The sequence below is a fragment of the Schistocerca gregaria genome, chromosome 1 (genome assembly GCF_023897955.1).
Source record: "Schistocerca gregaria isolate iqSchGreg1 chromosome 1, iqSchGreg1.2, whole genome shotgun sequence".
NCBI lineage: Eukaryota > Metazoa > Arthropoda > Insecta > Orthoptera > Acrididae > Schistocerca > Schistocerca gregaria.
Genome location: NC_064920.1, coordinates 437,848,467 through 439,001,899, shown reverse-complemented (window position 1 = coordinate 439,001,899; position 1,153,433 = coordinate 437,848,467). Strand labels below are relative to the sequence as shown.

The 1,153,433-nt window shown below is 42.4% G+C and overlaps 1 protein-coding gene across 2 annotated transcripts in view; it reads right to left on the bottom strand.

The window, feature by feature from the left end:
• Positions 1 to 74,029, bottom strand: part of LOC126351455 (leucine-rich repeat and immunoglobulin-like domain containing-NOGO receptor-interacting protein 4) — a 2,189,427-nt gene extending 2,115,398 nt beyond the window's left edge. The window contains exon 1 of one of the 2 annotated variants that reach the window (XM_050002606.1): positions 73,692 to 74,029. The gene's annotated coding sequence lies outside the window, so the exon portion shown is untranslated. The remainder of the gene's footprint in view (positions 1 to 73,691) is intronic. The other variant, XM_050002610.1, reaches the window with a different exon arrangement.
• Between the last annotated feature and the right edge of the window lie 1,079,404 nt (positions 74,030 to 1,153,433).

The following is a 1,153,433-nucleotide window of genomic DNA, read 5'->3' as shown; positions in this document are numbered from 1 at the left end:
CAATCTTCTGCTCTTTAAGTACATGTTCTTTTCTGTAAATATTCTAAATTTTGTTATTCGCATTTTCACAGGGGTTTGATATAACTTTCATTAACACACTTTTACATACACGATCTTTTAGAGTATATCTAATAGATAACATCAGATAGTAATTACCTGGGATGATTAGGTGAGTAGCTGCCTTAATACACCTTTTAGCTTCTGGAGGATTCGTGAGTGTGGCTATATATCTCTCTTTCATTTTATTTTTTGCTGACTTAATGAGCTTTCATTTGACACTTCGTACGATGTAGGAAGAAAACCACTGGGAAGACCAAGTAAACGCTGAATAGAGACTGTAAGAACAGATGTGAAGGAGAAAAGACACAAATGGGGAGTTGTCCTGGATCAGAAGATGGATGAAGACAGAAGATGGCGAGCGCTTACACGCCACATTCGGGAAACTAAAGTTGGAAAACGTCGTCGTCGTCGTCGTCGACGACGATGACGACGACGACGACGACGACGATGATGTAATCGCTCCAACGGTTTATTCGTGATTAATATTTATTGTCCAATATGATATTCATAATTCAAAACATTTACAACTTTCTTAATATTTGTTGTAGAATCAAGCTTAAAGTTCTAATGGGCTTTTCTCATTGCTGCGATTTGTAGGATTAATTTGGTTTCCTTGTGTCATTTTTTAAGAGGTGTAATGTTGTTTCCATGAAAATTCACTGTCCATCTTACATTTCGTTCACTGTAGTCTCTACTGTCTTTTCTTCAGCGGCGTCGCCTACACTGGCGTGTACCTGTTGAGGAAAATTCCGTGCCCACGGCTCACCGCCCACCTCTCGGTCATTGCACCGACCAGAGACAGTTGGCGCCCACCTCCTAGAGCCGACTGCTAGTAATGCTGTGTACAAGGGGTGAACAAAAAAACAAACACACAACACATTATCAAGCCTAATACGGTACAGGAAAGCAGCTGGTATTCAAAACAACTTTCAGTCGTCTCGAACTGAATAAATACAAGTCCTGTATGGGATGCACGGGAATCTTGCACCGTTCTCCGTGCTAAATAGTAGCAAGGGCAAGTAACAATTGAGTCGTGACTGGACCGGTGCCAGTAGTATCTCTAACATGAGTACGATCGATTTCTAGTACAGAGGTTTGTCTTGGGGTTCGGGCCGGCACGGGATGTAAGCTAGTGCCAATCGCAAATATAGGGGACAAGGCTTTGAGAACGGAAGGGGGCGGTGCGCGAGACGGCGATTGGCTGGCGGGCAGAAGCGAAGACAGCGTGCCTGAGGCCGGGCGGCGGTTATCACGTGGTTATACTGGAGGTGGTGGGAGTTGGCCGGCTCTGTGCATTCTCCGGCAACCTCGTGAGCTGTCGATGTGCCCCCTTCCTTGGGGGGAGACGCTGTTAAGATCTTGCGTAGTGACCGTTTGACATCTTCGCAAAATTGCCCCAGCATCAAGCCACCAAGTTAAGTACTCTAATTACTGAGAGCCCTTAGTTAACTGCGATTATTATTGCTCGTGGTGCAGTAAGACGTTGCCGGACGCATGATGTTATGTGTTCGATTTCATTTGATGCCTCTTACTAAGCGTGTGATCTAATGCCACGTAATATTAATGTATTTGCAGAATCTTAGTTCATTAGCTATTATTAGCAAGTGTTTAATTTGCTTACGACATCGGTTAATTAATGTCAATATGTTCTCTGCTGGCAATCTGAGTTTTTATTTCTAAAGATTAACGAGTTGAGCTTTGTAGGCTCACTTAAGGTGGCCAATATGTGTGACCTTAAGTTCTAGTGAGTGTCGGTTCTCGGAAGTCAGTTCATTTCCCACTCTTAGCGTTTGTTTATCAGGTACTCTTTCCCTTAAATAAAGGACTTGCAAATGAAATTAGTCGTTGTTCAGCTTAGATTTTATAGTGTTAATTTACTGGTCAATCTTGAATGTTTAAAGTTAAATGAAAAAAGTTCTTTGGCCTCCTGTTGTCGGGTGTGGTCTGTGTTTCAGGGAACTGAGGCAGCGGACAACCGAAGCGCGGGGACAGATGACGCTAGATGTTAAGTCCCATAGTGCTCAGAGCCATTTGAGAGAACCGAAGCGCAGAGCTTCCCTTCAGATTACAAATTTGGCTTATGGCGGTGGACTTCGCCTGAGCTCGTATGTTCCTGTTCGGTAGCGTTTGCTGGGTTCACATTTCGGTGGCCTTCTCGAAGTGTGGTTGCAAACGGAGCCACGTCTTGTTTCGAAGTTGAGTATTACTTCCCTCAGTCGGCTCTACAGTTCGTTGTTAAACTTCGGACTTACAAACTTGAACCATACTTCTGTTGTTACACATTTATGATTGTACAAAGTTGTAACGTTGTACGCCCTGAAAGCCCATCTTACAAGCCAATGGCCATTTGAATAATTTCGTAGTTCGCTCTGAAAGATTCTCTAGTCTAGTAATTTGCAAGATCGACCAAGTTATTTTTTAATAAATATGTTCTAAGTATTCGTATAAAAACTGAGGCTGTGTGTCCACTGTTATTTTATATGTAATGTTAAAGTATTGGAATTGAAAGGGTCTTAAGTAACGTGTCTTAACTAGAGTTGTTTTGTTAAATTTATGATGAGATTCAGCCTCAAAATCTTATGCCAATTTTTATATGAGATCGTTGCTAATGGTTTATTGGTTTATTGATGATTTTATGCAGTGAGAGAGTTTCTTAAATATTTTGCCTGAGTGATGTTTCTCAATGCTTATGGGAGATCGTTGGCTATTGATTTATTAACTTGCTTATGATTTTGTGTAATAAGTGTTTCGTAAATAATCTTGCCTGAGTGGCGTCTGTCAATTTTTATGTGAGACTCTTTTCCCTAGTTAATAAACTCATTGGAACTGAAATGTTCTCTTTATTGGGTCAGCCCTTCCACTCCCTTTAGATTTAAAGATTAAACAAAGCAGGTGTTACATAAAAACATTCCAATAATGATGCAGGTGTATAGTGATCGCGCATCCTTCTCTCCAAAATAGACTATAAAATCTCAATAATATTGACATCTGGTGACTTTATTCGCCAGGCGAGATGGGACAATCCATCCTCGTACTCACAAAACCAGTTCTGGACTGTGCGAGTTGTATAAACAGGGGCACTTTCGACCTCACAATCCCAATTTCACTGCAGATTAAATAGTGATCAGTGTCATCAAAGAATCCCCGGAATACACGTGTGTCCCTCACAGCCTTCCTGAATTCCTGATCTGTTATTATATAGTCAATGACAGATCTGGTTCCCCTGCCTTCCCAAATATACCGGTGAATGTTCTTATGTTTAAAAAAGGAGTTTGTGATTACTAAGCCCATACTGGCACCGAAATCCAAGAGTTGTTTCCCGTTTCTGTTGGCCTCCATATCCTCTCCAAATCTATGAAAAGGTATGAAAAAATCTTTTTTTTAGTTCCCCAATCATCAAAAAACCTAATTCATTGTGTACGTATACTAGCTTCAGAAATAAAACATGTCAAACCGAATGATCCTTTTGAAAACATCCCTTATATTGGAAACTGTTCTGTAAATAAATGTACAGTACATAGTTTTATCCATCTACTAACGGAGAACGTTCTATGAATCGGGACTTGCAATGTCAGAACCCTGAAAGTGGTAGGCAAACTAGAAAATCTTGAAAGGGAAATGCAAAGCCACAACCTAAATATATAGGGACCAGTAAAGTGAAATGGAAAGAAGACAAGGCTTTCTGGTCATATGAGTGTAGGGTAATATCAACAGCAGCAGAAAATGGTGTAAAGGGAATAGGATTCGTTATGAATAGGAAGTTAGGGCAGAGAGATTGTTACTGTGAACAGTTCAGTGATAGCGTTTTTCTTATCAGAATCGACAGCAAATCAACACCGACAACGATAGTTCAGGTATTCATGCCGACGCCGCAAGCTGAAGATCAAGAGATACAGAAAGTACGGGAGGATATTGAAAGGGTAATATAAATTATAATGGGAGATGAAAATGTAATAGTCATAGGGAACTCGAATACAGTTGTAGGGGAAGGAGTAAAAGAAACGATTATATGAGAACATGGGCTTGGGACAAAAAGAGCGAAAGGAGAAAGAATAACTGAGCTCTGTAATAAATATAAGCTGGTACCAGTCAATACTCTATTCAACAATGACAAGAGGAGGCGGTATCGAGGGAAAAGGCAGGGTGATACGGGAAGATTTCAGTTAGATTACATTATGTTAAACAGCGGTGCCGAAATCTGATACTGGATTTAAGGCGTACCCAGGAGAAGTTATTGACTTAGGTCACAATATAGTAGTGATGAAGAGTAAGGTGATGTTTAAGACAATAGTCAGGAAGAATCAATATGCAAAGAATTGGGATACGGAAGTGCTAAGGAATGACGAGATAAGCTTGAAGTTCTCTAAGGCTATAGATACAGCAATACAGAATAGCTCAATAGGAAGTGCAGTTGAAGGTGGATGGACATCTCTAATAAGGGCCATCACAGTAGTTGGAAAGAAAAACGTAGGTACAAAGAAGGCAATTGCGAAAAAACAGTGGGCAACAGAAGAAGTACTTCAGTTGATCGATGAAAGGACGAAGTACAGAAACGTTACAGGAAACCCAGGAATATTGAAATACAAGTCGATGAGGATTGAAATAAATAGGAAGTGCTGGCAAGCTAAGACGAAATTGCTGCGTGGAAAACGTGAAGAAATCGAAAAAGAAATGATTATCGGAAGGACAGTCTCAACATATAGGAAACTCAAAACAACATTCGGTGATACAATGTTACTTATAATCCGTCTTGATTGCAAAAGTGTTTATTCACGTGACCCGTTTCGGTTCCTCTAGTACAATATTCAGATCTGAAACGACAATGATACTAATTCACTATTTCACAAATGCAAACCTTTTTCATCCTATCCGATCAACATCAAATGTACCAGAACCTACCTGCAATTTCGGTCACAGGAGTAACCCGTCCAAACACACAGCAACCTACACATGCTGCATAACATTAAATTGGTTGGCAGAATGCAAGTAATTTATACCAGTTATAAAAATATTACCGACAGATGGCATCTGGTACATTGGTTACATTACATATTCACATACTGTATTAATTACAGATTTTAACTGTGACAGCTACAGATTTCAACTAAGTGTTTTTAGAGATAAAAGTAAATTAGAAAAATCTACTTAATATAGTATGTGCATATGTAATGTAACAAATGTACCAGACGCCACGTGCCGGTAGTAGTTTTATAATTAATATAAACGACGTTCATTCTGTCATCCAGTTTAATGTGACGCAGGATGTGAAGGTTGCTGTGTATGGGCGGGTTACTAGTGTAACCGAAATTGCAGGTACGTTCCGGTACATTTGATGATGATCGTATAGGATGAAAAAGGTTTGCATTTGTTGCATATGTGAAATAGTAAATTAGTATCATTGTCGTTTCAGATCTGAAGATAGCTCTAGAGGAACGAAACCGCTCATGTGAATAAACACTTTTGCAATCAAGACGGATTATAAGTAACATTGTATTAGCAGTGATTGTGGTACCCCATTAGACATTATGTCTGTTTTTGCAAAACATTAAAAGCAAGGGTGGTAGCATAAATAAGGCAATGGGAATTGAACTGTTAAATGAAGAGGAGAGGGCGGACTGCTGAAAGGAGCACATTGAAGGCATCTATGAGAGGAAAGATTTGTCTGGAGCAATAGAAGAAGAAACAGGCTTCGATTTAGAAGAGATAGGGGATCCAGCATTAGAATCAGAATTTAAGAGAGCAGAATTTAAGAGGACTTACAAGGGAACCTCCCCATCGCACCCCCCTCAGATTTAGTTACAAGTTGGCACAATGGATAGGACTTGAAAAACTGAACACAGATCAATCGAGAAAACAGGAAGAAGTTGTGTGGAACTGTGAAAAAATAATAAAAATATACAAACTGAGTAGTACATGTGCAAGATAGGCAACATCTAGGGGAATGTAAGCTTTGGAGCGCCGTGGTCCCGGGGTTAGAGTGAGCAGCTACGAAACGAGACGTCCCTGGAAATAAAAGTAAGGTTTATGAATCGAATTAAAATTGAAGGTGAAAGGATATCAATGATACGATTCGCTGATGACATTACTATCCTCAGTGACAGTGAGGAAGAATTACACGATCTGCTAAATGGGATGAGCAATCTAATGAGTACAGGATATGGATCGAGAGTGAATCGAAAAAAGACGAAATTAATTAGAAGCAGCAGAAATGGGAAGAGTGAATAACTTAATATCCCGGTTGATGGTCGAGAAGTAGATGAAGTTAAGGAATTCTGCTACTTATGCACTGAAATTACCAATGACGAAATTGACAAAAAAGAACATCAAAAGCAAAATGGCAATGGCAATAAGGACATACCTGATCAAGAGAAGTCTATTAGTGTCAAACATAGGCCTTAAATTGGGGAAGAAATTTTTGAGAATGTACGTTTGAAGTACAGCATTGTATGGTACTGAAACATGGGCTGTGGGAAAATCGAACAGAAAAGAATCGAAGCATCTGAAATGTGCTGCTACGGACGAATGTTGTAAATTATGTGGAGTGATAAGGTAGGGAATGAGGATGTTCTGCGTCGAATCGGAGAGGAAAGGTGTATGTGGAAAACACTGATAAGGAAAAGTGACAGGATGATAGGACATATGTTAAGGCATGAGGGAATGACTTCCATGGTACTAGATGGAGTTATAGAGGGCAAAAACAGTAGAGGAACACAGCGACTGGAATACATCTGTCAAACAATTGAGGACGTTGCTTGTAATTGCTATTCTGAGATGAAAAGGCTGGCACAGGAGAGGAATTCGTGGCCGCATCCAACCAGTTAGAAGACTGAGCAGCCCCCCCCCCCTTCCCTCCCCCCCCCGAAAAAAAATAAAATTAAATAAAAATATAAAAGAAAAGAAAATAAAAGGAAAGCGGAGTAAGCCGGCGTTACCCAAATATTTATTTATAACTGTGAGTCCAATAGCACACCACGCTTGTGCTTAGCGTTTGTAACGACATATCTTCACAAACTGAATATTGTACAACGATATAACGTTGTAGGTACATTCACCGGTGTATTGGATACTGTCAGCTAACTTTGTTGCGTAATGAGTTAAGTGCAATAAATTAATAAATTTAAATGTCATATACAATGCAGCAGGTTTTCATACATCTCACTGTTTGTTACGTAATAGCTACTGGACCATGTGTCGAACAATCACGTAATTTTCAACTTACATTCATTGATATACGTGTATACTGTTTGTGAAATGTGTCATTTGTAAACAAATAATAAATAATGACGTCATGCGGAAACGTAGGAATCGATAAACATCATTTTCATCACTTTGCAGGAGGAAATTTCAGCGAGAAAAAAGGTCGTAAAGGTTTAAAATTATGTGAAAATTTGTTTTAAGTCTGTAAGTGCTCCCACTCTGAAATACTGGATTCATAAAGTGTGGGAATTCATGGGTCGTGGGCTAAGTATCTTTTTAATACCTTTCCCTTTGATAGGTAAGTGGTTCTTACTCCCACAGGGATTCTCGCCTGCCAGTAAGGTATGTATTTATCACTTTTGGTTGAAATCGGCACAGTGGTTTAGGAGGGGACGTGGAACATACATATACACAAAGATAAGCCAAAAAATTATGATTACTGCCCACTGCGACATTTGGTGCTGCCTGTTGACGTTGCGGTAGCAAAAGTAAGTGAGCGGAGCAGACACGGACGGGGATTCACCCTAGCGAAGGTAAGGGCTGCAAATCGGGGAATCCATTGAGGTGACTCTGACAAAGGGCAGATTATTATTACACACGTCCTGTGAGGTAGTATCTTGAAAACGGCGAAGCTGGTCGAATGTTCATGAGCTACTGTCGTGTGCATCAACGGAAAGATGAAGGACACTGAAACTACCACTAGGCGCTAAACGGTTGGATGTCCACGAATCTTCACGGAACGCGGGGTTCGGATTCTTGTCTGCTCTGTAAAGTAGTATAGATAGTGATCTGTCCCGTCCTGCCGAAAGAGCACAATGCCGGGGCGCGCAAAAGTGTTTCGGAGCACGCTGTTCACCGTACACTGTTAAACGTGGAGCTCTGCAGGAGACAATTCCGATGTATTCATGCGTTGATCCACTGACATCGTCAATTACCATTTCAGTGAGCACTGGACCATTGAGATTCGACCGTGGATCAATGGAAAAATGTCGGCTCTTCGGGTGAATCGTATTTGTGGCCGTTCTCCACAAACACCGTTATGGAAGAGAACCCCGGCGGCTCGTAACGTGCAGCACACCACCGGCTCAGGGTGGTGGAATTAGTATTATGGTACGGGAGACGTTCTCCTGCGCTTGGGTGGCACCTGTGGTAGTAATCGAAGAAACGCTAAAAGCTACATCCCTTCGTGCTAGATGTCTTCCCCGACGGCAATGTCAGATTCCAGCAATCCAATTTTCCGTTTCTCGGACACACAACCGAGCTACAGTGTTATGAGGAGAATTGTAGTGAACTCATGCTGATGCCTCGGCGAGCGAATTCGCCTGATGTAAATCGTGCAGAACCCATCTGTGCCACTATCGGGCGCCATCACGGCGGTACGCACATCAGCGGCCGTTGTTTACTCGAATTACAAAATAGTTCAAATGGCTCTGAACGCTATGGGACCTAACGTCTGAGATCATCAGTCCTCTAGACTTATAACTGCTTAAACCTAAGTAACCTAAGGACATCACACACATCCATACACGAGGCAGGATTCGAACGTGCGACTGTAACAGTTCCGCGGTTTCATACTGGAGCGCCTAGAACCGCTCGGCCATCGCTTAGACAGCTATGCCACGTATCTGCTGGCCGTTGTGGCTGAGCGGTTCTAGTCGCTTCAGTCCTGAACCGCACTGATGCTGCGGTCGCAGGTTCGAATCCTGCCTCCGGCATGGATGTGTGTGATGTCCTTTGGTTAGTTAGGTTTAGGTAGTTCTAAGTCTAGGGGACTGATGACCTCAGATATTAAGTCCCATAGTGCTCTGAGCCATTTGAACCATTTGAAGGCACGTAACTAACCCGGACAAACAAGCTATTAAGCAGGTGGTCATAATTTTATGGCTCATCAGCATACATACATACATACGTTTTTGTAATAATCAAGGATTATAATTAAAACTCTTATGTATTAAATGACTCTACATCAGATGCAGGGTACATTCTGCAAGCTTTTATGCATTGTACGAGAGCCAATTGGTCTACTAATCACCTCAAACGCTGCAGCCAACTTTGCGCTGGGAGTTCATCAGTAGAGAGCTCTGTTCGGACGGTTAGCGCTGCCGTACTCGACTCGTTATTAAAACGTCAGCAGCGAAGAGCCCGAGACTGGGAAGGCAAACGAGCCGGTCTCCCTTTACACTCACTTTGATGTCATCCAACAATGGTTGTCGTCCGGAGTATGATTACAGAACTGCAAACAAGTAATTCAAACTTCATAAATCTTTTGTTTGAGTTTAAGTCTTCAAGACAAGGAATGAGGAGAGCATTGTAGGTGGGGACGGCGTCGGCTGCCGATAGCAGCGCCTTTAAGTAACGAGCTGCGAGGGGCGCATAATTGCCCCGAGAGCCGTTACCTGACTTTTAATGGGAACGCGCAAACAGCTAGCAACGTGATTCCGTCTTCTTCGACACTGCTGCTAGCTCAGTGTTTGCAGTGCAAATTAACTCTGTAATTTATAGTTTCCAGTTTCTTTGCCAGCGTATGTCGACATAATAATGTTATGGTACAAGATCCCTTTGACGTTTCACTCGTTATCGTTACTTTCATCAGAGCGAAAACAGGTAGTAGTGATCCGGAGTCAGTGCACCGTAGACAGTTTTTTCTAAATTCTTTCCACAGACTACTTGTTAGTGTAGAGACTGGTGGAGAAGAGGTACCGTTATTCTGTAAAATAATGTGTTCCGTCATTCCGCATCTGTAGGAACAAAGAGGGATATTAATTTACTATGACTCTAATAGTTAATAGACTTGTCACCGGCTAACCCGTGTGGTAAATATTCCCAATCATAGTACGGGAACAAGAAGTCGATCAGTGAAAAGGATATATTGTTGTTTTCTCCATTACTTTATTACCAATATTGTCGTCGTCTTTGTTTCATTCGTACAAGTCATTATAACTGTATTTCAGTGCAAATTATTTTAGACATTTAAACTGCAAGCCTGTTTCTACTTTTAACGCTATCCGGATTAAAATCAGCAACAAGTCTGTTTCCAGCCCTCAGTGTAGCGGCGCGGAGGGTTTCTTATGAAATTAACAATAAAGGTAAACAAAATCATGAAAATTGTTATGAATGCAGAAGTCTTCCCAGAGTTTACTTTGTGTCCCGCTCTTCTCTGATGATTTGGAATTTTTATGTCCTCTTCGTTACTTCACATTGCAGGACTAATGAATAGACGTTTGAATGGGGAGTATATCTATCCAAAAGGCAGGTGCGGAACTGCAGGAACTTCTTTGGTTTTAAATAATGACAAAAAAATGTGTATGAATTCTTATGGTACTTAACTGCTAAGGTCGTCAATCCCTAAGATTACACACTACTTAGCCTAAATTATCCTAAGGAAAAACACACACACCCATGCCCGAGACAGGACTCGAACCTCCGCTGGGCCCAGTCTCACAGTCTATGACTGCAGCGCCTTAGACCGCTTGGCTAATCCCTCGCGGAAAATAATGACATTATTTCGAATAACGGTAGACGTTGGGATAATGGTAGTTTTCGGAATTAAGAGAAAACATCTTTCAAACTGGAACCGAATGACGTGAAATAACAATCACGGATTTATGAGATGTCCTTGTCTATACATTTCCATGTGTCCAAGACGTGTTTAGCATTCGGAACGGCCGGCCGTAGTGGCCGTGCGGTTCTAGGCGCTGCAGTCTGTAGCCTAGCGACCTCTATGGTCGCAAGTTCGAATGCTGCCTCGGTCATGGATGTGTGTGGTGTCCTTAAGTTAGTTAGGTTTAAGTAGTTCTAAGTTCTAGGGGACTGATGACCTCAGAAGTTAAGTCCCGTAGTGCTCAGAGCCATTTGAACAATTTTTTTGTATTGTTGATGGCTGAGTTTCGTACACAGTACGCCATTGGCGTTGTATCCCCATCATGTTTATTACTTCCAGTACCACTTCAGTACGGCCTTGCTCAAACGACTATCTTACCTTATTCACTACGCAACTGTCATCTGCTGATAAACGCATGCAAAGATTTGCTAAGAAAACAATGGACTACGCTGCCATGCAAAACTGCAATGACATGTCATTTTGTTCCAAAGATATTAAATATCAATGCATATCTGCATTTTTCAGGACCCCTCTGCATATATAGTGGTCAGCGATTCTGACTGCCCGAGTTCGATTCCAGGCCGGATGGTAGGTCTTATCCTCTCGGGATAGGGAGTTGTGTTGTCGTCAGCATCATATCACCGCCGTCGGCGCGCAAGTCACCGAAGTGGAGCCACGTAAAAAACTAAGAAGGCTGTCGAACAACCCCAGATAGTGTCCCCCGGACAGGATTTCCATACTGTCATCTCACTTCATATAACATAAGAATCACGTGTTCTGGGTCCAGCGCCACACTGGCCTAGTTTTGGCACAGGAGGCAGCGCTGACAGGCAGGTAAGTCGGCCGTAAACAGTCTGCAGCGCGCAGGCGGCGCGCCGCGGCGCATAAGCGCGACCACTTTAATCAGCGGCCGGCGCGCGCCGGTAATCCATTTGAGCTGAGGAGGGTGTGGCGCGCCGCACCGGTGGTTACTGCACGCCGTTGCCCCTGCATAAGCCGCTACCTGGGGAGCAGCATCTACCTGCTGGCTGAGGCTTTCGGCGCTGCACGAATTGATTCGCTACTAGTCATCCAGTGGAGAGCTCCGTGTCGATTCTACCTGTCTAATGATTGTTCCGTTGAATCTGGAAGATGGCTACGTCATTCGCAAACGCTAAACAGTCTGTTTCTTGGTTGTCCCTAACTCCCTCACTGGTTTTGGCTTTCTGCTAATGACATTTTCCATTCCCTTACGACTATTTCTAGATCACAATTTGTAACACTAGAAGTCTGTGGAATACTAATTTCTTTCCTTTCAGTTTTGCTGTTACGATGTGTTTTTCCTTCTGTGAAACAAAGTTAGTAAATAATTGAACTAATACTTTTCTTACGAAACGTTGAAAAGTTGTAAAGATTTTTGCTGTAAAATTGAATGAATATTAAATGTAAAATAGTTGTATGTCGGCTAGCTGACTTGGTCAGGATTATACGTCGGTGTCATAAAGAATAATGAAGTGGTGGACGAATTATCGCTGGGCCCGCAAGCGCAGGCAGAACAGTTTAGAACGGTGCTGAGACACCTACTGTTTAGTCCAGTCGCTCACAGAGAACAGTGGACAGAGTAACGACACGACGTGTCTGTTGAGACGTGGTCGAGAGGCATTGGAGCTAATACACACTGACGGAGAAAAGCACAAAATTGTGCGATGTGGCCGTGCGGTTCTAGACTTTTCAGTCTGGAACCGCGTGACCGCTACGGCCGCAGGTTCGAATCCTCCCCCGGGCATGGATGTGTGTGATGTCCTTAGGTTAATTAGGTTTAATTAGTTCTAAGTTCTAGGCGACTGATGACTTTAGAAGTTAAGTCACATAGTGCTCAGAGCCATTTGAACCATTTTCTTTGTCCGATGTAAAGAAAGCTGGTATGCGTGTTTCTACATATCAAAGATGCCTACTAAAATTTCCCACCAGTCGTATACGAATGGTCCAAGTAGCGCCACCAAGAAGATGCAAATCAGGTTTGTTTTAAATACACATTGTAATGGTCGTGATCGTTGGCTACCTTTCAGACAGAACGTCGTGAGTTGTTGATAGTCAAGAATGCTTTTAAGGTCGCAAAGACGCCATTATCAATACCTCACTGAATTTGAATGAGATCGTGTAATAGGGCTACTAGAAGCAGCATGTTCATTATAAAATATTGCAAGTGGTTCAAATGGCTCTGAGCACTATGCGACTTAACTTCTGAGGTCATCAGTCGCCTAGAACTTAGAACTAATTAAACCTAACAAACCTAAGGACATCACACGCATCCATGCCCTACGCAGGATTCGAACCTGCGACCGTAGCGGTCCGTCAGTTCCAGACTGTAGCGTCTAGAACCACACGGCCACTCCGGCCGGCTACATATTGCAGGAATTTAGCTACCGTACATGACTGATGGCAGCGGTGGTCACGAGAATGTTCGATCGCAAGAATACCGAGCTCCGGACGGTCGCTTTACCTTATCTAGAGGGAAGGTCATCGTGTTGGGCGTGGGGTCTGGCGCACTGCAATACATCTGCAGCAGCAGTGTTAGCAGCAGTTGGCACCACGGTGAAACAACGAACTGTTACCAATCTGCTCCGAGCCAGATACCCTGTAGCGTGCATTCCACTGATCCCAACCGACCGCCATTCAAGTGAGAGCTCATTGGAGGGCGGGGTAGAGGTCTGTCATGTATTTCGATGACACCTGTTTCTGCCCCGTGCCAGTCATGACCGTGTGTCGTTTACAGCGAGACCAGTTGAGGCTTGTCTTCGTACTAGACACAATGGACCTACACCTGGAGGTATCGTCGGGGCAGCGATTTCGTATCACAGCAGAAGCACTCTCGTCGTTATCCTACACAACCTGACTGATAATTTGCATGTTCATCTGGTGATTCGACCCGTTGTGTTTCTGTTCATGAGTAGTATTCCATGGGGTGTTTTCCAAAATGATAACGCTCGCCCACATACCGCTGTTGTAACCAAAATGCTCTACAGCATATCAATATGTCGTCTTTGCCTGTTGGATCACCGTATCTGTCACCATTCGAGCACATATGGGATACCATCAAACGACAACTCATCCGCAACCAGCTTTTACGGTCCCTATTGACCGACCAAGTGAAACAGGCATGGAACTCCATCCCCCAAACTGACATCCGGCACCAGTACAACACAACGCACGCACGTTTGCACGCTTGCGTTCGACATTCTCATAGTTACAGTGGTCAGTGATGTACCAGCATTCCACATTTGCAGTAGCTTATCTCGCGCTTGCATTAAACTGTGATCTTGCATTTTTAATCACTTGAATACGTTACCTAGACCAATTTAATCCCGAAATTTCATTACCCTACATTAATCTGTTTGGTGCTGCCCGTCAGTGTATGTAATGACTCGTTAAAACGTTGATGTGGCCAGGCACAGTCTAAGGCAAATAAGTCGGCACTGTACAATCATTGGAAGAAGATGATAATTGACATTAAGAATACTGTGGCTCCAGTTTTATTTACTGCGCAGTTTCAACAAGAGTCTGTGCCAGGCACCGTCACGAACACTGATGAAACACCGATGACGATTCAACACAAAAGTAAGATCTGACCAGTTATTTCATTAGCAAGGTATTGGAAGGTGTTGGTTATCAGTTCTACCGGAATAGGTTCCGACCTATCTAGTATTAATAACCAGGGAAAATCCTAGTGAATAAGAAGAAGTTACAAAGATTTTTTCAAGGTTTAGTCAAATAAAATAACTAAGCTGTGAGTAACCTTTAGCTACGGTGAGGGAAGTAACAGTTCTTAAAGTTTCAGTTGTTAGCAAGGCAGTAATTAACCAAAGTGTTTACGCCTACTAATTTCAAAAGTAATTTAAAATGCAGTGCTTAAAAAAGTGAATTCAGTAGGAGATATTTTTTGTGCAGTTTTTGAAATATAAACTAGTTTTCATTTTACGCAGCTGCAATCAGTCAGAAGTGTTTGTCAGGTCTTGAGGAAATAATGGGAATAGTTTTGTAAAGCAGTTTTCAGTAATTGTCTGTGAATAATAAAGAAAGTTGAAGTTATTTTACATCAACAAGTTAGTGAAATGATTTCTCGCATTTCGTCATGCGTTTGCAATTGGAGCTTATCTCTGCAGATTACTTAACTGTGAATTATATGAGAGTGATCATTAACCATGGCTCTAAACGTTATGATGTTTTACAGTTTAAATGCCAGCATTTTGATAATGAAAAAGTAGAAATGCCTTTTGCGCAAATCTGACGACAGTAAGCATTATGCGGAGTGATGTCACGATTTTTGTATTTTACGTAACCATTCACTGCCAAGGATATTCTGATGTTTTCCCTTCATTACTAAATTGTGTCCATACCTTATGATTCAACTGAAAGTATTTGACCACTGTCACATGTCCATTTGAAGAGGGCCAATCGCAATATTTAACGATCTCGTACTATTTTTCTTGACAGCAAACCAGTTATTCTTACATAAATTTACCAGCAGTACAAATCAATAATTATAGGCACAGTAATTTCAGTCACGTGGTGAACTTGCGACCGTTAAGTTTCTTCATTTATTAACTAAATTAGTAATTTTTTTCGAAATTTTGTTAACTACTTTGATTCCATTTCATTATTCCCATTTTAATTTAACCAAAATTCATTTTCTTATATTCATTGCTATAATCACTGCGCGCTGGCGATTCGGTTGAAGCAGCCCTTCCATTTCGCGGATGTCGTTTGTTCTTCGAGAAGGTACGTTTCTCTGCGCAACAGATAACGTTAGATACACGGTTCATTTAAATCTTAACTAACAGGAGGTGTAAACGTTCTTTATAAGCTAAAGAGCAGCGGGGTGAGACTATCTCCCTGCCTCACTCCAGTTCTCATCTCAAAACTTCTACGAATTTTGTCTAAGTTTCACATTAAAATTGATTTTTGTTAAAATTTGCTTAGTAAGAGCTGTGTTTTTACTATGTTAACGCAATTCGTTAAGTGTTTCAAATGGTAACTTCTTATCAGCTGAGTCAAAGGCTTTCCTAAAATCTAAAAAAGTTATTACGAAATTCTTACATCTTCTTTGCACACATTCAATTACACAACTGGTTCGTTTCACCTATCCCCGTGACTCAGATGATGCAGTTGCCTGTCGACATTATTCTAACCTATTTTGTGTACTATGGGAAATCAGTAAAATCTCTTATTAATATATGTGGTATATGCATATATCTTTCTAATGCCATCGATACTATTTCCTTGAATTCAGACCATCTCTGGTCTACGCTTAAATAGGCACATCGGTAGCATTGAAAATATATCTTATAATAGCACCAAGTGAATTGTTATCTGCTTTTCTAAATAGATGTACTTTGGGTCTATTTTTGAAGGGTTTGGATGTTTTGGTATTCATTCTCGCTGAAACTGCGTTTTGGTCACTAATCTTGTGTCCTTAATGCTCCGTATTTGCTCAGGATTATTTGTCGCTAAGAAGTCAAGTACGTTTTCGCAATCATTTACACTTCGAGTGGGCTCCTGAACGAATTGTTCGGAATAATTTTCTCAGAAAGCATCCAGTACAATTTCGGTCGACGTTTTATATCTACTGCAAGCTGTAAACATGTACGTATACCAATATATCGAGGGCAAACTGCAATCACTAACAGCTAGAACTGTATATTTGAAATAAGACTCAAGTTTTCTTTGAACTTTCAGCAACTGTATCGTCCTAGTCAGGAGGTCGGTAAAACGAACCAATTATCAATTTATTCCGGTTGTCAAGTACGCTCTCTACCCGCAGTAACTCACAGGAACTATCTACTTCAATTTCACTATGAAGCAAAATATATCTGATGGCAATAAACACTCTACAACCACTTGTAATTAATTTATCCTTTCGTAACACGCTTATGTCATTCGAAAAAAATCGGCTGAACTTATTTCCGGCTTTAGCCAACTTTCTGTACCCATAACGATTTGAAATTCCGTCCTACCTGTTAGCGATTGGAGCTCTGGTTCTTTCCCAACACAGCTACGACAGTTTGCAGCTACAATTGCTGCCAGGTCTGTCTTCCTGTGTATTCTCTGCACCCTATTGGACTGACGCCCTTTCTGTAATACCCCGAAACACTATAACCGAAAAAAATTAGCTCATAATTATTTCTAATTAAATGACAAAACAGAGTAGCTGGTAAAATGATTGAAAAGCTGCTGTAAATGCTAAATCAATACAGCAGTCTCTTACTGATTTTTCTAGAGACGTTTACTGTGTGAATCTTAAACCGGCATCATGCATTAATGTATAGTTAGACGTCGTTTTATCTGCGAATTTCTCATTAATGATCTCGCTACACGTTAAAACATAGTTAAAATCTGACGTTCCATGATATTTATCACGCAAGCTGTACACTATGCAAATGTTCGAGTCATGCGAAGTCTCCTGTTGCATTTCGCAGGCTCACGAACTATTTCGTGTTTGCTGTTGCGATAGTCTAAAATATTAGTCATGTACTAAAAGTCGATGTATCTTTAATATTTGAGTTTGTACTGCGCTGTTTTCCTGTTTCGCTTACGTAAACGACACGGCAGCAGTTAGAGCAACAAAACAGGCGACCGTAGTTGCCGCTGGTGGAATATAAGCGTCAGTTCTGTAAATGCTCGGATGAAAGAACAGGGAGGAAGAGAATGAAAATGAAATAAACATGAATGAAGCAAAAGTATTCTTTTTCTGCAAGTATAAAAGAGGACGAGATGCACGGGGACGTAACGCAAAAGAAAAAAAAACTATTCCTAGACGGTAATTGAATAATTTTTCATAAGAAAAATCATGGCTAGATTCATGGTCGAAGTTAATTGGCTGACTTTCATACATAAAGAAGAAAAAATTCCGTGTTGCATGGAGTAATTACCTGTTACATTGTATAGTAGCTAAGCTTCTCTCAGCCTTTTCTATCTATTTTATTCGTTATGTATCGCCTGCTAATTTTTATCCTATTATTTATCGCTCATCTGACGACCGTTCTGCTTCTCTACACACTGATTTCTGTTGTACCGTTTCCATAAGTACGAATATTACACAACAACGCACAATACTATAACTGATAACGTTCAACAAACAAAATACAGTAATTATATGCGGGTTTTATCTTTGTCGTTTTTGATTACAGTACGTAGAGTTACTACGCACAACTTCTGAAACTTGCCTGTTAATTGTAAATGTCACACGAAGATCAAATGGTCAAAGTTCATTATGTATGACAGTTATCGAGAGTTCCTGAATGCTCAAAATCATTTATGCCAGAACGATCCTTCTCGAAATTAGAAAGAAGGTGTCTCCGGTATCTTCACCCCTCTTTGAAATCCAAAACGAATGATATGCCGCAACTGTTGGATTATTTCCACTTGCGGCTCTATTTTATAACGCTTAAACAACATTCATAAAATAATGTTGTGTATTGGGCATCTTCTGTGAACTACCAAACAGTTAAACTGGCGAAGTTTCGAGTGACGTTCTGTGATCCTCTTCACAGTGGTTCACAGCAATGGACAGAACGGCAGCCAGTTACTCGAAACGTCGCCAGTTTAACTGCTTGGTAGTTACAATGACGCTGCCCGAAACCGAAAATTTATTTATGCAAAACGACACCGGTCGTGGAAACCTATGAACTTATAACGTTCATAACATTCAAGCATGTAATATCCAGTTCGTAAGTGCAAGACAAATGTAAGGGGCGATCAAAAATCATCCTTTGAAGGCCAGGTTATTGCGTGAAATGCGTGATGCCCACTATCTGTCTGACAAGCTTCCATCTACACCTTGCAGAAATAAAGTTACAAATATCTGCCAAAATACGAGAAGAATGTGCCTTACTGCTGTAAGGAGAACTATCCTGTAAGTAAAATGACTGTTCGGATTAATGGAAAACGAGATGACATATATATATACTGGCGAAAGGAATTGGAAAGATGTAAACCGGTTTTCTATGAAACCAACATTTGCCGAGCTTTCACAACTTTTCTGCAGTTTACAAACAACGCCAGAAGAAAACAAAACTAAGTCGTTCATAAAATGACCACATTTTAAATATTTCACATAACTGCATCTTCTAAAAGAAGCTCGTTGGCCTCTGTAGCGAACGAGTGCAAGACGGAGATAACTTTAAGAATAATGCACCAGCACCGCTCAGCAGATCTACTGAAGTACGACATTTCAGTATCTCTGTTGTTCAGAAGTACTATGCGAAATTCATTCAGACACGTATGAATGTCCAAAGAAACAGGCACTTCGGGGACTACAGCCGTTATGAAATACACTCCTGGAAATGGAAAAAAGAACACAATGACACCGGTGTGTCAGACCCACCATACTTGCTCCGGACACTGCGAGAGGGCTGTACAAGCAATGATCACACGCACGGCACAGTGGACACACCAGGAACCGCGGTGTTGGTCGTCGAATGGCGCTAGCTGCGCAGCATTTGTGCACCGCCGCCGTCAGTGTCATCCAGTTTGCCGTGGCATACGGAGCTCCATCGCAGTCTTTAACACTGGTAGCATGCCGCGACAGCGTGGACGTGAACCGTATGTGCAGTTGACGGACTTTGAGCGAGGGCGTATAGTGGGCATGCGGGAGGCCGGGTGGACGTACCGCCGAATTGCTCAACACGTGGGGCGTGAGGTTTCCACAGTACATCGATGTTGTCGCCAGTGGTCGGCGGAAGGTGCACGTGCCCGTCGACCTGGGACTGGACCGCAGCGACGCACGGATGCACGCCAAGACCGTAGGATCCTACGCAGTGCCGTAGGGGACCGCCCTGCCACTTCCCAGCAAATTAGAGACACTGTTGCTCCTGGGGTATCGGCGAGGACCATTCGCAACCGTCTCCATGAAGCTGGGCTACGGTCCCGCACACCGTTAGGTCGTCTTCCGCTCACGCCCCAACATCGTGCAGCCCGCCTCCAGTGGTGTCGCGACAGGCGTGAATGGAGGGACGAATGGAGACGTGTCGTCTTCAGCGATGAGAGTCGCTTCTGCCTTGGTGCCAATGATGGTCGTATGCGTGTTTGGCGCCGTGCAGGTGAGCGCCACAATCAGGACCGCATACGACCGAGGCACACAGGGCCAACACCCGGCATCATGGTGTGGGGAGCGATCTCCTACACTGGCCGTACAGCTCTGGTGATCGTCGAGGGGACACTGAATAGTGCACGGTACATCTAAACCGTCATCGAACCCATCGTTCTACCATTCCTAGACCGGCAAGGGAACTTGCTGTTCCAACAGGACAATGCACGTCCGCATGTATCCCGTGCCACCCAACGTGCTCTAGAAGGTGTAAGTCAACTACCCTTGCCAGCAAGATCTCCGGACCTGTCCCCATTGAGCATGTTTGGGACTGGATGAAGTGTCGTCTAACGCGGTCTGCATGTCCAGCACGAACGCTGGTCCAACTGAGGCGCCAGGTGGAAATGGCATGGCAAGCCGTTCCACAGGACTACATCCAGCATCTCTACGATCGTCTCCATGCCTGCATGCCTGCATTGCTGCGAAAGATGGATATACACTGTACTAGTGCCGACATTGTGGATGCTCTGTTGCCTGTGTCTATGTGCCTGTGGTTCTGTCAGTGTGATCATGTGATGTATCTGACCCCAGGAATGTGTCAATAAAGTTTCCCCTTCCTGGGACAATGAATTCACGGTGTTCTTATTTCAATTTCCAGGAGTGTACATGCAATATATTCGCAGTTGCGAATATGGGCAACCATAAACTGTGTAACAGAATAACAGTGAAAAATTGTGCCTGATAAGGACTCGAACCCTGATTGCCCGCTTATCGCGAGAGGTCATTTTAAAATGAGGCTAGCCGAGCATAACTCACGGCCATCCCAACTTCCACATGCCGTCAACCATGTGTCAACAGTTTGCATTGATCCATTCTTTACGTACATTCCTGTACAAGGGAGACACTTTAAAGTCTCTTCGTCTCTCGGGTCGGTGGCAACGGTCTAGCTGTAACGAACGGCAAAGAGGCTTCACTTGTGAAGGTCCACACCTGATCATATAAATCGTGCAATTTGTAATTACAGGTTTCGGCCATTACCATCGTCAGATCTGTTAAAAACAGATAAACTACCTAAGTTACCTGAATCAGTTTCCGTAACAGGCCTAGTGAAGTGTAAAAGATATACTAACATGATCAATGGCCATACATACCAGCCATACATACATTGATGCAAGTGTGAACTTCGGTATCTATACATCTAGGTACAAAATAGGTTCAGGTAAAGGCCCGTGTGGGTCCTGTTTTGACACAAATATCTGAAGCTAGTAAAGACAGCTAGCCAAGGGTACATTACTAACCAGTATCGTAAGTTTAATAGCTAAAATTCAATATACGTAGTCATATGGCAAAAAGAGTGTCTGACAATAAAACATGAACTGACTTACAATATGTGGAAATAAAATCCATAATTCAAATCCTTATAATATGTGTTGTTGTTGTTGTGGTCTTCAGTGCTGAGACTGGTTTGATGCAGCTCCCCGTGCTACTCTATCCTGTGCAAAATTCTTCATCTCCCAGTACCTACTCCAGCCTACATTCTTCTGAATCTGCTTAGTGTATTCATATCTTGGTCTCCCTCTACGAATTGTGCCCTCCACGCTGCCCTCCAATACTAAATTGGTGATCCCTCGATGTCTCAGAACATGTCCTACCAACAGATCCCTTCTTTTAGTCAAGTTGTGCCACAAGTTCCTCATCTCCCCAATTCTATTCAATACCTCCTCATTTGTTATGTGATCTACCCATCTAATCTTCAGCTTTCTTCTGTAGCACCACATTTCGAAAGCTTCTATTCTCTTCTTGTCTGAACTATTTATCGTCCATGTTTCACTTCCATACATGGCTGCACTCCGAACAAATACTTGCAGAAACGACTTCCTCACATTTAAATCTATACTCGATGTTAACAAATTTCTCTTCTTCAGGAACCCTTTCCTTGCCATTGCCAGTCTACATTTTATATCCTCTCTACTTCGACCATCATCAGTTATTTTGCTCCCCAAATAGCAAAATTCCTTTAGTACTTTAAGTATCTCATTTCCTAATCTAATTCCCTCAGCATCACCCGAGATAATTCGACTACATTCCATTAATCTTGTTTTGCTTTTGTTGGTATTCATCTTATACCCTCCTTTCAAGACACTGTCCATTCCGTTCAACTGCTCTTTCAAGTCCTTTGTTGTCTCCGACAGAATTACAATGTCATCAGCGAACCTTACAGTTTTTATTTCTTCTCCATGTACCTACTGCGAACTTCTCTTTTGTTTCCTTTATTGCTTGCTCAATTTACAGATTGAATAACATCGGGGATAGGCTACAACAATGTCTCACTCCCTTCTCAACCACTGCTTCCCTTTCATGTCCCTCGACTCTTATACCTGCCATCTGCTTTCTGTACAAATTGCAAATAGCCTTTCGCTCCCTGGAGTATACCCCTGCCAGAATTTGAACGAGAGTATTCCAATCAACATTGTCAAAAGCCTCCTCTAAGTCTACAAATGCTAGAAATGTAGGTCTGCCATTCCTTAATCTTTCTTCTAAGATAAGTCGTAGGGTCAGTATTGCCTCACGTGTTCCAACATTTCTACGGAATCCAAACTGATCTTCCCCGAGGTCAGCTTCCATCAGTTTTTCCATTCGTCTGTAAAGAATTCGCGTTAGTATTTTGCAGCCGTGACTTATTAAACTGATAGTTCGGTACTTTTCACATCTGTCGACGCCTGCTGTCTTTGGGATTGGAATTACTATATTCTTCTTGAAGTCAGAGGGAATTTCTCCTGTCTCATACATCTTGCTCACCAGATGGTAAAGGGTTGTCAGGACTGGCTCTCCCAAGGCTGTCAGTAGTTCTAATGGAATGCTGTCTACTCAGGGGGCCTTGTTTCGACTCAAGTCTTTCAGTGCTCTGTCAAACTCTTGACTCAATATCATATCTCCCGTTTCATCTTCATCTACATCCTCCTCCATATCCATAATATTGTGCCTTAAGTACATCGCCCTTGTATAAACCCTCCTTCCACCTTTCTGCTCTCCCTTCTTTGCTTAGAACCGGGTTTCCATCAAATCTCTTGATATTCATGCAAGTGGTTCTCCTTTTTCCAAAGGTCTCTTTAATTTTCCTGTATGCAGCATCTATCTTACCCCTAGTGAGATAAGCCTCTACATCCTTACATTTGTCCTCTAGCCATCCCTGCTTGGCCATTTTGCACTTCCTGTCAATATCATTTTGTATTCCTTTTTGCCTGCTTCATCTACTGCACTTTTATATTTTCTCCTTTCAATAATTTATTTCAATATTTCTTCTGTTACCCAAGGGTCTCTACTAGCCCTCGTCTTTTTTACCTATTTGATCCTCTGCTGCCTTCACTATTTCACACCTCAAGGTTACCCATTCTTCTTCTACTGTATTTCTTTCCCACATTCCTGTCAATTGTTCTCTTATGCTCTCCCTGAAACTCTGTACAACCTCTGGTTCTTTCAGTGTATCCAGGTCCCTTTTCCTTAACTTCCCACCGTTTTGCAGTTTCTTCAGTTTTAATCTACAGTTCATAACCAATAGATTGTGGTCAGAGTCCACATTTGCCCCTGGAAATGTCTTACAATCTAAAATCTGGTTCCTAAATATCTGTCATACCATTATATAATCTATCTGATACCTTTCAGTATCTCCAGGTTTTTTCCATGTATACAACCTTCTTTCATGATTCTTGAACCAAGTGTTAGCTATGATTAAGTTATGCTCTGCGCAAAATTCTACGAGGGGGCTTCCCCTTTCATTTCTTAGCCCCAATCCATATTCATCTACTTTGTTTCCTTCTCTCCCTTTTCCTATTCTCGAATTCCAGTCACCCATGTCTTAAATTTTCGTCTCCCTTCACTACCTGAATAATGTCTTTATCTCGTCATACATTTCATCAATTTCTTAGTCAACTGCAGAGCTAGTTGGCATATAAACTTGTACTACTGTAGTAGACGTGGACTTCGTGTTTATCTTGGCCACAATAATGCGTTCACTCTGTTGTTTGTAGTAGCTTACCATTACTCATATATTTTTTTATTCATTATTAAGCCTACTCCTGCATTACCCCTATTTGATTTTGTATTTATAACCCTGTATTCACCTAACCAAAAGTCTTGTTCCTCCTGCCACCGAACTTCACTAATTCCCACTATATCTAACTTCAACCTATCCATTTCGCTTTTTAAATTTTCTAATCTACCTGCCCGATTAAGGGATCTGACATTCCACGCTCCGATCCATAGAAGGCCAGTTTATTTTTTCCTCATAATGACGTCCTCATGAGTAGTCCCCACCCGGAGATCCGAATGGGGGACTATTTTACCTCCGGAATATTTTACCCAAGAGGACTCCATCATCATTTAATCATACAGTAAAGCTGCATGCCCTCGGGAAAAACTACGGCTGTAGTGTCCCCTTGCTTTCAGCCGTTCGCAGTACCAGAACAGCAAGGCCATTTTGGTTATTGTTACAAGGCTAGATCAGTCAGTCATCCAGACTGTTACCCCTGCAACTACTGAAAACGCTGCTGCCCCTCTTCAGGTTCAAATGGCTCTGAGCACTATGGGACTTAACATCTATGGTCATCAGTCCCCTAGAACTTAGAACTACTTAAACCTATCTAACCTAAGGACGACACACACCACCCATCCATCACGAAACAGGGAAAATCCCTGACCCCGCCGGGAATCGAACCCGGGAACCCGGGCGCGGGAAGTGAGAACGCTACCGCACGACCACAAGATGCGGGCCCCTCATCAGGAACCACACGTTTGTCTGGCCTCTCAACAGATACCCCTCCGTTGTGGTTGCACCTACGGTACGGCTATCTGTATCGTTGAGGCACGCAAGCCTCCTCACCAACGGCAAGGTCCATGGTTCATGGGGGGGGGGGGGGGGGAGATAACATGTGTAAGGAGTAATAATAGCGATCTCCTTACCTGACAAAGTACGTAACAGATAATTACGTAAAAGTCCAAACAAAGAGCTTAAAAGTACATCGCATCAATTAATAGAAACCTTTCAGCGTAGAAAAAGAATTTAACATAATCGTAATTGTAAGATAATTAACAAGACAGTGTCTATTAATTAGAATCTCGATTGTCGATGACACGTCGGGAATGAAATCACTATAAAGCTCTTGTTTTCCTGTGGCGGCCCGCGGAGGAAGGGCCAGTCTCCTGGTCCCCCATTCGGTACGCATTTAGACAAAGAAAAATGAGGGAGAAAATGTAGAGAATAATACCGGGGTGTTGCTCAGATGCCGAAAGGATAATAATTGAACCTACTGGAAAAAATGGAAATTTTAGTGCATACCAAACGGCAACGGGGATAGCTGCTAAATAAGTTAAATGTGAATGTTTATTTTGATACATTCAGAAACCAGCTAGTTTGAGCAGCAGCTTGGCGTGCAGTTGTGTGCGCAGGCTACCACAGAATAAGAACTTCATACAGAGTAGCCACGAAGCGGCACCGCTTAGGTTTCCCTGCTGAAGTGTCATCGACTATCGAGATATTAATTAATATTCTTTGTCTTGTTCATTACTTTACATTTACGGTTATGTTTAATTGTTTTATCTTGTTGAATAGTTTGGATTTATAAGTAGTACATGTGATGTTATTTTTGAACTACTTACCCCAACATTTACACCTTCATGTGTTGTTTACTTTGCCACGGTATGAGTTAACTATTTTTACTCTTTACACATTTTATGTGAATTTTAAGTGCGGTTTTATTTCCACATATTAGACTTAAATTAAAGTTTTATTGCCAGATACTCTTTCTACTGTGAGAAATAATTTTATTTGAAGACTGCGCATACTGAATTTCAACTGTACTGGTTACTCAGGTCCCATAGTGTTGACGCCCTGTATTGGCCTTAGTTATTAGTGTAACTACAATCGAGGATGCATCGCGGCCATTACTAGCATTTATTATGTACTTAGATACACAGAAACTGATGTCGATACATCAGAATATTTCATGTCATGTAGGGCTGGTGTACATGGCTCCTAATCATCTTACTACATTTCTTATTTTTTCTTGTGTATCACTAGGACAGCTATAGAAATTGTTTCAACTCAAGTTGATAGGCCGGCCGAAGTGGCTTGTGGTTCTAGGCGTTGCAGTCTGGAACCGCGAGACCGCTACGGTCGCAGGTTCGAATCCTGCCTCGGACATGGATGTGTGTGATGTCCTTAGGTTAGTTAGGTTTAACTAGTTCTAAGTTCTAGGGGACTAATGACCTCAAACGTTGAGTCCCATAGTGCTCAGAGCTATTTGACCCTTTTTTTTTTTTTTTTTTTTTTTTGAAGTTGATACTTTTTTCAACAGGTCTGAAGACGGCAATGGCCGAAACCGGCAACTGTAAATTCTAAGATTTATATGATCTTGACGGACTTTCATAAACGAAGTGCGTTAAGATAATCACGGACTCATAAACACACCTTACATCTTCAATTGAGAGAACAGACTAATCGCTGAACACCAGAGAATGTCACTCGATGTATCATCTTACTCTTACGCAACACCACGCAAAAAATGGTTCAAATGGCTCTGAGTACTGTGGGACTCAACATCTGAGGTCATTAGTCCCCTAGAACTTAGAACTACTTAAACCTAACTAACCTAAGGACTTCACACACATCCATACCCGAGGCAGGATTCGAACCTGCGACAGTAGCAGTCACGCGGTTCCGGACTGAAGTGCCTAGAACCGCAGGGCCACCGCGGCCGCCCAACACCATGCAAGGGACCATTATCTGTGGTACGGTGTCAGCGAGAAACGATGCGTGGTAACTCTAGAACTGGTCACAGTGTCCAATCAATGCCCGTATTTCATGTGTTATCTATTAGATTCATTCGGAAACTCACGGTCTTCTCACGATGCAGTTCATATGAAAGTACCAGTGAATATTCTCCTTGTCATTCTGTTGATTATATTAGGTGTACTCTTGGTTCTAGTTCATCCACAGTCTGGACATCCTCCAGGTTGTAGAACATGCCAGAAGAACGAGTTTAAACAATAAATATTTACAATTAAGAACAAATAGTAATATGCTAATGTACCTTCCTCTGATCTCAGCTGGAATGATCATGAATGTGGAATGAGTAAAAACATTTGAACATATTTTCGTTTATGAAGTAATAAACTCTGAATACAAGAATCATTTTACACCACATCTTTACAATGACTGAGTTACTGCACTGAATTTGTTCAGAAACCACGTTGTACTAAAATTCGCCTTATTTTATATTATTAGTATCACACACACACACACACACACACACACACACACACACACACACACACACACATGCACGCACACATTATTTGTTTCTACCAAAACATTCATCACTGGATGAGATAGAGTTAGCCATCAATAAATCCTTTAGGCTCCTCCTAAACTGAACTTCAAGGTAGTTAAAGATTTTATGGTTGCTGCAAGTTATTGAAAATATGTGTTCCTGCGTAATAGAACCCTTTTTGGACTAAAGTAAGGGACTTTAAATGCTTGTGAAGATTATTTTTATTTTTGGTACTGTTTCCATGAAATGAGCTGTTCGTTTGGGAAGGAGATATATAGTTTGAGGCAAAACGATGTAACCATTAAATGTGTGTTCTCTTTCTTATTTTTGCGCAGATTAAAACATGACATTCCGGTATTCCATTGAGGATTGAGGAACGAAGGAGGACAGAAGTCTTCCAGTCCCCCAAACGCTGGACAAGAAACCTTGAAGGCCTGGACCAGACAGGGTGCACCATCCTGCCCGACAGTTGGTAGAACCTACGATAAGTTGGTTGGTTGGTTTGTTGATTTGGGGAGAGACCAAACAGCGAGGTCTCGGTCCCATCGGATTAGGAAAGGAACCATCTCGGCAGTTGCCTGAAGCGATTTAGGGAAATTATCGGAAACCTAAAACAGAATGGCAGGACGCGGATTTGAACCGCCGTTCTCTCGAATGCTAGTTCCGTGTGCTAAACACTGCGCCACCTTCTTTTTTTTTTAACTCAGTTTTTTTATTACAGAGGGCAGCTAACCCTCTTTTTTTATATATATTACAAAATGCGTACGTAACACAAATAGGTATTTTTTTAATAGCCAGCTATCCTAGCCACTTTTTTAACAAAAATGAGAAAAAAAAGATTTTGGAAGGTTTGTTTTTCTGCTTTTTTTACTTTTATTTCATTTTATTTTTATACAAATGTAGAAAAGGAAGGCCGTTCCTCTTCGGCTACATAAACAGAATAATAGGAAGTCGTCCCGTTACGATAAAGGATGCTCCATACTATAGCCCGCTGCGAATTTTTCGATGACTGTCTTCTCGTTGCTGTGTTGTTTCCGCTGTTTGTTCAAATCTCATAAAAAAAAGGAACTAGGAAGAGGTACTATGGTTATCATCTCATGTCATCGATAATCCAGCTGCGAGGCGGATTATGGAATGCGCTCCAAAGGAAATTAGAAAAATATTGCCTATATTTAGGGTTCTTGACGATCGCACAATGTCGTTCGTTGAGGTAATACCAAAAATCGGGTACTGTCTTTTCGCCATTACCGAAGAGGTAGTGAACAGCGTGGCCGCTGATCCAGGTCACAGAGTTCGTTTTTGCTCTTGGGAAATAAATCTTATCGGGGAAAAGAAGTGATCGGGTAGTTATCCTGTCAGGAGTCGTGCGTCTGAGAAAAGCCAATATCTGACGCGCCAAATACCATATGTCCTTTGCCGACCCGCATTCGAAACGATATTCATCTGTGTCAATCACTTGGCATGTGGCACACAAGGGGGAATCAGCGAGGTGGATGCGATGTAGGCGGGACTGGCACAGCTGTTTCCCATTAACATTTACGTACCATGCAGATTGCACCTCAGTATCAAGGGTGGTGGCATTCACTGCCTGCCACGCAGCGCGCCACTTTGTATTGGGGTGTTTGCTTTCAATCACATTCCGCGTCATGTTCATTTGCATGGCAGCATATATCGCCCTCGTCATCATCAAGCGTGTGGGTAGGAGTGCAGTGCGGATGTAGCTTAATTCAAGGAAGAATTGGCTAATGTAGAAGAAAGGTGCTGGGATGTCCGATATCATCACAGGGGGTGCGAGTGAGGCTTCCAGTAAGAGACTTGTGAGGCACGTCGGACTTCGTCGCCACAGTTGCAGGTGACAGATGACGAACAGGGCCTTCGCTCTGTTCTGAACATGACAAAGGCCTAAACCCCCTGTGCTCCTAGGGAGGGTTAGGGACTCGTAACGAATCTTAAATAACATGCCCGTATTAACAAAGGATCCCAAAACCGCCAACATGCGGTGAGCCAAGGTACGTGGTATGGGGAGTATCTGTGCAAAATGGGGGATACGTGAAGCCAAATAGACGTTAGCATATCGTGTCCGTTGCAGGAGGTCTAGATGTCTCAAACGGTGGTCACTTATTCCTGCTCTCATCTGATTCAATAAACGCCTGTAGTTAAGGGCTGTTGAACGTTTCATGTCAGATGTGAAATCAATGCCAAGACAGCGGATTGTGTCACTGATTCGTAGCGGTGCGACGCTCTCGCCGGGTAGGCCTCTGCCTATAGACAGAACGTGTGATTTGTGGAGATTGAGATGGCTCCCCGATGCCGCGCCGTAGGTCGCCACCCACGCCAGTGCTGCACGAACATCGTCATTATTGCGAAGAAGGAGTACCAGATCATCTGCATAGGCAGTGCAGCAGAAAATGTGTCCACCAAGGGACATCCCGGTCAGGCGTTGTCGGAGGCCGCAGAGGAGTGGTTCCAAGACGAGGGCGTACAATATCGCCGAAAGAGGGCAGCCTTGTCGCACCGATCGCTGGATCTGTATCGGCGGCGTAAGACGGCCATTATATAACACCTTGGACGTCGCGCCGCGTAGGAGACGCATCAGTACATTAACTATGACGTCCAGATACCCCATATGTCGCAGTACCTCCATCAAAAATGTGTTGTCGACTCTGTCAAAGGCCTGGCTAAAGTCGAGTGAGGCCAAAACTCCTGGCAGTTGGCGAGCTTTGGCTAGCGCGATCATCTCTCTATATCGGCACAATGCAGTGCGAATATTATGGTCACCACCTAACGATGCCTGGTCCTGCGACACAACACATCGTACTGATCGCTTTAGGCGTGCCGCCAGAAGCCGGGTGAAAATCCGGTCGATGCGGCTGGAGGAATGGCTGGTGTAGTGAGTAAATCCAGGCCGATCGCCACAAACATGTTCCCAAGAGTCCACCAATTGAAGATTATTTATAATTGTCGTAAGTTCTGCGCAGGGAGAATGATATGGTAACTGATCCTTAGGTGCTTGGCTATAGTTGAAGTCCCCTCCCATTATCAAGGCGTCCTGACGGCCCATAAAGAGGGGCGTGATTGTATGAGCGAAAAAGGTGGATCGTTCGCGACGCCGACCAGATCCTGACGGTGCATAGATGTTAATAAGTTTGACTCCTTGGATAGTAAGACCCATGCCTCTGGCGTCAGGGAGATACTCGACGTCTTCTGAGGATATACCGTCGCGGAGGAGGATCGCCACACCACTGCCATTGGCAGACGCATGTGAGACCCAAGTCTGGTAGCCATAGGGTCCCTTGAAGTCGGCGACATACACCTCTTGAAGGAGCGCAATGTCGATGTCTGCTGCGTTGAGTAGATCCTGTAGCATCGCTAGTTTATGTCGGGCACGTATGTTGTTGATGTTAATCGTCGCTAGACGGTATGTTTGGTCAGCCAGGTCGGCAACTGGGTTGTGTAGGAGGCCAGGTGTGGGCTGCAGGGGCGGCCCCACAGAGGCTGACGATACGGCCGTAGTCACTGTTGTTGGTTGGTTCTGGGTACAGCCGAGGGAGCATCTCTGCCTTCGGCATCCTCCTGGTGCTGTGGCTCATCCTCGACATCATCCGCCCAAGAATCAGATGCAGCAATTGGTAACTGTTGATTAGTGCTGTCAGTAGAGCGCTTGCGCGTATGTTCAGTAGCAGAAGTGATGTTGTCAGACCGAGGCTCAGAAATTGTATCCGCCGTAACATCGTGATGGGAAGGTTGAGTTGCGGTGGTAGAGTCCTGAGCGTCGTCCGACGCCGGATATTCGTCTGGGTGGCACATCCGAAGCAGGCAATCATCGGACGGCGTATGGCGCCGTTTCTCGCGGTTTCGAGGGGACCGTTGTTTCCGGACATGTTGTTCTATGTCAGAGTGCGGGCGACCATCATCTGATGCGGTCTCCATTGGTAGGAAGGCAGAGGTCGGGACAATTTTAGTTTCTACTTCCATCTTCTCTTTAGGCTCGTCTTGGTGGCGCAATTGATCACCGTCTTGAGGCAAGTCTGCCGAAGGCGTCGTAGTGGGGGATATGCTGTCCGCCACACGGTCATCGACCACTGACTGCAATATGGTGTTACGATCCTGGGCAGGAACAGTTGTTGCGGTTGCAGCCGATGCATACGTGATGGGGAGTGAAGTAGGCGTCGCCGGGGATGGAACTTCACCAACCGGTGTCTGAATCAGTCGACGTTGAATGCAGGCCGATCGGACATGTCCTTCCTGGCCACAGCCGGCGCAAGTACGGGGTTGTTCGTCGTACATGACAATGGCTCTGCAGCCGCCAATTACAAGATAGGAGGGCACATGCTTCGTCAGTTCAATCTTAATTTGTCTCACTCCATTTAAGACGGGGTACGTCTCAAAAGTTTGCCATTTTTCAGCCAAGTGGCTTAGCACGTTGCCGTACGGTTTGAAAGCTGTCATCACAACATCTGGCGGGACTTCGAATGGTAGCTCGAAGACCCTCAGAGTGCGAAGGCCTAATCCAGCGTGGTCGATCGTGACAGTTCCTATGTGACCATCAGAATGCTTAAATTTAAGTCCATGAGCGTGTCGGCACACAACATCAGTGCCCGCCTTTTCATTGATCATTTTTATGTAGGCGACACTTTGTGTTATAGAAAAGTGGATCCCAACGATGTCTTGAGGTGCAATATGAAGTTCTTCTCGGATGAAACGTTCAACGTCAAGTGCTCGAGGTCTTGCGTAGTCCGCTTGAAATGTGATCTTAATTGTGGACTTGCGATACGAGTGCGCCATGGCACTACCGAGACACGGACGCGTGACACTCGCCGCAACGGAAGGTAAACAGTAAACACTGGCGCTAACAGGGGGACACAGGCGCGGCGACCTTGCCCCACCGCTGTTAACAGCGGACTGCCTTCTCGGTCCTACGTGAAGTCTGTAAGGACGAGGTCCGTTGAAAGAAGACTGTAAGGGAAACAGCGGTAGAAAGAGATCGGTCCGAAATAAAGAGAATACCATCTTCTTCCAGGAAATGATGGTAGCCCGCCCAACGAAGTCCTCGGGCAGATTTTCTCTAGACTTTAACATTTTTCAAACACCAGTGGTTAGAATTTTGGAACATGATCTAGGAATGAATCCGTTCCACTTGCTAACTGTACAGCAACTCTCAAATTGGACGATGAAGCACGTGTGAGTGCTCCACAATCGTGTGAACAAGCACAGCTGTGTCACCTGGGAGACCGAGCATCCCCTGGACCTTAGAGAACCCATGTGGGATCCCCCACCCCCACACACACAAGGTGAACGTTTGACGTGAAGTGAGCAAATATGAAGGGACTGGGCCCTTATTTGCTGAAAAACGGATCGTCAGGAGAGAGAATTACCTTGCCATATTCATCACGTTAATGGAACGACACGTTCGGTAAACGTTGGACTTGTGGGAGTGGTCCTCACCCATGACCAGCACGTTCCACCGACCTGAACCCATGCGATTTTCGCTCGTGAGGCTTGGTGAAGCACCCAGTCTGTGCCAACAAACCTAGCAACTTAGACGACCTGAAGCACCGCATCACTGAGGTCATTTCTCATACCCATTCCCAAATGGCCCAGTGGGTCAGACTCTTATAAGTGCACTGAGTGGGGTGATTCAGAATTAAAAATTGGCAACCACACCCCTGCCTTGTAATTACACGTGATCAAGCACTCATTTAACGTTAACATATTTTTGCCTCACCCTGTATTTTACACTACTGGTCATTAACATTTGCTACACCAAGAACAAATACAGATGATAAACGTGTATTCCCAGGACAATATATTGTACTATAACTGAATTGTGATTACATTTTCACGCAATTTTATTGCATAGATCCTGAGAAAACAGTACCCAGAACAACCACCTCTGGCCGTAATAACGGCCTTGACAAGCCTGGGAATTGAGTCAAACAGATCTTGGATGGCGTGTACAGGTACAGCTGCCCATGCAGCTTCAACACGATACCACACTTCATAAAGAGTAGTGACTGGCGTATTGTGACGAGCCAATTGCTCGGCCACCATTGACCAGACGTTGTCAGTTGGTGAGATATCAGAAGAATGTGCTGACCAGGGCAGTAGTCGAACATTTTCTGTATCCAGAAAGGCCCGTACAGGAATTACAACATGCGGTCGTGCCATATCCTGCTGAAATTTAGGGTTTTGCAGGGATCGAATGAAGGGTAGAGTCACATCTGAAATGTATCGTCCACTGTTCAAAGTGCCGTCAATTCGAAGAAGAGGCGACCGAGACGTGTAACCAATGGCACCTTATACCATGACGCCGGGTGATACACCAGTATGGCGATGACGAATACACGCTTCCAATGTGCGTTCTTCGTGATTTCGCCAAACACGGATGCGATCATCATGATGCTGTAAACAGAAGCTGGATACATCCGAAAAAAGACGTTTTGCCATTCGTGCACCCAGTTTCGTCGTTGAGTACACCATCACAGGCGCCCCCGTCTGTGATGCAGCGTCAAGGGTAACCGCAGCCATAGTCTCCGAGCTGATCGTCCATGCTGCTGCAAACGACGTCGAACTGTTCGTGCAGATGGTTGTTGTCTTGCAAACGTCCCCATCTGTTGACTGAGGGATCGAGACGTGGCTGCACGATCCGTTACCGCCATTAGGATAAGATGCCTTTCATCTCGACTGCTAGTGATACGAGGCCGTTGCGATCCAGCACGGCGTTCCGTAATAGACTCCTGAACCTACCGATTTCATATATTGCGAGCAGCAATGTCGTGATACGATAAACTGCGATCGCGATAGGCTACAATCCGACCTTTATCAAAGTCGGCAACGTGATGGTATGCATTTCTCCTCCTTACACGAGGCATCACAACAACGTTTCACCAGGCAACGCCCGTGAACTGCTGTTCATGTATGAGAAACTTTCCTCATGACAGCACGTTGTAAGTGTCGCAACCGGCGCCAACCTTGTGTGAATGCTCTGAAAAGCTAATCATTTGCATATCACAGCATCTTCCTGTCGGTTAAATTTCGCGTCTGTAGCACGACATCTTCGTAGTGTAGCAATTTTAATGGCCAGTAGTGTAATTACAAGTGTCATTATTGAATAAATGTACTGGGAAGCAGTAGTTAACATACCAAGTTCCGGAAACATGCTTCTGTATGACGTTCACGCCACAAATGATTTTTATTACATGGTTCTGTACGCTGAAAACTTTAGCTTGGCTTGATGAGTTAACCAAAAAAATAATCCTTCATGACATTATGGAATGAAAGAAAGCATAGTATGTCAGCTTTTTCATTTTTATATCCCCTGTGTCTGACAACATTCACTTTGCAAATAGAAATTTTCAGCAATTCTGTTGTGCGCTACACCCAGTTGAACTTATTACTAGCTGTAATCTCAAGAATTCAACACAGTCCACTTCTTCTATCTGTTTTGCATCATATTTTAGACTCATACTGGGTGGAAATCTCTTACAAGTTCTCAGCTGCATCTAGCTTGTTTTTTCAAAGTTTAGCGACAAAGAATTGGTTAGGAACCATTTGTTAATGTCCATGAAATGTTTATTAACAGAACTTTCTGAGACTAACTTGATTTGCTATTTAATGCAGTGTTCGTATTATCTGTAAACAAAACAAACTGACCTCTGGTAATGTTAATGATGAAAGGTCATTGACACAAATTTAAGTATGAATATGATGGTGGAACTGAATACCGTTGAGGGAAGAAACGCTCTCAATGATGAAACATTGGTGGCTAGTTTGCATTTTGCACAGTGCTTAATGGATAAGATGGAGGTTAAGTAAGAGATAACGAGTAAAGTAAATGGTTTAAGGGGATTTCCGAGGATGTGACGACAGAGTTATATCACTTATTGAGTAAAAACAAAGATGTTTTTTCGGAAAAACCAGGGAAGGTGAGCGATTTTGAGTATTCACTCAGGGTGAATCTAAATGAACCCATTAAGGTCAGGCCATACCCAACAGCACTGGCAGACAGGGATGCATTTAGAGGAGAACTACAACGTATGTTACAGTGGAGAATCGTGGAACAGTGCTGAAGTGAATATTGTAACCCAATAGTAGTTGTCAAGAAAGACAAATCTTTGCACTTGGTTCTAGATGCTGGAGGCTGAACAAAATAATTGTAATGGAAGGTGATTTTAGGGTTCAAAAATGCAACAACTATGGATTTTACCACTGGGTCAAGGGAGGTGCCTTTAACAATGGAAACCAGAAAGTATACTGCCTGCCTATTTGAATGCAGGGCCTGTCAACACAAAGTAGTCCCTTTTGGACTTTGCGTATCTGTAACTGTATTCGTGAGAGTTCTCAGTTATGTGCTGGGAAGTGAACTCATGAGAAGACTGAAAATTTACGCACACGATATCCTGGATGCTATATCATCTTGGAGGACATCATGAACAGTGTGAAAAGCAGTGCCACTGGTTTCATACCTTATGAAGTAATGTGGAATAAAAAGGTAGCCAAGCATATATCTGAGGTTGTGAGCTTTCCAACAGGTACATCAAATTCTGAACAAGAGAGATAAGAGCTAATTACTGGACAACTGGCAAAAGGGGTCTTACTGAGAAAATACAGTTTTGATTTAAGATACAAGCCTACAAAATACAAGGTGGGTGACCTAGTATTAGTAAAGAGAAAGGAACAGTCAAAGGATTTAGATGGTGAGATCAAAAAGCTTTTTGAATTGTACCATGGCCCATTCGCTGTCGTAAGCTGCCCTCACCCAAATGCTTACAGGTTGAGTCACATAAACCATCCTGAGTCACATAAACCATTGGGACTGTACAAACAGCCACTGTAATGGGACTTAATCCTTTTTCTATATAGTAAGGATAGATGTTTTCTTAATGGTGCACATATATATTGAGGATAATTTATCGTGTGTATGTTAGCTAAGTTTTTTTTAAGGGACTCCTTGCTGTACACTATATACATATGTGTTTAGTTTTAAGAATTTTCTCGATGGCCTAGTGGTTTTCATGTTTATCTTGGTAAAAGTAGTTATAAAGGCTACCAAAAAGAAAGAAAATGGTTCTGAGCCCTATGGGACTTAACTTCTGAGGTCATTAGTCCCCTAGAACTTAAGGACATCACACACATCCATGCTCGAAGTAGGGTTTGAACCTGCGGTCGTAGCGGTCGCGCAGTTCCAGAGTTTAGCGCCTAGAACCGCTCGGCCACTCTGGCCGGCACAGGCTACCACAGTTGTAGTCACTGTACAGTATCTATATGTACATGACAGGACGTGAAGGAGAGAGGGGGACATTGAGTGGCATTTTTCAGATTGTTTATAATGTTACAAATATTGATTCAATTTTTCATTAGTGGTGATTGTGATTTGGACGCACGACAATTTACTTTGGTGTGTGGGGGTGGATATAGTTCAGCATGGGATTGACTGATGAGAATATGGAATTGAATGGTGTTCATGTAGTATGATCTTGTATTCGTTGGAGAAATGTTTAGATTTGGGGAGATATTTGTTTTGTATTTTTATGTTTGTTTATATGTTTAGAATTACTTACTTTCCGGGGAATCTAGGTTGATTTGTGGATTATGTTGTGCCATGGGTTATTTTTTATATTTGATTTTATTCAGTTTGCAGTGCTGTTATTTTCATTGGTCATTGAGCAGCTGTTAGATTATTGTTTGGTTTGTAACTAGAGACAGGGTCGTTGCTGGAACCTACCATGAAACCCATCACATAATAAATCTGAGTACTATACCGGTCACATATTTTCTTAGTTCCAGGTTGATTAGAGAAACCTTGTCTCAATGTTGCACAGCTGGAACGATCTGGGTCATTTGTGTTCCTGAATGGAAAAAATTGTTGTGAGCAAAAGAAAGTTCAGCAATAAGCATGTATTTTTTGGTTACACTACCATCTGTATGTCTGTGTCAGGTTTCGCCCTAAAATTTGGCTTCAACTGTGTCACGTCTGTATAGCAGAGGCGCTCTTGGTACCTAGACACCTTTGCTGATAGGAAATGGATCGGGGGAATTTTGTTTGTTCCTGGCAGAATTAGGTTAGCAGAATGGCAGGAGAACTTGAGAAACGGCGCCTGAGGCCCGAGCTGCAGCAGAAGACAACAAAAGGTCCAGTGCTTACTGTATGTGCTGCGTAAGAAATATAGTGTATCGAAATTAGAAAATAGGAATGAAAAAAGACAATATTTAGAGGCCTATAAGAATAATTGTTGGTCCATTTTCGATTCGTTTATCTTTTGTAATTCACAACCTCTGGCCAGTCATTTCAGCATCATGGAAATGCTGATGAATAAATGTATTTAGCGCCAGTTTAGCTAAGTTAGGGTAGGAAGTGGTTGAAATGTCTCTGAGCACTATGCGACTTAACTTCTGAAATCATCAGTCGTCTAGAACTTAAAACTAATTGAACCTAACTAACCTAAGGACATCACACACATCCATGACCGAGGCGGGATTCGAACCTGCGACCCTAGCGGTCACTCGGTTCCAGACTGTAGTGCCTAGAACCGCACGGCCGCTCCGGCCGGCCTAGGGTAGGAAATGCTGCCGCATAAGATAATATAGGGACTTGTTCATTTCGATTTTTCTGCTATCATATGTAAAGTTTATTTTGTGTATTATTTCATTTCTGAGGGCGCAGATTGGGTTTGGTGCTACCTGCGACACCATGCACTACGACTATGTAATACCAAGTGGGGGTAATTGTGAGGGTCCAAGCTGTGGCTAGAGTTTAGAGCGGCAGTTTTCCCCCGCAGATCACGTGGCTGGCAGTTGCTACAGGGCCGTGGCGAGCGGCTAGCGTTTGCGCGACCTTGGAAAAACCCGAGCGCTAAACAGCGGCGCGTATGGCCGTGTTTTCATGCTTGGAGGAATTTATATTCCAGAGAAAAATTTGTAAAAACAAAACTATGAGTGACACGGAGGTTGGCAGTCATGGACAGAAAAATATGTCAAACTGAATTATCTAGACCCACCACAAAAATATGTAATAGTTGAAAGGTTACTGTCATCTTAAAATTTGTAAAGTTGTGAAAGTTGAAAAGCTAATATTTCAGCAATGCTTTAGCCGATTCATATAAACCAAGTGTCTACGGACGCGGGTAGTAAAGTTGCATCGAACAATCATTGCCGATTTATATGAATCTGTACCATTTTTTAATGATAGATCGGAATATGAATTCGACTGAGAGAAACTGTGTTTTTGGTAATAAATAAATTTAAAGAGACGAAACTAGCAGCAGCATTCTAACGTTTAAAGAGGTAGATGAGTAATTAAGTGTGTGTTTTTATTTGTTTATTTATGTTTAGTATCAAAAATCCAAGAAAAGCAAAATCAATCCCTAAGAACATTATTTGTGAAAAAACCGTGGCAGATACAGAAAATTGGACTTTAAATTGTTATTTCCCGGAAATTTTCCGTATTTTTCAATGTATCATATGTGTTTTTGTGTTTAGATTTAAAATATTCGTAATTCTTTTTGTCAAACATTGTTTTGAGTTTGGCAGTCGTTTCGAGGGAGGATAGGGCGGCCATCTTTGAGCACAGTTGGTTCTGAGCGACGCTAAGAGCCGGACATGCCCCTCATCTGGGGGTTATACTGGGTTCGTAGCCACGTTCGAAAGTGATCCAGAGGAGCGCAATATAGTGGTTTAGGACGGCAGACAAGAGTGTATTTTGTGAACTGTGAACAGACTGCCGAGTGCCGTCATCGCGACATATGAACTTTATAGTGCAGTGTTACAGCATTAGTTGTTAAAGGCAACCCTTACGTAAAAGCACCTCAGACTCAATTTTAAGTGTTTAGTTAATATACTGAGGAAAAATAAACTAATAGTTCAAATTATAAATCAACGTGAGAGACACAATATTTTAAATTTCATCGCAATACCTGCCTGCATTTCTTTATATTTTATTTCAGCATAAAAAATGAGTTTGTGACAGGTGTGAGCTGGCACCCTATGACGAAATACGCAGCCGAACATTGCGACCAGCCACACCCCTGGGCCGCTCAATTAAGCTGAGTCTAACAAATATATAGATTTTCCTGCCGTAGCATGTGGGGGCTCGAGCCAAACTATTCAAACTCTTATGTGTAGTGCCCAGTACCGTTGTACCTGACAGCTTAGTTTATGTCTCTTTCCTAATGACATCGTTTTTTTTCCTGGCAGAGATGAGCTAAACAATTTTGCATTATTTCATGGTACTTGGTAATATTCTAATCTACTGAAAAAGATATTATGATTTACGCAGTCAGATGCCCTTCACACATCACAAAATATGCCACTAGCCTGAAATCATTTTATATGTAGACAGCCTTCTCAACACCAGAATTCTTAAAAAATATTATTTGTCTGCAGATTGTTAAGAACCCGACTGTATGTTATCTTTTCTGAAATTTTTGAGTATGGTGCAAAAATTTTATTGGACGGAAATTTCACTGTATTTCTTTATCTCCTTTCTTAAACGAAGGCATAACTTCAGTTTATTTCAACCATTCAGTAAATGTTCCTCTGATAAACGACTGGTTACGCAGATAGCTTAATATGCAACTAAATTCAGAAGCAAGCTCTGAGTTCATCTAGTTAGGAATTTTTCTATCATCATTGCACTACAGTCAACTGTCTGTGCGATCTGTCGGTGTGATTCTGCCCTGAACTTCATGCCAATGATTCGATCTCTCTCAAGAACAGAAAGATGGCGACAAGCTGCACGTGTTTTGCGATCTACAAATGAAAAGCACTAGTAGCATTAAACACTCGCAATAGCCATCATATACTCAAATCATTCTTGAGCTGCCAGGGATTCTGCGTGTGTAGCTTCACAAATCCTTAATTTCGGGAGGTTTGGGGACTATTTCCTTGTGCACTGGTCACTCAGTTCCTGTAAATTACGGTTCGGTAGTTCGTAGGCGTGGAGCTGGCTCCTGATAGCGTCCAAGACATGTTACAACGGATTCAGATCAGGCGATCTTTGTCGCCAAGACATCAAAGCGAGTTCGCTATGTTCCTCCTCAAAGTAATGTATCATGAGTCTAATCTTCTGACACGGACAATTATCCTGCTGGAATATAGCCTCATCGTCGGGGAAGACATGAAGCATTACTGGATGCTGGTGGTCCGCAATAATGTTCACATCGCCCACAAGTCCTCTAGGATATCAAGTCAATGTCCGTCATAGTAAAATACTACCCTTACTGGCCTACGTTTGGGGCGTGGCCAATGTTTCAAGCAACCGTTTGTCTGGGCGACAGGGTATATACCGTGTGATCAAAAATTCAGTATAAATTTGAAAACTTAATAAACCACGGAGTAATGTAGATAGAGGGGTAAAAATTGACACACATGCTTGGAATAACATGGGGTTTTATTAGAACAAAAAAGAACAAAGTTCACAAAATGTCCGACAGATGGCGCTGGACAGCAAAACGTCAGTGACTGCGCATGGCAATCGTGTATAAAAGGAGCTGTAATGAGAGAGAATCAGATGCGCCAGCAGTAGCAGCATGTTGACGTTACCTGAAAAGGAGCTTTTAGTGAAACTGTATTATCAGAATGGGGAATGTACTAGTTCAGCGTTACGATCCTATCGCCATAGGAAGGAGATTCGAACGGGTAAAGGTCAGTTGACAAATGCAGCTGTGGCGAGAATGATTTCGAAGTTCGAAGCCACGGATTTCTTAGACGATAGACCCTGTAGTGGCCGACCGAGCACAAGGCGTAATGTTGCTGAGACAGTTCAGAAAATGAGACTGTAGCGGGTTCGTCTATGCACGGGGAAGTCAGCGCTCGTGCAGTCGCACGACGCACCGGCATTCCATACACTACTGTTTGGTTGGGACTGAGGCGATTTAGTGAAGCGGAGGGCATTTGCGGTGTGGGCGTTTCAAAAGATGGCGGAAGATGACGATTGGTTGAGTAACGTGTTGTGGACCGACGAAGCTTATTTCATTCTCCGAGGGTCTGTCAACGCCCACAACAGCAGAATTTGAAGTACCGAAAATCCTGGAACTGTCGTTGAAACTCCACTGCACGACGAGAAAGTCACGGTATGGGTTAGATTTACCACATCTAACTTTATCGGGCCTTTTTTCTTCGAGGAAATGCGTGATTCTGGTTTTGTAACTGCTACCGTGACGGGTGAGAGGTACGCCGATATGTTACAGAATCGCATCATCCCTAGTCTGGGTGATAAACACCTGCTGGAACGTACGATGTTTATGCAGGATGGCGCTCCACCCCATATTGCTAGACGCGTGAAATATCTCTTGCGCGTCGTTTGGTGATGTTCGTGTGCTCAGCCGCCACTTTCGTCATGCTTGGCCTCCCAGGTCCCTACACCTTAGTCCGTGCGATTATTGGGTTCGGGGTTACAAGAAGTCGCAAGTGTATCGTGATCGACCGACATCTCTAGGGATGCTGAAAGACAACATCCGACGCCAATGCCTCACCATAACTCCGGACATGCTTTACAGTACTGTTCACAACATTATTCCTCGACTACAGCTACTGTTGAGGAATGATGGTGGACATAATGAGCATTTCCTGTAAAGAACATCATCTTTGCTTTGTCTTACTTTGGTTACGCTAGTTATTGATATTCTGATCAAAAGCGCCATCTGTCGGACATTTTTTGAACTTTTGTATTTTTTGGGTCTAATTAAACCCCATGTCATTCCAACAAAATTTTGAACTTTTGCATTTTTTTTTTGGTTCTAATAAAACCCCATGTCATTCCAAGCATGTGTGTCAATTTGTACCTCTCTATCGACATTATTCCGTGATTTATTCAGTTTTCAGTTATATACTGACTTTTTGATCACCTGGTACCTAGTGTAATAAGAAATTCTAGTCTTCAGATCAGGCGATCTGATTCTGTTGATGCTGTAACAACTGCAACTGATGATGACGTTAGTTCAACATAGGAACAAGTGGGGAGGTAGTCTGCTGCAGGGACCCTTTTCAGTAATGTGCACTGAACGGTGTGCTGCAAAACATTTGTGCTTGCACTATCACTGTAATCCAAAATAAAACGTCAAATCAAAATCACCTTCAGCTGTCTATATTTGAAATTTTATTTTACTTATTCAACGTGTTCCGGCATTTCGCAACGCCAACTTCAAGCTCCCTAACTGGCTTGTAGCAAGCAAACGAAAAAGGAACCAGCATTCAGTAACCCGTATCCGTTGACTTACTTTTTTTGACAATGCGATCCTTTCGCTCGTTCATCAATTGAGTTTACAATTGACGAACGAAGGGATCGTATTGTCAAAAAAAGTAAGTCAACGGATACGGGTTACAGAATAGCGGTCAGTTTCTCGAATGCACATGAGCGGATTCTTCCTAGACATCCATCACGGAGCTTGGAGCTGGCGTAGAAAAAGGCTAAAACTGGTCGCGATAAGCAAAATAAAATTTCAAATATTGACGGCTGAAGGTGTTTTTGATTTGAAATTCTATACTAAACTGCCCGACGTCCCTCTACCATCCTGTATAAAAGGGGGCCTTAATCACTGTAATCTGTCGTCAGGTCTACCACAGATCCTACTATGCCGAGCAAGCAAGTTTCCGACTTCCACGTTCTCTTATGAGGTGTGGACGTCCAACACGCATGTCACCTACTCGTGGTTTCACCGCCCTTCAACTACTTTCCATAGATATTCATGACAGTAGGAGGCGAATATCCCATTTCTAAGACACTCGTTCTCAGGCACTGACCCCTATGTCAAAGTCGCTTGTGTAGTAGATTTCTCAGCATGTGGCTTGTATAGTCGCTATGAAGACTCCCGTTCCTGTATAAATTCATCAATATGAAAAATTCACCTTGTGATTGCGGAAGGTGGAAACAATTCATTAGGATAGGTACCGTACATGAACAGAGCTGTTAAAAATTGTAGCCACACAATATAAGAAGACGACGGTTTTAGTCAACAACGGCTGGTTTTCTCGCGGCATAGCTCTGTTTCAGCCGGAAGGCGCACGATCCTCCCGGAGGTGTGAAACGGCTGTTTACACGGCACGGCGCGCAGCAGCCCGAGCGAGAGTCGAGGGAAACGCGGCGGCTGCTACCGCGGCTCCGCTGCCGGTCACGGCTAATTTAATGCCGTGCCGTAATTGCAACTCACCGAGACGAAAATCCGATATAAATCTTGGCGCTAAGCTACAAATGAATCGGAATAATGCTGCTAATTACTCGGTTACAGCCGCTCGCGCCAGATGCTGCTGCGCTCCATTGTGCTGATTCGCTCCTCCGGTAGTGAGCGCACGTCCCAGATATTAATTAGAAGAGAAACCATTATCGGCTACGCCGTTCACGTTCTCGGATCGGCAGGCGTGTGCCTCTCCGTGGGCAGTGCCTTGTTCCGCCTCCTCGGAATGCGCGGTGGCGAGGCGGTCGGAAAGATGCTGCATTATCGAGGTACCATGTTACTGGAAAATACGTGATGAGAATCACCGGCCTACACTTCAGAGCCCCTTTTACATGAGTGGGTTGCTCGTCTCGATTGACTACGCGTGGCGGGGAAGTCTACCGCCGCGCCTCTGGCGTGGTATTCCTGTGCTGTATGGAATTGGATTTATTTACACATCGGTACAAATACTGCGTGTGTTCTGGTTTCTGTGTGCTGTTCTTTTTGGTGTCCATGCTTTTAGTGCTAAGGACGATTCTCATTAAACGTCAAAGTAATGGTAGGAAATTTCACTGTTACATGAAAATGTGTTCAGATGAAACCTGAAACTTTCTGCCAGAGTAAAACTGAGTGCCGGACCGAGACTCGAAGTCGGGACATTTGCCTTTCTCGGGCAAGTGCTCTACCATCTTAGCTACCCAAGGACGACGCACGCCCCGTCCTCACAGCTTTACTTCCGCCAGTACCTAGTCTCCTAATTTCCAAACTTCACCGAAGCTCTCCTGCGATCCATTTAGAACTAGCACTTCTCGAAGAAAGGAAATTGCGGGGACATGGCTTAGCTACAGCCTGGGGGATATTTCCAGAATGAGATTTTCACTCTGTAGCAGAGTGTGCGCTATTATGAAACTTCCTGGCAGATAAAAACTGTATGCCGAACGGAGACTCGAACGCGGGACCTCCCTCGTTCTGGAATCATCCCCCAGGCTGTAGCTAAGCCATTCTTCGCAATATCCTTTCTTCCAAGAGTGCTAGTTCTGCAGGCTCGCAGGAGAGCCGCTGTGAAGTTTGGAAGGTAGGAGACGAGATCGAGATACTGGCACAAGTTAACGTATGAAGACGGGATATGAGTAGTGATTGGGTAGCTCAGACGCTAGAGCACTTACCCGCGAAAGGTGAAGGTATGGAGTTCGAGGCTCGGTGCAGCACACAGTTTTAATCTGCCAGGAAATTTCATGTCAGCGCACACTCCGCTGTAGAGTGAAGATCTCAGTCTGGAGGTAAATATTGGTTAATAGTTCTTTACAAGGTTGTTAGAAGTACATTATTAAGATGATAAGGTATCGGCATTTTTGAAAATGACTGAGTAAACCAATAGCATTACAAACTAGTTACATTAGAATTTACACTACGGTGCCAAAGAAACTACTATAGGCATGCATACAGAGATACGTAAACACGCAGAATAAGGTGCAGCGGTCGGCAACGCCTATATAAAATAACAAGCATCTGGCGCAGTTGTCAGATATGTTACTGCTGATACAATGGCAGGTTATCAGGATATATGTAAGCTTGAACTTAGTGTTAGAGTCGGCGCACGAGTGACGGAACACAACATCTCCGAGGTAGCGATGAATTGGGGATTTTCCTGTACAGTCATTTCACCAGTGTACCTTGAATAGCAAGAACCCGATATCGCTGCGGCTCGAAAAATATCCTGCAACAACGGGATCACCGTTGATCGAAAAGAATCGTTCGACATGAGAAGAGTGCAACCCACCCGCTAACTGATGCTGGGCCATCAACAAGTGTCGGAATGCGAGCCATTCGACGAAACACCATCGATATGGGTTTCGGAGCCGAGGTCCCAGTCGTGTTCCCATTATGACTGCACTACACATAGCTACACCTCGCATCAGCCCTTCAACACCGACATATTACTGTTCAAGACTGGAAATACACTCCTGGAAATTGAAATAAGAACACCGTGAATTCATTGTCCCAGGAAGGGGAAACTTTATTGACAACTTCCTGGGGTCAGATACATCACATGATCACACTGACAGAACCACAGGCACATAGACACAGGCAACAGAGCATGCACAATGTCGGCACTAGTACAGTGTATATCCACCTTTCGCAGCAATGCAGGCTGCTATTCTCCCATGGAGACGATCGTAGAGATGCTGGATGTAGTCCTGTGGAACGGCTTGCCATGCCATATCCACCTGGCGCCTCAGTTGTACCAGCGTTCGTGCTGGACGTGGAGACCGCGTGAGACGACGCTTCATCCAGTCCCAAACATGCTCAATGGGGGACAGATCCGGAGATCTTGCTGGCCAGGGTAGTTGACTTACACCTTCTAGAGCACGTTGGGTGGCACGGGATATATGAGGACGTGCATTGTCCTGTTGGAACAGCAAGTTCCCTTGCCGGTCTAGGAATGGTAGAACGATGGGTTCGATGACGGTTTGGATGTACCGTGCACTATTCAGTGTCCCCTCGACGATCACCAGAGGTGTACGGCCAGTGTAGGAGATCGCTCCCCACACCATGATGTCGGGTGTTGGCCCTGTGTGCCTCGGTCGTATGCAGTCCTGATTGTGGCGCTCACCTGCACGGCGCCAAACACGCATACGACCATCATTGGCACCAAGGCAGAAGCGACTATCATCGCTGAAGACGACACGTCTCCATTCGTCCCTCCATTCACGCCTGTCGCGACACCACTGGAGGCGGGCTGCACGATGTTGGGGTGTGAGCGGAAGTCGGCCTAACGGTGTGCTGGACCGTAGCCCAGCTTCATCGAGACGGTTGCGAATGGTTCTCGCCGATACCCCAGGAGCAACAGTGTCCCTAATTTGCTGGGAAGTGGCGGTGCGGTCCCCTACGGCACTGCGTAGGATCCTTCAGTCTTGGAGTGCATCCGTGCGTCGCTGCGGTCCGGTCCCAGGTCGACGGGCACGTGTACCTTCCGCCGACCACTGGCGACAACATCGATGTACTGTGGAGACCTCACGCCCCACGTGTTGAGCAATTCGGCAGTACGTCCACCCGGCCTCCCGCATGCCCACTATACGCCCTCGCTCAAAGTCCGTCCACTGCACATACGGTTCACGTCCACGCTGTCGCGGCATGCTACCAGTGTTAAAGCCTGCGATGGAGCTCCGTATGCCACGGCAAACTGGCTGACACTGACGGCGGCGGTGCACAAATGCTGCGCAGCTAGCGCCATTCGACGGCCAACACCGCGGTTCCTGGTGTGTCCGCTGTGTCGTGCGTGTGATCATTGCTTGTACAGCCCTCTCGCAGTGTCCGGAGCAAGTACGGTGGGTCTGACACACCGGTGTCAATGTGTTCTTTTTTCCATTTCCAGGAGTGTATGTTGCCTGGTCGGTCGAGTTCGTTTCAAATTGTATCGAGTTGGTGAACGTGAACGGGTATGGAGACAACCTTATGAACCCATGGACGCTGCGTGTTATCAGCGGAATGCTCAAGTTTGTGGAGGCTCTGTAATGTTGTGGGGCGTGTGCAGTTGGGCTGATATGGGAGTCCTTACACGTCTAGATACGACTCTGACGGGTGTCATGTACCTAAGCATCCTGTCTGATCATCTCCACCCCATCATGTCCATTGTGCATTCCAACGGACTTACGCAATTCCAGGAGAACAATGCGACCCCCCCCTCCCCCCCCCCCCCCCCCCCACCACCACCACCAACACAAATATCCAGAACTGCTTCAGCGTCGCTCCAGGAAAACGCTTCTGAGTTCAAACATTTCCACTGACCACCAAACTCCCCAGATCTCCGCCCCCCCCCCTCCCGTACTCTTTCGGATTTATGGACAGCCCTGCACGATTCACCGTGTCAGTTCCCTCCAGCACTACTTCAGACATTAGCCGAGTCCATGCCACGTCAAGTTGCGGCACTTCTGCTTGCTCGCGGGGGTCTACACGATATTAGTCTGGTGTCTCAGTTTCTTTGCCTCTTCATTGTGTTATTGATTAAAGTAGAATCTGCGAGGGATGTTCTTGACAAAGATCCTGTCGTAAATTCTCCACACTGCATTGAACTGAAAGGAAAGGGGCACACAAACAATTCAAAACAACAACGTTTATGCACATACAAACATGTCAGACGTCGATCCTCTTAAGTGGGATGTGTTCTGTCATCGTTGGTACTTGCCGCAAGTGGTAACGTGGTTACCATACGAGGTAATTTTGTCACTGGATGAGTCTACGAGATGCGGGACAGGCACATAGATCCTGTTGCGCACATTATTAGTGACAAAAAAAATGGCTCTGAGCATTATTGGACTTAACATCTTAGGTCATCAGTCCCCTAGAACTTAGAACTACTTAAACCTAAGTAACCTAAGGACATCACATAACACCCAGCCATCACGAGGCAGAGAAAATCCCTGACCCCGCCGGAAATCGAACCCGGGAACCCGGGCGTGGGAAGTGAGAACGCTACCGCACGACCACGAGATGCGGGCTATTAGTGACAAATAAAGTTGATTTATTACATGGCTATGAAAAATAAGGTGTATCGTTAATGCACATTATGTATGGGTAGAGTTGCTCTCTACGAAAAATACGTTTCAGTAGTTTTGATACAGTACGTAAATGAAGCAGTAATTAGTAGTATTAGAGACAGTGTTAGTTGCGCTGTCAGGAAAAGAAACACAAATGACTGCCCAAGAGAGAACCTGGGAGAAGACAACTTGGCTTTGTTTTCGTTTATTTGTTTGTTTTGCAAATAATTTGAACCGCAAAATGTTCCGTAATAGTCAGTTGTCTATTTTATATTATTGCAATACATAAATTGCATATTATAAGTAACAAAAATTAGTTATTTTCATGGAAATACGGTTTACATGTACCAACATGTTTCCTGCTGTTGCTGGAAAATGCGAAAGTAGTCTATGAACAACAGAAACATGTTTTATATAACTTCGACGATGTATTGAAACGATGTTTGATATATTTTTATTTTGCCATTTTTTAATTATTTTGTTTTAAGGAAATTGCGTCTTCCAGCGCTATAGACGCTATGATAAATCCATATTGTTTCCATTATACTGTAACACCCTTCTGCTTCACGATACAAATCAATAATTTTCGAATAAAACCTGAATTAAATATTTATACTTTCAATTAAGTAACAGTAAGAGGATAATTATGTTGAACAAAAATGTGCCTTTGATTACGTGGACTTTCAAATATCCCCACTCACTTTCTAGTCGGTTCACCGCTTCCTGTTTCTAGAGCATCACAAAGCGGTCAAAATGAGGTAACGCCCGACTCGTATGCAACACACGTAATGCACAGGTAACAAGGTTAAGATCGTGATTTCCAAGGCTAATAATAAGAATGGCTCTGAGCTCTATGGGACATCCGAAGTCATCAGTCTCCTGTAACTTTGAACTACTTAAACCGAACTAACCTAAGGACAACACACAATCATGCCCGAGGCAGGATTCTCTTTGGGATGGTAATGAATAATCCAGTACTATCCCGTTCATTGTGCTGTTGCCACAGAATAGCAGATCGCAGGTAATTCTAAATCGGAGCTTGCCTTCCGTTGCAGTTGGAATACTCTCGAACATCACTTGCCCGTTAAACAGCGTGGAGGAGAGCAAATGATAAATATCAATATTTCGATTAGAATCTCGGCGTCGGCGAGAATAAAGCGAGCCGGGCACATGATGCTTTAAATTACCGGAAATGTCCGATTAAAGTCCGGCAGGCGGCGCTCGCGGAGGGCGAGATTAACGCCGCTATTAGCCGGAGCATTCCGGCGCCACGCACCCGGAAGCATAGCTGCGGCGGGCATTCCGCGAAATCCAGCGCTTATGCCATATTATCTTTCCTGCGTAACATAAAAAAAAGGGAGCGCTCAAGCAAAACGGCGGCTTTTTCGCACGAGCGAACCGCGCGCTCTTAAAGGGGAGCGAACACCTGGCCGGCGCGCGCTGCATGCCGGGTATTCCCTCTGGCAACTCGTGCCGTCATCTCAGTCGCGTTCCACGCATTCCGCACACCTGTGTTTCTTAACTGGCGGGCCTGCTGCGGCGCTTCTGACTACAGCTCGCTTATTGTGTACCAATAGCAGTTGTAACAGTAAATATACCACTTTCTTCCTGGCCTTAAACGCCACATTTCGAATCTCGGTTTCTCTCCGTACTAGGAAACGTCAGGGTGCTAATTTACAGTTTGAGAACAAGGCGAACAGGTCGTATAACTTCAAAGAATTGTCATGACACAGTGTGATTAAATATGTGTATGGCGCTAGAGCTAAAGACACTGCTGTATCCAATAAAAATAACCAGGTTCTTAAGCGCCTAGATAAAAAAAAGCGTACCGACGGCATCGGTGCAGTGAATGGTCCAGTAAAATTTGTACTGTACAATACTGATGATTATTCGACGCACGGTAGCTTAGCTGTTCGTGTAGCCCCGTGCCCCCAGCACGCCAGTTTTCCAGAGCCGTGTTGAGCCCGCCGGGGTGGCCCAGCGGTTCTAGGCACAGCAGTCTGGAACCGCGCCATTGCTACGGTCGTAGGTTCGAATCCTGCCTCGGGCATGGGTGTATCTGAGGTCCTTAGGTTAGTTAGGTATAAGTAGTTTTAAGTTCTAGGGGACTGATGACCTCAGAAGTTAAGTCCCATAGTGCTCAGAGCAATTTGAACCATTTTCTGAACCGTGTCGAACACCCGCGGAGCATTAACTATCATTAGTATACTGCGAGCGGTGTCCAGAAACTAACTTCCGATAGGTCACTAAATGCAAACTAAAATTAAAATCAGATGACGTTTTGCACATATATGTTGAGAATTGTCTCTGGTATGCCCGTGTAGCATGTAAAATACTGTCTCCCGCCAAGTATGGGTGCCTGCCGAGAGATTGCGTCTTATTTCATGCAAAGTAACTTTGCTTCTTCATGGGTGTTATCGGCTGTACAGTGCAAGATCAATGAAGACGCTCCTGAAGCGTTATCGATGGGAAATATTTGATTGCCCAACCTACAGCTCCAACGTGCGTCCTCCTGATTTTGATCTCTGCTCACATGAAACGCTGATATTTTATAGACCAGCGTAGAGAAATGGCGGAAAGAACACGCGGCTGCCTTCTATGACGAGGGTATTGAAAAATTGTTACAATGCTATGACAGATGTAGTTGCAAGATGTACCTACTGTCGCAAATAGAAGATTTGCACCTCAGAAAATACCATTCACTAACAGTTATAGTACAATAGCATAAATGACGACGCGCGGGATTAGCCGAGCGGTGTCAGGCGCTGCAGTCATGGACTCTGCGGCTGGTGCCGGCGGAGGTTCGAGTCCTCCCTCGTTCATGGGTGTGTGTGTCTGTCCTTAGGATAATTTAGATTAAGTAGTGTGTAAGCATAGGGACTGATGACCTTAGCAGTTAAGTCCCATAAGATTTCACACACATCTGAACCTTTTTGGACATAAATGATACGGTTACGACGATTCGTAGATGGCACACACAATTTCCCTCCTTTAGCTCAACCGACGACTGTAGCGAGAGAAGGGCTTTCGGCAAAAAATTGAACATAGAATTAATTAGCGAAACCATGAGAACAGCGGGTCTTGCAGGAAAAGATAAACGCTTGGAAAGAGAGATTCGAAGCACAGAAGTTGTAAGTCACGTACTACTAAGAAGTTTGACGAAGTTCAGCGTGCCGCCAGATTTCGAGGCAGAGATGCAGAAAGCTGTGGAACGTTCTACGACAGATGGTATAGGAAACTTGTAGAATGTGAAGACGAAAGTTAATGACAGCTTCAGTTTTCCATACCCTTTAGTAGTGGCAAAAACGAGTGAAGAACTGACCAACTACTTTGCAGTTCGCCTCGTTTTCTTACATCAAACTAGTGTAGAGTTATAAACTCATTTCCAAACCATGTCACGGAACAAAAAGAGGCTCAAAAATACACTGGCTACATAAATAAATTGTAGTTAATAACTTGTGCAATTATTGCTCTGACATTTTATCTATAGTGGACGAGAATCCAACTCCAGAACAAATCTAAATATACGTTCATACCAGCGTCACCAAATATTTGTGGCTCAGTATATGTCAGAGTATTGTACACTGTTAGGATTTTCAGACTTTCGCCTCTAGCGAGCTCTGTAATAAATAATAAGTGTATTTTCTTATTCCCATATTAAGCGACAGCGTTCACTTTTTGTGTACTGCAGGTTTTTTCTGGAACTGCTAAAATTACTCTGGGAAAATAAGCTGCATCGTCAAAGAAATTGGTATAGTCACGTGTATTCAAATACTGAGATATGTTAACTGGCAGAATACGGCGCTGTGGTCAGCAACGCATATATAAGACAACTGTCTGGCGCAGTTACTACATCGGTTACTGCTGCTACAATGGTAGGTTATCAAGATTTAAGTGAGTATGAACGTGGTGTTATAGTCGCTGCACGAATGATGAGGGACAGTATCTCCGAGTTAACGATGAAGTGGGGAATTTCCCGTACGACAATTTCACCAGTGAACCGTGAATATCAGGAACATGACATAACTTCAAATCCCCAATATCGCTGCGGCCGGAAAAAGATCCTGCAAGAATGGTACCAAAGACGACTTAAGAGAATCATTCAACGTGACGGAAGTGCAACCCTTCCTCAAATTGTTGCAGATATCAGTGCTGGGCCATCAACAAGCGTCAGCGTGTGAAACATTGAAACAAATATCGTCCATACGGGCTTTCGGAGCCGAAGGACCACTCGTATACCCTTGATAACTGTACGACACAAATCTTTACGCGTCGCCTAGGCCTGTCAACACCGACATTGGACTGTTGTATCGAGCGGATAGACGTTTACTGGTATGGAGACAACCTCGTGAATCCATGGATCCTGCATTTCAGCAGAGGACTGTTGCAGCTGGTGAAGGCTCTTTAATGGTGAGGGGCGTGTGCAGTTGGAGTGATGTGGTACCCCTGATACGTCTAGATTCAACTCTGACAGGTGACAGGTACGTACGCATCCTGTCTGACCACCTTCATCCATTCATATCCATTGTGCATTCCGACGGACATAGGCAATTCCAGCAGGATAGTGCGCCACCCCATACGGCCAGAATTGCTACAGAATCGTTCCAGGAACCCTCTTCTTAGCTTAATCACTTCCGCTGGGCAACAGACTCCCCAGACATGAACATTATTGAGCCTATCTGGGATGCTTTGCAACGTGCTGTTCAGAAGAGACCCCCACCCCCTCGAACTCTCATGGGTTTATGAACATCCCTGCAGCATTCATGGTGCCAACTCCCTCCAGCACTACTTCAGACGTTAGTCGAGTCTATGCCACGTTACGTTGCGCACTTCTGCGTGTTCGTGGGGGCGCTACACGATATTAGTCAGGTGTACCAGCTTCTTTGCCTCTTCAGTGTAAGTTTTTTTACAAATGTTTAAACTGTTCCAAGGTCATGGTCATGTACAAAGTACAAACATTCTACTAAAATGAGAAAAAGGTGAAATGGACATAACTTTGTCAGTATTGAAGTTTATACCCTCTCTATTGCATTACCAGTCTACGATATATCAATAGTCATTAAATGAAATAAGTTTAAGTAGACTTACTACTAAAAAGTAGTTACAAGTTACATTCTGAAATAAATGCTATTGAAAACAACACAAATATCAATTTTCAAAGCAGGTAACAATGCTAAGATGTTAAAGATAATTATTTCATTTTCAGATATCGTATCTTCCACGGTAGAAAACCTCCTACCATTTCAAGGTAGTCGTACAACATGGTGCACAACCAATGAAGAATGTCTTAACCGTGAGCACATCGTATCACTATTTTTAAAAATAAAAAAAATACTCTCAATAATATTCTATAACTACATAACAAACATTATCTTCTAAATAACTTTAATGTCTTACGCAGGGCGTAAATGTGTAGTGCTACAGATATTTACAAAAACTGTACAAAACACAACCTCATATCTCACCACAAAAGAAACAGCAGAAAACGCCGGAAACTTCTTATGGCCGTCTCTAATGTGCATTCTTTGTGATTCTAAAATCGACCACCAGGAATCATCACTATCCTTACCGTACAACACTGTCTCCTATTACTTTAAATGACTTTTCAGATATTGGAAGCCTATTAAAAGAGAAACGTGCAGTACAACGCACAATTTTCGATATAACTTTCACAAATAGTAACAGGATTTCAAGTATATTTTATTTTTTAGTGTTCATTGAGTGAATGAGCATGTGGAAGTCGGAGTGTGGTACGATTACGATATAAGTGAGATGCAAAACGGTACGGTAGACACACACTTTATTGAATGAATGCATACACCGGTAAAGAGATACTGCTGTACAGCATGGACGCTACGATCCAACTGAAGTCTCTGGTCAAGTCACAGATAGTACATTCACATCTCTTCAGCGATGTATAACGTGGTGGCGTCCTCCATTAAGTATATTATTAACAACAGATAGCACGAGGCAGACTATGAACAGGGCTGACGGAATTCTGATCGCTGGGGCAACTTGCACAAACTAACATCTGCAACCTTTCTGACTACTTTTCTTTTGTGTAAAGAACGTTCCATGCAAATGTACAATGTCAGTATACCACAGGACATAACAGAGTGAACATATGAACATATGAATTGTTTCAGTGTCAGTGGTAGTGGAGCTTATTCAGAATTTATGAAAACTTACGAGAAAGCCATTCATCTATTTTCAGTCCAAATCAATATTTAACTTGGCTCTTTGATGATTCACTGACATTAACGTTTCGCTTTTAATCGAGTATTGTGTCAGACACTGTGTGTCCTTCTTTTACTAGCAGTTAAATGAAACACTGCTTTCAGTTCTCTGAAGTTTATAAGAGATTATTTTTCGAAAAAACTGAGCACCTGGAATAGATCTCTGAGGCAGCCGTACTGCATTGTTATGCTGAAGTCAGGGACGAATGCATCACTGAAAAGACCCGAATGGGGAAGGAGTACAGAGTAGCAATAACGTTGATTGTGTACCGTTTTCAAAAACCTGGAAGTCATATAACAGTGTAACTCCCCACGCTACAACACCTGGACGATCAAAAGGAGTATATTCTATAATGTTCCCCGATGTATAATGTGTTCCTTCCTCTCGCCGTATGAGGGTATGGGCAGAATCACTACTCAGATGGTTCTGCTCTCATACGACAAGTGCACGAGACAATAGAGCGATGTTGCGCAGTGGTTAGGACACTGGACTGGCATTCGCAAGGACGGCGGTTTAAACCCGCGTTCGGCCATCCTGATTTAGGTTCCCTGATTTCCCTAAAATCGCTCCAGGCAAATGCCGCGATGATTCCTTTTAAAGGGCACGGTCGATCTCCTTGCCAATCCTTACCACAATCCGAGCATGTGCTCCGTCTCTAATGACCTCGATGTCGACGGGACGCTAAACCCAATCTTCCTTTGCTTCTTCCGATAATTCTTGCCCGTGTGAATTCATCCACACCTAGCATCTGGGCAATGGTGCAATGAAGAAAACTACCAGAGTGCACCGTAACTGCTCGTTGTTGGACACACATGTTCTGTTCCTGTTCCTTCAACTACCTCGTGTTGCGGCCCCAGCTCCATCTGGTCAAGTTACGCTAAACACACATCCGCCTTCCTGTGGACGACTGGGAGACCTCTGGCAACATGGTCCCGCACTTTCATTGATTTCCTCTGAGTTGTCAATATGTTTTCTTACTTTGTCTCCTCCTTAACTTTTGCAGAGCAGTCTATTTTTGGGGAACCTATTAGTGGGTTGGAACTGGAACATTGAAACATTTACTCGTGTTTGATAGCTTTGTCCATGGCTGTTGCGAAACCCCCTGTGTGCGGAAAGCTATCAAAGTTAACAATTTTTACATGCGCAGTTTTAACAGATAATGCGATTTCTAAGCTCTAACTATAATAAGTAACATGTAGATTTACACAAAACATTATTTTAATGTGTGGAAAGTGTTTAACAGAAGCACTCTTTCAGTACACACAATAATTTATTCAATAAAACGTAGCAAAGAATAAAAATATTACTAAAAATCGGTATGAACTCAATACGTATAATTTTAACTACTGGATTTCGGATGGTTTGCATACTTAATTCCCCTAACAAGTTAACCAAGCCCTTCTGACACAAAATATGAAACAGCAATTTGCTCTGAAAAATCTGTAAGTCAAACGAACATAATGACTCGATACCTTTGAACTTTCTCATTATGAGGATATTGAAGGGTGACCTGTTTTAAAGCCAAGATCGCACAAAATATTTTCTGTTCAAGGCAACCGGTATCAACAGTCTTAGCTGTTATCTTCAGGCCTTAAACAATTTTTGTAGTAAAACATGGTCATTTTACGCTAACATCCTACACTAGATGTCAAGAGAATAAAACTCAGCAAATTATAAATGTACATCGTCTCTAAAATATTTAAAAACACACAGTCCAAAAGGCCATGTCCATATGAATGTTGCTCACAGATACTTGCTTCGTGATACAATAGCCCATATGTTTGCAATATGCTGGACAGATACTAAACAGTGCAAATCCACTGTACTTCCTACGCCATCTAAAGTGGCAGCGCATTGTTTGGTATGTGTTGACATACGTAAACAGAGGGGCCATAGTCTACGTATTCGTATCATGTAACAGACAACTGTGAGCAATATATATCTGAACATGACCATTTCCACAAGATGCTGTACGTTTTTAAGTATTGTAGAGACGACAAACGTTTACAATGTATTATTCACTTGTCATCTACTGCATTAGATCAATGTGAAATGAGCATGTTTTACTAGAAAAAATGTTTAAGGTCTTATGATAACAGCAAAGATGATTAAAACCGGTAGTCTTACATAAAAAATATTGTGTGTGATCTTGGCTTTTGAAAGGTTTTAGCCACTCGATACCTGCTTGCTAATCACGAGGCTCATTAACTCATTACCGCAACAGTGAACCTGAGACAAGTTGTCGTAGAGTAATCTGGAAGCGCGAACCAGGAACTGATTATCACTTCACTGCTGCAATTTATGCTCGCCGTAATTACTATGGGACAGCCGTGCTGGACACCTCTGACGGGAAGATGGGTCTGCTGTAGAGGAGCCTTGGCGCGATGATGCAGCTGCAGATGCTCTCTGCAGACCTCGACTTCAGCATTTTAATCGCTCGCTCAAAACTTCGTCAACCGCAGGCTCTCACTACTGTCTCCTACTGTTTCATGTCTTTCTACGCCTAGCAATATTTTATCGCCAAGCTGTACATGTCAGCCAAAAGCCAGAAGCTCATACATGGCGGCCCAGAAGCTTGGATCCACTATTGCGCACAAAATTCCGCTACGAATCAGATCATGCAGGAAATCACTTTCCCACTTCTAAACAATTGGTCGTGTGCAAGTAGGACTCAAGCACTGAGGGTTCCACACGAACTTAATTATGTATATAGGCACCGAAAATGCAGGATGCATGGCACCTGCTACCGATACATAATTTTTTTAAATTGTATGTAAATATTTGTAATTTAAATGCTTTCTTTTAATAAGTAAGGACATTGCTTCACTGTATGTGTATATTTAGGTGGAGGTCTGTTGATATTTCATTGTATTTATCTGTGTTTTACTGTGAAACTTATAAGCTCTGGGAAAAATCCAAAGGAATTTTTATTTGCATCGACTAGCAACGATAATAGCAGTGCTTGTGCGTTGTAAAATCTTTGGGTAGGAAGTTGCGCAGAGCGCCCGGAGAGAGCGAGAGACGAGTTCCAGCGCTTGTAGCGTGCGGAAGTGTGGGGTTACCGCTCTCGCAGTAGAGAGTACCATTCCGGCGGCATGTACTCGCGCCGGCCAGATGACTAGTAGCTGGAAGAAGGACAGTGGACGGGGGGAAGAGGCTGAATTAATTGTGATTGCCCGTTCCTGTAATTAGCAGTGACCTGACAAGGCGCTACCTTCTTCAACAACAGCAGCTGTTCCAGCAACACAGATTCGTCATCGGCTCCGAGTTTCGTCGCACGCACAGCACTGAACTAAGACTGTTCATTCGTAGAAAGTATTAACGGCTAACCCAGCAGCACAACTCAATGTGATTTCATTAATGAACTTTATTTAAATAATAATCAGTTGAACTCAGGGCGATTGTGTCCTCATTGCCCCCTGACATTGTTACTAAGCAAGATCCTTGTTCATTTTTTCCCTAATATGCTAACTGAGTGTCAAAAGAAACAAATTGAATAGTTACAGTCAGTTTATTAATGAATAATTTCTCTTTTAAGAGTTTTATCCTCAGCCTACTTTCAATTAACTGTTGTACAACAGAGGGTTCAGTATATGACTAATGTAAAGCAATTTCATTTTTCAAGTTTGAGAATTAATCACTGGAAAAAATCCAAATCTAAAGAAATGCACAAATTAAGAGCGCGAAAGTTTTATTCATTTTACATATAGCTTGGAGCACATGCGTGTTTGGTTTGGTACGTATCCTAGTCTTTAATTCTGTTCAAGACAGTAAAAAAGGCTCAGTTGTTCAGACAGTAACATGAAATCCAATTTGCAAAATAAGTAATGGCAAAGTGAAAGTGCTTGCTTTTTTTTCAGATTTCTTTGATGATTTTATGCTGAGGTCACTGAAAGTTATTGATCACGTAACGAAGTTTAGTACTAACATACAGTTTAATCGCATATTTACAAATCATCACTCGATTGCCTTTTTCAAAATGTTATGCCAAACATAACGTAAGAGTGACTCATCAGTATTCTCTGTCATTACCTACTCACTTAAAATTAGTGTAAAAAAAAGCGTGGCAACCTTATTTGCCACGTCTGTGTTTAATAATACATGTTTATCTTTCCCATCATCTTTTACAGGATTTTGGATGTAAATTGCCTTAGTGGGCTGGAGACCGTTAATTACTTCCTTTTCGTTCATGAGTGTTACTTCTGGATTCATGATCAGTGGTACTCCTTACTGTCCAGTGTTGTTTGTGGATGAATGCACAAAATAACTTTGATTTTTCAAATTATAGTCCTGTTGTGTTTAATTACAAATTAGTTTTAGTAGACATTCCATCAGAATGGTCGGTTGTACGCTTTCCTACTACTTATCGGTATCACTTCTTCGGGAAAGATAGCCTTATACAATTAGAAAAAAATCTGTTAGGCGTGCACGCGATCCACGGTCATATTTTATATCGCAAGCAGGACAGGCTGATTAGTAAGAGGGAGGTTACAAGCTCACCCAATATGGAAATCGAGAGTCTCGGCCGTTATTGACTGTTATCGACACTGATACATGTAAGATACCGGTCCCAGGTGTTCCAAGATTTTCTAGAATATTTTAATTTCAATAACATAAATGCGACAAATTCATGCATGAGGCTGGTGACCATCATTGTAATATTCAGTAGTTCTCCGTTCAAGCTGACTGGGTCTCAATGATGACAATCAAACATCGGTCAAGGAATGACTGTATCGCTCACTTGAGTCGTTTAGGAAATTATCCAAACTGCTAATGTTTGTTTCACATACAATTTGGAACGCCGTATCTACGTGCATCGCTCCTGGATGTCTGATGGTCGATAAATACCGAAACACTTCATATCAGCAATAAAGTCATTCCTTACCGGATGTTTGACTTTTACCATTGCGACCAAGTCAACTTGAATGGAGGACTGCTGACTGCTTTAATTTCAAGTTTGATGCTAGATAACAAACGACAAATGAAATATTTATTTCGTGTCAGATAATTACAAATTAACAATTTTTGAATTGTTTTCTTTACTTGTACTTTCAAAACTTACCTCTTGCCAAATTTCATCATTATTGATCAAAGGGGAGTACCCTATAGGTTTTGATAAGTTTGCAGGTAATAAAATACGATCGACGAGTGAGTTTGCAAGTGTTAAAATATGATTTAGAGTCTTCAATATTTTTCACCGCCAAGGGACCATAGATCTCAGTATGTGACAAGTTTCAGCTTGTTACATCTACCCATTCCTGAAAACTGCGGTTATTAACAGTCGAAAACACAGACGAATTGCACCCGTGGTCTAATGGACCGGCACGGTAGCTCAGCGTGTTTGAGTGTCAGCTACCCTCGGTAACAAAAAACTGAGTTAATGAATCAACGATGAAGTTGAACAAGCGTCTTGGGATGTCCGCCCCGAAAAAAAAAGGTTCAAATGGCTCTGAGCACTATGGAACTTAACATCTGAGGTCATCAGTCCCCTAGAACTTTCGGGGAGCAAGACATTTCAGTTGTTGACAGGAAACAGCAGCAGTGATGGTTACACGTCGGAGAAGCAATCTGTAATGGACCACACCCGTCGCTATTCCACGAGATGAATAATATTATCTTTTATGGACCCGCCCAGTTCTTTTAGCGGGGAGTTGCTGCTTTGTACTGAAGTACTCCGTTTTCCCCTTTTGTTATCATAAAGACGCGATTTATTGTCACCAGAAACGATACAGAATGCAATGGTGGGTGTTGTTCGTGAGCCAGCTGATGAGCAAACAGAGTGCACTTATGGCCATCCGCCGAAAAAAAAAAGTTTCAAATGGCTGTCAGCACTAAGGGAATAAACATCTGAGGCCATCAGTCCCCTAGAACGTAGAACTACTTAAACCTAACTAACCTAAGGACACCACACACATCCATGCCAGATGCAGGATTCGAACCTGCGACCGTAGCAGTCCTGGACTGAAGCGTCTAAAACCGCTCGGCCACACCGGCCGGCCCACCCGTCGATTTTTGTGATTTCGCTTTAGAGCATGCGGTACCCAAACACATGGTTTTTGAACCGTCCCTATTGCATGCACTGAATGTTCAGAGTTCATCATATCTGCCAGTTCTCTAGAATAACTGACGTGGGTAACTGTGGATTAATGCATTTAAACGATCTACATCAAAACCCCTAGAGAGTCACTAATGTGAAAACGATCCTCTTTAAAAGAGGAAAACCATTTTCTTGCCGTGCTCTGTACTGTAACATTATCTCCACACACGGCTCACAGGTTTCCGGCTGTTTCCGCTGCTGTCATCCCTCCACTGAACTCGAAGAGAAGAATGCGTCTTGAATGCTCCGATTTCTCCATTTGACATTCCATTTTCTAGCGTCTTTATCTCCAATCATTGTCACAAAATTTCAATATTTAAACGGAAATAGCAACACTGATCTACAAATTGAAAACAACAATCGAATATAAACCCGTTACAGGCTGAATACCACACGCACAACAAAAACGCTACGAAATTATGCACCAACCTAATAGTTCTGCTATTATTACAGATGTAACGTTCCACTCGTTACGATTATTTTCGGTAGATCTGTATCTGAATTGACAAGATGCTACACAAAATACCGCCATGATAATGGCAATGCAGCGGGTATTACACTCAGATGCGACAACGCCTCAATATCGGTCTGCGCGGCTGCAACATGTGTTTAATGGTGAAGAGTGCGAATGCTGTCAGCTGAACGCTCGTGTGGCCGGGCAGATTTCTGGCGGCGCGCATTTCGGGCGCAGCGCAGCGCTGCGCGCGGCGCGCCTGAGTGATGGGCGGTCCGCGCCGGCCTCCCAATTAATATAATGCGGTGCCGAGGCCGAACCACGCCATGCGGCCGCGACGACGCCCTGCGCCGCCTGTGCTGTGGCTGCCTCATTTGTCGCGCCTAACTGACGGCATTTCTGGGAACTCGGTCGGTTGCCTCACCGCTCGTTACTCATAAATCGGTAATGAGGTCTCCATTGATTAAAGGAGGCTACGAGGGAGGGAAAAAAAAGTGACAACATACGGCTTTCAGTATAGCTCAGGTTGAAGATTTACGTATAAAGCTGATATATTCAGAAACATCATTATGTCTATTTTCCGCCTCTGTAGCCCATTCGTTAGAAGGTTTGACTATGGCAGTCCCAGGTTCGATTCCTGGTAGTGCCATAAATATTTCCTTCGTGGGAGGGCTGGTAGAGAGAGCACTCAGCCTTATGAGGCCAACTGAAGAGCTGCTCGACCGATTAGCAGCATTTCTAAGGTCAAGAAATCAAGCAACGACCGGGAGAGTGGTGTGCTGGCCACCAAACCCCTCCATGTCGCATCAAATGACGTCATCAACAGAAGATGAGAGGCGGTCGGGCGAATCTGCTTGGTCCGTCTAGACTAGAACACGGGACTCCACCTGTCAGCCGAAACGAAACTTTATGTGGAATCCGTTACGACGAGTGAAAATGTGTGCTACACTGGCATTCAAACCCGAGATTTCGTGCTTACTAGGCAGTCGCGTCAGTCTTTGCGCCGCCCAGACACAATGTTCATCAGAAATGCGTCGACTATCTCGGTACACTCCCCGGCCGACTCATTCTCCCATTTATCACCAACTACCCTCAGTCATTTACCATATGTCCACGTTCATTAATTTTTGATACGTACAGGAGGCCGAAAGTAAATGAGCATCCACACCGAATATTGTGGAACAGTTGCCATAATTAAGGAGATATCCGAAAGAACATACACCAGTCATTCATATAACTGATTCGCTTCGGTGTGCAAGAAATCCACAAACTTTAGTGCAGATGCACATTTATGTTCAACCTCCTGCAGAAATCTAAAATTAGGCAACATACAAGCCATGGACAGGGACTGTAGATACGTGATGTTATAATGTGGAAGGGGGCGTCAGCCAAGGAATTCTGAGACAGTCCGCAAACACTTTGTCCTGTGACGTAGTGCTTAACGCGACTGCTTAGTAAGTAGGAGATCCCAGGATCGAGTCCCGATCGGGCACACATTGTCACTTCTCACCCCTGATTCCACATAAAGACTCCATGTAGGTAATATCATTAATTCCCTCTGCTTTCTCCCACCTCCACTTCCAAGTACATAGTATATATCACACGCAGAATCCATGCACTCATATAACTTATTATGTATGCGACAGATTGGTTGTGAATCGTGTACACAATTTGCACAAGAGAGTGCAAAAACTATATTTTAGCTTACGCATAGAAACTGCAAGTGGTTCTTGACGCCAGCTGCAAGCTGCCAGTTTGTGTTTGTCAATAGGGGTCTCCGCGGTGCAGCTAACTCACTTTCTCGGTCTTTCAGCTAGTTGCAGTTTCAATGAAAATACTACGAGACGAACCGGCTATTTGGATGCAGTCTAATAACATTTATGATGTCATGCCACGCTTTCCGTTACTTCCAAAATCACATTTCGCGTTTCGACATTCGGTCATTGTCTAAGGCTGTGTTGAGTCAATCATGTCAAATTGTTCGTTAGATAAGTTGTATCTCGCCAACATTCTGAATTACGAGACAAGTGAAAACTGAGTGACATATCAATGCCTTTGAAAATGACGTGATCTCGAAACGCGTATGGTGACTTTGAAAATAATGATAAGTTTGATTAAGACATCACAAAAGTTATTAAAATGTATTTGTCATCTCGCTTTCCCACAACTGCAAGAACATGCAGAAAATTTCATTTTTCATCGTGATCCAGCACCACAACACTTGCTCATGCAACTGAGAGCACTTCTAGGCGCTACAGTCTGGAACCGCGCGACCGCTACGGTTGCATGTTCGAATCTTGCCTCGGGCATGGGTGTGTGTGATGTCCTTAGGTTAGTTAGGTTTAAGTAGTTCTAGGTTCTAGGGGACTGATGACCTCAGAAGTTAAGTCCCATAGTGCTCAGAGCCATTTGAACCATTTTTGAACGGTCACTGTTCTCGAGAGAAAGGGAAGAACCGCATGCAGTTATGAGTTTGCGAGCCCTTATACAAAGATGCCAATTACAGACAGACCAACAAAAGGGAGGAGATTGCAGTTAGACCTCGAAGCGACGTCGAGATCATCAGAGATCCAGAATAATCGGGGGCTGGTCAAATTAGGCAGTAACCTTACCAAAGCAACCTCTGTGATGGCCTCCAAGTATACACTAATCGCGGAGTCTACTTCTGGTACTGTACGACTGTCTTCTTCCCTTGCCCGCTGCCCCCTTCCCTGCCCCCCCCCCCCCCCCCTCAATTTGTGTTATACTCAGAAACGGTACGTGGGAAGAACACAGTCGATACATCTCCGCGTGATCTCCAATGTTTCTATATTTCTCGCTGTGGCCATTTCACTGACGATTTTGCGGGGAAGTAAGAAAGTTCCTATTATTCTTGGAACACGTGCTCGCCGAATTTCAACAGTAACACTATCTGTGATGAACAACGGTCTCTTGTAGAGTCTGTCAGTGTAGTTTGTTTGTTGAGCCTCTCCTGAACAGTCTCATGCCAAATAAACGATTCGTATTATTTTCTGTATCTGGTGTATTAAACCATCGTGTGAGGATCCAAGAATGAGTCGCTATTTTGTAAGTCACTACTTTCGTAGATAAATTACATTTCTTGAAGGTTCTCCGAGTGAATTTAAGCTTTTTCTACAGTTTATTTTGTGAGATAATTCCAGTTTATGATGCCCCGGATTATTACTTCTGTCGCCATACAGTAATCGAGCAATAGTCAATCTCTTCACCTACAAGTTACACAAGGGTTTACTGTTGTAGACGTTGCAGTCACAAGTGTGTGACCATCGCCTATGTTGCACCTCAACGCGGAATGACCACTCACACATGGCAGCTGGCAGCTCTAGCAGTGGAGGCTATACAAAGCCGGTCGCCGGGGATGCGTAAAAACAGTACAGTCGTTATTGAAATGCGGAAACGGAGTGATTTATCTGACGTCTCAGAGGACATGGTCAGTAATTTACGACTCAAGGGTGGAGCATTTCCGAAATGGCTAAGTTTGTAAACTAATCGCGTCCCACGTACATGGCAAAATGGTGCTATTCAGAAGTGGCGCCGCGGCACCTGTGGTGTACCGTGGGCTATAGATGACAGGGGTGAGCGACGGCGGCGGAGATGAATAAGGGCGATCACACGTGCAAATTTTGAGCAACTAACTGGGCAGATGAATCAAGGGGCTACCGACAGTGGCTCCCAAACGGTCGTCCAGCGAACGTTGCTGCGTACGGGCGTCCTCAGAGGCGCCTGCTGCAATCCCCAATGCTGATTGCTGTTTATCGGCGACGAAGGGTGTAATTTATGCGCTAATATCGCAATTAGACGATCACTGAGTGACGACTGGTAGACTCTTCAGATGAAACACGTTGTAAGGTCCATATTTGTGAAACGTCTGAAAGGAAAGATCCTGCAACAATAGTCGGAAGGGTCCAGGCCCGAGGAGGGAGCGTGTTGGTCTGTCGAATGTTGTCGAAGCATTCCCCTTGAAATCTCTTCATTATGAAAGGAGCAGTAGTTCAACACAAGTAGGTATCTGTTCTGGAAGACCATACCCACCTCAACAACAAAAAAATGTGTTTAAAGGTATGTGAAATCTTATGGGACATAACTGCTAAGGTCACCAGTCCCTAAGCTTACACACTACTTAACTTAAATTATCCTAAGGACAAACAGACTTAACCATGCCCGAGGGAGGACTCATACCACCGCCGGGAGCAGTCCATGACTGCAGCGCCCCAGACCGCTCGGCTAATCCTGCGCGGCTCCACCTCTACAAACAGTCTAAATTTTCTCGACACGGTGGCATCTACCTGCAGAATAATACAACGTGTTACACAGCTCACAGTATGTGCGTGGTTCCAAGAGCACCGGGATGAGTTTAAAGTGCTCCCTGGATGTAAGCCCTATAGAGAACCTGTGGGACCACAGTGATTCTCTTCCTGGAGGTCTCGCAGTGGTCCGCGGCGTAAAAGTTGGTTACTCATGCTTTTCACAGGTTGTCACATTCATTTGGCTGGACCGTGTATGCTTTCAGTGTCGACTGCCAGTGCCTACATCGACCGCCGTTCCTTTGCAACTGTTATTCCATTCGTCTCGTCGCCTTGACACCGTCCTGTAGACAACAAAGTTGTCCACTAACAGCCTCACGGAGCGTCCAAAGTTATCCATCAGATCACAAACACAAATTGTAAAGGCAACGGCTCTGTAGCACTCTTTTTCGTACTCCCGAAATTACGTTTACGTCTGTCGGTTTTGTTCCGTTAAGAACGACACGTTGCGTTCTATTTGCAAGGAATCAAATGACAAATCCGTTCCGAAATTCGGTGCTCCCTTTTATCGTTCAGTAAACGATTATGTCGAACAGTACAATGCCAGAAGTCAATATTGACTGTGGTGCTTCACACCTTCTGCATGTAGAGGAGAGCCCGAAGACGAGTTTGCGAAACAATGGTCCTGCACAGCACACGGTCATAGCTTATTGTCTCTGCTGTGGCAGTACTGTGAAGCGGGGGATTTGAAAGTGATCTGATACTCAAAGATCTTTTACGTACAACCGGTAAGTTTATCAAAACTTTCTCCACGAAGTTCCTCTACAATTCCTAGAGAAACTGTGAAAAATCCAGTATAGTTACTATCTGATTAGAGTAAGTCACTTGCGTAGTGTAAAAGGAACGATGATACTCCCAGTGGAGCAACGGGTGTTCGTTGTGGAAAGTTACGTGACGGCAAACTCATGGGAACGGTGTGTCAGGAAAAACATACTCTTCACGCATGACAGAGTTGTTAGCGGAGTCAGTCTGGTCGCGGCCCTAGCTCTCCACCCAGGTCACCTGATCTGTCAGTGTGCGAATACTTTGTGTGGGGAGTCCTCAGGTCTAAGGTGTATCGCATTAACTCTCAAAAGTTTGAAGAACTGCAGCAGAACATTTCGGATGAGATTGCAGCAATTCCAACAGTCTAGCGTCGATCCACCTTCAGAAAATCGCTGACCAGGGCCCAAAAATGCCAAGAGATGAATGGTGGCCACTTCCAAGTTATGCTATAGTCGGGTTAGTGCTGAATTTTTTCTCTGCTGTGTTCCTTTGTACCCTGTAACTCTGTTCTCCGGACTACTTGTATTTGCCCCACGCGGTACATCTGCAAAGGTCTTCTGCACAAGCCACGGTACAGTGCATGGAGGAGAGGAGTTCGTACCATTGTTATCAATTTTCTGTCCTAATACAGAGTGAGGATATAACGACTGTCCACCTCTTATGCCTGCATACTAGTCCTAATCTCTCTTGTCTTACTCTCAAGATCCCTATGACAAATCTACGCTGGTGGAGATGTTTGCCCACTTCCTTGAAGACCTCTGTTATCCTGTTCGGAGGTGTTACGGTTCTTTCAGCGTCGCTCTCAATTAGTTCGATGTTTGTCGCCAAGTCTGGTTGATAACGGCATTGAGCATTAGAACATTAAAACTGATCATACCGACATCTTGTATACGGTTTCCTTTACTGAGGCACTCAGTTTCCCAGAGCTCTTCCAACAAAAATAAGTTTCCCGTTCGCCTTTCCTAACACTGATTTTAGCTGATCATCCAATTTCATATCTCTTCACAGAATTATCTCTGAGCACTTATATGATGTTACTTACTAAGGATTTTCGTAACTAATGTGATAATAAGGCACTATGGAGTTCTGTTTGTTACAAGCATAATCTTACATCTATCAACATTTATGGAGAGATTCCGTTCATTACAGCAAGTAGAACATATACAAGTCTTTCTCCATTTTCTTGTAATCATGCGACGACGATGCTTTGCTGTACACGATAGCATTGTTAGAAAACAGACCTTTAGTACTATTGAATCTTTCTGAAAAACTGTTTGCGTAAATGAAGCAGATCAGAAGTCTTGGTATCTTCCTTGAGGCACATCCAATACTCGTTATATTTCTATGGAACTTTCACCGTTTATTGGGTTCTATTAGTCAAATATTTATGGAGCCACATATATATTTGTGAAAGAATCCGCAAGGTTGCATACTTCAGTACAAAAACAAGAGTTATGCAAATTGGTCACAAATGTATATTGATGTAGGTATCAACGGTAAATTCAAATTTTTTAACTTAGGCGGTCTATGGATGAATGTGTGCTGCCGCAGCACAATTTCACCGAACAGCTGGCAACAATAGTAAGCAAAGGACATATCGATAACAGGTCATTAAATATTTGGGAATTTCATTTCATTTACTCAGGTGGATTGTAGCTACACCTCGCAGACAGGCCCTTGAACTATATAATAGATGTAATCATGTGAGAGAGGACGTGTAGTCTGGCTCAAAGAAGCCGGTTAGAATAATCGGCGAATCGCTTGACAAAAACATGGTTCAAATGGCTCTGAGCACTACGGGACTCAACATCTATGGTCATCAGTCCCCTAGAACTTAGAACTACTTAAACCTAACTAACCTAAGGACATCACACACATCCATGCCCGAGGCAGGATTCGAACCTGCGACCGTAGCAGTCGCGCGGTTCCGGACTGAGCGCCTGAAGCGCTAGACCACCGCGGCCGGCAATCGCTTGACATTTGAAGAGGAAGGTTGCATGTATTCAATGATGTTGGCAGGAAGGGTGAACCCTGTCAGAACACAGGATCAAGAAGAAAATGGTTTACCTAGAAAGATGACAGTACACGAGGACCGAGAAATAGTCAGAGCTAAGACTCATCGTTATCATTGAGCCAACGTGCAACTGCTGCTTCAGTGAGCTTAAGGACCATTAAGAAGCCGCTCTAAGAACGGGGACTGAGCTCATGGTGAACCTTGCACCGACCATCAATAAAGTCTGTACACCAACAAGCCCGTTTTCAGTGGTTGCGGACACATTTGGACTGGAATCTCATTTACTGTAGCAGATTTGTCTTCAGTGATGATTCTCGCTTCGAACTGAGTCCTGACGGCCAACGATGTGGTATCTGGAGACGGCCCAGGAAGCGGTGGGATACCAACCTGACTGTCGCACGCCGTACGGCCTGACAGCCAGGACTAACAGCCTGGGGTGCCATTTCGTTCCACAGCAGGACCCCTTTGGTTGTCATCGGTAGCATCCATACAGCACAGCGGTAAGTCGACGATATTGTAAGCCTCATTTTTGTTGCCCTTCAAGGGCTTACATTTCAGCAATATATTGCCCGGCCGCACACAGCGAGAGTATCTACTGGTCTTTGTGCTTGAGTGAGCATGCTTTGGCCAGCAATATCGTCGGATCTCTCACAAAACGATCGGAGCTTTATGTGCAGTGTCCTCAAGCCAACTCGGGATTTTGACGTTCCAACGCTTCAATTGATCGGAATCTGGCACGATACCTATCATCAGGACATCCAACACCTCTATCAGTCATTGCCAAACCAAGCCGAATAACTGCTTTCAAAAGGGTCAGAAGTGGGCCAATACGTTATTGAAATTATAGTCATTGTTTCTAATCATTTGCTTCTCTGTACATGTATAACTTTTACTAATTTCCATCCCATTCAGAAAATTCGTTCGTTGTGCTTTTTGTCTCGGTTTGTGGCTGTACATATGGCATCTATCTCTACGCTTGCGTCTGCTGTCTGCACAAACGGATGTACAAGGTCTGAAATTCTATAATCAAGGTCGCGTAGCCCCTACTTCAGGATTATCAATGAAGATCATTGTACAACAGTACAATACCAGTTCATACTCAATAGAAAAGTGTGCTCCCAGTCTCAAGAATCGGACAAAAACTGCACTTTTAACTCCTGTCATGTACGTTCGTATATTTAAGGATATTCGGCAGACTTCTGTGCACACGAAGTCTTATTTATTTTCGTAAAATGCAATTAGTATTTTGGTACGTAACGTCCGTCCGCTGTGGCCGAGCGGTTCTAGGCTTTTCAGTCCTGAACCGCGGTGCTGCTACGGTCGCAGGTTCGAATCCTGCCTCGGGCATGGATGTGTGTGATGTCCTTAGGCTAGTTAGGTTTAAGTAGTTCTAAGTCTAGGGGACTGATGACCTCAGAAGTTAAGTCCCAAAGTGCTTAGAGCCATTTCATACGCAATGCTATCTTGCTCAGCAGAAAACTGTAGTAAATGAAAAGAATATTATAGAGAAAAAGGAAGAATTGGATATTTTTAACGTTCTCACTACGTAGATATCACGAGAGGTGGAATACACCTGATATAGAGCTGAAAGAAGGTGTACTATTAAAGGAGCAATCCCTATACTTGCGTTACTCGTGTTAGCAAAACCATGGCAAAACGCAGATGTTGATAGACGGATGGCTTTCGATCTCGTCACCTGTTACTGGGGGACCACTGCGAAACACTCACAAGGAAAAGATTAGCTTTCAAATTTCTCAAAGTCATGGGACAATGGCCCGAGGGAAGGCTCGAATCTCCAACGGGGGAAGCCGCACGGACCGTACAAGACGCCTCAGACCGCGTGCCGTTGTCGAAGAAACTGTTCCAACAATTGCGCCTGAAGTGATACAGAAAAATCAAGACAAATTTGCATTACAGCTGCAAGAGAGAGATTCGTACACCCTTATCCTCTCCACCACTCCCACCTGCTACCTAACGCCTTGCCATTATTCTCGTTTACGTGCAGTACGTCAACCACGAAGTCGGAAGCCATTGCGCCCCTTCGCTCCAATCTAGTGATAATACGAGGGCTATCCACAAAGTACATTCCGTTTTGGTATTAAAAATTAATAAACTATTGGAATTTTTTATTATATACAGATGAAAGTCACACTTAAATACTACTGTTCTACATAGTTGCATTTAAATTAAGGCACGTATCGTAGCGATAGACGAGCCTTGAAATTCCTTCGTCATAAAATTCGGCAACATGCGCCTTCAACCACGTGGTTACCTCTTTTGGGATCAAAAAGGTGTGATTTTTGTGGATTTCCTGGAAACAGGCACTGCAATAAACTCTCAAAGGTATTGCAAACTTTGCACAACCTCAGAAGAGCAATACAAAACAAGCGCAGGGGAAAGTTGGGCTCAAAGATCTTGCTGATTCACGACAACGCCCGGGCCCACACGGAAAATGCCACTTGTGAAGTTCTCGAATCTTTTAAGTGGGAGTTGTTTCCTCATCCGAAGTACAGTCCCGACCTGGCACCGAGCGACTTCCACTTATTTCCAGCAATGAAGAAGTGGTTGGCTATGCAGCGTTTTGATGACGACGCACAGCTTCAAGAAGAGGTAACTACGTGGTTGAAGGCGCAGGCGGCCGAATTTTACGACGCAGGAATTTCCCAGCTCGTCCATCGCTACGATAAGTGCCTTAATTTAAATGGCAACTATGTAGGAAAGTAGTATTTAAGTGTGGCTTTCATCTGTATATAATAAAAAAATTTCCAATACTTTTTTTTTATTTTCAATTCCAAAACGTAATGTACTTTGTGGATAGCCCTCGTATGTCCATGTTATTTTACCCACAAACACAGTTTACGTTTCTTGTCTGTCCATTTGCTTCTGTTCATAGAGAGTTAATAGAGTAGTAATGGAATTTTAGTGACCTTCAAAACAACAGTATCTAAATAGTATCACAGTTAAAATAACGTTTGTGTTGGTACATATACAGACATTTTGCATATCTACATTAATAAGTGCCGGTTGGTACAGAATGTTATTCTAAACACCCGTTACAAGCTTTCTTAAAATCGTCGATTCATGAATGATCTTATAGGTGGCAAAAAGAGTTGTTTGAATATGTTAATACACATGCACGAATCGGTCTGAAATTATCAAACATGAAATAGCGTTTGCCGTCAGCTGTCAAAGCAAAAAGGTCATGCCGCTTATAGTGGAATATTGCTCTCGTTTGGCTTATCCAGACATGAAATTGCGAGGGTAATTTTCGGACGTTAATGCGTACTATTGGCGTTCCAAAAAATCGGTAACATTAGAAGCCATTAATAGTGATGGGAAGTATTCTGACACGCATACTGCTATACATATGAATTAAGAAAAGCTCTGTTATGTGTCTCTGTACGACACACGTAAGATGTCAACAGTAGGAACATCCTAGTAGGGATACAGCGAGCTGTGGACGCAAACGTTACAAAGATTAAGATGTGAGCACTAGGAACATTCGACTACGGATACATCGCGCTGTGGACGCGAACGTTAGAAAGATCGTAGACATTTTCTGCGCAGTGCCACCGATGCCAACGATTCATGTATAGGGAGCGTTTTACACATTTACATATATGTTCCGCAAGACACTACTCAGAGAATGGTGGACCATAAGTGGTACCAATATTATAGTTTTTCCTTCGTACTTGTAGTTTCACAGGTAATGTATTTAATGACCATCAAATATAAAATGGTATCCAGTTAATCACAAACAACTGATCAGAGGCATATTAAGTGCGAAATGCGGAAATGCCGTGCCTCATGCATGGTGCACTGTCGTCAAAGCATAAGCGTTAGACAGTGCACGTCAAAAAAGTTTATCTACGTCACCTTTTCCTGGAGCAAGTTTTGGTACTGTAACGGACTGTTGTAGCTATTCAAACGGATTAAGAGCTGCGAGAAAATTCTAGCAGAACGACAACGCTAAATAAAGTAAGAAAGCGAGATATGTCTTCGTTAGTAAGTGTAGGGCGCAGAAGATTATGCAAAAGGCTCTTTTGCTGACGCAAGAGGGTATTAAATAGTACTAACAGTGCTGCGCCATAAAACCGTTTTGATTCATGGATAGGCGAGAAGAAACACTACTTGTCTGAAGGGGTTTTACGACAGCGCCACTGTTTTGATTGTGTCTCCTCCGCAGCACGTGTGCTCGCTGAGAGGGCGCTAATTTATCGCCTCCGCGTGCTGCTGTTTACAAAACAGTCGGAAGCTCTGCACGGCATTTTTGGGGGATCGATGCTAACGGAATTCGAGGTCATCATCGTTAGTACGAAAAAAGATGAAAATTCTTATTGAAAAGTCTTATCCAAAGCACTCGTACGTAAGACTATCATCGAATAAAAGTTATTAATTTCTAATGTATCTCCATAACACCCGATGAAAACTAGATATCTTCGTTATCAGGTCCTATGTAAATTAGTAACATGGTCCATATAGCTACTAGTAATTGTCGATCACACTCCTTGCTCTACATTTCGGTTAGGCTTTTGGGATTCTCTTAAGCATAAATCGTCTCTGACAGTCGATCTTCACGAAAATGACCTTGTAGTCCTTCTATGTAAATGCGCTTGACAATGCATGCTTGCTGCTGAATGTTCGCTTTTGACTGTGCCTAATGTCATAGTAACTTTGAGCATCAGTTAACGGGATAAATAGTCCTGAAACATGTTGAGGTACATATATCACCCACATTCGGCAAGTGGTGCGTAACACTCTCAGTGCTGAATTATGTTATGGTTTTACAATGACCTCACAACAGATTCCTACATGTACACATTTCGTAAATATATGTACATAAAATTAGGTTTAATAAAGGACCCTGAAGCTGCCGCAACATCAGCTGACTAACCAATGCACAACGTCAATCTGAAACGACAACAATGTCGCTTCCGGCTGTAATTGCTGTTTACTTCCCAGTTTTGGCCAATTCTGGCAACTACGATACTTTCAAGAGATGGTTGACGTGCATGAGGACAAGCCACTAAGCTGGCCAAGCACCAGAAAACCCCAGGCGAAACATAAAACTCAGAGGCAGTCATGTGTACCACTACTACGAAGTAAATTTACAAGAAATACCGGAGAGGACACTGCTACTACATTTAAACTGCTTTTATACCATCTGTTCGTATAACTACTTGTTTAAGTTTCATTTTTGTACATAGATTGATGGTGGTCGGACTGGTTGGTTGTTTTGACCTCTGGCACGCCAACTTCTGCTTGAGAATCTCATAAGAGCCACACCAGGTCAAAGCATTAAGTAAATAGTAATTACGTACGTTGACAAAAGTTGTCATTTCATTATTTTAGTCTGACTGCGGAACCTGCCGAGTTAAACTAGAATATCCCATCTGAGCCACTGTGCTACCCGTAGAGTTCTCCTCAGGTACTTTTTAAAGTAGCCTAACGTTCGGTAAGAACTTGACGTATTATAGTGTCTCGACAGTGTCACTCAAGTAGCGTCGCGCACTTCTCAAAATGATGGCACGTGTTCATTACTTCAGAAAATGTAGAATCTTACCGAATAGCCTAAGCCGACCAACGCTCTGAAGAATGTACTCTGACGGCTCCGGAAGGCAATAAACGAGCTTAGAGGATTTCTCTCGTGTTCAGCGAGACGGTTGGGAAGGTTGCCGTCGGTAACAAGATGAGAAGAGAGTACTGCTCAAGAAGAATTACTGGTCGATTTCGATTTAGCAGCTGATGTGGTTGACACGCGATTTCTGAGTCTCTACAATAAAGCTCGATTCTTCGCTAATAAGACCGCGTGCGTCTGACAAGCTTCGGAGTGCAACCGCGTGTAAATGCTTGCAGCTTTACTCACAGTTATTGTCTCTGCGCTGCAGCCTCCGCGGGCGCAGGGCAGCCGCTCGTTTCAGTGCCGCAGTCCTCGACCTGGTAGTGTGCGAACTATTTACAGGTCTCTTTCGTAGGGCACTCTGAACGCTCTAGTATTTATTTACAGTGGGCAGTAAGGAAATCGCGTTGGTTGTCAGTGAGTGTGGAGCGTACTTCGGCACGCAGCCGGTTCACACTGCAGCTCGCGCAGCCGTCAGCTGTGGTTCCGCTGCCGTTGCTGCAGCCACTCACTCGGAGCAACCTTCCGGCCCGGCGACTGGCGCGCTACTGGTCCGCGTCGTCGCCGTCACCGGGGGTAATACTGGCGGCCGCCGCGCCGCGTGCCACGCTGGAGGGCGGCGGCGGGAGGGGTGGAGGTGGGGGGAGGAGGGGACAGGCGTCGCGACGCCAGCGCCGTCGTGGCCGCTCGACGACGACGCCGCTGATTATCCTCTTGCTCCAGCGCTGCCTCCGTCACTCCGTCACGCGCCATCCAAAGTGTAGTTGTTCTGTTGTGAACGTTTACAAGCAAGGGTGAAATCACTGTCTGCAACTTGCTGTCCTGCCCATCCGCCTTGCCGGTCTGCCCTTGCAGTCGCTAATAAGCGTCTGAGGACAAAACTTCCGAGCGCAGTCATTCGATGCAGTCCTATACAGGCCAAATGAATCGACCCTCAGCGACGGATGGTCATAAAGTTAAAATTATAACAAAGATTAAAATAAATTTATGTAATTAGTTTTTTTGTTTCTTTGCAGGTACACATATGCAGTTCTGGTATGTATTCAAATCCACTTGCCACCTTTCCGGAGCATGCCGCTAGAGCAACGAAAACCGCCAAGCGGGAGTAGCCGAGCGGTCTTAGGCGCAGTCGTCCCGCGGGCTTGGGTGTGCGTGTTTGTCCTTAGGATAATTCAGGTTAAGTAGTGTGTAAGCTTAGGGACTGATGACCTTAGCAGTTAAGTCCCATAAGATTTCACACACATATGAACGTTTGAACGAAAACAAAATGGCAATGCCCATTCTTAAAGTGGAGGTGGCATCTACCATTTTCCTTTGGCTTTTCCATCTACGTGTACGAATGTGGTGCTAGAATTTCAGTGTGAAATACATGGGCACTTCAATGTGGCAGTCTTAGGATTTAGAAGAAGCCACTAGAGGTCAGACATTATGGGATAACCGTCACATGTTGCTTTTCTTTTTTGTTACAGCTTTGCAGTAATTCTTTTTTGTTATTTACTGGATTACTATTATTATTATTATTATTATTATTATTATTATTTAGTGTCTCGCTGTTCTCATATATCCTACTTCCCATTACTTTCGTCCCTCTTCGATTTCCTCTCAACCGATATTAGGTACTCATTAGACAGATCATTCCATTTAGAAGGTCTTGTAATTCTTCTTTCCTTTCAGTGGGGTCACCAATATCATTGGCTAATCTTATCATTAATAGCCTTTCACCCTGGATTTTAATTCCACTCACGAACCTTTCTTTTATTTCCATCATTGCTTCTTATTGAATTGATGGGCAATGGTGAAAGGCTGTATCCCAGCCTTACACTCTTTTTAATCCGAGCGCTTCGTGCTTTGTCTTCCAGTCTTACTGTTCCACCTTGGTTCTTGTACATGCCGTATATGGCCCATCTTTCCCTAAAGCTTACCCGAATTTTTTTCACAATTTCTAATATTTTTCGCCATTTGAAGTTATCAAATGTTTTATCCAGATTGATAAAACCTATGAAAATGTCTTAATTTTTCTTTACTATTGCTTCCGTTGTCAACCACAACGTCAGAACTGCCTCACCTGTGCCTTCACCTTTCGTAAGGTCAAAGTGATTGTCATCTAACATATTCACTATTTTCTTTTACATTCTCCAGGGTTAATCAGTGGATGGATGAGCTGTTAAGCTGATTGTGCTATATATCTCACACTTTTCGCCTCCCGCTATCTTCGAAATTGTGTGGATCACGTCTTTCCGAAAGTCTCATATCGCCAGTTTCATACAATCTCTAAACCATCGTTTTGTTGTCACTTCCCCCAATGACTATAGAAATTCCGGTGACATGTTATCTATCCCTTCTGGCTTATTTGTTCGTAAGTCTTCCAGAGTGCTTTTAAATTCTAATTTTAGTACTGAATCCGCTATATCTCCTTTTCAACTCGTGTTTCTTCTTCTACCACGTCATTGGACAACTTGTAAGATTTGGAGGGCAGAAGAACAACTATGTAATTTGTAAATAATTTTGGTTTAATGTTGTAATCTTATGACAGAAATACACAGATTTACACAGTTTAAAATGTGACAATGCTACAATAGATGTCGAACGAACACATCTCATGCTCAGAAAATGAAATAATTCTAAACACAACAATGGTAAAGTTTAACAAGAAGTTTCTCTACAAAACTATTCTTATGACTACGTCATGATGTTGCCAAGTACTACGATAAATGGCAGCCTGGGTGGCCGAGCGGTTCTAGGCGCTTCAGTCTGGAGCAGCGCGACCGCTACGGTCGCAGGTTCGAATCCTGCCTCGGGCATGGATGTGTGTGACGTCCTTGGTTAGTTAGGTTTAAGTAGTTCTAAGTTTTAGGGGACTGATGACCTCAGATATTAAGTCCCACAGTGCTCAGAGCCATTTGAACCATTTTTCAACTACCATAAATAATCCGATTCCGGTTCAAAGTTTGGTGCTATTGACGATGACAATGAAGTCTACGGAGGATAGTTAGTTTTGTTAAAAGTTGAGCAAAAGATCATCCAAGGTCGCTCGAGTTTACAGTGAACGTAAGCTTGTGAACGAACAGTTTTACGCCTCTGCTCGCAGTGTTTACCTTAGCTATGATGAGCTGTCGTGTGCATGGCTGTTCTGCTGATTTTGCTGATTTTTCCAGCAGAAACTCTCCCTATGTTTCTCATTATGTGAGAAAACATGTTCTCATCCCTAGTCTTGGGATATGGTGATATGCACATGCATGGCTGGAGCAGCATGCATGTTAAGATGCCCTCTCAGTCCTCGCAAGGACAATTAACTGGCTCGTTCGTTTCTCTCCAGTTGGAGCTCAACAATATCTAGCTGAATGTCAGCCACAGTGAACGCAGTGTTCACCAAATTTTCTCCTCTGCATTGTACAGAGCGTTATGCACCCTGTTCTGCACTTGATGCTAGTTCAGAGAAGAGTCCTCACAAATTTCGACTTTGTCTTTCCCATAGCCGAACTGTTTCCCCACCTGTGTTCTTTAATTCTCCACATCATGTCTTTTCTCGACCAATCGGAGCGTTCCTCTTATTTTGTGGAAACACTCTCTGCCAATGACAAGGGCCCTACTATTGAACTACGTCAAAATTTCGGCACTTTTCTCCTTCCCAGTTCGTTTCCGCCAATCGGACGTTTTGTGCCCGCTCCAGACACCTAAAAGCTACATGCATACATCACATGTGTACCATTCGCTGTTCACGTGATCAACTGCATCACTAGTTTTGTTTGTATCCATTTGGAATTCCGATACACAGTTATTAAAGCTGCTTTCTGTCCTACTTCTGGTGGCCCATTACTTGCTCTCCAGTATGCGTCACCTGTCCGGACACTGACTCCCCCTAAGAGCTTTTTGTGGTGCCTCCCTTGGTGTGACTTCTGCTTCTGCCTGCTCCCATTTCCACACACAATTGTTTCCTCTCGCTTTTTATTTCACCTTCTGCTCATTGTCATGCATTATATAGGAGCAGTGTGTTAATACCATGGATTGAGTGTCAACACTTTATCCTTGCATACCTACAGGCAAATCTGCTCATTACCACTGAAGTAAGTTAGGTGTCGTATTCACCTTCCCATTATGATGTACGAAACTCTTATGTAAGACACGAAATTGACCTTCATTTATTCTGCCACCTTACAAAGTCATTCCTTTTATAGCCTCCAATGTACTCTTTCCACATATCCGCTCTCTCCTCTGCATGTAACAGTGGAATTCACATTGTACTCTTAATGTTATTACTCTGCTTTTACTTTCACCGATGGTTTTTCGACTTTTCTCTATGTTGAGTCAGTCCTTCCGACAGTCTAAATGGTTAAAATGGCTCTAAGCACTGTGGGACTTAACATCTGAGGTCATCAGTCCCCTAGACTTAGAACTACTTAAACCTAACTAACCTAAGGACATCCACACACATCCATGCCAGATGAAGGATTCGAACCTGCGATCGTAGCAGCAGCGCGGTTCCGGGCTGAAGCGCCTAGAACCGCTCGGTCACAGCGGCCGGCTCCGACAATCTATTCGTTTTCGATTTCTCCACATTTTTCCTACAGTAAACTCGCCCTTCTTGTACTCCTATTTATTTCGTTCCTAAGTGGCTTGTATTGCCTTATTCCAGAATCTGCCTGAACCTTTTTGTACGTCCACTTTCGCTAAACAGCTTAATTATTTCTTGTGTTACCCTTAGTTTCTTCGCAGATACCTTCCTTGTACCTTACGTTTCTCTTTCCAATTACAGAAGTCCTTTCCTCTTCAACACAACTGCCTATTGAGTTACACATTATTGCAGTGCCTGTTGCCTTGGAGAACTTCAAGGTTGTGTATTCATTCCTTAGTACTTCCATAAAAATGGGTTCAAATGGCTCTGAGGACTATGGGACTTAACTTCTGTGGTTATCAGTCCCCTAGAACTTAGAACTACTTAAACCTAACTAACCTAAGGACATCACACACATCCATCCCCGAGGTAGCGGTCGCGCGGTTCCAGACTGTAGCGCCTAAAACCGCTCAGCCATCCCAGCCGGCCGTACTTCCATACCCCACATTTTTGATCATTAATTCTTCCTGTTTTATAAACTTCATCCTGTTCTTCATCATTGCTAAATTATGATACGGGTCTCTAACTGCTCCTGCCTTACAATCCAACATCTTATTTCGGAACCTCTGTATGAAAATGATGTAATCTCAATGGAAACTTCCCGTATGTCCTGGTTTTTCCAAGTGTAGCCCCTCCTCTTGTGATTCTTGAACGGAGTATTCTCTACTACCAACTGAAATTCATTGCAAAACTCAATTAGTGTTTTTCCTCAGTCTCGTTCCTACTACCAAGTGCACATTCTCGCTTACAAATTTCTTCTACTCCCTCCATTACCACAATGCTCCAATCTCCCCCACGACTATTACCTTTTTCGTCTGTCTTTACGTACTGAGTTACATGTTTAGTGTCCTCATTTACTTTCCCTATTTCGTCATCCTCAGCGTACGACGCCGGCACGTATACCTGTACTAGCATGTGTACCTGAATTATCGTTGTTGTTGTCGGTTTGCTGTCGATTGTCACTCTCTGGCCTATCTTCCTGGTGACATCGAATCGTACTTACGCTATACCATTTTCGCTACTGTTGATATTACCCTCTACTGGTGTGACCAGAAAGCCTTACCTTCTTTCTGTTTTAATTCGGTGACGCCCACTATATATAGATTGAGCTGTAGCACTTCGCTTTTCGGAGTTTCTAGTTTCTCTGCCACGCTCAGACTTCGGACATTCCACGATACGTAAAACTCTACTATTCCGTTCATTATTCAGTTTTTTTCTCATAGTGAACTCCCCCTTGGAAGTCCCCTCCCAGAGATAGGAATGAGGGATTTGTTCGGAATATTTTGCTAATGAAGAGATTACCATGACACAAGCCACATGTCCTGTGGGTATACTTTATGTGTTTTGATGCAATGGTTTCCATTACCTTCTGCATTTTCATGCCGTTGATCATCGTTCATTCTCATGGGCAGTTTACCACACCTAGAGCAAGACTACCTTGCAACTCCGTTAACTGTTCCATTTTTCTCAACCCTTGGCAGAATGATGGTGACTTATTAGTTCTGAAGTTTTCGGTCACTATTGCTGATGACTTGTATTCGAAATTTAAGCAGTGCCGGGATTCTGACCTGGCTGAAGATATTTTGATTTCTGTCATGGTTACGGAATGATTAATTGCGGGCAGTTCTTGGTTCTAATTCGCTCGCCAAAGGTACTGCTGCCACCGGTCACCACAGCTTTCCTGTGTGTGTGTGTGTGGGGGGGGGGGGGGGGGGGGGTCGGGGTTGGGGGGGGGGGAGGGGGAGCTTGAAGGTAGAATTTTCCTTTCCGTTCACAGCTTAAAGAAAACCGTGCTTACTGGCACTTCGCTCGCATGACAAATTTTCTTTATTCCGTCCACAATTCCGGACTGTCCAGTCCAAAGTAACATCCCTAACCAACACACATGATGCCATCGGTGCTGGTTGTTCGAAACCTCTGCTAACTTCAGAAATTGTAGTGATGTTTTCTGCAAGATTTGAATGTAAAGTTTCTGTTGTTTTTCCTTATTTTTACATAGAAAAGGGAACATATTCGTTTGTCAGATTAACAACAGCTGCCAGATTCCCTTCCAAATGGACCTTGGAATTGTGAGGGTTCTGGACTGAGCTTTTAATTTGAAGATAAATGCGCTTCCCAGTCGTCTCGTGTACCGATGGGCACCTTCTCGCTGAAGAATGTTGGTTTTGGTCAGGCAGTAGCATAATCCAGCTTCTAGTGTCAGATATTGGTGACTTAATGACTCGTATATTGTTAAGCGTTAGGCTGTTGGAAGACACCAGCGGCACTCCGAGATAGGAAATCTTCTACACAATGCAAAGAGTGTCCAGAAGTTTTTGCGTTAAGGTTGCCAGAAGATAATACACTCCTGGAAATGGAAAAAAGAACACATTGACACCGGTGAGTCAGACCCACCATACTTGCTCCGGACACTGCGAGAGGGCTGTACAAGCAATGATCACACGCACGGCACAGCGGACACACCAGGAACCGCGGTGTTGGCCGTCGAATGGCGCTAGCTGCGCAGCATTTGTGCACCGCCGACGTCAGTGTCAGCCAAGCGGGAGGCCGGGTGGACGTACCGCCGAATTGCTCAACACGTGGGGCGTGAGGTCTCCACAGTACATCGATGTTGTCGCCAGTGGTCGGCGGAAGGTGTACGTGCCCGTCGACCTGGGACCGGACCGCAGCGACGAACGGATGCACGCTAAGACCGTAGGATCCTACGCAGTGCCGTAGGGGACCGCACCGCCACTTCCCAGCAAATTAGGGACACTGTTGCTCCTGGGGTATCGGCAAGAACCATTCGCAACCGTCTCCATGAAGCTGGGCTACGCTACCGCACACCGTTAGGCCGTCTTCCGCTCACGCCCCAACATCGTGCAGCCCGCCTCCAGTGGTGTCGCGACAGGCGTGAATGGAAGGACGAATGGAGACGTGTCGTCTTCAGCGATGAGAGTCGCTTCTGCCTTGGTGCCAATGATGATCGTATGCGTGTTTGGCGCCGTGCAGGTGAGCGCCACAATCAGGACTTCATACGACCGAGGCACACAGGGCCAACACCCGGCATCATGGTGTGGGGAGCGATCTCCTACACTGGCCGTACACCTCTGGTGATCGTCGAGGGGACACTGAATAGTGCACAGTATATCCAAACCGTCATCGAACCCATCGTTCTACCATTCCTAGACCAGCAAGGGAACTTGCTGTTCCAACAGCAACAATGCACGTCCGCATGTATCCCGTGCCACCCAACGTGCTCTAGAAGGTGTAAGTCAACTACCCTGGCCAGCAACATCTCCGGATCTGTCCCCCATTGAGCATGTTTGGGACTGGATGAAGCGTCGTCTCACGCGGTCTGCACGTCCTGCACGAACGCTGGTCCAATTGAGGCACCAGGTGGAAATGGGATGGCAAGCCGTTCCACAGGACTACATCCAGCATCTCTACGATCGTCTCCATGGGAGAATAGCAGCCTGCATTGCTGCGAAAGGTGGATATACACTGTACTAGTGCCGACATTGTGCATGCTCTGTTGCCTGTGTCGATGTGCCTGTGGTTCTGTCAGTGTGATCATGTGATGTATCTGACCCCAGGAATGTGACAATAAAGTTTCCCCTTCCTGGGACAATGAATTCACGGTGTTCTTACACTCCTGGAAATGGAAAAAAGAACACATTGACACCGGTGTGTCAGACCCAACATACTTGCTCCGGACACTGCGATAGGGCTGTACAAGCAATGATCACACGCACGGCACAGCGGACACACCAGGAACCGCGGTGTTGGCCGTCGAATGGCGCTAGCTGCGCAGCATTTGTACACCGCCGCCGTCAGTGTCAGCCAGTTTGCCGTGCCATACGAAGCTCCATCGCAGTCTTTAACACTGGTAGCATGCCGCGACAGCGTGGACGTGAACCGTATGTGCAGTTGACGGACTTTGAGCGAGGGCGTATAGTGAGCATGCGGGAGGCCGGGTGGACGTACCGCCGAATTGCTCAACACGTGGGGCGTGAGGTCTCCACAGTACATCGATGTTGTCGCCAGTGGTCGGCGGACGGTGCACGTGCCCGTCGACCTGGGACCGGACCGCAGCGACGCACGGATGCACGCCAAGACCGTAGGATCCTACGCAGTGCCGTAGGGGACCGCACCGCCAATTCCCAGCAAGTTAGGGACACTGTTGCTCCTGGGGTATCGGCGAGAACCATTCGCAACCGTCTCCATGAAGCTGGGCTACGGTCCCGCACACCGTTAGGCCGTCTTCCGCTCACGCCCCAACATCGTGCAGCCCGCCTCCAGTGGTGTCGCGACAGGCGTGAATGGAGGGACGAATGGAGACGTGTCGTCTTCAGCGATGAGAGTCGCTTCTGCCTTGGTGCCAATGATGGTCGTATGCGTGTTTGGCGCCTGCAGGTGAGCGCCACAATCAGGACGCCATACGACCGAGGCACACAGGGCCAACACCCGGCATCATGGTGTGGGGAGCGATCTCCTACACTGGCCGTACACCTCTGGTGATCGTCGAGGGGACACTGAATAGTGCACGGTACATCCAAACCGTCATCGAACCCATCGTTCTACCATTCCTAGACCGGCAAGGGAACTTGCTGTTCCAACAGGACAATGCACGTCCGCATGTATCCCGTGCCACCCAACGTGCTCTAGAAGGTGTAAGTCAACTACCCTGGCCAGCAACATCTCCGGATCTGTCCCCCATTGAGCATGTTTGGGACTGGATGAAGCGTCGTCTCACGCGGTCTGCACGTCCAGCACGAACGCTGGTCCAACTGAGGCGCCAGGTGGAAATGGCATGGCAAGCCGTTCCACAGGACTACATCCAGCATCTCTACGATCGTCTCCATGGGAGAATAGCAGCCTGCATTGCTGCGAAAGGTGGATATACACTGTACTAGTGCCGACATTGTGCATGCTCTGTTGCCTGTGTCTATGTGCCTGTGGTTCTGTCAGTGTGATCATGTGATGTATCTGACCCCAAGAATGTGTCAATAAAGTTTCCCCTTCCTGGGACAATGAATTCACGGTGTTCTTATTTCAATTTCCAGGAGTGTATTTCAATTTCCAGGAGTGTAGTAACGGCAAAAGCCTGCGGTCCTGCAAACCCTCCTGGCAATCATATCAATTTTTTTTTTCGATGCAATTCATAATGTTTGAACACAGTATATGTTGCAGAACCCTACTGCAAATCGACGTTAGTGATATGGGAATGTAATTCCGCGAGTTTCTTCTACTCCCCTTTTAGGATATTGGTGTGACTTGAGCAATTTTCCAGTCTTTAGGTACGGATCTTTCTATGAGCTAGAGGCTGTAGCAGGCCGGAGTGCCCGAGCGGTTCTAGGCGCTTCAGTCTGGACCCGCGCGACCGCTGCGATGGAAGGTTCGAATCCTGACTCGGGCATGGACGTGTGTGATGTCCTCAGGTAAGTTAGGTTTATGTAGTTCTAAGTTCTAGGGGACTGATGACATCAGAAGTTAATTCCCATAGTGCTCAGAGCCATTTGAACCATTTTGAGAGGTTGTATATAATTGCTAAATATGAATCTATAGTGGTAGTATACAATCTGGACCGGAGGACTTGCCTTTATTAAGTGATTTTTAACTGATTTTTTACACCGGGGATATCTGATTCTACCTTTTTAATTTTTTCAGTTGTTCTTGACTGGAAATCAGGAATATTTACTTCGTCTTCTTTGGTGAAGGAGTTTCGGAAAATCGTGTTTAATATCTCTACTTTAATGGCACTGTCATCAGTGATTTCACTTGCGTCACCGAAGAGGGACAATCGACAGAGTAATATGCAGGACATTAACACCTCAACCGATATGGAGAGCAGAATAAAAAATTTGGAGGCATTGCTTTTCACCACTCCCACATATATGAACTGCTTTATAAAATCTGCTTCCACCCTTCCTGATACATTAGTGTTTTCGGCCTCCGAGATCAATGTTGCTCCTGCATATTTTCCATCGTAGTTACCTGCTTCTTCTTTTCCTTTCTTTTCGAATCCACGAAACATGTTTCTTGATGCATCTGCCATTCATTTCTTGCTTACATGTGGCGTCTGTCTCCACCTTAACTATATTCGTCGTAATTATGTCTTTTATTCCTTTTAAATTATCCATTTATTTTTCAGTCTTTCATAAAAAGGTCCACCTCATACATCAATTTTTCGCTGTGTTTTTGAAAGCTCTCTTCGCATTCAAAGACTCAGTCCTTCTGCTCTACGTTGCAGTTCTCAATCTAGTTTGAAAGGAGTCTAATGGGGCACACTTGTATGTGGCTCCCGAATATGATATGAATATTAATGTAAACTAAACTGAAACTATGATATTATAAACGATGTGTGTCTCTGATAGGCTTTATAAAGCGGATCGCGGACTGTGGACGACCATAGATACGAAGATACTGTTTCTGGTCTGGTGTTGGAGTCAGGGAGCGGTGGGCGCACAGTTGTAGGTAGCTGTCTGTGAGAGAAAGAGAATGGAACAGGCAGTTTTTGTGGTATTCTGTGTGACGCTACAAACAGTTAGATTAATGTAGGTATGTCAGTTTTGTTGAACATGGAAACAGAAGTCTTCATGTAAGTAAGATAAAGATGTTAAATAATTATGATTTCAGTTTTCTCAGACCGTTAGTGTGTTTGATTTGGCTGATAATTTTTAATTGTTGAGTAACCCCAGAATATACGTAAACTGATTTGATAAAAAGGCTTGTTAGATATTTCACTTTTATAATGTTTCTAAGATTTGTTAACAGTGCTCTAAATTATTTGTATTTGTGCCCATTTAGTGAGGTTAGATAAGACATGCTGTATAAATCTTATTGTTTGTGGATCAATCAGTAAATATATATATATATATATATATATATATATATATATATATATATATATATATATATGACCAGTGTAACTTGTCAAATGTTTCTGAAAGGCAAACTTATTATGCAATATAATTTGTAATAAAAGCTCTATGTTAGTAATTATGTGTATCGCCTCCCTGTCCAGGTTATATGTTTTTCAAAGAAGCTATACTGTTTCAAATGTTCTCGCTTATCAGCGAAAAGATTTTGATGTGCATTTCAAGTATTTTGGCCAGCACTGCACACTGTTGAGCCTGTAATTAGCGGCTGTTTTTTTTTTTTTTTTTTTGAGGGACCAGTATATATCAAGTTACTGTGTTTCAGCTTTAATTTATTTGTTATGTGCTTCGGGACCAAATTTATCAGTACTGAACAGGGCCAAAGGATTCAGTTCCTAAGAGACTGTATGTATTTTGCAGTGGCTGTACTTCCTTATTGGTATTGGGAGTTAGATTGTCCAAACTGTTCGTATAAACGTTTTGCTAACAAAAACACAGACTAACCACACCATTTGCACTTAAAGCACGCTACTCTATAATTCGAGTTCAATACCCATTGCACAGTTCAGACATTCATTCAACTTAATCAGAAACAAATATTTTTAAAGAACGGCACAAAAATTCATTCGATGTCATCGTATAGCTATTTATTTTAAAGGAACGCTACAAGTTTAATTGTAAACTCTGAGTATATAAATTTGGTGGAAACCGGTGATGACACCTCCACTGTAGTAGAGGAAACGATTCTGCTGGCCTGTGGATTGTGAGCAGTGATGACTGGAATAGAGCGGCGACCGCAAGTAAAACGTTCTTGATTGGAATGTAATCATTTGCAGCCGATTTACCTTCACGTGACAGGCCGTGGCCGATATTTAAAACTTTCCCCCCGTTTTTCTTCTCCGACTGGGGAAAGCATTCTCGGAGGTGAAACGGCTTCGCCTCAGAGGTTGTGTCCCGCATCTGTAAACTAAATACTAGGATACAGTTTTACATGTATACTATGGGCTGTCAGCCTGTAAGTTTAAAGTGAAGATTACTGATTGAATTACATTTTTGTTCATGTTGGGTATACAGATGACGTCGTTGGTGGAGGAGAGGCCGACGTAACGTAGTGAGCTGCTGTGTGCGTAGGATGCCTCGTCGAATGTAGTCAGCGGCACGTCTGGCGCCAATAGTGACCGCTCACCGATGAGCAAGAACCCTGTCCAGGCTGCTGATGTAGATGTAGATGATAAGGTAGCAGGGAAGCTACCAGTCCAGATCCGAACACAGATCCCGTCAGGGAGGTGGACACTCTCAGGAGGTAAATACGCAGTAGGTGACTCGATGGTATGGAGGCGCCAGGTAGCCTGTATACAATCTTCTGTTCAAGTAGATGCCTACAACTTCCAGAGCCTTAGTCCAGATCAGTAAGTGACTGCACCATCGGGTGCTGCCAACAGTCTTCGATTTGGAGTTCGAGGATGGCATTTGGAATATAGCTGGAGAGTGTCTGGCAACATCTGAGAAAACTGAGAATGTCAGATTTGAGAAAGGGAGGGGGGCTACTTCTGAGGGTCTGTTGGTCTTTATTTCTCCTACAGCAATACCACTACCTCGGAAGACGCTAGAGGTTGTAGTAGCCGGGTGTTGCTGTTGGCTGGCAAAGCATTGTTTTGCTCATCTTGGTCAGTCAGCTCCTGGAAGAGCCTAGCCAGAGCTGTAATATTGTATAACTTCACTCTTTAGTGGCGACGACCTGCTCTTTCGCTTTGTCAGATTCTGAATGAGCATTCTTGAGCTCTGAATGCGTCTTTTTTTCTTCATCGGGCGTTGCCTCCTCTCTCTCTATGACGTCATTTTGGTTCATCGCCTCCAGACGCTTCAGTGCCCCAGATTAAGGCGTTGCACAACATTCTTCGTTCGCTGGTCGTTACCAGGGAGGGCATCTTAACTTTCCCCAGCTATGCCAACAAACTTATTCTGCTGCATAACAACTTACATCTTTTAGGGCATATAAGAGAGGTAGTTTTAAAAGGTATTTCATATGCAATAAGGACTCGTAGGCAAATTTTGCTGTTCATTTTACTTTTTTCTCTCTTCATGCAAAATTTCATTACAAGTACTATGACGTTATTGTCAGTATCCACTATCATCGTTTTAATTTATTAGTTGCACATTTTCTTTAGCCTTAGTATGTTTATCATTATAACTGTATAATCTCGATTCATTTTTTTACTAATATACTCTGTATACTCTGTAATATTCCCCTGTGTCGTGAACGGGAGAGAAAATAAATTTAAAAAAAAAATCATTATGCAAGTTGGATGATGTATAAGCAACTGAGCAACTACTTCTTTACGAATGAGATCTTGTAGCAGAAGGAAAGTTAAGAAATAGTACTATAAAGCCAGTCAGTGTTCCTTAAATACTTTTTAAACTTTGAAGAGAGTATTATTTTACCGAGCGAAGTCGCGCAGTGGTTAGCACACTGGACTCGCATTCGTGAGGACGACGATTCAAACCCGTGTTCGGGCGTCCTGATGTAGTTTTCCCTGATTTCACCAAATCCCTTCAGGCAAATGAAAACATGTTTCTTTTAAAAGGACTCTGCCGACGCCTTTTCCTAATCCGATGTGACCCGATGACCGCGGTGTTTCGTCCCCTCCTGCAAATCAATCAACCAACCAATAATATATTTTACTCGAACCTGCTCCACCTTTTCTCGGGTCACTTTGCTTATGTTTCATTCCATTCGAGTGCACGAATCTATGGTTACTATGCTCGACTATCCTTTCTCAGAGAATTCTATGACTTCTCTGGCCGACGAAGGGGATTTAAGCGGTTCCGCCGGCGAGAGGAAGAGACTTCCCAACTGCTGTATCTACGGACAGTTTTCATCGTAGCTGTTGGTTGGCCACAATACAGGGAGTCAGCTTGGCCGGTAATTGTGTATAAAGATGCGTGGCACACTTCGATCCACACTGGAGTTGATTTTTGAGCCACGACCTGTCTGTCAGTAAGGAATGCAGCATAGACTTATTAATGTTGGTTAGCGTCACTAACGGAGGTGGACTGGTTGTCGCCGAGGAAATATTACATATTGAGCAATTTTAGGACCTTATACTAGCTGTATTTTTGAATTTGGTTGACGAGGCTGATTTGTAATGTTCGGCGCCTCAGACATTTGTAGTTGCCCTCACCAGAATAATAGTGATGCCCCTTCAATACGAGTGGACTGGTAGCTCAAGCAAAAGGCGGTAATGCAATTACGGTACCCTCGAAGTACTACACTATGTGATCAAAAGTATCTGGACACCTGGCTGAAAATGACTTAAGTGTTTGTGGCGCCCTCCATCGGTAATGCTGGAGTTCAACATGGTCTTGTCCTACCCTTAGCCTTGATGACAGCTTCCAATATCGCAGGCATACTTTCAATCAAGTGCTGGAATGTTTCTTGGGGAATGGCAGCCCATTCTTCATGAAGTGCTGCACTCAGGAGAGGTATGGTGTCGGTCATTGACGCCTGGCACGAAGTCGGCGTTCCTAAACATCCCAAAAGTGTTCTATAGGATTCAGGTCAGTCAGGACTCTGTGCAGGCCAGTCCATTACAGGGCTGTTATTGACGTGTGACCACTCCGCCACAGGCCGTGCATTGTGAACATGTGCTCGATCGCCATTCCCGAATTTCTCTTCAACAGTGGGAAGAAAGAAGGTACATAAAATATCAATGTAGGCCTGTGCTGTGATAGTGGCACGCAAAACAACAAGGGATACAAGCCCCTCCATGAAAACAAGACCACACTATAACACCAACGCCTACGAATTTTACTGTTGGCACTACACGCGCTGTCAAATGACGTTCACGGCATTCACCATACCCACACCCTGCCATCGGATCGCCACACTGCGTACCCTGATACATCATTCCACACAACATTTTTCCACTGTTCAGTCGTCCAATGTTCACGCTCCTTACACAAAGCGAGGCGTCGTTTGGCAGTAAACAGCATAAGGTGTGGTTTATGAGCAGTCGCTCTACCATGAAATCAAAATTTTCCCACCTCTCGCCTAACCATCATAGTACTTGCAGTGGATCCTGATGCACTTTGGAATTCCTGTTTAATGGTCTGCATAGCCGTCTGCCTGTTACACATTACCACCCTCTTCAACTGTCGGTGGTATCTGCCAGTCAACAGACGAGGTCGTCATTTACGCATTTGTGCTGTTCGTGTCCCTTCACGTTTCCTCTTCATTATCACATCTATTGGTTATGAACTGTAGATTAAAACTGAAAAAACTGCAAAAAAGTGGGAATTTAAGGAGATGGGACCTGGATAAACTGACTAAACAGGTGGTTGTACAGAGTTTCAGGGAGAGCGTAAGGGAACAACTGACAGGAATTGGGAAAGAAATACAGTAGAAGAAGAATGGGTAGCTTTGAGGGATGAAGTAGTGAAGGCAGCAGAGGATCAAGTAGGTAAAAAGACGAAGGATAATAGAAGTCCTTGGGTAACAGAACAAATATTGAATTTAATTAATGAAAGGAGAAAATATAAAAAGGAAGTAAATGAAGCAGGCAAAAAGGAACACAAACGCCTCAATAATGAGATCGACAGGAAGTGCAAAATCGCTAAGCAGGGATGACTAGAAGACAAATGTAACGATGTAAGGGCTTATCATACTAAGGGGAAGATACATACTGCTTACAGGAAAATTAAAGAGGCCTTTGGAGAAAAGAGAACCACTTGCATGAATACCAAGAGTTCAGATGGAAACCAAGTTCTAAGCAAAGAAGGGAAAGCAGAAAGGTGGAAGGAGTAAAAAAAATGGTTCAAATAGCTCTGAGCACTATTGGACTCAATATCTTAGGTCATAAGTCCCCTAGAACTTAGAACTACTTAAACCTAACTAACCTAAGGGCATCACACACACCCATGCCCGAGGCAGGATTCGAACCTGCGACCGTAGCAGCCCCCGCAGTTTCGGACTGCAGCGCCAGAACCGCACGGCCACCGCGGCCGGCGTGGAAGGAGTATATAGAGGATCTATACAGTGGTGACGTTCTTGAGGAGAATATTATGGAAATATTAAGAGGAGGTAGATGAAGATGAAATGGGAGATATGATACTATGTGAAGAGTTTGACAGAGCACTGAAAGGCCTAAGTCGAAAGAAGGCCCCCGGAGTAGACAACATTCCATTAGAACTACTGACAGCCTTGGGAGAGCCAGTGCTGACAAAACTCTACCATCTGGTGAGCAAGATGTATGAGACAGGCGAAATTCCCTCAGACTTCAAGAAGAATATAATAATTCCAATCCCAAAGAAAGCGGTGTTGACAGATGTGAAAATTACCGAACTATCAGTTTAATAAGTCACAGCTGCAAAATATTAACACGACTTCTTTACCGACAAATGAGAAAACTGGTAGAAGCCGACCTCGGGGAAGATCAGTTTGGATTCCGTAGAAATGTTGGAACACGTCAGGCAATACTGATCCCACGACTCATCTTAGAAGAAAGATTAAGGAAAGGCAGACCTACGTTTCTAGCATTTGTAGACTTAGAGAAAGCTTTTGACAATGTTGACTGGAACACTCTCTTTCAAATTCTGAAGGTGGCAGGGGTAAAATACAGGGAGCGAAAGGCTATTTACAATTTGTATAGAAACCAGATGACAGTTATAAAAGTCGAGGGGCATGAAAGGGAAGCTGTGGTTGGGAAACAAGTGAGACACGGTTATAGCCTCTCCCCGATGTTATTCAATCTGTATGTTGAGTAAGTATTAAAGGAAACAAGAGAAAAATTCGGAGTAAGTATTAAAATCCATGGAGAAGAAATAAAAACTTTGAGGTTCGCCGATGACATTGTAATTCTGTCAGAGACAGCAAAGGACTTTCAAGAGCAGTTGAATGTAATGGACAGTGTCTTGAAAGGAGGATATAAGTTGAACATCAACAAAAGCAAAACGAGGATAATGGAATGTAGTCGAATTAAGTCGGGTGATGCTGGGGGAATTAGATTACAAAATGAGACACTTAAAGTAGTAAAGGAGATTTGCTATTTGAGGAGCAAAATAACTGATGATGGTCGAAGTAGAGAGGATATAAAATGTAGACTTGCAATGCCCAGGAAAGCGTTTCTGAAGAAGAGAAATTTGTTAACATCGAGCATAGATTTCAGTGTCAGGAAGTCGTTTCTGAAAGTATTTGTCTGGAGTGTAGCCATGAATGGAAATGAAACATGGACGATAAATAGTTTGGACAAGAAGAGAACAGAAGCTTTCGAAATGTGGTGCTACACATGAATGCTGAAGATTAGATGGGTAGATCACGTAACTAATGAGGAGGTATTGAATAGAATCCGGGAGAAGAGGAGTTTGTGGCACAACTTGACAAGAAGAAGGGACCGGTTGGTAGGACATGTTCTGAGGCATCAAGGGACCACAAATTTAGCATTGGAGGGCAGCGTGGAGGATAAAAATCATAGTGGGAGACCAAGAGATGAATACACTAAGCAGATTCAGAAGGATGTAGGTTGCAGTAAGTACTGGGAGATGAAGAAGCATGCACAGGATAAAGTGGCATGGAGAGCTGCTTCAAACCAGTCTCAAGACTGAAGACCACAACAACAACATCACATCGGGAACAGTGGACTTAGGGATGTTTAGGAGTGTGGAAACCTCGCGTGCAGACTTACGACACAAGCGACACCCAACCACCTGACCACGTTCGACGTCCGTGAGTTCTTTGGAGCGCTCCATTCTGCTCTCTCACGTTGTCTAATGACTACTGAAATCACTGAAATGGAGTACCTGGCAGTAGGTGGCAGCACAATGCACCTACTATGAAAAACGTATGTTTTTTCTGGTTTCCGGATACTTCTGATCAGTCTATTTTGTTCTGGTTCGAGTTAATAAATTACGTGTAGTACCTGGATATATGTCCTTCCCCTTTTTTTCAATCTTTATAGAGTTTAACAGTAAATATGTGAAGCCTGGATTTAATTGCGTGTTCCATCTGTTGTAGAATTGCAAAGCGTATATCATTCAGTTCACTGGAACTTGGTGTTTCGCAAGATTTGTTGTTTTGTTTAATTCCTTTTGTTCACAATATGTTCACAACATAATATCCTAACCCTTTATGTTGGCTTGCGCGCAGTCTGAGTTATCTTTCATTTCAGTGTAATTGCGTTGCATGTGCAGTTCTTTTAAAAAAGTGTTTTCCCTTGCACAATTGGAATTGAATAAGAGTCCCTTACACTTAACTAAGATCCTTCAGCTGATCAGTCCTTGTGTTTTTCTTTTAATTTGCTTGCGTGTTTCTTGTTGTTATAGATCCACTTCGACTAAAAATATTTTAAGTCTATTATTCTCTGTATGCAGTACGTAGCCTTCTGCACAGTCTTGGCAAATTAGTAATTCTAATATAAATTGCACTACGTTATGGTTCCATTGATCTCCTTCTGCGAATTTTGCTATCCTGTTTGAATTTTGTTCAGTAATTTTTATTAAAATTTTATTTTGATTAAAATTATTTTAACTGTGTGTTAAACTATCAATAAAATCTTTGTTTTTTTCATGTGATCTGATCACGTACGTAGTCATCCATTTTGTCCTAAAACATTGCTGTAATAGAGTAGAGCTTTCAAATGCACTTCACCCAGTCTCGATGGTGCCACAAAAGCTTCATTTGTAACGAGCCTTTGACCACGGATCATACATACACTGCCACTTTTCACCACTTTGTTTTCTTAAATAAATTCCCAGTTAAATCTGCTTCAGCATGTGAAAAATGCAGTCGCAGTTTCCGGTCTGATACACCACACCTTTTTTACAGGATCGTGAACAAGACACTCATACGCCACCTCCTAATACAGAGCCACCTCAGAAATCTACTAAATACCTCGAAAGCTTAGGATTGGCATCAAACATTGATCAACCCCAACGCTAAACTACTCTAACGGCTAATTACTACAAAGCCAATCAATGTCAACAGTATTGTTCCATATTACATAACGGTACAAAATTTTCACCCTTTGACTGCATCCAATACCCAAAACTAATTGCATTGCATCATACCACTCTGATACTTTCCATTGCATTATGTCCTATAATCCATGAATGTAGCGGTACCTCTGTATCCCCTGTTCCTACTATCATCCGGTATCTTGGCAGCTTACCATAGATCTCCTTTATGGATATGGCTTCTGCCTAGAGCAAAACCTACAGTAGTTTCCCATCTTTAGAAGAATTTTAATTCTCTTTAGCTGTCTTCTGTCTTCTCATCCCCACTCATTTCTTTTTCAGGAGTTTCTTTGAGAAGCGTTCCGCCAACTACCCCACCTTTATGAAGAAACAAGCCGTCTCTGTTGCTGCTTAAAATGTTTTATTATTGCCCAATGATGTATTTCACCGTGATTTAGGCATTTTCGGGTTGATCTACGAAAGAAGCACTAAATTTCATAATAGTGGCGCGACTCCATTTAGTGAGATTGTGTTAGCAAGAAAATATTAAACATCTTCCTGATATTCGGTAGCGAGCTGTATATTGTATACAGCGTGTAATATATCCTAGCAGGTAAATTCCGCTTATCAAAGCTTTGTTTTAAGCACGGTATCCCATGAACCAATCGGTACCAAATATCAATAAGTTGCTTAATGTTTTTTGGGAATCCAGTCTCCCTAAATGGAGTCACGCCGCTGTTATGAAAATTTGTATTTTTTCCTTTGGCCAATCATAAGATTCCTAAGAAAGGTGATACGCATAGCTGGGATATAATAAAAAAAAAGTATCACTGTAACTACGACTGTTTATTTCTTCATATCATACGTCGTGTTTGCTCTACCAACCCCGCTATGAACTGGAAAAAGTTTTGTGAGAAAATAAAACACCTACAGCCGTCCTCATGTTTCTTTTGGTTTGTTGCAACCAGTTTCGGCGTTTCAGTGCACTACCAACACTGGCTATAATGCTGACACCTATGTTTTATGCGTAGCCAGTTATGCTGGCTACTGATGCTGTATATATATATATATATATATATATATATATATATATATATATATATATATATATATATATATATGCATCGTGTCAACTCCTTCCGCATGAACCACAGCCTGAATATGGTACATTGAAATGCCGAAAGTGGTTGCAACAAAATAAATAAAATCGTAAAGACCGTTCTAGGCGTTTTATTTTCTCACAATAATAAACGGTCGTAGTCCCAAAGACTTCCATCCAAAATATGCACATGGAAAATGATTTACTCTACCTTTTCTCCCTTCCCAGTCATTTCACCCCCCACCCTCACCCCCCCCCCCCCCTCCCAAATAAATCCAACAAGCGCTCAACTATACCACAGCTCATCTGAAAGATCCCACACCCTACTCACGATTACTCCGTGGTATTACAATTAGCAAATTGTCCACTTTTTAATCTGTAGCTTTCTTAAGTAACGCTGATTTGATTGCATATACGTAGGACACCGTGTCATTCCATGTAGTGGATGGTCATTAAAATATCTTCAGGTTACTGTAACTGTGTTTTCTAGCTAATAATATTTGGCAGTGAAGGGTTGCTCTGAGTCACGTTTGAGCTCTACACAGACACAAAGATGTGGAGAAAATGAAGGTGGTATATTACTTTTGTCCGTATGTGGATATGTCCTAGTGCTTTACCTGAGCGAAATATCTGATACGAAACAGTGGAATGTTGTACACGAGACAAATCAACCGTGATAAGACTCTCACTTCGTTCAGACGTAAATATTATTTAAGGGCCAGAAGATGCCCAACAATGAAGTTTGTGCCGCGTTAGAATATTTTCATTCTTATCGTACACTATTAGAAGGTTGAGTCAAAACATCATCTATCTCTTAAATATGCTCCAAACAAACTAAGCGAATAAGAAAGAATCTTGCTATGGAACAGTCAACTTCTCTTGGTTTCAAAGCTGCGGCATCACGCCTCCACATTGTGGACCAAGTCACTGTTAAGTACTTGATATGAATTCGTGGCAAATATCTCGATATGGAAGCAATATACTGACAAATATAGATTGATAATAAGGAGACAGACAAGGGTGGGTAATGTGAAAAACAAGAAAAAAATTGTATTGCGGGTTTGCAAAAGAAAAAAAAATTAAAAAAATATGGTTCAAATGGCTCTGAGCACTATGCGACTTTACTTCTGAGGTCATCAGTCGCCTAGAACTTAGAACTAATTAAACCTAACTAACCTAAAGACATCACACACATCTATGCCCGAGGCAGGATTCGAACCTGCGACCGCAGCGGTCGCTCGGCTGCAGACTGTAGCGCCCGGAACCGCACGGCCACTCCGGCTGGCGAAAAAGAACAGATACGCTAACATTCTTCTCACAGATACTTAGTGGCATGGTCCTCTAGTATCTTGAATAAGTAATAGGAAACAAATTTTGATTTAAAAGATCATGCCAAGGATGTTATAAAATGGTTCAATTTGCTCTGAGCACTATGGGACTTAACATCTGAGGTCATCAGTCCCCTAGAACCTAGAACTACTTAAACGTAACTAAAATAAGGACATCACACACATCCTTGCCCGAGGCAGGATTCGAACCTGCGACCGTAGAGGTCGCGCGGTTCCAGACTGAAGCACTTAGAACCGCTCGGTCACAACGGCCGGCTAAGAATGTTACAAATAAATATACGTATATACACTGAAGCGCTTAATTCTTAAGCTATTGTAGTCTCTCATAATCGAACCGAAGGAAGTTTACAACACTTGCTGTGCTGACACAGAAGTATTTTCATTATCACTGGTAACATTACTTATTGGATCATCCTGCCCGAGGCAGGATTCGAACCTGCGACCGTAGAGGTCGCGCGGTTCCAGACTGAAGCACTTAGAACCGCTCGGTCACAACGGCCGGCTAAGAATGTTACAAATAAATATACGTATATACACTGAAGCGCTTAATTCTTAAGCTATTGTAGTCTCTCATAATCGAACCGAAGGAAGTTTACAACACTTGCTGTGCTGACACAGAAGTATTTTCATTATCACTGGTAACATTACTTATTGGATCATCTGCGTTGTGTTCTACGCTCAACTGCAGTAAGCGTTCCAATGACATTTATTCTTAACATGGAATAAGACATAATAGAATCACTGTTATAGAGACACTCGAAGTTGTTTTTGCCGGTATTTAAAAAGCCGTTAGTATACTGTCGTCCTTCTGGTTAAATAAATTTAACCGTGTGAACAAATTTAAAGAGTGCAGGGATGGTTACGGCTAGCGTACGAAAGATGAGATGGTTGCGACTTATAGACGTGCAGGTAGATGGCGGAGCTGGCCAATGATTAACTGGCAAATGTTGTACAGTAAACAACCAATCATCTTGCAAAAAGGCTGTGGGAAAATGATCATTTGTTCGAAATGTTGGTGAATGATGTGTGACAGTTAGCAGGCTGGTCCCATAGACGAGGCTGCATGACAATGACGATGAACGAGCGATGAGGTGATGGGTAAAGACAGTGGCTGGTGAATGAACAATGAAGCTGCGGCCAATGACAACAGCTGATGGGCGGTGACAATACAAATCCTTGAAGGGGAAAAAGCAATCAAGGGGAGCAAAGTGGCAATTATAGCCAAGATAATTGCTATCGCCCATCTCGACAATGGTTGTGATAATGCATACGTACGTAGCTACTGCAGACACACCGCTGATCACTGAGAGAAATAGTAACAGAAATAGCAGAAGATCTTAAAAACAGTGTGAAATACGTATCTAGATAAAGTAGACTTAACGAGAACAATACGTGACATACACAAGATCTTTCGTATCCTGGCACACACACACACACACACACACACACTATATATATATATATATATATATATATATATATATATATATATATATATATATATATATATATATAAACTTAAGTATTTTAACACGTACTGATATTTTAAAATGAATTTTCATTTCTTAAAACGTTGACCTTAATGCAGTTGCAGCCGTCACTCCAGCCCAATCTTAGGAAGGTAAAATAAGAATAAATAAGCGACAAATCTTATTTGCCTAATAAAGTATAATCAAAATTTGAAATTTATGTTCCTCGAATACTCCTTGTTCATCGTTGGTTTACGCAAGGATCATTCATTTAATTTCCGCGTCCGGTCAGCATTTCCCAAAAATAGCACGTACAATAGTTTTGTCATTTCCTTCGTAAACATCTTGTATTGTGCACGGGTAGTCCAGTAGGTGGCTTGGATCGTCTTCAGCCCCGCAGTCGTAAGAGATGTCTGCGCACGCTGGAAAAAAGATTCTCAATTTCTTCAGGTTGGTTTTGCATCGGGAGACGCTCACTCTTAGGCTGTTGAGGACGTCCATATAGGGTATTGTAGGTTTGCGCCAGGAGTTAGTTCTTGTTTCGGTGAGAAGTCTACGGGCAGTGAGCTCTTCCATGTTGCAAGACGAATTGCCTCTGGTGCTCCCTCCAGTGGCGCAGTCCCAGCACGGAAACTCTTGCGGGATTTAAGGCGGAGGATTTCGGCGGTCATTCCCCGGCTTTGTTCTCTCGTTGTCTACAGCAATGGCCCTCCGGGTGTTGGGTTGGGCTATTCCAACAATCTGGTACAGTTTCTGTACGGGAGTTTGCTTGAAGCATCATGAGATGATCCTTGCAGTATCGTTGACGGCAATATCGACTTGCTTAGCACGAGCTGAAGCGTTCCACACAGGAGCAGTATACTCAGCGGCTCATACACAAAGCGCAAGTGCAGAAGTCCTTCGTAAATATCCCATTGCGAGCAATCACTCTCTGTTTCACGTTTGCCTGCACGTTAGGGCCCTGTCCAGTGTGACACCTAGGTAGACTGGCGTCGGACAATATTTCAATTGCTGTCCTCGCCAAGTGATGTCCAGCTTCGTAAGTGGAAGTTGCTCACTTCAGTTTTACTGGGATGGGGCTTCAGGTGGTTGGCATAATAGTACTTGGAGAGTTCTTCCATTGCTAGAGACAGTTTTCTCTCCACTTTTATAAAGGTTGGCCCCTGAACAGCTACTGGTGTGTCATCGGCACAGATGAAGAGCCTAGTACTTGTATTACTACCATTGGTACTCAATACTATATTTCGTATTAATGTCACAAAATAAAAAATGTAGGTAAACTAATTCACAGCAAAAATTAAAGTGCATCACGGCAAAGGTCAAAATGTAAAGAACTTTAAAATATAGAATCAGAAGATAGTGGCGGAAAAGAATCTTAAAATGGCTGTTTCAACAAGTTCCTTTTTTTTAAACAGTGTTCTGACTGATTTTATGTTGCCCACCACGAATTCTTCTTCTCTGCCAACCCCTTCATGTCAGAGTAGCACTTGGTCCCAGCGCCCTCAGTTGTTTGTAGGACATATTCTGATCTCTGTCTTCCCCTACAGCTTTTACCCTCTACTGCTCCCTCAAGTACCATGGAAATAATTTCTTGTTGTCTTAAGATATCTTACATCCCGTTCCTTCTTCTTGTCACTATTTTCCACACTGTTCTCTACAGTTTACCTCATTTTCAAGATCCGTCTATTGCACAACATGTCAAACGGTTTGATTTTCTGTTTTTCCACCTTTCTCCGTGTCCATGATTAACTGTTTACAATGCTGCGGTTCAAAAGAACATTCTCAGAATCTCCTTTTCCGAAGTAATGACAATATTTGACATCAGTTGACATCCTTTTCCAAGAAATGTCCTCTTTGTCTGTGACAGACTGCTCCTTTCTGTCAGGCCGAATGGGGCCACTGTACTTAAATTGCATCAGCAAGGTTTATAATCATCATCTGTCGTAGTTGTTTCTGGTAAGATAAAATATGTCAAGAATGTGTTTTTCTGTTTGGGTGCTATAATAGTGAGTAGAACTAAGGTGTTGCTTTGATTAATGTGTTTCTAAGTTTCCAAGATTTTCATCCTTCCTTATAGTGTTCATTTAGCGCAGTTTAGTTCAATTTTTTTCCTATTCACCTCTGGAGTACTGTCCTGAGTTATTTTTTACTATGATTGTAATGGGTGTGACCGAATAAATTCGACTGCGGAATGAAGAACGTACGGTAATCACACCCAGTAAATCGACGGGTATTTGATGAATCGCCTTTCAAAAAAAATTGGTTAACCATTCAAAAATTAAAGCAATTTATATTTTCCAGTACACATTTTGCACTCTCCCTACAGTAAAACACACATGTGGCCGTTCAAATTTTCCTTTCGTAAATAATCAAATTTCTTTGCAAGTGTGAGGTATTTGGATCCTACACATTTCAGTACCTGAGTACAGGCTGCACAAGTGAGATGATAAAATGCTCTTTCTTAGAGAAAGTACAGTTGTCCAATATCGTAACGACGAATAGAAGTTTAGCATTTGCCCTATCACTCAGGCTTTCTCATCGTTCCACGTCGTTATTCTGTGATGTATTGGTAGTCGACTTCAGTTTACAATAACTATTAGCGTGTAGCAGCTACTATAGTATTTCCTACTATGTTGAGGACATCACAGCCCAGAGTATTTTAAATATAAAAAAAGAGTGGTTCAGATGGCTTTGAGCACTATGGGACATAACATCTGAGGTCATCAGTCCCCTAGAACTTGGAAACACTTAAACATAACCTAACCAAAGGACATCACACACATCAATGCCCGAGGCAGGATTCGATTCTAAGACCGTAGCGGTCGCGCGGTTCCAGATCGAAGTTCCTAGAACCGCTCGGCCGCATCGGCCGGTCCGCTAGTCGTCTTGGAGTCATTTGTGCCATGGTGCAACAAGCGCCTGAATCCAAGAGCCATGGAGCAAACAATGCACCAACCAATAATGAACAATTGAAGAGTGGTAGTTGTTTTTCTGGTTTTTCTCTCAGGCCCTACATTATGCATGTACGGACGTTCGAATGTACTCAGGAGAGTAGTATTACGGTAGCAATCGTTAGCTGCGTTGTGAAAAGTACTAATGAAAATGTTGGGCAAAATACACCCCTGTTTATGAAAAGTGTGGCTGTTTATTTAGGAGCGCAGTAGAGAGAACGTGCGAAAGCGTTCCAGGGATTTTCACCGCTCAAAAATGGTTCAAATGGCTCTGAGTACTATGGGACTTAACATCTGTGCTCATCAGTCCCATACAACTTAGAACTACTTAAACCTAACTAACCTAAAGACATCACATACATCCCTGCCCGAGGCAGGATTCGAACCTGCGACCGTAGCAGTCGCGCGGTTCCGGACTGCGCGCCTAGAACCCCTTTTTTTGTCTATTTTTTTTCTTGTTCGTTATTGATCGTTGTGTTTGGTCGTTGCGGACGTCGCAAGACATCCTGTTCAAGTTCGGTGGTCGATCCTTCCACTCAGTTTTTTTTTTTTTTTATTACAGAGGCCAAGCGGCTCTCTGACCGAACACGCTGAGCCACCGTGCCGGCTGGACCTCCGCGGCCGGCGATTTTCACCGCATTTGCATCGACAGGGAGGTGGCACGGAAGAAACCAGACCGCCAAAAAGAAAAAAAAAACAATAATGAGAAGAGAGGACAAAGGTAATACTACTTTCATCTGGCGGTTTATTGGGGTCGGCAAAATATTACCCTGTAATATCGGCCAGGGACGCAACTTCCCGCTAGTGCTGGTATAAGACCTACCACAAATCTTTCAAAATAAACAACAGCAGGAAAAGAAGGAAAAATACACCTCAGTGGCACCATGCATCGATATCACCCCAGGGGCGTCTTACAGTTGCTAACGGAACTGTACGTTCCGTTAGATGCCGATAGCAGTAGCACGGGATCTGGGAGACGCAATGCTCACTCCTGCTGGGCCGCACTTCCAGCTGCTCGGTAACACATGCATCCTCTGCCGCTGCGATACAGGACAGGTGGCGGCAACCCTCTTGCACTTCTGTTCTATTCACTATGACACCACTGAATTATTATTAAATTGAAATATTATTATTAAACCCCTTCACAAAAGGAAGCGAAATAAATATTCCTGAATTCCAATCAAGAACAACTACCAAGATGAGAAACATAGAAGTAGATATGCTGGGTGTAGCAAAGCAGCTTAGAACTCTTAATGAAGGGCAGGCTTCCGGTCCAGATTGTATACCAGTCAGGTTCCTTCCAGAGTATGCTGTGTGATGGCTCCATATTTAGCAATTAAATACAACCGCTCGCTCACATAAAGTTCCGTACCTAAAGACTGGAAAATTACTCAAGTCACACCAACACCCAAAAAGGGAAATAGGAGTGATCCGCTGAAAAACAGGTCCATATCACTAACTTCGATTTGCAGTAGGGTTTTGGAACATATACTGTATTCGAACATTATGAAGTACCTCGAGGAAAACGAATTATTGACACATAGTCTTCACGGATTCAGAAAATATCGTTCTTGTGAAACACAACTAGATCCTTATACTCATGAAGTAATGAGTGCTATCGAAAGGGGATGTCAGATTGATTCCATGTTCTTAGATTTCCAGAAGGCTTCCCACACCGTTCCTACACAAGCGTCTGCTAACCAAACTATACCTACGGAATGTCGACTGAGTTGTGCGACAGGATTCGTGAGTTCCTGTCAGAAAGGTCACAGTTCGTAGTAATAGACGGATATTCATAGAGTAAAACAGAAGTAATACCCGGCGTTCCCCAAGGAAGTGTTATAGGCTTTCTACTGTTCCTGATCTATATTAACGACATAAGAGATAATCGGAGTAGCTCTCTTCTATTATTTGCAGATGTTGTTGTCATTTACCGTCTTGTAAAGTCTTCAGATGACCAAAATGAATTGCAAAATGATTGAGATAATATATCTGTGTAATGCGAAAAGCGGCAATTGACCCTGAATAAAGAAAAGTGTGAAGCTATTCACATGAGTACTAAAAGAAATTAGGTGGTAAGTCACACAAATCTGAAGGCTATAAATTCAACTAAATACTTAGGGATTACAATTACAAGTAACACGAATTGGAACGAACACATAGATAATACTGTGGGCAGTGCAAATCAAGACTTTGATTCATTGGCAGATCACTTAGAAAGTGCAACAGATCTACTAAAGAGACTGCTCACACCACACTTGTACGCCATATTATGAAGTTTTGCTGTACGGTGTGGGATCCGCATCAGATATGACTGACGGATGACATCGAAAAAGTTCAAAGAAAGGCGGCATGTTTTGTATTATCGCGAAATAGCGTTTATAGTGCCACAGATATTATACGTGAATTAGAGTGGCAATTATTAAAACAAAGGCGTCTTTCGTTGCGGCGGGACCTTCTCATGAATTTTCAATCACCTGTTTTCTTCTCCGATTGCGAAAACATTCTGTTGCACCTACCTACATAGGGAGCAATGATTATCACGATAAAATAAGAGAAATTAGGGCACGCACATAAAAATTTAAGTGCTCGTTTTTCCCAAGCGCCGTTAGAGACTGGAATCTTAGAGAGACAGCTTGAAGGAGGCGTAGATGTAGAGAGATTGTTCTTAGTACAGCAACGCTCAATTCGGTTGACATTATGAAAACAGTACTGTTTGTTGCATTTTTCGTAGTGAGTTTCCCTTCTTTTGGAGAAACGAAACTTAAGTACGTCTCTTTAGTGTGTTAACTTCCTCGCTAATCATTTATTCTCCTGTCCAGTTTTCATACGACAGTTGCTGCACCACTGTGTAGTCCATCGCTCCTTACTATGCGTGTAGTCCAGAAAGCAAGTTCCGATTGGTCGCGAAATGGAAACCACAGTGAAAACCAGAAACGTTTTATTTGAATCAGTTAGGCATACCTTCCACCTACTTCTCTACATAGTCGCCACTCCAACTTCGAGTGTTGTCGTAGTGTTCTATCAACTTTCCAATATCCTCCAATATCCTCGTCATAGAAAGCAGCCGCCTGTGCTTTCGGTTAGTTATCTGCACTTGTCTGCAGCTCGTTGTCAGTGAAAAAAAAATTTCTTCATATCCAGCGGTTCTTGTGAGCAGAAATGAGACTCAGGGGGAGCCAATTATGGATTTTATTGTAGGTGATCAAACACTTCTCATCAGAAACGCTGCAGGAGCATCTGCGTTGCCCCTGCAGTGTGCAGCCGAGAATAGGCATGAAGAAGGAACTGCTAGACAGTTGTGTTATGAGGGCTGCATGACGGAGGCGAAATCTCTAACCGGGTTTTCATACATGGCGGCAGACGCTATTCGCTATGCATCTTTACGTGCTCACTGTTCACTCAAAACTGAAATGACTGACGCAACACGATTGACGGACATACTAGAGACACTACGCAACACATCTGCGCAAAGCTTTACCCAGTGTTTTCCATTTCGCGTGTGATCGGAACTTACTTTCAGGACAACTCTCGTGTGAGTAGTAGGGAAAAGTCGGAATATGGACAGTTTTTTGTGTGGGTTGCATACATTCAGGAGGAAGCATATATTCAGGAGCTAACCAATCGTTATGCTAACTAATTTATGACCCACTGGGAGCTCATTTATGACCTCCTGGGGACAATCTGACCATTTGAGAAACTCTACATCCTTTCCCCCTCCTCCTCCCCCACACCTCTGGGAAACCTCCAACTCTCTTCCCATCCCCCCTCACCTACACAAGCACACTTGTTGTATGAAAACAATGGACTAATCAACTAAATAGATCGATCAATTCCCTCATATCCCTCCTGGAGAATCTCCCAGCTCCCTCCAACTCTCCTTCACTTCCTTCCCCCTCCCAGGCTAGGAACATACTGTCAATCAATCGTTCAACCTGTGCAGAGCTCTTGGTGTGTAAGATGCAAGTATTACGATAACTGTACACGTCCTAAATACATAACTACACTGCTGTAGATTGAAGGTGTCCCCTTGTTGGAAAATTGTGGCATGTGTGCTCAACTGATTAGGGAATATTGCCTCAATTATGTGACTGAATTCGTGATTTCCTGTCAGAGAGGTCACAGTTCATAACTGATGGGAAGTCATCGAGTAAAACAGGAGTGATTTCTGGCGTTCCCCAAGATAATCTTATAGCCCCTCTGCTGTTCTTGATTTATGAGAGAATCTGAGGAGCTGTCTTAGGTTGTTTGCGTTTGATGCTGACTAGTAAAGTCATCAGAAGATCTGCAGTGTGAAAAATTGGCAAATGACCCTAAATAATTAAAAGTGTGAGGTCATCCCCATGAATGCTAAAAGAATCCGTTAAACTTCTGCTACATGATAAATTAATCAAATCTAAAGGCCATAAATTCATCTAAATACCTAGGAACTACGATCATGAAGAACTTAAATTGGAAAGAATACATAGAGAATGTTGTGGAGAAGGCAAACCTATGACTGCGTTTTAATGGCAGAACACTTGGAAAATGTAATAGATCTACTAAAGAGACTGCCTACACTCCGCTTCTCCGTCCTCTTCTGGAGTATTGCTGAGCAGTCTTGGATCCTTACCAAATACTATTAATGGAGTGTATCGAGAAAGTTGAAAGACGAGCACCACTTTTTGTATTATCCAGAAGTAGGCGACAGATTGTCACTGACAAGATACAAGACCTGGGTGGACATAATTAAAACAAAGGCGTTTTTCGTTGTGGCAGAATATTCTCATGAAATTGCAGTCACCAACTTTCTTCTCCGAATGAAGAATTATTTTCTTGACGCTGACCTACATAGGACGAAATGTTTATCACAATAAACTAAGGGAAATATGAGCTCTCATGGAGTGAAATAGACGCTCGTTTTTACTGCACGCTGTTCAAGAGTGGTATACTTGCGAATTATTCTGAAGATGGTACAATGAATCCTCTATCACGCAGCTAAGTGTGATTTGAAGAGTATCCATGTACATGTAGATGAAGACATTCACATGCGTGGATCAACTGAGCTAGTGCAAAATGCCACTGCCAGAGGAACCCCCATCCCCCTCCCCCACACCACAACCATTGCTCCTTCCCTCTCCATCTCTCTGTAAAAAAATTGAGGGGAAAGGTCAGTGATCTGGTGGACTGCTGGAAGGATCCCACGACAGGAAATTCCACTACGTTGCAAAGGGTATAATAATATATTGTTTATTTATAAAATTCTATCTGCAGTGCTTTCATTTCTTTATTTGATGGGAAAAGCTGTTTTGGCCTTGTAACATATATTAAAAACAAGTAATCAAATACATAAATAAGACGTTTTCTTTTTCGATTGTGCAAAGAACACCATCATAAAATCGATGTCAACATAATTCTCCATACGTAATTACATCTTTAAAAAGCTTCCCATCGCGTCTTCACACCGATGGCAGGGGAGACGCGCTGGGGGCCGCGCCGGCTGGGACATTGTGGCTTCATGCTCCCGTGCACTGGCCACTTTGCCGGGACAGCACCGCGCACTACCATCAGAATCTGAGGTATGACTGGAGGTCCGCATGTGTGTTAAACCCTCTTAAGTGGCTACTTGCTGTAGAACAGAGCATCAGGTACCAACGTCTCATTGATACTACACACACTTCGTGTTTTGCTCCTGAACACACACCTTACATTGAGCGAATTGTAGTCCATGAAGACGAATGCTTCGCCAGTATGCTGCCGATATGGTTGAGCTATCGGTCGGATGATGAGATTCACGTATCGTACAGCCGTCACGGCGCCTTCCATGACCACCAGCGACGTACGTCGGCCCCACACAATTACCCTCAAAACAGAAGTGAATCTCCACCTTGTTGCACTCGCTGGACAGTGTGTGTAAGGCCTTCAGCATGACCGGGTTGCCTCCAAACACGTCTCGGATGATTGTTTAGTTGCAGGCATATGCGACACTCATCGGTGAAGAGAATGTGATGCCAATCCTGAGCGGTCCATTCGGCATGTAGTTGGGCCCATCTGTACACTGCTACATGGTGTCATGGCTACAAAGATGAACCTCTCCATGGACGTCGGGAGTGAAGTAGCGCATCATGCAGACTATTGCGCACAGTTTAAGTCGTAACACGACGTCCTGTGGCCGCACGAAAAGTATTGTTTAACATGGTGGCGTTGCTGACAGGATTCCTCCGAGCCATAATTATAGGTAGCGGTCATCCACTGCCGTAATAGCCATTGGGCGGCCTGAGCGAGGCATGTCATCGACACTTCCTGTCTCTCTGTATCTTCTCCATGTCCAAAAAATATCGCTTTAGTTCACTCTGAGACGCCTGAACACTTTCCTTTTTGATGGAGGGCGACACATATCAACGGTTCAGGAGGCTCAGCAGCGGCTAATGCCTTAAGCCGGAATTGTCCATTCATTCTGATCACTGTCTACCTCCATTATGCACCTGAAATCCACGCAGAGTCGTCCTATGAAACCAGCAACATTTCTATCTGAATAATTATAATTAGATATTAAAATTTTAAGGGGTAATCTGGAGATATTCGACAAGAGCGATGTATCAGAAATACCCCCTCCTGATGACTTCGCCCTGGAATTATCAGTTTTCCCTGAAAATCTATGTCCTTCTCATGACTTGACATAATTTTCCACATAGAATCTTTCATCTTCCTTACTGCTGTCAGTGCACTGAAATCGCAGTTTTCCATGTCAAATCTGTATTTCCCTTACGACTGTAGACGTTTTATCTGCACATGCCGGAACATTGAGCACAAACACATTTCCGAATATGGTTTACATAATCGTCTGAAAAAAAAAAATCCAGTAGCACACACACACACACACACACACACACACACACACACACACACACACACACACACACACTGGTTATGTGTCTCGATTCTCCTCTGTTATAGGAAATTATTTAATAGTCTTCCAACCAATCAGATTAGAGAATAGACTGCATGCATTTTCAAACAGCATTTCCCGCCTAGACTCTCAAATAAATGTTATAAAGCACAAGCATCGGGCAGTATGCCATAACCAGTAGGGCTCCTATGGATGGTGTATTGTAATCCACATCGCAGTCAATAGTGCGACAAAGGATATGTGAGGATCTGCTTAGGGGAACCGATGAGATGACGTTCTGTTTATGCTTTTTGTTACAGATCTATTGCCCGCCCAATTTTTAAACTATAGCGGGCCGAGTTGAGCCTATGCATTGATATCTTGTGCAGCAGTTTATGAGGTGAATCTGTCACCCCTTGTGGTCGGATATACTGCTGAATACGTTGAAATCACAATTACCTACATCAAATCTATCCTCCCCTTATGACTAGGCATATGTAATTTGTTACTGGAATGGTAGTGTGATCACTTTCCATACACATCAGGTGATAAGTCGTAACAGCAACCAGAGTAACTTTACACTCCAACGCATACACATTTCCGATTATCAAATGGTTCAAATGGCTCTGAGCACTATGGGACTTAACATCTATGGTCATCAGTCCCCTAGAACTTAGAACTACGTAAATCTAACTAACCTAAGGACATCACACAACACCCAGCCATCACGAGGTAGAGAAAATCCCTGACCCCGCCGGGAATCGAACCCGGGAACCCGGGCGTGGGAAGCGAGAACGCTACCGCACGACCACTAGCTGCGGACTTCTGATTATCATCTATAGTTCTATAGCGGCAGAAAAGTTATTGTATGTTCACACTTGCACATCTGGGTCTCATTTGCACAGTTCAGTTACAAAACCCTGCCGACACATCATCGTTATTACATATTTGTCGAGGAATAGATGGCATAACAACAATTAAAAAGCTTTCGCATCTTCTATTTATGCCAGCTAATTCTCTCGAAATTCCATGACGTCCTCGAAGCACTGTTCCGTTAGTTAGAGGGCTGTCTAGTCCTCCACTGACGAGGTAAAGAGCCATCGCAATGAGAAAAGTAACACGCTAACTTACAGGAAGAAATTCGTGTTCCTAAAATTACTGCATTAGAAACACAACAGTGTAATGGCGCCAGAGAGTTCACTGACAACTCTCTCTCTCTCTCTCTCTCTCTCTCTCTCTCTCTCTGTCTCGCTCCTGGTTACTTTTATGACTTTCAACGGAGTAAAACTACGAACTATAAAAATTTCGCTACCGTTATGTGGTACCAATTATTACTCCATCTCTCTCTTCCAATATATCCAAAACAAATACTGTATGCATACTGACAACGAGCAATATCCACTGATTCTATTTAATATACACATACTGATCCGCTGGAGCTGGTGGCCAGTGATCGATGTCGTTCGCACTGACTTGTTAAAGTTTTGCCACCCATAGTGTAGGAGGGCCGTACCCCACAGACTTTCAATCACAAGAGAGGATTCCTGTGTTGTTCTTTCGTAAGCAGTATGATACATTATTTGCATAGTCGCTGCCACTGTAGAGTCTTGTACCATGGTAAGCAAGGAGAGGATGTTGTTTGGCGGCCTGTATTCGCTTTCTACAACGCCACTGCTCACATTTATTAACAGAGTTATTTATTCATAAGAATAAGAAGCTAATTATCTTTAAGAAAGTTTCTGTGGTACAAGCTATTCCGTAATAGTTCACGTTAGCCTGACTGCCGGTGATGTGCAAGTCCTGCTATAAACACTAGACTGTAGTAGCTGGTGACGTGAATTGACAGACCCTAACTAGAATAGTGACTGATGTAGTAACTGAGTTGACAGGGACTGTGACTAACTGCCTGGGACTGGCCTGACGGTGGCTCACTGGGACCTCCGGTCCGTGGAGGCGATCTAAATACTAGCGGTCGAGAAGGCGTTGGCGGTGCGTTGCTCGCCAGTGTTTCTCCTCTCTCCTGATAGGCCCACTTGATTCAACGACTATTATCGATCTTCTTGCGACCCCTTTGCCAATTGGTGTGCTGCTGACAGCTTACACCAGGACATTCCTCCTCCACGAAATTCCACGCCATTGTCATGAAGGGAGGCTGCGAACTACAGTGGGTAGGGAGGCAGGATACTGGACTCAGAGATGAGCTGTGAGCTGTGACTGTGGAGGACGGAGTTCTCCCGACCGCATCACGCCATCTGGCTTGCAAGGGAACAGGAACATCACCCAGATAACTGATCTGTTGCCAGGGCGAACGTCCAGGCCTGATGGTGGGTCGTAGGGCAATGACGGCGTGGGCGTCGGAGACGGCGACGGCGACGGCAACGGCAACGGCGGGTCCAGATCCATTGGATCGGTAAGAGGACGGTGGGCGGGGGGGGGGGGGGGGGGGGGGAGTTGAGTGCGCATCGTCTATCCGCTCCTCCTGGAGTGCCCTGGTGGCACCAGCAGGCAGCTGCAATAGCGGTGCGGTCCCTTGAGGCTATGTATCTTGGGGAAGCAAAGTCACACAATCACGGGGCAAACGACATGCACGAATTTGGTTCTGACGGCGGCGCTGCAAACCATCGAGATCTGCAATTAAATACACAGAAGAGCCATTGCGTTCCGGGATCACGCCTCTTTCCCACCGCCCACTTTTGCCATAAATCCTGAAAAGAACAATGATACTTGCGGAGCATTGGCGACGTCGGATGCTGGGACGTACAGCAGAGTCCGATGGCGGTGGCCATGCAAAAGTTCAGCCTGTAATGTTCCACCCAGCGGGTGGGAGCGATAGAAGGCGAGAAAGAGCTGCAGGGCTTGTTCCTATGTGTGGTTGGTGCGAAGCTTGGTCATTTGTTCTTTAAATGTGTGTTCAAATTGTACTGCTTCTCTGCTGGATTGCAAGTGAAACGGAGCATTTGTTAGATGACGAATGCCGTTGCGTTCACAAAACTGTTCAGTCATGTGGAGTGAATCGTGGTTTGTTGTCCGACACAAGTACTTCTGGCAAACCTTCGATGCAAAACGTTGAGGACAAACGTTGAATGGTGCTACAGGATGTGGTAGAAGCTATTTGCACCGCAAATGGGAACTTGTAAAGGAGTCTACTTTTATGAGCAAACTTATCTTCCAAAATGGTCCTGCAAAGTCGATGTGCACTCGTTGCCATGGCGATTGAGTTTTAGGCTAAGCTGCGAATGTCTGTGTCGGAGTGGATTGGTTCTCCGCGCATGCACAACATTGTGACGTCATAGGTTGTACTTGGACGTCCATCTACACCTACATCTACATTTATACTCCGCAAGCCCCGCAACGGTGTGCGGCGGAGTACAGCACAGTGCCGGCAAACTTTTAGTGCAAACAATTCTCCATTGTTCTTGGTGGATCAATCGCAACACATCCTTCTACAACATTTTGTGAATAAGCACAAGTGATTTTCCACTGTAATTTTGAAATAGAATCACACCCTGTGGAACCGAAAGGTAATGCCGATGTGCAAAATATCGGTGCACAACTGAGTTCTGTATACTGTTCAATGAACGAGGCCAAGAGGCGCGAATGTAATGCAACAAAATGCAACAAAATCCTGAGATGTGGGTCTGCTTCCGTGCCCTGTGCAATTTTTTTGTACTGCAAGGGAAAAGATTACAGTAATTCAGAGTCCTGTGCATCGATTTGGCGAACAAGTACAGCAGATGCATCCAGATTAGATTCTGGGCGCATCGGAACCTGAGATGGGGTATTTGCATTGCCATGCTTTGTCTTAGGCCTGTCCACAATTTCATACTGATACTGCGAAAGCAACAAATCCCAGCATTGCTTTATTTGAGCAGTGCGTGTAGGAACTGGCGTTGACGGATGAAACAACGACTGCAAATGCTGTGATCTGCCACTAAATAGAACGTGTGATCATAGAAATAATGATGGAATTTTTTTACACCATTCACAATAGGGAGAGCCTCTGTTTCGCTTTGAGAATTGTTACCTTGCGTTTTAACTAACAACTTTGAGGCTGAAGCAATAGGTCTGTCTAGTTTACCAATTCTGTGCAAAAGCACAGCATCGATTCCATAACAAGAATCTTCGACTTTCAAAACTACTGGCTTCGCAGGGTCAAAATGCACGAAACATCTGTCACTAAGCAAATGCGTTTTTGAGTTTCTGAAATGTGCCTTGACAGTCTTTAGTCCCCACGAAAGGCATATTTTTGCGATGCAAGCGATGCAATGGAGCTGCGATCTGAGAAGCATTCGATATGAATCGAAGGTAGTATGTCATCTTGCCTAGTACTGACTGCGATTCAGACACGTTGCGAGGAACAGGAAGGTCACGGGTTACAAACAAATGAGATTGCAGGGACTGCACAGCCCTCTACTTTAGTTCGGTTAGAAAAAAAGTCAGATTTTTTTAGACGACATTTGAGTCTTGTTTCTGACAAAATTCGAAAAAGAGTTCGCAAATTGGCAATATGTTTCCCTGGAGTACGACCTGAGACGACAATACCGTCTAGGTAGTTTGAACAAAACTGCACTTTTGCAATCCGAGTAACGTTGAAAAATGGTGGGTGCGGAAGCACTGCCGAAGGGCATACGCAAATACCTGAACAGTCCTAAGTGTGTATTTACAACGAACACTTTTTGTGGTTATTCATCCAATGTAATTTGTAAGTAGGCACCACGAAAATCTATCCTAGAAAAGTAGCCTCCAGCACTAAGCCTGTACGTGAGTTCCTCAGGGCGAGTTAACGGATAAGTGTCAACTACTGTCTGTGGCTTGACTGTAGACTTGAAGTCAACACAAATGCGAACAACAACTTAGCAACATAACGAAAGGACTTGCTCATTAACTAACTTCAATGGGAGCAATGAAACCAGTACCTTCCAATTATTTCCATTCACTGCTTACGTTCTCTCTCAAAGCTGTTGGAACTGGGTGGGCTCAGAAAAACTTAGGCTGTGCATTGTCTTTCAGTTTAACATGCGGTACATTGTTACTAGCTTTTCCCATTCCTTATGAAAACAGTTCAGGAAATTCTTTAAGCAAGCTAGCAACACTCTGTTTTCGTGCACTGACATATACTGAAAATACACTGTCCTACATGCTAAGGCTAAACAAATCAAAGTCATCTAAAAAGAATATGTTTTCACTGTCTCTTGATTTCAACACAGTAAAATTCCCTGTCATAGTGTGAGATTTGTAAGAGGCGGGCAAACTACAATGTCCAAGCACTAGAATTTCCTGTCCGTTGAAGGCAGTGAGATGTTTGCTAGATTTAGAAACGCATGGTGAGCCTAACTGTTCGTACGTGGCATGATTAAGCAGAGTTACTGAGGCACCTGTATCTAACTGAAAGTTCACACGATGTACAGGAATGCGTAATGAGGCCAATTGTTTGTTAGAACGCCTTTGCACAGCACTAGGGCCAGAATGAAGCACAATCTTAATCTTACTTTGTCAGAACGTGTTGAAGGTGTGGAAAACACAGCTTTCACAGCATGAGCACGAGCCTTTTTCTTTCTTCTAAGAGCACGCAATATTGGCTTTTTTGTGCCATTGTAAACAGACCTGTTTGACGTGGCCTTTTCTTTCCACGTGTCTGACATGGTACCTTCCATGATGGACAATCCTGTCTTTTGTGGCCAGTAAAACGTCTAGGGCAAGCCTTCACTAAATTGACAGGTCTGTTTACCTGTCTACGTGACTGTCCGCGCGGCTGTGTACGCGCTCATTGTTGTGGCTGACTGGGGCGATCATGAGTAAGGGGCGACTCGACCTGCAGGTCGGGGCCTGGTCAAACGTACCGGCTGCTATCGCACCCAAACCATATTACTCAATATTTGCAATACTTCAAGAAGTGATAGATCACAGTACTTTAGGATCTATTCCGATATTCTACTATCGGTGACACTGAATGTTATTGCATCCCTGATCATTAAATCACTGTAAAAGTTGCCATAACTACACTTAAATTTACACTTCCTAGTCATACCGTTTTATTACGTGTACTACTGATGGTACGTCTGTTCTCGGTTTTTCTGCAAGCTAAAAACACTGATATCTGGCTGCAGCTACTCGGACTTGCTGGTCATAATGTTGAGTTAACACAGCGATTACTTGGTCATAACTGAGTTAGTCAAGAGATGCAGTCTGGAATTGTTTTTGTATTAACCTGAACACAAGGGACTGCTGAATCAAAAGAAAGTATTACAGGTTTACAGCAACATCAACACGATGAACTTGACAATGTACTTGGAACTGTGTCAATTTGAGACATCCCTCTTCGGTGTTGTTTAAGAGTTGGAATGGTGAGATGCTGATTGGCGGCACTCGTTGTGCTGAGTTGTTCCTATTCTGTGTAGCAGCTTGTGTAGGCAGTAGTTGCTACAGCATCGTCAGTAGGGCAGCAGTTCGTTGGGTCAAACTGAAAAGCTTGTGTTAGATCCACCACATGGGCCCTCTGGGGCTGAGGCGCTGGCACAGGGGGTGGAGTGGGCGGACTAGCCATGGTTTCCAAGAAATACATCATATCAAAAAGCAACCAAAGCGCCTGAAAAGAGAAATTTGACTAGTTCTGCGGCTTCTCTCTTGGAATACATACAAGAACACAACAACAAATTAGCAAAATGATCACTCCTGCAAGCTAAAACACAAGTGAAGCTAGCAAAATCGTCGGCAAAGATGATTAATTTTGATCTGCACTGAATTTTCCTCGTCGTTGCTTTTGTATAATCGTTGACACTGCAGAGTTTTGTCTCATGGGAAGCAAGGAGAGGATGTTGTTTGGTGGCTGGCACCCTCTATTTACAACACTGCTGCACACATGCATTAACAGGGTTTTTTATTCACAATAACAAGAACCTATTTATCTTCATGCAAGTTGTCGTGGTACAAACTCTTCGTTAATAGTCCATGTTAGCCCCACTGCTAGTGAAGTACAAGCCGTGCTATAAACACTAGACTACTGTCGCTGGTGATGTGAACTGATTCATTTGGCAACTAGAATAGTGACTTTGGTAGTAACTGAGCTGACTCCAGTTGCAACTGACTGTCTGCGACGGGCCTGACTGTGACTCACTGTGCCCTCCAGTCTATGGCAGGAATCTAAACACTCGCGGTCGAGAGGGCATTGATAGCGCATTGGTTGTAAGTCTGTCTTTGGTCTCTCTCTTGATATATGCGCTTGATTCAGCGCCTATTATCGATTTTCTTGCAACTTCTTTGGTGACCGGTGTATCGGCAACAGATTACACCAGCACACATTGTTTTTCTGCTGTAGAACTTCCAGTCATGACTACAGCTTTGTATGCCACCATACATTTTGTTTTTCTGCTGTAACTTTCATGTCTGTGTCAAGTGCTAAACCGGCAATAACACTTTTCGCTACATCGGCTATCACTGAAATCTGGACATCTCATGGCGTAAGTCAAGCTACTCCACAACACACAGAGTGGTTGAAAAAAGGAACAGAGGCAATGTTTCTTATCGCCAAATATGTGGAAGACATCCAAACATAAGGAAACTGGAAGAGTTTGCATCATTGTGGAACAAATCCCAACAGCTACCTGAAGGTGACGACATCTACATTTAAATTCATGTTTTGTTGTGATTGGGTAGCAGATATTTCGGCATTCTGCTTTTGAAGAGACGAAGATTTCTCTTATTGGTGGGGCAATTAGAAACCAGGTATTTGAACTCTTTTTCAGTGTTCTTGGTGGCAATTATCATGGCTGCCAAATCTTTGGACATTGCATCTTTCATTTTTATGGCTTACGGTGCATAACCATATCTGGAATAAGAGATTATTCTCCAGGACTTAAACCCATAGAGCACATATAGTATGCACCATCAGTTGACAATTGCACTGCTGGAATAATGGAATGATTTTCATAAACAAAGATCAGCATGTAGGTAACCTCATTCAACCAAATTTTTGTCATATTTATCTCAGTTTTCGTATTTTACATCAACTTTCTTAATATTACCAGGTTTCGCCTAATTTAAACTCACTTTAATCAATTACTCTAGTTAGAAACCACCACTCTCAATTGTTTTTCACATCAACAAAATGTCTTATTGTGTCAATCTTGTGATGCTATGAGTTACTGACATTTCAGCATTATTCTCAATTTCTGTATCATTGCTAAACCACCACCTGCCCTCAATTGACAGCAATATACTAATGGACATACCACGCACTCTGTTACATCACATGACACAAATACTGTTTCTTAGTGTTGGAAATTGTCATAGGTGCTAGAACTATGTCCGTGACGGAAACAGTCATGGGTGCTAAAACTATGTCCCTTAGCCAAAATACGTTATAAATTTGGTAAGACTTTATTATGGTTTACCAACTCCCCCTAAGTGGATGAGAGTCACAAACTATTCCCACATCCGTAGAACAAAGCAGGAAATTCAGGGATCTAGCACTCTACCCTCTATTTCGAAATGAACTACTCCTTCATTGTACCTACTGGCTAAGGATCCCAGGCAAAATTCTAGATGGCCGCTCTCCATGCATCTCATAACTCTTCCTCTGTCTTTAACCAACCCTTCCTGCAATATTTCTCCAATTTAGGGATCATCCGTGTTAAACAATCTATTCCAGTCGTTTTATCGCTGTCCATGAAACAGAATATTTCCCTGATTCTTTCCTGGTGCTGCATTGTCTCACTTTTCTCCTGTAATCCTCTTACCGTCACATCCTTGTTCCCATGTACAAGAATTTTCGTGCACCAAGCAGACATGCAAGTACTCCCTCATTTTCCCTCAATTTCCCCTCATTTTGGCGTACTTTCTCTCAATTTATACGTATTTCCCGTCAATTTTCCTAATTTTACCGATTTTATGTTACTTGTACTCATCTGATCATGACATTACTTCTCACCACATATTCTAAAATTACTTGTCAATATAGTACAGTCGTCTACATGTAGCTTTACTGCGTTACTTTTCTGTGTGCCTACATCTGTTTCACTTCGAGGAGGGGGGGGGGGGGCACTGCACGTAGAGAAACTGCTTCCACTAACCTGATTAGCCTGATATTGAATAGGTTTGTGTTTGGGAGGAAAATATGGAGTGAGTCTGGTGTAAAAGGTTCATGATGTTTGCTTCCTGTCGAACATGGTAGCCACTTGTGAATGTTTGAAGCACGTGCAGACCTCCGACCCTTCCTCGGCTGGCAGAGGTGACATGTGGTGTAGTCAGAGCGAAGTGGCCAGCACATGGGCGTGTGAAGATGCAATGTCCCAGCTGGTGCAGCCAATGGCATGACTGACCTGCAAACGGCGTGAACACTCCATCGTATTTTTTTAAAAAAAGTATAATTATGTGCCATGAGTAACGTTGCCATCGATTTTATGACAGTATTCATCCCATGATCGGAAAAGAAAACGAGCTATTTATGAATTTAACTACCTTTTTTAATGTGTTTTAAAAGACCAGCATCTTGCTAAACAGTAGAGAATTATGGATTTTTCCTGCCAAATAAAAGGATCCAATTGCTGCAAATTGGATTCGTATAAATAAACAAAATACTATAATTGCGTAGGCTTCCACGGCCAGAGTAAATCGACATAAAAGTTTTGTGGGATGGTACCAGCGTCATAATGTTAAAACTACTGCTGCTGGAAAAAAACCAAAGTTTCGCCCACGATTGCAGCGGTCTTCTTCTGGGTCTAATGGTGAGTTAGACCCAGAAGAAGGCCACTGTAAACGTGGCCGAAACGTTGGTTTCTTTCCCGCAGCAGTAGTTTTAACATTATGACGCGGTACCATAGCCAGAAAACTTTTATGTCGACAAACAATATACTCTCTGCAATGTAGTTGAGTTTCATGTCATTGGATCCTTCCAGTCTACCAACCCCTTGAACTTTTTTCTAGGATAGGTGGGGAAGGTGGAGGAGAGGAGTGGGGGATGAAACATCCCCTGGTGGGGGGATTGTGCACTAGCTGAGTCAGTCCCTGCGTGTTAAGGTGAATACACATGTGAAAATTTTCCAACAAGAAAATATCTCCTATCTGCAGCAGTGAAATTACACAATTAGGACAGTATTAGCTGGATGAGGTGATACTTGCACCTTCCACACCAACAGCTCTGCATAGACTGAGCAATTGAAGTGGTGGGGAGGTGAATTGAGGATTTCCCAGGGGAGGTGGACAGGGATGGGAAGGAGGAAGATGAGAAGTGTTTCTCAAAAGGATGGCTTATACTCAGAGGAGGTCATAAATCAATTACCATAGCAATAGGACCCCTCAATATAGCAAACCTAACAAATTTTCCTCATTCCCACTTTACCCTACTTCTACGTTGTGTATAAATTTCTACATCTACATTCACATCTACGTGATTACTGTTCTATTCACAATTAAGTGTCTGGCAGAGGGTTCAATGAACCACCTTCAACCTGTCTCTCTACTGTTTCACTCTCGAATAGCGTACGGGAAAAACGAGCACTTAAATTTTTCTGTTCGAGCCCTGATTCCTCTTATTTCATTGTGATTATCATTTCTCCCTGTGTAGGTAAATGCGAAGAGAATGTTTTCGCAATCGGAGGAGAAAACTGGTGATTGAAATTTCGTGAGAAGATCCCGTCGCAACGAAAAACGTCGTTGTTTTAATAAATGGCACTCCAATTCACGAATCATATCTGTGGCACTATCTCCCATATTTAGCTATAGTGCAAAATGAGCTGTTCTTCTTTGTAGCAACGAAATGTGATTGCAGTTTTCAGGAACTACAGCTAGCGTCAGGGAGCTCACGTATTCCCTCCGATTTGTTCTTAACGCCGCTCAAATCGCGACTTCCGTACATCGCTTGTGCTGGATGAATGTTCCCTATGTTTGTTCGCAACGGTGCCGTTCTGATTTCGTGAAGCACAATGATGGTGTGCTTATTGACCAAGGCCTTGATCATTTTGATACTGCCAAATCTGCGTTCGTTTACGGCAACGGGGAAGTTTTGTCGCATAAATTTGGTGGTGTTGATGGTGTTGAATGGCAGATGCCTTTGCTTTGAATTTGTTGAACAAAGCTGGGTGTAATTATTTGTAAATTGAGGTTCTCATCATTTCTGGTGTCTCACAAAGTTTCACCATTATCTTTTTGGTAGAAAATTTTACCTAATGTCTGACGATAAACCTCTACAGCCTCTGTTAGCCCTCCTCAGTCAGTCCCAAATCGAATAGCGCAGAAGCTGCAACGGTTGACTCTTGTTTTGCCCCCTTCTAAGTATACTAACGCAGATGCTCTTTCTCATCTCCCTGTCGGCCTTGATTCAACATTCTAGGAGAGCTCTGCGTCGTAAGACTACACTACTGCACAAGACACAGATGCTTTACAAAGCTTTCAGCTTAGTCACCGGAATATTGCCCAGGCCACAGCTACGGATCCTGATTTGCAGATTCTGTTGTACTAGATCCGTACTGGTTGGCCGCGTTCAGGCAGACAGATTCATAGCTTGGAGGTTCGGCCATATTCTGACCGTCGACATGTCCTTGCAGTTCACCAAGGTGTCATACTGCTTCGCGCCGATTGTGACCAATCGCATGTAGTGGTTCTCCGAACTCTCTAGTCAGACGTGACGCCAGTCAGCTCCGCCTCAGCTGATCTTTGTATGGCCCAAACCTCAAGACCAATGATAACATTTGCACTTGGATTTCACAGGTTCTTATTGGAACACACTTTGGCGCGTCGACGTTGATGCTTTCAGGAAATTTCCCTTCCTCGATCCTACGACTCTACTACGACTCGTTTCACAATCTTTTGCCTCTTCAGTTTGTTGCAGCCGTGTTTGAACAGTTGTGTAACACCTCCGGCAAAATGAAATTTAAGCAACAGATGGACAAACTTCGTGCAGCCACACACAGGCTCCATTACTAGTATTGTCTTCCTTCCCTTCCCAGACATGCGACAGACCATAGGCAGCGGAGTTGTTACATGAACGGTGCCACCACATCCTGCTTCAGACATGGCAGCCGGCGCTTACACCATCCAGGCAGGCAAAGTATAAAACTAATGATTCGGTCTGTTAGACACTGTATGGCAGACGAAGGCGCTGGAAGGGAGGCACCATTGTGCGATAGTTTGAACGTTCTATGCTTCTTCTGCAGGGACAGAGAAAACTGCTAAGACGCCACCAGAATCGGATTGATCCTAGCGAATTGCATGATCCATCCGCATATTTTATGCTCTCAGGTTCGTACCTGGCGGAACGAAGCAGCTCCCACCGCATTGGTTCGCGCGGAGCCCGCGCCGTCGCCGAAGTTCAGTAGTGGGTGGAAGTCGTCGTTCTTTCACGGTCGTCGCTGCCTCGGCAGCCACTGTCGTCTGCAGATGGGCACCTCTTTTCCGCGGCTATCCCACATGCCACCTTGGGTCCCTCTGCAGTCGTTGAGATACCTCTGTCTTCGTTTGTTGCTCTACCGTAAACGTGAGTGCGCTCCCACTGCGCGGTTTTTCGGCTGGTGTTCTCAGGCAGGCTCAGAGCCCATGCGGGGCGCAGACGAGAGCTCGGCACGGGTCTAATGTTCGGCTCCCGTCTCCTCATTTCCACTTGCATCCAGCCCTTCCACCTTGGCCCGGCCCCTCCTCGCCGCTCCTCCTTAACCCTCCCCCACTGTCGTTCACTCCTCTGCATACGTGACGATGGTGATAGTTTTGGGGAGTCGGATGTGGTATAAGATACCGATACGACCCATGGGCATTTCACAGTTATTAACGGGATTGCAAGTTTCTGTTAGAGGCCCAATAGCGGTCGTGCAGGATCAGGCAGAACCAATGGTGCATGCCCAATGAGCCACAATTCCATCAGCGCTGAACCACCGCCGCGATATTGATGTTCGAGCCTCTTTAGTACGACACCTTCGTTCATGAATAGTACAGCAAATAACCTAGTCGATACTGTGATTGTTAGACTGTTCCTTTATGCACTACTTGTAATGAGTCCTCGTACATGTGGAGAAATACAAGCTAAGCTTCCTCATTAATTATTTGTCATCGTTTTCAGCTTTCCTACAAAGACATTTGCTGCACCACTCTGTATCCCAACTGTAATATTGTGTACGAAGTCGTACAGAAGAGTGTATACAAAATTACTTTTTTCAATTTGATAAATTTTGTGTTGGTCGATCAGGAAGAGACATAGCATCGAGGCTGGCTGAATACGAACGTACTTGGAGATTCCGAGACAACGATGCCGTCAGCGGGTGCAGTTGTTAGAGATTGGTTTGGAGAATATTCTGCACAGTTCTAGAGAAAGACATAGGCACACAGATCGTCTGACATAAAGCACATCGGACAATTATGGGACCTAATGGAAAGATCATTTAGCACGCAACACCCCGTAGCGGCAACATTTTCGCAATTATAGGTGGCTATAGAGGCATGGTCCAGTATTTCTGCAGGGGATTTCAGGGAATTTTTCATCCCCTGTTACGTCCAGTTGCTGCACTACGTCGGGACATTAGGTACAATACTCGTAGGTTTCCGATGACTTTTGTCACCTCAGTGTTTAAGGGAAGAAACGTATTATTGAGCTTCTCAAGCAATTATGTTCAGCTACTTTTGCTCTTCGTATAATTGCTACCTTTGGAAAGAAACAAATCTGTCTCTTAAGACGTTTTTGTTGTGGTCTTCAGTCCTGAGACTGGTTTGATGCAGCTCTCCATGCCACTTTATCCTGTGCATGCTTCTTCATCTCCCAGTACTTACTGCAACCTACATCCTTCTGAATCTGCTTAGTGTATTCATCTCTTGGTCTCCCACTATGATTTTTATCCTCCACGCTGCCCTCCAATGCTAATTTGTGATCCCTTCATGCCTCAGAACATGTCCTACCAACCGGTCCCTTCTTCTTGTCAAGTTGTGCCACAAACTCCTCTTCCCCCCAATTCTATTCAATACCTCCTCATTAGTTATGTGATCTACCCATCTAATCTTCGGCATTCATGTGTAGCACCACATTTCGAAAGCTTCTATTCTCTTCTTGTCCTAACTATTAATCGTCCATGTTTCACTTCCATACATGGCTACACTCCATACAAATACTGTCAGAAACAACCTCCTGACACTTAAATCTATGCTCGATGTTAACAAGTTTCTCTTCTTCAGAAACGCTTTCCTGGCCATTGCAAGTCTACATTTTATATCCTCTCTACTTCGACCATCATCAGTTATTTTGCTCCTCAAATAGCAAATCTCCTTTACTACTTTAAGTGTCTCATTTTCTAATCTAATTTCCCCAGCATCACCCGACTTAATTCGACTACATTCCATTATCCTCGTTTTGCTTTTGTTGATGTTCAACTTATATCCTCCTTTCAAGACACTGCCCATTACATTCAACTGCTCCTGCAAGTCCTTTGCTGTCTCTGACAGAATTACAATGTCATCGGCGAACCTCAAAGTTTTTATTTCTTCTCCATGGATTTTAATACCTACTCCAAACTTTTCTTTTGTTTCCTTTACTGCTTGCTCAATATACAGATTGAATTAGATCGGGGAGAGGCTACAACCCTGTCTCACTCCTTTCCCAACCACTGCTTCCGTTTCATGTCCCTCGACTCTTATAGATGCCATCTGGTTTGTGTACAAATTGTAAATAGCCTTTCGCTCCCTGTATTTTACCCCTGCCACCTTTAGAATTTGAAAGAGAGTATTGCAGTCAACATTGTCAAAAGGTTTCTCTATGTCTACAAATGCTAGAAACGTAGTCTTGCCTTTCCTTAATCTTTCTTCTAAGATACGTCGTAAGGTCAGTATTGCCTCACGTGTTCCAGTATTTCTACGGAATCAAACTGATCTTCCCCAAGGTCGGCTCCTACTAGTTTTTCCATTCGTCTGTATAGAATTCGTGTTAGTATTTTGCAGCTGTGACTTATTAAACTGATTGTTCGATAATTTGCACATGTGTCAACACCTGCTTTCTTTGGGATTGGAATTATTATATTCTTCTTGAAGTCTGAGGGTATATCGCCTGTTTCATACATCTTGCTCACCAGATAGTAGAGTTCTGTCAGGACTGGCTTTCCCAAGGCCGTCAGTAGCTCCAATGGAATGTTGTCTACTCCGGGGGCCTTGTTTCGACTCAGGTCTTTCAGTGCTCTGTCAAACTCTTCACGCAGTATCATCTTCATCTACATCCTCTTACATTTCCACAATATTGTCCTCAAGTACATTGCCCTTGAATAGACCCTCTATATACTCCTTCCACCTTTCTGCTTTCCCTTCTTTGCTTAGAAATGGGTTTCCATCTGATCTCTTGATGTTCATATAAGTGGTCCTCTTATCTCCAAAGGTCTTTTGAATTGTCCTGTAGGCCGTATCTACCTTACCCCTAGTGAGATAAGCCTCTACATCCTTACATTTGTCCTGTAGCCATCCCTGCTTACCCATTTTGCACTTCCTGTCGATCTCATTTTTGAGACGTTTGTATTCCTTTTTGCCAGCTTCATTTACTGCATTTTTATATTTTCTCCTTTCACCTATTAAATTCAATATTCTTCTGTTACCCAAGGATTTCTACTAGCCCTCGTCTTTTTACCTACTTAATCCTCTGCTGCCTTCACTACTTCATCCCTCAAAGCTACCCACTCTTCTTCTACGGTATTTCTTTTCCTCATTCCTGTCAATTGTTCCCTTACGCTCTCCCTGAAACTCTGTACAACATCTGGTTTAATCAGTTTATCCAGGTCCCATTTCCTTAATTTCCCACATTTTTGCAGTTTCTTCAGTTTTAATCTACAGATCATAACCAATAGATTGTGTTCAGAGCCCACATCTGCCCCTGGAAATGTCTTACAATTTAAAACCTGGTTCCTAAATCTCTGTCTTACCATTATATAATCTATCTGATACCTTTTAGTATCTCCAGTGTTCTTCCATGTATACAACCTTCTTTCATGATTCTTAAACCAAGTGTTAGCTATGATTGAGTTGTGCTCTGTGCAAAATTCTACCAGGCGGCTTCCTCTTTCATTTCTTAGTCCCAATCCATATTCACCTACTATGTTTCCTTCTCTCCCTTTTCCTACACTCGAATTCCAGTCACCCATGACTATTAAATTTTATTCTCCCTCCACTATCTGAATAAATTATTTTATTTCATCATACATTTCTTCAATTTCTTCGTCTGCAGAGCTAGTTGGCATATAAACTTGTACTATTGTAGTAGGTGTTTGCTTCGTATCTATTTTGGCCAAAATAATAGGTTCACTATGCTGTTTGTAGTGGCTTACCTGCATTCCTATATTCCTATTCATTGTTAAACTTACTTCTGCATTACCCCTAATGGATTTTGTGTTGATAACCCTGTAGTCACCTGACCAGAAATCTTGTTCCTCCTGCCACCGAACTTCATCTTACCATATTTTGCGTATTTTCGATCAATAAAGATTTATTGAATAATTTTCATGGTAACTCACCGCTTAGAAATGAAATATTGATTGCACAAAAGCGAGTAATTAAGAATGTGGTATTCACCGCCGGTCATCATGTATTTACATTTTCGAGGAGTTTTAATTGCGCGGTCTTGACATACACAGGGTGGTCCATTGATAGTCACCGGGCCAAGTATCTCATGAAATAAGCATCAAACGAAAAAACTACAAGGAACGAAACTCGTCTAGCTTGAATAAGGAAACCAGATGGCGCTATGGGTGGCCCGCTAGATGGCGCTGACATAGGTCAAACTGATATCAACAGCGTTATTTTAAATAGGAACCCCCATTTGTTTATTACATATTCGTGTAGTACGTAAAGAAATATGAATGTTTTAGTTGGACCACTTTTTTCGCATTGTGACAGATTGCGCTGTAATAGTCACAAACGTGTAAGTACGTGCTATCACGTAACATTCCGCCAGTGTGTACGGTATTTGCTTAGCGATACATTACCCGTGTTAAAATGGACCGTTTACCAATTGCGGAAAAGGTCGATATCGTGTTGATGTATGGCTATTGTGATAAAAATGCCCAACGGACGTGTGCTATGTATGCTGCTCGGTATCCTGGAGTGCATCATCCAAGTGTCGGATCCGTTCACCAGATAGTTACGTTAATTCTACATCTACAGCTACGTCTACATTTATACTTCGCAAGCCAAGCAACGGTGTGTGGCGGAGGGCACTTTACGTGCCACTGTCATTACCTCCATTTTCTATTTTCAGTCGCGTATGGTTCGCGGGAAGAACGACTGTCTGAAAGCCTCCGTGCGCGCTCGAATCTCTCTAATTTTGCATTCGTGATCTCGGGAGGTATAAGTAGGAGGGAGCAATATATTCGATACCTCATCCAGAAACGCATCCTCTCGAAACCTGGCGAGCAAGCTACACCGCGATGCAGAGCGCCTCTCTTGCAGAGTCTGCCACTTGAGTTTGCTAAACATCTCCGTAACGCTATCACGGTTATCAAACAACCCTGCGACGAAACGCTCCGCTCTTCTTTGGATCCTCTCTATCTCCTCCGTCAACCCGATGTGATACGGATCCAACACTGATGAGCAATACTCAAGTGTTTTGTAAGACACCTCCTTTGTTGTTGGACTACATTTTCTAAGGAACTTCCCAGTGAATCTCAACCTGGAACCCGCCATAGCAACAATTAATTTTCAATGATCATTCCAGTTCAAATCGCGTACTCCCAGATATTTTACAGAAGTAACTGCTACCAGTGTTCGTTCCGCTATCATATAATCATACAATAAAGGTTCCTTCTTTCTATGTATTCGCAATACAGTACATTTGTCTATGTTAAGGGTTAGTTGCCACTCCCTGCACCAAGTGCCTATCCCTTGCAGATCTTCTTGCATTTCGCTACAATTTTCTAATGCTACAACTTCTCTGTATACTACAGCATCATCCGCGAAAAGCCGCATGGAACTTCTGACACTATTTACTAGGTCATTTATATATATTGTGAAATGCAATGGTCCCATAAGACTCCCCTGTGGCACGCCAGATGTTACTTTAACGTCTGTAGACGTCTCTCCATTGATAACAGCTTGTTGTGTTCTGTTTGCTAAAAACTCTTCAATCCAGCCACACAGCTGGTCTGATATTCCGTAGGCTCTTACTTTGTTTATCAGGCGACAGTGCGGAACTGTATCGAACGCATTCCGGAAGTCAAGGAAAACAGCATCTACCTGGGAGCCTGTATCTAATATTTTCTGGGTCTCATGAACAAATAAAGCGAGTTGGGTCTCACACGATCGCTGTTTCCGGAATCCATGTTGATTACTACAAAGTAGATTCTGGGTTTCCAAAACCGACATGATACGCGAGGAAAAAACATGTTCTAAAATTCTACAACAGAGCGACGTCAGAGATATAGGTCTATAGTTTTGCGTATCTGCTCGACGACCCTTCTTGAAGACTGGGACTAACTGTGCTCTTTTCCAATAATTTGGAACCTTCCGTTCCTCTAGAGACTTGCGGTACACGGCTGTTAGAAGGGGGGAAAGTTCTTTCGCGTACTCTGTGTAGAATCGAATTGGTATCCCATCAGGTCCAGTGGACTTTCCTCTCTTGAGTGATTCCAGTTGCCTTTCTATTCCCTGGACACTTATTTCGATGTCAGCCATTTTTTCGTTTGTGCGAGGATTTAGAGAAGGAACTGCAGTGCGGTCTTCCTCTGTGAAACAGCTTTGGAAAAAGGTGTTTAGTGTTTCAGATTTACGCGTGTCATCCTCTGTTTCAATGCCATCATCATCCCGGAGTGTCTGGATATGCTGTTTCGAGCCACTTACTGATTTAACGTAAGACCAGAACTTCCTAGGATTTTCTGTCAAGTCGGTACATAGAATTTTACTTTCGAATTCACTGAACGCTTCACGCATAGCCCTCCTTACGCTAACTTTGACATCGTTTAGTTTCTGTTTGTCTGAGGGGATCTGGCTGCGTTTAAACTTGGAGTGAAACTCTCTTTGCTTTCGCAGTAGTTTCCTAACTTTGTTGTTGAACCACGGTGGGTTTTTCCCGTCCCTCACAGTTTTACTCGGCACGTACCTGTCTAAAACGCATTTAACGATTCCCTTAAACTTTTTCCATAAACACTCAACATTGTCAGTGTCGGAACAGACATTTTCGTTTTGATCTGTTAGGTAGTCTGAAATCTTCCTTCTATTACTCTTGCTAAACAGATAAACCTTCCTCCCTTTTTTTATATTTCTATTAATTTCCATTTTCAGGGATGCTCCAACGGCCTTTTGATCACTGATTCTCTGTTCTGCACTTACAGAATCGAAAAGTTCGGCTCTGTTATCAGTAGGTCCAAGATGTTATCTCCACAAGTCGGCTCTCTGTTTAATGTCGAGGTAATTGTCGGATAGTGCACTCAGTATAATGTCACTCGATGCTCTGTTCCTACCACCCGTCGTAAACATCTGAGTGCCCCAGTCTATATCTGTTAAATTGAAACCTCCACCTAAGACTATAACATGCTGAGAAAATTTATGTGAAATGTATTCCAAACTTTCTCTCAGTTGTTCAGCCACTAATGCTGCTGAGTCGGGAGGTCGGTAAAAGGAGCCAATTGTTAACCTAGCTCGGTTGTTGAGTATAACCTCCACCCATAATAATTCACAGGAACTATCCACTTCTACTTCACTACAGGATAAACTACTACTAACAGCGACAAACACTCCACCACCGGTTGCATGCCATCTATCCTTTCTAAACACCGTCCGTGCCTTTATAAAAATTTCAGAAGAATTGATCTCTGGCTTCAGCCAGATTTCCGTACCTATAACGATTTCAGCTTCGGTGCTTTCTATCAGCGCTTGAAGTTCCGGTACTTTACCAATGCAGCGTCGACAGTTTACAATTGCAATACCGATTGCTGCTTGGCCCCCGCATGTCCTGACTTTTCCCCGCACCATTTGAGGCTTCTGCCCTTTCTGTACTTGCCCGAGGCCAACTAACCTAAAAAACCGCCGAGTACACGCCACACAACCCCTGCTACCCGTGTAGCCACTTGCTGCGTGTAGTGGACTCCTGACCTATCCAGCGGAACCCGAAACCCCACAACCCTATGGCGCAAGTCGAGGAATCTGCAGCCCACACGGTCGCAGAACCATCTGAACCTCTGATTCAGACCCTCCACTCGGCTCTGTGCCAAAGGTCCGCAGTCAGTCCTGTCGACAATGCTGCAATGGTGAGCTCTGCTTTCATCCCGCTAGCAAGACTGGCAGTCTTCACCAAATCAGATAGCCGCCAGAAGCCAGAGAGGATTACCTCCGATCCATAGTGACACACATCATTGGTGCCGACATGAGCGACCACCTGCAGATGGGTGCACCCTGTACCCTTCACGGCATCCGGAAGGACTCTTTCCACATCTGGAATGACTCCCCCCAGTATGCACACGGAGTGCACTTTGGTTCCCCTCTCTTGCTGCCATGTCCCTAAGGGGCCCCATTACGTGCCTGGCGTTGGAGCTCCCAACTACCAGTAAGCCCACCCTCTGCGACCGCCCGGATCTTGCAGACTGAGGGGCAACCTATGGAACAGGACAAGCAGCCATGTCTGGCCGAAGACCAGTATCAGCCTGAGACAGAACCTTCCGTTCAGCCCTCCGGAATGTCTTTCGCCCCCTGCCACACCTCGAAACGACCTCCCACTCTACCACAGGTGAGGGGTCAGCCTCGATGCGGGCAGTATCCCGGGCAGCGACAGTCGTAGTGCGATCGGGTGATGCGTGGGACGAGCTGGCCGTCCCCGACAAACCCCCATGCGGAACCCCACTGTGATGCCCATTGGCAACAGCCTCAAGCTGTGTGGCCGAAGCCAATATTGCCTGAAGCTGGGAGCGAAGCGATGCCAACTCAGCCTGCATCCGAACACAGCAGTTGCAGTCCCTATCCATGCTAAAAACTGTTGTGCAAAGAACGTCTGAACAAATCGACACAAAATTTAAACGGTTATTAAAATACAATACAAAAAATAAAATACAATACAAAATTAAGGAAATAGGAAGTGTTCAGCCACATGTGATAGGTCAACCACGACCTGCGACAAATGATGATGCCCAAGGTGTTTCAGCTTGTGTCGCGGGTATTCCGCACATCAGTAGCAGACAAAATGCGCGAGAATCTGGAATCTAAAAAACGTCTGTGTTGGGAATGCTACATCAACATCTATTACTCCCGTACCATATTTCTATGCACCAAGAATTGCATGGCGACGACCTTGAACGTCGTGTACAGTTCTGCCACTGGGCATACGAGAAATTACGGGACGATGACAGATTTTTTTGTGCGCCAACTATTTAGCGGCGATTCGCCATTCCCCAACAGCGGTAAAGCAAGCCGTCATAATATGTACTATTGGGCTACGGAAAATCCACGATGCCTGCGACACATGTATAGTGCGTCATTGTGGGAGGAAGGATAATTGGCCCCCATTTTATCGATGGCAATCTAAATGGTGCAGTGTATGCTGATTTACTACGTAATGCTCTACCGATCTCACTACAAGATGTACTTCCAACATGATGGATATCCGGCACATAGCTCTCATGCGGTTGAAGCGGTATTGAATAGCATATTTCATGGCAGATGGATTGGTCGTCGAAGCACCATATCATGCCCCGCACGTTCACCGGATCTGATGTTCCCGGATTTCATTCCATGGGGAAAGTTGAAGGATATTTGATATCGTGAACCACCGACAACGCCTGACAACATGCATCAGCGCATTGTCAATGCATGTGCGAACATTACGGAAGGCGAACTACTCACTGTTTCGAAAGGAATGTCGTTACACGTATTGCCAAATGCATTGAGATTGACAGACATAATTTTGGACATTTATTGCATTAATGTGGTATTTATAGGTCATCACGCTGTAACAGCATGCGTTCTCAGAAATGATAAGTTAACGAAGGTACATGTATCACATTGGAACAACCGAAATAAAATGTTCAAACGCAGCTACGTTCTGTATTCTAATTTTAAAAACCTACCTGTTACCAACTGTTCGTCTAAAATTGTGAGCCACATGTTTGCGACTATTACAGCGCCGTCTAACACAAAGCGAAAAAAGTGGTCCAACTAGAACATTCATATTTCTTTACGTACTACACGAATATGTTATAAAAAGGTGGTCCCTATTAAAAAAAAACGCTGTTGATATCCGTTCCACCTATGGCAGCGCCATCTATCGGGCCAACCGTAGCGCCCTCTGATTTGCCCCTTCAAGCTAGACAAGGTTCCTTCTTTGTAGTTTTTTCGTTTGACGCTTGTTTCGTGAGATATTTGACCCGGTCACGATCAATGAACCACCCTGTATATTCGTCGATGAAATTCGTCATAAGTAATCCGTCACAGTGTGAGAAGAACACTGATGTCCATTACTACAACGCTACAGGAAGAAGTTACTTTTATTATCCGCTATTGAAGCTATCAGTCGCTGAGACAGTAGATCAATGTGCAGGAACAGAATTGTTGATTATTTTTGAATAACATAATTGTCATAGTAGATCGTTTCTCCTGGACAGCTCTTTGTATTGCAAAGACGAATTTCTATTTAAAATTGGGTATGCTGGAGAGAAAAGCAATAATCAACTATACATAACTTGTAAACTGACTCGTTCCACCGCACCTCGATGAAAAATTTCTAATGATCTACGGAACATGTGAGTAACTGAAGACTACAATACAATCTTCACTGAAACCGCACCTTCTGCGAAAAATCAGAGATGTAACCAAAACATTTCGCAAAGTCACTCCCAAAAGCTGCCATTTCCTGTAGCAATGTTTGAACGTTACACCGAGCTACAAGTTCGATCTAAATCTGATGGTATAGAGTAGCGTCGAAAACGAGCGTGAAATTCGCCCTGGAGCGCGTTCGGGGGCCAGGGACACAGACTTAAGGCGCTCTCGCCCTCACACATTGATACCCGTCGTCGTTGGCTATGTTTTGTTTTTAGTGGAAGGGAATGAGACGCCAGGCGGAAGACGCGCGCCCGCTCCGTAACGGCGTCATTACGCTGAATTTAGGGCGACGGCAACGGGCCGAGAAGCTCCCCATTCTCTGCCGAGATGAAGCCGTGCGCTGACGACGTGCCGGCGCTCGGCTCACGCTGCGTTCACGTACTAAAAAACACTAGCTTTATTGTAACACCTTTTGCGGGGTGGATGGCAACAGATAAACAGTTTCCTTCCTCCCTAAACCTCTCTGATCTGACATTTTGTCGAAAGCGAGGGGATGTCCACTGTCAACTTCATCATCACCATCATCATCTACAGTTTCCAGCTCCTGGCTGGGCCTGCTGTCCTTCCAGCATTGTGTCTCAGTCGTCTCCATTTTCACACATTCCTTCACTCCAACATTCCATCAGTCACCCGGTCTTCCTGAACGTCTCTTCTCTCATTTTGTCATTTCACGAGCCTGTCTCGTTGTCAGATAGACTTCCTTTAACTTGTCCATACCACCATAATACCTTGTCCATACCACCATAATATCTTTTCTTGTGCTTTCTTGCTTGGGCTGCTATTTCTCTCATGGTCTTAGTCTTTTATCCATTCCAGTTAGTCCTATATTGCTTATTTTGAAATTCCATGTCACAAGCCTCTATCTTGCTCTTCTTCCAATATATTCGCGAGTACTGGAGATAACGTGCTCGGTATAAGACTTGACTGCTTTTTGGTAGCACATTCTTCTCCAAGCAGGCATCTTGCACTCTTCAGGAATCCATGTGCTTCACTTGCTCTTTCACTAATCTCCTTATAATGCCCCTCACTGCATTCATTCATGCATTCCAGTTTCTTTGGTGCTTGTCTTCCAATACCTACATCCGTTGCTATTATCACCTTATTCCTCGTTGTCACCATCTCTCTCTATCCACACTGTCCCACCATACACTTAGCTTTTCTTGTACTCTTTCTTTTCCATTATTCCGTACTAGTAAATGATCTGCAAACATCAATGGCTCTGAGCACTATGGGACTCAACTGCTGTGGTTATCAGTCCCCTAGAACTTAGAACTACTTAAACCTAACTAACCTAAGGACATCACACACATCCATGCCCGAGGCAGGATTCGAACCTGCGACCGTAGCAGTCGCACGGTTCCGGACTGAGCGCCTAGAAAAACATCAATGGTTTTACATTTTCGTTTCATATTTGTGCCACCACCTCTGGCAGTTTCTCGTCCCCAATGGTGACGAAAAGGAGAAGGGTCAGTACATTCCCTTTCTTCCGCCCATTTTTAAATTCTAAACAGTATTCACTTCTCCCACTGCCACTACAAAGCTACAAATGTTGGAAAGTTCATATGAAACTTCTATAATTTTTTATCAAAAGTATTATGTATGCGAAGGGAAATACGCCGCGGCTATTAGTTAAGTCACTTTTCGTAACTGGTCCACGGTATCTGGAAAACTGGTACAAAATGTGTATGAAGAGCTGCGGTTTTCTGTTACGTTGATGTCTTGGTGAACATACATGTTATTTAGTCAGCTGAAGCAAAATGATGGACCTCTTCTGTCTTTCATTTATTGTCATACACACACACTGCAGTGACAAAAGTCATGCAATACCTTGTAGTATCCTGTCGGACGCCCTTTTACCAGACTTTGTCCACCAACTCAAAGTGGCATGTACTCAACAAGTCGTTGGAAGTCCCCTTCAGACAGAGATACTGAGCCATACTGCCTCTACAGCCGTCCGTAATTACGTAAGCGTTACAGGTACAAGATTTTGTGTACGAACTGACCTCTCGATTATGTGCCTTATATGTTCGGCGGATTCATGTTGGTCGATCTGTGTGGCCAAATCATTTTCTCGAATAACCTAGAATGTTCTTCAAACCAGTCGTTAACAACTGTGGCTCAGTAACATGGCGCATTTCATCATTGTAATTCCATCGTTGAAAGACTGTAAATGGTTTCCAAGTAGCATAACATAACCATTCCGAGTCAGTGATATGCTTTGTTGGATCAGAGGACTCAATCCCTTCCATGTAAACACAGCCCACCGTAATTGACTCACAACCAGCTTGCAAAATGTCATGTTGACAACTTGGGTCCATGGCTTCGTGGGGTATGCGCCACAATCGAACACTGTCACCAGTTCTTAAACTGAAATAGGGTCTCATTCGACAGGACGACGGTTTTCCAGTCGTCCAGGATCCAACTGACATGGCCATGAGCATAGGAGAGGCGTTGCAAACGGTGTCGTTCTGTTACCAAAGGCAATCGCGACGGTCGTTTGTTTCCATAGCCCATTGACGCCAAATTTCCCAGCACTGCGGTAACGAATACGTTCGTCGTACGTTCCAAATTTATATCTGAGGTTATGTGACGCAGTACTACTTGTCTGTTGGCACTGGCAACTCTACGCATGATCCGCTGCACTCGGTCATTGAGGCCGCCGGACCCCGCGTTGTCCTTGGTGAGAGGTAATACCTTCAATCCCTTATTCTCGGCTTACTCTTGTGGATCTCGGAACATTGGATTCCCCATTCCAAAAGGGAATGTCCCATGCATCCAGCTCCAGCTACTATTACGAATTAAAAGTCTGTTAATCGCATGGAACACCGTTTCACATGAAACACCGGAGCATATATAACCTCGTAGATGATGGTGAGACATGTAATTTAATATAAGGCACATAGGGTCACAAATTTCAGGAAATACCCCAAAGTGGATGGTAGATGTTGAACATGTGGCATCATTTCCAAAATACGGAGAGTATTTCCTGGCGCAAAGGAATGATTCAGTGATCCAATGCTTTCAGTTAAGCAAACTGTGCAAATTTCGCACACCTTTTGTGTCACTTGCTTGTAAGAGTTGCAAAATCACTATCCTTGCTGTAAGCTACCAAAAGCAATTCTAATTTTGTGTTTCTTTCCTTTTTGCACTCTTATTTTGTTTATTGACAATATGTTATAAAGAAAATGTAGCTTATTCACTGGTAATGACGCGATTCGATAGCTTATGCTCATTTGCTTGTAACGCAATGCGCAAGGTTTACCTTGTACAGTGCCTTGCAATAAACCAGTGGAGACCGCGACATCGCTAAATTAATTAATACATTAATACCGCACTGAAAACACATAATTGTCTCACGCAATCTCTGCAATGTCTGCTTGGCATATGAGTGAAGTATTAATTCTCATGCGCTGCAGTTGCGCACGTAGTGGCAGCAGTGCTAATACTTGGATTGAGATGATCAGCGCAACAGACCTATAGGACACCCGCTGAGCGAGCGGCATCGTACGTATTCAACATTTGTCATCCACTCTGGGGTCCTTCCGGACATTTGCGACGTATGTTAAGATGTATTAGCACTTGCATCTTTGATGCTATAATACAGATCTCTTCTACTGCAAGGTTTCTTCTTTCCATTTTTTAGGAAGAGGAAGTATTGACAAACATAAGCAAAAACGTCAAGTAAACATTAGGTCTCAAAGCATACTTTATGAGATATGAGCACTTGTTTATGTTCCCTAGTGTAAAACACAGCTCTTGTGCTGGACAAGTGCTCGTAAAATGTATGTATTTTAAAGCTCAAGATTAAGAGACACTCCTTATTGTTTTTTTTTTTTCCAAATTGCATCCTCCAGAAATTTCAGAGGCAGTGAACTTGCAACAGAAGAGATGTTTCATAGTATGAAAAATGAACAAATTCTTGTACCTCTTAACGTATGCTCTGTGAAACCCTCACTGATTAGATGTTTTCCTCTTCTTTTAGTGTAAGGAGCCTACCCATAAGGTTTGTCGGTGTTTTCTTGTCTTTTATTGAGGGAGGGGGGGGGGGCAGACGTTGTATATATACATCTAAAACATGCATAGCAAGTACTGCGGGAATGGAAAGTTCTGTTGATGTGCGGTTTTTATAGAATAGATTGGTAGTCCAGGGCTCGTAGTGTTAGCCAATAGACAGATTGTGGTTGAATTCCTCGTGCTTACATACGCTTTTTAAATATAACAATTCCTATTGACATTAACAAACTACACTATGTGATCAAAAGTATGCGCACACCTGACTTAAAAGTTAGTGGCGCCCTCCATCGATAATTCCGTAATTCAATATGTAGGTGGCCCACCCCTTAGCCTTCACGACAGCTTCCACTTTCGGAGACATACGTTCAATCAGGTGCTGGAAGGTTTCTTCGGAAACGGAGTGCTGCACTGAGCTATCGATGTGGGTCGGTGAGGCCTTATTTCCACCTGCAGGCCGTATTCTGTAGCGCTCTACATGTAAATGTGTACTTGTGGTGAGGGGTTACAGTTTGTGCATGTTCTTAAATATAGCGCGTAAGTAGCGTGAAGCAGGTGAATGCGTGGTCTCAATAAAATTACAATTTTGTTGATTACACAGATGTAAAGTTTTAAATCATCATAACTGTTTAACGAAATTTAAGCCCAAGTTCTGATCTCTGCGAGCTTCCAAACTAATACAGAATTAATGCTGTCGTGACTCTACATCTGGCACGAATTATTGTATTCAATTAATTGCCGATTTGCTGATGGCTAATAAGGTGAGATCAGACCCCCTATGCCGTCAGTGCTAAATTCTTTCAACTTTAACCCATTATTTTTAAAACTATGGAAGACGTAACAACCAAATTTTTACCAATTGATTATCTGAATGTATTTAGTTCACTAATTTAGAATGGGAAAAGTATACATAGTGGAAATTGTGATACAATTTGTTATAAATATGCCTGTTCTTTGAACAAATTATTGTGCTTTATACAACACACAATCAATTATATAACTCTGATAAAAGTGATTGTAGGCACATATAATCACTTCCTCTATACAAACAATTCCCATAAGTTTCTTGTTTATATGTTTATAGGTTCATGAGAAAATGGGTCTTTTTCATGAAAATTTACATTTTTGAGAAAATTTAAGTATGAAATCTATAAAAGCATACCTCTTATTACAAAAACTGGCTAAAAGCAGCCTGCTCCGTAATCTGATCCTTCTTCTTCACCTAAATTCTTCATTCTTCTCTAATTTCTGGCCTCCTTGGTCATTTGATGAGCAGAGATTTCAGCTTTACGCACTCTTAATCAGTCCATAGGTTCCAATGAAGTTGCCATATGCTGCCCTACATTTATTCCCAGCTGATCCAGGAGCTTTACTTTCCCATAGTTCCCATCATTGAAAGAAATAACTGCATCACACACACACCTAATCTTGAAGTTTTTATGTCTACAAATACATTTATTGGAATTTGTGGCCATACAATATTGTTAAATGCCCCTTTAACATTCCGTGTCTTACCATGGAGGCATTTCTTTAGCAAGTCCGAATGTGCTGTCTCTGAACTTAGGCCTCGATTATTGCTTCAGGTACTGAATGTTTATGATTAAATGCATCTAATTTCCTCGCTGCCTCTGCTTTTCTAAACTTGCACAAAGTATCTGGCGCAAGCGGGCACAAGCTACGCACTGGGTTAGTGTCTGTGGATAGCCTGTGACAGTATGTTGCCCACACTGCTCTATTCATGCTTTCCAAATCATGTGTTTTCTCTTATGGCTTTTCCACAGTATTCCTGAAATTCATCAGTAACTTTATCAGTAAGTCTTCCATAATATTTTATACTTTTACCATCTGACAATTTGGTGTCACCAATTTTTTTTTTCAGGTGCCGAAGGCGGGCTCCCATCCTTTTCATTACATGGCCTACACATTCAAGTTCTGTAATAGGTTCATCATAGGATTTGCTTTTCAAAATAGTGTTGAAAGATTTACACTCTGCATCTTCCAGATATTTCATGTATCAAACACCTCACTCTGATTGTGATCGACGAATAATAGCCATAGCTGCTGCAGCCTCCATACTACCTCTTGATCCCTCATAGTTCTTTGTACACAAAGGCCTATGGACACTTTTTCTCCTCATTATCACCAACTAAGGAGCAACCCTGCCAATATTTGGTAAGAAGTTCAAAGCCTAGAGAACCTTACCAGTATCAACACTTGTTGCAGCAGCAAAGCCATTTTTGGAAGTGTGGCCTCTTTTTTTGTCATGACCAACCAAATGCTACAATGGTATCTGTTCCACCACCATCCTCATTGACTGCTTCCACAGCTGCAGTTTTCATGAGTTCTGTTGCAACAGAGTCAATGCATTTGCCAATAGTTTCTGTGTACTTCTCATGTTGTGTGGGAGGGTTTGGTAGATTCAGGAGAGCTCAAAGTAGACTACCACTCCTACTACCTTACCCAATACGCCTAAGCCCATATACTAACCTCACATTGGCTTCATATGCTCCATTGTTTGAGCATTTGGTAGAAATTGGAAATGATTTTTTAACACCACAATTTTTGCATATAATTTTAAGTTTACACACTATTCCATTCCTAGCAGTCACATCTTCTGAAAGCACTATATCTCCACCACATAACTTGTATATTAAAGTCTCTTTCAACTCTGCTGTTAAAATATTTAAATCGGTAATTATATTCACACCACTGCATTCATGGGCAGCTAATGCATCTCTTTCACACTAACTTTGCAATTTACTTTTCGATGCACTGGGAGGAGTGCCAATAGTCTTCTCGCCTTTACAACTATTATTTTGTGTCAGTTCACAATTATGCACTATTGGTGAAGTTCTGTAGTACCTATTTCCTTTGTTTTGGCGTCTATTGCAGATACCTTTTGGTTTTGTAGTTTTAAGAAGAGCACCAACACACATTAGTTTCACTATAAACACAGCCAACTACCAAACATGTAAACAATTCCTTTGTTTTCCAAAACATACAACTGTATGCGCAAAGGGTATTAAATAATCACTGCAGGCAATCCATGGTAACAATCCCAAAGAAAAAAGAAGAAAAACCACAGCCTTCTAGTACATGTAGTTAGGGAGGTCTGAATACAAATCTGAGAGGACGAAAAATCAATGTAGACATCATGATGTGTCAAGTAAAAGTTAAAAAAAAACTTTAAAAATACAGTTAAATGGATTTTTTTCAAAAAATATGCGCCAAAATGTCCAGGAAAGTCCAAATATTTATATAGCAGAAAAAAAAGCGAAATTAATTTTGTTTTTTAAATTTGGGGTCTGATCTCACCTTAAAATAAAATGTGGGTTACTTAAATTGTTGTGGATATGTACGTGACGTGCACCTTAAACATATTTGAATGATTTTGGGAGAAGTAATGTTGTCACATGAATCTTTAGCATTCGGCGATGTAATTACATACATGATCCACGGCAAATTATAAGACTTGTCACTGCTCTCCCTTGATTTTCGTTAAGATTTGTGTTCCTGTTTACCACATGTAATTTTAGTGAAATAAAATAGATCCATAAACAGTAGTCAGTAAATGGTTTTTTTATTTATTTATTTTTATTTTTTTTTTTTTTTTCTACAGCTATGGTGCAATGGTAGCAGATTGCGATTTTACAGCCATTATCAACATGAACTGTCGCCTCCTCTTTACAGACGATGACGATAATTCGGGAACATTTTGACCTAACTGATATAATTCGTCTGTGACAGCAGAATGTATGTTTTCCATTGTTTTATTCTGATAGTCTGTCAGTTCCATAGACGTTTAGTGCTCCACCGATTAAGGTTAAATATTCATCTTTTCCTGTTCCATCTTTCTTGGTAAACAGCAGACTAAACATTAAAAACTATAATTTGTCTTAATATATAATTACATTGTTTCCTGTAGACTTTTACTGCATTACATCGTGCTTAATTAATTTTCTTATTAGATTTGTAGACCTGTAATTTGTCGCCCCTTCTGAGTTTTGCCCTTGCATTGCTTGTTGTTACTTTATGATATCTTACTGTAAGAGTTGTTCTCATCATATACTCTTTCTCCTTAGCGGAGTTTTAAAGTGACGCATTTTCAGTAAATCTCGCAAGTTATACTGTCCTCTTACAACCTCCGTGATGGGTATTGACCAAATTAAATATACACCCATATAAGTGTCACCAAGAATCCATCTATGTTTAATTATCTTTTGCTTAATTTCACTATTACTTGACTTTGGAACATCTCATTCGACAAGGCAGGAAATTTATTTTAAGGTCGAGATGTTTAAAGACACAGTTCTAGCCCAATGCAAAATCTTTTAGGAGAAAATCGGTCATGGTTTGTTTGAAGAAACGGTACTGGCATTTACCGATAAAAAATGTTTAGGTTGCTGATGAATTGCATTGAATTGTGTTCGGTGTTGAATCGCGGTTCTGTACTACCAAGATGACCATCGTCGGAGAGTATGGTGGCGACTTGGGGAACCATCCCGTTCCTCCGATATTTTGGACGCGCTCGGCGGAGTCACTCCTGGTTTCTCGCTGTGGTAATCCATCGAATATGACTTCAGGTTACAGTCAGGAGTGACTGAGAAAGAGATCTGGTTCCACAACGATCAGTCACGGATATTGGCATATTCATCTATTATCTCTCATGCGACAATGTCATGGTGCCATTTTTCAACCGAAGAACGCACGTCAACACATGGCACGTGCCCTTGTGATCTGCGGGCACTATGTTGAGGTACTCCCGTGGCCAGTGAGATCCAGAGATCTGATAGAACATGTTTAGCACCAACTCCATCCCAGGACCAATATCCAGGATTTCAAAGACCACTTATGGCAGTTATGTATCAACTTGTGCAGCTGAGGATATCATGTATTTATGACACCCTTGCAACCGAATAAATCCATGCTTCCACGCCAGAGGGGATGCGACGTCTCATTGATAAGTGGGGCCATATTGCAGACTTCTTTGTAAATTTGACTCAGTCAGACAAGTTTCAATTCGTTTTCTCGTCCCAGTTCAGTGCTTCACTTCTTTTATCAGACAGTGTACACTATCCTCCCATGTTTGAAACACCAAGCGATTATGGACAAAGGAAACGAAATACATTATAAAATTGCATTTTATTGTTTTCTAGCTTAGATAGTAATATTAAAATTTAGATTTCTTAGAATAGCCATTCCCTTGCCTGCTCTTGACATACGAGGGGTCAGTTTTTCCAGGATTTCAGTTGGAATTGCTGCAGGACCTCCCACAAGTGTGTTCCACTTGTGATTCCCCGTTTGCGGATCCTCAAGTCCAAACCGTCCCATAGTATAACGATTGAATTACAATCAGGGGAGTGGATAGGTCATTCTGTGTTTTTAAAATCTTGCTGGAACTCTAGACGCATGACATGCTGCAAGCGGTGTGAATGTTTTGGGTCGTTTTCTTGCTGTAAGATAAACTCTTTCCCAATCAAACGCAAACCAGATTTCTTGGCTTGTTTCTGGAGAATGGCAGGACAATTCTTTTTGTTCGTTTTTCCGTCTACTTTCAGAAAAATCTCCGACTTTATTCCCTCCAAAAGAAACCATTGCCATCATGGAATCCACTCCAAGCTTCAAAGTTGCAAGTATGCACTGAGGATTCAAGCGCTCATCTGGTAAACGGCGTACGAACTGATGGCAGCGGCTTCCAAATATTTCATCAGAGAGTGAGACTGTTTTTCGCGGACCATTGAACCCTTTTCTTCTAGTTAACAGGGTGCAACAATGGTTTCGTTGGTGCTACATGACGCTCGAGTCCCTTGCCTGGTGCCGTCCCAGTGTTGACTCACCCACTGGTGCGTCAGTAATGGTCAGTCCAGCAGTCAGTTCATGGACAGTTTTGAATCCAATGCGTTTACTCTTGACGCGTTTCCTGTCGTTCTATTTTCCTGGGTGGTCATGAGTGAGGACGAGCGTCATATGAGCTTGTATCTCGATGCTTGTGTTTTGTATTGACGACTCCAATGATGGAAATCTCCAGTTTAATTTATATTTGTCGAACACTATTGCCTTCGTTGTGCACAGTGATTACCCTTACCTGTGAATCGTAAGGAATCTGACACATTTGGGCAAGTTTCAGTAGCTTTCACTGCGTGTAGTACCTTCTTTCGTGGCGTGTTCATACAAACGCAACTACAGCTGAACAGAACTGTGAACAACGTATCTGAACACAACCCTGGCGCGTACTTGTGCCACCTGCCGTGTTTAGTAGAACTGCTTGGACAGATACATTCAGTTTATACAAAACTGAGATATACCAGTATGTATGTACATGTACAATAATTGTGTGTACATTACTGCGTCATTATTAACCGTTAACTGAACATCCTATTCTGTATTTTAACCAATTATTCACATAGATCACGCCCATTTTGCTCCGTTGTAATACGTAGCGTGGTGTTTCCAAAGCTATGGAGGGTAGAGTTCACAACATAAAAAAAGAAAAAAAGGAGTGAATCGAGCGACAGTGGGAACATTTAATGCGGCATATTTCAAAGAGCTTATAATGCAACGAGTCGCTCCAGGGGATACAGCGAAGCTCGTGAAGCATTATAGAGGAAGCGAGAGAGAATACTGGATGTGTTTCTCTAAAGAGAGACGGAGAGAGAGAGAGAGATGGGCGGAGGGGGGTGAGGGGGGGGGGGGTAAGACGTGTGCCACGGGACTCAGGCCTAGAAGGCGCAGGCGCAGACAGCGCTGTGCCTCCCAGTAGGAGGCGCTAATGACGCAGACAGATAGGCGCGTCGTCGCCCCCTTTGAGAGAGCCGCCGCCGCCGTGACCCTTCATTAATCTCCGCTTCTGGCGCCGCTAATACGTTTAAGAAGTGCCCGCCGCGGGGCAAGGTCGCGCGACGAGACGCGGCGTCGCTGTGGAGCTGCCAGAGGCCATGAAAGCCGGCCGGCCTGCCTTTGCCGTGTGGCTGACTGGAACGGATGACTGCAGCAAAATAAAGTGCTGGAGACACGGCCACTCCGGAAGGACGTCTTAATAGCCATCCGCCTCCCCGGCGGACTCGTCGCCGCTGCCGGCGTATTTTTGGGAGTCCTTTGAAGATGATTTATTTTGTGTGAGACGCCTCTGCAGAGAGCGCTGTGCGAAGACACTCCCGGCCATTTCAGGCATGTTTAGCGAACACTTCTTTCAAGCGACGAGCGTCATGGTCCAGTGGCTAGGGTCTTGAGCAACATAGATCTCCAGTTTTGGTCTCAGTCGTGGCCTCAAAAATGCATCTAGCATCATCACACTGGGTTTCAATTTAGCTGTGTTATTTTTAATGACTGCATTGTGGGTATTTTGGACAGTTCTGTAATCAGTTCACTCCTCCTAGAGCATAAGCTCGCTATATGATGACGATGTATACTAGCCAGTAAAATGTACCTGGATACCTGCTAGTGGACATTAATACGAAACATGCCCACTCTTCACCTGTACGATGGCTAGAAATATGTTCTGAATTGTTTCAATGACGTGTCTGAATTTCTGTGGAGGAATGGCAGCCCATTCTTCATCCGGATCCAAGAAAAGAGCAGAGAATATAGTGCTGCTGGACGCTGTAATCTGGAGCTAATTAGACGTTCTAACTCATGCCAAGCGGTAACTTTAATCGAGCAATGGAGATTCCAACGTGAAAGAGCGGATAGGTGGAAAGTACAGCGATGGCCTCTGTGAGGCGGAGGACATGTCTGATGACGTAAAGGAAGAAGGAACAGGAGACGACAAAGAAGAGATAGGGGATTCTGTACAAGAATCAGAATTTAAAAGAGCTTTGGAAGACTGGAGATCAAATGAGGCAGAAGGGATAGGTAACAGTTCATCAGAATTCCTAACATCACTGGGAAAAGTGACAACAGAAAGACTGTTCACGTTGGTGTATACAATGTATGAGACTGGCGACACACCATGAGGCTTTCGGAAAAACATGACCCGTACCTTTCCGAAGATAGCAAGAGCTGACAAGTGCGAGAGTTGTTGCACAATCTGCATAGCAGCTCGTGCATCTATGTTGCTGATAAGAATAACATATAGGAGAATGAAAAATAAAATAGAGGATCTGTTAGATGACGATTAGTTTAGCTTTAGGAACGGTAAAGGCACCAGGGAGGCAGTTCTGACTTTGAGGTTGATAATGGAAGCAAGACCAAAGAAACATCAAGACACGTTCATAGGATTTGTCAGCCTGAAAAAATCGCTCGACTTTGTAAAACGGTGTAAGATTCTGGGAAAAACAGGGGTATGTAATAGGGAAAGACACCCGTACACGTACATGAACCGAAAGGGGACAATAAGAATGGAAGACCAAAAACGAAACTGGATTAAAAAAGAGTATAAGATAGAAATTGAGTCTGGGCCTTATTTTTCAGCCTGTACATCGAAGAAGAAATGACGGATATAACAGAAAGCTTCGAGAGTGGGATTAAGATTCAGGATGAAATTATATCAATGATAACAGTCGCTGATGGTATTGTTATCGTCAGAAAAAGTTAAGAAGAATTTCGGTTTCTTTTGAATGGAACGAACAGTCTAATGAGCACAGAATATTTACTGAAGAGTAAATCAAAGAAAGGTGACATTAATGAGACACGGGAACATATTATCAGAAACGGGGATCACGAAGTAGTCGAAGTTAATGAATTCTGCTAGCTAGGGAGCAAGGAGGAGACAAAAAGAAGACTAGCATTTCTATAAAGGTCATCCCAGTCCAAGAGAAGCCGTATGTTAGTATCAAATATAGGCCTATATTTGAGGAAGGAATTTCTGAGAATGTACGATTGGAGCACGCCTTTCTGTGGTAGTGAAGGATAGACTGTGGAGAAATAGAAACAGAATCCTAGTGTTTGAAATGTGGTGCTACAGAAGAACTATGACTATTAGGTGCACAGATGATGTAAGGAACGAGGAAGTTCCCCGCGGAAATGGCGAGGAAATGAATGTGCAGAGAGCACTCAGGAGAAGAAGGGACAGTATGATAGGACTAATATTAAGACATCAGGTGTTAACTTCTGCGATACTAGAGAGGACTGTATAGGTTAAAATCTGTAGAGGTAAAGAGAGTTTGGGACACATCAAACTAATAATGAAGAACATAGGTGGAATATCCTACTCTGACGTTCGACGACTGTCACAGAAGAGCAATTCATGCCAGATCACTTAAGAAATGACCTCGTTCCAAAGGTATGCCATTGAGTTCAGATCAGGTATCTGCACAGGCCAGTCCATGTTATTCTTCATACAAAAACACTGCGCCACATATACTCCTGTACGGCAGGGTGGACTGCCATGCTGACACAGTCATATTCTCTGAGAGCTCATTCGGGGCTTGTTATCTGTGACCGAGGCGCAAGTATTGCAGCGATGGCTTGTGTGGGCTCTCGGTCTGTTGTCAGCCTACCAACAAGTAAGGTTACACATTGTCTGCTGGAGTACCTTGGGCGACAGCGGACTTGTTTGCCGGTGTTGTGCCCGCAACTGTAAGCCCTGAGCCGTGCCCACCGAGTGCCGACTGTTACATTGGCTGCCACTTCTCGGTGGCATATGCGCAGCATGGCTCCCTTATGGATGTTGTGACATACCCGTATTGAATGCAGGCTGTCTGCCTATCAGTACTTTGGTAACGTGTAGCAAATACGATGCACGAATGGACGGACTCTGCGGACCCACAGGCAGTCGGCGTGAGTTGTTGGCTTAGCGTCTTCCTCACTGCTTTGAGTGGCGTACATCTTGTGGTTACCCACACGCTACACCTGTCACGTCCCTATTGGTGTGCATACTAAACTGATGGCATCAGATTAGCATGGTGCTCAGACGTGGCTACAAATCGGTCATGTCTGTGAGTGGCATTGTTCTGTTGCCCGCTGTGGTCCACATGGCATTGTGGTTTTTTCTGGTGGATTTTGATTTTATGTTTGTGTAGTTTACTGAGTTGTGCTGAAACCCCTAAGCTATTGTTCTTGTTAAACTATATATTTCAGTGAGTCGGGCTTTCGCACAAGTGGATGGCCCGTTTTCTTGTTTGCTCCTGTTGGTTGAAGTTAGTGTTTAACTTAGGCAGTCATGCTACATTGAGAGGTTAAAATATGAATTTTCCCACCATTCCAGAAGCCATTAACTAGTTTATGGTCTTGCGTTTTTTCTGTCGCTGTAGTTTTCAGGGTGGATTGGATTCTTTATTACTTCATTCTCCTCCCTAATCAGTATTTCATTATGCTTTCGTTTGTATATTTCTGCTTCCTTTTCTGACAGGAAACATAAGTGCATTGTGTTTATTTTCTCACTGTATATTACACGCGGCAATCAGCAACTTCCCCTAAACATTTTTGTATGTAAGACAATAATTTAAGTACTGTGGCTCATTATTTTTATGAAATATAGGTACTAAAGTATTTGCAACGACTTTCTAATACCTGCTGCAATCCATATGTCTAAGTGGTACGCTGATATTGATGTAGATACTTCCTGAAATTCCTTCGCTTTAAATAATGGGAATTTGGGAAGTCCTTTATTTGCACTGGTTTCTATATTTACTTCATTCCTATTTCGTTTTCCAATTCTGTTGAAAATTATTGTGTTTGGAGTTTTTGTAGGTCTGCAGTTTATGGATTTTTTTCCATACTCGGTTTTACTGCTGTTACTTCGAAGTAATGCGCAGAGATCTAAGATTTTTTATAGCTATATCACGTCTTTCCCTGTTCATATATTTTCTGACCATATGGTCGATTACTGATGTATCATTTAGTAACCCTTGTTAAAATATTAATCAACAGGGACATACCAAAATCGTAGATTACGATAATATTTGTGTACATGGCTCTGGTTTCATTTATGGTATTCGTATTTGCACCGCCACATAAAATTATGTTGAATTTCGTAGTCGAAATTTATCTAGGAATTCTGTTAATTTGTAGAAAAATTGTCCACACCACCATGGGATGTTCAATGAATAATTTCTTGTTGATTGCAAGCCCTCTCAGTTAAACTGATGATGCTTCAACGTGTTTGTCATCACTTACTGTACTAGGCTCAGTTGTGTTGTTCTTCTGATATAAATACGTGATCCTCCAACATTTTAATTAGTTCTACGGAAAGAGTCTCTTCTTTCATGCAACGATAATTTTTCTGTGGAGTGCTGAAAAGTAATACGTCCGAATGTTTTAACTGAAAGCCCTCAAAGCTTTTTAAATAAAGCAGACGTTGTTATCTACACCTTTAGTCTTCATGTCTACTTATTTGCAGCCCTTTGTCGCTAGAGGGCTCTGAATTGTAGCCTGTAACATGGCGATGTACAACGTAACTATATCAGTGCGTCAGAAGCAGCTTATAATAATCGAGTTAGGAATTGGAAGACTCGGTCCACACATCACTTGGAGCACACTCTCCTTCAACATAGCACGCCATACGCCAAAAGAGCGCTGCGACTTCTGCAACCGTCGGACGTCTTGGGTTCACCGTCATCGATCAACTTACATACAGTCTCGACTTGGCCTGATCCTGTTTTCGTCCGTTTCCAGAACTTAGAAAACGGCTTCGAGGACTTCACTTTGGTAGTGCTGAAGAGGTGGGAACAGGTCATTTTGTGACTCAATCGACAAAGTCAGACAGTCTAAAGTGACGGCATCAATTAACTGGTCTCCCGCGGCAGAAATGTGTTCGTCCACAGGGTGACTATATTTAGACATGAGTAATAAAAATACGTACTATTAATACCGTGTGCTTCATTTAAAAAGCTTTAAGAGTTTTCATGTTAAATATTTGGTGTCTTACTTGCCAGCATGCACTCTTTTACCTTGGATTTCTGTGTCTTTACACGAGCACTCATTGATACAAACTACTGTGCAGTTCAAAGATTAGAGCACTTTTCTGAATTTTATACTTTACTACCTGCATGTTTGTTGGAGGGTTTTTGTGAATGTAAGGTGATTTTCCGTCCAGTGCGTGCCCCACTGCTGATTTAAGCCAGTTGTTCTCCAACAGCGATGTATTGCCGCTGTGTCAAACACTGTCCTAGCCGACAGTTTTTGCTTCCATATAGGCTTAAGCTACTTGACTTCTGTATACTGTGAGTAAAGGAAAGAATTACAACAATGAATGAGAAGCTGTGGCTTCCCAAGGATAATCATAACAACCGCGTGAAAAGAAAATGTAACGAGTGTATGAACTGGTACTGCGAGAATTCAGAAGAAGAAAACGGTGAGGCATTCGTTCCAAATGGCCGATTTGTGGATGAACAATAGCAGTTTTGTTCACATGACGAAGTAGAGATGCAGATTAAAAAACTAATTCATAACTGCAGGAAACGGGTCCACAAGAAAATAACAGTGCCGTTTTTTCCAGATTTTTGAAGAAGACTTTCCAGATTTGAAAGATAAAAGTTCATATTTCGTCATAAATAGGCCAAATTATGAGGATTCTCAAAAATTCATTGTGTAAAGCAAATAGAGAATCTATTAGGTCGACACAGAACTCTTGTATTACTACAGATAATGAGCTAAGCGAAAACACTTTTAATTAAATGAAGATAATAGTTCCTTTGAAGAGTGGCAATGGGTCTGTTCCTGACGAAAGAGTCCTGCCATTTGGTTGTGAATAAGCAGAGAAAATACTGTCTGAAAATGGAACTGTTCTTATGGACGGGACATTTAACAGTTGTTCGAAAAACTTGAAACAACTGTATACCATACGCATTGACATCGGAAGCACAGAGAAGAGACGTATGTATTTACTGTTTCATTTGTTCTGCTCCCAGACAAAAGAGAAAATACGCATGTCAGACCTGTAATGGACTGAGCAACAGCTACAATTAAAGCTATGGAAACCGTTTTCCCGGAACATCCCTTTCTGGTTGCAAATTTCACATCAACGAATGTCAGATACAAGATTAAAGGAGGGATACCGGGATAGAGGAGCACTCCGATTGTTTTCCCGCATGTTTGTTGCAGTGGCACATCTTCTACCAAATAGCTTTGATGAAGCGAGGATGGCAATAGTAGAGCAAATGCCCAGCAGAGAAGAGGCCATGAAAGTTGCAGATAAAATGGTCAACCAATACATGTAAAATTATAATCCTATTTGAAGTGAGGGATGTCTTTAACCAGCGGTACATCACCACGAATGCTGTCCAAGGTCGGCATAGTAAATTAAATCAGAAACATCCGAACGTTTATTTTCTAATGAATAAGCGAGAGGAGGAAGCAGTATATGCTGTATTAGAGATTAAAAAAAATATGTTCTGTTGGCGTGCCTCTTCAAAAAAAGTATATAGAGCTTACCAGAACACTAAAAGACATTATATGAATATCTAAAGACTCGGACGATTTAAGATGATGTTTAAAATCTCCGCTTTTCTTACAAAAACTTGAGTGAGAAAATGAAATTAACAAGACAAGAAGTATAATCATTTTCTCAGTAACGTTAGGAGAGGAAAAACTCTAAGCAAAAGAAAAGATGAAAACAAAAACCGTATTGGCTGCATATTCCTTGACTTGCGCCATAGGGTGGTGGGGTTTCGGGTTCCGCTGAATAGGTCAGGAGTTCACTACACTCAGCTGGCGGCTACACGGGTAGCGGAGGCTGTGTGGCGTGGACTGGGCGGTTTTTTAGGTTAGAAGGCCTCGGGAAAGTGCGGGATGGGCTGCAATGTCAAAGGGTGCTTGGCAATTACAGGACGTGCTCGGATCAAGGAACAGTCGGAATTATAGTTGTAAATTGTTGTAGTTGTGCTGGAAAAGTCCCTAATAGAAAGCACAGAAGCTGATATCGTTATAGGTACAGAAAGCTGGCTAAAGCCTGAAATAAGATCTGCAGAAATTTTTACGAAGTCTCAGACGGTGTTCAGGAAAGATAGATTAGGCAGAATTGGTGGTGGAATGTTTGTGTCTGTCAGTAGTGGTTTATCTTGTAGTGAAGTCGAAGTAGATACTCCGTGCGAATTGGTATGGGTGGAGGTTATATTTAACAGCCGAATTAAGTTAATAACTGGCTCCTGCTACCAACCCCCAGACTCCGATGATACAGTTGCGGAACAGTTCAGAGAAAGTTTGAGTCTCGTAACAAATAAATACCCCACTCATACGGTTATAGTTGGTGGGGACTTCAACCTACCCTCGGTATGTTGGCAAAAATACTTGTTCAAAACCGGTGGTAGGCAGAAAACGTCTTCCGAGATTATCCTATATGCTTTCTCCGAAAATTATTTCGAGCAGTTAGTCCACGAACCCACGCGAATTGTAAATGGTTGCGAAAACACACTTGACCTCTTAGCCACAAACAATCCAGAGCTGATAGAGAGCATCATGACTGATACAGGGATTAGTGATCACAAGGTCATTGTAGCTAGGCTCAATACCATTTCTTCCAAATCCATCAGAAACAAACGCAAAATAATTTTATTTAAAAAAGCGGATAAAGTGCCACTAGAAGCCTTCCTAAAAGACAATTTCCATTCCTTCCGAACTGACTATGCGAATGTAGACGAGATGTGGCTCAAATTCAAAGATATAGTAGCAACAGCAATTGAGATATTCATACCTCATATATTGGTAAGAGATGGAACGGATCCCCCGTGGTACATAAAAAAGGTCCGAACGCTGTTGCAGAGGCAACGGAAAAAGCATGCGAAGTTCAGAAGAACGCGAAATCCCGAAGATGGGCTAAAATTTACAGACGCGCGAAATTTGGCAAGTACTTCGATGCGAGATGCCTTTAATAGGTTCCACAACGAAACATTGTCTCGAAATTTGGTAGAATATCCGAAGAAATTCTGGTCGTATGTAAAGTACACAAGCGGCAAGACGCAGTCAATACCGTCACTGCGCAGTGCCGATGGTACTGTTATCGACGACTGTGCCGCTAAAGCGGAGTTATTGAACGCAGTTTTCCGAAATTCCTTCACCAGGGAAGACGATTGGAATATTCCAGAATTTGAAACACGAACATCTGCTAGCATGAGTTTCTTAGAAGTAGATACCTTAGGGGTTGCGAAGCAACTCAAATCGCTTGATACGGGTAAGTCTTCAGGTCCAGATTGTATACCGATTAGGTTCCTTTCAGATTACGTTGATACTATAGCTCCCTACTTAGCACTCATATACAACCGCTCACTCACCGATAGATCTGTACCTACAGATTGGAAAATTGCGCAGGTCGCACCAGTGTTCAAGAAGGGTAGTAGGAGTAATCCATTTAACTACAGACCTATATCATTGACGTCGGTTTGCAGTAGGGTTTAGGAGCATATACTGTATTCAAACATTATGAATCACCTCTAAGGGAATCAGCATGGCTTCAGAAAACATCGCTCTTGTGCAACGCAGCTAGCTCTTTATTCGCACGAAGTAATGGCCGCTATCGACAGGGGATCTCAAGTTGATTCCGTATTTCTAGATTTCCGGAAAGCTTTTGACACCGTTCCTCACAAGCGACTTTAATCAAGCTGCGGAGCTATGGGGTATCGTCTCAGTTGTGCGACTGGATTCGTGATTTCCTGTCAGGAAGGTCGCAGTTCGTAGTAATAGACGGCAAATCATCGAGTAAAACTGAAGTGATATCAGGTGTTCCCCAGGGAAGCGTTCTGGGACCTCTACTGTTCCTGATCTATATAAATGACCTGGGTGACAATCTGAGCAGTTCTCTTAGACTGTTCGCAGATGATGCTGTAATTTACCGTCTAGTAAGACCAGTATCAGTTGCTAAGCGATTTAGAAAAGATTGCTGTATGGTGTGTCAGGTGGCAGTTGACGCTAAATAACGAAAAGTGTGAGATGATCCACATGAGTTCCAAACGAAATCCGTTGGAATTCGATTACTCGATAAATAATACAATTCTCAAGGCTGTCAATTCAACTAAGTACCTGGGTGTTAAAATTACGAACAACTTCAGTTGGAAGGACCACATAGATAATATTGTCGGGAAGGCGAGCCAAAGGTTGCGTTTCATTGGCAGGACACTTAGAAGATGCAACAAGTCCACTAAAGAGACAGCTTACACTACACTCGTTCGTCCTCTGTTAGAATATTGCTGCGCGGTGTGGGATCCTTACCAGGTGGGATTGACGGAGGACATCGAAAGGGTGCAAAAAAGGGCAGCTCGTTTTGTATTATCACGTTATAGGGGAGAGAGTGTGGCAGATATGATACACGAGTTGGGATGGAAGTCATTACAGCATAGACGTTTTTCGTTGCAGCGAGACCTTTTTACGAAATTTCTGTTACCAACTTTCTCTTCCGAATGCGAAAATATTTTGTTGAGCCCAACCTACATAGGTAGGAATGATCATCAAAATAAAATAAGAGAAATCAGAGCTCGAACAGAAAGGTTTAGGTGTTCGTTTTTCCCGCTCGCTGTTCGGGATTGGAATAGTAGAGAGATAGTATGATTGTGGTTCCATGAAACCTCTGCCCAGCACTTAAATGTGAATTGCAGAGTAGTCATGTAGATATAGAAAAAAGACAGTTAACAATGACGTGCATAGCTAGCATTAAGTCTATATAAAAAGTGAATGGACATTTTTCTTACAAAACGCTCAGGGTAGCCTCCTCTGGAAATTGTGGGCTTACACACTAGCAGCAGTACTTTCATTTTCGTATTATTTTGCACATTCCTAGAGATACACATCGGTTGAAGTGCGCTGCACCTAGTTCTGCCTCACATGCTTCTGCACTTAACTCTGGCAATGGCTGATACCTATTCTTAGTGTTTATAATAACAGTACCAGACCATATCTCTTTACTCGGCCTTCCCACCAACTGACAGTTTCCATCTACCTTCCTCCACTCTGTGTCCCTGATCCTGCACTCATCAAAAATTCCAAAGCTCATTGGTCCATACAGACCTCAGCCACTTGCCTAAATAAACAATAGTGAAATTTCAAAAAATCCCACACAGCGAAGAAATCTTCCAATTCAGTAATATAATACCTAGACCCATACTTAGTGAGACCTGCCACACACTAGCATTAGTATGATGTTTCCCAACACCGTCGACTTCAGACTCTTGAAAGAGCTTTTCCCAGATCAGTCTAGAACTGTCTGTACAAAGACAAAAATCTCTATTCAAATCAAGATGTGAGAGGGGAGGAGGTTCCAGAAAATACTGTTTCACAATCTCAAATTCAGTTTGTACATAGGCATCCCCATCCCAAGAAGTGATCTTACCCGTAAAGCACATACTCATGGCGTACTCAAAATGTGCAAGTCCAAGAAACTGTTATAAAAATTTGTTAATGCCAGAAATGTCTAATTTGTTGCGTTGTTTTAGCAATAGTAACATTAGGAACAGCTTCAGTCTTTTCTGGATCAGGTTAAATCCCTGGTGCATTCACAGTACGTCCAAAAATTTAACTTAACTTCTAAGAAATTCCATCACAATGCTTTAATACATTTCACAACCTGTTTAAGACCTCATTACGCTCCTTACAACTCTCCCCAGCAATTAACAAATTTTTGGTGATGAGTTCCATAGCGATCAATTTCATTTACAAATAAACAGGCATTATACAATTAAAACATCCAAGTAATGCCGCCAAAATAGCATTGAACCCAAAGGGCAAATTGCAAAATTAATAAGAAGAGCCATAACACAAAATGCCGTATATTTTGAACAAGAGGGAAGCAGCTAAATTAGCAAGCGGCTTACTCGTCGTTGGAAGACAGAACACTAACGTCACCAAATTTCTGTGGAGTTCATCCAAAATAGATTACACTTCACTTACTGTATTTAATTGTTTGGAATCCAACACCAACGTAATAATATCACTTCCCTTCAGCACAACTAACAGAAGATTATTTTAGCAGCTCACAGAAGACTCAGTGACACCTCTGCCTCAGATCTGTTCTTGTAAACTAATGGTATGGGTTAGGGCTCAACAAAAAGTTTCTTAACGTTGAACTGACAATAAACAGCTCTGACCATCCTGACTTCTCTGTAAACATTAATGAATGACGTCACAGAACGTTAAACAAATCTTTTATTCCTACTTCAATTGCCTCCTCAAGAAAGTTAACTTGACTCCAAATTTCTTGTTAAGTACAGTTATGTCTTTGGCAATCTAGTATTATAATTGTATGAATGCAATCCTCAATCAAAACACACTTTAACTCAAAAGATAATGCGGAACTGCTGAGAAACTTAAGACAATGGCTCGAAATCTTCCCTCAGCTCAGTCAACGGACATGAACTTCAACATAGCATTGTCACTCTCATACTTATTTCAGTACTTGACGTACAAACACAAAATTTGTAAAAAATGTATATGCTTGACAAAGAAATACGTAGGATTTCACTCCAAGATCTATTCTGAAACATGTTCCTTCACCTTAGTACACATAAAGACCTAAAGCATTTCAGAAATGCTGAGCTACTCGGCAAAGATGCCTTGCTTCCTATAACCAAAACACAAGACAAAATAACGCTATACACATAAATTTGTAGAATCGGACTCACGAAAGAATTAACGTTTTCCTACCTCATTTAATAAGATCTTCCTTACATCTTCAAAGTCCCATATGCACAACATATAATTCCTATTGTTTGTCCTATTTGCAGTATGCGGACTGTATGTCCAGGACAATTGTCACTCTCATATCTGTAAGTTCTCTGCAAACACGTTACTCCATGGATGAGCTGCTCAAATCTGAATGCTATATAAAGCTGAAGACCCACTGAAATCCTTGTAGAGATGGCCAGTAGCCTTCCATTGCGACTGTGTGGGTGCAGATTCATAACTGAAGAGTCTTGAGGATAATATAACAAGCCCATGAGCCAACACTGCATATTACAAGTCCCCAAGCCACCACTTGTGCACTCACAATTTCCTTCCTTCTTTTTTACAATATCGTTACAACCAACAATGCTTTTAACCAGTCCCTTGCTGAATTATCAACACATGTGGAAGCACTAACACAGACATATAATCTCTCAGATTTCCTACATGTTATATGACCAACAGACAAATGTGTGCAGTAAAAAGAATCCCTACTATTTACCTACCTTGGAGTGCTGGTGTCTATAGAATTACAATTTTACAGCTTAAGAATACAATTAGAATTGTAAAGAAACCATAATTATAGTAAAGAACATGATAATACAAACAACATTTGCAGCAATAAAGGCCTTACAAAAAGAATAGAAATAAGCGTATACTTGAGTATTGCACGAATTATGACATAAGTAAATAAAAGTAAAATGATAATATCAGTAGAAACATTAACTTTGATGAACTGAATAAATTATGTCTCAATATCTTCCTAAAGTAAAGAACATGGTACAAAAACAGAGATTGTGTTTGAGTATAACAATATTGCTCATCGTAGTGAATGCAACCTAGTATTAGAAGGATAAAACTTCTACCCAATTTATCTTATCAGGTAAATATAAAAATATAGGAAGTACACAGGGGCACAATGGTACACATAAACATATGAGAATACACAAAAGGAAAGGACAGGATCCGTTTTCAAGTGTAAATGTGTCAAAGTGTAATTGTAACATTTGATACTGCAGTACTTGTGGTGTGCATTTTATACCTTTGTTTCATTTTCCTCTTTTGTGTAATATCCTTCATGCTCATACCTCCTTTACTTTTAACCAAAACTACTTAATTTCCAACCAAAACTTCACTGAATTCTAGCAGACCTCTCTAACTTCAAAATTTGTTTCCACAAAAAATTCTGTCTAAGAATTATGTCTGTGTTTATACTTTCAATGAGTGCTTATACTTCCATATTATTCAAACCTCATCGATACCTTCCAAGAAAATGCTGCCTACACCTGTTGTCACTATACCTTCCTTATATCTGTTCGTTTCCTCTTTCACAATTATTATTTGTCATTATGAAAAGTCTTTGGCCATACCTTTTAGTTATAGCTTCTCAATGCATTCCTTCCCAACTCACCGACTTATTTTCTTATACATCACACCAACTCTTAAGATAACTTAAATCTACTGAGTTCAGTTACATAAACTAGAGAATGAGGCAATGCATCAGCAGAAAACCCTAACACAAACAACAAAGCAAGCAGCAGCATATCCAAACTATCAAAACAAATGTAACATTGCAGCTAATACAAGGCAAAAGGTGGCGAACAAGAAAAATAAATGAGTTATAAAACTCGCAGAGCACAGTAACACAAAGTAAAATTCAGTAGCACACTGCCTGACAAATAGCAGCGAATGCAATAACTTATACCTAAACATGACAAAGCACAAGCAGAAAAAATATTACAGAAAATACAGAAATGCAGATGAGGGGAAATGTATGTGTAAGCTTATAATAGCATGCATGCATCTGTGATCATCAAAAATACGCAAAGTGTCAGCATTAGGAACAAGATCTATACTATCTCCGATGTGAAATGCAATGGTTTGAATTCGCATATTAACATTGTAGTGGTGCACTGCAGCAACTTATTCTACCATAAAGAATTAGCAAGTACTTGAAAAGAAAATTATGTATGCAGTTCCTGCAGTCCCTTCAAGAATGTGGATCATGAAATAATTATTTAATGGATCTACTGACAGACAGTGTTCACATTAGCATATGTTTTAAATTTTATTTTATAAAAGCAATGCTGCAGCGCAGCTAAAAACCAGATATCAAATAAAATAAGCAAACACGTACAAAGCAAAGCATAAAAACATCATTCAATACCCATTTGGCGTTTCAAAAGTTAGTAATGTCAACTCTCATAAAGAGACACTTGTCATAATAAGGTGTGTAGGGGTATGAATATTGTTGTTGTTGTCGTTGTTGTTGTTGTTGTTGTTGTTGTACTTGTCCTCAGTCCTGAGACTGGTTTGATGCAGCTCTCCATGCTACTCTATCCTGTGCAAGCTTCTTCATCTCCCTGTACCTACTGCAACCTACATCCTTCTGAATCTGCTTAGTGTAGTCATCTCTCTGTCTCCCTCTACGATTATACCCTCCACGCTGCCCTCCAATGCTAAATTTGTGATCCCTTGATGCCTCAAAACATGTCCTACCAACCGATCCCTTCTTCTAGTCAAGTTGTGCCACAAACTTCTCTTCTCCCCAAACCTATTCAATACCTCCTCATTAGTTACGTGATCTATCCACCTTATCTTCAGTATTCTTCTGTAGCACCACATTTCGAAAGCTTCTATTCTCTTATTGTCCAAACTAGTTATCGTCCATGTTTCACTTCCATACATGGCTACACTCCAAACAAATACTTTCAGAAACGACTTCCTGATACATAAATCTATAGTCGATGTTAACAAATTTCTCTTCTTCAGAAACGCTTTCCTTGCCATTGCCAGTCTACATTTAATATCCTCTCTACTTCGACCATCATCAGTTATTTTACTTCCTAAATAGCAAAACTCCTTTACTACTGTAAGTGTCTCATTTCCTAATCTAATTCCCTCAGCAGCACCCGATTTAATTTGACTACATTCCAATATCCTCGTTTTGCTTTTGTTGATGTTCATCTTATATCTTCCTTTCAAGACACTGTCCATTCCGTTCAACTGCTCTTCCAAGTCCTTTGCCGTCTCTGACAGAATTACAATGTCATCGGCGAACCTCAAAGTTTTTACTTCTTCTCCATGAATTTTAATACCTACTCCAAATTTTTCTTTTGTTTCCTTTACTGCTTGCTCAATATACAGATTGAATAACATTGGGGAAAGGCTACAACCTTGTATCACTCCTTTCCCAACCACTGCTTCCCTTTCATGCCCCTCGACTCTTATGACTGCCATCTGGTTTCTGTACAAATTGTAAATAGCCTTCCGCTCCCTGTATTTCACCCCTGCCAGCTTTAGAATTTGAAAAAGGGTATTCAAGTCAACATTGTCAAAAGCATTCCCTAAGTCGACAAATGCTAGAAACGTAGGTTTGCCTTTTCTTAATCTTTCTTGTAAGATAAGTCGTAAGGTCAGTATTGCCTCACGTGTTCCAACATTTCTACGGAATCCAAACTGATCCTCCCCGAGGTCCGAATCTACCAGTTTTTCCATTCGTCTGTAAAGAATTCGCGTTAATATTTTGCAGCTGTGACCTATTAAACTGATAGTTCGGTAATTTTCACATCTGTCAGCCCCTGATTTCTTTGGCATTGGAATTATTATATTCTTCTTGAAGTCTGAGGGTATTTCGCATGTCTCATACATCTTGCTCACCAGCTGGTAGAGTTTTGTCATGAGTGGCTCTCCCAAGGCCGTAAGTAATTGTAATGGAATGTTGTCTACTCCGGGGGCCTTGTTTCGACTCAGGTCTTTCAGTGCTCTGTCAAACTCTTCACGCAGTATCGTATCTCCCATTTCGTCTTCATCTCCATCCTCTTTCATTTCCATAATATTGTCCTCAAGTACATCGCTCTTGTATAAACCTTCTATATACTAGTTCCACCTTTCTGCCTTCCCTTCTTTGCTTAGATCTGGGTTTCCATCTGAGCTCTTGATATTCATACACGTGGTTCTCTTCTCTCAAAAGGTCTCTTTAATTTTCCTGTAGGCAGTATCTATCTTACCCATTGTGAGATAAGCTTCTACATCCTTACATTTGTCCTCTAGCCATCCCTGCTTAGCCATTTTGCACTTCCTGTCGATCTCATTTTTGAGACGTTTGTATTCCTTTTTGCCAGCTTCATTTACTGCATTTTTATATTTTCTTCTTTCATCAATTAAATTCAGTATTTCTTCTGTTACCCAAGGATTTCTACTAGCCCTCGTCTTTTTACCTACTTGATCCTTAGCTGCCTTCACTACTTCACCCCTCAGATCTACCTATTCTTCTTCTACTGTACTACTGTATTTCTTTCCCCCATTCCTGTCAATTGTTCCCTTATACTCTCCTTGAAACTCTGTACAACCTCTGGTTCTTTCAGTTTATCCAGGTCCCACCTCCTTAAATTCCGACCTTTTTACAGTTACTTCAGTTTTAATCTACAGTTCATAACCAGAGTCCACATTTGCCCCTGGAAATGTCTTACAATCTAAAATCTGGTTCCTAAATATCTGTCTTATCATTATATAATCTATCTGATACCTTTTAGTATCTCCAGGTTTCTTTCATGTATACAACCTTCTTTCATGATTCTTGAACCAAGCGTTAGCTATGATTAAGTTATGGTCTGCGCAAAATTATACGAGGGGGCTTCCCCTTTCATTTCTTAGCCCCAATCCATATTCACCTACTTTGTTTCCTTCTCTCCCTTTTCCTATTCTCGAATTCCAGTCACCCATGTCTTAAATTTTCGTCTCCCTTCACTACCTGAATAATGTCTTTTATCTCGTCATACATTTCATCAATTTCTTAGTCAACTGCAGAGCTAGTTGGCATATAAACTTTTACTACTGTAGTAGACGTGGACTTCGTGTTTATCTTGGCCACAATAATGCGTTCACTCTGTTGTTTGTAGTAGCTTACCAGTACTCATATTTTTTTATTCATTATTAAACCTACTCCTGCATTACCCCTATTTGATTTTGTATTTATAACCCTGTATTCACCTGACTAAAAGGCTTGTTCCTCCTGCCACCGAACTTCACTAATTCCCACTATATCTAACTTTAACCTATCCATTTCCCTTTTTAAATTTTCTAACCTACCTGCCCGATTAAGGGATCTGACATTCCACGCTCCGATCCGTAGAACGCCAGGTTTCTTTCTCCTGATAACGACATCCTCTTGAGTAGTCCCCACCCGGAGATCCGAATGGGGGACTATTTTACCTCCGGAATATTTTACCCAAGAGGACACCATCATCATTTAATCATACAGTAAAGCTGCATGTCCTCGGGAAAAATTACGGCTGTAGTTTCCCCTTGCTTTCAGCTGTTCGCAGTACCAAGTCCGTTTTGGTTAACGTTGCAAGGCCGGATCAGTCAATTATCCAGACTGTTGCCCCTGCAACTACTGAAAAGGATGCTGCCCCTCTTCAGGAACCACAGGTTTGTCTGGCCTCTCAACACATACCCCTCCGTTGTGGTTGCACCTACGGTACGGCCATCTGTATCGCTAAGGCACGCAAGCCTCCCCACCAACGGCAAGGTCCATGGTTCATGGGGGAGGGGGGGGGGTATGAATATATCTCTTCAATTAGTAAGCGTGTCAGTAGGTATCACAAAGTTCAAACTCCAAAGTGCAATATAGGTTTACAAGTAGTGGTATATGCCGTGTTTGTGGTGTTCTGCAAAAAATGTCAATATCGAGGTCAATAGCCTCCCTTTCTAGCAATGCGAACACTTGTGGGACTGTGACGAGCTTCAAAGCGGCTGAAGCAGCACAAGTAAAGTTGAAAGTCAACACAACAATGGGTATATTTCAAGGCGCCTAGTGTGCAGCCCAGCACAGCAGAGCATTACGTCAAGGTCACGTGTACTCTTTGCCAAAATATTTATAACATCTGTTTCAGCTACAAAGGCAATTTTATACAAATAAAAAATTTAACAGGTTGAAAAATTACAGGAGAAGTGTATAAAAACGAAATCTCATCAATGATGTTGTCCAAAAATTCTTGAATTCACATTCACGTATATATTCATTTTTCATAACTAACTGTTAAAGGACAATTCTTAGTTTCCAACATTCTTTTCTACGAACCAGAGTCCCTAATCCCTACTCATTATTCATTTCCTTGTTACAAATATACATATTTCTCGATACTTCTTCAATATTTCATCGTGATAAACATGTAGCATAATTATATTCCTCATATAACACCACCTTATTGATGATAACCGTATGTCATCTCAACATCATAAACACATCGTCGTCGTAATAATATCATCATAACACATCAATCAAAACTCAAAATCCTCGTAGCTTCCTTCAATAATCTTAAAACCTCTAAGGACAATGTTCTCTGACGGTTTCAGTAGTGTCATCTACCTCAAATTTACTTAAAAAATCATGATCCCATACAATATACATAACTTAAATCTCTCCCAGTACCACAATGGTTTCGAAAATATATGTGAACCGTTCACAAAATGCAAACAAAGTACAATTTCGTAAATGAAAAGTAATCCAACAGTACAACTATGTAGAGATGTGCCAGTGACATAGTAAAAATGTTCATATATCTCTGTTAATTGGACAGAGAGCTGCATAATATTGTGTTAGAGAAATATGGTACCGATGTGTAAAACTGTATTAGCAAAATCCATATTAGCTGGGGGTTCTTGCGCTTGCCACACGAATGGCACACAAAGTAGACGTATACCCTTGAGAGATAATGTAATTATACCTCAGATCTTACAGGTTAAAAATGCGGAATGAAATCTATCACCGAAAAACTTCTCTCATTTCAGTTCAAAAATATTTCTAATAATGTTTCAATTAAAAAGAATAATCACTCAAATGCATGTCCTGTAGCGCTAAACTGTAGTTGTTGCTGTAAAAAAATTTCTATCAGCGCTTAGCGGTAAAAATGTGTCGTAGTTATCGTCGTTCATAAGCAAAGTTCTCCAAAAATCAGTGTACTTACCTTGCCATATACAAAAGTAAGCGCTATGCGTATAAATGACGTAGTTATTACGTTCACTGCCGTGACCTTGAAAGTACTGTACTGTAACGTATAGTTGTGTTAAGAAAATAACTGCCTCATTGTAGCCATGCCAGAAAAGTCAATACCAAAACGTGCTTTACTTTCCATACGAACGTAGAAAAACTGTGCAGACATAAAACAGGTACAGAGTAAAAGCAATAATGAAAAGTGTGTCACTCAATAGTAACGTCGTAATATAATCGTGTAGCTGTCAGACAAACCAAATACTTTGTCATCTGTGACCTCTCAGTACTTTAAGTAAAAAAATATTTTTTTCGCTGACGTTACAGTAAAATCTCAATTTCAGTATATGATCCAAGAATGTGAGCATTACAGTCGTGACGTTATCGTACAACTGACAAGCTAAAATGTACTCACAATAACACTGTATCGTCTGCCCCCTATAAAAGTGTACTCGTTGAATTACTGTCTTATGTTCCATAGGGTCTTCACTGGATAGCTAGCAACAAAACACCGCTGTATGTTAACAGTTTCTAAATGTGTCAAAGCGTAATAGTAACTTGAGGCGAAAAATTTTATAGCAGAGACTGAGTCAGAAAACAAATTTGTAAGGTGTCAGGCAAATCCAACACCTTCCATGAAAATCTTGACATGATAAGCAAATCCAGTAGTATGTTACATAGCTCCGAAATCGTGACATTAAATTAACCAAAGTAATACGAGTAACGAGTGAGCAAATGGAATACCACAGACTAACACAAGAATGCCTAAATGCATGTCATACCTCCCCACAGTGAGGCATACGCATTTCCGAGGGGAGAAACGAGAACAGAAGCCGAGAACAGAACCGTGTTAAGCTAGAAGGCCCTACGATAAGGGACTGACTGGACACCCACGTCGCCAGCTAACCACTAGGGCCTCACAACCCGCACGTTTTAGCGTGAGACTTTTTCGCGTCTCTGTTACGTCAAGGATCACCCCCCATCCCACCCCCCCTCCAGAAAAACAGTATAGATCTTACGATAACACAAAAAGGGCCACTACCACCTGCAAGTTTTAGCGTGAGACTTTTTCGCGTGTCTGTTACATTAGGACCACCCCCCAGCCCATGTTAAAAGATATAGCCCTCCAGAAGAACAGTATAGATCTTACGATAACGCTATAAGGACCACACTAGCTGCTGGTTTTAGCGTGAGACTTTTTAGCGTCTGTGTTACGTTGCAAACTTTAAAAACATTGCCCCACCACGAAAAGTATAACGTTTCTCATTGGATAGACAGAATTTTTGTAGGCGGAGCTTAAGGTTAACATTGAGACCCTGATTGGTCAGATGGAAACACAGCCAGATAGTTTTTTTTAAACCAACTTCGGTAAATTGTAGTAAGGAGAAGTTAGGAGAGTTCCGAGACGGCGAGCTGAATGGCTGGTGCGCCGGCTGCTGTCGCCCTGACGCTGCCTAAACACCGACAAGGTAATGAACGCACGCGATGCCGCATTTTTGAGCGCATAAAGCTTCACTCAGAACTGCAGAAGTCTCATCTGTAACACTCCTTTTTTGCGTAATACTAGTGTCGATCGTTAATTAAAACTCATGGTGTTCACATTTGCCACTTGAAGTAAAAATCTGAAACGCGATGATTTTTTTGTTATATAGTATAGAAGGCACATCAGCCACTGTAATTTACGACAAGTTAGATAAGTTATTAAAGATAATTGAGGGTCACTGTAGAACATTTTGATAGCTTTTCTCTTTTGTGAAACTTAATTTAAACCTAGATTATAGATGTGATATGGCATAGGTCATCCTTCGATCCATTGTAGAACTTGGAAACCCATTCAGGGAATATTCGTTCACATTTTTGTTGAACGCAGTTGGTTTTTACCATCCTGTATTAAAACACTTCCTTTTATCAGTAGTGTAAATTATAAACAATGTTTTGTGAGTAGAATAAAATTTCCAATGGTAAACTTAACTGGTCTTTCGACGTTATTTTACCAGCTAACTAAAAATAGAAAGCCTTGAACCCCTTCCACTAAATTTAGTTAGTATTAAGATTCTTTTACAGGGAGTGCAGTGGAGCTGACGCTGAGATCATTAAGTATTTGGTTATATCACCGCTAGTCTCACTGAACTCTTCTGAATTCTACATGTCATGTGTGATCTGGCGTCTCCTTACCAGCAACAGGTCCCAGGTTCAAACTAGTCAATTCCCTAAAAAAACACGCTCAGAGCGTCGTTGCGCGAAAGTGGTAGGGAGACACGATATAGAACGAACAGGCACCACCGTGAATGTTTAGAAATTATTTCTCAATAAACGGTTCTACTTTTATTAGTACGCATAGTTTCAACTTCAACGCAATTCTCATGCGCCATGTGCCGGATCCTTTTACATCAGAAAGCATTTGTGACTCAAATGACAATGAATGGGCTTTAATACGAAATTTTTGACCAATGTGTTGTTTCTTTGCGTTTGTCTTCGTGTACAGTGGTCTGCAGTTCTTTTATTGCTGCGTCATGGTTCAGTAATGTGTCTTCATGTCGCGAAAAAGTATGCTGAAAATGCTCACAAATGTGTGTTTTTACGTCTTCAGTAATGTTTTGATATTTCGATTCGATGTGTATCTCAGCGGTTAAATCTTCACCTGTTTGTTGAAGTGTTTCCTTAATTTCGTCAATTGTGTCTGATCGAATTTTTTAATTAATTGAAATAACAATACATTAGCGACTGACGCATGTTCCTTAGTATTTTTCGTCAGTGCGTTTACACCGGTAGTTTTAATATTTTTAAAAGCAGAGAGTGTGTCTTGACGTAACTGAGAAAAGTGTATTGATGCAAAACCTGAATCTACGGTATTTGCGAGACTTTGTCCCGTTATTTCACATTCCTGAGGCGAACTGTTACCGACCGATCTATCGTCAACAGTTCCCTGTTTAAATTTCTACCCTTTTTTTTTTACCGTCTGGTCCATGTCCCTATGCACTGTTACCAAATTATTGACATGAACATTTGACAATTCGTTACAAGCTACGCTCGTCGTCACTGTTATTCCTCAATTTGCTTTACAGCCTAGTGTTATGCTTTTCACACGCCATGATTATCAAGCTGTTTAATACAATATCACACAAAATACAATACGAAAAGCAAAAATAGGAACAAACGCTAACACAGCAATGAAAATAATAAATATCTAATTAGTTTCAAAAGCGACTGCAAAATACTTGGTGCAAATCCACATGCATGCCACAGCTACTTTGCTCATGACAGTGCAGTACAAAAACATGAAACTACAAATGCAAAGGACATTCCATACAGACAATTACGCGCTAGCAGTAAAGAATAACAATTCTCTGATCATGCACTAATTATTCAAACTACAAGGAAATCAGAAGATTACAGCTAAATAAAAAGCTTCTAACTACTATAGACTCTAACTACTAGGAGGCATATGTTTAGCAAAAATAAAGATTTTGTTGACGAGCAAACAATGTATTTAGAAAATTTTACCTTATTCATGTGACATCCAGTTACAGAAATTATATAGTTGTCAATAACTCCACTGGCCAAATATTAACAATCATACATCCATCTTCATACATTTCCTTGCATATTTTCTTGTCACTTTACAATGCATATCCTATCAACACACTGTGTCCACCAAGAATACCATGTCCAAACAGTTCCCTATCCACTCGCTAACGTCTACTCCGTCCAGCGACAGAATCTCTTGCCGAGGGCGCAGAGCGCTGTCAGAGATAATAACACACTCTATAGCGCTGCCAACATACAAACAGGTTACTTACACTGTGTCTACTAACACCACGACATGTCAAGGCCACTCGACGGCGCATACGGAGACATTAAATACCGGACACACAAGTCCGCAGCTACCAGGGCGACATCGTGGCACCGCGCAATTGCACGGCGCCAACAAATGGGCTTCCTCCCAAAGACGTTCGATGATTCTGAAATCCACCCGGCAAGGGTTGCCAGCGACGCGGTCGAGCGTCATTATTTACAGACAACAGAACACATCGACCTACTGTGCATGGAAGGTGTTACAATCTTTGAGGTAACGAGGTACCTAAAACGTGAAACGTACCGATGGGCTGACATGCTTCTTGCTAAGAAAAGAAGAATGAGAAATAGAATTAGAGAGTAATGATTATGGGAAGCGTAGACGTCACAAACAAGAACAACACAAAATTAATTATGACTCTTGTACCAACAACAACACAGTTCACGAAACTTGCACAGGTATCCAATTATACACTCTAAATACAGAGATAGGAAAAAGCACCATGACATTACAAGACACGGTACACTGAAACACAACAGGGTATACAACAGCGAAAAGTGCAAAACCTCCATCCAACCAGTGACGTTCATCTCAGGGGTTACAAACAAATAACACAGCAAACCACATCAAAATATATGATGATGATCAGCATGGAAGGAAAAAAAAGTGATGACTTGAGGATTCCAAAAGAACACAAACAAACAGACAAGCCCACCAATTTCAACCACATAAGCTCGAAAGTAAAGAAGAATAAGACACAAAACAAGAAATACAGACACCCACAACACTTACAGCCAGAGCGGAAAGCGAGAACGATCAATCCACGTAAAGAGCACAAAAGTTGGAAAACAGACGACATTTTAAAGCTGAAATAAAATGTACGCCATTCGAGGCTAGAAAACAGAGACACCTTCCAAACAGCAACTTGTGAATAGAACCTCAGAAGGTGGCACAATCTGCTATCCGACGACCGAGCAGACAGACAGAGTTTTGCTGAAATCAGTTAATATACCCACAGTCATTAAAGACCTGACTGCACTGCTCCATAAAGCCTCCATTAGAAGGAACAAAAAGCTCGTTCTAGAAAATGTATACTAGAAAATGTATACAAAGACATTGCTAGGGCCCTCGGACGATTATACTTCGATTACAATGAAGAGGGATCTAAATGCTTTATATACACCCCACATTTATGAAACTCTTGCAACTGAGTACAAACAACCAGGCATTAGTTAGTATGAAGATACCTACAATAGTGGATGAGGCGCACGCCGATATGGTCTGCTTGTAAAACACTCTACATCACGAATGGAAATTTAGTAGGTTTTAAGTGCAAACAAATCATTGTAACAGGTACACCCAATGCGAAGGCAGCGATTGTTGTCGCAAATCGTAACTTTACAGTCACACAGGTAGCTCATTATGTACCGAACACCTCGCAGCAATGGAAATAGTGCACGAAGACAAGACGTGGATTATTGCGTCGTTATACGCGCAGTACTCGCACGACATAGTATCATATCTCAGTTACATCAGAGACGTTGTCTAAAATACCAAAAACAGAAGCTTACTGATAGCTGCAGACGTAAATGCTAGGCCGACTATGGGCACTCTGGCATAATGGACGACCGGAGTGACAAGTCCAGAAGTGGTAAAGGAACACAACCTCTACGTCGTCAACAGTTCGACTCAGCCAACTACTTACATAGCGCCATCGGGAGCCAGCAGCAGGATTGATATAGATACTGCAAAAGCAAATGCACTGCCATTTATAGCGGGGTGGGAGGTCATGGATGGCGCTACTCACAGCGACCACAACTCTTATCATCATGAACGTAGACGCACAGATATAAACACCTACGCAGGACAGACATCAGCGATTGTTATTTCATAAGGTGGACTGGGCAAAACTAAGACAGATGACTGAGGCCGTCATGCTACAAGCAGTTGAGGGTCAGTGGATTATAAAGCATGTATTTTGACTTACTACTTACGACCGATGGCACAGGATGAAAGCTGAACATACCACGGATTAAAAAGACTAACAAAGCTCGGGAAAGAAGCAAGAAACAAACGGAAATGATATCAAAGAGCAACAACGGCAAGGGGCAGAAATATCAGATTCATACAGTTTAGGGTAACAGAATAATGCTACAAACAAGAGTTACAAAAAACACGAGACGAACATTAGAACATACACGTGCAGAAACATTCCAAACAGACGTTTGGCGGAGGGGAGGTGGGCCTTCAATACACAAACTGAGCGTCTGACGAGGCCAGAAGTCTTAGCAAGGCTGAGACGAGATGACGGTACCATAACAGACAGATGGAGAGGTTTTGCGGCATTCCTGCTAAACAAACTCCGATGACGAGCAATAATGGGATGAACAGATTAATACTGGTCAGCGAACCTTAATGAACTCTTGCTATGAAAATGGTGCGGTCATTATTCCCTTTACATATGAGGAGGTCACTCTTGCGATTGCCAAACTAAAGAACAAAGAAACCCTCGGACCAGATGGTATCCATTCCCATATACTAAAAACTGTCGTTCCATACCTGACGGATCCACTCACCTGTGGAAGGGACGAGTACTTGCGGTCTGGAAAACAGCTAATATCACCATAATTTGAAAAATCACAGGATAAGCATCCCTCAGAAACGGAAACATATGGGTCTAAATGCTTAATTAACACCTTGGCCAACGTCCAGAAACGACTTCTGTGCGCTCCTAGGCCTCAGTCCACACCATTTCGGTTTCAGGGCGGCAAAACCTATAGATGGCGTAGTAAATAAGTTACCAATAACGTACTAACCACTATTAATAAAATAGAAAGTAAATACGCAGTTGATATTCTTATAGAGCGAGTTGTCATATGAAGACGATGGATAGTAGAAATCCTTGGGTAACAGAATAAATATTGAATTTAATTGATGAAACGAGAAAATATAAAAATGAAGTAAATGAGGAAGGAAAAAAGGAATACAAACACCTCAAAAATGAGATCGACAGGAAGTGCAACATGGCTAAGCAGGGATGGCTAGAGGACAAATGCAAGGATCTAGAGACTTATCTCACTAGGGATAAGATAGATACTGCCTACAGGAAAATTAAAGAGACCTTTGGAGAAAAAAGGGCCACTTGTGTGAATATCAAGAGCTCAGATGGAAACCCAGTTCTAAGCAAAGAAGGGAAAGCAGAAAGGTGGAAGGAGTATATAGAGGGCCTATACAAGGGCGATGTACATGAGGACAATATTATGGAAATGGAAGAGGATGTAGAGGAAGATGAAATGGGAGACACGATACTGCATGAAGTTTGACAGAGCCCTGAAAGACCTTAGTCGAAACAAGGCCCCAGGAGTAGACAACATTCCATTGGAACTACTGACGGCCTTGGGAGAGCCAGTCCTGACAAAGCTTTACCATCTGGTGAGCAAGATGTATGAGACAGGCGAAATACCCTCAGACTTCAAGAAGAATATAATAATTCCAATCCCAAAGAAAGCATTTGTTGACAGATGTGAAAATTACCGAACTATCAGTTTAATAAATCACAGATGCAAAATACTAACACGAATTCTTTACAGATGAATGAAAAAACTGGTAGAAGCCGACCTCGGTGAAGATCAGTTTCGATTCCGTAGAAATATTGGAACACGTGAGGCAATACTGACCTTACGACTTATCTTAGAATAAAGATTAAGGATTGGAAAATGTACGTTTCTAGCATTTGTAGACATAGATTAAGCTTTTGACAATGTTGACTCGAAAACTCTCTTTCAAAGTCTAAAGGGGGCAGGGGTAAAATATAGGGAGCGAAAGGCTATTTACAATTTGTACAGAAACCAGGTGGCAGTTATATGAGTCGAGGGGCATGGAAGGGAAGCAATGGTTGGGAACTGAGTGAGACAGGGTTGTAGCCTCTCCCCATTGTTATTCGATCTGTATGTTGAGCAAGCAGTAAAGGAAACAAAGAAAAATTCGGAGTAGGTATTAAAATTCATGGAGAAGAAATAAAAACTTTGAGGTTCGCCGATGACATTGTAATTCTGTCAGAGGCAGCAAAGGACGTGGAAAAGCAATTAAACGGAATGCACAGTGTCTTGAAAGGAAGGTATAAGATGAACATCAGCAGAAGCAAAACGAGGATAATGGAATGTAGTCGAATCCAGTCGGGTGATGCTGAGGGAATTAGATTAGGAAATGAGACACTTAAAGTAGTTTTGCTATTTGGGGAGCAAAGGAGCAAAATAGCTGATGACGGTGGAATAGAGGGGATATAAAATGTAGACCGGCGATGCCAAGGAAAGCGTTTCTGAAGAAGAGAAATTTGTTAACGTCGAGTATTGATATAAGTGTCAGGAAGTCGTTTCTGAAAGTATTTGCATGGAGTGTAACCATGTGAGGAAGTGAAACATGGACGATAAATAGTTTGGACAAGATGAGAATAGAAGCTTTACAAATGTGGTGCTTCGGAAGAATGCTGAAGATTAGATGGGTAGATCACATAAGTAATGAGGAGGCATTGAATAGAATTGGGGAGAAGAGGAGTTTGTGGCACAACTTGACAAGAAGAAGGGACCGGTTGGTAGGACATGTTCTGAGGCATTAAGGGATCACAAATTTATCATTGGAGGGCAGCATGGATGGCACATATCGTAGACGGAAACCAAGTGATGAGTATACTAAGCAGATTCAGAAGGATGTAGGTTGCAGTAAGTACTGGGAGATGAAGAAGCTTGCACAGGATAGGGTAGGATGGAGAGCTGTATCAAACCAGTCTGAGGTCTCAAGACCACAACAGCAACAACATTCTTATAGACTTTTCAGGCACATTTGATAATATCTGGTGGCCAGTAAAGTCGGCAAGACTCAGAGAGATGCGGGTACCAAATGCTAAATAAGTGCTTAGACTTAATTACTGGCGGTTTCAGACTTTAAACTGTACTTCTAAGCTTTTATGTAGACAAAATGTTACAACGTCTGCTGCTGGCAGATAAAATATTTCCTTTTACCTGATGTATTACATAATGTTTCATCACAATATTCCTCTGTCTATATTTTAAATGTTAAGTAGCCTGTTTGTGTTTGCGGCTACAAGGTGTCGGTCAGTTGGTAACGTTGACACCTCAATCTAATGCTATCTGTAGCTCGACATATGTGAGCACCCCGTAGTGGCTTGCCTTCCATATTTCATTTTTAAAAATTTTGTGACTAAAGCTTTATTGCTTGATATCAATTTTATACGTGACATGCCAGCTGGAGTGTTTAATTCTGATGAAGGCACTCGTAGTAGCCATATTTTTTGCGAGCGAGGTCTGTTATTGGTTTAATTTTATTTTTTAAATCAAATCATTCAGAGCGTGTTTTCGAACGGGATAACTCTCTTCCACATTACGGTGTCGTAACCCAAAATTCTCTGCAGGATGTTGACATGTCGGCTTGGCCTGCTCGATCACCAGGTCTGTCTCCAGTCGAGCACATGTGGAACATCGTCGGACAACAACGCAAGCGTCATCCAGACACAGCATTAACCGGCCCTGTATTTACCGACCAAATCTAGTACACACGAAACACTACCCGAAAAACTGAGATCCGGCACCTGTACAACGCAATGCATGCACGTTTACATGCTTGCATTCAACATTCTGGCGGTTACACTGGTTATTAATGTACCAGCATTTCACATTTGCAATGGCTTCTCGAGTTCCTACATTAACATGTGATCTTGCAATGTTCATCCCTTATTTATGTTACATAGACAAATGAATTCCCGAAATTTCGTTACTCTTTGCTAATCTCACTACCGGTCATTGAAATTGCTACACCAAGAAGAAATGCAGATGATAAACGGGTAATCATTGGACAAATATATTATACTAGAACTGACATGTGGTTACATTTTCACGCAATTTGGGTGCATACATCCTGAGAAATCAGTACCAAGAACAACCACCTCTGGCCGTAATATCAGCCTTAATACGCCTGGGCATTGAGTCAAACAGAACTTGGATGGCGTGTACAGGTACAGCTGCTCATGCAGCTTCAACACGATACCACAGTTCACCAAGAGTAGTGACTGGCATATTGGGCTGAGCCAGTTGCTCGGCCACCATTGACCAGACGTTTTCAGCTGGTGAGAGATCTGGAGAATGTGCTGGCCAAGGCAGTAGTCGAACATTTTCTGTATCCAGAAAGGCCCGTACAGGACTGAAACATGCGGTCGTGCATTATTCTGCTGAAATGTAGGATTTCGCAGGGATCGAATGAAGGGTAGAGCCATGGGTCGTAACACATCTCAAATGTAACGTCCACTGTTCAAAGTGCCGTCAATGCGAACAAGAGGTGACCGAGACGTGTAACCAATGGCACGCCATACCATCACGCCACGTGATAAGCCAGTATGAGGATGACAAATACACGCTTCCAATGTGCGTTCATCGCGATGTCGCCAAACACGGATGCGACCATCATGATGCTGTAAACAGAACTTCGATTAATCCGAAAAAATGACGTTTGCCATTCGTGCACGCAGGTTCGTCGTGGAGTACACCATCGCAGGCGCTCCTGTCTGTGATGCAGCGTGAAAGGTAACCGCAGCCATGGTCTCCGAGCTGATAGTCCACGCTGCTGCAAACGTCGTCGAACTGTTCGTGCAGATGGTTCTTGTCTTGCAAACGTCACCCTCTATTGACTTAGGGATCGAGACGTTGCTGCACGATCCGTTACAGCCACGCGGGTAGGATGCCTGTCATCTCGACTACTAGTGATACGAGGCCGTTGGGATCCAGCACGGCGTTTCGTATTACCCTTCGGAACATATTCTGCGAACAGTCATTGGATCTCGACAAAGGCGAGCAGCAATGTCGCGATACGATAAACGGCAATCGCGATAGGCTACAATCCGACCTTTATCAATGTCGGAATCATCATGGTACGCACTTCTCCTCCTTACACGAGGCATCACAACAACGTTCCACCAGGCAACGACGGTTAACTGCTGTTTGTGTATGAGAAATCTGTTGAAACTTTCCTCATGTGAGCACGTCGTAGGTGTCGACACCGGCGCCAACGTATTGTGAATGCTCTGAAAAGCTAATCATTTGCATATCACAGCATCTTATTCCTGTCGGTTAAATTTCGTGTCTGTAGCACTTCATCTTCGTGGTGTAGCAATTTTAATGGCCAATAGTGTATGTTTTGGCATTGCGATTTTTTTTTTACAAGGAGTATTTAAGAGATCTGGGAGGCAACCACACGTTTCAAGCTGTGTTGTACAAGGGATCTTACTGTACTGGTTGTCTCTAAATCGTGTATTTATAAGATGGAATAAGAGAGGCGTGCGTTGCCGTTCAGAAGAAGATTCAAATACCTGTACTTCTAAGATTCGAGGCATGTAAAGAAATAAAGGCTCCAACTGGCTCTAAAGGAAAGCTAACGTGGAACCGAACAATTCGACGGTGCAGTAAGTGCAGCAGCAGACGCAGCGGCGGCTGTGCTCCGCGGGTTTGCCTGTGGCGCTCGCCGCGCCCCCAGGGTTTGCCCCGGTCTGGCTGGCCGCTAATGCCGGAGCGCTCCCCAGCGTCGTTAGGGGGCGGGGCGGATGGGCAGGGTTCGGTCGTTACGGCTGGCTCCTCATTCGCTCCCAGCCGGCGGGGGCCATCTCCTTTCACCGCGAATTTGCGAGCCCACCTAACAGTCCTCTCTGCCGGGATTTGCCATTTCCCAATCGCTGCAGCTTTCTTCTTATCTACACTGATTAGATGCTGGCGCCAAGACGAGCTACGCGGCGCCGGACCCCCTCGGGTGGAGTGCACTCGGTCGGAGCGTTCCCTGCGGGGGGTTTTAACAGCGACGGCCGCATGGGGAAAAACATTATTGCTCTGCAGGAATTTGCGACGGCGACCGGTTTCACGTATTCTGCCGCCATCGTTGTTGCTGCTGCGTCGTGTTCGTGTTGTTGAAAATCAACGGCGCGGGCGAGCAAATGGAACATATTTTCGGTTCAGATTTTGCCCAGCGCTAGGAAAAGCAAATAATGTTTCCAGACGAGACCGAAATGATACCTCGCCACTAAAGTCACTGATACCTCCTTAAGACAGACAGCAACGGAAGTGTGGGTCCCCAAGGAAAAGATGGCAATGAGGTAAGATTAACTGCAAAGTTGTTTTGATGAGTTGGAAGAGGATGTCAAACATTGTGGCAATGAAAGGTGCTATTGAAGTGCGGTTTTGAAAGGATGGATTGGTAGTCAGGGATTAGTATTATTTGGACAATACTTACGAAGTGTATTTCTTGTGCAAACATACACTTTTTTAAATGGAACAATGATTATTGACATAAACAGACTAAAAGTATGGTATAATAGAATTTTAGTGATGTTTGTTGCAGGATTATACTGCAAGCTATTTACGAGAAACTTATTTTCAAGAGTTCCCACCCCTACACCTTTAAAGTACCTGGTGTTCAAATGGTTCAAATGACTTTGAGCACTATGCCACTTAACTTCTGAGGTCATCAGTCGCCTAGAACGTAGAACTAATTATACCTAACTAACCTAAGGACATCACACACATCCATGTCCGAGGCAGGATTCGAACCTGCAACCGTAGCGGTCGCTCGGCTCCATACTGTAACGCCCAGAACCGAACGGCCACCCCGGCCGACAATACCTGTAGTATCACAAACTAAGGAAAGGTACTAGTGGGTATACTAGTTATGTGGACTCTGTCCAGTAACGAGAAAACTGAGCATCACAGATTGTGTTCAAAATCACTACTGGCAGCGGCAGTACACGTTTCCTGTTTGATATGGAGCGGCTGCTGCACACTTGCTAGCATTTCAGTAGAGTTGTCCAAGCAGGCTGCTATAGGCGTCAAATCCGGAGAATGGTCCGGGTGAAGTACAGGTCCTCTGCGTCCCATCAGACGATTTGGAAAAAATTCGTGAAGACATGCCGTAGTGTTTCGGGCACTTTGGGCTGGACATTCACCACGTTCGTTCCACAGGTTCTTCCTAGTCCGCAGAAGTATGTCTTCTAGCATCCGTGGAAGACTATCAGTTAGAAGCCTCCGGTGCCTGTGGGCGTTCAGTGTTCCATCTATGAAAAACAGGACTATCAGCTGGTGGCTCACTATCATACACAACATGTATACACTCCACGGACACTGAAGTTCCACCTGACGAAGCGGACAGGGATTGTCAACACCAGCAGCGCATGTTTTGGTGGTTCACCTACCCATAAAGTGGCTGCATCACTAAACAACGTACGTGACACACCTGGAGTATCCTGTTTTCATCCCCTTGTACAGAAGTTATCATGGTTCTAATAACCTTTCCCGTGCCGCTCTTGACGTTGAAGGACGTGATAGCGATGGAACCTACGTTGACGGTCAATGCATAACATTCATGTCACTTCCTGAGTTATTACGCTGGAGCTAACGTATCAGCTGCAACAACTGAACATTAATTTCCACCTCATGTGTCGTCGCATGTATCCTTCTGTGACATTATCTAGGTGCTGCACTACCACTTTCCAGTAATTAGATGAAGAGGCTGATAAATAATTGCAGAAACGGTTGATGGCTATTGTGATATCTTGTTAGATAGACCGCCCAACAATGAACTGTGTTCTTCCTACACTCTTCATACATCATGGTCATGTCTTCTTTTCCTGCATCGGTAAACCCCATTGTCCTCTCAAGACCTTTTCCTTGGACTGTCACACACTAGCTGACAAGCAAATCGAAATACTCTCAAGAGATGCGCAAGCACACTAAAACGAAACATAACAACATCGTACCTAACAACTACGCATGTTGAACGGTGCAAACAATTGTCAGCGTGAAAACTTTCCAAAATATGGTTTATCGTAAACGACGCGGACTAGAATCCTGCAACCAAAACGACTGATGTTATAATTTGCCTAATTTTTAGTTTGTCAGTGTCAATAGGCACTTTTATATTTAAAAAAAAGTTTGTGTTTGCTCAGAGAAACACTTCCTAGTATCGGAAGTTCCATGCGGCTCTTCGCGGATGATGCTCTAGTATACAGAGAAGTTGCAGCATTAGAAAATTGTAGCGAAATGCAGAAAGATCTGCAGCGGATAGGCACTTGGTGCTGGGAGTGGCAACTGACCCTTAACATAGACAAATGTAATGTATTGCGAATACATAGAAAGAAGGATCTGTAAAATATCTGGGAGTATGCGTGCTGAACGATTTGAAGTGGAATGATCATTGAAAATTAATTGTTGGTGAGGCGGGTACCAGGTTGAGATTCATTGGGAGAGTCCTTAGAAAATGTAGTCCATCAACAAAGGAGGTGGCTTACAAAACACTCGTTCGACCTATACTTGAGTATTGCTCATCAGTGTGGGATCCGTACCAGATCGGGTTGACGGAGGAGATACAGAAGATCCAAAGAAGAGCGGCGCGTTTCGACACAGGGTTATTTGGTAACCGTGATAGCGTTACGCAGATGTTTAAAAAACTCAAGTGGCAGACTCTGCAAGAGAGGTGCTCTGCATCGCGGTGTAACTTGCTCGCCAGGTTTCGAGAGGGTGCGTTTCCGGATGAGGTATCGAATATAGTGCTTCCCCCTACTTATACCTCCTGAGGAGATCACGAATGTAAAATTTGAGAGACTAGAGCGCGCACGGAGGCTTTCAGACAGTCGTTCTTCCCGCGAACCATACGCGACTGGAACAGGAAAGGGAGGTAATGACAGTGGCACGTAAAGTGCCCTCCGCCACACACCGTTGGGTGGCTTGCGGAGTATAAATGTAGATGTAGATGTAGATTATTGGCATCTGCTCATTGGCTAGTGTTGAATCCTGCCTAGTCGACAAATATGGGGAGTCCAGGAAACCTGCCACCTCGGTTTGCTAGACAACATTCAAACAAATAGTATTAATGAGTTTTGTTACAATAAGATAATTATAATACTTAACTTTCTGTTACACGTCTTGCAAAAAAAGTGCAGCATAACAAATAATCAAGTTTATTCAGTATAACAGTTCCCAAACAGAGCAATCAAGTGATTAGAGTGGCTAGTCTTGAAGCTGCTGTAGAATTGGGCCGCGACCAGTCGGGTGCGATGCTTATGTCCTGTTCACCTAGGGGCCGCTGTTGTCGCGTTGTCGTCCTGGAGAGGGGTCAGTCAGCTTGCGATTGGCTGAAGTCGTCTCAGAGCCCTCCCTGCTCTATCGTTCCCGTCTGGCCTGCCTACGCTTGACTTTAAGCCGTAACAGCTAACAATAGTAGCCCCTGGCTACCAATCGATTCTGTGAAAGTAGCACATTAATAACTATTATTATTTCAGCGATATTTGCAGTGCAGATCTTGGGTGACCCACCGTGCATATGTAGGACGCAAAAATACTCTGGCAGTCATTGACGAAAGCATAACCTACACATAATTATACAAAGTAATCCAAATAACCTCCATTTAAAAGTACCCTTCTTTGTAGCAAGCTTTGCTACAGTTTAGTGAGCAAAAACCCTTTGTGCTTAATATCTGAAAAACTTATTCGTCTTCTGACAGCTTAAAGTTGGTCAGAGTTTAACAAAACATTGAAGAATAAAAGGTGATAACAGGAATCATTCTCGGTTTTGATACGTTATGAGAACATGTTCCAGTATATATTATTATTGGAAAAGTAAGTAACGGGAAATGAAAATCGAAAGTAAACAAACGCGAAATAACTAAGAAAAAGAAGTGCAGCGGATGTTGGTAGATGGCGCAGGGTGCTCATATTATCATGTAAGAATATCGTGGCTGCGGTGCTACTTATGCTATTCAAGGTAGCGGACTTTCCCCAGGGATCGGAGCGCTGCCAAGCGTCACAGAAATCTGTAGAGGACGGTGGTAGCGCTGACCTCTGCGAACCTTCGACGACGCAAGATGACACTTCACACTAGGAAGTCAGATAAGTTCGTCAATGATTTCGAAATTAAATATTTGGTTGAAATAACATTGTTCGCCACCTCCTTGCTAATTTATGGACCCCAGCACCAGACACCCCTGTTTCGCCGCCACCCCTTACCCCTGTCCTCAGACCTTTCATCACCACACTCCTGTCTCCCTACGTACCAACCTTTCTTTTCATCCACAATCAACCAAGCCAGGGCAGGTCCGATTCCAGTATAGCGAAAGCGTACAGAGCTCGATTTTTAATGGTCAGTTTCTTTCCTAACATCTTCTGTATTCGTCAAGCGCTTTTAAAGTGGTTCTAAGTGCGGTATCTGTCCACAGTTTATCACAGTTTAAGTAATTTTAAGTTCGTGGTAAGTATATCTCCTTGTCATGTGCTTACCATAGCGTTTCTAGCATTTGTAGACTCAGAGAAAGCTTTTGACAATATTGACTGGAAAACTCTCTTCCAAATTCTAAAGGTGGCAGGGGTAAAATACAGGGAGCGAAAGGCTATTTACAATTTGTACAGAAACCAGACGGCAGTTATAAGAGTCGAGGGACACAAAAAGGAAGCAGTGGTTGGGAAGGGGGTGAGACAGGGTTTTAGCCTCTTCCCGATGTTATTCAATCTGTACATTGAGCAAGAAGTGAAGGAAACAAAAGAAAAAATTGGAGTAGGTCTTAAAATCCTTGGAGAAGAAATAAAATCTTTTAGGTTCGCCGATGACATTGTAATTCTGTCAGAGACAGCAAAAGACTTGGAAGAGCAGTTGAACGGAATGGATAGTGTCTTGAAAGGAGAATATAAGATGATCATCAACAAAAGAAAAACGATGATAATGGAATGTAGTCGAATTAAATCGGGTGATGCTGAGGGAATTAGATTAGGAAATGAGACACTTAAAGTAGTAAAGGAGTTTTGCTATTTGGGGAGCAAAATAACTGATGATGGTCGATGTAGAGAGGATATAAAATGTAGACTGGCAATGGGAAGGAAAGCGTTTCTGAAAAAGAGAAATTTGATAACATCGAGTATAGATTTAAGTGTCAGGAAGTCATTTCTGAAAGTATTTGTATGGAGTGTAGCCATGTATGGAAGTGAAACATGGACGATAAATAGTTTGGACAAGAAGAGAAATGAACCTTTCGAAATGTGGTGCTACAGAAGAATGCTGAAGATTAGATGGCTAGATCACATAACTAATGAGGAAGTATTGAATAGAATTGGGGAGAAGAGGAGTTTGTGGCACAACTTGACAAGAAGAAGGGACCGGTTGGTAAGGTCATGTTCTGAGGCATTAAGGGATCACAAATTTATCATTGGAGGGCAGCATGGATGGCACATATCGTAGACGGAAACCAAGAGATGAATACACTAAGCAGACTCAGAAGGATGTAGGTTGCAGTAATTACTGGGAGATGAAGAAGCTTGCACAGAATAGAGTAGCATGGAGAGCTGTATCAAACCAGTCTCAGGACTGAAGTCCACAAAAACAACAATGTTTTTAGCTTCTAAGCTAGAGGATAACGTCTACTGGTTGAAGAGCGGGTTGATTGTAAAGCTATCAAACCATTCGCTACCCACAGAAGGCGAGTGGGGAGGGGAGGATGAAAGCACGAAAAAAGGAAAAAAGAAAAACTTAGCTCGTTAAGATCACGATCAGGAACCTATCTCTAGAACCCAAAAGCGTGAAATTTCTCCAGAATGATTAGGTATCATCTATTTTTGGCAATAAGGATCAGCATCGTGATCGTGTTCTTGTGAGCACAGTGGTTTCAACCAAAACATTTATTAAGAAATCTTTAAAGAACCTAGATGTGAAACTACGAATTGTTATTAACCTGTTCCATTTAACATAGGATTTTTCTCGGTGCAGAACTGCACCATGATATTAAACAACTGACAGTAAAACCTGTTTTTCCACCACGGTTCATTGGTATTTCTCTAGGAAGGCAGTTTTATACATTTACAGGCAGTTATCTAATATGATGTGGCTCTGAAACTCGAAAACTTTTACATTAATTTACTTATGCAGTGGAAGACTACGTCTCGAGCGTTTCAGTCAGTTTTCAAGTAAATGCGACATATGATCATCACAAAAATGGGACGTGCAAGGTGATCTATGCGGTGTGACAAATGTGGATTAAAGAACGCCAGAAATCGGCTAGCTGGAGTATGGAAAATAATGAATACATCACCAGGACCACAAACATGAGTTGACAGCGCTGGAAATTGCCACTGATGATGCTTACCAAATACAAGAAGCGAAACGCATGTGGGAACTAAACAAACAGCCTTAGTTGACAGACGGAACATACCTCCACGAATTTAAGGCAACTAAGGGAAAGACGAAAACAGGAAAAATAACAGTTTAGAGCCCTTTATTAATTACTATACGCCACTTTCCCATTCAGATTACATTGCTATTGAAATTTATCTACAGGTAGTAAATGGAAATAAAAATTCGAGCTTCTATCATGTGTTAATAGATTACCACACGTTATTTAATCTCATGCACAACCTCCAACTACTGGCAGATTTTTGTCTTTATTAAAAATACGCCAAAAAAGGCTATTTTGTTTCTTAGAAGGGAATGATAGTTGGTTCGCAGCTGTGAAATTAACAGAAGTTTCTGAATAAAATCTGAAATTTACAGAAGCAGTTGTCATTCTTTGGGTGAAACCGTGTCCTCCTATGTTAAAAACATTTTTCAGTGATTTCACTCCAACTAACGTAAAACACATACAAAATAATATGTTTGTTGACTCAGCAATGCAGTTTGATGTACTGGAAAGTGAAGCGTAAATATAATGAGAGAACGAGAGGAAAGGGACTGATAGCCAAAGGGTACATACAAAGAGGGGAGGGACTAAAATTAGTGACATCTTAGTTTTCAGAAATTTCGATGTAATACAGCTGTTTATTATTGAACGCAGATGCCGTTTTTCGAACGCAGCGCAGTAGTAAAGCAAGTATGGAATTCTGAATCTGCATGGAGTGTCAATGTTGTATGGAAGCTGTACGACTCATAACGCACACGTAGACTTCAGTTCTATATTGAAGGAGTAAGGCTAGAAAAGGTCACGTGCAGTACAAAGGTGTGTTTTTGCCGATATAAGGTCTGGGAAGTTTCGCACTCTAGAAATTTCTAGATTTTTCAAGAACATTGGACAGTATTCAAGAACATTCCAGAAAATTAGAGATTATTCTATAACTTTCCATAACATTCCGGGATGTTCCACTATGATCCGGGATGTTCTCGAACGTTCAGGAATAATATGGAACGTTTGGGAAGATTACAGAATGTTCGGCAACATCCCATAATGTCCCAGATCATTGAGGAACATTCCAGAACACTCACGAATGTTGTGGAACGTTCTTGAATATTGTAAATATTGTGTGCCTTCTTGCTATATTCTGGAATTCGCCACTGTTTGGACTACTAGAGGTATATAAATCGAGACGTCAGTTTCTTATAAATGACGAAGGGAGGAAAGTAGTGCAGTGAGTGAAAGAACAAACTGTGCGAGTAGTCAGAGTGAGTCACAAAAATCGAAATTAACGTGTTAATCGTAGTCACAAAAATGGATAACATCTGTCAACTTTGCAATGAGTGGAAAAATTCAATTACCACCACTGGAAGCACCTCTGCAGGAATTTTTACATTACTTGACCTGGGAAACTTCTGAATAAAAACATTTTCTTCAAAATATATAAGCGTACAACATCTCCATACAAATGACTTATTTCGGTGTCCCTTCGATCAAAACTTACAGAAATGAAATCGATTATGTTTTTTTTCGATTTAAGGACAAATTTATCACAACTTGGGGTCATTACGACCACTACCCAACGACCACTACCGAGCGGTCTAACGCGCTGCTTCCCAAGCCGGAAGGCTGCCGGTCCCCGGGACGAATCCGCCCGGCAGATTAGTGTCCAGGTCCGATGTTCCGGCCAGTCTGTGGATGGTTTTTAAGGCGGTTTTCCATCTGCCTCGGCAAATGAGGGCTGCTTCACCTTATTCCGCCTCAGTTACACTATGTCGGTGATTGCTGTCTCCACGTACGCGTACACCATAATTTCTCTACCACACAAACATCTGGGGTTGCACTTGTCTCGTCGAGAAGTTTACGGGAGTGGGAGGGGGGGGGGGGGGGAGGAGGGGGAAGGGTCCACTGGGGACCGAACCGCACAATAAACCTGGATTCGGCGTGTGGCAGCGGTGGGGTGAGTGGACTGCTGTGGCCTAGTGTGGGGTTGTGAACCACTGACGGCTAAGGCGGGGTCGTTTCTAGGTTCCCGGTTCAATACACAATACATCTCCCTGTCCTCTTGCTCTTTCTACAGTAGGTCTTGATCTGCCATTGTATCTCCCCATCAAATGGTGTTCGTTTCGTTCAATTCCGAGTCAGGTGATCCTTTCTTCTTTCTGATCGCAAATTCCTTCATGATCTTCAGCTTTTGTTTGTTACTGTTAATTTCGTTTCATGGATACTTTTACTTTAGTTCCGTTACGTCTTCTGATCTTCAATAACTTCTTCTTCAAGTTTGATATCTCGTTTTGGCAATTTTTCACACTGAATATTCTCATTTTCTGGCTTCATTGTTTCTATAAGACACAAGTTTTCAGAAAGCTATTTTTCTCTTCATTTTGAATCACCTGATCGAATGAAATCTTCGTTCTCCCATACGTCGATATCTTCAGTATTGCTGTCGGGTTCCAACATGAAAGCCCTTCTTAATTTCTTTGGCAGTTGTAGATCATTGCTAGTCTCTTAGTTCACGCACTTCTGAACTTGTTCGATTGTAACGAGTTCCTCTTGCTTACCTTCATTAGAAGTCAGATTATTTTCCATGAATTTTCGTTCATCTTCAACCGAACTGTCTTCTTCAGCTTCTGTTTGCCTTTCATGTGCGTTATAACCTTGGTGGACTTCTGTCAGTCGAATAAATTCGTTTTCTTATAAGTTAGGCTTGTGAATGACAAACGGTTTTCACAGTTTCGTTGTCATGGAATGATTCTACGGTGACGTGTACATTTTTATCTTCAATTTCGTGTCCACTAATGACCTCTTCATTTACTCTAACGACAGTTGCATGCGTTCTTTGCGCGATGCTTGTGAATTCACGTGCATTGGGAGCTCGCGAACTCTGCGCTGCTCGATTAAATAAAACTTTCTCCTCCCCTTCGTTGCTATTTCTAGTCACGTTTCCTGTCGTAGTAATGCTATCTTCCTTTTGGTTTACTACAAGTTGTCAACTGCCTCTGAACTCGTTATAGAGAATGAATCACCACCTATTCGCTCACTTACTGTGTCAGCTAATTGGGGTCCTAGTTCAGTGACCGCTTCTGTGATCTCACTCTGTGTGCACTGACTGCTATAGAAATTATCCTCTCAATGACTGTTTGCCACAACTGGTCCTCAGCGCACAAAATGCGCCTCTTCCTAGTCGACTGTGATTTACGCTCTGTATCATGTGTTGGTCTGCCGCCCTGAGTCTCATTCGTACAGTATGACGGTATAATAAAGTTTCTCTGTCTGTGGTGGGAATTATTCCTGCGTTTTGGAACACTGTATCGTGTTCCCACGCCCATATAACCCCTATTTTTGTGGTTATTAGTTCTCCAACTCTCCTCTGGAATTATTTCGTGGCCTATTACCACTTCCACGATTGTTAGAGGAAAATCTTCCACTACTTCTTCTTCTATGTACGGTATTAACCTGATATTGGTTATCATTCTGCTCGCAGTTGTTGTTATTTCGACTGACCTTACTGTTGTCATTCTAACGGAAATTGTGATTTTCTTACCAGCGGTCCTCGTCAATTATTTTTTCTAAAATCGAAGAAAGAGTTTGGTTGTTACAATGCACATTCCTACCCATATTCCTTGGAATCTTCTGGTAATTTCTTCTAGAGTTCCCATACAATTTCGGAATCATTCCTACAGTTCCTTAAGTGAGCCAGGTTCCTATACAATGAGTCACAAAATTCGTTCATAGTCATTCGGCTTTTGCCTCCGAACATTCTAACCATTATAAATTCACACGAACGACTGTTTTGTATTTGCTGGACCCAACATTCGTCCAATAACTTTTGTGTAAATTCATAATAGAATAATAGACCTGTAAGGTTTTCAGCAAATAACCTTTTGCAGTTCTTAATAAAGTCCACAGGGGATAATGCACTATATTTTAGGTAAGGGTCGAGTTTTTCTTCGCCCTCAAGTACCTTGTTATATGCGGTTCTGTCTACAACATACTATTACCTTGATCTTCTTTCTCATGTGTACTGGAAGTAACTACAGCACTGTTCTTCACAGTGTTATATTTCCTTCTGTCGAATTTTCTTAGTCTCTTGAACAATTATTCTCATTTGAGACATCCGTTCTTTTTACGTTTACGTTAAACATTACCCTCTTTATCTGGGAAGCCTTTTCCTCAACCTTCGATTCGAGCACAGTTTCGACCTGTTTCTCTATTTTAGCTTTCAACAGCATTAATGTCAATAATTACTACCTGAATTGTACTAACAGTTTCATTCAAACATTTTACATATTTCTTCATATTAATGAGTTCCTCAGTTAGGAAACCTACTTTGTTGTTCACTTTTGTAACTTGTAGGTATTTTCCCATTTGTTCACTTAGTTCTTTTGGTAACTCTAGTCTGTTTCTGACAAATTTTAATTTGTTTTTAGAGTTCTCGTTAAAACTTTCAGTGTTTTTAGACCGTGTTTGCATTTATTCACTCAGAATTTTAGTATTTTCACTTTGTGCTAATAGCTGTGTACTCATGCTGTGTAGCAATGCAAACAAATCTGTGGATATTTATCTATTTTGCTCAGAGCTACTTTCTACTCTTTTTTCCTCATCCTGTGAATTCACTTCTTTCCTCTTAATATGAAATGGTCTTAACAGCATGCCAACAGTTTTCCTACGCCGTACTATGCATGGTAATGTTTTGTGCTTTTGGAGTTCCCGAATTTTTGTCGACCACCCGGAATACAGGAACATTTGAAAGGCCGCGTCATACTTGAGGTATTTATTTATATATTGCCAAATTATAGACCTGTTATCCGATGTTCCAAACAGGTCGTACATCTTACAATTTTCCTTTTTCATCTTTTTGCAGTTTTCTTTTCTTTTGTTTCATCTACTACATTTACAAAGGATGATACTTTTCACAATAACAATAATATAAGGTTGAAATATAAATAAAATTTTGTTCTTTTTTAAGAATAATATAAAAAGAAGATAGGATAGAGCAGAGATTTGTTAGTACCATCACCGAATCTGATTGACGGTGAATACCTCGGAGTGGTTTCTTCGAGCCGTTGACCGCCAGTCAAACACACACACACAAATGGTTATTAGCAGAGAAATAATGTTGCTTATCCTATTTATTACTAATCCTATGTATTAACTACTTTAGGTGCCCATCCATGTACAGCATTTGGTGTTGTCTTGGCTAAAACGCCAGCACTTTTACTTATTCACTGTCACATCTCAGCTTCCTCTTCCTGTTACTCCTCATTGTCACTATTTTCGCTGTCACTGTGGATACAGCTGACCACCCTCTGGAAATTGTTGTTACGCTGCACATAGGCATGTCTGTAATGCCGTGTCCGCATGTACTCTTCATGTGTTGTTTCTGAAATACTGTTTGTCAGTGCGTTTTAATTATGCCCATTGTTCTTCGTCTCTTATTGCTGTGTATATATCTATGTCTGTATCTGTGTAGTCTAAGTGTACTTGAGGTATATGGCACGCCGTATATTTTCGTTTTATGAGCCTTCGCTACTCTCGTGATACCATGTCGACCCACTAAGTTACGCAATAAAAGGGGCCACACAAGTGGATGAATTTTATTCTTGTCGAAAAACTGATGCAGCGGTTCTCTTTTACGAAACACTATTATGGGCGCTGAATAATATCTCCTGCCTCATGCACTTCCCCTCCATGCCGAGCCTCTTCTATATATCTGCCACGGAAGTACTCCTCCCGTCCCAAACCCACGTGTACACACACGTACACACACACACACACACACACACACACACAGAGGCAAATTACCATGGATGCACACAGAGGCAAATACAAAGGCGCTCGTCTGTCACAGCAGGTAGGGCGCGCCTCAGAGGCGGGCGCGGGTGGCGATAGCCGCTAATATCGGCGACAAACTGCCGCGGCAGTGAGCCCGCCACGCCGCCCGGCCAGTGGGCTGTACTCAATTACGGCGGCGACAACGAGCGCGTGCGGACCCGGTCCGCTACCGGCAAGGCCGCGTGATTGGATTGGCCGCCGCTTTGTGGGCTCAGCCAGGCCGAAAATTATTAACTCATTGAATTACCTGACCGGCAGCGGCGTTATTTGCGGTACTGGGAATTCCCGGTCCTCAGTGCAGCACTGCTCTGCCATTAACAGCCTCCCTCGCTATGCGTTCTCCCCCAGCCGGCCGCCAATTCGACATTTCACATACCTGTAGACTACGTGCCGATGGCCGTTGCCTGCCACACTGCAGGCCAGCATAGCTGCCCCTGATGCTACTGTCTGCAGTTCTGACGTCTCTGTCAGTCAGGCAGACCCTCCTCCAAAGACGTGGTCGCTTAGTCCTACTGTCACGTATAGTTTCCCGGCCGTCCGTGTGTGCTAGCGCTGTTCGCTATTGTGATCACCTGTGCCACTTTCCAGCTACTACAAAGTGAAGATGGTGGGCTGATCGTTGAATGATACTTGACAAAAGAATGCAAAATGCTGGGCTGAATAATTCAGGGAATGTCAGAATGAGAGAAAATTTTAATGACGTAGGTACAATTTGCAAAGGGAATCCCACAGGTTTCAATTCTGGGTGCACTCCTACTTGGCCTGTATCCGGTTACAAAGAGAAGAGGCTTCTGTTCCGACCGAAGATAATGAGCTGATCGTTGAATCATACTTGATAAGCAGAATTCAAAAGCCTATATTGAATAATTCAGACAATGTCACAAATGTAGCAAATATTAATGATTGGGGTTAAATCACAAAGGGATATTCAGAAGGTTCTATTTTGGGTCCACTACTATTCATTGTACGTGTGAATGACCTTGCTCGCTTCGGTCAGTGTACTGTTACAAAGCGAAGGGGTTTCTGTTCAGACCGAACGTGATGGGATGATCGTTCAATCATACTTGATAAACAGAATGCAAAAGGTTGCACCGAATAACTCAAACAATGTCGAAAAAGCAGAAAATTTTAGTGACTGGAGTAAAATCACAAAGGTGGTCCCAAAGGGCTCTTATTTGGGTCCCCTCATATTCGTTCTATATGACATCCCGCTTAACACGCAAAACGTAAAACTCGTGCCTTTTGCAGACAGTACTAGTGTTATAACAAATCCTGTTAGAGCGGAAGCCACAGAAGAGTTAATAAATGATATTTCACAAGTAATTGTTAAGTGGCTCTCTGAAAATGTACTCTCCTCAAATTTTGAAAGAAAAGGAGAAACATGATACATTAATAACTGTACAAAAAATAGTCATACCAACAACTGAAGTAGCACATGAGCAGGAGTCAGTAATTTGGGTGGAATCCTGGAAATTTTAGGACGTACGTATTGATGAAAATTTGAACTGGAAGAAGCACATTGCGGAGCTTCAGCTAGGTGTGCTCATCGTGTGATTGCTAATATTCGAAACAATCTGTTAACATTTTTGCACATTTCCACTCAATAATGTCGTACGAAATAATTTTTTGGGTAACTCATCGCTTAGGAAGAAAGCACTGATTGCACAAAGGCGAGCAGTGAGAATAATGTGTTTACCAACTGCTCCCTCACAATACAGATACTTGCGAATGAAATTCGTCATGAATAATCCATCAATGTTCGAGAACAGTATAATACGTACCTACAACACCAGAGGATAAAACGAACTTTATTGCTTATTGTTTAAGCTTTCAGTGGCTCAAAGAGGAGTTCAAAATGCAGTTATAAAATATTTTGGTCATTTATCTAATGACATAAAATGTCTGATTGATAGCGAAGAACGTTTCAAATCTAAGATCATTTGATCATTTCTCTTCCATTGATGAACTTCTCCTTAAAGACTGGTAGCCACTAAAAATGAAAGTGTAGTTGCATGAGTAGGAATAAAACAGTAATGAGTTCATTAATGTTAATACCGATAACCTATGCATATCCCGTAAACTGACTCGCTACACATCATTTCGATAAAACTACCTTTCAGATGATCTATGAAACGTGTAACTAGCTAATTCCGCTATTGGAGCCGACTATGTTGATTTCAAGGGCAAATATGTTTTTCATTATTGCCGGTGTTTCCCGGCATCCTTTGCGAGAAATTGCGTATTACAGGAGCCCTTTTGGGCGGAATAAGGAAATGATCAACGAAGAGCATACATTGTGCAACTGTTTGTTTGCAACTTCCAAATGTTACATGATTTCGTGCAACTTCTGGGAGTTCACTAAACGAAGGTCGACCGTCAGCCCTTATGCGGTTTGGAAGTGGTATCCCCCTTTAGGGTGACCCTTCGTAATCAAAGGAATTATTTCTTGCAGCGTGAGAAACTGAGACGTCCCAACAGTACGTTGCTGTACGTGGGCGTGGATTTCGTGCTGAACGTTCCGCTGTTTGAGGCGAGTGTTACCTTTAAGTGAGCGTGTATGTGCTATGTCGGCAGAGTCCTCGCATCAGATTACGGAGCCAACAGCTCTCTGAGCAGCAGTGTTTTATTGAATGAGACGGCATTGGTCAATTTCACTAGAAGACAACAAATTATATTTGGATACGTGGAAAGTGGAGTATGACATTTTTATGCGACATTAAGCTATATTTCTGTTGTGTCTTTTTAGTTATCTATAGGAGGTGTTAGTAAAATGACGGTTGTTGTCTCGGTTTCCTATTGCTGCAGATACTGTGTTGTCTTCCGAAAGCGCTATCCGCTGGATTTATCAGGTTTCAAGTTTGTTATTAATCATCTTTCCTTCGTGGGGAATCACCGCCACGTAGAGTTTATTGAAAGAAATTTCCACTATTTGACAGTTGACTGTTCATTTATTTTACACAATCATAATTTCTGCCTTATAGCCATTTTCAAGTGCTTTTTGAAATGTTGAAATGTATCTGACCTGTATGTGATAAGTCATCGTCGAAAAAGCATATTTCTGATATTATTGAACAGTTGTGATATTACAGGATATGAGTAGGTATCGAAGATGCATAACATGGTCGACATTATTACAGTTGAAAACCAGGAACACCCAGTATGGCGTATTTGACAGCCAACATATTCCAGTAACCCTCATTTGTCACTTCTGTTAGGCGAGCCAGCTGCGTTGACAGTGGAAGATTAAATTTCACGCTAACCATACTGTATCCGATGAGCATATTTTTCAGACTAATGTAGCTTTTCTGGTGTGACTTTCCTTCTCTTTCACAGGTGTGTGCAATCAGGTGGCCATGGCGGAGAGGTTATGAATGGGGCGGGAGGCTTGTCTGACGACGGAGACTGTCCGGACGCCCTCCTCGGCGATTACCTCAATCCTGGGTCTTCTTAGAAGCTGGCGCTGTTGAGGCGGTGTATACCACGATTTGTGAAAAGTGGTGGGCAGGCGTCGACGATGTCGCAGCAAGCCTGGGAGCCGTTGCCGCACATTTCGTGGTCGACCCCGAATCGAGTGCCGATTGCTCCCCCAGCGCCGCCGAGGTCGCCGAGCAAGATACCGACACTGCCACACTCTCCGACCTGCCAATGGCGACTACACCGCCTTCGACCCCATTGCATCACTCCAACCATACGTCAAGGGAACCGACACACAGCCATCGATACCACCAGATACACAAACTACAACATACAGGGCAAGTGTCTCCAATGATGACGAAATGTAAAATCTTCTGGTTTTTTGGCAAAGCTGTAATTCTTCTGCACAATCGAAGTGCCAACTTCTCTGCTCAGATCTTCTTCAGGATCTTGTGGTGACTGAAAGTAGTGACAACAACCACGACAGCCTGCATACTTCCACATGTCGGGACAGTTGCCATGAGAGTACAAAATGAGGGTTCAAAAATGCGGAGTTGGGGCGTCATTAGATAAAAAATTAGCTTTTCAAAGTGCAAAGTTTGACGCATCATTGAAAATCTAAAGTAAGATATGGATTTCGGATCTGGATACCATGATCGATGAGCAATCAGGAGCCCTGAAAAACTCATTCATTAAAACCCTTCAGGCGAATGTCATGAATTTATCTCCCCTCTATATGCTCAGACCCTTAACCATCATAAACAGATAGAGGTTCTGGACAAGGTGCTTATAGAAAATGAGGAGACATGAGAAAATTTCGAATAAAAGTTAAGTTCGATAGACAAGAAATTTCAGGGAATTAACAGGCATGTGAGCATCATAGGTCATCAAACAGATGGACAAAAAAGTACACTTGATTTGCTGAACGAAATAGTGGGAGAGACGAGTAGGCATACTCATTCTAAATGCAATAAACTGCTTTCCGTTATAGGGTTGTTAAAGAGGGGAAAAAAAAGCAATTTAAACCTGGGATTGTTCAAAGGATCGCGGCACACTATGAAGAACTAGATTTAAGGATAGAAATTAAGATCAGTGGTAAGTTGCACTGCAAAAAGACCAGGATTCTATTTCTCGTGTGGGAACATCTTTGTTGACAAATTCTTGGATAGTACCCCCCTTCCCCAACAGTCGCTTTGGGCAGCAACATCACAGGGGCAAGTAGAGCGCTGGAAGTAGGGGCAGCTCAGGTTGTGTCTTTGATATATTCTGGCAAGTGTGCAGCTCAGCTACGGCCCACACCTTCGGCAGCGCAGTTTTGTACTATATCCATCTGTAATCGCTCCACGCATGGGGAAAGCAAATTATGGAGAATCGTTCACCACATCAGACAGGGCAAGAATGGTTCCTGCAGGAATTTGTCAGAGGGTAGGAGTTAAATCCAGTACTATGAACTATTTGAAACATTGACAGAGTCCCGCCCAATTTTCACCTCTAAACTGGGTATTGGTACGAATCTCTATCACTGACCATTAATTTATGCAAGCCTTTGTGTCCAGACTTCGCCCAACTGAGAGGGAAATTTTTGATCCATTATTGGAACTGGGGATGTCAGGAAACCGTTAGGCATTTTTTGATGACGGGCTTGTTGTATCGTTCTAGTTCCGTAAATTCTTTCCGTGCAAGGTGTCGACATTAGTGCGAGATACAGTTTTTGAGTAGTGAAAGCCAGAAGCCCATCTCCTCAGAAGAGGTGTAAGTACTACACCAGCGACGGCCACTACCATTTTTAGATCACTCCAAAAAAACTAACCGAAAGAAACCACGGTGTAACACTTAGGCCCCACGCCGTCCCACATTTTATTACATTAGGTCTTTCTCAAGAGACCATTCCCTGTTTGTCTGTGTGAACCAACGTCCTGAAATATGCACGTGGAGGTTTGCAGCTCTCCTCAGAATACAGTGTTTCTATTGGCTAACGATGGAGACAAAGAGAGAGCTGATGCAATTTAAATATAAAAAATCAACTGAAACAAGTTATTTACACTACCCTATCAAATTAATTGTTTAACAATTGTCAGGAGTCAAACTGCCAGGTGTCCGGATTCTCTTGATCACATAGCGTATTTTTATAAAAGTGTACTATTGCAAACACATGTGTAAAAAATTATTTTGTTGCCTGTATTGTTCCTATCTACACTTGACTATGATGTGAAATGCAGAATAAAACCGGTATTCAGTAATAAAAATTTCATTCAAACTGTGGTTGTTTATTTGTTGAAACAAAATGGTCACGGTCCTAAGACACATCACTACCTATGAAACACTAATACTTGCCATAGAAAGACTGGACGATCAGAAAGCCTACCCCCCCCCCCCCCCCCCTGCACATGCAACTTCAACCAATAGGCAACACTGTTGAACACAAAACCCATAGCCCTTTGCCGCACCCACTAATTCACACTACCAGACATGAACACTCACCAGGGTCAACAACTGCAATAAGTGAGATTGCTTCATGTTTCTTTTAATGAATAATTTTGGGATGCATTTTTTGATGACGGGTTTGTTGTATCGTTCTAGTTCCGTAAATTCTTTCCGTGCAAGGTGTCGACATTAGTGCGAGATACAGTTTTTGAGTAGTGAAAGCCAGAAGCCCATCTCCTCAGAAGAGGTGTAGGTACTACACCAGCGACGGCCACTACCATTTTTAGATCACTCCAAAAAAACTAACCGAAAGAAACCACGGTGTAACACTTAGGCCCCACGCCGTCCCACATTTTATTACATTAGGTCATACAGTGAAGAAAGGCTTACGCTGTTGTGCATCAGAAAGCAGCTAAAAAGGGTAGGGGTCCACATCCCCTAAGATCATGGTGTGTCACAAAAGAAGTGTGAGCAGGGGCCATGTCGCCCTGGAGCTGCCAGAGAATGTAGTGATTCAGACTGCAAAGCTTGGCCGCAAACATACGACTCAAATTAGGCTGTTGACATTATACACACTGACAGATTCCTAACCATGACTCCAGTAACTCCAAAATTAAGAGTTTAATTAAAATTTTTATATAATATTATCAGTCACTGGTCAACTAAACCGACCAATCAAAAGCGCGCCCTGGGCAGACAGGCGGTAAATACTGAAGCGTTCTTCAGGCACTTTAGAACAAACTTTCAAGCAGTATACTGAGAAGCAGTCTTCGCCTAGCATTGTGGCCGACACCTTGCGCTTACCACAAGTGAATGCTGCATGTTCTTCAACTCAAGCGAAAGCATCACTTGGAATCGGAAAATGTTTATGTGCGATTTCGCGAGTGTGCAATTTAGCGTGGTGATTAAAGTCATCTTGAGATATACTCCGTGAACTTAGGTTCAAGTATTATCGTCACGCTGGCTATGAAGAATGTTATTTTCTGCTTATTTTGTTAAAAACAGGGTGGCGCCCATTTACTTCGAAACTTTCGTTGAAGCAGAGTTGAGACTTTCACACTTACCGTTCGATCATTTATAGTTTATTGCATGCGTATCAGAATATTAAAGTCTTGGAGAAGAAGGTCACTTGGGACATGGAGACAACTTTACAAGATACGAGGTAAGACAACGCTTAATGGTGAATTAGAGAACTTGCAGGTGTGCTTGACTTTCTCTTTACGATACGGTCAACGTAGCCCTCCAGCTGCAACAACAGATGAGGAAGAATTAGCTCTGTTAGCATGTTTGACGCAGTAATGTATTATGATAGGAAGAATCCTTGTATCTCATCATAATTAATTAATTAGTTAGGCAGTGTGCTACAAATTTGAAAGGATCCACTACGCAAGGCTTCCGTTGTATCGGGAAAATGTTTATAAACAGCGCTGACTTTTGAAAAGATATGTGGCATCGGCCCCAAGAGGTGCCGTGTACAGCAGTGAAATGAGCGAAATACGGCAGTCGGGGTGACCGAAACACTTGTAACAATCGCATGAAATAACTACAGTGTCCTGTGTCATACACGCTCTCCACATTCAGTTATTTATTCCCTCCTCTTTGTTGCCACAGATAACAGATAATATGAGACAATTCCAATTTTTACCGGAAATGCGAGGAGCATATTTGTACTATGCCACTTCTAAGCACAACAATGATGTTATTAACTGTTCATCCGCCTGGTGTCTTCCTAAAACGTCCTTATCCCAGCACAGGCGCTGCACCTCTTCTCGAATCTACTGGTCAGGCTAAGACTCTCACTGCTATTAAAAGAAAGTGAGGTGTTAGCTGGGATGTCAATAGCCTTCCCTGTGTTCATAACACACTAATCAGGTGAAGAAGTAAACTGCAAATAAGATATTTTACATACATGCGCCCACAAAGTCACACAGTAATACAGTTTAGGTTCGTAACACTTATAATCCTGGTACACTTGCATTGTGGAACTTTCATTCACCGGTTAAGTTACACATCCTGTACGCTTCTCTCCTCTGTATTACGGTATAGCTCCTCCTATCAGATTATAGTTGTAATCACAAACACAGCAATATAATCCACGGCTCCACGGGCTATACCTGGCCGAACTTATGTGGACAAGATCGGTAGTTACGTCCATCAGAGCATAAGCTAGACTACTCCCTTTGCCAGAAGAAGATCTTGAAACCAAACTAGTGGTGGCTTCAAGAAAGAGTAGGGAAAAGGGTGGATGCTTTAAGGAAGGTGACACATAAAAGAACTGACATGAAACCTACAGTTGAGGTGGGAGATTTAGTGCTAGTGAAAAACCACCACAAATCAGACATGACACGAAAGAAAATTTCAAACTTCTAACTACTGTATGGTCTTTGCTACAGAGTAAAAAGATACTGAACTATCAACCCTACACATGGCGAACATTAATAAAACAGACAAACTTCTGGGACGGACTTCTGACTGCATCTAGGAATGTCCCATTGCCACGTTAGACGTTGCTGACGAATGCAAGTTCCTATGACCATGTGCCGTGTAGTCCTTGTGTGTTTCAGGGTGTGTGACTGACGCAGTGTATTGTTAGTAGCAGATTGGTCCTTTATTCGTGTCGGAATCAAGCCGAGATGGTGTTTTTGTACAGCCAAGCAGATGGAAACTGTTGAAAGGCAGCAGGTCTATAGCAGAACAAGCATCCTCACAGACACCAAGCACGTGACGAAACATTTGAAGCCCTTTTCCGGCGTTTGTGTGATCATGGGGTACGTATTTTGGCTGGCCTCTTTCCTGGAGCTCGCACTATCGTTTGTCTCAGTATCCTGTAGAAACCGGTGCCTCAAATCCGGCGTTCACACAGTTCGCCGCCTCCGTGCACGTTCATTTGTCTGAAAAGACGCATGGTCACACAAACACCCAAAAAGGGCTTGAAATGTTCTGTGGTGAGTTTGGTGTCTGTGACGTGCTTGTTTTGGTATATCCACTCTACCTTTCGACCGATTCCATCTGTTTGGCTGTACACAGACCCCATGTAGGCTTATTCCCGACATGAATACCAGGCCATTCTGCTGCCAACAGCACGCTTCGCCCATCACACAGCTTGCAAAACACAAGGACCACACGGCATATGGTAAGAGAACTTTCATTCTACAGCGCCATCTACCATGGTAACGATGCATTTCCCTTCATATGTTCATAGCACTTTTTCCCTCCATTTCCACCAGGAATCTGTCCCTGCGGTTTTTCGATTTCATTAATATTCACGCTGCATAGTCAGCGACCCAGATGGTGAGGCACAAAAGAGCATACAAATGATTAGTAAATATGAAGCCATTTGTCAGCTATTAACTTCATCTTCTTAAAGTTACACCCTACTGTCTTTTTCAAGTATTGTCGTCATTGTGTTTTTGCATTCCCAGCAGACTTCCTAATCTTCTTAGATTTTTAAGATATAAAATGGAATTACTTTGTGACCCTTATGTATGTGCCTGCATAGAGTATGTTTCTTGTTGTGATTTATGTGGATCCACGAAGGTGAGTAAAAGAACTGACCAGTAATGGAACTTAGTAGATGTGAATGCAGGGGACAAGGAATTGAGGCATCTGTCTAGGATAGCTTCTGAAATAGTAAGGAGGGGGATTACCTTATGAAGGGTAGGGAAGCAGAAGTATGAGGACATGTGCTGCAGAGCTAACAGGGTTGGTCTGTTAGCTAATAGGATTGGCCTGTTTTGTATGAGCCAGGAGCACCTCGAGAAGTGCCTTACATGTGTGTCTGGTATGACTAGCACACAGACAACAGTTAGTGGGACAGGGGGTATCGTCCCACATTGCGAGTTGCCTACATTAGGGGCAAGAATTCGTTCAGGGGCAACCCTATTGTTCTCCTTTAATTGACAAGTCCTTAAGCTACTGTTCTGCTAAGAGGATTATGACCCCGTGGGGATAATCTGTCCTTTTGATTGATAGGTACTTAACTGAATGTTAATTTAAGTGGTTTTCCAAGAAATCCTACCTATCTTCCTTCATCTCCTCCTCCCAAATCCCTCACGGAACTCCCCTCACTGGTGCAAGCACACTTTTGGTATCAATTTGATTAACGAATTAAAGAAATTGATCAACTAATTAACCCCTACCTGTTTGGGGAAACTACTAGTATTCCTCCTTCCCTCCCACATCTGGAAACTGGCGGGAAAAACACTCAGTTGATTGACCTATCGGAAGGAAATCGATTACGTGTGTGGAATATTGTTTAAGCAATTTTGAGCCTGTCCACAATATTCTTTATTTAAGCAACTTAAGGGATACAAGGTAGTGTATGGAATACAGTTTATCTATTTAGTTCAAGAATATGTCAGGAAATAGATTGAAGTGTATGGAACATTGTTTAAACAATTTGGACACTCTGAGGAATATTGTATATTTAAACAATTAATTTGATTATAGATGGTGTTTATTTATTTAGTTAAAGAATTTGTCAGGAAACTGACTTCAATGTACGGGCCACTGTTTATTTAAGCAGTTTACAGGAAACAAGGTGGTGTATGGAATAGAGTTTATTTAAATAATTTCTCAGAAGATCGACTGTGGTATGGAATACTTAAACAATTGCAACGATTTTTTATTCTGATAGCTTATGGAATCGATGAATAGGCTTACTTTATATTTGTTGCTTGGGTCAGGGATGTTAAGGCTCTTATTTTTTTTATTTTCTTCACATTAAGAAGCACACGGGCACCTAAGTATAGACAGGAAAATCAGAACAATTACATAACTAAAATGTCATGACATATTTCGAAACCCACCGCCACTTCCTGCAGATCGACAAATTACAAGAATTTCAATGGCAAACTATTTGTACAGATCGAGAAACATACAGCCATGATGGTTAAAATCGCTCAGTGTCCTAATAACAGATCACGTCACTAAATACTACCCACCACAGACTGCATTTCACATGTCCACCTCCTATGGTGTCGTGTCCCCAAATGAATCATCAGACTGTGGCGTTCTTTTGATCGGGAAATTCAAGACTCGCTCCCTGTTGCTGTCTTTCTCAAGAGACCATTCCCTGTTTGTCTGTGTGAACCAACGTCCTGAAATATGCACGTGGAGGTTTGCAGCTCTCCTCAGAATACAGTGTTTCTATTGGCTAACGATGGAGACAAAGAGAGAGCTGATGCAATTTAAATATAAAAAATCAACTGAAACAAGTTATTTACACTACCCTATCAAATTAATTGTTTAACAATTGTCAGGAGTCAAACTGCCAGGTGTCCGGATTTTCTTGATCACATAGCGTATTTTTATAAAAGTGTACTATTGCAAACACATGTGTAAAAAATTATTTTGTTGCCTGTATTGTTCCTATCTACACTTGACTATGATGTGAAATGCAGAATAAAACCGGTATTCAGTAATAAAAATTTCATTCAAACTGTGGTTGTTTATTTGTTGAAACAAAATGGTCACGGTCCTAAGACACATCACTACCTATGAAACACTAATACTTGCCATAGAAAGACTGGACGATCAGAAAGCCTACCCCCCCCCCCCCCCCCTGCACATGCAACTTCAACCAATAGGCAACACTGTTGAACACAAAACCCATAGCCCTTTGCCGCACCCACTAATTCACACTACCAGACATGAACACTCACCAGGGTCAACAACTGCAATAAGTGAGATTGCTTCATGTTTCTTTTAATGAATAATTTTGGGATGCCTGGTAATGTGGACAAGAGAGGAGAGGTGAGCAACAGGAATACAGTTCTACAGTTCACCTCAGGTAACAGTAGGAAGCAGAAGGGTCGTCAATCAGAGGGAAAATTCTGAACGTCCTCATCGTAATGTGAAGTGGTGGAACAAAGAGAAACAAAGAAAAATAAATAAATAAAAATGTTAATCAGTGGAGGTCGTGATGCCTTACTATGTCTCGGCAGCAACGAAAGAAAATAATTAGGGTCCATATCGTAATAAGGTATGCCCGGGGTGTAGGGGTAGCTTCTTTGATTCATAATCAAAACGTCCTCGGTCCTGGGATCTAAGCTCGCCACCGCTTAAATTATGATTAATAATTAATCGGCGGACGACTATCGGCATAAAAAGTCACCCTCATTCTGCTAAAGGCCTTGTGAAAGAGGGTGGCGGAGAAGACAGAGATTCAGGGCACCTTCTTGCCCTTGGGGTGGGAAACTGCCCCTAAAGGCGGAAGAATCAAGAATGGTCAACAGCATAAGGATGCAGAAGGCAATGGAAACCACTGCATCAAAGACACATAACGTGTATCCACAGGGCGTGTGACATGTAATAAAAAGTGTCATGATGATCTCACCACTGGCAAAAGGTTACCGAATAGTCCCCCTTTCGGACCTATGGGAGGAGACTACCAAGGGAGAGGTGACCAAGAGAAAAAGATTGAAATTCAACGAAAGGATAACGTTCTACGAGTCGGCGTGGAATATCAGAAGCGTTAATGTGGTAGGGAAACTAGGAAATGTAGAACGCGAAATGCAAATGCTCAGTCTAGATTTAGTAGGGGTCAGTGAAGTGAAATGGAAAGAAGACAAGGGTTGCTGGTCAGATGAGTGTAGGGTAATATCAACAGCGGCAGAAAATGGTGTAAAGGCAGTAGAATACGTTATGAATAGAAAGACAATAAAATCACGTAAAATTTCTTTTGCCCTACAACATAAAAGTTACAGGTCCTAAATTAGGTTTAAGAACGTGGATGGTAGCTAAAGAGTGTACTAGCTCCCTGGCGACGAAATATAAAATATAACACTTACAACTGTGCGTAAATAATCATCTCATGAAATGAGGAGTCAAAAGCATAAAATCACACCAAAGATTTAATGGGTCAGGTGCATTATCACGATAACAATACGTAACAATGCCGCAGGTCGCAAATTTGTATCTAAAACAAGAACGACAAAATGGTGCAAATGGCTCTAAGCACTATGAAACTTAACATCTGAGGTCATCAGTCCTCTAGATCTCAGAACGACTTTAACCTAACTAACCTAAGGACTTCACACACTTCCGTGCCCGAGGCAGGATTCAAACCTGCGCCGTAGCGGTCGCACGGTTCCAGACTGAAGTGCCTAGAACCGCTGGGCCACACTGGCCGGCCAAGAACGACGCTAAGTCCTATTCATGATCAGCTATAGCCATAAAAGAGAAACAAGATAATAATGGTAATGAATTAGAACTCTATCTCTCCCTCTCTCTCTCCCTCCCTCCCTCTCTCTCTCTCTCTCTCTCTCTCTCTATATATATATATATATATATATATATATATATATATATATATATATATATATATATATATGTATAATAGGAGCAAGCAAACACTGTGCATGACGTAAGAGCTAAGACACAGACATTATTTGACTTGCCACACGGTATGGAGACAATATCCCTTAAACACAAAATAGAGCCTGTTTACATCTGTCATGTATGCAACAGCATTAAGTTTGTGCGGTCGAATTTACCGGACAGACGGATAAGTCACTTATTATTAGAGTCAGCGAACACTTGCTAGCAAAAGAAAGGGCAAATTGAAAAAAATTCCACCTTCGCTGAACATATAAAACTTTCAGGCTATCAGTCCATCAGTCTGGATAATGTGATAATCGTACAAGATAAATGGCGAAAATAAAATTTTCTTGAGGAACTCGAAGTTACGAAACATATTACCTTTACGAGGCTTTTAAACGAACAGTTACCGTCGAAAAATCAGGCGTTTTTTGATGCCCTGATGCAAATCTTCAAATGAGTTTATGCATTTATATTAGTTCAGACACTGGGCGTTCTTCCGATTATTTACACACAGTCTTCCATAGTTAGAAACCGTTTCGTCAGCGCTTGGCGAGCTTCCTAGTACTATGACTCCATAGGCCTTGGTTTTTGTCCAGTCACACAAGTGCTAGCATGTAATTTTGTGCTTATATGACAGATGCAAACAGACCCTATTTTGTGTTTAAGGGGCGTCGTCTCCATGTGGCAAATCAAATAATGGCTGTGTCTTAGCGCTTTCGGCATAAGGAGAGTTTTCTTCCTCCTGTTATATAAAGCGACATTTTATATATTTTAACAGTGTTGTTTTCCTTCTCATACGATTTTTCAATGCGGTTGACAGAGCCTGTATATTTATGAAAGTCACATTTGATCTTACCATAATAGAGCACTCTCTTATTACCATAAATAGTTATTGTGCGTTACCACATTACTGTTAATCATCACAAGGTAGGTATTTCCCTGTTTAAAATTTATGGCCGTTGCTAATAATCTTGTACACGACCTAATGTCGTTCTTGTTTTAAGAATAAATTGCTACCAGCGACACAGATCCATATTTAAGCGTGGTAATGCACTTGATCCAATATTTCTTGGGTGTAATTTTAAGCGTTTGACTCCTCATTTCATGAGATGGTTATTTACCCAGAGTTCGGAAAGTGTTAAATTTCATATTTCACATTATGGGAGCTAGTACGCTCATTAGCTACAACGCCCTCTCCCCGAAATACAGTTTAGGACCTGTAACTTTTGTGTTGTAGAGTTTTGTGGTCTTGGAGTTTTTGTATATGGCCATTATGTTTGTACCGGGGTTTATAGTTTCCCTAGATTGTCTGAAGACGCCTTTATATGTATGCGAAATGCACCGCAAATGAGAAACTAATGATTCCATCTTTATTCCAAACATGACTTAATTCTCTCTATAAGATTACAGCTGTTGCATTACCAGTGCCACAAAGTTTGGGAATGGAGTGAAATAACTGCTACCGTAAACTACTACGAAACGCATGGCAGAGTTCACGTCCCACTTTTAATATTTCACATGTTTGGATTTATTCTCTTTCCTGTCGCAGGAGGAATGACTGTTAAGATATCTCAAAGAGACGTTTCTTGAGCAGTGTAATTAACCTTATCTTGTGTCCTACGCGAGCGATACGTGCATGCTGAGGCATAGTCCTCGATCTTTCATATAGGGGAAGGTTGCTACTGATGTGCCGGCTTCTCTGACGGGCCAGTTCATTTCTTTGTGGGTAGTGGCAGTTGACATAGATTCTCCATCATTGTTGTGAATTCACAAAGACTGAAAGCAACACTGAAGGAACGTAGGAGTTGCATTGTGTTCTTATAACTGACTAGTACTGATGACTGAAATATCGTACGATTATGGTTATGGTGACTAACTTTCTGCAACCCTCATTGGAAAGTACGAGCAATTCAGATCATTTTGTCATATTCACAATATAAATTTACGTGCTGTGGACAGAGCCTAGGTATTGTTTAGCGATCCGGAGCGAGTTGCCTTCAATGAGCCATCTCGAATTTTGTCTGTTTTTTTGGCCTAAGTAGACAACTATGACTAAGTAATGATTCTCATTACATGTTTTCTAATAATCTGTGTTTTGATAACCAGAGAAATGTGCCTTTTTTACCTTCGAAGGCGACATTTCTTTTTTTACTCGCCTTGGTTTCAAATATATGTTATACGATTTCAGACGCAAAAAGTCCTTCTAAAAGAAAAAATAAAAATATACTGACGCTTATTTAAATGTGTGTAGTATATAGAGCCTGTAACACTGTAGTCCAATCATGGAAACTGCCTAACCCAGTAGCCTTGATTGGGTCAATGACACACGTCTTTAATTTTCAGATATTTCTTTAACAACGAGTATTTATGCGTCACCATAGTGAAATTCTGCATGTAAGGTACAAGTTACACTGCAAATAAAATACTTATTAGAGTATTTCAGGATTTTATTAGATATTTTCTTTAGGTGGCCCATTGACAGCAACCTTCTCCTCATACTATTCTTGAAACTTGGTGAATAGGCTTCCGCCAGGTAATTGACGTCTGTCTTCAAAAATCTGCTAATTCGGATCTTTTAGAATTTTAGTGACGACTCCGTGTTTGTCATACAAGACTGTCACCATATCCCTTATTACATCTGTTTGGTATGGATCTCACACTCTGAAGCAATATTCTAGGGTTAGACGCACTATTGTTTTCTAAGCAGCCTCCTTTGTAGAGAGACTGAATTTTCCCAGTATCCTACCAATAAACGTAAGTCTACCTGCTGTTAAGCCTGTGATATATTCCATTTCAAATCAGCATGAGTTACTACACCCAATGCTCTGTATTGCGATGAATGGTTGCAATCGTGACATTGACGATGTACCCATAGTGTGCTACGTTCCTGCTTTTGTGTACTAAACAGTCTTACATATCCTGAACTCTTAAGGGAAGTTAATCATTGTTGGCTCTACGAAATCATATCAAGCTGTGTCTTAATATTTGTGCAGCTTCGGTATCGGTAAGTCCTTTGTATTCAAAAACTGAGAGCTTGCAGCTAGTAATATCTGTCAGTTCATTATTATACAACACGGACAGCCAAGGTATCAATACACTTCTCTACAGCATGGCTGAAATTACTTGATTCACTGATACACGACTCACCATGTAATACAAATTTAATCCTTCCTACCAAGAAATGCTCAGTCTAATCATAAGCTTCGGTTGTTTCTCCATATGATCGTACTTCCGTTAAAAACATTACACTGAGGTGACAAAAGTCATGGGATACCTCCTAATATCGTGTAGGATCTCCTTTTGGGCGACACAGAGCAGTATCTCGACGCAACATGAACTTAATAAATCGTTGAAGTTCCCCAGCAGAAATAATGAACCATGATACCTCTACATATTTCCATAATTCAGGGAATGTTGGCGGTGTAGGATTTTGTGCACCAACTGATCTCTCGATTATGTGCCATAATTTTCGATAAGACTCGTGTCTGAGGATCTGGGTGGCAAAATTATTCACTCGAATTATCCAATACTTCAAGCCAACTGGGAAAATTTGTAACTCCTCTTTGTTTGAGAACATAAATGGCTGCTAATGGTCTACAAGAAGCCGAACATAATCATTTTCAGTTAATGACCGATTCAGTTGGACCAGAAGGCCCAATCAATTCCATGCAATCATAGCTGATACCCTTATGGAGTGACACCGAGCGTGCACAATGCTTTGTTGACAACATGGGTCCTTGTCTTCGTGGGGCCTGCACCACACATGAATCCTACCATTAGCTCTGACTAATTGTAACCGGGACTCATCTGACTAGGCCACTGTTTTCCAGTCGTCTAGGGTCCAATCGGTGTGACCGAGAGTCCAGGAGAGGCTCTGGAGATAATGTCGTGCTAATTGCAAAGGCATTCCCGTCTATCGTCTGCTGCCATAACTCACGAACGGAAAATTTCATCGCACTATCCTAAAAGATACACTCGACGTACGTCACACATTGATTTCTGCGTTTATTTCGCGCAGCGTTGCTTCTCTGTTAGCGCTGACAACTCTAAGCAAACGCCGCTGCTCTCGGTCGTTAAGTGGAGACCGTCGGCCACTGGTTTGTTCGTGGTGAGAAACAATGCCTGAAATTTGGTATTCTTAGCACACTTGTGACACTGTAGATTTCAGAAAACTGAATTCCCTAGCGATTTCTAAAATGTAGAATTGCATGCCCAACTGCTATTCCGTGTTCAAAGTCTGTTAATTCCCGCCATCACGACGGAAACCTTTTCACATGCATTTCCTGAGTACAAATGATTGCTCCGTCAAGGTACTGCGCTTTTGTACCTCGTGTATGCGATACTACCGCCATCTGTATATGTGCACATAGCTATCCAGTAGCTTCTGTCATCTGAGTGTAATTATTTCCCTGTTAATTTTCTCTGGTGTATCAATAGGCATGCTGTAAATATTCCTAGGCGGCGACCTGTTCCCAGCTTTATCTCACACTGGATGAGCGTATCAAACTTTCGTTACTTCATTTTCGTTCTGTGTTTACCGTGCTTTACTAGTAATTTTACGGATGCAATTCAAGTTTGTTTAGGACATAGTTGCTAGTATTGTTGGTGGGTGATCATGCTGCGTTTTGATAGCAGTATAACTTCTGTCAATGTTCAGATTTATCTGTTCGTGCCTTGGCTTGGCTCGCAGGATTTCCTATAACTGTGGAACAGCAATCTTGCCATTGTCCGCGGAGCGTCGGGTGAAGCAAATCTCGCTTTTCTTAATATGTGCCTTCTCGAGGAAATGGCGCTGTGGCTAGCAGTAGATTACCCGATGGCCGCGTTTGGTCAATGGGAAACGGAGCTGAAGCGCTCTTTCCGTGCAGTAACAACTGGTACCTCATAGTGGTCTGTTTGAAACTCGGCCTCGTTGAAGGCATCAACGGGCGGTTTTTGCCGTCCACTGGGATACATCCTGCTATGTTTGCTTTTGTCGTGATGTCTTATAAGCCCGAATTACTGTCCCAAGAGCTCTTCAAAAATCTTGCCGGTGCACCTTCCGTGGAAATTAGGCTAGTTGGCTTCCCAAAATTGTAGAATTCCCCACTGTGGTGAACTGGCCTTGAGAATCTTCATCCGGTTCCTGCTCGTTATTGAAACTACGGCTTTCATTGGTTGATGCACATTAAATTACATAGTGGGAGACAGGGAACCAATTTTCGTGACTGGGTTTGACGTTTCACTTTGACCGTTTTAGTGATTGGTCTTCATTCCGGAGATATACTTTCAGTTTTTCAAAACTTAGAGATTATTCAACCGCGTCGGTTTCGATAAGATGATGCTTCTGTCTTCATGCAGTCAAAGCGCCAATCCATTAGCAACTCTCACGCCTTAGCAGTCGGCGCCACCATCTTTGGCTTCGATTACTGCGGCTCCGGTAAGAGAGACTACCGTAAGGAAGACTGCGATGCGGATTTTCAACATCTGTTGATGCGGCAGAGTGGAGAAACAGAGACTTAAGCTTGATTTACCGCTCAGTTAGTGCATCTGAGGCACTGCTTGAGTTATATGAAGCTATACAAGCTTTTTCTACAGGCAGCTTTTCTTTTCTTTGGGATTTGCTGTCGCTAGCCCCTCACGAGGCACGTAACTGATGCTGTTACCATCTGTAGGACTGGCGACTATTCTAATGATTCTTCAATTCTTTACTTCGAACGTCCATTCCGGTTTCGTACTCTGTTGATGACATGCCAATTTGATTCTTACTCTACCACGACTGGAATTATTATTTGTGTGTATGTAGGTTGTTTCCAGACCTCCAGTTGAATCGGCTTGCCGAGTGTAATGCTGGTGGCGATCCTCTGTAACTAATTAATCAAAATAGATCTCGTTAAAGAAAGCCACGTCTTAACAGCTCCTATGTTTCCGTTCTACACGTATAGTATACTGATTTAATTAGGTTTTTCATCAAAAAAGTGTTACCAAACCTAGCTCATATGTTTAGTAGTTACTAGAATACTGTCTCTGCTCACAGATACATCTACATCCGGTGATACAGAGTATAAGCAACGATAAATTTCTGCTGTTTTGTGTTCCAGACACGAAATAGTTCCTTCGCGATCTACGAGAACGCTTCAGAAGCCTGTCGTTAAATTACCGTTCCAGAATTCTTCAGTTAAAACTTCCGGGCTGAGAGGCCGTGGTCGATGTATAAAATTTCCACCCGACGTTTCGTCTCCATCTGCGGGAGACATCGTATGAGGTCGTCCGGCTACTGCCACTGGGACTGCAGGTACTCTCGCATTTATAGAGCGCATATAGGGCACCACCATTCGTCACGTGATGCCGACGGTATGCCTATCTTTGGAAGGCGTCATCATTCTCGATTAAGAGTAATCGATTGTCCTTCTGCTGGCGCAACGTCGACATCCATATTTTGTCCAACTTTAAAACTTCCTCTTTTCTATTGAAATTATTGTGGTGTTTGTGAATTTCTATTGCTTCTCTATACATGCACCCATGATAATGGGATGTTCGTGCTATAAGGCATGTCTCATTAAATTTAATTTCATGATTCCCATCTCGAAAAACATGCTCAGCTATGGCTGATTTTTCGATGTGTCTTATGTGACAGTTTCTTTTATGTTCGGCTAAACGGGTGTTTACACTTCTTTTCGTTGTTCCAATATATACTTGTCCACAACTGCATGAAATTTTGTATACCCCACGTGTTGTTAGGGGATGTCGGGCGTCTTTTGCATTTCTTAAATATTCCGTAATCTTCTTGGTGGGCCTGAAGATTGTTTCGATTCCATACTTGCGTAACCTTATTAATAAACGGTAGGAAAACTTTTCCAGTAGGTGACCGTTGTTGCTCTGAACTTCTGGCTTCTTTTCTTCTTTGATGGTGGGTTCGATCAATTTCCTTGCCGATATATCCGTTTTTGATTAAGGCTGACCGTAGGTGATTCAGTTCATCTTGTAAGTAAGCCGGTTCGCAGATTTTGTTGGGTCTGTCCACCAAGGTTTTAATGACACCTCTTTTTTGCCTAGGATGATGGTTAGGTTCCTTGTGGAGGTATAGATCCGTGTGAGTGTTCTTTCTATATACCTTGTGGCCCAGCGTTCTATCCACCCTTTTAATTACCGACACATCCAGGAAATTGAGTCTACCGTTGCTGTCTTTCTCCATCGTGAACTGTATCTTCGGGTTAATGCTTTTCAGGTATATCAAGAAGACATGGTGAAGAAGAGCTGGATAGTCCACACTACAAATGTGTCATCAACATAGCGGTACCATTTAGCAGGCTTTTTACTGGCAGTCTGCAGCGCTCGCTGTTCGAGGATCTCCATAAATAAATTAGCAACAGCTGGACTGAGAAGGCTTCCCATCGCCACCCCGTCGATCTGTTCGTAAAATTCGTTGTTATACTGGAAATAAGTTGTCGTCAGGCAGTGTTTTCATAAAGCCAGTATGTCAGTCGTAAAAATATCTGCTATATATGAAATAGCTTCGTTTACAGGCACCATGGTAAACAATGACACAACATCGAAGCTGACAAGAGTATCACTTGAACTGACGTTAATCTCCCTCAGTTCTTCAATAAAATGCGCCGAGTTTTTATTGTAACTGTCCGTTCTGCCGATGTGTGGTTGCAGCAAGCAGGCGAGATACCTGGCCACCTCTTGTGTTGGAGATCCTATGGCACTTACAATCGGTCTCAACGGGACCTGTGGTTTATGTACCTTTGGGAGTCCATATAGTCTGGGTGGATAAGCTTCCGTATTGCAGAGTTGTTTTTTATCATCCGAAGAAAGAGAAGATTGTTTCACCAGTTGATTGGTATTTCTCAAAATTTTGGTTGTAGGGTCCTTCTACATCTTTTTGTACGTATGGGGATCCAAAAGGTAACTAATCTTCTTGTGATAATCTTCGGTGTTCAGCAAAACCGTAGCATTTGCTTTATCAGCTGCAAGTACAATAATGCTCTTATCCGCATTGATCTCCCTCAGTGCCCTGCTTTCCAATTGAGGCAAATTGCAGGTCGGCGGTTTCGCTTGGCGTAATATTCTGTCTGTTTCAGTCCTGATTTCATCCGCGGAAGGCGATGGTAACAAACGGATTCTTGCCTCCACATTCGCTATAATGTCCTCCGTAGGAACCTTTAGTGGCATGACTGCAAAGTCAGGAAACGTCATGTGGAAATCTTATACATCAACCACGACCTCTCAGCCCGGAAGTTTTAACTGAAGACAACACCGGCCGTGAAAGCCTACATTGTATGATTATACGTTCCAGAATTGTTTTTAATGGGATACCGTTCTTGATATCACAGTACTTTATTTGCTTCAAAAATTAATTAATTTGTTATGTATTTACTGGAATGGGATATACTGTCTGCTTAGAACACATCTGGTCTATTTATGCTAATATATGAAAACACTTATAATGGTTTCAAAAATGCTGAGCTACTTATTCTGCATCCTCATTACGACTGAATATCAAAAATAAACGACCATAGGAAAACGTTGTTACTTCGATCTTTCATTCAGTATCCTTATGTATTTGTTTCACCACAGGTTGCTAAATGAAAGTGAAAATAATCCTAAAATCCGATTTTAGGTACGATGAAGGGAAGGCAAAGGTCTGAAACCATCATTACTGAAAAAGTGTATCGAAGCACAACGTGCCGTGCTGAGAATGAATGCAAGTTACAAATCTTTTCCCTTGCCAAATTTCCATGTTCTTTTTACGTAATTAAAAGTTTGCAGAGATTCATTAATATTAACCTTCGGAAATCTTTGAATAAATCGCTAGAAAATTTCAACGCCGCATTTTTGAATATTCATGCAATATTTCCAGAATGTAAACTCGAGAAACGTACGTTTCTACACATTCCCTGGTACTCAGGATTGGTATTCAAAGAAGCGTTATCTTATTTTTCTTAATGGATCCCGGGCCTCTGAAGCTGCGCAATTAGAGCAGATTTTCTTTGTGTGCGAGACCAGATATGTAAATGCGACGTCGCAGCCAGTTAGGCTAATGCCCCGGTCGGGGGCGCGACTGTGTTTGTGCAGCGAAACTTGGCGCGGATCTCTTAATAAAGACTGCGCCTCTCCTCGGCGGGAACGGGGTGCTCTCCACTCGCCGACTTGCTAACGAATTCACTCGCGATTAAAAGAAATACAAGAAGCAGGCGGCAAAAGGAGCGCGGCGTCTTTCATGTGGCGGTCCTTTGAGGCTCGGGGCGCGACGCTCCGTCACGCCGCTGTCTCCAGAGCCGGCCTCCGGCTGCGCCAAAGCGTGGCAGCGCGGCCCGCCAGCCGGCGCGGAAGCTCACTTAAATAAAAACCTGCATCTGAAGCCAGCTGCCCGGCAGCAGGATCCCAGCACTCACTTCCGAGCTCGGGTAACGGCACACGCAGTAATTAAGAAATTGCAAAGCTAGTACAGCTAACCCGATGCTAGCCGTATGACATCATTACGTGTCTTATATACTCAGGTTACAAAAGTCATGGGATACCTCCTAATATCGTGTCGGACCTCCTTTTGCCCAGTATAGTGCATTAGCTTGACTTGACTTGGACTCAACAAGTCGGCAGTCTCCTGTAGAAATACTTCGCCATGTTGGTACTTTAACTATGCATAACTGTTCAAATGCTGTCGCTGAAGAATTTATCCCACGAACTCACTTCTTGATTAAATTCCACGAATTACGGTTTTCTCCTTCATCCAGAATATACCGGAATGACTGAGGCTCACATACGTTGACGAGGGGACACTCTACACACCTGCACCGCTTTGGCCTCAACCAAAGTGATATGTGTGAATCTGGGCAACATGGATCCCCCGGAAACATAACGCTAAAATGTGCCACACTCTCACACGTAAGGCTGTCGTCAGATATCGAAGACATAGGGCAAGCCTTAAGAGACCCAGATAACTGGAGCATGCTTAACTGCATCAGTGTTGAAATGTCAAGAGCCGTACACAAGACTTACGAGCAGCAACGAACATATCCAGGATCAGTACCCGAAACACACTCTACACCACAGCATGATGCTTGGGATAACAGATATTCAAACACTGTTACGGAACAGATGAACATATAGACACGGATGATAACGTTAACTCTCCACTGTCACCAAATACATATACGACATCAACAATACTAAAACTAATACAAACATGGAATTTAAAAATAAATTCGTAGTAGCAACAAAATAACGAATTTTTCTGTTTTTAGAAATAAAACAAGTAAGTATTTAGTTACTAAAGTTAAAACATTCTGTGTTGCTAGGCTGCGTCATATATCCTTCTAAAATAATCGACGTTTCGATCCCTCTGCTGGGATCTCCTTCAGGATGTTTCGGAGTGCACTATTGCTAGAACACTGTCAGAGCCCAGTGATATGTTCCCTTGTAAAGGAGACTTCCCGCGTTTGCACTAGAGAAGTGGGAGTATTGGTTAAAATTCTTGTGGGTTTCATTGGTGGGTCATCGTTATAAGCTAATATTCTCGCGCTGATGCCGAAGAAGAGGCGTTATTGGCTAGACTCATTTGAAGATTATTGGTGGCCAATTGTCATTGGATAGATAGGTACTATTCCACACTTACGCTGGAGAGGAGTTATTGGTCGAATTCCTCCTACTGCTAGTGGTTGGCCATCATTGGCTAGATGCAAAACATACATTTTGCAGAATTATAGTTCATTTCAATACCCATACCTCCGTATCGAATCATTTGCGGACCTATGTTCATACAACATTTTTTGTTTAGAATTGCTTATACTATTACTGTTTACTATTAATAATTTTGTTTATTTAAGTAATTAGCGCCGTAACTGGTCCAAGACGCACTTCACGTAATCGCCAGTTTACGATTTTAATTTTTTTTTAATTTTAATAACAAAATATACTAATAGAATGATGGGTTGGCAATGGGTAGCAGCCTAGCTGGGAAGTTAATAGACATTTGCATAAACAACTTAGAGCACATATTTTTCAAAACTAACAGTCAGATCAACAGCAAATTCATCTACTATAAAAGGTATGTAGATGACACAACTATTCTTCTTGATGGCACCAATGAAGAAACTGACACATTAGGGAACAATTTGAGCAGCATGCACAATAACATCAAATTCACTGTTCAGCATGAATCTAACAGCAGCATCAATTTGTTAGATTTAAAAATTTCTGGCAAAAACCAGGAATATCACTTTGAAATTTACAGAAAGCAAACAGCCACAGGTCAACAGCTCATCTTGCCATCCAAACCAACATAAGATGACATATTTCAGGTCCATGCGGAATCGTCTGCAAAAAATCCACTTGAACCAGTTGATCAACATAAAGAAAAAATTATCATTAAAGCCATAGCTCTAAACAATGGATATAGCCCTGACACGATTGATAAATTTTCCCAAAAAGTCCAAGAAACAGCAGACTACAAATACCTACACCAGACACCTATGCAGTCAACACAAAAGACAGTAGAAAGCAGCAGAAAATAAGTCTCACTTCCTTTTCTGAAATAAGTATTCTTTTCAAAAACACAAACATAGATATAAGCTTCCGCACAAACCACAAACTTCAGCAGCTAGCCATCCATAACATAAACAATAAGAAGCCCCCATAGAAAAGATCAGGTAATGATAAACTCAGATTTCAAAATTGCACCTCCTTCTATATTGGACAGACTGGGAGAAACTTCGAGATTAGATTCAAAGAACATTTAGATGCCATACGTTTCAACAATTCTTCAAAATCTTTATTTGCAATGCACACAGCTCTCAGTAAACATGGAGTAAAATGCATTGAAGACCACATGCAAATATTGCATCAAACTGAGAAAGGTAGCCTCATGAATCTGCTGGAAGAGATAGAAATATAGACCCATGAAAGCAAATTACCACACCATATCCCCAACGAAAAGACAGAGCTAGCTAGTGCAACCTTTCTACAAAATTTCACTCGCCCGTTTTCCTGTTTAAAACATAAATAAACACAACTCATTTTGACAACAACATGCAATCAATAATCCATGCAAAATATTAGCACATAATATAGCAGCTTGCTCAGTCACACATCACTGCATCTTTAAGACTGATTAGAAAGGGAACAATACCATACAGATAACATTCACACAAACTGCTTACTACATCTTCCAAATTTATTCGTAATTAATGCTCACTGAATACTGTATTCTCACAATATAACGTTTATTCTTTGTAATCTAAATGCTTGTAATGTTACCTTTACTCATTGTAAAAAAATTCCATGGCCAAATCAAAGCATTATATATGTATACTGTAACACATGAAATTCTTTGGCACTGTTTTACACCAAAATATAACTGCTTCCTCAGTCACACATTACTGAAACTGTAAAATTGATTCAAAATTTCAGTCCACCACACTATGTTACTACAATTTCTACTGCCATATTATTCATTTCGTCTCACCTCTATGTTGTTCCCTGTATATAGCACAATATTTACATAATACCATGTAAGTATCATTCACACAAACTGGTTGCTACATCTGTCAACTTCATCTGTAATATTATACGATTATAATATCAGGTTTATCTCTGTGCTTTAATTGTTCATGATGTTACGTTTATTCTTTATATACATTCATACTGTGAAATCAAAGTAATCCATATATTGTAAAATATCTGAGAGAGAACATCTCTGGCACTGTTGTATTTGTGAAACCGCCATCTTTGTGTCAACTTCACATGTGGCAATTACTTTTTGGTGTGTGTGTGTGTGTGTGTGTGTGTGTGTGTGTGTGTGTGTGTGTGTGTGTGTGTGTGTGTATGTGTGTGTGTGTGTGAGTGTGTGTGTGTGCGTGTGTGTGTGTACGTATGTGTGTGGTGCTTTGCACAATATGGTGGTACGCAAATCATATAAGTGCAGCATATACTTTGCTATATTACAAAAATACAATCCTTCAAATTTGCAACAAAATTTCGTGGAATTTTCGATATAAGTACAACAACCACTTAACCTCTCATATTTGTTTACTCTGTATTACATCGTTTGGAGGTTAGTTATGATCACATAGTACGATTCTGTTTTCTACCGTTGGGCACCAACACACCAAGAATATTTCGCTACAGTGGGAGAATAAAAATCGTAAACTGACGATTATGTAAACTGCATCTTCTGAATTTTGTGCACAGCTGTCTAATAATGAACTTGTCAGTTCGAAACCGATTACGGCGCTATTTATTTAAATAAATAGCATTATTAATAGTGCACTTTGCTGTCTTCTTCTTTGTAAGAATCAACTTACATTAACTGTTTACGTTGGTCTGCCTTCTATACACTCTGTGACCTAGAGTGTCACCAGATCTTCTGTATACACACCTAAGAACGTCAGACTGACCTCGCTCTCAGACTCCCAGGTCAATTTGATTTTGAGGTGAATCCTTCTAAGCGTAAAATCGTAATAGTGTTCAAATGGATCAAATGGCTCTGAGAACTATGGGACTTAACATATGAGGTCATCAGTTCCCTAGAACTTAGAACTACTTAAACCTAACTAACCTAACGACATCACATACATCCATGCCTAAGGCAGGATTCGAACCTACGACCGTAGCGGTCTCGCGGTTTCAGACTGAAGCCCTGGAACCTATCCAATGACGATCGGCCACCAATGGTATTCACAAGAGTTTAGTCAATAACGCCCCTTCTTCTGCATCAGCGCGGGAGCGTTAGCCTATGACGAAGGTCCACCATTCTTAACCACAAGAATTTTAACCAATAGACCCACTTCAACACAAACTCAGGAACAGTCACTTTTCTAAGAGAACGCAACTCTGGTCTCTGACAGTGTTCTAGCAGTAGTGGACACCGAAACGTTCAGAAGATGATCCCAGCAGAGGGGTCGAAACGTCGATTAATTTAGGTGGAGATATGACGCAGCCTGACAACCCAGAAGACTGTAACTTAATGACAACAGCCACGAAAACATGCAGACTTAGGTAATTATTTACTTCTTTGGGTCATTATTTTCAAATCTGTAAATGTGTAATTTGTGAACAGCGTAAGATGCGAACTGTAAAAAAATGTGAGTTTTATAAAAGTGTGCCTAAAATAGATATGCAGTATAATTAGGCATAAATACACGAACAAAAGCGTTCAACATAGATAAGAAGAGCTCTTCGGGGACACAAGATTCACCGTCACCTCCCGTCGCTCCTCTACCGCATACGGCGCGGTTAACTAGAGGAAGCTATTATAGTAACAAATATTACTGTTATATCTTATAACATATTACGTAGAGTTAATATCACAACATACAAGAATATAGAAGTAGATACAGTACAACAGAATATGCTAATCCAGGAGAGACAAACTCTAAGTGTTTTCCGAAGCCCTCCTTTTTCTTCTTAAGAGTATAGGAAACTCTGTTTTTCTCCAATTGTACTTAATGCATCTTGTGTTTTTATTAACTATGCAATTACATAAAAAGACAAACGTTCTAAAATTATGAAAATTGTCTAGTTTGTAGTAGCAGATGATTCACTATAGTTACCAAGGTGGTGGGTCTCACTGTTATTTTGTCCGCAGCTCGTTGTGTACTGGCTAGCTGGATCACGGGGTCGCGGTATCAATTCCCGGCAGCGTTAGGAATTTACTCTGTCCGTGGACAGGGTGTTTGTGTTGTCCTCATCATTTCATCTTCATCATTCGTGAAAGTGGCTTAATTGGACTATTGAAAGATTGAGACTTTCTACAAGCGCTGATGACTGCGCAGTAGAGAGACCCACAAATCAAACAAGGTCGTCAACCTGTGATTTTAGTAAATAAAGAAATAAACGTTCAATAAGGTTCACGTCGGGTGATCCGGGTGGCCAAATCATTCGCTCGAGTTATCCAGAATGTTCTTCAGACCAATGGCGAACAATTGTGGCACGGTGACATATCTATGCCTGTTTGGGACCGTGAAGTTCTTGAATAGTTGCAAATGGTCTTCAAGTAGCTGAACAGAACTCTCTCCAGGTAATGATCGGTTCAGCTGTACCAGAGGACCCAGTTCAACCCACGAAATATAGCACACACCACTATGTAGCCGCCACCAGCACGCACAGAACCTTGGTGACAACCTGGGTCCTTGGCTTCGTGGGATATGCGACACACTCGAATCCTACCATCAGCTCTTAACAACTTAAACCGGGTCTCATCTTTCGAGGCCACGGTTTTCCAGTCGTCTGTGGTCCACTCGCATTCGTCAGATGCGCAGGAGAGGCGCAGCAGGCAACGTCGTGCTTGTAGGAAAGGCTCTCGCATCGGTCGTCTGCTGCCATAGCCCTCTAACCTCAGATTCCGCGGTACTGTCGTAACGGATGCGTTCGTCGTCCTTCCCACACTTTTCAGCGGTATTTCACTCATTCCTGCTTTTCTGTTAGCACTGACAAATCTACGCAAACAGCGTTGATCTCAATCGTTAAGTGGAGGCCGTCGAGCACTGGGTTGTCCGGGGTGAGAGGTAATGCCTGAAATGTGGTATTCTCGGCACACTCTTGACGCTGTGGACCTCGGAATGTTGAATTACCTAACGATTTCCGAAATGGACTGTCCCATTTGTCTAGTTTGAGTTACCATAACTCGTTCAAAGTCTGTTAATTTTGGTCTCGCAGCCATAATGACGAAGGAACCATCTGAGCGCAAATGTCACCTCCACCTATGCAGTGGTCTTCTATACTTTGTGTAGTCGATACCACCGCCATGTTATAAGTGCAATTCGGTATTCCATGACACTTGTGTGCTCAGTGTATAAATGACCGATTTCCCTCAGATTTTTTCACAATACACTGAAAAACTTTCGTATGGACATAGGTTACACTTTTTAAAAATATACATGGTATATAGTTCATACATACTATACAAATGGGAAAGATTATTAGCAGAAATTTAAAAAGTTCCTGGGCGATTTACTGCAAATTTTCTGACGATACTGTAATGTATATACAGACAGATAAATGATACGTATTTTAATATATACGGAATAAAGCTATACGCGAACTACATAAAGAAGGAACATTGCTAGTAAAAATCTCCTTCAGTTGTTTACAAGATACTCTAATACACGTTCTGTCAGAGATAGGCAGCACATTTTTAGTATCTAGACGTACAGATGGACACAGGCGATGTAATATATGCGATATATGCGTGTACTGTATAACGGGTAAACGTTAACAATATCCTCAAAACTTTCTTGAACGACCCATTTCAAATTTTTATCTATACATAGTCTACTTATTTTTCAATATACATTATAAATAAACATACGATGAGAGTCTCTCTCATACCCTGTATGTCTATGATCCTAACCGATTTACCCACTTAATTTAAGCGATTTCAACTCCCAATCAGGGTTTCGTTGGCTGAAACAATTAAGGAGGTTCGACGTCAGTGGTAGGGCGAAGAGGAAATGCTCAGGGAGGTTAGGTGGAAGAATATAGAGGGGTGGAAGCTGGAAATGGGCAGAGAGAGTAGGGAGGAGGAGCTAGAAATAGGTAGAACAGCTGATAGACAGAACGGGGAGGGAGAGGAGATCAAGAACGATAAGAGAGAGAAAGCTAAACGAGGACAATGGAATGTATTCGAATGAAGTCGGGTGATGCTGAGGGAAATAGATTAGGAAATGAGACACTTAACGTAGTAAAGGAGTTTTGCTATTTGGGGAGCAAAATAACTGATGATGGTCGAAGTAGAGAGGATATAAAATGTAGACTGGCAATGGCAAGGAAAGCGTTTCTGAAGAAGAGAAATTTGTTAACATCGAGCATAGATTTATGTGTCAGGAAGTCGTTTCTGAAAGTATTTGTATGGAGTGTAGCCATGTATGGAAGTGAAACATGGACGATAAATAGTTTGGACAAGAAGAGAATAGAAGCTTTCGAAATGTGGTGCTACAGAAGAATGTTGATGATTAGATGGGTAGATCACATGATTAACGAGGAAGTATTGAATAGGATTGGCGAGAAGAGAAGTTTGTGACAGAACTTCACTAGGAGAAGGGGTCGGTTGGTAGGACATGTTTTGAGGCATCAAGGGATCACAAATTTAGTATTGGAGGGCAGCATGGAGGGTAAAAATCGTAGTGAGAGACCAAGAGATGAATACATTAAGCAGATTAGAAGGATGTAGGTTGCTGTAAGCACTGCGAGATGAAGAAGCTTGCATAGGATAGAGGAGCATGGAGAGCTGCATCAAACCAGTCTCAGGACTGAAGATCACAACAACAACAGGAGAGAGAAGGAGATGGACAAGGGATCTGAAGGAGGGAATTAGGACCTACATCTAGTTTCCATATAACGTTGAAGCACTGCCCGACAAGCTAGTTACTAAAATTCACTTTGTGCTTATGGGACGAAATCGGTGGATGTGAAGGTAAATTTGGAATTATAGCTAGGGACTGTTATGGATCCTAGCATTTCACAATACACTACCTATTCAAAAGTGCTCAGACGTCTATTAGTGAACATTAATATGTGAAGTGCCCAGCATTCCATTCGAAGGCGGTTTGAGTACTGCTAGGGAAACTGTCAATGACATGTCTGTATATCGGTGAGGAGCCCATTCCTCTACAAGAGCTAAAAGCAGAGTAGATCTCTTATGCAGATACGGCCACCCTATCTAAACTCCCAGCAAGTGGCGCACTCATATCGTATTAGCACGATCATCTCCAGAGGTCTGTGGTAAGTCAAACAGTGTCGTGAAACAATAAACAGTCATGAATCCCTTGTTTCCTTTCAGAACGCAGATGAGTTTGAGGAACGTTTCAGTTACAGAATACGTTTCACAGTGAATTATAAATATTGGAAAAACAGCTTTTTAGTCCCAGGAGGGAGGAAATTTTTTGATTGAGCTTGGATTTGCTTAACACGTCCACGGGGTCTTTGTGAATCAAGCCCTGTCAGCGTTTCATGTTATAAAATAAAAAACACCTACAGCTGTCCTTACTATGTTATTTATTATATGGCTACTAGTTTCGGTTCTTCAGTACACCATCTTCAGGCCTTAATTGACGCTGACGGGGTTAAATCTAATCGTATACACTAATCATCTATGAAATAGTTTTTGCGGGCAGCCCGCTGTGGCTGAGCGGTTCTACGCGCTTCAGTCTGGAAGTGCGTAACCGCTACGGTCGTAGGTTCGAATCCTGCCTCGGGCATGGATGTGTGTGATGTCCTTAGGTTAGTTAGGTTTAAGTAGTTCTTAGTTCTAGGGGACTGATGACCTCAAATGTTTAATCCCATAGTGCTCAGAGCCATTTGAACCATTTGTTTTCGCGGAGTACCTGCAACAACGATGTGTGCCCAACCATTAACTACCAACAGAAAGGAAAAACATTCTAAACAGAACGTCCAAAGATATGAGCCAGCGAATACTCCGACTCATACCTTCGAACATTCTCTCTTGAATGTTACTCCAATCGGTTGGTAGTTGATGGTGTAATGAAGTACTGAAACTGATAGCCTTATAATAAATGACATCGGAAAGACGGCTGCGGATGTTCCATTTCATTACATAAGTGAATGGCAGAAGTACCTCACACCTCCAATGAGAAGGATCGACGTACAAAAAATAATTTAAAAAACCTATAATCCAGGCTGTTCTACAAGTATGGCCCCCATGCCGGATCTAATTATGGACCTCGTGCCATATTTGGGTAAAGTATTTTCGACGCATAATTTAGGCAGTGTGACCCTGCTTCTGAAGTCTATAACCGTTTCATATCGCATCAGGAAATTCCATCTATACCTTTCACAGCACCAAGCACTTCCACCTGCCGAAGTTCAGCTATCCTTCACGGGCTTGCCTTATAAAGATATTACAGTAGAGTCACATCAGAAGAAGCAACACAAGCAGGAGTCAGCAACAAGAAAAATACAGGTCGTGAAAACCGAAGAAAGGAAAGGAAACTTTCTTCCCCTGAATCCTCTGAAAATTTTGACGATCAAGAAGATTTAGATTGAATTTTTGGTAACGAGTTGTTCATGATTTTACACTGTTGCGTCCAATTCTCACGGCAAGTATTGGTCAGTTCCACATTCATAGCCAGCAGTGCCAGTTCAATTAGGAGCTCCATTCCGATGAATCGTGGCACACTGCCTGAACGCGGTATTGCCCATGGTAATATTCAGCGAAAAAGGATTCAACGACTATCTGGCGCTTTGCGGAAGACCAAGCAGCGTGACCCACTAGAGGAGCGGCCGGCTTGAGCAACGCGGTGTGACGCAAGGCGACGGCAGATTCGGCACGGCCACGTCTTCAGCTTGTGAGACGGTAAGATACCTCTCAGTAGCAGACCGTAGCGAAGTAAATATGAATGACCACATGAAAGCTATTGTGGAAAACACAAAGTACTTATTTTGGAATCAGTTCTAAGGAATTTTTTTTATTGACTGAGTATTTATTACAATTTCCAAGTTTGCAATTTCTACTTATGTCATTTTCAAGTGTTCAAAAGCTGTGGAAGACACAGCAGTCGTCAACATCAATAAAATACAACCTGGAATAGTGACCAAAAAATGTAGAGTAAATTTCTTTAATTTCAATTCTATGACCACAAACATGTGGGTCCTCAGACTATCGGTTTCGATCAGCAATGATTTATAAAAGTTATTTTGTTAAAAACAGAAATACATTAATAAAATAATTGGAAAGGCTATGAGCCTCTATGTCCCATGCAGCATATGTCATTTGAGTCAAAGAGGCTGACATGCCTTTCATTTCTTTTCGCAAAGTTGAGATGTCCTGTGTCATACAGCCGAGGTGCTAAAGCTTCTACGATTCGCCGATTCCCCTGCACATCCACCGAGTGGGAGAAGACGCCCTCATCAACCGACTTGTATTCTGTGTGACCCGCTGCATCGGATCTGTGCTCAGCTTTTGGTACTTCCTCGAGTCTACAAGTTGACTTATCTTCTGCTCATTTGGGACAGACAGAGAAATCATCCGTTGGAGAGCATGCGCTGTGTGAAACCACCACATAACAAAATTCGCCGGCTTAGAGGTTCTCGCTGTGGAGAACAGCGCCACATCCAGTTGTTCGGGGAATCCATAAAAATTCCGAAACATGTCAATAGTTTCAAAAGGAAACAAAAAAGCCTTGAAATAAACACTTCCTAGGTTCCCGTGCAGCAGAGAGCAACTGTTGCAGGCACCAAAGGGAGAACGACGACGGTAATGGCCACGGAAAAACTCTCAAACATTGGCGGACGGGTAACTTACATAATGGATTTTCAGAAAACCGTTCATGCGACATCAGCTGTACAATTATATGGTTATTCTCTACCGGTTTCTATTATTTCTCATGAGACAAATAGTGTAGATGATTGTAATAATCGAAATATACAACTGAACAACTGACGACACAAATATGCATTTTGCACATTATCAAACAGCTACAGAAAATCACCTACGAAATGCTCTGTTATATAATACATTGCTGTTGCAGGCTCGACTAGTATTTGCCAACAGTAATGGAGTGTCAACGGCTGACAATGTCATTCACATTTTCAGATGAAACGACAGGATGATCGCCAAACACAAGTATCTCGAAGATCCCGAGTCTGAAGGCAACAGGCAAAACGTCAACAACTGACCGTGAGAGTATGAACAGTTTTCTAAGTACCAATATTATGTACTTCCTGTAAATTAATAGTTTAGCGTAGGTGGATTATACGCTGAAGGAAGGTCACAACACCAAGAAAGAGTTGTGCGACGTTGATAGAGTGTTTCTACATCTGAAAGATGGTATCGGTGCAAACGTCGTGTCAGTCGCATAAGAGTGGCGCAAATGACTCCGATGTGAGGACGCAGATCAGGTTTGCTTTAAATACACGCTGTAATGCTCATGAGCGTTACTTACCTTTGAGATTGGATGTCGTGTGCTGATGTCAGACAAGAATATCCTTAAGATGACGTAGATATCGTAATCAACACCTCACTGAATTTGAATGGGTTCAGTCGTATCAAGCAAGAGTTCATTGGAGAATAGAGTGGAGGTCGTTTCTTCTGCTGAAAGCTGGTTGTGCCTCGGTGCCAGTGATGGCAGTGTGTTCGTTAGAAAGAGGCCCGTTTAGGGTCCGCAACCAACCTGTCTGCGTACTAGACATACGTTACGATTTCGTATGAAAGCAGGAGCAGTCTCTTGGTTATCCCATATACGTTCGTTGCCAATTTGTACGTAAGTTTGGTGATTCGACCTCTTGTACTTTCATGAACAGCATTCCAGGTGGTGTCTTCAACAGGATAACGTATGCCCACATACCGCTGTTGTAACCCAACATGCACAACAGAGTGTAGGCTTGTTGCCTTGGCCAACACGATATCTGGATGTGTCACCAGTCGAGCACATATGGGATATCATCGGACGACAACTAAGGCTACATCCACAATTAGCATTAAACATCCCTGTACTCACCGACGAAATGCAACTGTTGGTTAATTTACCAGCATTTCACAATGCCATGACTTATCTCGCATCTACATTAACCTGTGATCTTGCAGTGTTTTTCATTTAACTATATTAATAGTCAAATTTATTATATCTACATTGATTACTTTTTTGGTGTTGTGATTTTTTCCGGCAAGTTATATTGACTAACCTAACTAGAATACTAGCTTATGTAAGAGTAAGGAAACTAGAAATAAGGGAATAGTAAGGGTTTTCTAGAATTACGTTGCAACTAACCCGAACGCTTTACCACCTTACGGACATTTAGACGAGTTGTTCTTTCACGTGACATCTCTATGTGTATTTCTTATACCGCCAATGCACCAGGTACGATTAAGACAGTGTAGTAGAGGAATAAAGAGCAGGGCGGTGCTATTTAAATAATGTCTGCATTACGGACAACGTTACATTTTTTTGGTACTGATTGTCTAACCACAAAAATGATAACTTGGTACAGTAGCCGTCACTTTCGCAGTTGAAACACCCCATTATTTTAGCTGTATCCAGCTTTCGCAGCATAACGCGCAGGCATCTGCAGACGCGTTGTTGCCCTTTCCAGCGGCAGCTTCGCTATCGTTTAAGCGTTAGACAAGAGAGCCGGCGAGATAATCAGTGTAGGCTCGATAAGGACGGCGGACAGAGCCTAAATGATGCTCCGTCCAGCGATGTAGCCAGAGAATTACAACAAGTATGACAATGTGATTTAGAAGGGGCGGTGGTAATGCTGGGATTATTTGAACAAGGGTGGTAGACGGACGGGTAGTGGCGGGGGTGGGGGGAGACGGGGAGGAGAGCTGTGGTGTCGGGGGAAGCACCAGCACAGTGGAGTGCAGAGCAGCCGATAAAGTTGGCGACCGGCACGGCGCGCTAATCCCGGGAATAAATCCGGCCAGCGCTGATTTCACTCGCACCTACCGACTCAGGCCGCACAGCACGGCCTATTCGCCCAGCTGCACCCTTTCCGGTGGATTCTGTGCAGTTTTGTACCTTCCGGCTGGTCTTGCACACACGATTCCCAACAACAGTAACTGAAATATTATTTACTGACTTAATTTATTGACGCATTTACACTGAGGTGACCAAAGTCGCGGAATACCGACATGCACATATACAAATGGCGCTAGTATTCAGTACCTAAGGTATAAACGGAAAGTGTTCTGGCGGAACTTGCATTTTGAACGCGGAATGGTTGGTGGACATAGACACATGGCACCTTCCGTTTCGGGGATCGTTAGGGAATTTAGTATTCCGAAGTCCATAGTCTCAGGAACGTGCAGAGGATACCACATTTCAGACATTATCTCCCACCATGGACAACGCAGTGGTTGTTGGCCTTAAGTTAACGACCGAGAGCAACGGCGTTTATGTAGTCAGTGCTAACAGACAAGCAACACTGCGTGAAATATCCGCAGAGATCAATGGGGAACATACGACGAACGTATCCGTTGCGACAGTTTGGCGTAATTGGCGGCAATGGGCTATAGCAGCAGCCCACCTTTGTGAGTGCCTTTGCTAACAGCACGATATTGCCTGTGGCGCCTCTCCTGGGCTCGTGACCTTGTCGGTTGGACTTTAGACGACTGCATAACCGTGGCCTAGTCAGTCGAGTTCCGATTTGAGTTGGCGGGAACTGATGGTAGGGTTATAGTGTGGCGCAGACTCCACTAAGCCACGGGCCCTAGTTGTCAACAAGGCACTGTGCTAGCAGGTGGTGGCCTTGTAATGACGTGAGGTGTGTTTACAATGAATAGTGTCCTCTGGCGGAAATGTTTATGTTCGGCTACTTGGAAACCATTTTCAGCCATTCATGGACTTTATGTTTCCAAACACCAACGGAATTCTCATCGATGATAATGTGCCATGACACCGGGTCAAATTTGTTTGTGATTAGTTTGAAGAAAATTCTGGACTATACGAGCGATTTGGACGTCCAGGTTACCCAATATGAATTACATCGAATATTTATGGATCATAATCGAGAGGTCAGTTCGTTCACAAAATCTACAGTGGCAACACTTCCGCAATTAAGAACGGCTATAAAAATAGCATGGCTCATTATTTCTGTAGTGGATTTCGAACGACATGTTGAGTTAATGCCACTGCGTTGAGCGAAAGGAGATCCCACACTATATTAAGAGGTATCCCATCACTTTAGTCAAGTCAATGTGGTTCACTTGCAGATATGAGGGCCTTCACGTGTTCTTTAACGGCTCACCAGATTTTGTTAATGAATCAACATTAGAATGTGCATACTACATGAGGGGCAGCTACTGATGATAACAATAGTGATAATAATAGTCATAATCATAATATTGACTCAATACTGCTGGCAAGGGAAAGAAATAGAATTAAGATAAACTTCCTGGTTTTCGCTCATGTATTTGCAATACGTTCAGAAAACTCGAAAGAGACAGTCAAATACACCTTCTGGTAAAAACAGGAGATAGATATGGTCTCAAAGTTTCAGCAGAAAAACTAAATTCTTGGCATATATGAGAAATGCACTGAAAGACATAGAAACATATATATTTAATATAGAGAACGTTGGTTAAGGAGAGTTAGAAAGTGAAAATATTTTGTTTCACATTTTCGGATTTTTATCTCATTGTAAAATTTACAATTTTTCCGATTGAGGTTATATATATATATATATATATATATATATATATATATATATATCACTTAGAAACTCACATGGAAAGTATTTTATTTTATTTTTAAATATAATCCACACCAGTTGGAAATGTTGACATTGAGTGTATTACTTCAAGATCTAATAAAATCGGTAACTTTTTATATAGAAGGCTGTGGATTGCTGTGTTATAAAGGCTGTCAGTGTTGGTCGTGTCCAGAAGAGGATGGGCACCAGGTGAGAAAGCTGAAACAGTTTGAGAGACAAGAAACTTTCTGATCGTAAAACCCTAAGAGGCAGGCTGCCAGAAAAAAATAATTGATGGACTACAGCAGTATTATGGGATGGGCATTAGAAATAATACTGAGGATTTGTTGAAAATGAAGCAGACAGTACGGGCTACCTTCTTCCACAGACTGTCAGCTGATGGAAAACCAGTACACCACCTTTGCCCTCCAGGACCTGATTCATGGTGCAATTACCGCAATGAACAGTACTCAAACAGTTCATACAGCCATAGACATTCCATCCCAGCAAAAGTCATGGATACCATAAAATCTATTTATAGAGACCTGGCAAATCCTGAATTACTGAAGGAGTGTCTGTATGATCAGACTCAAAATCCCAATGAGTCGTTCAATAATCTTATTTGGACAGGCTTACCAAAAAATGTTTTTATTGGAATGAAGACACTAAAGTGAAGGGGGGAGGGGGGGGGCTAGTGATGCTGTTATTGCTTTCAATGATGGCAACATTGGTAATTAATCCAGGAGCAATCAGCATCAGAGACAAGGATTGCACTGCTAAAGCAGAGTATGCAGCACAGTTGGCCACTAAGGAGTGCAGAATAAAGATGATAAACATGAAAAACGTCAAGAGGATGATATACAGTATTGTGCAGGGTGCTTCTGAGTGACTAAAAATATAAAAAAAAATAAGATTATATTAAGTGAGTTACAGTCTTTTGAAACTGTAGAAGCCATTTCTGAAAATTTACATTTTCTGTTGCATTTTTTCCAAAATCTCTGAAACCACTTCAAGTAGATTATTCAAATTTCAGGGAGTAATAGCATACACATTCTGAGTCTACTGGGCTAAAAGAAGAACATAATGTTATGTATAATTAAAATTATTTAGGACAACGTACAAAAAAGTACACCAAATTTTAACCGTGTGATTAAAAAATTATAGTTACGAAAGCAGTAGCTGAAATGCTATTATTGTATTTCAGTAGACTCAGAACATACAGTTTAATTTCCTGTAAAATTTTCATTTCAATGGCTACAGTGTTTCCTGAAATACAGGGAAGCCAAGAGACCAAATTTAGCATTATCTTCCAAGTATGCTAGAATCTCAAATTACAAAAGAGAATTTACATGAAATTTGGGAGGTAATAGATGAAAACCTACGTCAGATTTGGAAGGTAAGAGATGTAATATTGGCATAAGTGACGACATGCGGTGATTCATTCTTAGTTAGCTCAGACTAACAGTGCACTGCAATATTGCAAATTACCATCGTCCTGGCCAAAAATATATTTTTTATGTGACAAACGTGGTCATTTCACAATGAAGTTCTGTTTCAAGCGAGCCAATAATAAAGCAAATATCCGTTGGTTGTTAGATGAAACGATGTTGAGAAAACTGTATCGTCTTTTCTCAGAAATGTCATCGCTACATTTCATCGAACATTTTGAAACTACTTTCATATTTTAAAGCGAACTTTATAACGTCACTTATAATCACTATGAACGGTCATGCTCAAATTATAGGAAATGTTGTACTTGTTTTATGAGAGTAATCAATGTGTGTGTATGCCGCCTGGCCAGTCTGATATTTATTTCTATTTTTTTTTCATTTTAATATGTTCCTGCATTGATCAAGTACAATTCATTGTATGCTACTTAGCAAATGGGGTCGTCGCTTGACCGGAAGTTGTCTGTTCCTGTAGTTACTGATCTGATGGCAACCTGCCCGCTATGCGCCAGCTGTGTACGTAGCCAGTAGAGTGTTGTAGTGAAATCATCTGCTGCCTGCTGTTCGCCGCCCGAAGTCTTGGTGCCAGGCTGGACGCTCTGTCTGGCCTTGGGTTCCAGCTAGAAGAGACGTCATTCCACTTCTATACCTTTTTTTTTTTTGGTTCCGAAATAAAAATTAACTTCAGATCACGGCTAGCCAAGAGTGGCTAACGGCTTTTACAAACCTATATAGGTACGTCCGTCTTTATTCCGTACATTGAGCATACGTATACTCACCTGTAAATACCTTCACTTGCCCGCACTCCCGCCATCCTACTCAGGTCACCGTTGTACCTGCACGAATACCCTTGAATTGCCGAAAATTAGTGGACACCACATTAAAATCAGATAAAACAGGGTCCACCTTCTTTGAAGAATCCATAAATGCCGCTTGTTTTAGGTACTGTTCTACTTCAAAGGGATAATATTTCATTTTCAGCATTACGAATTTACGCCACAAATGCTGCGGTCTGCGTCTAAACATTTCCTCATTGTTTGGGTCAAAAATTAGTAATCTCATCCTCCCCCTGCGCCTCCCCTTTTCCCCTTCCGCTCCACCCGTCTCTTAAAACGCAGAGAGTGTCTTCCCATGTTCAGTTTTTTTGTTAAGAATGTAGTAGACACTTTCGTCTGAGGTACCTACCGTGTCGTCGCAATAATTTAGATGTATCCCATTACTTAATCATGAACTTATTCAACCGTTTCCTGTGTGATGACCTCAACTGTGGGCCCAAAGCGTGCTTCGTCTATGTGTAACATCGTTCAGTTGCTTAAAGACGCATACAGAGAGTACCAAACACCACCACATACGGAGAGGGAATTAGTCGACTTTTAGGTCTCGAATCATATTTTCAGAGTCACTTGTAGAACAGACCCCTGATAAAGAAAAGCAATTTGCCGCAAGCGCGGTCAGTGATTTTGTTGAGGTTTGTCGTGTACAAAGGAGAGTACTTAACGTTTTAGTTCACAGTTATGGTCAGTTTCGGTTGAATTAAGCCATCATAAAATCCAGAACTAAAATACAGGGTTGTTTTTATCACAGACGTCATCTAGGATGTAGGCGCCGTTGGTAGTAATAACGCCGGACTTTACATTTATGCTAAAGATGGCCTAATTTAGCCCAAACCGAACACAACTATTTGAAACTTTCCGCTTTACATATTTACAAGTTTACTCTCGCAGATACAAGTGGTTCAAATGGCTCTGAGCACTATGGGACTTAACATCTGAGGTCATCAGCCCCCTAGACATATAACAAACCTATCTAACCTAAGGACATCACACAAACATCCATGACCAAGGCAGGGTTCGAACCTGCGACCGCAGCAGTCGCGCGGTCCCGGACTGAAGCGCCTAGAAGCTCTCGGCCACCGCGGCCTGATCCATGTCTGACATATCGTCACGACTGTCACCAATAAGTATAGTGACATCTAAAAATGTAATTTGATAATAATATCAGACTTAACACAATAAATTTACATGTCTCGTCTTCTCATTCCCACTCACGTTGCTAGTGGAGGTAACTATACAAATAATGAGTCTGGTACAAAAATATTGAAATTCCCTCAGAGGTTCCTATGTGATGCTTCTCCGTCACCACATTTTCGCTCGCACTCCTATGACTTCTCACCCTCAGAGACACCTTCATAGACTTGAGCTCATAAAAGTTTCATAGTAATGAGATGAAAGGTATAGGAACACACAGGAGATAAACGAAAAATATATTCATTTTCATATATTTGACTAGCCTTTTCCCCACAGCCTCACGTGCATATATGTCGACATGTACGAGAGTTGGAACTTTAATAGCGACAACTATTTATTTATAGCTCGTACATAATAGATACGTGTTTCAAAGTTTTACTAACCTTGAAAGTAGTCACCAGCATTGTATATAACGCGTTTCCAGCGATGTGGAAGTCTTACGATACTCTTAGCAGGGCCAGTTATGGTGACAGTTCGAGCGGCGCCGTCTATTGCCTGACGAATTTGTAGCAGTTCTGAAATGAATCCCGTGAAGTGTTTCCGTCGGTTCAGAAATCGAGATGAACCTACAAGGGCTTAAGTCAGAGGAGTGCAGTAGGTGGTATAGCACTTAGCAGCCTCATCAGTCAAACAAGTCAGTATCAGCTTGCACTGTACATGCTTGAGCATTGTCCTGCAAAATGATGATCAGGTCCTGCAGAAAGTATCATCACTTCTGTCTCTAAGCTGGTCGCAGGTTGTATTCCAAATATGAACAGCACAAAACAGAAATGATGACGCTTTCTGTAGAACCTGACCAGTATTTTTCAGGACCATGCTCAAGCAAGTGCAGTGCAAACTGTTACTGTTTTGTTTGACTGATGGGGCTGCTAAGTGCTATACCACTTACTGCACACTCATGATTTAGGCCATGGTAAGTTCAACACAATTTCTATACTGAAGGAAACACTTCACGGCATTCGCTTCAGAACTGCTACAAATTCGTGGGGCAACACGACGTGCCGCTCGAACTGTCAACACAACTAGCACTGCTAAGAATATCGTAAGACTTCCGAATCTCTGGCAACACGTTGTACACAATGCTGATGACTACTTTGAAGATCAGTAAGACTTTCAAACACTTATCTATTTTGTACGAAATGGAAACAAATAGTTGCCACTATTTTAGTTCGAACCCATGTATTTTGAACACCCCAATTTCTCCTTCTCTCTTTGTTCATTTGTTTCCCCCTCTTTCAGCACCTCAGCCATCCACCTCCTCTCTCTGTGTCCCTTTCCTCCACCCTCTCTCTCTCTCTCTGTCTCTCTCTCTCTCTCTCTCTGTCTTCCCCCTTCCCTCTAACCATTTACTTCTCCCCTCTCTCTATCTCATTTCCCTTCCTTCCTGCCTCATGGATCTTCTCTTCCTCTTAAATCTCTGTCCATTTCCTCCTTCCTCTCACTCTGTCCATATTCTACTCTATCAATCTCAACCTGTCTCTGGTCATGATCATCAGACCCTGCAATGCAGCTCAGTAAAGCAGACCCATACTGCTTTCACAACATGCCTTTCATGCAGGATAGTCTACATATCAGGAGCCCAAAATCATTTATTTGCCCCTGATGTACAGGCTGACATGTGAGGCAGTTTGCAAAAGCTGGCCACTACTACTGCAACAAAATCCACATGTCATTCAGGGCAGTCTACATGTCAAACCCACTAAACTCTTCATTACACCTGACATGTAGATTGCCCTGAATAGGAGGGTTATTTGACAGGCCAATACTGTTCCCACACAACACACCTCTCATGCAGGGCAGTCTATTAGAGGTTGGAAAAAGCCCATTTTTGCCCACATCTCTACTTCTATTGGAGCTAGGAGGTTATAAAGAGTGCTGGCACTTGTGAAGCCTGCTGTTTCTGTCCCAAATGTAGTTGAAATCGACCCAGAGATTTTGAAGGACATCCCACACATACACACACATATGCTTTACCTACACAACAGATTACACTGTAGGTCCTGATGCAGTTGGTCGGATGACAAGAAATTTAGATATGGTTAAGATTCTGTGTACGACCTCCGAAAGCGCTATGTGGAGTAGAGCAGTAATGTGCTGTCAGGTATTGTCTCCCTTAATACCGTTGCTTCTTGTCCTCTTAAAAAGAAGGAATTTGCTGCCGTGGCTGTCGACAGTTCTGTCCATCAAATGTTTGATGTCGCAAATAACATTCACACACACACACACACACACACACACTCACACACACACACACACACACACACACACAGAAAGAGAGAGACAAATGACCTGCCCCTTCCCACTGCTGGCTCCCTACGGTTTCATCACGTGTAACCGACGGAGACAAATGAGCGCGTTTTGTCCATTAGCGCCCCGTGCCGCATATTACGGGTACTCACACGGATGACCGAGATATCTGAATCAATTTATTAGCGGCTAAACAGAGGTTGCAGCTGTGACGGCCCCAGCGCGGCTGGACGCTCGACGTCACAGACCCCACGCCGCTCCACACCGCCTGTTTCAACCCCGGCCGCTAGGGGAGCTTTCGTCGCCTAATGGATGTGTCAATATTTGTTGCGTGTGGTCACCTAAATAATCTGCACCGGCTTTCCATTGATTTCTCTATTAATTTATCGATTAACAACGACATTTTAATGGCACGTCCTCTGTAAGGGGTTATACCTGTTCGAAGAGGACCATAGATTTACAATAATTCCATACGATTTGTATTATTAAGTCAATTACGAAATTCCTCTGTCAGTTACTGATGTCTTATAACCATATCCGTACCGAAGTGAACTTGTGGCATTGGGCACTGTCAAAGTCGCCCTCACCTCCTGACCTTTCCATTCCCCCCAAAACCCCTCCCCTCCAGAAAATACAATTTTTCAGCAATTAGTTCCTACATATTCTTAGGAAACTTTGTAATTTGCAAGGTGTGTTTTATAAAAATAAAGCATTATTAAAAATATTACTTAAATGAGCTATAGAAGCGAGAAGTATTTCTTGCAACAAGTTACGTATCGTAAATAAATTACGTTGTATGAACTTTATAAAAAAGTTAAACAATATCTGTAACTTACTGTTTATGGCAGTTAGTGTATTTTAGTATGACGTAAAATAAAGAACCGAATTTATTTGATAGTGATCAATTATTAATATGCATCAATTATATTGTAATAAAATACAAAATGATATAGTTGACTGTTCAGAAGATATTTCTTTACAAGAATGAATTTTTAATACAATTTTAACTTCCATTTCCTTGCTTCGAGCAAAGTAAACTCATTGATTGTGGCACTGATGGTAAATTTAGCAGCAGTGTCGTATTTCGTCGACTAGGTAACTGAATGTGAGTATCTACTAGAACTATACTCTACTTTAATTGAAGTAGTGAACTTCGTGAAATTTATTCGAGAAGATGATGCATTCACTGGAATTGTCATAAATATCCAGGAAGCTATTTCGGTGTTTGGATAATCAGCTCGTAACGGGAAGCTTTCTGTGCTTCATTAGATCTCTCTAACTGAATTACACAACCGATGTTTCTTTATCTAGCTCAGCTGTATCGATATTTATCACCGAAATTGCACGTATAGTTTGCAAAATTAGAGATTGAGCTCTCATTTAAGGTATCCAGACAGTGAATTAAAGTCAGATGAAATCTTGAGTTGCATATTAGATCTGCTCCCGTTTTACTTACTATTTTATAAAATACTTCAACAGTGTCGCTCCAGTCATCAGTTGGCAGACATCGTAAAAATTCGAAAAGCCCTCCCTCAAGAGTGTATTTGCTTCACCTCCCGTTCGCTAACATTTGACATTCTACGACAGCTAGGGAGGTAGCAGTAAATAATCCATTACTGAAAGTGAGCTAACTGCGTAGGCGACAGCGGTATCAACCAAGCGCACTGTTGACAAACAACCCACGTGATGCTTATTCGGATTTGACTTAAATCCTAAACAGGGATCAAAATACCTTGCCCCTAAGGTGCTATACCTTTAATTGCTATTATCAGTTCACTGAACGTATGCAATGGGTACATGGATGGAACGAAGAGTTGGGTTTAACGTCTCGTCTACTACAATGTCATTAGAGACAGAGCAAAATGTCGGATAGGAGAAGGAAAACAGCCATATCATTTCACAAGAATCAGTCCAGTATTTGCCTTAAGTGATTTGGAGAAATCACAGGCAGTCTAAGTCATAAACAGAGTTAAACGTCTTGCCAGTGTACCACCTCGCTTCTTTTCAATAACTGAAAACCAGTGAAATGAATGTGCTATCAAACACACGAGTTTTTTTTAAGTTTATCTGTTTGCAAACGTAGGAAAATGCTCATGAAAGAAGTATTTCCAAACTCAGTACGTCGCAAGTTTCTCTGCTATTTCTGACAAAGGTTTCACCGCCAACACAGAAATGTATTACATCACTGTACCTTAATTTCGCAAGCTTTTAAATACCATTATCAGCCACATCGATCCACGAAGTATTACTTTCTATAATATTTAAGTGGACTCAACATGTAACAGCATTTCTTAAACAATGAAATGAATGCGGTTTTCGTACTTCCGGTTGCCAAAACCCTATTTATAGTACCTTGAGCTATAAATGGAATAGTAAGTGTATCCACATTACATAAAGTTCACCTTTCACGTTGTTCAAATGTAATTTTTCCTGGTTGTATGCGTTTTTGTTCTTTAATAGAGCCCGTGCAAGTTTTGTACATTTATATTTTCAGTTGTGTGGATGATAAGCCCAGAGAGACTAATATCTGTGTAAAATTAGAGAAACGGACAGCTGAAGAAAACTGGAAGGGAGGAAACAAAAGAGCATTGGTGCCAGATTTTTCTGGACGTCATATATATCAATATGAGGATTCTAACGATTCCAGGATTAAAAGTTAATGAAACTGTGTATAAAGGTGAGATAAAGGACGTTTAATTCCATGTGATTTAAAGCTTTTGGAATTCTGAAAGCGTTTTTTGAACAAAGGAGAGCTGTTGTGTTAGCAATAAATTAAGGAAAAATGTTACTTTTTGGTGATTTAGGGTAAGGACTGGTTAATTACTGATACAGTGTGAGGACATATATTATTTAAGTTCTTTATGGATCATTTCTGTGTAATAAATGATGCGCCCTTACAATTGTATTTCGGGCTTTGCGACCAAATACGACTAAAAGTACACCTCTGGTCTTAGGTTTGGTTCCGCCTCCAGCGCCGATCTGGGAAGCTGCTGTTCTGTAAGCTTCTGAGACCTGTTGCCCATCGGTCCTTCCGCCGATTTTATGACTGCTGAACTAAGAGGTGGCTAGGTATCGGTATGGTCACTTGTTCGGTTCCGTGTGATTCTTTTTTTTTTTTTTTTTTTTGCAGCTACAATTTGTTATTTTAGATTTATTGAGTGGTTTTACTTTCGCCTTTAGTGATTATGTTTTACTGAAAGATCACCAGGACTCATCTGAGTGGAAAGTGAGTTCATAACAGACCTTTTTCATTTGTTATAAATATGTTTTGTATTGTTGTTATTGTTAATGACTACAAGATCAAAAAACATTTCCGGTCAATATTCTCAAAAAATATCTTTTAAATTTTGAAAGGTCGAGTCTGCTTACGCATATTACGTAAGTGTTCGCTGAAATTACTAGTAACTTCGCGTACTTATTTCCGCATATGGTTTACTTATTTACTACCGAAACTTTTAAGTAACAATGGAAAGGAATTTTGTGAAGCCTGATAGTGCAAACCTCCTAAAATTTCATGCATTTACGGCTTATGCCCGCATCATTCGGCAACGAATTCAGCCTGCGTCTCTCTCGATTAGCATTAGCAGGACCGATATACAAAGTGCATGTGAGTTACAGTAGCCTAGCGATCCCTGGCATCTCTATCAGAGTTTTTACTTCACGAAGCAATGTGCGATTTATTGTATAACTGATTTTTTCAAAATTCATGTTTATTTAGGGAATAATTTGCAAATAATTCCATAGATTATTGATGGTAATCGAAGCAGTGGATACTTCAAAAAATAAAATGAATGTATATTTGTATAAAAGAAAAGCGGTTAAGGTAACAATTGCACTGCTGAAGGTCGTAGGTTCAGAAACCACTGGGTAAAAATGTTTTTTTCCTCTTCGTCCTTGTAACACATTCTGAGACTTCGTTAATCGTGAAAGTTAAATATTTTTCCGAAATATTCATTGTCATTTACAAGTAAAAGCACTTTTTCTCAGTAATGCCTATCTTCAGTTTCGTACTTCCGTATGTTAAGGAATGAAATTCCTGTCGGCGAAACAAGTGACAGTGACATTTATATTCTTTATTGTCACAAACAAGTCACCATTTTACTCAAATAGTTACCGATTTCCGAGTGTGTGGTCAGACAGGAATCTAAGAGCACAACTTCAATTACTGTGAATAAAGTAGCAGCAGTCATCTTTTTTTGTCGCAAGTATGTAACTGCGATCGTATTCTTAACAACAGTAGACAGAGATGAAAGATCCACGCCGTAATATTTTTCCACTATACCACCATACATGACACATTTTGATTCATCAGATTCATGTTATACACTACGACGAACTTCAGTAGTTGCACGCGTCACACTCACTCGAAAGGGTGTTTTTCAAATTGAGAGCCAAATAATTGATGTATTGTATAGGGAAGTAGACTATATCATTATTTGAGTCTTTAGGAGCCCGTTACAACCACATTCTGTGCATCTTCTTATTCTGTGACACGCGCTTAAACAATTTTACTGGCTCATGGATGTATGTTCAGTCTTTGCAACCAATTGAAGGCTGTCTGATTATTGGCATAAGCGTTTAGCTTCTTTTATTTGTACAGCATATTCAGTGGGAGTGGGCCTCTGCGGCTCTTTGCTTGTCACCGGCTTTGGTTCAAATGGCTCTGAGCACTATGGGACTTAACATCTGAGGTCATCAGTCCCCTAGAACTTAGAACTACTTAAACCTATCTAACCTAAGGACATCAGACACATCGATGCTCGAGGCAGGATTCGAACCTGCGACCGTAGCCGTCGCGCGGTTCCAGACTGAAGCGCCTAGAACCGCTCGGCCACCGCGGCCGGCTCACCGACTTTGGTCACTGTTCAAGAACCGCCTACGTTCAAGACTGCCGATGCTGTATCGGTTCGTAGTCGTTGTGAAAAACGCATCCAAAATGAGCGAGCGGTGGCTCTTAAAGAGACGAAACATAAATAATCCAGAGATGGGAGTGGGAGCCACCCACGCTCTCACTCATCACTGAGCTCTGCAATGGATCTTGACACTCACTGATGACGTTACGCACTTGGTCAGCAACTTGAATTTCCTATATTGTTGTAATATGCTCGCTCATATGTTCCCTTCTTTGAATGTTAAAGGGGTGGAATCGAATCTGCAACTTCGTTGGGTCGTTTTATCTATGATTTACGTGTGGATGTCATATTTCCACAAGACGTTCAGTTATTCGTTTTTCTCTTCCTGGTTTTTGTACTGTATTTAATGTGACTCCCGAATGTTCTATGAGGTCTGCCTTTCCTTTTAGGGAGACAGTCCCATTGAAGAGACTGAAGTTCTTGATAAACATAGAGGACTAGGATGTACTTTCTATTCACCTAAACTTGATTCTCTTTTAAGCACCGCCCGGTACCGGATGAACTTTCGACCGTCCTTTTGATAGGCATCCTATAGATCAGTCTCCAAATTTTAAATCATGTCGGGTATTGAAAAATTTAGTTCTTTCCTTGAAACCACAGAATGTTTGGTTCTGTAAATAGCGAAATCTTCTCAGATTTGCTATTTTGTTTCTGCTTCTAGCAGTAACCTTGAGAGATTTTATATATGTGATAGGATGTATACTAGGAATTTGGCTTTCGATGTCATCCACTGACTGCAGTGACTTTGTAAGTAGGCTGTTTAGGTTTTTTTACCAGTAACGCCACGTAGCGCTCTGAAAATCACTGGCTGTGCTGTGTGCAGTCTGTGGCTGGTTTGCATTGTTGTCTGCCATTGTAGTGTTGGGCAGCGGCAGTTGGCTGTTAGCGGAGCGTAGCGTTGTGCAGTTGGAGGTGAGCCACCAGCAGTGGTGGACGTGGGGAGAGAGATGGCGGAGTTTTTAAATTTGTAAGACTGGATGTCATGAACTGATATATAAATTATGACTATTAAGGTAAATACATTGTTTGTTCTCTAATAAAATTTTTCATTTGCTAACTATACCTATCAGTAGTTACTGCCTTCCGTAGTTTGGATCTTTTATTTAGCTGGCAGTTGTGGTGCTCGCTGTATTGCAGTAGTTCTAGTAACCAAGATTTTTGTGAGGTAAGTGATATGTGAAAGGTATACGTTAATGTTAGTCAGGGTCATTCTTTTGTAGGGATTACTGAAAGTCAGATTGCGTTGTGCTAAAAGAATATTATGTGTCAGTTTCAGCAGTCTTGTATAATTTTTCTAAGGGGATGTTTCATATGTCAACCCTTAGCCGTGGATACCTCACTGGAATCTTCTGATATTTTTCTTGTAGTTTGTGTAATTAGTGTAGCTATCGTTTATTGCTAGCGCGTAATTGTAGAGAGAATCTCCTTTGTAGTTGCAGTCTTTCATTGTCGTACAGTAAAACAGTTGTGGCATGCATGTAGTTTTGCACGAAGTATTTCGCAGCTGCGCTTGCAATTAACTAGATATTACTTTCAGTGCTATGTTAATGTGTTCTCTTATTTTTGCTCTTCAAATTGTGCTTTTCTGTGTTATCGTTTGAAATATTGTGACAATAATGGCGTGTGAAAAACGTAACACTAGGCTCCATAGTAAACTGAGAAATAATAGTGACGATGAGCGTATCTTATCAGCACCACTGTGTAGTGAATTAACAGACATTCGAAGTAGTAATTTGGTAATTGTGCATAGGGAAATGGAGCGGGCGGCAAATAATGGTGTAGACAATAAAACAATTAGTGAACAGGGAAGCATTATCGATCGATCGGTCGGCAACAGCTCGCCTCAGAATTCCAAAATGACAGGGCACAATCTTGCAAATACTGTAGAATTAGGTTTTGGGTCCTCACCGTTTTCTCAAATGAGTCAAGACACATTTTCTGCCTGTCAAAATGTGAATGTTGCCGGTGAAAATGCACTGCCAAAAAGCATAGAGAAACAGATTCCAGACAGTAATACATTATTATTGCAATTAATGCAACAAATGGAACAGAATCAGAAACAAATGGGACAAAATCTTCAAAAGATAGACACAATGGAACAAAATCAGAGACAAACACAGCAAAAGTTAGACGCAGTGGAACAAAAGCTTCAAAAGTTAGACTCAGTGGAACATATGCTTGAACAAACACGTGAAGATTTAACTACTGAGTTGCATAAAATCGAATCGAAATGTCAAAAAGGCCATAATGACGTAAAAACTCAAATTTGTGAGCATTTTCAACCTATTTTTTCGCGGCATGAAAATGCATTACAGAATCTTGGGACAAAATCTTCAAAAGTTAGACACAATGGAACAAAATCAGAGACAAACACAGCAAAAGTTAGACGCAATGGAAAAAAAGCTTCAAGAGTTAGACTCAGTGGAACATACGCTTGAACAAACATGTGAAGATTTAACTACTGAGTTGCATAAAATCGAATCGAAATGTCAAAAAGTCTTGTAATGATGTAAAAACACAAATTTGTGAACATTTTCAACCTATTTTCTCGAGGCATGAAAATGCATTACAGAATCACGAAGCTACCATAAAAGAACTGTAAACTATTGTTAATGAAAATCATGGGACCTTGCAAACTTAAATTGACTCAGTTGCGTCTACCGATTCGGTTACGCAACTTGCAAAAACTCAATAAAACTTAAAAGACACAGTAGATACTCTGTAAATTGGTTCAGAAAGACACATGGAGGAAATAGTTCATTATCAGAGAAAGTAGTTGAACTTTCGGATCAGCTAAATAATAACACAAAATAATAACACAGGGCACTTCGGAAATTATGAAAGAAATTGGCAAGGTACAGCGAATTTTGTGATGGAACCGCCAAAACGACGTAACAGTGACCGACATGCGACTCGCCGACATGATGATTTTGTCTATAAGCTGTTCATTACTACACGTAAATTCAAACCATTTAAGAATTCGGGCAACGACATTCATCCACAAGCGTGGCTTCATCAATTCTCTCATTGTTTTCCTCCCAACTGATCATTAGAACACAGATTAGAATTTATGTGTGGCTACTTAGAGAATGAACCACCTGTAAGAATGCGATCGGTCATTCACGATTGCCACAGTGAAGGAGAATTTTATCATGCCTTCCTCTCAGCATATTGGTCTCAAGCTACACAAGACCGAGTAAAACATAGCGTCATTATGATGAAACATTTCGAACAATCTGAATTTTCCAGTCTTGTGAAATATTTTGATGTTACATAAGAATCAGTATCTTTCAAACCCATACAGCCCATCAGAACTCATCAGCATTTGCTTAAACAAATTGCCTGAACATTTACGACATATTATTTTGGTAGGACGTTGCAAAGAGGACATTGAAGCTTTTCAGGGACTGTTGCAAGAATTGGAAATTGACACTGACAATCGCGGAAATCGAAACCAGGAACACAACAATTACAGGTCACATCCGTCATAATTCCGCGATGAAAGAAATTATAACTGGACACGACAAGGCTATTCTCACAATACAAGTCGTGACCAAAACAGACACCACCCGTATGACAACCGTTGGCAGAGTAGTATTAATTACAGGGAAAGATCAACTCTCCGCGGTAGTGACTATCACAGAGACAATCAGAGAAACAGACAATATGGGAACCAAAATAATTATTATCAAGGGAGACAGAATAACTTTAGACTCAATGGTCCAGCGCGCAGTTACAATTCAGCGAGAAATTCTCCACCACGTGACTGACAAGAAAGAAACTATGGAAACTTCCGACAAAACGACAGACCTGAATTCCATCAGAACTGGCGAGCTTCAAACAGGTCAGGGCCCTCTCGATAAGGTGAATTTATAGAAGTTAGGTCTCCTAATCCCGATAACGGCGCGCGCCAACAAAGAGATGGACAATGACTCGCACTGCAGACAGCCACGTGCGCCGGCTGGAGGAGCGAAAAATAACAGACGTTAACCTTGAGAAAAATTTTAGTGTTCCTTATCGACCTATACCACATGATAATTGCTTTGAAGTTGAAACTCTGCGTACTAGGAAGAATAAAGGTTTACACCACATTTGACATGTAAAACCGTTTATTGAAAGATAATCTGCTTTTTAACTTTGTCTTTGCCATATAACTTTTCACTTTACATTACTAGTATGCTTTGTCAGACTTAAGAAATTGTTAACATGCAACAATGTTTGAAGTTAAATCCCAGTCAAGAACCAAGAGAACTTATTTAAACATAAATTACGAATGCATTGTTATTGTGAACAGACGACACAGTGTCATTGTGTGTGTTTACATTCTTGCTTGTTAGTGGCACGATTACGTAACGACCATAAGGCTCACATACTTAGAACATTTACCAGTACTGCTAATGAGATTTTAATGCAACATTTTGGTTTACTTGAAAATACATTCTGGATTTAAAGTACTTTCTGTGAGATACCAGTTGACGCAGTGGTTATTATACACTCCTGGAAATGGAATAAAGAACACATTGACACCCGTGTGTCAGACCCACCATACTTGCTCCGGACACTGCGAGAGGGCTGTACAAGCAATGATCACACACACGGCACAGCGGACACACCAGGAAAAGCGGTGTTGGCCGTCGAATGGCGCAAGCTGCCCAGCATTTGTGCACCGCCGCCGTCAGTGTCAGCCAGTTTGCGTGGCATACGGAGCTCCATCGCAGTCTTTAACACTGGTAGCATGCCGCGACAGCGTGGACGTGAACCGTATGTGCAGTTGACGGACTTTGAGCGAGGGCGTATAGTGGGCATGCGGGAGGCCGGGTGGACGTACCGCCGAATTGCTCAACACGTGGGGCATGAGGTCTCCACAGTACATCGATGTTGTCGCCAGTGGTCGGCGGAAGGTGCACGTGCCCGTCGACCTGGGACCAGACCGCAGCGAAGCATGGATGCACGCCAAGACCGTAGGATCCTACGCAGTGCCGTAGGGGACCGCACCGCCACTTCCCAGCAAATTAGGGACACTGTTGCTCCTGGGGTATCGGCGAGGACCATTCGCAACCGTCTCCATGAAGCTGGGCTACGGTCCCGCTAACCGTTAGGCCGTCTTCCACTCACGCCCCAACATCGTGCAGCCCGCCTCCAGTGGTGTCGCGACAGGCGTGAATGGAGGGACGAATGGAGACGTGTCGTCTTCAGCGATGAGAGTCGTTTCTGCGTTGGTGCCAATGATGGTCGTATGCGTGTTTGGCGCCGTGCAGGTGAGCGCCACAATCAGGACTGCATACGACCGAGGCACACAGGGCCAACACCCGGAATCGTGGTGTGGGGAGCGATCTCCTACACTGGCCGTAAACCTCTGGTGATCGTCGAGGGGACACTGAATAGTGTACGGTACATCCAAACCGTCATCGAACCCATCGTTCTACCATTCCTAGACCGGCAAGGGAACTTGCTGTTCCAACAGGACAATGCACGTCCGCATGTATCCCGTGCCATCCAACGTGCTCTAGAAGGTGTCAGTCAACTACCCTGGCCAGCAAGATCTCCGGATCTGTCTCCCATTGAGCATGTTTGGGACTGGATGAAGCGTCGTCTCACGCGGTCTGCAAATCCAGCACGAACGCTGGTCCAACTGAGGCGCCAGGTGGAAATGGCATGGCAAGCCGTTCCACAGGACTACATCCAGCATCTCTACGATCGTCTCCATGGGAGAACAGCAGCCTGCATTGCTGCGAAAGGTGGATATACACTGTGCTAGTGGCGACATTGTGCATGCTCTGTTGCCTGTGTCTATGTACCTGTGGTTCTGTCAGTGTGATCATGTGATGCATCTAACCCCAGGAATGTGTCAATAAAGTTTCCCCTTCCTGGGACAATGAATTCACGGTGTTCTTATTTCAATTTCCAGGAGTGTATGTGACAGCTACACGATTATATCACGACGCTACTAATGAGTGACAATTTACAATGTTGCTTTTGCGGTGTATCTGTTTTATATCTGCACAGTCTTTCTGAATTCTTCTGGAAAGTAAAACATGTTTTGATAGTAACTTTTGAGGTATAGCTACAATGAGACAGCCTTTTCTGTAGCACAACAATACGTTACAGTACAGTACTTACTTCATCATGGCAATAAGCGTAGTAACTACGATATCTATACGCAAAGCATTTCACTTTTGTTTATCATGAGGTAAGTACATTGACTTCTGCAGAACTTAGCTTACAGAAGACGATAACTACGACACTTCCACAGAGATTATCTTACAACAAGAGGCACAGTTTAGCGCTACAGTACACGTATTTGAGTGATTAGTTTTGTACTTAAAACATTTATTTTTTAAAGATATTTGAAGTACAATGATACAAAGGTTTTCCGTGATACATTTCATTCCATTGCTGTAATCTGTAACACCTGAGGGTATAATTACATCAATCCTCAGAGGGGTACACGCTTACTTTGTGTACCATGTGTGTGGCAAGCGCAAGGAGCCCTAGCTAAAATGGTATTTGCTTATACAACTTTACACATCGGTACCGTATTTCTCTAACACATAAATTACACAGCTACCTGATCATTTAACTGAGAGAAACAAACATTTATTACATTACATCAGTGACAGATGTTTACGTAATTACACGGTTGGATAACTTCGCACTTATGAAATGGTATTTTGTCTGAACTTTGTGAAATGTTCATATTTTTTCAGAACTATTGTGATACTATGAGAGCTTTGAATGATGTATTTGGTATGAGATCATTATTTTTAAAGTACGTTTGAGGTAGATGACACTTTTGACATGAGCAGAGAATTTTTTTTAGGTTTTGAAATTATTGCAGAAAGCTATGACGTTTATGAGATTTGACTGAGGTGTTATGATGTTATTATTACGACGACGATGTGAATTATGCTGCTGAGGTAAGTTTAAGCTGATGCTACATGAGTTATTTGGTTATGCTACGTATCTGTTATGATGAAATATTGAAGAAGTGTCGACGAATAAGGTAAGGAATAATGAGTAGTGGTTAGGGACTCTGGTTTGTGAAAAAGGATGTTGGAAACCGAGAATCGTACTTTAAGAGTTATGAAATGTATGTAAATGCGTGACTGTATCACAATGCTGGCAAAAAAAAATTTTGACACTGCTATATTTATAGGATTCTGTTTCAACACATTTGTAACGCAAATTGTCGACCTGTGAAATTTTTATACGAGACTGCCACTGTAGCGGAAACTGGTGTCGTAAATATTTCGGTAAGAAAGTTAAGTGACCACCTGCACGTAATGCGTCGTGGGCACCCAGCTAAGCGACAGCCACCTGTAAACAAGCCATTAGTGTGTGCCTTTCATAGGCACAAGAAGAAAAAAAGAGGCCATTATTCTCGCTATTGACATTCCTTTGTTGAAAGCATCGCAAAAACGACACGCTCATTACTTGGAAAGATACTTACTTACATCTGCACACCTGATAATAACAAGCGTCTTTCTACGAGATTTGAGAGAATTTGTACTAACTTATGATATGTCACATGACTATTGAATAATATTTTTAAGCTTTGCCTTTCATAGTTGCTTATTTCATTTGATATCTGGTTCCCAGCTGTGTTGCAGCATTGGTTTTATAAAATAAAATTAAATGCATTTGCTAATGTGAACTCTTCCTGTCAACAGATCTATTAGATAATCATTTTATGATCCACGTTCTTAGAAAAAGGAGCACTCGGAAAGGAAAGAACAATAAGAAGGGATTACTAACAGTTACTGCATACTTAGTTTTCTTTTCAACTACTTGGTAATATCTTTTGTAGAATTAGCTTTTGTGGTGCACCACTTTAATGACATAGTTATTAATATGTGAGTAGAAATTTCCCTTTTCTGCATTGTTGTCTTTACTGTAATATTTTTTCTGCTTGAGCTCTGTCACGTTTAGATATAAATTATTGCATTTGCTTCTGCTGTTTGCCAGGCATAGTGTTACTGAATTTCACTTTGTATTACTCTGTTAAGCCAGTTTTACTACTGATTTATTTTTCTTGTTGCTGTTCATTGCTTCATATTAGTTGTAATGTTGCATATGCTTTGCTAAGTCCTATATTGCTGCCTTTTTTGCCAATTTGCATTTTTTTGTCATTTCTGTTTGTGTTAATTGTTTTGTGCTGCTGCATTGCGTCGTCCCTTAGTTTAGCATCTGAGCTCAGTAGGTTTAAGTTAGTTTAAGAGGGGGTAGACTATATAAGAAACTAAATATTATGAATTGGAAGAAAAGCATTGAGAAGCTATAAGAAAATGGTTTGGCCAAAAAAGTTGTGTACAGTGGAGAAAAACTATTTTTGAAAGAGGATGTGAACAGAATACAGAAATCAGTCTTGGATAGAATTTTTTTTGGCTGGAGCAAATGTTGAAATAAGAGGGACGATCTATGGAATGATGTTTTGGGTTGGACTGCAGTACCAAATTTTACCCTGAAAACAAACGTTGTCCTTTTGTTTTGTGTTATCCCACTATGTGTTTGTGTACCCTTGTGTATTTGTTTTCTTCCTGTCTCTGTGTACTGTTTCATAGAATTTTTTCTCTTCTAATACTAAGCTACATTCACTATGATGAGGAATACTGTTATCCTCAAATATAATTTGCATTAATAACATGTTATTTACTTTGTAAAGATGTTTACACATTATTTATTCTGTTTTGTTCTAATGCTCATGTGTGAAGTTGATGTTTCAAAAGTTATCCTGATCATTTTGTATGTACTTATGTCAAATTTCCTGTAACACTGATGTATATGTTGTTTCGATTCTTTTGTAAAGCCTGTATTATTGCAAATGTTATCTGTTCTATTATGTTCTTTAATGATATATTTTGTACCTTTGTTATTATATTCTTATGTTATAAAATTCTAATTGACACCAGTTCATGAAATTAAGTAACTTGTAAATTACATTTCATTGCACACTTTTCTGTTGGTCACAGTATATGGACAATATGTGAGAAGTAGGGACTGATAGTGTTTGCACATGTGTTAATAATTCAGCAAGGGACTGGATAACAGCATTGCTGGCTCTAAGGACATTTCAAACAAATTCTTTTTGAGTGGACAAGTGGTGGTTCATGGACTTGCTATATTGTCCACAAGACTCTTCGATGGTGATTGTGCACCTGCACAGTCACAACAGTTGGCTGCTAGCCATCTCTACAAGGACTACAGTGGGTCTACACCCTTGATGACTCACCAATTCCATTATTTCTACAAGGACTGCAATGGGTCTGCACCTCTGGTGGCCCACCAATACCATAATCTCTACTAGGACTACAGTGGGTCTGCTCTGTGATGACCAATCTATCAATATTCTTCAAAACTTCGACTGACTCTGCTGTGGGTTTGCTCTGTTGTGGCCCATTACCTGTCAGCATGTCAAGAGTCAACACTGTCTTTCCGTTGGAAGGACAACACTATCTCTTCAAGACTGCATGGAAATCCACTACTTCTGTGTGCATTTTCTTTTACTGCTCAGACATTGAGCAAAAACACTGCTAGTCTACTGTGATGAACGATCAGGGCTGTCTTTATGGACTGTGAAAAAATTTTAGCTTTTGACCAACATTGTATCGATAAGTGTGTGAATTTGATTTCTTTGTTATTTTAATTGTAATTATGAAAAATTTTATCAAATCATTATTGGCTAGTGCCCAAAACAATTTATAAAATTTTTTGTGGGGAGCCTGGGGGCTATGTAAGTAGGCTGTTTAGGTTTTTTTACTGGTAACGCCACGTAGCGCTCTGAAAATCACTGGCTGTCCTGTGTGCAGTCTGTGGCTGGTTTGTATTGTTGACTGCCATTGTAGTGTTGGGCAGCGGCAGTTGGCTGTTAGCGGCGTTAGCGTTGCGCAGTTGGAGGTGAGCCGCCAGCAGTGGTGGACGTGGGGAGAGAGATGGCGGAGTTTTTAAATTTGTAAGACTGTATGTCATGAACTGATATATATATATATATATATATATATATATATATATATATATATATATATATATATATATATTATGACTATTAGGGTAAATACATTGTTTGTTCTCTAATAAAATCTTTCATTTGAAAACTGTACCTATCAGTAGTTAGTGCCTTCCATAGTTTGAATCTTTTATTTAGCTGGCAGTAGTGGTGCTCGCTGTATTGCAGTAGTTCTAGTAACCAAGATTTGTGTGGGGTAAGTGATTTGTGAAAGGCATAGGTTAATGTTAGTCAGGGCCATTCTTTTGTAGGGATTACTGAAAGTCAGATTGCGTTGCGCTAAAAGAATATTGTGTGTCAGTTTAAGCACAGTCTTGTATAATTGTTCAAAGGGGACGTTTCAACTTTTACTTTGATTTACACACGACATTCTATGAAACTTAGAAGGAGAAACAGCATTGGTCATATTTTTTTGTTTTATTATCCGCAAAATCGATTTTCGGTCACTTAGTGACCATCCTCAGTGCTGGAAGTTAAAAATTCTACATAACGATCAAAGAGTATAAAACAGAAAATCACAACTATTTCGACCCCCTTCGACGCTGAATGTGGAGCACTGTTAGGATCCTTCTCTCGATGAAGTGATACGGGAAGTGTGGGATCGCAGTCTTCATTCAACTGCGCGATGAACCTTCATTTTGGAATGATGGGTCCATCTGGCAAAGCTGAGGCTCAAACAAACGCTGATACGATTCTACGTTGATGGAAGGCGGACATTTCGGAGGATACTAGAAGTGTACTACTCTCTCTGATATGATCTTTATGAATATGTGCATGAGGTTCGGCTACGGATTGCAGACGTCAGGCATGGATAGGCGCAATTGTTTCGGTTCAAGCACCGACAATGGAAAGGTTTCAGGATGTTATTCAAACACGTTTCGTGGTCGTGGATGAATCACGTTCGATAAGAGACTCGCTGTCGACGTGTATGTATCACGTCTCTCAAGACAGCACAAAAGAACGTATTGCATGCTCTACATCAGTTCTATGTTGGGTTCAAAATTGCTCTGAGCACTATGGGACTTAACTTCTGAGGTCATCAGTCCCCTGGAACTTAGAACTACTTAAACCTAACTAACCTAAGTTCATTGGTGGTTGGATCCATCGGTTGGTCGGTCGCGCACTGAGACACAAGATGACTTGTCCGACTTGAGCGTCAACGCATGTGAGGTCGCCACGTGAATCCAGTGGGCCGCGGCGTATTGCGAGGTGTAGTGGCTTCGCGGCCGACATGAGAGCAACAGGAGTCAACCCACGACATCGGTCTCGCCTGTGCAAGCTGCGACGCCGTGAGACGGGAGATGGGCGCACCTTCCTGCGTCCGTTGAAGCGGCTGGCAGCGGACGGATCGGGAGAGAGTTTAGGGGGTACTGCGCCAGGTCTTCGCCAGAAATCGCAGAATATTAGAAGTTAAGTGACTGGTCATGTGCTGTTTCATTTACTTGTTAAATTCTACTGGTTTTCTTGGTGAGGTCACCAGCCGCCTTGTTTTGGGGTCGCCCCACCATTCTTCCCCGTTTGCCCACCTGCGGGAAGGTGGTTCTTCATGAATTGGGTGCTCTGTTTTTCCCTTTTGGAGTAGGGGCAGCTGAGAGCAACCTGCGGTTCGGGTTGTTCTGTAATCTCCCTATCAATCTGTCGTACGCTAATAGCTGCCTCTGTCATGTTTGTCGGATTCGGTGTGTTAACGAGTTTATTGCTTGAAGTGTAATGGCCCAATTATTGAAATATGTTTTTATCTTGCCCATCATCTTGAGAGGCGGTATAAGTGAACTGTAAAGCATGTTTGGCCTTGTATAATTTTATGAAGATTGCATTTCATGGGCTTTTATTTAGATGGTCGTTTTAGTATATAAAGTTGCCACCCTTCCATCGTAAGACTTTTCTTAGAAGCTAAAATAAAGTTGCACCTTCGGTGGCAAGTTAATCTTTTCATTTCAGTGTTTTGTACCATTCCCATCCCTCCTATGGGGTGTGCAGTTTGTGTGTTTGTGTGAATTGTTAAAAACTTCTACTTCAAGGTAATCTGGTGTGTTGCAGATTTGCACCTGTGTAGTCTTTCAGAGGTTGTTGTGAGCGGTAGCGACTGCGGCCCTGTCAAAATGGAGCGGTAAGGTTCTCAGCCCAAAAGCTCATACACTCAGAAATTTATTTATTTCTGCCTCTGAATAAATTTTAACTTGATATATAGAGGGTGCTTTCTGCTTATAATTTTAAATCTGTTTCTAAAAAAAAAAGGCTTTTAGGAATAAAATTCCCATTTGTTAAAAGCAATTTAATTTTAATTTTATGAGTTACTCCCTGGCAACTACTTCCACGCTCACATAGTGTGATTAAATGTGTTAATGTTCTTGATGAATCGCTAGTAAATAAAGTAAATTCTTAAGAAGAGATTTTGAAAGGAAATTCACGGTTCAGATGTGTCATTCGTTTAGGTATACGAAGGAAAAGAAATCAAAATACTTAGGCACGTTGTATCAAAGGAAGTTGTGCGGCCAGACCGAGAAAAGGTGAGATCTATAAGGGAATTATATATCCCTAAAAGTATTAGAGACGTGAGAAGCTTCCTCGGATTATGTTTTTATTACCGACGTTTTATCAAAGACTTGTGTATCAAAGCCAGGCCACTCCAACAGTTGTTGAAAGCCGATTCCAAATTTATTTGTAGTGGTGCTCAACAAGATTGTTTTGATGTGCTGTGAAAAGCTCTGACGACTGACCCTGTACTTGGCCTGGATGAAGAGAGAGCACCTACACAACTACACACATATGGTATGGGGTCGGTGCAATTCTGGTGCAAATTTCGGAAGGAAAAGAGAAGCTTATAACCTATGCCTCTAGGACACTTACAAAAACCTAGAGAAACTACTCAACGGCAGGAAGAGAATGTCTTGCAGTGAATTGGGCCATGTGTAGATTTCGACAGTGTCACTATGGAAGGCCATTCACAGTTGTTACAGACTATCATTCTGTCCTTAAGTTAGTTAGGTTTAATTAGTTCTAAGTTCTAGGGGACTGCTGACCACAGATGTTAAGTCCCATAGTGCTCAGAGCCATTTGAACAATTTTTTTTTGCAGCGAGTTGTAAGGATTAAAAACAAATACCATGAGGCAGAGCTGCAAAGGAAAGGGGGAGAGGGGTGGGAGGCATCGTAGCCACGCCTCGCGATTCGACAGCTACCCACATTGTCTCCATTAAGCCCGAAGCTGACTGTTTCCATTCCTTCCTGTCGTTACAAACATTTTCTCTATCACTCAATATTGTAAAGAAAAGGGGGACAAGGGAGTAGCGTGTGATTAGCAACAAAACGTCGTTGGTCCTGGGTTAGATCGCCACCACCGCTTACATTTTGAATGAAAATCGTCAGCAATGGCGGCCGAAAAATTCCAGCATAAGAAGTCACCCTCATTGCCTGGAGGGCAGAGGACCAGACAGACACAAGGCACTCTCTTGACCTTGGGGTGACAAACTGACCTAAAGCAGGAGGAATCAGCAACGATCGACGGCATCAGGATGCAGAAGGCAATGGAAAGCACTGTATTAAAGACGCATCACGTGCATCCACAGGTCACGTGGCCGGTAGCTGAAAATTTGTCGGCCTTCCCGTCGGCAAAAGATTTCGGGCTAGTCCGCCATTCGGGTCTCTTGAGGGGACTCCCAGGTGTGAAGTGGCCCCGAGATAAAGAACGAAAGAATAACGTTCTATGACTCGGGACGAATTTCATATGCCTTAACGTGGCAGGAAATCTAGAAAATCTGATAAGTGAAATGCTAAGGCTCATTATAGATGTATTGGGTGGGGGGGTTTGTCACTGAAGTGAAATTGTAAGAAGACAAAGAATTATTTCTAAATAAGCAGCAACCAGTCGCAAGATCATGTTTTCTTTATTTAATTTTGCATATCGATTTCGACTGATTAACAGCCATCATCGGTGCTTTCAACGTGTATGTTCCCTGAGTAACAACGCTGTCTTAAACGTCAAACATGGAGTGATCGTCACTCTATGTTTGACGTCTGTTTAAGACAGCGTTATTACTCAGGAAACATACACGTTGAAAGCACCGATGATGGCTGTTCAAATAGTTCAAATGGCTCTGAGCACTATGGGACTTAACATCTGAGGTCATCAGTCCCCTAGAACTTAGAACTACTTAAACCTAACTAACCTAAGGACATCACGAACATCCATGCCCAAGGCAGGATTCGAACCTGCGATCGTAGCAGTCGCGTGGCTCTGGACTTAAGCACCTAGAACCGCTCGGCCACCGCGGCAGGCGATGGCTGTTAATCAGTCGAAATCGATATGCAAAATTAAATAAAGAAAACATGATCTTGGGAATGGGTGCTGCTTATTTAGTAATTTTATGGTCTGTGGTCGCTGCACAACTTGGGAACCATATGGAGCCCCCATTCGGAAGACTAAGAGTTCTTGTCAGATGGGTATAGGATTGCATCAACAGCAGCAGAAAAAGTTGTAACGAGAGTGGGATTCTTTATGTGTAGGAAAGTAAGACAGAATAACTTCCTGTGAAAACCTATTACTGTGAACAGTTCATTGGTAGTGTTGTTATCCTCAGAATCGACAGCAATCCAACACCGACAACGATAGTTCAGATGTACATGCCGACGTCGCAAGATGAAGATGAAGAGATAGAGAAAGCATTTGAGGATACTGAAAGGGAAATACAGTACGTAAAGGAAGATGAAACTCTAATAGTCATGGAGGATTGGAATGCGGTTTTAGGAGAAGGAGCAGAAGAAAGGGTCACGTGGAAAATGGGATTGGTACTAGGAATGAGAGAGTAGACATAATAATTGAATTCTGCAATAGCTTTCAGCTAATAATACTGCATACGCTGTTCAAGAATCGCAAGAGGAAGTGGTATACTTGGAGAAGGCAGCGTGATACTCGATGATTTCAGTTACATTACATCATGGTCAGACACAGATTCCGAAATCAAATACTTCATTCTACAGCGTTTCCAGGAGCAGATATTTTCAGATGCTGTAGAGTAGGCTGAAAATTAAGAGAATAGTCAGGAAGAATCAATGCACAAAGTAGTGGGATACAAAAGTACTCAGGAGTGAGGAGCTATACTTGAAGTTCTCTGAGGATATAGATACTGCGATAGGGACTGGCTCAGTAAGCAGTTGAGTTGAAGAGGAATGGACGTCACTATAAAGGGCAATCACAGAAGTTGGAAAGAAAAACATAGATACAAAGACGATAGCTACGAAGAAACAATGGATGACAGAAGAAATACTTCAGCTGATCGATGAAAAAAGGAGGTCCAAAGATATCCAAGAAAATACAGGAATACAGAAATACAAGTCACTTAGGAATGATATGAACAGTAATTGCAGTGAAGCTAAGGCGAAATGACTGCATCAAAAATGTGAAGGAACTGAAAAAGAAATGATTTAGAATGACTGACTCAGCATATAGTAAAGACAAAAGAATCCTGTTGCAATTAAAAGTAAGGGTTGTAGGAATTCCACTGCCAAATAGAGAGGAGAGAGCATGTGGAGGCGTGTATCAGGCGGAAGGCTTTCTGATGGCGTCGTAGAAGAGGAAACAGGAGTCGACGTAGAAGAGGTAGAGAATTCAGTGTTAAAATCAGAATTTAAGAAGGAATACTTACCATCGGATAAGGCTGAAGGGATGGATAACATTTGGGTGAAGTGGCAACAAAACGACTATTCACATTCATGTATAGAATGTATATAAGTCTGCCGATATGCCATCTAACGTTCGAAGAAACATCGTCCAAACAATACCGAAAACTGCAAGAGCCGACAAGTGAGAGAATTTTCCCACGATCAACTCAACAGCTTTTGCATCCATGCAGCTGACTAGAGTAATATACAGTAGAACGGAAAAGAAAATTGAGGATACGTTGTTACATGACGATCAGTTTGTCTGTAGTAAAGGTAAAACACCAGCGGCCATTCTGATATTGTGGCTGATAATGGAAGCAAGACCAAAGAAAAATCAAAATAAAGTCACGCACATGGGAAAGCCTTCGACAATGTCAAACGGTGCAAGAAGTTCGAAATTCTAAGAGAAATGGGAGCAAGCTATAGGGAAAGAGAGGTATTACAAATGTATGTTCAAAAGTTAAGAGAGAAAATTTTGAGTGGAAGATTAAGAACGTGTGCTCGGGTGAACAAGGGTGTAAGGCAGGGATGAAGTCAACCGCCTTTGATAATCAGTCTGAATGACAAATAAAAGAAAGGTCGAAGAGTGAAATTAAAATTCAAGGTGAATGGATATCAGTGACAAGATTCGCTGGTTGTATTGCTACACTCAATGACAGTGCTGAATGCTTTTTCCAGTCAGACAGATGTTATGAACGTGTCCTGATTTTTCTTCAGTCTTGCTTCCATTGTCGACCGCAACGTGAGAACAAACTCTCTGGACCAGCATGTTTCGTAAAGCCAAACTGGTCGTCATATAATACGTACTCACTTTTTTCCTATTCTTCTGTATATTATTTTGGTCAACAGCTTGGATGCATAAACTGACTGTGCGGTATTTCTAGATTTTTGTCTGTCCTTTCAATCTGTTTGGATAACATTTTTCCGAAAGTCTGATTGGTTTTTTGGCAGTCTCATACATTCTACAAACCAACTTAGTCGTTGTTGCAGATTCACCCAATTATTTTAGAAATTCCGCTGGAAAGTTATCTGACCCTTCTGCCCTATTTTATCTTAAGTATTCCAAAGCCCTTTTAAATTCTGATTCTAATAGTGTATCCCCTGTCTGTTCCCTATCAGCGACTGTTCCTTCTTCTGTAACATTATTAGACAAATATTCCCTCTCATAGAGACCTTCAATGTACTCTTTCCACGTGTCCGCTATTTACTCTGCATTTAAAAGTGGAATTCACGTTACCTCCCTTGCTTTTAATTTTACCAGCGTTTAATTTGAATATTCTATATGCTGAGTCAGTCCTTGTAACAATGATTTCTTTTTCGATTGTTTAACATTTTCCTTGCAGCCATTTCACCTTATCTTCCATGCACTTCCTACTTACTTTGTTCCTAAGTCAACTGCGTTTTTGGATTCCTGAATATCCCTGGACGTTTTTGTACTTTCTTTTTTAGAAGATAACTTGTAGTATTTCTTCTATTCCTCACGGATTCCTGGCAGTTATCTCCTATGTACATAAGGTTTTCTTTTTAACTTACGTAATTACTCATTCTAGAGATATCCATTCCTCTTCAATTGAGCTACTTACTCACCTATACATTGACGCACAGTCCGTAGCCTTAGATAACTTCAAGTGTGTCTATTCCTTCCATAGTACTTCCATTCCCATTTCTTTGTTAATGAGTCTTCCTCACTAGCCTGATGTCAGCGTGCTCTCCGTCATTATTGAATTATGGTCGAAGTCTACATCCGCTCATGCGTGCCTCTTATGGTCCCTGACTGACCTTGATGTAATCTAATTGAAATATCTGCGTATCTACTGCTTTTTCCTAGCAGACCTTATCCTCTTGTGATTCGTAAACAGAGTATTTACTATTAGTAGCTGAAATTTATCTGAGAACTCACCAAGTCTTTCTACTCTCTCGTTCTACCAAGCTCATATTCTCCCATAATCTTTTCTTCTACCCCTTCTCCTACAACCGCATTCCAAGCCTCCATTACTATCAGATCTTCAACTCCCTTCACGAAAGGAATTACTTGTTCAGTAGCTTCATATACTTTCTCTATGTCTTCTTCATCTGCTTGCGACATCGTCATGCGAAAGTGAACTATTGTTGTTGCTGATGGATTCATGTCAATTCTGCTGAGAACAAGCCTATCACTGAACTGTTCGCAGCAACTCATTCCCTGCCTTAACTTACTGTTCATAACGAATGCAACTCCTGTTATACCACTTTCTGCTGCTATTGATATACTCATCCAACCATCTATATCTACACTGTTCCTTAGCATTTCACTTTCAGGTTGTCTAGCTTTCCTACCATTCAAACTCGTCATTCCTCACACCGATTCGTAAAACCTTACGATTTCATTGATTATTCGATCTTTTCTCATGGTCAGCTCCCCTTGGCATTCCCCTCCCTTTGACGACGCTTTTTCATTTACAGGCCAAATGTCCTATAGATACACATTATGTGTCTGTAATGTAGTAGTTTCCATTCCCTTTCTGCATCCTCATGCCGCTGATAATGTCAAATCTTACCCCTTTCAGTGTTAGTTTCTCACTTCAAGGGCAAGTAGGTGCCCTGAACCTCTGTCCGATTCTCCTCTCTCTTTGACAAGGCTGCTGGAAGAATGAGGGTGGCTTTTTATACCGTAAATCTTCAGCTGCCTTTGCTGATGATTCCTAATCAAATTTAAGCAGTGGCGACTTTTTAACCTGGGACTGAGGACGTTTTTTGATTAATAGTCATAGAAGGTATCCTTAAACCACTGGTAGTCAATGAATATTTTGTCCAACAGGTGCTCCAATACCCCACCCCCTCCACAAAGCCGTGTACTAGGGTTGGACCTAGCTCTCATGCACTCCTCACTTTGGCAGACTAAGTTCCTAACATTGCCATTTAATGTGGGCCAGGTACGATGTTCTTTCATTTTCTAGATCTTCATGTATACCCATAGGTGCTTCCCCTTCTCGCCCCCCCCCACACACACAGAGGGTGGGGTTGGGGGGAGAGGGAGAGGGAGAGGAGAGAGAGAGAGAGAGAGAGAGAGAGAGAGAGAGAGAGAGAGAATGAAGTACCTAAATACATGGGAAACCACTTCCATTGATAGTCATATTTTGTTCTTCCTGTCGAAGCAGGTTCGACAGCAGAGCATCATTCTATTTAGTAAGCATCCTGGAACTTCTTTACCATCTCTGAGATGTTGTTTCTTGCGGTATAAAAGAAGCCCTCTCTCTCTTCTCAAACGGTCCTGGAATCTCCCTGAGGAGTGCTTCCACACTAATCAACTCCGTTATATTTTGACGGGAGTCGTTCACCTTGTCCTCACGCTGGAACATGTGACTGAGGGCATCAACCAACCTGTTATCCGTCCCTGTTATACATCGTCAGATCCTAAAAGCCTACCTCCGTATTATCCTCATCTTATGGGGTCTCCCCAACATGCAAGTAAGTGCTTGGTTATCAGTTTCTAAATGGAAAGACTTGTGTGCTAGGTAAAACTTAAATCGTTCCAAGCCTAACAGCTCAGACAGCGCCTCTAACTCAGAGTGTTTATTCTCTGTGGCTGACTAGGATCTGGATGCCTATCTGACGGGCTTGTTCCCCAACATTTTCTTGGAGGAGCTTGGCAGCAGTACGCGAATCAGATTCGTCCGTCTGCAGGAAAACTTCACCATCAGTATCAGTTACAGCTGGAATGGGTGCACTAGGCAAGTCCACCTTCAAAGCATCAGATGACGCCTGCTCATTGTCATCTCATTGTAATCTTTCATCCTTCTTCTGTTGGTGGTCTAAGTGGATAGCCATCTGCGCAAAATTACGGATGAATTTTAAAAAGATAGTCAGTCTCCTGATGAACCTGACAATGTCATTTATGTTCTTCGGCATCAGGAGCGGGTGAAAGGCCTTGGTGTGTTTGTGAGATACTCAAAACCTGTCGGCGGACACTATGTGACCTAAAAAAGAAATCTCTGAACGAGCCTTATTTACCTTAGATGATGGTTTTAGCATTAGCCTCACCTCATGCAGGTGATGTGGAACTTGCCCTACATGACGTAAATGTTCGTTAAAAGTGTAGCTACAAACCACCACATTGTCCATACACGCATTTGAATTTGAGATCTAACGGTTGAGCCATGACATCTCCACCTGTAGGCGACCAAAATGTGACTCGGCTGTACTCGAATAGATTGCAGTTAGTGCAAAACACAGTAAGACGTTTAGATCGCTCCACTATAGGCACATGGTGGTAGGCCTGGTGAAGGCCGCGTATAGCACAGCACTCGGCTCTGTAAAATCATGTGAAGCCATTATGCGAATCAGGTAATGGTCCTGACTCAGAAATGACCTTTTCATTGGCAGAGTAGTCAATAACGGGATGGTATCATTCGCTCTAAGTTTGGGTAAAAGAAGACTGACGACTCGTTGTGGGACACTGAATGTCTGGTTGCGCCACCAGCCAAACGTTGGTCGATAATTTTGTGCAATTCCTTCGTCTTTGGAGGCGAAAAGTGATAAGGAGACTGGCGAACCGGAACCAGAACCTGCTGTTGATTTTTTTCCTGAATCTTATCACACACCCCAAGTCTGTCTGTTAGTACCTCCGGATACATTACCAAATCCTGGAGCAGAAACAGCGCCTGCTCTCTGTCCAAATGAGAAGCAGCGAAGGACGACTCTTTGCCTTAACAGAACTGTTTTTTGTGTTCACTCACAAGACACCTCTTGCCTGGCCAAAATTTAAACAAATTCATTGTATCTATATAATTTGTCCAGACCATTCAAAGAAACCACTCCAGAGAACAGATCTTTGCACAATTCCTTTAGTGAAGTAAACTCTAAAGGCCAGGACAGTTCCTGAATCCTAAAATAAAGCCAATATTTCCCTACAACAGACAGTGGCTTCCCATTAAAATTTTGGTAACACACGTGTGACCGTTACACCCCTTTGCGCCACTCTGGCTCAGCTCTTACCTCTCCCTCCAAATGTTTAGGGTAATCCTCACTTGGTTGCCCCGAAAACAAACGTTCTCGTTGTTTGACTTAGGATCAGACCGCTTGCTACTTAACAGCAGTCCTGTCCACCCGTACACTGGAACTAAACAATAGAAGTTCGTGCCTCTCGTCACTGAAACGAACGTTTTCAACGCTCGAAACCTATTTTCCTCACTTGATGTACGCCTGATGCTTGCTAGAGAACAGAGTATAGGACCAGTCGTCTGGACGTATCATCTACACAATCCCTAATATACAAAGGAAAAACAAGTGCGAGAAATTCGCGCAGTCAGCTTAATGGCTTGTACATCAAAGGTGCTGACAAGAGTAATGTGCAGAAGAATGGAGCAGAAAATAGTAAATCTTATCTCTCTGACTTTATGAAAGATAACGTCATCAGAGAGGCAGGTCTGACATTGCGACTCATAATGAGAGACATATTCACAGTATTTTATCGACCTAGAAAAAGCATCCGCCTTTGTGTTATGGTGCAAGATGTTCGAAACTCTGAGAAAAATAGAAATAATCCGTAGCGAAAGTCGGATGATATATAATATGGATAAGAATCAAGAGGCAACAATAAGATTGGAATCCCATGAAAAGGGAAGTGGTGCTGTGCTGTTCAGTCTCCGTGCTAACATCCCAAAGATGTTCGGGCTCGCATGCGGCTCCTGTCGTCGAAATGTCTTGGCTGAAACTCGTCTAGGGGTTGAGCCGGACATGTCGCATTACATGCCCTAAATTAGACACTTGTGACCCTTTGGTTAAATTGTCTGGCTGATGGAAAGTCAGCGATATACAAAGTTAACATAGCATGTAATAACAGTAATAAATAATATCGGAACAAAATAAATGATGAAGGCCACACAGTTGCGATTTAGTTAGACTAATGTTTATTCAGAAAGCAAACTAATAGCGAAAGTGGTCGTATTTAGAGTTACTGTTACACTCAAGCGCATATCCATTTGACACAGTTCCATCATTCACAATCTCATTGCGAAATACAAGTTATCTACGCGAATAGTTGGAGTTCACACCAGGCGTGTGGCTGCTCACCTCTCAGAGACTAAGTTTCCTAAGTCGTTTCACTTCCTAGCTGTCTAAAGACCGACTGTCCACTTTCGCCTCTCAATCCTAACTGTACCCTTTGGTGTCTCCAGCCGAACTATCCGCTTTCCCGTCTGCACCACCACTCCCTCTGCCCGTTCCCGGCTCGCCGAATATCCTCGCTCAACTGACTAGGTCAGTTCCCTTTCCTGAAGCCGCCCGTCTGATTGGCTAGAGCTCATTCTACATTATTTTACATTTTAACGTATTTAAATAATCGAAGCTTGACCACTTTCACGTTTTAAATAAAGTAACAATAATGTCCATTACATAAGAAACATTATATTCTTTTACATAAAACCAATACAATTTCCTTCTTGACTTTGAAGGCCATGGCTAGTAGCTTTGCACCAATGTGCTTTCTGATAAATAAATACCGAACAAAAGTAACTATTATGCACTAAAATTTACAACAAATATTCTATTACCTAATGATTCAATAAGGTGTCATGCTGTCATCGTTCAATGTGTTTTGTGTCGATGAAATGATGATCTGATGCTTAACTGTAAATACTGATAATTTAGATTTGCTATATCTTTGAAACAAATAAAGTTACAGAGTTTATATTTACGAAATTTTTTATTTTAATGATGTGCTTTTATACGAAATGTCGATCGTTAAGATCGACCAAAGCGTTCAGATTTTAGCATTGAGGTCTTTGTTATAAACCTTGTTCATTTCACTTTAACAATAAATCCTAAACTATTATAGATATGATCAATATTCAAGTTTTATTGGGATCACCGTGAACCTTTATAGAGGATGGCAGATTAAAATTACTGTAGCTTGATTCCTTGCATTACTACAGAATTTAATAGTATTCATAAATGTTTCCCTTTATGGCCAATCTTAGGTCCGCCATATTTAATACGACATATTTAACACTGCTTTGTTTCCATGGCAGCACACGGCTTCTACTGGGTTTCCGCATGATGTAGATTCTCGTCTGTTTCACTCGCACACTACAGCGCTTAGGCCTCAATAGACAATAGACGCCCGTGAGTTCCCCCTTCTCGTGGTGAATTTGCGCCCTCTCTGGCACGAGGTCTTGGACGACAGGGCTCGTTTCACTATACCTGCAGGCTGACTATTTCGTCCATATATTTAAATGACAGCGCAATGCTCGTTAACTCACAAGTCTGTGCAGCAATGACGGAAATAAAAGATATGTTGAAGCGTGGTATCAAAATTATGGTTGAAAGAATATCACAAATAAGTTTTCTGACGATATTCCTATCCTCAGTGAAAGGGAGGAATATGTGCAGGACGTAACGAACGAATAGGTGAATGAGTGCACCCGGTGATTTAAACCGAAGAAAGACGAAAATAATGGGTAGTAGCAGAAAGGAGATTAGCGAAAAACTTAACAACAAATTAGGTGACAACGAAGTAGAGTAGCTGAAGAAAATATGCTGCTTAGGAAGCAAAATAACACATGACGGAGGAAGCAAGGTCGACACTTAAAAACTTGACTAACACAGACGAATGCAGCAGGGAGTGAAGCGTTGGCCTTCGTTTGAGGGAGAAATTTCTGAGAAAGTATGTTTGAGCACATCATTGTGAGATAGCGAATAGCTGACTGTGAGAAAACTTGACAAGAGGAGAATCAAATCGTTTGAGATGTATCTTGAAAATTGATATGGTAACGCATGAGGAAATTCCAAAGAGTTGGCGAAGTGTGAAACATACGGAAAACACTGTCAAGAGAGATGATGATAGGACCTCTATTAAGACATTACAGAGTGAGTTCCATGGTACTAGACGGAGCTGTAGAGGGTGCTACCTGGAATACATTGAAGAAATAATTGAGAATGTAAGGTGCATGTGCTACTCTTAGGCGAAGAGTTTGGCACAAGAGAGAAATTCGTGGCGGATAGCGAAGTACTGATCACTAGAAGAAACGGTATTCGTATTCGGGAGGAAGTTCAAATCCTCACCCAGCCATCAAGATTTAGGTTTTTCATGACTTCCGTGAACTGCTTCAGCTAGATGGAGTTATGTCTCTTTTGAAAGTGCTCGGGCAATTTCTTTCTCCAGTCCAGGCTTTTATTGCGTTGACGGCACGTTTAAACCTAAACATATATTTTTCCCTTTATATTCTTTGCTTTTGGATATAATACATTTTTCACTCTTCTTTTCAGGATTCAAACTGAATCTCTATACATTTCGTGTTGCAATCAAAATCATTTTTAATGGTTAGTCTAGCTTTCTACCAGCTTTCAGTTCTCCCAGTATCTCTTCAAGATCTCTTTTATTAAAACAATGAAGGGCCCTGCATGCTCTCAATTCGCTCTCAGACTTCAACGCTTGAATGTTATAAGCAGTGAATCTGAACTTAGCTCGTGACTGTCTTTCCTAGCGTGCGAATTTATTAGAGGTCTGTTGTGTTTTATTTACACCGTCTCGGCGTTTTTTTAGTCATTTGGCAGTGGTCTGTAGTCAATGTGATACACAATTGGGTTTTACCAGTTTTTCCAAGGTAAAGACAAAAGCGAGCACAAGGTCTGTGGTGTGGAAGGGGAACCAAAGGGTAACACAACAGCAACACTATTCACAGTTTAAAAATTGTTCACAGAAAATTTATTTCACAATAAGGAAGCCTAATTTGATATACCAGCCCTAATAAACGTCGTGTATTTATGATAATTAAAATCTGAAGCAGAACTTTTTTTCAGCTTGGGCAGTCTGAGATGTGTTTAAAATAATGATCTCGTGAAAAAAGTAGGAGAGTAAATGCCTATTCAAAATATAATTATTTTTGGATAGCTCAACATGAATTTCCTAAGGGACCGTAGTTTATCATGTATTTACCAGTAGAATATGGCGCGGAGAAAATATTTCGCCGCATGCAACTTCCGTCTGATTTCAACGAAAGAATTCGTGACTGTGAACTCTTTATTTGGCGGAAACATAAAGAAAATTAAATAACTTCATGACGGAGTGAGACATAGATTTTATACTAAATAAATAGTCCATACAGCAGTTCCATTTAACTCTGAATTTATTTCAATTAATACATGAACTTAATCTACAATGAAGGATTTAACATGGATGCCGTTTTGACTGGCACTTCTCTTCACGTAATGAAAATAATTCCTTTGACGTTTTCACATACACGTCGCACAATAAATCTACTGCTATGCAGTATTGCACTTGTAGTATTGCAGTTTTACTTTACACTAAAATAATATTATTTTTAACAATAATAATACGGCGACAATACATGCCAAAACTCTACCAACTGGTAAGTAAGATGTACGAGATAGGCGAAATACCCTCAGACTTTAAGAAGAATATAATAATTACAATCCCAAAGAAAGCAGGTGTTGACAGATGTGAAATTTACCGAACTATCAGTTTAATAAGTCACGGCTGCAAAATACTAACGCGAATTCTTTACAGACGAATGGAAAAATTTGTAGAAGCCGACCTTGGGGAAGATAAGTTTGGATTCCGTAGAAATATTGGAACACGTGAGGCAATACTGACCTTACGACTTATCTTAGAAGCTAGATTAAGGAAAGGCAAACCTACGTTTCTACCATTTGTAGACTTAGAGAAAGCTTTCGACAATGTTGACTGGAATACTCTCTTTCAAATTCTGAAGGTGGCAGGGGTAAAATATAGGGAGCGAAAGGCTATTTACAATTTGTATTGAAACTAAATGGCAGTTATAAGAGTTAAAGGGCATGAAAGGGAAGCAGTGGTTAGGAGGGGAGTGAGACAGGGTTGTAGCCTCTCCCCGATGTTATTCAATCTGTATATTGAGCAAGCAGTGAAGGAAGCAAAAGAAAAATTCGGAGTAGCTATTAAAATCCATGGAGAAGAAACAAAAACTTTGAGGTTCGCCGATGACATTGTAATTCTGTCAGAGACAGCAAAAGACTTGGAAGAGCAGTTGAACGGAATGGAGAGAGCCTTGAAGTGAGGATATAAAATGAACATCAACAAAAGCAAAACGAGAATAATGGAATGTAGTAGTATTAAGTAGGGTGATGTTGAGGATATTAGATTAGGAAATGGGACACTTAAAGTAATACAGAAGATTTGCTATTTAGGGAGCAAAATAACTGATGATGGTCGAAGTAGAGAGGATATAAAATTTAGATTGGCAATGGGAAGGAAAGTGTTTCTGAAGGGGAGAAATTTGTTAACATCGAGTATTGATTTAAGTGTTAGGAAGTCGTTTCTGAAAGTATTTGTATGGAGTGTAGATACGTATGGAAGTGAAACATGGACGATAAATAGTTCAGACAAGAAGAGAATAGAAGCTTTCAAAATGTGGTGCTACAGAAGAATGCTGAAGATGGTGGATCTCATAACTAATGAGGTGTTGAATAGATTGGGGAGAAGAGCAGTTTGTGGTACAACTTGTCTAAAAGAAGGGATCGGTTGGTAGGAGATGTTCTGAGGCATCAAGGGATCACCAATTTAGTATTGGAGGGCAGCATGGAGGGTAGAAATTGTAGAGGGAGACCAAGAGATGAATACACCAAGCAGATTCAGAAGGATGTAGGTTGCAGTAGGTACTGGGAGATGAAGAAGCCTGCCCAGGATAGAGTAGCATGGAGAGCTGCATCAAACTAGTCTCAGGACTGAAGACTGCAACAACACATGCGCGTCCGATACAAGTTACAAATGACACGAGAAGAAAAAAACGAGTAACTGAGTAACTGTTAATTGAGAATATCTCGTACATCAAAAGAATGTGTAAAAGTGTTCTTCTTCTGTCCTTTTTTCGCGCCGCGGTTTTGAAAGTCAGTAACTCACTGCATCTCTGACGGTGCTTCGACAATAAGCAAGTTACATCGCAGGTCGTTCACCTTTTAAATTCTCACAACATTATTTGCTAACTGTAGCTTTTGCCGAGCGACTGCTCGATTAGTGAATGATTTAAAATGATAAGGCAATCACATAATGTTACAAGGTGCAATAGTTCACCGCACGAGAACCTTATTTTGCTTAAAGGGGCATATGAGCGGAATGAAACCTAAACGTAGCAAGTTACTGCCAGACTGCTCTAATAAGGTTCAGTATATGGAACTACAGGAAGCACGGCATGGCAAGGGAGCCTTTACAGTTATAAATCTTAACAGTCTCGCCCATATAAGTCAGCTGACCAAGCTATATCACGAAGTCGCATTCAAGCATATGCTTGACGCTACTACACTTGTGACATCTCTAACCAGCGTACACAGTTCCAGGTAATAAGCCCAATTCGGGAGAAACATTCACAACCAGCTTGAAAAACATCCTGCCACTTCACAAACATTCGTTTGTGAGGTAATGGGCGAGTTGTGGCGCCCTGGAAATATTCTAAGTTCGGAGTCAGCGTGGCCTCTCGGCGGACCGCTGCCCAGCAGAAACCATGTGGAGCATGTAGGGCAGCCCCCGCACATGGTCCAGACGCGTGACTGGGAATTCCACGGTCACGCTGTGTCGATGAAGGAGACATGCAGGGAGTGCCAAGGATGGCGGACTTTGTGAAACCTTAATGGCAGACATTTCACAGTTCGTATAAACAATTAATAGCAGCCAGATGAATGATGATACCTCAAAAACATGTACATTACCATTATTTGCACAACGTTTCTGATAGTGAAATCAGATTTTCAATATCTTTATTAATTTAAAGTTTAGTTTCTGACTGTAAATTATACAAGTAACATCCAGCAACGAACTTCCAAAATCTATACGGTTCATCAGATTTCGTCGATCGGCGTGTCCTTAGAAAGCTATTAGTGTAAACCTAAATTGGTATTAATTACAGGCATGTAACGATAACGGTACATGAGTTATTGGAGGCCATAGTGGCCGATTACTATCGATCGCGTCAGGCCATAAGTACTCCACAATTACACGGAAAAACGGTACCAGCATGCTTATAAATATAGTTATTCATCTATGTCTTTGTTTATATCCGATATATACTATTCATGAAGAAATTGGTTAAATATTTACCGCGTTTTACAAAACACAAACATTACGCTATTGGCCTACCTTCTGTTCTATACCTTTGATATATATTTATTTAATTGGTTCATGTATTTAATAATGTGTGTTAGAGGGTGTTTATGGTCCAGCCATAGGAATATTTATTTAATTTCAAGCTATTTAAATTTAAATCCAGTATATCGAACTTGTTTTATGTTTGTGGTTGTGCATTGGCTGGAAGACATGGCGGCGCTCTAGCCAATCACAGCGCTCGTGAATGGGGAGATTTGATGGAAATGGGATAACATTACGGGAGAGAACACGGGTGTCTGGGGAGTATGGCGCGAGGAATACACAGTTGGCGGAAAGACTTGGACAGTGGAGAGTTTGCACGTGTTCTCGGAGGATAGAAATATTTCGGAGTGCCGACCTGTGCTCTTGTGTGTTTTCCGTGGCTTCTGCAGTGAAGACGTAGTATGCGTTCAGAAGTGAATAACTCGTGAGTTATGTTGTTGTTCATAACTAATGTATCGTTTACCTGTTATTCAAATTATATCTTATTTAATTGCTGGACCATCGACACCTTAAGTGTTTTGCAGACATATACCGTATTCTCAAAAATACTTCTACTATCTACGCACCATTTAAAGTCGTTAAGATAGTACCTGGAGATTTCTTTCACGCGACTGTCGTCCGCGCGGGTCCCTTTGTTCGCGGCGCAACCGCGGTCTCTGGCGGCTAGTTTCCCTATTCGACCTCTCGTTGTTTTCGCAAGGATCTATTTGCCTAATGAAAGCGACCCATTGCACTGAGCGCATTGGCTCACATACTAATTTTCTGTACTCTTCTCCACGGTGCATCATTTGCGTCTTTTCATAAATACCCGCATACATCCAGTCAATTATATTAACAATAAAAAATATTTCATTTTCGAAACACTGTCAACGTTTCCTATTACCATGCATGTTTGATGTTTGGCTCAAACATGCCTACAATCTTCCTCTGCAATCGTTCAAGAGCGCAGTGCCCTATGAAGTGACCAATAGGTTCGGCTACGCCTCAAACAGCGAGGTGCTGACTCATGAGAAATTGCTCTAAGCACTATGGCACTTAACATCTGAGGTCATCAGTCCCCTAGAACTACTTAAACCTAACTAACCTAAGGATATCACCTAACACTCAGTCATCACGAGGCAGAGAAAATCCCTGACCCCGCCAGAATCGAACCCGGGAACCCGGGCGCGAGAAGTGAGAACGCTACCTCACGACCACGAGCTGCGGACTTTGACCCATGAGAAAAAACAGACCGCATCTCAGAAGCTCCTGTGAGATGTAAGGTGGGTCAGTGATATCAAACTGTCCCAAAAATCATCAAAATTCTCTCCAACGACATCCTGTGCGTACCACATGACGGGAAGGACGGCACACTCACTCTTACCCACATTTCATCCCTTCTTTTGACGCCCCTGCGATGGAGTACAGCACCGCGACACCCAGCTTTGAAATAAAGCTGTTTTATTATTAGCTGAGTAAAACTCTTCAGACACAGTGTTGCTCGGAATCGACACGGAAAGCCTTTAGGAAGTGGTATGAAGGGCGTCAGTGAAACCACCCCTTTCTTGGGTTGCAGATCCCCACACACTTCGCGGTCGAAAACGACAGTTCGCACAGCAAAAGCACGATATTTCTTGACAATTTGCGACACTGCCGACACACTCAACCGTTTCAACATTAACCACGTCGTTGGAATGTAACCCCACTGAACGAGGTCTGACGCTTTCGAGTGTAGTGTGAACTAAAGTTTTTCCCCATTTGCATTAGGATGGAACCCCTAGTGACCGTTCAAAACCATGCGACGAAATTTGAACGTTATCCGAGTCCGGGAAGGGTATTTATTCGTTTTCATTCCACGTGTTTCGCGCCCTTCTGTGACGGGGTCATGGAGAGGTGTAATATTGACATGTGCTTGATATTTTAAATATTTTGTGGCTGTGAACTTATCGCCCGTGTATGAAATCATATAAAATGTAATAGGCAGCCGATTGCACACAATTTTGTTTTAAAAGTCATTAATCAGGTTTCGATAGTTGTATGAGTGTCTTCATTGGAATGATAAAAGTTACATAAAATCACATAACAACTTAAAAATTTCAGCAACAATGCTCTGGTCAAATGACGGTTTTGTCTTGCAAGAGTCAAGAATAAAAAGATTCACGGAACAAAAACTTGTCATTTGATGAGATCACTATTGCTGAAATTTTAAAGCTGTTATGTGATTTCATGTAACTTTTACCATTCTAATGAAGATAGTCTTAGAACTATCGAAATCTGGTTAATCTATTGTTAAAAAATTGTGTGCAATCTGGTGGCTGACTATTACATTTTGTATAATTGAAACGTACGTGAATAAAACGGCAAAGGGTCCGTTCAGTTTGATAACACCCTTGGTGCCATTCACAGACCTTCTTTGAGCATGTTGAAAATGTACCTGTCAGAGAGGTCGTTTGTGAAAAGAGTAGTCAACTGTTATCAATGAATAACGTAAAAAGTATTTTATCCAATGGACATCCATTCAGCTGGGTGATGCTCGTGGCTGCTCTAGCACCTGAGGGCAGGCAACCCCTTAGGCTGGTGCCGCTTTGGATCACATTCAAATTTAATAATGATTCCACCTTGTATTCCTCAGCTAAAGTTAGTCGCACTACACTAAAAACGAGTCAAATAACGTTCAGGGATCGGTGGAGAGAGGGGGGGAGGGGGAGGGGTTCTGCAATGTCGAACGTCATCTACAAACTCTGTTTCAACCGCGAAGTATGTGGAAATCAACGCTCCTAGGGACTGAGCGTAAACTGGAACAGAAGAGAATCGAAGACTTGAGATGTGGTTTACAGACGAATGTTAAGCTGGACTGATAAGGCAAGAAACTGGGAAGTGCTGCGCAGAATCTGAGAGGAAAAGAATAAGTGGAAAACACTGGCAAGGAGAAGGAACAGGATGATAGGAAATACATTAAGACATCAAGAATGACTTCCATGGTACCAAAATGAGCTATAGAACGCAAAAAAATGTAGAGGAAGACAAATAGTGAAATACATCCAACAGATAATTGAGGACGTAGGTAGCAATTGCTACTTTGAGATGAAGAGGTTGACACAGGAGAGGAATTCCCGGAGGGCCATACCAAGCCAACCAGAAGAGTAATGACCGAAAAAAGAGGGGTGGGGGGGGGAGCATGGTTTTGTCGAAGCCTTTTATAGCTCCTCCTGAGGTCTTTTCTTGTCGATTCTCGACGGTGGAGTGGCTGAAACATCCTCCTCAGCCACTCATCAAAAAATCTCTTGATTTGAACTCTGGGTTTTCGGTTCTGACCTCCACTGCATAGGCGTCAAATGAAGAGTGGAAATACGAGTAAGGATATGACAAAATTTCCACTGCGTCACGCGTCCAAGGTTGCGTTGGTCAGAACTGTGGTGAAACTCGGAGACAATGTGGCATTAGTAACCACCCTTACACCTCAAATGAACTTCTAAGCTCTGGCCATTTCCTCACCTTGCTGTTTGAAGTGTCGCCGAATCCGGAGTTGACATCGTAGGGCCCCAAGCCTTTGCACAGTTACAGAAGAAGTAATATTTTTGACGCCCACGCATCGCAATTGGAAAAAGTCACGAAGTTTCGAAAAAGTGCTTCTTCTTTTGCCCAGCGTTTATCTTTTCCTTATATTTGTTTAGCATTTTCCTTTCCCTGCTCAATAACTGGTTGGCTGGCAACTTTGTGTGCATATTAGTGGTCTATGACGTTTTATAATATTTCTCTTGAATCAACTAATTCAACTATTTAAATATTTTGACCTGTTAAATTTTTAGCAGTTCATCCAGTTTTATTACTCGTTGAAGGAGGAAACTTTTACAGTCTCACCTTAATGCAACAGTTCTCTTAAAAACTGACTCTATGGTGTTAATTACAACATCTGTGCCATCCATAAAGACCATGTAGTCAAAATAAACCATTCTGTATTAATTAAAAGCATCTTCATGGCCCTGTATCTCTCCTCTACTTGTAACTACTTTTAGGTTTATTGGTTTTTACTAGTTTTACACTGGAGAAACTTTGGGTGGAAAACCATTGAATTTGTATCCATGTGGTAGATTAAGTTTGCATTTATAGCCTGAGATAGGCGACGAGCAAAGAGCACTATGGGACTTAACTTCTGAGTTCATTAGTCCCCTAGAACTTAGTACTACTGAAACCTAACTAACCTAAGGACATCACGCACATCCAAGCCCGAGGCAGGATAAGAACCTGCGACGGTAGCGGTCCCGCTGTTCCAGACTGTAGCGTCTAGAACCGCTCGGGTACACCGGCCGGCAAAACTGGAAGTCACAGTCCAAGTTAGAAAGAGAAAGCGAACGCACCTCATGGTCTTCAGGCACAATAATAGCTGTGTTTAATTTGGGATGTCTGTGCAGTCAAATGGAGACCTCTGGGCCGTACCACAATGCACGCTTACGTATCTGCACGATCTGAAGAATTGAAATATGACGACCAGTCATAGCGACCTGAAGGAAACTTCCTTGAGCGTTGGACGCAGGGGTGTGAAATATTCAGCAGGTTTCTCTTTCAAGAGTCTTCCAGCAAATTTGAAAAAAAAATGAGTGATAGAGCCAAAGACTTAAAATTTAAGTGGAAAGGTTTCCCAGTGACACTCTCCTCTTCTGAAGAGACGTTCATCGATGTAGAAGAGAACAGTTCTCCGCAGTGCATTACTTGTTACTTTACCCTCCCACAATGTTTAATCGTGTTTCATCAGTTCTTCATTTTCACTGTTGCAAATGTTCTCGCCGGCCGCGGTGGCCGAGCGGTTCTGAAAGACTACATCAATTTTGATGCCACATAGGGGATTGTAGATGAACTGATAATGGTTCCAACGTCATCCGCCAACAGATAGCTTAGTGGCATAGCTACCAGAACGCCATCTGTGACTAACAGGGAATGCTCATAGCCAGAAGGGTCAGTGTGGTGGTTTCGTGTGAAGTATGCAGGCAACCTTGGCGCGAAGACGCACTCGTCCTTCCTAGAGCCAACTTACATTGAAAGGAGTCAAAATGAGGCTTTCTGAGTGGCAGGATGGTCCTTTCGGAGAACTGCCACGAAAGTTGGGCGTGCTGCATCAGTTGTGCAACGATGCTGGTATCAGTGGTCACGTGAACATTCTCACACCCGTCGACGAGGTTCTGGACGTCCACGCAGCACACACGCTCGCCACGATCGCCGTACTGTAAGTTCAGCAGTGGCAGATCGTGCAGCTCCTACAGCACATATAAGAGGGCTTGTGGGCCCAGACGAGTCAACACACACTGTTGCCAACCAGTAACTAGCAGTGCGTCTACGAACATGGAGCCCTCGCCGTGCGGGATTAGCTGAGCGGTCTAAAGGCGCTGGAGTCATGGACTGTGCGGCTGGTCCCGGCGGAGGTTCGAGTCCTCCCTCGGGCATGGGTGTGTGTGTTGGTCCTTACGATAATTTCTGTTACGTAGTGTGTAAGCTCAGGACCGATGACCTTAGCAGTTACGTCCCATAAGATTTCACACACATGGACACCTCTGCCCGTCTCCAAGTCACTCCACTGGATCGACCTGTCGGATCGATTGGTGCTTTCAGAGGGTCCCTTGGAAGATGGAATAGCTCGCCGTGGTCTTCAGTGATGAAAGCAAATTCTGCCTCCACGCAAGAGATTGTCATTTGCGCGCATGATGTGGACGTTGTGAGCGATGTCACGTACAGTGCATTTGTCCGATACACACTGGCCCCATCCTAGGGCTCATGGTGAAAGGTGCGATAAGCTGCAATCTCGCTCATTTCGGTGTAGGGTACAATAACCAGGGCTCACTGTGTGCAGAATTTTGTTAGACCCATTCTTTGGCGTTCTTCCACAGGGAAGGTGATGTGTTGTTACAACAGATTACTGCTCACCCATACACTAAACATTAAACTAAGAGTGCTCTGCGAAACGTGCAGCAACTTCCCTGGCCAGCAAGATCAACTTACTTGTTGAAACATCCCCTTAGAAACTTTTTATAAATGACAGTGCTGGAAAAACTCTTACGTTATTTGAGTTTCAAACAGCTGAGCAAAACTGAACATACTCAGACCTTTCTCTCTTTGCTTAGTCTGATCAACACTAAACTGACACAAAATATTTTTAGCGCAATGCAATCTGACTTTCAATAATCCCTACAAAAGAATGACCCTGACTAACAATAACCTATACCTTTCATGAATCACTTACCTCACAATAATCTTAGTTACTCGAACTACTGCAATACAGCAAGCGCCAATACTGCAGCTAAATAAAAGATTCTCACAACTGAAGGCACTAACTACTGAAAGGCATAGTTAGCAAATGAAAGATTTTGATAGAGAAGAAACAATGTATTTACCTCAATAATATTATATATAATTGTGCTTTTACGGCCTCATTGGCCCACTTCAGTCAATTTCTTTCAGGTCTTCCTAAGATTTCTCATTGTTTTTTCCTTCTTGGCTTTCCAGTATTTTTTCATTCTATCCGATCTTTGTTTTCGTTCCTCTTCTGAAAATACCCTTTTAGTTGTTTCTCTTTTATCAATTTTTGGCAAGAATATAATATTTCTATTTTTTAATTTATTTACTTGTTTTGATTTTGTTTTCAAGTCGTCCAGCGTTATGTCTAGTTCTTTCATGTCTTCTTTTATTTCCTTTATCCAGACAGGTTGTGGTTTTTGTTTCCAGAGTTTCTCCAAAATTTTGCGTATTAATCTGTCTTCAGGTGTTCTCAATAGATGGTCAAAAAATGATATTCTCTTCTTTCTCATGGTATCTGTTACTGGTTCTATCTCCTGATATACTACTGCATTTGGGACAATACGCCATTCTCCTGCTTTTTGGTAGTTTTTATTGATGCAAGTCCTTATTATTCTTCTTTCTATTTTTAGAAATTAGTCTGTGTCGCTTTTGATTTAGCTTAAACAGGGTTTCTCTTCCATAGGTTATTTCTGGTTGGACAACAGTCTTGTAATGTTTTAATTTTGTATTTATTGACAAAAATTTTTTGTTGTATGTGATTCTGGATACTGTTTGGGCTCTTGATAATTTATTAGTTCTCTCTGTTAAGTTATAGGTTATATTTTCCCCAAGGTACTTAAATTGTTTTACAATTTCTATGTCAGTCCCACACATCTGTACACTATTTATTACAAGGGTGTCTGTTGCCATTATTTTTGTTTTTTCAAATGAAATTGTTAATCCTACTTTTCCTGCAATATTTTGGAGAGTTGCTCCCTAGCCTCTTCAATGTTGTTGGCTAGTAGTGCCAGATCATCTGCAAATCCCAAACAATTTACGCTAATTTTGTCTTTATTGTGCCCAATTTTTATATTTTTATTTTCTTTATACCATTCTCTCATTAAATATTCCAGAGTACAGTTGAACAGAAGGGGTGATAATACATCACCTTGTCTTAATCCTGTTTTAATTGTGAAGGGTTCAGACATTTCACTTCTGAAATTCACCTTTGATTTAGTATTTGTTAAAGTTAAGCTTATCATCTTCACTAGTTTAGGATGGAATCCAAGATTTCGTAGTATTTTCAACACTGAAGGTTTGTGAATACTATCATATGCATTTTTAAAGTCCACAAAAGTTATAATCATTTGTTTCTGTCTTCTTTTGTACATATCCATTACCAATTTTAGTGTTGTGGTTTGTTCCGGACAGCTGCGCCATGGTCGAAATCCTCCTTGGTAATCCCCAAATTCTTTTTCCAGATCACCTTTGCATCGATTATAAATTATTCTAGAAAATATTTGATATGTACAATCCAAGAGAGAGATTCCTCTATAGTTGTCCAGATTAGTTCTATCTCCTTTCTTGTGTAGAGGGTGTATTACTGCTGTTGTCCAATGTTCCGGCAATGTTTCATCATTCCACAATTTAATTAAACTTTGGTGAAGTGATTCTTTACTTGATTCTGATGCATTTTTCCACAGCTCTGCAAATGTTTGTTCTTCGCCACTAGCTTTATAATTTTTCAATTCTTTAATGGCTTGATTTACTTCATTAATGTTTGGTGGACCAATGTATTCTGTTGAAGTTTTAATGGGCGTTTCTGTGTTTATATGAAACCGTTCTTTGGGTTCTTCACCATTCAGTAGTTGATCGAATGCATCTGCTAGAATTTGGGCATTATCTTTATTGTTGTGTGCTATTTTTCCGGTTGTATCTTTTAGCATGAGTGTTGGTGGTTCTTATTTTTGAAGTTGTTTACTAAATATTTTATAATAATCCCTTGAATTTGTCTTTTTATGATCTATTACTATTTGTTGAATAATGCTCTTTTGATATTGTCTTTTAGTACTTCTGATTGTTTTTTGAGTTAGTTTTCTTTGTTTAGTCAATTCTTCATGTGATTTCTCTGTTTTCTGGCTTTGATGATTTAACCATGCTTGGTGTCTATTTTCAAATGCTTTATCGCATTCCTCATTCCCCCATTGACCATTTTACTTGGGTTTGGTGGGGTAATTTTTTGAGCTATTTCTCTTAGCTTCGGTACTATCTCTTCTAATTTATCAGTTTGCTCAGTTTTTTGAGTTAGTTCTTTATATTGATCATTGTTTATTAGTTTATGAGGGTCATATATTTTTCTCATTTTAAATTTGGATTTTGGTTTCTTTGCAGGTGTGAATTTACATTTGATTTTCACCATGTAATTGTCTGACCCCATGTCTATTCCTCTAAGTACTTTAACATTTTGGATTCCTTTATGGTAATTTTTGTCCATACAGACGTGATCTAATTTCCATTCCCCCTTTTTCCAATCTGGGTGTTTCCACGTCTTTAGTTTATTGGGTTTTCTCATAAAATAGGTAAATTTTGATATCATGTTATGGTTTCTACAGAATTCTACTAATCTTATACAATTTTTATTGGTTCGTTTTCGAACCGGCCATTTTCCTATTATGTCTCTGTGCTCTTTTCATTGCCCAGTTGTTTATTGAAATCACCTATTAAAATTTTACTATGATTTTTGTTTATATTTGTCACTGTTTGATCTAGTAGGTCCCAGAATTCATTCGTCTCTTCTCTGGTTTTCCTCCTATTGTTTTTATCATTCGTAGGAGCATGCGCGTTAATTATTGTATAGATTTTATTTGATGCTTTTACTGTCACCGTCGAGAGGCTAGGAGATTGGGCCTGGAAATCTGTTATCGAATCAATTATTTTTAAGTTGACTATGAATCCCGTACCAAATTGTGGACAATTTTTCATCACTCTTTCTCCCGAGATGCCTTTGTATATTCTATAACCTTGAGATTCCATGGGCACCTGGTCCGAATTCCTCATCTCTTGTAGTCCTACTATTAGGATCTCTTGTTTGTCTAGTTCATTAGTTAGAATTTTCAATTTTCCTACTTGTGCCAGGGAGTTAATGTTAAATGTTGCTAAATAATTTATTTGTTTCATTTTTTATTTCTGTTTCGGTCTTTGGTCTGTATTGGGTATTTCTAGATGCTCCGACTCATCCAACTTATCTTTTAAGTGACTGCCTATCGTATCCGAGTGCAGTATTCCTTGGGTAGTGCCAAGCGGTGGAGATTTTCTTAAAAGATTTCCGTCCATATTTGACTATCGAAGGCATTGAGCCTTGGATGGAGTAAGCTCCGAATTACAACTATGGTTGTGAACCAAAGAGGTTGAGTATTTGGTCCGCGAGAGCTATTTTATTTCACTCCGCCGGCAAGCCGGTGAGGACACCCCTATCCGCCACCTGGGGACGCGCCACGTCGGAGTATCACCTCTCCGCCTGCTACGACACCGTAGTAGGTTCGTGGATATATATATATATATATATATATATATATATATATATATATATATATATATATATATCAGTTCATGATATACAGTATTACAAATTTACTCTTTCTGATGGACACACGTCCAGAGCGTCCGCTCTCAAAATTCTGCCATCTCTCTCCTCACATCCACCACTGCTGGCGGCTCACCTCCAACTCCGCAGCGCTACGCGCTGTTCACATCCAACTACCCAGCACTACACTAGCGAATACTGCAACAATGCCAACAAGCCACAGATTGCATACAGCACAGCCAGTGATTTTCATACAGAGCGCTACGTGACGTTACCAATATAAAAACCTAAACAGCCTACCTACATTGTCTGCAATCGTGCACGTGTGGGACATGATGGGACGAGAAGTGACTCGTCAAGCTACCACTCTTTCAGAGTTGTGTGAACAGGGCGAGCAGGCATGGCACAACGCACCCCTGGACGATACTGCCATCTGTACGATCGACTGGATACCGTGAAGGCTACTCCACGTGCTAATATGGGCGTTTCATCAATGTCGGTACCTGCTACCTCAGAACTACTTGTGCTATTGATCTGCAAATGTAATCGTCTCACTCACTCCATCTCCGCTGTTGCAATACTATATCTTGAGTGAACTGTAAGTCTCTAAAAGGGCATATTAATTTCTTTGTGGCAGTGCACCATGCGTGTTTGCTGATTCAGATTTAATGTTTCGGTAGGAGCAACAAGTATACTGAAGCTTCAGCAGGGGACAAGAGGTGCTTTTCCGCGGATTCTCGCGAAACCTAAAGCTCGACGTCCACGGGGGAAAAAAAGGAGAGGGGTTGAGATGCAGAGCGAGAGAGAATGAGAGAACAGCACGAGGAGAGGGTACTTGAGACGAGACGGCTCGTAACGAAGCCGTTATTTTAATTCCAGGTCGGGCTGTACGGGGCGTCGCGGCTGCTTCATTACGACGCGGCCGCGCTGGAAGATCCCAATTACTGGGGCAGACAAGTCAATTACCTGCCAGTTGTGGATTTTACAGGTGCCCCGCGCCTGCCGCTCCCGTCGCTTCCGAAATTGACTTTCTCTCCCCCCCCCCTTCCCCCTCCCCACTTCTTCCTGCTGCTTTCCTCTCCACAGCTCGGCTCTCCGGCGCGCACATTGGAGGTAAGGAGTGCGTTTGCTCTCCGCGAGCAAACAGCCTGCCCCTCCGCGGGAAATACTTCGCCACCGCCGTTGCCGCCAACGCCAAATTGCGCCCGCAAAGTCTACAGCGGGCTGCCTGATAAACTTTCCGCAAATTCCTTTCCTTCCTCAAATAAAGACGGTGAGTCTGTTAAGACAAACACCGCCGAATCCGAATACCTCAAATCCGAGGGTGCTACTGCCTTGGACAGCATGATGGAAGTTTGCGGTGTATTGTCTGCGTAGCACAGTGCTAAGTGCGATGGCATTTATCACTAGAGTGGACGTATAGCTTTATGGTTTAACAGAAGGAAGGAATTTATCTTGAAACGACACACAGCTGGAAGGTTTCGAAACGGAAACTCGATGAAATATGCTGCCCCTTGTCATACTTCTGAAATCGCCGAAACTCCTTCCCGCGTAATACACTGAGGGGATGCAATCCGTGGGATATGATATGCACATATACAGATGGCGGTAGTACCGCGTACACAAGGTATCAAAGTGCAATGCACTGGCGGAGCTGTCACTTGTATTCAAGTGATTCATGTGAAAAGGTTTCCGAGTGATTATGGGCGCACAAGAGGCACTTTGAATGCGGAATGGTAGTTGGAGTGAGACACATGGGACATTACCTATCGGAATTCGTTGAGGATTACAATATGCCCAGATCTACAGCCTCAAGGGCGTGCGGAGAGTATCGAATTTGAGACGTCATCTCTCACTAATGTCACCACAGTGGCCGACGGCCTTCACTTAACGACCGAGAGCACGGCTGTTGCGCACAGTTGTCAGTGCTAACAGACAAGCAACACTGCGTGAAATACAGCAGAAGTTAATACGGGACGTACGACTAACGTATCCTTTCGGACAGTGCAGCGAAATATGGCGTTAATGGCGTATCGCAGCAGCAATTCGACGGAAGTGCCTTTGCTAACAGCACGAGAACACCTCCAGTGCCTCTCCTGTGCTCTGACCTTATCGAATAACCCTGAACAAGTGGAAAGCTGCGACCTGGTTAGATAAGTCACGATTTCAGTTCGTAAGAGCTGACAGTAGGGTTCGAGAATCTGCGTGAAAATCACTGGCTGTGCTATGTGCAGTCTGTGGCTGGTTTGCATTGTTGGAATTTGCTACTGTACTGTTGGGAAGTTGGATGTGAACAGCGCATAACATTGCGCAGGGGAGGTGAGCCGCCAGCAGTGGTGGATGTGGGGAGACAGATGGCGGACTTTTGAGAGTGAATGATCTGGACACGAGTCCATCAGAGAGAGTACATTTGTGAGGCTGAATGTCATGAACTGATATATAGATTATGCCTTTTGAACATTATTCAGATAAATGAATTATTTGTTCTCTATCAAAATCTTTCATTTGCTGACTATGCCTATCAGTAGTTAGTGCCTTCAGTAGTTAGAATCTTTTATTTAGCTGGCAGTAGTGGCGCTTGCTGTATTGCAGTAGTTCGAGTAACGAAGATATTTGTGAGCTAAGTGATTCATGAAAGGTATAGATTATTGTTAGTCAGAGCCATTCTTTTGTAGGGATTTTGGAAAGTCAGATGGCGTTGCGCTAAAAATATTGTGTGTCAGTTTAGTGTTGATCAGAATAAGTAAAGAGTGAAATGTCTGAGTACGTTCAGTTCTGCTCAGCTATTTGAAAATCAAATAACGTAAGGGGTTTACCAGCACAGTAATTCAATTATTTTTCTAAGGGGACGTTTCACTGTGTGTACGTCAAACGGACGTGGTCCTCTGGTCAACCTGAATAGATCATTGAGTGCAAGGGATTATCTCCGGCTACTTGGTTAGCATTAGCATCCACTAATGGATTTCAGTTTTTAAGGACGACAATACGCTGTGTTACCGGTCCACAGTTGTTTAAGACTGGTTTGAAGAACATTATGGACAATTCGAACGAATGATTTGGCAGTCCCGATCGCCCGACGAGAATCCCATCGAATACTCCAGAGTTCGTGCACAAAATGCTGCACTGGCCACAATTTCGCAATTATGGGCTCAATGATTCCGCAGGGGCTTCTGACTTGTTGAGTCCACGGCACGTCGAGCTGCTGGCCGCCGGGCGAGAGGTAGTCCGACACCATATTCGGTGGCTGATGATTTCTGTCATAGCAGTGTATTTCTATAGGTACATTCTGTGACATATGCATACACTGTCTGCGAAATGGTTCAAGTGGCTCTGAGCACTTTGGGACTTAACATCTGCGGTCACAGTCCCCTAGAACTTAGAAGTGCTTAAACCTAACTAACCTAAGGACATCGCACACATCCATGCCCGAGGTAGGACTCGAACCTGCGACCGTAGTGGTCGCGCGGTTCCAGAATGTAGCGCCTAGAACCGCTCGGCCACTCAGGCCGGCTGTCTGCGAAATGGGTTGTGAACAGAGTTAGAGGCAAAGAAGCAATAAATTTAATCGTCATGGATGATGCGCTAGTAGTTCATGCATCTCGTTGTTTACGAAGTACACTGCTGACCATTAAAATTGCTACACCACGAAGCTGAAGTGCTACAGACGCGAAATTTAACCGACAGGAAGAAAATGCTGTGATATGCAAATGATTAGCTATTCAGAGCATTCACACAAGGTTGGCGCCGGTGTCGACACCTACAACGTGCTGATATGAGGGAAGTTTCCAACCGATTTATCGTACACAAACAACAGTTGCCCGGCGTTGCCTGGTCAAACGCTGTAGTGATGCCTCGGGAAAGGAGAAGAAATGCGTACCATCACGTTTACGACTTTGATAAAGAACTGATTGTAGCCTATCGCGATTGCGGTTTATCGTATCGCGACATTTCTGTTCGCGTTGGTCTAGATCCATTGACTGTTAGCAGAATATGGAATCGGCGGGTTCAGGAGCGTAATAAGGAACGCCGTGCTGGATCCCAACGGCCTTGTATCACTAGTAGTCGAGATGACAGGCAGGGCTGTAACGGATCGTGCAGTCACGTCTCGATCCCTTAGTCAACAGATGGGGAGATTTGCAAGACAACAACCATCTGTACGAACAGTTCGACGACGTTTGCAACAGCATGGACTATCAGCTCGGAGACCATGGCTGCGGTTACCCTTGACGCTGCATCACACACAGGAGCGCCTGCAATGGTGTACTCAACGACGAACCTAGGTGCACGAATTACCAAACGTAATTTATTCGGATGAATCTAGGTCCTGTTTACAACATCATGATGCTCGCATCCGTGTTTGACGACATCGCGATGAACGCACATTGGAAGATTGTATTTGTCATCGCCATACTGGCGTATCACCCGGCGTGATGGAATGGGGTGCCATTGGTTATTCGTCTCTGTCACCTCTTGTTCGCATTGTCGGCACTTTGAACAGTCGACGTTACATTTTAGATGTGTTACGACCCGTGGCTCTACCCTTCATTCAATCCCTGTGAAATCCTACATTTCAGCAGGATAATGCACGACCGCATGTTGCCGTTCCTGTCCGGGCCTTTCTGGATACAGAAAATGTTCGACTACTGCCCTGGCCAGTACATTTTCCAGATCTCTCACCAGCTGAAAACGTCTGGTCATTGGTGGTCGAGCAACTGGCTCGCCGCAATACGCCAGTCACTACTCAACTGTGGTATCGTGTTGAAGCTGCATGGGCAGCTGTACCTGTACACGCCATCCAAGCTCTGTGTGACTCTATGCCCAGACGTATCAAGGCCGTTATTATGGCCAGAGGTGGTTGTTCTGGGTACTGATTTCTCAGAATCTATACACTCAAATTGTGTGAAAATGTAATCACATGTCAGTTCTTGTATAATAGATTTGTCCAAAGTATACCCGTTTATCAACTGCATTTCTTGTTGGTGTAGAAACTATAATGGCCAGTAGTGTAATATCTCTTAACTATTATAGTAAAGTGGTTCTTACTCCTATAGCTACTGTTCCCTCACAGTAAGGGATAATTGTACCAGGTTTTGTTGAAATCAGTTCACAGGTTTAGGAGAAAATATTTTGGGAAATTTGTGGTATGTTCCTTGGGGACCAAACTGCTGAGGTCATTGGTCACTAGGCTTACACACGACTCAATCTAGCTTAAACTAAATAACGCTGAGGGTAACACACATACCCACGCGTGAGGGAGGACTTGAACAATCGACGGCGGGATCCCCGCAAACCGTGGAGGGATGCCCTAGACCGCGTGGCTACCCCGAGAGGCCGGTTTAGGAGCAGATGTGGAATATATACACAGACACATACATACTTGCCTTTTTATACGCAAGGATATTACAATGGCATGAAGCATCATACGTGGAACAATGGAGGTTCTTAAATAAAATAATTTATATATTTGGTCTTCTTAATTGTCTTGTTGTGTTACTTATAGTTCATCCTGTGTACTATGGGAGCCCCATACTCAAGGATTTGGCAAGTATATTTTATTTAACTTTGCTGTCTGATACCCTTCCCGTCGTCCCGGTCTTTACCTGATAGAGAGGGAAATCGTTTGTGACACCTTTCTGTGAAATGTGTGAACTTTGTCCTGTATGTGATCGTATCTGAAATGTTTGTGTATCGTATTTTCGGAAGAAGAAACTGGGGACCAGCCAAGCATTTGCCTAATCGAGCGTGGGAAACCATCAGAAAACCACGTCGAGGTTGATCCGTGCACCAATCTCGGATGTTAATCAGCAGCGCGTATTCGATCCTGGCCTAACTCGCGTTCGTCTTTAGCAAGCTAGCGAGCTGCGCGTTACGCTGTACGAACAGCTACTCGATGTGTGTGTTTGTAAGAAATAATAATGTGTTAGTACACTGAAAATGCAGACCAACACGAGAAATCGAACCGCTTTGAGGGCCAAAACATTATTGTCAGAACGTATACACGTGCATCGTCACTGAAGAACGTTCGCCTCCATCCAGATCAACCACAGCCGATCTAGTAGCATCATTTAGAAACAGTTCTTCTCTGTCTCCAAAGAAAAGTGACGTGTAGCGCTTCACTATCTCTCAAGAAAGGCTATAGAAACTGACCAGTCAGAGGCTTCAGTTTCAACACTATGTTATCTCTCTATCCTTACTTTCCTAATTATTAAAATTTTAACTATTCAATTGAGGTAGTCTCGATAGTTTCCGTGCTAAACTAGTGAGGACTGCCGTTGCATCTTTCGTCTGTCGCATCTTCCGTCCGTCGCCTTTGTCATATATAGTGAGTCGATGATGTTACAGACTTTGAAAGATGATGGACAAGGGTAAGTGTATCAATTTGAGGTGAGGAACCCTCAGTATCTTAACAAAATTTTCCCTGTCTAAGGCTAGCATGACTGTACGTAACTTGATGTTAGAGAGATCTGAAAATCCTCTATACGATACAGTAATAATGTATTCCATTTACCTGCATAAGTTTCATTAGCTGCTTGATTTACAACCGTCATTCAAAACGGCGCCACCAGAGTCACTGAAGGCGTCATTGGCATCGTCGCACAAAGTTCTTTCATGTCTGCTGATACGCCTGGTGTCGCTTGAACAGTTTTGCAGGTAGCGACATTTCGCCAGCAGATCTTACTCAGTCTCCACAGGTGTCTCGTACCCAAGACTTTTCACACTGTCCCAAAAGAGTAAATAAGCACTGTGAAGTCAGAAGAAACAGGACCTTCTCTCCCTCTTCACTTCTCAGGGAATGTCTCGTTCAACTGTTCACGAAACTCAGTCGAAAGTGACGTGAGGTTCCATCGTGTTGGAACCACATCCGTTGACGAATAACTAGTGGGCATTGTTCCGAGAACCTGTGTATTGGGTTATCTTAGAAGCGACGGTAACGGTACATGTAGTTCATTGTCAGTGATATCAGATCGATTTTCGCTTGTAACTTTCGACTGGCTTGATTCCGCGTCAGGTTCCCATGCCTCAAATTGGTAGATTTAAACTTCTTCATCATCCCTGAAAGTTTATAACATCATTACGGTATCATCTTGTATTATTAACCGGGATACTGCTATTCGCCACAGCGTTTTCCTCAAACACGGGTTGCTAATAAGGTCAATGGGATCTTTTGCGTGCCATCCAGCTCGATATTGCCTAAATAATAAGCAGAACTAAGCACGGAAACTTCCTGTTGACTGAGATATACACATGATTGCTATTTAATAGTTCCCAGTGTATGTCATCTTCATCATCAGTTATTTGCTATATTAGCAGGTCCTTTGCCTCTACATTTTCTGCGATCCAAAGCTTCCTTCTTAAGGCTGCTGTATGTTGTACCGTCCATCATTTCATCCAGCATCTGGAATCTCTTCCTTCCTCGCTTCCTTTTCCCTTCTGCATAACCTTCTAAAACTGTTTTTATCAGTCCGTCATTCTTTCTTAATACACTCCTGGAAATGGAAAAAAGAACACATTGACACCGGTGTGTCAGACCCACCATACTTGCTCCGGACACTGCGAGAGGGCTGTACAAGCAATGATCACACGCACGGCACAGCGAACACACCAGGAACCGCGGTGTTGCCCGTCGAATGGCGCTAGCTGCGCAGCATTTGTGCACCGCCGCCGTCAGTGTCAGCCAGTTTGCCGTGGCTTACGGAGCTCCATCGCAGTCTTTAACACTGGTAGCATGCCGCGACAGCGTGGACGTGAACCGTATGTGCAGTTGAAGGACTTTGAGCGAGGGCGTGTAGTGGGTATGCGGCAGGCCGGGTGGACGTACCGCCGAATTGCTCAACACGTGGGGCGTGAGGTCTCCACAGTACATCGATGTTGTCGCAGTGGTCGGCGGAAGGTGCACGTGCCCGTCGACCTGGGACCGGACCGCAGCGACGCACGGATGCACGCCAAGACCGTAGGATCCTACGCAGTGCCGTAGGGGACCGCACCGCCACTTCCTAGCAAATTAGGGACACTGTTGCTCCTGGGGTATCGGCGAGGACCATTCACAACCGTCTCCATGAAGCTCGGCTACGGTCCCGCACACCGTTAGGCCGTCTTCCGCTCACGCCCCAACATCGTGCAGCCCGCCTCCAGTGGTGTCGCGACAGGCGTGAATGGAGGGACGAATGGAGATGTGTCGTCTTCAGCGATGAGAGTCGCTTCTGCCTTGGTGCCAATGATGGTCGTATGCGTGTTTGGCGCCGTGCAGGTGAGCGCCACAATCAGGACTGCATACGACCGAGGCACACAGGGCCAACACCCGGCATCATGGTGTGGGGAGCGATCTCCTACACTGGCCGTACACCTCTGGTGATCGTCGAGGGGACACTGAATAGTGCACGGTACATCCAAACCGTCATCGAACCCATCGTTCTACCATTCCTAGACCGGCAAGGGAACTTGCTGTTCCAACAGGACAATGCACGTCCGCATGTATCCCGTGCCACCCAATGTGCTCCAGAAGGTGTAAGTCAACTACCCTGGCCAGCAAGATCTCCGGATCTGTCCCCCATTGAGCATGTTTGGGACTGGATGAAGCGTCGTCTCACGCGGTGTGCACGTCCAGCACGAACGCTGGTCCAACTGAGGCGCCAGGTGGAAATGGCATGGCAAGCCGTTCCACAGGACTACATCCAGCATCTCTACGATCGTCTCCATGGGAGAATAGCAGCCTGCATTGCTGCGAAAGGTGGATATACACTGTACTAGTGCCGACATTGTGCATGCTCTGTTGCCTGTGTCTATGTGCCTGTGGTTCTGTCAGTGTGATCATGTGATGTATCTGACCCCAGGAATGTGTCAATAAAGTTTCTCCTTCCTGGGACAATGAATTCACGGTGTTCTTATTTCAATTTCCAGGAGTGTATATGCCCAATCCAAATTCTTTTTCTTCTCTTTATTACATCTAGTAACTGCCTTTTCTCTCCCACTCTTCTCAGTATCTTTTCATTTTTTAGTCTGTCCATCCAACTTATTCCTTCCATCCTCCGCCATGTCCAGATGTCAAAAGCCTCCAGCCTTTCTCTGTCTTTTTTCCTCATAGTCAATGTTTCAGTGACATATGGAAGAACACTCCATACAAGACATTTTATGAGTCTCTCTCTGAGTTCTCTGTCCAGACCGCTTCAGTAAATTCTCCTTTTCTTATAAAACGCCTCTTTTGCCATTGCTATCCTTGTTTTAATTTCTGTGGTGCACTTCCAGTCGGTGTCTATCCTGCTTCCAAGATACTTAAAATTTTGCACCTGTTTTAGTATTTCTCCATTCAGCATAACTTTTATTTCCTTATTTCCTCCTAGTGCCAATACTTTTGTTTTATTTGTGTTAATTTTCATTCCACATTTTTTTCCTTTAGTTGCAATGGTGTCCAACAAATCCTGTAATTCTTTTTCCCCTGTGGCTAGAAGGACCATGTCATCAGCAAACCTGAAACGCCCTACTCTTCTTCCTCCAGTTTCTGCTCCTTTGTCATCTAATGAGCATTGGTCAATCACATTTTCCAAGTAGAAGTTGAAAAGGGTTGGTGATAGACAGCATCCTTGTCTCACTCCTTTTCCTAGGCTGACCCAGTTTGTACTTTCTCCTCTCGGTTTAACTGAAACTTTTTGATTAAGATAGAAGGAGTTTATAAGTCTTCTGGTTTTCCAGTCCACTCTCTTTTCTCTCATTATAGTCGCCAGCTTATCCAAAACCACATTGTCAAATGCATTTTCTAGATCTATGAAGCACACATATAGGACTCTTCCTTTTTTAAATAAACCTTTCTCCCAAGATTCGTAGGAGCCCTATTGCATCTCTGGTGCCCGTATTCCGTCTAAAGCCAAACTGCTCCTCGCCAGTATTCTCCTCTATTACTTTTTCAAGTCTTTTATTAATTATTCTTAACATCACTTCAGCTACATGTGAAATGAGGCTGATTGTCCTGTGCTCGCTGTATTTCTTGGTTCCTAGTTTTTTCAGTAATGGAAATATTACTGTTGTCAGAATGTCCTCAGACCATTCACCACTGTCATATATTTTATTACATAACCTCAATATTTCTCTTATTCCATCTTGGTTCAAGCGTTTTAGTATTTCTCCTGGTGTTGTATCTGTACCTACCGCTTCAACATTTTTCATTGCAGCTATGGTAGACTTTACTTCTTCCATTTTGATGGCTGTTCCTTTCCCGTCATCACTTACACTGTTGTGTGATTCAAGTTCCAGAGTTTCTGGTTTGCTATTTGTGTCATATAGCTCTTTTAGATATTCTTCCCATCTCTGGAGGACATCATCACGAATTTAGTACACTACCTCTTCGTATTTACTCAAAATGTCCATAGTAGCACTTCCTGCTCTATTTTGTTACCATGTCATTGTCTTTACTCTGTTGTATAGTAAGTCGCATCTTCCTGTCCAGTTCTTAAATTTCATCACATTCCTCTTTTAGCCATTTTTTCCCTAGGCTGCTCTGTTTCTCTTCGCAGTTCATTATTTAGCCTTCAGTATATCTTCCTTGCATCTTCAGTGTTCTTGTTTTTCAATTTTATTCTCTCCTCCATCTTGGAAATCATTTCTTGTGTGACCCATGGTTTTTTTAACCTTTTCCCTTTTACATATTCTATATTTTGTTGTCCTTCTTTAATGATTCCTTCTTTCAACATATTCCAGTACTCGTTGGCATTATCAGGTGGTTCTTTGTCTCGTAATGTGTTTAGAAACTCCCGAGACAGCATTTCTGTAATTTGTTCTTTTTTGGATCTTATCTCTCTAAATCCCATTTCTTCACCATGGTCGCCTTCTTCAGATTTTACATTCATATTTCCATTCCTGCCATAAGTAAGTTGTGGTCACTATTAATATCTGAATCTGGTAATGTGCGTACCTTCCTGATTCAATTCCTGTATCTTTCTTCTACCAGTATAAAATCGATTTGGTTTCTGTATTTATCCTCTGGTGATTTCCAAGTGTAGAGCCTCCTCTTGTGGATCTTGAAACCATGTGTTTGCCGCTATCATCTGTGTTTCCCTGCAGAAGTCAATTGACCATTCACCTCTGTCTTTTCTCTTTCCAAGACCATGACTGCCTACTATGTTTCCCTCTTTACCTTCTCCCACAATGTCGTTCCAGTCTTCCTTCACTATTCTGCAGCATTTTTTATTTTCGTCCATTATTCTCTCTATTACATTGTACGTTTCCTCTACGAGTTGGTCATCATTTTCTGAAGTTGACATATACATCTGGACAATCAGTAAATCTTTTTGTGCTCCTTTCAGCCTTACACCAATAACCTAGTCATTTGCATAGTCTAAATATTCCGCACATTTAGCCATTTCCTTTGTCACAATCATTGCTACTCCATTCATTCCTTTGACTTCTCCTCCTGAGCAGTACAACACATATCCATCTGACTGCAACTCTCCAAGTCAATTCCATCTTACCTCAGCAACTCCTACGAGGTCCATATGATTCTTTTCCATCTCTCGTTGAAGGTTTTCTGGTTTTCCTGCTTGTAGCAGAGTTCTAACATTCCAGGTACCAATTCTGTTCTTTTTTTTTTTTTTTTTTTTTTTTTGCCTCCTCAGGGAGTATCACCTAGTGATACGAGGCTGGCGACCACGGGACCCCGAGCTGAATTATATTAGAGCCAAGGAGAGAGCACTGTAGCCTTCTTTTACTCTGAATTTTTTCATCGTGTACGATTTTTAACACATTCGGTCAGAGACAAGAAAGATAAAGCATGTACCAGTAGCGAATAAATCTAAATACAGTATTAATATTAAATTCATCAAATTGTATGTTCATAGGAATTTAAAACAGAAAATAAAACATATTATAATGACGATTTCAAAAAGAAAAATATGTATAGTTTTCAACTAGCTGGGAATTGAGCTGTAAGATTATCAGTTATCCAAACTATGAATGAGCCTACAGCGAAACCAGCGCACTGGTATCTAAAAACAAACCGTAGATCCTGTAATATAAAATAATGAAGAGTTCCATGGGAGGTCTGCTTATTGTTTGTGGGACGGCCCTTCCTAGACTCACTGATATACAGGGTGATTTCTCGACGGCATGGGAACGTTGCGTGATTAAGTATAGATGATTTTCAGACGAAAAGTCCTGTTCGACTTCTTTTAACCTAGTGGTTCAGTCATTAGCTGACGTCACAGTATTTAGTTTGCAGGTACGACTCGAGCAGGCCGGAGCAGCTGTGCTGGTGATTCCCGGTTCGTGTTGACAATATGCGGTGGACAGGTACAAAAATGACCTCACACGCTACACCATCATTGCTTCACAGGATGAAGCTGACATTTTTAATCAGTAGGTACAATTAACCGTTGACTCTAAGGAAACGCATGCCACTTTCACTCGACGACGCTCGCCTCGGTAGATATGTCAGCCGAGCCTCCAGGTAGCAAGTGTTTTCGCAGTGCCGACCCTATTTAACTTGTCTCAACACTGAAAAGTTTCCTGAATTTTGTATGCTTTGTTCAGATGAAGCATCTCCGTGAAATCGTTATAGTGTCAACATTTTACGAATGAATGAGTTTTATGTTCTTCCAACTTATCATTTGTAAGCCACAGAAAAGTAGCCATTGCTCTGTTAATCAACACCGGAATTTAATTTTTAGAATTATCTCTGCCTGATTAAGTACTCCGTACACTTCAAGAAGTCTTCTTGTATAATGCTAATGGAATGGACTGAGGTTGATTTAGCTACGAAAGTGGCTGCTCCTGAAAGGTGAAGAAGTGTTAATTTATTGTATACGAAATATTGCCTGCACCTCGCCTGTCTGATTCTCCTTTGATTCTCTGTGAAACAGAATATATTTCCTACGTCGCAGCCAATTTCAAGATTTGCCGGAGCAGGAAGACTTGACGATCAGAGTCGGCTCCTGCACTGTCAGCTGCAAATACAACGCCAGTCGTGATATACATAAGGCAATCACTGTAGAATGCGTCTATTAACGTACAAGCTAATGTCGTAGAGTCAGTATTCGTACTTAAAATCTCTTGCCTGGTCGGGAAGCTTCTTGAAGGTTGCAATACGTCCCGATACTGTAATAGTGCTTGGAAATGGGCGTCTCGCCCAAAACTTATCGCGATTGACGGAATGTTAAAGGAGCATTAGGCAGATAATGTGGAATCATTACTACAGCTGTGACGCCGCAAAACGCAAGCTTTCAGATAATTCATTGTTAGGCGTGAGACGTCAGGTGTCACATGCCATTACTCGGCAGGTAACTTAATGTTACATTCACTATAAGTGCATTTAATACATTGGCAAAGTAGCAACTGAGCGGATACCTTTGGGAAACATAGAAGCTTCAGTTTGAACCCAACATAATGTGTAGTAGACGAAATTCATAAACAGCTGAAATTATGTCTGTACTTTACGTCCTCGTCACGGATCATTTGGCCTTGATACTCAAAAATATCCGCTGGATGTAACTAAAAGCAGTCTCTTTACGTGATGAGTAAAGGATAACAAACACTTTGTTCAGGCATAAACGGATCATCAAATACACATGGTCAGTCAGTGTTTCTATCACGGTTAGTGACTACATATGGTCCGTTCTTCACACTTTGTGAGTTGGCCTTCTCGGGGTAATTAATTCTAATCTTCAAGACTCTGCCAGTTTAGTTTCTCCAGCATCTCCGTGAAATTCTCCCATGGATTAAACAAACCTGTGACCATTTCAGTTGTCCTTCCCTCTATACGTTCAATTTTCCATACTAGTCCTATTCGATACGTGTCCCACATACTTGAGCAATATCTTGGGATTGGTTGCTCGACTGATTATTAAGCAATCTCCTTTGTAGACCGACAGCATATTAAGCCTATGCTCTTTCAATTTCATATCCCAACAAAGTGTTATACCCAGGTATTAGCATGATTTGGCCAATTCAAACTGTGTCTCATTGAATACATAAACGCGAAAACTACATTTTTCGTTTAGTGAAGCGCATAGTTTTACACGTCTGAATTTAAAATCCTGGCAAGATCTAACTAAATATTTATGCAGATTCTTTCAGACAGTACTTTGTTACAGATAACTGCATCTTCAGCAAAAAGTCGGAGGTAACGATTACACGCTTCGTGGAAGTAACACTGAAATTGAAAGGGCGTCGGTAGAAGGACGAGTTACAGCTTCTTCCCCTATTTTTGTAAGTAATATTAACAATCACTCCATACTCCACGGCGTAGAAATCAGTAATAGATTCACAATGGCTACTTACTGCTGCGGCTTGCAATACTTTTACGTAGCTATGGATAGCTACGAGTGTAAACGTTCCGCAGTCGACTTTCACCACAGATCAGAGAGGGGCCAAGATAAGGTATGCCATATCTACGCAACAGCAAATGAGCATACTTAATCTCTGCAGATCACCCCTAGTTAGTCTCAAAAGCCTTCTTAAAAGATAGAGACAATTTCTACACAGAAACAAAATAATGCTGGAACCACAGCTAAAGCACGTTAATTTCAATAAGGGTAGGGGAGATTGGGGGCTTTGCCCCAGAATCCTGGCTAATGTGATCCCTTGGTGGAAAAATGCAGATAATATTAAACAATTTCTTCTACTCTTAAAGAGAATCACAAATCAGTGTAGTAATTAATTTTAATACTAATATAGACTACATATGTCTGCAAAAAGTTATCAAATGAAATGAAACATTAACACAAACAAATTTGAAAATGAATTTTTGAAATTAATTTTAACATTTTTACACAAGTTTCTTAGGGGAATGCAGTACACGTTGCATGAGTTTACTTCCTACATTTGATTAAACAAAAATTATAGGTTAAATCGTTGATATCGTCGTCAAGTCGAGCAAACACTTCATGAGACTATTCACGACAAAATGAAAGACATACACATCCTTCAGCGATTGTAGACCATTTATCCCTACAGATCATGCATTCAGCGCTACGTCCTTCATTTTAATCATCCCTGCCTGTATTCTCCCGGACAGAAGTTTTTCTCCTCTCACTCTTGGTCGCCCTTTACTAACTTGAAGCAGAAAGTTTCCTCCAATCTTAGTTCTCCTGCTCTGGTCATGCTTCTACGTTCGATTTTCCTTTTGTTATATTTCCTCTTCTTTTCCTACTTTCTAATTCTTCCCTTCAGTCAGTTGTTGCTTATGTGGGCCGCTTTTTAGGATGGCAACTGAGCACCTTTTTCTCTTCTACGAACGAACTTGAACGGATTTGAGCGAAGGGCTGAAATCTTTGGAAATAACCACAAAAGAACTAGGCTGTGGTCACATTGCAACTGAAATATGTAGTGTATTATTAGGGGATGTGATTGAGCTGGTTAAATTTGCAGAGGGTTCTGAGCTGCAAAGTGTGGCCCTTTTTTCAGGAATAGGAGGTCTTTGACTAGATAAGAAGACAGCAAAATATGCTTCTGCGAAAACATCTTGGTTAAAAGGACAAATGCCACATTTTAAAAATTCCATTAATGGGTATAGGACTGCCACCCTCAAATATTCTTCTCCAGAGAGTCAGCTTACGTGTTTGGGTCATTGCTCGTCCACGATTGTTGCTGAGAAACTTGTTTATAGCAGACCATAAAATGAGTTGAGTGGAAACATGAATGACACATCAAATTGCTCCAGATTCTTGATGTGTGTCGTGTGACCACCCAATATGACAGGAAAAGGATCCTTGTCTGATAGCTTAGTATGGGTTTGGAAGTGGTCAAACCATAAAGAAAAAGCTTCCAATTGTATCCAACTTGAAGAGTTACAAGAAAATAATAATCCTAGTGTAACACCATGAGCCAACTCGGCTTTTATCCGAATTCGAGGGACAATAATAATGTAGGGGATAAATTGCCTCCCAGTTGACATATAAATGGCTGTTACGGACAGAACTCCACGTTCTGCAGATGTAATGGTCCCTACTTGCTTCTCTACTGGCAAGGAAAGGACCTTGATCGATATTGTCTGGACAATAGCTGCACCAATCTCATCGATGTGGCGGAAACAGTTTTCATTCATGAGGGAGGGCTTTTAATAAGGAGAAAAATTTAGCTACATTAGGCTTGTTAAAGTCCTGAGCCTGAGGTGATCGCGCTCTCAGCTCTGCGTGACGACTTTTGAATCTGTTGAACCAACCCTCTCAAGCAAGACCTGGTTCTTTGTTGCAAGGAGGTTTAATTTTGTTTTCCTCAGCCAGCTGAAAAGCAAGGCTTCTGACATCTGCAACTGTAAAGCCGAAGAATATTGTTCCATTTTCAAAATGCAGTCTTTCAGTTCCTTCTGCTGTTCAAGGGTGAAAACAGATTGTTTCAAGCCAAAGACATTTTTATTTTCGGTTGCGTGTTGATTGGAGTTGCTGACTTGTCTTTTCATTGTTATACTGGGAGTCTAAATACTTATTTTAGTTGCTTTCTTGCAGCCTATTTCGCCACCTTTCACTGCTTTAATTGTCTACTGCATTTTTGTTGGGCTCTAGGATTGTTGTGTATTCTTGCAAGATAGATTACTAAGTTATTTGCAAGAGAAAACTGGAGTCATACGTCTGAGGCAAAACGGTCCCCCTGAAGAAAACCAAGACCATCTAGCCCCAGACTCTCTCGGGCTAGAAAAACGTTGCTACAAGATGTCCAAATTTCTTTTAAATCTTGACTGATGGAGGTCACTTAAGTTAGAGATGCGACTAACCAAATTAGTAACTGTAAATAACAGTTCTCGCAAGTGAATCGCTTTTAATAATGAAATGAAACAGTCCTTACCTTACTTCAGTTCTTCACAAAATCGATTTTTTCCATTAGCTTCAAAACAACACAACAGATTACCTTACCACAGATTCAGCTGACGCTTGGAACATAAGTAGGACATAGCAATAACTTTCATCGAGAGACATCACTACCGACTGGTGAGGTGTTACAAGGATATCACAGTACCCTGGTGTATCACTATCATAGGACCCACCTATACCTAGTTATTATATCATAAAAGCTAGAACACATGTTTAAATCGAAATGTGGATAACATCAACCACGAATGAAATAGTAGCACTAATTAAAGCAGCAGCCGGAATACTTGATACAAGAGAGTCAAGTTTTTTTCAAATGGGGTATCTGTACTGTGTTGATGAAATATGTAAACCCACAGAACATAAGAAACCTGCCTACTTAAATACGTTAAATACCCTGGATGATAAGATATGAGACCAGATTACAAAACAGCAACAACACTAGTGAAAAGTTCAGGATGTATAGTTGGCAGAATATGTGATAGATAACGAAAGGCTTCCCCCTTACCCCCCCCCCCCCCCCCCCCCGAACCCATATCACCATAAACCATGGATGTTGTCGTTGTTGGGGGGAGCTTGTGTGGCTCAGTGATACAGATAGCCATAGCGTAGGTACAAGCACAATTAATGGGTGTCTTTTGAGAGGCCAGACAAATGTGTGGTTCCTGAAGATGGGCAGCAGCCTGCAGTAGTTTGTGGGGCATTAAACATAAAAAATAAGGACACTCTAGTAATAAGCACAATGTCTGTAACTACTTGGCGTCAATGCTACAAAATAATCTGGACAGATATGCAAGGTACACAGGTGGTTCTGGGTAATGCAGATAGAAATGTATACCAATAACGTTGGAGAAACTATAGGTTGCAATAATGCATAGCAAGAACACGAACACTCCAGGATGTGATCAAATCAATGTCAAACTGACATTTAGTTACAGTGACCAGCAGATAACAGTCAAACACAAATTTCTCACAGATGTCATACACAAGCAGTTTATCAAACAGAAGACTAGCAGTTGCCCATTCAGTGGAAGCAAAAAAAAAAAAAAAAAAAAAAAAAAAATGCTGTCTTGATTTCTTCAAGGCTTCAGGCTCAATTCGTGAACGCTTGTGTCAGACCCATATCGAATTCTGACAGTAAAGTAACAAACACTGTTGCAAACATATGATAACAGATGTTCAGAAGAAATGAATAAAATTAAAAATTTCAAGCCACATAGTGCGGTGAAGCCCAATGCAGTGAAAAATTTTGACTTTAGGATAGTAGAATGTGGACTCTGTTTATGGTGACAATGACTTCGGTTAACAACCACTACAGAATTATAGTAAAAAAATGCATTGTCCAAAGAAAACTCTAAGACATTGGAAAGACATTTCTTATGTGTGTTCCGTTTCATAATTCTCTTGAAGCCTTTTCATAAATCATCCCTGTACTATTCCCAACGGAAATTGAATTGCCTCTCACAGCCACAAAGCGCTATTCCATGTATGGCTACTATGCCGGAGCCACACACACTCTTACGTCCTCTTTCACTTTCAGCTAAAACATGTCTGTTCACCTTAGTCTCCACGTAACGTATATTCCAAAGAGTGTCATTAGACAGTATTATGGCCCTTGTCTGGACACTATATACAATGAAAACACCGTCACCGTGAAATCAAGAGAAGAGGTATACAACATATTAAATTTGTTAGTTGTGGGCCACCTAAAAGTTGGTGGGATTCTAGGACAGTTGAAGGATCTTGAAACCTATATCAGTTCTGAGTATAAATGATTTTTAGGTGCTATTTAGGATACGCACAGTTGACATATAATTCATACTGGGAAAATGTATCTAATATCTAGATATAAGTTACACAAAATGACGCTAACACTGCCGGGGAGGGGGGGGGGGGGGGGGGGGAGTGGGAGGGAGAAAGGCAAAGTGATATAGAAGATTGTATGAAGAAAATGCAACACGTCTCCTGGTCTTGATAGTTTGTAAAATCAAAGTTAACGAGACAAAGCAGAGACAAAAAATGATAATCAAATATGCAACACAAGTTGTGTGACAGAACAAGTAAGTTGTGAGCCACTCACAATACGGATTGTGCTACCGCAGTTGTGACACTTACATTGTACCAAAACTATCTAGATTGCCAAACAGCACCAGATGGAGGGTGGGAGACGAATAGACAAAAACTTCATTTACGCTCCTGCGCTACCCAGCTTTTAAAAAACTCCACATGGAGGGCATGCCTCAGTTCTCTTTCCACGTTTCACTTTAGATGTTCAGACCGCAGTTTAACAAACAGCAGGTTTATGGTGGCATGCAGGAGTGCCTCACCAATTCGAAGGCATTCTCGTCCCAAGCACGGTGTGCTCGACTCATTTGATTGGATACATCAACATTTTGCAGTGCAAGTAACGGACTTACTCACGCTGCCTGGGCTGTGGCACAGCACCCCGTCTTTCGTTATCTGGACTGAATGGACTAAAATGTCCTGTTCAGTTATTATCTATTAGCCAGCGGTGTCAGCAAGTACAGGCACCGACTCTAGCCAACAAAAGCATGGAGTGGGTCATGACCCCCACTTTCACGATATCCTCAACTCAGTGTGGATGCTCGTTCTTCCAAATGAGGCTCACTGACCACCTTCTGCCGACGAGCAGGAGCTAGAGACCAAACAGTGGGCGCATCATCCCAGGGAGTGAGACGCAAATGTTTCCTCCCAAGTTAACATGTGCAGCACTCTCAATAAAATTAACGTGAAATATCGTCAGGAGGATGAAACAATATTGTGTACCAATATGTGACATTCATGTCACAGTTTAATGGTTTGTAATAGAGAAATAAGAAAAAAAAACTTTAAATTTGTCGAAAGGAACAGAATTCAGATCAACAAGTGATGTGTAGTCTGATTAAAAAAACTCTGTGTTTTTACGACTGCAATGAGGAGAGCAGTGTTGACAGCTTGCAGTTACCCATGCGTTGTAAAGCTTTTGCATGCACCTACAAAACAGGCAACTCAGTGAAAAAGTGACGTTTGAAGAAGAACTACGATTGGCTGGCGGATGGCGCCTACCTCTCGACTCACTGAAGTGTCAGTCACACAGCAACTGTAATCGAACTAAAGTGTCGTGTGTTAACATATTGTGGCACAGTGTCACATATTGTGTACGAGAGATGGTGCTGCATTGAAACACTGAAGAGTAATGAAGAAAGGGAGAGGCATTTAATTGTGTCGTTTAAAACTGTTTTCTTTTACAAGTAATTGGTTTTATCTCAAGTTTCCAGAAAGGGCTACGCTTTTGAATTTAAGAATAAACTTTGGCTATGAAAGCTGGGCCGAGGCAGCACTCCCTACGAGAGCAATAGAATTTTTATGGAGTGTGACTTTTCCTCCGGGGAGAAATTTTTAGGTACAATTTTCTGAATGCAGACAAGCAACTGCGCTCGCGGGAAAGAGTGTCGCCGGCTCCTTTTTATCTCCGCACCGTGCTTTATTTACAGCAGACTGAGCTCCATCCGCAGAAACTAAAGAGAAGAAAAGAGCCCCCTCGTGATGTCGCCTGAAACCGTGTCGCGTCTTGCCCGTGAAATGCACCGCGTCTCGCTCCCTGCTCCTCCTCCTCCTTGGCAAACCGAGCGCGCAATTAAATAACAAATCAACGGCGCGCACAACAGCCGGGGACTAAAACGCGCCGCTTCTTGAGCAATAAAACAGAATATGTATTTTTAGTTAAGGCCGAGAGGGGGGAGAGGAGGGGGGCAGGCCCATTTAAATTCAAATTACGCAACTGCGTCCAGAGTATGCATTATTCAGATGTTTAGGGACGGCGGGCGCGAAGGCATGTCCGCGGCTATGACCGCGCTTAATATGAGATTCTTGCGCCGCCTCCCATCCGCATTCTATTGTTATTTGTTTCCCGCGTCGCGTCAGGCGTCACGCCGCAGCTCGCCGGCTGGCGGACCCTGGGGCGGGAGTAGCCGCGCCGGCCGACACTTCGCCGCAGGGCGGCACAGCTGGGGCGTCTCACAGGGTGCGACAAAGGGCGCGGACGCGTCACGCCGTCCACGAGAGCTTGCGCGTATCGGACTCTCTCCCAACCGAGGGCCGCCACCAGACGACCACAAATAAGATGTCTCTCCGCCTCTATGCTCTGTTTTTCCAGCTCGGCTTTTTTTGTTATTTCCTGCCTCTTTCGGCCCTGGATCTAAACATCTGGTTGTAACGTCGGTACATGGGAGCAGCACAGCACTGAAATGCTGGAATGCATAAACCTCTTTCCCGTACTTACTTACACGCTATTGTACAGCGGCCGTTCAATGAGTAATGCAACAAGGTTCTTTCGTTGCTGATTTCGGTTGGAAACATGCGAAATTTGCTGTGTGACATCGTCGAATAATCCTATTCCGACAGGTGGCAGAGATATACAGGGTGTCCGAAAACTCTTTCCTTGATTACATAAATTGATAACTCAGGCTAGAAGTAAGATACAAATATGAAACTGGTGTCTAATTGTTTACAAACTGTCAAAGATTTTTTCACACATCAGTAAACTTCCACATGAGCGGCCTTGGTAGTACGTAGCACATCTAGGCGATGTTCAAAATCCGTCCACACATTAGCCGACATCACTAGAGGGATCGATTCAACGACTGTGGTTTACCGTTGCCGCAAGGTTTCAAGATCTGGTTCACGTGTTCGGTAGACCTCATCCTTGACATAATCTCATAAAAAGAAGTCTAATGGGGCTATGTCAAGAGAGCGTGGAGGCCAAACCGTTGGCACATCACGACCAACCCATCGCCCAGGAAAGGTCATATCGAGATAGGCACGGACGTCCAAACCCAAATGAGGCGGTGCACCTTCTTGCTGAAACAAGACATCAGGGTGATACTGAAGCAGCTGAGGAATAGTATACAGTTGCAAATGTCCAGATACACTGCATGTGATGGTAGCCTCAGCGAAGAAGAATGGCCCGATAATTGGATCGTGCAATAGCGTGCACCAAACATTCATCTTTGGACTGCCTCTGGTGCACTCCATGACTCCGACAGGGGGTTGTGAACTCCAAATGCGCACATTATGGCGATTCACTACTCCACTGACAAAAAAGGTCGCTTCGTCGGAAAAGGCAATTCGTCTGAGATAACCATCATCGTCCTCAATAAGTGATAGCATTTCGACTGCAAAGTCATATCGACGTGTACTGTCATTGGGCAACAAAGCCTGAACGATTTGCACTTTATATGCATGAAACAATAAACGTTTGTGTAAAATGTCATGGATACAGCTTTTTGGCATCTGTAATTCACGTGAGACCCTGCGCACCGATTTCTTCGGACTTCGCAGTAAAGACTGCCTTACAGCTTGACCCTGTCTGCTGAGGTTCTTGGTCGACCAGACCTCGGAAGGTCTGCAACCGATCCTGTGTTCCTGAACTTCTAATACCAGGCTTTAATGCTCTTGACATCAGGTGGATTCCTTCCAAATGTTGCCTGAAGTGTCTCTGCACTGTGGTTGGTGATCGTCTCTCATGGTACCACAGGATACGCTGTACCTTCTCCTGATTGGTTAGCATGACTTCTTGGGCACTGCACCTCATCCACTACTTACGTACTGCGAACCTAAAACAGAAAAAAACGTTGATAGTTGTAAACAATTCGACACAACTTTCATATTTGTATATTAGTTCTAGCCTAAGTTACTAATTTAAGTAATCAGGGAAAGTCTTTTCGGGTACCCTGTACATAGCCTTCAAAATGGCCTCTGTAGCGCTAATGTGCTCCAACCTGAGAGCTGTCATTTTCTTTTCGCGGGAAACTAGAGCGTCTTAGGTATTCATAGGTGCTTATAGGATGCCTACGGAGACTTGACGGTGATCAAAAGCTCGGTGAGTAGTTGGGTGCAGCGTCAGTCATCTTCGCAACAAGTGCTCCAGAACCTGTCCCATGTCCAGCGTGCCTGCTAGACGCACACAGCTATGACTCCTACGGTGACAGAACATGCGGATAATTCGAGGTGATTGACGTATGAGAGTCAAACATCTTACTTCTCTGCTGGACTTCTCTGTTGGCAGTGCTGTGTATTCCTTGCCATCTAACAGAAGACCACAAAAGGCGACGAAGGACCATCTCTACGGGGACACTTGCGCGTTGGAGACTGATCGTGACTGTACTTTCTCGATCACAGTCACAGGTGAGGAAATACAGATTCATCACTTCGAAACGTAACTAAAATGGAAATCCATAGAATAGCCTTACAGCACTTCTTCTCTCAACAAAAAGTTAAAAGCCGCACCCTCATTCGGTAAACTCATTCTGACGGTCTTCTGGGACTCAGAAGGGGTTATTCTGTTTGATGTCCTCCGTCATGGAGCAATAATCAGCTGTGAAGTGTATTGCGCCATCCTCAGGCAACTGAAGAAACGATATCACGGTGTTCACAGCCACAAAAACGTAACGGAAGGCCTCACACAAGACTGCGCAGTCGAGAGGAGCCTACCTAACTCATCACTGTTCTTCCATCATCCCTACATTCCTACTTCATTGCTCTGTTCTTACTACATCCCGGATCTGTCTGGCCCAAGGAATGATGAACTTCGCAGAAAGCAGTACTTGGATGATGGCGAGGCTATTCCTGCTGTAACACGTTGGCTCCCACATCGACCAGTAGAATGGTAGCATGCGGACATACACGCTCTCCCAGTAAGGTGGCGTATGGCCGTCACACTGAACGGTTACATTGAAAACTGTGGTTTTGTAGCCGAAACAGTGGGGAATCGTAAGTATATTGGAATCCTGAGTAAAGCGACCCTCCTTTACAAAAAGAAAAAAAAGTTATTTCTTACTGAACACCCCTCGTACATACGAGATACTGTGAAACAGATACCAACATCTTCATGGAGGAAAGTGTGGTCCATTCCGTTCAAATCGCAACTCCAAAGCCGTTCTTCCACTCTTCCTTCAAGTGGCTCTTGCGAAAACTGAGACTTCGTCTGCTGAAATGGTCTCAAACGATTAGTCCACTATCTCAGCTCACAGTCGCGCAAGCTGCCTAGTACAGTGGTATCATTTTCTACTGCTGGCTTAATTCGTCTTGTCCTCACTGTGGACGTCGTTTAACAACCATTATCCAAATTAAAGATAGCAGAATACTGTATAGCTCAAATAAGAGCTGACTGGACACAAATAAACAGGTATATTTTGTTTCATACACACTTAAGATTGTTACAGACGATCCGTTACATGACGATATGTTTGCCTTTAGGGATCGCGAAGGCACCAGAGAATCTGTTCTGACGCTGCACTTGATATTTAAAGCAAAACCTGCGAAAAGTCAACACGTGTTTGTAGGGTTTGTCGTATCACAGAAAGCATTAAACTAAAATTGAGCAAGATATTAAAATTGTCAGGAGATTACGTGCAGCTATAGGGAAAGATGAATTATGAGCCACGTAACTGTGTCTGAGCCGTGCTATGGCTCGCGTTGTTACTAGTCCCAGACTGCACGGAATCGGTTTTGATGTCCGCAGTCACTTGCTATGTTGTACCTAAAATCCGACTGGGATCTCAGAACGCATTATGACTGTGCATTTCACAACAAATAATGGGCCACTGACGCTGCTATCTGTATATGCACCAACACTTACCTCAGCTGCAGATGCCAAGGATCAGTTTTATAGACAACTCACCGATGTGGTAGAATGAATGCACTCCGGGGACCGTCTATTCATCGCTGGTGAATTCAACTCTCGTATTGGTAGTTATTTTGCCACTTGCCAAACACGGAGTGGGTAAGATGAATAAAAAAGGACTATGGTTGCTTGAATTCTGTGCAAAGTATCAGTTGCGTGCCACCAATACATACTTTAAAGGCAAACTGAACCACAAGATTTCCTGGATACACCCCCGCTCAAAACATTGGCACCTTATTAGATCTTATTCTAACTAACAGGAAAAATCTGCGTTGCTTTCTTCATACACGTTCTTTCTTTCGTGAGACTGTGACACGAATTATGCACTAATAGCGACAAAACTGCGTTTCGTGAGTAAAATGTTTCACTCTGCCAGAACACCTTGAAAAAGCTAAATTAATCTTTGCCAAACAAGACACACTGTTGCAGTAGAAGAACTTAGTGACGACATACGAAAAGAGGTGGATCCCTGGGACCCCGACGTTCGTATTTCTGACGACTGTCAGAAAATAAAATCGGTTCCTACCGTTACGGCTGAAAAATTGTTCCGTAATCTGGAGGAAAAATCCCAGGATTGGTTCATAGAGAGCTTAGATGTTCGGAAACCTCTCCTTGAGGCCGGCACTCCACTGTCAGCTGGCATAAAAATCCCTGCAATTCTACACGCAGGGAGCTAAGCAAATCAAAGGCAGCTGTTCAATTCACTGTCCGCAACTGCATCAATTCCTATTGGGAGCAACTTTGCACTTGCAGACAGGAGTGTCACAATGCTGGCGACATTGATGGTGTGTACCCGGGCATCAAACTGGCCATTGGACCCATTACAAAGAGCGTACAACTCAAGTAAATCGATGGAAAAGTCATCAGAGATCGAAATCGTCAATTGTATCGTTGGGTAGAACATTAGTTCAGCCTCTACTCACATCCCATCAACATTAGTCCAAACGCAATGGATGAAATTCCTCGTGTGATACCGTACTATGACTTGGATGACACGCCTACTATGGAGGAGCTTCGAAGAGCAATTGCACAGCTTAAATGTGGGAAATTCGGTGGCAAAGACATCTCTATAGAAATTGTAAAACTCAAGCCAGTTTTACTGTTGCTTTTCAACCTCTTACTGAAATGTTGGGCTGAGGGTACTGTGCTGGTAGACATGCGCGATGCCAATATTGTTACTTTATACAAAGATAAAGATGACCGCAGTGATTGCAGCTGTCACCGTGGAATCTCACTTGTGATTATACCAGGAAAAACATTTGCCTGTCTGGTGTTAGGCGTACTTCGGAAGCTTGCCGAGCGCATGTACCCTGAGGAACAATGTGGATCTCGTCCCGAATGATATACAGTTGATATGATCTTCACACCCCACAAAATTCAGGAAAAGTGCCTCGAGCAGAAAGCCTCCCTGTTCAATGTCTTTATCGACCTAAACAAGGCTTCCGACACAGTCAGCAGAATAGGTTTGTATGCAGTACTATTGAAGACAGGACGTTCTCAAAAGCTCTTAAAGATGATCATGACTTTTCACCAAGATATGGAAGGTGATGTGGTCTTCAACGGAATCACATCTGGTCCTTTCGCTGTGAAAAGAGGGGTTCGTCAAGGCTGTGTATTGGCTCCCATTCTGTTCAGTTTTCTTTTTTTCCAGCACTTCTCAAAGTCGCTTTTGGCGAGACTAAGCTGGGCATTCATCTGTATACCGGAGCTGGTGGGAAGCTCTACAACATTTCTCTACTTAGATCCAAGCGCTTCCGAGAAGACTTTCTTCTAAATAGCCGTTTATTTGCTGACGATGCTGCATTTGTAGCGCATACTCAAGACTATCCGTGAGTGCTTGTGCATAAATTCTCTACTGGATGCAAGCTCCTCTCCATAGACGGTTGTCATGTCACAAGGACACACAGATCGGCCTGTCATCAAACAGGACGACTTAATGTTGAAGGTAGTCGATAAGATCTGATACCCTGTTTCAAGATTTCTCTGAGACGTGGACGGCTCGTGTTCGTGCAGTTAATGCTTGACATTTTGTCTTGACGGCAGTCCCGTCTGGTTACTTATTCGATTTACTGGCGTCACTAAGTTGCTGGCTTGCCTGCCCATGAGTGACAGCAGCAGCGCTTATCGATAAGAGCACTATCGTACTATCTTTGGAGCGACCTATAGTAATTCCGGGTCGTGGTGTGTCGGAAGTCACTGGGGACGAAGCAGCAGGTAGGTCCGGACAGCCATGACTCGCCCGACCGTTGCCGCACACGTGATTTCAGTGGAGACGGCCTTGGTTGGTCGTTGGTCGTTCGGTCGCCGACCGCTTTCGGGTTCTGTGTGTGTGTCGACTTGTGATTCCTCCTAGTTGTTCCAAAATGTATGGTTTTAGTATTGTTCGCGTTGTTTGTGGAAGTGTTTCGCGGAACCGTGTGTAGTTTCTGTGGTTTTGACTGAGCACTTGTTTTAATGCTGTCTGCGTGCTGGCTAGTCAGTCGTTTGGGACGGAGCAGCAAACCTGGACGCTGAAGTTGAGTGATCAGTTTACCTGTTATGAAACCTCTACTATTGTAACATCTCTTCGTTCATTTGCGGCTTGTTGCTCCCTGGGCCGTTCGGGATAGCAGCAACTTTTGATGTGTTGGAGTCTGCGAAATCTTGCAGCCGTCTTCCTATATTATGATAAGTTATTAAATTGACTGCTACTTACCAGTGATATGCACCAGCGGTATTTTCTGCCGTGTGGCCGTTAACGCCCCAGTTACCTGCCCTGGTCGTTACCGTAGTTTTCCGTCAGTGTGCCTTTCCTCGTCGTGCTGATGCTGTCCGGCACGGAGTGTAGTTCGACAGCCTTTTAAGTTGTTTGGTTCATATTTGTTTAGAGTGGTTATTTTTCCTTGGCTGTTTTTAGACGCCAATTTCTGAAGACGCAGTGCTGTTCATATCCTCGTCCTCGGCTGATATTTTCCATCGTTGTGCCATTGGTCGTACTGAAGGGAATTGGTTAAATTGTTGGTCGGTCCTTGGGCTATCCTTAGTTGCCCTCCGATTATTTAACTTCAACTCTTGGCTGCCTGTCTCCCCTCACCTTACGTATGAGCTACCTTCTCAGGCCGACCCTTGGAACACTTCTGAGCACCCCTTGTTGTATTTGTTTTGGATTGTGGTTTTCATTTTAGTTTGAAGTATTGTGCGATGCCATCAGCAGTGTATTACTACAGTTCCTTTTAAATTACACATAAAGGCCTTCAGCAGCGTTAAATTTAAATTGTGAAGATATATTTTATTTAAAAATGTCCTTAAAATTTGTTCTATCTGAAATTGTTTGTAATCCAGGACCTAAGCCGTTAGTTATTCGGTGTGTTATGTGTGGCATTCAAACGAGGATTTACGTGAACCCCTTTCAATAAGGCCTTCAGCCTTGTGTATTCTTTAAACTAAAATTTTTATAAGAAGGAAGAGGTTTATTTAAAATTGTTTATCTGACTTGTTGTCTAAGCCCTCAGCCGTTGTTTGAAATTTGTTTGCAGCTTTCAGCCGTACAATAAGATAATATTTCTTTAATTAGGCTTTCGGCCGTTCTGTTGTAAGTTTTAAAAGAAATTTCTTCGATAGAAAAATTGTTTATTAATGTGTTTTAATTATAGTTGCCCTTCAGACGTGAGGTGTTGGCCTTCAGCTGCTAGTTGTTTTCAGTTGCAAGTTTTTTTTAAATTTTTACCTTCTTTCTTTAACTGAATTTAATTCCTAATCCTGGCCTTCAGCCGTTCTTGATTTGGTATGTTTTTGGCCTTCAGCCCAGAAAGCATCTCAAGTTTTCTTTAACTAGGCCTTCAACTGCATTATTTAATTGTGATCTTTTAAAGCAATGTGTAAATAAGTGGTTCTTAGAAAAATAAAGTTATGTGTTAGTTTGTGCAACTCACAGTAATTGAGGCCGAGCGGTTCTAGGCGCTACAGTGTAGAACCGCGTGACCGCTGCGGTCGCATGTTCGAATCCTGCCTGGGGTTGGATGTGTGTGATGTCCTTAAGTTAGATAGGTTTAAGCAGTTCTAAGTTCTAGGGGACTGATGACCTCAGCAGTTAAGTCCCATAGTGCCCAGAGCCATCACACTCCTTGGACGACGAGATAAATGCACCAATAAAAAAGACTGCAAGCACTTTCAGAAAGTTCCGCACACGAGCATGGGACACCAGACATCTTACACTATCGACAAAAAGACTTGTGCATCATCATATGTGCTAAGTACTCTCTTGTATGGAGCTGAGACTTGGAAGTCGTATAACAAACAGGAATGCCTTTCATCCGCTGTACCTAAGGATCATCTTGGAAATATTACGGAGGATCATGTGACAAATGATATGGTACTGAAAATAACAAAACAACAGAGTATCACTGCCACCCACAAGCAACGTCACCTGCGGTGGTTAGGACATCTGCATCATATGGACCACTCCCGCCTGCCCCGGCGCACATTAGTGACATAGCAGGACCGAAGAGACCTCGTGCAAGATCTTCACTACGCCTAATATTGACAGTGATAGGTGGCAGCAACTCGTTGACGATCGCATCTAATCGAGGAAACTGACTGCAGATGGAAGCAAGATGCACGACCAAGTAAGGCTTAACAACTTAGATGCAAAACGATCGCGCAGACGTGAGATTATGACCAACCCTCCTGCTGGAGTGACTTATATTCGCTCTCGCATAGGAATGTTGAGCCACCAGCGCAAATGTATCCAGGATGACACTGGAATCTTTCTTCAGAAAGCACCAGGCCATTACAAACATGACAACGTCGCAAGCAGTGGGTAGAGAGATAGAGAGAAAACGTATATGAGAATACTGAAGGGGTTATACGGTACGTAAAGGGTGATGAAAATATAATAGTCATGGGGGACTGGAACGCAGTTGCAGGGGAAGGAGTAGAAGGAGATGTTACAGGAGAGTACGGGCTCGGGACAAGGAATGAGAGAGGAGAAAGTCTAATTGAACTCTGCACTAAATTTCAGTTACTGATAGCCAATGCTGTGTTCAAGAATAACTAGAGGAGGAGGTATACTTGGAAAAGGCGGGGTGATGCGGGAAGATTTCAGTTAGATTACATCATGGAGTACATCACGGTCAGACAGAGATTCCGAAATCAGAGTCGGCCGTTGTGGCCAAGTGGTTCCATTCGCTTTAGTCTGGTGCCGCGCGACCGCTACGACCACAGGTTCGAATCCTGCCTCGGGCTTGGATGTGTGTGATGTCCTTAGGTTAGTTAGGTTTAAGTAGTTCTAAGTTTTAGGGGACTGCTGACGTCAGATGTTAAGTCCCATAGTGCTCAGAGCCATTTGAACCGAAATCCTATACTGTATTGTAAGGCATGCTCAGGAGCAGATATAGACACATATAACAATTTAGTAGTGATGAAGAGGAGACTGAAGTTTAAGAGATTAGTCAGAAAGAATCAACACGCAATGAAGTGGGATACGGAAGTACTAAGGAACGACGAGATGCGCTTGAAGTTCTCTAAGGCTATAGATACAGCAATAAGCAATAGCTGAATAGGGAGTATTGTTTAATACGAAAGGACATCTCTAAAAAGGGCCATCACAGAAGATGGAAAGAAAAACTTAGGTACAAAGAAGGTAACTGCCAAGAAACCATGGGAACAGGAGCTATTCTTAGGTTGATCGAGGAAATGAGGAAGCACAAAAATGTTTTGCGAAACTCAGGAATACAGAAATACAAGTCGCTGAGGAATGAAATACTTAGGAAGTGCAGGGCAGCTAAGACGCAATGTCTGCATGAAAAATGTGAGGAAACCGAAAAATAAATAATGATTGTCGGAAGGATTGACTCAGCATACAGGAAAGTCAAAACAACCTTTGATGTCACTAAAGGCAAGAGTAGTAACATTAAGAGTGCAACGGGAACTCCATTGTTAAATTCACAAGAGAGAGCGGATAGGTGGAAAGAGTACGCCGAAGGGCTCTATAAGGGGGAAGATTTGTCTGATGCAATAGAAGAAGAAACAGGAGTCGATTTAGAAGAGATGAGCGATGCGGTATTAGAATCAGAATTTAATACAGCTTTGGTGGAAGACATAAGATCAAGTAAGGTAGAAGGAATAGATAACATTCCATCGGAATTTCTAAAATCCTTGGGGGAAGTGAAAGAAAAACGACTGTTCATGTTGGTGTGTAGAATATATGAGTCTGGTGACATACCATCTGACTTTCGGAAAAATGTCATCCACACATTTCCGAAGATTTCACGAGCTGACAAACGGGAGAATTATGGCACAATCAGATTAACACCTCATGCATCCGAGTTGCTGACAAGATTAGTACACAGGATAATGGAAAACAAATTTGAGGATGTGTCAGATGACAATCAGATGGGCTTTAGAGAAGATAAAGATATCAGAGGGGCATATTCTGATGTTACGGTTGATAATAGAAGCAAGACTAAACAAAACCCAATACACGTTCATAGGATTTGTCGACCTGGAAAACGCGTACTGAATGTAAAATGGTGCAAGATGTTCGAAATTCTGAGAAAAATTGAGACAAGTTATAGGGAGAGACGGTAATATACAATATGTACAAGAGCCAAGAGGGAATAATAATAGTGGACGTCCGAGAACTAAGTGTTCGGATTGAAAAGGGTGTAAGACAGGGATGTAGTCTTTATCCCCTACTGCTCAATCTGTGCATCGAAGAAGTAATGACGGAAATAAAAGGTTCAGGAGTCGAATTAAAATTCAGGATGAAAGGATTTAGACGATACGATTCGCTGATGACATTGCTAGCCTGATGAAAGTAAAGAAGAATTACGTATTCTGCTGAATGGAATGAACAGTCTAGTGAGTCCAGAATATGGCCTGAGAGTAAATCGAAGAAAGACGGAAGTAATGAGAAGCAGGAGAAATGAGAACAGCGAGAAACTGAACATCAGGATTGACGGTCACGAAGCATTCCTAGCGAAGAAAGGTCTACTAGTATTAAACAGAGACCTTCTTTTGGGGAAAAAAATTCTGAGAATGTACGTCTGGAGTACAGCACTGTTTGGTAGTGAAGCATGGACTGTGGGAAAGCCTCAGGAGAAGGGAATCTAAGCATATGAGATGTGGTGCTACAGACGAATGTTGAAAATTCGGTGGACCGGCAAGGGAAGGAACGAGGAGGTTCTGCGCAGAATCGTAGAGGAAATGAACATGTGGTAAACACTGATAAGGAGAAAAGACGGGGTGATTGGACATCTGTCAAGACATGAGAGAATGACTTCCATGGTACTAGTGGGAGTTGTAGAGGGAAAAATCTGTAGAGGAAGAGAGACTCGAATACATCCACAAGTAACTGAGGACGTAGGTTGTGAGTGCTACTCTGAGATGAAGAGGTTGGCACAGGACAGGAATTCATGGCAGGCCGCATCAAACCAGTCAAAAGACTGATCATCCAAAAAAGATGTTGATCATAAATAGTCATTACAATTGTTCCACACACTCAAACCTTCTTGGAAAATTCTACAGAATTCTAGCTTCTGAGAAGTCTTGATTTATTCGTTATGGCTGATTTTCTATTTAAATTGTCTTCCTAAATCTTCTCTGTTCTATTCGTCTCTTGGTCTTCGCTTCTTATTCCGTCTCTTCCATATTTTGATTGTTTGTATTCCAGAACCTGATACGGTAATTGCATTTATATAACTTACAATGAGGCCATGAGGAGTCTCCAGCATTTCTTCAGTGTTCTCAAATCACTTTTCTAGATTATCCATTCGTTCTGCTTCCACTCCGTTGGTTTTAATTCAAATGTGGCTCGAAGTAAACTTATTCTGCCCGAAATTGCTAGTAGCAGTCTCCTTCGAACGTTATTCTAAACAAAAAGGACAATTCCAAGTTCCCACGTTTATGGTCGTTAGGTAATATATAGAGGGTTATTCTAAACGATGGACCCATTTTTGAAAGCTCTTATGTATTCAAGTACAAATCCAAAATGAACAAGCTGTGTGCCAATGAAAAGAGGAGGTTTCAAAGATTTTGGCAGGCGACGGCAGGCGGGTGGTGATTGATCAGAAGATGCCGGTAGAGATCGTTTGTCAATAGGGCCCTCATTCCGTTTCACTGTCAGTTTTGAGCAAAATGACGACTGTGGAGCACAGGGACTTCACGAAATGTGAGACGTTAGTTGCAGTGCAACAGGCATTTCGTACCAAATTCGGTATCCAACGACCAACTAGGAAGAGCACTAGTCGTCAAAGTAAAGCAATTACAGCCCTCGGTCGCAAAAATTAACTCTTATGGCCTGGTTTCGACACTTCTATGAGTGCCTTAATCAGGAATTACATTCATATTGGCCTATAACATAAATACAACATTAAGGGATAGCTTTTTATATAAACATGTTAGTACTGACTGACACTACAAGAAAGAAACGGTATTTACATGTCACGTATGAAATAAATAAGAAGCGATAAAGCTTTAGTCACAAAATTTTTAAGAAAGTATATATGGAAGGCGAGCCACTATGGGCTACTCATACATGTCAAGCCACAGGTAGCAACAGACTGAGGGGCCCACGTAAGGAACTGCCGCCACGTGAACGTAATATCAAGAGTGCCTTCTAGCAGCTGCAAACATAAGTAGGCTACTTAACATTTAAAATACAGACAGATGAATGTTAAGAAGAACATTATTTAGTACATTAACTAACAGGCAATGTTTTATTTATCAGCAGCAGGACACACATTTTTTGTTTACGTAAAAGCTTAGAAGTACAGTTTTAAGACTGAAAACTGATTAACAGTACTTACATGTCACGTAGAACATACACTCCTGGAAACTGAAATAGAACACCGTGAATTCATTGTCCCAGGAAGGGGAAACTTTATTGACACATTCCTGGGGTCAGATACATCACATGATCACACTGACAGAACCACAGGTACATAGACACAGGCAACAGAGCATGCACAATGTCGGCACTAGTACAGTGTATATCCACCTTTCGCAGCAATGCAGGCTGCTATTCTCCCATGGAGACGATCGTAGAGATGCTGGATGTAGTCCTGTGGAACGGCTTGCCATGCCATTTCCACCTGGCGCCTCAGTTGGACCAGCGTTCGTGCTGGACGTGCAGACCGCGTGAGACGACGCTTCATCCACTCCCAAACATGCTCAATGGGGACAGATCCGGAGATCTTGCTGGCCAGGGTAGTTGACTTACACCTTCTAGAGCACGTTGGGTGGCACGGGATACATGCGGACGTGCATTGTCCTGTTGGAACAGCAAGTTCCCTTGCCGGTCTAGGAATGGTAGAACGTTGGGTTCGATGACGATTTGGATGTACTGTGCACTATTCAGTGTCCCCTCGACGATCACCAGAGGTGTACGGCCAGTGTAGCAGATCGCTCCCCACACCATGATGCCGGGTGTTGGCCCTGTGTGCCTCGGTCGTATGCAGTCCTGATTGTGGCGCTCACCTGCACGGCGCCAAACACGCATACGACCATCATTGGCACCAAGGCAGAAGCGACTCTCATCGCTGAAGACGACAAGTCTCCATTCGTCCCTCCATTCACGCCTGTCGCGACACCACTGGAGGCGGGCTGCACGATATTGGGGCGTGAGCGGAAGACGGCCTAACGGTGTGCGGGACCGTAGCCCAGCTTCATGGAGACGGTTGCGAATGGTCCTCGCCGATACCCCAGGAGCAACAGTGTCCTTAATTTGCTGGGAAGTGGCGGTGCGGTCCCCTACGGCACTGCGTAGGATCCTACGGTCTTGGCTGTCGCGGCATTCTACCAGTGTTAAAGACTGCGGTGGAGCTCCGTATGCCACGGCAAACTGGCTGACACTGACGGCGGCGGTGCACAAATGCTGCGCAGCTAGCGCCACTCGACGGCCAACACCGCGGTCCCTGGTGTGTCCGCTGTGCCGTGCGTGTGATCATTGCTTGTACAGCCCCCTCGCAGTGTCCGGAGCACGTATGGTGGGTCTGACACACCGGTGCCAATGTGTTCTATTTTCCATTTCCAGGAGTGTAAATATCAAGCGATACAGCGTTGTACCAAAACTTTTTTAAAGTAGAATATGTGGAAAGCAAGCCACTACGAGCTGCTCGCTTATGTCGAGCTACAGGTAGGGTCAGACTTAGTTACTCGCTTTAACAACTGCGGAAAGGCAAACAATGCACCACGAGTGCCATTTAGTAGGCGAAAGTACAAAGTGGCTACTTAACATTCAAATAAAGTCGGACGAATACTATGATGAAGATTATTCAGTACATGACGTAAAAGGCAATATTTTGTTTGACAGCTACAGACAAGATAATATTTTGTCTACATCAGAGCTTAAAATTGTAGTTTAAAGGACTGAAACACCATTATATAAAATTCAAAAAGGGCTGAATAACAGAACCTGTAGTAAAACAATGTAATATGTAATGTAGCCAATATAAACCATTAGATAAACGAAAATTATGAGTCGACTTAGAAAAAACATTTCTGCAACCGCACGAGGAAACCCGAAATGAAATATTAAATAACGGCTTGATAACTTTGAAGAAGTTTTTATTACATAATTGTAGCTGTTCATTGAGAATAAGGCTATCATTTCGAGAAAGATGTTTAAAAATTTCTTATTCTTAAAGAATGTCTGATCTACGCCCTTTCTTCTCGATGTGCAAACTGTTGATATCGTGAACAGCTTTCGAGGCGTGACCATTAATCAAGAGGTGATCGGCAGAAGACGAAATTTGGTTGGTAGTGCCATTTTTCCTTAAAAGGTGTTCTTTATATCCTGTTGTAAAGGCACGTCCAGTTTGTCATATACAGGGCGGTCCATTGATCGAGACCGGGCCAAATATCTCACGAAATAAGCGTCAAACGAAAGAACTACATAGAACGAAACTTGTCTAACTTGAAGGGGGATACCAGATGGCGCTATGGTTGACCCGCTAGATGGCGCTCCCATAGGTAAAACGAATATCGACTGCGTTTTAATTATATATTCGTGTAGTACGTAAAGAAATATGAATGTTTCAGTTGGACCACTTTTTTCGCTTTGTGCTAGATGGCGCTGTAATAGATACAAACATATGGCTCACAGTTTTAGATGAACAGTTGGTGAGAAGTAGGTTTTTTTAAATTAAAGTACAGAACGTAGGTACGTTTGAACATTTTATTACGGTTGTTCCAATGTGATACATGTACCTTTGTGAACTTATCATTTCTGATAACGCATGCTGTTACAGCATGATTCCCTGTAAATACCACATCAATGCAATAAATGTTCTAAATGACGTCCGTCAGCCTCAGTGCATTTGGCAAGACATTCTACTCAACAGCGAGTACTTCGGCTTCCGTAATGTTCGCACATGTATTGACAATGCGCTGATGCATGTTGTCAGGCGTTGTCAGTGGATCACGATAGCAAATATCCTTCAACTTTCCCCACAGAAAGAAATCCAGGGACGTCAGTACGTAGGAAACCATCATACACTGCACCATTTAGATTGCCATTGATAAAATGGGGGCCAATTATCCTTCCTCCCATAATGCCGCGCCATACATGAACGCGTCAAGGTCGCTGATGTTCCACTAGTCGCAGCCATGGTGGATTTTCAGTTGCCCAATAGTGCATATTATGCCGATTTACGTTACTACTGTTGGTGAATGACGCTTCGTCGCTAAATAAAACACCTGCAAAAATTCTGTCATCGTCGCGTAATTTCTCTTGTGTCCAGTGGCAGAACTGTACACGACGTTCAAAGTCGTCACCATGCAATTCCTGGTGCATAGAAATATAGTACCGGTGCCATCGCTGTTCACGTAGCATTCTCAACACCATCGTTTTTAAGGATTCCCGATTCTCGCGCAATTTGTCTGCTGCTGATGTGCGCATTAGCCGCGACAGCAGCTACAACACCTACTTGGGCATCATCATTTGTTGCAGCTCGTGGTTGACGTTTCACATGTGGCTAAACACTTCCTGTTTCCTTAAATAAGGTAACTATCCGGCGAACGGTCCGCACACTTGGATGGTGTCGTTCAGGACTCCGTGCAGCACACATAGCATACGCCCGTTGGGCATTTCGATCACAATAGCCATACATCAACACGATAACGACCGTTTCTGCAATTGGTAAGCGGTCCGCTTTAACACGGGTAATGTATCACGAAGCAAATACCGTCCGCACTGGCAGAATGTTATTTGATACCACGTACTTATACGTTTGTGCCTATTACAGCGCCATCTATCAAAAGTGGTGCAACTAAAACATTCATATTTCTTTACGTACTACACGAATATGTAATAAAAAATGGGGGTTCCTATTTTAAAAAACGCAGTTGATATCCGTTTGACCTACGGCAGTGCCATCAAGCGGGCCAACCATAGCGCCATCTGGTTTCCCCCTTCAAGCTAGACGAGTTTCGTTCTTTGTAGTTTTTTCGTTTTATGCTTATTTCGTGAGATACTTGGCCTGGTCACCATCAATGGACCACCCTGTATAGTCAGAAGAGCAGGTGTCGCAGAAAATATTGTAGAGGCCAGAGTTCCCAAAGGAGAACGTGTCGATTTTAAATTATCTATAAAGCTTTTCTTTCAAATTATTATTGGTAGAAAAAACAATGTTACAATTGTATTTATTTCGAAGAAGGCGTTGAATCTGATAGGAGATGGGCCCCGAAAGGGAACAGAAAAATACTTTTTCTGTTAGATTCAATGATAGAGGTGCCGAGCGCAGTAACTTATTCAACAGATTTCTTTTTAAGGATGGCATCCACTATGCCAGGTTCATATTCGTTATTAACTGCTATTGTTTTGATTAAATTGATTACTTCATTGCATTTTTCTTTTTAGAGTGGAATAGAAGTAGCTCTATGAGTATCAGAGTGACAGAAAGCGTTTTCATCAGGTTGTGGGTGCATGGAAGACGCAGGTCGATCTGATCAATATATGTTTCTTTAGGAAAACACTGAAAGAGATTTTGTTTTCTTCTACTGTAAGGGTCAAGTCAAAGTTTAATTGGTGGGCCTCGTTTTCGAGTTCGATGGCGAAAGATATTTTCTCATGAATTTCATTAAAGAGATTCATAATACGGTCAATGGCATCAGCAGGTACTTTGGTGATTACTATAATGTCGGCAGCAGAACTGAAATAGGAGAGAAATAGTTGAAAAACTTCTCTTCTAGAGAATTAAAGAAAATATCAGCAAGAATATCGGTTAACGGGTTGACATATCGAGAAAGGTTTTGATTATGTGGATGAGGATTCTTTACTTAATGTGACTTTTACCACACTATATATACTGACACAGAAACGAAGAAACTGGAAACACATTTGTACAAGAGCTCGACACTACACCTGCCAAATACATGATCTTAACTACTTTTCATACAGAAAATACAATTTCCTTCATAACCGTATTGTCCAACTCTTCCCAGGAAGTCTTCTCTCGAAACTTCAACAGTCAACCTCTGTTTGATGTACAATGCCTCTCTCGCAACGTTTGCTATAGGAGTGTGTTGAGCATCTCTATAACTCTGTCGTACCGCTTAACGATCCTGAGACAGATACCCCCACTTTTCATTGCATCATCTGTACCTCTTCCGTCAGTCCTACCTAATATGGATTTCATATTGAAGAGCAAAACTTAAGAATCGGTAGAAGAAGCGCCTTGTAAGTTACTTCTCTCGTGGATGAGGTACATGTCCTTAAGATTCTTCGACGAATCTCAGTGTGTCGTTCAGAATGCGGTAGGCATTATGGGCTACTTTGAGATACCTTGTTCCATAAATTGCCAGCAGGTGACAGATGTCCTCACCAGATTCATAGTGCAAACAACGCAACGCCTAATACTCAAACACTTCATATAGCCAAAACATTGCAAGCCAACAGCAGTCATTGATGACATAAAGCCTGGTAGACCTGAATTGTTGAAATATCTACAGGACAGACTCATAATCCAAATGAATCTTCGTGCAATCTCATGTGGATTAGCATAAGAAAATGGTTTTTGTTGGTAAAAACACAGTGAAATGTGGGTCTGTGATTCAGTTATTACTTTTAATTGTGGCAGCAGTAGTAGTGTGAAAGTGTCAGAGAATTTTGGAATTGTTCCAGGGGTAAACTGCACCAGAGAACATCAACGGATGGACCAGGTTCACATCGATAAAGCAAAATATATTGCAGAAAAGGCCACTAAGGAGTCCAGGAGGAACAACAGAATGAGATACATGGAAAACGACCAACAGGATGATCAAGGTATAGTGCAGGGTGCATCTGAATGAGTAAAAAGTAAAACATATATTAAGTAAGTTTTTGTCATTTCTAACTTTAGAAGCTCTTCCTGAAAACTTACATTTTTATTTGCATTATTCCCTTAAATCTCATGAACCACTTGGAGCTGAATACTCAAATTTACAGACAGTTGCATTATATTTTTACTGAGTCTACTGAAATGAAATGTAAACTTAATGTTAAGTACGTGCGGCGTTCAACATGTAATGCAACACACTTTATCCCCGGTCAATTTCGATTGAAAAAATACGGAATTTGTTATGGGACATCACGGAATATTTACGCTTCAGCTCGTAAAGTGACATGAAGTTCCTTTAGGTGGCCGCGATGTATGTAGCCTTCAAAATGATGTCTGTAACAGAGGTGCGTTCCAAGCACAGGGCTATTAACGAGTTCCTTTCGGTGGAAGACCAGAGTAGTACAGATACTCACAGACGCTTGCAGAATTTATACGGGGACCTGGCAGTGAAAAAACGCACGGTGAGTCGTTGGGAGAAGTGTCTGCCATCATCGCAACAAGGTCACGTAAACCTTTCCGTTTCCACGCGTGCCGCCCGGGCGCACACATGTGTTTGAAATTAATTATTACTTTCTAGATCGCAATGTGACCTGTTTCGATTATCACTCTTATGAGGTGATGATCGAAACTAGTGAGCTTTCCGCAAAAGCACTTGCGATCTAGACGGTTAAAATTAATTACAATGATTACAATGTGATCGCTGATTTCTCCAGTAATGTTTGAAAAATATCGGGTTTTGCAGCGAAAAGAGTGGGAAATAATATGGCGTATTCAAATGCTGAATAAAACCAACTTTTCAGGAAAAAGTGTGTTCCATTACTTACTTTCAAGCATATAGTTCAAAAACTGTATTACCGAACCTACTGGCTGAAAGAAAATGATTTCATTCAGTAGAACCAGAAAATAACTTGCGTTATTTCCAAAAGTTCCATGTCCTTTGTTACAATGAATTCTGAAGTACAGAGATCAGTGAAACTTCCTGCCAGATTAAAACTGTGTGCCGGACCGATACTCGAACTCGGGACCTTATTTAAAGTTGATGCTTAAAATATATTAACTAGAAAACTGATAAGAGCTATTTAGTACAAGTATCTAAGATGCTGAAACATAATAAAATTATTTGTTAAACTTCACAACTGAAATGAAAACTATTTTCGCAAGTTGTTGAATATTAGCAGTTTTGGTTTCCATTGTTAAGTATTAGCATTATTAATTTGTTCTACTACAAGCTACAGAATAATTGGTCAATTTATTAAGAGTTATAATCTGAAGAAAGTACTCACAATATGATGATCTGGTTGTAGATCGATAGCAAACTCCCTCCTTACATTCCTGAATACGTTGTAGTTACTGTAATGTTAAAACACCACTCACATCACTGTCAGAATCTGATTTGACATTGTCTTCCTGAGCACTACTCGAACTATCGCTGCTCCCTCCCAGATGTATAATCAAATTTTCGATGCATTCTTCCACAACCCCTTCGGTTTTGGCCGCCTGTCTGATGGCACTTGCAGTGCTGTTTACAATTTTAGTCCACGTCTCGCTTGTCACTTTATTGATAGCTGCTGGAAGGAGAGTTTCCACTTCAGAGATCGTGAATTTTTTATTGTTTGCAGCAATGTAATTTTTTATCTGCGCCCACAATTGCATTGAAGTGACAGTCGTATGGAGGAATCCGAACGATTTCATGCCCGTGCCTTTCAGCAATCTCGTCAATTACATATGTTGGAAATTGGGGTTTCTTTTGTGCCACAATTTCGAGCAGTTCCGCCTTCCTTAAATGTTCTCTGAAATCTGCTTTTCGCCGTTTCAACCACTGAATGATATCGTCTTTTTTTTTGCCAAGATTGGTGCCTTATCGTGAACAACGGAATGATAAGGCGCATTGTCCATAACAATCACTGATGGACTTGTCATATTCGTCATAAGCGATGTCTCGAACCATTCTTGAAATATTACACTGTTCATTTCTTCATGGTAATCTCCCGTCTTTTTTGACCGAAACATTTTCAAGCAGTTTGGCACAAAACCTTTCGGTGTTCCTGCATGTAAGACAATAATACGCCCTCCTTTGCCAACAGGCACTGCCATTGTCCCCTCGAGCGTTCCATCATTCCAGCCTCTTCGTAAAGAATGGCTGGCATTGACCCACGTTTCATCTAACCACACTATACTTTCGAATTCCACACCCATGATCCTGCGCAGAAATCTGCACCGCCATGCAACTACATCTACCATTTCCATTAATATTTTGCGTCCGTTAAACAGTGAATAGCTGAAGCCTATGTCTTTCAACACTGTACGCAAAGAAAATTTGCTCCCTTTAAAAAGATCGTCTTTCTGAAGCGACACCAGTAATTTAGATAGAGATGTTCCCTTCACTTATAATAGCTGTATATATGACGACGAATAGCGTCTTTCTGAAAATCGTCCAAAGCTGTCACCTCCTTATTTCTCGGTCGCTTCTTTCCTGGTGTGTGCAGCTTTGTTGTGCCACTCTCGTCACAATCTACACTATACTGTTCTTTCCCTATCTTTACAACAGTGTTCTTACTTATTTTCAGTGCTTCTGCAGTTCTCTTCACAACCTGAACAACAGGAATTAAGGGTCCACCTTTGTCCTTTTCTTTCTCAAAGTAGTCCCTCACAGAGCACAGGAATTCCCGGGCCTGGGTGTGTTGCACACTTTTCTTCCTCCGTTTCACTTCTTGTGTTGGGGTGGTACTACCCGTCGCACTAGACATTGTTTACAACGAAACATAAACAAAGAAACACCAAAAACAACAAAAACGAAATAAACTGCGAATTCAACTTCAGACAAGCAACGAACGACCGCACCGCCTGCACGCGAGACACTGGGAAGTTTCATAAGCGCGCGCGAGCGGGTTTCAGAGCGGCAACGTGGCCGTCATTGGCTGCCTGCCTGCGGTCGCTAGGCAACGGAAAGACGCTACCGAGCTGTCAATACCAAAGACTCGTCACCCAGACTATAGGAAGGGAGGTATTGGCAGAAGTAAAACCTTGAGGACGGGTCGTGGGTCGTGCTTGGGTAGCTCAGTTGGTAGAGAGCGCGTGCCAGCGAAAGGCAAAGGTCCCGAGTTCGAGTCTCGGTGCGGCACTCAGTTTTAATCTGATAGGAAGTTTCATATCAGCGCACACTCCGCTGCAGAGTGAAAAATCTCATTGTGAAAATACAGAGATCCCTCTCGATACAGGCCATTCAAATTCCCATTAAACTTTATAGGACTGCCGCCCTCGGAACTGGACAAAAGCTTAAGTTACTTTTGAATACACTCCCGGAAATGGAAAAAAGAACACATTGGCACCGGTGTGTCAGACCCACCATACTTGCTCCGGACACTGCGAGAGGACTGTACAAGCAATGATCACACGCACGGCACAGCGGACACACCAGGAACCGCGGTGTTGGCCGTCGAATGGCGCTAATGCGCAGCATTTGTGCACCGCCGCCGTCAGTGTCAGCCAGTTTGCCGTGGCATACGGAGCTCCATCGCAGTCTTTAACACTGGTAGCATGCCGCGACAGCGTGGACGTGAACCGTATGTGCATCTGACGGACTATGAGCGAGGGCGTATAGTGGGCATGCGGGAGGCCGGGTGGACGTACCGCCGAATTGCTCAACACGTGGGGCGTGAGGTCTCCACAGTACATCGATGTTGTCGCCAGTGGTCGGCGGAAGGTGCACGTGCCCGTCGACCTGGGACCGGACCGCAGCGACGCACGGATGCACGCCAAGACCGTAGGATCCTAAGCAGTGCCGTAGGGGACCGCACCGCCACTTCCCAGCAAATTAAGGACACTGTTGCTCCTGGGGTATCGGCGAGGACCATTCGCAACCGTCTCCATGAAGCTGGGCTACCGTCCCGCACACCGTTAGGCCGTCTTCCGCTCACGCCCCAACATCGTGCAGCCCGCCTCCAGTGGTGTCGCGACAGGCGTGAATGGAGGGACGAATGGAGACGTGTCGTCTTCAGCGATGAGAGTCGCTTCTGCCTTGGTGCCAATGATGGTCGTATGCGTGTTTGGCGCCGTGCAGGTGAGCGCCACAATCAGGACTACATACGACCGAGGCACACAGGGCCAACACCTGGCATCATGGTGTGGGGAGTGATCTCCTACACTGGCCGTACACCTCAGGTGATCGTCGAGGGGACACTGAATAGTGCACGGTACATCCAAACCGTCATCGAAATCATCGTTCTACTAATCCTAGACCGGCAAGGGAACTTGCTGTTCCAACAGGACAATGCACGTCTGCATGTATCGCGTGCAACCCAACGTGCTCTAGAAGGTGTAAGTCAACTACCCTGGCCAGCAAGATCTCCGGATCTGTCCCCATTTAGCATGTTTGGGAGTGGATGAAGCGTCGTCTCACGCGGTCTGCACGTCCAGCACGAACGCTGGTCCAACTGAGGCGCCAGGTGGAAATGGCATGGCAAGCCGTTCCACAGGACTACATCCAGCATCTCTACGATCGTCTCTATGGGAGAATAGCAGCCTGCATTGCTGCGAAAGGTGGATATACACTGTACTAGTGCCGACATTGTGCATGCTCTGTTGCCTGTGTCTATGTACCTGTGGTTCTGTCAGTGTGATCATGTGATGTATCTGACCCCAGGAATGTGTCAATAAAGTTTCTCCTTCCTGGGACAATGAATTCACGGTGTTCTTATTTCAATTTCCAGGAGTGTACAATCGAGCTTTTTCCTTATAATTATTTATTTGTATAAAGGGAGCACAAGTTTTGCTCCCTAGTGATAAATTAACTATGTTTGTTTCATCAAAAGAGTGCATGCGAAAGTGTTTATGGTGATTCGTTCGTCGGATGGGGGTACATTGAGCTCGGCGACGCGTTGTTGTAAACAGGAGGCAGGACACCAGGACGGCAGCGAAAGGAGCTCTTCTCGGAAGGCGATGGCTGCAGGGCGGCGGCGGGGCTGGCTGACTTTGCGGTTTGAAGACGGCTAGGCTGAGCTCAGAGCGGCAACTTGCCGGCGTCGCTGGTGGGTCGCATTGTCGGACTGACAGCAACAAAGTGGCTGGCCGGGCTCGCTTTCAGCGCTGCTCAGCCCCAACAGCGCTACGAAAGAGGGGCCCGTGAGCCGCCACCGAGACAGCAGCAGCGGCAGCATCAATCTCGCGGGGCGATGCGCCGGCAGCAGGTATCGCCATGCAGGCCCCCTCGTGTTCCTGCGTCCTGGTATCCCGTCATCAAGACGCCAAACTTCAATAGTCCCAGAGTTCTCTCCGTGACAGAAATTGCAAAGGAGTTCTCATAACACTATTTAGACAACTGTATGCGGCTGTGTGGCGCATATTCAAGGTGTCAAGTGCGTTTATAGTTCTTACGTATATCAATCCTCAAATTTTTCATTCAACTTCTGGATAATAAGGTGGCATGAAAACTAACAGCCCGTAGAATGGCAAGGAATTCCAGAAAGCCGCCCGGGGTAGCTGTGCGGTCTGAGGCGTCTTCTAACGGTCTGCGCGGCTCCCCCCGTCAGAGGTTCGAGTCCTCCCTCGGGCATGGGTGTGTGTGTCGTCCTTAGCGTAAGTCAGTTTAAGTCAGACTAAGTAGTGTGTAAGCTTAGGGACCGATGACCTTAGTAGTTTGGTTCCATAAGACCTTACCACAAAAATTTCAAATGATGCCCAGCTGTCCCGAGGTGGTTCCCCTGAAGCGGGTATTACATGACGATCAGCCGCTAACGGTACTGGTCTACCACGACAGCCAGCTAGCGGTACAACGGGCGGACATGTTATCCGCGCGCCCGAATAGAGAGCAGTTCTAAACTACAGTCAGTCCGCGCATGCGCACTACGTAGCGATAATTCGCGGATGCGCAAAACGAGGTACTGCAGTGTTTTCTGCTCACTATTTGCTTATTGTTCGGTGGCTAGTAGCTAATTTCAAATTTTCGTGTTTTTTTTATTAAGTAGGTTTTCATAAATGCAGAAGAAACAATTTTTGCCAGTAGACTTAGGTGATTGTGAAAACATTCTTTCTTCTGATTCCTTTGTATAATAGGAAGGAAAAGGAGCAAAGAGGCGTTAAGCGTCTTCATTCAGGCCTACAGCGAGGAAAGGTGTACGTATGACACTCTGTATCATAATATGGTAAGTTGGCAATCGTTTCTTTTTGAATAACAAGCATTTAACGTTACACGGGGACTTTCGATTTGTATCGTAATGTCTTAGCTCACCAAAGTTCAAGTTTGATCAGATTGCGTCTCTTGCTTTATTTCAGCATGCCAGAAAAGAAAAACTGGCTGTGATGGTGAGAAAGTGTGCAGTTTCGCCTAGTGCGACAAAAGAGGACTGCAAAACTCCGATTGGCACATTGCACACTGCATTCCATTTTCCAAACTTGGAAAAATATCACAACTGCACCTTTAAGTATTGGTCCATTAAAGTGTTGCAAATTGCAGTGTATAAACCCATAACAACTTCTGAAATGGTGGACTGTGCTATTCGGTGTCCAAAAGACACCCCCACAAGATGCCCCAGTTTGGCAGGAAACCTAATGTTCCATCAGCCTGCAACAATACAGGGCATGTACTGCTATTTTATCAATGATCTACACTGGTATGAGCGTAAAACATGTAAACAGATTAATCAATTCTTACTTTCTAGAAGGTGAGATAACCTCCCTCATGAATGTGTCACAATTGCTAATTCCATCACATACAACAACTTCATGAAACAGGCCATGTCCATCCTCACGAAGTTTCGAAATTATTTCGTATCTTCGGGCATCAGTTTTTTTCACAAACAATACAATCCCCTGACTTTGTTCCTTCTCTTTAGCCCGGGTAGGGCTGAAAAAAGTTCGACTATTCCGTTTCGTCGTCGTTCTGCCCTAATCCGAAGATTTACTATCAATGCCAGGGAAATAGCTCCTAAAACAGTGTGTCCTCCAAGCCCAAAATATAAAATTAGATATACATGTACCTGTGTAACAAAGTGCAGTTATATAAAACTAACTGTTAAGTATGTAATTCAGGACAGTAGTAACCTACAAATAGAATAACAATTACTTAATAAATAATGATAAACACAAACAAATTTCTTTTTAAACAGGAATCTTGAGATCACATAAATAATTCGATCGAATAACGATGCAATACGTCACACGGCCCCCTTTGTGTTTCGCACGGTAGAACTGTCTACTGCGCTAGGTATATCCCGCGTGGATGGTGTAATAGGTCTACGTGAACCAGCCTGTAGTTACAGATCTGCCCGCTTGCGGCGCTGGCCCATAGGTGTACGGTTTAGGCGCTTCATGTAATAGGGGCGTAAGATAGCCGGAGTTACGCACCTCTAGGCATCGCCAGTATTTGAATGGTGGATGGGTGGCCATCCCGAATGGCCTCTCACTGATGATACTTTATGCTTTACTTTCTGGGCAGACAGGGGGAGGGGTTGATGGCAGAGATGCTGGCGCAAAGTCCCTAATCACCAGTCTTTGCGCCAACATTTAAATTACAAACCTCTCCGCACTGTTTCATCAAAAGAGTGCATGCGAAAGTGTTGATGGTGATTCGTTCGTCGGATGGGGGTACATTGAGCTCGGTGACGCCTTGGCTCTCTTCGAGAGTAATACGCTGTGTGCCGGCACCGGGTTTCACCCTCTCTCTTCTCTCATCATCTCCAGCACCACCACGAAGCTGCATTACTCACGTAGTTATTACAGCCAGATACACTTAACATTTACATTTGCGCACAGTTTCTCAAAAGAAAGATGCCTTCAGTCTCTGAAGACAGGAAAAGTTTCCATTAATATGAAAAAAGCACTCCTAGCTTGCATTTTGTGCGATGTGGATCTCATTCGCACGAGGTAGCCCAATAATGTCCTACACGGGTGAAACGTGTTGTTACAGAACTAATGAAGGACATTGTACAACTTAAGAGGGTTTTTAAACATTAATCACAATATAAGGTTGCTTAAGAATGGCATCACAATATATTGAAATAAATTTTAAAAATTAGTCCGCTGACCTAGACTTCAGGGTTTCCCAGCCATTCATGCTATACAGCTTAGCTTTTAATTGTAGAAGGTTACAAAGTACGTGTCCATGAAAATATTTTTTGCTTCAGAAAGTCGGAGTGTCAGCGCGATGTATTGGAAAAGCTTGTCTCTCTTTACATATTCTGGCGAAATTCCAGGGTACCACAGTCAGTGGCTTATACAGATATCTAAGGTGGGTGCTCTCACAATTATCACATTTTAATAACGGCCCATACGATTGTTTACGTAGCTGGCAACACGGCGTCAGCTACCCGCCGTTGCCCTACGCAATGCAGACTGCCTAATCCTCTCGTTGCTGCCTGTCAACCAGCGCTAAGGGGAGAAACCTTATCTCGATTGACAAGATTCGACACTCGCATCTCTATTTCCTCCATTATTATGCTATTCCTGAAATTGTTAGCAGAGTAGATGGCAGAGGGCTGTTCGAAACCGAATGTGATTTTCCGGAAAGCTATGACCGGCCAGTGAAGTTCTACTTTCGTGGCTGAGTCTTAAGTTGCGGATCTGTTTAGTAAGTCGTACTACTTTTCGTCCGATGTCAGATTTTCCAGATTCCCTAGGTATGTTATAGATCCCAGATGTAGGAAGTCTGAGGTTATATTTACGTCTGACGCAGAAGGGACAGCCGGCCGCGGTGGTCTCGCGGTTCTAGGCGCTCAGTCCGGAACCGCGCGATGCTACGGTCGAAGGTTCGAATCCTCCCTCGGGCATGGGTGTGTGTGATGTCCTTAGGTTAGTCAGGTTTAAGTAGTTCTAAGTTCTAGGGGACTGGGGACCACAGATGTTAAGTCCCATAGTGCTCAGAGCCATTTGAACCAGGCACTTTTGAGCAGAAGGGACAATCGGGACCGATCGAGTGCCGGATCGTCGTCTGCCAGGGTGCAATATGACAGATCAGTAATGAGATGAAATAAAGCAACAGTTTTCTTCAAAGTGAAATTTCCGAAGTCATTAGGGGAAGTGGCAACCAAACGAATATTCATGGTCGTATGTAGAATCTATGGGAGTGGCGAAATAACCATCAAACGTCCGGAAAAAATGCCATCCTCACAATTACGAAGATAGCAAGGGCAGATAAGTACGAAAATATCCCACACTCAGCTTAACAGCCTCTGCAGGGACCTTATATCCTGCTGGTTCTGTTACGTGCGGATGGCGCAGACTCGTGCAGCAGAGGCGCGATGCTGTGCAGCTGCGCACTGCGGCGAGAAATTTATGCACAGACACGGTGGGTGACGTTGATAACAGCACGGCGACTACCAACTTCTGAAGTAATGGTCCGTCTCCTAATGAAAAGTAACACTGCTGTCTCATACCGCATGTAGTTCAGGTCTTGAGTGTGGATGCACACCAGGCTCGAACTCTTACGGGAATCGGCGAAATGTCGCGAGTAACGAGAATAACGGGCCAGCGGAACTACATTATTAGTGTCTCGATAGGCTGAGAATTTAGTTCTGGCGGGAGGAGTGCTAGCGCCGTTCACAGAGTTGCCATGACCACTGTGTCCGTATGGCGCAGTGGTAGTTAATCTGTCCAGTAAACAAGGGACCCATGTTCGAGTGCCGGTCCGACATAAATTTTTAACCTGCCCCGTTGATTTAAATTAGTGCCTACTCGCAGCCGATGTCCGTAATTCCTCTGCGACACTACTGTCTTTTATAAAACCATTTGCTTTATTGATTTAAATTGACATCGGCGAACCTGACCACATAACAAGTTAGAAATCTTATAGGAGCAAAAGTGTCTCGATATTATTCCCTTTTAGCGTAATTACAATGTCATATGATGATGATGATGATGATGGTCAGTGGAGCGCTCAACATCGAGGTCATCAGCACCCGTACAAGTTTCTATTTCCAATCTCTACACTTCCACAATGATATTGAGATGATGAGGACAACACAAACACTCAGTCTGTGGCCGGAGGAAATCACCGACCCGGCCGGAAATCGAATCCGGCACTCCGTGATTCAGAGGTTAAACGCTAGTTACTAGACCATGAGCTGCGGACGTTATTACAATGTGTAGACTGTTTCGGACAACATGTGCTTTCCCCGTCCACGACAAATTTCAATGCTGCACCGAAATTTATACGGTAGTCACTTTGAGACTGGAACACAAAACATTCTTGTCGCGAGACTAGTTAGCGTTTCCGCTTCCGCCTCTCGAGCGGATCATCGTTGTCATCACACTCCATTCGGATTAAATACAAGTCGACCCTATCGCTAGACTCTGTAGCCCAGAGTGCAGTCACTCCAAAAAGAGCGACCTCCGATTTCAGCCTGTTGAGGGCGGCTGACTTTCTGTCAATGGCGCTAAATCTAAAGAAATACTTTTATATGCACTAAAAAAGGGAGTAATATATTACAGCCACGCTGTAATTTTGTTGTAGCTCAAGAAATAACTAGGATGACAGAGTAGTAGCGACTCCAGGGTCTGGAATGTCTGCAAACGATCAGAAGAGCGGTGTGCTGAACGATTGCCCCTCCATACCGCATTCGCATGACGGCGCAAGGCAGATGTTGATATGGCGGCCGGCAGACATCCATTAGGCGTTCACTGCATGGTCTAAGAGCACACTCAGCAGAAACTAATATTTCCTAACATATTTAACGCACAGTATTTAACGTCTTACCTTTATCAAAAAGTAATTATTTCCAATAATTGGAAGGGTGCCAAATGAATGTTATTATTCTGTCCATCGTCCGAATTTGACTTTCAAGGCGAAAAAAGCACTCTTTCCGCACTCGTGTTGTATCTACAGTTTATAGATAATACGTCACTTGTTCTGTACCGCCAAAGTACCAATAACACTGAAACTGACATTTTTCAGCTAAGTACGGGTTTCATTTGCTAGATACGCAGCGTGTATTATACAAGAAAATTGTGTCTACATTAATTTACAAGTATGTCTGCATCTTCGGGGACTGTATTACAATGTATAATGACATTTCAATTTGTGCATCCATAACAAAACAAATGACTAACAGTTGGAAATTTCTCGCCTTCCAACATTTCCACTGCACGTTTGAATGGCTCTAAAAATGTCACTAGTTCTCCTCCAGTAGCATTGCCACGATTTTATCGTACTGCCGGTCGACAGGCTGTAGCATTCTAAGCTATCTGTTTCACGTAGTTTCCGTTTCTTGCTTCAAGCTTGTCTGTATGGAATTCATGTCACCAGTTTGCTTCATGAAACGGACAGCATCTTAGGCAATATAATCGTGGAATAAACTATTCAAACACGTTTATCAAATGACCCTCATTTGTTTCAGAATTGTATTCAGAACGTGTGCATGCATGTATAACGCTGAAAAGATTGCAATGACTTACATAAACGCTGCCGCAAAAACATTGCAACACCAAGAAGGCGTTGTGCAACATAAAATCAAGTTGGTGTCAGCAATCTGCATCTGAAAGACTACATCTCACCTGTCGTGTAAGAGTGACGCTAGTAGCGCCACTATGAGGATGCAAATCAAGTTTGCTTTAAGTACACTCTGTGACGGTTGTGAGCGTTAGTTACCTTTGACGTTGGACGTGAGGAGTAGAAGTTAGTCAAGAATGCCTTTAAGATAAGGAAGACGCTGTTATCAACACCTCAGGGAGTTCGAACGAGGTCGTCCAATAGAGCTATGAGAAGCCGGATGTTCCCTCTGCCACACTGCAGAAAGACTTGGCAGAAACGTAGCCACTACACATGGCTGGTAGCGGCGACCACTAGAATGTACGGTCTCAACAAGACCGGACTCCGGAAGGCTACATGATACTGGCGAGAAGGAAGACCATCGTGTTCGGTGCATGGCTCTGTCGCATTGTACTGCGTCTGCAGCAGTAATATGAGCGGAAGTTGGCACCACCGTCACGTAACTAACTGTTACAGACCCGTTGCTTCATGACAGCTCCGAGCCAGAAGACCTTTAGCGTGCATCCGCTGACTCCAAACTATCGCTATTTGCGGCTTCAGGGGCCTATGTCGGAGGTTTGTTGCGTTTCCTGATGTAAGCTGATCCTGCCACTGGTGCCAGTGATGGCCGTGTGTTGGTTAATAGGAGAGCAGTTGAGGGCCTGCACCCAACCTGTCTACGTTAAAGACCCGCTGGACCTACATCTGGAGTTAGGGCTGGGGTGTATTTTGTACGACAACAGAAGCATTCTCGTGGCTATCGCACATACCCTGACTGCAGAATTGTACGTTATTCTGGTGATGTGACCTTTTGTACCGCCACTCGCAAACAATATTCCAGATGGTGTTTTCCAACAGGATAACGCTCACCCACAGATAGCTATTGTTATCCATTGTGTTATTCAGAGTGTCGACATGTTGCCTTGGCCTCCTCGATCACCAAACCGGTCTCCAATAGAGCACATACGGGGGCTTAATCGGACGACAACGCTAGCGTCATAAACAAACAGCATTAACCGTCCGCGTATTAACCCACAGGGTGCTATAGGCATGGAAAACCACCCAGAAAATGACATCCGGTACCCATACAACACAATGCATGCACGTTTGTATGCTTCTGTTGAACATTCTGGTGGTCACACCGATTTCTTAAGTACCAGCGTTTCACATTTGGAATGGCCTATCTCACGCTTATGTTAACCTGCGATCTTACAGTGTTACGTCGACCAATATGTTACTGAAATTTCTTTATTCTACATTAATTATACTGTGGTAATCGATTCTTCTTCCTCAGTGCATTGGCGCCTAAGTCAGTCATAAATGCTCGGGTTGTACTCCTACAAGATAAATATTTCCTCGATGTATTTCTTAATAATTTCCCCTTACTTTTATCTTCTCAGAAAAGTGATTGGGTTGGGTTGGGTTGTTTGTGGGAGGAGACCAAACAGCGAGGTCGTCGGTCTCATCTCAGAAAAGTGAGATGTCGCCAGTATCACATTTACCAGAGTCTAATCTTGATAAACAAAGTACACAGTAATAGAGGTAACAAAGAAATGGTTCTGAGCACTATGGGACTTAACTGCAGTGGTCATCAGTCCCCTAGAACTTAGAACTACTTAAACCTAACTAACCTAAGGACAGCACAAACATCCATGCCCGAGGCAGGATTCGAACCTGCGACCGTAGCAGTCGCACGGTTCCGGACTGCGCGCCTAGAACCGCGAGACCACCGCGGCCGGCTAGAGGTAAAACATTTCTCATATGTAACGGTCGTATATCAGCTGTACAGTCATATGTGTACACGGCTATGGCCTGATTAGTGCTGAGCATCCTACTCGCCCATATTTGGTGGGCTTGTCTTTCAGTGTTCCGTGAACCTGTCGCACTATGAGAGGATGAGTGTTGTTCCTATGGGAGAAAACTGATGAGGTCTCCGGTCCCTAGGCTTCCACACTACTTAATGTAACTTAAACTAACTAAGGAGAACACACACATCCGTGCACGAGGGAGGGCTCGAACCTCCCATGGGGGACCCGCACGAAGCGTGGCAATGTGTAGCAGACCGCGGGCTACCCCGCGCCGCGTCGCACTATGAGACAAAATGTTGGAGACGCCTACATCGCCGACTTATGAATCGACGTTCACTAGTTCCTGTCTTACAACCTATACCCATTATTAACGTTAACGTGCGAAGATCTGTGGCACACATTTCTACACACCTTTTTACGACGGCTACCCGGAAAGAAATGTTCGACAGGTCGAGAAACACAAATGACTGTGAAGATCTGATGAAGATTTGGACAGATGTATTGGGCAGTGTCTCTATTACGCCTGCCGATTGTGTCACGTCACTCTTTTCAGCTCTGAGCACAAAGTGAGTACGTAAAGATTCCTGCAACAACGGTATCTCCTGCCGAGATACTATTCATTATTCCGTAATTGCGAGTGTCAAGGACTCCTGTCTACGAGGATGAAATGTCTTCTTGATACTGGCAACGTGTGCTTGATTTGCGCTGCTTCAGAATTAAGACACATAATCACAAAAATCTATCCACATTAATTATATTCTGAATTTTTAATAGTGTGACAAACACTCTTATAATATGTATAGGTATTGTAACAGACTGAAACAAATTAAAAGATGCAGAAAGAAATGTTTGCTGAGCAGGGCTGATTGTGAAAGGCAAAAGATCACTTATCAGTCTACAAAGTATTAATGGCGTGTTGATTCTGAATAACTTCCATTTGTTAAGGTTTATTGTACTGAACTGCATAATTTCGAAGACTGCTTTATTTAGATCGTGCAGTTCTTGTTTTCTTTTTATTACATTTTTGGTTTTATTCTTTTTCTTTGTTTAGAGGAAAAGAAGAGTGATTCTAACAGCCAGGTGGTCCCACTCAGTGAACACTGATGGTTATTTTAAAGCGCACCAAACTGCTGCTGAGAAATTCGCTTGTCAGCATACTACTCCCTGTAATTCAGTTTAAACAATTCTGTAGTTCAAAACATTGTGGTTTTATTTGTCTACAGATCTGGATATAAACTGTACTCTTTGTTTTATGAGAAAGAATTTGATGAGCTGAACATTAAAGTTCTAAGCATTCAGTCTTGTTGCAGGACTGAATATCAGTATTGGATTAGGATTGGTCGTCCTTTTCATTATTTATCTCTTAGATTAAAACATTTTATGTACTCATTCTATGAGCAAACACCGTGGCAAATAGAGCTTTGACTATTGGGACTACCTTGAATGAAAAAACTGTGAAAATAAGGGGAACTTCTGCAATCCTAGTTTTTATTTCGTTTCAGTCTGCTACAGTATCTATATATTCTATACATCTACATCTACATGACTACTCTGCAATTCACATTTAAGTGCTTGGCAGAGGGTTCGTAGAACCACAATCATACTATCTCTCTACCATTCCGCTCACTAACAGTGCGCGGGAAAAATGAACACCTAAACCATTCTGTTCGAGCTCTGATTTCTCGTATTTTATTTTGATGATCATTCCTGCCTATGTACGTTGGGCTCAACAAAGAATTTTCGCATTCGGAAGAGAAAGTTGGTGACTGAAATTTGGTAAAAAGATCTCGCCGCGACGAAAAACGTCTTTGCTCTAATGACTTCCATCCCAATTCGCGTATCATATCTACCACACTTTCTCCCCTATTACGTGATAATACAAAGCGAGCTGCCATTTTTTGCACCCTTTCGATGTCCTCCGTCAATCCCACCTGGTAAGGATCCCACACCGCGCAGCAATATTCTAACAGAGGACGAACGAGTGTAGTGTAAGCTGTCTCTTTAGTGGACTTGTTGCATCTTCTAAGTGTCCTGCCAATGAAACGCAACCTTTGGCTCGCCTTCCCGACAATATTATCTATGTGGTCCTTCCAACTGAAGTTGTTCGTAATTTTAACACCCAGGTACTTAGTTGAATTGACGGCCTTGAGAATTGTACTATTTATCGAGTAATCGAATTTCAACGGATTTCTTTTGGAACTCATGTGGATCATCTCACACTTTTCGTTATTTAGCGTCAACTGCCACCTGACACACCATACAGCAATCTTTTCTAAATCCCTTTGCAACTGATACTGGTCTTCGGATGACCTTACTAGACGGTAAATTACAGCATCATCTGCGAACAGGGTAAGAGAACTGCTCAGATTGTCACCCAGGTCATTTATATAGATCAGGAACAGTAGAGGTCCCAGGACGCTTCCCTGGGGAACATCTGATATCACTTCAGTTTTACTCGATGATTTGCCGTCTATTACTACGAACTGCGACCTTCCTGACAGGAAATCACGAATCCAGTCGCACAACTGAGACGATACCCCATAGCTCCGCAGCTTGATTAGAAGTCGCTTGTGAGGAACGGTGTCAAAAGCTTTCCGGAAATCTAGAAATACGGAATCAACTTGAGATCCCCTGTCGATAGCGGCCATTACTTCATGCGAATAAAGAGCTAGCTGCGTTGCACAAGAGCGATGTTTTCTGAAACCATGCTGATTACGTATCAATAGATCGTTTCCTTCGAGGTGATTCATAATGTTTGAATACAGTATATGCTCCAAAACTCTACTGCAAACCGACGTCAACGATATAGGTCTGAAGTTAGATGGATTACTCTTACTACCCTTCTTAAACACTGGTACGACCTGCGCAATTTTCCAATCTGTAGCTACAGATCTATCGGTGAGCGAGCGGTTGTATATGAGTGCTAAGTAGGGAGCTATTGTAGCAGCGTAATCTGAAAGGAACCCCATCGGTATACAATCTGGACCTGAAGACTTGCCCATATCAAGCGATTTGAGTTGCTTCGCAACCCCTAAGTTATCTACTTCTAAGAAACTCATGCTAGCAGCTGTTCGTGTTTCAAATTCTGGAATATTCCATTCGTCTTCCTTGGTGAAGGAATTTCGGAAAACTGAGTTCAATAACTCCGCTTTAGCGGCACAGTCGTCGGTAACAGTACCATCGGCACTGCGCAGCGAAGGTATTGACTGCGTCTTGCCGCTTGTGTACTTTACATACCACCAGAATTTCTTCGGATTTTCTACAAATTTCGAGACAATGTTTCGTTGTGGAACCTGTTAATGGCATCTCGCATTGAAGTCCGTGCCAAATTTCGCGCTCTGTAAATTTTAGCCAATCTTCGGGATTTCACGTTCGTCTGAACTTCGCATGCTTTTTCCGTTGCCTCTGCAACAGCGTTCGGACCTGTTTTGTGTACCACGGGGGATCAGTTCCATCTCTTACCAATTTATGAGGTATGCTGTTGCTACTGTATCTTTGAATTTGAGCCACATCTTATCTACATTTGTATAGTCAGTTCGTAAGGAATGGAGATTGTCTCTTGGGAATTTTATCCGCTTTTTTAAATAAAATTATTTTGCGTTTGTTTCTGGTGGATTTGGAAGAAACGGTATTGAGCCTAGCTACAACGACCTTGTGATCACTAATCCCTGTATCAGTCATGATGCTCTCTATCAGCTCTGGATTGTTTGTGGCTAAGAGGTCAAGTATGTTTTCGCAACCATTTACAATTCGCGTGTGTTCGTGGACTAACTGCTCGTCATAATTTTCGGAGAAAGCATTTAGGACAAACTCGGAAAATGTTTTCTGCCTACCATCGGTTATGAACAAGTATTTTTGCCAACATATCGAGGGAAGGTTGAAGTCCCCACCAACTATAACCGTATGAGTGGGGTATTTATTTGTTACGAGACTCAAATTTTCTCTGAACTGTTCCGCAACTATATACAATTATTAACTTAGTTCGGCTGTTAAGTATAACCTCCACCCATACCAATTCGCATGGAGTATCTACTTCTACTTCACTACAAGATAAACCACTACTGACAGACACAAACACTCCACTACCAATTCTGCCTAATCTATCTTTCCTGAACGCCGTCTGAGACTTCGTAAAAATTTCTGCAGAACTTATTTCAGGCTTTAGCCAGCTTTCTGTACCTATAACGATTTCAGCTTCTGTGCTTTCTATTAGCGTTTGAAGCTCAGGGACTTTCCCAGCACAACTACAACAATTTACAAGTACAATTCCGACTGTTCCTTGATCCAAGCACGTCCTGTATTTGCCATGCACCCTTTGAGATTGCAGCCCACCCCGTACTTTCCCGAGGCCTTCTAACCTAAAAAACCGCCCAGTCCACGCCACACAGCCTCCGCTACCCGTGTAGAAGCCAGCTGAGTGTAGTAAACTCCTGATCTATTCAGCGGAACCCGAAACCCCACCACCCTATGGCGCAAGTCAAGGAATGCGCACCCAACACGGTCGCAAAACCGTCTGAGCCTCTGATTCAGACCCTCCACCCGGCTCTGCACCAAAGGTCCGTAGTCGGTTCTGTCAACGATGCTGCAGATGGTGAGCTCTGCCTTCATCTCGTAAGCAAGACCAGCAGCCTTCTCCAAATCAGATAGCCGCTGGAATCCAGAGAGAATTTCCTCAGATCCAAAGCGACACACGTCATTAGTGCCGACATGTGCACCACCTGCAGCTGGCTGCACCCTGTGCTCTTCATGGCATCCGGAAGGACCCTTTTCACATCAGGAATGACTCCTCCCAGAATGCACACCGAGTGTACACAGGATTTCTTCCCCCCCTTAGCCGCCGTATCCCTAAGGGGCCCCATTACGCGCCTAACATTGGAGCTCCCAACTACCAATAAGCCCACCCTCTGCGATTGCCCGGTCCTTGAAGGCTGAGAATGATCCTCTGAAACAGGGCAGGCAGCTGCATCTGGTTCAGCCAGAGACAGTGCCTGAAACTTGTTTGTCAGACGCACCGGGGAGGCTATAAAAGTGTTTGTCGCCCTAGCAACTACTTCAGAATGTATTTACAGTGGTGGATTGTTGCAATTATATGTCTTAATTTCATCATCGTAAAGAGGAGTCCCCGACACTCGCAGTTATTGTCACAATGAAGTGACTCATGGTATCGTATAACACAAAATGCGAGGGGTCATTCTATCCCCGTATGTCTTTTTTTTCCTGGATCATCAGTCTTCTGACTGGTTCGAATTCCTCTCCTGTGCGAACTTCTTCATCTCAAAGTAGCACTTGCAACCTACGTCCTCAGTTATTTGCTGGATGTATTCCAATCTCGGTCTCCTCAAGAGTTTTTGCGCTCTGCAGCTCCCTATAGTACCATGGAAGTCATTCCCTCATGTCTTAACAGATTTCCTATCATCCTCTCCTTCTCCTTACCACTGTTTTCCACTCTCCGATTCTACACAGAACCTCTTCCTTCCTTACCTTATTAGTCCAAAAAATCGTTCAAATGGCTCTGAGCACTACGGGACTTAACTTCTGAGGTCATCATCCCCTAAGAACTACTTAAACCTGACTAACGTGAGGACATCACACCCATCCATGCCCGAGTCACGATTCGAACCTGTGACCGTAGCGGTCGCGCAGTTCCAGACTGTAGCTCCTAGAACCGCTCGGCCAACTCAGCCGGCCCTTATTCATCCACCGAGTTTTCAACATTCGCCGGCCGCAGTGGCCGAGCGGTTATCGGCGCTTCAGTCTGGAACCGCTTGACCGCTACTGTCGAAGGCTCGAATCCTACCTTGGGCTTGGATGTGTGTTATGTCCTTAGGTTAGGTTTAATCAGTTCTAAGTTCTAGGGGACTGATGACCTCAGACGTTAAGTCCCATAGTGCTCAGAGACATTTGAACCATTTCAGCATTCGTCTGTGGAACCACATCTCAAATGGTTCGATTGTCTTCTGTTCCGGTTTTCCCACAGTCCATGTTTCACTACCATACAATGCTGTACTGCAGAAGTACATTCACAGAAACTTCTTCCTCAAATTAAGGACTATGTTTGATACTAGTAGACTTGTCTTGGCCAGGAATGCCTTTTTGCCATTGCTAGTCTGCCTTTGATGTCCACTTTACTCCATCATTGGTTGTTTTACTGCCTAAGTAGTAGAATTCATTAACTTCAACTACATCGTGACCACAGATCCTGTGTTAAGTTTCTCGCTGATCTCATTTCTGCGACTCTCGTCACTAGAGTCTTTCTTCGATTTACTCTTAGTCCATATCTTGTACTAATGAGACTGTTCATTCTATTTAGCATATCACGTAATTCTTCCTCACTTTCACTCAGGATATTGTCCTCAGCGAATCGTAGCATTTATACCATTTCACCTTGAATTTTAATTCCACTCCAAAACCTTTCATTTATTTACATCATTGCTTCTTCGATGTACGGATTGAACAGTAGGATAGGAAACTACAGTAGGATAGAGGAACTACATCCCTGTCTTACACCCTTTTTAATCGGAGCTCTTGGTCGTCCACTATTATTATTCCCTCTGGGTTCTTGTACAAATTGCATGTTACCCGTCTATATAGATTACCCATATTCTTTTTAGAATTTCGAACATCCGGCACTACTTTACATTTAGAACGCTTTTTCCAGGTCGGCAAATCCTATGTGAGCCGAGGCGCCATTGAGTTTGTAGACATGTCTGGCGCCACTGGCTGAGGTATAGTATCGACTGTCCCTCTTGCGGCCCCATTGCCAGTGACTATGAGGAAGAGCTGGTGTCTTTGGGTTGCGTCTTTAGTTGGTCCTTGCTTGCCGATGTATATATGGGGTTCGCTGGCCCGAGAGGAAGGCACTAATTTTGGGGATTGTCGGTGGTCACGAGGTCTGAGCTGCCGAAGCCACGAGCTGTGCAAGACGGGCCTGCGCAAAACGATGATACCGGAGTACTTCACCGGGGTTTGTGTCGACTACAAGCAGCAGGCCGACATCCCATCGATTGGTTGGCAACATTCGTGTCGGATGACTGCTTAGGGCATGGCTGCCCTCCTCTACGTGGCTTTCATCGGCACCAAGAACCGCTGTGACGCACCGAGGATCAGTGGAACTGATGGCTGATGAAGGGGAGTAATATTCTATAACCCTCGTGGTGATTTATTTCATTGTCTGTCTGCCTTACTTATTATTTTCTGTTTTTTACCCGATCATTAATGTTGTAGTTATTCAGCTCTTGGTCGTAAATACAGCCGGAACAATTGTACTAAGCTACAAGTTCCGTTAAACAAAAGAGGGACCTTGTGGTTAGATTTAACTGTTAACCAATTCAATTCTTTGATTGTAATTGCATTTCTCAGTAATCAGTTATAATCTGTTCAACCTATAGTATTAAACTGTGCGTTGCTGAGCGGTTCATTATTGGTGTATTTTAGCTGGATCGTGTGGTTCCCCCGAGTGAGTTCTAATAAGTGTTCACAAGTAATGTTTCAAGACATTCTTTCAAGGCGGTCTTCATGACTGAAGATTCATTTAAACGTGAAAATATTAACATCCAACTGTTACCAGGACTTTAGTCAATTATCAGAAGGGACGGGTTGGGATCCAGTCGCTCCTTCGTTGCCGATTGAAACTGATAGGTTAGTTGCTTTGAAGTAACCCTTATAATTGTCATATTGCTTGCTAATCTGTACTGCCTACTGAGCTATTATTTATTACTGTATCTATAGCCTTAGAGAACTTAAAGCGTATATCGTCTGTCAAATCGACCTCAAAGGCATGACAGACTTCCTGTCAGCCACACCGCTGATGGAGGTTCTGCTTCCCACGCTGCGCATCGGTGATAGCCCTTTAACACATGGCTTCCTCCTCCGGGCGAAGGATTGGCTGAAGTGGCTCTGAGCACTATGGAACTTTAACATCTGAGGTCATCTGTCCCCTAGACTTAGAAATACTTAAACCTAACTAACCTAAGGACAGCACATGTGGTGGTTGGCAGGAGAGCCAACCGTATGGTTAAAGGAGGCCGAAATGCACGCGTCTCAGCTCACGCAGGCTGGCGTGAGGTCTGGAACATGACAAGGGAATTAGAATTCAGAAAAACAGACATAGCTGGTGGAATACTTAATTTTAATCCATTAATGATTAACGTCGGTCTTGACTGTACATGATTCAATATATCAATAGTACGGATACTGGCGCCTTGCTAGGTCGTAGCAATTAACGTAGCTGAAGCCTATGCCAACTATCGTCTCGGCAAATGAGAGCGTAGAAGTCAGTGAACCATCGCTAGCAAAGTCGGCTGTACAACTGGGGCGAGTGCTAGGAAGTCTCTCTAGACCTGCCGTTTGGCGGCGCTCGGTCTGCAATCATTGATAGTGGCAACACGCGGGTCCGACGTATACTAACGGACCGCGGCCGATTTAAAGGCTACCACCTAGCAAGTGTGGTGTCTGGCGGTGACACCATATTCCTCCCCCGCAAATCGGCGTACGGTTGTGGCATAAGGCTTCCGCCCACCATGGGGAGGACCGCATGTTGACGTATGCGACGAGGTGGGGAGCCTAACAACAGGTGAGGCTGTGCCACCCGCACCCTGCCATTCGGACCGCGGGGAGCTAGGAAACGCCTGAAAACCTGCTCCAGGGTGCACGCCAACATGCGGTGTATGCGCCTGTAGAGAGACAGGAGGGGCCGAAGGGTCGACCTCCATCGGGCCGGGGCACACCCGACGGGCGAAGACGACATATGGTCCGGAGCGGGCAAGAGTTCCATGTCGGAGGACAACTGGTCCCGGGATGCGATCGGCGGCGCGTGACCCAGGAAGGCGTCCGGCGGTTGCAGCGACGCGTCCACTGAGGGTGTCGCCAGCGGTAGAACAGGCGGCGGCGGCGGCGGTGGCGGCGGCGCGTCGCCATGGGGCAAAATGGAAAGCAGCGTCGGTAACACCTGGGGCTGAGGCGAGCCAGTAGTTGGGTCCCCGGGGCGCTGACCGGACAGCACCGTCGCTGAAAGCAGACGGCGAGCGGCAGATCCCGTGCGACGACACAGGCGCAACTGAAACTTCCTGGCAGATTAAAACTGTGTGCCCGACCGAGGCTCGAACTCGGGACCTTTGCCTTTCGCGGGCAAGGCAAAGGTCCCGAGTTCGAGTCTCGGTCGGGCACACAGTTTTAATCTGCCAGGAAGTTTCATATCAGCGCACACTCCGCTGCAGAGTGAAAATCTTATTCTGGAGACAGGCGCAACTGATTGAGATGCCGACGCACCTCACCAGAGGCCCCCAAAACCAAATACATAGCGCGACCGAGGCAGCGAAGAATGCGCCCTTCGAGTCAACGCTGTGAACCTCGATATTGGCGATAGTAGACTACGTCGCCGGGAGCAAAAGCAGGTATCTGCTGCTGCACAGGAACCTGATGCGGCGGATTTAGCAAAGACATCAAGGTTCGATGACGACGACCGTGGAGCAACTCAGCCGGCGAGCCCCATCTGGGGGCTGAGAGCGATACAATAAGAGCAATAACGCGTCCTCCCGAGAATGCGACTCTTAACTTCAACATCTGTGACTTGAAAGTCCTGACCAATCGCTCAGCGGCACCGTTTGACTGTGGCGAAAACGGCGCGGAAGTCAGATGTTGAATACCATTGGCCTTGCAGAATGACTGAAATTCTGCGGACATGAATTGTGGGCCATTGTCGGAAACAATAGTCTGTGGAAGACCTTCAATGCAAAAGATAGCGGATAATGCTTGGATGGTGGCAGATGGCGTCGTGGAAGACATCCGGACAACAAAAGGAAAATTTCTGAATGAATCTACCACAACCAACTATCGAGCATTCCAGAATGGACCAGCAAAATCGATGTGTAAGCGTTGCCGAGGGGAAGTGGCTTTTGGCCATGCAAAGAATTTCCGCGGTGGTGCTGATTGTTGTTCGGCACACACCATGCAAAAAGAGCACGTATTCGTAATCGCGGCACCGATTCCGAACCAAGTACAGTGCTGACGAGCAAGTTGTTTCGTTCTCACTATACCCCAATGTCCTTGGTGTAGAAGCTGTAAGACAGAGGACTGTAACGAACGTGGTACCACGAACCTGGACTGATCATTATCAGAACGCAACAGCAAAACACCACGTCGTACAAAAAGTCTCTCCTTGTGAGCCAAAAAACGGTGAACTAACGGGTCCCCGATCAGTGACTTTGACAAGGGCCATTGCGTAGCAACAAAACGCAGAACGGGAGCAAGGACAGGGTCGGCAGCTGTGGCTGTAGCTACACGACGAAAATCAATCGGAAACGATTCGACCACATTATCGGTTTCCGCATCAATGAACATGCAAGCAAGTTCGGAGGAATCGAATTCCCTATGCTTAGCAACAGGCAAGCGGGACAACGCATCGGCGTTTCCGTCCTTAGCAGTGGACCGATACAAGACATCGTAGCAGTACTGTGAGAGGTAAATAGACCAGCGAATGAATTTCTGCGCTGTACGTGGAGGTACAGGCTCCGTCGGATGAAAAAGCGATGTCAAAGGTTTGTGGTCTGTGATTATTGTAAAGTGACGACCATACAAGAAATAATGAAACTTTTGAACACCAAATACGAGAGCCAATGCTTCTTTCTCGATCTCTGAATAATTTCTTGGAGCAGACGAGATCAATTTGGATGCAAAGGCAATAGGGCGATCATGCGATCCATCTTTGTGCGCAAGCACAGCACCGATCCCGAAATCCGATGCATCCACCATCAACAAGAGGGGCTTCTGGGGATCGAATGGCGTAAGGCAAGTATTGGAAAGCAACGCCGATTTCAACTGGCGAAAGGCGCGTTCGCATTCCGTAGTCCAGACGAACGGAACACCTTTGCGGCATAGGCGATGAAGCAGAGCTGAAATGGAAGAGGCCTGTGGCACATAGCGATGGTAGTAATTTATTTTTCCCAGCACACTCTGTAGCTGCTTCAAATTCTGCGGCGACGGCAAGTCTTGTATGGCACGAAGGTGCGTGGGACTGGGATGTATGCCTTGGGCATTGATTACATGTCCCAGGTATGGCAAGTCACGAGCAAAAAACACACATTTGCCCTTTCACAAGCGGAGACCATTTTGTCGCAAGACCTGAAATAATGTTCTGAGATTGGCCAAATGTTCTTCCTCCGTCTTTCCAGAGATCACAATATCGTCCAGATAATTTGCTGCAGTAGGGACTGACGCACAAACAGTTTGTAGATATTGTTGAAACAATGCAGTGGCCTATGCACACCCGAATGGCAGTCGTTTGAATCGATACAAACCAAGATGCGTGTTTACCACCAAAACGCGCTGGGATTCTTCGTCCACCGGTATTTGCAAGTACGCATCTGCTAGGTACAACTTCGAAAAATATTTACCCGGGCACAGTTTGTCAAAAAGATCTTCCGGGTGGGGTAAAGGAAAAGTGGCAATCACTAGTTGTGGATTCACTGTTGCCTTGAAGTCCACACAAAGTCTCAATTTTCCGGAAGGTTTTGGCAAAATTACTAAGGATGATGCCCAGAGAGAAGCCTGCACACGTTCAATTACACCTTGTGATTCCAAATCGTTTATTGTTTTTGCGACCTCATCACGCAGTGCGTGGGGAACACTGCGCGCTCTGAAACATTTCGGTTGCGCGTTTACTTTCAGTTCCAAATGTGCTTTATAGTCCTTAGCGCAACCGAGGCCCGGTGCAAAAATGTCTGCAAATTCTTCACATAGACGAGAAACACTGTCTAAAGGCACCGTCTGGTTCACTAATAGGACCTGATTTACAATAGACAAGTTAAGCAAATGAAATAAATCGAAACCAAACAAGTTCACTGCAGAAGAAGAACGAAGGACGTAAAATGACACCAGTTTTGTTTGTCCTTTGTATGTTGCAAGAAGGCTGCACTGTCCTAACACAGGGATATCGGTACCGGAATAATTAGTTAACATTTGCGGCACGCAACGGAGGTGTGCCCAGCAGTTTGTAAGTGTCTTGATTGATCAGTGAAACTGCAGCTCCGGTATCGAGCTGGAATGGTATCACTTTGCCGTTAATGTCCAAGTCTACAAACAGTTTATTGTCCTGCTGACGACAAGAGCGACTGTCTCGTGCAAAGTGAACTGACCCTGGCACATAATCACTTGCGACTTGACGGTAGTTCCGGCGATGTCGACGCACACTATTTTTGGGCTGAACACAGTCACTGTTAGAGAGAGTGGCACTGGGCGGAGTTGAATGAACTACATGAATTTCCATGGGCGAAGTTTCGCGAGCCTGAGTATCCTTGGTTCGGTTCCGATTCCGGCGCGAAGCAAAAGGCCGGGAACGGTTTTGAGCTTCCGATCTGAGTTTTTTCTGGCAATCACTCTGAACATGTCCTTTTTTATTACAATAAAAGCAAATAGCTTGGGGTGACGGGCAATTCTCACGCGAATGTTTAGTAGCACACCGCGGGCATGATTTAATCACTGCATTTGCTTGCCGGCGCGGGAGACGTGGCTGAGAGCCTGACGGCAGCGGCGCGGCCGGGAGCGAGGGCTGTTTACTACTCCGTGCAGCTCGCCCGGCGGGCCGGTGAACCTAACACACTGCTGGCGAAGTTTCAAATGATTCCCGTGCAAAGTCAAGTGTGTCCTGCCGATCCAATATGTCCATAACTTGTTGAATGGAGGGATTTACCAGTTTCAAAATCTGTTCCCTTACACGAACATCAGAAACGTTCTGTGCAATTGCATCACGTACCATAGTATCTGAATAAGGGAGTCCACATTGACACTCAAAAGCATAATCCCTAGTAAGGTCTTGCAAGGTTGCAACCCACTCCCGATCAGTCTGACCTGCCGTACGTTTTGTACGAAAGAAGGTATACCGTTTGGCAACTACACTGACTGATTCTTTGAAGTATGCATCTAATGCAGACGAAATTTCTTCGTAGGACAGAGTTGCTACGTCGCGTCGGGGAAATAATTTGACTATCATACGGTACGTGGTCACTCCGACGGATGAAAGCAGAAAAGGCTGCCGCTCGTTACCTTGAATTCTCTAGGCGGCGAGATGGATTCCAAATTGGCGTGGCCACTCCGTCCAGCTTTCCAGGGCAGCATCAAAAGATCGAAAAGTTGGTGCAACAGCGTGTTGTGGCTGCGTTAGCGGGGAAGCGGCTGCTGCCGCATCGATTTGCATCGAATGTGGACCCTGGACGAGCTGTCCAAGGGCACCCAGTAAGGCCTGGTTCTGCTGATTCTGCAAGCGATAAAATTCGGACAGTACATCTGGAGATTGTGGCGAAGCCATTACACAAGTAAATCAGGGCAATATAGATAAGAATACTTTGAAGCTCGTCGCCAATGTTGTGGTTGGCAGGAGAGCCAACCGTATGGTAAAAGGAGGCCGAAATGCACGCGTCTCAGCTCACGCAGGCTGGCGTGAGGTCTGGAACATGACAAGGGAATTAGAATTCAGAAAAACAGACGTAGTTGGTGGAATACTTAACTTTAATCCATTAATGGAGAACGTCGCTCTTTATGGTACATGATTCACAATATCAATAGTACGGATACTAGCGCCTTGCTAGGTCGTAGCAATTAACGTAGCTGAAGGCTATGCTAACTATCGTTTCGGCAAATGAGAGCGTAGAAGTCCGTGAACCATCGCTAGCAAAGTCGGCTGTACAACTGGGGCGAGTGCTAGGAAGTCTCTCTAGACCTGCCGTGTGGCGGCGCTCGGTCTGCAATCATTGATAGTGGCTACACGCTGGTCCCACGTATACTAACGGACCGCGGCCGATTTAAAGGCTACCACGTAGCAAGTGTGGTGTCTGGCGGTGACACCACAGCACACACATCCATGCCCGAGGCAGGATTCGAACCTACACCGCACCAGCAGCGCGGTTCCGGACTGAAGGGCCTAGAACCGCTCGGCCACAACGGCCAGCGCCGACGGATTCACCACTCTGTGAAGTTTGGTTTGTGCCACTTCTTGTTCAGCATATATTGGCAATTAGAGCAGCCCTTAGTGTCATTGGAGAGCTGCCAGCCACACTCACCAATACTGATTCCAGTGTTACGTGAGCAATTAAATCTTGTGCACTGTCAGGCCTCATCCATAAATTGGTGGGGTGGGGAGCACACTTTAATACATTATAAACTGCTCTTCAGGTGGGGACCGCCTTCGTCCCCACACATGAGTTTGCAAGCTGACATTTGTCAGGGCGCTGACGACCATGATGTCGAGCGCTCCTCACCTCATAGCATCATCATCATCATCGTCATCATCATGATCAGGAACCATTGACTATGAAGTCAATGAACGACAGAACAGCGTAGAGAAATGGCAGAAAGCATTGGTGAGGGCCCTGAATAACGAGGCTTTTTGAAAGTTGGTACGACTCTAGACAGATGTGTAAGTGGCAATTGTATAGAGAAGTATCTGGGAGCTGTCACAATATGCTGCAAATAAAGTGTTTTTGAGTTATGTCGTTGCTTGCATTTCGCGACAGATCTGACCTTACTTTCCGAATAGCCTTCGTAGCAATATAAGCGGCATTACCAATCTATTAAAAATCTTTGACAAATAGTGCTGTAATACTTGTCTATTCAAATCTCTACCTTCTTGACAGCTATTTGACGTTGGTTATTTATTCTCAAGTGAATTCAGAATTATGTCTAGAGATATTGGCGGTTGGGATGTCTTTTATGGTTAGTCATAGCTCGGAGATCTAGGGGGCTGTGTGTTCCAGCTGTTGGCAGCGCAAGAACCGCGTGTTCTGAAACCGTCTGTAATGTTCCATGTACACAGAAGAAAAATAAACTGCAGATGGAAACCCGTGTCCGAACCATCATCCACCGAGGCATCAGAGCATCACATCCATAGGAGACGAGACCTTTCTACGCTGCAGCTATCTCCAAATTCTCAAGTGTTGATCGTGGCAATCAGTCGCGATCACTGAGTCACAAACAACGTTGCCAGACATTCCGTCGTGGTTCATCACCGTTAAAAGTAACTTTTGCTGCCGAACGGGTGGCCTAGTGGTACTTCGACTCTCTGTAGTTCTTATCCTCGATTTTTTCCTCAACAGAGCTTCAACGACCTCTTCTGGGACAACTTAATTAGATGCGTTGTCGTATTACTGAATAGTAGGTCTGCATTAAAATGGTATACAGATGATCTTATTTCTTATTTCTGAATCAAGTTACCCTAAATCACTAGCAGTTCTTCTTATTACCATGACCGGTTTAGACAGTTCTATGCCGTAATCATTGTAAGTGAAAGTTGCAAAAACAAACATCACAAGTGAAGGTGGCTTAAAGACATAAGATTTCATATACCAACTGTGTACCGTAGTTCAGTGTTAGAACGTACATTGTAGCAGTATTATTAGTTGTATATGCTAGTTATGATACTGAAAGTCATAAATAAAATAACGCACAATTAAAACGTGCAACAAGTCGTGATGCTGTCCCAGTACACACTAGTCACTCGACAAAAAAATGGCTAGTTCACTAGCATATTATTTTCACAGATAAGGAAGTACACAGTTGTTTACATAGTGGTATCGGAGAATCGATAAATGCGCCACACTGCCATTATATCTCCTCTCCCATCCCACTATAGTTATTTCGATGACATTTTACATAATATTTTAACTTGCAACTTTAAAATATCATTCTGTTTTGAAAATATACACTGCAATTTTCTTAATAAAAAAGTAAAATTTACAACGAAATATACATTGTGTCCATTACCTGTAAACTTATAGTAGACTGTAATCATCAAATTTGGCTACGTGCCAGAAAAATATAGACCACGGCTGTGGATTATACAAAATCACTCCAAGAAACACTATCAGGTTCACATAATTGTATTCTTTGCACCATGTAAAATGACTTAAATTAATTTTTAAGAGCCAGTTATGCGGTGCTCATGGTGTAAGTACAGTGCGTTCATTAAAGACTTAGCTGTTAACCTGTCAGCATAATCTCATGGCGGATTATTGGAAAATATTGTGGAGTTAGTGGTACAGTCCCCGAGATTTTCCTGGGAGCATATGCACTGGCTTAAGAAAGAAATTTGATGTGTATTATGGCATGAAAACCTTACTAAGCTGATGTGAACATGGCAGCAAATGGCGACATCTTTCGTATAGCAACTACTTAACACATGAATGAAGATGGTATATGTGAATGGTGAGATGCTCCATTTATGCTTATTACAGAAGTTGATATTTAGTTCAAGAAGACCTAACAGCAAATATATCATAGCAGACAGACGAGTAACAGTAAATAATCAAATTTGTTTAGTTACTTACATTCATAACATGTAGCGCCTGAGGACTACGTTAAAGCATGTCCATTCAAGAGCAACTTGACAGTCAAAAGAAATAGTGACTAAGTCACTAAATCTTACCTGTTGAAGTACTCTATTTTTTACTTATAGTAGGCACAAAGTACTTCCAGAAATCGGATATGATAAAGTACCAGATGCGAGTAACTGTTATATTTGGTGTATCGAATAGGGTGTACCAAAAAGATCATAACAATTATGTTATTTGAGATGTGTGCTGGAAAGAGAAAACTCTCGAATTTTACAAGGTTCCCGCTAGGCAGCAGCATTATGTGCCCACTAGTTCTAGTAAAATGGTATTGGGACAATAAAAAGCGGTTTGTGTTCTACGTTATGCGCAGTGCGGGTGAGAAACAACTGTTCAACGTGACTTCCGTACTAGGTATAGTGTGAATCCTCCTACAGCACAGAACATTAGACATTGTCATGAACAATTCCGAGAAACATGTCGTTTGTGTTAAGGCAAATCGTGGGACAGTTCCCGAGTGTCTGACACAGACGTCGAACGCGTGCGCAATAGTTTCACAGAGTCCACAGAAAACTGTTCGCCGTCCAGCTCGATAGCTCAACATACCCCCAATGCCTGTCTGGCGTGAGTTGGGTCGACTTTTACACACGAGACAATACATAATTCAGCTACTGCAAGCTCTTCGTGAAGGTGGCAAACAACAGCGTATGGAGTTCAGTAATTTCGTTCTTGCTTAGATGGAGGATGACAGTTTTCTTGCACGCGTAGTGTTTAGTGACGAGGCAACATTTCATTTAAATGAGAAGGAGAACCGTCATAACGTGAGAGTATGGAGTGCAGAACAACGATTTGAAGTTGTACAACATGAGAGCGACGCTCCAAAATTTAATGCGTTTGGTGCCGTTTCACTGTAAAAGGTGTATGGTCTATTTTTCTTTGCCGAGAACTCTGTTACAGGAAGCTCTTATCTTGACATGTTTGAAAGCTCCTTTTCCCACACTTAGAGACTGATTTGAACGACTTCAGGATGCGGCACCGCCACACTGGCATCGGGAAGTGGGGTAATTTTTATATCAAAAGATTACTGAACGATGGATCGGTCGCTTTGGACAAAATGATTCAGCCTTACGTTAGTGGTCTCCAAAGTCACCGGACTTGACTGTATGTGATTATTTCTTGTAAGTGTTTAAAATAGACTCTGTTTATGTTCCTCCATTACCAACAACGATGATTGAACTGATACATCACATACCAGCAGCTGTGGAAGTTGTAACTCAAGACTTACTCGCTGCATTGTGGGAACAATTTGAATATCATGTTGACATACACTGTTCATCTCAAGGGAAGCGGACTGAACACCTATGAAAAGTAAGAAAAGGAAACTTTTCGAGTTTCCCGTCAATCGAAAAACAAAATTAATGGCATATGTTTAATAGTTTCAGAAATGTAGCCATGCCAAATGATTATTTTAATACAGCCTGTATAGTTTCATAATATCCGAATGAAAATGCTGTATATAAATGATGTGGTGCTCGATGTCTGTGTTTACTTAAGTACTCCAGCTTTAGTTCAAGTACACCCAACTATATTTACAGTGTGCCAGTAAAGAATTAAAAGATCAAATGAACCTGGTACAGTATCAATGACAATGTCATACATAAGAACGTCTTAAGCCATTCTTCAGAATTCTATATGTAAGTGATGTGGTGCTCGATGTTTAGTCTGTTACATAACGTGAGCTTCAGTCAATGTAGACTCAGCAGCACATACATCACAGTAGACTTGGGTTTAGTTCAAGCGCACCAGACAGTAAATATTACATGGTAAGAAAGACATGCTACGGTACACTTTTTTTTCACTTCATGACGTTTATAATATTAAGAATGAAATTTATAGGTTAAGTACAACTGATGTGGTGCCTGGGGTCTACCTGAAAACGCGGTTATTCAAGAACAAAACGACATTTAACATAAATCAGTACATGAGTCACTAGGTCGATATACTTATTCCATTTTCACATCATATTTGCTTTCATTCCATGTGAACAAATAAATAGTTTAAATCTCCAGGCTATGAGTCAGTGTTCGAGGTTTATACTTTTGGAGTACTCGAACCTTAATAAAATCAGCTATCAGCAGATACATCAAAAACTAAAGGGTGGCAGAGTGATAATTAAAATATAGTAGAATGGTGCGTAACACAAGAAAAAATGTTATATATCAATGATGCAGAGGATGGCATCTACATCTGACAAAGGAAACTACCCATCGCACTTCTCTTTGATTTAGTGATAAGATGGTCCTGTAGATAGCCCTTCAAAAACTGAACGTGGATTAGGCATGAAATCCGGAAGAAAGTTTACAAAACTGTGAAAACACAGGAATTTAAAAAACAGTGAATGGGCCAAGCTTAACAAATCCAACCCTATAGAAAGGTATGTGGTTCGGGTGTTGGATTCCCAAGTTGCCGAGACAAGTTCAAATGTCCCTCGTGACATTTATTTTTATTTTATTTTTTCACAACATTATGAACTGCCAGTCTACTCACTGAAACGTTTGTTCTCTTTCTGTAGTCTTGGCAGTTGTTATATTGCACATTGGTTGTAGAATATAAATCATGTAGTAAGAATACGTTACCACCGCCAGTAATGTGAAAGCAGGGAAGACACCACATAGAAGTCTCACACAAATGAAACCAACGAATAAACGAGTGTGAACTATGTTAAACAAAGGAATTCAAGAATCTAAACTACCAAAACAGAACGCAACTTGAAAAACATTAAAACACATATTTTGACAAAACACAGTGAAACTGTGTGATGGTGAAAATGTTGCATACATTTTTTGCAGCTTGTGTGACAAATTGATAGTTTTCATTATTTTCTTAGCAGTGATCACATACATGCAAACATTCATATGAAACCCTAAATCTGGCTAGGAGGTTTATCTTGCTCACCATGTATACAAGATAGGTACGTTGATAAGAGATTCCAATCATATGATACATGTACGAGGATTCGGTGGACTTGTCACTGAGCCGTGAATTTACTTTCAAAACTTTTCTTAAGAATTTACTTTATTTACTAGCGATTCATCAAGAACATTAACACATTTAATCACATTATGTGAGCGTGGAAGTAGTTGCCAGAGAGTAACTGATGAAATCGAAATGAAATTGCTTTTAACAAATGTGAATTTTATTCATATAAGCACTTAAAAACAGATTTAAAAATATAAGCAGAAATCGCCCTCTAAATATCAAGTTACAATTTATTCAGAGGCAGAAAGAAACAAATTGTTGAGTGTATGAGCTTTCGGGCAGAGAACCTTAACACTCCCTTTTCACACAGCCATTAGTCACGACCGCTCACAACAACTTACATAGGTGCAAATCTGCAACACGCCAGATTACCTTAAAGTAAAAGTTTTAACAATTCACACAAGCACACAAACTATTCATCCCCTGTAGGAGGGATGGAAATGGTACAAAACACTAAAATTAAAAGATTAACTTGCCACCGAAGGTGTAACTTGATTTTAACTTCTAAGAAAAATCTTAAGGTGAAAGGGTGGCAACTTTATATATTAAAACGACCATCTAAATAAAAGCCCATGAAATGCAATCTTACATAAAATTTTACAAGGCTGGCCACACATGCTCTACAGTACACATATACCACCTCTCAAGATGATGGGCAAGATGAAAACATATTTCAGGAATTCCGCTGTTACACTTCAAGCAATAAATTCGTTAACACACCGAATCTGACAAACATGACAGAGGCAGCTATTAACGTATGGCAGTTTGATAGGGAAATTGTGCGGTTATGGGCGCAACAGTTTTGAACCGCGCGCCCGCTACGGTCGCAGGTTCAAATCCTGCTTCAGGTACAGATGTGTGTGATGTCCTTAGGTTAGTTATGTCTAAGTAGTTCTAAGTTCTAGGGGACTGATGACCGCAGCAGTTAAGTCCCATAGTGCTCAGAGCTATTTGAACCATTTGATAGGGAGATTACCAAACAACCCGAAATGCAGGTTTCTCTAACCCACCCCAACTCCACAAGGAAAAACGGACCACCCAATTCATGAATAACCGCTTTCCCGCGTGTGGGCAAAGGGAGAAGAATGGTGGGAAGACCCCAAAACAAAGCGGTTGGTGATCTCACCAAGCAAAAAGAAATAGAATTTAACAAGTAAATGAAACAGCATATCACCAATCACTTAACATCTGATAAACTGCGATTTCTGGCGAAGAGCTGGCGCAGCACCCCCAAAACGGTCTCCTGAACCGTCCGCTGCCAACCGCTTCAACGGACACAGGAAAGCGCGCCGATCCCTCATCTCACGGCGTTGCAGCTGGCATCGGCCAGACCGATGTCGTGGGTTGACTCCTGTTGCTCTCGTGTCGGCCGCGAAGCCAATACCCCTCGCTATACGGCGCGGCCCACTGGATGCACGTGGCGACCTCACATTCACCGACGCTCAAGACGGAAAAGTCATCTTGTGTCTCAGTGCGCGATCGACCAACCGATCGATCCAACCGCCAATGACCGTTGCCTGAAAAACTCTAGCAATCTGGCGGCCTAACACACAGGCTCAAATGCAGGAACTAAGCCCCAGACCGAGCGGCCACTCGTTGAGTTCTCTCACTGCGCCACAAATTCGGACGAGAGACAGACTAGCAAGCTGGGGACGAGAGACTGACCCCAGACTGACTCCAGACTCACCCAGACCGACTGGCGAGCTCATAGCACCCCATATATGCACGTGAACAGGCAAACCTTTCCCCTTTCCCACCAGAGGGAGACACCAAAGTTACAACTGCCACAGCGGCGCCACCGCCAAAAACCGAAGGCGACTGCTTCACAGTATGCGCAGTGGCGCGCTCTTGAAAACAGCAATTCTTTCCACGGCTCAGACACCTTGTCGTCAAACGTAGGAGGTTTCCGTTCAAAAGTCACTTCCTTTTGGCTGCTAATAGTGCAGTTGAGCAGAATCAGCTGTCATTATACGTCCCTACCTTACACCTCGTTGTTGCAAACAGGTATTACACCACGACACAGACACAAATTTGAATACAATGAACATTGATAAAATAATGGCTTGAGGGAGATTTTAACTCGACTCACCCACTTGGCAGTCCCACACCCTAACTACTTATCCGTAATGCTGTTGCTGTTTTTGGTTATTCTGTATTGCACTTCTTGTCTTTGGACCGTTCATTTTTTCATTCTGTTTTTTTTTTCTCAGCTTAATACAACTTCTTACGGTTTTCGTACTTGATCTGTGTTCAGTTTTTGATGTGCTGTCCACTAGGTACTCTTACCACTAAATCTGAGCGGGGTGGGGTGATGGAGAGTTTTCCTTGTGAGTACATCTACCCACATCAAGAAGTCAGTTACTACAGTGGTAAACCACAATGCTTATACACTGTCAAATAAGATGTAGTAAAATAAGGTATGACCTTAATGTGACTGAAGTATTGGTCAAGGTCTTTTTAAATGTTCTTGTCCTCTCCTGAAAGTACTGGTAAGGTCAGACAGAAGTGGCCCAGTTGCATTTTTACTGGAAGACTGCTACAATACCTTCGTGCATGGAACATATTCACACATAAAACAACTGACATATTTCTTTGCTTTTCCTTTTTTGCATCTTAGAGTTTGTAGTTTATATATCTTGTAAAACCTGAGAGTTATGTCTGTTGCGTTATTGTGGTTTTTTAATATACACATAGGTATGACCTGTAGTGGGACCTGAGATGGTAATAAATATTGAAATGTTGTTTACCTAAATACATTGCTAAAACATATGAAAAATGAAATGGATACATGTGCAGTGGATGTGGTGCTCTAGGTCTACTTAAAAACATGTACAATTTGAATGTGGCGGTCTTTACACTAAGATATAGTTTATATGTCAGATCTCATCTCTTCGAGATGCTGATAACACACATTGTAACATAGATGAAAGTATACATATATGTAACAATGCTATAGAGCCCAAAATACGATGATGTTCTTGTCTTGCATAACAGTGTGTGTAGTTTAAAATATTTATTGAAGACGACGAAAAAATTGTTTTATTGGAATTCAGCTAGTGAATGAGCAAATATCTTTGTTTTTTGTGGTCTGCATATATCTCTAAATTTTCAAGAATATTGAAATTCTTTCCTTTCGACACACTATGTAATATTTTCACTTTATATCAAACATTTGTAATGTTATGTTTCTTATCTGTTAGATGATCACCAAAATCTGTTTTCTTATATGCTGCTTTGTGTTCTTTAAATCCAGTATAAAATTATCTACCTGACTGTCCTATGTAAAACCCCTTACATTCATAGCAATTCAGCCAATATACACCTGTCTAAATATATTTATTGTCCCTTTGCATATGTATCCGTTTCATTTTGAATATTTATTAGAGATTATTTCAGTAAACGACATTTTGGTACTTACTGCCATCTCATGTATGCTAGCAGGATATACCTATAACTATTTTAAAAAACCGAAACAATACAACAGATATAGATCTCAAGTTTCGCAAGATATGTAAACTACAAGCTCAAAGAGGAAAAGAGACGAAAAAAAATCAGGTATTTTTTAGTGTGAATGTATTCGATGTATGAAGGTATTTTAGTTGTCTTCTAGTAAACCTGCACTTGTGTGCCACTTCCAGTGGATCTTACGAGTATGCTCGAGAGGGGACAAGACATGAAGTAGAAGTGGCGTTAATGTCATACTTTATTTTCCTATGTCTTATTTGACAGTGAGATGACTGTATAAACATTGTAGTGGGTTATCACTATAGTAACTATAACTTTTTGATGTGGGTGGATGTACTCAAATGTAGACATAAACCACTGAATCGTTTATATATAAGATATTTCCATGTTGCATGCTACATTTTAATTATAACTGTTCACCCTTTCGTGTTTGATGTCTCTATTAGTAGTTGTTTTTATTAAGTCTCTAGTACTCCAATAAGTACAAATGTCGAATACCGACTTATAACTTAGACTTTTAAAATACTGATTTGTTTTCACGTGGAATGAAAACTTGTACTATATGCAAACGTAATATGTATTCTTGCATACAGATCTAGTGACTCATGTAGTGACTTATGTTGACTTGTATTGCTGATGAATACACATACTATTAGGTAGAGCTAAATCACAACATCAGTTGCACACAAGATGTCAACATCATTCTGAATATTAGGAATGTTATCAATTTTACACAGAGTACGCGAAAGAACTTGCCCCCCTTCTTGCAGCGGTGTACCGTAGGTCTCTAGAAGAGAGTAGCGTTCCAAAGGATTGGAAAAGGGCACAGGTCATCCCCGTTTTCAAGAACGGACGTCGAACAGATGTGCACAACTATAGACTTATATCTCTAACGTCGATCAGGTGTAGAATTTTGGAACACGTATTATATTCGAGTATAATGACTTTTCTGGAGACTAGGAATCTACTCTGTAGGAATCAGCATCGGTTTCGAAAAAGACGGTCGTGTGAAACCCCGCTCGCGCTGTTCGTCCACGAGACTCAGAGGGCCATAGACACGAGTTCACAGGTAGATGCCGTGTTTCTTGACTTCAAGGCGTTCGATACGGTTCCCCACAGTGGTTTAATGAACAAAGTAAGAGCACATGGACTATCAGACCAATTGTGTGATTGGATTGAGGAGTTCCTAGATAACAGAACGCAGCATGTCATTCTCAATGGAGATAAGTCTTCCGAAGTAAGAGTGATTTCAGGTGTACCGCAGGGGAGTGTCGTAGGACCGTTGCTATTTACAATATACATAAATGACCTGGTGGATGACATCGGAAGTTCACTGAGGCTTTTGCAGATGATGCTGTGGTGTATCGGGAGGTTGTAACAATGGAAAATTGTACTGAAATACAGGAGTATCTGCAGCGAATTGACGCATGATGCTGGGAATGGCAATTGAATCACAATGTAGACAAGTGTAATGTGCTGCGAATACATAGAAAGATAGATCCCTTATCATTTAGCTACAAAATAGCATGTCAGCTACTGGAAGCAGTAAATTCCATAAATTATCTGGGAGTACGCATTAGGAGTGATTTGAAATGGAATGATCATATAATGTTAATCGTCGGTAAAGCAGATGCCAGACTGAGATTCATTGGAAAAATCCTAAAGAAATGCAATCCGAAAACAAAGGAAGTAGGTTACAGTACGCTTGTTCGCCCACTGCTTGAATACTGCTTAGCAGTGTGGGATCCGTACCAGATAGGGTTGATAGAAGAGATAGAGAAGATCCAACCGAGAGCAGCGCGCTTCGTTACAGGATCATTTAGCAATTGCGAAAGCGTTACGGAGATGATAGATAAACTCCAGTGGAAGACTCTGCAGGAGAGACGCTCAGTAGCTCGGTACGGGCTTTTGTTAAAGTTTCGAGAACATATCTTCACCGAAGAGTCAAGCAGTATATTGCTCCCTCCTACGTATATCTCTGGAAGAGACCATGAGGATAAAATCAGAGGGATTAGAGCCCACACAGAAGCATACCGACAATCCTTCTTTCCACGAACAATACGAGACTGGAATAGAAGGGTGAACCGATAGAGGTACTCAGGGTACCCTCCGCCACACACCGTCAGGTGGCTTGCGGAGTATGGATGTAGATGTAGAAGTAAAACCAAATCAAAAAATTAAGAGTATACTGAAACATGACTCTCTACCATGGTGTGTTTACTGAGGGGTCTACTTGAACGAAATCCAAATTCTGTAATAAGCATAACATTAAGTTTACCATGATGTATGTGCTGTTCAATTTACTTTAACCAAATCTCGAGTTCTGTAACAGCATAAACATCGATTACTGCATCATAAACATATGCAGTTCTTATGCATGGATTAAGATGTTATTATGCATGAGATATTGTCATTGAGTCTACTCCAGGTTCATATGATGTTGTAGTTCTTCACTGTGACACGTATCCATATTGCGATGCGAATTATAGTTGGGTCTGCTTGAACTAAATATTGAGTAATTTAATAAATGTTAACGCCGAACACTACATCGTTTATATACAACATCCTCATTCAGGTGTTAGAAAATTATATAATGGATATCAGCATTTGGTACCTTATCGTATCTGATTTTCGGAAGACCTTGCGTCTGCTTAACACTTTGCCTGCCAGTCCTGAATCACCCACAGTTACATACAAGGCAGTAGCCATTTTCAGGTGCCTATCATTGTTAGAGACGTGGCCTGATAAGTTAGTGTTATCATTATCATACCTGCTAGACCACATGTATGGGAATTATACATAACCTTTACTAACAAATTACGATTCCTTTCAGCACATCAGACGAATGACATTTATTTTTTTCAAAGAACGGAGTATAACGATAAATATGAGATAACTAGGCATTTCGGTTTACAGATTCACAGCAGATGTAACAAAACATTTGAATTAATAAATATGTTGAACGCTTTACGTGAGTGAATTTTGAAAAAACAGTCCAAGCCACGAACGTTTCATTTGGACAACCCTTACAGTTTTTGATGACTTGTTTTCATTCCTTCACACCTTCAGTGAATCCTAATTTCAGATAGTGTCAGCGATAACATGATGTGCACCTATTTCTCTTGCTGCCGGTTTCTTGAAAGCCGGGGTTCATTGTTCGGGCTTTCAGTGTTTATCAACGCAAATGCAGTTTTCTCTCAAAATTCAGTTCCGTGCACATTTTTGTCAATTACTTGCTTTTAGATAGCATGAGCATTGACAGTTGCTGTTTTTGTGAGGAGCTCGAATGCATGAGGTACCCCTTCACTTCATTTTGTGGAGGTATAAGATGAGTTTGATCTGAAAGGTCTATGAAGAATTTTGTATAATTATATTCGAACGTACTGTGGATGCTTTTGTGATTACTTCTTATCCTGATGTGGTTGCTACGATTTCTGTTAAGGTTCTAATGGTCAGAAACAAGACATCCCATTGCCTTTCCATTTTCCTATACTAACATTTCCTATACTAACATTTGCGTTACTATGCGTTCATTACATTTCACATTTTTTGACATGTTCTTTTACTGTGATCTTTGGATTTTACTTTCTTTTATTCTTAAATGTAGCAACGAGGTAGGTTGAATATTCGTTCAACTTATGGGCTGTATAAAAACTGTCGACGTATGAAGTGCATCTGGCATTCAGCAAAGGACCCACCAAGTCCAGAACTAAACTAGGGGATATGTCTAGAGGATATGTTACGATCTGCAGGACTAATATTCTTTCCAGCATACACTTGCACAAGCCAGGTATAGCCTCCATGAACCCACACACTGAATTGCTCGAGACAATATTTATGACGTTTCCTCGGAATATACTAGCTAAACTTCGGCCTTCCTCGGCACCGTAGATTCAACAATGGACACTTTCTCACTAGGACAATATACTTCATTAAATTTATCGTTTACTAGATCAAATGACCGGCCGCTGTGGCTGAGCGGTTCTAGGTGCTTCTGTCCGGAACCGCGCTGCTGCTACGGTCGCAGGTACGAACCCTGCCTCTGGCATGGATGTGTGTGATGTCCTTACGTTAGGTAGGTTTAAGTAGTTCTAGTTTCTAGGGGACTGATGACCGCAGATGTTAAGTCCAATAGTGCTTAGAGGCATCTGAACAATTTGAACAGATCAACTAAAGGTAAAATTCTGTACTGTAGCATAATCGAAATGGTAGCAAATCAGTTGCTTGGTAAAGCTTTACTTACTTCATTTTTGTACAGTATATGCTTTGACAAACCAGTCCACAGAACGAAACGAAAAAGAAACGCTACATTTCTTCGTAATTTTTTTCTACGCATTTTAGTAGTCTGCTGTGTTCTGTACGTTTTCCGTTGACAGTATTGTCATAATTCGTTGCTCGGTATAACCTCTCGTCTCAGTGACAATTATTTCCAAAACTTTGTCCTAAAAAAATTCGTTAAAAATCCAGGTCATCGAATCTTCTAGTCATTTATGTCTTCACATGATCAGCATTTCCCTAATTAAAGGTTTTGATAAGAATCATTCATCTTTCATAGTTACATCATGCCAAATAACTCGGAAAAGCACAGCTGCTGTTTCCCTAACAGTTGTTCTTCTTTTCCTCAGTTCGTGTGCATTAGAATCGTCGGAATCACTATCGGAACTCTCAAGAGGTCATTCAGGAACATCGCCGTCAGATCTGTCGTCAAACAAACTGGTCTCACTCTAAGTTAATTCGCTTGCCACGTCCAACCAAACCGAAAACGACTTGATGACGGACATTGTCACAAACTCACAAGAAAATAAGCTCAAATCTTCGAGGAAACACGAGTCCAAACACAAATAACCTCTAGCAACGTTGCCGCTACAGGTATTGCGAGTGTAACCAGAGGTCGTAGACAGTCGGCAGCTCGAGGTCTAGTGGCTGGCGTTGCTACCTCTGCATCACGGGTTTAAGGGTTGGATTCCCATCATGGTCGCTGATTTCCACCGCCCGGCGACTTTGTGTTGTCCTCATCATCTCCTCATTATTCGGGAAGTGATGAGATTGGAACTGCAAAGATTGGGACCTTCTACGGGCGCTAATGACCACGACGTTGAGCGCCACACAAACCATCATCATCAGGTCGTAGATGCAAGGAAACCATTGACTGCAAGGCAAACTACAGGAGTCGACTATCACACTATACGTCAACTAAATTGGGAACTAAACTTGCACCGTCTCTCCAGGAGACCAGGTCAACTCTCGAATGGTTCAAAAGGCTCTAAGCAATATGGGACTTAACATCTGAGGTCATCAGTCCCCTAGAACTTGTAACTACTTAATCCTAACTAACCTAAGGACGTCACAAACATCCATGCCCAAGGTAGGATTCGAACCTGCGACCGTAGCAGCAGCGCGGTTCCTAACTGAAGCGCCTAGAATCTCTCGCCACAGCGGCCAGCCCAGATCAACTTTAAATCTATTTTAAATCACTTTAACTGTCAATAAGATTTATACTCTCGTCATGGAATGTATGTATCAGTCTGATACACTTGACCTGCCGGGTAAGACACTTTGCGTATCGATTTGCTACAAGCGGCAGGCAAAGTGTTAAACTAAAATGTAGACTACTTCAACAGGTATAAATGTCGAGGAACGACTCGTATTATAACGTGGAATGATTTGCAGGGAATGGAAACATGTGCTATTAGCAAATTGAATATGTATGCTCTTATGTAGATTTAGTGATTCATGCACTAGTTTATTTTGACTGTCAAGTTATTCTTGAATAGACACCCTTTCACGTAGACCTCAAGCACTACATAATATGGATGTAATTAATTCAAAAAGACTTATTTAGATACTGTGGCTTGTCTGTCTCTAATGATGTATTTACTGGTGGGTGTAGTTGGACAAAATCTCAAGTTCAGTATTAGCATAAACGTCGAGCACGGCATCAGTTACATATAGGTTTACCATTTAGAATTAAGATGTTGTTATGAGTGAGACATTGTTATTGGTTCTACCATTTTCATGTGATCTATAATTCTTCAGGATCACATTTCTGCTTATGATGATGCATGTATTATTGTATGTATCTGAACAAAATCTAGAACACTACAATCAGCATTAACATCAAGGGCTACATCATTACTTATAGAATTTCATTCGTTTATTAAGTAGTTATTATACAAAAGATGTCGGCAATTGGTATCATGTAAACATCTGATTTTCGGAAGTACGTTGTGACTAATTAAACTAAAAACTATAAGGTATAAACCGTGAGCAAGTTAGCATACGTAATGTTTGAATTCCATAAAACACGTCAACCTTTTTTTTGCAAGTCAGTGAATATGCTCTCAGGTAAATCTCAAGAACTTTATCACGAGATCCACAATATTTTTCAATAATCTACTATGTGGCTACGCTAACAGGTTGACCTGTACGTCCTTAATCACCACGTCACTGGTGTATAAAAAATTTTGCATTTCATTTCACATGGTGTGAAGAATACAATTATGTGAACCTGATAGTATTTTTTTGGATGGCCTACATTTTTCTTGCATGTAGCTACTTTGATGACATTTTCTGTCAGGACGTTTAATATGACTCCATGTCGATGAATGATCTGATATGTGTTTACTGTAAACTCATTTTTAGAAGATGGCAGGTTGGTATGCGTTTACATGTAATGGACACAATGTTCATTTATTTATAAATTTTAGTTTCTTGTCAAGAAAATGACACTTTATGTTTTCAAAACACAATGCTGTTTTAAAGCTCCAAGTTAAAAAGTTATGGAAATTGTCTTATAAGTAATGTTAACGAGATTGGAGGGAAGAAACAATTTCAGTGTGGCACAGTTATCGAAATTTATCGATTCTTGGACACTACTATTTAAACAGCTGTGTACTTCTTTATCTGTGAAAATATTATAGTAGCTAAGTCGCCATTCTTGTATCAGGTGATTAGTGTATGTTGGGACATCAACACCACATGGTGTATCTTTTAAATGAGTGTCATTTAATTTGTGACGTTCTGATGTTCCCCAGCACATTTTACTTGACCCAAGGTCACTTATGATGTCTGTTTTTTTTGTTTAACTTTCAGATGCAATGATTACAACGTAGATCTGTCGAAACCGGTCATAGCAATAAAAATATTGTCTAACTTGATTCTTCAAGTATTAGATAACTTTCAGATCGTCCACAAACTGATTATGCATAACTTTATTTTATGTATAACTTTATTTTCATATTATGACAGAGCACGTACCAACAAAGAAGGGAAAACAAAATGTAAACCTTAAAAGCCGACCACGGCGGCAGAGCGTTCTAGGCGCTTCAGTCCGGAACAGCGCGACTGCTACGGTCGCTGGTTCGAATCCTGCCTCTGGTATGATTGTGTGTGATGTCCTTAGGTTTACGTAGTTCTAAGTCTAGGTGACGGATGACCTGAGATGTTAAGTCCCATAGTGCTCAGAGCCATTTGAACCATTTTAAACGTTAAAACCAGAACTATTGCCATATGTGTATATAGTTGTGAATGTTGGAGGACATTATATGGATCACTGGTGACGCTCTTCTTTTGACAGTAATATATTTGAGTTGCCGGTCATTTATGAGAGCGTCGAAACGGTTCGGATGGTGGGGGGAGGGGGAGAGGCGGGGAGTGGGAGGGAGTCACAGCACCTCACTGCGAGAATGCGGAGCGTTTTCAATGAACGAGGAAACTCGAGATGAAGGTAAGCCGTGACTCCGTTAGTGCTTATTTCTCCGGAACACTGGGCACAAATTTTACAGATTCTTGTATGGGCGTAAATTCGCTGATCATAATTTCAAAGTATTAGCTAGCACCCCCTCCCTCCTCCCCTCCTCTCCAATCGCCAGCCAGCACACAGAATTCAGGTGTCTGGTTTTCTTAATTCACTTCAACAGTCAATAACTGTATGGGAGGTTCATATCGTTACAGCATGACTCCAGAAACCCACTCACTTTTCAACAGAACTGCAAAAATAGATACTTTTTCCATTCCGTTCCGAATGTGGTGTAGAAGTAAGAAATCGAAATCTCTTCTGGGAGAAGCGGAAATCAATTCCCAGTACGGATGTTGAGAGCTGAGTTTACAGTAGTTTCCGAAAATCACTTGAAAGGATGGCCGGAATTGTGCACTCGAAAAATACACGTCCGATTCACTTCACAGTCCTAATATAATGGGAGCTTGCGCTCAGTCTTTAATGACCTCATTGTCAACGGGACGTTTAACTTCAATCTTATTCCCTCCGACCCAGTTTCCTAAGTACTGAGCGCTCCTTTCTCACTTATGATCTCGGTTGCCCTCACTTCGTTCTACGCATGGCAGCGGTATTTCCTGGTTCAGTAGGAAGGTGAAAAGAAACACCGTTAAGATATATAGGACTCTGTACAAATCATCTTGTTTTGAAAACAAGATTACACGGGAAACGACAAGGAAGATACACCGAGGTGACAAAGTTCATGGTGTAGCGATGTCCACATATAGAGTTGGTAGTATCGCGTACTCAAGACATCAAAGAAAATTGCATTGGCGGGGCTGTCATTTGTACTCTGATGAATCACTTGAAAAGGTGTCCGACGTGATTGTCGTTGGACAGACTTTGAACGCGGAGTTGTAGTTGGAGCTAGACGCATGGGACATTCTATTTCGGAAATCGTTATGAACTTCAATATATCTAGATCCACAGTGTCTAGAGTGTGCCGAGAATACCACATTTCAGCTACAGCCTCTCACCATGGGCAACGAAGTGGCCAACGGGCATCCCTTAACGACCTAGAGCAGCAGCGTTTGCAAAGAGCTGTCAGGGCTAATAGTCAAGCAGTACTGCGTGAAATAACAGCAGAAATCGATGTCCTACGTACGAATAATGTACCTGTTACGACAGTGCGGCGAAACTAGGCGTTAATGGGCTATGGCAGCAGATGACCGAAGCGATGTTTTTCCTGACAGCACAACACGACCTGCAGCGCCTCTCCTGGTCTCGTGACCATATCGGTTGCACCCTAGACGACGGAAAACCGAGGCTTGGTCAGATGAGTCCCGATTTTAGTTGGTAAGAGCTGCTGGTAGCGTTCAAGTGTGACGCAGATACCTTGGAGCCATAGACTGTATTTGTCAACAAGACACTGTGCAGTCTGATAGTGGTTCCATAATGGTGAATCCCGCGTTTACATAGAATGCACTGAGTCCTCTTGGCCGACTGAATCGATCCTTGACTGCAAATGATTATGTTCGGCTACATGGAGGTATTCATTGACTTCATGTTCGCAATTAACGATGATACTATTATGGATGACAATGTGCTACGTTACCGAGTCGCAATTGTTCGTGACTGGTTTGAAGAACATTCTGCACACTTCGAGAGAGTGGTATAGCCACACAGATCGCCTGACATGAACCCCATCCAATATTTACGAGACATAATCGACTGGTCAGCTAATGCACAAAATCCACCACCGTCAACACTTTCCAATTTTGAAGGGCTATAGAGGCATCATGGTTCTATATTTCTGGAGGGCCTCGCGGTTAGGGACCCATGTCACTGACTACGGGGCGCTTCCCGCCGGAGGTTCGAGTCCTCCCTTGGGAATGGGTGTGTGTGTTGTTCTTAGCATAGATTAGGTTAACTAGTGTATACGTCTAGGGATCGATGACCTCTGCAGTTTGGTCCCTTACGACCTCACACACACATATGAACATACATCAGGAGGGGAATCAGTGCCAGCTAGAACTGCTGCTCTAAGCGGATCGAAAGGAGCTCCGACATTGTATTAGGAGGTACTCCAGGAGTTTTCTCACCTCAGTGTATAGTACATATACCGCTGTAGATGACTGGTGCTTTCTCCAATAATAATCATAAAATATGTCAAGAGTTGAAACGTGGAGGACAATATAACACGGGTCAATACCTGGACCATGGAAAGACCTTAAAAGAAAACTAAACGCATTAATTATTGAAATGTCGTGCTATACATTTTAAAAATAGAAATTAATGGGACAACTAAGAGATAAAATATACAAGTATAAGAAACAATAGTCCATGACGGTCTTTCCTCACGAAGAGCTAGGGTAGTTCTCTAATTGTTACACAATTCGCGACTACCTGATCTGACGCTTGAAGAAAGTGAAAGCGATATACATTGTGGGGATGAAAAATTGGAACACAAATAACAGATTTCAGAAAGTGACGAATGTAATAATTATCAGAATATAAAAAGACAAGGTAACCGAACATCTAACGGTTAGCTAGACATAAATCTGTCCATTTTTCGCATGTGCAGGAGAAGCTTCTCATTGTTTCTGTCCATAACTTAACACGAATATCTATGTGGTGTGGCTGTCTTGTTATTTAAAAGCATCAGAAGTAAAATCATTGTATGCGTGTGGTTGTCAATGAATAACAAACGGAGTGTATCACGTCATTACAACAAAATATGTAGCATCATACACGTGGACACCAACACTGACGTTGAAGATGAAATATAAACAGAACTATCATAAAATGGTAAAAAAATTATGAAGGCGTCAGAAGTATCAATTTCAACCATTTGAATGTTCCATTTTCTCTGATTTTGTCGTTCACGTTTGGCCTTTGTTTTATCGGATATCGTGGGTTGTTCACAGACAGACAGCGTACACCAGCAGAGAGGATATACCACGAAAGGTACTGAAATAAACTGAAAAGCACTTCCCCATATTTCATTTAGTTAAAACAAGGAGTTTTATGTAAAACAGAGAAAAAGTGGAAGACGCTGAGTAAAATAGCGGCAAAGTAAATTTCGTTAGTTTTTTCAAATCGTAATCTGTATTGAACCATTGGTGATTGACATTCAAAATGAGAAGATGCGCTCTAAAAAATTCGTTGTAAGATTATCCATCTTATGTTTTAGTGTGCAGCTCCCTAAACAACAGCCGAAAATGTGTAGAACATACATGTCTTCAGCACCACCACCCCAAGCAAACTTCTTCAGTTGGGGAAACAAAAGGCGAGATCTAATCTAAAACGTGAACTAGGGTTCCGAAGATGAACCTGTCTGTTCGAAACCGGTAATGGAGCTGTTTAAATGAATAAATAGAATTTTAAAAAGTGACTGGTTACTATAATTTTATGTGCAAGAAACTACTTACAGTTTTCTCTACCTCCTTAATTGCCGAAATTGTCATATGGGACATCAATTTAATCATCCACTACTTCTAAAATCGCAGATAACTGAAGCATATGTTCTTAATCGAAGATTCAGTATAATAGGGACATGAAGAGGACAAGACAGGCATGTTATTGAAAATTCTGTAATACACAGAAAATATATTGTTTACGAACACAATCTGGAACTCTCTCACTTTAAAATCACCAACAAAATGACTAAATAAAATATGGTGGCCAATATTACGAAGAGGAATCGCAGGCGGAGCTAATTAACGAGAGACAGCCTCCCTACCTAATCTGTACTTTGGCCGTTTGTGAGGGTGTCCATATTGTTTGTGATCGCTTGACTTACCACCATGATTCTTATGATTTTGACTTTCCTGTAGAAATCCTTTATTGGATAATCAATAAAACTCGTCATTCCTGATGAATCAAAGCTTCATTAGCCTTCTGACGTCAATGATTTTTGTTTTTTTCTCAAAAGTTTTTTCTGGGCTATGTGACATTCTAAATAGATGGACTCGTCTCGAGGAAATAGTTGCCTGTGAGAGGTTTAGGTTATCAGTCAGTCCGTGAGTTCCTTCCAGATGGTATGTTTGGTAGCCCCCTTAGGCATATGGGTTTGAGCAATAGGGAGGCACACGGTTTCAATAAGTTACGTAGCGTATATGTTACATACTACAAGAGAATACATTTTCAAATATTTGACTTTTATTTATGAATTGTGCCCTGTAATATAGCGATTTTTTTAATACAGTGCTAGAAACGGGTTCCTTTCCCCATCTTTACACGAGATGAGCGACTGCATTGCTTTCGTTGATGTTATTATTGAGAGCTCTTAAACCCGAAAAGCCCCTCAAAGAACTCTACATTCACACTCACATATGCAGTCACACACACAATCATATAACCGCACGTGCACGTGCACACACACACACACGCACACACACACACACACACACACACACACAAACACACACACACACACACACACACATCGTTCTTGTCCTCTCATCAATACCTGCAATTAGTGCTGTATGTTTTGCAAATAAAATCCAGTTATGTCCTCAAGTAGTTCCTTACACGTTGTTATCAATTTATTCCGGAAATGACTACCGCCACCCCATCTGTTACAGTTCTAGTTCCACGCTTGTTGGAAAGGCGACGAGCGGTTGCCACGTGTCGAATGGCCGGCAGGGCTGCGGGGAAGGCGGCCCTTTACCCCGGGATCTCCACTCGCAGCGACAAAGGAATCCCATCTATTCCCTCTCCTCCCTTGGGGCTACCACTTCCCACAGACTGTACCTTAAATGCTGCACGGATTCGCAGTTCGTTCCGTTCTCTTTTACAACACATCGGCTTGTGAAATAATTCTCTGGGCGCTTCCAAGATGTGTCCATGTTTTCCTTCATCTTGCGCGTCTTCTGTGTCATTCTTATTTAGTTTAAAACAAATACAGCCAGCAACAAGATTCTACGTCTGGATAATTGTTGAGAGCCAGTACATGCTACACAGTTCTATGTCGTCTCTCTCAGTAAATAGGGGTCCAGAATCACACACTTGAGTAGTTTTTATACCGCACTATCTATAACGATGCAGCCATGCCACCTAACCCCTCCCTCCGAGGAACTCTTACCCAATATAAATTACGTCATATATACTTTTAACCAACTTTATGTCCAGGAGCATAGTTGATATTTGATGTTCCCTTGTGTATTCTTCTTATTACCAATTCTTTCCTGCTTTTAGCACCAAATTATTCCCTCCTTCCTCTGTATCTTACTCTGTCATCTGCTTTTGTGGTTACTTGTAGTATTTTTTTTTTCGCTCAACACCAAGGTTATCAGTGCCCGAGCTACAGGCACTTTTATCTACTTTATGTGAAAGATATAGTCCCGTGATGGACGACACATTCCGGTGACTACAGACCAATTTCCTCCTTCTCTCCAAACCAAAAGCAGTAATTTACATAAATATTTTCCTTTGAGCACCGAGAATTTTGATACTCGCTCACTGCAATCCTGCACTAACTTCAAGTGCTGATTTAGAGCATAAATAATTTTCACAATCATCACGTCATCATTACTCTTTTAGCGTACTGGATGATGAAACAAAAACACGATGGTGTAACCTCGTCGCATAATCTCTCTGTTGCTTCTTTGTAGTTCAACGTGCTATGTAACTCGGTTATATAGACACTAGACACGTTCTTAGCATTCATGATCTAGGTATTCCATGGGTACCGTAGATCAGAAGAGACCGAAGACGGATGGGTCTTTACGATCATCCCTTTCCATCTTTGTCCGTATAGTGAAGTTCAGAAGATTACAGGAGGAATTATACTAATACTCGTAGTATAAAAACGAATATAAATCCAAATTTGACGCATTTAAACTTTCTTTGACACCTAGTAACGTCTACATTTTAGCAGTTCTGGGACTAAGTTACTTTTTGTGTCAGGCATGTCGTTTATGTGACAGGGTAAGGCTTAAAAATATATGTTCTTTAATGGGCGTTTTATTTCAATACGAAATATCCAATCATTTACAAAGCTGGCCACTGAATCTGACATGTCAAAAAGAACAGACACCCCGCACTCATAAAACTACCGTCGGTTTATGAAAACCCATTCAATCACGGGGACCGAGCGAGGTGGCGCAGTGGTTAGGACACTGGACTCGCATTCGGGAGGACGACGGTTCAATCCCGTCTACGGCCATCCTGATTTAGGTTTTCCGTGATTTCCCTAAATCGCTTCAGGCAAATGCCGGGATGGTTCCTTTGACAGCGCACGGCCGATTTCCTTCCCCATCCTTCCCTTACCCGAGCTTGTACTCCGTCTCTAATGACCTCGTTGTCGACGGGACGTTCAACACTAATCTCCTCCTCCTCTCTCTCTCAATCACGGAATGAGCATAAAGTCTCATAAAAAACATGTGATGTAGTACACAACACATGTACCAAACCGAGTTTAATCCCCAGGGATTGAAGTGCCGGAAGTGAGCAGACCAGAAGCATAAGCGTTTCAGACAGTACGACTGCAGTTATTGAATATCAATATAGACTGTTCACAATGCGGCTGAGTGTGTGCTGGTATGAGACTTCCTGGTATATTAAAACTTTGTACCAGACCAGCAATGTCGCAGGAGACCTTCTTCTTTCAACCACCCAAGTACGATCTACACCGGCCTTCACATACCAACTACAAACTGCTGCATTCATAGAAAACCGTACACAGCTGACGTTAGAATGTTCACATCGTCTTAACTGAGTGTAACGTCTCAGATCTGCGACATCTCTGCAACACACATCATCTTTGGCTAGTCGTAAACCACAGTAAGGAAGGAAGGCTGCCAGGATGGCTGTCTTCAGTGACTTACGAAGCTTTCATCGCCATTGGCGAATGAAAGCCTTCCTTGCTGCTAACATTTTTTCAGCCTGAGACGCTGAACCTTAAACAGTGGATCTAATCTTCACGAAACAACGTTTCGAAGCAGGTGGCGTTCGGGTCGCGCCTTGTTGGCTTGGGGGGCGAACTGTCTCGGGCAGTCCAGTTCTCCAGTTCTGACCGTTCCAGTAGACAGTCATGTTGTCTGTTATAGCAGTATTTGTTTCATGCAATTTTATTTACTACAGGTCCGACCGTCGCTAGGTACACACATGTTGTCTGTAATAGTAGTATTTGATTCATGTAATTTTATTCTCCAGTTCTGACCGTTCCAGTAGACAGACATGTTGGCTGTGGCAGGATGTATTTCATGTTATTTTAGCCAGATATAATGACTGTGGAAAGATATGTTCAATACGTTGTGATCAAGAACAGTTTCTCGTGTCTACATCAATAAAAACTGGAGTGGCATCCCAAATGATTTATAGTTTATTCGTAGCAGCAGTTCCTTGCGAAGTGAATTTCAGCCTCAAGAAAAAGAATCCACGACCTGCGTGCTGTTTTCTGCTCTGAGGACATCATCATGAAGACAGCAGGTTAGTGAAGTGTACAAGAACTTACGTATTTCACACAAGGCAATGGAAACAACTAGGCACCTCACGTGTACTGCATGCACAGTACAAATGTGCTCAGTGATACGTAATCTGCAGTAAAGCAGAGTAGGTAAAGAAGGATGAAAATATTAACACTATCTCACTTTTATTCCTTGGCATTCCATGGCATCCCTGGTGGGGATATTTTCGATGTTTAAGTGCTTTGGAGATATGAGGCTTGATTATTACAGAGGACTGTGAACTGTGAAAATTTCTTGGAAAAATTCATAACCCCTAAAGTGACTGTTCAGCTACTACATGACAATAGAAGTGTATAGGAACTGTTTCAAATTATTTTTCAACTGTGTTTGAACTCTTTTGAACTTTATTTGAACTTTGATTTTAGATGCCACAGACAAGTTTTTTTTTATTCACGAGAACATAACGTCCGTGTATAGTAGATGCTGAAAGTGTTTAAGTGCAAGTGACAGAAAATCAAATACGTGTGCGCGGTCCATGGGATTACGTTTAATTTTCATGGAGATTTCGAGGTGCTACGAGGCGACGCAACGCAGCGTGGGGAGGCAGAGCCAGCGGCCGCAGTTCTCCGCGTCAGGTGCGAGGATCGGCAGCCAGCAGCGGGCTAGATCCGTAGAAGCCGCCGAACAGGGTGTTCCAGCAGTCCGGAGAGCAGTACACTTCAGCTTCAGCAGCCAGAGTAGAGAAGGAGATTCTCGACGGCGGCACGCAGAATAGCATCGAAGAGTAAGTGTTATTCTGCCAAAACTAGCTAATACTTGTAACGGACAGTAGAATAATATTGTAACATAAAAGTCTAAAATTGATCTCTTTAAACATATTTGGCAAAAATTTGTAAATTAGATTAAGTGTAAAAAGTCTGACAAAATTGAAAAAAGATATCTTCTTAGAAGTAGGGAAAGGGATCAAGTAGATATTGTTCAATGATCCTTCAGATCAGCCACAGAACTTGCAAATAGATAACATTGTTGATTATCTATAAGATAATTTGCAATATTTAGATAATGAAACTGAAAATGTTTCGGAAAATGGTGATTCTGTGTGAAATTATCGGACTGAAAATGTAGACACTGTCGCTCCTGACCACAACGACGTAGTAGATTTGGATGATGACGCCAGACACACTGAATCTGACGTCAATATTGCAAATGAGCCAGCAGTGTAGTCACACAGATGAAGTCATGGCACTGCTTCAGCTGAAACGTTGCCAACAGTAGAAAATGGGGAGATAGAAATCAGCAAGGAGCAAAATACGTTATCTATGTTAATATTACTTTTAAAAGAAACTAAAAAAATAGATAAAATAGATAAAGGGCAAAATGACACTAAAGAAGAGATAAAAGCCAAGTTAAGAGAAACAAAAGGTGATGTCAGGAAAGCATATGCAGTAATGACTCTAATCAATAGCAGTTTTAAGGCTTTAGAACAAAAGGTATCAAAACTTGAAGCTAAAACTGAGGCTTGTTCCAGTAAAATATCGAGAAACAAAAGAATGGGGTAAGAAATTAGAATTATGTAAGCTTGAGATAAATCAGAAGTTTGATTGTAAAATTAAAAAGCTGAATGATGATATGGGGGCTCAGGATTGTGCAATATCAACAATAAGTAGTAATGTTAGCCAAGTAATAAACGAGCAAAGCCCGGCTGCTAAAGAATGTAATGACAAACATGAACAGCAGTTAAGTGATTTAGAAAACATCCAAGATGAGCAGCAGGTACTTAGTCGTAAGATTTCACAAATAAGTGCTCTTAGTAAGGGTACCACAGATGCGATTCAAGATAAATTGAAGGAATTTGAGCAAGCAATTAAGCAGTTTCTTGACAAAAGTAAGGACAGAGTGTGTGTAAATGCTAGTGATGTAACAAATCCCACTATGGTTTACCATCCTCTCTCTAGTAGCGGTAACATACATCCAGTTGATTTTATTAAACAGTTCGAATGTGCACTTCCTGAAAATCTAACAGAACAACAAAAAATAAAAGCTGTGGCAAGTGAATTTCAGGGAGACGTAATATCATGGAGAAGGCGGGTCAGTAACACATGTACCACATACAAGGAATTTGTACAAACATTTTTAAATCAATACTGGTCTACTAGCACACAAAATAGCGTCAGGAGTGAAATTTTGAGGGAAGGAGTTTCGCTAGTAGTGGTTGTAACAGTTACAAAAAGTTTGTCAACACTGTTGGGAAATGAATCAACACGTAACTGAACCTTTAAGAGAACCAGACCTCATAGAAATAATCATACTTAAGTTTCATGTGTCTGTACAAGAGAAGTTAATAAATGAAAACGAAAGCGATGTCAATAGCCTACTGCACCTCCTCGAGCAGTTATATGCGTTGTCAGGCAACAAGCAAGTGCAGGAAGGCTGGAGAAGGGACAGGTGGCGAGCAGACCGTCGTAATGACCGTGAGTCAAGCCGAAGCAGAGGCACAAACAGAAGCTGTGAGTGTCGCGACAGAGAGGAAAATAGGCCGCCTCGTTACAGTCGCAGTCCTTCAAGAAGCGGGAGAGGTGCTTTTCAGCGAGGTAAGAATAGAGGAGGATATTAAGGTAGAAATAGAGAGTATCATAACAACTAAGAACCCTCAGGGGGCGTTCTTCGCATTTCTAGGTAGATGACAACTACCAGATCCCCGAGTTAACTGTCAGCATTACTTCATTTTCTTTCATGCTGTTCGTTCTTCCTCTTCTTTCATTCTGAGCTATATTCTGTCTTCTTTACATTCACCTCTATCGTCGGCTATGACAATTTTTTACCCGATTTGTGACAACAAACATCTGCATTTCATGGGTGAAAAACAGGAATTGACGGAAATATGTGTACAGCAAGTTTTATAACATCAAAGTGTAGCATCACAGATACGCAAGCTAGAGAACACAGTATTACGTTGCCTTAAGAAACATCCATATAAGCTTTTAATGACATTAAATTTATCACAAAGTATGCAGTTGAACGATTTAGTTCTGAATTTTTAGAACTAGTAAGTAGTACACATCATGCATTATTATGAAAAATCTGGAAAAAGTAGCAAATAAGTGAAATATGGGCTCTTATTACAGACCTAAGCTAGCAGTTGCTGAAGAAGAGGACGGCGCTAAACCAGGTACGTGAACATGACGATAGAATGAGATTTGGTGACAGAAAACGATATCAGGAGATTATTAGTGCAAAAGTTTTATTAAGTTTTGTGGAAATAAATATATTAAGTTCTTTAATATGAATTGCCAGCGACGCAATTTCCGCTGAGGAAAGGGAGTATGTATTTATAGGCAAGGGATGGTCCTGCCAAAGAGGTTTATGTTGTGGAGAAATATTATTAGGCGACAGGTAAATTGGCCAGTTGTAAATGAAGAAGTGAGGAGATGAGAATTATTGGGTGACGTGTAAGTCTGCCCACTATTTATGATGTATGAGGAAGTGCAGGTATAAGGCGACATGTCAGCACGTTATTGAGGAGGTATTTATTGGCGAAGTGCTTCCGCCAACTGGTTGTGAAGTACGAGAGAACAGACGTATTGTTATTGACGTGAGCAAGACACAACACCAGCACGACCATCTCAAGGGACACACACACAATACAATTACGATTTAAAGATAAGGCCACGTTATATAAGATATGGAGAATAGCTCACTGGTTTATAATAAGAAGTATGAAAACTACAATGCTAGCAGTGAATAGTTCAGACAGCCCCTGCATGAAGTCACATAGTAATTACATACGACTTTTGACACAAGAATGATTACAGAAGTGTACACATATGAACACATTAATACAGTTCCACTGTTTATAGAAATAGTAACAGCGCTTACACGAGAAGAGAAATGTATGGTAACTTTTACTGTTGACTGACGCAAAGTTTCTGACAGTCACAATTTTCATTAAGAGATTTATTCTGAAGTGTTCTCTGAATATCTGTGAATCGCAACGGTGTGTGCCTATTAATGATTAAGAAAACTGCTTATGTAATATCTAAAATGATAGTGTATTGAAAAATGTAGAAATAATGTATGAGAATGAATTGGAGGTGCAGTCATATAAGTCTGCATAATGAAACAGTTACACGGCGCAGAGCTGTCTGTCAGAGTTAAAGCATTCGGCAACAGCTGGCATCTGTATGAATGAGTGATGGCGCTTGTACTGGACATCACATATTGTAAATGACATCGACCCATCATACGCTGTGGGCAACGCCTTAGCCATATGATAGCAGTCACTGTTTATAAACAGTGGCACTGCATTCAAACAGAATGAAGTTTACGTTTTAGGTCTATTCATGTACATATTCATTGTATTGTATAATCAAAAGTATATTTCACGGATTAGTTAACTTTTATTAGAAATCTAATACAAGGCATTTTGTATTGTTATATGAAATGTACCCGGCCTGTATGTTGGAGTTGGAGACTGAGAATGGACAGTCACTTTTCAGACCTAGCACCAGTTCAGATGAACTATGCAATGCAAGACCACTTAATAGACAACGGAAGCCCCTGTTGGTGTTGTGAGTCACATGCGTTTGTTCCTGTAATAGTGAAAGTGTATGTAAAAGAGTGATTTTCATTTATTTTCGAAAGTATGAATAGTGATTTTGAAAAAGACGGCAATGAGCTGAGAAGGTGTCTCTATTTTAATACAATTTATGTAATGATGCAATTTCTTTTGCGTTTCAATGGACAGCAATGACCCGATAATAATGTGAACATTTGTGTACTGTTAATGTTTTTTAGGTAACTTCATAATCTTTTTTGGTAAATTTAAAAGACAGCTATAAGCTTATTTTTTCTTGTCTTTCAGATAACTATGTTATTTACTTAGAAGATTCGTTTATTATCCAAATGTTTTGTGTAATCACATGATGATATACTATTTGTAAAATGTTTACTTATACTTCATGTTATTGTGTTAGGAGCTGAAGATGTAACTTTATGTTGACAATGTTTTTGGTGTAGGGTGTTACTGTTTTGGAATTTATGGCAGGCATCACATCATTTCCTTCTTCTCAGATTTTGGAATTTTAATAATGATTTTAGGGCATATTGGTTAAAGCAAGCTTCTTGAATACAGGTTGATTTTTTAAAGTAGGGACAGTGGAGAGCTTGGCTCTTGAGAGATTACCTATTGGTTCACAGTTTTATCATAATTTGGTTCTATTTTTTGATATATTTCCAAAATAGAGTGTTGTCTTCGAGAACACCCCAATTTTTGGAAATCTCTGAAGGAAGGGGATGTGTAATATTTCTGGCTTATTCAGCCATCATATTAGGCTCCAGGAAGCCACTCCCAGGGCAGTGCAGATGCAAGAAGCATAGAGATGACGCAATGTGGGATGAGATACCGGTGACAGATGTTACATTCGGTACCATTCCCGTGAGAAAGACCGCTTGCATGATGCTGCTGCTCTGTGATTGGCTGCTGTCTTCGACGTTAGGGCGCCAAAACGTTAAATTTTAGTTGTTATTATTAATTAAACCTGTCACCCAAACTACTTCATTTTTTAAAATAAACATCTCTCAACAGCCAGCTATCAATCAGTCATTTCAAAATTATTGAAATGAAAGTATTACTAAAATAAAATACTGACGATTTTACAGCCGATGTACTTCGGTGGCTATCGGGTCACGCCTTGTTGGCTTGGGCATTCCTACTCTTCAGTTCTGACCGTTCCAGTAGACAGACATGTTGTCTGTTATAGCAGTATTTGTTTCATGCAATTTTATTTGCTACACTTACGACCGCCTTTAGGTACACACATGTTGTCTGTAATAGTAGTAATTGATTTATGTAATTTTATTCTCCAGTTCTGACCGTTCCAGTAGACAGACATGTTGTCTGTGGCAGGATGTATTTCATGTTATTTCAGCCATATATAATGACTGTGGAAAGATATGTTCAATACGTTGTGATCAAGAATAGTTTCTCGTGTCTATATCAATAAAAACGCGAGTGGCGTCCCAAATGAGTTATAAATTATTCGTAGCAGCAGTTCCTTGCGAAGTTAATTTCAGCCTCAAGGAAAAGAATGCACGACCTGCGAGCTGTTTTCTGTGCTGGAGACGTCATCATCATGAAGAGAGCAGGTTAGCCAAGTGTACAAGAACTTATGTATTCCACACAGGGCAGTGGGAACAACTATGCACCTCACGTTTTCTGCATGCACAGTACACATGTGCTCAATGACACGTCATCTGCAGTGGAGGTAAAGAAGGATGAAAGTATTAACACTATCTTACTTTTATTCCTTTTTCTTGCCGTAGAACGTACCGGAGGAAATATGACAAGAGAAGTGTCGCCTAGCCGAGAGTTCTTTTTCCCTGGATGCACCGTAAGAAAGTTTATGATAACCGACGACGGTGGAGTTTTCATCACTGGGCCATTTGTCATCTCATAATATTCGTTATGGTACAGCGCGGGAATTTTATTCAAAATTATGTGGCACGAATAGAGTGAGTATTTTATTCAAAAACACGCGAGAAAAAAAAAAGCTTTGCATCACCCGGTTCAGATACCTGTACAGAAAATTGGAATGAAGAACAATATAAACATCATTTCTGCCTTTGTATTGCTCATAAAAACCATATTCCATGTTGTAACCACCATACAGCGAGACCTTCAGAGGTGGTGGTCCAGATTGCTGTACACACCGGTACCTGTAATGGCCAGTAGAACGTCTTCTTGCATTGATGCATGCCTGTTTCGTCGTGGAGTACTATCCACAAGCTCTGTTGGTCCAGATTGTCCCACCCCTCAACAGCGTTTCGGCATAGACTCCGCAGAGTGGTTGGTGGGTCACATCGTCCATAAACAGCCCTTTTCAATCTGTCCCAGGCATGTTCGATAGGGTCCATACCTGAAGAACGTGCGGGACACTCTAGTCGTGAGATGTCGTTAGCCTGAACGAGGTCATCTACATGCTGTGCACGATGGGGGCGCGAACTGTTGTCCAAGAAGACGAATATCTCACCAGAATGCTGCCAATATGGTGACACTATCGGTCGGAGGAGTTCATTCACGTATCGTACAGCCGTTCCGTTACGGCGCCTTCCATGGCCACCAGCTGCGTACGTTAGCCCCACATTATGCCACCCCAAAACAGCAGCAACCTCAACCTTGACTGGATTGCCTTCAAACACGTCTCCGAAGACTCCATATGGGACACTCATCGGTGAAGAGAACGTGATGTCAATCCTGAGCGGTCCATTCGGCATGATGTTGGGCCCCATCTTTACCGCGCTCTATGTTGTCGTGGTTGCAAAGATAGACCTCGCCGTGGACGTCGGAAGTGGATTTTATAATTTATGGTAAAGTTCTGCGGAACCAAATGGCAGAGGTCATCTGTCCCTAGGCCTACACACTAATTAAACTAACTTAAACTAACGCTAAGCACAACACACATACCCATGCCTGAGGGAGGACTCGGACCACCGAAGGGGGCAGCAGCGCGAACCGTGACAAGGCGCCAATACCTCACTGCTACACAGCGCAGCTCGGGAGTGAAGTTGCGCATCATGCAGCCTATTGTGCACAGTTTGAGTCGTAACACGACGCCCTGTGGCTGCACGAAAAGCATTATTCCACATGGTGGCATTGCTGTCAGTGTTCCTCCGATTCATAATCCGCAGGTGGCGGTCATCCACTGCAGTAGTAGCCCTTGGGCGGCCTGAGCGAGGCATGTTATCGACAGTTCCTGTCTCTCTCTTCCTTCTACATGTCTGTACAACGTCGCTTTGGTTCACTCCGATACGCCTGGACATTTACCTTGTTGAGAGTCCTTCCTGCCTCAAAGTAACAACGCGGACGCGATCGAACCGCTGTATTGAGCTTCTATACGTGGTTGAACTAGAGACGGCACGATACGTGTACCTCCTTTCTGGTGGAATAACTAGAACTGATTGGCTGTCGGACCCCTCCGAATAATAGTATAAGAGGCCCTGCTCGTGTATGGTTGTTTTCATCTTTGGGCGAATTTAGTGACAGCTCTGAACAGTCAAAGGGACTGTGCCTGTGATACAATGTCCACAGTTAACATCTACCTTCAGGATTTCTGGGAACAGGGATGAGGAAAAAGTTGTTTTGATGTGTGTACTAGCGTTGACCAGATATCTATTTATAAATATGCGTCTACGCCCGTACCTTGCAGAGTCTGGCCTTATGCTTAAATTTTATTACGCCATATCTTCTGCACTATGTGGATACAATCAGCTGCGAATGTGGATACTATCTGCGAAATTTATTGCGAATAGATTTAGCAGCAAAGAAGTAATTTAATTGTCATACATGAGGGGGCAGCGCTCCGGCCAACTCATTGTCTATGACGTCATATTTGCTGAACTATGTTCTGCACACTGATATAATTTTGCTCTTACATTCAATTTTTATGTGCATAATATCTGTGAAATGTGTCCCAAATACATTTAGCAGTAATAATGTAATAAATTATGTCATGCCTTATGCATTACTTTTACTTCATGAACAGCGGAAAAGATGTAAGCGACAAACAATTTTCCTTTCACCATTTTATAGGGGTTGCGAGCGAGAAAAAATTTATTGAAGTTTGAAATTATGTGTAAGGTGCTCTCATTCTATTACAAAGGATGGATAAATTTCTGTGAATTCATTCTTGTTTTTCAACCTCACCCCTTTGATAGGCAGGTGGTCCTTATTCCCCCAGCGTTTGTTACCTCCCAGTAAGGTATATGTATACCAAGTATGGTCGAAATCGGTCCACTGGCTTAGGAGGAGATGTGGAACACACACACACACACACACACACACCACAGCTGTCTACTCTGAACTTGTTTCCATTTCTTTAGATACCAGAGTAAATAGAAAATAACGCCAGATCTCCTTCTGAGGTCATAAGTTTCAACAGTTTTATTCTTAAAATCCTTCACTATTTCCATTGACAAGAAACAGAGATCTCGTCATTGTTCTTATGAAAAGAGCCTAAGTAAGTTCACCTACCGTATCTTTGGCGAGGTACCTTTAGAAGGTGAAGAATAAGAATAATCCCTTTTGCTTTCTAAAAATTTCTGGCAAGTGAAATGCACTTTAAATATTTCAGTGCAGAGCTGGAAACGAGAGCAGAAAATCAGTTACACTCATTTTCAACGGTCCAAACATTTATGAAAAGTTTGTTTTCATATTTGCTTTCGATCAGAATTCAATAAATGTGGTTTTGACGTTGCAAAATGCGTTCCCATAATCAATTCCTCGTGTAAAAATATCGTGTTCTACCTATGTACTAGTATTCGACGAATGTGCAATGTTAATAAACCTCTCAAACAAACCATCTAGTGGCAGAGATTCATTTCAATTTATTAAACTGAGGGATCTGTGCACACAACCCTATACGTTTGGAAAGAAATGACGAAAACGTAATGCAAAAATCTAGTAGACTCTGTACTTAAGTCATTCTGCAACCTGTGCCAAAATCACAAAAACAAAATTTCTCCTTTTCTCACTTTGTTTTCCCCATAATGGGAGGAGAAATAACAAATCAGTGTCGAGTTGCAAACGGAAGCTGTTTAATTTGAGCCATATAAATGAAGGTTTCCATTTTCTAAGTACAGTGATTCGATGTATTGAAGTTAAAATGAAAATCGGATTCGTACTCCACGTTAAAATCAACTGCTCTCCTTCGCGAAAGGCTCCGAGAAAGCTCGAAACAAGGAATCTTTTTGACAGTTTCCTAATGAATGCGGAGCGCATTTTGAATTCCAAATGGCGTATCCGCGTCAGATGGCGGGAGAAAGAATAACTCACAGAGACAAGCGAGACCCGACCACGGACCGAACAAACGTGACCGGTGAACCAATGCGGCGAGAGTTGTGAAAAAAATTAAAAGTTGAGTCCAAGGCTTGAGTTAATGTTCAGCTCGTGTGGCAGCGCCCGTCCCAATCGAATACGGAGCTTCACAGAATACAATATTCCGCAGAGAAATGTGGAAGTATCGTAACAGTATATCTGTCTTAAAAGTTCATTAAATTGTTTACATATCCACTAAAAGTAGGATAATTACCTCGTTTCCTCAACTCATTAACTACCGTTGCAGTTAAAAATTATTTTGTTTCAAACAAAATATCTTTTTTGCTTTCCTTTCCTTGCTTATCTGCTTAAGTAAAATAATAATAGAAAGAAACTTAAGGGAGTGAACAAATACATCGTTTATTAAGGAACATGTATGTCACTTTTCCATGTTGTAGATTCATGTTTTTGGAAAGTCAACGCTTGAAGCTGTGTCATAATTTAGTTATTGATGTTGATAAACAAATTCGAAAATCAGGGTAAAACTCAGTATTAGGGTGTAATCAGATTTTTATCTACAGAGGGTAAAAATCTGTGATTCGTAATTCACGCTCTCCTAGATAGGAATGTTTCTGAGAAAAACAATTTTGCCGCTTTGCTCAATCTCTGAGCTCTAACATTTCGAGCAACTGGCTTATCACCTTCCGTAATATTCGTTTACGCACCCTACTCAAGAGAGACGAAGCTAGAAAAGTGCTTTTTTATAAACATTTCGTTTCATCTCATGAAGCTGAACAATTTTGAAATTTCAACTGCCAATTTTGTGATTACGTACTTTACAGTTATTTACCGTCGTCATTTCTCTCTTTCCTAATTTTGTTTTCTTTACTTTCTGCCCAGCATTTTTTTATTTAACGATAACTGTATTAAATCATTGTAGCTGCGATATACCATCTGTATTAAGCTGTAGTACACAGATTTTATTCAGAACAAAGTTCAGAATAATGTGGCAGTTAACGTCTCAAAAGACCAGATTATTACGAGTTAATGTATTTGTCTTTGTATCCTCCACACAATATCGATGTGTTATTAACATTTAAGGTAGCTACATGTGAGTAGATGAAACGAATGTTAGGGCTGCCTGTCTAAAAGATTGGTCAGAGCAAATGTATTTCTGAACAGCCATGAAGGTGTGATTGGTTGATTACTCTTAAAACAATGTGATCACATATTCATATGACATGTAAACTGATAAGAAGAGCGAAGGAAAGAAAATGTGCTTTGTCCACAATTTAAAACTGTTAAATTGTTCAGGAGAGTAACTTAAAAGTTTCAAACCGAATTTCAATTATACTAATGGACAAAATTAAAGAATACAAAACTCACTTCGAATGACTTGTTATTTGCATTAAATTCAATGTAAATTGATTCCTTAACAATTTAAATTGTGGTTTTATCTGCATAATATTTAAAGTTGTCATGTGTTACAATTCAAAAACGTGCTACTTGTTATATATTCCCAGTAAAAGTGAATATTTTATGTTGTAAGCAAAGTTGTATTTTTTGTTAAACATTATGTGTCAGATACTACGTTTGAAACAATAACGGTACATCTTGGTAAGCAGGTGCTCTTTGCTATTTTAACTTCATGTGATAAAGTGGTAAAAAGAATAAAAAGCAGGATCAATGTAAATTGATTCCTTAAAAATTTCAATTGTGGTTTTATCATCATAATATTTAAAGTTGTCATGTGTTACAATTCAAAAACGTGCTACTTGTGTATATATTGCTAATAAAAGTGAATATTTTATATTGTAAGCAAAGTTGTATTTTTTGTTAAACATTATGTGTCAGATACTACATTTGAAACAATAAACGTACTTCTTGGTAAGCAGATGCTCTTTGTTATTTTGACTTCATGTGATAAAGTGGTAAAATGAATAAAATGCAGTATCAATGTAAATTGATTCCTTAAAAATTTAAATTGTGGTTTTATCGGCATAATATGTAAAGTTGTCATGTGTTACAATTCAAAAACGTGCTACTTGTATATATATTCATAGTAAAAGTGAATATTTTAAATTGTAAGCAAAGTTGTATTTTTTGTTAAACATTATGTGTCAGATACTACATTTGAAACAATAAACGTACTTCTTGGTAAGCAGGTGCTCTTTGTTATTTTAACTTCATGTGATAAAGTGGTAAAAAGAATAAAATGCAGTATCAATGTAAATTGATTCCTTAAAAATTTAAATTGTGGTTTTATCGGCATAATATGTAAAGTTGTCATGTGTTACAATTCAAAAACGTGCTACTTGTATATATATTCATAGTAAGAGTGAATATTTTATATTGTAAGCAAAGTTGTATTTTTTGTTAAACATTATGTGTCAGATACTACATTTGAAACAATAAAGGTACTTCTTGGTAAGCAGGTGCTCTTTGCTATTTTAACTTCATGTGATGAAGTGGTAAGAGGCATAAAATGCAGTATAACTGTACCCTAATGACCACTTCTCAGCCTAGTACAAAACGTTTGTATAAATCACATTAGTTTATTGGCTAAAATACTTCTTCAAAATCAGAAAGTACTAATACTTTTACTTTTGATGTTGCCAGAGGGCCCATAAATGCAAATTATTATTATCACTATTACTTCTACTACCATTACTATCATTATTGTTATTATTATTATCAGCATCACACAAAAAATCTAAAAACTGTTTACTATTGATGTTTTACCTCTGTAAGCTGGGGATGGATATTCTCCAAGGCACAAGTCGCTATAAGACTCCTCCCACCGATAAAATACAAGTTCCATTACAGGTTACTCCATGTTGAATGAGGTAGGGATGTTTTTGTGAAGACTGCCACTCTGATGGGTCAGGTTGGGAATGAGATTTCCTCAAATATTTACTTTATGGAAATGACCCTACTTTCTTATCGTAGCTTGACTGAACATTACTATATCAAGAAGCTTAGATTCACATTCTTCTTTTGGCCTAAGCACTAATCACAAAAGCTTCAAGATGTTTTACTTTCCTGTGCAGTAATTGTGTCTCAAAGCGAATTAAAAAGGAAAAAAAAAACTTCATTGACGTCTTTTCTTCCAATACTTTCTAATTTCTGGTAATTGGTGATCTTATTAATTTTTTTCAAAACTTGTTTCTTCTTCTCATCATAAATTTCCACTTAACATTCCGTTCAGCACTTTCACCTCAACAGTGTACTTATTGTAGTTTGAGTATGTGTCTTTCTTTTGATACCCAAAAACTATACTGAATTGGTGTTGAATACCATTCTAATCGTTTCATATGGAACGTCAAAATTCGGGCATGTTTCCACCAAAAGTTCCTTTGGGAGATACCACTTCCTGTTCTCGTCTTTGCTGCAATATCTTGATCTACTCTAAATCAATGAATGTGACCATAAACCGCCATTCATACTTCTTTCTTAATTTCTGTGTCCTACTTCTGTGCTTACCCATTCCAGCCTGAAGAGACCAGCCCAGTTTCAAAAATTTCTGAACTGTCATTAATGGTCGCCTTGTCACACCATGCAATGTCATAAAGGATTTTCGTTGTACAGGAATTTCATGTACCATGTCGTCAACTTTCACACTTACTCTGTAACTGAAATTACACACTTGAAGCTCTGCTTCATCTGCGTTCTTCCTTGATCATCATTTGTGAAGTGGAAGTATTGTAGTGAGGCCTTTCAGAAACAATGGTTGTTCGTTTCAGTCTACCATATCACTAAATTTTCATGTACTGTTCTGTTTCTTCAGTCCTTGCTACTTCAAAATTCTTTTACTTAGAGTTGCGATCTTCTCATAATTCATGTGACTTATCCCTTAATTTCTTGACGACTGTACTCATAAGCCCTCATAGCTGCCTTTTTCTAACACTGTTGGAATCTAAAGGTCTCTTTGTCTTTCATCCTCAGATGCAGTACTCATGATTCAAAATAAATAATAAATTGTTAAAACTGAAAAGAATAACGTAGAACTACCGCATTACTAAACAGTGTGTCTCAAATTAAAGCAATGGTTTCTACTAGTCCCAACAATGCCCAATAAAGGAAAATGCTCTGTTTCTTGCTTCAACAGTGTTTGACATCCCACAAGGACTCTACAACTTAATATAAACAGTGGACAATGCATGTTTATTACCTGTAGCAAGAGAGACAGCGTTCTGTGCATGCGTAATCTAAAAGTGGTTATTAAGCGTAGACTATTCATATCATCACACTGGTCGATTGACAGTATTCAGCTACACAGAATTCTATATGTCATGGCATAAATAACTCATTTGTGGAAAAAAGTGGACAAAGCACGTTCTTTTCCTGTGCTCTTCTGATGCATTATGTGTGTGTGTGTGTGTGTGTGTGTGTGTATGTGTGTGTGTGTGTCTCCTCCTACATCATTGGATTGATTTCAACCAAATTTGGTTACTTAGTCTCCAGGAAGAAGTGCTGCAGCAGCAAGAACGATCTACCTCCCACAGGGGAGAGGTAGGGGAAGCACTGGGAAGGATGGATAACGTCTAGCAGCTAACTGTCCTGTACAACTGACGTATTGTGTTGATAGTATCGGATTGGATTCCAGAGCATTTATGTGAAGATGGATATGGCTGAGAAGGGATGGGTGGCTAGGAGGTCAACAGGGGAGAGGGTATGACATGGCAAAAAAGCGTGGATAATAAGATTTACAGACGAATGCGGGCGAAAGTGGACAGAATGAGGGGGACGGAAGGAGGGGGAGGAGAACGTGTACAGAGAGGGAGGACAGGTAAGAGGAGGAGATGGATAGAACCAGGGGGAAGGAGGAGTAGGTCGACAGTAGTTCGGGGAGGAAAATATACTTAACAGTATTGTTCTGGATGATTAATAATTTTCCAAGATTTGAAAATACTGACCGTTAGAAGACCGTAAGAAGTGTATCCAGAATATATCTGATAATGACTAGTAACGAATTTCAGTTTGAGCATGGACAACAAGACGTTCAGTGCACGCCCGTAAAACCCACAAGATATTGTAATAGATTACAGAGCTCGAATATTTGACCGACGGAAGTACTAAATGAAAGGACAGATGTATTACACTCGGATTGTCCAAACAACTGTGATCTAAAAGCGTTTTTCTCAGACAAGACAATTACTTACTTGTCTACAGTACTAGAACTTAATGTCCTCAATTATTAATGAGGTAAACATTGCATTAAGTTACATTTTTCCACTGGTAAATAAAAAACTACCAATACTGTCTCCTGTAATACATACCACACATGCCGAAAACAACGAGTTAAGTAGTAAAGTGTACTTCTTGTGCCCATCTGCGACTAGTACAGAGAGGGAGAGAGAGAGAGAGAGAGAGAGAGAGAGAGGGATGGAGGAGATATAGAGAAAGAGGGAGAGAGAAGAAGAGAGAGAGAAGGAGAGAGAGTTTACGCACAAGCATACATGCCATTTGTTACTGAAGAATAATTTGCAACATTTACATTTATTTATCCACTGGCTAAAAAGCAAAGCTCTAAACCGGAACAAATGTCATTAATGACCTGGCTTGAGCTGTCTCAAATGTATGGCTCTTAACAAACAATGTTTGTTCTTTTTTCTGTTACGGTTAGATAAAAATATGTAGCGCACAAAGGCTGTTTTCAATGCATAAAATATGACAAAATATTTATTTATTAAGAATGATTTTCTTACACCAAAGGATAAAGGAATCCTGTCTGTAAAAAGCCTCTACAAATATGTAATTAGAGAGAGGTATCCTGTTTGCGATCATTGTTCTCATACTCTCCTGGCTATGGATCTCAAGTCGATTCTGATTATGTGCTCAGCAAATCTTTCCATTTACGGTTCGAGTATTTTTATTTTATTTCGCTGTATTCAGTGAAATTCCTCCCATGGTTTTCATTTCCACCTTGCGCTTAACATCGTCCAAGAGAATTGTACTTTTGACTAATTGCTCTTCACTGTTTTCACATAACTGTCACATTCCTCAGTGTGCATTCTGGATTTGATTCTCTCGTTCATTGTAATACAAGCTTCTGTAGATATACATTACAATATATTCCGGTTACGTGTCATATGTAGTTAAATATGTCTACCTTTTTAACTTTTCTCGTGTTCTGTTCCCGATGTTATTCAGAGGTTTCATCTTGGAGGCAATAAAGCTATTTTCTTGAGCTTATCGAGTTGTTTATTAACACCCTTTCCCATCTCAATCCATTTGCGATATATGTTGCTAGAAAGGGCCAGTATCAGATGCCGACCTAGGTGCAAAGAACAATTGGACAAAAAATAGGATTACAAACAAACTAATTTGTCGGAGGCCAAGACTGAAAATGTTTACGGGAAACGGATAGAAGACCAGCAATAGAGCCAACAAGAGAAGAGGGCAATGACGATTTGAGAGAAGTTTCGGCACGAAAAGGGAAACAACGATTTTCTAGAGAATAAAAAAAGAAACTCAGTTGATTTCTCGTCATTACTAATGATAAGTTTACCTTCACAGTTAAAAGTTTTCTTCTAATAGATCATCCAGCGTTACTATATATCCTGAGCTGGCGTATGCCATTTCTTATTATGATATTAAATGTGTTTAAACATTTTCTTATCTTAGAGCTGAGACTCCAAAGAAACGGACAGAAAATATATTACACTTAAGTAAACATGTGGTCTGACTATAGCAATAAAGTTTTAACTAATTACATATTACTTATCTTCTTGCTGTGTTTGCATTTAAACCCAGGTACATGCAGTCAGTGCTTTATTATTACGTAAGTGGTGCAATATTTTTAGAATTGCTTCATTTGATTTACCTTCAGGGAGTGCCAGGCGTCTTACACCATGTGCTGTAGCATGTAGCGAAGAACAGCCTAAGAGTAAGTGTAAATAGTGGTACGAGAGTGCACCGCCGTGGCAGGAAAAGAAATTTACACGCAAATAGTACCAGTTGTTTTAGTAGTTCACAGGTTCAGTAACAGCTGCGACGTCTTATTTCGGGAGACTTTAATCTGGAGGTATAGGTATGCTCCAGATTGGTCGTGCTTTGGTTGAAGGACCTGTGTTAGAACCTGCTGCATTGACTGCTAGGAGAATACGTCCTTGGATAACAGTTTAAGGTGGAACACTGTGTATTGTATGCCGTGTCATGGGAAGTTTGCCGCACGTTCGGAGATAAGAACCCTGGGAACGCTGGACAAAGCAAATTTAACCCGTTGTGAGAAAAGTTTGTCACGGCGCGTATGCTTTTCCTGGAGTTGTTACGGAGCCATATTGGCTTTGGAGACTCTGAGGCTACTTTGCAAGCGCAGAACGGAGGTATGTCGCCTGCAGACATGTGTTATTTTCCCGTTAACTGTAATAGCTGTGGTTCACAGATCACATATGCACCTGGAAACTCATCTTGCAAGGCTCCTAGGTAGCAGGAGGGAACTGAGCAACCAGGATATTTACGACAAAATTAATCGGAAAGGGGAAGAGACGAGATATGTGTATGGAGGTGCAGGAGATGGGACGGCAGTGTGGAAGTCGATGTCTGGCCACAGTCGGTGCTGCAGGAATAATTGGATAGTGCGGGCTGCCGCGTGAGAAGTTAGACTCAGCGTGAAGGAAGCGGGTGGCAGTTCGGTCAGAATCAGCGGAGAGGCGCAGGGCTCAATCGCAAAAGTAAAGCACTGTATAGAACTTTCTATAGTCTCATTTCTGGGTGGGGATAAGTAGTTCTAATCGTTCATAGACTGCAGGATATGCACTGTTTAACCATCTGCTAGGGAAGGATTGGGAGCGTGCAAGAGTGTTGCCGAGGCTCCGATAACGCTACGTGTGCTATTGTAAAAGAACGTAAATACTAAGGATAGATTAAACCTTGCTTAAGAATAAATAAAATAGAAAGATTTATTGAACAATATACTGAGGCTAGACTAAACCATACTTGTCAAAATGTAAAAAAGATAGAAACGTTCATTAACAAAATATGAATAAAATCCTTTCATTTTAAATTTATTTCGCCGTGTCCGGTCAATAGTTAGTCCTTTCACCAGTATGTAGTTCTAGATCATATGTGCTGTCATTTCAATTTCAGTGTCCGCCGTAACCTGAAAGTGTGTGAGTCTAAATTTATACGCAGTTGTCTGCCTTCTGGCACGGATTTCCCTACTGTTCGACGATCGTTATGAATGGACGATGCGTCTTCGTGACTTTCACATGGCCGTATTATTTCCGTTTAAAAATTACCGTTCCCTGACTGAGTGAAATTTTTAACAGAGTCTTTGGTGGGGATTGTGGCGGGGGGGGGGGGGGGGGGGGGGGGAGGCAGGAGGCTGATTGAAAATGCAGAGTGAATGTCTTTCCATATCAGATGGGTAAAGGGGTGATACGTTTAACATCAAATGAACTTTAGTGTGCAATCTGCCTTACACACGATTAATTTTATTTGTTATTTCCTCTTCAGATCGCTCAGTACACATACGCCTACATACACTCCTGGAAATTGAAATAAGAACACCGTCAATTTATTGTCCCAGGAAGGGGAAACTTTATTGACACATTCATGGGGTCAGATACATCACATGATCACACTGACAGAACCACAGGCACATAGACACAGGCAACAGAGCATGCACAATGTCGGCACTAGTACAGTGTATATCCACCTTTCGCAGCAATGCAGGCTGCTATTCTCCCATGGAGACGATCGTAGAGATGCTGGATGTAGTCCTGTCGAACGGCTTGCCATGCCATTTCCACCTGCGCCTCAGTTGGACCAGCGTTCGTGCTAGACGTGCAGACCGCGTGAGACGACGCTTCATCCAGTCCCAAACATGCTCAATGGGGGACAGATCCCGAGATCTTGTTGGCCAGGGTAGTTGACTTACACCTTCTAGAGCACGTTGGGTGGCACGGGATACATGCGGATGTGCATTGTCCTGTTGGAACAGCAAGTTCCCTTGCCGGTCTAGGAATGGTAGAACGATGGGTTCGATGACGGTTTGGATGTACCGTACACTATTCAGTGTCCCCTCGACGATCACCAGAGGTGTACGGCCAGTGTAGGAGATCGCTCCACACACCATGATGCCGGGTGTTGGCCCTGTGTGCCTCGGTCATATGCAGTCTTGATTGTGGCGCTCACCTGCACGGCGCCAAACACGCATACGACCATCATTGGCACCAAGGCAGAAGCGACTCTCATCGCTGAAGACGACACGTCTCCATTCGTCCCTCCATTCACGCCTGTGGCGACACCACTGGAGGCGGGATGCACGATGTTGGGGCGTGAGCGGAAGACGGCCTAACGGTGTGCGGGACCGTAGCCCAGCTTCATGGAGACGGTTGCGAATGGATCTCGGCGATACCCCAGGAGCAACAGTGTCCCTAATTTGCTGGGAAGTGGCGGTGCGGTCCCCTACGGCACTGCGTAGGATCCTACGGTCTTGGCGTGCATCCGTGCGTCGCTGCAGTCCGGTCCCAGGTCGACGGGCACGTGCACCTTCCGGCGACCACTGGCGACAACATCGATGTACTGTGGAGACCTCACGCCCCACGTGTTGAGCAATTCGGCGGTACGTCCACCCGGCCTCCCGCATGCCCACTATACGCCCTCGCTCAAAGTCCGTCAACTGCACATACGGTTCACGTCCACGCCGTCGCGGCATGCTACCAGTGTTAAAGACTGCGATGGAGCTCCGTATGCCACGACAAACTGGCTGACACTGACGGCGGCGGTGCACAAATGCTGCGCAGCTAGCACCATTCGACGGCCAACACCGCGGTTCCTGGTGTGTCCGCTGTGCCGTGCGTGTGATCATTGCTTGTACAGCCGTCTCGCAGTGTCCGGAGCAAGTATGGTGGGTCTGACACACCGGTGTCAATGTGTTCTTTTTTCCATTTCCAGGAGTGTATTTTATGAAAGTAATTTTTTCCAGTAATTATTCTGCAATTGTGTAATCACACAATGAAATGTCTTTCTGTCTGAGTATTCGCCACACGTTGCAGCTGCTAATGGTGAGGTTAAGTTGCCACACTCTGCACCAAGCATGGATCCTCTGCTGGTATTCCTGCTCTACACTACAGTTTTCCATAGTTCAGACTTCTCTGTATACAACAGTATCATTCACTAACAGCGTTATGGAGCTTCCGACGTTGTCTACTAGATCTTTGATATGTACTGTGATTTTTATGGTCCTACACTCCATTGAGGTATCCCTGAAGTTATTGTTACGTCTGAAGTTGTGTATCCTTGGAAAACAGCATGCTGTATTGTGCATGCTACATCTCTTAAATCTAATCAGACAGTTTCTCTGATATTCTGCACGTCCGTATTCTGTTTGTTACACCGCAGTGTAGAACTGTATAGAGCGTCTTCCGGAAGTCAAGGTAGTCGGTAACTACGCTGGCGCCTGTATCTACTGCTTTCTTGGTGGTATAGCCGAACAGAGGCAGCTGGATTTTACACTATCATTGTTCTCGGAACCCACGATGATTCCTCTTTTTTATGTCTTAGCAGATGTCGTACCATTCTGTCTAGTTTTAGTGTCAATTTTTTCCATGTATTCCTTTCTTCTCCAATTATGCAGACAACCCCCTCATCTCTTATCTTATCAGTCCACCATATTTCCAGCATTCGCCTGTAGCGCAACATCTGAAAAGCTTCGAGACTCCTGTGTTCCGGATTCCCCACAATCCATGCTTCATTACACCATATGGGCACAGTACATTCTCAGAAATTTCTTTTTCTGTTAAAGGCCTATGTTTCATACTGGCAACCTCCTCTTGGCCAGGAATGGCGTTTTTGCCTGTGCTAGTCTGTTTTTATTTTCCTTTTTGCACAGTCTGTCATGGGTCTCTGCATCCTCACCCTCCTTAATTTCGTGGTCATAAGATCTAATGTTACGTTTCTCGCGGTCCTCAGTTCAGCTACTTATCATTACATTCGTCTTTCTTCAATTTACTCTCAATCAGTATTCTTTATTAATTAGAGCTTTCATTCCATTGCACAGAACCTGTAATTCTTCTTCACTTTCACTAAGGGTAGCAATGTCATCAGCGAATCTTATCATTTACACCCTATCATCTTGAATTTTAATCCCAGTCGAGAAGCTTCGTTTTATTTTTCGTCATTGCTTTCTCGTTTTATAGGTTTAATAGTAGTGGCGAAACGTCATCTTTTTAATCTGAGCACTTCGTTCTTGGTCTTACAGTCATATTGTCCCCCCTCCGTTCTTGTACGTATTGTATATTACCCACCTTCCCTATAGCGTATCCCTACTTTTTACAGAATTTCGAACACCTCGCACCATTTTACATTGTCGAATGGTTTTTCTAAGAAACGATTTGAACATGTCGCGATTTTTCTTCAGTCTTGCTTTCATTATTAGCCGCAACGTCAGAACTGCCTCTCTAGTGCCTTTATCCTTCCTAAAGCCAAACTGGTGGTCATCTAAGAGATCTTTAATTTTCTTTTTCATTCTTCTGTATACTCTTCTTGTCAGCAGATTGGATGCATGAGCTGTTAAGCTGACTACGGGATAGTTCTCGCACTTGTCGGCTCTCACAGTCTCGGAAATATTATGGATAAGTGTTTCTGAAAGTCTGATAGCACATAGACAGTCCCATATACACGGTGAGTCACCTAACATTACCGCTGGATATATTTCGTAAACCACATCAAATACTGACGAATCGATTTCCACAGACCGAACGCGAGGAGAGGGGCTAGTGTAATTGGTAAATACAAACCATAAAAAAATGCACGGAAGTACATTTTTTAACGCAAACCTACGTTTTTTGAAATGCAACCCCCTTAGTTTTGTTAGCATATCTGAACATATAAACAAATACGTAATCAGTGCTGTTTGTTGCATTGAAAAATGTTAATTATATCCGAAGACATTGTAACCTAAAGTTGACGCTTGAGTACCACTCCTCCACTGTTCGATCGTGCGTTTCGGAGAGCACCGAATTACGTAGGGATCCAAAGAGAACGTTGATGGACCTTAGGTACAGAAGAGACTGGAACAGCACATTACGTCCAAATGCTAACACCTTTTTATTACCAAGAGGCGTGAGCTACACGTACACACGCGGTTTCCGTTTTCAATTACGGAGTGGAATAGAGTGTGTCCCGACATCTCAGGCCAATAGATGTTCAATGTGGTGGCCATCATTTGCTGCACACAATTGCAATCTCTGGCGTAATGAATGTCGTACACGACGCAATACGTCTGGTGTAATGGCGCCGCAGGCTGCCACAATACGTTGTTTAATATACTCTGGGGTTGTAGGCACATCACGGTACACATTCTCCTTTAACGTACCAACAGAAAGAAGCCCAGAGGTGTAAGATGAGGAGAACGAACTGGCCAATTTATACGTCCTCCACATCCTATGAAAAACGCCCGTCGAACATCCTGTCAAGGGTCAGCCTAGTGTTAATTGCGGAATGTGCAGGTGCACCATCAAGCTGATACCACATACGTCGACGCGTTTCCAGTGGGACATTTACGAATAACGTTGGCAGATCATTCTGTAGAAACGCGATGTATGTTGCAGCTGTTTGGGCCCCTGCAATAAAGTGAGGACCAATGAGGTGGTCGCCAATGATTCCGCACCATACATTTACAGTCCACGGTCGCTGTCGCGAGGATTGTCCACGGACCAGTAATGCATGTTCCGTAGATTCACTGCCCCGTGGTTTGTGAAACCCGCTTCATCGGTAAACAGGTAGAACTGCAACGCATTCTGTGTTAATGCCCATTGACAGAATTGCATTCGATGATTAAAGTCGTCTCTTTGTACTTGCTGATGTAGCGACACATGAAACGGGTAAAAGCGGTGACGATGCAGTATGGGCATGACACTACTTTGACTCAGTCCACCGGCTCTCGCAATGTCCCGTGTACTCATGTGTGGGTTCATGGCAACAGCAGCTAACACACCAACTGCACCCGCTTCTCCTGTGACGGACCTGTTACGGACCCGTTTGTGTGCTACGACCATACCTGTTGCATACAGTTGGCGGTAGATGTTTTGCAATGGGCGGCACGTTGGATGTTCTCTGTCCGGGTACCGTTCTGCATACATCCTGCAGGCTTCAGCTGCATTTCGTCGACACTCGCCATAGATGAGTATCATCTCCGCCTTTTCAGAGTTCGAATACACCATGGTTACAGTTCCAACAACACTACACTACCACAGGCGTCTGGTAACACGGTGTACTACAGTTGGACTGCGTGCGGAGACGAATGCAGAATAACAATAACATCAAGCGCTACATGCGGACACTGCGACAGCTAGAGCAAACCACAACAGTGCACTACAGCCACACTTGTTAACACGGTCGTCATCGTAAACATGTCCCTGCAAATGCTGCTCGCAGACCGTGGCCCGTGTTTGTTACAACACGCAACTGAACGTCGGAGGTTTCAAGCGTCAACTTTAGGTTACAGTATCTCCGGATGTAATTAACATTTTAGAATGCAACAAACGGCACTGATTACGTATTTGTTTATATGTGCTAACAAAGCTAACGTGGTTCCATTTTTAAAAAAACGTAGGTTTGTGTTGAAAAACATACTTCCGTGCATCTTTGTATGGTTTGTATTAAACAATTACACTAGCCCCTCTTCTCACGTTCGGTCTGTGGAATCGGTTCGTCAGTATTTGATGTGGTTTACGAAATATATCCTGCAGTAACGTTAGGTGACTCACCCTGTATTTTTCTCACGAACATGCATAATCGTTTTGTTGCCAGTTCCCCAAGTGGTTTTCGCAATTCCGATGGAATGTTTATTCCTTTTACCGTACTTTAACTTAAGTCATCCAAAGCTCTTTTAAATTATGACTCTAATACTGAATCCCCTATACCTGCCCTGTCGAGTTTTGTTTCTTCTCCCACCATGTCATCAATCTATACAGGAGATTTTCCGGCTCCAGAATCACCACATAGCGAGCATAAAACAAGTACTCAAATTCTAAAATAGAAGGACGTCAGAGATGTGGGCCCGTTGTTTTGTTCGCCTGTCCAAAGAGCCTTTGTTCCCAGATGGGCTGGAGTCGTAATGAACGCGCGTTGCTGGCGCGTGCTGACTGTGTCCGACTGGGGCAGTCACGGCCGCCCTCCCTCGTGTAAGTGGCGGGCAGATAGCGGGGATCAATCATGGCGGTGACACCGTGGCGCGAGTAAAGCGCCGCTATCGCCGGGCCGCGGCCCGTCTTATCTTCCGCACGCTGGCTGCCCCACTGCCGCTGCGTCCCTTACCTGTCGCTGGCTATCAACAAAGTGGCCACGTTGGGGACCCGCTGCGCAATGATGTATTAATGACAACGTTAGCTACTCTAACATTAATTCACTGCCCAGTTTCCCTTCCCGTCACGCAAATATGCAGTACCCTGAAATAAACTGCAAAAGAAAACCACCTGCATATCTGCGAAAGCGGGTAGGCTTAGATACGAGGAGTGCGGGAGAAAATGAAAGACGACGTGGGGAAATTCACTCACATGAGTGACTTTCAAAAATGGCAAACTGTTACGGTCTCACGCCTATGAACGATTAAATGAAAAGAGGTGAGGCTCATGCATAGTGACAAAATATTTAAAAACACGTTCATAAATATCCTTCAATTTCGTTATGTCCATAATGGTCGACAGGGCGACAAATGCAGTTACAATGAGAACATCAGTAATTGACCGTGGGCCCAGAAATACCAACATGGAAAAATGTGGTATCGCTATAGAAGATGATACTAAAATTAGTTTTGAAAGAAGTCGTGAAATTGGATGCCTACAAAAGAAGTTTGTCAGAAATAAAGTTCAGAGGAGGAGCAGAATGTGGTATCCATAAACAATGTACATCGAATCTGATTCTTCACTGTGGACCTAATAGCTTTGATGGCTATAGTAAACAGAATAAAGCTTGAAACAAATTACTGTGGGACATTATTCACTTGCTCGGACTGGCTTCAGAAGGCTTATTAAATCACCTCCTCTTAATAGTTCGGAAAACCTCCAATCATCAATACATATATATCTTCTTAAAGGAACAGGAGGATTCGATCCAGTCTCTTTGACTTGAGACAATGCGCACTAGAACTCAAACTCAGAATATTGGCAGTTGTGGTTTTCGGTGTTCAAAACCTGTTAGCCAAGGAAGGCAGGATTCGGTTACGATTTTGGACGGAGCATTAATAGTTACTATTGGTTGCCGTTTACAGTTACACACGATTTATTTTAAATCAATAATTCTAGACTCAACAATAAATAAAATTACCACACGTTTTAATGAATGAATAAACAACAGTGCAAATAATATTGTTTTCAGCGAGTTACAATTTAACAAATCACCATTAAATACAGATAGAACAGATAATGCTTTAAAGGCAAGCCACTCTGATTTGGGCAGAAGACTTTACACGCCAGAAACGGCCGTAAATTGAGAACTGTTTAAAACTCGTGGCCACTTACAAATTACAGGTATTGAAATATTAAAGGCAAGTCGCCAGAAACACAGCCGAGAGCATCAGACGCCAGGAATGGCAGAAAATAAGGTTGTAAAGGCTTGCTGCGTAAATAGAAATACCAAATTAGTATTTTAAGGAAAATGACACAATCACGGCTGAGGGCCTTACGCGCCAAGAATGACGATAAATTAAGAATTGCTTAAGAACTCGCTGCAACGTACAACTTATAGGCATTGAAATATTAAAGGCCAGGCGCCACAAACACAGCAGAAGGCGTCGACTGAAAGAGCGTTACGCTGAACTACTGGCCATCAGACTTCCTTTTAGACAACACATGTCCTTCCAAGGACCAAGGGGCCACAGACGGTGCTCCAGGAATCGACCTATGAGAAGGCCCGGCAACAAAACACTTACGCGGACGATGAGATACGCAACCAAGAGTTGCATTCACTTGACAGGATGGTAACTCAGCGTTGTGGCAGTCTAACGAATGACTAATGACAATCTTGCTGAAGCTACCTGACGTCCGATAAACCAAATGATACGATGGAACAACACGTCAAAGCCGTAAATATAGTTACACGGTACTTGTGCAGCATTAAAGGCAAGAATTAACAAACAGGTGCAACGTCAAGTTGAAACTACAAATCTGTTGTCGTTAACGTCATCGGCTTCAAAGAGCTAGCACACATCTTAAGTCTTGCTGGAACTGGTTTACGACGAGGTCGTACAACCTCGTGACCAATTCCCTTCCATCCGGTAGTCAATCCGTGCCGCCAGCGGTCACGGCGTGTTCTGGTACCACGCGAACCTGGCTCCTCCTGAATCCCTAACCGAACTGGCCACTTACATGACCTGGAAAAAACAGCGACGTCGCCCCAAAGATAGGGCAACAGTTACTACATATCGACAACCTCCGCTTCTGCCACTAGCGGAAAGGCAAAGATTGTGAAACCGAGTGGCATCAGTCAGCACGAGAAGAAGACAAACAACCGCAACCATGGCAACTGAACGATACCGTCTGGCCTGCAACAGAGGGCGGAAACCTACAAACAGCATCAACGAGAGTCGCAGCACCGCTCAGTGTCGCTGGAAGGGAAATTCCAACCTCCCTTTCAGTTAATTCTCGATATCAACGGAGAGCTGGGCCAGGTATCAGTGATCGAACTCAGGTACTCTGCCATTGCCTGTACAGTGTCTCCAGCTGGTGGCTCAGTACACCAGTTTCAGGTGTTCGGACACGTTTGCCAGATATCCCCATTTCGAGGAGCTAGTGGAACGACTTGTCGAGCACAGTACACGGCCTATTTGGTTGTCCTACGTATCTCCGCCCTCGCGTCCAGAAAGGAGGCGAGGTTCGTAGTAAACGTTTGACCGTAGCAGAGCCATGAATCTTACGCTGATTGTGGAGCGACACACGTCGTTCCATAATAGGTCATGTCGCCCCTGAAGCCAGCCTAAGGATTTTGGGATAGATACATCAGTGGCATCGTGGATTACGATCGTAAAGTAATTCACACAATTCTGGACGCTGTCTCGGGGTATACATACAGCTAGTTCGCTGTACAGCAGTTTGCTTTGCTACGCATCTACTATGGCGGCTTTCTTTCAGGGACAGGTCTATCGGAGAGATGGATCAGGACAGTGGAGTGGTCACCTCAATGCCGGTGATCGACAGTTTTCCACTGGGCAGTGTCTGTATCGGCAGGAGAACAGAAAGCAAGGTATACGAAGGACGATGACCCTAGTGCACTGCTATCTGAGAATACGGAGACACAATTCTTCTACCAGAGTGAAGTTTTCGACACCTCGACCTCTGTGACGGGTCGATGCAGATCCCCATAGCACACGATATACATAAAAATATCCAGTAAGTTAAATGGTTGTGAAAGTTATGGAATAACCTCAGAAAGAGCTCCTCAATCCAGTACGAAGTTTGGTGCAAAAAAGCCCTACAAGGTATAACGTTGAATGAAGTGTGTACTTCGACAGCAACTGTCTCAGTAGCTACTCTGAGAGGCACAGAAGTGGAGTGGTAATTGTCATTCATAAAGAATGTCATTCCGTTTTTAGCCCTGTGTCCACTGAGGTAATTTTTTCAGAAATGGTTCAAATGGCTCTGAGCACTATGGGACTTAACATCTGAGGTCTTCAGTCCCCTAGAACTTATAACTACTTAAACCTAACTAACCGAAGGACATCATACACATCCATGTGCGAGGCAGGATTCGAACCTGCGACCGTAGCGGTCGCGCGAGGTAATTTTTTCGGTGGAGGCTGAATCCCTTGAGCACAGAGGCGTCAATACGTTTACACTGTTTTTCCTGAAGACAAGGACACGGGGGTCTCTCCTGTGCCAACAGTTTCACCTCCACTAAATACGTTGTGAACCCGTTCACGCTCGACTGCAGCACCGGAGCCATTTATCAGTGAGATTTTTTATCGTCCGTTTTCTGTTCCGTTTGTAGAAGGACCGACTTTAGTAATGGGGAGAAATGGAAGGACTGCAGGGTTTATTTAATCAGACCTCAAACAACTTGATGGAATCGTCATCACCTGAGTGCAACAGATGTAACGTGAAGTTGCGTAAAAGGTAGGCACCCATTCTTACGTAATCAGTGTTGTAACTGACTTTATGAAAAATACATGGACATCACCGTCTATGAGTTAACTTCTCCCTCTAATGGCGCGTTTAGATTTATACATCATCATATTAATCAAGGTGAAGGTGAACACCTATATATAGGTATAGAGTCATTTATGTTATCCATAAGACAAGTTTTACACTGTTATAAGACCAGTTTCATATTGTCATAAGTTAATGTGAAACTTGTCTGATGGATAAGTTACGTATGACATGTTCATCTTAATCTTGATTAATCTTACTTTTGCCGTGCTGGGTATCCGTGTGATCGGGGCGTCTTGTCACGGTTTCCCGTGGCCTCCCCCGTCGGAGATTCAAGTCCTCCCACGGGCATGGATGTGTGTGGTGTCCTTAGAGTAAGTTAGTTTAAGCTAGGTTAAGTAGTGCGTGACCGATGACCTCATCAGTTAGGTCCCGTTCTCATTACTTCGAATTTCCAAATAATCTGCCATTTATAAATCGACACAAGTCATTACAGGAAGTAATCTTCGCAATTACAGCACTGATACTAATTTTATCTGAGTATTTGTGTATCTTATTGTGTGCTTACTTCGATTCCAACTGTTTGACATTATGTTCCACCTTGGTCTATTTCACTTCCAATGCAGTTTGTTCGGCAGGGGCTGAAGCATTACTCATCATTCATCTTTCAGTTTCAACCAGATTGTGGTACCGCTGGTACTTTTGTAAGAACATATTTCGATTTTAGAACCTATACGTGACGTCCGTGTGGAAATACTTACTTTTTCTTCGTGAGTGCTGCAGCAAACAATGTAAAGTTTGGATGGTGAAGAGATTTGCATACCACTTTGCCTCAACGTATGGTTTGCGCTTACTCACACTCAATTCCAGGATTTTGTTTTCTTCCTTGAAGAGCATACAGTCTCTGCTCTATGCTGGATGGACTTGAGCACTTGATATAGAAGTAAGGGGTAGTACATGTAGTTCTTTCAAGGTGAGCAGCTGTAACATGTTTGCCACATGTAGCCTGACCCTAAACTGCACACTCGTGTGCCCGAAATTTCTATGACTTAAAAATTCTCATGGGGTAGGGGACGTACGGTCCGACTTCAAGTCTCATAAATCCAACTTTTATACAGCCAAAACCAGTTAATCGTAAGACAGTGTTAACAGTTCCAATTTTTCTAGTGCTCGAGTTACGCGACACCTTGCTACCCCTTACTTAGCTCACTTCTCCTTAAACTCTGTAGTGTCCATACACATGACTTCTGGAGGCTGATGGCCTGCTGTGATGTTGCTGCATCTACCAGTAAGTTTCCGTTATGTAGCCACTTAATCAATTTTATGGTTATAGACCTTTTTGTACATAGAAAGGAGATTAACTTCTCCAAGGACCCATCTTCGAATGTTGTTGTTGTGGCCTTCAGTCCAGAGTCTGTTTTGATGCAGCTCTCCATGCTACTCTATCCTGTACAAGCTTCTCCATCTCCCAGTGCCTACTGCAACCTACATCCTTCTGAATCTGTTTAGTGTATTCATCTCTTGGTTTCCCTCTACGATTTTTACCCTCCACGCTGCCCTACAATACTAAATAGGTATTCCCTTGGTGCCTCAGATTATGCCCTACCAACCGATGCCTTCTTCTAGTCAAGTTGTGCCACAAATTTCTGTTCTCTCCAGTTCTATCAATACCTCCTCATTAGTTACGTGATCAATCTATCTAATCTTCAGCATTCTTCTCTAGCACCAGATTTCGAAAGCTTTTATTCTCTTCTTGCCTAAAATATTTATCGTGCACGTTTTACTTCCATACAAATACTTTCAGAAACGACTTCCTGACACATCTATACTCGATGTGAGCAAATTTCTCTTCTTGTGAAACGCTTTCCTTGCCATTGCCAGTCTACATTTCATATCCTCTCTACTTCGACCATAATCAGTTATTTTGCTCCCCAAATAGCCAAAACACGTTTAGTACTTTAAGCGTCTCATTTCCTAATCTAATTCCCGCAGCATCACCCGATTTAATTCGAACATTCCATTAACCTCGTTTTGCATTTGTTGATGTTCACTTATATCATCCTTTCAAGACTGTCCATTCCGTTCAACTGCTCGTCCGGGTCCTTTGCTGTCTCTGTCAGAATTACAATGTCATCGGCGAACCTCAAGGTTTTAATGCCTTCTCCATGGATTTTAATTCCTACTCCAAATTTTTCTTTTGTTTCCTTTACGGCTTGCTTAATATACAGATCGAATAACATCAGGAATGGGATACGGCCCTGTATCCCTCCCTTCCCACCATGCGGGATTAGCCGAGCGGTCGAGGGCGCTGCAGTCACGGACTGTCTGCCTGTTCCCGGTGGAGGTACGAGTCCTCCCTCGGGCATGGGTGTGTGTGTTTGTCCTTAGGATAATTTAGGTTTAGTAGTGTGTAAGCTTAGGGACGATGACTTTAGCAGTTAAGTCCCATAACATTTCACACACACACACACACACACACACTTCCCAACAACTGCTTTCCTTTCATGCCCCTCGACTCTTGTAACTGCCATCTGGTTCTGACCAGATTGTAAATAGCCTTTCGCTCCCTGCATTTTAACCCTGCCACCTTCAGAATTTGAAGGATAGTGTTCCAATCAGCATTGTCAAAGCTTTCTCTAAGTCTACAAATGCTAGAAAAGTAGGTTTGCCTTTCCTTAATCTAGCTTCTAAGATAAATCGTAGGGTCAGTATTGCCTCACGTGTTCCAATATTTCTACGGGATCCAAACTGCTCTTCCCCGAGGTCGGCTTCTAGTAGTTTTTCCATTCGTCTGTAATGAATTCCCGTTAGTATTTTGCATCCGTGACTTATTAAACTGATACTTCGGTAATTTTCACATCTGTCAAAACCTGTTTCCTTTGGGATTGAAATAATTATATTTTTCTTGAAGTCTGAGGGCATTTCGCCTGTCTAATACATCTTGCTCACTAGATGGTAGAGTTTTGTTAGGCCTGGCTCTCCCAAGGCTGTCAGTAGTTGTAATGGAATGTTGTCTACTCCCGGGGCCTTGTTTCCACTTAAGTCTTTCAGCCCTCTGTCAAATTCTTCACGCAATATCATATCTCCTATTTCATCATCATCTAAATTCTCTTCCATCGCCCTTGTATAGATCCTCTATATACTCCCTCCACCTTTCTGCTTTCCCTTCTTTACATAGAATTGGGTTTACATCTGACCTCTTGATATTCATGCAAGTGGTTCTCCTTTCTCCAAAGGTCTCTTTAATTTTCCTGTAGGCAGTATATATCTTACCCTTTGCGATATGCGCCTCTACATCCTTACATTTGTCCTCTAGCCATCCATGCTTGTATTCCTTTTTGGCAGCTTCATTTACTGCATTCTTATATTTGCTCCTTTCATCAGATAAATTCAATATGTCTTCTGTTACCCAAGGATTTCTATTAGCCCTAGTCTTTTTACCTACTTGATACTCTGCTGCCTTCACTATTTCATCTCTCAAAGCTACCCATTCTTCATCTACTGTATTTCTTTCCCCCATTCTTGTCAATCGTTCCCTAATACTCTCACCGAAACTCTCGACAACCTCTGGTTCTTTCAGTTTATCCACGTCCCATCTCCTCAAATTCCCACATTTTTGAAGTTCCTTCAGTTTTAATCTACAGTTCATAGCCAATAGATTGTGGTCAGAGTCCACATGTGCCCCTGGACAACCAAATAGGACAACCAAATAGGCCGTGTACTGTGCTCGACAAGTCGTTCCACTAGCTCCTCGAAATGGGGATATCTGGCAAACGTGTCCGAACACCTGAAACTGGTGTACTGAGCCACGGGTGTCTCTAGCCTACACCTGGAGACACTGTACAGGCAATGGAAATGTCTTACAATTTAAAACCTGGTCCATGAATCTCTGTCTTACCATTATATAATCTATCTGAAATCTTCTCCAGGCTTCATCCATATATACAACCTTACTTTCATGATTCTTGAACCAACTGTTAGCTATGATTAAGTTATGCTCTGTGCAAAATTCTACCATGCGGCTTCCTTTTTCATTCCTTACTCCTATTCCATATTCACCTACTAAGTTTCCTTCTCTTTCTTTTCCTACTATCGAATTCCAGTCACCCATTACTATTAAAGTTTCGTCTCCTTTCACTATTTGCCAAACGGATCATCCGAACCGTCGAGAGCGAGGGTTCGAAAACCCTTATACAACTGAGGCGCGGCATGGTTTCCAGTGGTTACCCGTTAGCGAGTGTTTCATATTGCTAGCCACCCAGCCTACCGACATATAACACACGTTGAGAATGTTGGTACCTTTTTGTTTTAATAAAATGCCAACATACCTGTTCCCTCCACGTTACACTACCGCCACACTGTGCAGTGGAGACAGAGTACCGGCTCAGGAGACGCGGGTTCATCGCAAAGCCCGTACCCAGCAAAGGAATTCTGAGGTCCTTGGGGTGCTCGCAATTTAAAACGCACCTGGCCCTACATGTGTATTTATCGAAAATACCAAGGACGCTACCAACATTACCATACTAGAATGTTATTCAGTACTATGGCAGTACATTATAGAACAGATGAATTGAAAACGTTCATCCAAAGACTGCCAAGTTTTGATAACTCCAGTAGTAAAAGACACCCTATGTTGCAAGCTAAACTCGTTTTCTTAATGAAAATATATCACGGTTGTTATACCGTGGCCACAGAGGCGCTTTGTCACGATTCGCGCGGCTTTCCCCGACGGACGTTCGAGTCATTCCTCGGGCATGGGTGTGTGTGTTGTCCTTAAAATTAGTTTAAGGTAGTTTAAGTAGTGTGTAAGCGTAGGGACCGATGACCTCAGCAGTTTGGTCCCATTGGAAGTTACTAGAATTTTGCAGCTTTCCATGGCCATAGAATGGGAGGATCTATTGTTGATAACTATTTCTTAATCACTTTTACATGTTACGATTTACCAGCGATGACTGAAATGGGAACATGAACAATAGATATTATCCGCTATTCGAAGACGATAATTTTGCTCTAGACACCGAATGAAGTCTGTAAAATAGTTCTGACCCAGCTCATATGGTAAGAAATGAACCAAAATGAAAAAAAATCGTTCCTTACTTTCATGAATCTGGGGAATTTTACAGATACAGGTACCAAAATGTTTAAGCGCTGGAGTTATAATCTAAAGGATTCTGGCTCCTATACCATACGGTCGCTTGACTTTACATGGTTTCCTCTGATGCATTCAAGTGTAAGGGGACATGTCTCCATCATCAAGCCCACGTCCACATTTGCTCCCAAATCCTTGAACGGAGTGATTTGGATGTCGACTTGAAGATAGGTTATCACTTGCCATTCCACTGGCATGTTTTGATTTCTCCGCAGCGGAAAAATGTGTTCAACTGAACAAACAATTGAGGGAAATGTGAGTTTCCGTCTTTGTTAAAATTTCAATTAATAATTTATGTCTACACTGCATAAATTTGTTCCACATTACATTTTCCGGCTATGGCGAGTGTTATTAATGCCGGAAGGAGATTACAAATACGAGTTTCCGAAGTTGTCGCTTTTTTAAAATTATTAAATTATGTCTACGCTATACACATTCATTCTAAATTAAATGTTCCTGCTATTGTCACGCTGAACACTGTGAAACAGAAATAAATCCGAATAGATGATATGAGAAGTACCAGATGGAATACCCGATAACAGATAATGAAGTCAAGCATAACAAATCTAGTAAAGTCCAAAAACAAAGTTTAGAGTCGCAAGTAGTCCGAATGTCACACACGACAGATCTTTTTGAACACAAGAATTAAAGCCGTCTAGTGGCCCCAGGTTACGGAATGAAAGATGATTTAAACTCTGTAAACCAGATGAAGTATAGTGCAAACAAGTTACTTGATTCAACCTATTGTTTCATATTACTTTAATATCTGGGTCCCTTCATTTCGCTTAATATGAAACAGCTTCAGAAGTAAGAGATGTTTTCTTTGTGAGTTTGTAGGTTATTAACATGAACAGTTTCAAATTACCCGAGTTGTGTCTCTTGATGTAATGGTGACATTTATTGAAAAGTAGTTCTGTACCAATTGCAAATCTGTGAACATACGTACATCTACATCTACATGTTTACGCTGCAATTCACAGTTAAGTGCCTGGCCGAGGGTTCACAGAATCGCTTTCAAGTTACTTTTCTCCAGTTCCACTCTGTAACAGCGAGCGGGAAATCCTAACTCGCAAATTTTTCTGTCCGAGCCCCGATTTCTCTTATCTTATTATGACATTATATTATATTACAACATTATAATGACTTAACAGGTAGAATGGGAAAAATATTTCAGCGCAGCTTGGAACGCCAAACACAGACTTACGCACTACTTAGTTACACTTCTAGCTACGTGTTTAGCCATGCTTAGTGTCTGTTTGGAGGACGTCGCTACACTTCCTTAACTGCCGTATTGGTGTGACTTGTGCAATTTTCCAATCTTTAAATACGGATCTTCCGACAAGCTGTCGGTTGTATATAATTGGTAAGTAAGGAGCTATTGTATCATCATAATCTGAAATGAACCTGTTTGGTATACAGTTAGGACCAGAGGCCTTGCTAAGTGACTTAAACTGCTTCGCTACATCGAGGATCTGCCCTCGTAATTTACTCATCTTGGCAGTTGTTCTTGATTCGAATTCTGGGATTTTTACTTTGCCTTCTTGAGTGAAGGAATTTCGGAAAAATGTGTTTAGTACCTCTGCTTTAGTTCCACTGTCATCCGGATCATCGCCGTTGTCATCGCGCAGTGAGGGTATTGATTTAGTTTTTCCGATGATGTACTTTACATATGACCACAATAACTTTGGTTTTTCTGCAAGGTTTCTAGACAGAGTTTCGTTGTGGGAAGAATCCAGCATTGAAGTTCGCGCTAAGATTCGGGCTTTCGTAAAACTTTTAAATTTGGCATGCTTTTTTCGTTGCTTCTGGAGCAGTGTTCTGATCTCTTTCGTGTACCGTTGGGGATAACTACCATCACCTATCAGTTTGTTTCATTTATACCTTTCAATTGCTGTGATACTACTACTCTGAATTTATACCACATTGGGCCTACACTTACATAGTCAGATTTGAAAGAGTGGAACCATTCTTTTGGGAAGGCGTCAGGCGGATATTTATCTGCTTTTTTAAACAGATATATTTTGCGTTTATTTTTGCTGGGTATTAACGTTATGACAGTTACGCTCGCTGCAACAACTTTGTGGTCACTGATGCCTGCATCTGCCGTCATACTCGCTGTTTGCTTAGGACAGTTTGTTGCGAAGAGGTCAGGTATGTTTTTGCTACCATTTATAAATCAACTAGCAGTTGATGATTTTAGTGCTGGCACCTACGTTTTCAGCTTATCTGCGTATCCAGTTATGCTGGGCACTGATGCGACGTATATAGGGATCGTATGAACCCGTTCCGCATCAGCTACAGCCTGAAGATGGCGCATTGAAACCCCGAAGCTCGTTGTAACAAAATAAATAAAACAATAAGCACAGCAATAGGTGCTTCTTTTTATTTTATCAAAATAGTCTAAACGTGATTCAAGGAGCCCTCTGCCAGACACATAAGTGTAATTTATTGAACAAAAAAACTTTTCTGATTAGACCCCAAATTACATTACAAAATTTAAATAGTAATAAAAGAGTTGAATATCCACTGACGAACACCATAATTAGCGCCATTCATGAGGTTACATGCATTCATATTATGGAGTAATACGTTGTTAAAAGCACCATCGAAAGCAAGCCAGATTGTAAACCTCAATCACACAAGATGAGGTAATAAGGAAGGAAAATGGCCAACTGCATAAGTAAAAGTGCTAGCAAATGCCCATTATGTACAACTGTACTCCAGTTATTACAGTGAGAAATATATACGCAAAGGTAACAAGACCAGCTGCTCCATAGCCTGGCTTACAAAGGTTTGGTCCATCGCTGCGTATAAAATACGCGTCATTAAAAATGTGCACAAATTAAAGAGTGAAAGTAAAGCCCAACCAGTATGGCAAAACACGTGAAAACGAGTCTTGCCAGGGGAAAGGTGTCGGTCTGTGGAATGTCGATGGGCCTTATTCTTTTCCACGCGTTTCTTTGAACAGCATGTGTGTGTGTGTGTGTGTGTTTGTTTGCGTGTGTATGTCGTAGAACTCGGAAATGTCAGTAACACCCAAGCTGTTTTTGTAGGCATCTGCGGAGCATTGCATATCTCATGAAGTTCCACAGAGTCAATGTTATTCCTGCGGTTGGCGCTGTAAGTGGGTCGCGACACGAGTATTCACTCAGAACTTGGTGCCGCTGGCGGGACAGCGGATCTGCGTAAACAGAGCGACTGTCTGGCGCTACAAAAGCGCACGTTTAGCCGCTATTCCCACGGCTTACTTGCCGAGAGTACACTGGAGTGACGGTGCGGAAGTGAAATAACATTTGCCCTACTTCATTCTAGATGCACTCGTCAGTGTAACACGTAGAAAGTGGAATCTGCCCGTATGGAAAGAAAGAGGCCGCAACGGAGAGAACTTGACTTATTTGAAACAATCTAGCACTGTATCTTCTAACCACCATCATGACCATAACGATATCGGACGAATACTTCTCACAAATTTCCCTCTGGATTAAAAGTTTCATCTTTACTATCCTTCTCAGTTCCACATGTTACCTAGTGTCATTCACCTCGCGCTACCCGCCCGCATAGCCGTGCGTGTTAAAACACCGCTTTCGGTACAGGGAGGTCCGTCGCCCGCAGATCGAATCCGCCCCGCGGCAGCCAGGCCGATTAATAATGAGGGTCGGTGTATCGGCCAGCCTCGATATCGTTTGTAGGTAGTCTCACACATATCACTACTTTAGTACGAACCTGTTATTCAAGCCCCGCCTTAACTACACGATTATGAAATATTCAGAACATTTTTGGCCCTTTTCACCACAACACTGCATGCAATCAAAGGGGTATTCCATGCAGTGTAACAGCTGTGGCCACAACTTAAAATAATTATGCGAAATCCGTGCGTAAGCAATCCGACCATGCACCGATGCGGGTTGAAGGCGCAAGAGATGAAGAAGACACATGCTCATTACTCTATATTAGAAAAGTTTCCGTTTCAGAAACAATGGAAACTGCATTTACTTTCCAAAAGCACGAGGCCATTTCTAACTAATCTTGTGTTCTTGTTGTTTCTTGCCCATCCAGTGGCTGTCTTCGGCACCCCAAAATGTAAAACCTCATCACCCGTTTCAAAAACTTCGTTGTTAATAAGTACGGATTATCTTTCCCGTACGGATTTTATATCTTGTTTTAGTTTCATTGCCGGCCGTGGTGGCCGAGCTGTTCTAGGTGCTGCAGTCAGGAACCGCGCGACTGCTACGGTCGCAGGTTCGAATCCTGCCTCAGGCATGGATGTGTGTGACGTCCTTAGGTTAATTAGGTTTAAGTAGTTCTAAGTTCTAGGGGACTGAAGACCTCTGAAGTCAAGTCCCATAGTCGTCAGAGCGATTTGAACCATTATTGAACAGCATCCACTCTCACAGGCACAAGTTCAGTCAGGTGCTGGAAAGTTTCCTGGGGAATGGCAGGCCATCCTTCACGGAGTGTTCTATATTATTCAGGTCAGGACTCAGTGCAGCTCAGTCTATTACAGAGATGTTATTGTCGTATAACCACTTCGCAACAGGCCGTGAGTTATGAACAGGTGCTCGATCGTGTTGGAGGATGCAGTCGCCATTTCTGAATTGCCTTTAACCAGTGGGATGGATGAAGGTGCTTAAAACATCAATGTAGGACTGTGCTGTAATAGTGCCACGCAAAACATCAAGTGGTGCAAGCGCCCTCTATGAAAAACGAGACCACACCGAAACACCACGGCCTCGAAATTTCACTATTGGCACTACACACGCTGGCAGATGACGTTCACCGGGCACTCGCCATACCCACACCCTGCCATCGCATGGCCGCATTGTGTACGGTGATTCGTCACTTCACACAACGTTTTTCCACTATTCAATCGTCCAATGTTTACGCTCCTTACACCAAGCGAGGCGTCGTTTGGCATTTACCGGCGTGTTGTGTGGCTTACGAGTAGGCGCGACTATGAAATATAAGTTTTCTCACCTCCTACCTAACTGTCGTAGTACTTGCAGTGGATCCTGATGCAGTTTGGAATTCCTGTGTGATGCTCTGAATAGATGTCTGCCTATTACACATTACGACTATTTTTAATTGTCGGTGGTCTCTGTCAGTCAAGAGACGAGGTCAGCCTGCACGCTTTTGCACTATAGTTGTCCCTTCACGTTTCCACTTCTTTGTCACATCAGAAACAGTGGAGCTAGGGATCTTTATGAATGTGGAAATCTCGCGTACAGACGTATGAACAATTGTCACCGTCTCATCTGACCACGTTCGAAGTCCATGAGTTCCGCGGAGCGCCCCAGTCTGCTATCTCGCGATGTCTAATGACTACTTGCAGTAGGTGGCAGCACTATGCGCCTAATAAGAAAAACGTTTGTTTTTTAGGGTGTTCAAATGGCTCTGAGCACTATGCGACTTAACTTCTGAGGTCATCAGTCGCCTAGAACATAGAACTAATTAAACCTAACAAACCTAAGGACATCACAGACATACATGCTTGAGGCAGTATTCGAACCTGCGACCGTAGCAGTCGCTCGGCTCCAGACTGTAGCGCCTAGAACAGCATGGCCAGTCCGGCCGGCTTCTTAGCGTGTCCAGGTACCTTTGATCACATAGTGCATCTATATGGTGCATCGCTCCAGAAAGATTGGGAAACATGGTAACTCCTTAATCCTTCAACAGAGATAGGGGAAAATTTCAAAACTGCCACACTAATCGAATTTTATAGCAACTCGGGGACAGCCCACCTGTGACGGTAACTGAACGTAGTAGTCAGTTACCACAAGGTTGTTAGGTAGAAATATATTTCTGTTTAGCAAATGTTATATGAAACCTGCTGTGTGCCCCGTCACACACGGTACACAGCTATAACCACACAAGGTGCCACCAACCAGGCATTTTTAGGAGTTGTGCACATAGATCTGAAAAGTAGCCATACAGGTGATGCACGTAACAGGAACCGTGTTATGACAAAAGACATTGACTACTTGATACTAGGGGGCGTAGCCGACGATTCTTCCGCCCATCACGGATCATAACGGCTGCTAATGTCCACTCGACCAGTTGCTGGCCAGTTGCTGATCAGTTCCAGTTGCGACCAGTTGTCACAAAAGTCACAAATAATCAGTTGCTGCCGCCACAGCCCAGCAGCTATCGACGAGTGACTATCGGACAGTTAACGCCGGGTATCAAAGTGTTTGTTCTAACTGAGCTTGAACTACAAACTGTCCATGGGAGCCCAGGCTAAACTACTAGATTAATTACCCATCACTTACGTTAAATTAGTGTTGTTATCTGACAAATCTAGCTGCAAGCGTGATAGCACCCCACTTAGGCACAGCAGCTGCATTTCTGCAGTAGGGGGCTTACTTCTGCTACCTTTTATGTTGCCCGCCGAAACAATTTCGAAAGCACTATAAAAATACTATTAGTAGCTGTCTGTTGAGTCAATAGCAGATATTAAGCTATGGGAGGGAGAATTTGGAGAATCTCTGATAAACTCAGTTGTATGGTAGTTCATACGCTGCATGGGGCTACATACGCTGTTGCCATGAAAAAATGTTCAACAACAACATCAGAAATTTTTTCAACAACATTACAAAGTTTTATAAAACTATAGAGAGCTGCATGGCAGAAACAAATGAAGCAGAACCGTTGCTTCCAAAGACCGAAAGAAATCAAAACAACTTTGAGGACAAATATCGGAAATGTGTTCAGTGAATGCAGAATTAGAAAGAATTGTCCCATTAACTTTCAGTCATCGGATCAGGTCTGCCCAAATGTCCGTTAATCAACCAGTCATCGTAATGGAAGGCAATAAAATCTAGGCTGAGGTATTAAAGTTAGGAACCGCTTCACGGAAGATATCCACAACACAATTTTAGGACATGTGTGCTAAAATGGCATACCGAGAGGTAAGGGAAAATGACTCAAATCGCTCGATAGAGGAAGCTCCAGAAAGCCTGATGGTGGTCTCGTTGAACCTTACTGAGTACGCAAGGGAACGACCTCCAGAATTGGATTACTGTAAGTCGCTGAAGCAACAGATTGTACCATATAACTGGAAAAGGCGCTGGTCTTTCAAATTTGTAAAAATGATTAGATAACCGACGTGGTGAATTATATTTTTGTCGCACTGACGTCCGTCTCCCCTACAATCATGGAACCTAAATTGTGGTCAAATGAAATGACTTTTCTGGAGACAAACAATTCCTTTTAGCTTCCACGATCGCTGGTAATATGGAAACCAGTGTACTCCGCTTGTTTACGAGATGTTGAAGATAGCAAGCTCCGATGGATAACGAGTTCCATGACCCTCAGGTGTAGAGACAGGGGTGTGCGACCTCTGCGATAGCAAGTGAACCTGGTTACGATAGGATACGACATATGGCAATCACCTTCCAGATCGTGGGTGCAATGGACTGGTGCCAGGACTTGAACAAAGGATCTTCTGTCAGAATTCTGGCGGTGTATAAGCAACTATCTCGATTATACTCTGTTTTAATTCGTCCTTTTATCTGCCAAAAAATTACATCCGACGTCATCAAGTTTCTTGCATAGCAATCACTAAAATACTGATACTTTGCGACTAGTCCGTCTTATATATTGTGTGTTTCTCGTATTAATATCGTTTTAATATGCCAAATGCCGCCAAAACTTTTATACTGAGCTATGTAAGCTGCTGTTCAGCGTCTACAGTCACTAGGTTCTTCACCTGCTACGTGTGCGATAGTACCCAGCGACCATGACTGTGAAATGGATCGTACTTTTTTGCCTTCGTAGCAGCCTTCGGCAAAAGCAAAGTATTTAACGTGTAGCTTAATGTAATATTTTCAATGTTATTACGTTGGCAGATACCGATAATAGTATCACTATTGGTCTAATTTGAACAGGGTATGTTGTAATTGGATTATTGTTAGAAAAAATAAGCTGTCGACTACTGATCTCGAAGTTATTGGAGGATGTAGGGACCTGATCGTATATTTCACCCAGCATCATAAACATGCAACCAAAAATCCAGCAGCGTCTAGCTTTGTTGTCGTTTTGATACCATGGTTACATCAGCCAGTCTAACAGGCTCTCTGAAATACAATATGAAAATGAAAGCAACAAAAGTAAATTTGCCAGGTTGCGTTTATTTTACCAAAACAATATAAATAGATAATCAAAATATCCACGGGTGTACTGCCGGTCTACAGTGTCCAACGGGCACAATATTTCGGCGATCATACATGTCGCCATTATCAGGTGAACTGACGGACTGAGCTCCTGTTAATATGCCGGCACGGAGATCCGTACACTATGGCTGCTCAGAGAGAAATGAGTTCGGTCGGGGCGGCGGCCGATTTAAAAACCCTCCTCCTGCGGCACGCTCCCTCTGCTGTCCGCGTCCCGCGCCACGGTCGCGCGGTGGAACAGATTGCGACGACGCCTGAGATGACGTCAGAGTGATGGCTCTGTCCGCCGTGGTCGTCACAACTATACGTTTGCTCGATTTACTCTTCATTAACCTAGTCGCTGGTTCCCAAGTCTTGGTAAGATTATAGCCACAGTCACCGTTTATGATGTCGTCATTGGTGCGAATTTCGATGGCCTCTCTTTCTTTGATTATCAAATAGCCGGGAGAAACTCAAGAATCACAGTATAAATAGATGATTTGCACACACATTCCGACAAATGGTTCATGTGCTCAGTATGGGGAGTGATCAGCTCTGGCAGCAGTACAGGCCTGAGAACGAAGTGACATTCTGTGAATGGTGTCATCAGCCTCATGTTGAGGCAGTAACGCCAATTTTTCTTGAAAAGGTACTCCTACCCTTGGAGGGTAATTGGTGGATGCTGATGTGATGAAATCCGTCTCCGTAGTGCATCCCAGACGTGCTCTATGGGTTTCAAATTTGGAGACCGAGCAGGCCACGACGTACGTGCAATATCCTCCGTTTCCAAGAAAACATCAACCTCCTGTGCTCTGTGAGGTCGAGCATTATCGTCCATCAATACGACGTCTGGGCCCACAGCATCTCGCAACAACCGAAGATGAGGTGCCAAGATCTCGTCACGATACCTTACCGATTCACCCACACAATTCCATGAACAGGAATTCATGTGGTAAACATAGTCCCTGCTCACACCATTAGGAATCCTTCTCGATCTCGATTTGGTCCCGAAATCATATTCCACGTTCCCTCCAGATGCGAATCCATCGAGAATCACTCTCCAGGTCAAATCGGAACTGATCTGTGACAACAACAGTTGTTCATTGTTCTTCCGTGCAGGTGGAGTGTTGATGACTCCACTCTAGACGTTCCCTTCTGTGAAGACGCGTCAGAGATACACAAACAGCATATCTCCGACAGTAAATACAGCTTTACCGAAGCCTTCTGCATACCGTTTGCCTCAGTCAATGCGGCGAGCTCACATGCCTGCCCTTACAGCCAAAAAACGGTCTTCTGTTGCCGCACGGAGTGGCCGCACGGTTTTAGTCATTTCACGGACTGCACGGCCTCTTCCACCGAAGGTTCGAGTCCTCCATCGGGCATGGGTGTGTGTGTTCTTAGCATAAGTTAGTTTAAGGTAGTTTCAGTAGTGTGTAAGTCTAGGGAACGATGACCTAAGCAGTTTGGTCCCTTAGGAATTTACATACATTTGAACGTTGGGTCCTCTCTTCTGAAGTCACATGTGGTCGGCCCTGCCCTGGACCTCAGGATACAGTTTCGGTCTCTATAAACTGTCGCCACATCCTAGAAAGAACAAAACGATGCACATTAAGCCGTCGGGTCAAATAAGTTTGCGTGGGGCTACCGAGAAAATAATACATCGTTCCATGGGTTCCCTGACGTCATCGTTCGCGTGGTTGTCCGATGACCGGAATGTCACCTTTAGTGCAGGACATCTGGTTGACATTTTGTATGATTAAATCGTGGATTAGACGCAGGGCTGGTAAATTACCGGTTTGTGGCTCTAATTTTGGACACCAGTGTAAATGTTATAACTATGTTTTACAGTGGCCAAGCTCTGGAAATAGTGTACAGTATTAGCTCTGAAAATAAATTTCAGCATTGATTTGTACTAAATATTTCAAGACAGAGGCAATAGTGCGTTCCTGATAATTCACTTAGGCAGCCATTTTTAAAACTTCAGTTTAAATATTACTGAAAGTTATGCTTCAGAAACTGAATTTGCATTCAAAAACAACTTAATGGACGTACTTAAAACTTCCGTTCTATTTGTAAAGATAAGATAAAAATTTTCTACATTAAATCCCAACAAATTAAAAAAAATTTGTTAATGTAACAAGAGATTTCGCCCAAAATATTTAATGTGAATATATTAAGTTACAGCAATTGTAGCTTTCTGTGTACCTTGCTGTAGACATACTTATATAAAATGTTCAAAGAGATTATACGAACCCGCTGTAGTTGTAGTAATAGCGTTATATAGTTGGTATGAGCGTAGCAATGACGTGGAGCGCACACTACAGTACGCGAAAAGATAAGAGGTGAAAACGTTGCTACTATGGCGTCGTTTCTCTGTATGTCCATAGTTCACACACAACTGTGCAGTAAGTGCAGTAAGAGCGGTTTGAAATCGCAAATATACTATATGGAAGCATTCGGTATGTATCTGAGCGGAGATAAAAGATTTTTTTTTCCGCTGGTGAAGTGAAATTTACTGCTTAAAGTTGTGTAAGGAGTAACTAAGCAGTATCGTAGTTTTGTATGAACGGAAGACTACACAATGAAAGGACTAGGAAACGGTGCAGGCGTTTTAACTCAGCCAATAGTCATTACAAGCAGCAAATAGACATAAGAATGCTTCAAAAGGAATATAAACGGTAAAGCTGGTACCTGAAGAGGAATAATAGAACAATTGTAGCTTTCACTTCCAGCAGCCCTATGTTTAATCTTCATCATTACGTGAGCATTGTTAAAAAGTGTAGCCAAACATCACGTCAGCAACCGAGGCGAGAACTTAAAGTTTTAGTTATCTATAGAGGTGGATTTAGTTTTGATAATAATAATTCTTTGGAAAATATAAAGTAAAAGGCTACATCTTTTTACATCTTTTGTGATTCAGAATCACTGTACAGCTGTCTTGGCTCAATTAACGTCATTATGTCCTTAAATATTTTAGGTGTGGCTTCTGAACTTAGGACACAGAAAATACAGCCATTTGTGTTGACTAGAGTGCATCAGTTGACAAAGATGCTCTTTGAGTTGTATAGGTTCGTTACAGAGATATTTAATGAGAAGAACTACACTAGCTTCTAAACTCATATTTGGTTGGTATTACTGAATTGGAGGCAAATATTAGTTTCTAGATTTGCAGATAAAAGCTTCATGAAATTTGAGCGTAACAGTCATAACTACAAATGAATAATTTTGTTACGGAATTAAAAGATTAAATTATATGAGTTTAGTTCATAACTTTAGTAACAAGCTAAAATTAACAAAAGTATTGAAACTTCCTGGCAGATTAAAACTGTGTGCCGGACCGAGACTTGAACTCGGGACTTTTGCTTTTCCCAAGCTAAAATTAACAAAAGTATTGAAACTTCCTCGCAGATTAAAACTGTGTGCCGGACCGAGACTCGAACTCGGGACTTTTGCTTTTCGCGGGCTAGTGTTGTACCATTTGAGCTACTCAACCACAAATCACTACCCGTCCTCACAGTTTTAATTCCGTCAGTACCTCGTCTCCTACCTTCCAAACTTCACCGAAGCTCTCCTGCAGACCTAGCAGAACTAGCACTCGTAAAAGAAAGGATATTGCGAAGACATGGCTTAGCCACAGCCTGGGGGACGTTTCCAGAATGACATTTTCACTCTGTAGAGGAGTGTGCACCGATATGAAATTTCTTGGCACATTAAAACTGTGTGCTGGACCAAGACTCGAACTCGAAACCTTTGCCTGTCGTGGGCAAGTGCTCTACTTACACATGAGGTACAGGTACGTTTGTCGGGAGGCGAGTAAGTTTGTTGAAGAGCAGCTTCAGGTATTAGCTACAAAATGCGAATTTTTCTTTTTCCAGATGGTTTGTTTCCTCCGACAAGACTATTGCCTGTTATTATGCCCAGTAATACTTCAGTACTACTTGTGCTTTGTCATCCATATAAAAATGAAGTACGGGAGGACATTAAATGATCCATTCGTTTAGGAGCACTGTATTTTGCAATATGACTGATGCACGAATAGACATGTAAATTCACCAAGTTCGGATTTTTCACCTTAAAGATGTACTGTGAGTGCCACAGATCAGACAGCATTCGTTCAAGTGGTAATTGAGTTCACTTCGTATCTTGTCATCCTACCAGTCCTCATCGCAGCAGCACTGATGCATTCTGTGAGCAAACAATGTCAGTGGCAGTGTAAGTGAGTACGAAAGGTCCTTAATATGTCCCTAAAGGTAAAGGTCACAATACTGGCCAAGGGAACACAGGCGCATCGTGTTTATCACTACACTCAATTCAACGCCGACCAGGTAGCTCCAACGACTGGGGTACCCCTTCTTGTTGGAGGATGAATTTTCCGGAATCAGCAGTCGTTTATGGAAAGAACCACAATTGCCACATCTCAAGGTAAAATGTATGCGTGACAGTCTCCTTACAGAACAAAAACGGCCCATACAGCTTCTTCTGCAACACAGCACAGAAAACATTAATTTTTCAGGAATCTCGTTTATATTCCACAATTTGGAGAGATTTTCAGTGTCCCATACTCTGACACTGTGGCAGTTAACGTATCAAGGTAAATGAAAGCTTGCTGTGTCGTTGAATATCAACTTGGATGAGAAATGTTCACACTCATGTTTTTCTAGCCTTGTGAGGCAACAGTGAAAGCACAGGTCATAGGCTTTCGTTTACAATTGTTGGACGAGCTGCAGACGGCACGGTTTACAAAGTGTCAACCGCTGCAAATTTTCCACACACACTGCTGCGGTAATCCAAATCCATGGCGTTCGTGGATCATCGATATTCTGGACTGACAAGGTAGGGATGGCAGTTATCACTGAAACGTCCGATATCCGTTTATATCGTTTTTTCGCACCATTTTAACGTGATTGTTAAAACCAATTAAAATAAGCAGTTCCTGAAATAACCGATTTTCGGTTTCTTATTCCAATTATTTTCTGTAGTAAGGGTAACAATTGCACAAAGATCGAAAAAATGTGGCTCACTCGGTTTCAGTCTATATAGAATCAAAATACTGAATTAAAGTAGCAAATAAGAAAAACTTAATCCGTCCATAGTTCGATGCTCTTACCGAAAAGTGGTAAGTGGTCGAATACTGCAAAAAATCACCAGTATTCTCTTATTGATTCAAGTTTTTTTTAACTCTGCAGAAAATTTGTGTCGTGATCGGATATCATATCACTGTTTAGGCATTACGAATGGTGAGGGCTAAACGATAAAAACTGGGTTGCCATGGTAATATCAGAGTAAGGACAGCCTCTGAGTGACTAGTCAACGATCTCGTTTTCAGGTTGCCATAGTAGTTAGCCGGTCTCGTTACAGTTGACACACTTACCTGCTGTAATGAACACAGCCTCCTCGGAACTTTCACATGTTAGTCAATGTGTTCGGTTGCGAGCAAATTTTGGCCAGACATAGATTCATTTTACAACTTAAAACATATATTTTTCCCCTGTAGATACGTCTGAACATATATGATTGCCAAAAAAATTTCTGTTAACATGTTTTTATTATTTGTATCCATTCCTTTCATGATATCGATTTTGTACCATGAAAATTATCTGTCACAACTGCCAGTTTAAATTATCTTAAAACATATTTACAGTGAATATAATGTTATCCTTTAGTCTCGACGCAAAAACATTTCTGTCATCCCTTACAATTCTTCTGATTTTACAAAATACGTTAAGAAGAAGCTATTATTTTTCACGCTGTCAGATTTTACAAACCTTGTTATTAATTATTAGGGCCACAAATACATAGCGAAATGATTAATTTTGGAAGATAATACATAAATTAAATCTTAGAGATTATCTCAATTTTGGCAGTCATGAAAATACCAGTTTGGACAACATCTGTTGTAGAATGTACCAGAAGCTGGACCGTAATATATAAGGTATTTTTGGTGACGAGGGCGTCAAAGTAGCTTCAGACAGCGTTAGATGATGTTAAAATAGTTTCAGAGTGGGTTTAGCAACTATTGAATTTGGTACATGTTCTCTGATCGTTTATGTTCTTTGTACGCCTCAATGAATTATCTATGGAAAAATGGCAAATATGCGATGGGTTTTTGTGTTTCAAGAACATGCAACGAAAACAAGAAAACCATTAAAAGCAGTACACATCCCAGCAACCCACGAATTAAACGACCGTGGACAAAATCTTTTCAATAGGTGATACAGGAACAATGGAAGTAGCCCTCTTCGTTGAGACCAACTTTGCAAGGTAAGTACTGTTCATTAGCAAATATAATGTGTTTGTTCTTACTATATACAATGCCGGAAAAAAAATTAGCGCGATGTGGCCAAATGACGACCTATGCTACCTAGATGTGCTAACGACGAAGTCGACCGCCAACAGACAGCGTAGTAGCATAGCTACGAGAGGCCCAACCGTGTCTACCCTTTAACAGGGGATTCTCACAGCCAGAAGGCTCAGTGTGATGTAAAAGTGTGAAGCAAGCAGGTAGTCATGCCACGGAGAAACACTCGTGCTCCCTACACCCAACTGAACGAGTTTGAAAGGAGCCTTATTGTGGCCTTCCGAATGCAGGAATGATCCTTTCGAAGAACTGCCACACGAGCTGGACGTGCTGCGTCAGTTCTGCAATGATGCTCGTATCAGTAGCATTTGAATGCGGCTCACGTTGGTCCTGTTTGTAGGTTTCCGCGCTCTGTTGGAGACCAGACGGTATCATTTAGTTGAGATGGTTGCGGTTATTCTCGTGTTGACTAGCGCCACTCTATTTCGCAAGCGTTGCCTGTCCGCTAGTGGCAGCAGCGGCGGTTATCGATATGTAGTAACTGTTCCCTATCTTTGGGGCGGCGTCGTTGTTTGTCCGAGTCGTGTGAGTGTGACTCGTCGTAAACCGGATCTAGCAAGCTGTAACATGAGAGCATTTCAATCCAAGTAGTAATTCCTTTCTCGTTCCGGGCGCTCTAAAAAAGAAAAGAAAATGGCTCTGAGCACTATGGGACTCAACTACTGTGGTCATCAGTCCCCTAGAACTTAGAACTACTTAAACCTAACTAACCTAAGGACATCACACACATCCATGCCCGAGGCAGGATTCGAACCTGCGACCGTAGCAGTCGCACGGTTCCGGACTGCGCGCCTAGAACCGCCAGACCACCGCGGCCGGCCGTGGCGCTCTAAACATGCTAATATGGGTGTTTCACTATAGGTGCCCCAGAATCGCTCGTACTATTGATACGTAAATGCCATTATTTCATATACTCCAATGTACTGGAAATATCCCAAACAGTGTACTAAATTTTTACCGACAGTATATGGTAACGTTGAACTATGAGACTGAGCTTCGTAAAAAATTTACATTAAGTAAAAGGTATTTGCATTACACTGCCCAGTTGTAGATAGTGAAGATATGAGATTACTTCTACATCTACATTTATACTCCGCAAGCCACCCAATGATGTGTGGCGGAGGGCACTTTACGTGCCACTGTCATTACCTCCATTTCCTGTTCCAGTCCCGTATGGTTCGCGGGAAGAACGACTGCCGGAAAGCCTCCGTGCTTGCTCGAATCTCTCCCATTTTACATGCGTTATCTCCTCGGAAGGTATAAGTAGGGGGAAGCAATATATTCGACACCTCATCCAGAAACGCACCCTCTCGAAACCTGGGCAGCAAGCTATCCCGCGATGGAGAGCGCCCCTCTTGCAGAGTCTGCCACCTGAGTTTGCTACGCATCTCCGTAACGCTATTACCAAATAACCCTGTGACGAGACGCGCCGCTTTTCTTTGGATCTTCTATATCTCCTCTATCAACCCGACCTGGTACGGATCCCACACTGATGACCAATACTCCAGTATAGGTCGAACGAATGTTTTGTAAGCCACCTCCTTTGTTGATGGACTACATTTTCTAAGGACTCTCCCAAAGAATCTCAACCTGTGCATCCGCCTTAACAACAATTAATTTTATATGATCATTCCACTACAAATCATTCCGCACGCATACTCTCAGATAATTTACAGAATTAACTGCTACAAGTGTTTGTTCCGCTATCACATAATCATACAATAAATGATCCGTCTTTCTATGTATTCGCAATACATTACATTTGCCTATGTTAAGGGTCAGTTGCCACTCCCTACACCAAGTGCCTATACCCTGCAGGTCTGCCTGCATTTCGCTGCAATTTCTAATGCTGCAAATTCTCTGTATACTAGAGCATCATCCGTGAAAAGCCGCATGGAACTTCTGACACTTCTTTGAACGAGAATGAGCGTTTGTGAATAGGGATGAGACTTCTAAACTGGTAGCGAAGAAAGAAATAACAAAAAAGAAAGGAAAGTGGGATTTCGTTATAAGAGGGGATAATTTTCATTGTCGGGCGATGATGATTGGAAAAATATATCGACTGAAGACGTCAAGTTTGTAAAATATACGTCTGCTCCACGTGAGCTGAGACAACATCGATCGGCAGCCAACGTCACCACCAAGCTCACCCACCATTCCAGCGGAAAATCTCCGGAACACACAGCAGAAGGGCAGTGCGGTGCATACGCGGTGCGGGAGGCGAGTCGTGGGACTATCGCGAGGCCGGATCCGACCAGAAAGAGGACCGAGTGGTCTCACTGCACAGCTGGGGACGTGCGCTGTTTGCCGGCAGCAAACACGTCATCAGCGATATGTATGTATTGTGCGGGAGCCGGTGTCCGCCCAATCGTTCGTGCCCAAGTACAGTGTACACGAGGGCAAGCGGGCGGCAAACGTCGCAGAAACAGCCGCCGCTGCGCTGCACGTGGCCACGCCTCGTCTAGCACACGTGGCGCAGCCGACATGTAAATAATTCCCGCCGCCCGCCCATATAATACGATCCGGGGCTCTGCAGCAACGGCGCACTTTCCAGTGCTTTAGCGCTCAAAGTCCGTAGGTAAACGGAAACACCAGAGTGTCGATCAGGTAGTCCGATATATATTGCTACTGCCGCGAGCGCTCATTTGTTGTCCTGAGTTTGCGCAGTGACACTGGAAGGGTGATTCTGTAAAAGCAAACAAGAAACACCGATTGCCCCTCTGAGAAATTAGGTTTGGCTACGTAGAATCCGCGATCGCAGCTAAAATACAGAGAGGATATAATCACCACTGGTAAATTTTCCTAACTATAGTCATGTCCGTGGATTCTTATGAATCAAACAGTCTTCCTTTTTAAGTTTTTTTAACCACCCATCAAATTCACTATTTCATTTATCATCTAGCCAACAAAGTCGGCTTTGCCCAGGTATTCATTTTGCCAATTTTAAATTAGAAACGGAAAAAGAGAACTGTGTTTGTAATGGAATATCCTGGATAGTTTCTGTATGCTGGGTCCAGATGCTTTGCGTGTCTATAGCAGCTCCTCTTCATAATTCTGTAGACGGCGATTGTTTTCCCATGCAGCCATTTGTGCTTCGCAGTTGAAAGCAATCAAAAGCTCTGAGAGATGTCAATGATTTCCTAAGTTGACTGTGGAATTGTCTTCGTACTAAATTATATGTATTTTATAACTTCATGCATTATGTGGCATTTTTTTCACCCATGTTAGTGTCTGACGTCATATCTCTTGAACTATATATCGTGTAATGATATATTTGTGTAGGTACATTCAGCAGCATAATTATGTGGCTGCTGTCTCCAAAATATGCTACGAATAGAGTTAGTAACACAGAAGTAATAAATTCTAAGTCATAGGTGATGAGGCAGTTTTTTACGCACCTCATTGCTTACAACGTCAAATCTCCTGAGCTACGATCGGTAGGTGGTACTTAGCCAGACGGCGATTGTTGTCAGACAGTAGGGTGTATGTGGACCTGTGGCCAATGTTGGTTGAAATCAGTCCAGTGGTTTAGGAGGAAGTGCGGAAAACACACACACACAAATATACATATACAGAGTGTTTCACTAAATGTGTTTGCCTCTGTAGGTTACGAAGTAATAGGCGACGGAAATATTTATTGCGATAGGTCACCATAAGAAACGTTACACTGCGGAGCTATTAACATAGTTTACTGTGTTATTATCCAAAGAGTTACAGCAAAAAGATACATGTATTTAAATGGAACAATAGTTGTTTCTATCACGCACTAGAAGCAGTAACACCAGCTATGTATATATCAATTTAAATAACATTCCTATCACTTTTAGTTTGGGAGCTACAACCCTTCAAAGTTTCTGGGGCAGAGACCAGACGCTGTACATAATACATGGCTGTGTGGTGGGTGATGGGTGTTCTGGCGGTACGAAGTTGATTTAAAGGAGATGTTCAAATGTGTGTCCATGTTCCTGAATGCACAATGGAATGTGCCTTCTAAAGGATATGCGGACGAGATGTAACATAAGTGGTGTCACTTAGCAACATGTCTCCTTGATGCGCCGTTTTAGATCATCTGCGGATGTGGGCTCAGTGACATAAACACGATGCTTTAGATATCCCCACAAGAAGAAATCTAATGATGTTAAATCGGGTGACCTTGCGGGCCATGAATGAGGACCATGGTACCCCAACCTACTTGCTGTAAATCTGTTTTTTAGCTCTTCCACAACAGCACGGGCAAAATGGGATTGGTAACCATCGTGCTGCATCCACATTTGACTCTTGTGTGTAGACACACATGTTCAAGGAGACCACCTAAACTATCCACTATAAACGAGCGATATAACTCACCTGTCAGTGTACCTGGGAAGTAGTGTGGACCGATGATTTCATCCCAAAGGATTGCACACCATACATTAATAGACCACCTACGTTGACATTCGACAAGTCTTACCCACCGAGGATTGCCTGGGGCCCAGTAGTGCACGTTATGGCCATTAATTGCACCATAATTTGTGAACGTGTACTCTTCAGAGAACATAACACCTTTTAAAGACTCCAGCGTGAAATTAGTCATGGCTTATTTACAGAATGTAACTCTCACACGGAAATCGTTCCCCTGCAGCTCCTGGGTCAGTGACAGGCGGTAAGGGTGAAACCTATGGCCGTGTACTATACGCCACACAGATGAGAGACTGACACCAGCGACTGCAGAATCTGCTCGTAAGCTGACATGAGGATCGTGGTGTACTGCAGCTAAAACAAACATCACCGTCTCCTTACTTCTTGCAGTTCATCGTCTGTTATTGCGTCGCTTTACCAAGCTGTCTGTTTCCAGAAGTCGGTGTTCGGCACGTAAGAACGGAATTGGTGCCGGAGCTCTTCGCCTAGGATATCTCACGGCGTACGGCATGGCTTCTTCAGTGGCAGAGTGTCGGCACTCACCGAGCATCAGTAACATGTCAACGTACTCGTTGCCCGTGTATGCCATCTTTATCCGATGTCGGTAGCTGTGGTATATTCAGCCCCGTTGGCTCGTGTGCCTCGAACTGTCGGGTAAACTGCCGTGCGCATCGTGTGTGGTATCAGCCCGTGATAATTTGAAGGGTTGTAGCTCCTAATATAAAAGTGATAGGAATGTAATTTAAATTGATGTATACACAGCTGGCGTTACTGCTTCCAGTGCGTGATAGAAACAACTATTGTTCCATTTAACTGTTTGGATAATAACATAATAAAATATGTTCATAGCTACGCAGACAGTATAATATTTCTTATGGTGACCCACCGCAAAAATATTTCAGTCTCCTATTACTTCGTAACTTTCAGAGGCAAGCACGTTTACTGAAACACCCTGTATATATCTTGCATACCTCTTCGTATCTACTCAACGGCTCGGTTACACGGGACCGAATACTTGCGCGCGTAGCAAAACTAATAAACAAAGCCAAATATCCTCACACAGAAAACTATATTCCAGCACTGTATATAAATTGGTGTAACCTTATCACACATGATGTGTGTACTAAAGATAGTTCAACAACATAGCTCTCCATCATCTGAGGTGATCACATGAGGACAGCAAGCGGCTTTGAAAGCAGATCTCCATCTTACTCTCTGAACCCGACTAAACGTAGTAAAGAAATGTATCGGCCAAATCTCTTCTAACAAGTAACCCTCGTGGCATGAAAGCCGCCAACGAATGCCACTGGCTAAGAGCAAAGCGACTTGCCAAAAACTTACTGGTGAGTCATTAAATTAGTAAACAGCTTGAGAAAAAGCCTGTATCGATGTTACTGGAACTGGTTAGTCCTAGTAAAGCAGGAAAACAAATATTATTACTTAAAAAAGGTAAAATTCAACAAAATAAAAGAGCCGACTAACACTGCACCGGTTGTATACGTGATGTTATTCCAGAGGAGTCCAAACAAGAGAACATACAACATAGATGGTAACTCCACTGTTAAGAGCAGAGAGGGCAGATGAAAAAGTACACTGATGGCTTTTACAAGCAGGAGGAAATGTCTCAGGACATGATAGAAGAAGAAATAGGAGCAGATACGGAAGACTCTCGAATGGAGCTTTCGAAGACTTGTGAGCCGTGGCGAACTGGTACCAGTGTTATTTGGTTGTTGCATCATCGAGATCGGTTGTGGTTGAGCTAAGCTATCTTTACATTTCGCCTGTCTTATCTTCCGGGTTGGCGGGCGAAGGGATGGGATTGACAGCCCTCGACGGTTAACCTTCGAGATCTCGTAACATTCACTGGGAGACGAGTGTCAACGGCTGCCGAACGAGCGTGATGACCGTTACATGCTGTGGTGTGAAATTGGTCGGGCGTTTTGGCGATTTGGGCAGCTTGGAGATACAAGTTCTATCACTTCGCTGGAAACAAAATTTGAAGTGAAGCGGTGAAGCTGTGGAACCCGCTGCTTCGTATTCCGTACGTGATATGAAGTAATTGGTCGTAATTGTGTTCTGTTGACCGACTCACTCAGAGGCATTTAAATTTTATTATCATCGTGAGACTTTCATAGTCGGACTTTAAGGTGGTGTGGAAGAGTTTAGTTGGCGTAGTCAAATGGTGGCCGTTATTTGAAACTTTTTTCACAAGTTTTACTAGTGCTCTGCGTTTCTTGTAATCAAATGATTTTACGTCAGTGTTTTCAAAGCCTGCACTCTATTAATACAGTTGTCCATGTGTAAAATGCTTAAGGCCAAAGTTGCGAATTTGTCAATAGTGTAACGTGTTCCTTTACATGCTTACCCATATATAGAGTCAAAGATTATGGCGAGTGTTTCTATGTATCAGAGTTATTGGAATGCCTTTGTGATTCCCGCAAAGCCTTTGATTGTGCCAGCGCCTTGGCGGGGAGTGAAATGCAATCAGAGGTCTAGGCCTGACAGTGTTTAAGAACCTGGCCACTACCGGGAGTTGCTCACATACCGCCTTACAAAATTTAGTATTTAGCTTCCTTCCGCCAAGGTGGGTTAAGCTGGTGGATATATAAATATATATTGTATGTAAGCTGTTCTTATATGAACCTGTTTCCTTAAATATTAGCGACTGGCAACTGGATAAACTTTACATTGCATAGTATATTCCGTGTTCCTTGCGCAGCTCTTTCTATTAGTTTTTTTTATCAACACGTCTGAGCACTTGCACATTCATTTTTAAAGATCAGTGTTTCTGCTGAATTTTTTTATGTAAGTAGTTCTACCATGTTATGTAAATGGATCTTAGCTTGGCACTAGTGCTGAAGTATAATTAAGTTCACTTTTTAGTGATAACTGTTTTCATTATATGTGTTTTGAGTGATATCCTATATTGGAGTTTGATTTTCTGAAGTTTGTCAGTAATTCTGTTTTCTTAATAAGGGGAAATAAAGCGAGGGGTATTAGTGCCCGGCAACGTTAGGTTTGTAATTGACCTTTTAACAAGTGCCTCTTTCACGGATTGAAATAGTGGGTTTATAGGGGTATTTTTGTGAAGAAAAGTGTGGCCATCTTACTGTAATAACTGTTTTTAAGGAGGTTGATGAAGTTGTTATGTGAATTAACTGACAATTGCTATGCGTAAGATTTCTATAAATTCGTGGCACATTGTTTTATAACTTTCACTTAAGGGACTGTTTATTTGAGTACTGAGTACGTAGGGTTTCTAGTTGTATTTACAAAGCTTTCTCTAGTCTCAACCCACAATTTATAATTGTCAAATTCCTTAAAAGGCGTAATTTCAATAAACTGTCTTAATTATAAATTGTGACTACCAACCATGATTCCATCCCGCTTCCTCTTTTATCGTATCTAAGACAAGGTGGGTAAGTGTGGTATGAAGAGGGATCCACGTACCATCTTGGTATCAAATGACACAGAAGTCACAGATTATAACCCCACGGCATTTATAAAACCAAGATCCAAGCTACTGTTCGGGTTGGTGTGTGTGTGTATGAGACTAGAGACATGCCATGAGAATTTCCAAAAATATCATCCGCAGAATCACGAAGGTGGTAAGGGCTGACAAATGCTTAACGCCTCATGGATCCAAGTCGCTAACGAGAGTAATACACAGGGAACCGAAAGGATGGGGCCCCTCCACGCCCACACCAACGTGGTGCCCAAACCTAAAGTTCTACTATGACCTCCGTATAACATGTTAGTTTTTGAATCAGGAGCCACAGGATGCGGGCTGTGATGTTATCCATGCGTCTGGGTAAGATTACTCATTGACATGGTGCATCAGGAGATAGAAAGCGGACGAAAGCGATCGAAGGGCAGCGGTTGTAAGGGCAGAGGAAAAAAAGTGCCAAGGCAAGCGCCAAGGGAAATAAACCTCTGCGACAGTAGGACGGGTAGTAAGGGCAGTAGCGGCTTGCTGGCTGCGACAGTGCATGCAAGGTGTGGTTATGTTAGTGTGAGGTATCATGCATCGTTACCTTTGTCGTTGGGGAAGCTCATTATGTGGCTTGCCGCAGTTGCAGCGTCCCTGTAACAGTTCAAGGTCGTCGTACATTAGTGGGAGATCGGTCATAGATCGGCTCACAGTGTAGGGTGTGTGTGTGACTGGTTTGCGTGCTGTGCACAGTACGGTTTCCCTGCGGTTGCATGTTTTTCGACGGGCCGAGCATCTGGGGTTACCAGTAGTAGCTGTGTTGCAGGGGCTCGCCAGTACTGTCCTGCTAGTGTGCTATGGACTATAGATGTTTAGTTCCTTGTCAATAGTGTCTTTGGTCTATTATGTTTCCATCTATGGTTGTGGTCGTAGTTACCCAGAGAAAGGATAAACAGGTTGTGCGAGTGTCTCGTGTTATTGTACAGTCGTGTGGAAAGTTTTTGGAATATCTTCAAGATGGTATCTAGCCGATAATCCCGGTGAAAGTCCGCGGTGCGTGTGTAGCGCGGAGCGTTGCTTATGATTCTGAGTACTGTGTTCTGTATGAGCTGCAGACGGCGCAGGTGTGTGGGCGCAGCATATCCCAGACAGGGACTGCAGGAAATGACGTAGGGAATGACGCCAGAAACCGAGGATATGTTGGATGGCTATCAGTTTGGCTTTAGGAAACGTAAAAGCACCAGAGAGGCAATGCAGACGTTGGAAGGGGTAATGGAAGCAAGACTTAAGAAACCACTACACGTTCGTAGGGTACGTTGATTCAGAAAAACAGTTCCACAATGTAAAATAGTGGAAGATGTTCAGAACTGTGATAAAAAAGGGGCAAGCAGTAGTGAAAGGCGGATGTATATAATACGAAGAAGAACCAATAGAAAACATACTGGAAGGCCAAGAAAGAGGCGATCGGATTGAAAGGGGTGGATGAGCCTCTGGCTACTACTGTTCAGTTTATACATAAAAAAAACCATGACAATCTTAAAAGACCAACACTGAGATTAAAATTCAGGGTTGAAAGATATCAAAGGTAAAATTCACTGATGTGATTGCTACCCTCAGTGAGAGTGAAGAAGAATCTCAGAATTAATGAACAACCTAATGAATACAATTAGCGGAAAGGAAGCGGAAATTAATGAAGAGTACCCTAAATAAGACTAGTGTCATATTTAACATCAAGATTGGTGGCCACACAATAAACGAAGTTACATAATAACAAATGATGAACGAGCTAAGGAGGAGGTAAAAATAGGCTATCACAGCCAAAGAGGGCATACAATGATAAATGAACACTACTGATATCAACCTTATCCCTGATTTGACAACACAATCTACGAATTTATAGCTTTACACAATAGTGAGTTTTAGGCTGTGGGAAACCAGAGAGGAAGAGAAACGAAGCATTGGAGAAGTAGTGCTACAGAAGAATGTTGAAAATAAACATTAATACTATAAGGAAAGAAAACGTTCTCTCGGCAGAATATGCAAGGAAATGAGCTTATGGAGAAAATAATGAGAGTGGACAGGATGATAGGATATGTGTTAAGACACCAGGGAAAATGTTAGAAGATATTAGATGGAACTTGAGAGGTGGCACAACACTCTCTCACTTTAACAACATTGTCAGTCAGATTAATATTCATATTTTAGGACATGATCTGTGTTCCCCAGTAGCACATTTCATATATGTGGGTAATGACTTTTTTAACGTGGGGAAATTGTAGGCATAATGTTCTTACAGCTGCGATGTGTAACCTATAGAGAACTTGTACACGAGCGGTCATAGTGGAGACAGAATAGGGAGACAGATGAATCGAGGGCCATAAATGGTGAGAGTAGCGACTTGGCCATGTGAGTGATTCTGAAAGGCAGCGCTCAGTGGATCGGACCTAAAGAGGCACTTTGGGTCTGGTACTCCCCTCTTTCCACTTACAGTCGGAACAAGAGGACGCCAGCTCTCAAAACTTTTTATCTGGGCCATGCGACAGTCTGTTCCGAAGGCAGTCAGATGGCGGAAAGTGGGTGGTGAAAGTCATTTAAGAGTACTGTAATTTGAGGTTTTTGCAAACGGTGGAAAGGCAATAAAATTCCGAGCATTTTCATCTAGGGATCCTGGACTATACGGACTGAGAGGCTGCTGCACTTTAGTGGAGATAAGACTGTGACTCTCCTGATGCCAGGAAGTCGCCAGGCTATTTTAACGATCAGCAAAACCATATATTTCACGAGAAATATTGTCTGTGGACGTTAACAGCCTTCTTTCGGAAATTGGAAATAGACGCCCCCGAATGATTGTATCTCTCCATAAATTTAGGACTATGGTCCCATCCAGGTAGACATTTTTGCCGAAAAATGGCCATGCTTACCATCAAACTGACGCCTCCCTAGTCTAAAATCTTCTTTTTTCAGACAAGAGAGATTTTGAGTTGCTCACTGTCTCCTGTGGATATGTAAAGTGGAGGCTTGCTCCCTCACCATGGGAACCCCAATGCTGTGTCTGGATTGGGAACCAGGACAACGAAACAGTCATTCAATGAGTAGAGGGTAGTTCAGTTGGTATGTACAATGTGTGTGTGCGGGGTGGGAGGGGGGGGGGGAAAGTTTGTTTTTGCTAATTCGGCTCCCGTACCGAGGCTTGGTGGAAACTGGTAATTTTTTGGTTTCTTCGTCTTCTGGTATTCCCCTGGGGAAGAACTTCAGGTCTTTCCCCAGTGGGTGAGACTTGTGGTCTGTGACTTGTGTTTATCTAACAGCCAATAGAATTTTCAATTGCGTAGACAGCGAAACTGCATATCATCTCCGACATATCGTGTGTCACGTCGGTGAACTTACGCGGCCACAGTCGGCCGTCTGACGTTTCACAATTCCAGGACGCATCTTTGTGCCTGTGAGTCAAATTGGTTTGGCCAGACCACTCTGAAATCTGCCAGCATTTTAGGGCTCTGTCAGGAAAGTTTCCCACGCTCTAATAATTATAGCGCCAGTCCCTGTTTTTTGCAAATTTTCGTGATCGCGTCAGAACATTAGAGCTGCCACAGAACGCCACTCCTCGCACATAGCGCGCCATTTTTTGCTGCCGCCTGAGTCAAGGTGAAAGGGTAAAGTACTGCTGCATGGGATTGTTAAAGACATTCACAGCTCGCTGTTCTCTGGTGTACTTGATCGTAGTTTATTCCATTTGAATAGAATTGAACCTCACAGTGAATTAATGTAGAAAAAGTCAGACAGCATGGTGAAAGGGATTATTTCAGGGGAGAATTTGTACAGCTTCCATCCCAATGAAGGACCATCCAGTTTTTGATTTATGCTATTAATTTTTGTAGGATTTATCGGCTCGTTGTAAATATAAAAGGATAAATAAAAACTTGTCATTATTTTTGTAAACTTAAATACGCCACCGTTCTCATTCATACACCTTCAATTATTCGCCATTTTTATTTTTCTGTGGTGATGCATCGGTACACTAGAAATTCAAAGCTCACTCTCATTACATTAGTTAATTTGATTATTAATTTGAGTTTTGAAAGTGACCGCAGACATAGGCAACGCAACAAAAGTGCCAGGAGTAGATTCACTAATTTCGTACATTTAAAATTAAGGGTGTAGCTGACGATTTGAAAATTATTGACAAGATAATACATATCTTTATGTGAAGATGGTAACATATAGCATCACTCGAACATACATTTATGATTAAAGCACGCAACAGTCTGCACTGTAAGAAGCATATTACAGAGCTTCTCAAACAATTGAAACAATTAAGTGCCCCTACTTTTGCTCATCGTATAATTTCTAGTCTTTTAAACAGCCAAATGAACCTCCTGACATACCTTGCATATTTCCAATCAATAATGTCGCATGGAGTAAACAAAGTACAGATTGCAGTATCAGACTACTTGTATTCACAAATAAAATTATAAATAATCCGTCATGATTTGAAAAGAAGATGTTAGTACGTATAACACTGGGGTAGAAAATTATTTTTATTACGTATTATTATAGCTGTCAGTGGGTCACAAAAGAAATAAATATTAAAAACATCAATATACAGCAACAAAGCTTTTTGATCATTTTCCCAATAACAGAAAAAACTGACAGATAGTAGAGCAACTTGAAATCTAACCTAATATCACTTTTCTGTACAATTCCGTTCCATGGACGAATTTGTATGAAGGGAGAACAGTAATAAAACCAGCAAACTGCTGGGACGGATTCCTGACTGGAAATGGAGGACAAAAGATCTTATGAACATGCATCCGGAAATGCGGAAATGCATCGTTGACAAGATAGATTGCGCGGACGAACGAAAGTTACTCCGAGCAAGTGCCGTGTGTTCCTTACTTATTGCAGGTTCTTTGACTGACGCAGAGTACTTTGAGTGGCGGAATGGTCCGGTCTTCATGTCGGAAACAAATCGAGAAGGTGTTTGTGTACTGCCAAGCAGATGGAAACAGTCGCGAGGCACCGCGACTATACTAAAACAAGTACCCTCAGAAACATCAACCACATCACTCAACATTTCACCCCTTTTTGGACGTTTGTGTGATCATCGAACATTTCAGACAGGCGAATATGCAGAAGGCGACGGACCGTGCGTAGGCCAGATTTGGAGGACCGGGTTCTACAGCTCCAAGCAAGTGGTCCGCGAACAAGGTGTAAGCCAAAGTATGATTATGTATATCCTCCATGACAAACGCTACTATCCCTATCACCTGCAACGAGTGCAAGGATTATAACTAGTGAATTTCCCTCTCTTGAAAGGATTCGTCGATGTTTTTTACACAAGACCTGTACAATTGTGTGATTTCGGTGATCATTCCAACATACAGACTAAGCAGAATTAACCAGAACTGGCATCATCAATCAGCATAATCGTCATCTGTGGGCTCCAGACAATACTTGGCGAATAGTTGACACATCTCATCAGCATCGATTTAGCATCACTGTATCGGTAGGGATTCTTGACACTCACATATTGGACGAGTTGTTATTCCACTGCGGCTCAACAGAGGAACGTACCTGAACTTTCCGTAGAATACTCTGCCTAGGAGACTTGAGAATCTGCCTTTGGCAATACGATGTGTTATGTGGTTTTTGAATACCTTCCGCATAATAGTTCGATGACACCTCAACAAAATCTTCCCCGTACGTGATAGGACGCTGAGGCCTTGAAGCATAGCAGGCTGTATACCAGGAATTAACTCCCATTCCCCGGAATTTTATCTCTGAGGGCTTCTGAAAAGCGTTGTGTTTGCTGACAAGTTTCAGACGTGCAGACCCTTGACCCTACAGCAGCTGTTCACGACGCCTGTGACGCTGTTCGGAGAGAGACTGAGACATGCGAAAGTGTGCGGCATTTCATTATGTACTTGTGAACGCGTGCATTGCATCACCTGGAAGTCACTTTGAACATCTGTTGTGACGTGGATGTCATCACAGCTCTGTACTGTGTTCCGGGACGATTTGTTGTCGTAGCACGCAGACTGTCCATTTCCGGACACATGTTCATAGGACCTTCTTACCTTCATTTCCAGTGTGGAAACCGTACTTGTAGTTGGTCTATTTTATTGGTATTCACCCTGCATATTAAAAAAAAAACTAGTTCTTAAATGTAGTTGCTTGAGACGGACTAAAATATATTTTCATCTTTGTTGACACCAATCACGTATACATGACATTAAACTGATTGGTACCATATCACTTACACGAAGTAATCACTCAAAAAATGTATAGAACATGTAACTAATACTAATGGATTAAGAGTAAACCAAAGAAAGATAAATGGGGAGCACTAGAAATGAGATTAACGATAAACATATCGTCAAAATTGGGTACCATGAAGTAGACGACAGAATTTTGCATCTGCCACGTTGGAAGCAAAATAACATAACGTACGAAGCAAAGAGGGCAGACTATTACTGGTAAATAGGGCATTCCTAGCCAAATGAACTCACCTAGTATCAAACATAGACTTTAATTTGAGGAAGAAAATATGTTCCATAGTCGCTCCGGATTACAGCGTATGTGTGGACGCGAATCATGTAGTGTGAGGTCTGATGTGAATCTGAAATTTTTGGCACGTTGTTAATCCTGCTACTCAGGCACCTGTGCAAGCACTGCTCACTAATGGTAGTTTGACGAGAGGGTGCAGCTGGGAGCACGTTCTACTGCAGCCATTCTGAGTTTAGCTGGGGCGGCGTGGCACGATGCAAGTCAGTCTGCTGCGCCGAGTCATACCGATAACATCGGTTACATTTAAGTGACTGTAAATAAACTGCTAAAGACACAAAGACTATAGTATAAAACAAAGGGAGCTGTAGACAGAGAGCTGCTGAATGATACGTTTTTGGAAGTCGTAAGAGCAATGGGTGAAGCCTCGAATAACCATCGTAGTAGAATATTGTCAAATGATCTTTCACGAAAAAAAGAAGCCAAAGAAATTTCGGAAATGTGTTAGGCTCTTAGTAGCACCAAAGTTAATAGAGAAACTAGAGTTGAGGGTAGCAAAGCGGAAGTAGAAATTCTTAATTCTGTTTCCAAATGCTGCTATGCAAAGAAAAATTCAGGGCTATTGTCCCAACATAACTCTTAGAAAGGAGAGTGGTATAACTATTAGTGTGAGTGGCGTTGAGAGACATCTGAAATTATTAAAACTGAACAAAAGTCCAGGGTCCAACTGAATCCTTATCGGACTCTATCCCCAATTTGCATCTGAGTTAGCCCGTCTATTAGTTATAATCTACCGTAGATCTGCTGAACAAAATACTGTGCCCAGTAATTGGAAGAAAGCACAATTCATAACTGTCTACAAGAAGGGTAGCAGAAGAGATCCAGAAAACTACTGTCCAATAACCTTGACATCGATTCATTGTAGAATCTTTGAACATACTCTGAGCTGAAATTGAATAAGGTGTCCCGAACAGAGCGACATCGGGCGTCCATGCCAAACAACATGGATTTCGAAAGCAGAGATCGTATGGAACCCAACTCGTATTAACTCACGTGACATACAGAAAGCCGCGAATGGAAGTAGTGAGAGCGACGCAGTATTTCTCGATTTACGAGACGCATTTGACTCACTACCACATCTACACTTATTATCACTTCACTATAATATTAGTGAGTTACAGTTGGAACCTGTAAACTCATACAAATACTTGGTTGTAACACTTAGTAGATACATGAAGCGGAACGGTTACTTAGGCTAAGTCGTGGGTAAAGCAGGTAACCGATTTCTGTTTGTTGGTTGAATGTTAAGGAAATCAAATCAGTCTGCAAAGGAGATTACTAAGAAATCACACGTGTGACAATCCTAGAATATTGCTCAGTTGTGTGGGACCCTGGACTAGCAGGAGACATTGTATGTATATAGATAAGAGTAGAAACAAGGCCCCGGGAGTAGACAACAATGCATTAGACCAACTGACAGCCTTGGGAGAACCAGTCCTGACGAAACTCTACCATCTGGTGAGTAAGATGTATGAAACAGGCGAAATACCCTCAGACTTCAAGAAGAATATAATAATTCCAATCCCAAAGAAAGCAGGTGTTGACAAAAGTGAAAATTACCGAACTATCAGTTTAATAAGTCACGGCTGCACAATATTAACGCGGATTATTTACAGACGAATGGAAAAATTAGTAGAAGCCGACCGCGGGGAAGATCAATTTGGATTCCGTAGAAATGTTGGAACACATGAGGCAATACTGATCCTACGACCTATCTTAGAAGCTAGTTTAAGAAAAGGCAAACCTACGTTTCTAGCATTTGCAGACTTAAAGAAAGCTTTTGACAATGTTGACTGGAATACGCTCTTTCAAATTCTGAAGGTGGCAGGGGTAAAATACAGGGAGCGAAAGGCTATTTACAATTTGTACAGAAACCAGATGGCAGTTATAAGTGTCGAGGGGTATGAAAGGGAAGCAGTGGATGGGAAGGGAGTGAGACAGGGTTGTAGTCTCTCCACGATGTAATTCAATCTGTATATTGAGCAAGCAGTGAAGGAATCAAAAGAAAAATTCGGAGTAGGTATTAAAATCCATGGAGAAGAAATAAAAACATTGAGGTTCGCCGATGACATTGTAATTCTGTCAGAAGCAGCAAAGGACTTAGAAGAGCAGTTGAATGGAATGGATAGTGTCTTGAAAGGAGAGTATAAGATAAACATCAACAAAAGAAAAACGAGGATAATGGAATGTAGTCGAATTAAATCGGGTGATGCTGTGGGAATTAGATAAGAGAATGAGACACTTAAAGCAGTAAAGGAATTTTGATATTTAGGTAGCAAAATAACTGATGATGGTCGAGGTAGAGGGGATATGAAATGCAGACTGGCAATGGCAAGGAAAGCGTTTCTGAAGAAGAGAAATTTGTTGACATCGAGTATAGATTTAAGGGTCAGGAAGTCATTTCTGAAAGTATTTGTATGGAGTATAGCCCTGTATGGAAGTGAAACATGGACGATAAATAGTTTGGACAAGAAGAGAATAGAAGCTTTTGAAATGTGGTGCTACAGAAGAATGCTGAAGATTAGATGGGTAGATCACATAACTAATGAGTAAGTATTGAATATGATTGGGGAGAAGAGAATGGCACAACTTGACCAGCAGAAGGGATCGGTTGGTAGGACATGTTCTGAGGCATCAAGGGATCACCAATTTAGTATTGGAAGGCAGCGTAGAGGGTAACAATCGTAGAGGGAGACCAAGAGATGAGTACATTAAGCAGATTCAGAAGGATGTAGGTTGCTGTAGGTACTGGGAGATGAAGAAGCTTGCACAGGATAGAGTAGCATGGAGAGCTGCATCAAAACATTCTCAGGACTGAAGACCACACACACACACACAGATAAGAGTAGTATACAGAGTAGCGTACCACCAATGTAACTAGTTCGATTGACTGAGATGTTGAAACAATTGAACTGGCAGACTCTTGAAGATAGACGGAAACAGTCCCGACGAAGTCTGGTTCAAATGGCTCTCAGGACTATGGAAATTAACTTCTGAAGTCATCAGTCCCCTAGAACTAAGAACTACTTAAACCTAACTAACCTAAGGACGCCACGCATATCCATGCCCGAGGCATGCCTATAGTCCCTAGAACCACTCGGCCGCCTCGGACGGCGAAGAAGTCTACTAACAAAGTTTGAGAAAAAAAATCACTAAGAGCTAAAAATTGGTTTCATAACATGTCTTGAGGTGTTGAATTAAGTGGATAAATTCAATTTGCTAAACTTTTTTGGGGATTTTTTGAGTTTTGAAAAAATTATTTTTTCAAACCAATACCTGTAGTTGTTGATTATCAAGCACCGTATTCACAAAAAAATGTTTCAGGCAAAAGTGTTTAAAACTGACAGAGGAGAATCATTTTCTCGTTTCAGCCATTTTGATTTTTTAGTAACAAATTGAAGTATTGTGATCTTTTAAATGCTATATACAAATTAAAAGTAGATAAATTATAAATATTTTGTTTTTATGATAAGCGACAAGAATGTAATGTAAAATGGAATTACTACGACATTAAATAATGTTTGGCCCAGTACGAAGGAAAAATAAAATACGACTCAGTATGTTTGGAAAGTCTATTCTTTATTTTCAGGTTACATATCACATCATATGCGCATCGTATATGTGTGAATAATACGCAATTCACCAAAACAATCCGGCATCTTTGGTTATACCCTCACTTACGGATATAGTTTCTTCTCTTTGATGTATGGCCAAATCAATTTTTCGCCGAACGTCTCTGTATTTTTTCGAATATTTCACTTCCGCTTACTGTAATGCTACTTTTCCTGTTTTTGCTGAAGCTTTTGCTGTTCGATAAGAATATTTGACTCATAATTTAGTAATTATTTCGGAAATAATTATGTGAGAGACAACATTACATTCACAAACACTGACAGAAGCCGCTACTCTCATTGCGAGAATATAAGTCTCTTTGGGACACCTATTCCATATAATACTATGTTAATTCTGATTGATATTTGGAGTCATAAACCAAGCACATCGTGACAGTACTGAATCGCCAGTTAAGGGAGGATAAAGAGACAGTATTTTATCTAAATAATGCTGTTTTATCAAGATTCAATTTCTTTTACCATTCATACTGGGCTAACCATTATAAAATGTCATATTAATGCTATTTTACTCTAAATTTTTGTCATGCTTTATAAAAATAAAATATGTATAATATATCTACACAATATCAGTTTCTAGAAAAAATCAAAATGGCCGAAACGAAAAAATGGTACTCGTCGGTTAACTTTAAACATATATGACTCAAACATTTTTTTGTGAATACGTACAGTGATAACTAATAACTCCACGTATGGTTTGGGAAAAATTATGATTATTTTTCAAAACTAAAAAATCCAAAAGTACGAAAAACTTTTTTTTCAGCAGATTGGATTTACCCACTTATTCAGCACGCCAAGATATACTATGAAACAGATTTTCAGCCACCCGGGATTGTTTATACGATCGAGTTGAAATTTCACAGGCACCTCCCTTTGAACGAGCCGGCCAGTGTGGCCGAGCGCTTCTAGGTGCATCAGTCTGGATCCGCGCGACCACTATGGTCGCAGGTTCGAATCCTGCCTCGGGCATGGATGTGTGTGATGTCCTTAGGTTAGTTAGGTTTAAGTAGTTCTATGTTCTAGGGGACTGATGATCTCAGAAGTTAAGTCCCATAGTGCTCAGAGCCATTCGAACCATTGCAACCTTTGAACGATTATTTTCCCCCTTCTCCATTTGTGGATGGTTTATTAATAACTGTCAAGCACTTCACCGCGGCTCGCCGGGTGCAGAAGTACAGATTTAGATGTGGGGACCAGCGCCGACACTTTTGTGGAAGCATCGGACGTGCCTGGGCTGCATTGTCTGTACCAAGAACGGACGCGACGACTGAGGTTGTCCGTGTTGGCGGCTGGGCTTGGACATGTTGGAATAAGAGATGACTGAATGCACTGACGATGTTGTCTGTAGAAGTTAGCTGATATTGGGACGACGGCCAGCAGGACGGAATGGTGCAGCGAGTACGTCTTTCGCCTTCTCCAGAAGTTACAGTGGCCAACAATGGGTGAGTCGTCGGCTGTAGTACAAGGTGCCCTCCGGACTTGTCGTGGGTGTGGCGTGGCAGATCTAGGTTATTGTCATGGACTGCGTCTGAAACGAACAGCACGGGATGATGGCCAGCAGCCAAGACAGACTTCAGCTGGTACGTGGTGCACTGAGGACCTGTCCAGCCTGTGCAATCAGTAGTCAGGCCGCCACAGACATCGCTTACCTGGATGATGGACATGTTTTTACCCGGTCGCCAGAGAAGACGGCAACCGCAAACACATACAGAGCAGAGTGGTACTGTTATTGTTGTAATACATAGAGCATTACCAGTATGCTACAAGGCCGACAGTGTTCGGCAGGTAGCCAGTATCTGATGCAGGTGTTTTGAATACGTAGAGTTGCAATACATACCTCGTGGCTGGGCAGTGAGAGTGTGCTTTCTGTCTTTTTACCTTATCTCCGCCATGAGGGCGTGCAATACCATTTTATAGGAGAGGGAGCTCTGTATCCTGTTTGTAATTATGCTGCAGATGTGTTCAACAATTGTACTAAGTCTTCTGTATTTCATGTTGTTGTGGTTTTGCGTAGACTAGATAGCTTTGGTAGTCTTGTTGTATGGATCAGTAGTAACTTGCTGCTGGAAGTCCTTGGTAGTAAAAATGGAAGGTGCAACCTTATTCGTTGACACCACTGTATTCATACAGTGGAGAGGCAAAATAGAACACCTGTACTTACTTGGGAATGGTTTATTAATAAGGGGTAGGTCCTCCATTTGTCCTTAATACAGCTGCGATTCTCCTTAAAATACTGGTATATGATGATGGCATAGTCTCTAGTGGAATGTTATGCCTCTCTTCAATCAGAACCTCTTCTAACTCCTGTATTGACGAGGTTGGCGGAAATCTGCTCCGGAGTCTTCTCTCCAATACCGCTCACAAATTTTCTATAATATTCAAGTCCAGGGACTGTGCTGCCAGAGAAGACGTTGCAGTTCAGTTGAATGCTCCTCATTCCACGAGTGTACTTTCATGGCTGTGTGAATTGGTGCATAATCGTCCTGAAATATGGCATTATTGTTGGGGAGCAACATTCAAATCATGGGGTCCACCAATCACCTAAAATGTTCACATAATCGTTACCTATAACACGACGTTTGAGAGTAATGATGGCACCAGCAGAATACCATGATGTGGCCGCCCACACCATCACGCTTCCACCTCCATGCTTAACCGCTGGAAACAAGCAGTCGGGATTGTAGGCGTCTTTTCGCGCTCTCCATACGTAAACCCAGCCCGATGTCGGAAAAGGCGAAAACGTTGACTCGTCGGACCGTATAACTTGTTTCCATAGATCAGCCTCTTAGGATTTAGACTCCTGACACCATGTTTTACTCTTCTTTGCATTGTTTGTCATTACTAATAGTGTCGGTATAGTAGCTCGTCCATGAATACTCGCTGTACGGGAGTTCTTGGCGGGCAGTGCCCATAGATACGTGTTCTCGAAGATCACTAATGAGCTCTGCAGACACTTTACCCTATGTAGTTCTGTGTTGTTTTGACGCAATTCGTTTTAGCGTACGACGATCTCTGTCATTTAGTTTCGATTTGCGCCCACTATTACGTTTACTTGATGATGTATTTCCGTGTTTTGTGTAGGCTGTCATGACTGTTGAAATAGTTGCTCTTGAAACATTCAATAAGTTGCCTGTCTTGGTTACTGATGCTCCAGGTAGTCGGGCCCCACAATCTGCCCTCTTTGGAACTCTGTTAGGTCTTTGCACGTCGACCTCGGCCTCTGAATGCCAATAGGAAGTATATACTACTCACAAACATCATGCACTCTTGCCTAGTCCGTATTGAACATGCACAGTCCAGTGCAACTCGTGCCTTACCTTCGTTGTTGACCGTCAAACACAACCATCCCTTTACTACCATTGTTCACATTATTTTGCCTATCCCCTGTATGATTGGCGAATTCCAGTGTTCTGTTGATGGAGAGTGTGAGTTCTGCTTTCTGTTCTATGTTACTAGTTGTATTCTTGTATTCCCCTGGCGTGTCACTGGGCCTAAAATAGATTTCATTTATCTTAGGAATTATTTTTTTAAATTTATTGTTGTGTAATCCAATTTCCATATACTCATTAGCTATGAGGAAATTTTGTTGATTCATTATTATTTGTCTATTAGTTGTCTAAGTCTCTGTCGGCCATGGTGGCCGAGCTGTTCTAGGCGCCTCAGTCCGGAACCGCGTGACTGCTACGGTCGCAGGTTCGAATCCTGCCTCAGGCATGGATGTGTGTGATGTCCATTGGCTAGTTAAGTTTAAGTAGTTCTAAGTTCTAGGGGACTGATGACCTCAGATGTTAGTTAAGTCCCGTAGTGCTCAGAGCCATCTGAACCATCGATCTTTCTACTGATGCCATTGTATTTGTGTGATAATACTTATGTAGTTAGTAACTGCCACCATAAAAAAATCCTTTGACTGCACAGTCCCCAGCCCAAACCCCAGTCCATCCGAATCCTGCGCTACGGAGGAAACTGGGAGAGAAGGAAACAAAAGCAGTTGTGATGCAGAAAATGAGGTGGAATGACAAGAATCACTTGGGAAACACTGACAAGGAAACGGAACAGGAGGATAGAAGATATGACATCAGACAACTTGTATGACAGACATAAGACAATTTATACTCTACTTGAGGGAACTGTAGAGGCACCAGGCCAGTCAGAAGTCTGGTAACAACAAGAGAAAAAGAAAACATCTGAGCCCCTACTTTCTTTCAGATGCTAAAGAAATCTGTCTGCGCTCTATACTGACATGGGTATTACAGTCATTGTTGCCATGTCCACCTTACCTGCTCGCTGCCGCTACTGCGGTGACCGGTTCCTGGGAGCGCCTGCAACGGGACTCTGCCGCGCCCTGCAGCGCACCTGTGGCTGAGTGACAAACGCCGGCGCCGCCTTTGTTTAGGCGGCCGTCGCATTTGTTAGGCGCTCGCTAATTGCCGCCTCCATATTAGCCGCGGCCGGTGCCCGAGTTACGGCGCCGTAAATCTCTGGTTATTTGATCCCCGCCTGGCACAGCGAGCCCGGCCTCCGGCGCTATTGAAACGCAGGCCCGCTCCGACCCACCGCCGCCGCCAGGCTTTCTCGTAACGAGCCCGGCAGTTAAGAGCTGGCCAGATGTATTTGTTTCCTCATTAGAGCAGTCCCTGTTTCCCTTGTCCTTTCCCATTCGTAGCCGGTTGCTTGCCTGCAGCAGCTATCTCCCTCTGCGCCAATAAACGTTTTTCGCCTCTGTTAAATCCAGGTGCCTGTGCTAATATTTTGCAGCTTCCACTCTATATCGTAGCACATATACTCCGCAAAATATTTGATTAGGTGAACATCCGCCGCTGAAGAACGTACGACACGTATTTATAGAATAAAAATATCCTCCAGCTGCCAGTAATTTTCTTACTTTACCGGATGATCAAAAAGTCAGTATAAATTTGAAAACTGAATAAATCACGGAATAATGAAGATACAGAGTTACAAATTGACACATATGTTAGGAATGACATGGGGTTTTATTACAACCAAAAAAATACATACGTTCAAAAAATGTCCGACAGCTGGCGCTTCATTTGGTCAGTATATCAATAATTAGCATAACAAAGTAAGACAAAGCAAAGATGATGTCCTTTACAGGAAATGCTCAATATGTCCACCATCATTCCTCAACAATAGCTATAGTCGAGCAATAATGTTGTGAACAGCACTGTAAAGCATGTCCGGAGTTACGGTGAGGCATTGGCGTCGGATGTTGTCTTTCAGCATCCCTAGAGATATCGGTCGATCACGATACGCTTGCTACTTCAGGTAACCCCAAAGCAAATAATCGCACGAACTGAGGTCTGGGGACCTGGGAGGCCAAGCATGACGAAAGTGGCAGCTACGCACACGATCATCACCAAACGACGCGCGCAAGAGATCTTTCACGCGTCTAGCCATATGTGGTGTTTTTTTTTTTTTTGTTCTAATAGAACCCCATGCCATTCCAAGCATGTGTGTCAATTTTTACCTATATATCTACATTATTCCGTGGTTTATTAAGTTTTCAAATTTAAACTGCTTTTTGATCATCCGGTATTTCACAAATGGTTCTGAAGCTTGAAGTTTGGTCTTTAGCTGGCACCAAGTAATTATGAGAACCAAATGTGTGGCGGTAGAGCCAATCGCTCATGGAGGATCACACTCAAGTCAGACAAACGCTTGCGTTTCTCTGACGGGGATGTAACTGCGACAGTAATTGGTATACACTGATTTTAAACTGGTAAGACTCCATAGCCAGCTGGTAATACAGATCCAAGAATTCCATGAATGCCTATTACAGTGGCTGGCGGTGGTGAAAGAGAATGATTTTCATTTTGTGGGAAAAAGGGGAAAAAAGGAATACCGCGACGATAGAAGAATCCCGGAAAACAACATTTACTAGGCAGGTACGATATTGCAGTGCTTGTGTTATTTTGATAACGATACAAAGTTCCTTTGGACATGCATACATGTGTCTGCCGCTGCCGTTCAAGCGTCTTTCAAGTACTACGTCTGACGTGTACGGGAATATACTCAATGGATGTACGAGTACAGATCGTAGACGCACAGCTGCGATATATGAAAGTTTAGGTGTGGCTGTAAGTCGCGCAAAGCTACCCAAATCATCACACTACTGCTCGCAATAAGCGGAGAATCTGTGTGCGAGTCCCGCTGTGGCAGAAATTTTCGTTGTCATTCCATTCTGCAGCTGATAGGTGCCCTTATTCGCAGTTGTGATGCGTATTCACGCAGTCCAATTCACTCGGAAACCGGCATTATAGTGCACCGACACTTCCAATATTGTCGAACATCGTTTGTCATTACCGAGTAACTTAATCACAGCTGGGAAAGTGTTAAAATATGCTTTAACATTAACAAATCACATTTACATTTTAACAGTATTTCCTGTTCATTCAGTTTCGTAATTATATTCCACCAGTAAATACGGATTGCTTTACTTCGGTGAAACAATACTCTGGAATCGATCTATTAGCATGTGTACTGTACAGTACGTACCTCGAGCATACTCATACGTTTCACACAATTATCAGAAAGTGCTTGCTTGTTATGGATGACAGTGGTAGTTGGAAACAGTGCCTGTGGGTCAAGCGACCTGAGTATACAGCGCTACCAGCCATTTGCGTCATCCGCACATATTCCACTCGAGTCTGCGGCTTTGACTAATTTTTAGTGGGCTAAATATATGTATTAACCATAAATTATTTGGGTGCATATTTAATTCTCGTACGTAAGGTTGAAATCTATATTTGCGGTATTTCTTCAAATGAGAAAGTATCAGATTCCACAGCTGTAATTTTGTATGTTCAATATGGAGCATGAATAATTATTTAACAGATTTGAGATTGATTTTGTTTTCAAACTCTCTGCGCTAATAGTCATCTTCTGTGGGCCTGTTCAGATTACTTACCGCTGTGCCAACAATTTTTATTATCTGTCATATTAATAACTTCTTCGTTTCTTGAGAACCAACTGTTTCGTTAAATTTCTAAAAGCGTACTTGAAACAAGCCTGCCTCATGGTAGGGGTGATTTCCACTAATACTCCTCTTCAACTGATTTATATTATTGTCGTTATTATTATTATTATGATTATTATTATTATTATCGCTATTTTTCAACTTAAATCGTTCTATTTCGTCGATCACATAGGAACATTTCTTTTTTACTATAATTGTGCACTGAATAGTGGATCATGGAGGAATTTTATAAGGGGGCTATGCTCCAGACTGAACGCTGAAAGGCATAATCAATCTTAAATGATGATGATGATGATATAATTGTGTTCATCGATACTGTTATTCTTTTGATTATCAATAATAATCTTAGGACTGTAGCCTGATAGAAAATATTGTACGAAGTTTATGCTGACTTCCTGTTCGAAGAGACTTCTGGCCTCCTATCACGCAATATTAGTGAGTAAATCAATGTAAATATAATCTTAAGTTATAGCATTCACATAAAGTGCTCTGCGCTACTAGAAGTGTATTTTGCCAGCCCTGTATAAAAATGTTCTATTCTTTCATTGTTTACCAAAAACAGAGTTTCTAACACTATTGTGTTAGACTTCTTTCGACCGTCACGCATGGATTCTTTCCGATTCTTTCACCAACACTTGGCTAAAATTCATCCTTAACCGTCTCACTGACAAGTGAATCAACAAATGGTAAGTGTAAACCGAAGTAAAAGAACACTATAACTTCTCAGACTAGGAGTTTGATTTTTCGGAATGACTGCTAAATAGTTCTAAAACTAAATTTAATCCATTTCTCAAACCAACCTGCATATTAAGACAACGATATCTTACACAATTTCGCTGAAAATTATTATTAATTCATTGCTGATAATATTTTAGGAAGTTCCCTCGCTTACACTTTACTTTGGTACTTACTTAATCAGACCCATTTTAGAGGCTATCAGTTAGTCATGCCCTGAAACCAGACTGAATAAATACCAGAGAAATGCGGACACAGAACTATAAGACCAGCGGAGTTTGCTGCACTTTTGCGCATACCAACCGAGACGGCATCGCCGGTTCCGAAAACCGTCTGACGATCTGAGGGTCATGCTTCCACTAATGCACAGGTGGAGTTTGTAGGTGTTCCAGAACCCGCCGAAAAATTTCAGGGCTTGAGTTAGCTGTCGCTGACTTAGCGCTCTACGAGTTTTGTGACGTCAGTTCCTGCTTCAGGTTCAGGAACAATTTCATCACGTGAAACACAAAAAAATGTTCTGCGGTATCTTGGCGACGTGCCACCTAAAGCAGAACCAATAGGAAGCAAGAGCGTTTCCTACGTCACAAGCAGAAAACATGACGTCCACAGAAAGCAATATCGCAAATACACTACTGGCGATTAAAATCGCTACATCACCAAGATGCCGTGCTACAGACGCGAAATTTAACAGGAAGACAATGCTGTGATATGCAAATGATTAGCTTTTCAGAGCATTCACAAGGTTGGCGCCAGTGGCGACACCTACAAAGTGCTAACATGATGAAAGTTTCCAACCGATTTCTCATACACAAACATCAGCTGACGGCGTTGCCTGGTGAAACGTTGTTGCGATGCCTCGTGTAAGGAGGAGAAATGCGTACCATCACGTTTCCAACTTTGATAAAGGTCAGATTGTAGTCTATGGCGATTGCGGTTTATCGTATCGCGCCACTGCTGCTCGCTTTGGTCCAGATCCAATGACTGTTACCAGAATATGGAATCGGTGGGTTCAGGAGGGTAATACGGGACGCCTTGCTGGATCCCAACGGCCTCGTATCACTACCAGTTGAGATGACAGGCATCTTATCCATATAGCTGTAACGGAACGTGCAGCTACGACGCGATCCATGAGTCAACAGATGGGAAAGTTAGCAAGACAACAACCATCTGCACGAACAGTTCGACTACGTTTGCAGCAGCATGGACTATCAGCTCGGAGACCATGGCTGTGGTTACCCTTGACGCTGCATGACAGACAGGAGCGCCTGCGATGGAATACTCAACGGCGAACTTGCTTGCACGAATGGCAAAACGCCATTTTTTCGAATGAATCCAGGTTCTGTTTAGAGCATCATGATGATCGCACCTGTGCTTGGCGACATCGCAGTGAACGCACATTGGAAGCGTGTATTCGTCATAGCCATACTGGCGTATCACCCGGCGTGGTGGTATGGGGTGCCATTAGTTACACGTCTCGGTCACATCTTGTTCGCATTGACGGCACTTTGAACAGTGGACGTTACATTTTAGATGTGTTACGACCCGTCGCTCTACCCTTCATTCGATTCCTGCGAAACCCTACATTTCAGCAGGATAATGCACAACCGCATGTTGCAGGTCCCGTACGGGTCTTTCTGGATACAGAAAATGTTCGATTGCTGCCCTGGCCAGCACACTCTCCAGATCTCTCACCAGTTTAACGCGTCTGGTCAATGGTGGCCGAGCAATTGGCTCATCACAATACACCAGTCACTACTCTTGGTGAATTGTGGTATCTTGTTAAGGCTGCATGGGCAGCTGTACCTGTATACGCACTCCAAGCTCTGTTTCTGGCGTATCAACACCGTTATTCCGGTCAGAGGTTGTTGTTCTGCCTACTGATTTCTTAGGATCTATTCACCCAAATTGCATGAAAATGTAAAATCGCATGTCAGTTCTAGTATAATATATTTGTCCAATGAATACCCGTTTATCATCGGCATTTCTTCTTGGTGTTGCAATTTTAATGGCCAGTAGTGTAGTATTTGTCATGCATGGAGAACGATTAGTTATAAGTGCGATTTGTTCTCATGGAACGACGCGAACATCATGTTGGTGATTAAACAGTGTTCTTATAGCTCGCGTGTTACGAGGGTAAACGGTTTTAAGGCAACGGAAGATTGAAGATTCATGAAAAAGTGTATTTCCTATTACGATTTGTTATAATTAAATGTAAATTAATAAGATTTGGGCGATTAAAAAGGTAAGGAAGACTGCAAGTGAAAACAGAAAGACGTTTGTCACGAAGCTACAGCCTAGTACAATGGGCTGAGTTCCAGTACTGCTGTGGCAAAGTTTTCTTTTTTTCCACCTTCGCGTATTCCAAAAACTGGGGGGGGGGGGGATTTTTAATGAAATTTACAGTAGTAATTTCTATAATATCTGATTTTTCATACATCTTTTAGGAGTTTGTTTCTTTGGTGAACTTTTATAAGCCAAATTCCTTAACAGCTAGATATGTACAGTCGTGCTCAAAAGAATCCCAACGACCTGAATTGCAATTCACCTGATTCGCATGCAACCGGCATAACGCAGCTGTATAACAGGTCCTCTAATCGCTCCTTGGTACAGTCGTTTGACTATTTAAAATGGATCCAACAAGTCACCACTAGAAAACACTGCTCTGTATCGCAATAACTCAAGGTGTAAAGTAATACCAGGATACTACAAATAGCAGGGAACACCTTATCACAGATAAGACTGCCCTTAAGACTCGTAAGCTCACATTTATTGCAGTAAATGACATACCTGAAACTTTACCACTCCATTATTACGTCAGATAGGTAATACACGTAGTAAGTTCGTCGTATTCATGATTTACTCTTGGAAGTAACATAACGTACTTATTAATTACAACAAAATGACACTAAAAATTTAGGTTATTCACGAGCAGCTAGTTGAGAATATGTATGAACTTCAAATGACACGACGAACCGTCTCGTTCTGCATATAGATTCAAACCCAGGTCATGCACACTAAGCAAAGATTTCGTGACTGACGGAAACTAACAGTCATTCCTGATTAGGCATACATAGAGTGATATACCTCAATTTTAGACAGTATCCGTTAACGTATATCAACCTTAAATTACACAACACAGACATTTTTAACGGACGCGAATTCCTACCCACCATTTACTGTCCCTGTTAACAAACTACGAGACATGTTAAATATTGCTTCTTCACAAGTAGCTTACTCGAAATTCCGTGAGGTAAAGCTTTGTGTTGGACAGGGATTCGAACCCATAACCTAATTGGATTGATATCGAAGCACAATCAACTGTAAAATATCGGATTTTCTCGGCAGAAGCTAGATGTTTTAACTGAAATGACGAGACGAAACATTAATTTTTTCCTTCCCAGGACTCCAACCCGGCACCTATCGCTGTAATATTCTAGAGAAAACGAACGTTAAATATGGGTTTTGTTGCAGCAGCAGCGACATGTGAGCATGTTTGAACTAGAAATAATATGACGAAGAGTTCAGTGCTGACTGGGAATCGAGCCCCACTCATATCGTTGTTGACTACACACAATGAGACGTCAGCTACCGTATTTTCTCTAGCACCAGCGCGGAATAACATCTTGAATTTACAGTGATCTCGCAAATGTGTCTGTGCCCCACTGGGAGTCAAAAGCGTCAAATATCGTTAGTGTTGACAACGAAGGAAAATACATTAAACATGAAAATTATTATCCATCAGCAGATAGGTGTTCTCATGCTAGAGCTTGACAATACATAATGAAATCTTTTGTGCCGGACCAGGATTCGAACCCATTCAGGCGCAATATGTGGAGATGTTGAAGAATCTGCAGTTTTGAACAAACAAAAATTTGCAGCCGAGCTGTATTGTCACGAAGGGATCAGATTCCGCTTTAAGGGTGGTCTGAATTGCATTCCCAGTTCAGAACCAATTTTATCGACATACAGAAGCTCAAATAAAAGACGGAATAACTGTCCTGTGACCATACATAACGTTTGTTTCGCCACTAGAAATAAATAACTAGTATAAGAAAGGTTACTGGTGATAGTTTCTACCTGTTGCCACTCCAGGCTTTATTGTGCTTCAAACTAACGTCTGCTTGATAGAGAAGGAATATCATCTTCTTCATTTGGTGTAGCCAGAAGAGAAAGGAATCTGTCTCTTCCTTTATATGATCATTGACAGGAGTTGGAATCGAACCCTGACCGTGGGTATATGAACCTATTATCAGTCCAACAGACCACCAAATCCTGTTCTCTGTGGCTCATTTTTCTATCGTAACGCCGTTGCGCCACACTGGATGCGAATTCTTACACACAGGCTCCCTGTAGCAATTTGCAGCATGTTCAGTAAATTCATTTACTTGGTTGACCGAATCACCATGAAATAACTGCCTCGGCTACCCAGTGCATCACCAAAATAAAGTCACGTAACTGCCACCTTCACAGAACAGCCAACAGTGTATGATGAAGAAATTTAAATTGAAGTGTTCCTTTCCACTTGAACTACTGTGCTGCACATTCAGTTTGTTGAAAGCGTCGTGCAGTCCAAAATAAATGTTGCAACTGTCTCTCAGAAGTCTAGATCCGGCCATATTCATTATCTCACAGTGCAGTGGAATGCAGAAGTTCTTGAGGAATTGTTGAGTTCATGGTAAGTGTCGTGCACTGTACATAAGATGTCGCGAGTTCGAGTGCATTCACTTCTACGTTTTTTAAAACGCAATTCAGCTGTCTGCTAAAGTTATCAATCTAATGGAACTTTGAACATAATTTCCTTCACTTCTCAACCCAAAATATGGCTTACGAGCCGTACGGACAGTCTTATCTGTGATAAGGTGTTCCCTGCTATTTGTAGTATCCTGGTATTACTTTACACCTTGAGTTATTGCGATACAGAGCAGTGTTTTCTAGTGGTGACTTGTTGGATCCATTTTAAATAGTCAAACGACTGTACCAAGGAGCGATTAGAGGACCTGCTATGCAGCGGCGTTATGCCGGTTGCATTCTAAATAGGCGAAGTGCAATTCAGGTCGCTCGGATAGTTCTGAGCACGACTGTACCTTTCGTCTTATTACAAGTCCACGGATATTGAAGTTTTATTTATGTATATCACAGACAGAAAAACATGACTACCATATTGGCACGGGGGGGGGGGGATTTGTACTTTTTAACAGAGATAACTTAGAAAGTTACGCGCGTCGATTTTCGAGAACAAAACTATCCTGCCAATAATACCCTGCAATGGTAGACGATCATTTCCAGTTACAAACAACTTCCGGAATCGCCGATTTTTATGAAAACCGACCATTTGCGATGACTTAAAAACGATAGTGTTGTTTACTGCTACTGAGAATGTCTCCAGGTACATACTTAGCAAAGATTGAGCTCTCCGGCTTTGTCAGGCCATTTTCCGCTGCTTACCGGATAAGCGGTAGTGAGCAGAGCACTCAATGATCTCACATGCTTGATGCGACCAATCTGTCCTGTGCCAACCCCTTCATCTCAGAGTAGGAATTACATCCTACGTAATCAATTACGAGGGTTGTTCGGAAAGTAAGCAACGATCGGATGCGAAATGGAAACCACAGTGAAAATCAAAGCTGTTTTCTTTGCACATTTATCTACATCTTCCAGGTACTTCTGTACATAGTCGCCGCTACGACTTAGACATATGTCGGTGCGATATACCACATTTCCAACTCCATCGTCAAAGAAGGCAGCCGCCTGTGCTTTCCAATAATTCTCTACGCTAGTCTATAGCGCGCAGCCTGCGTCCAAGTGTTGTCTTCGTACCCAGCGTTTCATGTGAACAGAGATGATAGGACGAGCTAATTAGAGCTGTGTTGTGGGTGATAGAACAATTCCCATCGAGCGTCTTCACTGCCTTTATAACGTGCGTCTGAGAATTACCATTAGGAAGGAAATGCGTGGCAGTCGTGTTGGGTGGGTTGCATTCATTAAGGCGAAGCCTCTAAGCGGGCCCCCTACACAGCGGGACACATCGTTGTCCTAGGCACCTTTACTCTCTCACAGTGCGCTCACAACAGAAAATAGCTTCTTGATGCGATCGGCGGGCCTACTAAAGACACTGTCCAAAATATCTGTGGAAAGCCTCGTCGTATTTTCACAGTGGTTTCCATTTTACGACCGATCGTTCCTCACTTTCCGAATAGCTCTCGTATTTGCTGGGTATATCCTAACCTCTGTCTTATCCTACAGTTTTTAACTTCTAAAGCTCCCTCGAGTAACATAGAAACATGAAAGTTACTCCCTGTGTCTTATCACAACATCAAGGCCTATGTTTGACACCAATAGACTTATGTAGGCCAGGAATTCCCTCTTTGCCTGTGCTAGTCTGTTCTTTATGTCTTCCTTGCTTCGCCGTCATGGGTTATTTTCCTTTCAAGTAGCAAATTACTTCACTTTAGCTACTTTGTGACCACGAACTTTGATGCTAAGTGTCTCGTTACTCCCATTTGTTCTAATTCTCATTACCATTGTCTTTCCCCTTTTATTCTCTCCATACCATGTACTCATTATACTGTTCATTTGGTTTAGCAGGTCCTCTAATTATTCTTCATATTCGGCAACGTCATCAGTGAGCTTGTCACTGCTATTCTTACAAAATGAGTTTTAATAGCACTCTTCTTTAACTCTACTTTTATTTCCATCACTGCTTCTTCGATGTGTAGATAGACAAGAGGGGCCAACGACTGTCTGTGCCTTACAACTTTCATATCTGATCACTTCTTTCTTGGACTTCCAATCTTACTGTACCTATTGTACTTCACCTGGCTTTCTTTACAACATAATCCTAATTTAGACAGAAGTTCGAACATCTTGGACCATTTTAAATTCTCGAACGCTTTTTCGAGGCCGACAAATTCTACCAGTGGGCCTTGCTTCCAATATGAAGCGCAACGTCAGAAATGTGTCTCTGGTGCCTTTACCTTTCCTAAACCCAACTGATCGTCACCTAATACATATACAATTTCATTTCTGACTCTCCTGTATATTATTATTGTCAGAAACTTAGATGAGTGACCTGTTAACATAACCGTCCGGTAGTTTTAGCACTTGTCAGCTCTTGCTATCTTCAGAATTGTTTGGATGTCGGATGGAACGTTGCCAAACTTACAGATTTTAATCACCAGTTTGAATAGTTAAATGCTTGCCACTTCCCCCAATCACCCCCAATAATTTTAGGAACTCCAACGGAATATTATTTAACTTCTGGACATTACTTGATCTCAAGTGTTCCATTGACCTTTTTAAATTATGATACTAGATCCCTTGCTTCTTCCACATAGACTCCAATTTCTTCTCCTACAAGCTCTCTCCCCTCATAGAGGCCTTCAGTCAGCTCTTTCCACCTATCCATTCTATGTTGTTGTTGTTGTCTTCAGTACTGAGACTGGTTTGATGCAACTCTCCATGCTACTCTATCCTGTGCAAGCTGCTTCATCTCCCAGTACCTAATGCAACCTACATCCTTCTGAATCTCCTTAGTGTACTCAGCTCTTGGTCTCCCTCTACGATGTTTACCCTCCACGCTGCCCTCCAATGCTAAATTTGTGATCCCTTGATGCCTCAAAACATGTCCTACCAACCGATCCCTTCTTCTAGTCAAGTTGTGCCACAAACTTCTCTTCTCCCCAATCCTATTCAATATCTCCTCATTAGTTACGTGATCTATCCACCTTATCTTCAGTATTCTTCTGTAGCACCACATTTCGAAATCTTCTATTCTCTTCTTGTCCAAACTAGTTATCGTCCATGTTTCACTTCCATACATGGCTACACTCCAAACAAATACTTTCAGAAACGACTTCCTGATACATAAATCTATATTCGATGTTAACAAGTTTCTCTACTTCAGAAACACTTTCCTTGCCATTGCCAATCTACATTTTATATCCTCTCTACTTCGACCATCATCAGTTATTTCACTTCCTAAATAGCAAAACTCCTTTACTACTTTAAGTGTCTCATTTCCTAATCTAATTCCCTCAGCATCACCCGATTTAATTTGACTACATTCCATTATCCTCGTTTTGCTTTTGTTGACGTCATCTTATATCCTCCTTTCAAGACACTGTCCATTCCGTTCAACTGCTCTTCCAAGTCCTTTGCCATCTCTGACAGAATTACAATGTCATCGGCGAACCTCAAAGTTTTTACATCGTCTCCATGAATTTTAATACCTACTCCAAATTTTTCTTTTGTTTCCTTTACTGCTTGCTCAATATACAGATTGAATAACATCGGGGAGAGGCTACAACCCTGTCTCACTCCTTTCCCAACCACTGCTTCCCTTTCATGCCCCTCGACTCTTATGACTGCCATCTGGTATCTGTACAAATTGTAAATAGCCTTTCGCTCCCTGTATTTTCCCCCTGCCACCTTTAGAATTTGAAAAAGAGTATTCCAGTCAACATTGTCAAAAGCTTTCTCTAAGTCTACAAATGCTAGAAACGTAGGTTTGCCTTTTCTTAATCTTTCTTCTAAGATAAGTCGTAAGGTCAGTATTCCCTCACGTGTTCCAACATTTCGACGGAATCCAAACTGATCGTCCCCGAGGTCCGCATCTACCAGTTTTTCCATTCGTCTCTAAAGAATTCGCGTTAGTATTTTGCAGCTGTGACTTATTAAACTGATAGTTGGGTAATTTTCACATCTGTCAGCACCTGCTTTCTTTGGGATTGGAATTATTATATTCTTCTTGAAGTCTGAGGGTATTTCGCCTGTCTCATACATCTTGTTCACCAGCTGGTAGAGTTTTGTCATGACTGGCTCTCCCAGGGCCGTCAGTAGTTCTAATGGAATGTTGTCTACTCCGGGGGCCTTGTTTCGACTCAGGTCTTTCAGTGCTCTGTCAAACTCTTCACGCAGTATCGTATCTCCCATTTCGTCTTCATCTACATCGTCTTCCATTTCCATAATATTGTCCTCAAGTACATAGCCCTTGTATAAACCTTCTATATACTCCTTCCACCTTTCTGCCTTACCTTCTTTGCTTAGAACTGGGTTGCCATCTGAGCTCTTGATATTCATACACGTGGTTCTCTTCTCTCCAAAGGTCTCTTTAATTTTCCTGTAGGCAGTATTTATCTTATCCCTAGTGAGATAAGCTTCTACATCCTTACATTTGTCCTCTAGCCATCCCTGTTTAGCCATTTTGCACTTCCTGTCGATCTCATTTTTGAGACGTTGGTATTCCTTTTTGCCTGCTTCATTTACTGCATTTTTATATTTTCTCCTTTCATAAATTAAATTCAATATTTCTTCTGTCATCCAAGGATTTCTAGCGGCCCTCGTCTTTTTACCTGCTTTATCCTCTGCTGCCTTCACTACTTCATCCCTCACAGCTACCCATTCTTCTTCTACTGTATTTCTTTCCCCTATTCCTGTCAATTGTTCCCTTATGCTCTCCCTGAAACTCTGTACAACCTCTGGTTTTTTTCAGTTTATCCAGGTCCCATCTCCTTAATTTCCTGTCTAATGCTTTAAATATGAATTAACATGGTATTCGTAATGTTATCACTCCTGATTCCATATCACCGCAGGCTTTTTTTACTTTTCTATGAGCTGAATGTTGATTGATGCACTCGTCTCTCATTAATAATTGAAACGTCCTCGATCCCGGTTTCGAAGCCCTCTTTTGCTTAGATTTTGATTAATAATCAGTATTCAGAAATCAGATACAGAGTTGTAAGGCGGACACACGACCAGATATAGACTTAGATCACAATGTAGTAGTGACGAGGTGTGGGCTGAACTTTAAGAGATTAGTCAGGAAGAATCAGTACGCAAAGAAGTGTGATACGGAAGTACTACGGAATGACCAAATGCACTTGAAGTTCTCTAAGACTATAGATGTGGTAAGAAGGAATAGCTCAGCAGGCAGTACAGGTGAAGAGCAATGAATATCTCAATGGACATCACAGAAGTTGGAAAGAAAAACGTAGGTACAAAGAATGTAGCTGCGAAGAAGCCATGGGTAACAGAAGAATAATTCTGTTGATCGATGAAAGAAGACACCAGAAAAACGTTCAGAGATATTAAGGAATGCAAAAATGCAAGTAGTTGAGCAATGAAATAAACAGGAAGTGTAGGTGAGCTAAGACGAAACGGTTGCATGAAAAATGTGAAGAAATCTAAAGAGAAATGATTGCCCGGATGACTGACTCAGCATACAGAAAGTGAAAACAACGTTCGGTGAAATTAGAAGCAGGGTGGTAACATTAAGAGCGCAACAGGAATCCCACTGTTAAATGCAGAAGAGAGAGCAGATAGGTGGAAGGAGTACATTAAAGGCCTCTATCAAGCGGAAGATGTGTCAGATGTGATAGAAGAAGAACCAGAAGTCGATATAGAAGAGATAGGGGATCCAGTATTAGAATCAGAATTTAAGACAACTTTGGAGGACTTAAGATCAGGTAAGGCAGAAGTGACGGATAACTTTCCACAAGCTTTACTACAATCATTGGAAGAAGTGGTAACAAAACGACTATTCGCGTTGGTGTGTGGAAGTATGAGTCTGGAGACATACCATCTGGCTTTCGGAACAATATCACCCAAACAATTCCGAGGACCGGAAGACGTGACAAGTGCGAGAATTATCGCAAAATCAGCTTAGTAGCTTATGCATCTCAGTTACTTACAAGAACAATATACAGAAGAGAGGAAGAAAAAATTGAGAAAGTTTTAGATGATGATCAGTTTGGCTTTATGAAAGGCAAAGGCACCAGAGAGACAATTCAGCCTTTGGGGTTGATAATAGAAGCAGGAATGAAGAAAAATCAAGATACGGTCTTACGATTTGTCGATCTGGAAAAAGCGTTCGACATTATTAAATTGTGCAAGATGATCGAAATTCTGAGAAAAAAAGGGATAAGTTATAGGGAGAGACGGGTAATATACAGTATGTACAAGAGTGAAGCGGGAGAGACGAGAGTGGATGCCCAAGGACGAAGTGCTCGGTTTAAAAGGGCTGCAAGACATTGATATGTTCTTTGGCCCCTACTGTTCAGTCTGTACATCGGAGAAGCAATGATGGATGTAAAACAAATATTGAGAAGAAGAATTAAAACTCAAGATGAAAGGATATCAGTGATACGATTTGATGACACTGCTATCCTGAATGAAAGAGAAGAAGAATTACATGATCTTCTAAATGGAATGAACAGTCTATTGAGTACAGAATATGGACTAAGAGCAAATCGGAGAGAGGCGAAAGTGATGGGAAGTAGCAGAAACGAGAGTAGCGAGAAACTTAACATGAGGATTGGTGGTCACGAAGTAGATGACGTCAAGGAATTCTGCTACCTAAGCAGGAAAATAACCTATGACGGAAGGAGCAAGGAGGACATAAAAGGCAGACTAGCACTGGCAACAACGGCATTTCTGGCCAAGTGAAGTCTACTACTACCAAACAAAAGCAGTAATTTGAGAAAGAAATTTCTGAGAATTACTTTTGGAGCAGAGTATTTTGTAATAGTGTAACATGGGAAAACCGGAACATAAGAGAATAAAAGCATTTGAGATGTGCTGCCTCAGATGAATATTGAAAATTAGGTAGACTAATAAGGCCAGGGATGAGGAGTCTCAGCGAAGAATTGGAGAGGAAAAGAATATGTGGAGAACACTTCAAGGAGAAGGGACAGGATGAAAGGACATCTGTTAAGACATCAGGGAATGACTTCCTTGGTACTAGCGGGAACTGTAGAGGTAGACTGAGATTGGAATGCATCCGGCAAGTAAGTGAGGACGTAGGTCGCAATTGCTACTCTGAGATGAAGAGGTTGGCACAGGAGAGGAAATAGTGGCGGTACGCATCACAGCAGTCAGAAGAGTGATGACACAAGAAAAATGTTGAATCAGTCCACCCAACGATCTTTCCTTTTTGTGTTTCTTCACGTTTTGCCTTGGCTGTCCTACACTTTCTGTATATATTCCATTTGTAAGGGATTAATGTTGCTGTATTCCTGTCTTCCCTTGACCGTTTTTAAATATATTTCTTTCGTCGATCAATTGATATATTACATCTGCTACTGCTTCTCCTAGTCACAGATACATTCAGTGTATCTATGTTTCTCTGTCCAACACTTGTGGCTACAGATTTTAGGTATAATCACTCCTCTTTAACTGAACTTGTCAATTTTGCTATACCTATCACAACATCTACATTCTTATCTATCTTCAAAATCCTCTCACAATTCCTGAGCACTTCAGTACTACGCTTTCTTCCACACGCATTTCTTCGGACGATTATCTTCAGCCTACTCTTCATCATTAGTGTTATATGAGTCTGAATCTGCCCCTAGGTACAACTTCCAATCCAGTATCTGATTTAGGAATTACTTTCGGATCATGATGTAATGCAGCTTGAGTCTTCAAGTGAGTACAGGTCAAGTACACCTCCACCTCTTGCGATTTTTGAACAGAATACTCGCTGTTACCATCCGAAATTTGTTGCACGACTGAATTAGTTTTCTCCTCTCTCTTTCCTACTTCCAGGCCCGTATCATCCCGTAACCCTTTCTTCTACTCCTTCCCCTGCAATTTTTCTGCAGTGCGCTATGACCATTAGAGTCTCCCCGTCCTGAATTACCCTTTCAGTGGCTTCATATACTATATCTTTTCATCTTCAGCTTGCGACGTTGGCATGTGTACCTTAACTATCTAATGGGAACAACGCAACAGTAGCTCTCTATCTGCTCTGCTTTCCTGTTTATAACCAATCCTACTCCTGTCATGCCGTTGTCTGCTAGTGATGATGTGGCCCTATGTATGTCTGACCAGACATCGTTACAACCCCCGCCCCTTCCCTCGTCACTTCCATTACGTCTAGATTGAGCCTTAGGATTTTACTTTACAGATTTTCTGGCTGTGCTACTACGTTCAAACTTCTGAGACTCCAAGCTCCAACTCGTATAATGTTATATCGTGTAAAGGAACTTAATAATTTTTCTTATTGATAAATAGATAGTTCTTCTATTCTCATACCAAACATTAATGTGAAAAGTATTTATCACTGACGAACAAAAGAAGCTTTACGCTCTTCTTTGATTTGTATTAGTTATTTTTCGTTGCTCTCCTGTCATGGTGATAAGACGTGTTGTGAAATTTGAAAGTGAAATGGTGTTATAAAATGAAATCAATTCTTGGTCAATATGATTTTAATTTTATATGGAGAATTTAGATGGAGGTTACGATATTCACGACGGCGCAGTTCAACAATAGAGATACGTGAATGTGTTCGTCTCTTTCCCTTCGTGGCCGCTAATGTCAGTTGCGATGTATTTGCCGCGACATTCAGAACCTACAGTTTCTTTTTATTTAATATTGAAGTCTCACAATTTTCCCTATTTATTCTTAGATGAATAAATGCAATTTAATCACAATTCTTTTTATCTAGGCCACGGAGAATGATAGAACGTATGTGTCTCTATACCGATCGTACGTTCGCATACAACTCAGGGTGTACCGACGGAACTATATTTATGACCCATATCCTTTACGGTATTAATTCTTATTTGGAAACGCTCACTCGCTAATGTACACGACCTCTTATTTTGTGCCGTTTTGAGTGGTTCTAGGCCCTACAGTATGTAACCGGGCGACCGCTACGGTCGCAGGTTCGAATCCTGCCTAGGGCGTGGATGTGTGTGGTGTCCTTACGTTAGTTAGGTTTAAGTAGTTTTAGGGTTACTGATGACCTCAGAAGTTAAGTCCCATAGTTCTCAGAGCCATTTGAACTATTTCTTATTTTGTGGAGTGAGTCGGGCGTATCCTGTAATAAAGTTACTTGCAATATCCAGTGGCTTAGTTTCCACAATTGACCTTTGCCTGTGTCGCAACGGCGCTTCACGTGAAACACTTACTACGCGACCACCGTAACAACTCTCATTTCAAAATTACGACACCGGCTGTCTAAGCTTCCAACAATGAAACATATCACCAGCAGGATTACGTTACTTCCCTTTATCAGCAAGTAGTTCCATGGATCCACCGTGCGTCGCAGCGGTTACTCAGTTGGGCCAATGAAAGCCAGATAGAAGAGGGCAGCCAGGTCATAAGCGTAAGTCCGACACGAATGTTGCCAACCAAGCGGCGGATGTCAGCCTGCTTCTAGTCGGCGCTGACCCCGATGAAGTACTCCGGTACCTTCGCTCTGCGCAGGCCTCCTTGCGCAGCTCATTGCTTCGGCAGCTCGGACGCCGCGACCACCTCTTGTCGCAACGCTGCCGCCAATAGCCGAACTTCATGCCTCCCACCCTCTCGGCTAGCGAACCCCGTATATATATCCACAAGCAAAGACCTTCTATAGACACAACCTACAGACACCAACCATTCCTCTTATGGGTAATGGGGCCGCAAGAGGGATAGTCGATGTTACCTTTGAGCCAGTGGGGCCAGACAAAACAGTCTACTAACTCAGTGGTGACATGGCTCAAATTCTTGAGCGTCAGTTATATGAGTGACATATCAACGGAAGGGTCTGAGAGCTGGAGAACCTCGGCACGAAGTCAGGAATCAGTAATATTTTGAGCAATAGCGTCTTGCAACATACCGTCATCATATGACTTACCACAAGGACAAACAAATTTGCACGTGATGGTCATAATACCTAACTCCGTAAGCCATTGCCAGTAAGACTGGGAAGCCTGGCGTTTCGTGCGAGAAACGAACTGATTACAGCTGAGTGACGGGAAACACCAACCCAACAGCGCTCGACATCACCTGAAATGTTGTAGGCCGCAATGTGTTGAAATAGCTGCCGTTTGTGTCCGCCCCATTCTTTCACTGTAGCGTCGACCTTGCGGAACGGCGAGACGAATCAGTCTCGGCTGCCGCGGTCATAAGTCTGGGTGATACACTGATGTAAGGCTTGCTGCAGAAACTGCCGGTCGTCTAACAGCAATGTCATCTACGCCATCAGTTGGGAGAATTACATCGATTGATACTTCGTTCGACACAGGTTTCACAGGTTGGGGAGCCGCCATGGCGGGAAAAGAGAAAATGAAGTAGGACGACAAAAGCAAAGGAACGGATGGATATTCCACCAACACCGTTTGCACAAAACAAGAAGAAAATAAACGCACAGTGACTTGCCCGTCGGAGGCGATGAGACACCTGACTACAAGCGAGGGATAACCAACCAAACCAAAACCGAAAATGGCACCCCAATGAAATCTGCCGAGTGCAGTTCAGACGGAATTGTACACTGACTGAGTCCCTGCCGCAAATATACAACACTGTCTCTTCAGGTCTATATTATGTCCGTAGTTACAAGAGGTGTCTCAACACCTCGCGAGACAGCCTGACTTCGCCCTGTCGTGCGTGGTGGGGTGTGTGCTTTTAACTTGTTCGGCCACGCAAGAGTACACAGATCGCCGATGAGCCTACGGTGGCGTGGCATGGCGTGATTGGCCGTTGTCGGTAGGTTACTATCTTCCATATGTTTGCCCGCTGGGGTTGCCACTGAAGCGAATCAGGGGTGTTTGCGCCTGGGCTGTTAAGCGGCGGTGGTGCCGCCGCCTATCGGCCGTGAGCTGATATTCGTCTGATTCCTGGCTGCGAAACGCTGTGCGCCACGGTGCGGTCATTGAAGACACTGCAGTCTTGTCCCTAAAATAAAGTTCCACTGTGTTTCTGCCTTTCCCAAACATCTCCTGTTATTTGCTTATTTCTAACATTCCCGTTTGTCAGACATGATTTTCAGTGCTAATTGGAATTCCAAATCTAATCAAGTTAGTTGTCTCCCAGTTTCGGCAGTCTTAAGATCTTTATACATAATTCCTTCATACAACACATGCCAGAATAATGTGTGAGCCGTGCGGGGCTCGCGGTCATGCCGTTTATTGCTCGTCATCATATCTTTACGGCTCTCTCGCCTCATTCTTATTCAGTTTGTTTGGCGTCACTAAGTTTTTGGTTTGCTTGCCCGTGAGTGGCAGCAGCAGCGCTTATCGATAAGTGTACTGTCGCAGTATCTTTGGAGCGACCGTTAGTATTTCTGGGGTAGTCGTCTGTCGGGAGTTCAGTCGGCACGTAGCACCAGTGAGGTCCGGGCATCCAGTTCTCGCCGACCTCTGGCGACAGACATTCACTGTCCGACGGAAGGAGACTGGAGCCGGAATAACCGTTGGTTGGTCGTTCGATCGATGGTCTCATCGGGCGACGTGTATTTGGACTTTTGACCGTTACTGGCCCTCGTCAGTTGGTCATCTTGCCGGACGTGGGTAGGTTCCTTTCTGTGCAGACATGTCGGATGTCCAGTGGTCCGGTGTTCCCACTGCATGGTTGGGTCCGAGCCAGTGTGCCCGTGTCACCGTCTCTCCGAGTTACGGACATCAAGTGAGTCGTCCCGGCCGGAGTGGCGCTACAGTCTGGAGCCGAGAAACCGCTACGGTCGCAGGTTCGAATCCTGCCTCAGGCATGGATGTGTGTTATGTCCTTAGGTTAGTTAGGTTTAAGTAGTTCTAAGTTGTAGGCGACTGATGACCTCAGAAGTTAAGCCGCATAGTGCTCAGAGCCATTTCAACCATCAAGGGAGTCGGGATGGAGCCCCAGTGGGCTCCGGACAGCCATGATTCGCCCGACCGTTGCCGACACACATAACTTGAGTGGGGAAGACCTTGGTTGGTCGTCGGGGCGATCGTCTCACTGGACGACGTGTATTTGGTCGCCGATCGCTTATGGAAACTACGTGTGTATCGAATTGTGGTTTCTCCTGGTTGTTCCACAGTGATTGGCTTTAGGATTGTTGCAGATCTTGGTGCAAGTGTGCAGCTTCTGTGATATCCACTGAGCAGTTATCAATGTCGTCTGCGTACTGGAGTAGGCGGTCGGTCGGTTGGGACAGAGCAGCGAGTGTGTGTTTCCTCGCCGTGTTGATGTTGTCCGGTACACCAGTTCGACAGCTTGATGTTGTTCTACCATTTTCTTTGAGTGTTTATTGTGCTTTGACTATGTTTAGACGCCAATTATTAAGGCATTGACCTGCTGCGATCATCGTCCTCTCTGATGTTTTTGGTTTACGTTCCGTTGTTGGGTGGAAAGGAATTGATTGGGTTGTTGATTGGTTCTTAATCCGTCCCTAGGTCGTGCTGCCATCCAATTATATAGTGTTATGCTTGGCTGCCTGTCTCACCTAAACTGCTGTTAGTCTCCTCCCCAGGGCGACCCTTGGAATACTTCTGAGCACCACTGTTCTATTGTTCTGTTGTTTGTAATTGTGATTTTCTTTTGTCGCAAGTACTGTTCCAGGCCTTCAACCGTGTTTTTATTATTATTATTATTATTATTATTATTATTATTATTATTTTCCTACTGTAGCAGATTCGAATCCTGCTTCGGGCGTGGATGTGTGGGATGTTCTTAGGTTAGTTAGCTTTAAGTAGTTCTAAGTTCTAGGGGACTGATGACCTTAGAACATAAGTCCCATAGTGCTCAGAGCCATTTCAAGGATTTTTTTTTAAAATTCTTATTTGCTCTGTATTTAGACCTGTATTTAAAATCTGTGGCTTTCCAATCTGTAAGGTTTCTCCGTAATTATATTGAATTCTTAAAATGGCCTTCAGACGTACTGAGTAAATGCTTGTCCTAAGGTTTGTCTTTAATTATTTTGAATAATTGTTTGGACCTTCAGTTGTAAGATATTTCAAGCTTTCTTAAGATGGTTTTCAGTTGCATTGTGTAAATGATTGTCTTAAAAGGTTACCTTTTTCTATGTTGAAATATTATTGGGCTTTCAGCAGAGGAATAGGCTGGCTCTGAGCACTATGGGACTTAACTGCTGTAGTCATCAGTCCCCTAGAACATAGAACTACCTAAACCCAACCAATCCTAGGACATCACACAAATTCATGCCCGAGGCAGGATTTGTACCTGCGACCGTAGTGGTCGCGAACAGAGGAATTAATTCAAATTTTCCTTAATATCGATTTCGGCCGAAATTTTTAAATGCTTGCCTTTTAAAGAATTTCCTTTGCTGATCTGAAATATTATTTGGGCCTTTAGCCGAGAAGATATTTTAATTTTACTTTAGTAAGGCCTGCAGCCGTTTCTCTAATTCCTTGTGTCTTAAAAGGAATTATTTAAACCTTATTATTGAGAAGATTCTTGGGCCCTCAGAGAAAACTGAGCATTGGGTTTCGAAGAATAAAGTTTTTTGTTCTTGTGTAACTAACAGTAACTGATCTTGGCCCCCTTCCACAACCTGATCCGCTCTGTCCTGCGTAACCAGATTTCAATGTGAAAGATTTTGCTAAACATGTTTCGTAGCCCCTGTTGAAAGTCATTACTATTCACTGAGTCGCGAAATGGGTCCAGCACTTTCTCCCTGGAGATTTCGTCGATCATGGGACTCGTTGTCTCCGGGTACCACTGGTAGTAAATCTAAAAGCTGGCTTCACTTCTCAGTTAATAATACATTCAGTTCTACGCTTTAGTTTATGTGTATAGTTTAACCCTAACAGAATTAACACAGGATAGAGCCTGAGTTTACTGATAGACTGAGACTGGCAGCCGTTTGGGGCAGAGCTACCTGGATGTCCCCCACCGCCTTGCCATGCGTCACGACACAAACACTACTCTCTTTACTACAAAAATTTTTGGCCAGATGTGTATTATTTCCTTTTGTTTTACGTCTGTTTATTTGGTGCCAGTAAGCGATGAGTTAGTGAAGTGAGGAGAAATGAGTGACACCTTTAAGATTTGCTGAATTTTTTAGGTAGCTCGATAAAGTAAATATTGATACCTGCCTGTTACTATGCTTTCAGTGCATGAGATCTAGATTGAAGTTAATTTCTAGCGATTGGATGAATTTGATTCAAATGGTTCAAATGGCTCTGAGGTCATCAGTCCCCTAAAACTTAAAATTACTTAAACTTAACTAAACTAAGGACATCACACACATCCATGCCCAAGAGAGGATTCGAACCTGCGACCGTTGCGGTCGCTCGGTTCTAGACTGAAACGCCTAGAACCGTTCGGCCACACCGGCCGGTGATGAATTTGAATACAACGGTAATGACACAGGGTACATGTGCAAATACACTCTAACAAAAAGCAACACGACGCACAGCGAAGAAATTATCCGAATGGGACGGAAATCAGTAGATGTGATGTATATTCGCAGATAAATAAATGATTGCAAGTTCAGAAAAAAGGATGATTTAATATACAGAAAGAGCTTCACAAATCGGGCAAGTCATAAACTCGTTCGTCCACCTCTGGTACTTTCGCAAACAGGTATTCCACTTAGCATTAATTGACAGAGTTTTTGGATGTTTTCCCGGGAGACATGACGCCAGATCCTGTCCAAATGGCGCGTTAGATCGTCCAAATCCCGAGCCGGTTGGAGAGCTCTGCCCATATTGCTTCAAACGTTCTTAACTGGTAGGAGGGTCAGCGACCTTACTGGTCTAGGTAGGGTTTGGCAAGCATGAAGACATTTAGCAGAAATAATATTTCAGATCAGCAAAGGAAATTCTTTAAAAGGCAAGCATTTAAAAATTTCGGCCGAAATCCATATTAAGGAAAATTTGAATTAATTCCTCTGTTCGCGACCGCTACGGTCGCAGGTACAAATCCTGCCTCGGGCATGGATTTGTGTGATGTCCTTGGATTGGTTGGGTTTAGGTAGTTCTAAGTTCTAGGGGACTGATGACTACAGCAGTTAAGTCCCATAGTGCTCGAGCTTTATGTTGCTGAAAGCCATGAAGGCCAACAAAATGTGGCGTAGAATATCGTCGAAGTACTACTGTCCTGTAAAGGTGGCGCGGATAACAACCAAAGAGATCCTGCTAGGAAATGAAATGGCAACCGAGACCATCATTCATGGTTGTCAGGCCGTACGACAGACGACAGTCGGGTTGGTATCGCAACGCTCTCTGGGGCGTCTCCACATACGTTTTTGCAGGCCACTGGGGCTCAGTCAGAAGTGGTACTCTTTTCTGAAGACAATTCTACTCCAATCAATGACGTTCCAGGCTGAGGTCAATGGCAGTCGGCGCTAGGGGTGGCGTGAGCTCAGAGTCCATTCTGTGACCCCTTAGCAATGGTTCTTATGGTCACTGAAGCACCAGTTGCAAGTCGGATCGATGACAATGTTGAATCGTCTCTTACGATTGCTCGGTCCTCACTTTCTGTCGTCTCTTCAGATCGACCGCTTCCTTCTTGCCGCTGTTTTCGGCCATAGTTCACACATTCCTGACAACATCATAAAACAGTGCATCCCTCCTGTTCAAATGTCTAGTGATTCATTAATTGCTCCAATCAACTTCTTTGAGCCCAAGTGCACGTCCTCTCAAATGAAGATACCTGCGTATATTGTTCACCCGCTTGTCTGCGAAGCATAGTTACTGTCCAACTGAGTACATGGATTGAAATATACAAAGACAATTTGTCCTCATGCCGACACATCCTCTCTTTTCTAACTTTCCAAGCTGTAAGATGAAATTGCGTTGCAGCCTCACAAATTCATCCATCGGGCGCCAAAGTGTATAGTTTTTTATGTTCCTTCGGTACTTGTATGAATATCAATTTGTGACCAATTTGAATAAGTCCTTCGTGGTGCGCGCTTTTTTTTATTACTAGCACCGTAAATATAAAGATCATCAGAATAGTGCAAAGGTGTTGTACAGGACGTTATTCGTGTAAATGCTATTATAGTCATCATTGATACTGTCAGTTGGTTAGTTGTTACTTCTTTCTCTGTAACAGATTTCCCGTAAAGACATAACTTTCTACCTTATTTTTTCTGTACTTTCGTAACTCAAAGAGTAAGTGGAATACACTTCTCAGTGTAAACCAATCGTTTTGCGTCCATCTATTCACACTTCTACACCTGACCTTCTTCCCAGGTGATAATAAGCATTAATTGCCTGCTCTTGCCTCAAATACCTATAAATATTAGTAATCCAATGAAGTAAATACCGATGCAATTTTGTTACGTGCACAGTTCTCAGTCACCAATACACGTATCTGCACTTATACTTCTAATACCCTATATGAATTTAAAAGTCTGCCAACTGAATTAATTCTGTACGCCAATGATGTCTCAAGACCTGAGAAGACAAAGAGGTTACAGAATATATGTAACATATTCTGTCAAAGTACCTTTAAAACAGACTACTTGCATGTGCCTAGCTCTGGCTAATGTTGGTCATTTGTAGAGGTGATGCGATTTAGTTTTGTTACCGATCAAATTTTTTTATGGCACTAATAATACAGAGACATCACAACTGCTGCTGGTTTAGTAGCCTTTATTTTACAACTATTTCCAATCTTACAGACAATCCTCATGTGCAAATATATCACCAGAATGATAGATGTTCGCATTATGATTACCAAACATGTGTGCCGACTCATTGTCAAAAGTTCATTAAAAATCATTTCTAACAATACCGCACACTAGATATATTTAATGTGCAACAGGAAATACTCATATAAATGCGACAATAGCTTTGCAATTGTCTGACATACGTAGTTGGAAAACCTTCTGTCTTAGTCTTTTGTTACAGGAAAATGTTCTGTACTCCATTTCGAGAATATATATTACTTGTATGGAATTTTAAAACAATCTTTCAAGTTAAGACGAAAACTACCTCTTCTCCTTCCTTCTGTAAGTTTTCTGCTGCGTCAAATATGAATGTAGTCATCAACTATCAAAGTATATCACGAATTTATTTTTAACCCCTGTTTCCTCTGATATGCTTCGTCGAACTTAAAAAGGTTACACTTAATGCGGATAACCGCTCCTCAGCTTACCGCACTGCCCTTCATTCTATTAAATTCCCCAGAAATACGGTGAACTCTAAAATAGGCTACGCGATGATGCCATTATTGGTGCTAAATTCTGTTTAAGGACAGACGTATGGCAAAATGCATTCTTGTTCTTAGACACACACACACACACACACACACACACACACATATATATATATATATATATATATATCGCTACAAATGTTACAGCTAAAATAGAAAAAACGTGAGACTATTATGTACAACATAGTTCTTGATATTCTGTGCAAATTTTGCACATAGCCAAATATTTTATAAGAATTTGAATTTTTAATTACCATTGTTTCTACACTGTACCTTTCTATAATGTATCTAATCAAGCAATAAAAGTGGAATTTCAAAGTTTATATCGGCATAGGAGGCGAATAAAACGTCTAGAACAGATTTTAGTTGCTTTGAAATTAAGTTTTCAGTTTTGTGTTACCCTGGACTGCTCTATTTTCCTCAAAATTTAAAGGTTAATTTTTCTCAGAGAAAATATAACGGAAAAGTGCTGTACAGAATTATTAAGTTCGTAATTCTTAAGAACTTTTCCTGAGAAAAGGTGCATTATAGTTCAAAAAAGTCAGTTTATGACATTTCGTCTTTAAAGTTATTATTTCAATTTTCGCCAATATTGTTATACATCTAGTGACTAACGCTGTCCATATCCATAATCTTTATTCTTTTCGTCACCTCCCTGGAGTAATCTCTTCCCCTGCCTCCTTTGCCTAACCAAGTTTTCCATTTTTTCTTCCGCTGTCTAAGCTTTGTCCAGCCGCGCTTCATCGATGGTTCTGAGTATCTTTGGTGTGAAGACTAGTCCCTCCAGGCACTTAATCCTACCTACATTTCCAATACTGAACACTAGATAGGTATCAGATGCAGCTATCTTAAACACAACTGAGGACACACCGAGCGAGGTGGCGCAGTGGTTAGCACACTGGACTCGCATTCGGGAGGACGACGGTTCAATCCCGCGTCCGGCCATCCTGATTTAGATTTTCCGTGATTTCCCTAGATCACACCAGACAAATACCGGGATGGTTCCTTTGAAAGGCCAGGGCTGACTCCCTTACCCATCCTTTCCTAATCCGAGCTTGTGCTCGGTCTCTAATGACCTCGTTGTCAACGGGACGTTAAACACCAATATCCTCCTCCTCGACAACTGAGGACACAAGTACTGTTTTTGGACAACGCATCCATGAAAGCTGACTATAGCTCTTATTTCTATTCTGTGTTTTCCCACGTAGACATTTTTTTAAACAGTTCAGGATTGGCTAGGTACCTGAAAGTTAGTTTTAACCTAAATCCACTGAAAAACTCGTCTTCGGACTGTACACAGCATCATCAGTTCCTTACTAATTTTCTTCTTCGATGAACTCAGTGACTCTGTCGAAAACTGTTCTTCACACTTAAGAGCAGCATCTGTAACACTGCCACTTAAATTTTCTCTACCCTTTACACTTAAAATTCGAAATTTCCTGAATTTTTTGAATATGCGACCACTGTTATGACCCATTTCGAGCAAAACAGGTTGATATATGCAAAGCTAAAATTAAAATAAGTTTGTAGCATGTACTATTAAAAAAACACGTTGTAAACAAATTAACAAGCAAAGGTAATCTTCCTCACAGCCTTCTAGACTTCTGTCGTTCGTTTAGATTGTGTGAAAGAAAGAAAAAACGTACAAAGATTTCTAGCATAGACAACGTGTTTATCACAGCATAGAAATATGGGGCGTCGCAGGCGCAGACGCCCAAACAAACTGTTTTAAAACCAATTTTCTAGCCATAATTCGATTATGAAACCGTGCGGTGTTATTCTTAAAGAACCAATCTAATAATTTACGCAATAAAAAAATTACAAATTTTTCCTCAGTGTTGCCCTACATCTGCCCTTAAATGAATTGCGTCATGCAAACACGAGAAAATACTTTTAGGTTGCACGGTATCTCTCTTTCCCGCAGTGCACACAAGGCCTGCTTTAAAGGAAATGATCTGCAGACACTAATAAGTGACTAGAAGTCAAATTAAATTAAAGAAGAAAAGCAAACAAATAAACCGAAGAATTTAATTTTATCTAGACTTGAAAGTTTTCCTGAAGACTTTATCAACGTTTCATTATTCTCCACTATTTTTACAAATTTTCTATATGAAACGAAACTATATTTTAATTTCGGCTGATATTGGCTAAGGTATGTTCCCGGAACAATAAAGCGAGGCTCCCACCCAATCCCTCCCTCAAATATCAATTTACATTTCTTGAACTAACACGTCAGACTTGAGAATATTGTTCGACTATCACATAAGTGCAGACGAACAAATATGTTCTCATTAGAATAAAAATGAAACCATAGTTTCAGATAAAGTACAAATAATTGAAATTCGCGGATGTCGGTTGACTTGTAAACGCTTTAATTCTGTAGCACACTGTAGATCTGTATTTTTAATGAAAAACTCGTTATATCCGTGTATTTTGTCCTATAGCTTGTCATTACAAACTGTTGGTGAACACATACAATTCGTGAGTAGACAGTTAATATTTTTGGTAAACAAGTTGAGTATTTTGCTTTTTACTGACTTGGAATATCAAGATTAACGTAATCTTAAGAGCATAATAGTAATACACATAAGAAAAGGATGCAATAACCAAGTAAAGGATAACGTTCTACAAGAGGAGTAGGAAATTTCAGAAGTTAATACGGAGTAGGGAAAGGAGAAAATCTGAAAAGAGAGATACAAAGGCTCAATCTCGATATAGTGGGAGTCAGAAAAGTGAAATGAAGAGAAGATAAGTATTTATGGTCAGATGAAAGCAGCAAAAAATGCTATAATGAGAATAGGCAGGGTAGAATATGAGTCAATGTGAACAGTTTGGCGTTTAATGTATTTTACTTATAATTAATTATTTAGATGATTACATTATTTGGAACTCATTTTTTGAAACACAAATATTATATTCTTTTAACTTTTAGGTCGACGATTATAGCGCGGTCTGCAATGCGTCGACAAGCCTACCAAGCTGATGGTTAGTACTCCTGCTTCATCTTTGTCGAAAGTTGATAATTGTAATAATTGTTTGCGAATACTTCAGGCTCTTATCCGCTTCACCATAAGCTTGCTAAACTGTAACCACACCACACGTATTAAATACTTCAATAAACATGCGTAATAATCTTTTGACACGATACAGGTTTTGTAACTACGTAAATGATAATATTTTTTATCAACACTTCTCACTTTATTTTATTATTTTTTATTGGATCGCTTAAATGTTTCACAAAATGATGTATCTCCAACAGCGACCCTTCAGATTAAAGTTAAAAGACAAACAATTACGTATTTTTTTCAGCTACCTTCTTTCCTATACTGTAGCAGTTGTTTTTATGTATGATGCTAGTCTAAGTGAGTTACGTTGCTTGGTAGTGACACGTCATGCGATAGTTATTTTCGTCCTTCAGTTTTGCAGTACAGTCTAAATTGTGAATTTATACCGTCCACTCTTCAAAAATGTTAATGCACTAATAAACAGTAAATTTTGTAGAAAGTGCTGAAGTATAATACAAAATATTTCACAAGGGCAGTGTTTTGGAAATACGTTGTAAAGTGTGAAGGACGGAAGAGAGCTTCATCAGCAGTGGAGCAGACCAGAAAGAGGTGAAGCGGCCATAATTACTGTACCTTACAGAAAGTTGCTACTATCAACATTGAGAGGTACTATGTTGTTCTAAGGAAATTTCCGAAAACCTTGACAAAGGTGTTATTGAGCTCTGGAAAAGTCTTCGAAGAGGCTGGCGTACCTGTGATATGACTTCCTACTCAATCCTATACATGCCCTTGCGGCATGCCATCAAGAAAAATTGACTTATGGCTTACAGCGCAGTGATCTGTAAACACAAAGCGTTTCAGAGACAATGTACGAGTATGTCGATTGTCAGTTGGAAAGTGCGTCAGTGACACTAGTATGAAATCGCAATATCCATTCCTCAGAACTAAGGTATCAAGTAACTGTTTTAGTTGACCATGAGATTCGTACGTTTGTTTTGACAATCCCTAGTCTTATCGACAGTACACCACAAAAACACGATGACACGGATTTTTATTTTTGTTCTATGCTCTCTCCATCTGCATAGGCTGTCAATATTGGCACTAAACTGCCAATCGGTAGAGATCGAAATACGATTTTATACTGATTGATATCTACTGTTGTTAAAGCATAGAACTAGAACGCGAGAGAAATTTATGTCAAATCCCCGTCTGACTGATCAGATTTATGTTTACAGTTTTTTTCCATAAATATCGTTTATGCGATTTCTGGGCTATGATCCATTTCTTCACCCTTCTCCTAAAATTTGGTCCATCATGATCTTGCTCTAGGAAAGACATTTGAGAAAAAGTCTATTGATAAATTTATTTTCCCACCTGTTATTATCCCTTTCTCATTTACTTACCTTGTTGACCGTTCTATTCTTGCCAATATTGATAAATGAAGAAAGAGTATCTCCAGATCGCGTTTGGGAATCGAAGTCTCTGTTTCACAACCAAATACCTTGGTTGCTATGCCAGAATTACCTGATGGGTAATAAGCGGTAGTCATAAAAGTTACTTTCCTCAATTTCTAGGAAGCTACGTATTTACGGATCCCACATTACAGATCTACATTTTAATGATTACTCTATAATTCACAATTAAGTGCCTAGCAGGGTTCCATCAAAACACTTTCAAGCTATTTCTGTTCGGTTCCACCTCCGAAAACCACGCGGGAAAAATGAACACTTAAATGTTTCTATGCGAGCTTTGATTTATCCTATTTCATTATGATAATCAATCCTCCCTTGGGTAGGTGGGCGCCTACTAATTATTTTCACACTCTGAGGAGAAGGCTGCTGATAGAAATTTCATAAGAAGATCCTACGCCAACGAATGTTTCCACCCAAATTCACGTATCATATACATGGTGCTCTCTCGTCTATTTCGTGACGGTACAAAAAAGAGCTGCCCTTCTTTGAACATTTTCCGTGTCTTCTGTCGATCCTATCTTAAGCGAATCCCACACCGCAAATCAATATTCCAAGGAGTGGATGTACAAACGTAGCGTAAGCAGTCCCGTTACTAGACCTGTAGCATTTTCTCAACGTTCCGACAGTAAATCGTAATCTTTTACACACAACATTATGTAAGTGATCGTTCCGACTTAAAAAATTCGTAATTGTAATCCCTAAATGCTTAGCTGAATTTTCAGCCTTTAGATTTGTGTAATTTACCGTGTAACCGAAATTTAGCGGGGTCGTTTTGGTACTCATGTGGAATAGCTCAGACGTTTCATCACTTGGTATCAATTTCCACTTTTCGCACAATACGCTGTCTTGCCGAAGTCGTTTTTGCAATTTGTTTTGATCATCTAATGACAGAATCATCTGCAAACAATCTAAGAGTGCCACTCTAATTGTCTCCTAAATCGTTTATGTAGTTCAGGAACAGCAGAGAGCCTGTGAAACTTCCTTGATGAACGCAAGAAATTACTTCTGTTTTACTCGACGACTTTCCGTCAAACGCTATGAACTGTCAACGTTCTGTCAAAAAATCACGAATCCAGTCTCGCAACTGAGACGATACCTCACACGCACGTCATTTGATTAGGGGTAAAAACTGCTCAATTATTCAGTTATCTATTGATCCCGTCAACACAGTCGTTTGCGCGTTGTGTGTAGATGGTTTTCTTAGAATCGGGTGGGGGTAGGTTGTTGAAGCAAAACATCTTCGATTCTAATAGTTAACGTTTTGTACAAGCAATGTGCCAAACACGAGAAATAACAGTATAGGACCTTTCGTTTCGTTTCATCAAGAAGTCTCTGAGTGTAAGTAAAAAGAGAAGTCATAAGGGCAGCTTGCTGCTACGTCGCAGACCCGCGCGCCTGGCTGTACCGCAACCCGCAGCGCGGCCACGGTCTGTGCCACGCGTTAAATTAATGACTGGCCGGCCAACCAGAGCCCTGGGGAGAGGGGTGGCGCTCTTAGCATGATTATACGTAATGTCTCGTCACTAGACCAGAGCAATCTTCACATCATGTCAAGGAACGAGGCCAGAATTAACTCACAGCTCCCTTCTTTTCAAGCTATGTATTTAATTAATAAGCACTAAGAAATTGAGTAGCAACTAATTACGTCTGCGTTTCTAGACTTGTTGAAATGAGTTACTTTCAGAATTAGTACTCCTCTTAACTAGATCTTGTTTTAGAATTAATCCTAATTTATTCCTCTTTGTTTAATTGAACGAAGTACGTTATGGATCAGGTGTGACAACACTGCCCCACTTGTCCTCTGACGGAAAACAATGTAAGTTAAAACTATCGTGAAGAAAGGCCAATCTTCGACCTCAAAATAAGTCATTCATCTCCTATCCCATACGTACGCACCATTCCTTTCATTCTTACACTCTTAAAATGGCAAAAGCGTTTATTTAAAAAAGTGTTAAAGAGTTCTTTGCCGCTACAACACGGAACATGTGCTTTTTATAAGTATTCAACTGATCTAACAAACGCCAGTGTTCCACTTTCCAGTTCTCTACATCTACATCCATATTCCGACAGCCACCTGACGGTGTGTGGTTGAGGGTACCTTGAGTCCCTTATCGGTTCTCCCTTCTATTCCAGTCTCGTATTGTTCGTGGGAAGAAGGATTGTCGGAATGCCTCTGGGTGGGCTCTAATGTCTCTGATTTTATCCTCATGGTCACTTCCAGAGATATACGTAGGAGGGTATGTTCTCGAAACATCAAAAAAGCCCGTACCGAGCTATTGAGCGTCTCTCCTGCAGCGTCTTCCACTGGAGTTTATCTATCATCTCCGTAACGCTTTCGCGATTACTAAATGATCCTGTAACGAAGCGCGCTGCTCACCGTTGGATCTTCTCTATCTCTTCTATCAAACCTGTCTGGTACGGATCCCACACTGCTGAGCAGTATTCAAGCAGTGGGCGAACAAGCGTACTGTAACCTACTTCCTTTGTTTTCGGATTGCATTGCCTTAGGATTCTTCCAATGAATCTCAGTCTGGCATCTGCTTTACCGACGATCAACTGTATATGATCATTCCATTTTAAATCACTCCTAGCGCGTACTCCCAGATAGTTTATGGAATTAACTGCTTCCAATTGATGACGTGCTATATTGTAGCTAAATGATATGAGATCTTTCTTTCTATGTATTCGCAGCACATTACACTTGTCTACATTGAGAATGAATTGCCATTCCCTGCACCATGCGTCAATTCGCTGTAGCTCCTCCTGTATTTCAGTACAATTTTCCATTGTTACAACCTCTCGATATACCACAACATCATCCGTAAAAAGCCTCAGTGAACTTCCGATTTAATCCACAAGGTCTTTTATGTATATTGTGAATATCAACGGTCCTACGACACTCCCCTGCGGCACACCTGAAATCACATTTACTTCGGAAGACTTCTCTCCATTGAGAATGACATGCTCCGTTCTGTTATCTAGGAACTTTTCAATCCAATCACACAATTGGTCTGATAGTCCATATGCTCTTACCTTGTTTGTTAAACGACTGTGGGGAACTGTATCGAATGCCTTGCGGAAGTCAAGAAACACGGCGTCTACTTGTGAACCCGCGTCTATGGCCCTCTGAGTCTCGTGGACGAATAGCGCGAGCTGGGTTTCACACGATCGTCTTTTTCGAAACCCATGAATTTCCTACAGAGTAGATTTCTAGTTTCCAGAATAGTCATTATACTCGAGCATAATACGTGGACCAAAATTCTACATCTGTTCGACGTTAGCGATATAGGTCTATAGTTCTGTACATCTGTTCGACGTCCCTTCTTGAAAACGGGGATGATCTGTGACCTGTTCCAATCCTTTGGAACGCTACGCTCTTCTAGAGACCTACGGTACACCATTGTAAGAAGGGGGGCAAGTTCCTTCGCGTACTACGTGTAAAATAGAACAGGTATACCATCAGGTCCAGCGGCCTTTCCTCTTTTGAGCGATTTTAGGCAGATTTCTAATATAATACTTAATCGACACAGAGTACCAAAAGATCATCAAGAAGAAATTTACGCTTTGTGATGTTAACTTTCATAATGTGTTTGGTAGGCTGTTTAGGTTTTTATGTTGGTAACGCCACGTAGCGCTCTGTGTGGACAGCACTGACCACTGACTGTGCTGTGTGCAGTCTGTGGCTGGTTGGCATTGTAGGAATATACGTCTGTGTAGTGTTGAGCAGCAGGATGTGAACAGCACGTAGCGAGGTGGGCCGCCAGTAGTTCATATATGGCTCAGAGCACTATGGGACTTAACTGCTGTGGTCATTAGTCCCCTAGAACTTAGAACTACTTAAACCTAACTAACGTAAGGACATCACACACATCCATGCCCGAGGCAGGATTCGAACCTGCGACCGTAGCAGTCGCACGGTTCCGGACTGCGCGCCTAGAACCGCGAGACCACCGCGGCCGGCGCCGCCAGTAGTGGTGAATGTGGAGAAAGAGATGCCAGAGTTTTGAGAGGTTACTACAAGCGGACGATCCGGACGTGTGTCTGCCAGAAAAAGGATGTCATGAATGGATATATATATATATATATATATATATATATATATATATATATATATATATATATATATATATATATGATGACTTTTGAACATTATTAAGTTAGTCATGGGCGACTGGAATGCAGTTGTAGGGGAAAGAGTAGAAGAAAAGGTTACAGGAGAGTATGGGCTTGGGACAAGGAATGAAAGAGGAGAAAGACTAATTTTCTGTAACATGTTTCAGCTAGTATAAGCGAATACCCTGTTCAAGAAACACAAGAAGAGGAGGTATACTTGGAAAAGGCCGAGAGATACGGGAACATTTCAATTAGATTACATCATGGTCAGACAGAGATTCCGAAATCAGATACTGGATTGTAAGGCGTACCCAGGAGCAGATATAGACTCAGATCACAATATAGTAGTGATGAAGAGTAGGCTGAAGTTCAAGACATTAGTCAGGAAGAATCAATACGCTAAGAAGTGGGATACGGAAGTTCTAAGGAATGACGAGATACGTTTGAAGTTCTCTAACGCTATAGATACAGCAATAAGGTATAGCGCAGAAGGCAACACAGTTGAAGAGGAATGGACGTCTCTGAAAAGGACCATCACAGAAGTTGGGAAGGAAAACATAGGTACAAAGAAGGTAGCTGCGAAGAAACCATGGGTAACAGAAGAAATACTTCAGTTGATTGATGAAAGGAGGAAGTACAAACATGTTCCGGGAAAATCAGGAATACAGACATACAAGTCACTAAGAAATGAAATAAATAGGAAGTGCAGGGAAGCTAAGACGAAATGGCTGCAGGACAAATGTGAAGACATCGAAAATGATATGATTGTCGGAAGGACAGACTCAGCATACAGGAAAGTCAAAACAACCTTTGGTGACATTAAGAGCAAAGGTGGTAACATTAGGAGTGCAACGGGAATTCCACTGTTAAATGGTTCAAATGGCTCTGAGCACTATGGGACTCAACTGCTGTGGTCATAAGTCCCCTAGAACTTAGAACTACTTAAACCTAACTAACCTAAGGACATCACACACATCCATGCCCGAGGCAGGATTCGAACCTGCGACCGTAGCAGTCGCACGGTTCCGGACTGCGCGCCTAGAACCGCGAGACCACCGCGGCCGGCCACTGTTAAATGCAGAGGAGAGAGCAGATAGGTAGAAAGAATACATTTAAAGCTTCTATGAGGGTGAAGATTTGTCTGATGTGATAGAAGAAGAAGAAGGAGTCGATTTAGAAGAGATAGGGGATCCAGTATTAGAATCGAAATTTAAAAGAGCTTTGGAGGACTTACGGTCAAATAAGGCAGAAGAGATAGATAACATTCCATCAGAATTTCTAAAATCATTAGGGGAAGTGGCAACAAAACGACTATTCACGTTGGTGTGTAGAATATATGAGTCTGGCGACGTACCATCTGACTTCCGGAAAAGCATCATCCACACAATTCCGAAGACGGAAAGAGCTGACAAGTGCGAGAATTATCGCACAATCAGCTTAACAGCCCATGCATCGAAGCTGCTTACAAGAATAATATACAGAAGAATGGAAAAGAAAATTGAGAATGCGCTAAGTGACGATCAGTTTGGCTTTAGGAAAAGTAAAGGTACGAGAGAGGCAATTCTGACGTTACGACTATTATTGGAAGCAAGGCTAAAGAAAAATCAAAACACGTTCTTAGGATACGTCGACCTGGAAAAAGCGTTCGACAATATAAAATGGTGCAAGCTTTTCAAGATTCTGAAAAAGTAGGGGTAAGCTATAGAGAGAGACGGGTCATATACAATAAGTACAACAACCAAGAGGGAATAATAAGAGTCGACGATCAAGAACGAAGTGCTCGTATTAAGAAGGGTGTAAGACAAGGCTGTATCCTTTCGCCCCTACTCTTCAATATGCACATCGAGGAAGGAATGATGGAAATAAAAGAAAGGTTCAGGAGTGGAATTAAAATACAAGGTGAAAGGATAACAATGATACGATTCGCTGATGACATTGCTATCCTGAGTGAAAGTGAAGAAGAATTAAATGATCTGCTGAACGGAATGAACAGTCTAATGCGTACACAGTATAGTCTGAGAGTAAATCGGAGAAAGACGAAGGTAATGAGAAGTAGTAGAAATGAGAACAGCGAGAAACTTAACATCAGGATTGATGGTCACGAAGTCAATGAAGTTAAGGAATTCTGCTACCTAGGCAGTAAAATAACCAATGACGGAAGGAGCAAGGAGAACATCAAAAGCAGACTCGCTATGGCAAAAAAGGCATGTCTGGCGAAAAGAAGTCTACTAATATGAAATACCGGCCTTAATTTGAGGAAGAAATTTCTGAGGATGTACGACTGGAGTACAGCATTGTATGTTAGTGAAACATGGACTGTGGGAATACTGGAACAGAAGAGAATCGAAGCATTTGAGATGTGGTGCTATAGACGAATGTTGAAAATTAGGTGGACTGATAAGGTAAGGAATGAGGAGGTTCTCCGCAGAATCGGAGAGGAAAGGAATATGTGGAAAACACTGATAAGGAGAAGGGACAGGATGATAGGACATGTGCTAAGACATGAGGGAATGACTTCCGTGGTACTAGAGGGAGCTGTAGAGGGCAAAAACTGTAGAGGAAGACAGAGATTGGAATACGTCAAGCAAATAAATGAGGACGTAGGTTGCAAGTGCTACTCTGAGATGAAGAGGTTAGCACAGGAAAGGAATTCGTGGCGGGCCGCATCAAACCAGTCAGTAGACTGATGACAAAAAAAAGGTAAATACATTGTTTGTTCGCTATCAAGATTTTTGCGAGGTAAGTGATTCATGAAAGGTATAGGTTATTGTTGGTCAGGGCTGTTCTTCTGTAGGAATTATTGAAAGTCAGATTTCGTTGCGCTAAAAGAAAATATTATGTGTCAATTTAGTGATGATCAGAATAAGTAAAGAGTGAACTGTCTGAGTACGTTCAGTTCTACTCAGCTGTCCTTGTATCAAATACCGTAGAAGCTTACCAACACAGACATTCATTATTTTTCTAACGGGACGTTTCAAATGTGTTCATTTGAATTTACGCAGCTGACTTCATTTCCTGCAGTGTACACCATATTTCAGGTAACTGCAAAGCTCGTTATTAGATTCTTCGTTACCAGATTTCCTAAGATGCGTGAAACCAAAAAAATTTGCGTTAACAGTTTTCGATAAAACCTAGGAAGGACGCCGGGCATAGGCAGTCAACCTGCACCTGCTCACTGCAGTACTTTACTCACCTCGGATTGTTCTACGAGGAATAGCAATGCATTACAGAACGTAATCTCAATAAAATTTATGCACCGGAACGCAACTTAGCTTTTCACGGACATTCACATCGCAAGCAAATTAATTTGCCATCGCACCTCTCCCAGCACCTAAACAACACAGGGCTTGAAAAAGGGAACCATGTCGTGACAGTTACCAAACCTGAGAGTTCTACCGGAAGTTGTTTAGCTCTAAATTTACTTTGCAACGCTGTTGTGGAAAATAAATAACCAAAAACGCCGTGACTTGTTAAAACGTTTCTACCCTACAACATTGAAAAGTACATTCAGTCTTCCGTCTTCTTTACTTATGGCACAGTGTCGCCAGAAATCGCTGAGGATATAATGACTACGGCTATTTTACGTTTTACGTGAGGTGAACAAGAACTAAAATACGTCGAGTGATGTTTTCAAGACCTGTAACTTAAGCTTAATGTTAAGTTAATCGCTTAATGCTGTAAGGTTCCTGTTAATATTCTAATGTAGGGGAGTTATGCAATCGTTGTTGAAGATCACAACACTCAAAAAGTGTAACTCGGACCCATTGAGGTTGTGTAGAATAGTACACCACCAATGAATGAGTAAAACTGCAAAGAGATGGAGTACCCGTAGGGACAGATACACCCTCTGATTGGTGATTCGAAAAACCAGATTACGGCAAGAAAGTGCCATGGAACGAAGTGGAAACATGAAAGTACAAACGTATATGTAAAATATATTGCATGCGAGTTGGAATTTCCCTCTGTAGTCATCGCTCTTCTGACAGGTTCGATGCGACCCTCCACAAATTACTCTCCTGCTATAATCTCAGAGCAGAAACTGCAAGCTACGCAACTAGGTCTCACGTATGTAAAGGATGTATTCCTGTTTCTGTCTTCCTCCATAGTTTTTACCCTCTATACCTCCCTCTAATGACATGGAAGTCAGTCCCTGACATCTTAACAGATGTCTTATCATGCTGTGCCTTCTTTTGTTAGTATCTCATATATATTCTTTCTTGGCCTTCCATTCTTGTCGTTCTCTCTTAGCTCTGTACGTACTATGTATTACCCGTCTTTCCCTACAGATTACCTCTATTTTACTCAGAATTTCGCAGACCTTGCACAATTTGACACTGTAGCAAGTTTTTCCAGGTAACCAAATCCTATTAACATGCGCTGATTTGTCTTTCGTTTCCATAATCAACCGCAGAACTGTATTTCTCGTGCATTTACATTTCATTAAGCAAAACTGATGATCATCTAAAACATCCTCAATTTTATTTTCCATTCTTCTGTATATTATTCTTTCCAGCAACTTGGATGAATCAGATGTTAAGCTCGCACTTGTGAGCTCTTACTATCTTCGGAATTGTGTAGATTATATTTCTCCGAAAATCAAATGGTACATCGCCAGACTTACATATTCTACACAATAACGTGAATATGTTTTGTTATCACTTCCCCGAATGATCTTAGAACTTCTGGTAGAATATTACCTATCCCTTCAGCCTTATTTGACCTTAAAACTCCCAAAGCACTATCAAATTCCGATTCTAATACGGTATCCTCTATCTCTTACATATCGACTAATGTTCTCCTTTTTCCCCGTTATAGAGGCCTTCAACGTGCTCTCTCTCCTTTGTGTTAGCAGTGACTTTCTATTGCAGTCTTGCTTTTAATTAAATCGAAGGCTTTTCTATATCATGAGTCAGTCCTTCTGACATTCACTTGGTTTTCGATTACTTCACATTCTCCCTGTAGTCATTTCGCCTTAGCTTCCCTGCGACCCATATTTATTATATTTGCAAGTAACTTGTATTTGTGTGATGCCGAGTTTCGCGGAACATTTTTATACTTAATTTTTATACTTCCTTCTTTCATCCATCAACTGAAGTATTTCTCCTGTTAACCAGAGTTTCTTCGCAGTTACCTTTTTTGTACCTATGTTTTTCTTTTCAATTCTGTGATTACCCTTTTTAGAGATGTCTATTCCTCTGCAACGGAACTGTCTAGTAAGCGGTGTCTATAACGATTCACAAATTCTGTGTATCTCTTCATTCCTTAGTATTTCCGTATCCCACTCCTTTGCGCGTCGATTCTTCCTGTCAGTCTCTTGACCTTTAGTCGACTCTTCATCACTACTTTATTGTGATCTATGTCTCTTCCTGGGTAAGTCTTTAAATCCAGTAACTGATTTCGGAATCTCGGCCTGATCATGAAATCTCTGCCTAATTATGATTTAATCTGACGGAAATTTTTCCGTTCTTCTGGGGCTTTTCCAAGTATAAGTACTCCTCTTATGATTCTCTCACTTGTCGGTTGGAGTGTCAATTATCAGTGATTACCTATAAGTCATTAAGTTGAGATAGGGTCTTAAAGCATGAACTTCACGTTGCACTTACTGAATTCTTGGATACCATTGTAAACTCTGAGCAATTATCTCTCTGTAGTAATGGGTTGTTAATGAATATGTTCATGATTCGCTTACGATTTAATTTTTCTCAGTGCTATTTTCGGCCTTTTTCATGCTTGGTCTGGGCAATATTGTGAATTCATGTATAAATGGTTTGCCTTATTGTAATCTCTAAGTTAAATGTACTCCTTTATGTTATGGAACCCTGTTGCAATTGTATGTGGATTGGAGTTTAAAATTTTTGGGTAACTTAATACATTCGATGTTCAATTTAGATAACTTAATTTTGACTGAACACCCCAAATAGTTTTCTTATTTCAAGCCAGGAATACATGTACACTCCTGGAAATTGAAATAAGAACACCGTGAATTCATTGTCCCACGAAGGGGAAACTTTATTGACACATTCCTGGGGTCAGATACATCACGTGATCACACTGACAGAACCACAGGCACATAGACACAGGCAACAGGGCATGCACAATGTCGGCACTAGTACAGTGTATATCCACCTTTCGCAGCAATGCAGGCTGCTATTCTCCCATGGAGACGATCGTAGAGATGCTGGATGTAGTCCTGTGGAACGGCTTGCCATGCCATTTCCACCTGGCGCCTCAGTTGGATCAGCGTTCGTGCTGGACGTGCAGACCGCGTGAGACGACGCTTCATCCAGTCCCAAACATGCTCAATGGGGGACAGATCCGGAGATCTTGCTGGCCAGGGTAGTTGACTTACACCTTCTAGAGCACGTTGGGTGGCACGCAATACATGCGGACGTGCATTGTCCTGTTGGAACAGCAAGTTCCCTTGCCGGTCTAGGAATGGTAGAACGATGGGTTCGATGACGGTTTGGATGTACCGTGCACTATTCAGTGTCCCCTCGACGATCACCAGAGGTGTACGGCCAGTGTAGGAGATCGCTCCCCACACCATGATGCCGGGTGTTGGCCCTGTGTGCCTCGGTCGTACGCAGTCCTGACTGTGGCGCTCACCTGCACGGCGCCAAACACGCATACGGCCATCATTGGCACCAAGGCAGAAGCGACTCTCATCGCTGAAGACGACAGGTCTCCATTCGTCCCTCCATTCACGCCTGTCGCGACACCACTGGAGGCGGGCTGCACGATGGTGGGGCGTGAGCGGAAGACGGCCTAACGGTGTGCGGGACCGTAGCCCAGCTTCATGGAGACGGTTGAGAATGGTCCTCGCCGATACCCCAGGAGCAACAGTGTCCCTAATTTGCTGGGAAGTGGCGGTGCGGTCCCCAACGGCACTGCGTAGGATCCTACGGTCTTGGCGTGCATCCGTGCGTCGCTGCGGTCCGGTCCCAGGTCGACGGGCACGTGCACCTTCCGACGACCACTGGCGACAACATCGATGTATTGTGGAGACCTCACGCCCCACGTGTTGAGCAATTCGGCGGTACGTCCACCCGGCCTCCCGCATGCCCACTATACGCCCTCGCTCAAAGTCCGTCAACTGCACATACGGTTCACGTCCACGCTGTCGCGGCATGCTACCAGTGTTCAAGACTGCGATGGAGCTCCGTATGCCACGGCAAACTGGCTGACACTGACGGCGGCGGTGCACAAATGCTGCGCAGCTAGCGCCATTCGACGGCCAACACCGCGGTTCCTGGTGTGTCCCCTGTGCCGTGCGTGTGATCATTGCTTGTACAGCCCTCTTGCAGTGTCCGGAGCAAGTATGGTGGGTCTGACACACCGGTGTCAATGTGTTCTTTTTTCCATTTCCAGGAGTGTATATGGTTCTTCCAAAAGACACTTTCTTTTAGTGAGTGTTTAAATTCTTAACTGATATAAGGGCCAAAGTCAATTGTAGCACTTTAAGATACGTTTGAAACATTTTGAAACTGTTTGGATTATTAATTGTTTCAAGATTAAAGCCTAGCGCCCTGTCACAGGATTTGTTAGAAAGTATTGACGATCCAATATATTGTTTATACAAGTACCAATGTATGCAAAATTTCAGACTTGCCTGTTTGGCAAAATGCAATGTTCAATAAAAGATTCAGTAGCTTATAGCTCAAGGATCCCCGCATTAACTGTGACCTGCTTCACGGCTAGCTACCGCCATCCAAGTTTGTGATTATTTAAAAGCATATTTTTCAAGGAAAACTATCGGTAGAAGGACACATTCACACACACAACGTCGCTGATGAACTCACTGCGTCATGTGGCAATTTATAATCAAATTCGTCTTGTATAATTATAATGTAGTATGCAGATCCCAATAAGCATTAACGTTAAACCTTTAACGCTGCATAAAAACTATGAACAAAATTCACTACTCCTAATGACTGCACTGCTAATTAATTTTTCATCTCCTTTCCCTCTAACATTGTTAAGGAAACCTGTTATTCCTGCAGCCCGAGGGCTTTCTCGCTGACTCACTACAGAGCAGTTCACATAGGAAAAATAGGAGTGTCATAAAGTTGTTGATGCTAAAAGCCATCTCTGGGCAGGTATAGAAAAGCACACAGCTGCCTGCAGTGTCTGCACAGTGGGAGTGTTGAAGAGGCTGTGCGGCATACCCTATAAACTTCATTGTGTGACAGTTGAAAATGAATCCTGTTTAACTACATAAGATCAAAAGGCCAAGCAAATGAACCTTGCTGTATTGCTTATTCAGATCATAGCAAGGGATTCTGTGATTGGATCGTACTAATTATTTCGGTAGAAGTGGCTAGTTTTCACATGTGCATGCAAGCAGAGGTTTGAGTTGGCCATATCTGGAAATTTGATGGGTAATCGGGGAGATTTTCTGATTTTTCCTTCCCATCATAGCTTATTGGTTGACAATGATAAAATGTGTGACAGTACGAAATCGTCAAACTTAGCATAAAATTATTATTGATCGAAACTTCCAACGTCTGCTGCCATTAGCCAGCAAGGTTCTGATGCTGGCGGAACCACAGAAGTTTCATAAAGCCAGCACACTTGCATCAGGGACATCAAATAAACTTGATTTGGGGCACTTCAGATGACACTTTTTCCAGGGATGGAGACAGAGCCGCAGAAAGAGAGACGTCTCCGACGTAAAGTATAGAGGTTCATAATTGAACATTTCTAGCCTCTGCTTCAGCCACCTTCTACACTCACACAGTTTGAGCTTGGCGAACACGCACCATTGAGGTAGCTAGTAAGACAAGTAGTAAGACATGTGAAGTTGGTAAATTTGCATCAGGGTTTCATTGCACAGATTTAGTTTTTTTCAGCCAGTTAGCTGCATCCGTCATGCAGTTTGGAGGAGGTATTGGTGTGCATTCTAGCTTCTCCTAGAGTCTTTCTTCAAATCGCTAACCTCTTTCACACTCATTGGCCGCATCCGCGACATAGTTTCATTTCATTTCCAGTCGTCTGTGATAAGGCTATAGTTTGTACTTTCAGTCCCTTGTCCGCCTATTAAGTGCTTATGAACGTGATTCAGTGGGCATATAAATTTTGGTGTATTATGACATTAAACCAAATTATTATAGTGGCTGCTAGTTTTCCTGAGTAGTTCAATGAATCCGTTCACTAACACATCTGTTCAAAAAAATGGTTCAAATGGCTCTGAGCACTATAGGACCTAACATCTGAGGTCATCAGTACCCTAGCTACTTAAATCCAACTAACCTAAGGACATCACACATACCATGCCCGAGGCAGGATTCGAACCTGCTAACGGTCTCGCAGTTCCAGACTGAAGCGCCTAGAACCACTCGGCCATAATGGTCGGCAACATATCTGTGTGAAGTGTGGTATTCCTACTTCCATGATTATTTTGGCCATCCATAGTAATTTTCATTTAGTAAGACGTTATCCATTGTATGCCACTGTTTCTTTCAAATCTATACGTTCTGATGGGAAGTCTCCCTACCATTTAGATCGCTATTGATCTTAGGGGTGTGCTAAACAACTAAACTGACACATCACGACTGCAGTCAGTGTTCCTGAAATAATTGCTTCTCGCACATTATTAAACAGCTCTCTCAGGTCTTCCTCAGTCGCTGGAAGCTCCCGTAGCCCCAGAGGGAGAAATTTAATGGAGGCAGATGAAAACGTTGTGATGCAGTCCTCTCAACAAGACTGCCTCTTTCGCTCCTCGGCTTGAAGCAGGATGGGCAGGACGTCCATCACGCTAGAGCCACATCATGTGACGAGTTCTCAAGAACACATTTTCTAATAACAATGGTAAAGCACTTATCATTATTCAATGGTAAGAAGCAGAAATGAATTTCTTCCAGGAATGATGTGACAAGGCAAAACATCCTTGAGCAGCCTGGAACACTAACGAGATTCAACTAAGAGAAGTGATAGAGATCCAACGAAAGGCGGCACATATCGTCACGTAATCGTTTAGTACGCTTGAGAGTGACGGGGTGCTCAAAAAACTCCAGTAGCAGTCGCTGGAAGAGAGGCTTGATGCATCACGGATACTTTTACTGTTGAAATTCCTTGAGCGCACGTTCCGAGAAGAATCGGGCAGCGTATTACTTCCTCCCATACACGTCTCACGAAATGATCACAACAAATCGGGGAAAACAGAGTACATACGTAAGCTTGCCGGTAGCCTTGAGTCACGAAAGGAAAAGGTAAAAGAGAGTAGTTTCAGAGACGGCAGAAATATCTTCCGCCACACACCGTAATGTGGCTTACGGAGAGTATATCTAGATATAGGTCGCTTTTATTTTTGATGCTGCTCCGTTTCTCAGGCTATTTTTTCCATATTCAGTTGAAAATAAACGTCATGTCTACTTATGTCGATGGCAGGTAAATACTATAACATGGGATAATGGATTTAGTCCGAACAACCTGTAATGCTGCGAGCGGTCTTCAGGGCTTTCTCCAGCTTTTCTGATGAAAATGGAGAGAGGATTCAGTGTTTATCTTCTAATATCAAATATTCAGTACGAGCATTTCCCACAGATGAATTCTTCTTACTTCCACATATCTTACTCAGAATTATTTTCCTCCCAACACATTTTTCAGACTCTCACCTTCTTCACACTTAAAAATATTCGTGCTTTTGTTTATGAGATTCAGTAATGATCCACAAATCTGTTTTCTACTTCTTTAACAATTTATTCAAGAATAATGTTAGTTTTATCTCTTCAATAGTAGAAAATTTGGTGGGTTGCTGTCTTTCATATGACTTCAATGCTAGCCTGATGGTTGCAACTACCTTTGACCAGTCAGCATTCCGCCACAATATTCCAAGCCTTCTGCCTGCGACTACTGCTTTCTGCCTTGTTGCAGAACTGCATGGATCATCATTAATTGCAATGACTAGTACTTTATATCATTCTGGATGAGAATATTTGATACACAATTTCTATTCTCCCCAACACACTGTCGATATATTTACTCTGGTTGGCTTCTTTAACGTTCCAACCACGGTTCCAGTAACAGTTACAAAATAAAATTACCTTACTTCTAGTTTCTATAATTACAAAGCAGTGAGCTGACTTAAGGAAATTTTTGCACATCTTCAAAATCTTATATGGTAATAGTGAGATGGCATGAAATCGATCTTCTACCTAAGGCTAGTATCATTTTCGGTGAAATTTGTTTAGTGATAAACTTATTATAAACCTCTATAAAAGTTTAAAAAACTTGTTCAGCTGTATCTACACAAACATAACCGTATTGTATGTGATGCTACATCACTGCAAGTAAAAATCCAGTCACGCAGGAGGATAGTACAAACATACTATCGTTTCACCGTCGCACAGGTTCCAATAAGGAGAACATAGAAATACACTTCCCTGGCTTTGAGATGCAGGTGAAAGAATATAAAACAATAAGCAGTCAGATCTATCGAATTTCAGTTTTACGGAAAGTATCCATCGGCAATACCGACTTACTTAGCTTATATCTACCGCGAGTCTCTCGCCTAGAGCGAAATCCAAGTAGACTGGAATAAAGTGTGGATGATTTCTGTATATAAGAAGAGTAAGAGATTGGATCTACAAAATTACATATCAGTTTACCGTAGCTCCCTACCTGTAGATGGTGACGGATCCGACAGGTGTTGTTTCTTTCCGTTCGCACAGGGAACAACGCTAGTGTTGGGAGGGCTGCGACTTTGAATTACCGATCAAGCAGAACAGCGTTGTGGAAAGCTAAGTAATTGACCTTCAATTTGTCCCATTATTTAGGTGCTATTAGGGAGCACTCTGCCCCGGTTCGGTTACGACATCCCCGTGTGATTTACGTTATAATTTTTCACCATCTATGAAAAGCGTAAAGAGCCATTTCTTAGCTACTTACCGTCGGTTTGCAGATTGCTGTGGCAGAATATCAACGGTTTACTAATGAAGATGAATTTCCTCAGGAATTGTTACGGCAGCAGGCTGAAGATACACCATGGCGAATGCGAAAGTATCAACGAATCGTATAACGAAACCAGCGATGTAATCTTACAAAATGACCATGTGGAAGACACCGCTTCACTTTCTGATGTCAGATTTTTCTGTAGATGAAGCTTTTATCATGACTGACATGGGAAACGTCTAACTACTTGGACGAGAGTCTGAAACAACACACATCAAAAAAATTTTACATCACCTCGGTTTCGAGTGTTCTGGTACAGATAACTGGAATAGAGATCAACATAAACATCAATGCTGCCCTTTCTATTGATCATGAAAACCACACATTTGATGTTGCACCACCATACAGAGAGACCTTCAGAGGTGGTGCTCCAGACTGCTGTACACACCGATACCTCTAGTATCCAGTAGCACGTCCTCTTGGATTGATACATGTCTGTATTCGTCGTGGCATCCTATCCACAAGTTCATCAAGGCACTGTTGGTCCAGATTCCTCCACTCCTAAACGGTGATTCGGCGAAGATCCCTCAGAGTGGTGGGTGGCTTATGTCGTCCATAAACAGCCCTTTTCAATCTATTCTTGGCATGTTCGATAGGATTCATATCTGGAGAACATTCTGGCCAGTCTTATCGAGCGAGTTCGTTATCCTGAAGGAATCATTCACAAGATGTGCACGAAGGGAGCGCGAATTGTCGTCCATGAAGACGAATGCCCCCCCCCCTCCCCCCAATATCCTGCCGATAAGGTTGCACTATCGGTCGTAGGATGGTATTCACGTATCACAGAGTCGTTACGGCGCTTTCCATTACGACCAGATGCGTACGCCGGCCCCACGTAATGGCACCCCAAAACAGCAGGGAACCTCTACCTTGCTCAAATCGTTGGACAGTGTGTCTAAGGCGTTCAGCCTGACGGGGTTGCCTGCAACACTTCTACGACGATTGTCTGGTTGTAGGCATATGCGACACTCATCGGTGAAGAAAATGTGGTGTCATTCCTGAGCGGTCCATTGGGGATGTTCTTAAGCTCATCTGTACCGCGCTGCATGGTCTCGTGGATGCAAAGATGGACCTCGCCATGGACGTCGGAAGTGAAGTTGCGCATCTTGCAGCCTATTGCGCACAGCTTGAGTCGTAACATGACGTCCTGCTTCTGCACGACAAGCATTATTCAACATGGTGGCGTTGCTCTCAGGGTTCCTGCGAGCCATAATCCGTAGGTAGCGGTCATGCACTGCAGTAGTACCCCTTGGGCGGCCTGAGTGAGGCATGTCATCGACAGTTTCTGTCTCTCTGTGTCTCCTCCGTGTCCGAACAACATCGCTTTGCTGCACTCCTAGACGCTTGGACATTTTCCTTGTTGAAAGCCCTTCCTGACACAAAGTAACAATGCGGACGCGATCGAACCGCGGTACAGACCGTCTAGGCATGGTTGAAATACAGACAACATGAGCCGTGTACGTCCTTTCTGGTGGAATGACTGGAACTGATCAGCTGTCAGACCCCCTCCGTCCAATAGGCGCTACTCAAGCATGGTTGTTTGCATCTTTGGGTGGGTTTAGTGACATCTCTGACCAGTCAAAGGGACTGTGCATGTGATAAAATACCCACAGTCAACGTCTATCTTCAGGAGTTCTGAGACCTGAGGTGATGGAAAACTTTTTTCGATGTGTGTATTTGGTCAGCTAAGTCAGTTGAAAATATGTTTTCTTGTATTCCACGAAAAACCTAATTACTTATCTTCCAGGAGGTGAAGATGGGACGACCGACAACTCGTTCTCCTCTTGTGTATACGTTGAAGAATTAAATAAAAGAATACTCACTTTAGTCGGTGCGCTCCAGAAGAACAAAAAATAATTTTCGCTGTCCATGTTAAATCCTAAAGAGCGTAATAAACATTCTTCATTATTTCCTCATGATAATCTTAAGATGTATTTTTTTCTGTCCGACAAAATATAACCGTAGGCCTCACACCATCCATTCATTCCACTGGCGAAATTTACCAAATCAGCCTAAAACCTGCCATAGTTTAATTCTATTATTTGAGTAAAGGGAGTGCAGATGCTTTTGATAAGAAATGCCATGCAAAACATGTCAAAATAATAACAAGTCGGTGGGCTATCCTATACTTCTGTGGTAGATGCAGGGGCAGTAAAATCCCATGTAATCTACAAGATAAATATGCCACAAGAAAAGAAAATGACCATGTGACGTGCCGAGGTTTGCAAAAAACTTTCCTTTCCGGTCGTTACATTAAACTTCAAGAACAGGAAGACAAACCTCCACATTACCAAAATACTGAGGGAAGAAGTATGCTACATCCTAAAAGCAGAAATGATCGATGACGCACCATTACTAATTCCTTTAACATCGGCAAGGCCGGGGGAATGTTCCGATTGTGGATGGAAAAGGAATGGAAGAGGGAGTCACCTATGCACCAGGTGCAAGAAAAGAGTTAGTGGGAACTCAAGAACGTGAGTTGTCCTTCATGCATATGATTAAATAAATTCGCTGTTAAAAAATGAAACGCATATTGTAATTCATTGTACAAAACGAACAGTTTGGTTTTTTCCTAATTAAACAAACTTTAGTTCTTTTTCTAAATGTAAATAATTTGTATAACGTGTATTTATGTTTGTGAACCAAATGGACGTTGCATATAAAGGAAAAACAAATTTTTTAGCAAAGTGTCATATATGACACGGTCTTCTGACATGCGTCCTGATATTCTACATTGTACCAAAATGCTGAAGATTTCCTCAGCATATTCAAAGTGTGAATATAATAACTTTCTTTGAGGGAGGAAAGGTTGCGCTTTCCACACATGACATCCTGCGAATCATGGATGAAGGGCAGATTCCATAATCCTAGATTTTCGGAAATAGTCAGATACACTGCCACCACGACGGCTGTTGACGTAAGCCGGCCGCGGTGGTCTCGCGGTTCTAGGCGCGCAGTCCGGAACCGTGCGACTGCTACGATCGCAGGTTCGAATCCAGCTGCTTTCGGCTGCGGTGGGGCGAGGACGTCCACTGCGCCCCGCCGTGCGCGACCGTGAGCGCTTGCTTGTGTTTACCTTCTCGCGGCGCGAGTTGTATTAGTTCCAAGTTCGGTGCGACTATGGCACACACATGGCGCCACGATACGATAAAAATTACCTTCCAACCAGATCACTCGCATCCTCGAGCCTATGAAATAGAACAGTTCATACGCGACGATCTAGGTTTAGATCCGGCGACTGTCGTCGGAATACATTTTTCTATAACGGCGAGCGTGGTTTATGTTAAAATGACCAGTGCAGAGGTCTGCGCGACAGTGGTGTCTAAATACTCGAACTCTCTCAGATTCAAACATTCTGACGGGCATATCGGTGCAGTGACGGTGGATCATGCAGGCATGGGCCTAAGGACTGTAAGGGTTTTTGAGCTCCCCTTCGAGGTCCCAGAGGAAGTTGTCAAGGCCGCCTTCCGACCGTACGGCAATGTTATCAACCACGTTGCAGAAAAGTGGCAAACTTTCTCGACGTATAAGGTCTACAATGGTGTGCGCCAAATTAAACTTGAGCTCAAGAAACATGTGCCGTCCTATTTGAACATCGGTGGCTGTCGTGCAATCATCATGTACGACGGTCAGCCACGTACCTGTTCCGGATGTGGGCAGGAAGGCCATGTTCGATCGAGCTGCTTACAACGTCGAATTACGCAGATACCAGTGGGAGACTCCGTTTCCCCGACGGGGACGACAATCCTGCCCCTCACGTACGCTCAGACGACGATGCGCATCATAGTTGAGGACAAAACGGGCGATTACACACACCCATCGACGCCAGAAGTACCAAGGGAGGAAGAGGAAGGACCCCCGATGCCAACGCATATGTCGCCCCCTCCACAACATCAACAGCAGCAACAGTCCCACGGACTCCAGACGCAACGTAACATCCAGAACGCGATGGACGTGGACGCGAACATTGTCCCGAACGCGGCTTTCCTAGCGGAAGGTGATACGACGCTGGATTGCCTCTCACATTCGGATACGGATGTCCACGTTCGAAAGCAACGTTCGCCTCGACGACGGAAGCGACATCGGCGGACCCCTTCAGACGATTGCCTCCTACACACGGCCGGTCAAGAAGGTGACATCTCCTCGGACGGCATGGATGCTGCGCCTGCTGAGAATCTAAGTGGTGTAGACGGTTCACTTGCCCATACCACGAGTGCCAAGTTACTTCTTGCACCACGGATTCAGCAGGTCGCGTCGATGGATGGCGCTCCGTCTACCTCTAACAAAGACGACGTACGTGCGGGAGATTTAGGTGCCGATCAGCTACACAGCATCGTGTTGCAGCCACTGTGGTCGGACGATGTTGAGGAACTTCCTAAAGAGGGCACGGGTGACAGCGGATGGGGTGGCATTGGAGATGTCACTCCTATCGTAAAAGACGCATAATTTGTAAGGGATTTGGTAGGTCCGGCATCTCTTGCGGTTAGCTTTGATTGCCATGGGGTCTACCCTAGGTGAAGAGGCTAGGCAGTACACCTTTCGCCTAGCCACAATCAATATCAACGCGATGAGGGCACCACACAAACTGACAATGCTACAACGCATGCTTGATGCGGCGGACGTCGACGTGGGCCTCTTACAGGAAGTATGTGTCGCTAGTTTCCCTGACTTCTACGAATATACCGCCCACATCTCCCACGCCTCTTCTACCGATTGTGGTGTGGCTGTTCTGCTACGGGACGGTTTGGAAGCTACGGACGTACTGTACTTACCGAGTGCAAGAGCCATGGCAGTAACTGTCAACGGTGTACGACTCATCAATGTCTATGCCCCTTCAGGATCAGGGAGACGGAGAGATCGGGCCCGCCTCTTTTCGGAAGATATCACGCGTCTATTTATGGGCCGCATAGACGATATGGTGATCGGAGGAGATTTTAACTGTACATTATCTCCGTCTGATCAGTAGCCACATCACGTCCCGTGTGCGGAAATGGAAATGCTAGTGCGTGACTTCCACCTGATTGACACGTGGCGCCATATCCATGGCCCAGCTCCTGGATACACCCACTATACAAGTCATTCATCAAGTCGGTTAGACAGGATTTACGTCACAAGCACCATTTCGACGGCGACGAGAGGAGCAGAGCTCTGGGCCACTGCATTCACCGACCACACAGCCTATATTTGCACCATTGCCCTCCCAGCTGCACGTGTGTGGCGCAGTAGGCCCCCCTGGAAACTGAACGTCGCCCATCTGGACGAGCCGGCATGTAAACGTGCTATCGAAGAGTCGTGGAACGCGTCCTTACAGCGTTGGTGGATTGAATGTGCGAAGCATGCTCTTAGACGCACCTTCATGGCTTACGGCCGAGAAGCGGCGGCATGGAGGAGGAGCATGGAAAACTTTTATTACACCGTCCTACGGGAATGTCTTGCTATGGAGCCCTCACCTGACCGGCAGATCATAGTCAATCTCGCGAAAGCGCAACTCATCTCCTTAGCACGCCATCATTTACAAGGCGCTGTTATACGGTCGCGTGCTCCAGACATGATGCAATCAGAAAGGCCATCTATGCACACGTGCTGCTAGAACGTAGGAGGCGCCGTAGGGCACTGGTAACCGACATGATAACGGACGACGGACGACACGTGGCAGAACAAGCAGATATAGCAGAAGCCTTCTATGGGCATTACGCTCAACTTTATTCAGCAGTGCTCTCTGATATGGCGACGGTAGACTCCGTTTCAGCACATGTCCACGGTACAGTTCCACCAGACATGGTACCGACTTTACTGGGAGAAGTGACATAAGAGGAAGTGCTCGACGCCATTGGTAAAGGTGCTCCCCATAAATCACCAGGAATCGATGGATTACCATTAGAGTTCTATCGAGCATTTAAACTACTGTTGGTACCGTGTTGGGTTGAAATTTGTCAGGAATTGATGTCCCCGGGTATACCGTTGCCTGCACCGTTCTTGGAAGGACTGATTGTCCCCATCCATAAGCCGAAGGGTCGGAATCATGTCCGCGATTATCGCCCCTTAACGTTATTGAACAACGACTTCAAGATCTTTTCGAGGCTGCTATCAGAACGTCTTCGAGGCACACTATTGCACGTCCTGTCCAGCGATCAGATGTCCTTAGGAGGACCCAACAACACCAGAACTGCGTTATGTCGTTACAGAGATCTCATCTCCCTTGCACGGGTGAGACGTTTGCCTGCAGCCCTGGCGTCTATCGACTTTAGCCAGGCTTTTGACCGTGTGGGCCACACTTTCCTCACTGCCGTTCTACGGCGCATGGAATATCCCGACCCCTTTATCACAGTGTTGACACGCCTTCTGCATGGGGCTACTTCTCGAGTTCTTGTTAATGGAAGACTGACGGCACCCATGCCGATCCGCCGATCAGTACGACAGGGATGTCCATTATCAACATTGTTATTTGCATTGGCCTTAGAACCCTTGTTGTGTGGTCTCCGAGACAGGCTCACTGGGATACAGTTCGGCGGCTCCATCTATCGCTGCACCGCATATGCGGATGATTTGATGATCGTCATACGATATGGCCGCGACGTTGGACTGGATTGCAACCTAAGGTACAGCTTCTGGTAGCCAAATCAACGTTGACAAATCTGTCGCCTTGAGCATCGGGATTGGGCTACCGCAGTAACACATTGCCCCCTTACACTTCAGTGATACTGTCCGCTGCTTGGGCTTAGATTTCATGAACGACATGCGACGCGCGACGACGCTCAATTATCGACGCCTTCTTCACCAAATTAGGGCCGGAATTGCAAATCAGCGCTTGCGATCCCTCAACATCCTTCAGCGGGCGTATTATGCCAATGTATACCTTGCGTCCCGCATACCGCATGTCGCCCAAACGCTACCCATTCCGAAACCCTTGGCTCGTAGCATTATGGCAGCGCTGGGATACTTCGTCACCGCTGGTATGCTACTGAAGATCAGATATGTATCTCTTACTCTCCCCAAGGAAAAAGGTGGTCTCGGCCTAGTCAACGTCCATGATAGAGCCATTGCCCTCTATGTTAGCTCACATTTATGTCTGCTGCGCCGTTGTCCTACGAGCCTCACGAGTCTGCTTCTAACGGCGCTACGACCTGTTTCACTAAGAGCGCCGGTGCCACTACAGGACATCCCAGCGCCCCTCTTTTATATAGGACGTTTCTATTTAGAACAAAGTTATTGCAGTGTAGCGCTCACGACACCACAAATGGCCACGACTCGACGTATTTATCACGACATGATGCAACGCCGCCCCCTAAATGTGGTCGAACTAAAATATCCTGACGTACGGTGGCGCGTGGTGTGGAAGACTGTACACGATGCCATGCTTGATTCCGACGTTGTTTCCCAATGGTACGTAGTCGTTAATGGGAAGCTGGTGACGCAAGAACGTCTCTACAATATCCACATGGCAGAATCTCCTAATTGTGTGGATTGTAACACTGTAGATTCTGACGAGCACTGCCTCAGCTGCGGAGAGGCGGAACCGGTTTGGCACCTAGTGCGGCAGATGCTGGCTTATGTCTTGCGTGTTAGGCCGGAGCATATACCTGCACGCACGTTATTATTTCCGGATGAGACATTTTACCCCAAGACTCGAACCAACTCCGTCACCTGGATACGTGGACATGCGGTCCATTACCTCTGTCGTGACGGACACAAGAATTTCCTTGACATCTGGCTCTATTTGCAAGAACGACATCATGCTATTTCCGGGCATACCTGATATCGACAATGCTTCGCGAACTACCTATGGAGCGCCTTTCACAGCCCCCCGTGGAGCTGGAATGTTCCAGGCAGTGGCAGATGAGGTCAGAACAAACTGCAAACGAGCATATATTGAACAATCTTTATCAGTGGGCGCAGTCAATGGGAAGCCTAACTACGACGTGGTAGCTTTCTTTTCATGTTATTTACGTTTAATATCTTCGATGGTGTCTTCATGCTGTTTTAGTTTTCCAGGCTTGATTAACTATGACTGTTCGCACATTGATACCTATATAAATAAAAAAAAAGATTAAAAAAAGTGGGCAGGAGACCTGCGTTCAGAATCCAAATAAATACACAAGAACAAACTAAGAACAAAATGAACAACAACTCAAATATAATAACGTATTATACCCTTTCCTTTCTCCTTTTATTATTTTTTTTATATTAAAAGTTCAGAGGCATATTTAGTTTTTGTATCGTTGTCAAAATCTAAAGTGGTGGCGAACGGACGTCCTAGTTAACTGTAAGATGAAAGTGGCGGCGGCACTATCTTTGTTTTTGTTTTTAGGCTAGATAGGTAAAAAAAAAGAATCCTGCCTCGGGCATGGATGTGTGTGATGTCCTTAGGTTAGTTAGGTTTAAGTAGTTCTAAGTTCTAGGAGACTAATGACCACAGCAGTTGAGTCCCATAGTGCTCAGAGCCATTTTTTTTTGTTGACGTAAGTACGTCCACACGGAATAGTTTCGCAGATATGTGAGTGATTCGAATACTTTTCACCTAACAGAAACCCAGTACGTTGCCGTGGATGGCGAGTGTCCATCAAAGACAAGGGAATCGTCAGAAGTTCCACGGGGAAACGTGACAGGTTCGATCTTGTTGTTTAGACAGGTAAACCACAGAGAGGATTGCATAATTATCAACAGGAGATTCATTTTAATCGATCGAATGTTACATGAGTCTGTTTACTTAATTACAGTACAGGCCATGGAAATTGCTACACCACGACGATGACGTGCTACAGACGCGAAATTTAATCGACAGGAGGAAGATGCTATGATATGGAAATGATCTGCTTTTCAGAGCATTCAGAGCCGGTGATGACACCTACATTATGCTGACATGAGGAATGTTTGCAACCTATTTCTCATACACAAACAGCAGATGACTGTCGTTGCCTCCTGAAACGTTGTTGTGACGCCTCTTGTAAGGAGGAGAAAGGCGTACCTTCAAGTTTCCGACTTCGATAAAGGTCGGATTGTAGCCTATCGCGATTGCGGTTTATCGTATGGCGACATTGCTATTCACGTTGGTCGAGATCCAATGACTGTTAGCAGAATATGGAATCGGTGGGTTGAGGAGGGTAATACGGAACGCCGTGCTGGATCCCAAAGGCCTCGTATCACTAGCAGTCGAGATGAGAGGCATCTTATCCACATGGCTGTAACGGATCATGCAGCCACGTCTCGATCCCTGAGTCAACAGATGGGGAAATTTGCAAGACAACAATCATCTACACGAACAATTCGACGACGTTTGCAGCAGCATGGACTATCAGCTCGGAGACCACGGCTGTGGTTACCGTTGACGCTGCATCACAGACGCGAGCGCCTGTGATGGTGTACTGAACGACGAACCAGAGTGCACTAATGACAAAACGTCATTTTTTCGGATGTATCCAGGTTCCGTTTCAGCATCATGATGGTCGCATCCCTGTTTGGCGACAACGCGATGAACGCACATTAGAAGCGTGTATTCGTCATCGCCGTACTGGCGTATCACCCGGCGTGATGGCATGGGGTGCCATTGGTTACACGTCTCGGTCACCTCTTGTTCGCATTGACGGCACTTTGAACAGTGGACGTTACATTTCAGATGCGTTACGACCCGTGGCTCTACCCTTCACTCGATCCCTGTGAAACACAACATGTCAGCAGGATAATGCACGAACGCATGTTGCACGTCTGTACTGGCCTTTCTGGATATACACTCCTGGAAATTGAAATAAGAACACCGTGAATTCATTGTCCCAGGAAGAGGAAACTTTATTGACAAATTCCTGGGGTCAGATACATCACATGATCACACTGACAGAACCACAGGCACATTGACACAGGCAACAGAGTATGCACAATGTCGGCACTAGTACAGTGTATATCCACCTTTCGCAGCAATGCACGCTGCTATTCTCCCATGGAGACGATCGTAGAGATGCTAGATGTAGTCCTTTGGAACAGCTTGTCATACCATTTCCACCTGGCGCCTCAGTTGGACCAGCGTTCGTGCTGGACATGCAGACCGCGTGAGACGACGCTTCATCCAGTTCCAAACATGCTCAATGGGGGACAGATCCGGAGATCTTGCTGGCCAGGGTAGTTGACTTACACCTTCTAGAGCACGTTGGGTGGCACGGGATACATGCGGACGTACATTGTCCTGTTGGAACAGCAAGTTCCCTTGCCGGTCTAGGAATGGTAGAACGATGGGTTCGATGACGGTTTGGATGTACCGTGCACTATTCAGTGTCCCCTCGACGATCACCAGAGGTGTACGGCCAGTGTAGGAGATCGCTCCCCACACCATGATGCCGGGTGTTGGCCCTGTGTGCCTCGGTCGTATGCAGTCCTGATTGTGGCGCTCACCTGCACGGCGCCAAACACGCATACGACCATCATTGTCACCAAGGCAGAAGCGACTCTCGTCGCTGAAGACAACACGTCTCCATTCGTCCCTCCATTCACGCCTGTCGCGACTCCACTGGAGACGGGCTGCACGATGTTGGGGCGTGAGCGGAAGACGGCCTGACGGTGTGCGGGACCGTAGCCCAGCTTCCGATACTCCAGGAGCAACAGTGTCCCTAATTTGCTGGGAAGTGGCGGTGCGGTCCCCTACGGCACTGCGTAGGATCCTACGGTCTTAGCGTGCATCCGTGCGTCGCTGCAGTCCGGTCCCAGGTCGACGGGCACGTGCACCTTCCGCCGACCACTGGCGACAACATCGATGTACTGTGGAGACCTCACGCCCCACGTGTTGAGCAATTCGGCGGTACGTCCACCCGGCCTCCCGCATGCCCACTATACGCCCTCGCTCAAATTCCGTCAACTGCTCATACGGTTCACGTCCACGCTGTCGCGGCATGCTACCAGTGTTAAAGACTGCGATGGTGCTCCGTATGCCACGGCAAACTGGCTGACACTGACGGCGGCGGTGCACAAATGCTGCGCAGCTAGCGCCATTCGACGGCCAACACCGCGGTTCCTGGTGTGTCCACTGTGCCGTGCGTGTGATCATTGCTTGTACAGCCCTCTCGCAGTGTCCGGAGCAAGTATGGTGGGTCTGACACACCGGTGTCAATGTGTTCATTTTTCCATTTTCAGGAGTGTAGATAATGTTCGACTGCTGGCCTTGCCAGCACATTCTCCAGATCACTCACAAATTGTAAACGTCTGGTCAATCGTGGCCGAGCAACTGTCTCGTCACAATACGCCAGTTCTTGATGAACTGTGGTATCGTGTTGAAGCTGCATGGGTAGCTGTACCTGTACACGATATACAAGCTCTGTTTGACTCAATGCCCAGGCGTATCAAGGCCGTTATTACGGCCAGAGGTGATTGTTCTGGGTACTGATTTCTCGGGATCTATGCACCCAAATTACTTGAAAATGTAATCACATGTCAGTTCTAGTACAATATATTTGACCAATGAACACCCGTTTGTCATCTGCATTTCTCCTTGGTGTAGCAATTTTAATGGACATTTGTGTATATGGAATTTATGAATCGTTTGTTGAAAGGAGATAAGCATTATAGTTGAACGGGTGATTTTTTTCTAAATCTGGAATTCGAAGTTTCAAATTTTTAAATAAACGTTGCTGAGGAACATTAACGTATGATTATGATGTTTGCTAATTGATTCTGTGAAAGTAAATAGTCTAGTCGGCATAAAATTATTTTTCATTAGTTCATTCGGCTTGCTACACGCAAAATACAACGCGTTATCGCTGAACGTAACTTCCGGCTGTCACGTCGCATGTGCCTGACCTCCGCGCGTGGCGTCAGGCTTCACTATGACGTATTATCGTTAACACGACAGCCGAGAGACAGGGCAGCGGACGGCGTACCGCCGCTGCTCATAGTATCGGGAGTTGGCCGCCAGCCCACCGTGAATGCTTAATTACGGCCGGCTTCTGCCCTTGGGCGAGAGACGCAAAACGGGGCCATTAACGTAAAAAATACTCAGCCGTATCGTTAGATATGCGTTGTGTGGTAGCGCTTTAATGTAATGATGATGAATAAGCTGTGTGTCGTTAGGGAGGCTATCGCACGATCTGGTGCGGCACGGGAGCGAGCAAATGCTTCCAACATTCTAACTGTCTGTCTCTTTCTCTTACTGTCCATTCCCTTTCTCGTCGTCTACCTTTCCCTCTCTCGTCGTCTTTTTATTATACTTGAAGTGGCTCTCCTAGGCTGAGATTTCTGAGTCTGATAAACCGGCAAGCGCTCATTTAAATGCGGCTAAACGCTCATTATAGTCTATCACAAAACACTTACTTTTGCCACAGTACATTTCGCCAATAATCTACCAACTTGTTTTTTCCTTTACCATCGTCTGTTTTACGTGGGACGTAGGATAAGTAACACTTTTTTTCTGTAAGCTGGTTGGTTTTATTCTAGATTCCGATAAGTCAAATTATTCCCCACTCTTTTGGCTAAAGATGACTATTTTTCTACATTATCCCCTTTCAAGGCGACGACCTTACGGCGCCATATTGTGAGGACCTGTGTGCCCGTATGGTACCACTCTTCTGGTCGACGTTGGAGCCAACGACATGGTGCAACGTCTACCGTAAAAATGGAATTGACAGGTGCGAGGTCCGGGATGTAGGGTGGATGAAGACCAGCAGTCCAATAACGTTTCCTGAGCTTCTATAGCGTGCATAGACTTCTGTAAGGATTTGCATTGCCACGGAGAAGGAGAGAGTCGTTTGCATTTTTATGGTGATGAACATGTTGAAGTGATTTCTTCAGTTTCCTGAGGGTAGCACAATAAACTTCAGAGTTGATCATTGCACCATGACGGAGCACATCAGACAGAATAATCCCTTCAAAGTCCCAGAAGACTATCGCATGACTTCACTGGCTGTGGCTTTAAACTTTTCTTTAGAGGAGAGATAGAGTGGCGTCAGCCCATGTGAGCTACATCGCGGCTCGCGTTTCTGCTGTTTTTTTTGGGGGGGGGTCTCTGCTCTCTATTGGAGGCCAGGCGGTATCGTTGTGGGTGTTTGTCTTCTTCTCGTGTTGACTGGCGTCACTCGGTTTCGCAAGCGTTGTCTGTCCGCTAGTGGCAGCAGCGGCAGTTATCGATATGTAGTAACTGTTCCCTTATCTGTAGGGTGACATCGTTGTTTTTCAGGGTCGTCTGAGTGAACCAGTTCGGTTGGCGACCCAGGAGGAGCGAGGTCCGCGCAGTGGGGAAACACGCCGGGACCGCTGGCGGCACGCATGGACTGCCGGATGGAAGGGCTGTGGTCACGAGGGTGCACGACCTCGTCGTAAACCGGATCCAGGGAGCTTAAAGATGAGTGCATTTCATTCCCAGTAGAGAAACCTCCATCATTGTGATATCTCGCGATTCTCCAGTGACCTGGGTTCTTGTTGCTGCTCATAGTTTCGCCGAGGCGAAGAGCAGCGAGTGGAGTGCTTTCTAATCTGATGGTAGTGGTTCCTTTCTAGTTCTGGGCGCTCTATACACACTATTCTGGAGACGTAGTGGAGACCGCCGGCTCCAGCTTTGGCGTATTGTTTCGTCGTTACATTTCTAGATTTTTTTATATTATTCCCGTTCCTGGCGTCTAAGGCCTTCAGCCACTATTGTGCTCACAAGCCTTAAAATTCTAAATTGCTGTTTGTATTTACGCAGTAAGCTTTTAAACTCTTATCTACTGCCATTCCTGGCGTCTGATGCCTTCTGCTGTGTTTGTGGCGACTTGCATTTAATATTTCAATTCCTGTAATTTCTAAGTTACAGCGAGTTTTAAACAGTTCTTAATTTATTGCCATTCTGACTTTAAGGCCTTCTGACCAGATCTCAGTGGCTTGCTCTTAAAACATTATTTGTTGTATCTGTATTTAATGCTAATTTGCTAAATTGTAGCTCGCTGAAAACACTATTATTTGTACAGTTGTTTATTCCATCATTAATAATGTGCGGTATTTTATTTATTGTTGAGTCTGGAATTACTAGTTTAAAATAAATTGTGGGTAACTGTAAAAGGAAATCAGAAGGCCCGTCCACAATCGTAACAGAATCCTGCCTTCCCTTAACCACCAGATCTCACCATGCATTGCCGATTTATTTCCAGTTCGAGAAAAAACTACCACGATCACACTTGGAACGTGCAAGCAATTCTTCACATTTGGTACTTCGTTGCTCAGGCGGCTTGGATCCCAGCGAGCACACAACTTGGAGTATGCCACCTGGTGGACGAGTGTGTCAGCTATACCAACAGCGACGTTAAATTGTGCAGTGTGGTGTTTAATTCTGATGCGTCGTTCACCTCGAATGAGAGTGTAGGAACGTTCAGCGTTGCAGGAGTCATAGCTGTCTGCGACCGGCTGCCGAGCGGGAGATCCTTTAGGATAGCACAAAGTTGTTACATTGATAATAGACGCCTCGCTGAACGACTTGCCGTGCTTTTGGTTGCTGCCAAGTCTTTGTAGACATTGTGCTAGCCCCTATGTTTATCTGCGATGCTCGGGTACATCTCTTTGCATGGAACGCACATCCGTTAGAGACACCATTGTGAGGGCTACATATAACACAGCCACCTACTGGACTTCATAAAATTATATATAATGAAGCGGAGACTTTCCACGATGTCCCATTACAAAATCCTCGTATTTCCAAAACGAAATTAGCCGAGAAAGAAATGTGTTGCTTTACTTATTCAATGCCTCTCGTATTTCAGCGGATACGTATTGAACGGATGTGGTATCTACTTAATAACGTATAAATGTGTTCTTCATGTATAACGTGTACCTCAGGGACTCAGGTACTAAGACTAAGGGGCAATACAACTGTAGTACTCATTTCCGAATCACGAAAACGCTTCGCAAACGCAACTGCAGAAATATTTTCACAGAGAGCCTGTCACACTGGCGCTCTCTCCGCGTACAAACGCGGGCACGTGCAGGCACGCTGGCGTACCGTGGAGCTCCGGAAGGAACGGATGAAGAGCGGAAAGAGAAACAAAAGAGTCCGGCCCGGCAGGCAGCGTGCGGACGCGGTACAGCCTGAATGGCGCTCCGCGAGGACAGGAGGGGGGGAGGGGGGAGAGGGGCTCCGCGTGCTGGCGAAATGAGCGACGGGCCGGCCCTACGGAATTAGGCCAGTGATGAGGTCACGGACGGCGGCGAGCTGGCGAGCGCCGCCGTGATTGTAATTACCTAACTAGAGTCGTGCTACAAGAGGGCGAGGGCTGTGGCGGCGAAGGGCAGGGGTGGGGGTGGGGCAGGCAGAAGCGGGTGCACGTGCGGCAGAGGCAGCACACAGCTTCCGTACGCAGTGACGGAGCCTGCCATATCTCGTCCCGTATAACAGGTCGTAATCTGTGCAGAACTGTTTCATCGTCGTTTCTATCTTTGCAGACGTCAGGCACTAGGACTCATGAGTCAGGTGCACATCAGCCTTGTGTTAAAAAATTCGAAACCTTGTTTCTCCCTAAGTCCACGGGTATCACTGTGTGATTGTTCCAGTAGTAGGTAACGCAGTAATACGACAGCGGCATTATATACAGGGTGATTCACGGGGATATACAAATATTTTAAAATGTTATTCTACAAGTAAAACTAAAGAAAAAAGTTCATATAAACATAGGTCCGCAAATGTTTACTTAAGGAGTAACGGCTAATAAAAGATTTCGCCAGAAATTTAGCAACTTCCCTAATATGAAGCCTTTGATAACTGTACGACCTTTAAGTAGAGCAATACGTCCATTTGGTCTCTTGCTGAATCTAATAAAACATGCCCCAGACGTGTTTCTACATTAGTTTTCCGGAACACCCAGAGAAACAAAGAAGTAATTTCTTAAAATTTTTAATTGATTAACTACTTGGCACTTTTTTTTTTTTAATTCCAGTCAGTTGTGCAAAGTATTCAAGAGAAGTTGTAGAAACTTTAATTTTGGAAAATGTTGCTAATAACGTTAACTGAAATTGTATGAATTTGTCAGATATGCTGCTCTATGAATACCATAGCACACGTGAATTCGTGTTAAACAGGAAAAAACCAAGCTCAGTGTAAAGGAAGTTGTATAGTGTACGTACAGTTTCACAATAAATGTTCTAAAATGTCCCCACCTAGTTCAATGCATTTAGCTGCACGTGTATGAACAGATTTTGTTGCTCGCTTCAGTTTCACATGGTTGTTCTTAATTTAGTGTATTGTATTCGTGATGCGAGCAAGTAATGCCTCTCCTTTCAAGGTTAGGAAACGACTGAAACAACTCACTAACGTTTCTACAGTCTTAATGGAAAGTAAACAGATTTACTTTTATAATAATCTTTGGTTCTCTGGATGTTCTGCAAATCTACTGCAGATACACTTCTGGGACATGTTTTGTTAGATTTACCACTAACAACAACAAAAAATGGAAAGAGTGCTTTACCTTAACATCGTACAGTTTGCGATGGCTTAATATTCGCGAAGTTGCTAAATTTCAAGCAAAATCTTTTATTAGCCGTAACTCAGTAACTAAACATTTGTGGACCTATGTTTATATGAAGATTTTTCTATAGTTTTATTTCTAGAAAACATATTAAAAATTTGCATATCTTCGTGAATCACCCTTTATAGGGCTTTCACAACTCATGCTACACTCTTTTAGACGTTATAGAGGGAAGTTTGTACATCAAGCTGTAGATAGGAACCCATGTCCCAAACCTTCATCCAACGACGCTACACAGTGTCAGTGTTACAGCCGCCGGTGCCTGTAAATGTACGTATATATAGGGTGATTTTGTGACGATGTTAGAAACTTTTTATGTTGATGGAGAAGGATAAATACATCAATTTGAGGTAACGGTCCCTGTATCGGAAACGAACGAGTCGAAAGCTATAAACGAAAACCATTCTGATGCTTCTGACAGTGGATGACATGTACTGTTACTGATGTCGTTAATACTGTAGGTCGGCAAGTTCCAGAGATGGTAGTATAGACCAAAATACGAAACATTTCTGGTAAACATGGGCTCTAAAATGCATTTGTTAAGAGCTATGACCACTTATTCAATAAAGGAGATGTGCTTTACACTAGAGAAGATGAACAAATGCTCGTAGCTCCTCTGTCACGCATTATAGACCTATGTTTACCACATATTTTTTTCTTGTTTTGGCCCACTCTACCACCTCTTAAAGTTGCCGAACCTATAACCTTAGAAACAGCAGTACCAGTATATGTATTACAATGTAAGGGGTGTCAGAACGGTTTTCGCTTGTAACTTCCGAAGTCTTCGTTTACGGTACAGGTAACCTCACCACAAATTCATAATTTATCCTTATCCCAGAAACTTTGTGACGTCATCACGGAATTATCCTGTATATATCGGGTGACGATTATTTCACTATATCAACATGAAACGGAAGTTAGTTACAAGCTACAGCGTGCACACACTTCATTCGACATGTAAACGTCACTAGAAAAAAATGTTCAAATGCGTGTGAAATCTTATGGCACTTAACTGCTAAGGTCAACAGTCCCTAAGCTTACACACTACTTAACCTAAATTATCCTAAGGACAAATACACACACCCATGCCCGAGGGAGGACTCGAACTTCCGCCGGGATCAGCCGAAACGTTACTACAGATATTCTGATTTAAATAATGAAGTGTTCTATATGCCTGACATCATTGGCGCTGATGTGGCGCAGACGAATAGCGAAATTCTGTGAGACCCGCTGAAGTGTCGAGGCACCTATGCTGCCGATGACCTCCGGATTAGCTGCTTTCCTCTCAGCAATGGTTTCTGGGTTGTTGCCGTACATCTTGATTTCAATATAGCCCCACAAAAAGGAGTCACATGTGTTCACATCACACGTACTGAATGAGACCGACCACGTAATACAATTCTCCGACACGGAAGTTCTGGCTGTAGAGAAGCACTATCACACGCGCTTGTTCAGAGAAGCTGTAGAAATACAAAATCACGCGAACAGTTTGAACAAGAAAGAAGGTAAACTGATCCTGGCTTCCCGTACTGCAGCGAACGACCGTCGCAGGTAGCAATAGGAGAACCGCACTGGAAATGACCGCGGAGAAGGCCTCGGACGTTGGCGCGCCAGGTACATATAGTCTGCGGCCGCGACCTCGGCTCCAGATCACCACCGGCAATGGAGGGTGAAGCTTTGACAATGCCAGCCACTCGTGCTGGCGAAACGTCAGAAAAATCATTAGATGAACGTCGGCTGAAGAACCCGAGACAGAAGCCAATAGGCAGTTGGTCATTCATGAAAGAAACACACTTCTTGGTATAAATCATACTACTGTTTCTCAAAATATTCAGTTCTGAAATCAATGATCTCGACTTAGATGTTGGTAATTTCAGAAGGATAAAAAGTAATTAGTTCTGCGCATCTAGAGGTACTACAACAGTGAATAACTTAGCTCACGTTGAAGAAATATATACGGCAGTCAAACGAAAACGGGAGTGAGGTGAGGTGACCGTGTCGCGTGTGTTTCCGATTTCGCAACAGAGGCCGGGAAAGATGAAGAGGTAAGTGTAGTGCGGTTTTCAACTGAGCAAAAAGTGTCAGGAGTAAAAGAGAGATTAATGCTCGAATGTCTGCTGTGTTTGATGAACACTGTCACGTGCGCTTGTGTTTCCTTGGAATAAACGATTCTGAGGTGAACGGGTGCAACTGAAAGACAACAGTCGGCCAGGACAGGTTCATCGTGTCGTTACCGCTTCTGTCACTGCTGCGGTGGATGCTTCTGCCCGAAGTGACCGATGGCATACAGTGGAAGACGTGAAGCTCACGTTGGGTATCAGCATCTGTACCGCTCACGCCACTGTGACAGAAAGTCTGAAATTCCATAAAATCTGTGCACTGTGGGTTCCCGAAGGCCCGACGAAGAAGCAGAAGTTGAACAGAATGCCGGCATCCCTACAGCACCAGAAATGGGTATCACAAAGAAAAATATCGTTTCCTCCACTATATTGTTTTCGCGGGAATCGAAACATAGTGTCATCATTTTGAACTGGAGATGAAGCGTCTTTACCAACAATGGAAGTACTTGAATTAACTCCCACCGAAAAATCCAAAGCAGTGCACGCCAGATCCGGGAAAGTTATGATAATCTTTTTATTTGACTGAAAGTGTTCGCTGCTCACTGACTGTCAAAAAAAGCCACCACAAAGAACGTACACGGATTCTTGGACACAGCAAAAACTTACGTGCGTCATCATGTTCAAACGCCCAGGAATGTTGACGGACGCTATGATTGCGATGCGGAATATTTCTCGACTACCTGTTGCCGAGGTTGTTCGACTACAGTGCAGGAATTTGGCTGGGAAGCCCTTGTACATCCTCCATACAGTCCCGATCTCTCACCATTCGAGCTTCATATTTTCGCAGCTGCCAACAAAGACATTTGTGGCCGTCGGTTTATTTCGGACAAAGACGTACACGCCTACAATCAGAGTTCCATAGGCCACAGTAAATATCTTTCCATGAAGGCATTGACATCTCCCTTTCGCAACGGGATAAATTTACTCACGATTACGGCAGTTACTTTCGAAATAGAAAGAGTTTACTTAATTTTTTCCCATTTTTCTCACCTTCATTTGACTGCCACTTGTAACTAGGTTGAGAACGCAAAAAATTTTATGTGTCCATAGTAATGAGAAGTAGAAATGAAAAAGAGACAGATTTTTTAACTATAGAAACAACTGAGCTGAGACACATTTGCACTTCCAATCTTTCCAAACCTTGGGGATAGACGAAACAGTAATTTAACAAATTTCACGTATTTTTATTCAATTATATCATAGGGAATAATAGTCGGGGATCACGTCTTTAAGAAAGAACGTTCTCTTTGTTCGAAAACTTGTTAACAGGAATAGTATGTGGTGCTTACCCTGAGGCATCTTGTAGGTATATATCTAACAATTTAGACATTATGACTACGGTTTCAGATTGCTGTAAGTAACTCACAACGGTTCTAAAGGAACCGTGATGTATTTAACTACAATACCATAAGAAAATAATGACATCCATTGTTATGAAATTCATTATTCCACATTAAGGTACCGTTTAACAAAAAATGGGTGTAGAATGCTGCCATCAAAAATTTTGATGACATACTCAATGATATGAGAAGTTTCGTCCTGACAGCTCCAATTTTGTAAAAGAATTTCTGTAAATAAGCAACGTAAAAAATCAGTGGATAGAAATTACTAAGTAACATCTGAAATAAATAAAATAGAAAATAAAGACATCTAACTGGTGAGCATGAAGCCGTGCTTACACATGACTGTGTCACGTTTATACTATTCGCCGTACAAGAATATGGCACATTAGGTCACGCCGTGTACCGTAAACCAACACACACCTGTTGTCACCATCCTTAGCAATGAAGTGGCGCATTTAGGAAGTTAGTTCACAGAGCACGAGCCATATCAGACTCAGCTTATCCAATGAGCTACTCCATTTGCGTACCACTTTCCAACAAAATGGATATTCCGAACGGTATATTCGCCGTGCCTTACAGCCGAAGCGGGTTACCCAACGTGAGGAACTGGAAGACGGCGAAGAACAAAGGGGGATGGTCATCAAGCCTTACATCTGCGGTGTCTCTCCAAAAATAGGAGATTATTGAAGAGGCATAAAGTTAAATGTGTCTTTCGTCCGCCGGCAGAACTCTCCTGGGCTCATCTAAGGATAGCCTAGGCCTAAGAAGACCCTGTGCTTACGAGATTCCTTGTAGCTGCGGCATGTCGTACATCGGACAAACTCGTCACACTGTGCAAGAGAGATGTACTGGACACCGACGTTAAACTCGTCTGAAGCAAGCAGAGAAGTCTGCAGTGGCCGATCATTGTCTCAGTACAGGCCATTCTATGAATTATCAACACGCCAAAATTCTCGCGTCGACGAGTTCGTACTGGGCCAGTGTTATTAAGGAAGCAGTGGAAATACGTAGCTCGACGAATCTTGTAAAGAGAGACACAGGCTTTTAGCTCAGTACAGCTTGGGATCCAGCAGTGGCCATATTGAAGTCGCATCGAGCAGAGAGGAGTACTACTGGTCACACGACGGATGACGATTGGACAGCAACATAAATATTCTGTTGACAACGGGAGGATAGTCACGCGCCTACGCGGACGCGCATTTTTGCTTGAGGCTTCCGACAGAGGTCGCTGGGGCGGCCGACGACAGCGCACAGCAGCAGCGGCAGCCTCCGCGCGTTCACCGTGGTTGTTCATCCTGTAGGTGGCGTTGCTTGTCCTTCCAGCTATCGGTTGATATCGTCGCTATTCGCCATCGAATTTGGCGCCTTCCAGGCACGACCACTTCCTGCCTAAGACTGACATAAACAGGGGGCTCTAGTCATGCCTTAGCAGTGTGTTCGTCGCACCTGAAGATGTCGGCCAGTTGCGCAGACGAAATATTGTGGAGTTTTCACATCCGACGACTCGTCCGAGAACCATATATACAACATGTCCGTCGGGAAAGCCTCAAGCAACACACTTATTAAAATTATGATCCGTTTCAGTCTGTCTGGGCGATGACCATCTTCAGACCATTCTCTGGAACTACAGACATCCGACAACAAGAGTTATAAACCGAAACGTGTAAAGGTAAATTTAATTAAAAGAAAATATAGTCAACGCTGCAGGCGGAGGTAGTGAATGGAGCAGTCACAGTCTGTTGACACACAGTCGTCAACTGCTGGACGGCGATGAGAGAGCATGGGATTAGTAGGAGAGGCTCTCTCCACCGGTTTCTGCATGGCGTCGGTAGCATCCAGTAAGGCGCACAAAATGTGTAAAAAGGTTACAGAATAATGTAAATTGAAGGTAATAGAATACTACGAATTAGAAAGGAAAATCAAGGTATATAACAAAAAAACATAACTGATATAAGAATCAGCTTATCATCGTGCATTAAGTAAACTTACAGGTAGTAACCCAACAGCAATCGGTTCTGAGAAAGAAGAATGCCCTCTATTGTCAGTTCCGCAACTCGCCATCGACTCCTAGAGCACACCCACAGAAAAGATAAATTAAGGAGATACCGTTTGTTGCCGCGTAAACAGCGTGAAGCATCGATGTGGATTGTCTGCGGTAGTCAGGCGATAGTATCAGAGCCGTAACATCCACCGGCCGCTACTAGGTGTTGTTATGGATTGGAAATCATGAAGGTCGAGGTATGTGTCTTTTGGACGCTGCTAGTGATCGTGGCGATTTATTTATCACCGCGAATCGCCTACAAGGCAAATGTAGCCGTAGACATGGGTACAGAGACGCGAGTGCACCGCGAATCTCCTACAAGGCAAATGTAGCCGTAGACATGGGTACAGAGACGCGAGTGTTGAGTCGAGCTATGCAGTGACGACCATTAAAAACATCGTTGGGCACAGTGAAGACATTAAAATTGAATAGTGTTACCCAGTGCTCTTGGTCACAAAATATATTGTAGGCAAATATGGAAACCTCAGCTATAGTCGTAATAGTAACACTTCTTAAAGGACCACCATGGGATGAAGGAATTAGACAGACTTGGTAAAGTACATAAAAGATGATGAAATAATATGGAAATGACATTACTGACGTATGCAAATTTAAAAAGGGAATCAATTGTTAAAACAGAGAATAAGTAGGTAATTTCTATAACAAGTCAGAGTAAAAAAAAAATTGTTCCCAAAAAATCCAACTGCTCAATCAGTAAAGATGAAGGCTTATCTTTGTGATGTGCATAATTTTTATCTCTTCTAGGATATTGAATGTGAATCCCTTCGTGGTACTACAGATAATTTTTAAATGAATGTGGGACCCTTCGGATTATTACTTTCTGTTAAATGCTGGCCAAATAATCATTTAATATGGTTGGTGCCCGGTGTATGCTCTCTAAATCGAAACGCGAGATTGCGGCGAATGTGACCTACGTATCGTTTATCAAAGGCATCATACAGAATTTTATAAACTCCAGAATTTAAATACTTACTGTTCCAGATACTAATTATGTGTCCGAGCCTAATCTGTAAGAGATTAAGAGTGGTGACACCTATGCCCATGTAGTTTACTTTATTAATTTTTCATTGAAGCTACCTAAATAATCGTAAGACTGTAGTAACTTATTAAAAAAAATCATCTTCATTGTTATTAAATAACTGACAGACCTTAGCAACCAGTTCGAAAGTTGTCATTTTATTTTGAATTTCATCTGACATAAGGGTTAAGTTTAATAATCTGTTGAGTGAAAAAATGTTTTTTTAGGTATGGTTCAAATGGTTCTGGGCACTATGGGACTTAACTTCTGAGGTCATCAGTCCCGTAGAACTTAGAACTTAGTGCTACTTAAACCTAACTAACCTAAGGACATCACACACATCCATGCCCAGGCAGGATTCGAACCTGCGACCGTAGCGGTCGCGCGGTTCAAGACTGTATTTTCTTGAACCGTTCGGCCACTCCGGCCGGCTTTTTATATTTAACAGCGTGGCAAGAAGCAGCAGGAATGACGAAATATGTGCCAGTTAGCTTTCTGTATGTCAAAAACCTACATTTGCTGTCAGAACTACAAATGGTAATACCCAAAAGCTTATTCTTCACGGTTCTTGTTCTACAGTGGCCGGCCACTGTGGACAAGTGGTTGTAGATGCTTCAGTCCAGAATCTCGCTGCTGCTATGGTCGCCGGTTCGAATCCTGCCTCAGGCTTGGATGTGTGTGATGTCCTTAGGTTAGCTAGGTTTAAGTAGTTCTAAGTCTAGGGGACTGATGACATCAGCTGTTAAGTCCCATAGTGGTTAGGGCCATTTGAACCATTTTTCTACAGTGAAGGAAAGCTTAGGTTGAAAATTAAACATATTTAAAATATCACAAAATGCATATATTTAATCTTTGGAGCCATTAACAAGTAACAGCATGTCTTGAACATACCTTGTGTAATGAAGATTATTATTTGTGATTTCGCAATCATCTTTCTAAAATAGTAGTTCAGCATGACTAACCAAAGTGTCTGCTATGTTACAACTAGGGAGTTTCCCATAGCTGAATCTTCTAATTGAGAATACATTTTGCTATCATAAGAAAAGTAATTAAAACGTAAAGTAGTCCAACGAATTTTGTCTCTTCCTGTGTAATTATAATTTTGCATTGTAATAAGGTAATTTTAATAAATAGAAATCAATAAAAACAATCTAGATCGCTTTTTCAGATTTTTTTATTTGTTGGCAATCCATTTCAGCCCTTTCCTGAGGCTTAGAACGCCATTACGGCTGCTGCTGTGAGCAGACAGAGAAAGATCCATAGAAATAACTTGTCACTGTCTGAAAACGCGATAAGAGGTTATTTTTATTGAGTTTTAACATTTTATACCGATCACTTCATGGTTTCTAAAATTTTACTTTTAGTAGTGTCAGTTGTTTCTGTAATTGATATACAGGTATATAAATTTGCAACAAAGGGCACAATCAGAAGTATCAACATTGTAAATTGTTTGTATTAGTTTATAAGCGCTAAAATTTTACTGATAATGGTCACCACATTAATAAACGCTTTTATATAATCAGTACCTTTTACTTTATACAAAAATTGTTGACCCTGGTAGCTGTTCTTCCAACGATATTCACTACAATTATTAATTCGCTGCCCAGTCAGATACCTGAAAATTATAAGGGGTTTAGAGGGATAAAGCACAAATACGTCAAGCTAAGTATAAAATCAACTTCAGTAAACAGTGTTTAGGTAAATATTTTATTCCTAAACATATTAACCTTAATATGAAGACCAATTTTCAAGTCACTTAATTTGAGGAACGAAAGATCAAACTTTTTGGATAGAGACAAAACTGGAGAAACTTTTAAGACAGAAGACATTTTTAATTACAAAATGTGCAGATCAGGTTCACTTTTAAGTAGTCATAGTAATTCCTACATTTTTCCAAATTTCATGGTTTCACACATTCGTTTTTTGTGTGAAACTAATACAGAGAAGCACCACAAGAAGCAGATTCTCTGATTAACCAGTAACATAACATTTTGCAGGGATGTACTAAAATTTTGCAGAAATTCTGTCGTAGTATAACTACTTGCAACAATGTACAATTCACTGCCCCATTAAATGAAGATCAATGCGGCATCATCTTGTAACAGTAACACTGATCACCTTAAATGGCAATCGATGCTAATGTTAAACCTCTGTCAGGAATTTTTGAGAAAGTTGATGCTGTGAGAAAATCTAATGGAATCAGGACAATCAAACTGGGATTCGTTTCCAAAACAGTCCAGCAGAGTCTAAGCAATAGAAACAGGTGGGTCAGGAACCGACCTTCTCCCAGCACAACAGCAATTTGTAATATTACATATTAATGTCGGTCGCCAACCTAATTAGGTTCTCTTGTGTCAAGCAATATAACAAAGCAGTATTAAGGCTAACCTAACCTTCCTCGACACACATACACTAAACTATTGCTTTATATCTGTTCACATTGCAACACAGTAACGTAATCTTGCTGACAAATTTACTACCAACTAGAAAGTCAGCCAATTAAAGGCCAATGAGATAGCAAATAATACCATATGCCTCTCAGTAACATGTCTCTTAAATGAACCAGATGCAGCACTTTATAGAACTAGTCACCAACACATGTGAAATCAGTTGTAATACTAGACAGGGAAGAACATGAAATGGTTCTGATTTAATTCATGGGGTCTGTAAATGATCAAACACTATAACATCATTGCTTAGTACATGATCTCTATGCCTGTGCATTAATCAACTTAAATTAGAATAGCTAATACTGTAAATATTTTTTTCTGAAACTCTTTTTGAAGCCATTTAACAGAATTTAAATCTAACTGCACTGGTTCTGAAGGAGCCTTTAACTAGCGTAGTACATGAGGGCCTTGAGCTTTCATAGTTTGAAGAATAATGCTCATTAACAGAACTACACATGTATGAGAAATGGTAGGTATTCTTATCAAAAATTATTGATTAAATAAAACACTAGAAACTATGACCCTTTAAATATTAAATATATTTTGTTAATCAATCTTTTAACCTACTCAAAATGTAGTTGGTTGTACAAATGCCCATACAACATTAAATTGAAGTTCAAAGACTTACTCATGAAATTAACACTGATAAAACTTCGTAATTCTGATCAAAGTGCCAAAGCAACTGAAGTGAGTGATGATATATTCACAGAAAAGTTAATCCTATTTCAATTAACATCTATTCTGGAGCTAAATTTCCAGTCAAGTAAACAGCCTTTAGAGGTTATGCATAGGCCTGGATGTGGTGTGAAAAATGCATTTGGTAGCTATAAAAGCAGTATATAAGTGGAATAAAAATTTAAAATAGCACTACAAAGAAGCAAATAAAAAAGTATTAGAAGTATCAATGGTAGTATTTTGTTTACAGCTAAAATATATTGACATTCAGTTTGTTTATAACAGCAGTATCATGATACTTTACATTTTATATATAAATGAAATATATTGAAACCTATGTTTGAAGGATCTAGATGGAAAAGGTTGAATGTTAGGTCATGCTTTTTTCCAAAATGTGGATAATGATCCAGTACAGACACATATGGATAATGATGAATCATGGTAATTCAAAACTGATGGGTAAATTAGGAAACATATATATTTGTCACTTTTGTTAATGAAGTTAATCACGTAATAGGATTGCAACTTTCAGACATTTATGGAGCAATAATTTATTGTTACTACAATGGTTCACACATATGTCTCAACTTGATATTGATGCTATGCCAAGATGTATGGTAGAAAAAGATCGATGGAGTCTCTCTCAGTATAGCAAAATATTATTGAGGAAAGCATTGTTTCTTCCTGAATACATGTTTTCTATAATCCTTAATGTCAAATCTTACATAATCCTTTACTACATATTAGACTTGTATAGTTTGCAATTAATTGTAATCAATGTAAATTTGTATATGTATATCACATTGTCAACAAATCACACAACTTAGCGATTTGGTCTTTGATATACTCTCTCTACATGTTGTGAATCTTGTGGAAAGAATGGTAACCATTTAAAGCTGAATTATGATTTCATACCATTACCGATCCACAGCTACTTCTGATAAAAGTATATAAAATTCCATTCACAAATAATACAGAAATGGATGAAGGCAGCTTTAAAAATGAAATGCATGATACTACAGCAGATGATTTTTCTGGTTTGCCTGCAGGAATACACTCTGCATTCAGATACATTAATGGGATGTGTTTCTAAAAGATAGTATGTTCTATAAATATAATAAAATCACAAAAAATATAGTTAGCGCTGATGCAGCTGGTTTTCTGTATTTGCTATTGATTGCAATGAGTCATTATGACTAATTTATCAGGTAATAAACATATTAAAAAGTAGATTGAAAAAGCTGAAAAATTTTAGAAATCTGTAAATTTTATATTATATATTTTTCCCCCTTTAAACAGAAATTTTCTAGCTATATCTAACGCCAAACTGAGTAATCAGGTGATAATTTTACTGTTCAGAAATACACAGAAGATGGTATTTTCGACAATATGTAAACAATGAACAAATCAATGTTGTACTAGAATATACAATAGCAGTCTAATAAGTTGTGTACATTGAAAAAAACACTTCTCTATGTTATTATGTTAATCACTTGAAATGAATTCCGAGTGATTGACATTCAACACCGTGTCATCAACAGCAAAAGATGAATAACCAACTAAATGTAATAACACAAGAAAAGTGTTTAAATTATCAAGAAATTGAAGACTCAGATTGTCTTTATTCAATCCTATCATGTAAAGACAAATATTCAAGAACATGTGACAAATGTACTCTGGAAAATATAAAATTAAGGAATCTAGTGATAAAAATCAGGATGATCACGCTCTTTTCTCAAACTAAATTTTTTTTTATTCTAACGCATTGCATTTTATTTCTCTTAGATAATTTACAGATTGGCGCAATTCATGATTGTTTAACTTCATGACTATTGTAGTCAAAATAATTTTGCTGACATACTAAATTAAATAAATTGATAGAATCACATTTATTAATAGACATTAGAAGAATAATTATAAACATGTACAATATTCTAAAATTGGACATGAGACCGAAATTTTCAAGATAAAGAAGCTAGGCCACCGAAACAAATATTTCTTTTCTCAACGAATGTATTTGAGAAATCAAGAGACAGAAGAACAATTCGAGATTATCTAGTTAAATAGGCATTAGGTGACAGAAGACTGTGCTTAAATTCTGAAAATAGTCTTTACTTCATTCAGCTTAATTTTTCCTCCAATACAAAAAAGTCAATAATTACGAAATTCGTGAAAAATTGTCTAAGAGTTAATCAAATACTGAAAGTAAATTTTAATCCTTTAACTGCTCTGGACATGTTAACGTGTAAGCACAGTCACATTCAGAGTACCAGATACAAGGACTGATGGCACGCATAAATATTTTTAAGGAACACAGGGACAGGTACAAAGGTATGTACATTAACAAGTCCATAGTAGTTACAGGATTTGACTTTTTGTGAGTGCAAAATGCAGACAAGTGAATATATTATGGAATTTATATTTCAAACAGAATTACAGAATCACCAGAAAGAGAGAGGGTTCACTAAAAAATTAAAGAATGTTAAAACAAATATTTTATCAAGAACCTCGAATTTTCATGCCCAAGGATCAGAATTATTGGCATTATGTTAAGAAATAATAGATTTGTCCGATAAAGAGGTCCAAATTGTACTGACGTGCCAGAACCAATAAAAAAGGAAGCTTTTACTAATGTGAAAAATAATGATCAAAAATATTTTCTATCACCTATAAAATTTTCTTTTTTTCCTGTTGATAAAAATGTCAACAGTCACAAACTACTGAAATGTTGATATTGATATTGATCAGAGAATTTAAAATTTTGAGTTTGCTGAAAAAGGTTTGTATTATTCCAAAAATTGAGACTAAAATTATATGTGTTAACTCCACATCAATATTATGGAAAAATTAAGGTGCTTAAGTAACAAAGCATAAAAGTAGAATCACCAGGAAAGGCTTGTACACAAGTTTCAAAAATTATCAACAGAAAATTGCCACTGCTATTTATGTGAAGTCTGAAAGTTTGCTTTTAAAGTTGTATAGTGGTGAACAAAATCCAAAAACTGATAAAAATAATGAAATTACTTCAAACGTATCCTGTATCAACAGGTTAAGATTTTACTAACGATTCATAAAAGACAATATTAAAAGAGAGAAATAAACTTAGAAAGACAATATAAATCAAATGGAATTAAAATTAAATGAAGAATCTCATACTATTAAATATCAAAAATCTGAACCAAGTGGTTTTTGTTACTATGTGAAGTGCATCAATGGGGACTGTAAAGATCCAGTCACATATTGAGGACAAAATTATCATTAAAAATTCATTGAATGTATGAAAAAGGAGACTGCATAAATTGGAAGAATTTATTCTGAAACTGAAATGAGACCATTAACACCTTAAGAATAAAGAAGATATATAAGATCTAAAATACACTCATTACATGGACATAATTATACAAAAAATGATAAAAATGTTTGTCGTTATACTCACTTCACAGGAAGATACATAAATCCATTGTGTAATAAGTGTAGTTTTCCACTGATGCAGTCTAATTTTGTGCTTACATAGTGTCTTATTTGTTCATAAAAGAATTCAGTTATAATAATGAAGAAATAGATTAAATACTAAGTAATGAGGATAGATAGTATAGTTTTGGCAAGAAGAAGGAAAATTTTAAAATGAGTTTTACCGATACATTTGGATTCACTACTTCAGGCCTTAACATCCTTTCATCAAATTTGAAAAAGTATCAGATTACCAACACTGAAAAGTTTTTTCCAGAACATCTAGTCAACATAGTAATCAAGAGAGGTTTCCATCTCTATGATTACATGAATATTAAGGGAATTTGAAGAAAGACGGCTTTCATTGAGTGAAGAATTTTAAAATAACCGGGATGAATGTGAAATAAGTAATGAAGATTATAACCACGCAAAATTTGTTTTTGAGAAAATTTAATGTTAAAAGTCAGTATTGTCTTGTGTGATCCTACATTTCTCTAGAATCTTGATTAATCTTTCCTGAGGCGGCTTCTATCAACTTTTACATTCTTCTGTAAGGAATTCGTGTTAGTATTTTGTAACTATGAGTTATTAAGCTGTTAATTCAGTAATATTCATACCTATCAGCACCTGCTTTCTTTGTAACTGGAGTTTCATTGAGGTGACAAAAATCATGGATAACAGATCACACATATGCTGATGACGGCAGTATCGCATATGCAACGTATAAAAGGGCAGTGCATGGTTAGATCTCTCATCTGTAATCAGGTGATTCATGTGAACAGCTTTACGACATGATTATGGCAACACGAAGGAGTTTAATAGACTGAACGTGGAAAGGTAGTTACAGCTAGCACATGGGACATTTCATTTTGTATCACCTTAGGAGCTTCAGTAGACAGAGATCCACACTGTGAAGGGTGTGACGAGAGCATCAAATTTCTGGCATTTCTCTTATTGTGAACAACGGTTTGGCTGACGGCTTTCACGTACATACCGAGATCAGCGTCGTCAGTGCTAACAGACAAGCAACACTGCTTGAAATGCCAGCCGAAATCAGTGTTGGACTTACGACGTACGAATCAATCAGGGAAGTCGGGCAAAACGTGGTGTTAATGGGCTATGGCAGCAGACGACTGCAGCGAGTGCCTTTGCTGACATCTCATCATTTCCTGCTGCCCCTCTTCCATGATCAGACGGGTTCGACCATACACATCGGAAAAACCGTGATCAGATGAGTCAGCTGTTAAAAGCTGATGATAAGGTTCGAATGTGGCGCAGACCCCACGAAGCTATGGAGGCAAGTTGCCAACAAGACACTGTGCAAAGCTGGTAGTGACTGAAACGATGACTGACTAGCCATTCGGCTATCAGAATCCCAATGAACATTTATGGGACATAATCGAGAGGTCAGTTAGCGCACAAAATCCTGTACTGGCAACACTTTCGCAACTATGGACTGCTATAGAGGTAGCATGACTCACAATTTCTGCTGAGGACATCCAACCATTTGTGGAATCCTTACCACTTCGAGGTGCTGCAATAGACCGGGGGAAGAAAGTCCGACACCATATTAGGAGGCTACCTCACTGTATATTCATCTTGAAGTCTGTGCGCATTTTGCCTGTCTCATACATATAGTATCAGGTGGAAGAGTTTTATCATGGCAGATTCCATATTAGTATTTCCGGGTCTTTCACCTTACATCAGTAAAATTACATGTCTAATATCATGGAAAGACTTTCGATTTAGGCTTTTGAACGCCAAGTTTACTGCATGTGTCTCAGATACTCAGTATACCACTTATATTGTGCAACATGTGCAAAGGGAATAAAATGAAAACTATCAACGTCCTAACTCTGATGTACCAACAAATTTTCTCCTTCCCCTTGTTGTAATGCAACACCAGGGAAAAACTACTAACAGTATGAAACTCCAGTTCGCCGCGGTGCCTTTAACATTAGGGTTTTTTCTTTTTTCTGTTCGCCTCTGTAGCTACTACAGGCGCTGCAGCATGCGGTTCTCTTGAAATAACAGAGGCGCAGTGCTGAACCGGGAGTGACATTTCGAGGCGGCCTTTCGCGCGATCCGCTGTGAGGGACGTCAGTGCGTTTGACACGCGGTGCAGATGGGCGAGGCGCTTCGCGTTCCGCGGTCACTCAGGCGCCTAAAGCGGTAATTAGTCGCCAGCAGACAAAGGGCGGACGCTCAGAAACGCACAGCGCCCACGCCACAACCGTGTGGCACACGCCACAACGAACCCAGCGTCCCTACCAGCCCATCTTCGTTGCAGCTCGACGCAGCAGTATCCAAAAACGTCTCTCACATCGCAGTGACTTCATCTGCGATTAGCGCCAAAGAATAAAGTGTCGCTATGATGAAAATATTTTTTGTTTGCTACAAGTTTCGTTGGATACTAAGCATAATTACACGCCGGAAGTACATGACCTGCAAAACATAAGGACGACTAGATAAAATAGAGCAAAGTATTAACTACTCGGTGGAAATCGATGAAAGCGCGAGAACGAGTAGCCAGCCCACAACCGTACACAGGGACTGTGAAACAAACTCTAAAAATGCTGAAAGGCTTCTTGTAATGACGCGTCTTAGAATTATCCCATCATCTGGTGGCCTGATAAATAAACAAAATTTATTTTTACACGAGGTAGAGCTTCTCTTCTTTATTGTCATTTCATCATTGTTAATAGAATAAAAAATTAAGCAAGATACAGGTAGTGAAGATATCTATATTGAATTTAAAACTTTTCAATGGTGGAAAGTAACGTGTGAGTTTTTGGATAACGATGGATAAATTCTTACACTGGTACTTAAAACAAGTAATAATAAAAAGTAAAATGAAAGACAATATCAGCAGGTTTAAAGCATTTAAAATATATTACTGAAACACTTATATTCGAAAGAAGTACTCACATGCCACTAAGATCCGGAAGGACTGCCATGGGATAGGGAGTCTGATGTCGACACAGTGAAGATTGGCCAGTGAGAAAGGTAGGGGTGTGGTGGCATAAAGCTGGAGGACTGGTGCATAGCAGCGATGAGATAGGAGTGGTCTTCAGCCAAGAGAATTAAAGAAAAATTATGAGAAACAGAAAACAAAATCAGTGGCTATTTCTCTATTATAAATAAAAATCAAAGACAGAGAGCTGGTAAACGAAAATACATACATTTTGAAAACACGTAGCAGGAAGGCTAAAGTCCTCTGATAGGAACACTGAAGCACTGCATTTTCACTTAATAACTGAAGGATCTGTGCAGGGTGAGACGTATAGCCCAACAAGAATGTATGTCCCATACGGTTTATGGGTCAGGGTAGAAAGATAGGAGCCAGGTAGGTACGAAAACTATGGAGATGATAGATAGGGGTTTAGGTGGATAGTGGGAAATACAGTTGACGGTAAGGACAAAGGGTAAGGAGTAGTGGAGTGTATGGATAGGGCAGAGGAAAAACAGGGAGGAGCTCTGACGTTGAGTAAGATAGGTGGGTAAGGGTTACATTTGGCATGCAGGATTAATATTGCAGTAAATCTCATTTTGGGTATAAGGAGTTTGTTGAAGATGCGTTGGAATAAGAGATGGAGTGTATGTAGCAGTAGCGAGAGAGGGATGTGTTTGTGAAGGCGAAGCAGCACGCCACGATTGGTGATGAGAGGGAAGACAATGCAGTGACTGGGATCTCTGTGCAGATTACATAGGATATGCAGAGTAGTCCGATGTGGGTAAGGAGTATATGGTAGATATTAAAAGAGTAATGTAGAGATGTTCGACGTGGGTGAGGAGCATATGGTAAATGTTACAAGAGTCTTATGGTCATTACATTAAAAAAACAAGCAAGTATAAAAAAATGTGAACTTCCATGACGTCCCATAAAGTACATATGTACGACATGACTTCGACGTACCAGTCGTCTACCGTTGATTGAAACATGAGTTTCATCAAAACGAGAACCGTATTGTCACGCAGAGCTGTCTGTGCTGTAGAAGAGGACATGGTGCCCCAAGAGGGCGCTTGAAGCCATAAGCATCCTCAACGTCAAGACTTTACTTGTCTTATGCGTAAGCTACTAGCCAAGTAAAGAACTTCCATCTGGCTAATGAGGTCTTCCATTTGTATGGTGTGCTACCATCTGGACTTGACATGTAGTAATGCCATGGGAATGTCTTGATCGCTAAAAACATTGTTTATGAGGCGTTTCGAGTCATCATTATCAGATAAATGTGACAAAATTTACACAAAAGACAAATTAGAAAAGCATAATAAATATGAGGTCACAGTAACAAGTGGAACTGAAGTATATACTAAGTACAGGTAGATACAGTATGCTTAGGAAAGCTAATACGAGTATAAATGAGCAATACAAGAAATACGAAGTGGCTCATATGCAATTGCAGAAGTTGTTATTGGGAGACTTCACATGCCACACTGAAGATAGTACACTCGAGGACAATATTATATCGACTTCGCACCAGATGGCGTCGATGTCGAAGATCGAGAAAAACCAAGACAGCTTTTATAATACACAAACCAACATAAATATACCTATCAGACTACGCCCGCCTTTTTTTAAAGATAAGCGTCATATCTTCAATGAACAAATAAAGCAGAACACATTATGGTTCATAACCTGTCACAGAACACATGCAAGGATCGTACACCACATTAGGCAGCTAGACATCGAAAGAGAAAGCAACGCATAGTCCTCCATTATAAAGGAAGACAGTAACATTTTATAATTACAATTTTCAAAATAAAGCAAGCAAGCTTTAACCTATTGAGACAACAGATGGGTCATGTCAAAAACAAACCTACCACAAAACAGCAAATTTTCCCACTGATGGACTCGGGTGGATAGGAACAAAGTGGGGAGGGAGGGGGGGGGGGGTGTAATGCACAAAGAGCAATGTATGGGTAAGATGGAGACACATGTTGAACTGCTTGAAAGTGGAGGGACAGGAAGGGGTGTGTAGGAAAACAGAGGTTGAGAAGAGTGGAGAACTGAGGAACTGGATGGAAAGGTAGCATGAAGGGATGGAGGGAAACAAAGAATATGGGGGAGGAGGAAACGTTACTCTAATGGTACATCTTTATATAACAAACATAATGGCATTAAAATTGCATTACAGCAAAAATGACTGTGGTTTTTTTCAGTGCAGTATTATCTTTCAATGTAGATCATTATGCTGAAACCTCCTGAATATGTTTACAATTAACAGTCATTCTAGCAAAATTCTGGCTGGGGAGGTGGGGGAGGGGGGAGAGGGATAGAAGGGTCGAAGAGGTGTAAAGAGGAATGAAAAATGCAATAAGCAGATGCAAGACAGTATTCAAAATACAATATACCAGTATGTAACATTTTTCAGGTAAGTGTTATTTGAAGAGGAAATATTGTCTGCATACCCCATATATAGTAGGAAGGAAATCTGCACTTCTTTTAGCTTGAATTAAAATGAATTATTAAGCTGAACAAAAACAAGTATAAGGCTTCAATATGTGGGGGGGGGGGGGGGAAGTTGAGGGATGGATAGGTGTGGGGAGTGCCAGAGGACATCAAGGGAAGGATCAGACTAGATGGAACTTGAATTAGTTGGGGGGAGCATTGATATATGCAGAAGGAAAGGAGGTGATGGAGACCCAATGGATGAGAGGGAAGGGGAGGCAGAAAATTACTCTGCTACTACAGATTCCCTTTTTGATTATTTTTGCATAAAAAAACATAATGAAATTTAAAATTATATTGACATGTAGTCACTTCTTTTTCTTGTTTCCCTTACAGTATTCTCTTTTAAAGTGCTCTGCTATGCCAAAACTTCATGAATACGCTCATAAACATAGCTGTATCAGGGCGTGTTACTGTGAGGGGCAGGAGAGGGTAGGAGGGGAGAAAACTTATTTGCGAAATATAGAAACGTGATAGTGAAATACAACAAGCAGTTATATAATATTAATTTATATACCCACTATTTAAAGAGGAACATTCTTTGCTTGATCCAAATGTAATAGAAAACAAAGTTACACCTGTTGTAGACCGGAAGGGAGTTTTTAAATGGACTACTAAGTGGGGACTGCTTGAACCTTTTTTTAAAATTCTTTAAGTATATGAAACCATCATTAGAACATACTACTACGGTCTGGCGGGGGAGGGGGGGGGAGAGAGGATGCAAGTTCCATGATAAAATCTAAAATCTGTAACCAATCATAGAATACAGGGATACTTAACATCATTGATAAATGCAATAAAGTAAGAAGCCAGTATTGAAAGTCACACAAGCAGATTTATATATATCTGAAAAACTATAGATCACAGGAGCAGTAATTTTATTGAATAAATCATAGACTAATGTCTTGTTGGGGGACGGGAGAGCAAAACGAAACAGGTAAAAAGTGGAAAGTACATACGAATCAAAAATGGTTCATCACAACTGAGGACCACGAATTACCTAAACTATTTCAATTTATTCTCGAATAATTCAGAATGATAATTTCGTCGTCAATTTGACGCAATTTGTGTCCCTCTTTCGTCATATGCTGCCCCAACACACTGGCTTTGCTATCATAGCCCTGCTCCCTGTATCGTGTATAGAAATCCCTCCCTGTATCGGGAATTTAATACTTATCACATCCTCCACACCGTATCTTATAAACCCCTCCCTTTATATCCAACATCGTGCCTCAATTTGCTGTATCTATTTACCTGTGTTTTAAAAGTTATCTCGATATTCATCTTGTTTTAAATATTAGCTGTTCCTTCACAATGCAGTCCATTATACGTGAATGTGACGTATTTACCATTTACCTCTTCAGCTTTAGGTTCCTACCTTTTTACGAATACTGCAACCTGAATATTCATTATCAATCCTGTTTCAACAGGAAGTCTCCTTTCCCTATGTAGATTACTCATTTCTGTATTCAAAAGCCAGTGAATCAATGAGCGAAAATAAGCCCATTTATAAGTACGTGGGTGGTATGAATCGTTATTTACAATAATATCAGTACTAGTTGGTTTCCTGAAGATGAAGACTACAAGGTGGGCATCTTGCTTCGCAGTTGTGAGATCTACATAATTTATAGCACATGTAATTTCCTGTTCTATTCTGAAATAACACTTGGATGTTGCACATTAAAGAAGCATTGAGATTTACTGATTTAGCATCATTCACCTGAAAAATTATCAAAATATCTTCAACATAACGAAGACCAGCTGCAATTATTGGTACCAGTGACATGTCAGAAACTAAAAATCCACATTCTAAATTATTTGTAAAAAGTATCTGCCAATGTTCCCACAAGGTTCCATCACTAGTCCCTTTTCTTTGGTATACAGGTTGCTATTGAAAATTAAGGACTTAATAGAAAGGGAGATATGCAGTAATTCAACAAGTTCAATTGCTTTTTTGTGAAGGTATAATGTTCTTTTAGTATTTAAGGAATCGATTGATTTTATAGTTTCGACTAAGGTATTTGTTAACTGTGGGACACTGGGTAATTCTGCTTGTGTATCTTTGAGATCTTAATCTAGGTAATTGGGGATTCTCCATTACGACACATTAATTGTCAAGCGTAATTGGGAATAATACGAGGCGTGTTTTTTAAGTCAGTTCCGTTTTGAAATTAAAAAAAAGACGTGCAAATATGTCACAATAATTTTATTTTTACGTGAAAGCCTGTACCTTAATCTACTTTTATACATAATTTCCGTCAATATTGAGGCACTTGTCATAACGTTGTACCAGTTTCTGAATATCCTCCTCGAAGAAGTCTGCCGCCTGAGTTGTTAACCACTGCATCACCATTGTTTTGACTTCGTCATAGTCTTGAAGACGCTGACCACCCAGGTGTTTATTCAAGTGCAGGAACAGATGGTAGTCACTGGGTGCAAGATCGGGGCTGTACGGAGGACGATCTACAGTTTCCCATCGAGAAGATGTGATGAGATCTTTGGTCTGATTCGCCACATGCGAACGAGCATTGTCTTGAAGCAAACCGATGCCCTTGCTCTACTTCCATGGACTGTTGCTTTGATTCTGGTGTGACGTAGGCCACCCATGTTTCATCGCTCGTAAGAGTTTGGCTTAAGAAGTCATCATCGTCGCTGTGGTGACGCTCAAGGAAAGTCAATGCACTGTCTAAACGTATGGTTTTGTGCACATCCGTCAACAGTTTTGGTACCCAACGATCGCACAATTTTCGGAAATAGAAGTGCTCGTCACAATGCCATACAAAAAACTACGAGAAACATTGGGAAAGTCACCCCGCAAGGAGGAAATCGTAAAGCGTCTCTCTCACCTTATTGTCCACTTCCTGCGCCAAAATTTCGTTAACTATCGAAGGACGCCCACTCCGTTGTTCAATATGCACATTTGTGCGGCCATCTTTAAATTTTCTCACCCACTTTCTTATCATCCCATCACTCAAAATGTTTTCTCCGGAAATTGCATAAGTCTCACGATGAATATCGCTCGATTTTAGGCCTTTAGCATTTAAGAAATCTTATTACATCCCGTATTTCAAGTCGGCGGGACTCACGATTATCGGAGGCATCTTAAACACTCAGTACACAACGTACACAAGGAAGAATCAGACTGTAATGGCGTCAGTGCGTAGATTAAGGTACAGGCTTTCATGTAAAAATAAAATTATTGAGATATCATAGCACGTCTTTTTTTAAAAAATATCAAAACGCTACTTACTTAAAAAACATGCCTCGTAAATGACATTGATTGACAATTTTTTTTACATTCTCTTGAAATTTGTTCGTTGGCTCACGTCCAGCCTATCTAATCCCTGCTTCATGGAAAAAACACAATGCTTTAGAAATATGATCATCATCTCAAGTAATGATCATGTATTGCCTTTACCCACTTTCGTCATTAGTGTTTTCTCATTTTGTAATCTGGCGTTTATACTTTTCAGTACCTTATCACTGTTATTTCTGTATCTAGGCTATTTAGTTTGGGGCCGGAAATCTTATCAGTTTCTACCACTATATCCGTTTGCTTAGATTTTATAAGTTTTCGTTATTGCCTATAGAACACATCGTACTGAACCATTTCGGCAGCAGTAGAAAACATAACACTAACGTTTTAAAAAACCGTTCGTGGTAGTTATTGCTCAATATGAGACTGAATCAGCGATGCTTTTTAACTATAAAGTATTTAATTCTGTAACCATCACGCACTTCACTTTTCACTATCACCATCTCAGACCTAAGCATTTTTTTCAAAGTTCTTGTAGTTATTCTTACACTTTATCCTAGCATAATTTCTTGTCACATTGTATAAAATTGACCTCCTGTTAAAACGAACTTTCATAAATAAATATATAGTTTTCCTTCTTGGTAAAAATCACCTTATCAACTGTCCGACGAGGCACAGTTTCTTCCATTTGTAAGGTATGCGACCATCCACACCTGGCGTGTAGTAATTGCATGGAAACGTCTGTCCCGCTAAGAATTTTTTTAACACGTTTACGGTCACCATCATCAGATGACCGTCGCAAAATTAACTTAAAAGACAAATTAGAAAAGCCAATACATACTAGGATAAAGTACCACCGGGTGCACGACTGGCGTGATTAGATATTGTACATATTTATACCAATGTTCGAGTAGAAGAAACACATGATATAACTCCTTAACAATTTATTGCACCATAAAAACCTTAGTATAGGGGAAGAAATTGAACTTGTGGAGTTATTGCATTGTCTCTTTCTTTTAACTCCTTCATTTTAAATGGCAATTTTTGTACCGAAATAAAACTAGCCATGGCTAATTCCGTTGTGGGCACACTGGCAGACATTTTTGTAAATAACTTGAAATGTATATTAATAGCTTATGACTCATCCCTAGTACCAAAAATTACGCTATATTTTCGTTCCTCGCCTCTATACCCTTACCCAGTGTCTGACTAATCTGCTACACAACTCTCCATGTTCCTCCCCATCTTCCAGTAATTAAACATCTGTCTCTATCTAACCCCAACACTGCCCTCGGTGATATCCCTCCCCCCCCCCCCCCTACCCCACAGCCACTCAGCCTTGTTCCTATGCATCCCCAGTAAATGCTGACATAATTGGAAAAATATTCTATTTTGTGACAGGTCTTTTTTTTTAGTTGACCCATGTGTGGTCTCATTAAGTTGGGGTATGCTTTGTTTACAAAATTGTAATTAAAAATTGTAATGTCTTCCTTTGTAATGGCTGCTTTGCGTTGCCTTCTCCCTCGGTGTTCCTAATTGCCTAATATGCTGTACATGTTTGTATGCGTGCTGTGACAGGTTTTGAGTCTTGTTTGTTGACTATATGACACTTACGTAAAAAAAAAGAACAGATGTAATGTGGTAGGAGTATTTATGGTGGTTTGTCTTAAAATATATCATTTCCAGGTAAGACAGTTCAGCTTAACACTGTAGTTGTAGCCTTACGCCAGATAGTTTTCTCATTGACTTTACCGTTTTTAATAGATGGAGCTCATCTCCAATTGACGATACACGACTGGTATGTCAAAGTCATGATGTACTTATTTATTCTGTGGTATGTATCGGATGTTCATATATTACTTCTCTTGATGGTTGCTTTGCAATAATGAGAAGTATGAAGTTCTTTTAGTATCTATCACACGCAAAAAGAAATTATGTATATTCATCAGGTCATCAAATGATGGGGTAATCGCAAATTGGCTCATGACAAGAAACAATAAAGAAGTTCACTTAAACTATTGAATATTTTTGAGCAACATTGTAGCAAATTTAAAGTATTTCATAACTATTGCGATAGTGGTTGTATGTTCAACCTAATTTACATTTAACGCACAGGAACTTCGACTTGAAATGTTCTGACGTCAGCATGACAACAGCGCCAAATGGGGCTGGCCCCACAATACGAGGTGAGCCGGTACGGTGCGCTATTTATTTATTTATTTATTATTTTTTTTTTTTTTGCTTTTGCAAACTACCTGCCTTCTCAAAACTTGCCGCGGTGTCAATATCGAGATCGAATTGGAGTCTCTGGTCGCCGCATATTTTTGGCGAGTTGGCTTCCCGAGCGCCGCGAGACGGACTGAACGAGGAAGGTGGGGTTTGCTCTGAGTTAGCTCTGGACTGTCCTTCAGGAGCGACGTCGATGTCGGAGGGCAAGGCCGCTTGGTCGGTGGGCCTGGCAGAAGCAGTCGGCTGGGGACGGAACGCTGTGAACTGGAAGATCCTAGTGTGGAGGGCCGGTGTTGCCCGATAGCGATCATCGCGTGGTCATTCAAGGGCTGAAAAGTGATTTCTTAGTTCTGCCCTTGGATTCCGAAGGATAATTACGGCAAGTTTGGTGTATGAAGTGAACACATGAATTCTAAAATGGTGCGCATTGGTGGCGCGATGTCAGACTTGTGAGCGGTGTAAGCTTTCCTTTGGTTCTGCAGTTAAAGCGCTGCTTGGAAGGAGAGCGTTGATATCGGCATTGCCATCTGTTTAGGTGCTTTAAAGTAAATGTTTTGAATCGAAGGTGGAATCAAGTGAAGGACCGAATCATTGCCTGTCTTATTAAAAATCTAAGTCGGGTCCAGCGTGTTAAACTCTGTTGTCTACAGTTATAACGAATAATTGACACTCTGGTAGTGTCCAGGAGTAAACTTGGGCTGAATTGTTAAGTGTTGGTAGTAAGGGAAAGACAGACTGTGGAGCTTTTCAGTCGGACCCTTATGAATTGTGTTAATTGCACTTCTCTTCTTACGGTATTTTACAGTTCTACTGGTCGTGGCGAAATCGTCGATAGCATTTTCATAATTAATTTAGGACGTCATTCTGTAGTTTGGTGTGGCCCTCCCAAGAGGTTAAAATCCCAAATATTTTCTTACTGTCTTGCTGCGGTAGGCTTCCAACAGTTGTTGCTTTGCCACATGTCTACCCCACCGTACTTCTGTTTGGTGCGGTGCGGTATAGTCGAAGTGTTCAGTGCTAAAGCATCTATTCCCTCGCCCGTTTTAAGATTTGCGAGCCGCATCCACCTCGACATGTAATCCCAGTATGCAATTTGTGTAAGTTAGTTACGCCCTGTTAACGTTTTGTACATCATAGAAAATATTTCCCGTGCCGCATGTGATCCTGAAGGAGAGCACGGTGCTCAACAGCTCATGACTATGACGGAATCAAAAGATATGTATTAAATATTTTTTTTAACGGATGTAATCACTAAGATTGAGAGTTGTAATGTGTGTTTTTATTTATTTTGAAAGTAAAAGGTTATGTACTTGGCTATTTATAACATCTATGCGTAATTGTCCTAATTCGCTGGGTATAGTATGCGTCACAAGTAGGGAGGCTTATGGTGTAAATTGTTTAAGAGGAACGAAAATATTTTGTGGTACGGTGCTCATCGTTGAGGCTACGGGGCTTGATTGTATGGTTGATAGTAATCAGATTGTATTGTATTTAAGTGGTTTTGATTAAAAATTTTGTGATCAGTATTTTATTGCCTTTAGAGGTCACAGGTGATATATATGAAGATTCTGGTATTGCCGTGCGGCGTTACAAACATTTATTTAACGTTGCATTATGCAATTTGTATTTTTTTCCTTGCTTAGAAAGGTATTTTGAGTTTTAAGCTTTGCAAATTGATTCTCAGAGCTGCCTGATGTAGTTCCTTCCTAACATTGGTCTTTATCTCGAAATGAACCTTAAATGATTGCCTTCTCTGTACATCATGAGTCAGACTACATATCGAAAGTGATTCATCTCCAGATCATATAAATCGCCACCGGAGCATTAATGCGCAACCATAACACAGATATCAGATTGTAGCCTTTCAGGCTAGTTCAGATGTGCTGGTTAGGAGGATCCAGGGGAAACAATTAGTACCAGGATCCAATAAGATTACTTTGACGATTACAAGTAAGACCGCTGACGGAGCCCAGAAATTCGCATATACTTTTTAACTGTTTACTTATTGCAGTCACAGTTGCGATATGACAATTAAATTTGTCGGCCATTGGGGGCCGTTTTAATATCTAGCAAAATGAAGTAAAAATGACAAAAGTACAGAATTCGCCAAAGTATCCATATATGCGCAAAAAATACCTTCTATATTGCTGTGTATTTGTTATTTTTTAGTAATTTTTGATTATTTGAAGATGGACTTTGAATTATCCTGTACTTAAGAAAATTCCATGACTAGTGAAATGAAGGCAAATATAAACTAAAACTTGCACAGCAAATAATGCGGAAATGGAAATTACTGCACATATGTAGCTTTTTCAAAATGTGTTGGTAGCCAGTTTCGCACGTGCTTCAATACTAAAACACGGGGTTCCCGGATGATAACCGATATACTTTACAGCACATTTCGGCGTGCTACGTCGCTTTATAAACTACGTTATCACCCCACATCGGACAGTATGTGAGTTTTTTTCGTTTTCATCTAGCGTAACTATGAATCTCTGTATTTTGGAAAGTGATAAGGATATGAAGAAAATTTTGAAGAGTGATCTAGATCGTGATCTTCGAAATACATCGTAAAAATTATAGCCATTTGCTGTGCATAGCCATATCTGAATCCGTAGCTGGGTTTTCCTACCTACAAGACAATTTTTTTAGGTGTTTCTCGATAACTGATAAAGATTTCAGAAAACAGGGAAACGGCTCTACTAGATAAATCCTCTCCAGAAAATACCGTTAATATTTGAGCGATTTTATGCACTTATTTATTACTAGCGTAGCTCCCGCTGATTCGCTCACGTTGAGTGTATAGTTGCAGAGATGTTTCTGTTCTTATTTAATCGAATTGTTATGCTGTTCAATAACTGCAAAGCCTTTTCACCTTTTCGTATGAATTAAGGCCACATAAGCATGACCTTCTCCGAATATACCTCTGAACAAAAAGTGATTATGGTAGCTGAAGTCCGAAGTCTTTTTAATCCACTTTTTACGTTCTTGTGGAGACATATCATTGTCAACTACCATCCCCTAAAAGTATTTCTTTATATCTAACCGAGAAGTGAAAAACAATTTTCATAAATTCTGCTTTAACATTTTGTTAATGTTACTGTATGTTTTCATCCCCTGTTGCACTTTCTTAAGGTTAAATTTCCAGATACACTGAAACAGGTGTCTTCTTATTTCTAACCGGGAAGTCAATGTAACAACAAAAATCGTTTAGTAGTTCTTTAGTAATTGTTTATTTTCCAAAAAAAACTTTCACGCAGTTTCTTACCCCCTTAGTGGCTGAATTTCTAAAAATGATGAAACACGTATTATTTTGTTTTCTGACAGCGAAACCAAATGCCATTTTTCGTAGTTCTAACTCCAAAATTCCATTAATAGCGGCATACTTTCAAAAAGCCTTCCATCCCCTATTTCAGTCCCTTAGGAGTGGAATATCTGACAATGCCTTCTTAAACGATGCCTACAGTATAAGATCGACATGCTCTCCAAATTTCAAGTTTGTATTATCAGTTGTTTGGGTTTGGCGATGATTAGTCAGTGAACAGTCTGACCGTATTTATCCCCCTTATGGGTTGAATTACCAAAAACAGTGGCACTCTAAAAGAAAAGCGAAATACAAATTTTCATAGATTTAGCTTCAAAAATTCTTGCGCAATGAAATATTTCCTTAAGAACTTTCAATCCAAAAACAGCGAAACACGTAATTTTAATATCTAACTTAGAAACAAAATTTTCTTAGATTTAGTTTTAAAAATGTTTTCATAATACAATATTTTCGTAAAAGAATTTCAACCCTTACTGGGGCTCAATTTCCAAAACCACTGAAATTCATATTTTACGATGCGATACCGAAAAATCCAATACTAACGGCCATATGGTTCAAATGGCTCTGAGCACTATGGGACTTAACATCTTAGGTCATCAGTCCCCTAGAACTTAAAACTACGTAAAACTAACTAACCTAAGGACATCACACACATCGATGGCCGAGGCAGGATTCCAACCAGCGACCGTAGCGGTCGCGCGGTTGAAGCGCCTAGAGCCGCTTGGCCACACCGGCCGGCTCCAATGGTCATAGATGCAGCTATAAAAATGCTTCTGAACAAAAGCATACATTTTTCCCGCATAGGGTTAAGTTTACATAACAACGTTGTAACACTATTTCTTTATTTCTGACCCAGAAACCAAATACCAGCTTTCATAGGTCTAGCTTCCAAATGGCCTTAATACTGACATACTTTAAACAAAACTTTATCCCCTATTTTACCCACTTAGGGGTTGATATTCCGAAAACTACCTTCTTAAACGACGCCTACAGTATTATTTTGACATCTTCTCCCAGTTCCAAGTTTCGGTCCTTGCCGGTTTGGGCTGTCGATGATGAGTCTGTGAGTCAGTCAGGACTTTATACACGGAGATTTACATCTCGCAAGATACCAGCTTTTGCATGTAGAGTAGGGTAACTTTGAATCTCGGCATCTTGAAAAGGGATAAGGTTATGTGCAATATTTTCAAGATTGTTCGAGATTTTTGCATGTTTGGAATATATCGTGTAACTTCTAGCCATTTGCTTTGCATAGCCGTCTTGAATCGTCGGCTGGGCTATCTACAGCTGATGACAATATGATAAAAAAAAACTTTTGTTTATTAGATTAGATTAGATTTTTTTTTCGTTCCATAGATCCGTGTTGAGGAGATCCTCGTGCATGTGGAACATGTCACGTTTTTATAAGTAACCGCCTATGAACTAATGGTGCATCCGTAAGTCCCTTCAAACCCATCGTACACCACATCAGATGTAAAGAGAACCCACCGATTTGCTCCGTTATCCTAAGCAGGAGTAAGTGTGTAATATTCATACTTAAGGCCTATCGGCGGACACTAAGACGACCCTTCTGTTGCGTATAAAAACGGGTCCTACCGCAAGGGCTATCCTAAGCACTTCACTCTACCTTTTTAGCACCAACAGAATTAGAGATATCCAGTTTTTATGATCGGCGTTTTGGAACATATTAAGCATGCTGTTGCATGTATATAGATGGCAGAGATAACTGACACAACAAAGAACTATTAACAACAGAGCAGCATGGAGATTTATTTTTGATTGTGCTAAGATTCTCACAAGGCTATACCGACGTGAAAGAAGAAAATGCCAAAATGAGTAAATGTTAAACCGTGAAGAGAAGTGATAGTGGGGTTATTCTGACTGAAGGCACTTTGCCGCCACTTTCTTACCGCTCCGCTCCCCGTGAGACGCGGAGGGTTTCTGAGTGCTGCCCCGATAGTGTGCGGAGTCGCTGCCAGCCTGTTGCAAAGAGTTGAGAAACGGGAGGAGGCTGCTGGACGGGCAACTTGGGTCAGGCAATCTCGCGCGTTCCCCACGGATAGTTCCCTTGAAACGGCGCCAATACTCCACTCTTCAAGAAACAAAACTCATACCCCAACAATCTGTGATATCGCTTTCCAAATGGCGAAGTATGAAGTGCAGTTGCGAACGAATTCCCCGCCGTGTGTCGTTTCAGCACTGACTCCATTCCACCCCCACGCCACCACCACCGTTCTCCCAGCACGATACTTCTCGCCCCACAGCTGAGAGAGCGCCAAGCATACCTCGTGGTGGAGGCAACTGTCAGCTTTCGGCATCTTGCACTACACAGGTAATTCGTTGTGCATAGGTCACGGAGGTAAAACGTGAAATGAGTCTTTCTGCTTAGTGTGTTATTTATCACATTGTGAGAGCCAGACAGAATGTACTTCTGCAAAAATGTTATTTAATTCTCTACTTGATTCAAGAATGTTAGTATCGCATGTCCCTTTAAATGTATTAGGCCAGTGACTTTGTCATAATAGTTGCTTAAGTTCGTAGCGTTTTTCGCTTTGCATTTTGGTATTCCGATTGCTGCTGGTTTATTTATGGGCTGTCATTTTCTATTTGTTGATCGTTGTTACTGTCTGAGTTTACATGTTGTCTTTTGTCATTTGGGATAGTGAGTGGATCTGTGGACGCTGGAAAATGACGTGAAAAGACCTATTCTTCTGTTTGAATGCAGTAGTGGGGTGACAGCAGCGGGGGCAACAAGAAACATAGCGCCTTGTATGGAGACACTGGCGTCCAACAGAGAACGGCAAGAAAATGGGTTTTCTATCTTTAAGGATATTCGTTTTGACACACGTCCAAGAAAACTTTCTGGGTTTGGTAAAGATCGTTGAAACGCATTAATTCACAATGATCCACGTGAGCGTACTCGACAACTGGTGAATGTGATGATTTGGGATCATTCAACCATTGTGCTAGATTTGCAGGCTAGGTTAAAAAATCGAGTATACTGGTACCGCATGCTCAGAGCCAAAATGCAGATCATCAGAAGGTGACAATACGTGCATCTCCGCTTGCTGGTCATTAATTGGGTCGAGAACAACACTGGCCATTCCTATTCTGTATCGTTACTGGTGAGGAAAAAGTGGTGTTTTTATGTCAACAGAAAGAAACGAAAGGGACGGTTGAGCCCAAACAAAGCAACCACTCCCTGTACAAAACCCATGACATCCACATATTATACATGTGGCAAAACAGCGACGGTGTGGTGTATTGCGCATTGCTTCCCCGAGCTGTAGCCATCACTGTTGACATTTACTGTCAACAACTGAGACGTCTTTAAGACGCAATCCAAGAACAACAATCAGGAACACTGCGTGAAGTGATGGTACTCGGCGATAACGCCCTCTAATATTCTCTAAACTGACAGAAAATAATACACAGGACTAGATGTTGGGAAGCCATTCCGCACCCCCCATGTTTACTTTATCTGGCGATCACCGATTTTAACCTTTCCCGATCTCTAACACAAGACCATCAAGGAACTTCCTTTCCGGATAAAAATGCGCTTCGAACATGGTTAGATGACTAATTAGGCTCAAAACCACGTGATTTCTGCAGTCGCGCAATCGAAAATTCATCCCAGCGTCGGCAGACTGTTGTTAATAGTGAAGGCGAATATATTATTGATGATTCAATCTATGCTTATTAAACTTATGAAAAAACGCTACGAATTTATGCGACAAGTCATCTACATCTGCATGTATACACCGGAAGCCATCGCACAGTGCGTGGCGGAGTGTATCTCGTACCACTACTGGTCATTTCCTTTCCTGTTATAGTCACAAAAAGAGCGAGGAATAAGCCACGGTCTATATACCTCCTTCGAGCCCTGATTTCTCTTATCTTCGTGGTCCTTAGGCGAAATGCACACTGGGGGCGGTAGAATCGTTCTGCCGTCAGTTTCAAACGCCGGTTCTCTAAACGTTCCCAACAGTGTTCCGCGAAATGAACGTCGTCTTCCTTACCGAGATTCCCGTTTGAATTGACGAATTACACCATAATATTTGCATGTTGGTCCAACTTACCGGTAACAAATACAGCAGCCCGCCTCCGAATTTCTTCGGTATCGTCCTTTAACCTAACGTCGTAGGGATTCCAACAGTGCTCAAGAATGGATGGCATTAGTGTTCCACACACGAACTCCTTTACAGATGAAAAATACTATGCTAAAATTCCTTCCCTAAACTGAAGCTGACCATTCGTTTTCTCTACGGCTGTCTTTACGCACTCGTTCCATTTCATGTCGATTTGCAATGTTACGCCAAGATATACAGAGTGAATCACCTAAAACTTGCATCGAAAATATTGCGGAAATAGAAAGAGCTATTGATGAACCGTTTTCATAGAATGGATTGGCAGTCACGGGTTTGTATTATTAGCCAACCAACAGTTGGTAGAATACTTAGGAAGTACATTTTTTGTGCAAAAAGACACTTTTTAAACGCAATGTTGCCTTTTGACATTAATAAACTAAAAGGAGGATAAATTATAATGTCAGAGTTGTTTTTTGCATGATTCTAGCACGAGTCATTTACGAGGTATCGTATTTTGGAAAGGTGGCCGAAACAGATCAGTCACAGATGTAACAAGGGTAATTCCTGCTCTTCTCATGGATTTGAGAAACTTGAAGCGCTGTCTTCCACAACACGAACGCCCTAGTATCACATGGTTTTCATGTCTTGAGTCTCAGTTGGATGTACTTCATAGTACGGAGCTGGCTGGTCTCTCTTCCTATAAAGATGTAAAGGCTAACAGCCATCGGCAACGTGTACACATTATGGTAGTGGAATGGCATCGAGATAGCCTGTTATAGGGAAACCAGGTCTTTTGCGGAATGCTCGGCTGTACTGCGGCATAGTGTCTTTCTTAGGACCGTTAAGAGATCTGCCACGTCTGTGACCATTCCTGACGGATATATCGCTTTACAGCAGTAACAAAATCTGTTTGCGGAAGGCAAGTGTGGTAAGGTTAGCAATCAACCACATTTTGTTTAGCCAGGAGCTCAGCCAACTCGTTACATGAGGTTCTAGAGTGTCTCTTGATCCATAATAAATGAACAGTTTTACGTTGGCTTTCACACTGGTAAATTAACTTATGTACAATGAGCACATGGTGGTTACTGTTGGAGTCTCACTGCTGGTTTTCTAGGTTTAACAGTGCACTCCTGTGACGGTAAGGAAGTCGTCGGACATTTTGCCTTGTATCAGACTCCTAGCGAAAACTTCAGGAGTGAAGATGTTGGCTTCCATCCGAAGCATAAACACAGTGTGAAATAATGGATCCCTGGAGAGGTAAGTAGACAACCCGTGCTCCATGTCGATGCAGTCAGTTTGGAGACGCGAACTGGAGAGCTGAATAACAGATTCGTTCCATGGATTGATAGATTTTGGGCCAGTAGTTCAGTGCTTGGTATCCAAAGCTAAATGCAGGAGGCAGAGAGCCTTCTGGAACGAAGACTATCACGTATACTTGTTGTCTGAAACTTTGAACTAGCAGGACTGCACTCCTTCTACGTGCTCGTTGTCCTCAGTGGAGCAGCTAAGATCATAAAGGGGAGGATGGACTGTATGCGCTGCTCTTCTAAGCATGGTTTTCTCAATCGAGAAAGTCGTACGTCAAATACTTACCTAAAAGTGCATTCAGGTGTGTAGAATTCATTGCCCGACGCCACATTCGTATGACGAGGTTGTGCAGAGATGTACAGTCGCTGTTTTCTAGCCTTGTTTCACCAGCTGACACGACGATTGACTTCATAAGTGATCTGAAGATAACTATATAAATAATGAAAACTAGTCATCATTTAATCTGTTTTTATCCGCAATCTTCACTATATTTGTCAAAAACATTTGGAACAATTCTATGAAAATTTTCATTTCGACTCTGTTCTTTATTATGCACGGTCCAGTCACGTTAAGCCCACGTCCACGTCCGACGTCAGCGTGCATAAACTATTCATGGACGGCAAGTGTCAACACTAGCAGTGGAGAGTATATGAATTGCGTTGAAGAGCAGGGGGGGGGCGGGGGGTGGAAAACTATATAGACGTTTTGCTAATGCTGAGACGGGGTGATTTATCTGGCGTCAAAAAACGGCCTGATCATTAGCTTTCGCACCAAAGTGGAAGCCTTTCCAACTTTCCGAAACTGCTACGTTTGTTAGTTGTACAGTACACGTGCGTGGCAAAATAGCGCTATCCAAAGCTGCATGGTGGAGCTGTGGTGTAACAGGGGCTGTGGATGACACAGGTGAATGACGGCTGCGGAGATGAGCACGAGCAAAATAGATGTGCAGCTGTTGAACGACTGTCCTCCAAGATGAAACAACGGGTTGCCAACAGTGTTTCTTCAACGGTCGTTCAGCGAATATTATTGCGTATGGGCCTCTGTAGGAGGTGTGTGGTTCGTGCATCCATATTGACTGCTATTCATCAGCAAGCACCCTGCAAAAATCACTTGAAGTGTCCAGGCTGGCGGCTGCCCCCGTCAGAGGTTTGAGTCCTCCCTCGGGCATCGGTGTATGTGTCGTCCTTACCGTAAGTTAGTTTAAGTTAGGTTAAGTAGTGTGTAAACTTAGGGACCGATGACAGACGTTTGGTCCCACACGACCTTACCACAAATTTCCAATTTTTTGCCCAGGCCAGAGGAGGGACCTTTATTTTCTGGGGAACGGTTTCATGGCATTACCTGTGTGATCCTGTCATTCTGGCAAGCAGAAAGGATCAACGTAAGTATGTAGCTATCCTTGGGGACCATTTCCACTCCAGTATGCAGTATGCTAGTATCCATCACCAGGACAATGCATCGCGTCACATGCACGGTGGAACTGAGCAGCGGCATCACACATTTACCTATCGGCCACCAGAGCTTACAACTTTGCGTTTTCCTTCTTTAGCTATATGAACATCAGTTTGTGAGCAGTTTGCATAACTACACAGTGTTGCGTCGTTTTTTTTTCTTACAGTGTATTTATATACCTTACGCAATCAGGACTTGTAAATAAACGATTATAAAAACACGAAAGAGGGAAGAACGTTGAAACGGTACAGTAGTTTCTGTTCCATAAGCAGTAGGTTTCGCTACTCGCTCGCACCGGGAAATACAAACGGAGGAAGTGCCACCGCCAATTTAATTCCACGACGCGACCGGCCCCGGGTGCAACAGAATCCACGTGGACGGGTGGAAAGAAATGTGTCATGCTTCGTAATACATATTTATATGTGTCGCGTATTATGCATTTCTTGTACGCGAATGTGAATCTCCGCATGAACTTTCCTAATGCTCCTCACACCTTCCCATAAAGCGTGGCCAAATCTTTGTTGGGAATTAGTGCTGTAGTATAGTAGTGCGAACCTTACTCCTGGGTAGGGGATCAGAGAGACAGCACAAGAAGGTAAAAGTCAAAGACGGTCCAGTGTCACAAGATTTGGGGCGGAGAGGTTGGTCGCGGCCAAGTGGTTCAACCATTCCCTCCACCGGGGCCCAGGAAGACCACTGGGTGCACGCGATATTCTGGGAGTGTGACGGATGACGAGTAAGTGAGCAGACGTGCCCTCGGTGCGTCTGTCTCGATGTTCACGCGTGGAAGAGATGTATTAGAATATTTGCACTAATTCTTTTATTTCCAGCTTCGGATTGAATAAGGAAATGAATGTTCTCGTTTAAATTCGTAAATTTGACCCCCTGTATTAATATATCTGGTCTAAATTTGCCAGTCATCCTCCTCACGTAGTGGATGCTCCATGTAAAATAATGGGATACTTTGGTGGCATACATTTGGCCAACGCAATTCCATCTTGCCCGTAGAAATGTGCCTGCAGATTAGTATATAATATGCCCGAGCTATAAGTTGTAAAATTTTCATATCTGTAAAGTGGAACAGTTGCTGCAATTGCTGTAAAGTCGAGTGATATTGTTTAAAATAAATAGATAATCAATTGTCATCAATCTTGAAAATACCGTAAAAATCAAAAAGGAGTCAAGTTAAAGGAATTCATTTAAAATAAAAGATATAGAATTCAGGGACCCACACATCAGTGTGTCCTCCAGCCCATTGCCTAGTATCGTACAGAATAGGGCACGCTCTCTTGGTAGCGCTCTCAAGTCCCCCTCCCCTCCCCTCCGTTGCGCAATTTTCATTCAGGGCTTGACGACATCAATTTTCATCTGGCATCCCTAGGCAAGGAGGTTTGACGGTAATCTTTCAGCGTGTTGGAAAGACGTCTTGTGGAACTTGATAGGGTACGCCGTAGAAATTCTGAATCACCAGTGCTAGTACTATGAAGATAAAAGCCATTCAATTTCTCCCCACCTGTGGGGCATTCATCACCATCTTTTCCAAAGTCGCGTGTGCTCTGCCAGCACGGTGCACGTTCAGGTGTCACGGAGGAGGCAGAGGAGCCCATCGCGCCAGTGCACGAACAAGGGGCGTGCGCGCCTGTCCCGCCCCCCTTCCCGCGGGCTGCGGCTGTCCTGGATACATATTTGTGGGCCGCGTGGAGCGGCGCGGCACTGTGATTGCAGTCGCCGGCGCGGTGTTTGCTCGGGCAACAGGCGGGCTGCCGGCGCTGTTATGCCAGCAGCCTGCTCCCAGGCGGCGGGCGTCGAACCGCGGCCTCTGCCCACACCGCCACCAGTCCCCTGCCGGAGGTTCCAGAAATAACACAGCTCGCTGCCCCACCTGGGGCCCCGCTCGGGGACTTTAGTCCCGTGGGCGCTTGCTCTGAAACCAATAACAGGAGGCGATCCCTGTCACAACGATATCTCATCAGCTAGCTCCGGGGCGTCAGGTCTGATAGGCTCCGCGATGTGATACGTCTGAAATAATAACCTATGGCTCCTCGAGGTATTGTATCAACGTGTCTGCCTTCTGAGTTTCCCTCAGAGAACGACGGACTCAAAGAAAACATGCAAACTACCATTCTCAAGGACATTATGATAAAAAAATGGCTTTGAGCACTATGGGACTTAACATCTATGGTCAGCAGTCCCCTAGAACGTAGAACTACTTAAACCTAACTAACCTAAGGACATCACACACATCCATGCCCGAGGCAGGATACGAACCTGCGACCGTAGCAGTCGCGCGGTTCCGGACTGAGCGCCTTAACCGCGAGACCACCGCGGCCGGCACTATGATCAACTGTTCTTCTTCAGACTGAAATTACATTCATATCTTTTAAATTTTTGTTGTTGTTTAGGACACTGTAATTTTATCTGCAAACAGTTTGGTTTACATTGATCCTTATCATAATCGTGTAGTTCCTGTTTCTTAGAAATGAACTACTGTTGAACCATCCAATGTCACTGTATTAAATCAGCCGATATCACACCTCTCATTTGAACCACTACGTCATTAAAATAAAGCAAATAAATTGGTCATCAAAATCCACTGTGCGTAGAGTACACACAGTAACAATGTCACGACATCAAATTCGTTGTTTGTGCCAGCGCTGGTGTTGTAAAACTACCACTGGCTACCGCAGACTAAGGAAGTGTAGACTATAGTAGTTTTCCTAGTAGCGTTGATCAGTTAAGGTCGTACCCATGTTATCAGTACGTTAGCTGTGTTGCATATCTATCAGACGTTCCCTCCTAACGATTGCTTTCTTTACGTATGAGGGCAGTGTTTTATTAGATTTCCGTAAAAGCCGGTGGTCAACTGTCTAGGAAGTGGCTAAGGATTTATAAGAAGGGCCGTCTAACCTAAGGAAAATTTTTATTTTACTAGTTATCCGGCTGGCTATTATTTAAAAATAAACAGTATCCATAGCTAAATTGAGGTTGTCAATGTATAATTCAGGTTTTATTCGAAAATGGTTGATTTTTAACGTCAAATAGAGGAACGTTATAGCAAAAATGAATAAAAAAAAACGAATTTATCATATAGCGCTAGAAAACGCATTTCCCTCTAAGAAACGTAAAATTAAGAAGAAAAAGCTTCGGAAACATATCAAACATCGCATCAGTACGTCTTTGAACTTACATAAACATGTTGCTGTTTTTCATAAACAACTTTGGCATTTATCGATGATAGCAGAAAGCTCTTGCCTTGGTCGTGATCAAGAACGTTCTTTTGAGTGCAAAATAGAACAATAATTATATTTTTCATGTTTGTGCATTTAAACTGCACTTGCATGACTGTACTTGCGTCAACAGTAACTGCTTTTGTTTCATAAAGTAGTAGAACAGTAGAAGACATGGACTGACACTGAATGACGTGTGGTTATAGTTATGTGCAGACATACGAAACAAACTAAAAAACAAAGAGAACTCGTCGTCTCCCGGCTTCTGTGTTATTGTGTTACACATTCATTTATACTTCTTTCCCTTGTAATGCTGCCAATACTACCGGTTTGTCACCTTTCAGCCTAACCTTGACCTCAGGTTACGCAACAGATCTGTTCGTGACCAGAAACTACAAACCAAAAAATAATATAGGTGCAAAGTAAATAGTGACAGAGTTCTTTTCAATCCCTTTTTGACGCTACACTCATGAAAATCATGAGATCACGACAGATTCAAACCCACACAGCTCAACTGAAGTCTAAAGTGCTTCAGAGTTGAAAATCTATACAAAGCTGGCCTGAAGAGGATAGAAGAAAAGGCGGTGGAAACGTTGATTGTACAGATGTTTCAGTATTTTACACTACATCTGAAATGATTTTAGGCATAGTTGATACAGGTTTATAAACACATTCATGGTGTTCTCAGTAGGTAACAAGTATAAAGAGTTGGTAGACTATGTGACACATGTAAGCTAAACACGCAAAGCACATTTTCTGTCTGAATATTTGTTCATTATCTCTGTTTTTTGTATTGTCTGCATTACAGCCAGTTGGATACACATATTATGGTGGATTTATCCCCTGAGGGTGAACTTTGATGTATAGGGATTTTGGTATGAGGGACTCATGGTCTCCAGTGCCTCGTTGTAGTCCTGTTCTTACGTTCAAATTCACCTCGCTCTTCTACTTTCAGTCATGCAGAAAATACAGACTTGCTAAATCGGTTGAATTTTTTTAAAAATATATTCCCTTAATAAGGAGCGATCAATAAGTTTCTGTTTGTGACCGTTGCTGCAGCATTACAAGTATCATAGCGCCACTCACATGCAGATGTACCGGCACTGACTTCTAGGCGAGAAGTCAGTGTGCATTCCTTTCTTATCGACATGCATGTAGTAAGCGCGGAAGCGTGAACTATGGCGATGCTATTACGAAATGCATCCAGAAAAGGCCAACGTGCTGTTATGCATTTTTCTGCTGCCGAAAGATAGCACCGGTAGATATTCATCGAAGAATGAGCAACTTGTATATGACAGCATGCCTGTCAGAAATACCGTTATGGACTGAGGCACCAAGTTCCGTGGTGGTCGCGATTCGACGCAAAACACCGATTCATCTGGGAGGCAAGCATAAATTACTCAAGTGGGAGAAACACGAGCACCCGCCCTATGACCATGATCTCTTCGCATGCGATTATCACGGTTTCCGGGCCCTTAAAAGTTCTGAAATATTGACGATACCTGTTGGACGGGATTGCGTAGCAGGCAGTGACGCTCTTCTACGCGCGTGCGTTGATGATGGGATGGTTGCCTCAATGTCACGGCGATTTCGTCTGATTGGCTTACCGATTCTGGACTGTACGGCCATCGAACGGGAACTTTTTCATCACTCCTCACATTTCCTCAGCATCTCCTGAATCACGAGTTTAATGTTTCTATCATCTCCTAGTCTTTAAGAGTATGCCAACAAATCTACTAAACGAAGGAATGTGAGCTCTTTGAAACTGAGTCAGCCGGAGGATATGCCACCGAGCGCTGTAGTGCAGTGATTGATGCACTGGACACGTATTCGGGAAGACGACGGTTCAAAACCGCGTCCAGCCTTCGTGATTCAGATTTTCCGTGAGTTCCCTAGACCGCTTAAGGCAAATGCAGGGATGGTTCTAAGGAACGACTCCTCGTGAGGTCACGGCCGATTTCTTTCTCAAACCTCCAGCTTTGTGCTTCGTCACTAATGACCTCGTTGTCGACGGGACGTTAAACACTAATCGGCTCCTACTCCTCCTGCTCCTCCTTAAGGAGATGTCACACTATCTGCAGAACTCAAAAAATATCACTTTGTATGTGGCATAAAAATATGAGGGCTTGCCTGAACAATGCTCCTACTAGTTTGTAAATATTGAAATTTCGACAGACCACTTTTCAAGAAGACTGGAACAACGAATTACTTTCTCCCACATACATCTCGCTTAATGCCCATGAAGAAAAAAAATTACGCATTCCCATTGTTTAAAGACATTGAATAATGAACTGAATTCGAATCGGGATTCACCAGTGAAGACAGTTGTATTCCAGTCAATAAGATTCCAGGTCCCGATGACCAGTGGAGATGCATCTGGAGACGCAACTGTTTTATGTAATCAGTTAGGTGAATACCACGAAGAAAGATAGATAATGATTATAATAATAAGAAAGTTGAGCAATTATTGCATATTCAGATAAAATTGTTATGCGCTGAAAGTTTCTCCGGTAGTTTTGTGGATTACTTCTGCTACGCTTACTGTAGATAGGTGTGACCTTTGCTTTCTTCCGACTACTGGGCACAGCTTTTTGTTCGAGGGGTCTACAATACATTACAGTTGACACAGGGACTAACTTAGCTGCAAATGAAAGCTGAAGATGGAGTAAACAATAAAAAAATACAGCTTTGGGGAAGGTTGTTCATCGTGTGACATGTGTAGACTGTCGTCGCATAACTTTAGGCGTATCGGCGTGAAGTGGGCTTGTTAAAGCAACAGTGAGGTGCCATCAAAAGCACTGCCGATGGGTGGTGTACTCGCAGGCGAGACAGCAGTTTCCAATTGCTGCGTGGCGCAGCATTCTCCGAACTGTGCACGTTTAGCGAGAGTCTGAAAGGAACCCGTAGGTCAAAGGCTGACGCTGACTGATAGAGCACGATACAGAGCCCAGTCGGCACCGAGGCACACGGACCAGTAGGGGCTCAAAGCGCCGACCGCTGTGCAGCTGTCAATTGGGACGGGTCCGGCTCCGACCGCTGTTAGCGACGCAACAATCTGCCACTGTACGCACTGTGCTGTAGGAGCTGCTCTCTGTGAAGCCGGGTGGCCCGTTCACTGGAAGCAGTGCAGGTAGTGGGCTATCCCTGTACCTTGTGAGGCTATGCGAAACACAACAGTCATCCATACCATGTAAACATAACAACAAACACAGGATTAACTCGTTCAGATGAAGAAGCAAGAGAATAAATTAGAATGTCATTCGACAAAACTTTAAGCAACTAGAGGTTGTACCAAGAGGAGGTCAAGTGGGGTTGTTGGAAGTTTGAACAGAAATCCGAAGAACTGTTACAACTCAGTAAGTAACGTCATTTGTGATACGTGCAATCCATCACTGGAATTCCTCCAGACCGGTTAAAAGTATGCAGTTGTTAAACCACTTCACAAAAAAGGTGACAAGACAGACTCAAACAATTACAAATTTCCTTTACTGAGCTCTTTTTCCAAAATATTCGAAAAAGTAATGTGCTCAACAATAGTCGAACACTAAATCAGAAACAATTTAATTACGATATCACAGATTGGATTCCAGAAAAGTTTCTGCGACTGAGAATGTCATTTATATTTTATTTTATTTACACGTCTACTTCCTTAGGACCAAATTGAGGAGCAAATCTCCAGGGTCATGATGGAACGTGTCAGTACATGAAATTACAATATAAAAGTAATAACAGATAAAAATATAATGTTCATGAACCCAAACAAGTCAAGCCATAAATTCACGTAAATGCAGTCAACAATATAACATAAGAATCATCTTAATGCTTCAAATAACTCCTCAGCAGACTAGGAGGAGTGACCCATGGGGAAACTCTTCAGTTTCGATTTGAAAGCGCGTGGATTACTGCTAAGATTTCAGAATTCTTGTGGAAGCTTATAGGAAGTAGATGTAGCAGTATGCTGCACACCTTTCTGCACAAGAGTTAATGAAGTCGGATCCAAATAGATGTGAGAATTCTGGCGAGTATTAACTGGGTGAAAGCTGCTTATTCTTGGGAATAAGTTGATATTGTTAACAAGAAAGGACCGTAAAGAATGTTTATATCGAGGGGCCAATGTCAACATACCCAGACTAGTGAACAGGGGAAGACAAGAGGTGCGTGAACTTACACCACTTAATGCCCGAATAGCCAGTTTCTGAGCAAAAAAATCCTTTTAGAATTGGAGGAGTTACATCAAAATATAATAGCATATGATAAGCGAAGTAAAATAAGCAAAGTAGACTAATTTTCGTGTCGATCATGTATTTCAAGTATTGTTCGAGTAGTAAAAGTGGCAACATTAAGTCTTAGAACAAGATCCTGAACGTTGACTTTCCAAGACGGTGTACCATCTATCTGAACACCTAGAAATTTGAACTGTTCAGTTTCGCTTATCATATGCCCTTTCTGTGATACTGAAACGTTGGGGTTTCGTTGAACTGTGTGTTAGGAACTGTAAACACTGAGTCTTACTTTGCTTTTGCGTCAGTTTATTTTCTACAAGCCATAAATTTGTGTCATGAATTGCACTGTTTGAGATCGAGCCAATTGTTACACAGAACATCCTTTAGTACCAATTCCGTGCCATCTTCAAACAGAAATAATTTAGAATTCCGCGTGATAGTAGAGGGCATATCATATATACACTCCTGGAAATGGAAAAAAGAACACATTGACACCGGTGTGTCAGACCCACCATACTTGCTCCGGACACTGCGAGAGGGCTGTACAAGCAATGATCACACGCACGGCACAGCGGACACACCAGGAACCGCGGTGTTGGCCGTCGAATAGCGCTAGCTGCGCAGAATTTGTGCACCGCCGCCGTCAGTGTCAGCCAGTTTGCCGTGGCATACGGAGCTCCATCGCAGTCTTTAACACTGGTAGCATGCCGCGACAGCGTGGACGTGAACCGTATGTGCAGTTGACGGACTTTGAGCGAGGGCGTATAGTGGGCATGCGGGAGGCCGGGTGGACGGACCGCCGAATTGATCAACACGTGGGGCGTGAGGTCTCCACAGTACATCGATGTTGTCGCCAGTGGTCGGCGGAAGGTGCACGTGCCCGTCGACCTGGGACCGGACCGCAGCGACGCACGGATGCACGCCAAGACCGTAGGATCCTACGCAGTGCCGTAGGGGACCGCACCGCCACTTCCCAGCAAATTAGGGACACTGTTGCTCCTGGGGTATCGGCGAGGACCATTCGCAACCGTCTCCATGAAGCTGGGCTACGGTCCCGCACACCGTTAGGCCGTCTTCCGCTCACGCCCCAACATCGTGCAGCCCGCCTCCAGTGGTGTCGCGACAGGCGTGAATGGAGGGACGAATGGAGACCTGTCGTCTTCAGCGATGAGAGTCGCTTCTGCCTTGGTACCAATGATGGTCGTACGCGTGTTTGGCTCCGTGCAGGTGAGCGCCACAATCAGGACTGCATACGGCCGAGGCACACAGGGCCAACACCCGGCATCATGGTGTGGGGAGCGATCTCCTACACTGGCCGTACACCTCTGGTGATGGGTGGACACTGAATAGTGCACGGTACATCCAAACCGTCATCGAACCCATCGTTCTACCATTCCTAGACCGGCAAGGGAACTTGCTGTTCCAACAGGACAATGCACGTCCGCATGTATCCCGTGCCACCCAACGTGCTCTAGAAGGTGTAAGTCAACTACCCTGGCCAGCAAGATCTCCGGATCTGTCCCCCATTGAGCATGTTTGGGACTGGATGAAGCGTCGTCTCACGCGGTCTGCACGTCCAGCACGAACGCTGGTCCAACTGAGGCGCCAGGTGGAAATGGCATGGCAGGCCGTTAAACAGGACTACATCCAGCTTCTCTATGATCGTCTCCATGGGAGAATAGCAGCCTGCATTGCTGCGAAAGGTGGATATACACTGTACTAGTGCCGACATTGTGCATGCTCTGTTGCCTGTGTGTATGTGCCTGTCAGTGTGCTCATGTGATGTATCTGACCCCAGGAATGTGTCAATAAAGTTTCCCCTTCCTGGGACAATGAATTCACGGTGTTCTTATTTCAATTTCCAGGAGTGTATATATAAATAAGGAACAGGAGTGGCCCCAACACGGATTCATGGGGCACCCTCCACTTGAATATACCCCACTCAGACCCCACATCACATTCATTCTCAAAATTGTGAATAATGATGTTTTGGTTGTCTGTTGTTAAAGTCAGAGGTGAATGAATTGTGTGCTACTCCCCGTATTCCCTAATGGTCCAACTTCTGGAGCAATATGTTGTGATCAACGCAGTCAAAAGCTCTAATAAAATCAAAAAACACGCCAAGCGTTCGAAACCTTTTGTGTAACCCACACATTGTCTCACAGAGAAAAGGGAATATAGCATTTGGTTGATAAACGACTTCTAAACCAAACTGTACATTATTCTATATAAAATGACCAATTAGCCTTACATGTACACTGCCTTTTCAATAACTTTAGCAAACACTAACGGCATAGAAATACGTCTGAGACTGTCTTCATTATCCCTTTCTCCCTTTGTATAAAGCGGCTTTACTATTGAGTACTTTAAACGTTCAGATAACTGACCATTCCTCAACGAAAATTACAAATAGAACTAAGTAAAGGGATAACATGTGCAGCACAGTTATTCTGCTAGGCACTCCATGATATCAAGATTACATTAGATTAGATTAGATTAGAATAGTTTTTCGTTACATAGACCCATGCTGAGGAGATCCTCGTGGATGTGAAACAAGTCAACTTTTTTTTTGTGATTCAATTATTGACTATATCTCCCCTTTGTATCACAGAGCGGTATTTCAGACATCAGTCTTGAAATGGCATTTTCCAAGAGTGTTACATTATTCCCTCTAAAAACTAATTTCTTATTTCATTCAACAGCAATTCTAACAAATGATTGTTAAATACTGTACATATATCTGATTTATCAGTAGCAGAAGTACTTTCTCTAGGGACTGAATTTATATTGTCGACCTTGTGCCGATGACCAGTCACTTCCATCACAACTGACCATGTGGTTTTAATTTTATCCTGTGAATTAGCTGTTCTATTTGCGCACCATATACTCATTGCCTTCCTAATAAAATTTGTAAGCACAATACAGTACTGTTTGCAATATACAGTACTGTTCGCAATGAGCTACTGTAGCTTGATTGTGACTAATTCTTACATTTTGATATAATTTCCGCTTTGTTTCACATGATATCCTTATTGCAATAATCAGCCACCCAGGCTACCTTTTACTGTTTGTACACCGTTTAGAACATTCTAATGGAAAGCAACTCTCAAGGAGCATGAGAAATGTGTTTGTCATCTATGTTATAAACGTACTGCCACTCTTGTTTCTTGACGAGCTTTTAAGAACTCTCTATTGCCATTGAATTAACTTTCTTACATAGTTTGTAATTATATATAACATTTTCTTTTAGTACAAAAGCCTTTTAGTGTTTTAGTGTTAAAATAGGTGCATCGTGGTCTAAAAGGCCATTCATCCTTTTACTAAAAGAATGACCATCTAGTAATGAAGAACAATTAAAAATAATGTCTATGGCTGTGCTACTGTTCCCCTGCACCCTAGATGGAAAAAAACACAGTCTGCATCAGATCATATGAATTTAGGATATCTACCAACAGCCTTTTGTTGCACAATGGCATACAAAATTAATGTTGACGTCACCAAATATAACTGATTCCTGGTACTTCCTATAAAGTGAATCAAGCACCCTCTCTAGCTTGAGCAGTCATACAGGCACTCATCAAATAATATAGGACCTCAATAATAATTTGTCGTTAATAGGTTTGTTTGGTGATCTTTCCAAGATGTGTAGATTGTGTTACTCTCTCAGAAAAACTCAGTGGAACTGCTAGCCTTACAGACTACTGGTTTGACCAACAAATAGAATGCAAAAGGGTTGGGCTACATAACTCCAACAATGTCGAAAAGGCAGACAACTTAAGTGACTGAAAAAAAATCATTAAGGGAGCTCCACAAAGTTCTATGAATGAGTTTGCACTCAACATTCCACAACCAAAATTGGTGCTACTTGCAGACAGTACTAGTATTATAATAAATTCCATTGACGAGAAGCAATCAGAAAGGTTGGTAAATGATATTTTCCAAAGAATTATTAAATGGTATACTGAAAATGGATGCTCCCCAAATTTTGAAAATGACACTACATTTATTTTCGTACAACAAATAGAATTACACCAAAAATTGGCGTAACACATGAGCAGGGGTCAGTAAACAAGGTAGAATGCTCCAGATTCTAGGGTATACATGCTGATAAAAACTTACTCTGGAAAAAGAATATTACTAGGCTTCTCAAACTGTTGATTGAGCTACTTTTGCTCTTCGTATAATTGCTGATCTCGGAAACAGATGTATCAGTCTGCTGATATACTTTGCTTATTTCCACCCAATAATATCCTACAGAATAATTTTATGCGGTTGCTCGTCACTTAAGAAGAAAGTATTGATTGCAGGAATGCGAACAATAAGAATAATACGTGATGTTCGCGCACGGGCATCATGTAGCCACCTCTATAGGGAGCTAGGTATTTTAACTGCGCCGTCATAATACATATATTCGCCAGCGAAATTCATCTTAAGTAATCAATCACGATTTTAGAAGACCACTGATGACCTTGCCTACAACAAAAGAGGGAAAAATTTCATTACCCATTCTCAAAGCTGTCAGTGTCTCAGAAAGGAGTTGAGTAAGCAGCAGAAATTTTTCTTTTCTGCCCAATAACTAGAAAAGCCTGACAGTTAGCGAAGCAAGTTTTAAATCTAATATAAAATGAGTTCTCCTCGACGACTCCCTCTACTCTATTGCCGTATTTATATTTAAAAACTGGCAGCGAGAGAAAAACCTGAACTGTAGTTGCATGAGGAGGTTCATCGAGCACACCCTGTAAATTCCGAATATGTGAAACGATTTTTGTTTGGCAACAGAAGTGTCCTCGTACAGTTTGCGATCATTTTTATTACAAATCGAGGAAACAGGTGATCACAAAGAGACAGGCGTTAGAGGTTTGGCAAGTTTTGTACTTCCAAGTTAGGAAGTATTTAATTTTTTTACCGGGCTGGAATTTTCAACATTCTCTCTAACCCCAGCATGTAAAAGTTTTTGATTCGCCCTTGTTCTGGTTTTCCCACAATCCATGCCTCACTACCATAATACTAGCAGACTTCTCTTGGTCAGCCACCAAATCAAAATCTACTTCTACCATCAGGCTTCGAGTTTCTTGCTTACCTGTAAGGGGCTCCACGACAGGTTGGCAAGGTGGGCACTGAACTTACAGGAATATCGGTTGCAGGTAATGTTTATCGAAGCAAAGGATAATGTGATCCCTGACTCATTATCACGACTTCCACAATACTTATCTGAACTCACAGAGTTGACTGAGCAAGCCTCCGAGTGTAAAATGTTGTTGGTAAAAGACCAATTACACAGGCAAACGTTTTTGCGTATAAGCACCAACACAGCGGCGTTGGAAAACATATACCCTATTTTGAGTGACGTAAGGATATTCATATCACGAGAGGAAACCAACCGTTTTAGGGATAAGTACAAAGCAGAGTATAATGTCTTATTTTACAGAAGGAGTGTAGGCTCTGAGGTATGGTGTGTGTGTGTGTATTCCGCAGTCGTGTATTTTATCTGGTAAACGCACCTCAACTGTGGCATATAGGCTTTAGAAAATATGTTGGATGCAAATAAGTTATGTAGAGCTGAACTACATCCTGTAGTGTTCACAGGGCCACTATAGTCAGTATATGTAGACTACCCACTGCAAGAGGCGGGGTAGAACATTTATAATCTTTATATGACTCATACTCTAAGTATGTAAAACTGTATCCTATGAGAACATCTATAGAGGTCTCTGTTGTCAAGAATATCTTGAAAGGTAGGTAAACCAAAGGGCGCTGTCTTAGTTTTTTTGTAACAATAGATGCTGTTGTCAATATATTTTAATAACATGTATTTATTATGCAGACAAATCTGGACTGCCTTCGGCTGTATATTGCTGAATATTTAATTGCATATGGTATACAATTTGGAGACGCATAAATAAAAAAGCTCGAAGGGAGTAATTTTCTTAAAAATCACATAACTTAGATGTATATCAATTAAAAATTTTTGTGTTTCTATAATGAATATTTATGGGTCCTTTTGCATTTTATGTAATAACTGCAGAGAGAAAGATGGATAACGAATAAAACATATCAGAATAAACTTGTTGGGAATAATTAACACTCTCATTTGAAGCTTTGAAATCGTATAACTTTGTGTATGTCTCATATATGCTCAGCCTCCTTGTTGAATTCCTCTTTGCAGAAACTTCTTCTTCAACTAAGGATTGGGGTGCGTGTTTTGATTTGCGTATAAGAAGATGCACTGCATCTCGAATGAGAAGTGGTAGGCATTTTCTTAAAATAAACTGCAAATGAAAGTAAAACATTATTGCAAAATCAGGTCAGAGTCTGCAAGCCAGATCACAATAATCCAGCGATCGATTATTTGACATGATGTGATATAAAAGAACTAAACTTTGTGGACTACTTTTTCAGGTACAGACCTTTGTGCAGAAACGGGCTAATCGTTCTCTTATATGAGAGTATCTTATATTAATTTCAATAGTAAAATCAAGCTTTTTGTAGATTATGCCGTTATCTGTAATGACTTACTATGTGAAATAAGTTGTCTGAATATTCAGTCAGCTCTTGACTGCCTTAAGTGTTCGGAAATGTAAAATTTTGCACTTGACAAAATGAAAACAAAGAAGTATTCTATGACCATAATATCAGTGAGCCACACTTGGAATCAGCCAACTGATAGAAATACCTGGGTGCTACACTTTGTAGGTATATGAAAGGCTCAGCCTTGGGTAGTGCAGGTGGTAGACTTCGGTTTACTGGGAGAAAACTGAGGAAATGCAATGAATCTACAAAGGAGATTGCTGAGAAATCACTAGTGCGATCGGATCTAGAATATTGTTCAAATGTGTTGGACTTGTACCTGATATCATGAACACGGAATATTTATTGTATACAGAGAAGGACTGCACGAATGGCCACATGTTTAATACGTGCGAGAGCCGATAACATCGGAAGTTCACTGAGGCTTTTTGCGGATGATGCTGTGGTATATCGAGAGGTCGTAACAATAGAAAATTATACTGAAATGCAGGAGGATGTGCAATGAATTGACGCATGGTGCAGCGAATGACAATTGAATCTTAATGTAGACAAGTGTAATGTTCTGTGAATACATAGAAAGAAAGATCCTCTATCATTTATCTACAATATAGCAGGTCAGCAACTGGAAGCAGTTAATTTCATAAATTATCTGGGAGTACGCATGAGGAGTGATTTAAAATGGAATGATCATATTAAGTTGATCGTCGTGAAAGCAGATGCCAGACTGAGATTCATTAGAAGACTCCTAAGGAGATGCAACCCGAAATCAAAGGAAGAAAGGAAGTAGGTTACATTGAGCTTGTTCGCCCACTGCTTGAATACTGCTCACCATTGTGGGATCCGTACCAGATAGGGTAGATAGAAGAGATAGAGAAGATCCAACGGAGAGCAGCGCGCTTCGTTACAGGATCATTTAGTAATCGCGAAATCGTTACGGAGATGATTGATAAACTCCAGTGGAAGACTCTGCAGGAGAGACGCTCAGCAGCTTGGTACGGGCTTTTGTTGAAGCTTCGAGAACATACCTTCACCAAGGAGTCAAGCAGTATATTTCTACCTCCGACGGATATCTCGCGAAGAGACCATGAGGATAAAATCAGATAGATTAGAGCCCACACAGAGGCATACCGACAATCTTTCTTTCCACGAACAATACGAGACAGGAATAGAAGGGAGAACCGATAGAGGTACTCAAAGTACCCTGCTCCACACACAGTCAGGTGGCTTGCGGAGTATGGATGTAGATACAGATATAAATGTAGATGCAGAATTAACACGATGTCGCAACGTCTACAAGAGCACATTTTTGGGTTTCAAACATAAAGTGTGTGAAAGTATTGCGAAATGTCATTACGTGAATTATTGAGGGTGGTTTCAAGCATAATGTCCGCAGTCCACGCTTTTACAAGTGTTACGAGTTTCACACAGTCAACAATCAGTATTCCTCGCCAGCAACAGATACGCAACGGTGTGATCAGTTCAAGGGCGCAGCGCTGAATGTTTTTGAAATGCAGAATGCAGACGAACTGTCACTAGTAGACGGACACTAAATAAGTAACTGTCGTGTATAATCTGTTCGTTTGCAGTTTATTTTTATGCGAAGTGCAAAAATACTATCAAAAACTAAGAGATAAACACTGCAGAATGTCAATACTTAAGCGCAATAAAAACCTTGAGAACTGGTCCTGTGCTAGACAATAATAACTAACCAGGATGCGTGTTACCCAAAGCGCTACCGTCAGAACTAGTACAGAATTTAATGCTGTATTCTGGGTCTATTTCATGCATGCGTCTGAGTCCAGTTTAAGCAAAGTAACACCGGCGTGAAGGATACGATGCAATACCAGAAATACATGCCAGCAGCCTAGCAGATAACCGCTGAGGATCCTGGATTCGATGCCGTGTTCTCGGCCTGCGAACACCACTCCAACTGCAGCACACCACGCCAACTGCACCACACTGTCAGCGATGCGACGGCAGAACAGCAGCCACGTTGGAGGAGCAACCAGCTGCATGTGACGGAGAAGACTTCTCGCAAACGTGAAATTTTACTCTAAATTTTCTTATAAAAACTCAGAAATCGTTTGTAAATAATGGGAGCTACCAATACTGTTCAAACCGAACATCAGGCATAAAACTTGTAAAACCTTACAAGACTGTTCCTCCATATGTATTTAAACACTGTACGAACATATCCTGAAAGCATACTTGATGTGAACTATGTACTTCTAAATCTTCAACGTTATTCAAAGTGCAACGTAGAGTAGAAAGTAGCAGGGCACAGATTGACTCCGTCGTTGTTTCTGGGTTTCTCATTGACCTTTGCCCCATTGGGGATTCATACAACAATATATTGTCCCAAGAAAATCTACAAAAATCTTTATCCATAAATATAGGACGAAAGAAGAAGCTGCAAGAAATGTGTCGTCGAACAGAAGTAACCGTAATCTAGATCTCTGTAAAGCAAGACAAACGAATGTAACAAATGAACTTAATTGATTGTAAACTGATAACGTTAAAACTGAACCACAAGTGTGGTTGCTAGTGCTAAAATGACGAATGTACTCTAGTACACATACGATCGTTCAATGAAAATAACAAATATTGAAAATGCTTGCCATTAGCATTCCAGTGACACTGAAATGTGTAAAGACAGTGTTTTATGCGGATAATTACAAAATAACAGTTTAAAATAGAGATTGTAGCAATTTTTTTGAAAAATTAACCGTATAATTGTACAGACAAGTGATTGCCAGCGATCGTAAACCGATCTATACAGGGTATTTGAAAGAAGGTGGTCGAAAGTAGCAGGGTAATGGGGTATGAGAGCCATATTTGATATCAAACTGATATGCAAATTGGCTCTTCAAGTTTTCCCGGTGAATATGTTATAGTCTTCACAGGTTTGCTATCGGATTACATTGTGCAAACTGTTCGACATCTTTAGATCGTTGAACCGTGCTGGTGACTAACTACAACTGATGGTATCTGCACGTCTATGGCCCTGTATATAGAACGCTTGCACAAAGAATATGCAGGTGCGGCAATCACGCATGCGCAATATTTGCAGATAGATGGCGCTACACTCAAATGCTTTCTGTTGAAAGTCGCTAAATGGCCCTCCTGTGTGTGCGCTGTATGCTATGTTCACTAACAGTTTGGCCAGACGTTGCTCACTAAAAAACCATACTACACCAATGTTATGACGGCTCTGTTTTCTCTAACAGCCAATGCAGTGCCCCAAGCTGTGCTTAGTTGAAATCCCACATCCCTGTGATGAGATTGTCAGCTTTACAGGTATGTATTGCTTCCGTAATAATATAGTCCCAGAAAGACGATGCCTGGGATAACACTTAAATCTTTTCATAAATCATGCGATGTCCTGTATTCAGACAGTGTTCAGCAATTTCCAACTTCTCTGGTTGGCGTAGGCGCGTATGACGGTGATGTTCATCGCAATGTTCTTGTACAGTACATGTCTGGTCTACATATAACGCCCCACATTGACAAGGAATCTTACACACACCACGTGGCCTCAGACCAATAGATTCCTCATTTTTGCAGATGGTCGAAGAGCACACTTAATGTCATGTCTTCTGAGGACTCTTCCGATTCGTGACGACATGGCATCAAAATACAGCCAGAAGGTGCAAGTGGTGGGTGTCTTTGTATCTTCATTTGCTCAATGGATTGGAGTTTCTTGGGTCTGAATGCATTACGTATCTGTCAGAATAACCGTTTTGTCAGAACACTATCTTCAGATGTCGTGTCTTACTCGACAGACCTTCCAGATCAGATACCACACTTGCTCATGAACTAACGTACGCAATGCAATACCGCATTGTGTTGGGTGATGGCAGCTTGTGGCCTGAAAAAATAGACCTCTATGCGTTGGCTTGCCATAAAGAGAACTGGAAGAGTACTTGCGTAAATTAAGATACAACATCAAAACTTAATAAAAGATACGACGATTACGATTTAAGAGTCTTCAGATGACCTATGATATCTTCAGTTTCGAATATGATGGTCGCACTTCTGTCTCAAGGTTTCATCTGCTTTCCTTCACGCCAAAATTTCAAGATAAGGTAAAGTAACATTTTTTTCCACTTCCATTGTGAAGTTGATACTCGTATGGAGCGGATTTAAATGTTGAAGAAACGTAGGTAGAGTTTCAAGCCCATGTGGCCACACCACAATGTATCATCCACATACCGCAGAGAACAAGTTGGTTTGAGAGTGGCTGACTTCAGTGTTGTTTCTTCAGAGTATTTTATTAAATAAATGGTCACCATAGGAGACAGAGGGCTTCCCATGGCGAACTGTTCACTTCTTCAAAATAATGGTCATGAAATAAGAAGTACGTTGAAGTAAGAACATAATGACAATATGTCCTACTCAAACTTGCTGCTAATGAACGCTAAAGAGTACTGGAAGGGCACTTCCGTAAATTAAGACACAACATCAAAAATTACTAAGAGACACGACGATTACGATTTAAGAGTCTGCAGATGACCTATGAAATCCTGTTTCGAATAGGATTGTCGCACTTGACTACAAGAGGGGTATTCTTATAGATCTCAGGTAGGCCATAAAGGATAGGAGGAACAGTAGCCTGTTGACACAAACCCTTAGTGACTTGCGCTGGAATAGAGCTCTTCCTGATGAGTTCTGCAGTCTTTCTCTGCATCCTGCTCATCAGATCACATTTTAGTTTACTGTATGCAGAATTGTCGAGCACTTTGTATAACTTGCTATTATGTTTTGCGCGTGAAAGAAGCACAGCAGAATTTACGTTGTCAGCAGGTAAGATGATTATGTCTTGGTCTCCTCTCAATTCTCATTGAGCACTTCTTTCACCTGAGGTTGGACTTCCTAGACGGGGCTCCATTCAGTATGTGGCATATGTTACACCTAATCTCTTTGGCAGCATCGTTACGAGTTTTCGAAACAGCCTGTTCTGTTATGCTAATCACATCTTGGATGGGAATCGTCCCCAGTGTTAGGTGGAAAATTACGATCCTCCTCTAGCACATAAACTACTGCTTCGTCCATAGTCTTCTCCATTAGATTAAATGCAGTACGTCATCTTGCCACACCGTGTTGTGATCGGGCTTCGATTCCATCATATTATGTCATTTGACTACGTTAGCCAGTCATTCACTCAAATTAGACAGCGCTCAAGTGGCGGTATCTATCCAGTTTCAGCATAGCACTGAAAAATCTTCAAATGGAGTGATAGTTACTGTCTGGACACCATACAAAATTTTTGATGCGAATTTTTTCTCACAATTGCAACACTCGCCTGTCGTTTAGTTCTAACGGTAGCCGTAGAGTCTACACAATGTTTAAATTTAGCAGATGTAGACATTGTTAGCAAATGGCCTTGCTGCAGTGGTAATACCGGTTCCTGTCAGATCACCGAAGTTAAGCACTGTCGGGCTGGGCTAGCACTTGGATGGATGACCATCCGGTCTACCGAGAGCTGTTGGCAAGCGGGTTGCACTCAGCCCTTGTGAGGAAAACTAAGGAGCTACCTGACTGAGAAGTAGCAGCTCTGGTCTCGTAAACAAACATACGGCTGGGAGAGCAATGTACTGACCTCATGCCCCTCCATATACGCATCCTGTGACGCCTGTGGTCTGAGGATGACACGGTGGCTAGTCGGTACCATTGGAGTTTAGTTTTCAGGAATGGTTTACTTGTTGCAGCATCTCTGTTAAAATGCAAGGGTGATTAACCATCTACCTCTCTTGAGATGTAACTTAGTAAACTCACGTTGTTGTTGTTGTTGTCTTCAGTCCTGAGACTGGTTTGATGCAGCTCTCCATGATACTCTATCCTGTGCAAGCTGCTTCATCTCCCAGTACCTACTGCAACCTACATCCTTCTGAATCTGCTTAGTGTACTCATCTCTCGGTCTCCCTCTACGATTTTTACCCTCCACGCTGCCCTCCAATGCTAAATTTGTGATCCCTTGATGCCTCAAAGCATGTCCTACCAACCGATCCCTTCTTCTAGTCAAGTTGTGCCACAAACTTCTCTTCTCCCCAATCCTATTTAATTCCTCCTCATTAGTTACGTGATCTATCCACCTTATCTTCAGTATTCTTCTGTAGCACCACATTTCGAAAGCTTCTATTCTCTTCTTGTAAAAACTAGTTATCGTCCATGTTTCACTTCCATACATGGCTACACTCCAAACAAATACTTTCAGAAACGACTTCCTGATACATAAATCTATATTCGATGTTAACAAATTTCTCTTCTTCAGAAACGCTTTCCTTGCCATTGCCAGTCTACATTTTATATCCTCTCTACTTCGACCATCATCAGTTATTTTACTTCCTAAAAAGCAAAACTCCTTTACTACTTTAAGTGTCTCATTTCCTAACCTAATTCCCACAGCATCACCCGATTTAATTTGACTACATTCCATTATCCTCGTTTTGCTTTTGTTAATGTTCATCTTATATCCTCCTTTCAAGACACTGTCCATTCCGTTCAACTGCTCTTCCAAGTCCTTTGCTGTCTCTGACAGAATTACAATGTCATCGGCGAACCTCAAAGTTTTTACTTCGTCTCCATGAATTTTAATACCTACTCAAAATTTTTCTTTTGTTTCCTTTACTGCTTGCTCAATATACAGATTGAATAACATCGGGGAGAGGCTACAACCCTGTCTCACTCCTTTCCCAACCACTGCTTCCCTTTCATGCCCCTCGACTCTTATTACTGCCATCTGGTTTCTGTACAAATTATAAATAGCCTTTCGCGTTAGTATTTGGCAGCTGTGACTTATTAAACTGATAGTTCGGTAATTTTCACATCTGTCAGCACCTGCTTTCTTTGGGATTGGAATTATTATATTCTTCTTGAAGTCTGAGGGTATTTCGCCTGTCTCATACATCTTGCTCACCAGCTGGTAGAGTTTTGTCATGACCGGCTCTCCCAAGGCCGTCAGTTGTTCTAATGGAATGTTGTCTACTCCGGGGCCTTGTTTCGACTCAGGTCTTTCAGTGCTCTGTCAAACTCTTCACGCAGTATCGTATCTCCCATTTCGTCTTCATCTACATCCTCTTCTATTTCCATAATATTGTCCTCAAGTACATCGCCCTTGTATAAACCTTCTATATACTCCTTCTACCTTTCTGCCTTCCCTTCTTTGCTTAGAACTGGGCTGCCATCTGAGCTCTTGATATTCATACAGGTGGTTCTCTTCTCTCCAAAGGTCTCTTTAATTTTCCTGTAGGCAGTATCTATCTTACCCCTAGTGAGATAAGCTTCTACATCCTTACATTTGTCCTCTAGCCATCCCTGTTTAGCCATTTTGCACTTCCGGTCGATCTCATTTTTGAGACGTTTGTATTCCTTTTTGCCTGCTTCATTTACTGCATTTTTATATTTTCTCCTTTCATCAATTAAATTCAATATTTCTTCTGTTACCCAAGGATTTCTAGCAGCCCTCGTCTTTGTACCTACTTTATCCTCTGCTGCCTTCACTACTACATCCCTCAGAGCTACCCATTCTTCTTCTACTGTATTTCTTTCCCCTATTCCTGTCAATTGTTCCCTTATGCTCTCTCTGAAACTCTGTACAACCTCTGGTTCTTTCAGTTTATCCAGGTCCCATCTCCTTAATTTCCCACATTTTTGCAGTTTCTTCAGTTTTAATCTACAGGTCATAACCAATAGATTGTGGTCAGAGTCCACATCTGCCCCTGGAAATGTCTTAAAACTTAAAACCTGGTTCCTAAATTTCTGTCTTACCATTATATAATCTATCTGATACCTTTTAGTATCTCCAGGGTTCTTCCACGTATACAACCTTCTTTCATGATTCTTAAACCAAGTGTTAGCTATGATTAAGTTGTGCTCTGTGCAAAATTCTACTAGGCGGCTTCCTCTTTCATTTCTTAGCCCCAATCCATATTCACCTACTATGTTTCCTTCTCTCCCTTTTCCTACACTCGAATTCCAGTCACCCATTACTATTAAATTTTCGTCTCCCTTCACTATCTGAATAATTTCTTTTATTTCATCGTACATTTCTTCAATTTCTTCATCATCTGCAGAGCTAGTTGGCATATAAACTTGTACTACTGTAGTAGGTGTGGGCTTCGTATCTATCTTGGCCACAATAATGCGTTCACTATGCTGTTTGTAGTAGCTTAACAGCATTCCTATTTTCCTATTCATTATTAAACCTACTCCTGCATTACCCCTGTTTGATTTTGTGTTTATAACCCTGTAGTCACCTGACCAGAAGTCTTGTTCCTCCTGCCACCGAACTTCACTAATTCCCACTATATCTAACTTTAACCTATCCATTTCCCTTTTTAAATTTTCTAACCTACCTGCCCGATTGAGGGATCTGACATTCCACGCTCCGATCCGTAGAATGCCAGGTTTCTTTCTCTAGTAAACTCACATATTGTGGAATTCACATGTTGCCATCTGGCAGCAAATCCATAAAGAAAATTTACTACGATATACAAATTAATCAAATTGATCAATTTCTTCACCTGGGCCCACCCTCACTCTTACTCTCAAACTCCCGGATGACGTCCTGCGCTTTCCTCAGTTGGTATGTGCATCCCCAGCCCCTTCTCCTCACCCATCTATACTATTGTTGGCAATTTCGAATTTTGGAGGGAACTACGAATTTTGGCTCGAGTTTCGAATTTTCATAGCAATTTCTTTGTCCCAGGGCATGCTGACGTCCCACTCTTCTCCCTCTCAGGAATTAGAAGGAAAATAACAATTGTAGTGTCCTTTTTGGGACTCGAAACCGAATCCTTCTAAACAGAAAGCCCAGACTGGGTCCAGATGCAGGAGAAGAAGGTTAGGGTAGCGTACTTTATTAATTTTGGTCCAGGATTTGAGGTAAACATCGGTTCTAATTACGTTATTAATCATAACTGTGTGGTTAGCGCTACACAAGGAGTACCTAAAATCGCAATACATCCCAGAATCTGAGAATGTCATACAACTATTGCTGGAAAAAAAATTTACGGTAGCACTCGAAACTAGTGGCAGGTGCAATCAAACTCTATCCTTCACCTATAAAATGGAGGGGGGAAAGGCTGGAATGGAATGGAATTATCTTTGTTTTTGGCTGGAATTTTGTTCAACTTACTAGATGCTGGTGGTGGACACAGAGAAGTTTATTAAGTGAATCGCCTGTAATCATACCGCTGAGAACTGTTTGTACTACTGTCTTATGTGAGATTCGCTACAGTCGCCTCACCTTGCATTCCTCGACAATTTCCCTGCAGCTCATGTAATCGAGGCAATGACACACTATCACAACTGATGAAAATGCTTCATCGGTCTAATTATACGCCGAAAATGTCATGAATAAAACTACCAGCGCTCTTAATCAACAGGTCATAATGCTACTTATGTAGTGAGGATTGGGAAAAAATCACCTTAATAACTCAACTACCTCAAAAACCGACCACAGAAGACTGCAGAGACGAAGCTGTTGTAGCTGTGTCCTCCTCGATGGGCGGTCATGAACTAACCAACTTGGAGGCAGTCATATCCCTCTGCCCTACCATCCCTCAACCCTCCCTCTCCTCATCGTAGATAGACATAAATTCCTGTCATATCTTGTCAGTGATGGTCCACAAAGAGATCCTTCAGGTGGCATTATAACGTCTTCATTCTGCAATAATCTGTCATAGATAGATAAAAGACGATGACAAGACACTTAGTGCAATTTTTAACGTATTTCACAGAAAAAACGATGAATTCCCCCCCCCCCCTCCCACCCCAACAGCAGAAACGAATTGTTGGAGAACTCTCCAGACCGCTTTTTCGAACGTCTGCTGCTTTGAAAACAGGGATTTCACTTCCTACCCCGACCGCAGAGCCCCGGAACAGACTCCCGCTGACATGGTTGTGAAGTCTTCAGTACAATGCGTCCCTGACGAGCATGTGGCTGGGCAGTCAGCGCTGTCGATGCCGACAAAAACTACACATACAATAGACAGCGACGCTGGCATCCCACAGAACTAAAGCGAGATAAATGACAGCTATCCTGACTGAAGGCTGTTTGTCTAAAAGGGCAGCTACAGCTTTACACGGAACTCGTTTGCCTAACATATAATAGCTCTGCCGCCAAACGCACGCCATTCTGAAGGGGAAAACAATTCACTGTTAACAGTTGTATTTATCGTCAACACACGCCCTATAAGGGAGCATCTATTAAAAAGTAACACTCAATTGTGACGATAGTAAATGTCCTTTTTACATGAATAAAGTTGCAGTACATTTTGTTTTAGTTCTGTGAGCAAAATCCCTATAGATTTTAGGTTCGATTGCAGGATTCAATTCGCATCTGATTATTTAGCGACATTTAACCAAGTTAAAAAACTACAACACGGCAGCCGAATACAGATAAACAGACTCCAGAGGTCTGGCTATTCACCACCTATAAATGCCCACCCTGCTTAAAATCGGCAAAAAACTTGCAGTACTTTGCTCCGAAAACTACCCATTATTTCAGAATGTTCTTGTTATATCGAAACCAGAGCAAATTAAAAGCGAGAATTTAATATGTGAAGAAAAAAATCTACGTAAAGTATGGTGATTTTTTTCATCTTGACGGACAAATTACATGATCTGACAGCCTGTGAAGCACATGTGTATTACTAACATTTCAGACACGTGGAATAACATTACAGAATACAGCATTTGAGCCACTTACGCACATTTCAGAAAATAACACACTTATTTTTCGTTCGACAACATCAACCAATTATTCAAGAAGACATTACTTTTCGTATACTATGTCAGGTCCCATTTTACCAACGTGAAGCTATCACACTGGCGTTTACGAAACAAATCATGAGAGCCTTTCTTGTAATGGAACATCCTAAAAGATATTACTGCATCTCTCTTTTCCGATACGTCGAAACCAATTCAAGTGGTGTCGACTTTATAATTAGAGGTTTTGAAGTATGAAATAACACAGGACTTGCGGTAACACCTGTTTCTTAACAAGCAATCGTGACGTTAATAATAAAAAACAGCAATTATTCCGCAAGAACAGATACACCCGATTTCTGTTAGGTCTATGAGCAAAATCGATGTAGTTTCGTGAGAGCTATCTGCACGTCTGTTATCTTACAGATATTTCGTAACGATATTGTCTAGATTCTCCAGTAATAACAACAAAACCAAGACGTCCTGCTGCACCTATCACACCTCCTTTTATACTCATATATATATGATGACACATGATCATTCGAAATCCTCTATTTTATGTGCTAAATGTCCGTTGGAAGTATGGAGTTAGTCTGTCATGAATATTATTCTTATGTACAAAATAGAACAGCACAGTAGTTGGACAGTATAATGTAGCAATGTACTGGACTGCACCCAACCACTCATTCCCATAGAAATGCAATGACTTTTGCTCTATTTTCTGTATCTCTATATCTCTGTGACAGTCATCCAGTCCTCTCACTGGTGAATCCGCCTTTTAACCCTGTCTTAGAGATATTGCATTACGGATCATCCTCTGGACATGTCGTGAATATAATGCATAATGCATCCACCAGCAGGACTGGGTTGGGTTCATTGGAGCTATCCACAATGCATACATAGCCAAAGACATACAGAAAATTGATCGAGTGCATTGCATCTTTAGAATACATGGTTCTGAGTGACTGTGCACTTTCGAGTACAGTGCTATACAATACAGTCTGACTATTGTGTTGTTCTTTCTTGAACGTAAGATTAATACTCATGAAATGGGCATCTAGCACATACAATAGAGGAATTCAGACGATCATGTGCCGTCATTGTGGACCACTAAGACTATAGCAAGATGAGTGACAGACGCAGCAAGATGCCTTGGTTTGCTGTTATTACTGATGGATCTGGACAATATTGTTACGAAATATCAGTAATATAACTTTTGTAGAAGATGTGAAGCTCTTTAGCGGGATGAATTTAAATATGCTTAGATCCACTATAGAATCGTTTTGTGAAAAGTTTTTCACTATTGTAGCACTGTAGCTATAGTAGGGGCTGAAATGGAGATCACACGGTTGGTAGTATGCATGCTTAGCGATTCGAAACCATAACTTAGTAGCTGTACGTCTATAAATTACCTTGCTGGGGGGGGGGGGGGGGGTGCACACTCTGTAGGTATGGGGAAGGGAAATCTCACATTCCAGGGTCGTCAGATGTGTGCAATCGTCTTTGACCACTGGCCACCATCTCCAATGTAGCTGTACATATATAAATAATATGCTCCATGGCAATACAGAGACGGTATTTGTTTTACGATACGTTGAAAGAGAGAGAGATGTCGTAAAATCTTATAGAAGGTTCTGTTGGAAGACAGACTCCTATGATTTCTTTCATAAATGCCAATACCGTATAGGATCGCATTGGTAAAATGTCCTCCTGAATTATTGGTTGTGTTTGTCAAATGTAAAATGATTGTGTTGTTTTGCGACATTTGAGCAAATGGCCTGAAAGGTTATATTCTGTAAAGTTTTTTCATATGTCTGAAATGTTTGTAATACACACATGAAAATCAGTTAATTTACAGACGCTGATATGAACATGAGAGACGCTCTCAGGTCATGTAATTTGTCCATCAGTCCGAAAGAAATTTCTTAACACAGATTTCTTTTCTATTCCTAGGAGTTTAAAATTCCTGCTTTTTATTTACTCTAATGACGGTTTCCATGTAACAAGGACATTCTGCAGTGATCGGTACTTTTCGCAGCAAATTAGTGGAAGTTTTTTGCCAGATTTTATGCAGCGTGGACTGCATACGTGGTTATTAGTTAGCCTTGCAGTCTGGTCATCTGTAATCGACTGTTGCGCTGTAGTTTTTATACTTCGCTGGTGGTGAAAAAATAATGAGATGCGAATTGTATCCTTCAGTCGAACATAAAAACAATAGCGATTTTGCTTAAAAAACTAAAAGAAAATGGACTGCTAACATTTCCGTGGAGAGAGGAAATTTATTGTCACCACAGGTGTGTTTTCCATTTTAATATGTGTTTGTTTATAGCGGGTGTGTTGTCGTTAACTAAAACGGTTACAGTCAAATGTTTGCCCTCTCAGAACGACGTGCGTTTGCTAGTGGTGCTACTAAATGCGTGGTGAGCGTGTTCTGTATGAGTTTGCAACCTGCTCTTTTAGACAAACAACCTGTGGTCAGGATGCCCATCTCTTATCTCGCTTTTATTCTGACGGATGCCGGCATTGTGGTCTATTATATGTGTAGCTTTTGTCAGCAGCGATAGCGCTCACCACCCAGCCAAGAGATCATTGGAGATGCAGTGTACTGAATACTCACAATCAGATCGACAGGAGGCTTCTACAGGGACTGCAGTTGGGATAGATGGATAGCTGCCTGTTCTCCAAACAGTGGACATTTGAAAAAGCGAACTAGAAAGTTCTCCAGAATTTCATTTCTGTTCCGAACGGAGGGCAGGTGGTCCATTTTCTCTATGAAATACATTTCAGAATTGCATGAAGTGTGTTGTTGTTGCTGTCTTTTGTCTATCTGTGACACATTACTGCAGAATGGAGACAGTATATCAAGGACCTCTTTGTGGACCATCAGTGACAAGATCAGACAGACATTTATGTCCACCTACGATGAAGAGAGATGAGGAGTGGTAGGGCAGAGGGATAACGCTGCCTCCAAGTTGGTTAGTTCGTGACCGTCCATCAAGGAGAACTCAACTTCTCCTCTGCAGTCTTCTGGGGTCAGTTATTGTGGTAATTGTGATATTGTGGTGATTTTTTCCCAATCCTCACAACATGTGCTGGTATATTTATTCATGAAAATTTCGATGTGTAATTACAACAGTGAAGCATTATCCATGAGTTGTCATAGTGTGTATTGGCCTCGATTACCTGGACTGCCGAGCAATGCTCCATGAGGTGTCTGTAGTGAATCTGACGTCAGTGACAGAGTCAGCCCTCGGCAGTATACCTACAGGTAATTCACTTATTAAACGCCTCTCTGTCGAACACCATCATTTCATCGGTTGAACGCAATTCCAGCTTAAAATAAAGATAATTACCTTTCACGCCAGCCTCTTTTCGCACCAGCTTGTAGGTGAAGGGTAGAGCTGAGTGTGTCTGCCATTAGCTTTGAGTGATATTGCGAAATTTTTTCCCTATAGGACAGCACCAGGTTTATGACGTCGTCAATTCTTGAGCTTTATTGTGATTTTACGTACTTCTTGTTTAGCCCTATGCATATAATTGTATAATTGGGACCGTTTTTATGATTAATTACGTAAGTAGGACTGTACTTTAAAACAGTTTCTGAACCAAAGTAAATGAAATAGACTAACATAACCTTCCTCTCCTGCAACTGGAGAGTTGGAATGTTTTGGGGGAGCACTTGGGCTTCCTGTCCAGAAGGAAAAGGTTTCGAGTAACAGGAAGTACATTACCAATTTTTGTTTCCCGACAGCTCCTGGGATTGGTTTAGGTTGGGACGCCAGCACAATCCTGGAACAAAGAAATTTCCACCAAAATTTCGAACTCCTGCCGAAATTCGACATTCCCACCAATAGGGTATGTGCAAGAGGGGGAGGAGAGGGGAAGGGGGCAGTGACACATATGCTGGCTAAGGAAAATACACAGTGTCATCCGAGAAATGGGAGTGGAAGTAGGAGCTAGTGAGTGTGTGGGGGGGGGGGGGGGGGGGAGGGGGGGGGGGGGTGGCGTACTTAATTGATCAATTTCATTTTCAGTTCAAGTTTATATCAAAATTGCGCTTGTAACGTTTTTTAAAAATATTTCTTTGTGGTTATCCAAATGTACTGTGTGATGTGTTGTTGTGGAAATGGTGTGCTTAATCAGTTTTACTCTAATCCAAAGAAAATTGAAACAACTTAATCTGTAAAACGAATGTGTAATGCTTATAATGAAATCAATCCCTCCGAAATTTACTCAGTCTCGTGAGCACGAGTTCTGTGGCCCCGTGTAATAAACTGACAAAATTCCCAATGCAAATAAACAATGAAATACATTTTCCTTAGCTCTTGAATCACTACAGTAGACATACAAAGTATTCAATCTTGGCTCAGTGAAGTGCAATGTCAGCCGTAAAATAGTTTCATACAAATGAAGGCAGTAAATTAGTTGAAAAATTAATAACATTGCAAATGTTCAGTGATAATTTTGGATGTTGGCTCAGCGCTGTCAAATGCTGCCTCCACGTACATTATGTTATGATGTACTCTGCTCAAGCTCACCACCTTGTCAGCATTACGGCAGCCTCTCAAGTCTCCTTAGGCTCAGTTCCTGGATATTCAACAACGGATTTGCTTGCTAACCTCAAAGAAGCTAGCCAGGTGGGTACTATGAATAGGTCGCCCGGCACTGACACCCTCCCACTGGTGTTTTATCGGATATTCCGTCTCCTGACGGCGTCGGCGTAGGCGGAAATTTGTCCGGACGTTATGTTGCCTCTCGTGCAGATTCTAGACGGTTTCCTCGACGTTCTCTTCATTCCCATCCACAAACCTGAGGGTACTTCAGAGACATGCTCAACAACGTCCAAAGACCTTTTTCTGACTGTTGGCTGTACAGCTTAAATAGAAGGCTTTGTACGTGGTTTCTCTAAATCAAACCTCTTTTGGAGGTGCGCAAAACATCCTGGCTGTCCTCTGTCGCTACAGAAACGTAATCGCTCTTGCTCAAAGTCATCGTGAGCCTGGATTTTCGGAAACTCTTGACTTCAGCCAGGCGTTCGATCGGGTTGATCACGACTATCTGGAAGGGGTGGTCTACATATGTGATACCCTGATATTACCATCGACGTCGTAATTTGTCTCCGTGTACTAATAGTGGCCGTCTCATTCCTCCCATCGTGATCCATCGTTTGGTGCGCCAAGAATGCCCACTTTTTACACTATTGTTTGCTTTCACCATGGCACCATTGCTCTGCAACCTCTGTCAACGCCTGTTTGGGCTCTGTCTTGATGGCCGTCTATTCAGCTGCACGGTCTCATCATCGTTCTCGATAGCGGTGCTGAGGTCAGGGAGTCATCGGAATATTTTACCACATAAGACGAAACTTTTGATAGCTACCTCAACGTCTTAAAATCGAGTGCCAAGGCTATACACTGATTAGTCAGAACATATGACCATTGACATGCTATGGATATAAACCCGTGTCGGCGGTAGCGGCGTCACCTGGCGAGGAAAGAATGCTAGCAGACTTACGTATGGACATGGATTGTCAGTGAGTCGTGAGTAGAATGAGAAAGGCGCGCATCTATCAGACTTTTATGGTCCAGAGGCTCGGCACGAGCATTTCGCTAACATGTCCCTGACAGAGCGACAGCACTTCTTGTCAGCTCTCAAATCGTCCAGTGGTGCCGTTGCTCTACGTGCATCCCCAGCATATCGCCGGAGGTCTTCGCGCCATGCTCTGTCTCAGCCTACATCCCGCCGCCCTTCTCTTACTTGTGCCATTTTTATTCTAACCGAAGTAAGTCCATACAGCGTTATTGTGAACACATGACACCAACAAAGGCACTTTGTAGCGTTCTACAGCAGCGCAGTTTACCGAATACGGGTGAGGGTCAGCATCCTTAGGTCGACTGGCGTGTCGTCCAGCGACCGGTATGCGCTCCTCATTTTGCCACTACATGGAAACAAGTACGCCGGGAACGCAGTCACGCCGGCACACAGTTGTATGACACCTGTGATGTTTTGGACATTACAGCCTGTTGTCCAGATCGGCTATAGATGTCTGGGTCTTGGTGCGAAAAATGCTGGCCCCAATTATCTGTACGACTCCTCATCAGATACCACCTCATCTACTACTCTTTTAGGAAGTGGGATACTTCCCACAAATGAAGATGATTTGTGGTCACGCACTTTCCTGACGGCGAGAAAAATATTCCTAGTTTTTTACTCTTCCTTAATAACACGATTGTATAGTTGTACGCAGTCCCAAATACAGACAATTTTTCTCCAATTTCCTTTACAGTGTCTTTCTTAAAACACCCCGGATTTGAGGTAATAGTGCAATGAGAAGTAGATCCATGCCTTTTCCACTCTTAAAACCAGTTATTTTTTGGTCAACGAAGTGTTCTCCTCCTAAAAGCTGTGCATCGGTAGTCTCACGGCTCCTTGCTCCAAGCGACGCCGGTTTCCTGGTATTCCCGGTTGTATTAGTAAGGGTTAATACCAATAGCAGCAGAAAATCGTATAACGAGAATGGGATTCGTTATGAACAGGAAGGTAAGACAAAGAGAGTAACTGTGAACAGTTGGGAAGTAGGATTGTTATCATCAGAATCGACAGCAGACCAACACCGACAACAATAGTTCAGGTAAATATGTCGACGTCGCAAGTTGAATACGAAAAAGTGAAATGAGGATTATTCAGTACTTAAGGGGAGATGAAAATCTAATAATCCTTGCGGCTAAAATGTGGTTGGAGGGAAAGGACTGGGAGAAGGGATTAGGAGAGAAATTGGGCTTGTTTTACCAGGAATGAGAGAGGAGAACGACTACTTCAGCTCTGCAATACATTTCAGCTAGTAAAAGCGAATAAACTTTTGAAGAAGCACAAGAAGAGGATGTATGCTAGAAAAAGGCTGGGAGATAAATTAAGGTTTCAGATAGATTACATCATGGTAAGGAACAGATTCCAAAATCAGATGTTCGATTGAAAGGCGTTCCAAGGAGCAAACATATACTCAGATCACAATTTACTTCATAGTGATGAAGGGTAGAATGGAAAAGATAATTGACAATGCGTTAGATGGCGATCAGTTTGGCTTTAGGAATGGTAAAGACACTAGAGAGGCAGTTCAGACGTTGCAGTTGATAATGTAAGACAAACTTAAGACACATAAAGACACGTTCATAGGATTTGTCGACCTGGAATAGGCGTTCGACAATGTAAAATGGCGCAAGGTATTCTAAATCAAGAGAAAAATAGGGGTAAGCTATAGGGAGAGACGGGTGATGTTAAAAATGTTCAAAAGCCGAAAAGAAAGAATAAGAGTTTACAACCAAGAACCAAGTGCTCGGACTAAAAAGGGTGTAAGACAGGGATGTAGTCTTTCACCCCTACTGTTCAGTCTCTATATCGAAGAAGCAAAGATGGAAATAAAAGAAATATTCAGGAGTGGAATTAAAATTCTAGATGAAAGGATATCAATCATACGATCCGCTGATGACATTGCTGTTCTGAGTGAAGCTGAAGAGATATTACACGATCTGGTAAATGGAATGAACAGTCTAATGACTACAGAATATAAATTAAGAGTGAATCGAAGAAAAACGGAAGTAATAAGAAGTAGCTGAATTGAGAACTATGAGAAACTTAACAACAAGATTGATGGTTACGAAGTAGATGAAGTAAAGGAATTTTCTACCTAGGCAGCAAAATGATCAATGACGGACGAAGCAAAGAGGACATCAAAAGCAGACTATCACTGGCAAAAAGAGCATTTCTGGCCAAGGGAATCCTGCCATTATCAAACATAAGCCTCAATTTGAAGAAGGAATTTCTGAGATAGTACATCTGGAGCACAGCTTTGAATGGTAGTGAAACGTGGATTGTGGAAAAACCGGAACAGAAGAGAATAGAAGAACTTGAGCTGTTGTGTTAGAGATGAATGTTGAAAATTAGGAAGATTGATAAGCTAAGGAATGAAGAGTTTCTGTACAGAATCAGACAGGAAAGGAACATGTGGAAAACACTGACAAGGCAAAGGGACAGGATGATAGCACACCTATTAAGACATGAGTGAAATACTTCCATGGTACCAAAGGGAACTGTAGAGGACAAAAATTGTAGAGGAAGACATAGATTGGAACACATCCAGCAGATAATTGACGACCTAGGTTTTAAGTGCTACTCTGAGATGAAGGGATTCTCACAGGACAGGAATTCGCGGCGGGCCGCACCAAGGAGTCAGAAGACTGATGACTCAAAAAGAAAAAGAAAAAAAGATAAGGCCAAAGTTTAAGAGACTAAAGCGACATTCTGGAAGATTCTGTTCACAAAGAAGTGACATACGAAAGTATCAAGGAAAAAAGGTACATGCGCGAAGTTCTCTTAGCCTATGGATGCTGTGATAAGGAATAGATCAGTAAATGGTTCAGTTATAGGGGAATGAACATTTCTAAAAAGGACAGTCACAAAAATTGGAAAGGAAAACATAGATACAAAGAGCGTAACTGCGAAGAAATCATGAGTTACAGAAGAAATATCTCAGTAGATAGTTAAAGAAGGAAGTTAAAAAAGTTCCGGAGTACGGAAATACAAGTCGCTAAGGAATTAAATAAATAGGAACAGCAGATGAGGTACAACGAAACGGCTGTATGAAAAATGTGAAGTAACTGAATAAGAAATGATTATCGCAACGACTGACCCAGCACATAGAAAACTCTAAACAAGCTTTGGTGTAGTTAAAAATCTTAGAATAAGAATTTAAAAGAGCCTGGAACATTTAAAATCAGGTAAGGCAGAAGGGATAGATAAAATTCCATGAGAATTTCTAAAATAGTTGGTGGAAGTGGCAAAGAAGCGACTGTTCACGTTGGTGTAGAGAATATATAAGTGTGGCAAGATCTAACTGAATTTCAGGAAAATATTATCCATACAATTCCTAAGATTGCAAGACCTGGCAAGTGCGAGAATTATCGCACAATCAGCTTAACAGTTCATGCAAAAAAGTTGTATAATATACGGAAGAACGGAAAATAAAGATGAGGATTTGTTGGAGGACGATCACTTTGGTTTTAGGAAAGATAAAGGCACCAAAGAGGCAACCCTGACGTGGCGATTAATAACGAAAAGAAGACTAAAGAAAAACAAAGACGCGTTCATAGGAGTTGTCGTCCTGGAGAAGGCATGCGACGATGTGAAATAGTGCAAGATGTTGTAAATTCTGAGGAAAGTAGGGCTAATCTATAGAGAAAGACGGGTAATATACAATATGTACAAGAGCCAAGAAGGAGCAGTAAGAGTAGAAGACCAAGAACGAATTGCTCTGATTAAAATGGGGGCTAGACAAGAATCTATTCTGTAACCCTACTTTTCAATTTATACGTCGAAGAAGCAACTACGGAAACAAAGTAAAGAATCAAGAATGGGATTACAATTCAAGGTGAAAGGGTATCAGTGCTAAAATTCGGTGATTACATTGCTACTACCAGTGAAAGTTAGGAATATTTACAGTACGTGTTGAAAAGAACGAACCGTCCAATGAGTACAGAATACGGATCGAGAGTGAGAACAGTGAGAGACTTAACGTTACGATTCATTATCACAAAGTAGATGAAGTTAAGGAATTCTTCTACGTAGGCAGTAAAATAGCCAATGATGGAGAAGGAGGACATAAAAGCAGAGTAATACTGGCTAAAACGCTTTCCTGTCCAAGAGAAGTCTGCCTTAATATGAGGAAGAAATTTGTAAAAAAGTACGTTTAGAGCACAGCATTGTACGGTAGTGAAACATGGACGGTGGGGAAACCAGAAAAGAAGAGAATCGATGTATTAGATTTGTACGATATTGCAGTGCCGGTGTTATTCTAATGACAATGCACTGCGGCGATCACATTCGTTACTAAAGACGTCAGCTGTAGAATGGAATGACGACAATGAAAATTTGTGCCACACCGAGACTCGAAACCGGATTTCCCTCTTATTGCGAGCGACCACTTTACCATTTTTTTATCTAATTTTTTTTTCGTTATTGTCCGTTGTATTTGTTGGAGGCGGACATCCAATGACGCTTGTTCAAGTTCATCTTTGGTCCATTAACTCAGTTCTTTTATTATAGAGAGCAGCTAACCCTCTGACCCAACACGCTAAGCTATGGTGCCGGCGAAAACCATGGCCATTCGTACACATCTAATGGTCAGACCTAAACTTCCATATGTCATCAGCCACACTTCTATGATGTGTACTCGCACATCCATTATGTGCATTCGCTCACTGGCCAAACGTTGTGCTTGGAAGTGCACAAATTTTTACTGTCGTCACTCCATTCTACAGCTTATGGTATTCAATCTTCATAATTGCGAATTCATCTGATGCGTTTAGTAAAGACTGTGGTCGTCGCAGGGCATCGTCATCAGAATAACACCAGCACTGCAATATCGTATTTATCTGCCGATACCGAGCATGTGACCTCCAATCACAACGTCTGATCCGTATGGGTTAACACGTAATCGATTTGCGAGTACAGATCGTAGACGTATGGTTGATGACATATGAAAGTTTGAGTCCGACCATGGGTCGTTCACGGATAGCCAAATGGTCCCTTAATGCTCTGTAGTTATTTGTATGTTTGCTCCTGTACACCACGACATTTTAAGTTTCATGGAGAGCACCGGACGCTACGCCGAGGAATGTGATTAACAGTTTCTTGATAGTCACGGAAAATTCGATACATGGGAAACTAAGATAGAAGATTTTTTTTCGCTGCAAGAAGAAACTGTGAGTTACTAAGAGCAAGGTTGTAACGGCTCTCATTAGAATATATCAAGAAGGAATTATAGTTTATTTTATACTGCAATGTGCTGAAACAATTTATGTAAGAAAACATTTTCTGTTTGTATGTTACTAGCGGCGGAGCTACGCCGAAGCAGTCATTCATTGCAAAAAAAGGGGAAGAGTGACGTGTTGATAGTTAAGGTGTTTAGGCCTCAGCTTGCTTGACCGACCGCCCACTTTGCCTCCGCCTGCCTGGTATCGCCAAGCTTCCTATATTTCCCTAAAAAATTAAAAATAAGATAAAAAAGTCCCTACGATAAATAAAAAAGTGGTGTAACAGTTAAAAAAGAGGCAGAGGGCAAAAAAGTGCCAGACAAAAAAACTGATAAGGCAAGAAAGTGATCTAAAGAGATGTGTTTAGGAGGCCAGGGTTTGATTCCCCGTACCGGAAATACGCAATTTTGTTAAAAAAAGAAAAATATGGTAAGGCGACCGCTCGAGATAATTGGGAAATCCGGGTTCGAGTCCTGGTGCGGCACACATTTTCACTGTCGTCATTCCGTTCTACAGCTGCAACTGCAAATTCATCTGATGTGTTTGAGATGTCGTGCTACAAAAAAAGTTAAAAATTTGGTGGACTGATAAGGTAAAGAATGAAGAAGTTCTCCGCGAGGAAAGGAATGGAAGGTAAACGCTGACAAGAAGAAGAGACAGGATGCTAAGACATGGGTTAGGTCATCAGGGATTAAATTCCAAGGTTCTAGAGAGAACAGCAGAGGGTAAATACTGTAGAGGAAGATAGATATTGGAATACATTCTACAAATATTTAGGATGTAGGTTGCAACCACTGCTGAGATGAAGAGGCTGACGCAGGAGAGGAGTTCGTGGCGGGCCGCATCAAACCATCGAGAAGAGTGATGGCAAAAAAAAGTGACAGTGTCAATTTGGAAATGTCCAAAGCTTTCAGTACTTCAGCATACAGCTGTCCTGAGGTAGTATGATAAGAGTGAAACAAGAATCCGGCTCAGAAATCTTCACATGCAGCCATACAAAATCATGGTTACCCAATAGTTATATAAGAGAGATTCTGAAACTTGCAGAGTCAACGTGAGGTAACTCTTCTGTACAATCCCTTTTCGCCCTGTTTTAATATCTTCTGACGAGGCTCACTTCCATTTCTTATGTACTGTAAATAAACAAAATCTTCCGTACTTGGCAGAGAAAAACTGCCTGGAACTTCACCTAAGATTCCTTTATGGCCATCGAGTGACAGCTTCGTGCGCCGTTGCAGAATCTGATGTGGGTCCCTTATTTTTTGGAAAACGTAATGGTAGCGATTAATTCAAATCACTACGGTCATATGATAGATATCTTCTTCTGATTTACGTTAAACCAGGCTCCTATAGAAATTTTGGGGATTGTTTCCGACATCTCTCTTCGCGAGGAGGCATCACCTACCCCAATATTATACATTACATAGATGTGCCGAAAATCACACTTAAGTGCCTGGCAGAAGGTTCATACGAGTAGTACCACGTTCACATTAAGTATCTATTATTCCAGTCTCGAACAGCTCGCGGAAAAGACGAACACCTATATCTTTCCGTGCGACCTCTAATTTCCCTATGTAGCGCGGCGTCAACAAAATATTTTCCCGTTCTGAGGAGAAAGTTGGCTATGGAAATTTCGTGAGAAGATTCCGCCGCAACGAAGAACGCATTTCTTTTAATGATCTCCATCCCAAATCCAGCATTACGTCAGTGACACTCTCTCCGCTGTTCGCGATAATACAAAACGTGCTGCTCTTCTTTGAACTTTCTCTATGGACTATATTAATTTCATCTGGTAAGACAGCTCTGCAGTATTCCAAAAGGCGATGGACAAGCGTATTGTAGGCAGACTCTTTTAGTAGACCTATTGCATTCTCAGAGTGTTCTGCCAATAAAACGCAGTGTTTAGTTTGCCTTCCCCACAAAATTTTATATATATTTTTTAAATTTACTTTGCTCGTAATTGTAATTCCAAGTTATTTATTTGAATTTATTGCCTTGCCTTTAGATTTAACTCATTTATCGTGTAGCCGAAGTTTAACGGATCCATTTTAGCACTCATTGGATGACACCACACATTTAATTATTTACGGTGGACTGACAATTTTCACACAGTATTGATATCTTTTCTAAATAACTTTGCGACTTCTTTTGATCTTTTGATGACTTTACTAGACAATAAACGGCAGCATCATCTGCTAACAACCTATGATGGGGGGGGGGGGGGTCCTAAATCGTTTACATAGTAAGGAAGAGCAGAGTGTCGATAACATTACCTTGGGGAACGACAGAAACTCGATGACTTTCCCTCAGTTATGACGAACTGCGGCTCTCTGACAAGAAATCAGGAATCTAGTCACATAACTAAGACGACATCCCACAAACACACAATTTCACTACAAGGCGCTTGTGTGGTACAGGGTGAAAAGCCTTCTGGAAATCTAGAAATACAGTATCAATTCGAAATCCTTTGTCAATAGCACTAATTACTTCGTGTTTGTAAATAGCTAGTTGTGTTTCACGAGAACGATGTTCCCTAAACTATCTTCGAAGTAAGTCACATTATTCGAACGCAACACATGCTCCAAAATCCTGCTGCATAACGACGTTAATGAAATGGGCCTACAATTTTGTGGATTACTCCTACTTCCTTTCCTGAATATTGTTGTGACTTGGGCAACTTTCCAGTCTTCGGTTATGGTTCTTGCGCCTAGCGAGCGGTTGTATACGATTGTTAAGTGTGGAGCTATTGCATCAGCATACTGTAAAAGGAACCTAATTGGAATGCAGTCTCGACCGGAAGACCTGCTTTTATTAACTGAATTAGGTTGCTTCACTACTCGGAGAAAATCTGCTTCTAAGTTACTTATATTTTCAGCTGTTCTTGATTGGAATTTAGGAATATTTACTTAGTCTACTTTGGTGAAGGAATTTCGGAAGGTTGTGTTTAGTAACTCTGCATTGGTAACAAAGTCGTCGATAGTGTTTCTATTCCTATCGCGCAGAGAAGGCGTCGATTATACCTTACCGCTAGGATACTTTACATACGACCAGAATCTCTTCGGAATTTCCGGCTGTTTTGGAGACAAAGTTCCGTTGTGGAAACTATTATAAGCATCTCGCATTGAAGTCTGCACTAAATTTCGAGCTGCTGTTAAATGTCGCAAATCATGGAGATTTTGCGTTCGTTTGAATTTGGCAAGATTTTTTCGTTGATTCTGCAACAGTGACCTGAGTCGTTTTGCGTGCCATGGGGGATCACCTCCGTTGTTTGTTAATTTATTTGGTATACATCTTCAACATCTTCAACTGCTGCCGTTTCTACTTCTATGAACTCAATCAACATCTGATGTGTGCTTACATTGTTGATTGGGAAGGAGTGGAGATTGTTACTCAGGAAAGCGTCAGGTCGTTTTCTATATGCGTTTCTGAATAGGTACATTTTTCGTTTATTTTGGGGGGATTTGGGGGTTACGATATTCAATATCGCTACGACAACCCTGATTTCACTAATCCCTGTATCGGTTTGGATGTTCGTTACTAGCTCAGGATTTTTTGTTCCTAAGAGATCAAGTGTGTTTTCACAACTGTTTACTATCCGAATGGGCACATGAAGTAACTGCACGAAATAATATTGAGAGAATGCGTTTGGCACAATTTCGGATGATTTTTTAAGCGTACCTCTGCATTTAAACATGTATTTTTGCCTACACATCTAGGGTAAATTTAAGTCACCACCAACTGTAATTGTATGAGTCGGGTAGGTGTTTGAAATTAAATCCTAATTTTCTTCGAACCATTCATCATCTAAATTGGGAAGGGAGGGGGGGATCGGTACAAGGATCCAACTATCATTTTATTCCGGTTGTCAAGAATACCTTCTGGCCATACTAACTAACAGGGACTACATACTTCAGTTTCGCCACTACATAAACTAATTCTAACAGCGACAACCATGCCACCGCCAACTGTGTTTAGCCTATCTTTTCGGAACACTATTTAGTTCTTTGCAAGAATGTCGGATAAGCTTATCTCCGGCTTAGGTAGGTTTATGTTCCTATAACCATTCGAGCACCAGTTCTTCATATGAACGATTGGATATCTCTACTTTCCCAACAAAGCTACGACAGTGTGCAAGTGTTATACCGGTGGTTCCTGTATCTACTTTCTATCTGTGTTATACCTATACTCTTTGAGACTGAACCCCTTTTTGTGTTACCGAGGACCACTAACCAAAAAAAAAAAAAAAACAACCAGTTCGGAAACCGAAACTGAAACACCCTATGGCGCAAGTCGAGGAATCTGCATCCTACAATGTCGCAGAACCATCTGAGCTTCTGATTCATACCCTCCACTCAGCTCTGTACCAGAGGTCCGCAATCGGTCCTGTTCACTATGCTGCACATTTTGAGCTCTGCTTTTACCTCGCAAAGAAGACTGGCAACCTTAACCACTTCTGTTAGCCGCTCGAAACCAGAGAGAATCAATTCTGACTGAAAGCGACACACGTCATTGGTACCGACATGAGCCACCACCAGCAGCTGGCTCTTCCTGATCTTTACTCTTCAGGGCTCCAGAAGGACACGTTCCACATCTGAAATGATCACAGCCAGTAGGTACATGGAGTGCACGGTGGGTTAGTTCCCCTCCTTGGCAGCTGTGTCCCTAGGAGCTGCGCAATGTGCGTAACATTGGAGCTCCCAATTACCAATAACCACACCCTCTGTGATAGCCTAGATCTTTCAGGCTGAGAGCTTTCCTCTGAGACAATACAAGCTACTTCATCTGGCTGAGAGACAGTGTCAGCCACAGACAGCACCTAGAACCTGTTATCACGCAAACTGAGGAGTCCTTCATGTACAGACCCTGGGAAACCTTTCGCCACCTGCCACACCCTAAGACGACCTCGAGTGTAGGGTCAAGCTCAGTGCAAGCAGTAGCTGGGCATACCACATATGTAGACCAATCGGGAGACTCAGACGTGTGGGACATCCATTGGACCTTATGGTTAAATCACAACAGGGATGGCCAGTCGTACCACTTTCCAGCTGCATAACTGAAGCCATCACAGCCTGGAGGTGGACGGGTGATTTATATGGACCCTCACACTTTTTTTTTACCACTTTGATGTGGCCCATCACGAATTCTACTCTTGTGCCAACCTTTTCATCTCAGTAGGACTTGCAGCCAACGTCCTAATTATTTGAAGAATCTCTTCCAATCCCTGTCTTCCTCCACAGCATGTATCTTCTGCAGCTCCCTCTAGTTCCATGGAAGTGAATCCTTGTTGCCATAACAAATATCCTATCAACCTGTCGCTTCCTCTTGTCAGTGTTTTAAATCCAACCCCTGGCCAGAGTTGCCAAACAGTTTTAGGCACTACAGTCTGGAACCACATGACCACTACAGTCGCAGGTTCGAATCCTGCCTCGGGCATAGGTGTGTACGATATCCTTACGTTAGTTAGAATTAAGTAGTTCTAAGTTCTAATGGACTGATGACCTCAGAAGTTAAGTCCCATAGTGCTCAGAGCCATTTAAACCATTTTTTAAATCCAACCTTTCCTCGCCAATCCTGTTGACAACCTCCTCATTCATTACCTTATCAGTCCCCCTAATTTTCAACATTCTTAACAGTCCACCTACTTTTTAACTTTCTCTCTTTTTAGCACTATGTCTCAAATACATCGACTTTCTTCTTTTCTGGTTTTTCACAATGCCTGTTTTACTACCATACAATGCTGAGCTTCAAATGATTACATTCAGAAATGTCTTCCTCAAATTAAAGCAGATGGCCAGGAATGCCTTTTTCCAGTGTTAGTCTGCTTTTATGCTCTCCTTGCTGTGTCCTAGGCTATTTTAATGCATAGGCAGCAGAATTCCTTAACTTCATCTACTTTGTGATAATCAGTCCTAATGTTACGTTTCTCACTATTCTCATTCCTGATACTTATCAGTGCCTTCATCTCTCTTCAAATTTACTCTCGGTCCGTTTCTGTACTCATTAGACTGTCCATTCTATTGAACACATCCTGTAAGTATTCTTCACAATCACTGAAGATAGCAAGGTCATCACCAAATTGTTAGCACTGATACCGTTTCACCTCGATTTGTAATCCCAATATTGACTCTTTGTTTTGTTTTCGTCGTTGTTTCTTCGACGTATAGATTGAAGAGTAGGTCGACATACTACATTCTTGTAAACTCCCATTTTAATCCGAGCAAGTCCTTCTTGGTCTTCTACTCTTACTGTTCCTTCTGGGCTCTTGTACATACTGTATATTACCTGTCTTTCCCCATACATTAGTCCTATGTCACCAGAATTTAGAACATCTTGCACCATTTCACAGCGTCACACGACTTTTCCAGACCGACAAATCCTACGAACGCGTCTCGATTTTTCTTTAATCTTTTTTCTGTTATTAACAGCAACGTCAGGGTTGCCTCTTTGGTGCCTTTATCTTTCCTAAAATCAAATTGATCGTCAACTAACAAATCGTCAACTTTATTTTCCGTTCTGGCGTATATTATACAGCTTGGTTACGTGAACTGTTAAGCTGCTCGTGCGATAATTCTTGCACTTGTCAGGTCCTGTAATCTTGGGAATTGTGTGGATGATATTTTTCCGAAATTCACATCTTGCCAAACCCATATATTCTGTACATCAACGTGAACAGTCGCTTCTTTGTCAGTTTCGCCAACTATTTTAGAAATTCTGATCGAATTTTATCTATACCTTCTGCCTTAGCTGACCTTAAATCTTCATTTGCTCTTTTAATTGCATCAAAGGTTGTTTGACTTCTCTATGTGCTGGGTCAGTCTTTCCAACAGTCATTTCGCTTTCGGTTACTTCTCTTTTTTCATACAGCCGTTTCGTCTTACCTCATCTGCTGTGCCTACTTATTTAGTTCCTCAGCGACTTGTAGTTCTGTAACCCTGAATTTCCCTGAACTTTTTTGAACTTCCTTCTTTAACTATCAACTGAAATATCTCTTCTGTAACCCATGATCTCTGGCAGTTACGCTCTCTGTATCTATGTTTTCCTTTCCAATTATTGTGACTGCTCTTTTTAGAAATGTTCATTCTTCTACAACTGAACTCTTTAATGAGCCGTTCCTTATCACAGCAACCATAGCCTAAGGGAGCTTCGCGCATGTCCCTTTGTTCCTTAAGACCCTCGTATCTCATTTCTTTGCGCACTGAATCTTTCTGGCTAGCCTCTTGAACTTCAGGATACTCTTCATCTATACTAATTAAACTATGATCTGAGTATATGTTTGCTCCTTGTCACGCCTTTTAAACCAATATCCAATTTCAGAATCTCTGTCTGACCATGATGTAATCTGTCATTTTCATTTATCCTCCGACCTTTTCCATGCTTACACCCTCTTTTTGTGAGTATTGAAAAGAGTGTTCGCTATTACTCTCTGGAATGTATTGCAGAGCTTAATTAGTGGTTCTCCTTTCTCATTCCTCGTAATAAACCCGTACTGTTCCGTAAACCTTTTTCCTGCTCCTGCCCCTACAACTAAATTCTAGGCCCATGCAATTATTAGATATGAATCTCCGTTTACGTATTGAATTCGCGTGCGATATCCTCATATCTTTCTTTCATATTCGAGTTGCGACGTCGGTATGTATACCAAAACTATCGTTGTCGGTTTTACACTATAATTACAAGAACTTACAATATAATTACAATCAATTACGTACATTCAGAAACAAATACACCTATACGTCGATTGCATATTAAATATAGTTTCTTTAATATAGCCTAAAGTATTAGATTTAGAAGTTCAGTACAAGTTATCTACGGATAGTAAACGGCGAAAAATTTGGGATGTTGGAGAAGGTATTTTATCTTAATTTACGGTGCTACAATCTGTCGACCTAAGAAAAGCGTTCAGCAATGTAAACTGAGTCAATATGTTTGAAATGATGCGCAAAATACCTATAAGCTGTAACGATAGACGTATAACATACAATATATGTAAGAACCAAGAAGGAACAATAAAAATGAAAAATCAAGAAGGAAGTCGTGTGATTAAAGAAGATGTGAGAAGCAGTGCAGTCTTTCTGCTCTACTCCCAATCTGTGCATAGAGGAAGGAATGATTGAAATGAAAGATAGAACCAGGAATGATATTAAGGTTTTGGGTGAGAGTATAAGATTGATAAGATTCGCTGATGATATTTATTTCCTCATTCAGAGCAAGGAAGAATTACAGACCTACTGAAATGAAAGAGCGATCTACTGCGCATGAAATACGAATTTAGAGTAAATAGAAAAACACAAAAGTAATGAGAAATAAGAGAAATGTGATTTGTCAGAAACTCACTGTCAAAACTGAGAACCATGAAATAGACGAAGTGATTTCTGTTTCCATGGAAACAAAATAAATTATGGCGGATGGAGGAAAGAGGACATAAGAAGCAGATAACAAAAGCAAAGAGAGAAATCCTGACCAAAAAAAGTTTAATAGCGTGAAACACGGTTTTTAATTCGAATAAGAAGTACATCACATTGTACGTCAGGAGCACAACTTTGCATGAAAGTGAATCATAGGCTGTGGGGAAACCTGAAAAGAATAGAAACTGACACGTGTACTACAGAAGAAAGTTTAAAGTTAGCTAGACCGATAATAAACGCGAAAGTTTTCCGCAGAATCGGCGAGGAAGTAAATATCTGCAAAGTAGTCACAACAAGAGGGGTGAGCGTATTAAGCCATATGTTAAGACATCAAGGGATAATCTTCATGGTACTACAGACAGATGTGAACGGTAAAAACCACAAGGGTAGTCAGACACTGGAATAAATCCAACGAATAACTAAGTTTGTTTTGTGTAAGATGAAGATGTTGCTAATGGAGAGGTAGTCGTTGTGGGCTGCAGTAAACTCGTCGAGGACTGGAGAGGTAGTTGTGATGGCCGCATTAAACCTTTCGAGGACTGATGAACCATTAGATCCACAAAAATTCACCACGGTTTCAGCTGCAACATCATTTCACAAAAAAACCTATAACTACCATACATTCACCTGCAAACGTAGTTCCATAAAAATTATACAAGTAAAAAAATTTTCTTCTCGCTGTGAATCTCGTGTGGCATATACCACGCTGCTTCAGAATGATACATTCTCTTTATATACATCACATGCTGTCTACTGTATCATGTGGTTATGATTAAACTGCACCTATCCACCGAGGTCCACAGTGGGCTGCAATTCTTGTACGGCAGCGTACGCTAATGCGTTAATGTGGAACCGATTTATGCTCGAAAAAAATTGGTTTCAGTGTTGGCCACCAGGTGCAAATATGGCGTTGTGCATGCAAGAAAGACGTATAAAATGTTTCCATACCTAATAGATTAGGAACGCGACGTGGGAAGAAAATGTCAGACGATTGAGAAACACAGAACGTGGATTTTATTATTAGATACCGCTTACAGAATTTGTACAGTAAGAACACCGGAGACGTCAACAAGATGCTGCATCTGTAAAACGATTTGATCAGCAATTGCTCGCAGTAGTTCCGGTCGAATCTTAGCAACGTGTTTTTTACACTGGCCTTCAGATCAGGCAGGGAGCAAACGTTCCTTTCGAGCCAAAGGTAAAATGGATTCAGATCAGATGATCTCGGAGGCTATGCATCCGAAAAACATATGGAGATAACACGTTCTTAGAACGTTCTCCTAAGCAGATCTTTCAGTGGCCGAGTGGCGTGACAAGTCGCATCATCTTTCATGAAAACAGCTCCTCCAAAGCGGGATTCACATGCTGTAAAAGAAAGTCTCGAAAACGTGCAGACGTCACGGGGCACCTGAAAGGCCCTCTGGATGTATTCTCATTACAGAAGAAACGACCGAGGATAAAGGTGAATCAACCCATGCAGTCACATACAGCGAATGCAATGGGACTTGGTGCACAGCTCGCGATTCAATTGTACCCCATATTCGGTAGTTCTGTACATTTACTGCACCCTTTAGTGTTAAAGGTGCCTCGTCACTTTGTAGAATATTGAGCGGTCACATGTTATCAACTACAATCTGTGCCAAAAGCCGAGGACCAAATTCAGAACGTTCCTGGGGATCATGAGGTTTCAGTTGCCACACTGTCGGGATCTTGAACCGGTACCATAGTAAAAAAAGGCCTCAAAACTTCCATTACTGTTGACCATGCGGTAGACTTTCCTATGAGACTGGACGAGCACTAACACTAATCGGGACACGCGCTGCATTGTCAGTTCATCAGCAGCAACTTCGTCAGTAACTTCCACTCGTAGAGGACTCCTTCCTCTTCTAGGTACCGCAGTATTTCATTATCATTACTGTACCTTTAAACCATAGCAACACCGGGCCTCTCCTAAGACGTTTCAGTCGGCGATGCTCTTCCACGCGACACTGAAAATGGTGCCACTCACATAAAACAGTTTAACTAACAACGCACGGTCTCTCTTCTCGATAGCTATACGGTTCACTTGCGTTATGGCTTGTCAAATGGCAGCGTGGATGCCATATCATCATACAAACAGTGCACAGCACCAGATTTGTACCTAGTGCCCAAAACCGGTACTAATTTTCCTCCAGCGTAAATCGGTCCACATTAAGACATTAGCGTATCTACGAAGTTTCGTTGGCGTGCGATAATTATGGCCCACACTATACCTCCGTGAGTAACTGCACTTCAGTAACAACCACCCAGAATACAGTTTGGATCCACAAAAATTCACCAAGGTTTCAACTGGAACATCATTTAAGAAAAGAAACTAGAACTACATTATGTACACCGGAAAACGTAGTTACATAAAAACAAGACTTTCTTCTCGCAGAAATTCTCCTGTAGCATATCCCATGCTACTTCCTTTTTAGGAAGCCATAGTTGTGTACTGTACTGTTCACCGCACAATATACAGGTTGTGGCACATTATAACAAGTGGGCGTCGTCACAGATAGCGCGTTGTTAGACTAGCGTCGAGCGGACAGGTAGCAGGGTTCAACACGACGCTGGGTCAACAGGCAGCCGTCACGGTCCACCGCCTAATGAGAGCGCCTGTCAATTAGCCGTAATAGATGCTAGACACCGCGCCTCGTCTTCTCTACCCGCTAAGCTGAAACCAACCTTGCGCACGCAAGGTGTCCATAAATTATCTTTACAACTTAGGACTTCAACAACTTTAAAACTACACTAGCCATTAACAAACGGTTTTCAGCATGTAATAACTCCGAATTTTTTTTTATCTCTTTTCCCCAGGTTATGTAATTTTAAAGGAAAATTGAACTTGGAAACCTGCTAAAATGTAGACGCCATGGGAGAAAACTCGGTGTGTGTCCTGGTTTATGCAGACGTCATCCGATACACAAGTGCAACGAAACTTTGGGTATGGAAGACAACCACCGATACGACCAATTATTCGGATTTAATGTATGTCACTCATGGCAACATGTAGTGTTCTCGATGAAAATGGGGAGTGCTACCTATCGGTTTCATATGACAACGTGGTTACGGCTGTAACCCCCTACAAAGAGTAGCTGTCTTGGGCATTAAAGCCTACGCACAGACTTTGGTGTAAACAGTTTGCAGTGGATATGCGTGGCAAGACTGATGCAAAAAATGAGTTTTCGCAAAAGAATTGTTTCTGCGATGAGGGAAACTTTCATCTATCTGGAAAACTGAATCGTCATAACATTCGTACAGAGGCCTTGCTACAACCTCATGCTACAAGTGAAATGGAAAGAGACAGCCCCATACCTAATGTTTAGTGAGGACTGATCCAAAGTTGCATCGTTGGTTCATGTATTCCCATCGAGAGTGCCGTCTGTAGTGTTTACTTGCTCATGTTAGAGGAGCACATGCCACAAGAGTTAGCTATGCGACAGTTGGAACACCTTCAACCTCATGTCAAATCTAGCAAGATGGGGCACCACCCGACCGGTCTCTAAGTTTCCGTAAGTTTCTAGATGGAAAGTTTCCGGATCGGCGGATTGGCCGATATGATCGGAGTCGATGCCCGCCACTATCCCCTGACCTCACACCACTAGACTTCTTCCTGCTGTGTTTTGTAAGGGACCCGATGTACCGAACCAATGCAGAGACCTACACAATCAGTAAGAACGCATTCGCATTGAATTTTAACACGTCAATCTGGAGATCTTGAATCGTACATGCAGAGAAATGGAAATCCGGCTAGACATGATCGCTTTACTAAGAGTGTATACATTCATTTGTACGAAGGGGAAGACAAAACTTTGCGAGTCATCTTATCAAATGCTGAAAACCGTTCGTTAATATGTAGTATAGTTTTAAGGATATTAAAGTCATAAATTGTTATGATATTTTATGGACACTCCGTTCTTCTCCCAGGTACCTTGGATGCCATGTAACCTGCCTCCCTACTATCCCTACTAGCTGATAATTCTTCGGATTGTGAAACACATATCACTCTCAAACAGGCTTTAATCATTGTGCAAAAAATTTTCTGTTTTCTTCCGCATAAAATTATTCTTAAAAGTTGGCCTACCGATGATTACTTCCATCGTCTTCGTCACACCCGTCACGAAGCGTTTTCGCCGGCCGCGGTGGCCGTGCGGTTCTGGCGCTGCAGTCCGGAACCGCGGGACTGCTACGGTCGCAGGTTCGAATCCTGCCTTGGGCATGGGTGTGTGTGATGTCCTTAGGTTAGTTAGGTTTAAGTAGTTCTAAGTTCTAGGGGACTTATGACCTAAGATGTTGAGTCCCATAGTGCTCAGAGCCATTTGAACCATTTTTGAACGAAGCGTTTTCACCACCGAATCCAGAACAGAATTGTTTCAAGTACATTGATCTACATCAGTTTCTGACAAGGGCCACTAGATTCCGAGATTAAATATCTCTAGTATATGTAATGTAAAACAGTTATTTGATTCGAAGTATGAAGATAGCACTGTCCTAGAAGTGGAAAATTGAAATAGTTGGAAGATGACGTGATAACACTCCTGAGGTGCTACTTCCAGCGGATTATTTAAGGTCCTGGAAATACAACGTATAATACCACTTCTTTCACAATCTGAGAAGATAAAGTAAATACTGAACTTGGTTAAGATCTCGGCCTCGAGTTAAAGGAATTAATAAGATTCCCAGAGAATCAGTGAAATCAGTAACTGCTGAATGCATCCACGGAAACAAACACAAAATAAAATTCGTTGAAACTAAAATTTTGTCCCTCGCTCCTGCGTTCAGGGATCCTGTGGTTACAGAGGCAGCAGATGATTTAGTGTGCGAGAACAGCTACAACCGGTACAGTGGCAATAATGTCGGTGGTTAATGAAAGTGAGGTCTCGTCACTGGTTATATACAGACAAAGCCGCAGAGATGTCTAATTTTCTTCTAGACCAGTAGCGTCACCATTGCGTAAATTGACACAGTAGCTGGCAGCAAGACGTAACGAGGACCGAGGATTACACGTCGTCCGTGAGCTATACATGGTCAGATCAAAATTAGCCACGATAATCACTTGCTCAGACGAAGGCGATGGAGATGATCGTCCAAAGCAGGGCAGTTTACTGTGATTTGACATGGCAATAAAACCGGTTACTTTTTGTAGAAAGACAGCGCAAGAAACTTTGCTTTCAGAGTTTAGATATCATTAAAGCACAAATGTCGATTTCTAAAGATTCAATGACTCTAAAAATAAAATGATTATATAAGACCTTCAGGTGAACGTTATCGTTACTAAGCATGAAAAGAGGATGGTCCGAAAAAATATAACTTGGGAAAATACGCACTATATAGTAGCGTCAATAAAAGTGGAGGAACAGTGCTACGTAGACCGAAGTATTGCCTCGCAACTGTTACCGAAATGTCAGGTACGTTTACATACATATTCCGAAAATCAATTCACAGTGCATGGTGGAGTTTATTTCGTACCAATATTAGCGATTTTCTGTCCTGTTCCATTTACGTATAGATCGAAAGGAAAATGACTGTACGCCACTATACACACCTCCATCTCTCTTATCTTGTTTTCATTATATCTTAACCAGAGATAGGGTTGTGACAATAGATTCCTTCCAGTCTTCCTCGGTTAAAATTTCTCTACGTCGGAGCTACCGGAGTTCGCAGGTGTTGACTGCCTTCTAAGGATTTCAGTAAGCTGGATTAGTATCTCGCATCCGAATAAACAAGGAAATAAGGATCAACATGCCTCTTCAATGCCAAACGGCATAATATTACTATGTGAATGAGCTCGAACGAATCAAAAGGATTCTTCTTAGGGAAATACAGTAGTTACAGTATATCATACATTCTGTTCTACTCCGTATAAGTAGAACGCAATTTATAGTCACTCGCATCAGAAATGGTGCAGTCAGAGGAGCATACAAACGGCTCCTACAGTTGATGATGTGGAGTTCACGAAGTGAAAAATTAGCCGAAAGCAAAGTCCAGAGTGTACCCAGAATCGTCGTAAGAGTGCGCACCACAGTTCAGGAAGGTGTCTGAACCATAAATGTTACCACACGCAAGGCCAAAGCATACTGAAAGCTTCAGAAACAGGCGAGAACTGCCAAAGAAGTACGGGGCCAAGAAGTTTACGAATCCCTGTGACATGTCCCCGGCGGCCTCTGGGAGAGATCAGACCGAGTAATTCTGATCTTCTCTCCACGTCGATAGTCAGTCTGGACGGGGAATCCGAACTACCGTCGCATACTAAATCCACAGTAGTATTTTTGCCTGTACAGGACATGATACTGTGACATTGATGCACAGTCACATCCAACAGACACTGAAGGAAAAAAATCGCAACACCAAAAAGTAATTAATGTACAGAAATGATATCTAAGAGGATGAATTTGTCTGGGTAACATATTTAAGTGATAAATATTGAAAGATCACAGCGTAATGTGAGCATAAGTCACTGCAAATGTGAAATGCTGGTACATTCAGAACTTGTGTGGCCACCTGAATGTTGAACGCAAGCATGCAAACGTTCATGCATTGTGTTGTACAGATGCCGGATTTAAGTTTGCGGAATAGAGTTCCCTGCCTGTTACACTTGGTCGGTCAACAGAAGCGGTTAATGTTGGCTGTGGAAAACGCTAGAGTTGTCCAACGACGTTTTACCATAAGTGCTCGATGGGAGGCGGACCCGGTGATCGAGCACGCCAAGCCAACATATCGATACTAACACAGGGCCATTACTGGCACCGAGAGAGAACCATCGTTTATCATCAAACACAACAGACCACTAACCTCCACATCAATGTGCTCTCGCTTGACCCCTCACAAGCAGCAATGATCTGCGGTCAGTGGAATGCCTCTACAGGGCGTCTGGCTCGGAGCTGCCCTCGAAGTAAGCGATTTACAACTGTGTTGTCAAGTGATGCTCAAATTGCCGCTGCAGATACAGTACTATGCGACAGAGCCATACGCCGAACACGATGGTCTTCCTTCACGGTGCTGCCACGCGGCCGTATGGAGACCAGTCTTCCTGTGATCGTACATCCTCTTGACCACCGCTGTCAGCAGTCATGCACAGTGGCTCTACTCCCGCCAAGTCTTTCTGCTGCATGGCAGAAAGAACATCCATCTTGTCGTAGCCCTATTACACGACCTCGTCCAAGATCAGCGAGGTGTTGATAACGACTTCTTTGTCACCTTAAAGGCATTATTGACGACGGTTAACCCTCTGCGTCCATTCTCAAAGGTAACAATGCTCACGACCGTTACAGCGCGTGTTTACAGCAAACTAGATTTGCACCCCAGCAGCAACGCTACTAGCGCCACTGTTATGCAACTGGTGCTAAGTGTGAATACGTAGACATCATCTGTGTAGATGTAGAAACATGCCTACTAACTTTCCTTTATGTGGCACAACTCCTTCTTACGGTACCCATTTTTTCCCGTGAGTGTGGTATTACAATCCTGCGTTACAACTATGTGGTATTGGACCAGACTGAACATAATGCATGATCAACCCAAAGTTGTCCACATGAGCGTAAAAGTTTAGTCAAGCCCTAGACGCCTCTTGCGAAACAAGGAGAGGAGCGAGTCATTTATTTACATTTTTCTGTGTGCTTTCATAGTTTGATTATTATCTAATGTAGCTAATAACACACCAGGAGGGTAGGAAGTTACATGTTAGCTTTCTCTGTATGCTCTTACAGTTAATGCTTACGCTAGTAGTACTGAGATCCCTCGGGGTGTAGCGTGGAGCGCTGGCGGAAATACTGGCATGTCGCATGAGACACCTCGGGTTCCACTCGTGTCGCTCACCGGCTCTTCTGCCGAGACAGTCCAGGCTACACTCAGCGGTGGATCCGCGTCACCGCAGATTAAATGGCGGGTGGTTAACGTTCACGTCCTTAGAGGCAGACTAAATGTGGACGCTGGCCGTCTGGCCTGGCCCGTTCGCCCTTTGGGTGGGTAGGTTGTTCCTCCTTCACCATGGTCCGAGCAGCCATGCGTGAACAGGTGTCATTGCAAGTAGTAAGGACAGACTATCTTGTGAAATAGTTTTGAACACGTTTTCCGAAAAGTGCCTTGAGTAGTTCGAACATGAGACCACACACAATGGAAATGTTTTAGACTTTGCAGCTACGAACAGCCTTGACCTAAAGGGCAATATAGAAACGGGGATTACTGATCTCGAAGTCATCATAGCGACGATGGCTACTAAAGTTAATAAAACTATTAAGAAGCTTAGGAGAGTATTCCTGGTAGAAAGGGCAGACAAGCTGTTGTTGAAATCCTATTCTCAGAATGAATGGTCACCATTTAGTTTTAATATAACGGAAATAAAGAAACATATGAATAAAGTTTAAACTAATTGTGAAGAGCATTGTGAAGTATGTGCCGAGTAAGTGGATTAACAACGGAAAAGGTCAACTGTGAGAGAACAAAATTCCGAAAATTTTGAGAAAGGAGAGGGTGTTGCACTCTCAGTTAAAAAAAAACAGTTGATCGGCGTAGAGGGGCAACAGAAGACAGCAAAAGAAAAGCTGAAGTTTTAAATTTCGCATTTAAGAAATCATTCAGGCAGTCGTTTGACTGTCGCGCTGACTCCTGTATGGAGGATATAGTAAAAGGCATCCCTCGCATAGAGGAGTAATTGAAAGAATTGAAAACAAGTAAAACATTTCTGACTGCATGTGACTGACTGGTGCAGCAACCTTATTAAGATTATACTTGCACAAAACAGCATTTGTTGCGAAATATGGAGCGTTTCGCCTTTTCAGGGCATCACTAGATTAACATTGGTTGAAAAACATTCATAAAACTATAAGCGTACGTCCAGATCGAGCTAGTCAGGTCATGTGCGTCTGATACAGTCATGACGACAGGGGCAGGTCCTGTCGCTGCACCTCTGCAACTGCCGTCATGAGTCTATGGGAGGCTCATGCCCCAATTAGCTCTATGCAAGGGTATGTCTAATCCGCAACATAATGTCTCCCAATCCATGATTATCTGATGATGGCCTACAAAAGCGTCATTAAAGCAATATTTTCGCAACCAAGGCTGTTTAACTCAAGAAGTGAGAATAAATAAGCTGCCGCGTTCTGAGAATAGTCTGCGGCATTCGCCAGTTAGCTTGTATTTGCAGTGCATCTCTCACCTAGTGCAAAGACCCAGAAGACTGGAAGAAACTGCATGTAACTCGTGTCCATATTTTAGCCTGCGCAGGATGCGGTGACCGATACGCAGTGACCAATTTCCGTCGAAAGCGCTGGGTGAGTTCAGTCCATTGTTCGCAGGGGGAGGCTGACCATGTCTGAAACCATTCGGCCAGTCGGCGAAGAGAGAATCGAGACCGACGGGCTGCAATCTTTCTTACACGATTTTACAGATACTGTTGGTAAAAAAATTAATTTTTGCTTTACTTATAGCTTTACATGTCAGTTCATGATTACCTGCCCATGATTTACTTGATATTCAGAGTTATTTTGATATTTGCGCGGAAGTAAGACACTGCGCGAAATTCGAAAAAGTTTGCAACGAGGAATAGAGGTCACCATGATTTTGAGTTTTGGTACATATTAGATAATATGTCGCTGTGAATGAAATGTTGCTAACAAACTGAATTCTTTTTAGGCTTGGGTGGAGATCTGTATGTGCCACTAATCCCAAGAAAATTAATCTGACGTAGCTCACTAATTTGCGATCGCTCCGTGCCAGCTATAGAGCCAGTGAAGTATCCACAACATTGCTCATTTTTCACAAACACTTTGAGATATAGAAACGAGAATTTGGCATATGATAGCACGCAAAGAGGAGAGTAATTTTCCATGGGGTTATTACGTAAAACTTGGATTATTTACCGTGTTATTCCATTAACTACAGACCTTCTCGATGAAAGAATGCAGTTTTTAAGGGCCATCGAAAGCTGGTGAAACGAGAGGTTTTGGAGCAAGATAAGTTAAGAGATTAGCCATTTATTTTGTACCGAGAATACGCTTTTTCAGAAGCTAGTGACCTTACTTTCATTCTGTTCCTCACTTAATAAACCACTTTTTCAGAATTCTTTTGCAACTGAGTCTGCATAACATGCTAGTGACGTGAGACTGTGTAAACTTCCCTACATTTTGACAAAAGAAGCAAACTTGAACTTGGCAGCCAGAGAAATGTGTAGGTTTTCCTTAAAATTAGCGACTCATGACACTTGTGAGAAAGTTACAAATGGTGGAAAAGGCAGGCGACAATCAATCGCTGCACTTTTGGCGAAATGCCTTTTAGATGCTAATCAAAGCAAGATGACAATAGAACGTTTTTAATGACCAGCATGCAAGTGTGGGCGTGGAGGGGCTACACTGTATATTTACAGAAAATGTGAGTATAGGCTTCAGATTAGAATGGCACTTCCCCTTCAGCACTCAGAATTTCTCCTACAGAGGCTACCCATAACCCCCTACGACGGCCGCACTTCCCATGTGTGTCCTGCAATCTACAGGCCACACTGTTCTGCGTGCACTATACCTATCAACTGCAGACAGGCAAAAGATCTCTATGAAAAAACGAAAGAAGATTATAAATGCACTAATAAACATTAGTGTATCAACCGATCCAGAAATGTTGATCTAGTAGGTAACATGTTGGCATAAGTTCACAAAATAAGTCAGAGACATAATAAGAGCCATGAATATGGAAAGAATTCTTCAGTGACATTTGTAGATCGTATCGAATATGAATAAGACGTTCCTAAGAATATCATAGAAGCTGAAATCAGTCATGGAACTACAAAGGGGGATATTGTGATGCCTGACAAGGTAAGAGAAGCACCCAGAAGACATGGTCGAATGTCAACATAACCTCCTACATGTACACACCATTGGTGGATACATAAAATATTAATCACAGACGTTCTCTGCTACAGGTACAACAGCCTTCAAATGTGTTAATATTGTTTCAGTCTAATGTTGTTAGATAGGTAAGGGGATTGAACAATGTCAGTCAACGGACTTGCCGCAGTGGTATCACCTGTTCCCTTCAGATCACCGAAGTTAAGCACTGTCGGGCTGGGCTAGCACTTGGATGGGTGGCCATCCGGTCTGCCGAGTGCTGTTGGCTGGCGGGGTGCACTCAGCCCTTGTGAGGCAAACTGAGGCAAGTAGCGGCTCCGGTCTCGAAAACTGACATACGACCGAGAGAGTGGTGTGCTGACCACATGCCCCTCCATATCAGCATCCAGTACGCCTATGAGCTGAAGATGACACGGCGGCCGGTCATTACCAGTGGGCCTTCATCGCCTGTTCGGATGGAGTTTAGTTTAGTTTAATGAACAATGTCAGTGTGAAGTACACGTAGTTGTCACATACCCATGGGAGATAGCATATCAAGCGCCTGAAAGTTTGAAAGAGATCTCACTGCATGCACTTCTCCACTCGAACAGCTGGTCGAATTCTTTAATATCCAGATTTGTGGAGCATTCAGATTTGACAGTGACCGGCTGCCGGACTTCATGAGAGCATGAGGCCTGGCCAGCTATTCAACAAGATTCTGGTCGACCAAGTGTGACCACCATAAGGGAGAGTCGCCCTAGTCTGCACCAGCGCATCGTCAACCCCTCACTCCACCCATCATCTGAGAAAAAGTAATGGGCTCCTTGCAACACACTGTGCCATCCTGCACCGTTGATTGGAGACTGGTAGCTACCGGGATAGGGAATTATTGTCGATGCAGAGACTGCTGCTAACACCATAACAAAAATTTCGGCGTTTGGAGTAGCGCCATACCTGGGAAGCATGGAATGCTGACGAATGGCATTGCAATGTGAGAGCAAAGAATCACTGTTCTGCACTACTGTGGTTGGGTACGTTTTGGAGAGAACCAGGGGGTTTACTCCCGACTTTGGAATGTTGTAGCCATTGGATATAACTTCAAGCCACAAGCGATGGTGATTGAGAGAATTCTGGCAACGCAGTGTTATGACACGGACTTCATGCGTTTTCATATGTTACCACTCGTGTGACACTGTCGTGGTGTCATATCTCAACAGGACAGTGCTTCTCCACACTTGACACTATGCATGCGTGTTATGACACGGACTTCATGCGTTTTCATATGTTACCACTCGTGTGACACTGTCGTGGTGTCATATCTCAACAGGACAGTGCTTCTCCACACTTGACACTATGCATGCTGCTCTCTCGTGTCCATCAAGATCCTCAGCTGTGTCCCTGGCAGTACATATCGTGTAATACTGGCTCGGATGTCAACTCTGTCTCACTGTCATTGTTCAGCGTATCAAGACCAATTACAAATGTTGTGGGGCAGCTTGCCTCAGGGGACGATCAACAACTGTATGGCACCCACCACAATCGAATAAATGCAGGTATACAGGCCAAAACGGGTGCAACGTCACACTGATAAGTGGGCTGATACTGCCATGTTCTTTGTAAATTTGACTAGATTTCGCAATAACTGACATAATACCTCATACCCTCGCCACCGGCGAAGTTTCATTTTGGATCCTCCCCCCATTCTGGATTCTTCACTTTTTTTCTATTATCAGGAATTTTGTTTGCAGTATTCTATGAACGTTACAACATTCGTTTGCAAAATTGACAATACAGGGAGAATCCTAGTTGGGATTCACTAATAAGATACATTAATCCAAACTGTATATTTGTAGTAAATGTTTGTGATGTCCTTAAATTAGTTAGGTTTAAGTAGTTCAAAGTCAGGGGATTGATGACCTCAGATGTTAAGTCCCATAGTGCTTAGAGCCCTTTGAACCATTTTGAAGTAGTAAATGATGCACCCCTATAGGAAAGCAAACAAAGTGAGTGTAGAAATGGATACTGCGAACACCGACATTAACTCATGACTTCAAATGGCTCTGAGCACTGTGGGACTAAACATCTGAGGTCCTCAGTCCGCTAGAACTTAGAACTACTTAAACCTAACTAACTTTAGGACATCACAAACACATCCAAGCCCGAGGTAGGATTCGAACCTGCGACCGTAGTGGACTGAAATGCCTAGAACCGATCGGCCACAGCGGCCGGCGACGTTAACTTAAGGTGGATACTAAAATAGAATATGTTTACGCGCACAAGAATATGTAACCAATTTTACACATGAAATGAAATTAAAAATATCAAAAATAATCATAAACAAATGGACGATAATCCCAAATATGTCGCCCACAAATGGGAGGAAGAGATACATTGCATCAAACAAAGAGAATGGTGAATGAGTCGACCGTTAAAATTAAGTTCACCTATCCACTACAATTAAACAAAACTTTCTCTTATCACTGTATATTTCTACTGTAATCTCCTCCTGCTTAGTTGGGTGGAAACGTGCTTTCCCACCGTGCAAGCGGGACCTGGTTCGATGCCTGACTGGGTTGGAGATTTTCTGTGTTGTGCAGCCCTCATCATCATTTCATCCTCATCACCGGCCCACAAGTCACCCAATGAAATATGATTTGCACTTGGCGACCGAACTTCCCCAGATGGGGCCTCCCAGCAAAGATGCCATACTCTCATTTCCTTTCTATTGTTGTACGTGCATGCATATGTAGGCCTAGAAACTCTTAACTTGTCAAACCCGAAAATGATGGAACGTACTTGCAAGGGAACGTTCCCAGGTATAAATAAGGGACCTTGATGAAACTTGCTGGGTATGTAGAGGGCTTAAAATAATGCATGCATGATTTTTCGTTTCTTAATAGTTTAACTTTTAAGGGGTGAAACACTAGCCAAAAGCTAATATGGCATATTAGGATTACCTAAAACCTTCAAACCATTATCTACAGAAAATGTGATTCATACAAAAGTTGAAATGTAATTACCATTCTCGAAAACCATTTAATCAATGTTTCTAAAGATTTGAAATTTTGCAAAATACCCAACACTACTAATTAATTTTGCAAAATGGGATGTTTTTGGAACATAAGTTAAAGAAGCTTTCACACCTCTTACGTCCATGTGTAATAAAGCTGCTTTCTGAAATCTGAAAACCAATTTTGGAAAATTGGCTGAACAGAGTGTGCTGTAGGAATGTTTTCAACATACCCAATTAAAATATCTAAACTTACATTATTACCTTCATTAAACTTGCTTATTTTTGTCTTATATTTTATATTTTCATTTTACATTTTACATTCGGGTATTTCTTTTTAGTTTACCACTTCACATAACTATATTTTGTTAACTCCAGATGCTAAGTGACTTGTTATTATGATACAATATCATTACAGTCAGGATAACCTGCGAAGAAATGCTTAAAACATAATGAAATGATAATTGAATGGACACCCTAGCTGCAAACAGGCGTTGATGTACTTCGTTGGGATCATGTTGAAAATGTGCGCTCCAACTGGGACTCGAATCCGGGATCTCCTGCTTATATGGCAGACACTCTATCCATCTGAGCCACCGAGGGCACAGAGGATAGTGTGCCTGCAGGGACTTATCTCTTGCACGCTCACCGTGAGATGCACATTCCAAACATGTCCACACCACTACATTCATAGTGCGCTTAACAGATGTTTGCCCATCATACTCATTACTCGTCGCAGGTTAATCTACCAAGTCCTGTATGATTTCGATCATAGCGTGTGCGTTCGCACAAGAAGATCAATGGCCTGGAAGCCATATTTTAACTATATATGATGGTAGTATCTGTTTCCGAAAGAACAGTTATTGTAGATGACCATGCAGCTTTAATTGCTAGCAAAGCTGCATGGTCATCTACAGTAAATGGTCTTTCATGAACAGATACTACCGTCATATATAGTTAAAACATAATGTTTTATACACCATGCACATAAAATGAACTAAATTTCTTCTCATTATACAAATGACGCACAACTTTTTTTTAATTGTTACTCTTCTGATTGGCTTCTGCGGCCCAGCATGAATTCCTCTCCTGTGCCAGCCTTTCCATCTAGAGTATCACTTGCAACCTTCATCCTCAGTTAATAGGTTTATGTACTCCAATCTCTGCCTTTCTTTATGGCTTTTACCCTCAACGAACGTCTTTAGTACCATGGACGTTATTCCACGCTGTCTCAGCAAATGTCCTGTCACTCTGTCCCTTCTTGTCATCAGTGTTTTCTATATATTCCTTTCCTCAGTGAATTTGCAGAGAACCTCTCTTTCATTACTTTACCAAACTATCTGATTTTCAACATACTTGAGTAGCACCACATCTAAAATGCATCGATTGTCTTCTGCTCAGCTTTCTCCACTGTCTGTTCACCACTACCATACATTTTTAAACGTATTTTATCAGAAAATTCTTCTTCAGATGAAGGACCATATATTTTACTAGTAGATTTCTTTAGGACAGAGACGCCTTTTAGCTAGTGCTACACCGGTTTTCATGTCCTCCTTGCTTCATCCATCATGGTTTATTTTGCTCCCATAGTAGCGGAACTCCTTAACTTAGTCTAATTCGTTATCATTGTGTCTGACGTTACGTTTCTTGCTATTATCATCTCTGCTACTTCTCCTTGGTTTCATCTGTTTTTCGATTGACTCTCAGTCTGTATTCTTTACTCATTAGACTGTTCATTCCATTAAACACATTACGTAATTCTTCTTCACTTACGCTGAGGAAAAAAAGCTTAGCTGCGAATCATATCACTGATTTCCTTTCACCTTGAATTTTAATCTCACCCGTGATTCTTACTCTTATCTCCATCATGGCTTCTTCGATATATACACTCCTGGAAATGGAAAAAAGAACACATTGACACCGGTATGTCAGACCCACCATACTTGGGGCTGTACAAGCAATGATCACACGCACGGCACAGCGGACACACCAGGAACCGCGGTGTTGGCCGTCGAATGGCGCTAGCTGCGCAGCATTTGTGCACCGCCGCCGTCAGTGTCAGCCAGTTTGCCGTGGCATACGGAGCTCCATCGCAGTCTTTAACACTGGTAGCATGCCGCGACATCGTGGACGTGAACCATATGTGCAGTTGACGGACTTTGAGCGAGGGCGTATAGTGGACATGCGGGAGGCCGGGTGGACCTACCGCCGAATTGCTCAACATGTGGTGCGTGAGGTCTCCACAGCACATCGATGTTGTCACCAGTGGTCGGCGGAAGGTGCACGTGCCCGTCGACCTGGGACCGGACCGCAGCGACGCACGGATGCACACCAAGACCGTAGGATCCTACGCAGTGCCGTAGGGGACCGCACCGCCACTTCCCAGCAAATTAGGGACACTGTTGCTCCTGGGGTATCGGCGAGGACCATTCGCAACCGTGACCATGAAGCTGGGCTACGGTCCCGCACACCGTGTGGCCGTCTTCCGCTCACGCCCCAACATCGTGCAGCCCGCCTCCAGTGGTGTCGCGACAGGCGTGAATGGAGGGACGAATGGAGACGTGTCGTCTTCAGCGATGAGAGTCGCTTCTGCCTTGGTGCCAATGATGGTCGTATGCGTGTTTGGCGCCGTGCAGGTGAGCGCCACAATCAGGACTACATACGACCGAGGCACACAGGGCCAACACCTGGCATCATGGTGTGGGGAGCGATCTCCTACACTGGCCGTACACCTCTGGTGATCGTCGAGGGGACACTGAATAGTGCACGGTACATCCAAACCATCATCGAACCCATCGTTCTACCATTCCTAGACCGGCAAGGGAACTTGCTGTTCCAACAGGACAATGCACGTCCGCATGTATCCCGTGCCACCCAAGGTGCTCTAGAAGGTGTAAGTCAAGTACCCTGGCCAGCAAGATCTCCGGATCTGTCCCCCATTGAGCATGTTTGGGACTGGATGAAGCGTCGTCTCACGCGGTCTGCACGTCCAGCACGAACGCTGGTCCAACTGAGGCGCCAGGTGGAAATGGCATGGCAAGCCGTTCCACAGGACTACATCCAGCATCTCTACGATCGTCTCCATAGGAAAATAGCAGCCTGCATTGCTGCGAAAGGTGGATATACACTGTACTAGTGCCGACATTGTGCATGCTCTGTTGCCTGTGTGTATGTGCCTGTGGTTCTGTCAATGTGATCATGTGATGTATCTGACCCCAGGAATGTGTCAATAAAGTTTCCCCTTCCTGGGACAATGAATTCACGGTGTTCTTATTTCAATTTCCAGGAGTGTAGATTGAATTGTAATGGCGAAAGGCTATATTCCTGTCTTATACCCTATTTCATCCGAGCACCTTATTCTTGGCCTTCCAGCCTCGTCGTTATGTCTAGTTTTTTGTCGATATTGTATATTACCCAGCTTTCGCTATAGCTTACCCCTATTTTTCTCATTATTTCTAACATTTCGCAACGTTTTACATTGTAGAACGCTTTTTACAGGTAGACTAGTTCTACAAATTTGTCTTGATTCCTATTCTCGCTTGGTTCCATTATCAACTACAACGTCAGAACTGCGACTCTGCTGCTTTCACCTTTTGTAGAGTCAAACTGACAGTCATGTAACATAGCCTCAACCTTTTTCCATTCTTCTCAGCAACATAGATGCATGAGCCATTAAGCTGATTGTGTAAAAATTCTTGCATGTGTTTGCTGTTGCTAGTAGTAGTAAAATGGCAGTACTACCCCACTCTGCAATGGTGCCAAATGTATTCAAGATGACGAATGCAAGCTGGCGGCCATAGTTGTGGTAACATCGCAGTGACGACACGGTAGGAAGTTCAAATTTTGGGAGGAAATAGGTCAACTGGGTTACCTCCCATAATATAAGTCCACCTCCTTCCTTCCTATCCCCCCCCTCTCCCATTATCCCTCCCCATCTGGAAATTGACTGGATGCTCTATACGTAAGTCTTTATTTTGTATGCGCTTTTTATTTAAACAATTTAAGTTGTCATACATCTACAACTATATTTACATAGTTACTCTGCAATTCACATTTAAGTGCCTGGCGGAGGGTTCATCAAACAATTTTTATACAACTTCTCTACCATTCCACTCTCGAATGGCGCATGGGAAGAAGGAACACCTAAATCTTTCTGTTCGACCTCTGATTTCTCTTATATGATGATCATTTCTCCCTACATCGGTGGGTGTCAACAAAATACTTTCGCATTCGCAAGAGAAAGTTGGTGCTTGAAATTTCGGAAATAGATCTCGTCACAAAGAAAACCACCTTTGTTTCAATGACTACCACCATAACTCCCGTATCATATCAGTGACACTCTCACCCCTCTTGCATGATAATACGAAACGAGCTGCCGTCCTTTGCAGTTTCCGATGTTCTACATCGATCCCACCTGGTAAGGATCCCACATCACGCAGCAATATTCCAGCAGAATCTGTCTTCCGTTCTTTTAGTTTTTGTTCAGTGCTACTCCAGGATTTTATCCAGGACTACCAGCGTAGATTGGAAGAGAAGAAGGAAACTGGGCCACAGCAAAGTCTTCTGGTCAAGGTCCACCGTCCTGTGGAACGCCAGCAACTAGAGCTGCCATGTGAGTATTAAAACAAGTTTCATGTCAGTCGTAGTGTAATATGTTTTGTATGTTTGGTTTATTTCTTATTTCATACTTGTTCTTGTTACAGCTCACATGGTGAAAATGCAGCTCGACCTGGAGGCAGTGCTGGAGCCTGAAGAAAATACAGAACCCACATGCCGTTGAACACTGTCCAGCAGCAAAAACATAGCTCCAACAGACGCATAAATATAGAAAAAAAAAATATCTATGTAGTAGCAACTATATAATTCATAAAAGAAACTTAGTTTTATTTTTCTGAAGCAACAATTCTAGATAGGTTAGACTTCCCAGATAGGCAACTGAAGGCTATTTTCCATCTGCAGCAGCACTCGCTGGAACACAGTGGGACCTCAGAGCAGTAAGTGTAAGTGAAACAAAAGAGAATTCTAACTATGTTCTTTTGTTTGCGTATGTGGTATACAAGGTTCTTCTTCTCCTTCTGCTTCTCAACAAATCTGTACATATATCTTTTTATTGTCGTAGGCGAGATGGATTGGAGGCGTTCTGACGAGGATAAGACACCAGAATGGTCAGGGAAATTGCCGTAGATGAAGAGATGCAAAAGCAGCGTGACCTGGCCCTGTTAGAGGATGAGTTTCCTCAGTGGGTGGCAGAGATACTTGCCAATGTCGATGAAATGTTCACGCCGTAGACCCAGAGAGTGAAAGGTATTTAATCACTCTACTTACAGACAATCAGTGTTCCTTCTTTCCTCACAGCAGCAGCAGCACACATTGTCTAGAAGTTGTGCTTAATTCTGTTCATTATTCTTTCTCTGTTCTACAGCAGTCGCGTCTGACGTGCAATTACGCAATACAGCGTGGATCGAGTACCGGGGGCAGCGAAGCCCATAACATCGAGACGGAGTCTTGAGTATCACGCTTCGCCAGCGAGGACGCCGCCAGTCGCCGCGTGAGAAGCTGCAGCTGCCACCACCGCTGCCCCGCCACGGCCGCCACAGCCACCACAGAACCGCGTTTTTTGGTCGAGCAAGGAGCTACCACCCCTCTGGCTACCGGCTCAGGCCTACAGCAGCAGCAGCAGCAACAGCAGCATCAGGAACCATCGCCATGATCAGGCTGCTCCTATTGGCCTGACGAGGAGGTGCTACCTAAGCCTCGTCAGAATCTTCGTCGCAATGAAAGGTATGCGTGACTCGGCATATACCCTGTGCACCTCACCGACTCCATCATCGACAGCCTTGACATCGTCGCTCTGGAGTAGTAATGTCACTAGCAACAGAGAAGACACTGGGCTAGAGGCAGTTCCCCCTCCCATCCTTTTAGAGAAAGACATCAGGTCACTGTTAGAATACTCGGTGTTAGAAGACGCCTCTGAGGAGCGAATCTCGTTCATAAAGATCGACAATCTGGCAGGAAGGTAGCGCGACTCTGTAGGATTTCTAAGAGCAGGGCTTCCTGTCGTGGAAACGGGGCTTCTCAATCAATGATAAGCGGTATCTTGCCATTAAATGCGGTGCGGTGCCGTGCGTCAGACCATAGCAACCACTCTTCCCCCCGAAAAATGCCTCTGCCATTGAAAAAACAGGTATTCAATACCTTTGGCGTGAGGGATTGGGGGGGGGGGGGGGGGGGGGGGTTGGCGTGATAACGCGGAGTACCGAATACTACATCTGGACATCCATACACATGTCTGTGATCCAGTGAATGGAGGGTCTAGCTATATCAACCTCCCTATGGATTGCTAACAAGCAGGCATGCATCAATGTCTAAAATAGAAAGGATCAGGCTCGTTTTGTATGGTCAGTACTGGCTTGCGAGAGAAATTACAATTACAGAGACCTTCCTGAGCGACCTGTTACCTGCCACGTAGGTGATTATATGTCTGGGTGATATAACTTTGATGGTATTGAGTTCCCCGCCAAGATCCACGACATACCTAAATTAGAGGCGCACAGTACCGGAATATTGGTCCATGTTTATAGCCTGGAGAAGAAAAGCAAGTCAGATGAGAAGGACAAGTATAAAGTCGACGGCTCCCTCCGTTTCTCAAAGTTTTCTGGTGAGTCTGAGATGCATGTAAACAATGCTCTTCTCTGGAGGTGATAATTATCATTATGTTTGGATCAAAGACGTGTCCTCACTCCTATTCTCTCAGTTGAGTAAATATGAACATAAAACTTTCTTAAGGTGCTTGAATTATTTTTCCGCGGATAATTTATTAGCATCACATCTGGTATATTGCACTTCCAAGAATTCGCTGTATGATATTATGTCTAATGAGGAAAACATATTCATAAAGTTTAAAAATTTCACCACCAGGAGCAATGCCCTTTTGTAGTGCACACCAACTTTGAATGCCTCCTCGCTCCTGTGACCCACTGTAAAGGTGATCCCACGACCTCACATACCACCTTTAAAGGAAAACATGTACCATATGTGGCAGTGTAACAAAGTGTTTCTAGTCTTAACTACTAAAAGTCTTATGTCAGGGACAATCCTGCGGCTTGGCTGCTCACTGAGCTCGTAAACCTCTCATGGGAGGTTGATAACCTTTACAGAGACAACGTTCCCACGACCAAATCGAAGGAGAATGAAGATTTGTACATAATGCGATTAAATGTCATGTCTGTGGGCTGACCTTAGATAGAAAAGCGGAAAATCCTCGTAGGGACGACTGTCATCTTACGGCGAAGATCCATGGCGCACATGACAATATGTGCAATACAAAGTACCAGCTACTAAGACACGTACCCGTTTTCTTCCATAACTTAAGCTGGTACGACGCTCACTTCCTTGTTGGGCACTTGACTGAGACCGTCGAGAAATACATATCAATCTCCAAACTAATGAGGCCAAGAATTATTCTCCCCTTCCTTGATACACTACATTTTATGCAGCGGTCACTCCAGAAAGTCGTTGAAACTCAGCCTCAGGGGGATATGAATATATCTCAAGTTGCATTTGTCAACGAGGAAAAGTTTCAACTAGTGACTAGGAAGCGGGTTTTACCATATGGGTATGTAGAAAGCTTGGCAACACTCGATGGAACAAGGCTATCCAACATAACTGCATTCTCCAGCAATGTTATAGGCGATACCATAAGAGATGCAGAGCATGAGCCTCTCGTGATGTGAGAATTCAATACATCTCTTTAGGAGAATACACATGGCTTTACCTGGATACTTGCGAACGTTTTTGAGGCATTCCAGAGTCTATGTATGACCACATACTCTCTGGATTCCGCCTTTTATTACACTTCATCTGGGTTGTCTTGGGATGCAATGTTCAGGAAAACGAAGTGCGGCATCTAATTACTGACATCCTGAAATGTTTCTTTTCTTTGAGCAAGGAGTCTGTGGGGAACTTTGCCAATGTCCATATACATGCAGAGGCAAGTAACCCACGGATGGGTGACCTCAGTTACATAATGTACTTGGATGTAAGTAACTTATGCGGGCACACCAAACAGCAATTATTGCCAATTAGTGAGTTTCGATGCCCGAAGACAAGCGCAAGGGATTTGGTATAAAAATAATTGAGGAACGACAACTGACTCTGATGTAGGGTATGTGGTGGAGACACAACTCACATACCCTATTAATTTGCAAGATTCACACGGTGATTTGCCACTGTGTCCAGAGCAACTAGTTCTCGAAGGAGGTTTCATCCAAAAACTAATGATAACGCTGGGGAATAAGAGGAGATACATTATTCATTATCGAAATCTCCATGAGTGTCTCAGCTTATGGATGGAGCTGGTTAGAACCGCCAGAGCTATCTCCTTCAAACAGTCCCCCTGGTTGGAAAAGTATATTGAACTGAATATGAGACAGAGAGCTTCTACGAGAATTTTATAAATTAATGAATAATTCAATTCAATGGAGAATTTGAGGGAACGACATGAAATTTAGATTAGAACCGAATGGGATGGTAGTTATGACCTAATTTTAAGTGCTGTGGTGATGGCGAATTCTACAGTACAATTTAGAAATCTATTTATGTGGGGATGTGCACAGCAGACCTACCCAAACTCCACATGAACCCCTTTCTTTATAATTTTGAAAACTCATTTCGCAGACCCTAAATTACTTGATATGAATACAGATTGCTGCTTTTGTTGGGTGAAGAACTGCAATCCATGGTAATGAATTCGTCACGTCCTCATACATGGTCAATAACCCTTGTGGTGTTGTTGTATGGAACAAGAGGGTTATCTACCTTATGACAAACGAGGTGAACAGATTGCTGATTGTGGAGTTCGTAGGTCTGCGATCAAAACTGTATGCATATCGCATGTTGGAAAGTGCACCCAGAAACAGGCCAGAGGTGTGTGTCATATAGCATCAAGAACCCTCTATATTGCAGACCATTTGTGGTGCCTGCACAGTGGAGTCCGCGGTGCTGCACCAGAGCCACCGCATATGGTATGGCAAACTAGTATTCGCTCTAGACGGCATGAGGTGTACACTGTTCTGCAGTCTAAAATCGGCCTGCCATCTCATGATGACAAAAGGGTAATTTGTGATGATGGGACTGAAACTCTCCTGGACTCACACTACTCACTGGGAGAAGGAGGGGATGACTCTGATTGGGAGAGAATGAGTGAGTGAGACACAGAGAGAAAGAGCCTGCAGAGTAGTAATATGACATTTTTATCATAGCATAATTAATTTTGCAGTATGTAAGTATGAGTGTGAGTGAGTGTGTGTGTGTGTGTGTGTGTGTGTGTGTGTGTGTGTGTGACACGTATATATATATATATATATATATATATATATATATATATATATATATATATATATATATATATATCATGTGCCAGAAAATATTTAAAAAAATTTAGAAAGAGCATAAACAAAAAATATACTTATTTATTCATACACAACATATGTGTACCCTGTAAATATATATTTATATCTACACACCAAATGCATCTTCTAAATAGAATAGTTTGTAAGTTTCTCACCTGCCGCTAGCCATTCAAGTCAGATTAGTTTTTAAGTGTATATTATTGAAGAACCTTTGCTATATTGGCGGTGGAAATTGGGTTCTAAGTGTGCACAGCCCATCAGAATTATTGTAAAAGCTATGCTACCCGGACTGTGGAATTTAGTTGTAGTAGTAAGAAAAAGGTATCTCTGCATTAGTTTTTAGTTTAGATTTATATATCTGGAAAAATTTTACACATTCTCATCCAGTGCTACAGGAAAGCCCACAGTAAAATACTTGTACATTACCGATCAGAGTTACTACTGGCATTCTCGTAAAGTGACACACGGCCAGGAGAGCGGTGTGTTAACTACCTGACCCTCCATTTCAGCATTCTGTGACGCCTGTGGTCTGAGGATGACACGGCGGCCGGATGCCACACTTGGTCCTTCAAGGACTGTTCGAGCAGAGTTTAGTTTTTTAGAATTACTGTTGCAGCCTGTAAGCTAAAAGTATCTCCGCATTGGAATATCAGAGCCAAATTGTACCTCAGGAATTATATTGTGCTTCAAGAACTGAACTGTACCTCAAGAACTGAATTGTAATATCTAGAACTGAAGTGTGTTTATGTGAACAAAGTAAACGAAAAAATTAATTACCATCTATATAGTTGTTATTCATATCCTGTGTATATGTGTGGGAGTGTGTGTGTGTGTGTGTGTGTATGTACAATACAAATGACGTTAATTTTCCTGAAATGAATGCTGTTAAGGAGGTGAAGCTTAAGACCGAGATTAAAAAAACGTACAGAATGGTTGCTATGTATTACGCCTATCGAACAGTACGAATAGGGTTATGGTAGCAGGAGGCACGTGGCGCCGTTCGCTTCCAAAGACATGGAGCAAACATGTCTAAACTATACTTAAAGAAAACCACAGACTTTGTATTTGAACCAAATTTTATACTATCGAAATGGGAACAGGACGAAGAGAAATCACTCACATTTTATGAGGTAAAAATTCATTTATTTTTCATCCACCTTAAAAGTATTTTTCTTTTTTTTTCATTTTCAAAGGGTTCAAATGGCTCTGAGCACTATGGGACTTAACTTCTGAGGTCAACAGTCCCCTACAACTTATAACTACTTAAACCTAACTAACCTAAGGACATCACACACATCCATGCCCGAGGCAGGATCGTAGCGGTCGCCCGGTACCAGACTGTAGCGCCTAGAACCGCTCGGCCACTGCGGCCGGATTTTCATTTTCCTAAGCAGACACAGCAGCACTGTCCTCACATGTCTGCTTCTTGAGTCATTGTGAGCAGGACACCTATAGAATTCGAGTTCTTTAATAGCAGAATACTTGAAGATTACACACATCCCTGAGAACTTCTGCTACTTCTTCACCTAGATGACGGTAAAAAGTGAACATTTTTGGTAAGAACTTATGGACCAAACTGCTCAGGTCATCAGTCCCTAAGCTTACACACTACTTAATCTACCTTAAACTAACTTACTCTAAGGACACCACACACACCCATGCCCGAGGGAGGACTCGAACCACCGACGTGCGGAGCAGCGCGGACCGTGACAAGGGGCCCAGACCGCGGGGCTACGCTGCGTGGCGTAGATGATGGTATCCGTGTGGTCGAATAGTAGAAGCGACGCCACCATATCTTTATACAGCATGCCAGGATCATCCCAGTGAATTCCACTGAAGAAATGTGTTAACCACTTTGGATTCTACCATGTTTTAGCGCAATCTGCCTCCATGAAAGACCTCGAGGGTGTAGTGTTTGCTGAGAATGTCTCTATAAACCGGCATCTTCTGTTTACGCTACATCTTTAAATATGAACCGTCTACGCTCATTATCATAGAAACCCTGAGTATCTGCAATCATGTTCACACCTTTAGATGCCATTGTGAAATACTCGGGGTAAGTTGAGCACCTGTTCATCTACTCAACTCGTTGCACAACGTCAGTGAGCCAGTAGTAATTAATCTCACGGTAATGAGGAACTAGATCAAACGCTGTAGTGTGTTCGTATATCTGAAGTTCTAGACTTAATTGTCTCGTTCTGTTTTGATCGGTCTACTACGATGATCGGTGATAGCTCCTTGAATTTCCGTGAGCTGAGTAGACACCCTTCTCCTTCTTCTTCAGCAGTTTCATAGTAAGAAGCACGAAACTTTGCACACATGTCATAAGCGAGACTGTATATATTTTCATCCACTGAAGGTGTACAGTGTCATATGGGTAGAATTCTGAATTCAGGTAGACTCTGGCATTATTTAACGCACAGTTTTCGAATACAGTGGAATCATTTGCTATATTCCCCTTCTATCAGTCTTAAACGGAAATATGGTGAATGTAGGCGTCTTTGGCTGCGAAGAGATTTTAATAGCCCATGTTTGTCTGCTTGCAGTAGGTAGCATTGTGTATTCGAAAACCTCCAAAGAGCGGAATGTTAGTGATAGGTATGTACAGGAGTTCAGATTTTTTAAAAGCTTCAAACGCTACTCGTCTGATGCACTGATGTGAGGCATTTTCCATATTATCTTGCTGATTGTGAATATATTTTCTCCTTGAGCTCCTTGAATATACGAATTATTATCCGTCGTACTTCACACCAGAATGAGTTCCTGTTCGGCATTCATAATAATCTGCTTCATTTCCTTAAGAGCAGCCCATAAGCATTTTTAGAGGTATGTACGAGAGGTTTTGTAGTCTGCGACTGTTCTATGCTCCGGATCGTCTATGACCATCCTGAATTTTCTAAACCATTCAAATCTTTGTGTGACGCAGAAAAGTATGTTTTGAGGGTTGATTTTATGCCGATATTGTGCGTACGGTCGATCGCAGACCCATTGAGTCATAGCTTTTTTCTCGAAACAGGAATGCTAAAGCGTTATGTGTAAGCATGGATCCTACTGTAGCCCTCCTGTCGTGTTTCTTGAATGATCCTTCAGATATGTGAAACTATTGGATGGAAGCGTCAGCACGTCTTGGTGTTGGATGACAATCCTAATTTCACCACCCTTGTTAAATGTGGTTGAAGCATAAACTTTATGCGAGAAGTGTTCCTGACGTGCAATAAGCTCATAATACTCGACTGGTTGTACCGAGTGAGGACGTGATTGCAACGTTTCAAACAAACAGATTTAAGAAACTCGTTGTTCGCACAAGTTACGACTTTGTGGTTCCACAGCAAAGTTTTGTGCCGTACAACTATCCTGTCTTAGATGTAATCGTACAATGATTTCCTCGCCACGAAATTCTACAAGTTGATTATTCTGGTTCACAATATGCAACTCTAAATACTCCAATGTCTGAACTGTCACTGGAAGATGTATTGCATAGGTGGGACTCTCAGCAATCTTATACCCTACTACAACTGAGGGGAACAATCCACAAATAGTACGAATCAGACTGTCGTTGAGATAGGATTTCGTTGCAACGTTATACTCCACTCGGATTGTGCTGACAGGTAGTATGTCCACAGTCTGACGTGGCTTGAAAAACTTACTACGATCCTTCTTCAACACCTATCTTTTTGTTAAACCCATTAGGCACCCGATTTAATCTTTCTGGTTAAAGTCAATCGTTTCATTCACAGTCCTTATTTCAGATTTCAGTTTATTGATGCTTTCACATACCTCAATACCTTTTCCAGACTGTTTTAAGACTTAGTTTCAATCATCGATATGTATGCACCAGGTTCTATTTCCACAATTTATTTTTTACCATCAGTATCCAGACGCAGTTTGTTCTTAGTCTTGGTGATACTCGGGATGTTGTCCGCCTGGTTCGCTGAGTGGTTACATGCGTGCCTCCCGTGCTGCGGCCCCGGGTTCAACTCCCAGCTGGGCTGGAGATTTAATCCGCTCGTGGACTGGGTGTTATGTTGTCCTCGTCATCATTTCATCCGCATCACCGACACCGAAGTTGTCCAGTTTGACTGAAAAAAAAAATAGGTTTGCTTGAAACTCACGCTGTAACCGTTGTGCGCGTTACTTTCTTTTGAGACTGGACTTGGTGAGTTGATATTAGTCAAGAATGCATTAACGGCGGCACCTCACTGAGTCTGAAGGAGGTCGCGTAAAAAGACTACGAGAAGCTGGATGTTTCTTCTGCTATATTGCAGAAAGATTTTGCAGGAACATAGCCACTGTACATGATTGATGTCAGCGGAGGCCATGGGAATACAGCGCTCACCGAGGGAGGTGGCGCAGTGGTTCGCACACTAGATTCTCATTCGGAAGGTCTATGTTCAAACCCGAATCCGGCCATCCAGATTTATTATTTCCGTGGTTCCCCTAAATCACTCCAGACAGGATATGGCACTGCCGATTTACTTCCCCATCCGTGACACAATTCGAGGTCGTGCTCCGTCTCTAATGACCTCTATGTCGACGGTACGTTAAACTCAAACGTCATTCCTTCAAGACCGGGCTCTGGACGTCCACGCGGAGATACCGAGAGTGAAGACCATCGTGTTTGGCGAATGGCTCTGGCGCATCGTACTACATCTGCAGTAGCAGCTTGAGCAGCAGTTGACATCACAGTGACATAACGGACTGTTTAAACTCGACTACTTCGAGGACAGCTCCGAGTCAGGCACCCTACAACGTGCAATCCACTGGCCCCAAACAGCCGCCCCCTGCGACTTCAGTGGTGTCAAAAGAAAATTAACTGGAGGGCTTTGAGGAGGTCCGTGGCGTTTTCTGATGGAAGCTTGTTCCACCTCGGTGCCAGTGATGGCCTTGTTGTTTAGAAGGATATCACTTCAGGGTCTGAAACCAATCTATCTTCGTACTAGACACACTGGATCTACACTCCTGGAAATTGAAATAAGAACACCGTGAATTCATTGTCCCAGGAAGGGGAAACTTCATTGACACATTCCTGGGGTCAGATACATCACATGATCACACTGACAGAACCACAGGCACATAGACACAGGCAACAGAGCATGCACAATGTCGGCACTAGTACAGTGTATATCCACCTTTCGCAGCAATGCAGGCTGCTATTCTCCCATGGAGACGATCGTAGAGATGCTGGATGTAGTCCTGTGGAACGGCTTGCCATGCCATTTCCACCAGGCGCCTCAGTTGGACCAGCGTTCGTGCTGGACGTGCAGACCGCGTGAGACGACGCTTCATCCAGTCCCAAACATGCTCAATGGGGGACAGATCCGGAGATCTTGCTGGCCAGGGTAGTTGACTTACACCTTCTAGAGCACGTTGGGTGGCACGGGATACATGCGGCCGTGCATTGTCCTGTTGGAACAGCAAGTTCCTTTGCCGGTCTAGGAATGGTAGAACGTTGGGTTCGATGAGGGTTTGGATGTACCGTGCACTATTCAGTGTCCCCTCGACGATCACCAGAGGTGTACGGCCAGTGTAGGAGATCGCTCCCCACACCATGATGCCGGGTGTTGGCCCTGTGTGCCTCGGTCGTATGCAGTCCTGATTGTGGCGCTCACCTGCACGTCGCCAAACACGCATACGACCATCATTGGCACCAAGGCAGAAGCGACTCTCATCGCTGAAGACGACACGTCTCCATTCGTCCCTCCATTCACGCCTGTCGCGATACCACTGGAGGCGGGCTGCACGATGTTGGGGCGTGAGCGGAAGACGGCCTAACGGTGTGCGGGACCGTAGCCCAGCTGGACGTGCAGACCGCGTGAGACGACGCTTCCAGGGGCAGATGTGGACTCTGACCACAATCTATTGGTCATGACCTGTAGATTAAAACTGAAGAAACTGCAAAAAGGTTGGAATTTTAGGAGATGGGACCTGGATAAACTAAAAGAACCAGAGGTTGTACAGAGGTTCAGGGAGAGCATAAGGGAGCATTTGACAGGAATGGGGGAAAAACGGTTGCGAATGGTCCTCGCCGATACCCCAGGAGCAACAGTGTCCCTAATTTGCTGGGAAGTGGCGGTGCGGTCCCCTACGGCACTGCGTGGGATCCTACCGTCTTGGCGTGCATCCGTGCGTCGCTGCGGTCCGGTCCCAGGTCGACGGGCACGTGCAACTTCCGCCGACCACTGGCGACAACATCTATGTACTTTGGAGACCTCTCGCCCCACGTGTTGAGCAATTCGGCGGTACGTCCACCCGGCCTCCCGCATGCCCACTATACGCCCTCACTCAAAGTCCGTCAACTGCACATACGGTTCACGTCCACGCTGTCGCGGCATGCTACCAGTGTTAAAGACTGCGATGGAGCTCCGTATGCCACGGCAAACTGGCTGACACTGACGGCGGCGGTGCACAAATGCTGCGCAGCTAGCTTCATTCGACGGCCAACACCGCGGTTCCTGGTGTGTCCGCTGTTCCGTGCGTGTGATCATTGCCTGTACAGCCCTCTCGCAGTGTCCGGAGCAAGTATGGTGGGTCTGACACACCGGTGTCAATGTGATCTTTTTTCCATTTCCAGGAGTGTATATCTGGTGTAACGGTCTGGCGTGCGATTTCGTACCGCAGCAGGAGCACCCATTCCCCGTGTCTGCAAAACTGTACGTCGGTGTGGTAACTCGATCTTTTACGCTGCCATTCATGAATAGCATTCCAGGGGGTGTTTTGCAACAGCTAGCCCACATGGCACTGTTGGAACTGAACATGCTGTGTTGTGTGTCAACGTGTTGCCTTGGGCTGCACGACCACCGCATCTGTCTCCAATCGAGCACATGTAGAATATCATCAAATGGCGACTCCAGCGCCATCGACAAATAGCATTAACCGTCCCAGTATTGGTCGAACAAGTGGAACAGGCATGGGACTTCATCCAGGAATGTCACGTCCAGAAAGTGCACACCACAATGCATGCAATTTTGCACATTCTGTTGGTTACACCGGCTATTAATGTACCAAAGTTCGACGTTTGCAATGGCTTGTCCCTCGCGCTTACATTAACCAGTGACCTTCCTGTGTTACTTAAATGTGTAACCTAGACAAATATATTTCGAAACTTCATTACTCTACATTAATTATTTTTTACAGTCGTGATTAAAAGAAGAAGAAACAATTCTTCTCGCTTTGTTGAGTAAGGTGAGTGACCAATGAAAAGCAGTCAGATTTTGTAAAGCCACAGTAGCAGCAATCCTCGCTTTTGAAACTGAATTATTCCTTTGTAACTACACCGTGCAGATGTTACATATTGATGCTGATTCTAAGTAAACAGCTTTTCATACTGATCATAAATGCATTGCAAAAGAGCAAATTACTACGAGCAGCAGATTGCATAGGGTACGAATGATATTGTGAGAAGAATGAGTGTGTAATTGGGAATAAAGCACGGGAATGTTTGCTAGCGATACAGCTATCGGTTTGCATCCTTTTACGGCTGAACTTTTTAAAGTTCTGATAGTTATTGATAAGGGTCATCAGAGAAGCAAACGTAGTTCTCAGAACAGCGCATAAAAAGCGTTTCTGAATTATTTGTTTCATGGCACGATCCGTGGAACTAGGTCAATAGGAGACGATAACACTAATGTCATTCGGCCGATTTCCATAACATACGACATGGATTCCCATCGGAATTGTAAAACAAGCCACTCTCGGCTAGAACTACAAAATTATTCATACCAATTTTGTTAGTAATTTCTGCACTGGTGCCAAACAACGTTGCCTTAGATATTAATTCTTAACAGCAGCCCACCCGCATTACTCTATTCTTATTCTTTATCAGACTAACTCTTTTACTTATACGTATTTGATTCGGTGTAATAACCCAGCACTTACCCGAACCGTAGAACATGATTTGTTATTGGTGATGATGACATCCTTTCTTTATGATGTTTCACCCGCAGTAGCCTCCATCCCAAGATCCAAAATGGAGGCCGTTTTATCTCACATATATTTTATTCAATAGGAAGCCATGAACATTGAAACATACAGTGGAGCTGCATGGCCTCGGGAAATTTGCAGACGTATTTCCCTTTATGTTCAACTGTTCATAGGACCAACATAGCAAAGTCATGGTGGCTAATATTACAAAGCGATACTGAGAGGTGACACGTCACTCTCTCACTTTAACGACATTGCCACTCAGATAAAAGTTCATCGTTTAGGGCACGGTCTCGGCGTTCCCCGTACTACATTTGGTATGTTTGGTTTATGACTTTTTACATAAAGAAATTGTGGGCATAATGATTTTTTATTATTGAATGTATAACCTGCAGAGATCTTGTAGCTGGCGGATGTGAGGTAAAGGGCGAGTCACCGAGCCCTGAATATATTTTAAATTCGGAGGAAGCAGTGGCCGCAAGGTCCGGGGAAGGGGGGGAGGGGCTCGGCAGGCCCACCACGTGGTGCCAGACGCTGGCCATAGCTAGAGGGGTCCAGCCGCGTGGATGGAAATTCCATGGTGACGCTGTGTTGATGAAGGAGACACGCCGGGAGTGTCAAAGATGGCGGACTTTGTGAAACCTTAGTGGCAGACATTTCACAGTTCGTATAGAAATTAATAGTAGCCAGATGAATCATGATACCTCAAAAGGAAACATGTACATCACCATTATTTGCACGACGATTCTGAAGGTTTAATCATATTTTCAATATACTTATTACTTTAAAGTTTAGTATCGGCAGATAGAAGTATTTCGTAGTGCTGACTTGTGCACTTGTGATATTTCCGTGGCTTCTACAGTGAAGTAGTGTGCGCTTAGAAGTGAATATCTCGTGAGCTTTGGTGTTGTTGTTCAGAACTAGCTATGTGCAGTATGAATCCATTGTTTCCCTGTTATTCAACGTATATTTTAGTTACTTGCTGGGCCATCGACACCAATAAGTGTTTTACAGAAATATACCGCATTCTCAAAAGTACTTCTACTGTCGTACTCATCATTTAAAGTTGTTAAATTAGTACCTGCAGATTTTATTTAATTGCAATTTCTGATTTATAAATTTGTATGTTACTCTCATAATTCGCAATTGCCGAGTGATAGAAACCTTCGACCATTCGATTCATGTGCGCATTCTTATCGTATACTGTATACTCAGCAGTATTTGGCCTGTAGTGTGGCAACTACGTATCCCAGCTGCTAGACAACGAAAGCAGCCAAAACTTTTACTATTTCAATGTTGAGTAGGTGCGTACGTAGTTGAGGGCCACCAACATAATTTCATTTCATTTTATTTTGAAAGTCAGCACGGAGAACAAGGAAACAATGAGAGAGATAAACTGGGGAACTTAAATTCTGAGTGCAACGACTGGGCTGCGTGAGTGATTCTGGGAAGCAGCGCTCAGTGGATCGTATCTGTCAGGGACTTCTGACCGAAACCGCCCCCCCCCCCTTCCTCCTTCCGCTAAGGCATGGCCAGCAGGGCGTCGGTTCGCAAAACATTTTACCTGGACCAGGTAACAGTCCTTCTCGAAGGGGGCCGGTTGGCGGAAAGTGGGTGGAGGAGGACATTTAAGAGAGATTGCTGTAAACTGAGCCTGAGGTGGAAGGTATCTCCGTAAATGATGGACTGTCATCTGGTATAGATAGAAGACCATGTGTGGGGTGGCGTATCAGGAATTTGTATATTAAATGTGGAATGTCTCTCCCGGCCGATGCACCATAGGTGGGGCGGCGTATGGAAATTTGTTTATTGAAATGTTACTATGAATTATTTAATGCTGTTGTTTGCCGTTCTCAACACTGGCTCTCTAACTACAATATTGGCAACCAGAAAGTGATTAGCAAAACGTGAAACCTGTAATTAGGATTCCTAGTGCCCACTTCAACTGAGAAATACGCTTATAGCTACAGCTTATAGCTCTGAGGAATTAGGAAATTGTCTGGGATTCATAATCAAAAAAGATTCACTCTAAAAGGTTCACTATATTCTGAAAGTCACAAACCGAAAAGAATCCACACAATCCATCTTCCAGAGCAGTTCAGAGTCTAATGCGCTGATGCAACTATAACTGTTCAAATTAAATGTTTAAGTGAATGCTCGCCATAATTTGATGATGATCTTCATCAAAAGCCACGCTAAATAATGGTAGAATGTCTGTCCCGCGGCGGCACGTGAAAATACGACATACGCGAACTGAAGATAAATCATCAAAGTCATCCCAGAATTAACACTTCACTCGAAAATGATTTCATGGTTACGCGTATTCCGAGTAACTTATTACGGCATCCGAGGCTGTTTATAACAATGATACCGACGCGACGCTACTCCCGGCACAGGTGGTGCGCTGATCAGCGTCTGGAGAGAACTGGGGTCTTCTTTCCTCGCGCAGCGTTCTTATCTATAAAGCCGCGGTGCGGACGGCTAAGGGAACCCCTGATTAAATTCGCTGTCCCGACTAGCCGCTGGGCTAGTAATGCACCACTTAAAGTTATCGAATAAATCACTGCTCCCTTTGCTGATGGCCAATGAAGCTCTCAATGTAAATGTGCAATCAGCACACAGGTAAGTAAACGTTTGATGTTGCTAAGTCAAATTTTTTGGGCGAGAGAATTAATTTAATTACACTACACGCAGTAGACCAGCTCTGAACTTGCCCTTTGGAGATACGCTATCGCTATAGTTTTATAGTTATTCAGTTGAAAGTTCTCACATCTTTATGATTGTAGCGGATCTCCCTTCTACGTAAATTTAAACATCCTAGCTTTATTTATTCACCTACTTAATCTATCTTGCTTCCTTAATTTTTAAGACAAAAACCAGAAAATCATGAATTTCAACTAAAATTTTAATTTATGATATCCAGAACACTGTTTCTACTAAATTATTATGGGAAAGGAATCTAAATATAAAATTTTAAGTGTCTAGCTCTTTTCTGTTGCACCAATGATTTTTATAGAAAGGCGTCCAAATTTCGAAAATGGTTAAAGTTATTGAACTGATATTCAACACATAATGATATAGCATTACTCCTGACATGCTAGAAACGTTTCAGGTTATTTACTTGATTTTTAAAGTATTGCGCAACATTTATGACGTAAGAGCTAGTTACAGCAGACTGGTGGCACACAACGGAAAGACTGCTGGAATTTTATACGGCGCGAGTAGCTGCTTCCCTACACATGCTCACCGTAGGAAGTCTAGTCTAAAATATTCTTTTTCCAAACAAGTAGCTAATTTAGCTCCTCTCAGGCCTGATCCCCCCCCCCCCCCCCCCCACTCCAAATGTGGGAACCGTGGTGCTGTGTCTGGGTTGGCTGCCAGGCCAACAGAATGGTCCAGAAATTACATTCAATTAGTAGGAGTTTAAGGAACTCACGCAGTTTGGTATGAGCAGTCCTTACCACTTACCACACACGGATAGTTCTGACAAGTTTTAACTGACTGTGAGCCAGGGCCCTGACAGGTAAGGAGATCCCAGACACAGTGACGTTTAGACATCAGAATTATAGCTGTTGCACATGACCTAAAATATGTCAATGAGGAAAGGGTAACCTCTACTTTACATCGTACAAACGAACTATTACCTGCACTAAATATTTTTGTTATAATAATCACCATACACAGACATTTCAGGTTGTGTGAAGGAGAAATTAATACAAGGAAATCTTAGCGGACCTAACTTCAAGCAAGATAAACACATCAAAATTTACCAAGTTTCAGTAAGGCGAAAAACTATGTTTTCCCTGGCTAAATCAAATGGCTGTGTTCACTCGGTTAGGCTGAGCTATGTATACACTGTTGCCCTCAGACTAGCACAGCTAGTAGCTCGTAATCTCCAATCCGGAGATATTGTGAGATATCAGAGTCTCGTGAACATACACAGCTGTTCACACCAAAATGTCTCTTCCAAAACTACGACAGAGTGGGATGCGCTCCGTCGAGCACACTGCACTTCTAGGAACAGAGTTACCCACTGAATTACCCAAATGCCTATATTGTTTCATCCTTACCCTACTGTATTGTGGGTTCGCCTCCTGCCACAACAAGCGTCGGCAGAGAGTCCTTTTGCTGCAACCTTCGTCGTTTCTTTGCCCAGTGGGGTTTCAGATTCGAACTAGAGTGTAAGCTGGTTTGAACCAGTCCAAAGAATGGTCGACCTTCTTTCATTTGTATTAAGCTCTGTCCAAACAGGAGCTGTTCACGTGAATATCGTGAATTTTCGTCGCCATTATCACCTGATTTTAATGCATCTCAAAAATTACCTCTCAGAGTGCTTTCTTAAGTTAAGGGGATTTTGCCGAACAGTTGTAGCTCTCACGCTCAGTACATGTGAGTGTCGCTTGAATTTTGCTTATGTCAAGATGATGATGCACTATCTGAATCTCTATTTTTCCGTGTAAACGGAGGGGTTGTGTTCTCCTATGAGACCACGCGAATATTCGTCCCCTACTGTGGTAAAATGTTTACAAACAGGTGTGGGCCAGAAGACTGGCCCATTGCTGTCTCATTGTTGTGCGGTTGTATCTACGGAAAATGCCAGGTGTGATCCACGAAGCAAATCCCTAACTGATCAGCAGAGAGGGTTTGTTTGTTTAGGCTTTCCTAAGTTGAATTCCGTGTTACTGTGCCCATGTCAGCTGGGAGACTTCGCTTCCACTTCAGTCCAGTGCTACAGAAATGCTACGTGTCTATGAACGCGCAAGTTCGGTGTATTTTGTTGGTACCAGGTTCGTGTGACCCAGGCGTGAATTAATTATTGTCTGTACTATAGATATAACAGGATTCTAAGCAAAGTATAGCTTGCGAGGAATGAAATTCCTTCGCTTGACGAGTGGAATCGATTTTTTGAAACAAAAATTATGTCAGCTGGTAAATATTATCCTCCACCCTACATGTGCTTTCCCTTCTAGTTAATTTTGTGCTAGGGTGAATCAATGGTTGAGACGTTTATTAATACCACGAGAAAGAATATAAAATTCTCAATGAAAACTTCCATTCCTGCAAGGGCACCACCCATATTGTACAACTGCCTTAAAAATCTATCCCATAGTATATTACCGTAATATATAACTTTTGTTTGGATGTTCATGTATTTGAATATCATAATCCATTGATCATCGATATATCATTCACATGTTATAATTTTATATTTCAGGTTATTGACTGAAACTTGCAATTCAGTAATATCAAAAAAAATTTCAATAAATTAGTTTTACCAATCATGTACATTAAGTATGATGAAAGAAATGCATAAAGATAATCAAACTTTTGTTTACTGAATTGAACTATAACCTCAACCAGTCTATATAACCTTATTTGTTTTAAATTACATAAATAATCAGTTATCTTATATTAGAACATGTCAAAATCGAAATTATCTCTTTTTTTCAGTTACTACCTAAATACGTACACTTTCAAATTATGTTGATAGAAACAAACAAATCCTAAATACACAGATTACTTCTGGAAATATTAGGAATTCAAAATGCAGAAAATTGGTTACATATATATTTGTAGCACTACAGTCTACTCAAATGTACATGACTCAAAATGGATGAGAAGGGTTGAGTCATGTATATTTGTGTAGACTGTAGAACGACATGACATCAAGCACATGTTAAAGTAATGTATTGAAAACTCTGTTTGTATTTTCAGGATAGAGCATGACTAATGTTCTGCATAGTTTTTGTTATAGATTTCTCCCATCTTCTGTCAATTTTGATGTCCAGTCTTCTGAACCTTGTGTGCAATGCCGTGCAGACGAAGGTGTACGTAATTCGAGAGTGTTGTGTTGGAACGCCATAAGTAGTCCTGTGACTGTTATGTTTATTAGCAGATCAAGTTCTCAGAGCAGTCATGTACATTGTACATACCCTGTTGATATATGGTAGTGCCAACCAATCATATCTGTCGTTATTCCATATCAGCGTTGATTTTTATTTTCAGACTCCGCTGTACTTATTTATCATAAGATAAAATGATATTAGGGTGGATTTAATGCTCAGAAAAGTATTTCATGGTGGTATACTAAACCTGGTTTTCTAGTAGTTGTTCTAAATAAGGATGGGATGTGAGAAGGTCTGTTCTTCTTTCTTATAGTCCATTATCTTTCTTCCCTGTCAACTGCAATGTCTCTTCTGTATTTCTCACTTCTTCCTTTATCCTTACCTGTATCTTGTTTTCTTTTCTGTGGCCTCAGATATGATAATTACGATTTTTATTATTTATAACTGTTGTTTTCCTGGACTTCCTAATATTATCAACGTGGTAAGGAATGATTGATTCGTTTTTTGCACAATCGCCTCAACTGCTTCTTCCAGCAGTCCCTTTATCTATACTTCTGATATTTGTTATTGATCTTAATTAAGATGATGTTTTCGGGGATGCTAGTCTTAACAATAGCACTCTTCCATCGTAGATATATCTTCATAGAGATATTTTTATAGCCCCAGGCTGCCTTATTAGGCAGTAATATTGCTGACCGGCTCTTCCAAGTGTTACACTTGCCGCTCCCACGTATGCCGTCGCCTCGTTCCACCTTTGAAAATGAACATTTCGACTAACTTTCTCTGTACTGTCCTTTAAACTCTCTTCTACTATAGCAACAGGAGCAGTAAACCCAAACGCCTCTTCTCTCACTCTGTTCGCCATTCCTCATAGTCATTGCTCTGCCATCTCGTCTGATGTGGGAATTTCACGTTGACCCTATGGATTGTCGTCGACTTGTGATGTGTTGCGGTATCCGATATCCACTTCCGTTACGAAAATTTTTATAAACCGGGATAAGCTAATTCTAGATTTTTCACGATTGCTGCACTAAAACTTTACAATGGGCCCTGGGCTTGTCGAACAACTATTTTAGTCAAATTCTCTTTTACTTTACACAAATACTTTTTGTCTTCAGTCTGTTTTCTCGACTTCTTAGAGAAAGTCAAAGTATGCAAAGTATGCACGTCAGAAAGGTTTGTTACAATATGCAGTTAATTTGTTGGATTCCAAACCTCATCAGTTCTATTCACACACACACACACACACACACACACACACACACACACACATATATATATATATATATATATATATATATATATATATATATATATATATATAAATTCTTGTTTGCCCTAAAATCTCGAAACAAAAGTGTTCCCTTACAGATTAACTCATATCGGCTCATCAAATTATCTCCAAATAAATCACCAAATTATTCTTATACCTGTATTCTTACTGAACATCTGATGCATCATTCTGGCCTCTTTTTACCTTTGTTTTCTTATCACCTTTTAAAATCAGAAATTATGTCAGTTAATAGGCAATAATTTTCAGTCCTCTTCCATTAATTCAAACATTCTCTTTCCTCTAATTGTACACCTGTAATTTGGGTTATAGGTGACCTGCAGATAAAATTTATATTAGTATTGTATAAACCGGAACAGCCCTGACACTGGATGAGTCACCTAACATTACCACTGGAAACACCTCCCAAACCATAACAAACAAGGAATAACCAATTCCGCAGACCGAAAGTGAGGAGAGGGGCTGGTATAATTGGTTAATACCAACCACTGAGAAATATACGGACGTATGATTTTCAACACATACTTACTTTTTTTTTCTTTTTTTATATATGGAGACCTGTTACTGTCTTTCACACAACTGAAAATAGAAAACATATTTAACCAGTGCCGTTTCGTATATTGTAAAATATTAATTGCATCCAGAGTAACTTGTAGCATAAAGCTGACGCTTGACCAGTTCATCAGCAATTCAATCGTGTGTACTGAAGAGAACCGAATTAATTAGGGATACAAAAAGAACAGCGATGTAACGTAGGTACAGAGGAGACTTGAACAGCACGTTACGTCCACTTGCTAACATTTTTATTAGCTTTTTTCTCTGAAGAATACTGTATGGCACTGATTTGTTAGAAGAAAATGTACATTAAAATGAGAATTTAGTTGAAGCTACAAATTTGATTTTTGTTGACATATCAGGCCATCATTTGGTGCACACTTTTGCAGTCTACAGCGTAATGACTGTCTTACACGACGCAGTACATTTGGTGTAATGTTGCCACAGGCCGCCTCAGTACGATTTTTCATATTCTCTGAGTATGTAGGCGCATCACCGTGCACGTTCTCCTTTAACGTATCCCACATATTGAAATCTAAACGTGTAAGATCAGGAGAACGGGCTGGCCAGTTTAGGGGTCCGTCACGTCCTATGAAACGCCCGTCGAACATTCTGTCTAGGTCAACCTAGTGTTAATTCCAGAATATGCAATAGCATCATCATGTTGATACCACATACGTCTAGGCGTTACCAGCCGAACATTTTCTATCAATGCTGGCAGATCATTTTGTAGAAACTCAAAAGTATTTTGCTGCTGTTCGGGTGCCTTCAATGAAGTGATGACCAATGAGAGTCTCGCCAATAACTCCGCACTTTACATTCCACGGTCGTTGTCGCTCTACCTGTCGAAGCCAGAGAGAACTGCCTACGGATCAGTAAGGCCTATTTCGTAAATGCACTGCACAGCGGTTTGTGAAACCTGCTTCATCGGTAAACAGGTAGAACTGCAACGCGATCTCTGTTAATGCCTACTCACAGAAATTCTCTTGATTGTTAAAGTCACTCCATGTAATTGCTGATGCAGCGACACTTGGTACAAGTGAAATCTGTGACGATGAAGTATGCGCATCACACTACTTTGACTCATTGCACTGCCTCCAGCGATGCCACTTGAATTGATGTGTGGGTTCATGGCAACAGCAGCTAACACACCTGCTTCTCCTGTGATGGGTTTGTTACGGATCCGTTTGTGTGTTAAGACCACAGCAGTTGCATACAACTGTTTATAGATGTTTCCAAATGTGCGGCTGCTGGATGATCTCTGTCTGGGTATCTTTCTGCATACAACCTGCAGGCAGCTGCGGCAATTTGTCTACACTCGCCATAGATGTGTACCATCTCTGCCTTCTCAGAGTTAGAATAAACCATTTTCACAGTTCTTACAACACTGTACACACTGTTGTACTTGCGATCTTCTCAAGTTCCTATCGTCCGTACTTCTTTCCTTACTTGTGCACAGTACACTAGCACAGACGTCCGGTAACACGGTGTACTATGCTTACTCTGAGTACAAGGACTAATTCAGCAAGAGCTACATGCAGACACGGAGACAGCCAAACTCGTAAACATCGTAGTCTTCGTAAACATTCCTCTACATGTCTTGTTTGTTACAAAACGCGACTGACCGTCTGGGATTTCAATAGTCAACTTTACGTTACAAATTGCTCTGAATGCACTTAGCATTTTACAATGTAAGAAACGGCGTTGATTAAATTTTTGTTTCTATTTTCAGTTTTGCTAAAAATAATAACAGGTTCCCATTTTAAAAAAAAACATAAATATGTGTTGAAAATTAGACTTCCGTGCATTTCTCCGTGGTTTGCATTAACCAATCACAACAGTTCCTCACTTTCGGTCTACGAAATTGGTCATTCACTGTTGGTTCTGGTTTGGGAAGTGTTTCCAGTGGTAATGTTATGCGACTCACCCTGTATACCTCGCCTGGTCAATCTTTTGAACTCTGTATGTCACCCTCTATTCCTCGTATGCTTTAAATGGCTTACATGGTGCATCCCCAGTGGCTCTCGAATCTTTTTCTTCCATTTATGATTGATTCTTGAAACCTTCCGATCCTGACCAACACCTGGGCCTTCCAATTCTACCGTCTTAAACACCAAAAGTTCTCTTTCGGTGTTGCATCGATTGAATAGCTGTTCCGAAATGACTGTCATCTCACTGCCGCTGTCAGTGCATTTACAATTGTACTGCCCGTTTCAGCCGTAATTATTGATTGTAACTCAAGCGGTAAATTTCGTTCATCCTCTCTCATGAGCGTTTCTTCAATCAATTCATACACAAGCATATAACATCTGTACTCTTAAACACCAATTTTTGTGGTGGAGGTACATCAATCGCTTCATCACCTTTTTCTGGATGGCTTTCCCAGACCTTGTTGGCACAATTTCGCCATAATCCTCCGTGTACGCTCGCACTATCACTTCGTAACCTCCTGAATTGTATTATCGGATTTGCTATCAGTCTGTACTCTATCATAGGTTTCGCCTGATTACTCGTTATGAGCTGTGACCACTCTGTTCTCTGTTTGAAACATCTGGTGTTAACAATGTATTTATTTTTATTAATGCATTCATTTTACCTGGCAAGATTAGGGCCTTCAGGCCCTCTCTTACACCTAACCAGGCATACTCAGATTGAACGAGTTACAGTTTCTACATAACATTAAGGATATATAAAGTATTATGCAGTGTTGATGTTAAAGAAAAAAAATAGAAATTATAAAAATAGTACAATGTTAATTATAACAATAAAAATAATTATAACAATCAAGAACAATAATAATAATAATAATAATAATAATAATAGTGACTATGTATATGAAAGTAAACATACTTTTCTTTTGTGAGTGTCAGTCCCATTGTTAGTTGGGAATTTTCTCGTTATGTTCTTGCAGCTTGTGAGTTATTCTCGTCGAGCAGAGACACAACACGATAGAATGGGGTGAAAGAGATATATAAGAGGTAGATAGGTTAGAGGAAGAGAAATAGAATGGTAAAATTCGAAGCTGTGATGGAGAGGAGAAAGAAAGAGATGGGTGGGGCACAACAATGGTGGCTATACCGTCCCTAATATGTAAGTTTTGAGTTCCCTCTTGAATGTTGAGTAGTTCTGAATAAGACGCAGATCACAGGAGAGCGCGTTCCATAGTCGTATGGCTGAGATGGAGAATGACACGGAGAAAGATTTTGTGTTATGTAAAGGTACAGCCAAGATGATACATGTATCCGACCTGGTATTGCGATTGTGGAATGATGATAGGTGTTTAATGTGATAAGTTAAGTATTGGGGGCACCAGTGGCTAACAAATCAATGAAGTAAGCACATCGTGAAGAGATCGCGTGCCTTATGTGGGCGTATCCAACCTAGCTGGGAGTATGAAGGACTGATATGATCATACAACCGAATATTGCACACGTATCTAACGCAAGCATTCATCACTAGCTCGAGGCATCTAGAATTTTCACTATTTGTGCCGTGTTGAACTACATCGCAGTAGTAAGGATTAGGCAAGACTAGTGTTAGGACTAATTTTTGTTTAACATGGGTTGGAAATATTTTTCTAAATTTTTGAATTGCATGTAGGGAGGAGAGCGATTTCCGGCAAGCTGTGACTGTTTGTTCTTCCCAGTTTAGGTGTTCATCCAAGATTATTCCAAGGTCTTTTACTGTTTTTTGGTATGGTAGTTGGGTACCATTGAGGAGTATTTTAGGGACTGTTTCACGAAAGTCTCGGCTGATTAACTTTGGATGAGATATAAGTATGACCTGGGATTTCTTGGGGTTTAGTTTCAGACCTAGGTTCTGTGCCCATCGAGAAACAGAGTAAAGATCTGCGTACATACTCGCTACTGAGCCAGCAATGTTCTTGGGGCTTGCACTTATGTACAGTTGGATGTCGTCGGCATATAGATGGTAGTTGCAGGAGTGAATCACTGAAGAAATATCATTAATGTACAGTGAGAAGAGTAATGGACCAAGGACGGAGCCCTGGGGAACTCCAGAGCACACGCTTTTCCATGATGACTTTTCCGACCCACAAATGACTTGTTGACTTCTGTTTTTGAGGTAGCTGTCGAACCAGTGTATTGCACTGTTTGAGAAATTCAGCTGTTTCATTTTAATTAGTAATATATCGAAGTCAACTGTGTCAAAAGCCTTGCTAAAGTGAAGCAGTGTTAGGATAGTAGCTTTACGTCTGTCCATAGCATGTTTAATGTCATCAGTTACTTTGATTAATGCAGTTTCTGTACTATGGTGCTTTCGAAAGCCTGACTGATATTCGTCATGGGTGAGTATTGAGGTAATCAGTCAGCTGTTCATGGACGATTTATTCTAGGGCTTTAGATATTGCAGGTAGTATGCTGATCGGCCTGTAGTCATCTGGCGACTTAGGGTTGTCAGTCTTGGGTATAAGCTGAATTAAACTTTGCTTCCATTCAGTAAGATATGTACTACTGACAAGAGACAGGTTGAAGAAGTCTGTGATAACTGGAATAATAGTATCTACAACGTTCTTAATCATACCAATGCTCACTCCATCATTTCCTACTGCCTCGGAAGAGATTCTCATAACTGCCTTGTGTACTGTGCCGGTAGTGACATGTTTTAGGAAAAACATATCTCTCGAGAAATTGATATCTTGGGGCTGGTAATTTGTCGCTGCGTGGCAGTTTGCAGCTGTTGAGAAGAAATCGTTTAATTCTTCTGCAGACCTTGATAAACAGCGTCAGATCTTCGCTTCCCTATAGCGAAACTGGGCAGCTTTTTCCACAGTGCAGCAGGTTTTGATATAACGCATACGACAGAGCGGGCATGTCTGATTTTGGAATTCCTCACGCTTTGCTTGGTTCTGTTTCCGAGTTTCCTATAAGCTTCGTACGCCTCGGGAGTTGGGTTACGCTTGAAGGCCCTATGTGCAGCATCACGTTTATGCATTAACTGGCGTAATGTTGTGGTGAGCCACGGAGCGGGAGCTCTCTTTACCTTGACAGTGCGTTGAGGAGGATGTTTATCATACAGTGCAATAATTTTGCGACATAATTGCCGAATTTTTCCATCTAATGTCGGTTCATTGGTTATATCATGCCAAGGGATGACTGAGCAATCCTTTTGAAGAGCGTCATGGTAATGTCTTATTTTTTTACGTTTGTTTTATTTCGGTTGGTAGGATTTCTGTCTCATCATCAGTCGAATTCTAATCAATCGTGTCCAAACATACTAAGTGTGCTTTCATTCCTAAATGCTCTGTCGCTGTTAGTGGCTTCTCGTGTCCTGAATCGTATGTAAGTTGATTAATTTGTTTAAAATTTTTCGTGGGTTGTGCATTATCCTCCTGGTCTCTCATTTCAACATTTAGTCAATTCTCACGTTTGCCTGGGTTATGTGGTCTAATCTCAATCGTAAGTAATTTGTTTTTCCTTTGCTAGATGACGTACTAGGATTCTGTAGTTCTTTTACTGGCCCCAGAGAGTAGTTCGAATTCGAGTACTTCTGATTCTGTGGCTGAAACCAATTTGGTATATTGTCGCCATTTCGCCAATTCCCATTTTTGTTATTATTATTATTGTTACTTCGGTAAAAACGACTGTTGTAGCTATGACTGCTTCGACCTAAATTCCAATTTCCTTGATTTCGTCCACTATTCCGGCCTGAAGCAATTACTATTGCCATTGTTCCCATTTACTTTCCTCCGCCTATCACTGTCAAGTCTTACTGGTTTCTGCGCTTTTGTGCATCATCCTCGCTGAATGTAAAGTCTAACTGAGAAAGGATTCCCTTGAAAGCTTGCACGTTATCTCCAGTTCTACGTACTAAAGTTCTTAATGGGACTTTGATCGTACATATTTGGATTAGTCTTCCATCACTATGTGGGTTATCTAAGTAGTGATTCTTCTTTACCTGGTTCTCAAAGAATTTACTGAGCTCTTTTCTTTCGAATTCAGGCACAGTGTCTTCTGAAGCAATTCATATTTGAGTCTATATTGTGCCTCAGGTGATTAATACCGTGACAAAAATTACAATTTAAACTCTTATACGATCTACAGGTTTGAGCTATCCTCGGCATCGTTTGTGCAATTGCACTGTCCACGTGGCTGGTACGGCCTGTACTGTTCCGTATGGCAGCTTGCTCTTACCTCATCTACTTGTTGCGGTATTTCATATAGCTCGCCTGAACGTTAGTCAGTGTCCGTTACATTTTGTGCTTGACATTGTATTTTGTTGTGCTCTTCGCAATTCTGTCTCTATATGGCGCATCCTCTGTCTCTGATTAATTGGTAAGTTCGTTTGCAGCTTGCCAGTACCCATTTTGGTGCATCGGCATACCCTTTTTTTCGCTTGTTTTGTCCCTTTGCGCATTTGTGGGCTCAGACATGAAACTAGATTCGCATCTCTCCACGTTTTTGAAATCTATCTGCATCACTCTATCCCTTGCAGATGACTGTTTTATGACCTTTACAGTGTATCTATATGAAATTACATTGCATTAAAGTGTCGTAATCGACTTTGAACACACGATGTCGTTGTCACTTCGACCTTCTACATTTCTCAATAATTCTGCTCTGAGTCTTTGGAACTGCTCCTAGTTTGAGGATTCGATCTTCATAGTACATCAAATCTTTTCGAAGCTGTTTTCTTAATCCTTCTCTGAACGGTTATCTTTTCTATGGCCTGTTGTGCCTTACGTTGCAAAAGAAACGACCCACTGGTTGGCCTCTTTGACAGCATGCTGAGTCTCGCCATGCAGCTTGGTCATGTACTTTTGCACCTCATCCACGTCTGAACACATTTTTCGATGACTTACCTTACGTATTTGAATCACGTCTACGGATTCTTTTGTCTCCTTTCGAATCTGATCCATCCATTGTTCTAAATCTCGTATGCCTGTATTTGCCTGCGCAAACCTGCAGCTTGGTCATGTACTTTTGCACCTCATCCATGTCTGAACACATTTTTCGATGACTCACCTTACGTATTTGAATCACGTCTACGGATTATTTTGTCTCCTTTCGAATCTGATCCATCCATTGTTCTAAATCTTGTATGCCTGTATTTGACTGCGCAAACCCCTTTCGGTGTGACGTACTTGTAGCACCAAACAATCCTGCACACTCTGCATGGCTTGTGCCAAATATTGCAACATTGCAAACATATTATTGGGTACGTATGTTCGTAACTTTCCCAGTGGTCATTTGGTTTGATCTTTCTCTCTTCCGTCTTTCCTGCACCGTTTTTTTTAAGTTCTGAATAACGCGCAGGTTCACTGGCACACATTCATTTGGTCCTATCATGTGAAAATTGTAATCGAACTGGGATGTGTGCTCATTTCACTCAGTCCAATGTGGGTTCGTCCTTCTTTCATTTTGGAATAAGCTCTGCCCAAACATTAGCTGTCCTCGTGCACATCATGAATTGTCCTCGCCAGTATCACCTGATTTTCGAATGTTTACCAAAATACCGGTGACTCACAACGGTGTCTCTCTTTGCGCACCTCAAAAATGGCTGTCCTGTGTGGTTTCTTCGGTCAAAAGGGTTTCATAGCACGGGTGTGTCTCTAACGCCCTATACATTTGAGTGTCACGAGAATTTTGCTGACGTCAAGATGATGATGCACTACCTGCATCCTTATGTTTCCGTGTAAATGGAAGGGCTGTGTTCGTCTATGAGACCACCACAAAATGGATTTCCTACTGTGTTAAAATGTTTACTTTAGCACAAGTGCCAGTCAGAAGACTGGCACTCTAGTGACTATCGTGTGGGGTTATCTCTGCCGAAAATGCAAGATGAGGTCCACGAATCATATTCCTAATTAATCTCATGCCGTGAGATTCTGTTGGTTTATGGCTTTTCTAAGTAGAGTTCATTGTCACTGTACCCGAGTCAGCCTCACTTACTCTTAAGTTCCCTGCTAAGGAAATTCTAATTGTAAATGCTAATTGTCTATCAACATGGAAATTAGTTAGATTTTATTAGTACCGAGTTCATGTGCGCCAGGGATGAACTAATTACACTCCATGCTATGTAAATAATGTGATTCTAAGCAAAGTATAGATAAGAAACCTTCGTTAATAGCATTCGTAGACGTACAGAAGACGATTGCTAATGTTGTCTGGAATCCATACATTGAAATTAGGTAGATACTAGGTATAAAATAAGGGCAGCCAAAGATTGACACAGCTTTTACAGAAACATGATTGCAGTTATAACAGTCAAATTTCGTAAGGATAAGAAAGGGAAGTACTGATTGATAAGGGAGTGGGACCGAGTTGTAACTTTTCTCCAATGTTATTCACTGTGTAAACATTTGACGTTTGTAGATGGAAGTATAATTGTGGACTTGGACGAACAGTTGAGAGAAATGGATACTGTCTTGAAAAGATGTTATAAGATTAGCGCCAACAAAAGTAAAACAAGGTTAATGGAATGTTGTGGAATTAAATCAGGTCGTAGGTGAGTTGCCCTATTTGGGCAGATAAATTAATGACGACGGATAAAGTACACAGGATATAAAATACGGACTGGCTACGGAGACGTAAGAGTTTCTGAAGAAGAGGAGTTTGTGAACATCTGATATAAATTAAGATATCAAGAATATTTTTCTGAAGGTATTTGTCTGGCACGCAACCTTTTTTAGAAGCGTTATATGAACGACGAGCATTTTAGACAAGAATAGAATAGTAGATTGTGGCATTTAGAACTATAGAAGACGGCTGAAGATCAGATAGATAGACAGCATAATTATTGAGGAAGTACTGAATCGAATGGGGAGAAATTTATGTAACAACCTGACTAAAGAATTTGTTGATCTCACCCGTTCTGAGACATCAAGGAACTGTCATTTTCTCATTGGAGGGAAGTGTGTGAGGAGAGGTGGAGGCCAACGGTTGCATACAGTTGGGAAGTTGAAAAGTTGTAGATTGCAATAGTTATCCGGAGATGAAAAGGCATGAAATGGACAGAACTGCTTTGAGAGCTTCCTGCAAATACAGTTTCCAATATTGATAACTTAGATGCCAAATTTTGATATTTTCGTAATTATAGTGTCGTAAATTATATTTTATGTTCTACATATGTATTATAATGAGTTACATCTCTGAAACTTTGCAATTATAAGATGAGGATGCTATCGTCGGTGAAAATGAGGGAGGATTCAGGACATTTTTAACGGAATTAACTTTGTGGAAAGTATACCAGGTGGATTGGAGAGTGCACAAACCCTAAAAGAAAAATACCAGTCAGGTTTCCGTAAACATTTCAGCGCAATATGGGCCTTAGTAAAGGAACAGATTACCTGAAGCTTACCATGAATGCATCAGAGGCGAGTGCCATGTTCTTCTTAGGCTCCATTAAATGCTTTGACTTTGTCGGCTGCGACACTTCACCTGCCGAACTTGGCAGCCTAAATACGTCGCTAAGGGCAGAGCAATAACTACGCTCATCCATGACGTATCGCCAAAAAATGAGTCATGTCCGGCACCGTAAAGTCTTAATGGACACGGATAGTATCAGGAGATCCCGAGGGTGGCATATTAAGTCCTATACTACAGGATATATGAAAAGAATCAACCAGTTTGTCACGTCTGTTTTTCTGAAACTAATAACCAATTCAAAGAATTAAGTTTTTTGACGAAAGGGAAGTTCAAAAAGATTACTTTTTCCTACTTGTTGGGGGGTGTTTGCTACGCCCACCTCGAGATTTACGCTTATGTCAATGCAGTTTCTCTCAGTCTGCAGCCAGCATGTCTTGAGTTACAGCTTCAACAGCTGATGTTATGCAATGTCTCAGTTGATTCATTGTTGTTGGGAACGGGGTCACATAAAGTCTTCTATAAACGCCCACAAGAAATAACCTCGTACAGTCAAGTCCTGTGACCTTGGAGGCCACTAAGGTAAGGCTGAATCATTCGGTCCAGTGCGATCGATCAATCGTTCCGTAATCCTTTGATTTAAAAATTCCCACATTTCCAGATGCTAGTGTGGCGGTGCCCCATCCTCTTGGTAAATGAAGTCGTTCGAATCAATGTCCAGCTGTTGGATAAGAAAGATCTCAACCTTATCGTGATATGTGTTTCCTGTAAAAGAGTTCCCGGCAAAGAAAAATGAACTACATACCTTTCTCCCTGAAAAGACGCTCAATTACTTTAAAACTATTTGTCTTATTAATATAGATACTTCTTAGGTAACTATCAATTAAAAAGATACTTTATGTGTGAAATCCTGCCTTTGTGAAAGGGAGGGTCTGATGGCTCAAAGTAAATAAGTTAAAACAATAAATAAATAAATCGAAGAAAGATGAAAGTAATGAGGAGTAGCGGAAGTGAGATTAGTGGTGAACTTAATATCAATCGTGGAGACAAGTAGACGAAGCTAAATAGTTCTGTCTTGGAAGTAAAACTACACATGATGGACGAAGCGAGGAGCACGTCAATGGCAAACAGGCAAAGAGGGCATTCCATAAAGTATTTATGACAAATCTGTCACAGTTGCAGTACATACATACGTATACGTATATTTTGGCTACTGGTTTAGAACAGACTGGTTCTTTCTCAAGCCCAAACTACTGAGGCTGCACTGCAAGTACCGGGTCTCAATGAAATCATTGAAACTTGGCAATACATACATCAAACAGTGTTGATAGCTAAATGTCACAATCTAGATATGCTGCTTACTGTACTAAGATCAGCCAGAACATTATGACCACCTGCCTAATAGCCACTATGTCCTTCTTTTGGGACGGATACCAGCAGCGGCGCTTCGTGGCATGGAATCAATGAGGCATTGGTAGGTCGATGGAGGGAGTTGGCACTACATCTGCACACACAAGTCACCTAATTCCCGTAAGTTCAGCGGATGGGGACGATGAGCTATGACGCCACCTTCAGTCACATCCCACATGTGTCCTATCGGGCTCATATCTGGCGAGATAAGGGGCCCCGCACCTATCGTAACTGCCACTGTGTTCCTCTAACCACTCCATAACATTCCTGGTCTTGTGACACGGCACATTATTTTATTTTACTGAAAGATCCCACTGACATCGGGGAAACATGATCGTCATGAAGGGGTGTACGTGAACTCCAACCACTGTACGATACTCCTTGGTCGTCATGGTGCCTTGCAAGAGCTCCACTGGACGCATGGATGCCCCCACGAAAGTTTTCTAGAGCATAATAGAGCCGCCGCCAGTTTGTCTCCATCCCGGAGTACTGGTGTCAAGGAGCTGTACCCCTGGAACATGATGGATTTGCGCCCTCTGATCAGCATGATGAAAAAAGTATCGGGATTTGTCAGACCATGTCACTCTCCGCCACAGCGCCTACGTCCAATGTTGACGGTCACATGCTGGTCGTAGTGTTAACATTGGCACATTAATCGGTCGTCGAATGTGGAGGCCCATCGCTAGGATTGCTCGATGGGCGCCTATTCAGACACACTTGCAATCTGCCCACCATTAAGATCTGATGTTAGCTTCTCCACAGTTCACAGCGTGTTCGCTTTTATCTCTCTGCCTTTCCACGGACGTCCTACATCTGTAACGACGGGCGACCACCCGATTCCTCGACATCTGGGTGTGGTGTCACCACGTCTTGAAGGCACTCGCCACAGCATTCCTTGATCACATGACAAGTGGTGTCTTCGAAATGCTCAAGCAGAGCCTCCGGGCCATCGAAATGTGCCCTCGGTCCATCTCAGATAGATCGCGCGCCTTCCCCATTCTACACACGAACACCACGCTCACTGATATTACATGCACCCTGCGTGTGTCTATCATTCTTCTAAAAATAACGCTGCTGTCCCCTGGACTGGTTTATATTGGTGACTATAGTATTCTAGCTGATCACTATACATCCAGTTTGCTTCTGGTTTGTAGGGTGAGCATGTGTATTTTGTGACTTTTATCACCGTCATTGTGTGATGCATGTAGTGCCAATTTTAGATTGTTTTCATTAAGACCAGGCACTTCAGTGCAAGTTCAGTAGATGAGGATCGAGAACGAACAAGTCCATTCGCAACTAGTCGCAAAAGGTGTATGTGCGCATAATGCAACTGTGACAGATTTGTAATAAACGCTACACTAAGTAAAAGGTTTTCTGATCCTGCAGCAACAAAATATTGAAATTGGGAAGAACAGGGCACACCTTGCCAAGAGGAGTCCAGTAGTATCAAACCAACGCCTTAATTTCAGGAAGAAAATTTTGAGAACATTCATTTGGAGCATAGCATTGTGTGGTAGTGAATCATGAACTGGAGCAAAACCGGGACAGTATAGGAATTGACGTCTTCGAGATGTGGTGCTAAAGAAAGATCTGAAAATTAGGTAGCTTAGTAAGCTAAGAAATGGGAAGATTCCCTCCAGAATTGGTGAGGATAGGGACATATGAAAAACAATGTCAAAAGGAGGGACGGGATGATAGGACAGGGTGCTGGAAGTCAAAGAATAACTTACATGCTGAGGAAAAGAAATGTCAATTTACCGGCATATTTTGTGGTTCCGGCTATGCGATAGAATATATAAATAGTGATTCACTAACTAAATGTATCAGGTATAAATTGCAGAATACTTTGTTTATCTGGTTTATCTGTGTCTCTTCTCGGGCTGTGGACGTGGAGAAAGCTGAAAGGTAATACGAAGCTCCAGAGAAGGGGCAGGCGGACTAATGCGTACACCGGCTGCCGAGTTGCTGGAAGGAAGACAAGCGCCGCTACATCCGTCACTGTCGGCCAGCCGGAAAACAGAGCCAGAGTCGGCGCCGCCACCCAACAGACCGCGTTGTCACGGGTGGCCACGGAGGGTGGGCGGGCTCGCCTTCGCACTCAATTACTCATCCGGTGGCCGCGCCACTCCTCTGCACTGCCCAAAGGACACTCGACTCCCAAAAATACGCAGCTGCCGCGTTGGGACGACGCAGCCCCGCCATGGTCACAAAAGCGGTTCAGAATTTATTGCCGTCGATTTTATAAAATCCTGCGTAGGCGTTACTACACTGGCCACTACTAAAATATCAAGTTGTATCCACCGGAAGAGTATTTTTGGTGGCCTACCTCTGCATTTAAATGAATGCCTCTTCAGCCGTTCATTCCTACATTATTTTTGTTGGTATGCACCACTGTATGAAGTAATAAGGCGGCCAGACCTTCTAATATCCAATTAATATCCCTGTATGTTTTTATTTATATTAGATCACGAAGATGCACAATCGCAATACTAATCGTTTCTTTGGCTGGTACTGGCTAACACGATGTACGAATAATTTCTGTTGTATTGTATGTCTTGGAGTAAATTAGGACGAGCTCTGACAGAAGAGGCAAAGTGGACCAAGCGTTCCTCATAAGTCGCTATCGGCTAAAGAGGAGATGGAAACGGACTTTTCGTGTTCTGCACGGGTGGTCAATTACTGCAGAGCATGGGAGCAGCACTTTATGATGCCAGCGGCAGCAGAATCCCTGTAGTGCGAAGAGAGCAGGCTGCAGGTTCCTCCCTGTTGGGATGGATAAAATTTCAGAACACCGGCGGTGGAAGAAGGTGAATGACATCCTTTTAGTGCAGAGCAAAGTGCAGGGTCGGAGACTCTTCTCACGGGAAGCACGAGGCATACTTCCAGCCGAAATGCAGAGACAGATTTTCTATTGGCAGAATTCTAAGGATATAGGAGGGAAAACGGCAACTTCCAGAAAATCTTCTGATAGGATTATGAGCTTCAGGTGACGGGTTGACAGTTTAATGATATGTGGTGAGAGATAATGTTTTTTTAACGGCCGCTGGGATTCGTCATCAGAGCGGGAACATAGATGTCGTACGTCCAGAAGGGAGTGGAGTGTGACATAAGCAAAGGAGTTCCCTCTGGGGATCAATCCAGAGCACTTCCCTGCTATGATAGATCGAAGATAGTTCCCTCTGGGGACTGATCTAGAGACCCTGCTGGCGACAGCCACAATTAGAGTCGAATTCCTGTTCCTGATTAGTGAAGAAAAAGATATCTTGACTCGTGTTATGTGTTGTACTGAGGTAATTTCAGACCTAGTAACTATCGGGCCCGTACTGAGCCCACTCTGAAGGCAGGGAATTGTAGTTACACCACGCTCATCATCTGCACAGTGACCAACGTCCCAGCGACCACATGATCGGTGTAATACAACTGTCTGTACTTCAGTAGGTGATACATGCACTCTGGTTCAGTGGATAGGGGAACACAGTAAATGTATTGAGTTCTATTAGCTTGTCCACTGAGCGTTTTCAGCCAGTCATGGTGAAAGCGTTTTGTTTCTCACCACCGGTCAGTATGATCCAACTATGTGCAGGTCTAGTAAGAAAGGGCGAGGTCTAAAGAAAATCAAACGAATTTTCTGCCAATCTTGAAATTACCTGTATGCCAGAAACCGATATTTTTTACTTGATGGTTTTTGAGAATAACTAATTTACTATATTGCTTTGTGATTCAATCTAGAAGCATCCCGAGAGGAATAACTGGTTTATTGCGCTAAACTTTTGTAAAGTAAATCCTCAAGAGAACGGTTTATAGAACTCCTTAGATGAAGGTTGTCAATAGCAGAGTCATCTTAATCAATTTTAGGCGTGAGAATTCAATTACAGGGTGAACATTAGGGAACCACACACTCACATGCCATATATTACAAACACATTGGAGGTTTACAAAGTAATTTGAATTAATATAACGCTACTACATGAGGTAACAAGATGAAAAAAGTCAAATAAAGGAGTGACAGCAGAGCGCATTACAGATGACTGGCGATTCCAACAAGATTTCCATATTCTTTGAATCTAAACTTTCACTTGCCGATTACGAAGGGAAAGATAAGGACACAAACACCGTTTCAATAGAAGTGTAACAGAAATGTGCGTACATGAACCACGTTGAATCCCATACCACAAACACTCACCAGACAAAATATTAGCCATCACCCTAAAAGAGTCCACTGATCGCTTTTGAACGCTGTACATGTTGTGGATTCGGTATCAGGTGGCCCTGTGCCCCTCTACTAAGTCATGTAAGGACAGTGGTGCTCATGTGCCAATCGCCCGTATAGAGTCCCCACGCTAGATACGTTAATGGGAAGTTACTAATAGCTCAGTTGATTTTACTCGAGTATGTTACAGCGATATGAAATTCGACAGGTAACTACTTTGTGCTTGGCTTCCTGCACACAGTATTAGGCTCTAGCACGGATTACATACCCGAAGCGTCCAACATATAAGGAGAATTTTTTTTTAGGAAGCACGTTGGTTTTATTCAACATTATATACATCATATCACTCCTCACTCCTTTGGCATCAAAACCCTATTTGTAACATAATTTCCGTTGTTGAGACAGCGTGTATGTCTGCATGTTATCACTCTACTGGTCGACGTCGGAACCAACGTCTTGCTGCATCAATAACCTCTCCGTCACCCTCGTACTGTCTCCCTCAGAGTGTATCCTTCATTAGGCCAAACTGTTGGAAGTCGGAAGACGCGAGATCGAGGCTGTAGGGAGGATGAGAAAGAAGACTGTAATGGAGTTTCGTGAGATCCTCTCTTGTGAGCAGACTTGTGTGAGGCGTTTTGTTGTCATGAAGAACAAGAATTTTGTTTGCATTTTTGTGTCCACGAACACGCAGAAATTGTTTCTTCGATTTACAGAGGACAGCACAACACCCTTCAGAGCTGATCGTAGCACCACGAGACTGAACATCAAGCAAAATAGCTCCTTCCTACTCCCAGAAGAACGTTGCCATGACTTTAAGAGTTGAGGGTTTAGCTTTTCACAGTTTCCTTGGAGTGGAAGAGCTGTGAGGCCACTCCATGGATTCCAGAAAATTCATGACACTTGGCTACATTAAAATAATTTACTAATTTGCTACCCGTTTTGGGTAAATGACCATCATCCGACACGAAAAACTATCTGCTGCAAATCACATGTCAATGATGTTAAACCACAGAATAGCATTAACTGTCAGTTTCATGATTTACAATATAAAGAACAATACTTTTCGTACGTCAGCAACCGTCCTTATGAACACACAACAGGAAACTCACATTTAGTGGGATTCTAGGGTTCAAAGTGATACACATGTGACTTTCAGTAGCAGTTTCTTGTGCCGGATGACGGTCAGTTTCCGAAAGCGGCAGCAAATTAATAGATTGTTCTAATGCAGCCAGGAGTTATGAGTTTCCTGTAACATATATCCACAGCTAACAATTTCCTGGGGAAATCATTCAGTAGATTGTCATTTTCAATTATTCAAAAACAGTCTTAATCGCATTTATTATTATTAAACCGCCAACCGGGTTCAACTCGACGTAGGGGTCATATTCTGGGCGTTTACACCATTGGTCGACTGCTGGTGGTGTCACTCCTGTCTACATAACAACCATGTTGTCCAAAAATTGTCATTTTGTTTCCGGTTCGAAGTGGTGAACTCATTTTTCATCGCCTGTGACGATGTTCGACAAAAAATTGTCACGGTCAGCCTCGTAACAAGCAAGGAATTCCGCACAAATGGTCCTTCGTTGATCGTTTCAGTCTTCTGCCAGGAGGCTAGGAACCCAGCGGGCATTCAACTAGCATTCAACTAGTGGACAAGTGGATCAGCACTAACAACAAGACGTCCAGTTGAGCAGCGACGTGTTTGATTGCGATCCGTCTACCACTTCAAATAAGTGCCCGCACGTTCCGTCATTGCAACTGTGAGAGGCCGGCCGGCACACGGGAGGATGGATAGCTTCGCGCGAGCGTGTTGCGATGATGATAGATACTTAGCTCAACGACTTACTGTGCGTTTTTTCACAGCCAAGGCTCCGTAGACATCCTTCAAGTGCCCATGAATATCTGCAACTCTCTAGTTTTCCGCCAAATGAAACTCAATGACAGCTCTCTGCTTGGATTGCACCTCCGTTATACACACCATTTGAGGGCTACGTGTAGCACCAGAACCTATCGGAACTTCACACATTCCGCATGTTTTCAACCGAAATTGGCCGAGAAAATGGTTGTGTTGCATTATTTATTGAACGCCCCCACGTACATCAGTTTCAAAACCTACTTAGGAAAATAAAGAAGAATGAAATTCAAAAGTTTTATAAATGGCAAAGAATTTTGTAAATTACAATTTATGTTTAGCACAGGACAATTTTCCGTTGCTTGTGTGAGGATCCGCCCACGTGATTGGGCCTGGGCGATTACATTTCAGTCAGGTGAATGAGCACGTTCGTAGGCTGCCCACACCTCTGGTCAACAACAAATCGGTCACGGACGCGAATCCACAGGTGGAAGAGGAAGAACTACAGGAGGTTGAGTAGGGATAAACAGAAATCGGATGATCTTCTACGGAGGATGGAATAATAGGGACACTCACTTTTGAAACAATGTTTCCCTCGTTTACACACTTAGTTCACAGCTACAATGCTTTCAGTTTGCATACTGTGTAAATTATGGCATTCTCAAAACTGTGAAGGTCTGCTACAAAATATTTTATCAGGCCATCATATGCAGTTGCTGAACATACTAATAAACTAAAAAATTTGACAGTAATGACTTATTTATGAAACGACGGGTTTAGAAGCCTAAAGTTTGATCTTCAGGCTCCACCAAATGATTTACAGTCGAACGAGTCAGTCATGAGAGGTCATACCCACGTCAAGGTAAGGCATGGGAGCGTGGGACGACAACTGCGTTGGCCCCTCAATGGTCGAAACGGAAGCATGGCATCTGAAGACGAAACTCTGGGCTTCGAAAGACGTTCAGCAATAAATAAGAAATTACTGGCAGATACAGCGGATTTTTATTCTATTACTATGAAAGTTTGGTTCTGTTATAATTCTTAAATTATCTTCATCATACTTACAATATTCAAAATATTTGACTTATGTTTTCAAATTACAATTTTTCTCAACTGCAGTTTCTTGCACATTAGGCTAAGACAATGAAGAAATATGTGATGAAAACATTATATTACACTGAGGTCACCGTACAGTGGTCAGAAACGTTTTTGCTTGGTGACAAAACGATGCTATCTGTTAATTACGATATGCTACTGCAATAAAGCAGAGCACATACTGTAGCTGTCGTACACTGTATAGTTCCGAAAATATAATCAATAATTAGGTTCACTTTTAACGGTCAAAAGTCGAGGGCGTAAGCGCATTGGTAGTAGTAGCTTTAGCAGTATTCATGATTACAAAAATTCCTTATTGCGGTCTTGTTTATTATTTTGTCGACTTAGCAACCCAAAGATATTCACTTTCTGTCAAGTTTCCACCGTAATTAACCTTTGGTCCTAATAACATTTAATGTTGAAACAATTTATGATTTTTCAGTGAAAAAAAAGAACACAGACTCACGAAGTTTCAGCTTTAAAGAATAATTGGCATGGACTAGTTCCAACTAACACCTGTGGGAAAATGGGAGAAGCCAGTGATGCGTGATTCGTTTAATCCACGCAAGTGCAATGGAAGTTAGATACAAGTTTTTACTCTTTGACTCTTAGTTCAGTTAGTTTTCTTTTCCGAATTGGAAAAATAAAGTATTTTGTTAAAAGCTGTATGTTAGTTTAATTTGTTGCTTACGTAATTGGTGACCCCGGGAAAAATTAGTAAAGCTCTCGGAACTTGGTATTGTTCGGTAGTTTTACCAGGGAATGGACTCGTGGATGCCTACAATGTCAGCGCTACAAAGTAGGACGACACGTTCACGTGGAAACTGGGAATTTCACAGGATCACCAGCAAGATTTGCCCATATCCAGCTAGACTTAGTTGGCACACTCCCAATTCCAGATGGCTAAAGACACTTGTTAACAGTGGTAGACCGATTCACGAGATGAGCGGAGGCCATTCCGATCACTGACATAGGTGCAGAAACGGTTGCAAAGACGTTTGTCTGTCGAAGGCTAACTCGCTTTGAGTGCCCCCTTCATACCACAACAGGTAAAGGCCGCCAGTTCGAGTCTAGTCTGTTCAACGAGCTAGCTAATTTAAGTGGATTCCAGCACCACCGTACAGCAAGCTACCATCCAGCGAGCAATGGTATGATGGAGAGGTGGTACAGGACGTTGAAGGCAGCTCTCGTGTGTCATCGGAGAAGCATTATCATTGGTTCTCCTTGGATTACGGACCACATACAAGATGGAGATCGGCGCCTCAGTGGCGGAATTGTTGAATGGGGAACAATAAGAGTACCGAAGATTACCTGACCACCTATCTGGCTGTTTAGCTGGATGGCAACGTGCTTGCCTGCCATGCACTGGGCCCTGGTTCTATTCCCGGCAAGGTTGGAGATTTTCTCCGTTCAGGGACTGGTTGTTGTGTTGTCCTCATCATCATTTCATCCTCATCATCGGCCGCAAGTCGCCCAATGTTTCGCCGACTGACATAAATCTTTCACTTGGCAGACGAACACGACTAGGGCATCCCGACCAACAATGCCGCACGATCATTTCATTATTTTACGTAACCGCTGCCGCATCACCAATGCCAACGAACGTCTCATCACTGATACTAGAAATCCGTGAGCATGTGGAAACAATGAGAAGATCTACGGTATCTAGATCAGTTTTCGTGCATAAGGCGTTGGCTGACTGTACACGTGTCATGCTCACCACAGATTCAGTCAGAGCACCACTACAAGCTCCGTATACTGGACCTTATCGAATAATGCAACGCAACATCCATACTACGGACTTCTCACAGAACGACAAAACTATTAGTGTCCATAGAGAGGGTAAAACCAGCATGGGTCCTACCATAGCTGGTGAATGATGACACCAAACAGGACGAGAAGGAGCAAAGTTTGGAACTCACTAGGCATGATATGGCAGAAGAATCCATGGCAAGAGGACATTGAACCACAACGCAACAGCCCACACCGGCACGCTGATCCTCGCAGCAGCAAGTCTTCCGTACGAGTGCAGTCAAGTTTAAGTACCCATTTATCCCGGGTGCTCAGCACTTTATTGTGAGGAGGGGGGAAGGAGTCTGCGTGGAAAAGTCAGAGTAGCCAGTGATGCGTGCTTATTTTACTCCACGCAAGTGCAGCTGGCGTTAGATATAAATTTTTGCTGTTTGACTGTTAGTTCAGTTAGTTTTCTTTTGCTAGTTGGAAAAATAAAGTGTGAAAAGCTGTATGTCAGTTTAATTTGTTGCCTACACACTTCTCCATAATTAGTATGACTTTCCACTTTAAAATTGCATTTAACGTAACTTACGACATTCAGCGAATCTAATACAACGGTATGCCGCAGCTACTCTTCAAGTACAAATATAATCTTTGTCTGTTGATTTATAACTGTCACTTGAAAACATATTTCGCAATAATTTGATAAACCTTCGTTTTAGCAATGTTATGAATTTAGATTTATCTTTTGTATGTATGCTAAAGAATATGTCAGCATCCTAATCGCCCTGAGGTATAGTCAATAAAATAGCACGTCTGTGCATTCAATATTCCAAAGATAGGGACTAAAACTAAACATGAACTCCCTCGATCTTTACAGTAACAATTCCATACAAAATATTTTTCAATTTCTAAGATTTTTCTTTTTTTTCCATTATTGCGGCAAGTCTGGGCGAGGCGCTTACGGACGTCTTTTTTGGAACTCGACCGGCGTTGTCGCGTCTCTGATGGCAGGTAACTCTGACTATACGACGACGGGAAGACCTTTCCTTCCCCCACTGCCACACCCTCGCTCGTGACATGAAACAGAAATAAACACAAACATTTCTTCCACTATTACAGTTGTAACAACAAAATATAAACTTCATTTTACCATATCTAAACATCATAAAACACCTACAGCTACTTCCATTCCGGGTGTCACTTGGCGGGAACAGATCGACGGTACAGCGCTGCGACATTCACATACACAGGTGGCAGTAGTACCACCCCCACCAGATATAAACGAGTTGTGCATTCGAGGAACTTTATTTGTACTCAGGTGATTCTTGTGAAAAGGCTTCCGACGTGATTATGGACGCACGACTGAAATTAGCAGACTTCGAAGATGGGATGGTCTTAGGAGCGAGACGCAAGGGACATGCAATTTCGAAAATCATTGGGAATTCAGTATTCGGAAATCCATAGTGTCAATAGAGTGCAGGGAACACCAAATCTCAGGCGTTACCTCTCACCACGAGCAAGACAGTGGCCGATGGCTTTCGCTTAACGACCGATAGCAGCGGCTTTTGTGTAGAGTTGTCAGTGCTAACAGACAATCAACACTACGTGACGTAATCACTAAAATTAATGTGGAACGTACGACTAACGTGTTCCTTAGGACAGCGCGGCGAAATTTGACGCTAATGGATTACGGCAGCAGACGACTGACGCGAGCGCCTATGCTAACAGCGCGACATAGCGTGCAGGTCTCTCCTGAGCTCGTGACCATATCGGTTGGACTCTAGACGTCTGAAAAACCGTCAGCTCTTCAGAAGAGTCACGATTTCAGTTGAAAAAAGCTGATGGTAGGGTTTGAGCGTGGCGCAGATCCCACGAAGCCATGGATCCAAGTTCAACAAGGTACAGTGGAAGTTTTTGATGGCAGCATAATAATGTGGACTGAGTTTATGGTGAATAGATTGGGTCATCTTGATGTTCTTCTGCTACGAGACTATTTTCAGCCATTCATAGACGTCACGTTCCCAAGCAACGATGGAATTTTTATGGATGAGAATCTGTCATGTCACCGAGCCGCAATTGTTCGTGGTTGATTTGAAGAACATCTTGGAAACAATTCCAGAACGATTGCCCATCCAGATCGTCCGCCATTAATCCCATCTAACATCAACGGAAAACGATCGTGGAGTCATTTCGTACACAAGGCCCTAAACCAGTAACACTTCCTGGATTATGGACATCTATAGCGGCAGCATTGCTCCACATTTCTGCAGGGGACTTGAAACGAGTTTTTCAGTCCGTGCATTATCAAGTTCCTGCTGTACGCCGGGCGGGATGGGATATTAGGAGGTGTTTCATGATTTGAGATATACCGTGACTGTTGTCACATCAGTGTATATTTCATCGTCCTTTCTACCAAACACTGTAAACAGCTGTGGCACGTTAAAAGTAGAGAAGGATGACACCTTCGGTTTGGATGAGTGAGGGCGAAGGTTGGTAGGAGTCTGGGTAGACATTAAACTCTGCGCCTCTCCCACTCCAGAACAGATCCTGCTCCCATGGACGTTTAGGATACGGGAGTATTGTTACTGACAGTATTCTACTGTTAACGGTCAAGCCACACGAGCTGTAATGCGACCATTTCAGATAGACGGCCACGCCGATCTTATTTGTTCTACATTTCTAAGTTACCCTAGAAATATTATCACTTAACTCGTTCAATATCAAACGCCACTGTTTAAAGAATTTAAGTTTTGCTTTCTAGAACAAGAATTTCCATGACTAACGAAGTAAAAGAGCGGACAACGTTTCAAATAATTTATCCTAATGTTTATCGATGTCTAATTATTGTCATAAAAACTAAAGGGGCAGTGCGTTAGTATAAAAGTGATCTTGCGTTCGTAACTCGTTACAGCTAGTGAATTTAATTACTGCTTGCAACGCTCCACAGCACTGTCAGCACTAGCTAACCATCAGCTACAGGAGCTCCTAATATGCTAATTACATCTGACACACCAAGCATTTCAGCGTAATTGTGCTATCCCCTCTAAGCGTACAAACAACTATAAATAATTCTGCTCACTATGCTCGCTGATCGAACAACATCCATCTATTCCGCCACAAAGCTCGTCATACCGTATGCTGTTTCACTGATTTTCTATTGTTAATTCGCTTTGTCCATGCAGGGCAAACTCTTATCAATTGAGCATGTGACCCATCACACATTGTATTTTTCAAACTACTGTATACATTGACCTCAAGACGAAGACTCGTTATAATAGCATTGAGTTTTATTAGACACCTCAGCACATTGGATTTTTCCACATCGTTGCTGAAATACTGTAGCTGGCGAGGAGATGCGAGTGGTAAGGTGATAGGTGCAAAAAATAACATTTCAACCATAAAACAAAATTTATTTATAAAACAAGGTACTGCAAATATTTATATATTTCTTTAACACGTCTTTATAAGTCTGAGAATCTTCAAGATGTCTCGGCAAAATGGTAGTACACTTTTAGAACTAGAAATTGAACAGTTTAATTTGGAATAACCATCTGTTGAGTTCAGTCTCTTCAGCTGGTCTCTTCCAGCATACATAAAACTAGCACACGTGAACTAAAATAGAGAGAAAATCATTTCCATTTGAAAATATTACGTAACGGTAAAACTAACATAGCTGGACATATAGTCATCAGCTCAGTGCACACAAATAACCACTATTAAAATAACACTGTAAATGAAATGGGCAACGATAAAGGATGACGTTTTGTAAAAACTGGAAATGGGTTTAACAAGAATACATCGCGAAATTCCAGTGATGAAACATGACACGTAGCTGCATACACTCACGTCATGATGTCCTGACAATATTTTCGAATTAAAAGAGCTGTGAGTCATCACTATCGATCGTTCAAAAAGCTGCTATTTGTTACAGAGCATGTATTCTTTGTATGAAACAGGTAACACACGGACTACAGAGCCGGAATCGGGTCCAGAAATATCGGTGTTCAAATCTTCCTGCGTTATAGATTGGGGGTTTCCTAATTCACCCAGAGGCCAATTGTGAGATGGTTCATTCATAAACAACACCGAAAAAATTCCTTCCTGACGACTGGCCAAGCTGAGTCCGCACTCGGTCTATAGGGTCCTCTTCATGGTAAGATGGTTAACTCTAACTTTCCTTTTATTTTCACAGAATGAAGTAATTTTTCTAGTATTGCGCCATCAGCCATGTTACTACATTTCTGTCATATTTCAGTGTTTTAAATTAGTAAGATAAACCTCAGCAATAAAATGTATTATATGTCTTCCTGAATGCACAGGGTAGACCGCATCATGTGAATTTCATTTAGCAACGGTGCTCCCATAAAACTTGCAAGAAGTACACAAACATTAGAAAAAGCAATGTGTATACACACTTCGACAAATTACTAGATCTGCATTCAATACTTCGCTTTCGTTTACAAACAAATAGCTATCTTTGCAATTTGAATAGTGGTAATTATTATGGCTCTGAGCACTATGGGACTTAACATCTGAGGTTATCAGTCCCCTAGACCTTATAACTACTTAAACCTAACTAACCTAAGGACATCACACACATCCATGCCCGAGTCAGGATACGAACCTGCGACCGTAGCGGTCACGCGGTTCCAGACTGAAGCGCCTAAAACCGCTCGGCCATTACGGCCAGCAGTGGTAATTATTATTCCGTGTCAAAGGTTCGGTACCAGTATAAACAATTTAACGTTAGTGCAGTGCAGTGCAAGCAGACCGCCACAAGGAAGGGGGATCTTACTGATATTACAGATGTAATATGATTTATAAACTGTCTATCTCCTGAATAATAAAATACTGAAACATCTGCTCTGCCCCTAAAAGTAACTTCAGAAGGGTATCAGTAAGACGTTTGTGAAGAAACATCCTCAGAACTTCATCGTGAAGATTTCGTGAAAATGGGGGCAGACTTATCATCGAATTTTGGTTACACAGCTTAACATTAAAAATACATACGATCTGAGCAGAGCCTCATTGTTGTGACTGCTATGCATAATATTTATTGAGTCTTCAGAAGGTTATAGGTGACCTGGCGTATTAAAGGAATGCACAAGACATAGTTACGATTGTAATATTTCTGGCTGTCGTACTGGACAGTGCAATTAGGAATCAGCAAAGTGAATTTGTGCAGTGGTAAAATCTGCAATGGTTTGCATCCACTTCTAACCACTCACGCTTTTTGTCGTCTATGGATCTCTTAAATGTCCATAATCTTAGCTTTGATGTTCTAAGAACAAGCTAAAAGAGGTGGTGTGGAATGAGATCTATTTGGAATTGGATACTAATTTTAAATTCGACGTAATTTCTAATAAATTTTTATTTATATTTGAATGTTGCTTTTTAAAAATAATTTCCAGAAAGATGCCAATTTTAAATTCGACGTCATTTCTGATAAATTTGTATCTATATTTTAATGTTGCATTTTAAAAATAATTTCTGGAAAGTGCATTCTACAAAAAACACTTTAATATTTTAACAACTGCCACTAAGATGTACATAAATGTGTGTACTATCAGAGAAATAATGCATTTAATCAGATTAAAACAATATGGGATGTTTTTAATTGGGAGAAAAGCCAACCAGTCAGTCCACATGATACTATTACAACTAAACCAAATGCCAGTGTAGTGACTGACAGTTCACAAGTTTCGAGTACTTCAAAATCACTTTCTAAATGCAGTAGACAGAATACGAGGTGCACTCAAGTTCTAAGGCCTCAGATTTTTTTTCTAATGAACTACTCACCCGAAATCGATGAAACTGGCGTTACTTCTCGACGTAATCGCCCTTCAGACGTACACATTTTTCACAACGCTGACGCCATGATTGCATGGCAGCGGCGAAGGCTTCTTTAGGAGTCCGTTTTGACCACTGCAAAATCGTTGAGGCAATAGCACCACGGCTGGTGAATGTGCTGCCACGGAGAGTGTCTTTCATTGTTGGAAAAAGCCAAAAGTTACTAGGAGCCAGGTCAGGTGAGAAGGGAGCATGAGGAATCACTTCAAAGTTGTTATCACGAAGAAACTGTTGCGTAACGTTAGCTAGATGTGCGGGTGCGTTGTCTTGGTGAAACAGCACACGCGCAGCCTTTCCCGGACGTTTTTGTTGCACCGCAGGAAGGAATTAGTTCTTCAAAACAATTTCACTGGATGCACCCTGTTACCGTAGTGCCCTTTGGAACGCAACAGAACATGGACAGCATCATTTTTTCAGCACTGGCGGTTACCAGAAATTTTTTTGGTGGCAGTGAATCTTTGTGATTCCATTGAGCTGACTGGCGCTTTGTTTCTGAATTGAAAAATGGCATCCACGTCTCATCCATTGTCACAACCGAGGAAAGGAGAGTCCCATTCATGCTGTCGTTGCGCGTCAACATTGCTTGGCAACATGCCACACGGGCAGCCATGTGGTCGTCCGTCAGCATTCTTGGCACCCATCTGGTTGACACTTTTCGCATTTTCAGGTCGTCATGCAGGATTGTGTGCACAGAACCCAACAGAAATGCCAACTCTGGAGGCGATCTGTTCAACAGTCGTTCAGCGATCCCACAAAACAATTCTCTCCACTTTCTCGATCATGTCGTCAGACCGTGTTGTGCGAGTCCGAGGTTGTTTCGGTTTGTTGTCACACGATGTTCTGACTTCATTAAACTGTCGCACCCACGAACGCACTTTCGACACATCCACAACTCCATCACCATATGTCTCCTTCAACTGTCGATGAATTTCAATTGGTTTCACACCACGGAAATTCAGAAAACGAATGATTGCACGCTGTTCAAGTAAGGAAAACGTCGCCATTTTAAGTGTTTAAAACAGTTATCATTCTCGCCGCTGGCGGTAAAATTCCATCTGACGTACGGTGCTGCCATCTCTGGGACGTATTGACAATGAACGCAGCCTCATTTTAAAACAATGCGCATGTTTTTATCTCTTTCCAGTCCGGAGGAAAACAAAATCGGAAACCTTAGAACTTGAATGCACGTCGTAGAATAAATGATTCAATTGTAGAAGGAAAAGAGTAGAGCACAGTGTTGTACCACCATACACTTTCCAAACTCTTTCCTCTAGCCGTCCTGTTGTAACGTGGCGGTATTTTGCCTCCTTACCTCATCAATTATTTAATTTTGTCGATTATATTAATAAATGTATATCATTTTGGATTGAACGTTAGGTGGGGTTATTAGTTTATTAATCCTAAGGGTTGATACTGGACAGCTTAACACTAACATCTGTAGTACTGCACGCTTGACAAAAGTAATTTTTGCTCTCGCTAGGACAGGAAAGAGAGACTACGGAAGTGTCGGACTTTGAAGAGAGCATGGATCAGCTGGGAGTTTTTTCTCGACTGCTGAAGGACAGAATTTTACAGCCCACCGCAAAGCCGTCCTGTGGAGCGACCCAGAGACCGTCACCTCTCGTTGTAGAGGCATAGGTAAGTTGAAAGAGGGCAGTAAGGATAGCGTGTGGTTTTTTTCAGCCCCGTTGTAATGCATCTCACGTCACCACACAGGTGGCCGAGAGTAAAAAAAAAAAAATGTTGGAACAGCTCTAAGCATTATGGAACTTAACATCTGAGGTCATCAGTCCCCTAGACTTAGAACTACTTTAACTAACCCAAGGACATCACACACATCCACGCTCGCGGCATGATTCGAACCTGCGACCGTAGCAGCAGCGTGGTTCCTCACTGAAGTCTCTAGAACAGCGGCCAGCATCCGCGAGTCAGTGGTGAAGAATTCTTTCCACGCAATTCTTACCAGACATGCTCACTTACAAACCACCCACTTGAGACAAGTGTCTGCTCCTGGCACGTGTCATCAAAATGGCTCTGAGCACTATGCGACTTAACTTCTGTGGTCATCAGTGGCCTAGAACATAGAACTAATTAAACCTAACTAACCTAAGGACCTCACACACATCCATGCCCAAGGCAGGATTCGAAACTGTGACAGTAGCGGCCGCTCGGCTCCAGACTGTAGCGACTAGAATCGCACGACCATTACGGCCGGCGGCACGAGTTAAAGAGTTTGTAGACACAACCACACTTCCTTTGTGAAGTTAAATTCATATCTACACAACATACTTTGTCTTCACGATGATTTTAGCCTTTCACAGATTGATGAGGCAGATATCCTGCCCACTCGATTATTTATGGTGACGAAGCGACAGAATTTGAGGAATAGAAACTGTTGTCTGACGTCTGTGTGGTTAGCGCCAGTCAGGGTGGAGATAAGCTAACGAAGAGGCTATACAGAATCAATCATTTAACTATTCGTGTCATAAAAAGAGGAGGTGAGAATTTTGAACAGAAGATAGGTATAATGCGTATCTTAATTTTTGCAGGACCACTAGAATTAATTGAATGCTGTGATTTTAGAGTTTATATTTTGCAATTTCCTTGATTTTTTATGATATATATCTTGATAGCATTCAAATAGGATTCAATTAGGATTATCTTTATCCTACTGGTTGTGAATAGGTCATTTGAGAATATTAACCAGTTAGGGAGAATTAAATAATTCTTTTTAACGCCTGAGAGTGGTCAATAATAGCACGGCTTGTCAGATTGCAATACATTATAATAACGACTCACCCCAGTGGTTCAGTGTAATAGAAATGTACACATTTTCTTATTACGTTTTTAAATAGTGGCATTCACTTTTTTATGCAGTGCTATCTTTTCCTGAAATTACAAAAATTATTCCAGAAAAGAAAGGTTTGTCTAAACCTGAGAAGATATTGCAAGGTACAATATGCTCACTCATAGGAATAAAGTCATTGTAAGTGACACAATCCTGTAAGCATTGTACTTAAACATCTACCTGTTGCATTATCCCTCTACTGCTACCCAGCAATCAGGAAGTGAAACGATATTAAGAGATATTACCAGAAACAAATTAAATACATTTTGAAATAGAAGCTATTGGAAACTAAATTTACATTTTCAAGACGCATATTATTAATACATTAAGGAAACTCAGTTCATTTACTTGCATCACATGCATCATAGAGAAAGACCTTCTTCTATTTCAATATATACGAGAGTTCATGACCAACAAAGTATGACTATACTGTTCACACGAAATAAAAATAGTTCTAAAAACAAATAGGATTTTATTCACCATAAAATTCTGTGCCTGACCAATTAACGAAACATTACAAGCAGATTTAATAAATTAAATGGCGTTTAAAATTCTAGAATGCGAAATGTTTGCCAATGATGCACAAAACAGTACCTCATGTTTGACAACAACAAAACCTGTAAATGGCACACAGCGCTTGTGGTGGTCTCTAGTGTTTATTCCTTCATGTAAATCTAAAATTAGTCTTTAAAGTACCAACCAAAAGCCATCATGAGTTTCTAGTTACACTATCATCTAGGTACAACACTCTCCCATGCATTAAAAATGTTATTGCACAAAATTAGAAGTGGAACCATTGATATTAACATAATTACAAATGTTCTCAAAACCAAAGCTCGTATGGTGTTCACTGGACTTCAGACAGTAGTCATAACAGTTGCTCTGCCTTAATATGTAATGCCCTGAGCAATATAACTTTCTAGTGCAAACTGAACAGCAGGGAGATTTCCAGACTGATCATAATACGTGCTGTAAACCTCTTTTTAAGAGTGGTGGCACAAAAAGTTTAAATAATTATCGTTTAGTTTTGTTACTGCTGTCTTTCTGAAAAATATTCAAAAAAGCACTGCACTCGAGAACAGTCTTAATTTTAAGTAGAAGCAGTTTACATAGCACATCACAGTTAGGATTCCAGAAAGGAGGCAGGACTGAGAATGCTGTTTATGCATTCACTCACCAAATATTACAAGCGTTAAGTAATAGAATTTTACTATGCTTGTGATCTTTCCAAGGCTTTTGGCAGTGTAGATCGTGTTATTCTCGAAGGCAGCTGATTGATACAGCAATGGAAGGAGAGATAATTTTAGAGATCTGAGAGAATTAATTAAGGCAGTCTCAAAGTATTCAATTTTGAATCCATTCCTTTTATATGTTAGTAAACATCATGTTTATATTAACCAAGCAGAATTCGTATTTTTGCAGACAATAATGTTGTTACAGAAGCTCCTATTAAAGAGAAAGCAACTGAAGGAATTGATAATGATGTTTTTCAAAGAATTATTTCGTGGCTGTCTGAAAATGGCCTGTCTCTAAATTTTGAGAAAACACACCATATTCAGTTGGGTACGACAAATAGATTCATATCAAAAAATGATGTAGTAAATGAACAGGACTCAGGCAACAGACTAGAATGTTACAAATTTTTAGGTCTACATATTGATAAGACTAGAATTGGAAGAAGCAAACAAAAGTTTAGACAGCTGCTCTGCGTATAACTACGTATCGCATTTTTATATTATCACTCAAGAATGTATTAAAGAATAATTTTCTAGGGATCTTAAGCCGTATTGGCCGCCATCCATTTGGCCTCACCTTAAAATACGCACACCAGCAGTCACGGCGCCGCTTTATCTTCAGCCAGCACTGTGGCACGAGGGCGCGGCAGAGTGGGTCAGAATCACAAAAATCCGGTCAAAATGTAAGGAGTCACTGAATTTGTACCAAACTTAGTATGTCAGGGTTCACTAAGTTTCTGATTAAGAATATGATATCAAAATGTGAAAAAAACTAGAGGATCCAAGATGGCGGGCTCTACATACACTACTGTCATTTTTATTCATATTAAAGTAGCTTTCAGGGAATTATCGAGGTTGCTGATGAAGACTGAGTTAAAAAATTAAAGAAAAATGATGGACTCAAGACGGTGCTCGAAAACTGATAAGTCTTTTTATTTATATTTATTTTATATATTTATAATTATATAAAAGTCAGTATTTATGGGTTGTTGCAGTTAATGGTTAAAAATATGAACCGAAGAAAGTGGAAATCTCGAAGAAAGGACGAAATACAGGATAGAAGACGGTGTAAAATATTAGAAAACATTTTTTTCCATTACTATTACATACTTTGTAAATTTTTTATAACTAAAATTAAAAGTTTTCGATTTCTTATTGTTTTTCATCTTCGTCATCTTCTTTTTCTGCTTCAGCTAAAACGTCATAATCTTCAAACACTGTTTCCTTATCATCTGCATCTGAATCTTCATAATTTTCTGCCACAGGAACTAAGAGAACAACGGCTTCTGGCGACCAACTCTTCACTTTCTTTGGCGATGATATGCGTCAGGAAGAAATGCAAGGGTCTGTCGTTGTCAACAATCTCCTGAACACGTCTTCCACACTCTTAACACTTGAAAACTTCAGAGAAAAACTCCGACAACATTAGTTTAGCAACTTATTGGTTGATTCCTGAGCATCCTCCGATGGTTGACCGATGGGGAAAATGGACGATGAAATAATGTCTGGACCGTGGATCAACAATCTATGGACTGCTGTTGGCGTGTTGTACCAGGGGTATTCTCTCACGTAGTGTCTGGCAATTGCTAAGGCGTGTACTCGAAACTTTTCAACGTCGATCTGATGTCCGCTCGAAATCGTGTGCAAAATTATATGAAAACGGTGGATTACTTTTTCTGAAACTGCGCTTATCAGCGATGATGTTGGAGTGTTTTCAAAAAAACCTCGAGCGGTGTTTCCGTCGTTCGTACTGCCAAACCCTTGTTGTGGCACGTCGATTAAAATTCCAAGCTGCTCTTTGATAGCATTTTAAATGTTGGCTTTCAGTATCGCTCTTTCCTCTTTATCTTCTCCTTTACGTACTTGCCACTTTTTTCTTTTCATTTGGTATGCCAAATGAATACAGCATTCAAAACATGGAACAGGCGTGAAGACGTGATAGTCCGTAATGCTGATAATCGGAGTTAACGTGTCTTTTCAAAACATCGTCAATGTTATTAAATTGGGCGGACTTGACCTGGCAGATATACAGTAGCGGTGCGCAGATTTTGTGTTGGTGATAGCATTGCACACTTTACCGTCAACGATAGTCATGCTTAAATTGTGTCCTACCCGATAGCTGACAGGTCAGCGTGACGGACTGCCGTCCTCAGCGGCCGGGGTTTGATTCCCAGCTGTGTCGAGTTTTTCTCCGCCACAGGGACTGGGTGTTGTGTTGTCATCATTTCGTCCCCATCCACCGCGCAGGCCGCCCAATGTGTCGTCGAGACCGGCCCCAAGGAGGCCCCACCTGTCCCGTAAGGGGCCTCCCGGCCAATGACGCCAAAGGCTCATTACCATTTCCATGCTTAAATAGTATTTAATGGAAATGTATTTCCCATGTATGACTGTTTTGAATGCCTGGAGCAGTTCGATCTGTTTGTCGTAATACGCCTTCTCTTTTAAAGACGTTTGCTCTGGCTCCTTTCTAAATTCTAACTTGATTGGTCTGCAAAATAGGGTTGAAGACGGCTATGGATTAATCGATAAGATCTTTTCTTCTTTCGTTTCTTTATTTACACCTGCAAGTTTCAGTGGAACAAGCGAAGTGAAAAATAAACTTCCACCTGAAATAGTCGAATGTGAAAACGGTTTGACCGGAAGTTCAGTCGAAGCCCCACTTACAAATAATAGCCATATTGGACATTTCTGAATCACTCGTATGTTCAAATTCGTCTCGTTTCTGCAGCAGAAAGTTGTGGTCTAACAAAGCTTGCAACCGTACCTCAGCTTTTCATTCGATAAAAGTGAGCATTTCGTCTGGAGGGCAGCAAGGTTGTTTTGCTGCCAGAACAGCTGAGTATGGTGGATAAAGTGTGTTTAAGCCTTTTTCTTTAGCCTCATTTCTCAAATGCTGGTAAGATTCTTTTGACAATTTCAAGTCATTTGCGTCATACGAGGATGGCGGTGATGTTGACAATCGAAAGCCTGCCTTGTATTTCTTCGCCGTGGGTGGACTTGGGAGTGTGATGTCTTTGACAACCTTCTCAGCGTCTGGGTGCCCCGAAAATCGAAGACTCATTTGCGCAGCGAACGATAAACCGACAGGGATGAACTTCGTATAAATATCCTCAGTTCTCCTTTAACTTTGTCAACAGAATCGAAATGGTAGGCCTCATATCATCGGGAATTGGCATCCATCTTCTGACTGATTTGACGCGGCCCGCCACAAATTCCTATCCTGTGCTAACGTCTTCATCTAAGAGTAGCACTTGCAACTTACGTCCTCAATTATTTACTGGAAGTATGCAGATCTTTGTCTGTCTCTACAGTTTTTGTCCTCCATAGCTCCCTCTAGTGACATGGAAGTCATTCCCCCATGTCTTAACTGATTTCCTATCATTCTGTCGGTAATTTTCGACATTCGTCTGTAGCATAACATCTCAAATTCGTCGATTCTCTTCTGTTCTGGTTTTCCCACAGTCCATGTTTCACTACGATACAATGCTGTGCTCCATACGTACATTCTCAGAAATTTCTTCCTCAAATTAAGGCCGATATTTGATATTAGGAAAAGTCTCTTGCCCACGCATGCCTTTTTTGCCATAGCTAGAGTGCTTTTGTTGTCCTCCTTGCTCCGTCCGTCATCGGTTGTTTTTCTGGCTAGGTAGCAGAATTCCTTAACTTCACCTACTTCATTACCATCAATCCTATGTTAAGTTTTTCGCTGTTCTCATTTCTACTACTTCTCATTACATTCGTCTTTTTTCCATTTACTCTCAATCCATATTGTGTACTCAGAATGTTCATTCCGTTCAGCAGATCACGTAATTCTTCTTCACTTTCAAACATGATAGCAATGTCATCAGCGAATTGTATCATTTTATATCCTTTCACATTGAATTTTAATTCCATTCCTGGAAATTTCTTTTATTTCCATCATTGCTTCCTCGATGTATAGATTGAACAGTAGGGGCGAAAGACTACACCCTTGTCTTACACCCTTTTTAATACGAGAACTTCGTTCTTAGTCGTCCACTTCGATTATTCCTTCTGGGCTGTTGTACATATTATGTATGACTCGTCTGTCCCTATAGCTTACCCCTACTTTTTTCAGAATTTTGAACATCTTGCACCAAAAAATTGTCGACCACTTTCTCCAGGTCGACAAATCTTATGAACATGTCCTGATTTTTCTCGAGTCTTCCTTCCATTATTAACCTCAGAGTTGTTTGTCACATGCTTTTACTTTTCCTAAAGCTACACTGATCGTCATCTAGCGCACCCTCACTTTTCATTTCCATTCTCCTCTATATTATTCTTGTAAGCAATTTGGATGCATGAGCTGTTAAGCTCGTGCCGTCTTCGGGATTGTGTGGATGATGCTTTTCCGGAAGTCAGATGGTATGTCGCCAGACTCATACAAACTACACACAACGTGAATAGTCGTTTTGTTGGCACTTTCCCCAATGATTTCTGAAATTCTGATGAGCTGTTATTTATCCATTCTGCTTTATTTGATCGTAAGTCCTTCATAGCTCTTTTAAATTCAGATTCTATAACTGGATCCCCCATATCTTAGAAATCGACCCTTGTGTCTTCTTCTATCACATCAGACAAATCTTCCCCCACATACAGGCTCTCAATATATTCTTTCCACTTGTCCGCTGTCTCCTCTGCATTTAACAGTGGAATTACCATTGCACTCTTAATGTTACCAGCCTTGCTTTTAATATCAACGAATGTTGTTTTTACTTTCCTGTGTGTTGAGTCTGTCCTTCCGACAATCATTTCTTTCTCGACGTCTTCACATTTTACCTGCAGCCATTTCGTCTTATCTTCCCTGCACTTCCTATTTATTTCATTCCTCTGGGACTTGTATGTCTCTGTTCCTGAGTATCCCGGAACATTTTCGTATTGAAGTAATTCTTATGTAGCCAATGTTTTCTTCGGAGTTACCCTATTTGTACCTATGGTTTGTTTTCCAACTTCCGTGATGCCCTTTTTAGAGATTTCCGTTCCTCTTCAACTGTACTGCCTACTGAGCTATTACTTATTGCTGCATCTGTAGCCTTAGAGAACTTCAAGCATATCTCATCATTCCTTAGTACTTCCGTATCCCACTTCTTTGCGTATTTATTCTCCCTGACTAATGTCTTAAACTTCAGCTTACGCTTCATCAGTGCTATATTGTGATCTGAGTCTATATCTGCTCCTGGATACTCCTTACAATCCAGTATCTGATTTCGGAATCTCTGTTTGACCAAGAAGTATTCTAACTGAGATCTTTCCTTATCACCCGGCCTTTTCCAAGCACACGCCCCACTCTTGTGGTTCTTGAACAGAGTATTCGCTATTACCAGCTGAAACTTGTTACAGAACTCAATTACTCTTTCTCCTCTCTCATTCCTTGTCCCAAGCCCATATTCTCCTGTGTAGAGTTTCATCCCCGTTTACAAACTGAATTACCCTTTCAATATGCTCATACACTTCCTCTATCTCTTCATCTGCAGCTTTCGGCGTGTGTATGTACATCTGAACTATTCGTTCTCGGTGCTGGGTTTTCCACTGATTCTATAACTGAACTGTTCACAGTAACACACTCTCTGCCTTGCCTTCCTATTCGTAACGAATTCTACTCCCGCTGTACCATTTTTGCTGCTGTTGATATTACCCTATACGTATGTGACTAGAAATCCTCGCCTTCTTAACATTTAAATTCACTGACCACCAATATATCTAGGCTGAGCCTTTGCATTTGCCACTTCAGACGTTCTAGTTTCCCTACCAAGCTGAAGCTTCTGACATTCCACGTTCTGGACCATATAACGTTATAATTTCGTTGAATATTCAGTCTTATTCCCATGGTCACCTCCCTCCTCGCAATTCCCTCCCGGAGATACGAATGAGGGACTATTTCGGAATCTTTTGTGTTTGGAGAGGTCATCATGACATTTTTTCAGATACAGGTCACGTGTCTTGTGGATAAAATATGGTCTTTCATGCAGTGGTTTCCATTGTCTACTGCATCCTCATGCCGTTGATCATTGCTGAATGTTCTACCTTCAGGTGTAGTTCCTACCCCAAGGACAAGAGAGAGCCTTCAACCTCTATCAGCTCCTCCGCACTCTTTGACAACGTCGTTGGCAGAATGAGGGTGACTTCTTCTGCCGAAAGTCTTCGGCAGCCATTGCTGACTATTAATCAAAATTTAAGCATCGACGGGCTGCCTGGATTATAAATCAAAGACGCTAACCCTATACCAAAGGTAATAATGTATACTTGGGGACACAGCTCAAAAGGAAGCGGAATGTCCTGGAATTCATAACTTATCTCTATTTTTTAAGCACATTTTACAATTCTACATTTTCCTGTAGTACGTTAATTGAAAAATAAACATGTGTAATTGATGATTTAATAGTGATATAAATGTTAGTTTCATTAATACATACCTCCTGGAATACCCACCATATTGAAAGTATTGGCTTCACTTGAACAAAACAGAAGTAACTGTCTTCAACAAGAAGAATGTTTTTGTAGCCTGGCAGGCTGCACATACCCTAACAATGAACTGCCGTATTTGACCTGAGATATAACCGAACAAATGAGCATGTGGTCGTCCGTACAGCACGCATTAAGTCATCCCAGCATTGCTGCCGCCAACCTGATGGTAAAAAATTCCGATCCATAAACTTCTTTTTTCCTTTTTGGTCACGTTTTCAAGATTGTGGCCCATAGCGCACTGCCACGAAAGCTTACGCCACTACCAACGATATACAAGAATCCTCTCTCCGGATCTCCAGCGACTTGATACTTAACTCAAACATCAAAGAACCCATTTTGCCCCTATGCTGATTCATGACATTTGCAGACTTCCATAGCGTCAGGGCTCGTCGTCCACGGAATTGTCATTATACTGAAGACTGAATTGTAAATCTTTGTATGTGTATATATTTCAACGTTCAAATATACTGCTAGCAACTGACGCTGCAACTATAGCAACAAAATTATATATTACTTTTGCTATTTCTTATTAGGTATAAAATAAATTAACATCTGAATTCTCTGTCCAAGAACGGTATCAGTTCCTCTCTCCTATATCCACTAAAGAACCACAACGCGTGGAAAGAAGGTGACAACACTTTAATCCTTGGAAAGAAAATTTTTATTACACAAAAACAAGCAGTATAAATAATATCAATATTCACTCACAGTTATCTTCTGGGTTTCTTTCAAGAAGTTAGACATTTCAACAGCACCTAAAAATAGACTTACTTGCCATTAAATTTCGTTTTAAATAATGCGTTGCAAAGTGAGAAGGATAGTGATAGCCATACATACAGTACTAGAAGAAAACAACGACCTATATTATCAGTTATCAAAGCTGTCAGTGTCTCAGATAAGAACTGAATATCGCATGCATCAAGAAAAATCTATAGTCATTTTGCGTAGTAACATAAAATGTCTGGCTGATGGCAAAGTAAATCTAAACTGAAGCCATTTATTCTGAACAGCTATTTCCATTCAATAAACAACATTTTTTAAATAACTGATAGCCCTAATATGTTCATTAATATTAAGACTTATTGCATACATTTCTTCTGTAATTTGACTCCTTACAAATCATTTCAATAAAAATTGTTCTAATGAATTATGGAACATGTAACTAACTGACAAGGTTTTTGTCCATATCTTCTATTTCAAACCAGTCGAAGCTCACTCACCAAGAATAATGACTTGATCATCGGCTGATTGTTGAACACTAACAATGCCTCCTTTTCTCTTAATGTTAGGAAACATTTTTTTTCTCTTTTAACAACTTTTAAGGATTTTCAGAAGGCTTTTGTAAATAGCAGGAAAATATATTATCAGAACTCCGTCACTAATAACTTCACGTCGACGAGATGTTAATAACTAATATTTTCACCTTTTTTCTTAAAATTTGGAATTAAAATGTCTCTTCAGCAACTTGTAATGCTCTTCGGAATACACTGATAGGTGGGCGAAAAATCCATTTTCAGAGCGTGAAAGTCGGGATTACGAAGGTTATAGGGTTCCATACAATATCATGTGGAACCTCTAAAGATAGGTTCTGTACAATTTGCTGCTACAGTAATGTAATTGAATTACATTATGTTGCACGATTCAATGTCATCGCAAAGTGTCATATCAGTAACGGAAAGAGCGGGATGCTGAAACAACAGCATTTCCTCTCCACCTGGCCATTTCAATATAGATTGTAATATAATCGGAGTGTCATCATCAGTTACTTATTTTTTTATTAGGCAGGGAGATAAAAAGCTGTTGTACCACAGGATTATCTCGGGGGACTGTAATACCGGTCAGCTAGGTAGCATGTTTGCTGTGTTTACTTTCGCTTTCAAAGTAGATTCTGCGCTGGTTAAATCTTTTGAGTAATCATACCGTCCCCTAATTATGTGATTATTTTTAAAATACTGTTTTTATGTACATTTGGTGCAATTTTAAATTTCAATTTGTTATTTACAATATTAAAAATGTATGACTGAAACTGTGATTGACTGAGCAAGGATCGTACATTTTAATACGCTCCTGGAAACTGAAATAAGAACACCGTGAATTCATTGTACCAGGAAGGGGAAACTTTATTGACACATTCCTGGGGTCAGATACATCACATGATCACACTGACAGAACCACAGGCACATAGACACAGGCAACAGAGCATGCACAATGTCGGCACTAGTACAGTGTATATCCACCTTTCGCAGCAATGCAGGCTGCTATTCTCCAATGGAGACGATCGTAGAGATGCTGGATGTAGTCCTGTGGAACGGCTTGCCATGCCATTTCCACCTGGCGCCTCAGTTGGACCAGCGTTCGTGCTGGACGTGCAGACGGCGTAAGACGACGCTTCATCCAGTCCCAAACATGCTCAATCGGGGACAGATCCGAAGATCTTGCTGGCCAGGGTAGTTGACTTACACCTTCTAGAGCACGTTGGATGGCACGGGATACATGCGGACGTGCATTGTCCTGTTGGAACAGGAAGTTCCCTTGCCGGTCTAGGAATGGTAGAACGATGGGTTCGATGACGGTTTGGATGTACCGTGCACTATTCAGTGTCCCCTCGACGATCACCAGAGGTGTACGGCCAGTGTAGGTGATCGCTCCCCACACCATGATGCCGGGTGTTGGCTCTGTGTCCCTCGGTCGTATGCAGTCCTGATTGTGGCTCTCACCTGCACGGCGCCAAACACGCATACGACCATCATTGGCACCAAGGCAGAAGCGACTCTCATCGCTGAAGACGACACGTCTCCATTCGTCGCTCCATTCACGCCTGTCGCGACACCACTGGAGGCGGGCTGCACGATGTTGGGGCGTGAGCGGAAGACGGCCTAACGGTGTGAGGGACCGTAGCCCAGCTTCATGGAGACGGTTGCGAATGGTTCTCGCCGATACCCCAGGAGCAAATGTGTCCCTAATTTGCTGGGAAGTGGCGGTGCGGTCCCCTACGACACTGCGTAGGATCCTACGGTCTTGGTGTGCATCCGTAGGTCGCTGCGGTCCGGTCCCAGGTCGACGGGCACGTGCACCTTCCGCCGACCACTGGCGACAACATCGATGTACTGTGGAGACCTCACGCCCCACATGTTGAGCAATTCGGCGGTACGTCCACCCGGCCTCCCGCATGCCCACTATACGCCCTCGCTCAAAGTCCGTCAACTGCACATACGGTTCACGTCCACGATGTCGCGGCATGCTACCAGTGTTAAAGACTGCGATGGAGCTCCGTATGCCACGGCAAACTGGCTGACACTGACGGCGGCGGTGCACAAATGCTGCGCAGCTAGCGCCATTCGACGGCCAACACCGCGGTTCCTGGTGTGTCCGCTGTGCCGTGCGTGTGATCATTGCTTGTACAGCTCTCTCGCAGTGTCCGGAGCAAGTATGGTGGGTCTGACACATCGGTGTCAATGTGTTCTTTTTCCATTTCCAGGAGTGTATATGTATCCGTTTATGTACGAATAATTCAGTGTGTGTGTGTGTGTGTGTGTGTGTGCATACGAGTGTCATTCAACAATTAAAGAGACGGATTGGTATGGAGAAAAAAGCGTCTATTTTTACAAAACAGTACTCTTTCTCCTTTTTAACATAATCCCCTTGAACATTTATGCACTTGTTCCAACGAGCTATAAGCGTTTTTATTCCGGTTGCAAAGAACTCTTAATCTTGATGTTTGAGACAATTTCTCAGAAACTTTTTAACGTGCTCGTTGTCCTGTAACCCTTTCCCACGTAAAGCCTCCTCCAGCGCACCAGACAAATGTATATCACTAGGTACTAAATCAGGACCGTAAGGAAGATGAGGCAGTATTTCCCATCCGATTTTGTCGATGGTTTCATCGATTAGTTGAGCAATATGATGACGTGCGTAGTCTTGCTGGAAAATCACACCTCTCCTCTGAGATCCATGTCGTCTCTCTCATGGCTGGCTTCACCTTGTTTAAAAGCAAATCTGAGTAGTAGTGGCTGTTCATTGTGCGCTGATCTTAGAGACAATAACAAAAACTGGACCTTCAGCATCCCAAAACACCGTCAACAGGACTTTTCCTGCTGATTATTGGGTTTTTAATGTTTTCTTGACTGATCAGTTGGTGTGATTCCACTCCATGCTTTGTCTTTTTGATTCTGAACCAAAGTCTAATCACAAGTTAAAATTTTGTTGAGGATGTGCTCATCTTCTCCTTCATAACGTTCCTTTAGCTCTGTGCACACTGTCAACCTGGTTTCCTAGATTAGCATCGTCAACTCCTTTGGGACCCATCTTGCACGTGTTTTACGGTACTTCAGCTTGTTACAGATAATGTAATGACCTGCACCAGTTCTAACTTGAATCTCATGAACTATCATTTTCACAGTCACATGGGATAGCGGGTCTCACGGGGAGCGTGCAAGGGATAAGTCCCTACAGTCGCGCTATCCTCTGTGCCCTCGGTGGCTCAGATGGACAGAGCACCTGCCATTTAAGCAGGGGATCCCGGGTTCGAGTTCCGGTCGGGACACACATTTTCAACATGTCCCTGATGAAGTACATCAACGCCTGTTTGCAGCTAGGGTGTCCATTTAATTATCATTTCATCCAAAGATTTTCTCTTTCTCATCTGTGACTGAAACTTGTAAGAACATTTTTCTTTTCTCGAAACATCTGCTCGAGAGACATGATATTATGACATAAAACTATAAAACTATTCAGATGAGCTATGAAGTGAGAAGGAAATTATCTGGCTTACGTTGCGAGCACACAGATTTCACATCTCAACAATGGACGGTCACTTAATGGTATTTGAGTTGTATAGCGTTCCATTTACAGGTCAGTGTTTGATATGGCTCATAGCTTAAGTGGTTTTAACAGACACTACAGTGCTCCAGGTCTCTTTTCGCTGGAATAATGTTAGCTTGACAGTCACTGTCTTTTGTGCCGTATGCATCTCCATTGTAGTCCATTGTCCCACTACTACCCTTTGTCTAAAGAAATGCTGCTGTCTACAATGTACTAAGTCACTGCCAGTTCGCATTACACTCTTGTTTCAATGATGAAACATGTACAATAATTGCTCATTCTATGTCTTGGATTCTTCGGTTATTTCGTTGTTCTCTGCGTCGACGTTCTTTATAGATTTTCGGTTCCTCTTCTCTCTTCCGCTTCTTCTGTTATCAGGCTCTCTTCTCGACTGAAACTTCAGAACCCATTTATTCTTCTTATGAACTGAATGACTCATTACAACAATTACGACTTGAGGAATCTTTGGACGATTCTTCCTTGGTTTTGCGATAATTTTAGGGGAACTGTTTCAGTATACGTGTTTTACAAAAGGGTCCCCAGTTTGCATTTCGCTCTGCAGTTTGCTGTCGAGATTTGGCTTAAAGTAGGTATATTAGCTCGAACTTTCCGCATGTCAACTTCCGACATGGCAACAATGACCAATACCCACCTCTCTGATCGAGTTCCACCTTTCAACTATCGTCACATCAAATGTAACATTATCGTATGAAACGTGACGTTATCGTACTACGCCACAGCATGTTTATTCAAAAGTGATTTCTACAATGACTTTTACATTTGGAAATTCATACAACACACCAAACACACATATAGCATTTGTATCAAAAAATGGTTCAAATAGCACTGAGCAGTATGGGACTCAACATCTTAGGTCATAAGTCCCCTAGAACTTATAACTACTTAAACCTATCTAACCTAAGGACATCACACACACCCATGCCCGAGGCAGGACTCGAACCTGCGACCGTAGCAACCCCGCGGTTCCGGACTGCAGCGCCAGAACCGCACGGCCACCGCAGCTGGCATTTGTATCAAAAGAAACGTACATATAGCTATATTGTTTTTGTGAAAAGTTAACATATATTCCATTTGACCTTGTATTAAAATCTTTAATCGAGCATACAAGATGCTTCGCAAGTTGCGATGGATAAAATATACAGCACCAAATTTGTCAAACGTTCAGTATCAACAGTATGGAGTTTGCAACGTCACCAATGTATGGTAAGTTCGATGATTCAGAACGTTGTTTCAACAGAAAGTGCATCTTTCTGGAGAAACGTTTGAACTGACGTCACCGTCATGAAAGAGATGACAGCAAATGTAGTTTCCTGGGGGTCATACTTGTTGCAGTTTCAGAATCTTTGTGCGTGCTTTGATATATGTAGACCCGAGGTTGATTTGACAATCTTCTCGACAGTGTATCACTTGTGGATACTCGTCGTATTTTTACCTGACGATGGCCGTATAATTAAAATAGCCGAATTGCAACGTAGAGAAGCGTACATGAAGACTCAAGTTTTTATGTTTCTTTTCCGCAAAACAGAAAACTAAAGTCCAACATTTTGGAGCTCACTTTCTTATGACTATTAATAACTAGTGAAAGAAAGAAGTTAACGGGATAAACCAGAATGATTTTTCAGCCACCTACCCGGTAAATGTTTTGTTCCTCAATATACAATGGCCCCTTCGAACACCACATACAGTGCGTCCCAAGGGGAATGGCAAAAACATTCAGGGATATGACACGATTGCTCATTTGAAGCAGAAAATTACAAATGGAAACATGCGCTATTACGAATGGTTTCGGAGCTAGAACAGATATAATCTACATTTATTTTTCGAGTAGTGACAAGCACGTTTGCGTTTTCTTCAGGCAGCATTTTTGAAGTTTTATTCTAGCTCAACCTACCTCGTTGCTGTGAATCTATTTGCTAGGGATGTCTTTCCACCATTTAACTAGCCAGTTGAACTGAGGCGTTATCCGTAATGTGTTGTGGGTGAAGCAGTGCGAGGGTTTGAGATTGCATGAGAGTGAAGCATCAGTCAACTGTGTCTGTGCGAAAATATGTATTTTGCAAAAGTTAACTATGTTTGTGTCAAAAATTAGTATTTTTCAAATGATAATTTGTAAAACGCGTGTTGTAGTGTTTACTATCTGTTATATATAAGCACGTGAGTGAACCTGACACTGTACTGAATTATACAGAAAATAAATAACGGTGTACATTAAAGTGTTCCGTCCTGGAAACCATTCGGATAGGGTATGCGTCGATATGAAGCTTTTGCTTAAAATGACATAGCTGAATTTTGACCATTCCTATGTAAACGATCACTCATATAAAAATGTAATTTTTTTAGAAATTTATCTGTTAGTTGTATGTGACTGTAACTATGTGTTTACTGTGCGGAGTCATGTTTGTGTCATGTTGTGGCAATATCCTACTGTATTAAATTCAAAAGTGATATGCATGCGGCCCCACGCTGGACGACAAGAATGTGGTAAACGGGAATTTTTAGAGGGGATATAAGGAATAAATTAATCTATTTCTTATTTTTTGCACAGGGCTTCAACATAATCAATCAAAACTTAAGTCACCTCTTCACTGGAAACGTGAAAAACATGGGAATATTCGAAAAAAAATTAAAACTTTGATCTCAGCGAGTTTGGACTGAGCAGACACGCTATAAATGGTTTCTGTGAAGAGATGGCTTCTCAATTAGATCTCACCAAAGTTCCGAATTGGCCGTCAGCGCTGCATAGTATATACAGACGGGAAACCTCCGGAAGCGTCCTTTGACACGAGCAGGCATGCCGGGCCAGGGGGACGGCAGCAGTGGTGTAATCGACGCATGACGCAGCTGGGACGAGAAACTGTCCAGATAGTGGGCATCAACTAGTGAATAACTCCACCACCACTTCTCCTCAAACGCCGGCAAAGTTTGATGGTGACATTTGAGAGAGCTGCAAACTGTGGAATCAACAGTGTGCCATTTGTCTCGTTCATTGAACTATAGGTGGTTTCATTCAAACTAAGACTTTTATCGAGTTATGCCAAACGCGGTCAGATACTGTATTATGTGAAGCATTACCACGAAACGAAACGAAACGAAACTCATATTTACCTCTAACTAATCGATATTCTTTATGGGCACTTAATGTATAAATGGAAACACAATAACAGGGATTGCAAGACACACGTTTTTGTTGGTAGTGCGCTCTTGCGATTATATGAACGACCCTCCATATAAAAACGTAATCAAGGATCCCCTTGAATGTGAGGTAGCAATTTCAGTATTTAGTAAGGGTAGATTGAAAGTTTTGTTTTGACTCGTATGACAAGAACAATATTAACTGCTAATAACTCCCCATGTCCATCAGAAACTACAATCCGTGCAGGACGTTCAGGTAGGTATCCATTCTTAAAGAAAGCATACAGAAACATTTTCGTACAACGGGGTGATGAGAAATAATGTGGTAGCATGCAGGTGAAACCAAAACAGTCTGTCGATGAGCTTGTCGTGAAACAGACTTTCCTTTAAGGTGTTCCTGCAGACACTGCAACAATATGTTTTATATGCACAGAAAAGAAAGCAAACATCCAGTGACACAATTTATCCGGTGGTTCCAGGTGGTAGGTGGTATGAACTGCCATATCAGATACTTCACAGGAGGGATAATTTGCTCTTTAAGCTGTGTGATTTTTATACGTAGAACAAGAATCAAGCAAAAGTAAGTTATTTCGGCCAGCTATTGGACAAAAGCAGCGCTCATATCGTAGTTTTCGTTCTCTAACGCCCGTTTTCGCACTCTTGCTTGCTGAGATGTAACATAACGCACACGAGAAACAGTCGGAGGAGGTTGAGTACCTCCAACTTCTCGCAGCGCAATAAATAACTTTACAGCCAATTTATCATCCAGATTAACAGTCGGCGTAATTGTATCTTGAAAATGAAATTAAATGTCGTGTGGCGAAGGGGTCTCCCGGCGGGTAGACCTGATCGCCTTGTACAAGTCTTTTGAGATGACGCCACTTCGGCAACTTGCTCGTCGATGAGGATGTAATGATGATGATGTTGAAGAAGACACAAACACCTAGCCCCTGAGCGGAGAAAATCTCCAATCCACCAGGGAACTGAATCTGCGCCTCCCGGTATAACAATTAAGCACGCTGCCAACTCAGCTAAATGCGCTAAGGCCTTGATGTTAGCTGAGTTTGTTACTACTCTCGCGGTATCTCTTACTTCCACGGTTCCTTTCATGTGCATCTCTTTTTCAGATCCAGATTACTCGGAGTTGAAAACAAATTCTTTGCAGAACATGGAATAAGTAACTTTATCTCATCCGCAAATTTTCGTGCCGATTCCGCAGTTTACTGTGCATCGTCATGTTTGTTTGAAATGTCGTTATCTTACGTCTTCAAATTTTCTAGCACTGCTTTAAGTTATGTAACCATCCACTGGTTCCCTTGACATCGGTGTAGTCTATGTAACGCACAATCTGACGTGCATCACTACCATACACATCCTATAAATTGCGTCGAGCATCGTTAAAACACAAGTCTTTGTAACTAGTGTGCCTTCTCACCTCCTGAATATGCGTAGTTTTTCTTATACGCTACACGTTCATAGTGTTACGAACTTATTCGAAATCTCATAGTTTTTTTTCTATGCTGCTGCTGATCTTCCATCTACATAAATATGTTTAGTAACTGATTCTTCAATGATTGACCTTTTCTAAGTGTCATTGGAGAGGGGAGTATTTGTTGGTCCCTGTCCGACAAGAATGATGAACTACATGGCTCAACACCTTTTTCAGTACCGCTTTCACTTCTTAAGCAAGTGTCGTCACCATTGTTTTCCTCGTGTATGTTGTGTGCACAGTCGAGCATATACGTCACCCCACATTCTATTGACTTAACTTGCAGAAACGCTAATATTTCATCTGCCGTTTCTTTCTTACTTCTCTAAATTCCTTGGGTTACTTTCTGACAACATGTCTACTTCAACTATTATTTTACTTATAGCACAAGGTTGACTTTGTCGTTGCCATTACTCTGCTTTGTATTATCACTAGTGCTGTAGTTCTGTGTTGTGAATTACTCGCCGACTAAGCATTTAAATTGCGCTCCGTTCTCTCATGCTGTGTTCATCATTGAATACCTCCAGCCGCCATTGTTACTGTTGCCCTCTTCAGTTTGATGACTAGTTTGATGCAGTTCTGCATGCTATTCTATTCTTTGAGAACCTCTTCATCTCCGAGTAACTACTGACTTACATGCTTCTTAATCTATTGACTGTATTCGTCTCTTGGTCACCGATTCCGACCCACCACACTTCCCTCCAATACAAAACTGGTAATCCCTTGATCTCTCAGAATGTATCCTATCAACTGATCACTTCTTTTGGTCAAGTTGTGCCACAAATTTGTTGTCTCTCCAATTCTGTTCAGCGCCTTCTCAATAGTTAAGTGGTCTACCCATCTAATCTTCAACATTCTTTTGTAGCATCAAATTTCGAAACCTTCTATCCTCTTCTTGTCTAAACTGTTTATCGTGCAAGTTTCATTACCACGCATGTCTACAGACACATACCTTCAGAAAACACTTTCTGACAATTACATTTATATACGATGTTAACAAATTTCTCTTCTTCAGAAAGGCTTCTTTGTCATTGTCAATCTATATTTTATATCCTCTCCGGCCATCATCACTAATTTTGAATCCCAAATAGAAAAATTCATCTGCTACTGAAAGTATCTGGTTTACAAATCAAGTCCCTCAGAATCAACTGATTGAATTCTCTACGTTGCTTTTGTTGATATTTATTTTATATCCTATTTTGAAGACAATGTCCATTCCGTTCAACTGCTCTTCCAAGTCTTATGCTGTATATGAGAGAATTACAATGTCATCGGCCAATCTGAAGATTTTTGTTCCCTTTCTCTCAGTTTTAATTCCGACTCGTATTTTTCTTTGGTTTCCTGTACTGCTTGTTCAATGCACAGATGTAATAACATAGGGGATAAGCTACAACCCTCTCTTTGTCCCTCCTCAACCAATGCTTCTCTTTCGTGCCCTCGACTTTTATAACTGCCCCCTAGCTTGTACAAGTTGTAAATAGCCTTTCATTTCGGTATTTTGTCCCTGCTACATTCTGAATTTCCAAGACATTATTCCAGTCAGTATTGTCAAAAGTCTTCTTCAAGTCTACAAAGGGCAGAACGTACTTCTAGGTTTGCTTTTCCTTAACCTATTTTGTAAGGTAAGTCCTAGGGTCGGTATTGCATAGCATGTTCCAACATTTCTCCCAAATCCAAACTGACCTTCCCCAAGTTCGCCTTCTACCAGTTTTTCCATTCTTCTGTAAAGAATCCTCCCCCCATGATCCATGGACCTTGCCGTTGGTGGGGAGGCTTGCGTGCCTCAGCGATACAGATAGCCGTACCGTGGGTTCAACCACAACGGAGGGGTATCTGTTGAGAGGCCAGACAAACGTGTGGTTCCTGAAGAGGGGCATTAGCCTTTTCAGTAGATGCAGGACCAACAGTCTGGATGATTGACTGATCTGGCCTTGTAACAATAACCAAAACGGCCTTGCTATGCTGGTACTGCGGACGGCTGAAAGCAAGGGGAAACTACGGCCGTAATTTTTCCCGAGGGCATGCAGCTTTACTGTATGATTAAATGATGATGGCGTCCTCTTGGGTAAAATATTCCGGAGGTAAAATAGTCCCCCATTCGGATCTCCGGGCGGGGACTACTCAAGAGGATGTCGTTATCGGGAGAAAGAAAACTGACATTCTACGGATCGGAGCGTGGAATGTCAGATCCCTTAATCGGGAGGCAGGTTAGAAAATTTAAAAAGGGAAATGGATAGGTTAAAGTTAGATATAGTGGGAATTAGTGAAGTTCGGTGGCAGGAGCAACAAGACTTCTGGTCAGGTGACTACAGGGTTATAAACACAAAATCAAATAGGGGTAATGCAGGAGTAGGTTTAATAATGAATAGGAAAATAGGAATGCGGGTAAGCTACAACAAACAGCATAGTGAACGCATTATTGTGGCCAAGATAGATACGAAGCCCACACCTACTACAGTAGTACAAGTTTATATGCCAACTAGCTCTGCAGATGACGAAGAAATTGAAGCAATGTATGATCAAATAAAAGAAATTATACAGATAGTGAAGGGAGACGAAAATTTAATAGCCATTGGTGACTGGAATTCGGTAGTAGGAAAAGGGAAACATAGTAGGTGAATATGGATTGGGGCAAAGAAATGAAAGAGGAAGCCGCCTGGTAGAATTTTGCACAGAGCACAATTTAATCATAGGTAACACTTGCTTCAAGAATCATAAAAGAAGGCTGTATACATGGAAGAAGCCTGGAGATACCGACAGGTTTGAGATAGATTATATAATGGTAAGACAGAGATTTAGAAACCACGTTTTAAATTGTAAGACATTTCCAGGGGCAGATGTGAACTCTGACCACAATCTAACCTGTAGATTAAAACTAAAGAAACTGCAAAAAGGTGGAAATTTACGGAGATGGGACCTGGATAAACTGAAAGAACCAGAGGTTGTACAGAGTTTCAGGGAGAGCATAAGGGAGCAATTGATAGGAATGGGGGAAAGAAATACAGTAGAAGAAGAATGGGTAGCTTTGAGAGAGGAAGTAGTGAAGGCAGCAGAGGATCAAGTAGGTAAAAAGACGATCGTTAGTAGAAATCCTTGGGTAACAGAAGAAATATTGAATTTAACTGATGAAAGGAGAAAATATAAAAATGCAGTAAATGAAGCAGGTAAAAAGGAATACAGACGTCTCAAAAATGAGATTGACCGGAAGTCTAGCTAAGCAGAGATGGCTAGAGGACAAATGTAAGGATGTAGAGGCTTATCTCACTGGGGGTAAGATAGATACTGCCTACAGGAAAATTAAAGAGACCTTTGGAGATAATAGAACCACTTGTATGAACATCAAGAGCTCCGATGGAAACACAGTTCTAAGCAAAGAAGGAAAAGCAGAAAGGTGGAAGGACTATATAGAGGGTCCATACAAGGGCGATGTACTTGAGGACAATATTATGGAAATGGAAGAGGATGTAGATGAAGATGAAATTGGAGATACGATACTGCGTGAAGAGTTTGACAGAGCACTGAAAGACCTGAGTCGAAACAAGGCCCCCAGAGTAGACAACATTCCATTGGAACTACTGACGGCCTTAGGAGAACCAGTCCTGACAAAACTCTACCATCTGGTGAGCAAGATGTATGAGACAGGTGAAATACCCTCAGACTTCAAAAAGAATATAATAATTCCAATCCCAAAGAAAGCAGGTGCTGACAGATGTGAAAATTACCGAACTATCAGTTTAATAAGTCACAGCTGCAAAATACTAACACGCATCCTTTACAGACGAATGGAAAAACTGGTAGAAGCCGACCTCGGCGAAGATCACTTTGGATTCCGCAGAAATGTTGGAACACGTGAGGCAATACTGACCCTACTACTTATGCTAGAAAATAGATAAAGGAAAGGCGAACCTACATTTCTAGCATTTGTAGACTTACAGAAAGCTTTTGACAATGTTGAGTTGAATACTCTCTTTCAAATTCTGAAGGTGTCATGGGTAAAATACAGGGAGCGAAAGGCTATTTACAGTTTGTACAGAAACCAGATGGCAGTTATAAGAGTCGAGGTTCATGAAAGGGAAGCATTGGTTGGGAAGGGAGTGAGACGGGGTTGTAGCCTCTCCCCGATGTTATTCAATCTGTATATTGAGCAAGCAGTGAAGGAAACAAAAGAAAAGTTCGGAGTAGGTATTAAAATCCATGGAGAAGAAATAAAAACTTTGAGGTTTACCGATGACATTGTAATTCTGTCAGAGACAGCAAAGGACTTGGAAGAGCAGTTGAACGGAATGGACAGTGGCTTGAAAGGAGGATAAAAGATGAACATCAATAAAAGCAAAACGAGGATAACGGAATTAAGTCGGGTGATGCTGAGGGAATTAGATTATGAAGTGAGACACTTAAAGTAGTAAAGGAGTTTTGCTATTTGGGGAGCAAAGTAACTGATGATGGTCGAAGAAGAGAGGGTATAAAATGTAGACTGGTAATGGCAATGAAAGTGTTTCTGAAGAAGAAAAATTTGTTAACATCGAGTAAAGATTTAAATGTCAGGAAGTCGTTTCTGAAAGTATTTGTATGGAGTGTAGTCATGTATGTATGTGAAACATGGACGATAAATAGCTTAGACAAGAAAAGAATTGAAGCTTTCGAAATGTGGTGCTACAGAAGAATGCTGAAGATTAGATGGGTGGATCACATAACTAATGAGGAAGTATTGAATAGGATTGGAGAGAAGAGAAGTTTGTGGCACAACTTGACCAGAAGAAGGGATCGGTTGGTAGGACATGTTCTGAGGCATCAAGGGATCACCAATTTAGTATTGGAGGGCAGCGTGGAGGGTAAAAATTGTAGAGGGAGACCAAGAGACGACTACACTACGCAGATTCAGAAGGATGTAGGTTGCAGTGGGTAGTGGGAGATGAAGAGGCTTGCACAGAATAGAGTGGCATGGAGAGCTGCATCAAACCAGTCTCAGGACTGAAGACCACAACAACCACATCTGTAAAGAATTCGTGTTTATATTTCGCAGCTATGACTTATTAATGTGATAGTTCGGTTAATATCACACCAGTCTACAACTGCTTTCTTTGGAAAATCAATTATTACATTCCTCTTTACGTTTGAGGGTATTTAGCCTGTTCATACATCTTGCACAGTAGATAGAAGAGTTTTGTCATGGCTGGCTCTCCCAAGGCTACCAATAGCTCAACTCACGCTGCCTTATTTCGACTTAAACCATTCAGAGTCTGTCAACTTTTTCTCGTAGTATCGTATCTCCCGGCTAATCTTCTTCTACGTCCACCTCCGTTCTCTTCAGGAACATATCCCCTTGTATAGACCCTCTGTATACTCCTTCCACCTTTCAGCTTTCCCTTCTTTGCTTAGAATTGGTTTTACCCCTGGTATAGACCCTCTATATTCTCCTTCCACCTATCAGTTCTCCCTTCTTTGCTTAGAATTGGTTTTCATCGGAGATCTTGATATTCATACAGATGCTTCTGTTACCTTTAAAGGCCTCTTCAATTTACCTGCAAGTGGTGTCTAACTTCGCCTAGTGAAATGTGATTGTGAAGTCTTATATTCGTCCTGCAGCCATTCCTGTTTAGCCATTTTGCCCTTCCTGTCAAAACGATTTTATAAAAGTTTTTATTCCCTTTCGCCTGCTTCACTTGCTGTATTTTTATATTTTCTTCTTTCGGTATTTAAATTCAATATCCTTTGTATTATCCACGAATTTCTACTAGACCCTGCCTTTTTACCTACTTGATCCCCTGCTGTCTTCACTATTTGATCCCTCAAAGCCACCCACTCGTCTTCTATTGTAGTCATGTCCCCCATTACAGTCAACTGCTACATAATTCTTTCTCTGAAACTCTCAGCTACCTCTGGTTCTTTAAACTCACCCAGGTCCCAACTTCTTAATTTCGCACCCTTTCCCAATTTCTCCAGTTTTAGTCTACAGCTCATTACCAATATTCTGTGGTCAGGTTCCACATCAGAAAGAGGGTACTGAGACTTCCAGGGAGCTTTTTTATATCAAAGTGATGTGCAAATTAATTAAATTTATCAGTCGATTATCCCCCACTCCCAGCCCCCACCCACCCCCACCCCAGATAATGCCATGTGTTTTTCTCAGCCTTCCCATGGGTTTCCTCTTCTTTCCAACCCCTCCCTCTCCCTCCACCTAATATATCGGTGGGAATTTAGAATTTCAACTGCAATTTCGAATTTAGGTGGGCGTTTCAATTATAATTTTGGTTGGAATTTATTTGTCGCAGAACTAAACTGCGTCTCCCCTTACCACCACCACCTCCCCCCCCCTCGCCCCTCAACTGGCAATTGATGGGAAATTAAAAGTGTCGATACCCTTTTCGGCGCTCAAACCTTTGTCCTCCTGGATGGATAGCCCAAGTGCACCCCACAACACATGGTAACTATCCAGATGTAGAAGATAGGTCCTAATTACACAACTATATGCATAGTGCTACAGAAGGAGTGCCTAAAACCTCAGTACAGCTCAAAAATTGACGATATCCTACAACTGGTTCTATCCTGCCGAGGAAAAATTTCACAATACCACTCGAAACTATTGGGAGACAGTCAGGCTCCACGCTTCACCTACAAGAGGGCAGAAAAAAAAGGCTGGAGTTGAAAGTACTATTTTATTTCTGGGGAAAACCTGTTTAACTGATGAGATTCTGGTGTTGAACAGAGAGGAGTTTAATGAGTGTATTACTTGTAACATTACAGCTCAGGACTGTCTATCGCTATTTAATGTCAGAGTTCGCCACATTGCCTATTCGTCAATCATGCTGCCGCCCAGGTAATCGAATCCAGCACAAGCTGCCACAACGGTTGGTAGATCCTTCACTGTTCTGATTACACATTGACTGAAAAAAAGACCAATACTCGTGATCAATGAGACACAATTCAACACATGTACTGCGGAAAATCGACGTCTGAAAGGACTGCAGAGGAGGCTTCAGTTGGCCAGGAACTAGCGAAATTATAGGCGCTCCTACCTCCCCTCATCTCTCACCCTCCCTCTCTCTCTCCCTCTCTCCTCGGCCTATGATGAAGACACAGGCCTTTTCAAATGGACAACTACTACTTCGGGCCTCACATTTTTCTGTGGCCTACCACCCTTCTAGTGTAGGACGAGTGGCGCCCTGCCCATCTTTAAATGACGGTCCAAGCATCATCCCTCCGCCAAAACAAAATGATGTAAAACCAAGTAAACAATATGAGGTAAATGACGTCTGCCACTAGTGCACCTTGTTTGTTCGTCTAACACGTAACGGCACTGCCACATCCCACACGGTACCCGCTGGTCAGGGTGCAGCTGCGTTGGCGATCACACACACTGGACCATTCCCATACCGCCCCTGCCAGTGCCTGCTATTCTTAATATGAAAGAACTTCGCTGTAACAATTATATTTAATGTTAACGTATCCCATACACTCAAGAATTTATTAAATAGGACGCAATCATAACAATAATAAATAGCCTCATTCCACGAACTTAAAAAAAAATGGCTCTGAGCACTATGGGACTTAACATCTATGGTCATCAGTCCCCTGGAACTTAGAACTACTTAAACCTAACTAACCTAAGGACAACACACAGCACTCAGCCATCACGAGACAGAGAAAACCCCTGACCCAGCCGGGAATCGAACCCGGGAACCCGGACGCGGGAAGCGAGAACGCTACCGCACGACCACGAGATGCGGGCTCCACGAAATTAGGTTCAGTCCATTTTCTTTCAGCTTTATGAGATAATCAGTATAGTTTTGATGTTCGACTGCAGGATCCAATTTGATTCTCACTATTTCATGACATCCAATGAAATGAAAGACAATTACAGCACCGCCGCCTATTACAGATGACCAGTCTGCAGCATTTTATACGTGTCCACCCTGCACAAAATCGCGAAATAAACCTTGCTAGTAAAACTAACGACCACTGCAGAATGTCCTCATTAATTCGACACCCTCATCAGAGTGAAGAATAAGCAAAACGTTAAACTCAAAACAAGAAAAACATCTATGATAAGTAGTTTCTTTAAGCCTGGTGGGCAAATTACATGACCTAAGTGCATTTCTCGCGATATCATTGTCTGCAAATACACTCTCATGCACATATGCATTACAAATATTTCATACTCGTGAAATAATATTACATAATACAACCCTTCAGGCCAATCGGTCACATGTCGGAAATATCAGATTCGTTTTAACTTCGACAACAATTAAAGAGGATGTTGCTGTTTTGTACACTATGATAGGCCCCTTTCTACCAGTGTGATATAGCATTACATTGGCATTATGAAACATATCGAGACAGACTGACTTGTAATACAATTACTTATAAGATTTTAGCATATCTTTCTCTTTTGATAATCAAAAGCAATTACCATCTGCGTGCTTACATTTGACACTCCCCTATACCGACTTTTCTGTAAAGTTTCTATCATACAGAGGACAATCATTTGCAATAGGAGCAGATCCTTGTGTTCTGGCATTGTAAACAATTTGATCGTCACAACGTGTTTCATGCAATCTACTCACATGTCGGAAAACACAGTCATTTCTAGGTTACACAACGGGCTACAATTGAAGTGGTGTCTAGTTTATAATTAGAGGTTATGAACTATAAAATAACATGAGATTTGTGGTAACACCTATTTTTAAACACGAAATTGTACTATTATAATAAAAATGGTCAGGGCTTCATCAGAATAGTAACAACCGATTTCTGCTAGTTTTATCACTAAAATTGGTGTAGTTTTGAGAGAACTCTCTGCATTCAAAATTTAACCACTTATATCCCTCCTTGTAATGGAACTTCTTATAACATTTTACCGATATATCTCTTCTGATATATCGGAAAACAAATGTTATATGCATGGTGACATTGAGCATATTACATATACACTTATCACTCCATTGGAGCAGGTGGCCAGTCATTGAAGTTGCTTGCAGAGGCATGTGTAAAATTTTGTCGCCCATACTGGAGGAAGAGCATAGCCAACACAGTATCAGTCTCAGTCCCTTTGTTGTTCCTCCATAAAGAGTTTATTACATTGGTTTTTGGCTGTAACACATCCAGGCAGTGTACAACCAGAGCTTTGTACACCGCCATACACTTTGTTCTTCTACCATGACTTCGATGTCTGTGTCATGTGCTGATCCACTGTTAACATGTTTCGATCCACTATCTCTCACAGAAAGCTGAGCACTGTATGGTGTAAACGATGCAGCTCCCACAACACACAGGTTAGTACAAATAAAACACAAAGGGGCTGTTTCTCATTGAGAGAAAAGTGGAAGACATGGTACATATGGAAACTGGAAGAGTTTGTGCCATTGTAGAGCGTTTCCAACAGCTATCCGAAGGTGATTCCCTCTACAGTTCGCCTCAACCTCCATAGCACCAGGGTTGTGGATGTCACGGTCTTAGGCTTCAAAGAGCATTCTTTCTTCATTTTGTGGTCACATATATGACTACTGTCCTGGTTCTGACCATCGCCAAAAGATGCTGTTCACAACACGTGCGGGGCAATAGAAGTAAAAGGAGGTACTGTTTACTTATTGTTAAAAGAAAGAAATGTCAATTTCTTCGCAGCATATGGAAACTGAACGAGTCTGCAGCACTGAGGAACACTTTGAAACACATGTCTGGAAATGATGATGACGTCTACATTTAATCCCATGCTCCACAGCAAAAAGTAGCAGTTACACAGTGTTCTGGCAAGGACAAGGCTCTCTACATCTCAACCAAGTGGTGTCACTCAAGAGTTGTAGGTTTATCAACTGGGTACCAGTGGATGGATGGGATTGGAAAGACGTCGTTGATATGGGACGATATACTCTAATCTACAATGCAGTTGACAGCATGAACAATTTTAGCAATTTTACCATTAATCAACGTGAGCCAACGACACAACAGATTGCTCCTCAGTTTCTGCAGCATCACTAAATCACTCCTCCACTAGTTTGCAAGTACCATGTAGTACTCTGTGAGTGCAGATAGAAGATTGTGAGGCACCTCCATTCGGTCATATATACCAAAGCATGCCAGGGTTTCCATTTTTCAGCACCAGCCAGTTACAAAGCAAAATGGTTCTGAGTTTCTGTAGCATCGCTAAATCACCACCCGACTACTTTGCAAGTACCTTATACTGTATTGTGAATGCAGTTAGATGACTTCTCAGTATGTCCATTCGACCGTATACGCCAAAGTATATCAAACAGCGTTCTATTACGATGCAATTAGGTTATTGACATATTTACAGCACATAGAACATAGTGCAGAATTCATGATTTCGACTGGCTATCTGTCCTTGTGTGGATGGGCGTCACAGAGTATCGTCACATTTGTAGGTAAAAGTCGAACATTTAGAAATACCTCCCACATTGTCCTTGGCCAGTCCTCCATGCAGCACGGTGGCCAATTTAATCTACAACTGACCACACCTACACCCACTACATTCCACATATTGTGAAGAAACAGGGCGATATGTGTCCGTATCTGTTGTTCAGGAAAGACTGTTTCGCAAGAATCTTACCCAAGGCGTACACTAAATTGCACAAAATCTCTCCAGATGTGTGAATGTCGAGGAGGGCAGCGCCTCTTATCGATGTATAGCAGACATGAGAGTGTCTCGGTGATATAACAGGCGGTTAAGAAGAAACGACCACAAGATTGAGGTCCAGATGGATGAAGTTTGAAACGTTTCGCGGGAATCAACTGTTCAATAAATTCTGAAATATTTTTCAACTATCTGCAGTCAGTACCAGCACGATACCAGCATTAAAGAAATGATTGTAGAGCATAAACACACAGTACTGTAGTTATGCGGTTCTGTACCTAAAAATACTATATTGTACAGCTACAGGTTTTTGAAGTATTGATCGTGTGGAATGCAGCGCTCTTAATACTTAATTGGTGGATATTTTTGTCCAGCATCAGTATACAATTATAAGGCAGATTTTCTATCCCAATCACTACACTGACAAACTTTAAAATGATAAAACTAGATCCTTCTACACTACTCTGGTGCCACTCGAGCTGCTTATGAACCAACTAGAACAAAGTCAAGGGACTGCTCTTCTGCCTCTTAGGATATCAATGGGTTTTATATGTCTTCTTAAGTTGGAAACATGCGTATCCTCAATCTCGCTTCCCGCATCAATCGTGCTTATCATTAATAGTAGTATTGGTTTTGATGGATGTAGCTGTGTCTCACTAGGAAATAAACTGAGGAAAAGCCGATATGTATATTTTCGATAGCTAACACTTTGAGGTACCATCCACTCCCGGCAGCACCAAAATGCACACGAAGAAGCAACAATTTCTTACGAAGGAGTAAACCAAACGAAGAACAGCCAAAGGAGAAGTAACAGTCTTATTGCTGTTTGCAGTAGCATCGTTACAGCTCTGGTAGCATTCCTCCTGTACAATGAAGTCCTCGTCTGATGTTAGGCTGTTTTGCCCATGTGTAACATAATACAGTAATTTCGATCTAACATCACGTTTTTCGGGTCCAGTCTCCTACAAGAAACACTCTAGGGAATGGCTTATGTCTGACAAACGCACTTACCCTTCTCCTTAATACTTAAGGAATAACTTTGCTTGCGAGAACCACCCATAATTCGGTGATATCTGTATTCGACTGTAAGTGTGACAGCACAGTTATTGATTGGGATGTATATGTGTTCCTGTTTTAATATGGCGCCTCTGTGTAGTACGTATGTCGGCTCTCTCGAAGTGTGTGTTACGGAGGGGTTAAAAACTAAATACAACCAGTGCACAATTTTAAAACTTTTCTCGGTTTTCAGTGTCTGGGTGCGTCAACCCTCCTCAAGTCCCCGAATTTAATGGTACGTACTTTTTCGATAATTTCATGTATTCTCAGTCAATGTATGTAGTTTAGGAAGTTCTTTCAGCGTTTTTAACATATTTTTTCGTACTCCCTCAATATTACGTATTTCTCATCCATTTATCGTAATTACACAGGGTTTTCCTCGATTTTTAATGATTTTATGTCATTTTTTTTATTCTTTTCGATATTTTTCCGAGTGTATACGGTCATATTGCTGGCATCTTATTGCTTTATTTGATTTTATACTATATTTGCGTGTCCTATACACTAGCCTACTACAAAACCCTAAAATGTACATATCTTTGACGATATGTTCTTCATTTAATTACCTTACCTTCTGATGAAGTCACCCTTACAGGTGACGAAACCTGCTCAAGGTATATAGAAAACCTATGCAACCGGTTGGCTGATTTTTACATATTTTTCAAATTTATGTATACGGTTGCTGCGAACGTCAGCCATAATCAAAATTGTACATGGGATTTCGTAACACATACATCAAGAAAGGCGACCTAAGTATTACACAGAGGCCCTATATTAAAGCTGGTAAAGCAAATGTACCCCAATCCATAACTGTGTTCATACACCAACAGTCGAATGTAGATATTTCTGGTCAGTTGCAAAATAAACTGGCGACCGTGTTCTAGGGAAGACTGGTCAAGGGCAATGTGAGAGGTATCTGTCAATCTCAGAATGCGAAAATACTCTGTAACGCCTCTCCACACTGGGAAACATGGCCAGTCGCAGTCGTAAATTCTGCACTGTAACCAATGTGCTGGAAACATGTACACAATCTAATTCCATCGGTATAGGACGCTGTCCGGAATATTTTGCTGTATATGGCCGAATGGACATACCGCAGGGTCATCTATCTGCATTTTCAAGCTAGTATATAGTACTTGCAAAGAAGTGGACGAGAGGTTTTGCTATGATGCGGAAACTATGAATCATTCAGCTGTATCATTGGCGGGTGTTGAAATTACGGAACAATTGGTATACTTTGATGTATATAACTGAATGTACATAGTGCACAGTCATCTATCAACATTCACAGTCTTGTATACCGTACTTGCAAAGTAGTGGAGGCATGATTTAACGATGATACAGAATTTGGGAAGCAATCGGCTGCGTCACTGGCTGGCGTTGAAACTATGGAACGACTAGTAAAATTGCTTAAACTGATCACACTATCAAATGCAATTCTTACTACAGTACATTGTCCCATATATATGGTATCTTACCCATCCCAACCATCCGCTCGTATGCTGTTGATTACCACCTAATCCTTGACTGACGCTAGTTGTTTGAGATGGAGAGAGCCTTGGCGGTACACTGTGTATCTGCTATTTGTTCCTGAGGAGCATGGGATTAAATGTGGAAGTCAGCGTCTCCAGATATATGTTTGAAAGCGTTCCTCAGTGCTACAGAAGCGTTCAGTTTCCATATGCAGCGAAGAACTCCACAGTTTTTTACCAGTAAGATGACAGTACCTCATTTTATTCTGCTACCTTACCCGTGTTATGAACAGCACCTTCCGGTGATGGGGACCACCTGAACAGTAATCATGTACATGACTGCAAAGCGAGGAAGCAGTGCTCCTCGAATTGGAATACAGACACATCCGCTACCCCGCCGCTATGGATAAAGAGACTAACTGTATCGGTTATCACCTTTGGATATCTGTTGGAAACGCTCTACAATACCGCAAACTCTTCCATTTCCCATATGTTGCGCTGTATTCCACATATGTGGCAATGAGAAACGCTGCCTTTGTGTTTCATTTATACCAACCTGTGTGTTGTGCGAAATGCGTAGTTTACACCATGAAATGTTCACTTCTCTGTGAGAGCCAATGGATCGAAATGTGTAAATGTCGGTTTAGCACATGACACAGACCTCTAAGTCATGGCAGAAAAACAAAGTGTATGGCGGTCCCCATGAACCATGGACCTTGCCGTTGGTGGGGAGGCTTTTGTGCCTCAGCGATACAGATAGCCCTACCGTAGGTGCAACCACAACGGAGGGGTATCTGTTGAGAGGCCAGACAAACGTGTGGTTCCTGAAGAGGGGCAGCAGCCTTTTCAGTAGATGCAGGGGCAACAGCCTGGACGATTGACTGATCTGGCCTTGTAACAATAAACAAAACGGCCTTGCTGTGCTGGTACTGCGAACGGCTGAAAGCGAGGGGAAACTACGGCCGTAATCTTTCCCGAGGGCATGCAGCTTTACTGTACGGTTCAATGGTGATGGCGTCCTCTTGGGTAAAATATTCCGGAGGTAAAATAGTCACCCATTCGGATCTCCGGGCGGGGACTACTCAAGAGGATGTCGTTATCAGGAGAAAGAAAACTGGAGTTCTACGGATCGGAGCGTGGAATGTCAGATCCCTTAATCAGGCAGGTAGGTTAGAAAATTTAAAAAGGGAAATGGATAGGTTAAAGTTAGATATAGTGGGAATTAGCGAAGTGCGGTGGCAGGAGGAACAAGACTTTTGGTCAAGTGACTACAGGGTTATAAACACAAAATCAAATAGGGGTAATGCAGGAGTAGATTTAATAATGAATAGGAAAATAGGAATGCGGGTAAGCTACTACAAACAGCATAGTGAACGCATTATTGTGGCCAAGATAGATACGAAGCCCACACCTACTACAGTAGTACAAGTTTATATGCCAACTAGCTCTGCAGATGAAGAAGAAATTGAAGAAATGTATGATCAAATAAAAGAAATTATGCAAATAGTGAAGGGTGGCGAAAATTTATTAGTCATGGGTGACTGGAATACGGTAGTAGGAAAAGGGATAGAAGGAAACGTAGTAGGTGAATATGGACTGGGGCAAAGAAATGAAAGAGGAAGCCGTCTGGTAGAATTTTGCACAGAGCACAACTTAATCATAGCTAACACTTGGTTCAAGAACCATAAAAGAAGGCTGTATACATGGAAGAAGCCTGGAGATACTGCCAGGTTTCAGATAGATTATATGATGGTAAGACAGAGATTTAGGAACCAGGTTTTAAATTGTAAGACATTTCCAGGAGCAGATGTAGACTCTGACCACAATCTATTGGTTATGACTTGTAGATTAAAACTAAAGAACCTGCAAAAAGGTGGGAATTTAAGGAGATGGGACCTGGATAAACTAAAAGAACCAGAGGTTGAGCATAAGAGAGCAATTGACAGGAATGGGGGAAAGAAATACAGTAGAAGAAGAATGGGTAGCTTTGAGAGAGGAAGTAGTGAAGGCAGCAGAGGATCAAGTAGGTAAAAAGATGAAGGCTAGTAGAAATCCTTGGGTAACAGAAGAAATATTGAATTTAATTCATGAAAGGAGAAAATATAAAACTGCAGTAAATGAAGTAGGCAAAAAGGAATACAAACGTCTCAAAAATGAGATCGACAGGAAGTGCAAAATGGCTAATCAGGGATGGCTAGCGGACACATGTAAGGATTTAGGCTTATCTCACTAGGGGCAAGATAGATACTGCCTACAGGAAAATTAAAGAGACCTTTGAAGGTAAGACAACAACTTGTATGAATATCAAGAGCTCAGATGGAAACCCAGTTCTAAGCAAAGAAGGGAAGGCAGAAACGTGGAAGGAGTATATAGACGGTCTATACAAGGGCAATGTACTTGAGGACAATATTATGGAAATGGAAGAGGATGTAGATGAAGATGAAATTGGAGATACGATACTGCGTGAAGAGTTTGACAGAGCACTGAAAGACCTGAGTCGAAACAAGGCCCCCAGAGTAGACAACATTCCATTGGAACTACTGACGGCCTTGGGAGAACCAGTCCTGACAAAACTCTACCATCTGGTGAGCAAGATGTATGAGACAGGCGAAATACCCTCAGACTTCAAAAAGAATATAATAATTCCAATCCCAAAGAAAGCAGGTGCTGACAGATGTGAAAATTACCGAACTATCAGTTTAATAAGTCACAGCTGCAAAATACTAACACGCATCCTTTACAGACGAATGGAAAAACTGGTAGAAGCCGACATCGGCGAAGATCACTTCGGATTCCGCAGAAATGTTGGAACACGTGAGGCAATACTGACCCTACGACTTATACTAGAAAATAGATAAAGGAAAGGCGAACCTACATTTCTAGCATTTGTAGACTTACAGAAAGCGTTTGACAATGTTGAGTGGAATACTCTCTTTCAAATTCTGGAGGTAGCAGGGGTAAAATACAGGGAGCGAAATTCTATTTACAATTTGTACAGAAACCAGATGGCAGTTATAAGAGTCGAGGGTCATGAAAGGGAAGCAGTGGTTGGGAAGGGAGTGAGACAGGGTTGCAGTCTCTCCCCGATGTTATTCAATCTGTATATTGAGCAAGCAGTGAAGGAGACAAAAGAAAAATTCGGAGTAGGTATTAAAATCCACGGAGAAGAAATAAAAATGTTGAGGTTCGCCGATGACATTGTAATTCTGTCAGAGACAGCAAAGGACTTGGAAGAGCAGTTGAACAGAATGGATAGTGTCTTGAAAGGAGGATATAAGATGAACATCAACAAAAGCAAAACGAGGATAATGGAATGTAGTCGAATTAAGTCGGGTGATGCTGAGGGAATTAGATTAGGAAATGAGACAATTAAAGTAGTAAAGGAGTTTTGCTATTTGGGGAGCAAAATAGCTGATGATGGTCGTAGTAGAGAGGATATAAAATGTAGACTGGCAATGGCAAGGAAAGCGTTTCTGAAGAAGAGAAATTTGTTAACATCGAGTGTAGATTTAAGTGTCAGGAAGTCATTTCTGAAAGTATTTGTATGGAGTGTAGCCATGTATGGAAGTGAAACATGGACGATAACTAGTTTGGACAAGAAGGGAATAGAAGCTTTTGAAATGTGGTGCTACAGAAGAATGCTGAAGATTAGATGGGTAGGTCACATAACTAATGAGGAAGTATTGAATAGGATTGGAGAGAAGAGAAGTTTGTGGCACAACTTGACCAGAAGAAGGGATTGGTTGGTAGGACATGTTGTGAGGCATCAAGGGATCACCAATTTAGTATTAGAGGGCAGCGTGGAGGGTAAAAATCGTAGAGGGAGACCAAGAGATGAATACGCTAAGCAAATTCAGAAGGATGTAGGTTGCAGTAGGTACTGGGAGATGAAGAAGCTTGCACAAGATAGAGTAGCATGGAGAGCTGCATCAAACCAGTCTGAGGACTGAAGACCACAACAACAACAAATGGCGGTTCAAAATGATTCAAATGGCTCTAAGCACTATGGGGCTTAACAATTGTCATCAGTCCTCTAAATGTAGTACTACTTAAACCTAACTAACCTAAGGACATCACACACATCCATGCCCGAGGCAGGATTCGAACCTGCGACCGTAGCAGCAGCGCGGTTCCGGACTGAAACTCCTAGAACCCTCGGTCACAGCGGCCAGCTGTATGGCGGTGTGCGGAGCTGTAGTTGTACACTGTTTGCATGTTTTTCAGCAGAAAAAGCAATTTACTAAACTGCTTATGGAGGAACAATACAGTAACCCTCTCTTATGATTGATAGTGTTTAACTTATCAGTCCACCCAATTTCTCCCGCGTCCATCCATCCTGATTTAGGTTTTCCGCGATTTCCCTGAATCGCTCCAGGCAAATGCCGGGATGGTACCTTTGAAAGGGCGCGGCCATCTTTCTGCCCCATCCTTCCCAAATCCGATTTGACCGACGACCTCGCTGTTTGGTCTCTTCCCCAAACAATCCAATCCAATCCCAATTTCAACATTCATCTGTAGTACCACATCTCAAATCATTAGTCTCTTCTATTCCAATTTTCCCACAGTCCAAGCCCTGGAACAAAGAAATTCCCACCAAAATTCGAAATTCCCACCAAAATTCGATTTTGCCATCGAAATTCTAAATTGGCTATGATATTCTAGGTAGGGGAGGGTGAGGGGTTATGAGAGCTGTGGCAGCAGGAACCCATGTGCAGACTGAGGAAAACACATGACTTCATCTGGATTGTGATGGTGGTGATGGTGGAGGATGAATAATTGATCACTTTTGTTGATTTGGATATCAATTTAGTACCTAAGTCTCTATCTAATCATTATATAATCAATCTGAAACCTTCTGATACCCCCAGGTCTCTTCCATGTATACTTCCTTCTTATACAATTCTTAAACCATGTGTTAGCGATGATTAAATTATGCTCTGTGCAAACCCCTTCCAGGTGGCTCCTCTTTCATTCTTTTCCCCAAGTCCTTATTAACCTACTATTTTTTCTACCTTTTCCTTCTATCGGAATCTAGTCCCCCATCACTATTAAATTTTCATCTCCCTTAACTATCTGAATAATATATATTCTCTTATCACACACTTCTTCAATCTCTTCATCATCTGCAGAGTCTGTTGGCATATAAACTTTTACTACTGTGGTGGGTGCAGGCTTCGTGTCTATCTTGGCTACAATAATGTTTTTACTATGCTGTTAATAGTAGTTTATCCATATTCCTATTTCCTTATTCATTATTAATCCTACTCCTCTGTTACCCATCTGACCATTAGTCCTGTTCCTCCTGCCACCGAATTTCGCTAATTCCGACTGTTTCTAGCTTCAACCGATCTATCTTCCTTTTTAAATTTTCCGACTTATCTGCACAATTAAAGGATCTAACAACCTTTTCTCCAATCCGTAGAATGCCAGTTCTGTTTCTCCTCATGACGGCATCCTCCTGAGTAACTCACGCCCAGAGATCTGAATGGGGGATTATTTTACCTCTGGAATATTTTACCGAAGATAATGGCATTGTCATTTAACGATACAGTAGTGCTGCATGCCCTCAGGAAAAATTACTGCTGTAGTCCCCCATTGCTTTCACCGTTTGCTGTATGAGGAGCATAGCAAGGCAGTTTTAGCTGATATTACAATGCGAGATCAGTCAGTCATCCCAACAAGTTTGTTAACTGACACTGGAAGGAGATTGGATATTAAATGGAAATTATCCTTTTCTTCAAGCAGTTTACAGGTATTCAGTCTCGACGACAAGTATACAAGGTTAAGAAAACAAATTAGTTAAATGCACTGACGTCTCCATCTTTCATTACTAACGTAAAGCACACTGAGCTGAATAAAACTGTGGCTAGTAGCATACTGATATTCAAGCACCTCACTGATCCTTGGGTGACTGGTCCATGTTTTTATGCAGCCCCTGCATGTTTAATAGAGCCACAGCGTGTCAGAAGTCCTATTAAGTATGTATGAAGTACATACCATTAAATGTAGCGCATATTATTCCCTGAAATGCTCGTTTGCTGCAGCTGTAGGCAAAATTATGCAACAGAATTTCCTTGTGACACTATGTTATAACGTCGATTATACAGGACCAGATTCCAGCACAAAGTCTAGTTATAAATATTGGCTTATCAGTGTTTGGAGTATAGCAGATGAACCAGCTACTACAGTCAAAATAACACAGTACAGTACAATAAGTGACAGCTAAAAATTTTACTAGAGCGCTCCTTTAGGTTATTTTCCAACACGGGTAGCTTTCAATAGTCTCTCATGTCGTCGTAAATTGAAGATGACAAAAAATATCTAACAGAAGTAACTAGCTGCTAAGAAACAGCAGTTACTGTAACAACCCCTCATCTGATACTACTAGAAGTTTTTCTAATAACTATCAATTGTGAGTGGCGCCATCTGTTTACCGATATGCGTACTACACTTTCGTGTCATCTGAGACCTGACCATGGATAAGTGCAAAGAGGGACAGATTATCTATATGGTATTCTATAGCTCATGGAAATAGCTGTTATGATGTGCGCCATTTGTTTATCGCAGTGTGTACTTCGGTTTTGAGCTATCTACGTAGAGTGACCATAATGTATTCGTGCGCCTATGGAAATAACTGTCAGTAGATGAGTATCAGCTATTTTTCTGTGGCAGTTACAACGTTATGATAATAATTATCAGGACTCGCACCGTACCCCCCCCCCCCCCCCCAAATTATAGAAGTTCCTCCAAATCCTTGGGCACCATTTACTCTGCCTCGCCTTCCACATACGCCTCCTGTCGCCACGCAGATCTTCTACGACCTGATTTCTTTTCCCTATCTGCTCCTACTACTCCAACATATCCGCATCCTCTACACCTCCCACCGCCTTGACACCCCTCATCCTCTGGTTGCTCCTCTCCTCTCTGACCCACGTCCTCTACCCTACCTTTACTGTTGTGTCCCCCCTACCCACCATCTCTACACACTTCATCTTCTTTCCCAAGGTGGCTCCCATCAACACCCCCTCCCAGATGCTCTCTCTCGCTCCATTTATCCCTCCTATCAACTCTGGTCCTCATCTCCCCCTCCTTTCCTCTGCCCTTTCCCCGGCTCCCTCTTCCACCACTTCCATCCTGTTTCCTCCCCGCCTAACCTCTATTTGCCTCCCTTGTCGCCCCTTCCACCCACCGTGTGAATCCTTTTGCATTTCCCTCCCACTGTCGCGTCTGTCCAGCCCCCCCTCCCTCTTATGGATCCTCTTCCTCCATCGGCTCCTTCCCCCTCCCTCCCACTTCGTTTATTCCTCTCCTTACCCCTTTTCTCTCCAATAATCTGTCCAGGTTCCCCCCATCTGCCCTTGGCTGTGGTATGTCATATTTGTGCCAACTTCTTAGTGCAGTGTTCAAGTGAGTGTTCAGTGTTGTGCGTCCTTCTAAAGTGTTGTGAACAGAAATCATGCTGTCACTGGGTGCGAATTTTATATCTTTTGCGAACAGAAATCAGACTGTCACAACGTTTTTCAATCGTCTGTCTATAATTTATCTGCTTCCTGTGTATGTTATTAGTATTATCAACCCTTTGTTTTATGTTTTAAGTCCCACAACTGATCGCCATTTTACCATTTAAGTCACCTATTTTATCGCCAGCTTTTATTATCTTCATCTTTTTTAAAAAAAAATCTGTAGACTGAAGAGCAGTGTACTAAGTTGCTGCCAGCCCGCCCGCTTCCGGCGGATTCTAGACTCAATAAAGAAAAAACAAAGAAAGCTTCGCACCTTCTGTGGAAATAACCATCAGTAGATGATTATGCCTGCAAGTTATTTCACTATAAAATTTACTTCCCACTCTCAGCTCACTTTCTCTCGGAGTTACGTTATAAAATTACAGCTAACCTGACCTGTACTCCAGCAGACGATGATATTTCCACAGAGTGCAGTTATTCGAGTTGTTTATCCTTCTTTTTTTTAACCATCAGTCTTCGGACTTTATTTGATGTGGCTCGCCAGGAATTCCTCTCCTGTACCAACCTCTTCAACTCGGAGTAGCACTTGCAACCTACGTCCTCAATTATTTGCTTGATGTATTACAATCTCTGTCCTCCTCTACAGTTTTAGCCCCCTATAGCTCCCTCTAATACGATGGAAGTCATTCCCTAGTGTCTTTATAGATGTCCTGTCATCTTGCAGCTTCTTCTTCTCAATGTTTCCACATATTCCTTTCCTCTCCGAATCTCTGCTAAACCTCCTGATACCCTACCTTATCAGCCCACCTGATTTTCAACATTCGTCTGCCCTTTTTTTCTAATGCTCTTTTTTCTAGCACTAGTCTGCTTTTGATGTCCTTGCTCCGCCCATCATTGGTTACTTCGGGGCGGAGGTAGTAAAATTCTTTAATTTCATCTACCTTGTGACCATCAATATTGATGTTAAGTTTCTCGCTGTTCTCACTTCTGCTACTTCTCATTGCATTCGTCTTTCTTCGATTTACTCTCAATCCACACTATGTACTCAGACAGTTCATTTCATTCAGCAGATCCTGTAATTCTTCTTCACTTTCACTCAGGTCAGCAATGTTATCAGCAACTCGTATAATTTATATCCTTCCACCTTAAATTTTTATCCCACTCCTGGACCTTTCTTTTATTTCCATGATTGCTTTTTCAATATACAGAATGAAGTAGGAGTGAAAGACTACATCATTGTATTATACCGCTTTAAATTCGAGCACTTCGCCCTGGGTCGTCCGCTATAATTATTCCCTCTCGGCACTTGTACGTATTGTATATTACCTCCCTCGCCCTTTAGCTTACCCCTATTTTTCTCAGAATTTCGCGCGCCTTCCACCATTTTACATTGTCGAAAGCTTTTTCCAAGTCGACAAATTCTATGAATGTGTCTTGATTTTTCTTTAGTCTTGCTTCCGTTATCAACCACAATGCCAGAATATCCTCTCTGTTGCCTTTGCCTTTCCTAGAGCCAAACTGATCTTCATCCAGCACATCCTCAATTTTATATTCATTCTTCTGTAGATTATTCTACAAATTAGTTGCATGAGCTGTTAAGCTGACTATGTGGTAATTCTAGCCCTTGTCATCTCTTTCAGTCTCCGGAATCGTTTGGATGACATTTTGCGAAATTCAGATGGTAATTCAGATGAGATGTCGCTGGACACATCCATTCTACACACTTTCTCGAATAGTGGTTTTGTTGCCATTCCACCCAATGGTTTGAGAAATACTGATGTAATGTTGTCTATCCTTTCTGACTTACTTGATCGTAAGTCCTCCAGAGCTCATTTAAATTTTGATTCTAACACTGGATCCTCTATGTTTTCTGAATCAACTCCTGTCCCTTCGGCCACATGAGAAAAATCTTCCCCCTATTGAGGACTTCAGTGTAGTCTTTCCACATGTCCGCTCTCTCTTCTGCTTTTAACACTGGAATTCCTGTTGTACACTTAATGTTACCACTCTTTCTTTTGATTTGCCCGAAGGTTGTTTTGACTTATCCATATGCTGAGTCTGTCTTTCTTCACATTCTTCATACAGTCATTTTTTCTTAACTTCTCTGCACTTACTATTTATTTCATTCTTCAGAAACCTTTTCAACAACACTGCCTACTGAGCTATTCCTTATTGCTGTGTCCTTAGCATCTTCAAGAGTATCACGTCATTGTTTAGTAATTTTGTGTCCTACTTCTCTGCATATAGATTCTTCCTGACTAATCTCTTAAACTCCAGTCTACTCTTTATCACTACTACATTGTGATCTGCGTTTATACAGGGTGTTTCAAAAATGACCGGTATATTTGAAACGGCAATAAAAACTAAACGAGCAGCGATAGAAATACACCGTTTGTTCCAATATGCTTGGGACAACAGTACATTTTCAGGCGGACAAACTTTCGAAATTACAGTAGTTACCATTTTCAACAACAGATGGCGCTGCAAGTGATGTGAAAGATATAGAAGACAACGCAGTCTGTGGGTGCTCCATTCTGTACGTCGTCTTTCTGCTGTAAGCGTGTGCTGTTCACAACGTGCAAGTGTGCTGTGGACAACATGGTTTATTCCTTAGAACAGAGGATTTTTCTGGTGTTGGAATTCCACCGCCTAGAACACAGTGTTGTTGCAACAAGACGAAGTTTTCAACGGAGGTTTAATGTAACCAAAGGACCGAAAAGTGATACAATAAAGGATCTGTTTGAAAAATTTCAACGGACTGGGAACGTGACGGATGAACGTGCTGGAAAGGTAGGGCGACCGCGTACGGCAACGACAGAGGGCAACGCGCGGCTAGAGCAGCAGGTGATCCAACAGCGGTCTCGGGTTTCCGTTCGCCGTGTTGCAGCTGCGGTCCAAATGACGCCAACGTCCACGTATCGTCTCATGCGCCAGAGTTTACACCTCTATCCATACAAAATTCAAACGCGGCAACCCCTCAGCGCCGCTACCATTGCTGCACGAGAGACATTCGCTAACGATATAGTGCACAGGATTGATGACGGCGATATGCATGTGGGCAGCATTTGGTTTACTGACGAAGCTTATTTTTACCTTGACGGCCTCGTCAATAAACAGAACTGGCGCATATGGTGAACCGAAAAGCCTCATGTTGCAGTCCCATCGTCCCTGCATCCTCAAAAAGTACTGGTCTGGGCCGCCATTTCTTTCAAAGGAATCATTGGCCCATTTTTCAGATCCGAAACGATTACTGCATCATGCTGCCTGGACATTCTTCGTGAATTTGTGGCGGTACAAACTGCCTTAGACGACACTGCGAACACCTTGTGGTTCATGCTATCCGAAACATACAGGACGTGGCGTGGATTGGCCTCCTTATTCGCCAGACATGAACCCCTGTGACTTCTTTCTGTGGGGACACTTGAAAGACCAGGTGTACCGCCAGAATCCAGAAACAATTGAACAGCTGAAGCAGTACATCTCTTCTGCATGTGATGCCATTCCGCCAGACAAGTTGTCAAAGGTTTCGGGTAATTTCATTCAGAGACTACGCCATATTATTGCTATGCATGGTGGATATGTGGAAAATATCGTACTATAGAGTTTCCCAGACCGCAGCGCCATCTGTTGTTGACAATTGTAACTACTGTAATTTTGAAAGTTTGTCTTCCTGAAAATGTACTGTTGTCCCAAGCATATTGCAACAAACGGTGTATTTCTATCGCTGCTCGTTTAGTTTGTATTGCCGTTTCAAATATACCGGTCATTTTTGAAACACCCTGTATCTGCTAGTTATTCACCTGGAAATTTCTGATTCTGCATTATATTTCTTCATCAAGGCTTTATAATTTTTCAGATTTTGTCTTTCACTGGATTACTGCAGTTCTATCAGTATTCGATAGATGTTAATAGATGCAAGTGCACTAATGAAGGTAAATTATTCTGTGTGGTTATTTGAGCATTTATTACACAATTTAGGCTGTGGTTGATGAATAAGCTTCTGTTTGATAAATGCTGAAATTTTCTGAATCAGTACTGTCATCTGATATTCTTCAAACTGTGTATACTTCAACAAAGTAGCACTTATTTTCCTACTTCTCAGTTACTCTTGATAAGTCTACTGCGTTGGCCAGCTTCTGTACACTAAGACCTAGAGCAATGTCACCTGTTTAGCGTCTGGAGATCTACCTTATAACATTTTGAGATTTCTTGTAATGCATATACCTTTTGAATTCATCACATTTTATAGCATACTGGTGTGCTCGAGGTATCCTACGGTTTCCAAATTTTTTGCGCTCAATGTGAATCTCCCTATCACGCGGGCTGGGACTTGTAGGACACAGATATTATTGACTGACCCACTCATTGAATTAAAGTAGAACATAATTAGTATTCTATACACACGGGTAGTTTATGATTGAGTCTTTTATTCATGTGTGTTGAAAGATTTGTTAGTGGTAGATGTTTATGTACTTAGTGTGTATAGGCATCCTTAATTCTCGTCCGCAGCCACAGTATGTATTTTATTCCTTGTATGTAGAGCTATACGTTAGTTTACATATGTTGTTAGTCGGTGCCCTAAGTTCTTCTGAACATCTGCAGTGCTGTATTGTCTAGTAGCATATTTATCCCACTGCGATCGGCGTTGAGTCAATGTTTATGCTGTAGGGTATCTTCTGTGAATTTCTTGAGACTTAGCCGATATGGAGCCAGGTAGAGAGCCTGAGGCCAGGGCGTGCATTAGCACACTGCGTTTCAGTAGGAGAGATATCTAATACAAGTGTGTTGTAACGGATGTAGCAATGTTGACAAACACCACGGAGAAATTATCAGAACTGAATCAGAGTAGCGAAAGAATCAAAGAACAACTACCGGAAATGAGATAAGAAAACAAGCTTCAGTTTTCTAGTAAACTCCTTTGATTCCGAACATGGAATCTGAGTTAAGGTAGTTGAACCACATGGTTGCAGAACTGAGGCGAGATTTACGGACAGAAAGTTACGAAATCCGGCAGAAGTAGCTCACGTGAGTTTGTATGTGATCAGTGTGTTAGTATGCAAGCCAACCCACACAAGTCACTGGTCGAATATGCATTCATCTAAGACAGCCTTACACTGAGGCCTCGGTGATTCCGCATTTTGTATTTTAATCGCAGAGATGTATTGCTTTGTCTGTCTGATTGCGGCCGAAATTTTCTAGACCTGCTACATTATCGATTTTAGGTCCACGTACTACAGCAACGGTGACCCAGCCATTACCGTGCTGATTGGCATCATTGTTGCTAAGGGTAAAGTTAAGAACTCCACCACAGCAAACTGATGGACCATGCAGGACGACTTGTGCACCTACATAGTTCTTGCTTTCGATGAGAATATTGTCTATTGCTTTATAGACTGTAAGGCGGGTACGCCTTCTCCTCCTGCAATATCGTGGCATCTTCTGTGTGAGCAGTTCAATGCTGTTGTTCGAGCGGCTGCACAAAGACTGACGCCTCCTTAACAAAATTATTACTTATATAACCGAAACTGTTGCATCCTTGAGCCCCGGTTCTCGATGTACGTTTGGCGGTTTTCGGCTGACGCCAGTGATCAAAAATTTATGAAACGTGTGTTTCACTTTGTATGCGCCGGTGATGAGTGCCACCCATACATAAAAGCCCTGAGAATTCGTAGCATCCGGCAGCAGCGCAGCAGCCCAGTGCGCTAGAAAGAAAGGAAACAAGGAAACGGCACATCGTATTACATTGAATCATTTCTTTAAATTGAATGCCAAGTACGTAAGGTAGTGCGGGAAATTTAGTTAAAGGCATGCTAGGTTTTAATAAGAATATGGCATGGTTCCTATGGAGGCTCTGCTCATGACACTTGCGGACACAACTGTACACATTCGCAATGATTTTCCGTTTAGCACGTGATTCTTGATATTTCTCCGGCGTAAAGAGTATTCTATGATGTTTAGGGACTGCTGCCGGAGGACATTGACATCTTGCGACGACATTTCAGCTAACAACCTTTTAGCCATCTTCGGGAGAGTGTTTTGCACTGTACATTGATAGTTCACGTCGCTAACAGGTGCAGAGGCGCATGAACAAATGCTGCCGCTACATGAGCGATCTCTGACGAGTTCCGCGCCCTCTTCTAATATTGCTCCCATGGCGCTCAGGCGCATGCGTAATGGCGGCGCTAAATGCACACGCTCTGTCCGAATGCGAGCTTGTGGATTTAATACTCTGATGTCAAAATAATGAAATGAACTATCGTTAGACATTTCACTTCTCTTAAACTGTTTACTTTCTGTAGATATTAGAGACATCTGAATTTTAACATCGGAAGCCCACATTCCGACAGAGAGCGTGTATGTGTTATTACTATTTTTGCAGTTGTCTGCGCGCCATAGATGGAGCAATATTCGAAGAGGGCGCGGAATTAGACAGAGGTCGCTCAAGTAGCTGTTGTCTTTGCACATGCGTGTCCGTGCTAATTTTTTGTATAAGTCAGCAATGGGAACTAGCAGTCTCCAGCACAAAATGCTATTGTGAAGATTTCTGAATGGTTTTCAGCCGAAATATCGTGGAAAGAAGTTGACTTCATCCTGCTGCAATCCCTAAACTTCATGGAGTATCTCAGCATGTTTAAACTATATGCAAGGTTTTATGATTCACAACTGCCAAAGCTGGAAATTACAGTACAACTCCATCACATTAAAGTGGACACCTCGCTTGTATCAGTGATGCAGTGGGATACAAGTACTATATAGTTTGTTTGGTATCTGTCGCTGTTGTGTCTTTTGGATACCATTAAGTTTGAGCTGTACAGGGTGAACCAAAACATCACCGACTAACTTCCGGAGGTGGTAATATGAACAAAGAGAAAAAAAAATCTAGTGGACATTGGCTCTAAAGAACCGACCTTAAGATTTACGAGCAGTGTTTCATCCTAGTTATTTCGAAACACTGCTCTCCTGCTGAACAAATGTTCATAGGTCTTCAAGTACGCATTTTAAATCCCATGTTCCCCAGAAAACTTTTTTTCTTGTTGGTCCATAATGCCACCTCTGAAAGTTTTATAATATTGTTCTGTTTCACCCTGTATAATGTACGCTCTCTAGTGCAGTTGAACCGATCAAACCCATTTCTGGGAGCTGATCCCAATGTGCTAACCCGGTGTGGTGTAACATAATTTTATGTTTCCCTTATTGCTCATTTTCGCAAGAAACTGGCGACCAAACCCGGCATCGCATTGTTTTCGGCCAGACGACTTCACAGCCTTAGCCTATTTTGTTTGCGGGTCACGAATAAAACTACTGAGAGAAGAATTTAAAGTGAGTGATCGTCATCACTTTCGTATCATTACGCGATGTAAGCAGGAAAGTTTTTTGGAGGCATGGATTCTTTTTGGTAGACTTCTTTGCACTGTCACGAAAAGAATCGTGTCCGCTTGTATGCTTGATTCAAGGAAAGTAGAAAGCTGAAATTTGAGTCACCTCCTGCGCTGCTGGAAGAACGTGAGCATGTACTCTTAGAAAAATTTCTCAAGTAATTTTTCGTAAAGCGTTTCACTTCAAGCACTGAAAATAAAACACCACACAGTTTGCATTCGCATGTGTTATCGCTATGCAATTGTTCCCAAACGACTTCAGGGTAACAGTAGCTACAAATATTTGATTCGTTAAAACTGTAGGTCTCACATCACGTGATGAATTGGTTACCTTTTCGTTGTTGATTATATTTATTAGAATACTCCAAAGTTGCGTAACGCACAAGTCATTGTTCGAAGAATGTGCACTAATGAAGGGTGTATAACAATTGTGTGTTATTTACGGTTGTTCAAAGTAGAAATCCGGCAAAAACTTATTATAGGTTAAGTGAGCATTTTAGAGACTTTGACACGTTATTGTTATCGTCTTCAGTACAGAGACTTATTTGATGCAGCACTCCATTCTACTCTATCCTGTGCAAGCTTCTTCATCTCCCAGTACCTACTACAACCTACATCGTTTTGAATCTGCTTAGTATATTCATCCCCTCGTCTTCCTCTACAAATTTTGCTCTCCACCCTGCCCTCCGACACTAAATTGATGATCCCTTGATGCCTCAGAATATGTCCTACCCACCGATCCCTTCTTGTAGTCAATTTGTGCCACAAATCCCACTTCTCTCCAATGCTATTCAGTACCTCCTTATTAGTTATGTGATCTACCCATCTAATCTTCATTCTTCTGTAGCACCACATTTCGAAAGCTTCAGTTCTCTTCTTGCCTAACTATTTATCGTCCATGTTTCAATTCCATAATGGCCACCCTCCATAGAAATACTTTCAGGAACGACACGTTAAGCCACAATATTCAGAAGTCGAACAATTAGGCTGATGACCAGCAGCAGAGATTTCGCAGCAGCAGTCAGTACTTCGACACGTCAGTGACCGAGCAGATGGGCAAAGCATCGAAATAAAACAACGACCAGCGGTCTTCGAACGTCAGCGGTCACTGCTCCAGGAACAGTCAGCATACTGAATTCATGTGCACGACGTATCTGGCGATGCGGAGGAGGATAACAGGGCAGTGCCCGACCACGCCGGCATAGAGGTAAAGTGAGGAAACCCGGCACGTGCGTCAACGTTGGAATCGTTTCTGCCTAAAGTGAGAAGCATAGATCAGCGACCGAAGAGTCAGTCGCGCCCTAAAAACTTCGCAAATTGGAGAAAACACTGAATATGTACGAGGTGCTATCCAAAATTTTCGGGGCGTGCTGCCATCTGTTGAAAACCTTACCTTTGGACTAATGATCACCATCACCATCGAAATAGTTCCCATCCGCACGTACACATCGGTCCCAACGCTTCTGCCACTGGTCAGACGTTTTCTGGAAGTCCTGTTCTTTGAGGGTGTTGATCACCGCCATCGATTCTTCTTGAATCCTCTGTAGAGTGTCTAACCGATGGCCTTTCAACTTAAGTTTAAGTTTTGGGAATAGCGCGAAGTCACAAGGTGCCAAATCTGGCGAGAACGGTGGGTGGGGTACAGCCGCCATGTTGTTTTTTGTCAAAAATGTCCTGGTGAGCAAGGATGTGCGACAGGGCGCGTTGTTGTGATGCAGCAGCCAGTTCCCTTGTCGCCAAAGTTTGGACCGTCGTCGCCGCCCGTTTTCACGGAGCCGTCGCAAAACGTCACAATAGCACGCGGAATTCACTGTTTGGCTGGGTGGGACGAATTCTTTGTGCACAATTCCCTTCTTATCAAAGAAAACGATGATACTGCTCTTCACTTTGATCTTCACTTGTATCGCTTTTTTGGGCCTTGGAGAGCCCAGGCTCTTCCACTGGGACGATTGTTGCTTTGGCTCTGCGTCATAACCGTAAATCCAGCTCTCGTCGCCGGTGATAATCCGTGACAAGAAGACAGAATGTAATACACACGCGCTGTTGTGTTCACGGATCCATCGTGAAATCGCCACACACCAAACATAGAGTATTACGGAAATCACTGTGCACACCAACACGTCCTCCCAGCTGAATGCCACTCCGCACACTGACTCATCAGATATGCAGCTCTCGACACTTAGCGGTGCAAAGATCTTCTACTTTCCGACCAATGGGAAGGAGGGGCCCTTTGATGGGAGAAGAAGAGGCGAATAAACGTCGCCTGGATGGACGGACCGGTGGTTTGTCAGCGGACGTCACACTTTGCTGCAATGACTTGACTGCTACGCCAGTAGCGCCAGTAGGTCAGGGCAGAAAATCCCACCACAGATGTTACCAGAAAGAAGTTAATGCGGTCCATACTCAGGAGGCTGGTGAGGACGAAGGGACTGAGGCCTCACCAAATGGGTCATCTGTGAACCTAGAGGTTAGTGAACTCTGCCAGAAGACGCCGAACCTTATGGTCGCGAGTACGGATCTGGGATGGAGCATTCCGCGCCTATTCGTAGCCGTTTGCTAATAACTCAACGAGTGAATTCACAACGAGAAGACCTCGTCGCTGCCACAGTGTGCCACGGGTACGGTACTGATTTGAGATATACGCCGCCTGGCGCTCCGCTGCAACACGAGCCGTCGCCGCTTCAGCGGCCAGTGGAATCTGCACGCTGAGATTCCGGGAAACACTGCTACAGGCAGGAATTCAGCAACTTAAAACACAATGTATTACTCAGTTTATTTAAAGGGTCTTACGTGTCAATAAACGACTTATACTGAGACCACCAATGTTTCACTCACACCTCACCCTCTGAGACAGGGAAAGAACCCATTCAAAAATGGTTCAAATGGCTCTAAGCATGGCTCTAACATCTGAGCTCATCAGTCCTCTAGACGTAAAACTACTTAAACCTAACTAACCTAAGGACATCACACACATCTATGCCCATGGCAGGATTCAAACCTGCGACCGAAGCAGCAGCGCGGTTTCGGACTGAAGCACCTAGAGCCGCTCGGCCACAGTGGCCTGCTAATGAACCCATTCCACCGCCCTCAATATGTCGCTTTGCCTCCCGCCATTCCTGACAAAATAATGCCCTCTCCCCCCCTCTGTCACTGACGCTCAATATCTAGTGTCACAAAACCCCGACCCGTTACATTTGGTATCAGATAACCTCCCCTATATTTCAGGTGTTCAGGGGAGGGAATATGTGTTACGAGAAATTCATGACGCCATCGCCAGCGACGGGCCATGAACAAACCACAGACAGCAGACGACAACTTACAGCCAATGGACGGTATTTCAGAACATTGGTGAGTGAAAATTGGTCCTAGATGTTTTTACTTTTCAAGTAACGCTTTTGGGGGTAAAATAAACGAACGATGTAAAGCTCTTTTTGTCTCAAAGAAATTCGGCACTAGAGATTTTCTTTTCGGATGGTGTAAGATGTTTTTGTTATTTTGATCGGAATTGTAATGAAATTTCTAATGTTAGTTGTTATAAAGTTGAGTCTATGTTTTGTGGTCATAGAACGTATATTTGCGAGAATAACCATTCGTTACACAGGAAAGCATTACAGTGACAGACAGCATGACACAAGGAGTTCCCACCCACGAGGCTATTCAGAGCCAACTTAATCAGGTAGCTCAATTGAGGTCTGACAATAATGAATTGTTGAACCGATTATCCAAGGATAGATCGATATCTAGTGCAACAACTTCCATAGTATATTCAGCAGCAGCCGCCCTTGTGACTCTCTTCTCTGGCAAGCTAAGCGAGGATATACGAGCTCTTTTGGCTGATTTGTTGGCAGCCGCTAAACTGCAAATGACAAAGTTACGGTTAATAGGGGAAGCTAAGGCGCACGTACTATATCACGAGGAGTTACGAAATGCATTAATTTTTGAATAATTAGAATAAGGTTTGCTCAAAAGGTTTAAGAAACTGAACAGTAGCCTTTTTCATAGGCAGCAGTTGAACACTATGTCTTAAAGACGCAACGAAACAATAGAAATATTTGTAGATAAATACGAAAAGTTAACAGTAGCGCTTACCAATTGTCAGCCATTGATGAAGACAATAAGAGGATTTGGCTAGAAGCGGGGAATAGGTCCTTAGATACTATTTACCGAGAATTGGCACCCGAAACTTAGCGTCTTGTTAGGGCAGAATTTCCGAAGAATTTAATTGCTGCAACCAACATTGCTACAGAATTAGAGGAAATAGACGCCACGACGAGGCACAAGGAAAGAAAAAAAATGTATTTGCCACAGGTGATCCTTGTTTCGCATGCGATCGGCTGGGACAAATCGCGAAAAACTGTCACCAATCACTGTGTACAAATTATCGAAGGGTGGGCCATACATATCGTAAGTGTGAAACGTCCCCTTAGAAAAATTAAGAACGACTGTGCTGATAAAGTACTACATTATAGGATTTTCAAACAGCTGAGCAAAACTCAACGTTCTCAAAGAGTTTTCTCTTTACGTATTCTGATCATCAATAAACTGACACACAATATTTTTTAGCGCAACTGAATCTGAAAAGACAAGAATGGCCCTGACTAACAATAACGTAAACCTTTCATGAATCACTTACCTCACAAAAATCTTCATTGCGCGAACTGCCAGCTAAATCAAATATTCTAAGTACTGAAGGCACTAACTACTGACAGGCAAAGTTAGCAAATGAAACATTTTGATAGAGAAAAACAATGTATTAACCTTAATAATGTTCAAAAGTCACTATATTTATATCTATCAATTCATGATATCCTTCTTTACATATTTCCTTTTTCTGGTGGACACACGTTAAGATCTTCCATTTAGAGTAACCTCTCAAACCTCTGGCATCTCTCTCTCCACATCCACCACAGCTGGCGGCTCACATCCCACTGCCCAACACTACACACGCTTATATTCCAACCGACTGCACACAGTACAGTCAGTGATTTTCACACAGAGCGCTATGTGGCGTTATCAGCATAAAAACCTAAACAGCGTACTTACAAGTGTAGTAGTACAGGGAAATTTGCAAATAGGGGTCAGTTAAACAGGAACGTGGACTCCAGAACCGCCGCCCGGCGTTCTCATTAGAGCGCACGCAAAGGCGGGTTGCTGGTTATCAGGCACTATTATTAAGGGTAAAACGTATAGACTATTAGTTGATACGGGGGCTTACGTGTCAGTCAGAAGTAAACAGTGCACCGAGTCAGAAGGTATGATGTCCCTCCAAGATACAAGTTAAGTGGTATAGGCGGAATTGACATACGTTCAGTAGGCTGGACGTCACTGACCTTTCATACTGAGTGTGTAAGAATCCAAGAGGTCGTAGAAGTATCTAGGAAAGCGACGAATATAATTTTATCCTAGGGTACGATTTCCTGAATAAACATCACGCCATAATCAACCTCAGGCAGCGTACAATGGAGGTCCGCGGGACAGTCTTACGATTAGGTGACAAATCTGTCAAGGAGGCTCTGCTGCAAGATCACCTCTCCCCGGAAAGACGAATCAACTAAACTGCGAGCAATGTCCTTGAAGATGGGTTCGTGGGATAAGATACCATTCGGTACAGGAAAGCTGCTTTGGGTGGATATTAAAGCTGCTTTGCCCGCAAACAGACTATGGATAGAAGAACCGTTAGAGGAAAGTGATGAATTAGCATAGCACATTGTTTTGTGCGCAGGAATATAGTTCGTGCTGCAACAACTGATCGAGTACAGAGCATACCGCTGAAATTATGGGACAGAAGACAAGGAGATACGAAAGGAAACGTTAATAGCTAACGTAGGTGCCTTAAAGGAAGACGTAGACAACAGCGACCAAACCAGCCACCTACAAAATTGCATTGGGCCAGAAGATAGCACACTGAAAAGGAAACAAGCAGGATATGACAGAAGCAGTGATGGACGAGTTCGAGGATCTGTTTATCCCACAGCGACCGCTACCAGCAATGAACATCACGCAACACAGGATTCCAGCAAGAGATAACACCCCCAATTTATAGCAGACCATACAGAGTTCCTTGCCAAATACAACCGTTCCTTGGTGAATTCATAAATCAGCAATTAAAGTATGGTATAATAGGGTATTCGGATTCGCCATACAGAGAAATTGTCGTATTTGTGCAAAAGAAATCTGCTGACGGTGCAAAACGTTATAGATTCTGTTGTGATTACTGGTATTTAAAAAACAAACCAATTTCGGACGTGTATCCGTTACCGAATATCATAGATACCATAGGCCATCTCGGCAATGACCACAATGTCTCTCGACAGTTGAGGAGAGCGTATCATGAAATAGGACTGTCATAAAACTGTTTTCTCTACCCCTTCAGGCCGTTGGCAATTCTTAAGGATGCCTGTCGGACTTAAAAATGCCCCCCCCCCCCCCCAACATTCCAAAGATTTTTGTATGGTGTGGCACGTGGGTTAAAACCACGACAATGCGTGATATACGTCGATAACATAATCACATTTTCAAAAAACATCAAGTAGCATGAGATTCGCTTACGAAAACTTTGCCAGTGTCACAGACATGTTAGATTTACATTACGCTTAGCAATGTGTCACTTTTCATTAAAGGAAGCATCATGTTTACGCCATGTTATCAACGAAGACGGAATCAAAACCGATGCACGGCTAGTAACTGCACTTAAAGATTATCTAACAACGCAAGTCTATCAAGGAACTACAACTGCTTCTACGCCTCTCAAATTTTTATCGAAAATTTGTAAAAAGACTATGCAGAAACAGCACGATCTCTCTAACAGTTATTGAAAAAAGGTACTAAAATTCACTATACAAGCGATTGCGACAGAGCATTTGAAATATTAAAATACAAATTAACACATAGTCCTGTATTAATCTGTCCAGATATCAGCAGAAAAATCATCCTGTCCTGCGATGCATCTGGACATGCTATTGGAGCAGTTCTGGCTCAAAGCATCAACGGTGCAGAACATGCAGTAGCCTAAGCATCCAGACAGATATGGCAGAGAAGAATTACTCAGCAATGGAAAAGGAGTTACAAAGTGTTATCTACGGTATAAAATATTTCATGTGCTATCTGTATGGGAATAAATTCTAGATAATCACGGACCATGCTTCTCTCAAGTGATTGCTTTGGATACAAGACCCATCAAGTCGTTTGACGCGCTGTCCCTTGTGCCTCTTCGAAACGGACTTTGAAGTCACTCATAAACCAGGTAAGAAACATTCCAACGCAAATTGTCTTAGAAATGTAGCAGTATTAGAAGCAGGAGGTCCCGATTCAGGAAAATGGCAAAAACGCACGGCCTGCAGATGCAGATTGCGAAAGATATGTGACACAACGGCAGTTTTTCCTATAGGAAGGTGTCCTGTGTGAAACAACTACTCGGACCTAGAATCGTGGTTCTCAAACACCTCCGACAGGGAGTCATGCAAGAGGCCCAAGATTACATTGAAAGCTGGAAGCTGAGTGATGTGGTGCATTGCTGTAGTATTTTCTTTACATAAAAGAAGCAAAGCTGCCTGCAAGTCTGCGTTCTACTTTAAGCAACGAGTCACTGTTGGAATCGGCCAACTCGTTCAAATACCTGTGTGTGACACTTTGTAGGTATATGAAATTGAATGATCACTTTAGGTTCAGTCGTGGGTAAAGCGGGTGGCAGACTTCGGTTTATTGGTAGAAACTGGGGAAGTGTAATCTGCCTACAAAGAAGATTGTCTACAAAGAAATATTTCTCAATTGTTTGGGACTCATACCAGATAGACTAACAGGGGATATTGAGCGTATACAGAGAAGACCAGCACGAATGGTCACAGATTTGTTTAAACCGTGGGCGAGAGTCACAGAGATACTGAAGTAACTGAACAGGAAGACTCTTGAAGATAGACGTCTATTATCCCGTGAAAGTCTGTTTACAAGAACCGGCTTTAATGATTACTTTAAGAACATACTACAGCCCCCGAAGTATCACTCACATGGGTTCCGTGAGGATCAGACTGGAATAATTACTGCACGCACAGAGACGTTCAATCATTCTTCCCGTGCAATGTAAATGGAACATGTAGAAACACTAATAAATGGTATGACACGTCCCCTCTGTCATGCTCCTCACGGTGGTCTGTAGAGTTTAGATGCAGATGTAGAAACACAGAAAATTGAAAAAGACAGGTTTTGGTGTCCGAAACGGCTGCAATCATTTAAATGTCACTTAGGCAACCTGCATGTCCCTAACCAGTTGCCTAGCTGAATGCTAGGATAAAAGGCAGAGTGAAAAAATGTAAAATTTAAAAACTTCATCGTAATCCAGACAATTTGTACGAAATATTTGGAAATTGTGCACAAAAACATTCAATACGATTCAGTGAATCTATTAACCAAAACCGGATTGAAATGCCTACTGCAAGTATTGAGTTTAGCACACACAAACGAATGGACACTTCAATATATTTTTGGCCTAGTGTTAGCATTTGTTTCTAGACACACCTTAATTTGTGTGTCATATTTGATTTTGTTTGTTTTAGTGCCATGGCGTTATATATCTGCTTTTATCTGTTAAAAGAGTGTTATCGGATCACTGTCTTATTTGTCCTTAATTTTCAGTACGGTATTCACGCTTCGTGTAGCTACGCAATTCATGTGTTTTTTAGTTTTTTTTTATCTTAAAATGCGCACTGCCCTTTATCTTCTTGTTATTAAATGCGACTATTTGCATTGTTTAAGTAACAGGCACAAAAAAATTTGTAGGAACCGAACTTCTTGCATACTCCTCCAAACACCCGTTAGGCAACGCGTGAAATGCATTTTTAAATGCAATTAAACGTTTTCTTATAGGAATAATTACCTAGTACATAATAAGTGCGCCGCATTACCGTAACTCATTCGTTTTCTGTGCCATAAACTACAGAATGATACTAAAAAGTGATGTAGTGAATGATAAAGCGTAGCCGACAGTGTGTGACTCGGATGCACTGGATTTACAAAACAAAACAAAAAGAACCGCTTTGGGTTTGCCGGTGGTCTATGCAAGTGCTTCCACGAAATGCGAGTCATGGAGAATGAGGGGGGCACTGTTTCCCATCAGAGAGACCTTACCGTGTAAGGCTTGTTGTTGTAAGAGGTGGTACATTGACACCCAGTTTTCAGCTAAAAAAACTCATTTCTTCGCTAAACCTGTACCTTCGTGCGAAATATAACGGGGTACGATAGCCACCTGAAGAGTCCTCTAGAGGGTGGCCTTGTTTAGCGACGCGCTGCGAGCCGTCATCTTTCGGAACAAAACTTTGAGAACACGTTTGAAACGCGTACATGGAAGTCCATCCACAAAGTTGGCTACCCAGAGCAAGCAATCAGGAGTCGTCTATTGGCTGGCACTGATATATCGTCAGCTAGTGAAGAGAAGTGACAACAAAATTTCATGACTCTGGAAGCGCAAGATAGCTAACATTTTTATCAAACCCAGAGAGCGTGAGAGAGCAGAGAGGATCTTCTTTCCGGTAGACTGATGAAATTCGTGTATTTCGTTCGGTAGAATTTTTCGTTGGAGACGTTGAGGAATGAGACTTCATGACGACATTTTCGAGGGAATTCATTTTGGGGCTACACCTCAAGAGTAGGTAGTCAGGACTTGGTCTGTATAGGTTCTTTGTGAGAATCTGATCCCGTGATACTTCAGTCCATTCCATGTTGTCCTGTTTGTTTTCCCAGTCTTTGCAGAATATCATTTTCGTCCGATTCTTATTCTGAATGCTCCTTCTTACGACTATTCGACATAGGTTTCTTTTCTCTCATCTGTGCTGTTCTTGGGGTCTGATGTAAATAGCGATTCGACTTTTGACTCTACTTCTAACGAGTTGTTATCATTAGCATTGCCTATTTAAAATCCGATTTCTTGGCTGCTGCGTCCGTAAGTAAGCCTCAAACATTTCGTCGGAGAGTTGAATCCTCGTCGATTTACTATTTGAACGGTAAACGCATCGATGTTGTTGCGCTCGCCAGCAAACCACAGCGCTAATCCTTTCAGTCCGCACAAAGGGAACAAGCCATTCAACCGTTGACAGCTCTTACGTCTGCCCGCTCCAGGAGATGAAGCTCATAATAGCAGACCAACCCACACGCTGTCACAAATTATCCCGCCGACCACCACCTCTGCTCCAGAGTAACATAAAATACAGCGAGGAAGCCCCCGTACGCCAATTTCTGGGCTCCGTACGCGGAACAATTAGACAACAGATGTGAGGCAAATTACCTCTCTGACGTTAGACGGTTGTATAGAGAGGAGGCACATGGGAGAGAGATAGTCGTACCTGCGCAGTTAGCAAGCATTTCACAACAACAAACGAGACAATTTCTTCACTACACGTAAATTAAGGGTCGAGAGGGGAGAAAGGAAATGACAGGGGAGGGACTATTCATGACAACTGGATCGGGACTTCACGCGGAATACATATAATTGTTTCTCCTCATTCGGCAACAAAGCCACCTTCTAAAGTGCGGATGTGCAGGTACATCTGAAGTGCGGGATTCTCATAGTAGCGAACTCGAAGGACATGGATGGGGACTGCGTATAGGCGGCGCTGGCTGGGCTTGTGGCCGAGAGGCGTACCGGGATAGTGGCAATAAGCATCGTGTCCTGGTTCGCAGAGTGTTTAATACAACTGCGTAACAAGCAGGAGATGGTGTGGCACACGTTTTCACTCGTAGCCGTTGATTCCGCGTAAAGTCTCGATGCAACTGATTTCAATAGTCCCTTCCCGTTCCTTTCGTTTTCCTCCTCTTAATTTACATATGTATCACAGCTGCGGATTCCGTGTGGTGTCTATTCTTTCGGAAGTCCGAAACAACAGACACCAGGCATTCATATAAGTTCTTCACTGTAACTGTAGACCAAACAGTTATTCCGAAATATCAGTTATCGTGGTTACGGCTATTTTTATACTAGTTATTTATAACAGTTATAAATAGTTAATATTTCGTAAGCTTTCCCGGTGTAGTATGTCTTGAAAGTCTCTTCGGGTTTGCTACCGGATAGTTAAATCAACTGGAGCCGATATTTCGGCGATCCAACTGGTCGCCATCTTCAGGAAAATGCTGCTTCTGTTGATAAGTACCGCTGAGAACTGAAGATGGCGACCAGGTGGATCGCCGAAATATCGAATCGAGTTGATTTTAGGATCCGGCAGCAAACGCAAAAACTTTCAAGAGTTGTCAATTATTTTTACTACCGAATCCGCCAGGAAAGAATACAGTTCAATAACCAAGCAGTTGGAATCCGCTGGTTTTTTATCAGTATAATTATGACTGCGAATGTTGCAATTTCTCAGGTATGTTGGCCAAACCGTGCCATAACCTTATCTAATAAACTGTCCACTATACTTCGGTTGATGTCTGAAGGGTTATCGATGTTTCATGTTACGTGTGTACAGGTGGACGATCGCTATTTCAAATCAATTCTCGAAACTTCCACGGAAATTATACGAAATCTTACCACAGCCTCGCTTTTGGAAGTATGAACAGGACTTCAGCTGAATGTTGTAGGCAAAATTCGAAGCTTTATTTCTGCTGCTGTTCACATTGTGCAATAAGTGCAGGTCCATGAAATACCACACAAAAATAAACTTAATATGCTAGATTCGTTTGCTCCAGTACAAGATATTCCATTTGAGAAAACTGAGAGCGTGGCAATAAAGCTTTGTGTGAGGTTAGAAAAACTGCTCGATTTCTGCAAAATGTCTTCAGCTACCTACGGGGTCTTAAATTTTTAGTGTGAGAATCACTAATTACATTTTTCAAAGCCTTCAGAGTGTTGTGTATCTCTTACGTTTAGTATTATTTATAACACGCTTTTAAAACCTATTAAGGCGGCCGCTGTGGCCGAGCGGTTCTAGGCGCTTCAGTCTGAAACCTTGCTGCTGCTACGGTCGCAGGTTCAATACTGCTTCGGGCAGGTTTAAGTAGTTCTATGTTGTAGGGGACTGATGAGCTCAGATGTTAAGTCCCATAGTACTCAGGACCATTTTTTAAACTTATTAAGAAGTATAGAATTTCTCCACCCATGGAGATACAGTTAATCCTTAAAATCTGCTCTTGAGAATTTTTAACATGTATTACAATTGTTGGAAAAATAAAAAGAAAACATGGAACAGATGTATTTGTTAACTGATGCACGACTATTTCACCCAATAATTTTATTGCAGCGTAAATGATGTCAACTCATTTGTGATTTTTCTCAACGAAACCTACTCCCTATGCTCCTTGATATTATCTACAGCATGTATTCCACATTTTTGGATTAAAATTTTACAAGTATTGTCGTAGCTATTCAAAATTCACAAGCACGGATTTTCAGGACCATCTGTATGAGGTTAGGAACCTGTATGGAGCTACGAGAAATTATTTCATACTCCTTAGTCCGTTTTAAAAAAACGTGTTATATAAACAAGTTTTTATTTAACGTTCTCTGCCCCTACCGCATTTATCTTTGTCATCAATCTCTGCCGCCAAAGGGTGTGTGGGGCGGCCGTGGACCATGTAAACTGAACACTGTCCACCTTAGTTCACCGGAATGCCCACAGCTCATTGAGACCACGTGCGCAGCTTGTCGTCGACGCCGTGATACCATCAGTTTTCCTTTCGTGATGGATGCTATGTGCAAAGCGTACCCTCAAGAAGGTCTTGAATGGTTATGGAAGGGAAGCTGCTTTGTGGCGATGACGAACTCAGTGATTCTATTTCACTATTCTCCGTGAAAGTAGTAAGATACCCTATTCATCAGGGCGTCAGGCGATGGCGAATCGTGCCAAGGCACAGTTCAAGTCTCTCTCTCTCTCGCAGCCACTTTGAAGGAGCTAAGGTCAGGGCGCACACACACAATTGGTTAGTGCAAGATCGTCCTTCTATGTCTCACGTCACAATGGAACGACGCCACCGTCGGCGGAATTTGATTAATGTTCTTACGACCGATGATGGGCAGCGTTTTGACACTCAACGGATTATAGGGTCTGCCCTCCATGCACATTATGTTATGCTGTACTCTGAACAACGTCACCAGTCTGCCAACATTACGGCGGTCTCCAGGCTTTCCTTTGCCTCAGTTGCCGTGGATGCGATGATGGATCTGATTGCTAACGTCACAGAAGGAGAAGTCCATGACGCTCTCCAGGCTAGTTCTAAGAAGCTACCTATAACTGCCTCTCACTGGAGTTTTATCGGACGGTTCGTACTCTTCTGGCGCCAGTATTGACGGTATTTCGTCATGACCTTATGTCACCTATTGTGCCGATTCCAGACGGCTTCCTCTACGGTTTCCTCATTCCCGCGCACAAGCCTCGGGGCACCTCTCGATTATGCGATTACCGTCCCTTGACGGTACTCAACAGCGACACAAAGATTTTTACCCGGGTGTTGGCTGCTCAGAGAAATAGAACAGCTTGGTATGTGGTTTTCGCAGATAAAAGTGATTCGGGAGGTGTCACCAAAGTCCCCACTGCCCTCTGTCGTTATCGGTACATAATCGCCTTTGCTCACGCTCGTCGTATTCCTGGACTTTTGACAGCTCTTGACTTCAGACAGGCGTTCGATCGAGTCGGTCACGACTACCTGGAAGCAGTGCCCTTCAAAAGGAGAGTGGAAACGGGACACGGTGGCCAGGCCTCTGGTTGTGGCCCTTGTCATTTTGACGCCACCCCTCCTTTTGAGCACCTGGAAGGTTCTTTAAAATATAAAAGAAAGGTAGCGTCATCGATTAGTAAGCAAACCTTCCTCGATACCTGGTTCGAAACCAGCCACTGTCAAAATTTTGATTAATATCAGCACTGGCAACCGAAGGCTTCCGGCATAAGAAGTCTCCGTCATTCTGCCAACGGCCTTGTCAAAGTGGGTTGAGGAGCGGATAAATATTGAAGACACTCTCATGTACTTGTGGTAGGGACCACACCTAATAGCAGAAGATTGAGCAATGATCAACGGCATGAGGATGCAGTAGACACTGTAAACCATTACATTAATAACACATATCGTGTCCACAAGACATGTGGCCTGTAATTGAAAAAAAGTATGTTGATGATCTCTTCACTGCAAAAGATTCCAGAATAGTCCCCCATTCGGATCTCCGGTAGGGGATTGCCAAGGGGGACGTCACTACGAGAAAAAGATTAATAATAAATGAAAGGATAAGGTTCTACGAGCCAGGGCGTGGAACGTGAGGAGCCTAAACGTGGTAGGGAAGCTAGAGAATCTGAAAAGGGAAATGCAAAGGCTCAGTCTAAATATAGTGGGGATCAGTGAAATGGGATGGAAAGAAGACGAGGATTACTGGTCAGATGAGTATAGGGTAAAATCAACAAAAGGAAAAAATGGTAAAACGGGAGTTGGATTCGATAGGAATAGGAAGGTAGGACAGAGATTATGCTACTGTGAACAGTTACAGCGATAGGGTTATTCTTATCAGAATCGACACCACACCAACACCGACAACGATAGTTCAGATGTAGATGCCACCGTCGCAGTCTGAAGATGAAGAGATAGAGCAAGTATATGGGGATATTGAAAGGGTAATACATTATGTACAAGGAGATGGAAGTCTAATAGTCATGGGGGACTGAAATGCAGTTGTAGGGGTAGAAGGAGAAGAAATTCTTACGGGATATTATGGGTTTGGGACAAGGAATGAGAAAGGAGAAATATTAATGGAATTCGGTTATAAATTTCAGCTGTAATAGCGAATACCCTGTTGAAGAACGACAAGAGGGGGAGGTACACTTGGAAAAGGCCGGGTGATATGGGCATATTTCTGCTAAATTGCACCATGGTGAGACAGAGATTCCGACATTAGATACTGGATTGTAAGGCGAACATAGGAGCAGATACAGGGTGTTTCAAACATGACAGGTATATTTAAAACGGCAATACAAACTAAACGAGCAGCGATAGAAATACACCGTTTGTTGCAATATGCTTGGGACAACAGTACATTTTCAGGCAGACAAACTTTCAAAATTACAGTAGTTACAATTGTCAACAACAGATGGCCCTGCGGTCTGGGAAACTCTATACTACGATATTTTCCACATATCCACCATGCATAGCAATAATATGGCGTAGTCTCTGAATGAAATTACCCGAAACGTTTGACAACTTGTCTGGCGGAATGGCATCACATGCAGATGAGATGTACTGCTTCAGCTGTTCAATTGTTTCTGGATTCTGGCGATACACCTGGTCTTTCAAGTGTCCCCACAGAAAGAAGTCACAGGGGTTCATGTCTGGCGAATAGGGAGGCCAATCCACGCCACGTCCTGTATTTTTCGGATAGCCCAAAGCAATCACATGATCATCGAAATATTCATTCAGCAAATTAAAGACGTCGGCCGTGCGATGTGGCCGGGCATAAACCACAAGGTGTTCGCAGTGTCGTCTAAGGCAGTTTGTACCGCTACAAATTCACGAAGAATGTCCAGACAGCATGATGCAGTAATCGTTTCGGATCTGAAAAATGGGCCAATGATTCCTTTGGAAGAAATGGCGGCCCAGACCAGTACTTTTTTGAGGATGCAGGGACGATGGGACTGCAACATGAGGCTTTTCGGTTCCCCATATGCGCCAGTTCTGTTTATTGACGAAGCCGTCAAGGTAAAAATAAGCTTCGTCAGTAAACCAAATGCTGCCCACATGCATATCGCCGTCATCAATCCTGTGCACTATATCGTTAGCGAATGTCTCTCGTGCAGCAATGGTAGCGGCGCTGAGGGGTTGCCGCGTTTGAATTTTGTATGGATAGAGGTGTAAACTCTGGCGCATGAGACGATACGTGGACGTTGGCGTCATTTGGACCGCAGCTGCAACACGGCGAACGGAAACCCGAGGCCGCTGTTGGATCACCTGCTGCTCTAGCTGCGCGTTGCCCTCTGTGGTTGCCGTACGCGGTCGCCCTACCTTTCCAGCACGTTCATCCGTCACGTTCCCAGTCCGTTGAAATTTTTCAAACCGATCCTTTATTGTATCACTTTTCGGTCCTGTGGTTACATTAAACCTCCGTTGAAAACTTCGTCTTGTTGCAACAACACTGTGTTCTAGGCGGTGGAATTCCAACACCAGAAAAATCCTCTGTTCTAAGGAATAAACCATGTTGTCCACAGCACACTTGCACGTTGCGAACAGCACACGCTTACAGCAGAAAGACGACGTACAGAATGGCGCACCCACAGACTGCGTTGTCTTCTATATCTTTCACATCACTTGCAGCGCCACCTGTTGTTGAAAATTGTAACTACTGTAATTTCGAAAGTTTGTCCGCCTGAAAATGTACTGTTGTCCCAAGCATATTGGAACAAACGGTGTATTTCTATCGCTGCTCGTTTAGTTTTTATTGCCGTTTCAAATATACCGGTCATTTTTGAAACACCCTGTATATTTCAGATTGACTGAACCTCATACAGGAGCGTGAGGCAAAGATCTAGTTAATAATGTAGCTAAGAAAGGAGCCCAGACACGGAAAAAAACTAAGTATTCTGTAGTTTTATTTGTGTGTTTTCCTAGAGAAAAAAAATGAACAGGACCCTTTTATGCGAAATTTAATCCAGATTAATTTGGTACTGAAATACTTTCTCGCTGGAGGACATATTTTATATGGTTTTCAAGAAAACCGTACAAAAGTTAATTTCAAATGCACTCCGCCCTAACACTCATCCCTGACCAGTTCAATACAGAAAAGTTCAATCCAAAAAGAGTACAGTTTATAAGCAGATGAGATATTGAGTAGCAATGCATTAAAAAGAGGAAACATAAAACTATATTTTCCAATGAACCGCTAACGTTTATCGATACAAAATCCTTCAAGCGACGCCATGGACCAGAAATAACAAACCTGCTGCCTTTGATGAAGTGCAGATTGTTAAGACCCGAAATTCGCAAAGAGTATCTCGTAAAAAGTGAATTTGTCTGGCTACTCGTGTGCTACTGTCGTGAATATCTATGAAAAGTGACTGAACAACAGTGAATCCACAAGTAAGCGATAACCTGACTCCCAGCTTCATCACGGAACAAGCGATAACCAGACTTCCTGCTTCATCACGGAACACGGAGATCGGTGACTTGCTCGCTCTATAAAGCAGGGTAGGCAGCAATCCGTGGCAAATTTGATGACAAGAGAACAATGATTGTGAATACAAGCTTTGGTGGGAAATCTGTCCCCTCTGTCTCTGGTGAACGTGGGGATTTTCAGCAGACGACCGCTACGTGCCCTCATGTTGACCCAACGACATCGTCAATTACGATTGCAGTAGGAACGCTGTCACCGAATTTGGACAGCTCATCAATGAAAACGTGTCGCCTGGTCACCTGAGTCATGTTTCTTGTAACGACAGGTCGCTGGTCAAGTCCGCATATGCCGACACAGGTGTGGCATTTATCGAACACTGCTCGAAAAGTGCACCGCGCCATGGACGCGTGCCAGTGGTGGCCGTCTCATGTTACCCGAGCTGCCATGGGGCTTGTCAGTTATCCAAGGCAACATGGCAACTGTGGACAAGTGAACACTATTTCTGACCATTCTTGATTTCTTCCTCGATGGAGGTTACATTTTCAGCAGGATAACTATCCTTGTCACTTGGCCAAAATAGTGATTCAGCGTGAGCATATAGCTGTCGCTTGCTCATGGTTTCACCGTCTTCAGTCACGTTCCATATCAAGATAGTGAGCACTAGATGAAGTCTTGTCAACCTGATCTGATTCCGAGGTAATACTTGTCGGACTCTATACGGCGTCAGTTTCGCACCCGCAGTCTGCCTGTAATTTATAGCTGCGTGAGCTGTGTGTGGACATGTAGAGCCACATACCGTCAGAAAGCTACCAAGAACTTGTCGGCTCTGTGCTATGCAAGATTGCTGCTGTACTGCATTCTGAAGATCAGTCAGGTGGTCACGATGTCTTATTTCAGGTTTAAAAAAACTGTTTAATATTTCAAGGTGTGATGGTATGCATCAAAATAAGACCGAAACGTCTTTTGACTATGGGCCCTGCAAAGCATACTTTCTGGTACGTGACAAATGAACGCCTGTTCATAGTAAGTGTTCTTGTTATGTCATTCATGGCAATCCATTACTTGTCCTATTATAGACGACTGCCCAATAGTTGGAAGCGCAATAACTGAAGACTTGAAATGTCACCAGGATGTGAAAACTCGAACTGCCATAGCGAAGGATGCATTCAACAGAAAGAGGAGACCGTTATGTGGCATATTAGCTAAGGACCTAACGCAAAGGCTTTGCAAATGTTCTGTCTAGAGTGTGGCTCTATATGGGGCAGAAACATGGACGCTGAAACGAGAGAATGAAAAAAGGTTAGAATTATTTGAGATGTGGATGTGGAGGAGAATGGAGATGATAAGCTGGATGGAAAGAGTGAGTAATGAAAGAGTATTGGAATGCGTAAGTGAGAGATGATGTCTGCTGAAGGTTATAAGAGAAAGGGAAAAGAACAAAATGGTTCAAATGGCTCTGAGCACTATGGGACTTAACTGCCGAGGCCATAATTCCCCTAGAACTTAGAACTACTTAATCCTAACTAACCTAAGGATATCACACTTATTCATGCCGGAGGCAGGATTCAAACTTGCGACCGTAGCGGTCGCGCGGTTCCAGACTGTAGCGCCTAGAACCGCTTGGCCACTCCGGCCGACGAAAAAGAACATGTTGGGACATTCATTGAGGAGGGAGTACTTGCTAGCAGATGCTTTGGAAAGACTGGTTTGTGAGAGAAGACTGAGAGGAAGAAGGAGATGCAAGATAATAGGCGACATAAAAGAAAATTATGCGGTGCTGAAGAGGATGGTAGAAGACCGGACAACCTGGAGAACTACCATATGAAAACCTGCCTTTGGGTAGAACACTAATGACGACCCGATAGTTAACGTTAATTACTATTCCTGGTATGGAATACTGCGAGGCAGGAAGGCACCACAAAGATGTGGTTGCGAATATGAACACCGTTGTTGCACTGGTGCTCCTTGTTGAATCAGGGTCAACAACGTGCTAGAATATTGACGTGCATTATCGATGTATGCCTTAGTTGGCTCAGTGGTCTGCCGTGATTTGTTCCCTATACTTCGCGTGGTTGTATCGTGGTCTTGTTACATCTGTTTACGTTCGCGTACGTTTATCCCAACTCCCAGTGCGTACCGTGACGTTTAGCCTACTTATTGGTCACGTTTAACGTACATATTAATGTGATATTTGTGGTGGTGTTCAACATTTTCTCTCTTACAGATACTCTGACATAGCCTAGCAATGGAGGGCTTTTATTTCACAGAGGAAATAGCTGATGTGATTTATTGCTATGGTTTAGCAGTTAGAGTTAAACTAGAGCCCATAACCTGTACACTCAACGCTTTCCAGCACGCCGAATACCATCTGTTAAGCTGTTCAGCAAACTGTCCCAGTGTCTTGGGGAAACACGATCCGTAGCACCCAACAAAGTAGACAGTGGAAGGCCTTCGCACACCTGAAACGGAGGAGGTGTGCTAGGTACAGTGGACGACAATCCTGAAACCAGGGTGTGACGAATACCAGCAGCTTAAGGTGTTAGTTATCCTCTTGTCTGGTCGGTACTTCATGGCCAGTAGCATCCGCATAATTTTCAGCGCGTCCAGGCCCTTAGGGCACAAGACCATCCAGCCCGAATGCAGTTCTGCCAATGGTTTTACAGAGAGAGAGAGAGAGGAGGATGATCTTAGTGTTTAACGTCCCGTCGACAACGAGGTCATTAGAGACGGAGCGCAAGCTCGGGTGACGGAAGGATGGGGAAGGAAATCGGCCGTGCCCTTTCAAAGGAACCATCCCGGCATTTGCCTGAAGCGATTTAGGGAAATCACGGAAAACCTAAATCAGGATGGCCGGAGACGGGATTGAACCATCGTCCTCCCGAATGCGAGTCCAGTGAGCTAACCACTGCGCCACCTCGCTCGGTGGTTTTACAGCAGTGGGGTGCGGATTACAATTTGCCTACAAGATTTTTTTTACTGGTGAGACACGGTTTGCATGAGATGATATTGTAAATTTCTAAATCTCCATGCGGCTCAAGAAACAACGCAGCAAGATCAATTCTCAATCTATGTATGTGTAGATGTTCCTAGCGCTAATGCATAGAGCTATATGAGCTACTACAGAGATAAACCGGGACTGGTTATCACCACTTTCTGAAGAACGTACTACCTATCTCGCTGGACGATATGCCATCTCAGGACAGACTACAAATGTGGTTCATGCATTTTGGCCTACCAGCACACTTTCTCCGCATTGTGCGTCGGCACCTGACAAGGACATTTGAAAACCGGTGGATTGGCTTACGAGGTCCCATACACTGGCCTGCTCGTCCTCTGGACCTAAATCCGCTAGACTTCTGGTTGTGGGGAAAGCAATTGGTATATACCACACTGACATCCATGCGTGAGTCCTTACACCGAAGGGCAGAGGCACATAACGAGATGAATGGGCGTCATGTTGAGAACCTCTTCTGAACAAGATGTCATACGTCAGAATTTATGCTGTACAGACCAATAGTCATAAAACTTTTTTTTTCTTGATTCCACGCATACAGTCTTCCGCTGAAATAACGGATAGTTTTTAACATGTAACACCCTTTAAACACAAAGTGTCTCTAGAAACACCGACAAACCTTAGGAGCAGGTTCCTTACGCCAACACAAGAAAGAAGGTCTGGTAAACAAGAGCTCTAAAGCGCATACCTTAAGAGATATGAACAATGGTTCAGTATAAGAGGTCTGTTTCACTCTAGCGAATATGAACAAGTGCTCAAAAGCTCTAAAAGTACTCATTTTGACCCTATGGGCACTTGACATTTATTTTTGTTTTAGCCAATTCTTCCTTCTCCTAAAATACGGAAAGCAAAGACCTTGGAGTAGAAAAGATCTGTGTCATAGAATCAAAGAAAGCTCATGTTTACTAGATATTTCTTACTTTTCTCTGTGTAAGGAACCTGTCCCTAAAATTTTCTGGTGTTTCCTTAGGACGCAAAAAAAATGAATTTGACCAGCTATGGACAGCATACAACTTAAAACTTATGGAGTTTGTTTTTTTCCGTTCTTCCCAATACTTCTTCATTTTCTCGTCAACTGCTCGTCTCTGCTCATCTGTCCACACTCTCTTGGGTCGAGGTTTTGGCTCATCTTGTTCATAATTTGCGTTTTCCATCAGTAGCCTGAAGTGATTCTTGTCACGTATTATTTCTTCTGTAACACCTTTTTTTGCGTCTTCCTTTACTGCTTCTATCCACCCTACAGTTTTTTTCAGCTTACTGACGTAATTAAAAATTTTCTTTGTAATCCGTGTTTGTTCCGTTCTTTTGAAACTTCCATAAAATTTTAGCCGTCTCTTCCTCGTTGTATCTGCGATCTTTTCTGTGTTTTTGTATAAGTTTTCATTTCTCCTTTTAATCCACCTATTTTCCTTGGTTTTCTCGGGACCTAGAATTTTTCTTAGTATTTTTCTCTCTCTTTTTTCTAGTTCTCTTAATTCGCCTTTCTTATTCAATATTAGGCACTCTGATCCATACGTTGCTTGTGTCCTAATAACTGAACTATAATGTTTAATTTTTGCCTGTATGCATATTGATCTCTTAATGTAATAGTTTTGTGTTAATTTATATGCAAATTCTAACTTCTTTATTCTTTCTTTATTTGTTGTGTTATGCAGTCCATTGGCTTGGATCCAATCTCCGAGGTATTTGAATCTATCACCTCTTTTAATTTTTTCATACTGAATAATATATATAGAAAGGTGTCTTGATATTCCACCGGGGGTTTTCGAAATTTAGACGTCTTAAAACTTTATTGTAGAGCTTTAATGAGCATTTTAAAATTTCGAATACAACGTTATGCTTTACATTGCTTCAGGCGCAGAAAAAGTGAAGTCGTACCAGATCTGAGAATCTGTGGTTCTAACTTTGTTTCGTCAAAGGTACTGGTACGGCGTACCGTGTGTACCTGTATGTGTGTGTGTGTGTGTGTGTGTGTGTGTGTGTGTGTGTGTATGTGTGTGTGTGTGTGTGTGTGTGTGTGTGTGCGTGCGTGCGTGTGTGACACACAGCAGGCGAGAGAGCGAAAGACGTCAGACACTAAGGTCCACGCGATTCTGGTCTACTTCCGGCTTATCATTTGATTAAGGTGCCATATGAATCCGGTATAGTGGGGCATGTGATCAGCAAGCCGCTACCAGTTTTCCAGCAGTTGGCAGCTTTTCGAACCTTAGAGCCATTACTTCTACCTCAAGCAGCTTTTCAATTGGCCTCACAAAACTTAATGCAGCACATTACAGTCATATCAAAGAAAAAAGTGAGTGGTCGCCGTTTCTGACTTCCGTGTGGAGATCCCGGCACATTTCCCCACACAAGTATTTGCTCAGAAGTACACTGACAAAGCTATCTTCAATGGCAAATAGAATTGCGAGACACATAAAACTTCATTTCCTTGTTTGTGATGCCGGGAAGTGAATTATAATTCTACTTTCTCTTAAGTGCCTCTGTGCGCTAGTACCACCTGTTAAAAAAATACAGATTAAGAGTGAGAAAGAAAAGGTTCCCCACAACACTCAGACGAGATGCAACAATAGGCTACCTGCAGCGCTGTTGCGCGTTGCGACTACCTGCATAAAAATATACACGTCAAGAGAGAAAAAGTTTTCCACAACATATTCAGGCGAGTTGTGACAACATTGCAAGAATACAGCAGCGCCACAGCGGAAAATTTACAGTCATCGTTAACATATCTCTCCACGGCGCTTATTACGACGCGCAGTACATTTACGCGAGCTGTGCGCCGTTTGTCGGACTCCCACACCTGCCGCCGCTTCCCCGTCCGTTCTCCCCCCACACTTCCACCGGTGAGCGGCTCCAACCCCGCGTCCTCGTCGCGCCGATGCACTACGAACAGTCGAAAAGAAACGTCTCGGCCCGGATTGTTTTTCGTCGCAGGCGAACGGAAGACGGGAGAAACGTTTTTCCAGCGCGGGCCGGCCCGCCGTGGTAAATAATACAGAAGCGCCGCGCCCGGAGCCGACTGCCGGCGACAGAAGACGATCTCGGAGGAACAGGTGTGGGGCAGCGCCGCCGGCGGCGGCGGCGTGAATTAAACATGAACGGACGCTTCTTACGAAACAAATGGAGTAACGAAAAACCGAGGAGGAGAGGGAGAAGCAGAGGATTCCGTCCGTGACTCCACTGCCCCTTTTCTTCAGAGGTAAACAAAATGTCTATGGTAATGGGACGAATATTTTCTCTCCGGAGGCCCCCCCTCGTAGCGCAGAGGCTGAGGTTCGCACTGGGCGCCACAATACGCCCCACGAGTCCCTCGACGTCATTCTCTTACTTGTCATAAAATACGTCACTTTGTCGATTTCATCTGCCGTAGCAACTTTTTCATTGGCTGTAACCAGTACAGGCATTAAAACATACAAAAGACCATTTTGTTGCCGCCACCAGCTATATTGGCAGACTTGCATTTCGCTCCTAACAGATATTATCACATTTATAAATGACATAATACTACCATTCACCGTTACAATCGGAAATTCATGATTCCTCTGTTAGAGTCGTTTCCTAAGTAGGAACTAAACTACTGAGGAGTAAAGTTAAATTTTCTGACGGGTAAGGTCAAGTGTGTTCGATTGTGTTTCTATCTTTAAACTAAATTATTTGTAAAAGATCATTAATATCACCACATTTCATAAATCTGTAGTAATGATTACAAAAGTTACAACAATTACATTATTTTCGGATACTAGTATTAAAATGTGGCATGATGTGGTGAAGGTTATAAATTGTGAAACGAGTGAAAGTAAACCACTTCCCCCCGGTAGTCTACGCACTACACATAAATTTTTTACCACGTCACATATGCTTAAATACATCGTGGAAATGCCTCCCCTCTGTTGTAGATGGTTTCCCCAATGGACCAGAATTTGTTTCATTATTCCTTTCACAACAGGAAAATGAATTAAATGATAGCACAACACAACGCTAATTATTGAATGGCTGCTACACTGCCGTAGGGCCCACATTGTATTATTATTACGCTACTGGCCATTAAAATTGCTACAACACGCAGACGACGTGCTACAGACGCGAAATTTAACCGACGGGAAGAAGATGCTGAGATATACAAATGATTAGCTTTTCGAAGCATTCACACAAAGTTGGCGCAGATGGCGACACCTACAACTTGCTGACACGAGGAAACTTTCCAACCGATTTCTCATACACAAACAGCAGTTGACAGGCGTTGCCTGGTGAAACGTTGTTGTGATGCCTCGTGTAAGGGGGAGAAATATGTACCATCACGTTTCCGACTTTGATAAAGGTCCGATTATAAACTATCGCGATTGCGGTTTATCGTATCGTGACATTGGTGCTCGCGTTGGTCGAGATCCAGTGACTGTTAGCATAATATGGAATCGGTGGGTTCAGGAGGGTAATACGGAACGCCGTGCTGGATCCCAACGACCTCGTATCACTAGGAGTCGAGATGACACGCATCTTATCCGCATGGCTGTAACAGATCGTGCAGCCACGTCTCGATCCCTGAGTCAACACATGGGGACGTTTACATGACAACAACCATCTGCACGAACAGTTCAACGACGTATGCAGCAGCATGGACTATCAGCTCGGAGACCATGGCTGCGGTTACCCTTGACGCTGCATCACAGACAGAAGCGCCTGCGATGGTGTATTCAACGAACCTGGGTGCATGAATAGCAAAAAGTCATTTTTTCGGATGAAACCAGGTTCTGTTTACAGCATCACGGTGGTCGCATCCGTGTTTGGCGACATCGCGGTGAACGCACATTGGAAGCGTGTATTCGTCATCGCCATACTGGCGTATCACCCGGCGTGATGGTATGGGGTGCCACTGGTTACACGCCTCGGTCACCTCTTGTTCACAGTGACGGCACTTTGAACGGTGGACGCTACATTTCAAATGTGTTACGACCCGTGGCTCTACCCTTCATTCGATCCCTGCGAAACCCTACATTTCAGCAGGATAATGCACGAACACATGTTGCAAGTCCTTTACGGGCCATTCTGGATACAGAAAATATTCGACTGCTGCCCTGGCCAGGACATTCTCCAGATCTCTCACCAATTAAATACGTCTGGTCAATGGTGGCTGAGCAACTAGCTGGTCACTATACGCCAGTCACTACTCTTGATGAACTGTGGTATCGTGTTGAAGCTGCACCGGCAGCTGTACATGTACACCACATCCGAGCTCGGTTTGACTCAATGACGAGGCGTATCAAGGCCGTATTTACGGCCAGAGGTGGTTGTTCTGGATACTGATTTCTCAAGATCTATGAACCAAAATTGCGTGAAAATGTAATCACGTGTCAGTTCTAGTATAATATATTTGTCCAATGAATACCCGTTATCATTTGCATTTCTTCTTGGTGTAGCAATTTTAATGGCCAGTAGTGTATTATTATTATTATTATTATTATTATTATTAGTAGTAGTAGTAGTAGTAGTAGATGTTATTGTTGTTGTTGTGTAGCACCAGCTGAGGTGTAAGCATTTCAGCTTTAAATGGGTGTGCAGGGTACATGTGAAACAATTATCGCTTGCGAGTGGAGCACTGCAGAGGAAGTATGTTTTGTAACATGTACATTGTAGCTTTCCATTTTGAATACGGTATGTAGGTAGCACTCGCGATATATTGAGAATTGCATTCTCGTTCCTTAAAAAATGGTCACCGCGAAAAAGCAGTAGGCACTGTTTTCTTGACTAATTAATTCGTATATTAATGAAACACAATGAATAATAAAACAGATAAAAATTAAATATAATTTACCTTTCGTCGTTTTAAAAACAGAGGGGTTCACTAGACGTCTTTTTCATTTTAAACTTTAGTTAGGCCCTAATGTAGGTGATACTGCGAGAAAAAGGGAGGAATACTAAATAATATCTGATTGCAGTCTGTGGAGTGGTCTCAGAAATGCTGGGGACCATTGCTATATCAGTTAAGTTCTTCCATTCATCATCATGAGATGTAAATATGCATCGTTATATTGTTTAGCAGTGCCTTTGTCATGCTGCTAGAACTGATATAACGAGCTCAATGCCCCACACTCGTAAACTAACCTATGCCTGAACACATTAAGGTCAAATAAGTACAAAGTGCCTTTTGCAGCGAACAGTTGGCATTAGAAAATTGAGTTACGCGTGCAAATTAAATAAATGTTTTACGATTTCGTTACCTTACTTTCTAATCCTTTTCAATACAATGAATATTTCACCATGCCCTCAATACTTTTGAACAGCTAGTGGTCATCTTTAGTGTAAAGAAATATACTGAAAGCGGTTTCCGTTGTATAATCAACATTTAACGCAGCGAAAACCGCTTGCAGCAGGTGCCTTCAGTCTGGATATGACCAATGGCTGGTCGCAACAGGTTACGGTATTATGAAATACTCACGACATTACGTCGTGAAAAATATTTATAACATAAACAAATAAAATAAATGATTAGTATTACCCAACAAAGCGAACTCTAGATCTGTGCAAGGTTGCCAACAGCATCGTGTATACGCCGAAGAAACATGGAGGAGATAACCGTATCCTCTCCAGTATTGTGTAAATGGAGGGCTGTCACATGCTGCAAGTCTACCGGTACGCCAACGCCCTGCATTACACTACAACTGATCGGCACTTTGCTTGACAATAATCCGTGCTCTGTCACTGTGACAGCATTTCACCACAGCGTAAATGTATGAATCCGAAGTTCATGTTCATAATGCCGCTGTTCGCTTTCATTCGGTTGTCTCACTTTTTTGCAAAAATCTAATGTATTAGGTATGCTTTCTAAACCGTGTTGCCTAGTTTGCACATGATGGCTCGTTTCTTGTGACCCCTTATAAAACCAAATCCTATGGACAAAAGAAATTCTTACAATTTCCTCTCTACCCTTGAAGTACAATTCGGACGGGTGGAAGTTGTGGAAGATCGGCAAAAATTGTTTTTGTTGTATAGTTCATAACAAACTCTTAATAACAGATTTATCTGTATTCGTCAATGGGAATTCTTTTGTGTGCACTTTGGTTTTTCGTACTGGGGATGATTCTTGAAACCCACTTCCTTCAGCATCGTGTCCTTCCTGGCATTATTTGCACGCTGTCGGCTTGCTCAGCTTTGACATTTTAACTGTAGATTTCGTCTCCGTGCCCGTTATCACTGTAACCCTTTTCTACTTGTCATCGTCATCAATTAACATTAAAAGTAGTCCGCCATGACTGACCGCGAGGACACTTTGCAGTTGTTCTGGTACTGTGACGTAACAACGCACACTCCTTTGGGCAAGAACGTCGCTGCACTCAAGTAAAGTGAGCAAGTTAATCTACCGGAGCGGCCGGATCTACAATCCGCTTTGTTGAATAGCACAGTTCACCTCGACAGACGAGTGGTCAGCGCGACAGAATGCCATGCAAAGAACCCGATCTGACCTCTCGATTAAGTATCACCGTTAATGTTCGATGGGAGTGATGCTGGGCCATCTGGATGGCCAAATGATTCGCTCGGATTGTCCAGCACGTTCTTCAAACCAATCGCGAAAAGTTGTGGACCGGTAACATACCACTGATTGGGAACATGAGATCTACGAATGGCTGCAAATGATCTACAAGTAGCCTAACATTTCCGTTTCCAACCAATGATCGGTTCAGTTGGACCAGAGCACCCTGTCCACTACATGTGAACACTGCTTACAGCATTATGGAGCCGCCATCAGCAAAGGCATTCACATCGGCCGCCTGCTGCCATAGCCCATTAACTTCACATTTCGCCACACTGTCCTAACGGATACGTTCGTCATATTTCTGACACTGATATCTGTGGTTGTTTCACGCAGTGTTTCTTATGTCTCAGCACTGAAAACTACACAAACGCCTCTGCTCTCTGTCTTTATGTAAATTGTGCTTTGGCCGGCCGGAGTGGCCGTGCGGTTCTAGGCGCTACATTCTGGAGCCGAGCGACCACTACGGTCGCAGGTTCGAATCCTGCCTCGGGCATGGATGTGTGTGATGTCCTTAGGTTAGTTAGGTTTAATTAGTTCTAAGTTCTAGGCCACTTATGACCTCAGAAGTTAAGTCACATAGTGCTCAAAGCCATAAATTGTGCATTGTCCATAGTGAGGGAAAACGCCTGAAATCTGGAATTCTCGGCACACTCTTGACATTGTACTCCATTGTAGTCCAGTCACTAATCCATGTTTAAAGTCTCTTAATTCCCGTTGTGCGGACACGATCACGCTGGAAACCTTCTCACATGAGTGCAAATGACAGTTCCGTCAATGCACTAACCTTTTGCACCTTGTTTACGAGATGCTGCGGCAATCTGTATACCTGCAAGTCGCTATCTCATGGTTTTTGTCATCTCAGTGTATGCAGAGAAGTGTTCGCTGCGACCTGTGAACAGAGCAATAACGAGCTTATCATGTGCTCCTGGCAGGTTCATAAATGGTTCAAAGGGCTCTGAGCACTATAGGACTTAACATCTGAGGTCATCACTCCCTTAGAACTACTTAAACCTAACTAACCTAAGGACATCACACACATCCATGCCCGAGGCAGGATTCGAACCAGGATTCGAACCTGCAACCGTAGCAGTCACGTGGTTGTGGACTGAAGCGCCTAGAACCTCTCGGCCACGGTAGCCGTATCCTGGCAGGTCTGCCAAAGTTGCGCCCCATCCCCCTGTAAAACCATCATTCTCCTGTTTTTTCTACATACATTTAGCAAATTTTATAATTGTGTAAGAAGCTTCAATAAAAAGTAACATCGCCCAAAATATTACTCAAAAGAATTATATTGATAAAATATATTAGATGTATAGCTGTACAAAATAAATAAAAAATTATAAATAGTTTCTAAAAGAGATTTAAAGTAGAATAAAATCAATCTCTTATTATTTATGAGAATTGCTGTTCGTAGATTTTGGTATGGTGTAAAACAAGTAACAAATTTTATTTGATACTCATTAAGTATTGTCCATTATTTATAAATTGGAAAGAAAAAAGTGACTGTAACTAAGAGATGAGGAAATATCTCTTTCCAGGAGTCGTGTTTTCATTACAGTTTCACTTAGCATTTGCTTTCAGCAAAACTCACTGATTATATAACTGATGCTTGGGAAATGTGCCGTATTCTTTCGACAAGATAGCTAAATTTGGCAGTGCTTTATATGATAGTCGATTGTCACATCTTTCGATTAACTTAAGTAGAAGGTAAAACCAGTCTAAAGTTGCAAATTTTATTCTTCATCCTTGCGAAATATTGCAACGTTCGAGTGGTTTATCATCCAAGTGATTAACAAAAGTAGATGACTCCAGCTACATCAGCATTCTGGAAATGCCTTTATTAACTCTGGTTTGCTGAAACTGCTATCAGAAGTCAATGTCATAAATATCCTTATAATTATTTCAAAGTTAGTATCTCGTATCTACCTTAAGCATATCCCAATGGGAAGCCATGAACTTGATTTTCATGAGAACGTTAACCTGAAATACGTTAGCAGATATTTCGTTAACTGACCCTGATGTATTTGACATAAATATCAGCCGCGCACCAGAATTACAGATTTCTCATTTCAGGAAATTACTGACAGGAAATTTAGGTTTATCTATTATCCAACTCACTTATTATTCTATCAAATACTTTGAAGGATTTCAGCCCTCAGCGTGTCGCTCCAGTCCTCAACAAGTAGGAAAAGACAGAAACTGGAAACACTGAGCCAAGTAATTCATTTACTTCAGAACCCACTCGTCGCCCTTTGAGATCCTGCAACATCGTAGCGAAGTAGCAGCAACAATTACATTACTGAGCATAAGGGAACGGTATAGTCGACAAATGTGTGTTGTAAGGCAACTATTGCCACATGTTATCGACTTACATGTGTCAGGTAGTACGAGTATTCGATTCTCTACAGTGCTTCTTCTAGAAGGCGTAAGACGGAACACGAGAGATAGGGCACTTACGTACCTACCACTATTAATTCTTTTACCCTCATATTTTTGGTTTTTTTTCTGACATTGTGCCTCCCCCGCTCTCCTCGTCCCCCCCCCCCCCCCCCATCCACCACACACAACAAGGAGTCGGCATCCTTCGTGGTGTGTGGAGGCTTGTCTCGCCACTCCTTCGGTACGGCCCTGTCTGTGTATACACGAGTTTGGTGCACATGATTATTCTAAATATTTCTCAGATTACCCCCCTCCCCCACATATTATAAGAACGCCCTCACTTAACGGCGCATAGTCTCTTGTTATGTTGTTGTGTTGATCTTAAATCCGAAGACTGGTTTGACGCAGCTCTCCACGCTATTCTATCCCACTGATCTCTGCATAACTATTTCAGACTACATACCCTGACAAATTTTCGGTTGAAACAGCGACCAGCCCAATTAGAATAATATATCTGCTTCGTTTTGTTATCGCACGTTTATTCTGTGTGTTGGCTACTAGTTTTAAACTAACTGCCAACATCAGATCATCTCCTGACGCGCAGCTATGTAGCTCGTTCCCCAAGTAGCTGTGTGATATGCTCACCCCTGATGATGGTAAGAAGTAGCTACTAGGCACAAGAAAAGTACGACTACCGTAATTTTTTTGCTACTGCTTTTATTTCAACCTCTTTAGCGTATTCGAGCTCCAATATCTACAGTTTTTATCTCCCACACTCGCCTTTATTACCGAATTAACGCTTCGTTGTTGCCAATTAAGCCATAAATTTCTTTTCTTCTCATTAGTTATTCCATCCTCCCACCTAATTTTTAGCATTAATCAGAACCATCGCATTAGAGAAACTTTTACTCTCTTATTTTCTGAACTACTTATTGTCCACGTTGTATCCGTAAAATGAAACTATATCGTTCCAGAGACCTTTTCAAGTCTCAGTCATCTGTGAAGTACAGATGCAGACTAAAGTGACGAATGTAAATTTGTACCAAAGCCAAGCTTTGAATCCAAGTCCCGTGCTCACTACGCAAAGGTCGTAACTACTATGCAGCAGTGGCGCAGTGGCAACGGATAACCACACAGTCTACTTTAAAACGCCTCTCTACTCAATACAAATTGCCATTCACGCCTCAGCTCAGTTGTTATGTCCCAAAACTCGAGCAGCCTGCAAAGGCTTTCTAGCTATATTGGAAAATCATGTCGGCATAGAACGATGTGCGGTATGCTGCCTGATGCCTAGGCATAGGTGCTTCAAACAAATGGAACTATATGGACCACGCAGCTGCACAAAGGTACTGGGCACAGATAGCGACGTGGTCAGCGTCTCTGCCTACTGAACAGCTGGTCCCTGTTATATATATCCTTCATAGAAGATTCCCTACTACTTAAGTTTATGCTGGATGTTGCTGAATTCCTCATTCAGAAAGGCGTATTTGCCAATGCCAGTCTGGATATAATATCGTAACTACTTCAGCCATCAGTTATTATACCGCACAAATAGCCAAACTTGACCTCATTTTAGTGCTTCATTGCTTACTGCAATCCTTTCAGCATAGTTCATTTTAATTCAACTACGTTCTGATGCCTTTTTTATCGGGTGGTTACAACTAAAGCACAACCACCGACAGAGGTTCAGTGTGGGCTGTAATTACAAGGGTCGCCCAGAAAGTAATGCCCTGCATTATTTTTTCTTAGCTGAAAACAATGCTACGAATGCAAAACGTTACGTATGTATTGTTTGAAGTCTCCTGATTGAGAGCGTCCAGTTCGCGGCACTTCCGACAGATAGTGTAACTGCAGGACAGTTTCAAAATGGCTTCTGTAGGTGATGTACGTTACAAGCAACTTGCCGTCGTTGAATTTCTCACTGCAGAGAAAGAAACTGTGGGAAATATTCACAAACGCTTGTTCAAAGTCTGTGGAGAATCTGCTGTCGACAGAAGTAGAGTTATTCGCTGGGCACGGAGAGGAGGTCATCAGAAGGCGGTTCGGGGGAACTCAACGATTTGTAGCGCTTGGAGATCATTCACGGCTGTCACACCTGACATGATGCAACGATCTGGTGTTGCTATTCGCCATTAAAAGATGCCATTCGTGGAAGATATTTTGAGGACTATGAGGAGGTGATTCACACAGTGAAGCACTCACTCCGCCACCAGGACAAGGATTGGTACTGGCAGGGCATACACGCCCTATCTTCAGGCTGGAGGAAGGCCGCAGCACGGGATGGAGATTACGTGCAAAAATAGGGTGTGTGGATAAAATACCATTCTTTCGTGAGTGTATTTTTCATTATGTTCAACAAAAAGTTGATGAAAAAAAAATGCGGTGCATTACTTTCTGGGCAACTGTCAAATGATAAGGCAGCAAAACTTGGTAGAAATGCTAATGCGTTAATGGGAAACCGATTTACGCCAGAAAAAAATTAGTTCCAGTTTTGGCCACCAAGTGCAAATCTGCAACTGTACACTCTTTGAATGATGGTATGACATCAACACTGTTGTTTGACAAACCGTGACGTGAGTGAAGGTATGGCTATCGAGAAGACAGACCGTACATTGTTCGTGAAACTGCTTTACATTAACGACAGCAATTGCAGTGCTTCGTTGAGACAGTACCGCCAACTGAAAGGCGCGAAGTCATAAAATGATTTAAGCAAGATCATAATGAAATTCAAAAACAAGGGTGAGCTTGGTGTTGTATCTGGAAGAGGAAGGCTCTTACCCAGATGGAAGTTTTTGGTGAAGTTTCTGTTGCTGTAACTGAAAATTAAATATATGCCCCGAATACGTTTAATGCTCGTGCAGTGTCACAAGAATTTTCCATCCCATGGTCAACAGTACAGAATGTTTTCCTCTACTTTACACTGGTACTCGTACAAGATTCAGATGGTGCACCACGTGAAACCTCATGAACCCCATCACCGTTCTAAATTTGCTCTTTGGTTTCTGACAAGAATTTAAGTTGATGACATGTGTGCCGGGTAGTTTTTTATGCAGTGAAGAGGCATATTTTACGCTGCAGGCAGCAGTGAATACACGAAACTGCCGAATTTTGGGTACTGTTACACCACATGTTGCGCATGAACAGCCACTTCACTCACTGTATGTGATTGCATTCACAAGCGCCTTTATTCTAGGTCTGTTCTTCTTTAAGGAAAATACTCTCCTTGTACAGCATGTGATTCCTGATTTGGAAAAGCACTGTCTTTACGAAAAATTGGGCAACACTGAATCCCTTGCCCAGTGAAAGTTCTGCTTAACGCAACCTTCCACGAACGTGTATGTCAAGAGATTTTCCAGATGCATGGCCTGCTAAATTATCTGAGTTGAATCCACGTGACTTCTGGCTGTGACGATATCTAAAGTCTAACGGAACACGTTTACTAGGGACACTTTCTTCCTGATCTGAAGGCCAGTATACAGGAACACGTTGTTCAGGTTTCATCGGATATGCTGCGAGCAACCGTCGATCAAGTCTCCGATGCTCATATTGAAAAATTTATATAAGCGACGGTTGACAAAAAAAATCCACATTATACCTTTATCACTCGTTTGACCGTTTCTGCCCACGTCCTGTTCCTAATCAGTTACATATTGAAATATTTATATACTTTTTTCTTGCTTTCGCAGCTCCAGATTTGCACCTGTTAGCCGGAATTGGAGACAAATCGACTTCTCGTTAAGGCATTCGAATGTCTACCAAGTTTCACTGCCATATGATAATTACAACTCACACTGGGTCTCTCTGAGTAGTTGAACTTTGGCTGTAACAACCCAGTAGATCTGTTGATATTCATATTATAATCTCTCTTCAAGTTACTATACATTCCATTCAACTGCTCCTCCAAGTCCCTTATCGTCTATGACAGAATTACAATGTCATCAGTAAACTTCCAAGGTTTCAGTTCTTTTCTCTGAACTTTAAATTGGTTTCTTTCACAGCTTGCTCAGTCTCCAATATGGATTACATCTGTTCTCATAGCAATGTTAATTAGAGGGATATTGGTATCAAGTTCGTTTCTACATACAAAATCATAACTTATTTCGCTGGTAGTACTGTACTTGTAAAACAAGTAAATACACAGAGTTTCACTTTCCTAAACCGATAAGTAATTTAGGACAAACTGCAATATTGTGAACTTGGAATTTCTGTAGTTTTAATGTCATAGTGATTGTTGTGTGATGGAGAAGTTCATGATATGACACCCAACTAGTAAAATTCGTGCTGTTGTACAAAAGGAAATTGCTGCCATATCGGTGTGAAAGGAGCATAATATATAATTAGCGTCGGTACACTGCACCAAGCTGGGGATACCCATTAATCGGATACTTCTGTACCGTTTAATATCATGAAATTCCGCTTAAGGAAGCAATCAGCTGGATTTTCAAATCATAGAAATCACAGTTTATAAAAAGGTTTCTCCCTCAGAAACTACTTTTCCGATTTAAGAGAGTGAAACTCCATTGAAGTTTTGTGTTTTAGATTCACGATAATAGTATGAGAAGATACTGAAGTAAGAGTTATTCAAATATGAACGAAGTGGACAATAACATACAGTTCATCAGGGAAGCAGCAGGTAGTCATTAACTTCCTGAAAATTGATGTTGATATCAACATAGGAGCCCATCAATTTAGTATGTGCAAAAGACACAAGCATAGACATGAACAGTGGTTTCCGGATCACTTTCTTTTATAGTATGTTTAATAAAAAGTTAAAAAAGTAAAGCTAAAATACTAGTATAGCATACAACAGTGACCACAGCGATTGACTACAAACGATGCTTACTACCATCTATTATCAGATTCTCTACCAAGATCGGTCAGAATTTAATCACAAAGATAATCAGTACCCACCAAATAAAAGTGGCGTATCTCAGATAAGTTGCAAGAGTGTGCATATAATACATACAAAAATAGGCAGATCACTGTAAACCAGACTTGAAGCTAACCGCATATGCTGGAAGCTGCGAAAGAGAATTCGCAATTAGTGCAGTATTGTCTAGAAACCAGACACAGTTACGTAACGAATGCAGAAATACTTTGTGCATTATGGACAGAAATTGTCTTTGTTTTAGTGGAAATCTGAAGGCACTACAAGAGCCGTCATGAACAGCTACTGAATTTAAACGAAGAATTCAGTAACTTTGCTCTCCACAATATTGCATACATAAAGAAGAGTAAAGTATAACTTCCATTTCTGATGCATCACGCCTTAATCGGTCTCTCTCTGCTTTCTGCGCATACAAACGTACACTTAACAAGTTTGTTTGTATGGCCATTCTTACACTTGGTACCATTATGGTCACGTATGGAGCATTACAGCCCGATTACTTCACCTACATTACCTCAGTGACTACGTAAGCTTGCCCTCTCCGCTAGTAATTTGCAACAAGGAGGAACAACGAGCAGTGATTCGACTTTTTGGTCGAAGGGGTTAAGTATGCTGAAATTCATCCTAGAATTTCAGCACAATGCGAGGACAGTGCTTATCACGTAAAAGTGTTTGTCAATCGAGGCGTCTGAAAGAGGATGAAGGTGTTAGACGTATGACGAGGGAACAGGGAAAAATAAAGTTCAATAAATGGTTTTAGGGGGTAAGCGAGTTACCACGGAACTGGTAGCGCCTTCTTTAGACATTAGTTACGGTTTTATTTATCAAACAACCCGACGACCACGAAGTTTGTGAGCGATGGGTATGAAGACATCTTACTGAAAAACTCAGGGTCACACGTGTTGACATCTACCAACGTTTATCCGACCATTTCAACAAAAAAAGGTGATTCGTTCTTCATTAGGTCAGTCACAGGTGATGAATTATAGGTTCCTCAATATGATCCATACTTAAAACAATAGACTATTTAGTGAAAAAAAACCTGAATCACTAAAGACAAAATACATGTAAGACTCGGCAATAACTAGGAAAGGTTATGCCAAAATATTTCGGGATACAAATAGACCTGTGGTGGAAGAGTACATGAGAAAAAGACAGTAATCAACAAAGAGTCTTGCAATGAATTGTTGGACTGGAAGCTAAATCCAGCAGGTCGAAGCAAGTAAGAGGTCTGTTACCAAAGAAAGTTTTGCTTTTAAATGACAATGGCTGCTCCATCACGTATCAGCACATCGTTGAAAGCATCGAGAAACTGAATTTTGTGCTTCTGAAACACCCTCCATACAGCCCAGAGTTTGCTCCCTGCGACTTTCATTTGTTTGTGACGCTCAAGAACGCTTTACGAGGTGGGCGATTTCCCTAAGGTGGAGCTGTAAAAATCGGTGAAAGTGGTGTAACGTCCCCTTAGAAAAATTATACAAGACTGGTCTATGTGAAACGTCCTCTTTGAACAATTATGCACGAATGTGCTTAAACTGACACACAATATTTTTAGCGCAACGCAATCTGACTTCCAAAAATCCCTACGAAAGAATGGCCCTGACTAACATTAACCTATATGTTTCACAAATCACTTACCTCACAAAAATCTTCGTTACTCGAGCTACTGCAATACAGCGAGCGCCACTACCACCAGCTAACTAAAAGATTCAAACTACGGAAGTCACTAACTACTGAGGCACAGTTATCAAATGAAAGATTTTAATAGAGAACAAACAATTTATTTACCTTAATAGGCATAATATATATATCAGTTCATGACACCAATTCTTACAAATTTCAAAACTCCGCCATCTCTCTCCCCACGTCCACCACTGCTGACGGCTCACATCCAACTGCACAACGCTACGCGCTCTTAGCATCCAGCTGCCGCTGCCCAACACTACAATAGCAGACAACAATGCAAACTAGCCACAGACTGCACACGGCACAGACAGTGATTTTCATACAGAGCGCTACGTGGCGGCGGTGTTACCAATAAAAAAACCTAAACAGCCTACTTACAGTGGCTTCATGATCATCTGAAAACCTTCTTGGCACAAATACCGAAGCTTTCTGGACAAAAGGTTTATACACTAAACGAATGCCAGTAAATCACACACGGATTGGTGTATTACTACTTGGTGCATCTTTGAATGCAATTATAATTAAAATTATGTGTGTATTAGGTGTGTAGATATTTCAACTATCCTTGATTGCTGAACACATGAGCGATACGCAGTTCCTAGTTTCCAGAAGTTTCGTTACAGAGAAGATTGCGGGCAAGCTAATAGGTAACAGTAGAGCCGAGTCGTAGCCTTGCACAATAGCAGATGTACAGTTGTGGATAGAGGCTGTTGGATCATGGCAGAATGAGCAACTAGGATAGCGAAGGTGTCGGACAGAGATTTCTATTTGAGATGATCCATGCTGTGTAACCTGAGAGTAAAGGATGATTTTTAAGGTGAGTGGATCAGGAGACAGCAGTTCAGGAGAAGATTATCTGTTTTTCGTTTCTTAGCTGCAAGCGAGAATTCAGTAATTATTGGTGTGCAAAGAGTTCATTGTATCCAATAATATCTACATGATGGCAGTCATGGGGAACTATGAATCATGTGTTCAGGGTTCCAATTAATGCTATTACATTTAGATTAGTTAAATAATATTGTATTAGAAACTCAAACTAAAAAAAAAGAAAAAGATTTTTTAATAGAAATGTTTTGTAGAAGCAGGTACTATCGAGTATGACAGTGTGAAGAGAGAGAATTCTGATTGTTCGTATAAGTTTAATTTCACTTTTGTGTCATTAAAGGGATTGAATTTCAAAGTTCTTTCTTTTGACATTTATATATACCTCACGACGCATATCCCTGGTGTTAAAAAAATAGGAAAATTTGTATTGTCACACCTTGCACTTCCACGTGAACAGTAATTAATAATTTTGAAAACAGAATCGAAAGTAACCTGCTAAATATCAACTGAAAAGAATGAGGAATGAGAAGACCAACTGCCGCGCAATGGTTTATTTAAGATCTTCATTTTCAGTGTAACGAGAACAGAGACAAGTTATCCGTTGCAAGGTAAGAATTTATTGTAGGGTTTAAATGAACATTTGAATATTAGACCTGTTTGCTATTAGTGAAATTTCATATTAGTTTAACAAATGCGATTTTGTAGTAGGGCAGATTCAAATTACGTTATAGTTGCTGATTATGAGCATTCGGTTGAATCGTTCTTTTATCCAGTCTAACATACAGATATATTTTAGATTAATTTAAATCATATTCCTAAAAAATAATTACGTAAATAATTCGACATTCAAAAGTAGGGAAACTACACCAATTCCAGACCAGAATCTCTAACCAGGAGCTAGAAAGTTCTCAGGTTGTTCGTGAAAAAATCTATTACGCACAGTTTCAGCATTTTCGAGGAGAATATATTGAAAAATAAAGTATCTACATGTTGAACCATCATTTTCTGTCAATACATTGTAGAAGTAGAAGTGTAATTTTAGGCTCATATTGGCAGTTACTTTCTTCGATTGTCTATCATTGGTTGTTTTACGTTTTTACCAGTAGAGACAATAATATCTTTAATGTCAAAGCTAAAGCATGGGCTAATAGCTCGGAACCTAGGTCGTGTGAGTGATATTATATATAATGTGTTAAATAGAGACCAAAAAATATTTTTGTCCAGTGTAGGTATGTCTCTTTCTAAATCCTGACGAAGGACCAAGTTAAACTCCGTGGTCGCTTAAGCGATAACACTTCAGTGGGACACTGACGTGAGATGTTCGTTCTGGAACACGGACACTGTACTGGACCGATGTTCTTGTGGGATATTAATCATCAGGAGCAGCTATTTAGCATTACCAATATGCTGAAATCTTCTCTGAACAATTATTGCTGCCATATACTCTGGACATCAGAATATACTGTCTCCTCTGTACGTTGTTATACTGCGTTAAAATATTAATTACTGAGTGTGGCTATTACATTTATCGTCAACACGTACCTGCAAGAAAGTTACTACTTACATAAATGTAAGATGCCATTCTAGAATTTATAGATGTTGAATAATAATAACAAAAGAAATAGTACTCATGAGCCTAAAGCATAATTATTTAATCTTTGTAAGTTTAAGTTAATAATAAAGGAAAAGTGTAAGTATCGGTGTTAGTGTATTACCAGGACCAACCAGGCACTCGACATAAAGTCGCAGAATCATCTGAAAACCGACATCTACATATCCCTACCACATAAACAAACGTGTATGTTTATATGGACAGCGCTCATATATTTAACCGTATGACTTTTAACTCGGATAATTCATTCTAGAATGCATGAGTTATACATGAAAATAACCGTCAACTTTCCATTCATTACAGTTAACTGCTTCCGCGAACATAACTCAGTCGATCCTAAGTATTCCTGGTGAAAACAGGCGTTCGCCGGAAAACCAATCTTGCTGCTTTCTACGGTTATAGAAGTCTACTAACAATGTCTGTTCTAGGATGCTGCATACGTCTTCGATCAGTATTTACGGATGCGCTCGTAATATAAATGACTGATATTTTGCGCACTATTGACCATAAGTATATTTACACAAGATAACGCTGGCACCTATAAATCTCGTAATCAGATAAATGTATTGCAATGTCAGTGTGAGAATTTCCAGTTCGGTAAGTAGAACCAAGGTGATGTTCGTGAATTAACAGCGGATTAGGAGCTTTATATAAAATCCAAAGAAATTAAAAAATAGTTCTACTTTAGTTACATCAAAATATTTTCCTATACAACATCAAAGAATGGAAATTTGTGAAGGGAAAAGGGTTTTCTGTTGCACTAGTGCAGACTGTAAAAAACATTGTAATTTTAAGTGTAGAAGTACCCAGCTTCTGCAGAAAGGCGTGATGTATCTCGCCTGGGAAAGACCTGCTACCTGTTCCCAGTCCTACAAATTTGCTTCGTACCTCACACCAGAGACTGTCAGTGCCAAATGAATTCTATAAGAAATCCGATGTAACCTGTTTCATTTCAATTAAACGACCGTCTGTTACCTATTTAACGAAAAGTGCATCTTCCAGAGCATGATCTGTTACACTAGTCAGTTCCTGTCCTGAATCTGTGCCAGTTATTATCATCACTCACAAACAGACCAGCTCCACATGAATGTGCTACATTCCGAAGATAAGTTGTTAGTTCCAATAAAAAAAGCGGCGACCCCTGTGTGTGACACACACTTCAGTTAAGTCAGACGCAAGTTCATTTTTTGAATTAAATATCCTCAATATTCAGGTCACAGCATTCTGAATGAAATTTTTCAGCTACCGAAAACTTCGTTGATACTCATCTCCAAAAGTAAAGCCACGGACAAGAGTTATTAAATTTAGCCCTAAGACAAGGCGGATCAAAGTATTCCGCAGTTCTAAATGTCTGAGTCTGACGACCCAAGAACATTTCTCTTTCTTAAAATATAAATCCCTGCACTCATTTTCCCTTTACGTGGATACCACAAAGCTTTCCTATAAAACAAGGCATGGTTGTGCCACTTCACGCAACTGCACTTGCAGAACAGTCACAAAGGCAATTAATGTAACAAACGAATTACTCTGTAACGAGACTTCGGAGTCCACATCTTCCTGATAGCAAACATTCAACATATTACTCTGATTAACCGCGGAAAGTTTTGTCATTTGTCAAGCTCATAATGTACCTATACAGTTGCTGTTGTGTGAAAGAACAATGACGTATTCTTGTGGGTTGAGACGGAATAACAGTTGTCAAGAGTATTCACATAATTACGCTTTTCTAATAATTTTTATTTATGTTAAATGCACCTAAAATTGTTATTGCTTCTGAAAAGAATCACATGGAAGTAATAGTAAATTAGCAGAAAATAAGCGTTTTCTATGTAGAAAGTAATGCAAGAGAAAAAGAATTATGGGCAAAGAATTATTCAGACAGTCTACACGAAGCCACCCACACACATCCTTACTAGACAGGGAATCATTTTGCTTCTGTTATGACTTGCAGCCTTGCATAAAACACGTTGACAAAATAACTAGTAGTCTCTATTTCTTCTCACCGTGTTTACAAGGTTCTGGTAAATTCATTTCGTGATTAGCGCTTCCTGGTTTTCATTGTGTAATCTACAATAACGGCCACAAATCTACGAGGTGCATTCAAGTTCTAAGGCCTCCCATTCTTTTTCTCCGGACTGTTTGTTTTAAAATGAGGCTGCGTTCTTTGTCAATACGTCCCAGAGATGGCAGCACCGTACGGCAGATGGAATTTTTACCGCCAGCGGCGAGAATGAGAACTGTTTTAAATACTTAAAATGGCGACGTTTTCCTTACTTGAACAGCGTGCAATCATTCGTTTTCTGAATTTGCGTGGTGTGAAACCAATTGAAATTCATCGGCAGTTGAAGGAGACATGTGGTGATGGAGTTATGGATGTGTCGAAAGTGCGTTCGTGGGTGCGACAGTTTAATGAACGCAGAACATCGTGTGACAACAAACCGAAACAACCTCGGGCTCGCACAAGCCGGTCTGACGACATGATCGAGAAAGTTGAGAGAATTGTATTGGGGGATCGCCGAATGACTGTTGAACAGATCGCTTCAAGAGTTGGCATTTTTGTGGGTTCTGTGCACACAATCCTGCATGACGACCTGAAAATGCGAAAAGTGTCATCCAGGTGGGTGCCACGAATGTTGACGTACGACCACATGGCATGTTGCCAAGCAATGTTGACGAGCGGAACAGTATGAATGGGACTTTCTTTTCGTCGGTTATGACAATGGATGAGACGTGGATGACATTTTTCGATCCAGAAACAAAGCGCCAGTCAGCTCAATGGAAGCACACAGATTCACCGCCACCAAAAAAATTTCGAGTAACTGCCAGTGCTGAAAAAATGATGGTGTCCATGTTCTGGGACAGCGAGGGCGTAATCCTTACCCATTGCGTTCCAAAGGGCACTACGGTAACAGGTGCACACTACGAAAATGTTTTGAAGAACGAAGTCCTTCCTGCACTGCAACAAAAACGCCTGGGAAGGGCTGCGTATGTGCTGTTCCACCAGGACAATGCACCAGCACATCGAGCTAACGTTACGCAACAGTTTCTTCGGGATAACAACTTTGAAGTGATTCCTCATGCTCCCTGCTCACCTGACCTGGCTCCTAGTGACTTTTGGATTATTCCAACAATGAATGGCACTCTCTGTGGCCGCACATTCACCAGCCGTGCTGCTATTGCTTCAGCGATTTTCCAGTGGTCAAAACACACTCCTAAAGAAGCCTTCGCCACTGCCAAGGAATCATAGCGTCAGCGTTGTGAAAAATGTAAACGTCTGCAGGGCGATTACGTGGAGAAGTAACGCCAGTTTCATCCAATTCAGTTGAGTAGTTAATTACGAAAAGAATCGGAGGCCTTAGAACTTGAATGCACCTTGTACAACACTGATAGCTAGTAACTCTTTCAGTGCTGACTAGGGGCACTAAAAAGCAGCCACGTCCGGGCTCTACGTGCTTTGTGTTTTGATTACGGTCATTTGTCATAAAAAAGCACCCACTTGCTACTTCTGTACACCTGATACTAAATTATTTCGTCAAACGGATATGTAACAATCTGAATTTACAATCCATGAAATAACAGCAAGTTCATCAAGACCAGTATGTCCCATAAAGTCCAAACAACAACGCTCACATGTCCGCAATTCAGCTTGCGCGAAATACTTTTCGAGTTCAGTATGTTAGTTGGCTTTCGTCACAGCAGATCATGCGCGTCCGAACAAGATATTGTTGTTGTTGTTTTCAGTCCTGAGTCTGGTTTGATGCAGCTCTCCCTGCTACTCTATCCTGTGCACGCTTCTTCATCTCACAATACTTGCTGCAACCCACATCCTTCTTAATCTGCTTAGTGTATTCATCTCTTTCTCTCCCTCTACGATTTTACCCTCCACGTCGCCGTCCAATGCTAAATTGGTGATCCCTTGATGCCTCAGAACATGTCCTACCAACCGGTCCCTTCTTCTTGTGAAGTTGTGTCACGAACTCCTCTTCTCCCCAATTCTATTCAATACCTCCTCATTAGTTATGCGATCTACCCATCTACTCTTCAGCATTCTTCTGCAGCACCACATTTCGAAAGCTTCTATTCTCTTCTTGTCCAAACTATTTACCGTCCATGTTACACTTCCATACATGGCTACACTCCATACAAATACTTTCAGAAATGACTTACTGACACTTACATCAATACTCGATGTTAACAAATTTCTCTTCTTCAGAAACGCATTCCTTGCCATTGCCAGTCTACATTTTATATCCTCTTACTTCGACCATCATCAGTTATTTTGCTCCCCTACTAGCAAAATTCCTTTACTACTTTGTCTCATGTCATAATCTAATTCCCTCAGCATCACCCGACTTAATTCGACTACATTCAATTATCCTCGTTTTGGTATTGTTGATGTTCATCTTATATGCTCCTTTCAAGGCACTGTCCATTCCGTTCAATTGCTCTTCCAAGTCCTTTGCTGTCTCTTACAGAATTACAATGTCATCGGCGAACCTCAATGTTTTTTATTTTTCTCTATGGACTTTAATATCTACTCCCAATTATTCTTTTGTTTTATTTACTGCTTGCTCAGTATACAAATTAAATACCATCGGGGAGAGGCTACAACCCTGTCTCACTCCCTTCCCAACCGGTGCTTCCCTTTCATGCACTCGACTCTTATAACTGACATCTGCTTTCTGTACAAACTGTAAATATCCCTTCGCTCCCTGTATTTTACCCCTGCCACCTTCAGAGTTTGAAAGAGAGTATTTCAGTCAACATTGTCAAAAGCTTTCTCTAAGTCTACAAATGCTAGACATGTAGGTTTGCCTCTCCTTAATCTATTTTCTAAGATAGGTCGTAGGGTCAGTATTGCCTCACATGTTCCAACATTTCTGCGGAATTCAAACTTATCTTCGCCGAGGTCAGCTTCTACCAGTTCTGCATTCGTCTGTAAAGAATTCACGTTAGTATTTTGCAGCTGTGACTTATTAAACTGATAGTTCGGTAATTTTCACATCTGTCAACACCTGCTTTCTTTGCGACTGGAATTATTATATTCTACTTGAAGTCTGAGGGTATTTCACCTGTCTCATACATCTTGCTCACCAGATGGTAGAGTTTTGTCACGACTGGCTCTCCCTAGGCCGTCAGTAGTTCCAATGGAATGTTGTGTACTCCGGGGGCCTTGTTTCGACTCAGGTCTTTCAGTGGTGTGACAAACTCTTCCCGCAGGATCGTATCTCCCATTTCATCTTCATCTACATCCTCTTCCATTACCATAATATGCCAGATATACGTCATTTAATTTCATCCATGTAGAGCAAAGTATTTCTAAAATCTTTAGAATTGTTTACGCAGATTGGGGCGAATTCCATTCGTACTTTCTGGTCTTTTGTTCTAATATATAGCATTTTTGTCAGTGGTCGAGGCTTATATCCATTCGAGTATAGTCTATTCCTTATGGACTATTACATATCGTTATTCACATTAACTAAAACAGTCGTATCGATGTCAAACAAGCAATAGTCTGGTGCCATTTTCTTCGTGCTGTAAGCGACACTCTTTGGTGTGAGAAAACCCGGTCGTCCAACAGGATACTGAGCCGTGGCGCCATGCAGTTAGCAGGCTGTTCCGCCTGGCGCCACTTGCTCTGGTGTAGTATCGACAGTCCCTCTTGTGGCGCCATTGCCAGTATCTATGAGGAAGAATTGGCATCTGTGGGTTGTGCCCTTAGAAGGTCTGTACTTGCCGATATATATATATATATATATATATATACGTGTTTCGCTGGCCCGAGGGTGAGGCACGAAGTTTGGGAATTGGCAGTAGCGTCGCGACAAGAGGTGGTCACGAGGTCCGAACGGCCGAAGGCACGAGCGTGCCAAGGAGGGCCTGCGCAAAGCCGCAGATACCGGAGTACTTCACCGGGTCAGCGTCGACTCCAAGCAGTAGGCCGACATCCCGTCAGTTGGTTGGCAGCATTAGTGTCGGACGACCGCAAAGCGAAGATACCAGAGTACTTCACCAGGTCAGCGTCGACTCCAAGCAGTAGGCCGACATCCTGTCAGTTGGTTGGCAGCATTAGTGTCGGACGACCGCAAAGCGAAGATACTGGAGTACTTCACCGGGTCAGCGTCGACTCCAAGCAGTAGGCCGACATCCCGTCAGTTGGTTGGCAGCATTAGTGTCAGACGACCGCAAAGCGAAGATACCGGAGTACTTCACCGGGTCAGTGTCGACTCCAAGCAGTAGGCCGACATCCCGTCAGTTGGTTGGCAGCATTAGTGTCGGACGACCGCTCGTGGGCTGGCTACCCTCTTCTACCTGGCTTTCATCGGCACCGCTGAGTAACCGCTGCAATGCACCGTGAATCCATTAAACTGCTTGCTGATAAAGGGGAGTAACATTCTGTACTCCTCGTAGTGATATGTCTCATTGTCTACCTGCCCTCCTTATTATTTCTGGTTTGTACCCGATCATTTATGTTAATCAGCTCTTGGTCGTAAATACAGCCAGAACAATTGTACTAAGGCACAGGTTTCTGTTAAACAAAAGAGGGACATTGTGGTAAGATTTAGCTCTTAACCAGTTCAGTTCTTTGATTGAAATTGAATTTCTCAGTCATCTGTTATAATCTGAACAACCTGTTGTACTAAGCTGTTCGTTTCTGTGTTTGAATGAGCGAGTCGTTATTGGTGTATTTTAGCTGGATCTTGTGGTTCTGCCGAGTGAGTCCTCTTGTAATAAGTGTTCACAAGTAATGTTTTAAGGTGTTACTTCAGAGCACTCTTAATAAATGGCAATCAGTTTACCTTTGAAAATATTAACAGGCATCTCTCACCAGGGCTTTTGTCACAACAAAATTGTCAGAAGTGACGCGTTAGGACCCAGTCACACCTTGGTTGCAGATTGAAATTGAGAGGTTGGTTGCTTTTAAGTAAACCTTATCATTGTCATTCTGTTTTCTAATTTGTTTAACCTTTAAGCGCAGGTGCACTTCTTAACCTCAAACCTTTCGACATACAGCTTCCAAATTAATAGTTAAGTCATCTGTTTTGAGTAATTGAATCACTCTTGTCATCAGTGGTGCTTATATAGTATTCGTGTGTTGCAGAAAGGCATTTAATAAGACAGACTGTGTCCTGAGCCGCAATAAACACCGCTGTTTCACCCGATAACAGGCGGACTGCAGGTCCGGCCGTCTTGTAATAATTGCCATACTGTTTGCAGTTTCTGCAATCTAGTACTTCTGATTTCTTTTACAAAGATTAAAAGCTTATTCAACTTAAGGCATAAGGCCAAAAGAAGTTTGCAAATTTGTTCATTTTGTTGAAGAACATGTTAAGCTTAAATGCTTCGCTTATCTGTGAAACGCAGGTTATATACTCGTATATTGTTAAATAAACAGGTAGGGTAAATAGAAAGTTATATTGGTGGGTCCTCCCTTCCACGTTTTCCTTAATTCAAATAAGTAACACGTATGAGATACGTCTTGTCGGTCGAGAGTTCTTTATAAATTTGTGTACTGTAGTGTGCCATAACTTCAGCTGACCTTCAGTGCCTCTAGATCAACACTAGGACTGCTTTCAATATTTCAAACTTGGATGTTATACGCAATTACTCTTCTTGCGTCGCATTCTCTTGTACAGCCAAGCTGCGACAAAATTTCATATCGTTTAATACATCAACAAACAAGGACCCATTTTATGTCAAATGTTGTGTACACATTTTCTACGTAATAGTGAGGGAACGAACAATGTACGCTGTTTAAATACCTTTTTCTCTGTACCTCGTTTTCATCGTCATTTTTTTAAGACTATATAGGAGAAACCAAAGATTTTTTTTAAAATTTCGTTTGTGAAGTTTTGAAATAGATAATAAAATAATTGCAGTAATACTACATGTTTGAAGACTTTTACGACAACTGTACATTGCATTCTCCATTTTTCTGCAGTGACATGCTCATTATATTATAGACTGACAGAGATGACAAGTGTTGCAGCATGAAGCATCTACTAGATACTTTCAAACTATGATATGTTCTTCATACAACGCCTGTCAAATGATTAAGCATTCATTGCATTCCTGACCGATGTCTATCATCATTATCAGATATATACAAAGACATTATTGTATTTCCTCTATGGATGGCAAATCAGAGGATTGGCGAGACCAGTCTGTGATCCGAATATTCCTAGAGGCGTATGTATTGGGCACTGCAGTAAGGACTAACTGTACTGGTTCCCAGAATGCTCTTCCTTCTTGCCTTTCACCATGTCATCAAGAAATAAGTTGGCGTCGAAGTGGTAGTCACATACGGAGGAAACACTCGTCGCTGAACACTAGAGAAAGCAACTGAATGTCCGAACTGACTCTAGCGCTACGCCACACCCGTCATTGTAGTGTGTGGTATTTTGTCACCAGTGGACGACGCAAAGTAACTCTAGATCTCAATTAGCTGTTGTCAACCGCCTATTCCTCGGAGTCATTCTGACAATCCTATAACTTTCTTGTGTTCTTGGCATTCGTTCATCAGTCACAGCACTACAGGCAACTATTGTTGCCATTTCACGGTATGATACCGACATGGTAGCGTTTCGACCGTTCTCACAGGCCGAAGGATAACGATATCCTGCATCTTCACGTTCTGTGGGGAAGCGGTGCTGTGATCTGCACCCGAAAAATTCCCACAACCATCATTTATTCACACCGTCTTCATCTGTATGAATGGCTTTCCTCTTTACTGAAAATGTTGAAAATAAACGCGGGGAAGGATGAAATAGGAATTCTGTTGTTAAACACAGAGGAGAGAACGGATATGTGGAAAGAGCAGATAGAAGACTTCTATGATGGAGAGGTCTAATTACGTATCAGAAGAAAATATTGGAGTAAATTTGAAAGTCTTGGGGGATCTAGTTTGACAGTCAGAATCTAACAGTGTTATGCAAGTCTTGAGATCAAATAAAACAGAAAGGATATATAACTCTGCAATTGAATTTCTGAAATCATTGGGAGAACTGACAACCACGACTACATAGGTTAGTGTGGTGGAAACTATGAGATTGGCGATGTACCGTTTGACTATCGGAACGAAGAGCCAGAAAAACATAATTCATACATTTTAGAAGATAACGAGATGTGAAAACAACCGAACAGTCAGCTTAACACTTCGTGCATCCAAGCTGAGAAGAACAATAATATGCAGAAGAATGGAAAATGAAACTGAGAATCTGTTAGATGACAACTAGTGTGGATTTCTGAATGGAAAAGCCGCCCGAGAGGCAGTTCTGACGTTGAGCTTGATAGTGAAAGCAATTACGATGGGTAATATACGATACGTACAAGAACAATGACATGGCATTAAGACTAAGAGGCCAAGAACGATGTGCTCAGATTAGAAAGAATGTAGTACGGAAATCAAGCGTCTCGCCCCTACTGCCCAATCTATACACAGAAGAAGCAATTACAGTAATAAAAAAAGGTTCAACAGTGAGATTAAAATTCAGGATTCAGTGGTACCGGTGATATTCGCTGATGACAGTGCTATCCATAGTAAATATAAAAGAGAATTACAGAATCTCTTGAATGTATCGAACAGAATATGGATTGATTGTAAACTGGAAAAAATAAAAGTAAAGAGAAATAGGAGAGATGAGACTAGCGAGAAACTTCCCATGAAAATTGGTGATTGTGAAGTACACGAAGTTACTATGTTCTAAGTAAAATAACGAATGAGGGATTAAGCAACGAAGACATGGAAAGCAGAGCAGCACAGGCGAAGAGGGCACAGCACTGTATGATAGTGAATCATAGACAGTGGAAAAACCATAACTTAAAAAAGTAGGAGCAGTTGAGATGTGGTGCCACAGAAGAATGTTTAAAATTAGTTGGACTGACAAGAAGTGAGGAGGTTTTCATAAGAATCGGGGAAAAAAGGGTCATGTGGAAAACATTGACAAGAGAAATCGACAAGGTGACAGGGCATGTGTTCCGACATTAGGCAATAACCATGGTACTAGAGGGAGCTTTAGTGGGTAGAAACTGTAGACAGAGACTGAAATACAACCAAAAAAATCATTGGGGATTTAGAGTGCAAGTGTTACTCTGAGATGAAGCGGATAGCGCGGGAGAGAAATTCGTAGTGGGCCGCATCGATCCGCTGAGGAGACTGTACCGGAGTGTCAGTTTGGCAGCATTCGATCGAAATGTTCAGGGTGTAAGTTCAGGGTGTAAAACTTTCGACTTTCGTCACTGTAGATGGACACCAAACTAAGCAAATGATCAGAGCACCCTTAATGAATAAGTGTTGTTCCTTAGTGGATGAGAAAAGTGCGTCGTAAACTAAGTGAGAGTTTCGCAGGGTGCTGAACCGCGCCCTCAGAGCCCCCACCTGTGCCTCGCTGGCCACAGCGGCACGCAGGCCCTGATTAGCCCCAAGGGATGGGGGAGCGACCCACTCACCACGCCCTTCATCCATTTAGTGTGCGGCGACGCATGGTTATTAGAGCCCGTGGCAATCTGTTTTCTGTTATATAATAACTTCTTCTGGCACGATCCGCTGAGGGATGCCGCCCCTCCTGGCACAAGGACCTGCCGCTCCCCAGGGGCGGGAGCACGCGACGTGGCCACTCGGCGGAATCAGGATTCCTCAGCACACAAGACGGATGGGGCAGCCGACCACAAGGCAACCATAATGGCTGCAGCCCTGACTCATTCCGGAACACACTGCTTCTGTTGAAACAAAATCTTCAGGGGTTCAAGCATAAGACAGGTAAAAACTGCGCAGCAGAAATGAAACTAGATGATCGTATGGCATTGATGGCCAGGAGACCCCACCTGGGAAATTCGGTCGCCGAGTTGCAAGTCTTTTCTGTTGACGCCACAATGGGCGACTCCCATGTCGGTGACCATGAAATGATGATGAAGACAACACAGCAGCCAGTCCTCGAGCAGAGAAAATTTCCTACCCATCTGGCAGTCGAACCCGGCCCATCTGCACGGCAGTCAGATGCTCCGATCACTCAGCTGAGGGCGGACAGCGTAGCAGAAGAAATCAGTTGATCGACGAAAGAAGGGAGTCAAACAATCTTCAGGAAAATTCAGGAAAACAGAAATATTGGCCACTTAGAAAAATGAAATAACTAGGAATTTCAGAGAAGAGAGGAACTATAATTCAGAACAGAACCTGGTTGATAGCGTAAAATTAAATACCTCGGAATGGTGTTTTGTTGTAGAATGGTAAAATTGTTAAGATTTTAATCTTAACATATCCAAAAAGAAATGATCGTCGCACGTACACTGGCAAACAACAACAAAAATCCCAAAACCAAGAAGGAATTGTGGGACATAAACGATAGCTGGTAGGCGTGCTTCTACATCTGAAAGATAAGGTCTGGTCAAATTACGCGCCAGTAGCATAAGAGTGGAGCCAGTAGCGCCACTGTGAAGGTCCAAATCAGGTTTGCTTCAAATAGACGTTGTTTCGGCCACGACCTTTGGTTACCTTTGAGACTAAACGTGGTGGGCTGAAGTTAGCCAAGAATGCCTTTAGGGTGACAAAGGTGCCAATATGAATGCCTCACTGAGCTTGAACGAGGTCGTGTAGAAGGGCTATGAGAAGCTGGATGTTCCTCCTGCGTCAGTGCAGAAAGACTCGGCGGGAATGTAGCAACAGCACGTGATTGCGGACAACGGCGATCACTATAATGTACAGTCGGAAGAAGAGTGGGCTCCGGACGCCCACCTGGCATTGCGGAGAGGGAAGCCCATCGCGTTCGGCGTATGGATCTGGTGCGTCGTGCTGCGTCTTCAGCAGCAGTTTGAACAGCATTTGGCACCACAGAGACTCCTCTGACGGTCATTTACGACCAGTGATGTCAAGCTAGACCTCACTGGAGGTCAGGGTAGATGTCTGTTGCGTTTTCTGATGAAAGCTGGTTCTGTCTCGGTGCTAATGATGACCGTGTGATGGTAATAAGGAGGCCATTTCTGGGCCTGCAACCAAAGTGTCTGCGTTAGACACACTGGACCTGCACCTGCATTTATGGCCCGGATTGCAATTTCGTATGACACCAGGAGCATCTCTTGGTTATCCCATGCACCGTGACTGCAAATTTCTACGTCACTTTAGTAATCAGACCTGTCCTTCTGCGATTCACGAACATTGATCTGGACAGTGGTTTTACAACTGGATAACGCTCGCCCACATACTGCTATTGTAACCCAACATGTTCTGCAGAGCGTCGACATGTTGCCGTGGCCTGCCCGATCACCAGATCTGTCTCCAATTGAGCTCACGCACGACAACTCCACCTTCATTCACAAACAGCATGAACAATCCCAGCACTGAATGACCAAGTGCAACAGTCATGGAACTCCATCACATCAGCTGACATCCGGCACCAGTGTCACACAGTGTATTCACGTTTGCATGCATGCATTCAGCGTTTTGATGGTTACACCGACTACTAATGTACCAGCATTCCATATTTTCAATGTTTTAACTCACACCGGTTGTCTGCCAATGTTAATCGCTTAAATATGTTACCCAGACAAATGTGTTCCCCAAACGTCCCTACTTTACAGTAATTATTTTCTGCTTTTCAATTTTGTCTCTGACAATGTATAAGGAAGAAACAATACAACCTTTGCTGAAATCAAAACAAGGGTGTCAATATTAAGAGTACAATAGGAATTGCACTATTAAATACTGGGGAGACAGTGGTTAGGTCGACAGAGTGCAATGAAGATTAGCGTAAGTGGGAGGACTTCAACGATGGGTTGGAAATTAGTCTATATGAGAGGCAATTAGTGTTAGAGTCAGTTTAACTAGTTTTTAATGACTTGCTACCAAAGAATGCAGAAATTATTGGAGGGAGCTATAACCAAGTGACTCTTCAAGTGGATCTGCAGAATTTACGAGGCTGTAGATCAGGCTGCCAGAAACTTTATCCGCACAATCCAGAAGCCACCAAGGACAGATATTGGTGGAAACCATCGTACAATCAGCTTAATGGGTCGCACGTCCAAGCAGCTGACAAGAACAATAAAGAGCAGAGTGGAAAAGAAAAACTGACATCTGTTAGATGATCGGTTTGGCATCCCGTAAAGAAAGCACGCCACAGACGCTATTCTGACGTTGCGATTCAAATGCAACCAAGACTTATGAAGAATCAAGATACCTATATACGATTTGCGAAGCTCTAAAAAGAGTTCCGGAGTGTACAATTGTGCTAAGTGTCCAATATTCTCAGAAAAATTGGTGTAAGCTACAAATAAATAGCGATTATATACCATATATATGGGAATCAAGAGAGGATTAAAAAGGATTAAAATGGGTGTAAGACGGTCATTCACTCCTACTACTCAAAGTGTGCAGCGCAGAAACAATGACGGTCATAAGAGAAGGGTTCCAGAATGGGATTAAAATTCAAAGTGAAAAGATTTCAACGGTAATATTCACTGATAAAATTACTCAGCTCAATGAAAGTGAAGAAGAATTATAAGACTTACTGAATGGAATGATCAGTCTAGTGAGTACACCATATGGACTGAGAGTAAACCCAAGAAATATGAAAGTAATAAACAATAGAAGGAGTGAGATTAGCATCAAAACTTATGAATATAAAGCACACGAAGGTAATTAATTCTGTTACCATCGAAGCAGAACAACAAATGACGGACGAAATACGGAAGTCATAATAATTAAATTAGTAGAGGAAAAGAGTGCACTTGTGGCCGAAAGTGATCTACTAGTATCAAACATAGGCCATGATATGAGGAAGAAATTTCTCAGAACCTACAATTGCTGCACAGAATTGTATGGTAGTCGATCATGACGTGGAAAAATCGAAAAAGGAGTAATTCTAAGAGTTTGAGTCATTGTACTACAGAACGATATTGAAAATTAGGTGAAATGATAAGATAAATAATGAGGATGATCTTCGCAGAATCCGCGAAGAAGAGAATACATGGAAAACAGTGACAAAAAGGAGAAACGGAAAATAGGTCACACCTTATCGGGGAATAACGTCCCTCTGCCTCGTGATGACTGGGTGTTGTGTGATGTCCTTAGATTAGATAGGTTTAAGTAGTTCTAAGATGACCATAGATGTTACGTCCCATAGTGCTCAGAGCCATTTTTGAATAACGTCCGTGGTACTAGAGCAGTGGTTCTCAATCTGCAGGTATTTTTATCTTGTGAAGGGTCAAAACAAAAGGTTTCAATTGCGTTTCGGTCACAAAAGTAAATTATGTTCATAACATCATTACTGTTATCACTATTTCGTAAGACGTAATACAGATTACGCGGGGTAAGTAACCAATAAGTACACTTTTGTCAAACAGTGGCATTACTGCCTGAGATATTGTGGTGGACAGTAACGTCGAAATGCATGTATCAGAAATACTTCAATATTTCACGAAACTGCCTTCTCTGAATTGTAGGTAGTTCTCTCAATTGACCACATAATTGCTTCACTATTCACTTCGCAACAATAAGCGACCTAACTGAAAGCACTACATAAACTACGTAACAGTTACTACACCGCTGGAGGCTTACTATGTCATTATTATTGTGACTTCTGAAATTTTATCGGCGTGTTTCTTCTTCCAGTAATTTTCGGGTATGCAGCCGGATTCCATCAACATTCTGCCACGATATTTCGGCCCAGAAACGTCCGGCTATCCTCAGGTGAGTAGGCGAAGTACTGAAGAGGCCCAATACAGTCATCGTATTTTAGCGGATTCCGCGATTGCGAATCGTACTGGCTGTTTACCGCGCATGCTTTAGGAGATGACGTGCGCGACGCAGCCTAGTTGTGTGTGCTGCCCTCTGTGTTGAAGTAAGAACAAACTAGTCGCTAAGTATCGAGTGAGCATGTCGATTACGTTGTGACCGCATTATTTTAATAACAAGATTCCTATTTTTATCAAGCTAAAAGCCGTTATCACGATTCATTAATTTATCAGGGAGATTCCTTTTCCACGGATTCCTTAATTACAGAGTCCCAGAAGCTGGAAACCGGTGCTAAGATTTTGGTGTTGTATTCCATTGAATATCCCATGGAAATGCAATGTTCTGCCACTGCAGATTATTATTGTTAGTGGCAATGGTCAGACTCTAAGCAATGGCTACATGAAGTCTTCCAATTACCCCCAGTCATAGGCGGGGAGAGCAGCATTCGACTGATTTAGAAACAGTAGTCCTAAGAATAGTGCACACATTTCAGTTTAGTTGCTTTTAAATGGTGCAGCAGGGGCGGGAGAACCAACTGTCGTGGGGAAGAGGTGTGGTACAGGGAAGCGTGATTTGTAACAAGTGTCCACCCTCAGTATGGGAGTTAGTTTTCTTTTATTAGAAGGATTTACATGCAGCACTCGGTATGCACGGAGAGTTGGGTCATTATTCTGAGAAAAAGGTTACTGAAAATCAGTGGTACCAGTTTTCTAACTGACTCACTAGTTCGTTTTTAAATAAAACACTTTCAACAACTAAACAACATTTATTTTCCATGGTACTCTTGTGAGAAGGATTTACAGGAAGCACTCGGTATGCACAGATTGTAGGGTCTTGTAGGGAGTAAAAATTGTACCGTGAGACAGAGATTGTAGTACTTCCTACAGATTACTGAGGACATAGGCTGCAAGGGAAAATCTGAGATGAGGACGTTGGCACTGGTATATAGCAATAATTCTCGCACTTGTCAGCTCTCCCAGTCATCGGAATTTTGTGGATGATATTTTTCCGAAAGTCAGACGGTGTATCACCAGACTCGAATATTTTACACACAATAGTGTTGCCACTTCCTCCAATTATTTTAGGAATTCTAATGCAATGTTGTCTATCCCCATTCATGTTCTAATACGGGATCCCCTATCTCTTCTAAATCGACTCCTGTTTCTTCTTCTAGCACGTCAGACAAATCATCCTCCTCAGACAGACCTTCAAATCTATTCTCGGTTTACAGGACAGTACAAGTATCACTTAGTGTGACATTCTACGGATATCAGTTCCAACGAAACAAATCCCTCTCATCCAATCACCTTCTCGTACTCACCAAATGCTGACAACGAGATTACCTTCAGTAATTTCATTAAATTTTTATATTTATATCTGGTCGTCATTTGCAGGCAATATGTTGAAAATGTCTGCCGAATAATGGGTAGATAGTAATGTTCTGTTATAACTGAGAAAACATGTGTACCTTACTGATTTGTTGCCTTGACCTATCGTGCATATTGGAACTGAGATTTATTTTGCAAATCATTTATAAAATGGTAATATTATCTTTGAGTAACACATTGGGACTTACCTGTAGCGGCTCACTCCGAGCCGATAACCACGTAAAGGATAATCTTTGGTCGACTGTAAGCGAGAAAGCTAGGTAGGTCTCAGTCGAAGCGAGGTTAGCTGGATCGTGGAGAGGATAGTGGGCGGCAGTGTGTGTGCGTGTTTGTGTGTGTGTGTGTGTGTGAGTGCGCGCACGTGTGTGTGTGAGAATTCCTATGGGACCAAAGTGTTGAGGTGATCGGTCCCTAGCCTTAAGCACTACCTAAACTAATTTACGCTAAGAACAACACACACTCCCATGCCCGAGGGAGAACTCGAATCTCCAGCGTTAGGGGCCACGCAATGGGCGGCAGTCGGTGGAATGGAGTCAACTCCCGACAAGGCAGATCCGGAAGGCGTGAAAGTGAATTCTGAAATAATTTAATGATATGCTGCCTCTTAAGCCTGCATTAGAGGTTATCACTTTCATCAGAATTTAGATAAATTTGAAAACTGAAACATTTTAATGAAATGCTGTCTCTGCCATTATGGTGGGCAATTATGGCAATTATTGATGGGTATATCAACATATGACTGATCTTTTATTTAGAAAAGTGGCAAAAATTTATTCATCACAAAATAGGACAAACGATACAAGTTAAGCGTGATGACAAATAAATCATGAACTGTTGGTAACAAAAATGGACGCAACGAATAGCTAACACTCAACTGGGTGGGGACTGGTTGGCAAAGACTAAGCCTTGTCTGACTAACCTGTTTACTCTGGCTGAAAAGATGGAAAATACAATCTGAAATTATCTAACGCTGAACAGACGCTGATGGGTTTATTCTACACAGACGGTTTACTACTTTGGTGCAGCTGAGAACGAGTAGCGAGACTGTGATTCCGTTTGCCGTAACAAGCCTGAACAGCAGTACTACATCCTCCTACGCCTCAGAAGACGGTCGTGGTGCAAGCGTCTGCAAAATACTAATGTGTAATTCACTATCGTGGGCACAAAATACGCCAATTCGTGGCTGGCGATCTGTTAGACAGATGGAAATTACTTTCTGAAATCACCGAGATTCCATTGTGTGACACTCCTGTCCACAGGTAATACCATGGAGGTCATATAATAGACCAGTGTGACTCACTTATGCACTAAAGTCAAAGCGGAAAGCCTGACACGAATAAGATAAACCTCTTCACAACTAGTTGTCAGAGATGACTCGTGTCTAAGTTATCAGTAAGCTAAATGCTGACAACAGGCTCCTCATTCGAGACCAATACCTTTGTGAAGTTACATTCAGGATGAGTGTCCCAAGTGCAACCCATTCATAACAAAAGACCAGAATCCTCTCCAGAACCGAGTCTGAATCAGACTCCCTTTCCATCAGAATTTCACAAACCCCTCAAAAGTACTCATGCAACCGACTGCACAAGAGTTTTGTGCCAATCACTAGATTCCACGAGCTCCATATCTCCCCTCTAACTCATCTTCTCTGCCCATCAGCCAGTCCTAATTAAATAATATTCTTCCCTTTTCTGGACAAGCAGGCAATCCCTTACTCACAGGTTACCACACACAGATAAGATGTTCCGTTCCTGACCTGTTTTTCTCCCACTCCTACTTTAGGCACTGTGTTTTGAGTGTGCTTAGACCTAAAGTGAGCAACACATTTACCACAGACAGCATTATCTGGATAGGCTGATCGTTACAGCACGTCAGACCAGGGGACTCAGCTAAACTAGGGGAAGGGTTTTTGTGTCTAAACACAGACCATTTCAAATCCGCAATAAGTGTTGCATGCCATTCCAAAATTATTTTGAAGGCTCGAGGCTTCCAAAATAAACTTGGCTGTCAGAGAGACGAAACCACCTGACAGCTGCCTCAATAGTGTCCGGTCCACGGTGATCTACATTTCTCTCGTGGCCCCTGCCGTGGCTAGAGACACCTAACAGGTAGATCCAGATAGGCAATTTTGTCTTATCTTTAGCCAAAAGCAGTGTCTGCACACCAGTGCGAGAAATTCTTGGAACCAGTATTCTGTCAATGGTAAGTGTTCCTTTCCAAGCCCCAAGTTACCACTGTAAGATTTACTGTTAGATGAACAAATTGTCTGCTTGTTATCAACTCCTGAATTTACTATTTGAAGGAGAGCCACTTTAACGAAGCCATATGCATGAACAATGTACATGCTCCCATGAGTGCCTGGTCATGTTGATAACTTCCTGGCGTCTCACAAGAATGATGCCTTGGGTGTAAAATTAACATTAAAGAGTAGAATAGGGAGTGACTCGTTCTCTCTCAAAGTTAACTGAATATCAGTCTGCGATATGCAACCTCCCAGAACTCTGAGCTGTTGATAGCTTTAATATTCTATTAAGTTATTTTCAGTTTCTAATTTTAAGAAAGATACGTACTTGGAATTGCTACTCTTGCTTTGCTATGCCATTCATGCAAAAAATGTTTGAGAGATTTTTCGTTTAGTAGTAATTAGCTCATACATGCATCTTAAGTCCATAAATCGGAGATGCACTTGTACTTTGGCCGATTTGGTAGACATTCTTGTTAGCTCGGCTGTAAGCATTACGCACAAACTGTTGTTTCAGAATAACTGTAGATAGACAGTAGCTGTGAAACCTGTTTCTCCACTTTTTGCGGCTTATTTGGGCAGTTGTTCATGACCAGAAGTTGAGTATTGAGTAACATATGTCGGTATGCGATATTCGTATTTCAACCAATTAGCCTGCCTGTATTTCAGGAGTTTCTTACTCAAAGGACCTGGTGAAGTTTGGTCTGCTGTCTATACGGCCTGGCAGGGCCTTGTAGCTCACTGAGCAGGCATGGCTGCCTCCCAGAGATATCGCTCAGTAACGTCGGCGTCTTAATATCCAGACAGACAAGCCACACATTACAAGTGTCAATTGGTGTGTGTAATGGCGGCCTAATGCTTCTAATATGTGGTCATTACGGAGAAGTTAACTTTCATTGACTGGCCGTTCTGTGTGTCCATGTTAATTTTATTTCTTTTTCTCTTCAAATGAGACCTGACCTTTGAAAACCTTGAGGGTTAGCAATGGCATCTTGAATTATTGTTGTGATCGTTCACTCTGCATGTCTCGTAACCCTTTGTTTGACATGTTGCATCCCATTGTATCTTGCCAAAGAAGAAATTGGAGACGGGGCTCACTCACGATTTCAGAGCTGTGATTTTTTATTGCTAAGGACGGATTTTTTGTTTTGTTTTTTCAAATGTTCAACCTAATTCCAGATTGTGTAACGATTCTTGCTTCTGTCTTTATTTTAAGGAGAGCGTGAATTTGCTTATAATGTTTAGATGTACTTAAAACTTTCTTTAATACCAAATTTTGCCCATTTAACTGCTATTAGGGCCCTTTTACATTACTTCAATTATGTCATCCGTTGTAATTGTTTGTGGTATTTGTTTGGACATATAATAAAGCTGTGTTTTTGGTAAAACGGTGAAAGTTGTGGAATAGAAAACACCAGGAGGGCAGTACATCCATTTGGGCCCTTTCCCGGCTTTCTTTTGGCCGTGAATTTCCCGCATCAAGAACCAGTACTACAGTTAATCTACATCAGTTGATTTTGAATGTTATGAACAGAAAATTTCCTTTTTGCTCTTGTTAATAATATTTCTGTCATTAATGAAACATAATTTGTGATATAGAAACGAAAAGAAATCGTTTATATGTACAAAATACCAATTCAAAATTAATTTGGTGCATTTGCTTGACACATATATAAAAATCGATATGACAGAATAGATATTAATGGAGAGGAAGGTAAAGATGAAATTAGAGAAGAAATAAGCTTTCTCACGGAGAAAGCTGCGAAGACATGTTGAATGAAGGTGAATAACATTCACATTCACTGCATAATATTTGAGGGTTATATTGCCCTTATAGTCAGATATGAAAAACACATCTACCAAAAAATGGAAGAAACTGAAGGGCAAACGTGTTGACGTTTTGTTGTTTAGAAGCGAACCATACCGAGGGGATGACCAGATACGCTCCCGTCACTGACGCGGGCACAAAGGAGGTATGAAAACTGGCCGTAAAAAGTGAGAAAGGAAGATCGTCTAAGAACTGGAGGAGGCACGTGAATCTCTTACCTCTCGTGTTCCTACTATCTACGAGAAGAAGCCTTTCTTCGGTCTGTAACTGTAACCAAGCGTGGCTGTCATCGTGTCATTTTTGTAGCGTCATTTTGTCGTCGGTAAACGACCTCTACTGAACAGACGACTACCGCTAACGAGATTTTATTCTCTATAGTAGCTTGATTCACAAACTGCCGTCCACACAGGCTCACTCATGTTCAGCAATGGAGTTATTTCTCTTACTTCGCTGGAGTGTTATACGGAGTATCCATAAAATAATGTCCCCGTTATAAATTTTAATAGAATAAACTGTAAATGTTGTAATGTGTTCATTCAGGGTCACAATTAAAGAGTAACTCAAACAGTTTCAGGTAAAGCTTATTCTATTCGAAATTGGCTGATTGGTACAGAAAAATGTTTTCCATGATTATATAAAAAGACAGTCTCGGTTGCAATGTTATTTTTGTTACAAATAAGGCGTTTCTCCTGAGTTTGGCTTCCTCGAATTCTTTAAACGGAAAGGCAAGGATTTACACTCATATTCGTAAAAAAAGCAAAACGACTAGAGGTAGGAGGTTCATTTTCACAAAGTATTATGTACATTAATATGTAGATGATACGCGTTTGAACCACATCAGCCCGTGGGTTCAAGGTCAACATAGATATCGCGGCACAACATCACCTACAGGTAAAATGTGCCTGCGGTTCTCGTTGCCGCTATAAACCGAAGGTAATGGATCAGTGTGACTTGAGCAGACTTAAAGGATGCCTCACAGACGTATCCCCGAACCGTAAGGGCAAATTAGTGAGTTTGAAAGAGGGTGCATTATTGGCTTGAGAGAATGTGATGCATCCATCCGGGAATTTGCTGCTCGTGCGAGACGAAGTGTTTTGGCAATGCAGAATGATTCACGGAAGGCCGTAGAACACGAGATGCCTCAGGTCGCACCACCCAGACCACCCGCCGAATAGCGCTGCAAGACAAATCAGCGTCCTCCTAAACTCTGGTGCAATAGTGGAACAGTGTAACACAGTGTACACTATGAAGGACGACAGTCCACCGCCGTTTATTACTGCATGGGTTACGTGCGCATCGTCCACATCGTTCACATCTTCACCTACCGTGATGAAAGTTCAGAAACATGCTAGACGGCAATCGTGTAAGAAAGGCCATGTCACTGGGGACTGGCGACGGAATCTTCTCATGAAATTTCCAATCACCAGTTTTCTCCTCCGATTGCGAAAACATTCTGTTGGCACCCAACTACATAGGGAGAAATTATGAACACGATAAAATAAGAGAATCAGGGCTCGCACAGAAACATTTAAGTACTCGATTTCTCGCGCGCTGTTCGAGAGTGGAACGGTTGAGAGACAGCTTGAAGGTGGTTCACTGAACCCCTCTGCCAGGCACTTTATTGTGAATAACAGAATAATCACGTATATGTAGAAATGGCATCAGGCAGTGTTTTCGAGCGAATTCAAGTTCTGTTTGTTTGAAAATGACGGCCGCGTTTTGGTTCGCCGCAGACAGGGGGAGCGCCATCAAAGTGAGTGCATTCGCACAAGCCATAACGCGCCAGCTCAAGGCCTTATGCTGTGGGGTGCTGTTGTGTACAAACAGAAATCGTAGTTGGAGCGTGTCCAGCGGACTGTGACTAGTGTGACATACGTGAATGACATCCTGCGACCCCTAGCCATACCCTTTCTGCACAACAGTCAAGGCGTCATTTTTCAGGAAGACAATGCGCGACCACATGTTGATGTTCGAACACGTGCCTTCTGGGTATCACGGGATGTCAGCCCTGATCAGCCTGATCACCAGACTTGTCGTCGATCGAAAATACGTCGGATATGGTGAAACGACGGGTGCAGCGCTATGACCCAACGCCAACTACAACATATGAACTTTGGAACCAGGTGAATGCAGCGTGGATGGATATACAACAGTATCGCCTAATGCGCGTCGATACCATCACGCGCGGAACATGTTATCAGGGCCCATGGCGGACGCTGTCTGCACCAGGCAGCTAGACACATGCTGAACCGAGGTGACTGAAATGCTAATCATTTCTTCAGAACATACTAATGAATACGAACGTCCTATCTACAGTCATTCAGGGTGTTCTTTAGTCTAATTATACAAAATTACAAGTTAAGGGGCATGGTTCCAAGCTACGCTCAACTATAAAAATTATCTGTAAAAAATTTACAAAAGCTAATTAACACTCATGAAAGGCTATCAAAGCATTATAAATAACCAACAGCAAGGATGGTTTGTCATAACGATGGTTAAAAAAACCATCTAAAGGAAGAACAGTCGAACAAATTACAGTGGAACAAAACCACGTGTGTAAACTTAAAAGGAAATAAAACGAAAAATAATGTATGAAGGCAAACGTAAAAGGTGAAGATGGGCCACAGACAAGTGACGGAAAATAGCTTGCAACAGTCAGAATCGCCAGATGATGCGCAATGTAATGCCTCACGTTCAACGGAAGACCTGGATATCCAGTGACTAAACAGTCTAATAGACAGTCACGTTGAAACCAGAGTGCAGGATGATACCATGCTGTCCCCGCTGGTGGGGCGGTAGACCAACGGAACACGCTAGCAAGAGTCGGTAAAGCTCAAACTAACCTAGGCGTGAACTTAACAGAAGAAGCGGCTACAGGCGTTTAGTAAAAGTGCTTAGATAGCACCTTAACTAAAATAGTCATACAAGGGGAGTGCCAGGGTTGGGAAATGAAGTTCGGAGTGGGACGGAGCGTGTTTGCAGCACTACCCTATGGAGTTACAATGCCCCTGCCATACGGCCAAATGGCCAGCCATTAACGAGAAAAAAGGGCTGAAACTTTCAGTCTTACAGTATACACTCCTGGAAATTGAAATAAGAACACCGTGAATTCATTGTCCCAGGAAGGGAAAACTTTATTGACACATTCCTGGGGTCAGATACATCACATGATCACACTGACAGAACCACAGGCACATAGACACAAGCAACAGAGCATGCACAATGTCGGCACTAGTACAGTGTATATCCACCTTTCGCAGCAATGAAGGCTGCTATTCTCCCATGGAGACGATAGTAGAGATGCTGGATGTAGTCCTGTGGAACGGCTTGCCATGCCATTTCCACCTGGCGCCTCAGTTGGACCAGCGTTCGTGCTGGACGTGCAGACCGCGTGAGACGACGCTTCATCCAGTCCCAAACATGCTCAATGGGGGACAGATCCGGAGATCTTGCTGGCCAGGGTAGTTGACTTACACCTTCTAGAGCACGTTGGGTGCCACGGGATACATGCGGACGTGCATTGTCCTGTTGGAACAGCAAGTTCCCTTGCCGGTCTACGAATGGTAGAACGATGGGTTCCATGACGGTTTGGATGTACCTTGCACTATTCAGTGTCCCCTCGACGATCACCAGAGGTGTACGGTCAGTGTAGGAGATCGCTCCGCACACCATGATGCCGGGTGTTGGCCCTGTGTGCCTCGGTCGTATGCAGTCCTGACTGTGGCGCTCACCTGCACGGCACCAAACACGCATACGACCATCATTGGCACCAAGGCAAAAGCGAATCTCTTCGCTGAAGACGACACGTCTCCATTCGTCCCTCCATTCACACCTGTCGCGACACCACTGGAGGCGGGCTGCAAGATGTTGGGGCGTGAGCGGAAGACGGCCTAACGGTGTGCGGGACCGTAGCCTAGCTTCATGGAGACGGTTGCGAATGGTCCTCGCCGATACCCCAGGAGCAACAGTGTCTCTAATTTGCTGGGAAGTGGCGGTGCAGTCCCCTACGGCACTGCGTAGGATCCTACGGTCTTGGCGTGCATCCGTGCGTCGCTGCGGTCCGGTCCCAGGTCGACGGGCACGTGCACCTTCCGCCGACCACTGGCGACAACATCGATGTACTGTGGAGACTTCACGCCCCACGTGTTGATCAATTCGGCGGTACGTCCACCCGGCCTTCCGCATGCCCACTATACGCCCTCGCTCAAAGTCCGTCAACTGCACATACGGTTCACGTCCACGCTGTCGCGGAATGCTACCAGTGTTAAAGACTGCGATGGAGCTCCTTATGCCACGGCAAACTGGCTGACACTGACGGCGGCGGTGCACAAATGCTGCGCAGCTAGCGCCATTCGACGGCCAACACCGCGGTTCCTGGTGTGTCCGCTGTGCCGTGCGTGTGATCATTGCTTGTACAGTCCTCTCGCAGTGTCCGAAGCAAGTATGGTGGGTCTGACACACCGGTGTCAATGTGTTCTTTTTTCCATTTCCAGGAGTGTATAATATCCATGCGTCCGATCACTGAACCGAATGACGCTGTGCCGATGCAATATTGGTAACAATTCGTGCTTCGTATTTTCAAAGTATCTATTTGCTTTTCCTACTTGAAAAAAATAAAAAAAATACAATGACGTTTAAATTGAAAACTTTTGTTCTTTCTATATTTTCAACTTTTCCAACCAAATTATTTCCTTCAAATATTCGTTCGTATTGTATATTGAAAACTGTGTGCATGGGAGAATAATATACATATGGTAAAGACTATGAATAATGATGTGTTTATTCCCTGAATTCCGAAATTACACGAGAGCCATAATGATATTTGTCACAAAAACACTCTAAACAAAAGCTGTTTGAACAATTTGCGCAAAGGATAAATGAAGATTTTTTACACGAGCAGCAAGTTTTGAAGATATCTGTCGAAAAGCACCTCGTTAACATTTCTAAAGATGTGTCTTTCTGCGGTTAGTTTCGACGCGAACCATGCGTATTGGATCATATTGTGAAAAACAGGAGATGATAACTGATAGTGAACGATCGTGTGAATTTTAATACAGTCTTATAGTGAAATAATCTCTCGTTCCTGTTCAATTAACGTGACGCAATTTTGCAGGCATTTAATGAAATTTTTCACCTGTCCGTAAGAATAAACATCACAGGGCTGCACTAGTGGTGTACTCTTCGGTGGAATAAGTTTGAGGGTAGAGGTGGGACGTTGTGCGTCGTCCTGGAAAGCCTCGTCATACAGTTCTGGTTGTGTTTGTCCTCCCCAGGAGTCGACGATGAGGAGACATCTTTTGTACCCAACATTGGGCTTCAAATATGTTTTAAGAAACTCGTTGTACGTGTTTGTAGTCAGCTTTCCAGATTTTGATGACGTCATAATGACGTTCTTGTACATTTTGGCATATTCATCGATCGTCTTCTGGACACGGGGTCCAAATGCACCTGTTGTCTCCTGCAGGCGTACGAAAACACTCGGCAGGACACGTCCAGAAAAAGTAATAGCAAATTGTGCTGTATATGAATGCGTAACTTTCTTTATGTCCACTGTCTTCACAAGTACGGTCTTGCTTCCTTTGTGGGTGAGAGTCCGGCTGAAAGTAGACTGGTACTGACATCATGGAAATAAATGAAACAGAACGATATTTAATGACTGAAACGATTGTACAGTTACATGATTATATAAGAGAATTATTCAAATGTGTATTAGTTGTTTGAAATACCATTTATAGAATGTGATTTCATTTTGTGTCACATACCTGTTTGATCCGTGTTGATAATATAGTCCTTGTCAAAAGTGGGTATTAAATCTCGAGTTTGTAGCCGGAAAGCTTCTGCAACAGCCAAGGTTTCTTCCAATGTCACTGTTTCCTTTCTTGATACGAACTTGGTTACTTTCCGTTCACGAATTCTGTGTCGTTGTTTAAATCTCACCACCCATCGACTAGAAGTTTTCATATTGTGCGGCCGCTGCTAAAGCCCATTGTTGCTAATTTCGAGTGGTAACTTGATAGAAATTGTGCCTAGTTTCGACAAAACGATCGAAGCCCACGAATCTATCGCTGTGTATTTGTCAAAGGCAGATCTACCCTTTTTAATCTCGTCTTTCCATAGTGATAAATATTCCTTTTTTTAAAAACGATGACATCCTTTACTTTTCAGCGCCTGCAGACTCCACCGAGGATGTGCTTTGGCAATTTTGACGCATTGTATTTTTTATTCTAGCGGAATACAAGTAGGCTCTTTGGATTTTTTCCTTGGGGGTTCATACTCGTCCGAAGAATCGTCTATTGTAACCTCTTCGCCACCTTCGTTCTCATGAAGTGACACTGTGATAGATTTCTTGTGTGAAAACACTATCGTGGTTGATGAAGTGTTTTCACTCAAGAAATCTATCACAGTGTTATACAACTTCTGTGCCATCAGCATAGCTTTGTGTGGAATTGACGGCGAACCTTCTGACGCTAGTAAATCGTTTTCAACGAGCAGTGCATTGATACGGGTAACTGCATCTCTAATCAGCAACTTCGATTTCTCACTGTGTAGAGAATCGTCGGTAATATCTTGTACAAGTCCCTCAGAACTCGCGATGTGTTCACTTCGAAGCATTGTAACCACAAAACGTTAGCAACGGAAAAACTTTCACACACGTGTACTCGTTTCAAGCGCGAAAAAGCAACTGCTAAGTTGTTCTTCCCTGTTTGTGGTGCAGGGAGCCCGGATGCGCGGTTATCCCTTCGTTCTCCAAGTTTGCCAAACGCTCCTTAATGCGGACCTTCGTATATAGCGGTCTCATGACACTGAAGTGGGTCGTGTACCTCAACTAGTCGGATAGAAGCCGTACGCTCCTGTTCGACCGATGTTATGTATAATATACATGACAGAAACTAAATATTGTCAATATACAATACGAATTTGAGGGAAATAATTTGGTTGGAAAAGTTGAAAATGTTGAAAGAACAAAAGTTTTCAATTTGAATGTAATTGTATTTTGTTCCAATTAGGAAAAGCAAATAGATACTTTGTTAATACGAAGCACGAATTATTACCAATATTTGCATTGGCCAAAGCGCCATTCAGTTCAGTGAGCGGACGCATGGTTATTATATACTGTTGGACTGAAGGTTTCGGAGCTGTTTTCTCGTGAATGGCTGGCCATCTGGCCGTATGGCTGGGCCATTGTAAGACTATGTGGTAGTGCTGCAAACACGCGCCGTCCCACTCCGAACTTCATTTCCCAACCCTGGCACACCCTTTGTTAGTGTCTTTTAATTTCCAAGCATTTGAATTTTATCCTAAGCGATATCATGTATTTTTCTTTTCTTTTAGAAAGATATGATGAAGCCCTAACTAGACGAAATAAGTTATTTGTGATAAAGTTAATTTGGCAACCGAGACACTGTTTGTATAATTATAGTTTTAGATGACCACAAGGGCGAGTACGCGTTTGTTGTTTTCTCGCTTACTACACCACGTAAGCCACAATGCAAAATGGTGAGTTGTAAGAGTAAACGTTTTGTGTTCTGCGCCGGCCGCGGTGTACTCGCGGTTGAGGCGCTAAGTCCGGAACCGAGCGACTGCTACGGTCGCAGGTTCGAGTCCTGCCTCGGGCATGGATGTGTGTGATGTCCTTAGGTTAGTTAGGTTTAAGTAGTTCTAAGTTCTAGGGGACTGATGACCACAGATATTAAGTCCCATAGTGCTCAGAGCCATTGTGTTCTGCTGTTTCCTAAGAATTAATCTGTAAATTCAGCTTAACGTGCGTTTCATTTAAAATTTAATTGTGATCCCCTGTATGCCAAAAACTTCCGCCGGTGGGACAGTCTATTCGAAACGACTGGATATTTGTGTAATGAAAAAGAAGTGTCTGAAGAGGATGTGTGTCAGACAACTTACCTTCTTAGTGTTGAGGGAAACAAGTCTTGAATTTCAGCTGCCAAAGACGATAATGTGGAAGATTTCAAGAAAACGTTTACCCTTGCGTCTATAACGGTTGTAGTTGAAACATGTCACAAAGCTAGATGACTATGGTCTACGTTATAACTTCCCAAGTGAAGCGGAAGGACGACTTCCTTTGTCGTGTGGTAATCAGGAGTGAGTCACCTTTTCATCTAACTGATATGTTTTCATCTAATTGAGAAGAAAAATACTCATAATGGTCATATCTGGGAATCAGGTCATCCTCATGAAGTTGTACAAAATCAAACTGATTCACGTTTTATTTGCTGGGTTCCAGCGTCAAGTGTGTAAGTAGGCTGTTTACGTTTTCTTATTGGTAACGCCACGTAGCGCTCTGTATGAAAAATCACTGGCTGTGCTGTGCGCAGTCTGTGGCTAGTTTGCGTTGTTGTCTGGCATTGTAGTGTTGGGCAGCGGCAGCTGGATGCTAACAGCGCGTAGCGTTGCGCAGTTAGAGGTGAGCCGCCAGCAGTGGTGGACGTGGGGAGAGAGATGGCGGAGTTTTCAAATTTGTAAGAATTGGTGTCATAAACTGCTATATATATTATGACTAGTGAGGTAAATACATTGTTTGTTCTCTATTAAAATCTTTTATTTGATAACTATGCCTATCAGTAGTTAGTGCCTTCAGTAGTTTGAATCTTTTATTTAGCTGGCAGTAGTGGCACTCGCTGTATTGCAGTAGCTTGAGTAACGAAGATTTTTGTGAGGTAAGTGATTTGCGAAACGCATAGGTTAATGTTAGTCAGGGCCATTCTTTCGTAGGGATTTTTGGAAGTCAGATTGCGTGGAGCTAAAAAATATTGTGTGTCAGTTTAAGCACAGTCTTGTATAATTGTTTTAAGGGGACGTTTCATTGGATCGTTTTACTTCACTGAAACTACCGCAACAGGAGTGTCTTATCTGGATACGGTGCAAGAATGGCTCTTTCTCCAATTATTAGAAGGTAAATCTGAAAACCTTATCTGGCCACAAGAAGAAGCCCCTTCACATTGGCATCTCTTTGCATGAGAATGGTTAAACGCCGAAGGCCCTGACTGTTGCATTGGTCGTAATGGTCAATAGCACAGAGGTCTTTTCCGCTGCACTCCACATTCACCTGACCTCACACAATGCGAATTTTTCCTTCAACACCTTATAATGATTTCCCAGAGTTGAGACACAGATCTTAAGATGCTATTGCTTCCATTACTTCGGACTTCTTAATTAAAATCTGGAAAAAATTGGACTTTGGGTTGGTTTTATGCCATGCAGCTAAAGGTGCACTTGTTGAACATTTCTGAGAAAAATTGTTAATTTTACCTCCATTTTGATATATGTATATAGTCTAAATTAAATTGCTGTGATATACCATTGAAACTGGGATATTTCTCTACAGACTCCTCTTTGTATGCAGCATCACAAAGGTCAGCGAGTAGCTGTCTACTGAATCAAATACGAGGGTTGTCCAGGCAGTAACTTAGGATTGGTCATGAAATGGAAACCAATGGTAAAATCGGGTAAAGCTTTGCACAGATGTTTGGAAAGTGTCTCTAGTATTCCCGTCGATCGTGTAGCGTCGATCTTTTCAGTTCTGAGTGAACAGTGAACACGAAAAGATGCGCAGGAAATAACGCCTCCTGCCAAGTATGAGGGCCTGGTTAGAGATTTCGCCTGTGCCATGCAGCCCACATAACACAATTGTCGAGCAGTTCCTTCTTCATGCAAATTCTCGGCCGCAGGATGCAGGTGCAACGAAGACGCTCCTGCAGCGTTTCGGATGATAAGTCTATGATCACCCACTATATAGTACCTAATTGGCTCCCCCTGAGTCTCATCTCTGCTCATAAGAACCGCTGACTATGAAGGCAAAAATTTGCCACAGACAACGAGCTGCAGATAACTGGATGAAAGCATAGGCTGCTGCTTTCTAACACGAGGATATTGGAAAGTTGATACAACACTACGACAAAACTCGAAGTTGGAGTGGCGACTATGTAGAGAAGTAGATGGAAGGCGTATCTAACTGCTGCAAATAAAAAGTTTCTGGTTTTCCCTGTGGTTTCCATTTCGAGACCGATCGGAACTTACTTTCTGAACAACTCTCGTATTACGCCTATTCTACGGAAGGTTCCTGACTTGTGCAGCTTACGGAGAACTGGAGTGAGACGCGGTGGAGGAGGAAATGAGCACATTCGACTGAGGGAATGTGTAATTTACTTGCTTGCTCTTCCGAAATTTCAGGTGATCGGATCTGCTACGTAAACAAAAAACTGGAATCTGGAAAAAGTCTTATGTCAAAGACTATTAAATTTACGGGAGTCGTTAGTTCTGGTGCCCTGTGTTCGTCTGGGCTCTACCATGGTTCGCAGGCTGCAACGCTCAGGCCCGGGTGTAAGGCCACAGAAAATGTAAATTTGTTGTTATTACAGCGTGAATGAAGAAGAAAAAAAATGGTTCAAGTGGCTCTGAGCACTATGGGACTTAACATATATGGTCATCAGTCCCCTAGAACTTAGAACTACTCAAACCTAACTAACCTAAGGACAACACACATCACCCAGCCATCACGAGGCAGAGAAAATCCCTGACCCCACCGGGAATCTAACCCGGGAACACGGGCGCGGGAAGCGAGAACGTTACCGCACGACCACGAGATGCGGGCGAAAGAAGAATATCTTACAATTGGTGAACGTGGAACAAAGTACAGCGGTACAAAAACAAGTCATAAACTTAACAAAATATATCGAAAATTAAAAGGGAGGAAGGGAACACATAGAAATAAATTGACGTAAAATACCTCGTAACAGTCAGAACTGCCAGGTGATGCTGTTGTTACAGCGTGAATGAAGAAAACTGGGTAAATGTATGACCCACATAGTTAAGTATCAGATCTGACTGTTTGTGTTGTCCTCACAATTTCATCATTATTTGTGGCAGTGGCTAGTGTGGACTGAGGAAAATAAGTACTGTGTAACAACTGGGACTTTGTAGTGGCTCTGATGACCGCGCAGTTGAGCGCCCCACAAAGCAAACATCATCATCATCATCATTAAATCTCACTGGACAGCCCCTTTCTCTGTGCCTACCGTTCGCGCTCTCGTGGACGTGTCGTCCGTATACGATTATCTGCACGAATCGAGGCAAGGCAAGGCGAGCAGCACAGTAGTAAATTAAATTGCGCCGGAAATTGATGGTTTTGTTTCATCTATTCTCTACTATGCGCCATACTACATATAATCAGTGTGCTGTAGTTGCCGTAGGCAAGATTCAGATTTTCGCTACCTTCAATTTTTAGATAATTTATTTATTACAATAACACATTTAATTTATTGTATGCTGTATTTTTTAACTGTATAATATGTTTAAGTTAAAAGTTTCAATAAAATTTACTAAATTATAAAATTTGCTAAATCTTTGAAGAAAAATAGTGTTTGATTAAAGATGGGTCCAACTTTTGGCAAGTACACAAATTATTATTATTATCATCATTATTTTTATTTTAATCACCCAAACATGTTTTACCACAGATGTGTCATTCTCAGTGGATTTCGTATTGCTTTCCTGAAGGAAAGGCAAACCTACATTTCTAACATTTGTATATTTGCTGTGGCTGCCAACCAAAAACGGCCCCAAGAATAAATTGGTATACCATGTCAACTGCAAGAAAGGGATGTTAAAAAAATCGTCTGCATTGAAATTACTTTGTTTATTATCCTATCTCTAAAAAGTATGTTCTCGAAAAAATCGTGACATGTGCCCGTTTTTGGCCTTACTATTGCAGTATTTTGTTAGTACTTAACGGTTACATGTTTGTTTTGATGCACCAGATGTGTTCTGTGAAGTTGAACGGAACCTGTGGACATCGATAAAAGTTTTATAAAGCTTAGGTACGGCAAACTATTTCGTGTAGTACGTTAATCATGGGTTGTGTTTGTTGTTGTCTTCAGTCCTGCGACTGGTTTGATGGAGCTCTCCATGCTACTCTATCCTGTGCAAGCTTTTTCATCTCCCAGTTCTTACTGTAACCTACATCCTTCTGAATCTGTTTAGTGTATTCATCTCTTGGTCTCCCTCTTCGATTTTTACCCTCTACGCTGCCCTCCAATGCTAAATTTGTGATCCCTTGATGCCTCAGAACATGTCCTACCAACCAGTCCCTTCTTCTTGGCAAGTTGTGCCACAAATTCCTCTTCTCTCCAATTCTATTCAATACCTCCTCATTAGTTATGTGATCTACCCATCTAATCTTCAGCATTCTTCTGTAGCACCACATTTCGAAAGCTTCAGTTCTCTTCTTGTCTAAGCTATTTATCGTCCACGTTTCACTTCCACACATGACTACACTCCATACAAATATTTTCAGAAACGACTTCCTGACATTTAAATCTCTACTCGATGTTAACAAATTTTTCATCTTCAGAAATTCTTACCTTGCCATTACCAGTCTACATTTTATACCCTCTCTACTTCGACCATCATCAGTTATTTTGCTCCCAAATAGCAAAACTCCTTTACTACTTTAAGTGTCTCACTTCATAATCTAATTCCCTCAGCATCACCCGACTTAATTCGACTACATTCTATTATTCCCGTTTTGCTTTTGTTGATGTTCATCTTATATCCTCCTTTCAAGACACTGTCCATTCTGTTCAACTGCTCTTCCAAGTCCTTTGCTGTCTCTGACAGAATTACAATGTCATCGGCGAAACTCAACGTTTTTATTTATTCTCCATGGACTTTAATACCTACTCCAAATTTTTATTTTGTTTGCTTCACTGCTTGCTCAATATACAGATTGAATAACATCGGGGACAAGCCACAACCCTGTCTCACTCCCTTCCCAACCGCTGCTTCCCGTTCGTGCCATCGACTCTTATAATGCCATTTTATTTCTGTACAAATTGTAAATAGCCTTTCACTTCCTGTATTTTACCCCTGCCAGCTTTAGAATTTGAAAGGCAGTATTCTAGTCAACATTGGAAAAAGCTTTCTCTAAGTCTACTAATGTTAGAAATGTAGGTTTGCCTTTCCTTAAACTATTTTCTAAGATAAGTCGTAGGGTCAGTACTGCCTCACGTATTCCAACATTTCTGCGGAATCCAAACTGATCTTCGCCGAGGTCTGCTTCTACCAGTTTTTCCATTCGTCTGTAAGGAATTCGCGTTAGTATTTTGCAGCTGTGACTTATTAAACTGATATTTCGATAATTTTCACATCTGTCAAAACTTGCTTTCTTTGGGATTGGAATTATTATATTCTTCTTGAAGTGTGAGGGTATTTCGCCTGTCTCATACATCTTGCTCACCAGATGGTAGAGTTTTGTCAGGACTGGCTCTCCCAAGGCTGTCAGTAGTTCTAATGGAATGTTGTCTACTCCCGTGCCTTGTTTCGACTTAGGTCTTTCAGTGCTCTGTCAAACTCTTCACGCAGTATAGTATCTCCTATTTCATCTTTATCTACCTCCTCTTCCATTTCCATAATATTGTCCTCAAGTACATCGCCCTTGTATAGACCGTCTATATACTCCTTCCACCTTTCTGCTTTCCCTTCTTTGCTTAGAACTGGGTTTCCATCTGAGCTATTGATATTCATACAAGGGTCTTTCTTTTCTCCAAAGGTCTCTTTAATTTTCCTGTAGGCAGTATCTATCTTACCCCTTGTTAGATAAGCCTCTACATCCTTGCAATTGTCCTCTAGCCATCCCTGCTTAGCCATTTTGCACTTCCTGTCGATCTCATTCTTGAGACGTTAGTATTCATTTTTGCCTGCTTCATTTATTGCGTTTTTATATTTTCTCCTTTCATCAATTCAATTCAATATTTCTTCTGTTAGCCAAGGATTTCCACTAGCCCTCGTCTTTTTATCTACTTGATTGTCTGCTGTCTTCACTACTTCATCCCTCAGAGCTACCCATTCTTCTTCTATCGTATTTCTTTCCCCCATTCCTGTCAATTGTTCCCTTGTGCTCTCCCTGAAACTCTGTACAACCTCTGGTTTAGTCAGTTTATCCAGGTCCCATCTCCTTAAAGTCCCACCTTTTTGCAGTTTCTTCTGTTTTAATCTACAGTTCATAACTAATAGTTTGTGGTAAGAGTCCACATTTGCCCCTGGAAATATCTTACAATATAAAAACTGGTTTCTAAATCTCTGTCTTACTATTGTATAATCTGTCTGATACCTTCTAGTATCTCCAGGATTCTTCCATGTATACAACCTTCTTTTATGATTCTTGAACCAAGTGTTAGCTATGATTATGTTATGCTCCGCGCAAAATTCTACCAGTCGGCTGCCTCTTTCATTTCTCGCCCCCAATCCATATTAACCCACTATGTTTCCTTCTCTCCCTTTTCCTACTCTCGAATTCCAGTCACCCATGACTTTTAAATTTTCGTCTCCCTTCACTACCTGAATAATTTCTCATGTGTTATCTTTCGTATATTGACAGTGTTCAGTCACGTTTTCTCCTACTCGTTTGTAAATACTGCGTCCTATTATGTCTCTGTGGCTTGGACACACGTTTCACTGCACAAATTTACGTCTCTGATGCACTTCCAACTATTTATTGTTTACGGTAATTTTTTGTTTTGACGTCCGCGAATTTGAATCTGTTCAGTCTTTTTATATTGTGTGTGAGTGTGTGTGTGTGTGTGTTTTTCGAGTTTGGTCATTGACGACTCCCCCCCCCCCCCCCCCACCCTGTGGTTTTAGGATATGGAGATCTGTGGTCTGCGAAGGTGGATTGCATGCTGTCACTTTTCAGCGGTGTTAAATGTTCTGAGTATCTTATCCTGAAATTTTTACATGTCTGCCCAGTGTATACTGGATCACAGGTTTTGAAGGTTATCTAGTATATACCCCTCTTTGTCGAATTTATCTGTGATGATTTTAGGTACTTTCAACCTTTCCTGCAGAGTATTGTTTGCTTTATACGCCACATTTACATCTTGTTTCGTCATGATGTTTTTCTTATTTTGTGCGTTATTTCGTTGTCAAATGTCAAGGTGTGTCATGTTTTCTTATCGTTTGTGGTTACTTCGCCCTTTGCGCTTGTGTGTTCTCTTGTGTGTAATTGTTGCTGGTGTTGTGTTGTGCATTATTTTATTGGTTTAGTTTGTCAATTAAGTTTATTTTGCAATCATTTTTGTGCCAATCTGTCCCATTATGTTTAGTTCTTGTGTGTAGCTGCCTATGCCCACTAGAACTCTGTTATGTCTGTGTAGGATATATATGAAGCTGGCCTGCTTATAGGCTGTCGGCTGGTTTGCTCTGTTGTGACTAACTGTACTAGTTGATGTACGTTTTCTGTAAATTGAGACCAAGTGCTTGTGGTTTCTGTTTTCTTTTGTGATGCCTAGAAAATCTATTTCTTGTCTCTTTCACTTTCAAGGGTGAAGCGTATTTTTGGATGAGCATTATTGATGTCTGTGTGTAACTGCATGATCCGGTGATATGTTTCATCTACCAACCAAATTACGAAGAGCCCTTAATGTTGGATGTAGAATTCATCTGAAATAACTTTTCCCTGTGAATACCATGAAATGAGCTGAGACATCTTGCATCTGCCTTTGTGGAATAACGTTTATCTGTCTTAGTTGTCTTTTAATTAATGTGATTGTTTCTTCAGTTTGTATGTGGGTGTACACGGATTTGTAGAAAAATTTGCAGAAAGTTAGTGCATGGGAGGGCGCTGCTTTGTCAATTATTCTAGGGGTACACCGCTCTACGGCTCTGATTAATAACCTTTTTACAACAGGGAACTAGAAAAAAGACCTGCAACAGCAAAACATGACTTCAATGAAAGAAGAAAACTATTAATGAAAGAATCAGTTAGTATAGGAAAGAAAAACAACAAATTATGAAGACATTAATCCTGTATGTGATACTATATCTGTAGAAGATACAAACTGGTGATGAAAGAAGACAACAATAACGCAATGAAAATATTTCGAAATAAGAAATATTTTGATAAGAAAAGTCTCTACAAGGGCATAAATAATCAGTAAATGAAGTAGTGCAGGCACGAAAATGACAAAGTTGCGAAGAACTGGATAGAACAGGATGAGAAAGAGTGTTTGTCGTTATGAAGCTTGGCGTCTGAAAGCAGGTCGTTACATAACATTTAATGAGGGCAGTAGCTCTAAATTATTTAACAATGGATGACAATTCGCTGTTTCTATGTAGTATGTTATACGGTAGAGACCTCTCATCAGTTACTAAAAACCTGTAGTTTGTAGTTACACAGTATTCTTATGTTCAATCATTATTATGTGAATAAAAAGGCTGCATAACTCCGAAATTTTTGTTTCTATTTTGTTAATTTCCACGTCATTCACTAGAAACATTTACATAACATTTTTTTCTCAAGGCTACTTTTGAACAAGAGTGTGCATTATTTTTACCGAAGTACTTCGCTTCAGTTTTGCTGCTTCATCATACGCAGAAAAAAAACGTCATACCGCGATCTTTACGGTGAAACAGCTTCCATTTCATTACGTCTGAGGAGACTGCAGTAATGTCGAGGCCATGTCTCAGTATTAGAAGGTCGACTTACGACTGTGTAGCGGCTGTTGAACTACACCTCGGGATCTTGGCGGGTCCCCTTGCAGCGTTAAACGTTCTGCTCGCATGCTTATCACTTATCAAAAACCTTACGGCTAGCTCGTGACGTTCAAATAAATACGCGCGATACGATCTGCCATTATTTAACAAACTAATTCAACCGCCGCTATTATTCGTTTCTTTTTTCGCTCGCTGTATCACAACTTCATCAAGCTGCGTGCTGCATACGAGAAATGCTGGGGAAAATAAGCTTTTTATGTGGTATCAAGAAAGCTTGTGGCGTTTCTAACACTATCGCGTTAAGCGATTTACCATTATAGCAGTTAAGTAGCAAAGTTTTGTTGATTTCTATCCAATAGCTGTATTGTGAACAACATCAAATCACAGTATTACAAGTCGTTAGTGTCCAACATTTTGCTGAAAGAAACAGACCACAACAACATCAGCGAACAACACAAGTGACAGATGGTAGTAAAAGCAAGAGTAAATTCCTGAACCATTTCGTAGCCTAAGTCAGTGATTCCTGTTATTGTTTTGCAACCAATGGGAACATGCTTAGACACATTTCATACACCACAAAAAAGAAGGATAAACATGGTAAACAGCGCGGAAAAGCTTGGAATACAAAATTGTGCTGTGTCGGTAATAAAGTGGTGGTGCTACCTCCAGGCCAGATGAGACGAAATGAAGATTACAGCAAACCGCAAGTAATTACTTATTTACATAAAAAATCGATACATGAACCGTTTGAAGATCTAAAAATAACAAAACTGTATAGATGTAGATCCAACTGATGATGCCTTAGAGCAAGAAGAAAATGAAACGCGTCTGGGAAAAGTAAATTAAAGTGCAGCAAGAGAAGGCGGTTTAAGTTACAAAACAAGTACTTCTGTGCTTACTGCAACACGCAAACAAACTTGTCGCGTTTTAAGGTGTGTAACGGAATGCACTCTTTGGAACAACAATATCGCGCGGTAGTATGGGTTAGATTGGTAGCAGTACATGTTTCGTGAGGAGACTGAAATTCAATACAGATATGTGACCTAAACCTTTAACATTTCGTCCGTCACATTAGCTTTTTATCGGTTGATGCACCACTCTGAAGATTGGGATTTTGCTCCCAAACATACAGCGAAAATTAAAATCATGACCACGATGTTTCATTTGTGTACGTTACACTGCCTAAAAGTATTATGTCTGCGTGAAACGAAGAGTTTCATCACGATCTCTCACGTTACACGGTGCGGCTGGGTGTTCAGCCGAATTGTTTCCATTTCATGCACAGTGTTTCGACGACCGATTCAGCCGTCTTCTTCAGGCGCTGCAAGTTGTGCTGTTATCTAAGCTCGCTGCCTAGACTCAAACTGTGGGGTATTAGGCACATTATCGAATCCTGTGGACTTGCTTGCTCTTAGATCACTGGGCACCCGACGTATTCGTCGTCCCCATATCGTGATAGCTCTTCTATATCGTCCTAACAGATGGCTGATTCATCTCCGAAATGCATGGCCATTAAATTGGCTGTCATATAATATTTTTCGGGAATCTGTGGATACACTTTTCTTGTGATTAGTGTATGTTTCACGTTCCTCACGTGATGGTATCTACTTGAAATATACTCCGCCAACTTGAACACAAACATCGCAATACGGCTGCTTGGAATACATTTCTACACTGACATTCCAGATGCACCACGAATACGGTCAACCGTGCGAGAAACCACCGATTTCGCCGAATGCGAAAAAAAAAGGATCGAGTGGGTTAGCAGCGAATATTATGGAAAGATATCAAGAAGCATGTCAGTCAATCACAGAAAATCACGCTGGAATTTTTTGTACTTACTGTACTGACTGGCACAACAACAATGGTCGAACTGAGTGCAACACTATAACAGGCACTTTTCTGCTTTTTGACATTCCATGCACTACAACGGAAAATATTCCCTGGACCTAAAAAATGTTTGGGCACAGCACCATTTTATTGTAGTGTGCAACAACGCTTAAACAATGTTTCCCACGACCAATACATACATTATAGAGCCTTTTAGCCAAAGAAGCCTAACACCTGCACTCTGACGTCTTAACAAAATTTTTATAATGCGTGTTAACCGAACATCGCAACATCTTTGTTATGTGCTACCTGAAAGTAGGTTCTCGATCAGACGTTTTATCTGTACCATTATTGTACCTGATAGGATGGTTAGAAGCAGTCTGAAAAGCTTCTAAAGGCAGATTGTTCTCAGAAATAATTTATAGCAAAACTTTCGATACCTTGCGTTGTTTTCTAATTAATAGGCACTAAAGTTAATCACGCCATTGCGCTCGCAAACTGAAGCGGCCCGTCTGATGCTATAAGTAGATCAATGCACCCAAGACTGCTCAGCTTTGACTCGGGTTCAATCCTTACTATCGTCCCATGTATGTGTATATGTGTATTGCTTTGTTGTTCGCCGGCCAGGGTGGCCGAGCGTTTCTAGGCGCTACAGTGTGGAACTGCGCGACCGCTACGGTCGCAGTTTCGAATCCTGCCTCGGGCATAGATGTGTGTGTTGTCCTTAGGTTTGTTTAGTTTAAGTAGTTCTAAGTTCTAGGGGAGTAATGACCTTAGAAGTTAAGTCCCATAGTGCTCAGAGGCATTTAAACCATTTTTTTTGCTTTGTTGTTCGGTTTTAGGAACCCAAACGAAGGACAATTTTGGTGACATCGTCTGTGGCGAGCCACTTGAATTATCGTGCGCAACGGCCTAATTGGCTAATTTCAATTCTAATTAAATCGGAGAAAGGGATCTCATTTTTTTTCTTAATAGTTATTTCTCAGCACAACCTACCCTGCAAAACCTTTACAAGCTTTTCAGACTGTTTGTGACCACCCTTCGTATGGTGGAGGCTATCGGGCGTTAGCGACTATGGACATAATTATTTTTCGGTTAACTGGCCTACTCAAACGGTTTTACAACTTTAACAGTTGTTCAGGGCCAGAGACAAAATTGGTGGATCTATGTCGAATATGCAAAACTAACAATTACAAGCAATACAACCTGCTACGACATTAATAAACTACATTAACCCTACTTCCGCTCAGAGGGGACATTACATGTTGGTTCAGTGTCTTTCGAAACTCTGTTACTTTGTGTGGTCCAAGTATATTAATGGCTTCTGCTGTCTTGCTTGAGCTCAGGTATTTCAGTGATGTGTCAAAAACTGAGCACGTAACTCCTTCCAAGTTGTCCTATCATCACAACTCTTCGTTATCGTTCTAATAGGGGGCTGATTCACCCCCGATATGTTTCTCGATTACAGTGGCTAACATTACATTGTTTTTTGAAGAGCCGCGTTCTGAGGATAAACTTTTCTTATCTTTAGTGCCCAGGTTGTAGGTCATTCCTGCGTTAAGCACTGATGGTTCTGTCGCCATTAGGTGCGATTTCACTGTACAAAAAGGTGCTTTCAACCGCACTTAAGACTTCCACCTTCTTACGGCCACACCGCTCTAGCTCTCGTATCTTTTAGTGACTAGGCTTCGATTTGCGACATCTGAACTATTAATAAATAACATACACTCCTCTAAATGGAAAAAAGAACACATTGACACCGGTGTGTCAGACCCACCATACTTGCTCTGGACACTGCGAGAGGGCTGTACAAGCAATGATCACACGCACGGCACAGCGGACACACCAGGAACCGCGGTGTTGGCCGTCGAATGGCGCTAGCTGCGTAGCATTTGTGCACCGCCGCCGTCAGTGTCAGCCAGTTTGCCGTGGCATACGGAGCTCCATCGCAGTCTTTAACACTGGTAGCATGCCGCGACAGCGTGGACGTGAACCGTATGTGCAGTTGACAGACTTTGAGCGAGGGCGTATAGTGGGCATGCGGGAGGCCGGGTGGACGTACCGCCGAATTGATCAACACGTGGGGCGTGAGGTCTCCACAGTACATCGATGTTGTCGCCAGTGGTCGGCGGAAGGTGCACGTGCCCGTCGACCTGGGACCGGACCGCAGCGACGCACGGATGCACGCCAAGACCGTAGGATCCTACGCAGTGCCGTAGGGGACCACACCACCACTTCCCAGCAAATTAGGGACACTGTTGCTCCTGGGGTATCGGCGAGGACCATTCGCAACCGTCTCCATGAAGCTGGGCTACGGTCCCGCACACCGTTAGGCCGTCTTCCGCTCACGCCCCAACATCGTGCAGCCCGCCTCCAGTGGTGTCGCGACAGGCGTGAATGGAGGGACGAATGGAGACGTGTCGTCTTGAGCGATGAGAGTCGCTTCTGCCTTGGTGCCAATGATGGTCGTATGCGTGTTTGGCGCCGTGCAGGTGAGCGCCAAAATCAGGACTGCATACGACCGAGGCACACAGGGCCAATACTCGGCATCATGGTGTGGGGAGCGATGTCCTACACTGGCCGTACACCTCTGGTGATCGTCGAGGGGACACTGAATAGTGCACTGTACATCCAAACCGCAATCGAACCCATCGTGCTACCATTCCTAGACCGGCAAGGGAACTTGCTGTTCCAACAGGACAATGCACGTCCGCATGTATCCCGTGCCACCCAACGTGCTCTAGAAGGTGTAAGTCAACTACCCTGGCCAGAAGGATCTCCGGATCTGTCCCCCATTGAGCATGTTTGGGACTGGATGAAGCGTCGTCTCACGCGGTCTGCACGTCCAGCACGAACGCTGGTCCAACTGAGGCGCCGGGTGGAAATGGCATAGCAAGCCGTTCCACAGGACTACATCCAGCATCTCTACGATCGTCTCCATGGGAGAATAGCAGCCTGCATTGCTGCAAAAGGTGGATATACACTGTACTAGTGCCGACATTGTGCATGCTCTGTTGCCTGTGTCTATGTGCCTGTGGTTCTGTCAGTGTGATCATGTGATGTATCTGACCCCAGGAATGTGTCAATAAAGTTTCCCCTTCCTGGGACAATGAATTCACGGTGTTCTTATTTCAATTTCCAGGAGTGTATAACCTCAAATACGGACATCTGAAAATGGTAGATGAAATTTGCGAAAATAGTACACAAAGAATTAGAATTATAAGATGGCTTTCGATCAGAAGACAGACTGTGACGTTCGTCAGGTAATAATGCAGTGCGCTGCAGCGGTTGTGGCAGCGCATTGTTTGCATTATTTGCACTGCGACGAGCAGACTTTAGCTCTCTTCCGCGTCGTATGGCGCATGCGTTTCTGTGTGCTCTTCAAAATCTGGGAAGTCTATGGTGCTACAGGAGAAGAGAGAGATTTGTTAGTTAACATGTCGCTATCAGTGGTAATCACAGCTGATTGTGAACGTGCCCATTGTTTATTCTGAGCCTCTACCTGTTTCTACATGGGATATACTAATCCCCAAATCTGAGATGGTGAGGAACAGCAGTGTCGGCTTACAAGTTTTAATTACTAGAGAGTAAATATATTAGTACTATATAAACTACTATTTAAGAGTTCAAAGTTCCGAAACACAGAAAATGCGCACAGGTCATTCAGTTGAAGTACAGCGTACAGTGTACAGCGAAACGAAGATAGATTTGTTACTCACCTACAGATAAAGTAACTGGGAATAACGGTAACTGCAGTAATGTTTTATTATTTACATCATGGGGACATTTATCACAATACTGTAGTACAGTTAAGTGATATGTTGTCGTCAGTAAGGGGAGACCTCGACTACAAATTGCATCATTATCTCTTTTCTACTATGGGTAAAGGCAGGTGTAATGCTACTCACGCAGAGGAACCCCACAGAGAGCCATATCCTGACGAGGACCCACTTTCTAGGTATTTCTGGTCTTCTGATGATGATTCAGGAAACGTCAAGTTTCGACTAAAGGCAACGCAATCGTTGCAGAAATCTCATATTAGAAGCTCAAGCTATGAAAGTTACTTCTCTCGCTTCTCCGGCAATTAATCCATATGACAGCTTGTACAGTAGATTTGAATTCCTAAAACCAGTGTACGTATCGTTCTAAGATGTCACCAGTTCCTTTCCTATGTACACTTACGCTAACAATTGCATGAAACTGATATCCAGAATTCTGTACGTTTGTGTTTCTGGCACAACAGTATATTTTCGCCATAGAGAACTGCTTCTCCATGTTCTTTTTATCCACGAATGTTCCTTCTCAAACAAACGACATGTAAATACAGAGACGATGTATTACTGTTTCAGCGGAAACACACTGTAGCGGCACCACCGTTTATGATAGGGGAAATTAGTTTGTGCGATATTCTGAATACAAGTGACAGCTAGGTGTAGGCCGTATTGCAGTGAGTTTGTAAGGTGTCAGGCAATTCCAACACCTTCCATGAAAACCCTGACATGATAAGCAAATCCAGTAGTATGTCACATAGCTCCGAATAAATCGTAACATTAAATTAACCAAAGTAATACGGTAATGAGTGAGCAAATGGAATACCACAGACTAACACAAGAATGCCTAAATGCATGTCACACCTTCCTACCGTGAGACAGACGGAGTTCCGAAGCGAGAAACGAGAACAGAAGCCTAGAACAGTACCATGTTAAGCAAGAAGGCCCTACGATAAGGGACGGACACCCACGTCTTCAGCTAACCACCAGGACCACCCCCCAGCCCATGTTAAAAGCTAGACCCCTCCAGAAGAACAGTATAGATCTTGCGATAACACTAAAAGGGCCCCACCAGCCACAAGTTTTAGCGTGAGACTTTTTCGCATCTCTGTTACGTTGCAAACGTCAAAAACATTGCCCCACCACGAAACGGAACCGCCATGACTACCCCCCAGCCCATGTTAAAAGCTAGAGCCCTCCAGAAGAACAGTATAGATCTTGCGATAACACTAAAAGGGCCCCACCAGCCACAAGTTTTAGCGTGAGACTTTTTCGCATCTCTGTTACGTTGCAAACGTGAAAAACATTGCCCCACCACGAAACATAACCGCCATGACTACCCCCAGCCCATGTTAAAAGAGACAGCCCTCCAGAAAACAGTATAGATCTTGCGATAACACTAAAAGGGCTACACCAGCCGCAAGTTCCAGCGTGAGACTTTTTCGCGTCTCTGTTACTTTTCAAACCTAAAAATATTGCCCCACCACGAAAAGTATAACGTTTCTCATTGGATGGACAGAATTTTTGTAGTTGGATCTTAAGGTTAACATGGAGACCCTGATTGGTCAGATGAAAACACAGCCAGACACTTTTTTCTTTTTTTTTAAAGCAACTTCGGTAAATTGTAGTAAGGAGAAGTTAGGAAAGAGTTACTTCCGAGACGGCGAGATGCATGGAGTTGCGCCGGCCGCTGCCCGCTGATGAACACCGACAAGGTAACGAACGCACGCAATGCCTCATTTTTGAGCGCATAAGGCTTCACTCAGAACTGCAAAAGTCTCATCTGTTACATCCGTAATACTAGTGTCGATCGTCAATTGAAGCTCATGGTATTCACATTTGCTACCTAAGTTAAAATCTGAAACGCGATGATTTTTTTGTTATATAATTATTGAGAAGCCACATCAGTCACTGTAATTTACAACAAGTTAGATAAGTAATTAAAGATAATTGAGGGTCACTGTAGACCATTTTGATAGTTTTTCTCTTTCGTGAAACTTAATTTAAAACTAGATTATAGTTGTGATATGGCATATGTCATCCTTCGATCCATTGTAGAACTTGGAAACCCATTCAGGGAATATTCGTTCACATTTTTGTTGAACGCAGTTGGTTTTTATCATCCTGTATTAAAAAATTTCCTTTTATCAATAGTGCAATTTATAAACAATGTTTTGTGAGTAGAAAAAATTTCCAATGGTAAACTTAACTGCTTTTTCGACGTTATTTTACGAGCTAACTAAAAATAGGAAAGCCTTCAACCTCTTCCACTAAATTTAGTTAGTATTAAGATTCTTTTACAGGGAGTGCAGTGGAGCTGACGCTGAAATCATTAAGTATTTGGTTATATCATCGTTAGTCTCACTGAACTCTTCAGAACTCTACATGTCATGTGTGGTCTTGTGTCTCCTTACCAGCAACAGGTCCCAGGTTCAAACTAGTCAATTTCCTAAAAAACACGCTCAGGGCGTCGTTGCGCGAAAGTGGTAGGGAGACACGACTTAGAACAAACAGAAACCACGCAGAATGTTAGAAGTTACGCATGGCAGCAGTTGCGAAGGCAAATAGAGGCCACAGGGGCGTAGAACTACTGAAGAGGACAAACACAGCAAATTGCATGGCGCAAGTCACAGGCAGAATGTGGCCACTTGCCAACCTAAGTGTTATGCATACGTGACACGAAGTGGCGCACTTGGCAAAACATAGGCCCACATCCAAGTAAAATAGGTGCCCATTACTAACGAGACTCATTCAAGTGTGGCAGCTTTCCTGAATGGCGGTGCATGTCACGCCACCAGCTACAGGGTGTTTCAAAAATGATCGGTATATTTGAAACGGCAATACAAACTAAACGAGCAGCGATAGAAATACACCGTTTGTTGCAATATGCTTGGGACAACAGTACATTTTCAGGCAGACAAACTTTCGAAATTACAGTAGTTACAATTGTCAACAACAGATGGCGCTGCGGTCTGGGAAACTCTATAGTACGATATTTTCCACATGTCCACCATGCGTAGCAATAATATGGCGTAGTCTCTGAATGAAATTACCCGAAACCTTCGACAACGTGTCTGGAGGAATGGCTTCACATGCAGATGAGATGTACTGCTTCAGCTGTTCAATTGTTTCTGGATTCTGGCGGTACACCTGGTCTTTCAAGTATCCCCACAGAAAGAAGTCACAGGGGTTCATGTCTGGCGAATAGGGAGGCCAATCCACGCCGCCTCCTGTATATTTCGGATAGCCAAAAGCAATCACACGATGATCGAAATATTCATTCAGGAAATTAAAGACGTCGGCCGTGCTATGTGGCCGGGCACCATCTTGCATAAACCACGAGGTGTTCGCAGTGTCGTCTAAAGCAGTTTGTACCGCCACAAATTCACGAAGGATGTCCAGATAGCGTGATGCAGTAATCGTTTCGGATCTGAAAAATGGGCCAATGATTCCTTTGGAAGAAATGGCGGCCCAGACCAGTACTTTTTGAGGATGCAGGGACGATGGGACTGCAACATGGGGCTTTTCGGTTCCCCATATGCGCCAGTTCTGTTTATTGACGAAGCCGTCCAGGTAAAAATAAGCTTCGTCAGTAAACCAAATGCTGCCCACATGCAAATCGCCGTCATCAATCCTGTGCACTATATCGTTAGCGAATGTCTCTCGTGCAGCAATGGTAGCGGCGCTGAAGGATTGCCGCGTTTGAATTTTGTATGGATAGAGACGCATGAGACGTGGACGTTGGCGTCATTTGGACCGCAGATGCAACACGGCGAACGGAAACCCGAGGACGCTGTTGGATCACCTGCTGCACTAGCTGCGCGGTGCCCTCTGTGGTTGCCGTACGCGGTTGCCCTACCTTTTCAGCACGTTCATCCGTCACGTTCCCAGTCCGTTGAAATTTTTCAAACAGATCCTTTGGTTACATTAAATCTCCGTTGAAAACTTCGTCTTGTTCCAACAACACTGTGTTCTAGGCAGTGGAATTCCAACACCAGAAAAATCCTCTGTTCTAAGGAATAAACCATGTTGTCCACAGCACACTTGCACGTTGTGAACAGCACACGCTTACAGCAGAAAGACGACGTACAGAATGGCGCACCCACAGACTGCGTTGTCTTCTATATCTTTCACATCACTGGCAGCGCCATCTGTTGTTGAAAATTGTAACTACTGTAATTTCGAAAGTTTGTCCGCCTGAAAATGTACTGTTGTCCCAAGCATATTGCAACAAACGGAGTACTTCTGTCGCTGCTCGATTAGTTTTTATTGCCGTTTCAAATATACCGGTCATTTTTGAAACACCCTGTACATGCAGCAGCAGATGGGGCGCCAGCGTTCCAGTCCACGGCGAATCATAGGTTCGACCATCTGAGGCCGATGCTGGGTCTGTAGCCAGGCAGCGGCGGGCCACTCTTCGGCTCACTACCATGGGCAGTCGTACTGGCTTCTAACACGCACTGTTGACATCCGGGGCGAGGCCGCAGATTCGGACGCTGGATCACGGGCGCTTGTCTTCACCAGGGCCTAAGCCACGCCGGCGAGGGAACACGGCGCAGACCATCTTGCAGTTGTCAGCGGGACGCCCGGCGTCTTCTCGGAGCGGCGCGGATACATTGAGGACGGGGACAGCTGAGTTGGCAGCTGGGGCATCATGACGACGAAGCAACTTCGCTGGTATACAATACCGACTCGACACAGCATTTCATTGCAAATTCTGCTTGGTGGTTCCTCAGCACTGCAGCGCTTTGTGACACAGACTGAGGTGTACAAGGGCATTGTGGTTGGAAACAATAAATCATTTGGAAAGTTCCCGCCGAGTTTTAATATGCACATTCTACCTCCTGGCACCCATCTGCTACAACATGATGGCCTATACAGGTGGAACTTCATCGTCAATGGAGAGTACACATGTGGTGTCTGATGCTTGGTTCTATAATTCTTGGCCAGCTCATTCGAAGTATTCCACATCTGAATGAAGTGCCGCTAAGAAGCTGAATGTCATCGTCTATGTTACCTCCCCTCGAAATGTCAGTGCAATTTGTATGTGCCATCACGCCAGAATTGAGTTCAACACTACAAATTGCATCCAAGAAAACTGAGGGACACAGTACACCTACCATAGTTGTTTGCGTAAAAGATGTACCAGTGTAAAAGAAGCACCTCACTTCTTAAGACTTCCCTTTAGGCAAAAGCTTTTCAATACCTATACCATACTGCAATGTAATATAACACGTATGTGCACGATACATCAAATATTTTGGCAGTATAAGTAGGAAAGAGAGCTCACCTTTTAATTTTCATCCTCAAATCCACAGAATTCATCCTCAACGCTAAAGGAAGAAATACTTGAAGACCCCATGTCAGTACCTGAACCGTCATGCAATAAATTGTCCTCTGCACCGTTCGTGTGCATTACTGTTTCCATCGTCTTAAACGATTTCATCACTGTTTCAGGTTTTAAACTTGACAAACTTCGGAAATGCTACATCTCTTCCCCCTTCCTGACAGTGTATTTTCAAAATCTGCAGACTGTAACCATCTGTTCCACTCTTCCTCTGTGTGTCCCGTAAATGATTTGTTGATACGTACATCTAATGGTTGAAGTAAACTATTTAGCCCTCCTGGAGGTACAGCTGAGTCGGCAATTCATTCAGACTGTTTTTAACGTCTTCTGTTCTGTGAGAACGAAACTGATCCAATACTAACAGGAAAGGCTTCTTCGGTAGGCCTCCAGGTCGCCTGTCCAAATTCTGTGTCCACGACCTCATTCGTCCTCCGTCCACCCTGTCTATATTGTGTAGATTCGCAAATGTGCCCTTTGGGTATTGTTCCTTTTAAAAATCGAAAGTGCCTTCAGTTTTGTACCACCACCACAGTAGGATGAAACGACTGTGTGATGAGTCTTTTCGTGCCCTCAAATTTTTAAAAATAACGCATTTGTGCCCTCGGTGTCCTTAGTTCAGGTAGAAGGCACATTAAACATTAGCGGAGTCTCATCCACATTTCAAATTTGAGGAAGTTCTAACTTTTCTCTTTTCCTTGAGTTAATCACAAATCTATTATGTTCAACAATTTGTTCTTCATACTCGGCAGGCTTCCTCTGTGATATTTTTGTCTTGGTCCGCATACAAAATTGATTTCGCTTCATAAATCTTGAACACCATGATTCTGATCCGGTAAAATCAGCGATCCCTTCGATAGCGGACATTGCTTTCGCATGATGAATGATCATTTTCATAGAAAATGAAATTCGCGCTCGTTGGTTCTCTAAAATCCGAACACTGAATTCTGTTTCATGTTTTGTCTATTTAACAGTTCCAGTTCTCTGATTATGTTTACAGCGAAGCGTACCGTTTAAAACATGTTCCTGATATCGCCAAACTATTACATTTTTTCCGTTAGAAATAGCCCGAAATTACTTTCTGGAGCGCTGTTTCCATGCTGTTTACCATATGGAACCACTTGCAGCTTCTATGTAATACAGTAGTATAACAACGTCGTTTCTCAGCAGATAAAACAATATCGGTACAAGTGCATCTTCACTCCAAACACAGTGATACATGGAGGTTTAACGAACTATATAAAAACATCTTCATCAGGAGAAGTTCGGCCACATTGGGAGACTTGCGTGCCGGATCTGAGGTTGAAATGATGAGGAGGACAACTGAACTCCCAGTCAATGAGCGGAGCCAACTCGCCCGTGATGCATGTGCTTCGACTGCACTGTATTCAGCTGTAATGCTCAGAGTTCTCAAGCAAGCTAACAGTGAATTGCTTCAAGCAAAAACAAGATAATTTTGAAAAAAATGAAGCTTATTGGTACCTCTCTTTACATGCTTTACTAGCTGTTGGGCCTGTTTCCGAAAGAAAATCATACGTCTTAAACGCCGACAAATACTGTAGCTTTGTTCTTGATGATGCTGGGCCATAAGCAAGTGTCAGCGTGCGAGCTGTTCAACGAAACATCATCGATATGCGATTGCGGAGCCGAAGACCCAATCGTGTACCCTTCCCGACTGCACGACACAAAGCTTTAAGCCTCGCCTATGCCCATCAAGACCGACATTGGACTGTTGATGACTGAAGACATGTTGCCTGGTCTCGTTTAAAATTGTATCCAATGGAGGGACGTGTACGGATATGGAGACAAACTCATGAATCCATGGACCCTGCTTATGAGCAGGGGACTGTTCAAGTTGGTGGACGATCTGTAGTGGTCTATGGCGTGTGCAGTTGGAGCTATGTGGGACCCCTGATACATCTAGATACGACTTTGACACTACGTAAGCATCCTGTCTGAACACCTGCATACATTCATGCCCGTTGTGCATTCCGACGGGCAATTCCAGCAGGACAATGCGACACCCCACATATCCAGGATTGCTACAGAGTGGCTTCAAGAACACTCTTCGGCTGGCCATCAAACTCCCCAGACATGAACATTATTGAGAATATTTCGGATGTCTTGCAATATGCTGTCCAGAAGAGATCTCCACAACCGCTCTCCTCCCCCCCCCAACCCCACCCCACTCCATCGGACTATTACGGATATATGGAGAGTCCTCCAGGATTCATGGCATCAGTTCCCTCCGGCACTACTTAAGACATTAATCGAACCCGTGCCAATCGTTTTGCGGCAGTTCTGCGTCCTCTCTGGAGCCTTACTTGATATTAGCAGGTGTGTCAGTGTCTTTTGCTCTTCAGGGTACGTGAATGTGTGGTGTCTATTCCGTCGGACATGTCAGAAAGACATCACGAAAAATCCGCAGCTGTGCTATGTATATCGTAAATTAGAGGTGGAGGGGAGGAGAGAGAGGAAAGGAAAGGGCTGGTACTAACGATATCAGCAGCATTGGGACTTTACATGGGATCAGTGCCGGACCGAAAGTCGAATCTGGGATCTCCCGCTTACTAGGCAGTTGCATTAAGCACTGCGCCAATCGACCACAGGGTTTATCACCAGTGCGCGGACTATCTCAAGACGATCCCTGGCTCACTCACACTCCCATCTAGAGCAACCTATTCGCAATCCCCGTCACTGTCTTCTACGCCCGCTTAGCTTCGCACTGGAGGTCGAATGTAAACGGGCATCCGCCCCGAAGATTGTATATTCATTGCTAATCCAGGTAAATCAATAACTTATACATTGATCCTTGCCCACTATCTTGAAAGCTTGTAATATCATCACTAATCAACCTGTATATTCGTACGGACGTTCGGCGTAAAAATATTTGAGTGTGTGTGTGTGTGTGTGTGTGTGTGTGTGTGTGTGAGAGAGAGAGAGAGAGAGAGAGAGAGAGAGAGAGAGAGAGAGAGAGAGAGAGAGAGAGAGGGAGGGAGGGAGGGAGGGAGGGAGGGAGGGAGGGAGGGAGGGAGGGAGGGAAGGAAGGAGAGAGTTTAAGGGAGAAAGAAAGCAAATTCAGCACGCTGGAACAAGTACTGCATTGTATCATCCCGAAATTGGAATCAGTAATTGTAAAATTCACGAGTTAGGCAATCAAAGCGAAGCTGATTTAGCTTTGCAAATCTAGCGATTGAGGCGGCCGGGTGCCTAAGGCGGGCCGCAGCAGGATCCGGTGCTAAACGGCCGGCTGGAGGTCGGAATTCGCATTGCAGGCCAGCGCGGTATGGCACGGCGAGGTACGCGACCGCGTTTGTCGAACCGACGGGCTCGGCGCGTCATAATTACTCCGCCGTGACGCACTCACATATGCATGAGGTCGCGGCCCGCTCTGACGTTTTAATCAGGAGCTGCACTGAAAGCCAGCGCTCGTGCATGTGTGGGTGTGCGCGAGAGCACTTCACCAGCCGGTGTCGCAGTTTCTATAAAACTACGCTGCCCCTGCTGCATTCAGCGTGGGTTTGAAAGTAGCACTGTGTGTACCTCTCTTCTTTATAAACGCGGAACGGGCAGCAGGTTAGATACACCTGCTCTGGGGTCCCCCACAAGTTTATCTTTTCCCTTTCCTGTTCCGTACAAAAAAACAACGCCGTATACCAATGTTCTATACTGCCATTAAATTTTACCTTTAGCAGAATATCATTTCCTGGTTGCACCAATGTGTTTGCCCCGTTTCTCTTCACGTTTCTTCTATGTAGGGAAGGTGGTTTTCTCCAGAATAGATGGTCCCTCTCTAATCATTTTTAAAGGGTTTTGGAAGAGGCCTATGTAACCGACTAAAAAGCATGTGATTTATGCAGGACTGCAGGTGTTTCCAAGCAGCTGCTGGGGTATAAACTTTCTGAAAGCGCTGGCAACAAGCAGCAGCAGTGTTATTGACTGAGTCTATCCGAACAAGTCTCGGAAGGCCCAACCGCCGCGTCATGAGGTACGGATATGGAGAGGCGTAAGGTGATCATGTCGCTGACCCGGCCGTGTTTCGTGACCTGAGATCGTCATCACTAAGTCGAGTAGCTCTTCAGTTGGCATCACGAGGCTGAGTGCACCTCATTAGGTCAACAGTGAATAGTAGTCCTTCCGTTCAAAATGTTCAAATGTGTGTGAAATCTTATGGGGCTTAACTGCTATGGCCATCAGTCCCTAAGGTTACACATTACTTAACCTAAATTACCCTAAGGACAAACACACACTCACCCATGCCCCAGGGAGGACTCGAACCTCCGCCGGAACCACGCACACAGTCCATGACTGCAGCGCGTAAGACCGCTCGGCTAATCCCGCGCGGTAGTCCGTTTGCTCACCCGTCGAAGTGCCAAACACGCATCACGGTAGTCAGTTTCGGTGATTTAGGCGGGAACCGGTGTATCAAAAGCGGCAGGCCTGTTAACGAAGTTTATCATCAACAGCGGTAAGTGAGCAACGAAACTGCCTTCATTCATTCATGTATAGAAAGGAGCAGTTGGGAGCTCGCGTAATACCGAGGAAGTCTGTCAGCAGTCCTGCTGAATGGCGGAGTTGTGACTTCTCTGGAGCGCATGTATTGGCATTATGCGATGCTAGATTCCCAAGCATAATAAATGCCATTAGCTTCTACTCTACGTTTTATGTTTTTCCTAGTTCCTGTTGCTCTATTCAGATGATAAATGTTGATCAGTATGTTACGCTGATTACTAAATGGCCAAGCGTAATGATGTCAGTACAGAACTCGAAGGCCCAACGGAACCTACCGCCCACCATCTCATCCTCCGCCGACTGACTTTATCGGATACAGGTATAGAGGGCCGTGGGTCAGCAGACCACGGCCACTGTGTTGTCGCGACCTGGGGCGCTCTGCTCAGCCAAGTAGCTCCTCAGTTGGCAATCACGAGACTTGACGCACCCCGGTAGGTATTGTGCGTACATGTCGACCCTGATGCTGACACCACAACTGCAGGCGATGAATGGGTGCTCCGGGGCGGCAGCTTGCTGTCACAACAAAACAGTGTCTGGCAGCGGTCGTGGTCTTCTGCAACAGTCAGCCAGCGACCTTACGGCTATACCCACACGTACTGGAAACAGTCCTGGCGGCTGGCAATGGCATGCAGACACTATCCATCGAACAAGGGACGCTTGGAGACGAGTTTCAGGGTATGCCACCAGGAGTCTGACCTCGGCTCATCGCTAGGAGCTAGAAGTCGGGAACCATCCGGGCTGGCTCACGGCTCAAAACCAGCATCTTCGCCTACTTGACGATGCTCCCCGATGCAGCTGTAACTGTTCGTGAAACATTTTATCGATGATTAGCGCCAGTGGAAGAGCGAATTACGAAGGCGCTGTACTTCATAATGCTACGCCAACATTATTTTCGTACCCAGCTGCAGAATTTCCTACGTAGCTGGCATGTACTCCCATCCCCTCGGATGGTGGTGATGACTTGCCCGAGGCCTATGCAGATAGTTAAGATATTTGACTTTTTCTGCTTATGAGTAATGTAGTGTTATAGTGCTTAAAAGTAACAAGTGGCCTACTCACCGTGTCCTCTGTTGCCATCAGTTAATCCCGGATACCACAGGCTCCGAAAGATTTGCCTATGCAGAACAGTGAAGGGGTCTGCAAACCAACAGAGAGGATACTCTGCTGAAAGTAAGACCACCTCTTGAAAACAAACACTTTACTGCCAGGTTCGAGTATTGGGCTTGAGAAAAGTATCTGCGTAGAAGAATAATTGTCCCTGTCCTAAACAATATGTACAAGTGTCAAAGCGTACTCATTATCCGTTTCAAGACATATCGACATATGACAGTTCGTTTATTAACTACACATAATTCACCAAATCGTGCTCCACAATTCGCAGTATTACATAAATGTTATCTTACCTTTGACTGCAACAAAGAACAATGAATATAATGAATATCATAAATGATTTCCTCTAACCCAGTGGTATAGACTCACAGACCTTTAAGCTACATTACTCATAATACCAATTTTCAAATTCATGTCCGCAAGAACGCATTGTTGTAAGCGCCTCACGTTATTAACATGGACACCTTTTAACATTTCTGCAAATACTAAAGCGCAAGCACGACGTATTCTTTCCGTTTCGTTAACCCCCTTGTTTTTATATAACCCTATAAGAAGCAATCGAAGGGCGTCAAATCAGGCGATCTCACTGGCCATCGAATGCAATCACCCCGACCTATTCACCTTTCGGAGTACACATTTTTAAGATATTCCCTAATCCGTCTTCAATAATATGATGATGCACCAAGTGCTGAAACCAGTGCTTCACAGAGCTAACAGAACTGGGACGTCTTCTAGGAGATGCCCTAGATTCAGCTCATTGTGTAGGAATTGCAAATACAGCCGACCAGTTAGTCTGGGAGCCAAATATGGTGGTCCAATGGTGTAGTCTCCTAGAATGCCACACCATACATAAACACCCCAGTGCCCTTGTATGTGACGTGGTCGTAACCAGCAAGGATTTTCAGGGGCCCAGTAATATAGATGTTGTCTATTGACAGTGGCGTAATCGGCAGAATAGCAGTCATCTCCTGATAAACTCTACCAGATGAAATCCGGATATTTACAGACGTCTGCATCCATATAAACGATTTCGATAGTCGTTTCCGTGTAGCTGTTGGTGAAGGTGCGGGTTAAAGGCATGCCATTTTCGTTCCTCCAGAATGCTTTGTACTGATGATCTCGATATCCCCAAGTCCACTGAAGCTCTTATTCGTCCTAAATGCGATGAGAAATAGGTATTACTGGGCGATATCTAGTAACTTTCATAATATTAATAATAATAGTATTATTATTGTTATTACTACAGGTAGAAATAACACTGCAGTGTAACTGCAATACCAGGATAACACTTTGGTTTATGCCATATTGTATGTACCTATTATTTTCATTTAAGCTATGCTTACCGTGCTCCAAAATATTCAATAAGGTTTCGGCAACATCTGTTGTGTCGTGAATTGTTCTTCCAACGATACGTTGTACCTGGAAAGCTTCCTATGTTCTTAACTGCGTGTCTGTACGTCTCAAAACATGCGCAAAAGATACACGTAGTTCTTAAAAAAGTTGTGCGGAGCGTCTCCTCATGGATCAGTGTCATATCGGTGTAGTCTTCGCTGAAGTAGATTGCAGTTATTACCTGCTTTACTGCATGCCGTGAAAAAAAAAAAAAAAATCGGGCTTGCAGCCGATTGTCGCAAACTTTATTGCACGATATTACCTAATCTCTGTACAATAATTTGATGGTTCACTAACGTGCTGAAACCAGTGCTTCATAGAGCTAACAGAACTGGGATGTCTTCTAGGAGATGCCCTAGATTCAGCTCATTGTGTAGGAATTGCAAATACAGCCAACCAGTTAGTCTGGGAGCCAAATATGGTGGTCCAATGTTGTAGTCTCCTAGAATGCCACACCATACATAAACACCCCAGTGCCCTTGTATGTGATGTGGTCGTAACCAGCAAGGATTTTCAGGGGCCCAGTAATATAGATGTTGTCTATTGACACAGGCGTATTTGGCAAAATAGCAGTCATCTCCTGACAAAATCTACCTGATGAAATCCGGATATTTACAGACGTCTGTAGCCCTATAAACTATTTTTATAATCGTTTCCATGTAGCTGTTGGTGAAGGTGCGGGTTAAAGCCATGCCATTTTCGTTCCTCCGGAATCCTTTGTACTAAAGATCTCGATATCCCCCATTCCACTGAAGCTCTTATTTGTCCTAATTGCGATGAGAAATAGGTATTACTGGGCGATATCTAGTAACTTTCTTAATACTAATAGTATTATTATTGTTATTACTATAGGTAGAAATAACACTGCAGCGTAAATGCAATACCAGGATAACACTTTGGTTTATGCCGTATTGTATGTACACTCGACAGCAAAAAATGTGGGTCACACCTGAATTCCAACGTGTAGGCGGCACCTGAATGTATGCAACCAACATAGCATATCTGTGTTGCACACCGTCGCAACCCTCCACAGTACAGTCGTTTAAGATACACAATGGGTGTTGCTAGAGACTACTAGAGAACATCGGTCTTTATGGCAGTCCACCCAGATGTAGAGTAACACCATGATAGTACAGAAGAGATCAGACAGTCCTTAACGATTGTAAACTAAACTTAATTACAATAAGTGACATTTCAAATGTTATGTGACAACTACTTTTGTCACATAAATCATTCAGTAATCCTTTGGTACAATTAAATATTTGTGACAGTATATGGATTTATAAAGTTGTATGGCGATTGGAAACAAGTTCTTTGCTGTCTAAAAGGCTTACCCAACACATACTGAAAGTCATTCAATGTTCAACAGGGAGTGGTTTCGCATCAACTTTATGTAATACTAAGCAGTTAAAAGAAAACGTGATTAGCAGCGGCAAACACTCTACGGAAAGCCCAACATTAACAGCGAATCACAAGTAACATCATTGTTCACATTACTCATCAACAGTTACTTGTACACAAAGTTGTACTTTAAATGACATGACCAACGTCTTCGTTCTGGATCCGGATGCAACCCCAGAACGTAAAGCCATTGTTAACCAAGCAAAGCTTTGTGCCTTATCGAGACTCGATCACTAGGCAGAATGCACATGTTTAAAATGGAAATGCCATCGTGTAATGCTGGTGACAAGGATGCGAACCCAGCACCTAATCGGATTGTTGAATAAGTACGTAAAATCAGAATGTAGATATCACAGTTTGTCACCAGTAGTGACGTTGGAACCTTAAATGACGACTGAAGTTGTACTGCCTGACCAGGATTCGAACCCGGCGCCTACTGCCATCGTTGTCTAACCAGGAACAGACGAGAAATGTCCAATTTGGTCCACCATTAGTGAGATGTGCGCACGTTTAACTAGAAATAAGGCGACGAAAACGTCTATGCTGACTGAGAGTCTAACGCCGCACACATGGTTATGAAGACACATTAATAAACAAATTGTTATTCAGTAGTAGCTAGGAGTAGCGTGTTTAGTTGCAAACCTTAAGGTCTTTCTCATCTCTAGTAACATGTTGCCTAATATCTGCGATATCATGGTGTTAATTTACAAGCGAATTGACTGCCGTAAAGAGCAATGTTCTCTAGTATTCGTGTATCATTGAGACGTAAATGAAGTGTCTCAGCAGAAAGTAATTTCCGTCGTGCAGCACGTATTGTTTCAGAGACACTGAGTACATGTTATAAGTGCACAAAACGTGTATTATATTCTACGTATATAATATTATTTGGTGAAGATGCCGCCAACCCTGTTTACTTTACATTCCGCTAAGTTGTCGTGGTTGAATACACGTTTTCTTAAGGCTGCATCTAATGCAGAGCGCTTGCAAGAAAGAATAGTTTCCTTCGTCATGCTATTGCTAGCTAGGTGAAATATTTTGTGGTAGCTATGCTTAAAATGAATGTATTTTTGAACGTATTGTTCGTCAAATATTTGAATGAATCGTCAACTGTAGGTGTGCCTGCACATGTTATAGCATAATAGGTGTAGCTGCGTTACTTTATACTACAGACTTCCGCAGGTTAGGTGTACTTTTGATCCTTCAAGGGGTGATCGTGGCCATGCGGCCCTGGTCTGTACTAGCCGCGGCTCGCGAGCTACGGGCCAGCCAGACTGGCCGAGCAGAGACGCAAGCCAGCGAGCTGGCGGTGGCGTTGGTGGGCCAACAGCCGGGGACGAGCCAGCACGGCTGCAACGCATGCCTCTGCCACTGAGGCTCCGTTTGACGTAAATATGTTTACCTCCTCTCCTGGCATCAGTATAAGAGCGGCAAGCAGAAATACACATCAGTCTGTCTGCCGTAATGGCTCACTGGAAGAGGTCTATTCGAGATAGAGTCGTCCCTGTCATTGAAGAAGGAGGATGTTCCATCAGAAAAGCTGGCAGACTGTATGACGTACCACATACCACTGCAACGAGACGGTGGAGGATCTGCCTTGAAATAGACACCACCAACAGTGCTCCTGGCTCAGGCAGGAAGAGATTGAGCTCACAGCAAGGGGACAGGGACCTAGTGTCTAGGAGCAGAGAAAATCCCTCTCTGAACGCGAAGCAGTTACGGTCGGAAGACCAACTTCCGCGGCTCCAGTGACACGATTCGCCGAAGTCTGAGGGACGCTGGACTGCATGCACGACGACCCGCGGTGAAACAAGAGCTCAGAGAAGACAAAGTTTTATAACGGCTAGCATTTGCGGAGCTCCATCTGAGGGCGTCGTGGGACAATGTCATTTTCACTGATGAGAAGGTGTTTTCCACCAGTAACGACGGTCCACGAATCGTTTATAGGCCGCAAGGGTCTCACCATCGACGCGAATATGTAAGCACGACGAGAAGAAGTGGCCAGCTATCTTTTACCTGCTGGGGTTGGGTTTCTGGAGAGGGGCGGGAATTCTTCACGGGATACAAGGAACTCTGGACAGCTTGCAGTTTGCCCACATGTTGGAAAATGTGATGCTACCGTCAGTGCGAATGCTGTACACAGAAGGGGACGTCACATTGCAAGAGGACAATTCTCCCTATCACAAGTCTGCATTTGTTCAGCAGCGGCTCTCCACGATTGGCGTCAAAGTCATGGACTGGCTGCCACGGGCGGCTGATATGAACCCCATGGAAAACATGTGGGCTGAGATCGCCAGAACATTAACACAGAACTGGCCACGAAACCAACCAACTACTGCGGACGTTCTTTGGGACTGCGTCCTGGAAGCCTGGGAGGATGTTGCTTCTTCAGGCTGTTACGTCCGACGGCTTATACATTCTATGCCAAGACGCATGATAGAAGTACAAAATAATGAAGGATTCTGGATAAAATATTAGAGTCCTTAAAATGTTTTGTTATTTCTACTTTTTCGTCATTTTTCCTAATTGGGAGCTAGTGGAAGACCGCGTGGCAACAGAAAAGATACAATATGGGTTAGTTTTCCTTTGAGTTGCCTTTTTAATTCAAGTGGGTTTCTTTTGAATATACAGTTTGTTAAATATTCTGTTTTGATTTCCTTTATACCCTCTCTAGATACTTACAAACTAATCAGAGTAGATGGTCTCTGTCACAGTAATTTTTGTTGTTTCAAATACATCTCTCTCTTCCCCTCCATCCACGAATACACCCTCTCGTCCTCCACACAATACGCAAACGATTTCATATTACGTTTAATCGTTGTTAATATCTCCTCTATTGTCTCTCACTCTCTCTCTTCCTGACACTATCGCCGCAAGTGCCCTTCTGTTCCATTCCCCCAAAACATTATAAACAAATCCAGCCGTTTCCATTGACGCTACATTTTCTCTTTTAATTGCTGCTGTCTTTACCCTCTATCATTCCTCTCCACACCTATGAAACCGTATTCTTGGATCTCCCCTTCCCTATAACCCATTCTTCGTTCTGAAAACAGTCCTTCCTTATCTCTCGGTCCTAAGATAAAACGAAATGTGGCACACATCTAAGTAAGCAATACTTTGCAAGTATTTTACCCTTATATTTTGCACTTCTGCACTTCTATCCATTCCCAGATCCCGCTCTCCTTCCTGTTAACCGCCCCTTGACATCTGCATCTACATCTAAATGAATACTCTGCAACACATAATTATGTGCTTGGCAGGGGGATCTGTGGTCTGGTGGATTAATCTTGTATTGATGTGTAAAACGGGTGGGTTCACGTCAGGCGTAGATTTTTAACACACGCAAGTAACTCTCCTTCACCCCTAGTAACGCCAAGTGCAGAACACCATTAAGCTCCGAAGTTCAATATCCGCAGTAAAGATAACATCCCTTCGCAGCCGACTGGGACAGAGCGGCATTCGTTTGAGCTGTGACACATGGAGAAATCCCGGAAAGCAGAGACTCTGTCACGAGCAAGCCGTCGTAAACTAGAAACCGTATTTCATTTAATGAACCAATGGTCATGTAAGTTCACAAGGCTCTTACTTTATTTGAGACTGAGACGTTGAAAATTGTGGTGCTGGACTGGCATTCGAATTCGATTTCACTGTGTTCCCCAAGATTACAAACTCTTCTAGGGCTTCTCGAAAGACACCTATCTGGTTTCAAATCCTAATCAGCACAAAATATTCATTATTTCATTTCAAGCTCTAGCATGTGCACTCCGAACTGCTAGTGAAAAATAGTTGCATTTTCAACGTCTCTTCGTGCGTTGTCAGCTGTAACGTGTTCGTTTCAACTCACAGCCACATGATGAGCTTTTTATCACAACATTACAAGATCAAGCGTTTGCTTACATCTTTTCAAGTTCAAACATTTCTCTGCATCCTACTGGCGAAAACGGATTTGGGTTTCACGTGGTGTTCGTTGTGATCACCAACGACGATATGTTGTGGATTCAACTTCTAGTCAGCAGAGTGTTTTCCATCACATCATTGAAAGTACAAACATGCCACTCCTAGCTATTATTGGAAAAGAATTTAATAGTTAAAGTGTCTTCATGACCACGTGTGCGGGGTTTGAATTCCATTCAGCACAGAACTTTTCGTCCCCTGATGTCTAGCTAAACATGCGCACATCTCGCTGCTGGTGACCCAACAATAGCTATTTATCATCTGTTCCTGGCTAGAAAACGACGGCGCTAGATGCTGGGTTCGAATCCCAGTCAGGCAAAAACAATTCTATCGTCACTTAAGGTTCCAACATCTCGCTATTGGTGAAAACATTTGATATTTAACTTCTGATTTTACGTACTTCGTTAACAATCCGATTAGGTGCTGGGTTCGCATCCCTGTTACAAGCTTTACATGATGGCATTTCAATTTTAAACATGAGCATACTTTGTTCCTTGTGAATGAAACCATATTAAACGTCGTTGGGGGTAGTTCCCAGGAAGCTAACTGTTATGACAGGATTCCCAGTTCAGGACAAACATTTTCGTAATTTATTTTCATGATCTGATTTGATAACTGATACTGGTGCAAACGTCTATACTTTACGTCTCTTTATGCCCAGTGATCGGGTCTCAATAAGTCACAAACAAAGCTTAGCTTAGTTAGCAATGGCTATAGGTGCTGGATTTGAATCCAGGTCGAGAACGACGACATTGGTCATGTCATTTAAAGTTCAGATTTGTCTACACATAGCTGTTGATGTGTTACGAGAAAAATGATATTACTGGTAATTCGCTGTTAATGTTGAGATTTCAGTAGAGCGATTGTTGCCATTAATCGCTATATTTTACTGGTTCGTCCAATATCCAGTTTCCAGAGCCACTCGCCGTTGAGCGACGTTCAGCAAGTGGATGGAAAACCTTTTCGGGAGCCAAAAACTTTTTTTCAATTGCCTTACAGCTTTGTAACTCCATATATTGTCTCAAGTATTTAATTTTGACTAAGGATTACTGTACGATACATGTAAAATAATCCGTTTTCTCAGAACATTTGGAATGTCACTTTTGTAGTTAAGGTTAGCTTATGAGTGTTATGGGGTGTCTCATCGCTAAGAACGTGTTTTCTAGTATGTATTGTACGACGATATTAGTTGACTGACTGCCATAAAGGCCTTTGGCCTCTAGTAGTCTCTAGTGATACGCATTGTGTGTAGTCAAACGACTGTACCCCACGGGGTTTTGGTGTTTAGAGGACCTGTAACACAGCTACGTTATGTTGGTTGTATTCGGCAGTGACCCACGTTTTTTGCTGTCAAGTATACCTATTACTTTCATTTAAGCTATGCTTACCGTGCTCCAAAATATTCAATAAGGTTTCGGGCAACATCTGTTGTGTCGTGTATTGTTCTTCCAACGACACGTTGTACCTGGAAAGCTTCCTCGGTTCTTAACTGCATGTCTGTACGTCTAAAAACATGCGCAAAAGATACACGTAGGTCTTAAAAATGTTGTGCGGTGCATCTCTTCATGGATGTCATATCGATGTAGTCTTTGGTGGAGTACATTGCAGTTATTACCTGTTTGACTGTAAAACGTGATAAAAAAAAATTCGGGCTTGCAACCGATCGTCGAAAACTTCATTGCACGATATTTCGGTTAAACAACTTCCAGCCATCTTCAGATGAGCCGAACGAGGGCTGACGAAGACGTCCTACGCTCCGTCTTATATAGTGCGCTGATGGTATTGCCATTTCTGGCCAAGAGAAGTACCATTTGTCTTTTCATGTGTCTGGGCTTTAAACGATAATAGCGTGAAACCTTCATACATGCTGAAACAGAAGTTACAGCGGTTAGAAAAAGTGAGGATAGTGAGCTTCCTTCGCTTTTAATGCAGTCAGGTAACGTATCACAGATAGTGTCTCTCCGCACGCTTCCACGCTGCTGTAGGGCAGGAACACCACGCGACTTTTTCCTTGCTGTATCTTACGTTAGTCAAGGAGAATAACGACTAGAGAAATTTCCGGTATGTATTTCATGTCGCGCTAGAACAAATTCTGCTCCAGAGCGCTGACAGTTGCACTTCTAGATTCTTTCGCTGAACAACGGCGACAAAAGCCTGGCGAAAGTTCCTTAATGCCTTCCTGGCGACTATTTGAACTCCCACATTGCTGATATCCACGCAGTAAGGCAAATTGAGCGGAAAGCCTTTATCGTTTAACCAAACGTATGATGTCATAAATTTCTTCCAAACGGTCGGTCGGGAAAAGGTCTTACACTGAAAAACGACGTATGCAGTGCAAAAATTATTTATTCTGCAATACAAAGACTGTCATTAAGTTATTAATACATTTATGATTAACGTGTTACATTTAACGTCTATTTAGGGTCAAGTACGAAACAGTTACTTCCTCCCGCCAGTATTTTGGTAATCAATTCTTTTATTGTGGATAACCCTGGATCTTCTGTTTAGTGAATATAAATACTCATATCTATATAACCGTGAATTACCTTGAGTATATGTGAAAATCGGTACATCTACATCTGCACTGCGTACGTCACCTCATGGTACGTGAGGGAGGGTACTTTGTGTGTCACAAACATTTCCCCCTTTCTTGCTCCTGTCACATATGCTATGTAGGAAGGACAACAATTAACGTTCTGCTATCGAGATACTCATAGCGGGAAGAATTATATCGTTTGACTGTTCTATAAACGTTCGCTCTTTAAATTTCGACAGTTAACCACACCTTGATGCAGAAAGTCCCTCTCGCACCGTCTACCACAATACTTGGCTAGCATCACGCAATACGCAGTCATGCTTCCTAAATGACGCTGAATCAAAACGCAGTGGTCTCCATTGGATCTTTTCTGTTTCAAAGTTTATTCCATTCCATGATAGGCCGATTGGTGCAACAACCGATTCTCGTAATTGCACGTGGATGTAAAGAGAGAGTCAAGGATGCAAAGTCATTCTTGTAACGAATAACGCGTTTCACCTGATTAAGGCCTGCTCAGATTTCTAAAAGGCTATCAAAACAATGTATATCACCAGCTAATAGGATGATGTTTAACAGATCAGTCTTCTGACTGGTTTTATGTGGTCCAAAATGAATTCCTCTCCTGACCAAACTCTTCATCTTACAGCAGCAATTGAAACCTACGTCCTCAATTATTTCCTGGGCATACTCCGATCTCTGTGTTCCGCTACAGTTTTCACCGTCAGCAGCACCCTCTAGCACCAAGGAAATTATTCCTTCTTGTCTTATCAGATGTCCTATCGTCCTGAAACGTTTTCTTTTGTAGTGTTTTCCATATGTTCAGTCGCTGATTCTGTGGAGAACGTACTTATTCCTTATCTTAATGAGCACGTCTAATTTTCAACATACCTCTGAAGCAACACATGTAAAACGTTTCGATTCTCTTCTGTCCCGGTTTTCCGACAGTCCACGTTCTAACAACCCTACCACAACAACGGTCAAAAATTAATTATGGTACTAGTGTTGCTCACGCTACTAAATATTGCATTTTCGGGCAACAACAAAGTTATATTATGCGGCCGGTGGCATTAGAGCACAGTTAATAAAGTCAAATGGCTCTGAGCACTATGCGACTCAACTTCTGAGGTCATCAGTTACCTGTAACTTAGAACTAATTAAACCTAACTAACCTAAGGACATCACACACATCCATGCCCGAAGCAGGATTCAAACCTGCGACTGGAGCGGTCCATCGGTTCTAGACTGCAGCGCCTAGAACCGCACGGCCACTCCGGCCGGCGTTAATAAAGTCATTTCATGAAATAATGGATAAAGTAGGCACTCATCTTTCGTGTTTCCCACGCTGGTCTAGTTTTGAACTCATGGCTCAATCGTCGAAAATCTAGGTGTTGATGATTCCAAGCTTGGATTCAAAAAGGCCTAGGTGTTATTCTGCGATATTCAAAAGTTTTATAGATGTGTTTCATAAAAAATTGTAGAAGATTAAACTTTTGCAAGTTAGCACAATGGTGATGTAAAGAAAGTAAGCAGCACTCCGAATTTAAGTTACACTTCTTTTCTATCACTTTTGTTGCAATATGACGTAACTCATAAAACATCACTTCACTATATAATACATACTTGAAAAAATCTTCCTCACTTTTAAAATGCACATTTTATAAACTGACTACAATTTACGTCTTTTCAAAATGACGACCAACACTTGACTCTCTCTAATAACTGCCTTTTGTTGTTGTGGTCTTCAGTCCTGAAACTGGTTTAATGCAGCTCTCCATGCTGCTCTATCCTGTGCAAGTTTCATCTCCCAGTATCTACTGCAGCCTACATCCTTCTGAATCTGCTTAGTGTATTCATCTCTTGGTCTCCCTCTACGATTTTTACCCTCCATGCTGCCCTCCAGGGCTAAATTGGTGATTCCTTGATGCCTCAGAACATGTCCTACCAACCGATCCCTTCTTCTGGTCAAGTTGTGCCACAAACTCCTCTTCTCTCCAATTATACACAATACCTCCTCATTAGTTACGTATCTACCCATCTACTATTCAGCATTCTTCTGTAGCACCACATTTCTAAAGCTTTTATTCTCTTCTTGTCTAAACTATTTATCGTCCATGTTTCACTTCCATGCATGGCTACACTCCATACAAATACTTTAAGGAACGACTTCCTGGCACTTAAATCTATACTCGATGTTAACAAATATCTCTTCTTCAGAAACGCTTTTCTTGCCAGGGACAGTCTACATTTTATATCCTCTCCACTTCGACCATCATCAGTTATTTTGCTCCCCAAATAGCAAAACACCTTTACTACTTTAAGTGTCTCATTTCCTAAGCTAATTCCCTCAGCATCGCCCGACTTAATTCGACTACATGCCATTATCCTCGTTTTGCTTTTGTTGATGTTCATCTTATACCCTTCTTTCAAGACACTGTCCACTGCGTTCAACTGCTCTTCCAAGTCCTTTGCTGTCTCTGATAGAATTACAATGCCATCGCCGAACGTCAGTTTTAATTTGTTCTCCATGGACTTTAATACGTACTCCGAACTTTACTTTTGTTCCCTTTACTGCTTGCTCAATATACAAATTGAATAGCTACAACCCTGTCTCACTCTCTTCCCAACCACTGCTTCCCTTTCATGTCCCTCGACTCTTATAACTGCCATCTGGTTTCTGTACAAATTTAAACAGCCTTTCGCTCCCTGTATTTTACCCCTGCTACCTTCAGAATTTGAAAGAGAATTTTCTAGTCTACATTGGCAAAAGCTTTCTTTGAGTCTACAAATGCTAGAAATGTAGGTTTGTCTCTCCTTAATCTATTTTCTAAGATAAGTCGTAGGGTCAGCGTTGCCTCACGTGTTCCAACATTTCTGTTGAATCCAACCTGATCTTCTCCGAGGTCGGCTTTTAACAGTTTTTCCATTCGTCTGTCAAGAATTCGCGTTAGTATTTTGCAGCCTTGACTTATTAAACTGATAGTTCGGTAATTTTCACATGTATGAACAACTGCTCTCTTTGGGATTGGAATTATTATATTCTTCTTGAAGTCTGAGGGAATTTCGCCTGTCTCATACATCTTGCTCACCAGATGGTAGAGTTTTGTCAGGGCTGGCTCTCCCAAGGCTGTCAGTAGTTCTAATGGAATGTTGTCTACTCCCGGGGCCTTGTTTCGACTTAGGTCTTTCAGTGCTCTGTCAAACTCTTCACGCAGTATAGTATCTCCTATTTCATCTTTGTCTACCTCCTCTTCCATTTCCATAATATTGTCCTCAAGAACATCGCCCTTGTATAGACCGTCTATATACTCCTTCCACCTTTCTGCTTTGCCTTCATTGTTAGAACTGGGTTTTCCATCTGGGCCCTTGATATTCATGCAAGTGGTTCTCTTTTTTCCAAAAGTCTCTTTAATTTTCCTGTTGGCAGTAACTATCTTACCCCTCGTGAGATAAGACTCTACATCCTTACTTTTGTCCTCTAGCCATCCCTGCTTAGCCATTTTGCACTTCCTGTCGATCTCATTTTTGAGACGTTTGTATTCCTTTTCGCCTGCTTCACTTACTGCATTTTTGTATTTTCTCCTTTCATCAATCAAATTTCTTCTGTTACCCAAGGATTTCTACTAGCCCTCGTCTTTTTACCTACTTGATCCTCTGCTGCCGTCACTATTTCTTCCTCAAAGCTACGCATTCATCTTTTACTGTATTTCTTTCTCCCATTTCTGTCAATTGTTCCCTTATGTTCTTCCTGAAACTCTGTACAACCTCTGGTTTAGTCAGTTTATCCGGTCCCATCTCCTTAAATTCCAACCTATTTGCGGTTTCTTCAGTTTTAATCTACAGTTCATGACACCTGGTTTCTAAGTCTCTGTCTTACCATTATATAATCTGACATATTGTAGTATCTCCAGGGTCTTCCATGTATACAACCTTCTTTTATGATTCTTGAACTAAGCGTTAGTTATGATTAAGTTACGCTCTGTGCAAAATTCTACCAGGCGGCTTCCTCTTTCATTTCTTACCCCCAACCCATATTCACGTATTACGTTTCCTTCTCTCCTTTTTCCTGCTACTGAATTCCAGTCACCCATGACTATTAAATTTTCGTCTCCCTTCACACCCTGAATAATTTCTTTTATCTCATCATACATTTCTTCAATTTCTTCGTCATCTGCAGAGGTAGTTGGTATATAAATTTGTACTACTGTAGTAGGCGTGGGCTTCGTGTCTATCTTGGCCACTATAATACGTTCACTATGCTGTTTCTAGTAGCTTACCCGCACTACTATTTTTTTATTCATTATTAAACCTTCCCCTGCATTACCCCTATTTGATTTTGTATTTATAATCCTGTATTCACCTGACCAGAAGTCTTGTTCCTTCTGCCACCGAAATTCACTAATTCCCACTATATCCAACCGCATACGCGCCCAAAAATCGGAGTTACAAGTACGACAAAGATCATAGTGTCAAAAGAAATAATACACATAAGAATAATATCACTGTAACATAAACATAACGATGTATCAAAGTACCTTTACATTAATGATATAAAATCTGAATGCTGTCTCAGAAATATGTTAACTACTTTACAGAAATACAGTAGAATATTGCTGGTATGGAGAGGTTGAGGTGAGGTGCCGTAATGGTTTCGTAATTCAAGTACCATTTCTAAGTCTCATTACCTTACAATGGTGAGCTCCAAACGTATATTCTCAGAAATTTCTTCCTCAAAGTAAGGCCTATGTTTGACACTAGTAAACTTCTCTTGGCCTTGAATGCCCTTATTGTCAGTACTAATCTATTTTTTATGTATACCTGATCCATCCATTGTCGATTATTTTGCTGCCTAGGTAGCAGAATTCGTCTACTTCATGACTCGTAATACATATCTTAAGTTTCTCGCTGTACTCATTTGTGCTAGTTCTTTTTACTTTCGTCTTTCTCGATTTACCCTCAATCCATATTTTGTACTCATTAGATTGATCATTTCATTCAACATATCATGCGATTCTGCTTCACTTTAACCCAGGATATTAAGGTCATCAGCGAACGGTATCATTGACGTCCTTTCATATTGAATTTTAACTCCACTCTTGAACCTTTCTTTTGTTTCCATAATTGATTTTTCGATCTACAGATTGAACAATAGGGAGGAAAGACTGCATCCCCGTCTTACCCCCTTTTTAAGCCGAGCGCTTCGTTTTTGGCCGTCGACTGTCATTATTACCTGTTGGCTTTTGTTCATATTGTACGTTACCCATCTCTCCCTATTGCTTACCCCTATTTTTTTTCTCAGAATTTCGAATATCTTACACCGTTTGACATTGTAGAACGCTTTTTTCCAGATCGGCAGATCCTATGAATGAGTCTTCATTTTCCTTTAGTCTTGCTTTCATTATCAACCACAACGTGAGAATTGCCTCTCTCGTGCCTTTACTTTTCCTGAAGCCAATCTGATCGTCATCCAAGACATTCTCAATTTTCTTTTCCATTCTTCTGTGTATTAGTATTGTCATCAATTTCTATGCATGTGCTGTTAAACAGATTTTGAGATAATTCTGACACTTGTCGGCTCCTGCAGTCTTCGGAATTGTGTGGATGATATCTTTCCGAAAAACAAATAACATGTCGTCAGACTCACACCATCGTTAATAGTCGTTTAGTTGCCACTTCTCCGAATGACTTAAGATATTGTGATGGAATGTTAGCTACCCCTTTCTGCCTTATTTCCTCTCAAGTCCTCCGGAGCTCTCTTAAATTCTGATTCTAATACTGGCTCCCCTATTTCTTCTAAATCGCCTCCTCTTTCTCCTTCTATTATATCAGACAAATCATCCCCCTTCATAGAGGTCTTCAATGTACTCTTTACACCTACCCTCTATCTCTTCTGCATCTAGCACTGGAATTCCCGTTGCACACTTAATGTTACCACCCTTGGTTTTAATGTCACCGAAGGTTGTTTTGACTTTCCTATATGCCAAGTCCTTCCAAAAGTCACTTTTTTTCGATTTCTTCACATTTTCCATGAAACCATTTCGTCTTAGCATCCCCGCACTTCCTATTTCTTTCATTCCTCAGTGACTTGTATTTCTGTATTCCTGAATTTCCCTGAACATTTGTGTACTTTCATCTTTTATCGATCAATTGAAATATTTCTTCTGTTAACCACCGTAACTTCGCAGTTACTTTCTTTTGTTATTTTCTTTTTGTTTGTGTTTTTCTTTCCAACTTCGGTCATTGCGCTTTTGTGAGACGTCCATTCCTCTTAAACTATACTGCCTACTAAGCTATTCCTTGTTGTTGTATCCACTGTCTTAGAGAACGTAAAGCGTGTCTCGTCCTCCGTCAGTACTTCTGTGTCCCATTTCTTTGTGTATTGATTCTTCCTGCAAATAGAGCGGAATGGCTATAGGTGCGGAACTTCCTGCGGACAACGCTGCACCTTTTGCGTGTAGCTGATAGTATTCGATGCTTTTGGCTCGATTTCGCAAGGGATCTGAGGAGGACAATTGCCCTCAAATGCCGGTGCCTACTTTTCCAATTACGAGCTGAGATCTTAGGTCACCGTTTATAAGTACTAGATCATCTGCAATGGACAAAAAATGTAAATGTATATTTAGCGTCTCATGTCCCCCACGTGCACCTGTGGTCTAGGGGTAGCGTCGAGTTCGAAACCTGTCACTGTTTAAATTTCGGTTAATAATCATCATTGGTGGCCGAATAATTCCGGTATAAGAAGTCACCCACATTCTGCCAACGGCCTTGTCAAAGACGAAGGAGCGGACAGACGTTCAAGGAACACTCTTGTCCTAGGAGTGGGAAACTGCCACTGAAGGCGGAAGAATAACAATGATCAATGAATGGAATGAAGATACAGAAGGCAATGGAAACCAATGCGTTAAAAACACGTAACGTGTATCCAGAGGACGTGTGGCCTGTAATTGAAAACATGTCATGATGATCTCTCCATTGGCGAAAGATTCCAGAATAGTCCCCCTTTGGGATCTCCGGGAGGAGACTGCCAAGAGGGAGGTTACCATGAGGAAAAGATTGAATAATAAACGAAAGAATAACGCTCCACGAATCGGAGTGAGGAATATCAGAAATCTGAATGTGGTAGGGAAACTAGAATATCTGAAAATGGAAATATGCAAAGACTCAATCTAGATGCAGTAGGGGCAGTGACGTGAAATTGGAGGAAGACAAGCATTTCTGACCAGATGAGTATAGGGTAATATCAAAAGTAACAGAAAATGGTATAATGGGAGCAGGATTCCTTGTGAATAGGAAGGATTCTTATCAGAATCGACAGCAAACCAACATCGATAACGATAGTTCTGCTATACGTACCGACGTCGAAAGCTGAAGATGAAGAGATAGAGGAAGTATATAAGAATATTGAATTCAGTGAATAAAATAAGATGAAAATTTACAAGTAATTGGGGACCGAAACCACAAGGTATAGTTGGCAAGGACCTTGAGATCTCAGTTACGCTACAGCAAGATCAAGGAGAGATTGCAAAGTCAGTGGATTGTAAGGCGTATTCAGGAGCAGACATAGACTGGGTTCACAATTTAGAGTGGACTGAAGCTTAAAACATAAGTCAGAAAGAATCAACATGCAAGGAAGTGGTTTAGAGAAGTACTAAGGAATGGCGAAAAAAATTGGAAATTTGTAGTAATGTCTTGTGGGACTAAACTGCTGAGGTCATCGGTCCCTAAGCATACACACCACTTAAACTAACTTACGCTGTGGACAACACACACACCCATGCTCGAGGGAGGACTCGAACCTCCGACGAGGGAAGCCGCACGGAGTGTGACAAGGCGCCCCAGCAGCGATGAAAGGAGGAAGCACAAAAATGTTCTGGGACACTCAAGATTACAGCAATACAAGTCGCTGACGAATGAAATTAATAGGAAGTGCCGGGGAGCTAAGACGAAACGGTTGCGTGAAAAATGTGAAGAATATAAAAAGAAATGATTGTTAGAAGGACAGATTTAGCATACAGGAAAGTCAAAACAACATTCGGTGACGTTAAAAGCAAGGGTGTTTGTGGTGGTTCTTTATATATTGGTATGTATGTGTTACGAAAAGTTGGAGTTAGTGTCATTTACATCAGCGACTCAGTTGTGGTACTTCTCTCGCAGTTAGTTTGTCCGATGCAATGTTTTTATTTTAAAAGATACTACTAACTGGTAGTCCTCCAGATTTATCTCTGTGATAGTAAATACTGAAAGTGATTATTTCTATTTAGTTTACTGTTATGAAAATGCAACGCTATAGAGAGTTTAGCAATTACGGAGTAATAGTAAATACTGAAAGTGATTATTTCTATTTAGTTTACTGTTATGAAAATGCAACGCTATAGAGAGTTTAGCAATTACGGAGTGCGGTGATAAAAGTCACTGTACGCACTTGATAAACTATTGTTGGAAAGGAAATAAAGAGAAGTCTCCTACGTTTACATTTATTTTTATTTGTCAAAATTATGAGATATGAAGATATTTATTACGACTCTGGGCCATTATCATTAAAAACTATAGCGCTGCCCTCAGCGTCCAATCTTCCCCTATAAAATCTGAGTAAAGACATTAATTTTACAGCTTCATGAATATAGGAGCTGGAACATATAAAGTTTTACCACTTTTTTAAAGTAATATTTGATTATATTTAATCTAAATATTACATGAAACCTACACGGTTTCGTGCCTCGGCACAAAATGGCTTCTTACATTACGCAGAAACAAAAGGGAAGACACAACGATCTTTTTGCAAAAGAACAGAGATTACAATTACATTCGCAGATCGTATTAATTGATTACGGAGTCTTTGTTATTTTTCTGTGATAATATTTATTTTATTACGACGTCAGTTTTGGTATATTTGCGAAGTTATTCAATATCATTTTTATCACGTTATGTGGCGTACCGCCACATGGTAACATTAAAGAGTGTTAAATTCAGAGGAGAGGGCGGATAGATGGAGAGAATTCATTGAAAGCCTTGATGACAGGGAAGATAAGATAGATGTGATAGAGGAAGAAACAGGAGTCGATTTAGAAGAGGTAGGCGAACCAGTATTAGAAACAGGATTTAAGAGAGCTTTACAGGACTTCAGGTTCAATAACGCAGGAAGGATGAATAACATTCCATTAGAATTTCTAAAATCATTAAGGTAATGCAACATAACGACTATTTACGTAGGTATGTACAATGTATGACTCAGACGACATACCATCTGACTTTCGAAAAAACACCATCCACACGATTCCGAAGACTGCCAAGGGTGACTAGTGTTACAATTATCGCACAATCAGCTTAACAGCGCATGCATCCCAGTTGATGACAAGAATAATAGCCGGAAGAATGAAAAGGAAAATTGAGAATGTGTTAGATGACGATCACATTGGCTTTAGGAAAAGTAAAGACACCAATTCTGTTGTTGCGGTTGATAATGGAAGCAAGACTAACGAAAAATCGGCACAGTTCCATAGGATTTGTCACCCTGAAACCGGCGTTCGACAATGCAAAATGGTGCAAGATGTTCGAAATTCTGGGAAAAATAGGGCAATGCTGTATGGAGAGACGGGTAATACAGAATATGTACAAGAGCATAGAGGGAATAATAAGAGTAGACGACCAAGAACGAAGCGCTCTGTTTAAAAAGTGCGTAAGACAGGGATTTAGTCTTTCGCCCGTACTCTTCTGTCTGTTCATCGATGTAGCTATGCTGGAAATAAAAGAAAAGTTCAGTAGTGGAACTAAAATTCAAGTTTAAAGGATATCAATGATACGATTCTTTGAGGACATTGCTATACTGGGTGAAAGTGAAGAAGAATGCAGGATCTTCTGAATTGAATGCACAATCTGATGGGTGTAGAATATGAATTGCGGGTAAATCTAAAAAAGACGAAATTAATGAGAAGTAGCTGAAATGAGAAGAGCGAGGAAAAGTACATCAAGATTGATGGTCACGAAGTTAAGTAATTTTACTAGCTAGGCAGCAAAACATTCAATGACGGAGGGAGGAAGGAGAACATCAAAAGCAGGCTAGCACTAACAAGATGGGCATTCCTAACCAAGAGAAGTCTACTACCATGGAACATAGACTTAAGTTTGTGGAAGAAATTTCTGAGGGTGTGCGTTTGGAGCACAGCATTGTACGGCAGAGAAACATGGATCGTGGGAAAACTAGAACAGAAGAGAATCGAAGCATTTGAGATGTGGTGCTATAGGCGAATGTTAAAAATTGGGTGGTCTGATAAGGAAATAAATGGGGAGATTCTGGACAGAATTGGAGAGGAGAGAAATATGTGGAAAAGACTGGCAAGGTAAAAGGACAGGATGATAGGAGATCAGTTAAGACATCAGGAAATCCATAGTACTAGAGGAACCTGTAGAGGGCACAAACTCTAGAGGAAGACGGAGACTGGAATACGTACAGCAAATAATTGAGGACGTAAGTTGCAAGTGCTACTCTAAGATGAAGAGGATGGCAAAGGAGAGGAATTCGTGGTGGGCCGCATCACACTACGCAGAAGACTGGTGATACAAAAAAATACATGACTTGGTACAGACATTTCCTATTCCGCCAATCATGGCCTGCCGCATGCTAGCGACATTGGATTCATTCGTCTGCTACGGCCTGCTGTTCAAGATATGATACGAGACCTCCCTGCGGTGTAGGAGCGGTTAAGGTGTTAAGGTCCGTAAGATGTGCCTGACAGAAAAGTGCCCCTTTTCATTGGCTCTCACATGGCGTTGTGGGCGTCGTTGTTCTGCGTGCCCTACCAGCCTATTTCTGGAGGCATTTGTACAACATTTCTACTCAGCACTTATTCAGCTTCCGAAAGTCCTGCCACCTTTCTTTCACTTCCGCCACTTTTTCCTGAAACTGAGCTACGTCCGTTCTGTAATACTTCGACGAAGGCGATCTATGGTTTCCTACAGCAGCACAGGTCACCGAATGTAGTTGAAGGGAAATATCCCCACGTCAACTTTGTGCCGTTTGACGATCGGTGTGCACTCCTATCTTGACAGTGAAATCCAAAGTCTGCATGGTAACTTACTGTCAATAGGAAGCAAGTAAGCCGGTCAGGCATTCACAGGATTCAACTCGCAGACACCCTTTTATGTGTCTCCTGTGATAGGACACAGACGAACACCGCCCGGTGTGCATTTATGCAAGAGATGTCTGGTTCTTGATACGACTGATGTTGTCCCTAATTACCTGTACGACTTCTCATCAGATACCGACTCAACTGCTCATTTTTCTGGACGCGGGGTAGTTTCTGCAAGCGAAGACGAACTCTGTGAAGTATATTTGTAGACACGCAGCTCATTAATTGTTTGCTAATAGCGAGAATAGTATCCTTGATCTTTGGCAGTACCTTAATGAACACCATTGTACAGTTGTCCACAATCGAAAATACAATTTGTCTCCATTTTCCTTTGCAGTGTCTTCCTTAACCCACCATAATATTTGTGTGTTCCTTTTATGAAGAGTTCATCCCCGCCTCTACCACACTTAGAATCGGTATATTCTCTAATCATCAGAATGTTCTTCTTGGAAAAAACGTCGATAGTCTGAATGAGTCTGACGTCTTTCTGCTCTCTCCTCCTCGCGACGCCGGTTTCCTTCTATTCTCAATGGTATTAATAAATAAATAAGAATATGAAAAAACGGAAGGAAGATAAATACACTATGCTCATTGTACCTCTACTCCATTTCCCCCACCCCTCCCTTTGTGTGCCAGGAAGGTCCCTAAAAAAAGGAAAAAAATGTAGTTAGCGTCTGTGCTGTGCAAGATGGTCGCATACGTACCAGTGGTTCGAATCCCACTAAAACTTGCTTTTCAGTCTATATTTTTTAATCACGTGTTATATTATTTAATTTATATGACATTTCAGAAGTAATATAATGAAAAAACCCAAGTGCATTTTCATGAATTTTTGGTGATATTTTTATGCTGTTTTACTATTTAGCATTTTTAACTACATTTTCAGAGACGTGTGGCACTGTTGGGAAGCCCAAGCCAAACCTCGATAGTAATAAAGCAAATGACGTTATTCAGAATCAGTAACATAGTAAGTCACAATGTGCCAGAATAAAAGAATAACGTTAGTTATTGGGAGCTCCAATGTAAGGCGGGTCATGGAGTCCCTCAGGAACACAGCGGCTAGGGCGGAGGGAGAAGTCCAACGTACACTCGGTGTGCTTGCCGGGGGCCCTTGTCCGGGATGTGGAAGAGGCTCTTCCGGCGGCTATCGAGCGTGCGGGGTGCAGCCAGCTGCAGATTGTTGCACATTTCGGCACGAACGATACCTGTTGTCGGGATTCCGACGAAATCCTTAGGTCCTTTCGACGTCAGGCTAAATTGGCGAAGGCGGCCTCCATCTCTCGAGGAGTGGAAGCCAAGTTGACGATCTGTAGCATCGTACCCAGGGTGGACTGGGGTCCTCTGGTTTGGAGTCTAGTGGAGAATCTAAACCAGAGACTACGTCGACTCGGTGACGAAAATTGTTATAGATTCCTAGATCTACGCTATGGGATGGAAGGTTGTAGGACGCCCCTCGGTAGATCAGGGGTGCACTACACACAGAAAGCAGCTACATGGGTAGCACAGCACTTGTGGTGCGCACATGTTTTTTTAGATTACGTTCCTGCCCACGCGAAACAAACCGTTGGCCTGAAAAATTACCAGTTCATGATACTGATGCGGGTATGCCAACTGTAAAAATTGTTAGTTCGCCTGAACAGTACATTCCAAAGGATTTAAATGGGCTACATCTCATGTTAGTAAACTGTCGAAGTGTCTGTAGCAAGATCCCCGAGTTACTCTCCGAAATAAACAGCAGAAATGCCAATATTGTATTAGGTACCGAAAGCTGGTTGAAACTATACATAAATAGCAGTGAAATGTTGAACTCGGATTGGACAATGTTTGGAAAGGAGGCCATGGGAGGTGGTGTGTTCACTGCAATTAAAAGTTGTTTAAATACAGTTGAAATCGATACTGGGTCGGACTGTGAAATAGATTCGATAACGCTGTCAACCAGACAAGGATTAACCATTTTATTAGGATGTTTTTATGGACCACCAGAATCTGCAACAAACGTCGCAGAACGTTACAGGGAAAGTCATGAGTACATAGGAAATAAATATCCAAATTATCCATTAGTTATAGATGAAGACTTTAATCTGGCGTCCTTTGACTGGGAAAATTACACGTTTATATCAGGGAGCAGAAGAAAAGACTCATGTGAAGTTCTTCTAGGAGCGCTCTCAACCTCGAGCAATTGGTTAGAAAACCAACTCGAGATGGGAACATCTTTGTGACAAACAGACCTGATCTTTTTGAAGAAGCTAATCTAGAAGAAGGTATTACTGATCATAATGTCGCTGTGACTTCTATGTCAGTGGAAGTTGCAAATAAACCAAAGAAACAGCGTAGACTTTTCTTGTTTGGGAAGCAAATAAAAGTGTCATTAATGAATATCTTCATAGTCAGCTCCAAGTATTCATCGCGGGAGACAAAGATATTGAGTATCTTTGGTCGGAATTTAAAGGTATTGGCTATCCCGTGCTAGAGAAGTATGTGCCTAGCCAAAATATAGGGGAGGGAAAGGATCCACCTTGGTACAACAAACACATTAGGAAGTTACTGAGAAAACAGAGTATTTTGCACAGTCGTTTTAAACGTAGTCACTGTCCCTCTGACAAACAGAAATTATGCGAAATGAAAGCAGCTGTCGAAAGGCCAATGAGAGATTCTTTTAACGAATTTGAAAGCAATATTTTATCTGTAGATTCTAAAACCAGCCCCAAAAATTTTGGTCATACTCAGTTCCGCATTGTCGCTTCATCCAAAAAGTGCGCGCTAACGGTCTATCCGATGGCATATGCTGTTGCTTAGAAAGTTTTCTAACAGAAAGAGATCAGTATGTCGTCCTCAATGGTGTGACTTAAACAGAAACAAGCCTAACATGAGGTGTGCCCCAGGGCAGTGATAATACACTGCTTTTTATGATTTAAATAAACGATCTGCTTGGTGGTATTGACAGCGGCATTAGACTGTTTGCCGATGATGCTGTAGTCTACAGGAAAGTAGTATCACACGAAAGTTGTGAACAGATCAATGAGGATTTGCAGAAAACAAATGCGTGGTGTAATGAATGGCAGTTATCTCTCAATGTTAGTAAGTACAGCCTACTGCGTATAACAAGGCGAAAGTCGCCATTAACGTACGAGTTCAAAATAAATGCCTAGTCTTTGGAAGCGGTAACATCCGTCAAGTATCTGGGTCTGACTGTTCGAAATGATCTCAAATGGAATGATCAGATTACACAAGCAACGGGCAAGGCGAACTGCAGATTGAGGTTTATTGGTAGAATCCTGAAGCGATGCAATTCTACAACAAAGGAAACTACTTACATTACCAGAATGAGATTTTCACTCTGCAGCGGAGTGTGCGCTGATATGAAACTTCCTGGCAGATTAAAACTGTGTGCCCGACCGAGACTCGAACCCGGGACCTTTGCCTTTCGCGGGCAAGTGCAGTTTTAATCTGCCAGGAAGTTTCATATCAGCGCACACTCCGCTGCAGAGTGAAAATCTCATTCTGGAAACATCCCCCAGGCTGTGGCTAAGCCATGTCTCAGCTATATCCATTCTTTCAGGAGTGCTAGTTCTGCAAGGTTCGCAGAAGAGCTTCTGTAAAGTTTGGAAGGTAGGAGTCGAGATACTGGCAGAAGTAACGCTGTGAGTACCGGGCGTGAGTCGTGCTTCAGTAGCTCAGATGGTAGAACACTTGCCATACTTACATTACGTTAGTTCACCCACTCTTAGAGTACTGTTCGTCTGTCTGTATGGGACCGTTACAAGTTGGGTCTGATTCAAGAGATTCAGAAGGTCCAAAGAAGAGTGACAAGATTCGTAACTAGTACATTTGGCCATCGATAAAGTGTTACAAATCTCATAAAAAGTTTGAAGTGGGGCACACTTGCAAATAGACGACGTGCTAAACGGTTGGCGCTGCTCACTAAATTCCGAAATCAGATCTTGGCCGAGGATGTAGAGCACCGACTTTAAAATCACGCAATGATCACCATTTAAAGATAAGGGAAATCAGAGCTCGTACTTAGGCATTCAGACAGTCGTTTTTCCCTCGCGCGATCCGCGAGCGGAGCAGAGGGGGGAGGGGGGGGAGAGACAATATGCTTTTGGCGTGAATTGCGCCCTCCGCCACACACCGCTTGGTGGCTAGTGGAGTATATATGTAGATATAGATGTACAATCACTCGTAGGATGTGCTCTCGACATCCCATGTTGCAGGACGCTATATATTCTAGAGAAATGGAAAACATAGACTGAAACGGCATCTACTTCGTCGCATGAATGCAGTTTGCTCGCTTTTACAGGTAATGTTTAGAGTTTGTAATAGAAAACACACCTCGCTGACATTTTGAAAAATTTCTCTTTCTTCCGACAGCTTGGATGCAAAACATGCGTAGCGCAACACTTTGGCCAATACAGGTGCTGACAATTGGTGATGTGCGATGGGATGGGTTTTAATAGCATCTTCACGAGAATCAGTTTCTCATTCGTTGTCAGTCTGAAATATAAAGTGCTGAGGGCGCTTCATAAAGATTTTTGCTTGCCGATAGGCAAAAACGTCGCATGGCTGGCAAATCGGAGTCCATTTTGGAGCATGAGAACAGTAAGGAACTTAATATCAAAACCGAGATCTGGAAGTAGATGAAGTTAAGGAATTCTTCTATCTATCCAGCAAAATAACCAATGACGGACGGAGTAAGGAGAACATCAAAAGCAGGCTAGCAATGGATAAGAAAGCATTCCTGGCCGAGAGAAGTCAACTAGTATCAAACGTAGGCCTTAATTTGAGGAAGAGCTTTCTGAGGATGTACGTCTGGAATACAGCACAGTATGGCAGTGAAACACGGGCTGTGGGAAAAGCGGAACGTAAGAGAATCGAAGTATTTGAGAAGTGGTGCTACAGACGATTATTGATAGTTAGGTTCACTGATAAGGTAACGGATGAGGAGATTCTGCGCAGAATTGGAGAGGAAAGGAGTATGTGGAAAACATTGACAAGGAAACAGGACACGATGATAGGACATCAGGGAATGACTTCCATAGTACTACAGGGAGCTGTAGTGGGCAAAAACGGCAGAGAAAGACAGAGATTGGAATACATTCAGAAAATAACTGAGGACGTAAATTCCAAGTGCTACTCTGAGATGAAGAGGATGGCAGGGGACAGGAATTCGTGGCGGGTCGCATTAAAGTCAGAAGATTGATGATTCAAAAACCCACACAATTTCTGAATTTCCTTCAGAGTTTTGTCAGTAGTTGACTGGCAACCTGTCTTGTCTGTATTAATCACAACTTTTTTGTCGAAATTAAGTATAATTGCCTTCGTCTGCAGTTGAAACTTCCTTGTTGCTCCCAGTGTTTATTGCCAAGCCACAGGTTCCCTGTTGCTCACATGATCTTCCTCTGACGAATTCTGTACCGTCGTTTCAATGTTTTAATCAACGATTGTGATGCCTTGAAGATGAAGTCCTTGGTCTGAAACTGACCTGCAGTAGCAAAAGCCCATTGCTGTAAAATCCATGTTGTTACTTCTAACGTAAAATGAAACATAAACGTCATTTTCATAATCTGTTGTCAAAATACGAATGTCGAAGATAAGAAAAGATCAAAATTTGACAAGAACGTAAATTATTTGCTGATGGTACACTGAAGAACCAAATAAACTGGTACACCCGCCTAATATCGTGTAGGGCCCCCGCGAACACGCAGACGTGCCCCAACACGACGTAGCATGGACTCGACTAATGTTTGAAGTGGTGCTGGAGGGTACTGACACCATGAATCCTGCAGGACTGTCCATAAATCCGTAGGAGTAAGAGGGGGTGGAGACCTCTTCTGAACAGCATGTTGCACGGCATCCCCAAAATGCTCGATGATATTCACGGACAGTTTGGTGGGCAGCGGAAGTGTTTAAACTCAGATGAGTGTTCCTGGAGCCACTCTGTAGCTATTCAGTATGTGTGGGATGTCGAATTGTCCTGCTGGAATTACCCAAGGCCACCGCAATGCATAATGGACATGAATGGTTGCAGGTGATTAGAAAGGATGCTTACGCATGTGTTAACTGCCAGAGTCGTACCTAGCTGTATCAGGGGTCCCATATCACTCCACACTCCCTACGCCATTACAGAGCCTCCACCAGCTTCAGTAGTCCCTTGCTGATATGCTGGATTCATGAATTCTAGAGGTTGTCTCCATCTAGTCATCAACAGTGCAATGTCGGTGTTGACGGGCCCAGGCGAGGCGTAAAACTTTTGTGTCGTGGAGTCATCAAGGACACACATGACGATGTTTCGTTGAATGATTCGCACACTGATACTTGTTGATGGTCCAGCACTGAAATCTGCAGCAATCTGCGGAAGGGTTGCATTTCTGATACGTTCAACAATTCTCTTCAGTCGTCATTGGTCCCGTTCTTGCAGGATCTTTTCTCCGGCCACAGCGATGTCCGAAATTTTATGATCTCTGATATTCAGGATACACTCATGGATGGTCGTGCGAGAAAAATCCCTGCTTCATCACTACCTCGGAGATGCTGTGTCCCATCGCTCATGCGCCGACTATAACACCACGTTGAAACTCACTTAAATGTTGGTAACCCGCCGCTGTAGCAGGAGTAACCGATCTAACAAATACTTCAGACACTTCTTGCCTTATATAGGCGTTGCCGATCGTAGCGCTGTATTCCGCCTGTTTACATATCTCTATTTTTGAGTACGCACGCCTGTACAAGTTTCTTTGGCTCTTCAGCGCATATGCGAGCATCCACGAAGCGGTCATAGGTGCACGAATCAATTAGCTCATATTTATTGATCACTAATCCTCCACTTTTTGAATTTGCTCTGCTGTTGCTGAATATCTTGCGAAAATCAACGTGAGATGCATCCCTCACCCTCCCTATAGTCCGAATTTAGCGCCATGAGACGTTTTTCTATTCTGTAACACGAAGAAACGCCTTCTTGGGAGGCATTATCAATCGTCAAAGCAGTGGTGAAGTCTACGGAGGCAATTATGGAGGAGCTCTCAAAAATGGGACGTGCATGGCATTCATGGGAGACTACTTCGAGAAGGACCATCAAAATTATGAGGATGAGTAAAGCTATAATGTCAAAAAGTATGATCATTCTTTATGGGACAGCCCTCGTATAATACGTCAAACGGGTAGCAAAGCAAGTTTGGGAGGTAATTTGAAATCATTTCTTCTTGACTAATCCATGTATAAATTTTTAAGTAATCACAAATTCGTAATAGTCTAAGAAGAAAAAAACTACGAAAAGAGAAACTTCACGTATTTGTTTTCAACGATAGATTGAACACCGTTGTGCCCGGTAGCAGATGTACCTTCGTCTCCGTTTTAAACAATAGTATCACGAGACATAGGCGCATTGCGTGTTTGTACTCGATGCGACGAGTTATTCAGTGTAGCAAAATTTTTATGTATGTTTTCTGTCACTTTCTTTTCTTTTTATACAGAACGTATTGCAAGTAGATAAAATGTTTTACTAATGGTATGTTTTCTATATTGGTTATGAAGGTGATTGCTTGAGAAATCGTAACCGGTCACCATTTTACACATGTGCGACGAAGAAAAATTAATTTTATATTGAAAATTAAGATCGTACGTTCAAGAAACTTGACCATGTCAAGCTTTATGAAATGTAATTACCTTAATTTATGAACATGGGAGCCAAGAGAAGTAATATTTCAGAATAGAAATGGAGTTCTACCAGAACTGTGTTACTTTGAAAATTAGAAGAGAACGAATTTCTGTCATTAATGCCATCTTCGAAGGACGAGCCCGCCACAAAAATACGGCAAAGTGACTTAGGCCTCTATCGCTAAGCATTTCCTTCGCCTACTATTACTACATTACTAATCTTGGAAATATAATGCCGTTTACGTTGCCACGGGCCGCTCACAAGATGTGCAGTTCTGTAAATCTGAAACGGACAGCATTTAAAACACTTTTTGAAGTACTCGACTGCTGATTAAAATACTGCTGTTGAGTGCAGTGATCGGGGTTGTCCTTACAACAGAAATGTACAGCTTCCGTCTTCTTTAGCTATATCGTCGGAACATATATCCATTCAAGGTACATCGGTCTGATGATCACTCGGAATAACGCTCAGGCGACAACCAAACTAACACGGACGACAACAATACTGTTCAGCGGCGCTGTCTTGAGTTCGCACGTACAACAACGAGCGCTTCTGCCCTGGGAGTGAGTAGTGCTTTTTGATCCCCACACTTAGCATTCCGATTCCTATTATGTATGTACCCCAAGAGTTACCTCGCAAAGGCCGCATTTACATTTATTAGCTAGCCCTCGAGGCACTTCCGTTTATTAGCCTAAAGCACGAGTGGGAAACCTTTTACCGGCTGGTGGTGGAGGCCATATTGAGTTAAGCCTAGTGGCATGGGAGGGGGTGGGGGTGGGGGGACACGTCGTGCGTGCGGCTGTCTCGCACCCCTCATTACGCCCATAATAAACTTGTCCTCTCTCACTAGCGGGCGCTGTCAGAATTCACCCCTATCATAACTCCCCTGTGGGCGCAGCCCCTGATCGGCTGTCGCTATAACGACCCATTTTTATAATTTGTTCGCGGTGCCTGGCAGATGATTTACATATTTCGGTAGGACTCACTACAGCCATCTTTACCATACGATATTGCTTGTACTGCCCACTAAATTTTAGCTGATGTACGTACATTTCGCCGAACGCATCGCCTCACTGGAAAAAAGCAATGGATTCATAAATTTGTTGCACCTATTTTGGTCGTGGTTTGTGACTGTTGTAAGTAAATAGATTCGAGCTGAAACAATGTTTTATCATGACTTAGCCGGCCTTTGTGGCTGTGCGGTTCTAGGCGCTACAGTCTGGAACCGCGAGACTGCTACGGTCGCAGGTTCGAATCCTGCCCGGGACATAGATGTATGTGATGTCCTTAGGTTAGTTAGGTTTAAGTAGTTCTACGTTCTAGGGGACTAACGACCTTATAACTTACGTCCCATAGTGCTCAGAGCCATTTGAACCATTTTGAAACATTTTTATGATGATTTACTATCTTGAAAGTATTATTTACTTTCTTATAAGCTAGCTTTCAAGCCACTGTGGTCTCACAGTCAGACGGCAGCATTTACAAAACACTATTAAGTGAGCTATGTTCATATTATCTCCGTTCAAGAACAGTTAAACACCTAACATCTGAAGGAAGAAGGTAGACAGATATATTAGAGGAAGTAGAGACTATTGTTGCAGTATTGAAAAGAACCTCATAACTACTGAACGAACGCAACCAGTTCTACATAGACGTCTGTTTCAACACGAACAGCGAAGTGCTCACGTGACGTTCCCTGCGCCGTCTTCGCGATACCCAGCTACACATAGTGCCTGGCGTCTAGATGCTGTATAAGGCAGCTCTGTGTCGCGCTCTTCAGCCCTGTGTCCTACGAGGAAACGATGCGCTAAAAGCTACGCCTCATGTCAAAAATGCAACGCTGCCTAGTAGTCGGCGTGCACCACAGTGAACATAATTATCATCATTCATTGCATTAACAGGTATTTAAGGTCTACAGCAGAAAAAAGAAATAACTAGACTACTAAGGAAAAAAGCAAACCACTACAAAAAATTGTGAAGCAATACCTGACAACAGTACAATAAATATGGATGTCAGTCTTTCACAACAGAGGAGATAGTCCATCGTTGCTGGCCTCTAGTTTCATCTTCCACTGCTCTTAGCCCCCATTGTTTTACGACACTCGATCCTCCCATCACGTCCTTTGACACCCCCTCGGGCGTCTCCTAGCAGTGTGAGAATGAAGGACTCGCTGTAGGGGGAAAATCATAGTAGCCTCCTCTTGCCTAATATTCGGCCAACGCTTGGTTTTTCAAACAGCTGGAACAGGTCTTCATTCGTCTTTCGTTCCCGTTTACCTTCCATGGTATTGTAGACGGGTCCATTGATCTTTCGAAGCACCTTCCTCTCGAAGGCACAAAACTTCTTCTGTTGTTACTGTTGCCGCCCAAGTTTCACAACCGTATAAAAGTACCGGTCGTACTAATGTTAATTGGTTCTTATTCTTCTGTGGTATTAATGATGACTTGAATAAATTGTTCAGACTAAAGGACATGGACTTAGTATTTATGTGTTGATGTAGATGTATTATGCGTAGAAGCACTTTTTATGTCACTTCACATTTATTGGTTGATATGGATCCCATGTAATTAAATTCTTGAACTCGTTCGAAACTACTCTTGTCAATAACAATGGAAGAAAAGAGAGCTTGACGGCTTCGCACTATAAGATATTTTGTTTTATCGGCACTCTCCAGCAAATTAACTTTCTTCCCATTGTGGGGAAATCGGGAAGTATCCTGCTGATTTGCTCCACGGTTTTCCCACAAATCACAACATATTCTAAAATGCCAGGATTGTGTGCTCCAGCCACCTCCATTTAGCTGATTCTACCAGTGCCATGGCTTAGTTTTTTCAAGACCAAGTTGAATAGTATTGGCGCCAACGGATCTGCTTATCTCAGTCCATTTCCAGTAATGAATGTAGGCGATAGTTGACTGTGGAACTGTACTTGACCAGTTGATTGAGAGTAGCAGATTACAGTTGGATGCATTTCGATGTGATGTCAAATTCCTCTTACGTCTCTTATAACCAATACAACTCCCCATGAATCATGGACCTTGCCGTTGGTGGGGAGGCTTGCGTACCTCAGCGATACAGATAACCGTACCGTAGGTGCAACCACAACGGAGGGGTATATGTTGAGATGCCAGACAAACGCGTGGTTTCTGAAGAGGGGCAGCAGCCTTTCCAATAGTTGCATGGGCAACAGTCTGAATGATTGACTAATCTGCCCTTGTAACGCTAACCAAAACGACCTTGCTGTTCTCGTACTGCGAACGGCAGAAAGCAAGGGGAAAATACAGCCGTAATTTTTCCCGAGGGCATGCAGCTTTACTGTATGGTTAAATGATGATTGCGTCCTCTTGGGTAAAATATTCCGCAAGTAAAATAGTCACGCATTCGGATCTCCGGGCTTGGACTCCTCAAGAGGACGTCATTATCAGGACAACGAAAACTGGCGTTCTAGGGATCGGAGAGTGGAATGTCAGATCCCTTAATCGAGCAGGTAGGTTAGAAAATTAAAAAAGGGAAATGGATAGCTTAAAGTCATAGTGGGAATGAGTGAAGTTCGGTGGCAGGAGAAACAAGACATTTGGTCAGGCGAATACAGGGTCAGAAATACGAAATCAAATAAGATTAATGCAGGAGTAGGTTTAATAATGAATAAAAAATAGGAGTGCGGGTAAGCTACTACAAACAGCATAATGAACGCATTATTGTGGCCTAGATAGACACAAAGCCTACGCCTACTACGGTAGTACAAGTTTATATGCCAACTAGCTCTGCAGATGACGAAGAAATTGAAAAAAATCTATGATGAAATAAAATAAATTATTCAGATAATGAAGGAAGACGAAAATTTAATAATCATGGGTGACTGGAAATCGGTAGCAGGAAAAAGGAGAGAAGGAAACGTAATACGTGAATATGGATTGGGGGTAAGAAATGAAAGAGGAAGCCGCCTGGTAGAATTTTGCACAGAGCGCAACTTAGATAAAACTTGGTTTAAGAATCATAAAAGAAGTTTGTATACATGGAAGAAGCCTGGAGATGCTGACATGTTTCAGATAGATTATATAATGGTAAGACAGAGATTTAGGAACGACGTTTTAAATTGTAAGACATTTCTAGGGGCAGATGTGGACTCTGACCACAATCTTTTGGTTATGTAGATTAAAATTGAAGACATGTAAAAAGGTGCGAATCTAAGGAGATGGGACCTGGATAAACTGACTAAACTAGAGGTTGTACAGAGTTTCAGGGAGAGCACAAGGGAACAATTGACAGGAATGGGGGAAATAAATACTGTAGAAGTAGAATGGGTAGCTTTGAGGGATGAAGTAGTGAAGGCTGCAGAGGGTCAAGTAGGTAAAAAGACAAGGGGTAGTAGAAATCCTTGGGTAACAGAAGAAATATTGGATCTGATTGATGAAAGGAGAAAATATAAAATTGCAGTAAATGAACCAGGCAAAAATTAATACAAACGTCTCAAAAATGAGATTTTGCAAGAAGTGCAAAATGGCTAAGCAGGGATGTTGAGGGTTCAGTCATTTATTCTAGCATCATTGGTCACCATCTGGGCTAGCTAGTACTTTGCAGTCAAAACCATATGAGCTTAATCTGTTCAGGTACACTAGAGAATGCCGGCCGCTGTGGCCGAGCGGTTCTACGCGCTACGGTCGCAGATTCGAATCCTGCCTCGGGCATGGATGTGTGTGATGTCCTTAGGTTAGTTAGGTTTAAGTAGTTCTAAGTTCTAGGGGACTGATGACCTCGGAAGCTAAGTCCCATAGTGCTCAGAGCCATTTGAACCATTTGGAACTATAGAGAATGACTTCTTATTTAATAGCTCAAGAAACATTCTTGACTATCCACGTAACTCCAGAGGTGAGTGCGTTTAGATTCAAAGAGGGTATGCAACGAAACGATAAGTTCTATAAAATTACAAAAAGGAAACGTTATTATAGTGGAATAAAAGACCCTGAGTGGCGCTGACAACAGCTAGCTTAGAGAACTATGTAGTGGAACTGCACACTTTTATTTTTAATGTTCCCTGTTTCTGAAACCGTTGCGCGTTTATCATTGTAAATGGCCGAATGTACTGCATGTTTGTTGCGTTGATTAACGGAAAACTGCTGTCATCGTGGAGATGAAATATGATGTGCAAATGTGAATGTAAGTACACAGAGAAGGTGTGGTTGCATCCACGAACTCCTTCGTTCGAAGTTACTCAATTGCAGTGTCTATTGACGAATGAGGACAATCTGCTTGCGCACTTTCCAGGAGCAGACTCTTGACTGAAGTGCGCGATCGTATGTCTAAATCTCCACGGAGAAGTACCGATTTGTTCCTGTGCTCACATAGGAACAAGAATTCTGCTTCAAGTGGCACAATATCGGCTCTTTCCATGACGAAGTTTCAGAGTAATCACTGGACATTTTGCCAGCTATTTCAAATTATGCACTCTCCAGCGAAGTGTGTCCGATAGACCCCCACTAGAGAGTAACTCAGCGCATTCTTCGGAAATATTTGCAAATGTCAATTCACTGATGTGGACTGTCGACTCGGCCAGTGACCTGATTTCCTCACAATCTTCCTAGACATGAAACTGCTAGACCGCCTTGAGCTGTTTATACAAAATGGTCAAGCAGCTTCTCAAACCTTTTAAAGCAACGTCCAATCAAAGGGCTTAGCCATTCACAAGGCCTCCTGGATAAGCAGGGAGAAAGACCTGAGTATACTGCTTGGGAAGAATTCTTAACCATTCACACACAGCCGCCTATGTGGTGAAAAGAGACGTAGTCCACCAGGGCTGAAAGAAATGCAGGCGATCCTTATTAGACGGCTATCTTTACTGCCCTCCTTTCAACTTTCTCCCGCACACCTGACAATGGAAGGCGGCGCTAGCTGGGACGCTCCATTGGACACCTTTGTGGCGGCTGCAAAATTCTGCCCTTTGGACGCTGAGAAAAAATTGAAGCTCGTCCCCGACCTTCTTGAAGTCCTTCGCTTTTCAGCCGCTGTCGCCATCCTAGCAAGTGCAAAAATAACTTTCGTAAAGTATGGAGAACTGTATTGTTAAAGTGAAGCAGTTCAGTATGAACCAGTACGATTAAGAAACTGATAAATCCACCTACCCTTTGATATTAAATGATATAAATATGTTTATCTAGTCGACCAAATTAATTATGTTAATTGATCTTGTAAGTAGGTAAAATAACACCGCCTTACAGTATTAAAGGCAGTTTGTTCTCCAAGTGTTGTAGCTACTCACATCGATATTTTTCTCTAGTTGAGATATTCAGTATGAGCCAGAAGTACACGGACAAACCTTAAGAGCTTTTCAGGGACACTTTCTGAGCTCTTTGGTGTAATAGAACCAAAGTCTCTGGTGGCTCGTTACGGAGTAATGATGTAATTTCGATTTATTCGGTTCAAATGGCTCTGAGCACTATGGGACCTAACTTCTGAGGTCATCAGTCCCCTAGAGCTTAGAACTACTTAAACCTAACAAACCTAAGGACATCGCACACATCCATGCCCGAGGATGGGTTCGAACCTGCCACCGTAGTGGTCGATTTATTCGGTTAGCTCAAAAATGTGTGTGAAATCTTATGGGATCTTAAGGGGGGGTAGGACGTCAGACAGACCGACTTGCAGCAGGAGAGGCACCACAGGACATTTTAATTTACACTGTCTATACTTTTACAAATAAATTCATAAAACCTTGTCAGCATGACCAGGAAGGATTCAGAATTCACGCTCATAGCAGTGGAATTTCGAAAAACATAACGCAGTAATTTTTTTTACATGTGAAATTTCATCATTTTTTCACTTACTAATGGCAGCATTCTTTGCTATAGGTACACTTTTCTTCATAAGTAAGAGAGATTCTTCGATGAATTTTGTACAGCATAGGAACCATACTTATAGGTGTATGACACTATAGAATTTTCCAAATCTATTAAAAACTCTGGTAAAAATTGAAATAATGAACTACAAAATTTGTGTTTTTTCTAAACAAAAAGTTTAAAATACAACAGCTCATTCGTTTTTTTTATAATTTAAATACATTCTAGAGTTTCATACACCTGTAAGTATGGTATGTATGCTGTGCAAAATGTATCGAAGAATCTCCTTAACTTATGAAGGAAAGTGTACCTATATCAACAAATGCAGCGATTAGTAAGTGAAAAAAAATGATGAAATTTCACACAGAAATAAGTTTATTTTGTTATGTTTTCGAACTTCCACTGCAATGTGTGTGAATCCTGAATCCTTCCTGGTGATGCTGACCAAGTCTTATGAATTTATTTGTAAAAGTAAGGACACTGGAAACTAAAATGTCCTGTGATGCCTCTCCTGCTGCAAGTGGGCCCGTTTGACGTCCTACTCCCCTTAACTGCTAAGGTCATCAGCCCCTCAGCTTACACACTACTTAACCTAAATTATCCTAAGGACAAACACACACACACACATGCCTAAGGGAGGACTCGAACCTCAGCCGGGACCAGCCGCACAGTCCATGACTGCAGCGCCTAAGACCGCTCGATTAATCCGGCGCGGCTTCGGTTAGCGACAGTAATCACACTTGTTTCTGTGAAAATACATTCACAAGAATGCAGAAGGCTGAAATATGCAACAACGAATAAATATACTAAAACACTAAATAATGCATCCGCTCTTCCGTAGACGTGATGTGGTTGCCATCGGTGCGGAAGCAGCATAGCCCTGTTACGCTACTCTTCCATTCTATTCGGTGAACACGGGGTGCATATCGGCCAGCACTTCTTCAGTTAACCTGTTAATAATACTGCAGTGAATCACCGTTAATGCACAACTATAGCTGCCAGAAAACCAAACCCTAAACAGAACAGAGCTATAGTGAATGCAAACTTTAAGGCAACGAATTAAAGAGGACATACCTGTTGTCGACAGCAGGTACCATGAGCGAATGGAAACAAAAAACACAGCTGATATAGTCAACATTTGACTTTTTGTGCACTATTTTCAGTTCTACACAAATTTATGCTACTAATTCGCTATCGGGGAACATGGAACTCGCTACGTTGTAGTGTAGAGGCAACGAAAATTCGGTTTTCCAAATCACTTGTCGTTACTGAACAAACTTATATATTTAAAATGCTATCATAATCTACTGATTAAGAGGTATAAGAGTTTAACACAGTAAGGCAAATACTACCGTCAGAAGCTCTGTCCCCATCTTGAGGAAGCGTAACTGTCAGTACAAAAATGCAGACTCTTCATTCATTATTTGAGAGTCAGAATACTTAATGACTCATTATGTAACTTTGTCTCGTCGTCAATCCCCACAAAATGATGAGAGGAAACAAGCTTACCGCATACTATCTTTCCTCTGTTCATGCACTCAAACTTAAGCATCTGGCATGACATTTTAATTTATTATTTGTTTACTACCATCTGCATTCACAACACAATTTACAGACAGTATCTACAAATATCACTGAACACATCTTCAACATTATATCATTATGTGACACACAGTTCAGGAGATATGACATCATAAATGTTTAGATGAGTGAAAAACTAGCTTCAACTTACAATGGCGAGCAAATTATCCAGTTTGTATTCATCGCGTGTTTTATAATGACAGCACGTAGTGACAGACAACAAACGTAATGAATAATTTAAATCTTTCCCAACTTTTTTTTCGTTTAGATGGTTAAAGACAAATATTTAGCTCCTTAAATCATAGGTTTGAAGCTGCATTGTAGATGGGAGTTCTGTTCTTTAAATACTCGTGTGTTTATTGGTGCGAAACTAATTTGGACAAGAAACCAAACGAAATAGAATAACAAGCAGAAGAAGACGGAAATATACGAAGAGCAAAGTAGCTCCACTTACATGGAGACTGTGTGTCTTATGCTGCCAATATTATCAGATTTTGTGACTGAATATCTTGGAAAGTTTTCAAGATAGCAACTTCGAATTTTTCATACTAATTGAATGTACCTTTGTAGACATACAGAATTAGAAGTATTGCAAAAACTGTATTATCGGGTGTGTTATCATATTTTCCCCAAACACCTGATTTTTCTATCATAATTTTTAGGTACATGAAAACGAACATAAAAACGAAATAACTCAGGATTGTTCCATTATTTTAATCCTATATGTACTGAATCTTATTCTTCCCATGTTGTGAAATTTTCATCTTCTATTTTCATTACATTTTGATATGATGGATTATTTGTAGTAAAGAAATAGGTCAGAGACATTAACATTCGAGGATTTTTAATTACAGAATTTTATACAAATATGCTGTTCTGCCTCTTTTATGCATTAGAATTGTTCTAGCCAATATTCTGCGTCATCTTCAGTGTTGTAACAGTCTCCCGTTATTCGCATCTTCCATATTTCCGTGCTTTCGAAATCTGCTGAGCAGCGAACTCTGCTACCTCAACACGAAGCACAGTCCTGTAGGTGTATTCTGCCCTACTTGCACTCTGCCTCTCCAAAAGCTTCATATTTCTTAGTTCCCACAGTTAACTGTTTTGTTATTACAGCATCAGACACTGCTAACCTTAAAGCCATGAGGCCCACTAACACATTTTTAGGCACACAGCACCACATAACATTATTAAAGGAAACATTCACATTCTGGGTCTTCCCATGAAAAATATTTCCTTATCAGCTCTGGATTTGCCAAAGCTTTGAATGTAGGTTCGACTGCCTCCATTACTATCAAAGGAAGATAATATTTGTTTGTAAATGCATATGGGTTACCTGTACGTGTTGAAAGTACCACGGGGGGCGTGGTCATTTAATAAATTATATTCTGTTTATTTTCACATTATTCGCTGTTTGCGAACATGTTTTCTACTACTTCAGATGCAAGCTCAGATTTCAAATATCTGTTAACCACAAATTTGCTTCACTTTGACTCTTAGTCACTTTATGTATATGTGAAAGATTAATATATGCAAGTACACTACAGAATGATCCATTGGGTAGCACAGTATTCTGTATTAGACTAGTCCCAGAAACAGAGGAATGATTAGTTTGAACTTAATGCCAACTTCCGAGGCGCAGAGCGGCATCATAACAAGTCGATTCACAACAGGCCCGGCAGTCAGTGAACTCCTGACGACGATGGCGGAGATGGCCGTCGAAAGCTCGAGCATTTTATTTGAATTGACGCGGCTGAAACCCGAGAACGTTATATTCATGTATGCCGTCGCGAAAGACTCCGAGGACACAAGTCTATTCACAGCCTTCTAGACTATTTCGTTCCCTATATATGACTGTTCGATTATGACAAAGTACGCGAGGTGCGAAAATTGTCAGTCATATGTCAAGTTTAATATATTTTTGAAGGTTTAAAATTGAATATTTTCGTGTATGATGCACCAAATTTTCAGTTGTATAAAGGCGTTACAAATTAGAAAAGAGAAAATGTCAGATTTCATTGAATTTGACTTACAGTGAGGTACCAAAATTCATACGATACTTCCTAATACCGTGTCGCCCTCCTTTTGCCCGCTGTAACGCACCAACTCGACGTGGCATAGACTCAATAAATGTCGTTGGAAGCCCCTTGCAAAAATACTGAGCCATGGTGCCTCTATAGCCGTCCACAACCGCTAAAGCATTGCTAATGCATGATTTTGTGGACAAACTGATCTTTCTGTTTTGTGCCATCAATATTCGATGAGGTTGATGTCGATCGATCAGGGTGGCCAAATCGTTCGTTCGAACTGCTCAGAATGGTCTTCAAATCAATCGTGAAAAATTGTGACCCGGTGACACCGCGCATAGTCATTTATAAATTTTCTTTATAGATATCATTTTTATATATATCAGTCAATAATCGGTTCAGTTGTACCAGAGGACACAATCCATTTCTACATGTACATCACATTAACGCAGCCCACACCACTACTGAGCCACCACAAGCTCGCACAGTGCCTTATTGACAACTTGGGTCCATCGCTTCGTGGGGTCTCCGCCCAACTTCAACACGATCGTCAGCTCTTTGCAACTGAAATTGGCTCTCATCTGACCACAACACGATCGTCAGCTCTTTGCAACTGAAATTGGCTCTCATCTGACCACAACACGATCGTCAGCTCTTTGCAACTGAAATTGGCTCTTATCTGACCACAACACGATCGTCAGCTCTTTGCAACTGAAATTGGCTCTCATCTGACCACAACACGATCGTCAGCTCTTTGCAACTGAAATTGGCTCTCATCTGACCACAACACGATCGTCAGCTCTTTGCAACTGAAATTGGCTCTCATCTGACCACAACTTCAACACGATCGTCAGCTCTTTGCAACTGAAATTGGCTCTCATCTGACCACAACACGCTTTTCCCGTCAGCTAGGGTCCCACCGAGACGGTCACAGACACTGGAGAGGCGCTGCAGGCGATGTCGTGCTGTTAGTAATGGCACTCGCATCTTTTGCCTGGTGTCACAGCCCACTGACCCCAAATTTCGCCACACTATCCTAAAGGATGCGTTCGTCATACGTCCAACATTGATTTGTGAAGTTATTTCACGCAGTGTTGTTTGTCTGTTAGCACTGACAATTCTACGTGGAACCCGCTGCTCTCGGTCAATAAGTGAAGACGGACGGCATTTGCGTTGTCAGTGGCGTGAGCAAATGCCTGAAATGTGGTATTCTCGGCACACTCTTGACACTGTACGTCTCGGATATTGAATGGCCTTACGATTGCCGAAGTGGAATGTCCCATGCTTCTAGACCCAACGTCTATTCCGCGTTCAAAGTCTGTTATTGACGTCGTTCAGCCCAATCTTTTCACAAGAATCATCTGAGTACAAGTGTTAGCCGGCCGATGTGGCCGAACGGTTCTAGGCGCTTCAGTCTGGAACCGCGCGACCGCTATGGTCGCAGGTGCGAATCCTGCCTCGGGCATGGATGTGTGTGATGTCCTTAGGTTAGTTAGGTTCAAGTAGTTCTAAGTTCTAGGAGACTGATTACCTCAGATGTTAAGTCCCATAGTGCTCAGAGACATTTGAACCATTTTTGAACATATGTTTACTCGATCGATCAACTGCCCTCCTTATATCTTGCGTGCCCGATACTTCAGCCATCTCTATATGCATATCGGCATTCCACGACGTTTGTGAACCATGAATAAATAGTGTCTTTAACAATATGATAATCTGGAGGTGTATCTACTTCTCGCCACCTTTATTTGGATTTAGCACTATTTCAGCTGTTGTGAATGACGACGTAGTTTCAAGGATAACTTGTGTCCTTGTTCTGCTTGTCTGGCGTTCTTGACGTGTCGACAGACCATTAAAGCGTAGGCCAACCTTCGTTTGAGATTCCGGCTGCAGTGTACGTCTCGTCCCCGTTGTTTACACCTGGCGCGCTGCTCTCAGCGCCAGCCGCACTCAAAACAAACGCCGCGCGCTGTGCTGCGCGGTGTGGGTTGGTTCGGTGCCCATGCCCGCCCAGCTGCGGTCGGTGCCCCACGCCCCTCGGCCAGCCGTCATCCCACAAAATTAGTCTGCGGAGGCGTAGCAGACAAATAAATCGCCACTGCCCTGCCGGAAAAGTCGCTGACTCGGCGGCGAGGATGAACAACAAACGTATTGCCCCCTCTTAATGGCCGTTGTTTCCCGCACCTGACTGATTGCTTTTGAAAAATCACCGCTTATTTCCCGTGGAGAACGAACGAAACGAACATATTCTACTGAAAACAAACCGCACGCCTTCGGGTGATGAGATCCCGCGCAAGAGCGCTGTCGTTAAATTTAGATGCCCTTGTTACCGTTCCTCAAAGATGACCCCAAAGCTATGCCTCGTTATCTTGCCCTCTGTCTTTGTTCATCATCTTGTCAAAAGGAAAAGGTAGGTAGGAAGTTTACAGCTGAATGTTCCGTTGATAACAAAGGCCACCGAGGCAGAGGCATAGGAAAACCAAATAATAATTTTTTTCAATGAAAGCCCAGTGTCGACGGAAAAGATCGATTGCGTACTTCTCGGTAGTTGCGTGGTCGGTGAGGCGGATTCCTGACCGACGGGGCCCGGGTTCAATTCCCTGCAGGTCGGAGATTTTCTTCGCTCGGGCTCTAGATGTTGTGTTCTCCTAGAGTTCCTATTGTCATAACTGAGATTTTGAGGCCGCTGAATGGTCATGTCGCGAAAGCCAATAAAATAGAAAAAAGAGAAAAATAGCTCATTTCTGCTTTTCATTGCGAAAGATCGAACAAAAATTCGTCTATCACGATGTTTCTTTCATCATACTGTATTAACATGGAAAGCAAAACACGAAGATTAACCAGTAACCTAGCAGCGACTGCCCCCTATAGGACTGCTACCGTCATGCAACAGCGCTGCTCAGCCGCAGCTGGAGTATTAGTTATTCTTTTTGTTTTACCGTCCCTGTTGATACAGATCAATGAAACGAATATCACTGCACTAATTTGGGACCAATATTTTGAATGGGCCCGTAATTTTCCACTTTAAAAATGATTTTGTGTGTAACGGGAAAGAAATCCACGCTTTCCGTCGACAGTTTTCGTCGCATGAGATGCATGATGAGCAGTATTCCATTGGGCTGAATCCAAACGTTTCTTGACTCATGATTCTTCTGACTGATTTGATCCGACCTGCTATAAATTTTTCTGGTGTCCCAACCTTTCATCTCAGAGAAGCACTGGCAACTTACGTGTTTAGTTACTTGCTGGATGTATTCGAGCCTCTGTCTTTCCTCATAGTTTTTACCTTCTACAGCTTCCTCTAGTACCATAGATGTTATTCCCTGATGTATTAACAAATTCCCTATCACCTTTTTCTTTCTTCTTGTCAGAGTTTACGGTATATTCTTTTCCTCAGTGATTCTGCAGAGAACCTACTCATTCCTTACCTTATCAGTCCACCTAATTTTCAGCATTCTTCTATAGCAGCACATCTCAAATGCTTCGAGTCCCTTCTGTTCATGTTTCACAACCACTACCTAACACACTTTCTCAGAAATCTGTTACTCAAATGAAGACCTACGTTCGATACTAGTGCAGTTCTCTTGTCCACGAAAGCTCTTCTCGCCAGTACTATTCTGCTTTTCACGTCCTCCTTTCTCCGTCTGTCATGAGTTATTTTGCTGCCTTGGTAGAAAAATCCCTTAACTTCATTTACTTCACGATGACCAATCATGATGTAAAGTTTCTCGGTGTTCTCATTTCTGCTATTTCTCATTGCTTCCATCTTTCTTCACTATAGTCGCAATCCATATTCTGTACTTACCAGACCGTTCATTCCATGTTGCAAATACTAAATTAAAATTATCCACCGAAACACCAGACGAAACGTAGCCGTAGACCCTTAGGAGGGATAACCAATGTATGAGGGCAGTGTGGCGAAACGTACCGATTGTCCCATCTCTTGTACGAGGGTTGACTGAAAAGTAATGCCTTCACCTTCGTACCTCTTCACCAGTTGGCAGCATTGGTATGCCGCAGGTAGTGCCCTGTTCCGTAGACTCTTCTCTACAGCTTCAGTTGGCGGGAAGCCTTAGCATTGAACGATTGCGTTATTACAGTGCAAAGTATGGAACCCTGCGCAGACTGTCGCTCGATGCGATTTAAGCAACGTGCAGTCATTGAATTCTTGACAGCAGAAGGTGTCACCCCAAAGGATATTCATCTGAGAATGAGAGCAGGTTATGGTGATTTTGTTGATGGGAATACTGTGCGTCGTTGGGAGAGTATGTTTAAAGATGTTGAGGGGGGGGGGGGGGGGGGGGGGTACATCTGATCTGCATGACAAAGAGTTGGACGTCCTGTGACAGCATCCACCGAGTTAGACAAGCAAATTGTTGACAGAATGATTAAGGACGATCGTCGCATCACTCAGAGAGAAACTGCAAGCACAATCGGCATTTCACAAGAACGTGTGGGCCACATTATTGCTTTGTTTGGCTATCGGAAGATCAGCGCACGATGGGTATCCCAGATGCTGACTCCTGAAATGAAAGCACACCGATTTGAAATTTGCCAGGAACTCCTCTAGTGTTACGAGAATGAAGGTGACGCGTTTCTCCATTCAGTTGTGAGAGGAGACGAAACGTGGGGACATCATTATGCTTCTGTTGAAGACTTTGAGTGAACTGTGACACTGTGGTTGCGGAAACGGAGTGTCGACTTCTTTCGTGACGGCTTGAGAAAACTTGTTGATCGTTGGCAGAAATGTATCCATTTGGCTGGTAACTATGGCGTCTAGGTTGCGGGCGTAGGCTACCTTCATGGGATATAAGGCACCTGGTCTTTTTTTGCCTTATATCCTGTGAAGACGGTCCACAACCGAAACTGGCAGATATTTAAGTTCATATAAAATAGCTGATGGTTAAAATGAGTATTTCCAGTCTTTGGAGAGTATTTATGAGCTACGTCTTTCATGGATGAGCTACATTTCCTTAAATTTCATCCCATGATTCTCAGCCTGGCATCTGGTTTTCCTACAACTTGTTTGATATTGTCACTCCACTTTAGATAGCTTCGCACGATAACTCTAGGTATTCTACGATTGTTACCGCTTCCAGCTGCCTGTCATTAACAGCCTAATTGAACGGTAAAACGTCTCTTCTCCTGACTGTGCATACTACGCTACATTTGCTCACATCGAGAGTCAGCTGCCAGTCCACGCACTAGTTGCCGCACCTCCACAGACCTCCAGGCACGCCGCCGTTGCTTCTAAGGCTGCAATACTGGTTTCAAAGCAACCATTCCGGCATTTGCTTTACCAACGAAATCTCAAACCTGGGTAGCAGGACAAGATTTAGAATTCTCCCCTCCCCCAAGCTATGCGTCGTGCCTGAACTGCGGTGCCAGAATGGTCGGTACTCGTGCGAGGAGAGGGTCTCCGTAAATGTCGACGCTGTTGCGTCACGGCAGACGTTGCTCTTATATGAATTAATACCAACTTTCCTCTACTTATTCTCATCACACATCAAGCTGTGGACCTGGTCTCAGTTACATATATGAACTGGCCGTCCTACGTGAAACTTCCCTTTCGGTTTTTATCATAAGGCCGTCTTTAGAATCTTCGTTTCTTCATTTCGATGGAGGTGTTTCTTCCAGTTTCATTCATGTTCTTCTATTTTGTCATTTTGTGCAAAAAATATTCAGTTCTCGTCTAATGTTTTCATTAGGACGCCTGTCCAACTTAGTGCAACCTTTCACTTCCCGTAATAATTTCACTTCAGCCACATGGAAGAGCTTACAATCTTCTCTCTTCATAAACCGGGTTGCACCGCCACGCAGTAGAATTGGTGTAGCGGTCACCTCGTAGAATTATATTTTCTGTCTCTTCGTATGTATCTTTTTAATGTTAAGTTTGTAATGCCACATATACTCTGATATATCTGTAATTTAATACCTACATCCTTGTCTTTGTAAAAGTAATGCAGCTCCCAAGGTAACTGAAGTGCTAAACTTGTTCTAAAATCTGATCTTCAATCGCAGTTTAGTTTCGTACTTGGATGTTACCGAAGGAATGGCATTGCCTTAGTTTCAGTTAGTGCTATTTTAAAATAATAATATTTTCCACAGAAGTTTAAGAGATGGATTGATTTTCCATTAACACAATGTCGTCATCTTCTAACAGTACGTTAATATATGTATGTATATGTATGTTAATATATTTAGTCTTGTTAGTATGGACCCCTTCTAGTGCTCTTTCTTTCCATTTTCGGAAGGCTTCGTCTATACAGATATTAAAAAGCGTGGGCGATAATGTGAACTCTCCGTTCATTGAAATCGTTTACCTAAATGTTTGAAGACTTTAAGTATAATAAAAGTTTCGTTACACGACTCTTGGTACAACGTGTTAAGAAATTCGAGTATCCAAGTTTTGCGGTAATTTCCCACAGACTGTCTCTGTTCAGCCTATCAAACGATTTTGCAAAGTCTACGAAACACATGTAGGATGTAGGCAGGTACAATAAATTCTCTTTTTTTGTATTATTTGACACACAGTAAGTGTGTTATTGCTACATGAGCTCCCTCTTACGAATAGTTCTTCTAGAAGTAACGCATCTTTAACACTCGTTAATGCATTATTTAATGCATACAGATTTGTTGTCTAGGTGATGTTTAACTTAATGATACCTTTATAATTTAAAGTTTTGCTGTGATTTCACTTTTAGCGACAACACTTTTCCTATAATCTAATCTTCTGGAATTGTCTGTTTTGCCAACAAGCATAGATCAACTCCATATTACCCCAGTCGGGTCTCGGGTATTTCTTGCACTTTTGTTTTTCAATAACCTCTTCTATTCCTTGTGAAGTTATTGGATCTGTGTTAACATAATGAGTTATATTTTCACGGTCCTCACTTATTACACTTACTGGCGCTACGTCTTTCCAGATCTGTTTAAGTGTATAAATATTTTAAAAGGTCAGTCTTGTCTTTAATATGCATCATGTTCTATCTCTGATAGAAATTTATCACTGCTACCTCGATGAGTGTTTATTCTCAGTGAGTTTCATTATTTGTCATCTGTCTGTAGTTTTCTCTCCCTTAGTCACTGGAAGATTGCAGAAAATATTCATATTCTCTTCTTGTCCCTTAATTTTTTCAATTTCTTCATTCAAAATTTTGAACCCATTACTCTTTATCATTTAGAGTGCTTTCCTAGGGATTCAATTGGGGCTTTAATTGTACGGTATTTGATGTTTATTTGTTCTAATAGCACATCATTGTATGAAGGTGTTTTTTAAATAATATTTCAATCCTTGTTGATAGAAATCGTATTTTGCAGGCCTTTTCAACAAAACAACATTGAAATTGTTTGAATTTTCTCTTTATGTAGGTGATGAGTCCATGAGTTTCTTCCAACGGGTTCGTAGTACTAATGTGGCTGTAGCGAAAGAATGGTCTCTGAAAATATATATCTTCCCACCAAGTCTTTAAAAATGCAATTGCCCACACTGTCGTTCCAGTATCCAAATACGTAAATCAAGCTGATTTATTTATTCCGTGCTATACAAGCTGGAACCTAGCGTATTGATCTAAGATATGAACTCGTCCATCTCCGTGCCCCTAAGCTCCAGTCACAGTTAGATGTCCTCGGATTCTTTTGAGCCTTACAACAACCGCAGATGCCTTTTCTGCCAGTGATAACCTGCTTTTGATATCCTCCTTGCTCCGTCCGTCATTGCTTATTTTGCGGCCTGTGTAACAGAATTGATTAACTTCATCTACTTCGTGCCAACAGGTCTGATGTTAAGTTTCTCACGGTTGTCATTTCTGCTGCTTCTCATTACTTTCGTCTTTGTTCGATCTACTCTCAATCCATGTTCAGTACTCATTAGAATGTTCATTCCATTCGGCAGATTAATCTTCACTTTTACTCAGGGTATCAATGTCATCTTCATGAATCGCATCATTGATATTTTTTAATCATACAATGAAGGCTTTCACAACGGGTTGTTTCAGCTGCCCAGAATTCTTCTGGGTTTTATGGCGATGGACCATCGAACATTTCTATCCCTGATGTTTCGTCCAAAGCTACGTTGGACATCTTCGGAGGTGCTCCTGGTTGTGTTGAGTCTTGCCCAGTTCTCGCGGTATTTAGGCTGTTCTTCGATGCCAGACTCGTCAGTCGGCAAGACTCAGAACAACCAGGAGCACTTCCGAAGATGTCCAACGTAGCTTTGAATGAAACGTCAGAGATAGAAGAGTTCCATCGATCACGGCCACACAACCCGGAAGAATTCTCGACATTTTTTAGCTTGAATTTTTATTCCGTTCCTGAACGTTTCTTTTATTTCCATAATTGCTTCTTCGATTTACAGATTGAGTAACAGAGGCGAAAGACTACTCCCTGTCTTACACTCTTTTTAATCCGAGCGCTTCGTTTCTGGTCTTCCACTCTTATTGTTCCGTCAGATTTCTTGTACTCACGAAGTATTACCCGTCTTCCCCTGTAGCTTACCTCTATTTTTATCAGAATTTCGAACTTACTGTACCATTTGCCGTTGTCGAACGCTGTTTTCAGATCGACAAATGTCACTTGATTTTCCTTTAGTCTTGGTTCGATTATCGATTGCAATGTCAGTACTGCCTCACTGATAGGTTTACTTTTCCTAAAGTTAAACTGATCGTCGTCTAACATGGCCTACATTTTCACTGACAATCTTCTGTGTATTATTGTTGCCAGCAATCAGGATGCATGACGTAGTAGGCTGGCGTGCAATAATTCTCGCACTTGTCGGCTCTTGCTATATTCCTTACTGTGTGGATGACACTTTTTCCGAAGCCTGCCGCATACATTCAACACACCAACGTCAATAATCGTTTCGTTGCCACTTCTCCACATGCTTTTAGGAATTCTGATGAATGTTGTCTATCCCTTATTTGATCTTAACTCTTTCAAAGCTCTTTTAAATTTTTATTCTAATAGTAGATGCTCTCTCTCTTCTATATCTACTCCTGTTTCTCCTTCTACCACGTCCGCAGACACGTCTTCTCCCTCGCGGAGGCCTCTCTGCTCTGCTTTTAACAATGGAATTCCCGTAGCACTCTTAATGTTACCGTCTACCACTCTTGCCTTTAATTTCAGCGAAGGTCGTTTCGACTTTTCTATATGTTTCGCGCGCAGATTGTGGTCTCGCGGTAGCGTTCTCGCTTCCCGTGCACGGGATACCGGCTTCGATTCCCAGCGGTGTCAGGGATTTTCACCTTCCTAAAGATGACCAGATGTTATTGTGTCATAATCGTCATCATCATCATTCATCCTCATAATGGTCGGAGGAAGGCAACGGCAAACGCCTCCCATTAAGAACTTGTCTAGTACGGCGGTGCGGGTCTCTCGTATTGATCCCTTATACTCTGTCAAGAAGCATGGGACTTCACTTCTATCCGTTGAGTCAGTCCATAGAACAATTACTTCTTTTTCATTTCCATCACTTTTTCACGCAGCCATTTTGCCCTAGCTCCCCTGCGCTTCCTGAACATTTTTTGTACTTCCTTCTTTCATCGATCAACTGATGTGTTTCTTCTGATATCCACAGTTTCTTCTCACTTCCCTTCATTGCATCCATGTTTCTTTTTCTTTCTGGAGAGATGTCTATTCCTCTTTAACTGAACTGTATACTGAACTATTCATTATCGCAATATCTATAGCCTAAAGTCCTAAAAGAACTTCAAGCGTATCTCTTCGTTCCACAGTATTTGCGCACCTCACTTCTTTACGCACTGATTCTTCCTGACTAGTCTCTCAAACTTCAGCCTATACTTCATTACTATTAAACTGTGATCTGAGTGTGTATCAGCTGCAGGGTACGTCTTACAAAGCAGTATGTGATTTCGGAATCTCTCCCTGACCATGACGTAATCTACATAACTGAAATTTCCTCCTGGCATATTCTTAGTATACCTCCTCCTCTTGTAATTCTTGAACACCTAACCTAACCTAACCTAACCTAACCTAACCCTGTACTTCTGCAACCCTTTTTTCTACTCGTTTCCCTGCAATCACATTCCAATCCCCCGAGACTATTTTCATTTCCATTTACATAGTGAGTAACTCATTTTACACCCTCATCCGCTTTCTCCTTCTTCAGCTTGTGAAGTCGGTATCTGTATCTGAACTCTCGTTGCTGGCGTTGGTTTTTCTGTCGATAGTGATGAGAACAATCCTATCTCTTCATAACAAACCCTGCTCCCGTTACACATTTTTCTACCCATAGTGTGACCCATATTTGAGTATTGCTCGAGTGTTTAGGACCCCTGTCCCGTCGGATTACAGGAAGACGTCGAAGTAATTCATAAGAGCGCTTCCAGATTTCTTACCGCTACGTTCGATCACCGGGCAAGTGTTGCTGAGACGCTTTGTGGACTCAGATGGGGCCTCTTGGAGGGAAAACGAAATGTTTTCCGCAGAACACTACCGTGGACACTTAGAGAACCGACGTAAGGAGCTGACTACGTAAATATTCTACTGCCGCAAAGGCTCATTTCGCGTAATGATCACAAAGACCGAAAGCAGGATTCGTACGGCGGCATATCGATAGGCGTTTTTCCTTCGCTCTATTTATGAGTGGAACAGGAAAGGAAATGAGTAGTAGTGGTAATAGGTAGCTGGCACGATGCAACATATGCTCGCTCGCATAGTTTGAATCTAGATGTTTGCATGTAGATGCAAATACTACATTAGTGCCTACGCAGATCAGTCAGAATATAACACCTCCTGTTATCTTTTTTCTTTTTGAGTTGAGAACGTAGTTATCACGAGGTCTATTCGGAAAGTAACAAGTCGCGAAATGGAAAAGACAGTGGAAAATTGATGAAGCTTTGCACAGACGTGTTGGGCAGTGTCTCTTGTATGACTGTTGATCGCTTCACGTCGCTTTTCTCTGTACTAAGCACACAACGAGCATCAAAAGATGCGTAGAAGAATAGAGTCCCCCTCCAAGTAAGGATGCCTGCTGCGAGGTTTCACCTGATTTCATGCAACCGCAAAATTACGTACCTGTCATGCATTTTCTTCTTCGTGCCAATTCTCGGTCGCACACCGCAAGAGCAACGAGGACACCCCGGCAGCGTTTTCGATGGGAAGTGTTTGCTCACCAACCTTACAGACCGAACTTCGCTCCCTCTGATATTCATCCCTGCTCACATGAACCGCTGGATATGACGACAGCATTTTGGCACAGACAATGAACTGTAGACCTGCGTAGGGAAGTGGCGGAGCGCATAGTCGGCTGCCTTGTATGACGAAGGGAATGGAAAGTTGCACAAAACTACGTCAGTTGTCTATGTCGGAGCCATTATTGAAAAACTGGAATACAAGAAGCTGGGAATATCAGTCTCACCCGCCACATTGCCATGACCTTGGACCACCAGAGACAGATATGGACGGACCACTCAGACCTCATCCGGGTCATCACTCTGAAGATGCGAAGACTGAAAAACACTTTGCGTCTGGATGAGAAAATTCTTTGAGCCTCACAGAGAATATGGCTTTTACTGCACAGGTACACATTTTCTTGTTCCAAGGTGGAAACAAGGTGTGGAGGAAGGCAGCTATTACACTGGAAAGTGACAGATCAGTTGAGGATTTTGTATCGTTTATCCTTTTTATACAACATTTACTTATCCTATAAAGTAAAAATTAAAAAAAAGGCATCCGCTTTTTGACTGACGATTGTACATATGCCGGCCGCGGTGGTCTCGCGGTTCTAGGCGCGCAGTCCGGAACCGTGCGACTGCTACGGTCGCAGGTTCGAATCCTGCCTCGGGCATGGATGTGTGTGATGTCCTTAGGTTAGTTAGGTTTAAGTAGTTCTAAGTTCTAGGGGACTAATGACCACAGCAGTTGAGTCCCATAGTGCTCAGAGCCATTTTTTGATTGTACATATGATTCTCTGTAAAGAATAAAGTGCTGCATTCTACGTGCTAGGAAATTTTCAATTTAGTTGAGAATCTAGCTGGACACAAGAATATATTTTTCTTATATTGTATCGATCAGATACTGATTGCAAGACTTTACAGAAGTCTATAAATACCGGATCATCCTCGTGTCCTCTATCAGTGACGCTGAGGACCTCAAGTATGAAGAAGGCGACTTCCTATTCTCCAAATTTCCATACAGGAATATGTGTTACACGTGGCTCGTAAGTTCTGAACTCACAATCTGTTCTAGTATTATGCTATAAGTAATTGTGTGTTATAGCGCGAAAAAGATTATCCATCACTATTGGCTGTCGAAAACTTCCAGTATAGGAAGCCACTGTCATTCTGCTAACAGCCGTGTCAAAGATGGCGGAAGAACGCACGGAGGTTCAGGGCACTCTCTTGAGCGCACGGAGGTTCAGGGCACTCTCTTGTTGTCGCGGTGTAAAACTGCCTCTAAAGGTGGAAGAATCACCAATGATCAACGGCATAAGCATGCAGAAGAAAATGGAAACTACTGCATTTAAGGTACGTATTCATTGGACATGCGGCCAGTGATTGGAAAAGTGTCACAATGACCCCCCCCCCCCCCCCCCCCTTTGGTGAAAGAATCGGGAATAGTAGCCCATTCGGTTCTCTGGGAGGGGACTGCCAAAGGGGAGCTGACAATGTGAAAAAGACTGAATAACAAATGAAAGGATAACGTTCTACGGGTAGGTGTGTGGAATGTCAGAACTTGATAGTGGAACGGATGCTAGAATATCTGAAAAGGGAAATGCAAAAACTTAGTCTAGATATATACACATCAAAAAAAGGTTTGCATCACCCCGGTTTCCAGAACCCTGAAGATAGACGTTAACTGTGGATATTGTATCATAGACACAGATGTCACTAAACCCGCCCAAAGACGTAAACAACCATGCATGAGCAGCGCCTAATAGACGGAGGGGTCCGACAGCCGATCAGTACCAGACATTCTACCAGGAAGGAGGTACACGGTTCATGTTGTCTGTAGTTCAACCATGGCTAGATAGTCAATACCGCAATTCCATCGTGACCGCATTGTTACTTTGTGCAACGAATGGCTCTCAACAAGGGAAGTATCCAGGCGTCTTCTAGTGAACCATAGCGATGTTGTTCGGACAGGAACTGTCGATGACATGTCTCGCTCAGACCGCCCTAGGGCTACTACCGCAGTGGATGACCGCTGCCTACAGATCATGGCTCGGGGCAACTCGGACAGCAAAGCCCCCACGTTGAATAATGCTTTTCGTGCAGCCACAGGACGTCGTTTTACGACTCAAACTGCGTGCAATAGGCTGCATGATACAAATATTCACTCCGACGTCTATGACGAGGTCCATCTTTGCAAACACGAGACCATGCAGCGCGGTACATATGCGCCCAGCAACATGCCGAATGCACCGCTCAGGTTTGGAATCACGTTCTCTTCACTGATGCGTGTCGCATATGCCTTCAACTAGACAATCGTTGGAGACGTGTTTGGAGGCAACCCGGTCAGGCTGAACGCCTTAGACACACTCTTCAGCGAGTGCAGCAAGGTGGAATTTCCTTGCTGTTTTGGGTTGGCATTATATGGGGCCGACGTACGCCGTTGGTGGTCATGGAAGGCCCCGTAAGGACTGTACGATACGTGAATGCCATCTTCCGACCGATATTGCAACCATATCGTCGGCATATTGGCGAGACATTCTTCACAGATAAGAATTCGCGCCCCCATCGTGCACGTCTTGTGAATGACTTCCTTCACGATAACGACATCACTCGACGAAAATGGCCAGCATGTTCTCCAGACATGAACACTATCGAACATGCCTGGGATAGATTGAAAAGGGCTGTTTATAGACGATGTGACCCACCAATCACTCTGAGGGATCTACGCCGATTCGCCGTTGAGGAGTAGGACAATGTGGACCAACAGTGCCTTAATGATCTTGTGGATAGTATGCCACGACGAATAAAGGCATATATCAGCGCAAGAGGACGTGCTACAGGGTATTAGAGGTAGCGGTGTATACAGCAGTCTGAACCACCACCTCCGAAGGTGGTACTACATGCAACGTGCGTTTTTCATGACCAAAAGAATGAGCAGAAATGATGTTTATGTTGATATTTATTCCAATTTTCTGTACAGGTTCCGGAGCTCTCGGAACCGAGGTGACACAAAGCTGTTTTTGATGTATGTAGTAGGGTTAGGTGAAGTGAAATGGAAACAAGGCTAGATTTCTGGACAGATGAGTATTGGGTAATATCAACAGCAGCAGAAAAGGTTATAACTGCAGTACGTTTCGTTTCGAATAGGAAGGTAGGTAAGAGAGTGAGTTACTGTGTAGAGTTCAATGATAAGGTTGTTCTTACCAGAATCGACAGCAGACCAACACCGATAGAGATACGTCAGGTATACATGCCAACGTCACAAGCTGAAGATGGAGATATGGAGAAAGTTTATGAGGATATTGAAACGGTAATACAATACGTAAAGGGAAATGAAAACCTATTAGACATGGGGGACTGGAATGCAGTTGTAGAGAAAAAGTAGAAGAAAGAGTAACAGGAGAATATGGACTTGGAAAAAGTAAATCATATTCAGATACATATTCGGAAATTAGATACAGGATTGTAAGGCTTAGCCAGAAGCAGTTAAAACTCAGATCACAAAGTAGTAGTGATGAAGAGTAGACGGAAGTTTAAAATATCAGTCAGGAAGAATCAATACTCTAAGGAGTGGAATGAGGAAGTACCAAGGACTAAAGAGACGCGCAAATTCTCTATCTGTAGATAAAGCAATAAGATATAGGTCATTAGGCAGTACAGTTGAAGCGGAATGGATATATCTGAAACGGGCATTCACAAAAGTTAGAAAGAAGCTGACTGCAAAGAATCAACGAGTAACATAAGAAATACTTCAGTTGATCGATGATAGAAGGAGGTTCAAATGGCTCTGATCATTATTGGACTTAACTTCTAAGGTCATCAGTTCCCTAGAACGTAGAACTACTTAAACCTAACTAACCTAAGGACATCACACACATCCTTGCCCGAGGCAGGATTCGAACCTGCGACCGTAGCGGTCTCGCGGTTCCAGACTGTAGTGCCGAGAACCGATCGGCAACCCTGGCCGGCCTAGAAGGAGGTACAAAAATATTCAAGGGACTTCAGGAATACAAAAATACAAGTCGCTGAGGAATGAAGTAAATAGGAAGTTCAGGGAAGCTAAGACGAAATGCCTACATGAAAAATTAGAAGAAATCGAAAACGAAATGATTGTCGAAGGTCTGTCCAACATATAGGAAAGTCAAATCAACCTTTGGTGACATTAAACGCAGGAGTTGTAACACTAAGGATGCATCGGGAAGCTCACTGTTCAATGCATAGGAGAGAGCGGATAGGTGGAACGAGTAGACTGAGGCCTCTGTGAGGTGGAAGATTTGTCTGACATTATAGAAAAAGAAACAGGAGGCGATTTAGAAGATATAGGGAATCCACTATTACATAAAAATTTAAAAGAGCTTCGGATGAGTTAAGGTCGAATAAGGGAGAACAGATAGATTACCTTCCAGCATAATTCTAAAAAAGTGGCAGCAAAACACCATTCACTTTTGTGTGGGATGTATGAGTCGGGCGATATACCGTCTCAGTTTCGAAAAATCATCATCCGCACAATTCCGAAGACTGCAAGGGCTGACTACTGCGAGAATCAGCACATATATCCAGGTTGATGACAACAAAAATACACGGAAGTATGCAAAAGAAAATTGAGGATGTGTTAGATGACACTCAGTTTATCTTTAGGAAAGGTAAAGGCACAAGAGAGGCAATTCTGACGAGGTTGATAATGGAAACAAGACTACAAAAAATCAACAAACCGTCGTAGGATTTGTCGACATGGGAAAAGCGCTCGACAGTGAAAAATGGTGCAAGATGTTCGAAATTCTCAGAAAAGTTGAGGTTATCTATAGGTGAGTGATATACAAAGTGTATAAGAGCGAAGAGTCAATAATAAGAGTGAACGGCCAAGAACAAAGTGTTCGGATTAAAAAGTGTGCAGGGCAGGAATGTAGTCTTTCACTCCTATTGTTCAATCTGTACATCGAAGAAGCAATGACGGAAACTAAAGGAAGATTCAAGAGTAGATGTAAAATGCAAGGTGAAAGTATGTGAATTACACAATTCGCTGCCGGCCTGGTGACCGAGAGGTTCTAGGCACTTCAGTCCAGAACCGCGTTACTGCTACGGTCGCAGGTTCGAACCCTGCCTCGGGCATGGATGTATGTAATGTCCTTAGATTAGTTAAGTTTAAGTAGTTCTACGTTCTAGGGGACTGATGACATCAGATGTTAAGTCCCATAGTGCTCAGAGCCATTTCTCTCTCTATCTTTTTTCCGATTCGCTGATGACACTGCTATCCTGAGTGGAAGTGAAGAATTACATGAGTACAGAATATGGACTGAGAGTAAATCGAAGGAAGATGAAAGATGTAGCAGAAATGAGAACAGTCATAAACTTAATATCAAGAGTGATGGTCACGAAGTAGATGAAATTAAGGAATTCTACCACCTAGGCAGCAAAATAACCAATGACAGAGGACATTAAAAGCAGACTAGCACTCGCGAAAAGAATGGCCTACAGAATTCTGCTAGTATAGAACATAAGCCGTGATTTGAGGAAGAAATATCTGAGAATGTACGTTTGCAACACAAAACAGTATGGTAGTGGAACATAGAAGGGAATCGAAGCATTTGAAATATGGTGCTACAGACGAATGTTGAAATTAGTTTTACTGATAAGGTAAGGAGCGAGGTAGTTCTGCGCAGAAACGGAGAGGAAAGGGATATGTAGAAACAGTGACAAAGAGAACAGACAGGATGATAGGACATCTGTTAAGACATTATGGAATGACTTCCATGATATTAGAGGGAATTGTAGAGGGTCAAATCTGTACAGGTAGATAGAGCTTGAAATACATCCAGCAAGTAACTGAGGAGTAATTTGCAAATGCTACTCTGCGATGAAGAGCAGGAACTCGCGGCGGGCCGCATCAAACTGATCACAAGACTGATGACTGAAAAAAAAGGAAGTTCAGTAGTTCTGGCCGTCTTCCACATCCTTCTTTGTAGATGGAGTGACCGCTGGTGCTGCCTAGTCACAGCGAATATTGCTCAGGAGATAGAGCAAATTTATTGCCAGGAGCGTAGCAGCTCACCCGAAAACCCCATGTCGAACTACACTCCTGGAAATGGAAAAAAGAACACATTGACACTGGTGTGTCATACCCACCATACTTGCTCCGGACACTGCGAGAGGGCTGTACAAGCAATGATCACACGCACGGCACAGCGGACACACCAGGAACCGCAGTGTTGGCCCTCGAATGGCGCTAGCTGCGCAGCATTTGTGCACCGCCGCCGTCAGTGTCAGCCAGTTTGCTGTGGCATACGGAGCTCCATTGCAGGCTTTAACACTGATAGCATGCTGCGACAGCGTGGACGTGAACCGTATGTGCAGTTGACGGACTGTGAGCGAGGGCGTATAGTGGGCATGCGGGAGGCCGGGTGGACGTACCGCCGAATTGCTCAACACGTGGGGCGTGAGGTCTCCACAGTACATCGATGTTGTCGCCAGTGGTCGGCGGAAGGTGCACGTGACCGTCGACCTGGGACCTGACTGCAGCGACGCACAGATGCATGCCAAGACCGTAGGATCCTACGCAGTACCGTAGGGGACCACACCGCCACTTCCCAGCAAATTAGGGAGACTGTTGCTCCTGGGGTATCGGCGAGGACCATTCGCAACCGTCTCCATGAAGCTGGGCTACGGTTCCGCACACCGTTAGGCCGTCTTCCGCTCACGACCCAACATCGTGCAGCCCGCCTCCAGTGGTGTCGCGACAGGCGTGAATGGAGGGACGAATAGAGACGTGACGTCTTCAGCGATGAGAGTCGCTTCTGCCTTGGTGCCAATGATGGTCGTATGCGTGTTTGGCGCCGTGCAGGTGAGCGCCACAATCAGGACTGCATACACCGAGGCACACAGGCCCTACCCGGCATCATGGTGTGGGGAGCGATCTCCTACACTGGCCGTACACCTCTGGTGATCGACGAGGGGACACTGAATAGTGCACGGTACATCCAAACCGTCATCGAACCCATCGTTCTACCATTCCTAGACTGGCAAGGGAACTTGCTGTTCCAACAGGACAATGCACGTCCGCATGTATCCCGTGCCACCCAATGTGCTCTAGAAGGTGTAAGTCAACTACCCTGGCCAGCAAGACCTCCGGATCTGTCCCCCATTGAGCATGTTTGGGACTGGATGAAGTGTCGTCTCACGCTGTCTGCACGTCCAGCACGAACGCTGGTCCAACTGAGGCGCCAGGTGGAAATGGCATGGCAAGCCGTTCCACAGGACTACATCCAGCATCTCTACGATCGTCTCCATGGGAGAATAGCAGCCTGCATTGCTGCGAAAGGTGGATATACACTGTACTATTGCCGACATTGTGCATGCTCTGTTGCCTGTGTCTATGTGCCTGTGGTTCTGTCAGTGTGATCATGTGATGTATCTGACCCCAGGAATGTGTCAATAAAGTTTCCCCTTCCTGGGACAATGAATTCACGGTGTTCTTATTTCAATTTCCAGGAGTGTAGATAGCAAATCGATCGGATCTTATTTGATTTTAACGATGTATGCATTTGTTAATGTATACAGTGTGGTTATTGCATGATGGCAAGGTTTCTTGTATTTTTTCTGAAAAGTAACTGAAGTAAGAAATAAACATTTAGGCTTTTGACACAGATATTTATAGTAGAGTGCGTTAACATTGACCAATCTCTCTGCGATGGTGGGAGAGATCCTGTGATAATATTTGGTACGTCAGGTTCTTAAGCGCTTCTCAGTTAACCCCGAACAATCGTCATGAGTGTCAACAGTAAACGCTGTATGAGGTGATCTGAGAAACCTGCTATTTCCAGACGTTAGTCATCCACCATAGGTATTCGCTATGGTTATTTCACGGTTTTCAGTATGTATTATTTTGTGTTTATTGCACTCATAAATCTTTGGTCTATTTACGAGTGAAATGTAATCAAACTGCCAATTTCATTGATTCGTAAAAGGTTTCGGTCATTTCCCCACTATAAAACAATCGATACGCTGCAGCATTGAATGGAAGTAGTTTAGTATTTTACCGGGAAATATCTCATAGCTCCTATGCCAACAAAATACGTGTACTTTGGCAATGAAAACTGGTGATTGCACTTTTGTGAAAAGATCTGCCTCAGTCAAAAACGCCTTTCTTTTGACTGTTGACACCGCAACTCGCTGATATAGCCGTGACGCTCTCTCAATTACACTATGTGATCAAAAGTATCCGGACACTACCAAAGCCATACGTTTTTCATATTAGGTGCATTGTGCTGCCACCTACTGCCAGGTACTCCATATCAGAGACCTTAGTAGTCAATAGACATCGTGAGAGAGCAGAATGGGGCGCTCCGCGTAACTCACGGACTTCGAACGTGGTCAGGTGACTGGCTATGACTTGTGTCATACGTCTATATGCGAGATTTCCACACTCTTAAACATCCCTAGATCCACTATTTCCGATGTTATAGTGAAGTGGAAACGTGAGGGGACACGTACAGCACAGAAGTGTACAGGCCGACCTCGCCTCTTGACTGACAGATACTGCCGACAGTTGAAGAGGGTCGAAGTGTGTAATACGCAGACAGGTATCTATACCATCACACGGGAATTGAAAACTGCAACAGGAACCACAAGAGGTACTATGACAGTTAGCCGAGAGGAGAGGAAACTTTGATTTAATGGTCCAGCGGCTGGTCCTAAGCCACACATCACGCCGGTAAATGCCAGACGACACCTCACATCGTATAGAGAGGACGACTGAGCAAGGGAAAAACAGTATGGAGTGACTAATCACTGGCGATCCGCTGGCAGGGTGTGGGTTTGACGAATGCCCGGTGAAAGTCTTCTGCCAGCGTGTGTAGTGCCAACAGTGAAATTCGGAGGTGGAGGCCCCCGGTTACTATCTCAGCACAGGCCTACACTGATGTTTTAAGCATCTTCTTGCTTCCAACTGTTGAAGAGCAATTCGGGGATGGCGATAGCATCTTTCAAGACAATCGAGCCCCCGTTCATAATGCACGGCCTTTGGCAGACTGATTACACGACAATAATATCCCTGTACTGGACTGAGCTGCATAGAGTCCTAACCTGACTCCTAGAGAACACCTTTGGGATGTTTTAGAACGCCGTCTTCGTGCCAGGCCTTACCGACCGACATCGATACCTCTCGTCAGTGCAGCACTCCGTGAAGAACGGGCTGTCATTTCCTAAGGAACCTTCCAGTACCTGATGGAACGTATGCCTGCGAGAGTGGAAGCTGTCATCAAGGCTAACTGTGGGCCAACATCATACTGAATTCCAGCATAACCGATGGAGGGCGCCATGAATTTGTAGTCATTTTCAGCCCACTGGCAGGATACGTTTGATCACGTAGTGTATTTCGTGTTAATAGAAAGCAAGCTGGCTGTATTCGAACTTTATCGAAGTCCTACGTCAGTCCTTACTAATAAGGATCCCATACTGCCCATTAATAGTCCAAAAGAGGAGGGAAAAGCGTTACGCAAGCCGTACCATTAACAGATATGTTGTGTCTTCTGTTCTACTAATAAAACGCACTCTTTGGTCCGTCTTGAAACAGTCATGACTACTTCTTATCCAATACGTACTCGTGTAAAGCTCCGTTAGTTTTCTGTACTACCTTGATAATGTTTTACTGTATTTATTTCATTGTACGAAACCTGTTACAAGCCGTCAAATACAGTGTTAAATTGCGATGGAAAATATATGATATTCTCCAGAAATGTTAACGATTCACCCGTATTTAGTAGGACTGAAAGTAAATCATGAAAGTTATATCGACATTCATTTGGAAATTTGGAAATTGGTGGTAAGGACTTATGGGACTAAACCGCTAAGGTCAGCGGTCCCTAAGCTTACACACTTCTTCATCTAACTTAAAGTAACTTACGCTAAGGACAACACACACCCTCGAACCTCCGATGGGGGAAGCCGCCGCGAACCGTAACAAGGCGCCGCTGATCGCTCGCCCATCCCGCGGGGCCCGACGTTTATTGAGAATGCCAGATCATAAGTGGACAAGGAAAATTTTAAATGGAAACCGCCTGCCAGACGTAAACGCGACAGACCACGACGATCTTGGAAAGATCACATCAACGAAATAATGGCGCATCGCGATGTACACAAGGATGGCCTGCATAGAGAGCCTTGGCGCAAGATAACAGGAGTACAGCAACATATGGTTATTGAATTGATCTCTGTATTAATTAATTTTATAAACATAATAACATATATTCATTTTATGGCATTCCACTAATCATTCTTCAGACGTTTTCATAAATTGCCAGAATTAAAGTGACTGTACACGAAATGAAGTTTTCTGGTACTCGACTGCAAAAGAAACTGTATTTATTAAAATGTGGAACATGCGATCAATTTTATATTTTCGAAAGTGGTTGTCATTTTGTTACTAGATTTTGTAACGCTTCAGACCGAATAACAAAGAGTGCTTTTCGCCACCATTAATGATGTACACAACATGTAGCATGTAACACTGCAAATATTTGAAAATTTTACACCTAGCGCCTAAAGGCATGAAGTCGGGTGTACTTGAGGAGAGGGTGGCACGTAAACGGAAGGTAAAGGACCCAAACAAACTAATGAATAACTATTAGAATTTTAGTATTAGGTCTACAATTTTGTTTTTGCCGTTTTTTCTCGAAGTTCGAAGCTTTATTGTGAAGAACTTAAAAAAATGTATGATTCAAAGTATTAGCCATCTCTGACCACTACTTTCTCCTCTTTCTGACAGCATACGCAGCCTGCGGTGACAGAACTTGGCATCTTTTGAGGAGGTACACGGACCGATCCAATTTTGAACTTGTTCATATGACCAGAAGTTTTGGTCAGAGCAGGTGCCACTGAACGAAAACATGGTGGTAAGTAGAGGCAATGTCTGAATAATAAAACGGGTGGGGTACCACTTCTCATTTCAGTGTCCCCAAGGTATGTTTTGGATGGTTTTGTGACATGGAGCAAAAACATCTTTTCAATCGGTGTATTATGCTTTTCATACTGATCAATCATCATTGTTTCCGTCGATTTCAATAACTTGGAACCTTCTCTCTCTCAGCGCCATGCCGTTTTCGTCGTCAGAATTATCGTTCTTGAAGGGTTGAAACCTTTCTCTGCACAATTTGTAGGATCCCCAGCAGCAGATATCTTCATGTTAAAGCACAAAATTAAAACTTTCCGCAAATGACGAGAACTGACCTCGTAAGCTGACATATTCAATTGAAAACAAGTGTATGATGCAATTACAAATCATCAAAAATTTTGATGGCGTTATGTTTACAAATGCTTAAGCTTATTGTACCACATACCATCAGCACCACCACTTGCCACTACTGCCATCTATTGTAAAAAGTTGTAGGCGTAACACATTAATTGTTTGTGATTTTCAATAATGACATGTGATGCGGTACAGCAGTAAGCTGATGGACAGAGGACATCCATAATTTGTAAAATTTTGTGACAATGTCTCGAGCCTTTATAAATAAAATACGAAAGCATTTTATTGTAACTTCATAGTAACTGGAATGTTTTGAAAACACAGAAGGTAGCTAAAGACCATAAACAAACGACGTGGGATCAGCAGGTGTCAAAATATTTTAAAGTTATCAATACAATTTTATTATTTCATCCAAACACACATGCGACATGGGTCGGAGCATTTTAATGCTGTAAAATCACTGTTCATGAATTTATAACTTCTCAAGGGTTGTTATTGTAATATATGTAAAATATGTATCTGCAGCAGCGTCTATGGTTCGTGGCCGTACAGTGTAGCTTAAGGATTCAATTTTAAATTTTAATTTATCATTAAAGCTGTAATACCATATACACATTAGATCAAGACTGGAATTGTTTTACAAAGTAAATTTGTTAAAAATGTTGTTCAGTTTATTTGGAAATGTAAATATGAAACTGTGAAGTACTCTTTGCTGTAAGACGTTGCACTGGTCTTACGACAGTGTTCATGAAGACAGAGAAATCATCTGACGATACCTGCCATTTGGTTCTAATCCCATACGTTACGTAGATCTGGTGTGTGAAGAAGTACTTCTGTAACACTGTCGTACGAACTACATCTGGATCTTTCCTACCTCTTCTATTAACGTAACCTGTCAAGGGTCTGAGGCTTACAAGCAATAATCAGAACTCGGTAGAACAAGTCTTGTAAACCACTTCTTACATGGATGAAATACAATTCCCTAACGCTCCTCCTATGAATTTGACCGTGGCGACTGCTTCTCCCTAAATTTTGTTTCATGTAGCTATTCCACTTTTTCTCTAAATGTTTACTTCCAGGTATCTTACGACTGTTTATGTTGCTAGTAACGCTTCGGCATCAGTAGTGTAATCACACAGCCTATTTATCCACACTACGTATGTTACATATACTTATACTGACTCTCAACCCGTAGTCCCTGTAACAATCATTGATCCTCTCCAGGCATTACTGCAATTCGATATAGTCTTCTGTTATTCCTCTCTCCATGTTGAGAACCGCATCACCAGCAACCAGCCTCCCGGAGCGCACGACATTATCAATGGATCATTTATATTGATGCGGCTGCTTTGTGATATGCCACAATCAATCATCAGTGGAATGTGGTTTTATCAGAGATTTGTAAGCATACTTGTGTATTACGAAAAGCAACGTGCGTGTTTTGTACACATACTGTTACTCTCGACCCGAAAACATCAACTTAGAAAAGAAATTTAATGGCGTGTAATGTATTAAAGTGAAGTTACTCCTAACTAATGATTTGACAGCTATATTGCATCCTTGCGGGATAACGCGAACACACTCCTAAGCCCCAATGTATTTTAGACGCGCGCGCGCGCGCGCGCGCGCGCGCGCGCGCGCGTGTGTGTGTGTGTGTGTGTGTGTGTGTGTGTGTGTGTGTATTTAGTGTCAATAATGCTACTCTACACCGCAAAACACTTACTGAGGCAGGAAACTGAGAAGTGTATATTTATTAATCAGCCTCAGAGTCTCATTAACGAGATATGTCACACCCAAGCGAGCATTACGTCCTACTCAAGCAACTGTAGAGAATAAATGAAGTGAAAAACAAGGTTTGCCAACCAGCTGACAATGTTGGAAGTTACCCATCATGGTGGGTCATCGTAATAAATGGATGATACTGATATCGGTTTCTTTTTTGACGAAATAATATGTGCAGTTTAGATGTCGAAATAGAACTGATTATTTTGGTACAATGGATGTTAAATACACGGCGAAATCGACATACATAACCAGCTTGCACAGAAAGGTTAACGTATTTAATAGTGGAATTTTCGATTAATAGTCGGTAAATCCTGTGCCAAGCATTTAGATGTGAACTCCAGTGTGATTTGCTGCAACTTGCTTGTCTCTTACATGAAACGATTTTGGTACGACATTCGATGCTTTCCGTATAAATTCATTGATTTTGACCAAAAATTCTCTGATTTTTCATAGAAATTCAAAGATCTATTCGATATACTATCACAAATCCTACCATCTTCATATCCAAACGAGTTATGGACTCGACAACCACTGCAGGAAAGCGATGTTAAAACGTGTACTAAAATATATTCCGTAGTTATCTTTACCTGCAACAAGACAAAATATATGATAATATTCTCTGAGAGAAGTAAATCTTCAACTTATGTTTTATGATGTATTGGCACATGTACTCGTATACGTCATACATCTCCTATCATTATCAGATACAAGTCCTCATACATATTACATTTGATTTTCACTAAAACGACTGCAGTAGCATTTCATTTAAAAGTGAATGAACCATCTCCAAAGAGTATTGCGTTAAGCCAACAGCAACGAGAAAGTAAGTCTGGAGTGGGTTTCGTAATCCATTGGATTTTCACTACAACGACTGTAGTAGCATGGTATTTAATAATGAGTGAGTCATCTCCAAAGAGTCTTACATTAAATCAAAAGCAACAAGAAAGTATTAGTCTGGACATAGTTTCGGAAAAACAATTCCTATCTGTAGGAGCTTTACCTCATACGAAAGAGACTTTGTTTTCTTTTTTGATGCGTAATTCTGCTTTCAATTTTGTCACATATTTAAAAAATATATATATTCATTAAAATATAGATATGTAGCTTCATCACCCTCTCCACACTGTAGCCTAACGTCAGGTATATGACAACCGTTTCTTCCATTTCTTCCTCAATCCATGCAATATATAACTGATGCATAAATTTGAATATTTGCTATAGCTCTATTGCAGTATGGGTATGTGGTGTCGTATCCTTCTGATATATAGTGACTACAGTGATTCCTCACAGCTTCTATTACAAATTTCGATTCCTTCGTTTGAATATTTATTTATTATTTATTTATTTATGCATTTATTTTACCTGGCAAGATTAGGGCCTTCAGGCCCTCTCTTACACCTAACCAGGCATACTCAGGTTGAACGAGTTACAGTTTCTACTTAACATTAAGGACATATAGCCTATTATGCAGTATTGATGTTAAACAAAAAAATAGATATTATAACAGTAGTACAATGATAATTATAACAATAAAAAATAATTATAACAATCAATAATAATAATAATAATAGTAATAGTAATAATAATAATAATAATAATAATAGTAATAATAATGACTATGTATATGAAAGTAAACATACTTTTCTTTTCTGAATGTCAGTCCCATTGTTAGTTGGGAATTTTCTCGTTATGTTCTTGCAGCTTGTGAGTTATTCTCATCGAGCAGAGACATAAGACGATAGAATGGGGTGAAAGAGATATATAAGAGGTAGATAGGTTAGAGGAAGAGAAATAGAACGGTAAAATTAGAAGCTGTGATGGAGAGGAGAAAGAAAGAGATGGGAGGGGCACAAGAATGGTGGTTATACCGTCCCTAATATGTAAGCTTTGAGTTCCCTCTTGAATGTTGAGTAGTTCTGGATAAGACGCAGATCACAGGGGAGCGCGTTCCATAGTCGTATGGCTGAGATGGAGAATGACACGGAGAAAGATTTTGTGTTATGTAAAGGTACAGCCAAGATGATAGACGTATCCGATCTGGTGTTGCGATTGTGGAATGATGATAGGTGTTTAATGTGAGAAGATAAGTATTGGGGGCACCAGTGGCTAAGAAATCGATGAAGTAAGCACATCGTGTGGAGATCGCGTGCCGTATGTGGGCGTATCCAACCTAGCTGGGAGTATGAAGGACTGATATGATCATACAACCGAATATTGCACACGTATCTAACGCAAGCATTCATCACTAGCTCGAGGCATCTAGAATTTTCACTATTTGTGCCGTGTTGAACTACATCGCAGTAGTAAAGATTAGGCAAGACTAGTGTTTGGACTAATTTTTGTTTAACATGGGTTGGAAATATTTTTCTAAACTTTTGAATTGCATGTAGGGAGGAGAGCGATTTCCGGCAAGCTGTGACTGTTTGTTCTTCCCAGTTTAGGTGTTCATCCAAGATTATTCCAAGGTCTTTTACTGTTTTTTGGTATGGTAGTTGGGTACCATTGAGGAGTATTTTGGGGACTGTTTCGCGAAAGTACCGGCTGATTAACTTTGGATGAGATATAAGTATGACCTGGGATTTCTTGGGGTTTAGTTTCAGACCTAGGTTCTGCGCCCATCGAGAAACAGAGCAAAGATCTGCGTTCATACTCGCTACTGCGCCAGCAATGTTTTTGGGGCTTGCACTTATGTACAGTTGGATGTCGTCGGCATAAAGATGGTAGTTGCAGGAGTGAATCACTGAAGAAATATCATTAATGTACAGTGAGAAGAGTAGTGGACCAAGGACGGAGCCTTGGGGAACTCCAGAGCGCACGTTTTTCCATGATGACTTTTCCGACCCACAAATGACTTTTTGACTTCTGTTTTTGAGGTAGCTGTCGAACCATTGTATTGCGCTGTTTGAGAAATTCAGCTGTTTCATTTTAATTAGTAATATATCGAAGTCAACTGTGTCAAAAGCCTTGCTAAAGTCAAGCAGTGTTAGGATAGTAGCTTCACGTCTGTCCATAGCATGTTTAATGTCATCAGTTACTTTGATTAATGCGGTTGCTGTACTATGGTGCTTTCGAAAGCCTGACTGATATTCGTCATGGATGTTATGAGTTTTGAGGTAATCCGTCAGTTGTTCATGGACAATGTGCTCTAGGGCTTTAGAAATTGCAGGTAGTATGCTGATCGGCCTGTAGTCACCTGGCGACTTAGGGTTGTCAGTCTTGGGTATAGGCTTAATTAAACTTTGCTTCCACTCAGTAGGATATGTACTACTGACAAGAGACAGGTTGAAGATGTCTGTGATAACTGGAATAATAGTGTCTACGACGTTCTTAATCATGCCAATGCTCACTCCATCATTTCCTACTGCCTCGGAAGAGATTCTCATAATTGCCTTGTGTACTGTGCCGGTAGTGACATGTTTTAGGAAAAACTTGTCTCTCGAGAGATTCATATCTTGGGGCTGGTAATTTGTCGCTGCGTGGCAGTTTGCAGCTGTTGAGAAGAAATCGTTTAATTCTTCTGCAGACGCTTGATAAACAGCGTCAGGTCTTCGCTTCCCTATACCGAAACTGCGCAGCTTTTTCCACAGTGCAGCAGGTTTTGATATGCCGCATACGACAGAGCGGGCATGTCTGATTTTGGCATTCCTCACGCTTTGCTTGGTTCTGTTTCGGAGTTTCCTATAAGCTTCGTACGCCTCGGGAGTTGGGTTACGCTTGAAGGCCCTATGTGCAGCATCACGTTTATTCATTAACTGACGTAATGCAGTGGTGAGCCACGGAGCGGGAGCTCTCTTTACCTTAACAGTGCGTTGAGGAGCATGTTTATCATACAGTGCAATAATTTTGCGACATAATTGCCGAATTTTTTCGTCTAAAGTCGGTTCATCGTTTATATCATGCCAAGGGATGTCTGAGCAATCCTTTTGAAGAGCGTCATGGTTAACATTTTTTAAGTTTCTGTAGGTTACCAGGTGAGATTTTTCTTTGGTAGTATGCATTGAGTAATTTAAAAATATCACGTCATGAGCAGAGAGTCCCGGAGCCGATGTCTGATTGGCGCGGATTATTTTATCTGGTCGCTTTGTTGCTATTATATCTATGATTGTGTGGCTGTGTGGCGTGTGATGAGTTGGATCCAGCGGTGTTAAACTCATATCATTGGAGTGGAACAGTCGCCTTAGTTTTTCGGCAGAGGGAGATTTTAACTGTAAGTCGATGTTTGTGTCGCCCATAATGATTATGTGTTCATACTGTGTCACGAGTGAGGACAGGGCAGACTGAAAGGAGGACATGGCACCGACGTTTGGAGGTTTATAGATTACTCCAATTAGCAGTTTCTGATTTGATGTATTTATTTCGAAAAACAAGAACTCTGCTTCTCCTTCGCCCTTTGCATCCGATGTGCATAGCACAGTAGGTGTCAGATCAGAGCGAACATAGGCACCCACACCACCCCCGCGTCGTGTTTCACGATCTGCCCTTAGGAGAGAGTAACCAGCGATTCGGATAGCGTCGGAAGAAATGTTTGGTTTCAACCAAGTTTCAGAGACGAGGATAATGTGGAACAGCGATTGGCAGAACAGGTCACAGAACTCGTCGAAGTGAGCCGTTAGCGACTGCGCGTTCGCGTGGGCCACAAAGAGCCCGCCGCCTGAACCGGTCCGTCCCATTGTGGCCGCCTGTAGGACCGAGCGCGCTCCGTTTACCTGCTGGCCGGAAGAGGGACAAAAGCTGGATTTCGCGGGGCAAGACATGTTTACAGGTGTCCAAGGTCGTGACTGACTCAAGCGTCTGTGAACTAAAGGTGAAAAACACGCTGGAAGTATCGAAGAAGGGAGTGAAAAGAAAGATGGAAAGTGGCAGTAGTAGTTACGAAAAAGATAGTAGTAGTAGTAGTGGTAGTGGCGAAGATGGAAATAACAGATATAGAAAGGCGGTTGTAAGGAGATTCCTGTTAATGGAGGATGTTAATTCCCATTTGACTGACAATATGAATATACATGAGCACTTATAATAGACAAATAAAGAAACAATATTTTTGTGAAACAATTGACTGATTTTAAATAGAGTACTTATGGTACTTATAGAAATAACGGAGCAGTATTTAAGCTAAAAAAATGAAAAGAAAGAATAAAAAATTAACTTATATTAGACAGATTACAATATGAGACTTTGTGTCTCGCGAGATTTCGCTCAGTCTTTCAGTTCGAACATGTTTGTTACCGTTTTCCTCCCTCCTTCCGTCTTGATTACGATCCTGCCATCCTGGGTCCATACATTTTGAAGGCCAAACTGTGTGATCGCAGCGTTCAAAACTTTTAGTCTTTCGCGCGTCAGATCTTCCCTCAGGGTAACCCCACTCTTGGCGAGTTTTCTTTTCTGAGCAAACACTTCAGCTCTTTTCCGGTAAGACACAAATTTAATTATTATGGGCCTGGGTTTCATGGCACCTGGTATCCTGCGCCCAACACGGTGGCTTCTGTCAATATCGGCCACGTCGATCTGCACGCCTAGTTTCTCACGCACGAGGCTAATGGCCAGATCGTCGGTGTTTTCGCGATCGTTTTCAGCTACCCCGAACAGGCGCAAGCTGTTCCTTCGCTGATACTGCTCAATTTCATCGGTGGCAGCAGACAGTTTAGCCTCTAGGTCGGCGGCTTTTTTCTCTTGTGCGGCCAGGGACTTTCTAAGAGACTGGATTTCGGTGCTGTTGCGCCCGACAGACTCTTGTAGTTTGTCCATGACCGCGGCCGTCACGGAGTCCGTGATGGACTGGACGATTACGTCTAGCGTGTCTTTGCTGTGCAGCGCCGCACTCACCTGGGACCGGACGAGCTCCCCGATGTCGGGAAGCGGGGCCTCACCTGCCGCCGGAGACCGGGCGCCCGCGCTGCCTGCGCCCCTGTAGCCTCGCCTGCTGCCGCTTACTCGTGCTCTTCCCATTTTTCACTCACTTATCACTTATCACTTGTGGTAATCGACGGAGAACAATACACCACGGCAAGTAACACTTGTTTAGTCAGATGCACACGTTGTGGACTGCCGCACTTCTCTGCTTTCTCCGATTGTATCTATAAATCACAGTTATTTTATTAAATTGGGAATTGTACACCAAGTGGGTGTAGCCAACGAATTGTCTGAAGGGTTAGTGTGATAACGGAATAGGGTATTTTCTGCAGTATATATTCTGCTGCTGTCTCCCGTAGTTTGTAGGTTAATGGAGAACACAAGTTGGCCCTCTCCAATCTGCTTGTATTGGTTTCTGAATGGTATGTCATTCTGATGTCTCAAAGCACTTGTTAGCAGGTGACATAGAAACATGTACTACAGCCCTAAACGTCTTAACAGTAGTTAGTACTCATCAGGGATTAAAAGAGTGTTTTTCATCGCTAGGGAAGATCATCTGCTTCGACAAATAATTATATTGTGTAGGATTTTACGTGTTAATTTCATGTTTTAACACTGATATAAAAGTCTTTTGCTAGGTGAATTTTTCAAAGGAGGTACTAAGATCATGATGTCATCACAGTTATCATATTAAGGGCTGACCTATCCATGTATTATCTTTTTATACGAGTAGAATATTGATGCCTCACTTTGACAGACCAGCTACATCTTTTGGTTATATGTCATTACACAGAATTTTGGTAAATCTAGCATAAGATATGTGGCTGTGTATCTTTGTTGTAATGTCAGTTATACAGAATATCTTCTTTGCATCTCAGGACCGAAGTATCATGTGAACTATTGCCACTTTCTCTCTAAATTCAATCAGGATTTCGAGTAGTGCATATACTCCACATTAATGTCAGTTAGTAGGTGTACTTCTTATCAGGTAGTCTATGCACAAGTTAAATCATACATTGCGCTAAAAGCAAAAAGAGGGGAGTGGGATGGAAGGCAGAAAAATTGTCACTGTGTGTTTTAAACATGTATATCGTTCTGTACTCTTAAATGAACTCTTCTTTCTGCTGTCATCTCGTGTGAAAATTGCTGTTCCACTGCAAGGTGATGAAGACAAAAACTGCGGCCCTAGAATGGGGAAAAGTCTGCACTGAGTGAGATAATGCGAGGCTGGCTCTGGTGCTGTCTGGAGGCCAAAATTTTGTGGCAGTGACCGTACTGATCAGGGCATTGTGGTGGACTGCAGTACATGTTGCCTCATGTGGGTAATCGTGTATTACGCGAGGGAGTCCGCCACTTGCACTATGTCTGTTATTAAATACTACTACACACATGCCATTCGATGAATTAGAAACATTCCTAGATGTTTAAATAGACTATGCCGTATGTAATTGTTTAAAACAAGTGGTACTTTCCTACCCATCGCAGTGCAGTGTGATCACACTAAAAACGTAACAATAAAAAGTCTTAGGAACTACAAACTTCCCAATAATTAAATATTTTACACTTACAACAGAGTCCGTGAGCTGCAATGTGTTTTTTGTAACGTAATACTCGTACAATGATGTCTAAAGGGTTCTGAAACGTTACTAAATGTTTAAATAAATAGGCCATACATTAAGCAACTGTTTAAAAAAGTCATGAAAGCTATCTCACTTGTATTTCCCCTCGAATTTGTTGCTTGTAATAGGTTGCTGCTTGTAATGGGTTATGTTCATGGTTATCTCATATAGGCGGGGAAAAATTCTTGACGAAGTCTGACTTCTTGATGATCCTTTGACCTTATACCATGTTGGACTGCCACTATGGATTGTGACTGCCACTTTGGACACCATCTTAGGTCAGAAATTATATTAACTGGATAATAAATTATAGCGCTGAGTATAATAAAGTGGTTAATAAATTTAAACTAAATAAATTTCCTTTCCGACCAATAGGAAACCTGTCCAACCTAAGTGGGTCATAAGTTATAGAGATAAAGATTATCAGTTGGGTGATAAAATGGATTCTAAATAAACAGCCTCACACAGGCTATGCAACAAACAGGTGGGGAGGGAGGAGTGGGGAAGAAGTGATCTTGGGGGTGATACACTATGTGTTCAAAAGTATCCAGACACCTGGCTGAAAATGAGTTACAAGTTCGTGGTTATCTCCAACAGTAATGCTGGAATTCAATATGGTGTTGGTCCACCCTCAGCCTTGATGACAGCTTCCACTGTCGCAGACAAGTGCTGGAAGCTTTCTTGGGGAATGGCAACCCATTGTTCACGGAGTGGTGCACTGAGGAGAGGTATCGAGAGAGGTATCGAGATCGGTCGGTGAAGTCTGGTACGAAATCGGAGTTCCAAAACATCCCAAAGGTGTTCTGCAGGTTTCAGGTCAGGACTCTGTGCAGGCCAGTCCATTACATGGATGTCATTGTCGTTTAACCATTCCACCACAGGCCGTGCATTATGAACAGGTGCTCTATCGAGTTCAAAGATACAGTCGCCATCCCCGAATTGCTCTTCAGCAGTGGGAAGCAAGAAGGTGCTTAAAACATCAATGTAGCCCCCTCCCCATGAAAATCACGACCACATCAAAACACCACCGCCTCCGAATTTTACTGTTGCCACTACGTACACTGGCAGATGACGTTCACCGGGCATTCGCCATACCCACACCCTGCCATCGGATCGCCACATTGTGTACCGTAATTCATCACTCCACACAACGTTTATCCATTGTCCAATCGCCATCCTTATGCCAAGTGAGGCGTCGTTTGGCATTGACCGGCTTAATGTGTGGCTTATGAGTAGCCGCTCGACCGTGAAATCATAGTTTCATCACCTCTCGCCTAACTGTCATAGGACTTGCAGTGGATTCTGATGCAGTTAGGAATTCCTGCGATGGTCTGGATAGATGTCTGCCTGTTACACATTACGACCCTCTTCAATTGCCGGCGGTGTCTGTCAGTCAACAGACGAGGTCGTCCTGTTCTCTTCTGTGATGTACGTGTCCCTTCACGTTTCCACTTCGCTATCACATTGGGAACAGTGGACCTAGGGGTTTAGAAGTGTGGAAATCTCGCTTTCAGAAGTACGACACAAGCGACAACCAATCACCTGACTACGTTCAACGTCCGTGAGTTCCGCAGAGCTCCTTGTTCTGCTCTCTCACAATGTCTAATGACTACTGACGTCGCTGGCGTGGAGTACCTCGCAGTAGGTGGCAGCACAATGCACCTATTATGAAAAACGTATGTTTTTTTGGGTCTCCGTATACTTTTGATCAAATAGTGTAGGTGAGGATGGGCGTCACAAACCGCTATACTGGAATTCTCGCAGTCCCCATTGAAATCTGGTTTCTCTGGACAGAGCGGATTAGGTTGTGGAAAGGGGCCAAGATCAGTTACTGTTAGTTACACAAGAACACACAATTTTATTCCTCGAAAACCAATGCACAGTTTTGTCTCTAAAACAACACGGATCATTTTACAGCAGAGGCCCCAAGTAACTTCTCAGTGACAAAGTTCAAATAATTCCTTTTAAAATACAAGGATTTAGAGAAACGGCTGAAGGACCTACTTAAGTAAAATTAAAATATCCTTAAATAATTCCTTTTAAGGCACAAGAATTTAGACAAACGGTTGAAGGCCTTATTTAAGTATAATTAAAATATATTCTCGGCTGCAGTCCAAACAATATTCCAGTTGACCAAAGGAACTTCTTGCAAAGCAGGCAGTTACAAATTTCGGCTACAAGGCCTATTACGGAAAATTTGAAATAATTCCTCGGCTGAGGGCCAAATAATATTTCAATATAATAAAAGGCAACCTTAAAGCGAAGCACTTACACAGTACCGGTACAATAGAAAGCCATTTTAAGAAAACTTGAAATATCTTCGCTGTTGAAGGCCCAAACAAGTATTCAAAATAGTTAAAGACAAAACTTAAGACAAGCTTTTTACACAGTACTGCTGAAAGCCATTTTAAGAACCCAAGAAAAAATAATAAAGAGAAAGCCAAAGGAGAAGATTTTCGACAGTATGGCTGAAAGACACAAATTTTAAAACAAACGTGGATGTAGACCTATACACAGAGCAGACAAGAAATTTAAGTAACACATGACTCAAGGCCTAAATTTCAATCAATTAAAACAGCAGTACTACACTAGAGAAGGGCAGGCAGAGTACTTACATATAGGGGTAAACACAAATTAACTATGACAAGTGGTGTTCAGAAAATACTCCAGGATCGGCCTGAGAAGGTCCGTTAAGGGTGTAGTGAAGTGATACAGGCAGCCAAGGCGTAAGGTCAAATAAGAGCAGCCAGCACAACCTAGGGACGGTTCACGACCAACCGACAATCTCACCGATTTCCTACCTTCGCACCGAACTGCACAAATAATAGAAAATATCGGCCGATGACGAGTAAACCAAGATACCTGTAACTCCCAACACGGTCTCGCTAAGATCGAGGCATCAAACACCACTCAAGACAAGTTCAAAGAAATACAGAAAACGTAAGTGACAACTGTCAAATCACTAAGGAAAAAGACTGCAGGTTCTAGGCAACAACATACACCACCTCTTATCAGACGCGTGAACGGCTGAGGAAAGAACAATCCACAAAAACGAAGAAATCGTAACAGTCGAGTCTTCAGAACAGGCAACTAAATACTCAACTTGAGGATCCTGCTTCGGAGGTAAGCGAAAAGTCGCTCGCATAGCTTGCGCCTCCTACTACAAAAGCGCGTTCCCGCCGCCAAAAGCCCAGGCGTGGCTTCGCGCTGTGGTGACTACGTCGCTGCTCATTTCCAACGAACCAACAAGGTTCAACCACATCCCTACTCGGAAAATGGCATTCGTTCCAAGGATACAAGATGTCGTCGAGAGAGACGGCCGGCCGAGCAAACGACCACTTTCGCAAACAGCGGTCCCGGCGACTACTAACACTAAACGGACCCGACCGTTGCTGGCCGCCAATTCTTCCCCGACTAATACACTCCTGGAAATGGAAAAAAGAACACATTGACACCGGTGTGTCAGACCCACCATACTTGCTCCGGACACTGCGAGAGAGCTGTACAAGCAATGATCACATGCACGGCACAGCGGACACACCAGGAACCGCGGTGTTGGCCGTCGAATGGCGCTAGCTGCGCAGCATTTGTGCACCGCCGCCGTCAGTGTCAGCCAGTTTGCCGTGGCATACGGAGCTCCATCGCAGTCTTTAACACTGGTAGCATGCCGCGACAGCGTGGACGTGAACCGTATGTGCAATTGACGGACTTCGAGCGAGGGCGTATAGTGGGCATGCGGGAGGCCGGGTGGACGTACCGCCGAATTGCTCAACACGTGGGGCGTGAGGTCTCCACAGTACATCGATGTTGTCGCCAATGGTGGGCGGAAGGTGCACGTGCCCGTCGACCTGGGACCGGACCACAGAAACGCACGGATGCACGCCAAGACCGTAGGATCCTACGCAGTGCCGTAGGGGACCGCACCGCCACTTCCCAGCAAATTAGAGACACTGTTGCTCCTGGGGTATCGGCGAGGACCATTCGCAACCGTCTCCATGAAGCTGGGCTACGGTCCCGCACACCGTTAGGCCGTCTTCCGCTCACGCCCCAACATCGTGAAGCACGCCTCCAGTGGTGTCGCAACAGGCGTGAATGGAGGGACGAATGGAGACGTGTCGTCTTCAGCGATGAGAGTCGCTTCTGCCTTGGTGCCAATGATGGTCGTATGCGTGTTTTGTGCCGTGCAGGTGAGCGCCACAATCAGGACTGCATACGACCGAGGCACACAGGGCCAACACCCGGCATCATGGTGTGGGGAGCGATCTCCTACACTGGCTGTACACCTCTGGTGATCGTCAAGGGGACACCGAATAGTGCACGGTACATCCAAACCGTCATCGAACCCATCGTTCTACCATTCCTAGACCGGCAAGGGAACTTCCTGTTCCAACAGGACAATGTACGTCCGCATGTATCCCGTGCCACCCAACGTGCTCTAGAAGGTGTAAGTCAACTACCCTGGCCAGCAAGATCTCCGGATCTGTCCCCATTGAGCATGTTTGGGAGTGGATGAAGCGTCGTCTCACGCGGTCTGCACGTCCAGCACGAACGCTGGTCCAACTGAGGCGCCAGGTGGAAATGGCATGGCAAGCCGTTCTACAGGACTACATCCAGCATCTCTACGATCGTCTCCATGGGAGAATAGCAGCCTGCATTGCTGCGAAAGGTGGATATACACTGTACTAGTGCCGACATTGTGCATGCTCTGTTGCCTGTGTCTATGTGCCTGTGGTTCTGTCAGTGTGATCATGTGATGTATCTGACCCCAGGAATGTGTCAATAAAGTTTCCCCTTCCTGGGACAATGAATTCATGGTGTTCTTTTTGCAATTTCCAGGAGTGTATTTGTGTCAGTGCTCAGCAGCCCCATGTCGCCATCCGGCGACCTGCCGACCGACCGACCAACGGCTGTCCGTCTGCGTCGACCACGGTACCGGCGAGTACTTTCACCAAGCGGATCCGCCTGCTTATGACTGCCAACTCGTCCAACAGCCGAGTAACGACGAACCCTACTTAGTGCACAACACAAACGGGAGTGAGACTCAGACCGAGCGAGGTGGCGCAGTGGTTAGCACACTGGACTCGCATTCGGGTGGACGACGGTTAAATCCCGTCTCCGGCCATCCTGATTTAGGTTTTCCGTGATTTCCCTAAATCGCTTCAGGCAAATGCCGGGATGGTTCCTTTGAAAGGGCACGGCCGATTTCCTTCCCAATCCTTTCCTAACCCGAGCTTGCGCTCCGTCCCTAATGACCTCGTTGTCGACGGGACGTTAAACACTAACCACCACCACCACCAGTGAGACGCAGAGCCGACTGACGTAACATGAGACTTTCTGCACTCCGAGTGACTCTGCCGACTCACTGCACCGACTCACTCCACTGACTCCGTCACACCACCTCGTTCCTGACAGAATAGAACCCGGAAATACTCTCGGACTCTCCACAGATATTAACACTAACCTCCTATCGATAACGCTGGTGCTGCCAGACACGGACAGCGAAGGTGAGCAACGATAGTGCCGCCAGAAGATATTAACAGAAAGTTAAAAAAATATTCTCTCCGCGTCAGAATTGCAGGAAGCACAGTTCACAATCATGAGCCACGCACGGCTCACTTATCCTACCGAAATTCGATGGATTTTTGTATTACTCACATGGAGACCTCAAACTTTTTACTACTGAACGTATCCGTCCCGGGACCTGAGGGTGAGCGTGACGGATTGCCGTCCTCCGAGACCGGGCTCGATTCCCGGCTGGGTCGGGGATTTTCTCCGTTCAGGGACTGAGTGTTGTCTTCATCATCATTTCATCCCCATCCGACGCGCAGGTCGCCCAATGTAGCGTCGAATGAAATAAGACCTGCACCAAGGCGTCCGGACCTGCCCCGTAAGGGGCCTCACGGCCATTGACTCCAAACGTTCATTTCCATACTACTGAACGTCAAACGCCACATTTCGCACCCAGCAGATGACCCGCCTAAAACATATTGTAATTAGCTTTGTTTCTCTGAAGACCTTAGCAGACGTTTAATTATAGCATTTACTTCAGACAGCCAAATAGTGTTCCTAAGATTGTATCCTAATTTGGTTATATAGATTAAGAACACTGGAGGGGGGCCCCCCAACTATAAACTCAGTTTCATTAGATGACTTCGGTACACCGTGCCAATATTGTCGATTTTTCGAGTTACGGAATCCACTTATCGATCTTAGGAAAAAAGTTACCTTCTGTATGCCTGTCTACGAACCTAATCTGCCGCGCGGTATTAGCCGAGCGGTCACCCACGGGGCCCGGGTTCGGTTCCCGGCGGGGTCAGGGATTTTCTGTGCCTCGAGATGTGTGCGTGTTGTGTGTCTTTCATCCTAATTCACTCGCTAGTCTCAGTCTGCTTTCCGCAGCGCTGCGGCGAGGACGTCTTGTTTACGTCCCGTCCGCGCGGTCGCGAGTGCCCGTAGTTGTTTACTACTGCGTTGTCGCTAGTTTAGAGTCCATCACTACCGACGCAACATGGCACATTCATACAGACAAACCACCATCAAGATTAGTTTTCAACCCGATCATGCACGACCGCGAGCTTTTGAAGTGGAACGTTTCTTACGTGACGACGTTAAAATTGACCCGCGAGACATAATAGGTATCCATCTCTCTATCACGAGCAGTGTTGTCTACGTCAAGCTAGTAAGTGACGAGGTGTGCAACAGAATCGTGAGCGCACATGCGAACTGTCTTAAGTTCAAACATTCTGATGGCCATATTGGGGCGGTCTCTATCGATCACGCGGGGCTTGGCCTACGAACGATACGCGTCTTCGAACTCCCTTTTGAAGTACCACCGGACGTAGTCACCGCGGCTTTCCAACCCTACGGCAGAGTGATCAGCCATATGGCCGAAAAATGGACCACCTTTACAACGTACCCCGTTCTTAACGGGGTACGATAGATTAAAATTGAATTGACCAAACATGTTCCGTCATATCTTGTCATCGGCGGATGTAGGGCGATCATTATGTATGACGGTCAGCCACGCACTTGCTCTGGTTGTGGCCAAGTAGGGCACATCCGTTCGGATTGTCTCCGACGACGGCTTACTCAAATCCCGACAGGTGAATCTATGACCCCTTCTACGGTGACGACTCTTCCTCTCAATTACGCCGAAGTTACACGGGCAGCAACCTTTACCGATACTGACGACATTAGTCCGATAGCCGCACCCGATGGCGAGAACATAATGGCTTCTGCAGTACAGGATCCGGCCTCTACAACGGCACCCCTACCTGAAGATAATCACCGACCGACCTTGCAAGAAGGCGTGGATGCCAGGATGGACATTGACCCACGGGTTGTGCCGACAGCGGCTTTTCTTCCAGACACCGGAGCAGCTGAAGAAATCCACCTACATTCAGATATTGAAGCACACGTCCCTAAACAGCGTTCCCCGCGAAAACACAAGAGACGGCGGCGTGCTCCATCGGACGAGTGTTTGCAGCGATCGTCTGACATGGACTGTGGAAATTCCGACGACGGTACCGGCGGTACAGAGGCCGCTGTAACTTCAAACTCAACAGATCGCCGTGGTGACGGCTTCAGCCCCTCCGACCCCACAGAACAGCAGGATCACAAGCAGACAGCCGCTGCCATTTCCCAGCCAGAAGAGCCGATGTAGTCAGCTCCGAGTGCCGCAGCAGCCACTAACAGCCACCAACAGCCGATGGTATTTCATGGCGACTGGGCAGACGACTGTGAGGCACACTCCTTGCCCATCGTGTCGGACGACACGGGGGGAAATTTATCCCACCAGTGCTGACCCTTTTCCGCTATCAGTTAGAGTGACGAGACAGCCTTACAGGGGTGCTGATGGCCAACACGGATGCTGTGGATAGACCTCAAACTTATCGCATTGTAACTATAAACATCAACACTATAAGGACGCGCTCTAAGTTATCCTTTCTTCAGGATATGTTGAACTCTGCTTCCATCGACATAGCCCTCCTCCAGGAAGTGTACGTCAACTACTTCCCAGGCATGTACGGTTACGATGCTTGCGTCTCTCCAGCTTCCCCAACAGGCAGCGGTGTCGCTGTACTTCTTCGGGAAGGGATAGTGGCGGACGATATCCTGTTTCTGCCTGGGGCAAGAGGAATGGCACTCACAGTACTGGGTGTCCGCCTTATCAATATCTACGCACCTTCCGGGACGGACAAACGTCGCGAACGTTCACGATTCTTTGCGGAAGACGTCGCCCCGCTCTTCCAAGGCCCCCAAGACCATCTGTTGTTTGGAGGTGACTACAATTGCGTACTGGCGCCCAGAGACCAACTACCACGACATAATCCGTGCCCGGAACTCGAGACGCTAATTCGAGACCTGCAGATGGTGGACACTTGGGAACATCTTCACGGCCACCGACCGGGATTCACGCACTTCACGAGTCACTCTTCCAGTCGTATCGACAGGATTTATGTCTCACGCTCTCTCGCCGCTGGAACACAGGATGAGGAACTGTGGCCTGCAGCATTCTCGGACCACTCAGCTTACATTTGTGCCGTCACCCTGCGGCGGCAGCAAATGTGGAGAAGCCGCAGCCCGTGGAAATTAAACATCGCTCACCTGTCGTACCCGGATTGCCGCCAAGCCGTTGAGGATACGTGGCATTCGTGTGAAAATCGCCTCAGTGCATATCCCACAACGATCAGCTGGTGGTTGGACTGCGCCAAACCGGCCTTGAGGCGAACGTTTATAATCTACGGTCGCGACCACGCTACTTGGCGAAGACATACACTCGACTTTTACTTCCGGGTCCTGCGCGACTGCGATGCTATGGCGCCGTCTCCGGAACGACAAACGGCGGTCCACCGTGCTAAGGCTCAGATCCTCGCTCATATGCGACACCACCTAGAGGGGGTAGTCATCCGCTCGAGGACGCAGGATCGGATACCTAGCGAACGCCCGTCATTGTTTCACGTCCACCCCTGATCCGACAGCACTGGAGGACGTCTCTCAGACGATTTACGGCACCGTCACCCCGGTAATAAAAGCGGCCTTGATGGAAGAAATTACAGAAGAAGAAGTGATCAACGCCATTAGAAAAGGAGCTGTCAACAAGTCTCCGGGTCCTGATGGCCTCCCCTGGGAATTTTACCGGACTTTTCAATATTTATTAGCCTCCCGATGGACGGACATCTGTCGCGAACTACTATCCCCGGACGTGCCGCTCCCTGCGGCCCTTGTGGAAGGGATGATAATTCCTATTCACAAACCGTCCGGTGGCTCACGACTGCAGGACCACCGCCCGTTGACGCTATTGAACTGCGACTTTAAGATCTTTTCTCGACTGCTGGCGGCGCGGATACGCCAGACCCTACGCAATCTCACCCGATCAGACGTCATTAGGAGGCGACAATAATATTCCAACGGCACTCAGCGAATATCTTGACTTGATCTCACTGACGAGGGCATGTCGTCTGAAGGGTGCACTGGCGGCCATCGATTTTAGTGAAGCTTTCGACCGAGTGGACCACAACTATTTGGAAGCGGTCCTCCAACATATGCGGTACCCACAGCCATTCGTCACTGTCGTCATGCGACTACTCCGTGGCGCGACGTCCAAGGTGATCGTCAACGGCCGACCTTCGCAGCCCCTCACCATTTCTCGATCGATACGCCAAGGCTGCCCTCTGTCCACTTTACTTTACGCTGTGGCCATGGAACCTCTCCTCTACGGCCTGCGCCAGCGACTAACGGATATGACGTTACGAGGCCACACTTTCCGATGTAAAGCGCACTAACTAATAGTCGTATCAACGTCGCAAAATCTGTGGTGATGAACATCGGGCTCGGATTGTCTGAGAACAGTGTCACCCCCTTACAGATCAGTGATAGTTTGAAATGTCTCGGCATTGATTTTACAGACGATATAGGACGGACCGCTGCTCACAACTTTCGACGGCTTTTACGAAATGTTCGGACTAGAATTGCCAACAACCGCCTACGAGTCCTGGATATCGTCCAACGGTCCCAGTATGTCAACACGCATTTAGCGTCACGCATTCCGCACTACGCCCAGATATTACCTATACCGGTGATATTAGCTCGCCGTATACTTGCGGTTTTTGGGTCCTTCGTGAGTTCTGGAATGCTTTTCAAGATCAAATATGAGACTCTCACCCTTCCCCCGGATCGGGGAGGGCTTGGCCTTTATCACGTTTATGACAGAGCGGTCGCCCTATTTGTGAGCACATTAGTCAAACTATGGCACCGCCGTCGGGACAGTCTGACCAGTTTGTTAATAGAAGAACTAGCACCGCCCTCCCTGTTGCCGCCTGTGCCGATACACCACGTCTCCTCTTCGCTCTTCTACATCGGTGTCTTTTACCTCGAACTCAGTTACGTTCGACTTGCCTTACCAGCGACTCAACTGGCGTCGGCAAAGACGGTTTATAGGGTCCTGCAACGTGGACGACAAGACAACGTAGTGGAGAGGAAGCACCCGAACGTCAACTGGCGAGTAGTGTGGAGGACAATTCACCACGTAACACTAGACACTGACGTCACGGCGATGTGGTATATCACTGTCAACGGTAAGCAGGTGACCAGATCAAGGCTACATGCGATCCACATGGTAGACTCAACCACGTGCACGAGCTGTGGCGTTCAAGACAACGATGAACACCGTCTTAGCTGTGGCGAGTCTACAGCAGTGTGGCACTTAGTGAGGCAAATGTCAGCGTACTTCCTTCGGGTAACGCCGAATCATATCGACCCCAAGACTATCTTATACCTAGATGAAACGTATTACCCACGCACTAAAACTAATGCAATGACGTGGCTTCGTGGACATGCAGTGCATTATTTGTTTCAAGACGGTACTAAAGACACTTTAGACTTTTGGAACTATTTGCAGGAACGACATTGCAAGACCCTCCGTAACCCAAAGTATCGACAATATTTTTCCAATTTTTTGTGGAGTGCGTTCCACGACCCTCCACGTAGCTGGAACATCACGGGTAAGAGAAGCTAAAATTACAATACGATAATAGAACACTACACGGTACAACGTGGGATCTACTTTCATCATTACGAGAAGTCATACCTGGATGATACAGCAGATGGAGAGTTTTGTTGTGAACCCTCACACTCTGTAGCAGTATTTGTCCCATTTCCTCTTTTTGTCCCCGGTGCGAAAAGGTCTTCGCAGTTTTAGTTATCCCATCCGGTGCAAGATGTAGCACTGGTTAATGGTGGTATGGATTCCACCCTTTAGTTTTGTTTCATGGTTTCCTTCGCCCCGCACTTTGCTCTCTTTCTTTATGCCTTTTTCTACAACTATTAGCATGGTTTTAGTTCCGTGCGTCTCCAACTCGACGAAACGAGGGCACTTACTAGTTTTCTGTTCCTCACTGTTCAAAAAAAAAAATTAAAAATAAATAAATGAATAAATAAAAAAATCACAATAATACACCAACTGTATCCTTTGTACCACATCACATCCCCAGGATGGGAGGGAGGAGACATCGTAGACAGGCCTCGGGTCGCGACCCCTGCCCACCTTGCCTCCGCCAGCCCCCTACCTGACCCATCAAAAAAAACAAAAAAACAAAAATGGTAGAGCAAAAAAAAAAAAGCGGTCTGGGGCACTGCACTCATGAACTGTGCGGCTGGTCCCGGCGGAGGTTCGAGTCCTGCCTCGGGCACGGGTGTAAGAGCTTTTCCTTAGGATAATTTAGGTTAAGTAGTGTGTAAGCTTAGGGACTGATGACCTTAGCAGTTAAGTCCCATAAGATTTCACACACATTTGAACAATTTGAACCTAATCTCTCTTAGTTCATTCTCATGATACCTGCGCAAAATATACGATGGAAGCGGCTTAAAGGTCGTTCAGTCTCTGTCCAATACAGTTCTTGTCATTTGCCCCAACAGTGTTTTCGTACGAACCACATCGCCCTTCATGCAAGGATTCTGAAGTAAGTTTTGAAATGGTTGGCTCTGAGCACTATGGGGCTTAACATCTGAGGTAATCAGTCCCCTAGAACTTAGAACTACTTAAAACTAACTAACGTAAGGACATCACACACTTCCATGCCCGAGGCAGGATTAGAACCTGCGACCGTAGCGGTCACGCGCTTCCAGACTGAAGCGTCTACAACCGCACGGCCACACCGGCCGGCCAAGCAGTGTGCACTCAGCCGTTGTGATTTAATTGAGGAGCTACTTGACTGAGGAGTAGCAACACTGGTCGCGAAACCTGACAATGAACGGGAGACTGGTGTGCTTACCACATGTCTCTCAATATCTGCATCTGGTGATGCCTGCAGTGTGAGGAAGACACGGCGACTGGTGGGTACCGTTAGGCCTTCAAGGCCTGTTGGGATGGTGTTTTGTTTGTTTCTTTAGTCGTTGCAATCGTAAAATCGCCCTGACGAATCCGTAAGGTTCGTACGGAACAAAACATTGCATTGATGCAGGATAATGTGGCTGTGAGCATTCACAAGTCGATTCATCATCGTTTTCAACAACTGGGACTTGCGAAGACTCTTTGCAAAGAATTCTGAAAAATTAACTTTATATGTACCCATACAATATTCAGTTGACGCAGTATCTTAAACCCACAGATAATTTGAGAAATTTAGCGGAGTTGATTCTCACAAAATGAGAAGAGGACAAAAATTTGGCAAAAGGAATAATCTTCAGTGATGAGTTTCATCCTCGTGGCTTCGCTAATTAACAGAATTTCCCTCTTCGGGCCAAAAAAAAAAAAAAGAAAAAAAAAGACTCTAGGGCGATTCTACAGAGCCATTGCGAACCACAGTTTGGTATGGCGTATGGGTATGTGGTGTAATCGGCTCCTTCTTCTTTAGAAGTTTAGACGGTAATGGAGTAACGTTATCGTGGAAGGGTCGGAAACACCTACTGGCCTTCTCTGAATGAAGAAGACACAGCCGAAATGTGGTTTCAGTTGTGTCAGAAGTCCCGCAAAACAATAGCCCTAGTTCATGAAACATTCTCTCAATCTATGATTTCACTTCGTGGCGACTTAGAATGGGCTCCCAGATCATGTGACATTATTCCATGTGACTTCTTTTTATTGGGTTATGTGAAGTCCACGGTCTAAGGGCACAAACCGCAAAGAGTCCTCCAAGATAAGGAGAGGTCTGTGAAAGAATAATCACGAGCTTCTTACACCGAGCAACTGCCTGCCTAAACAGTGAAGGTGGGAAAATGCCTGATATAATTTTCCACACTTAACTGAGAGTATATGTAGATGAAAATTTTAGAAAAATATTTCGATGCGTTTTTGACTTCATAATTGCATATGAAAGACCTAAGAACGGACAATGATCACAATGACTCTACTAATATAGATTCTCTAAAAGAAACCGAGAGTTTTTTTCGAGGGCCGGAGTGGCCGAGCGGTTCTAGGCGCTACAGTCTGGGGCCGCCCGACCGATACGTTCGCAGGTTCGAATTGATGTGTGTGATGTCCTTAGGTTAGTTAGGTTTAAGTAGTTCTTAGTTCTAGAGGACCGATGCCTCAGAAATTAAGTCCCATAGTGCTCAAAGCCATTTGAACCATTTGTTTTTCGAGAATGACGTCCGTGTGAGCCTGTCTTCCGTTTCCTCCTGAGCGCTGTGGACAAGAGGCAGACGTATTTGTAAGCTCTGGAGGAGCAGCGCCCCACGGTTGTCCGCCAGCGGCCGCCTTCTGCCACGTTTCTGCGTGACACGTGTTCACGTGTTGGACGGCCCGGTTCTCCCTCCGTGACTCACACACCCCTTCGCTCTGCCCTGTGCCGCGCCGCGTTCGTCCTGCTAACGCTGTTAAGACTGGGTGCTCTCGTGACTCAGCGGCAGCAACGCAATTACTGGCCTCTGGCTGCTCCAGTTACCGCAACCGCCCACCAGGGAACGTACGACCGACGCACTGTTACTGTACGTCTTCCCGCGAGGGCGGGAAACAATACCGCCCACAGTCTCACTGCTACGTTCTTTTCTTCCGGTACCCAACTAATGCAGTAAGGTTCTTCTTGCGTCCGGTGCTCCCGCTACGTATTTACCGTCCTCGCTGCCGTAGCCGTCGGAAGACTCCGTAGAATTCTCAAGGAAACAGTCTTCCTACCTTCGAGGTCGCAGGCAGCCTTCTGCAAGTTCTCATCGTGCCATTTCTTACAATTGAAAAATGTCTTCGCATAACATCAACGGACTTGACGGATAACGTTAATATGCTTTGTCCATAAGCATAAACTTGCTTAGTTTGCGTCCATAGACACCTAAGACTTAAGTTTCATTTCAACAGAAATATAGCTGATAAACTACGGAAGTGTTACCAGTATTTAACAATAGAGAGTGAAACACAACTTCCGTCCCAAATATTTGGTCGTTAAGCTGACTAGGTCGTTGCGATAAAGTACCTCATACAACCGTCGGTCAAAAACTAAGGACACTGTATAATATTACAAGAAAATTGGCTAATAGCACATGGGATTCAGACGTATTCACACTCAGAACAGCAGCAACGTCAACGCTCTTCACCACTGCAGAAATTGTGCCAAGGTCTGGGAAGAAAGCCACCATAGCAATAAGGTAGGCATGCAGCTTCACGAAGCCAGGCATATCACCGGTGGATTAAGGTCTACTCTGATAGCGCGGCTCTCCATCATCATTAACATGCCTTCTCGAAAGTTGCTGTCTGAAGACTGGTTTGATGAAGTCTCTATGCTAATTTATCCTCTGCAAGCCTCTTCATCTGCGAATAACTACTGCAACATACATCCTTTTGAATATGCTTACTGTATTCATCTCTTGATCCCCCTCTACGATCCCCACCGCCCAACACACACATTTCCCTCCAATACTACACTGACGATCCCTTGATGTCTCAGAATGTGTCGTATCAACCGATCTGTTTCTCTAGTCAGGTTGTGAGAAAAATTTCTTTTCTCGGCAGTTCTACGTACTACTTCCTACGTGATCTACCCAGCTAATCTTCAGCATTCTTCTCCACCACCGTATTTCAAAAGCTTCTTCGGCCATCATCACTTATTTTGAGGACGACGGTTCAATCCCGCGTCCTGCCATCCTGATTTAGGTTTTCCGTGATTTCCCTAAATTGCTCCAGGCACATGCGGGGATGGTTCCCCTCAAAGGGCACGGCTGACATCCTTCCCCGTCCTTCCCTGGTCTGACGAGACCGATGACCTCGCAGTTTGGTCTCTTCCCGCAAACAACCCAACTTATTTTGATACTCAAATAGCTAAACATGTCTACTACTTCCAGTGTCTCGTTTCCTAATTTAATTCCCTCAGAATCACCTGCAGTTACATTCCATTACGACTGTTTTGCTTTTATTGACATTCACCGTACATCCTTCCTTCCAGACACTGTTCTTTCGAGTCAACGGTTCATCCCATGACAGTGTCATTGGCGAACATCAAAGTTTTATTTCTTATCAATAAACCTTAATTCCTACTCCAAATTTTTCTTTTTCCAGCCACTGCTTCCCTTTCGTGGCCCCCCCCCCCCCCCACTCTTATAACTGCCTCCTGGATTCTACAAACGTTGTAAATAGAATAGCGTTCCCTGTCTTTTAACCCTGATACCTTCAGAATTTTAAAGAGAGTGTTCCGGTCAACAATTGAAATGCTTTCTCGAAGTCTCCTACGTAGACTTGCCTTTCGTCAGCCTATGTTTTAACATAAGTCATAGGGTCAGTGTGTTCTTACATTTCCCTCGAATCCAAATTGACGTTACGTGAGGTTCACTTATACCTGCTTTTCCATTCTTCTGTAGAGAATTCGTGTTAGTATTTTCAATCACAATTTGGTAAACTGATGGTTCGGTAATATTCAGAACTGTCATCAGCTGCTTTGTTTGGGATTTGAATTCCCATATTCTTCTTGAAGTCTGAGGGCATTCCGCTTGTTTCATAGATGTTGCATACTAGATGGAATATTTGTAATCGCTGGATGTCCCAAGGCTATTACTAGATCTGACGGAATGTCGTCGAATCCAGAGGACTTCTTTCGAATTCGATCTTTCAGTGTTCTGCCAGATTCTTCATGCAGTATCATATATCCCATCTCGTCATCATATAAGTTTAAATGGTACAAATGGCTCCGACCAATCTGGTAACATCTTTCGCGAAAAGTAATTTATTCATAAGTACCATATATGTACTTTATTCCTTGAAATCTCTTTAAGAAATATGAGATCTTCAACACATAATTTTGAGATGTCAAATTTTACAATCTAACTTCATTTATGCTCTCTAGTGGTTCTGTTCCCACCTGTATTTGGTTTGCACATATGAACTAGCACAAAGAGGAAAACAGCTTCAGTAGCAAAACTACCCGGTAATAAAATTAACAAAATTAAAGCCGGCACTGTCTGTAGCTCACCATGTTTGGTCAGAGATCTCGCTAGTCTCTGTAATAAGAAACTGAGTGAAAGGATCAACAACGAACTTCAAATGGTTCAAATGGCTCTAACAAACTATGGGACTTAACATCTGAGGGCATCAGTCCCCTAGACTTAGAACTACTTAAACCTGACTAACCTAAGGACATGACACACATCCATGCCCGAAGCAGGATTCGAACCTGCGACCGTAGCATCAACAACAACGAACTTCCACTGATGTCATGTGACGTCCGTTACCACCAAATCCAAGGAATGCGAAAAAATAAGAAGTAGCGTCTTTGAAGAATGATTAGTAATCAAAACGTCCTTTGTCCCAGGTTCGAAACCCGTCACCGCTTAAAATTTGATTAATAATCACTGGCGGCCCGCAGACGTCCGGTATAAAAAGTCACCGCCATTTCTCTCCACTGGCAAAAAGATTCGGGAATAGTCCCCCATTCGGGTCTCGTGGTGGGTACTGCCAAAGGGGAGGTGACCATAAGAAAAAGATTCAATAACCAACGAAAACTTAACGTTTTGTCTCCGGGGGCGTGGAATTTCAGAAGTTTGAACGTGGTAGGGAAGCTAGAAAAGCTAATAAAATGCCGAGGTTCCAACTATATATAGTAGGGGTCACTGAAGTGAAATGGATGGAACACAAGGATTTCTGATCGGATGACTAAAGGGTAATATCAACAGCAGCAGAAAGTGCTGTAACGGAAGTCGGACTCGATATGAACGGGAAGGTAGGGCAGAGGGTGTGTTACTGTGAGCAGTTCAGTGATATGGTTGTCAGGTTACTTTCCATTCAGAAAGCTGTTGCACTGAGCGACTGTTATATTGACATTCAAATTATAGATTGCAGCGATCAGTCGTCCTTTTAAAATTTTATTGTGCACATCTAGATTTCGGATAGAAGCTAGCCATTCACAATGCACTATTATTTTCGCTCAGTGCATGTAACGCTTCTAGCCGAAATCTAGATCTGCACACAAAATTTTAAAAGGACGACTGATCGCTGCAAGCTATAATTTACAAGTGATATAGTTGTTCTTATAAAAATCGAGAGCACATCAACACCGACATTGATAATCAGGTATATATGCCGACATCGCAAGTTAAATAGGAAGAGTTAAAGCAAGTAGATGAGGATACTGAAAGGGTAATATAGTGCTTAAATGGAAGTAGAAATCAAGTAGACATGGTGGAGTGGAATGTAGTTGTAGGGCAAGGAGTAGAAGAAAACGTTATAGGAGGAACTGGGCTTGGTAAAGGAATGAGAAAGGAGAAAGACAAATTGAGTTCTATAATAAATTTCGGTCTGTGATAGTAAATGCTGTGTTCAATCATCTCAAGAGGAGGAGGAACGCTTGCAAAAAGACGCGCAATACGGAAAGATTTCAGTTAGTTTTCATCATGTGATTTTTGAGTTTCTTCCGGCGTATTTGATAATCAAAATATCCACGGGTGTACTGCCGGTCTACAGTGTCCACGGTCACGCGGTGGAACAGATTGCGACGGCATCTGAGATGACGTCGCTGTGATGGCTCTGTCCGCCGTGGTCGTCACAACTATACGTTCGCTCGATTTACTCTTGATTAACCCAATCGCTGGTTCCCACGCCTTGCTAAGATTATAGCCACAGTCACGGTTTATGAGGTCGTCATTGGTGTGAATTTCGATGGCCTCCTCTAACAACGCTGTCCCAGTATAGCGACGTCTGTACCAGAATCCTCATGCGTTTATACTCCATAGTTTGATTTTCCGCCAAGCAATGTTCAGCGACCGCCGACTTGCTCGGATACATCAGTTGCCATCATCAGGTGAACTGATGGACTGAGGGAGTACGCCGCGGGCGGAGGGTATTTAAATCGGCCGCCGCCGTGACCGAAGCCAGTTCCCCCTAAGCAGCCATAGCGTACGGATCTCCGTACCGGCACGTTCACAGGAGCTCAGTCCGTCAGTTCACCTGATGATGGCGACATATATGATCGCCGAAATATTGTGCCCGTTGGACACTGTAGACCGGCGGTACACCCGTGGACATTTTAAAGATTACATCATGGTCAGACAAAGGTTCCGATATCAGATACTGGATTTTAAGGCGTACCCAGGAGTAGATATAGACTCAGATCACATTGCAGTAGTGATGAAGAGTAGCCTGAAGTTTAAGAGATTAGTCAGGAAAAATCAATGCGCAAAGAAGTGGGTATGGAACTACTAAGGAATGAAGAGAGACGCTTGAAGTTCTCTAAGGCTATAGATATAGTAATAAGTAAAAGATTATAGGGCAGTACAGCATAAGAGCAATGGACATATCCAAAAAGCACAATCACAGAAGTTTTAAGGCAAAACATATCTACAAACAAGGTAACTGCGAAGAAAAAATGGGTAAGAACAGAAATACTTCAGTCGATCGATGAAAGAAGGAAGTACAAATACGTTCATGGATATCAGGAATACAGAAATACAAGTCGCTGAAGAATGAAATAAATTGGAAGTGCAGGAAAGCTAAGACGAAATGAATGCATGAAAAATGGGAAGAAATCGGAAAAGAAATGACAGTCGGAAGGGCTGACTCAGCATATAGGAAACCCAAAATAACCTGCGGTGAAGTAGAGAGCCAGGCTCGTAAAATTAAGAGTGCAGGGGGAAATTCAGTGCTAAATGCAGAGGAAGAAGGGGATAGGCGGAAAGAGTATATTGAAGGCCTCTGTGAGGGGGAAGATTTGTCTGATGTGATAGAAGAAGAATCAGGAATCAATTTACAAGAAATAGGGGATCAAATATTAGAATTAGAATTTCAGAGATCTTTGGAGGATTTAAGATCGAATAATGAAGAAGGGATAGATAACATTCCATCCGAATTTCTAAAATATTTAGGGGAAGCATCTACATCTACGTGAGTAGTCTGCTATTCACAATAAAGTGAGGCAGAGGATTCAATGAACCACCTTCAAGCAGTCTCTCTACCGTTCCACACTCGAACGGCGCGCGGGAAAAACGAGCACTTAACTTTTTCTGTGCGAGCCCTGATTTCTCTTATTTTATCAGCATGATCATTTTTCCGGGTATAGGTTGGCACCAAAAGATTGTTTTCGCAATCGAAGGAGAAAACTTGTGATTGAAATTTCATGAGAAGATCCCGTCGCAACGAATAACGCCTTTGTTTTAGTGATTACATCACCAATCCACGTATGATGTCTGGGGCACTATCTCTTCTATTTCACAATAATACAAAACGAGCTGGCCTTTCTTGAACTTTTCGATGTCATCCGTCAGTCCCACCTGATGCGGATGCCACACCGCACAGCAATACTCTAGAATAGGGCGGACAGGCATGGTGTAAGCAGTTTCTTTAGTAGACCTTTTGCACCTTCTAAGAATTCTGCAAATGAATCGCAGTCTTTGTTTTGCTCTGTCCGCGGCATTATCTATATGATCATTTCAATTTAGGTTATTTGTGATTGTAATCCCTAAGAACTTAGTTGAATATATAGCCTTGTGTAATTTATCGCGTAATCGAAATTTAGTGGATTTCTTTTAGTTGTTCACACTTCTGTTAATTCGGGGTCAATTGCACTTTTCGTACCATACAGATGTCTTATCTAAACCATTTTGCAATTAGTTTTGGTCATCTTATGACTTTACAGACGGTAAATGACAACGTCATCTGCAAACAATCTTAAGACTGCTACTGAGATTGTCTCCTATAAGACGGCTACTCAGATTGTCTTCTATGTCGTTAGCATTGATCAGGAACAATAGAGTTCCTTTAACACTTCCTTGGGGAACGCCGGATATTACTTTTGTATTAGTGGATGACTTTCTTTCTTTTGCTACGAACTTCGACCTTTCTGACAGAAAGTCACGAATCCAGTCTCTCAACTGAGGCGATATTCCATACGCACGCACTTTGCTTAGAAGACACTTGTGAGGAACGGTGTCGGAAGCCTTCTGGAAATGTAATTCATTCCATGAATCAATTTGACATCCCCTGTCTGTAGCATTCATTACTTCATAAGGGTAAAGAGCTAGTTGTGTTTCACAAGAACGATATTTTCTGAATCCGTGCTCACTATGTGTCAATAAATCATTTTCTTCGAGGTAATTCATAATGTTCCAACCTAGTAAATGATACAAAACCCTTCTGCATATCGACGTTAGTAATATGGACCTGTAATTTAGCGGATTACTCCTGTTTCCATTTTTGGGTATTGACTGGAGCAATTTTCCATTATTTCTGTGAGCGAGCGGTTGTATATAATTGCTAAACATGGAGCTATTGTATCAGCGTACTCTGAAAGGAACCTGGGTGGTATACAATCTGAACCGGAGGCCTTGCCTTTATTAAGTGATTTAAGCTGTTCTGCTACACCGAGGATATCTACTTCTATGCATCTCGTTTTGGCGGTTATTCTTCATTGGAATTCAGGAATATTTATTTCGTCTTCTTTGGTGAAGGTATCTAGGAAAACCGTGTTTAATAACTTTGCTTTAGTGGCAATGTCATTAATCACTTCACCGTTGTTATAGTGCAGTGAAGGCATTGACTGCAACTGGTGTGCTTTGAGTTTGATCAGAATCCATTTAGGTTTTCTGCCAGATTCCGAGACAGAGTTGCGTCGTGGATATTATTAAAAGCATCTCACATAGAAGTACGCGCTATATTTCCAACTTCTGTAAAATTTTGCCGATCTTGAGAATTTTGCTTTCTTTTTAATTTGGCGTGCTTTTTTCGTTGCTTCTGCAACAGCGAACTGACCTGTTTTGTATGTATACCACGGGGGATCAGTACCATCACTTATTAATTTATGTGGTATATATCTTTGAACTGTCGTCGATACCATCTCTTTTAAATTATTCCTCATAATTTTCACGCTTACATCATCAGATCGGAAGCAATGAAGACTCTCTCTAAAAAAGCGTAAAGAGCATTTTTATCATCTTTTTTAAACAGATATATTTAGCATTTCTTTTTGCTGGTTGTGGGTGTTACAGTATTCAGCCTAGCAGCAACTGCTTTGTGGTCGCTAATCCCTATTTGTCAAAGATTATTTGTTGCTTAGAGGTCAAGTATTCTTTAGCAAACATTTATGATTCGAGTGGCCTCATCAACTAACTGTACAAAATAATTTTCCGAGAAAACGTTCTGCACAATTTCAGATGACGTTTTATGCCTATCGCCCGCCTTAAACATATAATTTATCCAGAGTATCGAGGTAAGATTGAAGTCACCAACAACGATAGCTGTATGAGTGGAGAAACTGTTTGAAATGAGACTCAAGATTTCTTTGAACTTTTCAAAAACTATATCTTCTGAATCGGGGCTGTCGGTAAACCGATCCAGTCAATAGTTTAGTCCGATTGTCAAGTGTGATCTCTACCCATACTATTTAGTAGGAACTATCTACTACAGTTCCCCTTCAAGGCAAAGTCCTTCTGAGAACAATAAATACTCCACCACCAACTTTACTTAATCTGTCCTTTCTCAACAGTTAGATCGGTTGAAATACACTCCTGGAAATTGAAATAAGAACACCGTGAATTCATTGTCCCAGGAAGGGGAAACTTTATTGACACATTCCTGGGGTCAGATACATCACATGATCACACTGACAGAACCACAGGCACATAGACACAGGCAACAGATCATGCACAATGTCGCCACTAGTACAGTGTATATCCACCTTTCGCAGCAATGCAGGCAGCTATTCTCCCATGGAGACGATCGTAGAGATGCTGGATGTAGTCCTGTGGAACGGCTTGCCATGCCATTTCCATCTGGCGCCTCAGTTGGACCAGCGTTCGTGCTGGACGTGCAGACCGCGTGAGACGACGCTTCATCCAGTCCCAGATATGCTCAATGGGGGACAGATCCGGAGATCTTGCTGGCCAGGGTAGTTGACTTACACCTTCTACAGCACGTTGGGTGGCACGGGATACATGCGGACGTGCATTGTCCTGTTGGAACAGGAAGTTCCCTTGCCAGTCTAGGAATGGTAGAACGATGGGTTCGATGACGGTTTGGATGTACCGTGCACTATCCAGTGTCCCCTCGACGATCACCAGAGGTGTACGGCCAGTGTAGGAGATCGCTCCCCACACCATGATGTCGGGTGTTGGCCCTGTGTGCCTCGGTCGTATGCAGTCCTGATTGTGGCGCTCACCTGCACGGCGCCAAACACGCATACGACCATCATTGGCACCAAGGCAGAAGCGACTCTCATCGCTGAAGACGACACGTCTCCATTCGTCCCTCCATTCACGCCTGTCGCGACACCACTGGAGGCGGGCTGCACGATGTTGGGGCGTGAGCGGAAGACGGCCTAACGGTGTGCGGGACCGTAGCCCAGCTTCATGGAGACGGTTGCGAATGGTCCTCGCCGATACCCCAGGAGCAACCGTGTCCCTAATTTGCTGGGATGTGGCGGTGCGGTCCCCTACGGCACTGCGTAGGATCCTACGGTCTTGGCGTGCATCCGTGCGTCGCTGCGTTCCGGTCCCAGGTCGACGGGCACGTGCACCTTCCGCCGTCCACTGGCGACAACATCGATGTACTGTGAAGACCTCACGCCCCACGTGTTGAGCAATTCGGCGGTACGTCCACCCGGCCTCCCGCATGCCCACTAAACGCCCTCGCTCAAAGTCCGTCAAGTGCACATACGGTTCACGTCCACGTTGTCGTGGCATGCTACCAGTGTTAAAGACTGCGATGGAGCTCCGTATGCCACGGCAAACTGGCTGATACTGACGGCGGCGGTGCACAAATGCTGCGCAGCTAGCGCCATTCGACGGCCAACACCGCGGTCCCTGGTGTGTCCACTGTGCCGTGCGTGTGATCATTGCTTGTACAGCCCTCTCACAGTGTCCGGAGCAAGTATGGTGGGTCTGACACACCGGTGTCAATGTGTTCTTTTTTCCATTTCCAGGAGTGTATATTTAAGCTGAACTTATTTCCGGCTTTATCCACCTTTCCGTACCTATAACTATTTGAGCGTCAGTGCTTTCTATTAGGGCTTGGAGCTCTGGTTCTTTCCGAAGACAGCTACAACAATTTATAACTACAATACCGATCGTTTCTACAGCTATCTCGCTGTGTTTCACTTGCCTCCTTCTAGACAGACGCCCTTTCTGTGGCTCCCTGAGACGCTCTAATCTAAAAACCCACCCAATCCCTTCTACACAGCTCCTGCTACCCGTGTAGCGGCTTCCTATGTGTAGTGGAGTAGTGACCTATTAAGCATACTTCGTAAACCCACCACCTGATGGCGCAAGTCAAGGAATCTGCAGCCTACACGGTCACAGAACCGCCTGAGCCTCTGATTCAGACCCTCCACTCGGATCTGCACCAAAGGACCACAGTCGGCTGTATCTACGATGCTGCAGATGGTGAGCTCCACTTTAATCTCGCAAGCAAGACTAGCAATCTGTACCATTTCCGCTAGCCGCTCCAAACCAAAAAGAATCTCCTCTGATCCAAAGCGACACACTCTGTTGATACCGTCATGAGCCACCACCTGCAACTGGCTGCACCCAGTACTCTTCGTAGCATCCAGAGGCACCCTTTCCACATCTGGAATGACTCCCCCCAGTTTGCACACGGAGTGCACAACGGCTTCCTTTCTCTCCTTGGCATCCATGTTGCTAAGGACCCCATCACGTGCCTAACGCTGGAGCTACCAACTACCAACAAACCTAACCTCTGTGAAGGCCCAGACCTTGCATACCGAGAAGCTTCCTCTAGAAAAGGGTGGACGACTCAATCATGCTTAGAGGCTTCGTCAGCCACAGGTAGCACCTGAAACTTGTTCATCAAACGAATCAGGGAGGCCCTACAATCGGCAACTCGGAAAGACTTTGGCTGCCTGTCAGACTTTGGAATGATCTCCCAGTCGACCAAGGGTAAGTGGTCAACCACAGTGCAGGCAGTAGCCAGGGCGGCCACAGCAGTGGGCCGATTAGAGGACACGTGAGACGTGCTGGACGTCCCTCGCATCCCTGATACCGATCCCCCACAGTGATATCCCTTGGCGCAGCCTCAAGCTTAGTGGCGAAGCCAACACAGCCTGGAGCTGCCACCGAAGGGTCACTAACTCACTTCACATCTGCACCGGGCAATCACAGTTCCTATACATTACTGAAGTCGCTCCTGTTTGACACTCGTAAAAATATGTAACAAACGAACGGAGCACTAGGCTTATTAGCAGCTAGAACACGAAGTTCTCCCTCACTGGCGGTCTAACCAACGCTGTATCAAGAAAACGACTGTTGACGATGGTGTGCAGAAACTATGAGTCTCACGACAAACCATCTGACATTCGAATAAATATTATCCACACAATTTCGTAGACGGCAAGAGCTGGCGAGTACGAGAATTATCCTACAGTCAGATTAACAACTCATGTATCCAAGTTGCTGACAAAAATAATATACAAAAGAATGGAAAAGAAAATTAAAGATGTGCTAGCTGACGATCAGTTTGGCTTTAGGAAAGGTAAAGGCACCAAAGAGACAATTCTGATGCAGTTGATAATGGAAACAAGACTAATGAAAAATCAAAATATCTTCATAAGATTTGTCGATCTGGGATAAGCGTTCGACAATGTAAAATGGTGCAACATGTTCCCAATTCTCAGAAAAATAGGGGTACGCTATACAGAGATATGGCTAATATTGTTCATTGAAGAAGCATTTATGGTAATAAAAGAAAGGTTCAGAAGTGGAATTAAAATCCAAGGTGAAAGGGTACCAGTGATACGTTTAGCTGATGACACTGCCATCTTGAGTGAAAGTGTAAAAGAATTACATGGTCTGCTGAGTGGAATGAACAGTCTAATGAATACAGAGTATGAGTTGAGAGTAAATCGAAGAAAGATGAAAGTAATGACAAGCAGCAGAAATGAGAACAGCGAGAAACTTAACATCAGGATTGATATTCACGAAGTAGATCAATTTAAGGAATTCTGCCAGCTAGATAGCAAAATAATCACTGATGGACGGAGCAAGGAGGACTTCAAAAGCAGACTAGCCATGGCAAAATGGAAACCACAGTGAAAATCAAAACTGTTTTATTTGCAGCAGTTAGCTACACCTTCCAGCTACTTATCTCCATAGTCGCTGATCCGACTTAGACGTTTGTCGTAGCGTTGTACCAACTTTCAAATACCCTCGTTATAGAAGACAGCCGCCAGTGCTTTGAAGCTAGTTCTGTAAGCTGGCCTACAGCTGGTTGTCTGTGCCAAAATGTTGTTTTCATAGCCAGCGGTTCATGTAATCAGAAATGTAACTCAAAGGGAGAAAATTACAGGCTGTATTGTGGATAATAAGACATTTACAATTGAAAACGATGCAGGAGCATCTTCATTGCCCCGGCAGAATGCGGCTGAGCATTGTTTTGGAGAAGAAAACGAACGACAGTTAAGTAATGTTGGCTGCATCGCTTCAGGCATAATTTCTCACCAGGCCCTCGTAATTGGTGGGAGACACTATTGTTCTATGTATCTTTATGTGCTCCCTGTATGCTCAGAACTAAAAAGAACGACGTAAAGCGATCGACGGGCATACTAGAGACACTGCCCAACACACCCGTGCAAAACTGTGGTTTCCATTTCGAGACCGATGGTTCCTTAATTTCCGAATAACCCTCGTAATTGCCTACTGAAAAATTTTTCCGTAACTATTAACTCTCGATCGTTTGCCAGTTCAATTGTGTGCCTTAGGCCACTCGACCTCGGAGGATAATGAGAGACCTAACCGAAAACAAAGTAGTTCGATTCATAGCTCTGGCCATGCGTTTAATAACATAATTAATTCAGAACAGAGCACTCACTGCAATATATCGACTCAATAAACACAGTCTGAAGTAAACAGTCGGGTGATATGTGGAAGATCGTTCAAACTTTTTATAATGTCCATCCTGATTTCCGTTCCAGTGTATCGCAGTTGATATATTTATAGGTGCATAGCGTCGAATTTTAAATGATAACGGCGTATTGTTCTTATTTCCATTATCTGCTCGTTATGCCGAATGTTACATTCTTCCCGAAAGCAAGTTGAACAATATACGACGTGCGCTCCATATCGGAGTTTAAATCATTAGTGCAGATAAATATGCAGATCCAGATTTGCATGTTTACGGACCAGGAGAGACATTAGCATTTGAATGACGCTCCGTTCAACTGAAACGTAATGACGAAGGATTCCAATAAAATTCGATTCCCGTCGCTGTCCAGGAGAAACAAGCAGTGAGAATATATTTTAGAGCGGTGAATTTAAACATCCTCACTACATGCCAGAGCTCACCTCTGGAATCCATAAAAGACTGATGAGACCACGGCAGGAGACTAACAACATAAGGAATTAACATCCCTGCTTCTTCTGAAGACGGAATTGATTACTTTTTTGGCTAAGTTAATACTCTATTGAGATCCCTTTCTTTCCCATCAGTCTTCCGACTGGTTTGACGCGGCATGCCACAAATTCCTCTCCTGTCCTACATCACCAGTTATTTGTTGGCTGTATTCCAATCTCTGACGCCCCCTTCAACTTTTACCCTCCACGGCTCCCCCTAGCACCAGTGAAGTTATTCGTTGATGTTTTTAACAAATGTCCTGTCATTCGGTCTCTTCTCCTTGTTAATATTTATCACACACTATTCTTGTAGCCAATTCTGTGGAGAAACTCATTTCTTATATAATCGATTCGCCCTTCTATAGCACCACATCTCAAACACTTCGAATTTTTTTGCTGTTTTGGACACAGTCCACGATTTACTTCTGTACTATGGGGTGCTCCGTTCGTACATTCTAGAATCATCCTCAAATTAAGTCCGATGTTTCATTTTAGTAGAGCTCTTTCAGCGAGGAGTTTCCTCCTTGTCTGTAGTAGTCTGCTTATCATCTGCCTTGCTTCCCGTCAAGCGAGACGAAATTCCTCAATTTTTCAATTTCGCGGTCACCAATCTTGAACTTAAATTTATCGCTAATCTCATTTCTGTTACTCCTTATTGTCTCCATAAACTGCATAAATGCCTTAATGTACACCTTGCAAGCATTTCTGTTTACGAAATGTGGGAACCGCAAACTAGATCAATTTTTACTAAACAAGATTCAAAACTATCTGCCATAGGTGACGAATAATGGCCGGTTTGACCTGATTTCCAAGTTATAACCAGTGACTGCACTGTTTTCACTTAAGAATGACGTCATATCAGTGTTATATGTCCACTGTTTGTTAGGTAAATGGTCTTTGATACCGCTAGTTCAATCATCAGGATTAACAGCTTATTACTTATACTACCATCACTTTTATGGCAAGCAGTTGGCGAAGACTTGTGTAAACTCAACTCCTATCTTGGAGCACAAAAAAATCAATGAATAAGTTAGTAAAATGCTAATGTTACATGTTACACACACTCAACAAACTTAGTTCGATGTGGATGATTTACACAGTACACTGTAGCCTTGTGTTGGAATTGTCCAATCGTTCACTTCGAGTCATTCAGAGAAACTATAAACAATTTTGGTTAGGATAGCGAGAGTAGGATATGACCAGGTCTCATGACACTGTAGATCCATTGTCTAAGCTAATATGCCGTAATAAAAGTATCATATAGGTATAACTTTGGATGAAAGACTGCGTAGCGTTGCTCTTAAAACCATTGTTAAGGAAAAGACGGAGTTAAGAGCGAAATTTTGGTTTGAATGGTTGGAGGGTGACTGAATAGCGATGATAGTCCTGGTCGCGTTGTTGAAGTGTCGTCTCAACGCCGTTTCTTGGATACTATTTTAATACACTTCTATGGATCCCATAAACTGCAACGAACCTGAAGCTCATGTCGGCCTGGTTTGTATAAACTATGACAGTACTTCGCTAGAGGAAACCAAAGAAGCTCCCTATCCGAAAGCATACAACCTCAGAAACAACAGAAAAAATGGCGTAAAATGATTACGACAATTACGAGGTTAAGTCTGACGTCATACAGTCAGTCGGGAATAGTATGGGTTGTGTGAGCACGGGAGAATAATTAGAAGCAGAAACACAGCATATTTCTCCAAGCAATTTTTTTTTAAGATAATAGCCGTCTGCTCAAAAACTAAGCCGAAGGTTTACTGAAATTGTACTACTTCCAAAAATGTGGAGAGACTAAAGAAGAAAGATAGAATTTGTAAAATATGCAACGTCATCAAAGCAGGAACAAATGCTTGAAAACTGTGGAGACCCAAGTATGACGAAAAGAATACAGACGGAGAAAAGTTGAGAAAGTATTACAGAATGTACAACAATATCATGTACATGCACAAAGATGAAAATAGCGACACTTGGCGGGTGCGTTGGTCCACCAAGTACATCACCGAAATAGTAGACTATTATCACTTTGCCTATGGTCATAGCAGACCAAAGAAATGTTAGAGAAAATGGCTGAGGCTGTGTATTTTAACAACATATTCAAGAGAATAACCGGTAGGATAAAGACCTGCGGTAAGTGACAGACGGTGAATGTGGCCAATTACACAAATCGTGGCTCCACGCACAGCATAAGACATGACCATGTACTAGAGTTAGCCGGCCGTTGTGGCCGAGCGGATGTAGGCGCTTCAGTCTCGAACCGAGTGACCGCTACGCTCGCAGGTTCGAATCCTGCCTCGGGCACGGTATGTGTAATGTCCTTAGGTTAGTTAGGTTTAAGTAGTTCTAAGTTCTAGGGGAATGATGACCTCAGATGTAAGTCCCATAGTGCTCAAAGCCATTTCAATTTTACTAGATTTAATGTGTATGGCAATCTGCCAAAAACATCAGGTAATTTCGCCTATGTAAGTAGTCCTGCAAGGTTTGCGAAAGTTCATTAAGTTATATCGGTTAAGAAAGGCAACAGATAAAACGGTTTATAACAAACTTGCAAACAATTACTTTTACATGTCTGCAAACCAAAAGCGATTTTGTCCGATGATAGGGCACTGTTTACTTCCAAATTACGGATTGAAGGTATGGAAAGCAATGGGCCTTTTGTCTGGCGAGAAATCCAGCGGAACGATAGATGCGCGAGCTGGGATGTCTGTGCCGAACGTATTGTCACCACAATCACAGAACGTGAGGCAAATATATATAAACGGTTTTGAAAAGATTATGAGCCGGCCAGTGTGGCCGAGAGGTTCTAGGTGCTTCAGTCTGGAACCGCGCGATCGCAACGGTCGCAGGTTCAGATCCTGCCCCGGGCAGGGATGTGTGTGATGTCCTTAGGTTTGTTAGGTTCAAGTAGTTCTACGTTCTAGGGAACTGATGACCTCAGATGTTAAGTCCCATAGTGCTCAGAGCCATTTGAACCATATTAAAAGATTGTGAATGCTGTGAAACACGAATTTACAGGATGCACTCCGGAAGAAATCCTATTAGACCATAAGTCTAAGAGTTTGGTGGAATAGATAGCTAATTTCCCTCCGCGAGTTAGTATTGCCATTGAAGTGAAGAAAGAACGTTTACAAGAGGTAACGAAAAAGAAAACTGAGGCACGAATACGGCATCATGGCGCGAAAGTGCGGTTCTCTACATTTGCAATTGGCGACCTCGTTCTCCTTAAAGCGAACGAGAAATCAAGCGAGATTGATAATGAAATTTCAAAATTTTAATTCATTTCTAATGGACCATTGAAGATAGTATACCTCACACTAACCCTTACTGTTTAGCTTTTCCTAATTCTGACAAGTTGTTAGGTGTACGTAATATTGTTGACCTGAATTGTGTCAATCAAGAACTGATTGATCTGAAAAAGAATTTTCAGTAAAGATTTAATTACTAGTGTAATTTTAATCATTTATTTCTTGGACAAAGCTCTCATCAACGAATTTGCGAAAGATACAACGAGAAATTTAGCTTACGGAGTAGTTGTTCTGAAAGCACCTGAATTGAAGGAAACCCCACGCCATGACCAAAAAGTATATATGTCACGCTGGTATATGTATATTTGTAATTTTGTAAATAATATGTAGTAAAACAAAATTGTTCAAATGGCTCTGAGCACTATGCGACTTAACTTCTGAAGTCATCAGTCGCCTAGAACTTTCAACTAATTAAACCTAGCCAACCTAATGACATCACACACATCCATGCCAGAGGAAGGATTCGAATCTGTGACCGTAGCGGTCGCTCGGCTCCAGACTGTAGCGCCTAGAACCGCAAGCCACTCTGACCGGCCATGTACTAAAAATTTTTTATAGCATGTAATACGTAAGTGAACACCGATGCACCCAGACATTGTAAAAGTTTCAGGTCTGTGTATGCATGTAAATATGGACGGTGTTGAGCTTTCCACTGTAATAGAAATATAAGAACTCCTTTAGATTACTCGGGAGAGAGTTTTCAATGCATGTAAGGCAGGTGGACGTTTTAGGTTGCCACTACACAGACAGAGAGAATAAGCGTTCCACTGTGGCACACGCATTAATACCATGTCTGGACTAAGTAGCTGCTTGCTAGTAGAACGATACGGTGTCCTTTGCCAATACAGGTGTAGAAGTGGCGTTTTTCTTTTTAGCACAACCAGTGTAAAGCGTTGTTGTAAACATTTAAGTACTATCGGGACGCTTCCTTGAAACGCACAAACTCTCATGAGATATGGAATCTGTTAATGATTGTGATATTTATGAAGGAAAAACTATCTATAGTAAACATTGTAACTAGTGATTTCTTATCTCGCTTCTTACACTTTTACTCTATTTTGGATACATTTAAGTGTGTTGTTTCTTGTGCAGCACTGACATGAGCTTTTCATTTTAAACGTAATGGCTTCTAGAAAATTGTAATTTTGTTGTTTAAAATAATGTTATGGCACACATAATTATTGTAATCAATGAGAAGCGTAATCAGTGATTACTGAAGTTTATGGGGACAAAACGCAGCTGTGCATCTGCATTACCGCCTGTATTTCTTCGGACATTGCCTTATTTTGTTTCCGTTCAGGAAAAAACTCGTGTAATTAGGGCAAGTGTAACCCCGAAAACGCAGTTAAAATACCTTCTGCACCATTCAAAATTTTTGCCGTTTAATACACGTTGATGACCTGCACTATACTTTTGACTCTGAAGCTGTAAGCTGTAATACAGAAACTATAATTAATACGTAATCGATGTACTAGCAGATTTATATTTTACTGATGATAATTGATTGTAATTATAACGAAAATGTTGTAAATTGCTGGGTAACAGCCAAAGAAACTTTATTGAAATGTGGCGACAGCAACGACAAAACGGTAGTAGCTGTGCCGTTGTTTATCTTTGCGTATGGAGAGTTTCTGTCACATTGCGAGCAGAGAGGAGGCAGAGCAGCCTAAGTCATAAAAGAGTGCGGAAGTGTTTATTTGGCGCTCCGGCCGCCGCGGTGTGCAGTTATGTTCGTGCCAACGTAGTCAGTCGCGTCTAATTTGTTAACCCGAGAGTATTAAGAGCACGGTAGGAGTGGACGGGCGGAGGAAACTGCAAATTCCAACATTTGCCTGTCCCTTAATCATCCGTTGCTCTGGAGACTTCTCAGGGTTCTCATTGAACAGCAGCAGCAGCAATAGCAGCAGCTCAGCATTGTCATCGGCTACATCCTTCGTCGACGGCACAGCTACAACATCGTAAGACTATTAACAAACAAATATAGCGATGTAGAGGCTTTGCCCAGCAAACTTTCTTTCGCAAAGTATGAATAACTTGAATAATAACTTGCAATAGTTAAAACTCGTAGGGCACCTGTGCTGTCATTGTCCTTAGACATTACTACGAAACAGGGTCCCTTCGCCATGCAATCACCGAATGTCGCAAGAATATTAAAAGTAACTAACTATTTAGTGATAGTGTGTTTGCTAAAGTACAGTTTCAGTCTAAATTTTCTGCCGCAGTAACTGATGGTTCTTGTGCTGCATAATATAGGTTACTAAAAGTAAAGTAAAATTTCACTGGCAAAAATAATTACTAAATATACAGCACAAATTAAGAGTGAAGTTTCATTTATTGTGTATTTTGGTTAGCGAGAGACTTCTGCTGGCTTGGTATGTATTCTGTTGTTGTTATTTTAAAAGTAAAAAGAGTTTCTCATTTGCTTAAATTAAATCCACTGCGGTCTTTCAGTAATCAAACGTAAACTGCTTCCATTTTTCTAAATTTTGCATTACATTGCACTGAGGTTACTGAAAGTTATTTTCTTACATAACAAAGTTCAAGTTAAGCCAGTCTTTTGTTTAACCAGCAATTGCATTTTATGTTGCTTTCAAAAGTTAGTATTTCAGAATAAGTATCTCCAAACTCGGTGCTTTCTGATTTATTTATTTTCTCGTGATCTGTTGTGCTGTGGAAAAGCGTGACAGCCTTCTGTAAGGACGCCTGTGATTATTTGCCCAAATTTGTGTGCCATTACCTTTCTCAAGATTCTGATGATTCATTGCCCTAGCGGGCTGGCGACCGTTTAATTATCCCGTTTGTAGGTAATCTGTGTTTTCTCTGGGTTATCAGTGATTTGTAGTAAATAATTTTCCCCTGTGCGGTTCGGAGCGATTGCGCTCTATTCCACCCATTCCAAAATTATCGGCTAAATTTAGCGTAAATTTAGAATAGATTCTTCATTCAGAATAGTCTTTTGTACACCTTCCTCCAGCTAACCGGTGTTATTTTTCTTCCTTAACGATAGTTTCATTCACTGTAAAATTTAATTAGGCGTATGCTATCACAGTCAGTAATATCGCAATCCAGTAAGCCGATTAGGAAGAGAGAGGTTACAAAAGTGTTTCAAATGGGTCTAAGCACTATGGGACTTAACATCTGTTGTCATCAGTCCCCTAGACTTAGAACTAGTTAAACCTAACTAATATAACGACATCACACACATCCATGCCCGAGGCAGGATTCGAACCTGCGACCGTAGCAGCAAGGGAGGTTACAGGTCCTGTCCATAAAGTTCGAAACGTTCTCGACTGGGGACAGATTCAGTGATCGTACCGCAAAGGTAGTGTTTGGCAAACACGAAGACAAGTAACAGAAATTCTTGCTGTATGGGGGAGGGCATTCTTTCTGAAATGTTAGCCTTCAGTCCGGAACTGGGCTGCTGCTACGGTCGCAGGTTCTAATCCTGCCTCGTGCATGGATGTGTGTGATGTCCTTAGGTTAGGTTTAAGTAGTTCTAAGTGTAGGGGACTGAAGGGCTCAGATGTTAAGTCACATAGAGCTTAGAGCCATTTGCAATGTTAGCCCAAGATGTGTTGTCAAGAAGGACAACTAAACGGGGTATATAACACCATCGACGTATCACTATGCAGTTTTAGTGCTGTGGATGACAACGAAAGGGGTCCTGCTATGAAAAGAAGTTGCACCCCACACCATCAGGCCCGACTGTCGGGCCGAATGGTGGGTGACAGTCTGGTTGGCATCCCACGGTTGTCTTGGATGTCTCAAGACACTTCAATAAAGACGATTCTACTCCAGTCAATCATATTCCAAGACTAAAACATGTCTGGAGACGCTCGGACAGCTGTGGGATACCAATCTGAATGTCGTCCGCAGTACGTCCAACACCTAGGAGCTTTTTTTATTTTATAGAAGGACACGTTTGGTTGTCATGTGACAGAAATATAAGGACTCCTTGAGATTACTCAGGAGTGAGTTTTAGAAGCATGTAAGGCAGGTGGACGTTTCAGAATGCCACTACACAAAGACAGAGAATAAACGTTCCACTGTGACACACTCATCAATACCATGTCTGGACTAAGCAGCTGCTGACTCGTAGAAATGCCCACCCACATACGGCGATAGTTTCATCTTGACTTCGTGCTTGCCAAGTCCCACCTTAGCCAGAAAAGTCGTCGTATCGCTGCCAGATTGGCGGTAATGTAACAAGGAAAGCAAATGTAATTATATCTGGGCCAGTTCTGGACCAGAGTGTGCACTATATTTCCGTGTTTGTGATACCTGCAATAGTTATGGCTGGTCGTAGAGTAGACTGGCGTATGGATTTTGTGGTGAAATTCACCACAAGCGGCGAGTGCATAAAGTTGAATAATTTAAGAGACGTGTATGGGGACCTATTCTATTACGCATCTACTGAGGAGCATACAGTGTAATTTATTAGGTAAGGGCATCAGTAAAGGAATCTGGTCACAAAGTCAAATTATAAATTAATGTTTCTCAAATTGTGCAAAACTGGACCCAGTACTAGGAGGAATAAATGTCAGGGAAAGAAAGATGATTATTAATAGTATGCATGTGGGATGTTAATACTCAGAAGAAAATAAACAGTCGATCTCTGTAGCCTAATAGAATTTTAAAATACTTTTACGTACCTCTTCCTTAGCCGTGGCGTCTCTGATATTGGCGGTATGGCATTCCATTGGTGCCACTAACTACTTAGGTTGCCAATATCGATTCTATCATGTTTATCGAGCTAAGGTCTTTGGTCGAGGTGTGTGTGTGTTTTATGTTTGGCGAGGCCTGGAGATGTCAGTTGCCTTGGAGCACGTGGCTGGCAAGATGTGGCTTTTGTGAGATTCAAAGTGTCCGGTACGGATCTCGAGTAACGGCGTAAGGTTAAATCTGTCGATTGCAAGCCCAGCTGGCTCGCTAATGAATTGATAGTGGCGGTCGGCCCGAAGACTGACGGACGTCGCGTGCAGCCTGATGGCCAAGTTCCCGGCTTACTCTGAAAACTTAAGTTCGCGGTTGCTTGTGTGGGTTGCAGACAATAACGTCCGGCTGGAATCCTGCAAGACGTGGCTCCGTCTCCCCTATGTAGAGTTAAGTGTTGCTTCCTTATTTTGAAAACTTGACATTGTAAGGCCATACCTTTGTTATATGAAATTGGATCTGTTATGTCGATGCACCTACCAGTGTTTGAGCGCATCTCCATTGGTCAGTATTACTAACTGTAATTTGTTTTCAAGGCTATTTCTCATGCAACTGTAAAAAGTATTCTCTGTGATAGGTTTCGTAAAGGGAGTAAATTTTGGTTTCATCTATGTGGGAGGATAGGTGGTAAGTGCATGTTTGTGTTATTGTACCAGCAGGCGCTCGTATGATCTCTCATGAATGCTACTAATTTTTCAGAAATGCCTATAATTTTCTTTTTTTTTTAGCGTCCTGTCCATTCTTTTGTGATGCCAGATTGCTGTTCTCTCTTCATGTGTGTTGGCAGGGCAGCTTTGTCGGTGAACGACAGATTCCTGTTCCCTGGGCCCGGGAAAGAGCTGTGTCTGTTTTCACGGTGGCTCTCCCTTCGCCGCACGACGTCCGAGTTGAGAGCCAGTCTGCTCAAGTTATGTAAAGGTGACCGTGTCATGGGGGCCACAAAAGAGCGTCGCCCTTTAAGCGGAAACCAGTTGTTAGATTTGTTTGATGAATTGAAAGAGCTAAGGAGTTTAAGGCCTGTTTGCCGAGGAAAGTAAATGAGAATACGTAAAGGGAGATAGAAATCTAATAGTCATAGAGGACTGGAATGCAGTTGTAGCGGAAGCAGTAGAAGAAAAGGGTACAGGAGAATATGGGATGGGATAAGGATTGAGAGATAAGAAAGACAAACTCTGTTCTTTAATATGATTCCGGTAGTAATAGTGAATACGCTGCTCAATAATTAAAGAAACCGAGTGATATGGGAAAATTTCAGTTACATTACGTCAAGGTCAGAAAGACTCCGAAATCACATACTGTATAGTGGATCAGATACTGGAGCAGATACAGTCTCAGATCACAATATAGTAGTGATAAGGAGTAGACGGAAGTTTAAGAGATTACTCAGGAACAATCAAAGAAGTGGGATGCAGAAGTACTAAGGAATCACGAGATACGCTTGACGTTCTCTAAGGTTACCGATATAACAATGAGGAGTAGCTTAGCAGGCAGAACAGTTGAAGAGGAATGGACATTTCCAAAAAGGACAGCCACAGAAGTTGGAAGGAAAAACATATGTACAAAGAAGGTAACTGCGAAGAAATCATGGGTAACAGAAGAGATGTTTCAGCTGATCGATGAAAGAAGGAAGTACAAAAACTTTCAGCCAAATTCGGGAATACAAAAATACAAGTCGCTGGAGAATGAACTAAATAGGAAGTGCTTGGAACTTAAGACGAAGTGGCTGCATGAAGAATGTGAATAATTCGAAAAATAAGTGACACTCGGAAGTGCTGACTCACCATACAGGAAACTGGAAATAACCTTCGGTGAAATGGAAAGCAAGGATTACAGCAATAAGAGTGCAACGGGAATTCCACTGTTAAATGCAGAAGAGAGAGCAGATATATGGAATGTGTACACTAAATGCTTCTGTGAGGGGGAAGATTAGTCTGATGTGGTAGAAGAAAAAACAGGAGTTGATTTGAAAGATAGAGGGGCTCCAGTATTAAAATCAGAATTTAAGAGAGCTTTGGGGGACTTAAGATAAAATAAGGCAGTTGAAATAGATAACATTTCATCAGAATTTCTAAAATCATTGCGGGGAGTGGCAACAAAACGACTACTCACGTTGATGTATAGAATGTATGAATCTCGCAACATACCATCTGACTTTCGGAAAAATATTATCCACACATATCCAAACACTGCAAGAACTGACAAGTGCGAGAGTTATCGCACCATCAGATTACCAGCTCATGCCTCCAAGTAGCTGACAAGAGTAATATACAGAAGAATGGAAAAAATGCGGATATAGTAGATGACGATCAGTTTGCCAAAGGAAAGGTAAACGCACCAGAGAGGCATTTCTCACGCTTCGGTTGATAATGGAAGCAAGACCAAAGAAAATTCGAGACACGTTTACAGGAATTTTCGACCTGGAACAAGCGTTCGATAATGTCAAATGGTGCAATGTTCGAAATTCTCAGAAGAAAAGTAGGAGTAAGCTATAGGGAGAGACGGGTAATATATAATATGTACAACTGGCAAAACGGAATAGTAAGAGCGGACGATCAAGAACAAAGTGCTCTGATTAAAAATAATGTAGCACAGGGATGTAGTCTTTCATTCATACTGTTCAATCTGACAGTGAAGAATCAATTATGTGAGTAAAAGAAAGATTCAGTAGCGGAATTAATATTCAAGGTGAAAGGTCACTGAAATGATTCGCTGATGACATTGCTATCCTGAGTAAAAGTGACCTGGAATTAAATGACCTGTTGAATAGAATGAACAGTATAATGAGTATATAATATGGGCTAAGAGTAAATCAAAGAAAGAGGAGAGTAATAAGAAGTATCAGAAATGAGAACAGCGAGAAACTTAACGTAAGGACTGGTCGTGAAAGTAGACGAAGTTAAGGAGTTCTACTTTCTACGCAGGAAAATTACCAATGACGGAAGGAGCAAAGAAGACATCAAAAGTAGACTAGCACTGGAGAAAGGCATTCCTAGCCAAAAAAAGGCTATTAGTACCAAACACAGGCCTTAATTTGAGGAAGAAATTTTTGATAATGTATGTTTGCATTGTGGGTTAGTGAAATATGGACCATTGGAAAACCGGAACAGAAGAGAATTGAGAACTGAAATGTGGTACTGCAGACGAATGTTGAAAATTGAGTGGACTGTTAAGGTAAGGAATGAAGAGGTTTGGTGCAGAATTGGAGAGGAAAGAAATGTGTGGAAAAAACTGACAAGGAGAAGGAGCAGGGTGATAGGACATCTGTTAATATGTTAGGGAATGAGTGCCTTTACTTCAAAATTTGGGCAAATGTATAGTTATTAAAGTTAGTGTATACCAGCTAAAGTACATTTGAATTGCACGTACTTCAACTTACCGTGAAGTTTGGGCAATTTTATATTATTAAAGGTTGTTATTAATACTGGGTTGCAATATACAGGTGGGCATTTATGTTTACATTTTAGACCTTCAGTTTTCGTCTGTGCGAGGGAATGTGTATTTTATTGCTTAAGGCATTTTCTCATTAAGGGTTATGCATTGCTAAGCGGCGTTACAGCCGCTACTATCAGTGACGTGTCTTGTTATCATTCCCATATTTGGGTGAATGTTGTCCGATTGTGTAACAGTTATCTAACCTTGCAATTTCTTAGTACATGTAACAGCTGTTTTGGAATTCATTTGGTTGATAAAATTGTTTGTTGATTCTGCTTGCAGTCACGCTCAGTCGATGCAACTTTTCTTTATTTTGGGCACTCAGTACTTCCAATTTTAGAGTCCTTCTCTTAATAGTATAATTGTTAAAGTCGTTCTTTTAAACTGACTTGAGCAATCGTTACTTCATTTAACGGCTGTTATTGTAGTTCGTTTGGTTGATAAAATTATTTATGGAATTTGCCTGCAAATACGCCTAGTTGACGTGACTTTTCTCCTTTGGGAACTCTGTACGTTCGGTTTCCATGTCCTGCTCTTAATGCTACAATTGTTATAGATTTTTTTAAAAACCGTTTGAGCCTGTTCAAGTTTTTGTCAGAGTCCTGATTCCTTTAACAAGTTTTTAAATTGTAATGTTATTGTTGTTTTTAAGTAATAAAGTCTATTATAAGAACAACAGATGACAAAATATGTGGGTCCACCTTCCATGTTTTTCCTTTTAGGTAATACCAAACCTAGTTCTGAGGTATCACTTCCAACTAAAAATTATTCGCCAGATTCATGAAAAATTTAATAGAAAGCCTCAACCAATTTTTACTTCTGAGTTTCTTTAATTTTTTGTATTTCTGCCGATAGTATCCATAGCTACCGTGTAAGACATTATTAATGGTGATTCTCTCTTTGCAGTTATTAAATGTGTTTTCTCTTACGGTATGGGTTTCAATTCTTTAAGATAAGATATCATCAGTGATTTGAAAATCACAGTTATTTTACTATTTGGTTCCGCTTTAAATCCTAACCAAGATATTTTAAAGAGTGGTTTCGTTTACTTGCACCGATTCCTTGTCTTTGTTTGTACGCGGTGCAGGAGACGAATATCATATTCACATGGAAAAAGAAACAGGCGAAAAGTCGTGGAATCTACTGAATTAGTCTTCAGTGGTTTTAAAAACTTTATCATAGCCCAGAGAGCAAAACTGAGTAATACTTGTGAATTTCAGATTACTGCCAAGGTCCTTAGCTCACTATAACAGAACAAAAAGAATGCAAGTCGTGACCGGAAAATTTACTTAATTCTTACCTAACGTAGCATTAGCACTAGGTGTTTTTCGGTCGCTGTGAGCATAAAAGAATTAAGTTATTACGGCACGTTTTACTACTGACTATGGTAATTTACTCTTATCCTTATCGTAAAAAGTCCACTCATTGCCGGGAGTTGGCTGCCGCAGTTCAGCAAATGACAATGAAACTCTACGAGCGGCGGTGGTCCGACACCGACGTACACTAATTTTTGATCAAAATGAGCGGTAAACCCCCAAAAAACATACGTTTTTCATATTAGGTGCATTGTGCTGCCACCTACGGCCAGGTACTCCATATCAGCGACCTCAGTAGTCATTAGAGATCGTGACAGAGCAGAATGGGGCGCTCCGCGGAACTCACGGACTTCGAACGTGGTCAGGTGATTGGGTGTCACTTGTGTCATACATCTGTACGTGAGATTTCCACACTTCTAAACATCCCTAGGTCCACGATTTCCGATGTGATAGTCAAGTAGAAACGTGGAGGGACACGTACAGCGCAAAAGCGTACAGGTCTACCTCGTCTGTTGACTGACAGGGACCGCCGACAGTTGAAGAGCGTAATAATGTGTAACAGACAGAAATCCATCCAGACCATCAACAGGAATTCCAAATTGCATCAGGATCTACTTCAAGTACTGAAGTGCCTGGGGTAGCAGGCCAGAGAGGGTTAGGTTGTGGAAAGGGATCAAAATGAGTTCCTGTCCGTTGCACCCAACATACAAACTTTATTTATCAACACAAAATATTACTAGGATGCAAAACACTCAAAACCTTAATCGACCTACTTTGATTAACTTTATATCAGCTGAAGGCCACATTAAAAATCCAAGACACAAAGATTAAGCAAAATTGAAATATAAGGTTCTTCTGGAGGTTTCACCCAAGAATATTTTCTAAATTATCAATCTAGTCGGCTGAAGGCCTTAGCAATTTAATTTTAATGGAACTGGGCTGGAGGTCGCATATCAAGCAATAAGAGGAGTTTCAATCAAAATGGAGAAGGTCTTAACCTTAAAACATTTCATGCAAATTGGGCTGAAGGCCCCATTCAAAAGCATAACAATCTTATGCCTTAAGGGCAAGACAAGAAGATTAATTTACGAGATATTAAAACTCGGCTAAAGGCCTCTCATCAACAAATAATCTAACGGCTTTAGCCTTAGAAAAAGTTTCAATTTTGTAGGGCAGAAGGCCGTATATTAAAAAAATTCATACAAAATAACGAATAACAATCTCATGACTTGAGGTAAGACAAGTACATTAATGTAAGATATATTAGTAATCAGCCGGAGGCCACTGATCAATAAAATGTGTTTTAACGGCTTAAGGCCTAGAAAGAGTTTCAATCTAAAAGGCAGAAGGCCTGATCTTAAAAACTCTCTAGTAAGATTCGGCTGAAGGCCCCATAAAAAAAAAAAAAAAAAAAAAAAAAACAATCGCATGCCTTAAGGGCAAGACATGAAGATTTATTTCAGAGATATTTGTACTCGGCTGAAAGCCATACATAAACCAAATAACTAAAATCCAAACAGGGAAATTACTACATAACACAAGAGGAACGGCGCTCAGAAGGGTCGGCCTGGGATTGTAACACTAACGCCGGTTTAGGTGAGACAGGCAGCCTGTCCAACGACTTCTTAATCTGTAGGTAACCTAACCGACAGACAGACGCACGAGCAATCAACTAAATCAGTTCTGCTCCACGGAACCAGCAAAACGACCACAAGACTTCAATAAACGACACACAGAATACTGGTGCCCACAACGACCAACAACATCTCAGCTGTTGAACTACATGCCACGCTGGACATCAACAACACGACGAGGGCAATACACTGCATAAAATTACGTCAACGACCAGGGCAGGTAAACGGAACGTCAACTGCCACAAGGCTGGTGAGCTTCCATACCGGAGAATAAATTAAGTTAATTTTTACAGGAAGACGGCTGGAATAACAGCCGGCTTAAATACACACACGTTTTTGCTCGCGGGAACATCCCAAAAGCGACAACCAGGATCAAATTAAGAAACGCAAACAGTTCAAAAAAATGGCTCTGAACACTCTGGGACTTATCATAGGTCATCAGTCCCCCAGAACTTAGAACTACTTAAACCCAACTAACCTAAGGACATCACACAACACCCAGCCATCACGAGGCAGAGAAAATCCCTGACCCCGCCGGGAATCGAACCTGGTAACCTGGGCGTGGGAAGCGAGAACGCTACCGCACGACCACGAGAAGCGGGCGTAAACAGTTGAGGCACGATAGTAAGTTAAGTAAGGACTCAACTTTCATGTCCAAGGTCGGTGGCCGACGAACTTCGTAGCACTCGGAAATAGCACCTCACACTCCAACCCCACGTGCACGACACCAGCGGCTCCCACCCGACTTCACGAGACGGGGGCTTGCTTGCTGCTCCACGCCAACCGACCGACCAGACTGCTGGTCCGTCCGCGACTGCTGCTCCGTCGCGGCTGCCTTGCTGGAGCGCCATCCACTCACCGACTTCCTTGACGGACGACGTCCCGTAAACACTGCTTCGGATCCAACCATGCAGAGGGAACACAACCGATATCTCTGCACAGGTAGGAACCGACCCAAATACACGTTGTCGATGCGACGACCGACCGAACGACCAACCAACGTTCGTCTCCGCTGGTACTGGCTGTGCGGATCTCATTGGGGCTCCATTCCCTACTGCTGCTACGCCCCGACTGCACTTCTGCTGCGTTCCAACTCCAACCGCTCCAGGTCCAAACTCCAGCTGATTGCCAGACACACGACGACTCGAAAATACTGTCTGTCGCCCAGGCCAGAGATAGTACGACAGTGCACTTATCGATACGCGCTGCCGCTGCAGCTCACGGCTAGACAAGACAGCAATTCAGTGACACCAGTGATTGGAATTAAAATGAAAAGGCCTGCCGTACGGAAAAATATGATTTCAAAAAAAGGTGGCACGAACATGAACCACGCACGGTGGCTCAAGCACTACGGCTGTTAGACGGAAGGTGAGAAAACTTGAACTTCATGGCCGAGTGGCTGCTCATAAGCCACACATCACGTTGGTGGATGCCAAACGACGCCTCGATTGGTGTAAGGAGCTTAGGCATTGGACCATTGAACAGTGGAAAAACATTGTACGTAGTGACGAATCACGGTACACAATGAGGCGAACAGATGGCAGGGTGTGGATACGGCGAATGCCCGGCGAATGTCATCTACCAGCGTGTGTAGTGCGAACAGTAAAATTCGGAGGCGGTGGTGTTATGGTGTGGTCGTAATTTTCAAGGAGGGGACTTGCACCCCTTGTTGTTTTGCGTGGCACTATCACAGCATAGACCTACACTGGTGTTTCAAGCACCTTCTTGCTTCCCACTGTTGAATAACAACTGGGGGATGACGACTGCGGCTTACGAAACGCTCGAGCACCTGTTCATAATGCACGGCCCGTGGTTGAGTGGTTACACGACAGTAACATCCCTGTAATAGACTGGCCTGCACAGAGTCCTGACCTGAATCCTATAGAACGTTTTTAGAACGCCGACTTCGTGCGAGGCCTCACCGACCGACATCGATATCTCTCCTCAGTGCAGCATTCCGTGAAGAATGGGCTGCCATTTCCCAAGAAACCTTCCACACCTGACTTAACGTATGCCTGCGAGAGTGGAAGCTGTCATCAAGGCATTGAGTGGGCCGACATCATATTGAATTCCAGCATTACCGATGGAGGGCACCACGAACTTGTAAATCATTTTCAGCTAGGTGTCCGGATAGCTTTTTCACATAGTGAACGTTGTTCGTTTCTTGGAAGTACACGAAGCACCTCTGTCCACTTGAAAGGAGGTTGTAAACCCACTCACTCAATTCTTTCCTAGGTTTCAAGCAATCTAAGTATCAAATTTCTTGAAAATCAGTTCAGCGGTTTATTTGCGAAAACAGAGTTACTATGGCATTTGTAACATGGATGTTTCCAAAAATAAGACGACTATGTCAACCTGTGACACTCAGACGTCTCCGAACTGCACTACACAAGTGCACACACCACAAGATGTCCATCGTCATAGGAGCGAGAGTGGAGTGTATTTGTTTCTCTCACGGGTTAAGTTAGTCTAGCCTGCGAGCACAAGACGCCACAGCAGTCGACACAATAAGCCAAGAGTGACACTAAATTCTCCCGTATGTGAGTGGACTCTCGAACATCACAAGATAAATATTTGTGGAAAGGACGACTGTAAATGTCATTGCTACTTGCTGCCCTCGCAGCAAATGAAGCTATCCTCTTACGTTCCTGCAAAAGCACACACTCGAAGCCGGGCGGAGTGGCCGAGAGGTTCTAGGCGCTACAGTCTGGAACCGCGAGACCGCTGCGGTCGAAGGTTCGAATCCTGCCTCGGGCATGGATGTGTGTGATGTCCATAGGTTAGTTCCGTTTAAGTAGTTCTTAGTTCTAGAGGACTGATGACTTCAGAAGCTGAGTCCCATAGTGCTCAGAGCCATTTCAACCATTTTTGAACACCCTTGGAAATCACGATATATTCCGAAAAAACAGCCTCATGCTTGTGACTGCCGAGCATAATACGTTATTGCTGGCCATTTCATTCCCATCAATTTAATGTTTCGTTTCTTAATCAAAATCGAAGTAACTCATTGATGAGAGAACGCAGTCTTAAATGTGGAACATCGGATACTATAAAACATACTTCTATTATAGTAATAAGGAATTCCAAGACTCTGTTACAAACGGGAAAATGGAAAAAGGAGTATATGCGTAAAGCAGGACGTAAACTTACTGCCTTTCGCATCGTTAACTCCTGCCTCCACTATTTTCTCCCCCACCACAGTGAACTCGTGCGACGTGGATTGTCCTGAAGACTAACAACGTGTAATTAACTGAGAATTGGTTAGAACAAATCTTACAAATAGTGACATGTTTGTGATATATCTTCAATGAGCCCGTTCCTTTAAATGACATTGTACATAGAAAAGAACGAATATGTAAATCCAATACGGAGGCTATCGAATTTCGTGGCCGCATGGAGTTGCACGTCATTTTTACATTATTTTCGATCAAGCCAGAATTGATACGAGGATACTCCCACGTGTGTTACGGGGGAACGGAAAAGCCGTGTGCGCTGGTTCAATACGAGTGGGAAAATATTAGCCGTCTCATAGCTATCGTGATAAGTGGACTACTGTTAGGTGTTCAGATTGTGATGTCAGCGCCAGCTGATATACCTACAACCTGACAAGACTTGTCCTGGTGTCGGTACAGTACGTGAGCGAGCGTTTATCGAAATGGAAATTTTCTGAAATAAAGATTCCAATAAAGAAGAGGAAAAAAATCAAAACTCTCAAAGAACTATCCTTTTCGAAAAACTTCAAAGATTTGTTGATGGAATCAGAGAACTGCACACAGTATAATCTACAGTTATCTGGTTTATTTTTCCGTCTATATTCTGCAGTAAACATTATATTGCTTATCACAAGGTATTTAGCAATGAAATGTCAATTATTGAAAATATAATGAATACAATCTGCGATAATGAACAATAAATAATGGCCTAGCATAGGTCACATTACTTAAAATTTTCTACTTTCAATGAAAGATCAAAAGAGTACTAAACTTTGAGAATTCACTGGTATAGCACACAAATAACGTATATCTCGTGAACTATAGGTAGGCTATCCCAACTCTGAAACTGAAATTATAAAAAATTGTGTCTAGATAATGTTTCATTCATGAGATATATTTCACATGTACAAAGTATCAATCAAAATATAATAATAATAAGTAAGTAAGTCAAATAGTACAAAATTAAGTAGTTTTTTTTTCAAAAATAAAAGCCTCGACTGTTCACGACGGCTTCTTTCAATGAAATGTGACAGTACCCTCTTATGCAGCAGTGCATTGTGTGTATAATAAAAATTAAAAGTCCTGCACGAGCCAGTCAGATGCTATGACGCTAAATTCAAATTGAGTGAACATGATACGAGGGCTCACCGGGGACAGTTTTGGTGTGGTGAGGACGGTCTGATTGCTGATTAGATCCTGCAGACGGACTATGCAGATCTCCGAGTTCAACTCGCTTGATGAGGTCGCGACTTCCTTTCTGATTGATCAGTGCATTTCACGTGTTACACTTTCGCCTCTTGCAGATCGCGTTATATCTGAGTCACACTTAAACAGAATAAATTATTGTGAAGCACAGTTGTTCAAATTATGATGAAAACCAGCGTTCCTTAGTGACTTACCCGTATTCGGTAGGACTGAAAGAAAATGAAGTTATATCGACATTTATCCGGAAATTTGCGGTAAGGTCTTATGGGACCACACTGCTGAGGTCATCGGTCCCTAAGCTGACACACTACTTAATCTAACTTAAATTAATTTATGCTAAGGACAACACACACACCCATGCCCGAGGGAGAACTCGAACCTCCGACGGAGGGAGCCGCTCCGACCGTGAGATGACGCCTCAGATTACGCGGCTACCACGCGCGGCTTGGTGATGAAATGAGAACCACGTAGCGTAGTAGGGTAAGGAAAGTCACATTACTGAGCACCGGAAAAGAGGAATGACTTCATTATAACATTTTTGGTCATAGACATACATAAAAATGGATACTGTACATCTGTTTGAGATTGACAGACGTCGACACTGTTTGGCCGATCACCACGAAAGGTGGCAAATGCACGTACGTATGTTTTCATGGAGAAGTTTTTATGCCATCCACATTGCCTTAACTCGCCACCAGATTGCAATCGCCTCCATTCTGTTGTAACTCGACACTACGCCTCAGTCCTCAATAATAGCAAATAGTCATCGTGACTATGATTAGTAATGGGTGATGGAGTTTTAAATGGAATACCGTTTCCATTTTGTTGTGTTATGGACGTCATTGTGAATAACTACTATTCTTTTGTTTATGGTGACGGACATTCGATTCTTCTTTCCTTTTGCATCACGCGCAACTAAACTGTCTTTGGACGTCTTTTCTGTCAGGAAACATCCAGTGCTGGAAATTATTTGAAATCTGAGCCAAAAAATCAAATAGTAGAATATCATCCAGACATGCGCGGCAACTGTCAGCCAGTAGAGTCGCTGAAACATCTAAAGAGTGAAACGCACGACGGGAATCCGTGCGTATGAGAGCTTATATTTCAAGAGCAGCTGTAACATCTGAAGAGCGAGACGCACGAAGGAAAGGAACCTCAATTTCAAGAGCTACTGAAACATCTGAAGAGCGAGGCGCAAGAGTGAAACCTGCGAGTCAGAGGTTCTATTTGAGGAGCTGCTGCAACACGCGAAGACCAAGACTCACAACATTAAGCTCAACACTTACGACAGAGTCGATCGAGAGTGAGAATCGATCTCAAGAAAGTGCCGTTCAGTTTCGAGAAAGACCGATTGCAGATGAATGGCGATGTTGACATTGGTTCAATGACTAATTTGTGTTTTCATCGTCTTGCTTTTAAGTTTCGAAAAGAAACGCCTGGCCTCCTGTGTTTGATCCAATAGCGAAATCAATCTGTTATCACTGGCTAAGCCCTCAAACCCACCTTTAACTTATGTGGCTGGAGATACTCGCAAGTCGAAACACTTTCTAAAACATATTCGGAAACTTAGCTCATGCTTTTAAATGACGGCGTTAGGAGCGACGAATATCGTGAGATATGGTAATTTCACTCTGACCACAATCTATTAGTTATTTCCTGTAGATTAAAACCGAAGAAACTGCAAAAAGGTGAGAATTTAAGGAGATGGGACATGGATAAACTGAAAGAAGCAGAGGTTGTACAGATTTTCATGAAACTACTAAGGTCGAGGTGTCAGGAGCCATGGGATCTCACATTTGATAACCATTGGAGTACCTCAGTATCATGTGCACAGTTAACACACAATGCTGCCACATATTGTGAAATCCCCTTGACACGATGCAGTAGAATCAAAATAGTAACGTTGTATTTACTGTAATTCAAAATAATATATGTATAAGTAATATTATATTTTTTACAAACAGAAGTAAAGCATAAAATTGACATAGGATTTGCAATTCACAATACGTCAATATTTTTCGCATTTGTAATTTGATTTCAAATTGTGATTGTAATTTTTGTCGTTATTCCTATTTTTATAATTTACTGCTAAGGTACTTAAAAAAGAAATATTTAAATCTGTATTAAACTCTTTGTACGTAACAGATAGATACTTTATAAATCGCTGAACTGCCACTTCTTGTATCTTTTTACTTCTTCCAGTCAGTAGTTGTTAAGCATCTGTCACGGAATAGCAGCTGTCTTATGGGGAAGTTATCCAAATGACTTGATTATGGCAGAACGTAAACAGGATTTGTAAGGATGAAGAAACAGAAACCAGTACGGTACAAATTTTAAGAGCAAACCCGATCGTAGTGTCTTGACAATTATTTTTTTGAGTGAACATATTTTTAACGAGCCACGAGAACCAGATAAGTATTTTTATTTACTTTAAAGTATTGTATGGAACTACCTTCTTGAATGGCTGGACAGTAGTAGTGTTATCTAGTGTTATTATTCCTAAAAATTGTACCTGAATAATTGGGGATTTTTTGAAGCAACAGAAGTGGAGGTTGAAATATCGTCAACTTAGTCATAATGTGAGTATGAGTTTATCAAAAACTAGTTACAATAGTTATGGGTCAGATGGCCTCATGACAAGACACAGTGGCTTTATGACACTCTTTCAAACCAAATTAGTGCAAGCATCTAGACCAGTTGGGGTACAATGTCACGTTGACAAGTGAACTCTATTGCCAAGTTCTTTCCAAATTTGACTCGATTTTGGAGACACTGGAAAACCACCAAACATCCCCCTTTGCCTTAGTTTCTTCTTCGGCTTCTGTGAGTTGTTCCAAAATTACACTTGTGCTTTGTGGAGTGCGAGTCATACATGTAGGTGTCCGTCTGTTCTCGTGATAACTCGCCAAGCAGACCTCAATAGGCACGACTGATTTGCTGATTGTTCCAAGGATTTTATGCGGTTTTTAACTATGAGAGCTGTGCATTTTTTCTCGAAGTCTATTAGGCCTAATCAGTCTTCATCTTGCGGTTTCTTTAACTGGTCTCTGGCAACACGGAATAACACTCCTTTCCGGAGAAACCACCTGATGTACTTCTAGTTCTGAGTAACATATTTTCGCTTTATGGGTAGTATTAGTGCTGTATATCACGATTTTGAAAGGGCCAGCATGTTGACGTATTCGATTCTTTGAATAATGTTTAATTTTCTGTTCGCAGTTTCCCTACCATCAATTTTGAATTATCATCCCTCAGTTCACTCATGTTCTTCTTTAGTTTAACGGTTATCACGTCCAATTAGTCGCATTCTGTGAAGGAACGTGGCGTGTGTCATGAACTTTCGCTCAACCACAGGAGTCCGGAATTTTGCTATTTTTCGTTGCTCTTGGTATTATCTTGTAAGTATCCATTATTTCTGATATCTTTCCATTGACGCTGCGTATTCACAATTGTTATATCGTGGGTCTAAGTGTTAACAGCGAATCTTTGTGCACCCAACGTATTCCAGGGATGAGGTTGACGACTGAGTGGATCACCGGTTCCAAAAAAATTGAAGATAATGTCAAGGGTAACCGACATGTCAGACTAAACTCTAAACTGAAAATTCTCCCGTGAAGTAACCGTTCATTTGTGTTTTTGCGACAAATAGGGGCCGATAGCAGTAGATCAGTTGTGGCCGGCTGATGAGAAGAAGGTCGTGTCTCTCACAGAACAGTGTCCTACTATGATTTCCCTGTGGGCTGCTGGGAACACTACATGCTTTTCCAGCCCCGATGATGTCTAAGAGTCTCTTTTAGTCTTGCTGCTATTATGCGAACCATTGTCTTTCAGTTTTAACACTAAGTTATTGGCCAGTAATCAGATAATCTTCTTTGTTTCTTTAACAGATGTAATCCATTCATTTTTTCTCTTTCATTAACTCGTTTTTGATAACAGACCAGAAGACTTATAATATTCATATGGTACGTCATCGATCCCCGGGCACCTATTTCATGGTAAGTGCTTTATAATCTCTTTTCTTCTTTGGATATGGGCTCTGTATATATAGCTAAATTTTCGTTGATGAGGTAAGTCCTGTAGTTTTAAAGTGAGCTTGCTCTTGGTAGAATCTAATAGTTTTCTCTGTACAGCCTCTAAAAGTGGTCTCCCATTTTAGCTTTGTCGTTGCGGTCCAAAGACGTCGTATTCCCAGCAAATGTCGGTCTGCGCTGTCTCTGTTCTCTATTAAGGCGGTAGATGCTCCATTTTCGCCTCTAGTGTGTCCGCTATCTTTGCAAGTGGTAAATTTGTCTTCAGTAGTTTTTCCTATAGTTCTAAGATCCTGTTTTTAAAGTTCTTCAGTTCTATAGATCTGTCTTCTCCTTTACATTTTTCTTGGAGATTTCCACCAGTTTTTTTAACCCTAGATTAGTAAACCCTAGTAAAATTTACAACTGCAGTAGAGTATAAAACATAATATTTTGTACTTGATTTGATATATAACATAATACAGGAAATCTTATAACTGTAACTAATGCATAATCTCTAAACTACGAATTCCTTCCAAAATAACGTGGAGTAGTAAACTGTGATATGGTTTAGCAGTAATGTAACATTATGCCACCTTTAGTATACAAGGATTAATCGATTCACCCTGCACGCTACGTTTCTGAATAATTTCTAGTCCTCATGTCTCACCAGTTTATTCCACAATTCAAGGACGCTACCAAAAAACTGCCTCCGGTTAACCCACGTTCGATAACACACAGGGAACTCTGCTTTTGCAGATGTAGTTGAACTTCCAGTCTCCTATCCGATATCAGATATTGGACGTAAGGCATACCAAGGAGCACATAGAGAATCAGATCACAATGACGTAGTGTTTAAGTGTAGGCTGAAGTTTGAATGATTCGTCAGGAAGAATCAATATCTAAAGAAGTGGGATACGGAATCACTAAGGAATGACGAGATACACTTGAAGTTCTCTAAGAGTGTAGATAGAGCAATAAGAAATATTTTAGTAGGCAGTACAATTGAAAAAGAATGGACATCTCTAAAACGGGCAATCACGTAAATCGGATAGAAAAACATACGTACCAAGAAGATAGCTGGGAAGAAAGCACGGTAACAGAAGAAATACCTTAACTGTTCGATGAAAGAAGCAACTACAAAAGTGTTCAGAGAAATTCAGGAATAAAGAAATACAAGTCTCTCAGGAATGAAATAAGTAAGAAGTGGAAGGAGGCTAAGACGAAATGGGTGCATATCGAAAAGTCTGAACAACTTTCGATGAAATTAAAAGCAAGAGTGGTAACAATAAGATTACAACGGGAATACCACTCTTAAATAAAGAGAAGAGAGCGAGTAAGTCGAAAGAGTACACTGAAGGCCTCTATGAGGGAAAATATTTGTGAGATATGATAGAAGCAGAAGCAGAAGTCGATTTAGGAGATATAGGAGATCCAATATTATAATCAGAATTTAAGAGACTCTGGAAGACAAAATAAGGAAGAAGGCACAGATAAAACTCCATTTGAATTTGTAAAATCATTGGGGGAAATGGCAGCAAAGCGGCTATCCACGCTGGTGTGTAGAATGTATGAGTCCGACGACGTACCATCTGACTTTCGGAAAACTATCATCCACACTATTCCGACGACTGCATGAGCCGGCAAGTGCAAGAAGAATCGCAAAACAGCTTAACAACTTACACATCCAAGTTGCTGACAACATTAATATACAGAAAAAATGGAATAGAATATTGAGCAATCAGTTTGGCATTAGGAAAGGTAAGGGACCAGAGACGCAATTCTGACTGAGCGGTTAATAATTCAGGCAAAATTAAAGAAAAATCAAGATACGTTCATAGGGTTTGTCGACCCGGAAAAAGCACTCGACAATGCAGAATGGTGAAAGAGCATCGAAATTCTCAGAAAAACATGGATAAGCTACAGAGAGAGACGGGTAATATACAGTATGCATAAAAACCAAGAGCGAATAATAAGAGTGGAAGACCAAGAACTAAGTGCTCGGTTTAAAAAGGGTGTAATACAGAGATGCAGGCTTTCGCCTCTGCTGTTCAATCTGTACATCGAAGAACGGAATTAAAGAGAAGTTCAGGAGTGGGATTAAAATTCAAGGTGAAAAGTTATCAGAGAAACGATTAGTTAATGACATTGCTATCCTCAGTGAAAGTGATGCGCTGAATGGAATGAACAGTCTAATGAGTACAGAATACAAGCTGAAAGTAAATCGAAGAGAGACGAAAGTAATGAGAAATAGCAGAAATGAGAACAGCGATAAATTAAAATCAGGATTGGTGATCACGAAATACAGGAAATTAAGGAATTGTGCTACCTACGCAGCAAAATTACACATGGTGGTGGGAGCAAAGAGGACATACAAAGCGGACTACCGCCAAGACAAGTCTTTTAGTATCTAACATAGGCCTTAATTTTCGGAATCCTTTTTTGAGAATGAACGTTTGGACCACAGTACTGTATAGCGGATCTTTGATATTAACTATATCTGGCTGGAGGTGTGAGAAGCCGATGGAGATTAGTTAATTGTGTTGTACATCTATTTGCCTTGCGGTATAAAATCTTCCCAGTCCCGATACGGACCATGCAGACACTGCGTGTAGTGAGATCGCGTGATGGCAAGTCGGTCTCCAGTGTAACTTAGTCCTCCAACTTAGTCCTCCAATCACACTGAGTTAGGCACCACAATTAAGAGTTGATCTAGTGGTGTCTACCGATTTTACAACAGAATTAAACTCTCTTCTCGTTATAGTGTTACCCATCACATAGAAAATACAGGACGGTCTCACTAGAAAAGTTTTCTGTATTGGTTCTGCTATATGCCCCGATTGGCCATGCAGGTTCAAAATATTTATCTCAGTTTGGCGTTAATAAGGCGTCCATCTGGTTACTTTTCTAAGTAGATGATATTTTTCCGAAAGCCAGATGGTATGTCGCCGGACGCATGCGTCCTACACACGAACTTGGATAGTCGCTTTGTTACGACTTCTCCCAAAGATTTTACAAATTCTGTTGGAATTTTATCTGTCCCTTTTTCCTTATTTCATCTCAAGTCTCGAAAAGCTCTCTTTAATTCTGGTTCTGATACTGGATCCCCTATGTCTTCTAAATCTACTCCTGATTCTCCTTCTATCACATCAGACGAATATACCCCGCCATAGAGTCCTTCACTGGACTTTTCAACCTTTCTTCTCTCTCCTCTGCATTTAACAGTCCCTTTCTGGTTAAGATGCAGCAACCCCTACCGCTATAGCCAACATTGTTGTACACTTTCAATTGTTGTTGCAGGTTCATCTCTTCGCAAGGAAAGCAACATCGACAACATTCGTTTTTTAAAACTTCCATAGCGTTATTTTCTTTTCTCTGGTTATTCCACTGATATTTAGTGAGAATCAGCACTGTTGCATTGTCCATTGCAAGCTATTTCACAGTTTTCGTGTTCCTTTTTATTCCACTTTTTAGTTATATTGTCCTATAAATGCATCTCAATAGTGAATATGAATTATGACCATACTAATGTGTGGAGAACACAGCACACAGTCCCAGAGGGGAGAAATTATTCGACCAGGCGGGGAGTAGATCTCGAGCTCCTTCGATTGGTAATACTCTTCACTGACCGCGCAGCTGTCAGGCGAAAGACAATGCAAGATGTTTCCTTCCGCTCTTCCACTCTCTTTCCCTATTTACATGCTCCAATAAGAACTGTAGTTGTTTCACTAAACTGTTCCCATTTTGTTATCCGGCACGTTTCTTCCTGTAGCGCTTGACGTTTACTTTTATGCCCTGGACGGCTCAGGAGACTCCGCACGGCTGGTTGTCGGACGGGTGGAAGGCTGTTTCTGCGTGATCTGCACTTTCCTGCTGGTATTCACCTTTAATGCTACAACGGTGTCGGACATTTCTTAATTGGGATTTGTGCCGATTTCTGTTCTGCGTCTGCCTCTGCTTCAGAGCTTGCACTCCTCATCTTTTAATGGACGTTTCTTGTCTCTGTCATTTCTTTGGAACTGGATTTACACTTCACACTTCTATTTCGTTATCTTGCTGATGAGATCACGTTTCATGCACTCCGTAATTGTTTTCCCACTAAGTAGTTTCAGGGTGGCCTTTATTGATTTTATCCCTTTCATTGTTGTCTGATTTCTGGTGTGGTACATTGTTGTCGGTTGCTTATTTAAGAGACTGTCTCCAAAAAAGTAAGGAATTGTTCGGTGGATTCCTTGGGAGGGTTTTCGATGCAGGCCCCGTGAGTTACTTGAGGGGTCATTTCCTATGCCTCTAGTCTTGATCAGAGAACACAGCCTATGGACCGTTTTCTCGAAGATGTTCTGGCTCGTTGCCTACATGTGGCGTTTTGCTCGACACTAGGTTAGTGGGTAGTTCGTAGCGTTTCTATCACAACGAACACACATAACAGAGGCTTTATTCGTCAGTAACATATTCCCCGTCACTATTTACCACAGTCTCCCAACACCGGGGTAACGTTTCGTTTCCGTTACAGCAGAAATCATGTGGTTTGAGGCAGATAAATCGTCGAGCAACGTTCGAAGAGCATTTTCATCCGGAGAGAAAGGTCATTGAAGGTTGTTCGATAGAGAGCGCAGAAGATGAGAATCTGAGGACTCAAGATCAGGTGAATAGGCCGGATGCGGAATGACTTCCCAACCCAACTCCTGTATTGTATTTTCTGTCAGTCTAGCAGAATGATTTCGGTTTTATAATGGAGTAGCACCACTTCATGCAGCCTTCCTGGCTGCTGTTCTTGGATTGCTTCTGCAAGACGTCTCAGTTTTTGACATTAAATGTCAGCTGTGATGGTTATACGTCGAGGAAGCAATTCGTAGTACATCACATCGTCACTGTTCCATCAGATGTATACATTGTCTCTCGTGGGTGTGCAGATGTCCTTGTACGACGAGCTGTTGCTTCCTATGGAGACAGACATTCCAATCTTTCCCTTATGTTAGGATAAAGACACAATTTCTCGTCATCAGTAACGATACAGAATAGGAATAGTTGGTGTTGCTCACGAGTCAGTTGATGACGCATATATGGTCACCCGCTGATTTATGTGATTCTGGCTTAGAGTATGTGATACCCATACACAGTTCATCACATTTGACAGTTCTCGAGTACACTGACGTGGATCATTGTGGATTAAAGCATTTGAACCATCTTACTTTCCTCAAATGCCGCAGGTCTTCCTTAATATGGGAAGTCACTAATGTCAAAACGATCCTCTTTGAAACGAGAAAACTATTTTTTCGTCTTGCTCTGACCAATTACATTATCCCGTAAGGCGACAGAAGTGTTTCTGGCTGCCTCCACTGTAGTCACCCCTCTACTGAACACAGACAGAAGAATGTTTCGGAAATGTTGTGATTTATACACTTGACAGTCCATATTCTAGCGATCACAGCTCCACTCACTGCCACTCAAAATGACAATATGTAAACGCAAATGGCGACAGTAAACTACAAATGAAAGATTACCGTCGATAAGTAAACCCTTAGCAACAGGAATATCAACATTCAAAACAAAACCGCTACGAACTTACGCACCAACATTAAAAATTACGCATGCCTCGCAACGACATACAAGAATGAGGGACGAGATATTTCATCGGTTGGAACACTTACCGAATACGATACTTCATAATAAGTTTTTGCAGCAACTGTATATAAACTGAAGTAGTTAACAAGAAAAACACCTTTTCCACGGTGTGCAGGACTAAAGGAAGGTGTAACACGCTGACAGTTCTAAGTTCGATGCTAAAATTACTTATGTTAACGGTACTGACAAAGTCATCTTGATGGCGGAACCCAAATGTTCCCTGAGTTTTCAGTAACAAAACAGAACTACGTAATTTTGCAAATAAACAGTATTTCTCATTACCTATTTCAATTACTCAACTTTACCACCAGAAATACCAAATGTATCGTTAAGCCAGCCATAACGTTTTTTAGCTATGTGTTGCACATATCTAATATTCTTTTCAAATGCAAACCAAAAAATGTTTTACCTAATCAAATCCATGGACATGATAAACGAGTGCGAAGAGGGTCATCCACTTTCCAAATTTACACCACAGAAGAACAACAAGAAGAGAATTTACTTACAATTCCGGTGGATCCATAAGTAATACGCTATACCCTACAATACGAATTGTAACCAGAGTGTGCCACAACGGATTACACTACCTCCTCGCTGCCTAAGCACTCGGTCTTAATGAGCCAATCTTACTCTAGTGGATTTACATGCGAATAATTGCTGTGATCGTTAAGTTGGTAAGTCTTTACTATCGATACAAAAGCTAAATACCTTGTTGTTGTTGTTGTTTTGGTCTTCAGTCCTGACACTGGTTTGATGCAGCACTCCATGCTACTCTATCCTGTACAAGCTTCTTCATCTCCCAGTACCTACTGCAGCCTACATCCTTCTGAATCTGTTTAGTGTATTCATCTCTTGGTCGCCCTCTACGATTTTTAACCTCCACGCTACCCTCCAATACTAAATTGGTGATCCCTTGATGCTTCAGGACATGTCCTACGAACCGATCCCTTCTTCTTGTCAAGTTGTGCCACAAACTCCTCTTCCGCCCAATCCTGTTCAATACTTCCTCATTAGTTATGTGATCTACCCATCTAATCTTCAGCATTCTTCTGTAGCACCATATTTCAAAGGCTTCTATTCTCTTCTTGTCCAAACTATTTATCGTCCATGTTTCACTTCCTTACACGGCTGCACTCCATACAAGTACTTTCAGAAATGACTTCCTGACATTTATATCTATACTCGATGTCAACAAATTTCTCTTCTTCCGAAACGCTTTCCTTGCCATTGCCAGTCTACATTTTATATCCTCTCTACTTCGACCATCATCAGTTATTTTGCTCCGCAAATAGCAAAACTCCTTTACTACTTTAAGTGTCTCATTTCCTAATCTAATTCCCTCAGCATCACCCGACTTAATTCGACTACATTCCATTATCCTCGTTTTGCTTTCGTTGAGGTTCATCTTGTATACTCCTTTCAACACACTGTCCATTCCATTCAACTGCTCTTCCAAGTCCTTTGCTGCCTCTGACAGAATTACAATGTCATCGGCGAACCTCAAAGTTTTTATTTCTTCTCCATGGATTTTAATACCTACTCCGAATGTTTCTTTTGTTTCCTTTCCTGCTTGCTCAATATACAGATTGAATAGCATCGGGGAGAGGCTACAACCCTGTCTCACTCCCTTCCCAACCACTGCTTCCCTTTCATGTCCCTCGACTCTTGTAACTGCCATCTGGTTTCTGTACAAATTGTAAATAGCCTTTCGCTCCCTGTATTTTACCCCTGCCACCTTTAGAATTTGATAGAGAGTATTCCAATCAATATTGACAAAAGCTTTCTTTAAGTCTACAAACGCTAGAAACGTAGGTTTGCCTTTCCTTAATATTTCTTCTAAGATAAGTCGTAAGGTCAGTATTTGCTCACGTGTTCCAGTATTTCTACCGAATCCACACTGAGCTTCCCGGAGGTCAGCTTCTACCAGTTTTTCCATTCGTCTGTAAAGAATTCGCGTTAGTATTTTGCAGCCATGATTTATTAAACTGATAGTTAGGCAATTTTCACATCTATCAACACGTGCTCTCTTTGGGATTGGAATTATTATATTCTTCTTGAAGTCTGAGGGAATTTCGCCTGTCTAATACATGTTGCTCACCAGATGGTAGAGTTTTGTCAGGACTGGCTCTCCCAAGGCTGTCAGTAGTTCTAATGGAATGTTACCTACTCCCGGGGCCTTGTTTCGACTCAGGTCTTTCAGTGCTCTGTCAAACACTTCACGCAGTATCATATCTCCCATTTCATCTTCATTTACATCCTCTTCCATTTCCATAATACTGTCCTCAAGTACGTCGCCCGTGTATAGTCCCTCTATATACTCCTTCCACCTTTCTGCTTTCCCTTCTTTGCTTAGAACTGGGTTTACATCTGAGCCCTTGATTTTCATGCAATTGGTTCTCTTTTCTCCATAGTTCTCTTTCATTTTCCTGTAGGCAGTATCTATCTTACCCGTAGTGAGGTTAGCCTCTACATCCTTACATTTGCCCTCTAGCCATCCCTGCTCAGCCATTTTGCACTTCCTGTCGATCTCATTTTTGAGACGTTTGTTTTCCTTTTTGCCTGCTTCATTTACTGAATTTTTACATTTTCTCCTTTCATCAATTAAATTCAGTATTTCTTCTGTCACCCAAGGGTTTCTACTAGCCCTCGTCTTTTTACCTACTTGATCCACTGCTGCCTTCACCACTTCATCCCTCAAAGCTATCCATTCATCTTCTACTGTATTTCTTTGCCCCATTCTTGTCAATTGTTCCTTTATGCTCTTCCTGAATCTCTCTACAACCTCTGGTTCTTTCAGTTTATCCAGGTCCCATCTCCTCAAATTCCCACCATTTTGCAGTTTCTTCAGTGTTAATCTACAGTTCATAACCAATAGATTGTGGTCAGAGTCCACATATGCCCCTAGAAATGTCCTACAATTTAATACCTGATTCCTAAATCTCTGTCTTAAGATTATATAATTTATCTGATATCTTCTAGTATCTCCAGGGTTCTTACATGTATACAACCTTCTTTCATGATTCTTGAACCAAGTGTTAGCTATGATTAAGTTAAGCTCTGCGCAAAATTCTACCAGGCGTCTCCCTCTTTTATTTCTTAGCCCCAATCTATATTCACCTAGTATGTTTCCTTCTCTCCCTGTTCCTACTCTGAATTCCAATCACCCATGACTATTAAATTTTCGTCTCCTCTCACTACCTGAATAATTTCTTTTATCTCATCATACATTACATCAATTTCTTCGTCATCTGCAGAGCTAGTTGGCATATAAACTTCTACTACTGTTGTAGGAGTGGGCTTCGTGTCTATCTTGGCCACAATAATGCGTTCACTATGTTGTTTGTAGTAGCTTACCCGAACTCATATTTTTTTTTCATTATTAGACCTACTCCTGCATTACCCCTATTTGATTTTGTATTTGGAATTCTGTATTCTCCTGACCAGAAGTCTTTTTCCTCCTGCCACCGAACTTCGCTAATTCTCACACTATCTAAATTTAACCTATCCGTTTCCCTTTTTAAATTTTCTAACCTACCTGCCCGATTAAGGGATCTGACATTCCACACTCCGATCCGTAGAACGCCAGTTTTATTTCTCCTGATAACGACATCCTCCTGAGTAGTCCCCGTCCGGAGATCTGAATGGGAGACTATTTTACCTCCGGAATATTTTACCCAAGAGGACGCCATCATCATTTATCCATACAGTAAAGCTGCATGCCCTCGGGAAAAATTACGGCCGTTTCCCCTTGCTTTCAGCCATTCGCAGTACCAACACAGCAAGGCCATTTTGGTTAATGTTACAAGGCCAGATCAGTCAATCATTCAGACTGTTGCCCCTGCAACTACTGAAAAGGCTGCTACCCCTCTTCAGGAACCACACGTTTGTCTGGCCACTCAACAGATACCTCTCCGTTGTGGTTTCACCTACAGTACGGCTATCTGTGTCGCTGAGGCACACAAGCCTCCCCACCAACGGAAAGATCTATGGTTCATGGAAGGGGGCTAAGTATCGTACTCGTTTAAAAACACGATTTCCCTATTTCAAAGTAATCTGTTGGGTATCTTCGGTTCTCTCTCTAATTTTTCGCTATATACTTGGCACACAGTGTTTGACGCTTATGATACCAAGCTATGCACATCTGGAGCCGACCCATAGAGTTTGAAACCGAGTTTTCTTGCAGGTGAGACAGCAGTATGCTAACGGTCTTGTCGCAGTAGTAACATCGATTCCGGCAGATCACTGAAGTTAAGGGCTGTCGGGATTGGCTAGCACTTGAATGGGCCACCGTCCGGCTCTGCCGAGTACTGTTGGCACTCGGGGTGCACTCAGCTTTTGTGATGCCAATTGAGGAGCTACTGACAACTGACAACGACCGGGAGAGCGCTGTGCTGACTACATGCCCCTCTGTATCCGCATTCAGTGACACCCACTGGCTGAGGACGACACGACTGTCGGACGGTTACGTCGGCAACCAAGTCCTGTTCAGATGTTGTGTTTTTATGGCAGGAGTAAACAACCAGTTTTGAAAATTGGAAATTGGTGATCACAACCCTTTATATTGTGTTACATTATACAATAGAATAGGCAGTAACAATCAACTAAATGAAGAGACTCTACTTGGAATATAAAACAGGAATATATTCCATCTTCGTACATCCATATTTAAGGTGGATGATGATGGGACACAGCTGGTATAATTTTTATTAGAAATGAAACTCATCCAGCTGTACTTCAGATTTTATATTTATCTGGCTACTAATTTCGACGTTGCGGGACTGAAGATAGCCTTGATGCAACGTCGAAACTAGTAGCCAAATAAATTTAAAATCTTAAGTACAGCTGAAGGAGTTTCAATTCTAATAAAAAGGAATATATTTGTTTGTATGTATTAGTATTTTTTCTTACAGCGCACAGCTAATGCGTTGCAAAAACTGTTTGCAGTTTATTGTTATTATAAAACAATATTAAACTAAAATTGTGGTTGAGGCACTGAATAAATCAAAAATCATAGTGATGTTGTAATTTAAAGCCATGTAGAAGTTTAATCGACCGTGTCTCTTTGAAAATTATGGAAAGGTTTTAAAAATAGCATCACCAATCACATTTTTTCATTACTTAAATTATTTAAATTACTACATGTTTTAATGTTGGAATACATCATCAGTCCTATGCGGCAATACAAATGACGTTTAACTTAAGTGCAAACATGCATTGAAGTTTTTCTGTATCTTCTAGGAACACCTATGTGCACGTACGTTAAACGTTTTTTGTACGGCCGCAGTCGTGTGATGATGCGTTCTAACCTCGAAACACGTTAGTACTTAAATAATTTGAGCAGTCAACAAATTTGCGGCTGGTAGCGGTATTTGTATAATCTTTCCATATGAATGACAGAGATTCATACTTTAACAACACCATGGAAGTTATGTAATTCATGAAATAAATAGGAACATTACAAGTACAGTGTTAATGATATCACTCTGTATTCCAGAAATACGTAATCCAGAGATTATGTTCTGAGACCTATTGTACGCAGACGCCTGTAACGACTACGGACTCTCAAGAATATCATGAAAAACAATACTAGAGGATTCAATTGCAAAAACTGAACAATTACAAAACTGTCAGTTTACAGGAAATAAAAAAAAATTCAAGTATTTAAACTGGAGCATGGAAAATTTTCAGACGAACTTAATAGCATTCTGAATAGGAAAACCTTTTCAGTTATGTTCGTATTTAATTTTACAGTCTATAGATAATTGGTAAGGTGCAGTTTTTCTATTTGTAGAAAATTAAGGAAGAAATAGTAATATTTTTCATCATACTATTTATTTGTTTTTTCTAAATTCTGTCTTGGAGTATGTAACAATGAACGGAATATTATTTTCTTTACAACAAACTAAAAATAAAGGATTAGTTATTCCTACGTTCGCATTATTAATTGTTTTTCATCTTCGTACCGATCACCATTACCATCAGCATCAAGAACTTCTTCATTACAATTTTCATCTGGGTTACCATAGAGAAGGTGTTTGTATAATGCTTTTTTTTCTTCATCCTGGAACCGCATCAAATTACATACACTTCCGGCCTTAGTTGGCTGAATACTTGGATTCTTATCGTACAACTGAGGTAGGTCCTAAGTTGTATGTACTGTAGTAGGACTTCTCTTAACAATGACATGCTTATTCCCAGGGCCAGAGTGAGAGTTTCGTAATAAGACAAAAAATTTATCTTCGACTCACTCATGCTTGCTACAGTTTGAGTGAAAGCTTAGGTTTTTTCAAACAGAACGGCTCAGTAGGGCGCTTGATGTCTACGAAAACGCCGTATTTCGTTATTTTAAGCTGGAAAGATTGAGGTAACGTACGGGCTACAACAATTTTCCAGACTCAAGTTACAAGAGTTTCTGCATTCTTTGTCTTCTGCTTCTTATGCTCCACCCATGAGAGGCTCTAGTAACATGCTCAGTTGTGGATGTTCTTCCAACAGGATTGTTTGTTCCCTTCCTTCATATTAAAGATAGTGGTAAATTGAAACTGAATCATCTGCCAGACTGTGAATACCACTAATAGTGTACGGTGACTCCTTTGTCTAGTAAAAGGCATTTGACTGCAAGTGCGGTAGGGGCAATTTTTTGCGTGTAGTCAAATGCAACCCAGTTAATGAGCCTTTGTTTGTCTTTTAGCGTATAGTTTCGTTCCATGCTTACAAAAATTTCTGCCATTTTGACTTCTGCACTACTCATTGACTCTTCTCAAAATCTCTTTCCACAGTTTTCATTTTGCTGTTAAGTGAACCCCATTTACTACTTGTATCACACCTGGGATATTTAAAATGTATCATAAAAGTTTTATGCACTGTCACTAACTTTTATTGGGAATACTGATATGATACTTGTGTTAAAGTTCAAGACCTACATCACTTGTGGTCAAATATTGTGGCAAGTAATTTCGTTTCAGGTTATCACGGAAATAACAGTGTAACTGGCTTGATTTGTAGGAATTTCTAGGACACTCAGTCAACTGAACAATCGGCTTCGTATCTTTTTTTGGGCCGTTCTTATGAGTCAACCCGTACATTTTCAATACTACTCAGGATTCTGTACAGTCTGTGTTTGGTTATTCCTTGAAGACAAAGGAATGCTACGTTACAATTAGGAATGTCCCTAACTTCAATTTTCAACTTGTAGGAATAATTAAGCTGCACGATTATGACGTCATTCTTCGTCAGCAGTATTGGGACACTTCCTCTGAATTTGGTGCACAGTAATCAGTCCTGCAAGATGAAATTAAAAAACCACGAATGCTATACTTGCCCAGCTTTTGCAAAAATTAAAAGGGACTAGCCGCTTTTATTAAAATCACGAGATTTTCAAGTAGATGTTTATTTGGATCCTCATGGCTTTTGACAGAAAAGATTCCTCCATGAAATAGATGTGATGACAGAGCAGAGCAGTTCAAAATATCCAGTTTTGGAATTGCCCAGTTTCTCTAAGGACCACTCCATCTGTTCGCTGAGGAGAGTTATCGAAATTGTCACTTGTCAAACAACGTTTTTTGACACCAAAACCTATTTCCTGTTTATTTGGTAGTCAGCTGCAAAGAAAATGGACTAATATCAGGTAGTCCACGTAACATCGTGGTCGGCGTTTGGATTTGTCGCACTGTAGTGCGCCTGCAGCAGCAGTTTGAGCAGACGTTGCCACCATAGTGACAGAACGAACCGTTACAAATCGGTTACTTCAGGGAAAGTTCCGAGCCAGACGACCTTTACGTGTTTCCACCGACCCCAGGCTACCACAATTTGCGACTTCAATTGTATCAAGCGAGAGTGCATTAGAGGGCAGGGTGGAGGTCTGTTGTGTTTTCTGATGAAAGCTGGTTTTGTCTGGCGCCAGTGATGGCCTTATGTTTGGTTAGGAAGAGACCAGTTGTTGGCCTGCTACAAACTATCTGCTAGGCACCCTAGACTCACACCTGGAGTTATGCTCTGTGGTGGGATTTCGTATGACAGCAGGAGCACTCACGTTGTTACCCCGCGCGCCCTGGAAGTATGTACGTCAGACTGCTGATACGGCTCGTCGTTCTGCTACTCATAAACAATACTCCAAGGGTTTTATTCCAAGATGACAACGCTCACCCATACTGTTATAACCCAACATGCTCGACACCAGATCTGTCTCCAGTAGAGCACGTAAGTGACGTCACCGGACGACAACTTAAGCGTCATCCACAAGCAGCATTAAAAGTCCCTCTATTGACCTACTAAAGGAAACAAGTGACATTACAATGCACGCACGTTTGCATGCTTGCATTCAAACGTCTGGCGGTTACACCGGTTATTAATGTACCAGCGTGTCACATTTGGAATGGCTTATCGCACTCTTACGTTAAGTTGTGATCTTGCAATGTTCACCATTTAAATATGCTACCTAGACAAGTGTATTCCCAAAAATTCCTCACTCTACATTAATTAATTTTTGGTGTTGCGATTCTTCCCCGTCAGCAATGTTTATGGCATGATTAAAATTTCAGCAGAATTTTGAATTCAACATTCGCTCCGCGGTCGCACCTGTAACAGTTTACATATCCAACACGAGGTAAAAAAAAAAGCAAAAAATAGCAAGAATTCGGCTCACGGAAAACGAGGTTTTTTGTTCAGAAGACAATAGACGCAGCGGACAAACCGGGCAATTTGCTTCTGGAGCACAGCTGCAAGCACTGTAAATACGGTCGGTGGCGCGAGCGCAGCCGAGCGGCAAAAACCGGCGCCGGCCACCGCCGGCGAGCGGCCTGTTGCCATGAGCGCTCACTCCAAAGCTGATATGTAAACAAAACGAATTCGTGTCGCTACGATTAATTAAATCTAGGAAAAGCTGTTTATATAAAATATTTTAATTACGAAATTTTAATTAAGGCCGTGACGTAAATTTAATGCGACGTGTTGCGACAAGTTTGTTTAATGAAATGAAAATTTTTCCTCTTGGGTACACTAACATTAATTTGACGGACAAGCGCGTGTTCGTACAGAATTGCAGAAAAAGCAAATGCGGTAACACGATCCAACATGTTAACAGAGACAATGACTGACATATCGCTTGATTTCTGGCAGAAGTGACAGGCAGAGGAGAAACCCGGATTCTGAAATAAGACAAGAGTTAATAAAGAATTGGATTGTTAAGTTGACAGGTTAATGTATTCTCTTCCTCTTCCCTCCCCCGCCCTTGTCTCTCAGTCACTCAGTATTCTTTACTGAAGTACGTACATATGTGTACACGTAGGACGGGGACTGATTACTCAGTACGTAATGAAATACTTACGTAATGCACTGCACTTCATTGGTATGTTGTTGTTGCATAATCCATATGGCTGTTTCATCTATGATATTTAATTCATATAATCGATTTCCAAATTATTCGAATTCATCGTAAGATGTGCTTTAACAGTCCAACTCAACTGAAAGATTGAAGTACGTGAAGCGACGTAAAACGCCACGGTATCGAAAAATCATTAGTGCTACTGTAATCCAAGTTTCATATTTTCAAACGAGAATTTCACCTTCTTTAATGCACACGCTTTTCCAAGGCATTCCAAACCAAACCAGTGTCATCAGTAATACATAGTAAAAATGTTGGTGTTTCAGTAAGAGAGCAGTCAGAAATAACGCTAAGCAGGGAACAAATATCCGTCTCGAGCAGAAAATTCTCTTATTATTACTGCGCTAGGTTATGGTGGAGAACAAAATCCTATCGTAGCTCCTATGAACTGAACGTAATGAAAACGAGTTCCAAGAAAACGCAGAGACCAAATATCTGGGTAGAAAGGACCTGGCTGACAACGACGTTATTTTCTTCACAAATGGGCTCAGACACAGGAACATGATGAGAAGCTAATTTATCTCATTTTTTTCCACCCTTGGGGAATCTAGTGCGTTACAGCTAGGTGAAGTATCTCACAGCACAAATCGTGTGAAACCAGCCTCTCACTGTTGTAACCATACAGAAGTGTCCGACAAGTCATTCACGAATGGCTTTCTTGTCTACTGTTGTCTCTCTGTTGTCTGGATATTTCGGTTTCTTGGTTTTTTTTTCCAAAGAAACACAACTGCTTTTTCGGGAAGTGCGGATGGACCTGTAATCCTGTCAATACCCTTGTCCCTGATGAATATTCCCTTTCCACGACAACGTGCTGGGTTATATTACTTAAAAAATATTCGAGTCACATATCTGAGAATCTATTCCGTATGCTCCAACATTCGTTAAGTGTGCAGCTCTGTCCGGAAATCTAGCAATATGAAATCTGCCTTCGTTCATGGTTCGCAGGATATTGCGTAAGGAAACGATAAGTTGCGTTTCACAAGAGTGATGCAATCTGTTCTGATTTATGGAGAAAAACTCTGACGTAAAATATTCTAAAGAATTCTGCAGAATATCCGATGTTGAGGATCTTGTTTCTAATTTTGAGGGTCGGTTCTTTTACCATTCTTCCATACAGGAGTAACCTGTTCTTTATTCCGGCCGCTTGGCACTTCACGCTGGGCCAGAGATTCGCCATAAATGAAAATGTAAGTATAAGGATATTGTCGAAGAGTAGTATATGTGAAACCTATTTGGTATCACAACCCGACTTGCTGGCTTCTGTTGGTTCTCAACGCTTTCAACGCAAAGGTTTCCTGTTTGTATGTCCTCCGTATGGGAGTTTGTGCGGCGTTTAAACGATGGAATGTCTGGGCGATCCTTTTGCGTGAATGATTTTTTAAAGGCTACGTTTGATTATTTCGCTGAATTTTCCGAATTATGTCGTTAAATCACGATGTATCTCTCCTGTCCTGATCCACTTAATTTCCATGTAGATGTCAGAGCGAGATTTATAACCAGTTTCAACTTTGCTCATAATTCAATCATACTGGAACTAATTGTGTTATTGTCTAATTCTACCATCTATCTATGTGTTCATTCCAACACAAAAACTTATATTTATTTAACTTTAGTAACCACCGTATAGCTTCAGATTATGCAGCAGAAATCAGGACAAGATTTGAAGCATTAGATTCAGAACATAAACAAGAGTAGTGGACAAAAAAATAAATAATAAGCGTGAAGGCCAGATGAATGTCGCGTGAAGTATTTCAAGTAGCGGAAAAAGGAAGGAAAGCAAAAACCAACGGAGATAAACAACCAACGTTTAAATTAAATACGGAGTTCGGAAATTAGCTGGAAGATACAAGAATATATTTTTAAATGAATCGTGCAAGTAATTTGAATGAATTACAGAATCGGCAAGACAAGTTATCTCACAAGAGAATTAGAGAAACCTTAAATAATTGCAGGTGAAAATTGGAACGATAAAAGATAGAAGTGGTAAAGTCTAAAAGAAGCGGAGAATATTAAAAAAGATTGGCAGAAAATGTTGAAGAACTATTTAAGGAAATAGTGCATTCTGGTGATTAAGTTAATGTGACTTTAGAATCAGAATCAGATGTTTTAGAAAGTGAAGGCAAATGGGCCCTAGAAAATTTTTCTAAAAACTACTATAGCGGACAAGATGAAATTTCAGCACAATTGTTTAAAGTCATGACAGACAATAAAGCGAAAGAGCTTCCCTTAATATATCACAAAATATGGAGAACCTAGCAGTGGACGGAAGAGTGGAAAAATTTAGTACTCACTCCAATTCTAAAGAACATAATTTCTAAAGAGTGTCTGCATCACCGAAAAATTGCATTTCGTTCACATGTTAGTAAATTCGGGCTTAAATTTTGACAAAATAGACTTCGCTAGTATATAAACCGAGAGCCACACGAATGAGGAGCTGAATTTTGTAAAGGAAGAGCGACCAGAGGCCTCATTGCCAACACCCTGTGGATTATAGGGAAGGCAAGAGAATTCCATAAAGATGTGTATCTCTGATTTAATGATTCTACCAAAACCTCTGACTATGTCGATCACAATAAATGATGGGAAGTTCTTAAAAACATGGAAGTGCCACATCACTTCATTTACCTCATACGGAATTTTTACTTCGAACAAGCAGCCACAGGGAGAACCCGATGCGGAGCAGCTAAAGGGGTCAAGATTCAGAAAGCAATACGTCAAGGCTGTATATTGTCGCCTTATTTATTCAATCAGTATGCAGCGCAGATTATGAGGAATGCCGGGTTACATGAAGAAGAATCCGGAATGGCTAGTAATGTAGCTGAGACAAATATAAATAATGTTAGATATGCAGATGATACGATCCTGATAGCAGAAAGTGAAGAACTGTTCAAGCTGCAAGCGTATTGTTATATCGTTGTCTTGGTTGCGGAATATCTTCGCGAGCGGCCGCGTCTGTTGAGTCGAGCCCGCGTGACGGAACTGTTATGTTGTGTTGTGGGTAGCTCTGCATGAGTAGCTCTACATGTGAGAGGCATTGTTCTTATGGAAGTTCAAGTATTGCTACAAGTGCTATTACAGTAAAGTGATGAAATACGGAAGTAATTCAGGGGAAAGTGCGCAATTGTGTAGTTAAAAACAAGCAGTGCCGCCGATAACGTATTTGTGTATCCTCTCGTTGCGAGTCGCACCGTACATCAGTCATCCGCGCTGTGTTCGGCCTCTCAGAATGAACTAATGTCGCTCAGAAATATAGTTTACCAAGAAAGAGAGCACTGAAGTGCCAGTGTCTTATAGTGAGCGTGAGAACGTGCGTTCGGTCATCGCGTTCCGCATCATCAACAATCAGCCGCGCCCCGACGGTTACGCGCACGCTCGTACAAGTGGGAGCTGCGAACTTAAAAATTAACTCTATGAACAGTGTTATATCATTACTAGTGCCAAGGAGGACAGGTATCAAATATCCGTTATGCGTGACGAGCGTAAGAACTTTCGTTCGATCATTCGGCTTCCGTATCATTAACAATTATCCGCGTCGTGTTCGGTTACGAGTACGCTCGTCCACGTGTTATTGTGGACAGATAATTATCTAGAAGTTGGCTTGTGACTTCGAGTGTACACAGTGCAACCTGTGATTTTCATATCGTCTCAGAATATATATGTTCATACCAGACGCAGGACCGTGTTGTGTTTGACGTTGAGTGGCTCCCCTAACCTGCTTGGATATTTAGATACATAATTTCAGGGAAGCCAGTAGCAGTGTGGAACAGAACAGTACGACCGCCGCGTGATTTTCAGGTACGTGGCTCGGTCACGAAACGAGAAGTGACGACCAGTTACAGAGAGCCGCCGCCATTTGTATCCCCCTGTGTGTTACATGCCGGCGTGTATTCAGGAGTTGTAAATTTCGCGTAAGAAGTGCCGTATAATTAATTTAGAATGTGAACTATTTCTGTATAGACGGTGACTGTGAATTTGGAATGTTGAGTGACGTCACGCGAGCTGTGGGATTTGTACGTCAAAGAACTTGTGACACAGTAAATATACTCCTCCGATTAGTGACAGTGCAAAGAACTGGTCCTACGAAGTAAACACTCCATACTTATGACGACACTAGCGACACCTATGTCCGAAAGTGAGCACTTATTTGAGAACCATACGGTAGACGACGCTACTGTCACTTATGGTCAAAAGTGAAAACTTTTCGGCAGTCATCACCGTATACGACGTGAGCAGCACCTAGGAGCGATGCTGCAAACATTACCACGCTTTGCAGAGAGGGTGCAGTGCTCACAGCGACACGGCGTCAACCGAGTCGGCGCTGCGGAGCAGCTGCAACTACGGGGCCAGAGGACAGCGCAAAGTAAGTTACCTCACGCAACTGAAGCAACGAGAGTAATTAACTGGCAGTGGAGATTGCGTTCTGTAATTATGTAATTACAAAAAGTAACAGTTCAGAGACTTTTGTTCACAAAATTAAGAGAGATTACTTACTTTGCCTATCATACAGTAAAGTAAATGTCACTGCCACACCTTGCTTACTTTGTAGTCAATTTTTTTTATATCAACAGTTAATACATCTGCCGAACTGTGTTTACCTTAGCTTATACTTCCTTCTTTTTCTTCTTATATGCCAAAAAGAAGATATTAAGCGATCGGTAGATCATGAGAACAAATAATTAAGGGAAGATATTAAGTGATCATTATAGGTGATAAACGAACACCTCAGTAAAAAGATCGACGAGACTAATGAGGCTCTAAGGAAGCTGGCTGAGTCAAGTCATTAAAGGATAGATGAGCTTACCATTCGGTTTGAGGAGAACTGTTTAAAAAAGTAGAGTCGAATGTCAAAGAATTGAAGTAAGAACTTACTGATAAGGTTGAGGTTTACGACGAACATTTCGAACAACTGTACGAGGAAGTGAAACACTCTAAACATAGGATATCAGCTGTTATGCTAAACCAGAATGCTTGTGCACGGCGAATAGAAGAGGTGTACAGTGAGGTTGGAAAGACTATGGAGTAGGTAGGTCATCAGATGGAGAACCAGGTGAAATCACCATCACATAGTGGAAGTATTGTGGGAGGTAGGTTAATTGTTATACAAATTGATGAGTCTTTCTTGGTATAAGAAATTTTAAGAACTTCGAATCAAATGAAAGATGGTATCCCAGAGATTTCTCAGATCAATTGAAGGGCGTGTTACCTGAATAATGGGACGAGCAGAGGAAGGTACACTTTGTTGCAGCAAGAATAAAAGGTGAAACTGGTACCTGGGGTATGAGAATAGGACATAAGTGCACAAGCTTTGCTGAATTTGAAAGGGAGTTTTTGGAACAATATTGCTCGCGATGGAAGCAAAATGAAGTACTTAACAGTCTATACCAAGGTAGAAGGTTTGAGGGAGGGCGTGACCAGAAATTAAAGTAACTTTTTCAAGATTATTATGATGGGAATTTGTATTTCGATGAACCGATAACGACAGGAGCAATAGTGTCCCTGGTCAGAAGTAAACTACCGACAGGAGTTCAGGATAAGTTGCTCGCAATCCCTAGAGATGACGTAGAGGCAATGAAGTCAGCCTTACACCAATTAGACACGTTGTATTATTCACGAGGAACAGGAGGAGGAGAAGGTGATGGTAGCGTATCAGGGAACAATGAATCCAATACAGATACCCATTTAAACCATAACAATAGACACGATGGACGATACTGGAATAATAACGGTAGGAGACATGGTGGTAGTTTCCGTGGCCATGACCGTCACAGAGAACACCGTGGTGGCTACCGATATCGGAAATCAGGGCACGATGCATCAGGTGACCAGGTGCGAAACTCAAACCATAGGCCGGACCAGAACTTAAAGGACATTTTTCAAGATCAAGATTATTATGAGAGGAACTTGCATTTAGGAGAACCAATGACGACAGAAGCAATAGTGTCCCTGATCATAAGTAAACAACCAACTGGAGTTCAGGATAAGCTGCTATCAATCATTAGAGACGGCAAAGAGGCAATGAAGTCGGCCTTAGAACAATTAGACATGAATGAGTCAAGAGGAACAGGAGGAGGAGGAGAAAACGATAGAAGAGTATCAGGGAACAACGAATCCAACACAAATAACCATTCAAATAATAACAATAGACATGGTGGACGACATTGGAATAATAATAATAATAATGACAGGAGACATTACAGTGGTTTCCGTGACCATGGTGGCCACAGAGGCGACCCTGGGAGCTATGGATATCAGAACTCAAGGCATGATGCATCGGATGACCAGGAGAGAAAATGGAATCACATCAAGTGGAAAGAGTATATAACCTATTGGGTGTAATCAGCAGCATACCTCATGACACGAGGGCAAACGCCATGTGGAAAACATTGAACTGTAGTATAGCGAGCAAGATTAATGATTGACTGATATATTGTGACGTGTCTGAATCTGTATATATGTCAGCTGCTGTTGTCATTAAGTACAAATATTCATTTCTGATTATTATGAGGTTTCATGAGGACACTCTAATTTGCTTGCATAGTTAGATACATAATTTCAGGCAAGCCAGCAGCAGTGTACGTGGTGTGGGCAGGGCGCACGATCACGAAACGAGAAGCGATAAGCAGTTAAAGAAACCCACCGCCATTTGTACCGCCAGACATGTTACAAAGCTCTTCCCAAATATGAGACAAGAAAATGCAAAGGCTCCTCTAATGCTGAGTGTCAAGAGAACAAAAAAATGTGGCAGCTACACCTATCAGTTCGTGGCACATAGGAAGAGAACCAGTGGAAATATTTTCTATGTTCAGATATCCTTACAACATTGTCAGCGTTGGTCACTGCCTGTGTAACAAGTAAAATGTGTCTCTTGCTTTTGTGGTTCCAGTCACCAGCAGCGGAAGTCGAAGAGCCGCGAAAAAAGAAAAAATCTAAAAAAAATTATTGTTTACTTGGTAGACAGGCAACGTCCAACTTCGACAATTTTTCGAGGATTAATTTAACGTAAGAAAGGCTGAGTAACCTAGAACAGACTCCTTCCCATTGTGGTGTTGAAGAGAACATCTTAGCGTTCCATAGACCTCAAAGAGAACGAGGAGGTCAGTATTACAGCAACTCAGATTTCTCCTTTTAGGTTCTGATCAACACTGGGCGCATCGTGAGAAGACACGATTCAGTGGACGACGTCACAGTGGTAATAGAATATAACCTGTAAAGTCTGTGGAAGATAGTGGAGAACAAAACAAACTGGCGTGATTTAGTTCATGGCATCACAGGGAGTCGGAACTGATGTTACGACTGGAACGAGAGAGAGAGAGGCAGACAGACAACCATCGTGGCTCTGATGACATCGTGATGGCGAATCTCCGCCTCTATAGTCACACTGTCGTTTATACAAGGTCTTTTAATAACTAAGAAGTCTAAAATACTTCCATTTTGATTACTTTTTTTATCATATCATTCAAGAGGAAGAATTTTGCTCCTATATCACTTACTTCAGAACGCTCAGACATTCCCTTCACTGTTCAACACCTCTTGCTTTACGAGTTACCTGCTCTAAGATTCTTCAGTAATTTGCCCCTGGAGGTTCAGTTATCTGAGACGCCTTCTGGGAACCGAATCTATGGCAGTGAGGAGGTGGGAACGGATGATAAAACCCGGGTCATCACTTGCATCCTACTGAATGGCGGTCTCATACCATAAAACGATTTGATAGATAAGAGAAGCGGTAATTAGCGAAAGAAAGGAGAAAGACGCCAACTCAAAGAGCGGGGAGATTCGAGCGGAACACAGATAAGGCAGAGATAGGCAGCAACGGACGAGGGTGGAAGACGCCTGCCCACAATGTAGACAGTTGGGCGAACTATTAATTGGCTGCAGTGACAGTTATCCCATGTCAGCCACGTGAGTTTTGTAAATGCGTCTGTCCGCATGTTCGTCTGTTTCATGCCACGAAATTACCTATCTTCTGACGAGGAGAAAAGAAGATTATAGCAGATATGAAACTTCGGTAAAGTTTCTTGTAAGCAATTTTTGTAGATTTGACACTAACTTTGCCGACTTCATCTCTCAAGTAATAAGCAGAAAGTCTGCGTGTTCCAATTAAAATTAATAACCTGCCATTAAAAATGTAAATCACATCAAATTTCGTTGACTTTCTTCAAGTGCCAAAAGTTGAGAATAAAATCCCCCTAATTCCTCTGGCTAAGAAAGGCAATATACGCAATACAAAGACGACACCAAATCTTATTTTCAGCAAAAACTAGAAACAACATACCAACCTCTCTGAGATAAATGAAATCGATTTATACAACACTGACAGAGAAAATGGAGAGAGAAAGCCATTTCGTATCGGTAAGTGTAACAACTGAGTGTAGCATGTATGTCTGACCCCTACTAAAACCATATGAATATTCAGCAGCCATGCCGAGGATATTCGATCTTGCCTACTGCCAATCTATATGCATCTTGTGGCCTTGTAACATTGCCGATTAGGGCATAACACGCCGTCGTTACCAATCTCTTCTCAACCTCGGCATGGCTGCTGAATATTCATATGGTTTGTGTAGGTGTCGGACATACATGCTACACTCAGTTGTTACACTTATCGCTACCCCATGAGGCCATAGTTTCCTCCCTCAGTCCTCGGCACCATACCTCATCATAGCGGTCTACGTGTTACCAAGCAGTGGCTTCCTGTGTTTCTATGTCACCATCAGAAAATGTATGCTAAGCAGTTTCGTCAGCCTTATAATGTCCCAGCAAGAAGGCAAAAGACAGGAGGGGAACTCTTGTCAGATTGATCAGGAGTAACAGTCACCTAAATGCCTAATTCTGCTGCGATAAAACCATTTTTATGCTAATAATAAATATTAAAGTATTTTGACACGGTGAGCATTTTCTTTTTGTGTGAAGTATCCGGAACACGTTTCAAGCCTTCTCTCATTCTTAGCCAATTATTTTGAACGTTAATTATGTCATCTACAAGGATCATTTATAAGTGACCTGCTGGAAGATAAAATAACTTATTTTTATTCTTCAGTGGAAAATAAATTGCCGTATTTAAGTGCAGTACCGCACTTTCCTCGAAGGGCAGCGAGTATGGCCAAGTAACAGTTTGTATTGTTCCTAAATATTTTCCATAGAGGGTGTTAATGGCGCTATGTTCCTGCTTAAAGTAGGAATTGCGAACATTTGTTTCAGATGTCGTCGGTCTAGGCCTGTGGCATTTAGTATAGCCTTCTTTGGATTCAGTGCAATCTAATAACACAGAAAGAACGCAGTGTTAACTACACTAACTTGTCAACTTGACTTGTGTACCTCGTCAGAAGAAGCATTCAACGATGCTGTGTAGTAGAACTGGCTGAGGCAGGAAACTGTGGTAAGGAAATAATTTAATGTTACATTTAATAGTAGTTACAGAAATGAGGTAAACGCTGAACAGACTCCTGGCTTGGTGACTGGAGGATAACAGTAACAGTGTATGTGGATGGCGTGACGGCTATTGACGTCGTTAGACAGGAAAGCGATGAGTTAAGAAGTGAAAGTCAAAACCGAATTATTCCTACGAGGATTGAACTGAGGTCAGTGCCAACCAACATTATGAACGACAAACTGGCAAGATGGTGATGAATAAATATCGTCAAATAATGATGCTAAATCCACGAAGAGCTTACTCTAGCCCTAGTTACAGAGCACAGCATTGGATGGAAGCGTAAGATAGGCCGTGGGAAAGGTGTAGAAGAAGAATTTGGAATATGGTACCTTCGAAGAATGTTGAATATCGCCGGCCGCGATGGTCGAGCGGTTCTAGGTGCTCAGTCCGGAACCGCGCGACTGCTAAAGTCGCAGATTCGACTCCTGCCTCGGGCATGGATGTATGTGATGTCCTTAGGCTAGTTTGGTTTAAGTACTTCTAAGTTCTAGGGGACTGATGACCAAAGATGTAAAGTCCCATAGTGCTCAGAGCCATTTTTTTGTTGAATATCAAAGAACACATAGGATACGAAATGTAGAGTTATTAACAATGCAAGTAGTCGCTTGCTTTATCATAAATATACACTATGATTACCCGGACACCTGGTTGAAAATGAGTTACAAGTTCCGTGGCGCCTCCATTGGTGACAGCTTCCACTATTGCAGGCATACGTTCAATCCGGTTCTGGAAGGTTTCTTGGCGAATGGCAGCCCATTCTTCACGGCGTGCTGCACTGAGGAGAGGTATCGAGAGAGGTATCGATGTCGGTTGATGTGCCTTAGCACGAAGTCGGCGTTCCAAACAATCCCAAATTTGTTCAATAGGACTCAGGTCAAGACTCTGTGCAAGCCAGTCCATTACAGGGATGTCATTTTCGTGTAACCAATTCGCCACAGACCGTGCATAATGTGTAGGTGTTCGATCGTGTTGAAAGATGCAGTCGCATCCTCGAATTTCTCCTCAACAGTGGGAAGCAATAAGGTGCTTAAAACATCAATGTAGGCCTGTGCTGTGGTAGTGCCACGAAAAACAACAAGGCGTGCTAGCCTCGTCCATGAAAAACACGACCACACCGTCACACCATTGCGTAGGAAATTTACTGTTGGCACTACACATGCTGGCAGATGAGGTTCACCATGCATTCGGCACACCCACACCCTGCAATCGGATCGCCACACTGTGGAGCGTGATTCGTCACTCTACACTACATTTTTCCACTGTTCAGTGGTCCTATGTTTACGCTCCTTGCAACAACCGAGGGGTCGTATGGCATTTACTGGTGTGCCGCGTGGCAAATAAGCAGTCACTCGACCAATAAATTCAAGTTTTCTCACCTCTCGCCTAACTGCCATAGTACTTTTAGTGTATCCCGATACAGTTTGGAATTCGTGTGAGAGGTCTGGTTAGATGTCTACCTATTACACATTACGGCCCTCTTCAACTGTCGGCGGTCTCTCAGTCAACAGACGAGATCGGCCAGTATCCTTTTGTGTTGTGCCTGTCCCTTCACGTTCCCACTTCACTATCACATCGGAAACAGTGGATCAAGGAATGTTTAGGAGTGTGAAAATCTCGCGTACAGATGTATGACACAAATGATACCCACGTTTGAAGTCCATGAATTCCGCGGAGCTCCTTATTCTGCTCTCTCACGCTGTCTAATGTCTGTTGAGGTCGCTGATGCGGAGTATCTGGCAGTAGGTGGTATCACAATGCATCTAATATGAAAAACGTATGTTTGAGGGGGGGGGGGGGGGGGAGGGGTGTCGGGATACTTTTGATAACTTAATGTACGTCTGATTCATGCTAAATGTTATCATCTTTACATATAGAAAGGATTACCTTCTCAACAATCTTCAAATTGTGAGCCACCCTCTTAATTTTTATACGTGAAATTACTGAATTTACTCATGGTACTTTTGTTGCCTTTGTCGTCGATCACTTTTAGAACCAAAATTAATCGTCATATTAACTAATTTAGTACGATTACGTTCTGAATTCCTGGTGTACCCATCTGTCACCACAATAAAATAAAAGCAGTGAATGGTTGGGAGAGTATGAATGAGAACAGTGGCGTATTTAAGTTTACAAAAATAATGATAAGTTTTTATTCATCCTTTTGTAACTACAACTGAGCTGATAAATTATATAAAAATATGACAAACGTAAACCAGGAAAGGAATGGTGCTTGACTGGCAAAGTGACCATTGGGGTGGAAAGTCTATAATTACTCCCCTAAATAAATCCCTTTTACAACGCAATCAGGCGTTGTTTGCATGAATCCAATTTGAAATCAAAATCTATCCAAATGGAATCAACTACGACCAGATATTTCATAAACTGTGGTTCATGGAGAACAGTGCATGGTTTTCTTTCTTTTTTTTTTTAAAAAAAAAAAAGAACAAAATAGTTACCCTCAACTACGTACCCTCAGACACAGAGTTGAAATAATAAAAGCTTTGGCTGGTTTCGTTGTCTAGAGGCTGGGATACGTAGTTACCACATTACAGGCCAAATACTGCTGAGTCTACAGTATACAATACGAATATACGCGTGAATCGAATGGACAAAGGTTCCTATCACTCGGTAATAGCAAAATTTTGAATTTATTATAGAAATTTTTAAATGAAAGATTGCAATTAAATAAAATTTGCAGGTACATTTTTAACGACTTTAAACGATGAGTACGATAGCAGAAGTACCTTTAAGAATGCCATTTATTACTGTAAAACATTCATTGTTGTCTATGGTCCACCAATTAAATAAAATCTGAGTTGAATAACAGGGAAACAATAGATTCCTACTTCACGTAATTAGTTATGAACAACAACGAGGTGCATTCAAGTTCTAAGGCCTCCGATTTTGTTTCTCCGGACTGGAAAGAGATAGAAACATGCTCATTCTTTTAAAACGAGGCCGCGTTCATTGTCAATACGTCCCAGAGATGGCAGCACCGTATGGCAGATGGAATTTTACCGCCAGCGGCGAGAATGAGAACTGTTTTAAATACTTAAAATGGCGACGGTTTCCTTACTTGAACAGCGTGCAAACATTCGTTTTCTGAATTTGCGTTGTGTGAAACCAACTGAAATTCATCGCCAGTTGAAAGAGATATGTGGTGATGGAGTTATGGATGTGTCGAAAGTGCGTTCGTGGGTGCGACAGTTTAATGAAGGCAGAACATCGAGTGACAACAAACCGAAACAACCTCGGTCTCGCACAAGCCGGTCTGACGACAAGATCGATAAAGTGGAGAGAATTGTTTTGGGGGATCGCCGAATGACTGTTGAACAGATCGCCTCCAGAGTAAGCATTACTGTGGGTTCTGTGCACACAATCCTCCATGACGACCTGAAAATGCGAAAAGTGTCATCCAGGTGGGTGCCACGAATACTGACGGACGACCACATGGCTGCCCGTGTGGCATGTTGCCAAGCAATGTTGACGCGCAATGAAAGCATGAATGGGACTTTCCTTTCGTCGGTTGTGACAATGGATGAGACGTGGATGCCATTTTTAAATCCAGAAACAAAGCGCCAGTCAGCTCAGTGGAAGCACACAGATTCACCGCCACCAAAAAAATTTCGGGTGACCGCCAGTGCTGAAAAAATGATGGTGTCCATGTTCTGGGACAGCGAGGGCGTAATCCTTACCCATTGCGTTCCAAAAGGCACTACGGTAACAGGTGCATCCTACGAAAATGTTTTGAAGAACAAATTCCTTCCTGCACTGCAACAAAAACGTCCGGGAAGGGCTGCGCGTGTGCTGTTTCACCAAGACAACGCACCCGCACATCGAGCTAACGTTACGCAACAGTTTCTTCGTGATAGCAACTTTGAAGTGATTCCTCATGCTCCCTACTCACCTGACCTGGCTCCTAGTGACTTTTGGCTTTTTCCAACAATGAAAGACACTCTCCGTGGCCGCACATTCACCAGCCGTGCTGCTATTGCCTCAGCGATTTTACATTGGTCAAAACAGACCCCTAAAGAAGCCTTCGCCGCTGCCATGGAATCATGGCGTCAGCGTGGTGAAAAATGTGAACGTCTGCAGGGCGATTACGTCGAGAAGTTAATTAGAAAAAAAATCGGAGGCCTTAGAACTTGAATGCACCTCGTAAACGTGTACTACGTCTTCACTGCAGATGCCACAGAAACCTCACAAGTGCAAAAGTCAGCACTACGGAATATTTCTATCTCCTGCGACCACGCGCAAACTGCGCAACACTCTCCAGGTTTTTCCTGTAGCCGTCCGTCGCGCCTTCCCGTCCAGCACTCACCCATTTCTTTTTAAGGTATCATGATTCCTCTGACTATTACCGACATGAACTGTGAAATGAATGCCATTATGGTTTCACAAACTCCGCCATCCTTAGCCCTCGCAGCATACAAATCTCCTTCATCGACACAAAGCACAGACCACGACACAGCAAAGTCTCGCGGTCGACATGGTCCGCGCACTGAGGCTACACCTCTTGCTCCGGCTAATGTTCGGCACCACGGAGCTGCAGACGAGTTCCGGCTTACCGAGCGGCCTATGTAGCTATGCCAACTCCGAACTTACGAGTATTTTCAGAGTACCGCAACTTGCCCATTACCTCACAACAGTGAGCTATGAATATCATTTAACACCCCTACGTTGGTGCACCAATACTTGACCCTTTCACCTTAGTTCAGGTGGCACTAGAAGACGGAACGCTGTGGGCGAGGGGTGGAGCCTCGTGGCAGCTGCAATGTTGTGAATTTTAAAATTTTCCCGGCGAATTGACTGTTCAAAGAAATTTCGGGCTTGCAGCCGGTCGTCGTTCAATACCTCGCGAGGTATTAAACGATGACCGACTGCAAATCCGAAATTTCTTTGACAGCTGTAATGTTCTTACGCATCTACGAAGACTTTCAAAGTACGCAGACTTGCGTTCTAGTTGTTGGAACGTGGGAAATTTCCCTTTCAGAGCCCTGAAATCCCTGCAGATTTCAGTATGAGATGCATCCATTATCTTGTCTGGCCAACTAATTTGACTCACAGGCCCGACAACGCGTGATGGAATTTTCAAACGTCAGACAGCCAACTCAGGACGAATAAGTCCATCCTTATGACACATGTATTGTTCGACATGATATGTAGTTCCACTGTCGGTACAGCTGGAAACTGCCACAGGCTCTTAGTCCACCAAGAGCTGCATAGCACAAGTCTCATGTAGAGAAAGACCTGAAGTTTTCTATAGGGGGAGAACCAGAAGACGAAGAAGGCAAAGAACCACAGGCACTTTCCATCAGGACTCTGTATGGGAGGCAAATTAGTGGAAAAACAAGCATCCACGTTGTAAAAACTAATCGAACTATCCTCCACTCGTTGAATATACCCTCTTGACTGTTGTGCTGGCCTGGTAGCCAATCCAAACACAGCAACTTGGTTCCCACACTGAGGGAGCAAGGCTCTGCTTTGCATATTCTGAGGTGGGCCAATCAGCGACTCGAAATCTCTCTTGTCTGAAAAAAGAAGATTTTATACTAGGGAAGCGTCGTTCTCATGGTGAGCATGTGTTAAGTTTCGACAAAAAACGTTTACCTAGACTGGACCACAGTCTCTCATTTACTGAAGAGATCTCATCTTTCCAGGTGGACCATTTCCAGTTTATGGAAGAAGGACATTAAACTTCCCAAACAGTCGAGCCTGTGAAGTATATGTTTCTTCCTAGCGTCAGGGGAGCTACAGTTTTGCCTCCGCTAAACACTTGCACTAGCCGCTCTGATTGTATCGTCCTAGCTTCTGACATGAGAATATTTAAAAATTTATGACTGTTCCGCCATTTGCACAAATGGTCAGATCACAGCAGTGTCTCTTAAATGGCTTCCCTCACCCACTTTCCGCCATCTGGCCGCCTTCGCGAAGGACTGTCGCCTGGCCCAGGTAAAATGTCTTGCGGGCCGGCACCCGCCTGCTCCGACCGTAAGTGGTAAGAGTGGAGTGCCTCGGCCCGAGATCCCTCTGCAGGTACAATTCGCAGACCGCTGCTTCCCCGAATCACTCGCACAGCCGGCTCGCTGGACACTACATTTATGGACCAGAATGCATCTTTCTCCCTGTTCTCTGTCGCCTCCACAACGGACTCCCGGGTACAAGTTCTCTACAGGCTACACATGCAGTTACAGGAACATTCTGCTGGCAGTTTCCTCATGTGAAACAACCGTAAGTCACACATACCAAATTTAGTATTGGGGAACACGGAGATCATGACCTAAAATATGGATATTAATGTGACCGTCAGAGTAGTTAAGGTGAGAGAGTGGCATGCAACCTTTCAAAAACAAGAGGCGAGACTGCAGGAAAGAATCTGTTAGTGGAACATTTGCACTATCGTCCACGAGTGGTCGCTGCGGAAGGTGGAAGGAGCGATAGAGAGGGAAAGGAGTAGGACCAAACAAAGACGGGAGTATGGGAAACACATTATAATTACGGGGCATGCTTAATGAATCTTTCAAGTCATTTACATAGAAATACTACCAAAGTAGGACATTATGTCAGAAGTCGTGAAAATGATCACAAAACTGAAAAACTTTTGTACATCATATAAATCGTATTACAAACCAACACAGCAGTAATTTCGGCAGTGTTAATTACGTCACAGTCGATTTCGTTCTAAATGAAAAATGGCTCTCAAATATTTTCGATTCAGGACAGCGGCACTTCTCTGGCGCTTTGTGAGAATTAGTTACGAAGACTTTCGATGACTTTTCTGTCACCTGAAAAAGTTCATTTAGGGCGCAGCCCATCGCATTGTAATAAACGTGCCTGTACTGCTGTGATTGTTTTTATTGTTACGAACATTGTTTATTTTTCCTAATGCAGTTGCCATATAATAGATTTTGACTACAAATCTGGAGCTTGGGGAAGTTATTTGAAAACGTTCTCTCATCCTATTGTAACTTGAAATTGTACGAAATTCCTTACACTTTCTTATATTGCTGATTTCTTGTCACTGTGTTATTCGGCAGACTGTGTGCACAATTATCGAGGACAAAATTTCTCATATATGTTCTCGCTGGTATAGTAGGGTAGTATTCGGTGCTGTGGCCTGAGTTCAGTTAATTGGATCTTGCACCTGATGTATGTTTTTAAGTTCTTCTCATTCCTTCGATTGTTCCACTGTAGTTTATGCGGTGTCGTCGACTATCGACCACGGCACACAAACGGTAGACCATCACAGAGAGGCTTCATACGAAAGCAGCATCACCAACCAGGAATCAGGAAAGAAGTAAGCGGCCACACCGACCGCAGTTACGATGCGCCGCCAGTACTTCATGCTCTTCAAATACCGCCACACAGAACAAAATTTATGGGTTCTGTTCTGTTATGTCTACGACCTTTGCCCACAGTTCCGTCTCGAGTGCACTGATGCGCCGAGGCTTTTCTTTTGCCTCCAGAGGTCATTGTAGCCATATCGTCGCTCAGTCAAGTCTACTATAATCTTAAAATGTACAGTCTGTTGAGCGCCATGAACAGACACCTATTTTCCGTAGCTGCAGTAAGTATTAAAAGTTCATTATCAGGAGACTTGTACTCTAACGCAGCTCAGTATCTAAGGCAGCCTCTGGCGTATTTGGAAAGTAAGTCATTTGTGTGTTTCCACGCGTATTCACATTACCCCAGCGGTGCTAAAGCCAAGTATATATATATATATATATATATATATATATATATATATATATATATATATATATATATATATATATATATATAATGTTAGGGGATTTGACTGTTCATTTAGCTGACTGTTTCATTTGTATTCTTGTTCGAAGCATAACATAACAGTTTTATTATGTTATTTGTCTTTGATCTTACAGTTAGAATTAGAATATTTGCGGCCTGGTACCTGGTTTTTTATTTTAAGTTGCCTTGATTCAGAGGGCATTAACCAAGTACAGAATACTAATAAATGCTAGTCAGCCACGAATTGTTGGATTCAGTAGCTACGTTTCTTAAGGTGAACTGTAATATAAAATCTCATCCACGTTTTTAAGTAAAGAGTTTAAAATTATCATCACTCACAGCTCAACGCAGTCATACCACTTACTGTTACAATTTTTATTTATGATTCTACTTCAGATACCATGTACATTATGAAGACTTACAGATGAATATATATATATATATATGCCGAATAATTGTGAATCGGGTGGGGATGAGCAGGGCAGGGGGAGGGGGTGTAGGAGGGAGCTCGGGGAAGATAGCGACTGCTAAACAATCGTACTGGTTTGTTTTTCCCTAATTTATGTAGTTTCAAGCAAACACTAGTAACGGTATTATCAAAGCAGATGATCTAGATGTGGGGCATGGCGAAATTTTTTGGTGCATATCTACAAGAAACGGTGGTGAGGAAATATGATTTTGATTTAGTGTTTAGTGGCATACCAGATCGTTTAATAGTGAGGATGAGCTCTGCTCAGATGATGGTAGAGAAGGGCGCAAAGAGACCTGCTGGGTGAGGGGAGCCATATTGGTTGCGCTTTAAGCGACTGAGGAAAGTGGTGGAACCTTACTCTGGATTCTTGGACAGACATCTGAACCGCCGCCCTCAGGGATACGAGTGCGGCCTCTTAACACTGTGGCACATCGCTTGCTTGCAAGGAAGCGTGTCTTGGGAAAGCGTGAGAGGAAAATTGGAAACCCGCATTTTAATATCTGACCTGCGAGCTTTTGGAAAGATTTTGTTTAATGATATAAACTAAAGAGCCAAAGTAATTGGTACACCTGCGTAATAGCGTGTAGATCGTCAACGAGCACTCATAAATGCTGCAGCACGACGTTGCATGGACCCGACTAATGTCTGAAGTAGTGTTCGAGAAAACTGACACAATGAATCCTGGGCGACTATCCATAAATCGGTAGGAATAAGAAGAGTGAAGATCTCTTGTAAACAGCACGTTGCAAGGCATCTCACATATGGTCAATAATATTCATGTCTGGGGAGTTTGGTGGCCAGCGAAAGTGTTTAAACTCAAAAGAGTGTTCCTGGAGCCATTCTGTAGCAATTCTGGACGTGTGACATGTCGCACTGTCCTGTTGAAATTTCCCACGTCCGTCGGAACGCACAATGGACGTGAATGGATGCAGACGATCAGACAGTATGCTTACGAACGTGTCACCTGTCAGAGTCGTATCTAGATGTATCAGTGGTCATATATCACTCCAACTGCACACGCCCCACACCTGCTGACATGTATGATCTATGGACTCATGAGGTTGTCTCCATATACGTACACGTCCATCCGCTCGATACAGTTTGAAACGACACTCGTGCGACCAGAAAGCATGTTTCTAGTCATGAATAGTCCAATGATGGTGTTTACAGGCCCAGGTGAGGAGTAAAGATTTGTGCCGTGTGGTCATCAAGGGTACACGAGTGGGCCTTCGGCTACTAAAGCCCATATCGATGATGTTTCGTTGAACGGTTCGCCCATTGAAACTTACTGATGGCCCAGTATTGAAATATGCAGCAATTTTGGAAGGGTTGCACTTCTGTCTCGTTGAAGGATTCCCTTCAGTCGTCGTTGGCTTCGTTCTTGCAGGATCTTACTTCGGCCGCAGCGATGTCGGAGATTTGATGTTTTACAGGATTCCTGTTATTGACGGTACATTGGTGAAATGGTCGTACGGGAAAATCCCTACTTCGTCGCTACCTCGGAGGTGCCCGCTCGTGCGCCGACCATAACACCACGTTCAAACTCACTTTAATCTTGTTAACCTTCCATTATAGCAGCAGTAACCGATGTAACACCTGCACCAGACACTTGTTGTCATATAAAGCTTTGGCGGCCGCAGCGGCTTATTCTGCCTGTTAAGATATCCCTGTATTTGAATATGCATGAGCCGGCCGGTGTGGCCGTGCGGTTCTAGGGGCGTCAGTATGGAACCGCGAGACCGCTACGGTCGCAGTTTCGAATCCTGCCTCGGGCATTGGTGTGTGTGTTGTCCTTAGGCTCAAATGGCTCTGAGCACTATCGGACTCAATTCCAGTGGTCATCAGTCCCGGAGAACTTAGAACTACTTAAACCTAACTAACCTAAGGACATCACACACATCCATGCCCGAGGCAGGATTGGAACCTGCGACCGTAGCGGTCGCGCGGTTCCAGACTGTAGCGCCTAGAACCACTTGGCCACCACGGCCGGCTGTCCTTAGGTTAGTTAGGTTTAATTAGTTCTAAGTTCTAGGCGACTGATCACCTCAGAAGTTAAGTCGCATAGTGCTCAGAGCCAATCCAACCATTTCCTTTGTAAGTAGGCTGTTTAGGCTTTCTTATTGGTAACGCCGCTTAGCGCTCGGTATGAAAAATCACTGGCTGTGCTGTGTGCACTCTGTGTTTAGTTTGCATTGTTGTCTGCCATTGTAGTGTTGGGCAGCGGCAGCTGGATGCTAACAGCGCGTAGCGTTGCGCAGGTGGAGGTGAGCCGCCAGCAGTGGTAGACGTGGGGAGAGAGATGGCGGAGTTTTGAAATTTGTAAGAATTGGTGTCGTGAACTGATATATATATTATGACTATAAAGGTAACTACATTGTTTGTTCTCTATTGAAATCTTTCATTTGCTAACTGTGCCTATCAGTAGTTAGTGACTTCCGTAGTTGGAATCTTTTAGTTAGCTGGCAGTAGTGGCGCTCGCTGTATTGCAGTAGTTCGAGTAACGAAGATTTTTGTGAGGTAAGTGATTTGTGAAACATATAGGTTAATGTTAGTCAGGGCCATTCTCTTGTAGGGATTATTGAAAGTCAGATTGCGTTGCGCTAAAAACTATTGTGTGTCAGTTTAAGCACAGTCGTGTAATAATTTTACAAAGGGTACGTTTCACCTTTAGTGTATTAATGGGAAGAAAGGAGAATAAAAAAAGGAAGATTAGGGTTAAAAGTCCGTTCGAAAAAGAGTTCATTAAGGGTTTAAGGATGGGACAGGATATCAGCCGTTCTCTTTCAAACAAACCATCCCAGCATTTTCCTGCAGCGATTTAGGGAAACGACAGAAAACCTAAATCTGGGTATTCAGATGTGTATTTCAACCATCGTCCCGACGAACGCGACTACAGTGTACTAAGCGTTGTGCCACCTCGCTTCGAAGCTTACAGAGATATACACAGGTTGTACAACTATATGGAAACACCGCAAGAAAAGCTTGCGCCCAAATAAATGCAGGTGCCCGTCTAGTCTGCAAGTTGCACAGTTCTAACTGCCTACGAACGGCACCTGTGCCATGTTGTCAGTACTTTGCAAGTGTCAGTCGCGGTCAGAAGTGTTCTGTGTAGATGTGAGTCCGTTACGTCGCTGCTAAACGACTTCGGACGTGGACAAATTGTTAGTGCTCTTATGGTGAGTATTTCCGGAACTAAGATAACCGGAGTATTTGACGTTTAAAGAGGCACCGTATCTAAGATATACAAGGTGTTACAAAAAGGTAATGCCAAACTTTCTGGAAACATTCCTCACACACAAATAAAGAAAAGATATTATGTGACCATGTGTCCGGAAACGCTTAATTTCCATGTTAGAGCCCATTTTAGTTTCGTCAGTATGTTCTTCCACCTGCGCTCAATTTCATACGGGATACTCTACCTGTGCTGCTAGAACATGTGCCTTTACAAGTACGACACAACATGTGGTTCACGCACGATGGAGCTCCTGCACATTTCAGTCGAAGTGTTCGTACGCTTCTCAACAACAGATTCGGTGACCGATGGATTGGTAGAGGCGGACCAATTCCATGGCCTCCACGCTCTCCTGACCTCAACCCTCTTGACTTTCATTTATGGGGGCATTTGAAAGCTCTTGTCTACGCAACCCCGGTAGCAAATGTAGAGACTCTTCGTGCTCGTATTGTGGACGGCTGTGATACAATACGCCATTCTCCAGCGCTGCATCAGCGGGACGGGGATTCCAAGCGACGGAGGGTGGATGCATTTATCCTCGCTAACGGAGGACATTTTGAACATTTCCTGTAACAAAGTGTTTGAAGTCACGCTGGCATGTTCTGGTGCTGTGTGTTTCCATTCCATGATTAAAGTGATTTGAAGAGAAGAAATAAAATGAGCTCTAACATGGAAAGTAAGCGTTTCCGGACACAAGTCGACATAACATATTTTCTTTCTTTGTGTGTGAGGAATGTTCCCTGAAAGTTTGGCTGTACCTTTTTGTAACACCCTATATACCGTCGAGAGGTAAAAGGAGCATCGTCATCCGCTGAGACAAAAAGCGGAAGAAACTATATTAATCGATATTGGCAGCTGGTCATTGAAGAGGATTGTGACGAAAAATAAGAGAATAATCGTGACAGAAGTCACAGCAGATCTGAATGTCACACTCACGAACACTGTCAACACCAAAGCAACACAAAGGGAGCTCTACGAGCAGGGAAATGCAGAGCGAGCTGGAATCCCAAACCACCTCAGCAGTGATGAAATTCCCCGTACCAGGAAAACGTGGTGCCGAAGCCATAGGACCTGGACTTTCGAACAATGGAAAGATGTCATTTGCTCCTATGAGTCTTGTATCACACTTTTTCTAACTTCTAACCGAGTTTGCGTCCCCTGAATGAAACGTGACAGGAGTTCGGTGATGATTTGGGTAGCTATATCATGGTACTCTGTGAGCCGCATGGGTACTTTGCAAGGGCACATTAATACCAGTTATGAGGTCATTTTAGGTGATCAGTTCCACCCTACTGTACAACGTCTGCTTCTCAATTGTGATGGATACTCTGGAAATTACTTTTAAGGGCCTGGCGGAGCTTGCCAAGCAGACTGGTCCCTGTACACAAAGCTCGGGACGTCTAGGTCGGTTTCGCGAGAACGAGAATAACTTATCGCATCTCTCCTGAGCATCACAGCCGTTAGGTCCCAATAGCTGTTATTGAGCCATCGTGGTATACTTTGGAGGGAATTACGTGCTATCCACCTCCATCATCATTACCTTAACTTACCATTATTTTGTAAAAAGAACACTACAAGATTCCCTTAACAGTCAAACATGACCTTTTTTTAATCATGCCGAGACGACAAGAAGTAGAAGCTCTTCGGGTTTGCTGCCGGATCCTAAAATAAATGACTTTAGGGTTCGGCAACAAACCCGAAGAGACATTCAAGACTTATTACGCCAGAAAAGCAGTGGAGCTGGGAACGATTGTAACAGTGTGTAGAATACGCCTGCAGCACGTTAGCAACGTTGACACCATTGGTCTGCATAACTTTTCGGCTAAATGTTCAGGGCCTGGGCACAGACAGTTTATTCGCGATGCCAGTGTGCGATATCCCGCTGTGTAACTAAACAATATGCTGGTGCATGTTCTTCATTATCCACGTCCACTCTTTCCATTTAGTTGTACATGGAGTCGATTATGCTTATTTCCAACTGGGCGCCGTATTTCCTTGGGTCTTATTTGTGTTGCCCGACTTAAATTCTGTATTGTTTAAAGGCAACATTTTAAGAAAAAGCATATAGTTTAGTTAAAATATAAACTGTATTATAAGGGAATCTCATAATAAAATGCAGACACTGCCAGTGAATAATGACTGGACAGCTAGTATGAGAGCTGTTTTGGTGTTCACATGATGAAAGAACATTAGAAGAATTGTGTTAGGAACTCGTGCCCGGAAACTTACGCTAATAGTGCTATCATTCCAATGAAGTGCACACAAGATGATCTAAAGTTCACCTTAAAAACTTCTAAACTTGTGGAAGGGACTGATAGATAGATAATTATAACTAGTTTATTGAGTTTGGCTCAGTACATCACTTTGTTTTATAATTCCTGTCATTAATAACCAATGAAACAAAAAGGAAACTTAATCCTTTGGCACAAACGCTGTTATTTACAGTTAAACTTAAACCGTTTTTACCCTTTTCAAAGGAAGTTTAGCGTCTGATGCACAAGAAGTAAGGTTCGAAGTGACGACCATCAAGTTCGGTGCACACAGGGTATCTGCGAATGATGGTTTTCTTTTCGACGCGATGCAGTGAAGCCTCATCCAATTACGACGTGCGTCGTCTGGTTGGAGCACCACAGTCACGCAGTCAGACGACGAAGACATCCCTTTCTCGATGCCATAGCATAACTGTGGCGGAAGAGGAATGCGATGGAGTCGAAAGTTGTGGGTAACGATTTTGGTAAAGGCGAGGAGCAGTTTTTCCATTGCCGTAACGTTCACCATACAGAAGGATGATGTTGGTGTGTACTGCAAACGTGAATACAACAATGTTGCTCTAACACTAACAGACACGTGAATGAGGCTCGAAACAGGTCAGAGAGTTAGGATGCACATCAAATCACATCCGCCGATCTGACGTAAACGCACCTCCAGCGTGATTGCTGTTGCATACCTACGCGGCAAACATGTTTCCAGACGGCTATAGCTTGGAAACTGTACGTTTCCGGACACGGATTACAATTCAAGATATTGTCTACTCAGTCCTGCCTGCAAGTCCTAGAAGTCTATAAGGGTAGTTTTAGAGAAATCTGTATAAGTGGAAATACGTAGTACTATACTAAACCCTCTGTGTACTTCTCAGGGATTAGGTATTAATGTCGTCCGACGCGAAGTCAGGTAAAAATGTATACATACCAAGGGAGGCGGTCCAGTGGTTAGCACATTGAATTCGCGTTTTGGAGGACGTCGGTTCCAAATCCTAGTCCGGCCATCAAGATTTAGGCTTTCCGTGATTTTACGAAACTGCCCCAGGCAAATGTCGGGAAGATGCCTTTGATAAGACACGGCCGATTTCCTTCCCTATCCTTCAGACATTCTCAGCTTTGTTCCGTCCGTGATGACCTCGATACAGACTGGTCATTAAACCCTAATCTTCCTTCCTTCCTCGGGAAAGAATATTGCGGACGAAATTGCCTCAGCGGTTCTCATTTTCATTTATCGCGGAGGAAGATTATGCAGCTCAGCGGACACCTCCCGCCTCGCAGCGAATATGTTGTTCGTCCGTGGGGCAGCACGCCAGTGGCAGTGGGGTGCCGCCCTGTGCAACGGGTGGCCACCCCCGGCGTTAAGACCTTCAGCGCGGTCGCTAGACGGCGACCGGCCGGCGAGCAATCTCCATTTCTCCAGCCATAAAGACGCAGCGTTGGCGGCGGCTGCCGCCACACGGCCAGATTACGTTTTTAATTTCAGTGTAGACGAGCGAGCCGCCGGCATCCAGTGCGCTTCCTCTTCCCCGCACGCGAACACTTCGTTAAAAATAACAGCAGCACCGGCGGCCACACTAACAACGCGCACTTCCGATTTGCGCGGGGCGCTGCCGTCTACCGCTGTGGATGGGAACCTTCTAAGTAAACTATATCAGTGTCTGAAGGAAAGGACAGAACGTTCAAAACGAACTTCTCTCTGACATCGGGGTCTTTAGAGACGTTTCGCTCGACTATTATGGTGCTGATCTTGTGGCAGGAGCCATAAAGACATCGTCTTAACGTAATTTGCTAAAATCTAACTTGAAAATAACTCTTTCGAATACCTAAAGTTACCCACTTCATGGTGTGGTTCGTATTGCCACCAATATGCACAACAGGGTGAAAACAATAATTTTGCTTGAGGAATTGGTTTTATTGCTTTATTTCTCCATGAGGCGCGTTTCGCCTAATACAAGCCATCTTCATATTGACCAGTACAGTATCGGTAAATGTGTTGTGGGTGCCATGATTGTGGCTTAATCAAAAATAGAATGCTCTCGTCGTATACAGGGTGTTACAAAAAGGTACGGCCAATCTTTCAGGAAACATTCCTCACACACAAAGAAAGAAAATGTGTTATGAGGACATGTGTCCGGAAACGCTTACTTTCCATATTAGAGCTCATTTTATTACTTCTCTTCAAATCACATTAATCATGGAGTTGGAACACACAGCAAGAGAACGTGCCAGTGTGACTTCAAACACTATGTTACAGGAAATGTTCAAAATGTCCTCCATTAGCGAGGATACATGCATCCACCATCCGTCACATGGAATCCCTGTCGCGCTGATGCAGCCCTGGAGAATGGCGTATTGTATCACAGGCGTCCACAACACGAGCACGAAGAGTCTCTACATTTGCTACCGGGGTTGCGTAGACAAGAGCTTTCAAATGCCCCCATAAATGAAAGTCAAGAGGGTTGAGGTCAGGAGAGCGTGGAGACCATGGAATTGGTCCGCCTATACCAATCCATCGGTTACCAAATCTGTTGATGAGAAGCTGAAACGTCCGCTTAGAACAATTTATACAAGACTGTGGTTAAAATGACACACAATATTTTTTAGCCCAACGCAATCTGACTTACAAAAATCCCTACGAAAGAATGGCCCTGACTAACATTAACCTATACGTGTCACAAATCACTTACCTCACAAAAATCTTCGTTACTCAAGCCACTGCAATACAGCGAGTGCCACTACTGCCAGCTAAATAAAAGATTCAAACTACTGAAGGCACTAACTACTGATAGGCATAGTTAGCAAATGAAAGATTTTAATACGGAACAAACAATGTATTTACCTTAATAGTCATAATATATATATCAGTTCGTGACACCAATTCTTACAAATTTCAAAACTCCGTCATCTCTCTCCCCACGTCCACCACTGATGGCGGCTCACCTCCAACGGCGCAAAGCTATGCGCTGTTAGCATCCAGCTGCCGCTGCCCAACACTACAATGGCGAGTATTACAACAATGCCAACCAGCCACAGACTGCACACGGCACAGCCAGTGATTTTCATACAGAGCGCTACGTGGCGGCGGTGTTAGCAATAAAAAAACTTAAACAGCCTACTTACATAGCCCCTATGCTCCCCACAAAAAATTTTTACAAATTGTTTTGGGCAGTGGCCAATAATGATTTGATAAATTTTTTCATAAATACTATAATAAAGATATCAAATGCACACACTTATTGATACAATGTTGGTGAGAAGCTAAAATTTTCTCACAGTCCATAAAGACAGTCCTGATCATTTATCAAAGTAAAATTGCAGTGTTTTTCTCAAAGTCTGAGTAGTAAAAGAAAATGCACACGGAAGTTGTGGATTTGCATGCAGTCTTGAACAAGTAGTGTTGTCCCTCCAACAGTAAGACAGTGCTGACTCTTGACATGCAGACAAGTAATGGGCCACAACAGAGCAAACCCACAGCAGAGTCTGTCGAAGTTTTGAAGAATACTGGTAGGTAGGTCATCTCAGAGCTGACCCACTGTAGTCCTGGTAGAGATTACGGTATTGGTGGGCCACCAGAGCTGCAGACTGACTGTAGACCTTGTAGAAATAATGGTATTGGTGGGTCATCAAAGGTGTAGACCCACTGTAGTCCTCGTAGAGATGGCCAGCAGCCATCTGTTTGACTGCGCAGGCGCAGAATCACCATTGAAGAGTCTTGCGGATAATATAGCAAGTCCATAACCACCACTTGTGCACTCAAAAAAAATTTTTTGAAATGTCCTTAGAACCAGCAATGCTGTTATCCAGTCCCTTGCTGAATTATTAAGATACGGGCAAACACTATCAGTCCATACTTCTCACATATTATCCATATACTATGACCAACAGAAACGTGTGCAGTGAAATGTAATTTACAAGTTACTTAATTTGATGAACTGGTGTCTATTACAATTTTATAACATGAGAATACAATAACAAAGGTACAAAATATATCACTAAAGAACATAATAGTACAGATAACATTTGCAGTAATACAGGCTTTACAAAAGAATAGAAATAAACATGCACATCTGTCTTACAAAAATTATGACATAAGTACATACATAAAGATCAGAATAACTTTTGAAACATCAACTTCACATATGAGCCACAAAACAGAACAGATAAATAATGTCTAAATATCTTTACAAAGTAAATAACATATTATTAATGCAAATTATATTTGAGGATAACAATATTCCTCATCATAGTGAATGTAGCTTAGTATTAGAAGAGAAAAAATTCTATGAAACAGTACACAGAGACAGGAAGAAAACAAATACACAAGGGTACACAAACATATAGTGGGATACACAAAAGGAAAGGATAGGGTTTGTTTTCAGGGTAACATTTGGTACTGCAGTTCAACCCAAAACTTCATTCTGTAGATCTTTCGTCGTATCTCAACATTTGTTTCCTACAAAAAAAATCCTATCCAAGCATGCTTTCTGTATTCTGTTCACATCCTCTTTCAAAAATAGTTTTTCTCCACTGTACACAACTTTTTTGGCCAAATCATTTTCTTATAGCTTCTCAATGCTTTTCTTCCAATTCATCATAGTTAGATTCTTATATAGTCTACCCCCTCTTAAGCTAACTTAAATCTACTGAGCTCAGATGCTAAACTAATGGACGAGGCAAAGCAGCAGCACAAAACAAATTAATACAAACAGCAATGTCCCAAAAAAATGGAAATTGGTAAAGCAATTGCAATATTACAACTAATATAAGGCGCTGTGCATCAAACAAGAAAAACAGATCCCTTGTAAAACTGGCTTAAAAGAGTAATACAAAGTCAAATTCAGTAACATTACGCCTGGCACACAGCAGCAGCAAATGCAATAGCTTATAATTAAAGATGACAAATCTCAAGCAGAAAAAATATTACAGTAAGGAAAAGAAAAGGGAAATGTCTATTCACATATTAATATCTATGTCATTAAAGTGGTGCACCACAAGAAGTTATCCTACCATAAAAATTACCAAGTACTTGAAAAGAAAATTATGTATGCAGTTCCTGTGAAGGGAAGTCTCTTTGTGCTCCTTCGTTTTTTAAGTACATCGTAAAGTTATTATTTACTGCATGTGTAGGCATAAAATAACTATATTAGTACATCTATTAAATTGTATTTTAACCAATGCTGCAGCGCAGATAGAAACTAGATATTAAACAAAATGAGTAAATAAATATATAAAGCAATCCATATGGCATTTCTCTCAACTAGCAAGACAATAGCCGTGTAATGTTTCTCATCGTTTCATTAGGCATTTTAGTAAATATCATAAATTAAGAGCTCCACAGTATAATCATATGTTTTCAACTTTGAGCGTGTCGTATTTGGGATGCTTTCTACAAAGGAATGAATGTCAATAGCGAGGATAATGGCCTCTTTTTTTTTCTGTGTCTCTGAAAGGCACACACTAATGGCTTTCTTTTTGTCAGGTGGTTGTCGCGCAGCTGGGTGCCCACGACGCATTACGTGCAGGTGGTCACTTAACGGTCTTATCGAAATATTTACGACACCAGTTTCTGCTACAGTGGCAGTCTCATATACAAAAAATTCACAGTTCAAGAATTTGCGTTACACATCATTAGAAACAAAATCCTATTGATATAACAGTGTCCAAAAATTTTCGTCGGCATTGTAGTACATTCACGCATTTACATACATTTCATAACTCTTCAAGTACGATTCTTGGTTTCCAACAACCTTTTTCACAAACCAGAGTCCCTAACCTCTACTCATTATTTCTTACCTTATTCGTCGACACTTCTTCAATATTCCATCATAACAGATAAGTAGCATAATCAAATAACTCATATAGCATCAGCTTATTTACCATAAACATACTACAACAGCATAATACACATAGTCATCGTAATAATAACATCATAACACCTCAGTCAACTCTCAAAATCGTCGTAGCTTCCTCCAATAATTTCAAAACCTAAAAAAAATTCTCTGCGCATGTCAAAAGTGTCATCTGCCTCAAACGTACTTTAAAAATCATGATCCCATACCAAATACATCATTCAAAACTCTTATAGTACCACAATGGTTCTGAAAAAAATATGAACAGTTCACAAAGTACAGACAAAATACAATTTCGTAAGTATGAAGTTATCGAACTGTGTAATTACGTAAACATCTGTCACTGATGTAGTAAAAAAAATGTTTGTTCCTCTGTTAAATGATCAGATAGCTGTGTAATTTATGTGTTGGAGAAATATGGTACCGATGTGTAAATTTGTATAAGGAAATACCATATTAGCTAGGGCTCCTTGTGCTTGCCATACACATGGTACACAAAGTAAGCGTGTACCCCCCTGAGGATTAATGTAATTATACCCTCAGGTGTTACAGATTACAGCAATGGAATGAAATGTATCACGAAAAACTTCCATTTCATTCAACAATCTTGATAAATAAATGGTTTAAGTACCAAATTAATCACTCAAATGCTTGCGCTGTAATGCTCAGGGTCACCATATGAAATGTCCCCTTAGAACAATTTATACAAGACTGTGGTTAAACTGACACACAATATTTTTTTTTTTTTTTGCGCAACGCAGTCTGACTTCCAAAAATCCCTACGAAAGACTGGCCCTGACTAACATTAACCTATACGTTTCACTAATCACTTACCTCACAAAAATCTTCGTTACTCAAGCTACTGCAATACAGCGAGTGCCACTACTGCCAGCTAAATAAAAGATTCAAACTACTGAAGGCACTAACTACTGATAGGCATAGTTAGCAAATGAAAGATTTTAATACAGAACAAACAATGTATTTACCTTAATAGTCATAATATATATATCAGTTCGTGACACCAATTCTTACAAATTTTAAAACTCCGTCATCTCTCTCCCCACGTCCACCACTGCTGGCGGCTCACCTCCAACTGCGCAACGCTATGCGCTGTTAGCATCCAGCTGCCGCTGCCCAACACTACAATGGCGAGTATTACAACAATGCCAACCAGCCACAGACTGCACACGGCACAGCCAGTGATTTTCATACAGAGCGCTACGTGGCGGCGGCGTTACCAATAAAAAAAACTTAAACAGCCTGCTTACAAAGCGTACGAATACTTCGTCTGAAATGTGCAGGAGCTCCATCGTGCATGAACCACATGTTGTGTCGTACTTGTAAAGGCACATGTTCTAGCAGCACAGGTAGAGTATCCCGTATGAAATCATGATAACGCGCTCCATTGAGTGTAGGTGGAAGAACATACTGACGAAACTAAAATGAACTCTAACATTGAAATTAAGCGTTTCCAGACACATGTCCAGATAACATCCTTTTTTTTATTTGTTGGTGATGAAAGTTTCCTGAAAGTTTGGCCATATCTTTTTGTAACACCCTCTGTAGAAAAATAAATTAGCAAGTATGTATTTAATTCAAATGTTGAAACAGTAGCATAGACCAGTGGACAGAAAGTATGATCAGGCCCGTTCATAGTCCGTCACTGCTAGAGGCACCGTTCTTTGTTCACCTGTCTGATGTACTATATTCACTATAATGAATCAGACTGGTGAACGGAGAATGTTGCCTCCAAAGCTGACGGACTTGGTACGGGCCCTACCCCGTCCTGACTACACTAGTCTATGCAACACATATCTGTAATTTATCGAGTGTTATACTTTTAACATGTATACTGAGCACATGCATGAAACGATTAATTTTACTGTATATGATGAGGGCAGTCTGTTTTTGCCAGTGCCATGTCTGTGTCAACCAAAACCCACTTATCAACACTACACTTGTCAATCTGAAGATGTAATAGGTGAAATACCGGTCATGAGTAAATAATGCAATAAAATAAATTTTACAACCAAGTCTGCTGTTTTCACTACACTCTTTCGACTACTGTGATCTACAATGATGAGGCTGAAATTGGCCGATAGCAAAGAAAAGGCTTGCGTTAATTACAGCACCTGCAGAAATATATCTTCATTTGTCGTTCTCATTTACCGTTCTGTGGTTAAACGCCAATGGGGGAAATGTTCCATGGACGATGGCCGCACCTCCACTACAGGTAGCATAACATCTCCCTACCTAATGGCCCCTGATGAAAAATCAGTGGAATTTGGGATGCGTCTGTTTAGACCCTGTTTAAGTCAGTTGTGACGTTGTTATGACGTGTACACACTTTACTGGAGACGACAGTGGCCGTTTGTCGACTTCTGTGATTGGTACCGGTATATTAATTGCAGTTTTGAAAACTACAGGTGTCTTTCCTTTCTCTGAAAATGCGAACGCGTCAAGATTGTTTCTAGTACACTCACAAATTTCGATGGGAAGCCGTTACACATCCGCCATACAATAATAACCTCGTTTTATGCATTTTCTATATTTATGGAGCCCTCAAGAAAGAGGTTCGTGGCAGTCGATTTACTTCAGGCGCGGAGTACAATCATCATTATACGTACTTAACCGAAAACATTTTTCCATTAAGTCATTGACCGTCATGTCACGCACTGGCACAATTGTGGCGATTACTGTTGAAACTATTAACAGTTCACTTACTTTTTTCGTCTGTCTCGCTTCCATTTCACTGCACTTTATACTTTCAGGTTCTCAAACTACAATCAGAATACTTAGCAGTAGATGTCAATTACCTTCCACTACATCACTCTTACTTCGCAAATTACTTTCATGACTCTTCCTCCTACGAGAAACAACATTTATACATTCTATTTTCACTTTTAGTCTCTATTTACTTCGGGATAATCATTACTTCGCGTTCAGGTTCACAGCCCAATCAACCACTTTGTAAACTAGCCATTCAGTGACTCACTCTCACGAAACAAAAACGTACGCAGCCCTCCGGGGTTTCCAGTTTCATCGATGCGTGCTTCTAATTTCACAAGCTTGCATAACACATACGGTATTGCAATGATACACAGCTACACACATCAAAGAAAGTTTTGCATCACCCCAGTTCCCAGAACTCCTGAACATGGTCGTTGACTGTGGATATTGTATCACAGAGACAGTCCCTTCGACTGTTCAGAGATGTCACTAAACCCGCCCAAAGATGTAAAAAACCATGCATGAACAGCGCCTGTTAGATGGAGGGGGTCCGACAACCTATCAGTTCCATTCATTCCACCAGGAAGAAGGTAGACGGCTTGTGTTGTCTGTAGTTCAACCGAGCCAAGACGGTCAGTACCGGGGTACTTTGTGCCAGGAAGGGCCCTCAACGAGGGACGTGTCCAGAGGTCTCGGAGGGAATCAAAGTGATGTTGTTCGGACATGGAGGAGATACAGAGAGACAGAAACTGTTGATGACATGCTTCGCTCAGGCCGCCCAAGGGATACTACTGCAGTGGATGACCGCTGCCTACAGATTATGACTCAGAGGAACCTTGACAGCAACGCCACCATGTTGAATAATGAATTTCTTGCAGCCATAGGACGTGGTGATACGACTTAAACAGTGCGCAATAGGCTGTATGATGCGCAACTTCATTCCCGACGTCCATGCCGAGGTCCATCTCTGTAACCACGACACCATGCAGCAAACTACGGGACTGGCATTACTTTCTCTTCACTAATGAGTGTCGCATATGCCTCAAAACCCGACAATCGTCGGAGACGTGTTTGGAGGCAAGCCGGTAAGGCTGAAGGTCTTAGACACACTGTCCAGGGAGTGCATCCAGGTGGAGGTTCCCTGCTGTTTTGGGGTGGCATTATGTGTCGCCGACGTATGCCGCTGGTGGTCCCCGCAGCGGCTGTACGATACGTGAATGCCATTGTCCGACCGATAGTGCAACCATATCGGTGACATATTGGGGAAGCACTCGTCTTCGTGTACGACAGTTCACGCAACCAGCGTGCACATCTTGTGAATGACTTTCAGCAGGATAACGACATCGCTCGACTAGAGTGGCCAGTATGTTCTCCAGACATGTACCCTATCTAACATGCCTGGGATGGATTGAAAAGGGCTGTTTATAGACGACGTGACCCCCTATGAAGGATCTACGCCGATTCGCCCTTGAGAAGTGGGACAATCTGGACCAACAGTGCCTTTATGAACTTGTGGATAGTATGCGACGACGAATACAGGCATGCATCAATGCAGGAGGTACCGGTGTGTTCAGCAATCTGGACCAACACCTCTGAAGGTTTCATTGTATGATGGTACAACATGCAATGTGTGTTCTCATGAGCAATAAAAAGGGCAGAAATGATTATGTCTATTCCAATTTTCTGTACAGGTTCCGGAACTCCCTGAACCGCGGCGATGCAAAATTTCATTTTGTGCTTGTATATACTGGGTGGTAGAGTGACAGGTGCAGATATTTTGATATTGGTACCTTCATAGTACTCGCTTCAGTGCGCTAGTTGTTTTTCCTCTGATCCTTACAGTGTTCCCGCAAACAAGTTACATAATTTACAACATGTTTTGTGCACGGTCATAACTGAACCGAGAAGTAGATTAAGCCTGTCAGTATAGACACTCGTCCATGTGTCCACACATCAATATCTGACCTACAACCGAGGGAAAAATAAACATTAACGGCTTGCTTGAACCATACTTTCTTGGAAGTACTAACCAACCGAAAAAACCTACTGCTTTCAATAGCTGTAATTATTAGTCTGTAAACGGAGTAAATAATGATGCAATGTTGTTCAATTTACTGTCCATAGTCGTCAGTAGAATTATCCGCACATATACCCGTAACACCCTGTCTACGTATCTGTAGGAGGGTATCGATAACAGTATTGTCCCAGCCTCCTGAATATGCATCAGTTATGCCCTTTCGCTTGGTGAATGTCCCCTCAGCTGACTCATATTCGCTGGTAAACTTAGCCTGCCTTAGGTGTACATAGGACTTCTTCCATAAAGAAAAAGATGCATTTAACACTCCAGGACAGATCTGTGGACATTGTAACGTGACTTACAACTTGCGACATGCGAGTACATCTGCAGCAGTACCAGAGGTTAGACTGTGCTTTCTGTGCCACAACAATATAATAAGAATCACACGATTAACCAAGCCGCGATGTACTTTTCCCTGAGCTGTTTTACCAGGCTTAAGAAGAATTTTACGGGGAGAACGAACATCTTGGAAGGGAGCGAATGCTCAACCATGAGCATTATTCCTGTTGGTTTTTCCAGAGAAATACCGATCAAGGTGACGCAGTCGTTAGCACAAGGTAGCGGTTCAAATCTTCGTCTGGCCATCCAGATTTAGGTCTCCAAAATTTCTTTGAAACTTCAGAGGCAACAGCTAGACTGGTTCCTTTCAAAAGGACAATGCCGATTTCTTTCCGCACCCCTTCCCCATATCGAGTTTGTGCTCCATCACTAATGACCTCCTCATCGATAAGATGTTACACCCTAATCTTCGTCCTTTCTTCCAGAGAAATGAAATTTCAGTTCATCGCACGTAATGACTAACCCTGATAAACTTTGATCATATTCGGTTAGGCCAACAAAATTATTACAATTTCCCGCCTGTTAACTCTATCATGAGGGTCTTATACCAGAGTATGTGGAATTCACTGCAAGCGATTGGATAGAAACTTCCTCAAATTACATGTAGGTAACTGTAGCTGTTACTGGCTGCCGGCCGGGATGGTCTCGCGGTTCTAGGCGCGCAGTCCGGAACCGTGCGACTGCTACGGTCGCAGGTTCGAATCCTGCCTCGGGCATGGAGTTGTGTGATGTCCTTAGGTTAGTTACATTTAAGTAGTTCTAAGTTCTAGGGGACTGATGACCACAGCAGTTGAGTCCCATAGTGCTCAGAGCCATTTGACCCATTTCTTGAAACTGGCTCTCTGTACTGATTCTCAAGGCCCGCATATGAAGCTTTAACGCACTTCGTCCACTGCGTTGTGGCGACTCTGCTAGTGGGAAAAGCATGTGACGTAGTTGGAACCAGTTGGAGACCGCTTTGTGTGTCCGCAAGAGTCTATATGTGAAGTGGTGCTGGATGTAGTGGAGCTGACAGACTATTGTGTGCGTCTGTCATTATTGGAAAAGAACAACTTAGTGAAAATATTTGTATGATACTACATGTGGTAAAGGAAATCGTTTGAGATGTGATGCTATAGAAGTATATTGAAAATAAGATGGATGGGTTAGATAATGAATGAGATTCTCTGCTGAATCGTAGTGGAACCAAATGTGTGGAAAACACTGACAAGAAGGGCTTACAGGGTGATCTGACTTGTATTAACACCCAGTGACGTGTATATTATCTTATATTAATCGAAACATTCTTCCGAAGAAGTTAAAACGTTAGTGTGTCACAGTAAGAGCTACAATTGGTTCAATGTCCAATTTACTAACGAGGAACGAGTAGTGTAAAAATTAGTGAATTGACGTATCTGCTGCCACACGATTGGAAATTAATCACGTAATTACAGGTTCTACATTTTACAATATGTCTCTCATACTTCAAATATATGAAACACTGCGTCTGAGTAACGCAACGTTAGACTAGTTAGGAAAAAGAGGATTACGGGTTGTCTGCAATCGCTAAAACTTCGCAAGTGACGTGGATGGTGCTCATAGCATTCTGCGAAGCGCTCCAGACTGGTAGTTGTTAACGACTAACTGGTATGAGCGACAGTAGCGATCGCACCGGTAATAGCATTTTTCCGTTTGTGGGTATCAACGATTTTACCCGCTTCGCTTCACACTAAATCAATTACACTTGTTTGGCTGCTGATGAAATTTTCGCCCTGCCACCCAGCTCTCCATTTCTCCCTCTTGCTTCACGTTCATTTTTTCCCTTACTCACTACAGTAGCATCCCTCAACTGCGCTTTTTCTGAAAACGTGTCCAAGCACCGAGAATTTAAAAGATAAGGAAATTCATTCAATACTTATGTAGCGCAAGCACTGAAGATACCGTATTTTCTTCCGAGTCTGAATTTAGAAACTCTTGTTACAACTCCAACTGCTTTCAAAGTAACAGAAAAAAATTAAAAATTTCCAAATGTTTTGCAAACAGGTTATTCAGGTTGCACATTAAGAACAAATTATTGCAAATTGTTGATTTGTAACGTTAAAGAGAGATATGTCGTAAAAAATTTAAGAATACAGACTGATCATACAGTGCTAAAAACCAATTTCTTTGACAAAAACGTAAAATAAAGAAAAAGCCTCGAAACAAAACTAAATCAAACATCACCTCAATATTTCGTCAAACTTATACAAATAATACATATCTTATTCACTACCAACTTTTACATTTTTCAATAATAACAGGAATCCCTTGCCTTTCATCATGATGAAAAACATTTTATTGTGTACAAAGCAACAAGAAGAATTATATATATTTTTTAGTTTTGCGTATGTAAACTGTACTTGAATCAAAAGTAATCGCTCTGTTTACATAAAACCGTAGAAGTTACTCGATCAATTGATTTTATTATTTATAAAATGTAGTTTATATTGTGTAATAATGTAATACACACAATGTTCCAACAATGAACGTTCTGCGGCTCTAATTATATGTAAAACGAACAATCAAACAAACACAATAAAAAAGAGAAATCGTTGGCTCCTAGTTTTTCTCTTACACATTTAGTTACACGTTCATAATGCAAACAATATTTCCGCTAATCCTACTATTTACCACGTCACTTATGTAGCCTACCACAACTACCAAACAGTAGTAAGTCTACTTACAACGTTTCAAGAACCATATGTGACTTTGCAGTCTTTTTTTCAAGAACCATCTTGGAGTGAGGAATCCCGCAACACACTACAGTCTCCGATGTATCACTCCCTTAGAGATCGCGAAGACAATATTAGGCAAATTACAGCGTGCGCAGAGGCGTTTCAGCAATCTTTCCCCATTTCAGAAGTGAAAGCATTAGGAAAAAGGTTTAATAATTGGTACAAAGGAAAGTTCAATCTGAAGCACAATTTACAGTGTTTTGCAGATATACATGCAGAAATTCGTGCAGCTTTTCTGAAGAATGCCGGAGTGGTTCCCTAAAGGATGCCATGAAGCCTCCGTTTATTTATGTCTCTCTGAGCTGGTATTATGTTTCCTATACCTCGATGTCAACAGGACATTCACAACTAATATACCGTCTTCGGCATCTCACAGAAGGTGATCAGATACTTGACACAAATGAGACGAGAGATAAGGCCCATGTCTCTTTCGGTGTGGCTGGAACATACCACGTTACCACAAAGTGGGCGCCAGCATGCGGAATGTAAATGTCCGTCTCGAGTTGACAGAACGTAATCGTTCCAAATGCAGTTACGACAAAGGGTGACTCAGTCGGGTCCATCTTTGCCACAGAGTCGCGGAATCGGTGACGTCTCGCCATGTGCGGGGATTTTAATTAAGGCGGTAGTCCGTTACTCGCGGCGTTTTGGCCGCGGTGACGGCTGGGGGAGACTCCGTAATTACGCAGGGGTTTGGCGACAACGGCAGCGCCGGCGGCAGCGGCAGCTGGAAGGCGAGCGTGACGCCGCATCCGAATAAGACGGGCCGGTCTGCGGCCGGCGCGGGCGCGCGGGCGTCCGACGCTGCGGCTTTACGACCGGCAGTCTACGCGCAGCCAGTCAGCGACTCGTAAACCCTGAGTAATGAGACCTTGTTCGCGGCGAGGGCTTAGTGCACGGTGCCAGAATAATTTGTCACTTCAGCCCCATCGGGACACTCTGCAGAAACGTCGGTAAAGAGACGTATGGGGCCTGTGTAGTTTAGTCGATTACCTGTTCCTGACGGTTTTAGACTCTTATTACACATATTCAGGTTTGGGAAGGTGCCTCGAATCTCTCGTTGCAGTACAAACACCGTCAAGGGCTGCTCTCTTGGTTTGCTGAAAACCATGTTTCTATATCTCGAACTGCACCAAGTTCCATTTCCCTTCACTGGTCATTGGAGCTCAGTTCCAGCCGAAGACAGTTGGGAGTTGCCCTGGGCGGTGGAAGAATACCGACCTGACTATGGCCCGTGATATGGCTCAACAACGAGGAATGATGAATAGTTTAGTTTTCTAGGCTAGGGACTGCGATTATTGTGTGTGGATACCGGGCGAGCTGGTGACACCTTGCTCTCAGCTTCAAGCTGTGATGTCTTTGGTTACACAGCTTGAGGCATCAGTGGCTGGGCACCACTGTTGTGGGCCGGCCATGGGGATCCTACGTCCAGCACGTCCGAGTCCCCCGATCGGTCCTCACTCGTGGCCAGCCCAGTTACTGCTCGCTCTAAGGTTGACCCCTCGCCTGATGTCGAGCGGGTTGTAGCCCTGGGGCGTAGCAGACGGTGAAAGACTTCCCAGGCGGCATCACGTAAGGCTTCCCCGGATTGTCTGACAAACAGGTTCCAGGTGCTGTCTGTGGCTGACACTGTCGCTGAGCCAGATTCTGTCGACTGTACTGTTTCCGAGGAAAGCTCTCAGGCTGCAAGATCCGGACAACCGCAGAGGGTGGGACTATTGGTAGTTAGGAGATCCTGCCTTAGGCGCGTTAAGTGGTCCCTTACAGACATGGCTGCCAATAAGGAAAAGAAAATGAAAGTGCAATCCGTGTAAATACCGTATGAAGTCTTTCCACTTGTCATGAAGAGCACAGGTCGCAGCCAACTGCAGGTGGTTCCTCAAGTCAGTACCAATGATGTTTGTCACTTTGGATCAGAAGAGATTGTCTCTAGTTTCGAGCAGCTAAGAGAAGTGGTAAAGGCAGCCACACTTGCTTGCAAGATGAAAGGAGAGCTGACCATTTGCAGCATAGTCGACTGTACCGATATCTGACCTCTGGTACAGAGACGAGTGGAGGGTTTGAATCAGAGGCTCAGGCGGTTCTGCGACCGTGTAGGCTGTTTCTCGACTTGCGCCAAACGGTGGTAGGGTTTCGGGTTCCGCTGAATAGGTCAGGTGTCGACTGTACGCAGGAGGCGGCTACACCGGTAGCAGGGGCTGTGTGGCGTGGAATGGGTGGTTTTTTAGGATAGAAGGTTCCGGGAAAACACAAGAAGGGCTTCGGTAACAAAGGGTGCTGACCGAATACAGGAAGAACGTAGATAAAGGGACCATCGATGTAGCACTTGGAAATTGTAGTAGCTGTGTTGGGAAAGTATCGGAGCTCCAAGCGCTAAGAGAAAGCACTGATGCCCAAATCGTTATAGGCAATGTCAGCCGGATATAAGCTCAGTCGAAATTTTTGCGAAGAACCTACTGGTGTTCCGAAAGGATAGGCTAAACACGGCTCCCGTTGCAGTGTTTGTTGCAGTTAGAAGTAGTTTATGTCCCTAAATTGAAATAGAAGTAGATAGTTCATGTGAGTTAGTAATAATAATTGCATCCTTTTACCAACGTCCCAATTGAGATTAGACAGTTACTCAAAAGTGCAAAGAAAAATTGAGTTTGGTTTCGAACACGTATTCGACTTATCCGATTATAGTTGGTGGTGACTTCAATTTACTCTCGACATGTTGGCGAAAACGCATGTTTAATTCCGGATGTAGGCATAAAACATCATCCGAAATTTTGCTAAACGCATTCTCTGAAAATTATTTCGAGCAGTTAGTTCAAGAGCCCACGCGAGTAGTAAACGATTGTGAAAACTCACTTGACCTCTTAGCAACAAATAATCCTGAGTTAATAACGAGCATCCTCCAAAAATAAAAGGAAAAAAAATACCTATTCAAAAAGGCAGATAAAAATTCACTTTGGCCTTCCAGAGAGACAATCTCCACTCCTTCCAAATTCATTATATAAGTGTAGACCAGATGTGGCTTGAATTCAAGGAAATAGTATCGGAAGCAATGGAGATATTTATATCAAATAAATTAACAAACGACGGATCTGATCCTCCTTAGTACCCAAGCGGGTCAGAACACTGTTGCAGAAACAACGAAACAAACATTCCAAATTTAAACACACGCAAAATCCCCAAGTTTGGCGACTTTTGACGGAAGCTCGAAATTTAGCGCGGACTACAATGCGAGATGCTTATAATAGTTCCCACAACGAAACTTTGTCTCGAATCCTGGCAAAAAACCGAGCGAGGTTGCGCAGTGGTTAGCACACTGGACTCGCATTCGGGAGGACGACGGTTCAATCCCGTCTCCGGCCATCCTGATTGAGGTTTTCCGTGATTTCTCTAAATCGTTTCAGGCAAATGCCGGGATGGTTCCTTTGAAAGGGCACGGCCGATTTCCCTCCCAATCATTCCCTAACCCGAGCTTGCGCTCCGTCTCTAATGACCTCGTTGTCGAGGGGACGTTAAACACTAAGAACCACCACCACCTGGCAGAAAATCCAAAGAGATTGTGGCCGTCTGTGAAGTATATGTTAGCGGCAAGAAGCAATCATTCCATTCTCTGTGCGATATCAATGCAGATACTATCGATGGCAGTACTGCCAAAGGAGGGTTACTAAACACAGCCTTCGGAAATGCCTCCACGAAAGAAGACGAAGTAAATATTCCCGAATTCGAATCAGGAACAACTGTCAACGTAACGTAGAAGTAAATATCCTCGGAGTAGTAAAGAAACTTAAATCACTTAATAAAAGCAAGTCATCTGGCCAGACTGTATGCCAATTAGGCTGCTTTCAGACGAAAGCTCTGTACCCAAAGAGTGGAAAGTTGTGCAGGTCACACCAATATTCAAGGAAGGTAGTAGGAATAATCCTCTTTATTACAGACCCATATCTTTAACGACATTATTCAGCAGAATTTTGGAACGTATATTGTGTTCGAACATTATGAATTACCTCTAAGAAAACAGTCTATTGGCACACAGTCAACATGGGTTAAGAAAACATTGTTCTTGTGAAAAACAACTAGCTCTTTATTCGCATTAAGTGTTGAGTGCGCCCGCATCTCGTGGTCGTGCGGTAGCGTTCTCGCTTCCCACGCCTGGGTTCTCGGGTTCGATTCCCGGCGGGGTCAGGGATTTTCTCTGCCTCGTGATGGCTGGGTGTTGTGTGATGTCCTTAGGTTAGTTAGGTTTAAGTAGTTCTAAGTTCTAGGGGACTGATGACCATAGATGTTAAGTCCCATAGTGCTCAGAGCCATTTGAACCATTTGTTGAGTTCCTTTGATAAGCGATTTAAGATCGATTGCGTATTTCTGAATTTCCGGAAGGCTTTAGACAATGTACCACACAAGCGGCTTGTAGTGAAATTGGGTGCTTATGGAATATCGTCTCAGTTACGTGACTGGATTAGTCATTTCTTGTCAGAGACGTCACAGTTCGTAGTAATTGACGGAGAGTCATCGAGTAAAACACAACTGATTTCTGACCAAGGAACTGTTATAGGTCCTTTGATGTTCATTATCTATATAGACGATTTGGAAGACAATATGAGCAGCAGTTTTTTGTTGTTTGCAGATGACGCTCTTGTTTATTGACTAATAAAGTCATTAGAAGATCAAAAATAATTGCAGAACGATTTAGAAAATATATTTGGGTGTTTCGAAAATTGGCAACTGATTCTAAACAAGGAAAAGTGAGAGGTCATCCACATGAGTGCTAAAATGAATTCGTTAAATCTCGGTTACACGATAAATCAGTCAAATCTAAAAGCCGTAAATTCAACTACATACCTAGGTATTACATTTACGACTTGGAAGGAACATATAGAAAATGTTGTGTAGAAGGCTATCCAAAGAAACACTTAGAAACTGTAACACATCTATTAAGGAGACTGCCTACACAATGCTTGTCCGTCCTATTTTAGAATAATGCCACGCGGTGTGGGATCCTTACCAGATAGGACTGACAGAGAACATCGAAAAAGTTCAAAGAAGGGCAGCACGTTTTGTACTATCGCGAAATATGGGAGAGAGTGTCACTGAATTTGGGGTGGACATAATTAAAAGAAAGGCGTTTCTCGTTGCGACGGAATCTTGCCACGAAATTCCAATCACCAACTTTCTCCTCTGAACAAGAAAATGTTATGTTGACACTGAACTACATAGGGAGAAAAGATCTCCACGATAAAATAAGGGAAATCAGAGCTCGTACAGAAAGATATAGGTGTTCGTTCTTTCCACGCTCCATACGATATTGGAATGTTAGAGAATTGTGAAGGTGGTTTGATGAACCCTCTGTCAGGCACTTAAATGTGATTTTCAGAGTATCGATGTAGATGTAGAAGTAGACTCTCCGAACAGCACTCGTATATACACAGAGTTAGGGGTATAGGTGAATATATTTGTATGCCGAGAGTGTACTGAATAACATTGCTTTAGTATTTGGTTGCGCTGCAGACTAATGATTGTAGCTGTTACGAGTAGTATGGTTTTAGATGGGCACCCCCAGGTACATGTGGCAAGAGCTATTAATGCTTATTTTAGAATGGGCAGCAATACAGAAAACATCAGGTAGTTCCTTTAAAGACTGTTACATATGAAAAGAAACTAACACACTATAGAGGTGGGTACATGTCAAGGCTACAGTGATCACAATACCTGTACTTACATCCGTAACACGATGTACATCGAACTGCCCCTCTCTTTCATGAACAAAAGTAGAAGAGAAAAATGAGAAACGTCTCATTAAATATGTCATTTGCTTCCACCCAGTATGGTTACATAGGCGAAGATGACCCGCTGCAATGATGAACTTCCTTCATGCCGAGCGCCATATCTCTACGTAAGCCCGTAAACGACGGTTAATAACACGTCACAACGTTGCTCGGCTTCCACTGTTCTGTACTACAGGTTTTAAAGTGCTCTTTCTTGCTGTAAATTCAACTACGGAGAAAAACTGCAATCTGCTTGGTGGTAAATCACTACATTCACTTGCCTGTCCGTAACTGTCTTCAACGGTTTGCACTTCATCATTTACCTTCGTGGCGAGCTGTACATCACGAGCAGATAGCAAAACTGCCTGTAGTCGACTCTGGACGATGTCTCCCTCTGTCCGTCTCTGTATCTCTCTCTCCCTCCCTCCCTCTCTCTTTCTGCCCCCCCCCCCCTCTCTCTCTCTCGTTCTCTGTCATGTAAACAGGGTTTCTCATTCAAAATTTGCCTCCACCACAAGCGTTGCGGAAACGGAAAGTGCTACTGAGCGGGGTGGTCACGAAATGGATTGGTAATCAGGGGTTCGTATTGTTCGCCGAAAAACAGATTATAATAATGATATAAAGTTAATTTCTGAGTAAACATACCTTTTTAAAGTGAAACAATGCCTGCTGACATTAGCAAACTAACAGTAGAGTAAATTAACATGTTTGTGTTGATCGTTGCAGGATTGCAGAGCGAATCGTTTACGAGATATTGTTATTTTTACTTATTAAAATGTGCTCGTGCTTTCTTTGAGTGCATTGCGACTTGGTTGTCAGTTAGTGTGTGTCGGTCCAAGCAGTAGATAGTGATTGGATGATGGTAGTCAGCAGTACAAAAGATGTTCGTATGTCAACAGTGTATGGAGAGCGTAGGAAGGACAGAGTTCGTTCTTGTATAATGTATGTGGCAAGATATCTCAACGGATGTAAACCGTCTCGGCAGTTATTTACCATTCTCTTCTATCAGTTGCGTTAACGTGGTAGCATAACACCTGGACAACATAACAAAAGGGAACAAGGACGACAGGACATGGGTAAATCAGTGGTCTCGCTGCTGATGGCGTTGGTCCGCACATTATCTCCCGCACAATTAGCAAGGAAGTGGCATGAGTCAGACATGTGTGTTACGCATTATCCTTTGACATAGGTTCCATCCATGCCACATCTCTCTCCATTAGAGCTGCGTGGAAACCATTATGAGAATCGTGTTAACTCCTGTACATGGGTATTACGACGTGACACTCCAGATGTGTCAGGCAACTTGTTTAGCGATGAAGCCACATTTACCAACAGTAGATGGAATGTGCTGATTCTACCCCATCTGTTCCAGCAGTGGGGGTACTGGCAGATTTCTGCTACAACTGACAGCATTTTCTCCCCCCGAAAACCAAATACAAGGTAAATATAGGAGAAACAGAATCAATAACAAATACAAAATAGTTATAAATGTAGGAAAAAAATAAAAACTGAATTGGTCCAAAAATTGGAAATTTGATTAGTCAATTTCAGACAGAATTAGGTAATATTCATAGAACAACTACGATTTCTATTTATTTTAAAGGTAGAAGACGGTAGTGTTAGGATATTGTCACAAAAACATTTAGAAAAAGAATTCAAAAATTTTGTTACAAAATCTGAATATACAAATATTCTAACACTGTTTAATAACTGTTTTACTAAAAAATATATAGAACAAGAATTTAAAAAATATTTTGACAGTTCTTAATAAAAGAAGTTCAGTTGGCAATAGTACAATAGAAGACTATCATAATACTAAGGAACATCAATTCAACACTTAATTACATTTTAGACAAATGTAATGGATTAAGTTGCATAATAAAAAATTTCAGTTGTGACTAGAAATGAACAAAAAATTGATAATTTCACTTAGTGAAATTTTATTGTTAAAGAGATTCTTGTTTGTGGCCATAATATAAATGAAGATTTATCTTTTATGAATTTTTGTATTTTGGTAAGTGTGTTAGATAACCTTTACAAAAGAACTTTTGCTATTCAACCAATAACAACTGTTCAATTTACGGATGTCCATCTTATTACATGAATAAGGGACTTAAGCCAATGATACATATGAAAATAGTACCACCACACATGTATCATGTCTTTATTCTGTCACATGACCACTTTTGGTGGTGTATTACCACCATCTTCAGGCCCAACCACTATCAAATGACTGTTTGATTTCTTTAGTGCATTTACAAATAGATCCTTGATACTAGCACATGTGGGCTAGCATTCACCAGGAGCCAATACTCAACATCATTTTGTCTCCAATTTTGTTCTTAAGTAAAGACTCCTGATGAAAGCAGGCCCATGAGTGCTAGTAACAAGGACTCCACAGTGAATGTGCTGAAGAAATCAAATAATCTTTTGGTAGTGAAGGGGCCTGAAGATGACAGTAAGAAGCCATTGAATGTGGTCATGTGACAGCTGTGGTGGTACTTTCTCTCATAATAAAAATTGTACAAATACAAGTTTTCCAGTCAAATATTAAGAAATAACATAAAAACTGCATCACTAAATTTAAAAATAATTTTATGTTTCAAATAAATAAATTTTTTTATCTATATAAATTAATAAGCTTAACCACTCTCAGACAACCATGTTGTAAAAAAAATATAAAAACTCTACTGATAGACATTTTCCCAGAAAACCAATAACAAAAAATTGGACGATAAAGAATTGAAGGAAGTTGCTCAACATCAAAAACTAAGAAGAATAATCTTGGGAAATAAGTTTAGTAGGTAAAGGCCTAAATATACAGATTGAAGATATGCTTAGTTGTAAAGGACATGTTGGTAAAGAGATTATTAATGATGTACACCAGCAGACGAAAATACTTAAAATAATAAATGTTATTTCAGTCAGAATAGAAGTTTCGCAGCAAACTGATCAGTAGTAATGAATTCTAGAAATTTGAGAGCAATTTCAAAAGTACATAAAGAATATAAGTATTTATTGACAGTTATACTACATATGATGGAAAATCCAATAAAGAGTCAATTGATAGTTATGCTGCACAGGCATTCAATTTTATAATTTAAGGAAAGGATGTAACATTTTATCTAGAATAGAACATCGCTTTATTTTCTAATAAGTTTTATGAAATATTACCATAAATTTTATATCGAAGAATGTATGCATACTAATGGTGAAATAAAAAGTAAAGAAACTTAAGTACTTTATCCTTGCCAAATATATGGTGGATTTTTAAAAATTAAAAAAGATAATATATGAAGGAGGATTTAACAGTAGTTTTTACTTGGAGTTATAGCACTGGAGATTCTATTCTTAGATAGTCTGATAAAAATAATGCTGGAGTCTAATAAAAGATACTCTTGAAAAGGAAGGAAAAATGGATGTTGAGGATTTGGAAATTAGAGTGTCTACATTGTTAAATATGATACCAATTTCAAACTCAAATTAGATTAAGAATGATTAAAAAATCCTAATATACCATTAGCATTCTATGAATTATGAACCACAGTAGTCACTGGATTAAGTAATACAGATAATTTCTATTTAAATATAGGAAATAATTATAGTGCAACAGAGTTTGTTATTACTTATTTTAGCTCTGTTGTTTTCTGGACTAACAGAAATAAGTTATTTCACAGATTCTTCATTACCTGATACCATTAAATCACACTATATTTATTTAAAATTGGAGGAAATGAAATTGTTCGACAACAAATATGCAATTTTGGACTTCCAGATAAATTTTTAAATGCTGACAATTCATTTTCTTAATTTTCAATTAATAAGCCTTTAAATGCAGGTAGTGACAATAATTTTAATACAAATTATCCATTTTATGTTGTAAATATGACACAGTACAAACAATTATTACAACACAAAAAACTACTATCATATGCCATGTTACATTTACTAACATAATTCCATATTGTACTTTAATTCATATAGTTTTTATGGAAAAAGACTTAACTTATGATATACATCACAGAGTATTAATGGAGAATATATAAGAACTTATCTTTACTTTTATATTTATTTATTGGGAAACTACTAAATGTGATATGTACAGCCTTTTACTATATTACTAATTACAATAATCATATTTTTTGCAACTTGTAATTATCACAATAAAGATGAAACAATAAGTCTTCATGGTATTTATAATAATGCACAAATGTTTATAGTCATAAAAACAGATTATCCGACTTTTCTATTTCTTCCTAAATATTTATCATATTTCTTTATAAGTAAAAATAAATTCCTGATTTTATTGTTTCCTATAAGCAGTACTCTCATTATGATTTTTTCTTCTTCAAAGTTTTATAGTTTAAGAGATAAAAGTAAAATTTTTAGTAATATTAGACATTAATTCTTTTCTCTCATTGTTCCCAAAAATATTTTAGTCTCATTTAAATTTATCCCAGTCATAAGTCATATTTTCTTTTCTCTTAGTTTGTAACAGAAAACTTTTCAGAATTTTAACTGTAAAAATTCTGTTACATTAAAATTTAGAAAACTATATTTATATTTTCCTTCATAATCATTTCTTCAGATTAACCAAAATTTAAATCCTCAAGAACAAACCTGTTATAAATATGATTTATATTTGTATCATCTTCTCTAAATCTTTTAGAGAAGATTTGGACTAAGTAAAAGCAATCTTTTCCTTGGTGCTCTAGTCTAGCAAAATATTCTTTAAGTTCATCTTGAGCACCGAGAAGAAAACAGTTGAATACCAAAACTAACTTATCTTCAAATTCATCTACTGTTCAAACTTCACGAATATTTTCAATAAAAATAGTACTATTTTCATTATTTTTGTCTTCAACTTTTACAACTTTTTATCCTTTCTATGTATTTTTTTCGACATAAGCTTTTAGAATAAATGTGTAAGTGATTAATTTAACACAGTGTAACTACCATCATTAATGTAGGTTTCCAACACCCACTTTGTTCTATTATTGCAGAGTAAATATAATTTATAAAAGAAACTATTTTCATTCATTAATTGCTTTTCTGACATTCTTATTTAAGTATCCCAACCCTCACTAAGTAAATAAAAGTTTTAAAAAATGGTTCAAATGGCTCTGAGCACTATCTGGGTTAACGTCTGAAGTCATCAGTCGCCTATAACTTACAACTAATTAAAACTAACTTAATGACATCACAAACATCCATGCCCAATGCAGGATTCGAACCTGCGACCGTAGCAGTCTCTCAGCACCAGACTGTAGCACCTACAACAGCATGGAAATAAAAGTTTATTAATAATAAATGAGTGGTCTTTTCAGTTCGTAATTCATCAGTTCCCAACAATATATAATGTGTCCTAATGCAGATACTAGAAAAAATATCGCAGTATTTGGGATTTATACAACTTTCGAATGCCTAATAGCACCTTTAAAGTAACGAATCATATTTTAATGGAGAAACAATAGTGATTCCAATTGTTCAACATAATTTAAGTTATTCAGAAGAGTTTACTGACAGTAGAAACAAATATTTTCATTAATGAAGATAAAATTTTAAATAGAGTTATTGTTGGCAGCAATGTTCATGTGGAAGGTAGTGTACGAAAAGTGTTTGGATTTAATGATCAAATAATTTCAGCATGAGAATAAATTGTCACCAAAAATTAACATTTCGAAATAATTACTGTAAATTTAAATTACCTGATGGAATATTTGTAGAAAAGGACAAAATTATCATCAAGAAACTATTCTTATTGCTTCCTTTAAAACGAATTTAGGATTTTGTGCTCCTATAGTTTATAACCTGTAATAATTTTTTCAATTCATAATTTAATAATTTAGCATTTAGAAGTAAATATTACCAATGAAAATAAAAATGTGTTAGTGTTAACATAACTGCCCATTTTTAAATGATCTAAGGAAATCTATGTATTGTCTTATTAACAAAGTTTCCTGGCATATCAGACATATTAAAAGTGAAACGATAATACTCATTTCCTAAATCTCTGATATAACTTTGTTGAATCTGGAAGATAAACAAGTTTTATCATTTGTACACAATTTACACTATCTATGTTTGCAAACTTTTCCTTTGTGTTCTCATAAAATTATTATTATATCTCAAATTACCATCAAATAATTTTAAAATAATAAATGTTAGTCACTGTTTGAGTTACTGAATGTATTTAATTGTTAATTTTGGTTATTCATTATTTCTTTTTAAACTTTCTAATTGTTTTTTCTCCAGTCTGATGATTTTTTTCTTTTTTAATATTATTTTTTGATGGTGTTCAATATAATAGTTTTAGAGTCCCATTTGACTTTTTTTAATAAGAGATGGGACCCCTCCATGCCCACACCAATGTGGTGACCAAACCATAAGTTCTACTGTCACCTCCATTAACATGTTAGTTGTCTAGTAAGTGGATCACAGGATGCTGGGCTGTGATGTTGTCCGTGCATCTGGGTGCTCAATCAGATGATAAATAGTGGACGTAACGCGAGTGAGGGTAGCGATTTGAAGACCAGAGGGAAAAAAGTGCCATGGCTTGTGCCGTGGGAAAAAACCTCTGCGACAGTGGGATGGGTAGTAAGAGCAGTAGTGCCTTACAAGCTGCGATATTTCATGCAAGGTTGGATTTGTTGGTATAGGTATCATGCATCATTACCGTGACAAGCGATGGCGATGTGTACCAGTTGCTGCTGCTGCTGCATTCCTGGAACAATCAAGATCGTTATACAGTAGTGGGAGATCGGTCATAGATCATCTCACTGTGTGGGGGATGTGTGGAGCTTGTCTGCATGCAGTGTACAGTACAGCTTCCCTGTGTGGTTCCAGTTATTCGGCAGTGTGTTTCAGCTGGATACCCAGTAATGGCGTCTAATTAGCAGGGGATCGCCTGTACCGTTATGTTTGCGTATGCTTGGCCATAGATGTTATGTCCTTACAAGTATGTCTTTTGGCCTTTTATGTTTCCATCTATGGTTGTGGTCGTAGTTCCCCAGATTAAGAATAAACGGGTTCTGCAAATGTCTGGAGTTCCTGTATAGTCTTGTGATGAGTTTGTGGATTACCTCCTTGAGAGTGTCAAGTCGGTATTCCCGGTGAAGGTCCGCGATGCGTGTGCATCGTGGAGCATTGCTTATGATTTTGAGTACTTTGTTTTGTACGAGCTGCAGACGGCGCAGCCGTGTGGGCGCAGCGTATCCCCAGACAGGGGCTGCGTACGTCATCAGGGGTCGGATAAGTTTCATGTACATGGACCTCGACACCCTTCTGTTCAGTGTGCTACGCCTGTTGAGCATAGGATAGAGCTGTTTGAGTCTCGCGCTTGCTCGGTTGGTCATGTGTTGCATGTAGCCCGCCAGAGTAGTATCCGATCCCGCCAGACACCGAGGTATTTGACTTTTTTCGTGGAAACGTATTGGACGTGCATGTAGAGTTATTGCTCTGCAGTAGCGGTGTTTGCGCTGTTGCTTCGGTCTTCTAGTGAACAGAGCGGCTTCGCACTTTTCGACGTTTACTCTAACACGCCATTTCTCCAACCAAGTCTCAGCCACAGTCTGTAGGCGTGATGTAATGTTTGATGGTTTCCAATCTTGGTCAGGGATGGCTGTGTCATCCGCGTAGATTGTCATCGTTGTGTTGTGTGTGGTTGGGAGATCGTTTATGTAGAGGTTAAACAGCAGGGGCCCTAGGATGCTTCCTTGGGGTACTCCCGCGTGTATACCGTGTCGTGTTGATTGTTTTCCCTGCACGTCAGTGTTGAAACTCCTGTCTGCGAGGTACGAGTGTACTAGACGCAGCAGTCCGTCGGGGAATCCCGCGTCGCTGAGTTTGCGGATGAGGCCGTTGTACCATAGACGGTCGAAAGCCTTTTCGATGTCCAGGAACACTGCTCCTGTAGCTTTGTTTATTTTGAAGCCATTTGTTATGTGTTCAACGACACATAGTAGTTGTTGTGTTGTGGAGTGGTGATTCCTCAAGCCGAATTGCTCCGGTCTCAGGATGTCATTTGTTATGCAGTGCCTAGTGATGCGTTTGAGAATCACCTTCTCAACAATCTTACTGAGAGAGCTCAGAAGACTGATGGGTCGGTAATTTTGTGGGAGGCTGTGGTCTTTCCCCGGCTTCCTGAACATCAGGACCTTGGCAGTCTTCCAAAAGGCAGGGAAGTGTTGGTGTTTTAGTATGGCATTCGATATGTGTGTTAGGTACTCAGTTGCTTTATCTGTGAACTCCTGGAGGACACGGTTTTGAATGCCATCATGACCAGGGGCTTTCCTAGCAGCGGAGTGCATTATAGCCCAGGAGACTTCGCCTGTGTTAGCATGTCGAATGTCGTCGCGCGATGGTTGGGCTAGAATGTGTGTAACCTCTTGGTCAGTAGCAAGTGTGAACACTGGATCTGATGGTACCAGGTTCGGTGTGAATGACGCTGCGAGTGTTCGGGCCATTAGTTCTGCTTTCTTTTCCGCCGAATATGCAGGTCCGTCAGGCCCTTGAAGCGTGGGGGTGTATATTTTTTCCCTGGTGAAGTGTCGGGCTAGTTGCCACACGCCAGATCGTGTGGTGTCCAGCCCTTCGAGTTTTTGGTTCCACTGTTGTGTTCTATGTGTTTGCATTTTATCGTGTATGATGCCGTGTAGCCTGTTAATGTGCCGTTTGAAGTACGGACGCCTGGTGCGCTGCCATTGTCTCCTTAGGCGATTCCTCATTGAGATTAGGCCCAGGATTTCCTGGGGCAGGGCCGCACTGCGTTGTTGTGATGTGCGATCAGGTATGGTGCCTGCCATTGCGTCCTGGACGGCGTTAGTGAGGGTTTCTACTGCCTCGTCAATTTGTGCTGTTTCATTAATTTCGTGTATAGGTGGGATGTGGCTATCGAGCGTTCGTTTGAACAATGTCCAATTCTCACGCCCATAGTCCAACATCTTGCGTTGTTCAATGTGCTGCAGTGTTTCCTCGATGTATAGTATCACAGGTGGGTGTTTGAGGGCAGATCGTTTTCAACAGAACGTTGAGTGTCGGTGTAATGCCCTTGATGTAGGCCATGTCTATCACACCTGACCTGTGTCCCCTCTGATAGGGAACGTGCGTCGGTTCAGTCGGCGCTAGTATAATGTAGTTTCTGCCTAGTGAATGTTCGTACAGAATTTTGCCGTTGGGATTTCGTTTGCGTGGATTCCATTCTGGGTGTTTAGCGTTCAGATCTCCAGCGACTATTACTCGCGGTGAAATGTTGGGTAATGTGCTGATATCGCGTGTTGAAATGCCTACAGGGCTGTTGTATACCGATATCAGTGTGGTGTAGGCTCCGTTGAACTTGACTCTAACGGCCGTAGCCTCGATTTTTTCCAGTTCGGGGAGCTCTATGTTTGTTTGCTCAATATCTTCGTGTATCACGATTGCAGTTCCACCTGCCACGGCGTCGCACGGTCGGTCGGTACGATAGACACAGTAGCCAGGAAAGTTTAGTTGTTTGTGCCGTTTAGGCTTGGTCTCGCTCAGTAGCGCGACAAGGATTCCCTTGCGCTCCATGAACGCGTCAAATTCTGCCCTTTTGTTGTTGGATCGAGTCTGCATTCCAGAACAGGATCTGTGATAGTGTGTGCGGGTCTGCGTTTTGGGCCGGTTGTGGTATATTATTCATGTAAGAGTGTGAAAGAGTGTTGTGATGGCAGTGGTATGACAGACCAGTATTGCCCGAGTTCGGCGCTCATGAGCTGGGTGATGAGTGTAGTGACGGCCGTCAGCACCTTGGAAAGGATTTGAACGGTCGTGTGTCGAGGGAATAGCGTTTCCAGTATTTCCCCAGGTGATGTGTTGGTGTTGGGCGTGGCAGCCTGAGGTGCTGCTGTGGAGTTAGCGGCCGCTTGTGCTGGTATTGGTGTGTTGTTAGGAGTGGCATTTGTGTTTTGTGACAGAGGTTGTGGCGCCTGTGTTACTTCTATGGCGAGGGGGATGGTAGTGTGAATTACAGTCTTGGTGTCTTGTTGACTGTTTTCCTGTGTGTTGCTGATCTGTTGTAGCTGCGTAGCCTGTTGTGGTAATTTCGTGTTTCCCGCCCTGTGTTTGCGTGTGCGTCTATTCCTCCTCTGGGCGTGGGGTTCGGGGGGTTCTTGTGTGGATGTGTTTTCCTGTATATGGTGCGTTTCTTCGCAACACGTGATTTCCGGGAGTGGGGTCGTGTTGTTTGGGGGCATAGGTGTTGGTACCGATGCTTGTTGGGTTTCAGGTGTTGTCTGTTGCAGCGGTTGTTTCACGTGTGCGTGAAGGGCGCTGAGGTTCCGCGGCCTGTGCCGTTCCGCCAGGGCGTGCAGCCGTGGCAAACGTTACGCCGTTCCTTACCAGGTTCGGCGCTGGCCTTGGGCGTGGTATGTCGTACAGTACCCTATTCTTGTCTTGTTTTAGTTTCAGCGCCTGTTTGTGTGCACTGCACTGTCTGAAGTTTGCCGCATGGGGCCCACCGCAGTTGGCGCAGCGTCGCTGGTTTTGCTGTGTTTGTGTGCAAGTGTTCGATGTATGGTTGCCAGCGCATCCGTGGCAGCGAGTTGTCAGGCCGCAGCAGAGGGCCGAGTGGCCGAACCGCTGGCAGTTGTTACATTGTTGGAGGACGTTGGGTGGTTCGTATACTTCTACACGTGCGTCCATCCGCAGAAAGCTCTTTATCTGCAGGATGACGCGGGAATCAGCCGGGTCGGCTAACTCAACCATGTAGTGTGGTAACGGTACGTGAGTACGTAACCCTGTCATCCGGGAGGCACTTTTGCAGCCGAATCCCAGATAACAAAGCGCCGTCTGTACTGTCTCGTTGGGGGTACTGGGATCCACTCCCTTGATCACGTACTGCTGGGTTCTCTCGTCCAGCGTTCTGAACGTGTAATGTTCGATCTTCCGATCTTTGAGGAAGGTCAGAAGATCTTTATATTCGTTGTCTATGGCAACGTACAGTGAGGCCCTATCCCCCGTGTACTTTCCATGTAATGTGCTGTTTGTGTGCCTTTCCGCGAATGCACTGTTAAGGGCACCGCTGTAGCTTTGTGTGCTTTGTTGTTCGCCACAGCTGTGTTTGCGTTTTGTTTTGTGTTAATGTTGCTAGCCTGAGATGTGTTAGTGGGTGTAGGTAACAGCGCATTTCTGTTGCCTAGCGGGTTTGGTGGCTTGCTTGTTTGTGCTGGTGTTTTTCTAGGTCTGCGTTTTGGGCCCTCCAGCTGCCAGGGCTCTGTGTAGTGGTTTTCTGTGTCCACATCCGCCGCCGCTGCCTCGATCTCTTGAAGCTGAAGCGTCGGTGGGACAATGGTACATGACTGTCCAGTGACAAGTGAGTGTAAGGTGAATGTACATCCTTTGTCACTTCTTTTAACCCATTAAAATAGGATGGCTTTAGAAGTTCTGTAACTATCTTCATCATCAATATGTTTAAATGTCTTTTCTGTATCATTATGTTCTAAAATTTCAGCAACATCTTTTGTCTTAAATCATAGATTAATTTATTTGTCAGTAATAATAATATATGGTACCTTCTTTGAATTTAATATTAAACATTTTTCACTGTCTTATCAAGTAACACTTTTTATGTTTCATTTTATATATATTTTATGTTTTAAGTAATAATTTTCTAGTTCCTACAAAACTTTATAAAGAACCATTTAAGTGGAATTAATTCGTTTTTATTTGTATTTTCTAGAATACATTGTTCTATTTTAGTTGAATATTTATTCTTAGATGTTGGATTATTATAAAAACAATTTCGATCTTTAGCTTCTTGGCAATCTTCATTGTTTCCTGAATTTACATTATAGTCTTCACCTTCTTTACATATTGATCATTTTTTACAGTAAATATGTTGTGTGTTCTTCACTCAGAATTCGTTTTAAATGTTCTTTATAATTATACTGAAAAATATTTTGGCACAATTGTTAATATACATTATGATATTGATTTAAACAAGGTCTACATATTTTTCTATAAGCAACATTCGTAAAATATTGTGAATTAAAATTATTGATTGATTTCTTAATCACAAAATTTTTACAATTCTTGACTTCCATTTATTTCGAAATAGTTATTAAAACAATATAAAAATTAATATCAAAGATTATATAATTATATTTAATCATTTTATTATTTTATTCAGTACTATCCGTATGGTAGAATATCTTTAATTTTTTAAGAAATACACTTTTTTATGTCACGACTTAGTGGTTTTCATTATTCTCAGCACAATAAAGTCCATGATTCTCACTTTGTATTTATTTCAGGATACTGTTTTGTTCTTTACTGTTACACAAACTATCTTTATAATCTACTAAAGTTGGTTTATTCTTATCAGCACATTTCCTGTCCCTGTATAAACTTTCTCTAACTTCTCACCAAGTTGATATGCATACATTTTTAAATGTAAGCCATAATATTCTAACATTAGTTTTCCTCAGCATTTGCTTTCAATTTTCCTAACACTCTTTTATTTAGTTATCATTGCTTTTAACTACATACATACTGTAAATATCAACTTTTGGTTAATCTTATTTATCAGATTCGCTTAATATATATCTTAACTGTATAAACATCTTCAGTTTTTATATGAAATATGTTACTACCAGTATACTGATTAAAAATTTCCATATTTTCTCCAAATTTTAGCCTCATAAAACTATAGTGAATCTTATTCATCAGTTATTTTGGTACAGAGAGTAAAGCAAGTAACATACAAATACTGAAAATTTAAAAAAGAAATTCGAATAGAGAGCAACAACATTTTTATTAAATATTGTTTTATGTTTAAATTTTTATTTTGAAAATAATGTGTTCCATTTCAGATATCAAAGACCTACTTCATACCTGTTTATTGTCTTATATTTTCCATCATTTTTCCCAAATACTGAATTATGTGTCATCTTTTAGAAATCTCATTCAAAATCATTTTTGTCCTTTTATTCTAATTTCTGTATTTAAATCTATATGTTTTTAACCAATTAGAATGTTAAATTTTTATAACTTTATACTGGTAGAGACAGATAATGTTAAAGATTTTTGGACTGAATAATATAATTGTACTTTTTTCTAAGGTAGCTAATTATTATTTTAATTGCTTCATGGCAAAATTGTACTTTCGGGAGTTAGTAGTAATTTTTTACATGAAGAGTATTCTAAATCCACTCCAAAATTATTATCAGTTTTTTTCATCAAAACTTTTGTGTATGTCCAATTTGAAAACAGCCCTTGTAATTATTAAGATATAGATTTTCTATATTAACTACTTATGTCCAAATCACTAAATAATTAGATTCTTTCTCTAAATCAAAATTTTTTGTATATTTATTTAGTATTCAGATATGTTTCACAATCATGTTTTAATTCAATTATTTTAACTTAGGGCTCCAAGATAATCCTGAGGCTGTATAATGCCAAGAACCACATGCCTCCTAAGCCTCTATACAAGTTTTTCTAACAAGTTCTGAAACATTTGTTTCAATAAAACATCACTTTCTAAATATAAATCTTAATATTCTTCTTGATATAGTACATTAATCTTTTCTCAGAGTAGTATGTTTATAATTATCTTCATTAATATTAGTCATTTACTCTGTTATAAAAAATCATTTAGTGGAAGTTCTTTTTTATAAGTTTTTTTGAAACTATCTACGTAGTCATAAGAAGAAACAATTTTTCATTAAGAAATTTATGAAATTCTGCAAAAACTTCTCTAATATATTTCCTTTGATTACTTTGTTATTATAAATGGTTTGGTAAGTCTTGACACCATAAATTTAAAAGTATGTATAAATCTCATTACCAAATTTTCTGTTTGTTTTACTAAAGCAATATATCAGTTTTCATTATTTGGTTTTAAATTTGTCTGTTTTGGCATAAACAAGTTTTTAACACATAAATGAGAATCAAATCCTCATAAATAATGTAAATAAATTGGTTCAAAATTATGATTTTTTTTGTAAATTACAATTATTACATAATGCATTTATATATATTGTTTTTTAATGATTCTGGTGACAAATTCTTTTATTATCTCTCATATAATAATTTTACTAAAATTCTAAATTTAGATGCATAATCAGTTTTCGAGATGTATGGTCATCACTTCTTCTTTGTCTACATCATTTTCTTTCATTCTCATCAGGTTTTTTTTCATACATTATATAAATTTTTTTCGCAGTCAGGTCCTGTGTTTATAACTGGATATTTATCATGATTATTTTGCATCTAATATAATGTCAAAAACCACTTGCTGCATGTTTATGATATTTTATAACAAACAATTTTCTTGATTGGCCTTACAATTTTATATCTTTAATAATATTCTCTCAAAATCAGTGTACATAATGAATGGAACTCTTTGGGATACCTTATATATTTTATCAATTTCACTTATTAATCTTTTTCTGGCTGTTCTAATATTACTGCCTTATTAATTAAACAATATTTTCTATAATTAATCAAAATTTTTCAATGTTATTGCAATGTCATAAACATAAGTCATAAGTAGATTTTTGATGTGAATTTCTTGTAATTTAAATAGTAACAAGTCGAGATTAATCTTTCATCCAACAGAGATTTATTTTCTTTTTAAACTATAATTAGTGAATATGTTTTCTTTCCCATCGTATGTTGTTTTTAATGGATATACTTGATATTCTCCAAGAAAGAATAAAATTTAGCAGATATATTAATTATAGCCTTAATTTTATAGTATCATTAATCATAACTGTTATTAGAAGATATTTACTTGCAACAGGAACAGAAATATCATATTATTCTAGATATTTAACTAATTCTTTGTAGATACTTTTTCTCTCTGGAGTTTTACATTTATGTCTTTATACTGGTTTCAATACTTAAGGTATAGAGCATAGAAAACTTTTTTGGTAGTTATTTTTTACATTTATACATTATTCTTTATTTTATTGTTTCTGGTAATTTGAAGTACGATTGACATCTTAAAGGAATATATTTATGAAGTGCTAATTATACTCCGGTATATCTACTTAATGTATATAGTAGTCCTTGTGATGAAAATTAGCAATATTTCTATAATATCTTATTTAACTTTCCTTGATTTTTATTTTCAACTTTTTTTATAAGAATCCTATTATTTTGAGTTTGTTGTGTATCTTCTATTTTGTTTATTATTTGGCTTCATAATCTACTTGCAAAATAATTTTTGAATAATTTAAGATTTTATTTAACTACTTTTCTAGTATTCTGCATCATAGTTTTTAAGAAACAACAGGATCGATTGAGTTTAAATTATTTTGGAAATTTACAGTTTGTAATCTATTTTCAAAAGCATTTTCTACTAGATATTAATTAACTGCTTATTCTGTGAATATGTTACCTGAATATATCAACAGAAAATTGAAATATTTCTTTTAAAGATATATCTTCATTCTTAAAAATTAGATCGTTATTTTGACCTTTATATTCAGGTAATCATTTGCAATTTTATTTTATCTTATCTTATATTTTTGAACATTAACTGCTTCACTATAAAATAAATTACATATTTTTATTAACCTTATAATACCCCTTAAATTTTACATTTTGCATTGTTCTCACAGTTAGATTAAGGTGAAATTATTTCTAAGGAATATAAGTATGTGAAAACACAAGCTTTTGAAAGTGTATCTGTTTATAATCAGGAAAATACTACTTGATTAATTTTTAAAAATTTATAATTTTTAGATGTTTAACATTTTAACTATTTTAGATTTAATATTTTTTTAATTTTTTTTCATATATGAGTCTTTCAGTCAAAGTATATCATTCTTTCCAATTCCTTTTACAATCATTACATTTGGTTGAATTTAAAGAAATTTGTCAGTCTGAAAAGTTTCTCCTTAGAGGTAAGGTAGTAGAAGAAATCTTCCAGTAGTCCCTGATGCGAAGGCAGATGGAGCAGAATCTCCACACTCCATCAATTACCAATCATAATCCGCCGAAATGGGCACTGTTTGCCTGTTGACAATCCCCATTTGCTTTTGGAGAAGGAACACCAGTGTCCATCGGTTGTAACCATATGGTGCGGGATAGTGCCCATCACCTCATATGCACTATTTTTATACATGGAACACTGAATGTACACAAGTCTCACACCCTCGTAACAGATCATCTTCCTTGGATGCTAGAAGATGTTCCTGTGGACACTAGAAGGAACCTAAGGTACCAAGATGATAGCTGTCCAGCCCATAGTAAATGATGTACTGCACCATGTCTTCACAAATTGTTTCCAAATCTGAGGATTGGACACAGACGACCTGTACCTTGGCTGGCCCATACCCTGGATTTGATTACTGTAGGCTTTTTCCTGTGGGAAAACCTGAAAGATGCGGTCATGCAGTTGATTCGCAAAGATGAGCAATGGATCCTCCCTCTTCAGTGCAGATGCACAAGTACGTCCGAGTTCTTATGGGAATCTCAGAGTAGCGAGCATGGAGGAAATGGACATGGCTGCGGACAGATGGCACTTAGTGCGATTGCGGGTCGGCCGTGAGGCGAGTCATAGTAGTCTGCCCAGGTTTGGTGAATGATGTGTGTATGGTGATGCAGTGGTTAACGCACTTGCCTAGTAAACACTTGCGTGTGAATGAATCCTGGTCTGGCACGAAATTTTAACTTGTCGCCGCTGCTTCGTGTAATGTCTCGATGCAGCTGATGTCAGTAATCTCTCCCTTTACTTTCATTTCTCCCCCTCCACCTTCAATTTACGAATAATGTTTCACAGGTGCAGACTCTGCATGAACAGACGCCACACATTCATATTATTACTACACAAACTGTTGATTGGGTGGCAGTACAACCCCCGACTACCACTCCACTCTGTGAAAACCGTACATCAGTAGTACTTTCAATTTTTGCAATGTTTGTGGTGTAAGGTTTAGGCGATTCACCAAAATTAAACTAACCCTGGGGAAGTACACAATATTAGATACAAAAACGTTCGAGTACACATGGGTGCACAATCGAGCGATGTAAGAGGTGATTGCGAAGATGTAGTTACGCTCCGCCACCAATTTCAACATGAAATACTGTTTGACGTAGTTAGTACAATTTAATACTCTTGAAATGTAAACTTTTAGGTTGAATCCCTATCTAACAGGCCTCAGATTTCACGTATGGCCCACCTTAGTTGTGAAACACTATTATTTTATGAAGTTAGGTATTACAATATTCTCTAAGCTCGTATCAGTTATACTTATCCCATGTGTCAAGTACGCATTTGGATGCATTGAATTACCAGTTCATTGAAACACTTCCGTATCATCTCATAAAGCTTGACAAGACTGTACAGTTAGCTCCTCCAGTTCGTAAACCTTATCAACGGAAATATTGTATATTTCACTTGTTATATGATCCCAGACAAAAGAATCCTAATAACGAAATCACCTGACATTGGAGGGCAAGAGCCATCCAAATTGGGCCATATCGGTACTTAGATGTCGTCTTCCATCACGATCAAAATGTTTCGGAACCCGATCAAGCATATACCGTAGTCTTAAACCTTGGACCATGGTTAAAACTGAGATCCAGTTAGAAATGTCGTATAGTTTTGGAATGGGAATATAAAAAATCCTGTACAGTGCTCATAGGCAACAGGAGCAGGCCTGTGAAGTTACCAAGACACAGACGTGAAGCACATCTTTTCAAACCTGCTCTTCAGCGCGACCTGAGATACCAGGTGTTTATCGTTATAACTCAGTTGGATGGTCGATTATGGAGAGTCGTACGGATAGAAATTATAACACATATTTTAATTAAAAAATAATTTAAACATTGCTGTGTATTCGTTATTGAATGGTATTGCATGAAAAGACTGTTGTGTTGAAACTCTACAGCAATATTTTCTTTAACATGAAAAAAGGGCTCCTGTAACTCAGTGATGACGATGATTGGTTTTTGGGACGCCCAACTGCGCGGTTATCAGCGCCCTTACAAATTCCCAACCTTTGCTCAGTCCAAACTCGCCACTTTGAGGAATGATGATGAAATGATGAGGACAACACAAACGCCCAGTCATTTTGAGGCAGGTGAAAATCCCTAACCCCGCCAAGAATCGAACCCGGCACCCCGTGCTCGGCAAACGAGAACGCGACAGCGTGACCACGAGCTGCGGACGTGTAATGCAGTGAGCGTCGTACACTTGAGAAACAGATTTCGCATTTCAATAATATGCGATTCCCGTCCAAATGGTATTGAAATCTATAGCACAGCGTGGCAGTGAATCCAGAAATACCTAGCATATATACCAACTTTTGACGATAAAACCTACTGAGTCGTTAGGCGGCATCATATTCCTCTTCAGACGTCTTCGATACTCGACACGGCCTAATGGCTTACAATATTTTGCCACCTCTGACAGGGGCCACGAAAGCCCGTAGACTTGATAGCAAACTATTGTTTCATTCTCCGTCGGACGCATACGGGTGACTATAACTTCCTCGGGAACTCGCTCCACTTTATCCAGTTACCGCACTTGGTAGTACAAGGTAATAGTGGTAGCAACGCTTAGCTCCGCGAGAGGGAGAGTCGGTTTGTGTGCGCGCAGAGTAGTCTGGCTTCTGGCTGGTCGGTGCGGCGCGACGTTTGACACGCGACCCCGCCGCGGCGCCGGCCCTGCATGTTTCATGGCGCACGCCAGCCTCTAGTTCGGAGCGGCCGGGCAGTGGGCACCCAGCAAGGCATATAAATTCTGGACTCGTGTATTTCCCTACATGGCTGTACACTGCGAGGCGCAAATATACTAGCACGACATTTATATTATGTCCCTTCTACATATTTTTAAAAACTTTGTTCTACAATTTATTCACAAGTATGTTGATCGCATTTGGTGGATATATCACAGATAACAGGTTTCAAAGCGAATGAGTCATTGTCAGAACCAGTAACCTGTTACGAAAGTAACACGTCAAATTGAAACGCATCGGCTGTTAACGTGCTAACACATTCCGTAATTCGATCTCTATCAAGCTCTCACATGCCATAAAGGCGTAATGGATCGTTTCAATCGGAGAATTGACTGATATTTTGCAGATGTGACATCATGTTATCAACATAGTAACAGTGGCTAGAAAGCCTTTACTTCACTCTATGGTAAGAAATTTGCTGTCATCAGACTACCGGTTTCGGTCTATAATGACCATCTGCAGTAAAATATGGGATGAACACAAATACACTATCAGATAGTTTACAGCTTAAAGCACTAATGCAGACCATAATGAAAGTAGTACTGACAAACATGTGCATTTGTGCGCTTTAAATATGAAGGCATATCTGTTTTATAAAGCCGGCCGGGGTGGCCGAGCGGTTCTAGGCGCTACAGTCTGGAACCGCGTGACCGCTACGGTCGCAATTTCGAATTCTGCCTCGGGCGTGGATGTGTATGATGTCCTTAGGTTAATTACGTTTAAGGGGACTGATGACCACGGAAGTTAAGTCCCATAGTGCTCAGAGCCATTGGAACCATTTGTTTTATAAAGACGTGTCCTAACATACTTGAGCCGTAGTCGCATCGTCAAATGCTAAACACAAACTCAGCGTCAGCATCGTCAAACGGCGCTAGTTGTCGCTACTGGTTAGTTGTACGTTGCAATATAAAAGGATGAAACAATCTATAAAAGTCCCGCCTGTTGATAAGAGCAACTGGCAGTGGACCTTCGCACACACAACTTCTTGGTAGAGAACTAATGAATTAGTGAGCAAAGATTGGCCGACAAAGGCGGTGGTGCGCTCTTCCGGAAGCGTGCACCGTTGGCGTCCAAGACTTTAGAATGGTAATTACACGGACGTATGAGTCACCGGAGGCTCTGAAAACATTTGACACCTGCGCTCTTTTGAAGATACACTGCGCTACAGAATTAAAGTATAGCTCTTCTGAAACCCCGTAATTATGTCCCATTCCGACGCATAAATTTGAAATTTGTCACAAAGTTGCGCAAACCTTCCTACAATTGTGCACAAGCATGGTGTCCTACGACGTCATCCTCGGTTTGAAGACGCTTCAAACAGCAAGGCATTGACCAATGCAGAGCTCAGAAGTTCGTGGTACGGGTAAAGCGATTTAATGACGTCACACTGGCACCAACTCTCACCGGAATTCTGCCCAGTGCCGTCGCGGACGTGTCCCACTATGGGACAAATCTTCGTGTTGTTTATCCGACGGGAACTGTCGTTTTCGACTGCCAAATATTTATGAATCAACGTTCCAAGGAAATGAGAAGTTTTTATTGACGATCTTCATGCAATCCGCTAAGGCAGTTACGTTTCGATTCTGAATGGCAGTGTATCCCAAACGTTTTCTCGACCACTGATAAGAAAACCATGCGATTTCACGTTGGGCGTAGTGGCTCAGATGCGGAAAAAGGAGATCTGACGTGTAGGTAACAGGGCTTGTGACAACCTTCCCATCGTGTGACGCGTCCGCGGAGGCATTGCACACAATTGTGCAGAAATGTATCGACAGTGTGACATCATCAACACGCTTTAGACGTCACACGAACTTCTGAGCTCTAGCCTTTGCAAGTGTCGTGGACGGTTGTGGGCACCTATGAGCCAAATTTCAGACTTGTGCGTTGGAAAAGGACATAATTGTGCGATTTCAAAAAAGTAATTCTGTTGCGCATTGTGGTTCAAATTGCTCTGAGCACTATGGGACAACATATGAGGTTATCAGTCCCCTAGAACTTAGAAGTTCTTAAACCTAACTAACCTAAGGACATCACACACATCCATGCCAGAGGCAGGATGCGAACCTGCGACTGTAGCGGTCGCACGGTCCCAGACTGTAACGCCTAGAACCGTTGGCCACCCCGGCCGGCTGCCGATGACATTTTTATTCATTCAGAGACTGCTAACGACTTAGAAGAGCAGTTGAGTGGAATGGACAATGTCTTGAAAAGAGGATAGAACATGAACACCAACAAAAGCAAAACAAAGAAATGGAATGTAGCCTGCTAAATTCAGGTGATTCTGAGGGAATTAGATTAGGAAACGAGACACTTTAAGTTGTAGATGAGATTTTCTGTTTGACGATAAACAATATAGACAAGAAGAGAACAGAAGCTTTTGGAATGTGGTGTTACAGAAAAATGTTGAACATTAGTTGGGTAGATCACGTAACTATTTATAAGGTAATGAACAGAACTGGGGAGTGAAGAAATTGGTTTCAGAACCTGATAAAGAAAAGGGATTGGTTGATAGGCCACATTCTGAGATATCAAGGGATGACCAGCATTGGAGGGAAGTGTGGGGGTAAAAATTGTTGAGAGAGAGAAGAGGAGATGAATGTAGTAAGCAGATTCAGAAGGATGTAAGTTGCAGTAGTTATTCGGGGGACGAAGAGGCTTGCACAGGGTAGAGTAGGATGCAGAATTGCGTCCAATAAGTCGTCGGATGCACAACAACAAAAACGCGAACTGTGCCTTGCGAAAGTCTTGTTGTAATTCCTGGCTTATTCCACCGCAAAGCCATGTGTTTCAAGATCCTTAGCGCTTACAAGCGAAAGCACAGTCATAGTCTGGTCTGGCCCTATAGCTACCTATATTCCAATGAGCCAGTGTACTGCCTTTCATAATTTTGTAACAGTGAAGGAATTGTACGTAGCAGCCTACTCATTTTCCTTGTCCGTAAATTACTGTTTAGACGACTGAAACTATTTACCTGGTTTCCATTTACGATCAACAGTATGCGATATTGAATTCCCATACAACAAATATTTAGTCGGCCGAAGTGGCCGTGCGGTTCTCGGCGCTGCAGTCTGGAACCGCGAGACCGCTACTGTCGCAGGTTCGAATCCTGCCTCGGGCATGGGTGTGTGTGATGTCCTTAGGTTAGTTAGGTTTAACTAGTTCTAAGTTCTAGGGGACCAATGACCTCAGAAGTTGAGACCTATAGTGCTCAGAGCCATTTGAACCATTTTTGAACAACAAATACACTCCTGGAAATGGAAAAGAACACATTGACACCGGTGTGTCAGACCCACCATACTTGCTCCGGACACTGCGAGAGGGCTGTACAAGCAATGATCACACGCACGGCTCAGCGGACACACCAGGAACCGCGGTGTTGGCCGTCGAATGGCGCTAGCTGGGCAGCATTTGTGCACCGCCGCCGTCAGTGTCAGCCAGTTTGCCGTGGCATACGGAGCTCTATCGCAGTCTTTAACACTGGTAGCATGCCGCGACAGCGTGGACGTGAACCGTATGTGCAGTTGACGGACTTTGAGCGAGGGCGTACAGTGGGCATGCGGGAGGCCGGGTGGACGTACCGCCGGATTGCTCAACACGTGGGGCGTGAAGTCTCCACAGTACATCGATGTTGTCGCCAGTGGTCGGCGGAAGGTGCACGTGCCCGTCGACCTGGGACCGGACCGCAGCGACGCACGGATGCACGCCAAGACCGTAGGATCCTACGCAGTGCCGTAGGGGACCGCACCACCACTTCCCAGAAAATTAGGGACACTGTTGCTCCTGGGGTATCGGCGAGGACCATTCGCAACCGTCTCCATGAAGCTGGGCTACGGTCCCGCACACCGTTAGGCCGTCTTCCGCTCACGCCCCAACATCGTGCAGCCCGCCTCCAGTGGTGTCGCGACAGGCGTGAATGGAGGGACGAATGGAGACTTGTCGTCTTCAGCGATGAGAGTCGCTTCTGCCTTGGTGCCAATGATGGTCGTATGCGTGTTTGGCGCCGTGCAGGTGAGCGCCACAATCAGGACTGCATACGACTGAGGCACACAGGGCCAACACCCGGCATCATGGTGTGGGGAGCGATCTCCTACACTGGCCGTACACCTCTGGTGATCATCGAGGGGACACTGAATAGTACACGGTACATCCAAACCGTCATCGAACCCATCGTTCTACCATTTCTAGACCGGCAAGGCAACTTGCTGTTCCAACAGGACAATGCACGTCCGCATGTATCCCGTGCCACCCAACGTGCTCTAGAAGGTGTAAGTCAACTACCCTGGCCAGCAAGATCTCCGGATCTGTCCCCCATTGAGCATGTTTGGGACTGGATGAAGCGTCGTCTCACGCGGTCTGCACTCCAGCACGAACGCTGGTCCAGCTGAGGCGCCAGGTGGAAATGGCATGGCAAGCCGTTCCACAGGACTACATCTAGCACCTGTACGATCGTCTCCATGGGAGAATAGCAACCTGCATTGCTGCGAAAGGTGGATATACACTGTACTAGTGCCGACATTGTGCATGCTCTGTTGCCTGTGTCTATGTGCCTGTGGTTCTGTCAGTGTGATCATGTGATGTATCTGACCCCAGGAATGTGTCAATAAAGTTTCCCCTTCCTGGGACAATGAATTCACGGTGTTCTTATTTCAATTTCCAGGAGTGTATTTAGCATAATTTCTATAGTGCCTAGGAAGTTTGCATAGTCGGTTCACTAGGAGACCGCTTATAAAACACTAATACGACCTATTCTTGAGTACTGCTCTAGCGTTTGTGATCCCTATCAGGTCGGATTCAGGGAGGACATAGGAGCAATTCAGAGGCGTGGTGCTAGATTTGTTACTGGTAGGTTTGATCGTCACGCGAGTGTTACTGAAATCTTCAGGAACTCAGATGGGAGTCTCTGGAGGAAAGGAGACGTTCTTTTCGTGAATCGCTACTGAGGAAATTTAGAGAACCAGCATTTGATGCTCACTGCAGTACTGGGCTACGGTCCCGCACACCGTTAGGCCGTCTTCCGCTCACGCCCCAACATCGTGCAGCCCGCACTGCCGCCAACTTATATTTCGCGGAAAAACCACAAAGATAAGATAAGAGAGTTTAGGGCTTGTACAGAGTCATATGGGCAGTCATTTTTCCCTCGTTCTGTTTGGGAGTGCAACAGGGAGAAAAGATGTTAGTTGTGGTACTAGGTACCCTCCGCCACGCACCGTATGGTGGATTGCGGAGTATGTATGTAGATGTAGATGAAACACTCGAACAAGTCGTATTAATGGGTCTTATTACAATTAGAAAATTACAATACTTAACTCAGGCAGTTACACAGAAGTGTGGCATGCAAAGGGCGACAAACAGAATAATCAATCTTCTTCAGTATAGACCACCACAAGTTTGTGCTACATAGAGAGTACAAGTGAAACAGGTAATCTCAGCTGCTATTGAACGGAGTGTTGTTGACCCTCCTATAGAACTGGGGCGTCACCAGTCGGTGGCAGCGCTTATGTCCTCTTCACAAAGGGGCTGCTGCCGTCGCATTGTCGTCCTGGGGGGAGGTCTGGTAGGCATGTGATTGCCTGACCTCTTCTCACAGCCTTCTATTCCCTGTCATTCTCTACTGGCGTGCCAGCCCTTGACTTTACGCCACAACATTTTCCAGTATTTCAATTGCTACCAACCCCTTGTGTGGCTCACCCTACATGTATTTCTTACGTGAACTGTTATACATATCGAAACGCTGTTACCGGCAAATGCTAGAACTTCCAGTGGCACTCGCTTCATGATTTGGTTAATGTTCTTAGCGCTGTTATCAAAATAGATATTAAAGCATGTACATTTTTTAAATGGAATGGCGTGCTTTTAGCAACTGCATTCGATAGTTCTTGAGAAGAAAGTTACGGTGATACAGCGTTTGTTAATGTTGATGCTAAAACTTGTCGTAAAAAAAATTAATGAAATGTCCCTTAATTTGAGAGCACATATGAGTGGTACGAACACCGCAAAGCAGATCTCTCGTGCTACGGTGTGTCAAGATGTCAACATATTTGCCTGTTTACTAGTCTGCAGTGCATTTCTGCTTCATCACTCGTTTCTTGCAGACGTGTACAAAAACGAAGAGAGGCTGGATGTACTACTGTTTTGTGGTGAATGCAAAAGAAATTCCGTTAAAACATTACGGCGGTATTGGACTACTTATCCGGATCGACAATGTCCGACGCGCCAGACAGTTGCACGAACGATTAAGAGTGCGGACAGGCTCCCTGAATGTCAAAACTAGAACAAGGAACAAGCCTGTAAATGACAAAGAACACTAGAAGCTGTTTCGGCTAAGATGTTAACGAATCCACAAAGTGGTTCGAGACATATTGCCAATGAAAGTGGAATCAGCCAGACGAGTATCGGTCGCATCCTGCATCGGCAGAATTTCCTTCCCTATCATCTGTCATTACATCAGGCATTCGACGACCGTGATTTCGAATGTCGTACAATATTTTGTCAGTTTGCCATTCAGCAGCTGAGAGACAACCTTTTCCAACGAGTGCTCTTTACCGGTCAAGGAATATCTACTAAGCAAGCCAATGTAAATTTGCAGAACATGCACTACTGGACAGTCGGATATCCACACTGGCTTCGTCACGTCGAGCATCAACGGCCTTGGAGCGTCAACATATGATGCGGCATCAGGATATTACATTGCTAGACCTTACTTCATTTCAGGCGTTCTAAACGGACATACGCACGCACCCTTCCTGACGAACATTCAGCACTTGTTCTAGTAGAGGTATCACTGGATGTTCGACATGTTACGTGGTTGCAATATGGCGGCTGTCCAGCTCATTCGTTCCATGTGCAACGTAAATACTGAATGACTACTTTCCTGGATGTTGAATAGGACGAAATTCTGCTGACAAATCGCCTGCGAGGTCCCCCAATTCGACTCCTCTCGATTTATTTGTTTGGGGAGCACTCGAAGTTGCAGTCTATGAGCAACCCCAACTACGTCAGACAGTGCGTGTCATCTAAATTCCAGTGCATGCTCTACCGTATCATTGACCGTAATTACATCTGTTCATCGTTCTTTCGAATGGTGAGTGCTAATATGTTTTTCAGTCCATGGACAACAGTTTGAACACATGCTTAATTAAAGAATAAAATTATTTATTTTTGGAATTCAAAATTTATGTTATGTGATTTGGGTGGTTACCAGACCGTTGCCAGTAAATCTTTTATTTCATTTACGTGCATTGCAATGTCAAATTAGTCGGCAGTGTGTACTGCACGTAAATCAACCTTCTAACATTTAGATACTTAATACAGTAGTTGCTTTGTGCAGCGTATAAGACCTGTTAATCCTGAAGAATGAACAGTTCATTTCTCTGTTTCAGATTATGTAAATTTGGGAGGATACACAAATGTGAAATAGTTTTCATAAGTCCTTTACTAGATTCTAGCCTATGACATATTTCCATTTACAACATTCATAGGTGAACCTGTATCTACGTAGTTCATAAGTTAGTTCAAGAGGAAATGAAGCTTTATTATCGTAGCGCAAGCCTAACTTACGGTGTACAGCTACACAGCCTATTCCGAGGCGCCTGTTTTGCAGTGTTTGTACCGGAAGTGCCGTTTCTGTCCATCATGCCCTCACGTGCTAGTACATTACTCGATATTTTTAGGACAGGTCTCAACGTTAACATTTTTAAACAACGTGAACATTATTAAATGCTGTAGCACTCTAATTAATTTCTCAAGAGCTATCGAATGCAGTTATCTCTAGATACCGCAATAAGCAGTTTCCAGCGCTTGCCACTGCTTTTATTTTTAAGATATGAGGTTGTGTCGTGCAGCATTTGTAGATATTACAAGTTCTACATAATTAACTTCTGTTTAATATATTAAAGCTATTTTAAGGATACTGTTAATTCTTAGTTACAGAGTAGTGTGATCTATAAAAGTCTGTATATCTTTGAACCTACACTCACGCTCATAAATTACCGATAATGTTGATACATGGTGAAACAACGCTCTGGTGGTCGGTTTGCAGGTTTAAATCTCCTCGGGGTATGACCATACGGTGCATTTGACCTGCGGTCGTCGAACGGTGGCGCTGGCAACAGTCCATATACGCACAGGTGTGTTGGTACATGTCAGAGTACGGTGCAACGAATAAGTGTGCATCCGTTTTGAGTCGTGCTAACGGTGGCTGTGTGTTGAAAATGGCTCTAAGAAAACATATTTCTGACGTTATGATGGGTAGAATAGTAGGGCGACTGGAGGCTGGTCAAACACAGCAGGTCGTAGCAAGGGCCCTCCGTGTGCCACAAAGTGTGATCTTAATATTGTGGCAACGATTCCAGCAGACAGGAAACGTGTCAAGGCGCTACAGTACGAGACGTCCACAGTGTACAACACCACAAGAAGACCGATGTCTCACCATCAGTGCCCGCAGACGGCCACGGAGTACTGCAGGTAGTCTTGCTCAGGACCTTACCGCAGCCATTGGAACAGTTGTCTCCAGACACACAGTCTACAGACGACTAAACAGACATTGTTTATTCACCCGGAGACTTGAAATGTGCATTCCACTGACCTCTGGTCACAAGAGAGAACGTAAAGCCTGGTGTCAAGAACACAGTACCTGGTCTTTGGAACAGTGGTCCCAGGTTATGTTCAAGGACGAGTCCAGGTATCGTCTGAACAGTGATTCTCACCTGGTTTTCATCTGGCGTGAACTAGGAACCAGATACCAACCCTTAATGTGGACGTGTATGAAGGTCGTGGTTTGATGGTGTGGGGTGGGATTATGATTGGTGCACGTACACTCCCTGCATGTCTTTGACAGAGGAACTGTGTAACAGGTCAGGTGTACTGGGACGTCTTTTTTGCACCAGAGGTGCCTTTTCAGGGGTGCAGTGGGTCCCACCTTCCTCCTGATGGATGATAACGCACGGCCCCACCGAGCTGCCATCCTGCAGGAGTACCTTGAAACAGAAGATATCAGGCGAGTGGAGTGGCCTGCGTGTTCTCCAGACCTAAACCCCTTCGAGCACGTCTGGGATGTTCTCGTTCGACGTATCGCTGCACGTCTTCAAACACCTAGGACAGTTCAGGAGCTCCGACAGGCGCTGCTGCAAGAATGGCAAGCTATACCCCAGTAGCTGTCCAACCACCTGATCCAGAGTATGCCAACCCGTTGTGTGGCCTGTGTACCTGTGCATGGTGATCATATCCCACATTGATGCCGGGGTACATGCGAAGGAAAGAGTGGCGTTTTGTAGTACATGTGTTTCGGGACGGTTTTCTCAACTTCTCACCAATGCTGTGGAGTTACAGACCTGTGTCATGTGTGTTCCCTATGTGCCTATGCTATTAACGCCGGTTTTGTTTAGGGCCACGTTGTGTGGCATCACATTCTGCAATTATCCTTAATTTAAGAGAATGAGTGTAGTTACATAATCTGGACATTTAGACTATGCTGCGACTGTCATGTACCATCTTACACTTTGCGGCAGGAGGTGTTTTTTTGCGGTATATCACTTGATTTTTACAAATGAAATGAGTTCATTTAATGTCCAAACAGCTTTTCAGCTCACGAAAATGAAAATTTATGTTAGCTGCCAGTATCTTCTGTTTCAAAACGTCTTAGATTGTAACTGGTTTTAGATAATAATTCATCTTAGTTTGGTTTCAGTTACTGATTATTGCTATGTAGTACACTAACAATGTAACACGTAGACTATTAATACGATACTGACAAGATTTTATCAACTGAAATACTTTAAAATTTGACTAGGTTATTATTTAAAAGTTTTTAAATACAAACAGTCTAGGATCTCTTGTAAGTTGTTGATATTCGAGATTCATTAGTGGTTCAAATTGCTCAAATGGCTCTAAGCACTATAGGACTTAACATCTGAGGTCATCAGTCCCCTAGAACGTTGAACTACTTAAACCCCTAACTTAACGACATCACACACATCCATGCCCGAGGCAGGATTCGAACCTGCGACCGTAGCGGTCTCGCGGTTCCAGACTGAAGCACCTAGAACCGCTCGGCCGCCTCGGCCGGCATTTATTAATCAGGTGGCCGGTTTCAGTGGTGGTACGATAATCATTAGACCATTGAGATTTCACGGCGATGGCTGTAGAGGGTGGCGAGGAGCAGATCGCTATTTAGCGTCGATAAACACTCAACGGTGAAATAATTAATAAATTTTAATGTTTAAGAACTTATATGCCATCCGAGATCTTTTTATTCAAATTTTTTTATCTAATTTTTCAAAGCTGTTTCCCAGGAGAGTATTATTTGGTGTTTCTAGGTACAAGACGATGTTATTTTGTACCTTTTAGCAGTTTTTCGCGTTTGGGATAACTACTTCTCTGGAGTAATTTTTACAGTTTCAGGAAACAGCTGAGCAGCAACGTAAAGTGAATGCCATCCTGTGAAAATGGAATAAAAAAAAATGTTAAACTTCTATTACAGAGCCTTTTAGAAGTAAACGTCTGAAAAGTGTTCCAATTTACAGCACTCTTCTCTAGAGATAAAATACATAAATGCATATTTACAAAATTAAAAGCTCAAAGTGACACAACTTTAAGTAATTACTTTTAACAAATACCTTTATAGTAAATTAGGCATTTTAGTGTTATGAATTGATGCAGGTTCTTAAATTAAATCATAAGTGATAGGAAGAAATGAAAACATGAATACTGTTAAAAGGTTTTGATATGTCCCTGTACTGTTATGGAAATTAACAGTCAGTTCATAAAAGTGAATGCCTTTAGTAAAAGAAATATAAGAAGCGCTGTCAAACTTTGGAAGACTTACAATTATTCCGATAGAAAGCATCCGGTAAGACTGTCAACTGAAGACATAAAGCCTGTAAATGAGTCCGAAATCATGTGTCCGTTTTGAAAATCTACATACCTCCAGATACATAGTAAGTGCTGGGCCAGCCTACTCCAATCTTGGCTGTGTGTTTTCGCGCAGTACCCGGGATCCTCCCGTGGAATTTGGGCTATTCGGCGAAGCCCATCGGCCGTGTCTCCTTCTGCACTAGACGACAGGACTGGTTTCACAAAGGGATTTGGCAGGGCAACAAGTCTAAGAAAGAGCCGGTTCCGCTTCCTTACGCTTATGGTGAGAGCCGTCTGTATGTTCTCCAGAGACTTGTGTTCATTGCCAACAGTTGGCTGTGTTTGAAGCAGTTTGGTGCTGGTCTTCTGCCTGAATTTTTCTATTTGTGCTGCGCTTCGCCATTTTCCATTTGACGTGGTTTTGAAAAGTTTTGTGGCACGCGATCACTCGCTCCCGTGGGGAAGTCAGTAACATAAATATAGAGAAAATGTTTTTAAAGAATGTTTGGGTGCTCAGTTTTAAGTAAAGTGCAGACTGTTATAGTGGTGATTTAATTTTTTAAGAATTAAAGGCCTGTGACAAATACTAAGCCACACTTTGTCTGTAAGTTTAAGAGAACTGCGTTGTTTAGGGGCACTGACTTCTTTCTTGCACCAGTAGGTTTTTGGTCACTTAGATACCGCAACAACCTTTAGAATAAATACGTGGGATATTTTACATGATGCTTAAATGATGCTTGTTACTATAAAATTATATGTAAAACCGAGCTAAAAACAATTCCATGAGGACAGCTGAAGTTCTAGAGAACCTCTGATTTGATCATTGCGTACCTGGACGTGTCGATACTAGTTTGACGGCTTCTTCTACTTTTTTAAGTTTGTGGTGATATTCGCTTTACGCTTAAGACACTAATAATTTTTTTTATCCTTGGCCGGTAGCAATTACAGCTGTAAGTGTGTACCTCGCTTAAACCTTTTAATCTTAATTAGCATCCCAAGGCGGGCTAACATTCACTGGTGCTTCAGTCTTAATATCAGTTATTGGATTTCTTTTAGAGCCGCGGAAAAGGCTTTGGTATTATTGAACATGCCCTCAATACTTAAGAGAGCTTCCATTATGTGTTGCAGTGCATTACCTATCCTCTCTCGGCTTGCTGTCTACGGGTTTCTGCCCTGAACTGACTTGGGACTGCTCTGTAGCAAGTTACGTTATGTGTTGCTAGACTTAAACAGGCTGTCATGTAATTTAGTCGTTAATTAAAATCAGGTGTGTACTAGCTACGGACGGAAAACATCACAAGAAAGAGTAGAAGCTTGACCACCTTCTATAAATGGCACAGTCATTTACATGTATGTATTTATATATTTCTTTGTTAATTTTATGGTAGTGCATGATGGTACGCGTCAATGTTTTCATTCAATAAATGTTATGGTACAATATTTACGTTAGCCTGACACGCTTCCTGTTTTATATGTTTTATTACAATGAAATCTGTGTAATTGAGGATGATAGTGTTTTCAACGTCAATTCTGTAACAATTCATGGATGTAAATCGCGTGTCATGGTTTCTGTGGCTCAAAAAGCTAAGGCGGCTAGGCGTCTCCTTCTGGTCGTCAGTCGGCGGAAAGATTTGAATGGAGGGAGTCAGTGTCGCGTTCGGCCGGGAGTCGGAATTAATTTTCGATTAACGGTACAGCCGAGCTACTTGTACAGTTAGAAAATTTAAGGGGGATAGAAATTGAGCAGCTGCGTGGACTCAGTCGTCTTCTCACTGCTCTTGAGTTTTATATTCTGTGGCGTCTGAAGAACATTAGCCTGGAGCAATTGATAACATATTTCGTGGTCAACTTTTACAAACAATAATGCAACATAACAGAGAAACTTCAACTGTACTACTTCGTTGGGCTTTGGTTTCTGATTATGATACTGATTCTTCTAAATCTACCAAGGTCTCTGTTAAATTATACGAAACCTTAAGTACACTCGTGCAGTTTCATTTATTTAACTTGAGTCGGAACAGAGTAGTTTTTAATAAACTTCTATAACGCCATCAACTTGTTTGTCGGGGTTTTTCCGTCAATATATTATCCAGTTTTAAATCAACTTCTTCACTGTTTTGACTACCTTATTCAATTATCTTTTCTATTTATGTCCTCAATTTTATTTAAATTGATCTGCCAACTCTGTATTTATTTGCGCTATTATCTGACTTAATGCGGGGTTGGTGCTTGCCTGATAAAACCTTTCGGTATAAAAGCTTGTGCTGTTACTAGGATAAAAGCGTAGCTGTGTTCAGTACATCCCTCAGGCTCGGAGCGAAACTATCTACAGGCTTGATTACTTGCCCGAACCGCCGCCATTGTCATTATGCGATAGGGCGTAGCAGGAAGCTCGAATAGCATCGTAACAGTCGCCCTCCACTACATACCCAGCCGTTAACTTGGCGTCGATCTTTGTTTCGACACGCTAGCCGCTACGTGACAATGACCAGCCTACTTTGTGTCTGCCTACTACACACAACACGTAAATGGAACTTACAATTCCGAGTACCATTACACAAGCGTGTAGGGATGTCTTATGTAAGACCTTACTTAATTTTACGTCTTATAGTGTTCCTTGGTTGCGTCTACGCGTACGCTAACCAGCATGGGCTTGTAACACACATTATCGATCACTTACTGACAAAGAAGGAAGAAGACAGGGATTCACTGGAAGGCGTAGAAGCGAAACTGAAAAAAAAAAAAAATTGTTCAGATGTGTGTGAGGTCTTATGGGATGTAACTCCAAAGGTCACCAGTCCCTAAGCTTACACACTACTTAACCTAAATTATCCTAAGGACAAACACACACAGCCATGCGGGAGGGAGGACTCGAACCTCCGCCGGGAACAGCCGCACCAGGACTGCAGCGCCTTTCACCACTCGGCTAATCCCGTGCGGTAGTACAACTCAAGATCAACGTCAACAGCAGGGACTAGTGAAAACTAACACAACATCGACGGTTCCTGTGGGTACATATAAAGTCACAGGAAGAGAACACGTGCAACACTATGGTTATGGCACATAAAACTTGAACATCATAAAACTTATTAAGGAATTTTTTTAAACAACAGAAATCTATCGAGGCTTGTCGGGGATGTGAATAACAGAAAGGGCTTCTTTGGTCTGACATTCCACGCATCTATCTTACATTAAGCACAGGTAAATAAAAACCATATTTCTTCAAAGAAATTGAAGTAATTTTAATTACTTATTTATTTCTTGACATAAGCATTTTTCGTACTTCTTCCATTGGACATCGATCTTTGGTTGGTTTAAGAGTTTAATAACTGATGATACATTGTATATTTATGTTTAAATAAAAGAACAATTCATTTTTTATTTAAATTTATTAAAGCCTTATTTCTGTCTTCCCGTCAGTCTACTCCCATTACCGACACTTTTCTTTCAATAAATACTGAGGTGAGACGAACAGAAATCTTATAGAATACAATTTTTTAAATGTTTTTGTTACTTAAACACTTGCTTTTAAAGATATTTTTCCCGATGTCAGAAGTATTTTTGCAGAATATGAATAATCGTTGTAGATACTCTATATCACATTGAATTTATCTTGAGTATCACTTTTTATCCATTTATGGGGTTTCTCTCATTCCCGTGCTACTGAACGTTCTGATATTTTGACCAGAGACCACGTTCATTTTCAAGCGAACGCGCTACTCATAAACTTGAATGAAAACCTGACCTAAAAGCTATTTCTTGGCGTTCAATAAAAAGAAAATATTGGAACGATAATAGTGAAGACAGGCGATAACAGAGTTCAGTCAACAAAACCAAAATGATCGATTGTTTCCGCTCGGAATTGAGTGCATCAGGGGTAGGAAAATCCAATTATAGTTTCGGAGGTGTGCGAACTTGGTTACATTACGGGCTTGAATACAGAGAGGCTTAATTGCGGAACTGAAGTTCCAACATGTGAATCTGAATAGTGCTTCTTCATATCCTGTAAATACCAAAGTTACTAACTTTCAGAACTTGTGAGATGTAAACAGGTTCGTGTGCATCACTTTTGCTTCTACGTACTCAGTCAGTGACGTAATATTCTGGTACCATATTTACCTTCTACACAAATTGACGACTGAGTAAGTGTGCAAATGATTTTCAATTTACGGAGATCAGTTCGCCTTTCCATTGCAATGAAATTCAAGCCGTAGATAAAATTTGGCAATGTTCCTTTCTTCTTCATGTACCCCTAAGCGAATTTCAGAGTAAGCTTTGTACAGCCAACGATGTATCACCTACATTATTTAGGTTTTAACTCAATCTGAAACAATCCACATCAGTATTTACTTTGTGATCAAAAGTACACGGACATCTGTTGGTGGATAACTGTTACATGGTGTCGGACCAGCATTCGCCTTCATGACGGCTACAACTCTGCTCGGAAAACTTTCAGAGATGTATAAATGTGTGTGGAGGAAGGGACCCACAGATGCAGCCCTATGTCAGGCTGCACTGTCTGCTGGTATAATCTTCGTTTTCGAACTTTACGCTCCATTATAAGCGGTATAAAATTCTGGAAAATGTATTCATTACCTTCAGAATTTAGTATTTTCTTGAGCGCAGTATGGGGAACTCACCCTAATCATGAGAAGCACTCTCATAACGTAACACCACGTCCACCGTACTTCTGTGTTGGCACTTCACACAGTGGCAGGGATCGTTGTCAAAACTAAAACCTTCCATCGGATTGCCACAGGGTATATTCATCAATCCAAATCATTCGTTTCTAGTCATCCATCCAATGGCATCGCTCTAGACCAACCCAGATATTGTTCAGCACTGACGGCAGATGCATAATGATCAGTCAGATCATTACGACCAAAGACCTGCAATCGATATAAAACCGGGAGATACCAGCGTCACCTGGCGAGGAATGAGTGTTACTCAGGCACACGTATGGCGCATGCACTGTACTATCAGTGAGAATGGGTGTATAGAATGGGGAAGGCTTGCGGGCTAATTGAGTTTGACCGACGGCAGATTGTTATGTCCGGAGGCGCCGAACGTCAGGCAGCGAACTGTGGCGAAACCAACATCAGACTTAAAAGCTGGGCAGAGTATAAGTCTTTCTGAACACTCAGTGCGCTGAACACTCATAACTATGAGCATCCACAGATGAAGACCCAATTATGTGCCAACGTTAAAATCACGAGATCGGTACTTACGATTGAGACAGGCACGTAATCATAGGCACTGGACAGAGGCGCAGTGATAGAGCGTTGTAGTATGGTGTGATGAATCCCGCTACACCCTTCAGCCTTTCAGGGCAACAGCTCCTTGACACGTGTACTAAATAAATGTCGTGTGACTAGGGCCTCCCGTCGGGTAGACCGTTCGCCGGGTGGATGTCTTTCGATTTGACGCCACTGCGGCGACTTGCGCGTCGATGGGGATGGAATGATTATGATTAGGATAACACAACACCCAGTCCCTCAGTGGAGAAAATCTCCAACCTACCTGGGAATCGAGCCCGGGGCCTTAGGATTGACATTCTGTAGCGCTGACCACTCAGCTACCAGGGGCGGACACGACTGTACTGCGGGACGGAGACAAGCGGCGACTACATTATGCTCTTTGGAAAATTCACGTGTGGATCTGTGGGTCCAGCGGAGCTCGTGCAAGACACCATGACATTCGAGAAGTGTCGTACACTGGTTGTACACCACGTACATCCCTTCTTGACGATTATGTTTCCCGATGGCAGCGGCATTTTTCAGCAAGGTAGTGTGCCAATCGCAACACCAGCAGCTCGATGGAGTAGTTCGAGGAACACAGTGCAGAATTCCAATTGGCGTGCTGCCCCCGCCTCCCAGTTCGCCTTATCTGAATCCGACCGAACACACCTCTGATACGATTGAACATTGCGTCAGAGCACGTCGCTCCATTCGTCGGAATTTACGGAAATTAGGTGACTTGTATTTTGTGCAGTGGCGCCAACTCGCTCCAGTGACTTACCTAGGCCTCATTGCTTCAATGCCACGATGTGTCGCCGCTGTTATCCGCGCCATAACTGGACATACCGACTATTTGCTGGTGGTCATAATGTTCTGGCTGACCATTGTATGTAGCTTATGCGGACCAACTCGACCATCGTACCCTATTCTTTCTAAGCACGGTCACTTTGTTAGCTTGAATGGCAGTAGCACAAGTGATTTCGTGCGATTTGTACAGCTATCTTCAGCAATGCCCGACTGTCCCCAACCGTCAGTCAATGTCGTCTGGCTGGTCTTGTTTTAGCTGTGGTTGTTCCTTCGAGTTTCCATTACCTACTTACATCACCAAGAGCCGAGTCAGGCAATTTTAGAAAGTTTGAAATGATTGTTGATTTATTAATCAGGTGACATCCACAGTTGAAGGCACTGAATTCTCCTGAATGACCCATTCTGCTGTTACTGATACTCTCCTGAGGCAAAACCTCCTACATCTTGTGATGTCTAGTTGTCAATTCTGCATTACTTAGGGGTGTCCGAAATCAGATACTGGATTGCAAGGCGTACCCAGGAGCAGATATAGACTCAGATCACAATATAGTAGTGATGAAGAGTAGGCTGAAGTTCAAGACATTATTCAGGAAGAATCAGTACGCAAAGAAGTGGGATACAGAAGTTCTAAGGAATGACGAGATACGTTTGAAGTTCTCTTACGCTATAGTACAGCAATAAAGAATAGCAAAGTAGGCATTGCAGTTGAAGGGGAATGGACGTCTCTAAAATGGGCTATCACAGAAGTTGGGAAGGAAAACATAGGTACAAGGAAGTTAGCTGCGAAGAAACCATGGGTAACAGAAGAAATACTTCAGTTGATTGATGAAAGGAGGAAGTACAAACATGTTCCGGGAAAATCAGGAATACAGAAATACAAGCCGCTGAGGAATGAAATAAATAGGAATTGCAGGGAAGCTAAGATGAAATGGCTGCAGGAAAAATGTGAAGACATCGAAAAAGATATGATTGTCGGAAGGAGAGACTCAGCATACAGGAAAGTCAAAACAACCTTTGGTGACATTAAAAGCAACGGTTGTAACATTAATAATGGAAGCAAGGCTAAAGAAAAATCAAGACACGTTCAAAGGATTTGTCGACCTGGAAAAAGCGTTCGACAATATAAAATGGTGCAAGCTGTTTAAGATTCTGAAAAAGTAGGGGTATGCTATAGGGAGAGACGGGTCATATACAATATGTACAACAACCAAGAGGGAATAATAAGAGTGGACGATCAAGAACGAAGTGCTCGTATTGAGAAGGGAGTAAGACAAGGCTGTAGCCTTTCGCCCCTACTCTTCAATCTGTACATCGAGGAAGCAATGATGGAAATAAAAGAAAGGTTCAGGAGTGGATTAAAAATACAAGGTGAAAGGATATCAATGATACCATTCGCTGATGACATTGCTATCCTGAGTGAAAGTGAAGAAGAATTAAATGACCTGCTGAACGGAATGAACAGTCTAATGAGTACACAGTATGGTTTGAGAGTAAATCGGAGAAAGACGAAGGTAATGAGAAGTAGTAGAAATGAGAATAGCGGGAAACTTAACAACAGGATTGATGGTCACGAAGTCAATGAAGTTAAGGAATTCTTCTACCTAGGCAGTAAAATGACCAATGACGGACGGAGCAAGGAGGACATCAAAAGCAGACTCGCTATAGCAAAAAAGGCATTTCTGGCCAAGAGAAGTCTACTAATATCAAATACCGTCCTTAATTTGAGGAAAAAAGTTCTGAGGATGTACGTCTGGAGTACAGCATTGTATGGTAGTGAAACATAGACTGTGGGAAAACCGGAACAGAAGATAATCGGAGCATTTGAGATGTGGTGCTATAGACGAATGTTGAAAATTAGGTGGACTGATAAGGTAAGGAATGAGGAGGTTCTACGCAGAATCGGTGAGGAAAGGAATATGTGGAAAACACTGATAAGGAGAAGGGACAGGATGATAGGACATCTGCTTAGACATGAGGCAATGACTTCCATGGTACTAGAGGGAACTGTAGAGGGCAAAAACTGTAGAGGAAGACAGAGATTGGAATACATCAAGCAAATAATTGAGGACGTAGGTTGCAAGTGCTACTCTGAGATGAAGAGGTTAGCATAGGAAAGGAATTCGTGGCGGGCCGCATCAAACCAGTCAGTAGACTGATGACCAAAAAAAAAAAAAAAAAAAAAAAGAAAATTCCAAGTATATTTGATGAGATACTGTATCAATCAATTCCAAACTACGAAAACACACACCAAAAAAAGTTTTGCATCATCTCGGTTCCGAGAGTTCAGGAACCTGTACAGGAAGTTGGAACTAAGATCAACATAAACATCGTTTCCGCCGTTTGTAGGGGTCCAGATTTCTGTACACACCGGTACCTCTAATAGCCAGTAGCACGTCCTCTTGCATTAATGCATGCCTGTATTCGTCGTGGCATCCTGTCCACAAGTTCATCAAGGCACTGTTGGTCCAGATAGTCCCACTTCTCAACGGCGATTCGGTGTAGATACCTCAGAGTGGTTGCCCTTTTGAATCTATCCCAGGTATGTTCGATAGGGTTCATGTCTGGAAGGATGTGTACGATGGGGGCGTGATTTGTCGTCCAGGAAGACGAATGCCTCGCCAATATGCTGCCCATATGGTTGCACTATCGGTCGGAGAATGGCATTCTCGTACAGCCGCTACGGTGCTTTCCGTGATCATCAGTGGTGTACATCGGCACCACATAATGCCACCCCAAAACAGAAGGAAAGCTCCACCTTGCTGCACTCGCTGGACAGTGTGTCTAAGGCGTTCAGCCTGACCTGGTTGCCTCCAAACAAGTCAGCGACGACTGTCTCGTTAAAGGCCTATGCGACACTCATTGGTGAAGAGAACATAAGCCAATGCTGAGCGGTCCATTCGGCATGTTTCTGGGCCCAACTGTACCGCGATCCATGGTGTCGTGGTTGCAAAGATGGACCTCGCCATGGACGTCTGGAGTGAAGTTGCGAATCATACAGCCTATTGCGCACTGTTGTCGTAACACGACTTCCTACGGTTGCACGAAAAGCATTATTGGCGTTGCTGTCAGGGTTCCTCCGAGCCTTAATCCGTAGGTAGCGGTCATTCATTGTAGTAGTAACCCTTTGACGGCATAAGAGAGGCATGTAATCGACAGTTCCTGTCTCTCTGTATCTCCGCCATGTCCGAGCAACATCGCTTTGGTTCAGTCCGAGACGCCTGGACAATTCCCTTTTTCAGAGCACTTCCTGGCGCAAAGTAACAATGCGGATACGATCGAACCGCTGTGTTGACCGTCTAGGCATGGTTGAACTATAGCCAACACGAGCCGTGTACCTCCTTCCTGGTGGAATGACTGGAACTGATTGGCTGTCAGATCCCCTCCGACTAATAGACGCTGCTCTTACATGGTTGTTTACATCTTTGGGCCGGTTTAGTGACATCTCTGAACAGTCAAAGGGGCTCTGTGTGTGATACAATATCCACAGTCAACGCTTATCTTCAGAAGTTCTGGGAACCGGGTTGATTCAAAACTTTTTTTGACGTGCGTAATTAGGCTATTCAATACATTATGAAATTGAAATGCATAATACTTATTTTAACTTTGTTTATGCCGTGAGATGCCTTCTCGTATCCCAGGGGTGTGGTACCGTCGGGGGTTATGCGTATTCCGTTCAAAATTCCGTTAGTTGAACCAGTGAAAATATTTTGGAGTGGATGCACTTAGAGGAACGAATTAGTATCACAACCAATTAAATCTCTAAAGAGTAGTTTGACTTAGAGGACTATTACATGGTTCAGTCGACGGGAAGACTACAAACAAGTTTCACATGAAATGGAAATCCGCATGCAAAACTATTGTACAATTTTCACAAGCTGTGACATTGTCGCGAATGAAACAGTGACACGAATAAAGCCGGCCGAAGTAGCCGAGCGGTTCTAGGCGCTACAATCTGGAACCGGGCATGGATCTGTGTGATGTCCTTAGGTAGTTAGGTTTAAGTTGTTATAAGTTCTAGGGGACTGATGAACTCAGAAGTTAAGTCCCATAGTGCTCAGAGCCATTAGAACCAACACGAATATACAATAAGTTTCCTTTAATTTACGTCTATGGTTTATAAAAACAAAGTCCTAATTTACTGCAGATATGATGATGGTAATTATAGACCGAAGTCGGTAATCTGTTAACAAAACGTTTGTGACAGTAGGCCTAAATTAAAGGAAATTTTTTGTACAGCTGTCTGCAACGACTGTTATCAAATGACTCTGAGTACTATGGGACTTAACTTCTGAGGTCATCAGTCCCCTAGAACTTAGAACTACTTAAACCTAACTAACCTAAGGACATCACACACATCCACGCCCGAGGCAGGATTCGAACCTGCGACCGTAGCGGTCGCGCGGTTCCAGACTGTAGCGCCTAGAACCGTTCGGCCACTCAGGCCACTTTTAGTTGCTCCCAAAGACTAGTTTTACTCACAAGAAGTGATTTAATAATAGTCCATCCGATGAGTAAAACTATAACTGAGTGAACCGAATTTTTCATTCTGTTGTTCCCATGACCATCATACAGGGTTACTCAAACTGTACGCATTTCTTGCAGTGATACCACGATATAATACCCACGTATATAATACCAGATAAAAAATATGCCTTAACGTTCAGGTAGGAAAGTAATCTAGCATTGAAGTGTAATATTTATAAACTGGATTTCAAAAACGGGTAGATACATTATGAGACATATTTTATGCTGTTTATTTGAAATTAAACCTTAGATATCAGTAGGTAATGTAAGTTAGGATCTCTTGTACGTAAGGGAAGGAGTAGTCATAATATGTGAATAGTAATGTGCAAGTCTACTAGATTAATATTAACAAGTAGCTTGATGGTTGCGTACCGGAGCTTACCTACATTTACGCGAAGCAAACAGATTTTTATATTTGAGCAGCGATGTATTACAGTGCGCAGATCCAATAAGTAATGCGTTAGTAGCAGGAGAAAATATCGCTCTGCTACTCAGTGATCTTCCATCAATAAAGAGTTAAAAGAATGGCGATTCCCGGTACCAATCCCACAGCGCAAATCTGGGGTGCTCTTTACATATTTGATGCTACAGCTACTGCCCTATGAAAGAACATTTTGGCATTGAGGGCATCTGAGAAAGATTCCTGGTATTCGTCTCCTATGGAGCTGAGAGAAAATATTGCGTTGCTTCTATTCGGCGGTAGATACAGAAGATACGGAAGAACGCAACTACAGAACAACTAAGTCAAGTGTTAATATATTGGGCATCAGAACATCTGAGAGCATTGGACTACTTGCTAGTCTCGACAAGAAATGGTATACAGCGGGAGCATCGCTCTCGAAGTTCTTATATAACATTTAAAGCTGCTAGTTTTGCTGTAGAATAGAAGGGCCTGTAAATGAATGTGGAATACAAATGTGAACATCGCCTAAGGAGATTTCTGATTGATTCATAATAGAAATGACGCAAACTGTGTGAGGTTGGGTAAATGTATCACGGTTGAGGAAGAAACAGTGCTTCTTCTCCACTGATGAGCTTCACTTTAAAGCCTTGTTCCAAAGACCTAATTCAAGTCATTCAACATTTATCACTGACGAAAGAGAAATTAATGAGGTATATCTGAGAGGCACTTTGTCCAGTACAGACATCTACATCTACATCTACATCTACATCCATACTCCGCAAGCCACCTGACGGTGTGTGGCGGAGGGTACCCTGAGTACCTCAATCGGTTCTCCCTTCTATTCCAGTCTCGTATTGTACGTGGAAAGAAGGATTGTCGGTATGCTTCTGTGTGGGCTCTAATCTCTCTGATTTTATCCTCATGGTCTCTTCGCGAGATATACGTAGGAGGGAGCAATATACTGCTTGACTCTTCGGTGAAGGTATGTTCTCGAAACTTTAACAAAAGCCCGTACCGAGCTACTGGGCGTCTCTCCTGCAGAGTCTTCCACTGGAGTTTATCTATCATCTCCGTAACGCTTTCGCAATTACTAAATGATCCTGTAACGAAGCGCGCTGCTCTCCGTTGGATCTTCTCTATCTCTTCTATCAACCCTACCTGGTGCGGATCCCACACTGCTGAGCAGTATTCAAGCATTGGGCGAACAAGCGTACTGTAACCTACTTCCTTTGTTGTCGGATTGCATTTCCTTAAGATTCTTCCAATGAATCTCAGTCTGGCATCTGCTTTACCGACGATCAACTTTATATGATCATTCCATTTTAAATCACTCCTAATGAGTACTCCCAGATAATTTATGGAATTAACTACTTCCAGTTGCTGACCTGCTATTTTGTAGCTAAATGATAAGGGACCTATCTTTCTATGTATTCGCATTACATTATACTTGTCTACATTGAGATTCAATTGCCATTCCGTGCACCATGCGTCAATTCGCTGCAGATCCTCCTGCATTTCACTACAATTTTCCATTGTTGCAACCTCTCGATACACCACAGCATCATCTGCAAAAAGCCTCAGTGAACTTCCGATGTCATCCACCAGGTCATTTATGTATATTGTGAATAGCAACGGTCCTATGACACTCCCCTGCGGCACACCTGAAATCACTCTTACTTCGGAAGACTTCTCTCCATTGAGAATGACATGCTGCGTTCTGTTATCTAGGAACTCCTCAATCCAATCACACAATTGATCTGATAGTCCGTATGCTCTTACTTTGTTCATTAAACGACTGTGGGGAACTGTGTCAAACGCCTTGCGGAAGTCAAGAAACACGGCATCTACCTGTGAACCCGTGTCTAAGGCCCTCTGAGTCTCGTGGACGAATAGCGAGAGCTGGGTTTCACACGACCGTCTTTTTCGAAACCCATGCTGATTCCTACAGAGTAGATTTCTAGTCTCCAGAAAAGACATTATACTCGAACATAATACGTGTTCCAAAACTCTACAACTGATCGACGTTAGAGATATAGGTCTATAGTTCTGCACATCTGTTTGACGTCCCTTCTTGAAAACGGGGATGACCTGTGCCCTTTTCCAATCCTTTGGAACGCTTCGCTCTTCTAGAGACCTACGGTACACCGCTGCAAGAAGGGGGGCAAGTTCCTTCGCGTACTCTGTGTAAAATCGAACTGGTATTCCATCAGGACCAGCGGCCTTTCCTCTTTTGAGCGATTTTAATTGTTTCTCTATCCCTCTGTCGTCTATTTCGATATCTACCATTTTGTCAACTGTGCGACAATCTAGAGAAGGAACTACAGTGCAGTCTTCCTCTGTGAAACAGCTTTGGAAGAAGACATTTAGTAATTCGGCCTTTAGTCTGTCATCCTCTGTTTCAGTACCATTTTGGTCACAGAGTGTCTGGACATTTTGTTTTGATCCACCTACCGCTTTGACATAGGACCAAAATTTCTTACGATTTTCTGCCAAGTCAGTACATAGAACTTTACTTTCGAATTCATTGAAAGCCTCTCGCATAGCCCTCCTCACACTGCATTTCGCTTCGCGTAATTTTTGTTTGTCTGCAAGGCTTTGGCTATGTTTATGTTTGCTGTGAAGTTCCCTTTGCTTCCGCAGCAGTTTTCTAACTCGGTTGTTGTACCACGGTGGCTCTTTCCCATCTCTTACGATCCTGCTTGGCACATACTCATCTAACGCATATTGTACCATGGTTTTGAACTTTGTCCACTGATCCTCAACACTGTCTGTACTTGAGACAAAACTTTTGTGTTGAGCCACCAAGTACTCTGAAATCTGCTTTTTGTCACTTTTGCTAAACAGAAGAATCTTCCTACCTTTTTTAATATTTCTATTTACGGCTGAAATCATCGATGCAGTAACCGCTTTATGATCGCTGATTCCCTGTTCTGCATTAACTGATTCAAATAGTTCGGGTCTGTTTGTCACCAGAAGGTCTAATATGTTATGGCCACGAGTCGGTTTTCTGTTTAACTGCTCAAGGTAGTTTTCAGATAAAGCACTTAAAAATATTTCACTAGATTCTTTGTCCCTGCCACCCGTTATGAACGTCTGAGTCTCCCAGTCTATATCCGGCAAATAAAAATCTCCACCCAGAACTATAACATGGTGGGGAAATCTACTGGAAATATTTTCCAAATTATTCTTCAGGTGCTGAGCCACAACAGCTGCTGAGCCCGGGGGCCTATAGAGACATCCAATTACCATGTCTGAGCCTGCTTTAACCGTGACCTTCACCCAAATCATTTCACAATTCGAATCTCCGTCAATTTCCTTCGATACTTTTGCACTTCTTATCGCTATAAACACGCCTCCCCCTTCACTGTCCAGCCTATCTCTGCGGTATACATTCCAATCCGAGTTTAGCATTTCATTACTGTTTACGTCTGGTTTCAGCCAACTTTCTGTTCCTAGTACTATATGGGCGTTGTGACCGTTTATTAATGAGAGCAGTTCTGGGACCTTTCTATAGACGCTCCTGCAGTTTACTATAAGCACATTAATATTGTTATTCCTTGTTGCATTTTGCCTACTGCCTTGCCGCGTCTCAGGAGGCGTCTTGTCTGGCCTAGGGAGGGAACTCTCTAACCTAAAAAAAACCCATGTGCACTCCACACGTACTCCGCTACCCTCGTAGCCGCTTCCGGCGTGTAGTGCACGCCTGACCTATTAAGGGGGACCCTACATTTCTCCACCCGATAGCGGAGGTCGAGAAATTTGCACCCCAGCTCTCCGCAGAATCGTCTGAGCCTCTGGTTTAAGCGTTCCACTCGGCTCCAAACCAGAGGACCGCGATCGGTTCTGGGAACGATACTACAAATAGTTAGCTCTGATTCCACCCCGCGAGCGAGGCTTTCCGCCTTCACCAACTCCGCCAGCCGCCTGTACGAACTGAGGATGACCTCTGAACCCAGACGGCAGGAGTCATTGGTGCCGACATGAGCAACAATTTGCAGTCGGGTGCTCCCAGTGCTCTCTATCGCCGCCGGTAGGGCCTCCTCCACATCTCGGATGGAACAACGGCAACCATATGATGTTGCATGTTCACTGCATTTCCTGCACGTCACGTCACAGAAATCACTAGATGCGGCCTCGTGATACAACAACTCATGAGCATGCAAATGACACAAGTTTGTTTTAAAGCAGCAAAGATTGGAAACTAATAAAAGCGACACTGACATCGTATGATTGATAGCAACGTTCTTTAATGAATTTTCTCTGTTTCACATATTGGTAAACTAATGGGTGAAGTAAAGATGTTTTTTGTTATGTGAATCGAGAACCCAAAGTAAAACTTAGCTGTCGTTCAAAGGAAAGCTGTGGTTAGAAATTACGCGGTTAAAATACACGTATAATCATTTCCAGCACCTGGCGAACATCACAGTTTTGCAAAGGAGTGATTACAAGTGATGCACATAATTATCTGTTTTTAAGTAACTACTAATTATTTCATATATATTATTTATATCTAATATGTGTATCCCGCAAATCACAGAATTTAGCACCAATCTCCGTAGTGTTAATTGCATTGACTGCCAAAGTGATCACTATACTTTCATTAAAAGCGTGAAAGAAGCCTGCGTGTTTTAATGATCTGTCTAACCACTCCCTCCTGCCGTTCTTCCTGCCGCGCCAAACACTGTACTGCCCTTTATCCATTGTAAACTTGTTCTTACTTCAAACTGAGTTATTTTCTGCAACTGCGCGGTACTTATTTCCAGCACTAAGTTTTACTGCACAACTTTGTTAAGGATTTATTGTACTCGAAACATGAATCGTTCATCTGTCTTGATTTTGGTGATTTTTCATTAAGTTATTAAAATCTTTGCACCTGTTTAGTGAAAACAAAATCCTGAACAGCAATGAATGGTGCAGCAATACTTTACGTTTGCGTCTTTACAAAAGTGTATAGTTACAGACCCCTGTACGTATAAATTAGAATCAACAAAAATTTTAAATGATTTAAATTAATATCCTGTGTCATTCATGAGCTATCAAAATTACTCCTCATTAATCGAGCATAATATTGTTACTGTGAAGACAAGTGTACAAAAATAGTTCTATAGCCCGAGACTGCCAGGAAGACTATTTATGCATTTTGATCTAGTTGTTTTTTACGGAGGTATTCTGCCAGAAGTTTATCTCACTTTGAGCATTCCATAACACTAATTGTTGTCTCGATCAAATAATTATTGCATCTTGAAGAACACTGCCTCTTGTTCTAACCTGTGGCTGAATTTAACCCTAGACGGTATTTCACTTTTTGTGATACTTAAGTTTGTAGAGCAGAATTGTCAGATTGAGATTAAAAGAGAGGCTCGGTGAGCTGTGAGCCCCTTATCCCGTTTCAGCAGCACTTACACTGAAGCAGAAATGTTTACTTTTTAACAATTGTGTTCTGACACGCCTCAACTCGATTGCCGGTGCTATTATTCTACCAGAGCCGCCATTATATTCCGCTTCGCTTATGACTGGCAACCCTTCCACTCCTCTTATCACCGCGCAGTCACGAACATGTCAGTAATTGCAGCAAACTTCTACTGCTTGCCCCGACAACGACAGTAACAGAACTATTTGAAAGTGGCCACATCCACTTCATACAGAAAATCAAGCATGCATTTCCTTGTAATTTGCATCAAGTGAATACATGCAACATAATGAAACAGAGGTACAATCTGCACAATAAAAATTTATTTGTACGAAGTGGCAGCCATAAATAGAAATGACCAGTTACGGGTCGGTTATGAAAGCTGTGGACCCGTCTCACAAAAATACCATATATACGCAACAATATTAATGAATACATAGCAATAGGCATCCATTTCCAACCATTGTCGTATCCAATGACGTCTCCTCAGATAGCCAGCCCACTGCGCTGGCTTGGAGCTGAATACGTGGATGCCAGCTCTCCTCGGATAAGAAACGCTCTGATAACGTAAAGTATCTATCAGAATATAAGACAGAAACGTGTATACTGCAATATATCTACAAAGGCAACGATCATTTACATAATTTTATGAATTTTAGTAACTACAATATGTGATCCAAAGTATCCGAACACCTACCGGAAAATGACTTATACGTTCGTGGCGCCCTCCATCGGTAATTCCGGAATTCAATATGGTATTGGCCCACGCTTAGCCTTGATGACAGCTACCACTCTCGCAGGAATATGTCCAGTCAGATGCTGGAAGGTATCTTTTGTAACGGCAGCCTATTCTTCACGGAGTGCTGCAATGAGGAGAGGTGTCGATGTCGGTCGATGAAAACTGGCACAAAGTCGGCGTTCCAAACCATCCCAAAGGTTTTCTATAGGATTCAGGTCAGGGCTCTGTGCAGGCCAGTCCATTACAGGGATGTTGTCGTGTAAACAATCCGCTACAGGCCGTGCATTATGAACAGATGGTCGATCGTATTGAAAGATGCAATCGTCATCCCCCAGTTGCTCTAACAACACTGGGAAGCCAGAAGGGGCTTAAAACATCTATGTAAAACTGTGCTGTGATAGTGCCACGCTGAACAACAAGGCGTGCAAACCCCCAATGAAGAACACGAGCCGGCCGCTGTAACCGAGAGGCTCTCGGCGGTTCAGTCCGGAACCACGCAGCTGTTACGGTCGCAGGTTCGAAACCTGCCTCGGGCATAGATGTGTGTTATGTCCTTAGGTTAGTTGTTAGTTAAGTTTAATTAGTTCTAAGTCTAGAGGACTGATGCCCTCAGATGTTAAGTCCCATAGGGCTTAGAGCCATTTGAACCATTTGAAAAACACGACCACACGATAACACCACTGCCACCGAATTTTACTGTTGGCACTACACACGCTTGAAGATGACGTACACAGGGTATTCGCCATAACCACACCCTGACACTGGAAAGCCACATTGTGTACCGTGATTCGTCATTCCACGCAACGTTTTGTCACTGTACAGTCGTCCAATGTTTACGCTCGTTACACCAAGCGAGTCGTCGTTTAGCATTAACGGGCGTGATTTGTGGCTTATGAGCAGCCTAACTGTGATAGTTCTTGCAGTGGATCCTGTTGCATTTTGGATAGTTTGGATAGATGTCTGCCTATTACACATTACGACCCTCTTCAACTGTCGGCGGTGTCTGTCAGTCAACAGACGAATTCGGCCAGTACCTTTTGTGCTATACATGTCCCATCACGTTTCACTTTAATCACATCGGAAACAATGGACCTTGGGATGTTTAGGAGTATGGAAATCTCGCGCACGGACGTATGACACGAGTGACACCCAATCATCTGACCATGTTCGACGTCCGTGAGTTCCGCAGAGCGCCCCATTCTGCTCTGTCACGATCTCTAATGACTACTGAGGTCGCTGATTTGGATTATCTGGCAGTAGGTGGCAGCACAATGCATCTAGTATGAGAAACGTATGATTTTGGGGGCATCCGTATACTTTTGATCACATAATGTATATAGATATGTAAGGAAACCTACTATTTGTGTCAGAATAGTAGAACAGTAGCTAAGAAACTCCTTCCCGTTTAACTTAAGTTTCACTTGTTCTTCCTTGTGATACTGACGTATTTACGTGCATCTGGCAAATCTTGTACCTTGTATTGTGCTGAATGATAACTGGAATAATTATAAGATTTTCTACAATCAGTGTAGTCACCTATAGGTTCCCCACATATTTTTACGTTGTGCCTTTTTAATTCTAGAGACATTTCGCGCCATGTTTTTTTTTAACATTTCGTTCTGAATAGAATCTAAAACTTTTTCAATACGAAATCCGAGTCGGTTTCACTACCACTAATTAAGTTGGAAACTAATACATTTCATGGTCAGCCTCCTTATCAAACAATGACATATTCCTCAGTACCCAAGAGCTGATAATCTCAGTGAATAGTAAGCGATAGCCATTTCATTTTCTTTTCAGGAAGGTAAACTGGTAATCGATGGGAAAATTAATATTTTCAGAGATTTGGATATAAATTCAATAAGTCACGCTATCGCTTCTTGCGACGTGTCCTTCCGACGGCAAACCTTTAACATCTGCACTGCATAATGTTGAGCAGATTTAATTCTCGCCGTCATTTGTATTTGCTCCTTAGTGCACGGCAAAGGATACATTACATTTGACTCTGACAAGATCGTGTTTTCGCTTTTTGTAGGTGATTGTTGTTTTAAGAATAGTAACAACAACTCTTTTAGAACATTGTCGTGACATTTAACCAATAAAATCAGATTAACCTTCACCATTTTAGACCAGCGCCGTCAACGGTTACCCATAGTTCTGACAACACATGCGCAGACAGTTTCCAGAACTAGCCCAAATGCTGTGCTAAGTACAGGGTCATCACAAAGACTTTCGATGATTACAAGTATTTATGTCTAACGGACTTGTCAGACAGAGTCATGCAGTTTATTGGAAGTGGTAGTTTCACTCAAAATGTTAGAAGCTGAAGAAATGAATTAGTACTTGTACTACGGCCGGGACTTGAACCGTGGTCTCCTGCTTATTAGGTAGGTGTGTCAGCCACTACATCACCGTTACAGTATGGCTAACACAGCTGCGTGGGCTACCGTAGTCCAGTGCCCTCCCTAGCACATCATCAGCCTATTTTCCTCTTGCTAAATCGTCAGTATTGCCCATTATGGTGAAAGACGAGATGCTATCAAATAACGGGAATCTTCGGCAAATACAGCAAATTTAAGAAGGCCAAAATAGCTGAAATGGGGACTCGAATATTGTGTTAGGGAGGGCATTGGACTAGGGTAGTCCATGCATTTCTGTTACCTATACTGCTACGGTGGTGTAATGGCTAATACATCTGCCCGATAACCAGGAGACCTGAGTTCAAGCCACACAGTCTGTCGTTAGCAGCGGAGCAGCTCGGATTTGTTGACATCCCGTTAGGAAAGCACTCGATGCACTGTTAACACTGTGGTACCCGCGTGTGTTACTTGTTGAAACGGTAGCAATGGCACATACGTTCCGAAAAGCTATGGTACAGTTTACGTTCTCTAATGAATACACATGAACAAAAGCATTCGAATCTGAACGCTTCTTAAGAGATGCGGTACATATTAATTACAGAAAACTCATTGGAATTCGTTTATCAGTCGTGAGCAGCAATGTTTGTGTCAAGATGGTCGACGACGCAGAATGTGACACGATTATACTAGCCGCCAAACAAAGATTCAAGTTTCGACATTTTGACGGTCATATTGGTGACATGTTAGTGGCTCAAGCGCGTCTCGGCGTGCGCATTATGCATATCTTCGAGCTGCCCTTCGAAGTACCTTAATCACCGATAACTGAATAATTCCATTCCTACGACAGAGTAATTAGCCATACAGCCGACCACGGAGCAAGTTTTAGCACGTATCCAGTGCTCAACGGTGTGAATCGCCCTTACAAAACTGCGCCCTCCTACTTAAATGCAGCCCATTATCATCTATGATGACCAACTCTGGAGGTTTTTTGAATGTCACGGTGAAGGGCATATTCGATCTGAGTAAACGAAGAGAAGACTCATGCAGCTACCTAGCAGGGATGCAGGCCGGCCCCACGGCGCTACCGTTGACGTACGTGACAACGCTCTGTGAGGAGGTGATGCCGAGGTCATATATTTGTAACAACACCACAAACGACGGTGAGGCCATCAGAGCATAATCATGCTCAGATGATTCCTACTCTACTCCAACCCCAGACGTTGCAGGTGATAAATCACGAGGACGACCACACAAGAAAAGACAAGTGCAGGGGTTCACAGACGCTGTGTCAACCGTTATGCAACAGGAGCCGCTGGATTCAACATAGCTGGGGGTCGAGATCAGGGCGCTTAAAGCTCCCTGAAGCGTCGCAAGAAGCCCTGCCTCGATAATGGAGATTCGTCCCCTCCTCATACTGAGACCCCTGATGGCTCTTGACAATATGGGCCTGTCTGATATGGACCAACAGCCACGGGATGTTGCTGAAGAACGCATTCGGACGGTGAAAGGATGTCGTGTCGTTCTGACGATCCGTCCTCTCAGGCGTCCATCGACCTTTCAGCAGCAGAGGATGTGCACCAACTCCACGTGCCAGCACAGCCAAAAGCGTAGTAGAGACCGACTGGGCTGAGCAGCATGACGATATCACCGATATGACTCTTCCCCTTGGTAAAGACTCTCATCCTTTTCCCACGACTGATTGCAACTGATGCCGCGGGCCGACGTCAAACGTGAATCCTTCTGAGGATGTGTAACGAGACCATCGACTTAATAGATTTTCTTCAGTTCAGTATTGCGCGCAGACGACAGATACGTCGATCCAGGCATACAAAGCAGGGACAGTTAACGTTAATACTATCAGATCACCTGTGAAACAATAGCGTTTCCGGGTCATCCTGTACGTTTCAGATGCGTGTATACTGATGGTGCATGATATCTGTACTACTGTGTTCTAGGAAGTACACACCTTCTACACAACGCTGCACTCAGACAAAGACAGTGGTACAGCGATATTGGTCCAAGAGGTGATCCCAGTTTGCGAACCGGCTTATATACATTCGGCACGGGAACTGGCGATACAGTTCATGATATCCGTATTGTCAACATTTACGCCCCATCTTCCACAGAAAACAGATAGGCACGTGCAAAATATTATTCGTAAGAGATCATTTCCTTATTTACCAGCGGCGTCGATCATTTCCTGATGGGTGGAGACTTCAATTTTTACTGGCCCCCAAGGATCAAACTCCACAAAACAGTATCTTGAACTACTAGCGATATACTGGGAAATGGACTTATCCGACATATGGGATAGAATCCTTAAGAATTGCGTGGGATATACATGCTTTACTAGTCGCTCGGCAAGCTCCACATGGCTCCCCCCCCCCCCCCCCCCCTTGCCCCGTCGGAGGTTCTAAAACTCACTCCGGCATGGGTGTGGGTGCTGTCCATAACGTAAGTTAGTTTAAGTTAGATTAAGTAGTGTGTAAGCTTAGGGACGGATGATCTAAGCAGTTTGGTCCTGTAAGATCTTACCACAAATTTACATTTTTTTTTTTATCTGGGTAAGCCGACTTCATCGCATGTATGTTTGTGTTGGCCTAAAAGGTGAGAATGTCGATGATGAACGATCGCTCACTGTCCTTATCAGCCATGTAGCTTACATCTGTAACATCTCCCTTCCACAACAACATGTGAGGAGAATCCGCAGCACAGGGAAACTCAATTCGTCACTCTTAGCGGATCCTGAATACCATCAGTGAGGCAAGGGCGTACGGGCGATGTGATGCCGCCGCATTCGAGCTTTGCCTCGGTGCTTCATTGGTGGTTAGTATGTGCTAAACCGACGTTACGAAGAGCTCTTATGCAATACTTTAGGGATAAGACGAGATGGATAAGTGCCATTTTTGATTGTTATTATTATTACACGATGCTTCGTGAGTTGTCATTTAAAGATCCATCTCCGGAACGTCATGGAGGAGTTCATTGTGTTGAGGCAAACATGCCATTGATCACACGACGCCCACTGCAAGGCATCCCGATCCGGACAATGTGTCTAGATAACATCGCTAGAGAATGCATCTCGATCCATAATGTGTCGTGAGAACACAAATGTTCCCTCCGGTCATTAGTCACAGTGCCCCATGCCTCAGAGGTTCTTCAACTGATGACACAGCTGGGTTTTTGGAGCATTTCCGCCACCTCTTTGCTGGTGCACCGACGGACCACCGGGATGCCAACAAGACTGACTGGTAAGTGATAAGGCTGCACTAATGGAGCCAATCACAGAATATGAAATAATGGGGGCACTCAAGAAACGAGTGGTACATAAATCCCCAAAGATAACGTTAAAGTTTTATTGAGAATTTGCGGAAGTGGTAATGCCACAATGGGCATCGATGTACAAGAAGCCGATGCGCGCTGACGTAGGCTTGCTGTCAGTTTTAATGACGCGTTGTATTCTTCCCATTCCAAAGGCGAAGGGAAGTCGCAGTGTGAATCAATATCGGCCGATCACCATGCAAAACGAATGCAAAATCTTTGCACGGCTGCCAACGTCTCTCCATAAATTGACGATATCGGGGGCTATCTCCTCTGATCAGACATGCCTAGTGGTGCGAAACAACATCTACTCGGCTTTAAGTGAATATCGCGATGTCATAGCTCTGGCAGGAACGTGTCGAATGCGAGCAGCTCGGTTCATAACCGATGATATAAATCATAGTTTACCTTGTCGAATGCACAATCAATTCACTGGTATCTGAATACGAGCAGCTCAAATATCAGTGAATAGATAGTGCATTCGACAGGGTAAACCATGGTTTTTATCGTCAGTTATGAGCCGAATACCTGTTCCACAGTTCGTCATCACCATAGTAACGAGACTCATCCGAGAAGCAACATCAAAAGTGATGATGGTAAACGAACTCGAAGTGGGCGCAATTCACATTAACAGCTTGTTCCGACAAGGGTGCCGTTTACAGTGGTGCTATTTGTGATAGTATTAGAGCAACTGATGCGTGTTATGCGACGCTCTCTCACTGTAATTGCGCTACATGAGACCTCATTCATTTGTCTTGCTTATGCAGACCTCCAAACACTCCTCACCCGCTGCGCACATGGAGTCGGTCAGGCTGTTCAGCGTCTCAATATTTACAGGGGAAGGGGGGGTGGGGGTGGCGGGAGGTAGTGTCGTTAACATGATGAGTACCGGAATACTACACATGGCACGAGGTCTGGAAGACGTGCCGGGACCGTTTCAGTCGGTGGAAGCGCTGCTGTGCGTGGTAAGTGGCGATGGGTTACCGGTAACAATTCGTTGAGAGCCTTCGACGTGGTCCAACGTGTAGCGTACACCAACGTTCACCTCGCGTCGTGACTCCCATATTTAGCGCAGATCTTACCAATACTGAAGGGTGTCGCGAATAGCCTCACCGCTCCCTTTGTGTACTACATCAATACTGGAATGTTATTTAAGATCAAGTATGATACGTCAACACTAACGTTCCGGAACGTTGGCCTCAAGCTTACGAACGTGCGCATCAAAGCTTTGGCACCTTATCTGCGAGCAATGGTTCGGAATTGCAATAGCGAAAACACACCATTACATCAGCTCTTATATATGAAATTCGAACCTCCGACAGTGGTAGGCAACATCTCGTCTTCATTTGCACACGTAGTCTCATTTTTTGTCGATTATAGTTATGGTCGTCTTGAAGTACCTACCGTGAGATCTGCCACTACTTGGGGACTCACCACGGCCATAAGATCATGGAAATCGAACATCCAACCGGAGATTGGCAGTATACCTGGGGCGCACTGCAAACGCCACTGCCGTCAACGGCAGCGAGATCTACTTAGTATATCCTCATCAACCATAACATTGTAGCACGGACCCGGTGGTACGCCATCCATATGGCTGATTCTCCCCTTTAGATAACCTGCGGTTCGCTGGACACGGAAGAACGTGGTTTAGTGTGCGGCGCGGCGAGGGACGTTTGGATGCTGACGCGTCGCACCTCTGATATAGAGGTGGCGTCAGACGCGCTTTTAGTACTGGCCTCGTCGTCCTTGACCAAACAGTAGACGCAAGCCGTCAACAGGGTCTCTGGACGTGCGACGCAATACATGATTTCCAGAGAAGCATTGTCTGTGATGGATTATTGAATGAACCTAGAAGAACAACATGGGCTCATACATTGTCATACGAAATACAGAGCTTACTATTCCAGCTATGTAGGAAGCGTAATTCACGCAACATCTGGGGTGTGCCAGAAAGAGACGACTCGTGGGACCGAACGTTTAAAGACGATGACGTACACGGTTAGTGCATGTTGACATTACTACGTATTGAGAAGGCAACTGGCTCCTTGACGTCCGCTCCACATGTGATTGCATAATGTTTGCTAGTTCTAGGAACGATGGTATACGGTTAGAATGACATATATAATTTCCGGAAAGAGGTTGACACCCCAAATAGGGGTGCCGCCCCATTGGCGGGAATAATTAAGTTTACGCGGCTGGACATAGGACTTAAGGATGCCTAACCGCGTGCTGCTGGCAATGTGAAGCAGATCATTGTTTTCATTTGACTGCCGCCCCTTTACTTGTCTTTCCATTTTGTTGTATTGAAAAAAGTAAAATAAAGCAGTGTAAGGAACATTTTTAATTTTCTTTACACGGATGGCTCCAGAGACAATGAACGAGTCGGCTGTGCCTAAGTACAACGTTCTTTAAAATAAGGTGAAAAATCTCCAATCTGTGGCACAAATTTTAATTAATTTCTTCAGCTTCTATTATTGTTGTAGATAAAGTTGAGACACATATGCCTCAAGCAAAATTTAACAAACTCAAAAAGTTTTGTGTAGATGCATTTCCACATGTCATAGCGATTGCTTAAAAATTATAGGTTGACTCATGGGTACATCTGCACACTTTACTTTGCACACCAGCTACAAGCATTTAAACAACGGATAGTGGTTCAACAATACGTCTACCGCAGCACTAGGGATTCACTATTCGCCATTTCTTAAATGAAACCTTTCCGGACAGACTGATGGGTAGAGAGGGTCCTACACCATGGCTACCACGTTCACAGGCATAACTCATCTTTTTTGTGTTCAGTTGATCAGTTGCTAATGACGAAACTCTTATGACACGAATAGGAGATATTGTAGAGGGTTTGACAGAAGAGAAACTAGCAAAATGAATATCGTCTAGACGTCAGATGGGCAGCAAACAGGTCACCTTATTTCCATGAGGCCATCTCTCAGCTGTATTCAATCCAGACTGGTAAATTCAATCCACACTGGTAAAACTCTCTAATATACATGAATCGTACCTAACAACAGTAATGTAAACCTGATTATCGTCGTCGGGTACTGTAATATATGTAAATGTGAATTCATAATCAAGCACATAGACCTACTGTGTATTCTTTTCTCGTTCGCTGAGAATACATATTGTAGAAGTCACTGTACCTGCCAGTTAACAGTGGCATTATATGTTCAAAATTCTGAGGTTACTTTGATGACAGTGCTACTGTGAGTTGCCAGTCGTCCATTCTGCCAGCATTACGACAGTACATCGCTGTACCCTCTCCGTTAAGGGGCACTGTCTTGCTCTTGCTAATCAAATAAGGCTTAACAGCAGCCAAAGTGCGCAGCCCGACGCCACAGTACACCAACTTCCTCGCGCATAAACAGGTGCGCCGTTCCTAAGTAGCGACACGGCTCGCGGCAGAGTAAGTGGTACTGTGTGCAGGCTGCTGCGTGGGGCAGGTGGCGGCCGCTGCTCCCTGCCGTTACCGCCCAGGGAACAGCCTTCCCCGTTACCCTCACGACCGGAGGCCTCCACACCACGATGGACTGCTGCAAACAATGCACCTGTCTCAAACTGATACTAAAACTCACTGCTATACTTCATCCGCAGTATACCACTGTTGCGGATCTCAATCCTGCAAATCGTATGAATTAGAACACTCGAGAACTATTCCGCTGCAGCAGCTAGAAGCCAGCCTCGGGGAAGAAGCATTGCCTCCACGTCTGAGAGGCGATAATGGCCAGCGCCGACCAAGTGGCACCGGGGAACAAATAGGGTTACGTGCCTAGCATTGCCCGAAGTGCCACGCCACGCCAAGGGAAATTTCCGCACCTCACCTTATATGGAAATTGAACTATACTGAATATGTGAATAACCCCGCCTAGTGCATCACGGAATGTTCTAGAAGCCGCCCTGTGACGCCATACGAGCCGTATAAATAAGGGCTCAAGAGGACCCAGTAGGCATAGAGATCTGCGGTGTATAGCGACGCAGACTCCGTGCCGTGCTGCTCCAGACACGGGACCTGGAACTATTCGCTAGCCTCGGCTCCGTGGTACATATGGAGATCTATCCAAGAGAAGGGGGTTTGGCTGATAGTGGGAATAAGTAGCAGTGCCCGTAGGACTCCTCGATTTTTAAGCGAGAGGGAACTTATAATTTATACCCTGCTACCGTAACCGATCCTCACCTGACAATGACTGCACCTTCCGACAACACGGCGTAATTGTAGATTCTTCGTGAACGCATGTACCTGTTTCCTACTCAAGGCTAATAATAGAGTTTATGTCGACGGTTGGTATATTGCTGAGTCCTTTGATGTTCGTCACAACCACAGATCACGAAGGCTAAGCCTTAGCGTTAATCAGTTATCACACGATTTACTTTCCTTTCACATTTAATATCTGCTCAGTTGTCTGGTTAAACCGTAAATGTTATTTTACTTCTGTTCGAAATTCTGACTAGTACGTCAAATCGATACTGGAAAACTTTTAAACTTCAGATCGGTTTGAAACAATCTAGTAGCGTTCAATAGGCTTACTGCTATTGCGACGTCTACAAGAGAGACTGAATTAACTTCTCCATTGCAGTGTTACATTGTAGTCGCAGCGACCTTACAGCTCGATGCGGCTACAACTCTCTTATTAGATAAATGTGATCTCTGATCTATTTATGGTCTGGGCTTTAACCTTCGTAAAGAATATATTTTGAATCATTTATTTAAAGATTCAGGCTTCGCATCATCTGAGAGTTTTTCATTTAGTCCTTTCTTTATAATAAACGTTATTAGTTACATAGTATTCCTGTTAGTCAAACTTGCAATAGTGTTAATTTTGTTGTCAGTAGTTCCCGTCAATGTCAGGATAACTAATTTTGCTATTTCTTTTACTACCAAAGCGCTTTCATTAGGGGTTCCATACTTGGAGTCTTACACAATGTACGACCGCCTCGAACTGCGCAAGTGGCGGAGTTCATGGAACGAGAGGATATTCGTTGTATGCACTGGCTGCCCGTTTCCCCGGATTAATTCCGAACGAACAAGTGTAATATGCGTTGTGGAGACGTATTACATAACGACCATGTGCACCAATGACCGTCCAACAGTTGCCAGTATCCTTACCAACGTTCTGATCAGCATGGCAGCACATTGCAGGGCATGCATTGGCGTCTGCGGTGATCACACAAGCTATTGAGAACCATGTTCCTCCTTTTAATGTGTAGAGGATTATTACGAATCGCGAGGATGATTTCAATCTATTTATTGCCTAATGTAACTTCTTCCAACTCATAGCGTATTTCATTCAGTTACCTTCTCTACTGTACTGCAGTAGTTCTTCCTGTGAATGGTCCAAGATTTATCGGACTACGTTACTTGGCAGTGGCACACTATGCGGAAGTCACTTTTGTCCTTTACTTTTGCACACCAGAGTATTTAAAGCAGGTATGTCTTTATATGTAATAAAGACAATGTACAGAAGTCATAATTGTAGAATCAGAACGCCATTGGGGAACTCTGAGTACTTATAAATAAGACAAGGACTTAAACAAAGAAGTATTCTATCTGCAGCACTATGTAATGTAGTGATGGAGGGAATGAATAGGGCAGTTAAAAATATAGTAACAGAAAAAGAAAAAAAGAATGATTTTTGCAGATGATATGGTAATATGGGGCGATAAATAGGTAGATGTACAGTTACAACATGATGCGTGGAGGGAAATAATGAAAAGGCAGAGATTAAAAATAAATAAAGATAAGAGTGAAGTAATGGTATATGTAAGAGACAAAGGGATCAACCGGAATTGTATTACTGTGAATGGAGAGCCCCTCAAAGTGGTTGTCAGTTTCACTTATTCAGGGAGTGAAATATCTAGTGATGGAAGAATAACCAACGAAATTAGTAGGTTACAGAAGGGAGGCAATTTCTACCAAACAATAAAGCACGTCATTTGGAATAAGAAAGCTTCATAACTAGCAAAACTCCTTGTGTATAAGAGTTATTACTTCCCTATTGTCATCTAAGGAGGAGAAACATGTACAATGACAGAAAGGGACTGGAGCACACTGCGAGCAGGGGAAAAAAAATTCTGAGATCAGTTAAGCAAAAAAAAAAATGGATAGAGTAAGGAATGTAGATGTTAGAAAGGACCTCAAACAAGAAAGTAAGAGGGAAGTAATCGAAAAAAAGAGATAAAGACGGTATGGGCATGTTAAGAGGACGCGTGAGCAGAGACTTTCCACAATTATGGAAGAACTAAGGATGGATGGAAAAAGACCTGGAGGGCGCCCAAGAACACGGTGGGAAACGGGAGTGCGAATATCTGTGCAAATGAGAGTCAAGTGGAGAGGACTCGTCAGCACCCAGACCCGGCTGTAGCTGGAGCGGGATCCGGATACAAAAACAATATCTTTTTACATTTTAATCGCATGTAAGATTTTACGATCTACACCATGTGGAAGACTTTCTGTGAAAAAGAAGGACGGCAAAGGTTGAGTCTGCCTTTGTTCATCTCCAGCTTTTCTCGTGTTCAGATAACGTAATTACCTCAGCTCTGTCTGCCTGACCTACATGTGCTCTTGCACCGTGCTTGCATAGACTTTGCCAAACAGTAGGAAAATGTTCCCCATCTAACATTGTTGCAAAGCTCTCCTCAACATAAGCGGAAAACTCACAGCTACACTACAACTCACACATAAATGTTTGGGCATAGGGTACATTGAACCACTTTCAGAACATTTCTCCACTGCTCCACACTCGAAGAGCATGCATAAAAAATAAACAAATATTTAAGTTACGCCTCTAATTTTACTCAATTTATCATGATAGTTATTTCCTCAGTACTTGGAACAAAACGTCTTGGCATTTGGAAGAGAATCTTGGTGACCGGTAATTTGCAAGGAAAACCACCTTTGTTTTAGTGAGTGCATGCAACCTAACTCGTCACAACCATGACACTCACCCCCCCCCCCCCCCTTTCGTGTCTTCTTTGGTCCTTTCCGAAGTCGTCCGTCAATTCTGTCTGTCCAGAAAAGGACGGTAAAGCGTAGTGTCGGCAGCCTCTTTGGCAGACGTGTTGCACCTTGTAAGTGCTCTGCCAATAAAACTCGGTCTTCCTTACAACATTTTCTATGTGGTGGTTCCGATCTGAGTTTATTATACTTGTAATCAGCCAACGGACTGCAGTGGTAACACCGGTTCCCGTCAGATAACCGAGGTCAAGCGCTGTCGGGCTGGGCTAGCACTTGGATCGGTGACCATACGGTCCGCCGAGCGCTGATGGCAAGCGGCGTGCACTTAGCCCTTGTGAGGCAAACTGTGGAGCTACTTGATTGAGAAGTAGCGGCTCCTGTCTCGTAAACGGCCGGCAGAGCGGTGTGCTCACCACATGCCCCTCCATACGCGCATCCAGCGACACCTTTGGGCTGAATATGACACGGCGGCTGGTAGGTACGTTTGGGCCTTCCAAGGCCTGTTCGGACTGTGTTTAGTTTAGTTTATTAATTGTAATCCGTTGGTATGTAGTTGAATATACAATTAGTAAGTTTGTATGATTTATCGTGTAACCGAAATTTAGCGGAATATGTAGTATTCGTGTGGAGGACCTCCCACGATTGATTGTTCTGTGTCAACTGCCACTTTTAGTACGATTGTCTGATTTATAAATTGGTTCTTGAAGTTTTCCCAGCATACTGAATAGTCTAGGTTTCGGGATTTCAGCCGATCATGTTCACTTCTTGCCACAGTATTTCAGTTGGCAACCGTCCGGCCATCTTCAGATGAGTATCCGCCACTTGACATGCTAGTTTGCAGTGTCGGCTTTATAATAAAAATTAGCGCTGAAACACATGCACATTGACTTTCAGTTGAGTGTAGACATTGGCCGCTTCTCGGCAAAACGAAGATTATTTCGTTTAAAAAGGAAATACTTTCTTTAATTCAAATGTTTCGTTTCATTAATTTCGCTAAGGTAAAGATATCCTGCAGCATTATTTTAGTGTGATACACGAAAAATAATCCCTGAGATTACGTCTACGTTTTTGTCTCCGTAATGCTTCACGTAGACATTATTTTGCAACAGATTCTAAAAGAGCTTCAAGCAATGCTATATTTTAAAAGGCGGTGACTAGCGTGCTGTTAAACAATCAGCTCAGAGAACTATTTTACGAAAACATAGATTCCGGTCCCCCACATTATCTTCAAACTTTGTTGTGTCCGTTCCGCCAAATAGCTGTTCTATTTACGCTCTTGCCGGCGTAAATATCAATAAAGTTACGCGTCAAAATTTTCTTTCACTCTTTTCGCGACATTCGTTGAGAACACCATAAGTATACTTGAGACAGTGTCCGGACCTGGCCGGTATCGGTATATAACCAATGCCTGGCTGGCATTGGCGGAATGACGACGAGTTATTTTCAAGGTGGAGCTTTTCCTCAACAGTCGAGTTGCAGGTTTCTACTACCGAGGTCTCTGACAAGCCATGCTTCGTTGGAGGCAATACGTCTTTGGAGGATGAAAATGTAGAGATGGGCTAACTCCATCGTATAGTTTCATAGTAAATGCTTGATTTTTCAAGGTGATAACTAAGACTTCCTCATTACTACTCGTACTGAAGGACAGCGAAACAGGATGTCTCAGGTGCGAGATGGACAGATACTTCAGGGATAATGGGCGGTCGCTGGGGAACCCCGCACTGGGAGCGCAACTGCTCCTAATAGCAGGTGGGGGCGGCAGGGGCGGCGGAATGACAGGCCCGAGATAGCGCCCCCGCAGAAGAGCGATCGATAAGCGGCAAGGAGGCCCGCACCTGTCTGACAATGGTAATTTCCCGGCCGCCGGATTAACCGTGCCGTCCCCGCCGGCGCGTCGCAAATTACAGGCGGCGCGGCAGCGCACCGCGCCGGGACGCGCTCTTGATTAGCGTCGCGCCTGCCGCTAACTGCCGCTGCCCGCACCACTCCGCCGTCAGGTGGCCCCGCTGCTCTGCCGCGCGCCGCACTCCTGTCTGCGTCGACGCTTCCGCCGCGTCTCCGCCTCCGTTCCGACCGGAAAATACCACCGCCCGTCCACACGGTAAAGGACCAACCTCCCAATTTTGAAAAAATTGAAAGATGACAGTCGCTCACCCCCATTGCCTCGCTCGCCAGAAGAGACGTAGTGATTCTTCCCTTGTTTATGGATGCACTACTGACTAAATGTTAAATCAGTGATGTACTGAACACGGTTCATGTACTGAATAGCAAAAATATAAATTTCAATAACGAGACATAATACAATGAGAGCACCAGATTCAAATCTCCTTCTTTTTCTTCTTCTTCTTTACATGTAAGGGAGGATCAAAAAGTTTTCCTTCAAAGGCCACTATGATAGACTTCCCCCTTGTCTGTACTTGTATACATGCATAATACTCGCACTGGCTTCTTATATACCCTGTACCGGAGCCCTTGCACGGAAGCTTTTTGATGGCTTATGATATATGAACTGTTTTCTTCCACGTAGTTCCGTGTGTTCGTAAAGGTTAATCTCAGGAACTAGTATAGGAATTTTGATACCATTTTCAGTAACAGATAGACTAATTCAGGACGAAGCTGTGAGTACTTAATTTACATTATTTCGCACACACTGCCTGAACTGTGATAATTAAAGTGTCTCACTGCTGAGAAAACGATTCCATCGCCGTCTACCAGTACCGATGTTCCGTGGCTGATGGAGCTTGTAACGTCCCCATAGAAAAAATTATGAATGACAGTGCTGGAAAACCTCTAAGTTATTTGATTTTCAAACAGCTGAGCAAAACTGAACGTACTCAGACATTTCTCTCTTCACGTATTCTGATCAACACTAACCTGACACAATAATTTCAGCGCAACGGAATCTGACTTTCAATAATCCCCACAAAAGAATGGCATGACTAACAATAACCTATACCTTTCATGAAACACTTATCTCACAAAAATCTTCGTTACTCGAACTACTGCAGTGCAGCTAGCGTATATACTGCCAGATAAATAAAAGATTGTAACTATTGAAGGCACTAACTACTGATAAGCATACTTAGCAAATGAAAGATTTTCATAGAGAACAAACAATGTATTTACCTTAATAGTGTTCAAAAGTTATTATATCAGTTCATGATATCGAATATTACAAATTTTCTCTTTCTGATGGACACACGTCAAGATCGTCCGCTCTCAAAACTGTGCCCTCTCTCTCTCCACATCCATCACTGCATTTAGCCGGCCGTGTGACCAAGCGGTTCTACGCGCCTCAGTCCGGACCCACTGAGGCTACGGTTGCAGGTTCGAATCCTGCCTCGGCCATGGATGTGTGTGATGTCTTTCCTTAGGTTAGTTACGTTTAAGTAGTTCTAAGTCTAGGGGACTGATAACCTCAGATGTTAAGTCCCATAGCGCTTAGAGCCATTTGAATAATTTTGAGCCACCACTGCTGGCGGCTCACCTCCAACTGCGGAACGTTACGCGCTGTTCACATCCAACTGCAATAGTAAATATTCTAACAATGCAAACCAGCCACAGACTGCACACAGCACAGTAAGTAATTCTAGTAGAAAGCGCTATGTCGCGTTACCAACATAAAAACATAAAACGCCTACTTACAAGCTTAGCACCTGTGTTGCGTGGCGAAAGACACTTTGTGGCGATGTTTCCTGGCAGAGGGTGCTCCATAGCAGTGTTACGTGGTAGAGGGTGTGTAAGTAGGCTGTTTAGATTTTTTTTATTGGTAACGCCGCCGCCACATAGCGCTCTGTATGAAAATCACTGGCTGTGCCGTGTGCAGTCTGTGGCTGGTTGGTATTGTCGTAATACTCGCCATTGTAGTGTTGGGCAGCTGGATGTTAACAGCGCATAGCGTTGCGCAGTTGGAGGTGAGCCGCCAGCAGTGGTGGATGTGGGGAGAGAGATGGCAGAGTTTTGAAATTTGTAAGACTGGATGCCATGAACTGCTATATATATTATGACTATTGAGGTAAATACATTGTTTGTTCTGTATTAAAATCTTTCATTTACTAACTATGAGTATCAGTAGTTAGTGCCTTCAGTAGTTTGAATCTTTTATTTAGCTGGCAGTAGTGGCGCTCGCTGTATTGCAGTAGCTTGAGCAACGAAGATTTTTGTGAGAAGTGATTTGTGAAACGTATAGGTTATTGTTAGTCAGGGCCATTCTTTCGTAGAGATTTTTGAAAGTCAGATTCCGTTGCGCTAAAAAATACTGTGCGTCAGTACAATCTTGTAACAATTTTTCTAAGGGGACGTTTCATTTGTCGACCCTTAGCCAAGGATACCTCACTGGAATCTTCTGATTTTTTCTTGTAGTTTGTGTAATTAATGTAGATTTTGTTTATTGCTAGCGCGTAATTGTAGAGAGAATCTCCTTTGTAGTTGTAGTCTTTCATTGTTGTACAGTACAACAGTTGTAACATGCATGTAGAGTTGCACCAAGTATTTCGCAGCTGCGCTTGCAATTAACTAGATATTATTTTCTATGTTAATGTGTTCTCTTATATTTGCTCTTCAAATTGTGCTTTTCTGTGTTGTCGTGTGAAATATTGTGACAATAATGGCGTGTGAAAAACGTAATACTAGGCTCCAAAGTAAACTGAGAAATGACAGTGAAGACGAAAGCAGTGTGTTAGCGCCACCGAGTAATGAATTAACTAATGTTCAAAGTAGTAATTTGGTAATTGTACATAGGGAAATGGAGCGGGCTGCAAACAATGGTGTAGACAGTGAAATAAGCAGTGAACAGGGAACAATTATCGATCGATCAGTCGGCAACAGCTCGCCTCAGGATTCCGAAATGACAGGACACATTCTTGCAAATACTATAGATTCAGTTTTTGCGTCCTCACCGCTTTCTCAAATAAGTCAAGACACATTTTCTGTTTTTCAAACTGCGAATATTGCCGATTCAAATGCATTGCCGAATAGCACTAAGGAACATGTTTCAGACACCAGTGCATTGTTATTACAATTAATGCAACAAATGGGACAAAAGCTTCAAAAGTTAGACACAATGGAACAAAATCAGAGACAAACACAGCAAAAGCTTCAAAAGTTAGACACAATGGAACAAAATCAGAGACAAACACAGCAAAGCTTCAAAAGTTAGACACAATGGAACAAAATCAGAGACAAACACAGCAAAAGCTTCTAAAGTTAGACACAATGGAAAAAAATCGTCAAAAGTTAGACACAATGGAACAAAATCAGAGACAAACACAGCAAAATTTAGACGCAATGGAGCAAAAGCTTCAAAAGTTAGACTCAGTGGAACACACGCTTGAACAAACACGTGAAGATTTCACTACTGAATTACATAAAATCGAATCGAAATGTCAAAAAGTCTGTAATGACGTAAAAACACAAATTTGTGAGCATTTCCAACCTATTTTTTCGCAGCATGAAAATGCATTACAGAATCACGAAGCAGCCTTAAAAGAACTGCAAACAATTGTTCATGAAAATCATGAGACCTTGCAAGCTAAAATTGACTCAGTTGCATCTACCGATTCGGTTACGCAACTTGCAAAAACTCAAGAAAACTTAAAGGACACAGTAGATACTCTGAAAATTGGTTCAGAAAGACACATGGAGGACATTAGTTCATTATCAGAGAAAGTAGTTGAACTTTCGGATCAGCTAAATAATTGATCTACGAAGGTAGATGATAATCTGAATGACACAAAACCGGTAGTCTTTAATGACACAGAAGAGTTCGAACAAATTAGGAAATTCAAACAAAATCAGAATCAAATTAATACGCAACACCAAAGAGAAATCCGGGAAGTACAAGATCAGCTGACACAGGTAATACAAGAATTACGTATTTCAGAGGACACTCGCACTCCAATACGGGAAGAGGGACATAAAAATATGGAACTGCCACAAAATAATAACACAGGGCACTTTGGAGATATTGAAAGAAATTGGCAAAGTACACCGAATTTTGAGATGGAACCGCCGAAACGACGTAACAGTGACCGACATGCGACACGCCGACACGATGATTTTGACTATAAGCTGTTCATTACTGCACGTAAATTCAAAACATTTAAGAATTCTGGCAACGACATTCATCCACAAGCGTGGCTCCATCAATTCTCTCATTGTTTTCCTCCCAACTGGTCACTAGAGCACAGATTAGAATTTATGTGTGGCTACTTAGAGAATGAACCAGCTGTAAGAATGCGATCGGTCATTCACGATTGCCACAGTGAAGGAGAATTTTACCATGCCTTCCTCTCAGCATATTGGTCCCAAGCCTCACAAGACCGAGTAAAACATGGCATCATGATGATGAAACATTTCGAACAATCTGAATTTTCCAGTCTTGTGAAATATTTTGAAGACATGTTGCACAAGAATCAGTATCTTTCATACCCATATAGCCCTTCAGAACTCATCCGCATTTGCATAATGAAATTGCCTGAACATTTAAGGAATATTATTTTAGCAGGGCGTTGCAAAGACGACATTGAAGCTTTTCAGGGACTCTTACAAGAATTAGAAATTGACACAGACAGTCGCGGGATGCGAAAACAGGAAAACAATCACTACAGTTCACATCCGTCTCAATTCCGTGACGACAGAAACAATAACTGGACACGACAAGTCTATTCTTACAACGCAAATCGTGACCAAAACAGACACCACCCATATGACAACCACTGGCGGAGTAATAATAGTTAAAGAGAAAGATCGCACTTCCGTAGTAATGGCTATCACAGAGACAATCAGAGAAACAGACAATATGGAAACCAAAATAATTATTATCAAGGGAGACAGAATAACTTAAGACGCAACGGTCCAGCGCGCAGTTACGATTCAGCGAGAAATTCTCCACCACGTGACCGACAAGAAAGAAACTATCGAATCTACCGACATGACGACGGACGATATGATCGTAACGACAGACCTGAATTGCAGCAGAACTGCCGGGAATCAAACAGAGCTGGGCCCTCTCGGCAAGGTGAATTTGTAAAAGCTAGGTCTCCTAATCCCAATAATGGCGCGCGCCAACAAAGAGACAGACAATGACTCGCACCGCAGGCAGCCACGTGCTCCGGCCGGCTCTGAGAAAAATAACATAGACGCTAACCTTAAGAAAAATTCCAGTATTCTTTACCAACGTATACAACATGATAACTGCATTCAAGTTGAAACTCAGAGTACTATTAAGGATAAAGGATTGCACCACATTTCACATGTAAATCCGTTTATTGAAAGATAATCAGCTTTTTAACTTTGTCTTTGCCATAAAACATTTCACTTCACATTTCTAGTATGCTTTGTCACACTGAGAAACTGTTAACATGCAACAATGTTTGAAGTTTACTATCCAGTCTAGAACCTACGGAACATATTTAGACAGTATTTACGAGTGCATTGCTATAGTGAACAGACATCACTGTGTTATTGCGTGTGTACATTCTTGCTTGTTAGTTGCACGATTACGTAACGACTATAAGGCTCACATACTTAGAACATTTACCAGTATTGCTAATGAGATTTTAATGCAACATTTTGGTTTACTTGAAAATACATTCTGGATTTAAAGTACTTTCTGTGAGATACCAGATGACACAGTGGTTAGTTTATGTGACAGCTACACGATTTTATCACGACGCTACTAATGAGTGACAATTTACAATGTTGTTTTTGCAGTTTATCTGTTTTATATCTGCACAGTTTTTTTGAATTTTTCTGGAAAGTAAAACATGTTTTAGTAGTAACGTTTGTGGTATAGCTACAATGAGACAGGCTTTTCTGTAGCACAACAATACGTACAGTACAGTACTTACTTCATCACGGCAATAAGCGTAATAACTAAGATATCTATACGCAAAGCATTTCAATTTCGTTTATCATGAGGTAAGTACATTGACTTCTGCAGAACTTAGCTTTCGGAGGACAAAAACTACGACACTTCCACAGAGATTGTCTTACAGCAAGACGCACATTTAGCGCTACAGGACACGCATTAAACTATTTATTTATCAACATATTTGAATCACAAAGAAAGTTTTCCGTGATACATTTCATTCCATTGCTGTAATCTGTAACACCTGAGGATATAATTACATTATTCCTCAGGGGGTACACGCTTACTTTGTGTACCATGTGTTTGGCACAAGGAGCCCTAGCTAATATGGTATTTGCTTATACAATTTTACACATCGGTACCATATTTCTCTAACACAGAATTACACAGCTATCTGATTATTTGACAGAGAAACAAACATATTTTTACTATGTCAATGACACATGTTTACGCAATTACACAAGTGGATAACTTCAAACTTATGAAATTGTATTTTATCTGTACTTTGTGGACTGTTCATATTTTTTTGGAACCATTGTGATACTATGATAGCTTTGAATGACGTATTTGATATGGGATCATGATTTTTAAAGTACGTTTGAGGTAGATGACACTTTTGACATGAGCAGAGAATTTCTTTTAGGTTTTGAAATTATTGGAGGAAGCTACGACGATTTTGAGATTTGACTGAGGTGTTATGATGTTATTATTACGATGACTATGTGTATTATGCTGCTGAGGTATGTTTATGATCAATAAGCTGATGCTATATGAGGAATCTGATTATGCTACTTATTTATTATGATGAAATATTGAAGAAGTGTCTACGAATATGTATATGTGTAATAAAGCAAGGAATAATGAGTAGTGGTTAGGGACTCTGGTTTGTGAAAAAGGATGTTGGAAACCGAGAATCGTACTTTAAGTGTTATGAAATGTGTGTATATGCGTGAATGTATCACTATGCTGGTGAAAATTTTTTGGACACTGTTATATTTAAAGGATTTTGTTTCTACAGATTTCTAACGCAAATTCTCAACCTGTGAAAATATTTTTATATGAGACTGTCACTGTAGCGGAAACTGCTGTCGTAAATTTTTCAGTAAGAAAGGTAAGTGACCACCTGCACGTAATACGTCGTGGGCACCCAGCTGTGCGAAAGTCGCCTGGGAAAAAAGCCATTATATGTGCCTTTCAGAGGCAAAGGAAAAAAAAAGGCCATTATCCTCGCTATTGACATTTCTTTGTAGAAAGCGTCGCAAACACGACACACTCATACTTGAAAACATATGATTACACTTTGGAGTTCTTAATTTATAATATTTACTGAAATGAAATGATGAGAAACATTTCATGTCTATTGTCTTGCTAGTTGGAAGATTGTTTACTGCATTATGAAATGACTTATGGCTAGCGGATGACGTTTCGCGCCTTGCTTTGCCTATTTTGTTTAATATCTAGTTTCTTGCTGCACTGCAGCATTGGTTAAAATAAAATTTAATAGATGTACTAATGTAACTATTTTCTGTCTACAGACCCAGTAAAGGATCATTTTATGATTTACTTTCTTAGAAAAGAGAGCACAAATAGACATTTCCCTTCACAGGAATTGCAAAAATAATTTTTTTTTACGACTTGGTAACTTATCTGCTAGCGTATGTTCTCGTGATGCATCACTCTAGTGTTAAGATGTGACATAGGTATTAAACATTTTTACTGTAATATTTTTTCTGCTTCAGCTTTGTCATGTTTAGATATAAGTTATTTCATTTGCTGCTGCTGTTTGCCAGGCATAATGTTACTGAATATGACTTTGTATTACTCTGTTAAGCCAGTTTTACTACGGATTAATTTTTCTTGTTTGCTGTGCATTGCCTTATATTAGTTTTAATATTGCTGCTTCTTTGACAACTTCCATTTTATTTCATTGTTGTTTGTATTAATCATTTTGTGCTGCTGCATTGCCTCGTCCCTTAGTTTAGCATCGGAGCTCAGTAGGTTTCTATATAAGAAACTAACTATGATGAATTGGTAGAAAAGCATTGAGAAGCTATAAGAAAATAGTTTGGCCAAAAAAAGTAGTGTACAGTGGAGAAAAACTATTTTTGAAAGAGGATGTGAGCAAAATACAGAAAGCATGCTTGGATAGGATATTTCTGTTGGAAACAAATGTTGAGATATGACGAAAGATCTACAGAATGAAGTTTTGGGTTATACTGCAGTACCAAACGTTACACTGAAAACAACCCCTGTCCTTTCCTTTTGTGTTATTCCACTATGTGTTTGGGTACCCTTGTGTATTTATGTTTTTCCTGTCTTTATATGTTTATCTGATAAGACTTATGTTGCAGAATTTTTCTAATACTCAGCTACATTCACTATGATGAGGAATACTGTTATCCTCAAATATAATTTGCATTAATAACATGTTATTTACTTTGTAAAGATGTTTACACATTATTTATTATGTTTTGTTCTAATGCTCATGTGTGAAGTTGATGTTTCAAAAGTTGTTCTGATCTCTTACGTATGTACTTATGTCGTAATTTTTGTAACACTGATGTATTTGCTATTTCGATTCTTTTGTAAAGCCTGTACTACTGCAAATGTTATCTGTATTGTTATGTTCTTTAAAGATGTATTTTGTACCTTTGTTATTGTATTCTTATGTTATAAAATTGTAATTGACACCAATTCATCAAATTAAGTAACTTGTAAATTACATTTCAATGCACACGTTTCTGTTGGTCATTGTATATGGACAATATGTGAGAAGTAGGGACTGATAGTGTTTGCACGTGTGTTAATAATTCAGTAAGGGACTGGATAACAGCATTGCTGGTTGTAAGGACATTTCAAAAACAATTTTTGTGAGTGCACAAGTGGTGGTTATGGACTTGCTATATTATCCGCAAGACTCTTCAATGGTGATTGTGCACCTGCACAGTCAAACAGATGGCTGCTGGCCATCTCTACAAGGAGTACAGTGGGTCTACACCTTTGATGACCCACCAATACCATTATTTCTACAAGGTCTACAGTGGGTCTGCACCTCTGGTGGCCCACCAATACCGTAATCTCTACCAGGACTACAATGGGTCTACTCTGTGATGACCTACCTACCAATATTCTTCAAAACTTCGACTGACTCTGCTGTGGGTTTGCTCTGTTGTGGCCCATTACCTGTCTGCATGTCAAGAGTCAGCACTGTCTTTCCGTTGGAAGGACAACACTACTTCTTCTAGAGTGCATGGAAATCTACTACTTCCGTGTGCATTTTCTTTTACTACTCAGACTTTGGTAAAAAACTGCAATTTTACTTTGATGAATGATCAGGACTGTCTTTATGGACTGTGAGAAAATTTTAGCTTTTGACCAACATTGTATCGATAAGTGTGTGCATTTCATTTCTTTGTCATTGTAACTATGAAAAAAATTTTCAAATCTGTATTGGCCACTGCCCAAAACAATTTGTAAATTTTTTGTGGGGAGCATGGGGGCTATGTAAGTAGGCTGTTTAGGTTTTTTTTATTGGTAACGCCGCCGCCACATAGAGCTATGTATGAAAATCACTGGCTGTGCCGTGTGCAGTCTGTGGCTGGTTGGTATTGTTGTAATACTCGCCATTGTAGTGTTGGGCAGCTGGATGTTAACAGCGCATAGCGTTGCGCAGTTGGAGGTGAGCCGCCAGCAGTGCTGGACGTGGGGAGAGAAATGGCGGAGTTTTGAAATTTGTAAGACTGGATGTCATGAACTGCTATATATATTATGACTATTAAGGTAAATACATTGTTTGTTCTGTATTAAAATCTTTCATTTGCTAACAATGCCTATCAGTAGTTAGTGCCTTCAGTAGTTTGAATCTTTTATTTAGCTGGCAGTAGTGGCGCTCGCTGTATTGCAGTAGCTTGAGCAACGAAGATTTTTGTGAGGTAAGTGATTTGTGAAACGTATAGGTTATTGTTAGTCAGGGCCATTCTTTCGTAGGGATTTTTGAAAGTCAGATTCCGTTGCGCTAAAAAATACTGTGCGTCAGTTTAAGCACAATCTTGTAACAATTTTTCTAAGGGGACGTTTCAGGTGTTTCGTACCCTGTTGCGTAGTGGCGGATGTTCCGTACTGATGTAGCATGGCAGAGAATGCCTCGCACTGGTGTTGCAAAGCAGAGGTTGCGTTGTATCAGTGTTATGCGTCAGAGGGTGAATCCTATCGTCGTTACATGACACAGGGTGCTTCATAGCGATGTTACGTTGGGAAACGTGGGAGGTCATACCGTAAATATAGCTCAAGCTGTATTGTCCGTCCATTCGGCCTGCTAGCAAGTGGCCATAGATCAGGCCGTTGCAGTAGGACGTGGTAGCTTGCAGCTGACATCACTGCCACGAGATTTCACTCCAGACACCAATTAAATGTTGAACAGGTAACATTCGTGCATTTGAAGTTGTTTAAATTGTGTGATACTGATGATATTCATTTAGCTAAATTGTTGTCTAATTGTAATCGTAATTCTTCGTAGTGGTCTGCAAACAAATTGAGGCTACGCTGGACAAGTCGTCCAGCTACACGTAGATACTTACTGCTACCGTGCGAAACCGTGGCCGATTGCTAGTTCCAAATAAAACATGGTTTCTATACACCAAAGCATTATAATATTTATTTTTCTTTAATGTAGATGTTTGGGTATTATGTGTTAAACAACACGTCCCGTATATTGCCACCCTCACTTTGGTGGTGCACGAGTCGTGTTGAAATTTCAATAACTTTTTTTTGATGAATTCCATTTCGTTGATACAGCGTTACATTTTAGCCTTTAATGACTAAGTGGTAATGAAGTTGTTGGTATTAACTCGAGACTTTATAAAATCCAACAGAAGAAAGTCTGCTGGCGATTATAGAATTTAAATCGAAAGAACGTGGCAGCCAATTCTAGTGAAAAAAGAAAGCTTCTGGCAAATCCGTCAAGTTACCCAGACGGGGCGGCAGCTGGCACTGTTTTGATGATCCCACATGTCTTCAAGAGCAATATCGTCCAATCGAGGCACAACGGCATGGGTTCTCTGAGTACGAAATCATTCGCCATTCACCTTTAATTCATTAGCTCCCTTGTTTTAAGAGACGAAAACGGTCTATTGTTTCGTCCAGACGACAACGCCCACCAAAGAGTGACACTTTATGGATGTGTTTGTTTTCTCATCAATCACTAGCCGATTTTCGGAGCCTAAAATGCGACAGTTGTTCTGTTAACGAATCCACCGAGATGTGTGGAACAGTATGTTCAGTAAAAGGCCGCAATGGCTTTGGTAGCGCACGAGGGCTATTGAAATTTTCATTAACTGTGTTTTCATGAACATCATTTCGTTGATACAGCGTTGAATTTCTGCCTTTAATGGCTGAGTGGTAGAAAAATTATTGGCGTTAGCTCTAGACTTCAGGAACGTCATCAGAAAAAAATTATGTCAACAAAATAAGCATTCATTCATTTGACATCAAGGACACGTATTGTGTAGCTCTCTATGTTTACTCATTCCTGTCTCTCTCCTACCGAAGTGCAATAATAACTATTTACCTACCGAATCATGATAGTCAAGGTGGCGCGCTATTCAACTCTTGCGCTATGATTAGGGCCAGGATTTTAATGACAACTCGTATTTTTTTCCTGGATATTGGAGCGTATTTTACAACAATTTATAAAAGGATCCTGGTTCTGCAGTATAGAAAAAGTGTTTTTACTGTGCATATGAAGTCATATTTACATCTTTCAATATTACGTCGCATTTCAGCTAACTTTCGCTGAAATATGTCATATTTCGGCCAACTTTTGCCAGATAGGCATTATTTATTGTATCTTTAAGGATACAAGAACAGAAGCGTCAAAATGTTGCTCACATGACAATGTTTCAGACGATATTGTCACAAATAAATACAATTACAGGACAATAGTAGACAAGCAGCTTAGTAAACTGGTCGGTTCGCTGATGTAAGACATTCTCAAGCGGGATCAACAAAACACTCTGGGAGTCAACAATGGCGGCTTCCGACGTAATAAACGTCTCACAAGTAATCAGTCTATTCGGTTTGAATACAAAATCAGTTTGGTCTTACGTGCCGAAACTAAACAACAGCATGAAGCTGCGAGGTTTTGTTCGTGATTTTGGTGTGACTGAAACGGAAATACTATTTTCTGAACTATGTGAAGTTAAAGTCAGGATAGAAAAGTGCTTCCACGTGCAACATCACTGTAATACCTTAAAACACAGCTGGTTTGTGGAAAGAATTGCTGAAAAAGACAATAGACAAACGCTGATATCTGAGAAGACACGTCCATCTTCAACCGTGCAACCATTCTTCAAGGACTTGTGTGAGAGGATGGTGTCTTGTAACAGACAAAGGAAAAGCTGAAGAATCAACGCTTCAGACAGTCCTTGAAGAAGTACACAACGCATCTAGTTCCAGATGAATCTACACTGAGAAAGAACTATTTATCCATACGCTTCGATTTTGATCTCAACAAAATAAGGGTTAATGTTGCTGATAAAAAAACTGGGTAGGCCCTATGCTGCAAAAGTTTCCGTCGGTATTCTACACTCCTGGAAATGGAAAAAAGAACACATTGACACCGGTGTGTCAGACCCACCATACGTGCTCCGGACACTGCGAGAGGGCTGTACAAGCAATGATCACACGCACGTCACAGCGGACACACCAGGAACCGCGGTGTTGGCCGTCGAATGACGCTAGCTGCGCAGCATTTGTGCACCGCCGCCGTCAGTGTCAGCCAGTTTGCCGTGGCATACGGAGCTCCATCGCAATCTTTAACACTGGTAGCATGCCGCGACAGCGTGGACGTGAACCGTATGTGCAGTTGACGGACTTTGAGCGAGGACGTATAGTGGGCATGCGGGAGGCCGTGTGGACGTACCGCCGAATTGCTCAACACGTGGGGCGTGAGGTCTCCACAGTACATCGATGTTGTCGCCAGTGGTCGGCGGAAGGTGCACGTGCCCGTCGACCTGGGACCGGACCGCAGCGACGCACGGATGCACGCCAAGACCGTAGGATCCTACGCAGTGCCGTAGGGGACCACACCGTCACTTCCCAGCAAATTAGGGACACTGTTGCTCCTGGGGTATCAGCGAGGACCATTCGCAACCGTCTCCATGAAGCTGGGCTACGGTCCCGCACACCGTTAGGCTGTCTTCCGCTCACGCCCCAACATCGTGCAGCCCGCCTCCAGTGGTGTCGCAACAGGCGTGAATGGAGGGACGAATAGAGACATGTCGTCTTCAGCGATGAGAGTCGCTTCTGCCTTGGTGCCAATGATGGTCGTAAGCGTGTTTGGCGCCGTGCAGGTGAGCGCCACAATCAGGACTGCATACGACCGAGGCACACAGGGCCAACACCCAGCATCATGGTGTGGGGAGCGATCTCCTACACTGGCCGTACACCTCTGGTGATCGTCGGGGGGACACTGAATAGTGCACGGTACATCCAAACCGTCATCGAACCCATCGTTCTACCATTCCTAGACCGGCAAGGGAACTTGCTGTTCCAACAGGACAATGCACGTCCGCATGTATCCCGTGCCACCCAACGTGCTCTAGAAGGTGTAAGTCAACTACCCTGGCCAGGAAGATCTCCGGATCTGTCCCCCATTGAGCATGTTTGGGACTGGATGGAGCGTCGTCTAACGCGGTCTGCACGTCCAGCACGAACGCTGGTCCAACTGAGGTGCCAGGTGGAAATGGCATGGCAAGCCGTTCCACAGGACTACATCCAGCATCTCTACGATCGTCTCCATGGGAGAATAGCAGCCTGCATTGCTGCGAAAGGTGGATATACACTGTACTAGTGCCGACATTGTGCATGCTCTGTTGCCTGTGTCTATGTGCCTGTGGTTCTTTCAGTGTGATCATGTGATGTATCTGACCCCAGGAATGTGTCAATAAAGTTTCCCCTTCCTGAGACAATGAATTCACGGTGTTCTTATTTCAATTTCCAGGAGTGTAAAAGTTGACCGGCCTCGAGAAATGTTATTCCTAAAGTGTGCCGCTCTTGTGGGAGTAAACAAATCAACAATTAGCATTTTAATTGACAACACTATGAATCTGTTGTGGCCGGATAGTGTGAAAAGAGAGAACGTTTTGCTGCTAGTAACGGATGATGCTTCATATGTGGCTAAAGTAGCCACGGCACTTGACATTCTCTACCCCTAGCAGCGCGGTCTAACGCACTACTTCCCGAACGGGAAGGCGTGCCGGTTCCCGGCACGAATACGTCCGGCGGATTTTTGTCGAGGCCCGGTGTGCCAGGCAGCCTGTGGATAGTTTTTAAGGCGGTTTTCCATCTGCCTCGGACTGCCGGCTGGTTCCCCTAATTCCGTCTCAGTTACACTATGTATGTCGCCAATTTCTGCGCAAACACTGCCTCCATGTATACGTAACCATGATTACTCTACCTCTCAGACACCTGGGGTTACACTCGTCGGGTATGAGACGTTCCCGGACGGGGGTTCCACTGCAGGCCGAACCACACAATCACCCTGGGTTTGTGTGGGGTGACGGAAGGGTGGGTGGACTGCTGTGGCCTGTTGTGGGGTTGTGTACCACTGAGGGCTACGGCGGGACGAAGCCTTTTCGTCGCTTCTAGGCCTCTGGTTCAGTACACACACACACACACACACACACACACACACACACACACACACACAGTAAACAATGGTATACGTCACTTTCCTTGCACTGATCTTCGAGTTGCGTAGTTTCTACCTCTGGATCACGAGGTCCCGGGTTAGATTCCCGGCTGATTTAGGGATTTTCTCTGCCCGGGAACTGGATGTTTGTGTTATCCTCATTGTTACATCATCATTCTTGAAAGTGGCTAGATTAGACTGTGTACAGATTGGGAATTTGTACGCGCATTGGTGACAGAGCAATGGGCACTCAACAAACCAAACATCATTAACATCATCATCATCATCGAGTTGCAGTAGAGGTACGATGAGATTACCGTGATGTGGGCAAATTAATTACCTTTGGTAAGAAAGTCTATGTGAAAGAACCGACACGGGTGCAGAAATTCAGGGAACCAGTACTTTCACAGACCCTTCCCACTCAGCCAGCACACGATGGGGTTCTTGTCCTAATACTGCCTAGTATTACTACACCAACTGCATAAAAACTAAGAAATCATTTGTGAGCTTGACTGTAATGAATAAGGTGCTATAAAAACTGAGGAAGAGCGTTTTACAAATATCTTGTCTGCAAACCTGGCATAAATCAGCACCAGTTTTTCAGTGGTATTAAAAGCCATCACGAAACTGGAAGCATCCGGTACTCAACTTTCTGACGCCTTGGATATCGTGCAACATAAGTAGAGTGTCGAGCTAGTAGTCGTGTCGCTGACGAAGTAACAAAAAAAGCAAAGTACATGTTATTTTCTTTGCTTTTTTTTCTCTTGGACATATAAAAGTTATGTAGGTTAATTGCCGTCCTTACTGTAATAAAAGTCTAATTCAGACCACACGCGTTTCGCTTTATTTTAAAGCATCTTCAGTGGCCACAGTAACAAAATAGTTTATTCTCTTACAATTTCGTTTTTTATCAATAACTGTCCGCATGCTTTATTTATTAATATGAACAAAAGATTAAATAAATAAATAAAAATAACTAAACAAAATGAAGTTGATTAATTAAAATGAATACATGCAATAAACCTCTTTCACTCTTTCTCTCTCTCTCTCTCTCTCTCTCTCTCTCTCTCACGCACACACACACACACACACACACACACACACACACACTCATATACACACACAAAAGCTCTCTCTCTTTCTCTCTTCCTAGCCAGAAAATATAAACACTAACAGATCGATAGCAGACACCTCCAGCATTATAAAACAAACAATACACGAACGCATCCCACAGTAACGAAACAAAGCACGCAAGTTGACGAGAGGACAATGCACAAAAGGGTAAATGTGTTAAGTGCCGTGAAAGTGACGTGTGGAAATGCAAATACTCAACACATACACGTGGCAGACGAAGAAGAAACAACAACAAAAATCAGTAACGAAAAGAATAAAAACTGTTTATACTAATAAGTAAAGCATACGAATTGTTGACGATCAAAAGAAACGTAATTTTAAGAGATAACATACTGTAACAGTAATCACTGACGATGCTTCAAAATAAAGCGATACGCGTCTGGTCAGAATGATACTTTTATTTCAGTTGCTAAAGACGACAGTTAACCCACAGAACATGGAATTATAAAGCATTCTCCAGCGAAATCCTGAGTATTCTATGAAGTGCAAAATTAGTGATAATATATCCAGGAATAACACAACAGCTGAGAGACGCTTCTGTGACGTCTGTGATGTGGAGAGAAGCTTTTACATGTACAAAAATACCCTCAGCGGCAATCGTCCGTGTTTGAAATTGGAAAACATGAAAATGCAGCTTGTGATCCAGTGCAGCTTGACAGAAACTGAATATTGTCATGAATTCATTTTAAATGCCTTAAACAAGTGATGTGGAGTTGTAAAATCATGGTTTTATTGTCTGGATAGGTTTCGTGGTTGTCGTTGTACGTTCTATTCCTTTTTTTTTTCTTTTTTGCAGACAAATTCAACATTTCAAAAGCAAATGTTGGGTAGTTCCAAACATTGCAAAATGTGAGTAGACTACTACTCTAACAATTTGTTCAGAAGCGAGTTTTGTATTACGTGGTATATAAAAAATCAATAAGAATGTTTTAAATACAGTTACACTGTCCGGACACCTGGCTGAAAATGACTCACAAGTTCGTGGCAACGTCCATAGCTAATGCTGGAATTCAGTATGGTGTTGGCCCACCCTTAGCCTTGATGGCAGCTTCCACTCCCGCAGGCAAACGTTCGGTTAGGTGCTGGAAGGTTTCTTGGGGAATGGCAGCCCATTCTTCACGGAGTGCTACATTGAGGAGAGGTATCGATGTCGTTCGGTGAGGCCTGGCACGATGTTCCAAAACATCGCAGAGGTGTTGTGTAAGATTCGTATCAGGACTCTGTGCAGGCCAGTTCCTTACAGGGATGTTATTCTCGTGTAATAGCTCCGCCACATGCCGTGCATTATGAACAGGTGCTCGATCGTGTTGAAAGATGCAATCGCCAAACCCGAATTGCTCTTCAGCAGTGGGATGCAAGAAGTTGTTTAAAACATCAGTGTAGGCCTGTGCTGTGATAGTGCCACGCAAAACAACAAGGCGCACAAGCTCCCTCCATGAAAACCACGGCCACACCATAACATCACCGTCTCCGAATTTTACTGTTGGCACTACACGCGCTGGCAGATGGCGTTCACCGAGCATTCGCCATACCCACAACCTGCCATCGGATCGCGACATTGTGTAGCGTGATTCGTCACTCCACACAAAATTTTTCCACTGTTCAATCGTTCCTTACACCAAGCATGGCGTCGTTTGGCATTTATCGGCGTGATGTGTGGCTTATGAGCAGCAGCTCAACCACGAAATTCAATTTTTCTCACCTCCCACCACACTGTGATAGTGTTAGCAGTGAATCCTGATGCAGTTTTGAATTCCTGTGTGATGGTCTGGATAGATGTCTGTCTATTACACACTACGACCTTCGTCAACCGTTGGGGGTCTCTGTCAGTTAACAGATGCGGTCGGCCAGTACGCTTTTGTGCTGTACGTGTCCCTTCACGTTTCCACTTCACTATCACATTGCAAACAGTGGACCTAGGGATGTTTAGGAGTATGGAAATCTCGCGTACAGACGAATGACACCAGTGAAACCCAATCACGTGACCATTTTCGAAGTCTGTGACTTCCGCGGAGCCCCCCGTTCTGCTATTTCACGATGTCTAATGACTACTGAGGTCGCTGATGTCCATTACCTGGCAGTAGGTGGCAGTAGAATGTACCTAATATAAAAAACGCAAGTATGTATTGCGTGCCTTCCCCATTCTACACGCGGGCAGTTTGCTTCCTGATACTTTATACTTTACATGCACCGTGCGTGTGTTTGACTACCAGTCATTCCTAGTCAGGTGATGCTGATATCGCTTTTATCGATTGTAAGTTGGTGGGCATAAGGTTCTGGCTAATTAGCGTGTAGCTGCTTGATATGTCGAGGCTTTGTATGTTTGTAGTCTTGATTTTCTTGTGTACATCTTCGATGCGCACTAGGTTGTATATAGTGACCTATTTTAATGTGTTTTGTGGTGTAGTATATGCCCTTGGTTGTTGAACAATCTACAGGTTGGTATGGAGTGTTCCGCAGTTACAACTGACTCCCACGCACAGTCTCAGCCGTTGCTCAGTGCCACGCGATATAAATGTGTGGTATAAGGGCCGTGGCTGGTCAGAAAGTGAAGTACGGTATACGGCCACTGATTCTCAAAATCAGTCATTCGCTCTGCAGCCGATTAAAACCTTTTGTCTAACGGGACACGAACCCAGAACCCCCCTTACACGGACTGTGCTCCTACGAACTGAGTTCTCCACCCACAAATCCCCATCCACCTTCTTCACAGTTTTACTTTTTCCACTACCTCTCTTCACCTTTCCAAATTCAACCGAAGTTCTCCTGATACATTGCGGTACTAAAGCTCCTCGAAGAAATGATATTACAGAGAAATGACTTAGCCACAGTGTAGGGGGATTGTTTCCAGTGTTGAACATTAATACTTTAGCGAAGTGTGTGCCTTCTACCTTGCCTATAGGAAGGCAGTGTTCGAGGTTAGAGTACAGATACGTCACACGGTTTTGACGTGGCACAAAGGTTCATAAAATTTTCACAGTGCTCTTCATAGTTTAAGATCCATCCTGCTACGCTATGACTAAGCCATTTGTTCACGACATCCTATCTCCGAGTATGCATGAGAACACGAGTCCAAAACGTGCAAGTTCGGATTTTAGGAGAGAAATACTGTCGAAAGTAAGGTTGTTATGGCGGGTTGTGAATCATGCCTGGGTAGGTTACACGGTAAGGGCATTTCCTGCGAAAGATACGTTCGAGTTCCGGTCTGGCACACAATTTTAATATGTGAGGAAGCTTCATGGTCACTAACACCTGCCACACTGGGCGCGATGTAGAACGTGGCATAATCTCAGCGCCGTGGTTCAAAAGTTCAATCCCAATTATTAGTACACGCAGTCTAAGAGTGCTTTGTGACGGCCGACAAGCTGTAGTTCTCTTCACTGAAGCGTCACAGGCACCTTACGTAGAAAGTGTTGCCTGCCCGAAGACAGGTTGGCCTGTTTGAGCTGATTAGAGATTTTGGTCCATTTTAGCGCTGCTATATTTCCAGCTAGAGCTCAGCAAACTGTGACTGAGATAAGGGTTTCGAAATTGGAACAAATGTGGGACGGAAACGAACTGAAACTTCATTGTTTGAGAGGGCATGTGATGGTATTAGAGTGATGATAAAATTGAGTCAAAAGTTACAAAGAACTCAACAGTACGAACTCGCTCATCAGTAAGATGTTGCAGCCCCGCTAGTCGGTTTGCGGGCACAAATCCTGTTGTGAAGCCTGTCACAAAGGCGTTTGCCATCTTCTGCGGAAAGCCTGCACGTAACTGTTGTATCTGGTCCTCGATGTCCGGGACTGGGATGGAGTTGATGTCCGAGTACGTGTGTGTTATCGATACATTCCACATCATAATATTTATCACGAATATGATCTATGGGACACGTAACTAATTACATGACAGACAGCTGAGAGGGAAACTGAGAAAGAGAGGGGCAGATGCAATGATCCGCTTGGAAACTGATCTTCGACGTCAGCATCGCATGGAAGTCAGTCATGGACTGTGGTAAAACTGGGACAGAAGACAACGAAAGCGTTTGAGATGTATTACTGTAGAAGGATACTGAAAATTACTGGGACTCGTAAGAATTAAGGAGGTCCTCTGCAGAAATGGCGACGAGAAGAACACGAGGAAAACATTCACAGGAAGAAGAGACAGGATAACAGAACTTGTGTTAAGACGTCAAATAACAAATTCCATTCTATCGTATGGAGTAGTAGAGTAGAAAAACTGGAAGGGGAGAGAAACATTGGAATATATCCAGCAAATACTTGGCGTTGGGTACAAGTGCGACTCTGAGATGAAGAAAATTAGCCGGCCGCGGTGGTCTCGCGGTTCTAGGCGTGCAGTCCGGAGCCGTGCGACTGCTACGGTCGCAGGTTCGAATCCTGCCTCGGGCATGGATGTGTGTGATGTCCTTAGGTTAGTTAGGTTTAAGTAGTTCTAAGTTCTAGGGGACTGATGACCACAGCAGTTGAGTCCCATAGTGCTCAGAGCCATTTGAACCATTTTTTTGAAGAAAATAGTATGACAGAGGAATTCGCTGCGGGTCATATGTGTAATGGTGATTGAAACGACACGGAACTGTCACTTATCCCAAACTCTTATGATTTTAGTGAAAAGGGAAATCATACGTCAACCTCCGAGCTGCTTACGAATTAGCGAAATATAGCACAAAATAACCAAAAGAATAACGTTAGAATCATCCTCAGAAATATTCATCGACGCTGAACAGAGATAGTTAAGTTAAAGTGGGAAATAAATGCAAAGCCTTTGTGCGGCTCCCGAATCGTGAGGCGAGCTCGGCGGCAACACGCTACGAGGGCAGCAGGCGCGCTCGCGTTTTCGGCCGGACTTCCGGTCTCTGCACGTCAGAAAGAGCGGCCAGTAGCGTGACGCCGGAAGTTTGCAACAGAAGTTGCGTTCAACAGAATTTCGTGCCCGGAATAGATACTACCGGCGGATCTTGATTCATATTTCAACCACGAAAAATAGCTGACGAAAGGCACGTAGGCTGGCTATTCCTCAAGAAGTTCTCCAAGCCTACTGGCCTTTGTTAAGCGATCGTCATGCACGCTACTGGCACGTGACCCCTCCCATATATTCTAAACCATACTTAAACGCCCCTGTTCTGAATTACGTGGGTCTAAAGATTGTGTTAGATCATTTAAGGGAACAAAACATTCGTACACTCGGACGCCACACCGCGATTCCATGTGTACTATCAGTGCAAAAATAGCTCTGACAAATTTTAGTCTCGTGCATATTTTTAGTAGATAACGGACGTCAAGGAAAATCAGTTTGGCAACGATGCAACGAATGGCAAGTATGTTGATCAGTGTTAATTCAATGTGTAAAGTTTTGCATAGAATACACGAGCTCTAAAGCTTGATTCTAGGAGTAGGTGTAAATTTTATTTTATGTTTTATTTTTGGCCTTCGTGATACGTTTCATCATCTTCATACAGAAATTACAGTGATTCTTAAACAAAACAGTGCAATTGTTTATTACCAACGAAGTAATGAGAGCATAACCGATACCTTTCTTATTATTCTACCTTTGAAGAGGTATTCTGCCTTTAAACGATTAGTGTGTTCTCTTCAATTCCTGCCCGATGTAGGCACTGCCGCCCCTTTCTTCAGCTATACCTCTTCGTCTCTATTTTGCCTGTCCCTGTGTCTTTTCGTCCTAGGTGGTTCCCTGCAAACCATGTAAATCACATAGCCACAAGGTGCAAGTAGGGACCGATGACTTGTGAATTAACGAGCATCTCGTTGTCATATAAATATGTGGCCGAAAGAGTCAGCGCCGGCCTGGGTGGATGAGCGGTTCTAGGCGCTACAGTCTGAAACCGCGCGACCGCTACGGTCGCAGGTTCGAATCGTGCGTCGGGCATGGATGTGTGTCATGTCCTGAGGTTAGTTAGGTTTAAGTAGTTCTAAGTTCTAGGAGACTGATGACCTCAGAAGTTAAGTCCCATAGTACTCAGAGCCATTTGAAACATTTGAACCTCCACACAAAACACATTGAATGATGACAGCATCACACGTTATTGAATCGTTAGGAAATAGAACATTTGTTGTAAAGTTTAGTGCATAGTAGTTACTTTTGTTCTTTATTTATTTATCAGAGAGCACACTGGTGCAAGGCTACTGGCTGTGGCATTCAAATTTAAGAAGGAAACTGTAGTGGTTATATATAAAAGAATTTAACTTTTACTTTGTAATGGATATTATTGTTACTTTATTTAGAAATGAAAGTGGTCAAGCTTTGATTATTTAAATATGTTAAAATGTAAAATAATGTAGAATAAGCTGTAGCGAATCAGATGGACGGCTTCAGGAAAGAGAACTGCCCTAGTCAGTTGAGCGCTATTCGGCGCGCGGGAGACGCGGCCGACGACGGGCAGAGGAGTGCTGGTGGAGATGCGAAAGCGGACAGTTCAGCTGGAGACACCAACGGGCACAGTTCGGATTGAGACGCGAAAGCGGACAATCGGTCTTTAGGCATCTAGCAAGTGAAACGACTTAGAAAATTTCACGTTGTTTGGTATCGCGGGACTTAAACTCTGAGCGGTAAGCAGCCGCGCGTTTTAAGCAATTGACGCGGTTGGAAACCCGAGAACATGTTATTAAATGTTATCGCCGCTAGACTGTGCATTCATACAAGCGACGTGTATGCTCGGATGACAGAAGAGAAGTTAGACATCGCGCCGCACGTGTTCTAACCAATACGTGAATTTTAAAAACTAACTAGCGTTGATAACATGAAATACATCTGCAAAATACCTCACGTAGATGAACCTGAAAATTCACGTAATCTATAACTGCAGAAATAAAGCACATATCTCACCAGAAACCTGGACAATATAGCTAACTTATTGCGTAGATAATTTGTATTTCGCGATGAGACTTTGAACGATCGAACTGTGTCAAATGGATATCCAATCGAGTGTAGCAGTAACTATAAATACGAACAGTTTCGCTATTAGTTTGCTTTCTGAATAAATATTTTTCTAACCAAATCGCAACTGTGTGGCTTTCATAATTTATGGGTCGTTAATTTAGTTCCCTATATTATTATTACTGTTATTACATGTTATGTTAACTTTGTATTTCGCAAACTTGCCTTCAGTCAGACAATTACCCAAAGAGTCACAAGTGTCTAATTTAGGGCCTGTAAAGCGACAAGTGCGGTTCAACCCCTAGACGAGTTGGAGCGAAAACATTTGACTAAGAGGAACCGCATGTGAGCCCGTACATCTTTAGGATGTTAGCTCTCAGACTTCAGCAGTTTAGTCGTATATGACCTTACCACAAGGTGCAAGTGTACTAATTCGCATTCCTTCATCGACCAAGTATTCCCCCTCACATTGCTTGAGAGATTAATATAAACTCTCATGCTTAGTACTTTCATCTCTGTTTCATTTCCTTAGGATACCACAGCACCAGGAGGTCTAGCAAACGCGCTTCATAGGTAATCACCAAACCTTGTTAAGTTTATTCCACTCCGATGATGAATGTTCGAGAACTGGCATCGTGCTTCCGTGCTGCTATTGGTGACTGTGAATGAGAGTTCTGCTGTGAAGAACTGATAGAGGAGAGATTCGACGAGTAGCTAAATTTTTGGAGACGGAAGGGAGGTATGTTCGAGCATCTACTCTGTAGACTATGCAATGTTTAAAAAAACTTATCTGTATTATATGTATCAAGTAGGAAAAGCTATGCAGCATTATTTGGAATGTCGAAATTAGGAAGGAGAAGAAATTACACCTAGACTCGAAATAGAATTCTTGAACTCGACTGTTGTAGAGTAGCTGTATCTTTGATTGAGGACAGGAAGGAACGTCTCTAGAACATTAGGTCTAGATAGCCAATCACATCGTATATCGCGGAAAACTTACTTCGCTAGGCCGGTGTTGATTACAGTATAAAGACAATATTGTCTTCCATCTACCATTTTGAACAACATCTTCGCTTTCTGTCGTGAGCGTGTCTTCTTGTAAAGTACAGAAGCTTTACGCTGTAATATTGAAGAGGACACATCGAGACTATATCGTCCAGGTTTCTGGTGATATGTGCGCTTGCTCGTGCTATATTTCCGCGGTTATATCTTTCTTTTATCTACGTGAGGCATTTTGCAGTTGTATTTCATGTTAGCAACGCTAGTTAGTTTTTAAAATTCGCGTATTGATTAGAACACGTGCGGCGCGAAGTCTAGCTGCTCTTCTGTCATCCGAGCACTCACGTCACTTATCCGATTTTCTTGCCACACATTAAGTAATTTTACAGGGGTTAATCTGAATATAGACTTACCTACCCCTCTTAAGTAAATGGGTGGTTCTAGAAAGACATGTGGTCCACTGAAAGTCATTTGTATTTACATTTTTGGTGAGATTTTGTTACCCTTTTTTGGAAAAATATAACAATTTATATTCAATTTTCATAAAATTTGGATTTCTACACAATTATTTTTCACATCTCTGCTCATTATTTTGAAATCTTCACATGAGTCCACTCGCACCTTGTTCATGAAAGGATCACATTTAGTGTAATATATTCAAACATGGGAGCATATGAACTGCTTTCACCAGAACAGTGTTTCTTGTTGTAAGCCAAATTTTCAGCTCATAAGGAAATCTTCAAATGTGTGTGAATTCCTAAGGGACCAAACTCCTGATGTCATCGGTCCATAGACTTACCCACTACTTAAACTAACTTATGCTAAGAACAACACACACACCCATGCCCGAGGGAGGACTCGAACCTCCGGTAGGAGAGACCGTGCAATCCATGACATGGCACCTCAAACCGCTCGGCCACTCTGTGCGGCGTAAATGATGTTGTAGTGGATCTTCAAAATATGTGTTTTGTAACGACGAAGACTCATAGACTTTGAAATTAAATGAGTCTTTCTCTGTTAGGTGTTGTGGAATACAGTGTCCAGGTATATATGTATTGTTTGTGTAAGAAACGATTCACCGATTCTGACAGGTTTCACTAAACCAGTTGTAACGATTAGGAATTCAGTTTATCAAGATTTAACTTAAATTAAATGCCGCTTTATTATTTTCACTAAAAGTAGTCGCCGGCGGCAGTGGCCGTGCGGTTCTAGGCGCTTCAATCTGGAACCGTGCGGTCGCAGGTTCGAATCCTGCCTCGGGCATAGATGTGTGTGATGTTAGGGTTAAGTAGTTCTAAGTTCTAGGGGACTAATGACCTCAGCTGTTAAGTCCGATAGTGATCAGAGCCATTTCAACCATTTTGAAAAGTACTCAGTGTGGCTGGTCCCGGCGGGGGTTCGAGTCCTCCCTCGGGCATGAGTGTGTGTGTTTGCCCTTAGGATAATTTAGGTTAAGTAGTGTCTAAGCTTAGGGACTGATGACCTTAGCAGTTAAGTCCCATAAGATTTCACACACATTTGAACATGTGAGTCTTCAGGTGTATTTTCTCTAAGGTTTCAGCAGATATTTGCAATTTCGCTTTTGCGACGTGTAGCTGTAGTCAGAACAAAGAAAAATGCTCATCGTGTCTTTCATGTGACGTCCATTGTCGACGGAAAGCGTTGATTTGTTTCCCGTTACAAATAAAATGATATTTGAAGGAGAATTTTATGTGCCCGTTGGATAGAGCGGTGCCAAGTAAGTGCAATATTCGTTTTATCGATATGTGTTAAGAGCGACAGCAAAACACGACGTCGCTCCTGGATTGATGATTATTCATCCGTTTTCACTCCCCCTGTTAACACATATCGATGAAATGAATATTAATTACTCTAATTTGGGGCCACATTATCAGATGGTCACGGAAAATTTTGCTTCAAAATTCATTTTCTTTCTAATGGGAAACAAAGTGACCTTTAGACGGTCGCATGAAGGACGTGAAGAACACTAATTGTTTGGGCTGATTCCACTTACAAAATTCGAAATGTAAATTCGAAATATTTCCCGGAACACTAGAGAAAATGCGCCTGACGCCTCTTAGGAGGAGCAACCTGTATATGAAGCGAAATATTTCACTGCATTCAAACCGGATGCATAATGGCCTGTGTACTCACAGGTTAAAGGTTGAATGTAGTGACTGCTTTCAAATACTAATCAAACATCTTCGATTTTCTGTTTTGCTTATTCTGTTGCTTGCCTGCTCTTTCAAATTTTCTCTTCTGATACTTTCCCCAGAATAAGTAGAGAATTAACAGGAAAATTTTCTATTCTGTTACTTTTCCCAGTAGAAGTACAGATATAACAGGAAGAGCAATGAAACTTGTGATTACTGTACTGAAAGAGAAGATCAACATTACTATTCATTTAAATGGAATTTATTCAGAAAAGTTTATAAATACCTTGCTTAATGATATTAAAAGCCCTACACACTTATATACTACGAATTGCGGCTCGGAAGACGACGCAATGCCGAACATCTGCCGCCCCATCTTCTGCCAAGTCACGTGATTTGGATGTACGATAGGGCATGAGGTGACCATCCGACTCATTGAAGTAGCTCCTGAACTGGCCTTACGTGTCTCATTCCACCATGCTGCAGTCCACCGAAAATGGAAAAATTGCTGGTAGTACCGGGAATCAAGACCAGGTCCTCGAAATGCCAATCCGACACGCTGGACACTTATCCATGGATTTTCACACGTGAAAGAAATATTGCTATATGGGTTAGCACATGTCGTAGTCAGTAGCTCCTTACCCTCCAATGTATCCTCCTTAGAATTACTACACTACCTTTTATCTTCGTTACTTCCTCATGCTGTGCTATAACGGTAGAATTCTTTTTGACGTTCATCATTTTTCGTCCACCTTCCAAGTGCTTCCTGCTTCAGTGCCTGGTTTTTGATCTCTGAAAAGGAGACTTTCTTAACTCTTCTTCCTCTAACGTAGCAAGTTGCTTTCCCGGGTTTTGGAGTGGATTATCAGGTACGTAACCGACTCTCCAGATGATTCCATAGCTTTTTTACAATGTTTCAAGTAGAGACTTCAAGCGTGTCATTCCCCGAACGCCATTATGCGCTGATCTCCATAGACAGATACATCTATTATGCAGTTACAGACTAGTCGAATTCTAAGCTTTTAACATAGTGTGGCAGGATGCTAAGCCTTCATAAATACCTTCCTTCATCACGACGGAGATTAAAACTAATATTTCTAGCCCAATTCAAGGAAACCTACCACAGATTTTCACATCACCTATACTGAATTTCACTTTTGCCACAATATAGGCAAATACATTTGACCAGGCTTCATAAGGTTCAACAAACTACGAAGTGTAATCCAAGAAACCTCATTGCACAATTCCACAGACCAATGACAACGATGTATGTCATCTTTATTGTGATCAATAGTTTCTTAGCTGCAGTGCAGCCTTGAAAACCAAGTTCGGCCGCTTGTCGACATATTATTCGGACTCTCACCAGTATATCTGAGATGGAGCTGTAGCACTTTGAAACAGAATATAAGGACAACTAACAAATGAAACACGCCCACTAACGGACAATTGCTTATTTTATACTTTATCGACATTTACATGTTACATCAGTATCGCTATCTGTTGGTATGAGCACATGTATGTTTTGTTAAATCTTCTTGATGGTTTTTTAGCTACATAGGTAGTTAAATGTTCCTTGGGCAATGTGGAAGATAGATAGTAATGGCATGGCGTAGCTCAACTTAAAGGCCATTACCTCAGTTTAAAGAAACTCACCGAATAAATTATTAGTCATCGCTTCAAAAGAGAACTCTGATCCCTTCGAACTGCTGTAGACTGTGTAGAACTGGTACCAGGTGTCACGTGACACCTCACTGTTTACGAGTCATGACGGTGAAGTGGTATAAATTAGTTGGCTGTATGGAATCAACACAAAAAGATGCGTCGAAGTGAAGACATGACAGACTGGCACACGTGAGGTACCTCACCCCTTGTTTACTAATCTTCAGTGTCGATAACTCCTGGCGTCGGTCACCTTTGGTTAAGCTGTGGCGTTGTGTTTACAGTGTGTGCGTGTGTGTATTACTTTTTCGCAATTGCTATGCAAACCGAGACTTTAAATATAATTGCACAGCGCTTACTTGTCGCAGCTTCTTCTTGAAAATGAGAGGTAGCGAACTGTCGAAATATCAGTAGTTGTCGACGACTTGACCCGGCTGCTCTCGCTGTCGTATTTGGACATGCACAGGACCACACACGAACACGTCTACAAGGAATGGTGTGCCGCTCACAGATATTTGAAAGTTCATTAATGAGAATGTAAAATAAATAACTGAATGAATAAATAAAACTGCTGGCCTAAATAATTCATATGACATTTACGAAGTAAGTACAGAGTGCCCATAAAGCAGTGTCTCAGTTTTGATGGTAACCTGTAATAATTTAGTTGTCCGGCCGAAGTGGCCATGCGGTTCTAGGCGCTGCAGTCTGGAAACGCGAGACCACTACGATCGCAGGTTCGAATCCTGAATCAGGCATGGAAGTGTGTGATGTCCTTAGGTTAGTTAGGTTTATTAGTTCTAAGTTCTAGGGGACTAATGATCTCAAAAGTTGAGTCCCATAGTGCTCATAACCATTTCAACCATTTGAACAGTTTAGGTTACGCTATTTACGACATATCTTTGTTTCACTTTTAAATGTTCAGCATATGCATCTTCAGTTATACAGCAACATCCAACCTAAAATACAATACATACCACACTTCGGTTAACAAGAGGAAAATCATTAGGTAGTGATAGGACGTGGACATAGTCTCTTACAGATCCCTGCAGGAAAAAATCGCATTGCCTGAGGTGAGGTGAACGTGAAGGCCAGGAGGAAAGAGCTCTGTCATATTCACCTTTACGATCAATCAAACGGTCAGTGACTTCGACGTTCAACCACTGTCATACAAAGAGACTGCCGATGGGTAGGTGCTCCCTCTTGTTGCCGAATAAAGTTTTAAGGTTCACCTACTAACAGGGGAACCTCCCCGTCGCACCCCTCCTCCCCCCCCCCCCCTTTCAGATTTAGTTATAAGTTGGCACAGTGGATAGGCCTTGAAAAACTAAACACAGATCAATCGAGAAAACAGGAAGAAGTTGTGTGGAACTATGAAAAAAATAATCAAAATACATAAACTGAGTAGTCCATGTGCAAGAAAAGCAACAACAAGGACAATGTGAGCTCAGGAGCGGCGTGGTCCCGTGGTTAGCGTGAACAGTGGCAGACCGAGAGGATCTGGGTTCAAGTTTTCCCTCGAGTGAAAATGTTTAATTTTCTATTTCCAGACAATTATTATCTGTCCGTCCGTCCGTCCGATGCGAGGTAACTGCGCCGTAGTATGGGGACGCTACACCTAAACAAACACCGAAACACGCGTCAGTCGACTACAGCGCACGGAAGTGAGAGTATTCCTGCTAACGAGGCTCCCTGGCTGGCAGTTGACTGTTCGCTACTTTGGACGAGAGTGCATTAAATACGTGAGGTGTATTTCGGTTCCCATTGGAGAGGCACGTCCTTTCGTCTACTAATCACACGGTTTTGCGGTGCGGTCGCAAAACACAGACACTAAGCTTATTACAGTGAACAGAGACGTCAATGAACGAACGAACAGATCATAACTTCGCGAAAAAAAATAGAGAAAGTAGACTTTTCACTCGAGGGACAACTTGAACCAAGGACCTGTTGTTCCGCAGCTGCTCACGCTAACCACGGGACCACGGCGCTCCTGACCTCAGATGATCCTTGATGTTACCTATCTTGCGCATGGACTACTCCGTTTGTATATTTTGCTTATTTTTTTCATAGTTCCAAATAACTTCTTCCGGTTTTCTCGATTGATCTGTGTACAGTTTTTCAAGGCCTGTCCACTGTGCCAACTTATAACTAAATCTGAGAGGGGTGCGATGGGGAGGTTCCCTAGTAAGTGGGGAAAGAGTCGTCCTTGCAATATATCCAGATAAGCCACCCCTGTTACGGCAGCTTCAGTGAAAAAAACTGGTCCGTACAGTTGGCGCCCGCACACAGCGGAGAAAACGTTTAATTGTGGGCAATCTTTCTGATATTGTACAGGTTCATGAGGCTATTCTGACCCCCAGATATGAGCATTACTAGTATCTGCTCCATACTTGATGAAAAGTTTGCTTATCACTGAACATTACGCTATCAAGAAAGTCATTTCCCCACTGCAGAACTCTTCATCTGCAAAGTACACTATAGTTATCTGGCTGTAAGGCACGCACAAACAGTAACCAATAAGGACGCATGGGTAAACGTTTTCTTAAAGGTCTCCACACTGGTTTCTTTGGCAACGGAAATTCAAAACATACTTACCAGGCAGACTTCTTAAATCTACAAAGGTAAGATGCTCTGATTGGGCCAATATCCTCCTCAGGCACTTTTTGTCGTCTCATGCTTATCCCTTATACACTCATCCGGCTGTTTTGAATACGCCATGCCACCGTCGGATGTTTTTGCTACATGAGGATCACAGTTAATGTTAAACGAAACGTACGATAACTGAAATCGCAGGACCTCTGCCTGTGTCTTGATATACAGGGTGATTATGATTACAGTTAAACTTTCAAAACGCTCTAGAAACAAAACCACTGATCAGAATGACGACAAATTGCAACGGAATATTATCGGGGAATGGGGAAACCGTACGGCTTGTGAAAAAAAAGTTATGTTAAAATTTAATAATAGATGGCGCTGTAGGTCAGAATATGTAAATGAAAATACCTGTAACGCGCAAGAGCCATTGAAGTTGCTATAAACTCTCCGGGTACACGGCTTTCCGCCTTTCGCGTCTGCGATGTTCGCCATGACTGTCTCAATGCACGATAGCGCTCTGCTTGTAAAGCTGTATTACAGGAATGATGACTGTGCATATGTCGCTTTGCAGAAGTTCCGCACACTGAGGGGTTTGAAAAAAGGCGTTGGTCCGATGACGGCTGTGAGTCTGGAGAAAGTGATTCCAAAATTCGAAGAGACGTGTTTTTTCGGTGTGCAGTCTGGTAGAGGGAGGAAACGAATTGTTCGACGTCAGTGGAAGCAGTGGTCACAGCAATGCTGGAGGAGACGAGTGGTGGTGTTCAGACGTGTGGTGCACAGAGAATTGCCCTAACATTGTACATATCCGTGAGCACGGTGCGTAAAATCATACGAAACATCCTTCCTTTCTATCCATTTGCACGACTTGCTTCCTGTTGACCTGCCAGCAATAGAGACCTTTGCCTTGGAATTTGTTGCTCGCCTGAAAGTGGACAAAGATTGGCCGTGGAAGATTTTGTGGACAGACGAAGCCCACTTCCATCTGACAGAATATGTCAATATTTAGAAATGTCGAATATGGCCAATGGAAAATCCACACGCAAAGCAACCAGTACCACTTCATCCTGAAAAGGTCACTATGTGGTGCGGGATTACGACATCATTTACCATAGAGCCATATTTTTTTGGAAGGGACAGGTGCTTCCGGTCCTGTTATCAGTACCGTCACTGGTAAGCGCTACGAGTGTCTTTTGCGAAACCACGTCATTCCAGCTCTCCAGCAGCATGGATATGTGGATGGTATAATTTTTATGCAAGATGGCGTACCTCCGCACATTTAAAATCCAGTTAAGTAGCTGCTGAGGTGCCATTTCAGAAATGCTAGCATTATCAGCCGCCATTTCCCTATAGCATAGCCGTTCCGATCACCTGATCGTAATCCATGTGACTTCCGGCTGTGGGGCTATCTGAAAGATGTTGTGTTCAGTGTTCCGATTGCAAAGGTAGTTGCGCTGAAGGCACGCATCACGCAACATATTCTGAACGTGATCCTGGAAACACTTCGATCAGTTTTGGAACATGCTGTTTCTCGATTTAAACTTCTTGCAGAAAACGTGGACAGCATATTGAACATGTTTTCCGCCAGTCATACGAAAAGTAATGATACGATTTGATTTTGATTGATGCTTTCTATGCGGTTTTGGCCTCAGGACAATTAACAACCGACGTGAGTGATGCTTATTGTGCGGCGTTTGAGCTCAGGACAGTTAAAAACGGATTTTTCCCATCAGATGTGATGTGATCTTGCCGTGGTGGATGGGCTTATGTAACTAACAGTATCACACCTGTACCCCCATGCACACTGAGTAGTACAGTTTGTTTAATGTCAAACGAACACCTTAGGCATTGTTGCATGATTTGTACGTTTTTTGTTATTTGTAGTAGACCATTATTAAATTATGATGCTTACAGCGCCCTCTATTGCTGCATTTTGTAACTATTTATTTTTCTTCTGCCATACATTTTCCCCCTTCTCCGATAATATTCCGTTGCAATTTGACGTCATTCTGACCAGTGGTGTTATTGCTTCAGTGGTTTGTAAGTTTAACTGTAATTACAATCACACAGTATATAGCGCATATTTTGAATTCGAATAGAACATACACAAGAGCATGCAAGCTCGTGGCAGGAAACACTGCCCAGCTCGCTGACTTCCCACATAAACTGTAAATATATCAACAATCGTACTAAGGAATTTACCAGGAATTAAAAACTGAATTGTTTTCCATGAAATGAGTGTGCTGCTGTAGAGTACTGAGTCATTGTCCTTTGCAGTCTGTTAAAATCTTACAGGAGACATCTGACTTGAATGCGCATTACTTAAGTTAAATAGTCGACATGAAATATTTATTGCGAGGTCGCTGGTGTAATCTGCTTTTATAGACTCTGCTGGAACAGTCAGAAGCCAGGATCAGAAGGCAGTTTAATGAATACAGGAAGACGCAAAGGACCTACTACTAAGGGCGGCACTGCAAATAACAGTAGCAATAAACGAAATGGCTTGTATTATACTGCACAATGACTCCAGCAAGCCGGTAGCAGACTCGGAAATTATGCCCGTTGTTATGTATTCATAAGACTAGCAGGAATCAACATAGCGCCGCTAATGTGGACCTAATGGAAGTGATTTGACTGTAATTTCCCTCGACCTGGAATTTCAAGTATCATTTGCTGCAGCGATTTCTAATCTGGTCAGGCTCATTCCGAGAGGAAACATTGCTAATCATATCCGCAAAATAAAACACTTCAGTAAAAGTGGCGTCGACGTGTAATGTTACCTTCTTGACTTCGGACCAAACAGGATACGTATTCTGTGGTGGTGGTAAAAACTCTACAAAGATAAGAACTTCAGACATGTTGATTTCCATACATGAAGGAAAATTTCACGAAATTTTGCTGTAGCTACTGAAAACAACAAACGTTAAACTAGAGTATGTTGTTACCACAGCAGTGTCTGACAAAATAACTACAGGTACACTTGTATCAACTGAATATAGCAGAAAACTGATCATAAGAAAATTTAGAACAGTCATCAGTTCAATGAAAGTGAAATGAAGGGGACAGTAAAACTGATCGAATTGTGTAAGGGATTATTTACTAGATAGACTGACGATTGTAGACCATTTAACATAGGACTGTGTTCATCCAAAAGATTCAGCCAAGGGTAGCACATTGTTAACACTAAAGCATAATTACTATTTTCTATATACGAATGTGATGGATACTCCATCTTAACAGTAGCGCGTTCATCCTGCAGCCATTGGAACGTGAAGCGATTTAGAGGCATCTCTTCAGTTGGAGAGAGAGAGAGAGATGCTTGAAGACGAGTAAATGCATCACTGAGAGACAGCGAACCCTGATCCCAAAAGGAAGAAACCGATGTTTATAAGCGACAGAGATAAAATATGAGACACGTCATTAGTGTGCTGACGCTGACAAAAATATAAATCTATTAATATATATATTTATGAGCACATTTTGCACAAGATTCTACATTCACAACAAACATTCAAGTTGACTCTGTGCAGCTAACGTCGAATAATTTAGTTCGTACCTGTTCGAACTACCGCGGTCGCCGAAAATGAATTTTCGCTTAGCATGGGATTGTGCGTTCATCTGAATCGTGCTGGCCAAATAAAAATATGTGCAGCACCAGCATTGGAACCTGGGACCCTTCCCTTTAGCCGACAGATTCTTTACCGAGATCTTTTTGTGCGTCTGTGTTCTGTCTATCAGCTTCTTCCTCGTTTTTCTTCCGGTAGTTCTGGATTCGCAAGGTATGCAAGGTAACTGCTGTGAAGTCTGTAAGGTAAGAAAGACGTATCAATCAGTACAGACCCCTGGGCAAAGCCATTTTTAATTTTCTCCGTTTACTTGCACCATTGCGTTGTACTAGCATATGGTGTCTGTTCGTTTAGACATTTTCGAAAGAACAGATAATATTTTGATGCTGTAGTCTCAGTGAATCACAGAAAGCAATTAAAGACAGTGGGCACTGATTTACATCGATGGAGCAAGTTGAAAACGGACCGGAATTAGAGCAGGTCTCATGCTAACTAGGCAGATTTACTGACCACTAGGACATCCGGAGACAGAGTTATTACCACAACCGCACAGTGTGCCCAGCACGCCTCCCGCAAATGCTAGTTTTCAACTTATAGCAAACACTACTGATGTAGTATCTATGCTCTTTAGCCTAATTACATTCATTTCATTCTGACATGAAGAGCAGACACCGCATTCGGCCAATGATCCCTTCAGCGCAGATGCATACCCAGCTTGAATTCTTACAGGAATCGGCAAGATGGCGCGAGTAATCAGGCCAATGAGCTGGGGCACTACATCAGTAATATGTGGTGTAAGTGAGAATCGAGTCGTGCTAGAGTACTCCGTACGGCTGTGGTGACCACTTTGTCTAGCCTAGTAAGCAGAAGACTCGGGTTCGAATCCTTGTCTGGCACAAATTTTCAACTTCCTCAGCTGATATAAATCAGTGTCCACTGGCAGATAATGTCTTTAATTCCTTTGTGTATCGATTTGATTGCATGCCAATGATTTGCTTCAATTTTGTATGGCTTAGAATTACCTTGATTGCTTCGCTGGACAACAAACAATTACCAACGATATCATGCAGAGCCTTCCATTAGTTAAGGCATCCAGAAGATAAATCGCCATACGTGTTCACCGCACGTCAAAGGATACAGAGATTTGCGTGGCTTCAGGAACGAGTCCATTCGACATTCCAAACACAGAAGCTGGTTTTGCATCTATGCATAGAGGCACTCTCAGATGCAATAACGTAAGGCGACACATATTCACCCGTTTGTTCGTCTAAGGTATTCGGTATATGTCATGTACATTCAGCAACGGAATGTAAAAATACGGAATCAATTGTTATTCATCTTTAGCACACATGGTACTAATACCACGCACCACAGGACACAGCGTTGATAACGATTCAGCTCAGAGAGAAAGCAAGTCTACAACGTTCTTCAGTTACACAATATCGCGCTGGAGTCTATCGTTGCTCATTGGGTCCCGTAGAGCTACCAAACAGCGGGACTATCGAATGCTACGTTTTACCCGCTGTTACAGATAGTTCCAGACATTTCCCAATATAAAGAAAATCGGACGATTTAGCGGCTAAGGCAAAGTGGGATAGGACGACTGAGTGTTCGTCCGTATGCATGCGGCACTGAGAACACTTCTGTCGTGATCTTGCAATACAGAAGCGTCTACAACATACTCATAATGAAGACATAAAAGGAATATAAGTCAACGAGAGTGCTGAAGTAAATATCCTTGTGCTCACGGTGGCCCAGATAAATGGGTCCGAGTCATGGCACGGAGAACATCCACAAAACATCACACAGTTACTTCCGGTCTGACGCACACTCTCCGCGCAGTATAAGCTAAACGCTTGTATGAAAGGAGGTAAAATCACGATTCCCCAAGCCACGTTACATGCATTCAGTTACTTTACATTTTCTGTGTTGTTTGGTCTATTGAAGATATGCCACTTTATGTGCCGTTAGCACAAATTAACGTTTCAGAATATTCGCTTAAAAAATTGTTGAGGTGGGACTACATTCACTGAGCAGCAGCAGCTCCGTCGGGTTTGAAGCCAACTGTAATTGACCAAGAGTGACATCAGTCTACGATCTCTGTCGGTCAGGGCTACTGTGCCTGCGAGTAATAGATCGTTCTTATATAGATGTGTTAGACAGCCAGCGTTGATGTACCAGCAAATCGTGCGGCTTCATCACAGTGTGGTCATGGGCACATCAAAACACGTTAGCCTCTTTCGGCCATTCTTTGACACGTCTCCATGTCAGCCCATCTTTCTGTGCTGACTCCACAACTTTACGAATTGATCACACCGCTTTGAGTGGGGTTGCAGACCCACGATCTCCTAAGAGAATGGTTGAATCATGCGGAGGTATCAGCAGTGTTGAAGGTCGTGAAGAACGTCGACCTGTTGCTCATCACATTGTCGACTGTCGGCCTCCACTATGAGATGTGTGGAAATCAAGGTCCAAACGGAAGGAATGGTTTCATTGCCGCTTTTTAGCTCTTGAGTCTTTTTCCTGTCGATTATGAGCAGTGGTGTGTCTCAAATGCGTAACTCGGCCACCCACAAGAAAACTGTGTGATTTCAGCGCCGCGTGTCACGGTTCTGACCTTCATCACAGAGGCGTCAGAACAAGGATGAAATGTGGATAAAATGGGATGTATGTATGTATGACATGTCCAAGATATCTTTGGCCACAATATTAGTGAATTTTGTGCCACTGTGACATCTTTTACCCACCTTACACTTCGGATGAGCTTCTGGGCTGTGGCATCTTTTCTTTTATTATGTGTCGACATATTGTTGTTTGAAGCGTCGCCGAGCACAGGCCGCCACGCTTTTGTACAATTACAGAGGAAGGCTGTTGGCACCTTTGAGCCTCATTTCAAAATTATGAGCTGCGATGTGTGGGTGGGTGAGGGGGGGGGGGGGGTGTGTGTTACGGGGTTTCGCAAGAGTGACACTGTTTTGCGCAGTGTAATAGAGTATAGCAAACCTTTCTGCCCTTGGAGTGGCAGCAACATAGTCTGGCACTGCTTCTACGAGACGCCACCATCCACAGCTCATAGAGATATGATTAAAACCGATCACTAGCATGGAAAGGGAGATGCGGAGGCTCAATCTAGGTATAGTAGGGCTCAGTGTAGTGAAATGGAAAGAAGACAAGCATTTCTGGTCAGATGAGTATAGGGTAATATCAACAGTAGTAAGAAATGGTGTAACCGGAGTAGTAATAGTTATGAACAGAAAGGTCGGGCAAAGAGTGTGTTACAGTGAACAGTTCGGCAGATCTTATAAGAATCGGCAAGAAACCAAGACCGATAACTATAGTTTGGGTATACATGCTGACGTCGCAAGCTGCAGATGAATAGATAGAGCAAATGTATGAGAATATTCAAAAGGTAATACAGTATGTGAAGGGAGATGATAATGTAATGGTCATGGGGGACTGGAAGGCTGTTGTAGGTGAAGGAGAAGAAGAAAAGGTGACAGGAAATCATGGACTTGGGACAAGGAATGAGAGAGGAGAAAGATTAATTCACTTCTCCAGTAAACTTCAACTAGTAACAGCGAATACTTAGTTCAAGAATCACAAGAAAAGGAGGTATACTTGGAAAAGGGCGGATGATAGGAGAATATTTCAGTTATATTACATAATGGTCAGACAGATATTTCGAAATCAGATACTGGACTGTAAGTCGTGCCCTATAGCAGATGTAGACTCAGATAACAACATAATGGTGATGAAGAGTAGGCTGAAATTTAAGACATTAGACAGAAATAATCAATAAGCAAAGAAGTGGGATACGGAAGTGCTAAGGAATCACGAGACACGCCTGAAACTCTCTAAGGCTACAGATACGGAAATAAGGAATAGCTCAGTAGGCAGTACAGTTGAAGAGGACTGGACATACCTAAAAAGTTGAGAAGGAAAACACAGGTGCATAGAAGCTAACTGCGAAGAAACAATGGGCAACAGAAAAAACACTTCAATTCGTCGATGAAAGGAAGGAGTACAAAAAATTTTTGGGAAACTCAGGAATACAGAAATACAAGTCGCTGAGGAATGAAATAAGTAGGAAGTGCAAGAAAGCTAAGATGAAATAGCTGCAGGAAAAATGGTAAGATATCGAAAAAGAAATGATTTGTCAGTAGGACAGACTCAGCATACAGGAAAGTCAAAACAGCCTTTCGCGATATTAAAAGACAGGGTGATAACATTAAGAGTGTAACGGGAATTCCACTGTTAAATGCAGACGAGAGAGCGGATAGGTTTAAGGAATACGCGTCTGTTAGGGGGAAGATTTGTATGATGTGTTAGAAGAAGAAATAGGAGTCGACTTAGAAGAGGCAGGGGATCCAGTATTAGAATCAGAATTTAAAAGAGCTTTGGAGGACTTAAACTCAAATAAGGCAGAAGGGATCGATAAAATTCCATCAGAATTTCTAAAATCATTGGGGGAAGTGGCAAGAAAACGACGAATTTATGAGTTTGGTAACATATCATTTGACAATTCAGAAGACGGCAAGAACTGACAAGTGTGAGAATTATCGCTCAATCAGCTTAACAGCTCATGCGTCCAAGTTGATGATAGGAAAAATATACGGAAGAACGGAAAAGAAACTTCAGGCTAGACGTCGATACGTTTTTTCTTTAGAATAGGTAAAGGCATCAGAGACGCAATTCTGGCGTTGACGTAGATTATGATAACATGACTAAAGAAAAATCAAGACACATTTATAGGAGCTGTTCATCAGGAAAAAGCGTTCGTCAGTGAAAAATGGTGTAAGATGTTTGAAATTCTGAGAAAAAGTAGGGGTAAACTATAGGAAGAGACGTGTAATCTACATTATGTACAAGAGACAAGAGGGATTAATAAGAGTGGACGACCAAGAAAGAAGCGCTCGGGTTAAAAAGTGTGTAACACAAGGATTTGGTCTTTCCCCTTACTGTCCAATCTATACATCGAAGAAGCAGTGATGGATATAAAAGAAAGCTTCAGGAGTGGAATTAAAATTTAAGATCAAATGATATCAGTGATATCAATGACATTGCTGTGAAGAAGAATTACATGATTTGCTGAACGGAATGTACAATCTAATGAGTACAGATTATGCATTAAGAGTAAATCGAAGAAAGAGGAAATTATGAGAAGTAGCAGAAATCAGAACAGCGAGAAACTTAACATCAAGATTAGTGGTCTCGAAGTAGATGACGTTAAGGAATCCCTGGCAAAGAGAGCATGTCTGGCCAAGAGGAGTCTACTAGTATCAAACATAGGCCTTAATTTGAGGAAGAATGTACGGCTGGAGCACAGCATTGTATGGTAGTAAAATATGGACTGTAGAAAAAAACGGAACTGAAGAGAATAGAAGCATTTGAGATGTGGTACTACAGGCGAATATTGAAAATTAGGTAGACTGATAAGGTAATGAATGATTAGGTTCTGCACAGAATTGGAGAGGAAATGGATATGTGGAAAACACTGACAGGAGAAATCAAAATGGTTCAAATGGCTCTGAGCACTATGGTCATCAGTCCCCTAGAACTTAGAACTACTTAAACCTAAGTAACCTGAGGATAACACACAACACCCAGTCACACGACAAGAGAAAGAGACTGGATAATAGCACACGTGTTAAGATATCAGGGAAAGACTTCCATGGTACTAGAAATAGCTGTAGAGGGTAAAAACTGTAGAGGAACGCAGAAATTAGAGTACATCCAGCAAATAATTGAGAATGTAGGTTGCAAGTGCTACTCTGAGATGAAGAGATTGGCACAGGAGAGGAATTTATGGCGGGTCGCGTCAGAAGACTCATGGCCTCAAAAGAAAAGAAAAGAAAAAAGTTTGCAGAACCACCCAATGGAATATTCAGAACAAGAGGTTCATGTGTCTGGGATCACACAATCAGCATTGGCTCCTGAGAGGGTATCTGAATGCTTTTTGACACAGCTTGGGAACACCAGGGTTATAAATTTTGCCGACAAATACTTAAAAGAACTTATACCTCTTCTTGGAACGTTGAACTTGGTGTAGGATTAGTATCACACGGTCACGTGTCCCTTGTGACGCCTCCTATTGCTGTGTACTTCCACGATCAACGAAGGTGTAATGACCTTTTTCTATACGTAACCGGTATTCCGCAGCTCGTCGAGATACGTGAGCCGGCCGGGGTGGCCGTGCTGTTCTAGGCGCTACAATCTGGAACCGCGTGCCCGCTACGGTCGCAGAGTCGAATCCTGCCTCGGGCATGGATGTGTGTGATGTCCTTAGGTTAGTTAGGTTTAATTAGTTCTAAGTTCTAGGCTCAGAGCCATTTTTGAGATTGGTGAAAGCGAGGTGACACAACACTATCTGTCCTTGCAGTCAATATTTGTTGATCAATAAGTTTACATTCAAAGTATTGCTATCAGCTAGATGCGTTGTTTAGCGGTTGCCGCCAAAGATGCTCATTAACAGTTATTATGCGACCAATTCCTGTTTAAAAAGTACGGACAACTTTGATTTTGCGGAGCACATGTACACCGAATTAATTCCTGCAAAAGGCACTGTTTTTTTTTAACACAGTACGATATTTCATCCGTTAAAAATTCTCTCTTTAATATTGATATGAAATAAACTATTATTATAACTATTATTATTAGTATTATTGTCCAGAGAGAATCCTATGCAAGATTCACTTCTCATGATCATGATACTCTGTTCGAAATTGTAGGACGCTATAATTTTTTCTTAACTTCGGTTTTATTAAAACAAGTTATCTGATATGATTTACTACAGTGGGTAGTCATACTTAAGCTCGATAATAAATATCGAAACGGGGTCTATTATCGAAGTTCAATTAGAGTAATTATGGTGTACGCGTACGCGGAGACAGTGTTTGCGCAGCAATCGCCGACGTATTGCAACAGGCGGAATAAGGGGAACCAGTCCGCATTAGCCGAGGCAGATGGATAACCGCCATAAAAACCATCCACAGGCTGGCCGGCACACTGGACCTCGACACTAGTCCGCTGGGCGGATTCGTGCCGGGGACTGCTCTGGAAGCAGCGCGTTAGACCGTGCGGCTAGCCGTGCGGGCTTAACGGTATGTGACTATGGTTATATAACAGTTATGAAACAAAAGGGACGTTCACTAGAAACTCTTTGAATAAAGCCCCTTCCAACTTTGCATATAATACTCTACTCGATTAGCTCTTATTATTCTTTTACTTAATTTTTTTACTTTAAAACGAAAATTCGTGACTTTATATGAAATATGGGCATTGTTCTTGGCCAGTTCGAATAAAGTTTAGTTTGAAAAAAGACCAGATGTGTAACGAGGAATGTAACGTCACCGGCTTTTTTAGTTGGTAGTTGATAGTAGAGTAGTACCGACCGGCCCTCGCTAAAACTCTGTGAAGTCGGTAGAGCGATGATACGGTTATTAGGTAAAGTGCTGAATTGAACTCTCGGCGTGTGCGTGATGTTTACTTCACCATTTGTGGTCAATATTACGCTACTCGTCGTAATTAACTCGTTTATATTTGATGGTTGAACAGTTGCTATAGGAATATTAATGATAAGTTCAATTTAGTTCCACCGACACCAACCTCCAAATAATTTGGTGGTAATTTCAAAGCTCGAATAAGTCGTAACATTGCGATTGCTTCCTAACGTCAAAAAGGTTCTATATATACGCCGAGCGCTTCAGTCAAATATTACCGCAGCACGCAATAGATAACAGTTATGTCTCTAAACCATTTTCTAGTTTGGAATCACAAACAATCACTTCCTAACAAGGCCGCGAGGAAGAAGCTTCCCCAGGTGGTAGTGGTGGGGGGAGGGGGGAGGAATTAATAAATTATCTGCTTTAAAACTATTGCCAAGTTCTAGAGTCCATTTGCAATTACGAATGAAGTTAATTGTCGGTCACTGTTCAATGTCTGACTACAGTTGAGTTCGAGTTATCTAGTAAAAAAGTTCACTTCAGTCTAATATGGGGTAGTCCTCTACCTGAATTCTATGAATTCTAAACGATGTTACAGTTGAATTCAATGTTTCGTTTCATTGCGTCATAGTAGATCGCAGTTATCCATCCTCGAAAAGCAATCTAACAAGTCTGACCGGCTTCGGCTAACTCTCGTAACGTAGTGACTATGGATCAAATTTTCCTTAGCCATTACTCACGATTCTCAAAGAGTACTCACACGAAGTACTATTTGAGATCGTTGGTTCTACTTTGCTAATTTTATTTATGATTTTGAGTATGAGTTTAATGAGATTCTATCTTTCTTTTCTAAGTTGATAAATTTCTAAGTAAAAGGTTCTTGTTTCAGTTACTGGTTATTATCCAAATAATAGTGTTAAATGGAACTTTGGTTACTTGTTAACTTTTCATGGAATTTGGAACTTGTTTTGGGGAAATTTTTGGGGTATTGGTTGCTATTTTTTCTTTTTCATTTTTCGTCCGAGGAAGTGCCATTACAGGGGCTACACTGTCTACTGTTGATGTGGTCTCAACAAGAAAGTAGTATGTAAGTTCCAGTCAGTTTGTAGTGTGACTGCATGTTTTGCTCTGGTAAAGAGAGTGGAACCGCTAGGAACCGTTCTAAAACATTCGACGATATTTGATGGTGATCCGAAGCACCAGAGGGTATTCATTTTTCTTCAGAACTTCTGTTTCGCGCCCTCCTGTGACGTGATTACGTAAGGGTTGAAACAGGTCTGTCGGGAGTTTGTTTATTTGCATTTCTGGAAATTGAACGTACTATGTACGTCTCAGACGCTAAGCGACAATTTTGAATCGCTTATTATTCGCGCGCAGTCTTTGCTAAGACTAGCTGTGTGGCTGGAGGATGTGTTTGTTTTGTCATCGCTACTTGGCAGCGAGGAGAGCGGGTGTTCTATCGTTAGTGCTGTAGTGCAACAGGCGCTGAACAGAGGACTCGTGGCAACGTAGAAGTAAATTTAACTGCATCTGTGTTTAAGTAAAGTCATTTGTGTTTGAATATTGTGAAACAGGGGAGAAGGATTTGATTAGTGAGTTTTAGTGATTTAGAATGAAGTGAGACGTAAAGATATTAAAAAATGGTATGAAGTGGAAAGAAGGTAATACTTTTCATTTAGTGGCACTACAGTCAAACGTAGCTAAGATTCATTGTTGAATGACACATGCACATCAGGTAAATTTCGATTTTTCACTAAAGATTGAGTAAATGTCACTGTAACGTATTTTTCATGTTTAGTAATGACCTGTGTAACATTTTTTAGACTACGAGTTTGGTATCAATGTTGTCCTTGGTCAATATCAGTGAGTGTCGTAACTTGGATGCATACAAGTAATAATATATCAGATAATTTACAAACAGTTTGTTAAATGAATATTTCATCTAAGAACATTGTCCACATCTTCGATCCATGACATTTTTATGTGAAGAGTGTCTCACTCAGTGATGTGTATAAAACAGTATGCTTACTGTCTGGAGCATTGCACTAACCTCTCAGCAACTGTAGTTAGAGACTTGCAGCTGGCCCACTGAGAGCAGCAAGCACTGCGTTCCCAAGCAGTTGCATTATGAGGTAAGACATTTTCACTTCAGGATCAGTTTGCCATGAAAATTATCTAGGCACAGAGACCATTTCATGAACAGCATTATTAGGCAGATCATTAATGCACACAGCCCAGTTTGATTAAATGAGGGGTTAATAATAGAGTTCAGGATTTAATCAGTTTGCACACATTTTTAAAACTCTTCCCGAACAGCCGTTGAGGGCCCAACGGTACTGACCGACCGCCGTGTCACCCTCAGTTCATGGTCATCACTGGATGCGTGTATGGAGGGGCACGTGGTCAGCACACCGCTGTCCCGGCAGTAGGTCAGTTTCCGAAACCGGAGCTGCTACTTCTGAATCAAGTAGCTCCTCAGTTGGCCTCACAAGGGCTGAGTGCATCCCGCTTGCCAACAGCCCTCGATAGACCGGATGGTTACGCATCCAAGAGCTAGCCCCACCCGACAGCGCTTAACTTCGATGATCTGACGGGCACTGGAGTTACCACAGCGACGAGGCCGTTGGCATAGTTTTTAGAAAGATTATAAAACAGCGCCAATTTCATGTTGCATTCTCACAGGCAGATATATTTAGTACCTGTCGCGGTTCGAAATGAACAGTCACCCAAAGCTAAGCAAATTTCAAATCACATGAAAATAATTTTTTAAATGGAACTTCCAGGATGCACCAGTGACATGTGTGTGATTTTAGGGGCAAATGGTTACTTTAATACAACCCCCCCCCCCTTTCCAACTTGGCAACACCCTCAGTAGCACCCACGCTGAGCACGCTTCAAACTGTATCTGCCAGTAACTTCGACACTCATTCAGCCTCGCAGCACCTGTAACGCCTGTAGGCAGGCAACACTTTCTGCACCCCTGCGTGGGGGGCTGCCGTTTTAACCAAATTTGGAATAATTTCTGACGTAAGGTTCCATTATTCTAATTATTAAGACACATTGCACTGTAATATCGTGTAGTCACAATCTGTGTGAGCACATTGGTCACAATTAGTTCATTAAAAAAGTAGGCGTCTTATCCCGTGGGCAGGTTTGCACTTGCCTTTTGGAAGTGTTAAGTTTTTCTAAAATTCTTACATTTGGCCAAGGGTTAACTTGTCAGCATACGTGCAATGGGTGCAGTAGGCTGGTGAGTGGACGCTCTCCATATGTGATCTATTTTATTTGTATTTACTTTGCATATAAAGCTGCGTGAGGCCAATGGTAATGACAGAAGTACTGCTCATATTTGTTATTAATTCACTTTCGACTAGTTCTATGCCACTTTGGCGTTAACTGGTCTTTATGTATTGATTGCTTTGATATTGTGCGCTGTTGTCAGTCTGGCGACTGCTCTTTATTCTTTTTTCTGATGGCAAGGAATCCATTTTAAATCCAGGTCTTAATTCTGTGTGCTTGTTGCAGTAGTATTTAAAAGAAAAATTTCTGGTGTGGTTCAGGCAGCCTCTTCCTGTCTCTGGAGCTTGACGTTATTAGGAATTTAAAATATTAAAAGAAAGCCCCTTGGAGGACTTTATTTAGTAAGGTTTCTCTTCCAGATCTGCTTTCAAAATTTTGCTAACTAATTCGAAACGTAGATGCCCACCTGAGGCGGGTAATTAAATTCTCGTATTCTTTGTTTTGGCAATTTAATCCGTTTTTGTTTAACGGCTGGTTGCCGAAAGCTATTTTTAAAATTTTTCTGATCTTGGTTGCTGACTAAGGCGAGATACTAATTGTAACTTTTTCAAAAAGCATTTAAACAAATGGGTCGCCATGAAGGCGCTTAGTTAATTACTGTGTTTCTATATTGTCTTGCCTTATAAGGTAGCTAATAGTTGCAAACGTCTTCCATATTTTCGTTCTTAAGTCCTCATTAACCTGAGAGATTACCAGGGCGGAAAAGATAAGATAGTGTAATTCGCTTTTCTAAAGTTCCACCTAGAACATTAAGAGAGATAAATTTTTTGTTTTTAATGTTTTGATCTTATCGCTAAATAAACCAATTGAAAATCTGTTCAAATAATTTAAATAGCCTACTTGTAGAGGTAAAAACGTTCGAAATACATGGAATAAGTGACAATCTAAAGAAAGGAGTGATGACAGAATAGGGGACCTAAGCTGTTAAGGTTAACACACAAAGTTGCCGTCTTTTTCCTCTCCGCCCCTCCTTTCCACTGATGCCTTATACAAAGCTTCGACAACCTAAATACTTCTTTTCTGACGAACAAAATTTAGTTAACCCAAGCAATGCCAAGAGTATGTAAAAGCTTACTGCAGTATCACCCTGCACTCTCTCTCATTCTCTCATATTCTCTCTCTCTCTCTCTCTCTCTCTCTCTCTCTCTCTCACACACACACACACACACACACACACACAAATATCTCTTGTTCGCAAATTGCGACAGAGGTATTGGCAGAGTAAAGATATGAGGCGGTCAGTTATTCGTACCTGAATGAAAGTCAGTATTTTCCTCCAAAAAAAGGGTACTAATTACAGCTTGGGTTCGAAAACGACTATTAATCCTTCAGAATATCACACAACATACATTTATTTGGAGTGTGAAAGAATTCAGCTACTTTCTCATTGTATTTTACTTTCGGGCATGTTTGTATAGTACCTGTTATACTACCTGTTACTTATTTCTAAGCACTGCACATTACTTCTCACTAAAAGCGTTCTGAATCTTAAATACTATCTTTGCAAAACACAGTGATCGGCCAATGCCTAAAACAGTAGCTGAAGTATTTCAAATACTTGGAAGAGTTCTTTTTTACAGTCATTGTAATGGGGATTAGTTTTTCGTTGTAAATGATTAAATATGAGAGAAACAATTAGTCGAAAGGCCTCCTAGAAATCAGTTAGGTAAGTTTATTAATATAAGACAGTAATTACGTGCGTTCTACAGCATTTAGCTCGCCTTTCTTGATAGGCTTCTTAGCCGACATTTGGTAACCGAGAAAAGTAAATATCGCAGAATATTCATATGGCAAGGGTTCGCTTGCATCGTGTTGATTAAAATGTGTTTGTTCACAACACTGGGTCTGACCATATTTGACGTTTTCTTATAGGATCATGTCAATAGGAACGTATAAGAGAATGATCGAGACTGAAGAGAACTTAGCAGGAATTCCGACTCTCTGCAGCATGTCCGAAGAACACTCACTCTGCAGCAAAGTGCCCTTTGTTTTGGAACTTTCTGAGATCAAAACTTTGTGCCGGGCTAGGACTCGCACCTAGAACGTTGCCTTTCACGGACAGTACTCTTAATTACTGACATGTCCTGTAATAATTTGCTCTTCTTTATTATTTATTATTTATTTATTGCTCCACGGAAACTGCGTACTACTGCTCATGATACTGCCAAGTGTTCGCCACGAAGACACACGGTTAAAAGAGATGCCAACTACGTAAGAAACGAGGAAACAAGTGACTTGAACATTGCGTGGGCCCTGGGCGTCGTTTACGGCCAAAGTGCCTGCCACGGGTGAAAACGCTCTGCGCTCGTCGCCGCCTTGTACCTAATGCGTTGCGTCAGCACAAGCGAGCCGGGGGCATTTGTTCGGATTACTGAGCCGCCTACGCTGTCTGACTCAAAATAGCCTGGTGCGAGTGCTCGATTTGCTACGCCGGCTTTCATCGATTCCGTTTTTCTTAGTCTTTACCGGCGCACTCCTTTATGTTCCTCTAAGCTCCATCGGCTCAAGAATGCAACATTAACTCCCATTCATTGGAACGAAAGGAATAAAAGGGAGGGCTTGCCAGCGATAAGGAAAGATGAAAATAGCCGAGGTTATATATGAAGTCGACACTCGCTTTGTTTCAGACTTACTGTGGGTGTATTTCATCTCTCTGTCACACTGAATTTAGCTGTTCTGTCAGCCGCTCATCCTTTCATCCTGCGCGTCAGTTTTATCTACAATGAGTTAAATACTTTTCCAAGATATCACTCTGACAAATGAGTGAAATAAAACTAGTATTTTCGTCGGAGAATGTCAGTGCAGTTTTTATATTATTCTCGTCAGTGTTTGTGATCACACTAGTATACAATACGAGTATGAATCAGGATTAGATGCTCAGAGGGTTGCAGAACAACACATCCATAATAAACAGAGTGCAAAGAGGTGCCTTAAAAGCCTCTGACGGCAAAGATATTAAAACAGTAACAGAACAGAAAATATATTCTCCAACACTATATAACACGTTAATAGAAGACGTTTAGAAGATCCAAAGAGGTAATCATTTCCCCACGGGTTCCTTTAATGAGCGCAAGAGAGGCAAGGACATGTTCGATAAATGGACAAACTAAGACGTTTTCTGTTATAATTCCGGGACTGAAATTTCCAAAATCAGAAGAGATATTTAAACTTCCTGGAATATTAAAACTGTGTGCTTGACCGAGACTCGAACTCGGGACTTAGCCTGTCGCGGGCAAGTGCTCTACCAACTTTTTTTTCCTGTTTTCTTCTTTCTTTATTGTTTTTAATAATTTGTATTGAACAAACTAAAAGTACAAATATATTCACTATGCAAGAGTTCTTCAACGTACCATTTAAACATATACAAATGATTGTTAGTTAAACAAAAAAATATTAAAAAAAACATTAAATACAACAAAATATAACATATTCTGTCTTCTTTCTTTTTTCAATTTTTTTTTTTTTTTTTTTTTTTTTTTTTTTTTTTTTTTGTCGATGCATGAGAACGTGGATATGGGTGTTGCATCATGTGACAAGTAGTCATGGTACACCCCGACTTTGAGGGGGTCAAGGAAGACATTGCGGAGATAACCGGCAAAAGTTTGTCGGTAAGATGGTTTTCGGGTGAGGGTGCTATGCACGGTCACAACTTTCTACCAGAAGTCAAGGACTGTATGCGGACCACTCTGAAAGAGGTATTTTAAAGCCTGTCCTCGAAACCAAATTAGGGTATGGTGCTTAGCAAGAGGGTAGTGAAATGTCTGGGGCAACAACAGGAAATGCGGGGTTACCGTCGTTGGCGGGGAATGGAGATAAAAGCCCACGATTCGTTGGATGAGGAGCCATACGTTTTGTTTCAGGGGGCACGTCGGTGTCTTCGAGCTGACAGTCAAGGCAAAGTGGGGATGTGGCCAGTCCTATGCGATAAAGTCGACTATTAGTCGGGAATTTTCCATAGACTAAAACATACCAGAGTGCAGACACAGACGACGGTAAAAAGAGTGCATGCACACACCTCCAAACCGTTCGCCAGTTAATGTGAGGATGCTGTAGCGCCATGGGGTCGCAAGGGTTGGACAGCATAAACAAACGATAATAAACTTTTGTACGGGGAGGGCGGGTGACTGGAAGATCGGCCCGAACGTAGCTGAGTTCTATGAAACGTGGCGACGTGGTACAATAATGGAGAAATAAGTGCCACATTGATCGGTGGATCGAGAGAATCTGGTCGGAGGATATCTAAGAGACTGCGTGTTAAGGACGGGACCGGCCCCCGTCAGTGCCGCAATATAGTGTGGACAAAGAGTGCAGAATATCGTGCCCGCACGTTAACGAGTCCGAGACCACCTTTTTGCAGGAGGCAGTATTAGAGTGTTGTAGCGGAGTTTGAAAAGTGTCCCTGCTGATACGAAATATCCGAAGGCTGACGGGATGCGGCGGCCAAGGAGTAACGGCATTGGGAGGATCTGGGCGACATGTACTCGTTTAGAGGCGACATACTTGTTGACAAAGGACACACGTTGGGGTGGGTTTAAGTTACGATGCACTTGACCGCGGACATGGTGCCGAATCGACTGCAAAAGCCGCCGGTAAGCGAGGGCCACTGCACGGTGTGTGGAGCACGTAAATTCGATACCCGAGTAACGTAGGGTGGTAATGACTGGGAGTGGGGTCGGCACCATAGCCGGGAGGCCGCGCCCAATGTGCATCGTAGTCGATTTACGGACATTAAGAATGTTACCAGAAAGACGTCCATACTAGCGGATCCATTGGATGGTGTCATTGAGTTGCGTGGAAGGGCAGGTGAGAAAGAGGAGTTCGTCTGCATAAGCCCTGCAGTGAAAGGTGTAGTCACGTAAGGTGAGACCCTGCAGTAAGACCAGTGACATATAGTAAAGTAGACACAAAGTGGCGTATAGGAATCGGTCCTAGAAGCCTCCCATTGACTTGTACTATCGAGACCGCGGGAAATAGTAACCGGCGAATGGCATCGACAACAAGTCATGGGAACCCCATACATGTCGCCACCATGAGGAGGAATGGATGTCGAAAGCGATCAAAGGCACTCGTGAAATCGATGGACACCTGTGCTGCACGAAGGCGACAAACCGACGCGAGTGCAATGAGGTCATGGCATTCTCCTAGGGCTCTTTGTAAGGTGGCCCACAGCCACGTGCAGTTTGCTCAGGTGAAAGGACCGTAGGTAAGACGGCGCGTATGCGTGCTGCTAAGACGCGTGCATAGATTTTATAGTCTGCATTCAGTAGTGTAAGGGGGCGATATGCAGGGACATGAGACCCTCCGTTCGGTTTAGGCACAGGTAGAAGAATGCCAGTGACGAATTCAGGTGGAATTGGGAAGGACGGACTAAAGAGTTCCTGAATCATTTCCGTCCAGCGAGGAAGCATTAACGTGGTGAACGCCCGGTAAAACTCCACTGGGAGACCATCCGGTCCGGGTGATTTGTTCTTGGCCCCTTTGTCGATAGCATCTACCACCTCTTCTGCGGTGATTGCAGTCGTCATTGACGTTGACTCCACTACGGTGAGGGTCCGATCAGGGAAAGGACTGAGATCATCAAGAATTGGAGTCGCCATCTGTTCATCATCATAAAATTGGCGATAATGTTCAGCAAAGGCAGACGCCACTGCCGCCTGTGTTGTGTGGTGAACACCATCGGAGGCCGTGATGTTGGGGATGAAAAGTCGACGTCGACGACTATGGTCGGATGCGGCATGGATTGTGGATGGGGTTTCGTCGTGGAGGATGTCTTGTCGTCGGGAAAGCACCACGACACCATTCAGTCGTGCACGTTGGAGAGAGAGGAGACGAGCTTTAGTACGCTGTCGTTCCCTATGGGTGTCAGGTGATGGAGGGAGCGCATCAAGCTCACGGAGGACGGCGTAGTGAAAATTTGTAGTGTCTCGGTGCCATGCTGCTGCTCCCTTGCCACATTGTATGAAGGCCTTTCTGATCACTGGTTTTGCACATTTGAGCCACTATTGGAACGTGGATGTGTACTGCGGGAGGCGTCTTTCGCAAGACGCCCATGTAGTGGCAATACATTGTCGGCAGTGTGGATCTTTAAGGAGGGAGGTATTAAGCTTCCAGTGACCTCTGCTGCGCCACAATGACTGAGGTGGCAGAGCCAGGGAGCAAATGACGGCGCAGTGGTCCGAAAATGTAAGGGGCCATCGTTCAGCTTGGGCGACTTCTTTGCCAAGGTGGGCAGAAATTTAAAATCGGTCCAGTCTGGTCGCAGAATGTGCTGTATAATGGGTAAAACCGGGGGTATTGCCATGAATTTTTTCCCAAACGTCCACTAGATTAAAATCTTCGATTAAGGTGAGCAGCGCCGGGCATGGCGAATAACCAGGCATTTGCTCCTGCGGGTGGAGGACGCAGTTGAAATCGCCTCCCATGATAAGGCGATCATAGCGTCCAGAAAACACGGGCACCACGTCATGTCGGAAGAAAGTGGACCGCTGCCGACAGTTTGTGGAGCCAGATGGAGCGTAGATATTGATCACGCGCGTGTCGAAGATGGTAACAGCCATGCCTCTTCCACAGGGAAGGATTGTCGTGTCCTTGAGTGGGATTCCTTCGCGTATGTAGAAAGCCACTCCACCCCCTGATTGATTACATGCGGACGTGTATGAGTCGTAGCAGTAGACTGGTGGTAGTGGGGCAACGCGTACTTCCTGAAGAAGGGCGACGTCGACGTCAGAGGCCCGAAGCGTGTCACATAGGAGTTGCAGCTTGGGTGCAGTGCCGATCATGTTAATGTTCAGTGTGGCAAACCGGTGCGTTTGTTTCAGTGGTGGTGGACGCGCATCTACCATCCCCAAGGGAAGTAAGAGGAGAGCACCAACAGGAAGTCCTGTCCCATCAGATGCAGAGCCTCGCTTTTGATGTTAACAGGCAGCCTTGTGCGGCGGAGGCAACTCATCCGGAGGAGGGGGCGTATCTTCGTCAATGTCGTCGGCCCATGCTCCTGTGCCGTGGGTCTGTCCAATTACCATGGGAATTGCGTCGTGGTGAGAGAGATCTGGAGTTGTCGGCGGGGAGACAGGCGCGTGAACCTGGGCATCGATCGTTACATTGGCGTGGCGACCTCCATAGTGGTCCCGTCCTGCGAAACGTCTTGTTGATCGTGAAAGTTGTCCGCCGACCTCTGCGTGGAAATGTCGGCTGGTTGGGTGTCGTCTTCGTCGTCGCGGGTGGCGACGCATTGAGAGCCCGTGGGTGAACGGCGACGGTGTTTGCGCCTTACGTGGCGAGCGTTATTTGCGCGCGTGTTCCTCAGTGTCGGACGACGGCAAGGAAGAGCGTCGACCTGGTTCGAACGCGTCGGTGGGTACAATGAAATTGTCAAACAGTTGTTGTGAAGAAGTACTGTTCTGCTCAACGTACGGTGCGAGAGCCTGTTCGGCAGCAAGGTTGTCAGGTGGGACGTCCGCACCGTCCATAGGTGACTGGGACGGTGGGACGTGCCGATCGGAAGGACCGGGCGACGGACTGGACGAAACTGTAGACGTGGCAAGAGCCGCGGCGTAAGTGACCGGTAGAGCGGTCATCGTGGGTGTGACAGACGCTTCCGACAACGGGAGCTGCGCGACACGTCGTTGAATGCATTCAGACCGTAGGTGACCTTCTTTCCCGCAACCGGAAGAGGTCCGAGGTTGGCCGTCGTACATTATAATGGCACGGCAGCCTCCGATACGTAGATAGGAAGGCACGTGTTTCTGCAACTCGATGCGTACCTGTCTGACACCGTTTAAAACGGAATAGGTTTGAAATTGTACCCATCGTTCTGAAACATGTTCCAGAACGTTGCCATAGGAACGGAGCGCCTCGATGACGACGTCTGCAGGTAGTTCGAACGGCAGTTCGAAGATCCTTATCGTCCGTGTGCCGAGACCTGCGTGATCGACGGTAACGGGTCCGACGTTGCCGTCGGAATGACACAAGCGCAGTCCACGTTTTGCCTCTTGAAGCACCTTGTCGCACGCCACATCGTTGATCATTTTGACGTAGACGATACTGCTAACTATGGACAAGTGGATACCAATTAGATCCTTTGGTGGTATTTTAACTTCATCGCGAATAAATCGTTCTACCTCCAGGGCATTGGATTGGGCGAAGTCGGAACAAAAGTTGAAACGTAATGTCTTCTTCCGATAGTTGTACGCCATGGTGGTCCAGACGGAAAACGGCACTTACTGCGGCCGAAGTAAACACAAACACACCGTGCGCGCCTCGCCCGCACAGCTCTGACGCGTGATCGCCTCGCAGCACTGCCGGCGGCAGACTGACCAACTGAGCCACCCAAGCACGACTCAGACCCTTCCCCACAGCTTTAATCTGCCAGGAAGTTTCATATCAGCACACACTCCGCTGCAGAGTGAAAATTTCATTCTGGAAACATCCGCCAGGCTGGGGCAAAGCCATGTCTCCGCAATATCCTTTCTTCCAGGAATGCTAATTCTGCAAGGTTCGTAGGTGATCTTCTGTGAAGTTTGGAAGCTGGGAGACGTATTAGCAGAAGTAAAGGTGGTGACTCGTGCTTTGGTATCTCACTGTTCCTTTTCAGCCCTGCTAGCTAGTGGAAGTTATTTATTGCTGCGCTGCACTTCCGTGTTTACGGCGCTGTACTTGTGCTTCGCCGAGTGCTGTCCGTCCGTTAATCTCTGTGTTCGTTCATGTTCAAACGTTCAAATGTGTGTGAATTCTTAAGGGACCAAACTGCTACGGTCATCGGTCCCTACACTTACACACTACTTAAACTATCTTATGCTAAGAACAACACACACACACACACACACACACACACACACACACACACACACACACACACATGCTCGAGGGAGGGCACGGACTTCCGGCGGGAGGGGCCGCGCAATCCTTGACACGGGCGCCTCAAACCGCGCGGCCACCCCGCGCGGCCGTTCATATTCCTTGCGATGTGATCGCTCCTTCTGGTCGTGCTGCTGCCAATTGGAATTTCGGTTGTTTAACCCAAATTTCGTCGCTGGATTAACAATAGCTACAAACCTCAATAACAATACACGGGTATTTGCATTTGACAAGGAATCCCATCCTGTTCAGCCGGCATCCCAGGAAATAGATGACTGGATTACACAGATAATTGGTCTCAATTCTTAAACCGTCCATACCTGGAAACTGGACCAGAAAAAATACTGTGTTTTTGTCAAGTAATTCAGCGCTGCGACTGTTGATAAAGTGTCTCGAAAGTGGGGCTACGAAGTAGATGTTATGCATGGAAGTGGTTATGAAAGTTATGAAAGTAAGGTTTACGTGATTACAAAACCGTTCGTGTATAGAATCTTCCCATTGAAATTGAAAACGGTAAGATTAAGGAAGCGCTTTGAAGCTACAGGGACGTTAAATCAATAGCAAATGAAAGAGGGTCGCCTCGCTTTAAACTGCAATGTTTCAACGGGGTTCGCTGTGTAGAGACTGACGTTAAGACAAATATGCCGTCTCACATAGCTCTTTGTGGTTATAAGGCACAAATTGTTTATACATGTCAGGAAGCTACATGTCATGTATGTAACGAAACCGGCAACTTCAGACAGGAATGTCTTCGGCGAACAGTTGTTCTTAAAATTAATTTGATACAACGTCAGAAACGTACCTTAACTGAACTGTTACGAAAGAATGGCCCTGATCAACTGGCTGAAAATGTTAACGCAGCGGTCCAGGCTGATGTTCCCCTTCACGATAACAGTGAATTACCCCCGTTAACAGAAGAGGGAAACCCTGTTACTACTACTCGTGAAACTGAAACACAACCGAAAAAACGACCTCTGGAGACAACTGACGATTGTTCAGAGAACGACCTGTCCTGTACAACTCCCTCAGTTCACAAGCAGAAACAGTGCGATGAGGAGGTAGAGGAACCGGAATAATAAACACACGGTACCAGAAAATGAAGAATGTGTAAACTTGCAAGAAACAACAGGTGATGTAGCTGATTGCAAAGATCAGCAGCCATCTGTTAGGAAACAAATTCAGGGAGAGGTTGCAAAATTGACGTCTCCATTTGTTTTCCTCGATCAGGAAGTACGTGATATTAATAAAGAACAAGGAAGTGGTGACTAAAATGAAATCACACTCAACACTTAGGGCAGATACGAGCAACAGAAATTGTGAAAGCGTCTACTGCTGCTCCTGATGAGCCGCGAAGTAAAATAAAAACGCAATCGAATGTGAATGTAGCTCGTAACCAAGGGAAGGGAATATCCGGAAAGGGCGACCCAAGCCCAAAGAATGTTCGGTGCGAAACAGTCCTATTCGAGTCACTGCAGGAAAAATTTGAAAGCTTTCAAGGATATCAGTCTGCTAGCGGTACAAGAGAAAACCTGTGCAGTAGAAAAAAACAGGACGTTAACTAATTAACTGACTGAAGTGTTATTCGATGCTCAGCCTTCCGAGAAAACTGGTAAAAGTTCAACTGAACCCTTAAACACAGGAAACTAAATTAGTTCATCAAAACAACTACTTGAAGACAGCGGAATGACGCAATCTTATTCTTTCACCACTATAAACATAAATAAAATTATGTCCGTTTTGAAATTATCGGCACTTAAGGAATTTTTGTATGAATCCGCGACTGTTCAATCGAAAAGATCAGTTACCTAATTTTAATTTCTCAAGTGAACTAAAACAACTATTTACTGTCTTAGAGTTATAGAATATATGGGAAATCAAATACCCCTCCTTATGTCACGGCAACATCTCGTAATACGATTGATATTTCTAAAAATCTTGAAACTTCCGTGACAAAAGTAGAAACTATTCCTACGTACTTTGTAGATCATTCAAGTATCTTAGCTTGCATAAATCTCACAAGATACCCAGTTCGCCGATTCAAGAATCAGTGGAATTTGAACATTTTCTAGTTAGTAAATCATGATTTAGAAAACCTGATTAAAAAAGCAAGGGCAACATGCTGCGTGCTCGTAGTGGATATGCCACTGCTATTGACTGGTGGTTTAAAATGGTGACGCCAAAGTTGAGAAAGGTTCTAATTCATTACAGTGCCCAGAGCGCAATAGAAATTAAATTCACTATAGAATATTACTATTCCGTTTTGAGAGATTTATATAATCAAGTCACATCAGGCTCCTCACTTCGGATAGCAGACATCAAAAAAGTCAAAGACAAGTTACTTAAAATCAAGTGAAATCAAATGGAAATGTTGAAAACAAAATAGAAGGCAAATTCGGTGTCAGAAGACAAAGTACTTCCCTGTATCATTTAGTGAAACATACGAAAAAGGAAGAAGGACTTTTATTGATGAAATTTGAACAAAATACGGCACGATTCTCGGAACCCAGTAGGATATCATGGACGACATTTATCACTATTATTGCCAGCTATATTCTGTGAATCAAAGTATCAAAATAGAAGGCAAATTCGGTGTCAGAAGACAAAGTACTTCCCTGTGTCATTTAGTGAAACATACGAAAAAGGAAGAAGGACTTTTATTGATGAAATTTGAACAAAATACGGCACGATTCTCGGAACCCAGTAGGATATCATGGACGAGATTTATCACTATTATTGCCAGCTATATTCTGTGAATCAAAGTAGTGATGCATCTTTGGAAGAATTCCTTGATAACCTAGCCCCACAGCTGACACAAAATGACAATGAAAATTTTCTCGAGGTAGTCAGTGAAGAGGACGAGTATGAGACTGTCAGCCTCACCACCAAAGAAATCCCCAGGAGCGGTTGGTCTGTCAGCAGAGTTATACATCTGTTACTGGCCATTAGTGGGTGCGAAAATCATGGACATTGTAAATGAGGTTATTCAGGGAAAAATGATTCCGGCTATGTTTAAGGAGCGTAAAATTGTTCTTGTGCCAAAAAATTATGGAAACAAAGCTTTAAATAATTTTCGTCCTATTTCACTGCTGAATTCTGATTATAAATTAATAGCTAGAATAGTAAACAAGAGAATTTCATGCCTAATAGATAAAATTATTAGCAACTATCAGAATTGCCCTGAAGCCAGAACCAATTTTCAAAATCTAGCAGAATTCAGGGATATCATTTATAACTTCTGTAACAAACGTGAAGTGTGCTTTATTTCTTATACATTTTTATAAAGCCTTCGATGTAGCAAATCATGAATGTCTTCTACAGGCGTTGAAGAAAATAGGTTTCAACGATAGGGTCATACAGTTGATAAAGAACATAGCAACTGGAATAAGAGCAACAATAGCGGTGAATTGTCAACAATCCAGGCCGATACAAATAAAACGAGTTTTTCCTCAAGGAAGCTCTCTGTCCATGTCGTTCTTCGCCATTTCACTGGAACCTTTCCTCCGACATGTCCATGCTGGATTAAAATGCTTAACATTATCAGGAAATAAAACAGTTGTAAGAGCCTATGCTAACGATGTAGGGGTCATTATAAGGAAAAATGTAGATGTTGTAAGTAGGGTGTTTAGGTTTTTTTTTATTGGTAACGCCACCGCCACGTAGCGCTCTGTATGAAAATCACTGGCTTGTCTGTGTGCAGTCTGTGGCTGGTTTGTAATGTTGTCTGCCATTGTAGTGTTGGGCAGCGGCAGCTGAATTCTAACATCGCGTAGCGTTGCGCAGTTGGAGGTGAGCCGCCAGCAGTGGTGGATGTGGAGACAGAGATGACGGAGTTTTGAAATTTGTAAGAATGGATGTCATGAACTGATATATATATATATTATGACTATTAAGGTAAATAAATTGTTTGTTCTCTATTAAAATCTTTCATTTTCTAACTATCCCTATCAGTAGTTAGTGACTTCTGTAGTTTGAATCTTTTAATTAGCTGGCAGTAGTGGCGCTCGCTGTATTGCCGTAGTTCCAGTAACGAAGATTTTTGGTGAGGTAAGTGATTTGTGAAAGGTATAGGTTAATGTTAGTCAGGGCCATTCTTTCATAGGGATTTTTGGAAGTCAGATTGCCTTGCGCTAAAAAATATTGTGTGTCAGTTTAAGCACAGTCGTGTATAATTGTTCTAAAGGGACGTTTCATACGGTAACCACGATAGCATCTGGAGCCAATGCAAACGAAAAGAAAAGTAAGATGTTAAATCTCAGAGGTTTTGATAATATCAACGTCGAGTGGGTAAAATTAGTCCGACAACATGAAACACTTGGGATCACTCTGACCCCATGCCCCATGAAACTGATGGCTTTAAATTGGAAAGTTGCAGCAGATAAAGTGCAAGGAGCCATTACAGAGAATTTAAATCGATATATGAACCAAGTTCAAAGAACAAAGTATATCAACTCGTGCAGCCTTGCTAAAGCTTATTATACTGCCCAGCTGCTTCCAGTACCGAGAATGATAACGAGGAGAATAATGTCCAAAAGCCACAAACTTTTTGTGGAAAGGTGAAGTGTTCAGAGTACGTTCTAATGTAGCCACTTTAGAGCCTAAAAATGTTGGACTAGGATTAACTGATAACGGATAAAGCCTCTGCGCTTTTTATCAAAAGGCAAGTTAATTTAATAAGAGACTCGCGAGAAAGCATAACCACCCAACTTTTCGAGCTAATTAAGCCTCGAAGCCTGCTTCCCCCGATGTGCAGAATATCAAAAGCCGTTAACAGCATGTGACGGTTTTCTATGTTGAGTTCAGTTATGTATATGAAAAGCCGTTTACAGCATGTGAGGGTTTTCTATGTTGAGTTCAGTTATGTAAGTGACGAAATCAGACAGAAATGACACTTAACATAAACAGTCATAATGCGGGAACGAAAGAAAAGCAAACGAAGGAACTAAATAGAACAACTGTTTCCCAAAATTAATTGGACTGAGATTTTGAAAAACATTAGCGCTAATGTTCTCTCGTCTAATTTAAAAACTTCATGGTACAAGACAATTAACAACATAGTTAGCACCAATGAAAGACTGTACGCCATCGGACTCTGCGAAACAAATTTATGTCAACAGTGCCATCTAGTTGACACAATAATTCATAGATACACTTGCAGCGGTCACTTGAATAGTTGGGAGTGGATCCGAGAGCAAATAGCTCGACTATAAGGACATTCAATGAGAGTATATCGCAGTCATTCATACACAGGCCTGTAGCACGCTATTTCCCAGAGGCCAAAAATAATGCTGTGTACTGGTTGCTGGGAATTTTTTTAAATACGTCATTAACATACTAGGATATGAGAACACCGTAGCGTTCAAGGTAGACATTCTGTGTGAATACCACAAATTTAAAAGATATTCGAATCATAAGAAAAAGTTCATTAATATATTAAAAATTATATTTGAAAGAATGGGCATTGGTTAATATAAAAAAAAGAAAATTGTGTTGACAGTGATGTACTGTAGTTACCTAAACGATATTATTTAAATTTTTATTGTAAATTTTTGGTGTGTGCTTTTTCTACTTCAGAAAGTAGTTTTTGAAATTTTACAAGCTAATGTACAGATCTTATGTGACAGTCAGATTGTGTGTCTAATAGTGTCCAAACAGGAAACATTAAAGCTGCATGATTGGTTTATAGTATGAATATGAAAATTGACAGTTTGTATAGAAATATCTGCATCGACTGCTTAAAACCATAACATTGTATCTGATACTATATAATATTCAATGACTGGCAAAATTCCCTGTTCATATTTGTACTGTGACGTGCAAGTCAGTTTTCCAATGAAAGATCAATATATTGGAAGGCTAGTCAACTTTATAACATGTCTTTTCCGCCACCCTCAAGAATTTAAGAGATTGACTAACATGTTTATTAGATTTTTTTATTTGCGATGGGCATAAATCTTCCATATTCTGTAGAAATTTTGGTGACTTCCATACAGTTGTGTGAAATGCTCATAGCTAGTCTAGCTCAGCTGAGAATGTTAAAGATCAGTTTCCTCCCTTTAACTTATCTCTCACGGAGACCATTTCCTTGTGTACAGTAATATATTAAAAATTATCCCAAAAACTTGCTGATATCCTTTACAAAGTGCTAATTATGCTTCTGTACAGATTGGAGTACATGTAATTCAATGTGTAGGTTTTTATTTATTCATGTTTGAAGAAGTTTGAATGTCTTTAAAAAACTTTTCTTGATGTTTAAATTAATTCTTTCTGGTACGTTAGTCAGTAACGCTATCGAATGTTGTATTTCTTTAACAACTGCATATTTGCAATAATCAAACTGCATTTGTTTAAGTCATTTCATGTATAACATGTGTGCATGGTTAGCAGATGTACTTAGTATGATTCTGGAATGTGTAACATTGTTCCTTAAATAAATGTTTTTAAAAAAAAATGTAGAGCACATGCCCGCGAAAGGTAAAGGTCCCGAGTTCGTCTCTCGGTCCGGCACACAGTTTCAATCAACCAGGAAGTTTCAAATCAGCGCACACTCCGCTGCAGAGTGAAAATTTCATTCCAGAAGAGATATTACCTTCTCCCACAAACTGCACTTCTCCCAAATTCACCATGAAGGAAAAAATAACACTAATTTGAGTTCATAAAGTCGCTTAAAACTTTGAATGAAAATCATCAGCAATGGCGGCTCAATACTGCAGGCATAACAAATCACCCTCGTTCTGTCAACAGCATTGTCAAAGAGGGCGGAGTAGCGGACAGAGGTTCAGGGCACTCTCTTGTCCTTGGGGTGGGAAACTATCCCAACAGCAAATGTCAGTGGTATGAGGATGCAGAAGCGAATGGAAACATCTGGATTGAAGACATGTAATGTGTGTCCATAGAACAAGTGGCCTGCATGTGAAAACCATCTTGATGGTCTCATTACTGTCAAAACAGTCGTGATTAATCAGCCATTCGGATGTCCGGGAGGAGACTGCCAAGGGGGAGGTGACCATGAGGAAAAGGTGGAACAACGAATTCTACGAATCGGAGCATGGAGTGTCAGAAGTTTGTAAGTAGTGATAAAGCTAGAAAATCTGAAAAGGAAATTCACAAGCTCAGTCTAGGTATAGTAGGTGTGAGTAAAGCGAAATGGAAAGAAGACAGAGATTTTAAAGCGGCTGTAGATGGAGGATTAGAAGAAAGATTCACGAGGGAATGTGGTCCAGGCAGTAGGAACGGGGGACGGGAGAGACTAACTGATTTTCTGATGGTGATAGTGAATACTCTGTTCAAGATTTACAAGAGGCGGAGGTTTACTTGGAAAAGACTATGAGATGCGGTCAGATTTCAGATGCATTATGTTATACTCAGAAAGAACATCCTAAATCAGATTTTGGATCATAAGGCATAACCAGAGACAGATACAGACTCAGAATTTTTTTAAATAATGATGAATAGTAAATAGAAGTTTAAGAGACTCCGCAGAAATATGACTATGGAAGCAAGTGGTGTACTAAAGTACGGACGAATGATGAAACGGGGCTGAAATTCACTAAGGACGCAGGTAGTGTGATAAGGAACATTACAGTAGAGAGTTCAGTTGAGGAAGACTGGACGTCTTCAAAAAGGGCAATCACAGACGTTGGACAAACAGACATAGGTACAAGCAAGGTAAATCCAATAAGTTTAGCATCTCACACATTGAAGCTTTTGAAAGGAATAATATAGAGAAGAATGGAAAAGGAAATTCAGGATCTATTAGACGGCGATCAGTTTTTCTTTAGTGAAGGTAAAGACAGCAGAGAGGCCGTTCTGACTTTGCGCTTGATAATAGAAGTAAAACCAAGGAAGGATCAAGATGCGCTCACAGGACTTGTCGATCTGCGAAAAGCGTTAGACAATGTAATAGAAATAAGCCATTGGGAAAGACGCGTAATATTTAATACATGCAAGAACCGACAGGGAACTATGAGACGAAGAACGAAGTACTCGCATTAAAAAGGATGAAAGAGAGGGACACAGTCTTTCGCCTCTACTGTTCAATCTATATGGACCAGGAAAATCGGGACTTAGTGGTACCAGGAGAATGCTCTCACAGTGGCTTGTGGCGTATACAGGATGATTCCGTGATATCAGGGATTGTAGAAAACCGCAAATGCATCAGTTTCATGTAAGGATACATGGAATCGTTCAGTTCAGGTACATGTATCCAACTGTCTGAGGTATCAGAACGATTTTTGCTTATAACTCAAAACCAGCGTCCCAATCTCAGGTTGATATATTTACCCTTCCCGATAATCTTTGAAAGTTTGCAACATCGTCACGGAATCACACTGTAAATGAACGAGTGAGTGCTGAATAATAGTTTTTGAATTTTTTATGTGAAGTATCTTAAGGCTTTTTAAAACTGCTTGTTATCGTTTTTCTTCAAGTCCGATTACTTATTTGTCAACATAGTTACCCTGATGAAAAACGCATTTCTCGCTTCGAGAGACCAATTTGCTGATGTGGTCACTTTAGGATATTTGACATTGTTGACGGAGCCATAGCCTCACCTCTATTTGCACCACTTCACAGCTAACAAAATGATGTCCTCCAAGATGTTTTTTAAGTTTAGGAAATAGATGAAAGCCGCATGCTGCCAAGACGATGATCGATAACAGTGAAGCCAAGGCGTCAGATTATTGAAGCTTTCGCTGCGGCTGGTGTTGTCATGCTGAATGTGAGTGTGCTCCATATGTGGACCGATGAACTCTTCGAATTCGTGCAACTCGACTAAAGTACGATCTTTTCTACTCACCGATATAGTTATGTTTCACATCGTCATGTTACACACTGTGGTTCGCAGGCCTCTATTGGCAAAGGGTTGCAACTTGCGTTAGCGAAGCGGGATAGCAGACGGAGTAATACGCATGTACGAGGGTCAGTCAAAAAGTAATGCCTCCTATTCTTTTTTCCACGTTACTTGTCAGGAAATTTAAATGCAATTACATAGGTTGAAAACCACAACATTGAGGATCATTTTGTCATTTTTCAATGTAATCTCCGCCCATCTCTACAGTTTTGGTCCATCTTTGAACAAGGGCATGTATCCCAGCACGGTAAAAATCACAGCTCTGCTTCCTAAGCCATTGACGCACGGATGTTTTGACGGCCTCCTCATCTTCAAAATGAATCCCACGATGAGCTTCTTTTAGTGGCCCGAACAGATGGAAGTCTGATGGTGCCAGGTCAGGGCTGTATGGGGGATGAGGCAAAACTTCCCATCCAATTTTGACAATCTCGTCAGAGGTGTGACGACTGGTGTGTGGTCTTGCATTGTCATGCAAAAGAAGAACATCTGCCATTGATTTTGTTGGGCGAACTCGCTGAAGACGTGCTTTAAGTTTTTTGAGGGTTGTGACGTATTGAACAGAATTTATTGTGCATCCCTGCTCCAAAAAATCAACCAGAATCACACCCTCTGTATCCCAGAAAACTGTTGCCATAATTTTCCCTGCCGATCGCACAGTTTTGAATTTTTTCTTCCTCGGCGAGCTTGTGTGACGCCACTCCATTGACTGCCTCTTTGATTCGTGTTTAAAAAAATGCACCCATGTTTCGTCCCCGGTCACAATTTTTTTCAGAAACTCATCTCCCTCCAAACGGAAGCGCTGCAAGTGTTGGGAGGCTATTGTTTTCCTTGCCTCTTTATTCTGATCGGTTAACATTCTTGGAACCCACCGTGCACAAACTTTTGAGTACCCCAAATGTTTAATAATCGTGATCACACTGCCTTTACTAAGAGAAATAATGCGACACACTTCATCTGCAGTCACCCGACGGTCACCACGAATGATGTCATCAACTTGCTGAATGTTGTGTGGAGTCACTGCACTCACCGGCCTGCCGCTCCGCTTTTCGTCAGTCAACGGTGTTTGCCCTTCAGCTTCCTTACAACGACGAACCCATCGTCTAACAGTGCTGACATCCACTGTCACAACACCATACACCTTCTTCAGTCTTTCATGAATGCGTATGGGCGTTTCACCTTCTGCATTCAAGAATTCAATCACACAACGCTGTCTCAAACGAACATCGATGTCGGCCATCTTACAAACTTCTGCTGTGCTGCCACCTGTTGACACAGAAAGTTACTACTGCAGTGGATTGCAGAAGAAGGTTTGAGGAATGGCGCCAAATTCAAATTTTTTACTTAATTTTTTTAAGTAGAAAAAAAATGGGAGGCATTACTTTTTGACCGACCCTCGTAGTCTAACACGTGCACTGATATTGAGAACAAACTATAAAGAAGTGAGGTCCTAATTTTCACGAACGGTCGTACGTGACTAACCCCACCTAGTGCAACAGGGATTATTCTGGGCCGCGCGGGATTAGCTGAGCGGTCTAAGGTGCTGCAGTAATGGACTGTGCTGCTGGTCCCGGTGGAGGTTCGAGTCCTCCCCCGGGCGTGAGTGTGTGTTTTTGACCTTAGGATAATTTAGGTTAAGTAGTGTGTAAGCTTAGGGACTGATGACCTTAGCAGTGAAGTCCCATAAGATTTCACACACATTTTAACATTACCTAATTTTCAGCACGGTCTCTTAGATGTCAAACAGTACGGTAGTAAAATGGTCAACACTAACTGGAACAACTACTGGAAAATTACGTTCACTGCAGTGAGCTGATTTAACAGCTTTATCGACAAATAATTCCGTACTTCACGACGGAAGGAATGGTAATTGTGTTTAACCTACCGTCTACGCTAGGCAGTTAGAAGTGGAATGCCGGCTCTGACTGTGTCTTTTCAAAGGAACCATCCCGTATTCACCCTGAGCGATTTCAGGATACTTCTCCACTTTTGTTGACTGCTGCAAATGACATCTGCATACTGGAGCCGGCCGTGGTGGCCGAACGGTTCTAGGCACTTCAGTCCGGAACCGCGCGACTGATACGGTCGGAGGTTTGAATCCTGCCTCAGGCATGGATGTGTGTGATGTACTTAGGTTGGTTAGGTTTAAATAGTTTTACGTTCTAGGCGACTGATGACCTCAGAAGTTAAGTCCCATAGTGGTCAGAGCCATTTGAACCATTTTTGCATACTGGAGACAACATTGTAATTAATAAATTTACAAACAGTCTCTCTGCAGTCTTACGTCATTGCCTTTTTAAAATGTTGATGTTACGTTAAAGATAATACGCTTGTTGTTTAACTGACATGTTTACATACTTTTCACTTTCGCATTCTGTCTTCGTGGTTTGCAACTTATTCACCGAAACGAATGACCGATAAAAACCAGTTTAGCATTGCTTCTTTCCTTAAACACTCTGTTTTATTGAGATATTTCTGATTCTGTGGTGTACTCGTATGAATTATTCTCGGCCCCCAGCGGAAGTCTTAGCGATTCTATTGTTTCCGTTGGTCATAAAAGACTACAGCAGTCTTTCGCTCCGAGGCATTTAAATGACTTCGTAACAGAATTCGAGAGAATGCCGACGGTCTCTTATCGGTTCATCAGAGCCTCACAGTATCCATGCCAATGGTCTTCACGTTTAGAATGAAAAGGTTTCACTGCGTTTTGTTATTATATATGATGGTAGTATGTGTTCCCGAAAGAACACTTAAAAGTAGATGACCACGCAGCTGTGCTAGAATGAAATGATAGTTACATGAACACCCTAGCTGCAACCAGGCGTTTATATACTTGACTGGGGACATGTCGAAAATCTGTGCCCCGGTCGGGACTCGAACCTGGGATCTTCTCCTTACGCGCCAGACGCTTTATCCATCTGATCCACCGAGGGTACATAGAATACGGCGCCTGCAGGGACTTACCCCTTGCACGCTGCCCCGTGGGACGCACATTCCCAGGTTGCAGCTAGGGTGTCCATTTACTTATCATTTCATTCTAGCAAAGCTGCGAGGTCGTCTACGGTAACTGTTCTTTCGGGAACTGATACTACCGTCATATATAGTTAAAATATGGCTTCCCGGCCATTGACCTCCTTGTGTGCGAACGCACACGCTGTGCCCGAACTCGTACGGGACGTGGTAGATTAATCTGCCACGAGTAATGAGTAGGATGGGCAAACATCTATTAGGCGCACTACGAATGTAGTGGTGTGTACGTCTTGGGAATGAATGTGTGTCTCACAGGGAGCGTGCAAAGGATAAGTCCCTGCAGGCGCACTATTTTCTGTGCCCTCGGTGGCTCAGATGGATAGAGCGTCTGCCATCAATGAGTTTTATTATTATGTGTGGTTATCAATCCCTGGTAATGCTACACTTGTCGAAGTGTTGTTTTTCGCTCACTTCCTGTACACTATAATGTTTACCGTGTTGTTATAATTAAAGTGCAGCTACTCAGGTCCAGACTGAGCTGTAAGTATCGCATAACAGCGAAGCTTGATAGGTATGATAATGCGAAACCCATTCACACTGGAAAAGAAATTAGTTCCAACTGCACCGTTGCAAATCTGGCGCTGTACACTGTTTGTAGGAGGGTATGATATCCACGCTTTCATTTGACAAGCAAGAACGTGAGTGGGCAGTAAAACTATCGAGAAGAAAGACAACGCACTGTTTAATGTGGACGGCAGCGATTACAACGCTGCATTGAGAGAGTATCGAAGACTGAAAGGTCTTAGGAGAGGCCCGAAGTGATTAAATGTCTAAAAGAATATGACAATAAAATTCGAATACACAGGTAAGCTTTACGCGGCACCTGGAAGAGGAAGGCGTCCTATCCCGGTGGAAGTTACTGACGAGGTTGCTGTTGCTGTATCTGACCACGCAGCACGCGCGCCGGATAGTGCTAGAGATCGTGCAGTGATGTGAGAATTTTCTATCTCATGATCAACCGTAAGAGAAGTTTTGCCATCTATTTTACACCGGAGTCCAAAATCCAGACAGGCGGCAACTGAAATCTCATAATCCGCAGCAATGTTCTCAATTTGCTCTTCAGTTTCTGACACGAACTGCAGTTAAAGACATGTGGTTGGGTAATGTGCTATGAAGTTGCGAGGCACATTTTACACTGGAGGGGCAGTGAGTACACAGAAATGCCTAATTGTTTGTACTGTTAATCAGAGAGCCATTGCAATCGGCGTGTGTGGTTTCACTCTCGGTCCATTTTCCTTTGAAGAGAATACCTTCAGAGACCTGTAAGATGTACCCTGACTTCAACACGTTATCGAGACCTCCTTGTACGGCATGCGATCCCTGCTTTGGAAGGCCGCAGCTGTGTTGAAACCACTGTTTTCATCCAAGACAGGACAACATCTCATGTCGCTCGCCCAGCGAAAGATATGCTTCATGCAATCTTCTACGAACGTGTTATCCCCAAATATTTTCCAGAAGACTTGCTTGCAAGATCACTTGATGTGAATCTGTGCGACTTTTAGCTCTGGGGGTATCGAAAGAACCAGGGACACTTTCATCCGCACCTGATTTCACCGGAACTGCTGCGAGCAACTGTTGATCACGTCGTTTTACGGGTGCAGCATCCTTTCGACGTCTTCGGTGCTCATATCGATCAAACTGTGTAAGTGGAGGATACTAATAAATTCGACATATGCCCTTCTCATTTGTTCGACCTATTCTGCCCACGTACAGTTCCTAATCCATTACATCAAATATTTATTTATGTATTTATTGCAATCACAGCGCTAGATTTGCACCCAGTGGTGCTATTTTTTCCATTGTAACTCGGTTTCGTATTAACGCATTAGCGTATCTACGAAATTGAGATTCCATGCGATAGTAAGAGCCCACAATGGATCTCCATGAGTTCTTCCTATTCAGCCTTCTGTAGCCAGTCGTATAACTATCAAAACAAGTTTATCGTATGGAATAAACCAAATTAAGGTGTCACTTTTAACTGTCGATTATTGTACACAATTGCTTAATTTACATGTAACCTTAGAGAACTCGCAAGTTGGTGTGAAAGAATTGCAGAATACCAAGTAATCAGCCATCATTCAGCGTAACGTTCTAAATACTTCTATGCGAATGTATGATATTCTATGACAATGTAATATTTTATTTATTGGTCTACAACAATATAAGATTGGTTAACATTACACTTACCATATTCGCTAGGCACTTCTCAAATTGTAAATAACTGTCTCTACACTCAATCAGTTCAAGAGAGATCAGTACCGCATAGTAATTATTATACAAAACTAAAAATACCAATATGACAATGGAACATATTTTCTTAAGGGAGCAGTAACAATGGCCAACAATTCATATTGTATGTCTATGTAAATCATGTCGGGCGTCGTTAAATCTTAAGGACACTCGTTAGTGCTGAGTTAAAGGTGTAGGGGGTGGTTAGCGAGGAGGGGGGGGGGGAGATGAGGATGGAGAAGATCGTTTCTTGTGGCTGTTTTAATTTTCAATTTTGTAGGTCTAGTACTTAGCGTCGCTGCCTCTGGAAGCTCTAGAGTCAGAGAAATTTCTCATTGTGTTTCGATTAATCTGCTATCACTATTTTTCGACACTATAGAGTTAAATAGAAGCGTGTCTGTAAAGTGAAGGTGGAGCGGGGAGGAAAGGAAAGGAAAGGAAAGGAAAGGAAAGGAAAGGAAAGGAAAGGAAAGGAAAGGAAAGGAAAGGAAAGGAAACGAAACGAAAGGAAAGGAAAGGGAGGTGATCACTGCCGTCAGCTCCAGTGAGACATTACTAGGAATCAGCGGCGGACAGTGAAAATGTGTTTAGGACCGGAATTTGAACCCGGAATCTCCTACTTACTAGGCAGGTACATTAGCCACTGTACCATCCGGAACACAGCGTTATCGCAACTGAGCGGGCTATCTCGGCACGCCTCATGGGCTATCCACATTCCTATCGAGCGCCACCTATCCTCAGTCCCCGTCCATCTCTTCCACATTCGCTCTCTGAGATTCCCACTGGAGGTCGGAGGAGGAAGAGATTAGTGTTTAACGCCCCGTCGACAAGAGGTCATTAGAGACGGAGCGCAAGCTCGGGTTAGGGAAGGACGGGGAAGGAAATCGGCCGTGCCCTTTCAAAGGAACCATCCCGGCATTTGCCTGAAAGGATTTAGGGAAATCACGGAAAACCTAAATCAGGATGGCCGGAGACGGGATTAAACCGTCGTCCTCCCGAATGCGAGTCCAGTGTGCTAACCACTGCGCCACCTCGCTCGGTACTGGAGGTCGGTTGTATTTGTGCATCCACACTAAGGAGGTGGATCCATTGCCCAGCTAGGCCTATCAAATTACATGACAGCGTGGTGTCTGTTCTCTAGGACAGGTCCGAAAAAACGGACAGCTCCCATTCATATAAAATAGCTGCCTTGCCATAGTTGCAGCAAAATACAGTGAGAGCACAGATGACCAAACACCGTTACGTCATGCACAGAAAATCATCAGCCTGTTTCCAAATAGTGCGCTGAGGACTTGTTCTTGCAATACCGACGACATAGCAGAAAGGCAGAGGCGCCATGGCTAAGGCAGCCCACTTTCCATACCCCCTAGCCGCTGCAGCCTTGTTTTGGTGTACATGGCTGGAAGCGGTACCGCAGCGTCAGCACAATTAGGCCCCAATCCCGTGCAAACACCCATCATTTTTAGGCAAAGGCTTCTAAATCTGGCAGCACCATCTACAAAGAGATGACTGCGCCTGGCGACGTGGTGACATGGCTCTGCTAGCAGCCACTGTGAAGACTTGTGCTCCATCAACGACGAAACTACTGCTACGCGTTCCAGCTTCTGGTCCATCTCCGGCTCAGTTTAGTCGCAGCCAGCCTTTTGTCCAGGAGGGATGTAATTGTTTAGGTAAACTGACGCTCTCTGCATCCTCTACAATAATCGCGGCGAGTTTTCACGTCAGCTGACACGCACTGCCCTGAGTTGAAGAGTCACGCCAATACGGTGCACATGCTGCCATAGACATTACGTGTCAGCATTCCAGCCCAACTGCTAACAAGTCCCCGGTTGCATGTTGCATCAGCATTGCCGCGCTTGTTGCTGTCAGCACACGCTGAGGGAGGCGTTGTCGCTACGGAACAATAAGAGTGTTTTAGCTTGTTGTATTATGAAATGAGTAACTATTAAGATGTTTTCTTGAGCCACCATCTGTCAACTTCCTGACGACAAATCACAGCCTCAGCTGAACTTGCCACTGTGGAGACCGGTCATCCTGGACCTCTCTCTCTTTTTGTATAAAAAGTAAAATCTTTGATATTGCAGTTATGATGTTTCATTCGTGAAAATGATCCTGACTCAAGAAACAAAATGGAATAGAGAAAATTTATCTTTAGGAACATAAGAACGTTCTACCAGTTACTCCTAAAACTACTTACTTTTGAGGAACTGAAAAGCATTGTTACTTTCCAGATACATGACAGTGCACTGCCTGACCAATGTAGTCGTTAACACGTGGCTGACCCCTGGTCGTTACGGTCATGTGAAAAGGTGGCTTGTGGAGGTACACCCTTGACTGCTTCTTTAGGCAGCTGGAGGTCTTTCTTCTGCTGGCAATTTTTTTGTCGACTTTGGTGATGGATAGCGTTTGCTTTGATGCTCTTAGGCCCCTCTTCTGGCAGGAGGGCGCTGCATACAAAAGAGCGGAGGGTCGCGTGAGCCGCCCATGACGGACGGCGCGGCGGCCATCAACAGTGGTCACAAAAAAGTGTCGCGTGGCAACACTGAGAACGTCATGTATCACTTCAAACAAAGTGCTTGGAAATGATGTGAGACGAAATATCAATATGTCCGCAAGGTCAGAGCATAATCTACCAAATAAGTATTCGTTTTCTTTGATGGAAATACAGTCATTACATATTGTAGTCATTAGAAAATACTTACCTTCTACTCAGAGTTAAACGAAGTTAATTTGTTAAACTATATACTCGAATTGCCTATCTTTCTACTTTATCATTGCTGTAATTAACAACTTGGTTACTGTGGACACATATGGAAAAAGTAAACAGTGGCTAAAAGTAAGTTAACATCTAAGAAACTCTCTGGCTGTTACGACATCCACATTTTCCCATTTTAGGAGCAAAGATGCTGTGAAATAAAACTGTTTCATCAGAAACGCTGTTTGATTTAATCATCAGGACAAACAAGCGATATTGGTGGCCTGAAACAACATATGGCAGAAAATTTTCCACTTTCAGTGTCTGCTGCTTCTCGTTTCCCCAATTCCGCCGTTCACAAGTGTGAATACATTTTTCGAGCTTAGAATCTGCGCCAAAACAAGAATGGTATTAGCAGTAAGTCCATTTATTGCTGGTAGATCTCCATCGGTTTCTGCTCTTGTTACGAGAACATTGTCGTCTGTGTTCCCCGTTTTCTCTCAGCTGACTTTCTAGTTCGTTGATTAGCGTCTTCAGTTCATGTATCTGTAGCGTGGAACCTATAACTGATGACAGCTACTGTGATGGGACTGAATGAACTTCATTAACTTACTGCATTTCCTTCTTTCGCTCTGCCATGAGAGCCCTTTGATGCACATTTTCTTCAGAAATAGTTAACATACTTTCAATACGACGAGAATTTTTTTTCTCACCGTATATTGCCAGAATCTCTTTGTTCACATTTTTTTCGTGACTAGTACTCCGTTTTTAAGAACAGTTGAGGTGGTTTCAAATCACCTGACTTCAGTCACTATTTTATTTGCTCTTCATTCTCCTCGAGCATTATTAAGAGGCTCACTTCATTTAAGACATATTTACTCGACTCGGTACTTGCAACCAAATTTCAGATGTTCTCGACAGCTCGTGCCTCTAGTTGCGCTACTAAGTAATTAAATTTCGTAGTCTCTGTTGTTATGCTGGCGATATGAAACTGTATTGAGTTTGGGAGAACCAGATATAAGATTTTTCAAGCAAATATGATGGTAACTGCACACTGCCCTTGTACGCTTCAACTTTTACTAGAGTTTTAGCATTTCCTTTTCGGTGTCCATAATCTTTCGTTTTCCTATAGTACCACTTTGGTTATGTCTGTGACTCCACTTCAGGTATTGTATTTCTTATATTTATTACGAAATCTAATCAAACCAACCGATGTTATTGATTGCAACAAGTTTTACAGCACAACTCACTTCAATTGCTTTACCATCTTTGCTCTTAAGAAACAAAAAGCGGAAATAGTGAGAGACGAGTTTCACGTAATTTTCAGAGGTGTAATGGTAAAAGGAATGAAAATATAATTATAAACTGTTTGTAAAAATATCTCACTTTGATCACTTTTGGCACTGTTTATACCATTCTCTAACTTCTTCACTGTATGTAGACTTGTTGAAGAATGAGCAATACCAGTGGCAACAATAAGTAAGCGATTTAGTGAAGTTTCTGCAAGACAACGTACATACTTGAGAGCTTAGAGAGAATGAAGTAACGACGAAATAAATTGAACGGAGCAACCTTCTAACACTGAGTCTTCAGCCTTTTACTTATTCCTTGACTGTATGTAACTTATACACTATGATACCTTGTGTTGTCTGCACAATCTGACTACTGTTGTTAGTATCAAAGATGAAATTGAACCCACGAGTAATTTACATGGTGTTTCAAAGTGAGCTAACCCACTTCGTGAAACTACACTCCTGGAAAGGGAAAAAAGAACACATTGACACCGGTGTGTCAGACCCACCATACTTGCTCCAGACACTGCGAGAGGGCTGTACAAGCAATGATCACACGCACGGCACAGCGGACACACTAGGAACCGCGGTGTTGGCCGTCGAATGGCGCTAGCTGCGCAGCATTTGTGCACCGCCGCCGTCAGTGTCAGCCAGTTTGCCGTGGCATACGGAGATCCATCGCAGTCTTTAACACTGGTAGCATGCCGCGACAGCGTGGACGTGAACCGTATGCGCAGTTGACGGACTTTGAGCGAGGGCGTATAGTGGGCATGCGGGAGGCCGGGTGGACGTACCGCCGAATTGCTCAACACGTGGGGCATGAGGTGTCCACAGTACATCGATGTTGTCGCCAGTGGTCGGCGGAAGGTGCACGTGCCCGTCGACCTGGGACCGGACCGCAGCGACGCACGGATGCACGCCAAGACCGTAGGATCCTACGCAGTGCCGTAGGGGACCACACCGCCACTTCCCAGCAAATTAGGGACACTGTTGCTCCTGGGGTATCGGCGAGGACCATTCGCAACCGTCTCCATGAAGCTGGGCTACGGTCCCGCACACCGTTAGGCCGTCTTCCGCTCACGCCCCAACATCGTGCAGCCCGCCTCCAGTGGTGTCGTGACAGGCGTCAATGGAGGGACGAATGGAGACGTGTCGTCTTCAGCGATGAGAGTCGCTTCTGCCTTGGTGCCAATGATGGTCGTATGCGTGTTGGCGACGTGCAGGTGAGCGCCATAATCAGGACTGCATACGACCGAGGGACACAGGGCCAACACCCGGCATCATGGTGTGGGCAGCGATCTCCTACACTGACCGTACACCTCTGGTGATCGTCGAGGGGACACTGAATAGTGCACGGTACATCCAAACCGTCATAGAACCCATCGTTCCACCATTCCTAGACCGGCAAGGGAACTTGCTGTTCCAACAGGACAATGCACGTCCGCATGTATCCCGTGCCACCCAACGCGCTCTAGAAGGTGTAAGTCAACTACCCTGGCCAGCAAGATCTCCGGATCTGTCCCCCATTGAGCATGTTTGGGACTGGATGAAGCGTCGTCTCACGCGGTCTGCACGTCCAGCACGAACGCTGGTCCAACTGAGGCGCCAGGTGGAAATGGCATGGCAAGCCGTTCCACAGGACTACATCCAGCATCTCTACGATCGTCTCCATGGGAGAACAGCAGCCTGCTTTGCTGGGAAAGGTGGATATACACTGTACTAGTGCCGACATTGTGCATGCTCTGTTGCCTGTGTCTATGTGCCTGTGGTTCTGTCAGTGTGATCATGTGATGTATCTGACCCCAGGAATGTGTCAATAAGGTTTCCCCTTCCTGGGACAATGAATTCACGGTGTTCTTATTTCAATTTCCAGGAGTGTATATTTTGTATGTGGATGAAGACAGAAATTTGGACTGTTTTAAAACCAAAAGTTTACCTCGCTGCGGGTGGTAAGTCCCCGGGTTATATGGAGGCGTAAAAAGGGGAGGTGGCGCTGCAGACTTACGCCGTACGTTGCTTCGAAGCCAGTGCCGCTTTGTTAAAGCCACTAAAGATAATCAGACTACTGTTTAAAAATACATCTTGTTCTTAATTTGTGTGTCCATACAACAATTTTTAAATAGTAAATATTACAATGATTTCGTGAATGAATTAATGTCAGGATGGCATTTTCAGCCATTTGTTTGGCCTTAAAAGCATATTTTATCCAATAATACGACGCGTTAATGTTACTTTCTTTTTGTTAAATGTCTCGTACAAGCAAGAAGCAAAATATGTGCTTTGTACAGGCTGATTTCGTAAGCCAGCATTTTCTTCAATATGGAAAGATGAGACTGACGAACACTGCATGTCCTCTTCAGGAAAATGCTGAAACATATTTTACTATCCAGAAGGAAACTTTCTCTCTGCAGCGGATGCTGATGTGCAACTTCCTGACAGATCATAGCTGTGTGTCTGATCGAGACTCAAACTGGCCTTTGTAAAGACATGTGTGCTTTGACAGGGTAGCTAATGCTGAGAGGGTAACCAAACAAAAAGAGATTTGAAGAAAGTCGGTAGAGCACTAGTCCGCGAAAAGTAAACTTCTCTAGTTCGGGTCTCGGTTCAGCACACAGTTTTGGTCTGCCAGGTGTCTAGACGGTTTAACGGTTTACAATATACCTTCTCACAGCGTTCAGCCAGATGGCTCTTCAAGTTGCTTTAATAGGGCACGTAAAGCCAGATTACAGAAATAAAACCACTAGAGAAAAAGTAACTAGCGCAACTGAAATTCTTGGGTACAAAAGAAAATATCGCTTGAATGAGTCCACCTACGAACGAAATATGATTCCTTTACACTTTACGCTGTAAATAGGATGACTAGTTTACCTGCAAATGATGCAAGCCGGCGTTTTTATCAGAGCACTTCAACGAGAAGCTAATGTTTGTGACTACTAACAAGGCGGACGTCGGTGTAAATTTTGTGACGTCATGAAATCTCCCCTTATTACACCTCCACTCCCGATTATGTGGGTAGGTGGTACGGGTCTCTCTGGCAGAGCCATGTCTATCATTCGTGCGTTTATTACCCAACTTGCTTCGAGTGAAGCTGACGATAACACAGCAGTGAAAGGCTTTTCGGAGTACAGTTAAAACCGTACGGTGTGGTTTTTGTCTACAGTTTGGTACTGCATTAGTGAACTGGCCGTAATGGGCATGCGGATACAGCATTGCGCCATTAGCCTCCGAGGTAAACTGATCTCGCGGTACGTGAACTTTCTTTCGGGAGGACGTGTGAACGCCTCCGTGTATCCTCTTCAAACACCTTTCGACAAACTGCGATCCCGCACAACAGCACCGGATCCAGTACCGCTAGACATGCTCGCAAAAATCTGGGACGTGTTGGACGTGTTATCTGCCTATGGTAGACAGCACATCCGACGTTTGTGAAAGGTGAATGACAACTGATCCTAACATAATTGTATAAAGCACCCCAAGGTTGAATGTGCATGCATGTAAAAGGTATAAAAAATGAACTGCTCGAACAGAAAGGTTTAGGTGTTCGTTTCTCCCGCTCGCTGTTCGGGAGTGGAATAGTAGAGAGATAGTATGATTGTGGTTCGATGAACCCTCTGCCAAGCACTTAAATGTGAATTGCATAGTAGTCATGCATGTAGATGTACCTCCTTGTCCAGGTCCAGAAGGCCGAACGGATGTCGACCGACCGCCGTGTCATCCTCAGTCTTTCAGCGTCATGCTGGTGAGGCATTGAGGGGCATGCGAGCACCATATCGCTCTCCCGACCATTTTCTCGACTTTTGTCGACTTCTGGCACCTAACTAATTCTGCTGCTCAGTTCACCTCACGTAGCTTATCACACCCCGCACCCATCCTCTCACTATAGAAAATTCATCGGCAGCACCGGGAATCGAATCCCAGTCCTTCTCATGGCAGGCACCTATACTGACCACTCACCTGCGGAAGAGGATGTGTAAAACGTATACACGTGTACAGTACACTGGTACTTTTAGAAAATAGGAAACTCTGTAGTCTAGTGCGTAATGCCACATTTACTCCAAATGTCTGTTTTCATTCATGTAGAAGAGGTAAACTTCGTGAAGTAGAACGTATAATTTCGAATGTAGTTTCGTTTCCACTACGTATGCTACTTGGTATACGTTCTGATTCTTATGTATACTTGATTTTATTGTATATACTTGTCTGTAAAGTACAGCGAGCCACCAATTAGTTTACCAGAATTTTAAAACATAGATCGGTAAAAGATTTCCACATTGTCTTCCAATGTTTACGTTTTGGACTCTGTTTCGACGTTTCTGCTTAACTGAGAAAACGATTATCACTGAATTCATAGAATGTTAATAATTGCTCGCTCATTACTCGCTACAAGCAATAAATTTCTTATTCCACTAAAGCAACAAAAACGTTACTAGTAAATAACAAAAACTGCAAAAGTAATTTTTTATTTGGTTACTACTGGTTCGAAACCAATTCCGATCGAGGTGGCGCAGTGGTTAAGGCACTGTACTCGTATTCCAGCCGCCGTGCATTCGGCTAAATCCTAATGGAAACGGCGGGACAGCTCCTTTGGAAAGAACACGTTCAATTTCCTTCCCCCTCGACGTAGTGCTAAATGTTAATGTTACCTCCTTCATGATCTGAGAGTGCTTTACCTCCACCATCATACAAAACTATATCGAACATACAGTCTGTTACATTTTCACGACTAAATCGCTGAACCTGTTTCGATAAAATCTGGAACAGAGATAGTTTGAGCGCTTAGGAGGAACATAGACTTCATTATATCCGTGGAAACGCATTTATTGCTTACCGTTCAACATAATGAATATAACGCTTGTACAGTCCTCAACGTGCTTCATCCATCAGTCCATACTAACTCTGTTATATGCGAAAAAATGATTTTAAAATAATCCGCCGCTAGACCATGAAGCAGAGAATGCAAACCTTTTTTTTATGTCAAAGCACATAAAATGTATTAGAAATGTATTAAATTTGTTGCATAACGTGTAGCTACTTCAACAGCATGGCGCACTGATGTATGCTTCGGCCCACACGCTTCCACACACACCGTAAAGCCCATGCACCGTGTGTTGAGGCAATTCGGGAGGGAAGTGGGGGTGGGACGAGGTGCGCGTCACAACCTAGGCTTATCGGAGTAGTCAAGTACGTGAGGACAGCTGACGTTATTGCTCGTATAACAGCTTACCGTCAGTATAAATTTGAAAACTGAATAAATCACGGAATAATGTAGATAGAGAGGTACAAATTGACAGACATGCTTGGAATGACATGGGGTTTTATTAGAACGAACAAAATACAAAAGTTCAAAAATGTCATACAGATGGTGCTTCATCTGATCAGAATAGCAATAATTAGCATAACAAAGTAAAACAAAGCAAAGATGATGTTCTTTACAGGAAATACTCAATATATCCAACATCATTCCTCAACAATAGCTGTCGTCGAGGAATAATGTTGTGAACAGCACTGTAAAGAATGTCCGGAGTTATGGTGAGGCATTGGCGTCGGATGTTGTCTTTCAGCATCCCTAGAGATGCCGGTCATTCACGATACACTTGCGACTTCAGGTAACCCCGAAGCCAATAATCGCACGGACTGAGGTGAGGGGACCTGGGAGGCCAAGCATGACGAAACTGGCGGCTGAGCACACGATCGTCACCAAACGACGCGCGCAAGAGATCTTTCACGCGTCTAGCAATATCGGGTGGAACGCCATCCTGCATAAACATCGTACGTTCCAGCAGGTGTTTATCATCCAGGCCGGGGATGATACGATTCTATAACATATCGGCGTACCTCTCACCCGTTACGGTAGCAGTTACTGACGTTTTGCTGTCCAGCATTGTCTGTCGGACATTTTGTGAACTTTGTTTTTTTTCGGTTCTAATAAGACCCCATGTCCTTCCAAGCACGTGTGTCAATTTTTACGTCTCTATCTACATTGTTCCGTGATTTATTCCGTTTTTAAATTTAAACTGACTTTTTGATCACCCGGTGTATTGCATTGTGCCAGCCACACAGCCCATTAGCATGCAAGGCAGGGACGCGACCCAGATTAGCATCAAATCCACGCGGTGGATTAAAGACAATCGGTTAGCTGCAATACGATAGCAAACAGAGAAAGTTTACATGATTTGGAGGTGCAAACGAAGTCACCCCCCTAGGTGAAATAACGACTGTCATGGCAGGAAGGCCATCTAGTCAAAAAGAAAAAAAATGGAATGAAAAACAGGTGGTGTCTTATGATAATATGGACGGCACGTGAGAGGGAATGTCAATAAGTGGGAGAATTCCAGAATGAGATTTTCACTCTGCAGCGGAGTGTGCGGTGATATGAAACTTCCTGGCAGATTAAAACTGTGTGCCCGACCGAGACTCGAACTCGGGACCTTTGCCATTCGCGGAAAAGTGCTGTACGATTATTTTTTTTTTTTTTTATGTTCTCTCGTCGTTATTACGCTAGGCGGATTCGATCCGGGGCCGGCGCACCTAGACGAGTCCAGGAAGCAACGCATTAGCGCTCTTCTTTTTTTCTTATCCGCTTTCATATGTTGCGCAAGATGTAACAAAAACTATTGCTTTGTTTGTTTTTACGATAATTACCACTGCAGTTCTTGTCTATAATTATTATATGTATAAAATTGAATGTTTCCCAATCGACTTCGTTATTCTGATTAACTTTACAATGAAGAATGGAAAACCCATCGCCATGAATTGTGTTGTTGGACAAAAGAAAATAATTTTTATTCATTAATGTAACTAATTTGTTAAAGATAATGTACGTTTTGGAAACTTTCTGAATAATTGGTGGAATAACAAAAGAGAATGAAACAGAAGAAAAAAAAGTGCCGAAGGAGAAACCGAACCAGAGACCTCTGGCGTAACAGTCCGAGCACTAAACATCTTATTTTTATTTCTTTTTTTTTGACCAAGTGCTCTACCAACCTTTTTTCTTTTTTCACTTTATTTATTTATTTATTTATTTTCTTTTTTTTTTAATTTTGCGCCATCTCGCTTTTTTTATTAGAAAATTACATTCGTAGGAACAACATAACAAGAGTTCCTTCTAAACTATGAAAAAGAATTTGAAACTAATAGTGTGATGATAGATAATAAAGAAAGAAAAATGTAACCAAATCCCGCACGCCATTCCATGTTCATAGCCCATCTGCGTACAGATTCCATGTTCCACATTGGTACAACATTTCGCATTGTGTGGAGCCCCATGTCGGCGGTCATCCTCTGCCCGGCACTCCCCAACTGTGAGGAGGGTCATTGAAGACACTGCGCAAATAGTTGTCGATATCGGGGTGGAGATTCAAGTGTGCTATGACTGTCATGGAGAAATTGCCAGTAATCAAGCACCATCTTCTCGTCATCTCGAAAGAGGTAGTATATGGACATGCCTTTAAACCATGTGAGAGCGTAAGTCTTCGCAGGTGGGAAATAAGTATCCTCTGGACAAAGGAGGAGCCGTGGCTCAATTGTGCGAGGCGCGATATGTAGGTAGCAGGCGAGGATCTTCTGCACTAGCAGCCATACCTCTAACGCCGAACCACATGTTAAGCGGTGTTCGTCAGTATCCACGAGGTGGCAACGTGGGCAAAGGGGGGAATCCGACATCCCAATAGCGTGCAGCCTTTGTCGTGTTACAACCTTCCCGTTCACCACCTGGTACCACGCGGCTCGTACCCGCGTGGGGAGGAACGGCTTCTGGACCGCTCTCCACACTGCAGGCCATAGGGTCGTAGGGCTCTTCCTCTCAATCACATTCCGAGGGACGGACCTTAGCAGCAGTCTGTAAACGTCTCTCACCTTGGGAGTGCGAGTGTTGGGCAGGTCTGGGTGCACGTAAGTATACTCAAGAATAAATGAAGAGAGGTGCGAGAGTGAAGGTGTAATGTGCGCAACCGTGACAGGTGCCAGAAGAGACGCCGGCAGCAATTCCTCTAACAGACGTCCCGTAAGGGAAGCATCTTTGTGGGTCCACAGGTTCATCACTGTGCACAAGTATAACGCTGTAGCTCTCGCTCGTACATTTATAAGTCCTAGTCCGCCATCACGCGGAGGGAGGGTGAGTGTTTCGTAGCGGACTTTGAATAGGTGTCCGGCGGTAAGGTAATATCCAAACGCTGCTTGCAATCCTGTGTGCCATCGCTGTCGGCATCGGTACGACCTGTGCTATGTGGATCATCTTAGTCGCCCAGTGAAGGTTGAGGTATTCCACACGCTGTAGGAGGTCCATCCGTCGTAGTATGATCCGTCGAACTTCTGTGCATATAGCCTGTAGTAATCGTCCATAGTTCATGGCAGCCGTGCGGCGCACATCCTGTGTAAAAGTTATGCCCAAGAACCGGAACTTGTTAACTAGTGGGAGTTGGGCTAAAGCGTCCTACTGTAGACCTCTCCCAATGGGCATCGCTGTCGACTTGGCCACATTCATGAGGCTCCCCGCTGCCATTCCATAGCGATTGATCCATTGTATCACCGAGCTTACCTCGTCACCAGATCGGACAAGTAATAGAAGGTCATCAGCATATATCCTGCAGTGAATGGTGTGATCCCACAATGACATTCCCAAGAGCCTGTTTTTCAACCCTCCGACAAGTGGTTCGAGTGCGATCGCGTAAAGGATCATGGAGAGTGGGCATCCTCGGCGAACTGACCCGCCGGATCGGAAAGGGACCCCCAATCCGTCCATTCACCACTACACGGGATGCAGCTCCACGGAAAAGGCGCAGAAAGATGTCGATAAAGTCAGGCGGGAAGCCAATGCGGGCCATAACGGACAGAAGGAACTTGTGGTGAACTATGTCGAAGGCGTGGTCGAAATCAATGGAGACCAGAGCAGCTCGAAGGCGACAGGATGTGGCGGTGGCTATCAAGTCCCTGCATTCGCTGGTTGCCGTTTGCATGATGGTCACTCCGCCCTGTGTCGTTTGCTCCATTGAAAGGAGTAGGGGCAGAACCTTCTTTATGCGGCTGGCGAGTAGTCGGGCGAAGATTTTGTAGTCCAAGTTGAGCATTGTAATGGGCCTGTAGTCCTTGACCGTCCGACCTCTGGAAGGCTTGTGTATCGGTATAAGGAGACCTTCCACGAATGCAGGTGGCACGTGGGAACCGGGGGTCATCAGTTCCTGGTACATGATGATCCATCGGGGCATCATTAGATCGCGGAAAGTCCGATAAAACTCGAGCGGCAGTCCGTCTGGCTCGGGAGATTTGCTGAGTGCTCCCTTGTTAAGAGCGTCCTCGACGTCGTCCCGAGTAATGTCAACCAACAGCGTCGCCGCTGCTGCATTGTCTAGGGTGTGCGACACGTGCTGCAGTATGTCGTGATCGTCCGCTTCCTCTTCCTCTGTATTCACCTCGTCGTAAAACCGGCGATAGTGATCTGCAAAGGCTTCTGTGACCGCCGCATACGTCATTACGACCCTACCACCTGGCAATACGAGGTCCGTGATCAGCTGCTGTCGGCGTCGGCGGCTGTCGAGCACGATGTGATGCATAGACGGGTTTTCTCCTTCCGCTCGCTCTTGACGTCGCGATCGCACGACGACCCCCTCAAAAAGTTTCCTCGTAAGAGACAATATTTGACCTTTAATTCGCCGGCTTTCCATTTGTCGGTTTGCAGCTGGCAGTTGGCTGTAGGGTTCGCGAAGCATCGCGTAATAAAAGTCCAATGTGTGACGATGCCAAACTGCAATATCTTTACCGAATTGAGTTAGCACACGCCGAAACGCTGGTTTTGCACAGTCGACCCACCATGCTAGAGTCGAAGGTTATCGGGGAAGACGACGTTTGCAATCCAGCCATGTGTTGGCGATAATCCGACGGCATTCCGGGACTTGACGATGTGCCACATTCAGCTTCCAGGGTCCTCGACTGCGCCATATCCGCTGCTGTTGTAGAGTGTGCATATGAAAGCGCTGTGATCGGAGAAGGCAAGCGGCCAACGTTCGGCGTCCAATACTCCCGGCGCTAGAGCTCGTGAGACATAAATGCGGTCTAGGCGACTGGCTGAGTGACTAGTAAGGTATGTCGGCCCGCGACGGTCACCGTGCACTGTCTCCCACGTGTCGGTTAGAAGCAGATTTCTAACCAGGAGCCGAAGTTCTTGACAAGTTGAGAAGTGTGGGACTTGGTCTTTGGGGTGGAGCACACAGTTAAAGTCGCCGCCGAAGATGTATTGATCGAAGCGGCTGATAAAGAAGGGGGCGATATCCTCCGAGTAGAACAGCGATCGTTCGCGGCGTTGGTCAGTTCCTGATGGAGCGTAAATGTTAATGATGCGTGTGCCCAGTGCTGTGATCGCCAGCCCCCTTCCTGACGGAAGGTAAGTCACTTCTTCGATGGCAATTCCGTCCCGCACTAGTATTGCCGTACCGCTGCCACTCCGGTCCGCGGTGACATACATGTCACATAACCGTAGAAAACGGGGAGGGCCGCTATATACACTTCTTGCAACAGGGCAATGTCAACATCCGAAGAACGAAGCATCTCACGCAGCAACTGGATCTTCACTGCCGTTCGTATCGTGTTGAGATTAAGCGTGGCGATACGATAAGCTTGTTGCCGAACCGAAGGTGTTAAGTTATCCATTAAGACTGGAATTACCTATGACGCTTCTAACTGTACTGACACCTGCGCATCCCCCAAACCTCACCTGCCGTCCTTTCTATAGAGCCGGCGCCAATGGCGTGGGTCCTGTTGGAGTAACTTGCATGGCTCCGTCGTCATCATGGTCATCCGCCCACGTCGGGGAACTCAAAGCAAGATCGGCTTCCCTAGCTTCCTCAGGACACGACATGGGTGCTTGCACTGCAGAAGGTGGTGGGCGGCATCTGTCCTGCATATCGGCATTCGATTTTGCCACTATAGGTATATGTGGTCTGTCCGCAGCTCCGTTTGGTGGTGCCACACTGCAGCAAATGGCGGCTGCCTCTGTGGTAGCGTCGTCATTGCTGGTGGAGTCGTCGTCCTCTGGAGGCTGTGTGGTATCTCGTTCGGAAGTTGCTCTAGGCCTCCGCTTCCGTCGCTTCGGAGAGCGTTGCTTCCTGGGGTGTCCTTCTGTGTCAGACGACGGCAAAGATTCCCGACGTTCCGACACAAAGGCAGCTGTAGGCACAATAAGCGAGTCTACGGCCATGCTATCGTCATGTACACTACTGGAAATTGAAATAAGAACACCGTGAATTCATTGTCCCAGGAAGGGGAAACTTTATTGACACATTCCTGGGGTCAGATACATCACATGAGCACACTGACAGAACCACATGCACATAGACATAGGCAACAGAGCATGCACAATGTCGGCCCTAGTACAGTGTATATCCACCTTTCGCAGCAATGCAGGCTGCTATTCTCCCATGGAGACGATCGTAGAGATGCTGGATGTAGTCCTGTGGAACGGCTTGCCATGCCATTTCCACCTGGCGCCTCAGTTGGACCAGCGTTCGTGCTGGACGTGCAGACCGCGTGAGACGACGCTTCATCCAGTCCCAAACATGCTCAATGGGGGACAGATCCGGAGATCTTGCTGGCCAGGGTAGTTGACTTAAACCTTCTAGAGCACGATGGGTGGCACGGGATACATGCGGACGTGCATTGTCCTGTTGGAACAGCAAGTTCCCTTGCCGGTCTAGGAATGGTAGAACGATGGGTTCGATGACGGTTTGGATGTACCGAGCACTATTCAGTGTCCCCTCGACGATCACCAGAGGTGTACGGCCAGTATAGGAGATTGCTTCCCACACCATGATGCCGGGTGTTGGCCCTGTGTGCCTCGGTCGTATGCAGTCCTGATTGTGGCGCTCACCTGCACGGCGCCAAACACGCATACGACCATCATTGGCACCAAGGCAGAAGCGACTCTCATCGCTGAAGACGACACGTCTCCATTCGTCCCTCCATTCACGCCTGTCGCGACACCACTGGAGGCGGGCTGCACGATGTTGGGGCGTGAGCGGAAGACGGCCTAACGGTGTGCGGGAGCGTAGCCCAGCTTCATGGAGACGGTTGCGAATGGTCCTCGCTGATACCCCAGGAGCAACAGTGTCCCTAATTTGCTGGGAAGTGGCGGTGCGGTCCCCTACGGCACTGCGTAGGATCCTGCGGTCTTGGTGTGCATCCGTGCATCGCTGCGGTTCGGTCCCAGGTCGACGGGCACGTGCACCTTCCGCCGACCACTGGCGACAACATCGATGTACTGTGGAGACCTCACGCCCCACGTGTTGAGCAATTCGGCGGTACATCCACCCGGCCTCCCGCATTCCCACTATACGCCCTCGCTCAAAGGCCGTCAACTGCACATACGGTTCACGTCCACGCTGTCGCGATATGCTACCAGTGTTAAAGACTGCGATGGATCTCCGTATGCCACGGCAAACTGGCTGACACTGACGGCGGCGGTGCACAAATGCTGCGCAGCTAGCGCCATTCGACGGCCAACACCGCGGTTCCTGGTGTGTCCGCTGTGCCGTGCGTGTGATCATTGCTTGTACAGCCCTCTCGCAGTGTCCGGAGCAAGTATGGTGGGTCTGACACACCGGTGTCAATGTGTTCTTTTTTCCATTTCCAAGAGTGTATGTTGTTATCCGTCGACGGGGGCGGCGGCATCGGAATTGAATCCGTAGCTTGTGGAACGGGTGTGTCGTCATCGCCCTGTATTGGACGATGGAGCTGCGACCCAACAGTGGATGTGGGCTGTCGTGGTGAAGTAGTAGCTGTCGCGAGGGCTGCTGCATAAGTCACGGGAAGCAGCGTCGGCTGCGATGGCGGGTCTGCGTCAGCCGGCGGCAGTTGTGTGAATCGACGTTGGAGACATTCTGATCTGAGGTGTCCCTCCTCCCCACAACCAGAGCAAGTCTTAGGTTGCCCATCGTAGATGACGATGGCACGGCAGCCACCAATATTCAGATATGACGGCACATGTCTTTTAAGTTCTATTCAGCCCTAGCGGACTCCGTTCAGCACAGGATATGTCTGGAGTTGCGTCCATTTTTCCGCAATATGATCATGGACCGTGCCGTAGGGGCGCAGCGCTTTCACGACGTCCTCCGCCGGTAGTTCGAAAGGAAGTTCGAAAATTGTGATGGTGCGAAGTCCCATGCCAGATAATCGACGTGCACAGCCCCCACATTGCCATCAGCATGGCAGAAACGGAGGCTCTGTTTCGTGTTCCGAAGGATCCGTTCACATGTTGCGTCGTTGATGATCTTGACATATACGATACTACTCACAGTGGACAAGTGAATGCCGAGAATGTCGGTCGCCGGGATTTTAACTTCCTCTCGTAGAAATCGTTAGACTTCCAGTGCTTTTGGCCGTGCAAATTCGTTGCGGAACGTAAATTTGAGCATCGATTTTCTGTATTGGTGCGCCATAGTGATCTATATGCTGAGTACGGCCCGCGCGAAACGGCCGAGTACGATGTAAACAACTTGACCATCTGAGTTGCCGAAGCACGACTCACACCCGGTACTCACAGCTTTACTCCTTCCAGATTCTCGTCTCCTGCCTTCCAAACTTTACAGAAGCTCTCCTGCGAACCAAAGGTCCCGAGTTCGAGTCTCGGTCGGGCACACAGTTTTAATCTGCCAGGAAGTTCCATATCAGCGCACACTCCGCTGCAGAGTGAAAATCTCATTCTGGAAACATCCCCCAGGCTGTGGCTAAGCCATGTCTCCGCAATATCTCTTCTTTCAGAAGTGCTAGTTCTGCATCGTTCGCAGGAGAGCTTCTGTAAAGTTTGGAAGACAGGAGACGAGATACTGGCAGAAGTAAAGCTGTGAGTACAGGGCGTGAGTCGTGCTTCGGTAGCTCAGATGGTAGAGCACTTGCCCGCGAATGGCAAAGGTCTTGAGTTCGAGTCACCGTCGGGCACACAGTTTTAATCTGCCAGGAAGTTTCAATACGGGACAGGTTGCTCGTGGAGGAGGGCAGGGTGCTGCACTCACAGACTGGAGTTCTTACACTAGAGGGGGGAACTACAGACAGGACAGCATCCAACCGCCATTGTCAGGCCAGATGAACAACCACAATTTGTTGTTGACCTGTTACAATTTGTTGTTGACCTGTTGTTGACCTGTGCTCATTAATGGACAGCAGAGAAAAAGAACACGGGTCTTGCAGATTTTGTAGAAACTAAACTTAATTCGACGATGGTGTAAGAATTTTTCCAGAGAGGAACTTCGAAAACGAATGTTTCTTAGCGGGTAGAACAGGGTGGAGTGTAAGAACCAGAGAAGTTGCTGTTAAATTCAGCGTGTTCGGAAATTCCGTTTACAAACTACTGTAACTTGTAGGGGGCAGTGAGTAGATAATATTTGGAATAGAAACCCATATCGGGAAACGTACCATTTCCGCTCTACGACGGTTTCAGTTCAGATTAGTAACGCGTCCACGTCTGTTGAGGGAAAGAGAAAAGCCTCGTAGTTGCTTGGGCTGGTATGCAATAGGGTAGACAGAATGAAGCGGACTAAGTCACAGGGCTACCTGACATCACTTAACGTCCTATACAAAGTTTAATTTGCTAGACTCCTGCAGACACCGGAAGACCAGCTGATACGAGCTCTGGCCGCTGCACTAGACACCCAAGAGATACTGGGTGGGATGGAGAGTATGTACCAGAACATGCATCGCAAGTGGAACCTATCGAGCCGCTGTTGTAATGCATCAGTACTGCTCTGTATGTACAGTACGCAGGGTACTTTTTTGTTTCGGAATAATGTAAACATGTAACGTTTAAGTGTGATGTAAATAAATGTGCTTAAGTGATAAATGGATGTTTCGTTGTTTTTTCCTTTCGAACTGTTACCCAGTCCTAATTCATGCCCTCAAGAATAAGAGGATGACTTAAACATGTGAATTGAAACGGTTGTAGAACGGAGGAGGTACGTTTCCGGTCATGGACTTCTGTAACATAAACAATTATCTAGAAAAATAAAACTAAAATACCTTATTTACGAAATAATAATGGCGTGTGACGATGGCCTCCCGTCGGGTAGACCGCTCTCCTGGTGCAAGTCTTTCGATTTGACGCCACTTCGGCGACTTGCGCGTCGATGAGGATGAAATGATGATGAGGACAACACAACACCCAGTCCCTGAGTGGAGAAAATCTCCAACCCAGCCGGGAATCGAACCCGTTTACAAACTACTGTAACTTGTAGGGGGCTGTGAGTAGATAATATTTGGAATAGAAACCCATATCGGGAAACGTACCATTTCCGCTCTACGACGGTTTCAGTTCAGATTAGTAACGCGTCCACGTCTGTTGAGGGAAAGAGAAAAGCCTCGTAGTTGCTTGGGCTGGTATGCAATAGGGTAGACATAATGAAGCGGACTAAGTCACAGGGCTACCTGACATCACTTAACGTCCTATACAAAGTTTAATTTGCTACGTTTCCGGTCATGGACTTCTGTAACATAAACAATTATCTAGAAAAAGAAAACTGAAATACCTTATTTACGAAATAATAATGGCGTGTGACGATGGCCTCCCGTCGGGTAGACCGCTCTCCTGGTGCAAGTTTTTCAATTTGACGCCACTTCGGCGACTTGCGCGTCGATGAGGATGAAATGATGATGAGGACAACACAACACCCAGTCCCTGAGTGGAGAAAATCTCCGACCCAGCCGGGAATCGAACCCGGGCCCTTAGGATTGACAGGCTGTCGCGCTGACCACTCAGCCACCGGCGGCGGACATTCACGAAATGACCAGTATAAATTGGCAACCTACCAGCTACAAAAGAGCACTGCGTCTTGTGTTCTGTTAGGTAGTCTATGCACTGCTGACACACATAGGAAGAGAGTGTTATTCATTGTTTCCTCGAGACTTCCCCAGCCGGTAATTTCCAAGGTAAGGGTCACAGAACGGATGCAGACAGTCGGGGAACAATGGCGGCTACACCAGTACGGGGAAGGAAAGCTGTTCTCATCAGAGCAGGAGAGAGGCGGGGGACAGCGGAAAGTGAATGGCACGGTCGGCGCACTTCATCATCATGCGTCAAGCTGACAACGGCCTGGCGGCGAAGGTCGGCAGTCATTAGCGGCCGCGGTGCTGCCCTCCGGCGGCCATCCGTCTTGGCCGTCTGCTGCGATAGCGCCCAAGCCGCCTCCGCCGCAGCCGCACGCAGTCGTTTCGTGATTTAGTAGGCCCGCGATCGGCCGCCGCTTGCTTACAGTAGTGGCTGGTGGCCGGCCCCGCTCTGGATGAGCGATCGCCCGCGCTCTCCCGCCAGAGACCGTCTCGGCCCCCAGCAGGGCTCCTTCCGCTCGATGCCAATTTCTCGCTCGAAATCGTAACGTTTCCCTGCGACATCTGATATATTACAGTGTATGACCGCTACTGGTCTGGGCTTATCTCAGGAAGCAGAAGGGTCTCCCGACGACGTAACATACGTCACATATATCACGTGCCGACTAGCATATTTTCTGTTGCTCAAGAGGACAAAAGCACACAAACACACACGCACAGGCGTATGCTAGCACTTAACCTTACTATTGTGTTTAAAAAAAAAAAAACATATTGTGAATGTGTCTGTTAGACCCGCAACTTAAAAACATTATATATTCTTAGATCATTCTTCAAAGTATATTTGTTCTTTAGTTTTTTATGTAGAAAAACAGACGCTTGAACTTTTCAACATTTATTGAACACATTTAATAGAAAAATATTTTACAAAATTTTAGTTTGAGAAACAAATTTTCATACACGGTACTTAAAAATAGCAAATGTATCAGGGTTTTTGCATATAAGCGTATGTTGTAGCTTAAATTTTAACAGTAACTATACACAGTAATTATCTTAAAATTGTCCGCGGCCCGTCGTCATGTGGTAGCGTTCTCGCTTTCCGCGCACGGGACCCCGGGCTCGATTCCAGGCGGGGTCAGGGGTTTCTCTTCCTCGAGATGAGTGCGTGTTGTGTGTCTTTCATCCTCATTCACTCGCAAGTCACCGTAGTGTCGTTAAAGAACTAATGGGTATGGTATTTGAGAATGCATTTATTGCAGTAAATATTTGCGTACTCTTGGCAAGAGGAATGATTGACAACTGTCGTACTTTTTGTTAGTCTTCCAATCTCTCTTCCTTCCAAACTCTTTGCACCGCCCCTCTTCCGTTCGTTTGCTGCTGAACTCATTGAAGCATATTTCCCAAACTTACTTTTCTTTTGTTAGTATGCGTCGCTGATTATTAATACCGTAATATCGTTTAGAATGATTACGTATTTTATGTTGAAAAATTTCAAGCTACTCCGTGTTTTAAATCCACGTTTTGTCCCCCAAAAACTTGATATTTGAGTCAGTCAAAGATCGGAGGAAGGCATAGGCACACCATGCCTATTAAAACTTTGCGACATTCAAACCAACCATCGCGTTGAGCACGGCTTTATCTTAGCAGTACAGCTAGTAGCAGTCCTTATTGGTGTCAAAGCACCAACAGTAACAGGATATAGGAATAAATGTGAAAGAGTTACAAGCAGAATACAAGGAAAAATCAGTGGTGATAGGAAGAGTGCTCCTGCTGTGGACGGTAAAACATGCTGCAGAGAAGTCTTGATGCAAAGACTTTTACGCAGCCGTAAGACTCTATAAGGGGCCCTTGTCGGGTAATTAATATAACAGCACTGTAAACAGAAATTAACATTTAACGTAGAAAGAAAAACACACCAAACAAAAAATGTCGCATTAAAGCGACTAAACATTTTGCCTAGAATAAAATACAGTAACTAAAAAGGTCATACTAAGGTAATTGAGATATTCTGCATAGAAAAAGAAGCACTCCACAGTAAAAATGTTGTTTTAAATAATTTCATTGATGGTGGTTTTATTTTTTCTTTAAAAAAGCGTAGATGTATTTCGGATGTCGTGTACGCCTTTTGCAGTAAACAGCGCTTCCAGAGCAATTGGGTGAGTAACGGTTAACGTAGGTAATGTGTTATGTATCTATATTCCTCAAATAATCTTTCCAGGCATTGCTTGTGATGTTGAAAACATTTTTCACATACACAGATGTACTACAAATGAAAAAAGTTAACTTAAAATTTTAAAATATGCAGAATATACGTCCAAGGCCCAAACTGGAAAGACTTTTTTCTCCATAATAAGCTACAGCTAGGGATGTTGCAGCCTCTTGCTCTCAGGGCTCCACACACTAGCGATTTATTGCTGCCACCATCGGTCTCTTCGACATTACCCCAGAAAAGCGACATACCATGCTGTTTCAACCAGTATTTCGAAAGTTCTGACACTGAAAGTGAACTGCCATATTTACGTTCAGTGGCAACTCATCAGGATATCTCGCCTAAAAATAATCAAGGGACTTGGAATTTATTATTAATTTTGTTTTGGTACGGCTTGTTTTTTTATTTTATTTTTTTGCTACTGTGGGCCCTGCAACAGGATCCATTAGGGTTTATCACTAAGTGTGTTATGTACATTCTTACCGTCTGTATATTGCAAATCTATCGTAATGTTCTTAAATTATTTCATTTGTTTGTCTTGCAGTTTAGCTACTAAATAGTAAAGCTTTGTAATCTCGACGTATCTCTAAATATGTTCATGAACAGCAGCGCTTTTGTCCCAAACTCTGGTTACGCGGTATGTGACGGAGGGTAGTTACATGAAGACACAACAGACTTAAGCAAAGCTGCAGCCTAGATGCAGAATAAATATCGGTCGATTGAAAAAGAAATAACAAATTTCAGTCGTGTATTACAGTCACTGGATAGATTAAGGTTCAAAGTTTTGACACAACTGTGCTGTTGTTTGTTTGTAACAACAAGGAAACTACACCACAAATGTTGTGTGTTGAAATTTGCGCTAAGTCAATCCATTGTTCAAGTGCAACGTGAAATCCGCCGTCGATTCAGCAAGAAGTCGCCTCTGCACAAGCAGGTTTATGACTGGAGTAATAAATTCTTGGAAATTTGTTGCATATGCAGAAGGAGAAGCATTGGTTGGCCACGCAGGTCTGATAAATGTGTCGACCGTTTCAGAGACGCGATCACACGGAGCCCTCGGAGGTACACAAGTTCGGCAGGCCAGGAACTTCAGGTCCCCAAACAACGGTGTGGCGTGTTCTGGAACGACGCCTGTATATGAAGCCTTACACGCTGTAGTTACTGCGTCAACTGCGTCCCAGCAACCATTTCAGTTCTCCAGGATATGGCAAAGGACACGTTTTCCGTACGACTCATCTTCTAAGAAGAAACGACGTTTCATCTATCGGGTATAGAAAACCGTCAATATGAAAGAATTTGGGGGTCTCAAAAATATGGCGTCTCACCGAAACTGAATGTGTTTTGTGCCGTTTCTGTGCGCAAGGTTTATGTGCCGTTCGTTTCTGCGGAGCAAACTCTAACAGAAATGTCGTACTTAGACATGCTGCGAACTTGTCTGATTCCTCAACTTCACGACGATTCCGATGGTTTCATTTTTATGCCTGACGGTGCCCCTCCTCACTTTCACTTGAGGTACGACGCCACCCCACAACGTTGGATTGGGAGAGGTGTACGACAAGATCTCGTCCATTGCTTCTGGCCACCCGGGTCACTAGGCCTAACACTTCGCGATCTCTTTCTGTGGTGGTGCATGAAGGACACAGTATTTGTCCCATGTGTAGCAGCTAAACTTCAAGAGATGAGAAATCGGTTTCTTAAAGCTATCGATTCAGTAAACATGTTGGTTCATGTGGAGTGAAATGGGCTACCGTTTCGATGTGTCTCGAACAACACATATTGAGTTTATGATTTAGTGCCTGTGCGAACACAAAACTTTGAACGTTCTTCTGTCCAGTGACCTGCGTCCGGCCACCTTGATCTGGGTTTTCCGTGATTTCCGTATATCGTTCCAACCACATATTGCAATCGTTCCTTTGAGGGGGCTAGGACGATTTCCTTCCTCATCCTTGAAAAAATCCGAGCTTGTGCTTTTTTTTAATCAACCTGTATTTGGATTTTCTACTTATTATTGCTACAATAGGTTTAAAACGTAAAAAGTTTAATGAAACGTCAGAAAACCTGTACATTATGATAATTGTTACTGACTTTTGTGGCGGTTACCCTATCGTTCAGGCTCTTGTAATATGTCTAGCACAGGTGTTTCATCAACGGTCAGCCCTGAGGAAACCATATTCCCAGTTCGAATACAATAAACTTTCTTGAGACTGAGAAGCTTATGTCCAAATATCAGCATGGCTTTAGAAATCATCGCTCATGCGAAACTCAGCTTGCCGTCATCTCACGTGATATACTGAGAACCATGGATGAAGGTTAAAAGGTACTAGATTTCCTGAAAGCACTTGATACAGTGCCCCATTGCAGGCTGTTGACTATACGAGCATATGGAATACGTTCATAGATATGTGAGTGCCTCGAACCCTTTTTAAATACGAGAACCCAGCATGTTGGTCTCGACGGCGAGTGATCATCAAAGGCAAGGGTATCGTCAGAAGTGCCCCAGGGAAGCGTGATAGGACCGCTATTGTTCTATAGTTACATAAAAGATTAGGCTGATAGCAATCTGCTGATGTACCTTGGTGTACGGTAAGGTGTCGAAGTTGAATGAGTGGGGGAAGGTACCAGACGACTTAGACAACATCTCCAGTTGGTGAGATGAAATACAGATAGCCCAAAGTGTGGTAACATGTAATTTAATGCGGGAAGGTAGGAAGATCAAACCCTTAATGTTCTGGTACAGTATTAGTAGTGTCCTTGACACAGTCAAGTCGCTTAAATATCTGGTCATAACGTTGCAAAGCGGTATGAGGTGTAACGAGCATGTGAGAACTGTGGTAGGGAAGGAGAATGGTCGGCTTCGGTTTGTTGGGAGAATTTTAAAAAAGACGAGTCCACCAGTAAAGGAGACCGCATATAGGACGCTGGTGTGACCTATTCTTGAATGCTTGGGATCTGTACCCGTGGTCTAGCGGTAGCGTCTTTGATTCATAATCAAAACCTCTTCGGTCCCGGGTTCGGTCCCCGCCACTGAATAAAATTTGATAAATAATCATCATTGGTGGCCGAAGACTTATGGCAAAAGAAGTTAGCCTCATTCTGCCAACGGCCTTGTCAAAGAAGGCGGAGGAGCGGATAGAGGTTCAGGGCACTCTCTTGTCCTAGCGGTGGGAAATTGCCCTAAAGGCGGAAGAATCAGCAATGATCAACGACATGAGGATGCAGAAGGCAATGGAAACCACCGTATTAAAGACACGTAACGTGTATCCCAGGACATGTGGCCTGTAGTTGAAGAAGTGTCATGATGATCTCTCCATTGTCAAAGAATTCCGGAATAGTCCCCCATTCGGATCTCCGGGAGGGGACTGCCAAGGGGGAGGTTAGCATGAGAAAAAGATTGAATAACCAACGAAAGGATAATGTTCTGCGAGTCGGGGCGTGGAATGTCAGAAGCTTGAACGTAGTAGGGAAACTAGAAAATCTGAAAAGGGAAATGCAAAGGCTCAATCTATATATAGTAGGGGTCAGTGAAGTAAAGTGGAAGGAAGACAAGGATTTCTGGTCTGATGATTATCGGGTAATATCAACAGCAGCAGAAAATGGTATAAAAGGTGTAGGATTCATTATGAATAGGAAGGTAGGGCAGAGGGTGTGTTACCGTGAACAGTTCAGTGACCGGGTTGTTCTAATCAGAATCGACAGCAGACCAACACCGACAACGATAGTTCAGGTATACATGCCGACATCGCAAGCTGAAGATGAACAGATAGAGAAAGTGTATGAGGATATTGAAAGGATAATGCAGTATGTAAAGGGGGACGAAAATCTAATAGTCATGGGCGACTGGAATGCAGTTGTAGGGGAAGGAGTAGACGAAAACATTACAGGAGAATATGGGCTTGGGACGAGGAATGAAAGAGGAGAAAGACTAATTGAGTTCTGTAACAAGTTTCAACTAGTAATAACGAATACCCTGTTCAAGAATCACAAGAGGAGGAGGTATACTTGGAAAAGGCCGGGAGATACGGGAAGATTTCAATTAGATTACATCATGGTCAGACAGAGATTCCGAAATCACATACTGGATTGTAAGGCGTACCCAGGAGCAGATATAGACTCAGATCACAATATAGTAGTGATGAAGAATAGGCTGAAGTTCAAGACATTAGTCAGGAAGAATCAATACGCAAAGAAGTGGGATACAGAAGTTCTAAGGAATGACGAGATACGTTTGAAGTTCTCTAACGCTAAAAAATACAGCAACAAGGAATAGCGCAGTAGGCATTACAGTTGAAGAGGAATGGACATCTCTAAAAAGGGCCATCACAGAAGTTGGGAAGGAAAACATACGTACAAAGAAGGTAGCTGCGAAGAAACCATGGGTAACGGAAGAAATACTTCAGTTGATTGATGAAAGGAGGAAGTACAAGCAAGTTCCGGGAAAATCAGGAATACAGAAATACAAGTCGCTGAGGAATTAAATAAATAGGAAGTGCAGGGAAGCTCAGACGAAATGGCTGCAGGAAAAATGTGAAGACATCGAAAAAGATATGATTGTCGGAAGGAGAGACTCAGCATACAGGAAAGTGAAAACAACCTTTGGTGACATTAAAAGCAACGATGGTAACATTAAGAGTGCAACGGGAATTCCACTATTAAATGCAGAGGAGAGAGCAGATAGGTGGAAAGAATACATTGAAAGCCTCTATGAGGGTGAAGATTTGGCTGATGTGATAGAAGAAGAAACAGGAGTCGATTTAGAAGAGATTGGGGATCCAGTATTAGAATCGGAATTTAAAAGATCTTTGGAGGACTTACGGACAAATAAGGCAGAACTGATAGATAACATTCCATCAGAATTTCTAAAATCATTAGGGGAAGTGGCAACAAAACGACTATTCACGTTGGTGTGTAGCATATACGAGTGTGGCGACATACCATCTGACTTTCGGAAAAGCATCATCCACACAATTCCGAAGACGGCAATAGCTGACAAGTGCGAGAATTATCGCACAATCAGCTTAACACCTCATGCATCGAAGCTGCTTACAAGAATAATATACAGAAGAATGGAAAAGAAAATTGAGAATGCGCTAGGTGACGATCTGTTTGGCTTTAGGAAAAGTAAAGGGACGAGAGAGGCAATTCTGACGTTACGGCTAATAATGGAAGCAAGGCTAAAGAAAAATCGAGACACATTCGTAGGATTTGTCGACCTGTAAAAAGCGTTTGACAATATAAAATGGTGCAAGCTGTTCGAGATTCTGAAAAAGTAGGGGTAAGCTATAGGGAGAGATGGGTCATATACAATATGTACAACAACCAAGAGGGAATAATAAGAGTGAGCGATCTAGAACGAAGTGCTCGTATTAAGAAGGGAGTAAGACAAGGCTGTAGCCTTTGCCCCTACTCTTCAATCTGTACATCGAGGAAGCAATGATGGAAATAAAAGAAAGGTTCAGGAGTGGAATTAAAATACAAGGTGAAAGGATATCAATGATATGATTCGCTGATGACATTGCTATCCTGAGTGAAAGTGAAGAAGAATTAAATGAACAGTCTAACGAGTACACAGTATGGGTTGAGAGTAAATCGGAGAAAGACGAAGGTAATGAGAAGTAGTAGAAATGAGAACAGCGAGAAAACATCAGGATTGATGGTCACGAGGTCAGTGAAGTTTAGGAATTCTGCTACCTAGGCAGTAAAATAACCAATGACGGACGGAGCAAAGAGGACATCAAAAGCAGACTCGCTATGACAAAAAAGGCATTTCTGGCCAAGAGAAGTCTACTAATATCAAGTATCGGCCTTAATTTGAGGAAGAAATTTCTGAGGATGTACGTCTGGAGTACAGCATTGTATGGTAGTGAAACATGGACTTTGGGAAAACCGGAACAGAAGAGAATCGAAGCATTTGAGATGTGGTGCTATAGATGATTGTTGAAAATTAGGTGGACTGATAAGGTAAGGAATGAGGAGGTTCTATGCAGAATCGGAGAGGACAGGAATATGTGGAAAACACTGATAAGGAGAAGGGACAGGATGATAGGACATCTGCTAAGACATGAGGGAATGACTTCCATGGTACTAGAGGGAGCTGTAGAGGGCAAAAACTGTAGAGGAAGACAGAGATTGGAATACGTCAAGCAAATAATTGAGGACGTAGGTTGCAAGTGCTACTCTGTGATGAAGAGGTTAGCACAGGAAAGGAATTCGTGGCGGGCCGCATCAAACCAGGCAGTAGAACGATGACAAAAAAAAAAAAAAAAAGTTCGGGTGAAGTAAGACATCGAAGCAATTCAGAGGGGGGTTGCTAGATTTGGTACCGGTAGGTTCGAACAAAATGTGTTACGGAGATGCTTTGTAAACTCAAATGGATATCCCTGGAGGAAAGGCGACGTTCTTTTCCAGAAACACTATTGAGAAAATTTAGAGAACCGGCATTTGAAACTGACTTCCGAACGATTCTAATGTGGGCAACATACTTTGCTCCTAAGAAACACGAAGATAAGAACGAGACATTAGGGCTGATATAGAGGCATACAGACTGTCGCTTTTCCCTCGCTCTGTTTGCGAGTAGAAGAGGAAAGGAAATGACAAGTAGTGGTACGGGGTACCCTCCGCCACACACCGTACGGCGGCTTCAGGAGTATCTGTGTGAATGTAGATGTAGAGAATGTCAGTGACTCACTGTTGGAATCGCCCAACTCATACATGCCCATGAGTGTAACACTTTGTAGGGATATCAAAGGGAACGTTCACATAGGTTCAGTCGTGTGTAAAGCAGGTGGTAGATTTCGGTATATTGGTAAAATATTGGGGAAGTGCAATCAGTCTACAAAAGAGATTGCTTACCAATAACTCGTGCGACCCATCTTAGAATATTGCTCAAGTGTGTGGTACCCATACCCAAAAAAAAGTGTGTGATTAATCTTATGGGACTTAACTGGTAAGGTCATCAGTCCCTAAACTTACACACTACTTACCTAAATTATACTAAGGACAAACACACACACCCATGCCGGAGGGAGGACTCGAACCTCCGCCGGGACCAGCTGCACAGTCCATGACTGCATCGCCCTAGACCGCCCGGCTAATCCCACGCGGCACCCGTACCAGATAGATCCAACAGGGGATATTGGACTTATACAGGAAATGGCAGCACGAATGGCCACAAGTTGGTTTAATCCATGTGGGAGTGTTACAGAGATACTGAAGGAACTGAACTGGCTGACTCTTGAAGACAGACTTTAACTATCCCGAGAAAGTCTGTTAACAAAGTTTCAAGAATCGGCTCTAAATAATTAATATAGACGTACACTATAACTGCCCCACGTATCGCTCACACAGGAATCTTGAGGCTAATATTAGAACAATTACTACACCCACAGACGCATTCAGACAACCATTCTTCCCGCGCGCTGTACGTGAATGGAACAGGAAGAAACCCTAATAACTAGTACAATGGGACGTACCCTCTCCTTGCTCCTCATGGTGGTTTGCAGAGTATAAATGCAGATGTAGATTACTTCGAATTGAATGTTTTACTGAACTTACTGCTGCACCTTTAAAAATGTCCAAGATATTCCTAACAGTGCGTGACACAAAAATAACACATTTTTCAAAGATGTCAGTCCGTTTTTTAAATAAATGTACTAGTCACGTTGTATACGCTATGAAAGAAATTAACCTGTTACGCTTTCTTAATTGGTTTTGCCTCATTTCCACGTATTCAACTACTGCTGTTTTCTTTGTTAACTAACGTTATTCAAGTTCAAATGGTTCAAATGGCTCTGAGCACTATGGGATTGAATCAATCATACAAATAGCTAGGAACAACGGGTATGACACACATGTGGTACACAGGCTCAATCAAAAAATAAAACACAAATAAAGAACAAACTCAACATTTCCAGAATACAAAGGAACTCACAAGCTGAAAACTTACAAACACACACAATGGCAACACCACACAGAAAAGAACCAGATGGTACACCATGACCTACACACATAAACTAACACACAGAGTTGCAAACATCCTAAAGAGACAGGGCTTCAAAATAGTATATAAGCCTGGCCAAACCCTTCAATCACACCTAAGCCAGCCAGCTACCAAGAGGGACAAATTCCAACAATCAGGAATATATAAACTTGAATGTCAAAGTTGTGATGCAGCATACATAGGCATGACATGCCGGAATTTTGAAACAAGATACAAAGAACATAGCAGATGTTGGAAGTGTGAAACAAACCATTCCACATTTGCAGAGCATTTAAAAACACTACAACCATCATCCTACAAACATGGAACAAGAAATGAAAATAATGAGAATAAGCAACCATGACAAACATCTTATACAAACGCAAGAAAACTTTCACACCCAGAAAGCCATAGCAGAAAACAAACATATGATAAATGAACAAACGCACATCAGCACAGGCTCCCTACTACACTTAATAAAAGAAATGATAACATAAAACAAAACAAAAACTCTTCCCCACACCATCTGGGCACACACACACACACATACACAGCAAAAAAAAATTATACCACACCAAAATACAGACACACACAAACACACACACACACACACATCCACAGCACAAAAAAATTAAAAATAAAATAAAATTAATATCACACCAAAACACACACACACACACACACACACATATGCATACACGAACAGACCACAGATACTTCAATAGTTACATTCATAAGTTTGGCAATAACATTCGATCTTTGGCAAAAACATTTGACAGTCGGCAACAGAAACCAAAACATTGCATTAAAATACTGCTGTGGAATGTGGAAAAATCGCAAATTGGCGTTCATAGGAAGAAGAAAAACACCAAAAATGCAACAGGAGCGTAATATGTAAGAAATTGTCCACGCAACCTGTAAGTACAGTTCAAAACATTACTACTTAATAGGAAATACCAACCACCAGAACTGTTTATAACCTATAGGCACAGTGACAAAAATGTAAATAAAATAGCTAACATATGTACATATTCCACGCCACTGTGACGCCTCGCAGAAAATAAAGGCGAAACGTGTATGGCACTAAAATTGTGTTTTATTCATTTGCTGTCAGACGGTCCATAAGTAAAAATTATCAATATACCTTAATAAAACTTTCTAAGCTTTGCATGTGACTTGATTATTTTTTATTACGGTAAAAGTAAAGGTAGATCAAGATATCTTCAGCATCCCCTCCTAGAGGTTTTTCTATATCCGCCACTGCGAATACGTAGGTAAAACTGCAATCGACTGAATCTCCTGCTTTCTCCCTTCGGTAGTCCCCAAATACTGGTATCACTCGAAATACTGAATGAATAATCCAACCGACTGGTAAAGCTGCAACCGATTGAAGAGGTTGTTTTAATTTGGTTGCTGCCGTAGACAACAGGGTTGGCCCAAAAGAATGAAGGAGTATTCAAACGATACGTGAAACTACAGACGAATGACTCGATTGTTTCTTAGGAACTGAGAGTATCGATTGTTTTCATTTGTTTACTCCCACCAGAAACAGAGACAGTCCGACCTGGCAACGGATTGCTGCGGGCCAACGCTTGTATTTGAGGACTTCTGTGCGCGGCGCGTTTTCCGTTACTACCGAATGACAGTTCGTACAAATAAAAATTACATTTGCAGCCACTGTTGTTGATTCTGAAGGCAATGAAAGAAGTCGTTCGCTCGTCACCCTACAGCGACAACCAAATGTGAGAGGCGAGTGGCAGAGAAACAATGGAGTTCGTCAAAAATACAACAAAAGTTGCTGTTTGACTTGAGTGCTCGACCGGAGGGCTCGCTGGCGTGCTCCCCCTGCTCGGCCTCCAAGGCCAGGGGCGGCCGCGGCCTGCTCCGCTGCAATTAAAGCCGGCCCTCGGCTTCAGAAGCGCCTAACAACCGTATCTTCTCCTCATACAGCGCACGTTATTAAAATCCTGCACACTGCGATGGGGAGCGGCCCGTCGTCGTGGAGTCCCACTCGCCGTGACTAGCCGTGCTTCAAGAACAACGAAATCTCTCCAGTGGGAGCCTTCTTTACATGCGACGCAAAAAAAGAAAAAAAAATGAGAAACATCAGAGAGTCCCGTTTGTTGTCTCGGACCGTGTAGAAGCGACTTCTACATTGTCTTGTTAGAACATCAACTATTTTGTAAGAATGTACGCATCTGTGTATGCAGCTGGCAACAAATCAGAAAAATGGTGTGTGCTGTCTTAACTCTATCGTCATCTTACATAATGAAACGTTAAACTAGCCACATACCGTTAGACCAGACCATTCAAACTCTGTCCCAAGGGTCGGTGGATCCGCGATACCTCGTATCTCATACGCCTACCATATTTTTAGCGACAGGGTGCATGTGCAACAGTTTACGGTGTTAATATGTGACACCTCAGACACTTTGTGCGTTAACTTGTAACATTCTTCTGGTGACAAGCCTTTTCCTTTTCGTTTGCTTATTCGTAGGCCACAACAACCTAGTAGTTATCCTACTGCTACAATAGCCCACCGAAGTTTGCCGTACCGTCTTCCATATCAAATCGTATACTCTTAGCGCAGGAAATCAATATGACAAAGTATTATATCAATGCGTGGTGTCTTTTCTATCTGACATGTCAGAAAGAACATACACCACGTAGAAAAATAGTATTGAAGAATTCTGCAAATTTAACAAAAAAGACGTCGTAACGAAATAAATAATATCGCAGAAAAAAAAGACTATGTAATCAACCAACATGATCTGTGATTGTTATTGTAATCTCTGTTACTTTTGATAAAGGATCACACAGACTTCCCTTTTGTTTCTTGGTTGTGTAAGAAGCCATTTCGTGACGAGGGACGGAAACGTGTACGAAAACATGTACGTTTAGAGTCGTAATAAATATTTTAATATTCGCTAATTTTGAGAAATAATAACAGTTAATGTAAACATAGGAGATTTCTCTTGATTAGCGATTCTTCCTTTGAAGCAGCAGCAATAGTCAACCATATACATACAACGTGATTTCAGTAAAAGGTAACCAAATCATTAATTATTTAGCTTAACATCTTGAAAGATTGCGCGCTGGTTTTCGTTTTTATTTGTGATATGTTACAATACAGCACCACCACCGGTCTAACTGTGTTGGTCAGGCAGTAAATTTACCCACAGAGCAGTGCCTGCGTCTCTGCAATTTACTTTGGACGTGTGGCGATGAGACTTTGACCAACCTCTGTCAGTGACAGTACTACTGCGCATTAGATATGTCTTTCAATATAAATACTGCGTCTCGGGCAAACTAACTGCGAGAAGTACCGTAACAGAGTCAATGACGTAAATAATTTTTCAGTTGTGAAGCAGGCAGAATAATATTAACTCCAACTTTATATAACAATAAAAATACGCATACGTAAAAAGAACCACCACACTGTGGTGCAGCTCGGTTCTTTTTCCCAATAAAACATACACTCCTGGAAATGGAAAAAATAACACATTGACACCGGTGTGTCGGACCCACCATACTTGCTCCAGACACTGCGAGAGGGCTGTACAAGCAAAGATTACACGCACGGCACAGCGGACACACCAGGAACCGCGGTGTTGGCCGTCGAATGGCGCTAGCTGCGCAGCATTTGTGCACCGCCGCCGTCAGTGTCAGCCAGTTTGCCGTGGCATACGGAGCTCCATCGCAGTCTTTAACACTGGTAGCACGCCCCGACAGCGTGGACGTGAACCGTATGTGCAGTTGACGGACTTTGAGCGAGGGCGTATAGCGGGCATGCGGGAGGCCGGGTGGACGTACCGCCGAATTGCTCAACACGTGGGGCGTGAGGTCTCCACAGAACATCGATGTTGTCGCCAGTGGTCGGCGGAAGGTGCACGTGCCCGTCGACCTGGGACCGTACCGCAGTGACGCACGGATGCACGCCAAGACCGTAGGATCATAAGCAGTGCCGTAGGGGACCGCACCGCCACTTCCCAGCAAATTACGGACACTGATGCTCCTGGGGTATCGGCGAGGACCATTCGCAACCGTCTCCATGAAGCTGGGCTACGGTCCCGAACACCGTTAGGCCGTCTTCCGCTCACGCCCCAACATCGTGCAGCCCGCCTCCAGTGGTGTCGCGACAGGCGTGAATGGAGGGACGAATGGAGACGTGTCGTCTTCAGCGATGAGAGCCGCTTCTGCCTTGGTGCCAATGATGGTCGTATGCGTGTTTGGCGCCGTGCGGGTGAGCGCCACAATCAGGACTGCATACGACCGAGGCACACAGGGCCAACACCCGGCATCATGGTGTGGGGAGCGATCTCCTACACTGGCCGTACACCTCTGGTGATCGTCGAGGGGACACTGAATAGTGCACGGTACATCCAAACCGTCATCGAACCCATCGTTCTACCATTCCTAGACCGGCAAGGGAACTTGCTGTTCCAACAGGACAATGCACGTCCGCATGTATCCCGTACCACCCAACGTGCTCTAGAAGGTGTAAGTCAACTACCTTGGCCAGTAAGATCTCCGGATCTGTCCCCGATTGAGCATGTTTGGGACTGGATGAAGCGTCGTCTCACGCGGTCTGCACGTCCAGCACGAACGCTGGTCCAACTGAGGCGCCAGGTGGAAATGGCATGGCAAGCCGTTCCACAGGACTACATCCAGCATCTCTACGATCGTCTCCATGGGAGAATAGCAGCCTGCACTGCTGCGAAAGGTGGACATACACTGTACTAGTGCCGACATTGTGCATGCTCTCTTGCCTGTGTCTATGTGCCTGTGGTTCTGTCAGTGTCATCATGTGTCAATAAAGTTTCCCCTTCCTGGGACAATGAATTCACGGTGTTCTTATTTCAAGTTCCAGGAGTGTATTTGAATTGAAGGTATAGGGGGAGAAAGGAAAGGTATTATTGACGCCAGCTGCGTCTGGACTTCACGCGGTGTCAGCGGCCACGAATGAAAATGTGTGCCAGATTGGGAATCGAGCCGGGGAGCGCCTGCTTACTAGGCAGTTGCGTTAACCACTGCGCCACACAGACACAGCGGTTACACTGGAGCAACTGCCCTGACTATTCCGGCGCGCCTGAGGCCGACCTATAATCCCACCTTGTACCACCACCCGCGGTCCCTCTCCGTGTCCTCCTTGGTCATTATATTGGGATTCCTGCAGCAGGTCAGACGTTATCGCGCATCCCCACTGAAGATTGTGGATAGATGGCGCTGTGTGGGAGTGTCCGTCAGATGAGAGGCGTGGCAGGACAGTCGGTTGCAGTTGCGTTAACCACTGCGTTAACGACAGTTAGGGTTGGAAGTCATTCCGTACTCACCATATTCACCTGTTCTTGTGACGTCAGATTTTCACCTTGTCCTCTTTCTAACGAACAATTTTCAAGGGACTTCCTTTCCGGATGAAAATGCCCCCCGAACATAGCTCGACCAGTTTTTCCGTGATTTCTACAGTGGCGGAGTCTAAAAGTATTGGTAGACTGTTATGAATAGGGAAGAAGAATATGTTATTGATAACGTAAGTCACTGTTTCGAGAATCTGTTCTGTTTATCAAATTGATGGAAAAATGGTAAAAACCTATGCACCAACCCAATAACTACAACACAAAGAGAGATTTTTGAGTGACAAACCCCCATAGGTTTATATTAATTTTAATGACTCGAAGAATCCGTCCACATAGTCTGCATGAATCACTACGTCCGTAAGCGTCGAACACCACTCCGAAATACAAACTAAGAAAATAACCGAAGTCTCATAAGAATGTTCGTAGACCTCTAATGACACACCCATTCACAAACCTATCAACAAATTGCCGCATTGCTGTTACGCAGAATCAGGGACGTTTTTCGTTCCAAAGACGAACAAACAAGCTATTAAGCAGGTGGTCATAACTTTTTGGCTCATCAGTGTGTATTTCAATAATAAATGAAGTTTTTGCTGATAGAGCTCAGTATGTGTTTTCTTTTGATACGTTAAATATAAAATATCTTTTAAGACACTCTTTACCGTGCATTTAATGGGAGCGAACGGGAGCAGTAGAAAATTAAGCCATACTCCTACGAATGCTGAACGGAAGGAGCGATGACAGAAGAGTAAAATCTAGCACATTGGCAATAGGCAAATTGTACAAGACATTTAATCAGCTGTGTAATATTAAAAGTTCTGGCAGTTTATGTGCTTCAAAGTTTAATAAAAGACATCAATATTAAAGAAAAGTAGTGGATTACGCTTTAGATGCTACACATTCCATTTTTTGTGTTATGAATATTTCCATTCCTTCTGTTATACATCCTTTTAGTATCACAGATTTGTTGCAAATCGCAGGTTGTCTCGATTTCCAAAGGACGGTCTGTGTCGTTGAAAAGGTGAAAAGACGTGCTGAAAGCGCATCACACGAGTATCACACCATAGAATTGGCTGCAAAACTATTTGTATGCGGCCCACACAGTCTGTGTTGTCAACGTCAACGGACAGTGGTCAAAATTTTAGTTATAGGGTATCATTGTTAATTAGGTTAGTAAAGACAGTTTACCATTAAATTACATCTTTTACCATGTATTTTTAAAAGTCTTGTATACTTTCATTGTTATGGTTGATCTCAAATCTTCTGCTCGTACATTGGAAGTACGGATATTATCAGACGCAAATGAAATAATGTCAATCAGTTTTTTTGTACACATAAAACAGAGTGCATTAAGGAAAAACCATTTTGTTTTTAACTACTCGTAGACAGAAATGAAACTCTGTATGGAGGAGATTGTATCACTTATGAAACCATTCCGGCAATCACCCAAGACTATTTAGAGAAAAACGAAAAAGGCGACGGAGGATAGCTGCTCTGCCATTTATGTCATCTGCCTCCTCACCGTGTGTCCACTGCCTTAATGTCGGCGTCACACACTCTAGGGTGCGTCACAGCAAGCTTTGACGAACAGAGCCCTGGTGGGCGGGCTGTCTGTCAAAGTGTCGCATAGCACGCTTCACCGCCTCTGCCACATGACAGCTATTAACACAGCAGCCATCGGGCAAAGAAGGAATTAGCCCGCAGCCGTCACCTGTCACCGGGGCTGTAACGACAATATGGCTGCCTCATTGTGATTCTGACGCGCGTAATTACTTTCCCTTCTCTCTTTTGTACGGGTGTTGGCAGAAATCCACGTTACGAGCTCGCCCACTGATCGCTAACGGTAATTGTCAGTACGCACACGGAGAAACTGGTATGAATATTGGTGTACATGAATCATACGTACACATTCATGTCTATACTCCTGGCGGTTACCATTACGTTTCACCCTATTTCCTGTTCCACTTGTGAATGGAGAGTGAGAATACAGTAAACGAGCCTTTGAACTCTAATATCTCTGATTTTTACGTGACGATATCGTAGCTGTATATATGAGGGAGGAAGTAACATGTTGCCTGGAACTTCTTTGAATGTTCTTAACTCTGTGCCAGAGTCATTGGCTGGCAAGTGCTGCAGCCTCTTGGCAACCCACGATCCGTTACTATTTAGTCGCTGGGCGATCTGTATAATGTGCTGGCAAGGGCAACTGTCGAATATCCTCTGTAACATGCGTCAGGACAGTATGGTTAGCACGTGGTTTTGCATTATACACTCCTGGAAATTGAAATAAGAACACCGTGAATTCATTGTCCCAGGAAGGGGAAACTTTATTGACACATTCCTGGGGTCAGATACATCACATGATCACACTGACAGAACCACAGGCACATAGACACAGGCAACAGAGCATGCACAATGTCGGCACTAGTACAGTGTATATCCACCTTTCGCAGCAATTCAGGCTGCTATTCTCCCATGGAGACGATCGTAGAGATGCTGGATGTAGTCCTGTGGAACGGCTTGCCATGCCATTTCCACCTGGCGCCTCAGTTGGACCAGCGTTCGTGCTGGACGTGCAGACCGCGTGAGACGACGCTTCATCCAGTCCCAAACATGCTCAATGGGGGACAGATTCGGAGATCTTGCTGGCCAGGGTAGTTGACATACACCTTCTAGAGCCCGTTGGGTGGCATGGGATACATGCGGACGTGCATTGTCCTGTTGGAACAGCAAGTTCCCTTGCCGGTCTAGGAATGGTAGAACGATGGGTTCGATGACGGTTTGGATGTACCGTGCAGTATTCAGTGTCCCCTCGACGATCACCAGAAGTGTACGGCCAGTGTAGGAGATCGCTCCCCACACCATGATGCCGGGTGTTGGCCCTGTGTGCCTCGGTCGTATGCAGTCCTGATTGTGGCGCTCACCTGCATGGCGCCAAACACGCATACGACCATCATTGGCACTAAGGAAGAAGCGACTCTCATCGCTGAAGACGACACGTCTCCATTCGTCCCTCCATTCACAACTGTCGCGACACCACTGGAGGCCGGCTGCACGATGTTGGGGCGTGAGCGGAAGACGGCCTAACGGTGTGCGGGAACGTAGCCCAGCTTCATGGAGACGGTTGCGAATGGTCCTCGCCGATACCCTAGGAGCAACAGTGCCCCTAATTTGCTGGGAAGTGGCGGTGCGTCCCCTACGGCACTGTCTAGGATCCTACGGTTTTGGCGTGCATCCGTGCGTCGCAGCGGTCCGGTCCCAGGTCGACGGGCACGTGCACCTTCCGCCGACCACTGGCGACAACATCGATGTACTGTGGAGACCTCACGCCCCACGTGTTGAGCAATTCGGCGGTACGTCCACCCGGCCTCCCGCATGCCCATTATACGCCCTCGCTCAAAGTCCGTCAGCTGCACATATGGTTCGAGTCCACGTTGTTGGGGCATGCTACCAGTGTTAAAAACTGCGATGGAGCACCGTATGCCACGGCAAACTGGCTGACACTGGCGGCGGCGGTGCACAAATGCTGCGCAGCTAGCGCCATTCGACGGCCAACACCGCGGTTCCTGGTGTGTCCGCTGTGCCGTGCGTGTGATCATTGCTTGTACAGCCCTCTCGCATTGTCCGGAGCAAGTATGGTGGGTCTGACACACCGGTGTCAATGTGTTCTTTTTTCCATTTCCAGGAGTGTATTATTCAACGACAATGTTACTGAGACATCGAAGATGGGGCGCAGCCACCAACCTCAAAACGCCAGAAATGTGACACCTGCTGCGGACTACGCAAACCGGAAGAGATAATGCCATGTTACCAATGACACCCCACACCATGCCCCAACTTCGGCCCTTATGATGACGAATACATTAGTTTACCTCGGAGCCTCCACACACGGATACGTCAGTTGTGAAAGATGGTAGTGCCAAGTCTTTTGCGAATGCAGTCGTTGTTCCCACCACTGTCGGCCCACATCTGTTTGCTACCGCGTCAAGGTGAAACGTCCCCTTTGAAAATTGTACAAGACTGTGCTTAAACTGACACACAATATTTTTAGCACAACGCAATCTGACTTTCAAAAATCCCTACAAAAGAATGGCCCTGACTAACACTAACCTATACGTTTTACAAATCACTTACCTCACAAAGACCTACTCGAACTACTGCAATACGAGCGCCACTACTGCCAGCTAACTAAAAGATTCAAACTACGGAAGGCACTAACTACTGATAGGCACAGTTAGCAAATGAAAGATTTTGATAGAGAACAAACAATGTATTTACCTTAATATCATCAAAAGTCATAATATATATAGCAGTTCAAGACATCCAGTCTTACAAATTTCAAAACTCCGCCAATTCCCTCCCCACATCCACCACTGCTGGCGGCTCACCTCCAACTGCGCAACGGTACGCGCTGTTCACATCCATCTGCCCAACGCTACAATGACGAGTATTACAACAATGCCAACCAGCCACTGACTGCACACAGCACAGCCAGTGATCTTCATACAGAGCGTTACGTGGCGTTACCAATAAAAAAACCTAAACAGCCTACTTACAAAGGGAACGTCCAGACACGATAGCACATTTCTCCTATCATGTCATGTCTTCAGGTCGATCCATGATACTTCGTTATTTCATATCACTGCCCCATACTCATCACTTCACTGTCATGACTTTCGTCAACGGTGGAGGATCACATGAACGTCTGAAATCAGTTTTACACCATCTAACGCGCTCCAAAACTACTATTCTTTTATTTTAATGGGGTCTATCCTGTACTTGTCTGTAAATACCATTTGATCTATTTGATTACCTTTCTTTCCTTCTGTCAATGCCATCGAAAAACGTGTAGATATGTTTTATGATGAGAGTTGACGCAAGCAGAGTAAATCATCCAGGTGTACTTATCACTAGGCTTTCAACGTCCAATGACCACAGAACACAAGGTGCCGAAAACCAGATGCCTAACTGGAATTCATCGCGAAGTGGCTTGCAAAACATTGGTTAGACCTATTCTAATGGTATGATACCCGGAAGAGGCAAAAAGATACCCAAAGAAGACCGGTTCGCTTCGTCAGAAGTTCGTCTAGCAAACGCAAGAGCTTTACGTAGTTTCACAACAAACTTCATTGTCAGATGCAGAACCCTGCTCTCGAAATTTGAACTGAAATTTTCTCCTTGATGCAAACGCTCCTCTGGAAAAATCTGCATCTTGCTAGTACACAGATCACTCAAAACGACCCAACAGGTCAAACCCGTACAGAGAACCAGCCTAGTAGTAGAATCTCTGTGAGCTCTCCTAACTTGGAAGCAAAATATCTTCTTTCAGTTTTTTTAGTAATTAGCTGAATTATCCTTGTTTTCATTGTCAATTGTGCTTGGTGTTTGGAGTAGCTTTCAGAGTACAAAATTGTGACAACCGGATACATGGAGGTATGGATTCACACCGTAACTAATTTTGAAAACTTATGTTCCGATTTTTCTCGTTTTCTGGTAAGGCCTGTAAGTAATGTATCCTCAATACTGCAAAATATTTTTTATACAAATATTAAAACAGTAAAATATTGACGAAAAAAAATTATACTGATGTGTTTAAGCAGGCGAGTGCGAGTAAGAGTGTTTCTTGTTCTGAGCGGTTGTGCCCCACTAGTACATCGTATGCGCCTCTTGGGAAATCGAGAGAAGTACCAGAATAAGGTTAAAATTTTGAGCACAAGGCGATCAATCCCTAGTATAATGCCCCTAACGCCAGGTTTCCGGACTATGACACCTATCCAGAATACAGCATTTATTTCCCATACCTGCGTATCCTTCGTTTTAAGGGTAAAGCGATTTCATTCTCTGCTACATTTCTGAACATTCTTCAGTTAAGTGCGCAAGGGGTGGGAAAAGTAAAGGGGTTGACACACATACAGTGTCCGTTTGACCGCTATTAATGTACTTAATAGAAAACAAATTATTTTAATTATAGGCACCGCTGTACACGAATAACGGGCAAACACACATGCTTCTCACTGAAACTCAACGGCCACTGCAAGCCACTCGATTCCAAACTAACTTCTGCAATCCAACGACGCTTAGCCTCTCTGGCTAGCGATCTCCGTATCTACTCACGAAGTCAGAGATATTGTCTTTACGTCGTTTCTAAACCGATGGGATTATGAAAGTTGCTAGCTGACTGCTACAATTACTCTTAATATTAACAGGAGTGTTTAGTGGGGGTGAACGTGCCACTAACTTCAGGGTCTGAGTCATCTGTTCTTATTTTTCATGTTTTTTTTCTTTTTAAACATTTGTATGTTTAGTATCCCTTGTCCTGTGAAACGAGTCGATTTTAAACACGACTGAAGTGTTTCACCATTTCTGGTGGGAGAAATACTGAATACATAGCAGGGGATTCGGTGTGGGCCTTTGCACGAACCAGATAAGAGGTTCAGCAAATATTCTTGAAAATTGATGAGTATCACTACACACATTAACATTTCGGTGCTATCATTACATAATGCCCAACTACTGTTGCTGCATGTCTAATGAATGAAGAGGTTCATTTAAAACGCATCAGTGCTTTCAGGGCTTGAGTCGCACAGTGTTATTATTCGACAAACTGCACTGAAGAGCCAATGTAACTGGTACAGCTGCCCAATATCGTGTAAGGCCCCGCGAGCACGCAGAAGTGCCGCAACACGACGTGGCATGGACTCGACTAATGTCTGAAGTAGTTCTGGAGGGAACTGACTCCATTAATATCGCAGGGCTGTCCATAAATACGTATGAGTACGAGGGGATGGAGATCTCTTTTGTACAGCACGTTGCAAGGCATCGTAGGTATGCTCAATAATGTTCATGTATTGGGAGTCTGACGGCCAGCGGAAGAGTTTAAACTCAAAAGGCTGTTCCTGGAGCCAATCTGTAGCTATTCTGGACGAGTGGGGTATCGCATTGTCCTGCTGGAATTGCCGGAGTCTGTCAGAATGCACAGTCGACGTGAATGAATACAGATGATCAGATAGGATGTCACCTGTAAGGGCCGTATCTAAACGTATCAGGAGTCCCAAAAGACCCAAACTACACACGCCGCACACCATTACAGAGCTTCCGTCAGCTTTAACAGTCCCTTGCTGATATGCAGGGTCCATGGATTCATGAGGTTGTCTCCATACACGTACACGTCCACCCGTTCGATACATTTTGAAACGGGACTCGTCCGACCAGGCAACATCTTCCCCTTCATTAATTGTCCAATGTCTGTCTTGACGGGCCCAGGCGAGGCGGTACACTAGTCAAATCCCCACTTCATCGCTACCACGGAGACACTGTGTCCCATCGCTCGTGCGCCGACTATAACACAAAGTTCAAAATCATTCAAATCTTGATGACTTGCCATTGTAGCAGCAGTAACCGATCTAACAACTGTGCCTGAAATTTCTTGTCTTTTATAGGCTTTGCCAAACGCAAGGCCTTATTTTCCTGTTTACATGTCTCTGAATTTGAACACGCATTCCGGCCGGGGTGGCTGAGCGGTTCTACGCGCTACAGTCTGGAACCGCACGACCGCTACGGTCGCAGGTTCGAATCTTGCCTCGGGCGTGGATGCGTGTGATGTCCTCAGGTTAGTTAGGTTCAAGTAGTTCTAAGTCTAGGGGGCTGGTGAGATCAGATGTTAAGTATTCTATAGTGCTTAGAGCCGTTTGAACCATTTTTCTGATCTACCAAAATGCAAGGTAATTTAACCGTAAATTTTTCATTTGTGTACCGTTAATGCCTGAAAATAAAAATTATGTAATCACATATTGCTTGCTAAAGAAACACTACCGCGTAACTGGCAATAATTGTTACCAGCAGATTCACAAGTGTCATAACTGATGTGTTATTAGAACAAACGCTAGACATTTGCTTAAAATAATACTTGTTAACAGGTTCAATATTTACAAAATCGCATTTCCATAATAAGATGCTGTGGTGTCGCGCGTTCTTGCCCAAGTCATCACCAAAGTTGAATCGAACAGTAAATGGCCAAGATCTAGTTAATGTTATTGGGTTACTGCTTACAAATACACCGGGAAATACGTAGCATGTCCACATGTCGTCCGTGTTGCGTCCCATACTACCCCATTCCACTGTTGTTTAATCACTTCAATGTAACTTCACACTTGTTCTTCGATGATGATTGAGGGATGTATGTACAACACGGCAGCAACTTCTATTTTAGGAAATATGACTGTAAGTGGTGCTTGTGTTAAGATATTATATTTTTTGAAGCAAATGTTTGGCTTTTTGCTAAATAATACCTTATTTATGTTAGTTCTAATACATCACACGTCTACACTTAGAGCTAGACCACATACATACTCCGCAGGTCCCCGTATTGAACGTGGTAGAGAGTATCTAATATCACTACTAGTCATTTCCTTTGCTATTACACTCACGAGTAGAACGAAGGAAACAGACTGTTTATATGGCCCCGTACGAGCCCTAATTTCTCTACCTTATTTACTTGGTCCTCACGTGAATTCTATGTTGGCGGAAATAGAATAATTCTGTAATCAACTTACACAACCAGTTCTCTATATATTTTCAAAAGTGTTTCGCTGAAAGAATGTCGTCTTCACTCCAGGGACTCCTCTTTCATCTCACGAAGCATCTTTGTAATAACCGCGTGTTGGTCGAAATTACTGGTAACAAATTACCCCTGAACTGATGTCTTCCATTCATCTTACCTGGTGGGAATCCCAAACGCCTGAGCAGTACTCAAGAATGGTTCACACTAGTGTTTTGTATGCGGTCTCTTTTATAGGTGAGTTGCACTTTCCTAAAATGCTCTCAACAAACCGAAGTGGGCCATTGGCCTTCCCTGCTACTGTCCTTACGTACTCGTTCCATTTCAAATCGCCTAGATATTTAACGGGGAGGGGTACAGTACTGCTCGACATAGAAAAGATGTACAACAACATACTTTGTTGTTGTTGTTGGAACAGCGGTTTTGTAGAATAACACCATTTTATGTAATACACCAAAGCCGGATACCAATGTAGGAAAGAAGGGCAATTTGTATGTTTAATCATTCAGATGTGCCCTTCCTTAAAGTAGATCCCTGAATCCAGTTTGGTAATGTTTGTGAATTGAACGAATTGCTAGTCGTCTGCTGACCACAGATAGTGAAGGTAGATTATATAATTATCTTTGAGACAGTTTTCTGGTCACCTTTGGCTGAACCAAAGAGAGGAAGTATACCAAAGCACCAAAGGGCTTGGAATATGGCTGACCAATACGGTATCAAGGTCCTCCCCCACTTCTGCGGAAGCCTGGGATGACCGAATGAATGGCCATGTTGCAGCACTCTGTAGTTGGTTCCTGAGGTGTGAAGACGTGCTCTATGTGTGCTCCAGAAAAACAAAGTTAAATGAAAATGGTATGCATGTAGAATATCTAGGAATAGATGAACTAATAATTTCTCTTTTCAGAACCTTTTGGTGGGAGGCTGATGTAAATTGTTCTGAAAAAGATAGGCAGGTAAAAAATTCATGGAGAACACAGCATTCTTCGGAAGTGACAAAGAAACCACTTGTTGTAATAATAAGACGAAATACCAGCGTGTGGTAGTATTAAGATGAAATACTTACGTGTGTAAGTGTAAGTCGAAAATAATTAAGATTTCCGTGTGCAGAACTTGAATTAGAGACACGCACTTCCACGTGGTGAGTACAGTGTGAGTCTCAATCAGACTAGGAGATAATAAAAAGAATTATAAGTGCTTGTCCTAGAGTTCAGTTGAGGATCCGTGTGTGAAATAAATAAGATACCAAAACTTCCATTATGAGGTACATTCGGGTGACGCCAGCATGATATTCAGATACTCTAAGAATTAATTGAGTCAGCCATCTACCCGGCAACCCCATGAGGGTTGCATTGCACAGGAAGATGTGAATAACTCCTCCAGAGTTTGTGGTAGGAAAATTATTACGTGGGTCAGTGACGAGTGAATCTGGGGTGACAATTGTTTGATGTGGGAAAGCAGAACGAGTAGAAAACCAAACATTTTGTTTTTAGAGATATGTTTTATACTGTCAGTGTGATTTATTATGTATATTTAATCTGTGTGATTTGCATGAGACAGTAGTGAATTTGGTGGGTCAAACAATTTTTCCCAGTACAGCACGAAAGTCAGTACATTCGTTATGTTGCTAATCAATGAGATTACGAGAGTGTGGGAGAGAATGAAGTAGCAAAAAATTCCTTACCAATCCAGAAAGTGCACAGCAGCAATAGACAGAAACATTAGGAGACCATAGAATAGTAAAATGCTTATGTTATATCATGCCCATTGGCTGGAGAGTCACTTGTTTTACTATTGTGTTTGAGTGTAATTCAAGAAATTTTGCAACATTAGCATGAAAAAATTTATTGTAATAAAGGAGGAGATATATAAGACAAATATTTGTCTTGATTATTGAGTTTTGGATAGCCATTTTGTTGAGGTATTTAACATAACCTCCATTTTCTTGCTGGTTTGTCCAAGCTGTGGATAAAATACATACGACAGGAAGGAAATGTGGCCTTCCCTGGGTGGAGTGAGTCCATCAGAAATATGCAACAGCTCTTAGTCAGATTCGTTATCCATTCCGTTTCATTAAAAAGTAAGGACGAGAATAAATTGTAGCTTAACTGAAAGGCACTAGGTCTCATATTTCAAGCATAGTTGCACTCGCTTGACAAGCCACTCATCTAGTAGGCCTGACTATTAGATGCCACAGAATGGGGTAGGAACCTCCCAAACGGACATGACTGTGTCAAGAATCACACTATCAATGCTGTATTCGACTGCTACAGCCACTAATCGAAGACACCTTTCGGTACACCAGAGCATCATCAGCGAGCGGCCGCAGATTGCTGCTCCCCCTCTCCACGAACTCTTGACGATACCTTTGCTTCTAATCAACTCTCACCGTCGATGATAATGTACTGGGCTCTATTACATAAAAAGACTTCGAGCCACTTGTAGTTTCTCATTACGTTTAGTAACTTGTTAATATCAATTGTAGTCAATACAAAAGGCAAAAGAGAGAAAGGGCAGTTGTAATGATGAGAGGAAAGATAAGAATCTGCGAAGACTATGTTGTAGGGCTGTCTTTAACATGATGATGTGCGACCGTGGAAATGTGGTTCATCAGAATTAACTTTGCAATAAAATATCGGTCATAAATCGGCATCGGACTTCACTATCATGCAACTGAATTAAGACAGTTTCGTTTTCTGGAACATGCTGTGAGCACTTAAGACTGCGACTATGGTGGCCGAGTCATTGCTTCATCGTATTAAGACAATCAACAACGTGTAGTTGCTGAAACACATTGAAAATGGTCAGAAGAGGACAAGAAGTAAATTAAATAATACAAATGAATTAAGTAAGTTTTGATATTAGTGTAATTCAGTTTACTTAATACAACGTCGTAAGACACCACCTTTCTTTCCAATCGTTCACTAAAACGGCTACGGCGGAAGAGAGTGCAAGACCTATTAAGACACTAGAATTTGACCTAGAAACGAATTAGGAGCGAAAAAGTCATAGGTCGTATCTATGAGATCGGGAAGCTGTGATGATAATAAATCGTGGGATTACACACTCACATACCTGTGAACCTAATCCGTATGCTCGGATATTCCTTAACAGTCTGCAGTGGAATATCGTGTCAAATGCTTTTCGGAAATCTGAGAATATGGAACCCACCTGTTGCTCTTCATCCATAGTTCGCAGGATATCATGTGAGGAATAGATATCTGAGTCTCGCAATAGCTAATTTGTGGACATAAGCTTTTCCATCTCAAGGAAATTTATTACATTGTTTCTTCAGCAACTTGGACTTACTGGAGTTGTAAACCATGAGAATTCAATTGCGCACAAACGCCGGGATTTACATGTAACTGAGGTTCATGCGTATTAGAACTTACTGACACACCATTTTTCCCCTCGCCTTGAAGTTGAAGTATTTGCTTATTCGTTAACGGAGAGTGCAAATATTTAACATATGTTCTCATAAATTCATCATTAAGGTTAATTTTGGCACATTTCTCATAGAAACAATTGAAATAACCAGTCTCAACCGATTTAACCAAAATCAAGACTCTGAAAGTACGAAGTACAGTACTAGAAAAAGAACCTGAAATTCTTTGGATTGAATGTGAAGCACACAAAATATTTCTCCCGTTACTTATGAGGGAGTTATCGATAAATGGTATTCATTGTATTCTTCAAAACAGGCCACCCGGAATGTATGCAACACAATATAAAAGTTATTTCATCGATTATGTGACATATTCGCATGCTCCATACAGCGGAAAGATTGTAGCATTCAGCTGATACCCCTTTGACGACGAGTAATGGCACAACTTAAATAGATTTGTTCGTCGTCAGTCTTCAAAAAATGGCTCAAATGGCTCTGAGCACTATACGACTTAACATCTATGGTCATCAGTCCCCTAGAACTTAGAATTACTTAAACCTAACTAACGTAAGGACATCACACAACACCCAGTCATCACGAGGCAGAGAAAATCCCTGACCCCGCCGGGAATCGAACCCGGGAACCCGGGCGCGGGAAGTGAGAACCCACGAGCTGCGGACGTCAGTCTTCGTGTGTACAATCGCGTGATGTGTTGTACCGTGATATGGGACTCAGCCGATCGTTTATTGGCATTCGGTCACAAAAATAATTTTCTATGCGGATACACAGCGTGAATGGAAACATCGCGAAACAATGAGTTGGCTTCCGGGCAATGGTCAAATCTCAATGTTGTGTTATTACGATAGCACGATCGTCATTTTAAAACGTTGCTATTAGAAATACAATGTATCGAAAACCGACATTATGTTTACCACGCAGAGAACAGGTTTTCATTTTCTTCTGAATATTTTACAGCACAGTTAACATACAAACCACACGATATTTCCGCATCAATATCGCAAACACAATCAGGTAACATTGAGTGTTCTGAAATTTTGTCATCGAGAGACTTTTGTGAGTCAGAAGTAGTTGTGTCCTTTTACTGACTGGTCGACATGTGTATCTGAAGCAGAGTGCATATTGAAGATTTCCGCTGTAATATCAGGTTAGTAAGCCTTTCTGACCGTCACACGGAAATACGAGTTCTGAGGCCGTTATGGTTAAAGAATTTTCCTTGTTTATAAGACTGGAACGGGTTCAGTCAACTTCGTGCAGACAAGTAGTAAAGCGCTTCGAAAAGCAGCATCTTTAGTTCCGAATCCATCGTTCAAACCAGTAATGTGGATGTGTTATCTTTCCGCATTCTTTTTTAGATGAGGCACTGCGCTCTCTGTAACGATCTTAGCGTCCGCTAAGTTAAAAACCGCTAAACACGCTTTTTGTAACAGGTTACTCGCTGCCTGTATGGTGCACAATTTAAAGTTATCCCAAAGATATACTCCACCAAAGTGTATAACCATATTAACCCATTCTGTGTAGTTCCCGGTTAGCCATGACAGTCTTCAACGTCACAGTAGACTGGAAGGTTTCCGTAAAGAACGTCCGGCCATCATTTGCCGAGGGCTGTAAAAGATTAGGTTATTGATCCGAAACGTGCCATCGATATTCCTGCGGGTTAAAGAGTATTCTGTGAGCTGGACGTCTCTCAATCGAGAGTACCCGCTTCCTTAATTTTTGCTTCTTGAAACATGGAGTATTTTACGTACTGGTACATTCAGTGTATTCACTTATGAACCACCTTTCCATGGCAGAAAACAATTAAGTCGTGAACATAGCCTTATGAATCTCCACAGCAACAAACAAGAGCGCCAACCCTATATAACAGAATGTGAACGTAATGCACCTCTCCTTCTATTAAAGTATCACATAAAGTGTAGAAAAAGTCCATAAATATTGGTATCGTCACTGCCTGGCGTCTTCGCATGCTACAGGTGTACAGGATAACTTAAAGTTCTCCTTACACACTTAGAGGGAATGATGCAAAGGCCCTTATAGCGCTTCAACACTGATATCCGTCAATGAGCTACTGAAACATGTTCATTCAGTTCCAAAATGGTTCAAATGGCTCTGAGCACTATGGGACTTAACTGCTGAGGTCATCAGTCCCCTAGAACTTAGAACTACTTAAACCTAACTAATCTAAGGACATCACACACATCCATGCCCGAGGCAGGATTCGAACCTGCGACGGCTCGGCCACACAGACCGGTAGGAAACGAATGTATGGGAAACACTGACAGGGAGAAGGGACAGGATAATAGGACATCTGTTAAGATATCAGGGAATGATCTTCCATGGAACTAGAGGGGGCTGTAGAGGGCAAAAACTGTAGAGGAGGACAGAGACTGGAATATATACGTGAAGCAGATAATTGAGGACGTAGGTTGCAAGTGCAGCTCTGAGATGAAGAGGTGGGCACAGTAGAGGAATTCGTGGCGGGCCGCATCAAACCATTCAGGAGACTGATGACTCAAAAAAAAAGGAAGAGGAAAGAATAATTTTTCAGCAATTAATAGTAAAATGGCAATGTAACTAACGTAGGAACATACTTCTTTCAAAGCTACGCCTTTCTTGTTAATTTCAATTTTTATTTCAGTCTTATTGAACACTAACATTTTTTACTAATAAAACAATAGTTTCTTTTAATTAACTAACTGCTCTTATCTTTGTTATTGTATAGACGAGCTGTTTCGAGATTCATACTTCACGCTAGGATCAAAGGAATGCAGTGAGTGAGTAAAATAATGGATAAATGGCTGTAAAACGACTCGAAACGCCAATGGCTGAAGAGGTACTGAGCGTGTAACATGGCAAGTAAGTACTCTAGGCACCGTGTGTGTCTTCGCTTTGGATATTTTCACCGTGTACTTCACTGGTCACACCATCATCAACATCAACAAGAATTTCATATATGTAGGCCTGTTCAGGTATAGAGTCCAACTGTTTGCATGACGCATACTACGCCTTTGTGAGGGTCGGCAATTTGGTACTACTTTTATCCGTTCTCTTCACTCGTTTGATCCGATTTCTAGATATTCATCTATTTTAGTCGTGTGAAATAGTCCTCTAACAAGTCTATGACATCATCGACGCATATGAGTGTACAGTCCTTTTTGAGAAGCCCTCTACTGTGTGTGAGAATCTCACGTCCGTTACTTGGATGTACGATTCATCTTTGAGTTTTAATATCAATGCTTCACATTCATACAACTGCTGATGTTATTACCAGACTCACAGAAACAGCTATTCCTCTTACGCCCAGCACATGCGTGACATTGGAATACATTAGTTACCCCGTTCGTTTCTATAATAAAGACCGAGCGAGGTGGCGCAGTGGTTAGCACACTGGACTCGCATTCGGGAGGACGACGGTTCAATCCCGTCTCCGGCCATCCTGATTTAGGTTTTCCGTGATTTCCCTAAATCGCTTCAGGCAAATGCCGGGACGGTTCCTTTGAAAGGGCACGGCCGATTTCCTTCCCTCACCAGAGCTTGCGCTCCGTCTCTAATGACCTCGTTGTCGACGGGACGTTAAACACGAATCTCCTCCTCCTCTATAATAAAGAGACTGTCTGTGGAAAACATCCTCTACTCTAAACGATACCTTCTCGTTTCCAACTTCAAGCCATCGACGTGTGTAATAAAAGTTAAGAAACAGCTGAAACGTCCCCTTAGCAAATTTATACAAGACTGTGCTTAAACTGACACACAATATTTTTAGCGCAACCCAATCTGACTTTCAAAAATCCCTACAAAAGAATGGCCCTGACTAACATTAACCTATACATTCCAAAAATCACTTACCTCACAAAAATCTTCGTTACTCAAGCTACTGCAATACAGCGAGCGCCACTACTGCCAGCTAACTAAAAGATTCAAACTATGGAAGGCACTAACTACTGATAGGCATAGTTAGCAAATGAAAGATTTTAATAGAGAACAAACAATGTATTTACCTTAATAGTAATAATATATATATATATCAGTTCATGACACCAATTCTTACAAATTTCAAAACTCCGCCATCTCTCTCCCCACGTCCACCACTGCTGGCGGCTCACCTCCAACTGCGCAACGCTACGCGCTGTTAGCATCCAGCTGCCGCTGCTCAACACTACAATGGCAGACAACAATGCAAACTAAACACAGACTGCGCACGGCACAGCCAGTGATTTTTATACAGAGCGCTACGTGGCGGCGGCGTTACCAATAAAAAAAACTTAACAGCTTACTTACACAGCCTATTTACCTCAGTTGTTAATACTCATTTTTAATACACAATTCGTCGGACATCGATTACGGTCGCTTTTGAACACACTTCATTTACGTCACATTCATGAAGTCTGTATCCGGTAGCGCACAGATGATGAGATTTCTTTATTACTGCATGAAGAGTTTCAAGACAACATGCCTCATTTACAATTGCGAATCATCGCATATTCCATATTCTCATAACTAGAATGCAGATCTGTAATCGTCAATCATTTACACTTTCAAGTATTGGAGTGGAGGTACTTTAAACACATTAATTACACAAAGAAACATAGATATTATATTTGTATTATTTCTGCAAGTAAGTAGTCAATACAAAGTTTGTAGAGGCACTGATACACGTTTTGAAATGAGTGGTCTAGTCTTGAAAACAGTCATGTGGTAATGAAAGTGTAATCCAAGTAGATGTGCAGAAATATGTATATTTATTTAGCGTCCACATATCTGGTAGATACATACTCAAATAGGGTCCAGTCAATATTTAAAGCCTGTATTTACGCTGCGTTTTACTTGTCAGTTTATACCCAACGCCAGAACGCTGCTCCTTTTTAAAGAAAAGTGTTAGGTTTATCAAAAATTTCTCCTGTTGTGTGTGTAACGAAATACAGGGAATAACTAAAAATTTTAAAATTAGTAAAGCTTCAGGTGAAGATAAAATTGTGGATGAACTAATAAAGAATGGAGGGCCAGAATTGGTAAAAAGAATTGCGAAATTGATAAGGAAAGTGTGGGAATATGAGAAAATGCCTGACAACTGGAAAACGGCCGTAAGCTGCCTCATTATAAAAAGAAATGATCCTCTGGATTGTGATAAAGACAAAGGAATTTCACAACTTAATGTAACCTACAAAATCCTATCACAGTCTCAACGGTATCACTAATTCACTGACTGTCCTCGAGTCCTGTGGTGTGGGAGGCTAAGCAGCATTGCTGCTGTTGCTCCGCCGACCTCCCAGGTGGTTAGATGCCCTCTTGTTGGCATCTCGCTACTTCCTTAGGTTTTCGAGGTGCCGGCCGTTGTGGCCGAGTGGTTCTAGGCGCTTCGGTCTGGACCTGTGCTGCTGCTAGGGGCGCAGGTTCGAATCCTGCTGGGACATGGATGTGTGTGATGTCCTTAGGTTCGTTAGGTTTATGTAGTTCTACGTTCTAGGGGACTGATGACCTCAGATGTTAAGTCTCATAGTGCTCAAACCATTTGAACCATTTTTTCCCCGAAGTAAGCAACTGTTGCTTGATCTTTGTATATTATACACATGCAACCCTCCACCTTTCGTGTTACAATATCATTACTATTAGCTGATAATTACAGGGTTTTCAGGTGAGCTACAGTTCAGTACAGTGTGTTACAATGGGCAATTCATTTTCTGTGTTAGTACTCTACTTATTGTAATGGCTGCTTATGACTAAACCTTTACTGCCTGCAGTGTCACAGGGGTGTCAGCGAAGTGTATAAACGTACTGTACGGCCTTGCCCACCGAGCTAACCCCTATGAGCTTGCCCCTGACCCTGGGCAGGCCACGTATGACTTGAATCGCTGTAGGTTCCTATTTTTGTTCCCTATTTCTAAGTCCTACTTATTAAAATTCTATCCTGTGTCAAGTCCGTTCCATGTGTCAGTTCGGTCTGTTGTACCCCACTCCCCCTAGTCCAGCACGTGGCGGATTCCAACTGTGTTGTAAGTCGACCTATCCACGCACAGGCGGTGCTGGACCAGGGCACTGGGACACATTGGTTATTTGTTACTGTTTACGATTGCCCCTCAGATATTCTGATAGAACTTTCCGTGATACCACGTTTGGTAGATTGTTTAAAGTTCGAAATGTATCCTCCCGTCTTAGTAGGAAGTACGTGTCATTGTTTGGTAGTTGACTTCGTAACGCGGCTGCTACATCACTGGAAAGGGAGCACTCGTAAACCACATGGTAAGGAGTGCCCTCCGATGCGCCACAGTTACACGCAGGTGTAGCCCTCCTTCCGAAACCGACATAGATATGTCGGATACGTCATTTCTAAGTTGAAATGTTCCACGGGCAATATCTTCAGCCTCCCACGATTCCTGCCACAGCTCTTCGCCTCTTCTCCTAATCGAACCCTTGTCCCCAACCCGAACCAGAATGTCCTCTGTTTTCCCAATGTCCCTTTTCTTGGCCCAGCACCATGCTGCTTGTTCTCTAATTTTAATGTCGAGAGGACAGAGCCCCATTATCACTAACAGGGCCCCACCTGGAGATGTCCTGTAAGCCTCCACTGAATTTAATAGCATGTTCCTCTGCATCCTTCTCACTGACATGGATTCCTGCTGCATGAGCGCCACTCTTCCTTCACCCACTTTTCCGCGATTTGGTAGACATGCTCCCAGTCGCGGGGGGTGAAAATAGGGTGGGTACTGACATAGCTCCTTCCGGGACACCAGCTCGTGCAACAGGACACGGGTGTGGTGAAGGTCACACGTGTGGTGGGAATCCTATCACAGTGTCTACTCAAGATAGAGATACCACTAGCAGCAGAAATTATAGGTGACTATCAGTGTGGTCTTTTAGGAGAGACAGGTCAATTAGTGATCAGCTCTTTACACTCCGACGGATAACGGAGAAAGCATGGGAATATAACGCAGACATCCACATGGTACTTGTTGACTTCAAAAAAGCTTACGACAGCACACACAGGAGCACAGTAACCAGTGTTCTCAAAGAGTTTCAGCTTCCTGATTAGTTAATATGCCTAGTGCAGATGTGTTTGGAGGAAACCTATTGCAAAATGAAGACCAACACAGGAGTGTCAAAGGAGGTTGAAGTCAAAACAGGCCTTAGACAAGGAGATGCTTTATCTACAATACTTTTCAACCTGGTTTTAGAAAAGATAGATAGAGAACACCAGTTGCAGTAAAGATCGGTAGGAATAAAATACATCCTCTTGCTTATGCGGACGATATTGTCCCAATAAGTAGAAACAAACAAGAACTATATCTCATGACAAGTTCCTACAGAAATATTGCAAGGAAAGCTGGATTAGAAATCAAGGAGAAGAAACGGAGTACATGGACGTGAGCAATTCACCCAATGATGGTAGTCAATTAACAGTGATTGATCTCACTTTTAAAAGAATAGACACCTTCAAATATCTGGGAAGCATCATCAGTGAAGAGAATAAAACTGAAAATGAAATTAAAGCGATGATAGGAGCAGCGAATAAAGCTTACTTTGGCCTACGAGATGTGTTATCCAGTACAGCTGTTTCCAGAAGCTTCAAGCTTAGGCTATATCAGTGTGTAATTTTGCCAGTGGCTTTATATGGGTCAGAAAGCTTCACATTTAGAAAAGCAGATGAACAAAATGTATTAGTTTTTGAAAGGAAAATATTAAGGAAAATTTTTGGTTGCAAGACAGACACAAAAACACAGGAGTGGAGAATACTTAAAAACCAGGAACTGAAGGAGCTATATCAGCAGGCTGATATTGATCAGAGGGTGAAGAGGAGGAGACTGATGTGGGCCGGAAATATAATTATGATGTAGGAGGAACGGCTACCTAAAGTATCATTATCTGGATCCATAGGGGGCAGAAGGAAGCGAGGAAGGTCACGAACCAGATGGATGACATAGACGAGGATGCGGTGACAATGGGCCTGAGTAAAGGAGAATGAATTACAAAAGCCGAGAACAGAGAGTACTGTAAGAGGAATGTAGAGAACGCGTATGATCTCCAAGAACCAAGCAAACAGTTAAGAAGAAGAATAAGGTAGTTCAAACGTTTTGCTCAGCAAGGTCCACAAAAATACGCAACTGCAGTCCCTGCAGAACAAACACATTCAAGCCGAAGTGCTGAATGTTAAAGAGTAATTGCTCACGGCACAACCTGAAATTGAGGATTTTGCCAATAATGCTGCACAAATTCACCAACTTACTGAAGACAATTCCGACCCAATACATCCGGCAAATTTTGCGGAATCGGAAGAATTTCAATCTGTCCAACGAGTATCGAAAATCACACGATTATGAATGACAGATATAAGCAGGAGATATTCAACATAAATTCTGAGATTGCAAACATTAACTAATTTTACATAGTTACAACCAGACTCCAACTTTTTTCAAACAAGAACATGCCTCACCGCAACATTAACAATTAGGACCACTATGATGTGAGAGGGAATTTTCTTTTGTTAATGGCTTCTCTCATCCCGATTTTAACAGACAAAAATTTGGTAATTCGCCTAAACATGACGGCTTTGACTTCAAACACTTCCACTCAATACGTAACGTGAAAGTTTTTCGAAATAATGAAAATGATTTACAGTCATACAATTCGATCGATCAACTCATTTTTACCACCTTAATAGCCGATAACTAAAGCATTGGAATTAATATGCAGCCGTTTAGAATGCGAACCAGCGATGTGAATGCAGATAATTGCTCGTCAGTGCAATTCGCTGGAAGAATTTTAAAACGATTTTCTAGACGCATATTGGTCAGACACAATACAACATGGCGTGAAACTTCTTGGTTTAGTACATTTTCATGACTCACAATTAGAAACCGCTACACAATGTTTTGAATACATGGTGCAGCAAAACCAGAACTTAACAGATCCATACAGTCCACCCAAGCTTATACAACTCTGTATTTCATAACTGCCGAGACCTTTACGCACTCCTTTATTGATAAAACAAACGCATTTCGCTTCCTGAACTTGATGTTTTGCACAATTAACAGTGAAACCATTTTAACCAAAACGGATATGATAGCCGGAATTGGGAACAACAAAAATTATTTTAACAGTTTTAGTCACCTCCTTGGTAACAACCAGCTGAATTACAATCATCACAATTACTATGCCAACAACCATTTTTCGCCGTTTCGCACATTCTAATGTGGTTGAAATAGAAACTTTAAGCACAAAGAAATCTTCTGGATTACACCATGTCACAAATGTCAAGTATTTCGTTGAATGACTTTTGTTGTTGTTTAGTAACTATTCAATAGCCAACACGTTCATTTCTCTTTCTGATCATGTTTAGCGTAAAGACTTTTACCACTTGTTTAGGTTATGCTCTGTTTTTTAGCACACTGTCGTGCATAATTTATTTTTTATTCTCTCGTATGACAGACTTCATGTATTAGCGATAGGTTTATAACTCAATATGCCATTTATTAAAGTATGTTTTCAATAATAAGTTCAACTATGTTTCTTTTATATTATTTCTTGCACTCACATGATACCACTTTAGCATTGCAAATTGACATACATTTTTATAAGCCATTGAATTTAGATTCTTCTATGCAGCACTATAATACAGAATCAACAGACTAGAGCGATGTACTAGGGTATAAGAAAATGAATAATTTGCACCACCTTTGTACACTGTACACCATAAAGAAAAAAAAGGATAGACCACAGGCAGGTTTTTGGCTACGTTGATGATGAGTTGCAGTCGATTTTATCCCATTATGTATAGAAGTATAATGTAAACGATGTAAAAGTGTCTTTATTTTCAGGTAAGTAACTGAACTAAGACGATGCATTATACGATTATTTGCAGATGGTCACAAGATTTGGGTTTTTCTTTCAGATGTCTTGTAAATACAACATAAGTGAATGATTATAGAGGTTTCTGAGATGATGATGCTTGTAATGATAATGCTATGAGTATTTTGAGATGATTATTTCGCTTATGAGAATTACATTGCGAGATTGACATCATGATGGTTATGGGGATTTTACAGATTATATTTGGGGAGCTTTCAGTAGTGAATGAACTGTTAGGGATTTTGGAGGGACTTGTGATTCTTTTGCTTATGGGATGCACACGGAGTTATTTTGGTTTAATGGTGTAATCTGAGGTAAAGAAAGAACAGGGGTAGATTTTTGTGGAAGGATAGGCTATTTGAACGCTGTCTTCTAGAATGAGATTTTTCTTTACCTATGAGTTATATGTAAATTTTCTTTGTCTTTAGTATTCATGATTCATGTTTTTGACAACTTGATACATGTTTTTATTCATTTAACTCATCTTCGCAGCAAATGTTATTCCACCATTGCGGTCTTGTTCAGTAACACATGACTGTTTAAGTGATTTTGCTCTGATGACGTTTATTTACACTATTTTTTCAGTTGCCAACAAATTATTTTTCGTTACATCTGTTTTTGTATATGTCTGTTATGCAAGTTTTCTGAAATGTACCTTTAATTTTTCTACACATAGGATGTAAAGTTTTTTCAGTTTCTAGCTGCTATTTTGTTTTGACTGACTGATGACTAAAATTTTACAATAATTTTCTGTTTTCTTTGTTAATGATATGAGCCCTACATATGAAGTTATGTTGTGTACACTTATTTTTTCTTAGTGAATAGCTGTTATTATACTACTTTGCAGTGATACAGGATGCACTTTGCTACACCTTGATCACTACCTGTTATATTACATACACTGCTTTGCATCAGATTCTACCTTAGTGATTGCTGAGGTATATTTTTTTCTTGCTTATGATTACATTCCTTCTACTGGTATCTTTTACCTCTTTTTTACTGTCATGCACCTTTTTATGACCCGCTTTTTTTCCCTTTTCCTTTGCAGAAATTTAATTAGGACTCACTTACCTTAGATGAGCTCAACTAGGTTATTGTAGTTTTAAGAGAAATAAAAAATAGTATTTGCAATGCAAAAAACTTGAGTATAAAGATTACAGTGATTAATGGATTACAGTTGTGAGTGGAAAGAATGTTCATATGGCAGCAAATGCTGGTAGGAATTACAGAATTTGGCGGACAGAAGTAAAGTAAGTGAAATACATGAATGCTATTTTGCAAAGGACGGTGAGTCACCTAACATTACCGCTGGATATATTTCGTAAACCACATCAAATACTGACGAATCGATTCCACAGACCGAACGTGCGGAGAGGGGCTAGTGTAATTGGTTATTACAAACCATAAAAAAATGCTCGAAAGTATGTTTTTTAACACAAACATACGTTTTTTTAAATAGAACCCTGTTAGTTTTGTTAGCACATCTGAACATATAAACAAATACGTAATCAGTGCCGTTTGTTGCATTTTAAAAAATTGTAATTACATCCGGAGATATTGTAACCTAAAGTTGACGCTTGAGTACCACTCCTCCGCTGTTCGATCGTGTGTATCGGAGAGCACCGAATTACGTAGGGATCAAAAGGGAACGGTGATGGACCTTAGGTACAGAAGAGACTGGAACAGCACATTACGTCCACATGCTAACACCTTTTTATTGGTCTTTTTCACTGACGCACATGTACATTTCCATGAGGGGTGAGGTACACGTACACACGTGGTTTCCGTTTTCAATTACGGAGTGGAATAGAGTGTGTCCCGACATGTCAGGCCAATAGATGTTCAATGTAATGGCCATCATTTTCTGTACACAATTGCAATCTCTGGCGTAATGAATGTCGTACACGCCGCAGTACATCTGGTGTAATGTCGCCGCAGGCTGCCACAATACGTTGTTTCGTATCCTCTGGGGTTGTAGGCACATCACGGTACACATTCTCCTTTAACGTACCCCACAGAAAGAAGTCCAGAGGTGTAAGATCAGGACCTATGAAACGCCCGTCGAGCATCCTGTCAAGGGTCAGCCTAGTGTTAATAGCGGAATGTGCAGGTGCACCATCATGCTGATACCACATACGTCGACGCGTTTCCAGTGGGACATTTTCGAGCAACGTTGGAAGATCAGTCTGTAGAAATGCGATGCAGTAATGCATGTTCCGTAGATTCACTGCTCCGTGGTTTGTGAAACCCGCTTCATCGGTAAACAGGTAGAGCTGCAACGCATTCTCTGTTAATGCCCATTGACAGAATTGCACTCGATGATTAAAGTCATCACCATGTAATTGCTGATGTAGCGACACATGAAACGGGTGAAAGCCGTGACGATGCAGTATGCCCATGACACTACTTTGGCTCAGTCCACCGGCTCTCGCAACGTACCGTGTACTCATGTGTGGGTTCATGGCAACAGCAGATAACACACCAACTGCACCCGCTTCTCCTGTGACGGGCCTGTTACGGACCCGTTTGCGTGCTACGACCATACCTGTTGCATACAGTTGGCGGTAGATGTTTTGCAACGTGCGGCACGTTGGATGCTCGCTGTCCGGGTACCGTTCTGCATACACCCTGCAAGATTCAGCTGCATTTCGTCGACACTCGCCATAGATGAGTATCATCTCTGCCTTTTCAGAGTTCGAATACACCATGGGCACAGTTCCTACAACACTAAACTATCACAGATGTCTGGTAACAAGGTGTACTACAATTGGTCTGCGTACGGAGGCGAATACAGAATAACAACAGCAGCAAGCGCTACATGCGTCCCGCGCCCGTGTTCCCGGGTTCGATTCCCGGCGGGGTCAGGAATTTTCCCTGCCTCGTGATGGCTGGGTGTTGTGTGTTGTCCTTAGGTTAGTCAGGTTTAAGTAGTTCGAAGTTCTAGGGAACTGATGACCATAGATGTTAAGTCCCATAGTGCTCTGAGCCATTTGAAGTATTTGAACCGCTACATGCGGACACTGCGACAGCTAGACCAATCACAACAGTGCACTACAGACACACTCGTAAACATGGGCGTCATCGTAAACATGTCCCTGCAGATGCTGCCCGACACGTAACTGAACGTCTGAGGTTTCAAGCGTCAACTTTAGGTTACAATATCTCCGGATGTAATTAACATTTTACATTGCAACAAACGGCACTGATTACGTATTTGTTTATATGTTCTGATGTGTAACGAATCTATCATGGTTCCATTTAAAAACGTAGGTTTCTGTTAAAAAATCATACTTCCGTGCGTTTTTTTAGGGTTTGTATTAAACAGTTACACTAGCCCCTCTCCTCACGTTCGGTCTATGGAATCGGGTAGTCAGTATTTCATATGGTTTACGAAATATATCCAGCGGTAACGTTAGGTGACTCCGCTGTATATGATTTTTTATGCGATCTGCTGATCCACAAATCTTTGCTCTTACACATGAGACAACACATACATTTAATCAAAGATTTACACTAGAATATTGCAATCCTTTTTCCTCTTCCCTAATCCAGTACCATTTTTTTTCTTACTCGGCCAATATTTCTTTTCCATTACTTTTTATACCATTGCAATTTCATTTCTTGTAGTATTGTCAACATTTATGCGTTCTTATATCAATTCATATTTCATATATTACCACGTATTTTCTGTGTTTTGTGTAATTGTGAGATGGTTATTGTAAAGTTATAATGCTACATAACTTTTCATGAATTACCATAAAAAACCTTTAGCAACAGGTGAACATGTAAAGCAATATTTCTTTCTCACATTTGTCTAAATTTAAGGTTTTTCATTGTTCATTTTTCCGAAAATGCCCATTGAATGTCAATATAATATGTGACACTTTCCTCTACGTTACTACCGACAGTTTCTATTTCTCACACTGGTTATTTTACACATACTTTTTTGGACTGAGATGCAGACATTAACTGAGCTCTATGACTGAACAGTATTGTGAGTAGAAACACTGAGATGCAGTCAATACTTGTGTCATTAATGGATTTTTAATACTCGAGCAGTATAGTGATAAGAAAGTGATGTAGTCTGATGAGGACTTCATCAGAACGTGGACACCTATTTTTACTTTCTGTGATTGAACTACAATAGGCCTCAAGTGACAACACACATGGCAAATATCAGTAGCACTATTGGTCAACATTACTGTGAAACGTTATTGAGTGATTGTCTCTGAGATTGTGGTGACATGGACCGACGACAGGATCTCTCACCTGAATCTTCCTCAACATCTTCAATTACACAATTTCTGTGGAGCAATATCAGTGAGAAACAGGATTTGCTGCTTAGAACTATTTTATAGGTTTTGATTTCAATGGAGTATACCGCAATTCATGAATTATTCAACGTTTTGTCATCAAGAACATTTCCTTTTTTATTCAACGAATTTCAAACTATATTCTACAGTGATGACTGTCATGTAAAGTTAGCAAAATTTTTCTTGTACGAACATTGAATAGGTGAAGTGATACATTTTATAAAAGGACTCAGTAATACACATTTAGAAGTTTTCAAATATTAATTTCATATGTAACTACATGAACTGCTTCCTGAATCAGTGCATTACACCTTCAAATATGTACATATTGCAAACCAGTAATTGTAATTTTGGTAATATTTTGGATGTCATGTAGAAAAGTAAAGTTTCAGTAGCATATGATAATAGTGGGCAGCATCTCCGCCAAAGTAGAACTTTTGGTTGTGAGTGTAGTGGAGCCTTGGATAGAGTTAATGAGGTGGAGTCGAGTTATATCTTGTGGTGGAGTCAGATGTGTTTACGCCATACTGTGTGCCAGCAATAGCTTTATTACTCTAATTTTCATTTATGGAGAGATATTTTTGTAAATTCAGTCATAAGACTTTAAAAGGAACTGCAATGGCGCATTTTCCGAGACATCCAAGTGCATTAATTAAATTTGTCAAGGGTTCAGAGCTAGAGATTTTTATGATAGCGTAACAATATGCGATGGATAGCATACATGTTTGCAAGAAGGTACAGAGAATTTGTTCAGTTCCTTCCATGATCAATATAAAGTGATTTTTTAGTATTTCAAGTGTTGAAATATTTTGTCTTATTGCTGTGACGTTTTCTTAATACAGCTACTTAATTGCCATTCCCTCTATCAGCTTTCATCTCTTTGCTCTCCCGAGTTTCTCAGTAACAGAACTTTAATTGACAATGGTCACTGCAGTAATGAGATTTACTGGCACACGAGTTTTGTTGATGTCTCTATAGTTTACAGCACACATTACACATCATGCTGCTAGTAGTCTGAATTTTTTAACGAGCATAGCAGCAGCAGCGACAGTAGTTTAGATATAGCAGCAGCACAGAATTTATTCATTGCGCAAACAGGTGGATCATGTATAATTTATTTGTGATGCAGTTAACATTTCAGCAGTGACGTACTATTCAGACAGGGCACTTTTGCTAGTTATTTATATTTGATATTTTTCTCACAGTCAGATTGTTTGTATTATTGCTAACAGGACAGTTGTCTTAAATTTAACAGAGCAGACTGTACTCTCACCACAAGTGTTGCAGTAGACAGTTTAATGTTGCATTTCAGATTAACTTTTGCATTGTTGATACCTTTTAAAAAATGGCGAGATTTCTTACGAACTTAAATACGAGCTTCACTGTTTCTCTAATTAGGAGATCAACTTCACATTACCAAACAGATAAAATAACAGTAAATATAAATATGCATTACCATACAACTAGCAATAGCCACTCTGAGTGGGAATTTAAAAGACAGAATTAGTAATACATTAAGCTACACGAGCGAAACACAACACTTGGGAGAGTGTGGTTCTTGCAGCAGGGGATTCAGGGATGGGGAGTGAATTTGTGATAATGTGGTAAACAGTGGAGGGTGGGAGAGGGGGGGAGCAGTTGGTGGGATGGTGGTGGGTATGAGAGGGAGAGGAGGAAGCGAAGTAAATAATAGGGGCAAGTAAAGAAATTGGCTTATAACAGCTTGATTGTTATGCCTGATGTGGTGTAGCTGCTAAGGTAATTAGTTGCTTTGTGATTAAAGGAACTTTCAGCAAATCATTGAAGCTAATATCATAACTGCAAAAGACTCAGTATAACCTATTAATTATAACTGCAATAAATTGATTGTATCACTAATGGTGGCCTACAGAATGATTACATTGTACATATGAATGTCAATAGGTGCTTAAAAATAATTATCTGTATCTTAGAAAGATAATTAGTAATAAATCTGAGACAGATTATAATGTACTGTAATCGTAGTGGAACAGTTGAGAGACCAGTCGCGGGTGGTGGAAAGAGGGAAAGAAAAGCTAAGAGGGATTTGGGGGGGGGGGGGGGGGGGAGAGTTGGGACTATGAGTAAAACTGCTTGAGTAGACTGTACCATGTGGGAATGGGGAGAAAGCGGGGAATCTGGGTGGGGGTGAGTGAAATTATGCAAATAATTAAGGGAAATAGTAATGGTAATGCAAGTGATGTCTGTACATAATGTTTCAAAAGAGAAATAGTTACAGACAGGAAAAATTAGGTTACAGTTTCAGTAAGCATTAGAAATTTAAAAAATCCAGAGTATCCTAAGAGTGTAGATACATAATCTAAATAGATACAGAAATATTTGTTCTTATGATAAATGACATTTTGTAGCTTGGGTTGTTCATATATTTCTATTTAGGCTATATAGTTCTTTTCTGCTCGTTTATTAACGACGTGTAAAATGTATTAGCTATTAATAATCGGAGCTCTGTGTTTGTCATCTATGAGGTGCTGAGCGAAAATGGATTTATATATATTTACTCCTTTTTTATTGAGAAGTGTTAACGGAATCTAGCTTTAAATACTCTTCCAGTCTGGAGAGTAGACCTGCCTGGACAGCTTTCATAGATAATTAAATAAATACAGGTTTATTTAATGCATTACTTATTGGTTGCTCATTCTGAACACGTTACTGATTTTATTCTTTCTACAGAAGTCTACTGTTACACTATGTTTTGAAATAGGTTGCCGATTAGGTAAGAAATATTTGCATGAAACTCAATAGCTGTTTGAATAGATTTCTCTATATTGTGGAGTAAGTAATGGGTTCAGACGCAGGTGTTCTTTGTTTACATAATTTATATAATAAATAGGGATCACAACTATTGTTAGCTGTCACATAATCCAGAATCTGCAACGCTCTTTGTAAAGCATCAAGTGAGAGCGAAATTTGAATAATTCTGTTTTACCATCACAACATTCTATTAGAGTATATTTGATATTTGCATTTTTAAGATATTTGTAATTGTATGTTTTGCTTGCCTTTATATTATTTTCATTTTATTCGTTATAAAGGGTAGGTGAAACCTGATACTAAGGAGATTGATTTGTCTAAAAAATAACGTTTCCTAGTGCCAGTCAGGATTCTCTCTTACTTATTTCTTACACCATACGTTTCAGGGACATAATCACCTTCTCAATTGCGTTTTTCGGCTGTTTTCGTTATGTTATGTACTACATTGTTGGGTTGTCTTCACTGTAATATGGAAACATGCGCAATTCAGAAATAAATGATGGATCTTTATACATAGTTAATGGCGAATTTGGAAAACAAACTTTTACTTACGGTAATACATAACATATGGAAAATGTTCTTGAAACAAATCATTCACTGAAATACACTGTGCAAGAAATAAATGAAAGAAAATCGCGATAGGCAGCAATAAAGGTAATTCTGAAAGCAAAGTTGTTGTTATCTATTTAGGTCATTGCGTCCTCAGGGGTTCTTCGCTTACAAATAAAACGTCTGACGCTCTTTTAGAAGTGACTACGGAGTTTTTCCTCGAGAAGTAACCGAAAAATACCTCTTCGAAATAAGGTCAGTACTCTAACGTCGTAGCAGACTCGAGAGACGAAGAAACCCGCGGCAATTCGTCAGCGCTAACAACGTTACGACCAAGTATCACGTATCGCACTGCTGCTTCCGCAGTTCCAAAAAGTCCATCTCCAGAGACGGGACGGGTTCGAGAGAGTAAAGTAGCTCGGGGCAGAAGAGCAATGAGCTCTCTTTTGGTGCGGGACGTGTTTACGGCGGCGCTGGCGCTGCCTGATGAGGGTTGGCGGGCGCCCTTCGAAACGCCGATCGCCTGCTGGCTGCCTGCTGCTCGTTGCTGGCAGTTGGCGGTTCGGCTCTCTCGTTAGGACCGCCGCGGGCGCCCGCTGCGCAGCCAATCAGGCGAGGCGCGCCGGTAGTCCACAATCAGGCCGCCAGGGGGCTCACTCATCGCGATGTCAGCCCTGTCTCCCCGCAGCGCATTTGCCTGTCTGCCGCCAGCCTCTGCACGAACGTACTTCCTCTTGTCTGGCAGCGGACACATCTGGGAGAACAATAGAAGATCAGACACAGGTTCCAATCAGGTCATTGCTGAAGGACCAATACTATTGTGGCAGTATGGTGTCTCCCAGTTAACAGATTCACTGAAGAAACAAGGGACGAATAATCTGAAACAAAAACTAAACGATTCATCAAGAAGGCAGCTACGTAGACGGTCGGTTCGAGAACGTTTCTCTACACCCCCCCCCTCCCCACGCATTTCTCCCGTGTCCACCATACTACTTCAGCTCTTAGCAATTCCTTCAATGCCTTTAGAAATAAATCTCAAATCTCAATGTAGCGATCGTGAATTTCTTTCTTCGTTTTTTTTATAGCCCTTCATCAGTTGGTAAAAATGAAAACACTTAAAGGATCACTTTGCTGTCAGTGTGTTTCTCTGTCTGTCCGTCTTTTCAAAGGAACAAGTAGACGTATCAAGTTGAAATTTATGTCTACGGGCTCTTGTGGATTGGTGATGTAAAAAAGTGAGGCTTCTTAGTCAATGAAATCAAAAGATACGGCCATTTATGTCACACATTCTGATTCTAACAAACTCTCTCATCAAAATCTATTGTTGACCTAGAATCATGAAATTTTCCAAGAAGCAAGGTTTCACAATACAACTGAAGGAAAAAATCCGAAAGATGGTTAATTTGTAATTATATCACATGAAAATATTTTCATTTGTTATCAGAGTGTCTGTCTGACCGTCTGTTAAGGTGCTTCTTACCAGGAACGGGTAGACCTAACAAGTTGGATTTTACGTCACATATTAAGGCCTATGAACTGTAAAAAGTGAAGCATGTATGTCAATACAATCAACAGTTACAGCTATTTATTTCACACATTTTGATACTTCCAAACTCACTCATTAAATCTTTAGGGCACTTCCCCTTGTCATAGAATCATGAAAGTTAGCCAGAAGGAAGGTTTCACAGTAAAAGCAAGGGGGGAAAATCTGAAAATTGTTAATTTTTACCTGTATTCTTTTGCCATTTATCATCCTACTTCAGACTTGATATTAAAATATTCACCAAAGTCTTGGAATTGCTGGGACTGATATCTTGCTAGTATCAATGTCGATAACATGCAAAAATCATTGTAATTCTCGATTCCCATAATGGATGAACTGTTTGTATACAAAATTAATTTTGTGCAGAGTCCTCAGTGGGCGAGTCCCACTCACACTTGGGACCTTTCTTTTCCATAGAAGTTCCTTTGTAACAGAAAAATAAATTTCTGAATCTTATTCAAATGCTGAACATTGCGAAGGAAACAATTCATTTCCACTGAAGTTGAATAAAGAGGTATTTAAAACCTTTCAATGAAAGTAAAAAGGACTAGACTTATTGTATTGTTCTAACTTCAGTAAAAATGTACTATCCATTACACTCAGCGGAAAGCATGACAATATACAGTTCTTCCCCTCAGCTGATGCACAGGTGTTAACAATAGTTTCTGTAAGTTGAGCGATATTCGAAACCCATGGTAATGTGTTATGCCATCTATATGAGACCGAAACTGCGGCTGTATGATAATATACTGGAGTACGAATAGGAAAAATCTACTGGTTAAGAGCGATAGCGGTATTTTAGTCCTAAATATGCGGTATTTTTAGGCATTTGTTTGGTCTCGGTTGTAACGTGTATTTTCAATTTTTACAGATAATGGGGTATGTAACTGATGTACCAATTAACCATGGCAGTGGTGTAAAATTTTTGGTTTTAAATAAAATTTCTTTAAAAATAAACCGAGATTGAAGGACGTTCTGTGGCTTCTGAAAGACTGATGTCGTCTTTGAATCACTTGGTTTCTGATGAGACGAGTCAGCTTACAGATATACCTATTATAGAACTTGTATTTATGAATGGATTGGACAGTAAATACTGGCCAATGAATTAATTCATCCCTCAAGTTTTAACAGTCGTCATGTAACAGTTCCTGGCCCATGTTACATTTTGCCCACTCTCTAAATTGCTCATATGAATTTGAAACGTCCCCTTAGAAAAATTATACAAGACTGTGCTTAAACTGACACACAATATTTTTAGCGCAACGAAATCTGACTTTCAATAATCCCTGACTAACATTAACATATACCTTTCACAAATCACTGACCTCACCAAAAATCTTCGTTACTCGAACTACTGCAATACAGCGAGCGCCACTTCTGCCAGCTAAATAAAAGAGTCAAACTACGGAAGGCACTAACTACTGATAGGGATAGTTAGGAAATGAAAGATTTTGATAGAGAACAAATAATGTATTTACCTTAATATCATCAAAAGTCATAATATATAAGGCACTTCATGACATCCAGTCTTACAAATTTCAAAACTCCGCCATGTCTCTCCCCACATCCACCACTGCTGATGGCTCACCTCCAACTACGCAACGCTACGCGCTGTTCACATCCAGCTGCCGCTGCCCAACACTACAATGGCAGACAACAATGCACACCAGCCACAGACTGCACACAGCACAGCCAGCGATTTTCATACGGAGCGCTACGTGGCGTTACCAATAAGAAAACGTAAACAGCCTACTTACAAATTTTTGAAAGAGCATTAATGGTGTTGTCGGCAAACACTTGTATTCCAGTTTTCACTAAAAATTAGAGATAGGTATTTGACTACGACACAGCTTTCATATTTGAAACAGTTAAGGAAAGAGAACGGTACAATTTTTACTTAGAAGCGCATAATTTTTCTGTCATTTCTACGAACCGATAAAAGACAAAGAAAGTTACCGAAACAGTAATAAATCAGAAAGTTGACTAAGTTTGTAATAAAAACCGAAATTAGCTGCTCTGCTTCCTGTGTCTACATCAGGTGGGCTCTATCTGCTTGTAGCCCCAAGAACTGACAGCTTAATACAAAAAATGGAGTACTTAAGCCTCAGTTTTCACCCTTGGCGCTGACTATTTTGAGTGCCGAAGTAGTGGTACAATCCTCAATTACAACGAGGATTTTAACAAAGATTTAAAAGATTCGGATTAGTAGGACGATATTGGTGAATTTTTTTCTGGTATTCAACCCCTCACTACTTTTTGAGAAAAGCAGTAAACGGTGGATGGATTAAATGTTTATTTAACTATTTTATTTGATATTGTCATACTACGTGTTTTGAAACGTCTAGGGCAGACAGGATTTTTCCATCATTTTGTGATGTCTACGTAGTTGGAAATAATATCAACAAAAAAACAAGTACTCGCTTACTTCATATTCTGATTATTTTAAGAGGTTTAACAGTCGGGTTAAAATTTAGATGGAAATAAAATTAAAAGAAATGGCAGCGTAATCGAAAACCGACTCTTTCTGTGTTTCTGTGGGGTGTGAAAACTGCCACTGCCACTGCCAAGTAAGATAGCTTGATGAAACTTGGATCATACATAGAAAGAAGTGCTCCATCATAGCACAGCACGTAACTGAAAGAAATACGCAATGAGACGAACAAATATGACACTTTTATTCAAGAACATTAATAACAGTGAAGTCAGTGCGATTCATGATACCCGTCTGGACATGAAAAATAACTGGACGTGGTTTTTAACAGGTTGTGTGGCCACTACGGGCGGCGATACATGCCTCGCGGCTCTCATACTGGCCGCATCACTGGTGAGGATAGCACGCATAAAGGCAGCGTCGACAACCATAATGCTGTGAGGGGCCGTCCGTTGTCGTTTGATCGCGGCAGACATCTTTGACAGCATTAGAAACGCTCAGGGAAGAATGCATATGGCCGCTGAATTCAGTGATGTAGTCCTGTGCTCGCGAATTGGCGAATATGAATACGAAGGTATCTCCAAAGGACGGACCACTCACGCAAATGACGTGTCCCGTACGATAACATTGCAATGTTGTGCAGTACCCATGGGTCGCCTCCACAGGCACGTCTTTTGTCTACAGCCGACGTGCCGCTGACGCCTCAGCATAGACATTAAGAAGACGAAGTTACGGAAAGGTTTTGGGAGACGCCCTCTGGTAGGTCGGAGCTTGGAATCCTCGGGAATGGCGATGGACCTTAGGGTTGCAGTCACAAGTTTCGGCATTCGGAATATTCCAAAAAGAGACACTAACCATTCCTGCACTTAACTGTTAGGACATTTTGGACTGGACAAATAAACTACGTGGTCACAATTGGCCAAAGCGGCAGCTTTGTTGGTTTACCATGAAGGAGCAGGTGAATAAAGCATCAGGAGACTTCTTTTCCTGGAGCCATAGGAGACAGACTTCGTGGTCGAGAGGAGCAGAGGACACTTGGTCGTTGGGAGGCTTACCATTCACGAGCAGGAGGGTCGCGCCATGATGGCGTCCGTCCCCACCTGCGACCTCACCGCACGTCACCTAATGCATGCGGTGCAAGGGTCGCAGCAGTGGCATACAAAGTTAGTGCGGGATCAGCAATGGCATACGAAAATCGTACGGGCCGACAGTTGCATTGGGTCAAATTAATGAGTCATCACTGTGAGATGGCCTTTCGGCCATGATTTTAGTCTTTGAGGTTCTATTTCTCTTTATTCACTAATCTACCGATGGAATCATCACCAACAGTTCAGTTTCCCAATTAGCAGTCAGTTAGGAGAACTTTTCCAGTCATGTCCCCCTGAAGATTCACAGTTTGTGTGTATATGCACTCAGTCCCCCGTGATGAGTATTTGATCCTTGTTTGTTCTGAGCAATCATTGAATTTACAACCAATACATCTACGTGATTTATAGCCCTTGATTCATTACTGCAGCTGACTGTCCAGATCACTTTGTAGTAATTATTGATGCTTAATCACGACACATAACAACAGCAATGCACGTGTTATGGCCAACCCATTCCTTAGGTTTCCTGGACCGTACTGGGAGACGTGCAACTTGAGTGCACCTCAGTGCATCTCAGAGACAAACCAGATGACAAGAGTTGTAGCGATTAGTTTTGAAGTAATGAAGAGTTCACTTATTTTTCCCATGTCTTTCGTTCTCATTTGACTGTCGTTTATAGGTAAATAATTTCTCATCAATCTACATTCAGGTAGGAGATATAACATTGTCGGACGAATCTTTTTCAACCACCCTTCATTACTAACTGTTAATCAGTCATAATCATGAATAAATTCGTTTGTATATTAGAAGTTAAATGTGGGATAGTTATTATTTTACTGATTATTTACTACTATCTTAGATATATCTTTGTTCTGATTTGATAGTGTGATTTAATGGCGACGTTACCAACCCTTTTGCGACGATGGCCAAGGGCAAATATATCCTGGTCCGGAAACGAACTATTCTAAATTTATAAGCAGGAAGGAGGGAAGGAAGATTGAGTTTAAGGTGCCGTCAACATCGAGGTCATCACAGACGGAGCATAACTGCGATAGTATGAAGGATATAGAGGGAGATCGGTAGTGTCCTTTCACAGAAATCATCCCGGCATTTGCCTACAGAGATTCAGGGAAATCACGGGCAACCGAAATATGGATGGCCGGATGCGGGTCTGAACCGTCGTCCTCTCGAATGCGACTCCAGTGTACCCACCACTGCGCCATCCCGCCCGGTAATTTATAAGCGAAAATCCTTGTGCCATCGCTGAGAGTGGACTTCTAATGCGAGCACTATGGATACCTCATGTTGAGAGGTGATAGTATAAACCATAACAAGAAAAAAAATCCAATAAACGATCTAAAGCGTGTACCTTAAAAGCTATGAGAACGTGTTCGTCAATGCTGCTGTGAAAAACATCTCTAACGAACAAGTGTTCATAGCTCTGAAGGTATTTATTTTAAATAACATATTTACTAGAAGTGCTCTTTCGCTCGGAAGATACACTGTGTGATCAAAAGCATCCGGATACTCGTCTGAAAATGACTTAAACGTTCGTGGCACTCTCCATCGGTAATGCTCCAATTCAGTATGGTGTTGGCCCACTCTTATCCTTGATGACAGCTTACACTATTGCAGGCATACGTCCAATCACGTGCTGGAAGGTTTTTCGGGAAACGGCAGCCCCTTGTTTACGGAGCGCTGCACTGTCGAGAGGTATCAATGTCCGTCGGTGAGGCCTGGCACGAAGTCGGCGTTCCAAAACATTCCAGAGGGGTTCTACAGGATTCAGGTCAGGACTCTGTGCAGGTCAGTCCATTACAGGGATACTATTATCGTGCAACCACTCCGCCACAGACCATGCATTATGAACAGGTGCTCGATCGTGTTGAAAGATGCATTCGCCATACCCGAATTGTTCTTTAATATTGGGAAGCGAGAAGGTGCTTAAAACTTCAATGTAAACCTGTGCTGTGATAGTGCCACGCAAATCAACAAGGGATGCAAGCCCTCGCCACGAAAAACACGACCGCGCAATAACACCATCGCCTCCGAATTTTACTGTTAGCACTACACACGCTGGCAGGTGACGTTCACAGGGCATTTGCCATACCCAGACCCTGCCATCGGATCGCCACATTGTGTACCGTGATTCGTCACACCACACAACGTTTTTCCAGTGTTGGGTCGTCCAATGTTTACGCTCCTTACACAAAGCGAGGCGTCGTTTGGCATTTACCAGCGTGATGTGTGGCTTATGAGCAACAGCTCGACCACGGAATTTAAGTTTTTTCACTTCTCGCCTTACTGTCATAGTACTTGCAATGGATTCTAATGCAGATTGGAATTCCTGTGTGATGGTCTGTATAGATGTCTGCCTGTAATACATTACGACCTTCCTCAACTGTCGTCGGTCTCTGTCAGTCAACAGACGAGGTCGGCCTGTACACTTTCGTGCTGTACGTGTCCCTTCACGTTTCCACGTCACTATCACATCGGAAACAGCGAACCTAGGGGTGTTTAGGAGTGCGGAAATCTCGCGTACAGACGTATGGCACAAGTGACACCCAATCACCTGACCACGTTCGAAGTCCGTGAGTTCCTCGGAGCGCCCTATTCTGCTCTCTCACGATGTCTAATGACTACTGAGGCCACTATTATGGAGTACCTGGCAGAAGGTGGCAGCACAATGCACATAATATGAAAAACGTTTATTTTTGGTGGTCTCCGGATACTTTTTACCACATATTTTAGATAATATGTTTGCTACACAATTCTTTCTTGATTTTATCCATATTACCTCCTTCCAAAATATGGAAAGCAAACAGGCTGTAGTATAAGAGGCATTAGAACGATTTTCTCTTGGAAATATCGATTTCGTCGTATCCAGACCGGGGTTACTTACCTAAAATTGGTAGTTTTACCATAATCCGTGGAAGTTTGTTAACGTCATCACGCAATCACCCTGTATAAAACGTGGTAAGTCGCTTCTCTATTGTATTCCATTTTTTTGCACTAACCCGTAATCTAGAGTCAGCAAGAGACTTCATTTCTTTTCCTTAACTTGATTTGTGCGAATTACTTGCAGTAGTCTGTGTGTGTTCTTGAAACTGAAATAAATTTTCCGACTTATTGTAAACTAATTTCAAGTATGAAGAATTGTTCATCAGTGAAGCTCCAATTTAGGTCTATACAGTATCTTTTATGTGATACGTTCACAAATAAACTAAAATCGGAAAACGCTATAATGCGCTGCTCAGGATGCAGCACGAATAATGCATTACATACCTGAAATTCGCTGAATTATGTGGAACACATTCAAGCAGCAGTAGCACATTGGAGTGCCCCGACACAGGTGCAGTGCAACAAGTAATGTGTTGCTGTAGGTCAACAAGACTGCGTACACACCACTGAATAAAACATGGATTCCTCGCAGGTCACGCTGCTCATATGTGGCAACACACGACACCGACATGTTGTACCCAGCCACCACAAGTTAATTTCAATTAAGTATTGGCGCCACATTAATGAGATGGGGCTGAACGAGTTTTCTGAAGTGCACCGTCAACATTTGCGCAACAGTTCGATCATGAGTGTATGCACTTTTCTCGACGCATAATGCCTGCAGTGGATCGGGGTTGTGCCCGCAAACATCTTTTAATGAAATTTGTATGCTTTAGTATGTACTTAATTTAGGTTCATGCAATAGTCGCATATTTCACATACACAATAAACTGAAGCACACTTTCGTAAGCAAAGAAGCGAAACACATATGCAGACGATTCGCCTGTGCTTAGGAAGATCGGGTTTTTAAAAATATCTTTTGCACATGGTACAAATTCCAGAAGCTGACGCTGAAGGAAGGGAACTGGGGATCTAATGTTCCGTCGGTGACGGAACTCGACATCGGATAGTAGAACGATAGCGGAAGATATCGACCGCATATTTTTCAAGTAACCATCCGGGAATTTGCCTTACAGAACCTTGGAAAACGAAGGGAAACCTAAATTTGAACTACTGGAACTGGATCTGAATCGCATATCGTTCGGAATACGAATGCAGCGTGTCCCCACTGCAGAAATCTCGGTCGGTAAATGTAATACAATCCCCGTAAACAGACGAATGCACAGCTTATTGTGTATCTACATGTTCAGCGTTCAGTTGCTGTGTTGAGGCATAACAATCAAGTATCTAGGTGCTATTTAAGGTGGGAAGACAGATGAAAAAATGAGATTCACTGAAAAAATCTCAAAGGAATACTGTTTACGTACGACGGAGGTACTTGCATAGCACTCCTACGAGCAATTCTTTACTGTTCTATATCGGTCTGCGGTCTGCGGTAAAACGAAAAACAAGCAGAGAGAGGTAGAGGGATAAGCTGTGCAAATTGTTAGACGTTGGTTTTGTTAACCTGAGATCAACACGAAATGCTTAACAAACTCCATTGGAAGGAGCTACGAGAAAGAGTCTTTCTATTTTGGAAAGCCCTACTCTTAAATGTCAGAGAGCCAAGCTCAAATAAGAATAAACAAATATCAACTCTCTCGTCATACAAATCGCTCAGTGTTCTTGGCGGTAAAATAACGGGAAACAGG